The 1,010,782-nt window shown below is 47.1% G+C and overlaps 36 protein-coding genes, 1 long non-coding RNA gene, 5 other non-coding genes and 3 pseudogenes across 126 annotated transcripts; 20 read left to right on the top strand and 25 right to left on the bottom strand.

Moving 5' to 3' along the window:
* Positions 1-32,547: 32,547 nt before the first annotated feature.
* On the top strand, positions 32,548-40,920 carry TMEM97 (transmembrane protein 97). Its single transcript, XM_067020426.1, has 3 exons — positions 32,548-32,770; positions 38,011-38,155; positions 39,061-40,920. Exons 1-3 carry the CDS (start codon positions 32,642-32,644, stop codon positions 39,318-39,320), a joined length of 534 nt encoding a protein of 177 aa, XP_066876527.1. The 5' UTR covers positions 32,548-32,641; the 3' UTR covers positions 39,321-40,920.
* IFT20 (intraflagellar transport 20) lies at positions 34,373-48,912 on the bottom strand. Of its 7 annotated transcripts, XM_067020429.1 has the most exons (8): positions 48,806-48,912; positions 47,508-47,878; positions 46,613-46,788; positions 43,599-43,818; positions 43,311-43,439; positions 42,083-42,168; positions 41,379-41,482; positions 40,522-40,947 (listed from the first exon to the last, which is right to left on the bottom strand). In XM_067020429.1, the coding sequence occupies exons 5-8, from the start codon at positions 43,435-43,437 to the stop codon at positions 40,866-40,868; spliced, it is 399 nt and encodes a 132-aa protein (XP_066876530.1). In that variant the 5' UTR covers positions 43,438-43,439; positions 43,599-43,818; positions 46,613-46,788; positions 47,508-47,878; positions 48,806-48,912; the 3' UTR covers positions 40,522-40,865. The 7 variants fall into 7 exon arrangements, with proteins under 7 accessions (XP_066876533.1, XP_066876530.1, XP_066876528.1 ...); XM_067020427.1 differs by lacking the exon at positions 48,806-48,912 and having other exon boundaries at positions 43,599-43,839; XM_067020432.1 differs by lacking the exons at positions 40,522-40,947; positions 47,508-47,878; positions 48,806-48,912 and adding an exon at positions 34,373-34,490 and having other exon boundaries at positions 43,599-43,839; positions 46,613-46,741.
* TNFAIP1 (TNF alpha induced protein 1) lies at positions 46,959-56,904 on the top strand. Of its 2 annotated transcripts, none has more exons than XM_059047369.2 (7): positions 46,959-47,133; positions 50,170-50,487; positions 51,110-51,279; positions 51,712-51,801; positions 51,884-51,936; positions 52,742-52,937; positions 54,185-56,904. In XM_059047369.2, the coding sequence occupies exons 2-7, from the start codon at positions 50,283-50,285 to the stop codon at positions 54,419-54,421; spliced, it is 951 nt and encodes a 316-aa protein (XP_058903352.1). In that variant the 5' UTR covers positions 46,959-47,133; positions 50,170-50,282; the 3' UTR covers positions 54,422-56,904. The 2 variants fall into 2 exon arrangements, with proteins under 2 accessions (XP_058903352.1, XP_066876526.1); XM_067020425.1 differs by having other exon boundaries at positions 47,013-47,133; positions 47,500-50,487.
* A 176-nt stretch (positions 56,905-57,080) lies between these two features.
* On the bottom strand, positions 57,081-66,095 carry POLDIP2 (DNA polymerase delta interacting protein 2). 4 transcript variants are annotated; one of them, XM_059047366.2, is made up of 11 exons: positions 65,828-66,095; positions 64,417-64,498; positions 63,116-63,213; positions 62,320-62,416; positions 62,080-62,155; positions 61,730-61,837; positions 61,141-61,277; positions 60,298-60,324; positions 59,963-60,088; positions 58,660-58,739; positions 57,081-58,134 (listed from the first exon to the last, which is right to left on the bottom strand). In XM_059047366.2, the coding sequence occupies exons 1-11, from the start codon at positions 65,986-65,988 to the stop codon at positions 58,020-58,022; spliced, it is 1,107 nt and encodes a 368-aa protein (XP_058903349.1). In that variant the 5' UTR covers positions 65,989-66,095; the 3' UTR covers positions 57,081-58,019. The 4 variants fall into 4 exon arrangements, with proteins under 4 accessions (XP_058903349.1, XP_058903348.1, XP_066876524.1 ...); XM_059047365.2 differs by having other exon boundaries at positions 57,081-58,146; positions 65,828-66,061; XM_067020423.1 differs by lacking the exon at positions 59,963-60,088 and having other exon boundaries at positions 57,081-58,146; positions 65,828-66,061.
* Positions 66,096-66,117: 22 nt separating this feature from the next.
* On the top strand, positions 66,118-71,190 carry TMEM199 (transmembrane protein 199). 2 transcript variants are annotated; one of them, XM_059047373.2, is made up of 6 exons: positions 66,118-66,399; positions 68,127-68,200; positions 68,530-68,619; positions 69,132-69,174; positions 69,388-69,500; positions 69,799-71,190. In XM_059047373.2, exons 1-6 carry the CDS (start codon positions 66,189-66,191, stop codon positions 69,892-69,894), a joined length of 627 nt encoding a protein of 208 aa, XP_058903356.1. In that variant the 5' UTR covers positions 66,118-66,188; the 3' UTR covers positions 69,895-71,190. The 2 variants fall into 2 exon arrangements, with proteins under 2 accessions (XP_058903356.1, XP_058903357.1); XM_059047374.2 differs by having other exon boundaries at positions 66,143-66,399; positions 69,802-71,190.
* Positions 71,191-77,070: 5,880 nt separating this feature from the next.
* SEBOX (SEBOX homeobox) lies at positions 77,071-78,161 on the bottom strand. The gene is made up of 3 exons (XM_059047383.2): positions 78,093-78,161; positions 77,769-77,929; positions 77,071-77,602 (listed from the first exon to the last, which is right to left on the bottom strand). The coding sequence occupies exons 1-3, from the start codon at positions 78,121-78,123 to the stop codon at positions 77,222-77,224; spliced, it is 573 nt and encodes a 190-aa protein (XP_058903366.1). The 5' UTR covers positions 78,124-78,161; the 3' UTR covers positions 77,071-77,221.
* Positions 78,162-79,644: 1,483 nt separating this feature from the next.
* VTN (vitronectin) lies at positions 79,645-83,467 on the bottom strand. 2 transcript variants are annotated; one of them, XM_067020422.1, is made up of 10 exons: positions 83,380-83,463; positions 82,726-82,846; positions 82,417-82,540; positions 82,204-82,323; positions 81,780-82,127; positions 81,563-81,702; positions 81,145-81,301; positions 80,826-80,978; positions 80,073-80,417; positions 79,645-79,841 (listed from the first exon to the last, which is right to left on the bottom strand). In XM_067020422.1, the coding sequence occupies exons 2-10, from the start codon at positions 82,738-82,740 to the stop codon at positions 79,729-79,731; spliced, it is 1,515 nt and encodes a 504-aa protein (XP_066876523.1). In that variant the 5' UTR covers positions 82,741-82,846; positions 83,380-83,463; the 3' UTR covers positions 79,645-79,728. The 2 variants fall into 2 exon arrangements, with proteins under 2 accessions (XP_066876523.1, XP_058903341.1); XM_059047358.2 differs by lacking the exon at positions 82,726-82,846 and having other exon boundaries at positions 83,380-83,467.
* Positions 83,468-84,239: 772 nt separating this feature from the next.
* On the top strand, positions 84,240-102,590 carry SARM1 (sterile alpha and TIR motif containing 1). Its single transcript, XM_059047348.2, has 9 exons — positions 84,240-84,709; positions 88,924-89,539; positions 91,984-92,196; positions 92,502-92,593; positions 92,711-92,946; positions 94,879-94,981; positions 95,058-95,247; positions 100,369-100,490; positions 100,582-102,590. Exons 1-9 carry the CDS (start codon positions 84,240-84,242, stop codon positions 100,721-100,723), a joined length of 2,184 nt encoding a protein of 727 aa, XP_058903331.1. The 3' UTR covers positions 100,724-102,590.
* A 520-nt stretch (positions 102,591-103,110) lies between these two features.
* On the bottom strand, positions 103,111-111,415 carry SLC46A1 (solute carrier family 46 member 1). Its single transcript, XM_059047364.2, has 5 exons — positions 111,130-111,415; positions 108,877-109,729; positions 107,686-107,769; positions 105,399-105,555; positions 103,111-104,861 (listed from the first exon to the last, which is right to left on the bottom strand). The coding sequence occupies exons 1-5, from the start codon at positions 111,355-111,357 to the stop codon at positions 104,804-104,806; spliced, it is 1,380 nt and encodes a 459-aa protein (XP_058903347.1). The 5' UTR covers positions 111,358-111,415; the 3' UTR covers positions 103,111-104,803.
* Positions 111,416-143,253: 31,838 nt separating this feature from the next.
* SLC13A2 (solute carrier family 13 member 2) lies at positions 143,254-165,278 on the top strand. Its single transcript, XM_059047357.2, has 12 exons — positions 143,254-143,355; positions 157,210-157,338; positions 158,333-158,469; positions 158,581-158,795; positions 159,357-159,537; positions 159,638-159,760; positions 161,609-161,827; positions 162,038-162,126; positions 162,410-162,531; positions 163,678-163,839; positions 164,476-164,613; positions 165,108-165,278. The coding sequence occupies exons 1-12, from the start codon at positions 143,254-143,256 to the stop codon at positions 165,276-165,278; spliced, it is 1,788 nt and encodes a 595-aa protein (XP_058903340.1).
* A 20,775-nt stretch (positions 165,279-186,053) lies between these two features.
* Positions 186,054-199,047, top strand: FOXN1 (forkhead box N1). Its single transcript, XM_059047350.2, has 8 exons — positions 186,054-186,176; positions 186,567-187,025; positions 189,383-189,493; positions 191,316-191,446; positions 192,788-192,884; positions 196,071-196,278; positions 196,495-196,986; positions 198,731-199,047. Exons 1-8 carry the CDS (start codon positions 186,054-186,056, stop codon positions 199,045-199,047), a joined length of 1,938 nt encoding a protein of 645 aa, XP_058903333.2.
* A 5,727-nt stretch (positions 199,048-204,774) lies between these two features.
* On the bottom strand, positions 204,775-211,581 carry UNC119 (unc-119 lipid binding chaperone). 2 transcript variants are annotated; one of them, XM_059047370.2, is made up of 6 exons: positions 211,525-211,581; positions 210,254-210,530; positions 206,647-206,760; positions 206,032-206,134; positions 205,748-205,920; positions 204,775-205,484 (listed from the first exon to the last, which is right to left on the bottom strand). In XM_059047370.2, the coding sequence occupies exons 2-6, from the start codon at positions 210,477-210,479 to the stop codon at positions 205,372-205,374; spliced, it is 729 nt and encodes a 242-aa protein (XP_058903353.1). In that variant the 5' UTR covers positions 210,480-210,530; positions 211,525-211,581; the 3' UTR covers positions 204,775-205,371. The 2 variants fall into 2 exon arrangements, with proteins under 2 accessions (XP_058903353.1, XP_066877824.1); XM_067021723.1 differs by lacking the exon at positions 211,525-211,581 and having other exon boundaries at positions 210,254-210,574.
* A 129-nt stretch (positions 211,582-211,710) lies between these two features.
* PIGS (phosphatidylinositol glycan anchor biosynthesis class S) lies at positions 211,711-225,067 on the bottom strand. Of its 2 annotated transcripts, XM_059047360.2 has the most exons (12): positions 224,958-225,067; positions 224,532-224,671; positions 224,336-224,447; positions 219,406-219,495; positions 218,889-218,980; positions 217,198-217,405; positions 216,773-216,915; positions 215,720-215,834; positions 214,663-214,808; positions 214,008-214,108; positions 213,010-213,220; positions 211,711-212,651 (listed from the first exon to the last, which is right to left on the bottom strand). In XM_059047360.2, the coding sequence occupies exons 1-12, from the start codon at positions 224,989-224,991 to the stop codon at positions 212,376-212,378; spliced, it is 1,668 nt and encodes a 555-aa protein (XP_058903343.1). In that variant the 5' UTR covers positions 224,992-225,067; the 3' UTR covers positions 211,711-212,375. The 2 variants fall into 2 exon arrangements, with proteins under 2 accessions (XP_058903343.1, XP_066877823.1); XM_067021722.1 differs by lacking the exon at positions 224,958-225,067 and having other exon boundaries at positions 224,532-224,948.
* Positions 225,068-226,975: 1,908 nt separating this feature from the next.
* ALDOC (aldolase, fructose-bisphosphate C) lies at positions 226,976-230,713 on the bottom strand. The gene is made up of 9 exons (XM_059047367.2): positions 230,498-230,713; positions 229,290-229,411; positions 228,992-229,203; positions 228,824-228,878; positions 228,569-228,729; positions 228,364-228,447; positions 227,946-228,120; positions 227,606-227,805; positions 226,976-227,476 (listed from the first exon to the last, which is right to left on the bottom strand). The coding sequence occupies exons 2-9, from the start codon at positions 229,399-229,401 to the stop codon at positions 227,381-227,383; spliced, it is 1,095 nt and encodes a 364-aa protein (XP_058903350.1). The 5' UTR covers positions 229,402-229,411; positions 230,498-230,713; the 3' UTR covers positions 226,976-227,380.
* Positions 230,714-231,223: 510 nt separating this feature from the next.
* On the bottom strand, positions 231,224-248,769 carry SPAG5 (sperm associated antigen 5). The gene is made up of 24 exons (XM_059047344.2): positions 248,647-248,769; positions 248,264-248,389; positions 245,205-246,295; positions 244,926-245,100; positions 239,547-239,621; positions 239,210-239,302; positions 238,980-239,114; positions 238,645-238,764; positions 238,430-238,522; positions 238,214-238,327; positions 237,775-237,868; positions 237,468-237,615; positions 237,286-237,388; positions 236,964-237,097; positions 236,613-236,751; positions 233,665-233,776; positions 233,411-233,497; positions 233,029-233,149; positions 232,801-232,912; positions 232,339-232,419; positions 232,022-232,177; positions 231,869-231,943; positions 231,658-231,738; positions 231,224-231,419 (listed from the first exon to the last, which is right to left on the bottom strand). Exons 1-24 carry the CDS (start codon positions 248,695-248,697, stop codon positions 231,348-231,350), a joined length of 3,588 nt encoding a protein of 1,195 aa, XP_058903327.1. The 5' UTR covers positions 248,698-248,769; the 3' UTR covers positions 231,224-231,347.
* Positions 248,770-254,162: 5,393 nt separating this feature from the next.
* On the bottom strand, positions 254,163-259,319 carry RSKR (ribosomal protein S6 kinase related). Of its 4 annotated transcripts, XM_067020635.1 has the most exons (12): positions 259,202-259,319; positions 258,571-258,717; positions 258,394-258,477; positions 258,193-258,261; positions 257,779-257,848; positions 257,439-257,543; positions 257,219-257,259; positions 256,941-256,968; positions 256,737-256,826; positions 256,561-256,649; positions 256,325-256,435; positions 254,164-255,884 (listed from the first exon to the last, which is right to left on the bottom strand). In XM_067020635.1, the coding sequence occupies exons 1-12, from the start codon at positions 259,256-259,258 to the stop codon at positions 255,660-255,662; spliced, it is 1,116 nt and encodes a 371-aa protein (XP_066876736.1). In that variant the 5' UTR covers positions 259,259-259,319; the 3' UTR covers positions 254,164-255,659. The 4 variants fall into 4 exon arrangements, with proteins under 4 accessions (XP_066876739.1, XP_066876736.1, XP_066876738.1 ...); XM_067020637.1 differs by lacking the exon at positions 256,325-256,435; XM_067020636.1 differs by lacking the exon at positions 257,439-257,543.
* Positions 259,320-259,861: 542 nt separating this feature from the next.
* BLTP2 (bridge-like lipid transfer protein family member 2) lies at positions 259,862-288,791 on the bottom strand. Of its 6 annotated transcripts, none has more exons than XR_010838047.1 (39): positions 288,664-288,791; positions 287,690-287,813; positions 287,117-287,166; positions 286,672-286,819; positions 286,369-286,487; positions 286,077-286,137; positions 285,704-285,893; positions 284,987-285,110; positions 284,702-284,826; positions 284,392-284,459; positions 284,140-284,285; positions 282,844-282,962; positions 282,572-282,735; positions 282,154-282,412; positions 281,445-281,650; positions 277,977-279,069; positions 277,345-277,536; positions 276,772-276,974; positions 276,507-276,625; positions 276,164-276,384; positions 275,656-275,846; positions 275,423-275,522; positions 275,091-275,293; positions 273,677-273,971; positions 270,830-270,987; positions 270,344-270,550; positions 266,732-266,831; positions 266,316-266,498; positions 265,476-265,597; positions 264,846-265,001; positions 264,642-264,754; positions 263,898-264,078; positions 263,010-263,096; positions 262,706-262,816; positions 262,436-262,587; positions 262,201-262,331; positions 261,927-262,028; positions 261,213-261,347; positions 259,862-260,672 (listed from the first exon to the last, which is right to left on the bottom strand). XR_010838047.1 is itself a non-coding variant. In XM_059047341.2 (39 exons), exons 1-39 carry the CDS (start codon positions 288,729-288,731, stop codon positions 260,490-260,492), a joined length of 6,702 nt encoding a protein of 2,233 aa, XP_058903324.1. In that variant the 5' UTR covers positions 288,732-288,791; the 3' UTR covers positions 259,862-260,489. The 6 variants fall into 6 exon arrangements, 5 of the variants coding, with proteins under 5 accessions (XP_058903324.1, XP_066876732.1, XP_066876733.1 ...); XM_059047341.2 differs by having other exon boundaries at positions 262,436-262,571; positions 264,642-264,763; XM_067020631.1 differs by having other exon boundaries at positions 262,436-262,571.
* A 2,335-nt stretch (positions 288,792-291,126) lies between these two features.
* SDF2 (stromal cell derived factor 2) lies at positions 291,127-299,541 on the bottom strand. Its single transcript, XM_059047338.2, has 3 exons — positions 299,032-299,541; positions 294,911-295,107; positions 291,127-291,795 (listed from the first exon to the last, which is right to left on the bottom strand). The coding sequence occupies exons 1-3, from the start codon at positions 299,180-299,182 to the stop codon at positions 291,508-291,510; spliced, it is 636 nt and encodes a 211-aa protein (XP_058903321.1). The 5' UTR covers positions 299,183-299,541; the 3' UTR covers positions 291,127-291,507.
* On the top strand, positions 299,540-330,939 carry SUPT6H (SPT6 homolog, histone chaperone and transcription elongation factor). Of its 5 annotated transcripts, none has more exons than XM_059047304.2 (38): positions 299,550-299,690; positions 306,906-306,996; positions 308,467-308,608; positions 309,388-309,546; positions 309,644-309,720; positions 310,050-310,242; positions 310,482-310,566; positions 311,199-311,472; positions 311,967-312,068; positions 312,316-312,432; positions 312,784-312,873; positions 313,072-313,214; positions 313,886-314,034; positions 314,185-314,283; positions 314,738-314,867; positions 314,954-315,104; positions 315,277-315,431; positions 315,632-315,827; positions 316,236-316,375; positions 316,489-316,606; positions 317,407-317,483; positions 317,743-317,878; positions 318,171-318,308; positions 318,387-318,554; positions 319,531-319,658; positions 320,785-320,992; positions 321,522-321,669; positions 322,104-322,246; positions 323,163-323,303; positions 324,844-325,039; positions 325,440-325,678; positions 326,232-326,345; positions 326,518-326,642; positions 328,368-328,480; positions 328,903-328,980; positions 329,077-329,243; positions 329,710-329,897; positions 330,156-330,939. In XM_059047304.2, exons 3-38 carry the CDS (start codon positions 308,500-308,502, stop codon positions 330,340-330,342), a joined length of 5,181 nt encoding a protein of 1,726 aa, XP_058903287.2. In that variant the 5' UTR covers positions 299,550-299,690; positions 306,906-306,996; positions 308,467-308,499; the 3' UTR covers positions 330,343-330,939. The 5 variants fall into 5 exon arrangements, with proteins under 5 accessions (XP_058903289.1, XP_058903287.2, XP_066877571.1 ...); XM_067021470.1 differs by having other exon boundaries at positions 299,553-299,690; positions 306,938-306,996; XM_059047306.2 differs by lacking the exon at positions 306,906-306,996 and having other exon boundaries at positions 299,540-299,690.
* Positions 330,940-332,278: 1,339 nt separating this feature from the next.
* Positions 332,279-340,457, bottom strand: PROCA1 (protein interacting with cyclin A1). Of its 3 annotated transcripts, none has more exons than XM_067021473.1 (5): positions 339,788-340,457; positions 335,740-335,826; positions 333,505-333,640; positions 333,070-333,354; positions 332,279-332,991 (listed from the first exon to the last, which is right to left on the bottom strand). In XM_067021473.1, the coding sequence occupies exons 1-5, from the start codon at positions 339,873-339,875 to the stop codon at positions 332,328-332,330; spliced, it is 1,260 nt and encodes a 419-aa protein (XP_066877574.1). In that variant the 5' UTR covers positions 339,876-340,457; the 3' UTR covers positions 332,279-332,327. The 3 variants fall into 3 exon arrangements, with proteins under 3 accessions (XP_066877574.1, XP_058903314.1, XP_066877575.1); XM_059047331.2 differs by having other exon boundaries at positions 333,070-333,225; positions 339,788-340,243; XM_067021474.1 differs by lacking the exon at positions 333,070-333,354 and having other exon boundaries at positions 339,788-340,239.
* A 3,012-nt stretch (positions 340,458-343,469) lies between these two features.
* Positions 343,470-347,427, bottom strand: RAB34 (RAB34, member RAS oncogene family). The gene is given in 12 exon segments (XM_067021285.1): positions 343,470-343,885; positions 343,968-344,075; positions 344,191-344,281; positions 344,361-344,442; positions 344,632-344,683; positions 344,811-344,875; positions 344,992-345,093; positions 345,196-345,261; positions 346,097-346,188; positions 346,401-346,479; positions 347,283-347,352; positions 347,355-347,427. Coding segments are annotated over 12 exon segments (948 nt in total). The 3' UTR covers positions 343,470-343,817.
* Positions 347,428-348,561: 1,134 nt separating this feature from the next.
* RPL23A (ribosomal protein L23a) lies at positions 348,562-352,073 on the top strand. The gene is made up of 5 exons (XM_059047340.2): positions 348,562-348,704; positions 349,300-349,483; positions 351,039-351,215; positions 351,714-351,783; positions 352,014-352,073. The coding sequence occupies exons 1-5, from the start codon at positions 348,680-348,682 to the stop codon at positions 352,026-352,028; spliced, it is 471 nt and encodes a 156-aa protein (XP_058903323.1). The 5' UTR covers positions 348,562-348,679; the 3' UTR covers positions 352,029-352,073.
* On the top strand, positions 349,145-349,211 carry LOC131747214 (small nucleolar RNA SNORD42). Its single transcript, XR_009332839.1, has one exon. It is a non-coding gene; the product is annotated as a small nucleolar RNA SNORD42 (small nucleolar RNA).
* On the top strand, positions 350,877-350,948 carry LOC131747222 (small nucleolar RNA Z17). Its single transcript, XR_009332845.1, has one exon. It is a non-coding gene; the product is annotated as a small nucleolar RNA Z17 (small nucleolar RNA).
* LOC131747215 (small nucleolar RNA SNORD42) lies at positions 351,572-351,638 on the top strand. Its single transcript, XR_009332840.1, has one exon. It is a non-coding gene; the product is annotated as a small nucleolar RNA SNORD42 (small nucleolar RNA).
* LOC131747224 (small nucleolar RNA Z17) lies at positions 351,824-351,894 on the top strand. The gene has a single exon (XR_009332847.1). It is a non-coding gene; the product is annotated as a small nucleolar RNA Z17 (small nucleolar RNA).
* Positions 352,074-352,507: 434 nt separating the features above from the next.
* TLCD1 (TLC domain containing 1) lies at positions 352,508-354,413 on the bottom strand. Its single transcript, XM_059047336.2, has 4 exons — positions 354,052-354,413; positions 353,634-353,716; positions 353,458-353,540; positions 352,508-353,050 (listed from the first exon to the last, which is right to left on the bottom strand). Exons 1-4 carry the CDS (start codon positions 354,243-354,245, stop codon positions 352,667-352,669), a joined length of 744 nt encoding a protein of 247 aa, XP_058903319.1. The 5' UTR covers positions 354,246-354,413; the 3' UTR covers positions 352,508-352,666.
* NEK8 (NIMA related kinase 8) lies at positions 353,889-365,620 on the top strand. Of its 6 annotated transcripts, none has more exons than XM_059047311.2 (15): positions 353,889-353,986; positions 359,019-359,224; positions 359,463-359,695; positions 359,934-360,065; positions 360,565-360,773; positions 360,929-361,008; positions 361,291-361,472; positions 361,567-361,717; positions 362,148-362,224; positions 362,553-362,670; positions 363,310-363,460; positions 363,706-363,869; positions 363,973-364,131; positions 364,315-364,473; positions 364,865-365,620. In XM_059047311.2, exons 2-15 carry the CDS (start codon positions 359,089-359,091, stop codon positions 364,891-364,893), a joined length of 1,980 nt encoding a protein of 659 aa, XP_058903294.1. In that variant the 5' UTR covers positions 353,889-353,986; positions 359,019-359,088; the 3' UTR covers positions 364,894-365,620. The 6 variants fall into 6 exon arrangements, 5 of the variants coding, with proteins under 5 accessions (XP_058903294.1, XP_058903293.1, XP_066877380.1 ...); XM_059047310.2 differs by lacking the exon at positions 353,889-353,986 and adding an exon at positions 356,844-356,957; XR_010838196.1 differs by lacking the exon at positions 353,889-353,986 and adding an exon at positions 356,868-356,957 and having other exon boundaries at positions 363,741-363,869; positions 364,865-365,619.
* Positions 365,621-366,180: 560 nt separating this feature from the next.
* TRAF4 (TNF receptor associated factor 4) lies at positions 366,181-372,484 on the top strand. The gene is made up of 7 exons (XM_059047320.2): positions 366,181-366,428; positions 369,629-369,680; positions 370,260-370,364; positions 370,440-370,601; positions 370,691-370,852; positions 370,939-371,094; positions 371,355-372,484. The coding sequence occupies exons 1-7, from the start codon at positions 366,286-366,288 to the stop codon at positions 371,985-371,987; spliced, it is 1,413 nt and encodes a 470-aa protein (XP_058903303.1). The 5' UTR covers positions 366,181-366,285; the 3' UTR covers positions 371,988-372,484.
* A 2,673-nt stretch (positions 372,485-375,157) lies between these two features.
* On the bottom strand, positions 375,158-450,619 carry FAM222B (family with sequence similarity 222 member B). Of its 8 annotated transcripts, none has more exons than XM_067021281.1 (3): positions 450,388-450,619; positions 386,793-386,914; positions 375,158-379,077 (listed from the first exon to the last, which is right to left on the bottom strand). In XM_067021281.1, the coding sequence occupies exons 2-3, from the start codon at positions 386,872-386,874 to the stop codon at positions 377,468-377,470; spliced, it is 1,692 nt and encodes a 563-aa protein (XP_066877382.1). In that variant the 5' UTR covers positions 386,875-386,914; positions 450,388-450,619; the 3' UTR covers positions 375,158-377,467. The 8 variants fall into 8 exon arrangements, with proteins under 8 accessions (XP_066877382.1, XP_066877384.1, XP_058903297.1 ...); XM_067021283.1 differs by having other exon boundaries at positions 375,158-378,965; positions 450,388-450,442; XM_059047314.2 differs by lacking the exon at positions 450,388-450,619 and adding an exon at positions 441,040-441,201.
* A 270-nt stretch (positions 450,620-450,889) lies between these two features.
* On the top strand, positions 450,890-455,255 carry ERAL1 (Era like 12S mitochondrial rRNA chaperone 1). The gene is made up of 10 exons (XM_059046392.2): positions 450,890-451,268; positions 452,419-452,546; positions 452,661-452,738; positions 453,151-453,197; positions 453,359-453,420; positions 453,586-453,698; positions 453,784-454,032; positions 454,174-454,323; positions 454,446-454,526; positions 454,642-455,255. The coding sequence occupies exons 1-10, from the start codon at positions 450,986-450,988 to the stop codon at positions 454,762-454,764; spliced, it is 1,314 nt and encodes a 437-aa protein (XP_058902375.1). The 5' UTR covers positions 450,890-450,985; the 3' UTR covers positions 454,765-455,255.
* A 13,906-nt stretch (positions 455,256-469,161) lies between these two features.
* On the bottom strand, positions 469,162-485,419 carry FLOT2 (flotillin 2). Of its 9 annotated transcripts, XM_067021409.1 has the most exons (12): positions 484,702-484,870; positions 479,439-479,520; positions 476,316-476,406; positions 474,196-474,286; positions 473,134-473,257; positions 472,584-472,702; positions 472,353-472,466; positions 472,132-472,251; positions 471,828-472,042; positions 471,008-471,191; positions 470,551-470,700; positions 469,162-470,444 (listed from the first exon to the last, which is right to left on the bottom strand). In XM_067021409.1, exons 4-12 carry the CDS (start codon positions 474,268-474,270, stop codon positions 470,406-470,408), a joined length of 1,140 nt encoding a protein of 379 aa, XP_066877510.1. In that variant the 5' UTR covers positions 474,271-474,286; positions 476,316-476,406; positions 479,439-479,520; positions 484,702-484,870; the 3' UTR covers positions 469,162-470,405. The 9 variants fall into 9 exon arrangements, with proteins under 9 accessions (XP_066877510.1, XP_058903028.1, XP_066877511.1 ...); XM_059047045.2 differs by lacking the exons at positions 476,316-476,406; positions 484,702-484,870 and adding an exon at positions 485,090-485,419; XM_067021410.1 differs by lacking the exons at positions 474,196-474,286; positions 484,702-484,870 and adding an exon at positions 485,090-485,198.
* Positions 485,420-485,421: 2 nt separating this feature from the next.
* DHRS13 (dehydrogenase/reductase 13) lies at positions 485,422-489,599 on the bottom strand. Its single transcript, XM_059046571.2, has 5 exons — positions 489,316-489,599; positions 489,103-489,221; positions 487,991-488,114; positions 487,499-487,810; positions 485,422-486,055 (listed from the first exon to the last, which is right to left on the bottom strand). Exons 1-5 carry the CDS (start codon positions 489,440-489,442, stop codon positions 485,613-485,615), a joined length of 1,125 nt encoding a protein of 374 aa, XP_058902554.1. The 5' UTR covers positions 489,443-489,599; the 3' UTR covers positions 485,422-485,612.
* A 2,203-nt stretch (positions 489,600-491,802) lies between these two features.
* PHF12 (PHD finger protein 12) lies at positions 491,803-530,842 on the bottom strand. 2 transcript variants are annotated; one of them, XR_010838337.1, is made up of 15 exons: positions 530,222-530,842; positions 529,383-529,564; positions 509,505-509,577; positions 506,480-506,873; positions 505,198-505,318; positions 503,993-504,125; positions 501,777-501,941; positions 499,522-499,680; positions 498,109-498,904; positions 496,795-497,068; positions 495,936-496,079; positions 494,949-495,047; positions 494,144-494,226; positions 493,414-493,552; positions 491,803-493,048 (listed from the first exon to the last, which is right to left on the bottom strand). XR_010838337.1 is itself a non-coding variant. In XM_059046280.2 (15 exons), exons 1-15 carry the CDS (start codon positions 530,285-530,287, stop codon positions 492,714-492,716), a joined length of 3,015 nt encoding a protein of 1,004 aa, XP_058902263.1. In that variant the 5' UTR covers positions 530,288-530,842; the 3' UTR covers positions 491,803-492,713. The 2 variants fall into 2 exon arrangements, 1 of the variants encoding a protein (XP_058902263.1); XM_059046280.2 differs by having other exon boundaries at positions 496,795-496,920.
* Positions 530,843-534,094: 3,252 nt separating this feature from the next.
* Positions 534,095-633,711, bottom strand: SEZ6 (seizure related 6 homolog). Of its 6 annotated transcripts, none has more exons than XM_067022082.1 (18): positions 633,526-633,711; positions 631,034-631,172; positions 558,401-559,069; positions 557,792-557,925; positions 547,033-547,228; positions 542,867-543,052; positions 539,629-539,797; positions 539,330-539,496; positions 538,561-538,755; positions 538,188-538,326; positions 537,880-538,076; positions 537,091-537,285; positions 536,517-536,708; positions 536,233-536,430; positions 535,927-535,965; positions 535,566-535,683; positions 535,379-535,481; positions 534,095-535,202 (listed from the first exon to the last, which is right to left on the bottom strand). In XM_067022082.1, the coding sequence occupies exons 3-18, from the start codon at positions 559,020-559,022 to the stop codon at positions 535,170-535,172; spliced, it is 2,883 nt and encodes a 960-aa protein (XP_066878183.1). In that variant the 5' UTR covers positions 559,023-559,069; positions 631,034-631,172; positions 633,526-633,711; the 3' UTR covers positions 534,095-535,169. The 6 variants fall into 6 exon arrangements, with proteins under 6 accessions (XP_066878183.1, XP_066878180.1, XP_058902313.1 ...); XM_067022079.1 differs by lacking the exons at positions 631,034-631,172; positions 633,526-633,711 and adding exons at positions 579,114-579,245; positions 579,379-579,395; XM_059046330.2 differs by lacking the exons at positions 631,034-631,172; positions 633,526-633,711 and adding an exon at positions 579,114-579,340 and having other exon boundaries at positions 534,095-535,186.
* Positions 612,878-624,194, top strand: PIPOX (pipecolic acid and sarcosine oxidase). The gene is made up of 8 exons (XM_059046331.2): positions 612,878-612,991; positions 614,416-614,564; positions 621,010-621,223; positions 621,507-621,689; positions 622,434-622,580; positions 622,942-623,100; positions 623,690-623,765; positions 624,064-624,194. The coding sequence occupies exons 1-8, from the start codon at positions 612,878-612,880 to the stop codon at positions 624,192-624,194; spliced, it is 1,173 nt and encodes a 390-aa protein (XP_058902314.1).
* A 2,359-nt stretch (positions 633,712-636,070) lies between the features above and the next one.
* Positions 636,071-732,601, bottom strand: MYO18A (myosin XVIIIA). 27 transcript variants are annotated; one of them, XM_067021632.1, is made up of 45 exons: positions 689,232-689,287; positions 686,154-686,810; positions 684,630-684,707; positions 683,392-683,427; positions 681,180-681,267; positions 680,872-680,978; positions 680,581-680,757; positions 680,005-680,218; positions 679,603-679,745; positions 678,901-679,001; positions 677,976-678,039; positions 677,625-677,769; positions 675,995-676,006; positions 675,208-675,384; positions 674,899-674,989; positions 674,447-674,639; positions 673,517-673,603; positions 671,326-671,467; positions 671,005-671,164; positions 670,606-670,792; positions 670,040-670,283; positions 667,612-667,721; positions 664,385-664,450; positions 661,140-661,268; positions 660,249-660,392; positions 659,771-659,860; positions 659,520-659,639; positions 659,206-659,317; positions 658,645-658,772; positions 658,164-658,318; positions 656,268-656,391; positions 655,979-656,179; positions 655,319-655,429; positions 654,741-654,845; positions 654,327-654,473; positions 653,850-653,963; positions 652,398-652,514; positions 652,125-652,208; positions 651,542-651,679; positions 649,264-649,449; positions 648,735-648,874; positions 647,911-647,955; positions 644,614-644,736; positions 642,040-643,313; positions 636,071-637,479 (listed from the first exon to the last, which is right to left on the bottom strand). In XM_067021632.1, exons 2-44 carry the CDS (start codon positions 686,694-686,696, stop codon positions 642,044-642,046), a joined length of 6,948 nt encoding a protein of 2,315 aa, XP_066877733.1. In that variant the 5' UTR covers positions 686,697-686,810; positions 689,232-689,287; the 3' UTR covers positions 636,071-637,479; positions 642,040-642,043. The 27 variants fall into 27 exon arrangements, with proteins under 27 accessions (XP_066877733.1, XP_066877721.1, XP_066877724.1 ...); XM_067021620.1 differs by lacking the exons at positions 684,630-684,707; positions 686,154-686,810; positions 689,232-689,287 and adding exons at positions 720,605-721,682; positions 732,513-732,601; XM_067021623.1 differs by lacking the exons at positions 684,630-684,707; positions 686,154-686,810; positions 689,232-689,287 and adding exons at positions 720,605-721,682; positions 732,513-732,601 and having other exon boundaries at positions 642,040-643,310.
* Positions 689,253-693,553, bottom strand: LOC136793243 (uncharacterized). Its single transcript, XR_010838251.1, has 4 exons — positions 693,481-693,553; positions 692,185-692,368; positions 690,875-691,802; positions 689,253-689,291 (listed from the first exon to the last, which is right to left on the bottom strand). It is a non-coding gene; the product is annotated as an uncharacterized lncRNA (long non-coding RNA).
* Positions 732,602-738,821: 6,220 nt separating the features above from the next.
* TRNAG-CCC (transfer RNA glycine (anticodon CCC)) lies at positions 738,822-738,894 on the bottom strand. Its single transcript has one exon. It is a non-coding gene; the product is annotated as a tRNA-Gly (tRNA).
* Positions 738,895-764,553: 25,659 nt separating this feature from the next.
* CRYBA1 (crystallin beta A1) lies at positions 764,554-770,674 on the top strand. The gene is made up of 6 exons (XM_059046327.2): positions 764,554-764,584; positions 765,980-766,044; positions 766,684-766,802; positions 768,063-768,204; positions 770,114-770,256; positions 770,527-770,674. The coding sequence occupies exons 1-6, from the start codon at positions 764,554-764,556 to the stop codon at positions 770,672-770,674; spliced, it is 648 nt and encodes a 215-aa protein (XP_058902310.1).
* A 2,281-nt stretch (positions 770,675-772,955) lies between these two features.
* Positions 772,956-801,060, bottom strand: NUFIP2 (nuclear FMR1 interacting protein 2). The gene is made up of 4 exons (XM_059046304.2): positions 800,686-801,060; positions 793,802-795,526; positions 781,894-781,926; positions 772,956-779,938 (listed from the first exon to the last, which is right to left on the bottom strand). The coding sequence occupies exons 1-4, from the start codon at positions 800,963-800,965 to the stop codon at positions 779,886-779,888; spliced, it is 2,091 nt and encodes a 696-aa protein (XP_058902287.1). The 5' UTR covers positions 800,966-801,060; the 3' UTR covers positions 772,956-779,885.
* A 5,434-nt stretch (positions 801,061-806,494) lies between these two features.
* Positions 806,495-807,475, top strand: LOC131745763 (small ribosomal subunit protein eS1-like; annotated as a pseudogene).
* A 48,579-nt stretch (positions 807,476-856,054) lies between these two features.
* Positions 856,055-1,008,189, top strand: TAOK1 (TAO kinase 1). 5 transcript variants are annotated; one of them, XR_010838361.1, is made up of 21 exons: positions 856,055-856,708; positions 916,618-916,839; positions 942,243-942,314; positions 944,938-945,039; positions 946,696-946,741; positions 947,288-947,384; positions 949,408-949,521; positions 952,307-952,398; positions 963,577-963,670; positions 965,243-965,324; positions 967,783-967,950; positions 969,977-970,180; positions 978,063-978,197; positions 982,929-983,165; positions 985,233-985,361; positions 989,655-989,858; positions 992,135-992,374; positions 995,267-995,479; positions 996,371-996,553; positions 1,004,090-1,004,668; positions 1,006,073-1,006,185. XR_010838361.1 is itself a non-coding variant. In XM_067022199.1 (21 exons), the coding sequence occupies exons 2-20, from the start codon at positions 916,708-916,710 to the stop codon at positions 1,003,068-1,003,070; spliced, it is 2,589 nt and encodes an 862-aa protein (XP_066878300.1). In that variant the 5' UTR covers positions 856,055-856,708; positions 916,618-916,707; the 3' UTR covers positions 1,004,090-1,007,176. The 5 variants fall into 5 exon arrangements, 4 of the variants coding, with proteins under 4 accessions (XP_066878300.1, XP_058902265.1, XP_066878299.1 ...); XM_067022199.1 differs by adding an exon at positions 1,003,026-1,003,070 and having other exon boundaries at positions 1,004,090-1,007,176; XM_067022198.1 differs by having other exon boundaries at positions 856,061-856,136; positions 856,640-856,708; positions 1,004,090-1,008,189.
* LOC131745761 (lysine-rich coiled-coil protein 1-like) lies at positions 955,362-956,292 on the top strand (annotated as a pseudogene).
* On the bottom strand, positions 1,001,712-1,002,056 carry LOC131745766 (dynein light chain Tctex-type 1 pseudogene; annotated as a pseudogene).
* Positions 1,008,190-1,010,782: the final 2,593 nt, after the last annotated feature.

Here is a 1,010,782-nt window from a genome sequence, read left to right as displayed (position 1 = left end):
TCCATGCTTTTTCATCTATCAAGAAACAGGTTAAGCTGAGTTTTGCAACCAGTTGTGTACGTGTATCTTTTTGAGTACAGCAAAAATATTTGAACTTTTACTTTCAGCAATAAGGATGATTAGATATTCTAAACAACAAACTCTATATGGAAAACAGTATGGAGGTTCCTTAAAAAAACTAAAAATAGTTACCATATGATCCAGCAATCCCACTCCTGGGCATATATCCAGAAAAGACGAAAGATCTAATTCAAAAAAATATGTGCACCCCAATGTTCGTAGCGGCACTATTTACAATAGCCAAGACATGGAAGCCACCTAAGTGTCCATCAACAGATGAATGGATAAAGAAGATATAGTATATGTATACAACAGAATATTACTCAGCCATAAAAAAGAATGAAATTCCATTTGCAGCAACATGGATGGACCTACAGATTATCATACAGTGAAGTAAGTCAGAGAAAGACAAATTCATATCACTTATATGTGGAATCTAAAAAAAGTACAAATGAACTTATTTACAAAACAGACTCACAAACAGAAAACAAACTTACGGTAGGGAAATGGGGGAGGGATAAATTGGGAGTATGGGATTAACAGGTGCACACTACCATATAAAATAAACAAGGGTTTACTGTATAGCACAGGGAACTATATTCAATATCTTCTAATAAACTAATGGAAAGAAAAATTTTAAAAATATATATATATACACACACACACACACACACACACACACACAGAGAGATATGTATGTATGTTTGTTACCGCCTCAGCTGCTGGTGGGAAAAAACGTCCTCCACAAGAATTCTAAAACCACAAGTGTGCCCTAACATGTCATTAGACTTAAGACTTATGCTACCATCAAGGCTTAAGAAACTCAAACCAAGATATTAAAGTGGCCTCCAGTTGTTAGTGCCCTGGGGTGTCTGGCAAAAGCAAACAGATGCTCTTTTGAGGGTAATGCATCCTTAACTGGGGCCCCAGAGGATTCTGGTAGATAAAGCCCACCCAAATATGAACTCACGGTCCAAATTACAAAGCACAGGCAAATAAGCCACTATACCTAAGAGACAATTACAAACCAAGTACTTCAGATATTGGAAGTATTGGATACGGAATACGAAATGATTATGCTTAAGAATATTTAGAAAAATGAAGGTATCCAAAAGCCAAGCAAGGACTAAAAGTCTGAAATATGACCAGGCATATCTGGAAAGTAATCAACTCACACAAAATTTTTAAAAGTCACTGAAAGTAAAAATAAGCAGAACATTGAACACAGCCAAAGAAAAACTAAAAACTTACCCAATATACACTGCCTCATATACAGCAGAAATAACACAAATGCACAGAAAATAATAAAAGATATTGAGACTTGGGGGATAGAGTGAAAAAACATTGAATCTATATAAGATTGGAGTTCCAAAGATAAAAGGATACCAGAGGGGCAATATTAATAGCTGAGATTTTCTTAGATTTGATCATAGTTAGGAATCGTTGAATTTAGGAAGCACAACAAATCATAAGCAGGATAGACAACTTAGTGAAACTGCAGAGTGACAAAAGAGGTCCTAAATGTAACAGAAAAAAATGCCTTAAAAGAACAGTGAAACTTGCCTTCTCAACAGCAAAAACTGAAGCTAGAAGATAACCAAATAATATAGCCAAAGTTCTGATAGAAAATTCACTAGAATTATAAACTAACATTTAGTGTAAAAACATAAAGATCTTTTGAGAAAACCAATTGTTTACTATCAACAGATCCTCACCAAAGGCAATTCTAAAGGCTATACTTCAAGAAGAAAGGATCATTACAAGCAGATTTCCAATACAAGAATGAACAAAGAAATTGGTGAACATGTGGGGGAAACTAAGCAAACAAAGACTGCATAAAGCAAAAATAATGTCTAGTTGGGAGGGCGATAAAATTAATTACACAGCATTCTTTAAACTAGGATACACATACCCCTGGGGATAAATGAAGACTCTCCAGGAGGTGCGTAGGCACATGTGTGTGTTTGGTTTTTTTAACATCTTAATTGGAGTATAATTGCTTTACAGTGTTGTGTTAGTTTCTACTGTATAACAAAGTGAATCAGCTATATGCATACGTATATCCCCATATCCCCTCCCTCTTGCGTCTCCCTCCCACCCTCCTTATCCTACCCCTCTAGGTGGTCCCAAAGCACCCACCTGATCTCCCTGTGCTATGCAGCTGCTTCCCACTATCTGTTTTACATTTGGTAGTGTATATATGTCAGTGTTACTCTCTCACTTCGTCCCAGCTTACCCTTCCCCCTCCCTGTGTCCTCAAGTCCTTTCTCTACATCTGCGTCTTTATTCCTATCCTGCCCCTAGGTTCATCAGAACCTTTTTTTTTTTTTTTGATTCCATATATATGTTAGCATACAGTACTTGTTTTTCTGACTTACTTCACTCTGTATGACAGACTTTAGGTCCATCCACCTCACTACAAATAACTCAATTTCGTTTGTTTTTATGGCTGAGTAATATTCCATTGTATATATGTGCCACATCTTTATCCATTCATCTGTCAATGGACGCTTAAGTGGCTTCCATGTCCTGGCTTGGAAAAGAAGAAAAGGAATCAAAATCGGAAAAGAAGTAAAGCTGTCACTGTTTGCAGATGACATGATACTATACATAGAGAATCCCAAAGATGCTACCAGAAAACTACTGGAACTAATCAATGAATTTGGTAAAGTAGCAGGATGCAAAATTAATGCACAGAAATCTCTTGCATTCCTATACACTAATGATGAAAAATATGAAAGAGAAATTAAGGAAACACTCCCATTTACCACTGAAACAAAAAGAATCAAATACCTACGAATAAACCTACCTAGGGAGACAGACCTGTATGCAGAAAACTATAAGACACTGATGAAAGAAATTAAAGATGATACCAACAGATGGAGAGAGATACCATGTTCTTGGATTGGAAGAATCAATATTGTGAAAATGAGTATATGACCCGAAGCAATCTACAGATTCAATGCAATCCCTATCAAATTACCAATGGCATTTGTTACAGAACTAGAACAAAAAATCTTGAAATTTGTATGGAAACACTAAAGACCCCAAATAGCCAAAGCAGTCTTGAGAGAAAAAAAAAGGAGCTGGAGGATTCAGACTCCCTGACTTCAGACTATACTACAGAGTTACAGTAATCAAGACAATATGGTACTGGCACGAAAACAGAAACATAGATCAATGGAACAGGATAGAAATCCCAGAGATAAACCCACACACCTATGGTCAACTAATCTATGACAAAGGAGACAAGGATATACAATGGAGAAAAGACAGTCTCTTCAATAAGTGGTGCTGGGAAAACTGGACAAGCTACATGTAAGAGAATGAAATTAGAACACTCCCTAACACCATACACAAAAATAAACTCAAAATGGATTAGAGACCTAAATGTAAGACCGTACACTATAAAACTCTTAGAGGAAAACATAGGAAGAACACTCTGACATAAATCACAGCAAGATCTTTTTTGATCCACCACCTAGTAAAAACAAATATAAACAAATGGGACCTAATAAAACTTCAAAGCTTTTGCACAGCAAAGGAAACCATAAACAAAATGAAAAGACAACCCTCAGAATGGGAGAAAATATTTGCAAATGAATTAATGGACAAAGGATTAATCTCCAAAATATATAAACAGCTCATGCAGCTCAATGTTAAAAAAAACAAACAACCCAATCCAAAAATGGGCAGAAGACTTAAACAGACATTTCTCCAAAGAGGACATACAGATGGCAAAGAAGCACATGAAAAGCTGCTCAACATCACTAATTATTAGAGAAATGCAAATCAAAACTACAATGAGGGGGCTTCCCTGGTGGCGCAGTGGTTGAGAATCCGCCTGCCGATGCAGGGGACACGGGTTCGTGCCTTGGTCCGGGAAGATCCCACATGCCGCGAAGCGGCTGGGCCCGTGAGCCATGGCCGCTGAGCCTGCGCATCCGGAGCCTGTGCTCCACAATGGGAGAGGCCACAGCAGTGAGAGGCCCGCGTACCGCAAAAAAAAAAAAAAAAAAAAAAACTACAATGAGGTATCACCTCACACCAGTTAGAATGGGCATCATCAGAAAACCTACAAACAACAAATGCTGGAGAGGGTGTGGAGAAAAGGGAACCCTCTTGCACTGTTGGTGGGAATGTAAATTGATACAGCCACTACGGAGAACAGTACGCAGGTTCCTTAAAAAACTAAAAATAGAATTACCATATGACCCAGCAATCCCACTACTAGGCATATACACAGAGAAAACCATTATTCAAAAAGACACCTGCACCCCAGTGTTCATTGCAGCACTATTTACGATAGCCAGGTCATGGAAGCAACCTAAACGCCCATCGACAGATGAATGGATAAAGATGTAGTACATATATACAATGGAATAGTACTCAGCCAGCCAGAAAAAGGAATGAAATTGGGTCATTTGTTGAGATGTGGATGGATCTGGTTTGCAGGGCAGAAATTGAGACACAGATGTAGAGAACAAACGAATGGACACCAAGGGGGGAAAGCAGGTGGGGTGGGGGTGGAATGGGATAAATTGGGAGATTGGGATTGACATGTAAACACTGATGTGTATAAAATGGATGACTAATAAACTGCTGTATAAAAATAAAATTAAATTTAAAAGAAAAAAAAGCCTTGGCTATGGGGGTGGAGTTTAGGTGGGGGTGGAACTTAGGCAGGGGTGGGGTTTAGGGTGGGGCAGGATCTAGGTGGGTGGGGCGGTGACATTTGAGCATGGGGTGGGGCCTCTGCTTGGGACCTGAACGGAAGGGGAGAGGCAGCACGTGGAAAGGAGGGCCTCTGGAGTGTGGGGTTCTGGAGTTTGGAGGTAGGGCCCTGAGTGAAGGTTTGTGGGTGGGGTTTAGGCCCAGCATGTTGGAGGGGGTCTCCGAGTGTAGAGGTGGGGCCCTGGGTGGGGGTGTAGGGAAGGGGCTTGGGCTCTGCGTGGCAGGAGGGAGGCTCCGAGGGCAGAGGATTAGGCCCGGGAACCCAACAGGCTCCCCGGTGGCTAAGTGGACAGGGAAAGCGTTGGCCATGTTCCCTTCCGTTCCTCTACCCCCTCCCCCACTGTCTCCCCCAGGGTCTCCCCCGTTGCAGCTGGACCCCTAACCATGGGTGGGTCCCCCTGGGTGTAGGAACTCCTCCCCTCCCCCAGCCGCCCCTCAGGGGTGCCGGTCCCGGAGTTCCAGCCTTTACTTTTGCTCCCCCTTCCTCCCTCCCTCTCCCTCAGGACCCGCGTGGCTGGAGGGGGCCTCGGTGGGCAAAGGATCAGGCCCGGGAGCTCAGCAGCTTCCTGGGGGCCCAAGTGGGTGGGGGAAAGCTGGCCACACTCCCTTTTGATCATCTGCCCTCCCAGTGGTTCCCCGATTTCCCCCTTGGGCATGGGCACCAGTCCCATCCTGCCTCCACTTCTCCCCCTTCACTCCCACCATGCCCCACGTCCTACCCAGTCACGGGTACCCCATCAGTGCCTGGTAGGTGCCCTAGTTGTGCAGAGACGTGAATTCCGTGTCCTCCTAGCATTCCATCTTGACTCTGACCCCGGCACATATGTTTTTTAAGAGAGTCAACTTCAACTTGCTTTCCGCCGTCACCATTCTCCTTCAGGGTGTCCTTTTCCACCTACCCCTCATGATCACCATTCTCCCACTTTACAAAAGACAGACATACTTCTCATACATCTTAAATATTACTGCGGCACGACGTCCCTGTGTGTAAAAACTTCCTGAGTTGCCAAGTAAACAGTTTTGTGTGTTTTGTTTTGGTTTTTTTTTAAAATAAGGACCTCACCTCTTTCATCTCATTACTGTCAAATAATACATCAATCTTGAAAGAGAACACCTTGAAAGTAAAGCAAAGAGAGCATTAGGAAGAAATATTGAAACTGGTAGTACTTTATTTCATTCAGGCAACAAATTCATGGCACAGCTCTGTCTTGAAATTCAGAAGTGAGAGGTTTTTTATGGAAACGTATAAAATGAAGCCAGACTTCTTCTAACAGAAGGTAAATCTGTTTTGACCACTTGGTTAGCCAATGAGGACTTTACGATCAGTTTATATGATAGTCATTTTTCCACAATTAGAATTAGCTGGAATCTGTAGCTACGAAGTTCTCATAAAAATATATTTAAAGCAAAAGATATTTTTAAAAAATCATACAAGATATTGTATGATAAAATATCCTGACAAGAATGTGAGAAATTGGAACTCTTGTGCGTTGCTGATAGGAATGCTAAATGGTGCAGCTGCTATGAAAAAGTGTGGCAGTTCCTCAAAAAAAATTAGAATTACCCTTTGATCCAGCAATTCCATTTCTGGATATATACACATATATATACGATATATATATATATATCGTGTATATATATACAAGAACTGTATATACAGTTCTTTGAAAAGAATTCAAAGCAGGGATTCCAACAGATATTTGTGCACCACTGTTCAAAGCAGCATTATTCACAATAGCCAAAAGGTGGAAACAGCCCAAATGTCCATCAATGGATGAATGGATAAACAAAATATGGTATATACATACAATGGAATATTATTCCGGCTCAAAAAAGAAAGAAGTGGGGCTTCCCTGTGGTGGAAGTGGTGGTGCAGTGATTAAGAATCCACCTGCCAATGCAGGGGACACAGGTTCAAGCCCTGGTCCAGGAAGACCCCACATGCTGCAGAGCAACTAAGCCCGTGTGCCACAACTATTGAGCTTGCGCTCTAGAGCCCACAAGTCACAACCACTGAAGCCTGCACACCACAACTACTGAAGCCTGTGCACCTAGAGCCTTTGCTCTGCAACAAGAGAAGCCATCACAATGAGAAGCCCGCAGACTGCAACAAAGAGTAGCCCCCACTCGCCACAACTAGAGAAAGCCTGCGTGCAGCAACAAAGACCCAACGCAGCCCAAAAAAAAGAAATTAAAAAGAAAGAAAGAAGTGAGAGACTTTGGCAAGATGGCAGAATAGAAAGATGTAGAGCACACCTCCCACAAATACATAAAAAATACATCTACGTATGGAACAGTTCTCACAGAATACCTACTGAATGCTGGCAGAAGATCTCATACAACCAAAGCTGCAAGAAAGGTCAGGTAACCAGGAAATGTGAAAGAAAAAAAAGGACTCCGGACAGGACATCTGCCCCTGGGAGGGTGCTGTGAAAGAGGAAATGTTCCCTCAGCCTGGGAACCCCCTTTACCAGCTGGGAGATCAGCTGGGACAGATAGGGAGCTTCAGAGGCTCAGAGGGAAGTACAGCAGCCAGACTGTGGCTCACAGAACAGAGAGAGACCAGCACAGGCAGTCCCGGCCACCTTGCTGCACTCCCCAGACAAGTGGATTACTGGTGCTCCTATGGCTGGGGTGGGACTGGTGTTAGCAGCTGCAGGCCTTTATAGGCACGCAGAGGCAGGGCCGGGGTCAAGACTCATTCTGTAGCTCCACGGCAGGTCCAGGTGGGCAACTGTGGCAGTCCCCGTGCCTGACTTTGACAGATCTCTGATCTGTGCTGGTGGCCTTGTGAGCACAGTGCCTAAGGGACACCCAGTCCAAATGCCAACATTCTCATGGTTGAAGCGGGGCCAACGGCAGTGGCAACGACAGTGTGCTTTGTGAGCGGGCACAGTGGGTGATAGGCGACACCACAGAGTGCACTTCCTGGTGGACAGCTCCTGCAGAGGAATACGCAGTGGCTCCTCTCCCAGCGGAAGTGCTCCAGTCCCACCTACCACACTGCAGCTCAGAAACAGATCTGGGGGCTTCTACTCAAACAACTGGGGAACAGACTCTGCCCTCGACAGGGCTTTACAATCACAGAGCAAAGAGGAGGCCCTGCTCAACATCCAGTGCAGGCTCTGGTCACCACAATACTAATCACACCCCCTATCAAGGGGATATCAGCCAGCACACAATGAGGAAAGATGGGGCTGCGGCAGGCATCCATACTAAAGACAGCCCTTGCACCAAAAATATTAGGCTCATGGAGGCTACACAGTGGTGCTCCCACATGAAAACACCCCTTCATGACAACAGTAGACACTGTTTCTCCCAAATTCATAGAGAAATTATAAGTAAAATGAAGAAGCACAGGAACCACTCCCAATTAAAAAAACAAGAGAATTCCACTGAAAGAACAAACAATGAAACAGACCTCCCCAGTCTGCTAGAGCCCTCAAAAAGGAGATAATAAAAATACTGAAGGAATTAAGAAAAGCCATCAACAGAAATGCTGATCACTGTAAAAAGGACCTAGAAACTATAAAGAGTAGCCAAATTAAATTAGAAAACTCATTTGCCAAGACAAAAGCTGAGCTGAAGGCAATAAATAGCAAAGTAAATAATGCAGAAGGGTGAATAAGTGATCTGGAAGATAGAATCATGGAAATCACCCAATAAGAACAACAGACAGGGGACTTGCCTGGTGGTTCAGTGGATGGGACGCCATTCACCCAATGCGGGGGGCCCAGGTTCAACAGGCAACTGGATCCCACATGCATGCCGCAACTGGGAGTTTGCATGCCACAACTAAGGAGTCCACCTGCCGGAACTAAGGAGCCTGCCTGCTGCAACTAAGACCCAGTACAACCTAAATAAATAAAATATTTTTTTAAAAAACAGCAGACAGAAAGACACATTAAAAAAAATGAAAGCATTATACAAGACCTATTGGATAATATAGTGTGCCAATCTATGCATAATAGGGATCCCAGAAGGAGGAGAAAGAGAAAAGGGGATCAAACATGTATTTAAAGAAACTGTGGGACTTCCCTGGTGGCACAGTGGTGAAGAATCCACCTGCCAATGCAGGGGACACGGGTTTGAGCCCTGGTCCGGGAAGATCCCACATGCTGCAGAGCAACTAAGCCCATGCGCCACAGCTTAGCCTGCACTCCAGAGCCTGTGAGCCACAACTACTGAGCCCGTGAGCCACAGCTACTGAAGCCTGTGCACCTAGAGCCCGTGCTCCGCAACAAGAGAAGCCACCACAATGAGAAGCCTGCACACTGCAACAAATAGTATTTCCTGCTTGCTGCAACTAGAGAAAGCCTATGCACAGCAATAAATTCCCAATAAATAAATAAATTTATTTATTTAAAATAAATAAAATGGCAAAAGTTAAAGAGAGGATTCTAAAGGCAGCAAGAGAAAAACAAAGAGTTAATTACAAGGGTACCCCCCATAAGCCTATCAGCTGATGTCTCTACAGAAACATTGCAGGAGAAAAGGGAGTGGCAAAATATATTCAAAGTAATGAAAGGGGAAAATCTGCAACCTAGGATATTCTACCCAACAAGATTATCATTTAGAATAGAAGGAGAGATAAAGAATTTCTCAGATAAGTAAAAACCAAAAATACAGCAATACTAAACCTATTCTAGAAGAAATATGGAAAGGTCTTCTCTAAACAGAAAAGAAGCAAGAATCTACAAAAAAGAAAAAATCACAACTGGAAAGTAAATCACTTAAGACAGTAAACAGACTTTTTTTTAAATCAAAAAAATTTTGTGAACAGGCTTCCCTGGTGGTGCAGTGGTTAAGAATTTGCCTGCCAATGCAGAGGACATGGGTTTGAGCCCCAGTCTGGGAAGATCCCACATGCCACGGAGCAACTAAGCCTGTGTGCCACAACTACTAAGCCTGTGCTCTAGAGCCCGTGAGCCACAACTATTGAAGCCCCTGTGCCACAACTACTGAAGCCCATGTGCCTAGAGACCATGCTCCACAACAAGAGAAGCCACCGCAGTGAGAAGCCCATGCACTGCAATGAAGAGCAGCCCCTCCTCACTGCAACTAGAGAAGGCCTGTGCACAGTAATGAAGACCCAACACAGCCAAAAATAAATAAACTAAACAAATTAATTAGAAAAAAATTTGTGAAAACAACTACAATGAGCAGCAAAAGGATAAACATGAAGATGTAAAACAGGATAGCAAAATCATAAAATGTGGGGGAGGGGAGGAGGAAAATGTAGTTTGTTATTTTTAGAATGTGTTTGAGCCTATATGACTACCAATCTAAAGCAAATAGATACAGTACTGGCTTAACATACTTGAAAAACAGGGTAACCACAAATCAAAAACATACACTAGATTCACAAAAACCAGAATGAAGAGAACACAAGCATAATACAAAAGAAAACCATTAAACCACAAAAGGAAAAGAAAAAATAAAAGGAGAAATACAAAATCAAGGTTTAAATACAAGAAGGTTTAAAATGGCAATAAACACATATCTATCAATAATTACCTTAAATGTCAATGAACTAAATGCTCCAATCAAAAGACACAGTGGCAGATTGGATAATAAAACAAGAGCCTACAATATGCTGCCTACAAGAGACCCACTTTAGAGCAAAGGACACACATAGATTGAAAGTGAGGAGATGAAAAAAGATATTTCATACAAATGGAATGACGATAAAGTGGGGGTTACAATACTCATATCAGACAAAAGGCCATAAAGAAAGATAAAGAGGACACTACATAATGATAAAAGGATCACTACAAGAAGAGGATATTACACTCATTAACATACATGCACCCAATATAGGAGCATCTAAACACATAAAACAAATACTAGCAGACATAAAGGGAGAAATTGACAGGACTACAATAATAGGAGGAGACTTTAACACCCCATTGACATCAGTGGACAATACTTCCAGAAAGAAAATCAATAAGGCAACAGAGATCGTAAATGACACAATAGAACAGTAAGACTTAATTGATACTTTCGGTACACTACATCCAAAAAAACCAGAATACACATTCTTTTCAGGTGTACATGAACATTCTCCAGGAAAGACCACTTACTAGGGTACAAAACAAGCCTCAACCAATTGAAGAGGAGAGAAATTATTTCAAGCTCTTTTCTAACCACAACAGCATGAAACTAGAAATCAATTACAGAAAGAGAAATGAGAAAAAAATGGAGACTAAACAACATGCTACTAAAAAACCAACTGGTCAACGATGAAATCAAAGTGGAAATTTAAAAATACCTTGAGACAAATGACAATGAAAACAACCATACAGAATCTGTGGGATGCAGCAAAAGCAGTCTTAAGAGGGAAGTTCATAGTGATACAGGCCTTCCTCAAAAAAAAAAAACAAGAAAAATCTCAAATAAACAACCTAACCTACAACTAAAAGAACTAGAAAAAGAACAAACAAAACCTAAAGTCTGCAGAGGAAGGAAATAATAAAGATCAGAGAGGAAACAAATAAAATAGAGATTTTTAAAAATCAATAAAACCAAGAGGTGGTTTTTTGAAAGGGTAAACAAAAATCAACAAACTTCTGGCCAGGCTCACCAAGAAGAAAAGAGAGAGGACCCAAATAAACAAAATAAAAAAACAAAAGAGGAGGAAAAAACAACAGATAAGAAATACAAAAAAACCATAAGAGAATACTATGAACAATTATATGCCAACAAATTGGACAACACAGAAGAAATGGACAAGTTTCTAGAATCATACAGCCCATCAAAACTTAATCAAGAAGAAATAGGGCTTCCCTGGTGGCACGGTGGTTGAGAGTCTGCCTGCCAATGCAGGGGACACGGGTTTGTGCCCTGGTCCAGGAAGATCCCACATGCCGCAGAGTGGCTGGGCCCGTGAGCCATGGCCACTGAGCCTGTGCTCTGCAACAGGAGAAGCCACAACAGTGAGAGGCCCACGTACCGCAAAAAAAAAAAAAAAAAAAAGAAAGGCAATGATATGGGCTTCCCTGGTGGCGCAGTGGTTGAGAATCTGCCTGCCAATGCAGGGGACATGGGTTCAAGCCCTGGTCTGGGAAGATCCCACATGCCACGGAGCAACTAGGCCTGTGCGCCACAACTACTGAGCCAGTGCGTCTGGAGCCTGTGCTCCACAACAAGAGAGGCCGCGACAGTGAGAGGCCTGCGCACCGCGATGAACAGTAGCCCCCACTCACCGCAACTAGAGAAAGCCCTCGCATAGAAACAAAGACCCAACACACCCAAAGATAAATACATAAATAAATTTTTTTAAAAATTAAAATTAAAATTAAAAAGTAAATTTATTTTTTAAAAAAAGAAGAAATAGATAATTTGAACAGACCACTCACTAGAAGTGAAATAGAATTTGTAATTAAAAAAACAAAAACAAAAAAACTCCTGGGCTTCCCTGGTGGCACAGTTGTTAAGAATCCACCTGCCAATGCAGGGGACATGGGTTCAAGCCCTGGTCCAGGAAGATCCCACATGCCACGGAGCAACTAAGCCCATGCACCACAACTACTGAGCCTGTGCTCTAGAGCCCATGAGCCACAACTACTGAGCCCATGTGCCACAACTACTGAAGCTTGTGTGCCTAGAGCCCATACTCCACAACAAGAGAAGCCACTGCAATGAGAAGCCTGAGCACTGCAACAAAGAGTAGCCCCCACTTGCCACAACTAGAGAAAGCCTGTGTGCAGCAACGAAGACCCAATGCAGCCAAAAATAAATAAATGTATTTAAAAAAACCTCCCTGCAAACAAAAGTCCAGGACCAGATGGCTTCACTGGGGAATTCTACCAAACATATGAAGAATAACTTATACCAATCCTTCTCAAACTCTTCCAAAAGATGGAAGAGGAGGGAATACTCTCAAGTCATTCTATGAAGCCACCATCACCCTGATACCAAAGCCAGACAGACACTACCAAAAAAGAAAATTACAGGCTAATATCTTTGATGAATACAGATGCAAAAATTCTTAACAACATATTAGCAAACCAAATCCAACACATAGAAAGGGTCATACACTACGACCAAGATGGATTCATCCCAGGGTCACAAGGATGGCTCAACACACACAAATCAATGTTATAGACCACATCAAAAGAAAAGACAAAAACCACAAGATTGGGAATTCCCTGGCAGGCCAGTGGTTGGGACTTGGCACTTTCACCAGCCAGGGGCCTGGGTTCAATCCCTGGTTTGGGAACTAAGATCCTGCAAACCATGCAGTGCAGCCAAAAGAAAACAAACAAACAAAAAACACATGCACACAAGATCATCTCAACAGATGCAGGGAAAGCATTTGATAAAATTCAACATCCATTCATTTAAAAAACTTTCCCAAAGTCGGTATAGAGGGGACATATCTCAACATAATAAAAGCTATTTATGACAAACCCACAACCAACATAATACTCAACGGTGAAAAGCTGAAAGCCTTCCTGCTAAAATCTGGAACAAGACAAGGATGCCCACTCTAACCACTTCTATTCAACACAGAACTGGAAGTCCTAGCCACAGCAATCAGACAAGAAATAAAAAGTATCCAAATTGGAAGGGAGGAGGTAATTATATGCAGATGACATGATACTATATATAGAAAACCCTAAAGACTCCACACAAAAACAACTAGAACTGATAAACAAATTCCGCAATATAGCAGGATACAAGATTAACATGCAGAAATCGGTTGCATTTCTTTATACTAACAATGAAATATCAGAAAAGGAAAGTAAACAAACAATCCCTTTTAAAACCACATCAGGGGGCTTCCCTGGTGGCACAGTGGTTGAGAGTCCGCCTGCCAATGCAGGGGACACGGGTTCGTGCCCCAGTCCAGGAAGATCCAACATGTCACGGAGCAGCTGGGCCTGTGAGCTGTGGCCGCTGGGGCTGCACGTCCGGAGCCTGTGCTCCGCAATGGGAGAGGCCACAACAGTGAGAGGCCCGAGTACGGCAAAAAAAATAAAAATAAAAATAACTAAAATAAAATCACATCAGGGACTTCCTGGGTGGTCCAGCAGTTAAGACTCCATGCTCTCAATGCAGGGGGCCCAGGTTCACTCCCTGGTCAGGGAACTAGATCCCACATGCTGTAACTAAAGACCTGGCACAGCCAAATAAATAAGTAAATAAATATTTTTTTAATCACATCAAAAAAAATACGTAAGAATGAACCTGAGCAAGGAGGTGAAAAACTTATATACTGAAAACCATAAAACACTGATAAAGGAAATCAAAGATGATTTAAAGAAATGGAAAAATATCCCATACTCTTGGATTGGAAGAAATAATATTGTTAAAACAGTCATACTACCCAAAGCAATCTACAGATTTAAAGCAATCCCTACCAAATTACCCATGAAATTTTTCACAGGACTAGAACAAACAGTCCTAAAATTTATATGGAACCATAAAAGACCCAGAATTGCCAAAGCAATCCTGAGGAAAAAGAACAAAGCAGGAGGCATAACCCTCCCATACTTCAGACAATACTACAAAACCATGTTAATCACAACAGTGTGGTATTGGCACAAAAACAGACATATGGATCAATGGAACAGAATTGAGAGCCCAGAAATAAACCCATACACGTACAGTCAATTAATCTTCGACAAAGGAGGCAAGAATACACAATGAGGAAAAGACAGTCTCTTCAGCAAGTAGTGTTGGGAAAGTTGGACAGCCCCATGTAAATCAATGAAGCTCGAACACACCCTCACACCATACACAAAAATAAACTCAAAATGGCTTAAAGACTTAAATATAAGACACGACACCATAAAACTCCTAGAAGAGAACACAGGCAAAACATTCTCTTACATAAATCATACCAATGTTTTCTTAGGTCAGTCTACCAAGGAAATAGAAATAAAAGCAAAAATAAACAAATGGGACCTAATCAAACTTATAAGTTTTTGCATAGCAAAGGAAATCATAAACAAAATGAAAAGACAACCTACAGACTTGGAGAAAATATTTGCAAATGATGCAACCAATAACGGTTTAATTTCCAAAATATACAAACAGCTCATACAACTCAATACCAAAAATAAGCCCCACCCAATCAAAAAATGGGCAAAAGACCTAAATAGACATTTCTCCAGAAAAGACATACAGATGGCCAATAGGCACATGAAAAGATGCTCAATATTACTAATTTTTAGAGAAATGCAAATCAATACTACAGTGAGGCACCACCTCACACTGGTCAGAATGGTCATCATTAAAAAGTCTACAAATAACAAATGCTAGAGAGGTTGTGGAGAAAAGGGAACCCTCCTATACTGTTGGTGGGAATGTAAGTTGGTGCAGCCACTATGGAAAACAGTATGGAGGTTCCTCAAAAAACTGAAAATAGAGTTGCCATATGATCCAGTAATCCCACTCCTGGACATATATCCCAACAAAACTATAATTCAAAAAGATACATGCACCCTTATGTTCACAGCAGCACTCTTTACAATAGCCAAGACATGGAAACAACTTAAGTGGCCATCCACAGATGAATTGATAAAGATGTGATACAAACATACACATACACACACACACACACACACACAGGAATATTATTTAGCTATTTAAAAAAAGAATGAAATAGGGCTTCCCTGGTGGCGCAGTGGTTGAGAATCTGCCTGCCAATGCAGGGGACATGGGTTCAGGCCCGGGTCTGGGAGGATCCCACATGCCGCAGAGCAACTAGGTCCATGAGCCACAATTACTGCGCCTGCACGTCTGGAGCCTGTGCTCCACAACAGGAGAGGCCACGATAGTGAGAGGCCCGCGCACCACGATGAAGAGTGGCCCCCACTTGCCGCAACTAGAGAAAGCCCTCGCATGGAAACGAAGACCCAACACAGCCATAAATAAATAATTTTAAAAATTTTTAAAAAAGAATGAAATAATGCCATTTGCAGCTACATGGATGGACCTAGAGATTATCATAAGTGAAAGCAGAGAAAGACAAACACCATATCACTTATATGTGGAATCTAAAATATGACACAAATGAACTTATCTACAAAACAGAAACAGACTCACAGATATAGAGAACAGAGGGGGTGCAGGGGAGGGTTGGACTTGGAGTTTGGAACTAGCAGATGCAAACTCATATATATAGAATGGATAAACAACAAGGTCCTATTGTATAGCCCAGGGAACTATATTCAATATTCTGTAATAAGCCATAAAGGAAAAGAATATGAAAAAGAATATATATATAAAACTGCATCACTTTCTTGTACACCAGAAAATAACACAACATTGTAACTCAACTATACTTCAATTTTTAAAAAAGGTGGGGGGACTTCCCTGGTGGTCCCGTGGTAAAGAATCCACCTTCCAATGCAGGGGACGTGGGTTTCATCCCTGGTCAGGGAGCTAAGATCCCACATACCACGGGTCAACTAACCCCATGCTCCACAACTACTGAGCTCGCACGCCTCAACAAGAGAGTCCACGTGCCGCAAACTACAGAGCCCATGCTCTCTGGAGCCTGTGTGCCACAACTAGAGAGAGAAAACCCACACACCACAACTAGAGAGAATCCCACGTGCCACAATGAAGGATCCTGCCTCAATGAAGATCCCACGTGCTGCAACTAAGACCCGACACAGCCAAAAAAAAAAAAAAAAAAGATAAAAAAATAAAAATGTTCGTTTAAAAAAAAAAGAAGTAAAATGAATCCAATGGCAGAGGAAAAAGTTTAAAACTGTCACTGTTTGTAGATGACATGATACTCTAGAGAGAAAATCCTGAAGATGACACCCAAAAACAAATGGAACTCATCAGAAAATTCAGTTAAGTTTCAAGATACAAAATTAATCTAAAGAAATCAGTTGCATTTCTATACACTCACAACTATCAGAATGATAAATTAAGAAAACAACCCCATCAACAGTGACATTAACAAAAATAAAATACCTAGGGATACATCTAACCCAGGAGGTAAAAGACCTGTACTTGGAAAACTGGAACTCTGTTGAAAGAAATTGAAGAGGACACAAACAAATGGAGAGACACGCCGTGCTCATGGATTGGAAGAATTCGTATTGTTAAAATGATTCCACACCCCAAAACAATCTAGAGATTCAATGCCATTCCTATCAAAATGCCAATGGGATTATTTGGAGAACTAGAAAAAAAGAATTCTAAAATGTGTGTGGAAACACAAAGGAACCTGAATAGTCAATACAATCTTAAGAAAGAAGCACAAACGTGGACATATCATGTTCCCTGATTTCGAACTATACTACAAACCTAGAAACATCAAGACAGTATGGTATTGGCACAAAAGAAATACACATAGACCCATGGAACAGAACTGAAAGCCCACAAACAAACCCATTATGTATGGTGAACTCATCTATGAAAAAGGAGGTGAGATATACAATGGGGAAAAGATAACCTCTTCAATAAATCTTGTTGGGAAAACTGGACTGCAACATGCACAGGAATCAGTTTGGAACATTTTCTCATACCATCTACAAAAATAACCTCAAAATGAATCAAATACTTCAACATAAGACCTGAAGCTATAAAACTCCTAGAAGAAAACATAGGCAGTATGCTCTTTGACATCAGTCTGAGCAATATTTTTTGGATCTGTCTCCTCAAGCAAGGGAAACAAAAGCAAAATAAACGAATGGGATTCCATCTAAAAGAAAAGCTTTTCAACAGTAAAGAAATCATTCACAAAATGAAAAGGCAGCCTACTGAACGTGAGAAACTATTTGCAAACAATATATCGGAAAAGGGGTTTATATCCAAAACGGACGAAGAATTCATGCAGCTCAACCTCTAAAAGACTAAAACCCAAGTAAAAAATTGGCAGAAGACGGAACATTTTCCCAAAGAATATATATACATGGCCAACACATACATGACTAGATAGTCAACATCACTTATCATCAGGGAAATGTATACCAAAACAACAATGAAATTATCACCTCACACCTGAAAAAATGGTTATTATCCAAAAGACAACCAATAAGAAGTTGGCGAGGATGTGGAGAAAAGGGAACCCTCATACACTTTTGTTGGGAATGTGCATTAGTACAGCCACTATGGAAAACATTATGGAGGCTCCTCAAGAAATTAAAAATAGAACTATCATATGATGCAGGACTTACACTTGGGGGTATCTTTCTGAAGGAAACAAAAACACAAATTCAAAAAGATATACACACCCCTATGTTCACGGCAGCTCTATTGACAATAGCCAAGATATGGAAGCCACCAAAGTATCCATCAATTGGCAAATGGATAAGGAAGATTTCATGTACATATTTACACACACCCAGTGGAATATGACTCAGCCAATAAAAGAGAATGAAATCTTATGACAACATGAATGGACCTAGAGGGTATTATGCTGAGATATGTCATACAGAGAGAGATAACTTGTGATGTCACTTCTATGTAAAATATGAAACAAAAGAACAAGCACAACAAAACAGAAATGGACTCATAGATCCCAAGAACATGCTGGTGGTTGCCAGAGGGGAGGGGGGTGGGGGCATGAGCGCAGTATGTGAGAAAGATTAAGGGGTACAAACTTCCAGTCATAAAACAAATGTCATGGGGATGTAACATACAGCATAGAGAATAGAGTCCATAATACTGTAACAACATTGTATGGTGACATGTAACTGGACTTATCTTGGTGATCATTTTGTGACATATAAAACTATCAAATCACTATGTGTTATACCAGAAAACTAATATAATATTGCCCCTCAATTATACGTCAATTTAAAAAAAGAAGAAGACATACTATCTTAAAAAAGATTGTAGTGAGATAAAAAGCAGATGTCAGATGAAACTCTGAAATAATGCGAGTTGAAAGGACAATGTCCGCTGAAGTTCCACTCTCAAGTGGCCCAGACAAATTGAGGACTGGAAGAGGAACAGCCATGTGATACCACTCGAATGTTTGTTTCTTTGTTTATTATTTTTTTTAAAGAGGTTTTGAGTTCACGGCAGAATTGGGCAGAGCACAGAGAGGTCCCACATACGCCCTGCTCTGTTGCTCTTCCCCCATCCCCGTCCCCACAGGTGCTCAGAGCCTCCCGCTCCCTAACTATCCTACCAACATTCTGTGTGTCAGTCACTATCAATGAATCTACATGGACACCATCACCGGAGTCCAGAGTTTATATTAGGGTTCACTCCTGTGGTACATTCTATGGGTCTTGACAAATGTATTTCACCATGAATGAATGTATATCGCACTGAATAGCTTCACCGCCTTAAAAAGCCTCTGTGCTCGACCTATTTATCAACCCCTCAACCCTTCCACAAACCCCTGGCGCTGCAATGATCTCACCCTTTCCGTGGTTTGCCTTTTCCCAAATATCATATGTAGTTGGTACCCTAAGGTATGCCAGCTTTCCAGATTGGCTTCTCTCAGTGAGTAATATGCATTTCAGGTGCCCCATCTGTCTCCCCATGGTTCCATCTCTCTCTCTTGTCTTTTCAGTGCTGAAGAACATTCTGTTGCATGGATGTAGCCCAGTCTATGTGTCCATTCACCTCCTAAAGGACATCTTGGTTGCTTCCAAGTTCTGGTAGTTCTGAATAAAGCTGCCCTAAACATCCTGGTGGAGGTTGCTGAGTAGATGTAAGCAATCGACTCATTTGGGTCCACTGATACCAAAAATTTTGAGGGCTGGATCATAGGGTAAGAATGTGTTTCATTCTCACAGAGTTTCTGAAGATGGTAGCTGAGAGCATGTCAGCATACTGAAGAATCAAGCCAAGGAAGGAGGTAGAATTCAAAGATGCTGGCAAGAAAAATGTCACCGAGACAAAACCATACCTCCACCCTCTTAGAGTTGACAGCTGGTCCTGAGAATTCAATGGAGACAGATTCACAGGAGAGAAGCATACACATTTATTTCCCATAAGATTTACAAGACACAGGGTGCCCCCACTACAGAAATGAAGAAAGACCCAGAGAAGTGGCAACACCTAAATACTTTTCTATTGTGTTGAACAAAGAGAGGCGATTGTGGAAAAGGAAGTACACTGTGTGGGGAAGTGAAGGAGTATGAGAATTATGTTTAACCAACTCCGTTTGTACAGAATTCTCTCATTCTTCACTTTCTTCCCTTGACGATAACAATGTCACTCTCCTTCCAGCAGAGGGAGGACGTCTTCCATGGTGGCGGGAGGGGGGGTGGGGAGGAGGATATGTTGTCTCCTGCTTCCGGGAAGAAAGAGCAGAAAGGTCCACGCGCCCTTCTTTGCACCTATTGGGTTGGCCCAAAAGTTCGTTCGGGTTTTTCTGTAACATCAGTATTTTGGGGGATTTGGTCATGTGTTTTTGCTGTTGTTGGTTTTTTTTTTTTTAAGTGTCCATAGCTCAAAACAATATTCTGGTTTCCTTTACATCTGAGCCCTTTATCTGGGATTTGGCTTCTGACAGGAGGAGGGACACATCTTCCTGACATGATGGGGCCAGGCAGGCAGGGAAGGATAAGATGGGTGCAGACCCATGCCTGTTCTTTTCTGCTCTTGCCAGACAGGACCTAATTTCTCCATGAACGATCTGGCAAGATATCAGATGAAAAGAGGAAGAGCAAAGGTCAAGAGATCACGGAGAAGACTGCTGATAGATGGTGGGGTCTTCTGAGCAATGATTTCCTCAAAGGCACATGCACATTCCTGGTCTCTTCTTCTAGGTGGAGTTCTCACCCCTATCAGCAGGCCTCTTGGGGGTTAATGGGATGGGGGTGTCCACAGCAGGAGCGGGAGTCCATGACTGGATGGCGGTGTCCACAGCAGGATTGGAGGGTCCACGGTGGGCTTGAGGCCATGAGGCAGGCATGAGTGCCTGTCCACACATCATAGTCGTAGGCCCACACATAGTGCACCTATTGATGTGGTAGAAAGTGCAGTGGTCCAGGGGCCAGTCCAGCCTATTGAGGGTGCCCAGCCCCAAGCAGGTATCTGACCACTGAGCAGTCACCGTAGAGCATATACAGGGTGCCCTGGCCGTGCTCCCACACTCCCAGGGAGGACACTTTGGCATGGTCCCTGGAAAGACTGGGAGGTCGGCCAGCAGCACTTCCCCCCATCAAGTGCATGAAACAAAAGATGCCTCGGTGCAGAAAGACGGAACATCGCTAACCTGACTGCTGTCCTGAGGAAAGTCAGTAGGCATGGATCGCCCTTGGTCAGCGTCTGGGAATTGGGCTGCGGTATGGGTTGAATGGTCCCCCTCCAAAAGTTATGTCCACGTCCTGGCCCCCTAGAACCTGGGAATGGGACCTTGTTTGGAAATAGGGTCTAAAGACCCGATGTACAGATCTGGAGATGAGGTCTTTCCGGATGAGAGTGGCCCTGAATCCAGTGATGGGTGTCCTTAGAAAAGACAGAAGAGGACAGACACAGGACAAGCCTCGTGAAGATGGAGACAGAGTCTGGACGGATGTGGCCACAAGCCCAGGGACACCTGGAGCCTCTAAAAGCTGGAAAAGCCAGGAAGGATCCTCCCCTGGAGCTTCTGGAGGGAGCTCAGCCCTGAGCACCTTGATCTCAGACTTTTGTTCTCCAGAATAGAGAGGATAGGTTTTTGTGGTTCTGAGCCTCCATTTGTGGTCATGTGTCATGGCCACCCCAGGAAGCTACTATAGCTGGGGAACGGCTTCCTGCTTTCATCTAAACCTCCCTCCCGTTAGGGGCGGCCCCCGCACCTATGCTGTTTGCACAAACCATGTGTTTCATGCGGAACACTGGCTCCCCTTCTGGGCACTGGCATTTTGGAGGCTGAGGGCAGACGATGCCAGGTGACCAGCCCCAGCTGGGGGCCAAGTCCCTAATGAGCTTGGACAATGTCATGGTTTTACCCTTCCTCACTGGGGGAAGAGACACTCTCAAGACCCTCGAGTGAAGGAGGGGCATAAGGAAGCCAGCACAGGGATCCCCCCATGCACCCCTACTGTGTACTGTGACCCATCTTAGCCTTGAGCATACGAGCCTCCCAGCAAGTCCCCGAATGTGAAGGTGGCCCCGCAGACCTCACTCCTTCCCTCCACGTCTAGTAGGTGGAAGAACCACTTCTTGCCATTCTAGGGCGGTTCTAGGGTTTTGCGGGCTGAGCCCCTGTCTATGCCCCACTCCCCGACAAGAGCCACCAGAACAAGCTGTTTGCCCTGTTGCCAGAATGCCCCTCCACCAATATTCTCAGGAAAGAATTCAGGGGTGTTCATAGCAGTATCTGCAGGCAGCTCTGCACCTGCACCCACGTTCGCATCTTCCCTGTAAACACACTGAGAGCCTTCCCTGACCTCGTGCGTACCCCCTGCTGACCGCCACCGCCTGCCAGCCACAGGCCCCGACCTCAGGCGGCACACCGACTGCCTCCCCATCTGTAAGGGGATAGTAGCCTCTGCCAGTGGGGTGAGCGGAGGGCACACCTACAGCCACAGCACTGGCTCCGTGGATGGCACGGCCCCTCGTGGGCCTGGACCATTTGCTCTCCCCCCTGCCCCCCGCCTGACACACAGTCACGGCATGGTGACACTGGCTGCTGGGCGTCCAGTCAGGAGGGGCTCCAGAGGCAGCACCTGGCACCACATCAGATGTGCCTTTCCATGGGCCATGGACACACAGGGTGTTAGGACTTTGTGTCTAGAAAATAATCCGAGCCCACTAGAAGCTGATCTGTGTGTGGACTTGAAATCCACAGGCAGGGGTTCTCTCTGGACACTGGCTTGGAAGCTTCCGCACAGGTGCTGGCCACACCAGTGCCTCCTGCCGGAGTCCTCCAGGCCTCCCTGGCGGGCACGGCAGAACCCACACCCCACGGGCTCCCTGACAAGAGCCGGAGGCACCAACACTGGTAGGGCCTGGCGGTCACTCCACCAGCACCGCTCAGCTCCTCCTCCCCAGTGACCAGGAGAAGGATGGCGCAGCACGGGTGACGTTTGACCCCCCCCCCCACAGGACCCCCAGCTCTGCTTACTCAGGCGCACCAGCTGCACCTCCTGGTGCCCGAGTCCCCCTGCACTGACCCACATTCCTGGTGTGGACATCCACGTACACAAGCGGCTCCATGTCCTCTTTCCACACGGGATACCCCTCCATCCCTGCTTTTCCCTGAGGACAGCCTGCACCTCACATGTCCTGGGAAGGAAGGAGGCCGAGGAGGAGGCAAGCCTGTCCTACCTGCCTCCAGGGGGCCCAGATGCAGGGCTCGGGGGCTGCTGGGCCTTGGAGTCCAGACACTTCCAGAGGTGGGATGAACCTGCCACTGCCCTCTGAAGCTTCCCCGTCCATGATTCAGGAGACAGGAGGACCCACCAAACCGAGCCCGTCCCCAGGCTCTACTGCAAATCTGCTTAGATCCGCTCTCCTGATCCTGAAGACAGACCTGCAGGAAACGGGACCTGCGATTCCCCTAAAGACGATGTTCTGTGCAATTTCCACAAGATCCCTTTCTATTCTGTTCTGAGCAACTTACTAGTCAATCCATGCTGCCATCACCTCTCAAACAGACTGAGAAGCTGAGGCGCCGAGAAGCCAAGGAGCCGCCCAGAAGCACAGACATGGGGCCACAGAGTGGGGTCTGCACCCGCCGCCTGCCCAGGGAGACTGCCTGTTCCCGGCAGGCTCCACGTCCCCCCCGCCCGAGGGGAAGAGCTCACGGAGCCTCCTCTTAGGGGATTAGCTTTGCAAAACCTCTCCTTCAGCAGGATTCATGTTACAAAACCTTCTTTTAACAGGATTTGTCTTCCAATCCTGTTTTGGGGGTCACCCAGGAGGCTTGTCTCCCTGAAGCCGGGTCAGCCTCATGTCACCAGGGCAGCTTTCTTGGGTCACACTCACCACTGCTCGTCCACTCCCAACTCAGACCCAGAAAGGCCCCTTGGGCCCCGAGCCCCATGGCTCTGCGTGGGCGCCCACTCCCCTCCTGCCTGGTCCCTCCCTCCAGTGTCCCCGACAGGGTCACCAGGAATTCCCACCTGCCTGGGGCAGGCTGTACCCTCTGTCCCAGGCAGGGGGTGCCTCCGTCGTGTCAGGTGGAAGAAACAAGAGGTACCCGTGGGGCCTCCCTCGCGCAGCACAGCAGCCAGCACCCACCTACTGACCTTGTCGCTCTAGACGGGCCCGGGCAGAGGTTCAGACGCCAGCAGCCTCTCCTGGTTCTCGTCTCATCCCAGCAGTGTCCATGGTGTCCACGGGGGAGTCACTAAGCAACTCCGTGCCGGCTGCAAAGAGAGGACGCTAGCTCACACGCGCCTCCCAGGGCGCAAGGGGCTCTCTCCGGCAGGCCCCTCCCAGGAAATGGAGCTCACCTGGGCAGGTACCCAGAAGCCCACGGGGCTCAACGTGGGCGGGCACATTCGAGAGCATGGGACTCACCTGGGCAGCCCCCTCCCAGGGCACAGGGCCCACCTGGGCAGGCACCTCCCAGGATATGGAGCTCACCTGGGCAGGCACCCAGCAGCCCACAGGGCCCACTTGGGCAGGCACCCCCCGCAGGGCTGGGCACACAGGAACTGCGCCCATAGCCCTGGAAGCAAAACACCCCAGCCCCACCTGTCGGTCAGAGCTGACCCTGAGCAGCTCAGAGAAGGACCTGAACTACTAACAAGCAGCAGCTCCTGGACACGTCTGTGACCCTGGGCTTCACTCTGTGCAGCCTCCTTTCACTGGCTCTTCCAGAGGCTTCCACTGCACCCGGGCACCAGGCCTCTGTCTCCGCCCACCACCCCTCTTCTCCCTGACTCCCAGATCCCTCTCGTGAGGAGAGGGTCTTCTTGCAGTTGCCTCCCACTCATGGGTCAGTTAAAATGATTAGAAAACAAGCCAGAGCTGCAGCCCCATGTCCATCCTGATCCTCAGGACCTCACACCTGTTCCTTGGATTTGGCTGGTGCAGCAAGGCCCATTTTCTGCAACTATGAGCCCCTGATGGGCAAGGATTGGCCGATCTGGGCAGCCTGACTCAGCCGGCCAGCCTTTGTGGAAACACCCTCCCAGGCAGCAAGAGTGCTTGCGGTTACTCCTCAGGCCACGCTCCCTGCCCTGTCAGCGGCTGCGGGGCTGGGCTCGTGGTTGGGAGTGAGGGACCGTGCCGTGTGGATGGCCCAGTCTGAGTGGGCCTCTGCTGGACCTTTTGCAGGAGTTGCTGGGCTGCCACCTGTTAAAGAGGATGTGTTACCTGTACCTGCTGTTGTAAGTTCTCCCCAGACAGTGGGGTCCAGGAGCGGAGGGGTAGCTCAGGTAGGTAAATGGAAACTTCCAGAAGAGCACCCAGGCCAGGACCATCCGACCATCCCATGTGGCCTGCAACTCGGCATGTGTGCTGTCACTGGTATGGTTCCAAGCACTTTCCTCCATCCTAATCCAGGATGACTTCATCTCAGATCCTTCACTCATTTTCAGAAAATGTCCTTGTACTTTCTAAGGGACACATCTTTGGGGGCCACCATTCAACCCACTATGCTTGTATAAAATAACCCTCGAATTTTAGGAGGTGGCTGAGGTCCCATATAGTCTGGCACTGGCAGCAGCCTTGTGGGTGGGGGTCTGGGGAGAATGAGGACGCTAGAAATACGATGGGGTGGGTCAAGGCCTCTGTGGGAGGAGCAGCCAGGCTACTTCCCAGCTTGCCTTTTGTATTTTCACTTAGATTGTGGGGCAGTGTCGGCCTTGCCTCTGGGTTTTGCTTTTAAGAAGTCAGATTACCAGTCTTTCTGTGTGGCTTCTCAATTTATGACATATTTGGAAAGGTATTCCCTATCCTGATAATATAAAAATTATTATCCCTCAAGTTCTTCTACAACTGTTTTTTGGTTTCGCATCTTTGGTCCAGCTGGAGTGTGTGTGTGTGTGTGTGTGTGTGTGTGTGTGTGTGTGTGTGTGTGTGTATTAGGTGTGAGATAGGAGGCTTTTTTCCTAGATAACCACCTAATTTTCTCAATACCAATCGATGAAAGATCCTCTTTTCCCAGCTATCTGCAATATTAATCTTCTACTAATCACGTAGGCTTTGGGGTCTATTCTGGCATTTTAAATTTTTTTTTGTTAATCTGTCTGAAAATCCATGCGTCAATGCCATTCACACTTGTGAGATCTTTGAATCAGGAGGCATCTAAGAAGTCATAGGCTAGTTGGCAGTGTTTTTCTTAGCGGCACACGAACCAGTGATGCACCTTATAATACAGTATCCTAGATTCAACAAAATGGTAATAATTGTGGCTTTAAAATATTGTTTACCTCCTGGTAGGCCTTATCACACCTCATTGCTCAGTGGAAACACGGAGTCCTAACCACTGGACCACAGGGAATTCCCTGAATGGGTTTTTAATTAGGATTTCACTAGATGATAGACTAATGAGAAGTGACATTTATATGACATTAAATCTTACCTTTAAGAATATTGTGTCTTCACAATGATCCAAGTACTTGTATGTGTGTATATCGCTCAAGAGAATGTTGAAGTTTCTTTTATGTTCATTCTGTAAATACTGGGTGTCTACATTGGAGGAGATACAGCATAAACACAGCAGACCAAAATCTCCTGCCCTCAGATTTTTGCACACCCTGAGATCATGAAGATATTCTACTATGTCATCTTCCAGTTTATCTTGCCTTTCACATTTAGATCCACAATTCACTTGGAATTGATTTTTGTTTGATTTCATTCCATCTAGATTGTCAGCTGATTAAGCACCATCTACTGAAAATCTACTTCGCTGTTCACCAATAGTAATAATGTAATAAAGCCAGTGCTCATATATGGGTAGGTCTAGATATATTTCAAAGATAGAATCAGCTTTATTTTTCTTCAATTCACATCTGGAGTTTGTGAAAAAGGAAAGAGCCAAGAATGATGCCATTTTTTGGGCCTGAGAAACAAGAGGAGGGGTCAACTATGGGGAAAGGAATCTGGAGGAACAGAGTAGAAGCAGAAAGTCATGGCTTTGGACATAGCTGAGGCAGAGGCATCTCTTAGACATCACAGTGAAAATGTAGGGTAGGCAGGTAGAGATAAAAGTACCAAATTATATCTCTGAGAACCATTACCTTTATTTACAAAGTTAAAATCTTAATTTTTTTTGCTTTCAACTTTTGCTGAAATTAAAAATTGTTTCTTTTTATTTCTTTGATAATTGGTCATTTTAACCATTTTAAGTGTATATTTCAGGGGCATTAATTACATTCACAATGTTCTGCAACCATCACTATTTCCAAAACTTTGTCATCACCCCCAAACAAAACTCTGTACCCATTAAGCAATCACTGCAATTCCCTCCTCCTAATCCCTTGCAACCACTAATCTTTCTGTCCCTAAGAATTCTCCTTTCCTAGATATTTGTCCTTTTGTATCCAACTCCTTTCACTGAGCATGTTTTTAAAGCTTATGCATGTTACAGCATGTATCCTAACTTCATTACTTTTTATGGCTGAATGATATTCTATCGTAAGTACAGTTGACCTGTGAACAATACAGGAGTGAGAGGCACTGACCCTCCACGCCAAAAATCTGTGTAAAGTTTACAGTCAGCCTTCTGCATCCTTGGTTTCACATCCATGAATTCAACAACCACAGACCATGTAGTAGTATGTATTTATTGAAAAAAATCTAAGTATAAGTGGACCCATGCAGTTCAAACCCATGTTGTTCAAGGGTCAACTGTATATAACACATTTCGTTTATCCATTCATCTACTGATAAACACTTGGCTTGTTTCTACCTTTTCACTATTGTGAATAATGCTGCTATGACATTCATGTATCAGTACAAGTTTGAATCCCTGTTTGCCGTTCTTTTAGGTATAGACCTAGGAGTAGAACTGCCAGGTCATATGGTAATTTTAACATTTTGAGGAACCACCGAACTGTTTTCCACAGTGGCTGCATCATGTTACATTCTCACCAGCAAGGTACAGGGTTCCAGTATCTCCACATTCTCCCCAAGATTTGTTAATTCTCTCTAATCTTGTTATTTTCTGTTGTTGCTGCTTTTTAAATTATAGTTATCTTAGATGTGGGGTGGTTTCTCATTGTGGTTTTGATTTGTATTTCTCTAATGACTAATGATGTTAAGTGACTTTTTATTAGCTTAGTATAACATGCAATAAAACTTAATTTAAGGGTATAGTTTTATGACTTCTGAAAAATATATACACCCATGTAACAACCACCACAATCAAGATACAGAATATTTCCATCACCCAGAATATTCCCTTGACCCCTTCCCAACCATTTCCATCAGCACCAGGCAACCAATGATCTGCTTGTCTGCAGAGATTAGATCTACATGCACCCCTATGTTCATAGTAGCACTATTTACAGTAGTCAAGACATGGAAGCAACCTAAATGTCCATCAAAAGATAAACGGATAAAGAAGATGTGTGTGTGTATGTATGTATGTATATATAAAACAATAGAATATATTGTCTATATATATATAGAAGTTTATATATATATAAACAATAGAATACTACTCAGCTATAAAAAAGAACGAAATAATGCCGTTTGCAGCAAAATGGATGGACCTAGAGATTATTATACTAAGTGAAGTAAGCTAGAGAAACACAAATATCATATGATATTGTTTATATGTGGAATCTAAAAAAAAAAAAAAGATACAAATGAACTTATCTACAAAACAGAAACAGACTCACAGACATAGAAAACAAACTTATTATTACCAGAGGGGAAAGGGGGTGGAAGGATAAATTAGGAGTTTGATATTAGCAGATATAAACTAATATACATAAAAATAGACAAACAAGGTCTTACTATATAGCACAGGGAACTATATTCAGTATCTTGTAATAAACCATAGTGAAAAAGAATATGAAAAAAATATATATTATTTAAAAGGATATATAAAAAAGAATTCTAAAAAGAATATAGGGCTTCCCTAGTGGCGCAGTGGTTGAGAGTCCGCCTGCCGATGCAGGGGACGCGGGTTCGTGCCCCGGTCCGGGAAGATCCCACATGCCACGGAGCGGCTGGGCCCGTGAGCTATGCCCGCTGGGCCTGTGCGTCCAGAGCCTGTGCTCCGCGGTGGGAGAGGCTACGGCAGTGAGAGGCCCTTGTACCACGAAAAAAAAAAAGAATATATAAATAACTGAATCGCTTTGATGTACACCAGAAACAAAACATTACTTTAGTTAATCAACTATACTTTAGTTTAAAAAAAATGCTGATACATGATCTATCGATGAACCTTAAAGACCTTATGCTAAGTGAAATACGCCAGACACAAAAGGAAAACTATTGAATGATTCTACTTATATGAGGTACCTAGAAAAGAGACAGAAAATAGTATAGGGGTTACTGGGGAGAGGAGGGAGGGGGAGGGGGAGTTATTGTTGAATGCGTACAGAATTTCAGTTTGAGGTGATGAAAAAGTTCTGGAGGTGGACAGTGGTGATGGTTGCAGAACGACGTGTATGTACTTAATGCCACTGAACTGTACACCTAAAATGGTGTAGACATGTACTCAGATCAGTGCTGCTCAGAGTGAAAAGAATGAACATGTCAGAGGCAATGCCTCGGAGGTTCAGAGACAGCAACGATCCCCCAGACAGAGGCAGTCAGGGCAGCAGGCCTTTGGAACTTAGAACACCTAAGAATGGGGAGGCGGGCAGGGGTGGGGTGAGGGGGATGGGTGCATTTTAAGGAGAGAGAAGAGTGAAACAAAAGCAGAGAGGAGAGGAAAGAGCCTTGCATAGTTGCTGCCCAAGAGGAAGGTGGCAAGTCTAGCGCGGGCCTTCTCCGAGCACTTTTCGGCTGGGGTTACTGGCTAGAATTGTTTCCACCACTGCAGGGTCCATTGTCGGGCTAGTGTTGTTTGTCTCATCACAACACAAATAATTTTCAAGAGGTGCTAAACATCACCTCTTCTCACTCAGAAGGACAGGGAAGCTGCTCAGAACTTTTTTTTTTAAGTCATTCTTTCACTCAACACTTGCTTTTGGTGGGAATCTGCTGATTAACCCTGTCCTCCTCCCCAGGGCCATTTATCATCTACTACTTATCTGACCTTGTCAAGCTTTGGTTCCCCCACTAAAGGAATTTCAAACATAAGACAGCAGCTGGACAGAGATTTTGTTGGATGGAGAGCCTTCCAGAAGTGCCTGGCCTTGAAAATCTTTATCTACAGATAACAAACTTGGCTGAGTGAGACGCTTTTGGAGGAAGTCACTTTAACAGCTATACACTTACCGCATTCCCTGGGCAAATCCCAGCCTAGGGGCCCCACGTTCCCTCCCCGTAGCAAGCAGTTACAGTCAGCATGGACCACAGCTTAAAAGGTGTCTGCCATGTCCTGAAAGCCGTTCTTGGGGGAAGGGGGGTGCGCTCTTGCCAGGCCCCCTCCTGAGTACACCTGTGCAGTAGTGCTCCAGCCTACCCCCTAGAGGCCCTGGGGATGCCAGAACTTTCTGTTCTCACAGTGTTTATCCCTTGTTCACCATCCCAGAAGGACCTCCACTGCCTCTCCTGCTGTGCTCTCCCTCCACCCTGCTCTGATTCTCCTCCCCAGTAAACAACCCCTCCTCTGAGCCCAAACCCCTCTACTATGGGGCTCACAAAGCCCTCCACACCCTCAGCCCTTACCTCCTGCAGTAAATGACACCTAGTTCCCCTGCCCCTAAGGGTTTGGCTTCCCCATGGCCCTCCCCAGCACTGGCTGCTCATTTTCTCACAGTCCACTAGCTCAGCGTCAGGAGGTAGGGTAACCAGCCTCCCTGCTCTCCAAGGCCACATCCATTTCCCCTCCACTTTCCAAGGTTTAAGCCAGACCTCAGCCCATGCCGACCTCTCTCCTGGTCACTCCCCTTACATACCGAAGACTTTGGCAATGAGCTCACAGCCTTCTCTCCACCCGACTGCCACCACCATCCAAGGTGGCCTCTGTGGTCCATCCATCCCACACCCTGGGCTCTCTGTCCCTTGACTTCATCTCCAAATACCTTCCCCTCCACTCCATTTCAGCTACAGCTTCCCACGGGCAGAACCTCTGAGATCCGGAACCCACACACTTGTACCCACATGTCATACTCTCCCAACCTTCTGGCCCGTTCATCCAGTTACTCCCATCACATTAGCGCTTATTCCTCAGCAAGGCCTCAAAATTTCTCCAATTTCTCCCAGTCTACCAGCCCCTTCTGGCCTTATGTCACTCCCTATACTGCTTGAACTGCAGGCTCCGTCTCTTCAATCACTCTCTTGTTCAACTCCTCAACATCACCACTGTCTTTCTAACCCCAACCCTGGATGAGTCAAACAGCCTTTTTCTGTGCAGATCTCATGATGGAGAAAAGCACACAGCCTAGGAGAGTGGGGCCTCCAGATCAATGGCCACACATCTCAGCTGGGTCCTCTACACTGACCACAGTTCTCTGTCCTAGTGCCACGGGGTCCACCGTGGGGAGAACAGCACTCCTCTGACCTAAACCTGATCTTCTCTCCAGCTCCTCGGTGGCCTTGAGCCACATTTCCTGCTCTCATCCTCCTACATGGACAACCTTTCCCCAGACCGAGAAACTTCAAGCAGCATCTAAACAAGTGAAAGTACTCCGGTCTCTCTCATCTGAAAAGTACATAAATAAGCCTCTCTTGAGCACATCCCCCTCCACTCACTGCCCCATCTCTCTTCCCTTTCATAATCATATGTCTAGCTCCCTGCCTTGATTTCCCCATCTCCTTACTCCTTGCCCGGCTGTCATCAGGCTCCTGCCTCCACCAGCCACAGCTGCTCGCACAAGGTCACAGGTGTTGCTCTGACACAGCTGACCCTCCCTCCTTGCCCGTGTCTCTGAGACATCACACTCCTGCTGTCTACCTGTATCTCAGCCCCCTCGTCCCATGACCCCGAAGGTTGCAGGTCGCCTAAGATCTCTCACAGGCCTTCTGCCCTCAAAACTTCAACTCCCATTAAACGCTGATGCCTCACAAATCTACATCTTCAGACACGTTCATCCAACTGCCTGCTAGACTTTTCCACTCAGATGCTGCAGAGGCTACCGCTCGGTGACAACATGGCCAGAACCAAATTACCTTCTCTTCAACTCACTTCTCCTCTACCTCACTCTTCTCAGTGAATGGCAGCCCCACCCATCCTGTCCCAGGGCAGACCCGGACCCAGCATATAATTAAAGATCAATATTTGCTGAATAAAAATGAACCACTGAGCCTCCCTCATTCTCCACAGCCAATCACTAAGAATTATCAATTTTACCTCCTACTATATCCCCGTGCTTCTTTCTTAATTGAGGCTGGCTGCCTCCTACACATCCTTCAGAAGGCTTCAGGGACCCTAACTCCGGAGGAACAGGGTTCTTGCCCGCTGTTCCCACGTCCCGTGACTGCCGCCACGGCCCGGACCACCACGCACTGTCCGGCCGGTCCTGTTGAGTGACACCCCACTGCACTGGGCGCTCCATCTCCATAAGCGCCCACAGCCGGGCACACAGGAGTCTCCCAGCAAGCACTGAACGGAGGGAGCGAAGGAACGGAAGAGTAATGAGCGAAAGGGCCACGGATGGCACGATGGCACGCGATCGCGGGGAGAAGGCCGGCATGCCCCGCGATAAGGAGAACCTCTGCCTGTGCAAGCCCCGCGTCCGGAGCGGCCCCAAGCGGCAGCCAAGCAGCCCCGCCCCCACGTCACGCGGCGCTCCCCGCGGCCAATGGAAACGGTCCGCTGGCCTCCTCGGATGACGCTCCCGGCCCGCGCGCGGCTTCTCAGCCAATAGGAGCGGCCTTCGTCGCCCTCGAGGCGGGGCGCGGGGTCCTGGGATGGCGCGGTTGCGGGCCTGTTCCCAGCGTAGTCTGGGCTCCTGCTCTAACCAACGGACGGATGATGGGGCCTCTGGGCGCCCGGCGCGGCCTGGAGTGTCTGCTGGGCCTCTACTTCCTCTCCCACATCCCCATCACCCTGCTCGTGGACCTGCAGGCGGTGCTGCCGCGCGATCTCTACCCTGTGGAGGTGAGGGCGCCGTCTGTCCTGGCCGCCGGTCGCCGAGGTTGGCGCCCCTCGGCGTAGCGGTTGCCCCGGCGTCCCCGTGATCTCCCCTCCTCCGGCCTGGCGCCCCGCCTCGCCCACTCAGGGTTCCCTCCTGCTTTCCTTGGGTCCCGCCGGCGCTCCGGCCCCTCCTTACCCTTCAATTCGACTTCTTCCTCGGGGTTTTCTTTGTCTCTCCCAGCCGCTTCCCCAAGGCTCCTGGGGCCAAACACCTTGCTCCTTTTAAAGACAGTTCTTCCCTGGGTTTAAGACTCCCACATCCCAGCTCTGGTCAGTTGTCAGTATTTGAGGGAAGTAGCCTGGATGAACCAGTGTCTAAATTATGGACACATGTTGGATTTGTTTTAAAGTTGTGTTTCTTGGGAGAGCTTTAAAAGTACCGACTAATCCCAAAGAAATAACGCAAGTAGTATTAGACCCCTCTAAGGGACATTCACAGAGCGTCCTGATTTCAAGATTAGGATCCAGCAACTTCAAAAGCTCAGAAGTAAACGACACCTTTTCAAATCGGCCTTTTTTATTGGGTTTGAGCAAGAATGATCACCTGAGTAGAAACGGAGGCGAAAGCCTCATTTCCTGGTTGTTGGAGAGCATTCTTTACCCCAAACTTTAACTTTTGCTTTAAATGCTTTTTATTTATTGAGTTTTATTTTCATGTCTGGACCCTATAACCTATCACGGAATTCCAGTCCTCAGTTTACACTTCTCCAATCTGTCTGCAGAACTATAGGCAAGCCTGACGTGTCTACCTAAAGGTTTGATTTTACCTCTGTTTCTCTTTAAATGCTTTTTCTCTGCAGAGCAGGGGTTCTTAACCTGAGGTCCATGAACCCCTAATGGGGTATGCAAAATTGTGTGTGCCTTGTTTTCCATAGCTTCCATCAACTTTTCCAGGGGTCTGAACCTCCCCAAAAGGTTAAGAGCCACTGCTCAACAATAAACCCCCACTCCGTAGTCTGGTTTGTTTCTAGCTCCAAGCATAAATACGAAGACCTCTGACCTACCTTTTCCTGGGAAAAATGTAGGTTGTATGTGGCAAGAGCATTGTCTGGGGACTTGGTTCTTCCAGGAACTTCTTGAGTTCCTTGCGCAAGTCGGGGCTCTGTAGCTTCAACTGTCAAGTAGGAGAGATGAGTTAAATCACAAGCTCAAAATATACAAGATGTATTAGTTTCCTATTGCTTCTGTAACAAATTACAAAAATATAGTGATTTAAAACAACACGAATTTATTATCTTTCAGTTCTGGAGGTCAGAAGTTTGAAATGAGTCTTGTAGGCCTCGTTCCTTCTGAAGGTCCTAGTGGCGGATCTGTTCCTTGCCTCTTCCAGTTTCTGGTGGCTGCGGGTGTTCTTGGCTTGTGGCCACGTCAGATCAATCTCCGCTTTGGTCATCACTTTGCTGACTTTTCTTCTTTAGTCCAATCTCCCTCTGCCCAACTTTTATAAGGACACTTGTAATTACATTTAGGGCCCACTAGATAACCAGGATAGTCTTCCCATCTCCAAATCCTTAACTTAATCACATCTGCAAAGTCACTTTTGCCAAATAAGGTTACATTCATAGGTTCCAGGGATTAAGATGTGGATGTCTTTGGGAGCCATTATTCAGCCTACGACACAGGCCCAGGTGGTACATGATCCTTCTAAACAGGTCGTCACAGCTCCGCATTAGCCATTAGTTGCCTTGAAGAAAGGAGAGCCATGTCTGTGCAAAGTCTGTGTGGCCAACAGAACTCAGGCAGTCTGCCTGTTCACAATCTCTGACGTTATGAGTCCCTTTAATACTAGGCAGTCATGGGACTTCCCTGGTGGTCCAGTGGGTAAGTCTCCGCACTCCCAATTTGGGGGGCCCGGGTTTGATCCCTGGTCGGGGAACTAGATCCCACACGTCTGCCACAACTAAGAAGCCGACATGCCGCAACGAAAAGCCCGAGTGCTGCAACTAAGACCCGGCACAGGCAAAATAAATAAGTACATACATACATAGCAGTTATGTTACTCCAGGTGGCCAACCGTTCCAGACTTAACAGCTGTTGGTTTCCCTATCTTTTGTGAATGTGCCATTGCCACAAGTTCTTGCTCACCACTTGCAAAATACAATTAAAATGTTTCCAAAATCATAAAGACCCCATTTAAACTTATATATTTGATTTGTTAGTTTTCTCAGCTTTATTTTTTTAAGTTGACTTGTTGTAAAAGGTCAAGGGCCAACATAGACAGGATCTGACCAGAAACTCTGTAATTTTGTGTGTGTGTGTGTGGGGGGGGGGTCCTGTGATACTGTTTAAAGACCTTAGTAACACAGGGGCCTCCCAGCTTGGAAGGCCTGTGTCTCTATTCACTCTTGTTGCTTTGGGGTGGGCAATGATGGTTTTGTTGCTTCTGAAATAATAATAATAAAAGCCCCGAGTTATTTTCAGATTCTCTTTGAAAAATGCCAAATTTTAACATCTGTTGTGTTTTTCCTCCCTAAATAGAAGGAATTTCTCCAGAACTAAAAAGCCTGTGGAGATCACATAATGGTTAGGCTAAAATCTGCAAATATCTTTCTTGGTTTGAATCAGATCAACACTTGGAAAAACTCTTACCATGAAACAATAAGAATTTAGTTTGGATTAGAACATGGAGAGGATGGGAAGCATTTTGTAGTATCATCTGCAGCTGGGTAGCATTGCTTCTGTTAAAATAAGGGAAAACAAGTGAGCATCTAGATGCTGAAAGTTTGTGCGCTCATTCTAAGAGGAGTGCAAGACTGTTCAGTAGCAACTTTGGTCTAGAAACCCATGTGCGTAGGCCCGGTGAATATTTTAATGGATAACAATGGTAAGTTGAGTCAAATGGAGTCAGTTATAAATGGAAACAGTTTTATTACCTTTTTTGGGGTCTTACCTAATAATTATTAATGACCAGTTGCATGCTGAGATTTTAATAGGATTAAATTGAACTTCTCCAAATATGTATTACATTCAGTTAAGTAATCTTAACATTTACTCTGTGCTAGCCATTGTTCTAATGACTGTAAGTATTAACTCTTTTTATCTTAACAACAGTGAGGTAGGTACTATAATTGGGAATCAAGTTTAGTGAGATTAAGTGCTTTGCCCAGAGCCAGCACTCAGAGCCAGGCACTCAGCCCCTGGGTACCATGCTCATCACTCTGTTTGGGGGTTAAGGGCGTTGACCCTCCACAGTCGAAAATCCACGTACAGTTTATAGTCAGCCCTCCATACCCACGTTCTTCCCTATCTTCAAATTCAACCAGCCACCGACTGACCATGTAGTACTGTAGTATTTACTGTTGAAAAAAATCCACATATATGCAGACCTGCACAGTTCAAACCCGTGTTGTTCAAGGGTCAACTGTGTTTTAAATTTTGCTGTTATCATCCTGCAGCCCTTAGAAATTACAGTGTTGTACAAATCTGCCTGGATTTATGAAATAGGTGGATCTGAATGTATACAAATTAAATAGAAAGTGAAGTTCAAATGAACCAGAATGCCTTTTTTTAAAAAAATAAATTTGTTTTTGGCTGCATTGGGTCTTTGTTGCTGCGTGTGGGCTTTCTCTAGTTGTGGCGAGCGGGGGCTACTCTTCCTTGCAGTGCGCAGGCTTCTCATTGCAGTGGCTTCTCTTTTTGCGGAGCACAGGCTGTAGGCGTGCGGGCTTCATTTGTGGCACACAGGCTCAGTAGTTGTGGCTCGCGGGCTCTAGAGCGCAGGCTTCGTAGTTGTGGTGCACGGGCTTAGTTGCTCCGTGGCATGTGGGATCTTCCCAGACCAGGGATCAAATGCATGTCCCCTGCATTGGGAGGCAGATTCTTAACAACTGCGCCACCAGGGAAGCCCAAATGAACCAGAATGCCTTTTAAATTCTGCAGTAAATCTTTCAAAATAGATCCAATATATTTTTTTAAAGTAAATCTAGAAAGCAAAAAAGGATCTTAAAAAACATTTAGTCCAAGTTGCTTGTTTTACAAATGAGAAAATAGAGCCCAGGAGAGGTGCAGTGACTTAACCTTTATGAATATTTTCTACATTACCATCCTGAAAAGTGCTTAGAAGGAAGGATATTGCTGTGAATTTAAATTTCAAGTCAAATACAAATTCAAGATCACTTGGTCAATAAACTGATTATCTAGCTAAGGCCTTTTTGTAATTAATATTATGCTAACAGAATGTTTGTTTCTGGATGTTTGCTTAAAGCTCACTTGCAGCACAGAGGCCTCTATTTCACAATAGTGAGCCTTTATCTTTAGATTAAAAATTAACAGGAAAAATATCTTTGGATATTCCATTGTAAGCCAAATGCTTATCTTGGAAGCTGTCTTGATTTATCATAATATCAAGATGCCATCTCCAGGAGGTTAACGTAGTATGGCGAGCCCTAGGCTTTGGGCTCTTAAAAGAGCACAAAATGGGCAGCCTCAAACCCTCCTGCTTCTTTCCCCTGCCTGCAGCCTCGTCTACATGGATCTGCATCTTTTGATTTGACAGTGTCATCACGAAGGTGGGGCCCAAGCTAGAACTGAGGCCACTCACTCTCCAGAGTGAGGCAGTCTGTTCCTCTGCAAATATACTACTGATCTCCTAAAAGAGAAGAAACTTTAGAATTAGGGAGGTAAAGAATGACAAGGAACTTGAGATTTGGGGATAAGTTAAATTGTCTAAAATTGCAGCTTCGCAGAGGTCAGATTTACCTCCCTCACACTTTCCCCCGCACCTTGCCCCCCAAAATAGACAAGGAAACTTATTTCTGTATTTGAGGCAATCTGGCCCTTGGAGCTTGCTGTGCAGTTGCTATTTTGAAAGGACAAACGTCACGATAGTTTTCACATCATTTCTTTATAAAGAAGACTAGACTGTTGTTGGCAGATATTTCACGTTTGTGTGTTCAGCTGAGAGCCTACTACGCGCCACATACTGTTGCTCCTTACAGTATCCACACCTGGATATGTTATCACAGACATGCTGGGTAGCAGACCGGCTGGGAGAGCTGAGGAAAGCTGCTGGGAGAAGGTAACATTTGAGTTAGAGCTAGTGAGTTTTTATTAAATGACCATCTAGGCTGCACCACAAAAGCCAGCTGGGTATGCCGTCTGCTGCCAAGGGAGCTGGGTAGTGAGAGGCTCTGCCAGCGGGTTGGAGCTGCTGAAGCCTGTCCTGCCAGGTAGCTGTATTCATTGTGATCCTCATCTTTTCCCAGCTGAGAAACCTGCGGCAGTGGTATACTGAGGAGTTCAAAGACACCCTGCTACAGAACCCCCCGCTGTGGTTTAAGTCCTTCCTGTTTTGCGAGCTTGTGTTTCAGCTGCCTTTCTTTCCCGTCGCAACATATGCCTTCTTCAAAGGTTAGTAAATGGGGAAATCCCATTTTTGCTCTGAAACCAGGTCCCAGAAATCTTTTGGGAAAGTTTTACCAAGGGAGAGGGGAGTGGTCCCTGGAGGCTATATGAGGGTGATATAGGGTTGGTGGGAACAGGGACATTAACGAGGCTCAGGCTAGTGTCTGTGGTCAGCTGGGCTGCAGGACTGCCTCAGTCAACTGGAAATCTCTCACACACATGAAACCTGAGGCTACTTTCAAGTTTGAACTTGTTCCTTTTTATTGTCCCTCCCCCCCATCCCCCCAACAGAATTTCTTTTTTGTTGTTGCTTTTACTTTTCTGCTTTGGGTAGTATCATACTGGCTTTAAGCAGTAGCATCAAGCTAATCTCTAAATGGCTTAACTTCTCATTTAAAAATTATTCTTACAGTGTCCCCATGACGAATGCTTTAAAAAAGAAGGTGGCCATACCAGTGTTCATGGTAACTAAGCTTGTACAGCTTCTTTCCCACTGGAACCCCCAAGCCATCTCTTAGCAGAATCTCTTGATCCCTCTCACCTATATATAATTACTTAGCAAAGAGATGTTGCTGACGGGGCTGCCCCCCCCCCCGCCTCCTCCCCTCCCCCAATTGCATTTTAGACCAACCCGGTTTAACTAGTAATGGCCATTTAACTGCCTTAAGAGTTTTTCTGAATTAATTCTGACACCACCCAGTGTTCTTTGGCAGTCAGTGGCTAGGGCTCCAGCTGTCACATAAGTTTGCACGTTGGGCATTATTATATCACATCCAGTTTCCCATTTGTTTCCACTTGGAAAAGGAGGTAGAACGATTCAGCAGGCAGAGACAGGGTGGAGGACGTTGTGGACATACCTGGAGCCATGAGCAGATCTAACCCTTATCTCTTTCTCTCCTCGCTGACCTCAGGAGGCTGCAGGTGGATCCGCACCCCTGCAATCATCTACTCGGTTCAAACGATGACAACTCTGATTCCAATCCTCTCCACGCTTCTACTCGAGGATTTCTCCAAAGCCAGTTGTTACGGAGGACAAGGACCTAAGACTTTCCACGAACGACTATTCCTTATATCTGTCTACATGCCCTACTTTCTCATCCCTCTTATACTTCTGCTTTTCATGTTGCAGAACCCCTACTACAAGTCTGAGGAGAAAAGAAAGAAAAAATGAGGAAAAATAACCCTGGGTCCAGGGGAGAGGTGATCATGGGGCAGTTTCCTGTTGGACCCAGTACCAGGAAAATGCTCTGAACCCAGGTTTTCAGTAGTATTTGAAACACACCAGCAGCAACACACATGGCCAAGGCACTGGCAGGAGGCACATCAAACCCTCATCTTCCAAGGGCACTGGCACAGACAGACCAATCACCTGAGGATGAGCAGAGGGGTGTGGGCTAGGTTGTAGGGAGGTGGTGCCAGAGGCCTCACCGTGTGCCCAAGCGCCACTGCAGGATTACTAAAGGCAGGACCAGACCAGAAACCAGATGAACTTCCAAGCAACATGGCCTACTTGGCATGTTCATGAGTCATATGACCCACAGTATACCCGTGACTAACCCTTTGACTCATGACTCTCTACAGTGTGTCACTGGGGTGTCTCAGGCCATTTTTAAGCTTGAAGCTGTGCCTCTGTGATGCTCATTAAAAACTGTTTTATTGTCCCCACGCCTAGGTGGGGGTGAGCTATTCTGTAAGAGGGTTAAACTTAAGTTTTTCTTAACGTTCAACCTTGGCATGACCTTCAGCCAGAAATGGGCCAAATTGGAAGGTGTATTGTTTCTGTCTTAAACAGGTTGTCCCAGGAGAAGAGATTTTTTTAAGTCTCCTTGTTTATCCTCTTTCCAAGCCTCAGTCTTCTATTACTTTTTACAGACCACCTAACATAAGTTCCTTTACTCTGACATCCGGTGTCTCAGACCTGCACTGGAGGTGTCCCTCCTACTGGATAACTTCGTCCTACCAAATAGTTTAACAATTCCTTCCTGTCTCATTCCCAGCCAAAGGCAACAGGTGGTGGGGAGCTGCGCATGACAGGTCCAGTGTGTGCATATAGGGTCTCTTCACGTTAGTACGTGGTATTCTGCTAGCTTTCTCTAAATTCATACTCGAGGCCAACTCAAAAAAAAAAGACTTGTAACACACATGGAAAATGGTAGATGCTGGTCCTGGTTAGTTCCCCCTTTTTGCCTGTTTTGCTTACAAGCCCTAACAGTCTGATTGTTGGGAGTATCATCTGACTTGTGTGTCTGGTCAAAATAAAGGTAGCTGCTGACCACTGCCTGGTTTGTTTTGTGGACCAGGGGCTAGAGAGTCCAGGGTTCTCTTACAAAGGGTTAAATGTACATTTCAAGGGCACCAGGAAAAGAGGTAGATCAAGCCATTTGAAAATAATTTATTGCTTTTCCTTCCAAAGCTTTGTGAATTTACAAAAAAAGTTTATAGGCTGCTCAGTTCAGACTGAGAATGCAAGAGGTGAGAACCTGGACCACAGTGGCCACTGGGTGTTCGCCTGCAGATAGGCACTGACGTCTGAAACAAGTTCCCCCAGATTTGTTTTATTGCCTTCAGAGATGCTGTATTCCTCACACACCATCTCACACAACACACTTGGGTCATTAGTCAAGTCACTGGATTGGTACAGAGGTTTTTTTGGTTTGGGGGTTGTGGGGTTTTTTTTCTTTTTTTTGCCCTCCTGCTAGAAAATGAAATTTTCAGTTCATTTCTGAAAAATAAATTGGTCAATAAATTCATTTTGTTCTGCTTCTACTTTACACAGAGCTTCATATTCAACCCGATACCTGAAAAACAGAATTGTTAGAAGCCCTCAAAATGGATGAAGTAAACCATGGACTTAATTCTAGAGAAGAATATAAGTGATTTAGATGATTCCAAGAGACGGTGTGAGTTTAAAATGAAGTTAGGGCAAGAAAGAGAGCAAAAATAAGAGGCAAAGCCCTACCTAGGGCCACCCATGAGAAGTTTCCTTTCAGAGAGCCAGCCAACTCTGGACACTCACTACCTGAGTGTTCGTGCTCTCAAACTACTAGAGGTTGTCTGATAGTAACAAATTTTTTTCCCATGAAATGTAATTTTATTTTAATCAGGATGACAAGTTAAGACACTATTCCTGGGAGAACGATGGTGAAGAATAAGGACGAGGTGACCATTCAAAAAGGATAAACAGAATTGCAGTTCAGTAAAGAACTTGCTTTATGTCAAAACTTCTTACCTTTCAAGCTGCATTTTCTTTTCAGCTATTAGTGCCTGGAGTTGCTGCTGTTGGGCTTCTCTCTGTTTTGCTATAGATTTGAGCAAGTTCCGAGCACCAATGGCCTAGAAAAACACGATACTGCCAAAGAAGGCCATGGCTTCATTAAAGTTCTCAAGTGGGGAAGGGACGCTGCCTGGAGCCGGTGAAGGGTGGGGTGCAGCGAGGGGAAAGTTGAGCCTCAGAGCTTTAGGAGTCAGTCAGAAAGAGGCTTAATTAACCTCACGATCCCAAAATGCCTGGTGAGAAAAGAACTGCAGCTCTGAGGCAGACCTAGGAGTGTCCCCAGAGCCTGGCACACAGTGGCCCATTTGGTGTGCCATTTGTGTCCTTTTCCAAGTCATCTACACTCTGCACACTTTCATTTTTTCATTTATAAAAGGGTAAACCACCTATCTCAGTGATGACGTGAAGATTAGAGGAAAACATTGACTGAAAGTACACTGGCGTATAAGAGTTCAACAGTAGGTTAACTGGACCAGGAATTATTTCAGTACAACATAATCATTCAATATTTGCATAGGTATTCTTATTAAAATCTTGTTCTAATTAAAGGATCCCCACCCACCTTCCCCTACCCCCGACCCCCAAATAAGTCAAGAGGGCAGAAGGATGAGAGGCTAATGAACCAGGCCAAGATTCAGACATGATCATGCTGATCTTACCTTCATCTTCTCATTTTCTGCTTCTTTTGCAAGTTGGTCAACAAGCTCAATTAAACCACCAACTATTTTCTGAAACTGGCCAATTTCTTTTGGGGAAAGAACAAAACAAAATGTTTTATTTTCTCAGCATCACCACTCTCCCTCAGCATTCCCTTGCAGCAAGACGGCAGGGCTAACTGCCCCTTCTAATTTGTGTCAGAAAACGTTTGCTGTCTGACACCCTTGGTCTGAACATAGAGAAGGGTGGCCAGGTGCCCAGAGCTGGACTGGGGCATATTTGGATCTTGAGGCACAAAGGGCTGTGTTCATGAAAGAACTGCCTCTAGACAAGCCTCAGATAAGACACTAGATTTCAGCTGATGGTGGGGTAGGGGCTTTCCACCTATGACCTGAGCTAATAAAAAGCTCAAAGCATTTAAGGACTTAATCTTGCATTTGCTTTTTTCAATGTCCTTGGGTGTAGTGGAACCCCATGTTACTGAGGAGTAAACTAAGGCCCAGAGGGTAGGACGACATGCACACAGCAGTCAGAAGACTGGTGAGAGAACCCACGCTACCTTTCACCTGTCAGGCTCTCTCCACAGCCTACAGACGTCCAAAAGCTCAGAAATCCCTGCTCTATCTAGACCTGCTCTGTATTCACTGCTACTGGGTTTGCTTGGCTGCTGGGACAGGAGGCATCCTGGGTATCTAGCTTAAAAAAAAATGAGTCTTTTGAACTGCCTCTAGAAATTTTCACTCCACATAATGGCAAGTCAGGGACTTCCCTGGAGGTCCAGTGGTTAGGACTCTGCACTTCCACTGCAGGGGGCACAGGTTTGATCCCTGGTCAGGGAGCTATTTATTTACTTATGGCCATGCCCTGAGGCATGGCAATCAATCAATCAATAAAGGCAAGTCGGGCACTAAGAACACTATTTCTCCCAAGAAATCAAATCATAACTCCACTTCCCACCCCCAAGCCATAGTTCTGAAGTTTAAGGTTCCTGAGATGGCATATCTAAACAAATACCCTCCTCTCTCCATTGCAGTGTTTGTTTTGATTGGTGCTCTGGGATTACACAAGAAGGCAGGCAGACAAGGTGGGTGGCACATGGGAATTCATGAAAGCCAGGCTCAACCTTCTGGGAGCCAGCAGCTCCACTGTGGCAGGGCCAAAAGCTGCAGTCGGGGGGTGGGGGTGGGGCACAAAGCTGAGTGGCACCCTGTCTCCCCAAATGACACTCACTGTCCACAAAGTCCTTGCACTCTTCCTTTAGCTCTATGGTCTGCTGGGTAACCTCTGGGTCCAACACCCGCAGCTTGTTCAGCTCATCAAAGTGCAGCCCTGCTTCACCCAGGATGTCCTTGGCCATGGCTGTAAAGAAACCAGCCCCAATCCCCGATCACTTCCCAGCCACTCAAGGAAATGCCTGCTTCCAGCCCAGCCCCACTCCTGGCCCCGGACACCAATGCCAAAAACCCAGATGTTCCAAAGGCTCCCCCTTCCCTCTGCCTCTGCCTCTCTGAGCCTCACCTGTTTCCTTTCCAGCTTCCCTAGAGAAGAGCAGTCCTGCTCTGAAGGGGTGACAGTGTCAGCCAGGAAGAGGTGTGTCACAGGAGCAAGGGTCAGGAAAGAATAAAGTCCAGTTGCTTGTCACAGGCATCGTTCATTCAACACACATTTCTTGAGGGCCTACTACATGCCAACACTGCTAGATGCTGGGGGTAAAGATGAGTACAGCATGGTGCCCGCCCTGGAGGGGCACAGAGTTTAGCTGGAGGAAGACAGACATGTACACTGAAAAATTATACTGTGTTAAGTGCTTTTACAGAAATATCACTAAAGCGTGGAGGAGAAAAGAACAGTTAACTTGGGGAGAGGAAGTGACATGTGAACTAAGTTGTGAGCCATAAGCATATTTATTTAACCACAGCTATGTACCCAAAAGGACATAAAAGAGCTTTTCAAATATAGTACAGGAACAACATAAAAGACAAGTAAAAGAAAATCTGAGTGAATTAAAAATTAAGGTTAAAAAAATAAGAAGCCAGGTGTAAGAATATTACCCAAAATGTATGCCACAGGCACAGCTGCCTGAACTGGGACCCAAAGGGGTCAGTCTCTTTCTAGCAGAAAACACAAAAAGGAGTGAAATATCATCAAGAACATACCAATAAGGAGGCCAGGGAAAGGCATTCCAAGCAGAGAAAACAGCCTGGACAAGAGCATGAAGCCACTGGAAGGGCCTATCCTGCCTAGAAGATGAAAACACAGAGGATGGAGCTGGAAAGGTCGGATGGAGCCAGATCAGAAACACCCTGTGTGCTAAGCTAAGGAGTGTGGTGGGTTTTTTTCTGTAGACAAGAGAACGAGCAGAGATAACTTCTCCCTTCCCAGGCCACCTTGCATTCCTGGTCCAAAGGATGCCTCAACTCTGGGAAGGAAACATTGAAAACTCACCCTTGTTCTGGCTTAAACACACACACAAAATAAAAATAAGACAGCACATACCCTGGCTAAAAAGGGAGGCAATGCTACTTAGGTCTAGCCATTGGCTGCTATACCAATTCCCACACCCCCGGTGTTCCAAAGGCTACCACAACCTGGCCCTGCGCCAGCCCTTCCCTCCCACCTCCCCCAGCCTCACCTGTTTCCCTTCCAGCTTCCTTAAAGAAGTTCTGTTCTGAATGGGGTGATTCTGCGAGTGACTTCCCAGGGTAGGTGTGCCATAGGAAGAGCAGTGGTTAAAAAGAATTAAGCTCCATTCTTGAAAGAACTGATTTTCAAGAGAACCAGAAATCCAGATTAATATATGAAATCTGATTTTTAAAGGAGAGTATCTAATTCAAAAATTTTAAGCAAGGAAAAAAAAAAAAAACACATCCAACACTGTGTGGGCCAACTAATGTATGTTTGGCTGTGTATGACCGTGGTCCAGAGCCTTTGGCCTCACTGGAGCCCATTCAAGTAAGTTGGCTAGCATCTTCATTTTGAAACATTTTAATCATCCAGAGCTCCCTTATAATTGGGCTTTTAAAAAAGATCTGTCTTCCTATTTGTTCTGTTTACACATATAGTCTAAGCATTTAACACCTACCAGCTGATTAATTAGAACAATTGCTTCAAGTAACCTGAGGGCACAAAGATCCACTTCAACTTCCACTCTCTTCCCTGAGAGCTTGCATTTATTCACAAACACCTACTGAGTCCCTGCTCTGGGGATAGAGAAGTGAAGAAAATGCTTTAATGCTTTAGCTTCTGACCTCTGGACAGACAGTAAACAGATAATCATGAATTGTGATAACAGTATGAAGAAAAGCACATGGTGCAACGTGAAGCCGTAGCAGCAGGACATAATTCATATGTAAACAAAATTACAAAAAAAAATTGTAAACAAAAGTCTTCTGAAAAAGTGACACGCTGCGACCTAAAGGGTGTCCAGAAGTTTTTCAAGTTAAAGGGGGAGGAGGTTTTCCAGGCAGAAGGAAAAGCATGTGTGAAGATACTGAGGCTGTGAGAAATTTGATGTGTTCCAAGAGCCAAAAGGCTAGCGTGGTAGAAACACTGAGCAAGGGGAAGAGAGGAACGGGATGAGGCGAGGTGGGGAGGCTAGGGCTGGATGGTGGAGGGCTCTGAAAGCTGCAGCAATGAGCCTGGATTTTCTCATAAGGGTAATTAATGGGCAGCCAGCAGAGTGGCATAGTCAGATATGCCTTTTAGAGAGATCACTCTAACCCAGGATGGAGAATGGGTTGGAGGGAATAAGAGGATGGAGCTACTGCTACCCGAGAATTTGGCATGGTGCCTGCACAGAACTGGCACTCAGCAAATGTCTGTGGCATGAATGACTGTGACAGCAAACAGAGCAAGCTATTCAGTACCCAAAGCTTGGAGCTGAAGAGAAGTGTTCCGACTTGAGATGTCCTGTAAGTCGAGTTGATAGGCCTTAGTAAAGGATGATTGAATGCAGGGGTTTGGGGAGCGGTGAAGGAGAGTCAGGCAAGATTCCCGTGTATCTGGCCGGAGCCAGCTGCACGGTTGTAAGGCACATTGTTGAATGAGATGGGTCAGACCGAAGAGGAAGTGTAGGCAGAGGGTTCACAGCCGACTACCGCGTTCTCTCCCAACTACCACCACACGCGCACCTGAGGAGCACCGGGCACAAGAGCCGGACTGAGCTCCCTGAAGATCAGGGTGGTGACGCGCTCTCCGCCCCCCGGCCCCCCGGGCTCTTCCGGACCCACGCTGGGCGCTACGAGCAGGCTCCATCCGTGGGGTGTGGGGAAAATTAGGAAACCTGGGTGATGGAGCTGGCTGTTTTCACTACGTAAACTCCTTGAACTTGTTTGAGCCTCAGTTTCCTCCTAAGATGGTTGCATCAACGCGTAAAGCTCCAGGCCCTAGCCGGGGGTAAAACCGCTCCCAGAGCCGGGCGGAATTCCCACGTTTCTTTCACCCTGGGAAGGCTTTTCCTCAGGCCGCGGGCCTGTCAGGCTCATCTCGCCCCGGGCCTGCCCACGTCCCCCGACCCGGAGTTCATGGCTTACCTGTTTACCCCACAGCGGCGGCGGCGTGACCCAGGCTGACGTCTGCAGGCAGATTCTCTCTCCGGTCAGCGGCAGTCGGCGCCCTGGTCGCCAGCCTCAGCAGCGGTCACGGCTACAGGACCTTCTTAACGCCTAACATCACTTCCCGGCATCGTAAGCCCGTACACCCGCAGAGCCTGCTGGGAAACAGAGGCCTGAGAGGCAGGACTTCTTCGGGGAAGCAGAGGCCTGAGAGGAGAGACGGCTGCCTACAAGACCCAGAGGCCTTTGCGCCGGAAAGGCTGCCGGAAGTAGCTGTACGCTCACCGCGGGATTCTCTCAGGAGCTCCTCCCTCCGCCCTGATTGGGTGCAGGGCCTGCCCCGCCTTATAGTCTCAGGCTCCCGCTGGCTTGGGGCGGAGTCCGCGGGTAGAGGATGGGAGTTTAAGGCCCGGGATTGCTGGAGGGCAGGCGGCCACAGTCTAGGGGCGGCACGGTGTCGACTTGCAACCCAGCTGAGCGGAGAGGCGCCACCTGGGAGGGTGAGAGCCGAGCCGGCCCATGCCCTAGGGGAAGGGATGGACGGGTCCTGGGCTGAGCAAAGAGAGTCCCTCCCGGTCGTGGGGAAAAGGCGTGGGACGCCGAAGGGAGGTGGAGAGCTGAAATCCTCCCCTGGGGGTGGGTGTCAGAACCGGTCTCGGTTTCTCGATAGTAGGGAGGGGGACGGGCTGAGGAAGACTCTACAATGGCCACGGAGAGGTTGGGTCTCGATGAATTTCTCCAGACCCTCTGGATAAAGCATAAGATTTACACCTTGGGTTTCTGCTAGATCCGCCCTTTCTAGCCAAGATCGGCTCCTCCCCTCGCCATCCCCAGTATGACGAATTTCTGGGACCTTCTTTCCTTAGGACCCCACCTTGTAACACCGCCGTGGTTATTTGTCCTTTATTCGTCTTGGGTTGCCATTCGCTTCGCCGAGTGTGACACGGATACGCCCCTAGCAGCCCCAAATATCCACACACAAATTCCGGAAGGAAGAGCATTGAGGCTCTCAGTGGAAACTTCATTCTCACCGGAGTTACTTTCTGGGGCGTCACCTGCCACAGGATTCCTGGAACCCATTGGCCTGGGCGGAATCTGAGCGGGTGGAATCTGAGCTGACGTCATCCAGGGGCTCAAAGCAATTGCTTTGTTGGAAAAGAATAGATTAGCTTGGATTTGTCTTCCTCTGTTGGCAGCTGCCTAGACTTTAGTGAGCTCCTTTTCTCTGATCCTGGGGAAATTGGGCTAGACACAAAATACATAGGGAATTTGTTAAAACCTGTTAAGGAGTGGATTTATTCCTTCGGGGTGGGCAGAGGAAGGTAAGGTGACCTCATACTATTCAAGTTTACTTACTGATTGGGCAATCTGCTGGTGGGGGCTCATCTCAACCATACATGACAAGCCACCAAAGATATTCAATATTTCATACAGCACCTGCCCTGGGCCTTCCTCGGACATTCCTCCCAGGGACCTACCTAAATCTTTTCGGGGACAGTTTCAGTCTAACAAACTGACAAATACTTTTAAATGTGCATAGCATTGTGCTAAGCACTGTTTGGAGAGTGGAGCAGTAAACGTGGGAAAACCAGTGCACTTCTGGGTTACACATAAAAGAGATAACAACAACAAAAAAAGAGATAACGAGGTAAACTTCTACAAGTTGTGATGATGAAATGAGGTCATTTCGCTTTTTTTCTGATTTCATTACCAGCACTGCAGTCCAAGCCTTCATCATCTCTTGCCTAGACTACTGCTTCCTCCGGTCTTCCCACTTGGTCTCTTACACCCTTGCAGTCCATTCTCTACACAGTAGCCAGAGTGATCTCAGATCATATCACTCCCCTGCTCTAAACCCTACAATCGATTCCCATTGCAATTAGAATAAAATCCAAACTCTTCAATATGATCCGGACCCTGCCTTCCCTGAGTTTACATCCAGCCAACTTCCCCCTTCTTTCTATGCACCAGCCATCTTGGCCTTATTTCTGTTCCTAAAATTTGTGTCTGACTGAGGAACTTTGCACTTACTCTTCCATCTGTCTGGAATGCTCTTAGAGCTCAGCTGGAAAGTCACCTTCCCAAAGAGGCTTTCCCTGGCTCCCCATCTAAATTGGTACCTCTTCCTAGTCACTCTCTCTGTTTTATTATCTTTATTATTACATTTCTCACCTTCTGGAATTGCCTGCTTATTTATTCATTTTCTTGTTTGTTGTCTTCCCACTAGAATGTAAGCTCCATGAGGCTGACTTGTTTGTTCTCTTCTGTATACCCAGCACCTGGCACAAAGCAGGGGCACGATAAATGCTAACGCTTATTATTTTTTTTCTTGTTAACTGACATTATCATGCTTCTTTGAACTCCTTGAAGTCAAGGACAATATCTTTTCATCTCTTTATCCCTCCTGCTTAACTTGATAGGTACTCAATATTGTTTTATTGCCAAATAAATTAAATGAGCTGATATATATTAAATGCCTAGAATAGTACCTGGAACATAATAAACATGCAAAGAATGTTTGCTTTTTGTTTTTGTTCAGTGAATGAATTTTAGTGATTCTTGAGAAAGCCAAAACATGTATAGAATCTAGATCATAAGGGGTGATCTGGCTTTGCCCTCCTCTGCTTTGCTTGCTTCTCCCTCCTGTGAACTCCCGTCAGTGTTTCAGTTAACAAATCACCTAATTGTTTTTAAATTTATCATCTGGTCTTTTTTGGCCCTTTCTCCCCTTTCTTGTTGGGCAGGAAGAGAGAAGGAGATAAGGCTGGACCTGTTCTCAGGAAAAAGCAAAAATAGCCATCCTGTAGTTGTTCTATCCTGAAAAATGGTGACAATTTCAGGAACTTGGGACAGGGCTGATGCCAAAAAAGGAGAAGGTCAGGAAACCTTGGCTGGAGCTAGGGTAACCTCTGCCAGGAATACTGGCTGGCTTCCTCCAGCCAGGCTCAATCCATGTTCTCCTGAAGCTGCTGTTACTTGCCTTCCTGAAGCCAGACTCTGGGTGGTGCTCAAAGGAAAAACTGGTGCAGGCTGCTCCTGAGCCTGGAATCGTTAGAAAGGAAGTGCATCCTGTCCCTCAGACTCCTGGGAAACTCCTAGGCTGGCTGGATTCCCAATAGGTTTGGCCGGAAATCTTGGATCCTGGGAACACTGAGAAGAAAACAACTGGAATCTGACTGGTGGATCCCCAGGGTGAGGACTTCTGCTCTGCCCAGTCTGTTCCTGGAGCTGTCTTTGATTAGCTCCAAGAGTTTACTTGGCCTCCTTGCTGCCCAGAGCTGGGCCAAGTCTCAGGGAGACTGGTGAGGTGACCAGCATCAGGTTCTGGGAGACTGTGCTCCCAGACCTGGTTCCTGGTACCATGAAGAACAGCAGGAATGTCTTTTTTGCCATTGCCTAGGGCTTTAGCCTCGCCAGGGAGTCTTGGGCTCATAAGGAGAGAATGACTGGATGGTCAGTGTTTCTCTTCCTGTTCCCTCCTGGCTGAGGGCTCTCCTCTGCTGACTCCTGTCTTCTCTCCCATCTCCTGCTCACAGCGCTGAGAGTATGAGGCTCTGGCCTCCACTGGCCACTGGCTCGTGACCCTTCCACCACGGCGGGGCCTTCCAAGCCAACCTCCTGCCGTGTGGTGATCTACCTGCAGCGGGAGATGTCGGGGGATACCTGTCTGTGCCCAGCGTCAGGGGCCAAGCCCAAGCTAAGCGGCTTCAAGGGAGGAGGCTTGGGCAACAAATACGTCCAGCTCAATGTGGGTGGTTCCTTGTACTACACCACCGTGCGGGCGCTAACCCGGCATGACACCATGCTCAAGGCCATGTTCAGTGGGCGCATGGAGGTGCTGACCGACAAAGAAGGTGAGGTGCTGGGGCTTGTTGGGTGGGGTGGGGAAGGAAGGAGAAGTTCCTGAGGAAGTGATTTCAGGGCGTGGCTCAAGCCTAGCAGATCTGGAATCTAGATTCATTTTTCCTGTTCACCTAGTGCAGGACTCCTTCACCTGGAGTTCTTGGTAGAGCTTCAGAATTCTTTGAAATTATACATAGAATGTTGTGTATTTACATATTTTCCAGGGAGAAGATCCATACTTTTAAAATATTCACATAGGACTAGATTCTCAAAAGGGCCATTGTCATAGTGCCTGGGCAGCGGGCCAAAGGCAAGAAGGGCCAGGTGTTTCTGTGTTGCCGGGAGATGGGCCTGAGCACTCCTGAGCTTAGACAAACTCTTTTGGCCTCCGCAGAGCCTGGAGGGCCTGTGTCTCCCACGGTATGTGCCAGTTCTTGGCTTCAGGGAGGAGGGGTGAAAAGCAGCCATGGACTTAACAGCTGGACGTTCTGTTCCCACTCCCGTCACCCGATGCTGTGGGCTCTGTGCTCCTTATCACCTGCCACCAGGCTCGTCAGGTGGCCTTTGCCTGCTACCTGCTCTGAGGTACCTGGAGACAAACAGTAAGCCTCTGGGGCCTGTCTGAATCCCTAGGCTGGATCCTCATAGACCGATGTGGAAAGCACTTTGGCACCATTTTGAATTACCTCCGAGATGACACCATCATCCTCCCTCAAAACCGGCAAGAAATCAAGGAACTGATGGCTGAAGCAAAATATTACCTCATTCAGGGGCTGGTGAACATGTGCCAGACTGCCCTGCAGGTACGGAGGCAGAGTCGGGCAGGTTGATGAGGTCGGGATGGGCCCCCCCCTTCAGGGAGGTAGGGTCCAGTTCCTGGAAGGCTACGTGGCAGGTACGATTGATGAGTCCAAACCTAGTTAGAAACACCAGCTGTTGCCCAGGCCAAGCAAGCTGGCAGCCAGTCGGTTTATAAGGTGACGGACTCAGGTGATGTGAGTAGACCGTACTTCTAGTTTATCTGCCTAGATATCTGGATTTTAGGTTTCTGGGAATGGGGGTCTGCTTGCCAGCTGGCAGTCCTATTGCCAGGGGCCTCCTGTCTCTATCTGATGCCTCCTCAACAAGTAGGGGGTGGCCATGGCAGAGGGGCTCTGATGGCTCCTGGGGAAAGCCTGGCTAAGCCTGGCAAACAGAAGATCTCAAAGAAAGATTCTTGGCTGTGTGTCACCCAGGACAAGAAGGACTCCTACCAGCCTGTGTGCAACGTCCCCGTCATCACATCCCTGAAAGAAGAGGAGAGGCTCATCGAATCCTCCACCAAGGTACTGGAACTTCTGAGGGATCACCGAGGGCCGCGGGCTGGGGGTGTCAGGCCCCTGGCCCTCATGCTGTCTTCCCTCACAGCCCGTGGTGAAGCTGCTATACAACAGAAGCAACAACAAGTATTCCTACACCAGGTAGGGGGACACCTGCAGAGGGGTGGGGTGTGCTGACCAGGGAAGGGCCACAGAAGCAGCGGGGAGGGCTGAGCAGACAGAAATCGGGCAGCAGACCCAAGGGAGGCCACCTGCACACTTGGCACAGTTGGCGTGAGTCTGGGTCTCGGGAAGAGAACAGAGTAGGAGGGAAATCAGAGCCGAGGCATTTGGAACTCAATGCGGGGCCCTGGCTGGGATATAGACAGGACTGAACATGTAACAGCCTCTTAACGTGTGTCATGTCGGGCAGCGGGCCAGGGGTTTTCCCTGCATTCTCTATGGGCTGGAGGAAGGCTGGGAAGCCAAGAGGCTGGGACTCCTCCTCAGGTAGCCCTCGCTCTTCATAGCTGGGCCAGTGTCCCCCTTGTCCCCCAATGGCCTCTCAACAGGCCATAGTTAAGTATATGCAGGAGGCTGCAGGCTTGGAGACCCAAACCCTCTCAGGGACTCCCTGTGGGCAGACATATTGCCAGCGTCACCCCCCACAGCCAGGGAAGGGGTCCTCCTGCTGAGATGGCAGCAAGCCTCCTTCCTTCCAGCCTGGTAAGAGGAGACCTCCCTCCCTCAGTCCTCTGCTTTAACTTAAAACCAACTCACCTCCTTTTCCTCACAGGCCCCCAAACCCGAAGGGGGCCCCATGACCCTTTCTCTCGCTCTCTGGCATCTTGACTCTTCCTTGTTTCATGAGCACACAGCGGAGGGGAGGAGAGATGCCAGCCAGCACCCGCCCCTGTGCTGGGACCTCCCTCACTCCCAGGCCTCCGGGCCCTCACTGGTTTTTCAGCAACTCCGATGACCACCTGCTGAAAAACATTGAGCTGTTCGACAAGCTCTCCCTGCGCTTCAACGGCCGTGTGCTCTTCATCAAGGATGTCATCGGCGACGAGATCTGCTGCTGGTCCTTCTACGGGCAGGGTCGGAAGCTGGCGGAGGTGTGCTGCACCTCCATCGTGTACGCCACCGAGAAGAAGCAGACCAAGGTGCGGGGCTTCTGCCTGCATGAGTGGGGCGGAACCTTTCGCCACTGGGCATACATTTTGCTGTCTTTCCCAAACTTGCCATGATGGTGCTGCTCAAGGACAAAAGCCAATGCGTGGGGTTTAGGGAATGGTATAGAACTCTGCTTTGGTCAGCTGAGAGGCAGGGCTGTTGACCAGCAGGGAACAGCCTGGTGCCATGGGAAGGTCCAGGTCTTTGGAGTTGGCCCAATTCAGGTCTGAACTCAGGTCCCACCATTTATCAGTTTTCTGACTTTGGATAAGCCATGTCAACCATCTGGGCCTCAGTTTCCTCATTTGAAACCTGAGAATGATAGTGTGAATTTAACAGAGCTGTTACGAAAATGAGACAGTTCTTAGGAGAAGCAGTGCAGGGCAGTAGAAATAGCTGTTCATATCTCCTCTGGCCCCCGCTGGTTGGGTGTTTCTGGTCAATCAGCTTAGCCTCTGCAGTGACGACGCAATGCCAGGCACATGTAAGGGATCTGATAGGAGATAGCTAACTCTCTTACCCCCAGCTGCAAGCAGATGGTGCCTCCCTGGAGAATAGCTGTGCACCCACCCCCCGCCGCCAGCGTGTTTTGGAGATGGCAGAGCATTGCTGGGGTGGAAGGGCAGCTCATCTGGGGGAGAGCTGTGTGCACGTGAAGGCCTCAAAGCAGCCAAGCTTTTACTTTTCGTTTACTGGGCGTCAGGCTCTCTGCTAAGCATTTTGTATCTTTCATGTAATGTTCACAACAACTCTGAGGTAGATGTTAACATGTGGAAACTGAGGCAGAGCAAGGTTAAGTCCAAGGGCCCACAGCTAATAAGTGGGGGAGCTGTATTTGTACCTAGGCCTGACCACAGAGCCTAGGCCATAAGCTCTACACACACTAGTCCATTGGTTTGGGATTAGGTGAGGCAGGGGGAGGATGCTAGCATTTCGCGTCTCTGTGTGGCCTGACCACAGAGCCTAGGCCATAAGCTCTACACACACTAGTCCATTGGTTTGGGATTGGGTGAGGCAGGGGGAGGATGCTAGCATTTCGCGTCTCTGTGTCCGTAGAGTCCATCCCCTCACGCCTCCTTCAGAAGAAGACCCCCGCCCTCCCTCTTGAGATAGAAAGTCACGTCTCTTGAGAGAGTTCTGGAGGCCTTATAGAGTCAGCACAGGGCCAAGGGCCCTGACATGCTGCTCCCTCTTTGGGGTAAAACCTCATTCGGTCTTCTCGTCCTCCTTGCCCCAGGTGGAATTCCCAGAGGCCCGAATCTATGAGGAGACACTCAACGTTCTACTCTACGAGACCCCCCGAGTCCCTGACAACTCCCTATTGGAAGCCACCAGCCGGAACCGCAGCCAGGCGTCCCCCAGTGAAGACGAGGAAACCTTTGAACTGAGGGACCGTGTCCGCCGCATCCACGTCAAGCGTTACAGCACTTACGACGACCGGCAGCTGGGCCACCAGTCTGCCCATCGCGACTGACAAGACCCTCCCGGAGTCAGGGCACGAGATTCCCTGTCTCCTCTCTTGTGGAACCTCGCCCCATTGGCCACCCCACGCTGCTGCTGGCTTGGGTCTCTGCTCCAGCACCCAGAGGCATGACACGCCCTGCCTGGAAGCACAGAGGGCCTGAGCTGGGGCGGGACTGTTTCTTTTCCCAGCTCCCTGAGCACTTCAGGATGCCTGAGTCCCAGCCTCTTTGCTCAGCAGCTCCCTTCCTGCCACAGGGAGCCGCTGCTGCCCCTGGGCTGAATGGACTGACCTGCCCACCCCCCTGCCAAGAGCATTCCCCTTGGCCCTTTGCTGAGCACCCCTTTGCTCTGCTGAAGGGCTACTTTAGGCCTCAGGGGAGGCCCATGGGGAATGGGTTCACTCTGGGGAAGGTGGCTTCTGGTGCTGTGGAGGCCCAATTTCTTACAGAAGGTGGGGCTTCTTTTTTCCTAAGGTGTTTAAGCACAGGCTTAATGAGTTTGGTTTTTAAAAAATAATCTAGGAAATGACTAGTTTTAAGTCTAATAATGAGGAGACTGGGTATTTCTGCTCCAGGGTTCCAAAACCCTGGGTAAAACAGAACCCTTGGCCCTTTTGATGCCTTTGGGGTCTGTTTTTGTAAAGCACTTTGTACTTTTATTCAGGAGATTTGTATTCTGCCCTGACTCACGTCATCCTTCTCTGATCCTAAACCCCTTTTCCCTGTAGAATCAATCTGAGGGAGGGGAAAGAAGCAATAAAAAAGAAAACTGACCATCTTTGGCTTTGCCAAACTGGCCAAGCAGCTGGCCCAGAGAGCGCTGAGGGGGGAAGAATGTGTGAGTTAGGACCTATGGTCCTAATAACACCCCTGTAAGAAAGGATACTTTACCCCTACACCTTAGGGTCCTGTACTGACTTCTAGAGTCTTACATGATTGCTGTCTTTGATTCCCTTGCCCTCGGCTCCAAGGCATGCTGTCCTCACTTACTCTAAACCCGAAGAGCCATCACGGGGGCCAGGAGCCGCTTGCAGCCAGGAGCATGAGCTGCAGCAGGAAGGCCATGCGGCCCGTGGGCACCACACCTGCCTGCCCATCAGCTGAGGACAGCAAACGCAGAGCCCCACGTTCCTGGAGGCCCTGTGCAGAGGCAGCTGTGCTTGGCCATACATCTCCCTGCCCTGCATCCATGCTATTGATTTTGTGTCCTAGCTGGGGAATGGTGGTTCTGCCCAGTGGTGAGTCCCTGAACACAGGATAATGTGAGTAGCCTAAGAGCTTTGAAAGGTTTCTTCATTTTTCTTGTTGGGTACTTGGCTGTGGAGATGCAAGCACTGGCTCTTGGGCAAGGGTGCAAGTTCCTCTTCAGGGCTTTGGTATTCATTCCCTTCTGTTTGGCTTGGCCCTTAGGAGGCTGCTTATCCGAATTCTTTTCCAAAAGAATGCCACCAGTGAGGGAGCTGTTCAGCCAGCCTAACAAAGCAGCATAGCACTTAGCAGTACCCACTCAGTCAGGAAGGGACATAGCTTATCAAGTTCACGTCTCTTGACTACTCTTTCTATAGCTAGGTGGCTGCTCACGGCTGACCCCATGAGCCTATGGGCAAATGCCAGGCCAGGGTTAGCAGACACTCACAAGGACCTGAAATGACATGGTGGGGCAGGGGAAAGGTGACTTCAATCAAGCATTTTTCACTTGTCGCAGTCTTGAATGTATAAAGACTTCCAGGTGAGGCACCTTGGTGATCAGCTACAAATGGTTCTTCCAGCCTTCACTGGAGTAACAAGATGAAGACAAATCCATTTCTTTGACTGGATTCTGGCTTTGGCTTTGTGGCTTTCCCACAGCGACTGGAATGCTTCTGCCTGAGGCCCCTGGTCTGTTTCCTCAGCTGCCTTCTTGAAGCCCTTTAATACTCAAAGTTCCAGCTCCCCACTGAGGCATTTTAATGCTTGTCCTTTGACCTCCCCAGCCCCTGTAGCCTCTCTTTACTGCTTTGACATTCAGATCCTCAGCTGTCTCAGTGGTGAGGAGTCTTTCTGGAACTCTGGGTACTTATGTCCTCCAGCTGAAAATATCTCTTTGGTCTTTAAATATTGAATACTAACATTGAACTCACTGAAGTAATCTTAGCTTTTAAAATCAGACTGTGGTGTAAGGGTTTGGGGTATTTTCTGAGTTTCCCAGCCCCACTTAGAAAGCAGCTCTTGGCTGTGTGAATTTTTCAACTCTGAGCAGCCCAGGGGAATGTAAACAAAAAGTGTGGATGGTCAAACCTTCTTGTCAGTTTGTGAGACAAATGGAAGCCTGCTGTTAATTACACGGACCAGGATTAGGTTCTAATCACTCTGTTACCTGATGAAGTTTTGCTTAAAGGATGGCACAGGTCCTGACGAGAGAACTCCTCCTTTATCATGTAACTACAATTCTTTGTTGCTCAGCGTAGGTGATGGAAAAAAACACTAATTTCTAATAAAATTGTGTTACACTGCAGTGGTACAGAGCTGTGCTTACAGTCAGTATAGCTTGGTCAGCTCGCTGCTGTGGACGTCATAATTGTATTTCTGTTCACCACCTGACCTTATGTTCTCACTGGGTCCTATGCCCCACTGCACTCAGTTGCCCTGCAACCCAGGCTCCCCCTGGTGGAGGATTAAGGACAACACTAATAAGGGTTGGAACTGAAATTTAATATTAATTCAGAAAACGACCTCTGTAACAATCACTACAGTAGTGGGGGAGCAGGAATCCTAAGAATCAGGGCAAAAATGCAGCACATTTTATCTCTGGCTCTTGGAGATCTGTGAGAAGCTCAGAAAGTAGATTGGCCTCGTCACTGTCCATACCTAACACTCCTTGGCTGAGTTTCTGCAGTTGTGATCCGGAGGCTTGACAGACCTGTGCTGGCAAGGCCATTGCTCCGGAAAACCTGACAGGCTTGCCTCACTCCTTCCCCAGGCCCATGGAGGCCAGAAATGCCAATAGTTGGCCAGCACGAAGAGCCAAGCCACTTCTTTGACCCTGACGCTGGCCTTCCGCTCTGCACTTGGCAGAGGGTAAAGAGAACAAGAGTCCAGTCCAGCCCCCATCTCACTGGCTGAGTGACCTGGGAGACATCGGCCAAGCCCCAGCCTCAGGAAGGAGACAGATACTCTAGTTGAAGGGGCAGCTTCCTGGAAGGGCAGTAAGGACAGCAACCAAGGGCCCCTGCCGGGTCAAAAAGGGAGCCTGAGACCCTGGGGGCGGAAATGGCAAGGGGGGGCCAAACGTGTACTGGTTTACTGACCAAACCTCACATTCTAAACAACTTGTGTGACAGGCTAGGAAACTCCTCCAGACCTATGGCAGCTGAACACAGAGAGTTCCTGATGGAAAGGTTTACTGGAACACAGCGTAGGCAGGGCTTACGGGGAAGGCCACCCTTGGAGGAGTCCTACGTGGGTCTTCTGGAGAAAAGTTATACTCCACCCGCCAAAATAAGAACCCCACAATCAAAAGGTGCAAACAATTAAGAGACCCACTGTGGCCCATGACAGAGTTCTGCAGCAATTGTGGGAGGTGAGCTGTTCTTTGGGGTCCAAGCCTGGGTGCTTAGGGCCTCAGCTGGCCTACCAGTGAAGGCCTGAAGGTGGTGTCTTCTCATCTTTATTGCTTTCAAGGGAGAAGGGAGGGATCCGGACATCAAAGTGGGAACCATCAGGCCTCTCGAAGCGGAATGTGCCCCTGTGAGAGAAACTGGTTTAAAGGGAGTGAGGGTTGAAGCCTGGAGAGCCCTATGTCCTCAGCACCAGAACTGAGGCAGGATAAGACAGGCCTGGGCTCTCTTCTGCCTAGCTCATGCCAGGACAACACTGATCAGAGACCCAAGAGCCTATCCTGGCCCTACGTGAGAAGAAGAAACGAAGCTCTCCTGAATCTGGCCCTTAGATGCACCCTGCATAAGCTACCCAACTGTATGTTCAGGTTAAGGAGTGAAACACCAGGGAAAAAACCCAACTACGTGGGCAACTCAGTGCAGCGTCAAAGTCACCAGACCTCTCTGACCTAAGTCCTCATTCTACAAAATCACAGGGAACTGGAAAACAGTCATAAATCAGACAAGACCCACACAGCAATGAACAGCAGATAAGGCTCCACCTCAGGACTTCACTTGGTCCAGAGTTAACTGCAAGCTATAAGCTCTCACTTTTTCTGACCCGCAGTGTCCGTGGACTTGAGCTGCCCCTGCCCCAGCATGTGCTTACTCACCACATGTGCCCACTGGAAGCTTGCAGGGAGACGTGGCTGCTGTACTGGAATGCAGGCTGCTCCTTGGATAACACTGGTTCCTGTGAGGGTTCAGGCAAAAAAGGTCAGGCCACACAAGCTCCCTGTACCCCGGGGCCACATGCTGACTGCCAGTCTGGGCTGGATGCCCCCTCATGCCTCCCACCGTAACTGCCGACCAGCACCTTCCACAGCACAGCCAGTGACCTGGGCCTTTTATTCTGACCCTGGGAAAGATAATCTCAGACTGAATAGCTGAGGTTACAGGCAAAGGTGCTAAGCCCAGGATCTACTCTGTAAATACCCTGTCCAGCATCCATTCACTAAGTACCTAAGTGCCAGAAGCCACACTGTGCTCAGCAAACTTCTGCTAACTTAAGTCTGCTGGTAATCATAAGGTAATAGGTGTGATCCTAAGAAACGGAGATTTTGGTTAACTTGCCCAAAGTTATGCAGTAAATAAGCAACACAGTGGGCATCTGAAAACAGACTAACTCCAAAGCCCTGTTCTTTCTATCCCACGCTGCTTCCCCAACTCCCTGCTAACATGGATAAATGCCTGTTGAATGTGGTCCTCTCTCATGACTTTCTCAGGAGACGGGGTAGGGTAACGCAGGAATTGCAAAATCAGATCTCTTCAAGGACCAGCAAAGGATGTACACATGTAAAGAGGCAGAGGAAGGACGACCAGGAATGGTGGCGGGTCCATGCCTCACCCAAAGGCATCCCAATAGATTTTTTTTTTTTTTTTTTTTTTTTTTTTTTTTTTTTTTTGTGGTATGCGGGCCTCTCACTGCTGTGGCCTCTCCCGCTGCGGAGCACAGGCTCCGGACGCGCAGGCCCAGCGGCCATGGCTCACGGGCCCAGTCGCTCCGCGGCATGTGGGATCCTCCCGGACCAGGGCACGAACCCGTGACCCCTGCATCGGCAGGCGGACTCCCAACCACTGCGCCACCAGGGAAGCCCCCCAATAGATTTTTTTAAAAGGCTGGCAACCACAAGCTTTGATGGCAGACTCACTTGGATTCAAACCCAGGCCCTGCCTCTACTAGCTACAGGACCTTGGGCTAGTTAAACAACAGTCTCAATCTCAAGTCTCTTCATCTGTGAAATGCATTATAAGAAAACCGATCTCACAGGTGAGGTTTCTCACCCCAAACAGCCCTAAGCTTTCACACACTAAGCCTCTGTCCCTAACCACAGAGGAGGAGGAAACCATGCACTAAGCTCCTAGACCTGCTGGGCAGGACTAGAAACTGAGCATTATTGGCCCAAAGATGCTCACCCTGCCCACCACCCCTCGGCCCCGCACTGTCTCCAAGGTGCCGGATAGACTGAATATCCTCCAGTGTCGCTCCCGGAGCTGTACTACGTCACTGTCGAGGTTCTCCAAGCGGATGCAGTAACGCCACTGCAGGGGTAGGGGAGAGAGTTCACATCTGAGAAGGAACAGACCCTGGGCCAGCCCCCTTGGAATTCTAGGAGAGCAAAGGGCAACAAAGACTGACACCGGCACTGCACCGTCTCACCTCCCGCCCCCAGAGGTAAACCTGTCCACCTCCCAACCTGCACCCACAGGTACAACTCCTGAGCTCCCCTCCTCCCGAGGGAGACACTCACCCAGTAGACGTGGGAATTCTGGGCTTCCTGGGGGAAAAAAACACAAAGAATGTCAGGCCCAGAGGGCAGGAACAAGTCTATTCCAATCAACATATCTCCAAGGGAGTGGATGTATTCCAAGTACGTTGCAAAGACAGAACAAAGCCACAGGTATCTGTGGGTTGATGATGTCTCAACTATGGCCTACAAGCCCAGAGGGAGGCAGCCTCCCTTGGGTCCATCCCTGGCACCCTTCCTCTTCATCCTATCAAGATCACGAACAGAGCTGGATGCCAACAAAAACCAGCCCTGGGGCTCTTCCCTTTCTCACCACCCTCCCTGTCTTCCCCCACATTACTGCTGGTCCAGGTTGCTGTCCTCCTCTCGGCCTTCCCATATCCCAACCTTATTTCAACACTTGGAATGCTGTATGTTGGCCTCCCGCCACTACCATGAGCTCCTGAAAGGCAGGGGACAGGGTTTCATTTATATTTGTATCCCCAGGACCTAGCTTATGGCCAAGCGAGAAATAGCTCAATAAATGCATCAAAAGTGGAAAGATGAGCCTACACTGATTTAAACTAGTATGTGTATATTCTTCATAGACATGGCTCCCTTTGAGCCGGAAGAGAAGGAAGTGTCAGCCAGGAGGCCTCCTTCCTGGGATCTGAGAGTTTCCTTGCTCTAGGTCTTGGTGTCAGCTGTTGCAAAGAGGCTGCTCAACCCCAATCAATACATGCAGCACTTGAAAGCAGAACCACAGGCACATGGTTTAAATTTGGAACCCACACCAGCAGTCACTGGGGACACCACACAGAACCTGAGGGCCTAGCCCTGAGGGGAGGTCCCAGACTGGGCACATACCCTCATGCCCATGTAGAAGGGGATGACGGTGACACGGATGTTCTCAGTTGTTTCCCGGTGGACATCGGAGAGCTCCAGCCAGGGGTGATTCTTCTCTTGCCAGGCCCGTAGCGTCTCCCGAGCCGCAAAAGGGGGTGCTGGGGCAAGAGCTCGACTGGTTAGTCCAGGCCAGTGTACAGGGCGTTACACCCTGCCCAACTGCTCCTCCTGGAAAACCCTTTCCAGTGGTGGTCCAGGTAAACAAGACACCCAAACATGAGCAAAAGCACAGGCTGGAAGAACGCAGAGAACTGCCTACCAAGGATAAGCCCTGAGGAGGTATGTGACCTCAGAGGAAGAGAAATGGACTGGGAGTTAGGAGCCCTGGTTTTCAGACCTCACTCTGCCACTACCTAGCAACCTGGAGTCCCTTCTCATCATCCCTGAGTGTGTTTCCATATCTGTGAGGAGGAGATAATAGCCATCTACCTGACAGGTCTAATGGGAGATTAAATAAGATTGTAGAAATAGAGCTTTGAAATTGCTTCTTGGATATTCTCTTTGAAGAAAGGGCCCTCCCACTCCATCTTCCCTCTATGATAGAAGTTACCTTTTGTCTGGTCATATAGAAGAAATCTTTCAAAGAGCTCGTGTTGGATGGGAACCTGATCAGTGGAGGTATAGGGGAGGATGTCTTCATGGCTGACATAATCCAGGCCTGGCAGAGAGACAGAGACAAAGAGACAGTGAAACTCACATAGGAGGGGGTGAGGAATGGGGCCGAAAAGAAACACAATTCCTGGCCTTACGGCAGGGTGGGACAACCCTGGCACCACTGCTCTCAGCATCTATACTCCCTCCCAGCAGATTAAAGGGCAGCAGAAAGGCGTCAGAATCCTCTCCCTGAGACACACCAGACCCCACTCATCGACAGGCACCACTCAGATGCTTCTTACTCACCTGGGATGGCATAGAGGGCCCGGCTGTCATCATGGTTAGCCAAGAAAGTCACAGCTTCTGTCTGAGATCTCTGAGACTAAGGCAAGAAGCGAGTCAGAGATTTTCTCGGTCACTATCCAGTCCTGAGGACTTAGGGCCCAGTGCTGATCTGGGCCTGTCGGACCCCCTCCTTAGTCCCCATCACGGTTCAGGGCTTTCCCACGGAAAGGAACCCCAGGCGCAACCATCTTGCTTACTTACTATATGTGGACAGTCTCGGGCATCAATCAGCACCTGATAGTAGGTGTGAGTTTTGCCTTTCACCTCCTTCGAGCCGTGGCCGGCAGGGTTCTCTGCTCTATGGCGCAGGAGAAGCAGCCCAAAATCAACCCCAGAGAAACAGAAGTAGTGCCTGCCCCAGCTCCCTACCACCCCCTCACCTAAACGGACTGGTGCCCAAGCTGAAGGAGCTTAGCACCAGCTGGGTAGCTGTTCAGCACACCCTGGCCCAGCATTCCTCAGTCAGGGACAAGCAACAGAGTGTGGTATAGAGTCATTATTTGTCTTACTCTCTGGATGCCTCTTAGAAAAAAAGGGCCAAGCTGAGAAAATCAAACTGCTGCCTTAATCTCTGGAGCCCAGAGCACCCCACTCTTCTCACATCCCAGGGGCTGTCTGTGATCATTTAATGGAGCTGGGCCTTTTCTTTTTTAATGTACTCTAGTGATGATAAGAGATTAAGGGAAAGATTCTAACTGAACATCAAGAAATCAAGAAGCCTAGTCCCCCAGATGCCCTCTGGGGTACTTATAATGCAAACTGAGAATGCCTTGGGAGAGCATCCTGGGGAGACCTAAAGGGACCCCCTAGCTTAAGAGTGTCCCTGGCACTCAGCACTTTTGTCTCCATGGGTATTAGTGCCAAGGGGGTGTTCTGGGACCGCTCCTAAGGCCCAGAAGGATGCTGTCTTCAGTGCTGGGACCCCAATTATGTATGTCTGCCATGATTCAGGCCTCCTGCTGAGGATACTGTGAGGCACAATGATAGGGAAACTTACTTTTCTGGAGCTACAGAAGCCACATCCCGGTCATACAGTCTGGCCTGCCAGGGAAACAGGACAACACCTCGGTAGCCAAAAACACTGTGAAGGAAAAGCTGGGAGAAAAGAGAGGCCTCAGTCAGTCTGCAGTCCAGCAGGTCCATCCAGGTGTGGCCCCGACCACTAAGCGGCACAGGTGGTGGCAACTCCAGCACAAGGTCTTGCTACTCTTTCCCTTGAACTCTGTGATCCACCCAGACCAACTCTGGAACATGCTTACTGCCTCTTTACCTGGCTGACTTCTACTCATCCTTTTTTTAAAAAAATTTATTTATTTTTGGCTGCATTGGGTCTTTGTTACTGTGCACGGGCTTTGGGGGCTACTCTTCGTTGCGGTGCGTGGGCTTCTCATTGTGGTGCCTTCTCTTGTTGCGGAGCACGGGCTCTACAGTGCAGGCTCAGTAGTTGTGGCACACAGGCTCAGTAGTTGTGGCTCACGGGCTCTAGAGCACAGGATCAGTAGTTGTGGTGCATGGGCTTAGTTGCTCTGCGGAATGTGGGATCTTCCCAGACGAGGGCTCAAACCCGTGTCCCCTTCAATGATAGGCAGATTCTTACCCACTGCGCCACCGGGGAAGCCCCTACTCATCCTTTAGGCCATAGCTGAGGCCTCTAGGAAGCCTTCCCTCACCTCCCCTCCAGTTAGCATACTGTACAGCCGTTGACCATTTGCATATTGTAATTCCCTTCTAGACTGTCTACTCCATGAAGGCATTGCTTTCTGATTTAACACCAATGCATAAAGCTTAGTCCATTTTAGGCATACGGGAAAAAAAAAAAAGTTGAATAACCAAAAACTCCTCCTTACCTACAAGGGGCCTAAATCTATCTCAGTGGATCTGGCACAAAGCTGACACAGAAAAAGAGCCTCACACCCACAGCTTACTTCACTGCAATCAGTTCAACTATGACAAAGCATCAGAAAGCAGGTTTGCTTTTCTGAAAGCTCCCTCCACTGGCTTCCCACCAGCCACTATGTTAGATGACTCTTCAGCAACAGGACTCTCTCCTCAATACAGTCCAAACCATCTCTGTCCACACTAACTTGGAAACAGAACCCAATGACACATGAAATGTATTCAAATCCAGGAAAACAGAAAACCCGTCTTAAAAAAAAAAAGAAAAAAAAAAAACTTGATTCTGGTCTGGCACCAAACATCAAGGCAGAAAACCATAACTTTCAGGCCTGTGACCAAATCTGACCCTTTCAGGAGCAGAGCACACAGTGAAAATGAAAGATGACGCAGCCCAGCACTCACCTGCCCAGTCTCATATTTTCCGTTCTGTTTTGGCACCTCAAACACACCAACTGTCTCCAAAACTTTGCCCTCTGGTCGGTTTCTGATTAGGAAGGAAAAGAACAAGCAACTGAACAGCTAAGAAGTGAAGGGTACTAATCCATCAGTAAAAGCTACTAGGATACTGAGGGGCCAGGGCAATGACAGCAGAGAAGGGTCGCAGCAGTGGGGCCAGCTGAAGCAGGTAAGGGTCCTGCCAAGCCACCACTCCACAGAGATTCTGCCTTTCCTCCTTTGAGGTCCAGCCACAGATGCCTCCATAAGATCTGACTGCCCCCAGATCACTTTCTTCTCTCCTGACTCTCAGCATTCCTCATATCATGCCCTCAGACCCTGCTTAATTGTACCCCTTGCCTCCATTCCTTCCCTGACCCACTCTCCTGAACTCCCACAGCATTTTAACTGCCCTTTCCACCTTGCACTTCAGTTATGTGTGTCTCTGTCTTATCTCCATTAGAGACTGCAAGTTCTCTGGGAGCAATGCCTGTGTCTGATTAGCCTGTGCTCCCTCTCAAAGCCTAGTGTATAAACGGTGCTCAAAAAATACTTATTTTGTGTTATAATTCCATGTCCATCTCCCCCTCTAAACTGCATCCTCACTCCTGCACTACACCTAGTATTATTCTCTCAATCTAGTTTTTGTTCAGATTTAATCAGTTTTCACAGGAGCCTTAAATTGGAAATAGCTATCATCTCTCCTCAGTGTCCGTGTCTAATCTCACCCACTAAAAGGTCAGCTCTTACAGTGGTCTCTCCGGACAGGGCTGCTCTTTCTCGAGGTCCTTCAAAGCACTGTTTTCTTACTATTTTGGAGATGCGAACTTTATGCTTCCTGCCACTTGATTCACCGGCCCCAATTTGATCTGCCTGGCCCATTCCTAGAGACACTGCTCACACCATCCCCACTGCTCACACCCCCTTCCCCAAGTCACATGAAGAGAAAGTGTGTCTCCAAGGTCACATTGAAACCTGGGACCCACGCAGGGCGCAGATTCGGGTCCTGTTTCCCACTTCTAGCATCTTTCTGCGGGAGGCCTTGGCCCAGTCACGGGCTGGGGGAAAGCCCTAGGGCTTCATTAAAGGGCTGCCCACTAACAGCGGCGCTCGGATTCCCGCATTCGGGGAAGTAAGATTCGCTCTGGGAGGGTTACTAGTTCCTCCTCAGAGCCAGCCCTGCACAACCCAGGGCTCTGGGCCGCGCTCCCTCGTCCGCTCCTGGCACGCGTCGCGGGCAGCGCAGTCGGCTCCCGGCCGGAACCCTCTCCCGGGTCGAACTCCAATCACCCCCAGCCGGCCGGGTTCCCTGGCCTCCCCTCTGGCCCGGGACACGCTCCCTGGGCTCCGGGCTCGGCACCCGTGCTTCGTCCCTCACCGGGACGAGAGGTGCCTCCGCGTCGTCGTGGTCGCCACTGGTGGGAAGGTCCCAGCTCCACCCGCCGCACAGAGCGGCCTTGGCCCTCGGGCCCCGGTCAGCGACCGGGACCACCAGCGACTGCCCACGGTCAGGGCCCGCCGGGCCACACAGCCCGCCATGTCCCGCCCGAATACCCGCTGGGCTGCTGACACAGGGCCCGACCCGCCGCCGGGCGGCGATCCGCCCCCGCCCCACACTGCCCCGCGCCGCTTCCCCGCCCCCTTAGCCCTCTGCCCCGCCCCGCGAGTTTCGCGCTCCTTCCGGCAGAGGCGGACGGAAGTCCCGGCCCGGGGTCACCTGACCTTAAAGTCGGCTAATCATGGCGTCTTGCTTGTTAGCTGGCGAGCGACTTGTACGCGCCTTGGGCCCCGGCGGGGAGCTGGAGCCAGAGCAGCTGCCCGGGAAGCTGCGGGCAGAGCTTGAGGCCGTGCTAGGGAAGAAGCACAAGGGCGGCGATCGCCCGGCTGGCCCCGCTCGCCTGGTTTCTTTCCGCCTGATCCGGGAACTGCATCAGTACCTGAGAGAAAGGGGTGAGCCCCAGTCTCCAGTCCAGAGTCGCCTCCTTTTTTGCCAGAGTTTAGTCTCTCCTGAGGTCTTTCTTCCTACCTCTAGCATTCTTATGAGGGATGTATCTGTTGCGGAACCAAACTCGCGGCTTGCATTACTCTCAGCAAAGACAATCTACTGAGGCAGGGTTGTGGTGAAGGAAAGTACAGTGTTCAATGCAGGGTGCCAAGCAAGGGAGTGGGAGACAAGCCTCAGATCCATTTCAGCTTGGTCTCTGAGTTACGGGGTTTTCGTTTAAGGGAGAAGAACAAAGAGGCTGGGAATAATCACTGTCATGTGACATTTCCTAATTGTTGTTTTGCGAGTCAGGATGTCTCTGATTTCGGATTCTCAGGCCAGGTGGTCCATGGCTCCGGCGTCTCTTAGCTTACCTTGCCCTGGAGAAACAACCTGAGTTTGCAGGTTAATGATGATATCTATAACAGCACTTTTAGTACATTAAAGGTGTTATCAGCAATAGCGGTTTTAGTCACCTGACTCTGGTTCATTAGTATTGTTAGCAAAGGACTGAGGTTAGAGGGGACAAGAAAGGGAATAAAGTTTTGGATAGAGAGATTAATTATAAACTCAGTAAGGGAACTCAGTTTTAGGGGGACTGGGTTTCAAATCCATCACTCTCCTTCACCCATGGAATGATCATCTGGCCAACCCAAGAGTCACCTCATAAACCCTGGGGAACCCACTCCCTTCATAATTTCCATGGGAATTCTTCGTGGATGACAAAATTTACTTGTGCAGTTTCTGTTCTCTTGAGCCTCCTCTTTACTTCCAGGCCCACTTAGGCCCACCTGACCCTTGAGGAAGTCCAAGTTCTAACCCAATACCACTTCACAGGTTCAGTTTCTTTCTTTTAAGCCACACTAAAAAACAACTTAGCATAGAGAGCTTGCCCTGTTTGGGAAACTGGATTTCTTAGCAAGAGTGCCAAATCTGATGGTTTTTTGTTTGTTTGTTTTGTTTTGTTTTGGCTGCGCCGCTCAGCTTGTGGGATCTTAGCTCCCCAATCAGGGATTGAACCTGGGCCCTCAACAGTGAAAGTGCAGAGTCCTAACCACTGGACCACCAGGGAATTCCCTAATGGGATTTTTTGGTTTGTTTTTGTTTTTAGATAAAGGATGTTGGAAAAGTGTGTTGAAAGATCTGAACTGGTAGTAGCATCTGAGTTCTAGTCCTAACTCTGCTATTAACTCTTCTTGGAGAAGTCATTTCTCTTCATTGGGGCAGTAGGACTAACTGACATGTAAGGTCTTTTGCTGGAATTAACAGCCTACCCAGAAGTGTGAAAGGTAGATTCTTCAATTATTGGAACTAAAAGAGACCTTAGAGATCATCTAGTACAGTGTCCTGTGAGTATTTGCCACCACTACGCCTTAAACCTATTTAGGGCAAGTTCTGCTGTGGCCACAGAAATTACCTAACTTAAAGGCAAATATAAATGGCTTACATGTTATTGGCTGTGACATTGGTTTGGTAATTGAGAGCCAACAATTAAAGTCAGTATGTAGCACTAGGAGATACTTATGTGGGATTGTCCTAGTTTCTTCCCAGTTTAAAGTGATCCTGGAGATGAATTGATATAGGCATGGCCATGCTTTATTTTGGTAGAAAGAACTGAAGAGCTAGACCCTTCTCTGATGTTAATCCTTCAACCTCAGCTCTATGCATCATTATGGAAATCTTTTCTTCCTAGGTTCCACACTATACCTTCATGAGCTCCTAGAAGGCAGTGAAATCTATCTCCCAGAGGTTGTGAAGCCTCCTCGGGTATGTAAGGGATATATTTGTGAGAGTGGGTGTCGGTTGAGTTGGGTTTACTCATGATACATCCAAATTTATGAATCAACATTTGGGCTCAAAAATTTGTCTTTTAAATCCTTGAATGCTGGGGTGGGGGAACCAGGTATTGTCCTCCTAGTCTGATAGCTTGGAAAACTGAAATTTAAAATTAAAAAAAAAAAAGTTTCCAAAGCACTGGAGGCAGAACTGGTGCACGGGTCTTCTTAGCAGTACTTTGTCCCCTGAAACTAGTGATTGTGACATGCTTTCTAACAAGCTGGGAATATCATTCTTCTCATTTGATTTTTCTGCCTCAGAACCCAGAGCTAGTTGCCCGTCTGGAGAAGATTAAGATACAGCTGGCCAATGAGGAATATAAGCGGATCACCCGCAATGTCACCTGTCAGGTAAGGGCCCGCTCTTCAGTACATGGACTGTGTAGCCCCTGAAAGCAGGGCCCTGCTCTGGGAAGAGGTACAGATGAAAGAAGCAACATAGAAACTTGGTTTGTATACAATTAAGGGACTGTAGAAGCTCTGTGCTGCGTACAAGCCAAATACAATTCCCAACTCATTTACTGAGACTCTGGGCTCAGATAGTGACTGATTTTTAAAGGTTGTAGAGGGTGGGGATGAGCCTGGAGCCATTCTTCTGACAGGGCTCCCTCCTATTCTCTGTATGCTCCTGCCCCAGAGCAGGAGAGGGGTACAGGGGTACTGGGAACCTATGTCTCTCCTCTGAAATGCTTGACCTGTGGTGCAGAGAAGAATCCAACTGGTCCTAGACAAAATCCATGGAGAAGGCAGAACTAATGTGTTGGGTAATAAAGAGGGCTGAGCCCAGACTGACAAATGAATACTTGCTGGGCTGCCTCTGAGCTGCTTCCATTCTGAAATCCTTTGCTTTTTCTTTTTCCCAGGATTCAAGGCATGGTGGAACCCTCAGTGACCTGGGAAAGCAAGGTGAGGTACTAGGAAATCAGGCTGCTAAAGCCTCTCCCTGGGACTGGTCAGTCATGGCCCTCCTTCCCACTCCAGTGCTCTGGGTTTAAGCCTGAGCTATTCAGGCTTGCTGATGGAGGGAAACCCAGCTGAGGGGGGAGGCAGCCATGAGATAAAAGGGCCTCTTGGAGGATGCTGACCTAACGGTTTCTTCCCTGGGCTCCTCCCCCAAAGTGAGGTCAGTGAAGGCTCTGGTCATCACCATCTTTAACTTCATTGTCACGGTGGCAGCTGCCTTCGTCTGCACTTACCTTGGAAGCCAGTATATCTTCACAGAAATGACCTCGGTGAGTAGGTACTGGTCAGGGCAGGGTGCCCCAGGTGGGAATGTTAGTGGGAAAGGGAGGATGTATGTGAAAATGCCTTGAACAGGTTAGGTATTTATGTGATAAACAAGGGGGACATTAGATCTATCCAGCAGTCATAGGGGTAGGTAATAACCTCAAGAGAATCCAGATCCTCTTTCCTTCCCTTCCCCACAACTTATGGGCTGGGTTGAGGTCCTCTCCATCCTTATTAGGTGCTAGAGGCTGCAGAGCTGGAAGCTGGCCTGCATCCCCTAAGCCTGGTTCTCGCACTTCCCAGCAGGTACTGGCAGCATTGATCGTGGCCTCTGTGGTGGGTCTGGCTGAGCTGTACATCATGGTGCGGGTGATGGAAGGTGAGCTGGGAGAGCTGTAACCGTGCTTCCTCATCAAAGTCTGGAGACTCCAGGCTCCCAGCTGCCAATCACTGATTCTCAGTCAACCCATCAGGCTCTTTGTACTCAGCTCCGGTTAGTCAGAGGGCCGAGCCAAGACCACGTGCTGTTCCTGCAGGGAGCCTCATCCTCTGTCAATTTACAGAGTGGGCGGTAGAGGAGACTCAGACAACGACTGGAAAGAACTGGTCTTTCTGTACATTCTCCTGAACCCGGTGCCCATCTGCCTTCTACAGTCCATTCTGGGCATTGCTGCAGCTGGGTTGTTTTTTTTTTTTCCTTTGGAAGTAAAGAGAATCCAGGCCTTTCCAGAAGTAGACCATACTGCCTTGAACTTGCCCAGGTGCAGAAATCAGTGGTCATCCTTACTCCACACATCTTGATGCAGACCTGTAATTTAGATCAGAAGACTCCAAGAAAGCAGAAGGGATTCCCTTTCTTCGGTTTGTGCTGGAAGAGGAACCAATTAGAGGACATCAAATAAGAGAAAGCCGGGTGGTATAGGATGGTGGAATCAGAAGCAAGGCAGCTACATTTTTGGAATCTTAGTTTCTGTCTTCATCTTCTTCCTTCTGCTTGCCTTGCTCAGATTTTCTATATGCTTCTGCCCGTCTCCACCACTCACCAGCCCTCCTTAAACCTCCCACCTTCCTATCACCCTTTGCTCTGCTTCCCAAAATGAAAACAGTTCAGATAGCAAAACAGTATGTTTGCTTTTAATTGCAAAACCCCTTGTGCTTGTTTGTATTTGTGGGGAGAGTGTGCCTACTGTGAATTGTCTCACCTAATAAAGGGAAACATTCTTGGTAGACAGGGGACTATTTTCAGATTTAACTATCTGTGTAATTATATAAATATGAGTATACACTTTATAATATATATGATATGTGTACATATTGTTGTACATAAGCCTAATGTAGGTTATTTTATGTGGATTCTTAAATATGTTTGGGTAAGTGCAAAACAATATGTAAAAGTTCACAGTTGACTAATTGTTTTACATGATTGCTTTTTGTCTTCACAACAATCCTGGAGGTTGGAAAAGGAAGTGGTTTTAGGCCCCTTTTCCAGAAGGCAAAATTGAGGCTGAGAGAGGTCAAATGATCAACTTCGGTCTTTCCTTTGTTAAATGGAGCCAAGGACTCCTAGGTTGTTCTGAAGTCTCTATGTAATGTTAAACTTCTGAGAACTTAGGTTAGTGGTGTATTGATAGAATCTGTATAAGACATTTAGAAATTATAGCAGCATTATTATTTATCCAATAAATATTTATTGTATCCAGTGTATTCTTGTTTCAAATCTCACGACAACACAAAAGCCCAGAGATTTCCATAGTTGTGAGAATTGGTCAGGGTCTGCCTCTAATGGTGGATTCTGTCTTTCCGTTTGTTCAGTATATGAGCTCCCATGGTCTTTTTTTTTCCCCAGGACACTATTCTGTTCTTAGAAATTATACACTCATTGGCTCAGTAGATGTTTCCTCTACAATATTGCCAATTTCTTGAATTATAGCAAGTCAGCCTCTCAGGGCAATATTCTGCATGAGAGAGAGGGAGGGCTTAGGCCCTTCTGTTACACCTCAGATAACTTTGTTGAGAAATCTTAGGATTTCTATTGTTGATTGGAAGAAATGTGAACTGTGAGAAAAAACACAGGTGGCATTTTACAGTGTTTCTAGCAACCCAGACTGTTTAAAATTGAGTTAAAAAACTACACCGAGGGCTTCCCTGGTGGCGCACTGGTTGAGAGTCTGCCTGCCGATGCAGGGGACATGGGTTCGTGCCCTGGTCCGGGAAGATCCCACATGACGCGGAGCGGCTGGGCCCGTGAGCCATGGCCGCTGAGCCTGCGCGTCCGGAGCCTGTGCTCCGCAACGGGAGAGGCCACAACAGTGAGAGGCCCGCATAACGCAAAAAAAAAAAAAAAAAAAGCTACACCGAGTCACTCATTGCTCCTGATAAGCAAAGCCAAGCCAGATTTTTAGAATTCTTGTAGACATCGTCCCTTCTCAAGTGACTGGGTCTTGCAAATGGAAAGAGCTTTAACCTTCAGACCAATATCTATGCTATGTGCTTAAAAAATCTATTTGAATTATTTGCTTTGGTCTGTATTCCATTCTCCACCTTTGACAATGAATATCTCTGGGGTATATGGGCCGAGAACAGTAAGAAAAATGAGGGAAAAAATACACAGATTTTTTTCCTGAAACATTAAATCAGAACAGAGAACCAGGGACTTCCCTGATGGCACAGTGCCCTGGTCTGGGAAGATCCCGCATGCCACAGAGCAACTAAGCCTGTGCACCACAACTATTGAGCCCACGTACTGCAACTACTGAAGCCCACGTGCTTAGAGCCTGTGCTTCGCAACAAGAGAAGCCACCGCAATGAGAAGCCTGCGCACCACAACGAAGAGTAGCCCCTGCTTGCCGCAACTAGAGAAAGCCAGCACGTAGCAACAAACACCCGACACAGCCAAAAATAAATAAATAAACAACAGAACCACAGAATTTTTAAATGCCACAAAAACTTAGATTAATTTTCCCAACCAAGCAATTCACAAAGACACTAATATTCAGGAGGATCACCCGGCCTGTCCAAGGCCACAGAGCTTATTAGAGCCAAAACTAGAACCCCTGGTCCTTGGCTGTCATGTCACCATTCTCCACACTTAACACTATTCAGTCTCTTCCTAAAGTTAGAAAATTGGTCAAATGAAAGTACATATGAAGTACTAACATGGAGTGGGAACTCATTCTCACCATGTGCTTAATAATTGTTAGCTCTTTTTTTCTCTTCCTGACCTTCAGGAGTCTGAGGTTGAAGTATGCATTGTGTCTGATGCAGTTCCTAGTTTTCTATATTCTCTCTCCTTTCTTTTACTTCATGCTTAGGGTGCTCGAGGGAAGAGTGGAGAATACTGCCTATACTTTTGTGGGGTCACTATTAAGCTTTGGTGTTAGGGAGCCTGACAACTCATGTGCCATAAGACAGACTTGGGGATTAAACTGATCATGACTTTGCTCTTTGGCTTTAGTCAGTAATATAGAACCATCCTCCATTTCAACTCTTCTTAGAGGAAAACATTTCACACACTGACCTAAAGATATCTGGACAGTTCTGATCTACATCAGGGATCAGCAAAAAGAGGTGTTTAAAAAATATGTAGGGGGCTTCCCTGGTGGCGCAGTGGTTGGGAGTCCGCCTGCCGATGCAGGGGACACGGGTTCGTACCCCGGTCCGGGAAGATCCCACATGCCGAGGAACGGCTGGGCCAGTGAGCCGTGGCCACTGAGCCTGCGTGTCCGGAGCCTGTGCTCCGCAACGGGAGAGGCCACAGCGGTGAGAGGCCCGCGTACCACACACACACACACAAAAAAGTAGGGACTTCCCTGTTGGCACAGTGGTTGGGAGTCTGCCTGCCAGTGCGGGGGACACGGGTTCAGGGCCTGGTCCCGGGGGATCCCACATGCAGCAGAGCGGCTACGCCCATGCGCCACAACTACTGAGCCCGCATGCCTGGAGCCCGTGATCCGCAACAGGACACCACAGTGAGAGGCCTGCGCACCGCGGTGAGTAGTGGCCCCCGCTCGCCGCAGCTAGAGAGGTCCCACGCGTAGCAACAAAGACCCAAGGCAGCCAAAAATAAATAAATAAATAAATAATCAGTTTATAAAAAATAAAAAGTATCTAAAAAAAGCAAACAAGCAAACCAACAACCCTTTTTTTTTTTTTTTTTTTGCAGTATGCGGGCCTCTCACTGCTGTGGCTTCTCCCATTGCGGAGCACAGGCTCCGGACGCGCAGGCTCAGCGGCCATGGCTCACGGGCCCAGCCGCTCCGCGGCACGTGGGATCTTCCCGGACCGGGGCATGAACCCGTGTTTCCTGCATCGGCAGGCGGATTCTCAACCACTGCGCCACCAGGGAAGCCCAACCGACAACCCTTTTAGAAAGCAATTTATCTCAGCCATAAAAAAGAATGAAATAATGCTATTTGCAGCAACAGGGATGGACCTAGAGATTATCATACTAAGTGAGGTAAGTTAGAGAAAGATATCATATAATATCACTTATATGTGGAATCTAAAAAAATGATACAAATGAATTTATTTACAAAACAGAAACAGATTCCCAGACTTAGAAAACAAACTTACGGTTACCAAAGGGGAAAGAGTTAGGGGAGGGATAAATTAGGAGGTTGGGATTAACATATACACACTTCTATATATAAAGTAGATAAATCAACAGGGACTTACTGTGTACCACGGGGAACTATACTCAATATCTTGTAATAACCTATAATGGAAAATAATCTGAAAAAGAATAGATATATCTATATGTATAACTGAATCACTTTGCTGTACACCTGAAACTAACACAACATCGTAAATCAACTATATTCCAGTATAAAATTTTTTAAAAAATGTTAAAGCACCAAAACCAAATAAAGTTCAATAGGATCCCCCTAAAAATAAATAAAAATAAAAGCTACCCACACAAAAAAGTGATTTATCAATATCTGTAAGTGATGTTTGTAATACATGCCAGTGTTTACCTCAGAGTTACATCTAATAATAAAATTCTATATCGGAGGGAATTCCCTGGCAGTCCAGTGGTTAGGACTCTGCATTTCCATTGCAGGGAGCATGGGTTTGATCCCTGGTTGGGGAACTAAGATCTTGCAAGCCGCGTGGTGCAGCCCAAAAAAAATTTTTAAAAAGGGAAAGATGAAAGTTGATAATTTATCAACTCCAGGGTGAGAAGGGTGAGAAGCATTGAACTGGGCAGACATGAGCCTTCACTTCACAGGCAACATGGAGACATCATGGTTAGGACTTGGTGCTCCATGGGACTGGGTTCAATCCCTGGTTGGGGAACTAATATCTTGCAAGCTGAGCGGTGCGGCCAAAAAAAAAAAAAAATTCTATATTGGATTCAACTTAAAAATCAGCAGTAAGATGATTAAGTAGATTACAGTAATAAATACATTTTAAAATAAAAATTATTATACAAAGATATTATTGTGCAAAATAAGGTGTTATACAACCCTGAAACATGAGGAAAAAAAAAAAAAAGCTGGGCTTCCCTGGTGGCGCAGTGGTTGAGAGTCCGCTTGCCGATGCAGGGGACGCAGGTTCGTGCCCCGGTCTGGGAAGATCCCACTATGCCGTGGAACGGCTGGGCCCGTGAGCCATGGCCGCTGAGCCTGCGCGTCCGGAGCCTGTGCTCCGTAACGGGAGAGGCCACAGCAGTGAGAGGCCCGCGTACCGAAAAAAAAAAAAAAAAAAAGCTTACACTGAAGCTTTGTGGAGAGTCATGGCTGTACTTACCTGTGCTAAACTCCGTGGGCCGGGGTGCCCACACAGCCTCAAGTTTTCACGGCCTCCATATACCTGGATTCAGGTTGGAAGACTCCCAAATTTTAGATAAAGAGCAGGCCTTCTTTTTTTTTTTTTGCCAAGCAGTTTGTGGGACCTTAGTTCCCCAACCAGTGATCGAACCTGGGCCCACAGCAGTGAAAGGACCAAGTCCTAACCACTGGACAGCCAGGGAATTCCCGTGGAGCAGGGCTTCTTAAATAGCTTCTGACCCAGGGCATCTTCTCAGTCATTCCCCACACACCCCTCTTTCTTGGGATGGCATCCTTACCTGATCCCAGCCCCCTACTCACAAGCCAATAGGTTCCTGTGGCACTGAGTAATTTAGAACTCCTTTACGGGCTGGCTTCCGGGACTAAAGCAGTCCAAGCCTTAGTGCCTGCTGAGGAAATGGCCACGGTGCAGGTGGCCTCCATTTGCAAGGTCAGAATGAGAAATAGGAATCAGGTGACCTGTCCTCTAGTTCTCATCCCAGAGAAGGGAACTCTGTCTGCTCTCAGCCCCAGCCACTCCCTCTGTCTCACTATACCATGCTTTCTCCAGTGCAGTCTGGGTCCAGGGCTTCCCAGGGAGAAAGGGGAGTCCTTGGCAGGAGACCAGAGGAGCAAGAAGTTTGGGACCTTCCCAGTTTCTCATGGCCCGCCGTAGGGAGAGGGAACGGGACCTAGCGTGCATTGAGAGCTTTTACAGCGTGTCACGCACCACGTGAAGCCCTTCACCTCCATTATTGCTTCTCGTTCCCAAAACAGAAAGGAGATGAATATTATCATCCCCATTTTTCGGGCTCATAGACTTTTGCAGAGTTCCAAGATTACATAGCATCCAGGATTTGAATCCAGCACAGACCAACTGCAGATCCCAAGATTTTCTTTCTGAGGCAGAGCAGCTCCAGAAGTGGAGGCAGCTGGAGTGTCCTGGAACAAGTGGGACCAGGAGCAGGGGATGCAGCTGAGGCTCCCATCTCTCCAGGGTCTGTCAGCCAGAGCCCTAAGCCCTTCGATTAACTCTCCCTCTAACCAATCCCAGCAGAAGCCTGGGTAATACCTCCCACCCAGAATCTGCAGGGAACCTGGCCCTATTTAGGGATTAGGTGATGGAGATAAATTTCAAAAGCAAACGCCCCCGTCCCAATTCATTTGCAGCACACAACAATCCAGATTAAGGTACAGAGTTTGGGTTTTATTTGGAGATTAGTCGGTATTACAGATGACAGTGATACCAAAACCCAACGCTGCCGCAGGCACCACACCCACCCCAATCCTGCATCTGTCAGGTTGTCTCTGCAGCCCCAGGTCAGAGGGCAGCCAATATGATATTTGTGAAAATTAAATCAACATAAGCCCTGCGTTCCTATTTCTACTTTAATATCACTCCTTCTTCAGATCCATGGTTCTGATTAATTCAGCCAGGTGGCAGGAGGACAGGAGAGGGGGCCCTGAACTGTAAAAGGAGTGATCCCTGCAGTCTAAAATTAGGGTCAGCAGTCTCCTAGCTCACTTAACAGTCAGTTAGGTAATGGCCTGAAGGGCCCCTGGGTGAGGGGCAGCTGCCCATTCCCCTTTAGAGGGAGGACGTGTTGTCAGCTGGGATGAGAAGAATTGGGGACCAGGCCTGGCAGGAGAAGTGGGAGACATGGGCTCCTACTTCATCCCTCTGTAGGTACCTCCTGCCGAGATGATGAGCAGGTGTCCCTGGAGGGACGGGGTGCTGGGTGGCAGAAGCCAGGCCCTTGTCACTCCATAGCACCCGCATCTAGGCTGGCCTGGAGGACAGTGGAAGAGAGGGATCCCCGAGCTAAACTTCCTTCCCATAAGAGAACTCCCTTGTGTAAAAGGAGAGGGCAGGGGATACACTTCTGGTGTGTTCAGTCCGAAGGGGCAGGATGGGCTACAGGAGCCAGAGGAAGGGACTTGCAAGTTCTAGACCTAGATTAGGAGTGGTCCAGGTTGGTGACAATGGCCGAGGCATAGATGAGGTCAGACAGGCTGCCCAGTGAGGTCTGGGGAGTAGCTCGCTCTGAAGAGATGTGGACCCCTGAAGCCCCAGCTGGTCCCCATGGGGCCGTACCTTTAGCCCCTGCCCAGCCCTGCCCTGGACCCAAGCCAGGAGCTGGACAGGAGGCATGTCGACACACAGAGGCACACTGAGCTGTGCTGTTGGAGGGTGGAGGCTGGCCAAGGGTGCGGGGCTCCCAGGACTGCTGGATGGTGTCCGGAAGAGAAAGGGATCTCTGGGGAGGCTCGGGCCTGGGACTTAGGCCTCCTGGTTTCCTATTCTTGATTCTCTTGGCTCTGCGGTTCTGGAACCACACCTGGTAAGGAAAGAAGGAGTCTCTTCTGGTGCCAGCATCCCCTCCCCCCAGGTACAGGGAAAGCACAACCTGGAGGCAGGCTATCCAGAGAGAAGAGACTGTGAGTCAAGCTTAGCAAGCTGCTGTGTGAGATCACCCCGACCCTGGGGGCGGGGGCCCAGCTCACCTGTATCTTGGCCTCAGGAAGGCAGGTGACCCGGGCCAGGTGCTCACGGGTGCCGATGTCGGGGTAAGGCCGTGCTGCAAACACCCGCTCCAACTCCAGCAGCTGCCCTCTGCTGAAGGTAGTCCTCTTTCTCCGGTGGGGACCCAACCCACTGGCATGGCCTGCAGGCCAGGATGGGGGTCAAGTCAGGACTCCTTGCAAGAGCCTCCACTGCAGCATCAAAGCCAACAGACCCTGGAGCCCCTACTCCCCACCCCTCTTCAACCTTCCCCATCGTACCTTCCCCACACCCTCTCCCTGCCCACCCTTTCCCCACCAGATCACCTGCAGGGGACGCGTCCACTGGGCTGGCCATGGGGCCGGCACAGTTAGGAGCCAGATGGCCATGCCAAGGCTGTGCCCACACCGCTCCCCTCCGCGTGGAGTTTTATCCTGCTCAGAAGGCTGGCCCCGCCTCCAGGAGGCGGGAGGTTTAGCGTCCAGCTCGAGGAGGGCTGAGAAGCCCCGGAGGAAAAGGGGGCTTGCAGAGGTATGGGTGGAGCAATCCTTTTCCTCTGGGGCTTCACAAAAGAAGCTGGCCCCAGCCCGCCCTCCTCAAAGCTCAAACTCTGGCAGTCTGTGTCTGAAATCCTGTACTTTGTGAAAATCCTCCCAAGGGCTCCGTCTAGGAAGCCAACGAGATCCCTCTCTAGATTGCTCCTCCTGGGGCTCTGGTGCTGGCTGCCTCGGGGGAGAGCGGGTGGAGTCCTATCCCACAACTGAGGATGGGGCTGGGGAAGCTGGACAGGATGAGAAGCTGGACAGCAGATGAGCGGCAGCCACCCTCCCCTCAGCAGGGCTGGGAGCAGATGTCGCCACCAGATCACCCTCAGTTCTGCTTTGGAGCATTGCCTGCACCTAGCCCTTTGTCCCTGGCCCTTCCAGAGCCCAGATGGACTTCCTACAGTCCGGGAACTTGGAACCAGAGGAGGTTCCACAAGTACATTTGAGGGGTTTTGAGAAAGATGTTTGTTTTTGTGGTTGGTTTGTTTGTTTTGTTTTTTTGCGGTACGCGGGCCTCTCACTGTAGTGGCCTCTCCCGTTGCGGAGCACAGGCTCCGGACGCGCAGGCTCAGCGGCCATGGCTCGCGGGCCCAGCCGCTCCGCGGCACGTGGGATCTTCCTGGACCGGGGCACGAACCCGTGTCCCCTGCATCGGCAGGCGGACTCTCAACCACTGCGCCACCAGGGAAGCCCAAGATGTTTGTTTTTAACAGTGTACTCATCATCTGGAAGTCTTCTGGGCCACTTTTCTAAGAGAAATAGGTGCATTTGAATTTCCTTTCAGTTCCTGCCCTTCCTGTCTCTCCTGCCTCAGTACTCTGCACCCCAGACCCAAGACAGAGACCTCAAAGGTCCATTATCATCGGATAGGTTTGGGGGAGCACAGTGACCGCTTCCCCAGGGACCCAAGGGTCTGAGCTAACAGCATTTCAGGTCCAGGATGGGCAGAAAATCTGAGCTGGAACCCACCACCTCCTGCCCCCCTGCCCCTTCCAAGACCATGGTCAATGACAAGAGGCAAAACAAACCCAGGGCTGGGTAGGGTAGCTGGGTGACTCCTGTCATCCTTCGAGGGGTCCAGGCTCCTGCTTAGCTGCTGGTGGGTTGCTGGGGGCTGCTCCGTGTGCGAGGAAGGATTGTTCTCATGAGGCTCTCCCAACCCACAGCTTTTCTGGCTCATGGAGAGGGCCTGAGCCCAACACAGGGTGGACACAAAGAAGGATCTTCTCTGTCCCCTCCCCCAAGTCACCCTGACTGACCAAGATCCCCTCCTTTACCCAGGCAGATCCCTACCTCCTGCCTGTCCACCCCAGTCAGGACAGTAGTCTTAAACTCAGGGCCAAGGGATCTTTATTGAGCTGGGAGGAGGATGTTGGAGGAGGGGGCAGCAGAGGCCCAGCTGTTTGGACTCGGATTCCTACTCGTGGGCAGGGACTGGGCAGCCTAGCCAGTACTTGGCGATGGAGCGTGGGTAGGGAGGGATCACAGCATCCACTCGCCGCGTGCGAAGGTTTGCTCGGTAGTACTTGTCTGGAAGAGAGGTTGGGAGAGGCTGCATAAGACCCTGCCTGGCCCTGCCCATCCTGCCCTAAGAAGACCTGGGTCTCTCCTGGAAGGGTAAGCGAACATCCGCAATGCACCAGAGGACTCCCGGCCTGGCATTTTGGAGTCACCACTCAAGGGCTGTGTTCAGCCCATGGGGACCAGGGACAGCAGGGATGACCCAGCTAGCCCAGCTACAGGGCTGGCAAGGGCTCCCACCTCCTGAGAAGAAGTAGACGCTCTGGGTGGGCTCACAGTTGGCAGGCACAAGCCAGTCCATCCTGTAGTTATCATAGTCTCCCAGGCCTATCTCCTCACTGGAGAACGAGGACAGCCAGGTGGAATGAGATTGCCGGTAGGGGTTCTGGCTGCGGCTGCGGCCGCGGCCACGGCCACGGCGTGAGCGGTAGCGTTTACGATTGCGACGCACAGACTTGGTCATCTTGGTCCGAGAGGAGCGGGGAGCTAAGCCTGAGATGTAGATGTGGCCAGCCATGGCCGCATCCACTTGTCCAGGCAAACCGAGCCAGTCCTGGCTGATGAACCTGGGCTTTCCAGCACCACCTGTGGCAAGGAAGGGGTTAATGGGGAGCCCTGGAGGTCAAGGATGGGCTATGCCTTGTCCAAGGACACACAGCAAGTTAATGGCGGAGCCCAGCCTTGCGACTGCCTGTTCAGTACGCTTTCCCCTGGCCTCCCTCCACCATATCCCTCCCGAGTTGCCTCAGCTACAGCCCCTCCTTCTCCCCGCTGCTGCGCTCCTGGCTGTGCTAGGCAAAGTCCAAGGTGTGGGGTCCCGGTGGAGGCAAGCCTCCCACACAAAGGTCAACAAAAGCAAAGTCTGGCCTGGGCAAACAGCTTTTGACCCATAGAGGCACAGTCACAGCCCCTCAGGCCAGCTCAGCCCTAAACTCTACCCTGAGGGATCCCAGCCCTCTGGATGGGGAAGCAAGACTTGCCCTCCCTCTGTACCAGAGGGGCTGCCCCAGAAGAGAAGTCTGAAGATGTTCTTCCAGCTGTCCCGCTGCATCAGGGCAAAGTGTTCAAACACGGCCGACTGGGAGCTGCCTTCGCACTCCTCTTGACGGGGCTGCTGCTGGAACTTGTACTCCCAGTACTGTTTGCCTGGGGAAGGGTGGCCATGAGCAAGACTGGAAAACCCAGAGGCTGTGGAAGCTGGGAGCTCCTGGCAAGGGGGGTGGGGATAATCTGAGGCCTGTCGCCAGTGAAGTTTAAAGAAGACCAAGACTGCTGCAGCGCATGCGCACCCTCCCTCCCACCTCCCGAGTACCCTTGAAGAAGTAGACCCGCTCCTGGCCAAAGTAGCTATAGGCGGGGAGGGCCAAGGCTGCGTCCACGTTGTCCGGAATGCCCTTGAAGCCTTCAGAGATGTTGCGGGGGAAATCGGGGTCCAGGACACCATCCTCAAAGCGCCAGTACTGACTACCCTAAGGGGTCGGGAAGGAGAAGAGGGCGAGGAGGCAGTTGGCTGTGCACAGAGGCAGCGTCCCCACCCAAGGCGTCAGCCCGAGTTCCAGGCTTGTCACCCAGGACCCGGAGCCTTGGGCTTTTGTGTCCTCACAGAGTCCCAGCCAGGGACCACAGGCCAGAATCCGGCCTTCTCGCCCACTTTGATCCTGGGCGCAGCAGCGCTCAACTTCTTGCCTAGATACGCTCGGCCCCTGACCCACAGCCCCTGGGCCTGGCACCTTGAAGAGGTAGGTCTTCCCCTGACAGTTGATGCGGGTGAAGGCAGCATCAAGGGGACCCTCGATGCCCCAGACGTCGCGGATGAGCTTGGGGTACCCAGGCCTCACGGCCTTTTCATCCAGCTCATAGCAGTAGAGCCCTAGAGGGAGGGAGGCTGTGTGAGGGAGGATGCTCCTGGGGCAGACCCCTACCCCCATAACCTTCCCCTCGAGTCACCTCGGAAGGCAAAGAGGGAACCATTCTTGAGGTCGGTGAAGGCATCAAAGGGCTTCCCACTGCACTGCTCTTCCTCTGCTGGGGACTCGGAGATCCCTAGATTACCAGTCTCGGGCCTCAGGGGCCCCACCTCAGGCTCTGAGTGCCCCCGCTCAGGTCCTGGGGCTTCTTCCTCAGGGTTCAGAACAGGTGTCCGCTCAGGAGTCACTTCAGGCTGGGCCTGCACAACCGAAGTCGGGGTGGGGCTCTGTGGCTGTGCCTGGACGCTGGTATTGGATCTGGTCTCCTCGTGGTAGTCATGGAAGCTGTACTCGTCTTCTGGCAGAGTGAATACATCCCCACGAGTCACTGCAGGCAGGGAGGGCGGTAGTGAGTCTCCAGCTGCAGAGCGGACCCCAGTCCCACCCAGCCACTCTGAACACACCTTGGGGCTTGCACTCAGCCTCGTAGTCGGAGCAGCAGCTCTGGTAGTAAGAGCAGAGCTCGTCACACTGACACTTCCTGTCGGCGTTGAAGCCCTCAGTGCAGCGGCCCTTGCACGACTCTGTGGGGAGGGGGTATCAGTGGGCACGGACAAGCCCAGACCACCCTTGCCCACCCTACATTGACCCAAACGGCCACCAACACCCTCTGGCACCTTGGTCAGCCAGAACAACCCACGCCAGCAGGGCCAGCTTCAGAAGGGGCCTTGGGGATGCCATGGCAGGGCCTCCAGCCTTGAGCCTGGTGAAGTAGGTTCTCTGTGGTCTCTGCTCTGATGCCTGAGGAAGGGAGGGAGTGGCAAGGCAAGGAGGAGGGGAGCCAGAGAAGAGGAGCTGCCTTTTCTACTGCTCTGTTTGCTCAACTCCCAGCCCAGCCCCCAGTGCCCCGACCCCAGAGGCTGTTGCAGCAGAGGCTCATGTTCCTGGAACTCCGGGCCTGGGAGAGCTGTGAATGGGATCCTTACCAAGCTCAGAGGCATCTCCGAAGAGCACCAGCACAGTGAATCCGGAGGCCAGAAAGAAGTCCCACTCTGCTGCTCATGGGCTGTGGGCCCTTGGGCAAACTGCTTTAGCTGCCCTAGTTCTCTTTTTTGGCAAAACGAGACTAATTAGACTCGCCTCACAGGGTTTGGGGAGCTAAAGCAGACAAAATGCCCAACTCCTGGAGTAGCTCCAACTTCATTCCCCATTAGTGGTTATTGACCTGTGATCTGTTTGATCAGGCACATCCCTGGCTGGGTGGTTCACCCACCCCTTGTGTATTTAGGGCAGTGAAAGAGGGGGTAGGAGCTCGGGAAATTTTTTTTATCATAAAAGAACAAAGTTTCATTTCTGGGTTCATCTCTAGGGTGCACTGATGTCCCCAAGCTGGTCTTCACAGCACGGTAAGTTGGGTGAATATTAACCCTTTGGACTGGATGTGATTCCTGAGTCTTCCACTAATTTACTGCTTCTCAGCAGGCCACCCCCTGTCCCCACCCTCATCCTCCCCCATCGGTAACAAGTGGCCCAGTTCCCCACACTTTTAGGCTCTAGTGAGAAATAGGATCCCTCTACCTAGAAAATGCTCACTGGCACACAACGCCTGATTTTGTGCCCACTTTCAGGGGTTCACTTACCTCTGGAAGTCCTCCCACCACCTGGAGGTGTGTGATCCTCAGAGATTCCGATGCTTTTTTTCTGTTCTATAATCAGAGGGGGAGTGTGGCTTTGGAGAATCTTCTCCATGGACCTCAGTCGGTTGGGCTGTTAAATGGGAGCAGTAATTGCTACCTCGTAGGCATGATGTAAGACTCAATTGAGAAACAGGCATGAAGTGTCTCAAGAATTGCTATTATGATTGCATTAACCACTACTAGGGCAAAGGCACACTCAACCGTGTTGCCCTCACATTCCAGTGTCATCCCAGTGTCTCCAACGTAAAACCCAAGCAGTCCTTCCGCCTCCCACCTCCTTCCCCTGCAACCAGTAGAGGGGGCAGGGGACGTGACTAGGGGGAGAGGCCTGGCCAGCGTGTGGGCGTAGCTGGAGAAGACTTGGGGGTGGGGCTACGCAGGCGGCAGGGGAGGAGCCCCGCGAGACCGAGGGGGGGGCGTCGGCTTCCTGACCACAGCTTCTCAGGGGCGGGGCTGCTGCAGAGCATCTCTGCGAACCTAGACGGAACTGGAACCGTTCTTTGTTCTGGTTGCTGCTTTCTAGACCCTCCGGCCCCTGGGTCCACTCCTCGCCTTCCCGCTCTCTCCTCCCGCCTGTCCCCTGCATCTGGGCCTGCATCCCCTTCCCCAACCTCTTCGTCCAATATCCTGCCCTCACCCCTCCCCCAAACTTCTGGTCGGTGCCCTTGCCTGTTACCCTTCTCTCCACCCTCCCTCTTTCATCTTCTTCCCCCTGGTCCCCTCTCTGTTCCTCCTTTTCCCAAGGTCTGGGTCGCTCCGCCCGGCCCCGCCTTTCCAGGGATGTCCCCTGAAACCCCATGCCTATGGTCCTGACGCTGCTCCTCTCAGCCTACAAGCTGTGCCGCTTCTTCGCCATGTCGGGCCCACGGCCGGGCGCCGAGCGGCTAGCTGTGCCGGGGCCGGACGGGAGCGGCTGCGCTGGGCCGTGGTGGGCGGCGGGCGGCCGCGGGCCCCGCGAGGTGTCGCCAGGGGCGAGCACCGAGGTGCAGGGCGCCCTGGAGCGCGCGCTGCCCGAGCTGCAGCAGGCGCTGTCGGCTCTGAAGCAGGCAGGCGGCGTGCGGGCCGTGGGAGCCAGCCTAGCCGAGGTCTTCCAGCTGGTGGAGGAGGCCTGGCTGCTACCGGCCGTGGGCCGCGAGGTAGCCCAGGGTCTGTGCGACGCCATCCGCCTGGACGGTGGTCTGGACCTGCTGCTGCGCCTGCTCCAGGCGCCGGAGCTGGAGACACGCGTGCAGGCTGCCCGCCTGCTGGAGCAGATCCTGGTGGCAGAGAATCGGTGAGGGGGCCGGGCTGGGGCGGAGAGCGCCGCGTGGTGTAGGGTCGCAAGGGCGGTCGAGTGCCTCGGTCTCCCGTGTGCCTCGCACTGTGCCTTTCCTGTCTCACCTCACAAACCCCTGCATTATATCCCTGTTGGGGACCAGCGTTGTCCATTTTACAGATGAGGAAACTGAGCCCTGGGAAAGTTTAGTGACTTGCCCAGCGTCACACGATGAACTAGTGGTGCAGCCAGGATTCACTCCCAGAGCTGGTGGGGTGAGAAATGAGACCGAGAGGGGAGGAATGGAGCAGCAGGACAGGAATCTGTCCCCGGTTCTGAGGATGGAGCTGGGATCCCATTGCCAAAGCCCTTTAAACCCACAGCCCTCCTTCCGATGGGCCTGGATATCCTTCCATGCTACCTTCGCTCTGCCGTACTAAAAGAGAAAGAGAAGACATTGCTCAGAAAATAGGAGGGGGGACCCCTTTCCTCTTCCCCCAGGCTGAAATGAGTGCTGACCTAAGGTTACTTGCTGCCTTCATGCCACCCCCAGTCCACTTCCGGCTTCCTCCTTTTTCATTTTGCTTCATGTAACAGGACAGACGTGATCTCATGCTGTGCCTGCTCATGGAAAACAGGATGGGTGTTTTCAATTGGGATGGATGGTGGGGGAAGAGGAAACTGAGGTGTGGAGCTAGGCAGGACCCAGAGTATGTGTTCTCTACATCTTCCCCACACGTGCCAAGATACAGTAGGTGGGGTCCAACTGAAGCCTGGTTGCTACGCTTCCCTGCCTCTTGGGATCTCCCCTGGAATATAAGGACCACTGGCCCACTTCCTTGCCCCTCTAATGCCGGAGGAGACCAGGCTGTCACACTCCAGTCTCATGCTGAATTCTCGGGCCCTTCAGGTTTAGAAGGGTTTTGGAAGGGTCACTTTCCATTTATGAAGCTCTCAAAGGTGTGATGGGCATGGATTAGGGGCGTTTTCCTTGCCCTTTTCAAAAAGTAAAGATAACCTTGTGGATGGTGGAAATGATACAACTTTCAAAAGTGCATGAATGGGGCTTCCCTGGTGCCGCAGTGGTTGAGAGCCCACCTGCTGATGCAGGGGACACGGGTTCGTGCCCAGGTCCGGGAGGATCCCACGTGCCGCGGAGCGGCTGGGCTCGTGACCCACGGCCGCTGGGCCTGCGCATCCAGAGCCTGTGGTCCGCGGCGGGAGAGGCCACAACAGTGAGAGGCCCGTGTAATGCAAAAAAAAAAAAAAAAAAAGTGCATGAATGAAGCAATTTAAGTTGGGAGGCCAAGTTAGTATTCTGCTTGGTCAGTAAGTCATTAATCTTCTATCTAACAACAGGTGTCCTGTTGGGGATGGGCTGTGAATGTGGAAAGCTAGCAAATGGGGTGGGTGCTCACTGGATGTGTTGGGCTAGCATTGAATGGCGTGTCCTGTAGGCCTGGTATGTGGGATAGGGCAGCTATAACTAGAACTCCTGGAGAATGGGTGCAGCCAACACCCTAAGAAGAGGAGGGCTGCAAGATGCAAATAGAACTGATATTTTTCAAGGTTGAAAATAACAATCCTCACCTGGTTCAGAGTTACTGAGAAAGGAGGCACACTAGGTGTTGGCATCACTTCAGGACCAAGGACAGAACCCAGCAAGCCAGGTCCCGATCAAAATCCTCCCGGAGAAAGGCATAATCTCCCCACACCTCTGCACTGCTCCGAGAGGAGGCTGGGAGGGCAAGAAGGGAAGAGGGTGGTGACACACTGAGAATTTGTGTCTATGAAATATTTTCCTTCCTCCACCAACCAACTTCCTCATCAAGAAGGTTCTTCCATCAGGGCACCCACCACTCCTTTTGCCATTCCCTTTCCTGCAGCTCTCTTCTTCCCTGGGTGCTGCCACACTCACTGCCCGGGAGCCTAGGTCACAGCTTCACTGACCCTCGAATACCAGGAGAAGCCCAACAGGGTAGGGCCCTCTGAGCCTGGCCCCACCACACTCTCACTGCTAGCCCTCTAAAGTCACAGCCTGCCCCCTTCAGCAGACCATAATGAGGTTAAATGGCTTTCCCAAGAATACACAGTGAATAAGTGGAGGCGACAGGTTTTTAAAAGAAAGAGAGGAAAAGGAAAAAAAAAAAACGATTGCACATAAATTCAAGCGCAAAGTACAGGGCTTCCCTGGTGGCACAGTGGTTGGGGGTCCGCCTGCCGATGCGGGGGACGCAGGTATCGTTCCCCGGTCAGGGGGGATCCCGCATGCCGCGGAGCGGCTGGGCCCGTGAGCCATGGCCGCCGGGCCTGCGCGTCCGGAGCCTGCGCGACGGGAGGGGCCACGGCAGTGAGAGGGGCCCGCGTACCGCAACGGGAGGGGCCACGGCAGTGAGAGGCCCGCGTACCGCAAAAAAAAAAAAAAAAAAAAAAAAGAACAAATGAACAAAGTACAAAAACGATACACACTTACACGTTCTTCTTTCTGTTCTTCACTGGAGGCAAACCGGTGAAACAAGTTTCTTGTACGTCTTTCCAGAGAGAGTCTCTGCATATATAAATACTTGCATATATGTGTATATTATATATACAGGCTTATATATGTGTATATACGGACAATTTACCCCTCTTTCAGAGTTGTGATTTGAACCCAGACCCACAGCCTCTCAGACTGTAGAAGAATTGGGAATTGAGAGTGAATAAATCTCACAACTAGCACAGAGTTCAACTCTATAAAGGTGCCAAGTGTGTAGGGAAAGGTGAGGGCTGGCGTTCAAGAAATGCACAGTTGGGAGTTCCCTGGTGGCCTAGTGGTTAGGATTCCGGGCTTTCAGCGCTTGGCCTCCAAGCTCTCTCCCTTTGACCTGTCCTCCCCACAGCAGCCAGAGCGAGTTTCCTAAAACCCATGTGTTACCAGGTCACTCCCCTTCCTGAAGCCCTTCAGTGACTCCCCATTTGCCATCAAGATGAAGTCCAAATGCTTTGAGATAGCTCAAAAGGCCCCCAGAACTCTTTCCTCACTCTTCCCTTGAAAATTCCACCTCAACCACTTGAAGTAGCTTCTGCTTTTTGCCCATTTAATGGGTGTAAATGATAGCTGGTTTAATTTTTATTTCTCTGATTACTAATGAATTAGAGTATCTCTATTTGCCTGTTAACATTTTGAATCTCCTTTTGTAAATTGCCCATTTGTGTCCTTAGCCCCTTTTCTGTTAGATTTACTGCCTTTTGCTTATTGATTTGAATATGTATTTATATATTCTATATATGAATCCCTCGTTGATTTTATATTTTTCCTTGTTTGTCTTAGACATTGCAAACATCTCTGGCTTTCTTTCTCTTCCTGGAACGTGCCAAGCTCATCAGCCGTCGGGGCTTTTGTCCTTGCTGTTCTCTCTGCCTATTATGTTCTTCTTCCAGATACTTGCAAGCAGAGGTCTCTGGACGTTTAACTCTCGGATGTCACTTCCTCAGATATATCCCTCCCCCCAGGCACTCTCCATTACAGCACCTGGTTTTGCTATCATTTTGGTCAGATAACTATTATCCTGTTCATTCACTGTACTTGCTTACTGTTTGTCTCCATATTAGCTGTTATTAGCTCCAGTCTCTCTTAGTCACTGTTTATAACTTCAGCCCCTATTGCAGTGCCCGGCACACAGTAAGTCCTCAATAAATGGTCTTTTGAATGAATGAATAAATACACCCTAGTCACACAGCATGGAGTGAAGAGAATTTTGATGAAATGAACATTTATTGAGTCTTTCCTATGTGCCAGGAACTGTGACAAGCACTTTACATGCATTTTTACATTAGTTCTCGTAATAACTCTATGGGGTGGGTATTCACTTTATCCTATTTATGGGATGAGGAAACCAATAAAGATAAAGGAAGGTACCCAAGGTCCCACAGCTAGAAAATGGTAGAGAAGAAACCAGGACCCAGGAGATCTGCTCTAGAGCTAGAATTCTTAACCACTACACATGCTGCTTCTCCAGGGAAGGGTGTCTGGGAAGAAATGGGTGTGGCCAGGATGGAGCACCCTTATAATCAGAGAAGTCTGGTTGTCCCAGGGCAGGAGATGAGGGCGGTGGAGGATGCAGAGAGGACCAGACTCATGTCCTATATGATGCTAGCGAGGCCCAGAAAGCACAAGTAACGAGGCCCTGGGTTAAGATAAGCACCCCGGGTCGCGGCAACTCCACTTTCTCCCTCCTGCTTTCCTTCGGCAGGGACCGAGTGGCGCGCATCGGGCTGGGCGTGATCCTGAACCTGGCAAAGGAGCGGGAGCCGGTGGAGCTGGCGCGGAGCGTGGCCGGCATTTTGGAGCACATGTTCAAGCACTCGGAGGAGACGTGCCAGCGGCTGGTGGCGGCCGGCGGCCTGGACGCGGTGCTGTACTGGTGCCGCCGCACGGACCCGCCGCTGCTCCGCCACTGCGCGCTGGCGCTGGCCAACTGCGCGCTGCACGGGGGCCAGGCGGCGCAGCGGCGCATGGTGGAGAAGCGCGCCGCCGAGTGGCTCTTCCCGCTCGCCTTCTCCGAGGACCAGCTGCTCCGACTGCACGCCTGCCTTGCCGTGGCGGTGCTGGCCACCAACAAGGAGGTGGAGCGCGAGGTGGAGCGCTCGGGCACGCTGGCCCTCGTGGAGCCGCTAGTGGCCTCACTGGACCCCGGCCGCTTCGCCCGCTGCCTGGTGGACGCCAGTGACACCAGCCAGGGCCGCGGGCCTGACGACCTGCAGCGCCTCGTGCCGCTGCTTGACTCGTCGCGCTTGGAGGCGCAGTGCATCGGGGCTTTCTATCTCTGTGCCGAGGCTGCCATCAAGAGTCTGCAGGGCAAGACCAAGGTGGGTGCGGGTGTGAGTTTGGGTGGGGAGGGGGTTAGAGAGAAACTGGGAAGGCTCCCCAGAGGAAACGACATTCAGCTGGGACTTGAGGGACTTCCCTGGAGGTCCATTCGTTAAGACTCCACGCTTCCACTGTAGGGGACACGGGTTTGATCTCAGGTCTGGGAACTAAGATCCCGCATGCCGGTGGCACAGCCAAAACCAAAACAAAACAACAAACAAAACAAAAACAAACAAAAAAACCCTAGGACTTGAAATACACATGAGAGGTGAAATAAGGAGAAAGATGATGAGGTACCCATCATTCTGGCCTTGAAGGCAAGCCCAAGGTTTTATGTAGGGCACATACATCTCTGTATGATCTCTGTGTTCTACAAAGATCACCCTGACTGCTGCATGGAGACAGGGTAGGCAAGGGTGAGGCTGCAGGCAGGGGTGTCAAATAGAAGGCCATGGCAGGGGGCAGCTGGGATGGTGGAGGTGAGGACCAGGGCATGACAGCAGAGGCAGAGAGAAGCAGATTCCAGAGGTACTGAAGAGACAGAGTTAGAACTTGGTAGGTGGCTGGGTGAAGGAGAGCAAGGAGCTGAGGATACTCCTGGCTTTGGACATAGGCAACCCAGTGGATGGTGGCACCTGGTACTGAGATAAGGTGAACTGGGTGAGATAGTTTGAGGGTGGAGAGAAAGTGAATTCAATGGGACAGATGGAGTTTGAAGTGCCTGAGAGATGACAACCTGGGGTGCTCCAGTGGGCCATTCTGTCATTTGGGTCTGGAGCCCAGAAAGGAGATGGAGTAAACAGAGGCAGGACGTCCATGTGTCAGCTAGATAACTCCCACCCGAGTCCCAAGGGGCCCCCAATCTCAGGACCTGATCTTCAGCCTTTGCCCTCTGCTTTAACTTGCTGTGTGACTGTGGGTACCTGGCTTCCCCTCTCTGGGCCTTTATGTGCCTCACTTTTTTTTTTTTTTTTAATATGGGATATTTTTGTTTTTTTACTATTTATTTATTTATTTTGTTGCGCTGGGTGTTAGTTGCAGCAGGCAGGCTCCTTAGTTGCGGCTTGTGAGCTCCTTAGTTGTGGCATGCAAACTCTCAGTTGCGGCATGCATGTGGGTTCTAGTTCCCTGACCAGGGATAAAACCCAGGCCCCCTGCATTGGGAACGTGGAGTCTTATCCTCTGTGCCACCAGGGAAGTCCCTATATGCCTCACTTTTGACCTCTGGAAAATTGAAGGAGTGGACCACAGCAGCAGCAGTTCTTACCCTGGATGTGAGACTAGTAATAGTTAAATTAGAAAGTTTCTGGTGTTAGTTTTTTAAATATTACAGAATTAAGATTATCCTATAATGTCACTCTCCCTCCTTTGTATTCCTCTGGAAGTTTGGGGGGTTAGTGACTGCTGGTGCACAGGGAGCGGTGCACGCTGCATGGACCACCCTATCTGTACGACAGTGGTCATCTGGGGCTGGACAGGGGTCATCAGAGGAGTGTGTCTCACAGGTGATTGTCACCCGTCATGTGTGTCCCCATAGATCCAGAAGAGACTGTTGTGTTGGGGGGTCTCTGAGGCCTCCTCCAAGGTCCAATGTTCTAGGAGCTTTTGATTCTCCTCTCTGCACCCCAGAGTTGGGCCATGGGAGGACTGGCTTTACAAAACAGGCCATTCTGTTTGGAGAGGAGGGATTTAAAGGGAAGTAGGGAGTGAGGACCCCAAGGAGTGGGTCTTGGCAGCAGCCATGACCACCAGCTCTGGCACCTCTTTCCCAGCAAGGCCAAGTGAGTGCAGTTCAATATAGACATAGTGAGCCCTCTCCCTGTGCCCTGCAGTGTGCCAGTTATGGGACACCAGGGGTGACTAAGACATGGCCTCAGCTTACAGTCCAGTAGAAATTGCATTATCAATTAACAACAGGAGCATTCAGAGTGTAGCACAAGGCCTAACTGGAGGTATGGGCCAAGCTGTGGGGCAATCAAAGCAGGCTGCATGTTGGAGGTGCCAATCAATTTGGATCCAATGGATGAGTAGGATTCCCACAAGCAGGCTAGAAGAACTAAGCGTCTGGCAACACCACAGGTTGAGGCCTAGAGGTGGTGGGAAAGCCTCCATGGGTGGGTGGCTTGGTGAAGGGGGAGTAGAGCGGGGCTTGGTGGGCAGGGGCTGCACTGTGCCAGGCCTGGCAGCCATAATGAGAACTCGACTTGATTTCAGGGCAGATGGAAGCTGTAGAGGGGAGCCATGAGGGGGACTTACCTGGTCAAGAGTTGAAGGAGCTTCTGGAGGGGGAATCCACAGGACCTGGTGATTTATTGGATGAAGGCAGGGCAAGGGCAGAAGGCGGGGTTTTCGGCGGTGAGAAGAGGCGAGGGGAGGGACCAGGCACGTTTGGGGGCGGCTGGTGAATTGGTGGATCCAGGACATCCTCTCCGCACTCCCCCAGGTATTCAGCGACATAGGTGCCATCCAGAGCCTGAAACGCCTCGTCTCCTACTCCACGAATGGTACCACGTCGGCGCTGGCGAAGCGCGCGCTGCGCCTGCTGGGCGAGGAGGTGCCGCGGCCCATCCTGCCCAGCGTGGCCAGCTGGAAGGAAGCCGAGGTCCAGACATGGCTGCAGCAGATCGGCTTCTCCCAGTACTGCGAGAACTTCCGGGTAGAGCCGCACGGGGTCGCCGGCCTGCAGTCGGAGCAGGCGCATCCCCGAGGGCCGCGTGGCCGCTAGGGGCGCCCTGCACACAGGCGACCGCGCCCCATCCCGGCACAGCATGCCAGCGGCACCAGGGTGGACTTTGGGGGTGGGGAGCCTGTACTCAGTGTTTTTCGGGGTCATTCGGTTCTCATCTGGGTCCCATCCGCCTCCCCCACCGCCATCTCCAGGTCCCTGCTCTTGATCTTGTGCTGGGTGGGGTCCAAATGCTGAGGATGGGAGCCTTTCCTTACATCTGACCCCTCCTCCAGGAGCAGCAGGTGGATGGAGACCTGCTTCTTCGGCTCACGGATGAGGAACTCCAGACCGACCTGGGCATGAAGTCAGGCATCACCCGCAAGAGGTACGGAGCCTCCAGCCCGCATACTCCCTCGCCCCGGGCAGGTCTAACTAAACGCCCCCTCCGCCTCTAGCCAGTGCCCAGTCAAGACCTCAGCATCCTCTCCTCCCTTGGGTGCAGATTCTTTAGGGAGCTCACGGAGCTCAAGACCTTCGCCAGCTACGCTACATGCGACCACAGCAACCTGGCTGACTGGCTGGGCAGCCTGGACCCGCGCTTCCGTCAATACACCTATGGCCTGGTCAGCTGCGGCCTGGACCGCTCCCTGCTGCACCGAGTGTCAGAGCAGCAGCTCCTGGAGGACTGCGGCATCCGCCTGGGCGTGCACCGCGCCCGCATCCTCACGGCCGCCAGAGGTCCGCCTGCCCACCTGGGCCCCTACCCTTGCCCCTGCCCCTGCACGGGAGGAGTGAGGGGAGACACATGGTGAGGGGGGGCTCAGAGCCTCACTGCGGGTTGATTGAGCACGTAGGCTGTGCTGCACTTGGCTCTGAGGATGCAGAGATGAATATGTTGCACTTTGCGCTCAAAAAGTTCCCAGTCTGAGGTGGGTAGAAAGGTGGGAGGAAGGCAGATGTATAAACAGGCATGTGGCTGCAGGAGCTGGCATGCCCAGGACTCCAGTGGGAGCCTAGAGGAAGCACCACCTACCCTGTCCGCCCAGGCCTAGGCTTTGGAGAGGGGAGGAAGGTCTTGAAGGCTGTGTTGGGGGTGGGGAGGAGAGTGGTGGCAGCAGGAAGAGCAGCCCAGGCACAGGGAGTAATACATGCAAGTGTGGAGGTAAAAAGACAGAGCATGGGGGCTGGGTAACGGGGATGCGGGTGGGGAGACACAGGGCTTATCCTGTTAGTCCACAGCTGACTAAGTACGGGTGCTTTAGGGAGGTCATGAGAGCAGAGTGGATCCTAGGGCTCTAGCAGCCCTCTTGATTTATTAATTTAGCTTACGATTTAGCTAATATTTATTATCAATTACTAGAGGCCAGGTCCTGATTAAGTTTTTAACAGATATTATCTCATTAATCTCTACATCCATTCTGTGCAGTGGGTGTTTGTTTTTTTAAAGTCAGCTTTTAAAACTTTTTGAAGAATAAAAGTGGTAGAATTTTAACTTAAAAGTGTCCCATTTGAACAGTTTTGAATGTATACCCCTGTGTAACCATCATCATAATCAAAGATAAAGGACAGTTCCATCATGGGTGTTAATTTCACAGCTGATGAAACTGAGATTTAAATTCATTTTGTAAGGTTATAAGTCATTAAATTGCAGAACTGGGATCTCAACCTCTGCCTTTATACCTCGTAAAGAGACACATGTTGTCTGTGACTGTTGTCTGAATATTATACAATGGATTCTTTTCATGCATGCATGCATTCAGTAAGTATGTACTAAGCTCCCACAGGGAACAAGGGACTGGGCTTTGGCCCCATTCTTTTACTTCAACCAAAGCAGATTAACTTCTATCATTTTTACATTGCAGCTCCCAATAAATCCCCAAGATTTAATTTTTTAAAAACAAGAGGGTGCTACAGCAAAAATAGCTTATAAACACCTCCTGTAGGAAGTAGGGAGCCATGCACAGTCTTGAAGTGGGGGCAATGACACACTCAGATTTGGATTTTAAGCAGAGCTCTCTGGTGCCTGCGGCAAACAGATTAGACTGGGCAGGTGTGGATCTGGAGAGAGACCACTGAGGACGCTGGAGTTGGGGGCCTGGACACAGGGACGGCCCTGAGGCTGGAGTCCAGGATGTTAGTAGGTAGAATCCACAGAGCATGGTGCCCGACCCTGAGCACTGAATGTCAGCTCCATGAGGGCAGGGTTTGTTTTGTTCATTGCTGTATCCCAAGCACGAAGAATAGTGCCTGGCACACAGAAAGCACTTAGTAAATATTTGTTGAATGAATGAATGAGAGGCAGGAGATGAGGCTGATACCCAGGTTTCTGGCTTTAGTGGGAGACTAGGAAGAAGAGGGGTCTGGGGAGGATTTGGGATGGGTTGGGTTTGGAGCACCTGTGGGCAGCTGGCTGTGCAGGTCTGGAGCTCTAGAGAGAGGGCAGTGCTGGAGGTGTCCCCAAAACACAATGCCTGCCTCCTGAGAGGGCCTCACTGATAGTTTGCAGCCTGCCTTGCTATAGGCCCCATCTCTCCACCTTTCTGACCCTTTTTGGAGCAAGCCACGCTGCCTGGGCTGGGCTGAGAGGGCTGGGTGTGCAGGAGATGATGTACCTCGTGGTGAATGATGGGGAAGGCCCACCCTTACCAAGCCGTCTCTTGTCTGCTTCAGAAATGCTACACTCCCCGCTGCCCTGCACCAGCTGCAAACCCAGCGGGGACACTCCAGACGTCTTCATCAGCTACCGCCGGAACTCAGGCTCCCAGCTTGCCAGGTGAGGAGGGGCAGACAGGCAGGCTGCCTGGGGCCTTGTGGGGAGGCCATGGCAGTGACACAGGACCTCTTTGCAGCCTCCTGAAGGTGCACCTGCAGCTGCATGGCTTCAGTGTCTTCATTGATGTGGAGAAGCTGGAAGCGGGCAAGTTCGAGGACAAGCTCATCCAGAGTATCATGGGTGCCCGCAATTTTGTGCTGGTTTTGTCAGCTGGGGCTCTGGACAAGTGCATGCAGGACCACGACTGCAAGGACTGGGTGCACAAGGTAAGTGCTGGCCTCTGTGGTCCCAGCATTGGCCTGTGGCCCAGGGCACAAGGTCCCCGTTTCATTCTTTCTCACCTGCATATACTCCAGCAACCTCCATAGCCCAGCTGGAAGTCAGGAGCCATGGCTCTGACTGTAATAGGACTTTAGCAACTTACTTAGGCTCTCCGAGCCCCAGTTTTCTCGTCTACAAAATGGGGGTAACTTACCTGTCCTATTCACCTCGTAGAATTGTTGTGAGGGTCAGAGAGGGATGAACACGCTTTGAAAAATAACCTCTGTGAGGGAAGGGGGACAGGAGAGCATAGCGACAGGCACAGTGGAATGGTTAAGAGCACAAAGCTGTGAGTTTAAATGCTGGCTCTGGCTTTGGGCAAGTTACTTAACCCTAATGAGCTTCATGTTTATCACTGGAAAGTGGGATAGTTATCGTACCTAACTCCCTAGGATATTGTTAGAAAGATTAAAAGAGGTAAAATTTGTGAAGTGCTTAGCAGACTGCCTGGCACGTCATAACTGCTGTATGATGGCAGCAATTACTATTATTAATATAATTATTGTGAGTTCTACCGCTGTTTAACTCCCCATTGTATCCCGAGTGCCTAACGCATAGTAAAAACTTACTGGGAACTTGTAGAATGGATGGATGGATCTGTATCACATCTGTGGGTTATTAATCATTACTCATTAGTCAGCAGGAATTGGGGCCAGGGCAAAGGGAAGCAGTTGTCATATGGATAGGGCCCTTGTCCTAAAGCAGCTAAGGAGACAAGAATATGCCCCGAATGACTAGATCATACCTAAATTGGTGTCAACGTAAAGCCGGGTAGGCGAACCTCTCACTTGCTATAAGAATATGGAGAAAGGAAAAAAAACATCAAGGGCTGGAATAATCCGGGAAGGCTTCGTGAAGGAAGCAGAACTTGAGAAGAGTTTTAAGCATTTAGGCCAGTGGAAGAGAAGGCATCTCAGGCAAGGGGATGGCAGGAGCAAAGAACAAAAGTAGGCAGGAGAAGGGGGCCAGAAACCTACGTTATCACTGGTATTGCCTTCTCCATTTTACGGATGAAGAAACCAAGGCTCAGAGAAGTAGAATAATTTTTCCCATGGCCACACTGCTTGGGCAGAAATCAGAACTGGGCTTTGAACTCCTGTCTATCTGACTCCAAAGCCCATGCTCTTTCTTAGGATCCAGCTTTGTCCTATGACTCAGATCTGAGGGGTGGGAGGGGAGGTGGTGATAGGATTGGAATCAGCTGACACCAGAGTGACTGCATCTCTTCCCAACTCCGAGTTCAGTGATGTCACTCCAGTAGCTTGAAATCAGCCATGGTGGGAGTAGTTACACTAAAGAAATTGGTAAAAACTATAAATCAGGGGCTTCCTTGGTGGCGCAGTGGTTGAGAGTCCGCCTGCCGATGCAGGGGACACGGGTTCGTGCCCCGGTCCGGGAAGATCCCACATGCCACGGAGCGTCTAGGCCCGTGAGCCAGGAAATTAATTAATTAATTAATTAAATTTTAAAAACAAACAACCTACAAATCAGGGTTTTATTTTGTTTGGTGGTCTTTTCCCCCTCTGGAGAGCTAGTTGTTAAACATGTACCAGCACACCACTGGCTGGATAAGAACTAAGAAACCAGGTTATGGGGTTCCTAAAGGCAGGGAGAAGACCTGTGCTTAAAGCACTGGCAAAAGGGATCCCATGAGGGCAGTGATGCCATACCAATGGGTTTTAGGGAGAAGGCTCCAAACTAGGGTGCAGCCCAGATTGACAGTGGGGAAAAGGGTCAGGCCCCAGCCTTCTGAGAGAAGGAGAGGAGTGTCTGTGAGCTCCGTGAGAGCTCAGACCTTGCCTTGTTCATGCTGCATCCCTGATGCCTAAAACCATGCATGGTACAAAGTAGCCTCTTGAAGCGTTTTTAGAATAATTGAATCAATGATTAAATAGATGAGTGATTCTGATGAAGCTGAGATGACTGGGAGAAACATACGTATCTACTAGGTTTACTAGGTCAGAAGACGCAACTCTAATCAAGTTTTCATATTTAACTGGCTTCATGATCTTGAACGAGACATTACGCCTCTCTTGGCCAGCCTCTGAATCGGTACAGTCAGCAGTGTGCTGTCTTTGCTTCTGTGTAATTCCGGATAAAACAAATGTCTAAAGGTTCCCACATAAATTGCTGCAGGGCCAGAATTTATCCAAGTGCTCAGCAGAGAGGTAGAGGGCTTGGTTGAAATAGCCTTGGACTTGGAATCTGAATGCTTGAGTCAGAGACCTGGCCCCCTCCTGGGCTGGGCATGCATGTGACTTGGGAGCAAGTCCCTCCCCTTCGCTGGGCTTCCTTCTTCTCAGTTGTAAAATGGAGAGGTGCCCCAGAAGCCAAACAGGGTTGAAGTTATGCAGATTCCTTCCCCAGGAAGGCTCTGCTCCATGAGGGAGGGTGCCTGGCATCCATCACCGTCCCAGCCAACCGCAAGGAGGGAGGAGAGGGCAGGTGGTGGGAGCCTTTGCCTTGGACCAGTCCCAAAGGCTCCATCATCCCTCCTTGGTTGTTTTTAGTGCTTAATTGCCTCTGGTTTTAAAACTGCTTTCCTCAAAGCCACATTTAGTGGGTAATCAATATGGAAAACCACAAGTGAACTGCACTCAAAAAGTCCAATCCTTGTGGCTCCCCCTTGAAAGGAAGAAAACATTCAATAAGCACTTACCAGAGCACCCATTAATAGCAATATCCTCAGAACAACCTAGTGAGGTAAGTTTTATTATCCCCACTTTACAGAGGAGGAAGTAATAACACTTTTTTGTTTTGTTTTGTTTTTGCGGTACGCGGGCCTCTCACTGCTGTGGCCTCTCCCGTTGCGGAGCACAGGCTCCGGACGCGCAGGCTCAGCGGCCATGGCTCACGGGCCCAGCCGCTCTGCGGCATGTGGGATCTTCCCGGACGGGGGCACGAACCCGAGTCCCCTGCATCGGCAGGCGGACTCTCAACCACTGCGCCACCAGGGAAGCCCCAACACTTGTTATTTATTAAGCATACACTGCATGCTAGTCGCTAGTCTAACCACTTGCCATGGGATAGCACAGTTACTTCTCCCAGCAATCCTACAAGATAGGGACTATCATTAACTCTATTTTAGAAATTAGAAAACAGAGGCTTTGGGCTTCCCTGGTGGCGCAGTGGTTGAGAGTCCGCCTGCCGATGCAGGGGACACGGGTTCATGCCCCAGTCCGGGAAGATCCCACATGCCGCGGAGCGGCTGGGCCCGTGAGCCATGGCCGCTGAGCCTGCACGTCCGGAGCCTGTGCTCCGCAACAGGAGAGGCCACAGCAGTGAGAGGCCTGCGTACCACCAAAAAATAAAATAAAATAAAATAAGAAAACAGAGGCTTTGAGAGCCTGTTGTTTTTACCTCAAATGACAGAGCCTGTGTCAGAGACTTGATGTGAACCCAGATCTGATGATTCCAGAGTGCAACCCCTAAATGCTATGCTGTCTCATTCATTCATTCATTCAGCCAGTCAGCTGTTAAGTACTTAGCAAAGGCAGACTACGGGCAAGGCTTTGTGAAAGATCCTGATACAAGGTGAGTGAAACCTGGACATGGTTCCCACCTTTATGTCTGGTGGGGAAGACAGATATTAAGTAAATTACTCATTAGTGAATTTAAATTTGTAAGTGTAACACGTGATGTGGAGCCTATGAGAACCTATAACAGGGGATCTGACCTGGCCAGGAAGTGAGGGAAGACTTCCCTAGGAAAGTTGATTGAGCTCAGATCAGAAAAATGAGTTGGTATTAGCTAGGTCAAACAGCAGGGAAGAGTGTTCTAGTCAGAGGAAGCAGCATGTGCAAAGGCCCTGTGGAGGGAGGGAGGTAGCAAATCCAAGGGACTGCAAGGTCTGTGTGGCTGGGAGGACAGCGCAGGGATAGAGTTTGAGAAGTGAGCTGTGGCCAACCGCACAGTGCCTTGAACTTTATTCAAAGAGCCATGTAGAGTCGTGAAGTTTTAAGTAGAGGGGGTGACATGATCAGATTTGCATTTTGCAAAGAGTAGCTAGGTGAAGGGGCAACATGGAGAACGAATTAGAGGAGGCAAGAATGGATGAGAAGAGACCTGGTAGGGCCTAATGGTAATACAGGGTTGGAGCAGGGCACTGGTGGGGGTGGAGGTGGAGAAAAATGAGCAGATTTGAGAAATAAGTAAGGACTACAACTGGCAGGGCTCAGGATGGATCAGTTTGGATGCAGGGGGTGTGACGTACTTCTCGACACCAAATTTGTGTGGGCTTTTTCCCATACCAACAACCAATTCTCCATTTCACCAGCACCAACTGGCTGTCCCACAATTCAATTCAGTTCTGACACTAACTCCCCACTGGGAGCCAGTGTCAGACTCCATGGTTTAAGGGATCAGTCTCACAAGTCTGCCCTCACTTCAGACCCAGTTGCAAGGCCCGGGCCACCTGCACTGCTGTCAGGCTCGGCTACAAATGCGGAAGTTCCTATGACCACCCCCCTTAGGTTCAATAATTTCCTAGAATGACATGCAGAATTCAGGAAAGCACTTTACTTAACTATTACCGGTTCATTTTAAAAGATACAGCTCAGGAACGTCCAAATGGAAGAGATGCACAGGGCAAAGTAAGGGAGGGTGGGGGCGTGGGCAGGGCTTCCATGCCCTCTCTGGGCCACCGTCTCCACACCTAGATGTGTTCACCAACCTACCGGTCCTTAGGGGTTTTATGGAGGTCTCGTTACGTAGGCGTGATTAAGTCATAGGTGAGTGAACTCAGTCTCCAGCCCCTCTCCCCTCCCTGGAGGTGAGGGGGGAGCTGAAAGTTCCAACCCTCTAATCACAGCTTACTCTTCCTGGCCACCAGCCCCCATCCTGAAGCTATTCGGCACAGCCCCACCCCCCAGGTCATGTGAGAGGGCTTTAGGAGCTCTGTACCGAGAACCTGGAACAAAGGGCAAATGTACATTTATCATACCACAGGGGGTGAGGGAGAAGTCAACGTGGACTTCATGGCCAACATCCCCCCTCGGGCTCAGCCTGGCCCCGAGGTCCCTGCATGGGGCCCCGCGTGTCCTCCTCTTCCCCTCTTCTTTCTCTAGGAGATTGTGACTGCTTTGAACTGTGGCAAGAACATCGTGCCCGTCATTGATGGATTCCAGTGGCCAGAGCCCCAGGCCCTGCCTGAGGACATGCGGGCTGTACTCACCTTCAATGGCATCAAGTGAGGAGAGGGGGCGGGGCGGGTTACAGAGGCCCCCAGCCAGCAGCCCCCTCTGCCCAGCCCCCCGACCCACCATCCTCTGCACCCACAGGTGGTCCCACGAGTACCAGGAGGCCACCATTGAGAAGATCATCCGCTTCCTGCAGGGCCGCTCCTCCCGCGACTCATCTGCGGGCTCGGACACCAGTTTGGAGGGTGCTGGAACCCCTGGGCCCCGCTTAACCAGTCCCTAATTCCCAAGCCCTGCCGTGACCCCCCATTTCCATCCCCCCACCCCCAATGGAACAGCTCCTCAAACTGGCTTCCCTGGGCTGAGACAGCCTGGGATCTTCTCAGGAAATGGTTTTCTGCCTCTCCCAACCCTCACCGTCCACCTCAAACCCAGCTTCCTCAGTATTTAGAAAGGGAAGGGAAGCCAGGCATTGGGGATGCTAAGACGTCCCCTAGGCCCTGCCCCCAGGTCCTGTCTCGGGCATGGGTGGGTCACTGCTCAGCTCTGGAGACTCTGGAGAATGAGGAGGGTATGCTGCATGCTAACCCCTCTCCTGCCCTGCCAGCAGCCAGCTTGAGAAGAGTGAAGGCAGGCAGCCTCGGGCAGGGCTCAGTGCAACGGCCAACCCTCCCCACCAAACAAGGGCTTGGGCCCAGGAGCCAGCTAGGGATGAGAGGCTAGCCATGGCTCTCCACCGAGACTGCGCCTGGCCCCTGGGCTCACCACTTCCTGCCATACTGTGGCCTTGCCCTGTAACCATTCAGGGCCCTTAGCTGGCCTGGTCTGCTCCCAGGTCCACACCCAGCCTTCCTGATGTGCAGCCTCCTTTGCCACATCTGGGGTCAGGGCGAGACTGAGCCGGCCCTCACTCTGGCTGGTCTGCGGCCACGGCCTGCACTCACCGGTGCATGGGAGCCCCCTGCTTGAGCCTGAGCAGGGGAGGCTGCTTCTCAAAGAGCAGCTAGCCACCCTACCTAGCCTTGGTGCTGTGCGCCAGGCCTCTGCCCGGCATGGCCCAGCTCCCTTCCTCAGCCCCTCACCCTTCCAAGGCTGCCCCCACCCCCACCCCGCACTGGCTCAGGGCGAGCTGGGGCGAAGCAGCTCCCCTGTGGCAGCAGCACTAGCCCGGGCATGACCTGTAGCTCCCTGGGAAGAGGCAAGATCCTGAAGAAGGGCAAGGGGTGCATTTGAATCACCTGGGAATTTTGTTAAACTCCCATTCAGGACACCTGGGGTGGGGTCCGAGTTCCTGCATTTCTCACAAACTCCCACTTGGGCTGAAGCTGATGATCAAGGAATGATACCCGAGGAAGCAAGGCTGAAACACAAATGCCTCACAAACGTTTGCCATTTCCCTGACACTTCACTCCATGGTCTCTAATCATCAGAGCAGCCTTACCTGGTATCATCTCCATCTTACAGAGAAGGAACTGAATGTCGTGCCCAGTTTCCCAAGTCACCAGTGGCAGCCCCAGGATGCAGACTTGGCCTCCTGGTGCTCAGACCAGTGCCGGGGGGGGACACTCTACTGAGAGTCATCCTGGAGGCTGCACCCTGGGCAGGGCTGTTGTTCCACGGCTGGCTTCCCTCTTGCCCCAGAGAATCTAGCCGTGGGGGGACAGGCTTTCACAACAGAAGGCTGACTCAGGGGCCGTAAAGAAATAACCGAGCAGGAGTGTCCCTTGGCCCCTTCCTCCACCAGGGTAGGAGAGCAAGAAAGCATCCTCCTTCCAATAAATGCAGGCTCCAGCTAATGGGCTCAGCGGGCACCTGCCCTGCCCCTCCCCTCCTGAGGGCAGTGGGTTCACACCTGAAGGCTGGCTCAGCTCCCAGAGCCACCTCCTGCCTGTGCTGGCCAGGGCCCTCGGAGCTCTTGAGCCACATCGTCAGAAGGTCAAAGGTCTCGCTCCAGGCCTGGGACTCCTTCCTTCCACTCGCCTCCCTGCCAAAGATACTGCCTCTAGCCGGTCCCCTGACTGCACCTGACCCTTTTCCTTCTTGCCGCACGAATGCCCACCGGTGCCCTGGATACGACGGTGACTGAGGCAGACTGGATGTTGCCCTCAAGAGCAGAGACAATAACAATACAGTGTGATGAGTCTCCTCCAGGGGAAGCCTTCTGTCTTTTTGTCCCCAATCAGTCCCACTCCCTCCTGAGGTCCCTCATGGGCAGTGCTCAGAGAGGTTGCCCAGCACCGTTTCTCTTTCTGTTTGGCACACTGCTGCTGCCTGCCTCCTGTCTCTCTGGGGAATCACAGCCCAGCCTCCGGGCCCCACCGGAGCAGCTGAAGTGACGACCCTCCCCTGGCCAGGCCAGTGTGTTCAGGGGCCAGCCTCCCCTGCCATAACGAACACTGCCCAGATCGCAGCCAGGGCAGGCACCCTGGCCCGCACCGTCCACCTAGGCCTGGTCTCACAGGGCCGGTCCTGAGACAAAGGACTGAGAAATAGCCTTTCACCACCCGCCCCCCAGCCGGCTCTGACATTGCAGCCTGGTCTGCAGGGTCAGGGTTTTCTGCTTGGCTGGGCTGTAGCTGCTGCTCCCAGGTCGGGGCTGAGTCAGCCTCACCCCACCCCTCTCCAAGACCAAGAATTGCTCATGACCAAGTAACATTCAAAAGTCAAAAGTCCAGCTCCAACTCCTTTATCCTTCCCCTAGGTCCATGAATAGAGGCATTCCATTCTAGAATGTATGAGATAGGAAGTATCTTAAAACAGTATTTAATCTAGTGTTTCCTAACTTGTCCAACCATGATCAGACAATTAAGAGGCATTGCTGATCTAACCCTTCATAGAGGGCCTTGCTCAAGGCCACACATGAACCAGAGGCAATGCCCGGAGCAGAGCCTGGCCCTGAGGCCAGCCCAGAGCCTTTTTCCTACCATCCTCACTGCTGGGACAGTCAGCGGAGGGGGCCTCTCCTTGCTTGATCTCCCAATGACAGGGGACAGTGAGATGGGAATCTGGAAACAGGCCCAGGCTACAGAGGGCCACAGCTGACCCTAGTTTGCCCTGGGCCACCCCCATTTTACCTGCGTGATTTCTAGCCAGAAAACTGGCTAGCAGGGCAGGTGAGAGAGAGTGAGGGTAGAAATAGCAGCAGGGGGCCATGCCCTGTGGCCAATTCTGTTTTGAAGAGTCAGTGTCATCTGATTTGTTTGGGGGCTTATGGCCCTCATCAAAGCCAGTGCCTTAATACCAAATCCCATTCTGCCTTTCAACTTCAGGTCCAGGGTTTCCTAACGCCCTAGAAATGGGCCCCTCATTCTCTGGGGAGTCGGGCCCATCTCCAGGTTCCTGTTGAGCTACACACGCTCGAGGGATGGTGTCGGCACATGGCCCTGCTGAAATGTCCAGCAATAGGAGGTGTCAGAGGGCTGAGTGGTAACAAAAAATGATTCTGCTTGGTTTGGTGTAGCCAGGAAGACCAGGGCAAGGAGTCTTCAGGGAGTAGATCTCTGACCCTGAGGAATGAGTGGCCAGGGCTCTTCCTGGAGCTTCTCTGCTGACCTGATGCAAGTGTGGCAGCCTCCCTTCGCCTCCCAGCAGCTCCGGAGGAGAGAATGGGCAGTCAGATGAGGACTGAGCTGGCCACGCCCAGTACCAATCCCATGGCAACTCAGGGGCCCCTGTCCCTTCCAGCAGCCACAGCTGTCTGACCTACGGTGGGCAAACTAGGAACAGGAAAACAGAAGGCCCCACAGCCCAATGCCTTGGGGGCCAGAAGGTTCATTCCAGGGTAATTATACTGACTTCTTATGATTGGCACTGCTAAGCCCAGGGGATTGATTCCCACGCAGAGATAGCAGCACTCTCCCTCCAGGTGGCACCAAGTCCCTCCCACAACCCTCCCTCCCCCCAGAGCTGGCACTGACCAGTGGTACCGTATTCATCACTGAGGAGTGACTGGTAGCTGCGTGGCCGTGAACTGAGCACTGTGAACTGCACAGTTTGGGTGGGAAGCAGAGGTGCTAGCCCTCATGCTTCAACTGGTCCCTCCATCAGGACCTCTCCTCTCCCCTGGAGGGTTCTATGTAATTGATGGACTAAAGGGTAAACAGATCCCTGTTCCAAATGGCTCCCATACCGCCTGCCCTGAGTGGGACTGTCTGGGTTACAAATCCAGATCCTAGAATCACAGGCAGGCACGGCGTGGATGAGGTGGGGGCCTTGGTCTAGCTTGACCACCTGGTCCAAGGTGAACGCTGCCCTTTGCGGGGAGCTGCCGCTGCCGCTGAGGACTGGGATCCAGAGGCATATACTTCCGGTTGGTTAGCGCTCACGTTGCTCCTCTCACCCCCTGTCCTCTGGTCCAGGCAGATCAGGGGCTCTGGGAAAACTGCTGGAATTCAGGGCAATGATTAGCCCTTTCCAGTATCCTGTGAGAGACCAGAGAGAGGGTTCAGATTTAACACGGGGGGGCCCTCAACTCCTGGAGAAGTGACACAGGCTTTATTGGATGGGCTGGTCCAGGTATCCCCCTCCCCAAGCTGAGAGGTGGAAGATAATGTCCAGAGACAGAGGGCTCTGGGGGAAGAAACAAGTGGGTCAGGTTAGCGTGTGGCCCAGTCACAACTAGCCGAGGAAGCTCTCCAGGCTTCCCTTTAGCACATTTCTGCCACCGTAGTTCCATCTGTAAAATGGGAATGGAGGGGGATGAGGGGAACTGGGTGCGAGTACATAGCCTTGCCAAGAAGCACTGTGAGACTGACCCTTCCCCTACCGGCCTCTGCCTTGCTCCTGGGGAATCGCTCCCAGACGATTAGGCAGCCATCTGCAAGGGGAGAGTCAGGCTGGGACTGAGACACCCACAGGGGAAGAGCTCCAGGACTGAGGAGGTTGGAAGGAGGAGGAGGAAGAGGATACCTTTAGGGTAAAGGGTTCCATTTTGAGCCTGGGTCAGGGCCCTGCATTACCCAATCAGGACGGCCGGGATGAAGAGGAGGCCAGCTCCCAGGAGGAAAGGGAAGCCCTTCATGAAGTTCAGGGTGGCTGGGTAGAGCGAGTTGAAGATGCCGGAGGCTGTCAGCATGGCCAAGCCATTCACACAGGCCACAGCAGAAAAGAGAGCGCCTGTGAAGAAATAAATACCACACTCAGGAATTTGAAAGACCTAAATGCAAATCCTGACACCACTACCTCGCAGCTGTGTGACCTGGAGCAAGTCACTTAACCTCTCTGAGTGTCACCTTCCTCAGCTATAACTCCTACATCATGTGTTGTGATCAGGCTTCGATGAGGTCATGCATGGAAAACACCTGTGCTACAAAACAAATGGCTGTTATTAAATCTATATATTACAAGTACATGTGATGTCTTCTAGCAAAAGTCTGATCAAGTCTGATAAAATGATTTTAGGTTTATCCCCTTTGGAATCATCTCCTGTTTAGGATAAATTTCTGGGCTAATTCTCAGTTTCAACACTTATTAGCTGTGTGATCACCGAATAAGACACTTATCTTTCTGGGTTTCTGTCCCCTTCTGTTAAATAAGGATAATACCTTTCATAGATTGTTGGTAACACTATAATCACATGTAACGCACCCTGTGATAGGTATCACAGGGCCTGGCCCCCGGGAGGCAGCCAGTTAGTAAGAGCTGTTCTTTTCTCCTGTTCCCCTTGGCATCTCTGGGCACAGTGAAGGTGCTAGAAAAATGCTTATTGAGTGAATGAATGAAGGCACACGGGTTCTGAGGATAACAGCACCCATGGTGGGCTGTACATGGCACCAGAGTCTCTGCCATCACCAGATCCTACTTCCAGGGCAGATGGGAAAAAGTGGATGAGCCACATGTTTCCGGATTGGGATCTAAAGACCAAGAGGCCTGAGAAGCTATTCTTTATAGATATGACAGCATGGGACTTCCCTGCTGTCACAGTAGTTAAGAATCCACCTGCCAATGCAGGGGACACGGGTTCGAACACTGGTCCAGAAGATCCCACATGCCACGGAGCAACTAAGCCCACGAGCCACAACTACTGAAGTCCACTCGCCTAGAGCCCGTGCTCCGCAACAAGAGAAGCCACTGCAATGAGAAGCCCACGCATGGCAACGAAGAGTAGACCCCGCTCACCGCAACTAGAGAAAAGCCCGTGCGCAGCAACAAAGACCCAACACAGCCAAAAATTTTAAAATAAATAGAATCGATATGCCAGCAGAACACAAATTTTGCAAAATAAACAACAGCCCAACAGAAGTTGAGATTAAACTATCAGACTGTCAGAGCTCAAAGGGCCTACAGATGTCATCAAGAGCAATTCACGGGACTTCCCTCGTGGTGCAGTGGCTAAGAATCCACCTGCCAATGCAGGGGACACGGGTTCGAGCCCTGGTCCGGGAAGATCACACATGCCGCAGAGCAGCTAAGTCTGCGCACCACAACTACTGAGCCTGCACTCAAGAGCCTCTGAGCCACAACTACTGAGCCCTCGTGCCACAACTACTGAAGGCTGTGCACCTAGAGTCTGCGCTCCGTAACAAGAGAAGCCACCGCAATGAGAAGCCTGAACACCGCAACGAAGAGTAGCCCCCGCTCGCCACAACTAGAGAAAGCCCGCGCGCAGCAACGAAGATCCAATGCAGCCAAAAATAAATAAATTAATTAATTAAATTTTAAGAACTATAAAAGAACCCCTCCCCCCACACACAAAAAAAGAGCAACTCACATGTGTTACAGATGAGGAAACAGGCCCAGATCACACAGCCGGTGTGACAGAGCCAGGACTAAAACCCAGATCCCCAGACCTGCTGCCCTTAGAGATAGACCTGGGAGTGCATCCTAGTTCCACCACTTACTGAGTGACCTCAGGTGAATCAATTTAACCCTCTGGGCCTCTGCTTCATCTGCCATGTGGAGACAGTGAAACCTACATCACAAAGTTTGACACTGACCCCAGGGAAGCAGGGAACTCTGGCATCGTCACATCCATTTTACAGATGGAAAAGCTGAAGTTTGGAAAGAGTAAATCCTCTGCTTGGCTTATCCAAAAGAACATAATCGTATGCTGCTGACTGCAAATTCCAACTCTGTGGTCTGAAAATCCAAATCGCTGTGGCTCTCTGCCAGCCCTGGGCACTGGCTACTTATTTCTCCAGGGTGGGAGGGAGGAAGGTAAGCTGCCTCCTGGCCCGTGGCTGCCCTCTGCGCAGTTCAGGAAACACTGGGCATGGGGAACCAGACACAGGTAACCCTGATACTCACCCTGCTCTGACTCTCTCACCAGCCTGGAGAGCTTGGCCCGGATGACGGGCGTGACGACCAACGACAGGAAGAGGAGCCCGTACCCTGTGAAGACAGAAACAACCATCAAGGAAATGGGGTTGAGGAGAGGGGTGCCCAGATGAGATGTAGCAGAGGTCCTGTACCTACCCCATGAGGGACTCGGATTAGACACAGGAAGAACTTCCCTGATGGGGAAGGAGACAGTGATGGGGCACAGCAAGCACACAGTGAACGCAAGTTCCTTTTCCCTTGACATTTAGTTACTCACAGGCTTACGCTGTTTCCTTCGTAACCATTTCTCTCCCTTGTGCAACTGTTACCTCCTCAACAAAAACTGCAAACTGCTAAAAAAACAGTGGCGCCTCTGAAATGCATTCACGATGAGGCCCCCCAGGGCTCCTTCAGGTGAAAGGCCCCCAAATCCCAGAGCAATGACAGTGTCTTCATCATCTCTGCACCCCCGAAGGCGCTGAGCCCAGCACCGAGTCCATGGAAGATGCTGTGGGCAGGAGAAAAAGGTACCTGGTACCCATCAGCACTGTCCAGGCGAGCAGCCACGTTAGGAAATCTGTGATTGCAGAATGGCTGACTGTACACATTTTAGGGCTCTATTAAAATAAATCTGTCCATTCAGGAAACTTAACTTCCTCATTTGCAGCTGCCCCCTCCCACCAAGAAAAAAAAAGAAAGAAAGAAAAGAAGAAGTGACACAAGGAGGAATTTGATAGCTGCGGTCTGAGAAGACTGGCTTTTTTAAAAAAACCCAAAGAAGCTGACCAAGGATATTTGAGATAGGTCCTGTGATTCTTATCAGAGAAGTGAGTATTCAGGCATTAATGGCTTGGACTTTGCTTAAGAACACCATGAATATAGGCTGTGGGAGGCCAAGGAGTACAGCAATTACTGTAAGGACAATTTTTTTGTCTTTGGCTCTATCTTACTAACAATATTTACGGTTGGTGATGTGAATGAATTACTTTGGCTATTGAAGATCTATGTCTTCTGTATAACAAAGATGGCATTTTTATGAGGTTTCTTAGTTGTCTGTCCTCCAGTGCAGGCTAGGGGCACAGTGTGATGTTTCCAAAGACATGGGCAGCAGGTGGCCAGTCCCCAGTTTTCACCCAGCAATTCTGAGACAAACTGTCCCTGAACCCATACACACTTTACCTGTGAACATGAGGGGTGTAATGGTAGCAAATGCAAAGACCACCATCCCCATGATGTTGAAGGCCAGACCGATCTCAGCCACCCAGGCGTCGGCCAGGCAGTACTGCAGAAGCCTCAGGCCCAGCAGGCTGGTGAGGTATGGGAGTTGCTGAGCCGCAGAACCGTAGCCAATCAGCCTAGAGTCCCAGCAGAGGGGTGTGCTCAGCTCATAGAGGGTCAGGATGTCCTGGGCCCCAAGGTGCACAGTGATCACCACGAAGATGGCCAACGAGTACAGGGCTAAGTGCTTCCTGGACCTCTCCGGGGCCTGGGTCACATAGAGCTGAACGATGGATCGGTGGTGACGGAGTGTGAAGAGCCGGGCAGGTGTCGGCCCTTTCACTGTCTCACCAAAGCAGAATGCTGCATAGAGAGTCATGGCAATCAGCACGGCCAAGGCCAGCCAGAAGGGGTTGGCATAACCCTGCTCCTGGAGCCAGTTGCCACCAATGAGACTCGCCAGCATCCCTGCCACCCCGATGCACGCTTCCAGCAGGGCCATTCGGATGGTACGGGTGCGGCTGCAGCTGACATCTGCCACGGAGGCAAAGCCAGCAGCCAGGAGGCCACTGAAATCGCCGAGGAGGGCACAGAGGATGCGGCCCAGCACGAAGTAGCCAACGTGGAGCTGCAGCTGTACCACAAAGATGGACAGCACGGTCTGGAGCAGCAGGCCGAGCGAGGCCAACACCAGCAGCGGGCGGCGGCCCACACAGTCACTCCAGGCGCCCAGCAGGGTGGACGAGAAGAGTCCCACCAGGAAGCCGCCCATGTTCATGTAGAGGGTCCAGTGGGAGGTAAGCGTCTCCACTTCCTGCGGAGGCAAGAGTCTTATTACCAGGGTGCCGTTCCTCACTCTGGGCTGCCCATCGCCCACACCGTCACCAACCTGGGAGATACAGGGATGAGGACTTTCTTTGGAGCCTAAAACCTCAGAGAATTTTAGTACAACTCTTTAAAACTGACACTGGAGGAGTATGGGAAATGGGCAAGATCCGTTCTCTTACTTTTAGCACTGTGAATGAAACATGTTGCCTGCCACATCAGCAAACAAAGGATGCTGCAGCCATCAAGCCCTCAGCCACTACTGCCGCCCCTGATGCTGAGCCCTGATGTAACTCAGGATGGAGACAAACTGGCTGCCCACCACCAAGCCCTCAGCCACTGTAGCCACCCCCAAATACAGACCCAGAATGGGAAAGAACAGGATACTGGCTCTAGAGAGCTAAGGTGCATATCAGAGGAGTGATTTCAATAAGCCCAGGCTCCTGCATCTTCCCTTACTTAGAAAAGTGCTAAATTCATTGACTTATGGGAATTCCCTGGTGGTCCAATTTTTAGGACCGGGTGCTTTCACTCCTGGGGCTGGGTTCAATCCCTGGTTGGAAAACTAAGAGCCCACAAGCCAGGTGGTGCAGCCAAAAAAAAAAAAAAAATCCAGTAACTTGAGATGTCTGGTTTTCCTCAATTAACAGTAATCTTTTGATGTTCCAACTACCTGGTTTTTATTGCAAAACTCCTATATATCCTGGTGCCTCCCTTACCTCTCGGAAACAGTCCCTCAGAGCTATCTCAGAGACTGCCTTCCGGGCCTGAGTCCTCAGAAAGTCTGCCAAATAAAACATAATTCTCAACTTTCAGTTTGAGCTTTTTAAAAATTTTTTATTTATTTATTTATTTTTGCTTGCGTTGGGTTTTCGTTGCACGGCACGGTTTTCTCATTGTGGTGGCTTCTCTGGTTGCGGGGCACGGGCTCTAGGTGCGCGGGCTTTAGTAGTTGTGGCACGTGGGCTCAGTAGTTGTGGCTCGCGGGCTCTAGAGCACAGGCTCAGTAGTTGTGGCGCACGGGCTTAGTTGCTCCGCGGCATGTGGGATCTTCCCGGGCCAGGGCTCGAACCCCCGTGTTCCCAGCATTGGCAGGCAGATTCCCAGTCACTGCGCCACCAGGCAAGTCCCTCAGTTTGTGCATTTTTTTTCAGTGGACACCCTCTTTTGTTAACCCTCAAACTCGCTTTACCTATATCAACTTTAAGCATCCCCGCAACGCATTTCTCAGTCAAGTCCCAACTTTGCTCCGGCCCCGCCCACCACCCAATATCCTAACCCACTGGGCTGCCCCTAACCTTTACGCAGGCCCCGCCTGCTCCGCTGCCCCCACACTCCAGCCCAGGCCCCGCCCCTGCCACGCTCCTCGCTTCTCCCCGCCGCCCCTACCTGCGCGGTGGGGTCTACGCTGTGGTTGCTGCAGCTACCCCTGTCACGAGTGCCGTTGTAGCCAAGGTCGGCACTGAAGCGGTGCCACAGGTACTGCGTGGTGATCGGGCCCTGCAGGACCAAGGCGAAGTTGGCTAGGAAGATGACTGGCTCCACACAGCCGCGGCACAGCACGGACCCGGCGGGCCAAGCGCGGGGCTCGCCCCGGGAGTTAACGCGCCCCTCCATGCTTGTGTACTTCTGAGCTGGCGCTAGGCTTACGGTTCGGCTTTCTGCGCCTGCGCCAGGCGTCTTTTTTTCTTTCTTTCTTTTTTTTTAAGCCTGGCGGGGCGGGGCCAGGAGTGGTGGGCTCCCTTCCTCTCGGCCCCTCCCTCTCTGGGCTGGGGAGGGGAGGAGAGGGACCCCGTACCCTGGTTTACAGAGTGACCTCAACCGCAGACCTTGGCAGGATACAGCCCTGCACTCCTCCCCAGGCTCAGAACACCCATAACAGTAACAAGAATATCAATAATTAACATTCATTGATCGCTTATTATGTGCTGGGCATATACTAAACTCTAAGTGCATTAATGTCCCAACAACTCTATTGGCTAGCCGTTATCAAAGATCTCAATTGACCCACGAAGAATCAAGGACATCAGACACTCAAGGCTGAGCTGGAAGAACACACGACTTTTTTTTTTAATTAAAAAAAATTTTTTTTTGTTTATTTATTTTTGGCTGTGTTGGGTCTTCGTTGCTGCACGAGGGCTTTCTCTAGTTGCGGCGAGCGGGGGCTTCTCTTGATGTGGAGCACGGGCTCTAAGCACGGGGGCTTCAGTAGTTGTAGCACTTGGGCTCTAAAGCACAGGCTCAGTAGTTGTGGCACATGGGCCTAGCTGCTCCGCAGCCTGTGGGATCTTCCTGGACCAGGGGTTGAACCCGTGTTCCTTTCATTGGCAAGCAGACTCCTATCCACTGCGCCACCAGGGAAGCCCAAGAACACATGACTTCCGTCGTCTATGCTGATGTTCTGTGCCGTGACAGAGGCGACTCAGTGGATAAGAGTGCAGCCTCCAGTTCTACTGCCTCAGTTCCATCACCTAGGCCCTGCTACTATCTCGGACATGCCACTTAGCTCTTTGTGCCTCATTTCTTCACCTTTAAAATGGTGGTGCTAATAGAACCTGCCTCAAAGAGTTGCTGTGGAAGAACAGTGTCTGATCCATTGTAAGTGCTAATATTGTTATAAATAGGCTGTCACTTGCTCCCCTCCTGCCATAGGATCTTTTCCTGGGAAGCTTGTCTTGTTTCAGCCCAGCCAGACTGGGGCCTGGCTCTGCAGTGCCCTTGGAGGAGTAGAGGAGGAGGAGAAGAAGGTGGAGGACCTGGGAGGCCCTCAGGTGCGACCTTGTGCTCCCTGGTCCTCCTACTATAGAAATAGGGGCATAAAGCAGTTGGATCTCCTGTCTGGGCCTGTTTTACTGCCTGTAAAAGGGAATGGTATTACTTGGCTTTCTCCCTTATCAGTGCATTTGTAGAGTGTCCCTCGTATGTCAGGGACAATGCCTAGGGGAGGCTCTGGAAACACAGCAATGTAAAGAAAAGAAATGTTGCCAGCAATTCTAGTTCTACAAGGATCAACCATTAGCTGCTCACCCACAGTGCACCTGAGGGAAATTCTGTGCTTTGGACACCACCCCTAGGTAGTTAAGAGACACATCTAAAGAAAAAATTCAATGACCCCAGATTCCTGTGTCTTCCCAAACATAGAAAAGTACTCAATCATTAACTTAAGATGCCTGTTCTTTGTGGTTAGCAGTAATCTTGTTATGTTCGACTAGGTGTTTTTTTTTCCATTGGGTGGGCAACTGCAGTGGCTAACGGCTTGATCCTTGTAGAACTGGAATGACAGGCAACATTGTTTTTCTTTACACTGTTGTGTTTCCAGAGCTCCTCCCACCCCGCCAGCAGGGTCCCAGACATACAAAAAAAATTTATATATATCCCGGCTCCTCCGTTACCTCTTCGGAACAGTTTCTCAGAGCTCAGTGAGAAACTGAATAAACTCAACTCACAGCTCTTAGGTTGTGCATTTTTTTCAAGTCGACTGCTGTGAGGAAACAAAGCCCTCAGCCAGGCCCTGCAGTTTCTAGAATGGTGAGGGAGAGACACCAAAGAATCCTACTAAGATTTTCACCGAGGAAAGTGCTTTAAAGGAGAAGAGCATGGGACTCCAAGGGTACTAATTCAGGAGCCTGGGCTGGTCTGGAAGGAGCAGAGCCAGGAAAGGCTGCCTTCCCTGACAAGGGGGCAGCTGAGTGGATTTCTGGAGGCAAGCCTTGTGCCATGACCCACAGGCCTGATTCTTAGGGTGGTGAGGGCTCCGTTTCTGGCCATCATGGCTGTGCGTGGGCTTGTTGCTGGCTTATTGACTCTCCCCCCTCCCCTGAGCCAAAAGGAGTCCGAGCCTCAGACTAGGTAGATGCTGGCTAGATACCAGTGGACTGAAGGATGCCCAAGCTACCCACAGCCATCGCCACCCTGTGGTCTTCCTAGAGACAGGAAATTGCACATTAAACACACAAGCCCCTGGGTTGGCTCCCTCCCCTCCCTCCCCCGCCACCTGTACAAAAGCTTGGCCCAGTTAGGTCAGCTACAGTGAGGAAGGGGTGCCCAGCTGAAATCTTGGAATCATTTCCTAGATAAAGAACTAAGACTGAGAGATGGAAGGCCAGGGTCCATCTCTGGGAATGAGACAGGGTGTGGCTCGTCCCAGAGCTGGAGCCTGCGGTGTCCACGTCCACGCGGCGAGAAGCCCCTTCTAGCCAATAAAATAAGAATATTTGCAAGGCAGGACGAGAACGTTTTTAAACATAAAATTCTCTCTCTGCCCGTTTGAGCCACTACCCCCTCCCTAGTGTGCAATGAGCAGCTGTATGATACATTAACTAGATCCCCTGAGAAGACACAGCAATGCCTAGTCAGCCCCCACCCCCTGAAAAAAAAAAAGCAGTTTTCTCCTGGCACAAGCAAGGAACTCCTTAGGAAACATTTTTTTCTCAATCCTGTAAAGAGGTCAAAATAACGCACTACTCGCCTTCTTGGACTAGGGAAACTGTCAATATGTTACTTTGATGTAGAACTTTTTGTCTCAAAAGCTTCTGTAACAGGTAGAACAGTCCTCAGAGCTTTCTGAAAGACTGTCTCCCAGGTTACAATCCTCAGATTGGTTTTCTTTTCTTCTTTCTCTTTTTAAAATATTTTCAACTCTTCTAATATAAACATGCATTTTAGTCATGGAAAATATAACATTAAAAAAAAAATCTGATGTTCTTCTACTTTAAACCTAATCTGGCTCTGTTGTCAGAGATCAACTTCATGTCCCTTGGTATTCTGGTTTATTTTTTTGGCCATGCCAGGAGGTTTGTGGGATCTTAGTTCCCCGACCAGGGATCGAACCTGGGCCCTCAGCAGTGAAAGTGTGGAGTCCTAACCACTGGGGCTGCCAGGGAATTCTGCCCCTTGGTATTCTGGAGACATCAAAAGGAGCTGCCTTTCCTTGAACCAGGCACTGTGTGGGGGCATTACATATTATCTTATTCAACCCTCACCACAACTTTATGAGGTAGGTACTATTATTTTTACAGATGTCATATCTGTGGCTTACACAGATGCAGGGAGAAGTCCTCCCCACCCTGGGTATAGCTTTTCTTCTCCTTATACCCACTCCAGTGTTTTCTGGATCCCAAGCCTTAGTAGTCCTTTTGCCAGGAATACCCTTCCCACCTTGCTTGGCCTAGTCAACTCCTATTCATCCTTCAAGACCCACCTCTGAACCACACTTCAAGGCAGAATTAATCAGTGCTTAGTATGTGCTTCCACAAGACTGTATTCAGACATCTAATCCTGGTTTTAGACTTCACCTGGTTATAAGTACGTGTTCACAGGATTGTCTCTTCCCAACCCCTACCCACATCTTGCCTCCAGACTTGAGGGCAGAGACATTGTTTTATTCATCTCTGCATCTCCTAGCAATGGGCCTGGCCTGCGAGAAAATGAAATGTTAAATAGATTTCATGGCATGCACCAACCTCAGTCAATTGATTGCAGCTGCCTGGATTGCAACATAGAGATTGGCTGCTTCTCTGGCTTGGTGGGAAGGAGTCATGCGATCCATTAGTTCTGTCTGCCATGGCCTCAGGAATGAAGAGTATCCAAAGACAGCGTTGTCTAGCCCTGGGCTATGTGCTCAGTAAGTTTTGTTGAGAAGCATGGGAGGAGCAGCGGAAGCTACACGCTACAATGGTTTCTTCACTCCCAGTTGGTTCATGCCCATAGAGCCCTGTCTTACAAGCAACCACTGCGAAAGAGGTGATTGCGAGACTAGTATCCCTCATCCAAATGGCAGTCTTGTCATGACTTCCACCCAAAACCCCTGCTTCCTTTTCACAAGTGGCCAACCACAGCTTCTGGAGAGCTGTTCTTGGTTTTAGATATTATTACAAGGAAGGGAGACGAGAGGCTGAGGGTAAAGACATTTCCTGTTTCAAGTTGTTGCTTCTCACATGCCGACTCTGAGCTTTGTGTGACTGTGTCCAGGTGCCACGGATGGCGGTTGCTATGGAACCGAGCTTGAAGATGGACAGGGATTTTACCAGAAAGAAGTGAGGCTGTCCCAGATGAGGGGACCAGCTGAGCCTTAGACAGGAATGCTGTCCAGGATCCAGAGAAGTGCAGGGCTGCAGGCACAGCTCCTCAACCACTTAACCGGACAGGGGAGCTTCCCCAGACCACTTCCTGTCTTGGGACTCCTGCTCTTGGTCTCATTTTAGACACTTTGTCCCTGATAGAACCTTCTCATCTTTCCATCCCTCCCTCTGTTCACTTAGCATCAACTGCTTGCCAAGCTCACTGCCAGGTGCTGGGGTTACATACTAGGGTTTACATAATCCCTTCCCTCAGGGAATTCCCAGGCCAGTGGGAGGCAGCACTATCAATTCCATATTACAATAATAAAAGTATGCAGTTGCATAAACCAGTTCAGGGAACGTCCTCACAAGGAAGTCAAAGAAGGATTCACAGCAGAGGAGCTGAATTTTGAAGCATGAGGTGGTGAAATGCAGTCACCAGGCGAACAGAGAGAAGAAATAGAGAAGGGCTTTCTGTGCCCTGGGAAAGGCAGGTCCATGCAATTATCCTGTGAAGAGCACAGTTAAACAGCATTCTGTTGTGTGTCTTAAAATGTGTTAATTTATTCAATGTAAATGTTTGAAATGTACTATAAAAACCTGTCTTGGGAATTCCCTGGCTGTCCAGTGGTTAGGACTCCGTGCTTTCACTGCCGAGGGCCTGGGGAACTAAGATCCCACAAGCCGTGCAGCACGGCCAAAAAAATAAAAATTAAAAAAAAAAAAAATAAAGCTATTTTAAAAAAACCCCAAAAACCTGTCTTGACAAGTGTTCATTTTTATTTTCCCTGGATTCTCAAATAAGGTAACTGAACCCAGGCCTCTTGATTTCTGAGAGGCCCTGAAGGAGTTCCTCATGGCTGACCCAGTTGGGGGGTGACCATGAGGCCAATGTCTAGGGGTTCAGAGGAAGGACAATTTTGGTCAGGCCCTTCCTCAGTTCTAGGCTCAGAACCCCAGCGGTGATGGTCTCAAGCACCTGGTTTTCTGAGTGCACCAGAGAATGAACTCACGTGAGACTGGGGTGCCAACGAGAAGGCTGGTCACGGGCTGTACTGGCCACATGGCTCATCTAGGGCTGCCCATTCCTGGTACAGGAAAACGGGTGATGGAATTACTGATCAGAAAGGTGCTGGGTGAGCAGGAATCAGAGCCAAAGGAAGGAGGATGGTGGAGGTGTTGGGGGCAGGCTATTTTCTCCCTGCACAAGGGAAGCCACCACTGAGAACAGCTGTCCAGGGACTGAAGTGACTGTGGCACCATCGACCAGGCTCGCTCTTGCCTTCCTTGGTGGTGTTCATGTACCCTGTTTTCCTAGGCTGACCATATAAACATGCTCTTTTCATAGATGTATCAGTAGTGCTGATACAGTAATAATTGGCTTCCATTTCGGGAACTGCTCTGTGCTAGCCATTAAACAAATATGATCTCTTGGGAATTTCCTGGTGGTCCACTGGTTAAGAAGACTTGGTGCTTTCACTGCTGTGGGCCCGGGGTTCGGTCTCTGGTCAGGGAACTAAGATCCCGCCAAAAAAAAAAAAAAAAAGAGAGACTGTCCCCTGTTTTGAGGTGGGGCATGTGTTCGCCAGTTCACCACTCCCCCGCCATCACCTTCACTCAGGGAAAGAACACCTGGCCCTGTAGGCCAGCAAGATTGCAGCCCCTTTACCGAGCTCTGCTGTTGTATGGGAACAGGATCCCAAAGTTTCTATGGGGCCTGTATTGACAGTTTCTGAACAGAAGGCAGATGGAATCACTGTGATACTATGTCAAGCTGCTATTCCAAGAATCTGAAAAATATTCTGTTTCCTCCCATACTTTGTTGATTTAATTAGCTGTAAGGTCACCACAATCTGGTATTGCTACACCTTACAACAAAGGGGAGAGAGTGTGAAGCCGGAGAAGTCAGCAGGGGCCAGATGATGCCTTTGCGGAGATCAGTTTGGATCTTACTGAGTTCGAGGTGGCCGTGTGTGACATCCTGGTGGAGGGGGGCTCCCACGGGCAGGTGCACCCAGAGCTCGTGAGGAAGGGCAGGGCTGGAAGTCAGCCGCCTCTGATAGAGCCACGCGGGTGGACAGACCCTCCTGAGAGGACAGGACAAGTGACAAGGAGCCTGGGCGGGAGGCAGTGAGGTGCACAATGAGTTCAGATGGACAGAAGAAGAGGAGTAGGTAGAGAGAGAGGAAGAGGAGAAGCAGAGGAGAACGTTGAGGAAGCCAAGAGGGAAGAATTTGCAGCTGACATTGGTGACATGTGTGATAGTAGAGAGAGGTTGAGGCAATTAGGCGTCAGTGCTGGGCACCCCAGAAGTTTCAGCAGGTGAGACAAGGGAAGGGAAGTGTTGTGGTCTGTGAATGGGTTGGAAGAAGAATTTCCAGACACAAAGTATTTTAGAAGAGAGTTTATTGAGAACAAAGAGCAGTGTTAGTGAGGGGCGCCAACTTCCTGACAGACAAAGGTGAGCTGACCCCCTCTGTGGGCTAGCAGCCAACTTTCAGAACCTCAAGACAAAGAAAATTCCTGCTGGCAGGATGGCATTAGGTGATTGGTCAGGATGCTACGTGGTGAATATTTTACCTAATATGGAGTCGGGGGCTATCCGGTTTAGGTCAGGAGAGCCCATGGCAACAGTTGCTATGGGGCCTCGGTTATTGGAGATTTTTGTCCTGTGCCCTGGATATTGGGCTCCACAGGAAGGGTAGAAGTCAGATCACAATGGGTTAAGGACGGATCAGCCGGGCATTTAATACGAAGGAATGAAGCAAACGTGGCCCTTGATAAGCTCACCCTTAGAGAATGTAACAAGCAAGAAGCAACACATCTGGGGTGAGATTAGCTCCTCTTTCAGAGGTGGGACTGAAGCTTTAGGGACAGGCAGGCCTGATATCAGAGACCGATGTAATTTCAGGGAAGCATATCTGAGGCTGAAACCCAGTCAGTGGGGGAGAGAAAGCAAAAGGTGCAACCCCAGCCAACCCTGGCCGGCTCGCTGATGACAGCAGCAGACGCACTCTCCCATCCCCACAGCGTAACCTGTCAAGGCAGACAGCTGCCCTCCACGGTTCGAGCGCTGACCCTTTCGTACTTACACTCCGACGCTTCTAGGTCGGCTGTCAGAGGCTAATCTGGGACACCTTCGCAGCCCTCCCAAACCAACACTTCAGGCTGTCTCACTAGCCTTCCCCATTCTTAGCTTTTCTATGCAGTTATTTTGACATTTCCTTGACATTAGCCCTTATTTTATAAGACTTAATGGGAAAAGGGAAAACCCTGAGCTGACCCCGTTGCGGAATACTTCAGATAAAAGACAGAACGCCACCAGGCACCTGAAAGCAATGGGTTTGGGCCAAGGTGAGTGCTCATTGCCCTGAGAGTGAGTGACAGGTGTTCAGCAGTGAAAGAAAAGGGCAAATTTAAAAGAAGACTTGTGGGACTTCCCTGGTGGCACAGTGGTTGAGCCTCTACGCTCCCAATGCAGGGGGCCCGGGTTCGATCCCTGGTTAGGGAACTAGATCCCACGTGCATGCCGCAACTAAGTTCACATGCCACAACTGGGGAACCCACCTGCCACAATTAAGGAGCCCGCCTGCCGCAGCTAAGACCTGGTGCAACCAAATAATAAATTAATTAATTAAATATTTTAAAAGAAGACTTGTGACTCGTACAACTCAACATCAAAAAAACAAACAATCCGATTGAAAAATAGGCAGAAGCTCTGAATAGACATGTACCCAAGGGAGACATACAGACAGCCAGCAGGCACATGGAAAGATGCTCAACATCACTAATCACCAGGGAAATGCAATTCAAAAACACAATGAGCTATCACCTCACACCTGTCAGGATGGCGGTCATCAAAAAGACAACAAATAACAAGCGTTGGTGAGGACGTGGAGAAAAGGGAATCCTCGTGCACTGTTGATGGGAATGTAGATTGGTGCAGCCACTATGGAAAACCGTATGGAGGTTCCTCAAAAAATTAAAAATAGAACTACCATACAATCCAGCAATTCCACTCCTGGGTATTTATCCGAAGAACAAAAACACTAATTAGAAAACATATATGCACTAGCCAATATTCGGAAACAACCTAAGTGCTCATCAATAGATGGATGGATAAAGAAGATGTGGTATATATATACAACGGAATATTACTCAGCCATAAAAAGAATGAAATCTTGCCATCTGCAACAACATGGATAGACCTAGAGGGTATTATGCTAAATGAAATGTCAGACAGAGAGAGACAGATGCTGTATAATCTCACTTATATGTGGAATCTAAAAACCAAAACAAACAAACAAACCTAACAAAACAGAAACAGAGTTATAGATACAGAGAACAAACAGTGGTTGCCAGAGAGAAGAGGGGTGTCGAGGGAGGAAGAAATAGGTGAGGCGATTAAGAGGTATAAACTTCCAGTTGCAAAATATCAATAAATGTGTCATGGGTATGGAAGGTACAGTGTAGGGAATATAGTCAATAACTATGTAATATCTTTATATGGTGACATATGGTACCAGATTTGTTGTGATGATCATTTTGAAATGTACAGAAATATCGAACTGCTATGTTGTGTAACAGGAACTAACATAGTGTTATAGGTCAATTCTACTTCAAAAACAAAGGAAAAGAGGTTAGATCTGTGGTTCCCAAAGGTGGGAGGTGGGGGGAGGGGGAATTGGAAGAAGGCAGTCAAAGGGTACAAACTTCCAGTTGTAAGGTAAATAAGTGCTAGGGATGTAATGTACAACATGATCCATATAATTAACATTGCTGTATGTTATATATGAAAGTTAAGAGAGCAAATCCAAAAAGTTCTCATCACAAGAAAAAATTTTTTTTCTTTTTCTTTAATTTTGTAACTATATGAGATGATGGATGTTCACCTAACTTATTGTGATAATCATGGTATGATGTATGTAAGTCAAATCACTATGCTGTACACCTTAAACTTATACAGTGCTGTATGTCAATTATATCTCAATAAAACTGGGAGAAAAAAATAAAGAATGCCTGTGAAATGATGGGACCGTGTATCCAGGGATATATCTAAAACATGAAGAAATGGGATGTCTCTAAAAGGATGGGGGACTTCCCTGGTGGCGCAGTGGTTAAGAATCCACCTGCCAATGCAGGGGACACGGGTTCGACCCCTGGTCCGGGAAGATCCCACATGCCACAGAGCAACTAAGCCGGTGCACCACAGCTACTGAGCCCGCGTGGCACAACTACTGAGCCCACGTGCTGCAACTACTGAAGCCTGTGTGCCTGGAGCCCATGCTCCGCAGCAAAAGAAGCCACAGCAATGAGAAGCCCACGCACCGCAACAAAGAGTAGTCCCCGCTCTCCGCAACTAGAGAAAGCCCGCGCGCAGCAATGAAGAATCAACGCAGCCAAAAAATAAATAAATAAAGGATGGATTAAGATCAAAAACATTTACCTGGAGCACAGGATAAATCACCTTAGGATCACTGGTATGAACTGGAACACAGATGATGAATACAAACATCGGGTTCTTGCAGTAATTCCTAATTCCTCAGAGCAAATACCGTGACCCCCTCTTTTTTTTTTTTTTTGCGGTACGCGGGCCTCTCGCGCTGTTGCGGCCTCTCGCGCTGTTGCGGCCTCTCGCGCTGTTGCGGCCTCTCGCGCTGTTGCGGCCTCTCGCGCTGTTGCGGCCTCTCGCGCTGTTGCGGCCTCTCGCGCTGTTGCGGCCTCTCGCGTTGCGGAGCACAGGCTCCAGACGCGCGGGCTCAGCGGCCATGGCTCACGGGCCTAGCCTCTCCGCGGCATGTAGGATCTTCCCGGACCGGGGCACGAGCCCGTGTCCCCTGCATCTGCAGGCAGACTCTCAACCACTGCGCCACCAGGGAACCCCCCACCCCCACTCCTTTCTTTTCGAATATGTATCTGAATCTCCTTTCAGATAAATTCTTTACCTGTGCACTACAATTCCTCTTGTTTTCAAACTGTACATCTGAATATCTTTTTAAGTCTGTATTTTCTTTTCTTTATTTCTGTTTCCTCTGTTTTCGAAGTGTGGACCTGAATCGCTTTCCATATATACTCTAAGTCTGTTAATTGCGAGTACAAAGATGTCCCTCCACTATGGATCCTAAAACAATTTCTGGAAAGGCAGCAGTGGTGCAGAGAGATCCTAGGTGTTTCCCATGAATAATAGAGAACCTGTAAAAACTGATGTGAACAGTCGTCCAGCTTCCGGAGAGTGGGATCTCCCCTACTCTTTCCTATTTGCAATTTTTTAAGGAAACTGAAAAAGTCATATTACAAAATAAATTAATAACGACAAAGAAATGTCAGTGAACCAAATGCAGCAAGAATAATAATAGTAGTTAATGGTTAATGATTACTCACCATGTGACAAGCACAGAAATATCTCAACTAATCCTAATAAAACCTTACACGGTAGTTATTATTGTTCTCATTTATAGAGGGGAAGATTGAGGCTTTTAAGAATTGAGTAACTTATCAAAAGTCCTGTGTAATTAAGGATCAAAGACGTTACTGGAACCCTACCGGTCTGCTTCCAAAGCTAGACTGCTCACTCCTGCTCTCTGCTGCTTCCTGGGTCTGCAAAACTGTTGGCAGACAACCAGCTCATTAAAGTCCTTTCTCAAGCAAAGAAGTGAGGGTTTAATATTTCCTCTTGAAAATTTTCAAGGAAGGTCACTGAAACACATCCACATCACAACCTTCCATTCAATCTTCTACAAAATCCCTGTTGAAAAATCAGCATCAGCAAGCCCTCATGCCCAACCTTAAAATTAATTTCCTGTGTCTCCTCAGTAAGATGAGAGAATGAAAACAGGGTGATAAGAAATTACCCTAGCAATTTAATTTTTATTGCTGCTACTGTTTAATCCATCTTTAACTTTTTATGATTATGAAAATGTTCAAAGGCACAAAACAGAGGAGCACAACGAAGCCCCCATAGATTCAGCAATTACCAAAATCTTGCCGCAGATTCATTCACTTTTGTCCTTTGCAGAAGTATTTTAAAACAAATTCCAGACATTATGGTGTTCTGTTCTGTCATTTCATCCCATATTTTACATTTCTAAAACATATAGACATTTTCCCACATAAACCCAATGTTATTATCATACCTTAAAATGTAACGACAATTCTTTGCCATGATCTAATACTGGGTATTCAATAACTGTTTCCAAAAAAAGTCTTTTTATAACTGATGTGTTTGAATTAGACTTCAAACAAGCCCACACAATGCATTTTAAGGGCACCTTAAGGCTCTTAAATCTCTTTTGTTCTGGAACAGTCTCTCTGTTCCCTACCATCCCCCACGTCTGCTTTTTTTTTCATGTCATTGACTTGTTGCAAAAGCAATGTTTTAATGTTTCTCCAAAAAAATCATGTATAAATTAAACAATGCTGAGTTGTAAAAAAATACTCATAAACGTTTAAGTAATATGGAATTTTATAGCATTCATGAGCTCTACGAATGGACTCTACCATATGACATGTAAATCTATTTATCAACTTTTGTATCCTTAACTTCCACAGTATGTAAGAAATAAGGCACTTCTTGCAGTGGAAAAATGTGTCATATGAAAAGAGTGGACCAAAATAGGACGAGGAAGACGTCCAGGAAATGGAGATCAAAGGGAAAGATGAAATTTGATAATTTTTTTAAATTAATTTTTATCGGAATATAGTTGATTTACAATGTTATTTTAGTTTCATGTGTACATCAAAGTGAATCGGTTATACCTATACATATATCCACACTTTTTTAGATTCTTTTCCCATAAAGGTCATTACAGAGTACTGAGTAGTTCCCTGTGCTGTACAATAGGTTCCTATTGAAAGTTGGTAATTTATCCACTCCAGGATGAGAGGCATTGAACTGGGCAGACATGAGCCTTCTCTTCACAGGCAACATGGAGATCTCAGTTGACAGTCCTTGCCAACAACTTGCTCAGAGTCTTCATAAATAACCTTACAGTGTCTACACACACAAACACACACATCTTCATTCTCCTTCTCCCTCGGTGACCCCTGATGACCCTTCTAGCTGCCAGGGCTCTTGATGAGTGGGGTAGAAGTGCCTGTTGATGGACACATGTACTCTGGTCCCTCTTCAAAGATCTCTTTAGGGCTTCCCTGATGGCGCAGTGGCTGAGAGTTCGCCTGCCGATGCAGGGGACACGGGTTCGTGCCCCGGTCCGGGAGGATCTCACATGCCGCGGAGCGGCTGGGCCCGTGAGCCGTGGCCGCTGAGCCTGTGTGTCCAGAGCCTGTGCTCCGCAACGGAAGAGGCCATAACAGTGAGAGGCCCGCGTACCAGAAAAAAAAAAAAAAAAAAATCTCTTTAGATTTTCAGAAGTTTGATTCCCTACTAAGGATTAACACATTGCTATTTGGAACTATGAGGCAGTCCCTTATAGACCTGGTTACTGTGTGTCAGCCTCTGAAAACCAGACACAGTCTGGCTGTCCTGACAAAGTGGCATTCGACTGCCCAAGATTCTGTTGCCATGGCCAGGATGGCTCTCAGACCAGCTGCCACCCTCACCACTTAATGTGGTGAGGTGTGAGGCAGACCACGCCTTCCATGACCTGTTCTTTTCCTCTCCTCCCCCTTATTCTACCACCCCAATAAGCTCCTCCATCAATTTCTTCCCTGACCTCACTGCCACTCCACCAGCCCAGGCCCCTTCTCTCCTTGGACTCTTCCAACTAACTCCTAATTTGTCTCATACATTCTAGGCTTCATCTGCTTCCAAATCTTTCTCCACAGCGATATTTAAAAAATGCAAATCTTGGACTTCCCTGGTGGCTCAGTGGTTATGAATCCACATGCCAAAGCAGGGGACATGGGTTCAAGCCCTGGTCTGGGAAGATCCCACATGCCGTGGAGCAACTAAGCCTGTGCACCACAACTACTGAGCCTGAGCTCTAGAGCCTGCAAGCCACAACTACTGAGCCCGTGTGCTGCAACTACTGAAGCCCAAGTGCGTAGAGCCCGTGCTCTGCAACAAGAGAAGTCACCTCAATGAGAAGCCTGCACACTGCAACGAACAGTAGCCCCCGCTTGAGACAACTAGAGAAATCCCGCGCACAGCAACAAAGACCTAACGCAGGCAAAAATAAATAAGTAAATATATATATATATATATATATATATATATAAAGCAAATCTTACTGTGTCACTTCTCTACTTAAAAACCTTCAATAGCTTCAATAGTTCCCTTGGCCTGACCTCTGAGGCTCTTTCTGATCTGGTGCCAGCTCCCTCACACCCAGCACCCACTCTATGCAAGACACTCTGCCCATTTCCCATAGTGCCCGGACCTGATACTGCCCTTGCCTAAAAGTCCCTCTCCCACGCCCACCACTCCCTCCCTGCCTATTTCCTGGAATAACTCCTTCCTACACATCCTTCTAGACTCACCTCAGATACCCCCCTCCTCCAGGGAGCCCACTCCCCATCTGGAGCAGGCACAGCCGCAGAGCTCTGCTCCCCCAAATCAGGGCGCTAAATTGTAAGTTATGTGTCTTTCCTTATCTAGCCGTGTCTGACATGCCAGGAATAATTGTCAGATGATTGAATAAGCAATTGTTTAAGATAGCGTGCTTTCTCTGCTCCAGGCTGAACAACTCTGCTCCTTCAATTATTCCTCCTTTGATGGGATTTCCAGATTCCTCCCCATAGTGACCTGTCTTGCAGGAACAGATCATTCTACAGGACGCTGCGTGAGCGTCAGCTGGCTTGTCCCCATTACCTGGTCTCATTAATTAAACCATAATTGGGGGGGTGGGAAGCGCACTCTCACTGTCTTGCTGGCTCCTACTGTGTTGTTCTGGGAATCCCCAAGCTTTCATCTCACACTCTGCTCCTGTGTCCACCATTTGGCCCACGTGCAGGGGGTTTGGGACCCATTTGCAGGCCCATACAAGTAACCCTTACACTTGATGTCATCTTGTGAAATTCAGCCCATGTGTCACTTAGCATTCTCTAGTTGCAAGGAAAAGAAACATATTCTGGCTGTCTTTTTAAAAAGGATTTGTTTAAAGGCCCTGGAAGGGTAACTCTCAGAATACAAAGAAAGCCGAACAGCCAGGTCACAATTAAGACAAGATGCAGGACAGTTCTGGGAATCCAGGCAGCAGGAACCATCAGACACTTTGTTGGACATTGTTGTCAGGAGAAAGCAGCTGTAACCTTATTCCATTACTCTCAAGAATCCAGGAAATGGAGAGGCTGGCTGGGCTGGCTGGGTCACGTGTGCCCCTTTTGGCATGGGAGAGGCATCCTGATTCTCCCAAGTTTGTACGCAGTGGGGCGTGGGGCGTGGGGTGTGCAGAGCAATACGTTCTTATCAGAAGGTGAGTTGATTGTCAGTCAGGAGAAAACCCTGATCTCTACCCAGCTGCAACTTGGATAGATTCCAGAGATAAAGGAAGCCCGATGGAAAAGATTAAGTGCAGTTTGCAAAGGGTAACCTTGGGTCCAGCTCCAGCAGGGTCTACCCAAGGCTCTCTTCTGAACAGCACAGCACTGGGGCAGATGGTCCTAAAAGCAGCCAGGCAGCCAGTATGGTTCTAGGGCACCAGTATTTTCAGAGCAGACCCCACCAAGGCCCAGGCTAGGACTTAGGGACTGTGCACAGGCTCAGTGACAACCACCCCACAAGGGACCAGCCTTCGGCAGCAAGACTAATTCCAATCTCCGTGGCCTGGGAGGTTCCCTGCTTCCTGGTGACTGGGAACCTTAGTTGCCCTCTTCCTTTTCTCCTTGCATCCTGCTCCTAATGGACTTTCTCTCTAGACCCGACCCAAGCTCTCTTGTTTACTTCCTGGTGGCGGTGCCTGGTATGACAGTGCTCTCCAGGCTCCAAAAACGTCCCCAGCCTGCAGATAGAGACCTCACTCTACATCTTGAAAGTGAACCCAGCAGATTAAGCAAGGTTATTTTCTAAACAAAGAATTGTCAGGAGAGAAGATTCTTTTCAATGGGTTGATTTATGTAATGACAGGTCCTATAAAGGTATGAATATGAACAGTTACATCTAGCAAGCCAGTTCTAAGTCATCTCTATTGAAAAGAGTAGAAGTGCATGACCTCAGGACTCTCTTAGAATCTTGCAAATGTCAGACCATAGCCTCAGCGAACCTCCCAGAGACTAGCCCTCTTGGTTCTGTGGGGCTTTTCACTGGAGAGAAAAGTACACACTATTGAAATGTTAGCCTGTCAACAACGCATCACATGCCCTTCTACCAGGAACTTCCTTCTCAGCACACACACCTCATTTCCCAGGCTTCCTTGATCACAAGACTTCTTATCCTCTCCAGACTTGATTACCAGCATTTCTTCTCCAGATTCCATCAGGCTTCAATTCACCACCTGCTATTTGCAATCGCCATGTAATTGGTGTTCCTATTCTCAAAGAAAAGGAGGAAGAGGAGGTAAGAGAGGAGGCAGAGGAGGAGAAGGATGGGGTTATTGAGAGGACGGGACCACCAGTTGACCTGCAAGCTAGACCAGGACAATCGGAAGCTCCTCATATGCTCCCCTGTGCCTGGAATGTGCCTTCAGCTTGCCTTCCCCTCTAGAAGCTTCCCTCTCCCTGCTCCCACCCCCCAGGAAGCTGCCCCAAGGACACAGCCTTAAAATACTCAAGTGTTTTGAGACCATCTGGTTGGTATATATGACTGAGCCCAGATAAGACCTCTACATAAATTTTAGAGATGCTGGCTGGTGGGTGTGGAGATCTACTCCTCTTGCAGTCACCCAAAACAAGCCTGATATGTAAGTTCCCATGATTTTAAACCTGTCACCTACCTCTCTGGAGGGGCTGTCTCTTTATTTGGTTTCTCCTTGCCCTCTGTGTTCAGGGACCAGTTTGCAAACCAACAGAAGGAGCAGTCACTGTATTAAACACCTAACAATATTATCTCATTGAGACCTGTAGACATTTGCATTTTACAGATGGGGCAGGCCCAGAGGCCCCACAGCTATCAAGAGCCAGGGACATTTACAAGTGGGGGTTAGGGGCTGTGGGAGACTCCTGACAAAATGACCATACCCCCTGAACTGGCCTTGAGCTGGAAATCCTACCCTGGGAGGGTCATTCCTCTGAGAGGTTAAGGCTTTGGGGCTGGGAATTCTCATTGCAAATGGTCATTAATTAAGGATTCATTGACCAGACTTTTATCAACGGAGTTGTGTGTGTGTGTATGTGTGTGTGTTTGTAGAAGAATATTAACAAAGTCTTTTTTTTTTTTCTTTTTTTAAATTTTTGGCCGCGTTGGGTCTGCGGCATGTGAGATCTTCCCAGAGCAGGTCTCGAACCCATGTCCCCTGCATTGGCAGGCGGATTCTTAACCACTGCGCCACCAGGGAAGTCCAACAAAGTCTTTTGTTGTTTTTGTTTTTTGTTTTTTTGGCCACGCCACGTGCCTTGCAGGATCTTAGTTCCCCAACCAGGGATCAAACCGGTTCTACTAGGTATCAAACATGTGCCCCCAGTGGAAGCGGGGAGTCCTAACCACTGGACCACCAGGGAATTCCCAACAGTCTTTAAAAAAAGGATTTTTACTTCCCTCTGTCATGCAAACGCTTGCAATCTGCAGAGAAGGATTTAATATTTTTAATTAAACTTTTTTTTAAGATCACTGTAGATTTATGTGCAGTTGTAAGAAATATTCTATCTGTATATTCTCTTCAATTATATTTCTCTTCATATCTTTTGTCTACTTTCTAATTAGATTTTTTTTTCAATGTAGAGTCTTGAAAGTTCTTTTATATCCTAGATATTAGTCCTCTGTTGGATATGTGGTTTGCAAATGATTTTTTTTCTCAGCCTATCGCTTATCTTTCTTCCTCTTAACAGGGTCTTTCACAGACCAAAATTTTTCATTTTGGTGAAGTCCGACTTAGCAATTTTTGCTTGTATTGATTGTGTTTTTGGTGTCAGATCAAAGAACTCTGCCTAGCCCTAGATCCTGAAGATTTTGTCCCATTTTTTCCCTAAAAGTTGCATAGTTTTCATTTTCATAGTACATGATCCATTTTGAGTTAATTTTTGTATAAGACGTGAGGTTTAGGTTGAGGTTGTTTGTTTGTTTGTTTGTTTGTTTTGCTTATGTATCTCCAACTGCTCCAGGACAATTTGCTGAAAGGCTATTCTTCCTCCACTGAATTACTTTTGCTCCTTTATAAAAAATCAGTTGGGGGAATTCCCTAGCGGTCCAGTGGTCAAGAATCTGAGCTTTCACTGAGGCCCCAGATTTCAATCCCTGGTTGGGGAACTAAGATCCCACAAATGGCACAGAGCAGCAAAAAAAAAAAAAAAAAAAAAAAATCAGTTGAGCATATTTGTGTGTGTCTACTTCTGGGTTCTCTATTCTGTTCCATTGATCTACAGGTTTATTCCTCCACCAATACTGTCTTCTTTTTTTTTTTTTCTCTTGGTCTCGCTGCATGACCTTGTGGGACCTCAATTCCCTGACCAGGGATTGAACCCTGGCTCTCAGCAGTGAAGGTGCAGAGTCCTAACCTCTGGACCACCAGGGAATTCCCCACCAATACCAGTCTTGATTACTCATGGTATATTATAACTCTTGAAGTTGGGTAGACTTGTTCTTGCCACTATATCTCTTTTTTCAAAATTGTTTTTAGCTATTCTAGTTCCTTTGTCTTTCCACATAAATTTTAGAATAACCTTGTGTATATCTGCAAAAACTCCTGCTATAATTTTGATAGGAGCTGTATTAAATCTGTATGTTAATTTGGGGAGAATTGATATCTTTACTATGTTGAGCCTTCCAAAATATAAACACTCTGTGTACTCCATTCATTTAGATCTCCTCTGATTTCTTCCTTCAGCATTTTATAGTTTTCAGCATACAAATGATGTATACGTTTTGTTAGGTTTATACCTAAGTATTTCTTTTTTTTTTTTTCTTTTGAGTGCTTGTAAATGGTATTGTACTAATGTACGAATGAATACATATTCATTAGTTCTAGGAGTTTCTTTTTTCCTTTTTTCTCTTTCTTTCTTTTTCTTTCTTTTTGTGAATCCTTTTGAAATTTCTCTCTACACAGGCAATCATGTTATCTGCAAATAGGGATGGTTTTCTCTTTCTTGCTGATCTGCATGTCTTCCATCTCCTCGTCATGTCTTATTGGACTGGCTAGAACTTCCAGTACTTTGTTGAATAAAAGTGGTGAGAGTAGATAGTCTTTGTCTTGTTCCCAGTCTTAGGAGAAAAACATTCAGTCTTTCACCATTAAGTATGTTCGCTATAGGGTTTTTGTAGATGCTCTTTATCAAGGTGAGGAAGTGCCTTTCTATTCCTATTTTTCTGAGAGGTTTTTTTTGTGTGTGTGTGTGTGTGTGGTATGCGGGCCTCTCACTGTTGTGGCCTTTCCCGTTGCGGAGCACAGGCTCCGGACGCGCAGGCTCAGCGGCCATGGCTCACGGGCCCAGCCGCTCCGTGGCATGTGGGATCTTCCCGGACCGGGGCACGAGCCTATGTCGCCTGCATCGGCAGGTGGATTCTCAACCACTGCGCCACCAGGGAAACCCTTTCTGAGAGTTTTAATCATGAATAAATATCAAATTTTGTCAAATGCTTTTTCCGCAATGTTTGATATGATCGTGTGATTTTTCTTCTTTGGCCTGTTAATATGATGCTTTACATTGTTTAATTTTCAAATACTGAAACAGTCTTACATGCCTAGAATAAACCCTTCTTGGTCACGGTGTGTAATTCTTTTTATATATTGCTGAGTTTTATTTGCTATTTTTTTTTTTGTGGTACGCGGGCCTCTCACTGTTGTGGCCTCTCCCGTTGCGGAGCACAAGCTCTGGACGCACAGGCTCAGCGGCCATGGCTCACGGGCCCAGCCGCTCCGCGGCATGTGGGATCTTCCCGGATCGGGGCACGAACCCATGTCCCCTGCATCGGCAGGCGGACTCTCAACCACTGCTGCCACCTGGGAAGCCCTCTATTTGCTATTTTTTTAAGGATCTTTTCATCTATGTTCATGAGAGCTATTGGTCTGTAGTTTACTTTTTTGGTACTGTCTTTGTCTGGTTTTGGTATCAGCGTAATATCAGCTTCATAAAATGAATTGGGAAGTATTCCCTCCTCTTCTATTTTCTGGAAGAGACTGTAGAATTGGTGTTAATTCTTCTTTATATACAAGTTTCCCCTGCTGTCTGGAAGTAGAGCGTTCCTATGAAACCTTTCCTAAGCTAAAATGGTATAAATCAAAGAAACACACATCTTGCTTCTTCTTTAGGACACATTGTGCTAACAGATGCACAAAATAAGTTGAGATAAAGCACAGATGCTCACAGACACAGTTCAGAGCTATGGCAGCTTGATGCTGAGATGCTGAGTGTAGTTACCAGAAAAGAAGCTTGGCAGTGCTACTCCTGCTGCCCAGGGACGTGTGCTGCTTCTATGACGCTTGCTGCAAAACAAACTCTGGACACTATTCTTGCTTTTAGCATTTTTTTGTAAAAATGAATATCCTCTTCAGACTTCTTTTGCTTATCAAAAACAGGTACTAATGTAGGTCTTTTATAAAAGTAAAGTGGCATAAAGTAAACTTTCAATAATCGGGGTATACCTGTATTTGGCAGAATTCTTCAGTGAAACCATCTGGGTCTGTAGATTCCTCTTGGGGAAATTTTTAAGTTACAAAATCAATTTCCTTAATAGTTATGGGGTTATATAAATTTTACGTTTCATATTGGGTGAGTTATATTAGTTAGTGCTTTTTGAGAAATTGGTCCATTTCGTCTAAGTTGTCAAATTTATGTGTGTAGAGTTGTTCATAGTATTCACTTATCCTTTTGATGTCTGCAGGGCCTGTAGTGATAGTCCGTGCTTTATTCTGGAGAGGCAAAAATGTGATCTCTCTTTTTTCTTTGTCAGTTTTGCTAGAAGTTTCTCAACTTTATTGATCTTTTCAAAGAACCAGCTCTTCTTCCTCCCATTTGACCTTCTCTATTTAAAAATTTTCTGTTTTCCATTTGCAGCAACATGGATGGACCTAGAGATTATCATACTAAGTGAAGTAAGCCAGACAGAGAAAGACAAATAAGATATGATATCGCTTATATGTAGAATTAAAAAAAACAAAACAAATGAACTTATTTACAAAACAGAAATAGACTCAGAGACATAGGAAACAAACTTATGCGATAAATTAGGAGTTTGGGATTAACATATACATACTACTATAACATATAATAGATAACTAATAAGGACCTACTGTATAGCACAGGGAACTATACTCAAAGTTCTGTAATAACCTATAAGGGAAAAGAATCTGAAAAAGAATATATATACAGGGGCTTCCCTGGTGGCGCAGTGGTTGAGAATCCGTCTGCCGATTCAGGGAACACGGGTTCGTGCCCTGGTCCGGGAAGATCCCACATGCCGCGGAGCGGCTGGGCCGTGAGTCATGGCCGCTGAGCTGCGCGTCCAGAGCCTGTGCTCCGCAACAGGAGAGGCCACAACAGTGAGAGACCCGCGTACCGCAAAAAAAAAAAAAAAAAAAAGATATACATATATATATACACACACACACATATATATACACACACATATATCACTGTGCTGCACACCTGAAACTAACACAATGTTGTAAATCAACTATACTTCAATTAAAAATTAAATTAAATTTAAAAATGAACATTAAAGATACTTTGTTAAGTATAAATCAATAAATAAATTTTCTGTTTTCAATTTCATGGATTTCTGCTCTTTATTATCTTTATTATTTATTTATTTCTGCTAGCTTTGTGTTTATTTTGCACTTTTTCTAGGTTCCTTAGGTGGAAGCATAGATTATTCTTTGAGATTTTTCTTCTTTACTAATGTAAGCATTTAGTCCTGTAAATTCCCCTTTCAGCACTGCTTTAGCTGTGTCCCACAAATTTTGATATGTTGTAATATGCCTCATCTTCATTCAGTTCAATGTGTTTTTTAAATTTACTTTGAGACTTTGCTTGGACACACGGATCGTTTAGAAATATGTTGTTTATCTTTCTGAGTGTTTGGAGATTTTCCTGTTATCTTTCTGTTGTTGATTTGTAATTTGATTCCACTGTGGTCAGAGAACACACTGTATGATTTCAACTCTTTTAAACGTGTTACAGTTTGTTTTATGGCCCACAGTATGGTTTATCTTGGTATAAGTTCCACAGGCACCTGAAAAGAATGCGTGTTCTGCTGTTGCTGGGTAGAGTATTCTGTAAATGTCAGTTAGATACTGTTAGTTATGGCATTTTTTAGTTCTTCTATATCCTTGCTGATTTTCTGACTAGTTGTTCTATCAGTTGCTGAGACAGAGATGTAGGAGAGGGGAAAATTATATAATTTTAGGACATCTGCAAGCTTTGTGACTTTGGGCAAGCCAACTAAGCTCTTTGAGTCTATTTCTTCATCTATGAAATGGTGACAAAAATACTAAACTCTCGGGCTTCCCTGGTGGCGCAATGGTTGAGAGTCCGCCTGCCGATGCAGGGGACACGGGTTCGTGCCCCGGTCCGGGAAGATCCCACATGCCGTGGAGCGGCTGGGCCTGTGAGCCATGGCCGCTGAGCCTGCGTGTCCGGAGCCTGTGCTCTGCAACGAGAGAGGCCACAACAGTGAGAGGCCCGCGTACCACAAAAAAAAAAAAAAAAAAAAAAATCAATAAGAAAAATGTAATTTTTTTAATGGGCAAAAGACTTGTACAGACATTTCACAGAAGAGAATATTCAAATGGGCTGATAAACATATGAGAAATTGCACAACTTCATTTGTCACCAGCAATTGCAAAAGGAAGCCACAATACAATGTTACTACATACCTGAATAGCTAAAAGTAAATATCAAGTCTTGACAACATAGCCAAATATCTGGAAACAACTCAAATGTCTATCAGGAGCAAAACAGAGAAATTGTGGGTATTCACACAAGGGAATATTATAAACAGCAAGAATGAATGAACTACAACTATTAGGCATCAATTTGGGTGAATCTCGCCAACATAACACTGAAGAAGAGAAATCAGAGACAAATGAGTACATACTGTGTGAATCCACTTCTGTAATATACAAAGAACTGTCAAAAGAAATCTATTAATTTGACTACAGGCAGTTATTGTTATCAATGGAAATACTCAATAAACAACCTGTAACAGGAACAGAAAAGAGTTTTATTTGAGCCAGACTGAGGACTTTAGCCTGGAAGACGGTCTCTCAGATAACTCTAAGGAAGTGAGCACAGTTTTATATATATCTTGTCAGAACAAAGAACATCAAACGTGACAGGGATATAGTCCTTCAAGGTTAAAAAAAAAAAGATTAGCATGTACACAGTGAGTGAGTATGACCTTGGTGCCTGCGAAGGGAGACATCAGCGAAGGAATACCAGCATTGGTATCCCAGGAAGGAAGGCATTTATCTCTATTTTCAAAATGTACATTCTTTACTTCTGGACCTCTTTCTTTAATGGTTAAAGCAGATGTACAATGTATTTTTTATATTATTATTGAGGTATAGTTGATGTATACTATACGTTTCAGGTGTACAACATAGTGATTCACAATTTTTAAAGGTTATATTCCATTTATAGTTATTATAAAATATTGGCTAAACAATGTATGTGTAATAGGCCACAAAATAGTCCGTCCTAGCTAGCATAAAGTTTAAGTTAAATCATGTGTAAGCCAGAATGACTTCCCCATACCTCAATATGTGAAAATTTTTCCCATCATTGTGTTTTTCACAAATTGAAGATTTGTGGCAATCCTGCATCAAGGAAGTCTATTAGCACCACTTTTCCAACTGTATTTGCTCACTTCATGTCTCTGTGTCACATTTTGGTAATTCTTGCAATATTTCAAACTTTATTGTTATCATTATTATTACTATTATTATTATATTTGTTACGGTGATCTGTGTTCAGTGTCCTTTGCTGTTACCACTATGGCTTGCTGAAGGCTCAGGTGATGGTTAGCATTTTTTAGCAATAAAGATTTTTATTTAATTAAGGTATGTACATTTTTTAAAGATGTAATGCTATTGCACACTTAGTAGACTACAGTATAGTGTAAATATAACTTTTATATGCACTAGGAAACCAAAAAACTTGTGTGCATCGGTTTATTGAGATATTTGCTTTATTGTAGTGGTCTGGAACAGAACCAGCACTACCTCCAACTTCTGCCATTAATAGGCAGTGGTGGGCTTCCCTGGTGGCGCAGTGGTTGAGAATCTGCCTGCGGATGCAGGGGACACGGGTTCGTGCCCCGGTCCGGGAATATCCCACATGCCGCGGAGCGGCTGGGCTGTGAGCCATGGCCGCTGACCCTGCGCGTCCGGAGCCTGTGCTCTGCAAAGGGAGAGGCCACAACAGTGAGAGGCCCGCGTACCACCAAAAAAAAAAAAAAAATGGGCAGGGTGATGGAGGGAGGAGATTTAATGGGACTGTTAATGTTCTTGACCTGAGCGCTGGTTACACGTGTGTTCATTCCATGGAAATTCACTGAGCTGTACATTATGGCTTATGTACTTTTCTGTATGCATATTTTATCCCAAGAAAAAAAGTTTTTAATCCCCTCTGTACCTTGCAGCTGCCCTGATGTCTCTGAATTTTTTCCTTCCAAATCCCTCCCACCCCATTTTCCATGACAACTCAGGGTTTTTTCTCCCTCCGCCTTTTCTACCATCCCAATCTTATTTTCTTTTTCTTTCTTTCTTTTTAATATTTATTTACTTATTTGGTTATGCAGGGTCTTAGTTGCAGCAGGCAACCTCCTTAGTTGCGGCACGTGAACTCTTAGTTGCGGCATGCTTGAGGCGTCTAGTTCCCTGACCAGGGATCGAACCCACGCCCTCTGCATTGGGAGCGTGAGTGTTAAACACTGTGCCACCAGCGAAGTCCCCCAGTCTTATTTTCTTTCTCCCTGTTCAGCCAATCTCACATCGTTTCCACAAAACTCCCCCATCCCATCTCCTTGGTTCTCTTCATTGATTTCTCCAGTTTTCACAATAAGACCAGAGGAGGGAGGTAAGAAAAACATTGATAAAGGAGTCCTTCAGGGACATGGGGAGAAATAGCTTTAACGTTTTGATCACTTGTGTCCCTGTAACGAGTAAGGAGCTATATTCTGATCTTTCACACCCTTATTAAGACCTTGCCACCAGTGCCTTTCATTGTTTTCTTTTAAGCAAAAGGAGTAGTTACTGGCTCACTGCACAGAAAAATTTAAGGGAAGTATGCTTCAGGCATGACTTGATCCAGAGTCTCAACAGACATCTTCAGGACTGAGTATCTGCCACCTTAGCTCTGCTTTTCTCTGTACTGGTTTCCTTCATTCAGGCTTTTCTCCCATGGTAGCAGCAGCCCCCCCGCTTAGATCCTGCCCTCCCAGCCCCATGCCCTGCAGAAATAGAGCTCCACTTTCCAATGGTTCCACAAAAGTACACTCAATTCTCATTATTCATGAGTCATAGACTTGTGAATTCACCTAGTTGCTAAAATTTATTTGTAACCCAAAAGTCAATACTGGGCACTTTCACCATGTTTTCAGGGTCATTTGTGGACAAGTGCAGAGTGGTGAAAAATTTGAGTCGCCCGACTTGTTCCCAGCTGAGGTCAAACAACATGATGTTTTGCTTTCTTGTCTCAGCTCATACTGTGAACAAACATCCCTTTTACAATCTAGTTGGTGCCATGTTTGGGGTATTTTTGTGCTTTTTCTTGCTGACTTCACTATTTTAAGTGGCCCCCAAGTGTAGTACTAGAGTAGAGTAGAGGCTGCCAATGTGCCTTAAGGGGGCAATAAGTATGTTAGATGAGCCTTCTCAGGCATGAGTGATAGTGCTGTTGGCTGTGAGTTCAATGTCCATGAGTCAATAATATATTACATAAGGTGTGTAAACAGAAACACATATAAACAAGGTTAGGTTTTTTTTTTTTTTTTTTTTTTTTTTTTTTGCGGTACACAGGTCCCTCACTGTTGTGGCCTCTCCTGTTGCGGAGCACAGGCTCCGGACACGCCGGCTCAGCGGCCATGGCTCACGGGCCCAGCCGCTCCGCGGCATGTGGGATCTTCCCGGACCGGGGCACGAACCCGTGTCCCCTGCATCGGCAGGCGGACTCTCAACCACTGCACCACCAGGGAAGCCCCCAAGGTTAGGTATTGATTGGTTGATGAAAATGTGAACAGAGGCTTGCAGGAACCTAATCTTTTATTTCCCCTACAATAGTCAGTACTGGCTAATTCAATGTTCCTGGCAACTTTATAGACTATAACAAATGTAAAATAACAAGAATTGATTGTACTAGAATTAAGTCTCTTTAGGGTGGCTTGAGTCCTAGGCTGTGAAGAAATCACCTGTCCAGGAGGAGCGAATGTGGTGATGGCCAGGGCTGTGTCATTGGCTTACCCCATCCCCACTGCATAGACTGAATCAGGGAAGAGGGGTTCCTCAAAAGAAATCAAAAAGAGAGGAGTGGAAGCCAGGCAGACAAAAAGACAAATGCCCACTACACCCAGTTTCTCTTTGAATTCTATCTTACTTTACAGATTATTATATAATAATATTACATTTTATTATTATTATCTTAAATTACAGATTATTACTTTACAGGAATTTGGATTAAATGATTGGGTAGAAAGTAAGATTGAGGGCTTCCCTGGTGGCGCAGTGGTTAAGAATCCGCCTGCCAATGCAGGGGACATGGGTTCGAGACCTGGTCCGCGAAGATCCCACATGCCTCAGAGCAACTAAGCCCGCGAGCCACAACTACTGAAGCCTGTGCACCTAGAGCCCATGCTCTGCAACAGGAGAAGCCACAGCAATGAGAAGCCCACGAACCGCAATGAAGAGTAGCTCCCTCTCGCCACAACTAGAGAAAGACTGCGTGCAGCAACGAAGACCCAACGCAGCCATAAATAAATTAAATTAATATTTTTTTAAAAGAAAAAAAAAGTAAGATTGAGATAAGTGTGAGTCAGGGTTATATTGGCAGCAATAGACACTGATGTTAGCAAACCTAAATAGAAATTCTCTAGGGAATTCCCTGGTGACCCAGAGGTTAAGACTCGGCGCTTTCACTGCCATGGGCTTCAGTTCGATTCCTGGTCGAGGAACTAAGATCCCACAAGCTGTGCAGCGTGGCCAAAAATTTTTTTTAATTAAAATATAGAAATTCCCTAAAAGGTCATCAAGGGATGCACAGAATTGACCGGAAGGCTGGAAAACCAGGCTTGGAAAATAATCAGGAACCACAGCCAAGGCTTGCCCCAAAACTGTCTAGTTGGGATACAGCTCGTCACCCTTGTGACCAGAACACCGTTGGACATGGACCCTGCTGTTGGTACCTCTACTGGACATTGACCCCCTGAATGGAAATACACTCTGCTTCTCTTATCACCAAGACATAAAAGTCCATGTATAGCAGATGCTATAGCCCAGCTCACTCAGCACCGTTCCAAGCCATTTCTAGCTTACCTTCGAGTATTTTAGAGGCCAGAAGAGTCTACATTTTCTAGTCTCTCATGCAGCTGCAATGACCTAGTCCCCCTCAAGCACAGGCACCCACACAAGAGCAATGTGAGCTATAGACCACAGGCTGGAAGTTTGGAAATTCTGTAAAGCACAGTAGCGCAGCTATCCTGTTCCTTTGGGTGTTAGATAGGAATGAAGTTCCAGGGTCTAAACTTTAGTGTTATAGGGATTAGGCAATGAACTGTGGCATTAGTAGTGTTTCTCCTGGAAAATCCTGTGGCATGATTAGGCATTTTTCCTGCTCATGTTATTTCTGGCTGTTTTGGGCTGATAGTTTAACTTCCGTGCTCAGTTCTCTGGTCCTCCCAGAGATTCTTTAGTCACCTTATATCCATTAATAAATGTTTTCACGGTTAAATCAGCTAGAGTGGATTCTGTAGACGGCAATTAAGAACCTTGACTAACAACAGACGCTAATGGGTCGTACTTACTCCACATGGAAGAATGATAAAATGTCTGAGCTCTCTCCCTCCCTCCCTCCTTCCCTCTCTTTCTTTCTTACTTTCTTTCTCCTGGGTCCTTCCTTCCTTTTAGCATGCTAAGTAGATACCATCTTCTAAAAAATTCTTTTAGCCATATATTTTACCCTCTCTACCACCTTTATCCTCTCATCTTAAATAAATATTGCACATACATAAATTTTATTTTGATTTTTTTATAAAAGTAAACTAAATCCAGAGGACTGACTAAACATGTATCTGTGTTGATTAGATTCAAATGAGGAGAGTATTTTTGAAGATAGAACTAAAGAAATACTCAGAACTCAGCCCAGAGGCAAATAAAATGTGAAAAGTAATATTGAGGTTAAGAAACCTAGAAAATAGAATAAAATATGAAATCTAACAGAGGTCTAATTTGGATTCTGGGAGTAGAGTCTAAAGAGAATGGAAAGAGACAATTTTTGAAGAGATATTGGTTGAGGAATATCCAGAATTCAGAAGGACACACAAATAATCAGTTTCATAATAAGTCCAGTTTAGGATAAGTGATCACAAAAAGCAGGTTTGGGATGGAAAAAGGAGGTGTGTACCAATAAATTGGTAGGCAAGTGGGTAAATCAAAGCAAACATTAACTGTACAAACCAGTATTATAATGACAATATTTAACTTGGAAGGGAGGCTGTAAAACATAAACAGAAATAAAATAATGGACCACAATTACATGTAAGATGGGAGGGGTGATTGGTGTTAAGGAGAATGATAGAGATACTGAATAATTTTAAATTTTGTATAAAGCATGCATGTCAAAGGGTTAACATTCAAAAAGAACAGAAATAGGCTTTATAACTTCCAAATTAAAGGGAGGAGGAGGAGTTAAATTTGAAAAGTGAGTTACTTCCAGGTTAGAATGCAGATTCAACACATGCAACTAATCTCACTTCCATCAAAGTCCCATTAAAAAGAACGGTAGGGTGAGATAGGGAGGGTGGGAGGGAGGGAGACACAAGAGGGAGGAGATATGGGGTATATGTATATGTATAGCTGATTCACTTTGTTATACAGCAGAAACTAACACACCATTGTAAAGCAATTATACTCCAATAAAGATGTTAAAAAAAAAAAAAGAACAGTAAACAGATTTTTAAAGACATTTACTTTTTTTTTTTCTGACCATGCCTCGGAGCATGTAGAGACCAACCAGGGATGGAACCTGTGCCCCCTGCATTGTGAGCTCGGAGTCTTAACCACTGGACTGCCAGGGAAGTCCCAAAAGACATTTACTTTTTAAAAGTAAGGGGGGGCTTCCCTGGTGGCGCAGTGGTTGAGAGTCCGCCTGCCGATGCAGGGGACACGGGTTCGTGCCCCGGTCCGGGAAGATCCCACGTGCCGCAGAGCGGCTGGGCCCGTGAGCCATGGCCACTGAGCCTGCGCGTCCGGAGCCTGTGCTCCGCAACCGGAGAGGCCACAACAGTGAGAGGTCCGCGTACCGCAAAAAAAAAAATAAATAAATAAAAGTAAGGAAGGGGAGAAGACTTGGAGATGGGGGGATAACAGCAGCATTTTGGAAAATGTTGAGCATATGGCCCAAGTTATTTAACAGAATAGAGAAGCAGAATTCTGAGATAGCAGTGGGGAACCAACTACATTTCACCATAGAATCCTCAAAATACTCAGTAACTGGAAATTACAAGTATGTATATCTGGAATTGGAGATGGGGTGGAAGTAAAATTTAAAATAAAGAGGATTGAGTGAAAGCTGAGAAGTAGTTAGATGCCAAATCCCCTGTGCTACTCTACACTGTGGGATGACTGCCCCTCATACACCCCAGCAGATGAGTGGGTGTTTATTCTTAAAACAAGGAATAATAGAAGGTCTTCGAAGGGAGGGAGGTCAACTGGCACAGTTGAGGGCTACACTGAAAGGTGAAATTATATATTATATGTACTAATTATTTATACATGCTGAAAGTTCAGACCCCCGCTTTCCTCCTACTGAGATCCCAGAATGCTAGAAGTAAAACCTATATCCTCAGGTTGGAAGACTTGACGAGTCTTTTCCGAGTAATCTGAACAGCTAAAGAGGAAAGATCTAAAGATAGAGACATTTCCAAACAAATGCCCAATCCAGGTCATCATAGTGAAACTCACAGTTGACTCAGAGCATTTAATTTGCTTTTGTTTCCCCATTATTAACCATAACCAAATGCATGGATTACTGGCTTCTGAGAAAAGCCTCTGAAACTGATGATAGAGACTAAAACAAACAAACAGAAAAAAAAAAACTCAGAAGAAATAGAAATTAGGCAAGAAAAAGAAAACTTCAAAAAAATAATCACTATCATCAATATTATCAGAGGATAAGAGAAGATATTGTGTCCATGAAACAAGAACAGGATGCTATCAGAAAAAGAGCATTAAGAGAACAAAAAACATGATAGAAATGGAAAGCTCAAGAGAAAGTTGAGGAAATCTCCAAGATACTAAAGCAAAAAGAAAAAGAAACAGAAAATGTGGAAGAAAAGATAATAAATTTAGAGACTGCCCAGTGACCTGAAAAAAACAAATAACCCAAAAAGAGAAAACAACAACAGAAAAAAGTAGAGAAGAAAACAGCATTGAAATTGTTCAAGAAAATGTCTCATAATTGGAGGATGTGTGCTTATAGGTTGACAGAGCCCACTAAATGTCCAGCAGAATTGTTAAAAATAGACCCACTCCACGGCACATTATTGTCACATTTTAAAGCCTTAGAGACAAAAAGATGACCCACTAGTTTCCAAAGAGAAAAAAAAAAACAGTTTTCATAAGATCAGGAATCAAAAGGACTTTAGATTTCACCTGAAGCAAGAAAACAATGGAGCAGTGACTTCAAAATTCTGAAGCAAAATTGTTTCCAACAATGAATTCTATTACCAGCCAAACTCTCATTCCAGTGTGAAGGCAGAATCAGACATTTTCAGATACACAAGTTCTCAAAAAGTTTACTTCATACATTCTTTCACAAGAAGTTATTATGGAGAGGTGGGAGGGTAGCAAGACGCAGAGGCTCTGGGTAGATAGAGCCACACACTCCATCCCCCAGGTCTTGGCTCACTCTTGCTGCTGCTTGTGATCATACCTCTGTCACCTTGGGGCCAAATTAGACTCAACCTTCAAGTCTTCACTGAGGTGTCACCTTTTCCAAGAGCCTTTGCTCAATACTCCTACTATTTCCTTTCACCTGGAGTTGCCATACTGGTTTAGAGCTCCTCAGGGCACTCCTAAAGCACGTTTGAATTCTGGCTGGCTTGTGTCTTGGGGCCTCGGTTACCCCAACTGTAAAATGGGATAGTAACACCTAACTCCTGGTGTGGTTGTACAGAGTAAATGAAATAGTAAACTAATAAGCTTGTACCGAATGCTGAACAAATGTTAACTATTACCAGCAGCATTTTAGTCTCTCTGCCTCCTTAACACCGAGGCCAGGGCTGATGATATAATCAGTGTCAAATACTTGTTTGGTGGATGGATGGATGGATGGATTAAATGTGTTTCCAAAATATGAAACAATCTTTGCCGGTGTTCCATGGGAGCTTGGGGTTGGGAGTGGGGGGCCAGGAAGAACCCACAAAAGTGAACCTTTACTGTATACCTATCATACATCAACACATCAACAAGGAAGTGGCTGTTCCCAAATTAAGTCAGTGCAGAGGGCTCCCCTGGCGGTCCAGTGGTTAAGACTCTGCACTTCCAGTGCAGGGGGAGCAGGTTCAAGCCCTGGTCGGGGAACTAAGATCCCACATGCTGCGTAATGCAGCCAAAAGAATAATTATCAGTGCATCACACAGCACACAGTGAATACGAATTTGTCAGTTCCAGTGGCTCTGACAGTTTCCTTGATACCTGGAAGGAGAAGGGCTTGCTCCAGCCCTTCCTCAGTCCTAGACTGGAAACCCCCAGAGGGCAGGATGTCTCTGGAGGGTGGGCTGCCCCACCCAAGGCCCTGTATAAACTGCTCAGAGAACTCCTCTTTGGAGGAGTAAGAGGAGAGAGGGGGACTGGGCTGGGGAGGGTGCTCTGGGTCTTGCTCTGTGGATGCCGGCTGTGGGGCTTCCCAGGCACCCTTCCCTCTCCTGCTCCTTCCATATTCAGCCCTTAGTAGCCCACAGACAGAAGGAATTAACTCTGGGCTCAACTTCTTGAAAGAAACTGAAAGCTTTATTCCTTGATTTTGCCCTCCTCCCTTTGTTTGCAAAGTCTTTCTGATCTTTACACTTCCTGCAGATCCCTCTTTCTTACTGCCACCTCACAGACTCCAAAAGCACTCTGATTGCCAGGGTGGGTCAATGGTTAACCCTCCAGCGGCTTTATATAAGCCTGCCTAGCCGCGTACCTGCTACCCTGCCGGTTCTGCAGTTCCCTGAATCTGGAGGGTGACCCGGCAGCCCACGTGGATCCACACCATGGCCACCTGCTGGCAGGGCCTGTGGGCCTATCGCTTCTACCTGATTGTATTCTTCCTACCCATCTGCCTGCTGCCTCTTCCTCTCCTCATCCCGACTAAGGTAAGGACGTGGGGTCCAGGGCACAGAGAAGCTCCAAGGGAGCAGGGGAGGGGCCGTCTGACCCTGGGGTTGGGCAGCCTTAGGACCAGCATCACCCATTCATCCCTCCTAGCCTGAGAGCCTAGGCTGTCACCTCCTGGTCCTCCTGAGGCCTGAGGACTAAGAGGTCAATGGGGGCTTTTGTTCGGCACCCAGTAGTAGGAGCCCAATGTGAATTGCTTAGGTGCACTTGGTATCTACTCCGTTGGGAGGCAGGAAACCAGCTCGGTAAAGGAGGTGAAGGTGGAAGAAGTTGAGGTTGACTGGGAGGGTATGAGCCGGGCTAGCTGCTTGAGAGGGAAGGAAGGGGATTAGCAGGAAGCTGGCCTCAGGCAGTTTGTGCATTTAAGAGGACAAACTGAAAGAGAAGGCGCTCACCTGTGATCCCAAGAGCTAAGTCTCCTGCGGAGGAGGGGTGGGAATTGAAAGAGGAGATCCTGCCAGTGGGCAATACAGATGCACACCTTGAATGGAGGGGCAAATACCACTGCTTCCTGCACACCCCCATGCAAGCAGCAGGAGTCATAACTTCGGCTTTCATTTACTGGAGCCCCCACTGCATACCCTGTACCATGTACCCAGGAACCCTCTCCCCCATCTTATGACGCAGGTCTGACTCCCATTTTACAGATGGAGAAAGTGAAGTTAAGTCACCCAAAATCCCAGGGCAGATCCTGTTTTCTGGAGGTCAGATAGTATACACTTTGGGGCCCCCCTTGTAAGTAAAAGAAGACAAAATTATGAATCTAAAATTAACACGGGACTTTGGGAAGGGTAGGTCCAAGAGGTGGTCTTGAGGTCCAAGCTTCACAGGAAACCTCCCTCTGGCAAGTGGCATAGTTAGACAGTGGCAGAGCTGGAGGTGCGGTCTGGCTACAAAGCCTGTGCTGCCTGCCTCCGGAAGGCTGAGACTGAATCCTGGCCCTGGCCTCAACCCACACCCGCCGCCCCACCCTCACTTGCCCACTGAGCTATTTGCTTCCTTTAGTCACAGACAGGGAAATCGAGGCAAGATTTTTGTTCAAGGTATCCCAGAAGGGTAAGGAACTAGGGAGGTAGTGACACAGCTCCTGGTAGGTGACAGGGCTTGGCTGACCTTTGAGATGACCCTCATCCCAGGCCAAAGCCAGTGGCATCTCTATGCTAGGGACCCATCAGATCAGTTTCCAGACAGGCTGAGCCAACTGTGTTAATCCCGGAAGGAAGGACAGACAGGAACTCGGATTCCCATTTTACTCCCCAAGAAGATACAGCCCAGAAAGATTTAGAAACTTGCCCTCGGTCACTCAGGAAAGCCTGAGTCAGTATGAGAAGCCAGGCCTCCTCGTGGGAGTGCGATGTGTCAGGAGCCCCTGTCTTCCCCGTGTTGTACCCCTCTCCCTGCTACCTGCTTCCTGCCTACAGATGTTGTCTCCCCTGTCCTGACTCAGATGAACTGTCCCAGCTTCCATCTTTGGAGGCCAGCCCCTCCACTGGGGCCCTGGCTACCAGTCCCGCTCAAGGACTTTGCTCCTGTAATTATCCTCTCCTCTCCTGCATCATCAGCTTTTCCCTCTTTGCCTCATCTCTCCCATCAGCATGCAGGCAAGCTCTAATCCCTCTCACATTAAAAGACAAACAAACCCTCCTTCAGTCCCACAGTCCCTCCACAGATACCTCCTTTCTCTGCTCTCTCTCACAAAAGAAGGCCTCAGAGACTGACTACAGTACCCGTCTCTCCTTAGACAGACAGATCCAGTCCCCAAGACTCTACCTACCGAGAGGGCTCTTGTCAAGTTCCCATCAGCGTCCGTGTCACCAAACCCCTGTTCCATGCTCACCTTCCTCAACCACTCAGCAGCGTTTGTCACAGCTGGTCACCTCCTCTTTGCTGTGCTGTCTTCTTTTGGCTTCCCCTGGTTTTCCTTTTCCTTTGACCACTTTTCCTGGCTCCTTCTCCCTATCCTCACTCTCCCCCAGGTGATCTTCTGCTGTCTCCTGCCTTAAAAGGCATCTCTATGCTGATGATCCCCCAATCTGAACCCCCAGCTCTAATTTCTAAACTTGTATTATCCAACTAACACTGGACACCTCCCCCCTGAACATTTCCTTTTATGCAGCATGCATGTTGGCATATCCAGACCACAACCCTGATTACTCATCTCAGCTGACTCTCCCTGCGATCTTACTCGTCAAGATATGGCTCAACCGTCCACCTCAGAGCCATTCCTGATGCCTTTCTTTCCTTCACTTCCACAAGCACCAGCAGGTCCTGTTGACCAGTGTTTCTGCCAAAAATACACTGAATGGAATCACTTTCCACTTCCTCCACTCTGGTCCTGGCCACCACCGTTTCTCTCCAATCCCTACTCCTCCCCAGACCATTCTTTTTTTTTTTAAATTGAAGTATAGTTGATTTACAATGTTGTGTTAATTTCTGCTGTGTAACAAAGTGATTCAGTTGTACATATATGTACATTCTTTTTTATATTCTTTTCCATTATGGTTTATCACAGGATATTGAATATAGTTCCCTGTGGTATACAGTAGGACCTTGTGGTTTTTCCATTCTCTATATAATAGTTTGCATTTGCTAACCCCAAACTCCCAGTCCATCCCTCCCCCACCTCCACCTCTCCCTTGGCAACCACAAGTCTGTTCTTTACGTCCCCAGACCGTTCTTCACCCAAACTCCAGGATGATCTATTCCAAACATAAGGTCACTACCCTGGGCTTCCCTGGTGGCGCAGTGGTTGGGAATCCGCCTGTCGATGCAGGGGACACGGGTTCGTGCCCTGGTCCAGGAAGATCCCACATGCCGCGGAGCGGCTGGGCCCGTGAGCCATGGCCGCTGGGCCTGCGTGTCCGGAGCCTGTGCTCCGCAGGGGGAGAGGCCATAGCAGTGAGAGGCCCACATACTGCAAAAAACAAAACAATAACAACAAAAACAAACAAACAAAAAAAACAACAACCATAAGGTCACTACCCTGCTTAAAACCCGACGTAGGCTTCTCGTCAAACTTAAAATAAAATCCAAACCTCTCAGGGTAGCCACGAGTCGTCGGGGGCTCCTGCCCCGTATCCTACCTCTTATTTGCTCTTCTCCAGCCTCTCTCCTCCTCAAATTGCTCATCTTCCTGCCTGGAATGTTCTTCTCCCAGAGGCCTCCCTCTCACGTCTTACATGTCAGCTGAAATCCACCTCCTCAGAAAAGGCTTCTCTGAGCAGCACCAGTCATTCTTTATTACAAAAACCTGTTATTGAAAGGGCTTTCGCTATCTGAAATGATGTGTTCCTTTATTTTATATTTATTCTCTGACCCCCCTACATTAGAATGTAGGCTCCGTGAAGGCAGGGACTTTGTCTTTCTCCATGCAGAACACCCAGTACCTGGCGCATAGTAGATGTTCAACAAATATTTGTCAAATGAATGAATGTGGGCAAAGGGGGCCCCGTCGTGAATTCCTGCTGAGTCCCTGCTCTCTGCAGTGGATCCAGAGCTTACCTCCATGCCCCTGGGCCCTGAAGTGGGAAAGAGGAGGCCCAGACTAGGCTCAGACCTGCGTCCATATAATACTTGTTGACATTTCTTCAGTATTTTTTTGTGTGTGCTAGTCAGTGTACCAAACACTTCAAAACACTAACCCAGGGGCTTCCCTGGTGGCGCAGTGGTTGAGAATCCGCCTGCCGATGCAGGGGACACAGGTTCGTGCCCCTGTCCGGGAAGATCCCACATGCTGGGGAGCAGCTGAGCCCGTGAGCCGTGGCCGCTGAGCCTGCGCGTCCGGAGCCTGTGCTCCGCAACGGGAGAGGCCACAACAGTGAGAGGCCCACGTACCACAAAAAAAAAAACAAAAAACAAAAAAACCACTAACCCATTTATTTCTCGAAATAACCTCTGAGTTACTGGGAGGTTACTACAGTTGTCTCCATCTTACAGACATGTAAATTGAGGCCCAGAGTGATAAAGGAATTTGCCTCAAGCCCCAGCTAGAAAAAGGCAAAGTCTGGACTGGAATCTGGCCTTGGCTAAGGCTGTCTAAGGATACAGGGTAGCCCCCTGTCGTGAGTCACCACTTGAGCCATCTACCGTCATGTCCATCCAGCCGTCAGCCAATCCTTCCACTGTCGTTCAGTCTGGGATGTCTGTCAAGCTCTTGCTCTGTGCTGGGGGTTACCAAACAGGAATACAGATGTTCTGTCCTCAAGTTGCTTTCAATCTAGAGGACCTTGTGTTCATGCCACATGGAGTATAGCCAGAAGTCTGCAGGAGCTCCGAGGAGGAAGAAAATCCTTCCAACTGAGTTAAGGGAGAATCTGAGTTGGGCCTTGAAGGCTGAGCGAGATTTCAACAGTCAGAGGCATCAGCAGAGGGCAGGCCAGGCGAAGGAAATGGCAGGAAGAAAGGCGTGGGGATTGAAAATAGTCAGGAGTGTTTGAGGAGTTAGCAACAGAATCCTAGCAATGCCCATCGCCCACTGCGGGGTCCCAGTGGTTGGGGGCCAGTGAGGCCTGAGGTCTTCTCAGTGCTTCCCCAACCCTGTAACCAGATACCCAAGAAGCACCATCGATGTGCCAGAAACCTTATATCTATTCATTCACTCATCCGTTCATTAATTTACTAGGGAACAAGTATCGTGTGAATATCGTACTGTTTAGGTGCAGGGGGTGGGAGGCAGGATTCAGGGGAACTGCGATCTTGGGGGGGTGGGGGGTGTGGAGGGACACACACAAAGCATATACTGTCCATGCAGTGAAAACCATACAGCAGGCTGTGACTATGGCTTGGGGAGGGGCTACTCTAGATGCGGTGATCAGAGAAGGCCTCTTGGGGCGCTGATATTTCCCCTAGGACCTGACTGACAAGTAAGAGCCAGCCAAGCACAGCTCTGGGCCAAGAGCCGTCTAGGCAGAACACGTAGTGCAAAACCCAAGGCCAGGGGTGAACTTGGCAAGGTGGAGGGATAAGTGAGGCCGGCACGGCATATGGACCTGAGTGAACAGAAGATGACTGAGGTTAAGTTTAGAGAGGTAGGGAGAGGCCAGCCGATGTCAGCCCTATAAGGACCGGGCAAGGAGGGAGGATTTTATGCTGAGGGTCATGAGGGATAAATACTTACTCAGAGGTCAAAGAGCTAGTAAGTTAGAGTCGAAAACGCAAATACGGGGCTTCCCTGGTGGCGCAGTGGTTGAGAGTCCGCCTGCCGATGCAGGGGACACGGGTTCGTGCCCCGGTCCGGGAAGATCCCACATGCCGCGGAGCGGCTGGGCCTGTGAGCCATGGCCTCTGAGCCTGCGCGTCCGGAGCCTGTGCTTCGCAACGGGAGAGGCCACAACAGTGAGAGGCCCGCATATCACCAAAAAAAAAAAAAAGAAAACGCAAATACGTTCCAGGACCCAACAGAATCATCTGTGAAAACAGAACAGTAGGTGTGTGTATGCACATGCACTTTAAAATCTATGTGACTAAAATACACTTTACTGCAAGTTATTCCTGAACCCCAAAGACAGACCAGGATTGTGGGCATGAAAACTGTGCAAGGAGTTTGGACCTCGCTTCCGGGGCCTGCCTCTGTCTTCCCTGATAAACACTGCTTCCCTGAACCCTCTGCCCCTTGTCTGAATTCCAGGCACCTGGAAAACACAACACAGTGTTTCGGGCATTGTGTAGATGCCTGACTTATTTCCATAACTTCTTCTGTTCATGAGGGCCTTGGTGTTCCCACCAATGAAACAGGGAGGCGGGGTGTGTCTGGTCAGTACCCCCAGGGCAGTGAGGTGTGGTCCCTAAGTGTGGCCACAATCAGCGCTGGACTGCATGAAGTCTGGTCTTCTGGCCTCTGAAGGTCCTGGGAGTAGGGGCCAGCCTCCAAAGCCAAGGAGATCCCTGGAGAAGAGAGAGAAGGTTCCCCAACTCGAACTTTGCCCCCAGATTACCAAATCATGTCCACACTTCCAGCGCCTGCTAGGTGAAGGTCAAGAATGGGAAAGCAAAGGGGACTCTTTAGCAGTACGGTTTCGTGAACGGAATCCAGCAGCAGGGCCCAGGGCAGCTGCAGGGCTCAGATGCACAGAGGAGTGTGGGAACGCTTCTCTCATCTTCAACTCCCGCCTGCTGGTTTGCTCTTTAGGGGACACAGGCAGGCTTGGCCCTGGCCCTGGCCCAAACTGTGATGTCAGGACTCTCCCCACGCACTTTTGTTTTCTCTGACACTCAGACCCATTGCTTTTCCCTTTGGCCTCTTAGAGCAGAAGATGATGCAACAAACGCATTCACGTTAAGGTGTGGAATTAAACAAAGATCACTCAAAAGATATCAGGCGAGGCTGATATCAGGAAGGGAATCAGCCTCCCTCCTTGCTTTTGGCAGAGCCTCAAAGGCAGGGGGTGGGGATGCTTTAGAATGGAAAGAGGGAAGGCTTCAGGTGTGTCCTGACTGGAGATTGTTGGCAGGGGGAAGCTGGAGGGGGGCTAACTAGAAGTGGGGTATCCTCTCTGATTGTTAGGAGAGCACTTTGGCTCTCACTGATTAGTCCTGAGTTGGAAGTGGAGGTAGCGAGTGGAGATCGAAAATTAAGGAGGCTGGCGGTCATTGAGCAAATCCTGCCCATTTGGGGTCAGTTGCTATGGAGGTGGTAGTTTGGCTACAGGGCTGGTTGCCACAGAGATTGTAGGACATATATTTGCATATGGACTGGCCATTGTCGCCTTTTATGTGTAGTCTCTCAAAGGTATTCAGCATTTGGATGGGCCTATTATTCCTGGAATGACTATCACACACACACACACACACACACACACACACACACACACAGAGCCCACTCTGCACCTCCTTCCCCAAGTCCTGTCACATGGCTCCTCTCCTTGGGGTCACTACACACCTAGACTCTCAGGAAAGCACCTGGAGTTTTCCTCCTTCCACCCAACCCAGCAGCTGTCACTCAAACCCTCTGTCTTCCGTCTCCTAACATCTCTGGAGTCCGTCCTCTCTCTCCATCTCTACTGCCATGACTTCTCTGAGCCCCTGTCGTCTCCCCACTGGACATCCCAGCATGGCCACCTGTCATCTCTCAGCTTCTCTGTCTGCCAATCCACCTGCCACACTACCACAGGTGTAAGCCCCCTATTTTCATCTTGAGGTGATTTATTTATTTAATTAGGTGATACATGCACATTGCACAAAGTCCAGCAGCACAAAAGAGTGAAACATTTCCTTCTGTGATGAATGTAGACAACAAACCACGATAGTAAAGAGAGAGATTTTTGACTTTGCCACCAATAGGAATCAGAGATATTTTCAAATCATATGAGAGCTGTTGCCAGTCCTTTGACATATTATGTTAACCATGACTTTGAAATTACAGTAGCCATTAGCCAGTGAAGACCTTAGTGTTTTTTTTGTTTTGTTTTTGTTTTTTGGTGGTGGTATGCGGGCCTCTCACTGTTGCGGAGCACAGGTTCCGGACGCGCAGGCTCAGCGACCATGGCTCACGGGCCCAGCCGCTCCGCGGCATGTGGGATCTTCCCGGACCGAGGCATGAACCCGTGACCCCTGCATCGGCAGGCGGATTCTCAACCACTGTGCCACCAGGGAAACCCAAGACCTTAGTATTTAAGAAAGAGTCACATTATATCACTATCTTACCCATTTTTTCATATTTTAATAACTGTATTTTGATATAATTGGTGTCCTTTGTAATCCTGTGCATTTATTTAATGCATTTTAAAACATTATTCTAAGAAGGAGTTGGAAGGCTTCATCAGGCTGCCAAGGGAATTCTGGTACCAAAAAAGGGTAAGAATCCCGAATCAGAGATTTTCCTATGTGTATACAAACACCTGTGGACACATTTTTTAAAAACACATATGGCAGCATCAGCATAATCTTTTAATAGAAACACCAACCTGACCCTGTCACCCTCTTGGTTAACAATCCTTCAAGGGCCTCCCGTTTTCACCTTTGTCTTCCAGATAAAGTCCTAGATTCCTCTCAGGGCAGGCAGGCAAGGCTCTTTCGGAGCATTACATCCCTTCCCCCACAAGAATGTATCTTGATCTTTTATGCCTCATTCCGTTCCCTCTGTGCTTACTCCCTCAGGCTAACACCTTTTGCCCACCCACAGAACTCCTATTCATCCCTCAGTACCCACTCAGTGTGCCCTCTCTGGAAACCTTCCTCAACCCAGATGGAGGGATGCTCAGAGAAGGGGCCCCTTCTCTGGGACTCCATTCTCTGGTCTCTCCTTTGCAATGGTGCTGGCTGCTACCCAGGGCCTCGCCTCCCTCCCCAGCAGGATCCGGGCTTGCCAGGCACAGCGGGGCAGTGGAAGTAGCCCACCCCAGGGCTCACCTTCAATCACCAGGACAAATAAGATGTGACACCTTTGAGACTGTGGGCATTTTTGCTGCTGCCCAATGACCACAGGCTGCTCTGTGCCTGTAACAGGTAAAGGCTGTGATGCCCACAGGTCCCCACCCTGCCCACACCCAGTGTCCAGAGTCTCCCCTGGATTCCCTGGCACCACCATCTTCATTTGTATGTCATGCATCCACCCTGGTTCCCCAGCAGCCCGGGAGCAGGTTTCTGTGCTAAGGCCAACGCAGCGATCTGCGCGCTGCCATCTACACTCCTTTACAGCTTAGACCTTTGCAGTCACACCCTCCTCCTCATAATAACCCAGCAAGGAGTGTGTTTCTCTTATTCCCATTTGTAGAAAAGGACCCTGCATAAAAGACAGTAATGTGTGTATAGTTGGAAATGCTCAATATTTCTTATCAAAAAAAAAAAGCTGAGAGAGGTTAAACAGCTTGCCCAAGGACATGTGGCAATAAAGCTGGGCCTGGGCACTCAGGTTTTCTGACCTCTGACCCTTGTTTCCTATCACAAATGAAGCAAGTTGCCAGCCTTGGGGTTTGGAAGCCATCTGAGGCTTTATCTCTTCTCCTTACTGTTGGCTTTGCCAGGCAGCCCGCCATGACTACAGACCAGCCCACACAGGGCACTCAGACTCCCCGAAGGCCAGGGCCAGGTCTGATTCACATCTGTACCCCAGTGTCTGACATTCATTCACTCATTTATCCAGTGTCAGCTCTGTAGAGGTGTCAGGCACCCTGCTGGTGTGAGCAGAAACAGACCCAGTCCCTGCCCCCTAGAGAGTATGGTCTGGCGACAAAGGTTGATATTCATCATGAGAAATTTGTGAAAGCAAATGTTTAACTATAGACTGTGATGAGTGCTATGCAGAAGAGGTACAGGGGCATAGGCTGTGAAAAATGGGGAATATACCCCTGAAACCCACGGAGGCTTCCCTGAAAAAGGAATATTTGAGTTAAGATCTCAAGAATGAGTAGACATCTGGTGCGCAAAGTGGGGAGGGAAGAGAAGAGAGGAGATTAGGTACAAATGCCCTGTGGCTACAGGGAAGATGGAGCATTTGAGAAACTGGAAGAGGGCCACTGTGGCTGGACCAGAGAGAGCAAAGAGGAGAGGCACAGACCAGCCCCCATATTTTCCTAAGAGCAGTGGGGAAGCCTGCAGGGATTTGAGCTGCTTTGAGGTGTGTGTGTGTGTGTGTGTGTGTGTGTGTGTGTGTGTGTGTGTGTGTGTGTGTTGGGGGGCAGGGTGTGGATTAAACAGGTTTGTGCCTCAAGATCACTCTGGCTACAGCAAGAAGAAGAGATTTCAGGGGCAAAAGAGGAAGCTAGGAGGTGAATAAGGAAGCTCTTGCAAAAATCTTGGTAACAGACGCAGGGGCTTGGACCAGGCTATTGGCCCAGAGCTGGAGAGAAGTAAAGGGGAGCATTGGAGGTGTTGAACCAGCAGGACTGGAGACCTGGAACAGAGAGATTATTTGTCCAGTGAAAGCCTAATGAGCAGGCAGGAGCCCCAGTGCCTGCCCCTCAACAGCAGGGACAGCCTGGGGGGAGAGAGGAATGGAGATCTGACCACGGTAGTTTCCTGGCACACAAGGGCCAGGGGCCCAAGTGGGAAGGAAGGATTTATAGACCCAGGCCAGCACCAGCAAAAGAGAGAGGGGCTAGAGACAGGGAGGTGAAAGAAAGTTGACCCCTGTCCTCCAGAGCCCAGGCTGAGAACGGAGTACATTCTACAGCCAAGGAACAGCTGGGGAACAACTAGCCTGCCGGCCTGCAGAAGGAGGACGTACTGACAGAGGTAGAGAGAAGAGCATTAGCCGCCAAGAGAAAACTCTTCCCTGCTGGTCTCTGAGCTCCAGGAGGGGCTGCCTCACACAGGGTGCAGGCTGTGCCCTCCGCCAATGGCATATGGAGTCGTGCAATGTAGCATGACTCGGGAGTAAGCCAGTTGGGTCCCATGCCATAGGCCACCAGCTGAGCTTGGCCAGCCCAAGATGCGTTGAGCTGGGCAACAAGGCAGAGAGTATAAGGCGGCCCTGGAGCCCAGGTCTGATTCCCGACTTCCCACTGCTAACACTGGGGGTACAGATCATGGAATCAGACACGTTGCGGGGCCAAGGAGAAAGGATTCCCCAGGTTCTGTTCCCGTTCCTGAACCATGAATGCCACTGGCTGTCTGGTGAAGACTGTGGGCCCTTCTCAGAATATTGCTTTGAAATGCATGAAATAAAATGTATAGGATGACAAAGGAAACCAACCATTCTGAAATACAGTTATAAAAATATGAGGGCTTCCCTGGTGGCACAGTGGTTGAGAGTCCGCCTGCCGATACAGGGGACGCGGGTTCGTGCCCCGGTCCGGGAGGATCCCACGTGCCGCGGAGCGGCTGGGCCCGTGGGCCATGGCCACTGGGCCTGCGCATCCGGAGCCTGTGCTCCGCAATGGGAGAGGCCACACCAGTGAGAGGCCCGCATACCACACACACACACACACACACACACACACACACACACACACACACACACACACACACACACACACACACACACAAAACCAACAAAACACAAAAATATGAAAAAATTAATTGCAATTCAGAAATACAGATGCTTCCTTGTTAAAGCATTAAATAAGATCTAGTGTTGGTATAATAACTACCATAATTTCCAAAGAGTGATGGATGTAAACAATATTTTGAGATATATTTTGAGTCCATCTCAACCACTAATCTGTGCAGGTACCTAACAGCTGACAGCCACAATCAAATATCTGTGACAAAATCGCCCATAGCACCGTTAACAGCTATATGGTTTGGGTAATTCCCTGGTGGTCCAGTGATTAGGACTTGGCGCGCTTTCACTGCTGTGGGCCCGGGGTTCGATTCCTGCTCGGGGAACTAAGATCCCGCAAACTGCACGGCAAGGCATTCCCCCCCCTCCCCCGCCCCCCCAAAAAAAACACAGCTATATGGTTTTGCTGTCTCTGTTCATAACCTTAGTTAGATGTTAGCTAAAAGATGAAATTGTTTTCCCATCCAACTTCACGAATCCTTGGCATTCCACGCCCCATTTAAGAGCCCCATGAACCAGGAAGAGCAGGTCAGCGAGTTATGGACCAACTAACTGTACAGTTGGACCAACTACCCAGGAGGGTGGGATGGGGACACGGGGCCAGAGCCACCAGGGCCAGAGAAAGCTTCTGAATGGAACTTTGAAAGTGGTTTTGGGTTTTGATCCCGAGACAGACGGACAGACACGGAGAGGGACACAAGGAAGCTGTAAAGGAGTAGAGGAGCCATAGATTCAACACATTGGTGCTCCCAGCTCTCTTTGGAGGGTGCAGATGGGGACCCAGAAGTGAAGGAACTTGCCCAGAGCCGGGCAACAGGAAGTGGCAGGCCCCAGCGAAGACACTTCCATTTGGATCCAGAGCCCTAACTCACTCCCATACACCCTGCTGGTCACAGCGCACCTGAGGCTGGGGGACACCCTCCAGTAGCAAGGGAGCAAGCCCAAAGTAGAAGGCAAAAAGTTGGGGCTCAAGAACCAGACGGCCTGGATTCTTCACTGATTTGTGTGACTTTGAGACATTTACTTAATTTATTTGCACCTTTGTTTCTTCATCCATGAAATGGGAACAATAGTCATTACCTCACAGAGCAACTAAATGTGATTAAAAACCACCTGAGGTGCATAGAGCACCGTGCCTGGCATGGAGTAGTCCTTAAGGACACTTCTGCTGTCGTTATTAGCAGAGCTTTCTTCTTGAATCAGCAGAGGAATCCGGCCCAGCCCCCCTCCTTGTCTCTGGCCAGAGAATTCTGGGTGGTGAGGGCATGGGGGGCACACCAGGGTCCAGAGGGCTGGCTTGCCCTTAGCCCCACGGGAAGATGGGTAACAGGCTGTGCACACTGCAGGTGAGAAGATTGTTGAAGAAACAGCAGCTTCAGCAGAATCTACCGCCTGCTGGGGGAGGAGGAGGGGTGGGTCTCTGCTCAAGGATCAAGGTGGCCCCACCCCTTGTGCCAATGAGTTCATGTCCAGGGTGAGAAAGGTGGTGGAAGTTTCATGGAAAGCAAGTGAGCCTGGCATCAGACAGACTTGGCTGGGCAGGCTGGGTGCCACACCACCCCCCAGGATGCCACTGATGTAGACTACTAGGGGAGTGCTCTCAGCATTATGCAATCCTGCATACCTTGCCTGGCTTCCAACCTGGCTCTGCCACACCCTAGTTCTGTGACCCTGAGCCAGCCACATACCTTCTGGAGGTCATCTATAACATAAGACCACCACACCCATCCATGGCTGTAACTACAAACATGAAAACACCCAGCTCCTAAGAGTTACTCCGTAAACAGCAGCCTCCTTTCCCCAAGACCTTCCTTCAAGCTTCAGGGTACTAAAGGCATGAGGTATAAGGGGTGAGCCCAGCCTGTACCAGGTGGAGAAAGCAAGAGGGGCAGGACAGTTGAGACAGGTAAGAGAGGAGGAGCCCCCAGCCCATAGTCTCAGGAGGCAGCCTCTTCCTTTGGCAAACAAAGAGTGGGCAGGTGTCCCGAGGAGGCTTGGATGCCAGGCACCCCCTTCCCTGGAGGCTTCCTTCTGGCTAATGATTCCCCCGTCCTCCCTCCCCAGGCCTGCGGAGAGGCTCTGTCAAGGAGGGTGGGTCCCTGACATCTGGGGTTGTCTGACTTCATTCCTGCTCCAGGTCCCCTCCCAGGCCTGAGGTCAGGCCTTTCTAGCTTTGGGAGCCTCATGAGGGAAAGGGGGGGGGGTCTCTGGTACCCCAAGACTCACAAGACTATGACTCGGGGTTTACTCCACAATTCCCCGTACAACGTGGGGTTACGGGAGTTATGTGAAACAGTGGTCATGCCAGGATTACTAGGAAGGAGACCCCACTCTTCCTAAAACTTGTCAGTGGTTTATTCATTCAGAAAAGATTTGCTCTGAAGCCTCCTGGGTCCTGAGCTCCAAGGATCCAGATCCAAAATTGACTCTGTCTTCATGGAACTCACCTCCTAGCAGAAGGAACAAATACTATTTAAATCGTCATACAAATATATAAACATATTCTTACAGGCTCTTGATAAAGCAGGGAAGGCCAGGGTGCCAGGCAGGGATCCACATTTCCCGGGCCCCAGTTTCATCTAGATGAGCCTCCATCTCATGTAAGGATCCTCACCTGAGCCCCCTGCAGTCCCCAGGGGGACTGGATTATAATTCAGTGGCTGGATTATAATGTCTAGGCTCCCCAAGGTTGAAGACAAGGTGGTGAGTGCTTTGCTTTGTTATTTCTATTTTTAAATGGGACCTTGGGCTCAGGAATCAAGGACTGTGAGTTTCACAGGCTCTCCCCGCACTGTTAAAAATGGCCTGTTTTCTCTGGGGACAGGAGGTGACATGACTCTGGGTCGCAGGCCTGCCCCCTCCCACAGCTTTGCTGTTCCCCTCCCGCCTGCAGGAAGCCTACTGTGCCTACACCATCATCCTCATGGCGCTCCTCTGGTGCACCGAGGCTCTGCCCCTGGCTGTCACCGCCTTCCTCCCCACCGTCCTGTTCCCCATAATGGGCATAATGAGTGCCTCCGTGGTAAGCACAGGACGTGCTCCCCACCCACAGGAGGACGTGCTCCCAGGGATGGAGGGGGGGTCTGCCTCCCCACCCACAGGAGGACATGTTCCCAGGGACGGAGGGGGGTCTGCCTCCCCACCCACAGGAGGACGTGCTCCCAGGGATGGAGGGGGGGTCTGCCTCCCCACCCACAGGAGGACGTGCTCCCAGGGACGGAGGGGGGGTCTGCCTCCCCACCCACAGGAGGACGTGCTTCCAGGGACGGAGGGGGCTCTGCCCTAGGACGCTGACGACGGAGGAAGCCTCATCACAGACAGGGCACATGGAAGAGGGGTCCCTGCTTCTGCTTGGCAGGCTGGGGAGCACTGAGGGAGGAGTCAACTAGAAGACGGGGGGTAGGTGGGTGGGGGAAGGCATTCCAGAGATGCCAGGTGCATGGTTGGTGTCAAGAGTTAATTCAAAGTGGGAGCAGCTAGGCCTAGATGAGGGAAGGAAAAGGGGGCCTTGATAGCCAGCTAAAGAGTTTGTATCCTTCTAGTTCAGTGGCTCTGAAACTTGAGCGTGCATCAGGATCACCTGCAGAACTAGTTACACACATTGCTGGCTCTACTCCAGAGTTTCTGACTCAGTAGATCTGGAGCAGGGTCTAAGCATTTCATTTCTAGCAAGTTCCAGGTTGTTGATGACGCTAGCCCAGGGACCGCACTGAGAACTGCTGCGTTCGTTTCTAGAAAGAGCATTAAATGCTTTATCTCCCAGTCGATGGCTTGCAACAGGAGTGGATTCAGGTTAGATGATCTCTCAGTCATTCCTGAGGGGAGAAAGAATGAGTTTGGCAGGAAGAGAGGAAACTGGTTAATATCAAATGGCAGACGATCCAAAGATCATTTCCATTTGGGTCCAAGAGCCCAGGGGACCAAGCTCCGTTCGCAGGAATATGAGTGTCGACACCCTGTAAGCCCAGAGGCACGGGAGGACCCCTTCCTCCTTCTCAACTGTCCCCACCTGCCAGGTCAGCACTGAGTACCTTAAGGACACCAACATCCTATTCATCGGGGGGATGCTAGTGGCCCTCGCCGTGGAGCACTGGAATCTGCACAAACGCATTGCCCTCCGCGTGCTCCTCATCATTGGGGTGCGGCCCTCCCTGTGAGTTGCCACAAACCAAGGCTGGAGGGCCTGGGGTGGCGGTGTTCTGGGCATCCCGCCCTTGAAGGGATGCTGGAACACCAGTGTGTCTGTCCGTCTGTCCATCGCTAGGCTGATCCTGGGCTTCATGGTGGTTACGGCCTTCTTGTCCATGTGGATCAGCAACACAGCCACCACTGCCATGATGGTACCCATCGCCCATGCCGTTCTGGAGCAGCTGCACAAGATGCCCGTGGGCAAGGATGTTGAGGAGGGCAGGAGCAACCCCGCCTTTGAACTCCAGGAACCACGTCCCCAGAAGGAAGAGAGCAAACTTCATGAGAAAGGTGACGCCAGGCCCTGCCCCAAGCCCTCAGTTCTTGAGGAGGGTCTGAGGCCATGCCCGTGAACGGAGTAGTCATCCTGGCACGTTTAGGGAGAGAAGAGGGAAGCAAGAAGTTCAGCGACCAACGTGTCTCGGTTTGCCTGGGATTTTCCTGGTTTTGAAATGAAAAGTCCCACAGGCTGGGAATTCCCTCCAGTCCTGGGCAAACCAAGATGCTAGGTCACCCTGGCAAGCTGAGAGCGGAAGCCTGGGGTGGGGGGCTGTCAAGGGTCCAGGCTCCACTCCTCTTCCTGTGTGGTTTGGACAGTCTTCTTCCCTTCTCTGTGCCTCAGTTTTCCTCTCTCAAAAGAGGGGTTGAGCCAGGTGGTGTCTGGGGGATCACTCCGGCCTGAGACTCCAGGGGGTGCTGGCCCTTGCAGACCTGGAAGCAGCCTCTGCCCTCCCCCCAGCCTGGGTCTAGGCTGCTCAGTGACAAGGTGCCCCAGAGGCCCTGGAGCCCCCGCCATGCTCCCCGGAACTGGCCCTGTGCCCGTCCCCAGCCTGAGCTCTCCCTTGCTCCCAGACAACAAGCAGGATGGCCCTGCCCCACCCGCGCGTTCGGAGCACCAGGCACAGCAGAACGAGGAGCAGCTCCGCTTCACCCGGGGCATGAGCCTGTGTGTGTGCTACTCGGCCAGCATCGGGGGCATCGCCACCCTGACTGGTACCACAACAAACCTGGTGATGCAAGGCCAGGTCAACTCGTGAGTGACTGAGCGGGAGGGGGTCTGCCTTCTGACTGGGGGGGCAAATGGGGGGCTGGTCACCGGGCAGCGTCACATAGCAGCCTGAATCCCTCTTCAGGATCTTCCCCCAAAATGGCAACGTGGTGAACTTCGCCTCCTGGTTTGGCTTTGCCTTCCCCACCATGGTCATATTGCTGCTGCTTTCCTGGGTGTGGCTGCAGTTCCTCTTCTTAGGCTTCAAGTAAGTGGTGGAGTAGGTAAGAGCTGCCCAGGTGCCTGCCCTTACCCTCTAGGAGCTTCCAGTTGGGTACCCAGGTAGCCCTGCGGAAAAGGGCATAGTCACCATCCCGGTGAGAAGGCCTCTCCCTCCCAAGGCCCTTCTGTGCACTTGACCCCCCCCCCATTTGAGGGAATTACTGTTTGGAGAGTATTAGCCCATCTATCAGATGAGCAAACTGAGGTTCAAGACATGGTACATAACTAGATGTGTCAGTGCTGGGATTGAAAACCAGATCTCCTGATGCCCAGGCCAGGTCCCATTCCATAACAATCCCCAGTCCTTTGGCAGGTGCTTAAGAAGCACACGCTGTGAGCGTGGTCAGTTACAAAAGTCCTTGTTGTGCTCCTACTGTGTGCCTGGCCCTCTGCTAGGCACGGAGAACACTAGAAGCATTAGACAGTCCCTGTCCTTGGAGCTCACCATATAATGGGTGATGATAAGGTAGGAGCAGTGACAGAGGGAAGCCCAGGTGCTGTGGGAGCCCAGCCCAGGACAGTGAAGATTCTAGAAGTCCCCTGGCAGAGATGATGCCTGAACTGAATCTTGTAGAGTTAGAAGTCAGCCAGGTAGAGAACGAGGTAAAGTCATTCCAGAAGCAGGAAGAGCTTGCACAAAGGTACAGAGGCAAGAAAGAGCATGCTGGGTTTGGGGGAACTCTAGTTCTGTGTGGCTGAAACACAAAGAGGAAAAAAGAGTATCAGCATATGAAGCTGGAGAAGTAGGCAGGGGAAGATTATGGAGAATCTCATGTGCCACATAAAAGAGTATGGACCTTGTTCCTGAGGCCAAGAGTAGTAAAGAGGTTCTATTCCTACTTCCAGCCCTTGATTACTAGTAGTCACTAGAGCTCTGAGTTGAAAATCATGTGAGACCCTGCTGGAGCTCAGTTGGAATCAAGTCTGGGATTGATTAGTGATGTCTGCTATAGTACAGGCTAAGAGGGGTGGTATGACTGTTATTGTGGTATAAGTTGTTATTTGTCCATCCTGCCCAGGCAGTGGGGAGCCATTGAGAGTTTTTAAGCATTGTTGCTATAAAATTGCTTGGGCAGGTGCAAGAAGGCTGGATTGAGGTTGGGGATGGTACAAAGCGAAGTGTTAGTCAAAGAGACCAGCACAGTGCTAAGCAACATAAAGGATTCAAAGATGTGTGAAGCACGGTTTTTCCCTTGAGGAACTCACAAGTCCAGCAGGGGAGTTGAGATTTGCCCAAGTGAAAATTTAAAAGTCAAAGTGAGTTAAGCACATGGAAGTGGGCTGTACACTCCTGTGCCTCAGAGGACAGTGTGGGTGGGGCCCAGGCTGGCAGAGGATGCCCAGAAGCAGTAAGAGAGGGAAGGGAGGATTTCCTGAAAGGCTATTGGAGGTGACGAGTGATGAGTCAGGGCCAGAAGGAGGCCTGGGGTCTAGGCCTCTAGGGCCTCCTCACTCTGGGCAAGGGAGGGCTCAGCACAAGAGAATTCTTGGAAGGACAGAGGGGTCAATGGGACACATGGAGCAGGGACAAGCACAGGGTAACCCAATCCCCCATCCTCAGCCTCCCCTCTGCTAAATAAGAGCCATGACACCCCAGAGTCTTCTGCTCTTCTTCCAGAACCTTGGGAACCTTTACAACTCATGGCAGTCCAATGGTTGGGACTGCACACTTTCACTGCTGTGGCCCTTGGTTCACTCCCTGGCCTGGGAACTAAGATCCCACAAGCCGCGTGGCACGGCCAAAACAACAACAACAAAACCACAGGCACTCATGGCCCCTTGCTCCCCTGCCTGGTGTGGTGCCCTCACGAGCTGTCCCCACCCCTACCTGCAGCTTCCGGAAGAACTGTGGCTTGGGGGACCAGATGAGGGAGCAAGAGAAAGCAGCCTTTGAAGTCATCCGGAGAGAGCACAAGCTGCTGGGCCCCATGACCTTCGCAGAAAAGGCTGTCACCATCCTCTTTGTCTTATTGGTGGTGCTCTGGTTCACTCGGGAGCCAGGCTTTTTCACCGGCTGGGGTAACCTGGCTTTTTCCGATGAGAATGGGAAAAGGTGAGCACTGCGCAGGAGAAATACTTCCAGGAGGAAGGAAGGGAGCAGGGTCTCTGACGCAGAACAGGAGGTAACGCTGGGTTGAGGTGCGGGGAACTTGCCAGGAGGGGTTGGCACATCTGTGGGGGGGGCTCCTCTCCAGCCCCCCTCCATCCTGTGACCCTGAGCAGCCCTGAGCCGCTAAGCCTGCTCTGCCTGCCCCGCCCGCAGCATGCCATCCGATGGGACAGTAGCCATCTTAATCGCTGTAATTTTGTTCATCGTGCCCTCCGAGATCCCAGGGCTGACTCAGGAACCAGGTAAGCACCTGGTCTGGGGCAGGGAAGGGCCTCTGGGCAGACCCCGCCTTCTGGCATGCGCCATCCCTTCGACCACACTTGGCAGGAGTAGACCAAGCCCAGAGAAGCTGGGGTGATTTGCCAGGGGCACAGGGACTCAGGGACAAAGTCATGACGTTGCAGGACTGAGGGTCCCTCTCTTACATGCATTAAGCTCTGATAGGGACCCATACAGAGGGGGAAAGGGAAGGGAAGGGAAACCTTTTGGCTCTTGGTGACCCATCCTCTTCTGCTTGGGGAGTAGGAAAACCAGGGAAGCTGAAGGCCCCTCCTGCCCTCCTCAACTGGAAAATAGTTAAAGAGAAGATGCCTTGGAATATCGTGTTCCTTCTGGGCGGTGGCTTTGCCCTGGCCAAGGGCAGTGAGGTGACAGACCCCACCCCCTCCCCAACCCACTTGAGGGAGACCCTGTGACAGGGAAAGAGGGGCCCTGCTTCTCTCCCACACAGGGGAGCCCTGAGCCCCCCACTTAGGAGCCGCCTGGTGGGCAGAGCCTTTGCGGCAGCTGGAGAAACAGATTAGAGCCCTAAGAGAGGGGGAGGAAACACAAGCCATAGGGACCTCTCCCTAGTCGAGTTCTCAAAGCCAAAGAGAAGGCGGGCTTCTCTGGTGAGCAGGGACTGTACTCAGTGATCACCCAGTCCATCCCCTCACCGTGACCTGCCAGACAGAGAATGCCAAAGCTTTAGCACCAGGGAGTAGTTGGCTGGCATTGGGTTGATGCAGTTTGCTGGCTGAGGCCACCAGGGGGCACCATGATCATACCCAGCCAGGCTCTGGGGACGGGGTCATCATTCCCCGTAGCCTCTATCCAAGACAGAAATCCCTGAACCTGCACCCCCAGGCCTCGGTGTTCTGGCTAAGCTCATTCACTGCATGGACAGGAGCTTTCCTGGGTCAGGGATTGATTACTTCATCCATCCAGCGCTCACTGACTGTGCCAAGTGCTGTGCTGGGTGCTAAGTGGGCAACATTGTATATAATAAAGTCCCAGCTCCCTGGGGCTCACAGTCTGGCATTATAGGTGTGGGCAAGGCAAGACCTTGGAGCTCTTCTGACCCTGTGAACTGTCCCCGTCCTCCTGTTGGCCTCTTCCCAGCCTCTACCAGGCCCCTTCCCCTTCTCCCTCCTTGCTGGGAGCAAGGTCCCCTCTGTCCCAACCTGCTAGGCTGAAGGGGGCAGGCAGAGGGCTAAGGTTGGCCAGGAACCTCCTGAAGAGAGGTCAGGAGAGCAGGAGTAAATGGGGTCAAAGGTCTTTACTCTCACCAAGCCCCAGGTTTCCCAAGAAAGTCCCTTCGCTTCCCATCTGACCCTTCTGCCCAACTGTCCTTCAAGAGCCGTAGAGGGGGCCCCTAGGTTTCAGCTGGGTCTCATCTTCCCTCCCAAGCTGCCCTTGTCTCTGAAGATTCTAGAGAGGCGCTGGCAAGAGCAGGACCCTCCCAGAGTCTCATCAGGGCACTCTGGGGCCCCAGGCAGCCCAGCCTCCCACACACCACCCTCCTCTGCCTACAGGAATCAGGCCTGTCAAAGTGGCTGGGGGACAAGCTGACCCCGCTGGAGCATGTGCCGCCTCCCGCCATTGCCTTCATCCTCTGCCTCCTGGTAGCCACCTTCACTGAGTGCGCCAGCAACGTGGCCACCACCACAATCTTCCTGCCCATCTTGGCTTCCATGGTGAGCTGGCCCTGCAGACACACCTCCTCCAGGCAGCCCTTCTGTCCACACTGCCTGCCAGGGCCCTGCCTGAGGGTCAGAATGATCTGTCTGCACCTCCTCTCATTTCTGGGAAAAGACCCCTGAGCTTCCACCCTTCCCCAGGCTCTCCAGTAACTTTGGGGCCCAAGGCCCTCTGCCCCCTGACTCACTCCATCCCTGATGACATCACCCCTGAAGTATCGTGATAGGGCTCACCGGTGGCCTCGCCCACCTCCCTGGGTCAGCTCCTGTTCTTGTCATTCCTGAGGTGACAGCATGAAATTGCTCCCCGGAGCGTCCCCAGCCCCTTCTCCGGGCGCGTTCCCGCAGTCTTTGATGACACCCACAAGCCCCTTTGAGATCCGTTTTATGGGTCCCTCCCCTTCCCACGCCCCACAGGGCAGGCCTTCACACTTATCTCCTCCAGAGAGGTCAAGGGGCCATTTCCAGGTCACCAGGTGCCTTCCGGCAGAAGTGGTGGGTTCATGGCCAGAGCGTATATTGGGGTGGGGACGGGGGTTTTCCCTCAGAGAGGGAAGCAGGAGAATGGGGGCCACGCCTTCCGCTCTGGGACGGGGACTGAGGTCAGCTCTGCCCCACTGTCTCCCCCGCCAGTCTCAGGCCATCTGCATCCACCCTCTCTACGTCATGCTCCCCTGCACGCTTTCCAGCTCCCTGGCCTTCATGCTGCCTGTGGCCACCCCGCCCAACGCCATCGCCTTCTCATTCGGAGGCCTCAAAGTGACAGACATGGTGAGTGGCAGGGGTCTCCAGTGCCTCAGCACTCCCTGCTCTGTCTTTCCATCTTGGTGGACCACAAAGTAGCTTAAAGCCGCTGAGAGTCTCAGAGTTTAGAGTGGACCCTGTTGGGGTGGGTGGCAGCGGGGGAGGCTGGAAAACATGATCCCCAGTTGGAGTATCTTCAGGCCCTGCCAGCCCTAGGCCACCGAGAGGGAGAGGAGGGGGGAGGAATTGAGGGAAGGCACCAAGATGCCAGGCACCCGAACCCAGGGCTATGGGCTCAGAGAGAATGACTCAGGGCCCTGGAAGCTCCCCTTCCCCCTGTTAGCACCGGGATTAAAGCCAGTGGTAAGGGCATCACCTAGTGCTGCAGGTTAGACCCAAGGGAGGACTTCCCAGGGAGAGTTTTGCTAGTGAGAGAGCTCCTGAGCACCTCGGAACACCTAAGGGACGGGTTCTGGCCCAGCTCAGCACCCGCTCCTTCAGACTGGCTCTCCTCACCCCAGGCCCAGGCAGGATTCTTACTCAACGTCATCGGGGTCCTGGTCATCACGCTGGCCATCAACACCTGGAGCATCCCCATGTTCAACCTGCACAGCTTCCCCTCCTGGGCCCAGTCCAACACCACAGGCTTCTGTGGGGCCAGCCAGGCAAACCTCACAACATCTAGCCCCTAGACCGCGGTACCATCTGGCCCAAGCCAGGAAGACCCACCTCGTTCCTATTCCTCTGAGCTGGGAGGGGAAACCCAGGCTCCAAGCCAAACGTTGAGAGAAAGGCACATGCATACCTAACCTCATGTGTGTCTTGGAGGAAGATGTATGTGAGCTCAGTCCTACGTGTCTGAGGAAAGTGTGTGTATGTGTGTGTGTATGTACGTGTGTGTGTGTGTGTGTGTGTAAAGACGGTGTGTCATGTGAGGATGTTCTGCAAGGGGGGTTTGTGTGTGTGATGATCCTAGGTGGTGTATGTTTGACAGTGTGCACTTGTGAGGTCACAGACACGACAGCGTGCTCTGTCTGGCACTCCAGGTCTTTGTCTCCCCAGCTTGGTGGGTGACCAGACCCTTTTGTCCTCTATTTATTGAAACTCAGGGTTGGAGCTGCCTGGGCAGCAAAGCCTACCAGCAGTTGCCATTGCTACAGTCTCTGGGACGGGCCCAACATACCGAGTTCTCCCCAGCCTCTCAGGTCTGGGGGGAGGTTCAAATATCAGCCCCATTAAAGTCTTTCAGTAGAGTCTGTGGTGGTTTTTCATGGCACTTTCCAGGGCTGCTCCCCAACATGGTTCAGGCCCCAGGTTGGGAAATACGCTGGGAGGGGACCTGCCATCTGTCCTGTATGGCGGCCCCCTTGGCACCCCTCTCACCCAAGGGAGAAGGTAATGGCCAGGGAGCTCTGCCAAGGCCCGTCGGAGTGGACGCAGCCACCCAGGAAAGCAGCACTGACACCACCCGGCCGGCTAATTGGGAGCTTCCACTCCCTGCATGTCTTTGAGAAAACCGGCCTCCCCGTTCCCAGATCCCTCCCTGGGCATTTACATAAAACCCTCTGCCCCTGCCAACTCCTCACAGACCCCTCCACCAGCTGGAAAAACCAGTCCCACCAGACCAGGGGAGGCAGGCTGACCCATGCTGGATGCCCAGAAAGAGGGACCCTCACCCAAAATGGCGACCTGCAGCAAGAAGGATACAGGTGAGACTCACAGGAACAGGTTCAAAACTATGGCCTTCAGAGTCCAGGACCAGACTGCACTCTGGATCGTTCTGCCTCCCAGCCTCCCCTCCCCCACTCCTCTGCCTCTCCGCCTTCATGAATTCCAGAGTTTTCATTTATCTGGCAAGGTAGGTTGGGGGTGGGGGAGGCTGTCACCACATCCATCATCCATCCTGGGAGCTCAACATCCCTTCCTGGCTGGAAGTTCATCTGCATGGAAGTTTCCAAGAGTTCCCTTCTGCTGCAGTGGGAGAATAAAGAGAGATCTTTACCATCGCTCTCATGCCCAGTAAAACAGGGAAATGAATTGTGAAGAAAGAAAACCAGAAAGGATTTAATTCTGGATTTCCCCTCTGGGCCGGGCCTGCACTCAGTACTCCCAGAGCTGGGGGTTTGAGGGTTGGGGGGGAGGGGGCTGCTGCATGCGGGAGAACATGGCTGTCCCCAGGGCACAGGAGATCCTGACAGGACATGCCAGACATCCAGCAGAATGAGGAGTGTCAGGAAAGGGGCCCTGCCCCCATCCCAGACCCCCAGGCTGGCATTCTTCACACATGAAGCACAGTCATAAATCACGGCTCCCACCCAGACCCACACTCGGACCCCCCCCCAAGGCCCCAGGAGACAGCCCCCTCCATTGGGAGTGGGCCAGGCCCAGAGTGGTGGGACTCCACCAGTGGCTTACCCACAGTGGGTTCCTAAGGAGTAGCCCCAGCCCCATCTGCAAGGAAGACCCTCTGCTGCTACTTTCTTCGGGACCCAGGTTTGGTACCCACAGTCCAGCCCTGGCTAGGGAAGAGATAGGTGTGCTTCCTAGGGGACACATGGCCCTCCACTGTTCTCAGCTCCCCTTTGGACCTCTCCACGTCCCCTTCAGTCTGGCTCAGAGAGGGCCAGATGTGGACTGAGATCACACAGCAGCCCCAGGGGGTGAGGACTGGGCTGGCCCTGCCTTCCTCCTCAGGCGGGGAGGTGGGTGAAAACCGGCCTAAGGGTGGAGGGGTCAGCTATGGTGGGTGCCCTTGCAGGGCTCGGGGCAGGTTTCCCCCAGGTGCTTAGAATCCATTCTCCTCAGCAGGCGGGAGGGCATACGGGAGGCAGGCGGCACCTGTTGTCCTAATCACTGTCATTAGCTGGGCAATGAAGAAACACGGACTGAGCCTTTGAAGAAAGGGCCATCAACCCAGGTCAGGTGTGTGCAGGCGGCCTAGCAACTCAGCCCCTCCTGGACACACACACTCTGGGCTGCAGGTGGATGGGGCTCTGTGGGGATGGGGGTCTATGCCCTCCCTGCCTGGCCTCTCATACCCCTTCCCCCCATGGCTTCCAGGAAGGTAGCAAGGGGTTTTGAGTGTCTCCTACGAGCTGAACTTGCGCAGTGCTGGGACGCAAAACCTTCTATATGGTAGTGAGCTCCCCGTTGCTAGAGATCAATGAGGCCAGAACAACTTGAGGACAGTCTGCCTGATGCGGCTGTGGCCCTAGTTCCTAGCACAGGGCCTGGTACGGTGACTGTTGTATGAATGAATGAATATATCAGAAGGATAGGGGGCTTCTTGCTACTGGAGGGAAGTCTGCCCTCAAAGCCCTTTTCCAGGCTGCTGTGTGTGAAGTGCTATGTGACCTTGAGCCAATGTCACCTTTTAGGCTCATCAGATAGGCCCAGTTTTCCCCTGCCCCTGTCCCCTAGGGCCCTGGGAATGTCCCTGTTTCCCTCCCGCCTCTTCCTGCTGGCCAGCCCCAGCCCCAGAGAACCGTAGCAGCCAGAAGGCCCAGCAAAGAGCTATCAAGACAAGTTTTTTAAGGAGAAACCTGGCATGTGTGCTTGTTAGGGGGATGCAGAACGTGGGAGTAGGGATACTGATCACCCTCTCTGGGTTCACCTTGACTTGGGCTTTAGGTCAAGGGAAGCTCTGTGGGTTAGGATCCTCCACCCCAGAGTAGGGCCCTTGGGGGCTCAGGCCATGACTGCCCTGTCTCCCCAAAGTCTCAGAGGGGAGGCTGCTTCATGAAATGGGAGGGGTGAGCTGTGCAGGCAGGTGGGCAGTGCAGCCAGGGGTGCAGGGTGAGGGATGGGGTAGGACCGGGATGGGTGAGGTTTTGGTGGGCGCCAGCCCGGAGAGGGTGCCCCCTGCAGCCTCCACCCAGTCTGGGCCCCATTAGTCACGATTAGCAGAGCCAAGAGGTTTTACTAGGGGTCTTAAAAGGGTGAGTCTCAGCCTCAGGGAAAGGAAAGGGGAGAGGAGGGGATGCAATTGGGGACAGATGGAGCAGCCTGATTGGGAAGATTGTGACAGAGATTCAAAAGAGCTGCTCTTAAAGGTGGGGAGACCCACAGACACCTATACACAGAACCAGACTCCTGGGTCACACAGAGGACAACACAGAGACATGCACAGACACCTGCGTACATAGTTACACACTCACAGGTACTCATAGCCCTTCAGACACCCAGTGTCATTCATGGACACACATACACAGTCACAGACATTTGTACAAACACTCACATAAACACGGATGCCCGTGCACACAGTGTCAGACCTGAGTGTTCCCAGAAGTACAGAGAAGCTCACACACACTGAGACACAGATTCTGGCACAGACACGCCCAGCATCACATTATAGCTCCACAGACTTAATGCACACCCATGGAGGCACATGTGAGCATGGTAACAGAAATATAAATACTTGCACAGTCACACACACACACACACACACACACACACACACACACACACACACACACACATTGCTCCTCCCCATCTCCACAGCCATGCCTCCTGCAGCAGGAAGGATTAAGGTGAGACAGGAGAAGCCTGCCCTCCCCACCCAGCAGGACTCTAGCTACAACCCTCACCACTGGTCCCCCCTACCAAGCTCTCAGCTTGGAAACCCCCTGGATTTCCCAGAGGGTCAGCCACCCAGAACCGACCCAGCGCCCTTGTCACACACCTTCCACGGCCCTGGCCAGCGCTCCTCTGATCATCTACAGCCAAGGAGCTGCCTGCTCTCCTCCAGGAAGCCCGTCCTGACTAACTCCAGACCTCTCCAGCCCTTCCTTGACCTGGGGTCCTCGGGCCCCAGGGCCTCCTGACAGCCATGCTTGGGCCCTGTCCCTCTGCAGATGTTCTTAGGGTCTTCCACGCCAATGGAGTAAGACTTGGAAGGCCTGGGAAGTGGCAGGCTCAGTCTTGGGAACTCACTTTTGGAAGACAAGTTCAGCTCACATGAACACAAGTAGACAGGGAATTCCCTGGCTGTCCAGTGGTTAGGACTCTGCGCTTCCACTGCCATGGGCCCGGGTTTGATCTCTGGTCAGGGAACTAAGATCCCACGTGCCGTGCAGTATGGCCAAAAATAAATAAATGAATAAATTTTTTTAATTAAAAAAAAAGCTCACATTCTCTTAAAACGTACACACACACACACACACACACACACACACACACACACACTAGTAGAAGATAGCCAGTCCTGACATGGGGTGCTAGGAGGGAGCCCCCCCTTCCATCATACTGGGACTCCCAAGAGTGGAAACATACTCTTCCTTCTCTCTGGGGACACCAGACTGACTCATGGAGGACAGTGGCCAGAGAGATTTCCCTCCCTAGTCGGGGCTGCTACTGGCTCAGAGCAGCCCAGCCCTAGACAGAGCTCAGCAACAGACAGTGAACCGGTTCTGACCTCCAGTCTCCAGAGAGACAAATCTTCCCCTGGTTCCAGTCTGTTTAAACACCGAGCTACAGCCCGTCCAGGCCAGAGCCCAGCTCAGCTACACTGACAGGTCCTGAAATTAGGGTGCTGGGGTGTGTGGGACCAAACCTCCAGGTGGAAGCAGCTTCCAAGGGGAGCAGAGCCGACCTTGCAATAGCTAGAATTGAGGGTAGACACCAGGACAGACTTTCTGGGTCTGGGAGAGAACTCTGAGGGGCTGGAGAGGATGAGAAAAAGAGAGGATGGTCCTGTCTGGAGGCCGAGAATGAGAAGAATGACCTCACAAATCCTCTTTCAGTCTCGGTTCCCAAGGCTCCTGCTTCCACTCCCAAACAGCATGCAATGAGGAAGTAGTACTTCCCAAAGGAAAGAGGGAGTCAGAGCCCGCACGCATTCCTGGGGCAGAAGTGGGATCCTGTCTCAGGAGGGAAAGACGTTCATCTCAGCCATCAGAGTCTCACTGTAGGAAGGTGAAAACCACAGTCTCTCCTGCCAAACCATCAGAGTCTCCCTGGGACCCTTTGCCCCTAAATTCATTTGCCTTTCCTTGATTTTTAATGAAGTTGAAAACTTTTCCTTTGTTTATTGGCCATTTGTATTTTATCTGTGAATTGCTTATTCATGTACTTTGTCCATTTTTCTGTGAGACTGTCTTTCTTCTTATTTACTTAGAGGAGCTCTTTATATATTATGAATATTAACCCTTTGTCTGTTACATATGTTGCAAAACTTTCAGGCTGTTTTTTGTCTTTCAACTTCGTTTATGGTACATTTTGCCCTAATGAAATATTTAGTTATTTATGTAATCAACAAACATTTCTTTATGTTTTCTGCACTTGATGTCATGCTTTAAAAATGAATTCTCCATTCCATAATCATAAAAATGTTTCCTATATTTTTCTATTTATTTGTATGGTTTTCCTTTTACATTAGATCTTTAATCCCTCTGATTTTTTTTTTAATTTATTTTAACATCTTTATTGGAGTATAATTGCTTTACAATGGTATGTTAGTTTCTGCCTTGGATTTTTTTTTTTTTTTTTTTTTTTTTTTTTGCAGTACGTGGGCCTCTCACTGTTGTGGCCTCTCCCGTTGCGGAGCACAGGCTCCGGACGCACAGGCTCAGCGGCCATGGCTCACGGGCCCAGCCGCTCCGCGGCATGTGGGATCTTCCCGGACCGGGGCACGAACCCATGTGCCCTGCACTGGCAGGCGGACTCTCAACCACTGCGCCACCAGGGAAGCCCCTCTGCCTTGGATTTTTTAATGTATAGCATGAAGTAAGATTTAACTTTCTTTCAGATGGAAAACTCACTATCCCAAGTTCACTTATTGAATTTTTATACTTTACTACTGCTTTAAAATATGTTATTATCATATAACAAATTCTGACAAATACCTAAGCTTATTCTGGACTCTATTATCTTCCATTAATTTATTTGTTAATTTGCACCAAGATCACACTGTTTTAATTGCAGAAGCATTATTGAACATTTTGAAATCTAGCAAGGCAAGTTCCCTCTGTTAGTCTTCTTTTTCAAAAACTTCTAAGCTATTATCATGTATTTACTCTCCCCTAAACTATATATATATATATATATATATATATATATATTTTTTTTTTTTTTTTTTTTTTTTTTTTTTTTAAACTTTTGGCCACATCACATGGCATGTGGGATCTTAGTTCCCCAACCAGGGATCCAACCCACGTCCCCTGCAGTGGAAGCGCAGAGTCTTAACCACTGGACTGCCAGGGAAGTCCCACTCTTCCCTAAACTTTAAAAAGTAATTCCCTGGCAGTCCAGTGGTTAGGACTCAGCACTCTCACTGCCCTGGCCCAGGTTTGATCCCTGATCAGGGAACTAAGATCTCGCAAGCCACACAACATTGCCAAAAAAAAAAAAAAAAAAAAAAAAAATCAACTTGTCATGTTCGGGAAGTGGACAATTAGACTTTTGATTTAAATTACATTTAGTTTAGGGGCTTCCCTGGTGGCACAGTGGTTAAGAATCCACCCTGTCAATGCAGGGGACACGGGTTCGATCCCTGGTCTGGGAAGATCCCACATGCCGCGGAGCACCTAAGCCCGTGCACCACAACTACTGACCCTGAGCTCTAGAGCCCATGTGCCACAGCAACTGGGCCCCGTGTGCCTAGAGCCTGTGCTGTGCAACAAGAGAAGCCACTGCAATGAGAAGCCCACACACCACAACGAGTAGCCTAGCCCCTGCTCGCAGCAACTACAGAAAGCCCGCGCACAGCAACGAAGACACAACACAGCCAAAACTAAATAAATTAATTGAAAAAAAAAAATGACATTTAGTTTATAGATTGTTTAGAGCAGAATGGACATCTTTACAATATTATATTGAGCTTTCTAATTCAGGAACATGATACGCCTTTTTATTTATTCAGAGTTTATTATATGTCTGTCAGTAAAGTTCTATTGTTTTCTTCATGTAGATTTTATGTACTTTTTATGAAGTTTAGTCCTGGGTATTTTGTAATGTTGTTGCTATTGTGAATTGGATCTTTTGTCTCCTTATACTTTTTTAAAAAATTTATTAAAATTAAATAAATTAATTTTATTCAGCACCCTCTTTTTGTTTTTTGTTTTTTTTTTTTGTGGTACGCGGGCCTCTCACTGTTGTGGCCTCTCCCGCCGCGGAGCACAGGCTCCGGACGCGCAGGCTCAGCGGCCGTGGCTCACAGGCCCAGTCACTCCACAGCATGTGGGATCTTCCCGGACCGGGGCACAAACCCGTATCCCCTGCATCGGCAGGCAGACTCTCAACCACTGCGCCACCAGGGAAGCCCAGCACCCTCTTTTTGAAATGGATATTCCCTGCCTAGACTAAGAAGTCTCCAAATGTTTTAGTCTACTCTACACTGGTGCCAGATGACCACCAGGACCCCCTTGCCAAGGTTGACATCACTTCCCTCCTTGGAATGAGACAGAGTAAGTAGAGCGGAGCTGATCTATCCACACTCTCCGGCCAGAAGACAAATCCCAGGCTTTGCTGGGCACTTTACCACTACATACCTGGAGCCTTTAGTTCTAGGAAGAGATATAAATGGGCTTAAAGGCCAGAACAAGCAGGGAGGGAGAGGAGGGAAAGAATGGCCGGGGAGAGGAGACAGGGGTGGGGCAAAGAAGATGAACAGGGAACAGTGAGTAGGAGGTGGGGACAAGGTCTGGGCCAGGAGCCTGAGTCCTGGTGGGAGCAGTGAGGTACCAATTTCCAGGGCTCTCCAGGCACTCACATCCAGTGTGGACTCCTCTGAGAGGGCCAGGACTGGGGCCACAACCACATACATTTCTGTTTCCATCCTCCAGACCATAAAGAGTGGCCGTGGGATCACGACACAGACCAGGGGCCCCCATCTCCACCTGCTCAGACACACAGATACACACACAGGGCAGGATTACTGACCCAGACCAGAGACATGTGTACAGACATAAGGGCGTACATACACAGATGACACACCAGAGGGCACGGACACAGGCCTGGATAAAGGGACACAGATCCACACACAGACATGGGGAGAGACATAGACACAGACGCGCAGCAACCCAGGAGACAAACGTGCGAACGCGTGGAGAAACTCACATACCCACAGACACACAGAGGAAGTCACGGACACATGTACATGTGGGTGCACACACCCACACACCCGGGGAGACACCCTGAAGGTGTCAGAGGGACTGTAGAGAGACAGGCAGATGGCTGGACCTCGTGGACAGACAGTCCCCAGCAAACCTATGCTTGTGCCTGGCCCTCAAGGGGTCACAACTATTGCCTGTCCATGGCAGGCCTGAGAACCCCGGGCTGCCACCCAAACTGCTCCCCAGAACCCCCTCGCCAGCTCCTTGAACACACGAGGTGGCCCAGCTCTCCTGACACACGTGTGCATGTCCCGACAGGCCTGTGCCCCACCCATGGGGGCTGACATCCCTGTTCTGCAGTGCAGGGAGGGGCCACAGGACAGCCCCCCCGCCACAGGCCACAGGCTGTGTGCCCAAGGGGCCCAGCCTGGTCCAGGAGGAGGGAGGCGTTGGGGGGGACCAGGGCGTGGCCAGGGCGGGCACAGGAGCCGGTACCTGTCAAACAAGAGCCAAGGAACAAACTAGGTTCTTAGTCACCTTGCTCTTCTCCCCGTTTTGGCATCAGCCCCTCGGGGCAAGGGGAAGCTGATATCATAATTATTGGCTCGCCCAGCAGCTGCCTGCCCTCACCTGATGTCAGCACAGACCCAGGACGGCCGAGCTGACGGACTGATAGACAGACAGAGCTCCTGGCCCCCCAGACCCCGGCCCCCACGCCGACCTGCTTCACTGAGCGGTAAGAGGAGACCCGGCCCAAGTCAGCCGTGGAGGCCAGCAGGGCTGGGCCAGGGAATGGGGAGGAGGGGTACCTTTTTAACGGGTCCTGGGAGTGACTGGGGGCACCTGGGTGCTCCCTTTCTTCTCGCTGCAGCTCAAGGGAGAATCAGGAAGTGGGGTGAGTTCCTGGAGGGCAAGGAGGACCCCCTCCTCCTTATTCCTCCCTCTTCTTCCTGTTCCAGGTTGTCTAACTTCAATCCTTCTTGCTGTAGTGTGGTTTTTCGTTCTGGTGTTTCGTGGATTTTGTCTGTGTGTCTCTGTGTGTTGGAGAGGGTGTGCTTAGCCACCCTGTGCTGGAAAAAAGTAAGGACACAGAGGGGCTAAAATTGGAAAACTAGAGCTGAAAGACAGGGAGGCAGATTCCCAATTTAGTGGCTTTTCCAAGTGGAGAGGGAGAGCCCAGCTCTGGGGGCTAGTTGGTGCTAAGGGTGTCAGTTAATCAAGGAATCACTCGCTGTCTCTAAGCAGCCTCAGCTGGGGTCTAGATGCCTGGGCCTGCGCAGAGGACTGGGCTGCAGGAAGGAGAGAGTGCAGCTGGTGGAGAAGCAGACAGGTGGCGAACAGGTGCTATGGCCACAACCTGATGCTGCACTCAAGGCAGAATCCCCCAGAGGTCTGGACCCCAGAAACCAAGAGGCCTGGTGAGCAAACCTGGGATATGCAGGCAGCTCTCAGACCCTGGACGCCTGCAACTGGGGGTCTGGGGAGCAAAGGCCCTTAGGGAACTGGCCGGAGCAGCAGGAAGACCCCTCTGGCTCCCATGGCTTTTCCCCACCCCCTATCTGATCAGGTAAGGTTCTGGCATTCCCCGTGGAGTCCCCAGGCCCTCCCCAAATGTCCAAAGAAGCAAGTGAGATTAAGAATAGACTTGAATGAGTGGGCGTGTTTGTCTCTTGTCTCTGCACCTTCAGGTGTGGGGAAGATGTGTCTGCGTGTGCATTGTGGCCCGTCACGGCTGGTCAGCGGGAAAGGACCTGGGTGGAGAGGGCACAACCTCTCGAGAAATCATCTCATCCATTCCATCTGCCTCTAGGCTGGTCGTTTCCCAAGCCAGGCAGATCTGCCCCCTCCTCACTTTCCTAATCCTGAGGGAGGAAACTCGGGCATTCGCCCACAGTCCTGAAGTCAGTCCTTCCTGGAGCCTGAAGTCTCTGCTGCTGCAGGATCCAGCTCTGCCTGGCCCCATAGGGTTCTCTTTTCCCTGCGGATAAAACCCAGTTCCTCTGGGCTGATGGGAGGGTGAGAAGGGGTGGGTGGCATTGCACTCCAGTCCCGTCCCCGTCGGGCCCAGCTCAGGCCCTTTTACCGCCTTGGGCATTCCCTGACCCCCAAGACGCAGGCAGTAGAAGGACATCCCCAACCGATGGGGGCAGCACCTCTGTTCCTGGACCCCACTCTCGTGGTGGGCCGGGTAGGGCCAGAGTGGGGCTGGGTCCTGGGGAGGCTCTGGTCCTCAGGAGCAAAGGTGCTGTGAGGAGAGGCACATGTCCTCTCAGCTCCCTGCCCGGCCCCGCCCATGCCGCCTCTGCGGAGCTCAGCTCCGGCCTCCAGGGCCTGCTGAGGCACGCTGCCCCCCTAGGCCCGGCGCCTCACTCACCTCCCAGGGCCAGGAACCTGTTCTCCCGGGAATGCCAGGGAGTTCTCAAAGGACTTTATTTCTTGATTCTGCTCCTGGGAAGGCAAGAGAAAGATTAGAGGGTTGGGGCACCCTCCCTGCTCCCCATCTTTGTCTCATCCACACACTAACCCCATATGACCCCCAACCAACAGCTGTGCCTTCATTCATTGTGAGACAGGAGAAGGCCTGGGACAGTTGAAGACGCAGAGGGAAGCCCACTAGTGACACTTGCCTTCTGGGAAGATGTCTTATGTCCCCACTTTGGTCTCAGGAAAAACCTTCCTTTAGCCCCCATGGAGAGTTCCATCTGCCCTCTAAGAAAGTACCACTTCCCATGGGCTCTCCATCCTTTTCCGCCAGGAAGTCCTTCCTGCTGTCTAACCTCCCTCCTTCCAGCTTGAGTCTTCATGGACCAGCAGAGTCCCCACTGCCTACACAGGGCTCAAGCACCTAGCTAGAGACTGTCACTAAGTCACACTGAAATTTCTGATGACCTTGTGTACAGGAAGGGACAGAAATAAGGCCCCATGCCCACTGCCCCTCTATCAGTCTCTCTGGCTCCATACTCTGATGAGAAGGGGGCTGTTGGGAGACATTTCTGCCTGCCTCCCGTTATTCCCCTGTAACAGAGGGATGCCAGGAACAGAGGTCCCGCAGATATGGCCTCCCCTCTTTCTTTCCCAGTCACAGCCCACCGTCCCCGCTGAGGCGTACAGGAGGAAGTTTTTTAACAAGCTGAGATTTGCCTTCTGCAGCAGGAGAGATTGACATTAGACTTCCGAGAGATGTTTCAGCATTTTAAATTGAGTTTAGCTGGACTATGTGACCACAGGAGGTGGTTTCCTGAGTGGAGAGGCAACCATTGATCTGTGATGGGTGTGGCTGGGCTGGCAACATGCCCGGGAGCTGGGGAATGACAAGATGACCTCTGGGAGAGTGGGTCTCAGAAGCATCGATCAAAGGTCCCTGAGTGATTTTGGTCTTTCCAATTTATTCCTTCCCATCCTTTGCCCCTTCCTCCATTTCTGTGCCCACCTCCAACCTCCACGCCTCGCCATCCATAACCTCTCTACTCCAGCTCTCTTTCCTTTCACAACCCAACTCTACCCCCATCCTCATCTCGAACCCCAATCCAGCCCTCTTCCTATCCAATCCGCATCCCCAACCCCAATTTCACCTCCACCTCCACCACCTTACTTCTCTCTTTCCTTTCTCCCTCACCTCCTCAGCCCCAACTTCATCCTCAACCCGAAGTCCATCTTCCATCCCACACCATTTCCACCTCCCCAGCATGGATCTCTCCATACACCAGAGATCCCCTTTGGAGGTCAACACCCCTCATCGGTGACCCCCGCCAGGTCCTGGTATGTCCTCCACATTCTCCCAGTGTTCAGGACAAAATGGATTGGGTAGGATCATCCCTGGAGAAGCCCTCAGCTTCCTGATCCTATCTGAACTTTAAAGGCTGGTTGCTGGCCAAATAGTAAAAATGAGTTCAGGGGCAACAAGACAAGTCTGATGTCCAGATGGACCTCTCAACACTGCAGGTGTGTGGCAGGGCAAGTGGGGAGATGAAGAGACGTCCTTAGAGGGCCCCAAAGGGAGGCAGTGGCTATGTTTTTGGCGGGTGCTGGGAGCATAACCGATCCTATTAAGCACGGCCAGGCCCAAGGCAAGGAGATGGACAGAAGCTAAAGCAAGGAAGCCTGCTGGGTTGTTTAGGAATGACTGCAGTCCTGAGCATCCCCAGTCTCTACCCCGCCTGTGGCTCTTGCTTAGTCAGCTCAGATTAATGGGGCCGGGGAGAGAATTAGCTGAATCGTGATCTCTCAGGGAACTTGACTCAAGAGCCAGCTGTGAGTCACAGAGAAAAGGAAACCCATGGTCTCATGGCTACTCTGGAAGGTGCAGAGGGTAGGTACCACTCAAGACCCCTCAGGATGCAACAGAGAGTTTCCCAGAGGTCTGACCCTAACCCTCCACCCCATGCTCATGGGAGGATGCATGATCAGTCTACTTCAAGCCCTGCTCCCCCAGCCTGAAACTACTGCTTCTGATAAACTACAGACAACCTGGGCACCAACAGACACACACACACACACACACGCCCAGAATAGGGCATGTCCCTGGAACCGGATCACCTGGAGACAGTTGGAGATCCCACCTACACTTGGAAATTCCACAGCCATGTCCCAGACTACACCAGCCCATCATTCTTGGAAGGCATAGGATGTGCATGAGGACACACACACACACACACACACACACACACACACACACACACACACACACACACCACTGTGATCAGAAAACCCAATTTTCAGACTGTCCACTTAGCAGAGGCAGGGTGACTGCAGCAGTGTTCACCATCAGAGGTGTCCCCAGCTCCCTCTGGGAGGAGTTCCTGGAGCCCACACTGGGCCCCAAGGAACATGTGGCTTTGGAGAAGAGGCTCCGCCTCTTGCGGCCTTCTCATGATCAATTCCAAACCGCCCAAGGTGGGAAAGGTTTTGGAGAGGAAGTTCTCTGGGATGACAACGCCAAGCCCAGGAGGATCTGTGTGTGTGTACGTGTGCTCTGGATGGCTTTGGAGGAGAGGTGCCACCAGTGTGTATTTGCCTGGTACTAGATCTGTATCATTAGTAGTGGTGGTGGGATTAATATCCCTAATAATAGATTGGTAATAATGAGCAGTCCTTATGAAAATAATATGTACAGAGCATGAGAGGCCCCTGGCTCAAGGGACGGTAGGTCCCTGAGCCATCTCAAGCCCCCAGTAAGGTGAGCAGGCAGAAAGGGGTCTGGACCCCTCCTATGTGGAGCACCCAGCAAGGGGCAAATGGTTGAAGGGGCAAAGATCTCAGCCCACATCCCTCTCCTGAAATCCTACGGGCCTGGGACCCCAGGGGAGGAGGCAGGGGCGCCAGGCAAGATGGTGTCGGTTTAACTTCCTCAGAGCATTTTGACACCCTGCTTCTCACTCAGTCCCCAGGACAGCCAGGTGAGGTATGTAGGGCAAAGAAGAGGATCCCATTTTATAAAGGAGGAAATGAGGTTAATTTCTGTGACTAGCCCACGCTGATGGCAGAGCTGGGAGAGGAGATTCTAGGGTCCTTGGTCAGAAGGACTCCCTGTGCGGGAACAGGCGGGCTTTGTAAGGCAGCTGGGGGTTTCTGAGATAATAAATGCCAGTCTAGGGGATGAGGTGAAACAAGGCCCCAGTCATCCCTGTGGGTCTCAAATCTCACATCCTCAGCCACCAATCACCAGCACAGCCAATTAACTCCACAGCCAGTTATCAGAGCAGCGCACAGGAGGCTGGAGGCGGGACCACCAGGCTCAGCCCTGAGCAACTTTGTTACGGGGGCAGGACTCCTGGGACACTGGATCACAGAAATAATGGGGGCTCAGAGGAGAACAACTTCAGCCCACCCCCCAGCCCGTTCCCTCTTTAGCCAGTGTGGCTGGAAGAAGCGTGTTGTAAGGAAGGAGGAAGGCCATATTTTACCACCTGTGAAAAATCCTCCTGTTCCTTCCGTCACTGCCCACCTCACCGTCCACTCTTTGATCCCTTTCACAGCTAGGCAGACAGGATTAGAAGGAATTTTCTTTGGAAATCAGGCCACTGCTTTCGGAACCCTGCCCCCTGGGAGGACTAAGCAAGCAGGGAATCCCCACCCTTCAGGAGCCCAGCTCTCCAGTCAGGCCCCAGGGGCTCTAGGTCACCTGGCTCACATACGAGTCCCTTGCCAGACCTATTCTCACCATCAGACCCAGTCATGCCTTTAAAAATTCCTGGGGAAGGTGGGGGGGTGGAAGTCACCTTCTCCCTAAATTGCACATGTAAGGGTCTCATGATCTTGGAAGTGAGCATTTTGCCTCCCCCTCCCCCTGCTAAACTTGGAGGACAAGATGACCTTGTTTCTGGGAGCAAGATCTGGAGATGGGCTCACAGCCTCAGGACCTGAACTCCAGAGTAGGCAGGAGGGAGGAAAAGATAGACCATGAATGACACCAAAGACCAAAAGATTCCTGAGGGTTGGCGGTGTTTAGGTGGGAAGTGTCTTGGAAAGAGTCACCTAAGGAGTAGGGAGAACCCAGCAGAGCCAGTCTCTCAGACCAGGTGCCCATAGCAGAGGAGAAAAGGGGGCCTGGTAGGTGTGTCTCAGAAAGAGATGGATGGGAGCTTTGAAGGATAGCATTTCTTATTTCCTTGAAACCAGCACCTCTTTCTTCCCATCTATGAAATGAGCATCCATAGGCAGTTCAAGTACACCCATTAATCTGTCCCACTGTCCATTCATTCATCTGCCTGTCCATCTGTCCAGCTTTCCATCCAGTCATTTGTCCCCCCATCAATCTGTCCATCTCACCCACCCACGTATCCTTCCATTCATTCACCTATTCCTCCATCCATCCATCCATCATCCATCCATCCAAGGAGGTCAGGCCCCACTTGGTCTCCCCAGGGCTGCTGGGAAGGGCCTGTGGTCCAGGGGCATTTATGGGGCATGTGACCAGCCTGCCCGGCCTGGGGAAGCAGCCCTGCCCCGGCCCTCAGGCAGGGGGCTGGTCCAGGCATGTGGGAGTATTTATACCTCAGTGGAAGCTCCTGTGGAGTTCCTGGGCTGAATGACTCCCCGAAGCCGTGATGGTGGCCACGGCCCAGAGTCTACTGTGAGTGCTTGGATTCAGCTCCTTTGTGGCCAAGGCTGGGTGGCAGGGGCTGGGGATGGGCTGGAGAGATGGGAAGCTGCCCACGATGGTCAGGGATGGTAGAAAGGAAGGGGTTCTGGGCAAAGAAGAATGGGGGAACAGGAAGCTGTTGGAGTTAGACATCCACAGCAAGGCTGGGACCCACCCTGCAGGAGGGATCAGTCCAATGCCATTTACTAGCCCTTGGTGAATGGCAGGAAGGATAGGGCAAGAGGACTAAGATTACAAGAGAGATAACGGTTAGACATCTGGAAGAACTTCCAGGTCAGCCCCAGGCATGGAAGGTGGTTCAAGTGCTTTTTCAGGACGGGCATACCGAGCGCTGCTCTAAGACAAGCCTACTTCCAGAGGCAGACGAATGACTGAAGTGGCTTCAGGAGAGCCCTGGTTTGGGGAATGGGAACGACTCCGCTGCAGGTGTCAGTGGCTCAGATTTGAGGAAAGCATCACATGGGGGACATGATCACTCTTCATCCTTTGTTCTTATTCCCCACTCCACCCCCTGCCCTTTTCACCTGTAGTTGCTTCTCAGAGCGCTTTAATCAGATCTCAAGGCAGGGGCAGCTGACCCACTTCCTGATACCGAGCCAGGGTCAAGAGCCAGAGGGGACAGGATTTTGGCCTCAGAACCCCCAACCTTGATGGGAGCAGAGGAGCTAGAAACCCCAGACTCCCAGTATCCTGGGTGTCCAGCCTCAGGAGTGACCCCCAGGCCCTTCCTTGCAACCCCCACTAGGCAACTACCAAACTGCTCCAGGGGACCCCTCCCAGCAGCTGGGAGGGTGGAGCCCTGGGTGGGGCCACAGGCAGCACTGGGCACGGTCGCCACCCCTTGTAAAACATGCTGCCACAGACAGCAACAGAAACCATTAAGGTGGAACTCTACCATCTCCACCTCTCTGTAAAGGGCAGGTAGGAGCAGCCCGCGTGGGAGGGAGTGTGTAGAGCCCAGTGAGGGCCCTTAGTGTCCTCTGTGACTCAGCCGCCCACATGGGGTACAGGGACAGACCCTCCCAAGGAAACCTCCGACCTTGCCCCCCACCTGCCACTCTGGCTTCCAGGTGTGAGCAAGGAAGTTGAGGTGTTCCTGAGGTGGGGCTGTGTAGCATAGTGGTTAAGCACTCTAGCTTTGAAGCCTGTGTCTGAATCCTGGGGAGCATCATTTGCTAGCTGAGTGAACTTGGGCAAGTCAGGTTAACCTCTCTGAGCCTCAGTTTCCTTGTCTATAAAATGGGAGTGATAATACAGCACCTCCTTTCTGGGGTATAATAACTCACCCAGCTGTTCCTGGTCCCCTTGAGGATTTCCTCAGAGAGCTCCCTCCTGAAGAAAAAGCAGAGATGAGGGCCTAGCTGACAGCTCTGTGGACCATATACACATCCACATGACCAGCTTCAGCATCTTTAGATGCAAATGGTCCCAGCACATCATTTTACTTATAACAAAACTGAGTACAGAAAAGGGGAAGTGACTTGTCCAAGGTCACACAACCAGCAAACAGGGTGTCCCCCCACTCCTACCCCACAAATGCCCCCTCTGCCTTCATCCTGGAGTACTGGGAAAAGAGTCTCTGAGGGGTGGGGAGATATGCTGGGTAGAAGGGACAAAAGGCCTGGCTGTTTGTGAGAAGGACACAGAGCAGAGATTTGATCACACTGGTTGTTGATCCTGTGGGCATTCTTTCTGAGGAATTTCTTCCTCGTCATGCTTCCTACTCAGGTTAGAGGACCATTTCTTTCTTCCCTCCGACTCCAGGGAAGATCAAGTCTACTTCTTCTATCCCTACCCCTGCCCTCCCACTCCTCAAGGATCATGGATGGAGGAAAAGTTCTGAGAGTAGGGGGTAGACAGAATACCTGGATACTAAAGTGGTCTTCTGCTAAAGTTTTGCCAGCGTTGCACCCCTGGAGTGGTTTGGGGGCGTAACTGGGGCTCTGAGGCCTGAGACTCAGGAGATGTGGTTTTCAGTTTTAACTATGTGGCCTTGGGCATGTCATTTCTCTCTGGGCCTTATTCTTCTCCCCTGAAAAATGGGATTAATGACATTTCTCCCCTACCAGTGGTGTATGATAAATGCTCACCCACCAGCTCTCCAAAAAAAAGGACTAATTTGTAGCCTTTGCAAATTTCCTTGTGTAAATATTCCCACCAAGGCCAATTTGGGCCAATTTCACCAAAAATGGATTTGGAAACAGATGGGTACAGTTGGCCCTAACAAGTCCATAGCAGCTGGCTCCAGCACACCACTGCCTGCTACTCTCTGGGGCAAAGGGAGGATGAAATGAGATGATAGATACGAAGGTGCTTTGTAAACTGCAGAGTGCTTTATAGATGTGGACTTGTGATTAGGAAAGTCCTTACAGTCCAAGGGACCCCAGGGCACTGTCCACCATTGAGAGCCCTGACCTAGCTCTAGACCAAAAAGAGAGCAGGTTGTGGGTTGTGGAAGTCCACACTGAGTGGCTGGATCATGAGTGCCATCAGGGGTAGCTCCTGGGATCCAAGGAAGGAGGAGAGCTGACTGGACCTCCTGCACTAGTTTGCTGACGATATTTGCAGACACACATCCTATTGTGCCCCCTGAAACTGCAGCAGGTAGCGTAAAGGTTAGTCTTCAATGAAAGATTCCTCCTGAATGCAGATGCCAGAGCCCGGACTCTGCAACCATCAGAGAGTACTCTTGAGGGATCCAAAGCAAGAGTCACCTCCCCTTCCTTCCTACTCTAATCCCTGGGAGTTTCTACAGCCATTCTCCTTCAGGGGAAAGGCTAAAATGATCTCTGAGGCCAGAGGGCCAAGAGGAGGGAAGTTTAGCCTCTGCCAATGGAGGAGGATGATGTCAGGGAGACGGAGGTGGGAGGCAGGAAAGAGGAGTTTCCTCTCCTCTCCTGGTCCTTACCCCCAGAGCTCATCATTTAGAATAACTCTGTCCCACTGCTAATTATTAATAATAGCTATCATTTACTGAGCACATCCTATGCATTAAGCTATTTGCAAGCAATATATCATTTATCCTCCAGAGAGGTACGTACTATTAGCCCTATTTTATAGATGAGGAAACTGAGATCCGAGGAAGGACGCTGAGCGAGTTGCCCAAACAAAGTCCCACTGTTAACTGGGATTCAAACACAATCCTGACTCTAGAGCTTCTGAACTAGATAAAGCGACTTTAAGAGCTCCACCAGCTACTGGAGAAAGGGGTCAGGGGCTAAGGCAGCCTCATCCCTCTCTCCACAAGGGGGGAGCGGGGTCCCTGTTATCAGAGGAGAGAAAGGAGATATAGAGAATTGCACCGTTTATTCAAAGTCACACAGCCAGGAAGTGACACAGCTGGGACTCAAACTTGGGTCAGCCCAAATCCAAAACCTTTGCTCTTAACCATATGTTCTTCTGCCTCTGGAGAGGAGAGTGACCACCGGCCCACGTGTTACAAAGCCCAAGACCTGGGGGAGGAAGGGCCCCAGCCTTGCTTCTGGTAGGCCTGGAGAAGGCCTTGGGAAAGCATCTCTGGACCAGGGCCAGGAGTGGCAGGCGGGCCCGAGCTGTCCAAGGGCTGTCCAGGGAGCAGAGGCCAGGCCAGGCAATCATGCGGAGCCGGAGATGGGCTGCCCTGCACCTCGGGCCCCAGGCCTGCTCCACCGTGGTGTCCAGTTACGGCCAGCTCGGCGCTTCCCTGGTCACGCCACATTTAGCATTGCCGAGTGAGCGGCACCAGGGCGTGGAGAAGGGGCGGTGGAGACTCTTGAGGGGGCGGGAGAGCCTCCACCAGGCCCCCGCCTGGACCCCAGCTCCTAGCTCTCTCTGCCACTGAGCCTCTGAGGGACTTTGGGCAATTGCCCTCCCTTCTTTGTCCCCACCTCCCCCTTGTCAAATGAAGGAGAGAGCTTATTTAGCAAAGATGTACCAACCCCAGTCTGGGCACATGGGGTCACCATGGCCATCCCTCCCTCCCTGGGAGAGCAGGGCTGGGGAAATGCAGTTCTCCTGCTCTGCCGGAGGGGGTCTTGGGTATGTGTAAGCCTCGTGTTTTTCTTGTTGTTTGGTGCCCAGCCCATGTACCCCCCCCACTCTGACCCCCAACAAATGAAGAGACTAAGAGGAGTGTAGCCTTCAGAGTCAGACAGATCTGGGTTCAAAACTTGACTCTATCATGGATTAGCTATGTGACCTGGGCAAGGCACTTAACCCTTCTGAGCCTCAGTTTCTTCACCTGGAAAGTGAGGTTAATAATGTCCCTCACTCACAGGATTATTCTGACAAACCAATGAGAAAATTCTCCTAATCATTTACACAGTGGCCAGCCCAGAGCAGGCTCTCAGCAAAGGGTGGCCTTTCTCAGAAACTACTTGGGCAAAGAGGAATAAATTCAGGAGAAACTGCCCTTTGCAGGTGGTGGAGAAGGAAGGCAGAGAAATGAGAGTAGTAGTAGTAAGAACCATACTAATGTCATAAAGCAGAAACTAACACACCATTGTAAAGCAATTATACTCCAACAAAGATGTTAAAAAAAAAGAACTATACTAATAATGATATTAATAACGAGAGCTGGCATTTATTGAGCACTTACTACATGCTAGGCACTGTGCTAAATTCTTCATGTGCATGATTTCATTGAATCCGGCATCCCCATGAGGGCGGCCCTCTCTCTCTCTCCTTGTTTTTGCAGATGATTGACGCTGAAGCTCAGAGAGCTTCGCTAACACAGCTAGCAAGGAAAGGTGAAGGCTGGCTTTGAGCTGAGTCCTCTTAACCACTCAACTGTGCTGGGTACAGAGTTCTCCTATAATTCTAGAAGGTCTGAACAGAAAGAGCCCTCACATGTCACCTAGTATAGGCCCTGAGCTTTTCGAATGGTGAGTGCAAAGCTCAGAAAGGGAACTGGCCTGCACAAAGTCACAGGTATACCTTGGAGTGTGGAGGACATAGGAGAAAACCAAATATGCCACACCTTCCACAGCGGGCCGGTGGTGGCCTCCCCAGTGCCGTGGGGGAGGCCTGCCAGGCTCACGGGGCCACCAGGCATCCGAGTCCCCTCGAGTCCACCAGCCTCTCTCTCTCTCTGTGTCCTTCATACTCTGTCTCTCACATTGTTTATCTGCTTCCTTCTGTTTCCGATGTTCCTCTCAGTTTGTCTGTTTATCTGTCTCTGTCTGTCTGTTTCCCCCTCTCATCAGACATCTGGCTGGAGTCAAGGTCCCAGCCCTGGGATGGGGTGGGATGGAGGTGGTGGACCTGGGCTTGGTCAGCCCTGGACGGTGGTCCTCACACTCATCACAGCTGGCTTTCTTCGAGGCCAGGACTGGGGGATGGTGTCGCTACTCCTGACGCAGTCTGACGTCACGCTGCCGGGCCCCACCAGACTGGAGGGCGAGCCCCAAGGGGACCACATGCAGGCACCGGGCCTCCCAGGCTCCCCTGCCCCACAGAACGTAAGTACCAGGCACTTAGGCCCAGGCTGAGGCCAAGACCTGAGAGGTGCACAAGCAGGAGGTGGACCATCACCCCCAGCCCCCAGGGACCTGCCTGCATCTGTCTTGTCCCTTCCACCAGCAAATAAGTACCCAGTGACTCCCAGATCCAGAAGTGTCAGACCTGGGCCTCTGCCTGTCCCTTCAGTCTGGGACTTTCCCAGGGCAGAGCTGTGCATCCATCCTGCTGGGGGCGACCCAGGTTTAGAAGCAGTGTGCTCTCGTCAGATCGGGGCTTCCAAGGGCAGGCTATGTCTCGCCAGAGCTCAGCCACAGACCCTTTACCTTAGCACAGAGTAGGGTCCCGGTGCAGCCTCCGCTCACAGGCTCTCTACCCTCTGTCCACCCCAGAAGCATGCCGGCTTCAGCTGCTCATCATTTGTGCCCAATGGCCCTCCAGAGAGGGCACCCTCACTGCCTCCACACAGCCCCTGTGCCGCGTCACCAGGTCCCGAGCAGGTCCACTGCCCAGCTGGCCCTGGCCTGGGCCCCTTCCGGCTCTCACCCTCAGACAAGTACCCTGGCTTCGGCTTTGAGGAGAGCCCGGCAAGCAGCCCCAGGCACTTCCTCAAGGGCAGCCGTGTGCCCTTCCATCCATACAAGCGGCATTTCCATGACGACGTCTTCCCTGAGGCCCAGACCGCCTCGGCCCTCGCTGGACACTCCTTTAAGACCCCAGGGGCGCTGGAGGCCTTCGAGGAGATCCCCACGGATGTGGGGGAGCGTGAGGCCTTCCTGCCCGGCTTCCCAGCAGAGGCCTGGTGCAACGGACTCCCCTACCCCAGCCGGGAGCACAGCCCCCAAGTCCTGGTGAGTACCAGTGGCCGGCGGCTATCCCACCTACCCCCATCCCAATTCCTGGCAGCCCAGAACAAACCCCCGCCATCCCTTTCCAGACCTTTCCACTCAGGGTCAGTGTGCACCAGGAAAGCAGCAAGCTCAGGGAGCTGGGGACTCTAGGCCTCATTCTGGGCCTCCAGGTCAGCTGGGCAAGGGTTGCTGCCCTGGCCTGGAGTGGAGGGGACAAGGTTGGGGAGGCCAGTCAGACCGAGGAAGCTGGAAGCTTCCCAGAGGCTCCTGAGTCAGGATTCCAGTGTGCAGATTCTCTCTGTTTAAGAGTCAAGAATCTCCAGCCAGACCTACATGCCCATATGCAAATGTGAGAAGAAAAACACATTCCAGAGGCCAAGAGAAAGGGTTTAGGGAGGAGCCACAGGGCACAATGTTCTCTCCAGCATCAGCCTACAGAGTTGAGAGACGACTTAATCTTCTCAAAGGACCCTCCGGCCCCATTCTTTACCCAGAGTGAGGCCTGGGTATATTCATAGAAATATCTTGAAAGCACCTTGAAAGCTCATTTCCTTTCATAGCCATACCCACAAGCTGTGTGACCTTGGGCAAGTCACTTAAGCTCTCTGAGCCTCATCAGAAAAGTATTGTTAATAGTACCTCAAGGGCTTGTTGCCTTGGAAAGAGGAAGACTAAAGGGAGCTTTGCTCCCCACTCCCCAGCCTGGGCTGTGCCTACTCCAGATGCCCACCAGCTCTCCTCACCTCTTGCTTTCAAACAGGCTCCCATTCCATCCACAAGCCACCCTCAACAAAAGCCTGTTTCCCAGGCATGGAAGATAGAGAAGGCGCTGGGCACCTACCAGTTGTGGCCAAGACGGAGTCTGCTTCTGGTTCTGGGGCCCTTTGACGGCGTCTTCCTCAGGCCCATTGAACGTGGCAGCAGCCTTCAGTAAAGGGACCCTCATATCAGTTACTGCCCCCTAAATGTCCACTCAGTGCCAGCCCGTGATGCTTTCTTTCAAGTGCCCTGTTTAATCCTCATGACAACCCTCTAAAGAGTTCCCACTAACCCCATTTTGCAGATGAGGAGACTGAGGCTCCATAGAGACCAAGTGACTTGCCCAAGGTGTCTCTCAGCCTATAGGAAGTGAGGCTGAGGTTTGAGCCCACTTTCTTACACACACACACACACACACACACACACACACACACACACACACACACACAACATAGAGAAGAACTTGGGCCCAGAGACCCACAGCAGGCTGGTCGACCCTCTGAGTGACCTTGGACACATCACTTCCCTTCTATGGGCTCAGCCCCATCATCTGCCAAATGATAGGGCTGGACATAGTGTTTGTGGCCCTTCTAGACCTGAGATTCTATGATTAGGTTTATCTCTGCATCAGCAACCCCGGGCACACCCAGAAAGAGCTCACAGCTGATTTGACCCTGTGGGCCCAGATGCTGGTTCCCAAGGCCGCTGGTAACCTGGTAACCCCAGGAAGAATGGTCCACCTGCTCTTGGCCTTGTTTACCTTCCTGTACCTAGCTGTACACTCTGTCTAGCCCTACTCTGGGTAGAACTCTATGCTGGCCCCTGGGGGCTCCATGTGGGGCTCACAACCCATGGGAGGCCAGGATCTGGCCACCACTGCCAGCAGCAGCTGCAGGCTCCCTCTGCTAGAGACAGAAAGGCCACGGGGCTCCCGCAGACCAGCAACTGTGTAGACTCCCCGGAGCAGAGAGCAGAGGCTCTGAGCCGGGGATGGCCAGAGCAGAGGGGACTCGCCAGCCCCCTCCAGAGAGCCTACCAGAGTTCCCCTGGGCTTTGCAGAAGAGCAAGTGGCAGGGCCTTGGCGGGCCCGGCTGGACCAACCTCTCTGCCCACTTCCTGTGCTCCCCTCACCATGGCTCTGCAATGGGAATTCTAGAGCAGTGGTCCTTTGCAGACCTGCTCTGAGGGGCTGGTGGCTCTGAACCAGCAAGCAAGTCCTGAGCCAGGCTTGGTGAGTGGGGTCAGGCAGTGCACCCTTGTGCCATTCCAGGGAGACCGCTGGTCCTACCCCAGCTTCAGTGTGACCAATGACAAGTCTCCCCCATGTCCCCGGACAGCCCAGCCTCAGTCTCTCACCTGCAGGGAGGTGGGGGTGGGGGTGGGAAGCCCTGTCAGTTCCAGCCTCAGCTCCACCATTAACTTGCTGAGTTCCCTCAGGAAAATCCCTGCCCTTCTCTGTTCTCTATTTATTCTCCAGGAATAAGCTCTGGGGGAGGCAAAGTAGGGGTTGCTTTTGTGTAAGGTTCGAGACACAGAAGAGAAAAAGGAAGAAAAATATGGTCCAGCCTGGTCATCTGGTTTTTTTTCCCTTCCAGCAGGGGTCAGAAGTCAAGGTCAAACCCCCACCTCTGGAGAGTGGTCCAGGGATGTACTGTTACCAACCCCCCTTGCAGCATATGTACTGTCCTTCCCAGCCCGCCTTCCACCAGGTGGGTCTGGGGCAGGTGGGTAATTTTCCCCAGGGTCTCAGGATATTACATGTGTGTGTGGTGTGCGGGGGTGTGTGTGAGTGTGTGTGTGCACACCTGGATGGGCAGGTAGGGACAGCAGGGCCCTGAATCTCAGGCTGGGCCACCTGGGGTGGGGAACAGGGGTTCATGGGGAGGGAAGCAACTGCCCTTCTCTTGGGGTGGATGGGGCTTGTCTGAGACCCTGGCAGTGCCTGAAAGGTCTCAGGAAAGAGAGTGGGACTGAGACTGGGGCAGGGCCGGATGTGAACCAAAAAGGGAGAGAAGAGGAGAGCTAGAAAAGGACTGAGCAAAGAGAAAAGGAGTAAATGGGGTGACACACAAGGCTGAGCAGGCCAGGGAACAATGGGCTTTCGTCTGGGTCAGCCACCATCTTATGTGGTCTTGGCCTCAAACTTCCCTTTAGCTTAGACAGGGTGGGACCAGGAGTGAAGTTAGGGGGCCTTCCCAGTTGGAGGTTCCAGGTCCCCAACATCTCTGGCCCTTATCCCCCTTCCCACCTGACTGCCCAGCCTCAGCTCCTCCCAGATGTACAGGAAGCCAAGTAATTGCCCCACACTGGCATGGGATGGAGGTTTTTAAAAAGAGAAAGAAAAGAGCCCCGGAACAGCCAAGCAGCTCCCAGGAGTCGCCGGGCAAGACACAGCAAGTGGCTGCCCAGTACCCAGCTTTATCCACCTGCAGCCTGGCACTGAGACAGGCCCTGCCTGTGGAGCAGGTTCTGCTCCCAGCTCTTTGGCATTGGCCTTGATCTTGGCCAAGCCAGGGAGGCAGGCACGTGGGTGGGGGATGGAGGTGTGTTGGTCAGACTGCCTGCTTAGCGGGGAGAAAGAAGGAGAAGGAGGAAAGCAGAGGGAACACATGAGGGATCCTCCTCACTCCGTGACGAGCCTCGCTGGAATAGCCGAGCCCTCCTGAGGCTCACGGTCTGACCCAGGGTAGGAATGTCCCTGAGGCAGCCTGGCCCAACTGGGACTGAGCCACAGCAGGGCTAAGGGACTACCAGACCCTAGACGGCCTCGTCATGCCCAGCCCTGTCTTGATGCCCTCTATTTTCTGCACCCCCTCCTCGAACAAGATAGCCACACCCAGGGCTTTATGGAACCTGCAGAGAGGTGACTCAGTCACTAAGTGTCTCTCGGGTGACCAGGAAAGATCGCTTCGGCCTGGAGCAGATGGGGGAGTCAGAGTCTCCTACCCACCCTCACCCCCGTAAAACACCATCCCTGGCACCGCAGCCACTCCCTTTGCCATAAAAACCACCTCCTACCCTCACCTGCCCACCATCATGATGAGCCCTTTCAAGGAGCCACCCACTGAAACTCATAAAAGGTGGCAGTGCCCAGCAAATGCCCAGGCTGGACACCCCGCTTCCAGCCCAACCACTCCAGGAGATACCAGAGAGGTCTGGAGCACCCGCCCAGAAGGGTACATGGGCCTGGGATACCCCTCACACTCTCTAGCCCAACTCCTGTCCTATCACCATGGCAACCAGAGTACCTAGAGACCTGAGAGAAAGATGCTGGAGGAAGGGAGCTCTGAGGCCTCTGAGATCCTGAATTCTGAAATGTGGATCTCCTCACAGGCCCCCAGATAGCCACATCCTTGGCCAGCGTCCTCAGATAGCTCTGCCTTTGGGGCCCATGACCATGGTGGTGGAGCCCATGATAGAAGAATCTAGCCTCAGTTCCTTCTCTGGATGTATATGAATGGGGGCAGGGGGCCCCCTTCCTTGGGAAGACTGGTTACCATGGCAACCACTCTGCCCCTTTGACCTCTACAGTACTCACCAGGTGGCAGCAGCTACCCTGTACCCTACCTGGGCTCCTCACACTATCCATACCAGCGGATTGCACCCCAGGCCAGCACCGATGGGCACCAGCCTCTCTTCCCAAAACCCATTTACTCCTACAGGTACGTTTCCCAGCACTCCTGAGGTAGAAGGAAGAGGGCTAAGAGGACCCTGGGGAAACTGAGACATGGAATCCCTTGAGGTATAAGGGTAATGGCAGGGAGTGGAAGTCATAGCTAGTGCACTTCCAAAGGATGCTATAGAGAAGATCCCAGCATGGGGCAGGGGGACTGACTAGCTCACCTCTGACCTCTCATCTCACCCTAGGGAGCCATGTCTGTGGCTCAACTCCGCAGGTGCTGGTGCCCTGGATGAGCCCGCTAAGTTCTAGCTTCCTGGGGCCCAGGGCCTGAAACCAAGAGTTTAGGGGGGGGATGCTTCCCCCCTTCTCCCTCCCTCCCCAGATACCGAGAGAAGCTTCACCCCAAAGCTGTGCTGGAAGTAAGTGAGGGATGAGGTCTGCAGATGCGGCTCAATTATCCAGCATCTGCCAGGTCTGGTGCAACGTCTCTGGCGCTGGGGTTAGAAGTACCAGGCCAACAGCACCCAGCCCATCTGGGAGACCTTCCATCTGAACTTTCATTCATCTAACCAACATCGATACTCGACCTCCTGTGTGCCAGGCCCCTCATAGGGTCAGGTCATCAGCCAGTATGAGCTCAGGAGAAGGAAAAGGAACTTAAACATTATCCAGCAGCACAGAGAAGGGGTTTGTGGAAGGCTGGATGATGAGCAGAAAGGAGCACATGCAGTCTTTGGAGTCCAATAGAACTGGGTTCTACTCCAGGCTCTGAATTTATTAGCTGTGAAACCTCAGGCAAGTTACTTAATCTTTCTGAGCTTCTGTTTATTCATCTGTTAAAAAAAAAAGAACTGCAATATTCAGGCCTTTGGATGGATTAAGTGAGAGAATACGCTTGGCACTTTGTAGAGAATCAAAAAACCTTAATCCCCCCCCCTTGCTAGCCAACATTCACGCAATCGGCTGAAGGCTGAATGGTAATGACAGCTTCCATTTAATGAGTGCCTTCTATGTGCTAGGCAGCGTGCTTAATCCTCAGGACTCTGAGATAGCCATTATTCTCTTCACTTCGAAGCTGAGGAAACTGAGGCTCAGAGAAGTTAAGGCACTCACCCAAGGTCACACAGCTAGTGAGTGGCCAAAGCCAGGATTTTAAGCCAGCTCTCTCAGATGCCACGAGACCCTTGTATATCAGTAATTCCTGACTTCAGTGGACACTTTCTCATTCCTTCTCCTCTGGACCTCATAGGGCCTCTCACGTGTGAATTCTGCAGCAGGCTATTCGTCCTTGACTATTCCAGCCAGGGCGGGGGTGGGGGGGTGGAGAAAGACTCCAGGCCAGGTCAGAGGTTCAAACTCTCAGAGCTTTCTCTGCCTTCAGCATCCTCATCTTCATGGCCCTGAAGAACAGTAAAACTGGGAGCCTTCCTGTCAGCGAGATCTACAATTTTATGACGGAGCACTTTCCTTACTTCAAGGTGAGCCCCCAATCTACCGCACCCTACCAGCCCCAAGTCCTGGGCGAGCCAGGCCTCTCTGGAACCAGAGGATTCCGTTGGGAGGTGGGAGATGAGTTTGAATGAAAGCCAGGAGAGGGTGTGTCCCCCACATGCTTCCCCTTGTCTCCACTTCAGAAGGAGAGTTCTGTGTGAGGAAGAGAGAGCTCAAGCCATTCACCAAAGGTCACACAGCAGGCTGGGGTCAGACCTCATGCTTGTGGAAGGTGGACATGGCAATTCTGATAGGCTTCAAGGAGCGTCCACCTACCCCAAATGGGGAGAGAGAGCTTGGGAAGAAATGCGAGGCTGTTCCCACTGCTGCCCCCAGGATGCTGTAGGACTGGAGGAATTTGGGTAGGAGCTGCCCAGCCAAGGTGACACAGGATGCTGGGACTGCAGAACTCATTACCTTCCCAGGAGAGATTAGGATCTGCCTCTGTGGGCGGCAGGCTCAGCTGCAGTTCTGCCAGAAAGCAGAGTGTGGGCTTCATGGTCTTAGAGTGTCCTAGGGAACTGGCTGGTTCACCTGAACTTCCCATGGACGGGATCTATCAATAATTTCTGTCATCCACAGAAGGGGCTTCTGGGGCTCTAGCAAACTCCCTCCCTAGAGGCAGGACGGATTCCCTTCTCTCCATTTGCTCAAGGCCAAACATCAAGTGGGATCACTTGCCAGCTCAAGCTCTCTGGCTTCCCACACCACCCACATCCCTTGTCTGATGCTCCCTAGGCCCTCCAACAAAAACCCCTTCTTCTGGGGTGGGTGCAGGGGAGGTCAGAGCTTGCGTGTGAGGAGTGCCTTCTCCACGGCCTGCAGCCTAGTGGATACAGTCTCACCTTCTACCCAGGCAGAGGGTGGGAGCTGCAGCCCAGGTCATCCAGAACCCAGCTCCACCTGCCAGTGATTTCTGGCCCCACCACCTTCCCAACTGTGCTGCCTGGGGGTGATTTGAGGCTAATGTTCAAACAAGCTTGTGCTTGCCGAGCTACCATCAGACGAGGAGTAGGCAAGATGACCAGAGTTCTGGCCAAGAATGAAAAAGTATGGTCATCCATCAAAGGTCCTGGAAGGGAGAGGAGGAAGGAGAGTTGTCCTGGGATTCAACAAGCACCAAAGCCAGTATCCAGAGCTGCCCCTCTATCCCAGCAAGTCAGGGGACCAAAGTCTCCCTGGCCTATAAAGCTTTTAGAGGGTCCCCTAGGGCTTCAAGGAGCCAGGCCAGAGAGAAGGAAGTGAGGATCCTGCCCCATTCCTCTCGGCCTGTCCTCCCTGCCAACTCCCAGCCCCTCCCTACGTCTCATCTTCCTGGCTTAATTATTTTTCCTAGGAGCTGTGTAATCCCTGTTTTATAGGGCTGAGTAGTGAAGAGGTCTAACTGCTTTTTTTTTTTTTTTTTGGTTCCAGTTGTTGTTCTTAGCCAGTTGCATCACTCCCTCACTCCCAGGTTTACATTTGACTTCAGAGAGAAAGCATCTGTGAGGATGGGTCAGGCCCCAGATGGTGAAAGCAGTCCTATGGGGTGAGCTGGGCAGGGCCCTTAGTTAGGGAACAGAATTGGAGTCTGGGCTCTGTCATCGCCTCCTTGTGTGATCTAGGACTAGTCCCTTTCTTCTCTGGACCTCAGTTTCCCAGTCTGTAAGATGGTCAGGTTGGACCTGTTGGCGCGTGAGTTCCTTCCAACTCACACAGTTCCCCTCTGACCCACCTAAGAAATTAGTTCAAAGATCCTCTTCCCCCTCTATCACTCACTCCCCAGTTGAAGGTCATTTTTCTGGGCAAGGACAGAGTGGACCCTGGGGTGCAGCACTCATGCCCAAGGCAGCTGAGATGGGCGTCCTGAAGCCCCGTGAGTCAGAGATGTGGGATTGGGGAAGTTCCAGCCACTGGACATAATTGCTAGTACTGACCATCCCTCTTCCAAACAGGAAGTGGCTGGGGTGGGGGCTGCCCTGGCACCCCCAAATCACAGATTTATGGGGCCATAAAAGGGCCCAGTGCCCATTAACTCTGCCCACAGCCTTGACTCCTAGTAGGGACTGTCGTGGGAGTTGAAGCTGAATTCCCCAGCTGGCTGGTGTGGTGGCTCAAGAATTCTCTCTCATGACCTTGGGAGCCTTGGGGGTCACCTCAACCATGCCCCTGACCCAGGCCAGCGGCCCCTGAGAAAGGCTCCAGCAGCTCCTGCGAGCAACTTGCAGTGACGCTGGCATCAGGGCCCAGTTCTGCTGGACATGATTCAGCCTGACTGCTCCCTGGGGCAAGTGAGCTGGGGAGGAGGGAGTGGCTGCCCCTCAGTAAGCAGAAACTGTGAGCTGGAGGGAGAGGGGCCGAGGGGCGAGGATAGAGGGACCTCAGCAGCCAGAGCGGGTGCTCTGCCCACAGTCACCCCTGCTGGGCCCAGGACTGTCACAGAGCCTGGGACAGAGCTGGAGGTGGGGGGACAGGGGGTGCCCCCTGGCCCCCACCCCACTGCCTCTCACCCAACTGAGTCAACCTAATAGTTTTTACAACCCTCCCTGGGTGCAACTACTGCCCTGGTGGCATGACCAGGCCTCCTAATGGGTGTTTATTCTGTTGGCATGAGCACCGCCCACCTGAGGGCTGGCCTCCCCACCAGGCCACGCCCCCCAGGCACACGCATATGAACACTCACAACCACACACGTACAACCATGGATACCCACACACACCCCCAGAGAGACTTTCTCACACACACTCATTTCTCAGGGACACACATGTCCTCACACTCAGAAGACTCCACGGACCTACACCCCAGAGACAAACTCACAGCAGGGAGAGCTCAGTGTAGTGAGTTCCTCTCCACAGACAGTCCGAGCACAGGCCCGAGGACCAGTGGGGAGCTGCCCAACCGCAGGCTGGGGCGGGGCGGGGCCGTCCGTAGGGCCCACCAGCCCTTCCTTTATGAACCACCTACAGCCTTCTCTGAAGGGCACGGGGTAGGACGAAGGCAGATTTTAGGTGTTAATAACTGTGAGCAAGGTTCTTGCCCACCCCCGCCCCACTACTGAAGGCTACCGAGCGTGCGCTGGGTGCTGACGAGGACGGCAAGCCCCAGAGTGGGTGGCAGTTCTGTGCCCAGTTAGCAAAGGAGTTTTCTGGCATCGTGACCCTGGCCTGAATTCTTGTCTTGCTCTGCTCCGGCAGACGGCGCCTGATGGCTGGAAGAATTCTGTCCGCCACAACCTGTCTCTTAACAAGTGCTTCGAGAAGGTAGAGAACAAATCAGGCAGCTCCTCTCGCAAGGGCTGCCTGTGGGCCCTCAATCCAGCCAAGATCGACAAGATGCAGGAGGAGCTGCAGAAGTGGAAGAGGAAAGACCCCATTGCCGTGCGCAAAAGCATGGCCAAGCCAGGTGAGGCTAGCGGCCGTGCAGGGAGGGCCCTGGGTGCCCAAGCCAAAAAAAAATAAGAGTGGAGGAGGCAAGAAAAGCTGAGCAAGGAGAACTGATAAGGGAGGAAAGCGCCTGAGTGCGGTTCTAAGGCTGGGAGCGTTCGTGGGGAAAGGGAGGCCTCATGGTGTCTCTCTCTCTCTCTCTCTCTCTCTCTCTCTCTCTCTCGGGCCTTTTCAGAAGAGCTGGACAGCCTCATTGGAGACAAGAGGGAGAAGCTGGGTTCCCCACTGCTTGGCTGCCCGACCCCTGGGCTGACAGGCTCAGGCCCCATCCGGCCCCTGGCACCTCCAGCCGGGTTCTCCCAGCCGCTGCACTCAATCCACCCAGCTCCGGGCCCCATTCCTGACAAGAATCCCCTGCAGGACCTACTTGGGGGGCACGCACCCTCCTGCTATGTGCAGACATATTCGCACCTCTCACCGGGCCTGGCCCCTCCCAGACCTCTGCAGCCGTTGTTCCCACAGCCAGATGGGCGCCTTGAGCTGCGGGCCCAGCCGGGCACCCCCCAGGACTCGCCTCTGCCTGCCCACACCCCACCCAGCCACAGTGCCAAGCTGCTGGCTGAACCTTCCCCAGCCAGGACCATACATGAAACCCTGCTGCCAGACGGAGACCTTGGCACTGACCTGGATGCCATCAATCCCTCTCTCACTGACTTCGACTTTCAGGGTGAGCTGGGGATGGGAAGGGAGAAGTGGGAGAGTACTGGAGAGGGACATCTGGCAGTGCGCCCTGTCCCATCTAAGTCTCCAGGCTTAGAGTGCGGCCTGCTAACTAACTGCCGGGTTTCAGGTCAACTGGAGCAGAGAAGGCCCAAGCTGGGCAGTGGGTAGTGGTGGTTAAGGGTCAAAGAGGAGTGTCCTTGCCCCCATCTCCCTCCTCCTGGTGCCCTTGAACAGGTTCCAACTGACCTATCATCAAACCACTCTCAGCTCTGGGTGGGCTGGAAAGGGCCCGATGTTCCATTCCATATTTGGTTGTGAGTAACCGATGGTCTGAACATTCCCAGAAGCGATTGCATTTTCTGAGTTCATCTTCTAATGCAGAGGAAGGAGACAGATCTTCCCCCCAGAAGAACGGAAGGCCTCAGAGCTAGGCAGGTCCCGGAGGGAGAGGTTCTATCTCTTCTGTTCCATCTTGCCTGCTCCATCTCTGCATGTGGCCAATCCCACCCATTCCCATCTAATCTCCAGTGCACCCCCAGGTCCTGGCACTGGCCACAGGGGGTTTGAAGGAGGGTGCTGACCCAGGCCTCAGACCTTTCGTGTGCACTGGGGTAGGAGACCCTCAGAGATCTCCCGGTCTGATGGGGAGAGAGCCCAGGTCTTGGGAAGCTATTGTTAGAAACGAGCAGCTAGAGCCTCATCCACCTCCAGAAGTAGGGAACGGGGCTCAACAGCCTCAGAAGAAGCTGTAGACATGTGGGCGACCATAAGCATTTACCTGAGCCCTACTAACTGTCAGGCATCTTGTGAGGCGCTTTACATGTGCTCTCTCATGTGTGCCTATAGCATAGGAGGAATTATTCAACCCATTTCACAGATGTATACCAAGGTTAAGTAACTTATTCAAGATCACTTACCTAGAAAGAAGGAAAGTTAAGGGAATTCTGTGGCGGTCCACTGGTTAGGACTCCGCGGTTTCACTGCTGAGGGCACAGGTTCAATCCCTGATCGGGGAACTAAGACCCTGCAAGCTGCACAGGGGCAGCCAAAACAAAAAGAGAGAGAAAGAAGGAGAGTTAGGATTGGAACCCAGGCAGCCAAGTTCAGTCGAAGGTTTAGTTCAGCTCTCTTCCTCCAGACCCTGGAGCCCTGATACCCAGGGAAGGAGCTCCAGTCCCTGGCCTGCCACGATGCAGGTCACACAACACATAGAAGAGGAGCAGGTGGCAGCACTGTTTGCTCCCAGAGTCAGTGCTTCCTGGCTTTGCTCCCATCCCTTGGGCCCTGCAGTGGAGGACACCCAGGGAGCCGAGCCCAACCAGCTCACTGGATGCAGCAGTGCATTGTTGGAAGATTCTTGGTCTGGGCTGCAGATCCACCTCCTTGGGAGCCTGGGCAAGAGCCAGGGTGAAGAGTTCCTCAGGCTCCCTCCCCAGGGTAACCCCAGAATGTACAGCATCTGCATCAACCCTTCCAATAGGCAGCTCTCAAATCCTTGATCATCCCCCCCACCCACAAGAAAAAGGGCCACACAGATCATCTGAGCTATGGCTTTCAAACTGTCCTACATGGGAGGAGGAATCAGAGACGTTCTGCAACTGTCTGGGGTCACAGAGCTAGTGCCAAGGGTCTGTTCTCCATTCAGTGTTACCCCAATCCTGCTTTCTTTAGCATGTGAGAGCATGGGGTGGGAGGCAGACAGGGCTCCTTAGTGCCCCCCAGTGACACCTGTTCTCTCCCCCAAATAGGAAACCTGTGGGAACAACTGAAGGACGACAGCTTGGCCCTTGACCCCTTGGTACTGGTGACCTCACCCCTGACGTCATCTTCAATGCCGCTGCCCCAACCCCCATCCCCATCCTGCTGCTTCCCCCCTGGGCCCTGTCTGGCCGAGACAGGCAGTGAGGCAGGCAACTTGACACCACCAGGCAATGGGGGCTCCGGGGCAGTGGGGGACCTGCATCTCACCACCCTTTACTCAGCCTTCATGGAGCTGGAACCCACGGCCCCTGCTGGCCCCTCTGTGTACCTCAGCCCCAGCTCCAAGCCCATGGCCCTAGCATGAGCTATGCCCAGCAGCTGCTCCAGCCTTTGCCTGGCCTGGAAGTCCCAGCTGGCCGCCCATGTCGGGCTCACCTTAAAGGTCAAGGAAGGAACACACTCCCTGTCCCCTATGCCACTAAGCCAACTTGTTTGTTAGCTGGCAGCTGGGGGTGTAGAAGTCACCACCCAGGATGCTGCCCCTCACACATTTCTGCCGCCTGGTACACCAACTCCTCGCTCAGGGCCCCTGAAGAGCAAGTGTCCGGGCAAGAAGCAAATGCACTCTCCCTAGCTCACACCCATCCACACTTAAGCCCTCATGCACGTCTGCACAGGCGCACACGCACAGAAACACACGCGTACAGTTATACAGACATACACCCACACACATACCTTATATCCAGAGGAATCAGAACTACATCACAGAGCCTGACTTCATTTTGGGGGCAGCTGAGAGCTGAGGGCTTTGGTTACCAAAAGCTCAGGGCTCCCATGCCAGGTCCAAGACCACTACGGAGTCCTATTCTGATGTCCACGTTCTCTGCAGGCCCGTTCCCCTCCAGGCATGATCTTTCCCAGAGCCCCCTGTATTTATTCTCCCATCTTCATCCCACCAGCCCATCAAGAAGGAGATATGGAGTTTCTCCCCAAGTTGTCTGTGGGCCCACCCCCAGGGGGCTGCTACTCAGCAGTACCCGCCCTGCCAAGCTCTACCTGTCCTCAACTTAAGCTCTCTCTGGCCTTTCCCAGGATGACACACAGGAGGGGCAGTGTCCACCCCAGGACCAAACTGAGCCCAATTCCGACACAAAGTGTTTGGAAAAGCCCTTGCCCTCAGAAACTTGAAAGTGTCCTTTTCTCCCAGCCCTGGGTGCAGGAAGGGCCCCTCCAGGTCACTGCAGTCTCACTCCTGAGAAGTTCACGTAGGTTAGGCCCCAGCTTGTGAATTACTTCCAGCTGTCTCAGGCAGCCTGGGCGTTCAGGGAAGGGAAGTCTGGTAGAGGCTGGTGGGGGGAGCACCCATGCCCCCTTTCTTTGACTGCTTGGCAGGCCCGGGATGCCCCTGGAATGAGGGGGTGTCACCCAGTTGCCCTCCATGCCCTACCTGAGAGCCCAACCGGTACCAAGTGGGAGCCTCAGCCTACCCAGGGTCTGAGGGTGACAAGAACCCCCGGAGGTTGGCCCCAGGTTCAGATGAGACACAAGCAGAACCCTTGAAGACCTGCCACTGTCCCCTGTCCTGGAACAATTGTTTCCCTGGAACAATAAAGCAAGTACCTTGTGGTCTCCGCTACCAAGCTTTCCTTTCCGGACCTCCCTACCCTGGGGCAGAAAGGTTAGGACACTGACTGCAGATTCCCTAGTCCTGTGATTTTACCCCGACCCTCACCTAGGACTGTGACGTTTCAATCCAAAGAGTGAGGTATCTCGGAGTACTTCCTGACCAGCATGGGGAGGATGGGGCTGGCGGGGAGAACTTCCCCCAGGAGAACTTCCAAAAGGATTGGAGGCAGCAGCTGCCCTGCCCAGAGGAAGGGAGAGGGTGCCCTTCCGCCACACCCCTTCATACTGAGATCTACCCTCCCTCCTCTCACCCTCCATCTCCTCACACAAGAAAGGGTCACTTCCCTATCCTGGCTGTGCCTTCCTGCCCCCATCTTTCCCGGGCTTGGCTCTGGGTTCCACAGATGACATGAATGGACCATAGCCTGGTGCTGTGTGCACTGCTGGCCCTGGAGGGTGGTCTCTGGAGGGTCAGGGGCCCACTCAGTCCCACTTAGGGTACACCACCAGGCAGGTTGCTGTCACCAAACAGCAGCCTGAGAGGCAGCCCCACACTCTGCCTGAACAGGGCTGGGGCAGGTGTGGGAGCCAAAAGCACATACATGGACCTCAGACCACGAGTCTCAGAGCAGCCACAGGTGGGGCTTTTGCTTAGAAAGTTCTTCCAGGGGCTAGGCCTAGGGGCAAGCCAACACCACCTGCCATCCCCAGAGGACAGCTCTACAAAGGATCCCATAATAGAACCCCGCCCTACATCAGCACCCTCCCTCACAGAGGCTCTAAGTCTGGGGCTGGGGCTAGACGGAGAGGGCCGGGCAGGGAGTGGGGGAAGGCATGGGCAGCCAGTGCACCCAAGAGGAAGACACCCCCCCACCCCGCGTGCTGCAGCCCAGCCCCGCAGTATAGGAAGTGGTGAAGGCTCTCTGTCAAGGCCCCAGCTGATGTTGCACCCCAGCTCTAAGCAACCCCAGGCCTGTGTCTTGATACCCAAGACCCCAAGGGCTGGGCAAACGTTTCGTGGGAGAACCCACTTCCTTGCGTCAGACCCTCGGACACTGGAGACTCAGACAACCTACTGTACACCTCCAGCCTAGGCAGCAAGCAAGGACATCTCCAGGAGCCCTCAGTCCGACCTCAGTCTTCTGGGCCCATTCGACACACCTACGAGTAAGCTTGCCCCTGTGCAAGTAAGACAGGTGGCAAGCAGACAAGACTTGGGGGTCTCATGTTTGTTGGTTTGTTTGTAACCAGGCTGGCCCTTGGACTTAAAACCCGGGGGCGGGGGGGGGGGGCGGCAGCTTCCCTCTGAATTGAGCCCCACACTTCTGCTCATATGCTGCCCCCTGCTGGCCACCTATCACCACGTATTCAACCACCGTTTAGAGTGAGGAACAGTCTGAATGGATGCAGGGTCTGCATGCTCTAACACTATCCACTAGTCCTCTATTTGTGGGGAATTAACCCTTTTGTTCAGGGGCTCTAAACATGAGGGTTCTAAAACTGGTTAGAATTCATGAGTCCATGAATTTGAATAAAGGAATTACACGTTCATTTTCACTCATCTCTACCTCGAATGTAGCATTTCTCTCAATTAAAGAATGTCGCCAATGGGCTTCCCTGGTGGCGCAGTGGTTGAGAATCCGCCTACAAATGCAGGAGACACAGGTTCGAGCTCTGGTCCGGGAGGATCCCACGTGCCGCGGAGCAACTAAGCCCGTGAGCCACAACTACTGAGCCAATGTGCTGCAACTACTGAAGCCCGTGCGCCTGGAGCCCGTGCTCCGCAACAAGAGAGGCCACTGCAGTAAGTCCATGCACCGCAATGAAGAGTAGCCCCCGCTCGCTGCAACTAGAGAAAGCCCGCACACAGCAACGAAGACCCAACACAGCCAAAAATAAAAACTAATTAATAAACTTTTTAAAAAATAAAAACCTTATTGTCCACAGGCTTCAACAGAGACAACATTGGGTCCATGACACACAAAAAAGTAAAGCACCCTTGCTTTAGTTGCCAGGGTGGTGGGGAAATGGAGGGTGGCTCTCAGGGGAGGGGCCAGCCTAGGGAGCAAGGCACTAGGGGCTTGCGACAGCAGCTCTTCACCGCTGGAAGGGAAGCATCTCAATATTTTACAAAGGGTGTGGCAGTCCCCACGTGCACCCCGGCACCAGTCCAGGTGGGCACGTGTGGTGGGTCTCCCTGTAGAATTTGGGTTTTCCTGCTCAACCCAGTGGTGGGGTCCTCATGACACCCCTAAGGAGTCAAAGCAAAAATATCTGGCTGACTTCAAAGAGACAGAATCTGAGGCCCAGATCAGCCTTCAAGGTCAATAGCTCATCATCACCAGAGCCAGGACTAGCCCCACCCGGCCCTGTCTTCTTCCTCCTTCTACTGCCCAGGGATCCTCTGGGTTCCCGGGAAAAGTGCCAGGAACCAAATGCACCAAGTTGCACCATTAGCAGTAGGACCAGTGCCAGAGGCATGAAGACTTAAAAGGAGGCAGGGTGCCAAGGCTTCTCCCAGCCAGGCCTCCTCCAGGCCCAGGGGACACAGACCTCTTCAGGTGAGGGCCTCTTTGGTACATGCTCCAGGGATGAGGACCTCAGAACAGGGACCTCCCTATCCATCTGAAGGTGGAAGTACAGCAGGCCTGATCCAGGACCCCAACCTGATTCGATTTAGCGGGTGCAGTGAGGACCGTTACCAGAGTGGAAGGGGAGGGTTTTCTTCCTGACACCTGTGTTGGCCTAAAAGTCCCTCTTGCTTGCTATACCTTCTCTGTAGACTTGTAACCCCCAAAACAACACTTCCAACTCCAAACACTTGTATACCTGTACAGCCTCATCTGCAAACCAAAATCCCCTCCCATCCCATACCCCCTCCTCCCCTTTGTGACAGCTGACAGTTGCTGACCACTTACTTCTTGGTGAAATTCTTTCTTCCCTTAGTTTTAATCCTGCCCTCACCTCTCCGGCTTTTCTTCCTGTCGCCATCACTGGTTCCTCTCTCTCTCCCCTGCTCTCAAATGCTCATTGGCCTTCCCTGGGGTTACGCAGCTCATTCGAAAGTGAATATTTACAATGTGAAAGACCTGTGGAGCCTGGTGGTTCAGGTGTTGGGGCTTCTCCTGAGGACAATGGTGGGCCACTGAGGACTAAGCAGGAACGACCCGGCCAGATTATCTCTGGCAGCTGAGTGAAGGGTGGATTGGAAAGAATGAAGCTAATAATAGCCAATATTATTGAGTGCTAGGCCCATGCCTGGGTGCTTTATATGTGTTAACTTAGACTGCTCACAATCAGTTCTGAGGATTATGCCCGTTTTTCAGAAAATGCGGGCCCAGAGAGGTTAACTTGCACTGCCAACATTGCACAGCTATTAAGTGGCAGTGTCAGGACGCAAATCTAGGCAGTCTGGCTCCAGAGTCCACGTGCTACCAAAGTAGTGGCAGAGGGGTGTTGAGGAGTGTAACTGTAGGAATCCGAGTGAGAGGTGAAGGAACTGGAGAGAAGTAGATGAAGTTGAGATTTTTAAGAGGCGAAATCTCCAGGACTGGTGACTGATTGGATGCAGCTGGAAACAGGGAGGAGTTGAGACTGAATCCCTTGTTTGTGGCCTGAATGCTGGGGTGAATAAGATTCTTCCAAGAATCCTCCCTAGGACCCTCCAAGCAGGACGACTCTTGCTCCCCTGTATGCCCAGTTCATCTTGTTCTAGGGACAGGTATTTGTTCCCTGTGTCTCACTCATTTCAGAATCCCAGAGTTCCGCCCACGTCCTGGCCCCCAGCAAATGCTCCACAGAACCCAGTTGAATTCCAGCCCTTCTAGGCCTCTCAGGGTTAGATGAACTCCTCAGCCCAGAGAGGGAGAGGGAGAACTAGCGCCATGTGTATCCAAACTGGCGCTTGGAACAGTAAGCTGTAAACCCTGCAGTAAACTCTCCACCTACCTCAGTTCCTGAATCTCCTCCATTAAGGAAATGAAGACCTCCTCCGGGTTTGGGGTAGGACTGCGGGTGGTGTTACATGCAGGGCAGCCAGGCCAGGGGGCCTCCCCAAGGCAGCTGAGGGCAAGATGGCTCCAGGCCTCAGCCTTCTCTCACCGATGAGGGCTAAAAGGACAACCTAATGGTCCTAGTGGCCTCTGGGGGTCAGGGAAGGTCGGGTAGAGGGCAAAGCCACCTCCCCAACACCTCCCCTCCCACTGTAGAGTTGAGGGCCCTTGTCCCAGCCTCTCTCTGTTCTTCACGGCTGGCTACGACTTTTGGCCAAAGCTTCCCCTCTCAAGGCCTGGGTCCCCTTCCTTATCAAAGGAAAAACCCCTTCCAGCTGCAACACCTACTAAATGCTGACTCTAGATGCTGGGTGTGGGGTCAGGCTGCAGCGGGTTAGGAGACAAGAGCGCCCTGGGACCACATCACGGCCCCCTCAGTCACCACCACACGCACATGCCGGCCCACAACCAGAGAACAGAAAAGGAGAGAGTTTATTTAAAACTTTATACAGTTGGTCCAGCCCCTACCCCAGGCTGCAATCTGGGCAGGTCCCTCCCACACCTCAGGCAGAATCTCAGCCCCTGATGGTAGAGGCTGGGGCTGCGGTCAGGGCCCAGACCCCCTTGGGAAGCTTGACTGCCAGACCCTACAAGGACCTTCCTCTGTGAATTTACAACTCTAAAAGGCCTGTCAGTGGTGGGCAGGGGACAGGGAATGGGTCCCTGCCCCGACCTAGTCAAAACCTGGATAGGGGAACACTATTCTGAAACTTGGGCCCAAGAGGCCCAGCTCGGCTGTCCGGAAGTCCTGGCTACTCCTCCCACGGGAGGTCTTCCTGGCTATGGAGGCAAACAGCCCCCCACCCCGCGTGCCAGGCCCCACGTGCCAGGCCCCATGGGCTGCATAGACTTGGACGGGGGACATCAGGCACCCCCCCTCCCAACACTGACTCAGGGTTCAGGGCTTCTGGAGCACTGCCCAGGCAGAAGACCTGGGGTTGACAGGTGAGTGCTGGGGTGGTCACAGCTGCGGGCCCAGGACCCTCCTGGGGTAGGGGCTGGTTTGGGGGTCAGGGCGTCCCGCTGTAGGAATAGTCTGCTTTGTTGTGCATCACCAGCCGGTCATCCACGAAGTAGAAGCTGTCAGACTGTGTTTCATATGGGTGACGGATCATCTCGTTGACTGCAAGAGAGACCCAGCCAATTGGGTCAAAGGTCAGAAGCCTGAGCCAGGCCACTGCAGGGGCTTCAGGACTAGAGGACGTGGACAAGCTGAACAAAGAGTTCCCCCAGCCTCTTTGAGCCTCAGTTTCCCTACAGGTGACACACGAATGGTGGCCGGACACGAGACCCAGGGAGGGAAGAAAGGGGCTCAGACCCACACTCCCCACAACTTGGTCTCTCTGAGTCCCCCTGCATCCCTCCCACGGGGCCCTGCCCACGCACTCAGCTCCTCAGAGAGAGGGGGGAAATCATAGATGTGCTCGCAGGTGTTCTTGCTGCTGGGGATGCAGAAGCCAAAGTGGAAGTCAAAGCTTTTGAGCAGCTGGTTGCGGAAGTAGTGCCTCTCAATCATGCGGAAGTTGTTGACAGGCTTGTCTCCCACTGTGAACTCCACGCTGAGTGAGAGAAGGGGGCGGGGCTGAGCTGGGACTCAGGAAGGGCTCCCTGCCACCCTCACCCGCACCTCAGCCCCCACCCCTAGCCCTCACCCCCGCCCAGTGACTCACGTGGCTCCCACCTGCCTCAGGCGGAGGAAGGCAGGCGTGAACTGGTAGCGGACAAAGCGCCCAGCATTGGGGTCCAGGTCCCGTGGGTTGATGGGCAACCGCTCTGTAATGCACCCCAGCTGGGGCTCAGTGGGCTTCAGGCTGGGGCCCGTGCCCACCCGGGCTTTCATCCCAGGGCCCTCATCTGCCTGAATTTTTCAAAACTCCTCAGGAGAGCCTGATGTATATTGAGGGTTCAGACCACTGGCTGAATGCTTCCAATTGCTTCTAACTGGTCAGCGGGTCACCAATTTCAACTGGGATTCCCTGAGCCACAAGAGACAAAAAGACCTGGGGCCTCTGGGACTGCAGTTCCCAAGGGGGCCTGCAGGGGGCAGGCTGGCAGGGACTGAAGAGGCAGGATTGTCTTCCCAAGATGTCCCACCCCAGGAGCACATGGGAAGGAAAAGAAGAGGCCCAGCCCCAGGCAGAGGCCCCCCTGCCTGGTGTCTCCTGAGAAGGCCTGGGTGCAAATCCCAGCTCTGCTCTGACTCCTCTGTGGCCTGAGGAGTCCCTGGTAGCCCATTTCACAGCCCTCGCCCATCTCCCTCTGTTGAAGGCCCCCAACCCACTCACCTGAGGCTGGGGGCTTCTTGATTTCAAAGAGAACAGTGCCTGAATCCATGTCCCGAATCTTGAACCTGACGAAGTCAATCTTGTAGATATTCTCCTCAGGGGAGCACAGGTAGTCTAGGGGAGATGGGCGGCTGAGCAAGGAAGGGGCCTGCCCAGAAGCCCCTGCTGCCAACTCAGCTTTAGTGGAACCCTGAATAGCTACCAGCTTGCCTGCTCCCTAAGGTCACTGCCTTGCAGAGAGAACTGAGCCCCCACCCTGGGGGAGCCCCCATAGCGTGCAGGAAACATAGCTCTGCCATTGGGATCTAATGGGAGACAAATGGTTCCATCCTGGTAGCCTCTGGGGTCAGGGAGGGGCAGGGTGGAGGACAAGGTCACCTCCCCAACACTTTGCCGCCCACCCAGGGGTTGAGGGCCCTTATTCCAGCCTCTGCTTTGCCAGGACTGGCTCGGTGACGTTTAACCAAATGAGTCTCTGATCTGATGGGGAGCTCTTCCGCCGCCACCATGAGAGGGAAGATAGAGCCCTGCTTTTAGGAACCTCACTCTAACAGGGGTGACACAGCTCTACCTTGGGAGAGGATGCCCCTGCCCCCACCCCATAGCCACCCCTGGCGCACATCTAGGTGTGTCAAACAAGGACTTTCTGTGACCTGGGTAGTGCTGGGGCAAGCGAACAACCCCTTCCCTATCCCTCCTCACCCCCCACCCCGGTCCCTCCTCTCCCCATAAAAGGCTTACACAAACCCAGCTCCCTTAAGCAGCTTAGGCAAAGCTCTGCTGACTCAAGCCCAGAGCCTGGAATACTGGGGGGAAGGGAGCCACTTTTGCTCCCATCCCTGTTGATCTTCAAGCAGGAGGAGGTCTTAGCAAACAGAGGGAACCCCCTCAAAGGTCATCTATCCAGCCTTGATGCTGAGCCACCCCCAGAGAGAGGAGTATAGGCAAGGCCAGTAAGAGGGTGTGGCAGGTACATCGGGGGTGTGCATGGGTAAGGGGAGTCCTCGAGCCCAGAAGAGGAACCAGGAATAGTGCTGGGCCCTGCTTGAGGAAGCTTAGAAATAGCAGGGCCTGATCCAACCCTCACCGCTCTTGCAGCAGCAACTGCACTCAGGAGGCCCTGGCAGCGAATAGGAAGGAACAGAGAGGTTCAGTGGGGGCTCTGGTGCTGTCAGCCTGCATAGCATCACATCCTCCCCGTAGAGGCCCGGAAATCACCCTCCAGGCCCCTAGACCACCTCTTATTCCTCTGGGGCAGGAAGAGGAAGTGAATGTAGTCATTCTCTCTCTCTCAAGCCTGGGACAGCCCCCTCCAGGAAGCCCTCCTGGTAGCCACTTGGCACCTTGGGGGTTCAGCAGGGACTACATAGGACTTGTGGAGGGGCCTGAGCCCTGGCCTGCCCATCACACCACATGGTGGTGAGAGGAGAGGAGGAGGAATGGAAGTAGACAACTCCTACCTCACCCTGTACACACCTTATTTTCACAGAAAGTAAGCACTAATCCAAAGATGTAGAAGGAGGGTGCGGGGCATAAGGAGAGGATGTGGTAGAACTGGGAACAGCAGCCTAATTGCCCAACTCCCAGCTCCCCATAAAGCCTTCCTTCTTCCCCCATTCTCTAACTTCTGGAGCCTCTCCTCTCATTTGAGAACAACTTGTAGTATGACCTCAGTCTATTCTACCGCAAACTCAACCTATCAACTCCTCTGTCCTTAGAGGAAGTGAGGAACAGGAGAGGCCCATGGCTCAGGACACCACCTCCACTCCCTCCCTCTGCTAGAGAAGGATGAGGCCTGGGACCCAGGGTCAGGCCAGATAAGGGGCAGACTGGCCGAGGGCTCAGAACACAACTGCTCCCTTCCCCTCAGCCACAAATAGCTTCCTAAGCTGGATTCAGGGCTGAGTAATCCAGGAACAAAAAACCTCAGACCTGTGCGATTAAGGTCAGAAGAGACCAGGCAGGGGTGTCAGTGGGGAGAGTCCTGGAGCCCTGTTCTCAACTTCCACAAAAGAAAGGGCTCCTGTGAAGACTCTTCCTCTGCTCATCTACAGCAGATGCCACATCTCTAAGGGCTATAAATTTCCTCCAAATTCAGAGACACACGGTTGTACACGGGTTGGAAGCCCCCATAGTTGCAAAATAACCTCTTAAGTTACCTAGGACCTGGACAAGTTAGACACCCTATAAGGAAGTTCTGCCCCAGAGCTAACCTGAATCCTAAATGCTGCTGTTGTCAATTACAGCCCAATTGGCACCAACGTCAGACTGGCCCAGGTCCCCTCCCTCTACCAGTGCCTGCTTGGGTAAGGCAGCTCAGCGCTCTGGGGGCCTAGCCAAGAATGGTTGCTGCCTGGCTCAGAGAGACGGTAGATGCTGGTCCCCCGGGGACCCAGAAGCACAGGCCTAGACCTGCCATCATAGTCTCCTCCACAGCTCTGTTTGGAAGGCCTGGGCCCTGCGGCTCCTGCAGCTCCAGAGCTCAGGTCCATTCCAGCATCTTCCCCCTACCCCCACAGGGGAGCCCCAAGAGTTGCTCTCTCAGAGGGAGCTGTGGCAGGGTTACTAATCAATGAGGCCAAGGTAGTAGGCCACTCCAAACGCCTTCTGTTCTTTGAGGCTCAGCCTCTGCCTCTGCCATGAGACTTTCCAGCCCTTGTTCCCTGCCTATGGTGACCGCCCCCCCCACCGCCCTCAATGCCCAGTTGTCTGCCTCTAGGCAGCAGCCATGAGCAGTCCTGTGGGGCCCCCAGTACTATTGATAAAAGAGCCCTATTTACAGGGTATGCACAGCATGCCAGGCATGGTGCAAAATCAGAGGATTTATTTTCACAATAGTTCTGCAGGGTAGGTATCATTATCCCCGTTTTACAGATGAATATGCTCAGAGAGGTGAAGTTATTAGCCCAAGGTCACACAGTCAATTACATGGAAAAGTTGGAACTTCAGCTTAGGCAGTCCAGCTCAGAAACTCAACCACAGTGGAGACCTGGCCTCCCAAAACAGAACAGGCCCTAGTCCAGGCTAAGGGTGGGCATTAACCCACTCCCTTGAGAGAGCCCAGAGCCAACCCACTGAAGCTTCCTCCTCAGGTCCTTTTCTGGGGAGGGGGATGGCCCCAGACTTCCTGGGGTGTCCAGGGTGAAGGCATTAATGGTCGGGGAAAATTGAGGGGTTTGCTACCACCCAAGTAACTGAGCCTCCACCTAGCCTCCAGGGTGGAGGAGACTGAGGGTAGACTGCACTCAGCCCCGTTCCTCATTATTGCAGAGAAAATCTTCAAAGGGCTCTGAAGACTGTGGGGAAGGGGTCACAGTTGCAGGTGTTGCTCCACTTCCACCTGGGACAGCATGGACTCCTCAAAAAGGAAGGAGTGGGGTGGAAATAAATCTCTAAAGGGACAAGAGGGGCGCAGAGAGAGATCAAGGGAAGGGGGAACATGAGATCTCAGGCCTGGAGGCAGACGTGGAGAGGGACTCTGGTGGGGGAGGGGAGGCGGGGGGAGGGCGGGAAAGGGGGCGGGGGCCCGGGCTCCGCGCGCCTCGAGGGCCCCCTCTCGTGCTCTCTCGCTCCCGTCCGCGGGTGGCGCTCCCTCGCGGGTGCTCACCGCCCGTGATCCGCTGCAGCCCCAGCACGTCCTCCGGCCCGATCGGCTGCTTCCTCTGCAGCGGCCCCGGCCTGGGCCCCGGACCTGCCTCCGGCTCCGACTCGGACCCGGATTCGGATTCCGCCTGCAGCTCCGGCTTGGTCTCCACGCTCCGGCCGGAGGCCCCTGGAGCGGGCTCCACCCCCGTCCCGGCCCCGCCGCCGCCGCCGCCCTTCTTCACCTTCATGGCCTCGCGGGGCCGCAGCTAGCTCGCTGCCGCGGCGGCTGCCTGCGCCGGCTGGAGCCGAGGGAAGGGGGAGCGTCCGCAGCCCCGCCCCCGGCCGGGCAGGGGCCCCAGGTACCGCCCCGCCCCCAGGGTGGGCCCGGTACTGGCCCCGCCCACTTCCCGCCCACCTGGGCTACTCACCCGGGGCAGGGAGGCGGCCCGCCCTGGGCTTCTTTCATTTTTTCGATAGGGATTTTAGGGGGTCTTAGCTACCTTCTCCTTCTTTCTCGCTGTGCTCTAGCCACTCCGCCCCTCCCTCTGCCCCGCAAGCGAGTTCCCGCCTCAGGGTCTTTGCCTGGGATGCTCTTCCCCCAGATGGCCTCCTCTTGTCCTTCTGGTCTCAGCTCAAATGTCATTTGCTCAGAGACCCTCTCAAACACCCCCAGTCACTATCTGATCAGCCTGTTTTTTCTTTCTAATGCATTATCTGAAATTAGTTTCATTTGTTCACTGACTCCGCCTCCTAAAAGACCAGTTCAGTGAAACTGGACATCCTGTCTTTGTTCTCTATAATACCCAGCACCTAGCACAGTGCCCCGTGCAGCCTGTGCTCAATACAGTTGACCCTTGAACAACAGGGGTTTGAAGTGCGTGGGTCCACCTATTTGTGGATTTTTTTCAGTAGAAAATACTACAGTACTACACGATGGGAGGTTGGCTGAATCTCTGGATATGGAACTGCAGATCAACAGAGCCAAATATAAATTATACTCTGATTTTGAATGCACAGAGGGTGGGCACCCCACCCCCGATGTTGTTCAAGGGTCAACTGTGTTCTGTTTTTGAATTTATGAATCAGTTAGTATCTGAGGGCTTACACTGGTACAAGCTATTCTCTCCCAACCCCCCTGCTAGACAACCCAGGACATACCAAAGGACAACAGCCTACAATGTCCAGCCACCACAGGGCCCTCCAGGACATCGAGGCAAGAAGGGCACATGGCCAGGTGGAAGCAAAATGGACCAGTGAGCCCAGGAGGACAGACACCAGGAAACCATTACTTACACACAAATGAAGAATGAAAGGTATGCTCATACTTCATGTCATTCCAATTCACATTCAACCAATGTTTCTTGAGAGCCTAGAATATTCCATACACTATCACATGCTCATCACATTTAATCCTCACAACCACCGTGTAGGGGAGGTATCATTAGTACTATTTTAACAAATGAAAAACTGAGGCTCAGAGAGGATTAAGTGGCTTGTTCAAAGCTCCCCAGATGATAAGTACAGAAGCAAGGGTTTGAATTCAGGCATGTTTAATCCCAAGTCCAGAACTTTCCCCGCTCACCACACTGTCTCTATGAAAGGGTGAAGGGAACCTCTGCCACACCCAGCATCAGGCTGCACCCAACAGGTGTAGCCAGCCAGGAGGGAGGGGAGTAAAGGAGAAGGTCCCAGAGGTGACAGGCGCTTGGCCCCTTCTATGAGAGCAGTGCTAGGGCTCTCCCTGAGGGGTTAGAGAGAAGCGTGGAGGGAAGGGCCCTAGAATCCAACCCAGGGCTTTCCCCTAATGCTCCCTCTCAGGGCAAGAGGACTGTGAGGAACAGGGCAGAAGCACAAGCTGCCCCTGCTCCAGAGGGAGACAGAAAAGGGCCTTCAAGTTCAGGCCAGGTGAGGAGGCCCAGATGATGTGTCTTTTGAGGATGGGGGGTGGGGGGTGGGGGGATGAAGAGTGGGAGGGACCTGAGTCAGAAGAACGGGAAGGAGTGTTATACTTTGACTGCTGGAGTAGGTGGCAACAGAGCAGGCTGGAGACAAGTCATTTGTGGCAGGCCCCATTATGTGCCTCTCAATCTAACACCTCCCCTCCTGGCTGGAAAGGAAGGCTTCCAAATGTGATGCTGCCCTGCTCAGTCTATCTTCTCAGGCTTTTTCCAGGACTTGCGAGTCTCCAGGAAGATCTTGAACAGGGACAAGAGGATGGGCACAGCCATAGGCAGGAAGAGTGGGATGTAGATGGCAAACTTCTGGTCATCAGGGAAATAGAGGAGGTGGAGGAGTGAGGGATCAAAAAAGGCACACTCTGAGGATGTCACAGCTTCCTGGCTGGCAATGAAGGCAGAGGCCAGGTGCCCAGAGGCTAACTCCTCCGCTGCCTTCTGGACTGCAGCTACAGCCCTGTACACCTAGGAAGGGGGCAGGGCGTTACCAAAAAGTCCTAGGCATCGGTTGGTGGGGAGGGTGGGAGAGGGCCTCACTGTGTCTTCCGTCTACCAGGCAGGTTGCCTGGAGTTCGCCCAGGATATATGGAGGCCAGGATAAAAGGGCTAGGGGGTATCTTCTTAGTGCCTGCTTAACACCTCACACCCGTACTTAGACTCCTTACTGGGGAGCTGGCCCTGACCTCTAGAGGAAGCCTGGGCACTCAAGGATGGCATGCCCACACATCCTCTGGACCTCAAATGGCTCTCTGGTTTCACCACACCCTGGGCCCTGCTGGCCACTCCAGTCCTAGGCCACAGAATCCATCCCCTGCCTGCTTACCTCAGATGCCACATCGTCCTTGATGACAATGTTGCTGATCTTGCCCAGAAGCTGGGCCAGGGAAGTGAGAGTGGTGGTGGCTGTGGCCAGGTTCTCCACTGACCGAGCCCAGAGCAGCCGGTCCAGCTCCCAGCTCATTATCCCTTCACTCTTAGGCCCTGAAAACAGGCATTTTGGAGGCACCTGGGGCTGAGCAATCCCAAAGAGCAGCCTGTAGGAACAGCAAAGAAGGTCAAAGGGGCAGAAGGTGGGAGAAGATGGTTAGGATTCCTAGAATAAGTATTAGGATTTTCGATCTCACCCAGAACCACAGGGGTTGTAGGAAGTGCCTTAGCGTCTTAGGGGGTGAGCAGCAACACTAAATAACACAGAGCCCCAAGCCCCACTTTAACCAGTGGTTCTTCACTTTTACCTGTTTCTATATTGTTTCTATATTCTAAGATCTTGTGTGAAAAAAGGTTCCATGGCTAAAATATTTCTAATTAACACTAACTAGTTTAATCCCCTCACCCTGTCTACCCTCTCTTTGGACAAATGGGAACCCTGAGCCTTAGTTAAGGGATGATCCAGGACCACCTCTGACAAGGCATGCGTGCTGTGCCTCTCTATTCCTGCACCATGGTAGACATTGCTAATCAATCAGAATCCTCTTCCCTGATGAGCCCAAACACAGCCTTAGAATACTCAACACAGGGCATCAGGAGGCCACTATCAATAGATCCGTTCGCACAAGAATTAACAGCTATTTTCTTAAGCATCCCTAATCACAGCCTATGGACCTCACATTCATGAGCCTATTTTTCCTATAACACTTTTTGTCAACAACTAGTCTCTCTTAAGAGAAGGATGAAGTGGTCCTTGGAAACCTTTCTTGGTTTCCTTGGGGCTCCAGGCACAGCCAAGGTATCCCTGCCAAGTGAGGGTTTACTGCAGTCAGCCCAGGAGACTGTGGTCAGTCTCAGTGGCCTCGCCCCCAAGTGGATCCCCCAGGACCTCACCGCAACTGAGCCAGGAACACCTCCATCACCCGCACCATGTCCACCTTGACTCTCACTGGCAGCTCCGAGCCATTGTAGGCTTTGGGGTCCACGTTGTATACCTGCAGGGGGAAATAAGGGTGCCTCAACATCACGCCAGGACCACGCACAGCTCTGTCCTAGACACTCTGGAGGCCATGAGAGGAAAGGAAGACATACTCCGTGCTCTTTAAAAATTACAAACCTAATATTTTTGGAATACCTGCTATTAGGAGCTTTATATAAATTTTCTCCTCTACTCCCTCAAAAATCGTTAAAGAAATATTTTTTATTCCATTTTACAGTTCCTACCCATGAGAAGCTCCAATCTAACAGGGGAGACAACATTCCCAACCTGTTAAGACTCCCACAAACAGGGCCAAGATCTAAGTTATACACAGAATAGTCCTAAGTCAGCGCAAAATGCAAGTGTAAAAGGGTCCTACTATATAAACACTGATGGAAATAAGAAGCAGTGGGGCTGGCGGGGGGTGGGTGGGGCACGAGCTCACAGCACCTCACCGCCACCCCCCAACCCAGGCTGGGCCACAGAGGACACCAGAGGAACAACAGAAGGAACAGTCTCAAGGAACATCCCTGACATTTGGGCTCTGGGGTCTCCGTGGTGTGACCATACCATAATGCCACCCCAGCGGGGACTGTGGAAGGCGTTGGTGGCCACTGGAGCCCCATCCTTGTCCTGAATGTACAGGGGGGAGTGGGCAAGCTCAGGAACATAGAGTAGAAAGTTGAGCACAGGGTAAAGGGAGGCAGCACTGGATCCTGTGGCACAAAGAGAAGGGGAGTCAGTACACCAAACACGTTGGGTCTAGATCTTAGGTCCAGGTCAGCCTCTAACTTGCTGGTCACTCACTCTGTGCCTCATTTTCCCCAACTGATAATCACTAGGATATCCTCCAGGCCTGGGTTTCTGTGGTAAAGAACCTCAGCATTCTCCCGAGATGTGCCACATACATGAAGTGCAGTCCTCAGCCTCAAACTGCCCCCAAATTGCCTCTCCTCCAACAGCCTCCCACCTTTTTTGGCAGTGCCATAAAGCAGTCCCTTGGACCTTGCAGGAAAGAAGGGAGGGAGGGAGGGAGGGAGGGAGGGAGGAAAGAAGGGAGGGAGGAGGAATTCGCCAAGGCCTCATGTGCTGCCCCACCCATACCCCTTGGTCCACACTAGCCTGACCCTGGTGCCTAAAATTCCACAACTAGTGATATACTCCCTTTGGTTTGCCTCTATTACAGTTCTACTGTACTCTACTACCTACTCTTCTGAGGTACCAGTGCCAAAATGAAAAATTGTAACCCCAGCTTCAAGGTTCCTCAGCCTCAATCAGCAGAACTGTCAATTCAAATTCTGCCTTCATGTACTTCTGCTGTTGTCTTTCCTACATGTGTGGCCATATTTTTCCTGGATGGCTTGCACGGAGGGAGACGCAGCCTATTCATTTGTTTATAAAAAGTGCTGAGAATGTTTAATCAATGCTTTTGGATGTGACAGTGTGGAGATGGAAATGTCAACAGACTATCGTGAAAAAGGAGCCTAAATGCCCAGCACCTCCTCAACGCCCCTGGACCAACCCACCCTGGGAGCCATCGCTATATACAACCCGCCTCCCACCCCAGGCTGAGCCTTCAGGGTCCTTCCCTGGCCTGGCAGAAAGACCCTCATCATCAGGAGCTCACCCAGCCGGGACTCCACTGGGTTGATGACGTGGGGGAGGCTGTGTGCGGCCAAATAATAGCTGGAGGAAGCTGGGTCAAAGCGGGGGTTTACCCCCAGCACTGCGTAGTAAAGGATCTGTAGAGCAAAGAGAGAGCATGCTATTTGTCTACGGAGCTATATTCCAATTTGTCCCCCCAAAAGATTTGAGGTGCCTTAAAAAGCTAACCATTAGGCAGGGCAAAATATAAGAGACAAAAATCAAGGCCGGGGCTTCCCTGGTGGCGCAGTGGTTGACAGTCCGCCTGCCGATGCAGGGGACACGGGTTCGTGCCCCGGTCCGGGAGGATCCCACATGCCGCGGAGCGGCTGGGCCTGTGAGCCATGGCCGCTGAGCCTGTGCTCCGCAACCGGAGAGGCCACAACAGTGAGAGGCCCGCGTACCACAAAAAAAAAAAAAAAAAAAAAAAAAAAAAAAAAAAATCAAGGCTGAGAGAAAACAGGAGTAGGGAAAAAAATAACAAAGCTAAGGGTAAAGTTAATACACTAAATCCATGTTTTGAACACCACATTATTTTACCAGGCTTTCTCACAGCCTAAACAAAGAATAGCATAATTCAGTGTCCACAAGATCAAATCAAATAAGTTATTCAGAAGTAATTTCTCCCACTACCAAGAACTGATAAAAATTTCTCCCACCTTTTCCCTAAAAGGACACTGCGCAATTAAAAAGACTACATTCATCACATCTTTATTGTTACTACATTAACATATTTCAGGAAGTGTTTTTGTTTGTTTTTTAATAAATTTTTAGGATGGCACAACTGTTAAATACAATTCCAGAGGGAGCCATAAGGAAGTGACTTTTTTAACAAGGATTGACAAAACTCCCCAAGCTGGACACCAAGGAGGGAAAGTAGACCCAGAACCATATACATACACAGGAATTTCCTGGCAAATCAGCAAGCTCAAAGAGCTGGAAAAACAGACTACACTTGTAAATGTCAAATATGGAGGGACTTGGAAAAGGATGGTGCAGCTGGGAAAAGGCCTCCTCAACTTGTTTCCAGTCTCACCTGAGAGTCCACAGAGAAGTTGCCCACAGCCCTGAGGGCATTCAGGAAGGGCTGCACATAGCGCCGGACAGCCCCCTCGATGTCCCAGTGGACGTCATGGGACTTGGGGTCAGGGTTGAGTAAACTGAAGGTGATTTCATAGCCTATAAAAACAGGAGTCAGGGAAGCCAGAGGCATCTGTGGATCAAAGGCAGCCTGTACCCCTGGCTGGGTTGAACTTGGTTCTCCTCTGAAATGGGGCTGGTTGCCATCATGGACGCAAAGGGAGGATAAAACTGGGATGAGGAACACTGAGTGCTTTAAGAAAAAGATGAAACCACAGAAGAAAGGAGTGAAGCGTTTGCATGCAGATTCCCTTCCTGCCCCACTGTCTCCACATAATTCATTTCCCTCTCCCTTCCCGTGGCACAGCCCAGTCACCCTACCCAAGCTGGACTTGAGAGGCCGCCTCTTATCAGAGCTCCACTTGTCCTCTGGGAGGTGGTCAGCCAAGGCTGCAGCAAGCACATCCTCAGTCAAAGACATGGCCTGGGCTACTTGGATTACACGGCGGCCAATGATGTTAAAGGCCTCCCGGTGCATTATCCCCCGCACAACTGCCATCCTCTTGGGCCCAATGTAGCTCATCATGTCCTATGAGGGGCAAGCAAGGGACAGAATACCCACAGCTCAGGGAAGAAAGCAGAAGAGCACTCTGGCTCCTGTCTTTGAGAATCTGGCCTTTTGCCACCGACCAACAGGACTGCACCTCTCTCTAGATTCATTGCGAACTATTATGTCAACATTTCTGAGCTATGGGTATATATGAGTGTTTTCATTCATTTCAGTTCCCTTCTCCTTCCCAGTTGACATAGGTGCAGGCAACAGTTATATCTTCATGGGCTGGAAACTAAGAGACGGCATGCTGAGCAAGAATAAACAAACAACTGGAAAGTTTGATGTAAGTAAATGGCAAATGGCAAAGAGGCAAGTACAAGAATTTTCACAGCAGCATTATTTGTAATAGGATAAAACTGGAGACAATCCAAATGCCTGTCAGCAACAGAATGGATAAATTGTGATATGTTTATACAATGAAACATTAGACAGAATTTTAAATGAATGCATTAGATTCAACTAGACATATTATCATAGATGATTCAAACATAAAGGTCAAGCAAAATGAAAACTGGAGAAGAACATGTGCTGCATTACGGCATTTATATAAAGTTCAAAAATATATAAAATTAAACATATTGTTTATAGAGATATATGTGATAAAACTTGAAAGAAAAATATGAAAATGATACATATAAACTATGGTCACCTTTGGCTGCAAGGGAATGGGATATAATCATGGAGATGCACAGGGCTGTATTATAGTTTGCAAGCTGGGGGTGGGTACATGGATGTTTATTAAAATTTTCCTTCATCTTTTTGTAATAATTAAATATTTCATTATAAATTTAAAAATAAAATGGTAGCTGGTACAGCTCCCACCAAGCCTTTTGCTCAGAAACTAAAAAGGTCAATATATTGCTCATATTATCATCACAGCCCATTCAAACCAGCTTCTTTAACCCTATTGATTGTTTTTCCACTTTAAATTGGAACTTTAGGACTTCCCTGATAGTGCAGTGGTTAAGAATCCACCTGCCAATGCAGGGGACATGGATTCGAGCCCGGGTCTGGGAAGATCCCACATGCCGCAGAGCAACTAAGCCTGTGTGCCACAACGACTGAGCCTGCGCTCTAGAGTCCGTGCTCCGCAACAAGAGAAGCCACTGCAATGAGAAGCCCGCGCACCTCAACGAAGAGTAGCCCCCGCTCGCCGCAACTAGAGAAAGCCCACATGCAGCAACGAAAACCCAATGCAGCCAAAATAAATAAATAAATAATATATATATATATATATATATATTTTTTTTTAAAGAAACTTTAACCACATACAAGCCTTGGATTTAGAAAGACCCAGAGTCAATGAAAACAATCCCTATTTGTATTCTTTTAAAAAAATACTTGAGGAGAGTTTTCTGTAGCAAATGGAAGGAATGGGCAGCAATACTGCACGGAAGAGACTTAGGAGAGGACAAGCTGAAGGGAGAAGGCATGTCCGCAGCCTCTCTGCTCACCCTACCTGAGGGAGAAGTGAGGAGTGTTCAGAGATCACGTACACTGTCAGGGAGCCCTCTGCTTGCTCCGATGGCTCAGCAAACATGGTTTCTGCCTCTGGGGACAAGAACAGGTGGTGTACCAGGAGCGAAAACACCATTCCCTCTCCCTCTGGCTCCCACACGGTGCCTAACGCATCACTCCACCTCCCGCTCACACCCAGCTGACACTGTGGCCAGGCTTGGCCCTTGGTGGCCCAGGCTGAGACACAAGGTATCTCATTCCCAGCTTTCCCAGAGAGATTTTGGAGTGAAGACAAGTTATAGAGGGAGTTCCCTGGTGGCCTAGTGGTTAGGATTCCAGGCTTTCACTGCCGTGGCCCAGGTTCAATCCCTGGTCAGGGAACTGAGATCCTTGCAGGACACACGGCACAGCTTCCCCCCGCCCCCCGCAAAAAAAAGGGACAAGATATAGAAACTACACACTTAGAGATCAGAAGGAAAAAGAGGGCTTCCTGTTAAAATGATCACCCCTCCTAGTACCTTGTATACTGCCCAATGACAGGGCCTCCTCCTCATGATCCAAAGCCCTCCGATAGGCCTTCTGGAAACGGCATTTGATTTTCAATTTGTCTTAGAGAAAAGAAAGAAGCATGATGAGAAGAGCAAGTGTCAGACTCTGCCCACCCTTCCAGCCCTAATGCTGTCCAGTGTCTGAGGAGAGCAAGATGATAGTTTGCAGACAAATACCAAGCATTGGCAACAGCCAATTCTAATGATTTCTGCATGGATGATATAAATACATGACACTCCACCTCTTCCACCTGCCCAGCTCTTGCCTCTCGCTGTGTACCTTCAACCTGAAGTACCCTCCCCACAGGGAAATCTATTACAATATTCATTACATTAGTAGGTAAAAGGAGGAAAACCATATGATCATTTCAATAGATGTCTCAAAATAAACTCAGTGAACATTCTTGATAAAAATAAGATACACACTTAATGACAAAACACTATAGTTCCATTAAAATTAGCACTAAAACAAGGATGCCTGCTATCTCCTCTATTATTTAGCACTGTTCTTCCTGAAGTTCCTGACCAATGCAGTAAGTGAAAAAAGAGAAACATGAATATTTGAAAGAAACAGACAAAATGGTCACTTTTTGAAGTAGGATAATTATTTTCAAAGGGAATCAAAGAGAACCAACTAAAAAACTATTATAAGAAAATGCAAGAATGGGTAGCTTTCTAATAAATACCAGCAGTATCCAATTAAAAAAGCAAGTATTTTTTAAAATCCCAATTGCAGTAACAATAAAGAATATAAAAATATCCAGGAATACATGTACAAAAATGTAAGAAAAAAAAACAAACAGAAAATAAACAAATGGGACCTAATGAAACTTAAAAGCTTTTGCACAGTAAAGGATACCATAAACAAGACCAAAAGACAACCCTCAGAATGGGAGAAAATAATTGCAAATGAAGCAACTGACAAAGGATTAATCTCCAAAATTTATAAGCAACTCATGTAGCTCAATAACAAAAAAACAAACAACCCAATCCAAAAATGGCAGAAGACCTAAATAGACATTTCTCCAAAGAAGATATACAGATTGCCAACAAACACATGAAAGAATGCTCGACATCATTAATCATTAGAGAAATGCAAATCAAAACTACAATGAGATATCATCTCACACCGGTCAGAATGGCCATCATCAAAAACTCTAGAAACAACAAATGCTGGAGAGGGTGTGGAGAAAAGGGAACACTCTTGCACTGCTGGTGGGAATGTAAACTGATACAGCCACTATGGAAAACAGTATGGAGCTTCCTTAAAAAACTACAAATAGAACTACCATATGACCCAGCAATCCCACTACTGTGCATATACCCTGAGAAAACCATAATTCAAACAGAGTCATGTACCAAAATGTTCATTGCAACTCTATTTACAATAGCCAGGACATGGAAGCAACCTAAGTGTCCATCAACAGATGAATGGATAAAGAAGATGTGGCACATATATACAATGGAATATTACTCAGACATAAAAAGAAATGAAACTGAGTTATTTGTAGTGAGGTGGATGGACATGGAGTCCATCATACAGAGTGAAGTTAAGTCAGAAGGAGATAAACAAACACCGTATGCTAACACATATATATGGAATCTAAGAAAAAAAAATGTCATAAAGAGACTAGGGGTAGGACGGGAATGAAACACAGACCTACTAGAGCATGGACTTGAGGATATGGGGAGGGGGAAGGGTAAGCTGTGACGAAGTGAGAGAGTGGCATGGACATATATACACTACCAAACGTAGGGTGGATAGCTAGTGGGAAGCAGCCGCCATAGCACAGGGAGATCAGCTCTGTGCTTTGTGACCACCTAGAGGGGTGGGATAGGGAGGGTGGGAGGGAGGGAGCCGCAAGAGGGAAGAGATATGGGAACATATGTATATGTATAACTGATTCACTTTGTTGTAAAGCAGAAACTAACACACCATTGTAAAGCAATTATATGCCAATAAAGATGTTAAAAAAAAAAACAGGACTTTACTCAATGACATAAAAGAAGATCTGAATAAAATGGAAACACATACAAGGCTCCTAGATGGAAAAACTAAAATATTCTCAGGATATCAATTCTCTCCAAGTTAATCTAAACATGTAAATCAATCCCAAAGGGATTTATTTCACCACCTGGAACTGACAAGCTGAACCTAAAATTTATTAGGAAAGTTCTTTACAGAATTCCAGAAGAATGCAGAAGAAATGGCAGAATTTTAAAATTGCCATTTTGCAACCTAATGAAATGAATTCCAGTATCAACAGATGCTAAAATCATCAGGTGAAAGGTTGACAGAGAACTAAAATACAGAAATCAAGTTGACAATATCTGAACTAAATAATCATCTTTGTATTACCCAAAATGAAACAACCAGGCCACTACATAATATAACACAATAGGAAGTACAACACACCAACTGTAAAGTATTCTTGCCTAAAAAACTGAACATGGGGCTTCCCTGGTGGCACAGTGGTTGAGAATCCGCCTGCTCATGCAGGGAACACGGGTTCATGCCCCGGTCTGGGAAGATCCTACATGCCGCGGAGTGGCTGGGCCCGTGAGCCATGGCCGCTGAGCCTGCGCGTCTGGAGCCTGTGCTCCGCAACCGGAGAGGCCACAACAGTGAGAGGCCCACATACCGAAAAACAAACAAACAAACAAAAAACCAAAAAAAAAAAAACACTGAACATGGTAGTGTATATATGTCCATGCCACTCTCTCACTTCATCCCAGCTTACCCTTCCCCCTCACCATGTCCTCAAGTCCATTCTCTACGTCTGCGTCTTTATTCCTGTCCTGCCCCTAGGTTCTTCAGAACCATTTTTTTTTTTTTTAGATTCCATATATTTGTGCTGGCATCCAGTATTTGTTTTTCTCTTTCTGACTTATGTCACTCTGTATGACAAACTCTAGGTCCATCCACCTCACTACATATAACTCAATTTCGTTTCTTTTTATAGCTGAGTAATATTCCATTGCATATATGTGCCTATATACAGTACCAAATGTAAAATAGATAGCTAGTGGGAAGCAGCTGCATAGCACAGGGAGATCAGCTCAGTGCTTTGTGACCACCTAGAGGGGTGGGATAGGGAGGGTGGGAGGGAGATGCAAGAGGGAAGGGATATGGGGATATATGTATATATATATAGCTGATTCACTTTGTTATACAGCAGAAACTAACACAACATTGTAAAGCAATTATACTCCAATAAAGATGTTAAAAAAAAACCAAAACTGAACCTGGGGACTTCCCTAGCAGTCCAGTGGTTGGGACTCTGTGCTTCCACTGAAGGGGGCACAGGTTCGATCCCCGGTTGGGGAACTAAGATCCTGCATGCCACGAAGTGAGGCCAAAAAATAAATTTAGGACTTGCCTGGTGGCGCAGTGCTTAAGAATCTGCCTGCCAATGCAGGGGACATGGTTTGAGCCCTGGTCCAGGATGATCCCACATGCTGCAGAGCAACTAAGCCCGTGCACCACAACTACTGAGCCTGCTCTCTAGAGCCCTCAAGCCACAACTACTGAGCCAACGTGCTGCAACTACTGAGCCCGTGTGCTGCAACTACTGAAGCCTGTGTACCTAGAACCCATGCTCTGCAAAAAGAGAAGCCACCTCAATGAGAAGCCCTTGCACCACATCAAAGAGTAGCCCCCGCTCGCTGCAACTAGAGAAAGACTGTGCGCAGCAATGAAGACCCAATGCAGCCAAATTATAAATTAAATTAAAAAATAAATTTTAAAAAATTTTAAAAAAACTGATTTTAAGTAAACCTCTAGATCTAACTACCAGTTCATAAGAAATATGGATACTAGAGAAATAAGTTAAATGAAACCAGGAGGAAGAAATCTGCCAAATCCAGAATGTGAGATGTTCTATCAAACATATGACCTGGTTTCTCCAACAAATCAATGAAAACAAGTATATTGGGATGGGGTAGGGAGAGCTGGTATATAATAAAAGAGACAAGAGACTTAAAATGGGGATCATAATGTTAGGATTAAATGAGGCAACACGTGTAAAGTGTTTCACCAAGTTTCTGACATATAATGAACAACTAATATTAGCTATCATTATTACTAACTAGTGATATCCCTCCCTCTCCTCCTCATTTAACTTGAATTCCTACACATCCTTTAAAAATCTGGCTTAAAAATTACAGCCCTCGGGGCTTCCCTCGTGGCGCACTGGTTGAGAGTCCGCCTGCCGATGCAGGGGACAAGGGTTCGTGCCCTGGTCCCAAGTGCTGCGGAGCGGCTGGGCCCGTGAGCCACGGCCGAGCCTGCGCGTCCGGAGCCTGTGCTCCGCGACGGGAGACGCCACGACGGTGAGAGGCCCGCGTACCGAAAAAAAAAAAAAAAAAAAAATTACAGCCCTCAAAACCTTCTCTACCTTTCTTTCCTCCAGACAGTTATAGTCTCTTTCTTAAGTACAATCTCTGTTTCTTATATACTTCTGTGATTTCTTTGTCTCTCTCCCCTACCTATGAATTTCTTGAAACCAATATCAATTTCTTATTCATCCCCAAATTCCTGATATCTACGTGCTTAACACTCCGTAAAGTATTTAATGTTAAACTGAATAAGGCCTGTATGTAAGTCCAAATTGATTCCAAACCCTGTTGTTCATTCCAGTACATCCCACATCCTCCCCTGTCCCGTAATGAGCATCACCTACTTCTGATCAGGTAGCACAACTGTTTTATGAATAAAACTGCCCCTTTAATGGTGAATACTGCATTTAAATCTACTTTTTTTCTTAGCAAACACACTGTTCATTCAAAGTGGCCTTTTAATAAGTTTGTAATCACCTTTACGGGATACCCGTGCTCCTCCTATACAACCTATCTGCGGACTGAACTCAGACCAGAAAGGCAGCCCTGATCAGGAACTCACACTTCAGAGGGATCTCTCTCTCATGCACAACGGTGAAGGGCAGCTTTTCCTGGTCGTCCAATGGCACTGATTCCTGGGTAAACACGACAGTGACCGGCACCATGAGCCGGAGCTGCGGGAAGAAGTAGCAGGGCCATCAGTGAGTCTCCATCTTGCCGGTGGGCTGTCCCCTGGTCCTCCGCCACCGAGGTCTTACCTGCAGGGAATTCAGCCCACTGATCTGGGAGTAAGGCAATGGGGCCCGGTAGGTCTCCGTGGTCTTCCACCAGAGCGGCAGCCCCAGCACGATGACCACCGCGGCGAAGAAGAGAGCGGCGCGCTTGCCTCGAACCACCTCTGGGGACACGGGGGGATCCACTGAGGCGCCGCCAGGGGTGGGCTTGGGTGCCGGCCCCACCCCCGACGCGGAAGAGCCCCGGCAACCTGTACTCAGAACCTCGCAACCCGCATTCGAAGGGATTCCCCGGCGAGGGGCCCGGACCCTAGTCTGAAGGGATTCTTCCTGAGACGAACCCCGAACCCCCATCCTCTGTGCCAGGGACCTAAGGCACACACAGTCCCCACCGCCGCATTCCTCCCTCGCAATCCGCGAGCCGCAGCCCCCTTCCGAATGCCACCGCACCTAGGTCTGTAGCTGCGGCCCCGGGGGCCGCCATACTCGCTTCCAACCGCTCTTGCCGCCGAGGGGAGGAGCTGCGTAGGCCTCCCCCAATCGGAAACCCGCAAGGAGTAGGAGTGCCCACGGCAGCGATCGTGACCAATCACGAGCGGCAATCTAGACGAAAACCGACGAAGGGTGGGCGGGGTGCGCAGGGAGCTTCTCCCGGAGCTTGAAAGGACGCTGACCCGGCGATTGAGGAGCTGTGCGGGTTTCGGTTTTGCAGAAAGATACCTTCCGCTTCCTTGTGGAACCCACTCCTAGCCCAGGGAATAAGAGCGCAAACTCTGCAGTTGTTAAATACTAGCCGGGAGACCACGGGAAGCTCTTAAGTCTCAGTGTTCACATCTGAAAAATGGAGATACTTGACTAAAATGAGGTCATTCATGGAAAGAGCACACGGAAAGTCGCTCATCAGGATCATTGTTTATCATCCGTATTATAAAGCTCCTCTTCCGGAGAAGCAAGCTAATAGTACCTTTTAAGGATATTTAGCTCATTTAATATTTTTAAAATTCATTTGAATTCATTTACAACTTGTTAAAGTCTGAATACCTCACTTAAAATTCTTGAAAATTCATGAGCACAGAATTCTGGATGATCCTGGTCACTTGGGTTCAAATCCCAGCTTCACCACTTTACCTGAGTGAGCTTGAGAAATTAATTAACCTTTCTGTGCATGTTTCCTCATATTAAAATAGGGATAGCAGGGAAATCCCTGGCGGTCCAATGGTTAGGACTCTGCAGGCGGCGTGGGTTCGATTCGGGGAACTAAGATCCCACATGCCACGTGACGTGGCCAAGAAAAATAAAATTGTTTTAATAAATAAATAAAATAGGAATAGCAATAGTATCTACTTTATGTAGAATTGTTGTAGTAAATGAGTTAACAACTGTAAAATGATTAGAATAGGGCCTGGCAGGAGACTAATATGTAAGATTGAGCTTTTATTTTTTATTTTATTTTTTTTTTTGCGGTACGCGGGCCTCTCACTGTTGTGGCCTCTCCCGTTGCGGAGCACAGTCTCCGGACGCGCAGGCTCAGTGGCCATGGCTCACGGGCCCAGCCGCTCCACGGCATGTGGGATCTTCCCAGACCGGGGCACGAACCTGTGTCCCCTGCATCGGCAGTGGGGCTCTCAACCACTGCACCACCAGGGAAGCCCCTGAGCTATTTTAATTAATAAAAGATCAGGCCACACTGGGCCTACACTCCCATACTGCAATAATTAGCTGGGCGGAGCATTGGTTGTGCACAGAGAATGGCCTCCCCAGTTCACACAGAACACACAGCAGGTTCTCTCATCTTTTCATCTGCTCAGATAGACCCAGGTGCTCCACCTACAGACCCACGTCCAAGCTAAGTGGTCAAAGTTCATTATGAGACTTCACCAGGTCTGCTCTTGCCCAGACCCTTAAATTGGCTCCCTCTGTGCCCCTATCTATCCCAAATGGGAGTAAGCAATAGCTCTCGGCAACCTCCTAGATACCCTAATGTGTCGCATCGCTGAGCCCTGGGGATTTTCCCCGTTGGGCAACCCAGGTGCCCCTTCTGCTGTGGCTCCCCCTGGTGAAATGTATCAAGCCTCAGCAGGGCTCAACACAGCTGAGAGGTGAGAGACTCCTCCCATCGCCTCTTATCCCAGCTTGGGGCCACGTGCAAAAGCTGCGTTCAGAAGTAGGTTGAGTCCTGCCTCACTCCATCCTTCTGCACCTGCTGCCGAGTGCCTCTGAAGTGGCAGTTCCCGAAAGACTCACAGCCCTCCATACTGCCACGCTCCAGCCTCGGACATCAACAGCAAGAACCTGAGCTGAGAATGGTGACTGGGTGTGCCCCTCCCCCCAAAAACTTAAAGCCCAGTAAAACTCAAAACCCACCCTCTCTACCTCCACAGTCAGAGAGGGCTCAGAGACAGTAGTCAGCAGAGATCAGAAACTGGGAGGTGGGAATTGGATGTGTAAAAAAGACAGACAAAGTAGCATGTTTTGCTACCATTTATTTGCTATGTGGTATGTACCCAAAGCATGAGTCAGCTCTGGTGCCCTACCCTCTGATCCCAGGAGAGAGGGTGGGCAAGGAGAGCCCAAGGAGAAGCAACCTCATCATGGGGAAATTGTGGGGGCTGGCAGAGGCAGGGGAGAGACCCAGGCATCCTGCTCTGACTTCTAGCAAGTTCTCCTGCCCTCGGTCATGAGGGGCTCCCTATCCTCCCATCCAATGGTCCCAGGTGCAGCAATTGGAGAGGGGAGGGGAGGAGAAAAAAGGAAGATGACTCAGTGCTGGGTGGAGGCATCTCCACTCTTCATGGCTACTTGGCCCTGGCTGTAACTACAGGCAAAATTGGGTGCAGGTGGCCGGGCCGAGGGCTATGGTATGGAGTGGGTACTCAGTAGGCGTGGTTGGCAACGTAGAGGGATTGTGCTGCCGCTCCACCATCTTCTCCGCTGCCTTCATACTTGCCCTGGGCCGCAAGGCCATTCACCTGCAAAAGGAAGGGGCTAAGGAGGCCGACCCAGTCCACAGGTGCTGAACCCTCCCAGACTACAGCCTCTGGGTGCTGACCCCGCCTAGCTACACATCACCTCCCCACCCACCACCTCTAGCTCCCAACCTCGGCCCGCTTGATGAACTCCTCAGTGGCGGCCCCAGCATTATCCCGTTGCCCTCGCCAGGTGTTGAGTGCAGAGGCCTGCAGGGCACGCCCATAGGAGAAGGTGAGGGCCCAGGGCCGGGGAAGGGGGCATTGGTTGATAGCATTGAGGTTGAGAGATGCCTCCTCTTCACTCTGACCCCCAGACAGAAAGGTCACTCCTAGGGTGGAGAAGAGAAGACAAACTGATTGATCACTCCTTATTTTTCCGGGGTAAGGAACCCCTGGAGGCCACAAGAACGGGGGAAGAACGTGAGAATGGGTCTTAGGGAAAGGAACAGGTTTGGAAGCAGGGTGGTACCTGGGACAGCTGGGGGCACAGTGCGACGAAGGGCAGTGACAGTTGCCATGGCAATCTCCTCTGGGCTATACTTAATGGGACAGGCATGGCCAGGTGTCACCATGTTGGGCTTGAGCAGGGTCCCCTCCAGGTACACGTGATGGTCACTCAGGGCCTTGTACACCGCAGCCAGGACCTGGGGGTCAGAGGAGGTTTACTAAGGTTCTGGGCCCCTGCCACTCACTACATTATGTTCCTTGTCTAGGGTTGGGTGGGCATGACTGTGAGGGTGGGTACAGGTCAGACTCACAGGTACATTCTGGGGTCAAGTAAAAGAGTGCTTGAGGAAGGTGCCTGCATCTGAGCCAGGGACTGTGGGGAACAGGCTCCCTGTCAGGCTTTCTCTGTGGTATATGTCTGTGCCCAGGTGTGGACTCACCTTCTCTGTAACGTACTGGCAACGTTTGAGGTCATGGTCTCCATCAGGCAGGATCTCAGGTTCCACAATAGGCACAATCCCATTCTGCAGGTAAGAGCAGAGTAGCTTGGGATGGGCAGTAGGTAAGATGGAAGAAAGCCATGTAACCCTCTCGCCACCAGGCACAGAGCACCCATCTGACCCCCTCTCACACACATAGGCACACCTGCTGGCAGATGCTGGCATAGCGGGCCAGCACGTTGGCATTCTCCAGAATGGCAAGTGCTGAGGGTGTACGTTCACTGATTTTCAGTACGCAGCGCCACTTGGCGAAGTCGGCGCCATCCTTCTTGTACTGGGCACAGCGTTCCGAGAGCCCATCCAGCCCTGCAGGCATAGTGCCAGCCTCATTACTCTGCTCCTCTTTGCCAGCAGCAACCACCCAACAACCCTGTGGTCCTGAAGCCCACCCTTCCTGTACCTTGAGTGGTGGTTTCTCCATCAGTCCCGGCTAGAGGCACTACACCCTTGTCAACCTGAAGGGGAAACACAGGCACAGAACTGAACCCTGGCAGGATTCCGCTTGCCACCCCTCACACCCACACACCTATTTCCATGCTCAGCCCCCATCCAGGGCCAGTGGCTGCACCTTGATGCCCACGACAATGCCCTTATCCTGGATGGTACGGACGAAGAGGACACCATTATCATCTTTCTGGTAGAGTGTCTCATGGAAGAATATGACACCTCCAATGCACTTCTTCACACGGTCATCAGCACTGAACAGGACCTGACGGTACAACCGGCGATTCTCCTCTGTGTTCTCCACCCCAATTTGGCTCAGCCGCTTGGCCATGCTGCCTGGGGGCAAACAAAGTAGGGTGGTAAGGTCATCCCCAGGGCTCCCTGGACACCTCTTCCCCACCTGACCACAGGCCCCCACCTACCTACAGACTCATCTGCGGCCAGAATGCCTTTGCCTGGAGCCACAATCCGGAGGGCAATGTCGGACAACTCCTTTTTCTGCTCAGCAGAAAGGGCTGGGTACAAGTGAGGCATGGTGACAGTTCTGTGGAATGGAGACAAGGTATAAAAGCTGGACCCCACCCACTACCTCCTCTGCTTCCTCTCCTGCCCATATGGAGAGGAATGGCCTTTTCCTTCCACCCCAGCAAGGAGGGGCTGGGAACAGGGCAGCAGCAGTCCTTGGCGTGGGTCCTGGGCATTAAAATGGCACCAATCCCTCTGACAGCCAGCAGGCTCAGGACCCCAGTTCCCACATCTCCTTTTGTCCCTGTTGGGCACCCTTCCCAGCCCCAGGGTGGGGGTGGGGAGGTGAGCAGCCCCAAAGCTGCAGGTCTTCTTATGAAACTGCTGCCCAAATAAAGATGCCAACCCTGTTTTCACTGAATTTGGCCCCTTCTTCCGGTGGGCGTAAGCCCTGGCCTTTCCAACTTCCCCCTTCTCATCCTCAGCAGGGCCCTGAGGGAAAATGCACTTACTTCAGAGGCTTCAGAATGAGGCAAAATTACCCATCACCCCTCTTCCCTCAGCTTCTGGAGGAAAAGAGTGGGGGTAGGGAGGAGGAGTGGCACAAAAAATGGCCACAGGCTTCCATAACCTCCTCTCCATTCCCTGAACCTAACTGCCGAGGCAGTCAGGAGAATGGGAGCAGAGGATCAGGGTTCAAAGGAATGAGGAGAGAGCCTGAGAGGAGAGAGAGGGAGAGATGCAGGAGCAACAGGGAGGAGACTTGTGGGGAGATGATGGTGAGACAGGCTAACTAGTCAGGTGGAAGGACCTAGACCAGGGGGACCATGAAGAGAGGAGAACTGGAGAGGGAACTCAGCCTAGCAGAGGCAGCAGGCTGAGATTAAAATGGTCTGGGTGAGAGAGGCTAACCCCAAGGAAAAATCCAGTAGGCAGAAGATTTAGGATTGGAAAAGCTGCATAAGAGCTTAAGAGGAAGGAGTGGTGTGGGAGAAGCTGAGCAGTGGTGTGGGGTTTCCAGTGGACAGAAAGGAGAGAGAATGTAAGAAGAGAGCTGAGAAGGCACATCCAGGGGCCCCCAGGAGCAGGGTAAGGAAGGCAGAAAGAAGAGTCAGGGAGAGGAAGCGGAGATGCTGAGCAACTCCCGCTTCACCCCGGGCCTCACCTGTGAGCGGAGAGTTAGCTGCGGCAGCCACAGGAGCAGCTCGGCTTCAGGTCCGCAGCAGCTTCGGCTCCAAGCCCGGCTCCTGTAAATGAGGCTGCGGCTACTGCAGAGCTACGTGACTCCCCCGGAGGGCGGGGCCAGCACCTCCCTGCCCTGGCCACGCCCTCTCCCAGGACTGGACTCCGTGGCGAGGCCTCGCCCACAGAGGCGGGGCGGCGAGGTGGAGTGACTACTCTATCGGGATCTCAGAGGTGGTTGCGCACTGTCCCCCTCCCACCTGGTGGAGGCCCCATGGGCAGGAAATGGCCTCGCCTCATTTCTGCCACAATCGCCTTTACCATGCTCAGCGCACTGTGAGGGCTGTTGGGGACGAAGCCTGGTCTGGTGAAGAAGGGTCACCTAAACAATCACAACAGTTGGGTTAGGTGGGACACAGGCACCAACAGTGTGGGAGTCCAGGGCAGAGAGTAAGGAACTGAGTTTCTCTGTCCTCACGCCCTTATTCACCAGGGCTACAGGCAGTGAGCCAGGGAACAAGCAGTCCAGTGACCAGAGCATCTGGGGAAGAAAAGGCGTCGGGGGTGGGTGGGGAGACTGGCTTTGGCTCTGGATGCAGTGGGAGGGGTGTGTGGAGGATGCCCAGGCAAGAGGGCCAAGTTGCCTCTCCCCTGACCTCATCCACTCACCTCCTACCCAAGAAATAAAATTCAGTGAGCCTGAAGAAATACATTAAATATACTTTATTTAAATAGCATTAAACAGAGCTGGCTCTAAGCCAATTGGTCCTGGTGTTGGGGTAAGGGAGTACTGCAGGTAAAAAGGGGTGAAACAGAGTCCAGCTTTCAGTTTCTTAGTTCAGAAATTCCAGCAATCCCTGTAGCTCCTTGCAACCCCTCACGACCTCTGGGATGGACAGCAGAGTCTGGCAAGAGATACAGAAAAGGCAGCTCAGGGTCACAGGCCAAAGGCCCAAGGCTCCCAGCCCCAAGAAGCACCCACTGAGTTAGAGGGGGGAAAATGGAAGCCACAGAGAAGGCTGCAATAGTGAGTCAGGTCCAGCTCTCAGCAAAGGCTGGGAACCACAGCTATGCTCATCAGTACCCCCTGGGCCAGGCCTTATACCAAGTGCCTTAGTTGCATCAACTCCCTCCCTCCTTTACCTCATAAATATGTTGAACAATGTCATCTAGTTTCTTTAACTCCTTGTCAGAGCGCCGCAGATTCTCTTCCAGGATGTTTCTCTAAAAAGCAAATAGGATGCATAAGCTCTATGCTTAAAAGAACAACATAGCTTGTGGGGAAAGATAAATATGGCAGGGCACTTGCTAGTGGTGACAGGAAATAGCCCTAGAATGACATGGAAATTCTTACGTGGCTCTGGAACTTGACCATGAGTTTTGCCTTCTCATTTTTCATCTCCAGGAACATCACCCTCAGCTTGTCCACCTATAGATATGTTCAGATCAGTAGGGGCACAGCCTAGGGTTCCCACCAGTTGCCCAGCTCTTCTATTAACTGAGTCACCTCCTGGGAGAGCCACACTTTCTCCTGGATCCAGTTAGTGGCCATGGGCTGACTGTCGGGGTTCAGCTGGCCTGCCAGGGTCTCTTGGAGCACCTTAGTCTCTGTCTCCGCACGCCGAAGTGAACGGGTGAGCTGGGTCACCTCCTCTCTAAGCCTCTGGGGATGAGAATGGAGAGGTATCTAGTAGCCCTCGAAGGTTCTCTCTATCCTTATCCCATGTGGTTAGCAAGGGTAGACCAGGGGACCCAATTCCCACATTTGGGACCCTGGCTACCAGTGACATAGAAGGCAGAGGCTGGGCATCATGAGGAACGTACTATGAGCTCACCACTCTTGTCTATCTGCTCTAGGATCTTCTCGTTCTGCTGCTGTATCACTTCCTGGAGTTCCTTTTCATTCTGTGAGGAAATGGGAGGTAAGAAAGCAGTGGGAGAGCTGGTTTCTTTGCAGCCCTTGCCAAGAGATAGGATTTTGTGCCTAACCATGCTTAGCCCAGGTGATACCAATTGATAACACTCCAATTCTTCCTCTAGAGCTATGTGAGGCCAGGCACATTTCCGTGTTGAGAGAGTTCTGCTGGAGTTCTAGGTCAGCCTGGAAGATGGGTCAGTCTATAGCTGGTTCCCAAACATGTGAATTGTCTGACCCCAGGAAGGGCAAAACTAGGGCAATGGTTGGAAAATCTCCACCACCCAGATTCCTGGAGAGACAACAGCTCCCAGTGGGCCCTCACAGTTGCCCCAGTTCTTCATTGCTTCATTTCCAGGCCCCTCCTCCACCTTGTAGCGCAAGCACAAGGCCTGGTTCAGCTTCTCTATGTCCACTTCCTTTGCCTTCTGGGCTTCATGATGCTGTTCTTCCTGGGCCTGCAGCTGAGCCTGCAGATCACATCTAGGGGAGGGAAGAATTCAGCATTATTCCTGTCCCCCCAGGGGCTGCCTGGGCCCTTGACATAAGGGGCTGATCACCTGACCTGTCCCCTCTCACCAAGACTGCACTCCACTCACATCTTTCGCTGCAGAGTCCTGACAGCCTCTTCTTTAGACTCCTGCAGCAGGGAACACAGGCTCTGAAGCTCCAGAGTCATAGTACTCATTTCTGCCAGGCTATTCTCGATGGCTGGGGTTTCTGAAAGAGAAAGTACTAGATAGAGGTAGAGCCCTTTAGCTCTGGAAGGAAGAAGTGTGTAGCTATCACTTCCACAACTCTTATCCATGTTCCCCACCCACAGGATCTGAATGTCTGGAACATTACCGATCCCAAAAGGCAGAAATGAAATGAGCCCAAGTAAAATTGAGGTTTTTAGAGCAAAGCACTTCTCACTGCTTTAGTCTTTATCATCACTACCAGATCTAGAAATGAGGCAGGATCCCTGGAGCCCATCCTAACCTGTAGGCTGATGAGAAACCGTTGATGCTACTCTGGTGAAAGCACTCTTGTCACTTCCAAGCAAGGGCACAGGAGCCGATTCTGGCTCTAAAACAAAATGCAACCATGGTAGAGGGCCCCTCTGGTGACCCAGTCAAGGGTCGGCCATCACGGGAGCCAGGGAGAGACAGGGTCTGTTGGCGGCATCTTCAACAGCTGAAGATATCAAGAGCAGAGTCACAACTTTCCCACCCCTAAATTCCAGGGTCTTTAACCTTCATCTGCCACTGCTGTCAGGGTGCTTCCCAAAAAGGTGCTGTCGCTGGGCAGAGGGTGTTCCTGGGAAGGAGCACAGGCTGTGCTTATCGGGAGGGTCTCTGGTTCAGCCTAAGGGCAAAGAAAAAAAAAAGTCACCTGCTTTTCAGGGATAGTGGGTTCCCTGAACTTCCAGGTATTCACCGGCCATCTCCTCGGGATGCTGTTCTATATGTCACCTCTCTTCTCTATCTTCAACTTCTCCATTAGCTCCTTTCCCTGAACTTAATTCTCTCTCACTAGAACAACAATTTTAAAAAAAACAAAAACCCTTCCTCTTACCTTAAGTATGCTTTTAGCTACTGCCTTTTCTTTTTCCCTTCCATTAAAAAAAAAAAAAAAAAAGGAAAGAAAAGCCTACATTTCTTGCCTAAAATTCTCACCACGTATGGACTCCCTAGCCCACTACACTCAGGCTTCTGCCCCACCATTCCACGAAAATTCTCATTATTTGGTACACCAATGGCATCGGACACCTTTCAGGTCTTATTTTACCTGACCTATGTGATAACCAATGACCATGTTCTTTTAGAAACTTCATTTTCTTCACTTGTGTGACATGACTCTCTCTCCTACACAGGTAGGACTCATACCTTTCTGGCTATTTTCTTCTCTCTATCCACAGGTCTTTCTTTAACTGTGGGCTCCTTCTGGTTCATCCTTGACCCTCTTTACATTCCCCAGGTGGCCTCACATCAGGAGCTCCACAAAAACATCCACTTCTACATGGATGACCCTTCAATCTGTCTCTCTCAACTGGACCTTCTCCCAATCTCCAGGCCCAAAGGCTCAACTACCTGTGAAAAATCTACCAGATTGCTCCACAGTTCATCTGAAATTTAGTATGTATAAAGCTGAGCTAACCATTTTTCCTGTCCCACCCCACCAAAAATCTATTCCTCCACCTATATTTAAGCTCCTAGAGCAGGGGAGCAGCAAATTACAGCCTGTGGTTCAAATCTGGCCTGCCACCTGTTTTTGTAAACAAAGTTTTATTGGAACACTGCCACATCCATTTATTTATATACTCTCTATGCCTGCTTTTGAGCTACAAAGGCAGAGTTGAGTAGCTGAGACAAAGACCATGTGGCTTGCAAAGCCGAAAATATTTATCATATTGCACGTTACAGGAAAAGTCTGCTAATCCCAGTTCTAGAGTGTCGCCATCTTTCCAGCAATCTAGAGATCATCATTCACTCTTGCACTGTACTCCTATATCAAACTGATAACCATGTTCTGTTACTTTTCTTTTTTAGATTTTTTTGATGTGGACCATTTTTTAAAGTCTTTTTTATTGAATTTGTTACAATATTGCTTCTGTTTTATGTTTTGGTTTTTTGGCTGCGAGGCATGTGGGATCTTAGCTCCCCAACCAGGGATCAAACCCGCACCGCCTGCATTAGAAGGCGAAGTCTTAACCACTGGACCGCCAGAGAAGTCCCCATTCTGTTACTTTTACTTCCTAAATATGTACTGAATTCATCCAATTCATCCCCTCCTCCATATCCCTTTAGTTCAAGCCTTCAAAAATCTGGCCTCCTGCCTAGCTCTCCAGCCTTTTCTCCTTATAATCCTTGCCCCACATAGCTCCTATAATCCAATCATAAAGAGCTACCTCCCAGTTCCCAAACTTGCCACATTCCACATGAGCAGGGCCTTGGCCTTGTTCACCTGTAGTCTCAACACCTAACCCAGGTCTTGTCACAAGGTAGACACTACAAAAAGTACCCGTAGTGCCTCTATGACTTTCATACTATTCCCTCTGCCTGGTGGGCCTTCCTATATACCCAACCCTGCCCTACAAACTTCTAACCTCAAGACTGCCCAAGAGTCACCTGCTCTGAGAAGACATCTTAACTCTCAAAGGTAGAACTGATGCTCCTTTCTCTGTGGTCATCCAGGCGACCCTCAGTGGCCATCCAGGAAACCCTCTATCACAATCACAAGCCAAGATGACAAGTTTACATCTGTCTGTCTTCCCTGGAAGACTGGATTCCTGTGCTTAGCACACACTGGGGAATGGGGTCAGATCATAAGCAATTCGATTTCAGGATTCTGGCTGTGCCTTTAACTGTTGAATAAGCTAACTAATGCTGCATTCTGAAAAGTACCCATTTATTGTTCAGTGTGCACTGTGGGGAAGCCAAAGAAGCAAGGCTAAATTTCTGCTTTCTTTAAATACAGTCTCGTTGAAGAGACCAAACATCCAAGGCAAATTAATACAAGTGCAAAAGGAGAGTAAGTTCATGAGGAATATAGCAGGAGATCACTGAGTCCACTGATGTTTGGGAACATTTCAAAGAAGGTGAACCAGAGAGGATTTTAATAGGAAGGAAAAGGTATTTCCAGTTTGAAGATAGCAGAGAACGGATATGGTAACAGCACGCATCTGGGTGCGAATGGGGATGAGACGTGTGTAGTACGTAGGCAGTCTATGGGAGTAAAGGGTTCATAACAGGGAGGTAGGAGACAGAAGAAGAAAAGTTTGAGTGACAGGTTGAAGACATCCTGTAGGCAACTGAAAATCACCGAAGGTCACAGAGATGGAACAAGAATAGAATTTTAGGAAGACCATTCTATACAATAAGGATACAAGTGGAAAAACTTTCAGTAAACTAGGATTAGAGGGGAACTTCCTCAACTGGATAAAGAATATCTACAAAAAGCCTACAGTTAACATCATACTTAAAGGTGAGAAACTCAAAGCTTTCCCTTTAAGATCAGGTACGAGGCAAGGATGTCCCCTCTCACCATTCCTTTTCAACGCTATAGGGGAAGTTCTAGCTAACACAGTAAGACAAGAAAAGGAAATAAAAGGTATACAGTTCAGGAAGGAAGAAATAAAACCGTCTTTATTCGAAGATATCGATACAATTGTAAGGGAAGAGAAGGAAACCCTGGACCCTACCTTCTCCTTTAGTTTTGTCTGTAGGAAGAGGGTCAGGCTACGGAGTTGCTCAGTCAGCACCCTTAGCTCTTGGGAATACTGGCGTGTCTTCTCCAGGTCTTGCTGCTGTTTCTCTGCCATGGTGCTGGCCAGTTTAGCCCTGAAATAAGAAAGGAACAGAGAAGACGGCCAAACACCAGGTGACCTTCTCTGAACACTTCTTCAAATCCCCACACAGAACTGCATTCAACGAGGGGAAACAAGAGGCTCTTGGACCCTGTCACAATTCCTTTCTTGGAGACTTTAGCTTCTAGAAGCGGTCCTGGGAGAGATAAACACTAACAGGGAAGCACAGAAAGGTAGAGGTCTTACTTCAGGTTCTCCATGGTGTCCTTCAGGTCCTCACAGTGCAGGCTACGCTCCCGGAGTACTTCCAGTGTGGTTTTCAACTGACACTCAACCTGGCCCAGCTCCAGGTGAGCAACCTGATTCTCTTGTTCTGCAAACTGGGGAGACAGGAGCAGGAAGGAAGGCAAGGAGCGAGGAAGGGAGGGGGGAATATGCATCTAAGTGGGAAATTTTAGAGTCCTGGGAACAGAGGCTTTTTCCAGTCCAGAATCTCAAACCTCACCTAAATACCATCAGGGAGGAGTCACACTTCTGCAGCTCCCCTGCCCCAAGCCATCTTCCTTACCTCCAGGGTCTCCTTTAGGTCCTGCATCTCCTTGGCCAGGACCGCCTGCTGTTGCTGCAGCTCTGCCTGCATATGTTTTAATGCCATCTCTTCCTTTTGCCATCTGCCAGAGACCTTACGTTAGATCCCATTGGTCCCATATCCTGGATGCCTACTGCCACAATAACCTGAGAGGAACTCACTGAGCAGCCTTCTCCTCACTGCTCTGGGTAAGCTGGCAGAGCAACTGATCCTTCATGGACAGGTCCTGGGTACAATGGGCATGCTGACTCTGTAGCTCTTTTAGCTGACTCTCCATGCTGGCCAGAATCTGCAGCTGAGCCCGGAGATCTAGACCAAAATTATCGTAATGACACCATGTGGTCACCAGGCCCACACGTCCCCACACTTCTGCTCTAAGACAGGTGCCCTAGAGCACTTTCTTGCGCTACTGCCACACCCAAAGCCTCAGCAGGGTACAACTGCTTGCACACATGCACACATGCACACCTGTTGCCAGGCGACTGTTTTCCAACTCCAGTTGTTCTAGTTGGCTTTTGCAGTCCTCTAAATGGGAAGAGACTTGTTCCAGCTCCCTGGAAACCTAGGCGAAAAAGACAGTTTTCCTCCCACAGCTCCTCCTGAATCAAGAGTCCCAAGACTTAGTCCAGTTTCTCTTTCTGGACAGGACAACAAACCACCTTGTTCCTGGGAAAAAACACTGCAGCAAATTAGTCTGATCCTCAGGAAAAAGTAGAAACAGGAGGAAAGTTGCTGAAGAAGGTGCTGAAGGCCATCTTATAGCAAAGGGACTGGCTGGTCTCCAAACCGACAGATGGAAAGAAGACAGGTCCCAGGGAAGAGGCTAATGACACCACTCATCAGAAAGGCCTTCTGTAGAGAAGAAGGAGGAAACCAGGCCTAAGCAGTCCCCACTCCTGGTTTGTACCTGCTGCTTTTCCTCAATTGCAGCGTCACGTTCCTGCAGGGTCTGCCGGCTCTTGGCTGTAAATTTCTCTGTGAGTTGTTGAAACCGGCTCAGCAGAGCTGTCCATGTTACATACTACCAGGGGAAGCAAGCAGGTCAGAAGAGCACCCTTGAGACAAGACTCCTAACAGGGCTGGCTGTGAGCAAAGGAGCAGTATAATGGCCCCAAATACTCACATCCAGTTGCATGGATATCCAGTCCTGCTGCAAGGCTGAAGTAAGACTTGCTGTCTGCTGAGCCAACCCTTCTTGCTCAGTATGAAGCCCTACCTACATGAGAAGGATTGTCAATGGAGGGGGCCCTTTCCCTCTGGATACAGGGAAGTAGGGGTACATGACCGTCCTCCCAGTGTGTCAGTATGGATCCCAGGAAAGAATATGCCTTCAATTACCAGTTGGGTCTGGGTTTCCTTCAAAAGGCCTCTGAATTTCCCCATGGATGCCAGGTCCTGTTCCAGTTGGCTGATGCGCTGGCTGGCGTGTGCACAGAAAACCTCTAGCACTGTCTCTGCCTGTTTAGAGAAGAGGAGGTTGAGAGGACACTGTGGGCAGAGGAAAGATACAGCACAAAAAGCCATAACTATCAGTCACACCAGTAGTCTAGTTCATTATTCCCCAGGGCAAGCAGTTTTCAGGCCACCCATCTGTATCTCAAGTCAATTTACGTTCCTGCAGGAACCTTAGGAAGAGACCTCCTACATCCAGGAACAAAAGCCTGACACCTTACCGCATCTTTGCCTCTGAGGGCCATTTCCTCTCTGTGCTTTGCCTCCTCCCTTTCTGCTTTGAGGCTCTGGAGCCTTGCCCTCAATTTCTTCAACACATCAAAACAGCAGGACACCAAGGTTTCTGTACGCCAAGACTATAAGATAAGAATCATATACTGTGTCTGGTTTCTTTATTTGGCTGAATTTCAGTCCCACCAAAGGCTTCTGCCTCCATCTGCATGCTGCTTACCTCCTGACTCAGAGCAGTTTTATCTTCATCTAAGTGTAGCAGAGATAGGTGAAGCAAGGATATCAGCTCTTTAGAGACCAGCACCCATGACTGCTGTAGAGGGAGAGATGGTTAGGTTAGATCAAATAAAGTCACTAAGCAGGAAGTAAGCAGGGACACTGAGAAGCCACCAACCCCAATTTCACGATCCCAATAAGGAAGAGATGTTCTTAACAAAAGGAAACCTCCCTTCACTACCATGGCTGAGTACCATCCATCATCTGCTAACTGCTCAGGAGTCACCATTCTTGATCTTCACAGGAGACCCAGCAATGGTATAAGGTCAATCAACACTTACCATGACATTCCTGGCCTGCCGCAGAGCCTGTCCAATCTCCTGGCTCTCCTGAAGATGCTGAGGTTTCTTACTCATCTAGTTGGAGAAACAGAGTTGCCCATTTTGCATAGGCAACATGCACCACCAGCAGCTCTTTGCCCCTCCCACCGAGATACAGGAGCCTTTCCCATTAAAATCAGGAGCAAGGCTCAAAGCTTGATGAAGCCAAGTCAGAAAAATTCCAGAGGTAGGTAAAAAAATTACTTTTTAAAATAACTTTTTTTTCTGATTATGTGTTTACTGTAAAATTTTGGAAATAGGAAAGTGAATAAAATGGAAAAAGAATCATTATCAATTTCACCCCTAGAGCAGTGATTCTCAACCAACAGTATAGCACCCACCCCAAGAGATTTCAATATACCTCCACACCAGATTTCCTTGCTATAGGGATTTGCTGTAACTGATGAGTATGTTACCTCCCTCAGGTGTCAGGGGGAGAAAAAAGTTGTAGACTACTGATTTAGAAAGAAATAACTATATTTAGTAAATTCTAAGATGATTGCCTTTTTACAATTTTTTTTTTTTTTTGGCCGCACTGCGTGGCATGTGGGATCTTTGTTCCCCGACCAGATATCAAACCCCCGTGCCCCCTGCATTGGAAGCACAGAGTTTTAACCACTGAACCACCAGGGAAGTCCCTGTCTTTTCACATTTTAACACCACTGACATTGGTATGCATTCAATATTGATTGTATCTTAGATTTGATGAAAGACAGTAATGCTTAAGAAAAACCACAATTGAGATTATAATATATAAATAAATTTGGGGTCCTGCTTTTCTTACTTAATTTTATTATACTAATGTTATTTAGCCCTGAGTTTATATTTAGTCTCCTCATTGAGAGCCTGAGACTAGTATATGTGCTTTAGGGAGAACTATCAAAGTAGAGTATCACTCATTTTTAACTTCTGCTGATATTTTACCTCACCTCAAAGCCTCTTAGAGGTTATATGAACTCTGAACTCCTTTCTTTTTTTTTTTCCTTTTTATTTATTTATTTATTTTTGTTGCTCTCTAGGTATCTTTTTTTTGGCTGGGCCATGAGGCTTGTGGGATCTTATTTATTTATTTATTTTTGGCTGCGTTTGGTCTTCGTTGCTGTGCCTGAGCTTTGTCTAGTTGCAGCAAGTGGGAGCTACTCTTCGTCGTGGTGCGCAGGCTTCTCACTGCAGTGGATTCTCTTGTTGTGGAGCACTTGCTCTAGGTGCGTGGGCTTCAGTAGTTGTGGCTCGCAGACTCTAGAGCACAGGCTCAGTAGTTGTGGTACACAGGCTTGGCTGCTCCACGGCACGTGGGATCTTCCCAGACCAGGGATCGAACCCAAGTTCCCTGCATTGGCAGGAGGATTCTTAACCACTCTGCCACCAGGGAAGTCCCCAAATTCCTTTCTTTAAAAACCATGAACATTAGGGCTTCCCTGGTGGCGCAGTGGTTGAGAGTCCGCCTGCCGATACAGGGGACGCGGGTTCGTGCCCCGGTCCGGGAAGATCCCACGTGCCGTGGAGCGGCTGGGCCCGTGAGCCATGGCCGCTGAGCCTGCGCGCCCGGAGCCTGTGCTCTGCAACGGGAGAGACCACAACAGTGAGAGGCCCGCGTACTGCAAAAAAAAAACACCAAAACAAAACACGAACATTACACTTATTTTTCCATGCTATTAAAAACTCTTGGCAGTCCAGTGGTTAGGACTCTACACTTCCACTGCAGGGGGCATGGGTTTGATCCCTGGTGGGGGAACTAAGATCCTGCATGCCGCACTGCACGGCTGGAAAAAAAAAAAGAACTCTTCATAAATATATTTTAAAATAACTGTAGGATATCCCATCTTATGGATGTACCATTATTTTTCATTCTTTTTCATTTTCTTAAAGTTATCATCTTTATACAGTATTTTTTCCCCCTTAGGATTTATCCCTAGAAGTGGGGTTACTGGGTCAAAAAGTTTGAACTGCTTTGAGCAGTTTAAATTGCTTTCAAAGACGGCTGAACCCGTTTAAAGGCATAATGTTCAAACAAGAGAAAAAAATTTTAAGTGTAATATTAAATATAACTGTTTTAAAGCATAAAAAAGAAAAAAGATTGAACCAATTTATGCCCTACTGACGACAGGACAATGCTTACCACTATTAATCTATTTTATTCTTTGCTATTTTGTCAGAAGAAAGTAGCATCTCATGTTGCAATTTGCATTTCTCTGATTACCAGTAATGGTAACCTTCTCAAATATTTATTTACTACTCATTTTAATTTTCTTAAATCTCTAACGGTCTGTTCATTATTGGGGCAGACGAAAATCTTAGTGTGCTATGTAGAGTAGATAAGTATGATTTCAAAGGCAGCAGAGCCGTAGAGAAACTTTGAAGTTCTGAGAGAAAAGTGGGGAACCTTCATTACTGCTGCAAGGCAGCCATCATCTAGGAAAAAGCCTAGTGCTGGAGCAGCAGTGCTGAGTCATGATGCTGCAGCAGTCTGGATATAAGGAGGCAGATCTCTTGGAGTTCATCACTCCCCTCCCCAGCAAAGCAGACATTGTTCCCGACTGCGTCATGCAGTAAGGCACAGAGTTACCCCTGGAGCCCTGGAACAGGGCACACATACTGCTCAGGGCGGGCCAGTCAGGCAGGTGATGAGATTAGCGTGAATGAGGCAGCCAAGCGGCAAGGACATGGCACTGTGATGGGGAATGGCTGAAGGCACTGTCATTTCCTCTCTTTGGTTCTGCTCCAGTGGTCTCTAAAAGGATTTGGCAAGCTTCAAGGAAAGAGGGTACAAGGCCACCTCAGGGATGGGGAACAAGGTCAAGGACAAGAGGAAAGGATACAAAAATAAGAAAATACAGGAATGATGAACCTATGGCTTCCAGGATTTTGACAAAAAGTAAAGTCATTAATTTGAGGATATTTTCAACCCAAAGGAGGCCTTTGGAGTTTTAGAGACCATCTTTTTTTTTTCTGGCCATGCCGCGCAGCTTGTGGGATCTTAGTTCCCTGACCAGGGATTGAACCCTGGCCCTCGGCAGTGACAGCATGGAGTCCTAACCACTGGACCGTCAGGGAAATCCCGAGACCATCTATTCTTAGCATCAGCCGCCTATATTACCTCAACAGCCACAACAATGAGGACCTCAATTCCTTCCCTGACACATTCCCTTACTTCCTCGGCCTGTCACAGCAAGACTCCTCTAGAACAATGGTCTTTAAACTGTTTTCCTCTCATATCTCCCACAGTAATTTTGAAAGCTGGAGTACGCTTACGTTTAAATTGTTACAAACACTGTAATTTCCACCACCTTAAAAACATTGACAGTTTGAAATAAAACTGTTACATCACTCTTAAATATATCCAATGGTATAAATGTTACATACACCATAATGATTTTTTTTAATGTTTTTATTGGAGTATAATTGCTTTACAATGGTGTGTTTGTTTCTGCTTTATAAACCATAATGATTTAATACCTATTTGATACCTTTAGAAAATACACAAAGGGGACTTCCCTGGTGGTACAGTGGTTAAGAATCCACCTGCCAATGCAGGGAACTTGGGTTCGAGCCCTGGTCCAGGAAGATCCCACATGCCGCAGAGCAACTAAGCCCATGTGCCACAGCTACTGAGCGTGTGCTCTAGAGCCCGCGAGCCACAACTACTGAGCCCACGTGCCACAACTACTGAAGCCCGCACGCCTAGAGCCTGTGCTCCACAACAAGAGAAGCGCACCGCAACAAAGAGTAGCCCCCGCTCACCAGAACTAGAGAAAGCCCGTGCACAGCAATGAAGACCCAACGCAACCAAAAATTAATTAATTAATTTTTAAAAATATACGAAGTTCTTCTTTAACAGAAATTTTATATCATCCCTTTTTCTTCTTGAACCTCTACTTTTACTCCTCTCAGAATTTTATCCTAATAAAACATACTTTTACACTTTAAACTCTGATATTAGTATCTCTGCAACGACATCAAAAGTTCATCTAAATTTAAATAAATTAAAAAACATTTTCAATTCCTCTGACCATAAGATTTTAAATCTATTTATTTATTTATTTTTGGTTGCACTGGGTCTTTGTTGCTGCGAGCGGGCCTTCTCTAGTTGTGGCAAACGGGAGCTACTCTTCGTCGCAGTGCACAGGCTCCTCATTGCGGTGGCTTCTCTTGTTGCGGAGTACGGGCTGTAAGCATGCGGGCTTCAGTAGTTGTGGCACACAGGCTCAGCAGTTGTGGCTCGAGGGCTCTAGAGCACAGACTCAGTAGTTGTGACACACAGGCTTAGTTGCTCCGCGGCATGTGGGATCTTTCCAGACCAGGGATCGAACCCATGTCCCCTGCATTGGCAGGCGGATTCTTAACCACTGTGCCACCAGGGAAGTCCCACATAAGATTTTAAGTGAGAAAACTCTCTTTTGGATGGAGAAATATTTTCATGAGCTGTATACTAATCACTGTAATAATATAATTTTTAATTAAAATCATCAACACATCCAGTAAAATTTTACTGGAGATCCATCTACTAATGAAATAGATGGAGCAACCCCCCCTTATTAGTTCATGTGTCTGTGATTACTATAATTCCTACAATAAGACATAGTTCAGCAAGAATTCTATGCCTATTTTCCATTCTTACAGATACAAGATTTATGTGAGGGAATTCCATGGCGGTCGTGTGGTTAGGACTCCGCACTCTCTCTGCCAAAGGCCTGGGTTCGATCCCTGGTTGGGGAAGTGAAATCCCACAAGCCATGTGGTGCAGCCAAAAAAAAAAGATTTCTGTGAGAAAATTTCTTCACATAAATAATGGGAATAAGTAGGAATGAAAGAAGGGAAGAAGGGCATGTCACCCAATTCTAGGAGCTCCTTTGGAGATACATGCCGAAAATCTCACAGTGAACTTCCATCCACTGACATAACTGAAGTCTTCCTTCAATTTTGTTGAAAACACACAAAAATGACATGTTACATAGTCATTGCAGTCATTTGCCTTCTCAGCACGTACACAAATATTTTCTATTGTCCTTTGAATGCTGCCTCTTGACAATGTAAGATTCAGGACAGGTAGTAAATATGCTCTTCTTTATAGTAAAGTTAGTAAATTGGGCAAGGGTAATTGAGAATGGGGAAGTAGGAAAGAAAACAAATTAGTAAAGAGTGCGTTTGGAAGATGAAGATCTAGAAACCGATTCCTTTAACACTTTCCTTGCTTGCATTCCCTTGGAAGGTCTTGATGTACCCCAGGGGTATAGTGAGTACCAACAGCTCTAAGGGATTTTCCAGATCCTCAGCTTTTATACATATTCTAAGGAAGAGGGCCCACTGGGATCCTCCACACTTTGGGAAGAACCTTCTTACCCCACTGGAAAAGGTGTCAGTCTGTGTGCTGCTGTCCTGAACTTCTGGGTGAGGGCCAGTCAGCTGGCTCTTCCAGTCCTGCAGCTGGCGGGAGAGAACCTCCAGAATGACAAGAGAGTTCAGCAGGTTATCTTCCAGGTCATGTCGAGATAAGGCAGTCAGATCTGGAGGACGGCTGCAGTAGGAAGAGAAGAACATGAGGAGAAGAGAGGGAAAGGGATGGGAGTGGCAGATCCAGGTGAATGAAGTCCAGGAGCACAAAGATACAGGGATACTTACCCCCATAGAAGGTGCTCTGTCTCAGAAGTACTGTCCTTGGTGCCCACCAGGCCTGTTTGGGATGTGTTTGTACTCCTTTCCTGCTGTGCTGGGGGAGTAAACCAAGTCCCCACAGAGCAAGTAGAGAAAGGGGTAGTGCCAATTGCAGCATCCCGAAACACAGAGGGAAGAGATAAGCTCTGGCGGAGATTTTCCAGCATGACGGAGGTATTTACACCTTTTTCCAGCCAGGCCAGGGGAGACATCCAAGGCCCCATATCAGAGACGGGAATGCTACCAGCATCTTCTACCGCTGGCCCTGGAGCTGCCTGGGATTCCATTTCTCCTGGATTTTGGGTCAGGCCTGTGGGTGGCACATCGTCCATATTTGAGACAAGTGCTTGATCTCCCAATTCAGCCTCCTCAGGGAATATGGGAAAGCTCATTTCTCTCTCCTCTGTAGTTCTGTGCTCTAAAATTTCCTCCCCTGGGTCCACAAGACTGACAGGGAAATCTGCTGCTAAGACAGTTAAAGGGGAAAGCCAGAACAGGGAGGAAGGCAACAAGGCATTACTTTCAGAAGGGACTAAGTCCTCAGGCACAGCCTCAGTCCTATTGTCCTTCAGGCTTTCCTTGGAGCAGTATAACTGTTTCTCAGAACAGGGATTTTGTGGGTACTCCAACAGATGGGATGAAGGATCCTGAAATGTAGGTTTCTCAGGCATAGCAGGAACAATTGCTGAAAAGTTGTCTTCCATGCAGGGGGCCACCCCCTTTCTCAGCAGATCTCCTGGCCTCAAAGGCTCATCTAGAGAGAAGCTGTTTGTCTCTGCCATGGTATCTAGATGGGCCTCGAGTGTAATGTTTTGCTGCTGCCCCCCTGGAGAAGGTACAAGGACCATGGTTTTAACCACATTGTCACCCAGTGGGTCTACTGCTTCCTCAGATGTTTTGGGAGTAGAATTGGTTTGGGGAATCAGATTTAGGGGCTGCTCATCTGATTCACGTTGACAAGCTTCTAGACATGTTGAGGGATGGCTGAACTGTTCTGAAGGGGAGTCTGTCTTCTTAGCATTGACAAAATCCAGTGGAGATGAGCTGTTGCTGCCTTCCTGCCAAAGGAAACAGAAGTAGTTGACTAATACAGTCAGTTCTGGTTCTCAATATACAGTTATGGGTGCAGGATACTGTCTGAACTCAAAAAAGGCTACTGAGCCTGCGCTCTAGAGTCCGCGAGCCATAACTACAGAGCCCGCGTGCCACAACTACTGAAGCCCGCATGCCTGGAGCCTGTGCTCTGCAACAAGAGAAGCCACCACAATGAGAAGCCTGTGCACCGCAACGAAGAGTAGCCCTGCTCGCCGCAACTAGAGAAAGCCCACATGAAACAACGAAGACCCAAAGCAGCCAAATTTAATTAATTAATTAATTAATTAAAAACAAACAAACAAACAAACCTCCCAGAAAACAAAAGTCCAGGACCAGATCATTTTACAGGTTGAATTTACCAAAATTCAAAGATTTAATACCCATTTGTCTCAAGCTCTTCCAAAAAATTAAATGAAGAGAAGGAAACACTTCCTAACTCATTTTACAAGGCCAAAATTATGTTGATACCAAAATCATACAAGGACAACACAGAACTCAACAGATCTGGCAGACTAAAAAAAGTGCAAGGACAGAGTAATTAACTATCTGCTGATGGATATAATAGAATGTGACATCCTTTGAATAGTAAATATGCTTTTTTTCATATGTTCATGGAACACTCAGAAAAATTCATCCTATACTTGGCTACAAAGACAACAGATTACAGTCTGATCATAATGCAAGAAAATAAATTTAAAAGGTGACACAAAATGGTTTTTAAGCACTTGGAAATTAAGAAACCCTCCTAGGTAACCCCTGGATTAAAGGTAAAAATCAAAAGAAAATTACAAACTAGCTAAAAATCATGACAAAGTACGAGTATTTATAATATACACTTAGAAAATGATGAAAAAGAGTTAACAACCCAATAGAAAAATGAGCAAATAATATAAATAAGCATTTCATAAAAGAGCAAACCCAAATAACCAACTCACATGTAAGAGATACACTCACTAGTAGTCAGGAAAATGAAAATTAAAGTAACAATAAGATATCACATCAGACTGGCTAAAATTTTAAAGATCTCTAACAACTACTACAAGAGGTGATGTGGGGAAACGGATATTGCCATACAATGCTGGAGATAATATGAATTGTAATAGCTATTTTAGATAGCCATCTGACAAAATTTAAAATTAAAAATATCTTTCCTTCAAACCAATAATCCTACTCCTGAAAATGTATCTCATTGAAATAAAGGTATCAGTACAAAGATATTTACATTAGCATTGTTTGCAGAAGCAAAAAAAGTGGAAAGATAAATGACCATTTATGACTAAATTAAGATTCATGCATACCACAGTATCTTATGAATTAGCTCTACACTAGTTGACATGCAGGGATTTAAACCACATTGTTAAATGAGAAAAGCAACAGGCAGAGAAATGTATACAGTCAATCCTCATTTTTTGAACTGAAAAGCATTTTCTACATAGCTATGTCTCTCAAGACCTTTCACAAAAGTACAACTCAGTGAGGGCAGTTCTACAAGGAGCTAGTTTCAACTCCCGTGGTCCAGGAACCCTGTCTGGAAGTGGTGTAACTTGATCCCAGGGGAGTTTTGACTACCTCTGGGAATGGATGGACATTGCCTCATTCTTGCAGCTGACTGACTTCTCTGTAAGTGAGTCCCTATTAAGAGGGAGACCACTAACCAAAGTGATAGTATTTCTGAGACGTCTGGTAAAGCCTGAACGGGGGAGGAGGTGATAAAAAAAACTAACAGCTAAATAGAGGTGCGGGTTCTCAGTGGACTTCTTTTAACGACCCTAGGGTACCTCTCTGTTGGCCTGAATAGCTGTAAATGGATGTCACCGAAGAAGGAAACTTCATTATCGTTATTAATTACGTTCCAGCCCTGGCCCTCTGTTCCTCTGAGCTCTCGGCCTCGGCAAAGAGCCCAGTCGAGAGGCTGGCCAGGCGAATCTCACCTGCAGCCCTAGCTTGCACAGTGATGGGGTGGACGAGTAGGCTATCGGGGGCCCTGTTTCCGAGTTGGTGAGGGCACCAGGCTGCAGGATAAGTTCTCGGAGAGGCGTTCTCATAGCTGCTTTTCCCTAAAACAGAAGAGAATGTGAGAAAGCCTGGGCTCTGCCAGCCTGCCCTAAGACGCTCCCCTCCCTCCCTAAGAAGCTCACGAGCAATAACAAGAGTAGGCTCCAACCCCAGTCCTCTGAACATCAGGACCAGCATTAGACTCCACATCCACCCGTCCCCAGGCTCGACCCAGCTTTCCACGACGCCCGGCGCTGCCAGCTACCCCGACCCGAAACCCCGGCCCAGCTCTCTCTCTCCATGAGGCCCTCCCGCTCACCGATTGGGGCGAAGGCGACACGCTAAGGTTCAGTTTTTTCACCCGCCACATCTTCAAAACAACACAGGGTGATCACCTCCTAGACGCGAGAGGCGACGCCATGCTCACCCGCCGTCTTTATTTGAACCTGCTCCGCGCTTCCCGATTGGCTGCGAAGTCTCAGTGCGTCAGGTGGGCGCGTCCGCTCCGGGCTCGAGGCAGGCGGGCGGGGGCGGGGCCTGTATTGGACCCGCCCCTCTCGGCCCCCTGTGAGCGCGCGCTCTGCGAGCCGACCCGCAACCCCCGACGCCGGCGGTATCCGGGACGCGCTCCGGGCCGAAGGCCAGCCTTTCGGCCTCACCTCCGAGAGGGTGACCGGAAAGTTGGACAGTCGAGGAGTCCATCCCTCCTGCTTCGAGTAGGCCAGTCTCACACCCTGTCGGAAAAGCTGTCCCCGTGGCCTGGCCTTAGGAAGTTTCTCCTCAGGTTTCCCTCAGGTACCTCAGCCTTGACCGGCAGGAGCCGGTCGGGGGTCTAGAAGGGAAGGTGAGTGGAGCGTTTTTTACGTAGGCTGCTCGGTCCGCACATAGGTCCTGCGTCCGTGATGACCTGAGACGTGGTTCTCAGCCTGCGCTGTCGTTTAGCCTCTTCAGAATTTCTGGTGTTTTCTTGGGACTTAACTCAGGGTCCGCAACAAGTTTACTGGAACAATAATAGCTCACAAGTATTGAACATTTATTAGGCACCTGGCACTCTTCCAAATGCCTTTTATATCTTAACTCCTTTAATCCCCAAAAGGGCATATGAAGTAGGCACCGTAAATATCCCCGTTTTACAGACGTAGGAACCGAGTCACAGATAATGTCTTTTGCCTAATGCGCCACAGGTAGTAAATGGCAGAGTCAAGATTGCCACCCACACTACCGACTACTGCATTCTCCTGTCGCTTGAAACCCCTCTGTGTGGGAAATTAGCTACTGGAGGTGGAATTGATTTTTGGAAACAGCCTAAAGTTAAGTATTCAGAGTTACAGTTTATGATGAAGTATGTTCCTTTGAACGCTCACGGCACCTTATTTACACTCTTAAGTCATAATGAATTTGGAAAAGACAATAACCCAGAGAGGAAAAACTATAATGTTACGAACTTCGGGGCTCTCAGAGGATGGGCTCTTCTAGAACTGTGTTGTCCAGTACCGTAGCCACTAGCCACATGTGGCTATTGAGTACTCAAATGTGGCTAGTCCAAATTGAGATGTATTATAGGTGTAAAATACAAACTAGATTTCGAAGACTTCGTATGAAAAAAGAAAAGAATAAAATATCTTATGTTAAAATATTGATTGCATGTTGAAATTATATTTTAGATACATTGGGTTAAATAAAATACATTAAATTAATTTCATCTGTTTCTTTTTTTTTTTTTTTTTTTGGTACGCGGGCCCCTCACTGCTGTGGGCTCTACCGTTGCGGAGCACAGGCTCCGGACGCGCAGGCTCAGCGGCCATGGCTCACGGGAGCTCCGCAGCATGTGGGATCTTCCCGGACCGGGGCACGAACCCGTGTCCCCTGCATTGGCAGGTGGACTCTCAACCACTGCGCCACCAGAGAAGCCCTTTAACTAATTTTTAATGGGGCTACTAGCAAATTTTAAATTACTTATGAGGCTTACATTATTTCTGTTGGACAACACCGCTTTAGAAACATAATGGTGCAACCTAAAGACGCTAGAGATAACAGTTGCTTGACTGGAAAACTGGGAGAAAGACAACAGAAGAACACGGACTTGAGCCTGGGATTCCCCCAGACTTAGCAGAGGGAATCCCAAGGTATATGTACTTCTGGTCAATCAAAAAGGTCCAACAAATAAAACAAGGGTGAAAGGGGCAGAAAAACCAAGACAGAAAACTCTTAAGTGCCAGTAGTAAAAGCTTGTATTATATAAAGTGTGACTTGGAATGCTTAGTCCTTGCTGCAGTTGGTATGCCAGATGCCAGGTGAGTAACCAAAGAGATATAGTGCTTCCAGCAGCAAATTAGGAGGGATATGGAGGGTAGACGAGAGGGACAATACTATTGTAAATAGGCAACATAAGCAGAATTAATTTGTGTTGTTTTGCATGAATTTTTTTTGTGGGGGAGCCCGTGCTCCTTGACTTGCGGGCTCTCAGTTCCCCAACCAGGGATTGCACTCCGGCCACGGCGATGAAAGTGCCAAATCCTAACTAACCACTCGATCACCAGGGAACTCCCTGCATGATATTTTTAATTTGGCGTTTTTCAAATTATAAAAAATAAGAGATGCTCGTTGTAGCAAGTGAAACAATACAATGAAAAGACATATTATATGATTTTTTTTTTTTTTTTTTGCAGTACGCGGGCCTCTCGCTGCTGTGGCCTCTCCCGTTGCGGAGCACAGGCTCCGGACGCGAAGGCTCAGCGGCCATGGCTCACGGCCCAGCCGCTCCACGGCATGTGGGATCCTCCCAGACCGGGGCATGAACCAGCGTCCCCTGCATTGGCAGGCGGACTCCCAACCACTGCGCCACCAGGGAAGCCCCAAAGACATATTAAAGGCACAGCCTCCCCCATCCATTCTACCTGCCTGAGGTAATGAATAGTGTATATGCCTTTATAAAAACATATGCAGAGAATTTCCTGGTGGTCCAGTGGTTAGGACTCAGCGCTATCACTGCCATGGGCCCGGGGTTCGATCCCTGGTCAGGGAACTAAGATCCCACAAGCCATGCAGCAAAACAACAACGACAACAACATATGTATACACACACACACAAGGATTTTGTTTGTTTTTATTTACACACGCTTTTTTTTACCCAAATTAATTGACGACTGGGGTCTCTGGGATTGAGAGCTAGTGCTTTTTTCCTCTTCTCTTTACATTTGCATTACTCCCCTCTCCCTCCCAGGTTCTCTTTTTCATCCTTTCTCTTTCTCTCTCTCTCTCTCCCTCGCTCTCCCGCGCTCTCTCGCTCTCTCTCTCTCTCTCTCTCTCTCACACACACACGGAGGGGAAGTAAGCATTAAGAGTCGTCTACATGGCATCATATCTTACACTTCTGCATTTTTTTCCCACTCAATGTCTTGTATTGAGCCTTCTAAGTCAACTGATACAGATCTAATTAACTTATTCATCACTTCATATTCCATGTCCTTTTTTAAAAAATAGGTTATTTCTCTTTTCTAATTTGTAAGAGTTCTGTATTATAGACATTAACTGCCGTCACATTGCAAATATTTTTCTTTAGATCTATTTTTTGTCCATTGACTTTATTAATGGTATCTTTGGCTATACAAAGATAAAACTTTTATGAGGTTAAAATGTTATCTTTCCTTTCAAAGCATCTGGATTTCTTATCTTGATTGATTCATTCATCTTTTATGTAAATGTATTCTTTTTCTTTTTTAAAATTTTTAAAATTTTTATTTTTGGCTGTGTCGGGTCTTCGTTGCTACACACAGGATTTCTCTGGTTGTGGGTGAGCAGGGGCTACTCTTCATTGCCCTGCGCAGGCTTCTCATTGCAGAAGCTTCTCTTGTTGCAGAGCACAGACTCTAGGCGCACGGGCTTCAGTAGTTGTGTCACACAGGCTCAATAGTTGTGGCACACGAGCTCTAGAGCGCAGGCTCAGTAGTTGTGGCACATGGGCTGAGTTGCTCCGCGGCATGTGGGATCTTCTCAGGCCAGGGCTTGAACCCATGTCCCCTGAATTGGCAGGCGGACTCCCAACCACTGCGCCACCAGGGAGGCCCTTCTTTTTCTTTTATAGTGCTTTCATTTTCTGTCTTGGTTTAGGTATCTCCTCCATCTCATGTTTGTATGTCTTAGTCTCCCAAATGTTGTAAGATTTTTATTTATTTATTTATTTTTGGCCGCATTGGGTCTTCATTGCTGCACGCAGGCTTTCTCCAGTTGCAGTGAGCGGGGGCTACTCTTCGTTGCGGTGTGCAAGCTTCTCATTGTAGTGGCTTCTCTTGTTGCGAAGCACGGGCTCTAGGTTTGTGGGCTTCAGTAGTTGTGGCACGCAGGCTGAGTAGTTGTGGTTCACAGGCTCTAGAGCACAGGCTCAGTAGTTGTGGTGCACAGGCTTAGCTGCTTTGCGGCACATGGGATCTTCTCGGGCCAGGGCTTGAACCCATGTCCCCTGCATTGGCAGGCAGACTCCCAACCACCAGGGAAGTCCTAAAATTTTTAATGTTTTGATGATTGTATTTAAATCCTAAATGTACCTGAAATTGTTTGTATATGGGGCTTCCCTGATGGCACAGTGGTTGAGAGTCCGCCTGTCGATACAGGGGACACAGGCTCGTGCCCTGGTCCGGGAGGATCCCACATGGGCCCGTGGGCCATGGCTGCTGAGCCTGCGCGTTGGAGCCTGTGCTCCGCAACGGGAGAGGCCACAACAGTGAGAGGCCTGCATACCACAAAAAAAAAAAAAAAAAAAATTGTTTTGTATATAATACGAAGTAGGGGTCCAACTATTTAAAAACAATTGTAGTTTTTAAATTTTAGGATTAGAGATTATCTAATTTGTAAAAGTCCAATTATATAGCCCAAATCAGCACCTTTGAGAAGTATCCACCAGGAAGTTCTGACTGAACTACAGGATAAAACTGGACTTATTAGCTCTGCTACTGTGTATGATGAAGTACTGAACGAAGGAGGCAGTGTGACAGCTGCTAATCAGTGGGGTTCCATAAACCAGCAAAAGTCATGGAGAGGCCAATGAAATCTGAAAAAATGATGTGGTTTCAGAATATAAGCAAAATCAACCTATAGGGAAGAAGGTGGCACGCTTTTTTGTAAATAAAATAATCATTCTTGATTAATCTATTGGACCTCTTTGTAGAGGCTGTATGAGTTTGCTAGGGCTGCCATAACAAAGTGCCACAGACTGGGTGGCTTAAACAACAGAAATTTATATTCTCACAATTCTGGAGGCTAGAAGTTTGAGATCAAGGTGTCAGCAGGGTTGGTTTCTTCTGAGTTCTCTTATACTGGCTTTTAGATGGCTGTCTTCTCCCTGTACATTCACATGGTCTTCCCTCTGTGTGTCGTTTCCTCATTTCCTTTTTTTTGTTAAGATAAATTTATTTTATTTTATTTATTTTTGGCTGTGTTGGGTCTTCACTTCTGTGTGCGGGCTTTCTGTAGTTGTGGCGAGCAGGAGCCACTCTTTGTTGTGGAGTGCAGTCTTCTCATTGCAGTGGCTTCTCTTGTTGCGGAGCACGGGCTCTAGGCGCATGGGTTCAGTGGTTGTGGCTCGCGGGCTCTAGAGAGCAGGCTCAGTAGTTGTTGCGCATGGGCTTAGTTGCTCCGTGGCATGTGGGATCTTCCCGGGCCAGGGCTCGAACCTGTGTTCCTCGCATTGGCAGGCAGATTCTTAACCACTGTGCCACCAGGGAAGCCCCCAGTATTGGTTTTTATCCAATGTGGCAGTTCTGGTCATTACAACTTTAAAAATATGTAATAAAGCCTAAAAAGTCTCTAAAGAGAAACAAATGAGATAATCAAAAGGATCAAGGATACATTCACTTATTTATTTATATCTCAATTTCATTCTAAAAGGCTTACAAAGATGGAGATAATCTAGTAATATTTTAAAAGAAGGACTAAAACAGAAAAATGAGAAGAGAATAAGGAAAGTAAAGAAAGGTCAAACAGGAAGATGATGGAACCAAGAACATGGCTAGCATACAAAACATAACATGAGGTCCTAAACACTTGCTGGAAGTACGCCACAAACTGGGCTCTAAGTGTTCTAGCATCAATATGAGAAGAAAAATAGAGTCAGTTGAATATTTACTGTCTTTAAGGTAAAAACCAGCAATTCAGGAAAAGAATAACTGGGTTCAGAGAAAATTTCTTCCAGGCATCCTTATATAGAACATTATAAATTATAATGATAAACACCCTTTGCAGTATCCACAGCAATTAAATTTCATAGGGATTTTCATATGGACTGCCAAAGTACAACTCAGAAAAAGCAGTTCTGCAGAGGCCAATAAAATGCCAGCTATGTACAGGGCAAATCTAGCTTAATCCAGGGACAAAATTAATAAATAGTACTCAGAATACTTTCCAGACTCTCTTTGGTTTGGAAAGAGAGATCAGGTATAACTGAAGAATAACGAAAATGAAACTTTTAAGAAGTTGGTTTAAGAAAAATGAAAAGAAGTCACAAAGGCCAGAAATGTATACAAATTTAAGGCCCAGATGATTTTCCTAAAGGAAAAGGTTTGTGAGTTACATCTCTGATCTTAAATCTCAAGGTTGATGTCACGCCTCTTAATCCCTTGGTTTGCCCATCACCAACTGAAACCTGGGCCATCTAGGGAAGTGATCAGTTTAAGAATCCTTGTGTCTTTCAAAGAGGTTTTGTTTTGGAAAAAATGTGTATAGCTATTCCAGTTACCCCCTAGAGAAGACATTTAACCCACCCATGTTTCATTTCTTATTCTCTTCCTCACAGTAGGCTATTAGATTCACTTTTTAAATTTTAAAAGTTAGACTGACTTTGAGCCCCCAGATCATATGTTTTACCTGCATATTTAGGGGTTGAAACAAATACCAGCTTTTGAGACCTCTGAAAAACATTCATACTGCTTCTGACAAGCCTATTAAACACATAAATAGCAGCACCTTGGGAACCCATGAAGTGCTATTATTGCTCACAAAAGGAAACATGGCACAGAAACAAGGAGAAAGAAAAGTGGCATAAACTTCTGGCTAAAAACTGCAGGGTATAAACACTGGAGAAATGAAACAAAGGAAAAGGTCCACACTCTGATCTGAGATGTTGAACTGAGAGATGGGTTGTATGATGGGGTAAGGACTAGGGCATTGTGACTACCAACCGCAGAATGCCCAGTGTGAACTCTGGTCCAACACCTAGAGGAACAGAATGATAAGAGGCTACAAAGTAAAAACAAACTGAATCATCAAGGTGGTCACACTGAATTGGCAGCAGAGGAGGTCCTCAGGTTCCCAGATGAGCCCCAACTACAGTAGAGGAGCTCACGCCAGGCTGGGGTGCACCAGGAAGGACTCCAGATTACAGTCAAAGTCCTTGAAGAACATGGACTCCGATGATGGACTGGGCTGGGTAGCTTGTGTCTCCATGACAAAGTTCACTGGATGCTTCTGTAGGAGCTCTGTGTCAAAGGCCACACCCCGAAAGAAAGGGTGGACCTGGAAGTGATGCAAATAACGTAGACGGTGGAGGGGATTCTGGCATAATAGCTGAAGAGAAATAGAGCATGAAGGATGAGAGACTGGGATAGGAAAGGGACTGAACAGAGAAGCTGGAAAAGGAGAAAGAAGTTCATGGATCTGTGGAGGGCAGGGAGAAGAACCCAAAAGAGTAGAGGATATGTAAAAGTGGGAGAAACAGGCTAATCTGGGGGCAAAGGTAGGAATAAAGGAGTAGTAGTGGTAAGAGAGCAGCACTAGCCCACTCTCTCAGAGGTGACCTGCTATGGATGGGGACGAGCTTTGGAGGACCAGGAACTCAGGAATAAAATTTGAAGTGCTGGTTAGAAGGCAAGTAGTGAGGTAGTACTTGATCAAGTTGGAATCCCCCCTTAATAATTAATCAGAGGAATGGGGAGATATCACTTCAGTGATAGGGAAAGAAGTGAATGGTTTTTGTAGTCAAGAAGGAAAGTCATGCCCACCCTTACCTCATGGAGCAGGAGTGAGAGCCCCTGATTAAGAGAAGCTGGGATTGCAGAGTCATAGTGGGTCACACTTGCCAACATGGCCACATGATCTCTCTCTGCGGGCACTGGGAACTGAGTTAGGGGTGGGAAGGTGTCATTGCTTAGTAAGAATAAGGCAAGACTTCCTAAGGTCGTCTTTCTTCCCACCTCAGGGCAACTCCTCTCTTCTCTGCCCAACATCACTACCATTCTCTCACCTTTCCAGTTGACAGAGAAAAAAGCAAGACACCCAGGGACCACCAATCAGCAGCATGGTTGTAAGGCCCTCCACTCAGGACTTCTGGGGCTACGGATATGAAAGATACTTGTCACTGATACCTGTTGGCTATCCTCCTGCCCAATGCTTACCCACCAGCTTTAGCTTCTCTCTCACCCATGTACTGAAGAGTGCCACAGATAGTATAGGCTCGGGTTCCTTGGGGCAGGTGGCGGGACAGGCCAAAGTCTGTCAGTTTCAGATGGCCTGTGAAAAACAAGCCATCAGCACCACTCTGTTCCAACCCTCATCAGCCATGACTTACTTCCAAACTGAGGTACCTCTCATTCTGAGACTAGGAAAAGAAAAGGACTTACTTACCTCGTTCATCCAGAAGGATATTCTCCATCTGAAAAATCACAGGTGAGAAGTTATTCATTCTCTTCCTTTCAGTCCTCTTTCATCATGTATACTATACCCCCCAGCTGAAGAAGATGCCCTAGCTCAGCATCCAAGTCTATACTTGGAGGGCCCTTGCCCAAATCCTTAACACCCATGAGGGCCCCAAGGTCAACTGTTCTCAGCAGCTCCTCCCGCCTTCTTGGACCTGTTGGAACGTCTTACTGAAGTCCCTCCTTAAACAAAAAGCATTTAACTACCTTCACGTCTCGATGGATGATGCCAAAGTCATGGAGATAGCCTGTGGATGACAGCAAGCATGGGGTATGCTGAAGCTCTCCTGTCCTTCCGATTTCCCTGATAGCTCCCACCCCATTCCTATCCCTGTTCTTTGACCTCCAAAGTTAATATCCATTCTCTTCTGCCTCCCTCCCCGCTTAATTCTTCCCTCATTTCTATTACCACTCCTGTTTCACTTACACAGCACCAGGATCAGCTCAGCAGCAAAGAGGCGGATGGAAGCCTCACTAAAGCAGCCAACAGCGGACCACAGGGAGTACAGATCTGTGCTGCAGTAGCTACACACTGCGAAGTACCAGAAGTCTAGGCAATATTTGGGGGCTACTATGCCTGGGCTCAAGGCATCGTATGCCTCCTGCCCAAACCGATGCCACCTGCTGTTCCCTCTCCCTCTGGGAGAGAGAAGTACTATGCAAAGGGGAAAAGAGCAAAGGCAGAACAAGCCAAAGGGATGGGTAATCGCAGGTGGGGAGTATGGTAGAAGGACCCTTGGGAATGAGGAGAGAATCCAGTCACTCACTCATGAAGAGGTGCCGTTTTCCCTGCCAGGTGTCCCCCAAACTGTGTACAAAAGGATGGCTGATCTGTCGCTATGGACAAGAAAACAGGAAGTTAGGATCAGGGTCATTGAGGATCAAGGCAGTCAAGAAGTCAGGATTTACCGAGATGTGCAGAAAGGAAGCTGTTGCCGCACCTCTCAGTACAGGTTGCCTGCCTGGTAATCCCAGTACTAAGGAACACACTGGACATGCTGGAGAGATTTCCCTGGCAGGACCTAGAATTACTCTACTGATAGCTACTTTTCCTGGGATCTCTTGGTTGAGGCAGAGGGAGGGGTCAGAGTCAGGAAAAGCAGGACAGTTGGACAAGAAAGGTGCTTTCTCTGCCTGTGGTTTGGTTCTTCCTAGGATCCTTTCCAGGGCTCTGTGCATACCTGGATGCTGACCTCCTCTTTGCACTGCCTCAGGTTGTCCCTCTGTAGGACCTTTACCTTGGGCACCACCTATAAAAGGAGAGGAGTGATGACTCCTAGTGGGGAATAGTGTATTAAATTGTTTATTCCTCCCAACCTTTCTGGAATAAAGATTGGAGGCAGGGACTAGAGAATAATGTGGAAGAGTATCTAGGTCCCTACCTTCACCACAAATACTGCTTTCTGGCCACAATCTAGCACCTTGAGGACAGTTCCAAAGGAGCCTTTAGCCACAAGGCCTAAAATCTGTAGAGAAGTAGAGAGCAGGGCAGTTGAGACTGATTGTTTCTAGATTCCTCCCCAAGACTGAGACCCCTCCCAGGGATTCCACTGACCTACCTTCAGCTGCTGATGCCCCCTAAGGGGCCTAATAGGAAACTCCGGCAGAAAGAGGTTGATGAACTGAGGCACTGGCCACTCAGGCAGAGGCTTCTCTATTAGCAGTGGGGCTGGCTCCAGGGGCTCCTGGTGCAGGAACTGATGCCCCTGTAGTCCCCACAGCAACTCTTTCAGACCTGACCTGGTGGTCCCCACACCTGGCCAGAGGCTCTTCTAGCCTCAGACCCAGGGGGACCCAGGGGTCCTGGATGTTGCCACCCTGCTGAGAACCAAGGGAGCCACTAAACCTGCTGCCCCTGGGGCATTACAGGTTCTGCCCATTTAGCAGGCACTCCCTCAAATCTCAACCCTAGAGATGTAAATCTGAACCCCAGGCAAAATTGCTACTACCCTTGCTTCAGGCCAAGGTCTGGATTTCCTGCACACAATTAAAATCCTCTAGGAAAGTAATATTTGGATATTTTCCCCATAAGGCATCAGAGATTCAGTACTGCACCTACCATAAATACTTTGATGGTAACACCCCCCTGCCCCACCCCCACAGCGGACAACAATGTTATTACCAGTTCCCAGGCCTCAAGCTCATGCCTTCCACCTCCCCTAAACGAGCTGCCAGAGCCCCACACCCTACCTTATGAGGAGCAGCCATCTGGGCATGTTGCCCCTTCCGACAACTCACTGCTCCCATCCCCAAGCCTCTGCGCCTCCTCTCTCCTGCTAAATCTGCTGTCCCAGTTACATAAGCAGTTCCTCCCCTGATGCTGCATTACACGAGCCCCGCCTCTTTCCCTTGTTCATGACTAGAGATGCAAGTGATGCAGCCAAACCTCACTCTTATCCCCAAATGCTATCGCCCCTGCTTAAGAATGGCTTATAGGGCTTCCCTTGTGGCACAGTGGTTGAGAGTCCACCTGCCAATGCAGGGGACACGGGTTCGTGCCCCTGTCCGGGAAGATCCCACATGCTGCGGAGCGGCTGGGCCCGTGAGCCATGGCCGCTGAGCTTGTGCATCCGGGGACTGTGCTCCGCAACGGGAGAGGCCACAACAGTGAGAGGCCCGCGTACCGCAATCAATCAATCAATCAATAGAATGGCTTACAGCCAGGACTAAAATGTGCAGAGATCTATCAGCATGGGACCAATGTCACATCAGAGCTGGGAAGTATCTGTGACACAGCTTCAGGCAGGAGGGAAGCAGCCACCCTCATTAGGGTGGCAGCTAGGTGTCTTGGACTGATGGAAAAGGATACAGGCTGAAACCATGCACTCAATTAAAAAAAAAAAAACAGCATCAAATTTAAAATATATTTTTTTCTCTTTAAATGATCTTTTTTAAAACCATTCTTCAGGGGATACCCCAGGGAGAGGGACCCATAGCCAGCTGTGTCTCCTACTGCCATTTTCCCAAGTGAGCTTGGCACAGATTGGGGAGAGGCTGATTCCCCCCACAACACTAATACCTCTTTCATACAAGGCAGTGGAATGAGGGACAGAAGATCAGCCCCTCCCCTCCACTTTCTGGTACAGAGGGAGAGCAGTTACACTTAGAAATATATATATATTTTTATATATGTCTATAAAAATTTATCACACTTGATCAGAACTGTCCCCCCACCCTTTCATTGACCCCAGGGGAACCAGATACTAGCCCTGGGGCCATTCCCTGGGCCTTGCTCTCTTGATGCCTCCCTGGCCCTGGGCCTGCTGATCAGTGTGAGGTAGAACTCAGAATTATTATCCACCATGTTCTGCAAGGAACAGGCCAGCTGCTAAAGAGCAGTGCCTCTATCCACAGTACCCTGTGGGCTCCTGACCCTCACAAATCCTAATGGATGAAGGGAAGCACCTCCCACCCCACAAGTCCCTGTGGCCTGAGCCAGAGTCAGATCCTGTACTGCAGCCTCTCTTGAATTGCTGTATCACTTGCGCCTGCCAAAGATGGACTTCTTCCCAGGATTCTTGTTGCCCACACTTAAACCGATGAGCAGCCGGGCTTTCTCCTCCTCTTCCTGCTGTTGCACATTGAGGTCCGATTTAGTTTCTAGCTTTCCCCGGACTTCAGACCCTGCTGCAGGCTTCAGCCTTAGCTTCTCTTTGATTACCTGACAGGATAGAGCAGAGTAAAAGGGAAGGTAAATATTAATGAGACAAGCAGAATAAATCAAGTGGACCAAGTCAGTAAAGATTTACCAAACTTACATGAAAGCACAATGGGGCAATTCAAATTATAAAATGATCTCTGCTTTCAAGAAGCTTAGTCTATTAGAACCCACTCTAAAGATGAAGTTGTGCCAGCCCTCACTTCCCTAAAAATCAACAGTAGTTAACATATATACAACAGTCAGTAAACATTCAGTTTAACCATCTGAGCAAAGTCATGGAGAGAGGGGCTTCCCTGGTGGCGCAGTGGTTAAGAGTCCGCCTGCCAATGCAGGAGACACGGGTTCATGCCCTGGTCTGCATACCGAAAAAAAAAAAAAAAAGTCATGGAGAGGACAGGGATCAAAGTCACTCACTTCATTCACCTGCCCCTTTCCCAAGGCTGCTTGTTAATACATGCATCTTACAATGAAATGCCCTTGAGCAGAAGATCTGCTTGGCAGCCCCTGCTAACCAAACAGCCATGAATTCTGCCGGGATACCTGGGCAACCAGGGCTTTGCGGCTGTCCCTCTTGACAGCCATGGCAAAGTCTAGCCATGTCCATGTGTTGTTGTGGTACTCCAGACAGGGCAGCACCAGGTTAAGGTCGCCCCAGTCCACACTGTTCTTCTCACCCTGCAAGAGGGGGAGGGAAGAGAAGAGAAAAAAATATATCAGCTGCCAGTTTTAGTCCAAGCCAGTACTTCAGTCCAAGTCTAGTACCTTTTTGCAGCAGCAACCTACAGATACCTATTTCCGCTTATCTCAGTCTGGTACTGATTCCTGAGGGCAGCAGAGGGAACAGCAGATGTATCACCCACAGACAAGCTGAACTATCTCTGTTTATAATATCTGATCTTACGTGGTGCCATTTCCACACTTTTCTAAAAAGTGCTGGGGGAGCTTCCCTGGTGGCACAGTGGTTGAGAATCTGCCTGTCAATGCAGGGGACACGGGTTCGAGCCCTGGCCTGGGAAGATCCTACATGCCGCGGAGCAACTAGGCCCGTGAGCCACAACTACTGAGCCTGCGCGTCTGGAGCTTGTGCTCCGCAACAGGAGAGGCCGCAACAGTGAGAGGCCCGCGCACCGTGATGAAGAGTGGCCCCCACTCGCCACAACTAGAGAAAGCCCTCACACAGAAACAAAGACCCAACACAGCCAAAAATAAATAAATAAATAAATAAAATTTTAAAAGTGCCGGGGAAGGGCAGACCTTGTAGCTGACGCACAGTGGAACCTGTGGGATCTTTATGTAGATGAAGGAGTTGTTCATGGCAGCTCGCTCTTTCATCTTGTCAATATCATCTACAGGGTGCTAGGAAAGGAAGGAAAGAAGAGTGTGCCCCTGAAGCCATCACAAGAAACTCTGGACCCCAAACATCTCCATCTCCTTTCACCCCTGAAACAGACTCAAAGGAAACAGAAATCCCCAGCCAGAGTACCCCAAGACTCTCCCATTTTTCTATCATCAGGGGCATGTCTGATACCTCAGGTGCTTTGCGAAATGATCTTCTGACCCCAGAACTCCGATTCAAGCCCTGTGCCACACCCTTCCCAGGGCCCAGTGGTGCTGCATCATCTGTTGCAATCAGTTGCCGAGGCTTCACCACTGGTATTCCTATAAAAAAGCAAGTATACTAGCTGTTGTCCTCTTGCTGAAGCTTCAGCTGTCTCTGGGGCTGCTACCCCAGTCTTCTGGAGCTCCACCATTAAAGTTCTCACCAGTAGTCACCAGTTTGGACTTATCTTCTTCATCACCAACCTCATCATCTTCCACACTTCGTCCAGGAAAGAAAAAGCCCATTATTCTATGGAAGAACTGGTGTGTCAGCTGGATGGTGAGAGGCACCACATTTACCTAAAGAGGAAAAAGGCTGAAGAAGCAATTAAGCTCAGACATCATCCCTCTGTTTACCTACCCCTAACATAACAATGCACAGATAGTTTTTAACTGCCTTTTGTTCCTGGGTCCCCAAAGGACTGTTTACTAACCTCAAAGTGCTCCTTAACAGAAATACCCCCAACGGGGGGCCGGACTTTGCTGAAGAGGCGAAGAGCTAGCTGTCGCCCAGACTGGCAGGAGCTCTGGGGCCGCAGGACTACCTGTAGAATAAAGAGTGATAACCCACAAATCCTCTGCAGAGGAGAGAAGAAGCAATGGTCTTGCTAAGCTGGGCAAGCTTCCACCATCTCAGATCACACTGTTTCCCATAGTAGGTTTATGTGGAAGGGTCATTGCAAATGCCCAGTGTTAGGGAGCATGTGAATGGGCTAGGAATAGGGAAATAAGACTTACCTTATAGACAGCATTGGGGAGGAGGTTGTTCATAGTGAACCAGCCCAACTCCAGAAGATGTTCTGCTGTGTCATCAGATTTATTCACCTATAAAGACAGATCCCCCACCCCCACCCCCAGACCACTATAATAAGCCTTTCTCAGGAGCTTGCTAGAGTACTGCTACATATATCATTTGTTTTCATGGCCAGGGCACTAAGTGCCTGCAGTACTTTCCAGTCCCTGTGACATTCAAAAATGGTCTCGACTTATTTCCAAATGTCCCTGGGGGGTTGGAAGAATAGTGAATAATGTCCTGTCCTCCATGCCATGGGTAACTGCAGGAAAGCTGAATGCCAATATAGAATTAATGATTCTATTCCAAGCTGGACTTGGAAGATTACTTCCCTCTGAGCCACATTTCTAGAGATAACCTTATTCAATGAGGGAAACATTTGATCAAGCTCATCTATATCTGTATTATTTAACATTACAAGCAAATGTGTATGAGTGGCACTCTCTGCTCATGTTTCTATCGTTATTAATAACCATTAATACCATCATTAACAGCCATATAATAATCATTCCTTTTTTTTTTTTTTTTTTTTTTTTTTGCGGTACACGGGCCTCTCACTGTTGTGGCCTCTCCCGTTGTGGAGCACAGGCTCTAGACGCGCAGGCTCAGCGGCCATGGCTCACAGGCCTAGCCACTCTGCGGCATGTGGGATCTTCCCGGACCGGGGCACGAACCCGCATCCCCTGCATCAGCAGGCGGACTCTTAACCACTGCGCCACCAGGGAAGCCCAATCAGTCCCTTTTTGTTTATCTCTTTTTGTGAGTTAAGACTCCTGAGAAAGGTCAATGCCTCTCAATACAGCTGTCTTTGTGTGACTGTATATGCCCAATACCTTGCTGTAGAGGAACCGCTGCAGCTCTAGTTCAGCAATTCCCAGCTGTCCATCTTCCTCTGTCAAGCGCCATCGTGCCTGAGCAAAGTAGAACTCGGTGCGGCGGACCACACTCACATCTTCTTGCTGCTTTCGCAGCTCCATCTTGTTGGCCTGCTGCAACTGGAAATCCTTAAAACACCTATAAATGGATAGGAGGGTCAAAGCCAATAAGGGCAACAGCATTTGGGTTAGGGGTGGGGCGGAATGCTGGAGGTAAACCCAGAGATGGACCTATTCTAGAACAACTCTTCCCTAAATTTTTTCATTGGATTTGTTGCTCCTCAAACCCTGGGCCATGGGAGCACAAATCCCATCTTTAGTTCTACAGCTTCTTGAAAAACTAGTCTGTTCCTACTAATAACCCCTATGATTGTATCTGCAATTGTGTTCCTTACTGATCAACTTCAAGACATTTTATGTTTAGTTTAGTTGCACAGTATCAAGGCAACAAAAATGATCTTTCCAAACTATCTGTTTTTCTCCTTTCCCCGGAGGTACTCTAATAAGGATCCTAAGAAAGGGCTCTCCTGTTCTCAACCTGTTGGCTAAGTCCAACAAGACTCATTCAGGAAAAGGTGCCTGAATCTACTACATCAGCCTTTGATAATACACACTAGATCTAAAGACTTATCAGAACACGGGCAAAAGAAATTGACTCCAGCTGGGGCACTGGAAAAGGGCATGGAAAGAATGCTGTGGCACCTGATGAGGATGTTAAGCTCTTCACTTTCCAGCTGTAGATTGGCCTTCTCCTGGTTTAGCTGCAACTGAAGCTTTTGGTTCAGGTCAAGCAGGTTCTCGTTCTTGCTGTCATCCTGCAAAGACTAGGGAACCAGATAAGGAGAAACTGAGAGATTTCCCTTGTCCTAGGAGACCTCCCTGTCCTCAAATTGCCCGGGAGACTACCTTCATGATAGAATACATCTGCTTTTCCAGCTGCCGTATCTGGGCCACATGCTGCCGCACAGCCTCTTGTAGATGTAATATGCTGCTGCGCTGCTCCTCAGGATTGCTAGAGATCTCAAGCTGGAACCTGACCCGCTGCTTCTTCTCACTATGCTCCTAAAGGAATGGAAAATGAAATGAACAACAGACAAGTCTTGTAGTAAAGTAAAACAGAGAAAGGAACAAGAAATGATGATCTCTTCTGGAAAGCTCAACTTTCTCTCTCACCATTAGTGAGAGTAAGGGGTAAACCAATGCAGAAGATTTGGCAATGTGGATTTCACAATAAGCCAGTCCCACAGGGTAGGGACAGAGGTGGGAAGTGGGAAGTAGTTTGTTTTCAGAGGTATGTAAGTGACTGAGTAAAGAACTCACCAAGAAAAACAAGTAAACAACTCTATAGTTAGGGACACTCAGACCTTTCCTAGATAACTAAAATTTCAACTGCTGCTGCTGACTAAAAGAGGATGTACTAACCACAAAGCCCTTTTTCAGTCTGAAGCATGGCTTTTCTTACTGGACCCCAAATAAAGCACAAGGTCTGGAGATTCCTGTGAGACTAACTGGCATTCTATAAGGCCCCATACTCACCTTCCGCTTGGGTTCTACATGGAGCAGCAGGTTGTTGACAATATCCAGGATCATGGCATACTGAGCCGGGTTTGTGGAGATTTCCAGCTCATGATGGATGAGGGTGAAGGTATCCACAGCCCCTAGGTAAATGTTAGCAGCTAAATAAAAGACTCAGTTTCTCCCTAAATGTCTACCCCATCTCCTAACCCATATCTAGAACCACTTCTGTTACTTAACCTCATAAAAGGTCTTGGTGAGATATGCTCATGGGTAGAAACATGTGCTTACTTCAGTGTCAAACAATATCCATTCATTCCAGTAAGTTTTTTTTTTTTTTTTGGCTGTGCCCCACCCTCGCGGCATGTGGGATCTTAGTTCCCCGGCTAGGGATCCAACCCACACCCCTTGCAGTGCAAGCACGGAGTCATTTTTTTTTTTTTTTTTTGGTGGTATGCGGGCCTCTCACTGTTGTGGCCTCTCCCGCTGCGGAGCACAGGCTCCGGACGCGCAGGCTCAGCGGCCATGGCTCACGGGCCCAGCCGCTGCGCAGCATGTGGGATCCTCCCAGACCGGGGCACGCACCCGTGTCCCCTGCATCCGCAGGCGGACCCTCAACCACTGCGCCACGAGGGAAGCCCAAGTGCGGAGTCTTAACCACTGGATCGCCAGGGAAGTCCCCCATTTATTCCAGTTCTGTTCTCTCCTAACAGAACTTAAAAAATGTATAGCAAAGTGAAATGTTAATGCCCTATGCACACTGGGACTCTTAGTAACACTTCTGCCTCAAAACCACTAAGGAAATAACTACTTTCACAAGTTCCCTAGTCCCCTCCTAAAAGCCTTGCAAACCCTGCATACCTTCCTGCTTCTTTAGGAGATCTTCCTTTTCCTGGTTCTCATGAACCTCAGGTGGCTTAATCTGAGTTGCCAGCTCAGGATCAATGTCATGGCTGTAACTAATATAGTACATTCGGCAGCTGCAACGTGAAATGATCCGCTGGACTTGCTGGGCTTGTTGCGCCTCAGCTGGCTGGTTCCAATCTGCGAAGAGGTAGGAAAGAGATAAGAGAAAGACATTCTCAAAAGAGGTATTGTGAGAGCCTCCCAGCTATGCGTGATGTCTAGGGAACTCCAGACACTTGCTTTCAACATAGCCTAACACAAAGTGGTCCTACTCCACGTATATTTATCTTACAAATAGGTAAGGAAATGAGGCCCCTTAAGGATGCATGTCTGCTCCTAACCACATAATGGGGGAAGAGGTGAGAACTGACCTGTGGTAGTGGTAACCATGCCTCCCACTGCCTGCCCGCTCTCCATCAGCTCCTGCACAGAGTCCAGACTACGCTGCCGGTGCTCCTCAATATTCTTTACCTGAAGACAGAGATACAGGCACCTTTAACTCCTGGGTGACCAGTAGCTTGTCCTGGACAAGCTCCATTATATATCTCCATTATCTCCACTATACAAGTTTAACACTATCTAGATTTTCACTGCCTGGAATAGCTTGAAGAATCTCCCAGGGTAAAGGACATATGTCCCTCTCTCCTGACCCAAATTCTCCAAACCCAACTGAGTTACATGCACCTTTTTGCCACTGTGGAAGTTCCTCAAAAAATTATAAACAGAATTGCTCTATAATCCAGCAAGTCCACTTCTGGTTATATACCCAAAAGAATTGAAAGGAAGGTCTCAAAGAGAAATTTGTACTCCCATATGCATAACAGCGTTATTCACAATAGCTAAAATATGGAAGTATCCCAAGTGTCCATCAGTGGATGAACGGAGAAGCAAAATGTGGTATATACATACAATGGAATTCAGGTTTAAAAAGGAAGGAAATTCTAACACATGCTACAACATGGGTGAACCTTGAAGGCATTATGCTAAGTGAATAAGCCAGTCACAAAAAGACAAATATATATGATTCCACTTATGAGACACCTAAAATAAATAAATAAATATATAAATATATATATAAAAGAGGTATTTAAGAGTAGTCAGAATTACAGAGAGAGAAAATAGAATGGTGATTGCCAGGACCTGGGGGAAAGGGGAAGTGGGGCATTATTGCTTAATGGGTATAGTTTGCTTTTCAAGATAAAAAGAGTTTCAGAGATGAAATGGTGGTGATGGTTGTACATGAATGTACTTATGAATGTACTTAATACCACTAAACTATACCCTTAAAACGGTTAGGATGATAAATTTTATGTTACGTTTCTTTCTTTCTTTTTGGCCGTGCTGCGTGGGATACGGGATCTTTTTTTTTTTTTTTTGCGGTACGCGGGCCTCTCACTGTTGTGGCCTCTCCCGTTGCGGAGCACAAGCTCCGGACGCGCAGGCTCAGCGGCCATGGCTCATGGGCCCAGCCACTCTGCGGCATGTGGGATCCTCCCGGACTGGGGCACGAACCTGTGTCCCCTGCATCGGCAGGCAGACTCTCAACCACTGCACCACCAGGGAAGCCCCAAGGGATACAGGATCTTTGTTCCCCAACCAGGGATGGAACCCTTGCCCCCTGCAGTGGAAGCACAGAGTCTTAACCAGTGGACTGTCAGGAAAGTCCCTTTTTTCTTTTCTTTTTTTTTTTAATGTTTATAAATTTTATACTATGTATATGTTATCACAATTTTTTAAAATGGAAAACAATCAAATCATGTCATGGGCAAAAATAATTCATCAAAACCGATGACTTCCCACCCATTTTGGTATTCGTGTGTTTGTGTTCTTGCTGTTTTCTGTCTTCAGACCATTGTGACACTGTTGCCACAGGGGAAGGGAACTGAATTCTTTTGACACTCTCTGCCAAGCTGAAGTCAAAGTGAATAGAATGAGTGATATGAGAAGAACATAAACAATCTGTCAAGTCACAAAAAAATTCATATAGGAAAGGCAAGATCAAAGTCTTTCCCACCTAAGCCAAGGACATTCCACTCTAATGCTAATATCACAGCCTGAGAAAAAACGAGTTCACCTGCAAAAGAACACATGCCTAAAAGAAGCAGAGGCCCAGAAAATGCCAGATAGGGAGATCGTGCATAGTGCATTTGCCTATCTTTGCATGAGTAGTTACCACCTTCTATGCCTATCTCCTGAGACTACTGGTAAAGGGTACTACTTGCCTGAACTACAACTGTAATATACCAGCAATGACCTTTCACATTACCAACAACCTGACCCTTACTTGGCTTGACATCTGATTAAACGATTATTACCTCATATAACTTATACTTGGGGTTGAGCCTAAGGTCATTGGAGTAAGAAGTACCAGCCAGGGAGGAGGGAAGAGGGATTAGCTTTATCCCCATTGAGAGGAATGAAAAATAAAGTATTCACATTGGTCCTAATCAGATGTAGCTGGATCCAATAACTCATCTGAATGCACCATGCCCAGCACAATGTGGACACTTAACACCTGTTAAATAAGTAACCACAATGCAGAATATTGGCTAGGTACATCTCATAACCATTAGATCTCCCAATAAATCTGATGCAATTATATCGTAGAAATTATAGTACAAATTTAGTTTTAACCAAGACGCTGAGAAGAAAATTTATAGCTTAGTCCCTGCCAACTGCTCACAAGCTCACCTTCTAACAAAAACATTATCTTGACATACACTAAGACTTCCCCAAATATAATGACTTAAAAAAATAAGACGGGGGGCTTCCCTGGTGGCACAGTGGTTGAGAGTCCGCCTGCCAATGCATGTGACATGGGTTTGTGCCCCGGTCCGGGAAGATCCCACATGCCGTGGAGCGGCTGGGCCCGTGAGCCATGACCGCTGAGCCTGCGCGTCCAGAGCCTGTGCTCTGCGACGGGAGAGGCCACAACAGTGAGAGGCCCGCGTACAAAAAAAAAGACTGGGACTTCCCTGGTGGCGCAGAGGTTAAGAATCCGCCTGCCAGGGGCTTCCCTGGTGGCACAGTGGTTGAGAATCTGCCTGCTAATGCAGGGGACACGGGTTCGAGCCCTGGTCTGGGAAGATCCCACATGCCATGGAGCAACTAGGCCCGTGAGCCACAACTACTGAGCCTGTGCTCTAGAGCCTGCAAACCACAACTACTGAGCCTGCACGCCTAGAGCCCGTGCTCCGCAACAAGAGAAGCCACTGCAATGAGAAGCCTGCGCTCACCGCAACTAAAGAAAGCCCGCGCGCAGCAACAAAGACCCGACACAGCCAAAAATAAATAATAAATAAATAAATTTTAAAAAACAAATAAATAAGACTACTTTCCATCTGAATGAAGCTTTGTATTTTTCAAAGTACATTCTCATTTGGTCCTTTCATCAGTTTTCTGAGAGTGAAGTATTAACTCAATTTTACAAATAAAGGTGACTTCCCAAAGGTGACTTCCCAAGGGCTCATGGCTACTAAAATAGCAAAGGTGAAATGAGAACTCACATAATAACCTGCCTTGTAGACAAGCAGTCTTTCTATTCAACCTTACCAATTTGCTGAAACAACCAATCATCTTCATAAGAGAGATCAGAGAAAGGGCAGATAGAGAGCTTATCTAAAATTCTCAGACTTACTGCCTGTTTCTTTGGCTGCCTGCTGATTAGTGTGATCTTATTAATAGGGGTCAGCAATCTCAAAAAAGTTCTAACCCATTTTATTCTCATGTAGGGAAATGAGACTCTCCCATGCAATGAAATAGAATAGTATGAGACTTAAAAAACAGAAAAAGCACTGTGTGTTCACAGATCACAGCCCAGAGACTGCCAACAGTTTCTCCATTCAAGTGTTATCATCAGCCTCATTATTCTGCTAACCTGGTCGCAACAGGTACTGTCAAGGATCTTGCAAGCTATTTTGGCGAAAGGGGCCAACTATGGAAAACTGGAGATACAACAGGCCTTCCCAGCCCTGCTGACTAACCTCTAACCAGAGCTGTCGGCCATCCTGCTCAGTGGGGCTGCTTTCAGTGGTGGCAAAGTACTGCATGCCATCCAGTAGGCAAGTCCAGGATGTCTTTTGCTTCAGTGTGTCACCATACCAGGCTGGATGGTGTTGGCACTGCAGCAGCTGGGCTTTGGCAGCTGACACAATGACACAGCCTTCTGTCTCCGCTCCACGAAGAACCATCTACGCCAGAGACAGAAGCAGAGTCACAGCACCAGGGCCACAAAGAAGATGAAAGGTTAGTGAAAGGGCCTGTACCGATGACTGCAGCTGGATCTAATTCTGGCTTACTGAGTGCACTCTACTGGTTTTTAGTAATGGAAGTGATTATCCATGATGCCTGTTAGAAACAATAGTTTTTTGGAGCTCTACCCACCTATTCTTATTTAGAGGTGGGAGAAGGTAAACACATATGACTATGATCTAGCCCTATCTTTGGGTGCTCTAGTAAAGAGAAGGTACCTGGCAGTTGACCAGTTCAATAAGGCAGTTTCGGTTATATATGTCATCCGTCTGGCACGCAGCAATGCCACACAACTGGTCACTCACACCTGACTCCTCTTCTGTGAACACTACAAACCTATCTGTCTCTTCAATCAGCTTCTGCAACATGTAGGCACCTGGCAGAGAAATATGAAATTGGGGAAAAGCCACAGAGTCAAAGGGATAGAGAACACATCCAGGGCCAAACTGATCTTCCTTTAATTTCTTTAGAAAGTATTCTCCCCAACCTGCAACTCCAGCCCAGCCCACTCCATCCCTTGACCCCTGGGTAAGGGTTGTCATTTCATTTTCCTTCAATTTTAATAAAAGTAACAGATTCCCAAGAGAGACTTAGAAATGCTATGTAAGTGGTAGCATTCCTTTCTCTAAGGCATATCCACCTCTGAATTACTCTAGGATCTTTTTTCCTTCCATTTTGTTCCTTCTCCTTTTCATTTCATATTGTTTTAAATGCTATTTGTTTGTTGACCACTCCTTTCCACATAAACCACTCCCTTGCCATCAGTGTCACTGTTCTCCTAGCTCTACTGCTTTCTCTGATTGTGACTTTAGATCCTCTACCTTCTCCCAGGTTTTAGAGATAAGTATATCCCCTAAGGTCTATCCTTGGCCTGTTCCCTTTTCTTTTTTCTAAAGAGTTTGTCCAACAGTGTTGTGGTTAAGAGCAGTCTCCAGAATTAGACTAGTCTGCCTATGTTCAAGATCCTATCTCTGCCAGTTACTTGATTGTAACCTTGCTTGCTTTAACCTCTCTGTCTCAGTTTCCTTGTGTGTAAAATAACGTAACTATCTAATTTGGTTGTTGAGAGAATTAAATGGAATAATAATACATAAAGTATTTCGCAGGGTACCTGCCACACAGTAAGCAACTATTATCTCCTTCGCATTAACTCTTAGTTCTATGCCGAAACTCCTAAGTCACTACCTCTAGCCCTAAGCTTTTAGATCCTCATTTCCACCTGTTTTTTAGACAGTACCTAGAGGTACTACTTACACCACAAACTTAGCATGTCCAATTATGAACTCAACAACTCAACAACTTTACCTCCCCAAACCTGTTTATTAGCCTTTGGCTCTCCTAGTTACCATCAGGCCAGTCACCAGGCTCAAAGCCTCAATCATTATCACTTTATCCCTATTTTAACTCCCTCTTCCAACCAGCTACTAAATCTCTTACACACATTAATAACATTTCTATTCATCCCCTCATCTCTATTCCCACTGCCTCTACCTAGTTCAGGCTCTCCTTTCCTCTTGCTGAGACACCATAATAGTTTCCTAATTTGTCTCCCCGACCTCCAGTTTCTTTCCAGTCGTCCCCCACACCACTGCCAGATTTATCTTCCTAAAAGTAGGATTCTAATGACACACCTCTATTCAGAAACCTTCAGTAGTTCACCACTGTTTACTGAATAAAGAACAAAAACTCCTTAGCCTTGTATTTTTGATGGTCTACTTGCAGTTTTCCCTTCCATCATCTTCACTTGTAGCTATACTCTACACCAACCCAAACAGACTGTTCACTCTGCTCTGAACATATTGAGCTTGACCAACTCCACTCCTTTTCAGGATGTTCCCTTTGCTTTTAATGCCCTTGCTCCTCATTTCCTCACGTTCAAACCATACTAAGCCTTCAAAGTCCAGCTCAAATGCTACTTCCTCAATAAACCCTTTTCTGATTATAGTCCCTCCTTCACTACAGTCAAGAACAGCTCACATATTCTTTAATTTCTCTCTAGCAGTATTTATCATTTTTCACCTTGTTCTTAAATTCACCATGAACTTGCATTCCTCTGTACTTGTTATTCCCTCTCCCTAAAATGCCCTCTTTTCTTTCTTTGCCTATCAAACTCTTACTCATCTTTTAAGACCCATCTCAATTATATGATCTTCTCTGTGAAGCCTTCCTAGACTTCCCTATTCTGATTTAAATACTTTCTTCTTGAACATTCTTACAAAACATCTTCATGACTCTCCCCGCACCGCCCCCACCACAACTGTGCTGCACAGCATGCAGGATCGTAGTTCCCTGACCAGGGATCGAACCCATGCCTTCTGCAGTGGAAGCACAGAGTCTTAACCACTGGACCACCAGGGAAGTCCCTCATGACTCTCTCTTAGTTTCAGAGCTTCCCCCTCATCTTTACATCCCTAATGTCTACAGTCATGTCTGGTACATTATAAACCCTCAGTAAAGCTAAAAAGTGAATCTATGAATGAATGAGTGATTGATTCAGTGAATGAATGAACTAATCTTAGCTTATCCAGAGATGATAAACTTGTTGAGTCAAGTAAAATATCATATATTCTGTATCTCTCACTAAACCCAGCACAGTGCTCTGTGCCTATTAAGTACTCAATAAACATTTACTGACTGAACAAATTAATTCATCAAAACAAAACAATTCTCTAATCCTTTGTTTCTTTTCCTTAGTCATTCTAAGTCATCACTCCTTCCTGATCCTCTTCTCCTGGCCAAAGGACCAGACAATTTTTTTTTTTTTTTTTTGGCCACACAGCGCAGCATGTGGGATCTTAGTTCCCCGACCAGGGACTGAACCCGTGCCCCCTACAGTGGAAGCGTGGAGTCTTAACCACTGGAGCGCCAGGGAAGTCCCATGGACCAGACCCTTTAATGCCCCCCATCACTGCTATGTAAGACTTAGGTGGCCTAATATGGAAAAACAAGTTTCATCTTTACACACAGATCAAACTAGTCATAATTTAGTCCTTCTCAAACTCCTGTCCAAGCCCACATACATATTCTAAACCTAACCCTATGGAGTCTCGTCTCCCCCAGCTTACCTCCTGAAGATGCCTTATCAGGCTGTCCACTAAAGCTGGGAGTGTTGACAGGAGGTGGGGCTGGGACGCTGGTCGGGACACTCTGCTTTGGCTTTTTGGCTGGCATCTGGGGATCAATCTTTAACCCCTTCAGAGCCTCAGTAGAGAGATTACGTTTGAGTACAGCTGCCTTTTTGTAGCCATCATATAAACCAAAGGCAATGTCCCGATTGGTGGTTGTCCAAGAAGCCCGTAAATCTACCAAGTGCAGCTGATGCGTGTGAAAGGCAGGATCCCCAACTTGAGTAGAGAGCTCCTAAGAAACAGGAAAAGAACCTCAGAGTAGCATGGAAATTCCCAACATTCCTCCTAGACCACAAATGCAGAGATAAAAAACATACTTGTTGAGTAACAGACCTGTTCTAAGGGATACAAGACAACCCTAGAGAAAGAAAACCTAAGTGGTCTTAGTGTGTGCACTAGATTACACTCTGACTATATCCACTGTTATTTTATTTTATTTTATTTTATTTATTTATTTTTTTTTTTTTTGGTGATACGCGGGCCTCTCACTGTTGTGGCCTCTCCCATTGCGGAGCACAGGCTCCGGACGCGCAGGCTCAGCGGCCATGGCTCACGGGCCCAGCCGCTCCGCATGTGGGATCTTCCCAGACCGGGGCACGAACCCGTGTCCCCTGCATCGGCAGGCGGATTCTCAACCACTGCGCCACCAGGGAAGCCCTCCACTGTTATTTTAAATGACTCAGAGAATTTCAACTAAAATCCTTCCTTAATTGTGTGTGGGGGGTGGGGGGACCACCAAATAAGGCACTAGAAACAAAAAGTTTCACTCTGTTTCCTGAAGAGCAAGAGACTATCTTTACAAGGAGAGGGGAAAAAAAGGAATTTTCAAAAAGAGGGATGCTGATACTAGTGAGTGCATCATTAAGTAACAACATATATGATTAGAGTGTAGTTAGGAACATCACCAGGGACTTAGCCTGAAACCTGCTGCTATGGACGGAATTGTGTACCCACACCAAATTCGTATGTTGAGGCCATAATCCCCAATGTGACGGTATTTGGAGATGGGGCCTTTAGGAGTAATTAGATTTAGATGAGGTCATGAGGGTGGGGCCCTCATGACAGGATTCATGTCATCATAAGAGACATCAGAAAGCTTCCTGCTTTTCCTGCCAGGTGAGGTCACAGTGAGAAGGCAGCCATCTGCAAGCCAGAAAGAGAGCCCTCACCAGAACCTGGTCCTCACCAGGACCATGCTGGCACCTGATTTTGGACTGCCCAGCCTCCAGAAGTGTGAGAAATTTCTGTTGTTTAAGCCACTCAGTTTATGGTATTTTGTTATGGAAGCATGAGCCGCCTAAGACACCTACTGATACAGATAAGGCAGTAAAGAGAATGTGTCAGGCGGTACCTCCTCAGCCGTGCGATTGCTGTGCCGTTGGTAGGTAAGGGAGGACAGGCTCAGTAGGTGGGTCTTTGTTACCAAGGGATCAAGGCAGTGGTCAGCATTCTCTTCAGTGGGCGAGGCCATCAGGTAAACAGTCACCTGACTTAAGTCACTAACCATCTGGGTCACACTCCAGTCAGAGATGAGGCGCCGCATCACTGTGCCCGCTGAGAAAAACAGGCATACAGAGCCCATGCAAACCAGTACAGAACAGTGTGGGGCAGAGAGAAAGGAAGGGAACCGAGAAAGAGGACAAGGAATAGGCAAGGACAAGTGGTGGGAGCCTTTAATCTTACCTTGAGGTATAAGCCGCTGAGTTCCCCGGGTGAAGACGTGGCCCTGACTGCACTCAATTTGGATGCCACGTTGCTGGGCGAATGAGGCCCAATAATGCACCTGGCAACAAGAAAGCATAACACTGAATGAAGGATGGCATCAGAGAGACGATTCAGAGACCCAGTAAGAGAAAACAAGAAAACTAGAGAAGGGGAACAGAACTGCAGATGTCAGCAGCACTGTCAAAGCTGACCTGCAGCTGGGGAAAGAGTGCAGTATAGGAAAGCTGCTTGTAGTGCTGGCCGAGTTTCTTCTTGCTGGGTTTCAGGTTATTGAAGAGCTTTCCCCTACAAATAGGCCTTGTGACACTAGTCCAAGTTGCCCAGAAGTTCTGCATCCAGCGCAGGGTGCTACTATACAGCAGAATTCGGGGCTGGGATATTGCTGCAAAGGAAACGATAGACATTTCCTAGCTGTGGTTAAAACACAGAGACGAAGCTAAATCCTTCCCTAGCTTCAGGTTTTAGAGATTTAAAAACCCAAACAGCACTCAAGCCTCACACTCAATATCCCCAACACCCTCTCCTTTCAAAGACCCAAGCTCTCTACTTTCACCAATCCTCTTCCAAAAAAAGATCTTGACCTAAACCCTCCTTTGCTTTTTTCTTATCCCCTCTCCAGAGGGTCAAGCTGAAGTCCTTGCTGTCTTAAGTTCGTCCTCCCAAGCCCTTCCTCCCCGCTGCCCCAGATCCAAGCCTCACTTCCACTGTGCCGAGTCAGATCCATCTTGATGGAGAGATTGAGGTTCTCAGAGCGAAAGGCCCGGTAGGAGTCATGAAGCTGGCCCAAGGGCACCTCAGGCAGGAACTCTGGGGCCCGTAGAGTGACACCATGGTGATCATGGGGGTTCCCATGACATAGCCACTGCAGGTCCAGTGTCATGCAGAGGTCAGGCAGGTGAAGGAAGCAGCAGTCATCATACCTGGCTCACAACAGAGACCTGGGCCCTTAGTGCCCTGGTCACTTGCAGCCCCTCGGCTCTTCCCCTCTCCCCCCACCCTGAGTCCCACACCCTGTTAAGGCCCCATCTATCACTCCACTCACTTAGAGGCTGTTCTCACGTTGACATCCAAGTCACCCTTGAACACAAACTGACCAGGTTTCCAATGAAAAGACAGGTGGTTCCACTCCCAGTGCATATTTTCAGTTGTGTTGTATGGATCCTATAGCCACCCCAAAAACTTGGTGAGATATGAATAAACGTATCACCTTCACCTCCCAAATCAGTACCCTTCTCTCTTCCCCCATGTGCTGTACAAGCCCCAACCATACGATCCTAATAAGAAAACAGTTCCTCTGGACCCCTCACCTCAGTAGCCAGCTGGTGCAGGTTTGCCTGTTCAATGTCCATGTGCCAATCCCCATGCAACAGAAGACGGCTCTTGTCCCACCAGGGCAAGGATGGGCTGGGGTCAGCTGAGGGCTTGGTCAAGAGGTCCACAGATTGGCCAATCAGTGTCCAGGCTGGATCCCAACACGGGCCCCATACCACTGTGTACTGGAAGATTTCCGCTGGGGTAGAGGAGCAAAGGGCACAGCCTGCTATACAACTTCATCCCTCTCTTCTTTTTTTAATTTTTTTTTTTTTTTTGCAGTACGCGGGCCTCTCACTGTTGTGGCCTCTCCCGCTGCGGAGCACAGGCTCCGGACGCGCAGGCGCAGCGGCCATGGCTCACGGGCTCAGCTGCTCCGCGGCATGTGGGATCTTCCCGGACCGGGGCACGAACCCGTGTCCCCTGCATCGGCAGGCGGACTCTCAACCACTGCGCCACCAGGGAAGCCCATCCCTCTCTTCTGCCTTCACTCCAGAAAGGCCTCAGCTCATCTCCCACCCCAGCCATCACCAACATCTCAGTCAAATCATTTGCCCTCCTCTACTCACAGTGAAAGTCGTGATAGAACTTGAGTGGGGGCATGTTCCTCTCCACTGCCACGTTACCCCATGGAAGCCCCAAGTGCAGGATTTGACGCCGACGCGAGCAAGGCTGACCGCTCTGCTCGGTGCCCACAAGTCGACCCATCAGCCGCCAGTCACGGATCTCAAACAAGTACCGGGGATAGTCTCTTATCCGAACTGTTATCATAGGGAGGATACACACCAGCTACTCAGGAAACTGTCTTAGCACTCTTGGGCACTTTTCCCCCCGCTACTATTTTTACCCATCTATTGATATTTTACAAGATCAACTGAGAAAATAAGAGTTGGCAGTCGGCAGCAAGGCTGAAAAAGTGCACGGAGACCCTGAGCAGACAGTGAGGGGAATAACACTGAGATCCAAGAGCCGCACTAACCCTGAAGATGACTGTGTTAGTTGTACCTTTGTATTTAGCCAAGCGGTTTCAGGGTGAAATTCAGGAACAAAGAAAGGGAAGAGGAGTCCACCCATCCCACTCCACCCACCCCAAAACAGCCACATTTCCCAATATAACTGAGCTCCTCTGTAATCACTCAAAGAGCTCCCAGGAGCTCCAAGGGCAAACACTAGGCCCTGCAAATAGGGAAGTACTACTTACCCAGAAATGTCTTGACACTGCACTTGAGCATACGACACCACTGAATGACAAGATCTACTCCCTCAGCAGGAAAAGGGCTGCTTGGATCAAGCTCTCGAACCTGCTCTACCACACGCTCAGGCCCATGGAAGGAGGCATCTGCCAGAGCCACCAGCTCTAGCCCTGCCAGGCTCCAAGTGAGCAGTGCCCGGCGCATGGGTGTGTTGCCATAGAGACGACGGGAGCGCTGGATGTAGATTTCAATGTTTTTATGTTCCAAAGAGGCATAGAGCTCCTCAATTTTGCGGGCAGGCAATAACTCCCCATGCTGCTTCCGAAGAGCAGCCACTTTGGCATCCAGCAACTGCAGCCTTTTGGCACTCTCCTTACTTTCATCCTTCATCAGTTCATAGTTATCACGAAGTTTCACCTCAAAAATGTCATCCAGGAAAACCCATGAGAAGTGCTGAACCTTCAAGAGTAGATCAGGTGGGAGGTGGGCAGAGCTTGGAGAAGCCTGAGAACGAGTTCCTCCATGCAGTCCCTTCAGCCATTTCTGAACTCCCACAGCCTCATCCAGAGTTCGAGAAAAATCATACTGATAAGGAAACTCCACTGAGACTGAACCCAGGGAGAGGAGCCAAACACGGTTCCGGAGGGTCTGCAGCAAAGGGAAGGGGTTCCGGTGGAGGATCATCTCCTCCAGCTCAGGCAGCAGCTGCACCTCCACCTCCTTGAAGTTGAAGATGCTATTGCCATCAAACCCAGCAGCCAGCTCTGGGCAGTAAGCCTGCAGTGAACCCCCGTGCCGGCTCAGAGACACACTCTCTGCAGCCAGGGTAATGAACCTGTCCTCAGCTACAAAAGCTGTCAGCTTAGCTGTGCTCACCTCTAGCGTCAGGTTTAGCAGCCGCCTTGGGGGAGAGGACTCAGGGGGACAGCCTTCTGGCTCACAGGCAGTCTCTGGAGTCTCTAGTGCAACAAGTGGAACAGTCTCAGGAAACAGAGTGGCTCTTAGTAGGTCTTGGCACTGCACGGTGGCCAGGATATGCTGGTACAGGTACATGTGATCTGGAGGGCTCCAGAGTAAGGTCATCCCTGCACCACACTGAACCTTTAGAGAGCAAGAGAAAAGGATCTATCAATTACAATGTCCCAGAACACAAGAGACACAAGAACTATTAAACATGCACACCTGGCTCAAGAACCATCTCTACTCAGAAGTCTTTCCTGAGTAATCACATTAATTACCCCCTTGCTTTGCTCCTCTTTGCACTAATAAGCTGAGCTAACAGTTCTTAACTTACACTTACAAGCACTTATACTTTTTAAGTCCTCCTCAACTGGATTCTAAATTGTCTGAGAGTAGAGGCCATATATTTTATCATTATTTTTTAAGATTTTTTTTTATGTGGACCATTTTTAAAGTTTTTATTGAATTTATTACAATATTGCTTCTGTTTTATGTTTTGGTTTCTTGGCTGCAAGGCATGTGGGATCTTAGCTCCCCAACCAGGGATCAAACCCACACCCCCTGCATTGGAAGGTGAATTCTTAACCACTGGACCGCCAGAGAAGTCCTGAGGCCACGTATTTTAATTCTGGTATCTACCACAGTACATCCAGTATATACACATGTACTCAGCAAGTTATTTGGCTTTATGTTTCTGCTCATGAGTTATCTTTCTATAGCAACCACACTCTGTAAAATAATCATTGCAACAATCAATTGGAAAATGTTTCATGCGTTGATTGCACCTTAATTCTTAAAAAGTATAGGGAGATCCGCCTGCCGATGCAGGGGACACGGGTTCGTGCCCTGGTCTGGGAAGATCCCACATGCCGCGGAGCGGCTGGGACCGTGAGCCATGGCCGCTGAGCCTGTGCATCCGGAGTCTGTGCTCTGCAATGGGAGAGGCCACAACAGTGAGAGGCCCGCATACCGGAAAAAAAAAAGTATAGGGGCTTCCCTGGTGGCGCAGTGGTTGAGAGATCGCCTGCCAATGCAGGGGACATGGGTTCACGCCCTGGTCTGGGAAGATCCCACATGCCGCGGAGCGGCTAGGCCCGTGAGCCATGGCCGCTAAGCCTGTGCGTCCGGAGCCTGTGCTCCACAACAGGAGAGGCCACAACAGTGAGAGGCCCGAGTACCGCCAAAAAAAAAAAAGTATAAAGAGTACTGGTCACACAAGTTAATACAGCAATTGACCTATGGGAAAGTATGCCTCAAAGAAGGGAGTAGAGACCTTGTCAGCTTGAAAAACAAAGTCAATTCTCAATAGTTAAGCAGAGAAAATTTAAATCCCAAGACAAAAAAATTCCTTTGAGTTCCAATCTCTGAAAAGGAAACTCTTCAGTTTCCAAAGGAAGCTGAAGTCTGATGAATAGGAACATATCCCACTCTCCCCTCAAAAGGGCCTTACGTCTGTCTGATACTCTGAGAAGAAAGATATTGGGAAACTTCTCAAAACTTTCCAGTGCCTCCATCTTCAGATCTCTTCCAGTCTTTTTTTTTTTTTTTTTTTTTTTTTTTTGTGGTACACGGGCCTCTCACTGCTGTGGCCTCTCCCGCGGTGGAGCACAGGCTCCAGGTGCACAGGCTCAGCCGCTCTACGGCAAGTGGGATCTTCCTGGACCGGGGCACGAACCCGTGTCTCCTGCATTGGCAGGCGGACTCTCAACCACTGTGCCACCAGGGAAGCCCTCTTCCAGTCTTTTGATGAGCTGAGTGCTTCAGTAAAATGATACCAGATCGTGACCTTTAAAAGCCCTATATTTTTCAGATATATGCACTGAAATCTTTACAGTTGAAATTATATGTCTGGTCCCTGCTTCAAAAAAATCCCAGAGCAGAAGGCAGGGATGACTGCTCAGAGTTTAGCTAAATGAAGTTGGTCATAAGTTGGTAATTATTAAGGCTGGATATGGATGCATGAAAGTTTGTATATTCTCTCTAGTTTTATATATATTTTAAATTCCACATTAAGAGTTAAAAATGTACAGAACAAGGGCTTCCCTGGTGGCAGAGTGGTTGAGAATCCGCCTGCCAGTGCAGGAGGCACGAGTTCGATCCTTGGTCCGGGAAGATACCACATACCATGAAGCAATTAAGCCCATGCACCACAACTACTGAGCCTGCGCTCTAGAGCCCGTGAGCCACAACTACTGATCCCACATGCCGTAACTACTGAAGCCCACGCGCCTAAAGCCCGTGCTCCACAATGAGAGAAGCCACCGCAATAAGAAGCCCATGCACTGAAACGAAGAGCAGCCTCCACTTGCCACACTACAGAAAGCCCGCGTGCAGCTATGAACACCCAACACAGCTAAAAAAAAAAAACAACAAGAAGAAGAAGCCAGGAAGAAAAGAACAACCACAAGATATTATATTTTTCGTAGGTGAGTTTCACAACATGACTCAAGACTGGAAAATGCTCTAAGCCTAGGGAAAAAACCAACCTGACTCCACCTCCCCATAGAAAGCATTACCTCTAGAGAGCGGATGCTGCTGTGATAGGTGATGGAGAGCATGGAGAGGCTGAGCACTGGAGTGGGGATGTCAGGAGCCTTACAACAGGGTTGCATCTTCTCTGTGACCGACTTCACCAGCGCAAGCACAAGTCCTTGAACACCCACCGTGGAGGTTTCAGCACTTCCCAGGATGGTCAGTGTGTCCAGTCGGATCTCTGAAGCACCTAACATCCAGAAACCATGTCAGGCTTGGTTCTCCACTCTCAAGTGGCAACTTTAGTCCTCACTCTCCCTCCTTCCTTATTCCCTTCACTCTAGCTATCTTTACTCCCCACACCTTCCTAACCTCATTTCTCATGTTTTAGGGAAGTTTTTCCTTTCCCATTTTAACCTAGATCTGGCAGGGCCAAAGAAGTTCCCAAACTCCTACCAATTCCCCAGAGGTATATCAGTTACTCTCTAGAACTAAATACACAAAGAAATAAAAAACTAACTGCATCTCATTCTCTTGATCAGATATCAAAGCTGTCTTTTTCTTATACACCTTGCTATTTGTAAACCCTTAAGAAACATCAAGAAGCCCAATAGTTATGCAAGACTTTCCAACATTTCATGACTCTAATTTAGAAAATTTTCAAATAATTGGTTTTATTAAGTGAGAAGGAACAGCATAATCTGCTTAGGTTAAAAACTACCCACTTCAGTATAGATTTCCTGTCCCACTTACCAACCAGGGCAGAAAGGGTGAACAAGTTCATGTCCTCCACCTTCAAGTCCACCTTCCACAGTAACGACACAGATTCCCCAAATGAAGATTCCCTAGAGACAGCTGACTTCCCAGATTGTGGGCCCATCAAGGACAATATCCGAGAAAGACACTGAGCACAGGTATCTGATACTTCTACCTGCAGTCCTCGGATGGCACAATCAAGAAAGAGGGTATCTGACTGAGTGCTGGACAGGCCCAGAGGCTGGTTATAGCTACCCTAGAAAAGAAGCAGAAGGACTCCACCAGAAGCATGCCAACACACAGTTCTGTAACGCACTGACACATCATCTGCTGCCAAAAAAAGATGCTCAGTGCTCTAATGCATGACAGGATGAGGAAACTTCACAGGCTACTATTCACCAAAGTCCCCACCTACCTGTAGTGTGAAGGAGTCCAGGACAAGCGCCTCACCCCAAACATGCATATTGGGTGGGTGGGGTGCCCGCTGAATGTGGGAGTCACTGCCCACCCGCCAGCAGAGGTGGTCCACAGTCAGGACGCCCCGCTGATGGATACTTTGTGGTCTCAGGTGTTGGTAATCTGAAAAAAGGTGGAAGAGAGGAGTTCTTTGGAGCCACAGTGGCCATCAACTGGGCCCAGCTCCACTAATGAACAGATTCTTGTTCCTCTTCCATTGCACAGCCTTACCCAGAGATATGGAATTGAATCCCAAGGCAAAGGGTGGTGTATCTCCAAGCTGAATGGAAACGTTGACATTGGAGATGGAGGTGCTAAAGATGATAGGAGCCAGGATTTGAGGGAAGGTTCTGCATAGAGATAAGACATCACTGTTTGATAAGGAAAGAATTGCAACTTCCTACTATAGAACAGATTCCTGAACCTCTCAAAAGACAGGGTGAGTTTTGTTGTGATTCTTAGGATGGGAGGCACCTAGGAAAAAACCAGACTGAATTCATCAGTTCGCTGCCACTCCCAGTGATAATCCACAGAGACTTATTAGGTTGAACCAGATGAAACTGCCATTTTCGTAGATCGAATGTGATGAAATCAGTATATCTTATGATTTAACTTACTACAATCAAAAGCATCGCTTCTGAACTGACCTTAAGTTCTGACCTTATAAAATAGGTTTGCTACTGAGTCTGGGCTACTGAAACTGAGATTTTTTTGTGTGTGTGGTACGCGGGCCTCTCACTGTTGTGGCCTCTCCCATTGCGGAGCACAGGCTCCGGACGTGCAGGCTCAGCGGCCATGGCTCACGGGCCCAGCCACTCCGTGGCACGTGGGATCTTCCCGGACCGGGGCACGAACCCGTGGTCCTCTGCATCAGCAGTCGGATTCTCAACCACTGCGCCACCAGGGAAGCCCTGAAACTGAGATTTAAAAAGCTCAAACAATCAGGGACTTCCCTGGTGGCGCAGTGGTTAACAATCCGCCTGCCAATGCAGGGGACACGGGTTCGAGCCCTGGTCCATGAAGATCCTACATGCCGCGGAGCAAATAAGCCCACGCACCACAACTACTGAAGCCCGTGCGCCTAGAACCCGTGCTCCGCAACAAGAGAAGCCACCGCCAATGAGAAGCCCACACACCACAACGAAGAGTAGGCCCCGCTCACCGCAACTAGAGAAAGCCCAAGCGCAGCAAAGACCCAACGCAGCCAAAAATAAAAAGATCAGGGCTTCCCCGGTGGCGCAGTGGTTGAGAGTCTGCCTGCCGATGCAGGGGGCATGGGTTCATGCCCCGGTCTGGGAAGATCCCACTGCCACGGAGCAGCTGGGCCCGTGAGCCATGGCTGCTAAGCCTGCGCATCTGGAGCCTGTGCTCCGCAATGGGAGAGGCCACAACAGTGAGAGGCCCACGTACCGCAAAAAAATAAAAAGATCAAACAATCAAATACATATTTAACACAAGATGCCACTTGAGACCAAAAAATCCAAGAATCCACCTGATAAGATGGTGGCTGAAAAAGATTACACTGACCTTTTTTTCGTTTGCTTAAGAACAGATGAACTAGACTCTTGGGTCTCCAGGGCTAGCATGTGCAGCCAATGAGAGAATTCCAGATGCCGGTAATGAATAATACAAGTGTTCAGAACCAGGGAGGCTGCAAGGTCAATGGTGGTCACCTGGAAAGAAGAACACCAGAACTGTGGGCTTAGGTTTAATTTCATTAGCTCATGATGCGACGATGCATGGAGAGAGAAGAAAAGGAATGATTCTTGGTCAACACACCTGCACACTAGCCTTGAGGGAGTTGAGGCAGACAATGCGCTGGCGGCTCTGGGACAGCAACAACCCATCTGTAAGGGCAAAGGGCAGATCAGAAGGAAACAGTGGGAGGGCAAGAGGTAAGACTAGGAGAGAGTAAGAGGCAGGCAAAGAGATGAACAGAAGGTCACCAACACTATTTTCTTTCAGTATGTTCCCACCTCCCCTTCCTCGGTTACACTGATATTAAATTAAGAAGACCAAGTGGGGCACTGGGGAAGAGTGTGTCTGGTCCTCCCATTCTCTCTCAGTACCAGTATCCCCACCCATGGACCTTTCAGAAGGAGTTCAGTGCTCATCTGTGCCATATCAGAGTTTGCTGTGAAGCTTCGAAGGGGCAGCTGATCCTCATCACGGTGGTACAGGAAATGCAGCAGCTTCAGTGTCCAACTGAGGTGCCTGGACCAGAAACAGACTCTGGCTTAGAAATACGTGGGATGCTATTCTTACTCCCTTTATCCCCTCAGACAAGCTCAGTGCAGCTACTAGGCTGGTTATGGAGACCCGAGCACATAGCTCCAACTATCACTCTCCACACTTCTGTCAGAAGAGATCTCACCTCTTTTGACTATTCATGGATAGCACCACACTTGTGATCTCCATCTTCACCTTGATTTGGTCTGGCAGCTGCTGAAGGAGGTATAGGCCAGGCAGAGTTGGCTCAGCCAAGTTCTCTTTCACCTCTGAAAACATGAATGAATAAGACAAGAGCCATCAATCCTTAACACTCTTAAGTCTCCCAACATGCTGTGCCCTCTTTGGCCAAATCCTCCCATATAAAGTAGGCTAAGCAAACACCCAATCTTAGGTCATAAGGCAAAGATCCCAGAGATCCAGGCACTTGCTGTACTTCCTTCCCCAGAGTCTAAAAAACAGTATGGAGAGCAGGTTGTCACAATGAAAAGAATATGGACTTTCGGGCCAAATAATTTAAACCCCATTTTCACTACTGACTAGCTAGGTGATCTGAATCAAGTAACCTATCTAATCTTCCTAGGCTTCAGTTTCCTCATTTGTGAAATGCTAAGTTAGTATGGGAACATACACAAAACACATAGTACAGGTCTAATTCTTAATAATTACCCACTAAATGTTAGTTCTTTCACTCACCACAAGCAAATGCCCTATTTCCTCTAGCTATCCTCAAAGGCCAGGGTCAAAGGCCATGGCAACTAATAAATCACTCCTGAACAAGTGGTGAGACCACTATTTCTTTTATACTTCCAAAATAACCCGAGAACAGGGAAGCAAAGAAGCTCACTGACTGGGGCTTTACCTGAACAGGGAACAGGCTTGGATGCCACGCCTGGGCCCTGGCGCAGCAGCTGACTATGGAAGAGGCCCTCATGCAATTCAGCATGGAGTGTCCACACATCCACAGTGATCGCCTTCAGCTGCCAGCTTCTGATGCCCACCTCTAGACACAGCTTTAGGGCAAGTGAGAGCTCCGCTAGACAGGTGTCCTCCTATAGGGAAGATACTCCTCTAAGGTGTGAACGTGTAGGGAGCTTGGGATCAAAATGCTGTGATATGGAACACATCCTTGAGGGAACCCCATAGCACACAGAATCTAGAACGTAAGCCCTAAGCTCCTTCATACCTCATGCCCAGAAGAAAACAAGGCATCTGAATGACCATGGCATACTCACCAAATGGCCACTCTTTAGAACTTTGCTGTTGATCTGACTTAGGCTCACCTCACATTTCAGCCTGGGAAAGGAAAAAAATTAACAGCACTTGGCCCCTTTCCTCACCATTTAACTTCAATCAAGCTTTGTTGGCTGGAAGGCACAAGGCAAGCATAAGTGCCTAATCTTACTCTCTCCTCAAATTACACAGAATGAGAACATGACACTTTGATAAGAAAGCCCTGACATCCACCCACCCTAAAACAACTATAAGGCAAGAATGGGGCTAGCAACTCTTCTACCCAGTGCTTACCTCTTCCCATCACTATCCAAAAGAAAACTGCTATCTCTGATCTGAATATGCCACAAGGATTCAGAAGTAGCCACCTTGAGAACCATGATGTTTATAGAATCTACATGAATGGAGAATAGCTGAAAAGAAGATGCAAAAATGAACGACAATTAACATCAAGGCAACGCCCTTCCTTTCCAGTGGAAAAAGAATAAGAGGCAGCGTCTAGTATTACGCCTCAAATACAGTAAAAAAAAAATCCACCCATGACTCCACAGCCAGCCATTCCTACTTCAGTCCAGGAAAGTGGGAAAGTAGTCTCACCTGGCAGAAGATCTTCAATAAGGATGGGCTGAAGGACAGCTCTTTTTGGTGCACCCCAGTACTCTGGGAGAACGGAGCAAACAGGCCAGAAACCTTCTGTAGGTCTGTTCTGATACGTACTTCGCCAAAGCACAAGGCCACATAGTGTCTGCCCAAGAGAGAAATCTCACTGCCATCAGGTCCATCCCATCCATAGCAGTCTCTTCTCCTCCCTCACATTCACTTTCCCATCCTCCCTAAAAATGTAGCTCAAATCATGGAAGATAGTCTCATAGTAGTTATCAATATCTGTCCCAGAGAACAATAGCTTCAAGGCTAACCCAGAGACATCAGCAAGAACCCACTTCCCTCCTTGGGCTGTGAGGCCTCTGTAAAAGAATCTCATTCTGCAAACCGCAATCCCAAAATATTCCCCAGGAGGAGAGTGAGGTGATAGGGTACTCACGGCAGATCATGGCTAAGGAGTTTGCTGGAAATCCACACGCTATCAATTTCCTAAAACAGTGTGGGAAGAAGCTTTGTACACTAGCTGCTAGGCAAGCCAAGAGCAGCTTGACAAGACAGGAAGGGGTCTAAGAAGAGGAGGAAGTGCTATAGCCCTTCCACTAAATATTCTCCATCCCATTTCCACCAGCTTCTCTCCTCAGCACTATATCTTGTTCCTCTAATGACATTGACTGAACTTCTTTAGTATTTCTCTTTTATGGATATGTTGCCCTGTTTCCCCTCTTACATTAGAACAGTAAGCTCTTTTACTTTCTGTTATCTTTGTTCTGTGCTTTACTTCTGTATCTTTCTTACATGCCCTGGACACCCTATGCCTTATAAGTATTTATAAAAGAACAACTTGCATCAATTCCGGTGTTCCCAAACTAGCTCTAAAATCATCTTGGCAAAGGAATGGCAAGGCCGGGGTTAACTAGGAAAGCCACCAGAATATTTTTTAAAAGGAAATTAAAAGTTGAAATTCAGTTGGATCAACCCCACATACGTTCCCAGGAAGTTTCCTAGGACTCACCACTGTTTGCTGGTGCTGCTGAAACTTAAGACTGACATTTTGAATCCAAAAAAGGGAGCCAATCTTTAGTTCTGCCTGCAGCTTCCGCTGACACCACTTGGTGGCCAACCGGACCACAAGCCACCTGCAGAAAAATCCTTGTGAGTTCATAGGACCCTCTCCCAATTATTGCCTCCCTCACCCCCTGCGGGTCCTAGAAGGCCTTGCAAAGGGACATGAACTGGAGGTGGATCTTCTTGGCAACCCTCCTGTCTCCTAAAACACCACTCCGTCACATACATTCAGCCACGCTGATCAGGACCCTAGCCCCAGTGTCCCCTCCACCCAGAGGAAATAAGACGAACTAAACTCCACCTTTTAAGTTGGAGACAAAAGAAAGCAACCCCTCAAATCCTCATGAACCCCAGAGATAGCGAGAAAAGGCCCCAACAGGAGTCGAAGTACAGGCATCCGTGCCAGATGTGCCATCACATTACCCGCAAAAGGTCTCCTTCTCCGCCCTCCAGACAGGTGTCTGCGAGAAGGCAGTGCGGGCTCACACCCGGCCGGCTCAAATGCCGCTCTCCCTGGGCAGCCAAAACCTGTTCCGGCTCCCCAGGGCGAGGCTGCAGGCGCCCTTCGCACTCAGGGAAGGGGACGTTCAGGGGCATGTGGATGGGGAAAGAAAAACCAGCCAGCCGGGCCCCCTCCTCATTCACACCCCTATCCGCTCCCCAATCTCAGCATCTTCTCAGGCCTCGCCCGCTTGCTCAGTCTCCCCGAACTCTCGGTTCCTCCGCGCCAGCTCCCGACGTTTGCCCCCGCTCGACCCCTCCCCGCGTTGCGCGCCCCCTCCTCGGCCCCTCCCCCTCCGCTGCCCGCCCACCTCCCCCAAGACCCCTCCCCGTCCCGCGCGCCTCTTTCCAGCGCGCGCCCACTCCTCGGTCTCCCTTCCCGCCACCCCCCCATACACGCCGTAGCCGGGATCCCCTCACCGGCCTAAGAAGAGGGCGCTGAGCGCAACAAACATCAAGGCCAACAGCGCAGAGAAGAACAGGGGCATTCCGGCCCCGGCCCGGCCTGGCTCCGGCCCCCGCCCTGCCGGGGCGCCCCCCCTCCCGCCCCGCCGGCTCCGAGCTGCGCCGCCGCGGGCCGACCGGCAGCACGCGCAGGGATGGCGCTGGGCGAGGAAGCGTTGGCGCGCGTGCGCCCCGCCCCCCCACAGCCAGCCAGCCAGCCAGCTGTCTCCCTGCCGCGCCCCGCCCGGCGCCCGCGATCCAGCGGGGCCGACCGGCTGCGTGCGCGAAGTGAAGGAGTGGCTTCAGAAGGAAAGCGAGGGGGAGCGGCCCTCAAACGGACTGACAAACAGGCCCCGCCCCCGGGCGCACCCTTTGGGACCCGGAAAAGGGGAGCCAGTGGTTTGCCAGTGGCCTGGGTCTGAGCCTGCTCCCTGGCTGGCATTGGACTTGGCCGGGTCGTTTGGGCCACGGAGAGTTCCACTTTCAAAGCAGTTTCCTGGAGTAGTTATAGTCTGCTTGGCCACCTAGGGCTCATGCTGAGGCTACTGCGGAAGTTATACTCGGGTCATACGAAGTAGTTATCCTGTCTTATTCGAGTCTTGTCTGAACATCATTAAGGAGGAAACCAAGCGGTAATTAAAAGGCCTCAAAAAATCCCACCTCATTCCATCCACAGAGGAATGAGTTGCACCATTCTGGACCCTTCATTGCAGTTTTCAGTTTCTACTGTGAATAGCAAACTCCAGGCACTGGGCCAGGGGGTATTACAGAAGTAAAGAATATTGTTCTTGCTCTTTAGCAACAGTTTATCTAGGAAGCAAACATAATTATATGAAATAGAGAATTCAGGGCCAACTTTATTTTGCCTATTTCCTTCTCTGTGAAGTCATTGGACAAAGATTCCTTCCAACTCTAGTATAGTGATGTTAATACAGTACAAACTAAAAAAATTCTTCAGCTTCAGATTCTTTGACATACTTATTTCAAAATAAGTACTTCATATCCCTTTGCTCTGACATCCTAATCTCCATAAACATCCTTCAGGATTTCTCTTGGAGACTTTTTTCACTTCTTCAGATAAAGCACCATTTCAACTTTCACCTAGGTTACCCAAACTTGCTTTTACCCCTCCAACTGGTTTCCTTCCTCATCTAATCCTCTTATTGGTCATTTCACATCTTCCCAAGGGCTCCACCACTGTTTTTTTCAAGTTCGTACTTATCTCTCCGGCGCTATAGTTCCACCATCCACCTTGTAATCTGCAGCCTCAAGGTATGTTCTGTCTGTGTACCTTCAGAGAAGGCCCAACAACTGAGTAAAAACTCTGACCAAGCCACAAAGGGGTACTTACAACACAACTCCCTACTCTCATTCATGTTGTGAAAGCTGATCCCTTTACTCAGCTGTTTCTATCACTTCCTTTCTTTCTCCCCAGACTGTTACAACCCTACTCCCAACTATCTCAATGGCATGAAATGTTGATTTTTATCATTTGTCTACTTCTTTCTGGAGAGCTTTCAAGGGAGCAATGCAACTAAAGTGGAAAAAGAGGGAAGAGGGCAGGGATGGAGATCGACTAGTTCCTGGTCTCAGCTTACTGAGACAAGCCCTTGTAAAAGACATCAAATCTTTTAATGTTGCAGGTCACGTCTGGCACAGAATTCGTACCCCCAAATGTTCAACATTAACTCCCTAAAGCAAGTAAGGAAAAAATCCAGAAGTTTCTAAAAATAAAAAGGCCCGCTCATCATTGAAATTCCAGCAGATGGCAGACACTTCTGTTCACCACTACCATCCTTGAAGGACAGAGAAGCAAACTTCCTGGAACTGCCAAGCAGAGGAAAGGAAGAAGTGAGGTGAGTAGAGGACAAAAGCTTTCTAATCCCCTTTTCAGAGAAAGATACCTACATTTGTCCAAAAAGTATAGTTATCTCCCAAGAACTAAACACAGTTGTACTGCAGTAAAAAGATGGATTCCTGTCTTCAAATTATTTACTAGCTTTAAGAATTCGGGTGGTTACTCAGCTTTTCAGTTCTGTGTTGGTAAAATCGTAGTATATACCCGGTAACATATCTGTGAAGATTAAATGAGGTAAGATCTATAATATGGTGCCTAGTATTTAGCAAGCAGTAAATAAATGTTGGTTCCACTTTCCACCCCTACCATTTTTTCTCAAGTACAGTAACATATCCAAAGTAAAACATTTTATTGGCTATTTATTAACGGTCTATAGCCATAATTAGTCAAAAATCTAATAAAGATGAGGTGCTGAGGGAGAAGTGAAAGTAAAGATAGAAAAAGTGGGATGAAAGTAAGGCTTTCAAAGGGCCCACACCAAAGGTTCCCATCATCTCAAAAGAGTGCTAGCAATGACTCTTAGGACTCAAGGATTAATCAGATTATGAAATAGCATGCCTAATAAATGACAATACAGTGACTAACAGTGAAAATTTTTTTTATCTTTCTGGAGAAAGAAAGTGGGAGAAAAGTCACACACATTAATAATCCATGATGCCAAGATTCTGAGGAATAAAAATTTCCCAGCTAGGAGGGATGCCTCCCTCAGTTTTTGTTTTATTAATATGAATAAAAAGCATCTGCTCCTTCACCAACAAGTCTTGTACTCAGAAATAAATGACCCAAGTCTGGCAGAACAACCAATTCAAGTGTGAAGGGCTGAGGCTTCCAAACACATCCACTGTTTCCTATCATGCATCTTCATCTCAGTGGTGACATGGTCACCTGTGGCAGGGATCCAAAGGGTGAAGGAGCAGCAGATGTCTATGAACACTGGTGACAGTGACTCACAGCCTCCAGACTCATAGCTCTGTGTGGTGGCCTTCTGCCTTCAACAACTCACTGGGCTTCATGAAGATGCCTTCCATGGCTTTCCAGTAATTGTTCTGGCTTGGCTGAGCCATGCCATGCACCTCTTTTTGCCCACTGATAGGTCGACCATATTGTTCTCCTGTGACAGACAGCAGAACCTCAGTGGAAGAATGCTTGAACCGCACCTCACCATCCCTCACCCAGTAGGGCCCATTACAGAGCACTGTCCAGTCATCCAGATAATCGCCTTCACCTTCCTCACCAAAAGCACTCACTTCCTGGAAGACACAGATAGGTAGCGACATTAGTATGGCTGACACATAGGCTTGAAAACGGGAGGGAGGCAATAGAAAGAAAACTAAGACTATCCAAAAGTGATAAATAAGAGGCTTTCCAGTGTTGTTTAAAAATAAATAAAATAAAATAAAACTGGAAAAAAGATAAAGACACCAAGGACATGAAATCACTTGCCATAAGATTATGGTCCAAACGTTTACTTTGCAAATATTCCTCTATTTGCCTTATATTTTCTATTATAGTCTTAAAATACTTTACCTCTTGTTATTTTGCTTTAAATATTCCTGCTTCATCCCCTTAACTAGACATTAAGTGACGTGGTGAGAAACACAAATTGGAAAGGGGATGGGCTCTGGAAACAGGCAAACCTTGAATGTCAGCTTTGTCCCTTCCTGTGTAACTCCTTTGGGTTTTCATTTTCTCCTCTATAAAATGATGACAATAATACCTTACAAAATAATTGTGAGAATTAAATAAAATAATAAATATTAATTAAGCAGAGTATAGCAGACTCTATCTTCCACTCATATTCTAATCCCATTCCCCATAAGGCCAAAAATTCAGTTTCTATCACAATTTTAAAAGTAGCTGATTATTTCAGGCATACATAATTTTTTTTTAATTGAAGTATAATTGACCTACAACACTATGTTAGTTCCAGGTGCACAACACAGTGACTCAATATTTCTATACATTACAAAATGACCACTACCAGACACATATAATTTAAATATACACTAAGAGCTATAAAATTTTAGATGATAAAAATCAGTCATTTGGAAATAAAGTCTGTAAGATTAAAGGTAGAAGAAACTGCACATAATTAACAATTCTACTACTATACTTGTATACTGGAACTGAACAAGTAAATGGATGACACTGTTAGCAGCCCAGTGTCTTACTGTTAGAGTGGGAATTTACAAATAAGCAAAGGGAGGAGGCTAAAATGGTCTATGTGGCAATGGATTAGAATTGGAGGCATCAGTAAGAACTCATGTTTAACTTAATATAGATATAGATGGTTACATATGTGAACACTTACAATAAATATGAGTATATACACGTACATACATATATTTCCTTACTCTGTCAGGTGAGAGGGCCTAAAAGAAACAAAACCCCCTAGCAAAAAGCTCATGAAAGGCCTAGATCTTGGTTTAAGAATACCCTTTTCCAATAAAAGGAAGCAGGACTCCATAGGGAAATAGGTGATTCTAGGATTGGGGCAAGAAATATACAAGATGAGCCTGGAATATCTTTTACTGCCAGAAAGTAAGGAAATGTTAAAACATAGCCACACACATACACAATGATGGGAGCAGGTCAAATGGACACAGAAGACAACTGAAAGGGCTCCCAACAGCCAAAGTTGGAAAAATGTGAGCAACATAATGAAGACTGTGGTATTGGATTATAACTCAAAGTATAAAATAAATATCCAGGAGTCCATACCAATGAAAATAAATGACTTAATAAATAGAGAAAAGACAAATCTTCCATGCAGAAGAATTCCAAATAAATTATTTAACTATTCTACCCTAAAGGAAGAGGAGCATAACTCCCAACTCAAGTATGAGCTGTGCACAGTGACTTCTTCCGAAGAGCACAGTATGTAAAGGGAAAAAAATGAAAAGAATAACTTTACAAGAGAAACCTGAAAAACACTACTTCAGCCAAGTAATCAATATCAACAATCGTAAGATACTATGTACCCTTGATAGATGGGATGAAAATGACACTTTACCTCTGTGGTCTTCTTCCCCAAAACCTTTATAAATCCAGTCTAATCATAAGAAAAAGATCAGACAAATTCCAACAGAGGAGCACCCTATAATATACCTGACTAGCACTCCTCAAATCTATCAAGGTCAGGACTTCCCTGGTGGCATAGTGGTTAGGAATCCGCCTGCCAATGTAGGGGACATGGCTTCAAGCCCTGGTCCAGGAAGATCCAACGTGGGGCAGAGCAACTAAGCTGTGCACCACAACTACTAAGTCTGTGCTCTAGAGCCCGCAAGCCACAACTACTGAGCCTGTGTGCCACAACTACTAAAGCCTATGCACCTACAGCCCGTGCTCCACAACAAGAGAAGCCACTGCAATGAGCAGCCTGCACACCACAACGAAGAATAGCCCCTACTCACAGCAACTAGAGAAAGCATGCATGCAGCAACAAAGACCCAACGCAGCCAAAAATGAATAGATAAATTTATAAAAAATAAACTATCAAGGTCAACAAAAACAAGTAGAATCTGAGAAACTGTCACAGCCAAGGGGAGTCTAAGGAGACAACTAAATGTAATGTGGATGGGATCCTGGAACAGAAAAAAGACAGTAGGTAAAAACTAAGGAAATCAGAATGAACTATAGTCTTTAGTTGATAACAACGTATCAGTATTGCTTTATTAACTGTAGCAAATTTACCATACTAATGTTAAGATGTTAATAGGGAAAAATATGTACAGAGGAGGAGTGGGAGGGAAACAGTCATTAAGGGATCCACATCCTTCAGAAGTTCAAGGCTTAAAAAAAATGGCACAATACCTAATTCATTTTCCTAATGTGGTTAGTTGGCATCATTGAAAAATAATAATTTTTATCGCAAATTTGGAAAATACTGGGTTTCTTTATTGCAAGATTTATCAAGATAACTTATGGTACACTAACATATACCTATTCTCTCTTTCCTCATTTCTTGATTTGATCTAAATGTAGAGTCTCCATTTTTTGGCAGTACGCGGGCCGCTCACTGTTGTGGCCTCTCTCGTTGCGGAGCACAGGCCCTGGACGCGCAGGCTCAGTGGTCATGGCTCACAGGCCCAGCCGCTCCGCGGCATGCGGGATCCTCCTAGACCGGGGCACAAACTCGTGTCCCCTGCATTAGCAGGCGGACTCTCAACCACTGCACCACCAGGGAAGCCCTAGAGTCTCCATTTTGACCAGAAACAACTTCCTTCACACTTATGAGACAGAGGCAATTCTTCAGGTCTGCACAAAAGAGAAGATCTATACCTGGAAGAGAAAGGGATAAGAACCAAGATATCAAACAACTCAACTGAGTAATGAGCAGCAATGACCCACAGGATGCCACCTCACCTGGTTTCCAGAAAGAGGTGAGGTGAAGTGGTGACTATGGAGGTTTCGGCCAGTGTTGACATGTGTCAGCCGGATGGGCTGACCACATCTGATGGGGGTTCCCCTTTCACACACTGTGGCCGTCTTCCCCCGTATCCTCCAGTAACTATTGCTGTCATCCACAGAAGTTACACCTGTCACTGACTGCTGCCCACTACCTGCAGTCAAAAAAAAAAGGAAAAAGAAAAAGAAAAGAGGGTGAGCTCAACCTGACCCCTCTCTTTCCTATGGCTAATAATGTGCCGTGTGTCATAAAATAGGTTTGGCGGGCTGGGAAAGAAACCCCATGCTTCATATTTTTTTTCTTCTATGACATTAAAATATATATGAAAAACACTAAATGTATTTATATAGTATTAGTTATTATATGATAAACTATGTTTAAGAGTGTACCACATCAGGGCTTCCCTGGTAGCACAGTGGTTCAGAATCCAATCCACCTGCCAATGCAGGGGACACGGGTTTGAGCCCTGGTCCGGGAAAGTCCGGGAAGATCCCACATGCTGTGGAGCAACTAAGCCCGTGCACCACAGCTACGGAGCCTGCGCTCTAGAGCCCACGAGCCACAACTACTGAGCCTGCGTGCCACAACTACTGAAGCCCACGCACCTAGAGCCCATGCTCCACAACAAGAGAAGCCACCGCAAGGAGAAACCTGCACACCGCAACTAGAGAAAGCCCACGCACAGCAACGAAGACCCAATGCAGCCAAAACTAATTAATTAATTAAAAATAAAATGAGACCGGTTTTTGCGTCAACTTTAATCCAACAAGCCATTACAGATCTCCAATTCCTGTAAGTGATATATCCAACATATTACAAAAGTTTTCTTCTTTAAATTTACAATTTCAACACTTTTTAAAAATTTTATTTATTTATTTGGCTGCATTGGGTCTTTGTTGCTGTGCAAGGGCTTTCTCTAGTTGTGGCGAGCTGGGGCTACTCTTCGTTGCAGTACGCAGGCTTCTCGCTGCGGTGGCTTCTCTTGTTACGGAGCACAAGCTCTAGGTACACAGGCTTCAGTAGCTGTGGCACATGGGCTTAGTTGCTCCGTGGCATGCAGGATCTTCCCGGACCAGGGCTTGAACCCGTGTCCCCTGCACTGGCAGGCGGATTCTTAACCACTGCACCACCAGGGAAGTCCCACAAAAGTATTCTTAAGTCATCTAAATTTGGTTCATACTCCTTACAAATGGTGCGATTTTGCAGGTTAAAAGCTACTAGGTTAAAAAAAAAAAAGGTACTAGGTTAAACATGTAACTACAGGCTTGAAAAAAAGTGGAAATATACAAATAATAATTGCTAACCAGCTAACATGTACTTGAGCAATTATTGGGTATCAGATACAAACCCAGGCTTTTTACTTGAATATCCTTTTTGTTTGTTTGTTTGTTTTGTGGTTGGTTCGCGGGCCTCTCACTGTTATGGCCTCTCGTCGCGGAGCGCAGGCTCTGGACGCGCAGGCTCAGAGGCCATGGCTCACGGGCCTAGCCACTCTGCGGCATGTGGGATCTTCCCAGACCGGGGCACGAACCCGTGTCCCCTAAATCGGCAGGCGGACTCTCAACCACTGCGCCACCAGGGAAGCCCTTGAATATTCTTAATTGATACATTCATCTACTCTCTGAGGTAGTTATTATTATTACCCCCATTTTACACTGGAGTGTTAAAAAGGCTGAATAATATGCCCAAGATCACATAATCTTAAGAGACAATACAGGGTTTGAACCTAAGTGGGCCAACTCTAGAACTCACACTCTTAACCACTCTACCACCTGGCCTCCCACAAAGCTTTATTTTCTGTTACGTTCCCCCAAACAGGCCACTCATATAAACTCAAGGGATATTCTCTACCCTAGGCTTCATTCACTACTCAATTCTTTGAAGGCACTCCGTATTTCCCAGACACTTTCCTCAGTCACTCTTGCCTATTCCTCCTAGCTTTCCCTTCAGTCCCCTGGCCCTCCCTGACCACAAACTTTTGATGACACTTCCCTTTTACCACTTAACATAACTGCGTTGTACCAGTTATCTGGGTGAATGTCTATGACTAAACTACCAATTTCTCTCTCTTGCTTCTTCTACTCAACTCAATGATTTTGTTATATCTTTTTTTAAAAAAGGCTAACCAACCCTCCCTCCTCACTTCTGGTTACTGCCTTACAGTTCTCTTGGTCCTCACTTCCATGCCTCACTAAATCATGGTCTACACTTTCTGTCTCCTACTTTTCACTTTCTATTCAACTCTTCACTTCCTTTCCCATTCTTAAACTTTAGCATTACCCAGAGTTCCATCCCTGGCCCTTATACATTCTTAAATACTGGTTGGGGATCAAGACAAAAGTATTTACAGGTGCTTCAACAAGTTTTTCAAGTGATTCAAATTGACACCAGATTGCAAACCACAGTTCATCCTGGGCATTGCTCTCCCCACATCTTCAACCACCACCCAGACAATGATGTTGTACTTAACTCCGTAACTCAGGCTCAGCACAGATCTCCCTTCTGAGCTCCAGACTGAACCTGGTTCTCAAATCTGGATGCCCATCAGAAGCACCTGAAGAGCTTTTTAAACCTATAGATTCCTACTGGCAGCCTCTCTCCACCCACATTCTGATTCAGTAGATCCAAAATAGGAAACTAGATCAAATTAAAATACAATACCCTGACACATAGTAGGCATTCACTGAATGGCCACTAGGATTATTTTACTATATTTATTTTTGGATGCATTGGGTCATCGTTGCTGCACGTGGGCTTTCTCTAGTTGCAGCGAGTGGGGACTACTCTTCGTTGCGGTGTGCGGGATTCTCATTGCAGTGGCTTCTCTTGTTGCAGAGCACAGGCTCTAGGCGCGTGGGCTTCAGTAGTTGTGACACGTGGGCTCAGCAGTAGTGGTTCACGGGCTCTAGAGTTCAGGCTCAGGAGTTGTGGTGCACGGGCTTAGTTGCTCCACAGCATGTGGGATCTTCCCGGACCAGGGCTCGAACCCGTGTCCCCTGCATTGGCAGGCGGATTCTTAACCACTGCGCCACCAGGGAAGACCACCACTAGGATTATTAAGATGTCCCAACAATGACAATTCAGTTCCTCTCCTAGTCTACCTGGCCAGACAGGTTTTGGGTATCATAAACCACAGACCAGTCTCCATCTAAGAGAACTCCTTCCTTTCTTAGCTAATAGCATCATCAGTTATCTAAGATAGAAATATAGCAGTCATCTTAGATGTCTCTCACATCTCACTACCTGAACTTTCTTCCTCTCCTTTCTGTCTGTTTTCATTTTCTTGTAACTTGCTCACTGGCTCGCTACTGTATTTCCTGTATCTAGAACAATATTAGACACACAATAAATTTCTTAAATCTATACTGAATGAATGAATCCACAAATAATTGCTGAATTATAAGTGAACCCACAAGCTAAGCATTTTAGTTTCATACGTTAAAAAGCCCTCTAAACAGTTTCCTCTCCAATTCCAGTGAGTGCTTCAGTTCTTCTTTACAAAAAGGATATGGTCTGAGTGAGAAGAGGCCAAAGGAAAAGAGCTGAAGAGCAAGCGTAAGATGGAAAAAAGCTAGAACAGAGAGTCATAATCAAAGAATGAGGTCTTGGTAGACTTAAAAAATAACAGCACTCACTGTAATTTTCTACATGTCTGTCTCTCCTGCACTGAGAGTACCAGCCTGCAGTAACTGAAAGCAGACTTTGACCTTGGACAGATGTGGATCGCACCCCATCACTGTCATTCACTAGCTGCCAAGGCTTTGAGTATGCGATTTATTTGAGTCTGTTTCCCCACCTGTAAAATGAGGATAATAGTCTATACGTCGTAGGAATGTTGTAAGTCTTAAAAAGCAAATACGTAATGTGCCTGGCACGAAGCTCACCACATAGAAACTAAGATTACGATTAAGATGCTTAAGGACCACTCAACTCTCGGACTCTCCGCCTCCAGACCTCAGGAACCTCCCCCGGGCTCCCCTAACCTTCCCAGACCACACCCCTCCTAGCTCTCTCTAGGCCCCGCCCCGTCCGGAGCCTACCAGGCCTTCCCAGCCCACCCGAACCCGGGTGGCCGTACCTGACCCGTAGCGCACGTCGTGTGAGTGCAGTCGTACGTTGTGGCGCGTATTGAGCAGCTTCACCACAGAACCGCATGTAACGACAGCCAGATTGGACGATCCCACAGCACTCCACAAACCCCCGAACAACAGCAGCGACACCACAGCCATCCCGTCTGTAGCTCGGAGCTCCTAATCTTCGAAGAAAACTCGGCCCCTCCCCGGAACCGGAAGCCGCGGGTGGAACCAAAGAGAGGACGAAGAGGAGCTCTGGTCTGGTCTTTATGGTTCCTTTGGCTAGAGCGGCCTGAGGAACAGGCTAGGTCTGGTTGCTTCCGACCTCCTCATTCAGCTTATTCTGTTCCGGGGGCCCTGTGACAGTTGCCTTTCTGAACTGCTTCGGCCAGACCAGCCCAGCTACCCTCATCCCTCCCTCCCCACCCCCGCCCCCGGCGAAGCCCGGAGACCCAGTTGGGAGAAGAGAGCAAGAACTGGTCGGCCCACTCCCAGTGACAGGGGGCCGGAAGTGACGTAGTACGTTGACGCAGCAGCGGCGGCGGTGGTGGCGGCGGAGGGACAGTGCGGTGGGTTCGTACTATCTTTTCCCAGTCTCGGTTCGAGGACTCCATTTTCCTCGGTGGGGGCTTAGCCCACTGGAGAAGCGGCGGGCCTCAGGCAGGTAAAGTTTGGACTGGAAAGCGTGTTCCTCGAATGGGTCAGGTGGGGAGCCAGGCTCCTAGGGCCTGGTCCCGTAAGGGACGAGGCACTGGGGAGCCGTATGCGGGAAGAAGGGGGCCTCCGGCCTGCCCTGCTCTATGAGAGAGAAGGAGGAAGAAAGCGGGGTAGTTGCTCAGAGTCTCAAGGCTTTTCCCAACCGTCTGCCACCCATCACCCATGAATTGGGTGGCCTGTTGTGTCAATAGGCTTCCTGGGATGCCGTCCTTCTCTCGCAGCTTCTGAAAACTGGGCCGCGCGATAGGGTTTGGAATGGAAGGGACCTGGGGCTTCCGAGTCAGGATCAGGTGATCGAATTGTTTGTCCTGGGGATGTGAAACCTACGGAGCTTCCAGCAACTTGGCCATCATGCTAGAGGGCGATGCCAAATTCCATCTTTTTCCATATTGTTGAATAATGTAATTAGAACTTTTTGTAGATGGCTACATTCGTCAAACGCTTACCACACACATCTGAATGGGCTATTAACACAAAAACTCTATTTTCTTCCAGTTTCTGTCTTCCTCTCCAGGGACTCCCTTGAACCAGCTGTAGCGGTTCATTTTCCGTGTTTGTTACAAGTACTGATACTTATTTTTCCGTTAGAGGAGGCCTCAGCTCTCTTAAAATACTTCACTGTAATATCAGAAGTAGCCAGGGAGTATTAAGCTACACTGCTGTTATTAACATGGAGAGTGTAAAGAATTTTGAATTTGATTTCTTGGGACAAAAACAGCTTAGTTCGATCTTTTTTAGTTTAACTGTTTATATGAAAGTTACTGATTTTTAAGTCTTATGTATTGATGACAGAAGTATGATTGCTCCCCCATCAACTGTGAATTTAGAGCCTTTTTGCATGACTTGTGTTCCTCCAGCCAGTACAAGTCTGAAACATCTGAAAGCTTATTTAGTTGGTTTGGGTGGCTACTAGCTCAGATTAGCATGGTATTGCTACTCCCGAAGAGGTTTAAATCTCATCCTGGGATTAATCACACCAGGAAGTGGTGCAGTCACATCTTACAGTTGAATTTCCTTCAGAGTTTAATCCTGGGTTTTTGGCATGCTTCCTTCAGATGACCCAGTCCTGTGGCTTTAATAACCATCTGAAAGTTGGCAACTCCCGAGTTTAAATCTCTAGCCCAGCCTTCTCTCCTCTATGTTTAAGAATCACATAAAATGCCTATTTAACAGCTCCATTTGGATGTCTCTTGGACATCCCAAACCTGACATAAGAAAAAGAAAATTTTAGTTTTTCCCATCATCCCAAACCTGTTCTTCCCTACATTACTAAGTGGTACTCTCATCCACATGCTTACCAAACCCAGACCTCTGAAAATCATCTTGGATTCTTTTTTAATATCCAGCCCCCCCTGCCAGGTCTTTCATTAAGTCCTGTCATTTCTACCTCCAAAATATATTTCAAATCTCTCTTCTATTCTCCATCTCTACTGCTGCTACCCTGTTCGAAACCACCAGCATCTTTTGCCCAAGCTACCACAATAGTATCTTCAGTTTTCTCTGCTTCCACGCAGAACCCCTCCCAGTCCATTTTCCACATTAGCAGGATCAGGTCAGGTCAGATCATGTCATTTCCTTTTCCAGTGGCTTTCCGTGGCCTTCGCAGCCTGACTAGAGCAGGCCCCTTCTCCCTCTCGCATTCTGCTGCCTTCACCATTCTTTGGTCACACTGGCCATAGGAAGTTGCCTACGATATCCCAAGTGCATGCCCACCTTTTCAGCCAAGAACCTCCTCCCCTGGCTCTGCATACCACAGCCTGCCCATTCTTGTTCTCTTGGCCTAAACTAACCCTCTCAAAGGTGAGGGTGTTTACTTCCTTCCTAGCACTTACAGCAAGCTTTATTTTATTTGTTTGTGGTTTATCTCCTGGTAGACTACAGAATACAGGGATCCTAGGGGCAGGGAGTTTGTCTTGTATGTGCCTGGCATGTAGTAGGCACTCATTAAATAAATATTTATTTAATTAACAAGTAAATTACTAAGTCAGTTCTTGGTTGAAAACCCTGTAGGGCTTCCCAGCCCTTGCAGATAGAATCCAAAATCCTTAAGTTGTCCTATCAAGATCCTTGTGGCCTCACCTCCAACTCATCATGAACCCTCTCTCCAGCCAAACTGACCCTCACTGTTCCTGCTACAGCATATTCTGGGCCTTGCGCTGGGAGCACTTTTCTCCAGCAACACCACTTCTTGAACCATCTCCAAAGATACCAGCTCCTCCACTTAGTTAATTCTGCCTCACTATTTAAGGTCTTTCTTTAAAGTCACTTTCTCAAAACCAGGTTGGAATCCTCTATTACAGGCTCCCATGGTACTTTGCCATCATTTTTTTTCTTTTAACATTTATTTAATAATTTTTAAAATTTTTATTTATTTTATTTTTGGCTGCATTGGGACTTTGTTGCTGTGCGCGGGCTTTTCTCTAGTTGCAGCAAGCGCAGGCTTCTCATTGTGGTAGCTTCTCTTGGTGCAGAGCGCGGGCTCTAGGTGTGCACGGGCTCAGTAGCTGTGGCTCGGGGGCTCTAGAGCGCAGGCTCAGTAGTTGTGGCGCACGGGCTTAATTGCTTCATGGTATGTGGTATCTTCCTGGACCAGGGCTTGAACCCGTGTCCACTGCATTGGCAGGCAGATTCTTAACCACTGCACCAGGGAAGCCCATGCCATCAATTCTTTTAAAGACCTTCTGTACTTCTAGATCAGGGGTTACTAAACTGAGAAATTAGGTCACTCCCATTCATTTACATACTGTTTATGTCTGCTTTTGTACTGCAATGGCAGATCAGCCCCTCTGTGCTAGAGCAGGAACTGTCTGCTCCCCCAGTGTGTGTTCCACAAGGCTCAGTAACTGTTGCAGGGATACTGAATCTGGTTACATATTTTAGTTGTTCCTGCTCCTCGTTTGTCCTTTCCTTGTCCCCCAAGGAGACATGGAAAGAAAAGAAAAAACTAATATTTTAAAATTACTTATTATGTTAACCATTATTAACAATAGTGCTTTTTATGCCCAGGCATTGAAAAGATTCTTGAAAAGATTCTAAGACTGTTATTTCTTATAAATACGGTGTGCATGTTTTTTGTTTTGTTTTGTTTTGTTTTGTTTTGTTTTGTTTTTAAAGGTGAGAGCTGGGCCTGGGGACAAGGGCCTTTATTTTTTAATTTTTATTTATTATTATTTTTTTTGTGGTACTCGGGCCTCTCACTGTTGTGGCCTCTCCCGCTGCGGAGCACAGGCTCCGGACGCGCAGGCGCAGCGGCCATGGCTCACGGGCTCAGCTGCTCCGCGGCATGTGGGATCCTCCCGGACCGGGGCACGAACCCGTGTCCCCTGCATTGGCAGGTGGACTCTCAACCACTGCGCCACCAGGGAAGCCCCCCAGACTGTCTTCTTAACTCCTCTCAACTCAGGCATCACCTTTTCTGAGGCATTCTCTGACCTCTATCTTAATATTGCTTTCATACTCCTCGTATATAACTACCATAAAACATTATGCTCTGTCATAACTTTATTTATTTATTTATTTATTTATTTATGGCTGTGTTGGGTCTTCGTTGCTGTGCGCAGGCTTTCTCTAGTTGCAATGAGCTGGGGCTGCTCTTCGTTGTGGTGTGCGGGCTTCTTATTGTGGTGGCTTGTCTTGTTGCAGAGCACCAGCTCTAGGTGTGCGGGCTTCAGTACTTGTGGCACACGGGCTCAGTAGTTGTGGCTTGCAGGCTCTAGAGCACAGGCTCAGTAGTTGTGCACGGGTTTAGTTGCTCCACGGCATGTGGGATCTTCCTGGACCAGGGCTCGAACCTGTGTCCCCTGCATTGGCAGGCGGATTCTTAACCACTGCACCACCAGGGAAGCCCCTGTCATAACTTTATTTACAAGTTTTTTGTGAGATGAATATGAACACTAGGGTCAAAAGCATGTTTTACTAATTTTTTTTTTTTTTTTTGGGGGGGGTAACGCGGACCTCTCACTGCTGTGGCCTCTCCCGTTGCGGAGCACAGGCTCCGCACGCGCAGCCCCAGCGGCCACGGCTCACGCGCCCAGCCGCTCGGCGGCATGCGGGATCCTCCCGGACCCGGGCACGAACCCGCGTCCCCTGCATCGGCAGGCGGACCCCCAACCACTGCGCCACCAGGGAAGCCCTACTAATTTTTATATACCCAAGTCCCAGCAGAGAGCTTTACCCTAAAAAAACAAAACTGTAAATGTTAATTGAAGCTGCCAGTGGAGGGAATTAACAGACATCTCTTTTTGCTCTGGTCTCCTTTTAATTGCCTCCTACATCATCTTTTTCAAAGGGAGGGACTGTGGAGGGCCTCCCCTGTGGCAATCTGATCCCAGCTCCATTCCTTTTCCAGAGAATGTCATGGTAACCGCCAGCCTGTCCCTTTGAGCCACATCTTGTACTGCAGCTGTGCGTCCGCCTGGAGAAACCTTCCCCTTTCACCACCCCACTCCCCTTCTGGATCTATTTCAGTAGCAAATTTAACTTATAATCTTAATATGGGGAAAATTCAAGAGCATAAGTCCTAAATACAAAATCCAAATGACATCAGACTCAGATATCATATATTAATGATAATCACATACTAATAAATAGTGGTTTTGTTCTGGAATAGTTGCTGCTTGCCAACCTCAGCCTGCAGTGCTGCTGCAGCACCCTCTGCACATCTAGCTCGCCCAAGTTGCAGCAAATCAGGATTGCTTCTGGCACAAGCTATTTTAACTAGAAGTCTTGGCAGTGAGTTAGATCGGAGGCATTCCCCAGCTATAGCACAGCATGTACTTCATTGCTAACCTAGGGAATGGGAGGAAAGCTGCATGCAGCACAGAGCACCAGCTGCCCACAGAACAGAATAAAGCTGTGCTTTCATCAGGTAGGCTGTCTGTTTCTCTCTGCTAAGTAGCTGTAGGGCATCTGGTCTGGAGGAGCTGGCATTTAGTGTGAAGATGTTGAGGCCTTACAAGACTGAATTTGTGGGTCTGATAGCCTAATTAAAGCAAGCTATCTGTGGGGGCTGCTGTACCCAAATCTATTTTTAATGACTCAGTTCAGGGCTGAAAGAGCAGTATTAAAATTAGAGCACCACATTTAATCGGCAGAAGTTTTAGATATTCACTTTTGGCTGTACTCAGGCTGAATGACCTTAAGGATACAGATCTTGTGGGGGAAAGGGCATCAGTCTAACCCAAGGCTTCCTGTATCACCACCCTGTGGGACCTATACAGTGGTGTAGTATAGTGGCTCTCAAACTTTTTGATCTCAGGACCCCTTTATACTCTTAAAGATAATTTAAGATTCCAAAGACATTTTGTTAATGTGAGTTATATCTATTGATGTTTGAGATTTATATATATAGATATTAACCAGATTAGAAATTAAGATTAATTTCTAAACTAAATTAATAATGACTAAATAAAGAGATGAATGTTAATTCATTTTAACATAATAATAAGCCTGTTTGCAATATACAAGTATATCAAATCAACACATTATAGACCTTAATGTTACACAATGTTATATGCCAATTACAGTTGACCCTTGGATAACACAGGGTTGATGTGCTGACCCACCTCTCTTCCCTTCACAATCCGCACACGGCTATCTCTGCCTCAAAAACAAAGGAATTGATGAATGACTCACCCAAGGGCAGGAAGCTGAAACAATTTGGATAGAATCAAAACTCAAACCCTGATTCTTTTGATTCCACATGTTATGATCTCTAATCAAACACAAACGGTTTCCCACATTTAGTTTAAAGATCTGTAAAATGAAGATACAGATATACTATATTTACTGGTTAAAAAATCTGCATATAAGTGGACCCACGCAGTTCAAACCCATGTTGTTCAAGGGTCAAATGTACACGAATAAAGCTGAGAAAAAAAATAAGCCCATTACATTTTAGCATAAATAACACGTTTTATGAAAAACAAGTATAATCTTCAAAACAAAAAACGTAGTAAGAAGAGTGACGTTGTTTGGGGGTTTTTTTGGTTTTTTTTTGTTTTTTGGGTTTTTTTGGTTTGTTCTGGGGTTTGGGTTTTTGGAGGGGGGGTTGTTTTGGTTTGGGGTTTTTTTGTTTTGTTTTATTTTTGGCAAATCCTTTTAATGTCTGCCTTAATAGAGGAATGCTTGTTTCTCCTACCTGCTTCTGCATTCAGTCTGTTGTGATACTACATGTCGTATAACCTCTGGAAAACTCCACTGTACACTCATGAGAGAAAGGAGGGGGTGATCCCTGGACCACACTTTGAGAACTACTGATGTGATAGAAACAACTGTTTCTGTGGAGTCAGACAGACCTTAACTCAGATCTCACCTCTTGCAGTTGACAGTTGTGTCGCCTTGAACAAGTGACTTTATCTCTGAGTCTATTTCCTCCTTTGCTGAATGAGAGAGAAGTGTACTGTAACTCCTAGGACACTGTAGGGGTTAATAGGTCATTTATTAAGTATCTGGAACTTGGTAGGTGTGCAAAAAATATTCCTCAGGGCACATTTTGTTTAATTGCTTAAAGTACCCAGGAAAGGCCTATATTAGTTTTGGTTGAGTTTTGTGGGTTTGTTCATTTTCCAATTCTCTTCCTGTGTCTGCTCTACATATATGTCAAAATACATAAAATTATTTTAAGGTCCTTATTTGGCCCTCTACTAGACATCAACTCCTTGAGAACATACAGTCCTGTTTCTCTTCAAATCCCCAGCTCCTAGCAGAATGTTTGTACTTGGTAGGCATTCAGTACAGTTTGAAAAGAATGGCATCTGAAACCTCAGCCTAAAATTGAACATAAGACCATGTCATTGACCCTCCCTTTCCACCAGAACTTAGTACCTTCAGTTTTATTTCCTTGAGCTCAATTAATCTTAATTGGTTATGGTATCAGTTGATATCAGTAAGGGTAATTTTCAGGAGAATTAGAGCCACAGAACTTAGGCCTCCTTCTAGAGCTTAGACCACTTGAGGTAGGCATTAACCACCCTCCTCTCTCTCCAGTTCCACTGCCATCTTTAACTGGGAAGACATGAAACAATAAGTAATCTATTTAACAGATACTTAGCAGTTTCTATTTTGTATAGAGCACCTAGTGGGAAACAGCTTATCTGGTACAGAATAAAGTACCATGTAATGCCTCTTATATTGCCGTTTATGTTTTCATGGTTTTTATTAGCCCTTCAATTGGATATCATCTTTGACTTCCAGAAGCTTATAGTCTAAGTGGAGAAAATGGACATATGCAGTGGACCATAATTCAGGACAGGGTGAGGAGTGGTGCTGAGTTGATCAGCAGCCAGCTTCCAGATTCCAGAATGGAATCTTGATGCTATGATTTGTGTGATCAGTGCTGTGGGTTTTTTTGTTTTGTTTTTTATATTTTTGGCTGCGTGGGGTCTTCATTGCTGCGTGCAGGCTTTCTCTAGTTGCGGTGAGTGGGAGCTACTCTTCGTTGCGGCGCATGGGCTTCTCATTGCAGTGGCTTCTCTTGTTGCAGAGCACAGGCTCTAGGCGTGCGGGCTTCAGTAGTTGTGGCACATGGGCTCAGTAGTTGTAACTGGCGGGCTCTAGAGCGCAGGCTCAGTATTTGTGGCGCATGGGCTTAGTTGCTCCATGGCATGTGGGATCTTCCCAGACCAGGGCTCGAACTGTGTCCCCTGCATTGGCAGGCGGATTCTTAACCACTGTGCCACCAGGGAAGTCTCAGTGCTGTGTTTTAAAGCCCAGGAAACTCCATGTCATGGTTCTGTGGTTCTCCACTGCCATTTCCAGACTTTGGATGCATCTGACAGCGGGAAAGTAGAAGACAAAGCTGGGATTGGTTGGTACAAAATTACAGAATGCTGAGGAAAATTATGCCCAGGATTCAAATTTAAACTCAGTTAGCATTTTTTGAAATAGTAGACTAGGTTCTTTCTCCTATGTCATGTAATATTCTTAACTACCCTGCGAGGTAGGTAGTGCTGTTGCCATTTTCCAGATGAAGAAATTGATGTTCGGGCACGTTCAATAATATGCTTAAGTTTATGTACCTAGTAGATGGTGGGGCCAGGATTTGATCTCTACTCTTAGGCCCAGGAGTTTTTGTATTTAACTATGTTGCATTTAATTTGTAGGCCATGGAAGTCTCTTTCAAAGTGCTTTTTGTATTTTTGGTTTTTTGATTTTTGTTTTGCTGGGGAGGTAAATGGTCGCAATAGAGTTGTGGTTCTAATGTTTCTGAAGAGGCCCCTTCTCTACCCAAATGCTCCCAACCACTACTCACACAAGTGGGCTCAACTTCATGAAACGCTGTTTAATCTGTCGAAAAGGATTTTCCTTTTGATTGTGTATATGAAAGTTCCTGTCATTAAGTTGGCATTTAATTATTGTTTCCCAAACTTATGAGTGAGTCATATAATCTCACTACACCGTATCCCTACCTGTATAATTATTCCTACACTAATTTCTTCGTCTGCCTGTTTCTGTCCCCAAATGGTAAGTGCGATAAAACTCTTTGGACAAGCAAGATGGTATATACAGAGCAGTCCAGTATAATTGCTTTTTTAAAGTTACACATGAGAGGGGCAATTGTGAGAGGAATGGATAATGGAAGAGATGGAGCCATCTGATTCTTACTGTCTCCTCCCAGGTAGAAATGATTGGGCAGATCAGTGGCACCTAGCTGAATGCTTTTTGTGGAAATGTTTAAAGGTCCTCTGTCTCATTTTTTACCCCCAACTCCTTTCCTTCCCTAGTCGCCTTCAGGCAGGCCGTGAGAAGCTGCAGCAATGTCTGATTTTGTGGAAAGCGAGGCCGAGGAGTCAGAGGAAGAGTACAATGATGAAGGCGAGGTGGTGCCCCGGGTCACCAAGAAATTTGTAGAAGAGGAGGATGACGGTGAGGAAGCCCCAGCCTCAAGCTTCTCCCCAGTATTGCTAAGCTTTGGATAGTTGGATTCTTGCTGATGAGAGGCTCAGGCTGAGCACAGAAGTTATCACACATGAGGTACCAGCTTGAGAATTTTCAGTCATTCATAGAAAATATTTACTGAACATCTGTCTGCTGTATGCCAGGCACTGTGCCTAGAACTAGGAATACAACATAAAGTCCCAGCTATCGTAGAGTTTACATTAGTGGGAGGGGACAGACAGTAAACCAATAAATAAGTACATAGGTAATGTTTCGCTCTTTTGGAGACTTAGCAGTGTTGGTATTTATGTACCCAGTTTCCAAGTTCTCTGTCCACATCCAACCATTAGGATCATCAGCAGAGTGGAACCATGAAATGGCTTTAGACACAGAAAGGAAAATGCAAGCTTCTTGAAAAGCATTATGGATGAAAGGAGGAATATAGCTACTGAGTTTATAAACTGAGAGGAAAACAAAGGTTACTGGTGGCTGTAAAGCCTCTAGTAATGATTTTGACGAGCCAAAGTAATTAGGAAGCTCATCTTGCCTAAATACAGATGGTGAATGTGGAAAAGAGATATTCCTTTCCAGAAGCTGCTCTAAGTCAGTGGTCATGTTTTTTGTATCTTTAGATGAGGCAGAAGAGTTAACATGGCATCCAGGTCATTAGGTTCAGAGCAGATGAGAAATAACAGTTAAGCAGGTGGCCCTGCCCCAGCCCCAGCCTATTTCCCAAACCGCATGCCTCAAACATGCATGTTTTCCAGATGAGGAGGAGGAGGAGGAGAACCTAGATGATCAGGATGAACAAGGAAACCTGAAAGGCTTTATCAATGACGATGACGATGAAGATGAAGGGGAGGAGGATGAGGGTAGTGACTCTGGTGATTCAGAAGATGATGTTGGCCACAAGAAGAGAAAACGCAGTGAGTAGCCTCTCCTCAGGTCAGGTGAGGCTGGGGTGGAAGTCATAGTGGAGAAGGGGCCTCCCCATCACCATGGGCAACACTCTGTCTTCTCTAGCATCTTTTGACGACCGCTTGGAGGATGATGATTTTGATCTCATTGAGGAGAATTTGGGTGTCAAAGTCAAAAGAGGAGTAAGTGCCCTTTTTGTCTCTGTCCTTGGGGGTGAAGGAAGAAGCCCTTGAAATTCAGTGACTCTGGGGGGAGGAGGCACATCCAGAAGAGTTCGGGGAATGTCAGTGAGGAGAAAGTGGCTCAGTATCGTTGTGCTGTGGAGCCAGTTCTGGGTGCCTGTTAAAGGCTTGTCAGAGTTTCAAGGGTGGGCCTTGGGGCGTGCTTGATGTGTTCTTTCCCATCTCCCTTGTCAGTATAGCTGGGGTGGGAAAATAGGAGTGAGACTGGAGAGCAGGGCTCCTTATGCCAGTTCCCTCAGACCCTGACGAGGCAGGTGTTCCACCCCTAGCAAAAATACCGACGTGTCAAAAAAATGTCAGATGATGAGGACGATGACGAAGAGGAATATGGCAAGGAGGAACATGAAAAAGAAGCTATTGCAGAAGAGATCTTTCAGGACGGGGAAGGGGAAGAAGGGCAGGAGGCCGTGGAGGCCCCCATGGCTCCTCCAGAGGAGGAGGAGGAAGATGATGAAGAGTCAGGTATGTGGCATTAGTCAGGGAAGCCAGTTTGGGGCGGGGTGTTGGGGTTTCCTACCCCGAAGAATAGAATGGGAGACCATTGTTCAGCTGCTGGCCCCCAGCATTTGACACAAAGAAGTTCCTTTTCAGGAACCTGTCTCCTCTTCTCCTCACCGACCACTCCTACACTAGGAACTAAAGCCATTCAGTCCTGGCTCACCCCCTGCCTCTGGGCACTAACCCTTCCCTTCCCTATCCAGACATTGACGACTTCATTGTGGATGATGATGGACAACCACTGAAAAAACCTAAGTGGCGGAAAAAGCTTCCTGGATACACTGATGCGTGAGTGGGGTCTGGCGCGAGGTGGTGATAAGGGCATCTGAGTGGACCCGGGCAGGAAGGAGGAGGTCAGAGGCCTCTGCTAAAAATGGAACAGTCAGCTCTCAGCCATTTTGCTTCCCTGCCTCTAATATCCTTTACCAGGCAGTGATGTCAGACTGCTTCTAGAAGCTCTGATAGCTCTCTCAGCATTCAAGGGCCATGATGGGATGAGGGTGGAGGCACACACAGGCAAGGATCCAGCCTCTCTCTTCCACCTGCAGCTACATGTTAATTTGTTTATTTATTAGCCTTCTAAATATAATTGTTACTAGAAAGCTTTTGCTCTGAGGGAATACTATAATGTCTTAGCAGAAGATGGATCCACTGAGTGTGATATGAACCCATGTGCCCTGTTGCTATTTGATCCTTGTCACTGGCATGTGCCAAAGATGGGCTTTTTAATCTCAATAAATAATGGTTTCCCCAGAAATATCCCCCAGCTAAGCCTTTCCTCCGCAGTGAATATGCTTTTCTTGTTTACATTTCTCTTAACCTTTTTAGTCCCCTTGGGGTAGGTACAGGATCTCTGCAGGAGCTGCATTTGTCTCCTCTCACCGGAATCTGGGCCAACTGCCTTTTGCTCTCACCCACAGGGCCCTGCAGGAAGCCCAGGAGATTTTTGGTGTCGACTTTGACTATGACGAATTTGAGAAATATAATGAGTATGATGAAGAACTGGAGGAAGAGTATGAGTATGAGGACGATGAGGCTGAGGGTGAGATCCGAGTGCGCCCCAAGAAGACCACCAAGAAACGTGTGAGCCGCAGGAGCATCTTCGAGATGTATGAGCCCAGTGAGCTGGAAAGCAGCCACCTCACAGATCAGGACAATGAAATCCGAGCTACTGACCTGCCTGAGAGGTTCCAGGTAAGGAAGCACTAGTGTCTGTCCTTCTGCTGAACTGTCATCAACTGCCCTGAGCCTCCTTGGTACAAGAGTTATAGCAGAGAAACAATCTAGCAACAATCTAACAACGATGGTATATAGAGGGACTTCCCTGGCGGTCCACTGGTTAAGACTCCATGCTTCCACTGCAGGGGGCGTGGGTTCCGTCCCTCGTTGGGGCAGTGCAGCCAAAAAAAAACAAAACATGTTATACAGGAAGTCGGCTTTGAACCCCATCTGACCAGGCGTACAGGAAATCTAGCTCAACATAGACTCTCGGGTGGCTTATGGTTCCTGAACTGGCACTCTTTCTTGAGCAAATACACGACATGCCTACTTCTTGCTAGACAACACTCTTCCGGGTACTGGAAACATGTGCCTCTGGAGCACACGTTTTTGTCCAGAAGTAGTGCATGTTTTTGCTACATGAGATACAAGATAACGTCAGTCTCATGCTGATGCCTTATCCCCTGCAGCTCCGTTCCATTTCCGTCAAGGGGGCTGAAGATGATGAACTTGAAGAAGAGGCTGACTGGATCTACAGGAATGCCTTTGCCACACCAACCATTTCTCTGCAGGTACCCAGAAAAAGATACTATATTTTGACATGAACCAGAAGGTACTTCATTAGGATGAGGAGCTGCTTCTGCCCTGCCCCAGACATCTGTGGGCCTAGTATAGAATAACATGTGTGTGCGGGTATGTGAGGGAGATTTTTCTAGATTTAATCTGAGAAGATCATCCTATTACAAGAAGCAGTTTTGTGTGTGGTAAGACAGAGCAAGTAGTGGTGTCGTTGCTGTTTCTTTTTTCTTCTGACTGTAGGAAAGCTGTGATTACCTAGACCGAGGGCAGCCAACCAGCAGCTTCAGTCGAAAAGGGCCCAGCACAATTCAGAAGATTAAAGAGGCCCTGGGCTTCATGCGAAATCAGCATTTTGAGGTAGTACCTCAAGCTCTAGTGGCCCACTGGTTAGAACTTCAACTGGGGGTGATGGAAAAGGTGGCTACCTAAGTCAGGTGGGGAGCCCCCTTCTGTCCGCAGCAGTGGTCCCTTGACTCAAGAAGCGTGAGGACCATAGACTCTAGTGATCGAGAGAACAGTGCTACCCCATTTGCAGCATTATCTTCCCCTGTTGTGGGGGGCCTGGGTGGGAGCCTGTGTCCTGGATGGGCCTGTGAGGGAGGCCAAGCTTCCTACTGTTGAATTTCCTGGAGCTGTTTATTCCTTTAACAAAGGGGGTCCTTTCAGATCTTTCCTCTCTGGCTGACTGCCACCTCCTTGCCCCTCTAGGTGCCTTTCATTGCTTTCTACCGGAAGGAGTATGTGGAGCCCGAGTTGCATATCAATGACCTGTGGAGGGTGTGGCAGTGGGATGAAAAGGTAATGTAGGGATCCATGCCTCTCAAGGGGTTGAGGGCTGGACTGGGTACCACCACTACTGGGACCCAAGTTCTGTACATATCAGGTGGCAGCCCAGACCCTGTCAGGCTTCCCCCAGGGTCTCCTGGTAAGGAACAGCATGGTCTTGGGTGTCCAAGGCTGAATACCATCCCTTACTCCTGCTTTGTCTTGTCCTAGTGGACCCAGCTGAGGATCCGTAAGGAGAACCTAACACGGCTGTTTGAGAAGATGCAGGCTTATCAGTACGAGCAAATCTCTGCTGACCCTGACAAGCCCCTTGCTGATGGCATCCGGGCTCTGGACACCACCGACATGGAGAGGTAGCATATGCAGTGTTTATTCCATTACAGGGAGCCCTCACACCGAAGACAGGCCCCCGCCCCTCCACCCCCACTCCAGAGCAGCATAACCTTGCAAAATTCTCAGCACGGGACCCGTTCCTTAGAAAACCAAATTATCGGCACGTCAGAAGTGATCTTTCTGACAGGGAAATTCCTGTTACTTATCCATCTTGGTATAAAAGGTTAAGAGGATCAGATAGTCATGTTTGCTTATTTATGTGTTTCCTCTGTGAAAAGCTACATGGGAAACCAAACTACAACCAGAAAGTAGCTTGGTGAGCCTGGAATCGAGAGGGGTGTGAGAGGGGAGCAGATGATTTTAGTGGCCAGCGGCATGAACGTGGGAAAGAAGGACAAGGACCGTCTCAAGGACTCTGAACTGGAGACATGCTGCCTTGTCTGCCTCTCCCTTTTTGTTGCCATTTCTAACAACCACCAGCCACCACTTGTTTGACATATTCCGCCTTTAATTAAGATACCTTGATTGCAATTAAGTCATGGTCTGGGGCCATTGCATGTCTTTAATAATTGGAGAACATAGGTACTCATCCTAGTTGGGATCTTGCCTCCTGGGAATTGGACCTCTTGTAGCAAAACTGGGGTATACCCTTCCTCTGTGACAATTGAGGTCTTATGTCCCTTCCCTCCAGGCTCAAGGATGTACAATCAATGGATGAACTGAAAGATGTCTACAATCATTTCCTGCTTTATTACGGTCGTGATATCCCCAAGATGCAGAATGCCGCCAAGGCCAGCCGCAAGAAGCTAAAGCGTGTAAGGGAAGAGGGAGATGAGGAAGGTGAGTATTGGAAAAGAAAACCTAGAGGCTTGGTGGCCATGGCCTTTCCAAGGATCCCGTTGGCCGGTTACACTTCGGGGCTTCTCTACATGTGTCAGATCCTCGGGAGTGATTGGAAACCAGAGGACTTAACTCATGTTTTCTTCCCAGGTGATGGTGAGGAGGCAGAAGATGAAGAGCAGAGAGGGCCAGAGCTCAAGCAGGCTTCCCGCCGAGATATGTACACCATCTGCCAGAGCGCTGGGCTAGGTAAAAACGAGCTGTATACGTTCCCCAATAGTCACTGGTAGGTAGGAAGAGGACCTAAAGGGCATCTGAGTGAGTCACCAATCCACTTCTAACACTTGCTCTCATGACCCACACCCATGCCACAAGAATGGTCCAGCCTCTCCCATAATTCCTGAAGGAGTGGGAAACACGATCAGAGAGAGGGAGTTCATCCTATCTTTGGGAAGTTCTTTTACTAAACGGTAACTTCCACCTTAGTTCTGACCCCAGTAGTCACATAGAAAATTTCTATTTTTTCTGCTTTGTGACAGCCTGTTAGGTATTTAAAGTCAGCGTTTTCACTGTTCCCTGTAAGACATCCTGCTCCTGCTCATTCGTGACCCCTTTAAAGTCTAATGCCCAGAATTGCTGCTCTAGACTGAAAGTTACTGGGCCCAGCTGTTGGCTCACCTTTCACCCTCCTGGTTTGCTTTAGATGGCTTGGCCAAAAAGTTTGGGCTTACTCCTGAGCAATTTGGGGAAAACCTCCGGGACAGTTACCAGAGGCATGAGACAGAGCAGTTTCCTGCAGAGCCCTTGGAGCTGGCCAAGGATTATGTCTGCAGGTAGGCATTACAGTAGGTGGCTGGCAGGAGGAGGGACCTGAGGGCAAAGATGTCTTCGTCCTGCAGCTCCTCCATTTTCCCTACAGCCAGTTCCCTACACCAGAAGCTGTGCTGGAAGGTGCCCGCTACATGGTAGCCCTACAGATTGCCCGAGAGCCCCTTGTCCGGCAGGTGCTGAGGCAAACTTTCCAGGAGAGAGCCAAGCTCAATATAACCCCCACCAAGAAAGGTAGAAAGGTAAGCCAGTTGAGGGGCTTTGATCTAGCATGTGGTCCAGCTCTGTTTGATTGAACTAAGTTTCTTGCCTTCACGCTTAGCTGAGCTGTCTGCCTGAGAACAGAGAGTCGGTCTTTTTTCCAAGGGTCAAGCCCAGTCTGTCTGTTGACTGATGATTCCCTCTTGTGTACAGGATGTGGATGAAGCCCACTATGCTTACTCCTTCAAGTACTTAAAGAACAAGCCTGTTAAGGAACTGAGAGATGACCAGTTCCTCAAGATATGCCTGGCTGAAGATGAAGGGCTGCTCGCCATTGACATCAGCATAGACATGAAGGGGGTGGAAGGGTAAGCAAAGCTCTGGGCTGGGGGCTCTTTGGGGAAGGCTTGGTCAGTAGTCTGTTGGAAGGAGGGGTCCCTCAGGAATGTGAACCGCACTTTCGGAACTGAGCAAGCCACCATCCCTGACTTAGTCACTCCCAGTGTTCAAGGGCATTTGGGCGTCACCTTTTCTCTGTCCCTGACACCACAGTGTTGTCTCTCCTCAGCTATGGCAATGACCAGACGTATTTTGAAGAAATCAAACAATTTTACTACCGAGATGAGTTCAGCCACCAGGTGCAGGAGTGGAATCGACAGCGTACCATGGCCATCGAGCGAGCTTTGCAGCAGTTCCTGTACGTGCAGATGGCCAAAGAGCTCAAGAACAAGCTGCTGGCCGAAGCCAAAGAATATGTCATAAAGGTGGATAGGAACTCATGATCTTTAGTCATATGATTTCCCCAAGCTAGAGCTGAGAGTGAAGGCACCCCTTAATAGCTGTCCTGTAGCTAATGGGGAAACACTGGGGGCAGGCGTAGCATAACCTGACAGGGAGTGCAAACGAGGTCACGGGTCACTCCAAGACCTCCCCACGTGAAGAGCCTCTTCCCTCCCTCCCGCACCTCATACACATATTCTTTGTTTATACGACTGGCCTCTGTGTACTCTCCTATTTCTGAAAGCAAAGTACGCCTTCAGGTTGTAAGCATGCCGAGGGCTAGGAATGTGCATGCATATAAATACGACCTTTGCAAATGTGTGCCTGCATCTATTTCCTGAACATACTTGGCGAGCCTGCTGGCCATAGTGACTGGTGTGCCTCCTCCCCAGGCCTGTAGTCGGAAGCTCTACAACTGGTTGAGGGTGGCACCCTACCGGCCAGATCAACAGGTAGAGGAAGATGACGACTTTATGGATGAGAACCAAGGGAAGGGCATCCGAGTCCTAGGCATTGCTTTCTCCTCTGCCAGGTAACTTCCTTGTCTGGCATCACCCCTTATCTGTCTCCCTAGTCTCATTCTTCTCTTACTCATACCCTCATATTGCTGATTATCACACGGTTCTTTTTCTGTTGGGCTGGCAGAGATCACCCCGTGTTCTGTGCCTTGGTCAACGGTGAAGGAGAAGTGACAGACTTCCTCCGGCTGCCTCATTTTACCAAACGGCGAACTGCATGGAGAGAGGAAGAACGGGAGAAGAAGGCAAGTGACTAGGACAGGTTACCAAGTGTACATCTTGAGCCCATCTTATAATTCAGTATGGATAAGAGTTTATGGTCTAAGCAACATCCCATGCAAGACCATGATTATCTCTGACCTGCTCCCTGACCTCTTATGTCCTGGGATATGTCTCACTTCTGTAGACAGTAGATGGCACTCAAGTTTTAGTGCAGAATTTCCTTCTGGCTTGAAGCCAGTTCCTAGGCCTTATGTGCTTCTGGGAGCTGCCATAACTGCCTCTGTTTTTACCAGCATCTGGGTCAGCTTGTTCCAGGAGCTGAAAGCCACTGTGGCATTAAGCCAATCTTCTCCCTGCTTTAGCATTTGTGTTTCTACCAGGGAAAGAGAAATTTGAATTCATCTCGTGTATATGCTTCTGATTTTTTTTAGCATAAAGGTATCTTTCAATTTTATTGACAGAGCTCCATTCTAAAAAATAATTTTCAACAAACAGCTCTTTAAAAATAGAAAGAAAAATCTTAAAGTGGAGATTAGAATAGTCTTGACTGCCAGGCAGTGGTTTATGTTAAAAAAGACCTAAGTATGTTTAGTTAACCACAACTCAAGTAGAAGGCAGAAGTGTAACAATCTTAGGGAATATTAACAGAAGCATAATATTCAAACTAGAGGTCCTAGTCCCCTCGTTTTGTCTTCCAGTTTGACAACGTGTGATGCATCATTGTTCTGTGGTCTTGTAAGGTCTCAAGCTACTTAGGGAGAGAGAAGTGCTTGAAATCTCCCTATCCTCAAAGTCATTCAGCTCCAATTTTCTTTCACTCCAGGCTCAAGACATTGAAACTCTAAAGAAATTCCTCCTGAACAAGAAGCCTCATGTGGTGACAGTTGCAGGAGAGAACAGGTAGGAGTACCAGGGGATTGGGCCAGGCCTGGCTTAAAGTCACTCATCCTTTATTGTTGAATCTGCTCTGTCCCTGTTACAGAGTAGGCATGCACCTGTGTAGAGCCTTGATAACATCCCCATCCCCAGGGGATATCCCTGGGGATATTGTACCTCTTTGTCTTCAAAGTTCTCTCCTCCCCCACTGCCAGCCATGAGGTTGTTCATCCCTGAGAAACTGTCCAGAAATATCCCTGACCAACACCCCTCATTCCTCCAGGGACGCCCAGATGTTGATTGAGGATGTGAAGCGCATTGTGCATGAGCTGGACCAGGGTCAACAGCTGTCCTCTATTGGGGTGGAGCTGATTGACAATGAGTTGGCCATTCTCTATATGAACAGCAAGAAATCAGAGGTAATGCTGGAGCCCCACCCTTAGGCCCTGCACAGGCAAGAGCTGTCAATCCCAGGGAGTTGGGGAAACAAAAATTATGGGGGCACAGGATTGTACCTGTTCACTTACCTATGCAGAGGATCTCCATTGTGCCAGTCATGGTTCAGATTGGGAGCCCCAGAGATTAAATTGGTCCCAGGAAAAATGGTCCCAGGGAAGAGAAGTTGACTTAAAAAGCCAGGCAGTTTGGATTTCCTCTTGCTGTTAGAGCTGAGGAGACTTTATGGCCCTGCTGACCCTCATTTGACTCTAGGCAGAGTTCCGGGATTACCCTCCTGTGCTGAGACAGGCAGTCTCCCTGGCCCGGCGTATCCAGGACCCTCTGATTGAATTTGCCCAGGTTTGCAGCTCTGATGAAGACATCCTGTGCCTCAAGTTTCACCCCTTGCAGGTGAGTAGGATTTGACAGCTCGGCCCAGGTGGACAGAGTGGCACAATAACCTCATGCCTGCCTGCTGTGTGTCGACAGGAGCATGTGGTGAAAGAAGAGCTGCTCAACGCCTTGTACTGTGAATTTATCAACCGAGTCAATGAGGTTGGAGTTGATGTCAACCGTGCCATTGCCCACCCCTACAGCCAGGCCTTAATTCAGTATGTCTGTGGTCTGGGACCTCGAAAAGGGACCCATCTGCTAAAGGTAGGATTGGGTTGAATCAGAAAAAAAGAAAAGTTCTATTTCATTGAAGCTTTACTTTGCCAATATGCTTTGACAGGCAGACCAAGGTCAGAGAGGTAAAGGCACTTTACCTCTTGCCTAGAGTCATCCAGCTAGTGAGAGTCAAGAGTCAGACTTCAGACCAGGTGGCAACAGTCATGGTCTTCACTACTGTACAGTAGTGGCTCATGGAAAAGATAGACTGAGCCATGATTTAAAAGAGATGGAGGAAAGTGAGAGTGTACTAGACACAGACATCAGGATAGTGGGTATTTTTGGTTTTTTTCTATATAAATATTATTTATTTATTTTTGGCTGCATTGGGTCTTCGTTGCTTCACGCAGGCTTTCTTTAGTTGTGGCGAGCAGGGACTACTCTTCGTTGTGGTAGGCGGGCTTCTCATTGTGCTGGCTTCTCTTGTTCCAGAGCTTGGCCTCTAGGCACACGGGCTCAGTAGTTGTGGCAAGCGGGCTCTAGAGCACAGGCTCAATAGTTGTGGCACATGGGCTTTGTTGCTCCGCAGCATGTGGGATCTTCCCGAACCAGGGCTCGAACCCGTGTCCCCTGCATTGGCAGGCAGATTCTTAACCACTGTGCCACCAGGGAAGCCCAGGATAGTGGGGTTTTTCCCCCAGTGGAAAGAAAGTATTTCAGTACAGAGGAGGGTATGTAGTGATCTTCAGGAGTATTTGTAAATTTTTTTTTCCTTAATATGGGGTGGCTACTTGACTGTATCATTAACTTTAAAGCAAAACATTAGGTATGTATTATCTTTGCTTGGCATAGTGTAGTTCTTTAACATAATTTTTTTAGTAGCAGTTAGTATGGTACAGTGCTCAGTTAGATATCGGGGTGTGGCGACAAAATTCCCATCATGGAAGGTTTCCCAGAGACCTGAAAGCAGGCTGGGAGGTGGGGCCTGCCCACTGCTCCAGCTTACTCCAGTCCTCTCTTCTAGATCCTGAAACAGAATAACACCAGGCTCGAGAGCCGGACCCAGCTGGTCACCATGTGCCACATGGGTCCCAAAGTCTTCATGAATTGCGCTGGCTTCCTCAAGATCGACACGGCCTCCCTGGGGGACAGGTGATGCCCTCTGCCTGGGTGGGCCAAGAGGAATTCTCTTGGGCTTTGCTTTGGGGATTCAGGGAATAGGGCTGTCAAAGGGCCACAAGCTGTTTAAATTAGGAAATGTTTTAAAGCAAAGGTGAGGAACCTTTATTTAGTCAAGAGCCTCTGACCTATGGAAAAGATCAGTTCAATTATGTGAAGCTTTTTTGTGAGAGAAACAAAAAGAACCAACTTAGTTTTATAAATTAAGGACAGAAAACATAAGACTTGGTTCAGTAAACACATACTTGTTCTGTTGTTAATGGTTTGTTGTGGCTAGATAAGGGTGGGACTAGAAGGGGCAGTGGAGAAGCAGTGTGGGGGTCTGAGGCATAAGGAAGGGGGAGAGAGATTTGGTATGTTTTGAGATGATGTTATTGAGAGAAAGTTCTATTCACTTGGACTTTGGACTTCACTATTGACCTCTTCCTCTCCAGAAGTTATCAACTCAGTCTTTGGAGGATCTTTTCCACGGGCACATAGCTCCTCATTCAGTAATGGAAATCAGTGGGGAAATAGGCTTCAAGTTCTAAAACTTCATTTTCCACCCAGCTTTGCTGTAACACTCCACGAATAACATAGGTCCATGTGAGTGCACGGGCAAGACCAGCCTGGGAAGGCTTTATGGGGGAAAGTAGCTGTCAGCAAATTCTCAAAGGTCTTCTTCCCCCTTCTTGTTTTATCTTATTGTAAGACTTATATAAGTTCATGATATAAAATTTCAACATATAGAAATATTATGCAGAAAGTGGAAGTCCCCCATAATCCCACCCCCCAGAGATAATTACCATAACAAGTTGATGTATACTACAACTTTTCTAAATTTTATTTTTGCTATGCATTTACTAACTACCCATTTACTACAAAAATGGGATCATACGGTTCATAGTGTTTTGCAGTGCATTTTTCACGTATCAATATATTGTGGCCATCTTTCCATGTCAGCACACATAGATCTACCTCATTCTTTTTAATGGCTGTATAGTATTCCATTGTATGGAGGTACCCTAATTTATTTAACCAGTTCCCCATTGGTGGACATCTGGGTTGTTACTAGAAGCTTCTCGTTATATATCCTGCCCCTTTTCTGCCTTTCCTTCAGCACTGACTCATATATTGAAGTCCTTGATGGTTCCCGAGTTCACCCTGAGACCTATGAGTGGGCCAGGAAGATGGCAGTGGATGCTCTGGAATATGATGAATCAGCCGAGGATGCCAACCCTGCAGGGGCCCTTGAGGAGATCTTGGAAAACCCAGAGCGACTCAAGGACCTGGACCTGGATGCCTTTGCAGAAGAACTAGAGAGGCAGGTGGGTGACAGTGTAGAAGGCCTGGCACAGAAACCATCCCAAGTGGCCTACCTGAGAGGAGACTGAGGCAGCAAGTCCTCAGAGAAGCCCTAATACTGTTAGTGTAGGAGACCTGATCCTTCTCCCTCCCCATGCTATACTGGGTCTCTCAAGGAAGTTTTCAGTCTGCTTATTAAGGAGCCGAGGACGTCTCAGAGACTGCTATAGTCATTGTTGGGGGCACATTGTGAGGGAGCTGGGAGTGTGTGAGTAGCAGGGTTTCCTTCTAGGCCCTCTTTCCTCCTTTCCAATGGTGCGGCTTTGCATTTGTCTGTTTTACACATTGGGGTTCCGTGAGGCATTTTTATCAGAACAGTGTTCCATGGCTAAGAAAAAGTTTGAAAACCTCCTTTAGTCCTTTAGTAAATGTTGGGGGGAAAGAAGAGAAACCCTGACAGGAGCCAACTGGCTTACTTCTTGCATCGAGACCCTTGATGGCTCAGTTGGGGAGCAGCTGCAAGGCTCTTCTTGACGGGGGCTTCTTCCCCAGGGTTACGGTGACAAACACATCACTCTGTATGACATCCGAGCGGAGCTGAGCTGTCGGTATAAGGACCTCCGGACAGCCTATCGCTCTCCCAACACAGAGGAAATCTTCAATATGTTAACCAAAGAAACACCAGAGACCTTCTACATTGGTAAATTCTGTGTCTGTTTTTTAGTTGGAGGAGGATATGTAGGGGTGAGGGGATGCATTTACTGTACACATTCAAACGAAGTAACAGTTCCAGCAGAATGAGGCAGGTTTGTACTGTAGGTGGGAAAGACCAGGGAAACTTGTAAGAAGATTATAGAGCCCTGAGCTGGAAGTCAAAGCTGAGTTCAAGGTCAGATTATACTTTTAACCTGCTGCTGGGGGGTCTTCATGGGGTCAGTCTTGTGGCCTCATTTTCCTGTCATCAAATGAGGGGAATATCTTCCTTTTCGAGGATGTGAAGGAAATCAGTGGAGATGCTCTAGGATAGAAGTTCTGTCACTAAACGGCTGGTGGGAAGGAGTTACCTCTCCAGTTCTCTTAGCCTGCTTCCTGTTCTCTTCTTCCCTTCCCTTTCCTCCTCTCCCCTTCTTCCAGGAAAGCTAATTATCTGCAACGTCACTGGCATCGCCCACAGGCGTCCACAGGGTGAGAGCTATGACCAGGCAATCCGCAACGATGAGACAGGGCTATGGCAGTGCCCCTTCTGTCAGCAGGACAATTTCCCTGAACTAAGCGAGGTACATGCTGCATTGTTACCATGGTAACGCTGAATTTCCTTTATTGAATGGTCTCAGTGCCCTAGAAAGGAACCAAGAATGGGGATAGTTTAGATGACACTTTACCAAGTGAATACAAAAAGAAGGAAGAGAGCTGGAATGCATATAGGCCTAACATGAAGTCCCTCTGTATGCTAGTCAGAAATGATCTATGTGGTTTTTTTCTGTTCTCGCTCAACCCTTAATCCTTGTTTCCCATTCTCTGAGGATGTAGCTCAACCAGAGTAGAGACAAGAGGATATATGCATTTCTCACATACAGTGTAGGCACGGTATCTTTATGCTAGTTAGAAGGTATCTGTAAGGCTCCCTTCAATTTTTTCATTCTCCACACACGTCTTATTTTTTCCCACATTGTTCTAGACATCATCTGCATTTCTTATGGTTAGAACTCATAAAAGCCATCCTGAAAGCTTTTTCTGGATCCTCAAATGTTATTTAGGCAGACTGTAAAATAGACAATTTCTTAACTTTACCCAATAAAAGAAGCTGGTGAGATTTGTCCAGGTTATAAAAGAGCCAAGGTGTGCCTGGTTCACTGAAATGAGTTGTTCTGAGGAGACTGACAAGAGATATTTCTTATGCCCACTAGGTCAGAACAGAATGGGAGGGAGGGGCTTCAGTTGTAACTGGAGGGGGACATATAAATAAGATTAACATAAAAGATTGGTCTGATGGCCAGTGGTGCCAAACATGAGTTATGAGTCAAGGAACTTCGGGAATATTCAAATTCTGTGTTGCTGGGTGGCTAAGTCGTGTTCTCACATCATAATGCCAGTGTCAGTGGTAAAAAGAATTACAGCACTCCTGGCAGCTCTTTTCTGAATGTGTGATCTCCAGAATCTTAATGATCAAGCTCCTCTCCTGATGCCCTTTAGGTCTGGAACCACTTTGACAGTGGTTCATGCCCGGGTCAGGCCATCGGTGTCAAAACAAGACTAGACAATGGTGTCACTGGCTTCATCCCCACCAAATTCCTCAGTGACAAAGTGGTAAAGCGGCCAGAGGAACGAGTGAAGGTAGGTGAATGACTGGGGTAAGGCCCCTGGTGCAGTTTTCAGCTGCCCAAATTAGGCTGGCTTTGGGCTCTCCCCACCAGGAGTTAGGCTCTGTGTCCCAGTGGCTCCTGGTGGGGAGCATTTCAGGAGGGTTTATAACCAGTTGAGTGAAGTCAGGGCGAGAATCCTCTGTCTGAATGAGAGCAGCTTTTGTGCCTTGCCTTTGTGAAATTTCATCAAATTGCCAGCCCTTTGAGAGAGGGCTCTCTCTTCCTGTGTGGGAAGCTGTGGTTTAGTCCGGCGGGCAGGAAGCAGGGCCCAGCATTACATGCTGTGAAGCAGAAAGGCTAAGCTCCCTTTCTGTTCTAGTATTCTCTTATCAGAGCTGCCATTTATTATGCACACACTAGATACCAGCCCTTGACATTTACATATGTTGACTCAAATCTCACAGCCTGATGGGGAAGGAAATACTACCTTCTTTTTTCGGAGAAATTTGAGTGCCTTTTCCAGGATCAGCTGGTTTGTTAGTGATACAGCTGGTACCAGATCTGCCAAATTCTCTGGTTCTAAGTGTTGTGAACCCCTGAGCTATAGAGTTAGGAAGGCTGGGGAAAGACATTCCAAATACAGGCATACCTGATTTTATTGACCTTTGCAGATTGTTTGTTTGTTTTTACAAATTTAAGGTTGGAAGTAACCCTACATCGAGCAAGTCTATCAGTACCATTTTCCCAACAGCATTTGATCACTTCGTGTCTCTGTGTCACATTTATGTGTAGTAATTCTCACAGTATTTCAAACTTTTTCATTATATTTGTTAGGGTGATCTGTGATCAGTAGTCTTTGATGTTAGTCTTGCAAAAAGATTAGGACTCGCTAAAGGTTCAGGTGATGGTTAACATTTTTAAGCAATAGAGTAATTTTTAACAAAGGTATGTACATTTTTTGAAACGTAATAGTGTTACACCCTTAGTAGACTGTAGTGTAAACATAACTTTTTATATGTACCGGGAAACTAAAAAATTCTTGTGACTCACTTTATTGTGATATGTGCTTTATTGCGGTGGTCTGGAACTGAGCCTACAGTATCTCCAAGGTATGCCTGTAAATGAAGCTAGGGAGATTTTCAGAAGGAGAGCCATGCAGATGACTGGGTTTTGTCACTCTTTAGACAGAAGGGCTCAAATCAGGGGTAAAGTACAGAAAATAGCTACTACTTTGCTTTCCCTCCAAAAAGGGCAGCCAGACTTGGATCACATCCTAGCAGCAATAATTAGGCAGCTTTATGAGAAAAGGGAATATTACCAGTGACAGAATATATTCCAGGAGGCTTCAGTTGGTTTTTCTGCTTAGAGTGGGAGGCATCAGTACAGGGCACAGACTGTAATCTGCAGACAAAACTCAACCCTGAACTCTTACTAATCTGCCACTCAGTTGCTGGCTGGCTTTGGGCAGTCACTCCACCTTTCTGCCTGGACTTTGCTTTTCTCACACGTAAAATAGGGCATCGGGCAAGACCATCTTTGTCCCTTCCAGCTCAAATGTTCTGTGGATCTAGGTGGGAATGACTGTTCACTGCCGCATCATGAAGATTGACATCGAGAAGTTTAGTGCAGACCTGACCTGCCGCACCTCAGACCTCATGGACAGGAACAACGAGTGGAAACTGCCCAAGGACACCTACTATGACTTTGACGCTGAAGCAGCAGACCACAAGCAGGAGGAGGACATGAAACGGAAGCAGCAGCGGACCAGTGAGTGTGCCCACGACCATGCCTGTGCACCCCAAGTCCTGGCAGCTGTCCCTCTGCAGGATGCACTGCTGAGTGCTCAGCTTCCCAGTGGGAGTGAGTGCTCAGCTCTGAGGTGCTGAGACCCAGAGGCATCATGAAAGGGAGCCATTGGCAGGGCTGGAAGCTGGGGTCTTCTTGGGTCACATTTTCTTTGCTAATGCACTGTGACTCTTAAAGCTTCATTCTCCCAGCACCCAGGGGCCCAGGTTAACATATCCTTCATATCAGAGAATCCAGGCCCAGAGAGGGTGAAAGAGTCTCAGAATTCAGTAGTGGGTCAGAAATTAAGCCATGGCCTGTCCCATTGCTGTTGGCTCCCAGTCCCATCACCTGATCTATACTTCTTTCCTGCTCTCTTCAGCATATATCAAGCGAGTGATTGCACACCCGTCCTTCCATAATATAAATTTTAAGCAAGCAGAAAAAATGATGGAGACCATGGACCAGGGTGATGTGATCATCCGACCGAGCAGCAAGGGTGAAAATCACCTGACAGTGACCTGGAAGGTCAGTGACGGCATATACCAGCACGTGGATGTGCGGGAAGAGGGCAAGGAAAATGCCTTCAGCCTGGGAGCCACCCTGTGGATCAACAGTGAGGTGAGAGGCAGCCCCTGCCTGCACTAGCATCCCCACTCGTGCTTCCAGAAACAAACCACATTCACCTTCATTACTGGTATGCATTGTATTTTAGCTACACAGAGCAACAAAACAGGAGGTTGGTTATGAAATGAGTAATTTGATATCAGTTTTGTATATTTTGCACTTCTTACCCTGTCCTCCAAATTTTAAAATAGACTAGAGAACTGCTGGAGGAAGAGGAGAAAATACACATGCAAGCACTTCGTGCAAAACACACACACCAAATTTCTTTGTCCTGTTTTCAGTGGAGAGAAATTTTATGAATCCCCCTGTTGTTCCCAAGCACTAAGGGAGAACTAAAGTTATGAATTAAAGGATCTTGTGCCTTGTAAGCTAATAAATCTGGGCATGACTCAAACAGATGGGTAAATTGAGGGGACTTTGCAGCAGAGTGAGGCTGCAGCAGGGCTGGGAAGCTCCTCCCCTCCAGTGGGTTCTCTTCCAAGTGGATTTGATGAAAGGCTGAATCTCAGCTCTGGATATGACAGTCGGGGCCTTTTTCTTCCCACAGGAATTTGAAGACTTGGATGAGATTGTTGCCCGCTATGTTCAGCCTATGGCATCCTTTGCCCGGGACCTTCTGAACCACAAGTATTATCAGGACTGCAGTGGTGGGGACCGTAAGGTGAGCCCAGGGCCCTGCAAGGGATGACACCTCCCAGTCACTTACGGATGTATGGTTTCCCTTCAGTGTAGGGGATGCTCAGCTGGTGAAGGAGGTGTACATCATGTGTGAGCCAGACATTGTGTACCAAGCATGCTGCTATCCCAACCTCTCCCCCTCATTCTACCCCCAGAAATTAGAGGAGCTGCTCATCAAAACTAAGAAGGAGAAGCCCACCTTCATTCCCTATTTCATCTGTGCCTGCAAGGAACTGCCCGGCAAGTTCCTACTGGGATACCAGCCCCGGGGTAAACCCAGGTGAGCACTGGTGCTGAGAAGGTGCTGCCACTGGGGTCCACAGATAGGCTAGCAGGCCCCCAAACAGTACTCTCTCTGGTTCTGCTTGACTGCCTTTCTCCTCTTACCTGTTTAGAGTGGAGGTGGAGGTTGGAGGTGGGGAAAGAGGGTGATGATTTAGAGGCAAAAGGCAGACTGAATAAGAAAGGTGCTTTAATCAACACTGTGAAAAGGAGTTCCCTTCACCTCTTCGCCCTCCCAGAGAGTGATAGAAATCACCAGACACTCTCTCCACCTGACTGGCAACGATGGGGCCAACACACTGGTCACTCCTTCCACTCTCTGCTTCACCCTCACCAGGGCTTTTCAGCACACGGTGGCTCACTGTTGCTGTGGTGAGCCTGCACTGAACAGGGATAGGTCAGGAGAGCATCTCTTCCAGTCACCAACCCGCTCCGCTCCCTTCTGTATGTGACTGAGAGGCCGGCCTTCCTAGGTATTCCTCTATCTGAGTCCCTCCTTTGTTCACCCTGCATCAGACAAAGTCTGATTTCCTTAGGCCTGCTTTCTTTGTGTCTGTTACCCAGACTGATAGCCATACTAGCCTTCTCTACACCCCCATCCTCCTTTGGTCCTTGGCCACGGCCTGTGCCTTTCTGCTCTTCGTCCTGTACTGCTCGCACATGATGCGCAGTGTGGGCTCTATTAGGAGGGGCTCAGAGGCCAGAGGACAAGAAGCTCTGGACTCTGGACGCTGCACCGTTGTGGGCACTTCTGGAATATTGTGCTCGTTTCTGAGAAGCCTTTTCTGACTCACCAGCATGCTTCCAGAAGATGGCAGCCAGGGCCATGTGGCGGTTGGAAACTATCCCATGAGGAACAATTGAACAAACCAGGGGACTTTAACCAGGAGCAGAGGCAACATGATAGCATCCCGTGGAAAGAGGCACAAACTCCTTGTGGTGCAGAATGAACAACAGTTGGGTAGAAGATCTAGGAATCAGGTTTCAGCTTAATATGAGTCAGCACATTGCCATATTTAGTGTTGACTGTTGGCTGTTGACAGCTATCCTTTATTGAGCACAACCTGTTTTAAGTGTTGTGATAAGTGCTTTATGTGTTGTCTCATTTATTCCTTGTACCCACGCTGTAAGTTTAAGTGCTGTTATCCTCATTTTACAAATGAGGCGGAGATTCAGGTTTAGTAACTTCGTACAAAGCCGTATAGGTGATGAGTGGCAGAGACAAAACTGGAAGAAAGACTGGGTCTGAACCCAGAGCCCATCCTCTGATCCACTCTCTGCTCTGGCAAAGTGTTAAATAAGGGCAGACCAGCCATCGTCAAGAAGCACTTCCAGATTCCGGCTCGTGGGGAGCTGTACTTTGCTGCCCTGGGAGGCCCCGCCCAACTCCGACACTCTGTGATCTCAGTAACCCTCACCTGCGGTGTGCTGCCAGCATACTGCAGCGCAGGACGGTGGCCCAGCCCCCAGCAAGGCTTCTTCTGGCAGCCTGAACGTAGCACACCAGGGGCTGCTGACTCCTGGCGTTGCCTGGACTCTGCTGTGCCCTCCTCACCTCACCCAGAGTGCAGCCTCCTTTTACAGGGTCAGGGACTGGTTCTTTTATCTCTCCTTTCCCCCAGCACCCAGTGTGGCTACTTCACATGGTGGAAATCTGCTCTGGCCGCTCTCTTACAGCTGGCCACAAGTGGTATCTGATGCATGTTTCCTCCCAAAATCCCAGGATAGAATATGTAACAGTGACTCCAGAAGGATTCCGGTACCGGGGCCAAATCTTCCCGACTGTGAATGGCCTTTTCAGATGGTTTAAGGATCATTATCAGGATCCTGTACCAGGTGAGTTCTACTCTCTCTGACTTCTGGAGTGTGGTTGAAGGGACACCTAAGTCAAGCTTAGGTCAAGCTGAGTCAAGATAATCACTAGCCTTCTATAGGAGGGGCTGAGGCCTAGGCTGTCATTGTAGTTCTCTTAATTCCTATTCCATCTTCCACTTTTCCTATACAGCTTCCCTTTTTTTTTTTTCTTTTTAATTTTTGTATTTATTTGGCCACACCACATGGCTTGTGGGATATTAGTTCCCCGACCAGGGGTTGAACCCGTGCCCTCAGCAGTGAGAGCGCAGAGTCCTAACCCCTGGACCGCCAGGGAATCCCCCAGCTTCCCTTCTTTCCATCCACCTCAGTACCTCTCTCAGCCCCCCAGTTGTAAAACCAGAAGTAGGTTTCTGGTGAGACATAATTTGGGCCATTTCTTACAGGCATCACCCCCAGTAGCAGCAGCAGGACCCGGACACCTGCCTCTATCAATGCGACCCCAGCCAACATCAACCTTGCAGGTAAGGAGCTCGTGCTGGGGACTGGGGGTAAGAGGGATGGAGCTAGAAGGACTGTCACCTCTAACATGCCCATCTCCCACCTCTGTGTGCTTACAGATCTGACACGGGCTGTGAACGCCCTGCCCCAGAACATGACCTCACAGGTGTTCAGTGCCATTGCTGCCGTGACAGGCCAAGGCCAGAACCCTAATGCCACCCCAGCGCAGTGGGCCTCCAGCCAGTATGGCTATGGCGGCAGTGGAGGGGGCAGCAGCGCTTACCACGTACGTGGCTTGGGGAGGAAGCTCCCTGCAGAGGGTGGGGAAGGGTGAAAGGGAACGGTCATCCTTTACCACCAGCCTGTGTCTGTAGACTGGCCTCTGCAGTACCCACCACGAGGGCCTTCATAAGGAGAGGGGGCTACCACAGCATTAGGAACTGTCTCCAGCAGATGTTCTTTTTTCTCAGGCCCATTTGAGGGGAAAGGGAATGAGAGAAGTTCTGACCTTTCCAGAGTCTTTTGGGATCTTTAGAAGCCTCTAGCAACCTCAAGTGGTCAAGGGTACACCCTGTTGTTGTGCCAGGTCCCATCGTGTTGGCCTGCCTCTGCTGCTCAGAACCACACACTGCTCAGGAGAGGGTCAGCTGGAAGGCTCTGGACGGAGCCCAAATTTTCAGCTTGCCAGAAATTCACAGGAAAACCAAATAAGCACAAAACCCATCCCGATTCAACTCTTCACACTTCTCCAGGTGTTCCCGACGCCAGCCCAGCAGCCAGTGGCCACGCCACTAATGACCCCCAGCTACTCCTACACAACCCCGAGCCAGCCCATCACCACACCACAGTACCACCAGCTACAGGCCAGCACCACCCCTCAGTCTGCCCAGGCCCAGCCCCAGCCCTCCTCCAGCTCCCGGCAACGGCAGCAGCAGCCAAAGTAAGTATACAGATGGTGGCACAGGACAGGTTATTAGTAGAGGGAGGTGCTCTGGATCTTCTGACAGCCATGACCCAGGTGATGTCCCCAGGAGGACTGCTTCCTGGGAGAAGAGGGAAGAACACAGTGTGGCAGCAGGCCATGGCTGCTGTCCATAGAGGCGAGGTCCATTTCTACAAGAATGGATGCTCACCAGTGATTGCTAGGAAGGCTTTCTTCTAGAGTCCCAGTCTCAAAGGCCCTTGTTCTCCCTCCCAGGTCCAACAGCCATGCAGCCATCGACTGGGGGAAGATGGCGGAACAGTGGCTGCAGGAGAAGGAGGCAGAACGGCGGAAACAGAAGCAGCGGCTGACACCTCGGCCCTCCCCCAGCCCTATGATCGAAAGCACCCCCATGTCTATTGCTGGCGATGCCACCCCACTCCTGGACGAGATGGATCGGTAGGGGGCCTGCTCCTAGGACTCTGGTTACCTCTGAGGCTGGGAGAGGCCTGGCTGCCCATTGCCTCACTCCTTGCCCCTCCTTTTCTGTCCATAAAGTGGAGTGAATTGACGTTCTCTTTGGTGGTCAGCCTGGATGGGTGACAGGCTGGATGGCCTTGCGCACTTGAGCTCAGTGTACGCTAGGCAACAATACTCCCACTCCAGGCCCTCACCGACCACCCGTCCTGGGACCAGGCTGGGAAGGGAATGTGGCAGGGAGGAAGAAGAAAACGAGAGTGGAACAGTTTTGTATTCTACTCCCTACAAGCCATTTTGAGCTTCTGCTCTCACCTGACTCTGGGCTGTGATGGAGCATCAGCTCAGCACGTTGAGTCTCCCCCAGCTCCAGTGGGGAGAGGGATGCTATTTATTCAGTTTGGGACAGGAGAGAGGAGGGAAGATATTTCTGACCCTGATACCAACAGCTTGGGTGGCTATCAAAGCAGGATCACAAGGGATGTAGGGGAGCAGTGCTAACCTGCCCAGCCCCACCTGGCTGCCCCTACCCCCTGCTGCCACGCTTCCTGCCCGTCATTTGAATAAACAGTGTTTCTACAGAGCACTTGGCAAAGCCTCTCTCCAACTCTCCAGCTCTTGATAGGGAGCTTTCAAAGCAGTGTTTGGAGCTCTGAGGGCTCCCTTGACTCCCTCCTCCATGCCATCAGAGAGGCAGGGACTTAGAGAGGAGCAGGTGGCTTCTGTACCACGTTGCCCAGGCTCACATCATCCCTGCTCCACTTCCCAGCCCTGTGACCTTGAGCGAGTCCCTGTTGTCTCTAAGTCAGCTTTCTTATCTGTAAAATGGAGATGATGATACCTAGCTCAGAAGGGCAGCTGTGAGGACTAAGAAAGAATGTGTGACGTGCTAAGTCCAGTGCCTGGGACCTCATCAGGCCTCAGGAAATGTTAGCAGCTGCTGTTACACTCACACACAGCCACCCCATCCACTGTGAATTCTAGTCTTCTCTGGCACATGGGAGAAAGGCCACAGGTCAATCTGGGTGTCTCCACTTGAACCCTGCACCTCTCTCTCCCCTTTTTGCCGGCTGGGCCTTGGTCTGGTGGTACCTCCACGTGAGTGAACTGTATCTCCCCCAGGATGGGCCCCCCGCTCACCTGGTCCCACACACACACAGCCCTGGCAAAGAGAGCTGACTAGTCGCTTCCCTCAGCCCCATTGCCTCTTCTGATCTGGACTGATCTCCCTGTTTCTTCACTAGGGCTTCACCTCACAGCTTTGCCTGTCAGCTCTGGGAAAGCAAAGCTTTCCCCCTCCCTTTCCTCTGCTTGGGGCTCAGCAGAGAAGTCAGAAAAGGCCACTGCTGCCCAAACTTGGAGAGCTCCCTGCCTTGCTTTCCTTCATTCAAGATCCCTTTGGCTGTTGGCAAGAGTTGGGAGAAGGGGCTGGCCTTCTGATAGGAATTCAGTTCCTTTCCCTTCAGCACAAAAGGCCTAGAAGGGCCTAGCAGGAGCATGGCCACACCAGCTGGGAAGGTTCATGTTCCTTTTGATGCCACCAGCACCTGCCCCAGGGCCACTTAAGAGTAGGGAAAGGCCAGGCAAGGTGGCTGAGAGTGGGTTAAAAGGATCAATTTATTAGTGGTATCACTGCACACAATGCCTGTCACCAAGTGGATTTTGCACAGACCTGTCCCCCAGTAGACAGGAAGCCTCCTTCCCACCCAGAGGTGCTCTTCTGCCCTGGACCCAGGATGTTACAGAGAAACAGGCTGTGCCCCTTCCTTGCCCTCCCACCTGCCTTCTCTGGGCTTCCTCTTGAAAGATAGATTGCCCTTCAGAAACACCTGCAGCTCCTTAGCCCCTTGGCTCCAGTTATGCCCAGAGGCTGCCCCCTCCCCCCAGAAGTAGCCAGGTTGGAGGGAGAGAGAAGCAGGGGGTCAGCTACAGACTTGATCGCCTTTATTCTTCACCCTTGTTGCCCTGGCCTCAACTGAGATTGGGGTTTGATGCTGGGGGAGATTTCCTCCTGTTGACCTTCTTGACTGGTGAGGCCTTCATCCCGGGCTTCTTGGCCTGGACCCTGTTCTTCTCTCTCTTCCTGGGTGATGAAGACTCCACAATATCCTCACTGGAGGGTTCCTCCCGCCCAGGGTCATTGTAACTGTCCTCACTCTCCAGATCTTGCCAGCTGTCTGGGCTGGACTCTGACATCCTGGCCAACTCTCTCGGGCTTAACAGTCGGCTTAACTCTGGAGGTGATTCTGATTTAACTGGGCTCTTCTTCTTAGTCAACTTGCCCTTCTTGACTTTTTTCCTCACCTTTGCCTTTTCGTCCGTCTCCTCCTCCTTGTCTTTCTCTTTTTCCTTTTTCTGCTTTATCTTCTTAATCACCTTATTGCCCTGGGACTTCCCTGCGGGGCTTTCGGAACGCCAGATGGTGATGGGAGCTGCTAATTCAGGGGTACCTGTGACCACGCCCATACCTGTGTTGGTGGGGAGGGCGGGGGGCCCCACCTGGGTCGGGATGGGAGGCTTGCTTTCTTCCTCCTCCTCCTCCTCTTCCTCTTCTTGGTTTAGGTCATCTGCCCCGCACTCATGGTGGATGGGATGGTGGATCACTGCCACGGAGACAGGCCTGTAGCTTTTGCACCTGGGGGAGAGGAGAACAGGGAAAGACGGTTGACGGAGCGTGGGGGCCAGGGCCCCGCATCAGCCCGCTGGCACTCACCAGCCACACCAGAGCCGCTCCACACACTCCTCCTCTGGGATGAGCTCAAAGCATGGGCACTGGATGATGTTGAAACAGGCTGAGTCCACATCTTGGGAGCAGGTTGGGCCCACATCTCCAGAACTGCTATGTGTCTTCTCTGAGCAGTCCTTCAGCCTGCCACACGGGGGACTCAGGCTGGCTCCCCTGCCTCCGTGACTCCCCAGGGGCCCAGAGCAAGAAGCCGAGGGACAGCAGGCTTCCACTGGGTTCAGCCCAGTCTGCCAAAAGACCTCCCCGTGGCTCCTGGAACACAAGCCAGGTTTACAAAAGCTGGGGCCGGGCTGGCAGCACCAGGTCAAAGCTGAAGCGGGGAACCACAGTGAAAATTTTGGATCTGGCTCTACCCAGGAGTCTTTCCTGGGCTCTGGGTCTTCCAAGGAGGAGGGCCCTTACCTAGAATCACAGTCACAGTGGCTGACAGAGCGCAGGTGCACGTCGTGGTGGCCATAGTCAGAGGTGAAGGGATGGATGATGTGCCCAATGCACTTTCTGTGTTTCCAGCAGCACCTGTCGGTGTCCTTGAATTCACCTGACGGGGTAAGAGTCTGGGTCGTACCGCGCAGCAGCGGCAACATACCTGGATCTCCCTTCCCACAGCTCAATCTAAAGGCTTCACCAAGTTCACCTGCTGCTACCATTGTCCATCCCTCCCCCATAGCTGTTTCTTTCTTTTTTTTTTTTTTTTTTTGGTCACTCCATGCAGCTTGTGGGATCTCAGTTACCCCAACGAGGGATTGAACCCGGGCCCCGACAGTGAAAGCGCCGAGTCCTAACCACTGGACCGCCAGGGAATTCCCCCCACAGCTGCTTCTACTGCTGAGTAGTAGTAACTCAGCCCAGCGCTCTCCTCTCCCCAGTCCGCTACGTGTGACTCTGCCTGCCCCTCGCAGACTCCCAGGACAGTGTCTCACCAAGTCCCCCTTGCTGTCCTGTGACACCTGCCTCTTCCCCTCCCCTGCCTTCTGTGGGAGCCCACCTTCCTTCCCAGGGCCCTCTGCTGACTCCTGCCTGCCCCTCACCCAGTGCTCGGAGTTGTCAGCCACCCCACTGCACAGAGTGCCTGGGTAAGGGAGGGCCCTCTTGCCATGGCAGAGGGGAGCGCCACTTCAGAGTCCCCAGCAGTTAAAGCTGGCGGTGGCAGCATCCTCAGTTCCTACGCCTGCCCCACACAGGCCCAGGAGGCCAGTATGCGACCCCTCACAGCCTCTGAAGCCACTCCAGCCCCAGGGCCTGCTGCAGCATGACAGCTCAAGTCTGGAGGGGAGCTAGGCCTGAGCCTCCAGTGTGTCATGTTCCTTGGCTTCTCCTGCTGACTCTTCCCTCTCCCTCCTCTCTCTTCTCTCTCTGACACCTTTCTTACTCTCACTTCTCTCCCCTTTCCCAGACTCACTCTTCTTTCCCTTCTCTTTACTCATCAAGTTCCCGTTCCCCATCCATTCTCTCTCCCCAGTCCTTAGAGCCACAGACTTGAACAGTCCACCCCTTGTAGGTGACACAGATACCATGTCCCAGGGCACAGGGGAGAAGCTGCTGGGGAGAGGCCTGGGGATTAGGGGAAAGGCCTGAAGAAAGGTTCCTAACTTTTTTGCTCAGCTGAATGCAAGCCCTGTGCACACACTGGTGTCTCCCAGCCTCCACCCTCACTGCCTCACCTCTGACCCTGCCTAATGGCTCTCCCCTTGGGCCACCATCTAAAACAAGCCCATGAGGTGATTCCCTGTGCCGAGAGGACAAGGCACCTTCCTGCAGGTTCCCCCTGAACTCCAGCTCCGCCCCGCTCCCAGAGGAGGAAGGGGGCGGGCACTCGCAAGTTCCAGGGCAGCCCGGCTTGGGGTGCTACGGCTGGCTAACTCCCTCCAAATAGGCCAGGAGGACTGTGCCTTTATCCAGCCCCTACAAGGGGTGGAACTGGGGCAAGACCTCATACTGGCCACCAGCTAGTAGCTAATCAGGCTGGGGGTGTGTTACTCCAAGTGGCCTTAATTAAAGTACTTGAGAGATGAGACAGCAGCTTGTTCTGAGCCTTCCCTACATTCTTCCTCCCCTTCCCTCCCCCCTACCAGGCTCTGGGGGGCCTGGGTCCCCCATACACCCCTGATCCACTCAGTGGCCTCCCTTTCTGCTTCCTTTCCTCCCATGCCCTTTCTCCATCTCAGGGAAATAAGAGGCAGGGAGAGTAAGAGGCCTGCACCACCACCTCGGGCTTTCTCCAGCACAGCTGAACTGGAGCAAAGGGCAGCAGGGTGGCAACTGCTCTGAACTTGTGGTCAGGCTTGAGTCCAAGTCTAGCTGGGTGACCTAGGGCAAGTTACTTTACTTCTCTGGGCCTTCATTTCCTTATTCACAAAATGGGGATGATGGTAATACCTGTTTTGCAGGGTTGCTGGCAGGACTCAGTTCACATGTGTCAAAGATATTGGTGCACCATACATAAAGTGCCGTACAAAAGAAAGGGGTGATTGTGGCTTCCAGGAAGGGGTGGCCCTCTCTGTCTGGCACAAGAAGGGGTCTCAGGGTAGGGCAGCTGGGTGACCCCTTCAGGACCAAACACTTCCCTCCCTCCTGCCTACCACCAGGTGAGGGGTGGTGGGGACCCCTGGGGGCAGAGATTCCCCCAGACAGACCCACCTTCAGAGGAGAAGGTAGATGCGTCAGTGCTGGACGCCACACCAGCCAGCAGATGTCCTCTCTCCCAGCTGGGTAACCTGTTTATATCTGAGAGAGTAGAGAGGTGACAGCAGCCCCCCTCCTCATGCCATTCATTCCAAAAACATTTCCTGAGAAGCTCCAGGTGCAGTCCCCAGAAGACGCAGATTAAAAGAATGACACAACAGTCCCTGCAGTCAAGGGGCTGGGGGAGGGGATGAGGAGGGGAGAGGCAGGAGAGGTCTGTGGAACAGTGCATGACAGTACTGTGAGGCAGACACTGATAGGGAAATGGTGGGGAGGAAGGCCTGTGGGAGGACAGAACAAGGACACCTACCGAGATAGGGATGGGGTGACCTTCTTGGAAGAAGCATAATAGGAGCTGAATCTGGAGTCATGAATAGCAGTGTCAGAGTAGAGCCAGAGTCTAGGCAAGAAGGGACAGTTCCAGGACTTGTCCCAGAGACACTGCAACGGGCAGCAGCTCCATCAGCAACCACAGGGCAGAGTGTGCCACTTCCTTTGTCCTCCTACAATTAGCTTTGTCCTTTGGGGCACTGGGGCTGAATCCTGCTTAAGGAAGGTAGCTGACTGCTTGGGGACTTCAGCTGGGCTTTCAATGGCACTCGGTCTTCCTTCTACTGGTCCCTGGTGAGCTCCTTCTGTTTTCCACAGCACAGAAAGTGCTCAAAATTAATGGAATGAATGAATGAAACTCCAAGCTCTTTCGTGGAAACTCCTACCCTGCTTCTGTTCCTCTCGGCACAAAATTTCACCAGCATTATCTATGGCTGCTCCCACCCTCATCAACTTCCAGCCTGGGGAAGTGGCCCTCCTTCCTCCTGCCCAAGCACCTGAACTCTAGGTCCCAGCCAGAATTCTTGCCTTCTGCCTCTTTAGTGTTTTGGGGTTTTTTTCTCCTTACAGGCTATGAACATCTTCAAACAAAACACTCTATGAACCCTGTTTCTCACTCTGCCACTGCATATCCCACCCCTCTTCCTTTTCAATCCAAGTTTATTCACTCCCTCATTTAACAGATGGATTAGCTTTACTAGGCACCAGTGAAGGAAGCCTAGTCCCTACTTTAGTGAGCTCAGAGTCTCTACCTCTCTCTTCTGCTCCAGCCACCTACAGCATGGCAGCCATCCCCGCCCCTCTAGCAGAATAGCCCAGGCAAAGGCCACCAGTGATCTAATAGCCAAACCCAGTGGCCTTCTTTTAGTCTCATCTCACTTGACCCTGTTGACCAATCAATCTCTTTCTTCTGCAAACTGTTCCTTTGGCTTTCATGACAGACCCCTCTCATCTCTCTTTTCCTTCCCAGCTTTTTAGTTCTTTCCTAACTCCTTTGCTCTCCCCTCTTTCTCTGCTGTACCCCTTAAATTGGTGATTACCAAAGTTCTGTCTTTGGTCTCCTTCTCCGAAGAAGTTACACAGGCTTGTCTTGGATAATGTTATCCACTTCTATGGTTTCAACATCCACTAATAAAATGACGTAAATCTGGGTCTCCAATTCAGACTGCTTTCCTGAGCATGTAGCCAATGTCCTCTTGGACATTCCCAAAACATCAAACCAGCATGTCCTATATGAACCCACCGTCTTCTCCTTACCCTTCATGAACCACCTCCTCTTGTATCTTCCATTTCAGAAAGCAACAGACACTTCACCTAGAAATCTAGGGATCAGGGATCATTCTTTTTTTTTTTTCACTGTACGCGGGCCTCTCACGGTCGTGGCCTCTCCCGTTGCGGAGCACAGGCTCCGGACGCGCAGGCTCAGCAGCCATGGCTCACGGGCCCAGCCGCTCCGCGGCATGTGGGATCTTCCCGGACCGGGGCATGAACCCGTGTCCCCTGCATCGGCAGGCGGACTCGCAACCCCTGCACCACCAGGGAAGCCCTAAGGATCATTCTTTCCCTCACTTCTCACCAACCTGATGACCAAATCTTGCCATGCCTACCTGCCCCCATATCTGCCTCTGTCTTGGTTTAGACCTTCATTATCTCTGACCAAGACAGCTGGAGTAACCTTCTGCCTGTCCTCCCTGACTTCTGTGCCACTACCCACATCCAGTCCTCACAATGCAGCCAAACAGGTTCAGCACATTCCTCCTCTTTAATAGCATTCCACTGCCTTCAGGATGAGGTAAGAACTCCTTATCAGGACAGAACTGGTCCCCAGGACCCAAGCCCTGGTTCTTCAGTTATAAGTTCCTCTTGTCCATCCACCCCTCCCGTTTCCATTCCTTCTCTCCTGCCTCCCACTCCCCAGGAACACCTGCTCATCTTGGAAAGAACAATGCTATCCAAGTAGAATAGGTCACACTTCTCTTTTGCCCCTTTACCCTGTGCCAATGTACTTCATGTGTTTATAGCAACTTGAGAACAAGGCCTATATTTAATCCACCTCTGTTATCTATAGATCCTGGAACATGCAAAGTGCTCAGTAAATGTTGGTTGATTGAATGAACACATGAATAGAAGAGAATAAAGCCCCTATTGGAGCCACAAAGAAGCTATGGCATTGGAGATTCTGCTCAGGGTTCAAACCTGGGGACTTTTCTAGGGAAGGAGAATTGACCTTGGATGAGCATCTTCTAAATGTCAGGCACTGTGCTGGGCTTTTTTTCGGGGCGGAGCAGGGGCTTTTAAAATATGCCTTTGATTCTAAATCCTCACCAAAGCCCATTTTATGGATGGGGACAGAGAGACTTACAATAAGTAACCTGTCCAAAGACGCAAGTTAACAGATGACAGAGGTAGGATTCAAATCCAGTTTTCCTGGCTCCATAATCTATGCTCTTTCAGCCTGTCTACTTATGGTTCCTATCCAAAACCTGTCCTGCCAGCTATCACTTCCCATTACACCGGCTTTTCAACTCTAATATAGCCAATTCCTCACCCTCTGGTTTTACTCAGTCCTGACTCCACAGCCTCCCGTATCCAGCCTGGACCCTAAGGTCAGGCCAGAGGAGCGTGAGCCAGGGTCAGGATACAAACTCTGCTTGCTCTCTCCAGTCACCATGGAAGAGGCTTATATGCAGGGTCCACTGACTAACTCTCACGACACCCCCAAGAAGCCTTGACAATTAGAACTCTGCCAAGGGAAGGGATTTAATAACTCTCCTCAGATCTTCAGTCGGAGTTTCCGACTGAGGCAGCAGTCCAGGGCAGCAGTCCAGAGCTCCTCAGCAGAAGTGACTGAAGTTGGACACAGGGGGGACTTCATAATGAATGATAGTGATAGCTTAAAAGGAAGAGGGAGGCTTGTGGTCTCTTTCTCAGTAGGGCATTATTCTGGGCGCAAGGGCCTAACTCAAAACTCACAGGTGATGCTCATTTGTACAGAATCCTCCCAGTCTGGCGAGCTGAGGAGCTCCCCCCGACCTTGCGGCACAAGGGGTAGAGTTTCAGGTGGGGTAACCGGGCAGCAGAACGGGGGAAGGAGGGAGGGAAGGAAGGAGGAAGGAAGGGAGGGAGTAACCAAGGAAGGGAACGAGGGAAGAGGAGGGGGCAAGGCAAGGCAGCTCCCGTCTCCACGGAAATGCCTTCCTGGCCCCTCCCACATCTGGAGGCGATTGTGATGTCACCTGTGGAACTTCCAGCGTTTTTCCTGCCCCAGAGTCAATGAAACCTCCCGCCCCAGCCCCGGCGACTAGTTGGGCGCTGGACCATGGGCTCCAGCCAAGCCCCGCACTTCTTGGGCAGCGGCTTGGGCCCCCGGTGCGGCACAGCAACGCCTTCCAGCCTTACAACCGGAGGTCTCAGCTCTGGCTTCAACCGGACCACCCCAACTGAACGCGCAGGCGGTTCTCTAGTTCCTCAGGACCCCTGTCCTCAATCATTGGCCCATGTCTCGACGTGAGCCCACCCCCAGATCCTAACTCCGCCCCAGCCAGCCGTTGGCCCCGCCTCCTTCGTCGGGCTCTCTCAGGTTCCACACCCCCCTTGGGTTCTCAAGCCAGCCCCTGAACCACGCCCTCAGCTGGAAGCCCTCCCCTAATCTGCTGCCACGTCCCCTCCTTACCGGTGCTGCTCTCGTCCCACCAGCTGGCGTCGTCCTCAATTTTTTCCTTAGTCCACCTTTCAATCCTCAGTGTCGTCCTAACCCACATATCTCTCAGCCTAGTTCTTCGTCTCCACAAGACTCTTCCTCGAAGAAGTCCAACCCTGAACCTCAGCTTGGCCGAGTCCAACGTAAACCCCAATCTCAGCTTCGCCCCAGTCCAGCCCTTAACTCCGCCTCATGCTTGCCCAGTCTCCCGCCTCCCTCCGCTCTAGGCTGCGTTATCTTAGCCCAAGTCTGAGCTTCCGCTGCGCTCTTCATCCGGGTCCTCCCAGTTCATTCTGGGCCTCTCCATCTTTGTTCCACTTTAACCTTAGCACCTCCCCGTTATCTCAGGTGTAAACTTTAGCTCAGCCGCTGAGGTCCAGCCCTCAGTCCCATCCCTTGTTCCTTTCCAGATCTGCTCCAGGTTTAGTCCTACTCCCAGACCCTAGCCCCGCCCCTAACCCCGTTCTTAGCCCCGCCCCAGCCATTCTCTCAATCTCCGGGCCCCTCCCAATCCTTCGGAACCCAGCCGCTGCCTTTAGCCCCGCCCCCAGTCTACGCTCGGGCCCCTGCCCGCGTACCTAGGGAGCTACTCTCTCTAAACTCCAACCCGCCATCCTGGCTCTTCCAAGGTCCCTCCTTCCCTGGCGGTAGGCCGGTCACTCTCTCTCTCTCCGCCCCCCCCCGCCCCCGTCCGCAGGCCCCTCCACTGGAGCCCAGCTACTGAAGACGTCGGCTCGCAGCACTCCCTGTGGCGCCCACCCACAGCGCCCCCTCTTAGCCCCCATGGGGCACCCTGTATTGAGACAATACTGCCCAATATAGACATCAACATAGAGCCAAAGAATTGTGGTCACTCTTCCCCCAAATATTTATTATAATAGTTAAGGTTTTTGAGCTCTTCCTGTGTGTGTTAGTGCTTTATTTCACTCTTGCAACCTCATATCTCCATAGGCTTGCCCCATGCGGGGAGCAGGGCAAGCTGCACGCATAGTCACCTACTACACACGACCCTCACAGCGCACACCCCTCTCACCCTTAAGTATGGTATACACACTGCACATGCGTGTATCACACTCATAGCGCAGGTAAAAAAATCTACTCACCACACATGGACCAACGCAACACGCACACGCCCCCTCATATACACCACCCAGAACACAGACCCATACTCCTGCTGCCCACGCTCCATGCGGCACAAACACTCCACAGCAGTACTATGGTGCAGGACACACACACACACACACACACACACACACACACACACACACACACTCTGTGTAAGGCAAGAGTTGGGGATCACAGTCCTGTAAGGGAACAGAGATGGAAAAACAATTCCAGGAGAGTGTGAAAAAAGTGTTACAGCCACATCACTAACTTTCCACACATCACACGTCTCAATTTCTCTTGGTACCAGGCTCCAAAGCCAGGATATGCCTCAAAGGATGGAGAGAAGGAAAAAGGATGTTGCTTAAACTTTGTTTTCTCCAGAGCCATCAAGGGCCTCTCCTGCTGCTGCTCTGCATGATCTCAACCGCCACCTTCCTCAAGACCCAGCAGCCACAGTGGCAGGATCACCACCCAGACCCTCTCACCCACTGTAGCTTTAGAGAACTCTAAGAACAGCAGGGAGGACTTCCCTGTTGGCGCAGTGGTTCAGAATCGGCCTGACAATGCAGAGGACACGGGTTCGAGCCCTGGTCTGGGAAGACCCCACATGCCGCGGAGCAACTAAGCCCGTGTGCCACAACTACTAAGCCTGCGCTCTAGAGCCTGTGAGCCATAATTACTGAGCCCACGTGCCACAACTACTGAAGCCCACGTGCCTAGAGTCTGTGCTCCACAAGAGAAGCCCCCGCTCACCGCAACTGGAGAAAGCCCGTGTGCAGCAACAAAGACACACGCAGCCAAAAATAAAAATAAATAAAATAGTTTAAAAAAAAAAAAAGAACAGCAGGAGAGGGGAAGCCAGGAGAAGGGGGAGAGTGCAGAAAAGCCAACTCTTCCAGAATATAGTAGTGGGCAAGAATGGAAGCAAAAGATCAGGATTGACATATATACACTACTATGTACAAAATAGATAACTAATGAGAACCTACTGTATAGCACAGAGAACTCTACTCAAGTGATCTGTGGTGACCTAAATGGGAAGGAAATCCAAAAAAGAGGGCATATATGATTCACTTTGCTGTATAGCAGAAACTGATACAGCAGTGTAAAGCAACTATATTCCAATTTAAATTTTTTAAAAAAAGAATGGAAGCAAAGGAAGAACACTTGCTGACTGGGAACGAGGATCTGTGCTCTAATCTTGACCCTCCATGACCTCCCAGGATGACACCAGGCCACATGTGTCCCTCCATTGTTGGCCCAGATATCTGAGACACTTCCAGCCAATCTCTGACTCCCTGGATGTCAACAGTGAGACTGGTTCTTGGTCACTCTTCACCCAGAGCTCTCCTTGTGTATGTTAGTGATTTATCTTATTTCATCCATGAAACCTCATTTTACAGATGAGGCAACTGGGAGTTCCCTGGAGGCCTGGTGGTTAGGATTCTGGGCTTTCACTGCCATCGCCCAGGTTCAATCCCTGGTCAGGGAACTGAGATCCCATAAGCTGCATGGCATGCCCCCCTCAAAATAATAACAGAGATGAGGAAACTAAGTCACAGAGAATAAGGGATTTGTCTGAGTGTCCCAGGATGAACAGCAAGGATTCAAATGCAGATCCTCCTGACTTGGAGCATGTCTTTTTTTTTTTGAAGAGGGGGAAAATGTATGTTTTTTGGGGTTTTTTTTTTTTTGGCTGCGTTGGGTCTTAGTTGCAGCACGCGGGATCTTCATTGAGGCATGCGGGATCTTTTGTTCTGGCACGCAGGCTTCTCTCTGGTTGTGGTGTGCGGGTTTTTCTCTAGTTGTGGCTCTCAGGCTCCAGGGCATGTGGGCTCAGTAGTTTGTGGCATGCAGGCTCTAGTTGAGTCGCGTGAGCCCAGTAGTTGTGGCGTGTGGGCTTAGTTGCCCCACAGCATGTGGGATCTTAGTTCCCTGACCAGGGATCAAAGCCGCATCCCCTGCATTGTAAGGTGGATTCTTTACCACTGGACCACCAGGGAAGTCCCCGTATGTCTTATTTTTAATCCAATTTAGTTTTTTAATTGTTTTAAAATATAAGAATATGCTACTGATAATTTTGTTAACTAATATAGTTAGATGTTATCAGATAGCACATCTTCTGAGTAAGAGCCCTGCCTCTACCTCCCTGAGCCTTCCGATCAACCCAAAAAGCACCCAAAACTCATTCACTTCTCACTGTGTTCCCCTCAGAGAAGTATTTTTTAAAGGACAGGCAGGAGGAAGGTGAAAAATATATATATATTATCCAGTGGTGGACTTGGGTATAAGCACGAAGTAGCAGGAGACATTTGGGGGGAAGGGACCAAAGGAAAAGGGCTCTCAAAGATCTCAAAAATTATTCAGATGTCATCCAGTGAGGGTTCGGTGCATCCCCCAAACGTGCCCCCTGAGCTCCTAGCCTGCCTGAGGCCTGCCCAGAGGCCAGGAACGGCCAGAATCCCAGAAGGCTCCAGTCCCAAGATCCCCATACAGCCCTGCCCATTCCACATCCCTAATCCCCCACAAAGGACTCCAGCACCTAACCTGCTAGTAACAGATATTTTAATGCATAAGGCATAGTGTGAGGCTGGGACCATTAAGCATCCTCAGACCCAGAGGACGCAGCAGGCTGAGTAAGAGGAGCAGGGCCCACCCACCTCCCTACCACTGGGCAACGTGGAGAGCCCTGGAGGAGAGGGGCATCCAGTTTTTGGCACGGGAGCAGGACGTGACTAGCATGGTCCCAGCTACACCTCTGGGGATACTGCCACCAAGGGGCAGCTCTTTGGTCTGGAAAAACAGTCAGTGCAAATGTCCGGGGGTTGGGCTCTGGGGGAGTAAAGGTGGCACACTGCCCCAGGGCCGGGCAGTCTCCGAACAGTACCCTCACCCGTCATGGGCAACACATGGGCTTCTTCTTGCTGGCAGTTAGGTAGAGGTTGCTGTCATCACTGTTGATGCCTGAAGAAGGGTGAGAAACATGTGAAGCAGGGATTGGAGGGTCCCTGTGCCCTCTGCTACCCTCATCCAGGCGGGCACTCACGGACAACGTCCCCAATATGCCGGGACCCCGACTTCTCCAGCTCAGCCAGCACGTTGGCCTCAAAGGTCAGTGCCGTCACACGGAAGAAGAATTCCCGGACGTTTTCACCTGACACAGGGAGCAGTTTCAGGCCTGGGGTCAATGAGCACAGCTGGATGTGTAGGAGTGAGAGGCAAGGTAGGCAGGAGTGCCACAGCCGAAGGCGGAAACACCTCTGACTCACCAGTGAGAGATGAGACTGCCCAGTATTCGGCCTTCATCTCTTGAGCCACCTTGAGTGCATCTTTCTCCATTAGCATATACTGAGCAGGAGTCTGAGGGAAAGTCAGAGTCAGATGCTGGGGGTGGGGTTTCCCTTGTCAAGGTGGGAATTCCCCCCACTGGCACACTCACACTCAGGTCCTTCTTGGAACCCACGAGGAAGAGAAGCACACTGGAAGGGTCATTCTCCTTGAGTGCATCAGCTAGCCACTGCCTGCCGTAGACAGTGGACAGCAAGGGATGAGGGAGCTAGACAGGCTCCCCCCGCTGACACTGATATGCTCAGGGACCCTCTCTCTGGTCCTGGATGCATTCTTCTCTTTCCCTTCCATGCTCCTGACCCCCCTCTTTTCTGAACCTTCTCTTCCCAGAGCCCCCATTATAGTTCAGCATGCGCACGTACTTGGTATGTTCCAGGGAGGCCACATCATTCAGGTTGAAAACGATGATGATGGCTGGAAGAGTAGAAGAAAACATATGCAGATTGTTGGGGAAGACACTACTGGTTCGTTTCCACAATCCCTCCAGCCCTGGACTAGAGGCTAGGCGCTCCCACCTACCTCACTTAACCGTGGCCCTTACCTTGAGCTCCTCGGTAGTAGGTCGACGCAATGCATTTGAACCTCTCCTGTCCAGCGGTGTCCCAGCTGGGAGGAAGGAGGGGGGAACACAGGTATGTGTGGGGCAGGGTGGTGCTGGTGGCTGCGGTGGGAGATAGGTGCTGGGAGAAGGAACGGCGGGAAGGAGTGGAGGAAGAACTCACAGCTGCAGACTGAAGGGGACGCCCAACACCTCAAATCGTTCCATCTCAAAGTCCACTCCGATGGTGGCCTTGTAGTTCTTATCAAAGGTGTCTTTGCAGAACCTGAGGGGGCACCAGATGCTCTGGTCCTGAGCCTAGCCCACCTGGCTAGACCTGGGCCCACTCTGCCCAGCCCAGACCAGCTCAGCTGCAGCACCCTCTTACCTATTAATGAGACAAGTCTTCCCCACTGACAGGTCCCCCACCACAATGACCTTGGAGATCTTAAATCTGCTGGACACAAGAGTGGGCAGGAAAAGTGAGCGCTAGCTCTTTCACTCAGAGGAGTCCCGATGCTCCCTAGTAGGTCCACAAAGGTAGCTGCACCCAGGCTGAGGTTACCATAGACACCAGGCCTGGACAGATATGCTGGGGAGGCGTGTTTTTGTTTTAGTATCAGAGAGACATGATTTTGAATTCCAGCTCTCACGTACCAGCTGTGTGACTTAGGACAAGTTTCTCAGCTTCTCTGAGCCTCAGTTTCAACCTTTGTTAAGTGAGGATTTAACATACATTTTACTGGGTTGTTGTGAAGGTTAAAATGAGATAAATGTCCTGTATTCTGAGACATACACACACACACATACCTTCTAACATCTCTGAAATCAGGATACATCTTAAAAGTGGTGGTGTTTTCCATTTAATAAAAAACAATAATAGTATACAACACACTGCTTGGGCACACAGTAAATGCTCCATTACTGGTGGCAACTGTTAACAGTGTTACCTTTTTTTACCCACAATAGGACTCATCCCTCTAGGACTGCTCCCTGCCCTGGAGGTCAAATAGATGGTGTGTGGGAAGCTGAGCTGGTGACCACGCCCTCATGTTGGACACCTTCTCTGTGTCAGGAATTAAACTGCCACCTTCCTACCCCACCCCATCTCTTAGGACTCGCCACAACCTAGCTGGAAGAAATGGGAGCACACAGGGGCATGAAAAGGGGGAATAACCATATAGCTGGTAAAAGCTGAAATGGAGCCTCCAGTTGTTGGCTCTGTACCCTTGCTTTGACTACAGGTTTCCTGGGACTTCCTTTCTTCGTTCCGGGTGTCTCTAACTCACCCCACGGTGCCTGTCCGGTGCTCCTGGCAGGCGCAGGTGACGCGGGGGTGGAAGTCTTTGTGCACGTGCAAAGCGGCCTCCTTCCTCAGGCACTGAGAGAGATGGAAGAGAACGGGACTCACCCATTCCTGGCCCTCTTCCCGCAACCAAGCAGCCCGCGGCGGGGGATGGGGAGGGGACCACCCAGAAGCAGCCGGCCTAGCTGGGCAGCAGGGCTGGGCCCAAGCCTGTTACTGCTTTGGTGCCGCCTCCTCCCCGCCCACACCCACCGCAGCCAGAAGCCCGACGTGGCCCTGGCGCCTACCTGGGGCAGCTCCGTCAGGACGCGGTCCCTCCGCACCGGCGCCAGAATGTTCATCTTGCCTGCGGCCTTGCGGGGAGCCCTGAGAAGGCGCGGAGGCCTGATCCGCCCCAGCGACCCGGGCCCGTGGAGACCCGACAATCACCCGCGACCGAGGGGTCCCGACTATAACTCGGGGCCACGGGGAACCTACGGGAGCCCGTGGCCTCGGGGACGCTACAACCACCGCGGGCCACGGGGATGAGACAATCACCCGGGGCCGGGGCGAACCCACAATCACCCGGGCCCGAGGCGTCCCCAGGACGACTCGGGGGCGAGGAGACCCCTCGGCCGCCAAGTTGGGGCGTGGAGTCCCGTCTGGGGGGACCCGAGCCCGTGCAGACCCTACAATAACCCGGGGCCGGATAGTTCCTACAATAACTCGAGGCCGTGAAGACCCGACGACAACTCGGGGTTGAGGCGACCCTACCATAACAGAGAAGCCCGGGGGCGCGGAGCGGCCCCGCCACACGGGGTCAGTGTGGGCAGGGACGGCACAGCACGGCCGGTGGACTGCTGGAGGAGGGGGCGAGGGGCCCAGTGCGCTGCAGGGCCTCGCGTCCCACTCGGCTCTCCCTTCGCAAGCTCTGTAATTTGATCCCCGGAAATTCCTGGAAAAGGGCCGCCCCCCGCCCCTCTCCCAGCAGCTCCAGGCCTCGCAGTCCGCCCCAGCCTCCCCCTCCCCTCCTCCCTCCAGCGCTGCCCCAGGTCAGGCTCCCCCTGCAGACGCCTCACCGGGCTGCGGGCCCGCCCTCACCCTGGTTGGAACCTGCCCAGATCGGGATCCCCCAGGTTTCTCTCTCCTGCACCTCCTGTGCCGGGCGGAGCCTCCATGGGGACCCTTACCCAGTCGAATTGGTGATGGGGAATCGGTGATCGCTGCGCAGCATCTGGCTGCGCCAGGAACCAGCGGGAGGGGAAAGGGGGAGAGAAGGGGCCCTAGGAGAGGCGGCGCTTCCCTCCTCAACTCCAGGCCCAGGACATGACTCATAGGGTCTGCCCCCACTCGCCCTTCTGCCCTGGGAGGTGGTGGTGGGGAGCGTAGAGGGGGTTCCAGGGTCGAAACGAGGTGCCACCAAGGAGAGAGAGGTCAGAAATCCGGTGCGTTTTCCTCTAAGGCTGCCGTGTTAGATTGGGGGCCTGGGGCGCCGAAGACCAAGCTACCTCCCTTGGTGGAGGATAAATGAGGGCTAGGAGACCCAGAATTCCTCCCTTTGGAGAAGTCACCGCTCTGGGACATGGGGACTCTCCTTTGGTATGGGCGTTCTTCGCTCTGACCGCATTGAAATCTACCCCCACTCCCCCAGGACTTCTCTCTTTTGCAGTCTGCAGGCTAGAAGACGGGGTAGCACACAACAAATCTCACCTTCAAAGGTGATTCCAAGAGAGGAGGGGGAGGACAGAAAGGCGATGTGATATGGGGTAAGCACAGTCCTTCAAAGAAGAAAACCCGAGCGTTTACTAAACCTTGCTCTGTGTCAGGAACTGAATTTGGGGACGCAAATATGACTGGAGCAAGAAAGAGAAGACTGCTTAAAGGGAGGGGACTGTGAATGAAATTATTCCCAAGAAGAACGAGCGTATCCTGGAGAAATCTGATCGCTGGGTATTTGGAATAATTGGTAGAGTCTCTTCAAGAGTATTATCGGGAAGACACATGAAATCTGTCATAGGGGCAATGTGGCCACCTCTTACCTCTTCTGACACTTTGCTCTTCCCCTCCGCCTGACTCGACTTTTCCTGCCGCCTAATCAGCGTGTTATAAATAAGCCGTGTCCCCTCTCTCGACCTCAATTTCCACAGATGTCTGAGGGAGTTGGACTGGGCAAATTCTGCTCTAACGTTCTAGAATTTTGCTTCACTCTACCTGGGTCAATCTAACTACAGTATATTAATTCCAGTTTGCAGTGGAACTGCAATCCTTTAATCCTCCTCCCTAAAGTTGCTCAAGATGTGAAGCGCTCAGTCCCGTGCAACCGCACGCTACACCATCCACCCGCCACAGAAAATAAACACGCTTCTCCAAAAAAACTACAACCCCCATGAAGCTTTAGGGTCTAACAAGCGGAGGGGTGGTGCTAGTTTAATCCCTCTCGCGAGGAAATAAAATCTAACTACCATTCCCGGCGGGCGCCGCGCTGCAGAGTATCCAAACAGCTTTAACTAAAAAGTATCGCGAGTCTTCTGTGAGACTTGACTCTATAAGCCCGTGGGAACAAGTCTCGGAAACCCTTTTCACGAAGATGGCGCCGAAGGCGAAGAAGGAAGGTGTGTGCTGGGGCTGGGGATACACAGCTGGCTGGCCTGGGGTCCCCGCAGAGTGAATGGACTGGGAGGATGGTGGCTGGGCCAGGCCTTGCCGTGTCTGCTGTGGGACCGCTCCTCGAGTTTTGGCAACGCTGAGCGCATGGGCCCAGCCGCATAGGTCTGGGCGTCACTGAAGGGTGTTGGGGAGGCAAGCCCGGCCGGTACCACCTGCGGGGGACAGCCAGACAGTCGGCTCTGGGGAGCTCCACATGTCTCTAGACCTGTAAGGAATCGGTACCCTCAACTTCCCTATTATTCCCATGTTAAATGGGGCTATATACTCTCCGCCGATGGCTGGGCGATGGTATACATAAAACTACTAGTTCACATTTTCAGCAAGTGTCAAGCGTTCGGTCATTGCTAATTTCTTTCTCATCGTATCCCAAGTTCCCCCTAGAATCGTGCATATGATGGAAAAATTTTAAACTCCTGAGACTTGTGATGTCTTCAAAGGAACCACTGATGCACGTGTGGCCTGGGGCGCCCACTATGGGTCTTGAGGCCAGAAGTGATTTATTTCTGAATCCCGCACCCTCGTTTCTTTTCCTTCTCTCAGTCCCTGCCCCTCCCAAAGCCGAAGCCAAAGCAAAGGCTTTGAAGGCCAAGAAAGCAGTGTTGAAAGGCGTACACAGCCACAAAAAAAAGAAGATCCGGACGTCACCCACCTTCCGACGGCCCAAAACACTGCGGCTCAGGAGGCAGCCTAAATATCCTCGGAAGAGCGCCCCTAGGAGAAACAAGTCAGTACTGCCCCGTACCCATGAAAAGATGTTTGGGTATCCTCCATTGGTAATTTGGAAATTTACCAAACCTAGAGCATGGCTTCTCAAAACCACGTTGGTACGTAGTGTGCTTTTCTAAAGGAAGTATGAGGAGAATAATGCCATATTTAAGAACGAAAGGAGGCATGTTTAGCACATTAGCAGGAATTGTTTAAAACAACCCAGAGTCACTGTCAAGATTAGCGAATTGTTAAGTTAATCGTCGTTTCATATGTAGTCTACTTTCTTGTGAGTATAAAGTGGGACTTAGATGTTCTTTGTTTGGGGGTTCCAGGTGTAGGTTGCTCCTCGTTGCACTTTTTTAAAATCTTTGCTGTGGGGAATAGTCCTTGGTGGATGTGGGATGATTCTAGATTGATGAGATTCATTTATCTATATTGGACAGTGAAGACCTGCAGCAGTATATGGCAATTTCTTTTCATTCACTTTCCCAAATGTTTACACTCAAGGAATGGTTGGGGGAGTGAGTGGAGAAGGTTAAGGTACTTGAGTGTTTCGGTGTCACTAGTGGTAATGACTGACCTTAAGGAGCACAGTTTAGAGTAGTGCCATGGTAGTGGTTACCACCAATGGGTCCTCGCACTGCTTCCTAAGAAAAAGGCAGGAGAGTGGATTGTGTCCACGGAGAAATGGACTTGGCAGACTTTTTTTTTTTTTTTTTTTTTTTCCTGCGGTACGCGGGCCTCTCACTGTTGAGGCCTCTCCCGTTGCGGAGCGCAGGCTCAGCGGCCATGGCTCACGTGCCCAGCCGCTCCGCGGCATGTGGGATTCTCCCAGACCGGGGCACGAACCCGTGTCCCCTGCATCGGCAGGCAGACTCTCAACCACTGCGCCACCAGGGAAGCCCAGCAGACTTTTTACTGCCATTTGGACCTAGAATTTAGTGTGATGAGAGGTTGAGATCTGATCTCTACCTTCAAAAGAGGATGGTGTACCCAGGCAAATAGAGCCTTGCTTCTCTAAATTTCAGGGGGAAAGCTGTGTTAGATGGCCACTGTAACTTTAACCTGAGCTGTAAATAAAAAGTTGCTTTCAAGAATTGATGGCTTGTAAGCCAGTTTTCAGCAACCAAAGGGGGTAAGACAGTCGATTCAGCCTCATAGAGAAACACCAACATTCTTTGGAACCCTAGCTTGAGTTTCTGGATTCCATAGTCTTAACTTTGTGTTCTTGGGTTAAGTTGTCTAACCTCTTAAGTCTCAAATTTCTTATAGAAATTTGCTGTTCAGAAATGTTGAGGTCAGGTAAAAGAATGAAGAAGGTTGGAACTCAAAAATGATTGTTTAATCACTTAAAGGATGAAAGCCCTTGAGATGTCCCCAAGCTGAGGCTCCAGGTCCCTAAGTTTAAGGGTGCACTTGATGACACTGTTCAGCGACCAAAGTCTGACACAAATGATTGCTGCCTCATTGTCTGATGCACCTGGGCTCTTGGGGACTTGGGCTCCAAAAGAAGGCCCATTCTTTATTTTACTTGGCCCAAGCCAGTTGACCCCATTTTGCCTCTCTCCCAGGCTTGACCACTATGCCATCATCAAGTTCCCCCTCACCACCGAGTCAGCCATGAAGAAAATAGAAGACAACAACACACTGGTGTTCATTGTGGACGTCAAGGCCAACAAGCACCAAATTAAACAGGCTGTGAAGAAGCTCTATGACATTGACGTGGCTAAGGTCAACACCCTGATCAGGTGAGTGGAGTCCTGTGGGTGGGATGGGGAGGAACCCGGGGCCCCTGGGCCTCTTGTCAGAAGCCAGGAAACCTGAATGGCATGAAATTCCTTGATGATGCTTTTGGGATCAGAAGTAGACTTCCCAGTGAGCAGCCCCTGCTGTAATTGCAGTCCCTTGTGTGGAGTATGGACTTCAGAGGAAACATCAGTTCTGCCTCTAGGACTTAAGGGTTTGGTGCTCATTTTCTTGATCCCTACCTCTTGACAGAAGCAGACCCTAGAGTAAGATACAGTTAATGTCAGAATGCCTGTGGTGTTTCCCATGAAATGGAATTGGCTTCATTTGTGGCTTGGTGGCTTCCCTGACCCCCTCTGCGCAAATGATGGAAAAATCACTTTTGCGGGGGGGGAGTGACATGAACAAAGGAACCACTGATATGCCAGAAGACTGGGGAGGAAGGAAGGGCATGGGGGCAGTGAGGGCAGTAGAGACTAAGGCTTCCTGCTCCACCCTAGGCCTGATGGAGAGAAGAAGGCATATGTTCGACTGGCTCCTGACTATGATGCTTTGGATGTTGCCAACAAAGTAAGCTTCCTTTGCTACAAACACCCCCCCCCCCTTCCTGGGTGCAAATGATGTGTCTGTTAGTGACCAAACCCTGACTTCGGTGATTAGTTTCAACTGACTGACTGTGCCCCGTCTTTAATAGGCCGTACCCCTCACCATGTGCCCTCAATTTGCTTTTTAACTTTGACATTTCCCGCTTAATATTCCCATTTCAACTCCCAGTAACAAAGCTCCCTTTTGTTTTTCAGATTGGGATCATCTAAACTGGGTCCAGCTGACTAATTCTAAATATAAAAGTTTTCACTATATGTATGCTTCTTTTCTTTATGTTGATTTCTGGGTCGGAGGTCATACTATGGTATATACACACCTAAGTAACAGGGCTTGGGCAAGACTCTTGGTCTACTTAACCTGTTGGAACACTCAGCCCTATCACCTCACCATACCTGTAACAGATATTTGTGACCCAGACTAGACTTGGTTGTCTTAGGACAACTACAACTTGGCCTCCGTCATGAGGTAAGAGACCAAGCAAGCAGCTTTGCAAGAACCCCTTCCTTTATCTCTGGAAGCGGCTTTATATGAAACTAATATCCAGAGTTTTCATTAGCATCCATTTCAGGGCAGTGTGTGTTGGCTGGCTTTCTGGTAGCACCTTGTCCCAATACCCATCTACCATGTCCAACCGGTCTGTCTGCTTCCCTCACCCCTTGCCCAAGGAAGGACAAGGACTTCAGAAGAGTGCTTTCATTAGTGTTTTCAATAGTGGGTGCAGGCTTGAAAGGTGGAGTGGCTGGCCCCAGAGGACACCTCAGGCAAGGGGCTAAGTCTCTTCTCAGTCCGTGTGAGGGTGTTCTTGGCTGTGTTTGCTGTCCTTGCCACAAGTCCCTAACTGCGCTTTTCACTCAATCAAGAACTTGTCTTTGTGTTGCCGGCTGGGGACACCTTGGGGGCAGAAGTCAGAGCGGAGGAGGCGGGAAAAGTAGATGAGGATCATGACATCCAGCATAAGCAGGATGCCCAGCAGAAAGGTTCCCAGGTTCCTCTGGCCGGCGTAACCCAGGAAGAAATGGGTGAGGTAGGCCTGAGGGGCCAGGCGGAAAAGAAAGTACATAAACAAGTTGATGTATTTGTTGACTCGATAGAGGAGGAGGTCCTGGGCATTATTGATCTTCATCATCATGCGTATTGTGAGAAAGATGTTGCTGACCTCCACCAGCAGTGTTAGGACACCCCCACCAACAAATCTCCTCCAAAAGATGCCTGAAAAGAAGGCACCCATAGCCTACAAGGCAAGGGAGAGAATGGGTTAGGGAACCCAGATGTCAAGCCTTTCCTGGAAGTTGGTGGGAATAACAAGGCTACTAGATTGAGGGGTAGGAAATCTTCCCTTATTTGCTTCTTTCTGAAATATAGTTTACAGTGGATTCAACACGATTAAATTTTGATCCCTGCCCACAGATTCTCTCTGGGTGGAGTTTCCAGTCTAAGAAGGTGAGGCCATGATTGCTGGCCTCAAATATTGAAGCGAGGGCCCAGAGACTGCCAGCCCTCAGCATCCTAGCATGAGAAGATGTGGGACACAGGGTGGGGATGGGCTTAAGAAAAGATGGTCTTTACCTCCCAGGTTCAAAAAGACAGCTGAGACTAGGTTGCTAGCACCAGGCCTATACCACATCCCCTGCTTCTCACCATGACGTGGTGGACGAGGTATTCCCAAGAAGCTCGTGCCTGTTGGCTAACCACGATATCCAGCGTGTCGTGGATGAAGTACCCTAGCGGAGGGTTGGGGGAAGAGGTCATAAATGGTGCTGAACAAGAAGCTTATCCCTGTCGTCCCTTTTTAATGCTTCCTGGGCAAGACCTACCTGCGGAAAAGCAAACAAGCAGATAGCCGGAAAGCGACCATGCGCTCTCAACGTCCACCAGCATCTCAGGGGTCTGCCATATACTGGAAGGGAAGGGAGAAGGCAGGCTCTTATCTCAGTATCCCCAAGGACCCACAACTCCCCCCACCTCCCCAATTACCCTTGCCAGTCCCGGGAGGGTCTGGGCTGGCGCTATTGGCTGACGGGGGAGCCAGGAGGGGCTTGGTTGAAACTCAGGTATCTCCTGTTTCCCAGGTGAGAATCCCCCCCCCACCCCGGCGCTGCTGCCGCTCCTGATTGGACAGCATTTTAAACCGGGAATCGGGTGAGACTGCCTGGGCCTTAGCCCGCCGGTGAGTGATGGAAAGAGTAATGCGGGATCCCCTAGCCACCTTCACTCCCCCAGTCCTTCACTCACCACAGCAGCGCCCAGATCCCTGACACAATGGAATGGGCGAAGGAGACGAGCAGGTTGTGCCAGCGCCAGGTGCGCAGGGGGTCGGCGCGCACGTGCGCAGGCAGGGGCAGGCGACAGAGCGCGAGCCGGAGCGCCCGGAAGGTCAGCGTGGCGCCCAGGAGCAGCGGCAGGGCGGGGAACAGCATTGGGGGCATGCTGGCCCTCCCTGCCTCTGTCTGTCCGCCCTCTAGGTGGCCTCCTCCGGCCGTTCGGGAAAGGGGCTCCCTCTCGGGCCAGTCCACCCCGGACGCCTCTCCTGCCGGCCGCCGGCCTCACACACACGGTTTCGGCGGAGACCTCTAGGCCCCTTCCCTCCTCCAGTTGCCTCCCCGCCTGCCTCTGCTCCCGCCCCCGCCCCGCCCCGCCCCGCCCGCCTGTCCCCGCCCCTCCGGCGCCTCTGCAGCGCGGAGGGCGCGAGCCCCATTTCCCGGGGCCCCCACAGGCGCCTCCAGGCTCCCGCGGACTTCGGGCAAAATAGGCTGTCCTGGGGGCGCCGCCATCGAGCCACCCCTCGCTGGCAGCGCCCGACTGCCGACGGAGTCGCACTTCGCTCGCTTGGTCTCGTTAACCCGCATGCCCTCTTTCCCCAGGGGGCCCGGCTCCCCTGCCTGGGCGGGTACTAAGAGAACTCTCTCTCCCCGCCCTCAACTCCTTTGTGGGCAGAACTAAGCGAGGCCCGTCACAACCCACGTCATTAATCCCTGGTTCTGGGGACCAGCCGGTGCCCCGCTTCGGACTGTGATCTCCGCCCGGACCTTGTTCCACTGGATCACTAGCTTCGAGCCCAAGACGAACACGTTTACCTGCCTCTACCTCGTCCCGCACCGAGTCGGTGCCTAGAAACTGTCGACTAACTCATCACCCATTCTCCTATCCGGCTCTTGGGTTCCTGGGGCCGCGCGGCAGTCACAGTCCTCCCTCAGACAGTCCCAGCTCTCTTCTCCTTGCTCCCTTGGAGGCTGGGGCGGGGAAGACGGCCGATTTGCCCAGGCTGCTGGGGTGACTCAATCTGCAGGCCAGTGGCGTGGAGCAGTTGCAGCTCGTGACCACTAGGTGTCAGCCTGTCCTCACCGTGGCGCGGGATCCCCTCCCGCCCGCGAGGGAATCAGGCAAACCGAAGGGCGGCAGAGAGGCGGGGGCGGGGGTAAAGGAGAAAGGAGTAGTTGGGGCGGGGAGGGGGGTGGTGGTGGAGGTGCTGCCAGAGGGAGGAAAAGCCAGAAACCCGAGGCGCAAAGCGGTTTGGGTGTTTGTTCTGCCTCCCCTGATGGCTCCAAGGTTACACATTAACCCCTCTGGGGCTTCTTGGTCAACCAAGGCCCGATCGGTTTCTAGGTGAGAGCACGGAGTGTCCCGGCTGAGCGGCCTTCCCCTGTGCTCTCCCCTTTGCTCACAGGGCAGCTTTGTCCGACAGCCACAGCGGCCTGAGCCAGACTAAGGGGCCCTCATGAGGGGCCCTTCCAGTGGTCATTCCATGTGGATAGGTTTGGGCACCCTTTCAAGGGGCAGGGTGGGAGCTGAAGATAAACACCCCTTTCCTCACGTTCCTCACCCACTCAGAAATAGGGATGCTATCCCTTAGCTAATCACCATCCTTCCTGCTCCCTAAACTGAGTTTTTTTTTTTTTTTAATTATTTATTTATTTATTTTTGGCTGCACTGGGTCTTCGTTGCTGCGCACAGGCTTTCTCTAGCTGTGGGAATAGGGGGCAACTCTTCACTGCGGTGCGCGGGCTTCTCATCGCGGTAGCTTCTCTTGTTGCGGAGCATGGGCTCTATACGCGCGGGCTTCAGTAGTTGTGGCACTCAGGCTCGGTATTTGTGGCTCACAGGCTCTAGAGAGCAGGCTCAGTAGTTGTGGTGCACGGCCTTAGTTGCTCCGCGGCATGTGGGATCTTCCCGGACTTGAACCCGTTACCCCTGCGTTGGCAGGCGGATTCCCAACTAGTGCGCCACCAGGGAAGCCCTAAACTGAGTTTTTATGGAGCTCGTAAAGAGCAGGAAGCGCCAGGGAGCGACCTGGAATTAAACTCGTTTCTGGTCAAGATCTTAGACAATTGTACTAACCGACCCCCTACCTCTGGGCAGAAGCCTTGAACCCATATCAGCCGAACAAGGGTCTTTCCCCCTCTCCCCGAAGCTTTCAGGTAGTAGTCCACTTCCCTCCCATCTTCCCTCAAGGAGGTTCTCTCTAGTTGAGAACTGAAGGCAGATTACTCTGCGGCAGCGGCAGCGTTGTATGTGTGCGTTGGGGAGTTGAGGGTGTTGACGAGCGCAGTGCTTCCCCGGTCTCTCCCTAGGCAAACACGAAACTAATCCGGCACCCTGCCCCACAGACCGAGAGCGCCGACTCGGTTCAGTTTTGGTAGTGTTGTTTATCGTTTGCATGCCAGTGGGAATCTGCCCTCTCCTTCGGAAACAGCGTCACTAGTGGGCAAAGAGTGGGGCAGAGAGAGATCGGTCCTTTCTTCCCACCCTCACTCGGCCTGCGCAGGGATACCCTACGATCTAAGGAAGCTTTGCGAGGGCCGGATGCGGCCACGTGTGTAGGAAGTAGCTGGTAAGGTGCTGGCTTTTGCGGGGCGTGCCAAGAAATGGCATATCGCCCCATTCCTTGCACCCTGGGAGGGGGCGACTGCGGATCCGGGCTGCAGGGACGGTGCAAATTAGCGGAAACAAATGAGAGGCTGAACCAACACCTAGCTCCACTAGCTCCGCCCCTCGATTATCTTGCAGTGCAGGGGGAGTGGTTCTAGAGAGGGCGGGCCCGCGCACGCGCTGTGTCTGAGTTTGGGGGTTCCGGAAATGTGACTGAGAAATGAGATGGAGAAGTACGAGCGGATCCGAGTGGTGGGCAGAGGTGCCTTCGGGTGAGCCAGGGCTCTGGGGGAGGCAACTGCTCGGGGAGAGGGAAAATAAGCCCCAACTCCGACAGCAAAATCTCTACCCGTTTAGCCCCGCCCCGATGCGTGAGCGCCTAATCCGGGAAGCCCTGCGCAGGCTTCCTGTCGGAGTCCTGGTTGGGAAACTCCGCCTCCAAGGAGGTCACGCCCCCGGCCAGCCGTTGCGGCCCCCCGCAGAGTTTGTTCTTTGATCCTGACTCATTCATTCAACAAATGTTGAGCAGCAACTATACACGTCAGGCTTTCGATACTGGGTATACAGTTAAGACCAAACAGGCGTGCTCCTTTCCCTCTCGGAGCTTACAGACTATCGGAAAATTATACAATAAATAGGACATTGTTAAAGCAGTGATTAACAAACGGCGAGAATAGAGTACAACACCAGGGAGTATTCATTTGGGATGGGCAGGGAAAATTTCTCTGAGGTGAAGTTTCAAACCAAGACTTGAGGAATGTAGTCTGAAAAAGGCAGAGCTTCTCTGGCGGAGGAAACAGTTATGTTAAGGTCTTCATGTGGGAAAGAATTCAGAGTATTCAAAGAACTGAGAAAAAGACTAATGTAGGGCTTCCTTGGTGGAGCAGTGGTTGAGAGTCCTCCTGCCGATGCAGGGGACACGGGTTCGTGCCCCGGTCCGGGAGGATCCCACATGCCGCGGAGCGGCTGAGCCCGTGAGCCATGGCCGCTGAGCCTGCGCGTCCGGAGCCTGTGCTCCGCAACGGGAGAGGCCACAACAGTGAGAGGCCAGCGTACCGCAAAAAAAAAAAAAAAGACGAACGTAGTGGGCAAGGTAAAGAATGGAAAAAATGTGATTGTCACAGAGGGCGGGAACCAAATTACAGCCTTGTAGGCTGAGGTAAAGGAGTTGAATTTATTTGCAGTGTAAAGGAAAAAGGTTTAAGCAAAGGAATGGTCTTGATATGATTTGCTTTTTTAAAATGTCACCCTGGCTGCTGTGTAGAATTTAGATTTGAGGGTGACAAGAGTGAAAGGGACCATCTGAAGTCTAGTGCAGTATTTTAAGCAAGAAATGATAATTTGGCCAAGGGTTATAGCAGAAGACACAGAGAACTGGGTGGGCTCCCAGTATTTTGGAGGTAGTAGAAACAAGATTTACTGATGTTAGTGTGAGATAGAGGAAAGATTCTGGCATGATTTTCAGGTGTCTGACTTTACTAACTGGGGGACTTCAATAACTGGGGGATGGTGGTGTCATTTACTGAGTTGGAAGAAACTGAGGAAGGAAAGGTTTCAAGGGCAGGAATCAAGAGTTTTGTATTTGTTAAAATTCAGGATGCTTGCCAGCCATTCAGGTAGAGATGCAGAGCAGGTAGTTGAGTATGTAAGTCTGAAGCTCAGAGGAGAGGTCTGAGCTGGAGATATAAAGTCGATACTTAGATAGTCCATCATTCAACAGATACTTATTGAGCTCCTACTAAATGCTGGGGTATGCACTAGGCTATGCACTAGGGCTATAGTAGTGAAGGAGAAAGAACAAAACCCTGCTTTTATGAACACTGACTACAGAATTGGCAGAAAATAATAAAATGAATGGCTCCTACTCACTGAGTATTTTTGATGTGCCAGGCACTGTGCTAAGTGCAGTACATGCATTTCCTCATTTGATCCTCTCAACAACCTTGTGAGATCGATCCTATTTTCCAGATCCTGATGTCACATAATTTTAGAGCAGATAACTATTAAGAGGAGGAGCCAGGATTTGAACCAGGCAGTTAACTCCAGAGTCTATGCAGACTTACAGAGACCAAGATTAACTTTATTAGGCACAGTCATTGTGCCTGTGGTGAAACTGAGTTCCAGATAAGTTAAACGACTTGCCCAAGGTCTCAGACAGCTTGTGGTCGGTTCTCCCTATTCCTAAACTCAGTGTTCTGTGCATGAACTTAGATGACTTCTTAGTCTAGGTGCCAATTCCCTTGTCCTAAGGAACACCCAGTCACCAGGTCCGCACTGCCTGATATGTGGCTGGAAGCTCAGCTGGTACCCACTTCTGTACTCCATGTCCTCAGGATTGTTCATCTGTGCCTTCGCAAGGCTGACCAGAAGCTGGTGATCATCAAGCAGATCCCAGTGGAGCAGATGACCAAGGAAGAGAGGCAGGCAGCCCAGAATGAGTGCCAGGTCCTCAAGCTGCTCAACCACCCCAATGTCATTGAGTACTACGAGAACTTCCTGGAGGACAAGGCTCTCATGATCGCCATGGAATATGCACCAGGTGGGCAGCCTCCTTGCACTGGCCTGGCTCCAAGGGCCTCTCACCTCTGGGACAGGCAGGCACAGATCAGCCAGCTTCCCTCCTTGGAATGGGCTTGGCTGAGGGTCAGAGGTATAGGGTTCTGACTCCAGTTGTGTGACACTGGCAGGCCCTTGCCCTGTCTGGGTCTCTAGTTTCATAAAAGGAAAATCTCAAGCATGGAGAAGCCTGGATCTTGACCTGTTCCTTGCGACTGCAGGTGGCACCCTGGCTGAGTTCATCCAGAAGCGCTGTAATTCCCTGCTGGAGGAGGAGACCATCCTGCACTTCTTTGTTCAGATCCTGCTGGCGCTGCATCACGTGCACACCCACCTCATCCTGCACCGGGACCTCAAGACCCAAAACATCCTTCTAGACAAACACCGCATGGTCGTCAAGATTGGTGACTTCGGCATCTCCAAGATCCTTAGCAGCAAGAGCAAGGCCTACACGGTGCCTGGGCATGGAGGGGACCTCAAGGGTGTTGGAGGTTTTGAGGGCCAAGGTCTACTTTGCATCCCTATCCCCAGCCCCACCCCCGCAAGACCTTGGCCCCTTAGTCCCTGGCGGGATGATCCTGCAGGAGGAAGCACTTTTGCCTACTTTGGGGAGAAGCTGTCTCTAAGTGGGCTTTTGGGCAGAGCCTTGGTCCTCCCACCCCGGGGCTGTAATATCAGCTTCCCTCCTGCAGGTGGTGGGTACTCCATGCTACATTTCCCCTGAACTGTGTGAGGGCAAGCCCTACAACCAGAAGAGTGACATCTGGGCCCTGGGCTGTGTCCTGTATGAGCTGGCCAGCCTCAAGAGGGCCTTTGAGGCTGCGGTGAGTAAGTCTCCCCAGGGGGACAACTGGGAAATCTCTACCTCTATCTCCTGAAGTCCTTGGCTCCAACCACTTCTATGTTTCTTCTCTTGTATGTCTCTCTCATCAGACTGGTGGATTACCCCAGGCCAGGGCTGTGGCTTCCCTAAGACTATGGGTTCCTTAGGGTAGGGCTTGGGTCCCCCCATTAAACTGAGGGCTCCGGAGGGTAGGGCTCTCCCATCAGATTAGGGACCCTCCTAAGGGCAAGACGTGGGTTTTCCCAACATGCAGCCAGCTGACATGGCTGCAGCTCCCCTATCAGAGGTTCTTGAAAGTGGGTTTGGCTCCCCTATCATCCTGGGAGTCCCTTCACCAGACTGATGGCTTCTGAGTGCAGGGCTGTGGCCACCCCACCAGGCTAGGGGCTGGGGCTGGGGCTGGAGCTGGAGCTGGGGGTGCTGCAGTTTAAGAGCCTGGCCTGAGGTTCTGGCCAACCCCACACGTGGTGCCTTCACAGAACCTGCCAGCGCTGGTGCTGAAGATCATGAGCGGCACCTTTGCGCCCATCTCTGACCGGTACAGCCCTGAGCTGCGCCAGCTGGTTCTGAGTCTGCTCAGCCTGGAGCCTGCACAGCGGCCCCCGCTCAGCCACATCATGGCGCAGCCCCTCTGCATCCGGGCGCTCCTCAACCTCCACACCGACCTGGGCAGCGTCCGCATGCGGAGGCCGGTGCAGGGAGGGGGCCCTGGGCAGCAGTGGGGCACCCCGTGGGAGCACAGTAGGCCTGGGGCAGAGAGGGGCGTTCTCGGCAAGTCCACCATTTCTGGGTGTGGGGATGCCAGGGAGGGTCCTTGTCTTGAGGCCCCCATCTGTTCTGCAGGGCAGAGAAGCCCCTGGCCACCGGGCCACCCATGGCCCCCGGCAGCACAGGGGGCAGGACCACCAGTGGCCGTTGCAGAGGTAAGTCAGGGCGACCGCAGGGGTTCCGATGGACACCATGGCATTCCCACCAATTTTTTTTTAAATTAATTAATTAAGGCTGTGCGGGGTCTTAGTTGCGGCATGTGGGGATCTTTGTTGCGGCACGTGGGGATTTTTAATTGCGGCAGGCATGCGGGATCTAGTTCCCTGACCGGGGATCGAACCCGGCTCCCCTGCATTGGGAGCGTGGAGTCTTATCCACTGGACCACCAGGGAAGTCCATCCCACCAATTTAATAGGCCTGATGAGTTGTCCCCGCAGGTGTCCCCCGGGGACCTGCCCGGCCGGCCATTCCGCCGCCGCTGTCATCGGTCTACGCGTGGGGTGGCGGGCTCAGTGTGCCGCTGCGGCTGCCAATGCTCAACACAGAGGTGGTCCAGGTGGCAGCGGGGCGCACGCAGAAGGCTGGCGTCACGCGCTCCGGGCGCCTCATACTTTGGGAGGTGAGCAGGCAGGGGGTGGGCCTGAATGGAGGGGGGCGTGGGTCAGGAGCTGAGCACTCAGGAGCCGCCCACGCCCTCCCCTGTCCCCTCGCAGGCCCCGCCCCTAGGCGCTGGAGGGGGCCCCCTCCTCCCTGGGGCGGTGGTGCAGCAGCAGCCCCAGTTCGTCTCCCGTTTCCTGGAGGGCCAGTCGGGTGTGACTATCAAGCATGTGGCCTGTGGAGACCTCTTCACGGCCTGCCTGACTGGTGAGCCGGTCAGGGGACTTCGCTGTGGGGACTCGGCTATAAGAAGACACACCCCCACCCCCACCCCACCCCACCCCCCGAGCAATTTCCTTCCTGGCCTATCGTTTGCTAACTTCTCACTTAATAATGCTTTTATCTTCCAGGGAGTGCTTTACTTACCCGATCTCCTTTACCTTCACAGCAGGCCTGACAAGGCAGTTATATCATCCCCATTTGACAGATCTAGAAACTAAGGCTCAGAGGCTGTCACTTGTCCAAAGTCACACACTTGGGAAGAAAGACCCCAGTCCTTCTCTCCCCCCATCCAATTCTTCCTGCCCTAGCCTCCAACTAGCTTTTCCTTGCTCCTCCAATCCAAGGTTGCACTTGTCTGTCTGGAAGAACAGCCTAACCTCTTTCCTTTCCCTTTCCTCACTGCTCTCCTCCCCAGACCGAGGCATCATCATGACCTTTGGCAGTGGCAGCAATGGGTGCCTAGGCCATGGCAGCCTCAATGACATCAGCCAGGTGGGTTTTGAGTGTACATTGGGGAGGAGGAAGTGGGGAGATGGCAAGCAGCCCACATTTGAGAGCTGACACCCAGGTTGGGGGCAGGGGAATCCCCAGCAGCCACAGGTCCCTGTAGCTGCCAGGCTGCACCTGTTCTGGGCAGCATCTGGGGAAGTACAGAAAGACCAGGCTTCCCCAGTGGTTGCAATATATGTGGGGGGGAGATAAAGAGACAGCCACCTCATGAGAATTTGCAGCCTCCAACTTCATCCCTACAGAGGATGCTGAGGCCAGGTGGCTAGTCCAGGCCCCTTGACCAGTCTGCCCTTGCTTCCCCTCTGTCTAGCCCACCATTGTGGAGGCCCTGCTGGGCTATGAGATGGTGCAGGTGGCCTGTGGTGCGTCTCATGTGCTGGCCTTGTCCACTGAGCGAGAACTATTTGCCTGGGGCCGCGGAGATGGTGGTAAGATTTCACTCTGTTCTAGCCTCTGGAACCCGCAGCCGTGATTTGTTCCTCTTCATAGCCATCTCTGCCCTATGGCCTGTTTTCTCCTTCTCCTTTTCTCTCTGATTCATTTATTCACTCGACAAACCTTTATTGCACACCCAATATGTGCCCACCTTGTGCTCGGTGCTGAGACAAGATGAACATGATGTCGATTCCTTCGGGTGCTTATGATGTAATGAGAGAGATTTCATTCATCCAGAAATATATGTTGTGCCCCTCGCTGGGTCAGGCATCAGGCTGGGCATTGAAACTAGGGATGACTTAGATAGGGGTCCCTGTCCTCCTGGAGGACTCAGTCTAGATGGGGGAAGGATGACACATCTCCAACATGACAGAGGACAGACAGCATCAGGGCTCACCCAAGGTCCAGAGGTGTGAGGACACAAGGAATGGCAAGGGACTCTGCCTGGGGAAGACAGACGTGGCAGCTGGACAGGACCTTAAAGGAGGAGTAGAATTTTGACATGCGGAGGGGCCAAGGATGGGCATTTCAGTCAGGAACGGCCTTCACTAATGCTGCACTGTGGGTCCTCCTTATCCTAGTATCACTAACCCTAAAGGTCAAACTAGCCCAGTCCCGGTTTCTCCTTGTAGGCCGGCTGGGACTAGGCACCAGGGAGTCCCACAGCTGCCCCCAGCAGGTACCCGTGCCCCCAGGACAGGAAGCCCAGCGGGTTGTATGTGGCATTGACTCCTCCATGATCCTCACTGTGCCCGGCCAAGCCCTGGCCTGTGGGAGCAACAGGTACGTGAACGAGGTGCACTACAATGACTAGCCTGCCCTTTCCCCCACCGTCCGTAGCTGCCAGTGCTCCATCTGTCATTGCCTACCTCCCACCGGGGATTAGAACTGAGAGGGGCTTGAGTGCTCTGTGGGTTCAACCCAGTGTAAGATATGTCCCCTGGTATACCAGCTCCTGCCCAGATAGGTTGGGGGAGGACAGTCTATATAAACTGTCGGCTGGACTTGGCTTCTGGCTCTGCCCTCAGGTTCAACAAGCTGGGCCTGGACCATCTCTCCCTAGGGCAGGAGGCTGCCCCACACCAGCAAGTAGAGGAGGCCCTGAGCTTCACACCACTAGGTTCTGCACCCCTGGACCGGGAGCCCCTGCTGAGCATGGACCTGGGCACTGCTCATTCAGCTGCTGTAACTGGTAAGTAGGACCTGGGCACAGGAGGCCAAAGGTGGACTCCCTGGCTTCCTTGGGCCCTCTGTTGAGGCACCCTTTCCTTCCTTTCCTCTCTGCTCCCCTACAGCCTCTGGTGACTGCTATACATTCGGCAGCAATCAGCATGGGCAGTTGGGTACCATTGCTCGCCGGGTCAGCCGGGTACCTTGTCAAGTCCAAGGCCTCCAGGGAATCAAGATAGCAATGGTCGCCTGTGGGGATGCCTTCACTGTGGCCATTGGGGCAGGTGATTAGTGGGCACTGTGGTGGCAGGTAGGGGTGTGGGCAGACCCAGGGGCAATGGGGGGTTATGCTCAGGGCTACTGAACTCAGCAACCGCATGTTGGGGCCAGTATGGCAATCGAGGAAGCTAGCTGCTTGCTAAGGTATGTCTTTCTCCCATTTCTCTCCTTGGGATTCTCTTTGGCAGAAAGTGAAGTGTACTCTTGGGGCAAAGGGGCCCGAGGTCGACTGGGAAGGAGGGATGAGGATGCTGGACTCCCTAGGCCAGTGCAGCTGGATGAGACACACCCCTACACAGTGACTTCTGTGTCCTGTTGCCATGGAAACACTCTCCTGGCTATCCGCCGTGAGTTATAACTTCACCCTCACCCACATAAGGGTTAATCCAGCTGGCCTCTGCCCACATTCCCATCCCCAGTGGTCACAGCCCAAATTATTAAAAGCATTTTCAGCCCCCAGATAAATGAAAGCAGAAGCTGCTGGGCAAAAGTGAGCTCCTGGGGTGGGCAAGGGTAGGTGCTTCTTGTGCCTGAAGGGCTGCCTCCGCGCCTCCCCAGGGCCCAAATGCGTTCTTTCTCCTCCAACCCTCAAGTCCAGTTTATTTTGAACCTCTGTTTCTGGCCTGGCAGGGTCCAGAGTCTAGGGCCCAGTGTGGGAATGAGAGTGGAAGTAGCTGAGGCTTGCTGGAGGCATCGCCCTCTGGGAGGCTGCAGGGATTTCTCTTTTGTGCTCTCCAGCGGTCACAGATGAGCCAGTCCCCCCTTGAAGCACCTGGATACATCTCTGGACCCTGATATTGCTTCTCCTGTAAATATTCTTGAAAAGTGCAGGTGCCTCAGGCATGACCAGCCCCCTGGATTGTATCATCAATGGGGTATAAGAACCAGTAAAGCCCCTGCTCTGCCTTTGGCCCTGGATATGTAAAAACTCAACCCACCCCAACATCCCTCTTTCCCCTCCCCACCACTTCTTATCTTTAGTCAAAGTCCCCAGGGTTCAGCCTGGCTAGAGTTAGAGCCCAAACTTAACTTTTGGAAGCAGGGAGGTCTCCAGCGCCTCTGCAGAAAAAGGCTGGAGGTAGCTGTGGCTCCACCTAGACGATGCCCCTTCCTCCAGCCCAGTTAGAAAATAAGTCGCTGGTGTCTGCTGGGAGCGCAGCTCAGTTCTTTGGACTAAGGCAAGCTGGGGCCTGCCTGTTCTGGCCATTCCAGAGGCCTAGCCCCTGCACTGCCTGGGGCAGGGAGGTCCCGGGAGTGCTACCACCCGCCCCCACTCCTATATCCTGAGGCAGGGGTTTACACAATCTGAGTGCCTCCCTTCCCCTGGGGGAGTGCGTGGGCTGCAGTGTACTGCAGAGGACCTCCCTGCTGAAGGTTGCTCCTCACCCCATGCCATTCCCCCAAAGCACGTTGGGAGAAAGGGTAGCTGGCTGGACCAGACTAGTTTCCCAGATGACTGGGAAGTACCGCCAATAAAAAATCAGCTGCCTGCCTAGAGTGTGGTCTCTTGAGGGCTGGGGGTGGCGGCCACCCCAGGGCTGGGCTGGGCTCCATCTGGGCTGCAGGGCCGCGGTGGAGAGAGGAATGTGGGCGCAGCCTGAGGCCCGGGCCGAGGTTCCTCTGGCCCAGTTCCCAGCCCGGCCTCCCCGCCCAGCTGGGCTACCCGGATCTGGTTGCCAGGCTTCAGCTGCCTAGCACCTGGAAGCTGGAGCCCCGGGCCCCTGGGCGACACGTGGCCCCCGAGGCCGAGCTGTTGACTCCCGAGAAGCGAATCTTTGTGGCGCGGCCCGTCCCCCGAGGCTCTCCGCCCCATCCAGCACCAGAGCTCCACCCCACCCCACCCCCGACCCCGGGGAGTAGCGGGGCCTCGATCTCTGTTCCCGAGCATAAAGAGGAGACCCTGCTTCCTGGAGGGGGAGAGCCTGCCTAAGTGCCGACCCCGAAGCTGCCGGACGACTGGGTGGGTGGGGAGCCCGGCGGGGCGGGCACTAGGACCGCGCGGACACGGCCCCGCCCCCTCTTCCGGCGGGCGGGCTCAAGGGCTGGGCGCAGGCCGCGGCTGCCAGTCGGCGCCGCCCGCAGCCGGGAGCGCGGCCGGAGCGAGGCGCGGGCTGTGGGGCCGCCGCGAACCCGGCCCCGCTTGCCCGTGCCCGCCCGCCATGCCCGGCTTTGACTACAAGTTCTTGGAGAAGCCCAAGCGGCGGCTGCTGTGCCCGCTGTGCGGGAAGCCCATGCGCGAGCCCGTGCAGGTTTCTACCTGCGGCCACCGCTTCTGCGACACCTGCCTACAGGAGTTCCTCAGGTGCGGCCCGGCGGGAGCGGGGGACGGCCGGTGGGGGTGGGAGACGCCGCCGGGGGAGGACCCAGGCCCGAGGCACGCCGGCCCTTTGTCTGCGCCGCGGCGCCGTGACCTCAGGGGCGCCCACCGTGACGTCACAGGGCGGCGGTGACGTTAGGCCCTGAGGGAGGACCCCACGCACTGATCCGTAGGGTCCCGCGTGCCACGCGCCAGGTGGGAAGAATTCCGTGCCTTCCCGCAGGGTGGAGGTGGGAAAGGACGCCCTTCCTGATCCGTGGCCGGCCCTTCCCCCTCACCTGAGAGCCAGAACGGCCTCACCCTTGAACTTTGAATCCTGGGAAGAGGAGGACAAAACCCTCTGCCCGGCGCAGCACCTTAAGCCTCTCCGGAGTTTTCACCCATTTAAGCTCTTCTGATTCTTCGGACGTTCCGAGAACGGCAGCTATTGTTCTCCCATTTCACAGATGAGGAAATGAGATTCAAATTCAGAGAAAGACTGCGACTTGCCCACGGTCGCACAATTACCTAAAGGCTTAGCTGGGGTGTAAGCCCGACCTGCTTGTGGTCGCACGATAGAGGGAGGACTGCGACGCTCCCGGTCTCCCCCGAAACAGGAACCCGTTGGGTTTCCCTCCCTGCCCTTGGGGGTCCTGAGTACCGCGAGTGGTCTAGAAGTCGTGAGGGGGAGGGGGTCGCACCCTGGGTGTGACTGAACGCCCCCTGCCCTCTCCCGACTCAGGTCTTCCGTGGACTCTTGGGCAATCGTTGAGTTCTGGGCGCCCTGCGGTGTCCTGAGTCTCCTGTCCACGCTGGGACCTGCTTAGTCCGGGGTGTGGGGAGGCAAGAAGAGGGAGCCCCGTCTCGTGGGGAGGTCGTGGGCCAAGAGCACCGGGGAAGGCTGGGTCAGCCAGTGCCCTGTGTCAGGAGGCTGTTTGCTGAGGGTTCGTGGGGCGCAGACTGGGAGAGCACCTCTGGGATTCCGTCCCTCCGTCCTCTGTAGCCCCTTGCCCGGCGGAAATCTCAGCAGGCCCTTTGTTTTCGGTTCCCCGCAGCCTCGGCCGGTCCTGCCCTCACATATGCTCCTGCACAAGCTGCTGTGCTGCCCCCTCCTCCTTTTCCCTCACCCGCCTCCCTCCTCCCTGCAGTATACACACACTCCCCTACCTACACACAGCCCCATTGTCTTCTCCCGGGCTCTTCCCCGGCCCTCTGGCTTCCAGATGAGGCCAGCTGAGCCTCCCCCCTCCTCAGCTGACCTACCCTGACTGCCTCGGGGAAGGAACGGGGGAGGGGGCTGTCAGGCTTGTTTCCCTCTTCTGTCCCTCTCTGCTGCTTCTCCCCTCCCCCTCCCGGAAATCCCCTCTTCCTCTCCCACAGCCCCTTCCCCCCATCCTGTCTTCTCCCCTGGGCCTGGGCCTCCACTGCACGGCCTGGAGCAGTCTCTGCCCTTGCCTCCCCACCTCAGCTGGCGCCTGAACCCTGACGCTGAGGCCTGGGAGGGAAGGGATGGTGGGACAGGCGCCTCCCACCCCACCAGCTAGGGTGTCCGTAGCACCGGGGGAACCTTTGTCCTGGCTGGGCCCCAAGCTGCCCAGGCTAATCTTCTGCCTGAAGCCTGGGGACTTGCCTCAGTCCCCTCCCTGACTCCAAAACCACTAAGTCAGCACATTCCTGAAGCAGCCAAGCAGACCCCCTCCCCCACGGCCCACCCCTCTTTCCCTTCTCCTGCCAGCGCTGTTACTCAGGTTGGTCCAGGAAGCCTGGTTACCCTGTGGGCACGGGCATACCTCCTCAGTGCCTGGGCATGTATTATTCTTGGTGTTGGCAGCATGCCCAGTAGTAGTCGTGGGGTCAGGGGGAGGAGGTGGGTGCTAGAAATCCTTTGAGCACCTGAGGCATGGACTGCCCACGTCCTGCAAAGTGCCATCAGGCACAGGGCTGCCATGTGGCCTCTGCTTCCGCCTTCATCCTTGCCTGCCTCCCACCCACCTGACTCAGACTTGCCAGAAATACCATGCCTGAGGGTCTTCAGTCCTGCTGGGTGAGCCCTTGCCCTGCCTAGGCCGCGCCAGGCATGCGTGACTGGCCCTGGCTAGGGTCAGCAAGGCCATGTTGGCAGGAGGAGGCATGCCACAGGTTCCTTGAGTGCTAACAGCCTGGTGTGGGATTGGTGGAGGAGACGGAGGGCAGTGGACAGGGTCAGCAGGCTTCAGATGCCTGCCGTGCAGTGACCAGAGTCTCGACTATGCTTGCCTGGACAGTTTTTCTTGGACTAGCCTCTCTTCTGTGTACAGCGTAGTAGAAACTATCTGAGCTGTGGAATCAGACAGATATATCCAGTTCACCCGTGAGCCTCAGTTATTTCATCTGCAAAATGGAGACACTGGGTTTCTGTGGTGGCGCAGTGGTTGAGAGTCCTCCTGCTGATGCAGGGGACATGGGTTCGTGCCCTGGTCCGGGAAGATCCCACATGCCGAGGAGCGGCTGGGCCCGTGAGCCATGGCCGCTGGGCCTGCGCGTCCGGAGCCTGCGCCCCGCAGCAGGAGAGGCCACAACAGTGAGAGGCCCGCGTACTGCCAAAAAACAAACAAAAAAAAATGGAGACACTGAGCCCCTTCTCAGGCAGGTCGTGAGAACTGGGTGGGAGCGTAAACAGAGTACCTTGGAGCGAGTCTTTCCTCCTCTTTGCTTTAGAAGACACACCCACATAGGAGGAGGGAGAGTTGGGGTAAGGTGGCCCCAAGCTGATCTTTGCCCTGGGTTCTTGGCTGGGCACCCTCACTGGGACTGGGCAGCCCTGGCTCTTAACCTCAGCCCATCCATGTTCACCTTCCCCTAACAGCTTTCAGCCCAGCTAATGAAAAGTAACCTGGGGGACTGGGTGGCTGGGCAGCCTGTTCCTTTCGCAGTCCAGCTGCCATCCTGGGGGAGGGGTGCCAGCTGCCACCTGTTGGCCAAATGCTGTCTGAAGCAGCTGCCTCTGCCTCGACTGGGCCCAAATCCACCCTCTCCGGGACAGGGGCTGGGATCTTTGGGGGTCCTGTAGAAGTGGGTACCCTCAGGCCTCTACTTGCCCTCTCCGGTAGGGCTGCCTGGGAACTGGTTTGGTGAGGGAAGGAGGCTACCCTGGTTGAGGGGATGGGGCCCAGGGATCTCTCTTCCCATAGTATGGTGCCTTGACCCTGTCTCCTCCCCCTTCACAGTGAAGGAGTCTTCAAGTGCCCTGAGGATCAACTTCCTCTGGACTATGCCAAGGTGAGTCCACCGTGCCAGGTACAGGCTCTTGCCCTCGGTGGAGGTTGGAGCTGCTGCAGCCAGTGGGCTCGGGGCCAGTGTCAACCCGGTGCTGCGGAATCATGCACCCCTATGAACGTGGCCTTTTCCCTCCCACCAGGCCAGTTGCAGATGAGGCCCGAGTCTGCCCTGGAGGGCAGGCACAATGCCCAGCCTGTGGGGGGGTACAGAACTGCTCTGTGCCCACCGGAAGTGTCCCCTCCCGTTTGCATGGCTGGCCAGCCCTGTGGCTGAGGGCCAGGACCCCTGTACCAGGAGGAAGGAAGCAAAGGGTGTGGAGGCTGCCTGGGGCTGAGCAGGCCGATTGGCTGCTGCTCCGAAGGGAGCGTCCTGGGCCAGCGTGTTGGGGACCCTGGAATCTAGTGTTAGAGCAGAGACCACCTGCTTCACTCTTTATCCCTGGGCACAGAGGAGAATATACACCAAGGGGCTGTTACTGGCTCTAAGGGAGAGAGCTAAGCTATCTGGGGTGGAGGAAGTGGGAACTGGGGACTGTAGCAGGCTCTGACCCTGGCCAGTTCCCCGCCTCCCTGCCCCCAGATCTACCCAGACCCAGAGCTGGAGGTACAGGTCCTGGGCCTGCCTATCCGCTGCATCCACAGTGAGGAGGGCTGCCGCTGGAGTGGGCCACTTCGCCACCTACAGGTGAGGCTCTGAAGGGGCCGGGGTGGGGGGACTACCCCTCCCTGGGCAGGCACTAACTGTGGCCCCTCCCACCAGGGCCACCTGAATACATGCAGCTTCAATGTCGTCCCCTGCCCCAACCGCTGCCCTGCCAAGCTGAGCCGCCGGGATCTGCCCGCGCATCTGCAGCACGACTGCCCCAAGCGGCGACTCAAGTGCGAGTTCTGTGGCTGTGACTTCAGCGGGGAGGCCTTTGAGGTGGGTGGGGCCTGATTGAGGGTAGAGGGAGAGTGGGGCACCTGGTGGCCCAGGGATCCCTTAACTCAGCCCTTCTGGCGTTTCCACAGAGCCACGAAGGTGTGTGCCCGCAAGAGAGTGTTTACTGTGAGAACAAGTGCGGTGCCCGCATGATGCGGCGGCTCCTGGCCCAGCATGCCACCTCTGAGTGCCCCAAGCGCACCCAGCCTTGCACTTACTGCACCAAGGAGTTTGTCTTTGACACCATCCAGGTGAGGCCCTTCCTGAGCTGTGGGCCGCGGGGCAGGTAGCAGGGAGTCAGGCTACTGACTGCTTCTCTCTGCCTCTGCGGCCCTAGAGCCACCAGTACCAGTGCCCGAGGCTGCCGGTGCCATGCCCCAACCAGTGTGGTGTGGGCACCATGGCTCGGGAGGATCTGCCAGGCCACCTCAAGGACAGCTGTAGCACTGCCCTGGTGCTGTGCCCATTCAAAGACTCCGGCTGCAAGCACAGGGTGAGATGCCTCTCTTCCTTCCTGTCAGCTCACTTCTTGGTCCTTGAAACCTCAGACATAGGCCCTTAGTGGTCCCTGCTGTGCTGCTCTGAAGCCTCAGCCCTTCCCCTGCTGGCCAGCTCCGGCCTCCTCCTAGGGCCCTCTACCTTCCTCATTCAGAGCTGGGTGCCCACTACCCTGTACCTGCTCCTCCCCTCTCCCCTGAACTTGCCCCCACTAACTCTCCTCTCTTCCCCCATGGCCTGGGGCTTTGCCAACAGTGCCCTAAGCTGGCAATGGCACGGCACGTGGAGGAGAGCGTGAAGCCACATCTGGCCATGATGTGTGCCCTGGTGAGCCGGCAACGGCAAGAGCTGCAGGAGCTGCGAAGAGAGCTGGAGGAGCTCTCCGTGGGCAGTGATGGCGTGCTCATCTGGAAGATTGGCAGTTACGGGCGAAGGCTACAGGAGGCCAAAGCCAAGCCCAACCTCGAGTGCTTCAGCCCCGCCTTCTACACGCATAAGTATGGCTACAAGCTGCAGGTGTCTGCATTCCTCAATGGCAATGGCAGTGGTGAGGGCACACATCTCTCGCTCTACATTCGTGTGCTGCCAGGTGCCTTTGACAATCTCCTTGAGTGGCCCTTTGCCCGCCGCGTCACCTTCTCCCTGCTGGATCAGAGCGACCCTGGGCTGGCTAAGCCACAGCATGTCACTGAGACCTTTCACCCTGACCCAAACTGGAAGAATTTCCAAAAACCAGGCACTTGGCGGGGCTCCCTGGATGAGAGTTCTCTGGGCTTTGGTTACCCCAAATTCATCTCCCACCAGGATATCCGCAAGCGAAACTATGTGCGGGATGATGCAGTCTTCATCCGTGCCTCTGTTGAATTGCCCCGAAAGATCCTCAGCTGAGAGCAGACCCAGCTATAGGAAAAAGCGGGGGTGGGAAATGACCTCCATCAGGCAGGCTGAGCCTGGAGAGGGGGCCGGACCCCCTTACAGCTGCTTCTGCTGCCTAGGTTCTGTTACCGTTCCCCCTCCCTCCTTCCCTACCACCCTCAGGTGCCTCCTTTTGGTGCTTCAGCCCTGGCCTCTGGGAAGAGCAGGTCTTAGGGGGTCATCAAGGGCTTGGAAACAAGCGATCCCGGGGCCTGTTGCCTGGGATCAGGGCAGACATGCCTTGGTGCTGGCCACTCTTCCAGGGACTGAGGTGCCTGCTGGTGCTATGTCCCAAGAGCCATAGGGGAGGGGGGGGGGGTTGGGAAACTGAGGGGTAGTTAAAGAATCTGGCTTGAGATCTGATGTCTCCTCTCCCCAGCTGTGTCCCCTCTGGTTATTTATTTACTTAGTGCCAGGAGGGCACAGCAGGGGAGCCCTGATTTTTAATAAATCCTGACTTGTATTTATTACCTTGGTTCCAGCCTGACTCATCTGGGTTGCTTAGGGCCCAATTGTGAAGTGAAGGGACCAGTCAGGGACTGACTGCAACCGCTCTGGCCCCAGGATCCAGGTGCCCTGCTGCATCGCCCTCTGGTGGAAGACAGAGGGACTGCACTAGGCTTTGTGTGGAGGACCGTTGCCTGCTGCTGCCCTCTAGTGGTTAGAGGAAGGAGGTGCAGGCTGTGGACGTTTTATAAGGTTTAGTCTCTGATCGATACCGATACCCCACCAAGGACTAGTGCCTGTGGTGTAGGCAGGTCTTTCTTGGTCTAATGATAATGGCTACCATTTATTGAGTACTTTTGATGTGGCAGACACTGGTAAGCACTCTATATGCATTATTTCATTTAATAACAGTCAAGTGAAATAGCTTTTAATAAAAGGACCTATCTTAGTGGGCTGTGGTGAAGACAATGCATGTTCCCAGTAAAAATAGTCGGTCCTTTGTATCTGTGGGTTCCACATCCTCGAATTCAATCAACAGTGAATTGGAAATATTTGGGAAAAATTCCAGAAAGTTACAAAAAGCAAAAGTTTTTGGCCACTCATGGGCAAATCTACATAGTATTACATTGCATTAGGTATTATAAGTAATCTAGAGATGAAAGTATACCAGAGGATGTGTATAGGTTACATGCAAATCCTATGCTATTTTATATCAGGGACTTAGTGAATTTCTGTATCCGCTGGCGATTCTTAAACCAATTCCCTGTGGATACTGAGGGATGTCTGTGAGTGCTTTATGAATGTTAGTCTAACTCCAAAGCCCAGCCCACACCCAGGGACTCCTAAACTGTACGCAGGAGCCTTCAAATTTTCTCATCCATACTTTTCATACAGGCCTCAAATGGGTACCTGTGATTATCCACATTTGACTGGTGAAATAGGAACAGATGAGTGAATTGACTTCAGTGATCTTTCAGCTAATTTGGGGCAGGGCCTGTATTTTTTTTTTCTCCCCTGTCACTGGATTCTGTTTTAAGCTCCAGCAGTCACTAGAAGATTAGCTTCCTTTAATTTTGGCAGTAGATTTGGTTTTGGATCCTTGCTGTGCTTGTTTTGGCAAGTTACTTAGCTACATGGGGCATCCTTAGTCTCACTGGTAAAATTAAAGTAATCCTGCTAGATTCATAAAGATTAACTCATCAGCATAAAGTGCCTTACTCTTGCCTGGCTCTGAGAAAGAGGCCCAGTGTATGGGAAGTTTTGTTTAGTATGGAGAAGGTTCAAGGGCTGTAGCCTGCCTTTTCTACTTTCCCAGAGACTCAGGTGAGAAGAGCTTATCAGAAGGTGATAGGAAAAGCCTGAGCCTGAGAACAGCTACCCTGGGGAAACTAACCAATTTAGCCTTCAAAAGGTCAAATGCACTGATCTAGGGAGAGATGAAGCCCTGGCTAGCCGCCTTGCTGAGAAAGTAAAGATGGCTCTTTCATCTAAACTGTCTTGGTACTGTGAAGCCTGGAAGCTGGTAGAGAAGACCATGGGCTCTAGCAGGGGAAATGCCTTCATCTAAGCACGAGCTTCACGCGGCAACAGGTAGAACCACTCTTCTGCAGAAGCCTTCCAAGCCAGAACCGCCTGGATCAAGCTTGGGCTCCCTCTGCACCATTCCAGGCGGTAGGTTCACAAAGGCGGCTGGTGCTGCCTTTTGTTTCCTGCAGTGGATATTGCGATTGACCCCATACCCAGGCCTAGTCCTCATTCAGTGCCTTTGCAGGCAGTCATAATTGCTTGTGGAACTCGGGCCAGATTTTGCCTCACAGTGTGAGCTGGGCTCACCTCGAACCATCTGCTCTGTCTAGCCCTGTGACCCTAGGCTGACTTCAGGTCTCATTTGACACAGGTAGAAGAGGGCTTTCTTTCACTGGGATGGGGTGAGGAGTAAAGGAGGCAAAGCACCTTCACAAAAGGGCACCCCACAGAAAGGGGCATGCTCAGGAGGGTGCTTTCAACTCCTAACCATCTGATTCCACCCTCACTGAGTCCCACAACCTGTGGGATCTTTCCTTCCCCCCATCACATCTTAGCCCAGACCCAAACACAGCAGAAAGTGGAGGAGGGGGGGACGTAAATAGCTCTTTTGGATTTTTTTTTTCCCCTGCAGACAGAAGAAAGTTCTCCCACCAGTACTCAACCCTTAAGATTCAAACCACCGAGAGGGCCACTTCTTATGCTACAGATCACACCATCTATTACTTCCACCTGCCAGAGGTCCTCAAATTCCAAAATGTTCGAGGTGAGAGAAGGTTGTGGGGTGGGGGGAAGGGTCGTTTAGTCTTAAGCTGGCTTATTAGCAAACCAGATCCCCGTTTTTCAGTGACCGATAGTCCTTGGAGTGAAAGGGGCATTACATTGAACTGGACCTCCAGTGAAAGGCAGCGAACCATACTTAACCATTAAATCCCACCAAGCCCCCTGTAGCCCTGCCTAAGGAGAGGGCTAGTCAGCCAGGGCCCTCCAGGGGGTAACTGAACACACCTGGCCCGGGATAATGGAGTGGGAGGGCTTCTGACAGGGACAAATACTATAGGCGTCCCCTTAAAAATGAGAAATTACTTTTCTTAATTAAGACATACTAAAAACCGTGAAGAAAGATCATCTCAAACAGTGACAGCATTAAACGAATAGGACAAGATCAAAGGTGAGTTTTTTCTTTTTACTGGTTTATAATAATCTTAAAAACCCCATCACACCCATAAACCACCACAGGTGAGAAGATGAGGGAGATGGAGAATGAATGCTACAGTATGTGGGCGGCGTGGGGATCCAGGTATCTTCTAGGGGCAGTGTGGAATGGAGGCAGGGGGTGCGGATAGGAGGCCCTGGCTTGGACCCTTATTGCTGGTTGGGGGTTGGCTGGCAGAGGGGGAGAGGGGCTCAGGGTGAACTAGGAAACATCTCACACCAAAGGCGAGGGTAGGTAGGGGGCGGGGGGGGTCACAGTACATTTTCCATGCAGACTAGGGGTGGGAGTGAGAGCTTCAGAGGCTTGCACCCCTACACAGGAAGAGGTGGGTTTGAGGTTTGATTTTAAGCCCCCAAGTTGGTGTCTGGTCCAATTTCCTAAAATGGCAGCTCACCTTTTGGGGAGAGGCATTGGAAAAAATTACAGCAAAAATATCTGGTTTGGAGATCAAGCAAGGGATAAGGGGAGACAATGGTGTTCATTCAGAGAATTTAACTCAGAGAAGCGAGAACTGGAAGGGGCCCCTGGGTGAGATGGTGGCCAACACACAGGGAGAAGGCATCGCACCAGAAGCTACAGGTGCTCCTGGGGGCTCAGAACAGGGAGGTGCCAGTGTGCACAGACGGCAGGAAAACCATTGGGAACAATGAGTTAGGACTTTCTGTTGCTATCATTTGGCATAACACAATCAGGCATTTTTTTCCTTTTTTTTCTTTTTAAATATAAGGCAGCTTGCCAAACACATAATTTAAAAACTGGTCTTCAGTCACATTGCTTCAGATCACTAGAGAATTTCTGGCTAAAGAACAGTGGATACTATAGTAAACAAAACCCAAAATCTTAAATTAAGAACATCAGCTCACATTCCCCAGAGACAAGAGGAAAGGGGCGGGCTTATTTGGTTTAAAAAAAAAAAAAGAGCCCAACTATGCATCTTCAACAGAAGGGTGCAAAACATTACAACAAAACATAATCTAAGTTTAAAGTTACAGAAAAGTTTTAAATTTCTAGCCAGCTGATGGGCACCTGGGAATGAGACCTGGAGCCTGGAGCGGGCGAAGAAAGGGCGAGGGGCAGAGGGGCTGTTTCTGAGAGGCCCACCGCCAGGTGTTAGAACCATGCTTGTTTGGTAAAGGAGAACTCAAAGAGCTTAAGGCTTTGTGTTTTCTTCTTCGTTAAACTGAGGGGTTGCGAAAGGTGACTAGTCAGTGAATGCACCTGTGGGGCCGCTCACACACATTGCTACTCAAACCCACACTACATTCATACAGAAACAGGACGTTTAAAATTTACAGCGTAGAGCAATATTCTTAGCCAGTGTAGAGAGAACCAAATGCACTTTTTTTTTTCAGTGTTTTTAATTCCAAACTCCAATGTGATCATCCCATACCTACTACCTAATCCCTCAAGAAAGACTTTTTTGTTTTGTTTTGCTTTTTTTGGAGGGGGGGAGTGGGGGATGAGGGCAGCAGATGACTTAGGAGAGAGACAGCAGGGAGAAAGATCTTGGGTGTGCTGGATGGTCTTGGCATTTCTCTAGGCAGGGAAAGGGAGTCAGGAACCAAGGTACCAATCCAAACACAGGTTTTTTTTCCCCTTGGTCTCAAGGCTATGGTCATGTGCGTGCAGGATGCCCTTGAGGTGTGTGGCAAGGACAGGTGCAGTGGCTCTGGGATCAATGCAGATGAAAACAAAAGCCTTGAGGAAAGGAGAGGGGCTGGGAGGAGATGCAGACTGGGCCAGTTTTGATTTGAGGTCTTTGGGTAAACAAGGAATTGGCTTTCAGAGCACTTGGGAGGTCTGGCTTCTTAGTCCCAGAGAGAGAGAGACAGACAGGGGAGAGACCTAGCTTAGGTGGCTGGGCACCGACAGCTACCTGACCTAGGGGGCCCCTTCCCTTAGCCCACACCTCAGTCCATAGAGAAACAGTGAGAGGTGCAGGAAGAGACAAAAGGGGGCTGGTGGGAAACGGTCGGGGGTGGGGGGGAAGAACTGCACTGATAGGCAGGCATTGGAGAGAAAACCTGAAGTTGGGATGAGGTCCCAACATAAACCCAAAAGTTGCTGGGGCTGGTAGAGGGGAAGATGAGAGCAAGGAGGATACCCCTCTGTCCTCAATTAGATCCCACTAAACTCCCTTTCTTACATATCTAAGAATGATCACGTTGGAGCAGTGAAACTCTGAAACTATCCAATTACTCAAAAGTAAGACTAAACCTAGGAGGGTGACGTATGATGCGTAGCTTGTGGAGGGCACCAGGGCTACCTATCTATACCCAGGGTGCTGAATATGAAGATTTCGACTATCTGTGGGATCAGGGGCTCGGCTGCCAGGGGCTCGGTGGGCCTTGCTCAGCATGGCCAGGCTCTGGTCTCGGAAGCAGGCCTGCGGGAAATCCCCGCTTAGGTAATCCACTGTCTGCACCAGGCTGTTCTGGCTTGCCACCGGACCGCCCCCGGTCCCTGCCCGGTAGTGGGCCCCAGCCGCCGCTGCTGCGCAGTCGAGGGGTGCGCCCGCAGGCTGCCCACTGTGGAATGGCATGGCGAGGTCCTGAGACCCCGAGCTGTCGCTATTGGGAGTGGGCAGAATGTTGTTCCACAGGGGCTGGAAGTAGTGACCATTGGGGTAGGCCAGTGGGGCTGCCAGGCCGTTGACTGGTGGGGACGGGGTTGGCTTCTCCAGGGGTGGCTTCAGATGGAAAGCCTGCGCCAGGCAGAGTTCCTGCGGGTAGGCAGGGGCCTTGCCCACAAAGCCAGGCCCCGCTAACTCGCGTCCTGCCGCATGCTTGCCTGTCAGGCCAGGGGCCGGCGTCCCGCCGGCCTCACTGCACATCTGCTGTAGGTGGGCCAGCTGGTGCTGGTTCCAGGCGACTGGCTTGAGGTCGCTAGGGTAGCCAGTGGGGGCTCGAGAGATGCCCGTGGGCAGGTTGACAGGGCCTGCAGCGGGCAATGCGGCCGTGGCCGCGTGGGTGTGCTCCATGGGATTGACCACACAGGAAGGCATTGGTGTGGGGACGCCGTGGGTCGACACCCGAGTGCTTGCATTGATGAGCAGACTGCGACTAATGGGACTGGGGTTGGCGATCTGGCCCTCACACACTGAGGTAGTGCTGATGCCCGCCCTCGTCTGGCAAAACTGGTTGATCTGGTGCACGATGCTGCTCAGGTCCGGGGGCTGGCTGTGCTGCAGGGTGGCCGCCATGGAAAGGGGGATAGTTGAGGTAGACACGGTCACATTCGGGGGGGCGTCTGAGTCTGGCATCTTCCGGCCTCCGTGCAGCAAGGGGGTGGGGAGGTGCTGGAGACCCTGGTGAGACAGGGCCTGAGAGTGGACCAAGCCCTGGGTTGGGGCCATGGGCTGAGGGTGGCCCAGGCCCTGAGGCTGCTGGAGGCTCTGAGGGTGGGACAGCGCTGGGGGTGGCGGGATACCCTGAGGGTGCTGCAGCGTCTGGGGAGGGGCATGGGCCAGGGTCTGTGCGTGCTGCAGGGCCTGCTGGCGGGCCAGAGCCTGGGCCTGGGGGTGGGCTAAAGTGCTGGGTGCCACAGTAGCATAGGGCGCCACTGGGGGGTTCATGATGGCCTCAGGGAGCAACCGGGCTCGGGTGCCGTCAAAGTCCTTGAGTATGCTTTTGGCTGGCACTTTGACAATGGCAAGCAGGCCTGCCTTGGTGGCAGCCTGAGTCGGGTAGGGGCTGTAGCGCTGGGCTGATGTGTCGAGGCCGTTCACAGTACGACGAACGTGTTTCCGCTGGGGAACCTTCACACTGTTGGGGAAGATTTTTATAGTCAGTGGGTTGTTTGCGACCTTCTTAGCATACGCGTCCAATTCGGCTGGGGTAGGATAGTGAGCAGTTCTCATTTTCTGTGTAGTGTCCCCTAGAGAGAGAAGGGGAAGGAGAGCAAAGAAGGAGACGGAGCTCATCAGTGCCAAGCCAACCAGCCCTTCTAGATTTCCCATTTGAGGGCCTGAGGGGCAGGGCGAACTAAGCTGTCATCTCTAGTCTTCCATTGAGACCCAGCCTCAGTCCCTACAAAAACAAGCACTGCTCACATTTAGTGAGTACTTCTAACGGGCCAGGTCTTGTGCTGAGTGACAGGCTATCTCAACGAATCCTTGCTACTGCTTTAGGAGGCAGGTACTATCATGGTATTCCCACTTTACAAATGAAGTCACTAAAGATCAGAATAGCAGAGCAACTTGCCAAAGTCTCGTATCTTAGAGAGCCAGAACTTGGCCAATTCTCACATGGAATTCTCTCCAAGTTCCTACCAGCCCATCCTGGCCTGGGGGTTGAAGGTTCTAAGCAGGGCTGTTTGTCAGGGCCACTCAGTCCCTGCCCCATGACACCCTGGGGAAGAGGGTACCCAGAACGACTCCTCTACAGTCTGCAGTTGCCAGTGAGGCATCAACTTTCTCTCTGCCTTGGCAGCTGGGGCACCGTGCCAACTGGGTGGGCATCCTGGCGCGGCAGACAGGATGCTTCTTTTTCAGGGGCAGAGGAGTAAGCTGCCAGCATCCCTTCCCCATCCCCAAGTCACAAGTTCACTTTTGTTTACAGCTTACTCTAAGCCTGACTGGGTGAAGATCAAAAGGCTTTATTTCCTTGTGGGGGTGACAATAATGACAGGGCAGCAGGGAGGGAACTGAGGAGAAAGGATTCAGAGAATCTTTAAGTCCTGAGAGCCAAAAATAGTCTGTATTCGGCCCTTGTGAGCTGTCACTTTCCAAAATGAAAGAGGAAAAACCTGCCTTCTTTGGAGACTGCGGAAACACCGCTCAATGGGCCTCATTAATGCTAACAGTCTCTTTGTTCCCATCCCCAGTTGCCTCCCATCAGGGGGCTCCAGCGGATGTCGTGCTTCCATCAAAAAGGAAAAGATTCTGAGAACAAGAGCTCTTTAAGGATGCCAGGCTCCTGGCAAGGGGTCTCTGCTCCCTTCTCCCTCTCTCTGGGGAGGGTCTCCCCTGAGTATACACAGAAGGTGCTTAATAAAGGCTTGCTGAGTAAGTACACAGACTGCCCAGAGCAGAAAAAAAAAAAGGGGACTGGCTGGGAGCCTTGGCTCAGCTAGCTGATTCCCTCCCTACTTCCTCCCCTTCTAGGGGGCAGCCAGGGCAGACCAAGGACTGAGCTGGCCAAATGCCTGGCTTGTGGCCTCAGCTGGCTTGGCCCAGAGGAGACCCCATTCAAAGTCATGTCGCTGAGCATCAACTGGAACAGAAGTAGTCTAGTGAGTGTGCTAGCAGGAAAAGGGCACAGCTGCCTGCGTTAGGTGACATTGCTGGTTGGCTGGCAGCAACTGCTTAGAAACTTGCTGCTCTTGGAAGCAAGAAAAGAAAGCTCAAGTCCAGAAGAGGCAGAGAGATCCGGACCCATGCTCAACGAGGTAGAACTTAGCAAAAAGGGTACAGAAAGGAAAAGGTTTGTGCTTTCAAACACGGGCACAATGCCTTGAACTTAGTAGGCACTCCCACATATTTAAGGCCCTGCTTTATTTACTGAGTACAGAACAGTTGCTCCATCCATAAATGAAATGTTTGTAAGATGACTGATTTGAAGGACTGATTTAGAAGGATGAATGTGACAGTGACAACTGAAGGCAGGAAGCAGAGGCCTGGAAGTCTCCCACCTACTAGGCAGCACTAGCTGGCAAGGAGGTCGAAGCCTGGAGAAAAGAGTTCTGCAGCTTCTTATAAGCCACTGACCCTTAATAGGCTTCAGTCTCGACAAAGTGGGGCTATTTTCTGACCGGTTTTACGTTCTCCTGGACAAGAAGACACCAAAAAATCTGGGATTGCTAAAAGATCTTCCCTAAACTCAAGGCACCAGAATTCCATTAGAAGCTGCCCTAGTCAGCCACTGTACTCTTGTGTGACTGATCAAAAACGTGACGTTCCTAGCTCAGTGTCTTTCTTACCCAGAGCAAACACTTAGTAAATGCTTGGTAAGTGTACTGTCTGACTGAACAACTGGGACTCGGCTGAATAATGGGAGTCTGAAGCTGCTGGGTTTCAGTTCGGACAGGAAAGGAAGGTCCACCCCTCCATGTTGGAAGAGCTTTCCTCCATGTTGATGGGCTTCTCTCTCTGAAGGTCAGGGAAGAGAGACTGGTACAGCGGCTTGCTGAATAATAGAGCTCCTTTGCTCCAAGTCAATATCAACTCTAAGGCTGATTTTTTCTAGCAGAGGTATTGATGGCTTGGCCTCAATCAGAAGTGTGGAGTGGGACACTACACTGATTAGTTCTCTCTGCCCTGCCTCCACTGATGTTGACAGTGGTGATGAGGGGAGGGGAGGGGCAGGACGGGTGGACACAGGCTACAGTACGTTAAGGAAGAATCTCAAGGATGAGATGAGCATATTGGACATGAAGAGGCCACACATTCTGGGAATCCAGCACCACCCACCTCATGTACCAGATTTCAGCCCAACCCTTAAAAAAGAGCCAAGTTTTCCTCAGTACTTTATCTCAGTCCCCACACAGGCACCCTGAAGCCTCTTTCTTCTGCATCATCTTCCTCTAAATGCACACCTAACACAGACACTACAGCTTTGTAAGCAACTTATTTAAATATCTGGCACCAATGGTGTCATTAATCGAGACATAAGGCAGTGTAGAGGAACAGGGACTCTGTGGTTAGAAAAAAAGAGATCCAGATTCGAGCACTGGCTTTATTATCTGACTACTCAGTCTCTCTCTCAGTCACTCCTCATTTATAAAGAGGGATGATACCTGCTGTCCTACCTCACAGAATTACTAAGATCAAGAGATCCAATGAAAGGGAAATACTCTGTGAACAGGAACTATGACTGTCAATAGTTACTATTCAAGGATAGCAGGTTTGGCGAGTCTGCCCACAGATGGCACAAACTAACCTGACCATGGAAGCCCTAACTGCAGTACCTCCTGGACTTGAGTCTGAGCATTACATGTAGTAGAGAAAGCGCTGTAGTCTATTCCAGGAACTGGGGGGATCTCCCTGAATCCAGGCTTCCCTGCAAGGACCTTCCTGTTTATCCTTCTGTTTTGAAGATCAAAAGACATGGGTGGCTTATGCAGCAGGAACCTCTAACCTGTGGAGGGACACAGGCAATGTGTGTCAAAAACAGGCTTTGGAGTCTGACCCAAGTGGTGAGTTCTAGCCCAGTCACTGAAGAGTAACGTGACATTGACAAACACTCTCATCCTGAAAAGAAAGATAAAGAGAGTCTCCCATATGGAATTATTGAGGAATGAATGAGAACATACATACAAATATTCAAGATAGTGCCTGGCATATGGTAAGCACTCAACAAATGTTAGCTAATGTTTCTGGTATTTCTCTGTAGTTTATCCAGTCACTGGGCCAATTCACCATTTCCAGGTCTTTCCACTAGGGGGCAGATAAGCATACAGAAGTAGTAAAAAATAAATTGCGATACTTGCCCTAGGCCCCAAAACTCTACAATGAAAGAGGTCACAGTAACCGTCTAAAAGATGATTTGACGACCAGGGGTCTTTCGTCATTTCAACCACTCTACCCAGAAATATTTACCAGGCCACCCTATCTATATACCTGACTGTGAGCTGGAAAAATAGGAGCAGAGGCTTGGGGTTAATGAAGAAAAAAATGTTCAAAAACACATTTTCTGGGGGAACTGGGAGAAGATGGGTCAGAGGAAAATAGATTTTGCAAGTACAAAGTTCCAAAATGGCTGAGGTCCCTCAAAGCAAGTGACATTATGGAATAACAATCGACAAAAGTTCTAGGAGGGCATCCACCTAACCACAACTGTGGTCTTCTACCAAGTGCAGGACCCACCCAGAGGCAAGATGTCCTTTAATCCAGCCTGAACTATGGCAAATTATACTTCTAGGTTGGAAAATGCATCGTCCTCCTATACATGTAGAAGAGGAAGGGGAGAAGAGAAAATGCTGGCATTTGAAGGGACCAATCCTGTGATTCTGTGCGTAAGGCAGCTCAAGCCTGGGGAAAAGTGATGAGCCAGGTGACTGACAGTGCTGGGCCAAGAAGCTACATATGCCCTCTCCTGACCCCTGACCCATCTCCCCTGCCTTGAGCTGACTCTTACAATATAAAGTATATGAAGCTATACACTCTTGCACTGTTGGTGGGAATGTAAATTGATACAGCCCCTATGGAGAACAGTAAGGAGGTTCCTTAAAAAACTAAGAATAGAATTACCATATGACCCAGCAACACCACTACTGGGCATATACCTGAGAAAACCATAATTCAAAGAGTCATGTACCACAATGTTCATTGCAGCACTATTTACAATAGCCAGGACACAGAAGCAACCTAAATGTCCATCAATAGGTGAATGGATAAAGAAGATGTGGCACCTATATACAATGGAATATTACTCAGCCATAAAAAGAAATGAAACTGAGTTATTTGTAATGAGGTGGATGGACCTAGAGACTGTCATACAGAGTGAAGTAAGTCAGAAAGAAAAACAAGTACTGTATGCTAACACATATATATGGAATCTTAAAAAAAAAAAATGGTTCTCATGAACCTAGGGACAGGAGAGGAATAAAGATGCAGACATAGAGAATGGACTTGAGGATATGGGGAGAGGGAAGTGTAAGCTGAGACAAAGTGAGAGAGTGGCATGGACATATACACACTACCAAATGTAAAATCGATAGCTAGTGGGAAGCAGCTGCATAGCACAGGGAGATCAGCTCCAGTGCTTTGTGACCACCTAGAGGGGTGGGATAGGGAGGGTGGCAGGGAGATGCAAGAGGGAGGGTGTATGGGGATATATGTATACATATAGCTGATTCACCTTGTTATACAGCAGAAACTAACACAACATTGTAAAGCAATTATACCCCAATACAGATGTTAACAACAAAAAGTATATTAAGCTATAAATATCAGTACCCCATCCCCTCACCAGATACGGAGTTCTGTGTTTTGAGCAACTTTTAAGACCCTCCCTAGGATGGGAGCAGGGAAAGGCTGAATAGCAGTTACAAAACTGGTTTTAAGGTCTCTACAGCTGATAGGCCTGGGCTCCGAGCAGCTCCTTGGCTGCTGGTTTCCAAACGAGACAGCTTATTGCTCCGTCTCACCTTAATGGTAAATGCTTAATGCAAAGAGCTGTAAATCACAAGATTTTCTTCTTTTTAAAATTTTTGGCCACACTGTGTGGCCTGCAGGATCTTAGTTTCCCAAACAGGGATGGAACCCACGCCCCCTGCAGTTGGAAGCACGGAAGGCCAGGAAAGTCCCAGGATTTTTTTTTCTTACACATTTTGGGAGAGGAAAGAAGAAAGTAAGTGGGCTTAAAAACACCACTGGGTTTTCTTCTCTGCAAAAGTTTAGGTGTAGTTAAGGAGAGCAACAAGAGAGTCAAAGGGATTCAAATACACTGTCCCCTAAATGGACAGGTAAGCCTGAAACCAGGGAAAAAGGATACCTCAATTCTTGAATAGAGATTTGGGACAGTGGTTGGCAGAGGCTACTTGGAAACTGCTTTGGGGAGAAGGGCGTGAAGGTCCAAAGTCAGCAACTAAGATAAAGCTGCCAATTTGCCTTTCTTCCCAAATGGTTCAGCCCTTGATAGTACATCTCTGGGTGAAGCTGTCAGAATGTGCTAAGGAACCTAGAAGAAGGACACTGAGCTGCTCTTTGTTATCTTACTGCACATGCTTCCGAGCACACTCCCTCCCCAGCTGTGTGCCTGCAAGTCTGGAACCAGTCACAGTGCAGTGAGCATGCAGATCTGGGTGGCCAAGGAGCCCAGACAACTTTCTCACCCAATTATCATTTAGTAAGAGAAAAGCTGGGGAAGAGCTGGGACAGCAGAGCTGGCCTATCGTGTCAAGCAGCTGCAGAAGGAAGACTGTCACCTTCGGCTTTGTCATTATGCAAGTTGGATTCACTGGCCAAATTCTAGAACTAGCCAGGCTCTGAGTCTTACTCTCCCTCAAAGAAAGAAAGTCAAGAGGCCAGACCATTTTTAACTTCTGAAGATAATCTCACAGAGCAGGGGGCGGCAAACTATAGCCTGCAAGCCAAAACCCAGCTGCTGTACTCTTGTACAAAGTTTTACTGGAGCATAGCCACGCTCATTTGTTTACATACTGTCTACAGTTGCCTGTGCCGTACGACAGCAGAGGTGAGTACATGTAACAGAGACCATATGGAATGATCCACAAAGCCTAAAATATTTGCTATTTGACTCTTTACAGAAAAAGTTTGCCAACCTCTGTCATAAAGGATTCAGGTAAGGTGCTGAAGCTCCTTTTCTATTAAAGGGTGAGCCTAGATGCCTCATTGATTTTCCCTTTTTGCTCTGAAAGGAAAGTCTATTCCAAATTTAGGGCCATTTTTACACTTGAGGATGCTGTACATGGTAATAAGCCAGGAATAGACTCTTTTCCTTGCACATGATGTAGTACAGGGATAGAAGGTAGGAATCTGGGAAAATACAAAGTATAAAGCCCCAGTTCCAGCCAGTGTAAGACAGGAATCTAACAGTTCTCAAAAACTCCGTATTATAGCAAGTATATTAACAGGAACACGCCCAGAGAGACTGAGCAAGCTAGCTTCCTATCCGTTCTGGAGGCGAAAGCTTCTTTACTTGCTGTGAACTGAGGGCCACAGCTCAGAAGGCAGACAGCAAAGCCAAAGGGAACTGTCTATTTCCATGGCAGAGAGTGCTCAGAGAGCTCAAAACAACAGAACGGTGGATACAGTTTGTTTCAGAGATACAGTAAGTAATCTGGACTGTGAGTTTTCATTCAATTCCTCATGGGGGTTCAAATTGAAACACTTCTTTGATATATATATCCTGTAAAACTCCTTATAGACTTATTGCTTAACAGATAGCTATCAGCAACAATTAAAATTAAGATGATACACACGGGAATTCTAGCATTTAAGAGGATTTCTCAGGACTTCCCCGGTGGTCCAGTGGTTAAGAATCCGCCTTCCGGGCTTCCCTGGTGGCGCAGTGGTTGAGAGTCCACCTGCCAATGCAGGGGATGCGGGTTCGTGCCCCGGTCCGGGAAGATCCCACATGCCGCAGAGCGGCTGGGCCCGTGAGCCATGGCCGCTGAGCCTGCGCGTCCGGAGCCTGTGCTCCGCAACGGGAGAGGCCACAGCAGTGAGAGGCCCGCGTACCGCAAAAAAAAAGAAAAAAGAATCCGCCTTCCAATGCAGGGGACACAGGTTTGATCCCTGGTCGGGGGAACTAAGATTCCACATGCCATGAGGCAACTAAGCCTGCGTGCTCTGGAGCCCGCACCGCAACTACTGCGCCTGCGTGTCACAACAAAGATCCTGTGTGCTGCAACAAAGATCCTGTGTGCTGCAATGAAGACCCCACACAGCCAAATAAACAGAATAGCTAACAAAATTACTTAATTTTAATAAAAGAGGATCTCTCTGATCAGAGAAGTGCCTCACATTGTTGACAAGTTTTGCAGCTACTTTCTTGCTGTCTACGCTGAAGAATATCTTGGAGGTACCAAAATTCATGGTCAGTGTGCTCCAAAGGTGCCTCTGGTATAGCTCAAATGTAGGGGAAACATAAAGGATCACATCCTTCCCTGGGATCCAGATTACTTACATTTCTGAAGTCCAGTGTTCATCTGCGTGTGAGAAAGAAGCTGAAAGGGCAGGTCGCCTGGCCCTGGTAGACAGGCTAGCATGGCAGACCAGCATCAACACAGCATGAGGCAGTCACTCACACTGTAATGACAAAAAAACAGGGTCATGGAACACAAGGCAACTCACTCAAGGAAGATACCAGGGACATCGGATATGAGCAACAGTGGTCCAGGTTTAGACAGATAAACAAGTTAATTAGTAGCATGTTGGTTGAAAATATATCTATGTCTCTATCTGTAGCACAGTTTGCTCTCAACTATTACTATGGCTCAAATATTTCAGTCAGCACAGATGTTTGGGTGGGGAAAATAAAAACTAGAAAATACCTATCCACACAAACAACTGAAGGTCTTTATGTTCACAAGCTATAGATGCACTCGTTTGGCATTTGCATTTCCTGTAGACTGCCTCTCTGTACTGCTTTTGGATAAGCCCATGTGGCTGCCAGATAAACGGCATGCTGGCTTTCATCTGTGCCCCAGCTGAGACATGAACAGAAAGGCTAGGGCACAGTCTAACTGAGGTAAAGGAAAAGATGATTTCTCCCTGAAAACAGAACAACGTTCCTGAAGAGAGCTCGCCCTCATAGGGCCCAGCTCAGTCTATTCTCAGCCTTGGCTGGCGGCTGAGGCAATCAGACATTTCCAGAGACAGTACAGTATATGAGTTGCAAAGGCACCCAAAGTCCAACTTATGACCCCAATAATCTGAACTTACTTTGGTTTTGGTTTTGTTTTTTTTTTTTTTTTTTGCCACGCCCCATGGCTTGCAGGATCTTAGTTCCCTGACCAGGGATTGAACCTGGGCCCTCAGTAGTGAAAGGGTGGAGTCCTAACTACTGGACCGCCAGGGAATTTCACCTGAACTTACTTTTAAAAAGAGAAAGGAACAAAGCATCCTAAGAGACAAATTAACTATTAAAGCAAACTCTGTTTGTATGTTTCTAGGGATTCACCTTGTTATTGCCTTTCACACAATTAGACCTCCAGAACCCCCAAAAAAGAAAAAAATTGCTTTGCTCCCAGGGTAAATCAAGGAGGTGGTAGGCTGCCAGCAGCCCTTTTTGGGCAGGCAATCCTGACATTGTATCAAGATGGCATGGTTTCATCAGTGAAGTCTTCCAACAAGAGGTATACGGCCAAAGCAAGCAGACACTGATGTAGCCTTCTGTAGGGAAGGAAGCCTTGTCAACAATGCAAGCTCCCTGTGTACCAAGGACCAAGCTTTTCCCCAAACAACTATAATGTACTAAAACACGTTAAATTCCTTTCCCATACTGCAAATCCCAGAAATCAAGGTGGCATATTAAGGCTTTAATCACAACAAAAGAGGAATGGGGGAAAGCTCAAATGTTAAACAAAGACCACAAAACCTCTTTCTTTCCCTTACAGGGCCCTCTCAAGTATGTGAAACTACCTTGTCACGATGAGTATCAGAGAGCTCCAGCTAGAAAGGCCAGGTAGCTGAAAAGATACTTTGTAAAAGAGGCTACTCAAACTGTGTCTAAGATAGCAAGTGCAGAAAGAACTGAAGAGTGAATGCCTCAATGAGAATGGAGCTGCCCCAGAGTTCTGGCACGGATTCAGTCTTTTCAGGTCTCTGGTGGGTGGGATGACAGTATGAACACAGTGTGCCAACTGCAGTGCCTCAAGAAATAAGAAGTCTTCTGTTAGGGTCAAATGACTGAGGTACTGCTCACAACCCTTCCCTTGTGAATGCTGATCTCTATTTAATAACCTCTCCCCTATGGTCCTAACTAATATAGCTGAGGGCAAACTCCAAGGAAAGGAAGAGAATTAACAAATACTGGAGCGCAATATTGTGAAATAGACTGTGTGGGGGGCTTTAGTGATGTTTTCTTATTTATTTATTTAGGTATGTATGTATGTCTGCCTGTCTCTCTGTTCCACCCTTGCCCCATCACCCAATCTATATTCCACATAGCAGCCAAAGTAATTTATTTTTTTTAATTGGAAATCATATCAGCTCAAAAATCTCCAATGACTTGCCATCTCACTTAGAATAAAATACAAAATTCTAACGTGGCCCACAAGGCCTTCCATGATCTGTTACATGATCATTCTCTCTCTGACCTCATCCTCTAACCTCCCCTGCCCCTCTTGCTGACTCTACTTCCAGCCATAGTGGTCTCCCTGGAGCTCTTCCAAGAAGCCAAGCACACCCCCACCTCCAGGCTTTGTAATTCACCTGGAAAGCTGAGATACTCTGACCATGGAGGTACAAAAAACGCATTCATTCAGCTCTCTTGCAGATACACTCTCTCCCTGTACTTTCTGGAAGGAACCAATCTATGAATGATCACTGTAATCTCTGATATACCTAGTAAATCTTGATGCCTTGCAACCAAGAAGAGACGAGTGGAGGTTGTGGATCCTAAGAGTTGACTATAACATACTGCCCTTCAAGCCACAACCCTGGATTTCAAGAGGCAGAACAAGAGAGAATTAAGTCAGCCAAACTGTGGCAAAAGGCATTAATGGATTTACTGACAGCAAACAAAGGAACAAAAATAAGAGGTGAATTCTGTAAAGACTCCAGAAAGTCAGTTTTTAGTTTGGGCAGGAAGAAGCAAATGAATAAGAAAGACACCAGAGCTTGGGACCCTCCATGATTATGTTCCCAACCAGAATCACCCAGCAAGTCTAGACTACTTTTGAGCTCTTACTGGCATTAACTGGGCTGTGCTAAGAGTACAGCCCTTAGTTTGTGAACCTTTCTTTAAGAGTTTTGCCATCCTTGGGCTTCCCTGGTGGCTCAGTGGTTGGGAGTCCGCCTGCCGATGCAGGGGACACGGGTTCGTGCCCCGGTCCAGGAAGATCCCACATGCCGCAGAGCGGCTGTGCCCATGAGCCATGGCTGCTGAGCCTGCGAGTCTGGAGCCTGTGCTCTGCAACGGGAGAGGCCGCAGCAGTGAGAGGCCCGCGTACCGCAAAAAAAAAAAAAAGTTCTGCCATCCTTAATCTTCAAGCCTCTTGAGCAGTTTTACTGAAGTCAAGAATCAGATTCTGCCAGGGAAGGCAGAGAAATGTGGCAAGGTCACGAAGGTTATGATGAAACAGGAAGGAAGCAACTTCCTTCCAGAACCCATTCTAGAAAGCAGGGATGCATAGTATAAAGCACTCCTCTGGAGGCTTAACAGCTGAGCACAAGCCTTTTATTTAAAAACTTCAAACCACCCACACCACACATTTTGATCACCATCTGGCTTTTTCTTAAACGTTAAATTCCAATACAATTTACAGCTGATATTTCCAGAAGCACAATTAGACCCAGAAATCAACATGAGCTCTACCTTCTCTGAAAGGGCCTCAAAATTCAAGTCCAGACTACTGAACAGAATCAAGTAGTAACCTGGTGCTCAGACCAAATGAGCTGCAGATGCCACAGAGAAAGAAAAAAGATCTCCTTGGCAGAGCCTCTCTGGGAGCTCTCAGACAGCTTTCCCACCACCAGCTGGTCTGCTGCCTAAGCAGGGGGACGACAGTATTACCGTGAGCACAGTACTAAGGTGTCCAGACTCTCCTGGGGCATTTGCACAAGTGCTAGCTTCTCCCAGACTACCTCTAATTAAGGAACAAAAAAACCCTGTCCCCACTGAGAAAATTCAAAAGGACTTTCATCCATGCCCCCCACCTCCCCCGCCCCACCAAGACTGACAGAGGTTTTATTAAGAGTTGTGATGTTACACTCTCTGCTTTCCTGGGTGGCATCTGATAAAGGACCATCTCTGCCTTAGGACAGGTTTGTGCCGGTAGGAAAACCTCTGCTGTCTGTACTGTTTGTCCCCATTTATGCTTACAGCCACTGAAGGGTAGAAAAGGAGGAAAAGGAAGACTCCTCTTCATATTTTTTTTTAGTGAGAAAAGGAAAGGAGAGAAAATAAAATGCTAGCAAAGGCATTTTTACTTGGGGGCTGGGGGTGCAGCGATCTAGAGTAATCACTTCCCAGCATAGTCTCCCACTCACACCCTAGTGCCTTCCAGTACCCTTTTCACCAAGTCGCTCTCCTGCTTTCCTTTTCCTTCCCTGCCTTCAACCCCACCTTCAAAAAGAACCCCACCCAGCACCGCAAAAAAAAAAGGTTGACTAGCCCAATTTCTGATTCATGCTGTGGTTCAAAATTTTAAACCTGCCATTTATGGACTTTAATTAAAAAATGAAATTAAGAGCAGTGCCATCTCTGAAATACCAAGTAAAAAAAAGAAAATGTTATGCCCCACGTTATTTGACTCCACTTTATAAAATATACCCAACAGTGAAAATCCTAAGCACATGCATCTTAAGAGAATATGATTAACACTGAGAAACTGCATTAATTAAAAGAGTCATCACTATCTCTGATTAATAAGCCTTCTCATCCATGAGGTAAAAGGCTTATCTAAAAAGACTACTTTTCAATATTGGGGGTAGAAGTTTTATCCGGTTCCCCATTCTTTTACTCCTGGGGTCCAAGAAATTAGGTTAAAACCTAACGGAAATACTGCTCTGGGGAAAATAAACAGGGTCAAGGATGGCAAAAATTACATGTTTATCAAATCAGACTCTGCAGAATCAGTCATCTTATGGTCTGTGTCAATGAAATAATCTATTCAACCGGTAATTTTTGTCAGTCCAGGTAACTGTGAACTTCCAACTACCTTGTACTTTCCACTATTTACCCAAAATCTGAATAACATTCAGTCATTGCTCAGAGGCATCTTTCTTCTCTATCTTTAACTCAATAGGGGACTTAAAGTCACTTGTAATTGTAACTTCACAACTCTGGGCTGGGAGAAAGAGCAGGAGAGAAAGATGTTCGCTCTGGACTAACTTTGTTGAAAGCCCAGAACTACCCCTGCTGCAAACCGTCTCCACATAGCTGAACAGAGAGGCTCAAGGGGTTTGGAAACATTATTTCTTTTTTAAAAAATTTATTTATTATTTTTAAAATTTTATTTATTTATTTATGGCTGCGTTGGGTCTTCATTGCTGTGTGCAGGCTTTTCTCTAGTTGTGGTGCGCGGGCTTCTCATTGTGGTGGCTTCTCTTATTGCGGAGCAATAAGCACATGGGCTTAGTTGCTCCGCGGCATGGGGGATCTTCCCGGACCAGGGCTTGAACCCGTGTCCCCTAGCATTGGCAGGTAGATTCTCAACCACTGCACCACCAGGGAAGCCCTGGAAACGTTATTTCTAACTACCCTTTAGACCCATCACAACAGGTCCTGTTCCTATTCTGTTTCCCACCCCACCCTGGTCTCTAAAAGGTGCGTTCTCTGCCAGTGCTTTCTTTAGCATGAATACTCTTTCCTAGATCCTATTTATTTCATCTATGGGTTTATTTCATCTATGACCCAATGCTTTCTCCTGAATCTGTTATTCAGGTCCTAGGAAAGTATTTGCCCTGTATATTCTAACCTTTCAACTCGAGTGTGAGCTTCCAAAGACTGTCTTTTATTTATCCTTCCAAGTAACAGGGTCAGGAATGAGATTATTCATGTAACAGATGTTTAATAAATATTACTGGCTCACATTCCAGAAGAATAGCAATATACTTTAATCCCAGGCTCTGGAATTTATCTGAATTTAGATCCTTGAAACACATGCATAATACAAGTGCCAAAAAGTGTCCATGCCTGTGTGTGCACAGGTGCCTTTACTCAGAGAGTGAGAGCACAGAGGAGGCAAAAACTGCCTAGGTACTTAAAAAAAAAAAAAAAAAAAGGCCCAGGAACTACTTTTGCATTGTATTGAAAAGTATCCTTTGGGACTTCCCTGGTAGTCCAGCAATTAAGAGTCCATGCTTCCACAGCAGGGGGCCAAGTTCGATCCCTGGTCTGGAAATTAAGATCCCACATGCGGAGCAGCAAGACCAAAAAGTAAAAAAAGAAAGAAAGAAAAAAAAAGTATCCTTTGGCTTCTGTACTTTCATCCCCATTAGGTAGAAATCAGTGTTCCTAAAAATGTGAAATGCAGGCCGTGTTCATTGCAAGCCGCTAAATCAGAATACGATAATGAAAAATTATCTATGTAATAGCCTTCAGTTTCCTATCAGGGCTGTATCACTATAACTTAAGCTGAACAATTTTAGAAAGGTGGACTGACCACATTCATAATCACAAGCAGAGCTCTCAAGCTGGGTAGAATTTTACTCATAAGTACCTGGGACTGTGCCCAGGCAAGACAATGAGAATAACAAGAAACCACAAGAAACCGCTTCCTTGAGATAATACACAAATATTGGATTTTTACCTTTTACAATTTCCTGTAGAAACTTGTATCAAATCAGAGTTTTTCTTTTTCTTTTCTTTCTTTTTTTTTTTTTTTTTTTTTTTTTGCGGTATGCAGGCCTCTCACTGTTGTGGCCTCTCCCATTGCGGAGCACAGGCTCCGGACGCGCAGGCCCAGCGGCCATGGCTCACAGGCCCAGCCGCTCCGCGGCACGTGGGATCTTCCCGGACCGGGGCGCGAACCCGTGTTCCCTGCATCGGCAGGCGGACTCTCAACCACTGCACCACCAGGGAAGCCCCAGAAAGTTTCTGATTATTACTCAGATTAAGTATAATTTAACAAATAACCTATAATTATGTGGTGTTTTTTTTTTTTTTTAAACCCACATTTATTTATTTATTTTTGTCTGTGTTAGGTCTTCGTTTCTGTGCGAGGGCTTTCTCTAGTTGTGGCAAGTGGGGGCCACTCTTCATCGCAGTGCATGGGCCTCTCACTATCGCGGCCTCTCTTATTGCAGAGCACAGGCTCCAGACGCGCAGGCTCAGTAGTTGTGGCACACGGGCCTAGTTGCTCCGCGGCATGTGGGACCTTCCCAGACCAGGGCTCGAACCCGTGTCCCCTGCATTAGCAGGCAGATTCTCAACCACTGCGCCACCAGGGAAGCCCCCATATGTGGCAGTTTTTAATCTTCAAAGCCCACATCGCACATGAGTCCATGAAAAGCTGCCAGAGAAGTACAGATCTCACACCCAGATGGGGAAACTGAGGCATCAGAGCTAAATCATTTTTAAAAAAAAGGAAATCTGTAGGAAAGATATCAAAGTTGGGTGCAATTTTAAGACTCAGGGTGTCTAAAAAGTCCTTTAATAGGCCTTGACTGAGCCCAAAACAAGTCAGATCATAGACAGGTATTCATTCTGGTTAAAATGAAAAAGGCAGTTCCTCAGTATAGCTTCTGTAATTTTATAGATCAAAGACACAACATGGAAAAAGAATTTGAAGAATTTAGCTGGCTGTTAAAAAACTTTGGCAAGCATGTGTTTAAAGAACATCTAAACGAGTTGCTTGCTCATGCCCTTTCTCCTCCCCTCACCTGCACAGAAGCCGCATTCTCTAGTGACTCCCTTGCCTCAGAATCACCTCGCCAGAGTAGGCCACCTAACTCAGTCTAGAGTCTGGCTTTCAAGTTTGAAGGGTGACAGAAATTTAAGAGACTTAAGGTCATTTAGAAAGCCTGCTTCACTTTTTAAAAAATGTGTTTTATTGAAGTTGATTTACAACGTTGTGTTAATTTCTGCTGTACAGCAGTGATTCAGTTATACATATATATACATTCTCTTTCATATTCTTTTCAGTAGGACCTTGTTGTGTATCCAGTCTATATTTAATAATAGTTTGCATCTGCTAATCCCAAACTCCCAGTCCATCCCTCACCCACACCCCCCCTTGGCAACCACAAGTCTGTTCTCTATGTCTGAGTCTGTTTCTTTTTCATAGGTAAGTTCATTTATGTCATATTTTAGATTCCACATATTAGTGATATCGTATGGTATTTGTCTTTCTTTCTTTTCTTTTTTTTGGCCAAGCTGCATGGCTTTCAGGATCTCAGTTCCCCAACTAGGAATCAAACCTGGGCCACGGCAGTGAAAGCCCAGAATCCTAACCACTAGGCCACTAGGGAACTCCCCTTGTCTTTCTCTTTCTGACTTAACTTCACTTAGCATGATAATCTCTAGGTTCATCCATGTTGCTGCATATGGCATTATTTCACTCTTTTTTATAAGCCTGCTCCATTTTAAGTATGTAACTACAAGACATTATTATTATTTTTACTAAATAAATTTATTTATTTTTAAATTTTTGGCTGCATCAGGTCTTCGTTGCTGTGCACAGGCTTTCTCTAGTTGTGGTGAGCAAGGGTTTCTCATTGCAGTGGCTTCCCTTGTTTCAGAGCACGGCTCTAGGCATGCAGGCTTCAGGAGTTGCGGCACATGGGCTCAGTAGTTGTGGCTTGTGGGCTCTAGAGCGCAGGCTCAGTATTTGTGGCGCATGGGCTTAGTTGCTCCGTGGCATGTGGGATCTTCCCAGACCAGGGCTCAAACCCGTGTCCCCTGCACTGGGCAGGCGGATTCTTAACCACTGCGCCACCAGGGAAGTCCCTACAAGGTATTATTCTAAAACAAATCTAGATGAGAGTATTTTGATCTGTGTGTGCTTCTGTTTCCTCACCCCGGTGCCAAGGTGTCTTCCTTTTCTGGATCTAAAGTGCCTCATCCAAAGTTCACTGGGTTCAGAAATTTCAAGAGACATTTATAAACCCATATTTTTGCTATGTAATGAGTAACACTGATTTATACTGCCTAAGAGAGTAGTTTGTCAAAACTGCAGAGAATGGTTTTAATGAAATTTTGAAGAGGTGTTGAAGAGTTATGAATGGAAGCAGTGAAAGGAGACAGGATCCACAGCAACATCTGAATGCATGTGCGTGGACTGAAGACACAACTCCCACCAAAGTCGTTGGAGAAATATAAGCAAGTACTAAACATATAAAGAAATGGTGCAACTGTCTAATATTTAAAGAAATGTAAATTAAATAGAATGACATTTTACTTTTTGATTAAAAATTGACAAACATGTTTGAAAAAAAATCTAGAACACATTGAGTCAAGGATACAGTGAAGAGTCACTAAAGTGAGATGTTAAATTGACACATTCTTTCTAGAAATAAATATAAAGTTTTTAAAATATTCATATTCTTGATATGTTAACTACACTTCTAAAGTCTAACGTAAGGAAATAATCAGAAATGTAAACAAAGATTTCCATACAACTCTCTTCACTGTAGTATGGTTCATAATTGTGCAAAAACTCCAACAATCTAAATGTCCAAAAGTAAGGAAATCATTATATAAATTATGGGCTATTCATCTAATAAAATTAGTATGAGCCTCCCAAATTAAAAAATATATATTGTTAAAAAATATCTAGGGGCTTCCGTGGTGGCGCAGTGGTTGAGAGTCCGCCTGCCGATGCAGGGGACACGGGTTCGTGCCCCAGTCTGGGAGGATCCCGCATGCCATGGAGCGGCTGGGCCCGTGAGCCATGGCCGCTGAGCCTGTGCGTCCGGAGCCTCTGCTCTGCAATGGGAGAGGCCACAACAGTGAGAGGCCCGCGTACCACAAAAATAAATAAATAAATAAATAAAAATTTTTTTAAAATCTAAGGACAGGAATTCCCTGGTGGCGCAGTGGTTGAGAGTCTGCCTGCTAATGCAGGGACACAGGTTCGGGCCCTGGTCTGGGAGGATCCCACATGCCGCAGAGCAACTAGGCCCGTGAGCCACGACTACTGAGCCCGTGCGTTTGGAGCCTGTGCTCCGCCACAAGAGAGGCCGCGATAGTGAGAGGCCCGTGCACCGCGATGAAGAGTGGCCCCCGCTTGCCACAACTAGAGACAGCCCTTGAAATGAAGCCCAGAAACGAAGACCCAACACAGCAAAAATAAATTAATAAATTCCTATCCCCAACATCTTCTTTATAAAATATATATATATATATATCTAAGGACAAAAAAATGCTTATAAGATAAATGCTGGGTTAAAAAAGTATATATATATATATATATATATATATATATATATATATATATGGTATAATAATAATTTTGTAAAATTTATTATATATACATAAAAATTATGAAGTCATTTGTATTTGACCATTAAATGCATTACAGCACTTTGTGGGGATAAGTTCTCATTCCTGAACTATCTAGTTCAAGGTAACATTCTACTTAGCTTTCATTTCTTGAATATAAAACAGAGCCGAGGAAGTAACTTAGGAAAAAACTGATGGCAAGGGCAGTCATTTTCTCATAAGTTTTCAAAAGGGGAAAATTCACATATAGATAAATGTCAAGTGCAGCTTGAATCACCTGAAGAAATCTGGATTAACAAGAGGCACAACATCAAAGTGGTTAAGAGACAAGACTGAGTCTGACTCTCAGCTCTGCTGCTTACCAGCTATGTGACCTTGGGAAAGAAACAACTTCATCTGTAAAATGGACCTAGTTCATGGGATTATTGTAAGAATTAAATGAGTTTAATATACTCAAGTGCTTAGGACACCAGTGCCTGAACATTATTCAAATGTTGGCTCTTATCACTCTCTTAATCTATCAAAATCCAGGTCACTTTTTATTTTGCCAACACAACTAAACCACCACCTTACATTTTATAGTTCTTTATACTCTGAAACACGTTTGCATACACTATTTCACTTGAAATTTAAAACAATCTTTTCATCTATATGGAATAAGTATCATTCCCTTTCCATAGATTAGCAGGTTTAGAAAGATTAGGTAACTTGTCTAGTGATATGTAGCTGGGATAATGGACCTCATATAGCGTCTCTGCCATAACTCCTAGACTTGTGGCTCATTCCATTAGACAAGTATTTTCTAATCTGTAGGCTGTGACCAGCCTTTAAAAAAAAAAAAAAAAATCACAAAGTAACAGTAAGAATGCTTATTGTTTCATGACTCTATTCCAGCTATTTAAATTATGTGTGTATCTGTTGGGATGCAGTCTTTATTGTGGGCACAGATAAAGATGTTGGAAAAACACTGCACTACACCACGGCTGCCTCTCAAGTCAATATTTATTAAGTACCTATCATAGCCCTCCTCCTGCACTATTATATACAACAAAAACATACAATTCTAAGCCATGGTTTTGTTTTTTAAGTGTAATTATCGACTTTCCTATGGATTTGGGGAACTACCTGCCCCACGTCAGCACTTCGCTCTGTAACTCTATTATACTATTATACTCTGTAACTCTTTGGCTAGCCTAACACTTTGGAATCAGCTTTTAGTGAAAATTCCTTTTAAAAAAGGGGGTGGGGCAGCAACTATAACCAAGGTAAGACTGCATTGGGAAAGTGACTACATAAAGGCAAAGAAAGACTTTAGGTTCGAGTGGTCAGACTTTCTTCCCCAGGGGACCGCTCTATCATTCACACTGAGGAAACTGTATCAGAGAATACTACAAGTAATGATCAAACACAGTTATCTCTCATTCTCAATCCTCGTACAGAAAACACTTCCCTTCCTATTCTCATGCTCTTTCCTGAATGTGAGAAGTAAACCAGGACTAACTCTCAATGTACTCTCAACTCATACCTCTTCTAAGTCAGTTTCCATTTTGGACACACACACTATGATGGAGCTGGGCAGCATACAGCCCACCAGCGTCTCTGACGGGAAGCATCCCTCTGCTTTTTAAGATGTTCTAAATTTGGGGGGGGAGAAAAGGAGCTCACATTTTTCCACGGCTATGCATCTACTATATCCACCATATATTCATTTGGTCTGTTACCTTCTTAGAACTAGTTCTCTGTACACAATACCTTGAGCTTATGTGCCTTAGATTTCTAGTGTAGAGTTTCAGTAAGGCTGGTAAATTCAGCACAGGTAGGGAATGAAGTTATGCGTACAGTAAACACATCACCCTTCACTGTATTAGTATTATTAGGGTTAGTGTGGCAATAGGCAGATTTTAAGGTAATAGGGCAAGGCATGATAGATACACTAATACGTTCTGTTCATTTAGGCCCTTCCTTCTGCCCCAGCCTGAGTAGAGGACCATGAGGAATTCTGATGTATAACAACTTTGGGGGAGGGTTTCTATAGCCTTAGTGAAAATCAAAAGATCTTGCCTTGCCATTTCACTAAGACTCACTATCCCTTAAAGCTTTATGGCTCTCACTCCACATATCCAAGGAATTACCAGGCATCTGAAGCTAAAGGTGTTTCTGAAAGCAGGAGAGGCTGCTAAACCTCAAAAGGACCCAGGAACTGAAAGCTTACTGAGGAAGAGGAGCAACACCTCCTCCCATACCCTGCAAACTACCACAACTGGATAATGAAATTCAGAATACTGGCTATATCCACAGGAAGAAGAGAGAACAGAGAGACAGTCCCTGTCCCTGCTGGAAGAATACTTTGATAGCTAGAGTAAACACCCAGAGAAATAAGATTCTGAACTTAGCTTTAGGAGGCTTCCTCATTTCAGGAACTGCCTTAGGAAACAAAACAAAAACTAACAAAGTAGTTTAAATTTTTCAAGGACTCAAAGTACTATAGCTCACTCACAGATCAACCCATCAGCAGACTGGCCCTGAGAAATTCCATAATCATTCATCATTGTTATATGTCAGTGTGTGACCAGTTCTAACTGGTCAAATATGTGTCTTATACGAAATATTAAGTGCCACCCAAACAAAGCAATTTAACTCAAGATTACTTTAGCATTGAGAGAATCAGGAAAAAGCATATAAATACACGTTTTATCTTACAGATGTCTAAATGGTCTGTCTTCCTTTACCTCAAAGATACCTCAAAGAAATGGCTAACACTACACAAATTAACATTTTATAGACAGCGGCAGAAAACCAGTTCACAGCTCTTCTATTCCTGGTACATGCCTCCTTTACTCAGTGTACCTATTCACTGTCGTAATTTCAACTCCGTCAACTTCTTGTTGGTGGGTCTCCCTCACCAACTAAGTGTCCTAACCAACTTTCACCCAATTCCCTCTGTTTCAACTGGATTAGAAAGAGAAGGTACCCAAACAGAGTACAGAGTGAGGAGGGTATCCACAAAGTTGAGGGTGGGGAGCCCTGATGTGGGGAGCCAGAACCCAAGTGGTGTGAGAACATCCCCAGAGGGGATGGACGCAGCGACTACTTCCCATTCAATAACAATGAGCCCCAATAGGGTCTGCTCAGATCTTGCCTTCTAAATACTAAATCCTCCACTAACAGAAACAAAGGCTTCTTGGAGAAATGGCTGAGGCAGAGAAAGTACTAGATGAGGCTGGTACATACTACTGTGCAGGAAAGGAAGTACTCAAAGAATAATGGTGACATGTCAAAGAACACAGAAGCTACAGTATGCTCAGCTGGTGAGGGAAACTCCAGAAAGATAAGTTTACACAGTAGAAATTAGAGGGAACAGGGAATGGATACACCTGAGTGAAGGAAGCATATACTAGGAATAGAATAATTAGAAACTTTTTTTTCTACCACTGTTCAAAAGATTTTAGTTTGGGTTAGTGTCAGCCAAACCTTTGAAATAAAAGGACAGCAAATCACTTGGGCATCTTTAAGGTTAAACATATAGTTATGTATTTTTTTCCCCTGATTTACTGGCAAAATCTGGGATAATTGGAACATCAAAGTAAATAAAGATAACAGACTAAATTTAATAAAATGTAATAAGATGAATAAAATAGGAAATCACGAGTCCATACTAATATAAATAAACTAGTAAACTGAAAGGCTTAAGAGGAGAAGGATATTTGCATAGTTTCAAATTGTCTCCTCCCAAAATACTTAGTAATTACAAAGGGAAAAGAGTAACTTTACACTGGAAATGCCTAGCAGGCACCACCTTAACCAAGTGATCAAACATTCCCAGTAACGGGACAAATAAAAATTCTGCACTTCTTGAAATTATGCAATGAAGAACACAGCATCACTCCTGTGATATTCCTGTTAAAGACATATAACCTAAGTTAAACACGAGGAACCATAAGACAATCCTAAATTGAGGACTTTCTACAAAATAACTGTCAGTAGTGTCAAGGCCGTGAACATCAAAGAAGGCCTAAAAAACTGTTCCAAATTGAAGGAGACCAAGAAGACATAAGAAATAAATGCAAGCTATGATCCTCAACTGGACCCTTTTTGTAATAAAGAACATTGCTGGTACAGCTAGCAACATTTGAAGGGGGTCTGAGAATTATATGATGGCAATGTGTCAGTGTTAACTTCCTGATTTTGATGGCTGAATTGTGATAATGTTGGAGAATGTTCGTTCTTGTTTGTAGAAGATAAACACCAAAGTATTCAGGGATGATGATGCATCAAGTCAGCAACTTATTCTCAAATGATTTAAGGAAGAAAAATATTCTCTGTACTGTACTTGCAACTCTTCTATAAATGTGAGATTGTTTCCAATTTTTTTTTTTTTTTGGCTGCTCTGGGTCTTCATTGCTGCGCGGGCTTTCTCTAGTTGCGGTGAGCGGGGGCTACTCTTCGTTGCGGTGCGCGGGCTTCTCATTGCGGTGGCTTCTCTTGCTGTGGAACACGGGCTCTAGGTGTGTGGACTTCAGTTGTTGTGGCACACGGGCTCAGCGGTTGTGGCTCACGGGCTCCAGAGCACAGGCTCAGTAGTTCCAGCACACGGGATTAGGTGCTTCGCGGCATGTGGGATCTTCCCGGACCAGGGATCAAACCGGTGTCCCCTGCATTGGCAGGTGGATTCAAACCACTGCGCCACCAGGGAAGTCCCTGTTTCCAAATCTTTTACTAAAATTGTTAAAACAAACAAAAAAACCAAGATAGCAGTGTTGAAATCTGAAGGGGGGGTGTGTGGAGGTCATAAAGAAGAGATGAAAAGAGTGGTCTGTTAGAAACCATTCTCATTTTATCTCAACGCAGGTGACATCTCTGAATTGGTGAGTGCCGACACTGCGGTTCTTGTCTTCTGGAATAGGTTTCCTGTATCTTTCTGCCTCATCAACTTCTAATTTCTTTTCAACACTTATCTGAATAACATTTTCTCCTGTGCCTGCACTTCAAATTCTCTCTCAACCTCCACTCTGTTCTGGCAATGCTTCCACTAAGTGGCATTCATACAACTCTCTTATTCTAAAGATGGAAAATTTCACCTTTAGAAAGATTCCAAAAGCAATGTCTTATCCTGAAGGAGGCACTATTAATGACCCTCCTTTCTTTAGGCCTGACATTCACTAACAACTCCATCAAGTTCATGTTTTAGAAAGAGTTTTTCAAGGCCTTTCCTTCTAAACACATATAACCTATGCTCCAAGGGAAAGCCTTGTTATATCTTCTGGACTGTTAACAGGGTTTTGACACTTTCCTCCCACCATACAAAAAGTTTCAAATGACATCATAAGCTTTATCTCCAGACTTCCTGAAATGTAGCAACTATAACTAGCTTCTCTACTTTCACACCGGCAGCAGCTGGCAGGCAGAGTCTTCGTTATTCTACAGCAGAAAGGTTTTCAGTAACAATCAATGAAGAGCTTTGAAGTAGTACAAAGATGTTTATCACTCATCCTTTCCTCTTCTTTCCTATTTAGGGTGATCATGGAAGTTTTGGAAGAGGAACAACTATATTATAGCCTGTCTCAAAGCAGCCATGAACTTTCTCCCCCCACCCCTTTCTTTGGCTGTGCCACGCGGCTTGTAGGATCTTAGGTCCTGAACCAGGGACCAGGGATTGAACCCGGACCCACGGCAATAAAAGCTCCAAGTCCTAACCACTGGACCACCAGGGAATTCCCCTTCCCTTACTTTAAACAAACACTAACAAAAGCAGACTCTTTTTTTTTTTTTAACATCTTTATTGGAGTATAATTGCTTTACAATGGTGTGTTAGTTTCTGCTTTACAACAAAGTGAATCAGTTATACATATATATATGTTCCCATATCTCTTCCCTCTTGCGTCTCCCTCCCTCCCACCCTCCCTAAAAGTAGACTCTTAAAGTGCATGGCCATACTCTTTGGCAACTTATCCTCAACAAAATTTTTATGCAGCCACATCCATGAAAATATCTAAGGAGACTGATAGGCCCTTGGGAAGAGAGCCTAGCAACAAAGGACACTAAGGTGAGCAACAACATCCAGAATGAAAGCAGCAGCAAGTCACCTAGAGATCGAGGAACAGCCCTCTGGAATCAGCTTCACTCTTTTCGTGTTAAAGAGAGAAAACGTTGCTTACAAGCCAATTCAGAGTAACCGTCAAACAACAGAGAAAGGGGAAGTAGCAAAGGAACTTTATCATCTTTAGAGAAAGGCAAACTATTTCCTTTTGTTTCTTCCCTCTTTCTCTACCTAGCAAGGATTGTTTCCAAAGACATTATGCAACTGTCTTTTAAAAATCACAAATTAAAATTCCTATAGAGCTAAAGAAACGTGTCCTTAGTGTCATACTGACTTTATTTTTTTTAATTTTTAATTTATTATTATTATTATTTTGGCTGTGCTGGGTCCTCATTGCTGCGTGCGGGCTTCTCTAGTTGTGGCGAGCGGGGGCTACTCTTCGTTGTGGTTCTCAGGCTTCACACTGCGGTGGATGCTGTTGCGGAGCACGGGCTCTAGGTGCACAGGCTCAGTAGTTCTGGCTCATGGGCTCTAGAGAGCAGGCTCAGTAGTTGTGGCACACAGGCTTGGTTGCTCCGTGGCATGTGGGATCTTCCTGGACCAGGGATCAAACCCGTGTCGCGTGCATTGGCAGGTGGATTCTTAACCACTGCGCCACCGGGGAAGTCCCCATACTGACTTTAGTGCCCCAAAGTTTTCTTTTGCACTTTTAGTGCAAGCAGAGGACTAAACTGCACCTTGCTAATTACTATTATCTTACAATAAGCACATACTCCTGTGAATGACATTTAGTTCCATCTCAGTCTATTCTCCCATGATAAGCAGCAATGAACTCAAGGGTATGATGTCAGAATATAAAAAGCCATTAAGGCTGCTCCTAGTAGATTCTTTTAAAATATGATCCTACACAGCTCTTCAAAAGAAGGACAATATGTTTTAATTCTGAAGTGGATTTTTACAATGCTTTGACCTCCTATCTAAAAGAAGTCTGGAAAATAAAGTAACTACAGTGGAGTAAGGGAGTGAAACATGTCACTCTGGTTATTAAAATCCATCAAGTTCATACTTCAGCCTTAGGATAACTGCAGCCAAAAGACTGACTCGCAAGTAATTATCACCACTGTCTGCCATAAAAGTTAATTGGACACAACTGAACTAACGCACTAGTCATAGGGAAGCTGCAACTGGCGAAGAGCCCACTTCTCATGCTCCTTCAATATGCAAACCAAACTGCTAATGATAATCTGTGGACAAACAAGAAATTGCTCTCATGGCTTCCCCACTACAAATCACTCAGCAATTCCAGCTAATGCCCAGGCATGTTGGGCCAAGAGAAAAATCATTAACCAACACTTCCTTGGATAAAGATGAATTTTAACAATAACCAAGCCCATTAAGGCTGAGAGTTGCTGAGAATTGTTGACTTTCCCCGGACACCCTAAGTAAAGCAATGTGGTCTGATCTCCACACCTTAGTACTATACACGAGATGTTCTCCATGCCACTAGCATGTGGTAGTAAGAAGAGACACTATGCAAGGCTGGGAGCTACTGTTACACAAATAATTTATCTTCTTGTAAGAGAATCCTGGGTAATCTCATTTTTAGACAAGCAAATGGCATTGCAGATCTGCTTCAATGGCAAAGATTAAATCGCTTCTGAACTGACTTCGGAGTTGATAGATTCCTACTGCCTGACTCATCTGCCTTCAATTCTGGACAAGAACTGTGCCCTTTCCCCTGGAATTAGTATCAGACTCTCCGCTTTTCAATTCTGTCTACAGTCCAAGAGACTGAGACTCCTACGGGTATTATAGCATCTTAGGTAGCCACTCTTACAAAAGGGGAAAATTGTGGTCTTTATATCTACAATGACCTGTAAAGTGGGCAGAAGGCAGTAACCTCCTGAGGTGACAGAATGTAAAAGAGAAAAACAAGTACAAAGTGCTACCTCTGCTTATTTTTTCTTAGGTGGTCTGGGCTCTATCCCAGCAAGGAGGTGGCTAGAGAAATTACTAATGCAATCAGAACCATCCCCAAGGAAGCAGGAGGACCAACTGTCCATTTGGTATACTTTTCAATAAAAGTTATTTTGGAAGGTTGCAGTTTACTTCCTCTAGTCATCAAAATACAACATTTTTCTGATATGAAATATGGAAAAGCCTAAGAATATCTCATCCAGTATGTAAAAGAGAGAAGGATCTAGAAACTGTAATATGGATAGTAAAGTGAAACAGGAGTTTAACCTGAAAAAGAGGACACTTAGTAGGAATGTCATTCATTCATTCATTAATTCGCTGGGCACCTATGATACACTAGGCACTATGGTAGTAGTAGTACTATGTATTAGGAATACAGATATGGAAGACAAAATCTTGATGAGGTATGTGATTAATGTGATCATTTCATAATATATACAAATATCAAATCATTATGTTGTACACATAAAACTAATATCATATTGTTTATCAATTAAACCTCAGGAGGGACTTCCCTGGTGGTTCAGTGGCTAAGACTCTACACTCCCAATGCAGGGGGCCCATGTTTGATCCTTGGTCAGAGAACTAGATCCCGCGTGCTGCAACTAAGAGTTCACATGTCGCAACTGAAGATCCTGCATGCCACAACGAAGACCCAGCAGCACAGCCAAATAAATAATAAATATTTTTAAAATAATAAATAAATAATTAAACTTCAGGAAAGGAAGGACGGAAGGAAGGAAGGAAAACAGAGTTGTTTGAAAACCCAAATAATGAAAAAAATACTTCCAGGAAACAATGAGAAAGATGGGAGAAAACAATATGGGTCACTGAAGGCTGAGCAAGAATTTACCAGATTGAGACAGGTAGGCCACTCTACACAGAGAAAGCTAGCATAATGAAAGGCATGCAGTTGTACAACTAACTGGCTTGTTTGGGGAACCACAAGTGGTCTGATATGGAGAGGAGAGTGTCGGGTGTATGGGCTAAACCTGGAGATGAGCCTGATGTGTTAAATTATGAAGAGCCTTATATTTTATACTACAGGGACAGAATAGCAGATTAGGGGCTTCCCTGGTGGCGCAGTGGTTGAGGGTCCACCTGCCGATGCAGGGGACATGGGTTTGTGCCCCAGTCTGGGAAGATCCCACATGCCGCGGAGCGGCTGGGCCTGTGAGCCATGGCCGCTGAGCCTGCATGTCCGGAGCCTGTGCTCTGCAATGGGAGAGGCCACAGCAGTGAGAGGCCTGCGTACAAAAAATTAAAATTAAAAAAAAAAAGAATAGCAGATTAAAAATAAATCAGCAGGGGCTTCCCTAGTGGCACAGTGGTTAAGAATCCGCCTGCCAATGCAGGGGACACAGGTTCAAGCCCTGCTCCGGGAAGATCCCACATGCCATGGAGCAACTAAGCCCATGCATCACAACTACTGAAGCCCACACGCCTAGAGCCTGTGCTCTGCAACAAGAGAAGCCACCATAATGAGAAGCCCACACACAGCAACGAAGATCCAACGCAGCCCCAAAAAATTTAAAAATAAAAATAAATAAATCAGCAGAAAAGTAGCCCTGATATCTTATAGACTAATTGTGATGATTAAATGAGATTATATTTATAAAGTGCTTAGTACAGTGCCTATGCTCAATGATGGTAGTTATAACTATTATTAGCTAATGTCAGACTTTATCCTGAAGCCATGGGGAGATAGGAACAGGTTTTAAGGACAGTAACATGATCAGATGTCTATTTTAAATAAATCTGCTGGAAGTGTGAAAGACAAATGGGAGATGGCAGAAGTCATTTAAGTGGCTATAGTGATTTGGAGGTGAGAGATGATGAAGATCTCAAGTAAAGGTGTCATAAGAGGGCTGTCATACAAAGGAGGGAGCAGCTTTATCTCTGAGCTCCAGAGATCAAAAATAGGTTAATAAAGTCTGAAGAAAGGCAATTTTCAGTGAACATAAACAATAATTTGAGCTTATTCAACAGTGGCACAGCACTAGAAACGCTAAAGCAAAAGCAATGACCCATTCATTAAGAATGACGGAAAGTAGTTTACTTTCAGTAGCTAAGAATTTGGACTAGATGACCACTAAACCCAATTTCCAGAGTCCAAGATTCTAAATCACTTACAGAGGTGGTTTTGTAAAATCATTAACAATTGCTTACATTTGTAGAGAGGTTTATAATTTTCAAAGTGCTTTCACATTGATTCTCTAACTTAATTTTCTCAAATGCCCTGAGATAGTCTGGGCAGGTATCATTAGTGCCATTTTCACAGATAAAGAAATTAGGAAAAGCTAGTAAGTGCCTGGACTACAACCAGATTTTCTGACTCCTGGCTCTGTGCTCTTTCCATTCTCACCATTGCCGCCAACATGGTGCCAGTGTTGAAAATCATTCTGAGAAACCATCCCTCTTTGGTCACCTGTTCCAGTGTTTATTCTCAAAATCAGTAAATTCTTCTGCATGTCTCATTTTCGTTGTTCAGAAGTTTCAGCCTATTCCTTTGCCCTCGTGTAGGTGAATAAGAGCTAGTCATCTATCTTTATACAATGTTCCTTCATATTTACATATTATAAAATGTCTGTCATGGGCTTCCCTGGTGGCGCAGTGGTTAAGAATCTGCCTGCCAATGCAGGGGACATGGGTTCGAGCCTGGTCCAGGAAGATCCCACATGCCACAGAGCAACTAAGCCCGTGTGCCACAACGACTGAGCCTGCACTCTAGAGCCCGCGAGCCACAATTACTGAGCCCAAGTGCCACAACTACTGAAGCCCGTGCGCCTAGAGCCCATGCTCTGCAACAAGAGAAGGCACCCAGGGCTTCCCTGGTGGTGCAGTGGTTGAGAGTCCGCCTGCCGATGCGGGGGACGTGGGTTCGTGCCCCGGTCCGGGAAGAGCCCACATGCCGCGGAGCGGCTGGGCCCGTGAGCCATGGCCACTGAGCCTTCGCGTCCGAAGCCTGTGCTCCGCAACGGGAGAGGCCACAACAGTGAGAGGCCTGCGTACCGCAAAAAACAAAAACAAAAACAAAAAACACAACAAATGAAGCAGTGTAAGGAGATGAGGAAGACTGGATGGGGCAGCAACCTTAAATAGCATAGTCAGAGTGTGGTCCTCACTGAGAAACTGTACTTTCTCCATGCTTTATCTGCTAGTTTCAGTGTAAGGCAGCAGTACAGCTTTTAATTACATAAGAGATCTTTTTTTAGCAATTAAACTATAACTAAAATAGTTTTTTCCCCCCTCTCATTTCAAGTTTAACTCTTAGGTACTTGCACATTTAATAAAAAGCAATTGATCGGGCTTCCCTGGTGGCGCAGTGGTTGAGAATCCGCCTGCCGATGCAAGGGACACGGGTTCGTGCCCTGGTCCGGGAAGATCCCACATGCCGCGGAGCAGCTGGGACCGTGAGCCATGGCTACTGAGCCTGCGCATCCGGAGCCTGTGCTCCGCAACGGGAGAGGCCACAACAGTGAGAAGCCCGTGTACCGGGGGGAGGGGGGAGGCAATTGATCAACTTGTTTTGAACAGGAAAATTTTGTTTCTGTAATGCTGAAATACTCTTCAAGAAATAATGCAAAAATTCAAGCCCACCAGCACACACACAAAGATTGCTGCCGGATGCAACTCTGACTTTAATAAATACTAGCATTTCTCTAGTTGTGGGGAGCTGAAAGATGAGCAGCTGTGGACAGATAGGGGGATGGAGGGAGCTGGTAGAAACAGAATTTTAGAGAGCTACAAAATTGGCATGCAGACTGAAGTGGCATCAGCCTCTCACTTCTAGGTGCACTAAGGAACAATCTCTCCAGAACATCCTATGAATGATAAGAACGACACTTTTCAGTTGGGACATTTGTTCCAACTGAAAAAGAGGCAACTGGAAAAGAGGCAAAAATTAAAATATAGCTTGCTGAAAAAGCAACTTGTTCCAACTTAATTTTGCCACAGGATATGGAAATAGGCAAAGCACTTTTCTTAAGAGGAAAGGTTCCTTTCATCTCTCTGGAGAAATGTTCTAACACAGTATCACACTCCAATCGTACCATACCTCACAGGGACTGAATGAAGCCTAAGTACTAAAATCCTCAGTAAAGCACTTTAGTGAATGTACAACAACACCTGGCACGACAGGTCAGAACCAAGATATGGATTCTTCATTAATCCACTGGTCCCACTTTCTGTTGAATGAAAGAGGTTCTGGGAGAATAAGATAAGCAAAAGCCAAACGAGTACCTTCACAGCTACAAAATTAATGTCTTAATAATAGTAAAACCACTTCCCGCTGAATAGCTGGGTGATACAGAAGGCCCATTCAGGAACCCAGGAAATGTGACTTTTCCATTGATATACTGTGACCTGGGATGAGCTGCCTTTAACTTCTCATAGTCTTGATACCCCTTTCCTTTTAAAATAGATTAAGTGCTATCCTTTACATAGTTAGTGATAAATGAAATGCCAATGGCAGAAGTACTTTAGCTTTTTTGGAAGGAAAGAAAAAAAATTAAGTTGTGAGTAATAATGCTTATGATTCTCCTCTGAAGCAACAGGGATGCTGTGTAAATCACTTCAATTTTGCAAGTGGCATAAAATCTGATTTTCACTCAGATCAGCAACTGATTCTCAAAACCACTTTGCTGAGTTAGAGCCAAGAATTAAAGAGTGGTTATGAAACACTGTCTTTTAAATCTGCTGTAATATTCAGTAGATCTTCCACTAAAGAGAGAGAGAGAACATTTTCCCACCAAACAGCGCTTAAAGAAATACTCAGTTTTGAATCTGTAATTTATAGTACTTCTTTGATCACAATCTAATGTGTAAATGGATTTCATTTCGGCCAACAGCTCCCATCATTAGAGTACACAGAGCCCAGTGTTAGAAAAGGGGTTTACTTTGGTAATAGTTCTTCTTTGGCTTGGCTATCTACAGCTTGCCCACATATGATGAATGATTTGCATATCTGTGGAGCAAGAAGACACCAACAAAGAAAACATGCCAGTATCAAGATTTATGATTTACCTGGAAAATCTCAGTTTTCCACAGAACCTCAGTATAATTATGTCCTATAGCAAAGGTCAAGTCTTAAAATAGTAAATAAAACAAACTGTCTCAAGGATACAAAACTGAGCTGAACTTTTCTAGGTTCTGTTTTAAGCTATACACTACCCTTGACAATTAAGAAACTGAGTGTAGGGCTTCCCTAGTGGCGCAGTGGTTGAGAGTCTGCCTGCTGATGCAAGGGACATGGGTTCGTGACCTGGTCTGGGAAGATCCCACATACTGCAGAGCGGCTGGGCCCGTGAGCCATGGCCGTCCAGAGCCTGGGCTCCGCAACGGGAGAGGCCACAACAGTGAGAGGCCAGCGTACCACAAAAAAAAAAAAAAAAAAAAAAAAAAAAGAAGAAAGAAACTGAGTGTAAACCAAGCTGGTGGCAATCTCACCTACTTGTCTCTTGAATGACCAGACAAAGAAACAAAATTTTAATCAGTTTGTTCAGCTGGAAAATCGCAGTTAAAAAGCAGAGGAAGTTAAAGCTATTGCTTAAAAATGTGGCCTAGGGATATCTTTGGATTTTACTTGTCTATACTTTGCCTGTTTGACCTTCTGCATGAATAATCAAGAACTGACTGTATTCTCTGATCAGGAATGAACCCTTAACTAGAGTTCTGCCTGTATGTTGGTAAAGATGCCTCCTGCCCCTTTCAGCTAGGCTTAAATGCAACAAACTCAGTCTATGACTAAATTTGATCTAATCAGCCACACACCCCCACACCCGCCCTGGATCCATTGGCACCAAATTTAATAAAACTTCAATTTGGCCTTTCCTTTACATCGCTTTTATTCCTCCAACACCTCATCCTGAACCTTTCTCCTCTTGACTGATAATGGCATCTTGGTCTTTGGATTCTCTTCACAACTAGAGAAATAAAAACACCTTCTCAGGGTAGAGATAGGAAAATTTCAATCATTTCAAATAGGGACCCTGAAAGGAGTTCTTGGAGAAAATAATTAAATATATTAGAAATTCAGAGACCTTGGCTCTGGGTCTGGCTTCACTACCAAATAAATCACTTTCTAAGTTATTTAGACATTCTTGAGGCATTAGTTTTCCCTACCTCAGAGAAATGCTGAGACCACTAAGAGAGTGCTTATTTAATTCATTGGATGAAAACTAATCCAAAAGTAAAAATATTTATGTTAATACTGGAAATGATTCTTGGGCTGAAGGAATTCTTGTCTTAACCTTTTGTGAGTTGTTATATATTATACCCTACAACCCGACATTTAATTTCAAGGTACAATATAATATGTACTCAAGGTACCAAATAATTCCTTTGAGCCAGGCTCAGGTCCTCTCTTCTATTACTATATATATTTACAGATGATGAAATCTCTAATTAAGCAAAATTCTAAGATGTGGCCAAACAAAAGGACTGTCCAGTATTCATAAAATGCTAATACAGAAAAAAAGTTGGGGGAGGGAGCAAAGGCCTGGATTCTAAGAAACAGATGAGCTATTTGGTTGTCTGTCTGGCTTAAAAAAAAAAAATGATGGATTAAAAGTTTATATCTAAAAGGCAACTCTATTTTGAATGGCTCTAACAATCCCATAATAAGTGCACTATCAAACAAGTCAGGGTAATTAATTCAGTGGACTCTTCTCCTTTCACTGACAGATTGAACAGCTCTGAGGATAATCTCCTTCATTCTCCCAGGGCTCAGTTGGAAGATTCATTATTTATGCCCTCAATTGTTTACTCTGTCCTATTTTTCCATCCATCCAGGCCCAAGTGCAGTGCTATCACTGGCCTGTTTCCAAAATGAATGTATTAGTTCACTGCCTTACTAGTTACAAACTCAAAGATAATCGAATAGTGGTATCTTAACATTGGAGAGCAACTTCATCCCACCACTTGATCCAGGAGAGAAGTTAATGATAATGCTGACCCAGGTTACCAAAAGCTAAGTTATTTTAGATGGATGAAATGAAACACACAAGTTATTCTAGTTTTTTTTTTTTTCTTTTTGAACCACTGAGCAACATATATGCACATCCAACAGGATTCTTAAAGGGCAGTATCATTAGAAAGACAGCTCTGGCCCCTCACCAAGAGCAGACCTGTAAACTATTGAGGATTAAACTGATTGAGATGCACTCTGCCTAGCAACCATTCATTAGGAAGAGTTCAGTAACTCACCAGAAATCAATTCCATGTCCTTATCTAAGCCATGAACAGATAACAGACTCCACCACGTCCTCTACCCTCCGGATTCAGACAGCAAAAAACTTCCTCAAAAGATTCAGTTTCCAAGAGTCAACCTTTGGGGGAGGGGGTTGTGCTTAAACACACAAAATATTGTCTCAGACACCTGACTGATAGAGCAGAAAAGCTAAAAACTACCACCAGCCGCATCTCCATATGAATGCATTCATTGTCTCCCAGGTCTTTTTGCCTCTAATATTTTCTCACCTTGAGCAAGCTTTTCCCAATTCCAAACCTGACAACACTCAAGCTGATTATCATGAGAATCAAACAACGCCAAGAGTCCAATCTTTTCCTTCACCTTCTCAAGGGGACCATTTTATACTTCTGATGCGAATGGGGGATTGGGCTTGAGTCTCCCTTTAGAGAGCACATAGGGCCCTTTTTCTTAACACATTCTAAGCTGTGACTCACAGAAATAAGCAGGATGGATAAAAACAGATTGCTAAAGAAAAATCAGTGGACTGAACCTCAGCTGCACCATGTACCCTCAACCTAAGAGATTATGGAAAGTCATGCCTTCATATAATTGTTTCTTTGCAGAGGACCAAATCTGAATTTCCATCCCCCTTAAATGATAACTGGAGATCAGTATAGATACACACCTATTATTAGTCCTATACATAGCCTTTTGTCTCCTGGGAAAAATTCTTTGGGGAAATCACTGCACCACACAAAATATAGATTACACAAATCTGTCAAGAAAATAGAAATATAAAAACATTAAGTGAGCAAAGTGTAATGTAACTTTATAAAGCTGTATTAACTGCTCACTCATGAGTAGACAAAGAAAAAAACACCTAGATATCAAATAGGAGGACAACTTGTTTTTTGGTAGAAGCAAGTTGAAGTGGTATATGCTTTAACATGGCCTCCAAGTGGATTTTGTCACTCCCTCAACTTACTATATAGTTCAGACATCAAACTACACTTCGTTTTATACACTAGCTAGCCATCAAAGCTTCAAAGTGATTTTTTAACAGTTCATTCTCAATAACAAGTTGGGTAAGACAACATCTGGGGGATTCTCTTTGCCTTTCAATTTAAATATGATTCATGGAGTCTTAAGGGATAAATGGGTAATAAACTAAAAACCCAAAATCTAACAAAGGTTTACTGTGAATCTACTTTTTTTTTGCACAACTCTATATTAAGGCTACTTGCGATTAAAAAAAAAAGTATTCTAAGTTCCTGATCCCTAGTAAGTTTCCACAACTGAGATGGTTTCCTACCCCATCATCCCTAGTCTTTATAATACTTGCTTTTACCCCAAACTGTTCCTTATTGATTAGAGATAAAATAAATCAATGTAAAGAAAAAATATTAATCTAGCTTAAATGGTGAAACAGCTCCAGCATATCAATTCTATCTTCAAAACTGAATTCCAGTTAGAACAATTTCTGGAAACTGAACCTGGATTACAAGACTGAACTCTCAATCATTTCAATTAATACTTACCAAATGGCTGCCAAAAAACCTGATATTCCTCACTTTTGGCATTCTAGCTCTTTGCTAATCAACATTAAGATAAATCTGGTCCAAACAAGTTTACCATGAACACTGCCACTCAACACACACACACACACACACACACACACACACCTTCCCTTTGTTTCTATCATAAATTTTGGGTTTTCTATCTTCAACTGATAACTTTCCTCTCAATTAAAAACCTATAAAGAGGTTCCTAATTTTGGCTGAAGATGAGCTGTCCTTCAGAAAAAAGGGATGCATACATTGTAGAAGCAAAGGAACTCAAGACATACATATAAATTGTAATGATACAGCCACACGAATTCATGGGGGGGCGCTTTAAAAAATAAATGAATTAAACAAAATTCATCGGGATTTGTTTAAAGTTTGGTTTTTGATGACAGAAACTAATCCCTCTGAGAGTCTGTTTATGAGAAATATACAGATGGAGAAAAAGATAAGACTTTTAAGTTTCAGTAACGGCAAGGTAAGTTTGCTTGCTCTAGCTAGGTTTCTCCAACAGGGCTGAGTGCTACACAAAGCCGGTAACACTGTACTCGGGGAGAGACTTCAGCAGTTAATCGCTAACAACTATCAGGATTTCCTTTAACCACCATCTGACGGGGGCTGATCCCTCTTTCCACTAGCACCTCCTTCCTTTTCAGATTGTTTTTGCTGATTAAGGCAGTCCCAAGTAGGAAAATGGTGAAGACAGCCTTAATGGACACGGATGCAGAACAGTTCCAAAAACCCACTCCTATCCTAACCTGCTTTTTTTTTTTTTTTGGTTTACTGCATCAGATGCCACACAAGAAAGGGCTCCTCTATTTTCTTCTGTTCATTTTACTACGCGACCGACATCGACACATCAGTAAAAAGAGATGAGAGTCCTGAATCTCCTTACCCTGCTGGCACGGGTGAGATGAAGGGAGGGAAAGAAGAATGAAGGGTAGAATTAGAAAATCAAAATAAACTGATTAGATGGGGGCTCTTACTTCCCATTCCATTTCCCCTTTTCTCAAAAGGTTAAGTCGGCTGAAGTCGGGGTTGGTTAGAAAAAGCACACACACCTTGAGCCCTGGAAGGGAGGGAGGTGAGGTTCGCTCCGCAGCGCTGGTGGGGCTCCGGGCTCCGCCCCGCCTGCCTGGGGCAGCTCAGCCCTCCTCGCCCGAGCCCCGGGAGGATGGAAGAGAAGGGGTTTCTAGCTGTCTTGGCAGGGGGAGGGGGAGGCGGCTGCTCCGGGTGCCAGGCTCTCTGAGCGAAGCACTCCGCGGCGCGCCGACACCCCCTCCCCCAGCCGGCTACCGCTCGCTCCCCCTTCGCCGCCGGAAGCCAGCCCCGCCCCCTCAACTCCATCCCGGCCCTTCTCGAGTCCCCTCCAGTCCGCACAGCCAATGGCGAGCCAGGGAGCCAGCGGAGCGACTCACCAAACAGCCAACTGAGGAGGCCCACTGGGAGGTCAGCCGCCCAGGATAGGCCAGCTACCCGCGGCCCCGGCCCTGGCACGGCTCCTCTTTGTTAGAGCTGCCCCCATCTCTCCAGGCCCCCACCCCGAAGCCTGCAGCCCGGCATCCCGGATGGGCCAGGTGATGCGGCGCCCCTTCTCCTGCTCCCCCGCCCACGCCCTGCCTGGGCACTAGGAGTGACCCCCATCCAGGCAGTACCTCCCAGAGTGCATCAGACTTCCACAGCAATAGCCATCCGGAGACACCTGAGAGTAGAAAGATGCTCCCCAGGCCTCTCTGCCTCGCCCTTCTTTTCTCAGACTAATCAACTGCACTCCCTCCTAACAGTGCATAGATTTAGGTTTGCATATTAGATCAGCTGCACACATCAATCCACCCTGTCTGAAACTCCTGCTTCCCGTGACGCAGAAATTAAGGGGGGAGGGGGGCGCATATTGGGAAGGGATTTATCTGGAAGTTGGTGCGCTGGGAGAAGGAATACATCAAATCATCTGCAACAAACAAAACGCCAAACACACACACACACAGTTGGATCCAACCCAGCTCAGATACAAGCTATCTACATTCAATTAAACCCAAGCTAACCACTCCCTTAGCAGGTTTCAGTACAATTAGGAAACAAACATCTAAGTCTTCTTCAAGCCATACACCCAATATTAGAAAAAACTCTCAGGAACTGCCAGACCTCCGCATAACTGGCAGGTTGCATCAACACTTCAATCACTAACGTCAATGTTAAGGGCCTAACACTGGGGGGATGGAATATGCTAAAGACTGTCGAATATTTTCTTAGGTATAGTGGTGAAGCAGTAGTAGGGGTTCATTTAAGAAAAACAAAGTGGGGATGGGGAAGGCAAGTTATTACCTACACGGTCATTTTTGTCCACAAAGTTCTTGCAACTAATGTTAAGTGTCTACCTCACACTACAATCCCACTTAGTTCCCAAGTGCTACTACAATTTTTAAAAAACAACAACAAAACACTTTAAAATTAAGTAGCCTTTTCTTATGTGGAGCCCAAAGCATTTCATATATATATATATATATATATATATATATATATATATATATAAATAACCTCAGTGTTCTGGGAAGATGGAAAAGGAATTGTGTGACACGCCCATTTAAAAGCCAGCTCTTTTTTCTAACCCAAATTAAAAGGCTTGGGCTTAAACAGATTTATGGAGGAACTTCATTGCTGTCTCACAGACTAGGTTCCAGATAAAAAGAACCAAACGTGAAAATTTTATTTTAAATACTGCCCACAAAAGTCTCCCAAATTAGCTAACGAGTCCATTCCCTTCCCAAATACATCTGACCTAAACAGAAATCCTCAAAAGCACAAAAGCAGTTACAACTCTCCATATCATTTAGCAACTCTCTGGCATTTTCCATATTAAAATAACTAAACAACACTTCAAGAAATTACTGTTTTAAATAGCTGACCTAAAAGCTACTCTTGATGACTAAGGTAAACAGCTGTGTCAGTACTTTCCTTCAAATTCTAGCCTTCTTGAAAAAGGCAATTTTTCTCTCTTTAAGGATTAAATAGAAACTAAGATTTAGGGAATTCCCTGGTGGTCCAGTGGTTAGGACTCCATGCTCTCTCAATGCCAAGGGCCTGGGTTCAATCCCTGGTCAGAGAACTAAAATCCCACAAGCCACACTGCGTGGCCAAAAAAAAAGAATCCTTCCAAGATCACTCATAAGCCCATTAATTTGCCAAGACATCAAAAACAAACAAATAAACATGCCAGTCTCACCATTATCACAAATGTTCTTGACAATTAGGTAATTCAGACAAAACTTCTAATATCCTCTTCTAAAATACAAATGAGGAACTCAGGGTATTTTGAATACCTTAACTAAAATTAAAAAATCAAATTTATCTTCATCTACACAGTCCAAGAAAACAGAGAGGAATTACAACTGTTTAACACAAGATCACAGGGGAAGCCCAAAACACTTCCTCCTAAAGAGGAACTCAAGTCCAGTTTCTTTTCATGCCCCTCAAATATACTCTATCTTATTACCACTACCCTAACAGAGACCCTTACTACCTCTGTGGGGGAAACTATAACTTCTTTCTAGCCTCCCTAATTCCACATAGCACTACTTTCACATCCATTTGCTCTTCTCCTTAAGAACTACAGAAACAGTTCAATTTATTGCACATTTACTAGGTGCAAGCCCCTGTGTCAAGGGGGAAAAAAATGTATATATATATATATATACACACACACATAAAATAGATAAATAACAAGGATTTACTGTATATTACAGAGAACTATATTCAATATATTGTAATAAGTTATAATGGAAAAGAATCTGAAAAAAATACATATAAATGAATCACTGCTGTACACCTGAAAAATATTGTAAGTCAACTATACTTCAGTTTAAAAATATATACATAATAAATAATTATGATTTTATCATCATGATAAACCTATGAAATAGATATTTCCCCCATTTTTACAGACAAAGAAACTGAGGTCCAGAGAGGCTGAACAATCTGCTCTAGGTCACAAAGGTGGTAAATGGAAAAGTCAATTTTAGAAGTTGAGTATTCCTGGCTCCAAGTCTAATACTCCTATCCACTAAGCTCTACTACTGTGGCTGTCTGGTGCCTATGCCATCCAACCAAGCTTCCACTCTGGCTATTGTATGTTCCACAATCTGGTACTATCCTATGTTATCAAACTTACTCTCCACCTTTCCTCAGCAGTTTACCCCCATAGCAGACAAACCGATCTGCTTGCTCACTGTCTGTGTATCTTCCATTTCTACTTTCTTGCCATGACTTGTACTGTTATAACCATTCCTTTTAAATCCTACCCATTCTTCAAGGCTCAGCTCAAATTCCACCTCTCTTGTGGAGCCTTCTTTAATGCTGTCAGCAATAATTCCTTTTCTGAATCACTACTACACAATTTAGTACTTAACTGTTCTGTTGTCTAATATGTGCTTTGTCTTCCTAATTTAGACTGTAAGTCAAGGCTTATATTACACTTGTCTTTGTATCTTCTCCTTTCCCAATTTTGCACAGTAAGTCATACATAGTAAAGTTCTCTATAAATATTTAGACCAGTAAACATTACAGCAAAAGAATGGTCCAAATCACTAAATGACCCAAGTTCTCATAACAGCCACCAAAGTTGAAATCATTAACAACTTCATTCATTTTCAAGATAGAACAAATAACCAAATTCTAACTCTGCCAGTACTGACCAAGGACTTATCCACTCTGTGCTTCAATAATATCATGGACAAATTGCTAGGAGGGGATTCAAGAAGGCTGGTAATGTTTCTTGATCTGAGAACTAGTTACATAAGTATGTTCAATTTGTGAAAATTCATTAAGCTGTATACTTAACGTGCACTTTCCTATACATATATTTTATCTCAATAAAAAGTTTTAAAACATCAAGTTTCAGATTGTATTATAAGATAAACATATCTATTTTTAAGCACATATGAATATTATATATATGTCTGTAGGTCCAAGAAAATATCTGGAAGTATATTCACCAATCTGTCAACAATAGTAACCACTGAGAGGAGGAAAAGAGAGGTATGGAGGAATGAAGGAGAAAAAATTTTTATATTTGTTTTACTCAATTTTTTAAAAGATAAAAAACATGCATTAATTTTGTAATTTTAATAGATTAGCTGAGTAGTAGAATTACAAATTATTATTTTTGTAATTTTTAAACTTTCTGTGTTGAACATGCCTTACATTCATAATCAGCAAAAGATATTAAAACACAAAACAAACATACTATCTCTCAGAAACAGAAGGAAAAGATCAATGGGTTGGATTGAAAACTAGTTTAGGTAACATCCATCTAGTCTGATCATTGTTTGCACTTCAATATTTCTTGAGTACTCTATTTTGCAAATTTCCCAAATGACATTTTTAACAAGCAAAAAAACCCCAAAAAGGTGCCTTTGATGCTTAATTTACTCAAATCAAATATACAGTTTTCAGCAGAACCAGATAACAAAAATAAAACAATAACAATGATCTATTCTGAACCTAAGCTAAACACTACTAAAAAGGCATTTTCCAAATCAAAACTACAAGGTACCAACTCACACCAGTCAGAATAGTCATCATTAAAAAGTCTACAAATAACAAATGCTGGAGAGGGTGTGGAGAAAAGGGAACCCTCTTGCAGTGTTGGTGGAAATGTAAATTGATACAGCCACTATGGAGAACAGTATGGGGAGGTTCCTCAAAAAACTAAAAATAGAATTACCATATGATCCAGAAACCCCACTCCTGCACACATATCCAGACAAAACTATAATTTGGAAAGATACCTGCACCCCACCCCCCATGTTCGTAGCAGCACTATTTACAATAGCCAAGACATGGACGCAACCTAAATGTCCATCAAGAGATAAATGGATAAAGAAGATGTGGTATATATAAACAATTGAATGCTACTCAGCCAGAAAAAAATGAAATAATGCCATCTGCAGCAATGAAGATGGACCTAGAGATTATCATACTAAGTGAAATAAATCAGAAGCGGGGGGCGGGGGGGGATGAATTCAGAGACTGGGATTGACATATACTGATACTATGTATAAAATAGATAACTAATGAGAACCTACTTTAGCACAGGGAACTCCACTCAATGCTCTGTGGTGACCTAAACGGGAAGGAAATCCAAAAAAGAGGGGATATATGTATACATATAGCTGATTCACTTTGCTGTACAGTAGAAAGTAACACAACATTGTAAAGCAACTGTACTCCAGTAAAAATTAAAAAAACAAAAGCAACAAATACCACATGATGTGACTTATATGTGGAATCTAAAATATGCACAAATGAACTTATTTACAAAACAGAAACAGACTCACAGACATAGAGAACAGACTTTTGGTTACCAAGGGGGAGGGGGGTGGGGGAGGGAGGGATTGGGAGTTTGGGATTAGCAGATGCAAACTATTATATATAGATTGGATAAACCACAAGGTCCTACTGTATAGCACAGGGAACTATATCCAATATCCTGTAATAAAGCATAATGGCAAAGAAAAAATAAAACTTTAGTGTTAAAAAATAAGTAAATAATAAAATAAAATAAAAAGGCAGTTTCCCCATAAAGACCCACTAGTGACATTTTACAAAATTCAAACACCCAAGAGACAGAACACAGACTTTGATGAGGAAATTTATTATTCACTAGACTTAAAGAGAACAACAGTTCTGAAAGAACAAGTGTGAAAACTTGGGGGGGAAAAAAGAAAAAAGGCAATGCCTTGACTATTATTTCAATGTAGCAAGGTATTCTTTTAACCTTTTTTTTAACTGGCTGCACTTTCTCTTTCAGGCACTAGAGGGAAGTATAAAATCCATTCACTCTATCTTTGGGAATTCAATTCATTCATTCATTCACTCACATCACCACGTATTTACTGCATTACTACATACCAGGAACTTCATTAGACCCCAGAGACAAAAAGATGAATAAGCTACAAATCTGTCTTTAAGGTGTTTGGTCTAGTGAAGGGAGACACCAGTTTGAAAAAACAAGGCAAACTACAACAAAGAATGCACATGAGAACCAAACCCCAACTTTTGCAAGACTGTGGGTTTGGGGCAGGACAGTTTGGCTGAGGGAGAAAAAAACATGTGTCCATATAAAAATTCATCCTAGACAAACCAGCTTATCAAAACTGGCTTATTCTCCTATTTACAATTTTCCCACCTTAATCTAAATGGAAATAGCTTCACTTAGAAGGTATCTTTAAACTATTATCTATAGAAAGTACAGGAGTGAAGCATTAACGTGTGGAAGATTTGCTAAAATATCTAGTTGGCTAGGTTTCAAAATCAATTGTACACAGTTTAAAAAGCATGAAGGTAACAGATACAATTGGAGTTAAGACTGCTTACATGATAATAAAAATTCTCATTTGAGATCAGGATAAATTACACTTCACCCCCCTGAAAAGAGCATGTCAAGGATCAATAAATAAGTATAAGTTTCCTAAATGTGCTCTCTCTTATGCAAATTATGTTTCCCAAGTTAGGAAACAGAGTACTCTGACAATTCACTTCCACCGATGCCTTTGAAAAGCCTCTGTAAAGGGACATCTTGGTTGGCAAATCATTTCCCCACCTAAATAATTCAAGCCTACATAGGAAAGATGAAGACTTTAACTGATAAAGCAGAATTAAAACTCAAAGTCACCAAAAGGGCAATGGAAACATTCGTGTGGTGTATTTTGCCCTAATCCTCAAAATGACTGTTGCATCTTTTGCTATGGTTTGGGATGTTTGGATTGTGTGTGTTGGGGGTGGAGAGCTGGAGAGAAGGAACTAGTTGTTAATTTCTCATACTGATGGAGTAGCACATGGTAGAAAAAGTAAAAGCCAACATCCTGAAAAAGTTTCACACACATACACAAAATGAGACAGCAAACTTGTGAATCAAGCATGATTTGGCATCTTTAAATGAAGAGCCAATTCCCTTCTAGTGCCAAAGCCAATGGCTTCTCCTGTAGATATAATGGCACAGTTCCTGAAAAAGCCCTGGACGCTGTTTCCCCACAATCCTATAATCTGTCAGAAGACAGAAAACAAAAAGAAGGCTCTGCCAGCCAGAAAAAGCAAATTATAACCAACACAGAGCCAACACTTTACTTCAGACAGAAGGAGCTTTTCTATGCATTTTTGGAAGGAAAGAGACAAAAGAAGCTTACCATTGCTCAAATAACCAAGGCAAACATTTTAACCAAATATCATCTTGGATAAGCATTTGATGCAATAGCCTGCTTTCTCATTTATACATAGCCTTAAATAGTATTTGCAACAAACTGGCCCACAAAATATGAAGAATTTTTACAAGTCAATAAGAAAAAGAAACAACCGAAGGGGAAATTTTCAAAGGGCATGAACTAGTTAGTAGTCACAGAAGAAATACATAAGATCAAGTATTACATATATTCCATACTGTTAGGAAGTAGTGGAAAGTGCCTTCTCCATACAGTCCTAAAGGTATTTTGGCTTGATAGTACTGCCAACTGTAAGCCTCCAGAATAAAAAGAACAATAACAAAAGATAAAGGTATCTCAAATCATGTTGTACACTTTAATATCTTACAATTTTATTAATCAATTATACCTTAATAAAGCTGGAAAAAATATACATTCCTAAAAGTATATGATAGAAGCTTTGTGAAATATTTACTCTGGAAAAGAAACAAGAAACAATTAAGTAGAATGGATACAGGTCAACTGCAAATCAAACCCAAAGGAACTAAAATAAGAATTTAAGATGAACCTTTACCTATGAACTTGAAGCCGATCCCTGAGTCTACAACGAGCAAGGCAGATGATGGCAGCAAATAACAGAAAGCCTAAATACAACCACAAATGTAAAGCATCTCCAAGAAAGAAAGCTTACTCCACTGTCTTTGCTGTAGAAGCAGACCATTCAGGGACCCCCTTTCCAGTCACCAAATGCAAAAATAAAGTGAATAATGCCTGGGTGAGGCAAAAACAAGTACAGTCTTCCCATCAAAGAGGAAAAGAAACCTAAACCTTTCACTTGTCCTTGATACAAAGAGGTAATGGATTGTGGAACTGAAATTCCAGAAAAAAGATTCAATTCCAACCTATGTAAAGCTAAGAACTTCATGTCACTCTGTTCTAAAATTAGCAATACACAGGTCTCCACTGAAAAAAATAATACGCAAGATCCCAACTGAGCTGTCAGCAGGGTAAAGTTCTGAGCACGTCAGCAGACTATTGCTTAACCATTTCCCTTATCGGTTTTAAACATCAAAAGAACCACATCCCAGTTTTCCTCTATTGTTAATGCTACTTTAGAGGCTGAGAAAAATTTAGTTCATCAGATTCAAATTTCAGGCATTTTCTAAGTACAATATAGGTAATGATGCCACCAATTCTATATTTAGACTCAGGTGTGGAACAAGGAGTGCTAGTTTTGCCTGAAATGACACTGTCTCTCTCTTTAAAGCCTAACTGCAACCATCACCTAAGCCTGCATTAAAATGTCTATATGGTGTTGCCTAAAATAAATTAAAATGCTTTTTCAATGATTTTTTTTTGAGTGGTTCTATTGACTGGCTGTGACACTTTAAATATAGATAATAAATCACCACCACCAGCCCTTTTTTTTTTTTTTTTTTTTTTTTTTTTTTTTTTTTTTTTTTTTTTTTTAAGAAATAGAGAAGCTTTTTATTTTCTTTGCCAGGCTAAGGGAAGACACAGTAGGCTAAGCCTCAAGAACTGTGCCACTCTCCTTAGAGAATCAGAGAAGATTTTATACGTGGGGCTCACAGTCAGGGTATATGATAAGGATCAAAGTGGTGAAGGTCTTGCATTTCTTTTCTTCTGAAAATTCATGGTCAAAGCTGGCATCAAGCAGCTCAGCAACTGGGTCTGTTGTCCCTGAAGTTATGGCCCGTGACCTTCTTTTGGAAATGAAGAGTGCTACAAGGGATTGTAGGGGGAGAAGAAATGCCAGTGCAAAGGGTAATTTGTATGGAGTCAGAGAGTAATCAGCTTTGGGAAGGACAAGTCTAGTTACAAGTGTTTGTTAGTAGTAACAGCTAAAGAATAACCAAGATTTCTTAAGTCTTTCAGGCCTGTTTATGTTGTTTCCCCAGCCTGTTCATTGTTTCCTTATTTTCCTTGTTTTTCAGAAACGTCTCCTTTCTATTTTTGCTTCAACATCTTTGCCAAAAATCAACTAACTAAATTGTGCAGGCCTATTTCTGAACGCTGGATTTTTGTTCCATTGTTCTATATGTTTAAACTTTTGCCACTCCCAAGTGTTTTGTTTTCTGTTTAAATCTTCAGATTAAGTATATAATTATTCTAACTTTGTTTTCCTTTTTAAGAAAGTGCTTAGCAAGGTAATGCCAGGTCTTTCACATTTTCGTACAAATTTTAGAATCAGCTTGTCATGTTCAACAGAAAAAAAGCCTAAAGGGTTTTGCATTGAAACTGCATTGAAAGTATAGACAATTTTTTGGAGAATTTACATTTTAACAATAACTGAGTCTTTCAATCCATTTACAAAATATATCATTCCACTTATTTGGACCTTCTTTAATTTCTCTCAACAATATTTTATAAGTTTTAGTGTAGAGATCTTTGTTTTCCTTGCTATATTTTTCTATTGTAAATGGAAGTTTTTAAAGTTTTTGCTTTGCATTTACTTGCTGTTAGTATATTCACATGGAAAATAGTTCTTTATCCACCAGCCCTTTAAACAGTCAGAATTTTAACTGCCATAGGGTGGCACTCACACCCTCACTTGAACCAAAAAGCCAAGATGGTAAAACCCTTGTGATAAGAAACCTCTAAAGTGATATAATAATAAACCTTTAGGAAATAGTCTCTTTAATAAAAAGTTGTCTCATTATGGTTCCATAATTGTTACACTCCAGAAATTAGGATAGCAATCTTTTCCCAAATCCTGAGCTATTTTTTTCTGCAAATAGTATTTATAAAAATATATCACCGGGGGCTTCCCTGGTGGCGCAGTGGTTGAGAGTCTGCCTGCCGATGCAGGGGACACGGGTTCAAGCCCTGGTCCGGGAAGATCCCGCATGCCGCAGAGCAACTAAGCCCGTGCGCCACAATTACTGAGCCTGCTCTCTAGAGCCCGCGAGCCACAACTACGGAAGCCCGCGCGCCTAGAGCCGGTGCTCCGCAACAAGAGAAGCCCCCGCAATGAGAAGCCCGTGCACCTCAACGAAGAGTAGTCCCAGCTCGCCGCAACTTGAGAAAGCCCACATGCAGCAATGAAGACCCAACGCAGCCAAAAATAAAATAAATGATTTTTTAAAAATATATATATATCACTTTTCTCAAAAGGAACTTAAGGGCTCTAAGAGACAGCATATTACTAATTTTCACAACATCCCAATAAAAAACTATTATTTAGCATTTATATCACACTTTAACTTGCAAAAGTGTTTTATAATTATTTTCAATAGTAGTCATGCCTCACAACCACCCACTGAGCTAAACTGGTCCTGTTATCCTCATTTGACAGCTGAGAAAACTGATGTATCATAAAGCCAAGGTCAAGCCAGTCTGCTTTTCCAAGACCAGGGACCTGATCCTTAAATACAGTCTCATTCACTCACCAATGTATGTGTATTGTTCATAACCCTAGTTAAACTAGGGGGGGTTTTGGTTTTTTTTTTTTAAATAAATTTATTTTATTTATTTTTGGCTGTGTTGGGTCTTTGTTGCTGCGTGCAGGCCTTCTCTAGCTGTGGCAAGCGGGGGCTACTCTTCATTGCAGTGCACGGGCCTCTCATTGCAGTGGCCTCTCTTGTTGCGGAGCACGGGCTCTAGACATGTGGGCTTCAGTAGTTGTGGCATGCGGGCTCAGCAGTTGTAGCTCGCGGGCTCCAGACAGTAGGCTCAGTAGTTGTGGTGCACGGGCCTAGTTGCTCCGCAGCATGTGGGATCCTCCCGGACCAGGGCTCGAACCTGTGTCCCCTGCATTGGCAGGCGGATTTTTAACCACTGCGCCACCAGGGAAGCCCCTAAGCTAGGTTTTGACAGAACAGTAATCTACCTAAAATGATGGTACAAAAACATTAAGATTATAATGCTTTGAAAAATATATATAACCACATTGGAATACAAATAGGTAAGAATTTAGTAACAATGACACAGGAAGTTTTTAGAAATAGGCTTCCAAAACCTCGCTGTCATCAGACGAAAATGAAATGCTTTTCATCTCATTTGCTCCCTCCAACCACTACAATCAGACATCTACCTCCACCAGTCCAATGAGTAGTTCTACGCAAGATCACCAGTAATCTCTAGGTTGCCAAATCCCACAGGTACTTCTCTGCTCTTATCTGAGACAGCAAAACAATACACTCCCTTCTTTAAATGTTCTTTACTTGCCTTCCATAACATCATTTTTCCTGGTTTTCCTCCTACCTCACTGGCTGCACCTTCTCTGTCAGACCTCTCTTCTCTAGACACAAACCATTCTAGATGACCTCCTGATTGAATTCCATGATTTCAACTTCTATCTACACATTGATGATCTCCAAGTCTACAATTCCAGCCCAAACTTCTCCCTGGAATGCCAGGCTTTTCTACCCAACTATCTTACAGCTCCAGTTGGCTGTCGAACAAGCAGCTCGAACTCGACATGACCAAAACAGAATTCTTGATAAATATGTTCTGCCACAGTCTTACCCATCTCAATAAATATAATCACCATTTATACACAGTAACCAGAGTATCTTTTTAATTACAAATCAACTCACATCATATCCCTGCTTAAAAGCTTCCAAAGGAAGCACACTACCCTAGCTTTCATGTCATATGGCCTCTGTCTTCTTCTTGCATCACTCTCCCTCTCACCAACCATATTCAAGACATTGGTCTTTTTCCTGTTCTTCCAACATACGGAGTTCATTCCTCCTTAGTTTTGCACTGGAATGTTTGATCTGCTAATCCTTGTATCCTCCTGGATCTTAAATGCCATACCCCCAGAGAGATATTCCTTATTCTCCCAATCTAAAGTAGCTATCCATTCATCCTCTAATACATCATTCTATTTTAATGCTCTGCAACTGATTTTTTAAAAGTTGTTTGTTGTCTGTTTACCCTCACTAGAACATAAGCTCCATAGGAACAGAAACTTTGTTTACCAGAGAATTGTTAGCTCCCAACACATACTAGAAACTCAATAGATTTGGCAGGCTTAGTTGTTAGGTGCTGCTGAACTTAAAAGGGTAAAAAAGACATAACTCCTATCCACAAAGAGCTCACAATCCAGTTGAGGAAACAAAACATTAGAATAATAAGTGTAATGCTAACAGGATACTAAAATATCAGAGCAGCCCAGAAGCAAGAGTGATTAATTCTGACTTGGAAACTAGGGAGACTTCACAGAAGAAATGAACTATGAGCTAAATCCTAAAGATCAATCAGGAGATTCACTAGATTATTGGTTATGTCTGTCTGCCTGTTTTGGAAGTGTCCTTGGAGGGAAAGAAAACAGCCTGAGCAAAAACACAATGAGGAAAGGAGGAAGGAAGATGGAATCAAGCACGTGCTATGTATCAGGCACTGTGGGTAATGAAGGGTTTGAAAGGGAAAGCACATAAGTAGGCTCAGAACTTAGGAAGATCACTCTTGTGGCAATGTGGTGGATCAAGTGAAGGATGATAAGACCTGAGGCATACAGACCAGTTACTGCAACGGTCCAAGTGAGAAATGAAAACGGTCTAATCCAAGACTTCAGCAATATGGCTGGAAAGGAAACGGCAGGTTTAGGAGACCTTAAAGGTTAAAATCAGACCTAGGTATCAACCAGATATGAGTGATGAAGAAGGAAGAAACAAGGTCAAGTCCAAAGTTTTTGATTTAGGCAATTGTGCGGCTGTTAATACCATTCAATTAGGCAGGAAATCTAGAATGTTTAGATTTTGTGGGGAAGACAATGAATTCTATGATGCTATGCAATGTCTAGGTGGGTTTTGGAAATATAGGCCTGGATTCTAGGAGGGAAGGAGGGATGGCGCAGGGGAGAGAAAGAGAGAGAGATTTGAGTTAAACCTAGACATCTGGAGAATTTGTCTGTGTGTGCAGTGAATTACATCACCTGTGAAAAGAAAAAATAAAGACAGAAAGACTAAAGATTCGGCTGAAAGAGAAACAGTGACACAAGGTCACAGAGGATTACAGTATAGTGAAGAAAGGAAAGGCCAACATGAATATAGTAAACTCTACAGGTGTGGAAGAAAGAAGTAAAGATAATTTCCACTTGATAGCCTTTGAGAGAAAGGTGGGGGAGAGAGTAACATCAAAGGATTAGAAATTAATGATTTACCAAGAATAGGCAAATATTTAGGTGAGATATGGAAGCCTAATTGGATACCCAACAATCCCCTACTAAGAGGAAAGATCTTATTTTATCTAAATAAAAGTTCTTACTTAGAAATTTGAGCTCTGATGGAAAACCAGAGTATTTGTGGAAAAAAAGGGAAGAGAAGAGACATGATCCAGAAACACTAGCAAATAGTTCAAATTATCTCTCACCAAAAAAGCAGTAGCAAAGGGAAGAGGATGGATGCCCAGCAGAGGGGTGCACCAGGTCTTCATTGTGGCTGTGCCAGGTCTTTGCTGTGGCACGCGGGATCTTCGTTGTGGCATGCGGGATATAGTTCCCTGACCAGCCATCAAACCCAGGCCCCCTGCACTGGGAGCACCGGGTCTTACCCACTGGACCACGAGAGAAGTCCCCTCATTATGTATCTTTTAAAGTATTTAAAATATATTCTAAAAAGAAATTAAGTTTAAAAATTCAAATATTTAAGAAGTTACATTTCTGGAATTCTTTAATGTCTTTAAAGACTTCTTTAGGGGCTTTCCTGGTGGCACAGTGGTTGAGAGTCCACCTGCCGATGCAGAGGACACAGGTTCATGCCCCAGTCCAGGAAGATCCCACATGCCTCAGAGCGGCTGGGCCCGTGAGCCATGGCCGCTGAGCCTGCGCGTCCATAGCCTGTGCTCCACAACAGAAGAGGCCACAACAGTGAGAGGCCTGTGTATGGAAGGGAAAAAAAAGACTTCTTTAAAATCTTCTTTAAAGTCTTCTACCCTTAGACTTTCTTTCTGAAAATTTTTACACAGGGACTTCCCTGGTGGCACAGTGGTTAAGAATCCGCCTGCCAATGCAGGGGACACGGGTTCGAGCCCTGGTCCGGGAAGATCCCACATGCCATGGAGCAACTAAGCCCGTGCACCACAACTACTGAGCCTGTGCTCTAGAGCCCGCAAGCCACAACTACTGAGGCCACATGCCACAACTACTGATGCCCGTGTGCCTAGAGCCCCCGCTGGGCAACAAGAGAAGCCACCGCAATGAGAAGCCCACACACCACAACGAAGAGTAGACCCTGAGAAAGCCCGTGCACAGTAATGAAGACCCAATGCAGCCATAAATAAATAAATAAATAAAAATTTTACAAAGTAGAATTCATTTTATAGTGTTCAGTTCTAAGAGTTCTCATAAATTCATAAAGTCATAAAACTATAACCACAAACACGGTACAGAACAGTTCTATCACCTCCCCAAAATATCCTCATGCTACCCCTTTGTAGTCAAACACTTCAGCTACCCTTAACCCAAGGCAATCATTGATCTGTTCTCCATCATCCCTACAGTTTTGAGTTTTCCAGAATGTCATATAAATTCAATCATGTAGTGAGTAGTTTTTTTAAAATTGAAGTATAGCTGATTTACAAAGTTGTGTTAGTTCCAGGTGTACAACAAAGTGACTCAGTTACATATATATATATATATATATGATATATATATATACATATATACACAAACACACACATATATACAATCTCTTTCAGATTCTTTTCCATTATAGTTTAAGATATTGAATATAGTTCCCTGTACTATACAGGAGGTCCTGGTTGTAGAGAGTAGCCTTCTGAGTATGGCTTCTTTCACTTACCATGATGCATATGAGATTCATTCATGTTATTACATATATGAATAGTTCCTTTTCGTTGCTGAGTAGTATTCCATTGTATGGATATATCACAGTTGGTTTTTCCATTCCAAAGTTGAGGGACATTCAGGTTGTTTCCAGTTTTGGGTGAGTACCAATAAAGCTGCTATAAATATTCACATACAGGTTTTTGTGTCAGAGGTTGTCATTTCATTTGGGTAAACACCTGGGTCATATGGTTAAGTGTATGTTTTACTTTATAAGAAACCACCACAGTGTTTTCCAAAGTTCCAATTGTTCCACATCCTCATCAGTCCATAATCTAGACAGTTTTCTTTTGTTGTTTTTTAGTCATTCTAATGGCATATCTCATTATGATTTTAATTTGCATTTTTCTAATGACTAAGATGTTGAGGACATTTTCATGAGCTTATTTGCCATCCATGTATCTTCTCTGGTGAAGTCATTCAAATCTCTCACCCATATTTTTTTTTTTTTTTTTTTTTTGCGGTACGTGGGCCTCTCACTGTTGTGGCCTCTCCCGTCGCGAAGCACAGGCTCCAGACGCGCAGGCTCAGCAGCCATGGCTCACGGGCCCAGCCGCTCTGCGGCATGTGGTATCTTCCCGGACTAGGGCATGAACCCGTGTCCCCTGCATATCGGCAGTGGGGCTCTCAACCACTGCACCACCAGGGAAGCCCCACCCATTTTTTAAATGGTGTCATTTGCTTTTCTTCTTGATGAGTTTTGAGCTCTTTATACATTCTATATACAGTTCCTATCTTGATATATGACTTGCAAATACTTTCTCCCAGTCTGTGTCTTGGCTTTTGCAGAGTAAAAGTTTTAAATTTTGATGAAGCCCAATTTATTCTTTTATGGATCTTGCCTTTGGTACTGTATCTAAGAACTCTTTGTCTAACTCAAGGTAACAAGGATTTTCTCCTGTTTCATTCTAAATATTTTATAGTTTTCCATTTTACATTTAGGTCTGTGATTGATCTTGAGTTAATTTTTACATAAGGTGTGAAGTGTAGGTTGAGGTTCTTTTTTGCTTTTTTTGTATATAGATATCTAGTTGTTCCAATGACTAGCCGTTGAGAAAACTATCCTTTCTCCGTTGACTTGCCTTTGCACCTCCATCAAAAATCAAACAGCCCTATTTAATAGTGTGGGTCTGGGCTTCCCTGGTGGCGCAGTGGTTGAGAATCCGCCTGCCGATGCAGGAGACACGGGTTCGTGCCCTGGTCCGGGAAGATCCCACATGCCGCGGAGCAACTAAGCCCGTGAGCCATGGCTGCTAGGCCTGCGTGTCCGGAGCCTGTGCTCCGCAACGGGAGAGGCCACAACAGTGAGAGGCCCGCATACCGCAAAAAATAAAAAAAAAAAAAAAAAAAATAATAATAATAGTGTGGGTCTATTTCTCGATTATCTATTCTGTTCATTGATCTATGTAGCTATCCTTTTGCCAATACCACACTGTCTTGGTTACCATAGTTCTCCAGTAAGTCTTGAAATCAGGTAGTATGAGTCTTCCAACTTTGTTAACCTTTTTCAAAATTGTTTTGGCTATTTTGGTCCCATATAAATTTTAGAATTAACTTGTCAAGGATTTTTTAAGCTTGCCCGAAAGTGTCTACTTATAGATGGAAATTGGCTGCCTAAGTGAACCTTAAGAAAGATGATAGGGCCTCCCTGGTGGCGCAGTGGTTGAGAGTCCGCCTGCCGATTCAGGGGACACGGGTTCGTGCCCCGGTCCGGGAAGATCCCACATGTTGTGGAGCAGCTGGGCCCGTGAGCCATGGCCGCTGAGCCTGCGCGTCCGGAGCCTGTGCTCCGCAAAGGGAGAGGCCGCAACAGTGAGAGGCCCGCCTAGCACAAAAAAAAAAAAAAAAAAAAAAAAAAAAAAAAAAAAAAAAGAAAGAAAGAAAGATGATAGGGGTACGGGCTTCGCTGGTGGCCCAGTGGTTGAGAATCCACCTGCCAATGCAGGGTACACGGGTTCGAGCCCTGGTCCAGTAGGATCCCACATGCTGCAGAGCAACTAAGCCCGTGCACCACAACTACTGAGCCTGCAAGCCACAACTACGGAGCCCGCAAGCCACAACTACTGAAGCCCACGCACCTAGAGCCTGTGCTCCGCAACAAGAGAAGCCACCGCAATGAGAAGCCCACGCACCACAATGAAGAGTAGCCCCACTCCCCACAACTAGAGAAAGCCCACGTGCAGCAACAAAGACCCAACGCAGCCAAAAATAAATAAATAATTTTTTTTTTTTTTTAAAAAAAGGAAAGATCTTCAATGAATACATGAAGAAATGGAGGGCAAACCTATAGGGTAAACGATAAATAGTAGACATATGAAATCATTCTGTGTGGACCTATCTGGATACTGTTTGACACAAACAGTTGAAAAATTATTGAGATAATTAGGGAAATGTGAAAACTAACTGGATAACTGATGCTGTTAAGAAATGCCTGTTAATTTTTTGTGGGATTTCTTTTAGTCATTATCTTTTAGAGATATATACTGAAATATTTATTCATGAAATTATGATATCCTGGATTTTTTTTAAATGTACGTTAGTGGGTAGGGGGTACATAGATGAAACAAGACAGGCATGAGTTGACAATTATTGTAACAGAGTGATAAGGGTTCATTATACTGTTCTGTCTACTCTTGCATATATTTGAAACTTTCCATAATAAAGGGGTAAAAAGATAACGTGTCTACAGATTAATTTTCTTTTTAACATTAAATCCCCAAGGAAAGGGAGAAAAAGAAAAGTATGGGAAGCTAAGCCTTGAACCAAGTCAAGACCCTAGGGATGTCTGTGATTCCCAGCATTTGATTCTCCAGTCAAAGCCAGACATCCTGTTCAATGTCAATATTAAAAATGCTTAGATAAAATATACCAACAACTTTAAACACTCTGCAAATACCTTCCTTTCATAAAACATGCCTTTGCCTATATTTCAAAATCATGAACTTAAAAAAAAGCACCTAAATTATACCAAATTGTCCTTCCAAAAGGCAACAACAGCATGTATCTTTCACTTACCACCGGGCATACTTATTTCAGTGTTTTCAGTTATTATATAAATGGTGGAAAGCTGTGTGGTAGGAGAAGACTGCACAGAGTTAGTTGACTTGAGTTCCCAATCCCAACTCTGAACTAACCTGGTATCACTGATTCCAAATTATCCTGTGGTCTTCAAATCAAATCTTCTGAGGTTTTGGTTCATAAAAATCACCTAGCTTGGGACTTCCTTGGTGGCACAGTGGTTAAGAATCCACCTGTCAATGCAGGGGACACGGGTTCGAGCCCTGGTCCGGGAAGATCCCACATGCTTTGGAGAAACTAAGCCCGTGCGCCACAACTACTGAGCCTGCGTTCTAGAGCCTACGAGCCACAACTACTGAAGCCCGCACGCCTAGAGCCTGTGCTCCGCAACAGGAGAAGCCACTGCAGTGAAAAGCCCGTGCACCGCAACAAAGAGTAGCCCCCGCTGGTCACAACTAGAGAAAACCCGCGCACAGCAACGAAAACCCAACGCAGCCAAAAAAAAAATCACCTAGCTTCTAATCTGAAGTACTCAGTAGAACAGATTCCTTCCCCCCTCCCCCATATCTATAATGGAACCGATGTTAGAAAAGGCAGGTTTCAGGGCTTCCCTGGTGGCGCAATGGTTGAGAATCCGCCTGCCGATGCAGGGGACACGGGTTCGTGCCCCGGTCTGGGAAGATCCCATATGCCGCGGAGCGGCTGGGCCCATGAGCCATGGCCACTGAGCCTGCGCTCCGCAATGGGAGAGGCCACAACAGTGAGAGGTCCGCGTACCACAAAAAGAAAAAAAAAAGAAAAGAAAAGGCAGGTTTCAGGATTTCCCTGCTGGTCCAGTGGTTAAGAATCCGCCTTCCAATGCAGGGGACGCGGGTTGGATCCCTGGTCAGGGAACCAAGATCCCACATGCTGCGGGGCAACTGAACCTGCGCAACACAACTAGAGAGCCCGTGTGCCGCAACTACAGAGCCCACGCACCACAACTAGAGAGGAGCCCGTGTGCCACAACAAAGACCCAACACAGCCAAAAATAAAAAAGGAAGGAAGGAAGGAGAGAAAGAAAGAAAAAAGAAAGAAAGAAAAGGCAGTTTTCTAAGTCTGGTAAACCACTGAGAATAGGAAAAGAAAATGTACAGCTGATGTGCACACTAATTTCCTTTCATTGAAAAATTTACAAACTTATATATGCTTTTAAGCAGGAATGGTATCCTTATTTAATTAAGAGTAATACCATTCTTTCCACTAAGATGAGAAGTTTTGTGTTTTATTCTTGCTTGCAACCTAAAAGCTGCTAATTTAAGCCAAGTATGTAACACATTAAAAAATGTAAAAATAAGGATGAACTACTATTGAGAAAGTACTGAGTGCCACATTTCCATTAAGCCAATCCCTCCAGATGATGTGAATGAACAACTTATTAAGCAACTGGAACTTAGACTCACAGGGTCATCATGCTGGCTTTAACTATTACTTACACCCTAATGATTTCTAGATCTGCATCTCCATTCTAAACCTCTCTACCGAACTCTAGACCCAAATATCCAAAAGTCTATTGGACATTTGCTCCTGGATTTCCCAGACACCTCAAATCTAACATACCAAAATCAAACTCATTTTCCCGCAAATGTAACACCCTCTTATTCCTGTATTCCCTATCTTGTTTAATGACATCACCATCCACTTAGTTGCCCAAGCAAGGAATTTCAAATCCATCTTTGACAACTCCTTCTCCCTTACACACCCCCCAACATAAAGTCAATAAGATCCTTCTAGTCACTCTCCTAAAAAGCTCTTTAATCTGTCTACAATTCCATTACTACCACTGTAATTGAGATCTTCAATATCTCTCAAGCAACCATCACACGAGTCTCATAACGAACTGTCTCCCTGCAGCCAATTTCTCCTTTTAAAATCTAACTTCCACACTGTCAACAGTGTTAGATTACTTTTCTTTTTTTAAAATTTATTATATTGAAGGATAGTAGATTTACAATGTTGTGTTAATTTCTGCTATACAGCAAAGTGATTCAGTTGTACATATACATTCCTTTAAATATTCTTTACCATTATGGTTTATCACAGGATACAGGACCTTGCTGTTGATCCATCAGTGTTACTTTTCTTAAATAGTGATGTGAACTCTTCCATAGCATCTACAAAATAAAATTCAGACCCCTCACCAAGGTCATCCACAACTGGGCTCCAACGCATCTTTCACCTCACGTCCTTCTACTTCTTCCTCATACCCCATGATCTACGCACATTAAACCACTAGCCTGAGGGTCCATATTCTTATACCCTTGTGCAAGTTGTTCTTCGCACTTGAAACACTATCTTCTCCAATCCTTTTCTGTGAAGCAGCCAAATTGTATTCATTCCTCAAGACTCAATTGATTCTTCCTCCAGGAAGCATTTTCCAACCTTCCTTTCCCACCACCAGACAGAACCAGTGCTCCCATAGCTCTTAGTGAAGATCTCTATGACAGCACATACTGTATTGGTTCATAATTACATATTTGTCAGCCTTCAATTAAAATGTGAGCACCCTAGGGGACTTCCCTGGTGGCGCAGTGGTTAAGAATCCGCCTGCCAATGCAGGGGATCCAGGTTCGAACCCTGATCTGGGAAGATCCCACATGCTGCAGAGCAACTAGGCCCGTGAGCCACAACTACTGAGCCTGTGCTCTAGAACCCGGAGCCACAACTACTGAAGCCCGCACGCCTGGAGTCTGTGCTCCGCAACAAGAGAAGCCACCACAATGAGAAGCCCGCGCACCGCAATGAAGAGTAGCCCCCACTCGCCGCAACTAGAGAAAGCCCGCATAGCAACGAAGACCCAACGCAGCCAAAAATAAATAAATAAATAAATAAATATTTTTTTTTAAATGTGAGCACCCTAATGGACTTCCCTAGTGGTCCAGTGGTTAGTTAAGACTCCGCGCTTCCAACACGGAAGGGGGCACAGGTTCAATCCCTGGTGGGAGAACCAAGATCCCACATGCTGAGCAGCGTGCCCCAAAAATTAAAAAAAAAAAAAAAAAGTAAGCACCTTAAAAACAAGGATCATGTCATTCACATTTTAATTCTCAGTGCCTAGCACAACACCTAACACACAGTAGGCACTTCAATGTTTGCTGAATTTGACTGCTGAGGATCAACCCAAAAAATTTTCAATGAGACCAGAGTCCAAAAAGCTTAAGAGAGTACAGTTTTGCGGATTTCCCTGGTGGCACAGAGGGTAAGACTCTGTGCTCCCAATGCAGGGGGCCTGGGTTCGATCCCTGGTCAGGGAACTAGATCCCACATGCATGCCACAACTAAGGAGCCCATGTGCCATAACTAAGGAGCTGGTGAACTGCAACTAAGGAGCCTGCCTGCTGCAACTAAGACCCGGCACAACCAAATAAACAAATAAATACTTAAAAGAGAGAGAGAGTCAAGTTTTGGCTTACCAGTGAAAAGAAGACACTACAGAAATTCATGCTTATGCTATTTTTCGTTTTTCATAGTTTTCCCTACTAGCTTCAGGGTTAGTTACCAGAAAATTAGTAACTGAGTCTTTTTTTTTCTTTTCTTCTGAGTCTTTTAAGTCACTCCTTAAATGACCTATATTTTCCCATGAAACTGTACAATCCAGCACTGTACCAAACCACCATTTTATAACTGAGCTATCAAAACTGATAACATTACCCTCCTTGTATTAAATGCGTCTTTAATAAAGAAAATTTAGGGCTTCCCTGGTGGCGCAGTGGTTGAGAGTCCGCCTGCCGATGCAGGAGACACGGGTTCGTGCCCTGGTCCGGGAAGATCCCACATGCCGCGGAGCAACTAAGCCCGTGAGCCATGGCCGCTGGGCCTGTGCGTCCGGAGCCTGTGCTCCGCAGCGGGAGAGGCCACAGCAGTGAGAGGCCCGCATACCGCAAAAAAAAAAAAAAAAAAAAAAAAAACAACAACAAAGAAAATTTAGCATTTTTCCTCTCAAGTTGTATTCCTTTTCACTCTAAGTTACAAAGCTCTAAAAGGGACACAATCAAGACCTTGATAGGCAGTGAAAAGACAGAAATAGATATTAAACACTTCTCTGCTGAGAAAGCATTCACCTCACACCAAGAATACAGGGACTTCACACTTATCCCCTCTCTGGTCAGCTGTAAAGCTTCAGCCCTTCCCTTGGCCACTTCACTTCTCACACATACTCTCACTTCCCAATTTACTGTATTAGAATCATCTTTTTAGAGTTGTGATATTTCAGGAGTTTAAATCCAAGAATTAGGCTCATGTCTCTTCTGAAAATGTTCCAAGCTTCCTGTCCTGCTCTGCTGCATTATACAATGTTACTCTGCCAAAGCCTTAGCTCATTTCCTCCTCCTGCTTGTCCTGATATAGTGGTACACATCAATAATGCCCTCTCCTTTTCCATTTTCAGACTTTACTGTCTGTCTGGAATGCCCTATCTTCCATGTCCATCTGTGAGGGCCAATCATGCAGGTTCAATGCAGCAGAGGCCTTTACTGACGATATCTGAACCCAGCCCTTCCATCAACTCTCATAACAAGCTGTACCTTTCTCTAGTAGAGCACCACTTACTATACTCCATCAATTCTTTTTTTTTTTCCTTTGGCCATGTGGCATGCAGGATCTTAGTTCCCCGACCAGGGATCATACCATCATCCCCTGCAGTGGAAGCATGGAGTCTTCACCACTGTACCCCAGGGAAGTCTCTCCATCAATTCTAAGACACCCTTTTGTCCATCACATTTCTCTGAAAACAGGATACATCTTACAACTGATGGCATGCCAGTCTCATTAGCAGCATTTCTTCTTTCTTAGTGGTATGCAAAATAACTGTGAGCCTTACAATCATTAGCACCACAGATTTGATGAAATAGATATTGCATTCGATATAATTACTACGTATACTTCTGTTTCCTTCACTAGACTGTGAACTCCCAGAGGGCAAGGGCTATGTCATAATCATCTTTGACCAGTGATTTGGGCACAAAGAGATGTGTATCCAACAAACACTAGTAATAATTAGCATTCATTTAGCATTTACTAAGTATCAGGTACCATTCTAAACAGTTTACGTGTATAACCACATTTAACCCTCACAACAACTCTATGAAGTAAGTACAATTATTATCTTTGTTTTTATAGATTAGGAAACAGATAAAGACATAAGGGTAAGCTTATTCAAAGATACACAAAGTTGCAGAAGATTTGAAGCCATGTTTGCTGATTATGATTCATATTGTTATTATTTTTCCCTTCAGCAAATATTTAATCAGCAATTACTCTATGCCAACAACTGTGCTAAATAAACACTGGTAAGCAATCCCTGGTCCTCAGAAGGCTACTCTGAAACACAGATCCATTCTTGAATCCTTTACCCTCCAAACATCAGAACAAACTTACAAATTCACTAAGTTAAATCCACTCTCCTCACAACACTGTAAATCAACTATACTTCAATTTAATAAATAAATAAACAAATCCACTCTACTTTTCAACATTTTCTCATATAGTATTCCTTTAAAGTTGTTAGCACTGTATCAAGAACCAAAACAAATGACAAACAAACCAAAAAAAAAAAAACCACCCCTTTGTGCTCTATTATTAAGTGGCTATAAAAATATCACAAAAGTGACTTCAGCTAAAGAATGGGTGGCAAGATCAGAAAAGGTCTGAAGAAACAAAGATTCTGTTTGCAAGCAAATATTCTCAGTGAAAAAAGAGAGGGAGGTAAAAACACCAAAATTTTGTTTCTATACAGACTGCTTTGTGGCGCAGTGGTTAAGAATCCGCCTGCCAATGCAGGGGACACAGGTTCGAGCCCTGGTCCGGGAAGATCCCACATACCACAGAGCAACTTAAGCCCATGCGCCACAACTACTGAGCTTGCACTCTAGAGCCTGTGAACCACAACTACTGAAGCCCGCGCGCCTAGAGTCCGTGCTCCGCAACAAGAGAAGCCACCGCAATGAGAAGCCCGTGTACCGCAACGAAGAGTAGACCCCACTCACCACAACTAGAGAAAGCCCGCGAGCAACAACGAAGACCCAACGCAGCCAAAATACATTAACTAATTAGTTAATTAATTTTAAAAAAATAAAAAGGTTCCCCCAAGGCATGAGATGCTTTTTGCTTCTTTTTTTAAAGAAAAATGATTCATTTTATTAGAATAAAAATGAACTGGTAAACCTTATTCCTTTTATTTTAGCTCTTGCTATGTCAGGGATTCAGGGGAAGTCCTTACATCCCCACTTTAGACGGACTGCTCACACAACAAGGCAATCAAGGCACTGGCCATCCCCTTTCTTTCCCTCAGGGGAAGACTCCTCATTCTGTAACAGTAATCTACTACATAAAAGGAACCACAAATAGGAAAGAGAACAGAAGGAGAGGACAGGAAATTCTCATCACAGCTGAACAAACCTCTACCATTTTAACGTAATAAGGTAAGGATAGCATTTATGGACTTGTTTGAACTGATGGAAATTTCCAATAGAGGGGAAAATGCATTACCAAAATTTAAAAAAAATGTCCAACTATTAAAAAGATGGTTAGGTTAGTTCTAACATTTTATACCTCTACTTCATCTTCCATGTGGTGGTGAAAGACAGAATAAATTTGTATCCTGTAAATGACCTATGACAACAGTAACAAATGCTTTCTTTTTTAAACTATCCTCTAAATAAGAATAAAAAACTTACCTCTGTGTTATGGACAGAGATTTTATTGAGACAGCCAAAGAACTAAAGCAAAAAGTTAAAAATAATATATCACTGTGTATTTCCAGGAAAGAAGTAAAACACATTTTACCAGATGGAGAAGTTAAAGACAACTAAGGTGCATTTCCCTATTCCTATAAAATAATTCATTCTCCTTATCTGTGAACCTTCAAGGATCTAATACAGCTACTCCCTACCTTTGGTCAGATGAAAGACAAATCACTCACTAATTTCCAAAAGACCTCACCATTTCAAGCTCTGCATCCTCAGAGCCAGCAGAGCTGAAGCATCATCTCTTTCTGTCGTTTTGAAAGGAGAGTTTCATCTCTTTCAAAAGCTGTGACTAGAAAGCCATTTTCTCTCTCTCCAAGTACACAGTTTAACTCTGTCCTCTGCTTTGTCCACCCTAAACAGCAAGAACAACAACAAAGCCTCAGGAGCGCTCCTTCAGCCCCTCAGAAACAAACCAGCCACCTCTTCGGCTCTTGCACAGCTGCTTCTGTCTTTCTTTGAGAGGCACTCTAACCCTGGAGGTTCCACAGGCAGGGTAACAAAAAGTGGAGATGAAAAGTTGCTATATGCTATCTAACCTCCAAAATAGAGACAGGGCCTTGGGGCAACCAGAGATTCTTGCAACGAAAAACTTTTTTACAATTAAAAAATAACAAATTGTATTTGCACAGCCCTCACTGTGCACCCCTCCCAGTTTGTCTCAAACTAGTTTCTTCCACTCATCATAAAGCACGTTAGTACCAACTGTGGTTACAAGGGAACAAACCTAAACGGGCTGTGTTCAGAAAGCATTTAACAGATTGGCCTTCCATTCTCTATTGCCTCCCTCTTGAGTAAGGAGCTACATACCATTTGTAAAAATGCCTGAGAGTATGGTATTTTTCCTACACAAGTCTGATGGTTAATTTGTCACATCACAGAAGAAACTGGTATTTCTGCACATGATCTGCTGTGCTGATGAAGAAAACACGTCTGTGCCTACTGAGGTTTTACAAACAATATGTTTCGCCTTGACAAAGAAATCAGTCGTTCCATTAATACCGGTAAGATCTAAAATCCAGTGAAAAAAATAAAACAATAAAATCCAGTGATACTGTTGGTGACATAGCAACCTCGGCACAGTACTCACAATTTACAATTTTTATAAACGATCTCAATCACATACATGATGCTTGCAATAGTCTGTTGAAACACATTACATCTTCCAGAGGCTCAGAAAGGTTAAGTGGGACCTGCCCAAGGTTACCTTTCAGCTTTAAACGGCGGTGGACGTGGGTTCGAAACTGCCGGACTCTAAGCCCCTAGCTCTTTTCCTTAGACCCCTTCCAGCTTTAAACAACCCCCACCCCCTACCCAGAGCAGCCTATTACTCCGGGCGACCGGCTCTTCCCTGCCTGGACCAGAGCCGTCTTCTTCGGCCCCAGCAGGGCTTTCATCCTCCACGCACCCCCATCCCCCGAGACGATTCTCTGAAAGAAGCAGAAAGGAAGAGGCGACCGAAAGCTCCCGGGGGAAGGGACGATGACAAACGGGGGAGCGCGGGACACTGCCCCTGCGGCGGGTTCCTTCACTCTGCAGCGCGCACCCCGTTCCCTCCCCAAGCTGTCCAGCCCTGACGCCGGGCCGTCTGACCACCCCTGCCCCAAATTCCCGCATCATCGTCTCAAACTGTCCCTCCCCCACGCCCCTTCGCCTCCGACAGGCAGAGCCCCCCCACCAAGTCGGAGTATCCCTCCAGTAGGTTACCCTCTTCCCTCCCGTCACCCACCCCGCTTCCACCACCACTCACTGTCGGTGACTGCGCCCGGCCCTCATGGCTGCTCCGTTGCCGCCCGCCGCCGCCACTGGTGCTCCACGCCCCGGCCCCTCAGTCGCCGTCGCCACCGCTGCCGCCGCCGTCGCCGCCGTGCGGACTCGCCGGCAGCCGCTCCTGCGCATGCGCAGCCTGGAGCGCCGGGGCCCTCTCGGGCCGCCCGCGCCTGCGCAGCCCGCACCGGGGGTGTCTGCCTCAGTGCCTGATGCCTTGGACCCCCGGGTCTCGGGTGGACATGGCCGCTGGCTTCGAGGACTTAAGCTTAGAGGCTTTGGCGGCTGCCCCAGGGTCTGAGGCTTCTGGAAGGTAGCGTAGGTTTCTAAACGCGGTGCCCATAGGGGCCGTGGACTTCATAGCACTTCCAGGATTCTGGATCCCACTTGCACTTAAAGGCCTGAATGCTCTGACGTGACTACTGATAAATTTAGGTTTCTTTCAGGAATACGATCACATCTAGAATGCACTGAGGGGTGATTGTGCAAGAGTCAACTTTGACATCCCTGAATACACTACTGGCCAGTAGGTGCTTAGAAGCCCTGGGGACCTTGTCAAGAAGGTGACTGCACCTAGAATGCACTGTTTAGTCTGTTTATCCAGCACGTGCTGTTTATGGGACGAAAATGCTCTAGGCATCTCATATGTGCCATCGAGGGACTTGCAGGTTAATAGTTCCCTACTTTGCAACTCTCGCTGTGGAGCCTGGCTCTTTTGCAAATTGGTAAACAAAAACCAGGCCTTTAGCCCAAGGAGGCCCAGCTATCACCCCTAGACCCCTACCTAGACTGCTGCCTTAGCATAACCCAACAAGAAACTAGGCTCAATTCAGTCCCAGGAATTCAACAATACAAACATTTTTGTGCCTGGGGGTGGGGGGCAGTGTCTGGTGGCTTGTGGGATCTTAGTTCCACAACCAGGGATGGAACCCCAGCCCTAGGTAGTGAAAGCATGGAGTCCTAACCACCGGACCACCAGGGAATTCACCTCAACAATGCAAACTTGAAAGCTGCGGGCGATGCACTGCAGTCAAAGGGAAAAGGAGGTACAGGAGGGAACTCTCCTTATCACCGTGACTCTTCCATCCTATCTCCAGCCCAAACTCCTGTCTACAATTCAGAGTCTGCAGGGATAGAGACCAAGATATAATGTAAGTCCAGAGAGGGCTTCCCTGGTGGCGCAGTGGTTGAGAATCCGCCTGCCAGTACAGGGGACATGGGTTCGGTCCCTGGACCGGGAAGATCCCACATGCCATGGAGCAACTAAGCCCGTGTGCCACAACTACTGAGCCCACGTGCCACAATTACTGAAGCCCACGTGCCTAGAGCCAGTGCTCCACAACAAGAGAAGCCACCGCAATGAGAAGCCTGCGTACCACAACGAAGAGTAGCCCCGGCTCATCACAACTAGAGAAAGCCCACGCAAAGACCCAACACAGCCAAAAATAAATAAATTTATTTTTTAAAAAAATGTAAGTCCAGAGAGACAGAGAGAGAGACACACAGAGAGAGAGAGAGAGAGAGAGAGAGAGAGAGAAGAAGAAGTTCCATTCTTTTGTGAAGGGTCTTAAGTTCGCTTTACTTCTAGGGAAAGCAAAAGCTATTGTTGGATGTCAGGATCTGGTATGAGTATTTGAACTCCTCATTTAAGATTAATATTTGAGGGCTTCCCTGGTGGCGCAGCGGTTGAGAATCCGCCTGCCGATGCAGGAGACACGGGTTCGTGCCCTGGTCCGGGAAGATCCCACATGCCGCGGAGCAACTAAGCCCGTGAGCCATGGCCGCTGGGCCTGTGCGTCCGGAGCCTGTGCTCCGCAATGGGAGAGGCCACAACAGTGAGAGGCCCGCATACCGCAAAAAAAAAAAAAAAAAGATTAATATTTGAACCCCTCATCTAACATTAAGGGTCTTCCTCATTTTGGAAAAAAGCAAAAATAGGCCCTAGAGTAAAGGTTGAAAATGCTGTAAATGGAGTGTCACAGACATGCTGGAGGTAATAGAGCCTGCTCACATTCTTCTGTAAAAGGAGGCAGGAAGATATATACAAATGCATATAATGGAATTCTCAGGTCCCTAAGAAACTAAGGGTTACTCCCTGCAGCACCTAGGAAACTAAGAATTTTTTTTCCTCCTCAGATGCTTGTGACTTTTACATACATAGGCTTTTACATATATACATATGTTGCTGTAGAGAAACAGTGTATAAATTGGCATAATCCTGTCCCTAGAAAAGCAAATCTACTCAAAGGTTCAGGCTTCATGTATGAATAGCCTCCAAGCTAGGGAGTTCCATCTGGACATACGTAGAATAAACTACAACAGCTGACAGAACAGGGTGGTGGGCAGTAAACAGGACATCCTGTAGGTGGGGCCCTACAGAGGCTAGCTCCAGGCTTAGAAGGGTTGTCATTACTTGCAAAAGTATTATCCTTTGGAATGAGAGCACATTTGGCACCACAGGGGAATTGCAGAACCAGAAAGGAGCAAGAATTAATATCGACACTATGTTCTGAAGAATGGATGACTAAAAAGAAGGCCATAGCTGCCCCTGAAGCTTCTGGGAACTGTGACTTCCTAACCCCACCACCACACACAGCCCCTGGGAAGGCCTGCTGGAATCTATATGATGACAGCATATTTTCTTATATTTGAACCATAAGGGTCTCCTGAGCCATTTCCCTATTTGAATGTCTTACCAAGGGCAAAATTGTGATTTTTTTTCCTGCCAAGCATTCATTCACTATATCCAATGATACTCATTCAGAGAGTCACCCCTACTCCAATTTCAGACCATGTGGATGAGCACATAGCCTAGACCCCAAGTCAATCACACATAACATTCCCTAAGTTACAATGACTGTTTCATGGATGGGCATGTAACCCAGTCAGAGCCAAAAATGCACAAGGAGTTCCTTCTGGGAATACATGTTGCTCTTTCCCACAAAAACTGGAATTAAGAAGATATAATATCTGGAACTGCTTCACCCATGTTGACACCACCAAGGGACCACCAATCCAAAGAAAGATGTAATTTATTCCGTCACTGAACAATATGCCAGACACTATGTGCCCACTATGTGCCCGACACTGCTCTAGATGCAGGAGACACAGTAGTGACATACATATAAAAATATATATATTATTTGTACTCTCACAACTTACAGTCTAGTAGGGGACATATAATAATAATAGCAGGGACTTCCCTGGTGGCGTAGTGGTTAAGAACCCGCCTGCCAATGCAGGGGACACCGGTTTGAGCCCTGGTCCGGGAAGATCCCACATGCCGCGGAGTAACTAAGCCCATGCGCCACAACTACTCAGCCCGCGTGCCACAACTACTGAAGCCCATGCACCTAGAGCCCGTGCTCTGCAACAAGAAGCCTGCAATGAGAAGCCCACGCACTCCAAGGAAGAATAGCCCCTGCTCACCGCAACTAGAGAAAGTCCACGTGCAGCAGCGAAGACCCAACACAGCCAAAAATAAATTAAATAAATAAATAAATAAATAAATAAGAACAGCAGACACATAGCATTTACAATGTACCAAGCACTGTTCTAAGCACTTTACACATATTAAATTCTTTTAATCGTAACAACCCTCTTTTACAACAACAATCATTATTCCTGTTTTATAGATGAGGAAACTGAAGTAGAGAGAAGTTACTTGCCCTGGGTCAAACAGTAAAATAATGAGGTTGAGAACCATAGCCAGGATGTCTGGCTCAATAATCTGTGTGCTCATTCACTATATTATTAACTGCTTTGTCACAGAAGGATAAAGGATCCTAAGAGAAAATTTAACCAGTCATGGAAGGAACAGGTTATGGAAAGACCTAGAAGTAAGAGAGAATACCAGGCAATTGGGGGATTGAAAAAAATTCAGTTGAGCGGAAAAAGAGGCGTAACAAGAAATGAGACTGGCAAAGTAAGCTGGAGCCACGTTACTTAGTTTACACTTTATCCTGAGAGCACTGAAGCAATGGAGTGACTTGGTTAGATTGGGGCCATCAGGAGGTAGGTAAGACCCTGAAGAGCCCTGCGCAGCCTCTTACAGTATTCCAGACACTGCAACAGAATCACTGCAGGTAGTGATAAATGCTGTGAGGAAAAGGCTCTCTGAGGAAGTGACATTTCAGCTGAGACCTGAATGGGGAGCAGAAGCCAAATCTAGAACATAGGAAGCAGGAGCAGCAGGTGTAAAGGTCCTGAGGCAGAAATTAGCTTGATATATTCAAGAGAAAACTAATGTGCCTGACACCTTGGGAGTAGAAGTTAGCAGGGCTCAATGCATGCAAGGACTTTGGACTAATCTAGGTGTAATAGGAGGCCATTGGAGGGTTTTAAGCACCATCTCCTTCAAATTCTATCTCCTTAAATCTCTGGAATCCATCTGTTTCTGTCCACCATCTTCACTGCACTATTTTAGTGAGAAATATAAAGTGACTTCTATTGGAAAAGGACTTGGGGGTCAGGGAAGTTTTTGGTTTTTAGTTTTCAGATAGAAGAGGTGAAGCATTTAAAAAATAAATGCTGATGGGAGGTCACCCTGATACCAAAACCAAACAAAGATGTCACAAAAAAAGAAAACTACAGGCCAATATCTCTGATGAACACAGATGCAAAAATCCTCAACAAAATACTAGCAAACAGAATCCAACAGCACATTAAAAGAATCATACACCATGATCAAGTGGGGTTTATCCCAGGAATGCAAGGATTCTTCAATGTATGCAAACCAATGTGATATACGATATTAACAAATTGAAGGATGAAAACCATATAATCTCAATAGATGCAGAAAAAGCTTTTGACAAAATTCAACACCCATTTATGATAAAAAGCTCTCCAGAAAGCAGGCATAGAGGGAACCTACATCAACATAATAAAGGCCAAATGACAAACCCACAGCCAACATCATTCTCAAAGGTGAAAAGATGAAACCATTTCTTCTAAGATCAGGAACAAGACAAGGCTGCCCACTCTCACCACTATTATTCAACATAGTTTTAGAAGTTTTAGCCATAGCAATCACAGAAGAAAAAGAAGTAAAAGGAATCCAAATCGGAAAAGAAGTAAAACTGTCACTGTTTGCAGATGACACGATACTATACATAGAGAATCCTAAAGATGCTACCAGAAAACTGCTAGAGCTAATCAGTGAACTTGGTAGAGTAGCAGGATACAAAATTAATGCACAGATATCTCTTGCATTCCTATACACTGATGAAAAATATGAAAGAGAAATTAAGGAAACACTCCCATTTACCACTGCAACAAAAAGAATAAATATTTAGGAATAAACCTACCTAAGGAGACAAAAGACCTGTATGCAGAAAACTGTAAGACACAGATGAAAGAAATTAAAGATGATACCAACAGATGGAGAGATATACCATGTTCTTGGATTGGAAGAATCAATATTGTGAAAATACTACCCAAAGCAATCTACAGATTCAATGAATCCCTATCAAACTACCAATGGCAATTTTCACAGAACTAGAACAAACAAATTCACAATTTGTATGGAAACACAAAAGACCCTGAATAGCCAAAACAATCTTGAGAAAGAAAAACAGAGCTGGAGGAGTCAGGCTCCCTGACTTCAGACTATACTACAAAGCTACAGTAATCAAGACAGTATGGTGCTGGCACAAAAATAGAAATATAGATCAAGGAACAGGATAGAAAGCCCAGAGATAAACCCATGCACATACGGTCACCTTATCTTTGATAAAGGAGGCAAGAGTATACAATGGAGAAAAGACAGCTTCTTCAATAAGTGGTGCTGGGAAAACTGGACAGCTACATGTAAAAGAATGAAATTAGAACACTTCCTAACAAACATACACACAAAAAAATAAACTCAAAAATGGATTAAAGACCTAAATGTAAGTCCAGACACGATAAAACTCTTAGAAGAAAACATAAGCAGAACACTCTATGACATATACCACAGCAAGATCCTTTTTGACCCACCTCCTACAGAAATGGAAATAAAAACAAAAATAAACAAATGGGACCTAATGAAACTTTAAAGCTTTCGCTTAGCAAAGGAAACCATAAAAAAGATGAAAAGACAACCCTCAGAATGGAAGAAAATATTTGCAAATGAAGCAACGGACAAAGGATTAATCTCCAAAATATACAAGCAGCTCATGCAGTTCAATACCAAAAAAACAAACAACACAATCCAAAAATGGGCAGAAGACCTAAATAGACATTTCTCCAGAGATATACAGATTGCCAACAAACACATGAAAGGATGCTCAACATCACTAATCATTAGAGAAATGCAAGTCAAAAACTACAATGAGGTATCACCCCACACTGGTCAGAAGGGCCATCATCAAAACAATCTACAAATGATAAATGCTGGACAGGGTGTGGAGAAAAGGGTACCCTCTTGCACTGTTGGTGGGAATGTAAATTGATATAGCCACTATGGAGAACAGTATGGAGGTTCCTTAAAAAACTAAAAGTAGAACTACCATACGACCCAGCAATCCCACCACTGGGCATATACCCTGAGGAAACTATAATTCAAAAAGAATCATGTACCACAATGTTCATTGCAGCTCTATTTACAATAGCCAAGACATGGAAGCAACCTAAGTGTCCATCGACAGATGAATGGATAAAGAAGATGTGGCACATATATACAATGGAATATTACTCAGCCATAAAAAGAAACAAAATTGAGTTATTTGTAGTGAGGTGGATGGACCTAGAGTCTGTCACACAGAGTGAAGTAAGTCAGAAAGAGAAAAACAAATACCGTATGCTAACATATATATATGGAATCTTAAAAAAAAAAAAAAAAAGGTTCTCATGAACCTAGGGGCAGCACAGGAATAAAGACACAGATGTAGAGAATGGACTTGAGGACACAGGGAGGGGGAAGGGTAAGCTGGGATGAAGTGAGAGAGTAGCACTGACATATATACACTACCAAATGTAAAATAGATAGCTAGTGGGAAGCAGCTGCATGGCACAGGGAGATCAGCTCCGTGCTTTGTGACCACCTAGAGGGGTGGGATAAGGAGGGTGGGAGGGAGACTCAAGAGGGAGGGGATATAGTGATACATGTATGCATATAGCTGATTCACTTTGTTATACAGCAGAAACTAACACAACACTGTAAAGCAGTTATACTCCAATAAAGATGTTTTAAAAATATATACTGATGGGAGGAACATAGTACAGAGAGAAATTGTCTATACAGAAAAGAAAGGATAGGGGCTTCCCTGGTGGAGCAGTCGTTAAGAATCTGCCTGCCAATGCAGGGGACATGGGTTTGAGCCCTGGTCCAGGAAGATCCCACATGCCGCGGAGTAACTAAGCCTGTGCGCCACAACTACTGAGCCTATGCTCTATAGTCTGCGAGCCACAACTACTGAGCCCCTGAGCCACAACTACTGAGCCCACGTGCCACAACTACTGAAGCCTGCGCACCTAGAGCCCGTGCTCCGCAACAGGAGAAACCACTGCAATGAGAAGCCCACGCACCGCAACGAAGAGTGGCCCCCATTCACCACAACTAGAGAAAGCCCACGCGCAGCAACAAAGACCCGAGGCAGCCAAAAAATTAATTAATTAAATAAATTTATTTATTTTTTAAAAAAAGAAAAGAAAGGATAATTCATGGAACAAGGTTTCTGAGGGGGTAAAACAGCCTTAAGATAGGAACATTTATTAAGAGCCTACATTGTTCTAAACCCTAGATTCAAATGAACATATATTAGATAAATGTTTATTATCATCTGCATTTTACAGATGAGGAAACTGACACGTGGAGAGTTTAAATAACTTGTCCAAACTCACACAGCTAATAAGTGGCAAGCTGAGATATGAACCCAGGCAGTCTGATTCATTTGATTAGTCTCTCCTAACCTCACAAAATACAAAATTCCCCCCACAATATCCTTTGAGAGAAAATCTCTGGGAAAGAAGAGAATTAACAAGACACTTTGACTCATTTCCCCTAAGTTTTTGTGTCATCCCTGGGATTCTTTCACTGTTATCTGTTACCACCACTGTAGTATTTAATATGTGCTCCTTGGGTGATATTTGCATTTATGCAATTAAGTTCTTCAACTACTGTTTAACCTGAAATTTCCCTTCACCTAAATTGCAGTTGAAATGGTATTTCACCTAACTGTCCATGAAGGAAGATTTGTATTTTTCTGATTGTCGGCTGTCTCATATTTAGTAGCATCTTTTTCTTTGGACACCCATATGCCCAAAGAACATCCAGAATATCATGTTCCAAAAAGGTTGTTTCTTCTACTAACAGAGCAGGCAGCCTGAAAGCTAGAACCTGACACCATTTGCAAACCATCAGTGCATCTGGCTGCCCAAGGCTTTGTCAACCCATGTCACTAAGAGCTTCTCTGGACACTCAGCATCCACTCCGACAACAGCAGCCTGGCCAGTTGGTTCTTACCATCCTCCAACAATTCTCCCCTCTCTGCCTTACATCATCCATTTCTTCCTCTCTACCAGGTCACTACCATGAGCAAACAAAAACCTCCCATCTTAAAAAAAAGAAAAAGGAAATCCTTTCTTAACTCCACCCCTCTCTCCCCCTCTTATGTTACCATTCTGTTTGCTCTGCTCCTCTGGGAAGAGTTGTATATATATTCTGGCCGCCCTCAATTCCTTTCCCCTCATTCTTTTTTTTTTTTTTCCGGTATGCGGGCCTCTCACTGTTGCGGCCTCTCCCGTTGCGGAGCGCAGGCTCCGCACGCGCAGGCTCAGCGGCCATGGCTCACGGGCCCAGCCGCTCCGCGGCACGTGGGATCTTCCGGACCGGGGCACGAACCCGTGTCCCCAGCACCGGCAGGCGGATTCTCAACCACTGCGCCACCAGGGAAGCCCCCCCTCATTCTCTCTTAAACCTATTCCATTTAGGCTTTCAGACCATCCTACTGAAACTATTCCTGTCATGTCACAGGTCACTTAGGTATCTCTCTCTCTCTCTCTCTCTCATATACACACACACACACACACACACACACACACACACACACACACGGCCCCCCAGGATACAAGTCCCGTGCTGGAGATTTCTGTCCGCTTTGTTCATTGTTGTATCCTCAGCACCTCCAAACCCGCGACATTTATCCCTCAATTCCAAAAGTCTGACTGAGGCTTCAAAGGATGAAGAGAGGGCTTAAGGCCACAGATCGGCCAAGGTATATCAGGTTCCTCAGGCCGCTAAGGCAGTCCGGGAGATCCTTGGTGACTAAGCCGTTTCTTCTCCCTTTGCAGACTCTCTGGTTTTTCTCCAGAAAGGAATGGCCTCAGAGAGGAGATAGTAGCCGAGTCTTACAGGAGGGAAATCCGGGTCTGCTGCTCATCGGGAACACCGACCCCTCCTTACAGGAGGCTCCCATAAAGTAAAGGTACAGACTGCCGGAGGCCGCTGCCGACGCTAGGCCAAGCCAGAGGGGCACTGGGAGGGGATCCTGCAAGCCCGAGGCTGGAAAGGACTAAAAAGACCCTCAGGGGGAGCAGTACACGGTCCGACGCCCCGCACCGCCCCTCCTTCGTTGCGCGAGTTTCTCCCGCTTAGTGAGGTCAGGCGCTAAGAGAACGATTTTGCCGCTTTGCCTCGTGGGAGATGTAGTCTTTCACGAGGCAGGGCTAGAAGGACCTTCTACAAAACTTTGGCAGGAGAAGAAGAAAACACGATGCGTATGGGAATCCAAAACGATCTTCAAGCTCACACAAACTCTAAATACACTTTTTCCCCGTTCCTTAGCCTCGGGCAGTCTCCAGAGCGGTTCCAACTCCAGCCCACCCCCAATGTCCCATGTTCCTCCGCTCTGTTCGGGCCGCTCTAGCTCTCTCCCGCTCGCTCGCCTCTCCGCAGCACTGTTCAATCATAGGTGCGTTCCTGGGAGTTCCCGGAGTGCCATGCGGTTGCGATGGCTACCCCCGGCAGGGGAGGGCTTGCGCTCCTTCGAACCGTGTTAGGGGTTTGGCCGCCGGGTCCTGACGCCGCGAGGGAATGGGTGACCCGGCTGCCCTCGCTCTTGGGCAGTCAGCAGAGGTGCGTCTCCTGTGTCTCGGGCCCGGCCTTCTCTGGTCCCCGCCTGGCCTCGGCTTCTCGCCCTAATGGCCAGAACTCAGCCCTGGACTGCTTCCTCGGACTCTCTCAGCCAGACAGCTCGTTGAATTTTCGCGTCCCCGCCGTGTCCGTGCACAGAGGTAAAGGGCCCAGATAGATTTGTCTGGGACTGTCACGGTTTTAGCACTGAAAGTCCCGTGTCGGGGAAACTCCTCAGTCTCTGGAGATATCGTCTTTGGCTCTGTATTACAGAAAACGATCTTGAGGCCCCGAGAGATAGAAGCGAGCAGTGAATGATCTCATAGGAAAGAGATACTAGGTTCTAAGAGTTTTCGAGCCAGAGGGAACCGATCTGGTCACAACCACAGACGTTCACAAAGAACAGGAGATTGAAGGGCCACAGGCATGGAAGAGTTGTGGCTCTCTACCCTCACATGGGGAGCAAACTTGACCCATCTACTTGTCAAGACACTGAGTTACAGTTGGCCCTTGAACAACTCGGGGCAGAGGTGTTAGGGATGCAGAACCCACGCAGTCGAAAATCCTCATATAATTTATTGTGGGCCTTCCGTATATGCAGCTCCTCCGTATCCACGATCCCCATCTGAGGATTCAACCAACTGCACATCGAATAGTACACATATAGTGAAGAATAAAAAAACAAAACCTGCGTATAAGTGAACCAGCACACTTCAAACCCATGTTGCTCAAGGGTCAACTGTACACCTGGAAATAGCACCCTCTATTCTTCAAGTGTCATAGACTAAAGGCTGAACACAAAGACTGGTAATTACGATGCAGATGCAGTGTCATAAGGAGCAAATACAGAAAGACTGAGAAAGCTTGCAGAGCCTTCATTGTACCCTTAGTAGGGTGAGATAGAGCTGGAGGGGTTTCTGGCTTTATCTGGTATAGGGATACTTTCACACATGTGCATACATTTACTGGGCAGAACTACACAATACGATTCCACAAGGTTATTGAGTATTAAGTTCCAGGCATTGTGCTGAGTGGTTTTACACAATTGTCAATTGTCAAAAGAAGGTTATACAGTAAGTAGTTAGCATCAATATCATTTCTGCTTTACATATGAGAAAACTAAGGGGCTTAGAGAGGTTAGAGAACTTGAAAAAGTCATATAAACAAAGTAATGGACAAAGCCAGATCTTGGCCTTCAACCTGATGCACTAATCTTGTATCCGTATTCCCTTTGTGGATGGGTAGGACCAAGTAACTGACAGAGGATCCAAGTTGCACTACCTCTCACTCCCCTCCCATTCCCACACACAGATGAGCAGGATCTCCTCTTGGTCCATCGCCCCGACATGCCTGAGAATCCCCGAGTCCTACGAGTGGTCCTCCTGGGTTCCCCGAATGCAGGAAAGTCAACCCTCTCCAACCAGCTGCTGGGCCGAAAAGTATGTTGCATCCTTGACACCCCCCAGCCTTTCATTTCTCACTTCTTACTGTGCCTTCGTGGATTGTTCTAGAGGGATCTGGGACCTCACTTGGGATTTCTTTGTTCCTGGCAGGTGTTCCCTGTCTCCCAGAAGGTGCACACCACTCGCAGCCAAGCTCTGGGGGTCATCACAGAGAAGGAGACCCAGGTGGTGGGTACTTGCAATGGATGTCCAGCAAACAGGACAGAGGTTGAAACTAAGAGGGTCTCCCTTACTGTTAAACCTGAAGAAAATGACGCTTAGGCTCACTTCTCTGAGCGTAGGGGGCTCCTCTTCCTTTAGGCCTATGCAGTTCCCTCTCTGCCTTCCCCCTTTGGCATCTAGTCAGAAAGGACTCACTGCCTCTTTACTGCTTCCTAATCTTCCAAATATTCACGGCTGTCCTCTTTCTCCTGGATCCTATCTAGAATTAAAGCAAGGCTGGAGAGTAAAAATTTGAAGTCAGCTTGGCCAAGAAGTGGGGGCAGGCTCCTGACATCAAGGGTGGGTGACCTTTCACTACCCAGCCATAATCTTTCCTCCTGGGGTCGGGGGTCTGGGCCTCTCTCTTTCCTGATTTTAGATTCTACTTGACACACCTGGCCTCATCAGCCCTGCTAAACAGAAAAGGTAATAGCTGGGGAAACGGAGTTGTAGTGGGGAAAGGTGTTGGAGAGAGAGTGGGGAGATTCCATCATAGGGGCTGGAAAACCCCCTTATCACACCCCATCCCTCCTCAGGAGGGCATCACTCCCAAGACCCTTCCTGATCTATGTATGTCTGTCCCTTAGGCACCATCTGGAGCTCTCTTTGTTGGAAGATCCGTGGAAGAGCATGGAATCTGCTGATCTGGGTTAGGCTCAGGATGGGAATCTGAAGCCCAATTTACATGTCATGGCCTCTCATTGCTGATAGTTTGGGGGGATGGGGGTTGGCCAGATCCCATACCCTGGAAGTTTGGGGGGTTGGGGGGAAAGAGTGGTCATAACCCTGTCCTCCCTACGCTGCCAACTTCCAGTTGTGGTTCTTGTGGATGTCTCAGACAAGTGGACTCGGAACCAGCTCAGTCCCCAGGTGCTCCAGTGCTTGACCCAGTTCTCCCAAGTCCCCAGCATCCTTGTCATGAACAAGGTGAGTACCACCTACCTGAGGAAGGGGTCTACTTCAGGGGCCCCGTCTCACTGACCACAGTCCTCTGCCCATCCCCCACCCCCAGGTTGATTGCCTGAAGCAGAAGTCAGTTCTCCTGGAGCTTACAGCAGCCCTCACTGAAGGTGTGGTCAATGGCAAGAAGCTCAAAACGAGGCAGGCTGTCCGCTCACAGCCGGGCAACCATTGCTCCAGCCCAGCAGCTAAGGGCCCAAACACAGTGTCTGTGGGAGACCCTCAGCGGATTGGCTGGCCCCACTTCCAGGAGATCTTCATGTTGTCAGCCCTAAGCCAGGAGGATGTGAAAACACTAAAGGTCAGTTAGCCTTGACCGTAGCCTGGCCCTTGGTTTCCACCATGTGAAGACAAGCCTCAGAGTTCCTCCTCCTGGAAGTGAGAGTGAGAGGAAAGTCCTGCTTGGGACTGAGATGCCTACCTACTCCCTCTGTGCCCATAGCAATACCTCCTGGCACAGGCCCGGCCAGGGCCCTGGGAGTTCCACAGTGGAGTCCTCACCAGCCAGACGCCTGAGGAGATCTGCGCCAACATGATCCGAGAGAAGCTCCTGGAGTACCTGCCCCAGGAGGTGCCCTACAACGTGCAGCAGGTACAGGCACAGTTAGGGGTCATGGGGCTCTCCATCAGGCACGCACCCGGAGCAGACAGCTGGGTCCCAAGGAGGGCGTGGGTAGGGGCCTGCCTGACCAGTCATGATGTCTCCCTGTGCAGAAGACGGTAATGTGGGAGGAAGGGCCAGACGGGAAGCTGATGATTGAGCAGAAGCTTCTGGTGCCCAAAGAATCTCACATGGTAAGCAGGGTGAGGCCTGGAGGAGGGGCCAATACTCTGTTAGGCAGGGGTTCTTCCCTGATTGCTTGGAGCTCTGAGAGCAGGCTCCCAGCCCTGTCTTTTACCCCACCCTCAGAGGATCCTGATTGGTCCGAAAGGGCACCTGATTTCCCAGATGGCACAGGAGGTGGGCCGCGACCTCATGAACATCTTCCTCTGTGAAGTTCAGCTCCGCCTGTCTGTGAAACTCCTCAAGTGACCACCCTCTGATATCTTTCCCAAGGCATCCCCACCCAAGCTGCTGGTGGGAGCCACTGACCAGAAGTGCCCCTACCTGAGGCCTGCAGGGCCTGGAGCTGGGCCTGGACAGTGACTGGCTGGCTGACCGCTGGGTGGCTGGCCGAGTCTGCACAGCCCCTGCCCGGCCATGCCTCCTGCTGGAGGAAGGAATCCACCTTAGCCTGGTTCCCACATAGTTCCTCTGCCTGGGCCCATAGCTACTTAGGTCTTAGAAGCTGGCCCTTTGGTGTGAGAGCACTGCTGCCACCTGGCATTGGGCCCAGAGTTTCTTCCTGAGTTGTTAGCAGGGAGATCTTTCCCCTCTCCCCTCGGTTCGTACACCTTGCAGCTGTGTAAGGACCCGTGTGTCCTGAGCGAGATAGTGCCTCCCACCTGCTCCTCAAGTCCTTGATCCCTCTCACCCACCCCTCTCTCCAATCTCGGAATGCTAATAAAGTTAGAAGACAAGTATTCTGGGTCTCATCTTTATTTCTTTAGAACAGGGCAGAGAAAACGTACCCATTCCCTCCACCCCTAACCAGTTGTCTGAGCTGGAGTCTCCCTCCCTTCAGTAGGCTGCTCCACGGTCCCGAGCAATCTTCTTGGCACGTTTTCTGGGTGCAGCAAGAGAACCGTTACCATTACTAAACTCAGTAATGGTAACGGTTTCCTCGCCACCCCCTTAGTGCCCTGGCGGTCGGCAGGCTGTGATAGGCTGAGCAGTGAGCATGGTGGGCTTGCAGCAACCCCTGGCCTCCTCATCAGCCTCCAGAGCTGGGAGTACCCGGACTAGTACATCATCTATACTGTAGTGTCTCATCACAAACTTACAGTATATGATGATATCCCAGCCAGGGCCCTGCAGAAGGCACAGGGAGCGTGGCTTGGAGAGCACTGTGGCAGAGAGAGCCAGGCACTGGGGGCACAGCAGGACAGGTCAGGGATGGATACACAGAGCTCCCCCACTCCCTGGCCGGCATCTCCTTGATTCTGTGGTCAAGGGCAGCCTGAAGGGGGCTGATCCAAAGAACCCTTAAGAGCTAGGGTCTGTTGAGATGTCCTTAGGGACCCAGCGCCGGAGTTTAACAAGCCAGAGATCAAATAATGAAGCAGATTTCCTCTGGTCAGACCAACAAGCAGACAGACCCAGAGGGGGAACACTTACCTGGGGCTGGAACTGCAGACTAAGGCCTTTGGAAGTAGGGAAACCCTGTCCCTCCTGCCTCTCTACTCAAGCTGCTCCCTTTTAATCCACCAGCTGGCCCCTCCCCTTGGGTGGGGCACTTTCCCGGGTTCTGGAAGGCCCTGCCTCTTAACCCTTTCCCTGCTAGACTCCTTGGACTGAGGGTCACTGGCCCTTCTCCATTAGACCCTTTGTCACATACTCTTTTATGGACCTTGCTAAGCCTGCCGGGCCTGGGCCTGGGCCTGGGCCTGGCTGAAGATAAAACAGCCTCACCCCAGCCATCCTGCAGGGCTTAATTGCTGGTCAGAGCCCTGGGGAGGTGGTGCTGGTTGTTTTTGGTGGTGGGAATGTTAGTTTGAATCTCTATAAGGCAGGGAGGGTCCTGACAGCTGGATCTTGGGGCAAGCTCTGACCTAAATTTCAGTCCCCCGGCCCCTATGTTTATGCTGAACCCAAGGAGACCGGACCCTTTGCCCACCTCTGCCAGGGCAAGGTCCTCTAGGGGGAGGGGTCCTCTGCTGGAACATTTGAGGGCGGCTGGCTGAGTCCCAAGCTCACGTGGGAGCCAGCTTAGGAAAGGGTAGGGGCTGTTCGTCAGAGCTCAAGGCCCCCAGAGTGAGAGCCCGGCAGTATTAGGTTCTCTGCCTCTGGGAAAGGTGAGACTTGGAGTAGAGACTCCTCAAAGCAGGGCCTCTGCTCCTTGGACCCCCATTCTGGGGAACACGTCTGCTTCGCTGCTCCCTCCCCTTGCCCTCTCCTAGACCATCTGGTGAGCGTGCTGGGAAGCAGTTACACCCCCCTCTGCAGGGACACATGAGGCCAGGATGGGGAGTGAGGGGAGAGACCCAAACTTCTTTCGGTTCCTTGGAGATGTTTTACCTCCTGCTGTCACAGAGCCTTGGCACGTGCTCTTGCCTCTGTTTGGCATGATCGTCCCTCCTTCCTTGTCTAGTTAACTCTTATTCCCTCTTCAGATCTCTAAGTGTCTCTTCTGCAGGGAAGTTTTTCCTGGCTAGTTAAATCCCCCTGTTATGGGCTCGTTTATTTGTGTGATTATTCACATTAAGCAAGTAATCACAAGGGCCTGGTTTATTCACCAATGTCTCTCTACCACCGAGTAGTGACTAAACAAGCGTTCACGTGGGATGACTGATGTAGTGTGGGGGAGGGGAGAGACTGGCCTGGGGAGGCAGACTGACAAAGCCGTGGCTCTCTCAGGCAAGCCATTTTCTTGGCCCATCCCTGTTCGCCTTTGTAAACAGGAGTAATAACAGTCCCCAGTTCGCAGAGCTGTGAGAGCCAGGTGATGAGCTGCTGGTAAAGCACGCAGCACAGTGCTAGTGCTGGCCCACAGAAGGGGTTAAACAAATTAATGCCTACCTCACCCGCTTCCCGCAGGGACTTGCTGAAGGCCACAGGTGAGGCCTGTTGCTTCTTTTCAATTCATTCATTTATTTATTTATTTATTTTTGGCTGCATTGGGTCTTCGTTGCTGTGCGTGGGCTTTCTCTAGTTGTGGCGAGCGGGGGCTGCTCTTGGTTGCAGTGTGCGGGCTTCTCACTGCAGTGGCTTCTCTTGTTGCGGAGCCCGGGCTCTAGGCACGCGGGTTCTAGAGCGCAGGCTCAGCAGTTGTGGCACACAGGCTTAGTTGCTCTGTGGCACGTGGGATCTCCCCGGACCAGGGTTTGAACCCGTGTCCCCTGCATTGGCAGGTGGATTCTTAACCACTGCGCCACCAGGGTAGTCCCGAGACCTGTTGTTGAACATCTGAAAACTCATGAAATACTCTTGAAAGCAGCTGGGGGCCATAGAGAAAGCCCAGGTTTAGAGGTAACAAGCCTGCAGTGACAGTCCCGACTGCAGTGCATCCAGCTCTGTGCCTCTGGGCCAAGTGCTGTCTGCTTCAGTCTCCTCAAACGTAAAGTGGGCGCTGTCCAACCTACCTCAAGTGGTGGTTACAAGGATTATGTGAGCACTCATGTCAAACACCCAGATCAGAGCCCAGCGTGCATGATCCAATGTCAGTTTCCTTCTCTCCTTTCCTGTTTCACTCTCTTGCTGTGTGACTGGGGGCAAATGCCACTGTTCTGAGCTTTGGTGATAATACGTATCTTACCAAGTTGTAAGAATTAAGTGAGAAATGTGGGTGAGAAGCCTTTATAGACCCAGGCGCTCTAACCCAGTGAGGAATTATCCTTATCTACTCCTGCCTCCATGCGACCCCCTTTCCTGTCCTGTGACCCCACAGATAGTCCAGGCTCCTTTCCCAGAGTAAAGCCTTCATGCACTAGGGCCAAATTCATGCCACTCGCTGGCTAGGTTTCCACTTAGACCCTGGGGGCCAAGTTCAAGGGTGAGCATGGACAGAACTCAGGGGTCCTGGAGGTAAAGGAGAGATATCTCCACCAGCCAGAGATCTTGTTACTGTGGCCCCAAGCTGGGTGGAGGGGCCTGTGATCAGGGTGTGGGCTGAAGGAGAGTCTGAGCCTGGGCGGGGTAGTCTGGGGACCCTGATTAGCAGACTTGGGGCTATCAGGGTAGGGGCCCTTTTGCTTATCAGGAGCTTGCAGGGGCCACAGTAGAACCTGAGGACACTTCGTGCTGAGGGTGGTCTCCTGGATGGCTGCTTTTCCATCCTTCTCCCTCCTTAGAACCCTGAGGGGAGTTAGGCTGGGAGTCCTTCTCCCTTTCTGCAGGTCACATGGAGACTCTGCCCCTTGCCTGGCAGCCAGCCTGGGGTTGGGGGACACAATCCCAGTCCTTGGGAGAAGCGTTATATGCTCACAGCTTTTGCTTCAGACTAGGAGCTTCATGGCTCTCCTGAGACTGGGGTGGGCTTGTCTGGGACCTTATCCTTCCAAAGTCTGATTCCAATCGCTGCCACTGCACCTTTAAACGTTTGACTCTTATTTTGTCCTTCTTTGGATGAAGTCCTTAAACCATATGCTGAATGATGAAATTAAGGACAGTAAGATCTGCAAGATTCCTCCAAAATCATGAAGTTCAAGTCCCTCCTTTATATAAGAGAGGAAACTGAGGCCCAGAGGAGGGGAGGGCATCATCCAAAGCCTCAGGGTTCCCTCCACCTCTCAGAATCAGGGAACCCATGACCCTATGAGGAACAGGAAGGCAGCAGCAGGTACCCACAGGTACACAGACATACACAGTCACACACAGATACACCTACACAGCACACATGTATGATGCCTGCATAGACCTATAACACACGGAGATACACATCAAAATTTGGACTCGGCTAGTAAAATTACTCTTAATTTTCTCTTGGTTGTTTTACTAAGTTTCACAAAGTCGGCAGTTTTGTACAAAGATAAAAGAAGGCCGAAAAATATGGTCTTTCAATGTCTCACTCACAGCACAGTTAGCAGCAAAACTCATCTTGGGACCAAGGACTTTAAGAAGTTCTGGGAAGTTCTTGCTCTCCTGTTTTGCTTTAGATTCAGGGGACTCAAAGCAAGAGCCTGGTGTGGTTCTAGCAGCTTAACAGGTGTGAGAAAGAAAGGCTGGAAAACTGATCTAATCCTTATTCTCCATGTGGTAGATTGGGGCTTGTGACCTGGGGCTTTGTCGGAGATTACTGCTGGCGATCGCCTTTTCTCCCGGCTTGGTTTCGTCATGACTGGCCTGTGAAGCCTCTCCTAACCCTCCCTGACACTTGCCCCTGTGTCTAGGCTTGAACCTGCTCTGTTCTCCTTATCACACTGTGAGAATTCATCTGAGCCCTTATTTGTCCCCAATGGCTCCATGAGCAGGCAACTTGTCTGACTCTTCTCTATGGCCCCAGCACCCTTCATGGGCCTTATCCTGGGAGATGCTCAGAGAAAGCCTTACACTGAACAGATGCCTTGCAGACTGTGACCAGCGTGTACTCACGTTCTCAACACATCCCCTTACACGCTCTATTCCTGTTGGCCCCGTGAGCAAGTGAACGATTTGAGCAATGAACTCAGGTGCTGCGGGTCATAGCAATGGCTTCTCTGGGGGCTTCGCCAACGTTCATCAGTTTCCAAAAGATGACTGCATGCCAATTTTATAACAGAAACTGAAGCTCTGGGAGGAAACTCATGACCCTGGGTCACACAGTAATCAGGAAAAGAGGCAAGACTACAACTCTGCTCTCTAAGCTCCAGATGGCAGGCCCTGTGCACAAAGCTGCTAGGAATGAGGTTGATTTTGTGTGTGTCTCTGTGGGCCCTTATAAAGTTTCAGAGGCAATGGAGCCAGACCTGAGCTTTGCCACCTACCAGTAATGTGATTCTGACCACACTGCTTGCTTCCTCTCTCTGAGCCTTGGTCTCCTCGTCTCTAAAATGGGGCTGACCTTGGGAAGACTCAGTGAAAGAGTATGTGGGAAGCTCCCGAATGGAGCCTGGATTCCCTCCTTGCTTCTGCTTCCTCAGATACTCCCACCCATCTCACCCCTTTTGAAGCCTCTTCCACACCTGCTCTTGGCCAACTCCAACCCAGCAACAATCCTCTTCATTCCCTGAGCTCCTGCGGCTCACGAGCCAGGCCCTCATATGGAGCTCACACACCCTGGAATCACAGGCCAGGCCATCTGAGGCTTGAACCAGAACCACAGCCTGTACAGTTCAGGAGTCATGCCTTAGAGTTCTTGCTTTTGTTCCAGACCACCGGCCCAGGATGGACTCAGAGCCAGAAGGGAAAAGCATGGCTTTGGATCTGTCAGAGCCTGGGTTCTATCACAGCTTGTCGAGTGGGCCTGGGCCCTTACCTGCTCTTGGAGCCTCGGCTTCCTTATCAGTAAAATGGGCTTCAAATGCCATCTTCGGGCTTCCCTGGTGGTGCAGTGGTTGAGAGTCCGCCTGCCGGTGCAGGGGACGCGGGTTCCTGCCCCGGTCTGGGAGGATCCCACGTGCCGCGGAGCGGAGCGGCGCGGCTGGGCCCGTGAGCCATGGCCGCTGCGCCTGCGCGTCCGGAGCCTGTGCTCCGCAACGGGAGAGGCCACAACAGTGAGAGGCCCGCGTACGGCAAAAAAAAAAAAAAAAAAAGCCGTCTTTTTCATGATTTTGGTTCAGATGAAATAAGACAGGAGAGGTGACAGTTTCTAACCAAGGGACTGGCTCATATGTAACAGGAGCTCAGCAAGTGCCAGGCTCCTTCCCTTCTGGCTTTGCCATGGCCTTTTCCCACTCATCTTCCCCGGGGGGGTGGGGCGTGTGCTCACTCAAATACCTGCCAGGTGTGCATGGGAGCGCACACCTGCCCAGGCTCACATTGAGGCAGAAATAGACGCTTTCCAACCCACACCTCCCAGTTCCTGTTCTCTTGGTTAGTGGGAGCCCCCAGGTCCAGACTGAGGCCATGCCTGCTCCCATCTCCTGGCACAGTCCTGAAGATAGCTGTTAGGTGGGATAGGATCTCCAGGTAGGCTGGGTGTCCCTCCCTCCTCAAATCCTTCCCGCCATCAGCCAGGCTTTACCTCCCTCCCTCCCTGCCAGGACAACCTGTCTGCTTCACAGCTGCTGTGAAAGAGATAGGCAGCCTGGGTTATCAGGTCAGAAGAGGCTCCTCCAGGACAGTCCTCTGCCTCCACCCCCACCCCAGGCAAAGGTTCCAGGGTGCTTAACCCCCTCTGTGCTGGGCCCTCAGCCCTTCCCGAGGCTGGCTCCAGGCTCAGGGAACGAGGCCTTGTTCTCCCCACTCTCGGAGTCCATTGGCTTTAACACAGGTGCTGGTGTCTCAGCCTCCCTCCAGATCATTGCCCCTTCCCCGCCTCCAGCATCCTTCAAGCCTCTTTCAGCAAGACCCTTGCCTTTTCCCAGGCCCCTCTGGTGGTCTCCTCTGGCTAGCCACTGTCCCTGACGCTAAGGCTAACCAGGACCATTTCCTACTTAGGTCCTAGTGCAGCCACCCAGGCCTCCATTTCCTGGAAGTCAACAGGAAGTAGTGAAAAGAGCAGGAGCCTCAGAGTCTGGGCATCTGGCTTGCAGTCCTGGTTCTGGCTCAGACCCTGTGTGAACTCGGGCAAGTTTCTCCACTTCCGTGAGCCTCAGTTATTTCATAACATGGAGGGCAGTAGCTCTTTTCACAGGGTTGACTCAGGGATTAAATGAGTACAACATATACATCATTTTAGTAATCAGTTGGAAAATAAAATTAAAATCTGAAAAAAAGAAAAGAAATGCCTATATGTATAGCTGATTCACTTTGTTATAAAGCAGAAACTAATACACCATTGTAAAGCAATTATACTCCAATAAAGATGTTAAAAATTAAAAAAGAAATGCCTGCAAGAGGGCTTTATAAGCCAGCAACCAAGCAAATCATACCAGCTCCTACATGCTAAGTGATCATGAAGTGCCATGTTTGATGCGAACATGAGCTATGTCATTTAGTCCTTATAATAACCCTCACTATAGACGGTCCCAGGCTCAATCCTTGAACCTCTACTCTTTACACCTGCACTCATTCCTTCGTTGATCTCATCTTGTCCCATGGCTTTAAATACTGTCTACCCACCGGTGACTCCCCAATCCGTGTGTCCAGGCCAGACCTCTCCCCAAAACTAACTTGTAAAGTGAACCTCCTAGTTGGCAAATTTCTCTAATAGGCACCTTAGACTTAACATGTCCAAAACCGAGGTCCCTGATCCCACCTCAAATCTGCTCCTTCAACTGTTTTTCCCATTTCAGTAAATAGCAGCTCCATTCTTCCAGATCAGCCAAAAAGCCTTGGAGGCTATTTATTTTTTTTTTTCAACTTTTAAAAATACTTTGAGGTATGACTGACATAAACTGCACGTATTAAAAATGCACAATTTGGGGCTTCCCTGGTGGCGCAGTGGTTGAGAATCCGCCTGCTGATGCAGGGGACACGGGTTCGTGCCCCGGTCCGGGAAGATCCCACATGCCGCGGAGCGGCTGGGCCCGTGAGCCATGGCCGCTGAGCCTGTGCGTCCGGAGCCTGTGCTCCGCAACGGGAGAGGCCACGACAGTGAGAGGCCCGCGTACCACAAAAAAAAAAAAAAAAAAAAAAAAAAAAATAAAATAAAATAAAATAAAATAAAAATGCACAATTTGATAAGTTTGGAATATGTATACACCCACTGAGACAATTTATTCTTTTTTCGCTTTTTAAAATTTATTTGTTTGTTTTTACTTTTGGCCATGTTGGGTCTTCATTGCTGTGCATGGGCTTTCTCTAGTTGCCGCGAGTGGGGTCTATTCTTTGTTGCGGTGCGTGAGCTTCTCATTGTCATGGCTTCTCTTGTTGTGGAGCATGGGCTCTAGGCGTGTGGGCTCAGTAGTTATGGCTCGCGAGCTCTAGAGCACGGGCTCAGTAGTTGTGGCTCACAGGCTCTAGAGCGCAGGCTCAGTAGTTATGGTGCACGGGCTTAGTTGCTCTGTAGCATGTGGGATCTTCCCAGGCCAGGGAACTAAGATCCCTCAAGCTGCGTGGCGCCAAAAAAAAAAGAAAAGAAAGAAAAAAGGAAAAAAACCCCACCAAACTCATAAGTGAATTATCACAAAGTGAACACACCCAAGTAACAACCACCCAGGTCAAGAAACACCACCTTCCCAGGTGCATCCTCTCTCTGTTACCCACCTCTTTCTCTCCAAAGGTGACTTCTATCCTGACTTCTAATGCCATAGATGAGCTTTGCCTGCTTTTTTTTTTTTTTTTTTTGCGGTACGCGGGCCTCTCACTGTTGCGGCCTCTCGCGTTGCGGAGCACAGGTTCCGGACGCGCAGGCGCAGCGGCCATGGCTCACGGGCCCAGCCGCTCCGCGGCATGTGGGATCTTCCCGGACCGGGGCACGAACCCTCGTCCCCTGCATCGGCAGGCGGACTCTCAACCACTACACCACCAGGTAAGCCCACATTAGTAAACATTTGGATTGTTTGAGTTTGGGGGCCGTTATTCATAATGCTTCCATGAATATTCTTTTTTTTACCACGCTGCCATGGGTCATGGCGGTGAAAGCCCGGAATCCCAACCACTAGGCCACCAGGGAACTCCCATTATTCCTGTACATACGTGTGTGTATTTCTGCTGGGCGTGGAATGGTTGGGTCAAAGGGCATGCTTACGTTCAGGTGTAGGTACTATATTCCATCAAACAGGTTTTCAAAGTGGTTGTATTGACATTTCTTCCAGCCGTGTGTGAAATTTCCAGTTGCTCCACATTCTCCCCTACACTTGGTATTGTTACTCTTTTCCATTTTAGTCATTCTGGTGGATGTGCAGTGATATCTGTTCTGGTCAGAATTTGGACTTCCCTGATGACAAATGAAGTTATGCATGCTATTCCCATTATCCGTTGCTCTGTAACAAATCATCCCCAAACTTAGAAGCTTAAACGACAGTCCTTTTCCTACTTTGCACAGTTTTGGAAGTCAGGATTTCGGGAAGTCTGCTGGGCAGAACTGGCTTGGGGTTTCTCATGCAGATGAAGTCAGATGGGGGCTGGGAGAGCTGGGAGCTGGCGGGGCATCCCTCTCTCTTCATGTAGCTCAGGGCCTATCCATGTGGTCTGCCTGCTTGGGCTTCCTCACAGCACAGTCAGACTGCTTACACAGTGGCTGAAGACTTAAAGACAGAATATTCCAGTAAATAAAGTGGAAGATGCATTGTCTTTTATGAGCTAGCCTTGGAAGTCATATAATATCACTTCTACCGTATTCTATTGACCTAAATAGTCACAAAAGTCCACTCAGTTTCAAGGGAAAGGTGGCATAGGCTCCACCTCTAATTGGAAGGACTGTCAAAGTCACACTGTAAGAGGAACATGTAGAATGGAAAATATTGTTGCCACTGTCTTTGCCACTATCTTTGCCATACATGTTTCCATGCATCTATTGGCCATTCTGTGTAGTGCTTGAGCCATCATTTCTCTTTTTCTGTTGGGTTATCTGTCTTTTTCCTTCTTGATTTGCAAAGTATATTCTGAGTGCTACTTTTTCCCCCCAGATATATGTATTATAAATAACTTTTCCCATTATTCTGAGGCTTGCCTTCTCATATTCTCAGTGTGTCCTTGTGTGTGAGTGTGTGTGTGTTTATTAACTGAAATTTTTATTGAGATAATTGTAGATTCACATGCAGTTGTCAGAAATAATATGGAGAGGTCCCTTCCACACTTTGCCCAGTTTCTCCACTGGTGACGTTTTGCAAAACTGCAGAGTAATATCATAACCACAGCCAAATATCACAGGATGTTGACATTGATATAATTTACCAATTTTATTCAGATTTCCTGTTTTGCTTGTGCTCACTTATGTAAGTGTATTCAGTTCTACACAATTTCATCACTTGTGTATGTACATGTATCCACCACGATAAAGTTACCGAACAGTTCTAGTACAAGGATCCCTAATGTTTATAACCACACCCACCCCTGTTCCTACCGCTGGCAGCCACTAATCTGTTCTCCATTTCTAAAATTTTGTCATTTCAAAAATGTTATATATACCTCACACCCATTAGGATGGCTACTACCAAAAAAAAAAAAAGAGAGAAAGAAAGGGAGAAAGAAAGAAAAGAACAAGTGTTGGTGAGAATGTGGAGAAACTGGAACACTTGTACCCTGTTGGTAGGTGGTGGGTATGTAAAATGGTGCAGCTGCTGTGGAAAAAAATATAGTTCCTCAAAAAATTAGAAATAGGGATTCCCTGGAAGTCCAGTGGTTAGGACTTGGAGCTTTCACTGCTGAGGGCCCGTGTTCAATCCCTGGTGGTGGTGGGGAACAAAACAAAAACAATAGCTAAAACATGGAAGCAATCCAAGTGTCCATTAACAGATGAATGGATAAGCAAAATGTGGTGTATATATACCATGGGATGTTATTCAGCGTTGAGGATGTTATACTAAGTGAAAGGAGCCAGTCACAAAAAGGCAAGTATTTTATGATTTCACTTATGTGAGGTATGTATAGTAGTGAAATTCATAGTAACAGAAAGTAGGTCGATGGTTGCCAGGGGCCGGGGACAAGGAGGAATGGGGAGTTATTGTTTAATGGGTATAGAGTTTCAGTTTTACAAAATACAAAGAGTTCTGGGAGATGAATGGTGGTGATGGTTACATAATAATATAAATGTACTTAATACCACTGAAATGTAGGCTTCAAATTGGTTAAGATGGTAAATTTTATGTTATGTGTACTTTACCACAATTAAAAATAAAAGTTAGGGCTTCCCTGGTGGCGCAGCGGTTGAGAGTCCGCCTGCCGATGCAGGGGACAAGGGTTCGTGCCCTGGTCTGGGAGGATCCCGCATGATGCAGAGCCGCTGGGCCCGTGAGCCATGGCCGCTGAGCCTGTGCGTCCGGAGCCTGTGCTCTGCAACGGGAGAGGCCACAACAGTGAGAGGCCCGCGTACCGAAAAAAAAAAAAAAAAAAAAAAGTTATATAATTGGAATCATATATGTAGTATGTAACATTTTGGTACTGATCTTTTTTGCTCAGTATAATTCCCTGGAGATTAGTATGTCTTTTGATAAACAGATATTTTTGATTATTTTTATTATTTTTGGCCACACCTCGAGACTTGTGGGATCTTAGTTCCCTGACCAGGGATTGAACCCAGGCAAATGCAGTGAAAGTGCCAAGTCCTAAACACTGGACAGCCAGGGAATTTCCTCTCTTATAGTTATTGAGTTTTGACTTGTTTAAAAAACTTTTTTGATTATCTTAAGGTCATGAAGATATTCTGTTATTTTCTATATGTTTTACAGTTTTACTTTTCATATTTAGATCTACAACCCATCTAGAACTGATTTCATGTACAGTGTGAGGTTCAAGGTCAAGAACCATTTCCCCGCCCCAGATATCCAGTATCGTTTATTGAAAAGACTGTCTTTTCCCCACAGTTCTGCATTGCCACTTTTGTCATAAAACTAGCGTGGGTCATTTTCTGGACTTTCTGTTCTATTCCATTGGTCTACTAAGTGCCAGTATCACACTGTCTTGATTACTAAAACTTTAAAAGTCTTGACATCTGATAGTTCGAATCTTCTGACTACTCTTTTTCAAGCTTGTCTTGCTTATTCTTGGTCCTCTGGCATTTCCGCATAACTTCAGAATTAGTCTGTCAATTAAAAATCTCTTGGGATTTTGATTGGTATTATACTGAACCTATAGACCAATTTGGGAGAAATTATATCTTTGCAATACTGAATCTGGTTTTTTTTTTTGGCCGCACTGTGCGGCATGCGGGATCTTAGTTCCCCGGACCAGAGATCAAACCCGTGCCCCATGCAGTGGAAGTGCTGGACCACCAGGGAAGTCCCTGTAATACTGTCTTTACATTCATGAACATGGCATACTGAGGGCACTTTTCCCCCCCCTCTTTTTCCCTTACACCCAATGTCAGCGACTCTGGTTAGTTCAAAATAGATCCAGAATCTGAATGCTTCTCACCAGCCCCAATTGGTCCAAGTCACTATCATATTTCACCTGTATTATTGCAAGACAGGTAGGAAGCAACTGTCCCTCTCCATTCTATTTTCAGCAGAGCATTCAGAGTGACGTTCGTAGTGTGTTGTCTTTCTATTATTGATTTGTGGGAGCTCTTTTTATTTGTTTATTTATTTATTTATTGCCACACCAGCAGCTTGTGGCTTAGTTCTGCGTAGTTCCCTGACTAGGGACCGAACCTGGGCCCATGACACTGGAATCGCAGAGTCCTAACCACTGGACTGCCAGGGAAGTCCCTGGGAGCTCTTTTTAAATGAGATGCAAGCCCTTTGTTAGAAACGCGTACTGTAAGTGTTTTTTCTGACTATGCTCGCCTCATTTTAAGTTTCTTTTGATGAACAGAGACTTATTTTGATGGTTTATTAATTTTTTTCTTTATGGTGCTTTTTTTTCGTTTTTGTCCTAAGAAATCTTGCCTGTGTGAAGGTCACAGAAACATTTCCCTCTTGTTTTATAAGCTTTATGGTTTGATTTTTTACGTTAGATCTATGATCCATCTTACACTAGTTTTTGTTTCAATATATGGAATGAGGTAGGGATTGTGACTCAATTTTTTTCTCATTTATTTATTTATGTATTTTTGCTGTGCAGCATGTGGGATCTTAGTTCCCCAACCAGGGATCGAATCCTCGCCCCCTGCATTGGAAGCTCGGAGTCTTAATCACTGGATGACCAGGGAAGTCCCAATTTTTTTCTCATTTAGACTCAGTTCCACCATTTCTGGAAAAGATTTTCCTGTCTCCCTTGGATTGTCTCAGTGCCTAGAATGATCTTTTTACATGTGTCAGATCACATCACTTCTCTTCTGAAGCCCTTAAGTGGTTTCCCACCTCGGAGCAAAGGCAAAAACAGGCCCCATTAAGATTCTATATGAACCAGAAACAGGTTTCCATCCTGACCTCATCTCCTACCACTCTCCCCACTGCTCATTCATTCGCTCACTTCCAAACACACTGACCTCCTTGCTGGTTTTTCAGTCATGCCAGACACACTTCCATGTCACAGGCTCTGGACAGAAAGCTCTTCTCTGCTATCTGCATGACTCACTCCTTTGCTCTCTGCAGTGCTACCTTCTCAATGAGGCCTTCCTAACACTGAAGTTTCAACACCCTCCCGAACTTCCTATTCCTTTCCCTGTTTATTTTCCTCCTTAGCATATACCATTATCTAACATAGTGTATATTTAATTTTTCTTACTTTGTTCCCCCCACCTGAATGTAAGCTCTAAAAGCTAGGGATTGGTTTTATTCACTGCAGTCTCCCCTGCATCTAGGACAATTCCTGGCACATAGGAAGCATTAAATTTGTAAAATGAATACAAATACTGAAGCCCAGAAAGATGAAGCTACCTGCCCAAGATTACACAGGTGATGAACAACAGAACTAAAATTTAAACCCAAGCAGTCTGACTCCAGCATTCATGCTCTTGAGAAACAGTCTCCATTACCGAGTGGGGCTCAGGATGGGCAGAGGTGCAGTGAACCTGGCAGCCCCTTCCGTCTTCTGTCCGCAGTGGAGCCGGGTCTCCCTGGCCTCAGGTCTGGCTTCAGCACCTGGGCGATGGCGGCCCTGCTCCAGGATGCTAAGGGGGCATGGCCAGGGTGCTGATGCCCCCCAGTGGCTAGGGTGGGGAAGAACAGGCAAAGTGCAGCTTTCTGGCTGAAGGTGTGTAGGGGTGGGGGACCTGGTTGGTTCTTGCTTCCCAGTCTCTCCCCTCACAAAAGATAGGATACAGGGTGTGGGCATAACCAGATCTTTATTTTACCAGAAGGGACAGGCAGCGGGGCAGTGCAGCATCCAAGCCCCAGACCACACATGCAGCATCCACATGCAGGAACAGCTACACAGGCTGGGGCAGGGCAAGGGGTGGGGGACTGGGACCACAGGACACCCACAGCACCCCTGCCAGAATGCTTGGGTCCTGGGCTCTTCTGCCTCCACTGGAGAAAGGACACAGAGGACTGGGCTGCTTCCCCATGGCTAGGACCCAATCACTCTGGCCAGAAAGAAAGCTGGCACAAGGGGTGTGGAGTCTGGGCAGTCTACAGCACTGGATTCTGCATAGGGTGGCATACTTTGCCCACTGGAAGGGCCCAGCCCGACACCCAGGACAGTACAGCCCTAGTAGGAAGAGGGTCTCTACACTTTCTAGTCTCCAGAAGGGCTAGATCCTGACCCCAGAAGGGCTTAGCAGAGTTGGGACCAAGCCCCACTCCACCTAGTAGGGACATGTCCATGAAGGGGACTTCCCTGAGCACAAGCAGGGGCCTCCTAAGGCAGTAGTAAACTGAGGGAGCTGCTCTACACAGGAGGCCTTCCCTCCGTGCCCCTGGGCGGGGGAGAAAGAGGTAAGGTATGAGAGCAGGCCTGGGGCTGGGCACGGGGTTAGTGAAGGGCGCTGGCCCTGGGCCTGCAGCCACAGATAACCTGGGCCGAGAAGGGCCAGAGTGGGCGAGGCTGGGGGCTTCCTGGGGCAGGTCAGGCCAGGAGAGGGCAGGGTGGCCGTCCTACCCAGAATCCCTGCACCCATGCTGAAGCTCTGGCTGGGGCCACAGGGGGAATGGACAGATGCACAGAAAACTTCAAGGCACCAGGATTCTGAGGAGCGGCGGGGCCCCCCCCCAACAGACAGACAGTGATTATACTAAACATCTTCAGCTTAAACTACATGATGTGTGTAGAGGATGGGAGGAGAGGGGAGAGAAAAAGACAGACAAAGGAAGAAATGTACAGGGAGATAAGGGTGGAAGAGACAAATCAGACAAATGTGGCAGTGAAAATGAGGGTGTGGGGTAGAGAAGAGGACGGAGACAGACAGAGACAGGGGAGAAGGGAAGACAGCCAGAGGCCTGAACACGCAGCACTCCTGGTCCCTACAAAATAAGGCACCAGAGTCAGTAACATTCCCGTTGTCCCCGTGGTACTAAAACGGGTGCTGAAGAGGGGGCGGTGGCTGCTGAATAGTGTGAGCCTTCGGGACCTCACACCTGTGCACCGGTGGCCTTCTTGATCAGTGGTATCTGCAAGGATGGGAGATGCCATGAGGCCTGGGCTCCGGGGCCCCCAACCAACGGCTCCGCCTGGGCCAGTTGCCCAGCAACCCACCGCAGATGGCTAGACACCCACCTTAGACAGGTCCACGCCCGTGAGGGCATGCACAGAGGCAGGCAGCTCGGCCAGCAGTCGGTTCACCTCTGAGGTCACCTTGCTGTTGTCCCCACTGAGGACTACAATCTCATCAACTTTGGTCAGGGGGGCGGAGATTTTGGCAGCAATCTAGGAGGCGGGGGGGGGGGGAGAGCTGGTTGGTACTCAGACTCCATCCACCTGCCCTGTCCAGCATCTCTCCCTCCCGTCTCTACCTCACCCAATCCCAGTGTAGCCTGGGTGGCCTTCATTTGCAGTTCACGGTCAGATGGCCCAGTGGGTTAGGGATGAGCCTATGCCTGTTGTGGGGTTCTCTCCCCACTGCTGAGTACTCCCCAACTTAACCCTCCCAGCCAGCCTGTCGCTGCGCTACTGACAAGGCCCAGAGAAGTCCAGCACTTGCCCAGCCAGTCCCAGCCTGGGGCGGGAGCCTCACCCGGGGCAGGGCCTCCAGCACCAAGGCCATCTTGGCTGCGTCCCCATACTTCTGGTAGGCCTCAGCCTTGAGTTTCATCCGCTCAGCCTCTGCCTTGCCCATCGCCTCGATGACTGCTGCCTCCGCCTCCCCGATTCTGCGGATCTTCTCAGCCTCTGCCTGTGCCAAGAGGACCTGCTTCACCCTGGGGGAGCCCAGATGGGCAGGATCAGTGGGAAGTGCCAGGGGACCCTCCAGTCTTGCCTGGGGGCCAACAAACCCCAAGCCTCTGCTTTGGCAGGTGTCAGGGGTGGGGGACCCATGAGAGGGGGGTGCCCTGGCCTTCTGGCTCTGGCCAAGGAGAGGGCACTGGCTCCCAGATGCAAATGAGAGAGGGGGCTTGGGCTTCCCTGGTGGCGCAGTGGTTGAGAGTCCGCCTGCCGATGCAGGGGACGCGGGTTCGTGCCCCGGTCCGGGAAGATCCCACATGCCGCAGAGCGGCTAGGCCCGTGAGCCATGGCCGCTGAGCCTGCGCGTCCGGAGACTGTGCTCCGCAACGGGAGAGGCCACAACAGTGAGAGGCCTGCGTACGGCAAAAAAAAAAAAAAAAGAGAGAGAGAGGGGATCAAGCAGAGGTGCCCTCTGTGCCAGGCACCTCACCAGGCCCTTAAACCTCCTACATCTAATTCAGTCTTCCTAACAACAATCCCACGGGGGAGGCGGGTCACCCCTACTTCACAGTGGGTGAGAAGGGGCCCCAAGCTCGGTCAGGAGTGGAGGGAGTGCATGGGTGGCAGGGGAGCTGGACTAATCGCCCAGCTCGGGCACCAGTGGCACCTACTTCTCGCCCTCGGCGATCTGCTGTATGCGGTGGGCCTCGGCCTCGGCGGGGCAGCGCACTGTGGCTACGAGCTCCTTGTCTGTGCGCAGGATCTCCTGCGCCTCCACTGCAATCTGCTTCTTGCGCTGCACAACCTCAATCTCAATCTCTTCCTGCCGGATCTTCTGCTGCTCACGGGCCCCCTGTAGCTCGTAAGCCAGCTGGGCCTCAGCTGTCTGTGGCGGGAGTGTGGTCGGCATGTCAGAGGCTGGCTGCCAAGTCCTGGGCCCTGAGCCCCAACCCGGGATGCCCTATGGCTTCTCACCTTGATGTTGACCTCCTCACTGAAGGCTGACTTTTGCAGCTCGAAGGCTCGCTTGGAGTCGGCGATCTTGGTGTCTGCCATGAACTTCACGTCCAGCATCTCCTTCTTGCACTCAGCTTCCTGGGAAAAGGAGGGGCAGGTGCTTAGGGTCCCCTGAGCAACCGTGGTCCCACCACCCCTGAGCTCCCTGTCCCTGGGGCTGGGAAGGAAAGCCCACACACCCGGATGCCTGCATCCCTCTCAGCCTCGGCCACTCCGATGTCGGCATCTCTCTGTACCGCAGCAGTCTGCGTCTTGCCCAGGGAGCTCAGATAGTCCACTTTGTCATACACGTCCTGGGGAGGGAAGGGGGAGTCATCCCTGGAACAGTCAGAGGCACAAAGGTTCCCCTCTGGCCAAGCTCCCCACTCCCGGATGGACGCAGAGGCCACAGCCTTCCCGTCACACTGCACCTTGATGGTGAAGCTGAGGATCTCGATGCCCATGCGGCCGACGTCTGGGGCTGCCACCTCCCGCACCAGCTTGGCAAACTGGTCCCGGTCCTGGTAAATCTGCTCCACTGTCAGGGTCCCTGAGGGCAGAAGGATCACGGCTGGCTCCCCAGGGGCTCAGCCAGCTGGGGAAGGGCGGAGGCCTGAGCGTAGGCAGGGGTCATGCAGTCAGAGCTGGGTCTTCCTCGGTTTCTTCTTAACAGCGTCTAACACTGAGCCTCCGCCTGCAGGGTCCAGGCAGGATGAGGAAAAGTGTCCCAAGCAGCACCAGGTGCCTGACCAGACGGGCAGCCGCTCACCCCCTACTTCAATGCCCTCCTCTTCACTCAAGTCACCTCATGTTTTGAAAGGAAATACTTGACGGAAAACGTATCGGCTTTTCAGCTAGAAGCCTCTCAGGGGGACTGACAGAACCCCCTGCCCGCCCTGTCCCCTCCCTGGCCATGGCCTGGGGACACTGTGAGGCTCCTCGAAGGCAGCAAAGGGGTCCCTGGCCTGGGCAGGGCCTCACCGAGGATGGAGCGCAGGTGCCCCTCCAGGGTCTGCAGGACGACGTTCTTGATGTCCTGCACACTCTTGCCCAGGAACTGCTCGCAGGCCACGGCCAGGAGCTCCTTCTCGGTCATGATCTTCACCTGCCGGTGGTCACAGAGGCGCCTGAGCGAGGCTGGAGGGTGGCAGACAGAGGCCCCAGACCCAGGAGGATGGTGATGGTAGCCCTCCCCTCCTTTTCAGGACCTGGAGGCCTAGGGGCTGGGAGGGGGTGGAGTCTGTCTGAGGCCTCCAGTGGGGAGAAGACACGAGGAACTCATACTGAGAAACTTCATCTTCACTGGCAGCCCCAGACCCTGCCATGGCCTCTCTCCTGGGCATTTGGGGCTCCCCACTACCCCTCCAGCCCACTCTCTGCCCCTCAGCCTGCAGGTTTCTGCAAAAAGGAGAATAAGCAATAGGGGCACAGACAGACAGACAGACTAGGAAAGAGAGCCGGGACAGGGCAGGAGACAGCTCCAGGGTCCGCCACCGAGGGTGGGCATCCTCCTGCCTTGCTTTCCCAAGGCACTAAGCCGACAACCCCCTCACCAGAGGCCTAGAACATGGTTGAACCTGCCCTGTGTGGACTTCTGGAGAGCAGGAAGCCCCTTGGCCGGGCACTGAGCTGGGAAGATAACGCAGCCTCCGACTCCAGAGCTCCCCTGCCTCACGTGGCCTCGCCCTCTGGTCCCCACCCTGCAGCCCCCTACCCAGGGAACAGGGAAGGCTTGGACTCTGGGGCTTGGCATTTCTGACACCTGCAAAGAACGGGGTGGGGTTAGTGAGACAGGAATTCTCAGCACTGGTTCTGTCCTCCGCGGGCCCGCTGGGGAAAGAAGGGGTGTCTGTTAGTCCTGCTGGGCGGCCAAGAGGCCGAGCGTGTTCCAGTGGCTATGACACTCTCTTGGCAGGGGGGGCGGGGGCAGGGGGCACTGGAGAGAGACTGCCCCTGGCTGCCGTCCTCTCCTCCTCCCCCCAAACCCCAGCATGGGGACGAGGCAGCTCAACGGACATGCGCGGGGCTGCTGAGTTACTATACCTGGGCGACACCCGTCACAGTTAAAGCTACCCCCTCGGCCGTCTCTACGTCCTCGCAGCGGGGCTGCAACGTCATAATCTCTAGGGAAATCCTGCCAAGAAACGCAAAACAGGGCCATGGGTCTGGGGGCCCAGGGCCTGGGGTGCGGGGAAAGAGTGCGACACCTCACTGCTCCGGCTGGGATGGGCCAGGGGTCCTGCTGTGGGGGAGGACTCTCCAAGGGGTCAGAGCTGGGAGCATGTGAGGAGGAGATGGTGGGAAGGCAGGCGGGGGGTGGGGTGCAGATGGCTCACAGGAAGGAGTAGCGTGTGCTACCCATGTGCACACGTGTCCTCTGCTCAGGTCAGCCTGGCTGGAAGAGTGGGAAAGGGAAGCAGAGGAGAATTGGCTGTGGGTGGTCTGGGCTGGGGGAGGGGGTTGGGCAGAGTCTAGATGTAGTTGTGTGTGTGTGTGTGTCCTGGGACAGCACGTAAATGCTGGTCCTCTAGGCCGTGCTGCGCGGGCCGTCCAGGGATGCCATCTGAACATCCCCCAGGGAGGGGCCCTCACCTGTTCCCTGGGTCTGCTCACACCCTGGGATGCCCCAGGAGGCTGCTGAGAAAGCTCTGCCTTGTAGCCTAGCACGTTGGGAGTCTGCCCCCTGCGAGGGAAGCCCTGCCTGGTCCCTCTACCCGGCAACAGGTTAGGACTTGAAGCCCACCCTCTGGGGTTGGGGCCAGGTGGGCCAGTGGGGGAAAGGGCTGGGGTCACACTAGAGCTTCCTGGCCAAGGAGCACTACTCCTACGAAGAGCTGTTCTGCCCAGACAACCTGAGTCCTCAAGGGTCCACAGCAGCCAGCTGACAAGGGATCTAGGCATTTGCAGCTGTTTCAAGTAGAACGTGCGTCTGGAGGGAGAGGAGGCTGCTCGAGAAGCGGGCGAGAGAGGCCTGGACCCTACTCATTCCACACGAGGTGCTCTGAGCTGCTTCTCAGGCCTCTGCCCTGAAGCCTGCCCTCCTGTGGCTACAAGGGGTGGGTGCGATGGGGACAGTCCCCTTCCCCATTAGGGATAACACGATGGGTGAGGAAGGGTGTGGTGGTGCAGGGGTTTTGCCTGAGAAGCTGAAAGGCAATTTCATGAGAGGAAAGGGGATGGGTAAGGTGACATGTAGGGCTCTTCCAGCCTGGGGACCTGCCAGCATGCCGGCTCTGAGAAGCCAGGGGTTTTCTGATGTTCCTCACTGCCCCCTCAGTGCCTGGAGCTGACAAGGTGCTCAACGGGGAGCTGGTGAATGAAGCAATGAAGACGGGAACTTGCACGTCATGAAGAAAGCACTTGGAGTTGCTAAGAAAGGGTTTCATAGCTACGGCTGCGTGGCAGTGAGGAGTGAGACAGCAGGTCACTCGCTTTTCCAAGTGAGATCATGTTCATGATACAGATGGGGTTCCTCTAGCACTACTTTCCTGAAAATCCCAAAGCGCCCTCATATTGTTCTACTCGCCTTCCCAATATTCCTACAAGGCACAGGGAGGGCATAATTCTCCCCATTTCACAGATGGGGAAGCTGAAGTCCGGTGACAAGAGATCTGCTCAAAGGTCTCTCGACACAAATTAGGGGCAGGAAGTTGGAGGGCATCAAGTGGCGGGGTGAACAGAACTCCCCATGCGTCCCATCTTCTGGCCTTGCAGGGAGGAGGACCAGGGCTTGACACTGAGGTGTCAGCCTGGAGAAGGGGCTGGCAAGGGGCTCCGTGGTGCCTGGAGGACTAGGACTTCTGTAGGAGTCGTTAGGACGGAACCCTCCCCGCCCAGACAGCCCAGCTCTGTCACGAAAGGGCCTGTGTCTCCTGCCTCAGCTTACTCCCAATTTAGGCTTGTCATCCAAGGACCCCCACTGGCCGACTTGGGCAGAGCTTCCAGAAGCCCTCGCCCTTTCCCCGCTAGCAGCCCCAGTGAGCGAGGGCAAGGGAGTTGGGGATCTATAGGGATCCACCCTGCCACCCAGAGCAGCAGAGGCGGGAGCAGAGGGGAGAGGCACACTCTCAGGAGTGGAGTCCATCCGGCACCTGCCCGCCAGGCCCCGCAGGGCAGGAAGAGAGAAGGTTAGACACAGAGGAAGGAAGCAGGTGGGTTATTACCTGTGCAACCCCTGTTACGAATAGCGGGACCCCCTCCGACGTCTCAATATTCTCACAGCGACACAGGATGGTCATAACCTCCAGAGACAGTCTGAGGAGCAGCCAGGGGGTGGGGAGAGGTAGGGACAGGAAGGGGTAGGAGGGGACACAGCAAACACACACAGTGGTTACCAGACAAGCACCCAAAGCCTGACGCCTGGGGGGTGGGGCGGGTTGCTCTTAGCACTTCAGCTCCCCCCCACCCCCGCTGCCAGCTCAGCCTAGGGCCGTAGGGGGACAGAGACACGCCCTTGCTGGCCTGAGGCCTCTGGGTCTCTTCTCTAGCCCCCATACCCTTCCAGTGAGGAGCTGCTGGGCTGGAGGAAAAGTCTGCCGATGCCCTGGGCCCGTGACCTGAGGTTGGGAGGCCTGTGCATAGGGCACCTGGGTTACCCACCACCTCACTTTCCCAGGAGATTCCTGGCACAATCTGGGAGACTGCCTCAGCTCCATCCTCTGGACACAGGCTAACCTGTGTTTCCAGAATTGGCGGGGGAGGCCACTCTGGGGATTAATGAGCCACAGAAAATACTGACTCCTGCTCGGGGCACAAACCCTCAAGGCCTGTGCTTCATATCACTAAGAAGGTAATTTAGGGCCAGAAAAGCCCCCCCCACCAGATTTTTGGACTTTCTGATCTGGGGAGAAGGGTGTGTCAAGGAAGGCTGGGGGAGAAAGTGCACCCCCGCCCGGATATTCACAGGGACAACTGGGAGACAACGGAGTCAATCACTTTGGAATTTCCAGAGTTGGGCACAGGCACAGAGTCATGGCAAAGAAAACCAAGTGCTTCAAAGCTACCTGGCCCACCCCAGCTGGGCCTTCCTAGGGCAGCGTGTGTGCACGGTGCTGGTCCAGGCGGAGGCCAGGCTGCGGGCAGCACGGAAGGTTTCCTTAAACCAGAGGGAGGGAGGAGAGAGGCTGAGGTGAAGAGCAGAAGCAGGTAGACGGGGGGATGGGGAGCAGCAGGCAGTGCGGGTCCCCCAACTCCGCTCTCACAGTGCCAGCCCTGGGGGCTCCAGCCATGCAGATGTGCAAAGGGTTCCTTCATTCGAGCCCCTAAAAAGAGCACCCTTGGGTCTGAGAGGACTCCAGACCCAGCTCAGACAGGAACCCACCAAGCTCTCTTTTGGGGAAGGAGGAGAGAGGGAGACAGGAAAGAGGGAGGAGGGAGGGAGGAAGGGAGCGAAGGAGGGAGGCTGCAGCTCAGAGGCCAGAGGTGGAGGAATCACTTGGGCAAGGGAGAGAGAGCTGCCCACTTCAGGGCCTCAGGATAGGATAGGACGTGGCAGTAAAGTGCAGCAGAAGGAACTTCCCTGAGTCTGGAGAAGAATGGCTGACACCAAGAGGGGTGACATGTAGGATGGCTGTGGAAAGTATCTCAAAAGGGAGGCTGGGCTAGAAACCTGTACTCTGACCTGAGGGGCTCCTGCCAGCCTAGGGGAATAAAGGCCCCAGCTTGTGGAGATGTCCCCCAAGCAGGCTAGGGGCTGCCCCAAACAGGGCCCAGGAAGGCGAGGGGCCGCAGGCTCAGACTACCCAGCAAGTGGGACCAGAGGGAGGACATTGAGCCTGGATGTGGGAGATCAGTTTCCTAGGATGAGGACAAGGGCCCCCACCCCTCACTTCCAAGCCTGCTGTCAGAGGAGCTTGGCCCTCCTGTCTTGGGGCTCTGCTCCCTGGAGCAAGAAGAGGGAGGGTGGACCACGGATGTGGAGAAAGGGCTGCTGGGTATTGCCCCAGCAGTGGATGCCCGGGCAGGACAGGTCTCTGGGCAAATGGCAAACTCTCTCGGCATGGCTGTACGTCGAGGTGTCTTGACAAGATACTCTGTCGTCCCAGGACTGCATGGCGGGTGGGGTGGGGTGACAGTGTCTCTGGGGAGGGCACCTGATGGCTTCTGACAGGCCAACTGGCCCCCTCAGGAGTGCTTAGGATCTGCCTGAGAGGAAGCTGTGACCAGTACTGATTACTCTCTGACACTTTTGGCCTTGGGCCACAAGAGTCCCCCAGGATCCCTCAACTCAGGCAGGGCCAAGTGCGGGGAGAGATGGAACAGTGGAGGGGGTTAGTGAGAAATCAGTGAAGTTTAAAAGTGGTGACATGCTTCCCATGCCCCTGACACTAGCCAACACCCTCAGACTCCCTGGAGCCCCAAGCACTAGCAGCTCAGTGTAGCCATGGGACATCTCTCTGCTGACTGGTGGGCCTGGGATCCAGGAAGGGGACTTCACTGGAATCTCCGCTGCTTCCCCTTCAGATGACCCCCACCGCCGCCAACATGCCCTCACTTTCACAGCTCTGCTGCCTGTGTCGCCTGGGTCCTGGCCTGGAAGAATCTGGGCCCCTCCCCTGATCTCCCATAGTCAGGAAGGGGTGCTGGTGGAGAGGTGGCCGGGCCTCATCTCCTCCTGGGTGGGCAGTGAGGGGGCAGGAGAGGCCCAGGCCAAGTCCAGCCCTGCGGCAGGCTCTGGGAAAGCCAGCAGGTAGAGCCTGACGGTGGGCCCTCAGGGGAGCTGAAACCTCCCTTCCCCGAGTAAGTCTCTCCAGACTGATTTAGGAGGTCCAGAGCCGTCTTGCCCGGCCCCAGAGCCAATTCCTTAGATCGCTACCCCTTGTCTTTAACACGCTGCTGTCAGAGCCCCTTCAGACTCTATATCCATTCTCTGCCATTTAGCCCCTGCCTGCATTATGCCAGGGCCTGCACAGGTGAGGGAGGGTATGTGTAAGGTGTCCCTTCAGACTTTCTTCCCTTCTTAGACCCAAACAGGTGTGTAATTAAGGCTTCGTGAATAACTCTGAGCTAGAATCAGGGCATTAGCGTTCTGCTTGAATTCTCTGGGACAGAAGTGATGCCCTCAATGGAAAAAAGCACACCCACCAAGGAGGAGGTGCCCACAGACAGACCTCCTGCATCCCTGTGTAACCCATTTCATCTGCTTCTTAGGAGGTCCCGCCCTCCAGAGTGGAAGGCGGCAAGTGGTAGATGCTCTAGCTGACCTGTGGGGTGAAAGGGGTAAGGATGGAAACCCTTTTCTCCCTTGCCCACCAGGATGCCCGGTTTGCTGGCCCCCAGGCCCTTACCTCTGAGTGTCGGAGATACACCACCAGGCCCAGGCCCAGCCGCCAAACACATACTGTTTATAGTCAGAACCGCAACAGCCCCCTGGAGAGCAAAGCAAACCACTGCTGGTCAGTCAGTTCTTGGGTCTGTCTACCCTCCATGCCGCCAACAGCAGCTCTGGGCCTTCGCCTGCTCTGACACTTGACAACTCCCACTGCTGGGTGCCAGGTGCTGAGGTTACAAATAAATGGAAGGTATGCCCTTAAGGGCCTTGGGATCTAGTTTGGTAGACAGGCAATTTGCATAGAAAGGAGGGTAGCCAATGAGTAGTTCAGACTGTAAGTGCTTTCAGAGAACAGATGAGAGGTCAGTGGGCAGGAGAGAATGGAAAAGCTTCTATCTTTGATTCAACCATCCATTCAGTAAACAAATATTTTTTCATGCTAGGGAAACAGAGATGAAGATAAAATTCCTATCTTAAAAGAGGTGAGACTAGGAGGAGGGACCTTATCCTGAGATGATGGTCGTGCACTATGCGATGGCCTGTTATCAGAGTGAGTGCAGTCACAGAGGGAATGCAGGTGGGAGGCTACTGGAAGAGAGTCTCTGAGCCAAGGTTGGGGCCTCGCTCGTGTCCAACAGTGAGGCTGGTTCTCTACTCCCAGGGGCTCAGAGTGAATTCGTTCTTCTTGTGGGAGTGGATGGGGAAGGCAAGGCCTCGTAACAGAGCCCAACTCATGGTACCAACTGGAAAAGAGAAAGGGAAAAGTCCTAAAAAGGAAGTGATTCCTGGAAAAACTGTGTATCAGCTAAATAGCATGTTGAACCTGGCCACGACCCAGATTCATGCTGTGGACGCGTACGGCATGCTCTCTATACGGAAACGAGAAAAATCAATTCTTGAAATTCTTGTCACGAACCCTCCTGCTGATGCCAAAATTACTCAACAAGTTCAAGAAAACTCAGTAAAAGCAAGAGGGGCTGTTCACTTGCAGTGCGGACATGTTCAGAAACAGACGATTCAAAGGAAACGTGATGGGGAAAAAGCCAGTGGATGTCATCATTTCCTCGTTCACAAACTTGGGTTTTCAGGAAATCCTTAGGGTGTGTGCCTCCTATGGTTAAAGGTCAGGGTGTAGTTTTATATAGCTGGGTTACAGTGTCTCTCAGCCTCCTTGGGAGGGGACAAGGCAGGGTGGAGGGGCAGAGGGCAGCTCATGGAGTGTCTTAGGTATCAGGCCAAGGAGGGAGGAGGTGTGTGTGTGTGTGTGTGTGTGTGTGTGTGTGCGTGTGTGCACACTTCCTTCCACCCTGGGAGGAAGATACCTGGGTCAGGGAGGCTGGGTAGAAGCAGCCTCTTGCAGTTCACGTGGGGGGATAACTTCTAGAGTAGTCTTGTCCAAGAGAACTTCCTTCGAGAGTAGAAATGCTCCCCAGCTGTGCTGTGCAACAAAGCACCTACTAGGCACATTTGTTACTGAGCACTTGAAATGTGGCTGGCATAACCAAAGAACTGAATTTTAATTTAATTAACTTAAATTTAAGTGGCCACCTGTGGCTTGTGCCTACCATATCGGACAGTGCAGGTCTAGAGCCTGGGTTTGGGTGGGTGGTCAGGCCGACAACCGAGCAGAGACAACAGAGAGAACCACGAACTGGAGACAAGTTTTAAACAGGCGGAGGCAAAGGAACAAGGACCCCACAAGAGCGTCGGGCCTGTCAAGTCAGAGAGCCGGTGTCTGGCACTGTCCACTCAGCGGCCAGCCCTGTTTCCTGGTCTGCTCTATGCACTGGGTGCAAGCAGCCGAGCCAGAGGCCCAGGGACCAGGAGCAGCCCCGCAGCGTGCACAGGGGCAGGAAGAGGTCTTAGGTCTCTGGAGATACGTGTTCTCAGGGCTGTTGCTCAAGGTAAGCCGCTGCAGGCTTCTCTGCCCTGGGGATGGGGTAAGGGAAGCCGCTAAGGACAAGCAGTCAATTTGAAACCCAAACCATCTCAGGATCCAGTGAAAGTGGAAGAGGGTCCAAAACCACAGCTTGTTCCACTTCTTCTGGCCTGGTCGGGGCTGGGGCACAGTTTCCTTGCTGTGGTAGCCTCCTGCAGTGACCCAGGCCAGACCTAGGGGTTCATGTGGGGGGATAACTTCTAGAGTAGCCTCACTTCCTTGTTCCTCATCCCCCCAGGACTTCTCAGTGTGCTGTGGGAGGGGTGGTGGTAGTGGTGCGGGGCAGGATGGGGGTGGGGGAGCCCAGGGTGTCTGTCTGCCCTTTACCTTTAACTCATTCTCTGACCTTGGGAGCAGGCTGCCACAGCTCAAGCTGGGCCTCGGCCAAGGGCAACATGGCCAGGTTCCCAGGGGTGGCAACAACAGGAAGCTGGGACTGCCAGGCTGTCCCGCCCCCAGCAGCCTCCTCCCCTGGAAGGCATCTTTCTCCCCCCAGCTTCCTGGTCACATTGAGCACCACTCCCAAAAGAGGACGCTTAGGTGGCCCCTCCTTGACCTCCCCAGTTCTCACCGTCTCCAGACCTGGAAGTTTCTCCTAATGTTAGCTCACTTTTTCTAACTCAATCTGCTTTCCTTTGCTCTGTCTTCAACCAAGCTGAAAAATCACAAAATATCCCATGATGACCTCCGTCCTACTCTTAGCCCTCCCCAAACACAGGCGCCAGTCTGCCCTCTCAGGAACACTCCTTTCCCTTCCTGCCCCTCTTCTACCCTTTTCTTCCTACTAGTCAAGAGGACCATCTACAACTCTACAAGCGGGATTTTTTTTTTTTTTTTTTTTTGGCGGTGCTGCGCGACTTGTGGGGTTTCAGTTCCCTGACCAGGGATTGAACCCGGGCCATAGCAGTGAAAGCGCCGAATCCTAACCAGTACAGCACCAGGGAACTCCCATACAAGGGGGATTTCTTCAGTCGAAACCCCCCTTAGTAGTCTGGTAATGGCCAAATGTTCATAAATGCATAAAATAAGATACAGAAGAAACAAATTAAAGTTATCAAAATGTTAAAACAACCAAATGTGTGCTACAGTAATATGTGCTCTGTGTAATACATTAAATAATAAGATCTCATGGTAGATACTTTAATAACTGGCTTAATTTCAAAGCAGTGATGAGCATCAATGGTTTTTACAGTACCTGCAACAAAGGCAGTACGGTAGGAAAATATCTGCTAATACTATCATGGATTGTTGCTGACATTAATAATCGTAAGAAACGCTAAATATCAGTTTAGGTTAGTGTGAATAAAAATGTACTATTCTCCCCTCACCCAAATGCAAAGACCTCTAAATTCTATCCACAAACTCCAGGTTAAGAACTTCTGACCTACTGTAGAGAAGAGAGAAAGGTGTATGGTATTTGGATTCCCCTTTTAAACTCCCAAAAGCAGAAACAGAGGAAAAAATTTTATATTACAGAATGAAGGAGGGAGGTTACACAAGAAGAAGAACCTCCAGATTTTTCAAGTGGAAAAGATGATCATGAAATATATCAACATCCTCCTTCTGAAAGTAGGCTGTGTGAGATGCCCCTGGACTTAGATGCAGGCCCAAGTAATGGGGCGGGGTGGGGGTGGGGCGCAGGGCTGGGAGTCCACGTGCTAGAGAGAGCCACAGCTCAGCTGGATCATCTCAAATCCCAAGGTAACATTATGCCGGGCATTCTCTCTCTCTCTCTCTCTCTCTCTCTCTCTTCTCTCCCACCCTCCCTTGACTCCAGTTCTCTTAATTCTCAGCGCGGCCTCCTCGCCGCACCCCTAAAACAGCTTCAAAGCTAGCACTGCCTTGGCCTCTGGCCAGAGGACCAGGTTCCTGGCAACTGGAAGGCACAGAGCAGCCCATCTCAGGGGTTCCTCTTGCCCCTCAGTCTCAAGGATCTCCACAAAGACCGGACTGGACCTTTTGTCTCCTCAGCCCAGAGTCTAGGATTCTCGAGAGAAATCCCACAGGAAAAACCAAGTGCAATGCAGATTCGGGTTTCTAAAAACCTTCTTTAGGAGTGGTGGTTGGGAGACTGGCCCAGCTCTTATAGAGGAGCAAGTTTGGCCTCAGTGATCTCTGGGGGTCTCGCTGGCGACCCCAAGGCTATCTTTTCTGGTTTTCAGGGAAGTGAAGGATCTTAGTTCCCCAACCAAGGATCGAACTTGGGCCCCCTGCAGTGGAAGGATGGAGTCCTAACCACTGGACCGCCAGGGAATTCCTAGGGAAGTGAAGGATCTTAATTCCCCCACTGGAGTAAGGTGCTAGTTAGGGAGACTGGGGATTTCCCATCCCAGGGGAGAGATGGATTTTGAAATCCAAACTGAGCCAGAGGCCATGTTCTGGGGTGAAAGTTCCCAGTGGATTCATCACACCTCTCAAAGGTGGGCAGCTACAAGCCCTGGCCCAGCCCACCCTCTCCTGTTCATTCTGCAGCCGGCCCTAACAACTCTGCCCAGGCGGAGAAGGCACACTGACAGTGGGAAGATATGAGGGATTCTTGCAGCTACAGGCCTCCAAGCTGTCAGGAAACACAGCCTCTCCCCAGCACCCGCGCCAGGGGGGGCTGCACGAATTGGTGGCTTGAAAGGCTTCTGCCACTTCCCAAGATACCCAAATATACAATTTAAATAGCAGCCTTAAGGCAAGATATCTCTCCCCTCCCCAATACTGCAGTCCCCCAGCCCCACCTAAGCTCACAGAAATTCTGGAGTCTGCAGCATTTTGCAACCAGAGCAACACAGAGCCAGGTCTCTGTAGAGGCCGCACCCGCGTCCCTGGGGCAGGCGGTGCCAGTTAACCCCAGCAAACCCAGCCTGCTGGGAATTAACGGGTCTGTGCCCAGAGCCCAAGGATTCATGTCCAGGGGCCCTCCCCAGACGTGTACCTGCGACTCAACCCCCGTCCCGGGCGCTGGCATCCGGCCAGACTGTTCCCGGAACCCCAAGGCTTCAGTTCGGGATCCCCAAGGCCACAGGGGAGACCCCGCCAGGGGTCGAAGCAGAGAAAGGACGGAATAAACACGGTTAAACACGCAGGGCGGGGGAGGTCGGGGGAGACCCTGGCCCGTGCCCTAGGCCGCAGAGCACGGCAAATGGGAGTACTGGGGGTCCCTCCTGGAAGGGGGTCTCAGGTGCGGCCCGGAGCGCCGTAGGCTCAGGCCCCACCCCCGAAGCCCTTCCCCGGCCTGGCCCCTCCCCGTTCGCTCCCCAGCCCGGCCCCCGCCCTCTCAGGCACAGCCCCCGCCCCAAACACCCTCCAGGCCCTGGGCGTCCCAGACCCACCTCCCTCGCTGCCCTCTCACCTGAAACCACCAGCGCCTCGTTGGGCCCCACCGTGTGGCAATTGCCCATGGCGCCGGCGGGACGGAGGGCCCTCGGGGGCCGCAGAGACCTGGACAGCAGCAGCCGGCCCGCACCTCGCGCCCGCCCGCCCGCACGCACCGCCGGCCGCGCCCAGCCTATCCGGCCGCCCGCCCGCGCCCCTCCGCGGCCGCGGCCCCGCCGGAAGTGTGGCGGCGGAAGGCGGGGCCGGCGTGTCGAGGGAAGCAGCCAGAGCTCAACCCGCGGCGGCCAACACGCTTTATGGCACGGGGTCGCCATCTCGGGGCCCAGCCCTCAAAGGCATCCCTCCACTCCCGCCGGGCGCCTCGATAACAACCGCCCTGCCCTTTCTCACCTCTCAGCACCCACCTTACAGCGGCCGGCCCTGGAGTCAGCCCGCCGGGGCTCCAGTTTCAGCCCCTCCTCTTACTAGCTGGGAGACCTTTGGCGATTCCCTTACCTGGCTGCCTAATCCCGCCTCTGGAAAAAGGGGATAATGTAACTACTTAGCTACACGGTCGAAAAGGGGCCAGTTGAGTAATTCTCAATGTTGGCAGTGCATCAGTTTACAAATTCCCAGGCCCTCATCCAGGGCTGATCAGCATTCCTGAGGGTAGGGCCTGGAAAATACGAAATTCAAACTCCTGAGAAGCCGCATCTGGCACACTATGCCCCACCTCTCAATATGGGGTTACAGTCACTTTCAGGAAGAAATCATCACCCTTTATTTCCTTCCATCAGGAAACGAGCTGTCCAGGATGTAGCTTGAAGCCCTAGAAAGTAACCATGGAGGTAAAAATTGCAACCCTCTCAATGCCCAGTGCGTGGCCTGGCACACAGCTAAGGTTTTCAAGGCCCACCAAGTGCCCTGGAAAGCTTGCCGGCCTGGGGGTTAGGAGGTTTGGAGCTCAGGTTCAGCTCTAACTAGAATTTGGCGCATGACCTTAGACAAGTCTGGTGAACTCTGAGGGCTGGGGTAGAGTTCAGAAGCCGTGGGCTCCTCAGAGTGGGGGCTGCTCGGGGAAGATGGGTCCTCAGGCTGGGGATCTTCATCAGATTCAGCACCCTCCCCAGGCCCAAGCCCGGCTAGCCTTTTGCTGGCCTCCCATAGCCGGTGAGCTGCCCGGTCGTCTCTTGCAGCTGGGGGCACCTCCTCCACATGGCAGTTGGCAAAGTATCTCCCACTGAGAGGCTCAATGCCCTCCTGCAGAGCGCAGTACAGGGGTGTCTGGGCACCACCTCGTGGTGCCCGCAGCACCAGCCAAGCCACTGGGCGCAAAAGTGGGCGTAGCCATCCAGGAACGTGGCGCAGGAACAGCTCCGAGTTCACTGGCCCTGCGGACAGGAAGAAAGGAAGGAAGGAGCAGGGAGGACAGTGGGTGAGGGCCCAGGGTAAGAACAGCAAGAACAGGGCTGCAAGGGAGTGGGGAACAGAGTCCAGTTCCAGGGAAACCAAGGTAGTATTTACCAGGTGGTATTTAGGGCCCCGACAAGGTGACCTCACTCGTTTCTAACAGCAAGCTCCTCTTCTAGAACCATCCAAACTCCTTATATATCCTCATCTTCCAGATTTTGCTCATGCTGTGTCCCCAGCCTGGAACAATTCTGTCTCTCTCCACCTTTTCTACTAGCTCATCTTTTTTTCCTATACCTTTGTTTAATCAGCAAACATTTATTAACACCTGTAGTAGACCAGACACTGTTTCGGATGTTAGAGACATGGAGTGTAATAATGGTTAGCTATAATTATTATTGTCACTATTATAGTTACTAATGAGCCTTAGGCAATGATTATTTAATATGCAGTATGGTAATATGGGTGGGGCAAATCTTGTTATCCTGGAACCTGTTCCCTAAAGGCAGGGATGGGTCTTAGTCATCAGTAAAATCACTCAGACTGTAAGACAAAATGCTTACAGTGGACCCTCAGACCCTGGATGGCCCAGCCCATCTCTCTTCCTCATCTCTAGCCACTCTCTCCCCTCTCACTCTGTTCCAACCACACCAGGCTCCCTGTTCTTTCTCAAGCACACCAGGTACTTCTGCCTCAGGGCCCTTGCACTTGCTATTTACTCTGTTCTTTAACTCTTCTCCTCAGAAAGCCTCATGGCTCATTCTCTCATCTCCTTCAGGCCTCTACTCAGATGTCACCTTTTCAGATACATCTTCCTTGACTGCCATAGATAAAAATAGCACTCCCTGACATTTTTTTTCTTTTTCTTGTGCCAACCCTGTCATTTCTTAGTCCCCTTACCCTGTTTAATCTTTCCCCATAGCACTTTATCACCACCTGTCACTGTATATATTTATTAACTGTCTCCCCCTTCTCTAAAGTAGAATGTAAACTCTACAAGGATAAGGTCTTTGTTTTGTTCACTGCTACATCCCCTGCGTTGAGATTAATGCCCGGAACGTAGCAGGTACTCGGTAAATGCTCCCTGAATGAATGAGTAATTATTAGCTAACGTCATCATTATCAGCATGTTATAGTCAGTTCAGTCATGTGGATGGCTCCTTGGGGTGAGAACCTAGGCCTTATTCATTGCCATACCCTACCTAGCTAGCAGTCAGCATCCAAGTTTGTGGTGTGAGAGGAAAAACCCAGACAAGGAGAGCCTAGCTTCAAGATCAGCAAGGAACAGTTCTCTCCTTGGACCAGACTTCCTTCCTACCCTGAGATTCTGTGGCTCAGTGAGAGGTTGGGGGAGCATGGGATGGGGTGAGGATGGGAGAGGGGGAATCAATACAAAGCAGAGCAGCCAGAGAGCCAAGTCTCACCTGGGTGGGCTGCATAGCAGGTGATGCCAGTGCCCTCAAGCTGAGTGGCGAGCTCCCTGGCAAACAATACGTTGGCCAGCTTACTGTCGGCATATGCCCGCAGCTCCTGCCGCCAGCCCACCACTGGGCGGTCCAGGCGTGTGAAGTCGAGGCGGCCTCGACGGTGGGCGGCTGAGGATACCACCACCACGCGGCTGGGGGCGCATGTCTTCAGCCGGGGCAGCAGCAGGTGTGTCAGCAGGAAGGGGCCGATGTGGTTCACTCGCAACAGCAGGTTAAAGGGCTCTCGGGTTCGGCCACAGGAACTGATCCCTGGGGCGGGGGCTAGGTGTGAGCAACTGCTCCAGAGGGATTCCTGGAGGCCTCGGTGTCCCCCATGTGAGATGGTGGCAGGGGGCATCCTTCCCACACGTCCCCTGGCAAAGCCTGGCTGGAGGGGTCGGCTGCCCCCTGGCCACCCGCCGCCCCCCTGCAGGGCCTGCTGCCCCTCACCGGCGTTGTGGATGAGGATGTCCAGCCGTGGCTCAGAGCTCAGGAAGGCAGTGGCAAAGGCCCTCACGGAGGCCAGACTGGCCAAGTCCAAGGCCATGAAGATGACCTCATTGTTCCCACTCTCCTGTGGAGTGGCAAGGGCTGGGCTGTCATATGCACCCTTCTCTTCTTCCCTCTCCCCAGACACCAAATTCTGAGAGTTCAACTCCTACTACTACTAAGATCTGCCCCTAGGCGTTAGAATGTCGTGGATAAGTGTGTGAACACTGGATGCAAATCTTGACTTTGCCTATTACTAGAGTGAGACCTTGGGCAAGATGCTTAATCTTTCTGAGCCTTAGTTCTCTGTAGAGAGGGAATAATAATAATAGTACCTGTCTCAGAGTTATTGTGAGGATTAAATGAGTTAATATAGGTAAAATCTTTAAAACAGTGCCTGGCACGCACTCGTGCATAGGCACTTGCTATTATTATTATCATCATACCTCTGCCCCTTATTGTTTACCCTAAAATCTACAAGAGACTTCTCACTGGTGTCCTCCAACCCACTCTTACCCCCTCCAAACCAGATGCCACACGGCCACCAAGGGGTTCATTCCAAAAGGCTATTCTGATAGTCCAGACCCTGTGGAAGACCCTTCACTGGATCTCCACTGCCCATTCTATAAAATCTGATCTCAGTAGGGGCTGTAAGGGCCCTCAGAACCTGGCCCTGGCTCGGAGTGTTCAGCCCCTTCATTTTGCCTCTTTTCCTCATTCATACTCTGTGCTCCAGCCTCATTAAACCTTTTAATCGGTTTCTTACATCAGACCAATTAATTTGCCTCAGGGCCTTTACATATGCTGTTCCCTTTCCGACTCTTTCATTAATGTAACTTCTACCGGTCCTTAAATGTCTTAGAATAGCTATTAATTCCTTCAGGTCTGGTGCCCTTTTGCTGTGTGACCAGAAGACCTGTGCACCCCCTCTTCTGCACTTGGCGAACCGAGCCGCACTCTCCTTTCAGGGGCTGCGTTTCCTCCAAACCCGCCCCGAGCTGCTCTGCTCACTCCTGTGTCCCAGGTGTGAGTGTCCTCTGTTCACAGTCCCGCCTGGCCCCGCCCTCCCTCACCTGGCGGAGGTCGAAGGCGGCCGCCTCACCGCGCTCCCGGCTCCGGCAGGCTAGAACCACGCGCGCTCCTCGGCGCGCCAACTCCAGCGCCGTCATCTTCCCGATGCCGCTGTTGGCGCCTGCGGAGGGCGGGCGGGAGCCGAGCTGAGCCCGCGGGCCACCGCCCCCCGCCGGCCCGGCCTCCCCGCCCCCTGCCCGCCAGCCGGCACTAACCCGTGACCACGGCCGTGCGGCCCCGCAGGCTGGCGATGCCGCGGCACGGCGGCCCCTTCACCAGGTTGTAATAGATTAGCACGTAGGCGCCCAGCAGCAACCCCACGCTCAGCAGCAGCGCCTCCATGCCGGCCGCGCCTCCGGGCTCCCGCTCAGGCCTCGAGCCGCCCTGGATCGCCGCCTGGAGGCTGCCGGATCGCCCCGCACGGGCCTGGAAAGGCGATAGGCGTTCTTCGGCCTCGCGAAGGCGGAGGCGGAGGCTGAGGTGGACGCTGAGGTGGACGCGGGCGGGAGGCAGGGCAGGGGGTGTGTGTGCGTGCGTGTGCGCGTGGGCCCTGGGAGCGCCCCCTAGGCGTGCGTCTGTTCTGGGTGTGCGCTGGTGCGAAAACCTAGGTGCATGTGTGCGCCTGGGCCCTGGGAGCGCCCTCTACGTTTACGTTATGTACATGAATCCCTAGGGAGGGCGTGAATGACTTTTTGGTGTGTAAAGTGCCCATGGATCCTGGGATCGCCCTTTAGGTTGTGTGCGTGCCTCTGGATCCTGTGTGTGTGTGCCCATGTGAGCACCTTGTAGGTGTGTGAATCTGTGGGCCTCGAGACCCTCCAGGTGTGTGCATGCATCTGTAGTCTGTCAGTGGGTGCTTGAGTGACCGTCTTCGTATGTACCTGTACTTCGTGCTGGGCTCTGGAGCAGTAGGGGCTAAGCAGATGTGTGAGCCCTCTGGGTGTCAGTAAATAGCAGCAATCCTTCCCATCTGGAGAGGAGTGGGTACATGAATGCTGCTGCGTCTGAGAGTGAGTCCAGTCCTGGATGCTCTGCTCTCAGTAAACAAGTCCGTCAATTCCTAATCCTCGTATTCGGCCTTCAGCTTCTGGGATTCTTCCCAGAGGCCAGAGAGGTGGCACAGTGTGTTCAGGGTGGCAGCATCAGTTAAGGGCTGTCAGGAGTCACTCATTCATTAACTATCTCCCTGCCTCCGCCACCCCTCCCTTTCTGAAGGGAAGCAGGAAGAGAGTGTAAAATCTGTTGTCTGATCTTCAGGAGGCAATTTGTCTCTGAAATTCTCACAGGTGGTAGAAATAGGTAAAGAAGCTCCATCACTGAATGGAAGTGATTATGATGGCAAAGTGGGTGGGGACAGCTAGGGAGGCATGGGTAAGGGTATTCCTGGCCAGGTGACTTGCCAGGAGAAAGGAGAAAAAAATCTAGTACAATTTAGCACCCATTGTTTGGCACTTATGGCGTGCCCGGCAGTGCAGTTAGCCTTGGAAATAGCGAGCAGAACAAAGTTTTTGTCCTTAAGGAGTTCAAGAGGCCCATTAGGGTAGGGGTAGGAGAGTGGCGGAGACAAAGCTAGACAAGTAGGTGGGAGCCAGGGCCAGACCTCACATTCCAGGGGGAAGTTTCCTATTTAGCTGCACTGTGGATTCAGTGTTCAAGTGTCGATACTGTGGGATGAGGCTAGGGATGGAATATTAATGAAATAATTGGATGCACTCTCTACCCCTGCCAAGGCAAAATCCTGATATTCAAACAGGTACCACCCACTCGAACAGTGCTGGCATACACACAGATGAGTTAAGGAGTAGGAGATGGTCTTCAGGAAAAACTTCTCAGAGAGTTTCTTAGGTAAAGTGTACGAGGAGGAAGAAATAGTTTGGTTTAAAAAGAGGGTGCTTAGGGGCCTTAGAATTAAGGTAATGGGTAGAATCATCTTCTGATGAGGAACTGCAGTTGTAAAGTGATCGCAAGTCACGTTACTTGTGGCACGGCTGAGTCTAGAGATTGGATTTCTCCTTTTTCATGTTCTTCAGACATTTGAATCAACAAACTCCACGCTAGATTCTAAGCTCCAAGAGGCAGGGGCCACGTCTGCCCTGGTGATTGCTCACAGCAAGCGACCTAGACCAAGACCCAAGGCCTGGCAAAGGCCGGAACTGGAGGAACTCGAGTGATACTTGAATATATTATAATGAATTCCTCCATGCCCAGCTAAGGGCTCCAGGCGAAAAAAAACAAAACCAGGTGTTATGACTTCCCCCAGAATAGGTGGATAAAATATGATAGCAAACAACTGGAACCAAAGGCAGCCCCAACTCGTTGGGTTAAAGCTTCTAGACCAGAATGCAGAGGTCTCATGCCATCTTCTATTTTAATGTCTTGATTTTGGAGCCAGGAGGAGCAGGGATCTGCACACTCTTGGATTCTCGTAGAATCTGATCGTGTCAGATGATCAAGCCCTCTGAACTCCCTCAAGTCACCCAAAAAAGCCACAGAACAGCCCCCCTTCACAGCTGCACCCGTCCCGTCCCACTCCTCCCTCCCACCTTAGGTGCACTTTTCTCCGGTGCCTCCCCTCTCCTGACTTCCCTTGGGGACTAAGTATCTGGGAGTGAGCCTTGTTCAATGAGGCTGTGGGACCAGGGCCTCAGGGAGGGTCCCCTCTAAGGGTGATGACAGGTAGGACAGACAGGCAGAAAACATAATTTGAAGTATTTTTGTTTTTTTATATACAGAATACAGGAAAGTTTCTGTAAAGTCTAAAACATTACAATTACTATGTACATTGGTACTAGTTGTCGGGGTGGAAGGAAGAGGAGAGAAGTGGCAGGAGAACAAAAAAAGGAGACAGAACAGGTTTACGACAAAAACGCTTTTGCTACAATAGACAATTTGAAGAAAACGCTCTACCACATGTAGTACTGTACAGTTTTTAAAAACATTGAAAAAATGTCATCACTAAGATGTATTTACACAAAATCCAAATACACTTTTCCTTATTTGAAATAAAATAGATGGACAGCCAGAAAAAGAATTCATTTCTCATTTGTCCATAATACACAGTAGCTACCTGTAGTGCAACCGCTGCAGAAAGGGAAAATAACCTGGAGGGTGGGAACCATGGAAGGAGGGTGGGTAGCGATCTTTATATTAAATAAAACAATGATATTGTATAGATTTTGCTGTATGAAAACTGTATTTTTTTCTTTTAATATAAAACTATTGTCACTGCCACAAAATAGAACAAGTTTCTGATTATTTTACAACGGCGGGCGAGGGGGAGGGAGCAGGAGGAGGGTGGGGAACGGTTTTGTGCCGGAGGAGGTGTCCAGACCACTGGCCTTCCCCTCCCTGCCCACGCTGCTCCTCAGCTCGGTCTGCCGCTTTCCCATGAAATGGTGAGTACAAATATATGTGCAAATGCCCCCTAGAACTTGAGAAAAGAAAAAGGATTTTTAAAAAACAGTCAAAAGGTTTTCTTCATTTCATGCAAAGATTGTAGTTGAAGGGTTTCTGGTGGAGTATAGAAAAAAACCCCGGGCTTGGTTTGTGTACATTTTTGCATTGCAGGAGTCTTGGGTTGGGTGGAAGGGCGGGTGACGGGTGGCCGCCAGTCCTAGGGAACGGAGTTGGAGCGCAGCACAGGGCCCTGGTGGGGCTTGAGAGAGAGCTTCTCGGCCAAGACCCCATCCTGTAGCAGGCCGGCATCGCCTTTGGGCTGTTTGGTCGCAAACTCAGTGATGCTGAAGACAAACTGCAGGCACCCCAGCTTGATGTAGCTGCCGTGGTGCAGTAAGGCCGTGCCCTCCCAGCCGGCCCCACTGCCCCCAATCAAGCTCGAGCTGCTGGCTTTGCAGTTGCAGGGTCTCCGCTGCGGCCCCTGGGCCTGGGAGCTCATCATGGCTGCCTCCTCACTTGGCTCTTCATCCTGTTTCTGGTGCCGGCGGCGCCCTGGGAAAAAGGGGGAAGGTCACAGGAGAGGAAGAGTGAGCAGCCAACCCACCAGGGCTGTGTGCCAGGGTTGGGCCCCTGTGCCTCCCCGCTGTGAATGCTGCATGACTTGGGGTGAGGGGCACTCAGAAAGGACTGGTGGAGTCTGAAGTCCCCAGGTAGGTGTGTACACACGTGGGGCTGCACAGCACATGCTTCTCTGTGGCCTTTCCTGGGCCCACGAGCAAGGAGAACCTGGCCAACGGGGCCAGGAAGGCAAGAGACAGCAGGTCATGGCAGCAAGCCAGAGCCACCCTGACTAAGGCATTAGAGAATGTGTCCAAAAATGGCAGGCTCCGTGGCCACAGGCCTCCGCGCCAACTTACTGATGACACTCTGCACTTTGGCAACAATACTGCTTGGGGGGGTTGGCGGGGTCTTCTCAGAGAAGTCACATGAATACAGCACATTGTCCACCGTTGTCCCGTGCTCACTGTAGTTTAACAGCTCATAATGTTTGGTATTCTGAGGAGGAGGAGGGAAGATAAGATGTGTGGTCTGCTGCGTGGGGCCTGGGGCTAAGGGGAGAGAGGACACATGGAGAAGGCTGTGCTGCTCTACCTGGGGAGCTCCCTCTTTCTTCCCCAATCATGCCCCCCTTCCCTGTCCCTTTCGAATGGGGCACAAGACTCACCTCCTTCAAGGAAGCTTTCCTTCCTAACCCGCCCCCCGCCCCTGCAATAGTCTGCCTCCTTAGCATGGGCTCCCGGTGAAATGATATTCACTGGCATGTGATGGTGATGATGAAACTCACAGGGACACGCCCAGAGGGCTCGGTTCCCTCTGTGATGGCCCCCTCCCCTGCTTTAGGGTGCTCCGCCCTGCGCTGGGCCTGTTGACCAACCTCAGGAGAAATGGAAGCCCTGCTCCTGGGGAGTGGATAGCCATGTAGGATGCCCCTTCACACCAAGACTCTTCTCCAGGAATGACGGGGAGGGAAGAAGAGGAGAGGACCCCCAACACCCTTCCTCTCACCCCAGGGCACTGAACAAACCCCAGTGCCTGGGACAGGGCTCAGGTTGGAAGACCTCTCTCCCACCGCGTCTCCACCCTCACCTCATCGTAGAAGATGCAGGCGTGTTTCCCGGACACGTAGTTACAGTGACCATAGTTTGTAAGGCACACGTCCATGTCAGCTCCTGCGAGGTGGCAGGAGGCGAGGAAAAGGAAGGCAGAGAACAGACTGTCAGGGGTGTGATTCGGGGAGGTGAGGGGGCAGGGAACTTCCGGGCGGGAGCTCAAGGAGTAGGTAGCTCAGGGCCCTCTCCTTGTATTCTTGAACAAAAACTGATGTCTTTTCTAATCCCGTTAAAGAACAGCTGTCCCCACCAGCTCATCTGCTTTAGAACATGTGCTGTTGCCCAGAGGAGAACCGTGAGCTACTGAAGAGGATGGGGTATTTCTAGGAGAGCGCAAGATGGGGTGCAGGGCCCACAAACCGTATCATCTGAAAGAAAGGGAAAGTTCTAGGCTAAGGGCTCATCTGTCCCTCTGCACAAGATGTAGGGCTAACTAAGTAAGTGTTAGATATGTGTGAGCCCCATCACTTTTTCAAAGATCTCCAGGGACAAAACATCTGCCCTCTCCTCAGGTACTTCCTGCAGTGTTTAAAATGCCTCACTGGGTGGCAGTCAGAGCCGACGTTCAGCCCTCCTGATGCCACACTGGGCACAAGGCAAAAGGGCCTGAAGCAGGGAAGACAAGCAGTTGATGGTCTCCTTTCTTAGTCCCTCTTGTCCAGACGTCTGCTGGGTTAAACCCGTCAGCCCTGGAGAGGGCTTCCCTCCCTTTCTAGCCTCTGTGGGTAAGAGTATCAATCTTTAGGGCCGAACAGATTCAGCACCTCTCCCAGCTGGCTCACCTGTCCCGATGTAGAGGGTTCGATAGCACATGTTCACAGCTCCTCCCAACCCTAAGAGAGGGTAGAACACAGCTCGGGCCTGTACTTCCCTTCTCGGCACTACAAGGCAAACACAGGGATGTGACCGTTCAGAAACAGAACCTGGGGCCCAAACATAAATCAATGGAACCTGGACCTTTGGTGATGGCCTGAAGAAAATAATCCCACTGGACTGAGTCATCTTTCCAAACTCACATCTGACACTAGGCTGCTTCAGGGTGAGGCTTTCTCTCCCCACTTACAGCATTTCCCACATGGGTAATAAGAAGGACCATCTTTGAAGATGACCATATAGTTCAAGGATAATAGTACTTGAAGCACCTGGGCTGCTTGTTGGTTTATCAGGGATATACCAACTGATACTATAGGGAGGCTGTGCAAAACAACCCAGAAGGCACAGACCAATGCTTCTCTAATTTTGAATATGAATCACCTAGGGTTCTTGTTAAAATGCAGATTCTGATTCCACAGGTCTGAGGTGGGGCCTGAGTTCTGCATTTCTAACAAGCTCTTAGGTGATGCTGATGCTACTGGTTTGGGGACCCCCTTCTAAGCAGCAAGGCTTTTAATGGCTAATGCTCGAAGGGCTATCCTAAGCAGAGTTAACCTTTTGAGAAACTCTTCTAACTCAAATATTGGAGAGCAGTTGAGCAGAAAGCACACCACAAATACCCAAAGGCACTCATAGCTGCTTTCTATGTCTCAAAGAGGACGCGTATGGAAAGAGTTACAGCAGACTTTCCTGAGTCTGATCTGAAAGCTGTGGTTGCCATCTTGTTTCTGCTTTCTGAGAAAAGAAACCACGGTGTTTCATTAAGCCCAGTAAAGGCATACGTGGAGGACGGAGCTACTGAAAGCTGAGATTCTCCGTGGAGAGGAGATGGCTGTCCGCTCACACAGAGGGTAGATCTAACAGTGTGGTGTGGTGGCAGATACGGGCATGCGCACCTTCTGTGTGGTGCCCTCCAGAAGCCAGCGGATGTGCCCCGACACTGCCCGGTGAAGCTTGGACCCGGGAGGGGAAAAGCTGATGTATTCTCTGCAGGGCCAGAAACTTGACCAGCTTCTCGTCCAGCATATTTATCTCGATTTCTATTAACCAAAGAGAAAGATTAAAAAGCTGCTGAGGAGGAAATGGAATGCGGAAGTAGGTGAGCATCACAGAGCAACTATTTCAGCATTCCTAAAATCCAGCCAAGTGCATTTCTTAAACAACACAGAGTACAAAGTGGTACAAGGATCTGGAGCTGAGCACCTCACTAGCCATTTGCAGTGAGAGACAGACGCCAACGCAGCCTGTGCAGATGCCTCCGGCAGTGGGGTAGCTTAATGTTAGGTACAGCAGTCCTAAAAGTGGAGCAAGACAAACCACTTGCCTGCCTGTGGGGGAGGGCCCAGATGTCTGAAATTGAGGCTTGGATTTTCCACCCACCCTGTTCACAGAGATCAAGACCTGCCCCAGTTCTCCCTGACTCGGGGGGTTTTTCACAGATGAGATCCCTCCTTTGGGAGCAAGGCTCCTCCTGGTTTTATTCTTCAAGTCCAGACGATCTGCCTAAAGTGATTTTCTTCTCTTCTCACTGGTTCAGCTTGGCTTTGCTCTCCCTTCGTCTTTGACTATGTGTATATGCGTGTATATAAGGCAGAACTAGGAGAAGGGGCTTTCTTTCCTACCCCACTCCCCTACCCACCTCCCAGCCCTGAGATCAGGCACCCCTCCTGCCCCCGCTTCAATGAGCTGAACGCTGCACAGGGGCAGCACCTTCACCACAGCCGCTGGCGGCAGGGCAGCGGTTCACTCACTCACCTCCATTGACATCCATAAATGCTCGAAGCGAGTTGGTGAGGTCCACCATGGCAGTAGAGTTGGCTGGGAAAGAGGGTACGGTTAAAGCGCTTCCTATGGATAACGTGCCGGGGCTGACCTTGCCATCTGGGGACGGAGCAGGAAGACTGTTACTTACGTCGCCTGAGGGAAACCCACCGGTCCAATCCCCCACTGCCGAGACAGGTCTGGATTTCGGACCCAAGGTGATGTTCCCTTCTCGATTCTCACCCCATAGGCTCTGGAACTCCTAGAGCTAAAAACGTGTGGTGAGGAAGGGCAGTTGGAACGACAACGCACCCGGGCACGCAGGAGTCTCCAGAGCACCGAGAACAAGTGAAACCTACTGCTCTGGGGAACGTGGTGGGACAGCTTCATTCGCTGGGCCACAACTACCTCCCTGCTGCCTCTGCTCGCTCAGATAAGTGGTGCCTGCCTCCGCAATTCCTGCGCACTCGAGTTGGACTCACAGGGTGCAAAATCTATCCAGGTTGGTATTAAGAGATAAACAGAACAGGAAAAGAGCCTGAGAGTAGGGGCCATCCTGGGACCAGGGGCCCCCATGCAGAGAAGTCACAGTCACCTGGTTACCGAGACTCCCAGCTGACTAGGAGGCCAGCTTCAGTTCAGACGGGAGAGACCACAGGGGGTTCCAGCAGCATCTGAAACCTGGTTCAGATGCTGGGGTCAGCAATCTTGAGGTCCTGAATGCTGACTGGGGACAGCTGAAAGAGCAGGTCTACACCAGGCCAAGTATGGATTAAGGGACTGCCTTTTGGAATGTGGCCCGAGGACAAGCTTTTGGGCCAAACCAACCTCTGCGGGCACCTGCACTCCCTGACGTGGAAATTCCTTCAAATGAGCTCTGAGACCCTGGATCAGGTGTGGATCTAGTTTCTGGTGTGGATCACGAAACACTGAAGCCATCACCCAGAACCTCAGGCTGACCACAGTGGCTCCAGAGAGCATGCTGCTTTCCTTTAAGGTGAAGGAACAAAACAGGCAGAAGACTAAGCCTGGAAGGTGTGGGAAGGTGGAGTAAGAAGACCCAGGCCACAGTTAGAATCCTGCACTGACTCGGTAGGTTACCTTAAGGAAATCACTTTCAGAGCCTAAGCAGTCCCGCCTACAAAATAGGGACAAGTTAACATGTACTTTCTCTTCTATCATAGAAACAGGGGGAGGACAAATAATACGGACATCAAAGTCCTCTGACATATTTACAGGGATACAAGTGTTTTTAAAATCTTAAGTCTTATTTGCCAGGAAGAGCATGAAAGGCTGAGCAGCACTCACCTGACGATGGCGCTGGTGAGCAGAATCGTTGGTTGGCTCCTGTGGCCAAGATACCATCTCCTGCTGCTTGGGGGGGAGTGAGCACCCGGGTGGCATTTGGGGGTGAGCCCAGTGGCCTTGAATCTGTCAACGGAGGTCCTATCTGTGATTGGACAGTCTTTCTTTGCAAAGTGCTGGTGTTCTCGATGCTGGCACAAGAGCTGGGAACGGAAGGGGGTAGGCTTGGGACAGGAACCAAACTCCTCTGGGGGCAAGAGCTGGGGCCAGTGGCATTCTCTGTCTTCACAATGATGCCGACGGTGTGGTTCTGAAGCCCCCCAGCCGCTGGTGGCGTGAGGGGCCGAGGCCAGCCTTGCCGGTGTGAGAGGCCTGGTAGGGGGGTGTTGGCGCCTGGAAGTCGCCGGGGGTCCGTGGAATCAGTGGGGCTGCTGTAGAGGTGTGGGCCATTGGCTTTCACCTCTGTGTTCACTGGCCCGTTGGCAGTCCCACAGGGGGCTTTCTTGGATTTTTCCGCACAAGAACTGCAGCTGATGTCCTCTAGGGTTGGGGGCTGGTGGGGTGGAGAGCAGCTCAGGGAATTCTGGGTGCTAAGCCCTGAGGGGCAGGATAAGGGGTAGTGGGAAGGTGTAGGTGCCTTGTCAGCTGTTTGCAGGGAGTTGGTGATTGAGCTGTCAGTCACAATAACAGGCTTAATATCAGCCTTCTCTGTCTGCTCAGAGTCCCAAAGCGAAGGCATCTGCTTAGCAGATAAATGTTTCAATATGCTGCACTGGAGCGCAACAACACTACAGAGCCACTGCAACGGAAGGAGAGGAGAGGAGAGGAGGGTGAGAGGCCTGGGAGGCGCTGGTCCTTCCTGCCACAGCGGCCAGGGCTACAGCAGAGCTGACAAGCACTGTTTCCGAGGTCCCATCGCGAATGCCCAGAGAGGGTGTGCTTGACTCCTGAGAGGGTTCCATTTCCATTCCCAGGCAAGGCTTGCTGGTATACTCGGCAGGCAACGCCCTGGTCAGCAGAGCTTGGGATTCCCGTTCTGACTCTGCCCCTAAGGCTCACCTTGTCACCAGTATTGAGCAAGCACCCAAGCACCTGCTGTGTGTCCAGCACTGTCACCTAACTTCGCTATAGGTCTACTGATCTGTTTCTACAAGACAGATTTGCCCGTCTCACAGCACACTGGGGGACTGATGGAGAGAAGCAGACCAGGTGACTGTGTAGTTCTCTTACTTGCCTCAGGATCTGAGCCAGAGGTTCTCCCTGGAACATTCAACTCAGGGGGCGGGGTGGTGGTGGGGGGCTCAGGGAGGGGGAGGGGGGGGCTGCAGAAGATGGGGATGAGGATGACTTCCAGTAACAGCTGCGGCGAGGTGGAAGGAAGATTGGACTTGGAATCCCAGCCCTGCCTTCACTCACCTCTTGCTGCTCTGCCTGGGTGGCTAAGTGCTCAGAGTTCAAAAGGTGCGTCTGTGATTCCTCAGGGATCCCATTGCAGATCAGCTCCCCGTCCCGAATGGCCGCGGGTGCAATGAGAGGGGGTGGAAACTGGTACTGAGATTTGATAGCATCAGGAACCTGTTCAGGATAGATAGATAGAAGGAGAAAGGAGAGGGTGACAGTGCCAACAGGCCCAGTGGATTCTGCCCTGGCCATGCTCTTCTGTCTGCGGTGCTGACGCCCAAGGGGAAATCATCCACTAGGGTGTCCACCGAGGACGAGGAGGCCCAGTGGGCTGCTACTGCTCTGTACCTCCATCTCTTTGACACACACACACACACACACACACACACACACACACTAGCCTGAGAAGGCACAGAACTGGAAAAAGCAGCCATGTCTCCCACTTTTCTTCATCAAGGTCCAAGGGCTGCAGAAACTAGGCCTTCTGGCATGCTGCCTTCTGCTTTGGCCTAAAAAGTAAAGGATGGCCACTGGACAGGACTTCAAATTGGTACTCTAGGCTCTTATTGATCAGTATCAAATTTGAGAGATGAGTGAGCAGTATCTGAGAGATAAAAAGTTAAATAAGGTCACAGTCACAGTGGAAATGCTCAGCATGAGGCCTATCTCGTGATAAGCATTCAATCAATGTCAGTTTTCTTCAGCCATTCATTCATGACTCACAAAACAATTGAAGACCTATTTGTTGCAAAAAGACAGAAGACACACTCTGAATCACACCACGTATGAATGAAAGAGCCATACAAGCAGAGTCATTCATACATTCAATCAACATTTATTGAGCGCCTCCTGAGTCTGGGCTCTATGCCAAGTCCTAGAGATCCAGAGATGAACAAAACTTAAGCCTTGCCCCCAAGGAGCTCACAGTCTAGTGGGAAGATAAGCACAGAAACATTACAATACAATGTAAATGGGTCCTAGAAGACAGGCATGTCTAAGGAGCTATAAAAAAACAGAGAGCGCTTATTTCTGTCTGGGGGGGCAGGAGCTTGGGATTAGGGAAGATTTCATAGGAAGGCAGTATTTGAGCTGAGCCTTGGAAGTTGAGGACAAACTTCCGGGCAGACAAAGGGGAACTAAAAGTAGGGGAGGTGGACTTGGAAAACATGTGAAAACCAACAGATTTGGTGACCAAGTCCTTACAGAGGATAAGGAAAGAAGAGCTGAACTTTGGTTTGAGGGACTGTGTAGAGATCACTGTCATTGACTGAAACAGGAGATACAAGAGGAAGAGCAGATTTGGAGGCAGAAGACTTTTGGTCTCGGGCAGGCTGAGGCTGAGGTGTCTATGGGATGGGCAGGCAGGTATGAATCTAGATATGATGAGAAAGGCAAGGAACATGGAATTGAGAGTCATCACCACTAACAGTGGTGGCTGGGGCTATGGGCTTGTCTGAGGTCACCCAGGAGTCGGAAGTGGAGGAATGGGGCAGTAGGCTAGCCTAAGGTTGGCCCTCAGGAAGAGTGAAGGGGTAGGGGGAAGAGGAAACCATAACAAAGATAAGATATGGAGGTCTCAGTTGATCTTGCCTGCACTGCTGTACATCAAGGATGAAGGCCAATGTTCCAGAACAGAGCTGGAGCAATTCTCTGCCACTGTCCTCTGGTACTACAGTCCTCATTTCACTCTCAAACTGTCTAAGAACAAAATGCTTTTCAGGCGACTCATACCCTTGGATTTTCCTCGAGAATAAGGAAACATTTAAAAAGGGAGAGGGGGCATCATAAAACAACAGGATTTTATCAAGGCCTCCTGGCCTGTTCACTTCAGCAGCCAGGCTTTCTTCCGAATCCACATGGTGAATCACACAGCTGAGATTACTCTTAGATGTTTAACTAAGGTATGAGGCACCTCACCTCCAATATACCCTACCCTCAACTGCAAATACCTTAATTTAACTTTGGAAAACTGGTGTTTCTACTGACGCATAAATATTTACACAGTTAAGAGTTTGTTATACAATTTTTAACAGTTAACATCTTGCTAGCGCTGACACCCAACGGAAGTGTGATGAGTGACTTTAAAGTGTGGCTGCCACCAAGTGGCCACATTTGAGAACTGCTGTTTTCCTTTGGTTCATGGGACTGTCTGCAGGATTATTTCAAAAGAGAAAAAGCAAGTCATCTGTAAAACTGGGACCATGGTCCTCTGTCTCCCCCAGGAAGGCAGTCGGAGACCACCATCCTGCCTGCACCAGGTTGCGACTCACCTTCAAGCTGCTTCTTTTGACTGACTGGAGCGCGCGGCGGTTAGGAGGGTGCTTCTTGTGGATTCGGCTCAGGAAGTCCACTTTGACAACGTGCTGCGAAATGGTGTCCTGGAAACGGTCAAACACCTGGCACCGATTGCTCAGCGTCATGTTCTTCTGGTTCAGCTAGGGACAGAGCAGACACACTCCTGCAGCGGAGTTCAGAATGCATCCCCCTCCCAATTAACTCTATTCTCTACTTTTAAAGAAGAGGAAGCCCTGGGCCAAATGGGCTCCTTCTGTCAGGTGCTGGTATGTCAACACTCCCGTCAGAGGGCCAGGGAACATGGATGAGACGTTCTCCCTTAACCCTGCCCAGTCCAGCCTAGTTCCTACTCCCTGGGGAGGCTTGAGGGGTACAAGAACAGGGAATTAGCCAAGAAGTGCCCTTCCAGATTCAGCCTCTGACAGTTGTCTATCCAGCATATAGGGTTCAGAGGAGATGCAGGCTTTGGCCCTAGAGCGCTCCAGACTCCCTTCCTAGCAAGGGATTTTCTCCCACCAGAAGCAAGACTGTTTCCTGTATGGGAGCTTGGCTGACAGGTGAGATCAGCACCAGAATACTGTGTCTCCTGCCCTATTCCTCCTCCACGGCACTAGGGAACATTAGTGAAGCCATCTGGATACCAGAGCCTTGCTCTACAGCAGGCAGAAAACCTTGGACTGCCCTCAGAGGCCATAAGGAGGGAAGAAAAGTTTGTGCAGCTGCATAGACAAGGCATAGAGAAACGATGCCTCTTTTCCTCTTCTACATCTGGTCCCCTACACATTAATTAAAAGAAAAGGGGACTTCCTTGGTGGTCCAGTGGTTAAGAACCCGCCTTCCAATGTAAGGGACACGGGTTCCATCCCTGGTGGGTGAACTAAGATCCCACATGCCGTGGGGCAACTAAGCCTGTGCGCTCTAGAGCCAGCCTGCCACAACTAAGACCCGATGCAGCCAAATAAATAAATGTTAAAAAAAAAAAAAAGAAAAAAAGATCTACGTGGCAGCTTCCTACCTAGTACATTACGAAAAACCCCTAAGTGGCTAATAAAAAGTCACCCAATTAATAATTTCTCACCTACTGGAAAGCTGCTCTTACAGATTCATATTTGGGTTGCCTGTTCATGGTTGGTTTTTGCTGGTTCAACAAGAGGCAAAACAAGACCACTGAGCCTCGCAGAGAGGCTTCCTCTTATGTAAACTTTTCTGAGTGGCATTAGTCAAATGAAGAGGGCCAAACAAACCCTTTCTCCCTATGTGCAAGTCTATAACTGAAGTTCCTCTCAGTGCAAAGTGGACAGCACACTGTCATGCTGAAGGCAAGCAGTCATTCCATGGTTATCATCATCTGATGGACAATGCCTTAAGCAATTACCCTTTTAATTTGGAAAGGCTGCTCTTATAAGGGAGCCGCTCCGCCTGAGGCCCTCTCCCATTCAACCTTCTGAGTGACCGTGCCTATCAGGAAATGTCCTAAATCTCTTTTGGAGATAGCAAATTACAGTTCTATTCTAGCCCAGGGAAGCAGTCTGGAAAATGTAACCAAACCTCCTGGGAGATAAGATAATAGCACCCTCATACCATTCATTCATTCATTCAACAACTTACTTACTGAACACCTATTATGTGCCATGACAAGGTCTTTGTAAAGAAAGAAGAGAAGGGCAAGAGCCTCATTTGGTGCATAGGACACATAAGGTGTTCAATAAGTGGTTGACTGTCTGGAATACCGTTATCTGTGTCAATTCTCCAGTTCTCCAAAGTTACTGAGCAGTTACCTGCCAGTGCTACGAGAATAAATATTTTAGAATTTCCTTAGTTTGTTCCTTCTAAAAACAAGAAGCAAGAAGATATGGAAGAGCATTTATCTGCATAAGGTTGGGTCTAATGCACTCCCCCTTTTAGGGCTGTAAAACCAACTGCTTAATTACAGAGGAAATTATTCAGGAACAACCAAGCGCTAGTGGGTTAAGTCTGTCCAGGCGACTGAAACAAGGCATTGCGGGAAAAGGCTAAGTGCACAGCTGAGGCATGTCAAAGTAATCAGAACTGAGTAGGATGGTTTGCAGAAACCAGCGTCTGAGAGATTAAAGTGAACCCTGGTACAAAGCTGACTATACTATGCTTTCCACTGAATCAGTCCATGCCCCAGCTGTGCCCACAGAGGACTGAAGGACACTGCTGTGCTTACCACCACATGCTCGATGTGATTCGGACACATCCATCTGCCCAGGGGCATGGCAGTGAGCGGTGGCTCGAGGCAGTCCATGTGGAACAGGAGGGGGCAATAGTCACACTGGATAAGAGGGGCCACGCGACAACTCCTGCAAAAGAGAGATATAAGCCATTTCTATGGCAAGGTGGGAGAATTCAAACAAACTCTGCACTGTGGAACAGCTTCCCTTCCTTAATCCTAACATTCTACCACACCCTCCTCCCCAATAATCCCGTTACATTCACCATTAGGAAGATGCATGAAGTTGGGGGCTACCACCAGGCTCCTCATTATTCTCTCTTCTAAGAGGAATGTAGAGAAGTGAATATTTTTGGAGTAGAGCTAAAGTGGTTGTCACAGCAGGAATGATCAATGCTTGGTACCCACTGGGGGAAGACAGCCAACCCTGCTCTGATCTTTCTACTCCTTAAAAGAAAGCAACTACCTCAGTTAAAAAAAAAAAAAAAAAACCCACTAGCAACCTTTCCAGAGTCTTATACTACAAGAGGAAAAGATTTCTCTTCCACATGAAGCACTCAGCAAAACTGACAACCAGAGAGTGGTGCTGGAAAAACGATTTTGTAATGTACTCGTGTAAGCATGGATCAAGGGAGGGCATGTAAGCTAATGCCGATTATGATTTGTAACTACGATACTCAGTGAGTCCTTAACTTCAGTAACTGAAGCAGCTGGCTCCTGTCACTGAGGAGATCCTATTTGAAGGAAACCAGCGTCCCAGGGAAGCTACAACGGGGGCAGCCTAGAGGCTTCTGGAAGTCATCCAGTCTGATGCATACCAGCTAGTATGGATATTTGTACTACTTTAAAATTCATCTTTAGTGCTTTAAAAAGCATTTGCCTTTTCCAGGGATGTGTGTCTCTGCTGGCCACAGTTCTTCCTGCTAGCCAGTCTAAATATCTCATGCTTCATTTTAAGTCCAACTCCTCTTGTTCTAGCCTCTATAAACACAGTTTACAGTACTTCTGCACCGTGATTCTTCAAGAATTTTTTGTTACAACATTCAAGGCTCTGGTCAATTAGTCACTCAGTCTCTTTGTACTCACACCATCAGAATATGGGTTATCTATATTTAACACACATGGTTTGGAAGAGACAATAGAAGAGAGAAAAAACATTTGCTAAATATGAGGAAGAGCCTCTTGCTATGGAAGAGAAATACCTGTTACATGTGAAACAGACTTTGACTGGTAAGGGAACAAGACCATTGTGATCTAACTCATGCTGTGTCTTCTTAACGTTTTTCCCTGTGGTTTCCTCCTTTCTTCTCCTCTTGCTAGAACCTAGAAGAGAAATTGGTGGTGTTGAATTTTCCCTGGATGGAGAGTTCCTAGTTCAGGATATGGAAACAACAGTAAGTCCGAGGAACAGGTCTCAGTAAAAGTATGTGTCATGGCCTGGACATGCATCTCTTTCTGAGGCCCCCGGGGCTGGTTTCAAGTGAGAAAAAGAATGAGAAAGGGGGAAAAGGGAGAGATAAGTCAGAACTAAGATCACAAGTCACTTGCTCTATGGCAGAAACACTTCTAAATGTTTTGCAGACATGAAGTGGTCAGAAACCTAGGTTAAGATACTGGTGACTTAAGAAATAGAAATACCCAGGTCAAATGGTCAAGAAAGACTATTCTGTGAAGGCGGCTGAGGAAAAGAGTATAATTTTACTGCATTTTTATAGAAAGCAGAAAAGCTGTGAGTCTGTATGCATCCTACTGACCAGCAGGTTTCTTAAGCCTGCCAATTTCACTTTCTCTGGGAAGAAAATAAGAGCTAGATGCTTTGTGGTACCAAGTAGAAGCCATGAGTTGATTTAAAAAAAAGGGGAATGGAGGGCAATTTATAATATCCATCAAAACTACAAGTGCATAGTTTAAAAACAATATAAATGCATAGTTTTGACCCAGCAATTCTAGTATTAGTAATTTATCCTACTTATCCTACTGACACACTCACATGTATACAATGATGTATTTACAAAATTATTTGTTGAAACAGTATCTGTGGTAGCACAGATTAAGCACAACCAGAATTTCCATTAATAGGAAATTGGTTAAGTAAATTATGGTACATCGATATAAAGAAATTCTAGGAGATACATAAGAACCAAACACTGGTTATCTGTGAGAGGTAGCAATGTAGAAAGTAGGCAAATGGCAGACAGGGATGGGCGTGAAATTTTTCATTGTAACCCTTTTTATAGTTTTTGATTTTTGAACTATGTCTATGTATTACCTTTTTTTTTTTTTTTTTTTTTAAGTGATACTGGGAAGGGTGGAAAATAGAAAACTGAGTAAGCATTGTAAACCTGCAAAGATCTCCAACCAAGAACAGGAACCTGAGACAGTGGCTACACGGACAGTGACCTCACAGGCTGCACAGCCCTTTGGTTGGACAAGAGTGCTTTGGGGGAGCCGGGGTAGGGGAGAGGATATGACAGTCTGGCTAACCTGGTAGTGCAGTGGTACAAGTCAGTTCATTGGGCAACTGAAATTGGGTGGGGTTCCGCTCCATGGCGGCAGCAATCAGCAGCTCAAAGGGGCGCCTTAGCTGGGGCTGCACGTAGTCCGGCTCTGCCGCCACTGGCTCCTCGTCCACGTCGATGATGTCCTCGTCGACATCATTCTGCTCAGAGGTGGGGGTCTCTGTGCTGGCATTGGATGTGGGCGTGCCAGGCCGGCTGGCTCTCCTTTCCAGGATCCGGGCATGGGCAATGGCCTTGAGTTCAGTTTTGCTAGCTGATCTGTCCAACAAGTCAGTGTCGCTGCTGGGGGATGTAGTCCGTTTGCCAGATTTGTCCACCAGTCCATTGACGTGGCCCAGCTCCTTTTTCTGCTCTCGTTTCTGTGCAAATAAACAGGTGGGCCCATCACACAAAGTGACACAAAATAGAAAGAGATGGATGCTACAAAGTCCTGCTAGACCACTAACCAAAATTATGGAAGTCTCTAATATCAGAGACTCATCCACCTGGGGACTTGGAACATTGGTCTGTTAAAGTTGACCAAACTATAGCTGAACTAAACTAAAGCTGGCAAAACCACTGCAGCAGGGAATCACCAAAAAGTACAAAAGTTAGAAACAATTTTACAAACCACACCTCATATGATACACAGTATCTGTACACCAGGTAGGGGGGGCAGTAAAGGGATAAAACGTTAATTCAGTGAGAACAAACTTAGACTAAGTGAGGACAGTGAGAATAACGTAGAGAATCAAGGAGAGCACTGTTGTTTGCCTCAGAGTGCCCTGAATGGTTTTAAGAACTTTGCTCAAAATACAGAAAAACCTGCAGAAGCAAAGGTAAAAAGTAAAACAGGCAAGCAGAGCTCCCTGTCCAGGGAGGTTGGGTGCTGACTTGCAAGGCAGCCACACCACAAGGTGGAAGGGTGGTGTGTGGAGGGCAGTGATCCAGCAATCATGGCGTCCAAGAATGGCGGCTTTCAATGTCTCAAGTTTAACTAGAACTCTGACAGTGACACTTTTTGAATGGAAAGGTAGGGACATGGAAAAAGATTAAGTGTACAGAGTAGGACTGAATGACTGATAATACATTTTCCTCCAGGGCTCCAAATAGAGTGGTCAAATGAAGGTTTAACACTGGTCTCCAGTCAGGAGACCTGGGATCTTGTCCCAGTTCTGCCACTGATTCCCTATGACCTTAGGTGATTCAGGCCGGAGGGCAGGAATTTCTCTATGTGTAAAGTGAGACTAGGAAGACCTTTCTTCTCCTCCTCTCAGGGATACAGTAGAGATAAAGAGCATCACATATGTGAAAGGGATGGCTCTGAGTTGGGGGAAGATCTAGCCTCCACTAGGAATAAGACCTGAACATCAGAGGTTGACGAGGCCCACAGGATGTACCATTTCAATCCACTTCACTGTAACTGCAGGAGGCCAGAGGGCTGTAGAGGTGCTGGTGCAAAAGGCAGATTTGGCACTGGTAGGCATCTGAGAGCAGGTCAGAGTGGCATTTAAGGAAAAGCACACTCTGTAGAAAAAGGCATACTATAATATAATCCCCAGAAAGTAGCTCTGTTTCCAGAAAATTGATGAAGAAGTAATAGGGCTTTGGAGCGAAACAGAATTTGGTTCAAATCTTGGCTGTGTCCATTCCTTTGAATACTTGGGTAAGTTCTACAATTGTGAACCTCAGTTTCTTCCTTTTAAAAAGGGAGAGAAAAAAAAAAAAAAAAGGAGAATATTCCACCAGTACCCATAGTTGGCTGTATGGGCTAAATGAGATAACACATGTAAAAACCTAGCTATGATGAGCACTCAAACAATATTAGTTCCTCTTCTTCACCCTCTTTTCCTGGCTTCATTTCTTCCGCCACAGCTGTTCCCAACCCTTTCAAGTCCAGCTTCTTTGAGTGGCAAGTTTCTGAAAGGCCTCCTGGCTGGCAGGTGCCTTTAACTGGCCCCACTCGAATCTAGCTGGGGACATACAGGTAGAGATCTTGGGAGGAAGACAGGCTGGAGGACACCCTGGTTTGTGGCCTTCAAGAGATATTAAACTACAGCTGTGGTTAGGTGGTTGACTTGGCCTTGGCTTGCTTTAATAAGAACCCTATGCACACATTGAAGAATAAGGTCTGCCTAATTGTTTACCTTCTTCTTAAAGGCTGAAAACTGTTACACACATAAACCACAATCTCTGAATCATCTCATCCTGCTTCTGCAACCAAGGAAGTAATCATTCATTGTGACATCATGTTGAGGGGCCAGGAAAAGAGGTGACGTCACAACAAAGGCAAGTTGCTTGGTGTATAATTAGTGTGGGGTGGAGGATAGGGAGTGGTTTACAATTCATAGACAAATTCGAATCCACAGACTATAATTTGAGGATTCGGTCTCTCATAATCTGGGTGGAAGCACACCGACTTCCTTTTTTGATAAGGGAGCATTTAGCTTTCATACCCCACAGAAGTTCTCAAAGTAGAAAATTATGTTTTCAAAGCCAGTACTGAATTATCAAAGCTGAGGGAAGGGGAGCTAAAGAAAGGTTAGGCAACCTGGGGTACAAGTGGGTCCAAGTCCTCTCCACCCCACACACCTGGCCAAGCTTCTGGATACCAGCAACTTATTTGCCTTGGGGTGAGGGGAATCCTTTTTCTATCAAGCTGGAGAAGCAGCCTTCCTCTTCAGCCTCTTTCAGCCACTGGATATGGCTGCCACATTCAGGCCACTTATCAGGAGGTCTACAAGGAGATCAGACTACTCCTGTCACTAGTGAATGAACATGGCTCAGTAAATTAACACACCTTTTCTGCCCATTTCAGCAGCCCATGTTTGGATTTTAGGCCCTACTGGATTCTAAACAGTCACCGTGGGGAGTGTGAGGGTGATTCCAGGGCTGGAAGAGACAAGAAGAAGGGACAAAAATGCCTTCAGGGCCAAGCCGTCTTAGCTCTAGAATATCAGTGCTCTAGATCTGGCATCCTGAGCAAAGCCTTCAGAAAGCAGCATTATTACCTTTCGGCGAACAGTGCACCGGTGACACATCCACTCCCCAGGAGGCAACATCTCTTCACTCAGTGGAGGGTTACTGTGGGGAAAAGACAAGGTCAAGACTAAGTAACTAACCCTTTGATGCAGCAGGGAAAAGCCTAACTAGGTCTGACCAAAGCTGCATGTCCCTTAACTCCTATTCTGGCCAGTCCTGCAGCACTGCTTGGGTTCTTTTATCCTTCAAAATGCTTACTTGGCATCATTTACAATAACCTAAGGAGTAAGCATCCCTTCCCATATCTTAGAAAGAGAAGCCAAATCCAAAGCTGTTAACACTGGGCTTACAGGGAAAGATATAATGAACTAGTTTGGAGCCTTGAAGAGTCATTCCCAAACTCTGCACCATGCTAATAAAATCACTGAGAGAGAGGTCCTCCACCATCTTTTCAAAGCCTGCCTGTGTAAGTCCAAGATCTTCCATCTGCTGTTCAAAGCCCTCTGTAAAATGGTCTCCTTCCATCTTCCCAGGCCCCTTTCAGGTTCTTTTTCTCCTAGTTAAACTGAAGACTTGCTATTTCTTCCTCTAGAACTCTTCCCCTTGAAAGCTATGCATACCAAAACCCTATTCATCCTGTAAGTCCTGCTTCAATCAGCCTATGGCAGATTAAAGATGCCTACAAATTTTTTGCTACTCCTTCCACCCAGAAGTACTCCATTTCCTTCCTCTTGAATTGAGCTTGTCTTGTGACTTCTTTTTTTTTTTTTTGGTCACAGCTAGCAGCCAATGGGATCCTAGTTCCCTGACCAGAGATTGAACCTGTGCCCTCAGCAGTGAAACTGTGGAGTCCTAACCACTGGACCACCAGGGAATTCCCTCGAGTTGTTTTGACCAACAGAATGCAGCAGAGGTGACAATGCTGTAACTTCCATGGCTGGGTCTGAAGAGACCTGCAGATTCCATTTTTACATGCTTGCAATGTTCCAGCTCAGAGCCCCGCTCTCATGCCGAGAGGTCACATGGAGGAGACTTAAGGCACTCCAGTTAACTCCAAGCCAACAGCTAGCACAAACTACTGCTATGTGACTGAGTCATCTTGGATCATGCCAGCTTAGTTGAGTCTCCAAATAACTGCAGTCCAGATAACAATGTGTACAGAAGAACCACCCAGCTGAGCCTAGTCAACATGCAGATTTGTGAGAGATAATAACTAGTGTCTATTTTAAGCCACTGAGTTTTGGGGTAGTTTGTTATTCAGCGACAGATAACTGAGCACACAGCTCCTCCATGAGCTCTTCCCAGATTACTCAGACATCCTTCTTCAGCTTTCCCTTGTGTAACAATTCTCTTACTTCTTTTATTAGAGGAACCAAGACAAGGACTGGATCTCTTCCCTCTTTGTATCTTTATAATATAGAGGTTGTACACACAGTAGTCACTCAGTAAGTCAATACTGTATCAAAATTACAGCTGTGTAGGGCTGGCCTTACTGCTCCTCCACATCACTGATTTCCATTAAGGTTACACCAAGAACCATATGAAATGTTATTAAAGTCTTAGGAGGGTCACATTTATAATGTCTATACAGCAGTAGTTCTCAAAGTATGGTCCCCAGACCAGCAGCATCAGCATCATCTGAGAACTTATTAGAAATGCAAATTCTGTTTGAAAAGATACATGCTCCCCAATGTTCACAGCAGCACTATCTACAATAGCCAAGACATGGAAGCAACCTAAATGTCCATCTACAGGTGAATGGATAAAGGAAATGTGATATATATATACAATGGAATATTACTCAGCCATAAAAAAGAATGAAATAATGCCATTTGCAGCTAAGTGAAGTCAGACAGAGAAAGACAAATATCCTATATCACTTACATATGGAATCTAAAAAAAATGATATAAATGAACTCACTTAGAAAATAGAAAAAGACTTACAGACATAGAAAACCAATTTATGGTTACTAAAGGGCATGGCATAGGGGGATGAGGGGTAGGGGGAAGATAAATTAGGAGTCTGGGATTAAAATATACACAGTACTATATATAAAACAGGTAAACAACAAGGACCTACTATATAGCCCAGGGAACTATACTCAACATCTTGTAATAACCTATAACGGAAAAGAATCTGAAAAAGAATATGTGTGTGTGTGTGTGTGTGTGTGTGTGTGTTTGTGTATCCACATGTATAACTGAATCACTTTGCTGTACACCTGAAACTAACACATTGTAAATTAACTATATTTCAATTAAAAAAAAAAAAAAAAAAAAGAAAAAAAAAGAAATGCAAATTCTGAGACCTCACTCCAGGCCTACTGAATTAGAAATTCTGGGAGCAGGCCTCAGCAATTCATGTTTAACAAGTTCTCCTGGTGATTCTGCTCGATACCAAAGTTTGAAAACCACTGCTATACAGCATAAGGCTACATTTATTCTTAAGAAATGCCTACATTTGGTTCCTGGGAGTCACCTACTTGGAATGGTATGGAGGAAATTTTTTTTTTTTTCAAAATACATGAGAAATAAAAAAAAAATATATATATATATATATATATATAAACTATGAATATATAAGAACTCTCCCTTAAGTCCCAGGGCTTAATGCTAGGCTGCTTTACTGTTTCTACCTAAAACAGCATTTGGCTTGACAAATTTTCCTAGCTCCTACTTTGCCAATGCGTCCCTGGAGCCCTGAGCATACATGTCAGGATGTCCACCAAGCCCTCACAGCTCATTGCTTCCTATCCTCCTTGGTGGAATCTCAGGAGGATCCTTACCAGGAAGCATAAAATTGGAGGCACATTGGCCTACTGGGACAGGTCTTCAAGCCCTGGAGAACCACAAGTGAATGTCACCTGTAAAGTGTTCCCTAGTTCTCTCCAATATATTTTTTCTGCATAGGCCATATCCAAACTAATGAAATGCATGCATGTAATTTGCAAAGGCCTACAGACTCTGCTATGCTTCAGCAGCTGTCATATTAAAACTAATCCTGAAAAAGCTGTCATTTCTCATTCTGTCCTTCATCATTTCTTTTCATCTGCCTACTGACTTTGTGTTTTGTACCAAGATACCCTACACCAAACATGTAAAGCACAGAAGGGTGAGGCAAGGTGGCAGCGGCTTAGATCTTTTACCAAGATGTGAATGGCCCCCTGGCCACCCTTCCTGCCTTCCTCAATCTATTTCCAACCCTGCTGGCAGAATAATTCTGCCACAATTCTGATCATATCAGTTTCCTTATTAAAAAGCCCTTCAATATTGCCCTTACCCCATGAGGCTTAAGTTCTACCTCCTCAGCACTGCAGGCCAGAACCCTGTCCCTTCCCCAGCTCCATCAGTCTGGTGGCTCCTTACACAGTCCACACTGTTTCTCAACCCTTTCTCTGCTCATTCTCATTCTCTGCTACCCACAACAACAAAAGCTGAGCCTCCCCTCACTCCTTCACCTGGTGAACGCCTTATCTTTTGGAGCTCAAGTCAGGCACTATCTCCGGGAAGACTCCTCTGACAGCCCCTGATTCCCTATAGCACTTCTGTGCCATACTACAGTGAAATATTATGTACCTGAATCGCCTTCTCTGCCTCATTTACCTTTGTATCTCTACACTCTGCATTATGCCTGGCACATAGCAGGTACTCAATAAAGCTTTAAAGAACTGGGGAACACTAAAAGAATGGGCTTCTAAGAAGTGAATGTAACCCCCTCTGCCCAAGTCATGAGGCAAGGCAATGTGGATGTGCAGACACTTGTTTTGGTGGTTAAATCACACATGAAATTACTTATGTTTTCAATAAGAAGACATCAAAGTCCATACTTGCAAGCTTGAATTTCATACCGTAACCTACTTAAACCCTCTCTCATTTTCTTTCTTTTTTTTTTTTAACATCTTCATTGGAGTATAATTGCTTTACAATGGTGTGTTAGTTTCTGCTTTATAACAAAGTGAATCAGCTATACATATACACATATCCCCATATCTCTTCCCTCTTGCATCTCCCTCCCTCCCACCCTCCCTATCCCACCCCTCTAGGTGGTCACAAAGCACCGAGCTGATCTCCCTGTGCTATGCTGCTGCTTCCCACTAGCCATCTATTTTACATTTGGTAGTGTATATATCTACATGCCACTCTCTCACTTTGTCCCAGCTTACCCTTCCCCATCCCCGTGTCCTCATCATTTCTCTTTCTTAACACAGGGGTAAAATGCTCAAAATCTGTATTAAGAGGCTCTCAAAAGTAGCTCCTGGTTGGTTTCTAAAGGATCACTTTCAGAGATACCATGCTGAAGAACAAACATTTCTCAGAATTGTAGATTATGGCCACAGGCTCCTCTTGTCTGCCCTAAAGTTCAGGCTGTGAGTTTAGGGAGCCGTGCAGGAAAGTCAGAGTGTTGTCTCCAGGATGAACACAGAACATTTAAAAGAGTGAGGCCTTGTTGGGATTTTGCTGCTTTCTTAGAGACAGAACATGCATCTTGAAATAAATATGAAAATATGGTGGGACTTCCCTGGTGGCGCAGTGGCTAAGAATCCACCTGCCAATGCCGGGGACGTGCGTTTGAGCCCTGGTCCGGGAACATCCCACAGGCCGCAGAGCAACTAAGCCCGTGCGCCACAACTACTGAGCCCGCGTACCACAACTACTGAAGCCCGCGCACCTAGAGCCCATGCTCTGCAACAAGAAGCCCACAATGAGAAGCCTGCGCACCGCAAGGAAGAGTAGCCCCCCGCCTGCCACAGCTAGAGAAAACCCGCACAGAAACGAAGACCCAACACAGCCAAAAATTAGAAGGCAGTTTTTCAACTCAAACATCTAGAGGAAAAGGATTCATGAAATGACTCAAGGAAAGACAGGCTGCCATTGGGGTAATAAGCTCAGGAAGAGCTTACTCTGGAAGATGCTGTTCTGCAAACAGACTAATTTTGTTCCATATGAGAAATACTGTCAACAGAGAAAGGATTCCAGGGAGAAAGGAGATTCTGTAGCCCTGGGGTACTCACATACACATCCTGAGGACTTCCCCACCTCACCCACCCACCTTAAAGCTCCTTTCCCACCATGTTCTCATAAGTTAAGTATGAACTTCAAAACAATTATATGCATGCCAGAATCTTTAAATCATGATATGCCTGTCAAGAAAAACATGGCTCTGTTCCAGCTCCCTCTCATCCCCATATATCAATGAAGACAGGGTACTGAGAGCCATCCTCTACAAAAGGAAATCATTAAAAGTTAAAAGTCAGGTAGTGATGAAATTATCAGTTTCTGCTGCTCAGCAGTAAAAACCATGAAAACACTGTAATGAGCCAGTGCTGCTTGTAAAGACATCAGTGTGCTTCCTAATCGCTAAAGCTTAGAAATAGCAGAGTGATAATCTCATTTTACATCGAGTCTATTACATTTCGCAAAGTGTTTTCACAGATGCTCTTACTTGATCTTCACCATCATACTGTGAAAATTAATTCTTACTCCCATCATACAGGTATCTCTAAATGGACTTATCTAAAGCCATGGAGTCAGAAAGCAGAATTAGAACCAAAATCAGCTTCCTGGTTCTTCCAAATCTTGAGCCCAATCTGATTTCTAGGTAGTTCTCTTATTTCTAGGGAACACAGTGGAATATCCGTCACAGTATCTTCCTCAACCACAGGGTTGAGCATTCCCCTCTCCTTTAGTCAATATTTATTGAGTTCTCACTGCTTACTAACCAATGCCACACTGGAGGTACCATGCTAGAGGAAGGACACAAAGCAAACAAGATATGATCTAACCCATCAAGAAACACGGCCTTTAGGGAGAGAGGACCAGAGTCATTCATCCACTCAAGCATTTATTGGACACTATGTTATCCTAGGCAATGTGCTAAGTGGTGAGATTTCAGAAATGGTCCTTGCTCTCAGGGATCATAATGTGAAAAGGACAGTTGGTAATGAGACCACGTATCATCAACTACAAACTGATTCTGATTCTTGCCATACAGACCTATACAAAACTCAACAGCTCATGGATGCCAGACTCAACACAGAGCCTCAGAACTTTGGTCTTTTGGTACCTGAAGGTGACGGTGGCCTTTCCCCTACTCTTTCCACATCTCAACAACTGCTATTCAGCAAATGGTAATTAAGTCAGTGATCCTTTAAAGATGGTGAAGTTAAGAATCTTGAGGTGTTCACGAGGAGACTATAGTTTTAGAAGAAGGTATATTTCTGTATTTTGAAAACCTACCTGATGAAAGGAAGGTTCTGGGAGTGGAGACATTTCCCTGGGAACAGAGATTAAAGTCCACCTAGCACACGATATTATTTGAACCTTTAGATTCCTTCTGAGAACTGTCTACGTTCTGGGAAGGAAGGTGAGCCCTGGAAGAGTCATTTTCTGTATGTGAGCTGGCTTGTCTTGGAAAACTGGTAGCTCTTTAGCCAACAGGCAAAGGGCCTTAATTTTATTTTCTGACTTCAAAAGAATATGGCCTGCGGTGCTGCGAGACAGGCACCCTTCTCCACGGCAGAGAAGAGAGTGCCCTGTGAGCATGGCGCTCTTGCAGAATATCTTCCCATCTTCACGGCTATGGATGTTTCCTTCCAGATCGTTTGTTAAAAAGCCCTGGCCTGCAATTCCTGGCCAGAAAGTGACTGTTCACTGCTCTCCAACTTGTTATTTATTTTAACCACTACGATCTTGAAGACACTGTTAGCTATAAAATAATTCATAACAATAAAGCTCTAAATCTTCAGAGATTGTACAACTGAAGAGTATGCGTCTCAGAGTTTGGTGTGGCTCTCTGTGAGGCCTGAGAGGGCCTATAAACTGTTAACAGTAACACCTGCACACAAACCAATTAAAAAGCTGGACAAAGACATTAATTTTTTCAAACTAAAACTCCTAAAGCCCACCTCTGCAGCAGGACTCTAGCATTTGAACTTCCATAAACAAATCCAAATGATGCATCTCTGTTGCTGAAGAGGGTGTCTAGATTGGTCTATTTCTGGAGTCATCAAAGAGAAAACCACAAACATACACCCCTCAGCTAACTGTAATGCCTGCACTGACAGACCTCTCCGTGTCAAAGAGTCAAAGCCCAGAGCCAGATGATCCCAACTTACAGCCCAAGGACAGAGCCCAGTTTTAATTTAGAATGCCTCTTTCATTCACTAATGAGGCTGCAGCTCAATGCTGCAGGTGGAAGATGTTGGTAGTTGTCATGGTTCTTGGCTCTCTAATTAAGAGGATCTATTTCAAGTCATATACCAGTGTGGTTGATCGGAGTCTAACCTCACTCATCTCCCTCGCCTATTAATACATGTGAACCTGCACGACATTAACATTTACTTCAGGTTTAGTAGCCACCAGTGGGACCTGTTGCTCCATAGCTCTGCGTTAATTATCCACCCAGCACAAGCAGTTTTTCAATATGGAACTGGAAGAGAGCAGGGGGAGGGGAACAAGAGAACAAAGGGAGGAGGGGAGAGGTGAAGGGAGACAGAGAAGCAGAAAACACTGCCTTTTATTTCAGAGACCTATTTTTTACATTACAACATGCAGATAAAAATGGTGTTGGGCTCTGGACTTTTTAAAATATGTTGTTACTGATGTATGGCTTACAACTGTCCATCCAGCCAAGCAACACTGACATTTTAACACTTGAGCCAAAGGCAGCCGGAGAGACATGAAAATATCACTTAACCAAATCATTAGGACAAGAGGAAGCAAGTGGATGAAAAATACTTAAGAAAGAACACACTCCATTTTCTCTTCCTGGACTGACAAAAATATTCTGTTTAACACAAACACTTAACAGGAACACTGTGCAAACAGCATGTCTGCACACAATATACCAACAACAGCCTTCCACTCAGGTTCTCTTCTAAAAGAGGTCAGTCAAATGACCCTGGTTAGGGTCCCTCCTGTCAGAACCCATCATTCTCCAAGAATCAGAAGCTCTCTAGCTACATAAACAGTCATTTCAGTTGAAATAAAATATCAGACTAAGAAAGATTCCACTGCCCGCCGCCCCGCATCATCTGTATGTCCCCCCACCCCGCCTTTGGTGGTTGTGGGGTATTCAGCAAGCAAACAACAGCACTGGGCAGTTTTGACTTTTAATTTCACAGTTCATGGGTCTCATCCATCCATGTGAGGTCCACTACCAGATAAAAATCCTGCATCCATATTTCACGGCATCATGTAAGACCAACTGCAGAAGACAATACATGCTCAGAACAGGCCTCCTCTCTCTCAGACTGGCCCTGATGCTCTCGGCCCACTCAGGAGACGTGCTGGTACCAGTCAAAAGGGGAGTGAGGGTGATCGCTGACAGGACCACGACCATATCCCAGCCTCCTAGCAGCCATCTTGATCTATAAAGGCACCTATCAGCACAGAAAACAAGCCTTTTATAAATTGAAGTCAGCTTCTGTCTTGGAAAAGCTAAGAGATGATGGGTAAAGTTTAATTTAACAATATCTTTTAAAACTTCAATTAAAAGCTATATTAATAATTCCCAAATTTAATGGTCTGTGTTTTGAGGGAACAAAATTTAATGAAATTTAAATGTCAGCAGAAATAGTAAGCTTTCTCTGGACACCTGTGTGGGCATCAGCTTTTCCCTTCATGGATGGTCTACCTTTCAAAGGCAGAGAAGAGGGTCATATTGAAGGATACTAGAGAGATGAAAGCAGAGAGAAACTTCGTGGGGGTCCCTGAACCTTAATTTCTTACTCTCCTTTATCCCAGCTACTGTCTCAAATACAGCTAATGCCACAAAGTACATAAAAAGTACAAGGGCTGCTGGTTTTTTCATGCAGAGCCTTAGTAGCTGTGTTAACAAGGAGGCCAATGAAGTGCCAGGCCATTACAAACGCCCTATTGAGAAACTTAGCTAGTTGCGTCACTTCCACAGGCATATAATCCTTTCAAACTAGCTGACTGTGCCCCCCAATTTTACTGCCTTCTATGTAGAGCTGGCTTGGGGCATCCTCCCAGTGAAGGACACCTGGAGAAGAGGGTTATAAGTAGTGCAGGGAAAGAAGGAGGGAGGGTAGAACACCAACAGTTATAACAGGTGTTTGCCTCTGTTAACTTCTCTACAAGCCAAGCCCAGTGCCACAGGACCTGATCTACCACTGGTTTGCCTATTCTTGCAATCCTGGCTTCTCTACAATGGAAAATGAGCTGGCTGCAAACATTTTAAAAATAGGCTTCATTCATTCACCTTATGATGGATGCTGGAGACCACCTATTTTAGAAAAGAGTCAATATTCTGGCCTCAACAGTCACTTTCTTTTTTTTTTTGGCAACAAAGGATTTTATTTATTTTTAATTTTTTTAAACATCTTTATTGGAGTATAATTGCTCTACAATGTTGTGTTAGTTTCTGCTGTATAACGATGTGAATCAGCTATACGTACACATACATCCCCAACAGTCACTTTCTCATACTTCACTTTCTAATATTCCATTGGAAAGAACCAACAATTTTAATTTGTATTCCATAAGTCTCAAAGGTATGAAAAACTGGGTACTGTTCTGTGGTCAAATTTTAGTGGACTATCAAGAATAAGGAAATAGGCTACACTCTTCTTGTAGACACAGCTCAGGGAATCTGGACCAGTTCACATCTTACAGATATTGGACCTAAAATTCTATAAAGGCTGGGAAAACTAAAAACAATAACATCTTAGGGAGAATATCTATTTGAAATCCAACTAAATGCAGAGAGCGGGTTTCTACCCAAGGCTCAGCTGCTTTTCCCTAAGGAGGATTTCTGCTTCGTTTACTCTCCACTGACAGGGTCTTCTAAAAAAAAATGAAGGAGGAAGAATAATGTTACTGGGGCTTCTCTGGTGGCACAGTGTTAAGAATCCTCCTGCCAATGCAGGGGACAAGGGTTTGAGCCCTGGTCCGGGAGGATCCTACATGCGGCGGAGCAACTAAGCCCGTGTGCCACAGTTACTGAGCCTGCGCTCTGGAGCCAGTGAGCCACAACTACTGAGCCCACATGCCACAACTACTGAAGCCTGCGTGCCTGGAGCCCATGCTCCGCAACAAGAGAAGCTAACGCAATGAGAAGCCCGTGCACTGCAACCAAGAGTAGCCCCCTCGCCACAACTAGAGAAAGTCTGTGCACAGCAACGAAGACCCAACGCAGCCAAAAATAAATAAAGTAAATTTAAAAAAAAAAAGGAATCCACCTGCCAGTGCAGGGGACACGGGTTCAAGCCCTGGCCCAGGAAGATCCCACATGCTGCAGAGCAACTAAGCCCGTGTGCCACAACTACTGAAGTCCGAGTGCCTAGAGCCCATGCTCCACAACAAGAGAAGCCACCACAATGAGAAGCCCGTGCACCGCAAGGAAGAGCAGTCCCCACTTGCGTCAACTAGAGAAAGCCCATGTGCAGCAATGAAGACCCAATGCAACCAAAAATTTTAAAAAATTAAAGAATAATGCTACTATTTGGGCCAAAACAGCACAGGACTTATTCCCCTCTTCTTTTACCCTTACCCCTGCCCTTCCCCCAATTTTACTCAGAAACCTCAAAGCTCCCCACCCTGCATGACTGAAGTAATCTCCTGGGCACGCTGTCAAACTGAGCTGTCGTGGTTTGATGCCACAACTAAGTGAGGACTTGGGCTTCTGAAGCCTTCCAGTTATACCCCTGGTGACCTATTTAGGAGCTGAACATACTTGTCAGAGACAGAGTGCCATGATTTTTCCCTTCGGCCCACTTTTCTCTCAGATGCTCCCTATCCAAAGAACAATCACCCGAAGGGCCTGAATGTGTGCACACAAATGGTAAGATTTGTGGAAAGCTTGTATACAGCAAGCATACAAGCCTTGCACATGAGCTCTTTTCTGTAACTTAAATAACCTGCAGACACTTTTCTTACTATACAGCTTCCTACAACACCACAAACTGCAGCCTGAAGTCAAAGATGTCTGATATCATGGAATCAGGCATTGGAACTGCTTTGAGTTAGAATGGCTAAGTGTCATCTATGCCAGGCAAAACCAAGAAGACTGCCAAGGAGGGATAAAGCAAAACAAAGATAATAAAGCGAAACAATGTTTCTCAATAAAGGTCAAAATTTGTGACATAGTTCTGCCTACATTTAAGATGCTCTTTCAAAAAAATGGCAAGCAAGATCAAGGAAAGTTAAATATAGCCAACCCATGTACAGAACTATGAAAAGTTACAGGTTTAGACACATTTAATGAGATTTATGTAGTATAATTTTCACAATGTATTTTGACCAATAATTGATGATTGTTAATGGAAAAAGTTCACCATAGAGTTTCCCTCTAATGTTTCCAGAGCTTTGTTAAAACCAAGAATCAGTAGAGGGACTTCCCTGGTGGCGCAGTGGTTAAGAATCCGCCTGCCAGTGCAGGGGACACGGGTTCGAGCCCTGGTCCGGGAAGATCCCACATGCCGCAGAGCAGCTAAGCCCATGTGCCCATGAGCCCACATGTTGCAACTATTGAAGCCCGTGCACCTAGACCCTGTGCTCTGCAGCAAGAGAAGCCACCGTGATGAGAAGCCTGCGCACCACAACGAAGAGTAGAGTAGCCCCTGCTTGCCGGAACTAGAGAAAGCCCGTGCACAGCAAGGAAGACCCAACACAGCCAAAAAACAAAAAACAAAAAACAAAAAACAAAAAAAAAAAAGAAAAGAAAAAAGAATCAGTAGAACTCTACCTGAGGGTTCAGTGAACATGGGAATTAAAAAGCTCACAGCTCATCACAGGAACCCATGGCTGGTGGAAAGAAAAGGAGTAGCTCCACACTGCCCAGTTTTGTAATGCAGACACTTTTCTAAACTCACTCGAAGTTCCGTGTACTTCATTAACTTCTCTGCTGTTCTTTGTACAAATGCAGACAGGAGGAAAAAATATCCAACAACCCTCTGAGGATCACAGCTGGATAAAAGACTATAAATGTGCTTGTGCTGCCACAAACAGGTTTCCACCCTAGAATTCAACCTTGCTAGTAATTCTGAGAGGTACCCCCAACTCCTGCCTGGCCTGGAGGTAAAGTGATGTCTTTAGGCTACAGTGAAACTCAAACCCCACAGAGAGTCCTCTCCTGCTCACTTGAGCTTATTTCAAAAAGAGCCTCACGCAGAGCCCAAATCAGTTGGAAAGACTAACGCTAGGTTCAGGCACTGAGTCCCCACCACCTGCCTCCCCCGCCCTGCTGTTACTAAGTCTTTTGTCCTTTCAAGACAGGGAAACATTTCCTGGGAGATACCCTGGTACAATCTGTCAGAAAACAAAGGAAGGGCAAAGATTAAACACCAAAGCTACTAACATACAGAAAAGCAAACGTAATTAGGGAGAAAGGAACAGTCACCATGTGTTTGTGTTAACAAAGGTACCATCCACTTCGAAGAACCCAGACATCATTTCTGTTCCCCAACCAGTGTTTATCTTTGCACATCTCTCATCTGTAATACCACTAAGTATTACACAGCAATGAGCAGAGGAAATGGGTCAGTCTCTGGCTTTCAAGTAGTTTAATGAGCATTTAGTACAGGACTGCAAAAGGGAAAGGAGTAGTTCTTTGAATGAGCGAGTCAAGTTTTTCTTTACTTAGAAAATTTCATCAATCTGCAAGGTGTACTTGGAATTTGCTTATTGTGAATTCAGCAACAGCTGTATGTAACAGTCAAGTTCCTTTTTGCTGATCAATGGTTTCTTCTTTTGTCAGTGCCCATTATACCCCTCAGTGTCTTTTGCGTCCCACACAAAACTTCATCTTTATTCTTATTTGCTGAGACTAGATTTAGAATTAAAGGCTTAAAGGATGAGGATTTTGATATCTGTAAGTGGCAGGCAGAGAAAAGAGTCACCTTCTTATTCTTCTTAACTGTTGTTGAGTCATGGGAAAAACAGTCAGCTAGCGACCTGTGCATGCGTCCTGGGCATGGTGACAAATCTGCAACACCAAAGTGCCTTTCTGAAATTTGGTCTAGGACTTGCACTGAATACAATGTCCTCCTCTTTCAGGAAACTGGCAGGGGGACAGCTGTACTCCTGTCCTGTCTCTTGGGAGGCTAGCATTATGCAGAGGTGCTCTTATAAGTGTCACCCATTGAATGGCAATGCAGCTGGCCATGTTGTACTCCCTGGGGACTTGAAGTCAAAGGAAGAGCACAGTGGGGGTGGGAAAACAAACTTTTTTTTTTCCTGCTCTGGTGACTTAAAACTGTGGCACCTTAAAACAAAAATGCAGGGACTTCCTTGGTGGTCCAGTGGTTAAGAATCCATCTTCCAATGCAGGGGACATGGGTTCAATCCCTGGTCGGGGGAACTGGGATTCCACATGCCATGTGGCAACTAAGCCCTCAGGCTGCAACTACTGAGCCCACAATGAAGAGCCTGCGCATAGCAATGAACACCCAGAGCAGCCAAAGATAAAAAACAAAAACAAACAAACAAACAAACCCCAGAAAACAAGAATGCATTTCCAGGAGCCTGTGCTGCATTATCATAGTAAATGCCATCATAACCTCAACTAGAATTTTCCACCAGATTGGTCTGCTTAACTACACACCCAAGGAACTGTTGTGTATGCGCTGGGGGTGGGACAGGAAAGTTCAGAGATGGATTTCAGTACTCTACTCGTAACTCAAAGCAAACAACATTCAGCTTCATCTATTTTCTATCGCCATGCCACTTGTAGAAGAAAAAATATACCCATTTCTGTTAAGAAGCAGGACACCTGCATTTCTAGGGAGCATCAAAGCAGACGGTTTCTTTTTATAAGCTATATAAAACCTTCAAGCAAATATTCTCTGCATGCCGCCTCCCTATTTACTGCTATCTGGGCTTACATAAAGACACGTATAAATAGGTGAGTTCACTGCACTGTTCGAACAACTTTTTGTTCTTGTTCACGGGGATCAAAAGCTCATTAACTGATCTGTAGTTATTTCCACCCCAAGCAGTTACCAATCCAGCTGAGGTGATTAAAATCTTCCTCCTTAAACCGGGAACCAGGGGCCTCAAGTATGAGAAGTGCCTATACACAGAAATTTTCTATTGTGGCTGGTGGGAGCCGGGTGGGCATCCTGCCTTAGGGCAGGTGGTGGATTTTTTATACTTCCTCTAGGGCAACTTCCAGCCTTAGACTTCTTTGCTAAGAGGGGTCACCCAGAAAAGCTGAAATAGCAACATACCAAATCATCATAAGGTTCCCTCCACTGAGACACATCATCTTGACTGAGTTCACAGAAGAAATCCTTTACTTACTGTCATTACACAGACAATATACGCATAGACATTCAAGTGTGCTTAAATCAACCATCTTTTTCTAGGTAACACTAAAAATTAAAAAATAAAAAGATAGGGGAAGTGAAAAGACAACCCACAGAATGGGAAAAAATACTTGCAAATCATATATCTGACAAGGGACTTGTATCTAGAATATATAAAGAACTTTTACAACTCAATAATAAAAAACCAAATAAGCTGATAAAAATTGGACAAAAGATCTGAACAGACATTTCTCCAAGAAAATGTACAAATGGCCAAGAAGCACATGAAAAGATGTTCAGTATCGTTAGCTACCAGGCAAATGCAAATCAAAACGACAATGAGATAGCACTTCATAGCCATAGGATGGCTTTAATCAAGAAGACAGGTAACAGCAAGTATTGGAAAGGATGTGGAGAAATTGGAATGCTCATACACTGCTGGTGGGAATGTAAAATGATGCAGCCACTTTGGAAAATAGTCTGGCAATTCTTCATAGGTTAAATATAAGAGTTACCATATGACCCAGTGATTTCACTCCTGGGTATATACCTAAGAGAAATGAAAACAGATATCCACACAAAAACTTGCACACAAGTATTCACAGCATGATTATTCACAACAGCAAAAAGAAGAAACAACCCAAATATCCATCAACTGATGAATGGACTACAAAAATATGGTATAGCCATACACAGAATCGTATTCAGCCATAAAAAGGAATGAAGCACCAAAGAATCCTAGAAGGATGAACCTGGAAAACTCACTGAGCCCTTTTGAGTAACACTTGTACTTTCACTCAGAGCTTAATAAAAAACAGTGTTTCATTCAACACACAGTAGTGACAATTAGAATTCCTTTTCAGTTTAAATCAGGTAATTTATTTGTCTTTATGATTTGGCTTTAAAAAAATTCTCCTGGAAACATACTTGATTAAGAATTTTAAAAAGACCAACATGAATCTCATCTCCAGATTAAAATGAAGGCTGTACCTAAATATGGCTTTTGCACATTTAAACATGTATAAAAACACACAACTCATTTACAAAGGCCCCAAACAGCCCTAATGTACTAGTGGAGCCCATCTGTAAAGTACTTTGAGAGCCTTAAGGAACAGCAGGAGATTGATGAGATTATAACTGCATCCTACCTTTCACTGAGTATGGTAATTAATTTTGGGACAAGCCCGAAATGAAAAATTTCCTACAACAGTACCACTAAGTACTTGCCTTAAATTACACAAAAACTGTTACCTCTGAGAAACACTACCTCTCTTTCCGGTTTTAATATTTCTGATGCTTCCTTTCTCAACCAAAGCCATCTGGGTCACAAACATTTTGTGAGTAAACAACTCATACCAAGTATTAGTCTTATATTTTTAAACAGCGATTATCCCTTATCTTTGAACTAAAGCACTCATTTCATAAAAATTGGCCCCGGAGCCCCACATTAATTTGACGAAGCATGCATGTGAAATTGAGTTACAGTTAAATGTTACTAGACCCTTCCTGTTTGAGAGGACCATTTAAAAACAATACTACACACCCAGATTCCAACACAACACAGCAAATGCAAAAATAAATGAAATACACACAAAACCAAATTAGGTTTGTTTATTGTTGAGTTATTTTACTATTGAGGGGGCAGAGTGAAGGGAGGGAGTCCAGATGCTGTCACCTCCAGTTCTTCAGTGCCAGGCTTCCAAGCACTTGGAATGTCAGAAACAAAAGATGTATAAGAGAATGTTAAAACAGATGTATTTTAATTCACCACTTGCCTGATACTATTCTAATGACAAGCTAATAAACACAACAAAACCAGAAAAACCACCTCCTTAAAAGTTCAAACAGTATAGATTTTCTGCAAGGCAGTTTTCTACAGTGTGTGAAACCTTTGTTATGACTCACTGAAAATTAAATATGCAAAACTCCAAGCTGAGCTTAGTTTTGCCTGTGCACAGAGACCTTTTTACTCTCATTCTTCGAAAACCTCATTTTGGATCATGCTGCCAACACCAGAGAGAGGAAAGCCGGCCAACAATTCCAAATATAACATGCGGAGGCAAATGCTACAGAAATCTGTCTGACGGGAAGCGACCATGCTGAGGTCTGCTAAGGTAGATGCACTTCTCAACCAGACCGTTCTGGTCCCTCAGACTGTTTGCAGCAAAATGCAATCAGAGGAAACCATCCAGGTTCCAGTCAGCCTCATTACCGATGTCTATGGTAATCAGTGAGAACAATCCTATCCATCGCAAACAGAAAGATGGGTCGGCGGCAACCAGAGCTCCACCAGTTAGTCTAATTTTTTTTTTTTTTTAAGGCCAATTTTTAGAGACCAGTCCATGGAGATCAGTATTTTCGGAACGCTCAACTTATGGCACGACAATTATGATAAAGGTCAGGTTCCCCAGGGAACACTTAAAAACATCTCTTCCTAATTCTCTAGGAGCAGGTTTAGTAACCCCTAACCCCACTCTGAATAATTGATAAACCAATTAAACTTGGATAAAATGATTATACTATCACTTAAACAAATATGAAGACATCAGCTCAAGTTTAATTCTTCAGTGAGTTCATGGTACTGAGAACAGGACAATTCATTCCCTCACCCAGAAGATCATCAGAGAAAACCCAGAAATAGGGTTCCCAGTCTAACTGGGAAGAAAGGACTGTTCCTCATACACAGCCCTGGCCCCTGAGATAAGACAAGACAATTAATACAGCTTACGTGACCAATCATTTCCTCCAGTAGATTATCTTAGGAAAAATCCCCTGTGGTTATGGCCATGTCACTAAGCCCAGGAGGTAAAGCTTGCCTAGAATCACTTTGGGAGCATTTTACTAGATGCTGTTCACTGGGAGGCACGCTGACAAGGCCACCAGAGACTGAAAGAGGACTTGTCTCACAGAATTTTGAATGGAGACCCACAGCAGCACTGCAATTATGACCTACAGGGTTTGCAAAACGCCATCTTTACTTTTGAACATTCTGTACATAAGGAAAATTATCATTACTATGCTTACCTAAATAATCCAGTCTTAGTTAAAAAGGGAAGCAAGAGAAAATATAGTCACACCTCCTAACCTCACTCCCACATGACACAAATAAACAATAATGGGACAAATTACCATGCGCACACCCAGGAATCAAAATTTTCTGACACCATTAAGTGCTTGATCTAACTACTCGGGTCGAGATGGTTAATGAAATACTTCACTTGGGCTAGAAAGACTGCGGGGTAGGAGGCAGGAAAGTGGGGTAAGCCTCACCTGAAAGAAGGGTTCCTGCCTTTGTACCAATATCTGCAACGTTTTGTGATTTATGTAACTACTCAGATAAGTCAATGGTACATTCAGTACTGGCATCTTCAAAGAGGGAACTGGAGATGTGAAACGAGCTCTGCCTCATTTACTAGGATTCTCAAAGCTCTGATTACCAGTTCCCATTCATGGTCTTAAAAAAATAGTAGTCAATGAAATGCACAGTCTGAATCTCACTAACAGCTAGAAACCCCTCCCTCTCTCCTACCAGCTAAAGTAGAACTGTTAATTGTTACAATTTAACAAGACTTGAACTCTTCAAATTCAAAGATTCAGGGGTTAGGTTTTATAATTTGAAAGCCCAATCTCAGGCAAAACAGCACACTTTTCCTATGCCTGAAGTTTATAATAATCAATTTCAGCTTTATTAAACAAACAATAATAAAGAGCTTACAAAATTCTCAGTATGGGAATCACTATTCTTGGTAAACGGTAACTTCATTCTACAGGTAAAACATTAACCCACATTTTATATCAAGAAGTCTACAATTCAGTCTTAGTATGTATCAAACAAGCACAATAAAAAAACCCATAAGCAACAGGGAATAACTGGTAAGCAACACAACACATCCAGGTACAAATCTCTTCTGTGCTCAAGAACAGCACAAGAAACTTGACGGATTTTTTTTTTCCAGGTGGATTACACCTTATACCAACAGGAAGCAAAGGTTAAAAACCACAGAACCTTACTGCTGGTATTAATCACTTCACAATAAAAATTTTAAAGCCATTGGCAAAGCTTCCTCCAAGATAATGATTTTTGTCCCTGCAACATTACAAGCCAAGATGGGGTGCTCTCCTGGGCAAAGGAATCTTGGGAACGGTAATGGACGCTTCCTACAAAACTTCTGACCACAGACTTAATTTGCCCAGTATCAGTCATCTGTCTAATAAGTGCTCCAAAACCTGCAATTAGTACAAATATACAGTGGGCACTATTCCACCAACCGAGAAACGGAATGTGAATGGAACTGTGTAGAGCTTAAGGAAAACCTCACTTTTTTTTTTTTTAAACAGAGAGCTAAAAAAGGCAACATCAAAAATGGGTGGGAACAAACAGAACAGCCCCTCTCCTTCCCGCTCTCTCCAGCCATCTCCTCTCATAAAGGTCTGCCTCAGTCAACTGTTGCTGAACAGAACAAGACCCATCAGAACAAGATGCAATCGGGGTCCCGGCGCAGATGTGGGATTTTTGTGGAGGGCAGAGGTGATTTCTCCAGGCAGAACCTGGAGTTTAAACTCTTCTTGGCCGGATTGTTCTGGGCTGAGCTGCAGAGGAGGATCAAGCAGCGGGCGACCAACGCTGGTCCCTCCCTCCCTCTTCGGTCTCTCCCCTCCCCTCGCGTTCAGTAAGCGTCGCGGGAGGGGGGGCGGGGAAGCGCACAGCTTTTTTGCTCCGGTCCTTAAAAATGCCCTCGCGGAGCCACCACACACAATCCTAACCCCGGCAGCAAAGAATTCTGCAGCGAAGGGTTCGCCGATCCCGAGCGGAGAAGTGAAATCGGCGCCCAATGGCAATTTTAATTGTCTAACCCGGCCCGATTTCCCAAGAGGCGGCAGCGTGGGGCGGGGAGGGAAGAGGGAGGCAGCTCCGACAGGCAACAGGGGGCAAGCGGCGGCAGAGAAAGGGGACTAAAGCGGCAAGATCCCAGTCCCGGCCCCCGAGGAGCTTCCGCAGAAAGGACCCCGAGGCAACCCCCACCGTTCCCCGGGAGACGTTTGCAAATCATATATGCAGCCAAAATGGCGCTGAGAATAAAAATATAATTTAAAGGCAGGTCGCCATATTGTAAACAGAGAGGCAAAGAGAAGAGGCGGACTCGAGAGACACCCTCCATGATTTCTTCCATAGCCGGGAGCGCCCGGGCGCCGGGTCCCGCGGGTCTGGACCAGGGCAGCTCCGGCCGCCGAGGGCTCCGCACACCCACCGCGAGGACAGCCCAGCCAGGCAGGAGCCCGAGGGCGGCGGGCGCGCGGGGAGGCGAGCGGCTCAGGGCCCGGAGCTCCTCCCCTTCCTCCCCGCCACCGTCGGCCGTGCCCCACGGGCTCCGTCCCGGCTCCTCAGAGACTTCCAATCCCAGATGGGGCTCTCCTCACCCCTCCCAACCCCCACCTCGGGGTCCGGACCCACAGCTGCTCCTCCCCCCCCAAACGGCTGGATCCGGGCAGCACCTGGGGGCGGGGAGGCGCTGGCCCCAGCGGCTGCAGAAAGCTAGCGGCTGCAAGCGCCCGTTATTTCGGCAGCCAGGGGTAGGCCGGGTGAAGGAATGTTCCGAGAAGGGTCCGCCAAGGGGCTCCGGAGGGGTCCCCAGACCTTACCAGCACTGGAGATGGAAGGCGGCCGGACAGTGGTCACAGCACAGGAGATCCCCACCTTCTTTGCAGCTATCGCAGCTGTCGTGGTTGGTGGCCCTACCGCTTCGCCGGGGCTCCTTCTCAGGCTTCCGACTCCGCTTTTCTGCCTCGTCTGTCTTTGGGGGAGCCAGCAGAGCTTGGATTTGCTGCACACACATACAAATGGCGTGTGTGCACACTCGGAGGTCCCGGGCGGTCCGTCGCCCCCCCGGCGCGGCTTCTCCGTCACCCACCCCTCTCCCCCCTTTTGTCCTTCTTCCTCCCATCCAGCCTGCTCCCAGAACCTCTCAGCCCCCGGAACCAGGGGGAGCCCAACCTAACCGCGTTCCTGCAGCACAACAACGAGAACGGCTTCTTCCAAATGGGGAGGATCAGAATAGGGGGATGGGGAGAGGGTGCGCGGTTCCCTTCTCGCCACTTCCTTGTATGGACAGTGGGGGACTCCAAAGCCAGGCTCGGGAGAGGCCTGAAGCCCAGTACCCGGACGTGCTGGGGGAAGCACAAAGGGGCCGACGAGAAGGGGGTGGGGAGGCCCGTCGGTGCAACGAGATGGAGTGGGTTGGCGCCTCGGGAGAGCGAATCGAGGGCGGCGGGTAGGTGAAACTGCTGCAAACGTCCTCGGCGGCTGAGCGTAGCCCCCCGAGTTGCAAAGATGGGAGGGAGAGTCTCGGTGAGGAAGAGCCCCCCCCCCCCCCGCCTCCCCCGGCCCTCTTGCGCTGCGAGCTCAGGGCCGGCTTTGTAGGGAGGAGGGCGGAGGTTCCCTCCCGGCGCTGGGGGAAGGGGATGAGGAGGGCCACTCTTACCTCCATCAGCCCCCCCGACGTGTCCAAGTCGTACACGATCGTCTTGGTCTCCATTTTCTCCCACATTCATCCACCTCCCGGGCTGGGCGCTCTCTGCTCTGGCCCCCCCAACCCCGGGGGGAGGGGGGAAACGGGGGGAGGGGGTGCTCCTGACCCCGGCCCCCCTTCTTTTTTCCAAACACGGGTCCCGACTTCCTCGCCCTGGCACCCCCCCACCCCCCGGCCCCCAGTCCCCGGGACGGCAGCGTCCTCCCCACGGGCCGTGAGGGGGGAGCGGCCCCTCAGCCCCGGCCCGGCGTCTGGCTGCACGGTGGGTCCCGGCTCCGGGGGTCAGGCCTCGGCGGGGCCTAGTCCCACAGGCTAAAGCCAGTGCTGGCGACCGCTGGTCCGGCCGGGAAAGCTGGCGGGCGCTGCCATCCCGGGGTTGGGGGGATCGGAGTGGGGGTGAGAGGTTAGGTGAGGTTGTGGTACGTGAGGTGACTGCGGGGAGGGTGATGGGGGGTGGTCCCCGGGCTCCGCCTCTCGCCGCCGCCGCCGTCTGCGTCCCGGCTGCCGCGCACTTGGCGCAAACTTACCGCGAGCGCCCGCAAAGCCACCCGCGCAGGCGCCCCGGGATCGCCGCTCGCCGCGCGCAACCGCAGTGACAGCCGGCGGCCGGGCTCCCGCGCAGCCGCAGTGAGGGGGTACCCCCCAGCGCGCAGCCGCGCTGGCATTCGTCTGGAGAGCCGAAGCCCCGCCTTTCTGCCCTGCGCCAGCGTACTGAGAGAAAAGGGAGGGACTTGAGGTCTCGCGCAGGCGCCTGGGAGAGCTCCTAAGGGTCATAGCGCAGCCGCAGGAACATGGGGATTCTTCATCCATTGGCGTTTGAGTATAGACCAAGACTACTCTGTTCCCGCGCAGGCGTGTTGAGGATGCTCCCCTCCCGCCCCACAGCAACACAGCCGGCTACGCGCAGGCGTATTGTCACCTGCAGGCCCTAACAAGAATGCTTCTCCTTTCGCCATTTTGGTAGTGGGATATAAACCACCGTGTCCTTGGAGTCCTCAGGCATGAACAGAAAGGAGCAAAGTGTGATGTTGGCTAGAGCTGGTAGCCTGTCGGTGACAGCAAGTACTCCTAGGGATGTTGTACTGGACTCTTTGGTTCCAGCGTCAGGTGTGGCTGGACCAGGCGCCATATTGGTAAAGAGAAAAGAAAAGCCATCGCAACGGAAAACTGCTTTTGGTGTCGGGTTGGATGGCTACTGTTCCCTCTTCCCTCCCGCTCCCAGCAGTACATTTTAGCCTGAGCATTCTTGCCTTTCATGGTGATGAAAGGAGAGGTCAACTGGCCCGTTACTACCCTTTTTTGATCACTGTTCCTGAGAATTGCTTTCCATAGAGGGAGCCAAAAGCGAAGAGTTTAATGCTGACAACGCCCAGCTACCTGCCTACAGTGGACTTCAACTCCCAGTTGGCAATGCGCAAAGGGTCCAAAGGGCGAACGGGAGCGCATTGCATCCTGGGAGCAAGAATCGCGATGGCGCTGGTGGGTTATGGGGGCCGTAGTTCCGTGTGCATGCGATGCAGTGGACGGTAGCATGGACTCGGGGAAGAGTGATTTGCCTGCCGGAAAGAGATACTTTTCAGAGCTGCTGTGCTGCATTCTGGGATTTGTAGTGTGAAAGGCCTCACCTCGAATTCTGGGCGGGGCTTCACGCTCTCCACGGCGCCCGCCCCTGCCCTTGGTACCATCTTCAGAGACTACCAGTTATCTCTGCCTGACTGTAGGTGAAGCGGTGGAGAAGAGAGTGGCATCATTGTGCCTGACACTAGGTGTTTAGTTGGCGTTGTTACCAGGTAGCTCTGTCCTGGCTCACTTTTGATGTTAAGGTGTACTTAGCATTCTCAGAAGCCTAAAACTGGAAAGGGCTTAAAAACCATCTCTGTTAATCTCCTCACTTCCAGATGCACAGAGAAGAGCAGTGATTTGCCTCGTTCACCTAGTGAATTTATGGCAGACCTAGGAATGAAACAGCTTTCTTGATTCCCAGGCTAGGATACTGTCTAACTGCCTGTGAGGAGTTGCTGCTTTTTCGGGGAGAGTAAGGAGGATGATTGGATAGGGTGGGGATGTCGGTTTGTGGTCTTAGGTTTCCGTTTTTCTGACTTTCCTAATGATCCCGTTGTTGCCTGGGAAGAACGATAAAGTCCTGGGCCTTATTGATCAAGCAGGGGAGTATATCATGTAGATCGGCCCTCTCTGCCCTCTACCAGCCTCAGCAAACAAGAAATCTTAGTGGCTGTGGGCCAGAGATGTGGCCCTCAGAGAGAGGAGGGCTGAGCTAGAAGTATGGAAGTGGCCAGACCTCATCTCTTCTTAGGCTGTATTTCATGCCACAGACCCTCAGAAATGGATACATCATGTGCCCTCTCCCACTGGCGTCCTTCCTACTGCTCAGGGCCCAGCTGTGTTGCTGTGTCAGCCTGAAGGTATTATGGGGCAGAAAAGTAAGCCATTGGCACATGTCCAAAGAGCCAGGCTTTGCTTTGATCAACACCATCATTGCTGTTGAGAACAGACATAGGCATTAATGGGCTAAAGAGGGAAATAATACTTGGCTCTGTTGACAAGTGCCAGGGGAACTAATCACTCCACAAACCTTCCTCTCAGACTTGGAGGATGAGGTCAGCCCAGTGGGGCGAGTAGTTGGTGCCACCTTGGAGAGCTCCAGCCCTGGCTGTTCCAGGGGGATTGAGGAGAGAGAGCAGGTGGGTTACAGATGCCTTCAGAAGTGACCTCTTGTGGCTAATTTAGGCACTGCATTCTGCATAGACTGCAGCCTCTCCATCCTTCAAGGTGGCTTGTGGTAGAACCAGGAGGTGGGCAGCCATGAGTGCTCAAGACCTCCCTGCTGGATGACTGTAGAAGTTCTGGTTGCTGCTACTATTTCCGTCAGAGATTTTGTGTTATCTGGCTTCTGAGTGCCCTTAACTCCCTGTTGCCTCCCTCTTGCTCTTACTCTGGAGAGCAGCCATGCAGAGCATTACCTCTAAGCATGGATGTATAATGGGGACCAAGGCTGGCTAAACACATCTCAGGAGGTGCTGGGGGCCATAGGGAAGGGGCATAGAGGCTGGGAGGGACCAAACATGGCAAACTTAAGCACATCCACTTCAGTCACCTCTTTCTGGAATCCATGGATACAGCTTTTGTTAAAATAGGAGCTAGGCCCCTACGCTGCACTGCCTCTGTGCCTGACAGTCTGGATGTTCTCTGACGACAAGAAAGACTAGAGCCTCATGTTAAGGGGTTCAGTCTCTGATTCCTATTCCAATTTCCTAAGCCTTGCTAGCTGGAAGGAAGTGAAAGAAGAGAGGCGTCAGGCTTCCTGGGCTTTTTCAGCAATACCGTGGCTTAGAGGACAGGCTTGGGAATGTGCCAGCCTGCAGTTCTGGACCTAGCAAAGAGGAGGAAATGAAGCATTGGGATTGATGAGCATATGAGTTCCTGGGCTCCCATACCCCTGTGGCACCAGCAATTGGGACCTCTCATTTCACATGCCGTCGGTTGCACTGACCTTGTTGGGACAGTAGTCCCTGAAGCACTGGCACGTGACTGTGTTTTTTCTGTTGTTGTTGTTGTATTTTGTTTGGCTGTGCCATGCAGCTTGCGGAATCTTAGTTCCGTAACCAGGGATTGAACCCAGGCCACCACATTGAAAGTGCTGTGTCCCAACCACTGGACCACCAGGGAATTCCCATGACTGGTTTTTGATAAAATCTGGAGATGATCAGTTGGTAGGTCCAGCATGCCTTCTGGTCCTAAAGTCCACATCCCATTTATCTCCCACCTTCCTTCCCTCCAAGAAAGTACCATCCCCCAGGCCATTGCTTGGTTTTTTTCAAAAACACCATTTTAATAAGGAAACAACAGAAATAGAAGATTGTTCTCTGGCTGGAGCCCAGACGCCGTATAATACATTACATGTACAAAGTGGCCTGCAGCCAGCTCCTGGGCCTCTCCCTGGGGCGCTCCGACCCCCTGTTCCATGCCAAATTCCTGGACCCTTGGACCTCTGCTCCTCTCCAGAATATGCCTGCCCACTCCCCTTATCCCAAAACGCAGTGGCCAGGAGGGAAGCCTGACAGGGGGCTGGGGTTGGAGGAGGGGCTAGTGGGAAAGAGGATGTTTGTAACAGCCAGACTGACATCAGGGGGAAGGTCTCCCTCTCTTCAGGGTGCAGGGCTGCCAGGGGAGCAGTGGGGTGTCCTGCTTTGGTGTGAAGCATGAGTGGTGTGGCCTAGGGAAGCCCAACCTGAGCTTGGGGTAGAGTCCCTAAACCCCTTAGGGTCCCTTAGAATTACTGCCTCCCCCAGGAAGGGTAAGAAGGCAGAACTGACCATTCCCAGGGCCTTAGAGAAAGACTAGAGACCCCCCCCCCTCCCCCGAGGGGGCTGATGTCAGCATGTCAGGACTACCCAGAGGTCACTGTTGAGAGCAGTTTTGGCCACTGGTGATGGCCCTGTGAGGGGCCAGAAACTGGCACAGTTTCCGCCACTGTCAAGTTAACCCTGCTGCAGGGTGCTGCGTGCCAGGGCTGGATGGTGGTCACGTGGAGAGAGGTGCTCCTGCTCTGCCTGTGAATTCCAGGCTGGAGGTCCGGGGCATGACAGAGTCAGGAGAACGCTGGTTCTTGATGCCTGTGCCCCAACTGTGTTCTGCCTAGAGGCAGATGCGCCTGACTTGGACCCAAGGAAGGGCCCTAAGTGGGCAGTGGTACCAAGAAAATAGGCCCTGGCGGGCACTGCAGGCGGGACGAGCACAACTTCTTGAGGGACTGGTGGCATCTCTCCCCAGGTGGTATGTACAGGAGGTGGAGGGACAGCAGGAAGCTGGGAGCTCTGCTGCTGGGCTGCGATGCAGGGCTGAGCCGGCTTCCCCAGGCTGCCCCACCTAGATGGAGACTTCATATTCTCTCGTCTCCTGCAAAGGAAAGAGACTGCTGGGAGTTGGAAACTTGTAAAAGGTTCGCCAGTCCATGATCCACCTTCCCAAGGGAAAGGGAAAGGGAAAGGGAAAGAGAGAGAGGGCTTGGCAGGACCCTCAGGGGTACCTGCCCAAGGGAGCGTAGGATTGGGTCCTGATTAGGGTGTCAAGCCTGGCGTGGGTACTTACTCCAGTCTCGTAAGTCGGATTGTCAAATGCTGACTCCACGGTGATGCGGTCATAAGGGCGGGGTCGTGCTCGGGGCAGCTGCAGTGGGCTTTTCCCCTGGAGCCTGTGCGGCAGAGAAGCCTGTGAGTCAGGAGTGCTGGGCAGGAGTGAGGCAGGGGTGCAGGGCAGGAAGGGAAGCCAGACTCACCTGGAGAAGTAGAGGTACACACCTCCCACCAAGAGCGCCATTGCCACCAGCGGCAAGAAGATGGCAGCTGCAATGTGAGCAGCATCCAGGGTGCTGGAGGCAGCAGGCGCCTTGGCAACTGAAAGCACAGAGGGTGGGATTGGGGCAGAGGCCTGGGCCCCACATCCCCTCACCTCTGCCCAGGGGCATCCAGCCACCAGCTCCCTCTAACTGGCTGGGGGCAGGGAAGGAGCTTTTTGCCCCGCTAGTCCCAGACCTCTCTCTTTCTCTGCCCTCCCTCCTCAGAGAACCCATGGCCTGGGAGCTGTGAGAACTAGGGGCAGGGAGATTATTTCCCTGGCCCTCAAGGTTGGGGGCTCACCATCCAGGCTGCGGCCGCTGTAGAAGCCATCCAGAGAGGCTGGAACAAGAGGGGAGGGCCAAGGGCAGTGGATGAGCCCAAAGAACCAAACCACTAAGGTAGGGAGTGGGAAGGATTTGTCCAAGGAGAGCCCATCCCAGAATTTGTCTTGGTGTCACCAGGTCAGAAGGATCTGGCAGAGACTGGGGAGACCAAGAATAACATGAAGGGGGCATGGGCAGGGGGTTCTGGTTCTCAGCATTTGACATCTTTGCCAGAGCAGCCCTACGGGCCAGGCAGAGGTTCCGGGGGTGGCAGGGCACTCACCAGCCCTACAGACGGGTGGGGGGTCACTCCAATGTGAGGGGTGTCCAGGCACACACTTAATGCTGGCCTGGCCCTTCAGCACGTAGCCAGGGGCACATGAGAAGTGGATAGTAGCCCCTGCTGGGTGCAGCTGCTTCTCAGGACTGCGGGCACCATTCTCGGGGGCGCTGAGGCCACGGCACGGCTTGAGATGTTCCACTGGAAAGCAGGCAGAGCCCAGTGAGGGTGCCAGGCCCCTAGCCTCCAGAGGCAGCATCTTCCCCTCCTCCTCATTTGAGACTTACGGAGACATTTGGGGGCCCGGTCGCTCCACTTGGGGCTGCTGGCTTGGCGGTCATGGCAGGTGAGGATGGCACTACCCGTCAGCACAAAACCCTGGTCACAGATGTACTGCACGGTGGCCCCCACGGGAAACTTGGGGCTAGATATGAGGCGTCGGCTGTGCTCCACATCGCCAGGGTCGTGGCAGGAAGTCACTATGGGTGGGGGGTGATGGGGGGAAGTAGCCCAAGTAGAACTCGGCAAAAGCCAGTCCACGCTGGCTTTGTTCCAAGTCAGCCAGCACCTTCATGGCATATGGCTCCACCCCTATTTATTTGCCCCTACCATTTTGCTGGTGTATCTCCTCATTTGCCCCTTCCCATCCATCAGAGTCAACAAATACTGACTGGCCATATACCAGGAACGAAATACTTGGAGTACTTGACGGATGACCCTATGAGAAAGTATTATCCCATTTCACAGACGAGGAAATTGAGGCTACGAATACCAGCTAGTAATGGCTGGAGTCTGGGTCAGAATCCAGGAGAGAGGCTTGTAGGTTGCGCTGGGGAGAATATGGGGAACAGGCGCACTCACCCCTCTGGCAGGAGGGCAGGTCCTCACTCCAGGTTAGGTCCCACTGGCACATGAGGACACTGGATCCCACCACCTGGTAGCCAGGATAGCACTGGTAAGTGATGACAGTGCCGTGTACCAGCTCAGGCTGCGACGGGCTCTTCCAGCCATTGGGGATCTCAGGCAGCTCCGGACACGTGTCATTACGGGGCACCTCTGGGGGCAGCAAGATGCAGGCCGTCAGCAGCACCAGAGGGACTGTGCTAGCCTCCCTGACCCCGAGGGCACTCCAGCTCCTCCAGTTTGTCCTGGGCCTAGCCTGGCCTAGGCAGGCTCAGCGATTCATGCCTTCCTGCTCAAGGGCCCCTCCTTGCCTGTCCCTGGTATCATTCTGTCTCCTAGATTCCAGGGTTGTCACCTAAGCTTTGGCCTCACTTCCAGAAGCATGTTGACCAATTCCTCAGAGACTGGGTAGGGTGGGGAAAATTGTCATTTCTGTCAAAGATGGTTAGAAAGGTAGCAACGAACACCTTTCCTCAGTTCCCTATTTCTGTTATGAAGCTCTTCCTGCTGCCTACCCAAATCCCTCTTGCTGCAAGGAGGCTTGCTTCCTCTCACTGGGCCCTCAGGGAAGATGGAGCACAAGATTAGCTTCCTGAAGGTGACACCTGGAGTTTCCCAGCTTCCCCTCATCAGATAAGAGCGCTCAGGCTCCTCATTGCCCTGGACTCTGACTTGCCATGGTTCGGGGTCTGCATCCTGGCATCCCTTTTCCCCCAGGCAGCAGGGTGGGGGCAGGGGCAAGCTCACCAAAGAAGTGGATGACAAAGCCCTGCTGGTAGCCCAGCACTGAGGTCCCGGGGTCCGACTGGAACTGTATGGTGACGTCGGCCATGGAGGTAAAGAGCTTGAAGTGGCCATGGGGCCCAGAGTACTGGCCCAGGACCCGGGCTGTCAGGTCATCCCCATCGTAGAAGGTAAGCACGTCACCAGGGCCTATGCGCAGCCTGTGGAGGAGGACTGTCAGGGAGGGTGGGCCCGGGGACCCCAGGACGGGCTGGGTGAGAGATGTCCCCAGAGCTCAGGAGGTAGCTCGGCCGAGCCCGGTGGGCACTCACACTCGGACGTCCAGCATGATGCGCTTGTCCTCCTCCACATGCACGCCCCAGATGCAGTCCTGCCCACGGCCGTAGGGCTCTGGCCAGTTGGGGGAGAGCACCACGCCGGCCGAGTCTGTGATCTCCCCGCTGCACACAGCTGGAAGGCAGAGGAGGCGCATCCCCTCCGCGTTCCCCCCAGTGCCATGTCCTGGAGCTGCCACCGGCCCACAGGACTGCCTACCCACTGCTCGGAGCCCCCCCACCTCCTCCTCAGGGAGAAGCTTGAATCACACATGTCAGAGGGCCCCTGTGGTCTCAGGCCCTCTGGCTGGCTCCCTGGCGCCCACCCTGCTCCCTGCCCTGGCAGGCCCATCTACCAGTGCCTACTGACCTCGGCAGGCGGGCTCTGTCTCATTCCATTGGGGGTCACGAGGGTCAACGCACTCAATGATGATGGAGCCCTGCTCCAGGGTGTAGCCAGGGTCGCAGCTGAACTCCACGGTGGTACCCACAGGGTAGGAGGGTGCGCTGCTGCTGAAGTTGCCGTATTTGACAAAGGGCTCATAGCAATGACCTTGCTGGAAGGCTGCAAACCACAGGGCCCAGCCCAGCTCAGCCTCGACTGGAGCAAACACGGGGGGCAGTTGTCCGCCTACTTCCCCCCGCCAGGCCTTTCTCTTCCTGACTGCCGACGTATGTCTGAGGTTTGGAGCAGAGGGCAGCGACAGCCCAGAGCATCCATCCCGATTGTGCTCAGGAGGCCATCTTGATTACCACTGTATTCCCAGTGCCTAGTTTGTGCTTAGTACACAGAGGGTGCTCAATAAATGTTTTTTGAATAATGAACACATGCATGCATGAGTGGTGCTAGAATGTCTCTTGCAGCAACTCTCCTTCCCTAAGGGTTGGGGCCATTTTCGTTCTTCAAACTCTAGAGAATTCATTCTCTTGGACCAGACGTCCTGGGTCCAGGCAGGGGTCTCCTGAAAAGATGGAGTAGAATCCTGGACTTCAGGAGAGGGGTAGGGAGAGGGGACCTGGGTGGCAGGTGAGCAAGGGCTGAGTTGGAAGGCGTGATGATGGAATGGAGGCAGAGGAGGGTGTGAGAAGAGACCCCAGGCTCAAGACCCCCACCTCCGGTTAGGTCCCAGCAGGCTCACCCTCATAGCGCAGGGCCATGCCTGCAGCCGCACCACTGCTGTCAGTACTGAGCTCCACAAAGAAGTGTCGGCCGGAGCTGAGCAGGCCCTCAATGGGCAGGTACTCCACCTCGTAGGAATCATACACGGGCGGGGCCTCCACATTGTCCCCATTGCGGATGATGAGCCTGGGCCAGGAGAGCGGCAGCTGCGTGGCTGGTCGCTGAGTTGAGTGGGGTGAGGCCCCAGGCTTGGGTACCATCCCTCCAGCAGGGTATTACCAGGCCAGGCTCTGCTATCCCACCATGATACCCCCTCACCTGTCGTCATCCTCTGCCAGGGAAACCTTCTCAAAGTGCAGGTGCAGCCGCTGGCCCTCGGGAGCCTCAAGCAGCCAGTGGCAGGTGAGGTTGATGCTGTAGTTGCCCGGGAAGCCGGGAGAGACGATACGGCCCGTGGTGGCATTGCGGATCACTCCACCGCAGGAAGCTGCGAGACAGGGGTGGGACGGTGGGCTGGGCTGGCCTGTGGGATCCTAGACAGCCTGACAAGCCTCTCTGCCCATCCCGGCTCTGTACCTTCTGCACGGGGCAGCAGGGAACTTGCTTTCATGGCCCTGAAGGTCAGTCCTTTGCCCCTGTGACCCTGCAGCTCCAGGCAGCCGACCTTCTACCCTTTCACACCTCTGGGATTCTTCATGTGCAACTCCCTTGACTAAGGTAGATCTTCCGTTGCCTAGCCATGTGGCCCTGGGTAAGTCACTTACCCTCTCTGCTGACTCCTCTGGGAGGCCGTCCCTGATTTCCCCTGCCCAGGTGAACTTTATTAATACCCCTTACCAGGGTATATCTGCTGCAGGGCATATCCAACCTTCTTGGGTATATCTGCTGTCTCTACCTCATGCCACCTTCCTAAACCAGTTATTGTTGGATATGTCCCTTACCCAGGCCCCCCCTGGGCAGGGGCCAAGTCTTTTCAGGCCAGGCACAGAGTTGGTATTCAATGTTTGTTGAATAAAATGAGTGAATGGATATTTAAGAAGAGAGTAGGACTAGATCAGGGATGACAAACACCTGGTATGCATGCCCTCCACCTCCAAATCTTGTGCCCTTAGCAGGCATTGCTAGCCAGGCGATGGTCTTGAATGCTGTCTGAAACAGCATCACTACCACTGTCATTTCTGGGCTGACCCCTTAGGGCCTTTCCAGCACTGGTCCCTCTGGCTTGGGACCGTCCTCTCTTCCTAATCAGAGGCTTAGCAGCTCTCCCATCCCCATCACTGAGGGCTGCTGAGTTACTTGGCCACAGGCTCCTGGCAGTTAACTGGGGCCAGAGAAGGGGTCTCAGGCCACAGGAGTGTGGCTGGTTTCAGGCAGTGCTTTGCTCTCCTGGACACACAGCTCTGGACCCTGCCAGCTCTCAGAGACCAGGCTGCCGTGGCCAAGACCCAGTGCCTTTGTCTCCAAGTGTTCAAGACTGCAGAATATTTTAACCTAATAAAGCTCCCGGGGAAGGAGTTGTGGTGTTTCTTCTCTGCTTCTTTGCAGAGGGGGCAGACTCACCTTTCTGCTTGGTCTCAGAATGGAACTGCCCTTCAAATCTGATCATGCCCCATCCTTCACTTAAATTCTTCAGTGGCTCCCTATTACCCTCAGGATAAAGTCCAGGCTCAAGAGGGTGTTCAAGCCCTTTATAAACCACTCTCTCTTGACTCAGCTTCAGCCCTTCCCCGTACACCCTCTTCTTCAGGTGCACCTCACCATGTCCTCACTACAGTGTGCTGCTTCATGCCTCCGCATCTTTGCAGGTGCTGTTCCAGGAATCCACTCCACTTCCCTGAGCTCTAACATGCTTGTCATCCTTCCCTGCCTTCTCCTTGGGAAGCTTTCCTTGTCTCCTTCCTCATTTTGGAGAAGCTCTCCCTCCCTTGGATGCCCACTGTGCCCTGAGTTCCCCCCATCACAGCTCCATCTGCATTGAACTTCCTGAGCTGCTTTCCAGTCTTCCCACCAGACAGAGAGCTCCTTGAGGGCAGAGCCCGTGTCTGGCTTATTCACCTCTGCTTATGCCTGGCACCTAGAAAGAGTTCATAGAATGAAATAAGTATCAAGAACCCAAGCTGCCTTTCATGCTGCAAACGAAACATTCCATCTCCCTTCTGTCAACAAGCCCCACTCCACTGGCAGCAATCTCAGACTCCCTGATCACCCAGGGCCAGAACCTGGGAGTCTCCTCCTTCCCCCCATTCCCTCATCAGTGACTCTGGAAACACTTCCCTCCTCTTCATTCCCAAAGTCATTGTCTAAGTTCAAGCCCTGTTGCCTGGCTGGCTGCCTAGCCTCCAGATACCACCCAGCTGTCTCTCCTGAGGAATAGCTCTGAGCCCCTCCCTCCCCATCTCATAAAACTTCAACAGCTCCCCACCCAGTGTCTTGGCCTGACATTCAAGGCCCTCCCACTACCCCTTCCACATGTCTCAGACCTCAGCCGAACCTGGCTGTTTTCTGTGTCCCTAAATGCTCCCTCACCTTCTCACCTCTGTGTCACTGCCCACATTGTTCCCTCCACTGAAATGTCCAGGGACTTCCCTGGTGGCGCAGTGGTTAAGAATCCGCCTGCCAATGCAGGGGTCACGGGTTTGAGACCTGGTCTGGGAAGATCCCACATGCCGCGGAGCAACTAAGCCCGTGTGTCACAACTACTGAGCCCACGTGCCACAACTACTGAAGCCCGCATGCCTAGAGCCCGTGCTCTACAACAAGAAGCCACAGCAATGAGAAGCCCGTGCACCGCAACAAAGAGTAGCCCCCGCTTGCCGCAACTAGAGAAAGCCCACATGTATCAACGAAGACCCAACGCAGCCAAAAATAAAAATAAATTTTAAAAATCAGTTACTATAATTTACATCAACAGATCAAAGGAAAAATCATATGATCATCTAAATAACAGCTGTATGAATAGTTAATACAACTCAACACTCATTAGAAAAAAAAGAAAAGAAAAGAAATGTCAAACCTTCAATGCTTACTTCCCCTGGGAAGCCTCCTAAGTACCCAGCTAAGAATGATTGCTTCCCCCATCCCAGGTCACTCTGTCTCTTCACTGGTACTTTTTTTTTTTTTTTTTTTTTTTTTTTTTTCCTGACTGTGCAGCTTGCTGGATCTTATCTTAGTTCCCTGACCAGGGATCGAATGTGGGCCCACAGCAGTGAAAGCACTGAGTCCTAACCACTGCACCACCAGGGAATTCCCTCTTCGTTGGTACTTTTAACTTCCTGCTCTGGGAGTTGGTGACCCGTGTACTTCCTTCACTCCCATTTCCTGAAACTTTGGGCTCCTTGAAGGCACAGTCCCTGTTTAATTCTGCTCTGTATACCTGTGGTGCCTCCATACAGTAAGTGCTCAATAAGTGCAGGTTGGCTGAATGCTACTGATGTGTGTGGCCGTTTTCTGGCTTCCTTATGGAGAGCAAATGAAGGTGCCAGACAGCAACAGAGAGCAGGAATTAGCCCCCCACCTCACTCCCCTGTTCAGCACTGAGTCCCCTGGGGCTACTCACCAATGCAGACAGGCTCCTGAGAATCCCATAAGGGCTGGGTGGCGTTGAGACAGGTAAGGAGCCTGGCACCCTTCAGCTGGTAGCCAGTGGCACAGTGGAAGCGGGCACTACCTCCTGGGTGGAGGCTGGTGACAGTCACAGCTCCATAAGCTGGACGTCGGGGAAAGTGGCAGCTCAGGAGATAGGCTGCAGAGAGAGAATGGGTGATGTGTGTGTGTGTGTGTGTGTGTGTGTGTGTGTGTGTGTGTGTGTGTGTGTTGAGTGGGCTGAGTCATAGCCAGGGCAAAAGGGGCGTGTCCCAGCCTGCCTTGAGGTGTCAGAGGAAGCATCAGGAATTCCAGAAGAGACTCTGATGCCCTCCCCAGAAGGTGCCAGTGATATTTCCGGCAGCCTGGGCTGGTTACTGGAGCAAACACAGAGGTGGAAGTTGGAGCCTTGGGTTCTGGTCCAAGCTTTCTGACACTTTAGGCAAGTTACTTCGCCTTTCTGTGTACTAGTTTCCTCATTTGTTAAATGAGGTTCAAAATGCCAGCCCACTTACAGGGATATTGTGAGAATAAATGAGATAGCATTTTATTCAGCTTGTTATCCCTGGAACCAAGAAATGTTTATTGAATGACTTGTAGATGTGAAAGAACTTGAAATAGAGAAAAGCCTATACTGATGTAAAGTACTGATGTTATGTTTCCTATAGGGGACAAATATGAATTACAACAGGAAACACTTAAGTCAGAGACAGTAAAAGCTTTCCCAGTATTCACTGAGAAATGCTAAAAAGCTTGATGGCAAGGGCTGTGGACTTTTTAAAAACAGGATGGGTCGAGGGTGGCCAGGCAGGACACGCCTTCAAGGAAGTTGTGGGAGGGACAAGTTGCCCTGGGAAACTTGGTAACTTTTAGAACTGTCATACCAAGTATGACCGAATGGTGGCAGCAAATCCTATTTTAAAAACCCGGCCAATCCCAATCCAGTGCCAAGCTGGGGCCTTAGCTAAAAATAGGGGTCAGGGTTTGGGTCTGAGAGGTGGTCAAGGAGAGGGGCTGAGTGAAGAGTCTGAGCTATAGTCTGCAAACCCTCGGAGGTGGTGGGAGAGATGAGGACGGTCTAGACTGAGGAACCACTCCTGGGTCTTGGGGTGGAGGAGGCCCACCCTCACTGATGGTACTAGGTGGATAGGAAGAAAGGTCCAGGCAGGGACTCTACAAGCCTCTGTGTGCCTTTGTATGACTATAAGAAAGGGCTGCCTCTGGGCAGACGAGGGTCCAGACACAAGTTTTGTGATTTTCACTTGTCCTGGTCTTAGTTACTAGGTCTGTGAAAGGGGGAGATGATTCCTTCTCATCCCTCTCTCACAGAGTTCTTAAAAGAATGGCCAGTGAGTGATTGCTTGTGATTGGTAGCCAGTATGGGGCAGTGCTTAGGAGGTGGGCTCTGAGGTCAGACTGCCTGGGTTTGAATACAGGCTCCCTTACTTGCTGTGCCACTTTGGGCAAGTTACATAACTTCTCTGTGCCTCAGTTTCCTTGTTTACCCACCCATTTGGAGTTTGCATCCAATGTTGTTACACGAGAGGTTAAGTGAGAGGATATATGTGCAGTGTCTGGCACAGAACAAATACTGCACACACCAGCTTGCAGTTATTGTTTGTAATTTTGATTAATAAAAACACCTCACATCTGCATGCACCTTCCAGCTTCTAAAGTGCCTTCACACTCTTCTTACTTGATGTCTACAACATGCTTAAGAGGAAGTTAGGGGTTATCAACTCACCTTCAGGTGAGGAAAACTAAGGTTCGGAGAGACTGAGGGAGTTGCCCTGACCACACAGCCAGTAAGTGGTAGAGTGGGTGCTTGAAACTCCTGGCTCTAGAGCCCACTGCTTTATACCTCCTCTTTCCTACCTGCTTTCCCACATGAAGTAGAAACCTGGGCTCAGGAGTCAGAGAAACCTGAGAGTAATAACAAAGGCTGTCCTGGGTGGTTGTTCAGGGCAGCCACTCACAATGATCTGGGGAGAAACCCCAGGCTGTGATGGGATGGGACACTGTACCCAGAATGGAGCGGCGAGTGACACTGAGGGCAGTCTAGGTCATGAGCCAGATGTCATGCTCAGCACTTGTACTTCCATCTTCCTCATGAGTTCTTATCACAGCTCTGGGAAGGGAGGTCCCCCATTTCACAGATTAGGAAACTGGGCTGCAATGAGGTGACAGCAGGAGGCTGGGGGCGGACAATGAAGCCCCCAGACTCCATGGTAGGTAAAGTGCCACTTCCCAAGATGAGCTTCCTCCTGTTGCCATGACGACTGTTCCCCGGCAGCCTGCATCACTGCAATCTGTTGAGCTATTTTCTCCCTGGCATCTGTTTCTGGGGCCAAGTCCAGTGCCAGGAATATTCAGGAGGGAGGAGGGGGATGCCTGGCAGGGCCTTCTACTTCCTCACCCTGCCTGAGGCTGTGGGAGGGGAGTTGGAACTTGGTTCTGCAGATGAGGGCCCAACCTTATGATCTCCAACATTATCTTGGATAGCTCTGACAGGGGTGTGGGTACAAGGCCCCTCACCCCCTCTTCTGGCACCCTCTTTCTCCAGCCCAGGGAGACGCACGTATGAGCACACGCTCCTGTTCCCATCTCTGGGATCAGGGCTAATTACAGCCTATAATTAGGGGAATTACACTCATTAAGGAAAGAGCTGATCATTGACAAAAACTGGGCGAAGAGGGAGGGCTTCTGGGAACTGAGAAAGAGGCAGGACTAGGCCAGCTTTCCCAGCCCCTCCTTGGGGTCTGCACCCCTCACCAGGCCTCCAACTCGCTGCCTTTCAGCCACCTTTGTCTGGCCCAACAGAGAGAAGGTCCGGGGGTTTGTGCAAAGGAATTTGCAGCAAGAGAGAAGGTTACGGTGATGTGAAATTATGCCCGCTGCTAGGGAGGACTGATGAGCCGTTAGGGAGGCTAGTCGGGCCGCCTAGATGCTCACCCTTGCCTCAGCTGGCCCCTTGCCTCTGACAAGCCCCTGGCCAGCCCCTGATGGCCACCAGGCTCCCTGTTGCCACACCAGATTGCTCCACCAGTTTAGGTGGAGAGGCCAGGAAGGGGTGAGTACTCCTTGGTGGGGGGGGTGTCCAAGCATCCCCATCTCCAAAGGAGTGATTGTGGCTCCCAGCAGGGCCGTCCCTGACAATGCAAGCCAATTGTTCATGTCAATTATTTCCCCATTAGCACTCCCCAGTCTGAACTGGTTACCTTGTCACAGCAGTGCAAGGGATCAAGACTTTGTCTGAGGCAGAAGGGGCCAGGAGAGATACTGATGGGAGAGGAATAGAGTCCCAAACCCCTTTTCCTCCCTTTCCCATCCTACTAGCTCTTTAACATAGTTCCGGTTTCTTCCTGGATGTGTGCTAAGCCCTTGACATGCACCATTTTGTTTCATCCCTACCATGACTTTGTGGAGTAGGTGCTTTGGACTCATTTTACAACAGAGGAAAAGGAGGGTTAGAGAGGTCAAATGACTTGTCCAAGGTCAATAGCCAGTGGGAAGGAGATTCAGACACAGACCTGCCCATATCCTGAGTCTGTGATTTTCCTATTACATCATGCCACTCTCCTATTTCCAGCGGTGTTCTGAGCTGACTGGGACATGGCCAGGTCCAGGGTGGGTGAGGCAGTTCAGGAAGGCCAGGTTGGTAGCTAAGGACCTTTAGACGGTCACTATCAAGCCCCTTTGACCTTGACCCCCTTGCATTTGGGGAGAGGCCTTCTACTGTTACTGCCTGTTAGATGTCTGCCTCCTGAGGAGATTCTGAACTCCTTGAGGGCAAGGACTTGGCTGGATCTTAATACTGCCAGTCTCTAGCACAGGCCTCGCAAGGAGCAGATGCCTAGGAAAAGTTTACTGAATGAATGAATGAATGAGTGGCAATGGACACACCTAGGGCTGCCTGATTCTGTGTCAGTCCCCCTTTGAGACCAGTTCTCTGCAGGTTGGTAGGTAGAGGAGGGAAGGTCCTGGAGGTATCAGATGGGCAATACTCACCTCCAGTTGTACAGAGCTTCCCTGCGCAACTGAGTTGCATGTTACTAGTCTCTCCATGTTTCCCCCAGCACCAGAGATCCCCAGGAGGGCAGCCAGTCCAGGCTGGTCTTTTCCTCAGCTACCCAGGCCTACCTTGGTAGTAGAAATGGAAGGTGCCAGGCCCAGCAGGTGGTGGGAGGCTCTGGAACCTCAGGGCCGCTTGGTGGGTGGGGCTACGGATGATGTGGCCCCTCAGCAGGAAAGACTGGTTAGCCAGGGGCAAGGGGTCAGGCCCCCCGAGGCCCTCCACAGTTACTGTCTCCCCTTCTCGGAGGCTGATGTTCTGGACCTGTCCATAGAATAAACAGAGCAAAGCAGAAGAGTCAGGCTTCTTTTTGCTGATTGAGCCCTGCTGCCCTCAGGCTCCTGCAGGCCAGGGGCATGGCCCATCCTCAGTGCCCCTTGGGCATTGGAGCCACTGGCCCTGAGCTAGGCACTTCAGTGCAGGAAGAGCTCATTTTACCTTCCCAGTAACCCTGTGGAATGGGGCCTGAAGTTCAGAGATATCAAGTAAATTATCCAGGGTCACCTAGAGATTAGCACAAGTGGGATTTGTAAACATGTCTGTTTCCAAAGCATTTCAGCTACACCAAACGCCTCCTGTCCCTTCATAGCTCTAGGCTCAATTTTCTCATCAGTAAGGTGGGGATGCAGTTGGTGTGTTGAACTAGATGGTGTCCCCTGAGGGCCTGGCCAGCAAGGTGGGCTCTTAAACATCAGCTTCCCCTGAACATCCTCTGTTGTCCTCTCACAGCCAGCCTGCCTCAAACTGAGCACCCCCTTCCCCCAGCTGGCAGCTCCTCTGGCTCCCCAGCTCAGGGAATGACCTTACCATCCATCTGCAGGCCCAAGTTAGAAACTGGCATCTCTCCTCCTCCCTTATACCGCACATCAAATCCATCATTCCTTCCTGTCAACTGGCCCCCAACTCTGTTCACTGCTCTTCATCCCCGCTGCTACCTCCCCCGTCCTCCCTGTTACTGCTCACCTAGACCATCGCAGCAGCCTCCGGCCAGCCTCCCTGCCTGCAGGGCTTAACCCACTTCTCCCTCCACCTCAATATTCTCTGAGCTGCAGCCAGTGAATAGCCCTGATATGTTGCTGCTCATGGTGCTTCCTTATTTAAATCATCCGTGGCTCTCCAGTGAGCCCACAAAAACCATAGTATCTAGTCCAGACTCCTTGCTGTGGCCCTCGAGGCCCTGCCCAACTTGGCCTCTGCTGACTGCTCAGCCTAGCCTTATGCCATGCCCCTCCACGTGCCAGCCACCCTTCTGTTCTCTCTTCTCTGGGCCTCTTTTTCCAGTCCTTTCCTCTGGCTGTCACAGGCCCCGCTGCCACCACCCCAACGCCCCTTAGACCTTCAATCCCTGGAGCATCCTCGGGGCTCCATGCCTTCATTCAGTCAAACAAGGATTGGACAGCAAACAGACTCTGCCCAGAGGGGAAGTGTTAGTGTGGCCTGGTAAAGGAGCACTGGATTGGGAGCCCAGAGGTCTGGGACCTAATCCTCACCATGTGATCTTGGACAAGTAAGCCGACTATTTGAGCTTCATTTTCTCCATCATATAAAATGTCTAGTGTGAATCTTTGCTACTCAGAATGTGGTCCCTGGGCCAGCAGCATCTGCACCACCGGGGAGCTTGTTAGAAAAGCAGAAGCTCAGACCCCACCTAAGATCTACTAAATCATTCTTTGCATTTTTTTTTAATATCTCTGATTTTCTTTCTTTCTCTCTTTTTAAAATTAATTAATTAATTTTTGGCCGTGTTGTGTCTTCGGTGCTGCTCGTGGGCTTTCTCTAGTTGCGGCGAGCGGGGGCTTCTCTTGTTGCGGAACATGGGCTCTAGGCACGCGGGCTTCAGTAGTTGTGACACACGGGCTCTAGAGTGCAGGCTCAGTAGCTGTGGCGCACGGGCTTAGTTGCTCCGAGGCAACCCATGTCCCCTGCATTGGCAGGCGGGTTCTAAACCACTGCGCCACCAGGGAAGTCCTCATCCTTTGCATTTTAACAAGGTGATTCCGAAGCACTGATCTACATGGTTTCCAAGGTCCTTACTATGTTGCTCTGAGGCAGACCTTCACAGATTATCCGCCTGAGCTAGTTAAGTGGCATCCGGTGAGTCACCAAATCCTTCCTAATCTTATCTCCCCAATATTTCAGTTGATTCCTCCTCTCTATCCCTTTGCCTCTATCTTGGCTCTGATAACCTACCACCCTCCCCCCCCACCCAATGTTCCTCACCTGGCCTTCACCCCTCCCATCCCCAACTCATCTCCCTGGCCCCGGCTGTCTCAGATTGGACCATGTCTCTCTCCTACCCAAACCCTGTTGGTGACTTCAGATTGTCCACAGGAAGAGGTCCAAACTTCCCAGCTCACAGTTGGCCTCAGCAGCTGTGCCAGCCTCTTATCTTCACTGCAGCCACAGGCCACGCCTCCCTCCCCTACTCTGGGCATTTGCATATGCAGGATCCTGCCCAGGGAATGCCTTCCGTTTCTCCTCTCCTGCTGAAGCTGCTCATTCTTTCAGGTCTCAGGGCCACCATCCTCTGCCTCCCAAGCCAGGCCAGTCAGTTCCTTTACTTCAGGCCCCTCTACCATCTGTCTCTCTTATAAAACCTAAAGGTAGCCTTTTGGGTCACAATGCCCTCTTCATTGGCCAGTTGCAATAAAGATGTGTGGAAAGGGTGAATGTGTGGGTCGCTAGAGGTACATTCCTTGCAGATTTCTGTAAACTGAGAAGCACAGAGGATGCTGAGCCCAGCCAGGTCCAAGGACACGGCTGCGCTAGGCTCTGGGCCCCTCAGACTGTGGGTGCTGAGAGCATATGTGCCCTGCAGACTCCCCTGCCTGTGAGAAGAGGCCTAGGGAATCTTTGGGGCTGAAGAGAAGGCTCAAGGCAGGGGGCTGGGGCAGATGTGCAGCCTCTCCATGAGGAGCTCCCCTCCAGGGCACATTTGGGTGGAGGCTGCCGGACCATCTGCCAGGGACATTCCTCAGGGAATTCCTGCAGCAGGCGGAGGCTGGATGAGGTCCCCTCAAACTTGGAGATTCTGTGATTCTAGAGTTGGGCAAACAAGACTCACACACGTGGAATCTGTAATTATCGAGAGATGCCAGGCAGCATATAATTCTGCCTTAAGTGGGCCTGAATGCATGCAGCAGGAATCCTCTAGGGGGGAGTGGAGGGGTGGCAGGCTCAGGGAGAGCACGTGGAGCAGGTGGGGCTGCGAGCCTGGGAGGAGGAGGAGGAAGGGAGGACATCACTGCAGGGAAATTACTAATGAAGTGAAGGCAGAGAAGTAGACATGAAGTTAGCATGTTTCCTAGTTCCCATAAACACCCTTTTGACCCCTATCTTCCAGCTCCTGACCCTGCTTTTTAGCCAGCAACAGTGGCAACTGCAATAACAACAATTACCATTCACAGAGCACCTACAATGTGTCAAGCCTTGTACTATTTACAGATATTATTTCATCCTCACCAGAATTCTGTAAGGTGGGTGGTAAAATCCCCTTAAGTAAACAGAGGCTGGGAGAGGCTAAGGTCACACAGGTGTTAAGTAGCAGAGCCTGGCCTTGCTGGAGGCAAAGGCAGCTCCTTCCCTCCTAACCTCATGCGGGTGTCGCCTGCAGACAGATTTCTAGACATCTTTATTTCTGGGTCCCAGGTCCGCCAGGTTTAGCAGGGAGGTGGTTTTTGGCCACACCGGGCTTTTTGCAAGATGTTGAGCCATCTCTCCCCCCAGAAGCCCGTAAAGCTGAGAAAACTGGGAGCTGAGACCTCTGTCCCCCTCTGATCTGGGGAAGGCATGGGCCCCTCAAAGCTGGCCTGGTAGCAGGGGTTGCCATGAGAGCATGGAATGGAGTGGGCCTGATTACTTGGGGCTCTTATCCAGAAGGTACTCTATTCTCACAATGGCTGTCTATGCAGCGCTGGTCCCTTGGGTTTCAAGCACCCACTTGCAGGCCTGCCACAGTGGCCAGATGTAATTTGTCACTTGTTCGAGGGCCAGGCCTGACAGGGGCCAGACAGGGCTGGGTGTTAGACAAGGGGGGTGATGAAGTCTTGATGTAATTTGCAGGCATCTGAAGGGCTCAGGAGACAGATTGAAATGTCAGCTCTGCTCACGAGGGCTGTCTACCCACACCCCTAGCCAGTGACAAGAGGGGAGCTGGGGATCAGGCCGGGGAAGACAGAAGCAGAGAGAGCCGAGGACAATTCCCACAGGACTCTGGGCTGTCTAACACCACCCAGATTCCAGCAGACCAGGGGTCAGTTCAAGGAAGGAAATATGGCTGCTTTGAGGGGGCTGACTCCTTCCTGGATGGGAGGTGGGGAGGATTCAGGTTGCCCTCTGCCAACCCCAGACCATCAGCCTTGACTGGCCTGTCTGTCCCCATGGAAGATGCCAGTCGGTCTCTAGGACATGCTCTAATGGTGTGACTCATAGACAGGATGGTGCCACAAGTCCTTGCACACAATCATCTTAGTACAACCCTGCACAGGCCATGAGCTCAGGGATGACTTGTGTGTAAGCCCCTCCCCCAGTGCCTGAGTCCCACTCCCAGAAGCTGACCACAGCCCCTGCTCCACTGCACTCTCCTGATCACCAGCACCTGTGTGTGCACTCTGACATCAACCCACTGCATGCACACAACTCCCTCAAACACATGACCTGGCACACATGCCCACACATACATGTGCTCCCTCCCTCCAACAGTAGCAGAATCACAATTCTTCCCATGAGATCCTTTACAGTTTTCAAAGCTCTTTCACACCCATTATCCTCAAAGATCTCACAAATCCTCAATAAGGGAGGCAGGGCAGGCTGTGTTTACCTCCAGTCATATAGAGAAGGGAACCTCGTAATCAGAGAAGTTGAGAGCTCCTCTTTGGGGCATACTGTAAATCCAAGGCAAAGCCAGGACTCCAGACCAGGACTCCTGATTCCTGGTCCAGTGCTTTGTCTTCATGCAAACATCCCAGGCCTCTCCCCCGAAACTGGGAGAATTCCAGATGGGGTTCCTAGAGGAGCAGGCAGGGCTGGGCTGAGAAAAGGGGTTGGGGATGGAGTTCTCCAACTGTTCCCAACTGAGCTCTCTGGAACAGGCCAATCTTCTGGGCCAGGGGAAGAACAGGGACTCTTGAGTCCTGGGATCAACTCCCAGCTCCATCATCGACTAGTTGATAGGTCCCTGGGCAAGTCACATGACATCTCTGAACCCCAGTTTCATCTGTGAAATGGGATAATCACACCCACCTCGTGGGGTTAGAAGGGTTAAGTTAGATCCCACCTGTACGGGGCTCAGCACAGAGTGGAAGCAGCATGAGCAGCCCTCTTTCCCTTTTTTGGAGAGACCTGGGCCTCACCCAGGCTGTGGACCCACCTCACCTCAGGTCTGCCAGGGCTCTGCCTGGGAGGCACTGTACCTGGGAGCCACCCTCTCCCCAGCCCAGATTCTGAGCTGCTAGGAAGCAGGAAACAGGGTCAAGGGCCTGAGATGCTACTGCCCATTCTGGGCTATGAGGGAGCTTCCCACCCAGAAGAGGAGCCTTTTGCATCATCTGGTTCAACCTCCTTTAACAGAAAGGGAAACAGGCCCAGAGAAGGCCAGGGGCTTAGCCCAGTGACTGAGAGATGGGCTGCAGAACCAGGACTGGAACCCCCCACTTTCAGTTTCTGTGCTCTATGTGACAGCTTCTGTGCTCTTGTCTTAACTGATGCTTGTCTACAAACACTTATGGGGTAGGGTCTGCTTTAGGGAGGGGAAGAGGGGCCTAAATCCATGGCGCTAGACCTGTTTGCTCCCTTGTGACCCCCCCTCAGATAAGCCTTCTAGGAGCCAAGAAAGAGGAGGTTGCTGAGAAACCTCACCCCCCTGACCCACCACCCTACTCCTGCATCCATATCAGGCCTGGCCCTGACCTGGCCTACAAGGGTAGGGTGTTCTGGTTATCAAACTGGCAGCTGGCCTGGCATGGGAGAGCAGTGTTCCAATGGGGCCATCTGGGGCACTAGGGCAGGGACTGTGGGCAGCTGTGTCCAGGCTCCAGATGGTACAGAGAGCAGCCAAGCCAAGATGGGGCTGCCAGGGGGAAGGCTCTTGGAATGCCAAGCACAGTGAGAGCCATGAGTCAGGCCCAGAAAGGCCTGGAGCTCTCAGGGGAGCTGGCTGCCTGGAGAGGAAATGGGACCCGCATGGGCCATGGGGCTCATGCCCACTCATCCTGAAGGGTCTTCTCTGGATCTCTCTAAAAAGAGCCTAGCCCAGTGCCCAATCCCCAGCTGAAATAGGCAAGCCTCTTCCCATCATAGAGGGCTGGCCCTGGCCTTCTTCCTCCAGGCAGCCCAGACCCTCAGCCTCAGAAGGCACAGATAGCTGCAGCATCCTGAAGGGAGGTGGGGGCCAGGGAGGAAGCAGGTTATGAGGGGCTGTGGTCTAAGCCATGGAGAGATGGGCTGTTAGGGATTCTGGAACCCCTGAAGCTGTTCCTCACAGAGAGGGAATTGAGAGGGTGTTGCCCAGGGGCCCAGCCTTTAGCCAGAGCTGTGGTCACATGGCAGGGGTTCAGCACGGTGTCAGGCTGACCTGCACAGGAGTGTGATTTGTGGGTCTTTAAGATGTTCCAGACTTCTCTGGTGGTCCATTGGTTATGACTCCGCACTTCCAATGCAGGGGACTCAGGTTCGATCCCTGGTTGGGGAACTAGGGTCCCACATGCCGCGTGGTATGGCCAAAACAAAAAACAAAAAAAGTTCCTCTCCTCCCATGGTTCTACCAGTCCCCCTTGCCTGGATTCCATCCCTTCCACCTACCCTGAGCACTGTGAATCCATGGAAGGGCAGGCAGGGGCTTACGTAAGATGGGAAGAAGCCACAAACCTTCCCCAAGCCTGAAGGAGCAGTGGGCAGCCTCCTGGGCATTCCAGCTGTCTCATCTGTCTTTGCCCCCAGTGCACAGTGTGGCCTGGCCCAACTGCCAGCCCTGGGCAGGAGGGCACTGCACTCAGACCTAGCCTCTGGCAGGAGTGCAATCCAGAAGCCATTAAGCCCACCTCCTGCTCCTAGGCAATAAAGTCACCCGTTCAAAACTGCCTGGGGGGCTTCCCTGGTAGCGCAGTGGTTGAGAATCTGCCTGCCAACGCAGGGGACACGGGTTTGAGCCCTGGTCTGGGAAGATCCCACATGCCGTGGAGCAACTGGGCCCGTGAGCCACAATTACTGAGCCTGCGTGTCTGGAGCCTGTGCTCCGCGCCTGTTGATCCGCAACAAGAGAGGCCGCGATAGTGAGAGGCCCGCTCACCGCGATGAAGAGTGGCCCCCGCTTGCCACAACTAGAGAAAGCCCTTGCACAGAAACGAAGACCCAACACAGCCATAAATAAATAAAACTGCCTGGGCAGGCTTCAAGGGCCAGTCTGCCTTACCTGCTGCTTTCCAGCCGAGGCTTGGCTGCTGGCCTTTCATCCTTCAGGCTTCAGAGCAGGTATCATCACCTCTGGGGAGCCTTCTCTGACCCTCCCCTGGCCCCTTGATGGTGGAGTGTGCCCTATCTTGGAATTCCTACGGTCCTCTGTGCTTCCCACTCCTATCCCCAACAGCACTGCGCACTCTGTGTTCATCATTTTTTTTTTTTTTTGGTCATCATTTATGATTTCTGTCTCCCTCACTAACTGTGAAGATCCATGTCTCCAGAGCCCAGTACAGAGCCTGGCACATAGTAATTGCTCAATCTGTACTTGTGGAACAAATTCACTCATCAAAAAACATTAGTTAGGGCTTCCTTGGTGGGGCAGTGGTTAAGAATCCGCCTGCCAATGCAGGGGACACAGGTTCGAGCCCTGGTCTGGGAGGATCCCACATGCCACGGAGCAACTAAGCCCGTGTGCCACAGCTACTGAGCCTGTGCTCTGGAGCCCGTGAGCTACAATTACTGAAGCCCGCGCACCTAGAACCTATGCTTCACAATAAGAGAAGCCACCACAATGAGAAGCCCATGCACTGCAACAAAGAGTAGTCCCCGCTCGCCGCAACTAGAGAAAGCCCGTGCGCAGCTATGAAGACCCAATGCAGCCAAACATAAATAAATAAATATTAAAAGCAAAACATTAGTTAATGATTAACGGAGTGACCTTGGGCAATTCCCTTTCCTTCAATGGCCTCAGTGTTTCAACTACCCATTGGGTATTGGTCTGCAGTGTCATTAATTCTTTCGGTCCCCAAGAGGCCTGTGTGGTGTGGCCAGGAGGCTTAGATAGGAGCAGAGGTTGCTGGAACTGGCCATGGAAGAACCTTCAATCCTGCTTCAGCCCTGATGATTCTGTCCCTCCCCACCCAGCCCTCCCTGCCATGGCCTCAGGTGCTCTCAGGCCATCAGGGCCCACAGGGTCCCCAAGGACTCTGCCCAGTGGTGGTACGGTAGAGGGCGGGGCCGGCATCTGCCTGCTACGGTGTCCTGACAGCAATCCAGGGCTGTGGCAGGTCTTCCTCTCAAGGTTGCCTGGTAACGGCTTTTGCGTTTGATGAAAAAAATGTGGCAGAACCAGACAACAGACATGGGGTTTTCCGGGGGCTTACGTGAGGGGGTGGGTATCCAGGGTGGGGCTTGTGCCTGGGCCAGGGCCAGGGCAGGCAGAGGCAGCATCTTGCCTCATTGTGGAGAGAACCAGGACGGGGCCCGGCATGGCCTAGTGGGCGTCAGTGGGGATGGTAGGCTTGGGGTACAGGTAGAACCAGCCCAGGCCTGCAGAGGGGCAACCAGCCTGGCATCTGCCCCCTCCCACCCCCTTCCCCACACCTGCAGCTGGTGCCTTCCACCTGGTGAGCCACAGCCAGTGCCACCACTCATTAGGTGATGATTTTACATTAATTACCTTAATTAAGCGGCACTGAGTGCTAATGGCTTGAAGGGGGGTGGCTGTTCCTAATTACCCTCCCAGTCAGACCAGAGCGAGGGGCACAGGGCTTGACAGAACAGGAGCAAACAGTTACACAAAGAAGGGGAGGGGCCCACCAGTGCTGGGAGAAAGTCCCCCTCTGCAGGGCCTGGCTCAGAGACCCGGACCTGACATCCCCAGAGGGCAGGGCTGAGGGTGCTGCCCCAGGACAGATGAGCTAGCTTTAGGCCCGGATCCAGGCCTGCGTGGGGAGCAGGCCGGGAAGGGGGGATAGGCGGAGCTGTCCTCTTCCCTGGACTCCTCCTCTGCCCCTTCCTGGTGCTCCTCAGTCACCACCCTGATTCCCTCAACTGGGCTGAATGCCTCTCCTCTCCACCTCCATTCAGTCTCCAGAGTCACATTAAATGTCACCTCATTCCTCCCTACCTCCATTCATTTGTCCATTCATTCAGTCAGCCCATGGAGAACCCAGTCTGGGCCGTGTCCACCCAGGCACCCCTCAAGGAGCTTACAGTCTAGCTGGGGAGATGACAGCTATAAACAGACCCATAGGAGACAGCGTGATGAGCGAGAGGATGGGGGATGCCCCAGGCTTTGGGGATCACGAGGGAATTCCCAGAAAAAGTGATGCCAGGGTTGAGTCCTAGGGGAGGGGACTCTTCCATGCAAAGGGACCAGTAGGTGAAACTGGGGCTTGTGGGGAAAGTGCGCTTGACCCATTGCCTTAGCTGCAAGCTGTTGAGTGCAAAGCAGGAGTAGAGAACAAGGGAAGAAGTGGCTAGAGACCGGCCCAGAGGTGCTGGCCTTGATTTAGAGGCCCTTGGGGGAGACGTGGGAGGTAGGATTGATTTCATTTGAGAAAAATGACTGCAGTGTGGGTGGAGGATGGTAATGGGGGCAAGCGAGAGTGGAGTGACCAGTGAGGCATCCACTACAGCATCAGGGGAGGGATGACAGAGGCTGGACCATGTGGGGGTTGGGATAGAGGGGGAACAGCAGGTAGATCTGAGTCTGGGGGAGTGTCATGCTGATAGAACTTGGGCATCAGGGAGCTGGTGGAACAGGGAGAGGGAAGGGCCGAGGTGCCTCTGGTCACACAGCTCCAGGGATGCCATCTACAATGCACCGTGGTGGCCCTGCTCTAGGTTTCTGACTGGTTGGGGTCAATCTCTGAGGACAGAAGTCGGGTGGCAAGCAGGTTTGGGGGTACAAAAAGGAAGAGCTGGGTTTGGGGCCTGTGGAGGTGGTGGAGCCTGTGGAACAGCCATGAAGACCTGCAGGCTCAGGTTTGGGGATTAAGAGGGAGCCTTAATGCCAAGGGAGGGATGAGATGGCCCAGGAGGGTAGGGGGCAGGGGGCTGGGCACTAGGTCTGGCTCTCCCAGCAGCTGGTCACCTTTGATGCTGCGGCCATGTCTGTCTTCCCACCTCTGCATCCCAGGAGCCAGCACAGGGCCTGGCCCAGAGGAGCTACTCAGGGAGTATTTGCTGAAGGGAAAGAGTAAGTGAATACATGAGTGAGTGAATATATGAGTGAGTGAGGCTCCACGGCTCTCACAGGTCCAACACGGCTGCCCTGAGTTCTTTCGACTCAGACGCATGGATTCAGACACTCACCCAATCCCGTGCCCATCCAGGCTAGAGCCCCTCCTCAGGCTCTCCTGAGCTCCTGATTAAACCCTTGGGGGAAGAGGATACACACACGTGCTTCTCCAGCAGCCCCTCTCAGCCTAGGCATTTCTGCGCCGCAGCAGGAGCCTCTTCACTCCCTGAGGCGCAGGGCAGAATCCAACCATGTTTTAGGCCCACTGCCCAGCCCCGGCCTAGGTCCCTGTCCAGCTGATGACCCTGCACATCTCTACCCAGCCCCCCCGCCCCCATGGCCAGCACCTTTCTGGAAAGATAACACACTAGCCCCAGTTCTGCCCCTGCCGAATCCAGGTCACTCACCTTGATTTCCACACCGTAGCCAGGATAGACGGAGATGTAGTAGAAACAGTCCAGGCCGACATCAAGGGGTGAGCTGGGGGCTGTGGGGGAGTCCAGAGAGCCCTCTGGGCCTGAGAAATTCCAGCTACAAGGGCCTGGGGGGCAGGAGGAGACATAAGGCTAAACCCAGCTCTGGCAAAGTGGATCCAATTATGGCTGACCTGTGTGTGTTTGTGTGCGCGCGCCGCGCGCGCGCGCGCGCGTGCGTGCGTGCGTGCGTGCGTGTGTGTGTGTGTGTGTGCGGTGAAGCTCACCCCTTGGGAGGTCTACTACCCTGTTAAAGCAGGGGACCACCTCCTCTTGAGCACCTACTGTGTGCAATCTTATCTCAGTTCTTGTCAGTGGCTCAAAGAGGTAGGTCTTCTTATTGCCATTTTACATATGAGGCTCAGGGAGGTGAGATAAAATTTCTGAAGTCTGCTGTAGTTGCTTCCAATCAGGATTTGAACCTGGGTCTGTCTGGTTCCCAAGGGCAAGGCAGGCCAGCACAGTGACAGAGAGGCAGGAATTCAGGGGCCCCTCAGCTCCCCCATTACCATCTCTAGATCTGCAAGCCATCAAGTAGCTGACCTGGTGGCTGGACTGTGATGATGGTGGTGGTGATGATGGTGCTGGTGGTGGTGGTCTCCTCATCGTCCCCTGAAGCCGTAGAGGTGGTGATGGTCCCCTCAATCCCAAGCCCTGTGGTTGGCGACATGACCTCTGGAGCCCAGGGCCTGCCTATGTCTCCAGGACCTTCTCGGGTCGGAGTCCATGCCCTGCTAGGGGGTGTAGTATTGGGCCTCTCTGCTGGGCCTGGGGTGGGCATTGCCATACTGGGCCCTGGAGGTAGGGGAGCTGTGATATGAAGTGCAGGGGGCTCTGACTCCAGGCTCCAGGGTCCTTCCCTGGACTGGGGTTGAGTAGGTGTTTCCACCATGGCTGGAGTGGGGCTGGTGAAGACGGGGCGGCTGTCCTGCTTGGCCAGACGGGGAAGGGGACTCGGGGTATATGGTGTAGGTGGGTCAGGCCGGAAGGGCTGTGCTGGCCTCAGCTCTGTCACCCCCTCCTCCAACCCCTCTTGTAGGAATTCCTCGAGCAGGGGGTGGTGGTTAAGCAGCTTCAGGGTAGGGGCCGTTGTGACGAAGTGGATGCCTCGTTCTGGCTGCTCAGGTGTGGGGTTCACTGTCAGCTCCCCATCCGTCTCCTCCATGCCTGGGGCCTGCTCTTCCCCCACTGTAGGGGCCTCCGAGGAAAGTCCTGAAATAGTAACAGATGATCAGAGGTTCTCCTCCTGCCCCACAGTGAGCAGCATCACACCTAGTCCAGGCAGTAGGAGATCCAATTCTCTCTTTTTTTTTTTTTTTTTCATGGTACGCGGGCCTCTCACTGTTGTGGCCTCTCCCGTTGCGGAGCACAGGCTCTGGGACGCGCAGGCTCAGCAGCCATGGCTCACCGGCCTAGCCGCTCTGAGGCATGTGGGATCTTCCCGGACCGGAGCATGAACCCGCGTCCCCTGCATCGGCAGGCGGACTCCCAACCACTGCGCCACCAGGGAAGCCTCCACCTTTCTTTTGACATAGAGCCTTGGGGAGTGTCCTCATGATTGAAAATCAAGGAGCCATAGAATTTTAGAGCTGGAAGTGAGATGATATCACATACTTTAAGGATGGCACATGAGATATCCCTTCTCCTCCAACATCAGAAGTGGACATTACTAATCTATCATTGCACTATTTCCTGGCTGTTCTCAGATTCGGCCTCAGAATCCTTCTCAACACAGCACTCTAGGAGCCATGCCTGATACCTCAGACCAACATGACAAACAAATATTTCTCATCCCTAACATAGCTCAAAGGCCTTATCTTACCAATGACGAAACAAGGTCAAAGAAAGGAAATGACGTGCTCAAAGTCAACAACCAGTCAATTGAAGGCCGGCGATGACACCCTTAGCAAGAGTGCCATCCCCCACCAGTGTGACTTTTCTGCCTGAGATTACAGGGCATTGCATTCAAGTTCACTTTCTGTTCTCAATGAACCTGGTCATTAGTCTCAGGAAATGCTTCATATATTTGGGATTTTATTTTAGATTCCCTCATGGACACATGACGACATTTTGGTTGGGGTCCCATTATGCCCTATTTCTCTCACTTTTCAGAAAATCATTTCTTTTGTTTCTCTCTCTCTTTTTTGTCCTTCTACAAAAGCTAAACTCTGGAGTAAGGCAGATGTAAACTCTGGAGTAAGGCAGATGTAGCTTCAAATCCATCACCATGGGACTGTGTGACCTTGGGCAAATAACTTAAACTCTCTGAACCTTATTTTTCTCATCTGTAAAATGGGGTTTCTTTTATAGGATTAACTGAGATAATATTACTTCCCTTTCCCATTTGCTGTGTCTCTCTGAATTCTCTTAATCTTTCTTTTGACACAAGCCAGGGGCGATCTAGGGCAGGATCTATAGTAGGGTCATCGGCATGCTACAAGCTCCTTCCCCCCCAATCCATGGTAGACATTATTAACCAATTTTGGTTATTTCTTGCTGAGGCCACATGGGGCTTCAGAATCCTTCTTAACACAGTTGTCCAGGCAGCCACTACCAATTGATTAGATAGGCTGTGGAAGAAGAAACTTATTTGCTGTTACTGGTCTGAGGTTGCTATGCTATTGATTGTATTGACTTATTTAACCACATAGCTGAAGAGATGATGCATATTCTGCCTGTGGCCCACTAGGCTCCCCAGATCCTTGACTGCCAGAAAAAGGTCAATGGATGCTGGCTCCAGATTCACTTCACATAGAATTTTGCCAGTTTGGTGAAGGCTGGGAAGATATTCTGATTTTAACAGCTCTCAAAATGGCTGCATGAAGATTTGAAGGGAAACACAGCCAGGGTGAGATAACAGAGTTTGCAAGGAGAAGGTTGGTTCCTCTGCACGTCCGATGGTGGGGCTGTCATTCCACAGGCTCACACCCGCCCCATGGATTGGCAGGCGTGAGGAAGCGGCAGATGGCCTACCTTCTGTTCAGGAGACCATGGTAGCTCCGATGTGTCAGACAATTGGGAGGAGGGAGGAAATTGGGGTGAGGGAGGTGGGTGCAGGTCAGAGGGCTCTCCACTGCTCTGGGTCAGAGGGGCCTTGGGGCCCCAAAGCCCTGAGGAACGAGGCCCAACCCCTATCTCCTGAGATGCTCACTAAAGGAGTCCATCTGTGCCTTGGCATTCTGTACCAGACACTGACAACACGGTGTCCAAACTAGATGCCCCGCCAGACCCATACCGCCTGGAGCAGATGGTCTGGCAGTGTCCTGTGTGTTTCATCTGAGTCAGTGGTGGAGGGTCCAGGGAGTGCCTGTGACATGCCAGGACGGGGCTATTCTCTTTGCCCAGCCCCCAGATGTCACACGGTCTTTGCCAGGTTACCTCAGAGTGATCGTAGCATATGACAAGGAAGAAGAGCCTTTCTCATCACATAGACTGGAGCCTTAGGGTTCCAGTGTCCCCTTCCAGGGTTGCCCAAGAAGAGATGTAGCAGAGGCTCCCAGGGTAGGCACCTGCAGAAGTCTTCACTGGGAGAGGGAGTGCCCCTGTCTCAGGAAGGGACCGTAGCGGGCACAGCTCCTCCCGCTGGCTGCCAGGTGGGTGCCAGGCAATGGAGCAGAGCTAATGGGCACCTCCCGTCACTGTCGATTGCACTGATTGTGCTATCTGGGGGGACTGAGCACTTGGTTAAGTGGGATCGAGATAGCGTATCAAACGAGCAAATTGATTCTACAATCAGCTGCCACGTGGTCCCGGAGGGCGCTACCCACTATCAGAGAGGGTAAGATAATCTCTGGGAGACAAGCCATTTCCAGGGAAAGGGCATCTCCAGACACCCTGGATGATTCTGATGGAATCCTGAGGCCCTGTGAGCCCCCTCCCCAGGTTCCTGGGGTTCTCTCTGCCTGGGCTGACTGAGTCCAAAGGTGTAGAGACTGACAAACGGGGAATGTGATGCGGGGGAAGCAGCAGGATGTGTCAGGGACCCAAATGCCCAGTCTCATCCGGCACTTTAATGTGTGCCGGACACTGAGTTGGGCCGTTCACGGATCTTGGATTATTTAATTGACACTACGAGTCTGTGAGGTGGGAATCTTATTTCCACATTACAGAAAAAGAACCTGAAGCCTAGAGAGGTAAGGTGAGGCCTTCTCCAGTCACACAAAGGTGGAGCTGGGATTTGAACCTATGTTGATCTGGTTCACAAAGCCCTGGTCTTTCCAGGACACTAGCTTGCCTCACAGGAGGAGGGGACTGGGGCTACCCAGCAGAGAGTCCTCTAGCCAGTTGAGGAAACCAAGGCCCAGAGAGAGGAATGGACTTGTCCAAGGTCTTATGCAGGTTAGAAGTGGAGCTGAGGCCAGAGTTTCTGGCATCTGGGATCTGAGCTGAGGCTGAGCTGAGCTGGGCCCTCAGGAAGCCTTCTGGTTGGGACCCAGGGAGCCCCCATTCTGTGTCCAAAGCACACCTGAGTCTGGGACTCAAACCAGAAGATGAGGACACTGCTCTGCAGGGCGGGCATGCCAAGTCACACATACACTGGGGTGTAAATGTCAGCTCTGCCACTTAAAAGTCAAGTGAGGCTGGGCAAGTCACCTCTGTGTCTTTTGTGTCCTCAGCTGTAAAACAGGCATTTTGGAGAGGTTCTGTGAGAATCTTTTTGTTCTAAATAGCAGGGTTTTTTGGTTTGTTTGTTCTTTTGGTTTTTTTGGTGGCGGGGACTACAGAGGGAGAGGCCACACTCCGAGGGGGGCAGCCCCCTGCCAGGGCAACACTGAGCAGGCCTTTAGGGTTGGGAGAAGCTGGCCCGGGTGAGGCCTCTCCTTTCTGGGCGACCATGTCCCCTGTTGTGTGGCAGTGTGTGTGACCTCGAGCATGTCAGCGTCCTCAGCTGTACAACGAGGATAGTACTGCATCGCGCCGCGCAAAGGGCAGCCGCCTCCGAGGCTGGCATGTATGTGGGGGACAGTGGCCCACAGCAGAACAGCCCCCCATGATTCCGGCCTGCCCGGTGCTGGAACGCAGGAGTGCACACCCTGGACTGCTGCTCCCCCCTCTCCTCCCGCGGGGCCGGGGGCTGCGTCCTCCAGGTGGGCTGGGACTGGGAAACACCCCTGGGCTCCCACACCACCCTGTCGCCTTCCCGCCGCGGAGCTTTCCGGCAGCCCCCAGCCCTGGTGGGCCCCGCCGCTGCCTCCTGGGCCCTCCCCCCGCATTAGCTCTCAAGCTATGCAAATAGACATCAGAGGGAGCCCTGTTTAAAGTATTTAGACGAAATGAAAAAAGGCTTTCATCGGCACTAATGAGCCATTCAGGATGCCTCCCCGGTGGATTCTCTCCCTCTCCGCCTCCCGGCCCGCGCCGCCCCCCTGTGGCCCCTCTTGGGATTGGAAGCCCCCTCCCCTTAGCCCCCGCCGGGGCCTCCCAGGGAAAGCCACCTGCCCCGCCCGCTCCTCCCCTGCGCCCAGCTGGGTGAGGGTGGAGACAGGGGGCCGCGTGCTCCACCTGCACAGACTGGGATCTAGATGGGGCGCCGTGATAGCTTCTGTTTAGGGAAAGCCATAACGACTGGGGACTCGCCTTCACAGGATCCAGCTGGGTAGGTGTTCTGTCCCTGTCTGATAGATGGGGAAACTGAGGCTCCGGAGGCCCAGGACGTGGCCAAGGGTCACCGCCCCTGTGGGCTGAGGAGTTGGAATTGGTCTGTGTGGAGACAACGGCGGAGGGTGGTGGTCCCTGCCTGGGGCAAATGCTGCACCAGGCAACACACTCCAGATGCGCCTCAGGCCCAGGTGGGCTGCCTGCTTGGTGCTATTGTGTCTGCAGATCTTTCTGCTCCAGACATAAAGAAAAGCCTCAGATTCCAATCCGCAGTCTATGTCTCACTAGCGGTGTGATTGGGCAGGGGGCTGCCCACTCGAGCTTTTGCTTCTCCATCTGTGGAGTGGGGACCTCCTGGGTTTGGTGAGGGCCGTCTAGAGACAGGCTCATGCTCCCAATGGCCAGCCCCACCCCGTCCTCTGCAAGGGCGGGGGGACCCGCTGGCCCTAGAGGCTGGCACAGGAAGGGGACCCCACAGTTCTCAGAAAGGTCAGGCTTGATCCCAACTTGTGGCAGCACCAGCTTTCAGCTGAGGGGAGCATGACTTCAGGTGGGTACAGGGGGAACCTGGGGGATACAGTGGGCAGGGAGCTGCCCCTCAGGGTTCTGGAGGTTAAGCTGGCCCAGCATAGGGAGAATGAGTATTTAATGGGATCCATTTGTTGTCCCATAAAAGCTAATGAGTTTATCCTGGAGGTTCTCTGGCCCCTTTCAAGTTTTAATAGGGAATTAGTGAGGGCCTGGCCCCTGTGGACCCCCTTTATCCCAGAGCCTGAGGGAGGGAAGAGAGGTCCCTGGAGTAAGAGCACCTGGGCTCCTCAGAGCCAGAGCCTGGTCTCCACAGCGACGGTTCCACTGGGCCCAGGCCTACCTCCTGAACTGAGGGTCCCCAGCTGGAGGCTGGCAGGGCCACATAGGGCCCCTGAGGCCTGATTCCATGTTCTACTACTGAAATAATTACCCCACAGTATCCCTGTGTCTGAGGTAGGTTTGCTGCTGTCGACTACTTGTATTAACAGAAAAGGCAATATAAGCCCTATACAACAGATGGGGAAACTGAAGCCTAGAGTGGGGGTGTGGCTTCTTCAAGATCACCCAAAAGGTGTGGCAGAGGCAGAATGGACACGTTCTGCCTCCTGTGGTTTGCAGCCAGGCAGCTACCATTACTCAGTGCTCATGTGCTAAGCATGCACTTGGCAGTTTCACATGTAATCAGTTATCCTCCCAAGAGACAGAGACACTGAGGCTCAGAATGGTTAAGTAAGTTGTGCAAGGTTGCACAGCCAATGCGTGGCAAGCCTGGGACTAGAACCCAGAGCTCAGCAGCTGCAGAGCTCAGCTCAGTCTACTGCTCTCACTGGCCCTCAGCTGTACCTCTTGACTCTCTCCCCACCAGCCTGGCCGTCACTATCCTAGGGCACTCTTGCTGGGAGCCCTGCAGCTTGGGGTGATGGGGAAGGAAGTCCTGGTGGTGTCTTGGAGGGCCAGTTAGGGTGGGCAGTGCTTTGAGTGCGGCAGATACACTCAAAGGGAACTTCTCTGCCAGAACAGGTGCTTTCCCCCTTCTGCCCTATTTCTCACTACTTTGTCTCTTTAAACTTTCCCCATCCTACCAGATCCAGCTCCAGTCCCCACTTGGGATTGAGGGAGCCATCCCTGCCTGGCCCAGTGGGTGACAATAGCTCTGTCCTCTGATCTCCTGGGGGCATTTCTTGGGAGGCCCTCAGCACATGTACAGCTTTGTCCATGGCCAAGGATCTAGCACAAGGCATCTCCCTTCCTGCATCTCTGCCCACAAATGCTGACCCCTGGTGCCAGGTACATTGAAGGTGGGCTCAGGGGACACAGTCTCCAAGCCAGGATTCTGCCTGTCTGCATACTTGGAAGACTCCCTGCTCCCCAAGACTCCCTGCTTGGCCCTTGGCCAGGAGGAGTGGGCAGGGGAGAGCAGGGGCAGGCAGAGGTGTATCCTGCAGGGAGAAGATAGGCAGCCAACCCTTGGCAGTGCCCCAGAACAGCCCCAACTGGCAACTGATGAAGAGTGTCTATTGGCACAAGCTGGTGGGCCCTGCAACCCCAGACTACCCTCTCTTCCCCTGCCACTGACCATCCCCCATCTCACCCTCTTACTACCTTCTCTTGGCCACGCCTGGCAGTTCGGTCAAATCTGGAGTACAAATGTGAATGGGGGCACCTCCTCTTGGCTGGGACCCAGGCAAGGAAACTTGGGGCAGGGCTAGAACTCAAGATTTGGGGGCTCAAAGAGTATCTGGCCCAACTGTTCTGAAGAGTGAACCCTCCAATACTTTTGGGGCTGTCTGCCATCTGTGGGCATGCCTCCAGCGACAGAGAGCATGCTGCTTCCTGAGCTGCCAGGAACAGCTACCTCCCCCATTGTACTAGGTTGGGGGTGGGTGGGTAACCCTGGGCTTTGGCATCTCCAGCGTTGGGGTCTTCTTGCCGATGGAGGGAGTATGGGGGTATAGCAGGCAACACCCAGGAGTCAGCCCACCTGTCCTGGTCCTGCCCCTAACAGGCTAGGTCCCTCTGCACAAATCACTTCCCCATCCCGAAACTTCATTTCCCCATCCCGAACCTTCATTTCCCCATCAGTAAAATGGAAAAAGTCTCACATTCCAGGATCTGGTGAGCCACAAAGGGCTCTGTGAAAAAAATACTGAACGCCACTGTTTACTGAGAATTTACCATACATCTAGCACCATTCTAAGGTGCTTTACTAGAATTAACTCATTTATCCTCCCACAATAACTCTGAGGTATGGACTTTTATAGATGAAGAAACTGGGACCCAGGGAAGGGCAGTTCCCAAGTTACCAGTTTGGATGTGTCAGATTCAAACGCAGAGGCCATGCAGCCCTAGAGCAGTGCTGTCTCATAGAACTTTTCGTGATAATGGAAATGTTTTATGTCTGCATGTCCATCATGGTAGTCCGTAGCCACACGTGGCTAGTAAGCCCTTGAAATGTGGCTGGTGAGACCAAGACACCGAATTTTAAATTTGATTTCATGTTCATGAATTTACATTTAAATCGCCACAAGTAGTTGGTGGCTACCATGATGGAAAGCGCAGCTCCAAAACCTGACCTCTAGACCCAGAAGTATTCACCGCTCAGAAGGGAAGAGCCTAGAGTGGGAGGGGGTCCTGGAGAAGATTTAGATGGGCGGACAAGGTACTTCCCTGGTGGCACAGTGGTTAAGAATCTGCCTGCCAATGCAGGGGACATGGGTTTGAGCCCTGGTCCGGGAAGATCCCACATGCTGCGGAACAACTAAGCCCGTGCGCCACAACTACTGAGCCTGTGCTCTCAAGCCCACGAGCCACAACTACTGAGCCCATGTGCCACAACTAGTGAAGCCTGTGCGCTCTAGGGCCTGTGCTCTGCAACAAAGAGAATCCACTGCAATGAGAAGCCTGCGCTCTGCAACAAAGCATAGCCCCCGCTCGCCACAACTAGAGAAAGCCCGAGTGCAGCAGTGAAGACCCAACACAGCCAAATATAAGTAAATAAATAAATATATATATATATATTTTTTTTTAAATAAAAAGATGGGCTGACAGTGTCTACTCCCTTCCTTTGGGCCTGGGAAAACTGGGGCCTGGGGTTGGGCAGGGAGAGGTGACAAGGAACCCTGGGACTTCTTTAGGTTTTTCATAAAGGCCTCAGGAGAGCTGGGCCTGTCAGCCACTCACTCCTCAGGGAGGATTGGTGTCACCCACCCATGATGTTTTCTTCCCAACCTGGGCCGAGCACTGATGTTTGGAGGGGTGGGATGTTCAATGGGCAATTTGGGGAGCTCAGGCAGAGCCAGTATAGGACTTTATGGATGGAGGGCAGCCAGGAATGCTTGGCCTCGGGTGATTTGGCCCAGGATGGGGCCAGGGTGTGTGAACGCTCCATGACAACGCCTGCTGTGCTCGGCTCACCTGCCCCTACCTCCCTGCCCAGTCAGGCACACAGGGGCAGGGAGCCTGGCCTGGCCACCACCCCAGGACACCTGGGAAGCCCCAGAGTAGCTGCCTGGTCTTGGGACCAGGGGAGGGCCTCACATTTATGGGTCAGGCAGGACTTCCTAGGGAGCTAGCTGTCTTCCACCCAGAGCGGCGCCTTTTATGCCTGGAATCAATATTTTACACTTTGTTTGTGAAGGAACTGAGGCTGACAGGCAAAGTGAATCATCCTAGTTCATACAGGAGGAAAGTGGCAGATAAGCGGTTTGAACTGGGTTTGCTTCCACAGTTTCTACTGCAGAGTTGCTGCTTCATGTGAGCATGTGTGGGCCTGTGAATACATGGGCCCGTGTGCATACATGAGTGTGTGCATGTGCCTACGTGTGTGTGTGTGTGTGTGTGTGTGTGTGTGTGTGTGTGTGTAGATCCAAACACACAAGTGCCAGAAGTCATTACGCTTTGTTCTCGACCATGGATGCCACACCCTGGAACCTGGATTTACAGCCCTCAAGCCTGGAAAGGCCCAACCTCCCAGAAGGAATGCACTTCTCCCCAAGGCAGCTCCTGTGCTGCCTCCTTTTCACCCTGAGCCCTTCTTGGACCCTGACTTGACCCTTCCCAGAGCCATGTGGCCTGGACAGCCCCTCAGGCTCTGGGTGTGTGTGGAGAGAGGGGACAGGGCTCTGGGCCACTGCCCTCTTCTCCCCAGTGCCCCTTCCCTCCTGTGAGGCTGTGGCCAGGGGCCCAGGCTAGAGGGGGTGGCCAGCTAACTGCCACGTTCTCCGCTTTCCAATTTAAAATCTAATATGGTCTCGCCACTGCAGAGCTGGGGGCTGGAGAGGTGATTAATGAGGCCTCTGCTAAAGCGTCGCCTGCTGTGCTCTACACCTTCCCCTGCAGCCCTGAGTTCCCCGCTCCTGCCTGCCTGCTGGCCCTGGGACCCCTAGCCCTGCCTGCCCACAGTTCCTGGTGCTGGACAGGTGGCACAGGAGCTGGGGGCCTGGAGTGGGGCGTTGGGAGAGAGAAAGGGGCTGGCCTTGGACGTGGGGGCAGCAGGACTGACGCCCACCCCTGGGGCAGGCTGGAAGGAGAGGGAGGAACGACCTGGGCCCTCTTTGGCCTTACCTCCCTCACCAGCTGGTAACTGACCATTCTGCTAACTCCTCGTGATAATGCCAGCTGGCAGGAGTGTGGCCAGGGCAGAGGAGGGACGCGGCCCTGAGCTGGGTGCTCGGGTCAGCCCTCCCCCAGTGCCGCCACCTCAGCAGCAGCAGGGATCATATTTCTCTGAATGGAACACCTTGGAAATGTCAGCTGGGCTGAGGAAGGCTGTGAAGGCCTTCTCCCTGGAGCTGGTACCAGGGCCGGCTCAGCCCAGCCCAGTGGTGAAGCTGGGGGACAGGGGTTGGTCTAGGGAGGAATGGCCATCCCCTCCGTCCTCTGCCCCCTGCCCAATTCCAGGTACCTGCCAAGGAGAGTCCCTCCAAGCCACTGAGCCCAGCAAGGTACCAGGGCCCGAGAGCGTGTACCAACCTGGGCCCCAGACCAGCATCTTTGGGCGGTTGCTCCCTCCCAGGCCCCTGCAATCCCCCCTGCAGTTCAAAAGCTGACATTACTGAGGTTACTCCCAGTGCCTATGTTCATCTCTGAGCTGAATGGCCGGCCCGGTAGCCCCAAGATTCTGTGGCCTTTGGTCAGAGGAAGAGGCTCACTCTACGTACCAGGGCCAAAGTGACCTTGTGACCTTTGCCCTGTGGCTACTTTTGTCAGCTACATCTGGGAAGAGACGGATTGAAGGATTTAGCTGCGCCTAGACCCCCAGCTTCCCTGATCCTTAATGTTGAGGTGGGCTCTCTCTCCCCTGGAGGTCACTAGAATGTCTGTCCTGAGCTGTGAAAGCTGAGGAGACTGGTGAGGCCTTGTCAGAGCCCTGTCTCCAGCATGGAGGTAGCTTTGCCATGGACAGGCTGTGTGACCTTGGGCTTCTCTTGCCCTCTCTGGGCCTGTCTGGTTTTTCATATAGTACTTGGTTCCTGGCTTTTTAGGTTCTTTGGGTGGGTGAGGAGGAGAGTCACAGCCCCTCTACTATCAGTGCCCAACTGCAGGGGTTGATGGAGCCTCACAGGGGGCAGTAGTAAAAGTGGAGGGGGCCTGGCAGAGCAGGGAACTGTGCTCTGTTGACTTGCCACTTTCCTTCTGAATGTCACTGGACCCCATATACCTCATCTCCAGTACCTGAAGTCCCTGTATGTGGGGGGGTAGCCTCATCCAGGTATACTCCCTCCCCTGTCTTCCTCACACTTTGAACTCCATTCTGTCTCTCCAGCTTCTATGGGGGAGATGCAGGAGGTCCTACCTTACTTCCAAATGGCCTGCGGAAGAATCACTGGAGGCCTGGGATCTGCCTTTAGAGGTTTGGAAGGGGCAGGGGGAGGGTAGCCTGGAACCTTCTCCTAGCCCCAGGCAGGTGGCATGGGGCCTAAGCTGCCCCAGGGCATGGGCCCTGCACCTGTGGACAATCCCAGACTCCCCTTGTTTCTATGGCCTGTGGGACCGAGGGGAAAGGGGCTTACCAGCCCAGCACCCCAGCCTGTGAGGCTACCGAGGATCAGCTTGTCCTCCCCACTTCCCCAGCAAGCCTGAGTGGGGGAGGGGAGGGGTGCAGAGCAGCTAAAAATAGCAGCAGCAGCTCAAGTCTCCTTGAGGGGTCAGTGGAGCCCAAGATTGGGGAGGAAGAGAGTGGAACAGGCTCTGGGGAGGGGAGAGACCAGACCGAACTGGGACCTGCTGTGCCTACACCCAGGGCCACAGTCCCAGGGTATAGGGACAGAAGGCTACAGATATGCAGGGACGTATGGACAAGCCAGGCAGAGATGTATACAGACATGCATGGCTACCTGCATATCTGGGGCTTCTTCTCCCCCCAGACCCCCTGGGAACACCAGATGGACCCAGCTGTGCAGCCCCCAATCCCTCAGTCTTCTCTCTTGACTCAACCTTGCTCTGACTTCCAAGGACCCTGCCAGACGGGGTGTGTGTACACCTTGAGTAGAGAAGGCTAAGTCCTCCCTCTGTGTCCCTGACAGTCTCCTTTGCTCGAGGCCCAGGGCAGGGGAGGACCAGGGGGCGCCAGAGGTAGCATCAGGGATACAGGTGCAACAGAGACTAGGCTGAGGGCACCCTCCCACATCTGAGCAGCAGGCTTCTTCCAAGCCTGGGCTGCCAGGCAGGGTGGGGCGATGAGAGGGAGATGGCTGGACCCAGAAGAGCAAGGCTAGGGCTCTGTCAGGAGATGGAAAGAATGGAGTGGGCGGTGAAGGAAGGTGGACCAGGGGAGGCTGGATAAGCAAATGCACCAATGACCTCTCTCAGGCATGCCTTGTTTGGTCCCACCTTTACACCTTTGCCCGGAGACGCCTGGGGCTCTTCTGTCCTCAAAAGAAGGTGACTCCCTCTCCCCCATTTCCTCTAACCAGCCAGAAAATAGGACCTCACAACAAGAGGGAGGCTGCCAGCTGCCAGACCAGATGTTTCCAATCACTAGCACATCCCCTTGCTGGATATAAATGATATCTAAGAATGTCCATCAGAGCAGCAAGCCAGGGTGAAAGCCCTTAGAAGCACTCTAATCCCAACCTCATCCCTCTACACTGCTAGTCTCAGCTTCGTAGACAGACCTGGGCCAGCTGGCACTCACTGCCCACCCTTGCCTTGGGAGTTCAGCCCTGGGCTCCTCCGGCTTCTGACCCAGCTCCTCCAGTGACGACCTGAAAACCAGCCCCTCCTGGTGCTGGACAGCTCTGGCTACAAGAGGACCCTCCTCTTAAGCGGGGCTTCCAGTTTCTTCCCTGTCACCACCCCTTCTGATTTTCTTTGATTTGGATGCTGTTTTTTGAAAGAGGTGGGACAGATGCCATGAATTCCCAAGGAAACTGAGGCACAGGAAGGTGACATGGTTTGCCCAAGGTCACCCAGCCAGTAAGAGCCAGTATCAGGTTTAAACTCTGGGAGTCCTGGTGTCCTGACCAGCATTCTTCGAATCATGTTCTTCCTTTGGGGCTGCCCCCTCCTCCCAGAGGCACGACTTGGCTCTCCAGACTGCATGATATCCCCCCCTCACAGGCTTTGGGGCTCCCTAGGCACCTGCTGGCTGGTGGGACCCAGGCCAGACATTCAGCAGGTGGCTGCCTGGGGCACAAAGGAGCTGGTGCTCAGCTGCTGGGCTGGGAGGGAGAGAGGGAGAAGCTATGGGGGTTGGAATGGGGGAGGCATGGGGCTGAGAGTGGGAGGGGCAGGGTCTGCTTCTGTGCCTTTTATAAGGAGTGAGAATGCAAAGGGGGTAAAACAGCATGCAAATGAGCATCTGTTGGGGGTTGCTCTGTGGTTCAGGCACTTTTCACAGGGCCCCTGCAGTTCTGCCCTTGCAGCACATGACCAGCTGGAAGGAGAGTCCTGAGGGTAGAGAGAGGAGCCCATGGGGAGGGGAGGAGTGTGGGACTGAGGGAGATGCTGAGGTTGATGGGTGCAGGATTCCGGCTGGGCCCCTGGGGACTGCACTGGGGGAGGGGAGAGACCCACAGCTTGGATCTTCCAGCACATGTGGTTTGGTGGCAGGAAGGGCCCTGCACCTGCTCTGCCTTCTTCGGGGGTTAGAGAGACACTCAGACCCAGCAAAGATGGAAAGAGTTGTGATGGGGGGCACCAAGCAAGGCCTGGCCTGGGGATCCCAGAGGCTCACTTGCTACAGATGAGAAACTGAGGCTCAGAGCAGTCCCTGGCCAGGAATATCTTGTCCTTTTGAAGGTGAGTGGTTGGATGCTGTTTAGCATCTAATTAAATTTAATTAAAATCAGAGGGTCTGTGGTCTAGCTGGGGAGGCAGTCACAGCTGAGTTTATTAAGAAGGCAGCTCCCCCTCCAAAATGAGTTCCTTAAGGGCAGGGATTATGTTGCATTTCTGCCTATTAAAGCACCTGATAGGAGCTGAATAGAGGGTTGTTGAATGAAAAAGGGATGGGTGGATGAAGGATGGATGGATAGGCTAAGTTCCTGATGGGTGGTAGTGTTGAGAGAAGAGAGAGAGCCCTCTGGGCTGGATGATCAGGAAAAGAGGGGGTAGTCAAACTGAAATAAACAGAAGGACCCAGGGATAGCATTCCAGGTATGGAAAAATGGCTGAGCAAAAAAAATGTAGAGGTTTGACTGAACAAGGCATGTACAGGGTCTAGGGTTCACCCTAGCACCCTCACCCAGTCTCTCTGTTGCCCACCTTCCCACACACTCAGTTCCTTCTCCTCTCCTGGCAGAGCCCCTTGTCCCTGCTGAGACCAGCCAGTACCCCTCAACCCTGCCCCTTTCCACCAGCCTGTCTGCCAGCAAGGCTGCAGACTCTGCAGCCTGAGACCCTGGATTGTTGTTGGAGAAGCAGCAGGTTTGTTTACTCCAGAGCCCACCTGAGAAATCTCAACAATCAATGGCCAACAGCACTGCCGGTGCTGCGGTATCGATCCGCCCCTCCCAGGGTGGGCAGCCGGGTGGCAGGTAGGCAGGTGGAGGGAAGCTGTGGCAGCCTTGGTTCCCAGTCCTGTCCAAGATCTGAGCTTCAGGCAAGTTTGGGCCTTCCCTCCTGGGGGCTGGGCCTCAGCGGGGGTGGGGGTAGGGGTGGGGGTAGGTGGGGCAGCCCAGATGCAGGAGAGGAGTGACTCGTATTCTCATTCACCAAGGCTCCTAAAAGATGGGAGAATAAGAATTACCCAAGGTCACTGGCCTCTGGGCCAAGACTTCAGGGTTCACTTGACTCCCAGTCCCGTGCCCTATACTGGCCTCCAAGTGTCAGAAAAGATGTTTTATTCCTCTGCCCCTAAGGACTGAGCAAGATAAAATGTCCCTAATCTACATCAGTAAGGACTGAGGGTAGACATCAGGAAGATAAACCATTGTCATCATTAGAAACATGCTAGAAGAAAGTTAGGAGCCATTTATGTCTTGGGTCTGTCTGACAACATGGGCTTGAACTTGGCATTCTATAAAATGCAGATAATAGCTTCTATCAAATAGAGATGATATGAGGACTAAATGAGCTACCGTATATAAAGCAGTACAGTGCCCGGCACATAGCTGGTATCTGATAAATGTTTGCTATTATTGTTGCTGCTATTATTATTATTAGGATATTGATACTCTTCTGGGTTCCCATCTGCTTGTACTGAAGCTTTGCCTTAGGGTGGGGGAGTAGACACAGTGCTGGCTGCAGCCAGGTTTTGCAAAATGGGCAGGCACTTTGGAGTAGTCTTATTACTTATTGGCTTTAAGCCCAGGGTAAGTGACTTAATCTCTCTGAAGCTCAGTTTTCCTATCTGTAAAGTGGGGATAACTAGTCTCTTGTATTAAAATAGAAAAGGCTTAAAAATGAAAGACTTGGCCCCTGAGGGTTCTGAGCCAGACCTCATACCTCAATAACATGTTTGTGAAATGATGAATGAATGTACCCCAGGGGATGGATACACCGCAGGGGCCACTTTTTCAGAGCTGTGGAAGGTTCCTGGACATGAACTGTGGTGGTCCTGGATGACTCCTCCACCCCCACCTTTTCATTCAAGAGCATGACAGGCTCAGAGCTGCTCCCAAGGTTTCATATTGGTCCTTCCAAGCTCTGTGTGGGTGTCTGAAGCTGAGACGGATGAGGAGGTGATAAAGACAGAAGACATGGGGCTGCCCCTCCCTTGTCTCAGTCCTTAAGTTCATGCAGAGCACCCCCTCCCAGCCAGCAGAAGTGGTGGGTACATGAGGTGGGAGCGAGTCAAGAAGCCTAGGCTCTGGGCTTAACTCTGCCGCTGCCTACCTGCACAGCTCATGAATTTATTCAATGTGTATTTAATGCATGCCATGTGCTAGGCTCTGTGCCACTGGAGACCCAAGCAGTGGTGGCACTAGGGCAGCAGGAGAGAGGCTTTAGCCCTCTCAGAATGGCCATCAGAACCCCAACCCCAAGCCACCTCAGGCTGATAGCGTGACAGCTTAATTTGTGGAAGGGAAAAACTAAGTAAAGGCTATAATTTACAGTTGGGATAATTGGCCAACCGTTAGGAAAGGGAAAAAATCCTAACATACAATCTATGTAAAAATAGTGTGCTTGCTACGCAAACTCAGCTTCAAGACACAGTCCCAGCTGCCATGCACCCAGCTCTCCTTTCTAAACAGGCAGCTGACCCTAAACTTCTTCCAGAGAGGAATTCTAGAACTGCCCTGAAATGGAGGGGCTGAGCAAAACAGATTTGGTACCCTTGTTTTTGAGTTCTGTCTTGCTCTTGGAAAGGAGCATCAGGCAATCAGGTGCTAGCGACCCAACAAGATGGGTAAGCTGATGGGGGAAAGCCAGGGGGATGGTGGGAGCACGGAAGAATTCCCTGACCCAGGCTGGAGGTCAGGTGAGGCTTCCCCTGAGAAACCATATAGTAGATGCCCTATAAATATGTGCAGAAGAATTGCATGAAGGGCCAACTAAGCTGGGACCTGAAGCATAAGATGGAGTGAGCCAGGTTGGCCCAGGGGGGGAAAAGAATTTCAGGCAGGAGGAACAGCAAGAGACCAGAAGCTGTTGAAAACATGGATAGTTAGAGGAACTGATTGGCCTGGCTGGGTAAATTGGCTTCCCCCCAGAGTTAGTCTGAAAGGGGTCTTGGAGACCTCCTAGTGCCTGCTCCCCACCTCCCAGCTGGTGACTAGGGCTGGTAGCATTGTCTCCTCAACACCAACCCCCTGCCCCCAAGCCTCTAACGTACACAGCCTGGCTCTTCCTCCCTGAGAGGAGGCCAGTAAGCTGGGGACCCAGAAATCTGCATGACTTGACAGCCTTTGGAGGCCCTAATGTGCTTCCAGGCTTGGCAACCACCAGTTTGGTGCACCCTTAAATTGAACGCTCCAGGAGGTGGAGACCCACAGAAGACAGAGACATGCCTGAGGACTGACAGGTAGCCTGAGGCTCTTAACCATCTGAAGTGAGAGGGCGCTTCAATAAAGTAATCCTTACCTATACGCCCTTTTCCACACCCTCTTTCTTATTTGGGGGTTGGGGTACCCAGCTCTGACAGCTCTGCCCAGGTCGGGGCGCAGCATCCCTGAACTGAGCCCAGCCTGGCAAACGGGGCCTGAAAAGGCTTGGGGAGGTGGGGACAAGGAGGGTGGGAGGAGGCTGGCACACTTGGGCGCCTAGAGCTGGGTGGAGGGAGGGGCTAAGGAAGGAGGTTTTTTGACAAGCCCCCCACCATTCAGGCAGCCATGGTGGGAGGGGCACAGAAGCTCTAATTAAGCCCAGTTGCTAATTAAACCCAGCCCCTGTGTCTCCTCAATCCCCATTAGCGCCCCATGGTGTTTCCAAGGCATTTTAAGCTGCCACCCTGCTGAGGAGGCTGGGACCGCTGCCAGGGCCTGCCTAGCCTGATGAGCTTAGGCCCGTGAGGGGCAAAAAGCCAACCCAGACTTCCCCTCCAGTCTCCTCAGAAAGCCAGGGGAGCCTCCTGCCTGCCTTGTCAACCTCTGGGGCTCTGAGTGCAATCGAGACTGTCTCCCACTGAGGCTTGTCCCCAGCACTCCCTTCCTTACCCCAAAGTGCCAGGCTGGGCAACAGGGAGAAGGACTTGGTGCTAGTTTTGGCTGTAGCCCCCAGACTCAGGAATATTCTGTCAGACTCCAGCACCTACCACAGAGTCTGCAGGAAACGGCAATTACCATTTTATGTTAAGGCAGCCCTGGTTTGTTAACTCTTTCAGCACTAGGGCTCCTGGAGGCCAAGCCTTCCTCCTCTTCTTGCCTCCCAGACACCGTCCCCCCAGTTCTTGGCACAGAGAGCAACCCCTGCTTGCTGTCCCCTCCCTCACTCTTCCCACCACATACTCCATCAGAGTTCAGAGAGGGGGAGCATCAGGTCCAAGGTCACACAGCCAGTGGAGGCAGCCTCTACCTCTGGAGACCCAAACCCCACCCCAGTTTCTGCTGCTTCCACCTTCACAATCTCCCCAGGCCACATTCACACATGTGAATGTGTGAATGTTTAATTAACTTTATTGATATTCAGAAATTAGGAGAATGACTAAAGATAATTGCTCATTAAAAATCATTAAACTGACACAGCAGGCTCAAGCACACGTCGCCCCTCCCAAACCGCTTTTCTCTCCCCTTGTGGCAGGATCGCTGGGTACCAACTGTGGGTTGAGAGGACCACCGGTGGCTCATGGCGCCCCTCAAGCCTCAGGCCTATCGTGCCTCCGCAGCTGCAGAGGGAATAGGGGACTGAACCCGTGGGGTTGAGCCTGGCCCAGCACGGTCTCGCCCTGCCCCTGAGGTCTCCACCTATCCCGCCTCCTGCCACTTCTGGGCCGCTTCCAGCTGCATCCAAGCCTGTGTCTCTCTGCCTAAATGTGAGGAAAGCTGAGGCTCCCCTCTCGAGGCCACGAGGCGGAGGGATGCACCACCCAGCCACAAAGGCTCACGGGTCGAGGTCTTTACTGCTCTGGGCCCGCCTTCTTATTGCTGAAGCCCCCAGGAGCCCTGAGATGGCCAAATGCATTGCCTGCCAGTGAGACCACTCAGTACCCAAACGACTGGGACCTTGCAGCCCCGCTGGGAGGAAGGGGTGTGCTAGGGCTGGCCCAGGTCCAGGCCTTCTCTCCTCAGGCCTGGCATTGCCAGGCTCCTTCCTCTTCTCCCTTGGGGAGTGAAAATAAAGATCTTTCCAAGCAGGCAGACCCCTATCCCACATACCCCTTGGGGAAGAGGTCTCGTGGGCATTGGAGAGGTCCGGATGGTCAGGGAGGGACACTGGCTGGAGACACACAGACTCTCTGCCACAGAGTGAACAGATTCTTCTCCGTGCTCACACCCACAAGCCTAGCGAGGTTCCCCGGACCCCCGGCCACACCAGCCATCCTCCTGGAGACCTGCAGTCTCACTCCAGCCCTGCAGGGAGTTTTCTGGAAGAGGCTGCACCACACACTAGCGGCCTTACACACTCCTCACACCACTCTCTTCTGAGCCCTCATGCAACATCCAGACCTTCTGAAGCCCAGACACACTCGGACCCACTACTCCGGACACTCTGGGCCCTGATTACATTCACACACAGACCCACACACCCACACAGGCTGTTTCGGACTACAGGCCAGGAGGCACACACAGGCCCAGCACCCCAAGGGAGCTGTCCAGCACAAGGACATGGCCCAATCACAAGAAATGTCCCGAACTCCCAGGGACATTTTCGGACAGCTGGGCCAGGATGCGAGCTTCTCCTCCCCCCTCTCCCTGCCCTGGCCCTGTAGGGCGTTCAGGACTCTCCCTCTTCCGCAGCGGGAACACATGGCACTGAGTTCCTGGAGCCACAAAAGAACCCGGCATGGGCAGCCAGGGAGCAGAGAGAGCACCCCTGGCTGCATGTGACTGGAGCCAGAGGCTCAGAGAGGGGCTTCCACGCCTCTGGGGACGCAGAGCGAGGAAAACTGTGGCCCAGGGGCCCAATCTGGCCCCGGCCCCAGCGCCCTGAGCTCCAGCGAGGCCTGGAAAGATGGAGCAAAGAGGTTAGAAACTCCCACCTTCTCCTCCCTCCACATCATACTCCTAGGGATGGCGGGTCCCAACACCAAGCAAGGTTTCGGCGATCACACCAGTCACTGGTTGCAGTGGAAGAAAGACGTGGGTGTCCGTAGTTTTGAGAGCGATTGTTTGAGCCAGGGCAGGTCCCGCCGAGAGTCGCAAACCTTCCTTCCCCGAGGCACAGAACCCCCATCCTCTCCCTAACATTCCCTCGCTGCACACTCCATGGCCAAGCTTCTCTCGACCCAGGACCGATGAAGTTGGAGATCTGACTGCAAGCGGGGGACCAAGGACCGCAGGGTGAGGTACCAGTCCTCCTGCGAAGAGTCTGCGGCCATGGGGTGGGGAGGGGCCGAGCAGGACGGCAGGCAGGGAGGTCCGGGCGTGTGCAAGAATGGAGGGTGCAAGGAAAGGACTCCGGGGAGGACAGAGTCTCTATCTCAGGACCTCAGCTGTTGCAGCCCAGGGCAGAATGAGGAGCCTGATAGGGGTCCCCGGACCCCCCGAGTTTCTCCCTGGGATTGTACTCTAAATCCCGACTCCCGCGTGGCAGCGCCAAGGCGGAGAGAGGTGAGCCAAGTCCCAAATCCGGGTCCGGCCGCCATCCGGCCCCGTCGCTCCGCAGTGAGAGGCCCCGGAACGGGCGGCAAAGTCGAACGAAGTTTGGCGGGCGACAAGGGAGGCGGGACCCTGGGCCGCCAACGGGACCGTCCCGACTCACCGCCCTGTGCTCGGCCCCGCGGCACGCGCCCCAGCGCTCCCAGACGCCTGGAGTGTTAGAGAGGTAGCGCGCGGGTGAACGCGTGAGTGTATGCGGGGAGTGGGTGGCGTGATGAATTGCAGCTGAAAAATCCCATTAGATCCGGAGAGATGATTAAAGGCGAGGTCTCGGCCGGGTGCGAATGGCGGGAGCAGCGGCAGCTTCCCGCCCGCGGAGCCCGTGCCCCGCCCGGCTCGGCCGGCGCAGGGGGCAGCGCAGCCGGCGGAGCGCGGTGCCTGGGCTGGGCAGCCACATGCGCGGAGCTTAGCGCGGGGATGGTCCTCTCTTTCCACCCCCGGGACCCTGCCCCTGCCCAGTCCTGCCGCCGGACGCCGGGGTCCCTTACCGTGAGCCAGGAGCGCCAGCAGCGAGGGCAGGAGCAGCAGGGCTGCCGGGCGCATAATGCCGGTAGCGGCCGCGCCCCAGGTCGGGGCCGCGATGGGAGGGCTGGGAGCTCGGCGGGGCTTGAGTGCGGGTCCTGCCGGGGAGAGGGAGCGTGGCTGCAGCCGCCGCCGGCGCCTGACAGAATCAGCACCACGGCCAGCGCCTGGCGTCGGCGCCGGGGATTGCCGCGCGGGGCTGGGGGCGGGGGCGCGGGAGGAGCGGTTTACCGTAAAGTCTCAAGCAAAGGCGCAGAAGACACGGCGGCGGGAGCACAGGCTCCCGCGCCGCCTCCAGCTCAAGGCAAGGACTTCCCTGCTAATGTTGGGCACACGGCCCCCGCCCTTCCGCGCTGCCCACGCCCAGCCAAGCCTGCTGCCCTCTCCCCCATTAGCAGCCTGCTGAGGAGGTGGGGTTCTAACCCGATTCTCCGTGAGAGAGCAACCCTCTAACCATCTCTCCCCACCCCATCCTGGTACCTGAAGGCGCCAAGGGTGACCTGGGAAGACGTCCGCGAGTGAGGCAGCTGGTGAGGCCCGCATGCCCTTGTGGCAGCTCCGTCCTGCGCCTATAATGAAGATGGCTTTTGAGCGTACAAAGGACAATAATTTATTACTTTGTGTTCAATAAATGCCAGGGCTCCAGGCAGCTGCAGCAGCAGCAAACTGTGCTCACAGAAAAGCTTAATTATTCTAATATTATAGTTACAAGCCAGTGGTACTCGTGTCCTGGGAAGACATTCTACACTTGGCAGGAGCCAACCTGGTCAAACTGTGGGAAGCTGAAGGTAATATCCTGGGTCCCCATGCAGCCCTGGATCTCCAGTACCCTGCCTTGGCCCCCCTACAGGACCAGAGAAGCCACAATGCTAGCCAGTGAGAGCAGACCCTTCACACCTATCCCTGCCCAGGTTCCTGGAACTGGTGGAGAAAATGGGACAGGCATGGGGTGTGTGTGAGACGGCATTTCCCTAGGGCTATTTTAGATAGAGACTTGAAGGAGGCCCACGGGAGTAGCCAGGGAGGCTGTACCATTCAAGGGCATAGAAGAACAAGCTTCTAAGACTCTGCTTGGGCTGAGGAGCCCCAGTGAGTCATGGGGCAGCAAAGAGGCAGTCACATCCCTGAGGCAGATGTTTAGATCCAGAGGTTTTTCAGGCTCCAAGGATGAGCTCACTTGAAGAGCCTCAATGGACAAATGGGACATGACCCTGTGACTGATGTTATTACTCCCTGTAGAGGGAGAGGAGGGCTGAACTTCCTGTGGCCCCCAGGGAGAAGGATAGCTTTCTGTTTAGTTCTTCTCACATGAACTTGGCTCCTCTCCAAAGCTTCCAGACCCCAGTCATTGTCCAATGCTCTTCCTGACCTCATTCTAGAAGCAAGTGGCAAGACTTCTGCTCATTCCTCAGAGTCTTTTTATCCTTACTGCCTCCACAATCTTCCAGCTCAGCTTATCAGATTCTCTCTAGATCGTCTTACTGTGGGCTCTGGGGAGCTACCTTGATCGCTGCAAAGAATCCCAGGCAGCAGGCAGGTGGCATGTAGAATTATCTGAGGGAGTCACTGGGAGAGGATTTCTGGACCATTGTTTCAAGAAGCTGAGAAAAAAGAGGGCAGTAGCAGAAGGATGGCAGAAGGGAAGGGACTTGACAAAAGAATCAGAGGTAGGGAGAGGAAGCCAGGAAAGAAGATGCAGAAGGGAGGGAGGGAGAGGGTTGCCAACAGAGGAGGGAGGTAGAAGGTTTTGTGGATGAGGGGAGTTTGAGGAAATACTGGCAAATGGCATGAGATTCTTCCTTTCCTCCTTGAAGGTATTCCTGAACTCCTCTTTGATTCCTGGGCTCCTCTGAACTAAGCAGCTTGGGCAGAGGAGGGTGAATCATGACCCAGGGATGAACCTTGTGTGCCAGGATGAGTCATGGGGATTTGGAGGCTGGTGGCAGCTTGGCTTCTTGATGAGGTGGGCACAAGAAGGAGAAGCTCAGGAACATGTCATATCATGGTTTCTACCACCTGAACTAACCTAGGCATTCAGGAGGGGGTCCAATAAAGACTACAAACCCCAGAATGCATCACTCTGCCCTGAGCTCAGAGGATGGGTTTGTACTGCATCATGGGAAGAATATGTACCTGGGCTATCCCTCCCTCCTGAAGACAGTCAACGGGGCCTCTGTGCTATGGGTTCCCAGTTAGGTTGAGGCAGAGCCTGGACCAAATTGGGAAGTAGTAGTGTTTCTGTCAACACCTTTTCTCATGCCCTTCAAGGGGCCCGTTCTCCCCAGATCTCAGCATCACCCACAAATTAAGGACAATAAGATGCCTTAGGGAACATTCAGCTCTATGCTACAGGTTTATAGTGCACTCAAGTCATATACACATTTGAAAGTGGCAGCCTGGGGAGACTTGCAAGGCTCCCTTTACTGGTCTCATTTTTCCTCTTCATTCTGTGTCCTCCACGTGGCTCTTTACCCCCAGAGGATCTTGGGCTTCCTTGTCTATGTAATTGCTTGCTTCTCTTCTCTACTAGCTGTCAACTCTGTGAAGGTTCAGAACATGTCTGTCTCTTCAAATCTCAACCTAGCCCAGTGTCCCACACATAGTAGATGCTTAATAAATATTTGTGAATAAATAATGGCATGCCCAAGGCAGGTCATTGGTGCCAAATTAGTGCTGTGAGATAATGGAGAGGGGACAATTGCTTTTGAGGGGGAGGGGAGGTCATTGAAAGTTTCACACAGCAGATGGGTTGACTGAAATCAGTCTTTTTTTGTTTGTTTTTGGCCACACCATGCAGCTTGTGGGATCTTAGTTCCCCCGACCAGGGATTGAAACTGTGCCCCCTGCAGTGGAAGCTCTAAGTCCTAACCACTGGACAACCAGGGAATTCCCTGAAATAAGTCTTAATTATGCTTTAGGTTTCAGTCAGGGGAGAGGAAGAGGAGGGCATCCAAAGTGGATAGAGTGACTTGTGCAAATGCAAAGTGGTGGAAATTGCGAGATGGTGTGGGGTCAGGGAGAAGACTGAAGTTCTGGTGGAGCAGGGCGTCTCTGCAGGGATGTAGGAGGAAGGGTTGGAGCAGGCTGGGGCCAGGGTTTGTGTTCGTCTGAGCCATAGGACATCCTTAGTGACTACATGGAAGGGGTTACCGCATCACAAAGATATTTGCACCCAAACAAGGGAGTCCAGAATTATTAAGGTGGGTTTTCAAGTACCATGGCTAGTGATAGGAACTGAGGGGTTCACTGCTGACTCAGAAGGTAGGGGAAGGGATCTGAGTTACAATGGCTGCATTAGGACTGAGAGCCAGAGAGAGGGAGGAAGGGGCTTTCCAACCTCAGGGACCCTCATAGCTTCTGCCCAGAGAGTGCCAGACATCCAGCACACACCCCGGAGAAGCCAGCCTCATGTCCCCACTTCCAAGCAGCCCATCAATTTGCGGGATCACAGGCACATTGGTGACTTATTTTGAGGTCTCTGCCTGGATGACACTTGCTTTCTGAGTGAAAGGAGAAGAAAATTAGTCTCCTCCAAGACAGCTTTCAAACCAGAGCTACATCTTCCATGGAGCCAAGGGATTTCAGGGAAGCAGGAGCAGGGGCTACCACCTCACTCCAGAGACTCCCAGGGGCACACTGCTGCCTGTTCACCTCAAACCACTCCTCAGAGGGGACTCTGAGACCCTGCAGCATCTGGAGCAGTCTGGGATTTGGTGTCAGCTCCAGCCAGGCTTCCTGGAGTACCCAAAGTCAACCTTTTGAATTTAGGGGCAGAAGGAGGGTTCTGCTCTCATAAATGGGAGTCCTAACTCCTGAGTATTTGTTCCCACTCCAGAAGCAGAACCAGATCAGCTTCTGCAAGAGCCCAGGATGGGTAGAGACAGCAACAGAAGGGGGTTTGATGTGAGCTGCTTTCCATCTCCAGACCGAGGCCTCCAGCCAGCCCACCACCCCCAGCCAAAGCCTTTGATCCTACACAGCTCCATAAATGTTTAATGCCACTGGTTGGGCAGAAATGAGGCAGGTGCTGAAACAGAGAGACTGGGGAATGGACTTAAGATCCATGATGTTGGCAACATTATTTTCACATAGGAGCCCTGGGATGGTGGGAGGAGGCCTTCCCCCTCCATATGATTGAAGTCCCAGGATTCATGTTTGTGGCACTAATAAAGGAAACTCTAAAAACCCACCGAGGGGTTGAAAATAAAATGAATAATCAATTGCAGAAGCCCAATCCCCGGTTTGACTGAAGGAGAAAGATGGACAGTTAAATGACAATCAAATGCAAATACAGCTCAACAAACACCACAGCAATTACCAGGCACAGGGACCACATGGTGCTTGCAGGCAGCAGGGCTTGGCAATTTGGAAGCCTGGGCCTGTGCAGAGGTGATGGGTGTGAGGCCGTTTTAATGGACAGTTAAATAGATGCAAACCCTCCCCCTATCTACTTTGCATACACTGCTAATGAGTGGGGAACTGGAATTCTGGCATCCAGAGGGAGGTTATATCACCTTCTGTGGCTGCCTCTGCATCATTTCAGAATGGAAGAGGACCCGAGTGCCTGGGAGGTGAGACCAGAGTGGCCCTTGGATCAGAGGACCTTGACATGGTCACTCTAGTCTCATCGGATTCTTCACACCAGCTGGTGCTGAAGTGTTGAGGGTTGAAAGTGAAGGGAGCCTGTGGGGTCCTCTGGGAAAGGGCTCAAGGTGCTGGTCTTCCAACAGCCGAACGACTCTCGGTGAGAGTGGCCTTCTCTTCTAGATTTGCATAATGCTTTGCATCTCATTTGAATGCTATTAATTTGGTGTCAGGCTACGTTGGCACAGTGTAGAAAACAGAACAGCTGGCTTTCTCCCTCCCCTCTGTACCCTGAGGCTCACCCTGAGCAGAACCCTCCCTAATTTGGGGGATGAGGCCTCCACTTCCACCACCCCTCAATGCTCCCTGGCACTTGGAGAGTCTCTTGGTGAAGCCAACTCCTAAAAGCCAAGGCTGCCTGGGCAGTGCGGCCACCTGCAGAGTTATGCAGAAGGAAGAAGAAAGGGTCCCCCAAGGTTGCCCTCACCAGACCCAGAGAAACCTTGGGAGTATGCTGGCAGCCTTCTTCTCCCCAAGCAATCAAGGCGGCTTGGCTTGGAAAGCGTCCAAAGACAATAACCCAGAAAGGGAGGGAACAAAGACAGGTGATAGATAGAGGGCTCTAGAAATAAAGTGCTCTGAACTCCATATTTCTAGTGCTTGAACTTACATTAAATACATCTGTCCAGAGGCACTGGGTTTACAGTGGTATGGCTCAGGCTGCAGACCTGGTACCAGGGTGATGACCATGTGACGAGGGAGTGGGTCACGGGTGGGGGGGCGGTGAGCTCCTGAGAAAGGGGGAGGAGGCCCCACATGCATTGTGTGGGCTGCTCCTATCAGGTGGGCCTCAGGGGGCTACTGTGAGGTGGGGGTGGGGGAGGAGGGAACAAAGTTTCCAGGCTGCCTGGGATGCCCCTCAAAGGCATCTTAGTTCTTTCCTATGTGGAGCCAGCTAGAGTGCCCCACCTGCTTCTTACCTGGGTTGGCCTGACCTGGAATCTCAGTCAGTGGTAGACAGAGAGTATTTATGCATACGACAAGCAAGGAGGAGGTACCAACTGACCAAAAGCTGGTCTCCTTTTGTCAGGGAGAGCCCTTCTACCCAACAGAATCCCAAGGCCAGCTCCACCTACCTCCGGGGACTAGGACAGGATGGGGGAGGCACGAACCACTTTCTTGACCTCACGCCCTTGCCCCTGACAGTACTTATCCTGGGTCATGCCATGGCTGGGGGTAGAAGAATGCCTCCCACCCTTTTTTTTTTAATGCCTGAGGTAAGATTAGGGGGTTGCTTTGAATAATGTGAGAGGATAATTGAGTTTTCCCCTTTAAGCAAACTCAGGCATGAAGCTTTGGAATTCCATAAAGGACGGGCTCATAGCTGGTTCATATTTTACAGAAGGGCTTTAAGTATTTCCTCTTCAAAAAGATTGCCACATGCATTTAAAGCACATTTATGAAAATTTGGTATATTCCCCATTTTTTTAGAAGTTAGCCCTGAATCCAGTGGGCTGTACTTCATCTCTAAAAATAAGAATAACAGCACCATTTATTATTAACTATTACTGGGCATTGAGCTGGGGAATTTATATCCTCACAGCAACCCTATGAAGTACGTACTGTTATTGTCCCCACTGTACAGATGAGGAAACTGAGGCTCTAGGAGGCTAAGTGATTTGTAGCTAGTTAGTAGGTCCAACCAAGATACACAGAATACCAAGGCAGAGCAGAAAGCTATAGATGCCAGTGGGCCTTTGCAGGAGCAGCTGTGGGAGGGATCTCAGGTTCACTGGACCTCTGACCGCTGCCCTGGTCTCACCTCCAGGAGGTCTATGCCCAGATGTTCTCCTCTGGTGCAGTCCATGGATGGTGGGCCACTTGGAACAGGCAGGGCAGGGCTGGTTACTTATCAACTTATTCTTTAGACAAATATTAAGTATCCACTGTGCTAAGTGATGGGGATAAAAAGGTGAGTGAAAACAGACACTGCCCCAGCCTGCTCAGAGCTCACTGTCTAGAATGGGAGACCTTGTGCAGACCACCTGATTAAATGCAAAGCTACAATGTAGCAGATGCTCAGGAGAGGTTCACAGGGCTGTGGAGGCCCACACTGGGGAGCTGACCTAGTCAGGGAAGGCTTCCTTGAGGAGGTAGTGATTGAATACAAATTCAAAGGACAAGTATGAGTTATTTGATTGAATAGGGATGGGAAGTATGTTCCATGTAGAGGGAACAGCATGTGCAAAGTCCTGTGGTAGGTAGGACTAAGAGATGGTTAGTGTGGCTGGATCATAGAGAAGAAGAAGTGTGGGGTGGGATGCAGCTAGAGAGGCAGGCAGGTGTAGAGCTCCAAAGCTCAGGGGGCTGCACATGACCTCTAGGCTCCCCATCTGCCCATCTGTCCAGGCATTCATCTGTCCATGCATTCATTCTGCCTTCCTCCAACCTCCTACCCAGTTCATTCATCACCCTCTCACTCGTTTGTTTACTGAATGGGGGAACGTTTATTGTGGCAGAACTTTAGTGGCCTGTTGGAAAGGCAGAGCTCCCAGTCCAGGGAGGGGAGATAGAGTCTCAACACACTGAAACAAAGCATGTCCATTTGTACAAGGTGCTTCAACAGGGCAATGAAAGCCCTAGAGGCTAAGTGTCTCCAATGGTTCAAGCTTCCTAAGGCAAAGCAACATCATCCTCTCCAGGGAGATCTTCCAGTCACACGGTTCCTCCTGGCATCTATCTCATTCCTTTGAGAGCCCCAAGGTGGGGAGTGTTTCTGATGTCCCTTTTCATTGGTCCTTCTTTTGGGTTCTTAGGCATCTCAGTCCCAGGAGAACACAGGGAAAATTGATCAGGTCTCCCTCAGATATCAGAATCCAGTTCCAGATACTACCTTTTCTGGGCATGAAAATAGGAAAGAAATCACAAATGTCCCTTAATTCCAGCCATGCACTCCCACCCTTCACTCCTTGAACTACTTGTCCTCTGCTTGTGACATCACAATGGTCTCTATGGCAACCAATTGTGAGGTCACCAATCTTTAAAGCAACAGAATCTGCAGGGCCAGACAAGGGCCTGGAAGAGAGAGGGAGTGGGCAAAATGTGGGCTTGAGAGGGAAACCAGCTCCCACTGGGAAAGCACGAGGCCACCCAAGACCTATGGGAGGGAGAAGGATTCCACTTCTAGCCCATCTGCAGGGGGGTAAAAACAGCTTCTTGACTTTGCCCCTCACTGAAAACTTCTACACTGACAATCAACCCCTCTGAAATTGCCTGTGAAGGGAGAATTTCATCTAATTCCACTCAGATGAGCTGCAGAAATTGATGGGACACGGTGAGCAGCATCCTGGGATCGCTGAGGTGGCCCCATGTACCACTGGGAAGTGGAGGTAGGCGTGATTCTGGTCTCAGCCCCACTGGCCAAGACCTGGCCCCTGTTGGAGCCTTAATTTCCTTATCAGGGAAGGAGTGAGGATGTCAAGGTGCTAAGGAGCTCTGTTTCCTCACTTATAGGATAAGCAACTGATTCGCTTAACGCTGTTGGGCCTGCCCTCCATCTTCTGAGTGAGTGGGGGAAAGGAAGTTTCTGGTACTTCTTGGGTAGGGCTGGGCAGGCCTGCTGGCTGCTCCGAGATCATGTTAGTGGTTTGCAAGAACAAGGCCTTCTGGAAAGGAAGACTGCTCATCAAGAGGCTGGGGGGCATCCTGAACGGTGCCCAGGCTTCAAAGTCAGGTCTGGGTTCAAATCATCCCAGCCTTTAGCTTGCCTTGGGCAAGTCTCTGAGCCTCTCTGGGCTTCTACTTCTTTACATAAGGAAAGTAAGGGACTTCCCTGGTGGTCCAGTGGCTAAGACTCCATGCTCCCAATGCAGGGAGCCCGGGTTTGATCCCTGGTCAGGGAACTAGATCCCACATGCCGCAACTAAGAGTTCACATGCTGCAACTGAAGACCCCGCATGCCGCAACTAAGACCCGGTACAGCCAAATAAATAAATATTTTTTTTAAAAACTGAAGGAAGATGATGCTATTTGCCTTTCAGAGAAATATTCAGTGAGATAACCTGTAGGACTGCTTGGCACATAGTAGGTGCTCAATAAATGCTCATTATATTTTCCTATCCCCTCAGCCCTTAGCCTAGGGTTTTGCATATTATATGTGCTTCATTAATGCTTGTGACTATAAGTGCAGCGTGAGGAATAGAGGGCAGTGTTTAGAGCAAGGGAAGTCAGTGGATCTGGGTTCAAATCCTGGTCCTTACCAGCTGTAAGCTTTCAAGCAAATCACCTTACCTTTTTGTGCCTCAGTTTCCTTAACTGTCAAATGGGAACTAGTGATAGTATTGTCCTCATAGGGGTGCTTAGGACTAAATGAGACAAGGAGAGAGAAAGCCTGGCACTCATTAAGTGCACAGTGCCTGGTGGTGATCGTGCTCAGTCTTTTTTTTTCTTTTCGTGCTCAGTCTTGAGTAGAGCTGTTTCTGAACATGCTGCACAGTTTCTGTTCACTGTCAGCTTGAAGGGAATGCTAGTAAATCTGTGGGATGTCTGGAACTAGAGAGTGAGTGAGCCTCAAGACAGGGACATAGGATGGCAGCCTCCCCAGGAAGGGGTCACCACTTCCTGTTTGGATTCCCTTGGTGTGGACACTCAGGACTGCTGCCCAGTTCATGCCAGTCACAGGGGCTGGGTCCCCAGCTGGACTCCATGAAACGAGGGCTGGGCTGTGTCTCACTCATCTGTGAAGCCCATGCCAAGGCCTGGCGCATGGCAGAGGCTCCGCAGCAGTTCAGGTGAACTGAGTTAGATGATGTCTATCTTGTTCCGGCTAACATACTGTCTGCGCATACCCCTTGCCAGGCTCTGTTCTAAACATCCTCACAGCAACTTTTAAGGTAGATGCTATTATCCATTTGTAAAATGAGGAAACAGAAACGCTAAGTAACCTGTTCAAGGTCACACAGCTAGTAAGCAACGACGGAGCTGGGATTTAAACCCAGGCTACCTGGCTCTAGAACCTGAACTCTTAACTCCCATGTTACCCCCAGCCTCATGGGCCCTGTCCAGCCATTTTGCCACACCTGCCACCATGAATTTCCTCCCCCAGCTCTCCCTCCCATCCCTCTCTTCTTCCGGCTGAGCCTGGGCCCGGTGCAGCCCAAAGAATGCAAATTCTCCCACCACCCGCCTCAGCCATCTCCCTCCCCCTCTGCTGAAATAAAGCTGCGGCTGCCACTGCCACAGCTGAAGCCGTCACCACCAGATCCTTTGCTTATTTCAAGTCCTCCTAAAGCATGTCGAGTTCTTAACTTATTAAAGATAAGCACATGGATATAGGGAGCAAATCTCTTTATTTATGACATAATCTCCAGCCCAAAAAAGCGGCAGGAACAGTGTTGCCTATATTAGGGAACCAATAGGAAAAAAATCAATTAGATCCGCCAGAGCATTTCGCTATTAACTTTCTTCTGATGTTTCTCTTAAGGCTGGCCATGGGGGTCTCCACCAGCTACCGAGCTGGAGGAAAGAGGAGAGCTTTGTAGGAACAGAGGCAGGAAAGTCACAGGGAAGGCAGTAGGCCAGGCTCCCAGACAGACACAGGAGTCTCTCCATCCAGGGTCTCCTTCACCGCTTTCCAAACCTCAGCCAGAAAGGCCTTATGTTGATTTGACCTCCATGTTTCTTGCTGCAGTTTCAGCTGGTGTCTTCAGAGGCGGTGGGAGTCAGCTGGTTATTCTTTGCTTCTTGCAGACCAGAACCACGAAGTCCAATCACATTTCTGCTAGATCCTTTGAGGGCGGGATCCTCCTCTTCCTGGAAGAATGTTATTCTGGAGGGGCTCTTGTGGACTGAGTTTTAGCAGAGATGTCTTCTGCTGGGTAACCCTGCCTGGGACCTGCACCCATTCCATGAGGTCCCTACGTCCATCTGCCTGCCTTCCAAGCTGTCTCCCAGAGAGCAGGCTCTCCCTAACCCCTGAGAGTCTCCAGCAAGTGGGATGTCTTGCTTCCTATAGTAACCCAGGTCTCCTCAAAGCAATCACGGCTTCTTTCCTAGTTCTTCCTCAGGGCCAGGCGTGTAGCAGGTGCTCAGTAAATATCATAGAATTAATAATTATTATAATAATAACTCTACTGACCAAATGCTCACTCTGTCAAGGCTGAGAAGGGCAGGTGCTTTGTTACCCAAAGTAGGACCGTTTGCTTCTCTCTGAACCAGCAGACAGCCCAGAAGAGGCCTTGAGTTTTGTTTTGTCTTATTTTTTTGGCCAAGAATAGCAGTAGCAGCAGCTCTGAGAAGTTAAGTATTATAATCCCCAATTTACAGAGGAGGAAAGAGACTCAGAAATAACTTGTCCAGTCTAATAAGTGAATGAAATGCTCTATCCATCCACTTTTGGTCATTAGTAAGTCCTTCTTGAGGTCTAACCTAAATCTTGCCTGTTTCAGCAGCACCAGTGCCTTCTCTGTCCCATGGAGGCAGAGAACATCATCACCACCCATGCAAACTTCCCTCAGTTTAGGAGTGTCCACCAGCTCTTTGTACAGGTTGACCCACAATGCATATTAAACATCAAACTTCACAGAGGCCAGCCCTGCAGGGCAAGCAACGAACCAACCCTCCTCATGCCTGTTCATTATTATAATTAATATTGAACCAGAGTTGGTGGTGACCTCGCCCTCACCAGGTATTTGGGCTATTTTAGAAGCTTATTCAGATCAATGACAGCTCCAGATAGATAAACTCCTTGCCATCTAGACGAATCAATTGCAACACTGTCGTCACAACAAGCCCAAGAAATCGATCTGATTTCAGGCGACATGGTAACTCAGCGCTGGGCAAGCTGGTTTTAATTTCCCCGTGGCCGAGACCAGCTTCCTCTGATCACTGAAGCACTCCTCTTTCCCAGCTGGTGTTTCATGCACACAGGTGTTCAGGGTCCTTGGAGAGCTCAGGCCAAGTGGGCAGTCGTATGGAGGACAGGGTGACTGGGAGGCTGTGTGACCTTGTGGAAGGCTCTTGAACCCCGAGACCCAGGAGGAGCTGACTCAGACCTGCGGCTGGGAACCTCGTTTTGCTGGCTTCAGCTCCGATTTTCCGCTGGCCCTTGCAAAAAACAAGCCTGGAGGCCTTTCTGGGCTGCCTCCCAAATTGAGAATCACAGAGGTAGTCTGCCTATTTCAGGCACTAGGATAACTGCCCTTCTTGGTCTTGGAGATGGAGTTTGTCTAGCACGGCAGCAAAAAAGCTCACCCGTACAGAAACAGCCATTTATTGGGTGCTTACTTTATGCCCAGCGAGTAAGCTTAGAACTTTACACCCCTCATCTTCTTAACCCGCACAACAGCCCAAAGAGAGGAAACAATTTCCACATTTTGTAGAAGAAAAAAACCAAAACTTAAAGAGGTTAAGTAACTTGTTCTGGGTCAGACAGCTTGTAAGTGATGGAGTCTGGATTTGAACCCAGGTCTATTAGACCCCCTTCCCTAAGCCTTAGCCAGCACTCTGTCCTAAACATACCATCAGAGATCCCCTCATTCTCCCCCTGCCTGAATCCTGTCTGGTTAAATGAAACCATTCCTCTTCCCCCAGCCTGCCAGGGAAGAGAGCCTCCCCAGAAGTCTCACGATCAGCAATTATTCCCTGAACTTTCACCTGATGCTGCAGGTACTCAGCTGACGGTGTTGAGGAGATGAGTCAGGAGGCCAGCTAGCCAGTTTCCTGCACCTCAGCTTTTACTCCCCTCCTCTCCCCAACCGTGTTAGTCTATCTAGGTGGTGAGGCATGGGGCCTGGGACAGGCAGCAGGATGTTGCGAGATGTGACTTTGGAATCAGCTGATCTGGGTTCAAATTCTAGCCCAATCACTATAGTCCAATACCCTGGGCAAGTCTCTTAACCTCTTGGAACTTCTCTTATCTAGTCTCTACAGTGCAGATACTATTACCCAAATCACAGGTTGTGAGGATTAACACGATGCAGCAGGTGCTCAACATGTATTGGGTCCCTTTCCCCTTCTCTTGTGCCTCGTCTTTCTGGAACCCCATGCCTTGGGTGCCCAGTTCTGAATGGCCAAGGTCAGGGCTTTAAAAATATATTTTAGCTAAGAAACTCTTTAAAATCGGGAGACAGGGGCTTCCCTGGTGGCGCAGTGGTTAAGAATCAGCCTGCCAATGCAGGGGACACTGGTTCGAGGCCTGCTCTGGGAAGATCCCACATGCTGCAGAGCAACTGAGCCCGTGTGCCACAACTACTTAGCCTGTGCTCTAGAGCCCGACGACTACTGAAGCCTGAGCGCCTAGAGCCCTTGCTCTGCAACGAGAAGCCACCACAATGAGAAGCCCGCGCACTGCAACGAAGAGTAGCCCCTGCTCTCCGCAACTAGAGAAAATATAACCGTGCACAGCAACAAAGACCCAACGCAGCCAAAGATAAATAAAATAAAAAATAACTAAATTTAAAAATAAAATAAAATAAAATCAGGAGACAGGTAATGAGGAACGTAAGGATACAAAACAGAGAAAAAGGGAGTTGGTCAGATAGCGATGGGGGCTGGGAGCCCTGCTGCTCTGCCCCTTGCCTCACCCCCAGCCTCATAGTAGCCCCCCAGGGGCTGTGACTGAGCCCTGAGCCTGGCTGATTGTCTGCCTCCAACACTATCTCTCAGCCACCAGCTACCTTGAGCCTGTTTGGATTGAGAACAATTTAGGTGCTAAGTGGGCCAAGCTACACCAGCCATAGGGAGGCCATATATCTACCTCCTTTGGGGGTTGGGATTGGGCAGTGCAGCAGGGGAGGCTTGGGTCTGGGGGCCAGACGGCCCTGGATTGTGAAGGGGGTCTTCTGTCTGTCCTGGGGAGCAAAGGGCGTGAGCTGAATCTTGTGGGGGTGGACGCCTGTTCATCAGGCTCAGCCTCTTACGTCTTCCCTGAGGGAGGCCGGGATGTCTGGACTCTGACGCCTAGCAATGGAGAGTGACATACAATACCACACAGCTAGGGAGTGAGAGATGCGGATTCAAACCCAGGCCTATATGCTCCAGAGGGCTGGGATTGCCTGCAGTCCCTCTTCTCTGTACTGTGGCTGCTCCTCACCACCCCCCAACCCCCCGTCCCCATTTTGCATCTATCAACCCTTTCACCCACCAAATACAGCGCATGAAGACAGAAACTCCAAAGAAAGCAGGAGGGAATGGGAATAGATCCTGGAAGCACTTCCGGACTCATGAGCTTGTCTCCAGGAGAGGTTATCAGAGAGGCAGCACTGTCTCTGGAGGGGTTTCAGCTGGGATCTCAATTCAGCTGCCCCCTGTGGCTCCCACCTCCTGAAAGCTACTGAGAGACAAGGTGACCTCTGATGTGTGTGACTCTATATTTTGAACAGGCAATACCTGCACATGATTCAAAAAATAAAGGTACAAAAAATAAGCTGGTTCATTGAAAATCCTCCGTCCTACCCCAATCTCCCTGTTCCCCTTCCCAGGGCAGGTGGTATTGTGCGTTTCCTATCCACACATATACAAGCAAATAGGGACACATATTCTCTCTCTTTAGTCCCATTTTTAATACACAAGATGTAGCATAGCCCCGCACACTGTTCTGTGCCTTGCTTTTGTCACCTGACAATATATCTTGGAGATTACTCTGATTCAGTACATAAAGAGCTGCCTTACTCTTCGGTGTCTTTTTATGGTCACAGGCTTCTGGGGAGCTCAGAAGTAATCACATCTGGTTTGATTAGCTTCACATTTCCATTTATGACTTCCCCGCCCAGAGAGGGCAGGAAAGCTCTCCAAGGTCACGCAGCAAAGACTAAGGATGCGCCCTGATTTCTCTCCCCAGCTCGGTCCTCGGCTCCTGGCCCGGGCCACCTCGAGGCTTAGGCTGCCCAGGCAGGGGAAAGAGAGGGAGGGGGGCGTCTTTAATTGAAATGCTCTCCGCGCTGCTCCTTTGCAGCCGGCACCTGGCAGTGCGCGGTGCGAATGCGGCCGGCCTGGTGCACTGGGTGCGCAAGGGGCGGGGGGGGTGGTGGGGGTGGTGGCGGCGGAGCGCCCACTTGGGAGCAGGCGAGGCCGGCTGACTCCCCGGGAAATCCGCGCTGCCTGCTTCCCGGTAACGAGCTCCCGGGGCCCGAGGTGAGCTTCCCTAGCTGCTCACACGGCAGCCTCGTGGCACCAAAGGAAACGGGGACTTTTTTTCTTCCGTGCGTGACAGCTCATTAGAAGAATTAATTTACTCCAGCATTTGCAGTTTAAAGGACATTATTTACTGGTTAATTGTTGTTATTACAAAATGTTAAATATAATTATTTATTTCCCAGGCCCTGACTGCTTCTCTGACAGGAATTTATTAGGTGAGACGGGATCACCGGTGGACACCCCTGTGCTGAGCAGCGTGAAGGCGGGGGGTTCACCCTTGGGCCTGGGTCTCTGGGCAGGGCGGGCACGTTGAGGGGCAGGACGTGAGGGGCTGTCTAGATCCTCCCTGCCCCCCACCCAGGGGGCTTCCTGGAAGCCGCTTCAGCTTCGGGGACCCTCAGTTCTGACTGGGCAGCGCTCTGCCCTACAGTCTATCAACCATCACCCACATCTCAGCCTGAGGGGCGAGGCTGATTACACTCATATTACAAGTTAGGAACCTGAGGCTCATATACAGGTGACAGGCTGGGTGCTGATGAGTGAGATGATCTGGAAAGGAGAGAGCACTGTTGTCTGAGACCCAACACCCAGTCCTGGGAAATGTGAATCTTTGGGGCAGACTGCAAACAATGGCCCTTTAGACAAGGCCTTCAGCTCCACCCTTTCCTGCCCAGGAACCTGCCAGCAGCAAGTCCCCTCAAGGAAAATTTGGAGAACCAAAAGGAGATGAAAAGTACTTTGAAAAAGTATGAAAACGGGCTCAAGGAAGCCGTTATTGTTGCTGTGCTGTAAATTATTGCAGAGTTATTTCTGGCTGGCAGCCTGGTTTATTTTAGACCCTACCTCATTTCTTAGGTTATAGGCCCTAATTCCTTGCCTGGTGAGACAGAAAGAGTCGAGCACTACTGGGGTGAATCCTGAACAGATTCAGAAACTATTGTATAACTACAGCTTGAGGAATTTTGCAGATTCCCAGAATACCAGGGCTTGCCATCCTTCAGAGGTCTCCTCCACCTGCCCCTCATTTTATTTTATTGCCATATTAAATTTTAAAGAATTTTATTCATTTTTCAAATAGGTAATTCGTGCCCAAGGTGCAAAATTCAAAAGGCATAAAACAGTAATATGGTGAACTGTCTCTCTCATTCCTCAGAGGCAGCCAATGTTATCCATTCCTTGTATTTTACTATATTAAAAAATACCATTGTTTCCCTTTTCTGTTCATGTAGAAAATACAATTACTCCTGCAGAAGGAAAAAAAAATCATATGCAATCCCACTATTCAGAGCTGAATACTGTTAATGTTTTGGTGTATAATCAGTGAGTCTTTTCTCTTTGCACTGACACACATCTCTAGTTACAAAACTGCATAACCTGAGTTTATTACTTGTTTACATTAAATACTGATTCTTCAAAAATAAAGGTCTGGGGCTTCCCTGGTGGCGCAGTGGTTGAGAATCCGCCTGCCGATGCAGGAGACACGGGTTCGTGCCCTGGTCCGGGAAGATCCCACATGCCGCGGAGCAACTAAGCCCGTGAGCCATGGCCGCTGGGCCTGCGCGTCCGGAGCCTGTGCTCCGCAATGGGAGAGGCCACAACAGTGAGAGGCCCGCATACCGCAAAAAAAAAAAAAAAAAAAAAAAAAAAAAAATAAAGGTCTGAGAGGATATGTGCTAAATTGATGACTGGTATCTTGAGGAGAGGAACTGGACTGGGTTAGGGTAAGGGGAACTTTGCTTTGTATTTATTATATGAAATTTAGAATGCAAATATATTTGTACATTACTTCCACACAATATTCCAGAATCTGATTTTAAATGACTGCATCCGAAGGCAACTATTCAACCAATCCTTTCTTTCTTTTTTAAAATTTGTTTATTTATTTATTTTTGGCTGTGTTGGGTCTTCGTTGCTGCACTTGGGCTTTCTCTAGTTGCAGCAAGCGGGGGCTACCCTTTGTTGCAGTGCACGGACTTCTCTTGTTGTGGAGCATGGGCTCTAGGCTTGTGAGCTTCAGTAGTTGTGGCTCGCAGGCTCCAGAGCGCAGGCTCAGTAGCCATGGCACACAGGCCTAGTTGCTCTGTGGCATGTGGGATCCTCCCAGACCAGGGATCAAACCCGTGTCCCCTGCATTGGCAGGCGGATTCCTAACCACTGTGCCACCAGGGAAGTCCCATAACCAATCCTTTCTTATTGTGGTTTGAAGATGTTTGCTGGTTTTGCCATTATCAACAAAGCTGGGGTGGACATTTTGTACATTTTTGCACACTCATCCAATGTTTCCTTGGGGCAGTTTCTTAGAAATGGAATTGCTAAAGGGAATGTACACTTTCAGGGCTTTTTGATCCATCATGTCAAATTTCCTTACAGGCTGTTTCAGTCTCCCAGTGCCTGCTCCCCACCCACACTTCCGATTTGTTCGGCACAGCACAAGTGTAAGGTTTGTGAGATAGTGGGGCAAAGCCAGGGGAGGCAGGCACAGGTTCTTCTCTGGGTGACATTCAAGAAAGGGGCAGTGTGTTGTTTGGGAAGCCTGTGCTGGTGCCTCAGACCCCTGGGATGCTGGCAGGAGCCCCGAGGGGACCTCTGTGGCCAAAGTGAAAAGGGGAAGGAGCAAGGAATGAGCGCCAAACCCTCAGGCCAGGAGGGCAGGGGCCTCAGCTAGTCCTAATCACAAGGCCTAAGGGCTGTGCATCAAGCACCTGAGTTTGGATCCAGTCCTTCCTCCAGGCGTCCAACCATAGGCTGAGGGTAGCCCCACTATCTGGGAGGGTCTCAGAGCTAAAGGCACAGCTGAGATGACGCCTCTTAGAGCTCCTGAGCCCTTGAGAGTTACAACCCTCAAGTTTATGTGGCACGTGGAGGACCTTCCAACTCCTGCCTCCTCTAAATGTCGCAGTCAGTCTTCTCTTTGATTCTAGGTGTCTGTTGCTGCCCAATTCTGTGGGTCTCACCTATAGCCTTTGTTCCCTTAGATTCTCTGGCAAGTTGACCCATCCCATTCGGAAGTCTTTGGGAAGAACAAGAGGGACATGAGATGGACTTGTAGAATTAATATTGAAAAGATGGCATTCTGAAAGTGCCCCTCCTCTCTGGAGCCCAGTATCTCCACGGTAGCTGTGGTTTCCTCTTGATGGGGCAAAAAGAGAAAGCCCAAGATTGCATCTCATTGGTGAGATGAATAATACATTTGAAGCATCTCACAAACTGTGTTTGATCCGCCTAAAGCTTCAACCGTTAACGTATTTCTCTTTATCCCCAGCAAGGGAGGGCTGGGAACTGTCAACATTTTCCTTTCTGCCTAATTTGTGCTTTCTCCATCAAGCGAAAAGCAGGGGCTGGGGGAGGGAAGGAGACAGGGAAAGAGGATGGTGTCGGTGACAGCCACTCCCTGAAACAATTCAATGAGCCACAAGACTGGGGGGTGCTCCCGTGGCCTGGGAACTGCTGGGGTCACTTGGTCAGAGTAGGGGCAGGGGGTGTCTCAGGACAGGGGCTGTGCTCTGGGTGTTGGGCCTGTTTGCAGCACTGTGTGCTCCTATGAAGTTGATCCTTGGAAGGGCCCGTTTTCATTTCTGGGAATGCTTCCCAGAGGTGAGAAGTTGAGGCTTGCCAGCTGCCAAGCACGGAAGATGCTCCCTTCCTCTCATGGGAGGAGCAGAGTAACGATGTTAAAAACTGCCACTGACTGAGCTCCGGGGCCAGGTGCTGTGCCAGTGTTTAAACCTATAAGCCTTCAGGCACTTCTCAGTTCACTCTGAGGGGTGACCTTAAATTCTAAGGATTTTATCCAAAGTCATACTGCTAGTCAGTGTCAGGCTATATGGCCCAGAAGTTCACGTTCATTACCACCGTGCTATTCTCCTTCTCAACTAGTCTCTGATACTTTGCCAAACCTGTCTCCTGTTCTGGAGGAGCAGAGAGAAGTGGTTAAGAGCACAGACTCTGGAGATTGGAATCCTTTTTCCTCCGCTTCACCTCTCACTGTGCCTCAGTTTCTTCATGGAGATGTGTAAAATGGAGATGTTAACAACAGTATCACCCTCATAGGATTGTGGTGAGGATTAAAGAAGTAAATACTCTCAGGTTCTCAGAGCCTGGAGTGTAGGAAGCACTAACTAGGTGTATTGGCCCTTATTCCCAGCTTATTTTACTCCACAGTCAAATTGCAACTCTCCCAGCTGATCTTGAACTTATTCCATCTTCCCTCTTGGGACTGCCTGCCTCTGTCCCAATTTACCTATTTCCCAGCCCCCTTCCTGTGCCCAGCCTGGCTTGGGGCCCCACTGTCACACTCCCCAGGTTCTTGGAGGGCTCCCTGTGATTACCAGAGTTCTGTAGACACGAATTAGATTTCAGCAGGTCTTTTGCCAGATTTCTAACAGGTCCTCTCATACCCATGGACCTTGCTGATGCTCATGTCTCTTTCACCTTCTGCTGTAGCTGGTACGGGAAATGCCCATCCCCTAGGTAACCAGCAGCACACTTTGGCAGGAGGTGGCGCACAGAGAGAGATGGCTTCCCTGGGAGGGAAACAGCAGGTAGTCTCCACCTGAACGAACAAGGGATGGAGGATGGAGAGGGATTTTCCTAATAACTAACAATGTGTATTCCATTCTGAACCATTCATTCCTGTACTGTCACAGGCACCCCCCCCTCCCTGGGGGGAAGCTATTCATTGTGTCCACCCTCAATCCCTCCCACTGTAGAAGTGTGGAACAGGAGGAAGAAGTCCGCCAAAGTACTGAAAATAGATTTCGGAGAGGACATCCTAAAAGCCTTACAGGTGGTGAGAGGGTGATTCTGGTGAAGCGGAACCTCTCCCATCAGGGCCAGGCAGGCCCAGTGGTCCCTAGCAGCCTGGCCTGTGTGCCTGCCCAGTGTCCCAGAACCCTTCTGTTCAGGCCTGGCATCCCACGGAGGTGGCATTCTGCTCAGCAGCTCAGAGCACAGACGGAAGGGCGGGCATTGCTGAGAACTGATTTGCGGGAGCAGCGGGGGGCTTTTTCTTCCTCCCTACTTCCCTGGTCTTTGATCTCCTGTCCTTCCTCACAGTCCCATTTCCTCCCTCCTTCTTCCCTTGATGTCTCTCTCTTTCTTTCCCTTCAGCAGGATCACAGCAGCTCCCTGGAAGGCAGGTGTGTGTGGTGGGGAGAGGGGTTGGGGGGAGTTTTTGTCCTCTTGCTCCTTCTGACTGGGTGGGGCCTCGCTGCCCAAGGTACCATCCTCCAACCCAAGTTCTGAGAGGCAGGGTCTGGCCACAGTGAAAGGATGCACACACATACCCACATACACATACACACACACCTGAACACACACACCCCTGAACGAACACACACACACACACACACACACACACACACACACACCTGAAAAGCAAGAGCTGAAACAGAGGGAGGAAAACCAAGAGAGAAAGGGAGAGGCAAAGAGAGAAGGACAGAGACAAGATTCAGAGCTTAGAAAGAGTGAAAGGCAGAGATGGGGACAGTCAGGGACGACGAAAAAGGAGAATTCAGCAAATTAAAAATTTTACAACCATCTTGCAAGTCTGCAAAAATGATCTTCCCTGCGGTCTTTCATTTATCTCATTATCTGACTCCTAATGTGCTTTTTTCCCCCTCTTCTTGTCTCGCCACACTTGGCGCAGAATCTTACCAGCTTTTTTTTCCCCCTCTGGCAGGGCCTTCCTATAGTCTTTTTCATTACATTTCCTAATAAAAGCAACCATGAGGACGGCACGGCTGGAGGATTAAAAAGCGGCCTCAGCAGCCTCCTGGCCAGCAGAGCCAGGACTTGCTGTAGCCGTGTTCGCACTGCCAGGGGAGTGGACCAACCCCAGCGGGCCAGGCCAGGGAGGCCCAGGCTGTGGAATGTTCCAGGACTGGGAGAGGTGTTACAGCAGCCGTAGCAGGTGGATGATGTTATGGGACATGAGAGAACACCTGGAGGAGGCGGCCTCTTCCCGGAGCAGAAGCCTGAGCCCAGCACTCCAGTTTTGCTCCAGAGCAAAGAATATTTGGGACCTTTCTCTTTGGACCTTGGCTCACCCTGTAGCAAATTCTTTTGAATATCAGTGATGTCAAGTCTTCATCCTTTGAGAGTAGATTTGATTTTGTTATCCACACTTTTTTTTTTTTTTTTTTTTTTTTTTTACGGTACGCGGGCCTCTCACTGTTGTGGCCTCTCCCGTTGCGGAGCACAGGCTCTGGACGCGCAGGCTCAGCGGCCATGGCTCACGGGCCCAGCCGCTCCACGGCATGTGGGATCTTCCTGGACCGGGGCACGAACCCGTGTCCCCTGCATTGACAGGCGGACTCTCAACCACTGCGCCACCGGGGAAGCCCCATCCACGCTTTTTTTGTGTGGTAAAATTCACATAACATAAAATTTACCATTTTATTTATTTTATTTTTTGGCCACATCATGCAGCTTGTGGGATCTTAGTTCCCGGACCAGGGATCAAACCTGGGCCTATGGCAGTGAAAGCGCCAAGTCCTAACCAGTGGACCGCCAGGGAATTCCCTATTTTTATTTTTAAATTTACCATTTTAACCATTTCAAGTATACAGTTCAGTGGCATTAAGTACATTTACATAGTTGTGCAACCATCACCACCGTCCAGAACATTTTCATAATCCCAAGGGGAACTCTGTACACATTAAACAGTAATTCCCATTCCCTCCTCCCTCAACTGCTGGCACCCACCATTCTACTTTCTGTCTCTATGAACTTGACTGCTCTGGGTACCTCATATTAGTGGTATCATACAGTATTTGTCCTTTTGTGACTGGCTTATTTCACTTAGCTTAATGTCTTTAAGGTTCATCCATGTTGCAGCATGTGTTAGAATTTAATTCCTTTTTAAGGCTGAATAATATTCCATTGCATGAATATACCACATTTTGTTTATTCCACGCTAAAAACAAACAAACAAACATTTCTATCCACACGAGGAAAGTGAAAAGAGAAAACCCACCCAGAGTCCCATCGCATTAACATAACAATTCTTCCTTTTGTGTGTTTCTCTCTTTTGCTAATAACTGAACAATCTTGTCCTCCAAGGACCATTCCAGACCACTCTGAGAAAGCAGCTTGGCAGAGGATTTGGTACTTGGAAAGGGGCAAAAGTTACCAGGAAACAGGTCTGATAAATCAAGTTAAGGGAAAAGAAGGAACCCCCTATAAAGTAACATGATATTTTATTGCCCCAGGTTATAAACTGGCCCTGAAAGTATTTCACACATTGCCCTCCAAGATGATTTGGGCTGCACACAGAGTGCCACTGGATTAACAACTGCAAGCTCTCAAGGGGGAGACTTTGAAGAGAACAATGGTCATTTGGAGATATTTGGTTTAGTACTTTAAAAAAATACATGTACAAAAAAATCAAATTAAAAGCAACTTTGAAATGGCTTGTTGATTTGGGAACCACTGGGGCCATCCCTGGTTAACGGCTTCATTTCTCAGGCACTTGGTCAGGGCTGTTGGCGTTGGTCCCAACCAGCATATCACAAAGACCAGAGAGCATCACAGATTTAGGAGACCAGCAAGGGAAGGTATTATTGTATAGTGTCCATGTCAGTTCCAGCAGGGCGTCTCCAATCTCAGCCACTGTTTGTGTTAATAATGTCAATGCCTTGTAACTGTGTGGTCCTTTGGGGATATTTACCTTTCATTTCTTTCCACTTTCCTCCAGGACCCCCTTGCTCTAAGTCTCTGCTAGCCTCTCTGTCCCTTTCCCGACCCCAGAAGATAGCAGATTCTGCTTAGGGAGAGTAGAAGCCCAGAGGTTACAAAGACAGCCTCATGGATATCTTTTCCTTCCCTCATCTTGTGTCAGAGCTGCTGAAATGAACCGCTATTTTCCTTCTCTCTACATAAATAGAACGTATTTGTTTTCCACGTGGCCTTAAAAACTGGATCTTTTCCTTACATACACACACACACACACACACACACACACACACACACACACACACACACACACACACACACACACACCCCCTCTCTGCTCCACCAATATCAGCCTTTTCGAGACCACTCTCTCTTTCTGAGAAGCTGCCTCCTCCCATCAGTGCTCCAGGGGGCTTTTATTTTTCTTTTATTCTCAGCTCTCTATCAATCAAGAGGAGGGGGAAGCACTTCATCTGAGCCCTGGGTGAGCAACAGCAACAACCAGCAGCTCCTGAGGCAGTGGGAACTTCATTTCCAGTGTTGACGTTTATAAATGTGGCACAGAAAACCAGCAGGGACTAGAATAAATCAAACAGCTTCTCCAAAGGTCCCTGGGGGCTGCTTTAGAATTTCTTCCCATTGGGGGTCATGCTCCTTCTCTTTCTTTGCAGAGGATGGGGTGGGGAATGCTATGGTTTGCAACATGGAATGAACCACATTCTTGCCCATTCTCCATATAAGCGCTGAGCCCAGCACCCAGGATGCTCTGGAACAAGACCCTTGGGCCTGTCTCTGGATGTAGAGAAAGGCTTGGGGCTTGAAATCCTGGCTGGGGGTTGGAATGTTGGCCCTGTCACTTACCAGCTATCAGTTTCCTCATCTGCAAAATAGGGGTAAAAATGCCTGCCCTGCCCACCTCCCAGGGCTGTTGTGAAGATTCAGTGAGATGTCTATAAAGTGAGGGCCCTTATGCAATGTAGCGAAGGGTTATTAAGGAGCAATGATAAGAACCAGGCTTGTCCAGACCCCCCCAGGGTGTCCAGAGAGCTTTCTGGATGGTTGCCAGGCAGACCTCTCTCAGCCTATTCCATGAACCTCGGCTTTCTCTTTTCCTTTAAGAATTCTGGGCAAGGAGCACTGATAGTCTGTTCCAAACACAGCTGGACTCTTCCCAATTTATTTTCTAAGCCTTTCCTTCTTCTGCCCCTCCAAATATCAAGAAAATAAAGGTGGACAAATATGATAGGTGGAGGGAGGGAGACAGAGAGAGAGAGAGAGAGAGAGAGAGGGAGAGAGACTGAGAGAACGAGGGTTCCAAGGATGAGGCAGGAAGGCAGGAAGCAGGAGCAGTTGCCTAATACTCCCCATGTCACTGAGAACTCATCATGGATCATTTCAAGGTTCTGTACGAGACCCTGCTCAGTGAGATGAGACCCAGAGTGGGTCATGAAATCCCACTCCCTTTATATTCCCTACATTTCCAGGTGTTGCACACCATCTTTCACCTGCTTTCTGGCCCTTCTGTGGATTTTGATCCTACCAAGGCTAAACCCTGCCTGTGGTTGGGAGCTTAAGTGCAGGCAGGATGCTAACTATGTCCAGAGTCTGTCCCTGAGCCCCCTCAGGACAGCAATTACCTGTACAGTGTTTTCTTCTAAGCCTTTTCCTATATAATAAGATGCCACTCAGCTTCATTCCCCAGAGGCAACTAGTGTTGCAAGTTTCTTGCTATCCTTATAGAGAGAAAACTGATTTTCTTTAAATATTTGTTCAACACTTTATTTAAAGGGATTAGCTGCTGCAAAGAGGAAGGGTGAACAGAGGACCGTGTTTCTTCATTGTTCTGAGCAATGCAGCTCTGCTGGGCAGTTGCATGCCCCATTATTTAAAACAAAGACTGTGAAGTAAGCAGGACCCACTCTCAGGTGAAGGCAGTTAACCTGGGTGACGGGGTGGGGTCTACACTTGCATCTTATCAAAATAGTTTTCCTTTTATACAAATAGAGTGATTCTCTAAAAGGCATCTGGTCAGCAAAATTCCCTTCTTACTCCAGTCATGATGATGCTTTAGTGTGCCATGTATACGGGCCCTTCAGCCAAGGCTGGCTGGTCCACCCCTAAATCTGACTCTCATGGTGGCTATTATGAGATTCCCACTCTTGTTGTCCTCTGAGGAAGGTGGTCATTTTTGTTGACAATTGCCTTTTTTTTTTTCACTCGTTATGTGAGGAGGAAGGGGACAGGGGAGTGTAAATGGAGGACATACTGAAGGGGTGATGTATTTGGGGTACTAGTAACCTGACTGCAGCTGAGGTTGGAAGCCTGGTTATGGCAGGCTGAGTTATTTGGACCAACTATACCAGTAAAAGCAACTAAAAGTGCTAGATAAAATATCAAAAACACCTTAAAAGCCCCAAAGAGTTGATAAAATAGTAAGGAATTAATGGGCCAACATGGAAGAGAAAACCAGAGCATAGAAACCACTTTTCCCTGAAAGAGCCCAGCTGTCCTAGCAAATCTGAACATTCATTTTAATCACCTGGAAGAGGGAGGGGGTTAGAATTCCAAGCTCAGTGCCTTCACATGGTGGAGAGTCTAATAGCAGATCCTTTTTTCAATACACCGAGACCCTAAATGGCTACATTATCAGGGTAAGGGTGGACTGAAGTACTCCAGCCCAGGTTCACATTGCCTGGGTGATCTAGGGAACCTAAGATCCAGAACTTGTTTAGATAGCTCAGGACTGGGGGTGCCCCTGATGCCTGGCAGAAGTAAGCACACTCTTCTCTAGAGAAAGGCTCCTTCATACTCAAATTATTCCTATTTATTTGGAACAATATATAATAAATAATAATTTGTTCAAGTGCAGTCACCAGAACTTAGTTGAAGAGAGCAGAGCCTACAAGAAAATAAGGCTCCATGAGTGAGAATCATAGAAACAGGAGACAAATGAGAAACAGCTGAGGGGGACTTCCCTGGTGGTCCAGTGGCTAAGGCTCTGCACTCCCAATGCAGGAGGCCCGGGTTCCATCCCTGGTCAGGGAACTGGATCCCACATCCTGCAACTAAGAGTTTGCACGCCACAATGAAGATCCCACGTGCCACAACTAAGACCCAGTGGAGTCAAATAAATAAATGTTTAAAAACAACCGAAAAACAGTAGAGACTTCACAATTAGAATGATCAGATGTAGACTATAGCGAATTCCCTGGCAGTCTAGTGGTCAGGAGCCAAGGTTTCACTGCCGGGGGCCTGGGTTCAGTCCCTGGTCAGGGAACTAAGATCCTGCAAGACACGCAGCATGGCCAAACAACAACAACAACAACAACAACAACAACAAAATGTAGACTATAAATAATGCTTCCTGGGGTCAAAGAAATAAAAGACAAGCCTGAAAATATTTACAGGGAATAAGAAATTGTGTACGGTGACAAAACAAATTTTAAAAAAATAGAAATTCTAAAAAAGAAAAAACCCATAGGAACTGCAATTGAAACACAACCCATTAATTTATTTTTTAATTTTTAAAAGAAAATATTTATTTACTTATTTGGCTGTGCTGGGTCTTAGCTGTGGGATGTTTAGTTGCAGCATGCGAACTCTTAGTTGCAGCAAGTGGGATCAAGTTCGCTGGCCAGGGATCGAACCTGGGCCCCCTGCATTGGGAGTATGGAGTCTTAACCACTGGACCACCAGGGAAGTCCCACAACTCATTAATTTAAAAGCATCTTAGATGCAGTGGAACAGAGAATTAGCAAAGTAAAAGGTAATAGTGAGAAATTGCCCAGAATGCAGCACAGAGAGAAAAAAAGGGAGGAGGGAATAGGGAAGATAAGAGACACAGTGGATAGAGGCCTGATACGTGTTTAATTAACATCCCAAAAAGAGAGGAAAGAACAAATAGGGCAGAGGCAAATATTTGAGAAGAGATAATGGCTGAGCAGTTTCCAGAACTGATAAAAGACACTAGTCCACAGATTTAAGAGGCCAGTAAATCCCACGCATGAAAGTCCTGTTTAAATCAGCAGCCAGATGAGAAAGGAGGGAGTGTGGTACAGCTGAGTTTCCTTCCCAGCCCCAGCAGGCTAAACCTCCATAAAGCCTCCCACCAAGAAGCAGAGCCCTGTGGCTTTGGTACCTAAGATTCCCTGGCTCCTTTAGGCCTTTCCCCCCTCTTCCACTGCCTTGAGGCCTCTCCTCCAACCAGGCCCTGGTATCATACCATCCATATACAAAGGCCTTCAAACCTCCTTCAAACCTCTCCTTTCTTGATCCCAAGGGAAGAAAGGGGGCCCAAGGCAGAAACAAAAACGAACAGAAGAATAAGTACCAGTGAGAAAGCAGAGTACGAGATGAATGTTGCAGGCATTAACGCTCAGGAGATGGGCTAGACTGGTTTGGGGGGCAGCCTGGAGGTCACAAGCAGAAAATGGGAATTGAAGATGACTTAGAAGTTGCTGTCTAGAATTCTGCTTCCCTTCCCTCCTTTCCCTCAGCCTTCCCTCTGATTCTCTGCCGCTATGACCCTGCGTCTGGCAGTATACTGTGGGGAGGACCTGAACGCCCATGTCCATCTGCCTTCCCTAACAAACAGCAACATCTGCAGAGGTGGGAGAGGGGAAGACAATATCTCCCTGAAAACTGGAGAATACCAGGGAGCTGAACCCCTGGAGTTAATCTTTCTGCACACTACCAAATTTTAGTTGCTATTTGTCACCTGTCAAGCCAGCCCAATTCATGCAAAAGCTACTTTTCTTTTCCTGCCCCCAATTCTCACTCCTCCCTGCAACTCCCCACCCCTGAGTTTCCTGATATCCAGGCTATGAAGCACAAGAAAGACGTGGAAGAGAGAGGAAGGGGAGATTCCTGACAGAGGATTCATATGCAGTCTTCATTCCAGACACACCCTCACCTCCTAGGAGCAGAACTGGGACACCAATTCTCAACACTCTTTGATTTGCCATTTCCCTCAATGCCTGCTGAGCTTTAGTGGCACCTTCTCCAAAAGCCTAGTGGTGGAGGAGACTTCCCTGGTGGTTCAGTGGCTAAGACTCCATGATCCCAATGCAGGGCGCCCGGGTTCGATCACTGGTCAGGGAACTAGGTCCTGCATGCCACAACAAAGATCCGACGCAGCCAAATAAATAAATATTTTATAAAAAACAAACAAACAAAAGCCTAGTGGTGGAAATATACCCACTCAGATACACATACATGTAAATACAGCTACTTAATGAACTCCTGGGTATATCTTAGAGCACCACAGTCAGATGAGTGCGCAAATATGCACACATATCTGTATAGAGCTGGGGTAGAAAGCCCTCAAGACAAGATTAAGAAGATTCCATTGTTCATCTTCAGGGATGTTTTCCCTTAAGACAATGAAAACCTCTTCTCCCTCATTTTTATTGAATTTCCTCTAATCCCAGGGAGGTCTGAGAGCATCCTTTCATAGGTAGATCCCCAGTGCTCAGGCTAAATGATGATTTAATATTTTCTCAGAGGTTTCAGCTCAATTTCCAGGACTTTCCTTATTTCCTCCCTCCCCTGGAGACCGCTTAGTAGTCGAACTCTTGTATCTTGAGGGAGCAGAGTGGACCCTAATATTTGCCATTTAACAAACACAAAACAAAGGCACGGCAGGAAGCAGAAGTTCGGGTCCCTGGGGATTCCACCCCCTACCTCCTGGCTTGAAGGAGGGTACTGTCCTCAGCAACGCACAGAAGACACTGTCGCCTTTGATAAACTTGCTGGGAGAGTCCAGAACAGACCTCTCAGCTCCCTGAACACCTAATACCAGCAGGCTAGACAGCCACATGTCTAAGGTGTCTGTGACGGCCAGAAAAACCCATTGTCTATTCAGCAAACACGTGTGGGTGATCTTCTGTCCCACACGCCTCCTCCATACCAGGGAATACTATGCAGTCATCAGGAAGAATGTGCCAGCCCCGGATGACTCAGGTGGAAGCCAAGATATAGGAAATGGAAATAGCAAGGTGCTGTATAGTATGTTACTTCTGAGATTTTTTAAAAAAGGAATATACCATATAAGTATGTTTGTATACCCACAGAACATCTCTGGAAGCATACAAAAAAAAAATAGTGACAGTATTGCATGTGGTGAGGAGCAGGAAATGGCTGAGGATAGGGTGGGAAGGAGAATTCCTTTTTGCAATGTTTTATTTTGAACCTTCTCATTGTTGTTCCTTACGTCTGTATTACCTATAAAAATGACAATCAAAAGAAGACCCTTCGGGCATCCCTGGTGGCGCAGTGGTTGAGAGTCCGCCTGCCAATGAAGGGGACACGGGTTCGTGCCCCGGTCCGGGAAGATCCCACATGCTGCGGAGCGGCTGGGCCTGTGAGCCATGGCCATTGAGCCTGCGCGTCCGGAGCCTGTGCTCCGCAACGGGAGAGGCCACAACAGTGAGAGGCCCGCGTACCGCAAAAAAAAAAAAAAAGAAGAAGAAGACCCTTCTCCTCCTTAAGGAGCTTAGGGTGAAGGCAGACATGCAGACACTTATCGATACAGTATTCTCTGCTCGTTGTTCTCATGGAGATGAAGACAGGGTAGGAAGGGACTATAGGAGAGCGGTCATCCAAGTCAGCCTGCGGTGTGTGAGGGATTTGGGATCATCATAGGCAACGCTAGAACCTCTCTCAGCTCAGCCTTGCCAGCGCCTAAAGTGCACAGTGAGAAGGGACCCACGGTAGAACTGCAGGAGCAGACAGAGGCCAGAACGCCTACTGCCTTGTGTGCCAAGCTAAGAAGCTGCGATTTTATCCTAATGGGAAAGAGGCAACTATTAACGAATTTTCAGCAGGGGAGTGACCTGTTCAGATTTGCTGTTTACAGAGAGGATTCTGGCAGGAACACGGAAGGATAGATTAAGAGGGGCAAGGATGGGGTGGAGAGACTGCTTATGAGGTTAATGAAAGAATCTAGGTGAAGGAAGAAAGATGGGCGACCTGGGGCAAAGGGAGTGGGGATGGAGGAGAGGGATGAAAGCTGAGACGTGTAATAGGTCCGAAATGTGTATGGAGACCACGTACAGATCCAGCTTTGCTGCTCTTGGTTTTCTCATGCTGGCATCCTCTGCACATTCTGCCCCAAACACCCTCAGCAGCTGGCAAGATGGGTCTGGAGGGGCCACTTCCTGGTCGGCCTGCCTGTCTCCTTGCCCCAGGCTCCAGCTCCCTGGCAAAGAGGTGCAGAGGAAAGAGAACAGAAGCCTCTCCCTAGTCATTCAACTCCCAGGTCTCTCTTATTTATTCCGTGCTCTCTCTCTCTCTCTCTCTCACGATTCGGGTCCTCTCATTATTTCTGAGCTGTACAGCTTGCTGCTTCCCTGGCTCGGCTCTCCCACCTCTGTCTGCAAAGTGTCAATCAAACCATCAGATGAGCAGTTCAGCCTTACATCCTCCGTGGCTCTGCCCCAGGCCACAGCGGCAATTGCTGACACATGGCAGCGGTGTAGGGCTGCTGGCTGTCCCTTTAATGGTCTTCCGATCCAGAATGGGTGTTAACAGGGAATTTGAGGTGATCGTTTCTCTCTACTTGCCCCTATCAGGATGGCCACAAGGATGGGCAACGCTGAGAGAGGGGCAGCCTTCAGAAGCTGGTTTGCTTTTCATTTGAAGGTTGGACCATGGCCAGTGTCTGCTTTCAGAGGAGCCGTTTGAAATTCTTAACAAGAAGCAGAATGCTTGAGTCCAGGAATCCAGGGCAGGCTTGTGAAGTAGGGATGGGGAAATGGAATTGTTATTTTATTTCTGAAGTTATATTAAACAAAGGAGATGTGGGATACAGAGCTGCTTTGTAGCTTCCCCGGAGGACGAACAATAAGAAATGTCAGGGGGTGGGGTGGGATGGAGGGCAGCTGGGGAAAACAAAAGAAGAACTTCCCCAGGCCCCGGAACCGGTGACCGGGAAGATGTGAAGCATCTGCTTCCTCAGGGGATTTCTCCTTATCCTTTTACAAATTATGAATGGAAGTGCAGTTTTTATAGAATACGGGAATTAATGAGCATTAAGCTCAATCACCTTGCCAAATTCCCTTTAGATCTCTGATACACACACACGTAACTCGTGGTTGTGATCCGTGTGCGTCTATTTGTGTCCTGCTTCTCTTCCTCAGTATGATTTCATATACACAGGTCTGCGGAGCCCTCTGTCCTCACACTTGTCATTTTGAATCCCACCTAGTATTCCACTGTGTCGACGGGCCAGAGTTTGTTCAGCTGTCCCCCGTGGCTGGGTTGTTTCCCATTTTTTTATATTATAAAAGCGCAAGTAGGAATGTCTTCATACAAATGCCTTTTTCTTCCCTTGGATACTTCCTTGGGGTATAGTTCCCCAAGTCGAATTTCTAAGTCAGAAGGTTTGAACCATTTTACCGCCCCAGAGCTCTCCAGAAAGCCCAGACAATCTGAGTTGCCACCCTACTCTCTCTCCGTCCCCACTGTACTGACAGATTTTATCATTTTTATTTATTTTTGCTCATTTCATAGGCACGTAATCGTACCTTGAAGTTATTTAATTCCCATTTCTTTCGTTGCTAGTGAGACTGGGTACATTTCCACGTGAGGATTTATTGTCTGCTTCTCCTTTGTGTAAACTGTTCATCTCCTCTGACATCCTATCAAGAGAAATCCCAAGGCTGACTTTCTATAGTTATATCAAGCCTTCACATACTTAAATAGTCCATTTTTCTCCATTATGTCTGCTACTTTTTACCATAAGGAAGCTGTCCCATCGTGAAGTGGATGCTATCTTGTCCCATGTGGGTCAGGGGTCGGGGAGAGTTGAGGTGACTTCTGGATCCTAGAGAAATTTTTTTCAGAAGAAAAAGAAATGCCAATCGTATTGCACCCCCTCTCTGGGCCCCTACTTTCCTGGGAAAGGAAGCCTTGGCTGAAAGAACAGCTAGTTGCCAAGGCCACTCTGGAGGATTCTTTGCTAGGGCTAAGCATCTTCCTATGGTCACATGGATGTCCTGATCTATTATTTTCTCCCACTCATAGTATGGCCATGAGAGAAACAGCAAAAAAGTCAAATCAGAATCATCATTACAAGTCTAACTACTCCTTGGTATAGCACGGTGGTTAAGGGAACAGGTTTTGGAACAGGCAAACAGAGGTTCACACCTCAGTGCCTGTGTTTACCAGGTACGTGGCTTTGGGCAAGTTATAACCTCTGTAAGCCTTCATGTCTTTGGCTGTAAAGCGGTGTTTCAGTTATGGCTGCATAAAAAAACTACTTCAAATCTTAGCGGCTAAAAACAACAACTGTTTTATTCTATCTCATGATTTTGTAGGTCAGGAGTTCAGATGGGTCTTGGCTGGATGAGTCTTCTGCTCCACGTGGCATTAATTGGGTCACTCAGTGGTATTTAGCTGGTGGCTGGGCTGGGCTGGAGGGTGCAAGATTGCTTCACTCTTATGTCTGGCTCTCCATGTAGTCTCGGGGCCTCTCCACGTGGTCTCTCCAACAGGTGGCTGGACTAACATGGAGGTTCAGGGGTCCAAGAGTGGGTGTTCCAAGACAAGAAGAGGAAGCTACTTTTAAGGCTTGGGCCAGAAAGTGTCCCAGTGTCACTTCCACCATATTCTATAGGTCAAGCAGTCACAGAGCCTGTGATGGGAAGAGTGACCAAGAATTGCGAGCCATCTTAAATGTGCCAAAAGTGGGGATAAAAATACTTACACCTAGGACTGTGAGGATTAAACTAGATAATGCATGCAGAGGTTGATTTATCGGGAAGCTAATGAAACTGCAACCACAGGGCTCCTTAATTGCACAATCTCTTCCAAATCCTAGCACCTAATTTTGTATTCACAATTTTTCTTTTCCTTTTCTTTTTTCTTTCTTTCTTTCTTTTGTTCTACCAGGTCTTAGTTGTGGCCGGAGGCTCCTCACTTGCAGCTCCAGGGCTCTTTAGTTGCAGTTCACCGGCTCCTTAGTTGCGGCACATGGACTCCTTAGTTGCAGCTTGTGGGATCTAGTTCCCTGACCAGGGATCGAACCTGGGCCCCCTGCATTGGGAGCACGAAGTCTTATCCACTGCACTACCAGGGAAGTCCCTCTTTTCCTTTTCTTACAGAGCCCCCCACACACACACCAAATTGTATAGGAATTAGGCCTGGGCTTCCCTGGTGGCACAGAGGTTAAGAATCCGCCTGCCATTGCAGGAGACACGGGTTTGAGCCCTGGTCCGGGAAGGTCCCACATGCCACGGAGCAACTAAGCGCCTGTGCCACTGCTACTGAGCCTGCGCTCTAGAGCCCGCGAGCCACAACTACTGAGCCCGTATACAACTACTGAAGCCTGCGCGCCTAGAGCCCATGCTCTGCAACAAGAGAAACCACGGCAATGAGAAGCCAATGCACTGCAACGAAGAGTAGCCCCTGCTCGCCGCAACTAGAGAAGGCCTGCACGCAGCAACAAAGACCCGACACAGCCAAAAATAAATAAAAATAAGAATAAATAAATTTTTTAAAAAAAGAATTAGGCCTTACAAATCCCAGCTCTGTCCCACATGCATGCAAGAGTACTCATTTAGCACACTGCCCTGCACAGAGGGAGCCCTCACTCCAGGGGCCCTCACACCCTAGGCAGACGCCTGGTCCCTTTCTGTGTCTCAGGAGAAGGCTCCTCCTCTCACTCTGTCCTTTCCATTTGTTCAGGATCATTTCTCCTTCTCCTTTTTAAAAGACAAAGGTAAGACATACTGAGAATAATTTCATAATCACAAACCTGCCCTCCCAATTGGCCTCTGCATCTACCCCCACTCCCACCCTGACCTCACCACCCACCAGGGAGGTGGGCCTCACCCGGGGCATCGTGCCAAGTTTTGAGCTGGACCCTCTAGAATCTCCAAAGGAAATCAGGCTGGAGAGAGGGAGGCCAGCAGAGGGAGGCAGCATTCTGGGTGCCCAGCTTGGTCTAGGAGGCATTGAAATTCCAGGGCCGAAGGCCTGAGACAAAGATCATAATGAGACAGGAAGGTGGCATAGGAAGGAGCCCATTTGCATGACAATAATTGAGCCAAGAATAGAAAGCTAGAGGGATGCAAGGGTGAGGCTGGCAGCTGAGCCGGGCTAAACCTCACAAATCAGACTACCCAGCTCTGCTCTGCAGGGGAGGCGGGGGCTGAGCTCTGTGCCAGGTTTTGGGGGTTGGGAGGAGTGGGGAGAAGGACAGGGCCCAGGGAATTGTGGGAATGCTGGCCAGGTTGGACTTTGCTTTACTCCTCCTCCTTCAGGCTGGAGCATGCCTCCGCTTGCCTTCTCCTTTGTATGTGGTCTCTGAGGCTGTAGGGCTAACTCAGTGGGCAGGATGGCTGCTCAGAAAGATCTCTATGACGCCATTGTGATCGGGGCAGGCATCCAGGGCTGCTTCACTGCGTACCACCTGGCCAAACACAGGAAGAGGGTCCTCCTGCTGGAGCAGGTACTGTGTCCCCTCTGCACTCCTGACCTCAGGGACTGTCCCTTTCTCCTCCCCCAAGAGGGTTTTCTGTGGGGTGAAGGCCAAAGGGCCTGATCTTCACAAATTCTATGCAATTTGTAGCTTAGCTGCCTGGTGTGTTTCATGACAATGCAAAGAAAGTTCCACCCTCCCTAAGACCCACTTTGGGTTTCTAGGCACATTTTCTCCTTTTGCTGCCTCCCAGATCCTGCTCTTCACCAAGAAGCGCCCCAGACCCCATTCTCTTCTTTCTTCCCACCCAGTCTCTTCTGTGCCAAAATGGTTGCTCTGGCCCAGAAAAGTAATCAGTTCTGCTTTGGGTAACCTTAAATAAAGATAATTTGCCTAGAGGCAAAGGCTGATTTGTCAGTCAAGAGGTAGGATTCTTCCCTGCATATTTGTGGCCTCTCACCCTGGAACCCAGCAGAGGCTTCTGTTTTTTCTGCCACCTCTAGATAATAGCAGCCTCCTTGTTTGATACACAGGAAATAAGACGTAGGTATTTTTTTTTCCTTATAGAAAAGTGACCCCATGAAGTGCAGTCTACTGGCCACTGTACATATGGCTGGGCCCTGTATATCCGGAGCCTTCCCAGGGCAGGTGCACCCAGCCCACCTTCCAAAGGTTTCTACTCTCCCATTCTGCCTAAATCTATCCAGGCTGTTTTGGTTTATTCTTCTTGGTAATGAGCTGGATTAGTTAGAAACCTTTTTCATTTCTCTATCAGTTTTCTCAAAGCCTGAGGGATTCCTGGTCCAACTTTTCAGGAAACACTCCATCTTTTGCTAAATCTCAACATGGCTCTCTTGTCCTGAGCAATCTGAAGCTACAGAGAAAGAGTCAGCATCAGTTTTCTTGTGCATAAAAATGAGGAGCCTAGGGCTTCCCTGCTGGCGCTGTGGTTGAGAGTCCGCCTGCCGATGCAGGGGACACGGGTTCGTGCCCCGGTCCAGGAGGATCCCACATGCCGCGGAGCGGCTAGGCCCGTGAGCCATGGCCGCTGAGCCTGCGCGTCCGGAGCCTGTGCTCCACAGCGGGAGAGGCCACGGTGGTGAGAGGCCCGCATACCGCAAAAAAAAAAAAAAAAAAATGAGGACCCTAGACTAGAATGATCTCAAAGGTTCATTCTGCTTCTCCATGAGTCTAAGTAGGGCAAGGTTGCAGCAGGATGACCGAAGACTAACTCACAGAGGGACTTCGGGATGTGAATGATGTTAGCAAAAAGGATGCCTGAGTTAGAGCTACTGAAGAAATTCTATCCTGAAGCCAAGTCAGTAGCTTGGCCACAAAGGGAGTCTGTATGGAAATATTTGAAGAATAAGTGCTCTTTGTTGACAGCACATGATGAGCGGGCTCCGAAAGGGGAGGGGTGACAGCTGCAGTTGTCTCTTGTCTTCCTTCTCCAGTTCTTCCTCCCGCACTCCCGGGGAAGTTCCCATGGGCAGAGCCGGATAATCCGAATGGCGTACCCTGAAGACTTCTACACCCAGATGATGGCTGAGTGCTACCAGATGTGGGCCCAGCTGGAGCATGAGGCGGGAACCCAGTTATACAGGTTGGGTTGGTGGGGGAGAATTCCTTGAATCATGAGACTCAGCACCTGGGAGTGCTTTTTACTATGCAAGAGGGTGATGCCAGGAATACTTGACATGCAACGGAGGGACACGGGGCCTCCAGAAGTACCAGACACGTGGAAGCATTCTGCTTGCTGTCATCATGGTCACCCGACAGGTCCAGCTGGCTCCTGCCAGTCTCTGAGTTCCAGGGCTGGGGTTAGACCAAGTGTCCAAGGCTTGCAGAGGTTGCAGAGGTTGCAGAGGGGAAAACTGCTGGAAAGACACTGGGCAGATGCTCAGAGCTGGAGTTTGTATCTACATCTCCGTGGAACCGTCAGAGACCCTCTCAGGGCAGGGATTGAAATAGAGGAGGAGGCCTCTGCTTGATTCTTTATATTCCTACTAGTATCACAAACTTTCATGCCGGGTCCTCTCCCCCAGAACAACCCTTATAACTCCATTTCATGCTCTGAATACCTCCTCCCATAGGAGCAAATGGGGATGCTCCTCAGGCTGCATTGCTGACCAGGGAGTGAGCCTGCAGCTATTTCTCTGTTGCCTGCATGGCCTTCTCTGACCCTTAAGACCCCCGCTCACTGATCTTTCAAATATTCATGGGGAAGAAGGCAGACAACCCAGGAGGCAAAGAGAACTTTTACCAACCATCCTACCACCCCTCCCGCCTTCTCTGTGGCTCTTAACTGAACTTCCTACAAAACCACTGCTCTACCCTACAGGGTGGCAGTTATTTTAATGGCTAGGAACCAAGAGGTTACTGTTCTGTTGCAAAAACACCATTAACTTAAGAACAAAGTGAAATCCATTATGCAAATACAGCTAGGGCAGCTAATTACAGATTTATTCCAGAGGCAGCTAATACACCCAGCACCCAAATAAAGGAACATGTCTTGCTGAGGCGTGGCCTGGCAAAGGGACCTCTCTCTGTCAGCCATCTGTGAATACTGCTGAGTAACTTGTGTTAAAAGAACTGCTGAGGCCTTAGAGGGCACACTTCATCCCAGCAACTAAAAGATGTTTGGAAAGTGTCTGGAATCTTTGAGAGGGGAGACAATTCTGGAGACAGACAGGCTTGAATTTGACTTTGTGCTCTACCTCTTACCAGCTGTGTGAACTTGGAAAAGTTTCTGTACCTCTCTGAGCCTCATTTTTCTCACAGGACTTTGTGAGGATTAAACGAGACTCTTGCGAAATACTTGGCACTATGCCTAGCACTTTTGAATAAATGGCAGTTCCTTCCACTTATTCTGGGTCAGCTGTATCCTATCTCCATTGAGCCAGGGAGGAAGAAAGATAGAAGGAGACAGATGGGATGCAGCAACCATGGACATCGAGGGGAAGGGCTGCTGGAGAGAGGGAAAGGGACCCTTGGATAGGAGAATCTCATAATCTCACAATCCTTCTCTTTGGCAGGAGGACAGGAATTTGGAAGGGCTTTGGAACCAGGCAGGCCTGGCTCTAGATATCATCTTGCTCTGACATATTTAGCTGTGTGGTTTGGAGCAAGCTGTCTAACCTCTGTGAGACTCAGTTTTCTCATCTGTAAAGTAGGGGTAATATCTATTTCCTGTGTCTGTTGTGAGGATAAAGTTTGTAAAGGGCTTGCAATAGTACCTGACAAACCATCATCATCATTATCATTATCACTGCGTGTTTTAGTGCTTAGAACGAGAAACTAAGGCTGTTCTAAAAGTACCTGATCTTGTTAACTCATTTAATTCTCCCCACAAACTCATGAGAGGGTTGCTACTGAGTAGTCAGGGTCTTAACCTGTAGTGCAAGTCACAGAATTACTCAGCTTGCAGTCTAGAACAGGGTTTGGCAAACTTTTTCTGTGAATGGCCACATAGTTTTACAGGCTTTGCAGGCCATATGGTCTCTATTACAATGATACAACTCAACTGTGCCATTGCAAAAGCAGCCACAGATAATATGTAAACAAATGGGCATGGCTGGGTTCCAATAAAACTTTATTTATGGACACAAATTTCAGATAATTTTCATGTCATGAAATATTCTTCCGGACTTCCCTGGTAGTCCAGTGGTTAAGAATCCGCCTTCCAATGCGGGGGACATGGGTTTGATCCCTGGTCAGGGAACTAAGATCCCACATGCTGCGGGGCAACTACGCCCGCGTGCCACAACTAGAGAGTCTGTTTGATGCAACTACAGAGCCCACGTGCTCTAGAGCCTGCATGCCACAACTAGAGAGAAGCCCGTGTGCCGCAATGAAAGGTCCCACATGCCACAACTAAGACCTGATGCAGCCAAAAATAAACAAACAAACAAATAAATATTAAAAAAAAAGAAATATTCTTCTTTTGCTTTTTATCAACCATTTAAAAGTATAAAAACCATCTTGGCTTTTGGGACAGACAAAAACAGGTGATTTGGCCCCTGGGTCATTTCTTGCTGGCTCCTGATTTAGGAAATACCACAAACTGGTTACCTTGTCCATCCCGTCTCCAAACAAGTTCATGCCTAGATCATCCCAGGTCAGAAGGCTGCTAACATACATTTAAAGACTGGGACATATCATAGCTCCTCTTAAAAGACTATCCCTAGGCTTCACAGCCCCAATTATGGAAAATGAAGAGTAAAGTGAATGTTCTTTGAAAAATCTTTGAAGTTCTATATAGTGCTAGGCATTATTATTATTGTTGTTGTTAGTAGTAGCAAGTCCTTTCTTATGGCCAACCTAATTTACTCAGGCACACTAATTTATTTGGTTCTTTTACTTAGTAGAGACACAGAACAGATACTTCCTATTCCAATCCTTTTAGCTTTTGTTCCTAATTCTGATTTTCTAAATGATTCATCAGCTGTGTGATTCTTATTCTCCTGGGTTCTTCTGGAAGAACCAGCACAATATCATAATTGAACTGATAGATATGAACATATTTACTTAATGATATTTGATGACGATTTAAAAAAAAACCTTCAGGAGTTGATAAGGTGGTTGTCCAATTCTCTTCGTTCTGTTCTGCTGCTTCCTGTGACAGTGGCATACTAAATATGGGTGGCTCAGGATATTTGCATATATTCTGGGAACAGACGATGACACATGTGTCAGATCACAAGGTCTGAATCTTTTGTGAGGTGTACAGCTAGGATGCTGATACCAAGAGCAAATCCCAGCTCTGTGGCCCATCTCTTTCCTGCCCCACCTTCTCCCTTTGAGTCCTACTATCTAGCTCCTGACCCGGGCTGCCCCTGCTTAGCTGACAATATCAGACAAGATCACAGCCGTAGGCAGTACAGCTGCTGCCAGAACCTGGTGGCCCCCTGCGCAGCTGCTGCTTCCTGTGTCTGCAAAGTGTCTGGCTTGTCAGCCACATCCCCTCCCTGGAGCAGTCTTTGTTAACCAATTCCACCTCAGCCCACTGAGCAGAAGATGAAACGCCAAGAGCTTCTCCAAAACCAACAAAGACAGCAGCCATTACCAAGTCGCTGTTGGAGTCCCTTCCCCAAGGTGACTCTGAGAGCTGGCTTTCCTGGCACTTTTAACCCAGAGGGGGGAAAGTTGGAGCTTGGGATGGGAGATGGCAGATGCAGGGAGAGCTGTCTGCCCCTCCCAAATCTTCCCCACTCCGTCCTGCCTCCTGTCCTGCTATAGTAACTGGTAGAAATCCCTTATCACCAACTCCCTACATCATGTCTGAGGCTTTAGTTGGGCCATAGAGAAGTCAACAAGGCCCTTGGGAGGAATCTTCCATTATCTCTTCCTAGGGCTGGATCCAGCTAGGGTTGGGAGGAAGGCACAGTTAGTACCAAATGCTCTGATGGTGTTCTGGGACTTGGGAGCTGCACTCTTTCCAGGGATCCCCAGCACCCCAGCCTCACTACAAGGTGCCGTCTTTCTAGACCAGCCCTGACTGCTCATTTCCTGGTCATTTTTTTTTCCTGCAATGCCCTTGTCCCTTCTCTCCTTCCTCCCCAAACTTTGTAGCCTGGATCTGAGCAGAAAAAGAGGAAAGGGAGGCCCAGAGCGTAGGGGTGAGAAATTGATGCAGAATGAGCAGACTGTTTATTGGGATCTAGGAAAAGCCATTAAGAAAATAAGCACTTAAATGATTTTCAATCTGCGCATGGAAGTCATCTATCTTCATACTGGGGGGAAAAGGCCCGTTCTCTGATCCCAGTTTTGATTGACTGCTTTCCAATTCTCTAAGCATCTCCCACAGGAGCCTCTCACCTATTTCCCATAATGACAGGCCTTTGCATTTCCAGGCAGTGTTTTACATTTATTTCTGATTTGCTCATAATGGTCAAAAATCTCTCTCCAATCCAAGGCCTTTCTCTGGCAGTGCATGGTTTCCCTCAGGCCAAATAGCTCAGCTGTGATCCACGGAAAATGAGAATTTCCCAAACGCATCTCCGGACTAGGGGAGGGTCCAGCATCACAAATTCAGATGGAAAATTTCCCACTGTTAGATCAATATCTGGGCTGAGAAATAAATGCCACAGGGGCAGAGAGCTGGAGCAAAATGATTACAATTGGCACAATTACATTCACCAGCAGAATCAGCTTGCTGATTACTCCTAGGGATGGGGAGCTCCCGCTTCATCCACCGCAGGACGGCTTGGGAATTAGAACATCACTCAGCATTTCATAATTCGACAGATTTGCCCGTTGCTTTGGTGTGAGTTCATTTCCTCCATATAGTACATTCCTGAAAGAGGAGTTCTTATTTCAAGGAAAGAAGGAAGGAAGGAAGGGAAGAAGGGAGAAAGGAAGGGAAGGAAGGGAAAGTAACTAAATCTCAGAGTATGTGAGAAACCAAGGCTAGTATATTGCAGGAAGAGGTTAGAATATGCTGCTCTGGAATTTCCGGGCCAGGGATCTGACATTGTGACTGCTAAGGTGAGGTCTTTCCCAGAATTCTACACAGCCACAACCTCATCAGGTACAAAGGGCTCAAGAACGTACGCTTGGGTGACTTAATTATCCTGTTGACCAAGGAGTTTACTGGTCAAGTTTTCATTAACTGAGAACCAATCTGAAGTTCTTTTGGGGCCACAGGAAAAAGACAGTCTGCTGGCTGGTGGGCATTTCTACAGCATCTTTCCTCTGCTGAGCTTTGAAGAGGCAGAGGCATTCACTGCTTTCTCACCAGTGGTGAATGCTGGGTAGGCGGGGGCCATGGCAAATGGATTGGGCATGCTGCGTGGCTCTGTGTACTGACACTGGCCCCAGGGCCCGCTGCGTCCCTACCCCCTCCCAATCTTCTCTTTAATCCCCCCAACCAGATAATGTGGGATTTGGAAGCATGTAATATCCATGAGACTCCATTATAGGCTATTACGAGCTTTATATACAGTACCTGGGGGATGTGTCAGGCTGATGCTTGTCACTGTGGCTGCTGAGACCGAGAGGGACTACAGGAATGGTCCCAAGGGCCAAAGTGACCCTTGTATTGTTTTGATCAGTTCCCCCCAAAAGGGAGCTCTGATCTGTGACGGAGATATGGAAAGCATTAAAGAGAAACAGCTCTCATTCTCTTATGGAGGAAGAAACACGGAGGGATGTATAGGGAGAAACAAAATCATTGAATCGCTGAATTAATTGCTGGAGTCCTAAGAGGCCATCTCACCTACTGGGGTTTCTGCATGAGGGCACGATTGGCATTTGGGTGGGATCTTCCTGAGCATTGCGGGTTTAGCATCCCTGGCCCCTGCCCACCAAACGTGAGTGGCAACCCCCAGGCATTGTGACAAGCAAAAAAAATGATCCATGCCATTTCCACAACTCCCCTGGTGTGGAACCACCAATAGTCCAACAGTCATGCGTTACAGAGGAGGAATCTGGGGTTGGATCAGCGAGCAATCAGACCAAGGTCACAGAGGGGATGCCGGGACTGGATCCAGGGCCAGAGCTCCCAACTTAGGACCCTTTCCACAAAACAGGCAGCCTCTGAGAAGGAATGGAGAGATGGATGCACAAGAAGAGACAAAACATTATATGACAAGCAAAAGGAACAGGGAAAAGAAACAGCAGGGAGTTGGGGAGGGGAAAGGGGATAAAGAATTGAGATAAAAACAGTGAGTGAGGTCAGGGGACTGGAGGAAAGGGAAGAAATCTTATCAAATTCATTGAACATTTACCACTTTCTAGGTGTGGAGATAAAAGAGGACTTAGGATCTCTGACCTCAAGGGCAGGATGGATCCTGATGAGGGAAGATGGAGGGATAAGCAAACCAATAGTGAGAGCCAAGGGCAGACTTGGGGATGGGCTAGAAACCAGCGCAACAATACGGGACTGTTACAACAGAATGGAGATGTCTTTGCCTGTTTTTCGAATGTGAGGCCAGGACTCCCCTTGATGCCTGGTCTGGGCCCCTTGCTGAAAAATGACAGAGAAGGCCCAGGGCCCGGACGCAGACTCTCACTCAGGTGTCTTTTTTTTTTTTTTTTTTTTTTTATAGGCAGACTGGACTACTGCTGCTGGGAATGAAGGAGAGTGCAGAATTAAAGATAATCCAGGCTACTCTGTCTAGGCAGGGAGTGGAACACCAGTGTCTTCCATCTGAGGAACTGAAGCAACGTTTCCCCAATATTCGGTTGTCCAGGGGAGAAGTGGGGCTCTTGGACAAGTCTGGAGGAGTTCTCTATGCTGACAAGGCGCTCAGAGCCCTTCAGGTGATATCGTGCAGCATTAGGGGCACTGCAGCTCCTGCTCTGGGCATCCTGGATCCCCATCAGCCATCCCCTGACCCCCAGTTGGATGACAGCCTTTGCCCTGCCAGCTTTAGTCTTGACTTTTTGGATTGGGCAGTTTTATAAACCCTGCTAGGCCTCGACAATATGGGAGAGGAGGTCTAGATTCTGCCCTCTCTTTTCTGCACTCGATGAAGCATTCTTTGTCCACCAGGGTGAACCACATACATAACTGATTCGCCCTTCCCTGCTCCTGCCCTTTCAGGATGCAATTCGCCAGCTAGGAGGCATAGTGCATGATGGAGAAAAGGTGATGGAGATAAAACCAGGGCTACTGGTCATGGTGAAAACCACCTCCAGGAGCTACCAAGCCAAGAGCTTGATCATCACAGCAGGTCCTTGGACCAACCGGCTCCTCCGTCCCCTGGGAATTGAGCTGCCTCTCCAGGTAAGGGGAGCTGGAAGCCTGAGAGTTGGTGCTTAAGAAAAGAAGCCTTCGGGCTTCCCTGGTGGCGCAGTGGTTGAGGGTCCGCCTGCTGATGCAGGGGATGCGGGTTCGTGCCCCAGTCCAGGAAGATCCCACATGCCGCGGAGCGGCTGGGCCCGTGAGCCATGGCTGCTGAGCCTGCACGTCCGGAGCCTGTGCCCCACAACAGGAGAGGCCACAACAGTGAGAGGCCCGCGTACCACCAAAAAAAAAAAAAAGAAGCCTTGGACCCAGATGGACTTGAGTCTTCCATCTGCCACTTGCTAGTGGATGACTTTGGGCAAATTCATTGACCTTCACCTCACTTAGCCTCAATTTTATAACCTGTAAAATGGGGACTAGGGCTGTTGGAGAATTAAATTAAATTATATATATATATATATATATATATATATATATATATATATAAAACCTTAGGAGTTGGCCTGGCCTATAGTAAGCAGTCAATAAACATGAGGTATTATTAACTCCTGGAGAGAGAGAGAAGTAGGCTGGATACAGTTTTGGGAGAAGATTAAGAATAGGGGAAGAGACAGATTCAGCAATTTTTATGCATCATAACATAATGTAACATGTAAATGACATGAGAATTGAGTGAAACAAAGATGGGTAAGTTAATCAGGGCATCTGGGCTTATATTAAAGGGCTACGGGACCCCAGAAATGCTCTCCCCCTTCATTTCCCACTTCTTCTTCCTGCTCCAAGACCCTGCGGATCAACGTGTGTTACTGGCGAGAGAAGGTTCTTGGAAGCTATGGTGTGTCCCAGGCCTTTCCATGCTTCCTGGGCTTCAGCCTGGCTCCTTACCACATCTATGGATTGCCCTCTGGAGAGTACCCAGGGCTGATGAAGGTGAGCGGAGAGGCCAAGAGAAGGCTAATAGGGGCCCAGGCAGATTTGGGGCAGCTATTCTAACTTTCCTCTCACCAGACTCCCTCGGATCCCAGTGGGCAGGACCAGGAACGGACTTCACTATTCACTGTGCATAACACAAGACCCCTGGCTGTCCTGGAGCCCTTCCTTTGCAAACACAGGGTTGGCGGGGGAATGGACAGCTAGGCAAACTCACGTGGCAACAAACAGCATCTGTCAGGACTGGGGAAGGCTGGGATGATGGATGGAGTGCATTCTGTGTACAACCTGCCACCTTGGGTTGGGGGTGGTGTGCAGGAGGTCGGCCATCCCAGCTCACACTGCTCTGATTGGGAGCCAGGTCTGCTATCACCACGGCAACAATGCAGATCCTGAGGAGCGGGACTGCCCTGCAGCTTTCTCAGACATCCAAGACGTCCACATCCTGAGCTGCTTTGTCAGAGATCACTTACCTAACTTAGAGCCTGAGCCTGCTGTTATGGAGCACTGCATGTACACGGTAAGGGTGTGGGCAACTGGGCCAGGCTCTCTCGCAGCCCTGGAGAGCAGGGGAATGAGACAGACTGGCCTTGGGCTGCTCAGGCTGGACTCTACCTGACCCCTGACACAGTATGTGACTTGAAACAAATGAGCTCATTTCTGCGGGTCAGTTCACCTCCACCAGAGAGGGCCCACTAGAGGTTATTCATATTCTTTTTCATTAGGAAACTAGGCATACGTCTGGCAGTCCTTCACTATGTTTCCCAGAGGAGCTCTAAAAGAGTTTTTGGCAAGATGTTCTAGTTGAGCAGGCCTTAAGGGACAAAGAGAAGAGACAGATGTCACCAGGGCCTGAGGCATCTTCGCTAAAGTTAGTTTACACGCGTTAACTGAGCATCTACTGGGTTCATAGCTCTACACGAGAAGAGACAGATGGACAAATGAGAAAGACTGGTGTACCCTAGGGCACTGGCAAGCAGAAAGCATTCCTGTGCCCCATTCCTATTCTTTCTGGAAAGAAATCCAGCTGAGTCTCCTCCCCTCTGAGCCTGCAGTTCTTCCTCCTCCCTCTATCCTCAAAGGACACAGGTGTGATTGTTTCTTCCTAGAACACCCCTGATGAGCACTTCATTCTTGATCGACACCCGAAGTACGACAACATTGTCATTGGTGCTGGATTCTCTGGTGAGCCTGAGTGAGGGAAGACGGGGTGCCTTAAAGACAACCTACCTCAGTGCCAGGCAAAATGGTGTTTTTCATGCTTTTAGTTGAACAGAGAGGGGCCAAAGCATAGACCTTGAGTGTATAAGGGGGTTGAGCGGGGCTATCAGAGAAGAAAGGGTTCTCATGCTGGGAGGCAACTTCCAGCTTTGGGATGCGACCAATGGGAAGGTTAGCTCTATCTGGGGACTGTGTAGGGGACGTCCAGGGAGTCCAGTACCTGTCTCTGAGGATGCCTGACCACCTGTTCTCCTTTTCCTAGGGCATGGGTTTAAGCTGTCCCCTGTTGTGGGGAAGATCCTGTATGAATTAAGCATGAAATTAATGCCATCCTATGACTTGACACCTTTTCGAATCAGCCGCTTCCCCTGCCTGGGCAAAGCCCACATTTGACTGGCCACCTGCTTCCCTTCTGTGCACAGGAGCTGGGAATGAAGCCCTCTTCTGGGAAAGACTTCTCAGAGGAAGGAAGTGTCTGTGAGATGTTATCCTTTTTTCTTGCCCCCTTCAGTTCCCCATAAACACCAGCTGATTGAATTTACCTTCTTTCCCTAGCCAGCTCCCCAATCCCACATATTTTTTGCTTCAGAAATTCAATCAGATACTCTATAATCACAGAGTAGCAAGGACCTTGAAGCTGGATGGATGTCTCAATAAGGAGGGGGCATAAGGACTGGCTCAGGAGACCAAAGCAGTTGTTAAAATTCTCTTCACGGGGGCATTTGATGCATTTGGGATAGATTTGACTAAAGCTGCCTGGGGGAGAGTAAATAAGATGATCTGTAGACCACTAAGGCCCTTGGCATTCCTGTTCATAAAACTAGAGCCACCCTCTATCACAAACTCCTGTAAAATTTGGCTCATCTTGGGTGCACAGTAAATGTTTGTTGCGAAAAATGTGTTGAACAAACAGATAAGTAAATGACTGCATTGCATGAGAGCCTGTGGTGGGCTTTATCTTCCATGTGACCTTATTTCTTATAGACTTTAACTGTCTAAATTAGCACCACAGAATCCATTACCCCAGGACTCCTTGGGGTCTTTATCCCCTCAATGCACCGCACCCTCTTTCTCTGGATTCTATGTCTGGTTCTCATCCTCTCTCTGGTTCTATAAAGATGCTCAGCTCCCCAGTCCCTCATTAAGGTGTACTGTCAGGTCTTTATGAAGATGGAGTTGTTCTACCAGAAAGGAAGAGAGAGACACACTTGCTTAGAAACCCTGTTCAATGTTTGAATGTTAAATGTGCCATTTTATTATCATTAGGATTGCTCCCCCTTAATGAAATGGCATTAACACCAAGTCAGCTGGCCTCCTTACACTAATTGCTTTGGAAGGAAACAGGCTCATAACTGCCCCAGGGTGGGTGGAGGGGTGAGAGGTGTAAACAGAGACTCAAGCAAGGCTGAGTGCACTCAGATGAAACCCAAGCAGGAGCATTTCCAGACAGGGCCAGATTGACCCAAAAGAACAGGAGTTAAAGTGCTCTGGGGAGAAAACAAATGGGACTGGGTGGGATGGAAATGTTTGAAGGAATCGCTGAGAGGGGAAGAGTGGGAAATGGAAATAAGAGTAAAAATATTCCCAAAGGAAATAACAACACAGAGGAAATTACTCTTCAATTGCCTTATAGGCCTAGGCACATGGCTTAGTACTGATTTCTCCTGGGAGTTATAAAAGCCAGCCAATCCTGTCAACCCCATGCCAAGTCTGCTTTTTGGGTGCTCTCACTTAGTTCCCCGAACCACAGCCTCTGTAAAGTGGGAATAATCATATCTGTAAAATGGGAATAATACTATTGATACATTCCATGGATCAACCTTGAAGACATAATGCTAAATAAAATAATCCAGACATAAAAGGACAAGTATTGTATGATTCCACTTGTGTGAGCTACCTAGCGTAGTCAAATTCATAGAAACAGAAAGTAGAATGGTGGTTGCCAGGGGCTGGAGGGAGGGGGGAATAAGGAGTTATTGTTTAATGGGCATAGAGCTTCAGTTTGGGAAGATAAGTTCTGGTGATGGATGGTGGTGATGGCTGTACAACACTGTGAATGTACTTAAATGCCACTCAACTGTACACCTAAAACGGTTAAGATGGTACATTGTAAGTTATGTATATTTTACTGCAATAAAGAAAAAGGGAAAAATAATACTGACCAACTCTACAGGAGTGTGTGAGGATCCAATAAGATCATTCATTCATTCATTCAACACACAAATATTTGTTGAGTTCTGCTGTGTGCCAGGCACTGTGCTAGGCACGGTGGATGTATTGAACAACACAGAGATCTCTACTCTTGTGGTGTTTACAGTTCAGTGAGGAGAGGACATGTAGATAATACATATAAATAAATTGTATTGTACATTAGAGGGTGACAAGTGCGTTGGGGAAAAAACAGAGCAGAATGGAGAAGATAGAGGATGCTGGGGGAGGGGCTGCCCTTTTCAATGGTGGTCAGGGTAGGACTCATTGAGGAGGAGGCATCTGAGCAGACTTGGAGGAGAGGGAGTGCACCACGCAGATACCCGGAGGTCTGTAAGAGAACGTGGTAAATTGTAAAGCAAGGTATTGTGTTATTACTGAGAGAGAGAAAAATGCAGTACAGAGAGGGATCAGTGTGAGATCCTGCCAGCTCCCAAGCTGGCAAAGTTGGGGAGGAAGGATGTTGGGGACCTCTCTCTCCCCCCCGTTCCATGGCTGCCTGCAGCTCCCTGTGCTTCTGCTTCTCTCAGTGCCACCCTCCTCCCCCAGCCAGCTGCAGCTCCCCTTCCAAAATATCCAGTCTTATTCAGCTTGCCGGTGACAGCTAAAGGAGGGGACAAGTGTCTAGAGGAGGCTGAGAAAGGACAAGTGGGGGAGGCTGACAAGCCCTGCCTGGGCTGGCAAAGTCTCTTTAGAAATGAGCCAGTGTGTCCTAGAAACAGAGTGCAAGCAGGGGCAGGGGCAGGGGCGTGTGGGGTAGGACGGGTGTGTGTGGGAGGGATGAGGTCAGGGAAGAGTGCAGAGAAACAGGAATTGGAAAAGAAGAGACTGGCAATGTGCAGGCCAAGAAGGCAGGTGAAGACCTGCAGGGGGGCTGCACACAACCCAAGTGGGAGGAACTGAGCTTTTCTTACTGAGGGTAGGATGGGGTCATAGAGGGGAAGAAGGGATGTAGGAAATAGAGTCTGTGGATATGGAGAAGAGGACTAGACATTGTAGATGGGCTCGGAGGACAACTTGAGGGTTTTGGTAACATTGAAGGATTTGCCAAGCAGACCCACCAGCGTTATCTCCCTGACTACCTTCTGCTTGAGCATGGCCAGGCATCCACTTTCAGGCCGACCCTACCTATCTTCAAGATGGAAGAAAATCAAAATAAATCGGGCAGGCAATAAGAGACCTCTGGAAGGGCAACTGGGGTCCTCACAGGCTGCAGGGGAGAGATAAGGGCAGTGAAGAGAAAGAGGCCGGCACGGTTGCCAACCAGACTAAGGAAAACAGAGGCAGGCTCAAAATAGACTGGGGTTGGGGGAGGGAGGAGAGGCAGCCCAGAAAAGAAGGGAAAGCAGAGGCAATCGATGCCATTGCGACTCTGACCCAATTCTTCATTTCTCAGCCTCACCATCTGAAAAATTAGGGGGTGATGGGGAAAAAGGGAAAGACTGAGGAGAGTCAGCGGAAAGTAATTTGAGTCCTAAGGCCTAGGCAATTGTGGGGTACAAATCAGTAATCCCAATGTGAAAAGGAGGAGGTATATGGTGTAGTCAGTACGAGTTAAACACTAACCAGAGTTTGGTATCCCAGGACAGGTTTAAGAGCTTAAGGAGTGTGATTGTAACTTGGAATGAGGTTCACCTGTCTAGCAAGGTAAGTGGCAGCAACAAGGATGAGTTAATCTGGGGGTACTAGGCTGGAGTGACTTGATGCTTGCATTTAACTTCTCAAAAGAGTGATTAAAGAGAATTTGATTATTGGATATTCTATTTCAATGGTGGGCTTCCCATGCAGCAAGAGGGATTTAGGTTAGAACTCAGGAAATCCATCCCACTAAGTAGATTTGTGAGATATTAAAACATGTATATAGCACTGATGAGGGTATTCTTTCCTTGGAAATCTTTAAAAACGAGAAGCCCACCTATTTGGGTCTACATAGTCTTGCCTGAAGGCCAGAACCTCCCAACAAATCTCTGGAAGACTTCTGGCTAGAGAGGAGGTAGGGTCTGAGATGGGATTCTGGGCAGGGTGAATGAATGTAAGCACCTGCGGGGAGAGGTGAGGCATAAGGCAGGCTGGATCTGTCAGGCAGGAAGAAGCAGCAGGGACAAGGGGCAGGATTCTAGCACGCAGGACCCAGTGGCATTTACATAACTTTGAATAATGAATAAGCCCAGCTCTGGGGCTCCTAGTCAGCATGCTTATCTGCATCTTTATTAGGCTTTATAAGTGATTCAGCTCCCTACCCTTTCCCCCCAGCCCCTGCCCAGCCTGCCCCAAGCATCAGGGTAGTTGATTGCTCATTATTTTAGACTAGATTTGTTTCACCAACATTCAGTGAGGCATGGAGTGGGGGACACAGGAGGGAGGAATAAATCCAAAAGGCAGGTAGAGTGGAGGGGTAGGGGAACGAACAGAAGCAGCAGCCATAGGAAGGCAGGCAGATGGCTGCGAGCTAGGGACGTAGGCATAATTCTCTGAAATGCTCCTGGGGCCAGCATCTTCAGGAGAGAACGGTTTCTTAGATTCCCCCAAATGTGCTGGGTTCAAGTCCCACTCAATCCCCTGTTCCCTTACATCTGTTGCCAAGCCCCCAGCAGGCTTCTCTCTCAGCTCCAGTGCAGTGCTGAGCCACTTGAGCAGCCAGATGAAAACTGCCCCCAGGGAAGTTCTCACTTTTTCCTGAGGCAGGAATTTTGCTATTTTCATGAAAAAAAAAAAAAATCTACTATGCTTTGCAAGGCCAGAACAGGCACTAGGCATATATTAGGGGAGAAAGTGATAGGAACAGGGCCTACATGGTATGTGAATTTGTAGAGAAAGGAATGCTTGTGTCCATAGAGAGTTTGAGCCCACCTGGAAAGAGAAGCCTGGAAAAGATGGGCAGCCCTCGACTCCTCCAGGTAGGCATATTAGGGCCAACTGCTCTGGTCTACTGGCAGGGGGCAGGAGAAGTATTTAATAGCCTGGACGAGGAGTTGGCAGGAAACTGGTAGGGGGAAAGGTAGAGCACTTCTCAACCCTGGCTGCACATTGAAACCATCAAGAGAGCTTTAAAAAATATGATGTTTGGGCCCCACCCAAGGTCAATTAAATCAGAATCCCCGAGGGAGAAGGCCTTGGGCACAGTAGTATTTCTTAAAAAGCTCCTCAGTGATAGGACTTCCTTGGTGGTCCAGTCCTTCTACTGCAGGGGACATGGGTTCGATCTCTGGTTGGGGAACTATGGTCCTGCATGCCGCGCTGAGTGGCCAAAAAAAAAAACCTCCTCAATGTTGTTTGGATGCTGATTTGAACAAATTAACTTTAAAAATATATATATATATAATTTATTACATTATTAATATTTAAAATCCGGAAAATTTTAACACTGGATATTTGGTACTAAGGAGTTATTGATAATTTTTTTTAGGTGTGATAAGAGTATTGTGATTACATTTTAAGGAGTCATTTTCTTTTCTTTGAGGGGTAGATACTAAACAAATATCTTCATTGTAACAAAGTGCTATCATATCTGGGGTCTCCTTCAAAATAATACAAGGGAATGTGGAAGTGGGCCAGGTTCAAATGAAGCAAGATTCACTCTGTGTTGAAAATTGTTGAAGCTGTTTGGTGGATAAGGTTCATTGTACTACTTTTTTTACTCTTTGTATATACAACAAAACAAAAACAATTCCTTGAGTGTTTCTAATATACAGCAAGGTGAGAACCCCAGAGCCAGGCACTCAGCAGGAAAGGGGCCACGATGGCACCTCTGTGGGCACAACCGACTTTAAGGAGACCAGGTTTGCAGAACCCTTAACGATAGGTGAGAGCCTTGTCCTCCAACGCCCTAGGCAGAGTCACAGGGACCACTTGTATGGAACCAGAGCTGGCAGTCAGAGATGCACTGGGGGTGTCCAAAGAGCCCTTCAGGCTTCCTCCCCCGACCCCAGAACAGCCTCTGGGGACTCAGGCTCTATGCACCAGGCCAGGAGGCTGGACCAAGGGGAGCCGCCTGCCTGAGGCACCCAGAGCAAGCAATCAGCCTGTCTCTTCTCTCTCAATCCCTGCCCTCTCTCGACTGACTCTACAGGAGCCAGGCCCCCATCTCAGCCGGCAACACCCCCTCCCGCCCCCCTCCAGCCGTCACCACTGCTTCCCAGCGCTGTCACCCTCCCGACGGGCTCATCTGCCTCTGTCAGGGAACATTAGCCCAGCAGACTTCATCAAGGACGTGAGAGGAGGCTGAACACCAGTCCACATAAGTTCGGGCACCCAGGCAGCCACCCTCAGCGGCTGCCGGCAGAGCGGTCTGAGCTGCTGAGAGATTCGCGGGTAGCTTGATCTCATTTGCATATCACTTCTTTAACGAACACATTCACAAGAATCCCAAATTCTCAGTTTTCTACTCTCACCGACAGATTGGATCTCCTCACACTTGTCCCTGACACGGATCAACCATTTCCACGTTCTCCACATGCTCTTGAGAAATAACTTCCCGCCCTGCCGAGGTGCAAGGTATTCCCTCCCCCACCCCGCCCCGCCCCTCCGAACTCAGCCCCGCCCCCCGAACTCAGCCCCGCCCCCACCCCACCTCCACCGGAACAAGCACCAGCTCCACCATCGCGCTCAGCTTTGGGGCTCTCTCTCTTCTCCGCTCCATTACCTTCCCCTGATGGCCTCTAGGGGCTGGGCAGGGGAGAGAGTTGGAGGGGGTCTATTTAAGAGATTTTTGGAATCTGTGTCTGCGCATCACCCGCTGCCATGAGTTATTTCAGCGCCGATGTTTGTCTCGAGCTGATTATTCCAACCCGAGAACAGGTGGAGCAGCCTGCGGTGGCTTATTCGTCAGCCAAGGCCATCTGTTCCCAACAAGCTGAGATTTGTAGCTGATTTCTACTGGGGAGCAAGGAGTCGGGGCGGGGAGGGAGATGAAGATCACCTCCAGGCCCCAGGAGACTTACTCCTCCCAGACCTTATGCGAGGTCTGAAACACTAAGTTCTCCCCTTCTAAAACCAATACCTTCTCATTTTCTCAGAGGACTCACCCGTCACTTGACTCTCGGAAACAGCGAAAATACTTTTTCCTTAAGGCGCTAAACCTTCTTAGATGGAGTCAGGTATGAGAAGCAGGAATCCATTAGCCAGGCACAGTCTGGCCATTGAGTCATGTCCACCCTTACAGATCTTTAAAAAAAGGGGAAAAAAAAAGTATATAACCATAACACAAATATCCTAAATGACCTTCTTGACTCTCGGCTTCTCCTCACCCCACTCCATCACCAGTCCTTTCATCAACACGAGTCTCCTTGCCTAAACCTGTCACCTGCAGGGCTCCAGGCTGCATGGGAGGCCATGTCTGGATGCTCTTATCTCCCCCTCCCCCACTGCTCCTCTGCCCTAAATACCCTGTTCAAGTTCCACCCTCCAATCTGTTCCTCTTCCAGCTTCCATTCTCAGCCATGCCAAGAGACGCCTGCTGCTTTAAGAATGGCTTTCCCTGAGCAAGGGATCTAAGCAGTTTCTAAGCAGCTTTGCCACATGGTTTACCATCCCACCCCCCCTGCCCTGCCCAGGGCTACTACTTCGATATATGCAATGCTGGGAAAGACGCTACTCTTACAGTCACACTAATATGACAATTTTGGGCCTTCTTTGGTGTTTGACACAGATACACATCTGTACTGACTTAAAAGAAAAATTGTATGAAAACTTTATTACAAGCACAGATACTTCATCTATAATCCCACATCCCCAAACAAAGTTATTTCTATTTTTCAGAAGTCTCATCTAACGTTTATCTATTTATCTGTTTTCACATGTACTTTTGTCATGTGTACATGTTCCCTTAAGAACCCATTCAAAGAGCTTAAGACTGCCTCACTTTCGAGTTGCTTCTCTAGGCTTATTTTGCCAGTGCCTGGGAGCGGAAGCTCCTTTTCTACTCTTAAATCCTGTCCAGTGGCTCAGTATGTGGTTCACTGGAAAGGCCAGCCCCCACAGATGAGTTCCCAGACCCTCAAAAGCAGGCCATGGACCTGTGCTTCTAGTGCAGAACCTTCCAGGGCAGTGCCACTCACTAGGCTCAATCTCCCTTGCTCTCCAGAGGACACTATTCCCATGGAGGCCAGAAGCAGCCCTTAAGCAAGGGTGCCAACCTGTAACTGATGCCAGTCCCCAGGATTAAATTTGAGCCATGAGGCCTATTTCATCACGTACTTTTTTTTTTTTTTTTTTTTTTTTTTTTTTGCGGTACGCGGGCCTCTCCCGTTGTGGAGCACAGGCTCCGGACGCGCAGGCGCAGCGGCCATGGCTCACGGGCCCAGCCGCTCCGCAGCATGTGGGATCCTCCCGGACCGGGGCATGAACCCGTGTCCCTGCATCGGCAGGCAGACTCCCAACCACTGCGCCACCAGGGAAGCCCGCGTACAGTTTTATATTTGCCTCGTCATCAGTTGTTGGCCTGTCTTTCAAAGAGGTAAAATTTCTGAAGCTATTGGCTGTATTCCCATACCAGGATTTTATTTTATATATATTTTAAATTCTCCACTTTCAAATTCCCTAGTGTCCTCTCTTCCACAAATCCTTTTGTTTCTTTTTCTAATCTAGTCAGATCGTAGATGTGGCACAAAACATATAAAAATTTATTAAAATGTGGAAACTCTTTGACTCTTAAACCACCTCAAATATAATTTGCCTGGATGGTGTCAAAACTTAATATCCTTTTTGAGGTTGTTTTTTTTTTTTTTTTGCCAAACTGTCACAGCTGACTTTTGATATCTAAAGCAAATTCTATTCACGCATTTAAGTATTCCGCTGGGAGATTTATGTCACTGACTTCAATTGCAAAGCACACATCCTTTTTGGAATCTCCCTCATGTATATGACCCATCACTGGGGCTGACACTACAGAACACTCAAGTTCTCTGTAAAATTCCTTCTAAATAAATCTAGCATCTTTGTTAACTTCAAAATGGCTACTGCTCTGGAAATCACTCCTCCCAGATCAAATCCCAGAGAATGGTCTGGATTGTTCCATTGTACTGTAATGAAATTAGACTGAGGTGAATAGAGCTTAAAATATGCATTCCAGGCCATGTGGAACTGTTATTCATATTGTTGGCACCGTTGTTGAAACACAAATGTGTTGAAACACAAATGTGATCATGTATGGGGGATGCTCTGAGAATTGTTAAGGAGCAACACAAATGTGAGGTTGACATTTCCCCCCCAAACTGTCAAGAAGTGCTTCCTTCCTAAGGGCAGGCCTTGGTGAATACCAGGCACGCAGTGATTTGAGATGAGGATCATGACAGCAATTCTTGGCCTTCTCGCCTCCCCCTTCACCCTCTGACAATGCCAGAGTAGCTCAAAGACGCCTGGCCAGTTACTGGAACCAAGCTGAGGACGCTGCTAGGCCGGATGTCACCTCTCTGAGCCTGTTTCCTCACGGGGACAATGACACTTCACAGAGTTGTGATAAAGGTTAAATGAGATGTAGGCAAAGTGTATAAGCACTGGGGACATAGCAGGTGCTCACCATGGTTATATTGATTTTGTCCTCCTCATCCTCTGAGTCACTACTGACAGGCCGGGCAGGCCCCTCAGCCCCAGTCGCTACACAGCTTCAGCTCTTGCTGAGGACTTCCAGCAGCCCTTAAAAGGGCGGGGAACAGTATCGTTGGGTTGCTGCGCGAGGAGACCTGTCCTTGTGCTTCTGGAATCCTTCAAGGGCAACGCCGACGGGCTCGGTCCAGTCACAGGCTCAAGGACCTTTTAAGGGGCACGGCTTCCGGGAAGCGCGCGGGGGTGGGTGGGGGACGGGGCGGGGAAACTCCAGACGGAGGCGGAGCCAGAGGTTCCGTGCTCCGGAGGCCGAGGTCATGTAAATGAGATATGAATATGCTAATATGCCCGGGTTCCCAGTGAACCGGAGGGCGCTTGCCTGGACAGGCAGAACCAGCCGGGAAAAAGGAAAGGAAATGAAGAGGACGCGGAGGCGCATGGGGCTGCTGGACGGAACCAAGCCCAGACAGCCCTCGCGCTGGGAGAAGATGTCTGTCTTCTCCCACCCCCACTTGCGCCACCCATCGGTCCCTCCGGCTCCTCACCAAGGGTGATAAAAAGGTGGGGGTGAGAGGTTCTGTTGGCAGCATTGAGGGGCTCTGTCCGAACCTAGGATCCAAAAGATTCCTGCCAGCAATTCCACCTTGTTTTACAGATGGGGAAACTGAGGCCCAAGAGGTCAAGGCTCTTCTCCAAGGTCTCAGTGCTAGCGGCAGAAGCGCTCAGTTTAGCAGGTTTTATTCGTCTGGTTTTGTTTTGCTTCCACTAGGATCGGGGGACGCCACTCCGTAGGTGAAAGAAGCAGCAGCCCCAAACGTGACAGAACTTGGTACATTACCAAGCATGTCCTGGACTGCCCACCAGGCTGGAGGATTTAGAAAAGAAGACTTCCTGGGGAAAGATGAAAGGCGTTGGGGGTGGCAGCCAGTAGCTGTAGCAGGCAAGTACAAATGATCACACACTGGTCTGGAATACGTTGCTATGTAAAAAGTGTCGCAGCGTCCCTGAGAACCAGCTCAGAGGAAATGAAAGGGGAACAGAAAGTATTAGGGTTAGATTTAAGGCAGCACTTTCTCCCAGGGGGGATAATGGGGCCCTTTCTTCAATGACCAAGGAAGGCTGTGGACTCACCCTGTCCCTCCCACTTCTGAGGCCTTTCGGAATCCATCTCCCTCCAGTCCCACACGGGCCTGCTTGGAGGACAGGAGTGAATGATTGACTTTGAAAAGTCCCCATCACTCAGGTAGGAGATCCTTCGCCTGGATGGGTCTCCTGGGCTCTTTGCTGAAGGTGAGGACAGCAGATGCGCTGGCTCCAGGGCCCTGGGTGGGGAGAAGCAGCAGTCATGGCATCTCTTGCAACACACTCCCTGCCAAATGGATTCAAATTGGCTTGGATATGAACATATGATTAAAGGAGAGAGGCGATTCATTTATCAGGAGAGATTAAAGAGAGGCATCTGCGCAGCCTAGCTGGGGGACAATTAAGGAGCAAATCGCTAAGTGTCTGTGCCACCAGGCATGGGGGTGGGGCATGGGGGAAGGACAACTGGGATCATCTGCCAAGAGGACACAGGACAAAAGGAGGTGGTTCAGGAGTCACCATGTGCTGCTGTCGTCTCTGGGCACAGACTGGGCACCATGGGGAGCCTCACAGCCCCCCCCCCCCCCCGCCCCGCAATGCCTCTTATCCAGGATTCAGAGCAATCCTGAGGGTCTGAGATTAGAGAGGAAAATCTAGCGAGGCAGCTTTGAGCCTGGCACAGGGACAGATTTGCGGCCTGTTTTGTGGGAATCACTTACATTTTAGGCATCAGAGCGACCAGGAGTGCACAGGCGAGGGCAGAAGCTTACAGAGCTCTGAAGGCATACCCCAAACGAAGATGGGCTCTGATGGCCTTGCAGGTCCCTGGACTTCCCTGAGGAGTTTGTGCAGAGGGAATTGCCTTCCTCCCAGCCTGGAGCTCAGAATGCTGGCTGAAGGCCTTTGCTGAAGCTTGGAGAAGTGTTGGTCATGTGAGGTGATGCCCAGCTTCCCCAGACAGCCTGTGGAGTTCCCTGCCACCACCTCCATTTCCCAGCCTCAGGGCCTTTGCTCAAGTTCTTCTTTCTTCCCAGCACACCTATCCCAGCAATATCTACCTGTGGAAGTGCTATCCTTTCTTCAAGCCCCAGCTCAAAATACCAGCTCCTGTTAGAAGCCTTCCCAGTTCCTCCTCACCCTCTCTCAGTGAGAGTGTCTCCCCTCATAACTTGCCCAAAGCAACTTCTGAATTACAATCCACGGGCTCTTAAAATAAAAGGTGGGGTTTGTGTCTTCCTTAACCCATCCTCTGATCCACTGCCTCCGCCTGCTCCAGATGACCTGCCAAGCTCTCTGAGCAGCACTGGTCTGATGTGGGAGCAGGTCAGGGATGAGGGTCATTCCCCCAGGTCCCCCCAGAGTCCTCACTTTGCTCCCCTGTGACCACCCTGGACTTGACCTGAGCCTGAAGGAACAGGCAGGAAAATTGGCAGAGCCAGGAGAAAAAGGACATTTATTTCCATACATCAGGTAAACAGGGGAAGAGAGCACAGCCCAGTGAGTACAAACCAATTGCAGGAGAGAGGGGGAGACAGCAGATGGGAGCGGCACCAGGCACTGCCCTTGGGCCCCCGTCTGGTGGTGTTGGGGGGATGATCTTTCGGGTGGGAGCCGGGACTGTCAGTCTGCATGTTGGCATGTCTGGGATAAGTGCGTGTGGGCAGCGCGACTGGAAGAAGAAAAATGACTCAGGCTCGGGACACAGGGTGAGGACTCGCATCTAATACACATCAGTGCCGACCAAAGCTTCCATCTTCAGTTTTTCTGATCACAGGCCCTCAACCCAAGGCCTTCCCTCTCAAGCTGTGCTTGTGATCCAGGCAACTTGGACAGAAGGGGAGGGAGGCAGTGCTTGGATAAGCCCTGAATTGGCATTAGGTGGAATGGGTTTACTCTTCAATGGGTCATTGCACTTAACACACTGATGAGACAAAGAAGGGTAGGGGCTGGAAGTTCTGGCTGGTACAGATGCACCCCCATCTGTGTAGGCCTGCTCAGCTCGAATCCAGAAGCACCTGAGAGCCCCTCCCCACACGGACTCTTAAGAACCTGGGCCCAGCTCTGCTCACGGGTCTCTCCAGCTGCACAGAGAAAGGACTGCTCTCTGAAGAGTAAAGATGAAGCTGAGGTTCCCCTAGTCATCCCCGGTGCGGGGAGGCGGGCCGGCTGCCACCACAGCCCCCTCCCCCTCTCAGGGATACAGCTGTGATGGAGAGGTTGGGTATTTAAATTAAAAAGTAATAAGACAGCAGGCACTGAGAAGAGAAAGCCCTCCCCCAAGTCATGGGGAAGGAATTGCTGTTCCCACCCCAAACTCCTCCCCATGGACCCAGCAACCCGAGAATGTCCCAGTAGGCAATCTGTCCACCGTCCCTGAGCGGGGGGAGGGGGGGGGGGCAGGGGGGGTGCTGAGATGGAGGTCAACTTGCTGGCTCTATGCAGTGCCAAGCCACCCGCCATCCACGGTGGCCCAAGGCAGGAGCAGAAAGTTCTCTTTTCAGAACTGCTCTTCCCTCCACCTCTTCCACGTGGAAACGTCAGATACCCACAGCCTGGGAAGCCCCCTGACCGAAGAGGGTCGGGTGTTTCCCATGCAGATCAGCAGTCAGGTGGGGGAGACCCGTGCCCCGCCATTTCCCGGGAGAGGCGCCGTGGCAGCAGTAGGCCGTGGGTGGGAGGGGTGCACACCACTCCCCTGGGCTATGCGTTGGTCTCTGTCTGCTTGGCCTCTGTGTCGCTGTCACTCAGATGGTTGTGGGAGTATCGGGGCCTGGAGGTGCTGTCGACGGGGTCGTGCTCATCATCTGACCGGTCAGGGGCAAGGGACTTCCAGTAGCTGGTGGGGCTGCAGGGAGAGAGGAATGAGGTCACAGAGGAAGGATGCTCTTTACCTTCAGCACCAAAGCCTTTAGTCCTGAGGAGGCCCCCCAAACCCTGTCACAGCATTCCCCCGAAGTCACAAATTGAGAAGTAGAAGACTTCCCCAGCTTCCCCAGAAGATACTCAGGGTAGTAAGAGAAAGGAGCATATCGTTTTGACTCTGAAATCTTTTACAACTCCGAGGAAAGCAATGCTGGAGAGCAGCGGGTCTCGAACTTGAATGTGCGTAAGAATTGGCTGCAAGATCCCCGGGTTCTTCCCCTGAGAAGTTTTGATTTGCTAGCTCTTGGGTGGAACCCAGGAATTCTGCATTTTCAACTCCCTCCCCAGAAGATTCTGATACAGGCAGTCCATGGACTGCATTGACTTGGAGACTGCAGGTCTGGTGATTACACGACTACAACCTGTCTTAGTAAAGTTCCTCCCAAAAAGATTCCTTCCAAGCAAGACGGGCTTTCCCCATCGAATACTCCCAGATCATAACCCTTCTTCCTAATCAGGTTTTCCTAAGGCCGGTGAGAGTTTCTGCCCTTGACCATGATATCATCTACTCACAAGGAATAGAGACTCAGGATGGAGGAGCTGGTAAGACCTCTGTTTCAGGGTGGCATAGTCATCCCTTTCTTGGTACCATAATCCAACCCCAAGGCTTTCATCAGGCCATCGGGAGCCTCGCGCTCTCCCCTGACCAAGACATAAAGAAGCATTACTCCCTGGATGGAGCAGACTCATGGCGCTGGACACGGATGGATGGGATCTCATTTCCACCTCTAGTCACCTTCTCTTTTCTTTCTTTTCCAAAGCCTTCGAGCAGCCTTCCCCTGCCCCTCCCACCTCCACTGCCGCTGCCAGTCCAAGTGCACTGTCATTTCAGCAATGTTGGAGAAAATGCAGCCCAGGGTGGCTCCACCCCTACCAGTGCCCTGCACTCAATGGGCGCCTCCCTGCCCAGTGATCTCAGGGACACAGCCCTGCTTCCAGATCCTAGAAAGCTTCTGCTAGGATAAACAGGAATCCTGTGATCCCACTGTCTACAATTCTGATTTAAGAATCTGAGGAAGGCCCTTGTTTACTAGCGCTTTCAAAGTTCTTCTATCTCTAAACCAAAAGAGGAGGACACAGTGTTATGCAAGAAAGAACCACATGCTCGGCTTTTCCAACTGTGTTGAAGAAAGGATTTCATCACTGAGTATTTCCTGTAATGTGAGACACAGTCTTAGACACTCTGGATGTGCTATCTTATTCTTCACCGCATGCAATGGCATGGGGAAGCTGGTTCAGAGACAAAGCACCTTGCCCAAGGTCACACAGCCAGTATGTAAATCTGAACCTGGGACCTTAGACCTCCAAGCCTTTTGATGACTCGACCTTGCTGCCAGACCGGTGACCTGAGGAGAAAACCAGATGAAACCTGCATTCTCCCCACTGGCCTGGGCGAGAGCCCAGCGGGTGTGTAAAGACAGGTCTCTCTTTCTCTCTCCCTGGGGAGCTGGAAGAGCCTGATAGAAGAGCCTGTTCAATTATGCAAAACGGTTTAGGAATGGGGCAGTCTGGTTAATAGTTATCGTATTTCTCATGAACGAATTACCATTTTTAAAGGAATCAGAATAGCACAAAACACATTTAATACAAACTAGTCTGAACATAAATGAGTTTTACTTTGATGGGCCAAAGGCACTTAAGGACTCTGGGATGTCTCAGGGACGGAATTATAAAGCTCAACGATGACTGTGCAACATAGAAAAAACTGGGGTTATTTTAGCTTTTGGATTGTCTGAATTGTGAATTAGCGGGAGCCTGATTTTATTTTCATTTTTTAGACAGAACTTCTGGGCACCCAATGCTAAGGTCTGCTGTCGGGCAAAGGAAGGAATGGCTTTGTGGAAAGACAGTGGGGTTATTTTGTGGGCAGAGGGGGGTGAGGTAGATGCCAGGGCTGGGACCCAGATGCAAATGGGGTGCTCCCTTCCATCCTCACACCCCTCCTCAGAGTGGAGCTGCACACCCCACTTCCACATTCCTGTGCCTGCCACACAGACACCTGGATAAACGACAGCTGGGTTTCAACACTGTTCCATCCAGATGCTGGGTGCAGAGGCAGAGGCAGCCGGGAGGGCTACATGCCAGGCCTTTCTCCCCTGCTCTGTACAGCCGCAAGACACCCCTGCTCCCACCCTGGGTGCCCTTTAGCCAGTTTCCTTTCCTACAGCCAAAGCTGTCGCAGAGTCAACAGCAGGCAGCTGGCCCCCTTCCCTGGGGCAGGAGTCAGGGCTGCAACTTGAACATTTTAACCACATTGTTTCAAAAGCTTTCCTCCTCACAAGCCAGTGTCTCCTGCTCAACGCTGTCACAAAAGATTTGGTGCATAAGCTAATTTCCACTGGGCGAGCAGCCCCCACCCCTTGCCTTTGCTATGGATGCTTCCGTGTTCTGCATTCTTGCAGGGCCCCATCACCAGGTGGGAAGCTAAACCGCCCCCACTCTTGGCAGTTTATTCACCCCAAGCCAGTTCATGCTGAGTCCAACTAGGTCCTCCCTCCCCTGGACCTTCTCTGCCAGCTCTGTACTGGTTGGCCAGCTTCTGGCTTGGTGCCCACTCTGGCCACGGTGATTCCAATCCTTGTTGGAGGTGGCGGTGTGTAGGGTTTCAGGACTACTCCTGTTTTCCTGGTGGACAAGAACTGTGCTGGGGGCTGAGGGAAGAAACAGGCTTTCTGTGTTTTTGTTCTTGCCGGGTCAAGGGTGATGATGGGCTGAGTCACTGGGGTCTGAAATCCACCAGTTGCTGGTCGGTGTGGGACGGCCTGCCTAGGCCCACGTCTCCCTCTTCAGGTATTGGTACCGTGCTCAGAAGGGCCTGGCCCTCTCTGCTTTCCGAACCTCCTCCCACGGCCCACCAGCTGACTTCCCGTGCTAGGGGAACAGGGCACTCAGCAGGGCTGTGGAAGGAAGGGCTGAGATGGGTCGACACAATACTATGACCCCTGCCTTTTCTCACTGTGGTGCTGACAACAGCGCCCTAGTGCAGCTGAGATGCTTCCTATTCTTCCCAGAGCATCCTGCAACCATCTGCCACATGGGGGGAGTGACAGAGCAGGGGTAAGCCCAAGGGCTTGGTTTCGGAGCAGCTCAGGGCCCACAGAATCTGAGTTGGCCATGAGCCGGGTCTGGGTTCAAGTTCCACCTCCCCCATACCATCCCCCCTATCCCATCCCATCACCATCTCCGAACAGCTGCAGGTAACATTCACTTCCATGGGCTCCATTCCTTAAAACAAAACTGGTCCCTTTCGGTAGAACCCAGCCCAAGTCAGTGTGCTTGGGCAGCTGCTCCACTGCACAAGAGGCCCACTAGCACACGACAGGTGTGTGTTAGTTCATGCATCTAGGAAACGTTGCCCGTGCCCCAGGGGGCTGCGCTCTGGGGCCATACCTCCTGGGAAGCAGCAAGCTAGCCCTGGGAGGGTACCATGCCAAAAACAGCTTCACATAACCAGGGTGATCCAAATGTCACCGCCCACCAGGGAAACTGGCAACAATAGTATTCCAGTGAGTCAGTCTTCGCCTTTCTTCCGAGTGGGGGGTGTGGGCAAAAAGGGCCTAACAGCTAGATCTCCCTCCCACAGGGAGAAGGCTGGGGGAGGCAGGAGAGCCAGGAGGGGGCTGTCACTCAGCAGCTGCTAATTTCTATTCATTAAAACTTTACAAGATGAGCTAAGATGAGGTGACGCTCGTGTGTGGGCTTCGGGTAGGAGGGGTGGGGAGAGAGTCAGGCACCTCCAGGTCTGCTGCAGGGTGCGGTGATGTGGGCGCTGCAGCCCTGTAAGCCTTGCACTCTTAGGCTCGAGATGCATGCCAGAGAGGAGGGTGACGCTGCAGGCGGGGGAGAGCTGAGCGAAAGGCCCCTTAATAGCTGATGGCCAGTGATGTACCAACTCACGTCCGGGGGTCAGCTAGAGCCCTTTCCTGGGCCCAGCGTGTCAGGGTCATGGACAGAAGTTCCGTATGGGTGCTGCCAGACACATGCAGGAAACATTTTGCCCATGTGCTCTGCATTGGGTCGTATGGAGGAGTAGGGCAAGTAAGGGCAAGCTGAATAGACTCCATTCAGATCCTACGTAACCTTGGCAAATAACTTAACCTCCCTGAACCTCAGCTTCTTGTTCTATAAAATGGGGCTAATCAGACATTTGTTATGGGGTTAGTGTGAGGATTAAGTGAATGAAATATGGCAAGTATCTGGCGGGGGGGGCGGGGGGTGGTCCCTGGCCCAGGGTTAGGACTTGATAAGTGGGAGCTGTGACAGACATCACCAGCGAGTTCAGCTGATTGGGCTCAGGGCTCAGAATGACGAATCAGCTCAGCTGGCCCCCCGCTCTCTGAGGTGGCCAGGAGGCTCTCCGAGGCCAGGCCTGCCCGTGAGGAATGCAGGAAGGGCCTGGGTGGTGGCGGGTGGGACGGGAGCACGTTAGTTCACACCAAGCGGCACACACCATGCTCTGCACTCCACGCCAGGTGCCACCTACTGCACTAGTCGCTCTCGGGGCGGTACAGGTACCGCATCATCAGGCTGTCCACCTCTTTCTTGCGCTTCTTCTCCTCCTTCCGAGACTGTGGGCGCGCCTGCCCAGCCTCCTTGTCCTCCGCGGCTGGGCCCTTCTTCACGCTCGAGCGGCTGTGGCCTGAGACAGTGGAGCCACTGGATGTCGACGAGGACGACTCAGACTCTGTCTCTGTTCTCTTCCTCCTCGATCTGGACTTCTTCTTGCTTTTTCGAGAGCTCCCCTTCTTCCTCCGCCTGTGCTCCGAGGAGTCTTCGGAGCTGGAGCTGGAGCTGCTCCTTCTCTTGCTCCGGCTCTTCCGGCTGCTGCGGGACCGGGAGACATCCGCAGCAGAGGCTGAGCGGCGGATACTGGTGGCTCGCTCCGGGGGGTCCAGTTGGGCACTCCGGGTACTTTGGATGCTCTTCCGGTCATCCTTCTCAGAGTCAGGCTCCAGGCTGCTCCGGTGCAACGGGACGGGCTTGTAGCTCAAGACCTCATTGATGGCAGCCTCCAGGTCTGGGTCTAGGTAGGAGTGACGGCTGGTGGGGCGGACGCTGGAGCCGAGAGACTCATCCGCGGCGGAGGTGGAGATGCGGGGCTGGGGTGGCACCGACAGACTGCGGGCCAGAGACGGGTAGCTATACTGTGAGTGGGCCTCACTCAAGGCCACACTGGCTCCATCGTCCCAGTCATCCAGGCAGCTCCGGCCCAGGGACAGGTGGGAATCGGGGCTCTCCCGGCTGAGGGCTGAGGCCCGGCCCAAGGAAGGGCTGAGGGTCCTTGACAGGCTGTCGAGCCTAGAGGTGCTGCGGTGGGAACTGGGGGAGCCCGACAGCGAGAAGCTCAGGGAGGAGCAGACCCCATCCTCGCCGGAGCCACGCTGTGTGGCCGAGGAGGCCCGGCTGACGGCCGCAGAGACGGCCGAGGCCCGGTCAAAGTCTGAGCCCCACGGCTTCTCCAGCCCCCGGCTAGAGCAGCCCCCGACCCCGGAGAAGACGGAGCCACATTCCTCAGGCTCCTCGGACTTCCTGCCCAGGCTCAGCTCCTCCCTGGGGCCCCCGCGGGCCTTCCGGGGGGGCCTCTCAGGGGAGGCTGGCCGCTCGCTCAGGGTGGTGAAGAGCGAATCCTCATCCCCAGTGCCCCCGATGGAGTCCTTCAGGGTGAGCCGCTTCCGATAGCTCAGGGAGCTCAGCACGGAGGCCGGCCTCTCCTCCACCCCCTTGCCCTCCTTCCCCAGGGTGTTGAGGGCCGCTCTGCTGTGCCGGGCGTGAGGCCGGGGAGGAGAGAACCGGGAGCGGATTAGCAGCAGCAGAGAGAGAATGAGAGAGAGAAACAAGCATTAAACGTAGAGAATAAAGACACCGGGGGAGGGAGAAAGGAGGAGAACTTGGCAGCAGCCCTGGCAAAGTGGCCGTGAGGGCGTCGGAGGAAATGAAGCAAAATAATTTGCGTCAGTGAAAATAGCTTCATGGAGAATGTCATGTAAATTAGACGATTGTTCTATTTCATCACTTTTTCCCCTCAAAAACATTTAGTTCAATTTATTTCATTGTCAACTACCTGGAGCCTGGTGCCGTGCCGTGGTGAATTGGCAGTGGGGCGGGGAAGGTGGCATTAGCTGCAATAACAAAATGTTGTTTGGCCGAGTAAATTAAACCAATTAGAGGGGGCCGCCCGGGTGCTTGCGGTGAGGGGCTGGACCTGGGAAGGGGCCTCAGGGGAGCTGGAGAAGGAGAGGGATTACTTTTTCTACCCAGCTCACCCAGCGCTCTCTGGGAGGAGGTGGAACGGTGTGCCCTGGGGCATCAGGATGGCTCTGAAATGGGAGGGGGGAGTCAGCAGGGAAGTGGCCACAGGAGGGGTGGGAGCAGAGGACCCCGGCTGACCCGTAGGCGAGGGATGGGAATTGGAGACCTGGATTTCAGGGGTAGCTGCCTGTGTGATCGTAAGACCGTGACTGGGCTGGAAAATAGGGGAGCAAGTTCCCCCAGTGGATGGGTGTTAGCAGAAAGCATGGTGGAGGGCGAGTGAATAGACTAGAAGAAGAGGAGAATGGGCAGAGAAAGACAGAAATGTGTCTGTAGCTGTGACAGGGCAGTCAGGGGAATTGGGGCCTTTTCCGCTGCTATTCCCACTGAGACCTCAGCGGTCCACAGCCGGCCTGGACTGGCCTTGTCCAGGGTGTGGGATTCAGAGCCCCCCTGTGCCCCATGTCAGTCTTGATTCCAAGGGCCCAAACCATCAGGTCGTTCGTTCAACATCTGTTGAATGAATAAGTGGGGATGAAGTTAAACCTGCACCAAACCAAAGCCCTGAAGCCCGGTAGGAAAACATTACCTCAGAAAATTTAAGGGTGCCGCAGACCCTGACTAAGAAGAAACCAGGCCTCCTGGGCTCAGCCCATGTGCCAGGGGCGGGCCTGGGCCCCTCACGCACATACCAGGCAAGAGAGAGACACGGGTGGCGTGAGGCCCACCTTCTTTGGGATCAAGGCGCTGCTCATCCATCCCCGAGGCACGAGGTGGACTTTCCTCCCACCTAAGGCCACAGGCTCACCTAGAACTCTTCAAGCTGCCATCATCGGAAGCCGCCTTGGAAGGCCCCTTGGTTTTGGACAGCCATGACTTGACCCCGTCAACCCGGTCCTCCAGCTCTGAGTCCACATCCGAGTCCCCCTCGCTGTGGGAGGAGAAGCAGAAAGGTAGGCAAGGCTGGGAAGAGGTGATCACCTGGTGGCCCAGGAGGCAGCACCAAAGTGGCAAAGCAGGTTTGTCTTGGGTGGGGGTGGGATGCAGGGCAGCATGCGCGTCAGTGAGTCAGAGAGAACAAGAGAAGTTAGACGGAGGAGCGCACCACTCACAACGACCCTGCCCCGCTCAGCGGGCCACATTGTGTGACAGCCACCGAGAAGAAGACCCTGAGGAGCACAGAGGCGCCTCCTCCCCGCTTTCTGTGACAGGCTGCCGTTCAGCCAGCCAATCCAGTGAGAACGACAGGGAGACCGTCCATCCATCAATTACAGCTAAATGGCTTTTGGTTAAAAAGAGGAGTCCTGGGCCCTTCAGCTCCTCCCTGAGGCCTATTCTGCTGTTCTTGTCTGCCTGTTCCCAAAAATGTGGCTACAGCTGCTGCCACTTTCCATGCCTTCACTGCAAGAGCTGGGCTGCTGGTGATGGAACAAACAAGAGGAGGGCTTCGTGATGACTTCAAGTGAGCTTGAACCTGGAGTCTCCTGAGCTGATGCAGTGCCAAGTTGGGCACTATAGGCCGTATCGCAGACCCATCCTGTGACTCCCCTTGGCCCTTAAGAAACAGAAGGGACAAAGAGGGGAACCGCAGCATTTCCCAAGGGGTTCGTAACAGCTTCAAGATTCAAGCTGCACCTGGAGATCCAGTGGGGCCCAGAAATCCCAGACAAGGGCTCTGTCTCTCCCAGTCTCCTCTTCCACCCTCAGGAAGCCTCCAGCTCTTGCTCCCCCAGGGCTTTTTTCTGGCCAAGCTGGCCTGAGCCCTCGACTTGCAAGAAAGCCCAAAGGAGTCAAATTCTGATGCTGGAATCACGGTGACCTCCTAACACAGCAGCAGGGGCTTGGGGCTTGGAGATAGCTTCTGAGTGAGACTGCTTCTAGAATTCTGCAAAATGTCTGCTCACCACATTCCCTGCTATGGATATGCTAGGATTTCTCCTTGATATAAATTTTCTTTCATCTGTGTCAACAGGAGCAGCCCCGTTCCTGAATTGTGTTCTGGAATAAATAGCCACACAGGTGTGCACGCACGCGTGCGCGCGCGCGCGCACACACACACACACACACACTCTCACACACACACACACACACACACACACACACAGAGAGAGAGAGAGAGAGAGAGAAGAAGCCACCAGACTCTGTTCTGGGGATGAGACAGCATGACTCGTGGGGAGGGGAATAAAGAAGCATATTTTATGGGCTTCCGTCAAATACAGAATTATAACAAAGACCAGGCTGGCTGATGCCCCGGTTAAACAGGAGTTTAGCAGACAGCCCCGAAACCGCTAATGCAAGCCCTGTGCCCGTTCGAGCCTGGCAGATTTACTACGGTGCACAGGCCCTGTGGAACGCCAATACCACCTGACTTATACGCCCGTGCAAAAAACCTCCTTCTCTAGCTTCAGAGCCTGTAATTTATCACTGCCGTTCATAACCATATTGATTGCCATTAGAAAGGAGGTGCTGTATGCATCGCAAAATCTATGTGTACATGTTAAAAGCATTTCTGTGTAAATCTCCCTTAATACTGTGCTGTTTACTGATTTCATTAGGGTTATGGCAACAACAACTGTATCTCTAAGTAAATCGAAACATTATTTTTCTGGCTGCCTTAGCACACTCGCTCGATAACTTGGAGCAGGGGCCCAGAGCTGCTGAGGAAAAGACCCCCTCTGCCGTCAGCAGGAACCCGGCTAGGACTGCAGGCTGGTGTGTGTGTGAGCGTGTGCAATGGTTTAGGATATGATCTGAAATGAGCATTTCATCAGTCCTCGAGGCTCCTCCAGCCCAAGGATGGCGGGGCTGGGACACACAGGGGACTGACAGTCATGGGCCCAGAATATGAATTTGCCTCCTGACATTCAGAGCAGCGAATGGGTTGAGAAGGTGGCCTGCCCGCCCTTGCCTTCCCTTTAGTTTCAAGCCTATAGAGGATGTTTGGATTCTTTTCCTTAAATAATCAGGCCCGTAAACAAACTCCCGGGGCAGGCAGGCTCGGGGGGCAGTTGAAATTTTAAATGGTCGGAATTAAACCTCGCATCAAATACAATTTATGTCCAGGCTCATGTGCTATTAGTTAACTGGGAGCTGAATCGCGGGGGAACAAACAAACGGAGACAGAACGGCAGGGGATATTAATTGCGTGTGACAACCGGGCTCCAGCGGCCCTCTATCACTGTTACACACTATTACATTTATCATTAGCTCTCACGGAGTCCTTTGCGCTGCCGCCAGCCCATCCTGGCCAGGGGAGGAGGCTTGCCAGGCAAGAGAGAGTGGGGGAGGAAACCCAAAGTGGCGCTAGAACAACAACCTCCAAAGACCAGCCCTGTCGGACCTGAAGGAGGATCACCCCGATCTGCCTGAGGGCCCGCACATCTGCCCCAGCTCCCAGCAGAAAGAAGGAAACGGACAAGGGGTGGATCTACTGGGCTTCCCGCCACCTGACTGACAGCAGCACAAATGCCTGGGGCCTCCTTCTGCCCAAGGTGCCGGCGGCGGGGCTGTGCTCCCTTCCCCTGCCTGGATGCTTTCTTCCAACAAGTAACTGTTAGATGCCCCTCACCTTCTACCCTTGTCTGCCAAAAGAAGGTGGCGGACCTTTCAAAATGAAACATACCCACTTCTTTCAGGCAGCTCAGGCTCCAAAGGAGCCCAAGGATGGGGAGAAATCCAGCCCAAACAGACTTTTCCCCAGAGAAAGAGGCCGGGAAGCGGCTACACTTGGTTTCTGATGGGGCAGAGGCTGAAGCTCAGGAAGGCAGGCTGTGGGTACCACCCGATGAGGCTGAGCTCCCCTTTCTGACGGAGCCCCCATCCTGCTGACCAAGGAATGTGGGGGCCAGTGAGCCTTCCAGGTGGAGCACCCTTGTTGCCTGTGCTCTACAGGGCGCGGCCTGCCCCCTTGCCTGATACAGGGCGCGGCCTGCCCCCTTGCCTCCCCTGGGACAGAGTGAGCCGTGTTAGCATGAGGGACTAGCTCAGAGGAGGAGAGGAGGCTGTGTGTCCACATGCGACATGCAGCAGGGCGGGAGCCCAGGGTTAGGGGGAGGTTAGACACCACGCGAGGAGAGGCAGAGAGCGCATGCGCTCCAGTCCTCACGGTTTATTCTTTCTTTTCTGATACTTTGTCACCATGTCCTGCAAACTGGAAACAGAAAGAAAATGGTGGGCAAGGGGGCCAGAAGAACACAGAAAAGTCAACCAAGGTGGACCCCTCAGCCGAGGACCCCTCCCTTCCTCAGCAAGACAAGGCTCTGGCTGGCTGAGACCAGGAAGTGGGACGGTGCTGTCCTCAGAGGGAGGTCCAGGCCACCTGGGGCATCATTCCCCTGCCCTAGAGGAGCAGGCTCCCTGGGCATCCGAGGAGCAGGATGGGGCCTTGGCCTTCAGGTGGGATGGGGGCAAGTCTGAGGGGGTCTGGTCAGGGCAGCCTTGGGAGCTTCTCCAGGGCCTGACCCCACCCCCACTACCAGTCTGCCTGCCTTGTGACTTCCTCCTCGGCCTAAGACTACAAATCTCTCTGCTAAACCATTCCCTGGGTGGGTCTTATGTGACAACAACTCTGGCACGGTAACAAGGCACCAGGGCCCTTAAATCTCTGCTCTCCCCAGAGTGGGGCAGGCGCCATCAAAAATGCAGCTAAACGGGGGAATAACTCATCTTGAATGGGCAGAGCTGGAGAGCCAGATCCCTGGGAGGCCTGAGGAGAAGGACAGGGAGGAAGTGGGGAGGGTGTCTCACCCGGGCAGCAGCCGTCCAGCCCTCAGCTGCTGCAGGACAGGGTCCATGCTGGGGTCTGGCAATGAGGGGAGGGTGGGCTGGAGGCTCAGTGGTGGGGAGACCCAGACTGCAGCTGTTCTACCTGGTCTGGAGGCAGTCAAGAGGGCCTCCGAGCCGGCCACGGTTGCCATGGAGGCCCCTCACCTGTTGATGAGGTCCTCATTCTCATCACTCTCCATCTCGTCCTCAATGGCGGCCTGCAGATCCCCGATGCGCTTGAACGCCAGTTTCAGATCAGCCTGCAGGCTCTGGTTAGCAGCTTCCAGACTCTCCAGATCCATCTCCTAGGAGGGAGAGGGGGCAGTCCAGTCCTCAGGAGGGCTAGTCTCTCACCCAGCTGCCCCAGAAAAGGCCGGCTTCCAGTCTCTCTGGGCCAGGCAGCAGCTACGTGGGTGCTGCTGAGAACCTGCAGCGCTTTCTCTGCTCTGCTGTTGCTGGGCTGTTGAGGCCTGGCCTTGCCTGATGGAGACTCCGGTACCACCCTTGGCCCCTGGCCTGCCCTTAGGCTTTGTGGACCGTGTTCTTGACATGTTCTCTTCCCTCTCATTTTGGTTTAGAATTAAACCATGGTTTCTTTGCAGCCCACCTCCACAAGCCCACAGGTGTGGAGGTGTGTGCTTAGCAGCTTCTCAGAGGGCTGCCAGCCTCAGGCCTCGTGGGTAGGGGGCATTACCAGTTCATGCTTCTTGCGGCTCGCCTCGGCCTCCTTCCTGGCAAGCTCGCCCATCTCCTCCTTGGTGTCCCGGAGCTGCCGCTGTAGCCGCTTGCTCTGCTCCTTCTCCCGGTTCTCAGCCGCCGTGCGCTGATCCCGTTCCTCAGTCAGCTTCTCCATGTTTTCCTTGAGCCGGCCGGCCAGGCTCTGGACAGGTAGGTGGAAAGAGAGACCCATCAGCCAGGCAGAGAGCGGGGTGCGGCAGAGCTCCAGAGTCAGGAGGCCTGGCTCCAGCTCCGGCTGCCTCGCTCACTGGCTCACTGGCTAGCTGGGCAAGCAACGAAAGCCCTCGGAGGCGGCTTCCTTTGTCCTTCTGTAAAAAAGGGAGAATAACACCTATTCCCCAGGGGTCTTTTAAGGCCCGAATAAAGTAATGTATGTGAAGGGACTCTGGAAGATGAAAGGTGCTGTTATCATCATTATCACCACCTAGGTTGGAGGAGAGCTCTGCCTAGAGTCTGGGCCTGTCCACACTGATGCCATGTGTGGGGCCTCCACGGGCAGCAGGCTTTCCCTCAGAGACCCTAAACCCAGAAGCTCCAAAAGCTAGGGCCTGTGCTCAGAAGTAAATGGCTTTACTGAGAATTCTGGATTAGGAGGAGACTGAACAGTCATCGCGTGCCAAACACAAAGCCATTCCTCTAAGCCTGATGAATCTCTCTTTCCCCCGAAACGGGAACACATGTTTCCCTTCTGCGCCATAGGATGCTGAGCAAAAAAATCCCTGGAGACTGGGGCAGAGTGTGAGGGAAGAACGCTGCTTCTGGTCCTAATCCTGGTTCTACCGCTGACTGGCCGTGGGGTCGCCACTCTCAGCCCCCAGCCTCTATGTCTCTAAAATAAGGCTACGTCTCTAAAGTCTGTGTGTGTCTAACATTCTGTGCATCTAATCCACAGCACTGCCTTTCTGAGCAGAAGGGAAAATGAGAGAGTTGAGGAAAGGGACTGGGGCCCACGAGAAAAGGAGGCAAGTGCAGCAGGTCTGTCCTATTTTACATCCACCAGACCAATGGCCTCCTCTGCGCCTTGATAGCTTTGGGGCCTTAGGCAACCTACTTAACCCTTCCTGTGTGTAAAACGTGGATCAGAATATTACCAGGGCAGAACACGGACTATTACTAAGTCTCCTTCACTCTCTCTAGCTCGCCGGAGGACTGTGACCCTGTCCTGGGAGGTCCAGCCATATTTTCTTCAAAGGTCAAGGGTACTAATGCCCTCCGATGCCCACTGCCAGCTCCATAGTCACCTACTTCCATCCCCACCCTCTTTCCTGCTCCACCGACTCAGGGGTTAATGGAGAGGTGGCAGGGATGTTCCTCAGCACCCACACCATGAACATACTTCTCATGAAGGCCTGTCGGTGCTCAGACAGATGTCTACATGCTTGGGATGGAGGAAGAGAACTTAAAATAGGGTGAGAGGGGTGTAAACCCGGAGAGATCATTCTGCTGGCCTCTTTCTTTCTACCTGCTCTGCTGGAGAGGGAGGGGCTGGAGCACGCTGGCTTCAGGAGAGTGGAACCAAAAGGATTAAATGTGGAGGTTGGAGATTACAGTTGGGAGGAAGGAGGGGTGGAAAGGGAAGATGGAGGTGAACAGAAAAGGGAGAAGGGTCGAAGGGTGAAAAGTAGAGGGAGAGGACAAATGGGATGGGGAGAAAGGAAGAAATAGGTCAGGGTAAGAAAGGGAATGAGATTGGGGAGAAAATAAACAGAGGAAGAAGAAAAAATGGGGCAAAAATGGAGGAAAATGAAGAGGGAAGGGGAAAAAAGCAGAGAATGCAAGCACGGGAAGAACTGAGGAAAAAAGGGAATAAAAAACCGGGAGGGAGAGAAAGAGTGAGCGGTGAGATGAGAGGACAGGCTCCAGCCCTTGCAGAAGTGGTGCCATCCGCTGCATATTTATGACCCTGCCGGAGAGCGAGTGAGGGGACCAGCCGGGGGGGAGTGCACGGTGGAGGAAAATATGAAGACGAAAAGCTAAGCTGCTCTGGTCCCTTGGCAGAAAACAAGCACAGGGTCAGAATGTAAAGCAGGCAGGCTCCGCGGTGCCCAGAGAGCAGGCCTGGCGAGGGGGGGAGAAGGCACCCGCCCCGTCAGCTGGCCTGGCAGCTTGGCAGAGGCCTCCGTGGAGCAGGAGTGGCTGCGGGCCTGCCGGGCCCTGCTGAGCATGCGTGGCTCCAGACGCTGGGGCCGCTCAGCCCTGCCTGCTGAGGACCGGACGGGGAAGTGTGCACCCACCTCCAGCCGCTTCACTTGGGTCCTTTCGAACTCCAGGCGTGTCTCCAGCTCCCGGATCTTAGCTTCCTGCCTGCTCACCAGGGACCTGTCCACCATGGACTGCTCCAGGAACTCCACTTGGCTCTGGAGGGCTTGTAGCTGTGGGTTGGGGTGGGGGTGGGGGGCAGGAAGGGAAGAAAGAACTGAGCCTGGAAAGGGAAGGGGCAGGTTCTCTCTCCCCCCCACCCGCCAGCAATATCACCATGGTGACTGGAAGGCTGAGGGAGGGAGGGATGCACAGGGAGGTGGAAGGATGGGGCCCCGAGCCAGGGGCATTCCCCACCTGGCCCTGTGCGGGCACAGATCTTGCCCTTTGGAGAGAAAAGAGAAAGCTAAGGACCAGAGAGGGCATAGAAATGCGAAACGAGGCAGCTGAAGCTGGAACGTCTGCTGCGGTGACATGGCTCCAAGCCTAGGCCTCTGCACTTGCTGACGCTGACTGATGGCAGGCTGAAGCGCGTGCTCGCCTGTGAGCTCGGGAGCTGGTCCCCACACACAGTGACCCTGGCACCCTCTCTCTACCAAGGGAGACCCTGGTCCCCACCTTCTCCTGTAGCTCTTGCTTCTCTTTGTTGGCTTCTTCTAGCTGAGCTTGGAGATCATTCATCTGAGCCAGATCCCGGGAGGCCTGGGAAAGGAGAGGGTGCTGAAGCAGGATTCCCCCATGAGCACCAAATCCATCCCACCCCACCCCTCACTGAGGCCAGGGCACACAGGCACCATGACCCCCCAAAGAAGCGGCTGTGCCAGGGACCTAGAGGAGGACCAGAGGGCAGCGCTTCCGCAGGCTGTGGCGGGGCACCCCTGGGCAGTGTACCTGAGCCACGGCTGCCTTGTGCTTCTTCATCAGTTCATTCAAGTCCTCCTGATCCTCCTCCAGCCGGCTCTGGATCTCATTCTTCTCACGCTGAAGGCGGCTCAGCTGCTCCTCCAGCTGGACAGAGACAAAGACAGATCAGAGAGCATCAGGCCTGGCCTGCCTGATGGCCCTCGGTGGAAAGACTGAACCTCCCTAGGCCACCTCCAATGGGACGGGGTGATGATAGGGCCAGGCCCACCCGCTGGAGGAGGTTCCAGGACCCGTGATGCTCAGGGAACTGCCTGTCCTGCTGTGGGCCAGGGAGCTGAGGGAAAAGGGCTGTCTTTGCAGCTCAGGCAGACCCTGGGCTAAATGACAGCTGCTTTCTGACCGCTCTTTGGAGGCTAATGAGAAGGCAGAAAAGGTCTGTCCAGAACCAACGACCCATCACCCTACTACTAGCGTTCAGGCCCTAACCTGTGCACACTCTGCCCCCTTCAGGCCCCAAGGAAGGACCCCTCAAATCTGTGAAACTCTCCTGGCACGTTTCTCCTGGGACTGCCTGCTCCCTGGCCATCCAGTGCCCACAGCCAAGTCCACTCCTGGGTGGGGGCGGGGGAGGGGGGAGGAGAAGAGACAGCCAACAGCAGGTTCAGGAAATGAATGAATCTATTAGTCTGTAATTCCAAACCAAAATGACTGCGTTGGCTCCTTCTCTGCCCCATCCATCTTGTTACCGGGACGTGGGGAGCTGCGGAAGACTCCGCCAAGAAATTTATTAACTCGGATTTAAATAAAATGGTAATTTTATAACAGCCCTTTTTAACACAATTAAGGAATTTGAATTACTCACCTGAAAACAGCTGAGGAGCATAAATGTCACGGGGATAAATCAAGCCCAGGAGATTGGCATCTCTCAGCAGTCAGGTGACTGGCTGGGGGGCCAGGGAGCCCAGAGCCAAGCCCAGCCTCCTCCCCTGCCCCATTCCCTGCCTGAGGAGGTACCATGGCCGTATCCCAGTAATGAGTTTTTGGCCGATGGATGGGCCGTGGGAGAGGTGGGGAATTAAAAGGGAGGCATTAAATAAGCACTCTAATTAGCTGCTGCTTGGGCTTGTCAGTGGGCTGGCCAGGGGCAGGGGAGGGAAACCAGCCATCCCATCTTCTTATCGGTGCTTCTGCTAATCTCTAGGTACCTGTTTACATCCCTCAGCCACATTTGCTGCCTTTATTTATGGTGTTGGGGCCTGTGGCCAAGCTCCCACAGCCAGCCCTTGCTGGCTCCCCCCTCCACCTCACTCCCTCCCAGGCCTCTGCTCTGAGTGGGGAGAGGCAGAGGAGGGGAGGCCTGCTCTCGCTCGCAGAAAGCCCTGGCGTGAAGGGACCGGGCCGGGGGTAAAAGCAGCCACCGTCACAGCTCCATTCTCCCTCAGTCCCCCGAGTCTGGCCTGGCACACCCCGCATCCTCACCGCCGTCTTGGCTTTGGCGATGTCGTCAATCTGCAGGTGCAGGTCTTCGATCTCCACCTCCATTGCTTTGCGCGCTTTCACGGCTGCTGCGCAGGTGAACTCTGACTCCTCCAGCTGGACAGAGAGCCACCCCCGCCCCAGGGAGAGGCGTCAGCCATTCCCTGGGGACAGGAGGGCTGTGCAGGAGGCTCGCAGGGGAGAGGGAACCCAGGAGCTCTCCCTCTCCTCTGTTTACTTCAGACCCCAGGGCTGTGATGTGTTGTGCGTGTACCGGCATCTCCTCCCGTGAGAGGGGTGGTGGATGCTGAGCCCGTCCACACCATCCTGGGCTTGACAGTCATGCATAAAGCATGCGCAGACCCTGGGGAGTCTGGCTTCTCCCCACTCCCCTGTCACCTCCCTTCCCGAGGACTCAAGAACCACTGACAGGGGCAGGAGAGAGACAGAGAAAGCTGATGACCTCCTGTCCGCAGGTACCTGGTTCTTCAGCTGGGCGATCTCCCTCTTGCTGGGTGCGTTGTTCTTCAGGTGGTCCAGCATGATCTGAGCGTCTGCCAGCAGGGCCTTGGTGCGCTTCAGGTCTTTCCGGAGCCGCTTCTCTGACTCAAAGTCTCGCAGGTTCACCTGGGTGGACACCAGAAGCTGGGGCTCTGGGCTCTGCCCCGGGGCCTCCTCCCGTCTTCCCCAAGCCCACTCCCCACCCTACCCTCACTCTCAGAGATGCCTAATGAGCAATGACAGAGGAAGTGCCAGGATTATGCCAGCTGGTGAGCAACCCCAGTGTGTAGTGGATGTGATCACCCATCCCACAGGTGATGACAGCGGGCCCTACGGAACCAGCACCCCTCCTGTGCCCAGCTCTCCCCGCGGCAGCCGGCAGTCTCCACTCACCTGGTCACTGAGCGTGGCCACCTTGTTCTCCAGCTCCCGCTTTTCCCGCAGCACCTTCTGCTTGTCCTCATACTCCTCCTCGAGCTGTACTTCCATTTGCTTTAACTGGGAACAGGGGCCCATTCGTCCCTTCAGTGTCTGGTGCCAGCCAGCCCCTTCCCTACTGGATCCTTCCACCCCGGGAAAAGAGTGGGGCAGCGCTGAGCATGGATGACCCCAGAGGGGCAGACCCTGAATTCAAAGTGCCTAGGGTTTCAAAGCAGCCTGAGAGGGAGAGGAGGGACGGCAGGTCATGCACAGGGGCCCAGGCCCGTGTGGGAGCCCTTGCTCCAGAGCCCTTGTGCCTGCTGCTCGGCACAGAAAGCAGGGGGGCATTAACTCCTCAAGGGCCTGAGCTTCTCTACGGACCCTGAGAACACACATCCCAGCCAATGCCAGGATCCCGAGAGGAGATGCCTGGTCCCAAATAGCAATGGAAAATAGTGTGGCTAAGGTAAAGAAACAGAAAAGCCCTTACTTCAAAGCAGTGATGGGGGAACCGGCATTTATATTGGACAGGTAAGTGCCCGTTGCTTTACCTTCTTCTGACATGACTGCCGGGCCTCCTCCACCTCCTCATCCCGACTCTCCATCTCCTTGGAATGGGTCTGCCTCATCCGCTCCATCTCCATCTCGAGCCGCAGCTTGGCCTGGAGGTGGGAGGGAGTAGGGACTGGGTTTCTTTCCCAGCAGCACCCTGACCCCTCCCCACTGCACCCTGATGGGCCACTCTCCCCAGGCTTGGGAGCAGGGAACGTCTCCCTTTGCTCCCACCTTGTTTCTATGGCAAGTGGCTTCTCCAGAGAAGCTGAACTCCTTTACTAGATGTCTGGTACAGGCCCAGAGAAGGCTACCGGGGGTGGGGGCAGTCCTGCAGCTTTTCCACTTGGCCTCCAGGCTCTAGCTCCCTGAACTGACATGGTAGCTCAGTGGCAGGCTGGATGGGCTCATGGCCTTCCTGCTGCCATGCACTCTGAGCCCCTCACCAGTGGAGGTCAATTAAGATCTGTTCTCGTGGAAAAGTGCCATGAAAGCTTAATTATCTTCACACTGCGGTTGGCGCAGATCAGGTGCTCCCTCGATATTTTGTGAATAAGAGAAGGAATGATCGATTGGATTTGGGATCTTGTCCTCCTCTGGCCCACACCCCGGGGTAGCTGTGGGGACGGCAGTGCCTCCCTCAGCCAAGCCCTCAGCACCTGCTCCAGCATCTGGATGGTCCCCGCCTGCTCATCCAGCTCCTCCTCCTGATCCTTGACCTTGGCCTCCAGGTCTCGGAGCTGTTTCTTGACCTTGGCCAAAGAGGCCTCATCCTTGGACTCTTGGGAAGAAATGTCCTGGAGCTCAGCCTCCAACGACACAACCTTCTGGGTGAATCCTGCAATGTCCATGTCTTTTTCCTGGAGCAAAAGAGAACATGAGGCTGGCCCTGGGCCGGCCCGAGCCTGTGATGGGGTTGGGGTATGGATGATGGGAAGCCCCACGCACCTCCATTTGCTGCTTCAGGCTGAAAGCCTCGGCGAGGAGCATGTCCTTCTCCCGCTGCAGCTTCTCCCGCTGCAGCTTCTCCCGCTGGGCCTCCTCATGTGCCTGCGAGAGCTCACTGTCAAACCTGCGAGGGAGTGTGGCCATGGTGGCTCCATCAGATAAGGGAAGAGTCCAGGTCTCCAGCACCCAGAGGCCACCAGCAAGTGGCGCCACAGATATGGACAGGGCCCAAGTCAGGGGGAATCATGCAGCCTGAACTTGGGGCCAGTGGTCAGGTGACATTCAGGGGTTACAGGTCAGGCCACCTAGGCCCTGCTGAGCAACCTGGTCTGGGATGGGGTGGGTAGGGGTTTCATCAAACAGGTCCAAGGAGCCTTTTCACCAGATGGGCCTCAGAGGGAACCACACAGGCTGCTTCCAGGGAAGAGGTGGACAGACTCTCCTCTGGCATTGAGTCTCGACCTTTTCCCTTTCAACAGATCAAAGAATGGAAAGAGGGATCAGGGTGAGGGCAGAGAGGACATCAGAATGGGTAGAAATGGACGTCCTGCCTTGTCTAACTCACTTTCTACAGTTCAGTTTGGCAACTTTAGACCAGGCCCTGGCCAGGCCCACCTGCCCCAGCAGCACCCCTGTCACCCCCAGGACACCCCACACCAGGCTGGAGGCCCCAGTCCCACGGTGCCCGGCTGGCAGCGTGCTTCAACGGGCACACGGCCCGCGGTCGGGGGCCTCTTTCTTCACTTCTCCACTTCCCAGCCTTCCATTTCCTGCCCGGTGACGCTACAGAAGGAGCAAATTGCTGAAATTCCTCTTGCCACCTTCACTGAAGAGCTAATCGGCTTCCTGTCAGAAAACCGAACAGCTCATCTCCATCCCAACACCACATCAAAAAAAAAAGTAAGAAAACTCGGGGCAGCTGAAACCTAATAAGGTGCCCAGCGGGGAGTGCAGCGAGCCGATAACTAGGCCGCGCTGGCACTGTCATGGGGGTGCTCTGAGCGGGGGCGGGGTGTCCCACTAAGGGTGTCTGCCACTAGGTAAAAGGGAAGGTGGGGGTAAAGATGAGAACTAGGGAAGGAGAGAGTCACAGAGCTGGGAGGGAGAAATATAAGGCCTTCCTACCTCCTCTCACTCTCTGCAAGGCAGCAGCCCGGCAGGCCCGAGTGAGCCCGGGAGGCCAAGGGTAACCCTGGGTCACTGAAAGGACTCAGCCCTGCCTTCCTCACCCCCAGGGGCGTGGGTGTGGGGCTGCCCCTTCACAAAGGCAACTGGTGCCTCTGCTGAGAACCCAGACCCCTGCAGCGGGGAACCGGGTGCCGTTCCCACCCCCTGGGGCACCCTGCTGTTCCGAGGGTGTGTGGGTTCCTCCCTGTTACTAATAGAGGCATCCCGTTCCCATCCCCAGCCAGGGAAATTAATTTAGATTGGATTTTCTCCTGTGAGGGCTACACCTCCCCCACTCTGTGTCATTACCATAATGAGATGGAAGTGGCGCAGATAGTTTAACGACATTAGTCAGGAGAGTGTGTTTGTGCAGCTGAGGCGAGGGAGAGGTGGGGAGCTGGGCGAGGGCAAGAGGCAGGGCTGCCATGGAGAGGTTCCTGCACGGGCTCTGGCTGACACCCATCCTTCCTGGCCCCAGGCAGGGTGACAGCAATATACCGAGGGGAGCATGTCCGAGAGCGAAGGCCTGAGCAGGCCGTCGGTGGGGCTGCGGTCTGCGTGCTCCTCAGGAGTGAGACCCCGACTCACATTCCAGGATGAGTGAGCATGCAGGCAAAGCCCCTGGCCAAATTCAGGCCCCCTCTTCTCTCCTCCCCGGAGGGAGGCAGGGAACCCTGTCTCGGGCCGCTCTAGGAAGTCCTCCGCGTCCAGGGCAGGGGACCCACCCACCTCCTCTGTTTCTTCTCCAGCTCGTGGTTGCGGACCTGCTGGCCCTCCAGGTGCAGCTTGGTGTCCTGCAGCTCGGCCGTCAGCCGCTGGCACTTCTTCTTGAGCTGCTGCAGGGCCCGCTGGCTCTCGTCGCTATCTGCCTGCAGGTCTCCAAGCTAGGGGGCAAGGTGGGGTGCAGGGTCAGCAGCCATTGAGAGGCCCAGAAGTACTGGTCGAAGAGGTGAGGAGAAGGAAGTGGGTGAACGAGGGGGAGATGTGGGGATGAGGGATGAAGTCAGGGTCGTCCAGGGAACCTAAGACACTCTTAACAATAGTTTGGCCTTTGGTTGTCCCCGGAACCGAGAGGCGAACGTGGCAACCTTTCCCTATTGCTCCCAGGGCCTGCCTGGCTCCGGCCATTCCCTGGGCCAACATGTGGCACCAAGCCCCTCCCTCCCGGCTCCTCCCGGGCACGGACCTCCGCTTCGTCCACCAGACTCACCCGCCTCTCCAGCTGTCTCTTGTTCTGCTGCTCCACCTCCAGCTTGTCCTCCAACTCCTGCTGGAGCCGCTTCTTGGTGAAGTCCACCTCCCGCACTGCTCGCTCATACTTCAGGCGCCACTCGCCACCTGTGGGGTGGGGGCAGATAAGGGAGGACTGAGCTGCTGAGAGTCCCCGAGAAGGGGGCCAAGGGGACGAAGGATGGGGCAGCAGGCGGAGGCAGCTGGAGGGACTCAGAAAGGTCCCCGGAATGGTGGCTTCCTCCCAAGGCAGAAGGGAGCCACTAGCTGGGAGAAGCCTAGAGAGGGTGATGTGGCCACGTGTGCTGTCTTCTCCCCAGGGACCGCCAGACCGCGGTCCTCAGACGTCATCATTATCCTGCTTGTTACCGCCCTCCACGATAATCGTCTGCACTTAGTGGCACCTCTACTTTCTCATCAATTTATTTCACGTAGCCTTAAAACAGCCCTACAGGCGGGAGACAAGGGGTGTGGTTTCCTAGGGGTGGGCATCGGAGCTTGCCACTCAGGCCACTTCCAAGTCCTCCAGCCTCTGACCCACCTGTGTCATCATCATCCACTTCCCCGTTGATCTCAGCTGCCCGGATGAGGCGGGCCTCCATCACCTCCATTTCCATCACCTCCGTTTTCTTCTTCAGTGCATCATACTGGGTCTGCAGAAGAGGAGGTTACGAGGTATGCCGTTCTACCCCCTCACTCAGTACCACCCACGCCCCTGAACCACCGAGACCACCGTCATAAGCTCACCCGGGGCAGACAGGGGTGCTGGGCTGGTGGCAGAGGTGCCACCTATCATTGGGGGAGCAGTGGGCACTAGAGTGCGGCAGCCGCTAGCACGGTCCTGCCCTCCCTCACCTGCAGCTCCTTCATCTCCTTCTCAGCCCGGAGCCTCTCGGCGGTCTCCGCGTCCAGCAGCTGGGAGGCGGACTCTCCCGTGTTACGTTCATCCGTCAGCTCCGATGTCAGCTCTGAGATCTGGGGTTGGGGGAGGGAGTCACCACCAGTTGAACTGCCTGCCTCACTCAGCTGGAACAGCAGTGGGGGGCCTCCGGGGCTGGGCACCCTGTGGAGGTGGGCCGGTCTGTCTGGTGCTGGGAGGCACTCACCCGGGTCTCCAGCCGGTCACTGCTGAGCCGCAGCTCGTTCCGCTCCTTCTCCACCTTCTCAAGCTTGCTCCTCAGCTGCTGGATCTCTTCCTAGGGTGCAGTAAGGCAGGCAAAGTGAGCCAGAGGCACTGGGAGAGGTTGGGGCCCAGGAGCTGCACCCTTGGGGTGAATGAAGCTGGTGAAGCTTGGGCTGGGACACAAGGGAACTGGAAGCCACTGCCTCCCTGGGGCTCCATCCCTAGACCCTTCCCCATATGCTGAGGATGCTTGAGGTCTTATCCTAAGAGGATACCCAGGGGCTCAGCCAGCACCCCAGAGGGACGCCTCTGTTTGCTGGGCATAGTTCAAGGATACCAGCTCTCTGGACTAAACAAAGGAGCATTTGGGAGCCCAAGACAAGCTGGCAAAACTCTTGCCCACGTGGATGAACTACAGCCCTTCCCTCCCGGCAGCGTGGCCTTCCCAGGCTGTTACGTACGTCTCTGTTCCGGATCTGCTCCTCCGACAGCTGTACCTCAATGAGGGGTCGCACCGTGGTGAAGAGCTTCCACCAGGGCCAGTCCTTCACCCCTTTGTTCTTCTTGATGTTCTTCTGCACACAGCGAATGGCCAGGTCTTGGATCTAAGTTGGGGTGGGGCGTGGCACATAGCAGGCTCTCAGTCCTGAGCCCACCAGGACCCTCCCCACCACCAGCTCAGCTGCTGGGCTGCTCCTCTGGCCACCTGACCCTGAGTCAAACACTCCCAGAGCCACCCCTTGCCCCCAGCCTCCCTCTGTCCCTTAGAGGGTGGGCGGCAGACAGCCCGGCCCTGGGAGCACCGCACGGGGCGCTAACTGCTCTGCCATCATTAGGAATAATTTCGTCTGCTTTATTTGCTGCCTGATTATTTCCAGCACCCTGACCTAGATGTGCTATAAAACCTAATCTTGCTGAAACACAAGAGTCGGTGGTACTGGCTGTTTTATGGACTTGCTAATAAGAAAAGGAGTCGCTGACGCAGCTCCTTAATCTTCATGGAGCAGCCTATGATCCAGAGACCACCTTTGCCCGGGCCCCTGCTCCCCACCACCCTAGCCCTCGGACCAGGCCACACAGCCCCATCGCTGGGTCCACGAGCGCTCTCGCTGGCACCGGGGAGCTGCCCATCCCCTGCCCTGGCCCAGCGCATGCTGCCCCTGGGACGTCCAGCCTCTTCTCCCCCAGATAATGATAACTCATAGCCCCACGACCAGCCTCCTGGCCCGCACGTTCCCTCGAGTGTCCCTCGGCCCCCCCGCCCCGCCCCGCCCCGCCCCGCCCCGCCCCCAGGAGCTCAGCTCTGCCCATCTGGGCTGAGGAGTGGGACGCAGATGTCTCTGGAGCAGCACCTTTTTCTTCTTGAAGTGCTGACGGGCCAGGTAGCCCCTGCAGGCTGCCTGGAACAGGGTCAGGTTCCTGCTGGTTTGTTCATCCCGCTGCTCCTCCAGCCGTGCCAGTGTGCCTGCCCGGAAGAACACCTGTGGAGAAGCGGGCCAGGTGAAGGTGGGAGCCTGGGCCGGGGGCAACCCGGCGGAGGAACAAGCGGCCGGCACAGAAAGCCAGCAGGCCCAGAGCGTGGCCCTTGGCCTGGGAAGAGCCTGGAAACCCCGGGGTCTATGAGGAGGGAGGAAGCAAGAGGCTGAGGGAGGAGGGCCAGGCTGGGGGCTGGGGAGGCTTTGGAAGGGGAGGAGCAAGGTGGGAAAGAGATGAAAGGAGAGGGAGGCTGGAGGGAAGGTATCTGGGACACGAAGGACGTGAAGTGGCGGCCGGTCATATGGGGAGACGCCCCTCAGCAACACCTATGGTGGCTTCTTCCCCCAGGGCTGCCAGCAGCACCGCCCACGCCCCAGTACCCAGTGGCCACTGCAGGCCCAACCACAGGCTCCGGCCGCCTCTGGCCTCCAGCTGCCTGCGATTAGGTGGATGGATGGTGGTGTACGTGTTTAAGAAGGAAAAGGCCCAGGATGCAGGGTGCAGAGAAGGGGAAGGCCGGGGAGGGGGCCCCTCCTCTGCATCCTCCCAGCTCCGTTTCATGTCGGACTGTCTCCTCTTTCATGTGCCAACACCCTGCCCCCACACCCAGGTTTCATCTTGTGAAAGAGCCAGTGGGGTGGGTGAGGGTTGGCCCAGGTGAGGGACCTGTCACACGGGTTTGGGGGCTGGAGGGCAGGCGTGAGAGGAACCAGCTGGATGTCCCCACACCCAGCCTTTCCTCTCACTCTTTGGTGCCCTGAGCTGGGACTGGGTAAAATGTTCTGTGCTAAGAGAGGAAGAGGGGGAATCGCCAGGTGAAAAAAAGACTAGTATCCTTGCAGAGGGCAAAGGCCATCTAGGTATACACCACCTCCACCTTGCCCAGAAGACAGAAAATTCCCTTTTGTGGGGCAAAGAGAAGATGTGAACTCCACGGGAAACATTCAGAACCAATAGGCACAGTGTCCCCAGGCCTCCCTCCAGGGAAGAAGTGGGGAGAGAGCCCGCACTTTCTGCTGAGAAAGCTTTGCCTCTGGCAGGAACCTAGTCCCCCGAGGCTGGCCTGGGAGAAAGCCAGCTCAGTCCTCTGCAACACGCGGGGCTGAGCGCCTGGGATCTCCCGTGGGTCTCGAGCCCTACCTGAGCCTCCGTTTCCCACGATGCGTGAGCCTGAGATTCCACAGGGGGTGCGAGAGACCCAAGTCCCCCGAGAGGTGGGCCAACATGCTAGTGGTCAGTCTGACTAGGCAGAACCGAGGTGTCAGCGAGGGGGATGGAGAAAGGCCCAGAAACACACTGAGAAGTGGAAGGGTGGTCTAGAGTCTAGAGCAGTGAGCCTCAAACCTCTCTTAACCACTGTACGTTTGTGGGGTTGAGTCTTTTTGAGGATTAGGTGACATCTCAGGGCCATCTCTCCCCGTGAAACACACCTATCCATACACGTTTTACAAACGACATCAGGAGGCTCTCAGACACCCAAACTTCCTTGCCTGAACCCTCAGGGTCCTGTGGGCTCAGGCTGAGACCCCCTTTCCTCTGAAGCAATGGGACAAACACACAGGGAATCCTCACTCACCAGCCAGTACTAACCACAGCCCAGAAGCCCTGAAACTTCTCTCCCAAACCAGATGTCAGCAAACATCTGACTTTGCCCCTAATTCTGCTCTGAGCGTGAGCGGGCCCTGGGGTTCTCCTGCTTCAGCCAGGCACCCAGGATGATGCAGAGAGTCAGAGATGGCAGCTGGGGAGAAGACCAGTCTGTACAGGCCTTCTTCTACCCAAGACATACCTTGGAGGAGGTGCCGGCCCCAAGGCCAGCCAACAGCGCGGCTCAGCCTGCCAGAGTTGACAGGAGCCCACCCAGGGAGAGAGCAAGAGGTTGCAGTGAAAAATCTGACTGCAGGCTTCCCAGCGAGGAAGCTCAGCTGGCCGCTCCTGAGCTTAGAGACAGGTGGGGAGGAGGAGAGCGAGACGGTGAGCCAGACAACGGCAGAGACCAAAACCAGAAAGATGACACGGAAAGAGGGTGGGACCGCAGAAGGCACAGAGAACAAGGAAAGAAGCAGAAAATAACAGGATCTGAAACCAAAGAATAGAGACCAGCAGGGACAGCCACGGCCGAAAGGAAAACCGTAAACCAGGGACAGCACAGACAAAGATAGAGGCAGGGGACAGGAAACGGACCCCCAGTGAGGGAGGGGGCAGAGGAACCAAACCATGACTCAGAAGGCAAAGCAGGGAGAACAGCGCTGACAAGTAATATGCAAGGTTTCTTTGCGAGCATCCCCTTCCACCTCATACTCCCACGAGTTCCTTCCCTCTCTGCCGACAGACAGACAGTCCAGAACCCTCCCGGTGGCTCCCACCGCTCTCCGTCCCACCTTTGGCCCTTGAAGCACAAGCGTGGATGCCACCTGTCAAGCCTCCCAGTCTCGGGAGAGAGGGGTGGCCAGGCTCCCTGCCCCGCGGGAGGGACGCTCGGCTGGCGCTTTGGTGTGGAGCCATGCGGCAGGCTGGCACCTGGGGCCGGGTGTGCCTGCCTTCTACGCGCGACATTCCATTCAGGTGAGGAATTCGGCCTGTGGACAGGTGGTGGCGGCACAGCCTCACCGAGCCCTGCTTGCCCTCTGGGACCCCGGCAGCCCCAGATGACTCACCCAAGGAGGCTCGCCCTGCTTGCCCTCTGGGACCCCGGCAGCCCCAGATGACTCACCCAAGGAGGCTCTGCCTTCCTGCCCCTCCCAGCGCTCCCTTCTGTCTTCCCCATTCCCCACACCAGGACTCAGGCCAATTCCGGGCCACCTTCTGACCCCCCTGACATCACAGAGGCGTTCCTCGCACCGAACAAGCCAGGTATTCAGAGGGAGGGAGAGTCAAGTTTGCTGCAGCTGGAGTATTTTACTTCCTGGCCCCCAGCCCTGAAGGGGGCAGCTTGAGAAGAAGGGCAGCCCCAGGGTGGCTGGTGGGGGGGGAAGGGGGCTGGAGGGGGGCAAGACCCAGCAGGGGCCCCAGGAGACTCCTGAAGCTGGACTGAGCAGGGAGAGCAGGAGGGGAGGGGCAGCCATGTGGACAAGTGTGACCAGAGAGTGAGGGCGGCCGCCTTCCTGTAGGGACGACTCACCCGGCTCAGGCCCATGCAGCAGCTGCTCTGCTCCAGGTCCAAGGACTCCAGCAGCTCCTCCACCGCCTACAGAGAGATGCCTGTGTCAGGGAGCCCACCCGGGGACTCCCCACCTCCACGCAGAGCTTCGCCCAGTCGCTCAGCCCTTCCCGTCCTCCGTTCAGTCCGCTATTTACTCAGCGAGCGCTTTCGGTGGCTTCCGCAGCGTCAGGCCCCGTGCTGGATTCCGGGGATATAAAGACGACTGCAAGAGGAACACGCTCTCTTGTTGAGGAACGAGACAAGAAAATTGGTGAAGTACACAGAGGAGGAGGCATCTAAGCCAGACAAGGGAGCTGTGGAAGGCACCCGGAGGAGGTGTTGCTTGTGCCGTCTTTAGATACAAGTAAGAATTAGCCAAAGTAGGGGTGAGGGCATTTCAGGCAGAGGGACTAACATGCGCAAAGGCCTGAAAGCACAGACGGCAGGGAGCGCCGAGGAAACGCCAAGCAGTGCAGTGTAACCGGAGAGTGGGGCGGGCAGCAGTTAAGGGGCAAGTAGATAGGTGGGCAGGGGCCAAAGGACGTGAGCCTGCAGTGCTCCGAGAGCCCCTGGAGGGGTCGCTCGGGGAGGGGCGTGGTCAGATTTGCTCTGGATAGAAATCCCACCGGCACGTGAGCGGAGGATGCGTGGACCCCTTAGGCAGGAATCCATAGGAGAGAAGGCTAGAGCCTGACCCAAAGGCAGGAGAGGAGGGGGAGATGCGGGAGACCTGAAGGAGATGAAGCCTTGCCCGACGTGGGGGAGGGTTAGACGAGAGGGAGGAAGCTAGGGACGCATGGAGGTTTCTGACTTGCGTAGTGATTAGTTACTGGTGCCATTCTCCAAGGTAGGCAGTACAAGAGAAAGAAGAGGTTTGGGAGGAGACATAATCAGTTTGGCGGGAGCGTGCTGAGTTTGAGGTACTATAAAGGCATACAGGTAGAGCAGCCCAGAAAGCAGCTAGATAGAAATGCACGTCTGGAGTGGGAGAGAGGCCTGGGCTAGAGGCATTGATCTGGGAGTCATCAATATATATACGGTCATTGAAGTGATGGGTGTGAATGAGGTTGCCCAGGAAGAGGGTGTAGAATAGAAAACAGATAACGGCCAAGGAGGGAGGCTTAAAGAAGAGAGAGACCTTTACTACAGGGGCATGTGAAAGAAGGGAAGCTTAGAGGGACTGAGAAAGGACAGAGAGACAAGGGGAAAACCAGGAGAGGCATCAAAGAAGCTGAGCAGAGGCTGTTTCAGAAAGAACAGAGCTGTCAACAGTCACGTGTTGGCAAGAAGCACAGCAAAGTGCCCATTAGCTCTGGCAACATGGAGGCCTTGGGAGGACAAGACCAGTCCCAGGTGTCAGGGGTGGCAACCAGGCAGCTACCGGTGGAGGAATGAATATGGCAGCGGAGCAGGGGCAGCAAGAGGAGACTAAGTGTGGATGGTGCAGGGCACGAGGGAGGGTTGATGGAAGGCTCCTTTCTGAACGTAACGTCTGTGGAACGTTCCTCCACTGAGAGAAGAGCCGGCAGAGAAGGAGAGGCCAGAGGAACAGGAGAGAGAGAAGACGTATCGCTGATGGAGCAGGTCTCCAGAGAGACCAAAGGAAATGGGTTCCGAAGCACAGGAAGAAGGGACTGGACGAGGGGAGGGAGGACACCTCTCCCACCCAGACAGGAGGGCTGGGGAAGAAGGAGGCACCTGGAGAGGAGTGTACAAAGGCAGGAGGAAGTCGGAGCCTCGATTTTATTAGCATTTGGAGGCAAGGTCGACTGCTGGGAAGGTGTGCAGTGGGGGAGGATTTGAGGAGAAAGACGGAGAATGGAATAGCAGAGAAGGAGCTCGGAACAGGGGCCAGGTAAGGATGGAGCACGTGGAAAATGGGGCCCAAGGGTCCAGTGAGCCTGGAGACCATGAACCTACAGGAATTCAAGTCCCCACAGTTGTATAAATTTCTCCCACAGCCCTTTGGGAGCCCCAAGCCGAGGAGAGCAGACGCCCAAAGGCGGCCCTTCAGGGCTGGGATTGAGCAGGGAAGGTTGCTATGGGAGGCTCAGGAGAGCCGAGGGTGATGAAGGCCGAGTGACCGGAGGGCTGGACCACGGCGTCAAGACTGAGAGGAAAAGGAAGTGAAGTCAGAAGGGAATGGACAGAGCAGAGAAAATGGAGTGGGGTCCAGAAATGGGCGGTGTTGATGGAGTCATAGAGCGGGTGTCCTGAGAGGCAGGGGTCAGATGCACAGGTAGGAGGCTGTGGTGAGAGATTTCAGGAGTGGAGAATTTCCAGGGATGATGAGGTGCTGGGTATAGCCATGAGGGGGAGGCGGGAATGGAGGTCAAGGGTGAGAGAGAAGGGGGTGTGGGTGGCTCATCTATAGCCACACCAAGGTCACCCTGGACACTGGCAGGTCCCAGATGGAGAGGGTAGGGAGAAGGTCTTTGAGGCCTCCATCAGTGTGGGTCTGTGACTCGGGGGGCAGCAGGAGGCAGGGGGCTTCCTGCCCTGTTCTGCACGGCATTCTGTCTTTGGGGAGAGCCATCCTAAGGCCTGAGATGCCTTCCAAGTCAGGCTGGGTGCCTGAGGCCAGAGCACAGTGCAGGAGGGTTCCTCGGCTCCAGGAGCCCTTTGGCTCTCTGAGGAGTTGCCTCCGGGGGACAAGGTGACAACCAAGAACGGCAGGGAGACATCCCTTCACACAGCCAGGAGTTCACCAACCTGGCTGACAAGGGGCCTGCCCTGGGAGCCTCAGGCTCTCCCTGGCACCAGCAAGGTGTTGCCACATCAATCTTCCTCCAAGGAGGGATGCCTGCCTCTCCCCTGGACAGCTTCCTGCTGAAGGAACTAGGCCCTGGTGTGGAGGTCAAGTCTGAGGGGCCCGGGTGCTACCAGTGGGGCACCCAAAACACTAGTTCTAATCTGCCATCTGGGAGGCTCTTGGGTGATTGTCTGTCTCAACAGAGGACAGACACCCTCAGCTCGGGCCTTTAAAGGGGGTGGCTCTTCTGTGAGTCCTACAGTCCGTCCGTGCCCCGGGCTGCCTCTCCCCCACCGCCATAGCCTGGCTGCCATGTGTCCCTGGCCTGGTTAGCCAAAACCAGGCACCTGAGCCAGGGCCAGCCTGGCTCTCTCTAGGGGAGGAAGGGCAGCTGCCTGGAGGGGTCTGAGCAGAGGCAGGAGGGTCTGGCGGGGCCGTGGGGACCCAGACCTACCCTCTTCTCATCCACCACAATGTAGTTGCGCCCGTGTTTCTTGGTCAGGTGCGGGGCCAGGACGTCGAAGCGGCGGCGGAACTCAGAAAACACCATGTGGTCAGGGTAACCTAGGGAGAGAGCGGCCCAGAGCCAGGCCCGTCAGCCTCGCCTGCTCCCAGAGCCCCCAACAACCACTGGTGCCCAGGCAGAGTCACCTGAAAGGGAAGAGAGACTGTGGGGGGAGGAGAGCCCGCGGTCGAGGTCGCCCCGGGAAAGGAGAGTGGAGAGGAAGGAGGCAGGGGTGACAGACAGGAGGTGGGAGGACATCCAGGCTGCCCCATGCTGGGACTGCAGGGATTAAACAGGGAACAGGTTCTTTTAGAAGGAAGCAACTTCCTTATCAGTGACCACCTGGAAGGAATGCTATGGAGATTAAGAGCCTGGATGACCCAGCCTCCAGGTCTATGACTCCGTGATAACCCAGAGAAGGATGTCTTGAGGACTTAATAAGAAAAAAACAAAAAAAGAATATAGGGCACCGGAGAATAGCAGAAAGGAGAAGTGCAAGGGCTTAGGGTTGGAATCCTGCCCTGGCTCTTGCTATCATGTGACCTTGGACCAGTCGCTCAACCTCTCTGAGTCTCGGTTTCCTCATCTGTAAATGGGGGCCTACCACTTACCCGCAAGGTAGTCATGGTGCTTAAATGAGAAAATGTGTAGAAAGCACAGCTTGGCTCACTTGCTGGGTGTTCAGAAAGGGCTCCCTTCCTGCCCCCTTCCTGACCTTGGGCCCTAGGCCCAAGGTGACCAAAAAGGCTTGTAGATTCCCTTTCCCTAAAGAGTGTTACCTCTAACAGAGATTCCCTACTGTCTGGGCTTGAGGCTGGGGCAAGGTCAGGATTGTGGCCAGCGAGAAGTTACCCTGAGGCACCCCGAGGACACCAGAGCCTATGGCAGTGGACCAAGAGACCCACTCCTATGGAATCACAGAATTTCAAACCAAAAAGAGGTCTTAGACCGGATATAACTCAGCCTCCAGACGTGGAAACTGAGGCCTGAGAGGGGGAGTGACTGGCTTGCTCAGGGTCACAAAGGCTGCGGCTGGAGGCAGAGCTGGACTCCAAACCCAGGCTTCTGACAGCCCGTCGGGGGCTCGCTCCACCTCAGCGGCCTAGCTGGCTCTGGGAAGCCCTCCAACTGCGAGATGGGGCTGATGCATGTGGCTGATGATTGAAACAGGAGGTGGGGCCACTGAGGGGCCAAGACAAAGTGAGCTATTGATTGTATCTGAATTGCAATTAAATTGATGGGCCGGGATAGCAGGTCTGGACGCCTGGCATCTTAATTAATCATCAGCGCCATCGATGGTGGCTGGGGGCTGGGGGAGGAGAGGGGGTCTGCTGCGGCTGCCCTCATCGATCTGCTTGTCTGAGTAAAGCACATTGATTTTGGTTCAGAGCGGTAACAATCTGGTTTTGAAATAATAAACAGCAACTCCTTATCAAGACGTGGGGGACAGATCGATGATTTGTTTCGAGCAGGGCTGGGAGCCCGTTTCCTGGCTTTGGCTGCTAAGGAAAAGTGACAGTGCCCCTGTGGAATGCCTCAAGGGGACCTGGCTGTGGGTCAGTGGGAGCCTGCATGCTCTTCTAGCTGAGGGAGAAAAGGGCAGAAACTTGGCAATTCATAACTTTTCAGGCAAACGAAACCCTACTCAGAAACTGGTCTGTTTAGGTCAAATCCTGCTCTGCCACTCACGTGCTGTGTGACCTTGGGCAAGCTACTTAACCTCTCTGAGCCTCAGTCACCTCAACTGGGGATGATACTAGTACCTACATCTCATGAAGTTGTTGGGAGGATTAAATGAGTTACCGTGTGGGACGGGTTTAGAATAGTGTCTGGTATACCGTAAATGCTCTAAGGATGTTAACTACTACTGTTATCGTCTTGTCTGGCCCCTCGTCCAGGTGGGTCCATAAAAAGGGTCTGTGTGACCTTTCTTGGAAATTTTTAAGTTCTTCAGAAAGATTTAGCACTTCATTTCTCATTGCGGGGCTGGCCCACTCTTAGAGGCAGTTGCTCCACGAGGACACTGAGTCTGCTGTTGTGGGCAGAGCTGACCTGTCCAAACCTGGGAAGGCAGAAGGAGGGAGCTGTGGGAACAGGGCATGTGGGCTGGGGAGGGGAGGGGATGAGGAGGGCTGGAATGTGGAAGGGAGAGGATGGTCAGCAGGCTGGCAAGAAAAAGAGAAAGGAACAGACTGGGCTGGAGAGATGCAAGGAGAGACCCCCAGAGGAGGCAGCAGCAGAGACGAGAGATCTAGGGCCAGTCGGAGATGGCGGGGAGCAGCACCCCTCTAGCCCCACAGGCCCTGTTAGGGAGGTGGGGAGGGGCAGGGGCAGCTCTAGGAGGGTGAGGTAGGAGTTGAGAGGGAAGGGGCCCCACCTTGGCGGTACATGCGCACGGCATCAAGCAGGCGGGAGCCTCGAAGCTGGGCGCGGAGCAGTGGAGCGTCCAGCTGCAGGAGCCCGGCCTCGCAGTGGTCTCCCGGGGGCAGGTCCAGCTCACTGCTGCAGCTGACTCTGCGGGAGTGGGCGGCACGGGGCTCCCCGGCCCAGCCCTCTGCCACAGGCAGGAAGCAATGCACGAAATGCAGCTTTGACTTCTTGATGGTGTCAATGAGGGCGTCCTGCCAAAGGGGAAGGGACAGCCTTCAGTGGGCTCTGACAGCCCGAGCCAAGAGACCAGGGACTGGTGCCACCATCTCCACTCTGTGCAGGATGGCAGGTGTCCCACCCCTGGCTGGGCAGAACGTGCTAAGCCTGGACAACCCTGCCCGTACTAGGCCCGGGGGGCCACGCACAGGGGGTAGCCCCGCAAGAGGACCCCACCAGCAGCAATCAAGGTGAGTGAGATGCCGAGTGAGCACTGGTGACCTGAGTGTGCCCAGAAGGCCCTGGCCACCTGCCAGCGGTCGGGAAGTGCCCCAAGGCCTGCCCTGGCACACTCACCACCTGCAGCTTAATCTGGATGCACAGGGACTTCTTCTTGACAGCCGCCATCCCTGTGGTGAAGGTCTTCCGCATGCTGGTGGCCCGGCGCAGCGCCAACTGCGAGCCGCCCTCCAGGCCCGCAATGGAGCCTGAGAGCACCGCGCCACTGCCCGCCCGGCCCAGAAACAGGTTGCTGATGATTTTTCTGCCAGAGGAGGGGAGGGAAAGGAGGGCAAGAAGTCACATTCAGGCAGCAGTAGAGGCCGTTCCCTTTCCCAGCTCCTAGGTCACCGGGGCCAGGGGCCTGGGTTATCTGGGCTGGGGCTGCGCGTCCCACACCCGACAGAGACACTACAGAGAAACCCTCAAACGGCGAGAAGAGAAAACCGGGGTGGGTGGACTGAGTGGTGTTCTTACTTCTGGGAGTCCTGCAGGAGCCTGGGGGCGTTCTGGGTGGCCGGGTTCTGCTTGGTGTAGCTCAGCCAGCCGGCCGTGTTGTACTCCACCCAGTTGGTGCCATGGCTGTGGCCCAGGAGAAAATGGTGCGGTTTGCTGCTGCGCAGGAGGGGGCTTTGGCCTGAGGGCGGGGCAAGCAAGGTTCAGGTCATCAGGGCACAGGTCCCCCAAAAGCCCATGGACGCAGTGAGCCCCCCAGGCAGTGCCAACTGGACCCATATATACATAAATGGGTTCTCAGGAGAGGAAGCAGAGCAGCTACCCTCCAGGGGTGCCACCTACCTTTTCGGTCCCCTTCCTGGGGCCCATAGTAGGAGAAGAGGCGCTCCAGGAGGGCGTCCTCAGTGGCCCCTGGCACCAGCACCTCCTCTTCCAACAACCACAGGAGGCCCTTCGCCTCATCCGTGCGGGCCAGTGAGCGGACCTATGCAGAAGGAAAGAAATCCCGCAGTGCCACATGGAGCTGTGTGAAGGGGGCTAGGACCTGTGGTCCCAACCGCACACTATAAACATGCTACACAGGTACACACACTACAGCTCCCGCCCCTCACGGCTGACATTCTGTGGAGCACGCGGCCGGCAAGGAGAAAGAGGGGCCAAAAAGAGAGCAGAGAGAGAAGCCCACGGCACAATAATATTCCTAGGACCTGTGTCCTAAGTCCCCAAAGACTGAAGGCTTCTTATTGACGCAAGCTCACATCCAGAGTCTCTCCTCCATCCTCAACCCCTTGGAGATCGGGGGGCTTGGGTGAGCCCCGCGTTGCCCTCACTCTCTGGGCATCACCTCCCACGCAGATTAAAGGAGATAAGGTCTTTAAGGCCCTGAGCACAGGGCCTGGCCCCAAGGAAGCTGTCAATAAGAGACAGCTGTGATTAACCCTGGTTCCCCACCCGCCCCGAGAGGGGAGAACCCAGAGAGGGCTCGGAGCACTGCAGGTGGGGTCACTACAGGGTCATAAACTCAAGTGCCAAAAGCCTAAGGCAGTTGACTTAATGGCTGTGGCAGCCAACATGGGCAGAGCTGGGGTGACTGGAGAGCAGGGTGTCCCCATCTAAAGGGAACAGCCACCACTCCGCAGCAGCCAACTGCTGTCCTGGAAGAACGTTGGCCTAGTGTTGGTAAATCCTCCAGTTTTTCAAGAGAAGGTGGATATACTGAATTCTGATTTCTAATTCCCCATGCAAGCCAAACAACTAGGTGTGACGGTGCCTTTTCTATGGAATTCCCAGGTCTTCCTTGGGCAAGGAGGACTCTGGCCTGGCCTCTAGGGACTGGGGACAAGAGAAGTAAGAGAAGTGCCCTTTTCCCTCTTTGACCCAAGCTGCCCAAGGGAGTCTGTGTGCTGACCAGAAGGACACAGAAGGTGGCCAAGGACCGATGGGCGGCTAAGGCCCCCCAAGCAGCTGTACGGCAGGAATGGCAGGAATGAGCAAGAAGCCACTGGATGGCGAGTGGCAGGCTGGGCACTGAGGGGCCCCCGTGCCCAGAGGCCCATCAGAAAGGGGAGAGCAAAGGAGGGAAGGGATGGCCAAGCCCCATCCAAACACACTGTCTGACCCGCCGCCGCTCCTAAGCCAGCCGGGTCAACTTTCCCACACCTCCTGGGAATGGCAAAGGCTCTCGAGGGAGGCCTTGGCAGGGGCCTAGGTGTCGGGAGGAAAAGCCAGCTTCCCTGGGGAGATGTGGGACTTGGGCACTTTAAGCACTTGTCCCAGGGGGACACTCGCTCTCCTGGGGCCCCACCCGCTGGGCCAGGGCCTTCCCGCAGGGAGGAGGGAGAGAGAGGTGGGACTCAAAGCAGAGGAGGGAGATCAGCAACCTGGCAAAAATGCCTGCCAATTCTCCAATACAGCGCCTTATGCAACTTCCCTAACTGAAGACAATCGCCAAATGCCAAGTGCTTATCAGGCAGCCAGTCCCCCAGGCAGCAAGGTGCCCAAGACGCTTGCCCAAAGGGTGACAAAGCCCATCCCCAGACTGAGGGGCGAGGACTCACACCCACACAGCCCCTCAGTGGGCATTTTATATCTGGGTACTGTTTCTGTGTTTGGGTGAATGCCACCTCCTCGCCCTGCTCTGCTAGGCTGCACCGGTCCTCTACTTGGGGACAATGGGAGGGGGTGACTATGTCCTCTGGGTCCAGCCAGGCCCTCACCACTGAGGAGGTGGTAACAGGGCTCCTGGCAGACACACTCGAGGCACAGCTGGGACAGGGCCTGAGCTCAGACACCCATGGGTGGTGCTCCCCACTGCACCAGGGCGGAAGGAAGTGCCACCTTCCTGGCCAGACTGGCTGACAGCTGAGGGAAAGGGCGCACAGCTCGAAAGCGCTTGGTGTCTGGGCCTGACTGCTGGGCCCCCCAGCCCATAGTGTCCCCACCCAGCAGCAGCTCATATGGGGAGGGCTCTACCAAGGGAGAGGAATGGGAAGGGCAAGAAAAGGCCAGCCCAGGCCCTCCCTGGAATTCCTACCAGGGACTGATGGGAGGCCTGGTCCACGGCGGCCACAGAGTCATCCGTGGCTGGCTCCAAGTCATCAAACGCCAGCTCGATGTTCTCCTAGGAAGGAAGGTGGGGAGAGAGTGAGCACAGGGCCGTGTGTGGGGTGCAGCCCTATGAGCAGGCCAGGTGGGGACGCTGGGGTCAGCGAGTCCAGTGTCCCATCCGAGCAGGAGCTCCCCTCCAACAGCCCGACTGACAGATGCTCACCACCGCTCAAGGCACCGCGTTCTGTCTTTGGACAGCTAACCTTCTCCTAACCTCCTTGTACACCGAGCTGAAGTCACGTACACACTCCGGTTATTCCCACCTGCTGATTAGGCTACGTGGAGTAAGTCCACTCTCGATTTCACACACTCATCCTTGAAATACTTGAAGACAACTGTCATTTTCCTCTTGGATCTTCTCTCACCCAAGATAAAGATTCCCCCCAGCTCGTTCAACTCACCTCCACATGAGGTAGGATTTCCAGATCCATCTGGGGCACCCTTTTATGGGGGCAGGGGGGCTAAATAATCAGTCACCATCCCAAAAGCTCAGGAGACAGGGAAGGCCAGGCCCGATACACGTGGAGGCAGGAACTGCATGCTGGCAGTTCACAGGGCCTAGGCAGGTGCCTTGAAGGTGGGCAAAGAGGGGCTCCCGGGGACCCTGAATGCATCTTCAGCTTCTTGGAGAGCAAACTCTCCATAAAGAAAGAATGTAGCCTGGGCAGGAAAAGTGTCCTGCTCCCGAGACCACAGGGGGACATAAATGTCAGAGGGTAAAGGGCTGGGAAGGGAGCAGCCATCAGGGAAGGGGGTACCTTGCTGCATCCACAGATGCCTCCCCCACCACTGAGGGTGCCAAGGCCAGAAGGTGAGCCTGGGGGTGTTAGGTGGCAGGGGCAAGGTCAAGTGCTACCTCCTTGTATCTTTCCAACTCCTGCACAAAGGTGCGCTCATGGAAGAGCCTCTGCAGCCGGTCCTGGGCGTAGTTGTGGCACAGCTCCTCAAAGGAGGCCCCGCGGGCCGACCCACCCTGCTCAGGGTTCTGGAAGCCGGGAGTGTCCACAATCATCATAGAGCAGAGTGAGTGCTGGCTGGACTTGAGAGCCCTTCACAGGGAGAGCCTGGGTCAGAGCTGCCTAGGGCAGTGCCCCCGGTGCCCAGGTCGCTCACCCCGCCCCCATCCCCATCCCCACCCAGGTGCCCAGGACCTGTGGGGGAGGACTTGCCTCTCCTGCCTGCAGGGACAGTGAGCCCTCTGCTGGTGGAGGATGGCTCTGCCTCAGCAATCACACAAGCACAAAGGCATCAACCCCACCTCTGTCAAGGCAGCAAGATGAGAGCTCCTAGGCCCTGCCTGGCACTCACCTGTTCACCAGGGAGATGAGAAGCGTGAAGAGCTCGCTGTAGAGGCCGGACGCCATGCCCTCCAAGCACTCCAGTGCACTCAGTTTGGGGCCTGTGGGCAGGAGGGTCAGTTCTACCTCCAGGTCCCTGGGACTCCCCACCCGGGTGTGCTCCCTACCCACCCAGGCCAAGGCAGCATGGGACCCTGGGGCTGGGCCTCTCCCCCTAATGGGAGCATCCATTCACCCCAGGAGTTTTCCCACCCCAGAGATGGCAACGAGCCCAGGAAGAAGCCTCCAATCACATCCAGCAGCCAAGGGGCTCGGGTACCTGTGCCGTCCCCCAGGCTGCTCTCCTCGGGGCCCTGGCGGAAGGAGGTGGAGCGCTGCAGGGTGCCGCCCTGGTGCTGGTGCTTGAAGATGGCCGAGGAGAGCTCTTCCAGGCTGCAGCCCAGCAGGTACGCAGCCTTCTGGGCCCACTCGTGGCGGGCAAACTGCCTGCGCCCAGCTATGGGGTAGAAAAAAGGACCTGACATGGTGGGTCTTCCGCCTTAGACTGTTTGCTGACCACTGTGCCCTTCAGCTCCCTTGCTCCCATAGCACTAGGGAGCAGGCATCTTCCAGAGGGAAAAAAAAAGAGCCCTGATGACACCAGCAGGGCTTCAGGCAAAACAGGGAGAGCCAGCAGCTGCCAGCGCTTCCTGTATCCCTTGGGGTCGGAGAGAATGAGCAGGTCCTAAAAGAGGAGGTAACTCCACACTGCGGCCACCAGAGGGCTCCCAATCAGCTGCAAAAACCCCTTTAAAGGGCTTGGCTCCAGGTGCCAACGTGAGGAAGGACAGAGCACGAGCCAGCCCACCTAGGATTAACACAAGAACTGCCTGGGCCTGGGGGGGAGTATCAGGAGAGCACTGGTGTCTCCCCACTTCCTTGGACGCATTAGGACCCTCCCGAATGCGTCCGCCAGGGGAGACCGCAAACATCCACTGTGGCCCAACCGTGGAGAGGCGAGAAAAAACTGCAGGGGAGAGGGAACAGCCCACGCGGGCAGACGCGCCTCAGCCGACACGGGTCTAATCGCGGCAATTAGGGAAAGCTAACAAGAAACAAGGTTTTACCTTCGGCAGCTTCTGTAAGGCAAAGGACCAGCATGCAGCATGCAAAGAAAAACAGCACGTTAGCAAACAGTCATCAGCTGAGCCTGCCAGGCCCAGTGGAAGGGCCCGTGGGGGTGGGGCTTTGGGAAGATGAGCAGGAGAGAAAACACAACCCCATTCAGACTCAGAAACACAAAAACACACACACACAGGCACACTCACAGCCTCAAAGGAGTATGTTTCTGGATGTGAACACACTGACACACAAGGAAAGAGACCTGCAAAGACTTTCTATCACACACACATGTGCACACCCCCTCCCCCCACCCCCGAAAATACTGGAAGCTCTGAGGAGGTAACAGACACTGCTCAACAAGGTCCACGTACTGACGCACCCAGAGCTCTCCACCTGCAGTGAGCGCTGAGTAGGGTTACAGGAAACCTGCACTGTTACCTCCTTGGAGTGAAAGAACTTCCTTAAGACACAGCCACACAGCCACCCACCTGCCCACCTACAAGTGTGGAGACAACTTCTTTAGCTCAGAGCCTGCTTCCTCTTTGGCAGGGATGTAACCTGCTGGGATCATAAGGAACCTAACACCCAGACGCATGCACCCACCCACCCTCCCACCCACCAGCGCTTCCTCACTCCTGCTGACAGCCTGGAGCCCTCACATCTCAGAGGAAGACGAAGCCAATGCCCAAGGTGCTGTTCAGAAGCAGCATCCCTTTCCCTAAACCGGAGGAGAAAGGGGTGAAGAGGAGCTCAGAGCACCTGACCATCAGTGTAATCTCAGAGGAAGGCAAAGGAGCTCTTCCAAGCCAGACCAAGCTCCAGCCCTTCACAAGACCCCAAGCACTGATGCTGAAGCTGCAGCCCATTCAATACCACGGTGCCTGCTGTCCCCTAGTGGCCTCTACCCTGACATGCAAGAGGAAGAGGCACCTACTACCAAACCAGAGGAGAGAAGGGAAGATTGAGGGAAAACTGGCCTTGGGAAGCCCCAGGAAGCAACACACCCTTCCCCACATAAGCCCCACGGAGGGCATCCTGAGAGATTCCAGGATCTGAACGCAAAACAGGTAGAAGCAGCTATTCCTGGGACTCTGAGAAGCCCCACTACCCGTAAGCACCCTCTCCACCCTCAACCCTGGGGCTTCTCCCAGGCTAGTGTCCTCTGCTACGATAGAACAAGCCCAGCCCCCAGAGAGAGCCCAGGGCAAAAAGCACCAAGAGGGGGCAAGGTGGCCCCTACACCCCAGGACGGGGTCAAGGTCAGTTACCCGCTTGCTCCTCAGGGGCCTCTGTCAGAAAGGGAACAAGAAGGAGAGTTATTCCAGGGGGACTGCTCTGAGTGAGTGCCCTGCTCTTTCCCCTCAGCCTCCAAACCCCCAAAGCCCCCTGCTCTTCACAGCGTTCCGGGTCACCGCCACCTCAGTCCAGGCCTCTGGCCACCCTTTGGCAGAGACGCTTCTCCGGGTGTTTGGAGACTTCTGCTCTGATGACGGGGACGGGAAAGAGGCACAAGCCAAAGAGGGGTGTCTGATAACAGGTGAGTCTGTGCTGGGCCAGGACAAACTGGGAGTGGGCTGGGCCCCCACAAGCTCTCCCAGGTGACCAGCTAGGCTGCTGCGATCCACTGCCTGTTACCTTTGGTGGCGCCTGCAGCCCCCAGGTGGTAGATGGCAGCCAGGATGAGCCAGCAGGCTTTCTGTTCGTCGGGGGAGATGCCCAGCACCTTCATGGCCGTCTGGAGCTTGCTGAACTGCTGAGCCGCTTTCTGCTTCTCCTCAGGCTGCAGCGACAGATGGGCACACTGCAGAGGGGCCGTCCCTCTGGGGTCCCCCGTGCTGCCTGCTGGACCATCAGGGCGGCCAAGCTAGAGTAGAGCCGCTCAGCCTGGGCTGGGCTCTTGCTAGTCCCATGAGGCACTCCGGGACATTGCAAGCCTCTCCGACCCCAAGGCCCAGGGCTGCCAACCTGTCCCCACAGGCCCCTCACCTTGGCCAGTGGTACAATCCCAAACACATTGTTCTCTGCCAAGTGGTTCAAGTGGAGCTCTGTCCTAGGGGTACAAACGAGGCATCAGTACAGTGCTTGGTCCCCACGTCAAGTCCATCTCCCTGCCAGGCTGGAGACAGACTCCGCTTCCAGACTCAGTTCTGTCTGCCCATCATGCCCTCCTGTCAGGCCAGCTGCCATGGCCTTTCCTAACTGGCCTGGACACCGAGCCAGAGCACCGGCCTCCCTAGGACGGCTCACAGACAGGCCCTGGTGAGAGCGTCCAGACAGACCCCTGGAAGGGAGCCGGGAACCTGCCTGAAGGGTGCGTCCAGCCGGGACTGAGACGGTGCCCTCCGTGACAAGGAGAGCTCAAGACAATAGTGCCCTGGGCTGCTTGCTCAGCCTCATCATTTATCCTCTTCTCAGCGGACACAGACAGCGAGCCCGAAAGTCTAAAGGGAAGAGCCTGGCGGAGGAGCCAACGTAGATGCGGGGAGGCCAGCATGGAGGGCACTGGAAAAGGCTTGGGCTTTTGGCCCCTGTGTGGACTCAAACACCCGCTCAGCCCCATACTAGCTGTGTTAACTGTGGGCAAGCCTCTGACCACCTGCATCTCGGTGTGTTTCCTCTCCAGATCTGGCTTCCCAGGAGCACAGATCCCAGCTAGGCCCTGGGAACGCTGAAGGGTCAGTGGTGCCCCTCACAAATAGACAGGTCCCCCATGCCCGGGGCCAGGGAGCTCCCGCCGGGCAGGGCCTCTGGCTCAGTCATCTCGCCATCCCCAGGGCCTAGCTCAGAGCCTAACCCATGGAAGGCATGAAATAAAACCACCGGCACGGGATGCAATCAAGTGGCAAAGCCCAGGAGCCGTCAGAGGGCAGGAGCCCAGAGCACCCTCCTTGTGCCCTCTGTCCCATCTCACCTGAGGGTGCCATCCCCACAGGCCAGCAGGTAGTAGAAGATATTGAATGTGGCCTCACCGGCTGGGCGTCGCGCCACACGCAGCTTCTCCAGGAGCATCGTCTGTGGCACAGCATAGAGGGTATGTAGGCAAGGAGGCAGTGCCAGGTCAAGCTTCTCCCACCCACACCAGAGAGAACCAGGCCCATGGGAGCGAGTGGCTGCATCTCATTCTCCAGGTGCTCAAGCAGCGGCCAGATCACCTCATGGTCAAACCTGGGGCAGACACCAGAGCCAGGGGAGAACACAGGCCCTGCCACCCCGCCCAGCCTCCAGGCACAGTCTTCTTGGGGAGCTGGACACACTTGGTGGTGAGAGACTTCATTAGCATGCGAGGGAATCAGCCTCAGCTGGGCCTTACTTTACCGACAGGCCAGCCCTGCCTGGGTGAATCAGCCTGAGAGGAACCCCTGAGCAGGGGCCAGGGCCCCAACTAGGGTGTGGGCAACCCCAGGATGGGCAGGAAGCTGAGCCGTGCCCCGTCCAGGGCAGGAGGCATGGGGGGCAGGATGTGGAGGCTCAGGGCAAAGTAGGCCAGCCCTGCCGGGCCCAGGTCCCATTTCATTAGGGAAGAAGCCCAGGAAAACGAGGTGCAGGAGAGGGTCTGATTTCTAGCGCATGGAATCAGGCAGCCAATCTCTTACTACCCCGAGTGTCCCCTCACCTGAATGGAGGCTGAGGCCACCTGGCCGGCTTGGTCAAAGTCCAGGGAGAGGATCTGGGAGAAGCGGGTGGCGTTGCCGTTCATGATGGTGGGGCTGTTCCCAAAGGCTTCCAGGAGGGTGTACAGAGCCTGCCACTTGTCCACTGCAGAAGACAGGCCCAGGGCCCATCAGGAAAGCCACGGGCAGCTTGCCCCCAGCCACAGGCTCCAGAGGCCCAGGGAGAACGGGAGGCCAGCCCATGATGGCTGCTCCTCCAGCACCCGAAGGCTCAGTTACTTAGACCAGACTGCTGAGGATCGAGGGGTTTTGTGGACAGGGAGAAGAGGAGCTGGCACCTTGGCGGGGCCTCCATCCCCACACCCCTCTCCAGCCCATTGTTTCCCCAGTTGCCCCTGCCTCACCAGAAAACACTTTATTCCCGCTGCTGCCTGCGATGGTGGCCAAATATTGCACCAGATGCTGGCAGCTGGTGGTCTTGCCACCGCCACTACTGCCCAGGAGGATGATGGACTGGTCCTGACGGCTCATCAGCATCGCCCTGTATGCGGTCTGGGCCACGGCATAGATGTGGGGGGCCATGTCCTCCCGCCGACACCCCTTGAACATGTGCATCACCTTGGGCGCAAGAGGGACGGAAGGAAGGGATAGGCGCTCTTAGCTGGCTCCACACGGACAGCCCTCACCCCCAAGGCCCACATCTTTCGGGGCTTTTCACTCCAGGGGAGCCAGAAGGTTCTGAGGCTAAGGTCATGCATGGAAATGCAGATACCAGCCAAGTCCTGGCCTCTGTGAGAGGTCGGGGGAGGGCCTTCTGTCCCCACCCCTTGAAATGACTCCTCTTCCCAAGGCCACTGTGAGAGCGGACAGGAGCCCCGTGGGATGCCAAGGGGACGGGGTAGAGTCGGGGAAGGTGGGCAGGGGGTAGGGGACAGAGGGGGCGGTCTGTGGGGCCACATGGTAGCTGAGGGGGGCTGCACCTTCTCCGAGTACACAGCGGGGGCCCCCCGGGGGCTGAGGACCAGCAGGCTGGGGCCGGCGTACGTGTGCAGCAGGCTGGCGCCATAGCGCTGGCGCAGCGTGTGCAGGACGCTGGACTCATTGAGGTACACCAGCGAGGCCAGATCCTCCAGGCGGTCACAGGAGGGAGCGTTAGCCTGTGTGGCAGGACAGGCGGGCGGGTACTCAGGAACAGATCCAGTCTGCTCTGCCAGCGGACAGCCTGCCCAGCTGGGCCCACCTCCCGTGCCCTCCACCAGCCTCCTGCAAACCTTCTCCACGTCATCCTCGTCCACATCCAGGATGGCTCCATCATGGTCTAGCTTCACGCGTACCTTCCCCTCGGGCAAGCTGAGCTCCTCGGATTTGAGCTGAGTGGCTGCAGAGCAGGGACAGACAGACGGACATGGGCCCGGGAAGCCGTGGCAGCCCTCTTTGGGCGCTTCAGGGTCCTGCCTTCTCCCCACTGTATCACCAGCCTCTCCTTGCTCACCACTCAGGCCTCTCCAGACCCAGAGGCCCACCCACCACCCAGCCCTGAAACCAGACAGGCCCAGGCCCTGGGTCTCCCCAGACTCACCCAGTGAAAAGCCATCCTTATGGACCAGCCACACCTTCTCTGTCTCATACCAGGCCTCCTCAGCTGCGATCTGCTCTTCTGTCTTCACCTATCAGAGGGAGGGGAAGAATAAAGAGTCAGACCCTGTTCTGGAAAGCAGACAAGGACAGCAGGAGAGAGGAGACATGTGAGGGGAAGGGCTTCCGGGTGAGCCACTGGGCGAGGGGGGCAGGTGGGTGACAGACACAGAACGGGAGACATCAGAGGTATCAAAGGAAGAAGGTGGGGAAGCCAGGAGCTGGTGGCGGGAGGTCCTGAGGAGCCCTGAGGACAAGGACACAGAGCTAGGGACCCTGACAGCCCTGAGGGTCTGGAAAGACAGGGACACATGGAGTATGTGCCTAGGAGAGAGCAGATCCCAGGAGAGCAAATCACCAGCCACCCTCTTGCTCCCTCCCTGCAAAGACTGTTAAGATCAGTATCTCGAGCCTCCAGCCCTCACCCTGGGCCACAGCTGCTGTGACCTTACAGGCTTGGCTTCTCCATTCATCCATCTAATAGGCCCCCCTTCACCAAGCTGGGAAAGGGCATTTCCTCAAGGTCTGAGAATGTCTTCCAAGGACTTCAGTGCAAAATGATGGGTGGGTCCTAGCCTTGACCCTGGTCTTCCCTCCAGAGGATGTTCTCCTGGGCAAGGGCAGTGCCCAGATGCATGTGCTAGCCTCCCTGCTCCCGCTCCATGCCTCCTCAGAAGGAGCACAGACCCGTGGGGACGTGCTAAAGCCATACAGGGGCATGAAGCAGCATGCCCTGGGACATGAGGCAGGGGCAGGGGTGGCAGTGCTCTGTCAAATACCGGAAGAGACTTGCACGCCAATGGATGGGCATGGGAATGGGTATAAAGGGGCTCGGAGCCCCCGGAAGCCCAGGTGGTCACCGATCAGGAAGAAGCATTCACAGGCAATGTCGGGGTGTAGGGCTGCCAAACTTGGCACCCCTAAGAGACCTGAGCGGGTCAGCAATGGTGCCTGGGGGAGCTGGGCAAACAGGAGAGGGGCCTGGCCCCCATGGCCCATCAGGCTCCTTTTGCCATGTGGGCAACGGGGCAGCAGGGTCATCCAGTGACCTTTGGTGGGTGGATGGTCACCCCCCCACATGAGCAGCCCCCAAGCTAGCCCTATCCCCCAACTCTCTGGGGATCCCCAGCTGCCAGGTACAGTTAGTCTCCTAGGGTCCCCCACCCTCATGAAACCGACCTGGGGCCAAGGCGCAGACACTGCTCTGTGATACTGACCCCCTGGGTGTGGGATTGGAAAGGACAAGAAACAATAATAACAAACACGTTATTTGTTACATTTCTTGGAGCTGAAAGAAAAAGATCTGGGTTCTACTGCCAGGTTGGATTGTGGCTTCAGATAACTCCCTCTCCCTCGCTGACAGCCCTTCTGGGTTATAGAGTCAGAAGGCTGGTTTACACAGCAGTCTCCAGACTTTGCATATCATGGGCGAGTGAAATTACCCCTCAAATAGGAGGATCACTACGGGGCTGTCAACATTTTAAGTGAAAACATCCAAAAAAGGCTAGTTCTTTATGTTTGAAAAAAAATTAACTTTATAAAACAAAATTACTTTTTTTTTTTTTCCCAAATCATGAGACAGGTGCAACCTTTGTCTTGAATGGGCATGTTGTATGGGTCCAGGGTTTGGAGACTGTTGAGTAAGGTGACATCAAGGGACCATGGCCTCCAGCTAGCTCCTTTAGAGCGAATCTGAAGACAGGTTGCCATATTGGCCAGCAGGGGGAGACAGAGGATGCGCATCTTCAGGCTTCAGGGTGGGGAGGGGGTTAGGGGTGGGGTTGGTAGGGGTTCAGCCTTTCCAGCTTTCTCTACCCAGAGAGAGCAAAATTGAAACACCTAGAAACCAAAACTCCGGCCAGGCCCTTGGGCTTCCGTGGCTAAGAACCATGCGCCACAGAGGCCAAACTGAGTGGCGACCCTCGGTCTAGACACTCCTCCAGGGCCTGACACACAGCTGCCCCATGTCCAGCTCCTGGCACTGCCTCCCCCAGGGGTCCCCCCAGATACCACGTGAGGTGGGAGCCAGAAGGGGAAAGAGGCCTTACACTCCAGCACAAGGCCCGGGCACAGACGCCAGCCCAGGTACAGGCCGGGGGTGGCGGGTGGTCACCAGAGGAAGCGGAGGGCTCCTGAGGGGGGCAGGAGTACCCTACCTGGCTGTGGGCAGGAGAGGCGGCCTCAGGGTCCAGCTACCAGCAGCAAGCAAAGAGGAGAGAGAGAAGAAGAGGGGTGAAGACAAGCAGACCGTTGGCATGTCCCCTTCAGCAAGCACCCCGGGCCAAGTGGAGGGGAGAGGGGCGTAGCACCAGGAGGTGGACGGTAGGAGGGCTGCCCTGGCAGGTACATTGTACCTCGTCAAGGAGAGGCCAGGCCAGGAAGGAGAGGCCCTGCTTGGTGAAGAAACACTTGGTGCCATCAGACTCCTCAGAGGAGACGCTCTGATAAGTCATTCCCCGCGGCAGGAGCGAGCCGCTCTGTCCCAGGCTACAGTCCCCCCTGGGCTGGCCATCCAGTCCATTCTGAATTACCCTCCTCTCCTGTGTTGCCAGGCCAGACCACCTCACCACACCCAGGGCCTGGGACCCCTGGGAGCCTCTGGCCTTACCTCCAGGGCATTTCCCAGCCCAGCTCCCCCGTAGCCACCAGACCCCAGTATAGGCTGCCCCTGGCCTCCAGACACACACCCAAGGGTGCCACTCCCCAGGCCAAGGGCGGCCCTTCAGAGCTGTCACCCCTGCCTCGCTCATCAAACAGGACCACCAGCAGCCCCGAGTCTAGGACCCTTTCCTCAGACTCCCAGTGCACCCCTGCACCACTCCCACCCCATGGCAAGCAGAGGTAGCGCCCATCCAGGTCCACCTGACAACTGCCCAAGAACCAGGGGACTGTGGACAGACCCGGTGGCCAGCCTCGACCTCCCCATCTCTGTCTGGTTACTTAAAGGCCTTTCTGGAGAGGAAGGGGAGTCAGCCAGGCCTTGGAGCTTGCCTGTTAGAAATGGGCAAGGAGGTAACAGGCCCCACCTGGGTCTGGAGAGTCAGGGCATCAAGAAATGGGAGTGTCTTCTCCCTGCCTGGCACCCACCAGGCCCTGGCACCAAGACATGCCCTCCGGGGCAAGAGGCTGGCACCAGAGAAGGGGCTGGATCTGCAGCCAGAGGGCTCCCTCCCACAGGTTCCCTGGAGGAACAGGCCTCACTGTGCTCAGACCCTCCACGGTGCCCTTATCTCATTTCTTCAAATGGGAAGCCCACGTGGGCGCCCCCAGGCCTCCAGAGAGCCACGCTTCCATTGTCAGGTGGGCCTACACACACAGACACGCACAGTCTGGCCAGCAGCCCCAGCAAAGAGGAGACCAGGGACTGGGAACCACACATGAGAGGCAGCATTACAGGAGCTGTGAAGATCCTCTCAAACCGCTGGTGGGCCTCCTCTGCGGGGGTCAGCTGGACCTCGGGGGCAGTTCCTGCCTAAAGGTCAAACCACTATTAGTCCCGGCCTGGGGAACTGGGGGCATAGCACACCAAGCTTCGAGCTCCGGAAGCCACTGGGACCCCCGTGGGTTAGTGTAATAGGGTCAGGGAGGCAAGCCAGGCACCAATTTGACTTTTTAAGCTCTCAGATGAGAATAAAAACAGGTGCCTGGGAGTTCTAGGGTTAATTCTTCCCACCACTTTAACCATTCCAGCACCAGGATGGCCCCGTTCTCACACGCATCCTCTGGCCCCTGCCCCACTTCCGCCTGACTGTCCCCTTTCGGCCAGAAGGGGCACGCAGGAGCACAGAGAAGCAGCAGTGAAACTGGACGCGTCGCCCCACCCATCCAAATGGGAAAGCTTGAAGAGAAATGCCCCCCAACCCAAGGACCAGCCAAGCAGGCATCACCTTCCAAGGGCAAGGGCTGGACAGATCGTCCATGGCCCTCCCCTGTGCCTCTCAGCCTCCTGTCCCACCCAGAGGGCACTTTGTGGACAGCCAGGACCGCAGATACAGAGGGGACCCACTGTGCTCCTTTGCCACCCAGGCCCAGAGTTCCTCAAGAGTCCTGCTGCCAGAGGGACAGCTGGCCGGTCCTGCAGAAGTAGTGATGGCGATGGTGGTTATCAAGAAGCACTGTTACCAGCATCGCTCTGGATGCTACCATTTACGGAGCAGCCACCACACCAGGGATTAGGCTCAGAGCATTCATTCCCTGTATCCTTTCTTATCTTCACAGCAACCCTTCAAAGTAGGTATTATCCCTTATTTGCAATTCTAAAATCAAAAAAACCCTCCAAAACAAAAGATTTTTCGTAACTGTTTTGGTGGCAAAAACTGACTGTTTAATCCCCCCTCCCCCCGCAGCATGAACTTTCATAATTTTCCTGTGGAAATATTACTGTTTGGTCACGAGTTGCTGCTCATTATGTACATTGCATGACAGTCTCAAATACAAAACTCACTAATTTCCAAAATACTTGTGGCCCAGGGGCTTCAGAGGAGGGATGGTAGACCTATGTGATCCCCACTCGACAGATGAAGGCTCAGAGATGCTGAGGTCCCACGGGAGTGAGTGGCTGGGGATGGGATGTGAGCACAGGCCCCCTGACCCCCGAAATTCTGTCTTTCTACCCTCTCCCTGATCTGCTAAGACTCCGGTCCTCGACTTGGGAATCTGGGGCCTCAAGCTGATACCACATAGCCGGGGGCCAGGCCGCAACTCCTCGCAAGCGTGGAAGAGCAGCAGCATGCAGTTAACAGGTCCCCTGGGTTCTGGCATTCGGTGAAGGAAAGCCATGCAGCCCTGCCATCGGCCCGTGGCCCGGGCCCAGCTTCGCAGTCACGTGGGGCCTGTGGAAGCGCCTTGGGAAAGCTGGCTGCCAGTCCTCAGGCGAGGGTGGTAGGGAGGGTAAGAGGTTAGTGACACACTCAGGTACCTCCTGCTGCACGTCAGGGGCTGGGGACTTGTTCTGTCGCAATCCAGTGAGGTTCGACTTGAGGTTCGGGTCAGCGGAGCCTGGGTCCGCCAGCTCTTCCGGCTGGGCTGGGGAGCCTAGCTTCTCTGAGGCGTCCACTGTCTCCGGGGAGACTGGTTTCCCAGAGGAGCCTGGCTCCCGGCTGGAGGGCTTCTCCCCCTTCCCGGGAGACTGCCTGCCACGCGGCCTGTGGTCCTTGCCCCTGCCCCGAGACATCAGGCTCCGCAGGCCCACGGAGAGCTCATCCTTGGCGGCCTCCTTCTCTGCTTCGGACTTAGGCCGGGCAGGGGGAGGGGGAGGGGCTGCCTTTTCTCCCTTCCTGCCTCGAGCTGCGTGCTCAGGAGGTCTGACCCCTCTGCCCGGAGGCTCCTTGGCGCTCCCGGGCTCCTCACCCGGCAGCACCTTGCTCACCACCTTCCTCACTGCATTCGCCACCCTCTTCCGGGACAGGCCCTGGGCCTCCTCGCGGGGGCCTTCCACTGAGGCAGTCCTCGGGCCGTTCATGGCGAGTGTGGGTGCAGGGCTCTTGGCTCTCTGGGGAGCCTCTGAGGGTACAGGGCTGGTGGAAGGCTGAGGACTCTTAGATGGGCCACTGCTGCCCTTTGGGCTGCCCTCTAGCTACAGTCACACAAAAATACAGGGAGACATTAGCATCAGCCCATGTCCCTGCCCACCCCACATACAGGAAGTAAGAGGTGTGCTCTCACATCTAGTCGTGGAACAGACCTTCCATTCATCCAACAAACAACACAAGCTCCAAGAGGCCACCCCAGGAAGCCCTCTTTCCATCTTCCAGATAGAACAACTGCACGGAAGAGTTTGGCTTCTCTCTCCCATAAAGCACAGCAGGTCACCTGCCATCTATCTCTAGGCTTAGCAAGGAGCGGTGAGAGGCCAGCACAGGGTGCCCAGAGGCCCATGAGGTACCCCAGAGTTACTGGCCTATGTCAGGACAGCAACTAAGCCCGGATCCCAGGAAGCCCGCTCCCCCACAGCCCAAACACAGCAGAGACGGAGCATGGTGAGGTCAAACACCAATTTCTACCATCAATCCTGGGCCTAACTCTGGAGCTTCCTGCCTTTGTGGTCCCTGGTCCTGCTATCACCCAACTTCCTCTGTAGTCAGACCCAGAGCCTGCCCATCCCAATGAAAACCGTAGTTAGGAGGTAATTCTTGGCCCGCAGACATGCCAAGCCTCCTCCCTCCCCACTCCTCTGGGTTGAGGCCACTGCCTACCCTTCACGCACACTCTCCAGGGCTGCAGAAACCCAGAGCTGGCCCAGGAAGCTTCCACCCCAGCCTGCTTTCTGCCAGCCTCCCTGCAGTTTTCCTTGTGCAAACCCCTCAAGGGCTGGAGGCCTCCTAGCTCCCAGAGTGTGCACGTGGAATGACGGGAGGAAGAGGTGGCAGCTGCAGCACCCAAAGGGTTAAGCACTCATGCGACCACAGCTCCACTCTGTCTAGGCTCAGCCAGCCTCTGGGCACCCGGGAGTCCACTGTCAATGCTGGCACACTCTGCCTGGTGGGGACTGTCTGCAGTCCCGAGGGGCTGCCACTGGACAGGCCCGGCTGGCTAAGGCAGGGCAGTTTCCTGCAAAGCCAAGCCACATTGCCTGGGAGAGCCAGGTCAACCTAGGGGCTCCTTGCTGGTCAGGCAGTGCCTTGCCACTAATGAGCTGTGCTTGAGTCCTCGTTCCCCAAACAGTGACCTTGGTTCTAGGGTGTACCTGGCTGCCATCTCTGTTGAAATGCGGGAGGGAGCTCACAGAGTGGACAGACCTCCGGCTGCCATGTGGACAGAGACCCACGTCCTGAGCAGAGCTGAGCCAAACGATCTCAGCCCAGGCCTCAGGTACAAGGTGGCCCTGCTGCAGGGTTGGGAAAGGGAGGCCTTGAAGGGGCCTCTTCTTCAACCTCTTGGGACAAGAGCGTTCAGTGGCATGTCAGGGTCCTGCAGAGCTGCCGTGGCCCCAGCTGCTGGGCCTCACTCCCTGCCCCCCACTTCTGGCTTTCCTCCCATGCCTTCTAACTGAAGCTCATGATGACAATGACAAAGATGATGGATAGTAACCACTAACACTTAGACGGAGCTTATTATGTTCCAGGCAGTCTTCTAAGCCCTTTACACACAATTTCCCCCCCAAATCTGGCATTCTCCAAGGCTCCTCCCTCACAAATCTCAAACATATCCCCTTGAAATCACCCTGACCTGCGGCACTGCTTACAGATCAGGTGGGAGCCATAACACCTGGCTAATCAAATCTCCACTCAAGGAAGGGGTGTGGTGGGGGGCGGGGGGCAGGCACCATGTGGGTAATGAAGTACAGATCTGTTTTGTGATCCAGCTCTGTTCCCGAGCCCTGGGCACCCCTGCCCCCTTGATCAAAGCAGCCCTCTCCTAACTACACATCTCTGGACCTGGCTATTCTAGAACTGTGTCCCTTCTCTTGCCTTAAAAGTGTCCAACTTTATTCAGGGTCTCTATCCCAAGGCAGAATGACTTGGTGGGGGGTAGTGGCACTGCACAGCTGAAGCCTGCCTCTAGGTCACCCGCACTGAGCAGCTGACAGGGTCTTGGGAAGAGACAGCAGCAGCTGTAGTGAAATCCCTCCCCGCCCTTGGCTTGTGCCACCCAGAGCAGGACGAAGAGTGCCAACAGCTGAGCTCTCATTTGCCTGCCTAAGCCTCTCCAGCCCCAAAGAGTTCAGAAACCCAGAACTATAGGCGGGAACTAGAGAGGGGGCTTAGGGAGAGGTCCCCAACATGCCTTGGCATTGCCATCTCCTTCACAGACACCAGGTTGGCATCACACATGCTGCACTTTCTGTCACTTTACTGGAATTCCCTCTAGCCACCCCACACAGGAAGGGGCACCCTGCCGTGCCCGCCTGCTCTGTGGAACTGCCTCCCACACTAGGCCTGGGCTTGTGGACACAACCCACCCGGACACACAATTCTCTCTCTCTCTCTCTCTCTCTCTCTCACACACACACACACACACACACACACACACACAGAGGTCTAGGAGAAGCACTTACAGCCCCTTCCTCCTTGGCAGGAGGACCAGGCTTCGGCAGAGTTTTGTCCTCCTCTTTAACCTGAGGGAGCAGACAAAGAAGTCACTTTGCAGGTCAGAGGTCAGGGTGGGGAGACCCAGCACTAAAAGCACAGAAGGAAAACATCCAAGCAGTCGCTCTCTCTGAGATGCAGAGCTCCTGAGTGCTTAGGAGTCCTGAGCCTATGGACTTGGGCAACAGATATCCTATCCTGGGGTCAAAATTGTCCAGTGACAACTTCAAGAATGAAGTCTCTGGGGGTGGTTAAAGCCAAGTACCCTTTGCCCTCAGTGACCAGCCACGTGACCCACCTAGGCTGCCTAAAGAGGTCCACCTGTGAGAGCGACATCATGGCCTTGGTTACAGGGTGGAGAGAAAGATCCAGCTAATGCAACTCAGGCTAAACTACAAGAGCCATTCCCAGCTCAGACGGGAAGTGGTCTGAACAAGAGCCTCCCTGACCTAGGGACTGAGGGGGAGGGAATGGCCCCAGCGTGGGGGGCCGGCTGGACCAGCAGAGCTCAGTGTGGGGTAATAGGTGTCCCCTATCAGGCTGGCTCAGGCTTGATTCTAGGTCCGTATGATTTCCTCCAGCACAGAGCCTGCGTGCCTTCCCAACCAGAGCGCTGAGCTCTGGCTGGAGGCAGGAAGTCGGGCAGAGGCGGGGATTCAGGAGGCCAGATATCTTCCCAACCTCAGACCCACATAACTCTGCCAACCATGCAGCTGAGGGAGGCAACCCCAAGGTTCGGGGTGGGGCGTGGAGGAAGGAAAGATGCCTGGGCTCTGGGGTTCGTGCCCAACCCAGGAGCTGGTTGGCCCAAGTCAGAGGGGCGGAGTAGAGTCCGGGGCAAAGGACAGAGACCATAATATATCCGGAAAAGGGACAGACAATATGGCCACTCTGATGCTTCTTTCAGCTCAGAGCCTGGCTCAGAACAGACCCAGAGGACCAGGCCTCAAGTCTGGGAGAGCCTTCTCCCCTCCCCCTCACCAGCATCTCTTCCTCCAAAAGCTCAGGCAGTCCTCGTGGATTTCATTTCTCTTCTTTCCCCAGTCACTTAGGACTGTAGGAAAAAGACAGGCCTGCCACCAGCCCTACCCCATCCTCAGCATGACTCTTCCCCAGCACAGGGGGCAGAGGCATGGGAAGGTGTCCTTGATTCCTAATGGAAAAGATCCTTAGAAACGCATCCAAAATCATTTTAATCATCCACCTGGGGGGACTCTCCATTTGCAATCAGGGTTCATGGCTAATTTTGAGCTCTAATTAGCAGTGCTTGGGGCACTGACCAGCATGATGGCCACTGCAGTTTTAAAGCTAGTAGCCCAGAGGGTTTTTACAATGGGCTCCAGCTTCAATGTTAGTACACAGTGCCACAGACAGAGGGAAAATGGCTATTACTCATCAGAGTGGACTCCACGACTTTAGAAATTAGGACGGGAGCAGAGAAAAGGAGGGAGGGGCTGATGGAGAGGAAAGGAAGAGGAGGGGGAGAGTCTAGGTCTGCACCTGCTGCCCCTACAAATGCCCATCACTGCCCACCCCCCTGCACCATCACACAGTGCATTGGCTCCCAGGCACACAGGTTAGAGGGAGAGCAAGTGTTCACACCCAGACACACTCATTACTGCACGCAGTGCTGTTAGCTCGGGCTCAGGGATGGCCCAGATTCCAAGTCCACTCTGTGTCCTTCAGCAGCTCCAAATCTGTCCTCCTTCCAGTGGCTCAAGCTTGGGACCTCAAGGGTCTTCCCCCAGTGGCGAGGCATTGAGGGAAACAGCGGCTGCCCCATGAAATGTCTGGGACACTAGACCTAGCTCTGAGCTCAGCTCTGGATTTAGCCCGAGGCTGACTCACTGCCCCTCCCCCACCCGAAGGGTTCTGCCTGTTGTAGGTCACTGCCCAGCTGGGGACCGCGCACAGCACAAAGGCACGCCCAGGTCTGCAGCCTGAATCACCCTCTGGCCCCAGGTGGCCAACTGGCCTGGTTCCCCTCTCTTGGCTCCTCTTCCCCTACCCATCACAGCCCCCAGACTCGGGGAGACCCAGTTCTGAGGCCTCAGGGCCAAAGCCCTTCCCAGCGGCCCCTTCGTAGCAGCTCACATTCCCAGGGGTGGGTCAGAGCCGCAGCAGTGGGAAAGGTGTGAGGGGTTAACTTGGAGGGGCACCAGTGGGACAAAAGGCAGCTCAGCTCAGCGGAGGTGGAGCTCAGGGGAGGAACATGACTCAACGCAGGAGCCCATCCAGACAGAAGAGTGAGTTCATGGACCCCCTGGCCATTCTCCTCGGCCCCCAAATACACACACATGCCCCAACCCGTCTCTAGCTTCCAAAGCTCCCGCTCCCACAAGCCAGTCTCCTGCCTGAACACACCATGCCAAGCACATAAGAAAAGCATAAAGAGTTTTGAAATACAACTTTCCTTTTGCTCCCAGAAGGCAAACCGTGATGAAAAGGCCATGGTGCCGAAAGTAGCCTGCAGTCTGGGCCAGAGAAGAAATGGGGGGCAGAGTCTCTCAGGGACTTGGAGTCTTCCTAAAGACCAGGACCTGCCGGGACAAAGACTGTGGGCAACAGGGGAAAGGAGGGGTGAAGTGGAGGGGGAAGGATTACAAGCTCAAAAGGTCAGAGAAGGAGTAAGGAATAAAATATTAGAGAAAAGAGAAGGCAAGGTAGGGTACAGAACATCGACACAGACCTTGGAAGCTGTGTGCCCTTCAATAAGCCACTTCACCTCTCTGGGCCACTCTGTGGAATTAGGGGATGGACTAGTCCAGGTAATGGTTAAAGTCCTTTCCAGGTGTGGCACCCTAGGAGGCTGGGTGGTGAGAGGCACGCAAGCCCTTAATTCAGTGAACCAAAGCTGCGGGCCTGGGAGCCAGGAGGGGATTAAGGAAGCTGCTCTAGGACGCCTGTGGCTTTGCCTTTTACCTGCAACTCACCAGCACCTGCCAGGGGCAAGAGGCCTGGAGAACTGCACAGCTGCCCCGTCTGGGGGTTAGAAACTAGAGCGGGTCCTCTTGAAATTCAACAGGCAGAACTGGCCTCAGCCCAGGGAGAGGCTTCACCTCAAGAATCCGTTCAAGTCAGTGGAGTTAAAAAACTGGTTCATATCCTGAATTAATAGCGAAAAAACAGAGAATGTTTTGCTTTCAGTGAATTACTTTAAATTTGCTTTGTTGATGTTTCTGTCCTATTATCCAGTTCATATACTAGGCTTTAAGTTTGCTTGTTTGTTTGTTTGATTAACTCATTCGTTCTCTGATGCCCTGTTCCAGTTCTCTGGTGTGTCCAGAGAGGAGCCCATCAGCCTCAGGCTATAAGGACACCAGGTCATTTACACCTGGGCCTGTTCCTCTGCATCAGCTGTTCCTGATGAGCATGACTCCGAACGCAAACGTGGGTTTTTCCCTGGAGGAAATTCTCTCTGTGGCTTCTGTGCAAAATTGCCTGGATCTTTCTCCTCTCTTCCTTATCGCTAGATTTTAACTAAGATTTGCTTAGGATAAGGAATAACCTATCTGGGCTTCCCTGGTGGCGCAGTGGTTGAGAGTCCACAGTCCCAAAGATGGTGGCCATATCTCTGGTACAGTCACCTCCACAGCTGAGAACTTATGGTTCTGTGGAGCAAGGGTGCTTGGGAGCCAAAGCCTCTCTTCCCTGACCTGTTCCATCTCTGGAGAGTTCAGACATTTCCAGCAACATTAATTACTGAGTATGGAACACCTACAATGAGATGGGCCCCGTAAAAATATTTAACGTATATTTTCATATGTAAACCTTATGCCAGCCTCATGGCATGGGAATTATTATTATTCCCACTTTACTGATGAGGAGAAAGACTCAGAAAGAGATTAAGTCACAAAGCTGGTAAGTGATGGAGCTGGGATTTGAACCCAAGTGGCTCTGACTGCAAGCCTGTGCTGCTCCCTTGGAGGCCCACCTTTTCTGCTACGTTAGGCAGGGTCAGGGGGCTGAGTCATCCTCCGCAGCCAACCCTGGTTAAGATCTGCGTCAGCGTTGAGGTTCCGGAGGTCTGGGTCCAACCACAGCATGGATTCATAGTGTGGAGCTTACTAGCATTCAACGTGCCCAAACTGAGTTTCTAGACTTGCAAAGGGACCATGGACCCTGCCATTCTCTGAGGCTCTGACCACCTCCTCCCTCTCTGGCACTTCTGGCCTCTTCTCTTCGGGGAAGAGAAACCAATGCTCACCACATACTCACTGTGGTACCTGGCACAGTGGTGGTAGGCGCTTTACGCTGTCTCCTCCTCCAATCCTCACAAACCCCCACTTTCTAGGTAAGAAAACCGAGAAGGCGAGTACCTTGCTGAAGTCCCCCCAGCTGGTAAGTGGCAGCACTGGGATTCACAGCCAGGATGGATCTTGGGGGGCTGTTTGTGTGTCTATAACACTCCCCGGACTGTGATTTCCTCACAGGCAGGACTCTGTTTTACTCATCATACTGCGGGCACTAAATAAACGTTTGCTGCCTGACAGTCCTGCAATGGGGGTTCTCTGTACAAACCTCTTATTCCCATCTGGTCTCTTCTGTCAGCTGTAAACTGACACCTGACTCCCTGATTCCCAGGGAGGTGGGGAAAACAAGGGAGTAATCTCTAAACTTAGCAACAATAAGTAGATAGTAAACCCAATTGCCATGGGGATGAAGGGAGGGCAGGACACTCTGAAATTGCTTAGTAGCTCTTCCAGGAGCCAACAATAGCCATGAAATGCATCATCTTCTGGCCTGGCTGTCCCATCTTCAGGAATGTATAAGCAACGATCTGACTTAAAGAAAGGAAGAGAAAGAAAACCTCCACAGACCAATACAAAAATGCACTGTCTATAAGGGCCCTAAATTGGAAACAATTAACTCCCTAGAGTTAGGGAGGGGTTAGGTAAACTATGTTACTTCAGTACAATACACTGTAGTGTTGCCATTTAAACTAACAAATATGTGGACAATGTAACCATATGGAAAACTCCTCCTAAAAGAACATGATTCAAAGAAAACTAGCACCTAAATAGAAAGCAAACAGTGATCCCATTTATAAGAAACAATCTTGTAAATTGTGCAAATTAGACACAGTAGAGACATTTGGTATTTATTTTGTTATGTATTTGTTACTTACTATTTATTTCTATTATAAAGATGGCTAAACAGTCAATAAAAAAGAAAAAGCAGAGGAGATAATAGCGAAAAGCATTTGTTCGCAAAGAGGAGAAATCCAAGAAACGTGCTGAGGGACCCATCTACCCTCAGCCCCGAAGGCTTCCAAGGCTCAGGGGGCTGGGTCAGGCTCGGTTTTACCCTCTGCATCATGAGCAAGGACCATCCACCCTTCACTTAGCATCCTCCGTGCCCCTCACAGGAGGGTACAGGCGCACAAATGCCCCCAGGGGGATCGTTCCACCCACCAGGCACCCCTCAGGCATGGAGTGCTCAGCCTGGACAAATGTATCGCGGACGTCCGTGCCAGATGTCCACCCACTGCAAGCCCCCGAGGGCAGTGGACACCCTGAGAAAGACTGCCTAGGGGAAGAGAAGATCCTGCTGCCTGTGGCCAAGGGAACGTGGCAGCTCTTCCCTCTACCAACTCACACACAGGCTCCGGGCTTCTCATGGCATCCTCCTCTCTCTCCTTTCCCATTCGAACAAAGAAGGGAGCTCCCACTTGACCCTATCCCTGCCAGTCCTAGCCTAGCACCGACTAATCTAAGGATGTGGAGGAGGATGAAGGTACAGGGAAGAAATAACAGTAAGAACAGTTAGCCTTTCTTGAGCACGTACTAAGTGCCAGGTACTGTGCTGCACGCTTTACATGCATTATCTCATTTAATCCTCACAACATCCCTCTGAAGTAGACACTAGTATGATTCCTACTTTACAAATGAGCAAAAGGAGGCTCAGAAATGACCTGCCCAAGGTCTCATAGCAGCGAGTGGCTGATTGGGACTTAAGCCCAGGTCTGTCCTCCAGCAAGAACCTCAGAGACTCATGTTAGGGGATGGAAGGAAGCCCTGCCCCCACCTCCCTTGGTTCACCTGTGCCATTTTCCTTCCATGACATCACCTGCCAGAGCAACAGTTTGGGTAGAAAGCTGGGGTTTCCAGAGATGGCCTACCCCTCCACCCACCCATGACTGGAATAAGCTTTATACAGAGCTGCTTGGGAGGAATCGGGGGCTCTGCAGGGAGTGGCCTAAAGGCCATGCTGCCAGAGAAGAAAGGGGAGAGGAGCTTGGCAGGGACACCCTGGCCCCTTCGGTCCAGCCTCCAGCGAGAGCCCTCCCCCCACCCAGGGCAGAACAGAAAGTAGCCAAGCGCGCGGCCACTGTCGGCCAGGCCAGCCTAGAGGAAGCAGGTGCGCTGAGATGGCTTCCTGCTGCCACTGCAGTTGCACGAGGCCCGGGCTTCCTCCTCCAACGGCCAGACCTGCTGGAGGCCCCCCCTTCTCTGGGGATACTCACTGCCCCTCTGCAGGGCACTTTGCCAACTGCCTGGCCATCGGCGTGCATGGCCCCAATTCTGTGACCTGGTGCCGGGACCTGGAGGCCCAAGGTGGGGTGGGTTATAAGCTTTACCAGGAAGCACCCACTCTCAGGGTGAGAAGCCTCTCGGGCCCCACCCCCAGCCCGCCCACACATGTTGGCGCTGGTGCCAGTTTTGTGGCTGGAGCGGGGCAGTCCTTGGGCACAGGGAGATACAAATGCTGCTAGGCACATCTCAGGCTCCTGATATACCTCCGCACCAGGCCAGCCCATACCCTCTGCCAACTGCTGACACAACTGAAAACCTTACCCTTGAGGCCGGGAGGGGCAGCGTGGGGGAACGGAACGGACTGGGAGGCCACCGTGTCTCTCCTCACTTGCTTTTTTAAGGAACTTACTCCCCAAGATGCCATCTGTGGCCCTTCCGAGTATCCGATCCACAGAAATGGAGGAGCCCATGCTGAGTCCACTCTCGGGGACAATGAAAGGGGGATCCCTGACAACTCCAAAAGCCACCCCTCTCAAGCCCCTCTCTCTTGTCCACCAGGGGGAAGAGGGGGTGGAGGGCCACGCTGGCAACACAAAGAAGGGACAAGACCTCCAAAGTCATGAGTCAGGCCCAGGAAGCCCTGCCCCTCGCCTCTGAGAGGTAGAGGCTGCGGGGATGGATAATTCTCTCCCCACCAAGGCAGCCTCACGCCTCCCTCCCCACCTACTTCAGCCACCTCGAGGGAAATAACAAAAAGTCCCCTCCTTTCCTAAATGAGGAAACAGCATGAGGAGCCTGGGATGTTTCCGGGGTGGGGGGTCAGAGGGACACTCACCCGCATAGCCTGGCCTGGAGCAGGCCAGAGCAAGGAGTCTCCTCTCCGATGCTGCTCCGTTAGCAGCTCAAAATAGCACTGGCAGCAGCCCCGCCCCTGTTCCCCTCCCTCTCTCCAGGCCCCTCCCGTCCAGAGCTGCCCAACCCTGGCCAGAGCCAGTGGGAGAGAGTGAGAGAGTGGCCTGGAGGACTGCGGGTACCAGGTATGCTGGGAGGGAGGAGAGGGTGATACGGCACGCGTGGAAGAGGAGTAGGAGGCTCTTGGAGTGAGGCCGTGGGGTGGGGGGCAGGCAGTGTTGGAGGGTTAGGGGCAAGGGACGGGGAGGGTGAGACTTTCCGACTGACACACACCCAGGCTCCCGACAGCTGAGCTGATATGGCCCCTAAAAATAGCAGAGGAATTTGAGACCTGCAGCCCCCAGCCCCACAGGCCAGGGTCAAGACACGCACATGCGCGTTCACGTGTACACACACACACACACACACACCCCAGCACGCATGAACACTCGATCACAGCACAGTGTTCCTGAGAACACACAAATCATAGGCTCACCCCGGCCATCTAATTACTGCGGCAGAGGCCAAGACAACCACTAACATCACATCCAATACAACACACAGGGCCCGCGGCCCACTGTGCGCAAACACAGCCATCCTGTAAAGTCCAGCAGGAGCAGAGACCCGCACGATCAGTCTGAGGCCCACTGTGGCCGCCTCCCTGTAATAAATACACCAGGGACATGCACAGGATCAATTGCACGCTCTGCGTAGACATCCCTCTCCCACGCAGCCAGTGACTGCGCAGGCACAGAGGAGGGTGGGGTAGGTGGGGTAGGTGGGGCGTGGTGGGTGGGCCTTGGCCCTGCAGACAGAGGAAATCTTGGGTGTCTGGCGGATAAGCGAGGGCTGCCAGTGAGAGGCCAGCGTTCCTCACGAAGAGAAACCGGGCCTGGCTCTTCAGTTAGCACCACAGGGTGCCCAGACCAGGGCTGGGGACACACGTGAGGCTGAAATGGGAGATGGGCGCAGGTGGGAAGGAGCCAAAAGACAGGTCTTTTGAAGCTGTCTCAGAAGCTGTCAGCTCTGCAGCAAAAAAGGAAACAGTCGTTCCCTCCCTCTTCCTCTCCAGGAAGAAAAAGCGTGGGGGAGGGGGAGGGGGGAGGGGAAGGGGGAGGGGGAGGGGGGCTGCTGAGAAGCCAGAGCAGAGCTGTCTCCTAACCAATGCCCAACGGGGTGTCTGGAGACCCAGGCCTGTCACCCTGGCCGGTCCTGTGAGCCCAGTGGGTCCTGTAAACTATTACTTTCTCTGTGAAGAGGCTGCTAAGCTCTACCCAAGAGGACCAAAGCCCAGCTCCAGCTCCTACCTGCCACTCGCTGTACAAGCCACTAGGACGCTGGGCTCGTGATTCTGCTTTCTAGGGAGTGGTGTGTCTTCCCGGGGAGATGGTCTGGCCCTTCGGGGGCATGTGCCATGTCACAGGTCTTCGTACCTCCAGTGCTTTCTTGACACAGTGGTGCCACTTGCCTCAGTGGCACACTGAAATCCCCAGTGGGACTTTAAAAATACTGATGCCTGGATCCCACCTCTTCCCCCTAGTTTCTGATTTAATTGGTCTGGGAGGGCGGCCCGGGCACTGGGATTTTTAAAAGCTCCCCCGGTGATTCTTACATACAGCCACAGCTGAGAGCTGCTTGACTGGAAGGTCAACATAAGGCCTAGTGCAGAGGTGCCCATTTTTTATATCAATGAGAGAGTCAGTGAATGAAGGAATGAATGACTTAGCTGTGTGACCATGGGCAGGTGACTTAGATTTCCCTCAACTGCAAAATGAGGATTATGCTGCACTGATTCTCTTAGCATGAAATTGGTGAAGTCTCAGTCAGTGAAAGGGCTTTGGTTTTCAAAATGTGGTCTCCAGACCAGCAGGATCAGCATCACCTAGGAACTTGTTAGCAATATAAATTCTAGGGCTTCCCTGGTGGCGCAGTGGTTGAGAGTCCGCCTGCCGATGCAGGGGACATGGGTTCGTGCCCCGGTCCGGGAAGATCCCACATGCCGCGGAGTGGCTGGGCCGCATTGAACCATGGCCAATGAGCCTGAGCGTCCAGAGCCTGTGCTCCGCAACGGGAGAGGCCACAACAGTGAGAGGCCCGCGTACGGCACAAAAAAAAAAAAAAAAAAAAAAAAAAGGAAATATAAATTCTAGGGCCCCACCTCAGACCTACTGAATCAGAAACTCAGCATGTTTTTATGCTGAGTTTTTACCAGCCTTCTCTAGGTGATTCTGAGAGCCACTGCTTTAAAGGAATTATTCGCACTGTACTGCGGTTAAGTTAGTGAGGCCTCCAGAGCCAGACTGCCCGGTTCAATCTTGGCTCTTCCATGCAGTAAACTACACGACTTCACTCTGTGCTTCCATTTCGTCACCTGTAAAATGGGGGAAATAATAGTGCCTACTACATAGGGTTATTGTCGGGATTAAATGAATTAGTACTTGCAAAGCCCTAAGAACAGGGTCCAGCCCTTATGTTTTCAGTACGTTTTAACAATTATTATCTATCTGTGATCACTGGGGTGGGGGAGAGGCATCACGAGCAAAATTTTCAGGTAACTGAAGCCTACCCCCTTTAAGGGACAAAACACTTTCTATTTTAAGTAGTTTTCTAAATTCTATTACTATTTCCAATCATAAAAATAACAAACATTTTATAGACTCTCTAACTTTCTTTGGTAAGATACTCTGAACTCATCTCTAACATCTTCAACTCTGAGCTCCTGACTTACAGCCTGGCTTCTGCCCCACCAACACCCCAAACCCCTCTCCAAGGGCACCAGCCCCAGCTCGGCACTGCAGTCAACCTGAAGCCTCAGGCCACGCCCGTGTTAGGAAGGCCAGACGCCCTTTGTGTCTGTATCTGCTGTTTAGTTCTTTTGTCCCCTACCCCTGCCAGACCATCGGCTGTCACTCTGCCTGTCAGCATGGCTGTCTTGAGCAGTCTCCCCTCCTTCTAATATGCAGTTTCTGCCAGAGGCTGTAAAGCCAGATAACCAAGCCTGATAGAAGAGTCCAGAGCAGAACGAGTGGGAGGGATGTCAGCGAACACACAGCCTCTCCTGTGAGTGAAAGGGCTGGGTTTTCACACGCAGACTCAGTGTTCTTTACGTTGGCTGCTTGAGCGCCTTCGAGGCTCACCTGCCATTGGGCAGTGCCCTGGAAGATGACTTCTGGGTGACCGAGTGTCACTTCATCTGCACAGTCTTGTCTGACTTACTAGCAGTAACCGTGGGCTCATCCATTCCGAGTTCCCACCCAGATGACTAGATCCTGTCCATTCTGTCTCTGAGATGCTTGGTGTTACTGACAGAGACCATCTCAGGGCAGTTTCACTTCCCTTAGTGAAAAGGGAAGCCTCTTCATTTGGGGGGGAAACGGGCCCTGGCAGCACACTCAGCTTCACGTATAGTCACCATGAGCCCCGCTGCTGCTCAAAGCTCAGTGCTGTCTCAGGACCTGGTCCTTAAGCCTTTGCCCTATGGCTCTGGGGGCCACGCGGTCACTCCCACGGCCAGCCGGACCACCTCCAGGCCCGTCAGCCTCCCCCTATGGACAGCCACAATCTGGGCCCTCCTCGGCGCTTCACCCTCACCTTCCTCTCACCCTCACCCTCTCCCCAGCCCTCCAGGCTCTCACTCTCTCAGGAAGATCTTCCCATGGCTCCCTGCCCTCAACTCCCACAGAGCCTTAACTTATGAAAGCCTCTCCACCGGCCCCTCCACCTTCCCCATTTCTCAAAGCCCATCTTGAGTTCCACCTCCTTCATGAAGCCTTTCCCCAAACCCAAGACCTGCATGGTAACAGAGTGCAAAGTCTGAATCCCAGCTCGGCCTCTTTCTTGCAGTCTGACCTAAGGGAGTTACTCGATTTTTTTAGACTTTCCACTTTTTGCCTTATAATAGTACACTTACCTTATGGGGTTGTCATGAGAATTAAAAAAAAAAAAATAGTGGGACTTCCCTGGTGGCACAGTGGTTAAGAATCCACCTGTCAATGCAGGGGACACGGGTTCAAGCCCTGGTCCGGGAAGATCCCACATGCCGCGGAGCAAATAAGCCCATGCGCCACACGACTGAGCCTGCGCTCTAGAGCCCGTGAGCCACAACTTCTGAGCCCGGGCGCCTAGAGCCTGTGCTTAGCAGCAAGAGAAGACACTGCAATGAGAAGCCCGCGCACCGCAATGAACAGTTGCCCCCACTCACCGCAACTAGAGAAAGCCCAAGTGCAGCAACGAAGACCCAACACAACCAAAAATAAATAAATTTATTTTTTAAAAAAAGAAGTACATGGAAAGCACCTAGCATTAGGCCTGGCAAATGGTCAGCAGTGATTAAATGATTATTAAAAACCACAGTGTAGTGGAAAAATAAAAAAACCCACAGTGTTCATTAAAGGAGGGAAGGATATACAGTGGAAAAAAGACAGCCTCTTCAATAAGTGGTGCTGGGAAAACTGGACAGCTACATGTAAAAGTATGAAATTAGAACACTCCCTAACACCACACACAAAAATAAACTCAAAATGGGTTAAAGACCTAAATGTAAGGCCAGACACTATCAAACTCTTAGAGGAAAACATAGGCAGAACACTCTATGACATCAATCACAGCAAGATCCTTTTTGACCCATCTCCTAGAGAAATGGAAATAAAAACAAAAATAAACAAATGGGACAGAATGAAACTTAAAAGCTTTTGCACAGCAAAGGATACCATAAACAAGACCAAAAGACAACCCTCAGAATGGGAGAAAATATTTGCAAATGAAGCAACTGACAAAGGATTAATCTCCAAAATTTATAAGCAACTCATGCAGCTCAATAACAAAAAAACAACCCAATCCAAAAATGGGCAGAAGAACTAAATAGACATTTCTCCAAAGAAGATATACAGATTGCTAACAAACACATGAAAGAATGCTCAACCTCATTAATCATTAGAGAAATGCAAATCCAAACTACAATGAGATATCATCTCACACCGGTCAGATTGGCCATCATCAAAAACTCTAGAAACAATAAATGCTGGAGAGGGTGTGGAGAAAAGGGAACATCTTGCACTGCTGGTGGGAATGTAAATTGATACAGCCGCTATGGAGAACAGTATGGAGGTTCCTTAAAAAACTACAAATAGAACTACCTTATGACCCAGCAATCCCACTACTGGGCATATACCCTGAGAAAACCATAATTCAAAAAGAGTCATGTACCAAAATGTTCATTGCAGCTCTATTTACAATAGCCAGGACATGGAAGCAACCTAAGTGTCCATCCACAGATGAATGGATAAAGAAGATGTGGCACATATATACAATGGAATATTACTCAGCCATAAAAAGAAATGAAACTGAGTTATTTATAATGAGGTGGATGGACCTGGAGTCTGTCATACAGAGTGAAGTAAGTCAGAAGGAGAAAAACAAATACCGTATGCTAACACATATATATGGACTCTAAGGAAAAAAAAAATGTCATGAAGAGATTAGTGGTAGGACGGGAATAAAACACAGACTTACTAGAGCATGGACTTGAGGATATGGGGAGGGGGAAGGGTAAGCTGTGACGAAGTGAGAGAGTGGCAGGGACATATATACACTATCAAATGTAAATTAGATAGCTAGTGGGAAGCTGCAGCATAGCACAGGGAGATCAGCTCAGGGCTTTGTGACCATCTAGAGGGGTGGGATAGGGAGGGTGGGAGAGAGGGTGATGCAAGAGGGAAGAGATATGGGAACATATGTATATGTATAACTGATTCACTTTGTTGTAAAGGAAAAACTAACACACTATTGTAAAACAGTTATACTCCAATAAAGATGTTTTTTCAATAAAAATAAAAAAAAAATAAAAAATAAAAAAAGAAGTACATGGAAACACCTAGCATTAGGCCTGGCAAATTGTCAGCAGTGATTAAATTATTATTAAAAACCACAGTGTAGTGAAAAAAAAAAAAAACCCACAGTGTTCACTGTCTATACCTAAACATCAGCACATATGCATGGTGGTTCTTGAGTATACTCAACACGGTGCTCTATTACATACAGGGGAGCCATACCATGTGGGATTCGATTCTAAAGTCAGCATGTAAGGCAAAAATAGAATATAGTCAAAATTACTCTTAAAAATCCCTAAACTTGCTCACAAAGTATAGTACACATGGGTTTGTATATACCATTCTATATATCTGAAAGCATAATGTATACAGTCATGTACAGCACTGAATAAAAGTATACAAAATACAAAGGTTACAATTTCAGACTACAGGAATATATAGTTTCCTACACAACCACATACAGGTATCCTCCATTGTTTGAAGGTTTGTTTTATGCCACTTGGCTTTTACAAAAGGCATACATTAGTACCTGTTTCCGATAAGCAAAAGAAATCTGAAGAGGATTTTCACTTTTACAAAAAAATGCTAAGGACAAAAATAGTGTCCAGTGTTTGTTTTGCAGCAAGCGTTATAGAGGCAGGACACACGCAGGGCAGCACTGCCAAGCTCCGTCCCCAGGAACTACACTCAGCACTCAGCACTCAGCATCAAACCGTCATAGCTTTGAAGTGAATCTGTATGTGTGCTTTATCTCGATTTTTAAAAATGCATCCATTAGCAAAATGTGCCTTAAGGTCATTGCTTCTTTACACCATTTCAGCTTCCAAAAGGTTTCATAGGAACGCTGTAGTTTCGGATTGCGGGCGGGGAACTGTAATTGAATTTATTGAAGTTTAATGAGTATATGCCATGACTAAACTGATGTTTTGATGGTAATCTATTTGTGTCATGTGTTTACGCTTATCCCCCTGGAGAACAGGGACGATTTCCTACTTCCTTTAGATACCATCGTACTCCCCAGAACCAGGCGCATAGTAGGTGTTCAACAAATATCCATTGGATTTAACTAACTGATCTGAAAGGTACACATGCAATTCACCTCGCAGAAAAGAATGGGGAACAAAGGAATAACCAGAATGAGTAACAACTTCAACTACTCTGCTCTCCCACATTGGTAGTGTTGGGTGAGTGAAAGGGCCTTGGCTCTGTTTCGGGCACTGGGTCAGGCAAAGTGGTTAAGCAGAGCTGGGAGCAGGCTAGACAGGAGGCTCTGAGGAGTAAGTCGTTCACTCTTGCAACTAATGATGATGTGTAATACCTCACGGTGAACACTGTGGGGAAGCACAATGCCTGTTTTGGAGTTTTTTTGTTTGTTTCATCCCCTTACAACTAGACTGTGAACTTCTTGAGGCTGGTTTAGAGGGAGGTAGTTTGTAAAACATTGAGACTGAGGTTCTAATTAGCATTTTAATGAAAGAATACTCCTCTGACCCCATGTGTCTTTCTAGTTTCCCTTTAAATCAAAACTCTTAAAAGAAAAGGGGGAGGGCTTCCCTGGTGGCGCAGTGGTTGAGAATCCGCCTGCTAATGCAGGGGACACAGGTTCGTGCCCCGGTCCGGGAAGATCCCACATGGCGGCTGGGCCCGTGAGCCATGGCCGCTGAGCCTGCGCCTCCGGAGCCTGTGCTCCGCAACGGGAAAGGCCACAACAGTGAGAGGCCCACATACCACAAAAAAAAAAAAAAAAAAAAGAAAAAGAAAAGGGGGAGGGCTTCGCTGGTGGCGCAGTGGTTGAGAATCCGCCTGCAGATGCAGGGGACACCATGCAGGGGACACAGGTTCGTGCCCAGGTCCGGGAAGATCCCACATGCCGTGGAGCAGCTGGGCCCGTGAGCCATGGCCACTGAGCCTGTGCATCTGGAGCCTGTGCTCCGCAAGGGGAGACGCCACAACAGTGAGAGGCCCGCGTACCACAAAAAAAAAAAAGAAAAGAAAAGGAGGGGGGGCTATAAACACTGTCTCCATAAATGGATACTAATTATGTAGTGCTTGTGTTATGACTAATTTGCAATGTATAAAGTGTCACTAATAGAACTCTTTATTTAAGGAAGTTGGGGGGAGTCTTGTTTCCAGCACTATGCTCTCAGGGCTGGGGAGGGCCTGGAGCATTTATGCTTCCTGGAGACTCCCCACCACCACACAGATGCATTCTTTATTACCTTTTTTTTTGGGGGGGAGGTGTAAGAAATGTCTTCTCTCCTATAAAATAACAGTGTAAGTGTGTCAGTAGACAGTGACTGGGACTCTTTGAGATACCAAGGTTTCTTTCTGAAATTTTACTGGGCATCAATAACCAGTGGATCCCAAAGGAAGGGAACAGACCCTCTGGAAACCTAGTGATGGCCGCAGGGAGCGGGAGGAGATCTGAGAGGAAACTCACCGAGACCAAAGCTGCACGCGCAGGGATGGGCCCACACAACCCCGCCCAGGAGTTGCCTGCTGGGTTGCGGCGGAGTCAACCCCCGGCCCCGCCCCCAACCCTTGAGGCCTACGCTTCCTGGCCCAGACGGCCCCCTGCCGCCAGCGCAGGGGCGGAGTCGGAGGCGGGGCCCGGCCGGCACATGCGCCTGGAGGCCCGGTGTGCACCCGCCCTGTAGTGCCGCTGGAGCCCGGCAGAGGGCGGCCGCCCCCTTCTCAAGGGCCAGCCGGCGCCCAGGCCGCGGGATAGCACCTCCTTGGGGTCGCCCTCCCGGCCCCGCCCCCAAGAGGCGCCCCCTGGGAGCTGGAGGCTGAGGGGGCAGAAGCGGCAAGATGGCCTCTCCCTTTACCCTGGAGGGATACGTCCCGAAGAGGCAAAGATGAGCTCGGCGCAGACTTTGCTTTCATTACTGCTCCTTCCCCACAGCCCAAAACAGTCCCTATGTATAGCAGGCACTCAGTAAATGCTTATTGATGGAATGAAATAGATGAGTGGATGACTTCATGAATAAACAGAAGACTCCAGGGATGCCTTGAGCCCGTGTGGTGGGGAGAGGTCTGCGACAAGCAATCCAGGAGGGTCAGTGGGCTCGGAGTGGCCAGCCCCAGATCACTGCCCCAGAGGTGGTCACTGAGGCTTTGGGCTCCCCCAGCCCCTGCCTTGGCACACCCAAAGGTTTGCTCAGAGCCTGCTGACACCACGCCATCTCGTGGGCACAGAGCCCAAGCAGGGAAGTCTGGGCTTGTCTTCTCTGAGAAGACCAGGAGACCATCCCCTCGAAGTCAGGTCCCGGCTGCCTGCGGGGACAGACCACCTGACTGGTGGCTCCAGTAGGCCTGCTGCTCCCTGAGGACTCTCAGCTGCTGGGGATTTCCTCGTGGCCCCTGGGGACTTCCAAACTGCCTCTGCTTGCCAAGCTCCCACAAGGCCCAAAGCCAAGGGCCAACCTTGAGGATGGTTTTCCAGCATCCTCCACCCTCCTGCCCCAAATCCCACCAAGACTTGGGGCACTTCTGAGTCTACTAAATGCACCACATGTGATAGTCCCATCCCCACCCCCTCTGGCAGACAGGAGAGAATAAGTATAATGGAGAATTGTTCTTCTCTTTTTCCCATAAACGACAACTCTTCTCTATTTCCAGAGGATAAAAAAAAAGGAAACCCAGTTTAAGGGTCAGCCACACCAATTTAAATAAAATATCAGTATGGCCTCCCGGGGTGTGAGTTGGAGGCCTGTGCTATTTATTCTCAAAGTCAGAGACACTCCTTTGGATAAGCCTCAGTGTCCTCCAAACACTGGATATTCAATAAATGTTTGAGGATCTGTGTGTTCACCTCCGGAGGCCCCTGTTGGGCTTGTTTCTAGCACTCTTTGAAGTCAATATAAAGCACAGACCCAATCTCCATAGAAGCAGGAAGGGAGAAGCAAAAGCTCCTACTTTTCCTACTAACCCCTCACCTCTGCATTAACAGACCTGGCCAAATCCACTGGGGCATGTGAGCACCTGTGCATTACCAGGCTGGGCAGAAAACATGCTTGGCGAGCTGGGGAAGCACTGCCCCAGTTGTGGTGGCACACGGCCAGGGACCCGTTGGCCCTGGGGCATCAGGATTCCCGAGTTGGTGAAGTGTAGAAACTGCCCGAGAGAACAAGCCTTCCTTCCTGAGAGGAAGAGAAAACATCACCCTCCCAGCCTCACCAGGGGGGACGGCAAGACGAGACAAGGTTCAAAAGCACCCCACCATTTCTTTCTGAATGATCTGTCTAGAGATGCACTGTTCAGTACAGTAGCCACTAGCTAAGTGTGGCTATTTAAATTGAAACAAGGGAATGCTTCTGATTAAATTAAAAATGAAATAAAATTTAAAATTCAGTTCCTCAGTCACACTGGCCACATTTCAAGTACTTAATAGCCACGTGTGGCTAATGGCTACCAAGTTGGAAAGCAGAGACTATAGAACATTTATCACTTTGCAGAACTTTCTACCGGACAGGTCTGGTCCAGAGGATCCCCCTTCCAGCTTGTCCTTGTCATCCTTGCCAAAGACTCCTTCAGGTGTTGTCCCTGACCACCTGCTGTTCTCTCCCACCCCCGTCCCACAGTCTGCTTAGACTCCTGTCCCCGTGTGCCGTGCCTTGACCCCCAGGCCTCAGAAAGAAGTGGGGGAGGGGACGGTAGCCACAATGTAACCCCCAGCCTGGGAGCAGAAGCCAGATGCAGAAGGGCTGAAAAGGCAAGGCTGAATGGAAGCCAGCCCCCACCCCAAGGCATCCCAGGCCTGGGAGAAAGCCCCTCAGTGCACACAATCATTCCTTGTTTCTGCAGAGTCTCTGGACCACGCATGGGTAAGACATCTGGAATGTAGTGGCCTGAGGGCTTCCCCACATCACCCGCTGCTGGACTCATCTGATGTTACTGCTCCCAGAAAGAGAAGTGCCAGCAGAACCCTGAACTTTGAAGAGCAAATGAGGCAATGAAGCCTTGTACTGAACAGAATGTTAGGAGTTCTGCCATAGGGTAGTGGGGACCATAACCGGACACCTCCCTGTGATGCCAGATGGATAAAGCAAATGAGGAAGAGGGGGAGGAGGACGTGGTGGAGAAAGGACTCCGGGCCATGCTCACCTTGCTACAGAGGCTCAATCAAGCTCCCCTGGGAGGAAGGAGGGACCAGGGCACGGATCCGACTGCTATCACATTCTACCACCGGCACTTAATTTGAAAGGTTTTGATACAGTAGCTAGAAAATCCAAGGTGGGAGCATCTGGGCAAGCTCATATGTGTGAGGGAGGCAGCCGAGAACAGACCCGGGAACTGGCAGGTCAGGGCTGCCTCTCTGTTCTGTGCCTCGATTCCTGCTCAGCCCGAATCCACATGGGCTGTCAGAGGCAACACAGGTGCGAGGAAACACAATAAGTTGTAAAGAGACCACAAGAGAGTAGAGTATTGTTTGTTCAACTGGAAAACAAATAGGAAAGAAGTCTGGTCGTCGAAAGGTATTGGTATCAGCCAAGAATCTGAAGGAAATCACAGGCAAAGTAGCACAGTTTTGAAAACTGGCATCCAACAGGTTCAGCTGGATGTCCAGGGCAAAGCAGTCCCACTCTGAGGCTGCCATGTGGCCCTGAGTAAGCTTGGGGACCAGTCTGGGCCTTATTTCCCTATCTCCACCTGGAAGGCGCTTTGGGCAGAAGCACCATCCTAAGGAGAAGAGTAAAGCCCACCCCACCCTCCATGAGCTGAGCCACAGGCTGTGGCACTCCTGTGGGCAGGTGACCCATCGAGCTCCCAGGCACCAAGTGCTCCTCAGCCATCAGAGACAGATCAGTGATGACGACAATAACACTATCCTAAGTGATTTACGTGTGTTGATTCAATAATCCTCAGAACAGCCTCACAAGGAAAGTACTAGTATTCTTATTTTACAGATGAGGAAAACGAGGCACAGAGAAATCAACTTGCCCACGGTCACCCAGCCAGTCAGCAGCAGAGCCAGGATGCAAACCCAGGCAGTCCGGCTCCAGCGTCCGTGCCATGCCCAGTACATACCAATGGATCAACAACACATACACAATCATACACAACTCCCGATTTGTGGGCCCTTCTGCCTGCGCTGGCTTCCTCTTCCTTCTCCTCCCCCAAATGAGCTGAAAGTCGTTCGTACAGCCAAAACCAGCCTTCCCATCCAACTTCATATTTGCCAAGCATCTGGTTCTACAGCAACAATAAGAGCTGCAGTTTCGGGATTTTGAAGAGAATGGGTGGGGGTGGAAGAGGGGGGGGGCCCTTTATAGCAGGGGCTCCTCTTTCAGAGGCACAGAGAGAGACCTCAGAACCAGTGGTCTGGACTTCCCTGGTGGTCCAGTGGTCAAGACTCCGTGCTTCTAATGCAGGGGGCACGGATTTGATCCCTGGTCGGGGAAGTTCCACATGCTGCATGGCGTGGTCCCAAAAATAACCCACAAAAAAACCAGTGATCTAAGGAAGACACAGGGGCTGGGTGGGGAACCCAGGGCCCTGATAAAACACAGGAAAGCTGTGCCTTCTTCTGCCCCAGAAACCAAGTCCTCTGGTTTGTGGCCAGCCTTCTTCTGCACAGAGAAGGTGAGGGCTGGCTAGAAGGGCTGGAAGCTGATGGCAGAAATGCTTTGGAAGGGTCTGGGTGAAAAGGACAACGCAGGCTAAATTCTGCTCTGTGTGTGTGTGTGTGTGTGTGTGTGTGTGTGTGTGTACGTGTGCCAAGCCATTTCCAAACTGGGTGTCCCGTCACAGAGCCTGGTTCTTGTCCCCAGGTCAGGGCCAAGAAATGATGGGTGGGGGCAGGAAACAATAAAGAAGCCCTGGGAGAGGAATGCAGACAGGCATCCGTGTGACTAGGCAGGGTGGCTCACCTCCCACGACGGAGGGTGAGGGCCTTTTACCAAACAAGTTGTTCAGGCTGGTACCCCTCACCTTCTCCAAGCCTAGGCCTCATTCCCACCTGCCACCCACAACCTCATCGAAACAAAAAACTCCTGTCATTGTCCAGAAATCCTGAAGCCAGAATCAGGATCACTGCAGGCTGCCAGAGAAATGAGGGCTCCTCCAGGCAAAGCCAAGTGCTAAGGGGAATAAGGATTTTGCTGGCCACTTGATTCCAGGAAGACAGCCCACAGCCAGCCGTACCCCCAGGTTTCTCAGGCGGTGCACCCAGTTTCCTTCTCGCCTCTATTGATCTTGATGCGTGGCCAAGCGAGTGGGCCCTCAGCCTTACCCTGTGCCTGTGTCCTTTAGGTAACCTAGGCTGCCTGCAGAGGAGGATGCAAGGCTGTGCCAGGCCCAGCACAGGCTGGGTCTCCCGTGCCTGAAGCGCCAGGCACACAGGCTCTCACAGCCTGGGCCACTCCAGGTGAGACAGAAGATGCCAGCCCACCCAGGGAGGAAACCTTTCACTGCTCTGAAGCCGGTGCTTCTGCAGGCGGCTCCATAACCAAACCAGTCCACGGATGAGGGACCTGGGGGTGGGCAGGGACAGGATGCAGGCCGCCAGCGGGAACAAGGACATTGTATCAGACCCCTCCCCTCCCCTTGTCCCCGGAAGGCTCCACCGGACTCTCCAGACACTTTCCCCCTGATGGGATGGGACTGGGCATGAAACTGGGTGTCACAGAGAGTCATGACCGTCTCGTGCTGCCTGACAGTGCCGTCACTGCTTGGCCTCCAGCCCACGCCACTCCGGGCTGAGATCTATCTTTTCGCAGATGTCTTCTGTTCTAGAGAAAGCACAAGCTCCCAGATCACAGTGATGACATCTTCAGCCTTTTTCCTCCACAGAACCAAGCCCACAGGTGACAGGGAGCAGGTGCTCCTGAAGGTTTCCTGACATCCTGCCTCGAGTGTGCCAAGGCTTGGGGGACACTGGCACCTGGTCCCTGCAGCCCGGAGCCAGGCCCCTCCCCAGCCCACCCCACCTGCAGGCCTCTTCTGCCCAGAGCCGGGGCAGCCTCACAGTCCTGCTGCCAGAGAAGGGAGCCCAGGAAGTGCCCTGTGAGAAACCTCCCTCCCTGTGGGTACCCACTTGCCCTAGGGCCCGGCAGTGAGAGAAGCTGGGCAGCGAGGGAGGAAGTGAGTCAGCTTCTTGCAGAAATGGGGATTGGAGGGAGAAGCCAGCAGAATGGAGCTCAGAGGGCAGAGGGCACAGGGGCTGGAAAGGTCACTAAGAGAGGGAACCAGGCCCTGGAGGTGCTGTGCGGCCCACAGAGTGGAGGACGGATACAGGTGACAAACTCGGCGATGCTACCTCCTGCCAAGGCTGGGTGGCCCCTGCAGGCCCTGAGAACCTGGTCTGGCAGGCACAGTCCCACCTGAGGATGGAATCCGAGGCAGCGCCCCTTCCTGACGCACTTACCCTCTGGAGGAAGTGAGGCCCTGTGGGACACGGCCAGCCACGTTCTTGCCTCACTGAGGTTGAGTCTCTGGTCCCCAAGGCCTCCTGCTGCCTCTCCTGAGCCCCGCAGCTCCGGAAGCCCAGGCTCCCCCTGGCCTGGCCCAATGGGGAGACAGATGTTTGCATTTCCCTGAGAGGAGGGGAACCGAGTCCAGGCCCCCGGAGCAGAGCAGCTGGGGCTGCCACGCATCTGCCCCCCACTCTCCGGCAGCCCCTGCCCCTTCGGGAGCTGTCCCCAGGCTCCAGCTGGAATCTGTCGCTCTGACTGGGAAAAATCCTTGCTGTGAAAATTCCCAGCCTGCCGACATTCCAGCACACAGGCAGCCCAGGGAAAGCAGAAGGAAAGAAGGCGCCCTGAGCCCTGTCAGGCCACATTCCACCCCCTCAGAGACCTGCAGCCAGTAAGACAGGCACATTCCTCCAAGGTCCCCTGGGCCGGACACTGTGTGACCCCACGTGACCCTGAATCTGCTTCTCACCCATGCCTGGTGCCTTCTTCGGCAGGCTGTCCCAGGGACCCTCCTCCCAGAGCCCCCTCCCCAGGCCCCTGCTCCTGGCTGCCTAGAGCCCATCTCCCCTCCACTCGTGTGAGGGATGCCGAGGGCCCAGGCACACAAGAAACGAAGTCCTAACACACTGCAGGCAAGTCACCAAGGACAGTCAGCGGGGAGGGTTCTAGGAACCCAAACTGAGCTCACCAAGGGAACCCAGACAGAGAGAATGGGAAACCAGTTCCTGACTAGAGAACGATCTTCTTTCCTTCAACAAATACCCACTGCTCTCAAGTGCTCCAGCATGGCAGAAATAAGAAGATAACGAATTAATGACAGTCTTGATGAACGCTATAAAGGAGAAGGAGGAGGTGCAGACCTGACATGGTCTGAGAGGACCAGGGAAGGCTTCCCTCAGGAAATGATATTCAAACCGGGGCCCGTATGTATGAGTACACGAGGGTGGGCAGGGAAAAGCATGATAGACACAAGGAACAGCAGAGACTCGATGGTAGAAGCCAGTGAGACCTCTGCGTCGCACATCCACCACCTGCCAGGTACTCTGCCAGGCCGTGTTCCTCACCTTTGTCCCCCAGTGCACACTAGGAGAGAACACATCCACCCCTGTGCAACAGAAGAGGACATGTTCTTGGTCAGAGGTGACATTCCGGGGACCTTGCTACCCCAAATGCTACAGAGGTCAGTACCAGCATGTCAGTAAAGGCCCGAAAGGTGAGGGGGCAACGTGCCCGGCCTCCAGGATCTAGCAGGGGAGATGTCTGAGGGGCAAAAGCGTCACCCTCCCCCACCCCGGGGGACCACACCCGAAGGCTGACAAGACAGATGCCACTTGTCTTCCTGCGGCTTCCCTCGGCCACCTTTCCAGCACCTCTCCCAGCTCCCACAAGATTACAGCCCGCCTGCTGCCACTTGGGCTCACTTCCTCCGGCTAATCCTCTGGAGAGACTGAGAGCGACAGTCACACCCTTCTGCAGCACGCGGTCCGCAGAGCACGGGTGGTCGGTCACTCCTGGCTTCCCCTTTCCTTCTGGAGAAGAGGTTTCCAGTGACAGGGCAGCGGCGACCAGAAGGCCCAGGCCTGGGCTGGGCGGTGGATGCGTAAGGATATCCAGAGACTGCCTTCCCCTGCCCTATATAGCTATCTATATGGATATTTAGATATCTATCTCTCCTATGCATAGTGGAGGGCGGGAAGCTGATACCTTGCGTTCAAATCCTGACCAGTCACTTAATAACCGTGAAACCGTAGGCAACTGAACCTTAACCTCTCTGTAAACCAGTTTCCTCATCTGCAAAACAGGTTATTATAATACCTACTTCAAAGGGTTGCTGGGAAAATTTAATGAGTTAAGATGTGTGAAACATCTAGAACAGTGTCTAATGAAAGCAGAGTGAACGCTAGCCATGATCTTTGTTCTTGCTCCTATTTTTCAGGCCCTTCCCTCAAGGCATTTCTGTTCGGCTGAATCCTTACCAGATCAATTAAATACCACTTAGGGAGCACGTACATGCTATGCACTGTACTGGGTGCCGTACAGAACACTGGGCAAACACCCCCACGTTCTTCCCTGCCCCGGAGTTTGTGCAAAGCGGCCGGGCCGAGCCAGGCCGGGGCAGAACGCCATGCCCTGATTCTGAGGAACATATGGCGGGAGATTAAGGGAGCCAGAGTGGTGACCCAGGCCTAAGGAAATAGTTTCCCAACCAAACTAGAGCCAGCAACTGAAAAAATAAGCTTTGCTGACACTGTCCCCTGTATTTCACAGAACGGAAGCTGCTGCCAAGCACCACGCGGGACTCTGGGGTTGGCTGGGCGCCCCCCAAACTGCACAGCAAGAGGTGGAGGGCCATGAAGACTCCATTCCTTGGCGGTGCCTGTCTGGCACGGTGGGCACCCACAGTGCTGCAGACGCCTGGGGCACATCCATACCCGCTGCCCGGACGGACAAAGGAGGCGCCAGGCAGCCTGCCCAGGCAGCAGGGGAGCCCTCACCCCAACTGGTCACCGGTCCCCACCCCACGATGCTGCTCTCCACCCCAGGCTCCAGTGAGGAGAATCCAGCAGCTTAGTGTAGCGGGGTGGCGGGAGCCCTGCTGGCAGGCAGAACGCGTGCTTGTGGTTTCTGGGAAATGCTGTAGAGATTTGCAGCATTTTTAAAATACTTGTGTTCCCACACACGCCCCCCTTCACCCCACTCCTCACCCACCCCCAGTCTGGGTGTTTGCATATCTGGTATTTTCCAGAACCACTTCAATGTAAATAAGAGAGATTAGAAGGGAGAGGAGGACAAGGTGGCCAGGGGTATCAGGATGGGCCAGAGGAGTTCTGGCCAGGGCTGGAAGGGGCCGGAGCAGGCTACCTCAATCAAGGCTCTGCCCTGCACCAGGAATCCAAGCTGTGCCTGCAAAAACAACCGATGACCATGACATGTACCCACACCCAGTCCAATGTGGCCTGGGCACTGTGCCCACCACCCACGGGCTGGGTGGCCAGGGCACTCTGGGACTGTAGTTCATCTAGCATCTCAGTGGGAAAAAAGCAGAATGGTCCTCTGAAGACAAAAGGGAGACCTAGCAGAATAGAAGTGACCTAGTCTACCACACTATCCTGCTGGTCCCATGTACCCCACTAATCCAGGACAACCCCCCAAAATGCTCCCAAAGACCTTTCACCCACCAGTTCTCACACCCTTGACACCTACCCACCCACCTCTCATTACCAAAAGGACGTAGTTTGTGTTCCACTCTGAGTCCCCAAACCAGGGCTCTCACATGGTGAGACTCTGACGCCAGAGGTGCCAGAAGCTTTGGCGCAAAATGAAGTAAAAAATTCCTGGAGTAACATTAGGAACAGAGCATTTTAGAACCCTGAACTCAGGCAGTACCCAACTTCTCCACCACCAGAAGCCCCTGGGAAGCCCACTGCCCAGAAGCTGGCCTGGCAAAGGCCTGGAAGCAGCACAATTTCAAGTCTCCCCTCGGAATCTTACAGGTCCCACTCCTGACAGCACCCAGGGGCCCTGGGGACAAGGTTGGTGAGGCTCATACCATTTCCGCCCAGGGGACTAGAGCCTTCCGCTACAGCAAGGGGGCCCCTGCCTTCTCCCAGATGCAGGCAACCCTGACCAGCCAGTCCCCTGCAAGGCCACGGATGACCATGCCTGCAGCCCTGAGAAGCCAGGCTCTAAAAAGCTGGAAAAAGAAAGAGAGCTTCCAGCATCCCATCTTCCCCGCCAGCTGGCTGTTTTTGACAGAGCTACAGAGAAAGAGTGTGGACAAAAGCGTTAGGCGTCCCGTTGGAAAGAAAACCTCACCAGGGGCAAGAATTGGAGAGCACTAGGACGGATTAATTAAAGAGGCTGCAAAAATTCTCTCTCCTGGATGGCATTAGAGACTGTGCAGAGGGAAGGGAACTAATCTTCCTAAGCATTTACTACCGGCTAAAGTCTATGTAAATGACATCATCTAATACACAAACTTGTTTATCTTAAATAAAGGCCCATAAAGCATGGTATACAGAATAAAAAACAAGTCTCCCTTTAGCTCCAATCTTATTCTCTTTCTCAGAGAAAACTGTAGTTAGTTGGATGTGCATCCTTCTCTGATTTAGTCCTCTCAAATTCTGGGAGGATAGAATAGAGCCGGTTTATAGAGGTCATGGGTCACTTCGCCTCTCCTAATGGCCACCCCTTTTCTCCCTAGCACAACTGTCCACTTCCTCCTTCTCACCCCACTGCATAGCTGTGCAGACCTCTGTGAGAGCAGTTATGGTGATTGGTTGCATTTCTTCACTTAGGTCTATGCTCCCTCAAGGAAAGATTATATTTTATTTATTTAATCCCCCTATGCCTGGTACAGTGCTGGTTCTTAAGCACACTTCATTCAGTGTTTAAGGGAGTGAGTAAACTGAGGCTCACAAAGTTTGGTAACTTTAGTAAAACTCAAACACAGGTCTTTCTGACTCCAAAGTCTACGCTCTTTACACTATAACATGCTCTCTTCCCGATTCTGGAGTGTGGATGTGGTTTAGATGGACACGACGACTGCTTAAGGAACCTGACAGCCCTATAGCCTTTGTTTGTTTTATCTATTTATTTATTTATGGCTGAGTTGGGTCTTTGTTGCTAGGCTCAGCCTTTCTCTAGTTGTGTCGAGTGGGGGCTTCTCTGGTTGTGGAGCACGGGCTCTAGGTGTGCAGGCTTCAGTAGTTGTGGCTCGTGGGCTCTAGAGCGCAGGCTCAGTAGTTGTGGCGCACGGGCTTAGCTGCTCCGCGACATGTGGGATCTTCCCGGACCAGGGCTCGAAACTATGTCCCATGCATTGGCAGGTGGATTCTTAACCACTGTGCCACCAGGGAAGCCCCCTATAGCCTTTGAGTACAAACCCCAAGGTCCAACAGAAGAAACTGTACCACGGATCTCGGGCAAGTGCCTGACAGCTCAGGAAACTAGCTTTGACTGGGAAGGAGTGGTAGGCCTTCCTTTAAACCCCCATCTCTCCCCTCCCACCACATCCTCAGAAGCTCAGGGGAGCAGTGCTTTCCAGGTATGGCTCCCATGCAGGCCAGCTCCTCTGGCTCTTGGTGGCAGGGGGACAACCACATCGGCCACGGTTTAGCCATCTGGGCTTTTCTGAGCTCAGCAGAAACATCTTACATTCCCAGACAACACATGTGTCCCCCGCGAAGGGCCCACTGGGGATACAAAGAGAAGGGACCACTCTCCCCTCTCCCAGGTCCTAGTCCCGGCCAGGCTTCTACCCCTTCTTAATGGTTCTTGACTTTCCCACTCAGACTCTTGGACCTGGAGGAAGGAATTCTGAACCAACTGGGGTTTTAAGATCCTCACCGTTACCAACACCTCCCTCAATCTCGCCAACTCAAAGAACTCTTTGCCTTTAGAAAACTTAAGGGTAATTGATCCCAAAACAGATGTCCCTAGAACATTTTCCCTGAGGAGCCAAGGAAAGAATGTAGCATCTTCTCCTAAACCTGGCAGTCATGTTTGACCCCTCTTCTCTTCCTTCTCCCACACCAACCAATCAACAAGACTACAGTGCACCCCAGTGTTCCTAGCAGCACTATTTGCAATAGCCAAGACCTGGACAGATGAATGGATAAAGAAGATGTGGTATATATACACAATGGACTACTACTCGGCCATAAAAAAGAATGAAATAGTGCCATTTGCAGCAACATGGATGGACCCAGAGATTATCATACTAAGTGAAGTAAGTCAGAGAAAGACAAATATCCTATGCTATCACTTATATGTAAAATATTAAAAAATGATACAAATGAACTTATTTACAGAACAGAAACTGGGACTTCCCCGGTGGCACGGTGGTTAAGAATCTGACTGCCAATGCAGGGGACATGGGTTCGAGCCCTGGTCTGGGAAGATCCCACATGCCACGGGGCAACTAAGCTGTGCACCACAACTACCGAGCCTGCACTGTAGAGCCCATGAGCCACAACTACTGAAGCCCGCGTGCCTAGAGCCCGTGCTCCGCAACAAGAGAAGCCACTGCAATGAGAAGCCTGCGTACTGCAACGAAAAGTAGCCCCCGCTCGCCACAACTAGAGAAAGCCCGTGTGCAGCAATGAAGACCCGACACAGCCAAAAAATTAATAATATTATTAATTAATTAATTATTTTTTTAAAAAGAACAGAAATAGACTCCCAGGCATAGAACACAAACTTATGGTTACCAAAGGAGAAAGGGAGGGAGAAGGATAAATTAGGAGTTTGGGATTAGCAGATACAAACTGCTATATATAAAACAGATAAACAACAAGGAACTATGTTCAATATCTTGTAATGAACTATAATGGAAAAGAATCTGAAAAAATATATATATATTTTATATACATATATAAAACTGAATCACTTTGCTGTACACCAGAAAGTAACACAACATTGTAAATCAACTACATTTTAATTTAAAAAAAACTGAAATAAAATAAAAAAGACAACAGAGCCTACCTCAGTTGCTCCCATCTGATATATCTCTCCATCTCCACTGCTCCTACCCAAGTTCAGGCCTCCATCCATCCTACTGAGATTACAACAACAGCTCCCTCACTATTCTCCCCACCGCTGTCCTTGCTACACCTGAAAGCATTCTCCGTAAGCAGTCAGAGAGATTTTCAAAAACCTGTTCCCATCGCTCCCTAATTAAATTGCTTCATTGCCCTTGGGTTAAAGTTCACATTCCCTAGTGTGACTCACAAGGGCCTTCGTGACCTGCCCCTGCTTGCTTCTCCTGCTGCTTCTCTCAATAATGTCCCCACACTATCCCCCAGGCTTATTCCCCAGATGTGTCATTCTCTCCAACCTCTAGACCCTGACATGTGTCTTACAGCCTTCCTCTTCCTCCTCTTGCCTCCCTGACACACTCATCTCCCACCCAGATGTCAGTCCTCCCTGACTCATTCCCAAGGCTGTACTAGAAGTCCCTCTTCTGTGCTCCCTAGGGCCGTGTCCTGGCCCCTGTCACTGAGCTTCCCAAATGGCATTGTCCTTGTCTGCCACTTGACCATCCCTCCCACCACACTATGAGTTCCTTGGGGCTGGGGTTATGTGCTGCTCACTGCTGGACCCCAGCACCTAGCACACAGAAAGTGCTCAACAAATGTTTGTTTAATAGACAGGTGAGAGGAAGAAAAGACGCAGAAGAGTTTCTCCTCTCAGGTCAGCTGAGTGGTTTCTATCAGGCCCCAAGTCTATCTTACTACCGTAGCTCACCCCTGCTCCCAGTGGAACCCTGTCTAGCAGCTACAGGGATTCACGAAGAAGGTGCGAGCCATGCATTCTGGACACACACCATGTGAGAAGGAAACCCAAGGGGCTGCCTCTCCCTGGGGCCTTCTGAAGAGGCCACGGAAAAAGCCATGGGGCCTGGCCCCCATCTGTGTGCCGAAAGAGAACAGATGGCTAGCCAGCTCCCTCAGAGCTCCCTGGGGACAGGCAACGTGTGGACACAGTTGATGGATGGCCTGATTGGGCAGGGTGGCGGCCAGGAGCTGTACCCGCCGGGCTGGAGTTGTCAGGGTACCCCACCCAGCAGCCCGCAGGAGGCGGGAAGACTCTTTTCTCGGCATGGAGCTGGGATTAGAACTGCTGCCAAGAAAAGGAGCAGAGGAGGAGTGGGAGGAAGAGGAGGAGATAGAGGATGAGAGGCGCAGAAGAGGCTGCAGCACTCCCACACCAGCTCCGGGGTCTGTCCCAGGAAGCTGGAATGCTGGGCTCATTCCACTCCCCTCTGCTGTGGCCTGAGTCCCCACCACCTACCCAGGTAGGAAAAGATACAGGGCTTCTCTTAACCTGTCGGAGCGCTCTAGGAGACGCATGAGGATGGGGCTTTCTACTCCGTCCCCTGCCCGATCCCTCAGGTGGACGAAGACGTCCTGTGGCCACCAGCTGGGTTTGCCCCACAGGGACGAGAACAAGCCAGCATTTCAGGGATACCTGCTGTAATGTGGAATCCACCAGGGCCTCCAAAGCTAAGCCATCCACTTCCCCAGGGATGAGGGAGCAGCAGCTAGCTGGGAAGGGAGAGTGGCTGGGAAATTTGAGATACCAGGATGATCCCTGTGCTATAAAGACAAAACTCAACAGCATCCAAGATGCCAGGCCCAGGGCCCCACAGAGGCCTGTGCTGTGGTTCAACAGGGAGCTGGCAACAATCCCCCAGGGGAGATTCATTCTTTAAGAAGAAGAGAGTTCCATCTGTTAAAAGCAAGGTTAGCCTGGTAGAAAGCAAGACAGACATGGCAACATGGTAAGATTCTTGGTTCTAAAATAAAGACCACTCCCTCTAAGTTGCAGTTCCCTGAGTTCAGTCTAGCCTGATGGCTAACACATAGTAGGTGCCTGATGTGTGTTTCCGGAATAAGTGAGTCCAGGTCCTCCCCTGGATTCCACAACAGGCTCCCTTCCACTCACTACCCTTTCCTGACTAGCACAGCTGCCTGACCCCACCAGCCCCAGGGTAAAGGAAGGTCGGGAACCCAGCTCCAGTGCTTCCTGCCGGAGCCTAATCCTGCCGCTCCCAGGCCCCCCTGGCCCGAGATGCTGCCAGGCTGAACAGCCATCTGAGCTTCCACTTCCCCTCCCCAGGAGAAAGCTAGGACCAGGACTCTGCTTGCTTCCTTAGCATTTCCTCCCACTTCTGACTTTGACACATCTGGCCGGTCACTTAGTGCTGAAAGGTCCTGGCCAGGCTACGCAGTGGTCAGGCTGCAGGGACCAGATCCGAAGGATCCTAAAACCCACAGCCAGGATAGAGGGATGGATAGAGGCCAACTTGTCCCTCCTGGACTGTCTGTAGGCAGAACATTCCAAACTGATATGTAGCCACCCTATCAAAAGTCCCCTGGGGTTAGAGATCTCCATCCCCTCAGAGACCTGCTCATACATCTAATCTCAATCTCTTCTGCTCCTATGTCACCCCCTTCCACTGCTGTTTTGTGTGGGCAGGATAAGAGTTGGGATCTCAGGGATAGTCAGGTCATACTATCTCTGTAGGCTTGATCCCTTTTGCCTTTCCAGGGCCGTGCTTTTTCTTCTTCCAAGAGATAATAAAGACTCTTGGAGCCCGAGTGATCTTTATAAATCAGATCCAGTCACTCCCCTGCTGAACACCCTACAATGGTCCCGTTTCACTGGGATAAAATCTGAACTCCTACCATTATTTACAAGGTCCTCGATGATCTGGCCACTGATTATCTGTGCAACCTTACCTGTTATTCAGCTCCTCAGTCACTCAGGGGTAAAAGGAGGCCTGAGGTCATCTCCCCAGGAGCTACCAAATGTGAGCCCTGATTTAAAATAATTTATCTTTTTTTCACCTCCAATATCTAAATAATGGAAATCCTGTATTTTAATCCAGATACCAGTCTGGACGAGTAGTAGCCCAGAGTGTGTCTCACATCTGGAAGTGGCACATGTTAGCCCCCATGCCCCAATTTAGGGCTCAGGACATATTATCCCACCAGGGTATCATAAAGCTTGTATCGCTGTGTATCACACCTTCTGAGGTCACTCCATCCCACAGGCCAGGTACGTCGTCCCGGAGCCCAAGGAGTGGCACGGCTTCACCGGTCACACACTCGCTAGGCTCTGACGGTAGCTCCTGGGTACCCCAATCATCCACCCAGGCACAGTCGCAGGAGGTGCCAGTATCCCCAATCCCTGCTTACCCCCGGCTGCCCAGGCCAACACTCACATGGGCTGGCTCCCTGCGGGGTCCCTCGCCGCTCCGCAGCCAGCTCCGACTCAGCTCGCTGAGCTCTGGGATGGGCTGCACCTTGAGCCGCACGCCGTCCCCAGACTGCCGGATCATCTCCACAATCTCGTCCCTGGACTTGCTCTCCACGTTGTGCCCATTAATCTCCACCAGACGATCACCCGGCACCAGCCCCAGGGCCAGGTCCTTGGTGCCCGCGCCGGGCTCAGCAAAGTGAACCACCCTCCGATAGACCTGGCCCTCGGGGCCCCGATCCAGCATGGTTGTGCGTCGCAGGGAGAAGCCGAAGTCCCCCGTGGGCCGTCGCTGCAGTTCCAGTTCCCGGAGGGCAGGGGGTAGCGGGGGCACCACGGGGGGCAAGCGCAGGTCAGCCGGGAACCTTTTGGTCACCAGCTCAGGGGCTCGGGACCGAGGTCCCGGTCGAGGGATGCCTGGGCCGGCATGCTGCATCAGCTGTCCCTCTAGGGTCCTCACCTCCACCTGTGGAGACGGGGCGGCCGAGTGCTCTGAGGGGGTGGAGGTTTCTGAGGCGCTCTCATCCCGGCTGCGCTGGGAGAAGGAGAAGCGCTTGACGATCATCTGTGAGTTCTGCTTGGCCAGGGAGCCGAACTTGGCGGCCCGCTGCAGCACCGAGCCCCGTAAGCTGCCTTCCTCACCCTTGAGGTCATCGCTGGAGCTGGCTGTGCTCAGGTGGCCCGAGTCCAGGATGACGCTGCCCCTGTTGCTGTCGGAGTCGATGTCAGTCAGGTGCAGGTCGGAGCCGCTGGCCACCTTGATGGGGATGGGGTTGGAGATTTCCAAGCGTGTCTTCGAGTCACGCTTGGAGGAGCGGTTCAGGTTGAAGAAGCCACGCCTCAGGCTCATCTCCTCCAGGCTCCGCAGCTCCGCCGCTGACATCCGCTCCTTCTTCTCCTTTTTCTCCTTCTTCTCCTTCCGTGTGCCATCCTTGTCCTTGTCTTTCTTCATTAGGTTAAACATGGTGGGGTGCTATTTTTAGGGGTGGCACCCCAGAGGATTACGGGTGCTCAGCACAGGGCCTTCGTGCCCCACCTTGCTGCTGCAAACAGAAACAGAGAGGAAGGTTATTCAAGCAGAGCCTCTTTCTGTGTCTCCCATCCAGACACGGCCAACTAATGAGCACAGCTTTCCCTCACTGAGTGCCAGCTATGTGCCAGGTGCTCTGTTTTACACAGTACCGTCTCAATTAAGGTAATCTTCACAACACAGCTATGGGTAGGTCTGTCATTACCCCCATTTTACAAATACGGAGACGAGGTTTAGATCAGTTTATAAAAGCCCAGACTCCAAAGCCTGTCATTTCCTGTAATCCCTGAAAGACCCAGGCTTAGGTGTGCATGGTGGTGGCATCTGGGAGATCTAACCTCCTGGTTAGAGGATGCCATCAAGCCAACTTGGGACCTGACTTAAGATTCAAACGCAAGGGACTTCCCTGGTGGTCCAGTGGTTAAGAATCCGCCTTCCGGGGCTTCCCTGGTGGTGCAGTGGTTAAGAATCCACCTTCCAATGCAGGGGACACGGGTTTGAGCCCTGGTCTGGGAAGATCCCACATGCCGCGGAGCAACTAAGCCCGTGCGCCACAACTACTGAGCCTGCGCCCTAGAGCCCACGAGCCACAACTACTGAAGCCCACGCGCCTAGAGCCCGTGCTCCACAACAAGAGAAGCCACCGCGCGAGCCGCAACAAAGGAGCCTGCCTGCCGCAACTAAGACCAGGCGCGACCAAATAAGTAAATAAAAATATTAAAAAAAAAAAAAAAGAAAAGAAAAGCCACCGCAATGAGAAGCCCTCACACCACAACAAAGAGTAGCCCCCGCTCACTGCAACTAGCGAAGAAAAGTCCGTGCACAGCAACAAAGACCCAACACAGCTAAAATTAAAGAAATAAAACAAATAAACAAATATTTTTAATTAAAAAAAAACAATCCACCTTCCAATGCAGGGGACGCGGGTTCGGTCAGTGAACTAAGATCACACGTGCTGCAGGGCAACTAAGCCCGTGCTCCTCAACTACTGAGCCCACACGACACAACTAGAGAGAAGCCCACGTGCCACAACTAAGACCCAACACAGCCAAACATAAAATAAATAGATAAATAAATATATTTTTTTAAAGGATTCAAACACAAAGGAAAAAGGAAATGGACTCTGTGCACCATCACCTCCCATAGCCAATGTCCATTAAGGCAATAGGCATCAAATGCTACTGGGCTCTTTCCTAAACCTGCTATCCCTGGAGCAGCAGCCTTAGCCACTGCCTGACAGAAGATCTCAAAGAACCAACACTTATTTAATGACTGCCACTCACCAGGCATAATGCCAGGCACTTTACACACACTATCTCATTTGAACCTCACAGCATCCCTGCAAGGTAGGTATCATGATCTCTACTTTACAAATGAGAAAACAGGGCTCAGAAAATTAAGTATATGTTAGTTGTCACACAGCTAGTAGGCGGTGACTGCAGGATTCAACGGCAGATGTTGTTTTCTTTCTAGGGCCTGGGCGCCCAAAGTGAAGCAGGGAGGGAGGTAAGGGGAAGTTCCAGACTGAATAGAGGATAGACAGCTGCAAGGTGGGGGTGGGCGTGGGGTCTGCTGGATAAACAGGATCCTGAAAAGTTCACATCCTTTTCCCCAGACCAGCACCTAATTATAGCATCAGGAAGAAAGTCGCGGCAGCCTGAGAGAAAACCCCAGCTCCAGGGTTTATGTGCCTAGGGCGCCAACCTACTCCCACCCCTAGGCATACCAATCTGGGGACAGGATGGAGAAAAACCTGGTGGGGTGGAGTTGAGAGAGCCTTCCTTGTTCTAACCTACAGGGAACAAGAAGGAGGCTGTACCACCTAACTAGAAATTAAATGTACCTTTTTCTTTCTCCATGAAGACCTCCCACTCTGAGTTCTAGACACAAGACCTACAAGCTTACCCCTTGCAGCAGCGAGCTCTTGCCAAGCCCTGGAGAGGCCTTTTCCTCTCTGTGTACCCCACTGCCACAACCAAGCAGGGCCTTCCAGGCCCCCCAATTCTACTGAGAAGGACCCCCAACCCAGGTACAATGACTAGGAAGGCATCAAGGACAGAAGCGCCCAAGGGCCCCGGGGTACTGGCTAACTGCTTTCCCCCTGCCCAGCACCCTGACCCATGTGGCCCCTGAGCGATCAGAGTATCCTTTCTAGAGCAGCGCTGTCCACAAGAAATATAATTCAAGTCATATATGGAATTGTAAATTTTCTAGCATCCATATTAAAAAAGGTAAGAAGAAACGGTTAAAATTAACTTTAACCATATACTTTATTTAATGGAGGTATGCAAAATATTGTCATCTCAACATGTAACCTATGTAAAAAATATTGAGATATTTCACATTCTCTTTTCCATATTAAGTCTTCGAAATCCGGTGCACATTTAACACTTAGAGCACATCTCAATTCAGACAAACCACATTTCAAATATTCAACAGCCCTGTGCTTGCGGCTGTTGGATTGGACAGTGCAGGTCTAGAGAACTCTTGAGTTATAGATCATATCCAAAGAGGTGGGAGATCTGGCCCAGTCACTGGTTCCCTGTGGACCTAGCAGGCACCCCTCTCCCCCTCTGACCTCCGTTCCTACCTGGTAAAACAAAGTTCCCTCTGAACTTTTTAGTTCTTAATGTTCCAAGCACAGTACCTGGGAGCGGGAAGACAGGAAATCTAGGGCCCAAGAAGTGCAAAGCCAGGGACAGCCTCGGCTAGCTGAGCCTGGACTGATTCAGGGTGAAGGAGAGCCCGGCAACAGGCATCCTCTCTTCAGGGCTCTACTTTAACATAGGGGGTCTCTCCCTCTCCTCCTGAACGCTGTTGGGGGTATGGACAGACCTACCATATGCTAGGATGCAGGATCTTTGGTTGGTCACTGCTCACCTTACCTCTCACCCATCACTACTTGCTCTCTCTTAAAAGGCTAGTTTAGAAGATGGCTCCAGAGGGACATGTGGGGGAAATGAAGAAACCCACCTTGGGGACTTGGAGGGAACAAACCAATGTCTCAGCCTCAGCCCAACCACAGAGAACCAAACCGCCTACAATGCTATCCCACCAAGACACCTTTTATGGTCTCCAATTTTCACTCTGCACTACTTACCCAGTGCTGGCTCTTTGCTGGGGACTAGACATCTAAGCAGTATCAACGGAAAACAGCCCCTAGAATTCTAGAAACTTTGGGCTGTCTCGGCAAAACCTTGTCCCTCACTGTCATTGCATCAGGCGGAAACAACAGACAGTCACAGCAGCAGCACAGGGGGATAGTGCTGGCAGGAAATGTTAGAAGATCTGGTATCTAGGCCTGGATCTGCCAACAAATCGCTAGGGGACCTTGAGCCTGTCACTTTGCTCAAGGTTGGACTAGATGATCTAGGTCTCTTCTAGCTAGAAAATTCCAAATATTTAAGTCTCTTGTGGACATAGGTTATGTATTAACTTTCTGCCAAAGTCACCCCTCTCATCCTAACCCTGGGGCCTTTGGAGACTAGGTCCATTTCAGCCCTTCCCTCCTCAGCCCTGTCCTGCCACTGTTATCTACACAGCTCACAAGGTACCTCTTCCCCACTGCTGTCCCTACAATTGCCAGGCCTGGCTGTGGCTTGGGTTCTCTCCTGTGCCACATGTCTAGAGCTACCCGCAACCTCCCCCTCCAGGGTCAGTCCTGCAGTATAGCTGCAGCTGCTCCTATGCATCTCAAAGCCCAATTCGCCAGAGACCTGGGCTCTGTCAACTTCCTGTGGACCTTGGACTTCCCGCATCTCCTGTCCTAAGGTCCAAAGTCTCCAGCAGCAATCACTACCTCCTCACTCCCATTCCAAGCTGCAGTTTCTACCTGCCTCCCCTTCATCTCTTACCCCCCCACCGAAGGTAACCTTACAGTTTTTCTGACCTCCTTCTCTGCCTTTCACCCCTCACTCTACTCCAGGAGGCCTTTCCTAATTTTAAGTGGAGGGAAGGTCTGTGTGTAAATTAGGGTACATACCTAAATCATCTTGACCCTACTATCCCCCAAATCAAAGCAAAGTACCACTGAATCAGTCAACTCAGCTGCTTTATTACTTTAAGACAGAAAGCATTTTGAGGGCAAGGACCTTTCAATTCAAGTATGCAACTGTCAATTCATCAACAGGAGAAACAATTTACATATTCATATCATGGAATACTAGTCAGCAATAAAAAGGAAACTACTACTGATACACACAATTGGGATGAATCTCAAAAACATCTGTTAAGTGACTGTAAAAGAAGACTTCGACATACTGGTACGGTACTTTTTATATGAATTTCTAGTATAGGCAAAAGTAACCCATGGTGAAAAAAAATCAGAACAGTGGTTACCTCTGGGAAGTGGGGATTACCTGAGAAAGGGCATAAGGGAACTTTCCAGGGTAATGTTCATGTTACATATCTTGATAAGGGCTTGAGTTGACAGATGTATACATTTTGTCAATTGTCATCAAATAGTGCACATAAGATTAGTGAATTTCATTGTATGAAATATTCACTCAAAAGAAGAAAAGAACGGTAAACAAATATCGAACTCTAGTTAATGATATGTATGCTAACGTATTGAGGGCAACGTATATTGGTGTCTGCAATTTACTCTGAGATGCATCAAAAATATAAGATGCCTTGAGGGTTGCATCAAGGGTTAAAGATGTGATAAACAAGGATAGTAAAGTGTTCACTGTAGAGTCTAGGAGATGGGGTGTTCACTGTAAAACTCTTTAACTTTTCTAAATGTTTGCAGAGCCTTGTGATAAAATGTTGGGAAAAGTACGTATTTATCAAGCAACTACTAAATGTAGGGGATATAAAGATAAATAAAACCCATGAAAGAGTTTAGGCTTCAGATGTCAGGTAACAAAGCTGAAAACAAATTCGGGTTAACAGTGATGCAATCTTGGGCAAGTCACTTAAGGCCTCCGTGCCTCTATTTTCCCATTTTTTTTTTTTTTTTTTTTTTTTTTTTTTGCGGTATGCGGGCCTCTCACTGTTGTGGCCTCTCCCGTTGCGGAGCACAGGCTCCGGATGCGCAGGCCCAGCGGCCATGGCTCACGGGCTTAGTTGCTCCGCGGCATGTGGGATCTTCCCGGACCAGGGCACGAACCCGTGTCTCCTGCATCGGCAGGCGGATTCTCAACCACTGCGCCACCAGGGAAGCCCTATTTTCCCATTTTTTAAATGGAAATAATAGTACCTACCACATAAGGCATGGGGATTAAATGGAATATGTATATATGCCCTTCATATAATGCCTAGACCAGACTAAGTCCTCAAGAATGCTACCCAGTGGTAGCAAGGCACATTCATGCCATTTAATGGGATGGTAGAGAGGATAATAAAGTACACAAATGACTATCAGCACACATATGACTAAAATAAGTCTAGACATACAATCTTAATGCTGAACAGAACCTTTGTATATGGAAAGTAAAGACCAAAGAGGTGAAGGCAATCCAGTTAGCACACGGCCAAGCTGGATCACACTGGCTCGAGTCCAGAGGCCCCATATAACTACTGCCAAGATAAGGACAGGCAATTCATAGATGCAGAAATACAAATGGCCAACAAACATGAACAGGTATTCAGCCTGAGTAACAGTCACAGCTGTGTGAAATAAAACAGAGTATACTGCGTTCACTTAGCAGTTTAGTAAAAACTACCAAGCTAACATCAATCAATTAGAGGATGAGAAGCAGGGTGTCCCAAATGTGTTGCTGGGAATATAAGCTGATAAAAGGAGGGCAAGTGTGTGGTAGCTATGAAAATATTTAAAGGTACATATTCTCTGACAGGGCCATTCCATTTATAGGACATCTATAGATATATTCACACAATAAACATAGCTCATCTTCGCAGCACAATAAACATGGCCAATCTTTCCTATTTCATAATAGCAAAATTCTGTCTCTATAAATGTCCATCACTAGGGGAGTGGCTAAATTATAGAACTTAGCAGTTATTTAAAAGAATGAGGTAGATTTGTGTATACTGACCTGGAAAGATTCTATACTATATTGTTAAGTGAAAAAAGAAAGTTGCCAGATAGTATACAATTTTTACTAAAATTTTTAAAACTATGTATACATGTACATATATACACATGCACATTATGTATAATATTTGCATATGCATAGAAAAATGCATGCTCTGGGGAAGAGACAAGGATTTTGGAAGGGTCAAAGCAGACTTGTGTTTTGTCTACATTTTAAAATTTATTGACAGTGAGAATATTTAGCTGGTAGGGGTGTGTGTGTGTGTGTGTGTGTGTGTGTGTGTGTGTGTACGTACACTTAAGCCTGGGGGCTTTAGACAGTGGGATTATGTATAATTTTTCTTCTACTTTTCTTCATGCCCTTTATTTCCCACCGAAAGAAAAATTATATAAAATTCTATTTATATAACATAAGTATTAAACTATAAATACATAATATATAAAATATTCATAACAAGCTTTTAAAAAATAGTCTGGAAAGATCCATTACACAAATATATCAGTGATTTTTCTCTGCGGAATAGTGGCAAAGAGGGGTAACACTTCAGCTTTCTACCTCGTAGACTTGTTACAGATAAAACTTTTTTAGCATGTTACTTTTGTGATTTTAAAGATCAAAGAAGAAAAAAGGAAGGTGTGACAAAGTAATAAGCAATCCATTCGGCATTAAGGCTGTAAACGGGTTTGCAACGGCAAGTTCAAAGCTGGCCATCTCATGCTTTGAAAATGTTTCAGTGACTTGGGGGACTTGGTTAAAATAGATCTCACTAGTGTCTTGTGGCTTTAAGTGGGGACAGATTTAAATGGGTCACCCTGCAGCAGGCAAAGTAGAAACCCCAGGAAATGGAAACTATAACATTAGAATCCCAAGACAAGGGCGCCCAGACTTGGCTGCTGTGGGTGTATACTTAAAACGACCAGTCCTCCCACCCTCGACCACACTCATAAATAAATACAAAGGAAATACTTTCCCAAGAGAGCCGGCCTCTCTCCCTTGGCCTCTGACCTCCCTGAGCGGCCGTTTCCTACCGCCCTGAGGCCTTGATGGGGCGCTCGCCCGCCCGGCCGGCCGCCCGCCCACTCGGACCGAGGAATTGCACGAGTGGCCCAGGGGGGCTCGCCCGGCCCGGGCAGCGCAGGGTGACGCCTGTCGCCGCCGCCGTGGAGCTTCTTGCCGGCGGTCCTGCTGAGCCCCGCCGCGGCCCATGACTCACTGCCAGGTCACATGGAGCTTCTCTGGCTCCAGGTGTGCTCACTCACTCCGTCTGCACGCTTCTCACATGACATCAGCCGGCCCGGCCGCCCGGCCGCCGGCTCCCTGCCCTGCCCGCCGCAGCGCCGGGAACCCTCGGCCCTCGGCACCTCCAGGCAGCCGGGCCGGCGCAGACGCAGCCCCGCGGCGCCTCCGCTGCGATACCGTCTCCCTTGGAACGCAACAATCCCGCAGGCCCCGGGAGAAACGAGAGCGGGAGACTTGCCAGCAGGCCGGCCAGGTCCCCGGCGGCTCTTCCAGATGCACCTCCTTGGCCCCCCGCGGGGCCTGCCGCAGCCCGCTGGGCGCTAACCTCAGCTAACACCCCAACACCCCACCTCCTGTGTGACCTTGAGCAAGTCCCGTCCTCTCTCTAGACCTCAGCTTTTTCAACTCTAAAATCTCCATGGGCCTGAGACTTCAGACTTGGCCTTCGCCGAAGAGGTATTCTGCTCCACAAACTTGAGGTTCTAATCCCGCTCTCCCTCTGATATGCTGTGTGACCTACAGCCCATTATCCAACATCTCTGAATACTAGAGAATAACAAAAATAATTCCTTGTAAGTGACTATAAAGTACCTGGCTGCGAGAAAGGGCCCTGGGCCCTGTAAAATCATCAGTCCACGATTTAAACTGCTGCCTGACTGTAAACTATTTGAAATGTCAAGGGAATATGGATAATTTACAAGCCACACAATTCCTACCTCAAGAGAAAGGGCAGGAAAGTGAGGGGCGGAGGGTGCGGGGGTTTCCAAGTCTGCTCCCCACCCTTCCCAATCCAGTTCCCACTACTGCACCACCCTACCCTCTAATTCAGGCTGCCTCAGAAAATGGTGATGGGGGGTGAGGTGCAGTGAGCAGATCTTAAAGAACCCCTGGGCCTGCCCCAAAGCAGAACTTCAAAGCTCCATCAAGCCCCCAACCCAAGTCCTGGGGAAACCTGTTAATCATAGCACAGGGTGGACTGGGCCCTCCCAACCCCTCAAACCTTTAAACTATATCAGGCCAGAGCCCCTCAGCTTTACCCACCACACCCAGGAGAGGCCTAGGACAAGGCCTGGGGCTCAGGGCCACCAACAGGACCCTGCTCACGTGGATGCTCTGACTCCAGTCTGTGGTATCCACTCCAGGTGAGGGAGGTCTGGCTGGGGACAGACCTCTGGGTGAGGAGGAGTAAGAACAGCCCTGCTGCCCTGGAGACCTGTGACACAGCAAGTCTGCATCAAGCCTTCCTGAGTTCCAGCAACTCCCTGCTCCACCTAAGAGGATGGATTCTCCCTTTCACACAAGCCCCATTTCTGCCCCTCCCAGTCCACCTTCAGGTACCTGCCACTGGGGGACCCTGGAGTTTTCAGGCCCAGCTTCTGAAGACACATGCACCCCTCAATGAGCAGCCTCAAGCTAGGCCAGTGAAGCGGGCTCCAGGCAACAGGCTGGCTGCCCAGACTGCCAGGCAGTGAGGCTGAGGGACCCGGCAGGAGTCAGGAAGGGCACAATCCCCATGAAGGTTTCTGAGGAGAGCCTGGATCATGAGAGGAAGCCCTCGGGCACACACCCTGGCACCTGAGCCCGGCCAGAAGACAGGAGTAAACAAACTAGATATTCAGAGCTGCCAGGGGCCAGGTCATCGACTGTTCAAAGCTCAAAGCTCCCACAGGAAGTGACCATCAGCATTCTACCCTTTCCTCACCCACCCTCCACTCCCACCTGTGACGCTTCTCATTCCCCTAAACCCCCCCAACACAATAGCTTCCCCCATCATCTTCCTGGAATTGAGGGCCCAACTCCAATGTTCCCAACCCCAAACGTACAAGCACACCTCCACCCGAAGCTATATATAACCAGTCATGTCCAGCAACCAGGAGGATGTTTCCTGGAAAGTCCTCATCACAAAAGGACAGAGGGGAAGCTGAGGAGGTGGCAGGCCACTGACAAAGAGCCAGTGAGGTCTGTCCGGAAACCAGAGACCTCAAGAGAGCAACTTTCAACATCTCCAACTAGAGAGTAGCCCCTGAGTTAATAGGGTGGGGAACATGAGGCAAGGCCAACTCCATTGCCATGACAACAGGATACCAACCTGCCCAAGAAAAGGGCTCCAGACCTGGTAAGCACATGGCAAGGCAGCTTGAACCTCTAGGTGCAATATCTTGCTAAGGTGTTCTTGCTCTTAATCACCTGGACAACCTTCCGTCCCTTCCGGCGTGGCCGCAGTGCATACACACTCGGCACTGTTCTCTCTTCACAGGGGGATTTACTAGGCCTCCTCGGCCACAGACATGCTAGGCACTCCAAAAGACAAAACGCACCTACGTAAATCATTGGCAAGGTGAAGAGGGGAGGGAATCCAATTCCATAATTTGGGGGGACCATCTGAGGGCAGGAAGGCCCTAGGCAGGAAAGCTCTTCCTAGGAAGCAGCATCCCAGGCCTCCCTACACAAACACAAACCATGAGGACACTGCCAAACGCATGCCCCATTGGCCAAGGGACCGGGCAAAAGGAGTACCGCTTAAAAAACGAGCTGGCAGCCTCCCCCATCCTCACCCTCCCCACCAGCTCATTCTGGCCGGCAGCCTTTCCAACTAATCAGCAGGACACACATGCCTTGCAACAGGGTGACACCCCCATCCCCCACTGCACCCCTACCCCCAAACAAAGCTCCAATGTGCGGTGTGTCCCTGCAGGCCTTATCTCAGCCAGGAACAGGACCCACTCCTCACCAGGCTTGGTACCAGCGGCACCCCCAACAAGGGGGTGGGGGGCAGTGAACCTTACCATCTCCCCTTCCCATTGGCGAAGCAACTGGCATGACAGGTTCGCAGGGCGGGGCATCAGGGCAGTCTCTCCCAGAGGCCTGGGGCAGGCAGTCCAACCTTCCCACACGCACCCCACCCCTTGGCAGGGAGAGGTGAGGTGAGCAGCCATTCGCAGGGGACAGCTGGCACGCCCTAATCCCCAAAGCCTACCGTTCACCCACCCGCCCCCCGTCTTCTGTCCCAAGGGGAGGGGGCCCAGGGAAGCAGGGTCTCCATTGTTTTGCCAGCTGTCTGGCAGCTGCTCCTTTGAGAGGAGTCCGGTGTCGGCCTGGCAATGAAAGGGTGAAGGCCGCTGGGAGGGATAAAGGACTCGGTGGAGGTGCTCGCCTTCCCCGCTGCCTTCCTCAGAGCCTCGGTCCGTCAGTCTGTCTGGGGGGCCTGGGCCTGGCCTCGAGAAGCCCCCTACCCCCCGGGCTGCAGCCTCCACCCCACAGCTCGGGGCCACCTGGGCTCCCCCGAGCCCCGAAACCCCTCACCAAAAAACTGAAGGCCACCCTGTCCGGCCTCCCCGCGCCCCTCGAGATGGCAAAAGGGGCCGGAGCTCGCCCTCCCGCCCCACTCCCGGTCGGCCCCGCGTCCCGCCGCCGAGCTGCGCGTCACGGCCAGGGACCGGAGCCGGGAGTCCGGGCCGCCGCTTCCAGGGGACAGGGGAGGAGGAGGAGCCGGCGGGCCCCGCCGCCCGCCCGCCTTCCCGGCCCAAGCCCGCCCCGCCGCCCCCCTACCCCCACCCCGGGCCCGGCCCGCTACCGACCGGCCACCCCCGCCGCCCCGCACTCACCGGCCGCCGGAGCCCGCCCGGCAGGCAGCAGGAGCGGAGACGCGGCATCCAGCGGCCCCGGCCCGGTCCGGGCAGGAGCGCAGCACGGCGCAGCGCAGCGCCGCCCCCCGCGGCCGCACGAGCCGAGCCGAAAGGGAGCTCCCTGCTGGCGGCTCCGGGGATAAACGGCCGGCCTTCCTGGCAGCGCCTGGGCGCGCCTCCAGAGCGGGCCAGGCGGGCACCGGGAGCTGCCCTGGAGGCCTTGGTCCGGGTCCGAGAGGCCCTGCCTGGAGGTCCTGTCTGCACTGGGCACTGGGGGCTGCTGAGCGTGCCCAGGGCAGGCCCCGGGGTCATGCTGAATGCATAGAACGGGCTCTGTCCTCGGCAGGCCCTGGTGGACTCTGCTGGCTGTGTCCAAGAGGGTATTGCCCAGGACAGTGCTGTCCAGAGAGAACAACTGAGCCTCGCGGGCCACATCTTCCCAGGGTGGCTCTGCAGAGACAGACGTAGGGTGCTGCTGGAGGATGCCAGATGGCCTAGTCCAAAGCAGGCACTGCCAGCCATGCCCAAGGTGGCACTGGAAGCATGTACTCCCTAAGGTGCACACAGCCTCCTGGTGGCTTGGCCTGAGAGAGCCCTGCCTCAGGTGGAGCTGCCTAAGGGATGAGCCAAGGCCCAGGAGTCATGGCCATAAGTGGCACTCACTCCCCAAAGGAGTCCAGCAATGCCAAGATTAACAGCTTTCAGAAGCTTTTTGGAATGAGGCCTGCCCCTGTGTCCTCATGTCCTATCAACATCGGGTGAGCTGCTCTACCCATTGAGAAGGAATTTTAGACTTTCTGGAAGAGGCCAGAGACATTCAGAGACCAGACCTCCAAGATAGGTGCTATGCCTTGAGCTGAGAGAGAGAGGTGGGAATTTCTATGGGCAGTGTCCATACTGGAGGGAGCTTCCCCAGAACGTGGAAGAAACTGAGTGGGGTGGTGCAGGTAAAAGGGTGTAGCAGATAAGGGCAGCTGCCTCCATAAACAGCCCAACCAGGAACTTCTGGCAGGGGTGGCCCAACCTGACAGACCAGGGAAGGTTCAAGCAAAGGGGCTCAGGAGCTAAGAGCTGAGTAAGAACTGAGAGATCCTGAGGAACAGACCAAACCCAGAATGTGCATTTTGGATAAAGTAATAGCATGTAACCCAAACTCAATGCAGCACACTTTTACTGAGATCCTGCTAAGTGCCAATTGCAGCACACTCTGAGGGACATAGAGCTATCAGACCTGGAGCCTCTCTCCAGGGAACTCACATGGTGAGGGCTGGGGGCTGGTAGTGAACTTTGACTGCAGTGGGATTCACCAGGCTGTCATCCCTTGGATGATGAGATGACGCTATAATGGATGGCTTATTTGGCTGGAGGAATGAAAGAAAGCTGCTCTGAGGACATGACATTTGAGCAGAACCTTGGGAGCTAAGTAGGACAATGACTATCAGTATTGCTTTCTGAGCAGCTACTATGTGCTAGACACTGTCTCTATTCCTCACAACAAACGTATGAGGGAGACATTTTTTTAAAGATTTTTTTGATGTGGACCATTTTTAAAGCCTTTATTGAATTTGTTACAATATTGCTTCTGTTTTATATTTTTTGGTTGTTTGGCCACAAGGCATGTGGGATCTTAGCTCCCCGACCATGGATCAAACCCACACCCCTGCATTGGAAGGTGAAGTCTTAACCATTGGACCACCAGTGAAGTCCCTGAGGGAGACATTATTTTTATAGATAGGGATTGACTGCATGGGCTCAGGAGCCAGGTTGCCTGGGTTCAAATTCCAGCTCGGTCAAGTCTAGCTGTGTTACTCTGGGTGACTTACAAAACCTCTCTGTGCCTCAGTTTCTTTATCTGAAAAAATGGGCTAATAAAGCATGCCTCAAAGTTTATTTTGAAAATCAAATGAGTTTAGTGTTTTCAACAAATGTTGCTGGAACAGCTGGACATCCACAGGCAAAAAGAGAGAGTCTAAACACAGACCTTACACCCTTCACAAAAATTGAAATGACTCATAGGGCTTCCCTGGTGGGGCAGTGGTTGAGAGTCCGCCTGCCGATGCAGGGGACGCGGGTTCGTGCCCCGGTCCGGGAAGATCCCACATGCTGCGGAGCGGCTGGGCCCGTGAGCCATGGCCACTGAGCCTGTACGTCCGGAGCCTGTGCGTCCGAGCCTGTGTTCCGCAACGGGAGAGGCCACAACAGGGAGAGGCCTGCATACTGCAAAAAAAAAAAAAAAAAAAAAGACAAATACACAAAACTGCTAGACGATGCCATAGGAGGAAACCTAGTTGACCTTGGCTACTGCAATGATTTTTTGCATACAACACCAAGGACATTTATGAAAGAAAGAACTGGTAAGCTGGACCTCATTAAAATTAAAAACTTCTGCTGCATAAAAGACAATGTCAAGAGAACGAGACGACAGGCCACAGACTGGGAGAAAATATTTGCAAAAGACACATCTAATAAAGAAATGTTATCCAAAATAAACAAAGAACTCTTAAAACGCATCAATAAGAAAACAAACAATCTGATTTAAAAATGGGCCGAAGACCTGAACAGTCACTTCACCAAAGAAGATATACAGATGGCAAATAAGCATTTGAAAAAATACTCTACATCACGTGTCATAGAGAATTGCAAATTAAAACAACGAGGTACTATTACACACCTAATAGAAAGGCCAAACTCCAGAACACTGACAACACCAAATGCTGGTGGGAATGTGGGGCCACAGGAACGCTCATTTGTTGCTGGTGGGAGCGCACAATGGCACAGCCACTGTGGAAGACAGTTTGGCAGTTTGGGGTTTTTCTTTTAATTTAATGAATTTATTTTTTATACAGCAGGTTCTTATTAGTTATCTGTGTTATACATAGTAGTGTGTACATGTCAATCCCAATCTCCCAATTCATCCCACCCCCCCCACCACCCGCCCTTTTTTTTTCCCCCTTGGTGTCCATACGTTTGTCCTCTACATCTGTGTCTCACTTTCTGCCCTGCAAACCGGTTCATCTGTACCATTTTTCTAGGTTCCACATAGATACGTTAATATGCGATACTTGTTTTTCTCTTTCTGACTTACATCACTCTGTATGACAGTCTCTAGGTCCATCCACGTCTCTACAAATGACCCAATTTCGTTTCTTTTTAAGGCTGAGTAGTATTCCATTGTATATATGTACCACAACTTCTTTATCCATTCACCTGTTGATGGGCATTTAGGTTGCTTCCATGTCCTGGCTATTGTAAATAGTGCTGCAATGAACATCAGGGTGCATGTGTCCTTTTGAATTATGGTTTTCTCAGGGTATATGCCCAGTAGTGGGATTGCTGGGTCATATGGTAGTTCTATTTTTAGTTTTTTAAGGAACCTCCATACTGTTCTCCATAGTGGCTGTATCAATTTACACTCCCACCAACAGTGCAAGAAGGGTTCCCTTTTCTCCACACCTTCTCCAGCATTTGTTGTCTGTGGATTTTCTGATAATGCAGTTTGGCAGTTTCTTATACAACTAAACACACTCTTCCCACATGACCCAGCAATTGTCCTCCTTGTTCTTTACCCAATGGAGTTGAAAACTTATATCCACACAAAAACCTGCACACGGATATAACAGCTTTATTTATAATTGCTAAAACTTATAAGCAACCAAGCTGTCCTTCAGTAGCTGAATGGTTAAACTGTGGTACATCCAGACAATGGATTATTATTCAGAAACCAGCTATCAAGCCATGAAAAGACATGGAGGAAACAAATGCTTATTACTAAGTGAAAGAAATCAATCTGACAAGGCTGTATGATTCCAACTCTGTGACATCCTGGAAAAGGTAAAACTATGGAGACAATAAAAAGATCAGCTGTTGTCAGGATTGAGATAAGGGAGGGAGCACAGAGGATTTTTAGGGCAGTGAAACTACTCTATATGATACTACAATGATGGATGCATGTCGTTATACATTTATCCAAACCCACAGAATGTACAACACCAAGAGTGAACCCTAATGTAAACTGCAGACTTTGGGTGATGATGATGTGTCAGTGTAGGTTCATCAGGTGTAACAAATACACCACTGTGGTGTGGGATGTTCATAGTGGGGAGGGTGAAGAGGGTATGTGGAAACTCTGTACTTTTAGCTCAATTTTGCTATGAACCTAATATTGCTTTATAAAATAAAGTTTATTAACTTTTTAAACAATTCAATGAGTTAATATGTAAAAAGAACAGTTCCCAGCATACAGTAAGCGTTCTATAACTGTTAGCTTTGTTTTCATAACTTTCCCAACTCACAGCTATGGAAACACAGCCTGCAAGTGGCAGGGTGAGGATTCAAACTGAGGTCCCCAAGACTCAAAGCCCGTGTTCTTTCCCCCGTACCATGGCAATGAATGAAGAGACATATTAACATCTGTGTTATTTATGTGTGTCCACATCAGGGCCCTCGAGGTAGCACACGGTGTTCCTAAGAGCTCCTCTAGCCTGAACCAGGAACCAATTTCAGAAACCTGGCAAGAATGAAACACCAGCGCGATGCCCACAGTGACTCTGGCTCATGGTCACTTGGTTTAATCTTTTACTTCTCAAAGGTCAGAATAATCCCTGCCCTGGCTCTAAGTAAAAGTAAAAGTAAAGCCCCATCCACCCGTCAAAGAAAAACGTCACAGCAGTGTCCACATAAAATAGCCCAGATGACCACGGAAAGGCCAGTTTTTCCAGAAAATTCGTAAGCTCCTAAAGCAATCTGACTTGAGTCGTGAAGCCCCTAAGGGAGAAGACTGGTAATAATAAATATCCCTTACAGCAACTGAGCCTTCAGTATGGGTGAGCGTCAAGCTAACCCCTTGGCCGGCATTGTCCCATTTATTCCTCATCCTCACCCTATTAGGGAGGTGATGTTCTTATCCCCATTCTGCAGATTAGAAACCAGGCTGAGGAAGATGACATAATTTGCCCAAGGCCACACGGCTCATAAATAGCAGAGCCCGGAATGCTGGCTCTGAGTCACTCTGCTGGGCTGTGTCCTGGGCAGAGTGAAAAGAGCATGGGCTTTGGGGCCACACGGCTTGAGAGGACACGTGGTCTAGCAGATGCTGGGAAGTTCCTTAGCCTCTCTAAGCCTCAATTGCCTCATCTATAAAATGGGGATAATAATAGTGCCTACCTCATAAGAGTGTGAGGATAAAACAAGCAAATTCATTTAAAGCAATTAGCTTAGTACTTGACAGGTAGTAAGTGGTTAATAAATGTTAGCCCTTATTAATCTCTCTGACTCTCCTCATCTGTAAAATGGAAGCTGATAATAATGTGTAAGTCATAGAGTTATTGTGGAGGCTTAGAAGAAATGGCACAGGTAAAGCATGATGATACTGGTTACACAGTAAGCTACCACAATATGGCACTCCAGAAAGGATCGCAAAAAAGCAAGCCAGTTTTTTTTTAAAGCTCACGGAATTGCATATCTGTGTGATAGCAAGTGATGTTCAGGTGACAAGAGTGCATGTTGAATATTGTTCCTTAAAATGCATTAGCCGAAGATCCTTTATTCCTTTGCATAGACACTTGCAGTGTGGGTGCAGAACCCTCTCTAGGAAACTTGAAGCTAAATTCTTAGAAGAGAGTACCTGCCAAATATCAGCCCCAAAAAAGGAGCATGTCTCTGAAATGACATAAAAAAGTTTAACTTGGGAAAGTTCAAACACAGACAAAATAAAAGAAATAATATAACAAACCCCTGAGTACCCATCACGCAGCTTCAATCAACTCCTGGAAATCTTGTTTCAACTATACTCCCCCCTATAACTGTAACTTTAAAACAAATCCCAGACATCATATCACTTCATCTGAAAACATTTTGGTGTGTATGTCTAAAAGATAAGGATTATTTTTTAAACAACACCACATACCATTGTCACAGCGAAAGGTTTTAAATAATAATTCCCAAATATCATCAAATCAATGTTCAAATTTCCAATTATTTTCATAAAGTTTTTTTTTTAATTGCTTGTTTGTTTTTTTGCGGTACGCGGGCCTCTCACTGTTGTGGCCTCTCCCGTTGCTGAGCACAGGCTCTGGACACGCAGGCTCAGCGGCCATGGCTCACGGGCCCAGCCGCTCCGCGGCATGTGGGATCTTCCCGGACTGGGGCACGAACCCGTGTCCCCTGCATCGGCAGGCGGACTCTCAACGACAGCGCCACCAGGGAAGCCCTCATTGTTTTTTTCTTTAAAAAAAAAATATTTATTTATTTAGGCTGAGCCAGGTCTTAGTTGCGGCATGTGGGATCTGGTTCCCCGACCAGGGATCGAACCTGGGCCCTCTGCATTGGGAGTGCAGAGTCTTACCCACTGAACCACCAGGGAAGTCCAGAGCTTGGATTTGAACCCAGGAAGTCCAGAGCTGGGATTTGAAGACTTCTGGTCCCAGAAGCCTTGCTCTTAATCACTTTGCTATCCTACATCTGTTGAGGTAATGCTTTCAAGAGGAAGCAGGATTCCCCAACCTCAAGGATAAAACGGGAGAGTGATGGCGATGGCAGGGTTTTTTGCCGGGTGGCATTGCCCAGTCAGACCTCAGGTCTCTGCTGCTACCTTGAGCCGGTCGCCTCTCACCATCAGGCAGGGAACCTGAGGCGTGCTGTGCTGGGGCCTGCACTGACCCGGCCTACACCTCCAGGCAGAAGCACACCTGGAGCCCAGGGCTGTCTCATCAGAATGGAGCAGGGGAGGATGGGCAGGCCACCCCATAAGTGGCAGCAGCTGGCACAGGCCACAGAGGGGGGCTGGCAGGGGAAGACCCTGCCCCAGTACTACAGCTCCACCAGGTTCAGGAGAAAGAATTCCACTCCCACCCCAAATATGAAATTCAGAAAAATCACCTTCCAACTGCGGCCCTGGACACAAAGGTGTCAGTACTAGGGGAACAGACATAGGAGTGGTAATGAAACAAGCATGGAACATCAAACCCAAACAGGGAGTATTGCCCCAGCAGGAAGGCCGACCCTGTAAAGGCCCGCAGTGGCACGTGGGCAAGGTTGATGGCCAAGACTCCGTGTGACCTCAGGCTGGGGTCCTGGGCTGCAGCCTCAAGGCATTTGAGGAGAATCCTCTCTCCCGCCAGGAGCTGTCCCTCTAGGAAGTGAGAAGATCCCAGGGACCCCAGTCTGGGTATCTGTGGAGACAGAAATCACAAGGTTTAAGGAAGGAATTGAGTGAGGGAAGGAATAGGGAGGGAAGCGGGGGGGGGGGGGATAAATATAAAGCCCCAGCAGCCAGATATTTGCATAACTATTTCTGGCCCACAGCAAGAGCTCCAGTTCCATCTGTGCCTGATACCCAGGCATGCCACTTGCTGCCTGACAAGGACAAGGAGAACAAACTGGCAGAGAAAAGGACATTGAGGAAGAAAGGATGGAAGCAGCAACTCTCCAAGTTTCTCCCCAGCACAACCCCAAATTAACCAAGACAGTCTGAACACTTACACTGCAATTAGGCTTCCGCAGAAATGTCCCTGACTAATGGGCTTTTGAACCTTCCAACTGTCCTGGGCATTTTTTTTTTCAGACTTACATGGCACCAGGCATGTTTTTCTCAACTTGCCACAGCAGACTCTTCGTAACTTAGATTGTTTCTCCTCCAGGTTCCGGGGTCACATATAACTTTTTGTCACCATGCCAGGATTTGGAAGAGACAGGTCTTACAGCCCCCATTCTTGCCAGGTAGATGCTGTTTAAGGCCTCACATTGCAAAAATCTTATCTAACTTTACATGTCTGTAGCGTCTAATCCTAGGAATTACTGAAAACCTTGCCAAGGCATAGTTTAGAGGGGGGTATTGACACCCCTTATCACCATCAGCCCTCTCTTGCAGCCTCCCAAATGTGAGTACGATCTAAATAGAGCAGCAGCAGCATGCTTACTGTGCAAACTCAGGGGCAAGACAGGACCCCAGCCTTCACAGCTGACTTGATTGTCTTCCCTAGTCCCCTCCTAAACAGAATCCTGGAGCTGCCCCTGGAACCTCTCTCTATTCCCCTTAACTTTCAAAAAAACAAGTTGCCGGGGCTTCCCTGGTGGCGCAGTGGTTGAGAGTCCGCCTGCCGATGCAGGGGACGCGGGTTCGAGCCCCGGTCCGGGAAGATCCCACATGCCACGGAGCGGCTGGGCCCGTGAGCCATGGCCGCTGAGCCTGCGCGTCCGGAGCCTGTGCTCCGCAACGGGAGAGGCCACAACGGTGAGAGGCCCGCGTACCGAAAAAACAAAAAAATACAAGTTGTCAACATGAGTGAATGAGGGTTGAAGTTTCTGGTTGCCAGGGCTTTAATACAATGGATGAGAACACAGTCTCTGAGGAGAACTTTGAAAATAAGGCAGAGATCTATCTGCGCAGGCCCAGGTTTCTCAACCTTAGCACACTGACATTTTGGACCTGATAGTTCTCCATTATAGAGGACTGTCGTGTGCATTGAGGGAGGTTTAGCAGCATCTCTGGCCTCTATTCACTAGATGCCCGTAGCAACCCCCCTTCCACCCCACGTCATGACAATCAAAAATGTCTCCATTGCCAATGTCCCATGGGGAACAAAATTGAGAACCACTGGGCTAGGCTAAGCAAAGTGTTTTCCTGCTTGGAGGCAGGGGATGAAAAAGTTGACCTTTAGATTCTAAGATCCAAAAGGAAAAACTCCAAGAGGGGTAAACAAGATGCTGTGACAGGCTAGAAGTCAGGGAGTAGAGCAAAGGCCCCGTATCATAGGAGACTGTGATGCCCCAGTCAGCCAGCCAACGTCACGTAACAAGGACCCTGCAGAGTCAAGAGTAGTGAATCCCCAGGTTTTCAGCAGCTACAGGCCTTACCATGCAAATCAGTTCCACCTCCGGTGTGTCCAGCTCCTCTGAACTCAGATCTTCGGGGGTTGGGGGAGACTGCTGGGTAGACTTCCCTGGGTCTTCCTTGGAACCACACAGATCATAGAGGCCTGCAAGAAGAACCAAGGCCTGGAAGGGTTTCCAGGTCCATATCTTAGAGTATCTCTGCCCGCCCCAAAGCCCTAGAACACAGGACCAGAGAGGGGCACTGCTGGCAGGGTTCTTAAGCTCCTCTAGTTCCAAATCAGTAGTAGATTCTTCCTTTTGCCTCAGGCCTCCATGTGGCCTGGCACAATACCGTTACTGATCTTTACTGTATAGAAAACATTATTTTGTTCAACGTGGATTTTTTTTTCCATCAGTTTAAATTTTTGAAAATATTCCAGAAAAATATTCTTTACCTTGATTAGTGAGGTTTTTTGTTTGTTTGTTTTTGTTTTTTGCAGTACGCGGGCCTCTCACTGTTGTGGTCTCTCCCGTTGCGGAGCACAGGCTCCAGACGCGCGGGCTCAGCGGCCATGGCTCACGGGCCCAGCCGCTCCGCAGCATGTGGGATCCTCCCAGACCGGGGCGCGAACCCGCGTCCCCTGCATCGGCAGATAGACTCTCAAGCACTGCGCCACCAGGGAGGCCCGATGAGTGAGGTTTTCAGCATTCCTTAAATTTTGTGCCTGAGGCTACTGCCTCCCTCACCTCATTCTCACCCCAGCCCTGCTCACTGGGTCCCCAGCAGGACAGCCCATGAGGCACATGTGAAGGCAGAGGTCACAAATGGAAGCCCACAGGCTGAATTCTGCACATAAATGTGTTTTGATTGGCTAGCACTATGTTTTCAAAAATGTCTTGATTTGTAGCCAATTCTTTTCAAGTCAAGAGATTCACACAAAAGTCCACATTTCTGGTTCCTTTTGAAACATTGGGTGATCTAGCAATACTACATACCATGGTCAATAGCTGGTGGGACCTGCTTAGTAGTTTTCTGTTTAGGGCAGGGGGTGCTGTCCAATTTCCCTCAGCCACACTCACCCGCCTTCTCCTACTTACAAGACCCATCTGATCTCCTGTGCAGTGGTATGCCGGAGCTGGCTGGTACCCACTCACAAGAGTTGATTGTCAAATTTCTAGAGTTAGTTGTTGAGCCATTATAAAAAAAATAAATTAAATAAACTTACAATTAAGTACATTAAATTGAAAACAAAACTCAACTTCCTAATGACTATTTTTACTATTATGTTTACTATTTTACTAATACATTTTACTATTTTCTATGCTCTTGAGGTTAGTTACATTTGTTGCGCCTATATGGTGGAAATATTATATATTGGTGTGTTACTGCATCTCTTCCCAACACTGTGTTCAGTTTTGTCACATTGGAAGCATGAAACTGGCCACAATAGGAGTATTTACACCACAGAAATCGGCAAACACCATAAAACAGGGCTTGATTCATTGTGTTGCTGATTGTCTAGACTTAAGTTTTTAGGTTTTTTTTTTTTTTTTGGCCATGCCGCAAGGTATTGTGGGATCTTAGTTCCCTGACCAGGGATTGAACCCAGGTCCCCAGCAGTGAAAGCTCCGAGTCCTAACCACTGGACCACCAGGGAATTCCCTAGACTTAAGATATTGATGGAGAAAATATTAATAACATCAATAAACTTAGTGTGTCGCATCTGTAGCTGTTACATTATGATTAGCATAAAAATTTGAGGAACTAGTCTTTCAGTATTTGAAAACTACCATGCAATTCAGCAAGGAAGTTGCTCAGTCATTGACTAACAAGTGAAGTTCAGACAAGAGAAAAAAATCTTTATTGTTTCTCTTTCATCTTATGCGTTAACTTCAACAAAAATATCAACCAACTTTCACGTCAAAAGTACACCTGTTTATCAGTTGTAACCTCAGGCTGATTACTGATACAGGCGGCCCTCAAAAATCAATGAAAGCATTTTGTGGGAGTGAATTGGCTAAATGGAATTGACCATAAAGAGTATTGTATATTTTGTTATTATTTCTAAATTGTGTGCTACACATTCTTTATACAAATAAAACATTTTAATAACCTTCTGTGTTTGTACACATCTTTCCAGAGAGCCAGTTTTTAAACATTTACCAGCACACCCCTGTTGACATCTGTTTGCCACTCTTACTGTAAAGTTTCTGGGCTAAGAAGGCAGTTACTTTCTCTTTTGTTTCTCCCCAATTCTTTGTGCCACATGGTCCCAGGGTGGGCACCCAGGTGTCCTCCAACAGAAAATCTCTCAGAATCCACCTTCCTTCCAGGAACCACCTGCTTCCTGCCAGGCTTCTCACATGTGCTCGTATCAAAGTCCTCCAACAGCTAATTGAGATGGACTCGATTATCCCCATTTCACAGATGAGAAAACTGAATGGCAGAGCCAGGATTTCAATCTAGGTCTGCTGCCTCCAAAGCCTGTGCTCTTTGTGCCATGCAGCCTCCCAAAGGAGAGAGAAACATGATTTAGAGCAAGTAGGGCACAGGAGAAATACCTATATATCTCTCTGATCCCAGATTTTTTAAAATGCCATTGAACCTGTGCCATAGACAAGGGCTGCCCTGGAGCCTTCTCCTCCTTCTATCAGCAAGATATTCCTTCAGTCAATTCTAAATCCTTATTATGGCTCTGGATTCTGGAGACCCCTAGAGCCAGGCCCACAACTCTCTTACCTGGAAGGGAGTAGTTGTTGCTGAGAGGTGGAGGCCGAAAGAAATCTGCTGCCTGCTCTGGGATGCTGCAGACCAGGAAACACGCAGAAGAACATGAGCTGTTCGTCCCCAAGCTGTGGGGGGCTTGCAGGAGGAAAACTCAGAAAAGGGTGCCACCAAAGCTGAGACCCACAGTGTGTGTTCTTCGTGTTCAGAATCCTACACACTCGGCACAGCTGAAGCCACGAGCATCCCCCTACCCTCCAGCATTCAGGACCAAGCTGTGGCCACGGCCTGCCGGGTTCAGGAAATTCCCTCCACAGGTGTGGACACCCTGACGTAGTCACCCACGCAGAGGTGCAGGTGAGGCCCGGCTTGGAAACCACCTGGCTCCCAGGAGTGCTTGGCTGGCACTGACAAGAATGAATCAGGAGCTAGGGCTGTTCCGTTCCCAAGGCGGAAGTTCCTACCAGTAAAGCTCTCTTCTCCCAGCTTGGTGGAGGGGCCTGGAGAAGCTTGGGGATGATGTTTAGAAGTGCCTCCCCAGGAGAAAGCCCTCTTCCCCAGAAAGACTTCCCAGTTTGTCTGGCCTTCCTCATGTCTCTCAGGCATCTGAGTCTCTATCACTTCCTGTGTGACTTGGGGCAACTCACTCCACCTCTCTGGTCCTCATTTGCATAACAGAACCAACAAATATTGGATGGCCAGGGCCAGACTCAGGAACATCACATTCCTTACCTCAATCATATCTTCTCTCCGACCATGTGAGGTTAAGATTAGGATCCCTACGTTGTAGCAGAGGAAACAGAAGACCAGAGACGTTAGGTAATATAGCTGGGATCACTCAGCTAGAATTCAAACCCAGGTCTAGGTGACTCCAGCTCCACAGGTTCCTGTCATAAACTATAAAGTACTTGACACAGCATAGCAGAAATGACTCTGTTCTCTACTGCAGGGTATAAGAAATAGCTGTGAACTTTATATCTGTATTAAACCATAGAGTTTAGTTTAATCCCAGGCCATTTTAGGTTCCGCTTTCCTCTGCGCCAGGATTTTGTCAAGGTGTCCCAAGGCAAGTGTGCAAGCACTCAGCCCTCTATGTCATCTGCCTCTGTGTTAACTGATTGATAGAACCAGGTCATTGGTTGTCCCACACTGGATTACTGCTGAGATGTCCTTTATATCTTGTCCGCTGTTTTTCTCTGTCATGTCCATGTCAGGCTTGAGGGTCCAGGGTTCTTGGCCGCCAAGTTCCCATCTGCCCCACCTCCCCAGACCACCATTTCCTTTTTGCTGCTCCAGGCTCCAGCCCTAGTACACCACAGGATCCCTCTGGTGAAGACTCATGGCCACCTGCAGGAGTCATCCTTTCCCCTCTGTCTCTTCCCCCGCTTAGCCTGGAGGAAGCTTCTCCAGTTTCTGAAAGGAGCCCCACTCCTCTCAAACACCCCATCCGGCTTTCACGTATGATCTTTTCCTCAAATATTCAGTCTCTGCTCAGAGGTCTCTCTATTCCCCTGAAGACTAATTTCTGGAGAGGGAGGCCAGAAAGCAACTTTATTTCTGAGGCGTCATCTTCTGAGGAAATGAGCACAGGACACCCCAGCTCCTTGAAAAGCAGGAAGTAGTGGGGTTGAGGTGTTAAAAATAAAAACAGGAAGGAGAAAAAATGGGTAAGATCTCAAAAAATTTTACATCAATTATCTTGTACAAACTTACTATTCTTTCTCCCAATTCCCCTTTCCTTGGGGGCAGAGATATAGCCTTTCAGGGCTTAGTACTAGTAGTAGCAGTAATAATAATAATAATAATAATAATAGCTAATATATGTTGAGGCTTTTTTATGGGCCAAGCACTATGATAACTGCTACATCTATATTACTCCATTTAATTCTCCTAAAACTTCTGTGAGGCAGTTCTTGTTATCCCCATTTTACACATAAGGAAACTGACCATCTGAGAGCTCTGCCCCAAGATCTTACAACCTGTACGTGTGGAACCCAGTTCTCACCCAGTTTTCCAACTCCAGAGACTGTGCAGCAACCACTGGGCCACACTGTAGTTGGCTGACCAATATCATTCAGACTGCCCACTTCACCAGCGTCGAGAAATATTGCATACAAGCAAGTCAGGCACCTCCTCAGGTGAGGATGTAATGGAACTTTGGTGTGAACGGGTTTCACCTACAGAAGCAGGAAGTTGGCTGGGAAGGAGGTTACTCCCAAGGACCAAACGACCAGACTGTAAGTCCTTGGCCCACCTGGCAATGGGCTCCCCCAGCCAGACTCAGAATCATTGCCTGGAGTTCCAGGCTGGACCCACCTCCAGCCTGTCTTCCCTCTTGTCTGGAGGATGCTGAGAAATCACTGCCCTAATCCAGGGTGTCCTCATCCACCCAGAATGTGGGTACCAGAAGTGGTGTCAGATGAAGCAGGTGCCAGCAGTCTGGCCCTGGGAGGTGAGGGGTCAGCCTGGGACCAGAGCTGCGTGTTCCAGGTCCAGCTGCTCCCTGGATACACACACACACACACACACACCACACACACACACACACACACACACACACCACACACACACACACACACACACACACACACACAGAGTGACAGACTGTTAATCTTCCCCTAATATGAGATTCCTTTTCTTCTATAGTGATAGAACTTTTTATTAATAGCTAGGCAATATCTACCCAGAATAAAGACCTCATTTCCCAGCCTTCTTTTCAGGAAGGGTGGCCATGTGACTATATTCTGGTCAATGGATGTACATGGAAGTGTAAGTGCAACTTCCAGGCAGGGCTCAGCTGGGTGATTTTCTTGCCCCTTGTGCCACTGACTGAGGTCACCTGGTGGTATTCAGCTGGTGCACGGGTTGGCTTGGAATGTCCAAGTCAGCTTCACTCACATGTCTAGCATCTTGGCAGGGGCAGCTTTTGGTGAAAGGCTCAGCTGGGACAGTCAACTGGAGCACCCACGTGTGGTCTCGCGAGCATGATGGCCTCGCGAGAGTCGGACTTCTTACGTGGCAGCTCAGGGCTCCACGAGAAAGCATTCCAATGATCAAGACAGACACTCCATGGCCTTTCACAACCAAGCCTTGGAAGTCACTTGACACCACCTCTGCCTATGCTATTGGTCAAGGAAGTCACAAGCCCACCCAGAGTTGAGGAGAAGGGTCATAGACCTGCATTTCTCAATGGGAGGAGAGTCAAAGAATTTGCAACTTTGTTTTAAAAACACACCACCAGCCCAGACCACTAGGTCTGGACTTGAAGTCAGAGAAAAAGAAACTTCTATCTCGTTTAAACCACTGTCATTTTGGCTCTCTCTCACGCACAGCTGAATCCAACCCCAAAAGACACACATATGTACACAGACATATTGACAATATACACAAGACACGGAGGGTGGGGGTGTGGGCAGATACTGAAATCTCACAGGATTAGGAGTATTCATTTACTCACATTTAGTCATTCAACAAACCAAGCTCAGCAGCTGTCTTTCCCCAAAGCTCTTATCTCACTCCATACTTCCCCCGTCATAACACTTTCCATAACCGATTGTAATTACCCATTTATTTGTCCATATCCTTGCTCTGCTCATCTCTTGCACCATCTCTGTCTTGTTCATCATCATTCACTTATCACCAAGCACAGAACCTCAGTAAATATTTTCACAGGTTCATAGTTTACAAACAGATAGCAGGTGATGCTTCAGACTGCTGGGGTCTGGAGATCAAGTGGAGAGAAGTGACACTGGTTAGGAGTCTGCATGGTGCCTGGAAATGATGAGTTCCCCAACTGAAGCGTCAGCAGCTTCATGGGAATGAAATAAAGAGAGAGCAGGAGGTGGGACTGCCAGGCCTTGGTGATGATGGGTGAGGGAGAAGCAGGAGTCAAGAGTGGCACCCACAGGAGTTCCCTGGTGGCCTAGTGGTTAGAATTCTAGGCTTTCACTGCTGAGGGCCCGGGGTTCAATCCCTGGTGGGGGAACTGAGATCCTGTAAGCTGTGGGGTGCAGCCAAAAGAAAAAAAGAGTGGCACCCAGGTTTCTAACCTGAGTAATAGAATAATAAACAGTGGCATTGTTTGCTGAAAGAGAAAACCGGAAAGGGAGGTAGAAGACTAGGGGAACATAATGAACTCAGTTTGGGCTGTCTGCATGTCAAATGCCTGGGGGCTATCCAGGCGGAGTCATGCAGGAGGCAGCTGGACACACAGAGTTGGACAAACCCAAAGACCGGTAAAGACATGAGCACACATTCAGAAACATTCCCACTTGTGTGCGTTCATCGTTCATTTAAAAGTGTTGGAGGAAGCAGGGTCCAGAGCAAGGCCCTGGCATGGAAGTTGGTAGACTCACAGGCCCGTCTCCACTACGACCTGATGTGTCGTCTTGAGAAGGGGCTCTGCCTTCCTGGCTCATAGTTTTCTGCTTTGTTGTAAAAATGAGAGGATTGTTTCTGACTTCTCTTTCCTTCTAGCTCTCCTGGGCCTGATTCTTAGTGAAATATTTGAAGGTCTACGACTTGCAGGCTATCACGCTAGACACTGACCCCAGTCCTGCTTCTCACACACACAAAAAACCAAATCGACAGCAACAACGACAAAAAGGTCACCTTCAGGAGGAGGATGCTAGGTGAATTGCATTGTAAGCTCCCCGAGTCCTGCTGTTCTTCCTTTTATCCAATCCCTGCCCCCAGTTCTCTGTCCACTCAGTACTCACACCTGAATCCCACCTTGGCCTCCAGGCTCCTCCAGCCATTCTTGGCCTAATCATACCCCAACAGCTGTTTTTCTTTAGACCAACTAGGATTAAAAATTATCCTAATTCCTCACACTTGTGTCACACTTTATATTTCTACTTTCTCAGTATAAATGATATTTATTGCACAGGAGCTATGTGGTAGGCAATGTGCCAGGCTCTGAGGCTCCAGGATGAAGAAGACATGGGCTCTGTCCTCCTCACAACAGGCAGGCAAGAGAATTAGCAATGTAATCTGATGTGATACAATCACACAGGGGCTGTAGGAACCACACAGGGGCGGTATAGGTGGTGTGTGTGTGTGTGTGTGTGTGTGTGTGTGCGTGCGTGCGCGCACACGCGTGCATTTACAAGGATCCTCAAACCCTGTGAAATTTTCACAAAACATCAGCACTGGAAGGGATCTCACAGACCAGTTAGTCCCACTTTCTCATTTTATTTGTGCAGAAACTGAGGCTCAGGGAAGTTAAGTGACTTGCCCAAGGACACACAGCTGGTGAGAGCAGCAAAGCCTACCCTGAAAGCATATATCCCAGACTTCTTCCAGGTCTCATCCACTGTGCTCTTGCCCCCTCACCGCACTCCCTCCTAAGATCATTCAATAATAATGATATATTTTTAAATTAATTAATTAATTGATTAATTTTTGGCTTCATTGGGTCTTTGTTGCTGTGCGTGGGCTTTCTTTAGCTGCGGCGAGTGCCGGCTACTCTTCGTTGTGGTGCACGGGCTTCTCATTGCAGTGCCTTCTCTTGTTGCGGAGCACGGGCTCTGGCACGTGGGCTTCAGTAGTTGTGGCACGCAGGCTCAGTAGCTGTGGCATTTGGGCTCTAGAGCGCAGGCTCAGTCGTTGTAGCGCACGGGCTTAGCTGCTCCGCGGCATGTGGGATCTTCCCAGACCAGGGCTCGAACCTGTGTCCGCTGCACTGGCAGGCAGATTCTTAACTACTGAGCCACCGGGGAAGCCCCAGTAATGATATTTTTAAGCTTTACAAGTGCTAAGACACTGTCCGGCACCATGCTAAGCTCTCTATATGAATTGTCTCATTTATTACTCACAGTAACTCTAAGAGTTAAGTCTGTTTTTATGATCCCCTTTTATGATAATATTGAGTCTCAGGTTAATTGACTTGCTCAAAGTCACCCAGTTAACACGTGAAAAAGTCAATATTTGAACACAGGTTGTCTGAACACAGAGCTATGTGCATGAAAAAAAAATCACCTGGTGACCTTGCTTAAGGTACAATTCCTAAGCTCTACCCGTGGGAAGTCTAATTCTATGGGTCTAGGGTGAATAAGCTGGAGCCTGCATTTTAGCCATGCACTCTAGGTGATTATGATTTGGTGGTCCTTGGACCACACACCAGAAAAACCCAATTCTCTTGTATCTTTTTTCTAAATTCAGAATTTTCTGACAGATCCCTCTCTTCCCCAGGGAACTGGCTTTGGGAGAATGAGGGTGCTTAAGGGACAGAAGTGTGCCCCCTGGTGGTCAAAGATTAGAAGCCAGGAGCTGCAGCCAAGAGGGCCCCGGGTCAACATCACAAATGTGGATTTTTCTACAGTTCTGTTCAGCCAGTGTTCCTGAGGTGCCACTATGTGCCAGCACTGAGCCAGTGTAACTCATGGTACACTCAACAGAAGCAAGATTTCCGGAAGCAGAATTCTTCGTGGTGACCGCTCACTTGTTTTCACCCACTACAGAGGCATGGATTTCTGGCTGCAGTTGGGCAGATTTCATCTGCTTCAGGTAGTCATATCTGACAGTATATGGCTCTGTATTTTAGGTCTTTAGGGAGGTGCAAAAGAGGTTTTTGAAAAAAGCTGAGCCCTCACTCTGGCAGGAGGATGCAGGAGCGCATTCGCCATTCAGAGTGAAGAGGCCAGGCTTCGGAGTTAGGCTGCTGCAGCTCTGCTGCTTCAGGCTCTGGGGTCCTGGGACAGTCCTTTCATCTTCCTGAGTTGCAGCTGCCTCACCTAAAACATGAAGCAATAATAATGCCTACCTCATAGGGTTGTGACAAGGAGGAAACGGCTTCCTGGAACAGTGTCTGGCACATGGTAGAAGCTTGACAAACTGTAGTGTTTTTGATATACTTTGTAGTTATCCATCATAAAGTATAAAAGAGATAAACCGGGGCTTCTGATATCAATCTTGACTTATTCTCCTTGAAAAGGAGTGGTAGTAATTCTCAACCCCGTGTAATTGAGGGAAAAGATCTACTCTAGTGCCGAATCCTCTAATGTGTGCCCACAGATGTGAAAACTGCTCCACACTCTTGGTGGGAGTGTAAATTAGTACAACAACGTTGGAAATTAGTTTGACGATGTCTGCTAAAACTGAGCGTGTGTATGACCCAGCAATTCCACCCCTAGGTATCTTCCCAAAAGCAATGCTTATAGATCTTAACCAAAAACATATATAAGTATGTTCACAGCAATACAATTTATGCTATAATACTATTTATAATAGTCCCAAAGTGGGAACTACCCAAATCTCTATGCATAGTACAAAGGATTTAAAAACTGGTATTTTCATAGAATAGAATACCATACAGCAATGAGAAGGAACAAACTAGGAATAAACACAATGACATGGGAGAGTCTCACAAACATGGTGTTGAGAGAAAGAAGCCAGACACTGAAGAAGAGGTACCGTACGGTTCCACATATATAAAGTACAAAATGGGGAATTCCCTGGCGGTCCAGCGGTTAGGATTCAGCGCTTCCATAGCAGGGGGCACAGGTTTGATCCCTGGTCGGGGAACTAAGATCCCACAAGCCACATGGAGCAGCAAAAACAAACAAACAAATAAATAACGTACAAAATGGTCAAAATGAATCTAATGCTATTGGGAATTGGAATCGTAGTTACCCTTCAGAGCAGAGTGCTGTTGCGCCTGGATGGGGTGGGAGGAGGCTTCTGCAAGGCTGCCACTAGCTGATCTGTGTGGATGTCACACAAGTGTGTGCACTTTATAAAAACTCATCAGATTGTTCACTCATGATTTGTGCATTTTTCTATAAGTATGTTAGATTTCAATAAAAAGTTTATCTAATAAACTCTTGATAGGTCCCTCATGACTAGCCACAGAATATACTCAGACCTCACTTATCACAAGCTGAAGCCCAGAGTCCTAGAGGGTATCAGAATCAGGAATTTAATGCCCCTCTAAGAATGGGAGTTGAGGCCTCAGGCCCCATGAGCGGGAACCAGGTTTCCTGCTCAGAACCAAGAATAAAAAGGCTTTCTTATAGATAAAAGAGATTTTAGAAGAACTGCACCACTGGGCCACGGAACACAGCAAGAGAGCTTGGTATCTGCCTGGAGTCTGTGAGTGGAAAAATCAGACTCTGACACGGTACCAATCACAAAACTAGCACCTGGGCATATGCTAGATTTGTTGCTTGAGAGCCCCGGTTCCAAGAAATTAGCAAATATTGGTCTGGAAATAGTGAAACTCATAGAGAAAGACAAAATAACTCGTACAGGAATCCTCCAAAACCTAGAGAATGAGCAAAGCGCTGATCCCTGAAGAAACAAATAAATACAGAAGAAAATATCATGTTAGAGAGATGGCAGATGCGATGATTGAGAAAATTTATACCCCTGGATTTACAAGTAAAAGAACAATCTGAAAAATGTTTCCGTTCATGAAACATGAAAGCTAATTTAAAATAAATATCTCTAAAATGTCCAAATACATAAAGGGAGAAGTAAAATCCATATGATAAGTGAGATATTGTGGGGCAAAAGGTGGGTTTGAAAAAGACCAAATAGAAATTCTAGAAATAAGGGCTTCCCTGGTGGTCCAGTGGTTAAGAATCTGCCTGCCAATGTAGGGGACACGGGTTCGAGCCCTGGTCCAGGAAGATCCCACATGCCATGAGCAACTAAGCCCAGGCACCACAACTACTGAGCCTGTGCTCTAGAGCCTGCGAGCCACAATTACTGAGCCTGCGTGCCACAGCTACTGAAGCCCGTGCGCCTAGAGCCCGTGCTCCGCAACATGAGAAGCCACCGCAATGAAAAGCCCAAACACTACAACAAAGAGTATCCCCTGCTCTCCACAACTGGAGAAAGCCTGCGCACAGCAACGAAGACCCAATGCAGCCAAACATAAATAAATAAATACATTTTTAAAAAAACACCAAAAACCCAGGTCATTGAAACATCACTGGATCAACCAAGCCTGAAGCTTACCTTACTGCATTATTATTATTGTTTTTAATTTTATTTATTTATTTATATATTTTTAAATTGTTGGCTGTGTTGGGTCTTCGCTGCTGTGGGCGGGCTTTCTCTAGTTGTGGTGAGCCGGGGCTACTCTTCGTTGCGGTGTGTGGGCTTCTCATTGCGGTGGCTTCTCTTGTTGAGGAGCACAGGCTTCAGTAGTTGTGGCACACAGGCTCAGTAGTTGTGGTGCATGAGCTTAGTTGCTCCGTGGCATGTGGGATCTTCCCAGACCAGGGCTCGAACCCTTGTCCCCTGCACTGGCAGGCGGATTTTAAACCACTGAGCTACCAGGGAAGTCCCCTTCCTGCATTATTGTCTGTTAAATGAACTAAATAATTTTCTTAGTGTCTAAGCCAGTTTGCATTAGGTTTTCTGTTACTTGCAGCCAAACTTATAATAACTGATAAATGGGATTGCAGAACTGGGGACATATAGAACTATTAAGGAGGTAGAATTATCAAGATTCAGCCAAAGGTTGGATACGATGGTGAGAAAGAGAGGAGTCAAGATTGATCCCAGTTTCTGGCTTGAATAACTAGGTGGATGGTGACACCATCTCTGAGACAGCAAAAATCAGAGGAAGATCAGGTTGAGGGGTAGGAGTGACAGCGGAGATCATCTGAACAGCTTGGCTCTGTCGGGTTTGAGGAGTCCTGTTGGAAGCCATCTAACTGCAGATGTCCAGGAGGAAGCTGAATACTCAACACTGGAGTTAAATAGTGAGCAGGGTCTCCCCCAAATTCATGTACACCTAGAACCTCAGAATGTGACCTTATTTGGGAATATAGTCATTGCAGATGACATTAGTTGAACTTAGATGTGGTCATACTGGATTAGAGTGGACCCCAAATCCCATGATTGGTGTCATCAGAAATCCATGTGAAGACAGAGTGACACATGGGGAGGACAGCATGTGAGGATGAAGGCACAGACTGGAGTGATGCATCTACAAGCCAAGGAAGGCTGAGAATTGCTGGCCACTACTGGAAGTTACGAGAGAGGCGTGGGACAGTTTCTGCCGCAGAGCCTCCAGAAGGAACCAACTCTGCTGGCACCATGATTAAAACTTGTGGCCTCTGGAACTGTGAGAGAATAAATTTCTGTCGTTTTAAGCCAAGTTTGTGGTTATTTGTACAGTAGCCCTAGGAAACGAATACACAGAGAGATATCTGAATTTGAAATATAGCTCTGAGGGTTATCAGAAGCAAGTGGTTGTTGAAGTCTTGGGAGTAGATGAGATTATCTAAGGAGAGTCTAGAATGAGAAGAAAAGGAGGCCAAGAACAGACCCAGGAAGACTGACCTAGAAGGAGCAGGAAGAGGAAAAGGAAGAGACTGGTAAGATTGAGAAGCAGCAGAGAGCCATCACTCAGATGGAGGTCAAGGGAGAAGAGCGTTTCTAAAGAAGGACATGTTCAACGAGTCAAATATCATAGAGAGAGAAAAGAAAGGGTCCGTCGGATGTGGCAATATGGAAATCACTGGTCTCCCTTGCCAAAGCAGTTCTGGAAGAAAGGCAAGGACAGAAATAAGATCGCTGTTTTTGAAGACAGAGAGGGAGGTGAGGAAGTTGAAATAGTTACTTTTTTAAGGCCTGTGGTTTTGAAGGCAGAGAGAGAGTAGGTGACGACCAGAAGGGGAAGCAGAGTGTTGGAGGGGGTAGGTTGGGGTTTTGTTTTCAGACGAGGAGGCTTAAGCATGTTTATAGGCTGAGGAAAAAGAGTCAGTAGGAGAGAGGTTAACAATTACAGGAACATGACATGGAGACCAAAAAACAGAAACAAACTCCATCACTGATGAAACCAGAGGACATACGTAACTTCCAATCAGATCTTTAAAACAAAAAGTGAACAGGAGCCTTTAAGGAGGTGGAGTAGAACTCACCAGTCCCTGTGTCTGGGCTGTTCACAATGCCACAAGAGTGCAGTCTGACTTCCAGGAGGGGAAATTGAACCAACCCAAGCAAGACACCTACCGTGACTGATTTTTAATAATTCCCAAGCAAAAAAGCTGTCTGACCACCTTTTGTCATATAATGAAATCTACAGTTGACAGTGTTCACCTAGCCATCCAGACTTTCCAATCAGTTTTTCCCAGGGCACTTTTTCTTCAGTAAGAAAGGACATCCACAGATCATGACACATGTAGGAAAAGTCTCCAACATAAAATAAGAGTAGTAATAAACAAACAGAAGTAAAGGAACCTGAAGAGAATAGAGACAATGTAGGGAGATGAAGAAACTTCAAAGAAGCAAAAATATCCACAGGGAGATAAAAGAAAATACTTACTCTACGAAACAAGAACGGGATGCTTTAAAAATGAAACAATCAGAAAACAAACCTGGACTCTTGGACATTAACAATGTGATAGTTAAAATAACAAATTTGGTTAAAAGTTTGTGGTAGATAGAATAATGGCCCTCCAAAGATACGTCCACATCCTAATCTCCACAGCTTGTGAAAGTGATCTTACATGGCAAAGGGACTTTGCAGATATGATTAAGGAATTTTAGATGGGGGACATTATGCTGGATTATCTGGGTATATAATCACAAGGGTCCTTTTTTTTTTTTTTTTTTTGCGGTATGCGGGCCTCTCACTGCTGTGGCCTCGCTCCGGACGCACAGGCTCAGCGGCCATGGCTCACGGGCTTAGTTGCTCCGCGGCATGTGGGATCTTCCCGGACCAGGGCACGAACCCGTGTCTCCTGCATCGGCAGGCGGATTCTCAACCACTGCGCCACCAGGCAAGCCCAAGGGTCCTTTTGAGGGAGGCAGGCAGGAAGACCAGCGTCACACAGAGAGAGATTCGAAGATGCCATGCTGTTGGCTTGAAGGAAGGGGCCATCAGCCAAGAAATGCAGGCAACCAGCCTCTAGAAGCTGGAAAAGGCAAAGAAAGAGATTCTCCCTGAGAGCCTCCAGAAGGAATGCAGTTCTGCTTCCAGAACTGTAGGATCAGACGTTTGTGTTGTTTAAGTCACTATGTTTGGGCTAGTAATTTGCTATAGCAGCAGTAGGACACTAATATAGGATTAAAAGCTAAGATCAAGGAAATCTCTTAGACATCAGAACAAAAAGACAAAGAGACATAAAAATAGAATAGGAATATAAAAAAAAACTAGAATATCAGTTCAGGAGGTCCAATGTCCAACGAATAATAGCTGCAGAAAAAGAAATACATTAAACAGAGGTGAGAAAATGATCAAAGAAGTAATACAGGAACATTTCAGAGAATTGAAGGACCTGTCTTTTCTGAAAGTTGAACGGGTGTACTAAATGCCCACAGAAGTAAAGGGACAAAAAGATTTTACCAAGGCACAGCCTCAGGAAATTCAGATCACTGGGAATTAAAAAAAAAAAAAAAAAACTTCTAGAAAGAATGAAAAAATGTCTCATACAAAGGATGAGGAATCAAAATGGCATTATACATCTCAATAGCAACATTGCCTGTAGAAGACAAAGGGGAACCGCCTTCCCAATTTGTATGGTACTTGCGCTCTAAACACAGCCAAACCTTCTATCAAATGTGACCATACAAAAATACATTTTTAGATATTTTGACCTTAAAAAATTTATGTTCATGTGCCATTTCTCAGGACACTGTTAGAGAATGTGTTTTACTAACACAAGAGGGTAAACTATGAAAGAGGACATGGATTCAACCCTGGAGCACTGACAAGGGAGTTCCCAGGATGTAAGCCAAGAGAGGTCTCTGGACAATACCCTATGCAGTAGCATAGACAGAAACTTGTTCAGTCAGGAGCGGGAGAACAGAGGCTTCTAGATGGAAGTCTCCTAGGGGAAAAGATGCAGCCAATAGGAGGTTTTGATAGGTTAAACATGTAGGACATTGTATTAAGAGGTATTTCATGAAGATGCAAGAAAACTGAACCTATGACAAAACTAGGGAATGTTTAACTCCAGGGAAAACAAAACACGGTTCAAGAAAGGAAATGTTATCATGCATTATTTGGTCCAGTAGTAAATAATATTTACAAAGTCATAGAAACTAATTCACTGAATATGGATTTAAGCAAAATCTGTAATGGATCGATAGGACGGTGGGGAGGGGAAGAGAGCTAAAATCCTGTCCGTCAAGATAAGAAATCAGTATATAATGTCTAAAAATCAATGAATACCAAAGGAAAAGCTAAAAGAGTTGAAAATGATAACCTTCGAAAAGCAGTGCTCCTGGGTTTGTAAAAAATATTTATTGTACAGTTAATATATGACTTCTTCAGTTACATATACTTTTGTAGTAAAATATGGACATTAGTTTTAAAAATACTAGACAAGAGAGAGCTGATCAATTAAATAAAATTCCTAAGAAGACAGAATGGTATGTTATCCAGGACAGGAAGTGGTGAACATCTGGGACTGGAGGCGAAGAGGTGAGGGTGGGTGTGGAAGTAGATAGTGCTGCAGGTACTGTAGGTTCCAGGGGCAGGAAGTTGGGGAAATCCATGCCTGATGAAACAGGATGTAAGTTCTCCTGCTGGGGGTAAAGGGAGCACAGGTGGCTGAGCAGCATGAAGAGAGCAGCGAAGTAACACACCCATGTTACAGGATGTGAACATGGACGTTTTGGCTGAGACATTAGATGTTAGAAACAAAAGTGAGGGGACTTCCCTGGCAGTCTAGTGGTTAGGACTTCACCTGCCAATGCAGGGGGTGTGGGTTCGATCCCTGGTTGGGGGGAGATAAGATCCCATATGCCCCACAGCCAAAAAACCAAAATATAAAACATAAGCAATATTGTAACAAAATTCAATAAAGACTTTAAAAATGGTCCACGTTAAAAAAAAAAAATCTTAAAAAAAAAAAAAAAAGAAACCAAAGTGAGTTATGTGATAGAACACTATGCAGAACTTTCAAAGGAGGTGTTTGAGAACTGATTTGATGGCTCTTAGCACTTCCTTCTGACACCGAGGTTGTACAGTTGGAGCGATTAGAGACAGACTATGGAGAGAGTTTTTTGAGAAGCTGTGCTGTGAACCCCATCATCCTTCAGGGAAGGAGTGAAAGAGCTTCACCTTAGGTGAAGGCTCCAGGGTCTCCACTTAGAAAGCCTGTTATGTCTCCCTGCAGTTAGAAATCTAAAGGTCAGAAGTTGAGCTGGGCAGTTGCTGAGGGATGAGGCAAAGCAGAGGAGCTAAGCAAGAATCAGCCTACATTCTAGAATTTGCTGTGGTAAAGTACATGTAGTGTTTCCTGAGGCATGGCGTGGGTCATGTCTCAGAAGGAACTGGGATGGGGCTGGAGCAGATTTAGTCCAGCAGAACTCTTGGAGAATTGATGGGTCCTCAGCAGAGTAAAGCTAGACGTAGACCACCAGGGGCCTAGGGGCTGTAGAAAGAACAATAGCCAGAGCGGAGATGCACAGACCTGGGTCAAGGTTACTGCAGGTGGTGTGTGTGGGGGGGCATCTCCCAAGAACCAGTAAGTGCCCACAAGACGGGCAGTTTTGAAGATTTGCTGGGCACAGAATGTGAAGCCATCTTATCACAGGACCATCAAGTAAGGAATGCTCTGCTCTCCTTCTTCTCCCATTCCCTCCAATCCTAGAAGGATCAGAAACCAGTGAGTAAGCAGGGAAAAGAAAAAAGAGTGCCCTTAACCTGGGCGCAGGCTTTCTGCCTGATGCAGGTTCTATCTGGGGTAGCAAGGAGAAGACACCTTTGAATGGAGATTGACGTTTTGGTTACTATAGTGGATTGAACATTCTCACTTTAAATTGAGACTGTCTTTTATGATTTAAAGTACATCCAACTTTTTATTACCTAAAAATGGCCACAAAAAGTCTTGGGACTGCCCAAGTTTACATCCAGGGCAAGGGAAAGAAATTAGCCCCAGTGGAAAAACATAATGAGGCAGAGGAGATGAAAAATAAATGTGCTTTTATGGCTACTCTCTCTGAGTCATGCTGTTCAAACGAATGAAGGGTGAGGGGGCTTCCCTGGTGGCGCAGTGGTTGAGAGTCCGCCTGCCGATGCAGGGGACGCGGGTTCGTGTCCCGGTCCGGGAAGATCCCACGTGCCGCGGAGCGGCTGGGCCCGTGAGCCATGGCCGCTGAGCAAAACGAACGGTGAGGGATCCCTATAAACAACATGGTAAAGAATATAGATTTCGGAACCAAAGAGAATCAAGTTTGAAATCTGATTTCTGCCACTTCCCAGCATTGTGACCTTGGGCAAGTAACATAAGCTCTCTGAGTCTGATTCTTCTACTGTAAAATGGGGTTAACGAAGCATATCTTTCAGGGTTACTTGGGAGGATTAAATAAGATAACATTTGGGAAAAACACTTAAAAACATATAGATTCTCTCCCATTCTCCACTCTATCAAAGGATGTTGTAGGGTGGCTGGTGGGACGGGGTGTGCCAGGGAAGTGATCGTGAGGATGGTGACTTTTTTACACTGGCTTCTCCAAAGGCCAGCAGAGAAGCAGATTGGCAGAGGGGTATCCCCTCTGGATCCAGACAAAGGTGGAAGGAGACCGGTGTCGGCAGATCAAAAGCAGGACATCCCGTTCGATTTGCATTTCAGATAAACAACAAATAATTTTTTAGGAAACAAATGCTTAGGACCTATTTATACTTCAAAATATTAATTGGTTATCTGGAATTCCAATTTACCTGGGTGTCCTATATTTTTATCTGCTAAATCTGGCCACCCTAAATGAGACACAGAGTGGAACTACTTGGCTGTAGTTGAGAGAATGGGCTGAGTGCCACCCAATAGGATAAGTCCCATCTTCGTTCCTATTTTTCTAATAGTTTCTTGGGGTTCCAGTTGAGAGGAAATGACAACCTGCAGTATTGAGAAATTCAGTAAGACTGAATGGAGTTGAGATGCCCTCCAGCTAGTTACACACAGAAGAAGCAGGCTAAGAGGCTGGGCCCTTAGGACAACAGCACTTCCCAGCAGGCAAGCCGGCATCCGTTTACGCCTGGAAGCAAAGGGATAGATGAACACAGGAGGAGCTCAGAAAGAACCAGAGGCTTGAGATGCCTCCCAAGTTCTCTCCTAGTGCTTGCGCCTTCTCAGGCCCAGCCAGGCCCTGGCTCTCCCACTTGGTTAAAGGTGTAGCAAGGACTAGGGCACAAAAGGTCCCCCCGAAGCAGCCCCTCATGGGGGAGGTAGGTGCTGGCTGAACGCTGACTGGGCCCTTTGCTTTGTACTCATCCTGCTTATTCCCAAACAACAGAAGTGCTGCTCAGCCGCCTGGTCAGCCCCATTATGCTCTTGCCAAAAAGTGCTGAGTCCAGGGGCTGCCCTGGCCCCATGACCTCACCCCTTTCACCCTGGGCCTCATCCTGTGAGGCTCCCTGGGCCCAGAGACAAGGCCAGGGTGTCCAAGCCATCCGTCAAATTCTTCTGAGCATCTACCATGATTGCCATGTAGCCTCAGAGCTGGGGAACCCAAGGTTCAAATCGACCACATTACATTTGGGGATTGTCTCGTTCTCCTCAACGTCTGTCATCATCTTCACATCGAAAAGCCCATCCCACTGGGTAGGCAGTTGCCCCACCTGTTCATGTGCTGAGTGTGTGGACTGAGAACAGCCTTCACAATCTCTGTCCCCCATAGATCAATGCCCTGCAGAAGATCAGACTGACAGGATGCGCTGTTGAAATGGAATAGAGAAAACTATTGGGGAGAAAAACCACAACGGAATGAATGTGGTCTTTTTGAAATTCAAAGACAATATTTTTTTATCTGATAAGTGTTTCTAAAACTTTGTGGCTTGTTCCCACTCATCTCTGTGAGAATCTGGCACAAGATAGTATCTGACTTGGAACAAGCTATAATATAGTTACCATTTATTGATGGTACTGGGTCCCAAAGGCTACCCTCAACACCTCCGTTTCCCTTCATCTGACAGCCGTGGGTCAGGTAGGTATTATCATTCGACTTTACGCCAGAGAGGCAGCGTTGCCAGGAGGAAAGACTCCGTGCTTTCGAATCAGAGAGACGTGCATTCAAGTTCCTTTTGGGTTCCCTGGCCCAGAACTTGGCCCCTCAGATCTTCAGTTAAGTCATTGGTAAAATGGGTATCATAATGATCTACTTCATGGGGTTGTTTTGAGAATAAAGAAGATAGTGTCTGGTTCACAGTAAATGCTCTGTACACTGTAGTTATTGTTATTAAGGATGAAGAGGCGAGACCCAAACCCAGCTTGGGAGAAGGGAATACAAGCTGGTCACTCTCTTGGTTCCCACTCCTGGAGTGGCTCTGCCCTGACTTTCCTGGAAAGAGACAACAGAGGGAGTTGGAGCTCTGAGGCCATAACCATCATGGGGCAGGTGAAGCAGTAGTTCCAAACAATGTCGGGGGGGGAATTGTGTAGAACTTGATTAAAAACCATATTGAGGGGACTTCCCTGGTGGTCCAGTGGCTAACACACCACACTCCCAATTCAAGGGGCCTGGGTTCAATCCCTGGTCGGGGAACTAGATCCCACATGCATGCCACAACTATGATCCCAGGGCTTCCCTGGTGGTGCAGTGGTTAAGAATCCGCCTGCCAGTGCAGGGGACGTGGGTTCGAGCCCTGGTCCGGGAAGATCTCACATGCCACAGAGCAACTAAGCCCATGCGCCACAACTACTGAGCCTGCGCTCTAGAGCCCGTGAGCCGCAACTACTGAGCCCACGTGCCACAACGACTGAAATCCAGGCGCCTAGAGCCCCTGCTCCGCAACAAGAGAAGCCACTGCAATGAGAAGCCTGTGCACATCAACAAAGAGTAGCCCTCGCTCGCCACAACTAGAGGAAGCCCGCGTGCAGCAACGCAGACCCAATGCAGCCAAAAATAAATGAATAAAAATAAATAAATTTACTTTAAAAAAAGATCCTGAGTGCTGCAACTAAAGGAGCCCACACGCGGCAATGATCCCATGTGCTGCACCTAAGACCCAGTGCAGCCAAATAAATAAATAAATATTTTTAAAAAAACATATTGAGGTGCTATTTGAAAAGCATGTAGCACTGGAGATTTGGTACTCCTTCTCTGGCTTCCTCGGACTTAAGGTAATTGAGGAAAGAGGACAGAGGACAGACTGGGGATGCTTATGACCCCAGGAAAATTGGATGGATATTTGTAAATTGTTTGCACAGTGACCTTGATCTTTCTCCTTACAGTGGTTTTGTTCATGGGTTTGGACTTTTCAAACGTAAAAGCCCCACTTTTCTGCAAAAATTAAAAATTGGCTCAATCAGCCTGCACGGTTCTAACACTTCAGTAGTGTGTAAACCTCCCAAATTGAGATGCTGAGCAGGTATGAAGCACAAACACAACACAAGCAGGTCTGTTGTGGCTAGGGCGGCGAGGACTACCTCAGTTTCACCTCTGCCCCCAGAGTCACAAAACCCCATCATTGGATGTTGTTCATTCATTCAAAACATATTTACTGAGCTAAGAGTTTTGCCCAGAGCCAAAGATATAACAATGAACAAAACTGAGCCCTGGCCATCATAGAGGGTGGCGTCTAGCAGAAGAAGCAGATAATTAAGCAATCAGTTTCTTTATCTTCAAAAAATAACTTTGTTTTGATCGAAATACGTCCACATTGTTCAAAACTCAAAAAGTACAGAAAAACATACTATGAAAAGTTTTGTCCTATACCCAAACCCCAAGTGCCCAGTTTCCCTCCTTGGAGCCCAATATTTCTAGTTTCTAAAACAATTTCTAAGTGTGATCCATGCAAATCATCGATAAGTACAGGGTGCCATGAGAGCACTTGGTGGCGGTACCTAAGCCAGTCCAGGGGTTAAGGAATGAATGAATGAACAAATGAACAAATAAGTGTTTTCCCAAGACCCCAGTTCTGAGGAGAAAGAAAAGGAAAGTTGAGGAAGAATCACCAGCATGGACAGCTGGTGCCTTAAGCCCTTGCACAGCCACCAGCTGGCCACGATCCCTAAGGCGACTCTGTTCTCACCAGCCATCGATCCAGATGCCATCAGTTAATCAAGCAGCAGAAACGTCCTAGGGTGGCACATCATGCTTATCATCAGACCAGTAGATTTGGAATGTTCTGCCTGACCTGCAAATACTTGTGTGTATACCAGAACTAGCCCCTGGAGTTTCGGTTCTGAGAAAAGGGGGCTCACACAAACCCGAGTCACAGGCCAGAGAGATTGGGAGAACTTCACTAGGAAAAGTTTCTTCCTCTCTCCAAGCTGCTATGAGATTTTCTACAGGATCTGTCACCAGAAGGAGAGTAGGATAATATGTAATAATAAACCTACGATGTGTCAGGCAGATAGTATCTCCTTTTTGGGGGTTGAGAGAAGCTGAATAACTTGCCCAGTCACCCACCCAGGGGGAGTTGGGATCTGAACTCACATCCGCCAGGCTCAGAGCCTCCCCATCCATGGCACCCTCCTCCTTCTCACAGGAGCTATGATGCTTGAACAACACATCCTCCCCTTCAGGGCTCCTGGGGAGGCCCCCAATTACCACACACACTATTCTCACCAAGAGCCCTGAAATTCCAGGGAGAAATCATTGTACCCGTTAGGGTACCTTGGGCCTGTGAGACTGCTAAGGGCCTAAAGCTATATATATATATATATATATATATATATATATATATACACATATATATATATATATATTTTTTTTTTTTGCGGTACGCGGGCCTCTCACTGTTGTGGCCTCTCCCGTTGCGGAGCGCAGGCTCCAGACGCGCAGGCCCAGCGGCCATGGTTCACGGGCCCAGCCGCTCCGCGGCACGTGGGATCTTCCCGGACCGGGGCACGAACCCGTGTCCCCTGCGTCGGCAGGCGGATTCTCAACCCCTGCGCCACCAGGGAAGCCCTAAAGCAATTTATTTTTTAAAAAAAAACCTCAAAAGATTTATTGGCTCCAAATTTGAAAAAGAAAGCTGCGAAATTAAAATGAATATTTAATAACATAGCTACAGAGAGAGTCATGTCTACTTGCTGACCATAACTGAATTCAACTCTAACATAGTTATACATGTAAATATGGTATAATGAAGATTTCCAAGCACACACTGAACCATTTAAAAAAAAATAGAGTTCAGAATTGTAATAATCCTTTGCATTTTTAAACAACAACAACCTAAATGTATATCCTGTATGAGAAGGGAGGTGCGTTTTGACGTGTTTGTTACAACATCGGGTCTTTGAAGGTCCTGGGGTGGTGAGAGGAAAGGAATCTGGAGAAGAGAAGGGGACAAGATGCACGCAGAGACCTGTCCTCACCTCCCAGCTGCTCTGAGAGCAAGTCCACAGCAGCCAAGGCCTGCACAGCCAGCCTTGCCCACAGCAGCAGGGCCTCTCTGGATTTCTGTATCCCAGGTTTAAACAAAGCCCTGAGGGATGCCCACCCAGCAGGCTGAGCTACCAAAGCTCTGGGATCAGGGGGAACAAAAGCAGAGGGAAAGCAGAGTGCTGACAGGGCCGGAGGGCATCAGCCGCAGGGCTATAAAGAGCAGGGCCATAGAGGAAGTGGCACCAGATGGAGACCCAGACTGTGCAGCAGGAGCTGGGTGAGTAAGGCCCTGAGGGGTGCTCTGGTCCTTCCTTTCCTTCCCCTGCAGAGACCTGCCCAGAAAGGGGACCCCGTCTTCCTGCCTTGTGGTCAGAGCCTCTGAAGATGGCTGGAGAAGATTGGGGAACTCTGGGGGAGGTAGTCTTCTCTTGCCACCCCAAGAGGAGCCACTTACATGACAATAAGCACTGCCCTAGCAACCATGGCTGGGAGGGGGCATGGGGCCCCAAGAAATGACAGGCTCCTGGGGCACAGGGTGAAGGTAGGGGGCCAAGAGCTAGGAAGTGCTTGTTCAGAGGTTCAGAACGGAAAGTTACGTCACAGAGTTTATAGGCATCAGTCCCTGGACAAATACGAGCCAGAGGGAAAAGCCATGAATGGCTGTTCTGAGTTAAGAAAACTGATGTACACCTGCCTGCCTTCTTTCTTCCCTCCCTCCTTGCCCTCTCCCCGCTGTCCTTCCCTCCTTAACTCTTCCTATCATCTTTTTCTATCTACCTCACCTCCATGAGACTCCTCATCTGTGAAATGGGGATAATGATAGTGCTGCCCTCATAGGCTCATTGTGAAGATGACATGCATTAGTGCGTGTAAAGCGTATAGGACAGGGCCTGGCATAGGGTGGGCCATTGTTAAGTTTTAGCTATTATTATCATCCTCTTTTCTTCCTCACTTTCCTTCGATAAGTCTTTCAATGCCGCCCGTGCCCCTCCTCAAACGCTCACCACCCCAACATGGGCTCAGCATGGTGCTACATCAGTCACTCTGGAGACCCAGGTCCTGCCATGGAGATGTTCACCCAGGACATATTCAATGGGAACACAGATCAGTACTGTGATGAGTGCTGGAAATGAGGAAAGAAAGCAAGTCACCATAGGCTGGGGAAAGCAGCAAAGTCTCAGGAGGCAAGACCAAGGCTGGGTAGGTCTAGAAGGCAGAGAAGTAGGGAGGGAATGGTGCATGGCTGTGCACAGCTGGTCAGTTTGGGGACTGTTGAGAAGCCAGGAAACAGTGAGACCACACACTGGTAATATGAAGGGTCTGGACTAGATGGCTGCCAAGGGGTTTATATTGGGGTATGTAAGACTGAGGCGATGCTGCCACCAGCAGCGGGTGCCTGGAGGCAGGCAAGAGGACGGGAGCCACGTTTATCAAGCGGTCATGGCATCTGTTCAGTGCTCTACCTGCATTATTGCTTCTAATCATTACAATAACTCCGCGCATAGAAGTTTTACCGATGGAAAACAACTGAGGCTCAGCTAGTGAGAGGCAGAGCCAGCGTCCCAACCAAAGTCTGTTTACTTTACTGGACTTCAGGCCTCTTTTACTTCCGCCTGTGCTCCTCTTCCCTCACCCCAGAGGCCATGTCATTGGTGTATGTTCTGTCTTCCAGAATCCCTTCCAACCACCAAGATGGCTCAAACTAACCCCATGCCGGGGTCTGTGGGGCCATGGAAGGTAAGCCCATCCCCATCACATGGAAAATTGAGGACTTCATCAGGGCAGGGGGTATAATACCACCTCAGAGCAGGCCCCAGAGCTGTGCTTTTCCATGGGACAGTGACTGACCAATAAAACACCAGTTTGTAGGGGAAGGGTTCACCCCAAATCCAGATGCTGTCTCTCTCAGGGTGCCCCATTTGGACAGAAGAAGGATGACCCCGGAAGCCCTTGATGGGTGGGAAATGATGCCTAGTTTTCTAGGTCAATTTTCCTCCACACTGCTAAAATCATCTTAAAATAGAGCAGCCCGAGTGGATTATGACATGGAAAAACTGAGGGCCCAGAAGTGAGGACAGATTTGCCACCAGATCCCAAATAAATGATTGGACTATGGTCTCCTGACTCCCAACGTGAGGTTGGTTGTAACCGCTGCCTGAAGTGGCTGATCCTCAGCCACTGTTTCCAACACCCTTACCTTCCTCGCTGGGTCCACTCTTGAGTCCTGTTCACAGCTTTGGGAGTTGTCCTCTAGCCTGGGCTGCAGCTAGTGATGGAAAACATAGGGTCAGACACAGGTTAAGATGTTGGCCTGGGCCTCTGTTCTTTCTGATGTACCACACTCTAGCTCTGTTTTCCCATTTTAATCCATTTCAGATAACCATCTATGACCAGGAGAACTTCCAGGGCAAGAGGATGGAGTTCACCAGCTCCTGCCCAAATGTCTCCGAGCGCAGTTTTGACAATGTCCGGTCTCTCAAGGTGGAATGTGGCGCGTGAGTATAGACCTCAGCAGAACAGCAGGCCGTTTATTTCTGGTCCCTTCAGACATGTGACCATAAAGGTGGAGATCAGGGAAGAAAGATGTTCCCCCAAACTCTAATCATTTCTGGGAGAGAAGCCTCCATACTTAAGTAATCTCAAAAAGAATAAAAAGTCACTACATGCGTAACTTAGTAACTCAAAGCTGGAAGGAACATGAGGTTCTTAGTGGCTTGGTATTAGATTTGGGGGGGATTAAAGAAATATATACCATGGGCTGGGGCGGTGACGGTAATCAGTTCTGTGCTTCCGGAGTCCATAGGCTTCTGCCTGGGATTCCCTCAGAATAGCCACAAGCCCCTTGAGTTTTTCTTTCCTACAGAAAAGAGAGGAAATATCAAGCTACAGCTTCACAGCTAACTCCCCTCCTTCATGTCCCAGAGCAGACAGTTCACTAATTTCTCTATGTAAAAAGGAACTCAAGTCCAGAGAGTCATATTGGATCCTAGCTAGTCTTTCAGGAGTTTCTTGGTGGTGGTTAATCTCCTTGGCAAGGAAGACCCTCTCTTGTTTTGTCTTCTTACTCCTGGCAAGTTAGTTGAGGCCTTGATCATCAGCCTGAAAACACAAAGGCAAGGACTCTACTTTGGCCTGGGCAGAACTGGCCGTGCATGTAGATAGGTTTCCACAAGTTGCTCACCCCCAAAACTGAGCTCTTCAACCCTTAAAGTAAAATTCTTTAAGGTGTCATCAGTAACTGAGACCTGGTTGTGAAAAATCAATCTAAGGTGTTTTAATAAATAAGGTATAGGTATATGTAGGCATGCAGAAGAACCCACAAAGTGACAAGGAAACAAGAGACTAGTCATTCATCAGCTGCCTGTTCATCCCTTTGCTTCCTTAGAAAGAAGTCAATAGGTTTGGCTGGAGCCAAAGCAATAGTCAGTCACTAGATCCTGAACCTGGAGCTCCAAGTAGAGAATAAGGTAACTTGAAAAGGAAATATAATTTTAGACTGACTTTGCCAGTACTCATTACTCAGGCCAGTGAAGTACACCTTTTCAGTGGATAATCCCCCAAACAAACGTATTTACAGACCCACATAGTGGAGCTGCCAGCTCATTCTCCACCTCTCATGATAAAAGTATTACTTTGTATGGCTTTAATTGGATGTTTTACCCCACTGTTAACGTCTAAAACCAAAGATGCCTTCTCCATGAGGCCATGTAAGCTATGAACACCATGAACAAACACCATTACTTTGTCTTTGGCAGCTGGATTGGTTATGAGCATACCAGCTTCTGCGGGCAACAGTTTGTCCTGGAGAGAGGAGAGTACCCTCGCTGGGACGCCTGGAGCGGGAGTAATGCCTACCACATTGAGCGCCTCATGTCCTTCCGCCCCATCTGTTCAGCTGTGAGTCCCTGAAATGTTCATTTCTGTGTTTGTGGGGCATGGATAAGAGGGTGCATATGCACTGACACTTATGTTATTTCCCATCAGTTATGCTGAAATGTGGCAGGAAGGATAAAAGTATAAAGAGAAAAGAAAACACTGCTCCCTTAGTTTCTAAGTCTACCATTTGATTTTTTTCTCTCCTAGACGGTATTTTTATTAAGCTAAAAGTAAGGGCTTCTTATAGGTGGCAGGAAGCGGATACTCAGGAGCCCAGATCTTCAAAGTGCAATAGGATAATTAGTGAGAGCACTTACCATGTAATAAAAGTAAATCCTGGGCCAGTTAAATTTCAATCTGTGTACCATTTTACCTAGAAACAGGGAAATGCTGAAGTAACATTTTAGTGCAGTGGGATGACTGAAGAAGTAGGCAAGAGCTCCAGCACCTCTTATCTTTGATTCCTAACTTTCTTGTTTCTAACACTAAGCATTATTCAATTATGCATCAGAATGGGATGCTTTTAGTCTTTTGGAGAATTCAAGCAGAAGCAGGATGACCTTGAGGGGTGTGTTGAAAAATGATCCCTACATTGGGAGTAAGGCTAGGCTAAAACCTTTTCAAATGTTCATCTATATCATGTGATTTTCTCATGATTTTAGCTGTTAATGATCTCATCTTAAAGTCCTACCAAAATTCAAGTAGTGGAAATGGTAAACTAAACAGCTCTAGAACTGAAAGGTATTTCCCTATCTGGATGTGTTTTCATCTCACTTTAACTCCGATTTTTTCCCTCTAATGTATTGATATAATTTACACATAGTAAAATGCACAAATCCTAAGTGTATATTCTTATGAATTTTGAAAAACATGTATACCCACATAACCAACACCCTAATCAGATAGAGAACAATTCCATTGCCCCATAAAATTACCTGGTGTCCCTTTCCAATCAATTGCTCCTTTCCACTTGCTATCACTAAGGCTAGCTTTGCCTGCTTTTGAACTTCATAAAGGTTAGTCTCTGCCTTCTTAATGCTTGTGAAGTCTTCATATCCCCTACTGGACATTTACATTGTTTCCAATGCCATGCACACACACCAACACTTAGGCAAACACATGGACTTACTTTTCCTATCAATTGTGGGATCTTTTCCACATTACAAGTAATCCTTTGGTTGGCTATGTGTTTCAAATATTTTTCCTGCTGTCATAATTTTCTCATTGGTCTTTCATTGTTCTGAAGTATATCAGTTATTTGTACATTTTAAATGTTATGGTATTGGGAATTCCTTGGTGGCGCAGTGGTTAAGAATCCGCCTGCCAATGCAAGGGACATGGGTTCGAGCCCTGGTCCAGGAAGATCCCACATGACGTGGAGCAACTAAGCCCGTGCGCAACAACTACTGAGCCTGCGCTCTGGAGCCCGCGTGCCTAGAGCCTGTGCTCCGCAACGAGAAGCCACTGCAATGAGAAGCCCGCGCACCGCAACGAAGGGTAGCCCCCACTCGCCACAACTAAAGAAAGCCTGCGCACAGCAACGAAGACCCAACGCAGCCAAAAACAAAGACCTTAAAAAAATCTTAAATGTTATGGTATTAAATTGGATTAAACAGGATTACCCAATTTTTAAAATCTCTGTATTACCTGAAATACTTTTACAATTAATGATCATGTAGGAGTTTCTTTTTTTTTTTGCGGTACACGGGCGTCTCACTGTTGTGGCCTCTCCCGTTGTGGAGCACAGGCTCCGGAAGCGCAGGCTCCGCGGCACGAACCCGTGACCCCCGCATCGGCAGGCGGACTCTCAACCACTGCGCCACCAGGGAAGCCCACCAGGAGAGTTTTGAGTTTGATAAATGTGGTAAAGAATTACAATGACAGCCTTAACAGTGGTACTAAACTTAAAAAAAAAATTTCTGCATTACAGAATCATAAGGAGTCTAAGATTACCATCTTTGAGAAAGAAAACTTTATTGGACGCCAATGGGAAATCTGTGATGACTACCCCTCCTTGCAAGCCATGGGTTGGTTCAACAAAGAAGTTGGTTCCATGAAGATACAATGTGGAGCGTAAGTGCATCTCAATTTCCTCCCCCAGACATTCCTGAACGGAAGGATTTATGTTGACTACTCTCGTACCTTTTTTCATAATCAAGATTAATTTTCAGCTGGTTGTAGGTATCTGCTCACAAATGGTGCCTGGCTTATTTAGGATGGCTCTTGTTTGCTAAGCCTAAAAAGCCTTCCATATCATTGTGTTGAGGAAAGAGGCTCAGGTTTGGGAGTCTTGACCAGGTTCCTAACTAGTTTTAATAATCCAATCTGCTTTGGCTTTTCTAGCTGGGTTTGCTACCAGTATCCTGGATACCGTGGCTATCAGTACATCTTGGAATGTGACCATCATGGAGGAGACTATAAACACTGGAGAGAGTGGGGTTCTCATGCCCAGACTTCCCAGATTCAGTCAATTCGCCGTATCCAACAGTAGTGGATTAAAAGCTCCAAGTAACAATTCCCCAAGCATGAGACCTTGCTAAGCAATCTAGAATGAATTTTATGTTCTGCTCAGATACTGCTTCCAAATGTTAGCTGCTGAAATCCACAATAAATGTCATTAAAAAAAACCCAACAACTTTGTAGACTGAATTAACTACCATGCTTTATAGAAATCACATTTACATGTCTGAAAATCTTAAAAGACAATCTTCAATAAAACCCCAAGTTCCCTTTTGTGTCCTTGCAAGTCACTTACCTGGCCAAGGACAATGATTCCCTATTTCAAACAACATGAAAGCATATAACCCAAATGTATCAGTCTATATAGTGACAGACACATTTTTGGTAAATGTTTTTTCATCTTTTCTAACCCCCACTCTAATGCTGATGTTAGCACTGCTTTTTTTCACTTGTGACAAATCAATGCTAAACAAACTTAGGAAGTTTCTCAAATATGCATTGCCATATTGCTTAACTGCTTAGCTCAATTTCGGTTTCTTATTTCAACTGGAAGAACATAAGGCTCAATGTCATGACAAAAGGCAGGATAGTTGCTCTCACAACCGATTTTTCCATACACATGCCAATTCTTAAGTACCTTAATAACCTGTATGATTAGAAAAAAACCCATGACCTATGACCAGGCTATATTTAAGACTTAAATTATTTGTACATTTGACACTTTGAAAAAAATATTATCAATGTCACAATCTTAACTTAGTTTTCAGTAGTTTTTTTGAATTAAAGCACACGAAAGATGATAACACAAACACCTCAGAAACTTTAAAATTTTTTATTCAACAATGTACACTTATTGTCTCTTAATTTGATCTACAAATTTCTCAAGTTTTTTTTTCTGATAAAATAAGTAAATCTGGGTATGGATGTAGAGTGTTTGTAATTTGTATTTTTAAAACACTGAACATGAAGTAAGACACCAATAAAGGAAGATCATCACGTAACTGACACTTCCTCAGAATCCATGACATCAGAAACAGCTATGGCAAATACCTAAGCATTTAGCAAAAGGGTAAATTTCTGGCCACTGTTCTTGTATCTAGAAAAGGCCTATCATTCTGACTGGTCAAAACAAACACACTGAAAAAACTTTTAAATTGGAAGATGGAAGGAAAAAAATCCTCTCACATAATTGTAGCCCATTAATTGTCCTTTCCCCCAGATTAAGAGGTAACTTAGCTCCTAAGTGCTGATGCACACGAGACACAGAAATTACTTTGCTCCTCCAATAACGTTCTAAGACCGAACATGTGAACCACTGACAGATGCTGAGGAGTAGCCATAGCCATCAAAGATGATGCTATACTCCTGCATTCATGCCTTTTAAGGCCATGCATTATGGGCCACCTTTCACATCTTGACTAGTAGACTTAAGATTTTAACTGTCACTTTCAGTGAAGGTATAGAAGGGTTTTGCTGTGTTTTCAAAGACAACAACATATATTAAGAGCACACTTGATGATAGAGAAGTAATATTCTTCTATACATAGGAAAAAGCTATAAAACAGAAATATTTCTTTTATATCTAGGAGCAAGGGCAAAATACCATTAGTATTATCTCTACTTAAACATATTAGCCTCTTCTACAAAGGTCTGGAAGAGAATATAAAACAATCTTTTAGAAGATGATTTGACAAAACCTGGCCAGTACATCTACACAACCTTAAGTACACATACATGTGAAGTAAAGCTATTTAGTACATGCAGACTGCGGCAATTAAACCAAATCAGCTCAGTTTCTAGCTTGTTCTAATCAGCTTGGGCAGTTTTAAAAGGATACACATCATCTTTAACCTGTGCTTTGATCTTTAAAGAACTGAATGATTCTTATCTCGTCAGTCATTCACTCAGTAAACCAAATTTATGCTAAAGCAAAGGTAAAAAGGCTATTCTACCTTTAAATCAGGTTTAGAAGTTTAACAGAATTGTCACAGAACTCCATGTGGCAAAGGTCCTTCCTTCACTTCAGTTTCAATTACTTCCCATTTTTATTTGATCAAATAAACGAAAATTTCATTGAAGAGTATCCAACAGTTTGTAATGCTGATAAAACTGCCGTTTCAAAAAAAAGCCCTTTAGTAAACATGAGTCAAGCTCTCATTTTAAACCTATTAAAATAGGTGCCAATTCTCCTCTCTTCTAGTTCCACTGATGAGCTAGTCCAGAACTCTAACTTTGAGCCATGTTTCTAAACATGGTAAAGCTAAGAGCAGCAAAGTAATAAGGATAGGTCACTTTTGGTAATGACACACAAATTAAACTTTCAAAACATGTGCATAGCTTTATTCATCTACTTAGATCTAACCTTTTCATGGAGCTTCGGCAAAATTCGAGTGTGCAAAATGCATTTCTAAAACGTAATGCAAGCAAAGCTTTTCACATTTACACTGGCAGGAAATACAGAGAAACTAACAAGTCACAGTAGGGAGAGTTCAGATTCTTTTTTTTTTTTTTTTTTTAATGACAGAATTGCACAGTTCATTATTTTGAGACAATTGTTGCAGACATAAATATTTAAAATTTTCTAAGCAAGGTGCTTTAACAATAAAAAATTTTAAAGTTGGAAAGAGCCAATAATTTGGATCACAGCTCACATAGAATTCCAAATGAAAGTGGACTCCATTATCTCCCTAGACTTTGCAAACAATGCTTTTTATAACACTAAAGGAAACAGCAAGCTGAAACTTCTTTCAAAGCACACAAGAAATGGTGTCATCACATTACTTGAAGAAGGTGCTGAGCCGGGAGGGAAAGGAAGTGAAGAATCCTTTTACTATTTCCCACTACAGAACAGCCACTAACAGACTAAGAACTAAAAAAATAAAAAATAATAAAAGAAAAAGAAAAAGAAACAACCAAAATAGTAAATCAAATCACTTCCCAGTTTATAAAACAGTTCCAGTTTGTGACGAGATCTGTAACTTTAAACAGAGAGCACCAGTTAGGCGATAGAATGAGCATTTCATACTGCATAAAAATTAGTGAGGTGGTAAGAACCATCAACTATCTCAGGCATTGTAACATGGCCTTTCCAATTTTTTTTTTAATATACATGCAAGGCACATTGATATAAAAATAGATCTCTGGCCAACAAATATATTAAATAAGCAAATTAAAATTTTGGCTTTGCAATATTGGCAACATCAAAATATAATCAGATAGCTTTGGACCGCATCTCTCTCTCATATTCTTCCACCCCATTTGGTGTTTTTCCTCCATCACATTGGGTTCAATCTCCTTCAAGTTTGAGTATGTGCTTGAGAAATGACTTTTCCTCTTGTCAAGTAGCATAAGTTTATCTTTCCTAAGTAAAAATACGCTAGAGAAGCAGAAGAGTTGGTTTTGATTGATTTAACTAAATCGGATTGGCTTGGGGCAACATTATTTCTCCTCTGTATACAAACAAAAATAAGCTCCCAGTATATATAGCAGACAATTGTTTTCTTTCTAAAAGATCAGCAACAAACCAATGATACTACTTCCTTTAAGCCATTCTTCCCAACTCCTCTTTTTGAGGCAGAGGGAATAACAGAAGCAAAATTAAGATTTAAAGGATTTTCAGTAGTAGAAGACATTTTAAGGCCAAAACGTGTAATACTAACAGAATTTGTATTTTCCTAAGTTAATGTCCTTCATAGGCCAATACCATAAATAATTTGTACTGATTCCCTCCCAAAGAGAATTTTTAAATCCATTCACTTTTGTTAGTGGCTGTGCTACAGGAAAGGTATCAAAGCAACCTACAAAGGTATGGTATATAGTAATGTAAAAAGTGCATCACATTCTTGATTTTTCAGTTTCTCATAGCAGCAGCAGGATTAATCCAAGACAGAAAATGGTTGTATTCTTATCCTAAAAATGCAACAATACCTAATGAAATGTATTCGGTATCATGAAAGGATCCTCCTCCACGGAGGATAAAGGAAACAGACAAACAGGGGCAAACTAAAGGCATTCATTCATATTTACATATTAAACCACTTTTGTTAACACCAAATCTTTACACCTAGCAAAAGAAATATTTAAGAATAAAGTAGACATTACTAAAGCAGTATCCATTTTTGGAGCCTTTGTTTAGCACCTGAGGAGAAAAGGATTTATGGAAAGCTCTGCAATTTACCTCAAGTTGGTTTTGTTGGTCTACAGAGTAAAATTTTGATATGCAATCAAAGTGAAACTGAACTGGAAAATAAATGTCTGTAGCTATTTTAATAAGGCTGTAGAAAAGGGATACTGCAGTACTATAAAATGGCTTTAGAACTCTGGACATACACAAAATCTTATGGATAAATAGGTAAGTCTGAATCAGCACAACCACTTGTGAGGATGGCTGCTCCATAGGTTTCTAGCACATAACTGCCATTTGACACTCCCAGTAATGCAAAAGCAATATACCATTCATGCTTCACTGGGTGTTTTTATTGTGTAGACAATTTAAAACTCTTTATTCGTACGACCCTTCTTGAGTAGCAAAATGGTGTGAAATTTAATTTAGAACTCGGTAAGTTTTGAGTGAAGTGAAATTTTGCTTTTGAGTGAAGCCAATGATTCATCATTCTTTAAATCAACCCAGGGTGGTCCTGGTTCTCACACATCTGAACAGATTGATGTATATTTAAAAAGAAACATTTTAAGATACTTAAAGCAGAAGCCCATCTTTCTCACTATAAAAGAATCCTGGTGCTCTGTCAATTACATTAATGAAAATAACATCAATATTAAGAACTAATGATAACCTAATGCATCTCTGCAAACATAAAGCAGATATTATTCTTTTAGTCTTATCCTCTGCCCCTCCCCTTTAAACAAATAACATTTTGGGGGGAAAAAAGCTGAGCAAATTCTACCCTTTCTTTTAAAAATCCAACAGTAAAATTATAGGTAGGACTATTAAAAGACACTGCCTAATCAGAATCTACAACTGGTGCAGCATTAACAGACCTGATCATAATATGTATTTATCCCACTATAGTGTCTGTTTTACACAGTTAGCACAGGTATACAAGAGGGATCATGTATTATTTGAGGATATGGCTCAGTGGCATAACTATTCTCATAATCCTTGGAAAGTGTGGACTTTTAATCTATTTCTAGAACTTGAGGAAGAAAGCCTTGAAAGAATGACTTCCTCCTTATTTAGAAGAATTTAAAATCAAAGTCCTCTTCTAAATTTCCTTGACTGTGGCCATTTGGTACATGACATACAATTTCACTAAAAAAGCTTACAGCAAAAAAAAAACCATTAGATGCCTCCAACTGGGTTAGCAACAAGCCTAACAACCAAGCATGGAACTACCACTGCTATGTAATGTTTTGTGAAAGAAACACATTTTGTACTGTGGACAACACTCATTGAGGTTTGTCATATTTTCCCTAGAAAATGTTATTTGAAAAAAACAATGCAGCACTTTTTTTTCCTTTATAAAGGTTTTGCAGGTTCTGTGATGACTAGGGTAAGCAGATGATTAAGGAAAACAGCAAAATTCTAAACCTCTCCAGCCATTTACTTTAAGAAAAAACAAACTGCCATTAACAAATTCCTAGTTATTGTCCATCCCCTCCTAGAAAGTAGAGGAGGAGGAAGGGCTAACTACAGATGCTGTAAATACACTGTATGTGAAAGCTCATTATTACTGAAGTCAGAGGAAAGGCTATGGAATTAACTTCAGTTCAGCAAAGTGGGGTGAATGAAGAGAAAGATAAATACACCCTGTCTTTTGTGGGGAAGGGGAATTATTCAAGACATCTACGAGAGTGGTATGTGACACAGACACCTACAATCAAGACAGATTTAAAAAGAAATCTTCATCCTTAATTAGTATCTTCATAGCTATTAAAAAAATAGGTCATGATTTCATTCTTAGTGCCATTTTTCAAATACTACCCTTTTAAGGATTAAAACCACCTGACTTTATTCTGTGTAATGAAAACAAATGGCACAAAATAAATACAAGTTCATTCTCTGAATACTAATATAATGTCTTACACACATTCATTTACTAATTTTTAATATCTCCTTCTCTCTCTCACACACAAGCACTCAACAAACACACACACAGACACACACCTTTTCAGTCTTTATAATGGAGGGATGTTAAAAATCCCCTCTAGACTGTATTTGGTTTATGCTACAGTACTAATACTCTGAGTTGAAGAAAAATTCTTTATACCGAACAATAACACATCAATGTTATTTAAATGTGCTAAATTAATCACAGCTGAAGCTTACACAAAATAATCAGAAAACATCAACTCTTAAGATTTTTTTTTTTAATAAGTGCTCTGTAAGGAATTGTGTGAGGACCTAAGAAAGACTGCGACAAGTAGAGTTAAGTGTTACCAAACAGCACAAAGGAGACATGTCTCAAAGTCCTGCTTGTACCTAGGCAAGTAAGTCCATTAACCCAATGCCCCCAAAATACTGACAGTTAATATGACGGGGCACTAGGGTTCCAGAAGGTTAAAGAGACATCCCTAACTCTATACCTCTAACCATATAATCAAGGAAATTTCAGTGGGGAAATCAAAGTGAAATGTTGCATTGTTTCATTTAGAAGTGAGACTCAAAAACCTTTGGACAAACACAGAGATGGGGTACATTCTCTTTTTGGCTTCTCTAAACATGGAGGCCTGAGGGATATGGAAGGGAAGTAGAAAAGCAATGACAACTTTCAAAAGATATTTTCAAGTAAGTGTTGCTTCTAAATTAAAAATTCAGATGCAGGCTGTTTTTTGTTTTTTTTTCCTTTTAAAATATATATTCATTCAACCTCTGTATATCACAAACCCAGAAAGTTTCTTGTGAGTTGTGACACAGAAGAGCTTTCAAATTCCAGGTTAGCAAAATGAATGTTTAAAAAAAGGAGGGTGACAAGGGGAGAGGGAGAGAATCTGGCCCTAAGGCGACAAGTGGTTACACAAGGCAATTGAACACACAGCAGAACTTTAAAACCTGTAAAACAAACTGGAGCCTTTTTTTTTTCCTTTAATCAACCTTGTATCTTTTTTTTTAACCTTTTGAAAATTTTTATTTAAAAAAAAAAAAAAAAACACAAAAACACAGACTTCTTTCACTTCAGTATGTGGTATGATGCATTTTCCAGTTTGTTCAATGCTTTAAAGCTCAAGGATGCCTCTGCTTTCAATTGTACATGGGCCTGAAGCATCCTAGCTTTTGGCAAGCAGGCAGGAGACTCAACAAAAATCAAAATAGAACAAGGCAAACTAAATGCAGGGCACATCTGTAAACATATTATACATTTGAAAATTACAATATCTGTAAAAGTGATACAGTTTACAGGGGAAATGAAACTATCTGGAACTGGCCTACCACAAGTTTCTGAACCTGGACTGATACAATAAGTTATTATATATATATATTATGTATAAAAGTTTTGTTTACATCAAGTGGAATTGGCAATCCATGCTTATACTTTTAAAATCTAAGCAGGGCAGAAATCCAGACTATAAAGATATTTTCTCTACTCTATGCTGAGTCCAACAGCTTCTTTCACAAACTACTTGTTAAAAGCCTCAAATAATCAACAAAATAAGAAAAGTCATCCATACTACGGTCGCTCAAAACTGGACATTTCTTAAGCAAAAGGGTTGAGCAAAAGTAGTTACTTTCTCCCCAAATACCCCTGGGGATCCAGTCTACTTTTATTAGAAGACTACATCTCTCTATATAAATGCCCTGCTATTTTAACCTGTATTTGACATACATGGATATACTAATTTCTGTGTGTGTGTGACGCAATGCTATGTCAGGCCAGAGAACTTGTTTTTATGCCACTAACACCACCCAATCTTAAATTGGACCCTTAAGTTTCTGCACACACAAAAAAATTTATTTTAGCATGCTATATACAAGCTGCAGTGCAACAGGATGGTAATGTGATGATAAGACAGGGCTAATGCTCTTCTCTGCCCGAAAGAAAATTTCCAGAATTTCACATTATTTTCTTTAAAAAACCCATTTGCTCTAGTATTAAAATATATTTATTAAGATATAATTAGAAGCTAATAAGCTCAGAAGTATAGTCTGAATGGAAACACACCTTCTATAGGCAGGGTTTATTACCTCCTCACTGGCTAAAAACATGACGTTTCATAGTTTTCATGGACTTTTTTCTTCCCCCTTTAGATTATTTCTGAGAAATTAAAAGAGAATTTACAGAAAGGTACAGAAGTTTCTCTTCAGATGTTTGATGAAAAACAAGAAAAACAGCACATTTAGTGTTAGTGACAGAGAGCAAGTCCGGAGCACCTACAGTTGAAAAGCAGAATGTATTTTTGCTCCCACTTACACAATTACATTAAAATATGGGCACAGGAGTATTTTTCCATATTAAATATCTAAAGCCAATTGTTTGTTCTGTAACTTTTCTTTAAATGACACTCATGGATTTTTTACTCATTAAAGTCCAATATGTAACCAAAGCCAAGTGAACTATGAACCACCAACTATTCCAGAACTGTAGAACTTCAATGCCCTCCCCTATCCCCACCCCACAAAAAAATAAAAGGAAAGAAAGAAAATATTTCCCCAACACCCCACAGAGGCTGCTTAACTCCTGGCAAGACATGCAAATCATATTCGCTAAAAAAATACACCCCTGCAAACTTCAAGGCATTTTATCCAGCATTCTCGCAGGGCTCATAGTATAACCAAAAGATCAAGGGAGGAGTGGGGGAAAATGTTGAATCATTCTGGGTTCCCCGTGATTAGTGTATCACTTTAGTCACAGAACAAGATACAGAGATCTTTTAAGTGGATTTGCCTTTCCAGTGGGTCATTTGTTGCCCAAGTTGATGACAGCAGGAACTTTAGAACCACGCTTGTTAATAAGTCCATATTCATTAATCACTTGCATTCACACTTAAAAACAAAAACTAACAAAAGAAAAAAGAAAAAAAACTATTCAGTACCAGAGATTAAATAACCATGTGTAGTCTCTTGAAATAAATTTGATTCCTTAAGAAGTCTAATTACTTTCAGGTGCCTTTTTTTAAATAACTATATATATATATGTATATATATATATATATTTGTATATATTATCCTGTGATTCTACTTATGGTTCCTCTGCTGCGTTGAAGATCTAGAAGCATAAAAGCCTTGTGTCCCCCGTGAACGGTGGCTCTAATGCTGCAGAAAGGTTACAAATAGGCAGTCTGGTCCTTCATTGATCTGGACTATCCATGGCTTCATTGTAAGTGATTATCCTTTTGGGATCTGGAGGGAAGTTTAAAAAATAAACACATAAATAAAAACAAGGGCTGAAATCCCAAAATGCCAATGTTCAAAAAACAAATCCCAAATAACCATCATCATGTAAAGTCCTTTTATGAAAACACAATTTAAAGACCATTTCCTCGGGCTTCCCTGGTGGCGCAGTGGTTGAGAGTCCACCTGCCGATGCAGGGGACGCGTGTTCGTGCCCCAGTTCGGGAAGATCCCACATGCCGCAGAGCGGCTGGGCCTGTGGCTGCTGAGCCTGCGCCCTGCAGCGGAGAGTCCACAGCAGCAAGAGCCCGCATAACGTAAAAAAAACAAAAAAACAAACATTTCCTCTGTATCAACACATGTGTGATCCACTTTTTCTCAACCAAATAAATCCACCTCAATGGATTCCCAGCATAAAGGTCCTCGAGCCAGTGAGGGGCCTCAACGCCTACAGGTTAGGAGGGTTGAGTTCAGTTAACCAGGACAATGTGCTTCTCCTGATTATAAAAGTAGCACATTTGAAAAAAGCAGACAAAGATTATTAAATCATCAATAATCCAATACTAAAGTAAACACTTAGATTTATTTTCTTTTGTTCTTCTCAGCAAAATGAAGTCAAAATTTATTTAAGCAACGTGGATTGTCTATTAAGGACTGTTGAAGAAACACCTAGCACCAAAAATTTCAGGTTAAATTAAAGCAAAACTACCAGTTCGGTCCTAATTATGACGTATTTCTTCCCTCTAATTTCCCATAGCGCCACCAGACTTTATTCTCAGCAACAGCAAAAACCTGTGGATATCCTAGGTTGAAGTATGAAACAGTCAGAATGTGTCTGGGCAAAGACTCCAGTGTTATTTTAAATTCCCATTATTTACCTGTATGCCCCCCTCTTCTGGAGAGCAATGTTTTTATTACATACTATGTCTATCTACCCTAAGAACTTTCTGAAGTATACATGCTTTAATAAAAATAAACCTTGTCAACCTAATAGAAAAGTATAAAGGCCTGAAAATAATATCAAAGAATTCAAGCTCACCTGAGGCTAAGAATCAATCTTAGTCCAGAAATAATATCCTTTCTAGAACTCCAATGCTAACATCCATTAGCAGCCTGCCAGGAAGGCAATGCTCAATCCTTAATAGTTAATAACCATTTTAGAGTAAAAAACAGGTAAGTCTACTTCTGCAGGGTATATTTTCTAGTCTATGTTTTAAATGTGTGTTTGAATAAGGAGGTACACAGAAAGCAATTCAAAATAATTTAAGAGCTTGCTAGTTATTTTCAGGTCATGGCTGTGTTAGACAAAAAAGACCTGGCCTAAGAATAAGAGAGAGGATGGAAGAAGAAGCAATGCTGGAAAACCGGGGAATCTTACTTTCTAGTCTGGACACTTTCTAGTTTATATAGTTACCTCTGTCTGTGCCTCGGTTTCCTAGTTTGTAGTAAGAAAACAGAATTTCTAAAATTCTGAAATTCTAGGACTTTCACATTCACCTGAAATTCACTTATTTTAACTAGCAAGGTGGATGGCAAGTGGCATCCAGCCCTGTAAGTGGGCTTACAGGGCTCTGAAAGCCAAAATCTATTATTAGTGACTGACTCTCCAAACCAATATTCACTTTATTTCAGGTATCCCACAACTAACATATTTTATTGTATTCGGAAAGAAAGCACTCAATAATTAAGATAAGCAATTTTCAGTTTTTTGAAAATTCCAAATTATCCGGTCCCTCTGCTCTCCTGCTACTCACATCTTATTTACGGGAGTGAAGGAAGCTAATCTGCTATTCTGTAGATTTCTAACCTTCTTTTCAGAGAATATACAGCCCAAATAAGGTTTTTAAAACAGCTAATATTTTTCTGAACTATGAATTTCAGTTCTTAGGCTACCCTTCATCTATCACACAAATACAGATAATGACTGGCCATAAGGACATTTTAGGTAACCTAACCATTCTTACCTTGCTTCTGCAAATTCCAAACAGATTCCATTTCTGCAAAGAAGAAAAAAAAAGGATTATTTTTATACACCAAGTTTTGTAGAGCAAAGTTTAAAGCTATGCTTTTCACTTTAAACCTAAAAAACCTAGACAGATTATTGCTGGGCTGGAGGTAGGGCTGGGTACTATGAAACCCAGACTATATATTCATATTTTCCTTTAATTCTCGAGTGTCATTGAGATGACCTTAAATGTTCATTACAGAAAATCAATTATTGCCTGAAATCAAATTGCCAAGAGAACAATTCTGTCTGCACAAACAGTAAAGATATGAACATGCATGCTATAGATAAAATGATTTTTTGTAATAGTTCATTGTTATTAAAAAACACCAAGTATTTTTTTGGCAACCCATCATCCTTCAACAAGGTACCGACGTCTTTTGAATGAAGCATTCATCAAATTTAATTAAGCCTGACACTTAAAATACCTTATTAAAATTTTACTTAACTCTGTGTTACAGGTAAGTAGTTCTCTCCTACAAACCCAACCTACTCTTCTTAACCCATAAGGTCAAAATGTCAATCCATACCTATTTATTAATAACACACAACCCTTATCTGTTCCAATTCCATTCAAATGTGATCATTTACAATGTGCCTATTTTAGTATCTTAGAATAAGGGAAGTAGGTACATGACCAAACTGTAGTGACATACAGAGAGAGGGCAAGAAAAACTCTACCTGGAAGCGTAAGAAAAAGCTTCACAGAAGGGATATTTGAAGTCTTGAGGAATAGGACAGTAGACGACTATTACACCACAAGAACCTAAGAATTGTTCCTTGAAAGGAGATTAATGTAAACAAAAATTACTTAGTAATAGGAATGACCTATAACTAACACTGTGAATAAGTGCTCTTCCACAGCCCTATAACTACCATTTTGAAAAGACAAAAAGGTGATTTTTATTCTGTATAACTGGACTGTCTGTAATTATATTCTATAATTTATCAGCAACCAATTATAGTTAAGGAAAAATAAAACTGGAGCTCATTAAGATTAGATATATCTGAACATGGGTTATAGTTAGGGTACAACATAATAGTTCCCCAGGGCTAAAGGGAAGTAAGTGTCTAGATCTAAAATTATTACTTTTTGTTTTATGTGAATGGATGGGGTCAGGGAATGGTAGAATCACATTCTCCCTGCCCCCCACCGCATCAAACTCACTTCTAAAAAACCTGTTAAGATTTTTTGAAAATTTGTCAGAATTGGATGTTTGGAGTAATGGGTTAATTATTCAAAATGATCAAAGAATTATCCAGATAAAATCCCATTCAAGGTATCACAGAAATTCCCTGATTAAACAAAGACTGGGAATAATGTACTGGTTGCCACTTGGTCCAAGAGCTTAGATGGATGCTATGGCCTTTAAATTGCTGAGCAGATGCCCATCTAAAGATTGGCAGGAAAATTCCCATCTCCTAGGAGGTATAAGGAAAGAGAATTGCAACCAGTCTAATCTAGGGAAAAAAAAAGAAGATATATCAGGAAAGGAATTCTAGACATGGCACTCATGTATCTATCACTTCAATATAATTTCTAATCCCATTAGTTTCAGGCAATTAGGAGTAGCTGCAATAGTCATTAGAGCTGTTATCTACAAACTTCTGGATCTCAGAATGGCTTACTTTAATAAGTCCAAAGATAAGCCTTTCCTTGGTTGACCTCACTACAGAAAAAATTAATCTGACCACCTTTCCCCCTTTTAAAGTACAGAAATCTCACATTTTGCAACAGATAAATTCCTGAGTTCTGTATACACAGATTATTTAAAGTTTGCTTAATGCAAAGATAAATCTATATTTAGTTGTATGTTGAGAAAAGAATAGAACTTTTCATTGTTATAGCCCGCCTATGCTGTAACATTTTCCTTTCTCTTCCCACCGAAAACCTCAACCTGCCGTTGCCCCACCCTTTTTCTGGTGGGGGGGTGGCAGGGCACTACATTCAAGAGTCACAGTAGCAGCATACTATTGTACTTTTTTTTTTTTTTTGGTAGTACGCGGGCCTCTCACTGTTGTGGCCTCTCCCATTGCGGAGGCGGAGCACAGGCTCCGGATGCGCAGGCCCAGCGGCCATGGCTCACGGGCCCAGCCGCTCCGCGGCATGTGGGATCTTCCCGGACCGGGGCACGAACTCGTGTCCCCTGCATCGGCAGGCGGATTCTCAACCACTGTGCCACCAGGGAAGCCCTATTGTACTTTTAAAGCAGAGTAAACATACACATTTAGAATAAAGACAAAAATAACTATTTGCAAACATCCCATTTCTTTAGTGGACTGAAGACATTTCCTTAGCTTAAACTAGGACATTCAGTTTTACATTCTACTCTAATGATTTTAAATTATTTCTGGCAAGAAAATTTTATTACCCTCAAATATGGGCTCTGGAGTAGTGAATTTGACTATGACTTCTGAGGAGGGAAAAGGGATGCTGACCTAGCTAAAAAATTAGTCATGGGCCAGCCTAGCTTCCAGCCAGGAAATCAGCATTATCTGCAGTGTTGTACTGAGAAATGAATGCAATTCCCCTTCCTGCTAATTACTTCTATAACTAGTAGCAACTTGACTTCCTTGATTAGAATTTGTTTCCATGAAACTCCAAGTTAAGATGAAAAAGAAGGGGAAATAAATCAAATATTGTTTGCGGGATTATATGCCATGCTTCAACCACTCTAAAAAGACTAACAAGAAGTTAGTGACAGAGAATACATGGGAAAGAAGTGAACGACATTTTGCCCTCTTTTAGGTTACAAAAGTTTGGATTCAGACGTTAAATATGAAATGAGTTTGTTTAACTTTATCACAAGAGAAGCTGAACAAGTATAAAGAAGCCTAAGAAGGCACCTTCAACTATACAGAATCATAACATAGCATAACATTAATCTTTTTACTTTTAACACTGCCCTCTTCTAACACGCATGCACTCACACACACACATACACGTCTAACTTCCCAGTTCTTTTAAAACAGGAATCACATCATCCAATTATGCAAACAGTTATTGAGTAATGGCCACAGGGCCGAACTTCGTAGGCAATTTTGTCACGATTCTATCATTTAGACCACTACCACCCAAATTTGAAATTTTACTGTATCAAAATTTTAAAAATTCAAATATTTAGTAATGCCACTCAAATGAAGAAAATGTAACATTCAATTTTCTAAAGCAGACTACCTTCTATGTAGTTCCATATCTCAAGGCTTCCTGTAGTAAATGTCCAATTACCTACAAGTTCTTAATTCCAAGTGGATTAAAAAGCACTACTTAGGGGATAGGGATATAGATGCAAAAACAGAAAGAAATGCTCTGCCTCTGTGAGCTTAGTAGAGTAGGTAGGTAGCTTTTCTAGGTAGAAGAAGCATCAGCACAAACAAAGCTTGATGGTATTAAACAAGGTGTGCTAATTTAAAGCAGTCAGCCAACTGGGTTCTACATACCACTTCTTTTTGCAAATAAAGTTTTACTGGAACAGAGCCACGCCCACTGCTTTTGTGTACCAGGCCGAACCAAATAACAGAGACTGGCTCACAAAGCCTAAAATATTTACTGAACCAAATAACAGAGACTGGCTCACAAAGCCTAAAATATTTACTATCTGGTCCTTTATAAAACAAGTTTCCTGACCCAGGCTTTAGCAGTCACAGGTAATTTAGTAAGTCACTAAGAGGAAAAGATTTAGACAAAGAACAACACTATTCAGGGAACAAAGCTGAAAGTCACCAAGGAAAGATGTAGACAAAGAAAAATGCCTTTTTGCTATTTTGGGGGAAAAGCACAAAGCATTCATAAAGAAAAGTTTATTATTTAATTACATCAGTGAAGGGAAGCTACTGAAGAAATATGAGGTTATTAACTAAATATTAGGAATGATTCCTCAAGGCAGCTGAAGAGAATGGATGAAATGACAATACAGAAAAAGAGTCCAGTAAATGTTACTGCAGAAGTAAAGAATTTAGGACAGTTGTATTAGAGATAGAAAAGAATGGAGATGTTAGAGAGGATCCATATAAACCTAACGATAAGGGTTGTATTGTATATTGATTCACTGAGAGGGAAGGCAAGAAAGAAAGAGCAGGTTTTGGGGAAAAAATGAATTCAGTTTTAAAAACACAGAATTGGAGTAATGTTGAATTGAATATACGTGGTCTGAACTCAGCATAAAAGCAGTTGAAGAAGTTTTAAGGCTTAATTCACAGCAATAGAATTAGATGAGATTACCCAGGAGTTCAAAAGCATGAAAAGGGGACTGAAGGAGCACCAACATTTGAGAAAAAGAGAGTGATATCAGGAAGGTTATATCAAACATATAGGAAGTAGGAAGAGTGGATAGAGTTAAGGAAATGGAAACTAGAGAATGCAGGGAGGGAGTGTCCAACTACTGCAACTCTCACCCAAAGTTAAGACATTTGTAACTTTCTAGTTACCTATCCCCTTTTCTCTAGCCCAGTGCCACTGCCCTGGTTCAAGCAGTGGTATCCTATGCACATTTCCGAAGTTGTCTTTTAACTGTTCTCTTATGCAGTTAACTGAGCCTCACTTTCTATTTTCTAGACCATGGTTATAATTCTCTTCCTTTAAAAATATAAATCTGAAAGTGACCACACTGCTCAAAACATTTCAATGGATTCCCACTTGCCTACATGGAGATTGGTTCTGTGTATGTCTCATACTAAATTTATTTGTAGGGCTTCCTTGGTGACACAGTGGTTAAGAATCTGCCTGCCAATGCAGGGGACGCAGGTTCAAGCCCTGGTCTGGGAAGATCCCACATGCCACGGAGCAACTAAGCCCATGTGCCACAACTACTGACCCTGTGCTGTAGGGCCCGTGAGCCACAACTACTGAAGCCCGCGCGCCTAGAGCCCGTGCTCCACAACAAGAGAAGCCACCGTGACAAAGAGAAGGCCCTGCTCTCTGCAACTAGAGAAAGCCCGCGCACAGCAACAAAGACCCAACGCAGCCAAAAATAAAAAATAAAATAAATAAATTTATTTCTAGCATTTGACAGTGGCTGATACATTAATAAATAAATTCAATGACTAAGTTAAAGATTTAACTTGTACCATTCACCTTCCCTGAAACAAACTGAATAACTGGCAATCTTCAAACACTGTATCACTTCCACCTAAAATATTCTGACTCTGCTTCTACAATAAATAAGCCAACGTTCACTTCTTTTCTGAATCCTGACTACCCTCACCCCGACCCCACCCACCCACCTTAGCGGTTTCTCTATATTCTAAATGCATTTTTCTATAGAGTAATCACACCAGTAATAAATTTCTTTCCATGTTTCCCCATCCGACTGAGCTCCTTAGTAACATGAACCCTTCTCTTTTCACCTGTTTATCACCACACACAGTGCTTGACATAATAAATAAATAACTATTGATTTGAACAGAATACTACTCACAAATCAGTCAAGGAAGTAATAATATAGAAAAGTAGTTTTTTAGGTAGACCCATTTGAAACTGCTATTATTCACAACCTGTTTTGACCTACAAAAACAGCAATTTCACATGGTTCAACCAAATAGATTAATCTTCTAATTCTAAAATCCTTCAAAGAAAAAGACTGAAGAGAGTTAAAGTTAACCAAAAGCTTAACTGTTTGCCTTTAAAATTGAAAGATACTACTGTCCCAGTTTAATAGAACATTTTAAAAAAGTCATTTAAAAACATTTAAACATTTTAAGAAGCACGTAATGGCTCCCCACAAAAAGAAATCATATATAAGGCAAAACAAGCTGATTCCCACAAATGAGAACCCCCAGATCAATTTATCAGTAATCATGCCTTCCAACCCCTTATTAAGACATTTTAGATCAAATTCTGTAAAATTCTGCAAGGGCGGTGGCATAAATTTAAATTCTGCTTTTTCTCTAATTCAGATTTACCTGTCTTTTGATGATTTCTGGCTATCCCAACACTGTTCTGCTATCCTGACTTCCTTCCTTCTCAACCACTGTACCTACCTGCCTATTCTTTTGCTTGTCAGAAATTTCTCCCCATCCTTTTACTTTTCATTTTGACTATACCCATAAAGAAATACTGTACATTTTCAAGTAAAGTTGATTAAGGTAGTTAAGTCATCACCTTTTCAGTAGATGCTTAATGAACTCTTCAGTGTATCAATCTCAATCCTACATTCCCAATTTGGAGCGACACCAACAGACAGAATTGTCTGGACAACCTCTAAATACATACAATAGAAACTTGGAGCACTTATTCTATTCTGGATTACTTTTAAAGGTAAAATATCAAATTCAAGTTGCTTAGAATGAAACTGCTACTACTATGATAGTAACAGACAATTTCTGCTTTTATAACATGGATGATTACTTCCCTCTCCCTCAGGACTTCAGCTAATGAAATCTAGGGGTTAAATTTTAGCTTCTATTAAATTCCTTACAAGTTACCTTCCAGATTAGTAGCAAAGTAATTACTGTATTCATAAAGCAGAATTAATGAGAAATCAAGTACCCAGTATGGCTGTTAAAATGGAAAGTCACTGGGAAAAAAGGATCTCACACAATTATTAAGAATTACTTGTCACATACATTCCTATATGTCCCATATTACAGAGGGGAAAAAAGGACTCTTCCGAAATATAGGATATTCAGCTAGGACTGAAACCAAACTCAAATCTGCAGGTACCTGTTAATAAGATTATTAGAAAGATAGCTTTGATGGCACAATTATGGAGCAAACGCAATACAGTGGAAAGGCTTATTAAGCATTGTGTTAACTCACAGGAGAAAACTTAATATTCAGATTTTTTTGTGAGCAAATATATAAACTGTATGTATAGTTCCCATCAATTTTATGGATCAATTTAATTAACCGTAACTTGCCTCCTCAATATCCTGTTTCCCTTGGGAGATTGGGATTGACATATATACACTAATATGTATAAAATAATAAGAACCTGCTGTATTAAAAAATACATGAAATTTTAAAAAAATCCTGTTTCCCATTATCCTGCAGATGTAGAAATATTTATCAGTTCCCTCTTGCCCTTACCCAATCTAAAAACTTTTAAAAAATAAATGTTTGTTCATTTTTGGACAAATAATACATTCACATGACTGCAAATACAAAGGGGAAATCTCTGTTATTTCTCTGCCGGGACTATTCCAAGAGTCTGACTGATCTTTTACTTCTAGTCACCAGAAAAATGGCTTCTAATCTACCCTACAAATTGGTGCCACATTAATCTACCTGGACACAGATCTACAAGTCAATTGTTTAATACCAACCCAGTTTTTACAGCAGTTGAGTACAATCTGGTAACACAAAACAAAGGCTGATATACTTATTTTATAAAATTAGAAAACCCAGGCTTAAAAATGATAAATGATTTGCCCAAGTACATAGGAATTAGGAATAGCATTAAAACCCTGTCGTTTGTCAGTTTAAGTTACTTCCATTCTACCAGCCTATCTCTCTGATATTCAGTGGCTCCCCCTGCCTCCAGATGGAAATTAAAAACCTCCATGATCCGGCAGCAATTTACCTTCCTCCTCTTTTATATGCCCTCACCACATCCAAAGTGGATATCTTCCGACTTTACTTGTCTTCCAACTTTTCTGTTCTTTTATCTTTCTGTTCTCTGTATTCCCATTAAGTCAAAAATCTTATCCCCATCCATCAAAATCCAGTTTAAATTCCACTGCCTCCAGGAAAACATAATCCTACATTTACTCTTCCTACCTTTACTCCATTAAGAAACTCTCTCTCCCCCAACTAAGATCTCTTTTTATCCTTCTTATGACATTTAAAATCCTTGCCTTAAAACTTGTGTATTGTTTTCTCCTCTACTGAAGTTCTTTAAAGGAAAAGACTCACCCTGTGAAAGCAAGTCTTCCACAACTAGGCCTATGGTAGGTACAACATTAAGAGGAAAACAAATGAATTACTGCACAACTCCTTAGTAGTACAGAAAACTGTTTCAGAAAAGAAAAAAAAGAATTAAGCTGAGGAAAGTTCTCTATAGACCTAGAGTCCCAATCCTAGTCTGCAATTAGAACCACCCAGTGAGTTAAAAATTTTTTTCAATCCAGGACCCAACTCGAGTGGATCAAACCACTTATGCCAATAACCTGCCACCTGCAGAGGTAATACAGAAACAAGTTTTTAAAATTTCACGCAATAGCCTAGAGCTGCCTCAGGAATATTTTATACTAGACAGCTTTCATTTTGACTCATCCCAACCATCAAAAATTAAATCTTACACTATTTATCTCCCCTGCGTCTCTATGTGTTGGGTAAATTTTATCAAATCAAATTATTTAATGAATACTTCAAAATGTCAGCATTTTGAATGCTTAATATCCTTTAGTGCAGTATTAGCCAGGCAAGATAAATTAACTGGTTTAAATTAACACATTAACCACACAACTCACACCAATCAATGTTACTTCTTGGCTTCAAATGAGTTTAGACCATTTCAAAACTAAAGGTATCACCTCAGAAAGTTAGGATCTAGTATTCTAAGCCTTTGACAACAAATCAAAGAGTTCTACTAGCTAAGCATTCTGAGTAATTACTTTGAAGGTGTCAATGGTTATATGTCTTGGGTGTGTGCATTAAAAGCCATCACTCTAACATACTCAAAGTATCAACGAGTAAAATGCTGATACCTGGAATTTGCTTTTAAAAACTCCTAAGAGTGTTAAGGTGGGTAGATGAAATAAGAATGACAATGTTTTCTAAAGGTTCAAGCTGGATGATGGGCACATTGGGGTTCACTGTATTATTTGGCTCCATTTTAAAATATACATAAATATATTTATATACTTATATATACTTAAATTTTTCATAATCAATTGAAAAATTATCACTTTAAAGTTTTAATTCAAGTGTCAGTTGAGATAAATAGGAAAAGAGGCCCTACCTCTTAACTTAAATACCGGTACTGCTATGTCATGGTACAATATTCCCCTCCAAACCAAAGATTAACAGTCTTATTTCTTAAGAAAAGTTAATAGCATATTTATATCAAAAGCTATAAAAAAAAAAATCACAAGAACAAGAATTCTCATCAATTCCTTTTTTATGCCTCACTGTATCTTCATTTCACATCCCTCAACTAAACATTCAGATTTTTAAAATCTGCAGTAACTAATGTTTAAGACCACAGGTCATTAATATTTAATCTAAAAAATGTGCCACTCCTGTTGAACTGACATAATGCACACTCCTACCTACTATTTCCAAATAAAGTTGCTGAAGGGCTTATTTTTGAAGTTAGGAAGTATGCACAGAACTTCCAATTCTAAGTCTAACTTCATTCAACTTACTCAGTAATAGATTACTTTTGAACATTTAAAGACCATACTAAAGGATCAAGAAAATAATACAAGTGCTCTTTTAAAGGATAGTCCAATAAGCCCCACTGATTACTGCCTCTTTTAGAATTTTAGAAAACTTGAAAAAAGGGCAAGGCTTCGTTTAAGAAAAAGATCTTCATATCGTCAAAAGGTTGTGACCAAAACAAATTCAAATAAAAGAAAAAAAAAAATTAGTGACCTAATGAATTTGGTAGGAATTCAAAGAACCTGCCACTTTGGGACCTAACTGAACTGAATATTACCTGTTTGTTCTAGGGAGGAAAAAAAAAATCAATACCAATTTCATCTCAATAATGTCCACTTACAAAACTCAAACTGATGCACTTTACTAAAGCAAATCTTTCAGTTACATCAGCAAAAGTAAGTACAACTGCATCCACGTAGGAGTATTTAGCTTATCTAAATACCATGGATTTCATATTAGTTAGCCCATCTATAGGACAAGTGCATACACAGAATACCTAAGAATAAACAGGAGTTAATACCCCCATTTAAAAAGGCCTGGGCTTCCCTGGTGGCGCAGTGGTTGAGAGACCGCCTGCCGATGCTGGGGACACGGGTTCGTGCCCCGGTCCGGGAAGATCCCACTCGCCGCGGAGTGTGAGCCATGGCCGCTGAGCCTGCGTGCCTGAAGCCTATGCTCCTCAACAGGAGAGGTCACAACAGTGAGAGGCCCGCATACCGCAAAACAAACAAACAAACAAAAAAACGGCCTGCATTTCTCCATAATAAACATCATACATAATACCAACAACCAAGCTCCCAATGTAACAACTTGTCCCAGAATTCTTCCAGGTTGTGGGAGAACATAACACAACCAGATATCTTCTCAGGCTCACACAACCACCACCAATATAAAATACTTTGGTAAAAATTTCCCAAGTACAGTGGTCTCTGGAAGGCAGATGGCACAGAAAATATCAAAAACACCCAACTCCTCTGGCAGAATTTAACTTATAATTAACCAATGTCTTAAGAAACTATTTTTTTACCCTAACTTTCCTAAAAACATCCAGCTCTTGGTTAACGCGTATTTACTTCCGAAGAGCAGTGCTGGAGAAAAGTGAAAACAGGTAATTTTATCTGCCAGGATTTCTACTCCTAAACTCCCAGAAGGCAATTCTAATATTTACTCCTATTTTTTAAAGGAAGAAAAATTTAAACGGATATCTGATTATTTTACTAAATGTCTTACAATCTGCAGCTAAAGAAAAGTATGGAGACTAGGTAATTTGCTTAGAAGTCACATAAATAACTTTGTTATTCATCTATGAGGCAGTGATTCTTCCAGGGAGAATATGGTAATTACCTTATCCCTATTATCTGATAAGCTATCTCTTCCCTGCAGTTGCAAATCATTGCCTAAAGGAGCTACTGTTAAAAATGGGACTGTGCAGTATATATTAGGTGTGTGTATGCATGCATGGGGTACGGATTTGTTAGGGGAGGTAGAGAAGGAAAACTGAAAACCGCTGTTCTCCAAAGCACAGAGGTATTTGTAACATCATTTGTAAACATCATTCATGAAACAAAAAACACTGTTTTAAGTGGGAGTTTGGGATTAGCAATATGCAAACTGGTATATATAGAATGGATAAACAACAAGGTCCTACTGTACAGCACAGGGAACTATACTCAATATCCTGTGATAAGCCACAATGGAAAAGAATATGAAAAAGAATGTATTTATGTATAACTGAGTCACTTTGCTGTACAGCAGTAATTAACACAACACTGTAATTCAACTATACTTCAATAAAAAATAAATTTAAAAGAACGGCTACAAAAATACTGCAGAAACAAACCAAAAAAACATTATTTTAAGGATTTAAATTAGTTATGCCAAATAGCAAATTTTTCCTTAAGATACAAATAAGCCATATCCTAAGAAAGTTATAACATGGAGCTTGAAAGATATCTGGTTCTTTTTTAACATGAGCTTTGGGGCTGTGACAGGTGCAGACTCCCAAGAGCCTGGTCCCTACAATGATGATTGTACCTGCCATTGTAGTTTGATTATTTTCTAGTTACCTTTTAGCACCCGTTATTCCTTCTTATGAGAGAAAAAATTAGTTGACACTCCACCTTTTTGGACTCCTCCTCCAAAACCAATGCTCCTACTCATTTTAAGCAAATGAGAACAAACAAGTGAGCTCACTAATAAAGAAGCATATGATATAAAAAGCAAAGGAGAGGCAACACCTGTTCAAAGAAAAAATTTAATATTCCTTGAACAAAAGGCAGGAGGTCAATTATCCTTGTCTATATAAAAAGAAATGCTTTTAAGTTGGCAAAGTGAACATTCCTTCTAAACTTTAACCATACTGTTTTCAAAGACCCTGAATTAGAGTCTGATATCAGCTGCTTATCAACATTGTTATTCTCAACTAAGCTCTGGAATTCTTAAAGAATCTCATAGTAGCTTCCAAATTTCACTCTTAATACAACAGCCAATAAATGTATATTAAAATAACCAGTAAGAACCTTCATATAGGAAACAAATAAGTTACCTTTAGTGTGATATACAATAGCAGCCCTCAGGTCAAAAGAACCCCAGCTATCATTCCTTTCTAGGCCTCTCTGGTATCTCTGTTCTTTGGCGGAGCCTAACAAAGTGTTCGTAGGAGACGCCAGAGGATTTTGATTTTCTATCTCATAGTCCTTTGAGAGAAACACTAAAGCACCTTGACTACTGGTGTCTGCTTTTTGCAGGTCACCTATATGACTGGGTTCCAAGGATAAGGCTCCACTCTCACTAGTAGTCCCAGATTTTAGAATGCTACCCAGAACTTGAGGACTAGTCCGTTTTTCCAGCTCATAAGCCTTGGGAAACACAGGATGCTCAGTTCCTGAGGGGATTATTTCAGCACCCTGTGAAACCAAAGTGGCAGGATATTCCCCTTGAAATGTCACCTCCATCACTTTATGATCTGATGATTTCCCAATAACAGTCTCAGGGCCAGCACTGGGCTCATTGATAAATGATAAACCCCACTGATTCTGGAAGATATCCCCCAGGTTTTGCTGATCTGTCTGAGAGGGTAGATCCACTTGTGCTGTGCTCAACAGCACAGTTTGCATATTTGAAGGGTAGATAAAAAGGCTGGACTTAATTTGTTCAACAGCTGCTGAAGTCAGACTCATGTCTTGGAGAACTGAATCAGTCCCAGAAGAGATGGGTGTTAGAGTATTAGCAGCAGTAGTTAGCAGTGGCTGACCCCCAGGAGAATACACACTTGCATCAGTCCCTGCTAAAACTGGCCCATTAGAGAAGCTGGCCGAAGTAACAGATTTCAGCGCTGACATAGGGACCTGGGATGATCGACTTGAAGATTGGGTCTGAGTTTCCCCAGTAGATGACGAAGAGGATGAAGATGAAGATGGTGACACGGAAGAGTTCTGTACAGTTTTGTTGAGGTTTTCCTTAACTTTGCTTGCATAACTTATTTTAGGAACTATTTTAGCACTGCTATTGTCCACTGGAAAAACTGGGGGTGGTTTAAATAGGGTCCACGAGTCCTCTTTGGAGGCAACAGCAGAAGTATGCTTTCCTTTGGGCCGATCATCAAACTTTTTGCTGTTCACACCAGGCTTAATATCAGAGCTTTTCCTCAGCATATCACCCACAGCAGGTTTTCCTCGACTTGTCCCTCCAGGCCCAGTTTCATACTTCCAAATGGGCTTTGAACCGTCTACTCGATTTCCCTTTTGTTCACTGTAGTCAGGCTTGAAAGTTTCAAGTCCCTGTTTTAAGGTTGGGACATTGGTCTCTTGTTGCATTATTTTGTCCTGCACTAAATTAAGGTTTTCACAACCCTTGGCACTATTGCGCCTAGCTTTCCTTTTTTTAGGAGTGGTATATCCGCTCTCAGATCCACTACCATCATTATCTGCTCCTTTGCCCATATAACCATTAGCAATATAGCCAGAATTATTTGTTACAACACCATTTGGAATTGCCACGGTATCAGTCTTGTCTACAGATTGGTTCTCTCCAGATTTATTTTCATAAGACTTCCCATTCTTTTTGTCCATACTGTTTTTCTGAATGAAATTCCTTGTTTTAATTCCTGCTTTCCCAAAGGTGCTGGACTTTACAGTCTGCTTCAGATTAGTGTCTAAAACTTGTTGGTTGCCATTGAGGACCCGGGAAATAGGGTTGGTGGCTTCATCAGAACCCAGGTTCTTTAAAGGTATTTCTCTTTCTCCAGCATTACCATTTAGTTCACCATAGCCTAAGAAAAAAAAAGGTTAAAAAAAATTACAATATGTACATAACACTTTACAACTATTCATTTACAATGTATTAGACACTATACTGTGACTTCAGCTTTATGTTATTATTTCATAACTCTATGAGAAAACACTTGTTAGTCCCCTTTCACAGATTAGGAAATTTACTAAGCAAGAGACAGAAATGACCTGGTATCAAACCAGAGTCCAAGGTCAGAAAGAAGATGACCTCTTAAGCATAATATCTCTCACCTAACAGGATCAATCTTCCCATCATTCTCACAAGGCTGTTATAAAATTTCCTTTATAGGGACTTCCCCGGTGGTACAGGGGTTAAGACTCCATGCTCCCAATGCAAGGGGCACAGGTTCAACCCCGGGTGGGGGAACTAAGATCCCACATACCGTAACTAAACCCTGCGCGCTGCAATGAAGACCCAGCACAGCCTATATAAATAAATAAATAAACAATTTAAATATAAACAAATAAGTAAATAAAATTTTCTTTTACAATTAAGAACAGAGCTACCTTCTGGGCAAAATCAAGTTATACTGACACAGTAAATCTAAGTATTACAACAAAATTAAAGATTCCACTTCTTTGAAACCATAAATGGCTGGTGGTCACCATAAGCAGTTCCTACTGCATTCTGTCAAACAAAAATCTAACACTTGTGAACTTTTTCAAAAGTGATCTTAGGGCTTCCCTGGTGGCGCAGTGGTTGAGAGTCCACCTGCCGATGCAGGGGACATGGGTTCGTGCCCCGGTCCGGGAGGATCCCACATGCCGCGGAGCGGCTGGGCCCGTGAGCCATGGCTGCTGAGTCTGCGCTCCGCAACAGGAGAGGCCACAACAGTGAGAGGCCCGCATATCGCAAAAAAAAAAAAAAAAAAAAAAAAGGTGGTCTTAAATTCATTGACACTTCCCAGACATTAAATAATACTGCCATTGTATGAAACCCAAACACCTATGTACTAACTCTTATAAGATATATTTTCTTCATTTTATATTTGGGTAAACAGACTCTCAGAGAAATTAAGTGACTTGCCCAAGTGACAAAGTGGAAGAACTGGAAAGCTGAACTCCAGTCTGTCTGGAACATGGTTTCCTATCACTATGTCATACTGCCTAACCAAATGATTCATTAAGAAGATATTAACAAAACTACAATGAAAGGTATCTAATTTTTAAAAGTGTTATGGTATTCAAGTTTAAGAACTTCAGTCACCATAATCAGTTTATTACTACAGGTGATTCAGCCGGGTCAACAACTTTTCTCACTTCCTTACTAGTAAAATAGCGTTACTAGTTATCTACCTTACTGTGAAATGTTCCCTAAAGCATCTTGAGGTCAAGTCATTAGAAACAGATACATGATAAAAGAGAAGGATGGATACACACACACACACACACACACACACACACACACACACACACACTCATTTAAGGCAGCTTTTCAGGAGGTGGGGGGAAATCCAATAGTATTTAGTATTCCTAGTATTTAGTATTCCAACAGAAATAAATAATAAATAATTTGTCACTCTCATTCATTCTCTTGGGCCTTTAGCCTGTCAAGGCTAAAAGGCACATGAGCTTGTATATTCTTGTTTTGAATTTTAATTTCCAATATGGTAAATATCAATAGACATAATCCACATCAAAAGCTCTTTGTATACTTTAAGAGTATAAGGGACACTAAGATTTTTTTCTAAGGCCTGAGAACAATTGTTTTAAAAGAACTTGATGTGGAACAGAACACACTGAGAAGATTCATAACACGGTTTACTATAATTTTAAGTCACTTACTCCACATCAGAGAAATGAGCAAATTATATTAACTTTCAGGAAATAAGAAAACATACTTAAGGCATAATAATTCTTGGGATATAGTGGCACAGAACTTGTTCCATGAGAGAATATATTTTGTAAAAGTTCTTAACTTCTGTAGAGGTACATACATTTTATTTTTTGGCTGACTAAAAAAGCTATGATAGCCAATCAAATCAAACTTTTGGTGGAAAAATTCTATGAAACAGCAGAGATCACTGCTTAGGATGGTTTCTAAAAGGTTCTTATTTTTCTCCAGAAAAGCAGAAATTTCGACAGAGACTCTCAACATTTTTAACAGATATAAGTTTACCGGTGCACAACTCTAGACCAATGAGAATTATATATACCATTTAACATACTAACAGGCTAAAACAAAGGCTTGTACCCTTGGGCCAATTAGTCATAACTTTTCAGATCTCAAACATAAGCAGTCTTAAACACAAAAATAAATAAATAATCCAAAGTCCAAACTAAGTTGGACCAAAGCCAAGACTTTAAAATTAACTAGAATTTTTCCTATTTAGTGGCTCTGATATCACCAATTTAAGAACCACCCAGAAGCCACTATACTTCCGCCCCCCAAGTTTTAACGACAAAAAATATTTCTCATTTAACCATACAAAAATTTTCCCATGGCAACTTTGTTGGTTGCAAACAGTCTGCCGGAGAGACATTTTCTTTTAAAAATTTAGGTATTGAAAGAAAATGTAAACACTATAGAATTACTGAGAGAAATCAAAAGTTTCCAAGTGCTTTTATTATTTAGGGTTGCCATGCTAAAGCATCTAACCCTACTTCAAAAGGACTCAGCAGAACTGGAGTCCTGATAAATCTAGCTTTTGGATTAGTATCTGAAATTACCGAATGAATTTGCATTTGTCCCTCTCTTGCTCCCTCTTCTGGATAAAGAAAAATTGTTACTCTTTACAGGTTTATGGGTAATGGGTCATAAAAGCCCACCTCGACACGTTAACAGACACATTTCAAATATCCTCACAAGTTTTCTTAATAAATTAGCACTATGCATGCTGAAGCAACAGTGGTGTGACCAGGCCACACAAGAAAAGCTGCTCACCCCAAACTGTTTACATTCTCTCAGAACTGCTAAACCCAGTTTCCCCTATTTATTCCCTTTCAGGATAAGACAAACTATTGTAATTTGAAGGATGCCACCTTGAATGGTTCAGGGGCTGCCCCCATAAGTAGAAAGGAGTCCTGCAGGAGTATATTAATACCTGACAGACAAAACTGAATTTTCCAATCTGAACTGTAATACTGCCTTATAGTCCAAGTAACCATAGTAAGATATTTTTCACCTTTAGTTGAAAAAAACCTAACGTTAAAAAGATCTAGTGTTATATAGTTTCTAACAGTTTTTAAACTGTTCCAAATCCTTAGGATTAAACACTCAACAAATTTAATGTTCATTTCTACTGCACACCATCAGTCCCTACCACCCCCCAAAATGGAAAACCTGACATTCCAATTTCAGTCTTCAAGTACTATTAAATCTGCAATAGAAAAGCAGTTTTTCTCGAGCTCTCAGTAATTGCTTATATCAAATTTGACACGCAGGATTTAAAATTCATTCTCCTACGGTTTCAATTTATAAAGAACCATTATTTTTTTAATCTGCGTGGTTATAAACTTTTAAGTTCATTTCTTTTCAAATGTTTTCTAAAATGACTTTTGCCCTCAATTTAACATTTGTTAAAAAGAAGAGTTTGGGGATCCAATCGGTTTTAAAATCAGAAAACACCTTTCCTTTTTAACATGGAAAAAAAGTCTCCTCCCAGGCAAGATGGTAGTGCACCAACCTCATGGATGAGCCACCTCGGTTCACCCTTAAGGGCAAGAAAAAGGGGTCAAAAAAACGTCGCCCTCTCCACCATTCAATCAAACATTTTTCTAATCTCTCTCTTCAAAACCACTGCCCAAGCCCAGAAAATAAATGTTGGGGTGGTTGGAGAGAAATAGAACACGCTTTTATTTTGTAAAAATGAGCTGCTAGAAGGAAAGGGCCCAAGTGAAAGCCTGAGAGGCGGAGTCGTGAGCGAACCTGGCAGGAGACGAGGTTCCTGTGGCAGAGAAACTCGTGACCGGGGAGCCTGGTTCCCGCTGGGTACCCCACCCGGTCTTCAGGCACCGCCTCTACCCAAAATGTATCCCTCCCGCCCCCCCCACACCAAGCCCTCCTGCCCCAGGAGCGCCCGCGGCCGCCGCCCGCGGCCTCCTTCTCCCTCGGCCCCGCTTCGAGGCCGGCTCCCCGCCCCGACCGCCCGCGCCTCCCGCCGCACCCGGGAGCGGGAAACGCGGCCGCCAGCACGCGGGGCCCGTCGCAGGCCGCTCCCCTCGTGGCCGCTTCCCTCCCCCACCCCAGGGACCCGCCCGGGGCCGCGCGGCCGCCACCGGGTTACACAACCCGGCCGGCGACGGGGGGAGGGGCGGCCGCGGGCCGGGGGTGGCGGCGCCCCCGCAGTGCGGGAAGCGAGGTGACGCCGGGGGGGATCCCCAACCACCCGGCTCGGCTGCGCCGTGCCCCCCTCGACACTCTTCCCCCTCCGCTCTTCAGTGGGCCGGAGTCGGTGACAGGAATCGGCTTCCAACATGGCGGACAGGAAGCGGCCCCGCGAGGAGGAGAGAACATTCCAGCCGCGCCGGCTCTGGGGGGAGCGGGCCCGGGGCGCCGGCCTCAGGAGGAGCCGCGGGGACAGACTGCGAGGTGCGGTGCCCGAAAGGGGCGTCTAGGGGTGGAAATGACCCGAGAGACGAGGGGTCCCAACCGCCCCCCCCAGACGGGGAACCCCAAGGCCACAGGTGGGGCTAGGGTGGCGGGTGAGGGAGAACACTTCCTCAACTCTGCCCCCCTACCCTCTCATCGACGTATGCAAAAGGGTCTCGCGACGCCACCCGAGTCGGAATTCGCTAGGCCTTCCTCAGTTACACCCGAAGGACTTTCCTAGGGGGGCGAGGTTCACCCCCAACTCAGGGCCCCCAAGTTAGGGTCCCTCCGGGGCCGCAAGCAGGTAATCGAGAAAGGAATATAAGGCTACACTTCCAAGGCCGACCCTCTGGGTCTCCCTCCAGTCCGGGCCGGGAAGGTCACACTGGCCTGGCTGGGCCTCTCCCATGCTGAGAAGAGGGCGCTGCAAACCCCGGAGCCCAGCCCGAGCTTTCGGAGAATGAAAGGGGGCTTCCCCAGACCCACAGGACAGGGACACACACGCACACACACCCTGACCCCGTCCGCGCTTCCCAGATCCAGCCCCACCCCCATCTCCCCTACCCCCCACCTCCATCCCCCTTCCCCCATTCGTCCTCCCTCCCGGACCTGTTTTCTTCTTCGGCGTTTCCTGGTGCTGCTGGAGGGCGTGTTTCTGCTCATGTTTCAGCGGCTTTGGCTGGGCCTTGGGGCTGCCCTCGGCTCCATGCTGCAGGTATTGGTGAGGCTGCTGGTGATGGTGGTGGTGATGGTGGTTGTGGCTGTGGTTGTAGAAATAATAATGGTGGTGGTGGTGCGACTGCTGCTGCTGTTGCTGCTGGGGGTGATGGTGCGGATGGTGGTGGCTATGATGGTGCTGAGACTGTGGCTGGCTGGGCTTCTCCTCCATTGAAAGCGGCTGGGACTCTCTGGCTGAGGCTGCGGGCTGCTGCACCGTCAGGATGTGAGACTGCTTCTCAGGGCTCACTCAGTATATCTGAGCGCGTCTCGCAAGCGCACTGGTTAACCGAGCGATTCTGCGAGATTGGCAGCCGCACCCCAGCAATCAGAAGCCACGCTGAGCCTCTGGCCCCGCCCCTAGCCCAAATCCTCTTTCCTTCCCCTTAGCCACTGCCTGCTGGCCAACGCCACTTACCCTATGCAACCTCACAGGGCCGGGCCTTCAACGTCAGCACTATGGCTCTCTCTTCTGTCGCTTTCTCTTCTTCACCGCGCAGTCTGCGAACAGCACTTTCTACACTTCTCGCCCGCGAGCTAGCTCATGTTGAGGGCAGCAGATTCCACTGGCGATTCCACTGGCTCTGGGAGCCATCTGTTGGTTTTGCATCTCCTAGAATCTATTGGCTTTTTTTTTTTTTTCTAAATCCTTTTCCGGGTAACCAGAGGGGAAGCTCAATTCCCTTAACCCTGAGACCACTAAAGGGACAATACAAAAAGAAGAAATAAATACATTTTTTAAAATACAAGAGCTTCGCAATCCAGTAGATCATTTTGTATTCTGGATTCATTTTGCTTTGTATTCATATGCTAATCTCTTCCTTTCCACGAAGGGATTATAGGATTCCACAATGGGGTATCTGTGTAATTTTCTAAAAGAGCACAAAGGGTTTAAATCATTGTTTCTTTGTAGTTGGAGGCAAGGGAGAGTGGGAGGAATGAAAATCTAAAATCTACACTGAAGTAGGTTTTTTTGTTTTGTTTTGCTTTAACGCTGCAGGTGAGGTCAACTGTGGACCTAAGAAGGGTTTTAGAATGTGAAGAGTTTCAAGAGAGAAGGAGGGTGAAAGAGCACTTTTAAAGTTAAGTTTAAAATTTTTTTTGCATATATGGAAAATATTGGAATTTAAAGAAATACTCTGTTGCATTTTGTAATATTGATTTAACTTATCCTGCATTATCATATCGCAGCCTGATTTTTAAATGTTTAGTCAGGACAGTGGTTACTCAGGAAGGAAGAAAACGGTTGTGATGGGGGCACAGGGGTGCACTCTGATAATATTTTATTTCTTGACCTAGTTGGTGATTACACATATATTTGCTGTATAATTATTTCTTAAACTGAATATGTATGTATGTATAATACATTTTTCTCAATGTATGTTATACACTGGATTTTTAAAAATTTACCATAAAATACATAAGATTTACTATTTTACTCCTTTTAAAGTATGCAGTCCAGTGTCAGTAAGCACACTCACATTGTTACGCAACCATCACCACTGTCCATCTCCAGAACTTTTCATCATCAGAAACTGAAACTCTGTACCCATTAAACAATAACTCCCTGTTCCTTCCTCCCCCCATGACCCGGTAACTGTTATTTTATTTTCTATCTCTATGATACCTCATATAAGTGGAATCATACAATATTTGTCCTTTTGTGTCTGGCTTATTTCACTTAGCGTAATGTCTTCAAGGTTCATCCATGCTGTGGTATGTATCAATATCGGAATTTCCTTCCTTTTTAAGGCTGAATAATATTCCATTGTATGCATATGCCACATTTTGTTTTTCCATTCATTCAGCAATGGACATGTGGATTGCTTCCTCAGTGTATATTTTACAATTTTTAAATGTGGCTTGAATTCCTACAGCAGGACAATGTTAAAGGAACAAGAAGCTTAAAAGAAAAAGTTTGTGCTTTGAAATCAATGAATATCAGCACAAAAGCATAATTAAAAGATAAAAGTCTTTTTCCAAGAGCAAATGTCACTGAATTCAGACAACCATGTCCAGACTTGACTTGTTCTTTATAGTGAGGATTTGCGTTGCCTTGCAGAATTTTAAAGAAAGACCCCTTTGGGTGGTGGGGGAGTAAATTTACCCCATTTTGAGAGCTAAAACCCTAATAATTACATATTGTGACAAATAAGTCCTTGCTGTTGAATAGTATTGCACCACTTTCCCATCTATTAAAGAAATAAAAGTGTTTATGGAATTTAGGATTATGTTGATAGGGCTTTATATTCTTTTGCTGACTTGGGACATTTGGTTGAAAATCAAGAATCCCTGAGTCATAACTTCTCTTTCTACATTTTCCACGTTATAGTTGCAGGCAAACCAAAAGCACTCACTCCGAGTTTCTGACTTTTCAAACCTTGGCCTGCATTAGTTTCTTCACCCACAGTCATATGAAGTTTAGGAAACTAAGCCTTGCTCTCAGATGCTCTAGTTACTATGAAAGTCACTGTAGTAGTATGTAGTAGTATGGAGAAAGACTTGTGATATAATGTAGGAAAAAAAGGCAGACTATCAAATTATATGTACAGTAAGATCATAACCTTATAAAAACATGAATCTTTATTTACTTATTTATTTATTTTGGCTGCACTGTGCGGCTTGTGGGAATAACTATGGAAAGACAACAGTAGAATGTGTACCTTTTCTTCCTCCTGATTTTTCTCAAATAGTTTTATGTAAAACATATTTTGAGATTTGCCATGTATTTGAAAATAATAATGCCATTACCAACCCCCCTTGAAAAAAGAATAATTAGGGGACTTCCCTGGTGGTCCAGTGGCTAAGACTCTGTGCTCTCAATGCAGGGGCCCCGGGGTCGATCCCTGGTCAGGGAACTAGATTCCACATGCCACAACAAAGAGTTTGCATGACACAACTAAAGATACCACATGCCACAACTAAGACCCAGCGCAGCCAAATAAATAATTAAATTTTTAAAAAAGAGAATAATTGGGTCTACTTATTTCAAGCGTTTTTATATTTTAAATGAAGCCTGCATTAAGGAAAAAAACACAACAAGAAAATATAGCATAAGTCTGGAGAAATTATGGGTGCTATTTTTTTTCTTTTCTCTATTTTCCAAATGTTCTGTTATGTAGTTGCTACTTTTCATAATAACATTTTTAAAAATTAAAATAATAAAAAATTGAATCTGGACAATCCTTAAAACTCATTTTACACCATATTTTACCTACAGTCAATGTACAAAATTGTAATGGAGAGACAGGAGGTTCCCATATAAGGTAGGCTAATGTTTTAACTATCACTGTAATCATAATACCTAATCTTTATGGAGCATTTATGATGTGTCAGGAACTGTACCAACTATTTTATCTTTGTTTTCATTTGCAATTCTTTGAGATAGATATTAAGCCCATTCTACAGATGAGGAATTTGAGACCTGAAGAAGTTAAGAGACTTGCTTATAATTTAAAAGCCACCAACTTTATGGTGGGGCCTAAAGTAGATTCCAGGTCAACTGGATAGAAAGAATTTCTAACACTGTCAAAGTGTGATGTACATTTCTAAAATTTTAGTAAACCTCTAAAACACATTCAAGCTGTATCATAACCACCATGAAGGTGGTATCTGGTTACCAACAGAGGCATACGTACTATGAAGCTAATGAAGATTCAGGGCCACTCAATATACAGGCCCCTCCAAGCCCTGGAGGAGCCCTAGAAATGGTCTCTTGAAAGAGATAGATATTTTTTCATTGTTTTGTAAAACTTTTTTTTAAGTAACATATTTTTGTATTTTTTCCTTAATGAGGGCCTCCCTGCAAAACCTGGATTCACCCCTGTTAATAGTCATTTTTAACAGTCATTTGGGAATCTGACTCAGAAGTGTTATAACTTCAATAGGTCCTTTAAAAGGTTCTGGTCATTTTATAACACAGAAAAATGTTGTGCTATAACTCAAGGGCAAAAAGCAAAATAATAAACTATATGTATACAATATGATTGCATATAAAATATGAATTCAAGGATTGTGAGGGAACTTGAAAATGAAAGCAATAAAATCTTTTTATTCATTTGTTCATTCTCAAATATATATTAGGTACTTTTTATGTACCAGGTCTTATGCTTTTTGTTATTTGGGGTTTTTTAAAAATCTGTTTCTCGGGCTTCCCTGGTGGCGCAGTGGTTGGGAATCTGCCTGCTGATGAAGGGGACACGGGTTCGTGCCCAGGTCCGGGAAGATCCCACATGCCGCAGAGCGGCTGGGCCCATGAGCCATGGCCACTGAGCCTGTCTGTCTGGAGCCTATGCTCCGCAATGGGAGAAGCCACAACGGTGAGAGGCCCGCGTACCACAAAAAAAAAAAAAAAAAAAAATCTGTTTCTCTTATTGATAAAGTTTTAGAATACATTTGCAACACTGTCTTAATTATCAGATGAAAGTCACTTTTCACACACAGGTACTCTTACACTTTGTCTACTATGACAGCTTAAGAGATACAGAGATATTTAATTCTCTGGACCTCAGTTTTCTCCTCTCTAAAATATGGAGAATGGGCAAAGTAGCCTCCAAATTTCTTCCTACTCTAACATTCCTTAATCACTATCACTGCTCTCTCTTTCCATATTACTCCTTTATTTCATTATAATAGACTCTACAGCAGCAGAAGTGTAGCTGATAAAAATCTAGCTTTTCAACTGTAACAGTTGACTATAAATTTACAGAAATTATAATCAGAAACAGAATTATGTAGTTTTATATAAATGGAAATTGGCTCTCTGATGATAGTTCCAGTTTCAAACGAGGCAAATCACTGGTAACATCCACTGTTTTATTTTGGCAGGGAAAGAATTTTATTCATGTTTATTTCCTTTGGATCTTAATATTTTTGTCTTGAGACATTATCTTCAAAAAACTTTCAAAGGAATTGAACGGAGGTATGGGTAAATTAGGTTAGTCGTTTAATAACAAATATGACGTCTTTTCTAAATATGAAAGTTTTGTCTTGTTTTTTGCAGTACGCGGGCCTCTCACCGTTGTGGCCTCTCCCATTGCGGAGCGCAGGCTCCGAACGCGCAGGCTCAGCGGCCATGGCTCACGGGCCCAGCCACTCCGCGGCATGTGGGATCCTCCCAGACCGGAGCAAGTGGCACGAACCCGTGTCCCCTGCATCGGCAGGCGGACTCTCAACCACTGCGCCACCAGGGAAGCCCTAAATATGAAAGTTTTTTAAATGACATTTTTCTTTTATGAAAAGTATTATGGGAACAAGTTTGAGGGAGAAACTATAGCAGAGTTGTATGAGTATAAATTTTGTAGTCGGAACTGGAATGGAATCTCTATTCTGAAACTGCTTGCTTAGCTTTGTGACCCTATGTGAGCAAATTATTTAACCTCTCTAAGCCTTAGTTTACTTATCTGAAAAATAGAAGTACTATTAGTGCCTAATTCACAAGGTAGAGTGAAAGTCAAATTAGATAATGTAAATAAAGTTGTTGGGTATAGTGATTATAACATTAGTAAGTGGTACTAGATATTAAATATTAGTTATACTAAATTATTAAATATTAATACATAAAGTTAAAATTTCAGATATGATATTTCATTAAGGAAACTGAGTTTCAGAAAAATCAATTAGCAAGTTAACCAAGAATAGAATATTTTCCCAATTAAAAAAAAAATAAGCAAATAGCCCTTTTGGCCCTCTGAGCAGCACCATGGCAGTGGGCAAGAACAAGTGCTTATGAAAAGTGGCAGAAAGGTTGCCAAGAAGAAAGTGGTTAATCCATTCTCTATGAAAGATTGGTATGATGTGAAAGTACCAGCTATGTTCAGTATGTGAAACATTGGAAAAACACTAGTCAGGAAAACTCAAGGAATCAAAATTGCATCTGATGGCCTCAAGGGTCGTGTTTTTAAAGTGAGCCTTGCTGATCTGCAGAATAATGAAGTTACATTTAGAAAATCCAAGCTAATTACTGAGGATGTTCAGGGCAAAAACTGCCTGACCAACTTCCATGGCATGGATTGTACCTGTGATAAACTGTGCTCCAGAATGGTCAAAAAATGGCAGGTCATGATCGAATCTCATGCTGATGTCAAGACTACCAATGGTTATTTAAAGCTTCATCTAATTCTGTGTTGATTTTACTAAAAAACACAATAGTCAGAAATCCAGAAGAAGATGTTAGGAATCATGACCCGAGAGGTACAGACAAATAACTTGAAAAGGGCTTCCCTGGTGGCACAGTGGTTGGGAGTCCGCCTGTGGATGCAGGGGACACGGGTTCGTGCACTGGTCCAGGAAGATCCCACATGTCGCGGAGCGGCTGGGCCCGTGAGCCATGGCCACTGAGCCTGCGTGTCCAGAGCCTGCGCTCCGCAACGGGAAAGGCCACAGCAGTGAGAAGCCCGCGTACCACACACACACACAAAAAAACAACTTGAAAAAAGTGGGCAATAAATTGATTCCAGACAGCACTGGGAAAGACATAGAAAAGGCTTTGACAGTCTTTTTATCCTCTCTCTGATGTCTTTGTTAGAAAAGTAAAAATCCTAAGAAGCAAAAATTTGACTTGGGTAAACTAATGGAGCTTCATGGTGAAGGTAGTACTTTTGGAAAAGCTGCTGGGGATGAGTTGAATGCTAAAGTTGAATGAGCTTATGGATATAAGCCACCAGTCCAAGAATCTGTTTAAAATTCAGACATTTAATGGTGACAATAAAAAGTCTTATTTGTGATGTTTAAAAAAAATAGAATAGGCAACTGCTGTCAACTAAAATCAATAGTGCATTCAGTAGCAGTCCTCTCTGAGTAGCAGGTTCAAAGTTGACTTTCACTTTCTTCTTTTTTGCTTCTCTATTTTTTCGTTGTTGTACATTTAACATTTATTCCTTTTGTTTAAAAAAAGTATTTTTTAAAAATGAATGAATTCAACATCTAACTCTCCTGTGAACATTAATCCAAAAAAAACCCCAACAGAATCAGTATGCCATTTTGGATTCCTTTCTGAGTCTCCAGTAGACAAAATGAATTTATGTAAGAATGAATCAATAAATATTTAGTTGTCAGTGTGTATAATACTCAGTTTGTTGGAGTCCATAGTTAGATGCATCTAGAAGTTAGGTAAAATATCAATCCCTGGGAATAAAACTAGTAAGACTCAACATAAACTGGATGAAATTAACCATTACTAGGGAATCTAGTCAGTGTGATTAGAATGCCTAAGAAGCTATTAAAATAAATAGTGTAACCATGGAAACTACTGTTGTAGTTTTTGTTCAATTTTATTTCCCTCCTTATTGTCTTTTAGTGTTTTTTGTTTTGTTTTGTTTTGTTTTGTTTTTGTTTTTGTTTTGCGGTACGTGGGCCTCTCACTGTCGTGGCCTCTTCCACTGCGGAGCACAGACTCTGGATGCGCAGGCCCAGTGGCCATGGCTCACGGGCCTAGCCACTCTGCGGCATGTGGGATCTTCCCAGACCGGGGCACAAACCCGCGTCCCCTGCATCGGCAGGCGGACTCTCAACCACTGCGCTACCAGGGAAGCCCCCTTCTAGGAGTTTTATGGTGTCCTGTCTTATATTTAAGTCTTTAAGCCACTTTGAATTTATCTCTGTGTGTGGTATGAGGATGTGTTCTAATTTCATTGTTTTACATGCAGGTGTCCAGTTTTCCCAACACCACTTGCTGAAGGGACTGTCTTTTCTCCATTGTATATTCTTGTCTCCTTTGTCAAAGATTAATTGACTGTAGGTGTGTGGGTTTATTTCTGGGCTCTCTGTTCTGTTCCATTGATCCATATGTCTGTTTTTGTGCCAATACCACACTGTTTTGATTACTGTAGCTTTGTAGTATTGTCTGAAGTCTGGGAGGGTTATGCCTCCAGCTTTATTCTTTTTCCTCAGAATTGCTTTGGCAATTGTGGGCCTTTTATGGTTCCATATAAATTTTAGGATTATTTATTCTAGTTCTGTGAAAAATGTCATGGGTAGTTTGATAGGGATGTATTAAATCTATAGATTGCTTTGGGTAGTATGGCCATTTTAACATATTAATTCTTCCAATCCAAGAGCATAAAATGTCTTTCCATTTCTTTGAATCATCTTCAATCTCCTTTATCAATGTTTTATAATTCTCAGCATATAAGTCTTTTACCTCTTTGGTCAGGTTTATTCCTAAGTATTTTGTGTGTGTTTTTTTTAAAATGCGATTTTAAAAGAGATTTTTTTTCTGATATTTCCTTCTTAGTATAAAGAAATGCAGCCAATTTCTGTATGTTAATCTTGTATCCTCCTACCTTGATGTATTTGTTTACCAGTTCTAGTAGTTTCTGTGTGGCATCTTCAGGGTTTTCTATATATAGTATCATGTCATCTGCATATAATGACTGTTTTACCTCTTCTCTTTCAATTTGGATACCTTTTATTTCTTTTTCTTGTTTGATTGCTGTGACTAGGTCTTCTAATACTATGTTGAATAGAAAAGGTGAGAGTGGGCATCCCTGTTCCAGATGTTAGTGGGAAAGCTTCCACCTTTCCGCTGTTGAGTATTATGTTGGCTGTGGGTTTGTCACAACATAGCTTTTATTATGTTGAGATATGTGCCCTCTATACCCACTTTGGTAAGAGTTTTTATCATGAATGGATGTTGAATTTTATCAAATGCTTTTTCTGCATCTGTTGAGATGATCATGTGGTTTTTGTCTTTTCTTTTGTTGATGTGGTGAATCACATTGATTGATTTGCATATGTTGAACCATGCTTATGATCCTGGGATGAATTCAACTTGATCGTGGTGTATGATCTTTTTTATGTGTTGTTGGATTCGGTTTGCTAATACTTTTTAAACTTATTTATTGAAGTATAGTTGATTTACATTATGTTAATTTCTGCTGTACAGCAAAGTGACTCAGTTATACACATATATACATTCTTTTTTATATTCTTTTCCATTGTGATTTATCCCAGGATATTGAACATAATTCCCTGTGCTATACAGTAGGACCTTGTTTTTCCATTCTATCTGTAATAGTTTGCATCTACTAACTCCTAACTTCCAGTCCATCCCTCTCCAAATTCCCCTGTACCTTGGTGGTTTGCTAATATTTTGTTGAGAATTTTTGCACCTACATTCATCAAAGATATTGGCCTGTAATTTTCTTTTTTGATAATTTCTTTGTCTGATTTTGGTATCAGGGTGATGGTAGCTTCATAGAATGACTTTGGGAGGGTACTTTCCTCTTCAATCTTTTGGAGGAGTTTAATAAGGATTGGTATAAGTTCTTTGTATGTTTGGCAGAATTCCCCAGTGAAGCCATCTGGTCTTGGACTTTTGTTTGCAGGGAGTTTTTAAATTACAGATTCAATTTCACTTCTAGTGACTGGTCTGTTCAAATTATCTATTTCTTCTTGATTCAGAAGAAATCATGGTGGGCTGCAAGTTTCTAGAAACTTGTCCATTTCTTCTAGGTTGTCCGATTTGTTTTCATATAATTGATCATCTCCTCTCCTACTCTTATTTGCATTTATTGTATCCTACACATTTCCTTCATAGCACCTTATCCCAATTAATATATTTGATTAGTCTTCTCCACTAGATTTGAGGCTACATGAGGGCAGGAACTGTGTCTTGTTCATTAATATATATCTAGCTCCTTGTGCAGTGTGTTGCCCATAAACACAGCAGGTGATTAATCAGTTGTTGACTAAATTAAGGTACCCTATTCTGTTTTGGTCTATGTGTTATAAGTATGATGCATTAGCACTACATTGCTCAAAAGGGAAAAATTCTTATTCCTCCATTTCATGTCCATTACTGAAAAAAAAAGTCACTTGTCTGAGACCAGTGATATAGAGAGCTATTTATCTCTACAGTGCTGAAACAGCTGCAGTGTCATGGATCTTAATATAGACAATATTTTTTTCCATGATTAGGGAAATTTAATATTGAATCTTATAGGAATTTCAAAAAGAAATTGAATCATAAAATACAGGAAAGATTAATAGTAGGAAGGGATAGAACCTGGAAAATTTGGCCCTGAGGCAGTAAGATATTTTCTTTAAGCTTCTGAAATAACCATACAGATGTTTCTTTTTTGCACACTTCCAAGTCATCTCACAAAGATAGACAACATCTGCTGCCTATGCTGGCCAGAAGTACAAAAGTTGTTTATTAAGGCGTGATTCACCCACCCAGAGGCCTTCATTTCCATGAAGAGGAGAAGCAAACTAATTTCAGATAAGCCAGGCATAGTAATTTGACCCAACAGGAAAATGGGTCCACAGTTAACACTCTCTTGCATCTTACACCACATGACAGGTCCAAAGCAGCGTTGCTTCTTGGCTACACTTCAGAACTGCTTTGCATACCTGGGCTTCCCAACAACCAGACCTCATTTGTTATGCCTCAAGCAGACACTCTTTAGGCTAGCTTGAAAGTGCTCAAAGCTATTAATAGCATTCAAACAGCAAGAAAATGTCGTCAGATTTCCTTAGTTTCTATCTTTGAACAGTTCAAAGAGCTTCCACATTTATTTTTTTCTGGTTCTTTCCCTGTCATGGTATGACGTAAGAAGATCTGAGATTAGAGAACCTGAAGTACAAATAGTTTGTTCAAAGCCACAGTGAAATTACATATCACAGTCAGACTCCATTCTCCCAACTCTCTCTAGACCATGTAGTTTCCCAAGGGGTTTGAGACCCTTTATGAAAAATTTCAAAACTACATATAATTATGAGTCTTGAGCATTTTTTCTAACCTTCTTAACATAGAGAAAAAAATATTACTTCGCCGTTTTTAAATAAAAATGGCTTTGTGAGGACAGGCTTCTAAATTGCCTCATTCTAAATTCACATAGAAAAGATCAAAGGAATAAAAATAGAGGAAAAACCTTCCATATGCCAGAAACTTGGAGGGATGTCTTCTAGTTAAAATGTAAAAGGGTTCAATTAGGAGGAAGGGTCAGTTCAATATTCCACTTCTGTAAAATATATTATCACCCCAATAGAATTCCATGAGCATCCCCTTACTCAAGGTCGAAGGCTAGATGAAGGCAGACAGGGAGCTAGTCAGGGCACACACTCAGACCCACTTCAATCTCTGACAGAACCCTCTGCCATTCCTACTTAAATATTAACCAAAGCTGGACACATATAGACCTCTCTGTGTTAAGATGAGCAAACGGAAAAACCCCATAGGACTATGAAAATATGCTGCAGCTCAAAGGATGAGGTTTCCTTGAAAAATCAGAGCAAAGGTGGGTGATATAGAGAGCAGAGTCAGAAGATCCAATCAACAAAAATGTAAGCATTTAGGTTCCCTAATGATGTATCCCCAGTACCTAAATTAGTGCCTAGCATAGAATAGTTGTTGAATAAATTAACTGAGTACATTAGGAATCTCAGAAGGCGGAAACAGAATAGGAATAGAAGCAATAATTAAATAATTTTCCTAATACTTGAGCCTGCTGGCAAAATGAATGAAAAGAAATCAACACCTAGACTAGCCAGGTGACATTTTTTAATATTTCTGGGATAAAGCAAAAAGCCTTCGAGAATCTAGGCAGGGGAGTGGGAGGGAACAGATTATCTCCAAAGGAACTAAACGCAAACTGGCCTCAGAATTCAGCACTCTAAGACACAAGTCAATAAAGCATATCCTGCAGAATTCTGAGAGTAAATGTTTATAATTTAAGAATTCTGCACTCAGCAAAGTTGTCATGAAGTTGTGAAGGCCTCATAAATAAGTACTGAGATACAAAGGGCTCAAAATGACACTACCCAGGTTATCTGCCCTGAAAGAAAAAGCTTCTCACACGTGTACTGCTGAGTGAGAAGTCAAGACTAGGGAAGCAGGGGGCTTCCCTGGTGGCGCAGTGGTTGAGAGTCTGCCTGCCGATTCAGGGGACGCGGGTTCGTGCCCCGGTCCGCGAGGATCCCACATGCCGCAGGGCGACTGGGCCCGTGAGCCACGGCTGCTGAGCCTGCGCGTCCTGGGCCTGTGCTCCACAACGGGAGAGGTCGGAGAGGACCTTATATGCCGTGTGGCGCAGCCAAAAAAAAGAGTGAGGAAGAAGAAAGTCAGACCATAAAAAATTTATGCATAAAAGAGCTTTATTTAACTGTCTAAAATAACTCTCATAAGAGAAAATACCTAACGTAGAAAAAGAAATTTATCTTTCCAAGAGGGATAATCAAGGTAGAAAAGGCCAAACTGCACGAACAAAAACCAAGCTGAGAGAATGTGGGGAGTGGGAGGTAAAGAATGAGGAGAAATAGTGTGCTACAGCAAAGGAAACCATAAACAAGATGAAGACCACCCTCAAAATGGGATAAAATATTCGCAAAGAATCAATGGACAAAGGATTAATCTCCAAAATATACAAACAGCTCATGCAGCTCAACATCAAAAAAACAAACAACCCAATTAAAAAATGGGCGGAATACCTAAATAGACATTTCTCCAAAGAAGACATACAGATGGCCAAGAGGCACATGAAAAGATGCTTAACATCACAATTATTAGAGAAATGCAAATCAAAACTACAGTGAGGTATCACCTCACACCAGTTAGAATGGGCATCATCAAAAAATCTACAAACAATAAATGCTGGAGAGGGTGTGGAGAAAAGGGAACCCTCTTGCACTGCTGGTGGGAATGTAAATTGATACAGCCACTATGGAGAACAGTATGGAGGTTCCTTAAGAAAACTAAAAATAGAATTACCATATGACCCAGCAGTCCCATTACTGGGCATTATACCCAGAGAAAACCACAACTGAAAAAGACAATGCATCCCAATGTCCATAGCAGCACTATTTACAATAGCCAGGTCATGGAAGCAACCTAAATGCCCATCGACAGATGAATGGATAAAGAAGATGTGGTATGTATATACAATGGAATATTACTTAGCCATAAAAAGGAACGAAATTGGGTCATTTGCAGAGACGTGGATGGACCTAGAGACTGTCATACAGAATGAAGTAAGCCAGAAAGAGAAAAACAAATATTGTATATTAACACATATATGTGGAATCTAGAAAAATGGTACAGATGAACTGGTTTGCAAGGCAGAAACAGAGACACAGATGTAGAGAACAAACAAATGGATACCAATGGGGGAAGGGGAGGTGGGATAGATTGGGATTGACATAATATGTATAAAGTAGATGACTAATGAGAACCTGCTGTGTAGCACAGGGAACTCCACTTTGCTGTACAGTAGAAACTAACACAACATTGTAAAACAACTATACCTCAATTTTTTAAAAATCAAAAAAAAAGAAATAGTGTGCTAAACACACCATCTTGCACAAGAGAAATGAAGAGATATTATTTCATTGTGATATTGAAAATAAGGTGTTTTTCTTTAATCTAAAGGTGAGCATTTGTAGAATAAAAACAGGATGTATACCTTCCAAAGCATGACACAGAATTTGAAAAGCAAAGAATACATAGTTCATATAGTAAGAGACAAGAAAAAGAGAAAATTCTTTCAGAATATGAAAAGAATTAAGAAAATAAGATGACAGGAAGAGTCTGAAACATCAGAGCATCTAAGCAATCCATTCTTTACCAAAGCAGTGTGTGAGAAACAATATTTCAATCATTCATCGATTATTTCAATAATCTTATGGAATATCATAAAGCCATTAAAATTAGGTTAGTAGAGGATGGTGAAATATTATATAGAAAATATAATAAAAAGTCAAAAAGCAGAATCAAAATTATTTCTATAGCAATTCCAATTTGATTTAAGACATGGAAATGTACCGGCAGTCATAATGGTTGAGATGATAGACTTTAGAATTGGATCTAGATTTGTATCTCAGATCTACCATTTACTAACTAATGACCTCAGGCAAACAAATGAATACTCTGAGCCTCAATTTGCTTATCTGTAAAGTAAGAATGATAGTATCTTCTCATAGAACTATTGAAAGGATTATAAGAGAAAAACTGTATAAAAAGGAAATCAAGATATCTGGCATACCCAGTAAATAACTATTATATATGTGTGTATGTTATTTATACATAATATATATGTGTATATACACATAGACTATATATTATGCATACATATTACATATACATATTATATACACAAATGTACATATGTAACATGTGTATATATGTGTTATGTATAATATATACAATATAGATGTGTGCCTACGCACACATACACATAGAAATAGGGCCAAGAAAAACTATACAGACGTTTTAACAACGGTTGTCTCTAAAATTAACACAACTTTGTAATTCAACTATACTTCAATTAAAAACAACTATGGTGGGACTTCCCCGGTGGCGCAGTGGTTAAGAATCCGCGTGCCAATGCAGGGGACACGGGTTCGAGCTCCGATCCGGGAAGATCCCACATGCCGCGGAGCAACTAAGCTCGTGTGCCATAACTACTGAGCCTGCTCTCTGGAGCACGTGAGCCACAACTACTGAGCCCACGTGCCACAACTACTGAAGTCCGCGCGCCTAGAGCCCGTGCCCTGCAACAAGAGAAGCCACTGCAGTGGGAAGGCCGCGCACCGCAACGAAGAGTAGCCCCCACTCGCCACAACTGGAGAAAGCCTGCGCGCAGCAATGAAGACTCAATGCAGCCAAAAATAAATTAATTAATTAATAAATTAAAAAACAAACCAACTATGGTTATCTCTATGTGGTGGAATTTTGAGTGATTTTTTTTTGTTTCTTTATACTTTTTGTTTCTCCCTCATGCTTTTCTGCATTTTCCAAAATTTCTACAAAGAATATGCTTGCTTTTACAATTATTATAAAGATTAATTAAAATTAAAGTACGTAGTAAAATTTTGTAGGATAGCAATACAGATAGAAATATATAACAGTCCATAAGCAATGTCCATTCTTAGATACCTAAAATGCACAAAGTTATCTATAAATACAGCAGTGTCTTTCATATAGCTTGGGTTCAGTTTTAGCAAAATAAAACAAATGTCTTTTCCTCTGAATGGTGAATGCCTTGGAGTTACTCCAGAATAATATTGAATTATTCACATTGAATGGAGAATGCCTGGAGTTACTCCAAAATAATATGAAATTAAACCTTATTTCAGTAATAACTTTTAAGCCTAAAATCCTACAAATTGAATCAGTCCTAGTACATGTATCTGTTCCAGAAACCAGTCTCCAAATTTAGAGAGTCTAGGTCTGGCACTAGGAGATTGGATGTTTTAGACAAATGCTCCTTGATGCTGAGGGTGGAGGTTGTGGGGAGTACAGGATGATGAAACCAAACACCAATCTTTTAAATACTGTTAGTAACATCCATTTCCACCTTAGCTATCTTTTACCAGAGTAGTATGCGATAAACAATGCTTCATTCATTCATTTATTCTTTCAGTTAATATTTATTTAGGAGCCTATTATGCATACAGCACTGTGCTAGGCACTGGGTTTACAGTGGAGAACAAAACAGGTGAGGTTTCTGCTTGCATAGGGCTGAGAGCCTAGTGGAGAAGGTAGACAAATACATACACTAATAGACATGCAGTTGCAAATTGTGATGAGTGCTATGGAGGAAAGTTCAGAATGTTTTGAAAGAGAATTGGGGGAAGGGATATTTTAGGGTAGGAGAAGGGAGTGGTCAGAGATGACCTGTCTGAGTAAATGACATTTCAGTCAAAAGATGAGTAAGAGTTAGGGGAAGAATGGTGAAGAGTATTCTAGGAAGGAAAAGTGGCATATGCAAATGCCATGAGGCAGAAAAAAGCTTGAAGCCTTAGGAGTAATTCCAAGACCAGTGCAATCTGGTCACCTGTGCAATGCACAGGTGGCAGCAGCACAGGTCTTAATCACATCTGTCATTTAGCTGTTTAAACTGATGTCTGGGCCTTTTTTCAGCATCTTTGAAATGAGAATTATGGAGTTCCTTCTTGAACCTCTTGTGAAATTTCATTATATTTCATTATATTTCATCTGTAAAATACTTGCCCTTTTTATGATGTTACATAATCATATGTATAATGTAATAATTGACAAAATGTGGCACTTTTACTATTAAAATGCACATTCTGAGGAAAAAGAGTAGGAGCTACCCGCCGGTTTAGGAAAGTTAAAAGAGAGAACTATATTCACTCATTTGCAATTGTCATTTAATTCCAGAAGGCTAATTATGATCATGAGCTAGGTCATCTATTTTTGTGAAAGTAAACTGTTATTTGCAAGAAGATGGTCTATTTGAAGCTTTCTCAAGGGGAATCCAGTGACTTAGCCTCAGAGCTTCATTGTGATGTCTCTAAATCTACGTGTGTTTCACTCAAATATACTCCTGCTTTGAACCATGTGGTACTTAGATAAGTGTCAGAGTCAAACTGAATAATATATCCAGAGTCTGACCCCCACCCCAACCCTGCACTGGTCCTAAGTCCCTTGTGCTGGGCACAATGCTGAACACTTGCATGCAGTAGTTTTCAGTTAAGCCCTGCTATAACAGCCCTATGAGACACAGTCAATTTTCATTATTTTTGGTAGTTATATTCTATAAAGTGGCCACAAGCACTGAATTAATGACTATCAAACCATTGCTCCTAAGGGAAACACAGGTTAAGTTCCTACAAACCTCTGGTTATAATATTTTTATCAACCAATCAATACATAAACTTGTTTTATGTGTGTTTCTGTTTAAAGACACCATATTTATTATATATTGTCGATTCCTTAATGTTGAACTCATGACCAACAGCCTTATAACTCATGCCCGAATGAAGCTTATCTAATGTTTATTTTCTCCATCTCTTCTTCATGGCATCCTTCTTGCACCTAGGAACAATAGACAACAATTTAGCAATAAGCTTGGGGGCCATATTAAGTAGTAAAATCACCAACAAGGGCAAAAATGCAAAAAACGTTGCACTAAATAGACCACTTTATATGGTTATGTCTACATGTGGTCCCCTGGAACTGTGGCAGCCATCTTGCAGCCATGAGGAGATAAGCCCGAGGACAAAAACCAACACACTGAAGAGCAGAAAGTTAGGGAAAAAAAACCCAAAACTCTACACCCTTGATAATGTTATTTGCTGCTAAATTAACCATCCTAGTAACTATTCTATCTCTTTCCTATTAGGTGAGATAATACATTTTCCTTATTTAAATAATTTGAGCTGGAGTTTTCTGTTACCTGTAATCAAAAGCAGCCTAATTGAGAAAGTCTGCCAAGAGAAATTTTTAGCTCACTGATTTTCTAAGACAGATTTAGTTCTCCTAAGAGAAATTGCCCTCTGCCTAGACAAACTAACATGTACCCTGTTTCCACAAATTTGGATGGAATTTGAGCTCATGGAAGAAGATAGTGAACTGATCACTTATTTAGCTCACACATGAAGCTTAACATGATGTTTCTAGAAATTTAATGGTTTTTCTTTTTAATAATAAGACACTCACATGAAAAATATTCCTCCAAAGGTCCCCCCTCACCCAGAAGACCTGCTTTCATATATCATTAATTTGAATTACATTACATGCTCATGGCTAAGCCTTGATTGGCTTAGATCAATAAAAATTCACATCCTGGAGACAGGAAGGACCCAGATATCCATATCTTAATAAAACTGGGGTTCTGTTAGAAAGCAAGAATGGGAAAAGGGGACAAGAGTTGGGCAGGCAACGATCAGGGTCTACCACACTGCTAAATAGCTATTATTTGATGTTATCATACCCATTGGCTAATACTAATATCCTATACCCATGATAGATGTCGTTGATAATGGAGCTCTGTAATGAGTCACTTCTTCAACATTATAGGTTTACTTTGGGGGGGGCGGCAAGAATAATACAAATAACTCCTCCCCACCCCCAATCCATTTAGGTAAAAATTGCCAACATGATGACCCATTATCCAGAAATACTTCAGAGTGTAGTTCCTACAAACATGGATATTTTCCTATGTGACCGCAATACGACCATCAAAACTGATATGTGACCGCCACCTAATACTCAGAATCTATTCCATTTTCAGCCATTGTCCCAATAATGTCCTTTGTAGGTACACAATTCAATCCAAGATCTTATGTTGTGTAGTTGTGACCTTCAATCTGGAATAGTAGTTCCTCAATCTTTCCTTGACTTTCAATACCTTACACTTCTGAAGACTACAGACCAATTATTTTGTAGAATATCCCTCAATTTGGGTTACTCTCATGTTTCCTAATGATTAGATTCAGGTAATGCATTTTTGGCAGAATTATCACAAAAATGATACTGTGTTTTTCTCATTGCATCCTATCAGGTGGTACACAATTTCAGTTTGTCCCATTGCTGCTGATGATAACTTTGATCACTTGGTTAATGTGATATTTGCCAGGTTTCTCCATTCCAAAGTTACTCTTTTTCACTGAGTAACTAAGTATTTTGTAAGGAGGTATTTTAAGACTATGTAAATATGCTGTTCCTCATCAAATTTTCAACCGCTAACTTTAGTATCCACGATGTTTCTTGGTTTAATTAACTATTACTACAGGTTGCCAAATGGTGATTTTCTAATTCCAGTATTCTTTCTACATGTATTAGTGTTCGAGTGTAAAGAAAATCTTTCTAGTCTTCCCATTGGTTTTCATTTATTTATTTATATCAATGTAGACTTATGCATTGCTGTTTATATAATCCATTACTATCATCACTTATTTTGATACCCAAATTATCCCAGATTTAGCCCCCTTGAGGTGGCTTCTGTATGCTTTTGATGTACCCTCATCATTCTTTGAATACTACCTTATTTTTTGTGTGCAAAAAGATGTTCCAAGCTTATCTTGTGCTTTCCATATTCCACGTAGCTTGGAATAAGCTATTTCTCCCAGCATCCCTGATATCGTTTAACAGAGAGTACTATTTAGCAACCAAGATATGGGCACTTGTGTACTCATTGCTATTGGATTGTTGCTGCTCTAAGGCCCTCTAAGCTAATGGATATCTATATCTATATGTAAATATAAATTATGTACATATATAAGTTGTATACAATGTATAATATTGTGTACCTATATATGTATTATGTGTATATGCATGTGTACATTTATATCTATATTTGTTTTTATGTCTTTCTCTGTATTTTAAACCATGAATTCACACCCTTAAGTTCAATTCTAATATAATATTAGAGGGCCTTTCTAGTTTTCTTCCCTTCCATATTTGTAATTCCCATAGTAAAATATCCTCAATATTTACTCATTGAGTCAATTCCCTCCATGTTCTCCAAAGTGAGTAATTGCCCAAATCCATGATGCGCCCTCCTCAGGCAAACATTCTCTTCTTCCCACTCATACATCAACAACCTGCACCCAGTTGCCACTGCTCTTCATCCCCCTTCCTTGTGGACACCTATCTTGCTTGCCCTCCCCCCGCCCCCCGCCCCATAATGGCTTTTGGATTGAATATTCAGAAGGAGAGGAAGTCAGAAGGGCAGGAAGGCAGGCAAGAAGGCAGTTGGGAAAGCAGGCAAGCCATATATTTACCTTTTAAGAGACAGTACTCTAACTCAAAGGAGAACTATAAGAGTGAGAAATGTTGGATGTTGGGTCAGGCCAGTGGAGATTATATTTTGGAGGAAGCAGACCTTCACTACGATCTTTAAATAATAGGGCAAATATCAATACTTAGAGTTTAGTGTGAATTAGGATTTTTCCTTCTAAATATTAATGATTTTTTTTTTTTTTTTTTTTTTTTTTTGCGGTACGCGGGCCTCTCACTGTTGTGGCCTCTCCCGTTGCGGAGCACAGGCTCCGGACGCGCAGGCTCAGCGGCCATGGCTCACGGGCCCAGCCGCTGCGCGGCATGTGGGATCCTCCCGGACCGGGGCACGCACCCGTGTCCCCTGCATCGGCAGGCGGACTCTCAACCACTGCGCCACTAGGGAAGCCCCATAATTTTTAAGTTAAAATAAATCACATCTCTTAAGTTAGAGCCTTGATACTCAAAGTATGATCCACAACCAGCTGCATCAGCATCTTCTGGGATCCTCTCAGAAATACAGAATCTTGGCTTCCCTGGTGGCGCAGTGGTTGAGAATCCGCCTGCCGATGCAGGGGACACGGGTTCGTGCCCCGGTCCGGGAAGATCCCACATGCCGCGGAGCTGCTGGGCCCGTGAGCCGTGGCCGTTGAGCCTGGGCGTCCGGAGCCTGTGCTCCGCAACGGGAGAGGCCACAACAGTGAGAGGCCTGCATACCGAAAAAAAAAAAAAAAAAAAGAAATACAGAATCTCAGTCCCCACCCTAGATGTTCTGAATCAGAATCTGCATTTAACAAGATCCCCCAGGTGATTCATCTGTTTGCTAAAGTTTAAAAAGCACCGAGTTTGAACATTCACCATTTGTTGGCAAATCCATCCTGGGCGCACCTACAAAATGTAAGTAGTAAAAATCCTTCTTCACTAACTCCAGAAGTTAAACATAAAAGTAAATACTTCATCTATCTCACCTCAGATGCTATTATTTATTATTTTTATTCCCTCACTTCCTTCTTCCCTTTCTATCTGCCTGTCTGCCTCCCTCCTCTTCTCCCTTTCCTTCTCTTCTTTTTAAATGTCTAGTTCCCTTAAATAGAGTGTAAACACCTTTAGAATAGAAAACATTTGCCCTATAAGTCTACAGTTTAGTAGTCAAATACCAAAAAGTCTGGCTATCGATTTACAAATGAACTTCTAAGGGAAATATATTCAAAGAGTACAATGAAATAAAACCCAGTTAGATTGCTCTGCTTTCAGAATTAGCTTCAAATCAGAGACCTAAATTATTTTTCCATTATTTTTCTTACTGCAAAATGTCAACATTTTAATTCTGGAATCAGGCAAACCTGGATTCAGATATCAGTCTGTGATTTGCTGGCTGTGTAACATTGAGCAAGTCTCTTAAACTCTCTGAACTTTTATTTCTATATTTTTGGAGTGCTCAAACTCATGAGCTTTGGAATAAGAAAACCAAGCTTTGAATCTTGCTTCTTTCTCTTCTTTGATATGTAGACTTAGGCAAGCTATTTAACCTTCTTTATCCTCAGTAAAATAGAGACCCACTTCAGAGGTTTGTCCTGGGAAAATGCATTTCAAGGGCTTAGCACAGTGCCTTGGCACATAGTAAGATGGCCATTGAACAACGTGGGGATTAGGGGGACTGACCCTTCATGTAGTGGAAAATCCATGTATAATCTACAGTGGGTGCTCCCTATCCACAGTTCTGCATCCGGGGATTCAGTCAACTGCAGATCATATCGTGTAGTACGGTATTATATAATTACTATTGAAAAAAATCCATGTATATGTGGACCTACACAGCTCACACATGTGTTGTTCAAGGGTCCACTGTATGTTCAGTAATTGTTAAACCTATGTTCTTTTCTCGATTTTGAAATAAGGATAATTATCTACAACAAAGGTTGTAGTGAGAGCTTAGATGTGAAGAGTCTGTGGTACAAAGTAAGCACTCAGTAAATATTAGCTATGATTGGCTCATAGTGTTGCTGTGAGGATCCAGTGGGATAAGATAGTTTGATACTCATAATCATTATTGTTCCCTCCCAATAGGGAGCAATTCTGACTTTGAGTTTTAGAGAATTTTGACTATGTTGTCTGTACCCTGCAAGCTGTTTTAGGGTTGTTGTTTTTTTTAAGCCATTCTACATTTTACTTAATCCCTATACTTATCACTTATGTATATGCTGAAACGGTACAGAAGGAAACAGCTGGGCATTTCCACTTGGATCTGGCTTGGTTATGCTCCTCTGATCCTAAGATCCTGCTCCTGAAAATGGCCAGCACTATCCTGTTCTTCCCAGATAGGTGGCTGGATTTTGACTGCAAAAAAAAAAAAAAAAAAAAGAAAAAAGAAAAGGAAAAGGAAAAGCAGGTGGAAAGAAATGTTCCAAAATCTTCTTTAAGATAAACTGCAAGGACTACATCTGCCTAGGAAATGACTTCTTTAAAGGCCATGCAAAGGATAAAAGGAGGAACAGAGGAAAGAGCAGCATCCAATTGCTATGGCAACTGGAATTTTGCAAATAAATACTTCAGCATAGCTTCTTTCTCAAACAAACTGACCTATTCTTTCTGTTATTTGGTTCCCCTCCTGTTTCCTTATTCTCCCTTCATTAGCGTACACTCATTCCTATCATACCTTGGAATGAAAAGGATAAGTATTCCTTTTTGAGACTTTTTACTCCCCCCCACCAAATAAAATCTGGTAACACCTTGTTTGTTCATACACTGAGATGGGAAGTGTCCCTATTATAGAGAAACTCTGTCCCTCCATGAGTGTCATCATGGAGGTATGGTAAGCCAGAAACTTCCCCCAAATCCTGACAGTCAAAACAATGAAGGTCTACTAATGACTTGTGAGTCACCAGATTTCTCTAAGCTTCCCTTTCCCAGTGTGCATGGGGGAAATGCTGCCCCAAATTATAGGAAATGTGGGCAAGATTTGGGTCATTTGTATTCATATTCAGCTGACCCAGTTTGGACCCAGTCTCCCTTTCCAGCTTAAGCTGTCACTGATCTCCGGTGCTTTAGCCAAACACGTCTACGTGTTCCTGGCACACACACTTCTGTGCCTTGGCTCTTCCCATCTCTCTGCCTGGAATGCTCTTTCCCCTTCTCTAGATTTCCTCCTTCTATTTTATCAAACTCACGTCTCTCTTCCTATATGTCTCAAATCAAATAACACCTCTTCCACAAAGCCTTCTCTGATTTCCATAGCTAGTACATTTCTTGCTTTTCTTATTTGTGTTCCTTTCTGGTATTTGTAGTTATTTGTGTACATCTTTCATCCACCTTACCCCCAGAAGAGATTAAGCCCCTTGAGAGCAGAGAACATATATTCTCCTTGATTCCCTATAGCATCCCAAACTATAAATGGCCTTTTTACTTATATGTATCCCTCCCCAACAAACCCTTGACTTATAAGCTTTTTAAGACCAAGGGCCATGTCTCGTTCCCTATTACTTACCCAGTACCTAGCTCATTGCTTGGCACATAGCTGGTGCTCAGAAAAATAATGGTTGGGGCTTTGCTGGTGGCGCAGTGGTTGAGAGTCCGCTTGCCGATGCAGGGGACACGGGTTCGTGCCCTGGTCCGAGAAGATCCCACATGCTGCGGAGCGGCTGGGCCGGTGAGCCATGGCCGCTGAGCCTGCGCGTCCGGAGCCTGTGCTCCGCAACGGGAGAGGCCACAACAGTGAGAGGCCAGCGTACCGCAAAAAAAAAGGTTGAAGTAATGAATAAAAGTAGACGCTTTTGGAAATGAATTCGATTAATTTGTAAAATAAAGCTTTAAATAGTGGGGAAAGTATATTGAGTAGTTACATGTGCATGAAATTCATTCATTCATTCAATCAGCAGTGAACAAGGCAAATGAGGATCTTTTTTTTTTTTTTTTTTTTCTGCGGTATGCGGGCCTCTCACTGTTGTGGCCTCTCCCGCTGCGGAGCACAGGCTCCGGACGCGCAGGCCCAGTGGCCACGGCTCACGGGCCCAGCCGCTCCGCGGCATGTGGGATCCTCCCAGACCGGGGCACGAACCCATGTCCCCTGCATCGTCAGGCGGACTCTCAACCACTGCGCCACCAGGGAAGCTCCCGAGGATCTTGACTTAATGAAACTTATGTTTTAATGGGACATTCAGGGAATTAACACACAAGCAAACAAAAAGATAAATTCAGGGACTTCCCTGGCGGTCCAGTGGTTAGACTCCGCACTTCCACTGCAGGGGGCACAGGTTCTATCCCTGGTTGAAGAACTAAAATCCTGCATGCCGCATGGCACAGCCAAAAAAAAAAAAAGGTAAATTCAGATTGTGATAAGTGCTGTGAAGGAAATAAACAGGGCAATGAAATAGTCACTTTAAATAGGGTGTTATTTAAAGTGTTGTTTGTAGGGTTTCTCAACCTCTGCACTATTGTCATTTCGGAATGGATGATTCTTTCTTGTGGGGGGCTGTCCTGTGTATACTAGGTTGTTTAGTAGCATTTCTGGCTTCTATCCACTAGATGCCAGTAACAAACCCCTCCAGCTGTGATAATCAAAATGTCTCTAAACGTTGCCAAATCTCTGGGGGGCAAAATCACCCCCAGTTGACAACTACTGTGTTAAAGTACTACCTCTTTGAACTTGTGACATGAGCTGAAACCTGAAAGACAAGACATAAATAAACCTTCAGAACTAGTCAAGTGTATTCCAGGTAGGAAAGTAGATTACAGAACACACACACACACACACACACACACACACACACAAATAGACTATAGATATGAAGATTATTCATGTGGAGGGGAGTGATACATGATGTGATTGGAGAGGGAGTCAAGGGCCCAATCATATAGTTGCTTGAAGTCATATAAGGAAGCTCAGTTTTCATTTTAAAGCAATAGAGGCCATTAAGGATTTTAAGCTGAGATGTAGCATGATCTAATTTGTTTCTAAAGCTTGGTGTAAGGTGGCAAATGGATTGGGCAAGAGTTGAAGCAAGGAGACTAATGAGCAGACTATTGGAACAATCCAGGTGAAAGATGATGAGACTTTACTCTGGGGTAATAACAACGGTAATGAAGATACTTAGATTAATGATATCAAAGAAGTATAAGACAAGTGCTATCACTTAAAATTAAATACTACCAGCTAGAACAAGACAACCTATGGAGTGGTAATCTGGGCTCCTTGCTCCACCTCTCATAGTAATGGTTGGTCTATTGTCTCCATTTTCTCTGCAGATGAGTTTCTGTGCATCCACCAAACTTTAGCCCTCACATGGTTTTGATCTACTGTGGCCTAGCATCTACAGTACCTTTTCATTCAAAAGCCCACCACCTGCTAATTGCCTTGGTCTCTCAGCTTCTCAATTCCAAATTCCTGAGAGAGGGAATCTGATTGGTCTAGTTTGCTTCAGGTTACCCTCTCTTCTAGGGGACATGGGAAGAACAAGTTCACTAAAGATGCGATTCAAGTGAGAAGACAATGATAGGCACATCTACTGAAGATGGCAGGTTTGTTTTTTTTAACTCTGTGCTAATTAAAAAAATTTTGTGTGTGTGCAGGTAAAATATACACAACAAAATCTGCCATTTTAAACATCTTATGTACAAAATTCGGTGGAATTAAGCACACTCACAATGTTGTAGCACCATCACAAATATCCTTTTCCAGAACTTTTTCATCATCCCAAACTGAAACTCTGTACACCTTATTACTTATTATTACTGTACAGTTATTACTCCTTTCTCTGCTCCCCCTAGCATCTAGGAACCTCTGTTATACTTTCTGTCTCTGTGAATTTGCCTACCTTCGTTACCTCATGTAAGTGGAATCATACAGATTTGTCCTTTTTTTTTTTTTTTTTTTTTTTTTTTCGGTACGTGGGCCTCTCACTGCTGTGGCCTCTCCCGTTGCGGAGCACAGGCTCCAGACGCGCAGGCTCAGCGGCCATGGCTCACGGGCCCAGCCGCTCCGCGGCATGTGGGATCTTCCCGGACCGGGGCACGAACCCGCGTCCCCTGCATCGGCAGGCGGACTCCCAACCACTGCGCCACCAGGGAAGCCCCAGATTTGTCCTTTTGTGACTGACTTATTTCATGTAGCATAAGGTCTTCAAGTTATGTTGCAGCATGTATCAGAATTTCATCCTTTTTAAGGCTGAATAATGTTCCATAGTATGTATATACCACATTTTGTTTATCCATTCATCTGTTAATGGAAATTTGGGTTGTTTCCACTTTTTGGCTATTGTGAATAATGCTGCTATGAACATGGGTGTACAAATTCCTGTTAGAGTCTTTGCTTTCAATACTTTTGGGTATACACCTAAAAGAGGAATTTTTTTCTTTTTGCTGGATCATATGATAATTAAGCTTAACTTTTTGAGGAACTACCAAACTGTTTTCCACAGTGGCTACACCATTTTGTGTGTGTGTGTGTGTGTGTGTGTGTGTGGTACTTGGGCCTCTCACTGTTGTGGCCTCTCCCGTTGCGGAGCACAGGCTCCGGACGCGCAGGCTCAGTGGCCATGGTTCCCAGCCGCTCCGCGGCATGTGGGATCTTCCCGTACCGGGGCACGAACCCGTGTTCCCTGCATCGGCAGGCGGACTCTCAACCACTGCGCCACCAGGGAAGCCCAAAATAAATATTTTTAAAAGTAAATATATAGATAAAATAAAAAGTGAGATACAGATAAGTCTTAAATAAGCAGCGTTCAGCTGGGTAGTACAACATAATGTGTCATTAAAGAGGTATATGCAGGGACTTCCCTGGTGGTTAAGACTTTACCTTCCAATGCAGGGGGTGCAGGTTTGACCCCTGGTCAGGGAGCTAAGATCCCACATGCCTTGTGACCAAAAAACCAAAACATCAAACAGAAACAATATTGTAACAAATTCAATAAAGACTTTAAAAATGGTCCACACCAAAAAAAAAAAAAAAAAATCTTAAAAAAAAGGGTATATGCAAAGTGCTTTTGGAAGCACAGAGGATAGAGTAATGCTGGCAGAGCCAGAGAGGAAGTGACATTTGAGCTGTGTTAAAAGATGAAATGGAATTTTCCCGGCAAAGAAGAAAAAAACCAGTTATACCATGCATAAGTAAAGACATGGCATTTTCAGAATCTGTTATCTAGTTAAACTTTCTCCTGTAGGTCTTAGAAGCAAACAGCAGAAAATTACCTTTTATTATTCGGGTCCATGGTTGATACCTGTGATGGTAACATGGAAGATGGTTTGGAAGAGGGAGATTCTTAAATCCTGGAGATCTGCAATGATATTGTGGTTGCCTAGGCAAGAGGCACAAAGAATCTGTTGAGGTATGGAAGAAGACAAAGAGCTATGGAAGAAGTTGCCTATCGACTGCAGCAGTGAAAGAGGGGGAGTACTTGAAGATAACTTTCAAGTTTCTGGCTTCGGCAACTGGGTGGATGGTACTGCCATTCTCCAAGCTAAAGAACATAAGAGAAGCAAGTCTGTGAGCATGAAGAGAATACACCCATTTCTTTTTTTTAAATACCCATTTCTTTTATTTTTCTGCCTACATCTCTGGAAAAGAGGATTTCCCTGCAAGTATTACAGATAGTTTAAAAAACTGACTTTTATCTGTAACATAAAATTTTAATTTTGCTCCTCTTTTAAAAAATTTTAAACTGTTGCATGATATTCCACTGTATGGATGTAATAATTTCATGACTTATTTCAAAAATTTGTTATTTATGGTTATCATACTATTGTTTGTAGATAATTTTGAATTTTAAAAATTTATTGCTTTCCACATTTTCAGGAATAGGCAGGTACCATTAATACAGTTTTTTAAAAGAGAAAAAGCAATGATATTGGAGTTTTGAGTAAGGGTACTAGAATCATGTTGTCATTGAACAGAAAAAGGGAACTCAGAAGGATGAACTTTTTCTTGGGACAGACTTGGGGGTGCTGAATGAGGAGCCAGTGTTTCTAGTCTGGAACAGGTTAAGACATAAGACTAGAATCCAAGAGAGAAATGAAATACGAAGATTTGGGGTCATTCACAGAGGGAGAGTTGAAATTGCACAAAGAAGAGAAGGTAGAGGGAAAGAAGAGAGGGTGAAGGAAAAGGAACTGAGAACACACACACACACACACACACACACACACACACACACACACACACACACACACACCACACAGAAAATGTGAGGGTTTGTTGCTAGATTGAGTTCATATTCTAGTTCCATAAATTACTATCTGTTCCAAAGAGTCTTCCGGACAAATCACTTAATGTTTTTGAACCTCAATTTTCTCTTTAGTAAAATGGGTGTAAATAATACCATTTACCTAGAGTGCTGTAAAAATAGAGAAAAAATGTAGGAAAAGTATTTTATTAATTATTTTTGTTGTACAACAAATTATCCCAAAATTTAACTGTTGAAAACAACAGTAATTTATTATTTCACAGTTTCTAGGGGTCAGAAATATGGAAGTGAGTTGCTTAGCTGGCTCAGGGTCTCTTATGAAGTTGAGATCATGATGTCAGTGAGGGCTGTGGTCCTCTGAAGGCTGTAGGATCTGCTTCCAAGAGGGCTCATTCGTATGGCTGATAGTAGAGGGCCTCAGTTCCCAGACACGTGATCTTCTCCACGGGGCTGTTGTGAGTGTGTGCCACTTCACAACGTGGCAGCTGCTTCTCCAGAGTGACTGATCAGAGAAAGCTGTGATGCCTTTTATGACCTATCTCCCAAGTCAAACACCATCACTTCTGTTGTAGTGCATTCATTAGAAGTGAGTCACTAAGTCCAGTCCACACTCCAGGAGAATGGGATTAAGCTCAATCTTTTTTTTTTTTTTTGGTTCTAGGCGGGCCTCTCACTGTTGTGGCCTCTCCTGTTGCGGAGCACAGGCTCCGGACACGCAGGCTCAGCGGCCATGGCTCACGGGCCCAGCCGCTCCGTGGCATGTGGGATCCTCCCTGACCGGGGCACAAACCCGTGTCCCCTGCATCGGCAGGCGGACTCGCAACCACTGCGCCACCAGGGAAGCCCAAAAGGTAAAGTCTTAAGGAAAAAAATTATGTCCAGGAGTAAATGCATTTTCCTGGGAAAAAGTTTAGAGCAGTAGTTCTTAAGCTTAACTGCACATTAGAGTCACCTAGGGAGCTTTAAAACTATAATGGTGGGAACTTTGGGTATCCTGATTTGATTGATCTTGAGGAGCCTGCACATGGCTATGTTTTAAAAGCTCACCAGGTGATTCTAATATGCAGGGTTGCTGTGAATACAAAACACCTAACGATTTTGTGAAAATGCAGATACTGATTCAGTATATCTGGGGTTAGGCCTGAAATTCTGCATTTCTTTTCTTTTTTTAACTCATTTTATTGAAGTATAGTTGATTTACAATGATTCTGCATTTCTAAAAAGCTTCTACTGCTGCTGATCTTCAGAACATACTTTGGATAGTAAGGCTCTAGAGCAGTAATATTCAAAGTGTGATCTGGGGATGCTTAAGGTGGAGGGAATGGCTTATTTGCATAACAAAACCAAGATATTATTTGCCTTTCTCACTACGTTGGCATTTGCACTAACGGTGCCAAAACAGTGGTGAGTAAAGCTGCTGGTGCCTTAGCACAAATCGAGGTGGGTAGCACCAACCGTACTAGTACTCATTGTATTCTTTACTGCCATCTGCTTGCAATTTTTTTAAAAAGTGCAGTTCTACTTAAGAATAAATGACGATGCAGTAAAAATTATGAATTTTATTAAATCTTGACCCCTCGGTACATGTGTCTTTATTTTGTATGACAAAATGGGAAGCGTGCGTGAAGCACTTTTGTGCTACATGTGTAAGAAGGATTGATGGCTGTCTTGAGGAAAAACATTTATGTGATTCATTGAGCTGTGATCTGAGCTGGCTGCTTTTCTCATTGACTACCATTTTTACTTGGAAGAATGACTAACAGACAAACTCTGGCTATTCAGACTTGTGAATTTGGCTGAAATTTTCTGGAAAATGAACAAAGTGAGCCTGCGTGTCAAGGAAAATGACGGGGTTCCTTGCCATTGATAAAATTTGAGTTTTCAAACAAAAATTAGGATTTTGGGAAACTTGTTTTTACCACCATGAGCTCAACAGCTTCCCAATACTTTAAAGACTTTTCTGATGGTGATAAATGTGTTTTTAAAAATATTGTACAATAAAATGTGTCAACAGTTGGAAGATCTACATGGCTCAGTGAACCAATATTTTCAAATGACCAGTGCATATTAAATCATGCATGGTTAAAAGATCCATTCAATGAGCAAGAAAGACCAATGGATTTTAATGAAACAGAGAACAAAAAGTTCATTGATATGGTTTCAGATTCTACACTGCATAACCTTTAAGAAATGACTACTTGTTGAATTTCCATACCATATCAAAAAATAAACACAATTATCTGAGAAGGTTATTAAAGTATGTCTCCTTTTTCCAGCTACATAGCTGTGTGAGGTCTAATATTCTTCATATACTTCACCTAAAACAATATATTGTATCAGACAATGTGCATGTATATATGGGAATCTAGCTAGAGAAGACATTAATGAAATTTGTAAAAATGTAAAACATTGACAGTCTTCTTATTACATTTTTTGGAAAATATAGCTACTTGTCAAAAAAATATATTATTTATGTTAACATGTACTAATAAGTTTACATCTATTTTTCAATGCAATCATTATCTCTTTAATTTCTAATACAGTAATTATTGATAGATATAACCAACATAAACAAAAGCTCATTATTTTTTAAGACTTTTTGGTCTGAGAACTGCTGCTCTAGAACTTTCATTAAGGACCTACATTGGACCTACAAAGAGGTCCAAGACCTCGAAATGGTTAAGAACTTCAGACTTTTAGAAAGGAATGGATGAACTGATTGCATATTCTCCACAAAGATTATTTTTCTCAGTTAAGATTTTTTAAAATAAATTTATTTATTATTTTATATTTATTTTTGGTTGCATTGTATCTTCATTGCTGCGCACGGGCTTTCTCTAGTTGCAGTGAGTGGGGGCTACTCTTCGCTGTGGTACAAGGGCTTCTCATTGCGGTGGCTTCTCTTGTTGCGGAGCACGGGCTCTAAGCACGCAGTCTTCAGTAGTTGTGGCACACAGGCTCAGTAGTTGTGGCGTACTGGCTTAGTTGCTCCGTGGCATGTGGGATCCTCCCGGACCAGGGCACGAACCCGTGTCCCCTGCATCGGCAGGTGGACTCTCAACCACTGCGCCACCAGGGAAGCCCACTCCATGCATTTTTTGAAAATAAATACAAATAACTCAGTCTGCATCATCTAGTCCCACCTGACTTAACTGCACCCCAGTGCTCATGCTCCCTATATGGGCCATGTGCTCATCCTATCAGGCAGATCTCCTCACCATCTTCTGATAATAACAAGAATTAACATTCACTGGGTAATTACTATGTGCTATGTGCTTTACTGAATGACCTTACTTAGTCTTCCTTGGGTAGCTACAGTACTATTTTTATCATCCCTATTTTACAGATGAAAAAAATAGAAGTTTGCGGAGCTAAAATAACTTGTCCAAGTCTCATAGCTAGATAGTAATAGAGCCAGGATTCGATTTAAACCTTCCACCCACCCACCCACAGGTCTACTGAGGTATAATTTACATATCATAAAATTAACCTGTTGTAAATATACAATTCTATGATTTTTAGTAAATTTATAGAGTTGTATGGCTATTGCCACAATCTGGTTTTGGAATATCTCCCTAACCCCAAAAAGCTCCCTTGCAGTCATTTGCAGTCAATTCCTGCTCCTACTCCTAGCTCCAGACAACTACTCATCAGCTGTCTCTATAGAGTTGCCCTTTGTGGGACACACGTAAATGGAATCCTACATTGCATTCAAGTGGAACTTTTTGTGTCTGGCTTTTTTCACTTAGCATGATGTTTTTGAAGTTCATCCATGTTGCATAGTGTGTCAGTAGTTCATTCTTTCTTATTGCTGAACAATATCTGTTGGATGGATGGTTTATGATGGTTATCATAAACCATCACCAGCTGATGTACATTTAGGTGATTTCCACCTTGGGGCTATTATGAATAATGCCGTTATGATATTTACATACAAATTTCTGAGTGGACACGTATATGGTCATTTCTTTTGGGTACTTCTTCAGAGTGAAATTTCTGACTCAGAGTAAGTTTATGCTGAACATTTTAAGAAACTTTCAAACTATCTTCCAAAGTGGCTGTGTCATTTTATATTCCCAACAATGATGTATGAAGGTTCCAATTTCTCCATATCCTCATCAACACTTGGCATTGTCAGTCTTTTGGATTATAAGCATCCTAGTGGATGTGAAGTGGCATCTCATTGTGGTTTTAATTGACATTTCCTTAATGACTAATAATGTTGAGTATCTTTTCCTGCACTTGTTAGCCATTCATATATCTTCTTTGGTGAAAACCCATGACTACAAAGTTAATGCCTCCCAAATATGCCATGCTCATTCTTGCCTTTCTGCTTTTGATAGTCTTCCTATAACCTAAAGTGGCCTGTTATTTTATGATCCAAAATTTACAGTTTTTAAAAATCTATTTCTAGATTTGCATCCCCTATAGGACTAATCCTGGCCCAATCTTTTTTTTTTTTTTTTAAATTTAGGCTGTGCTGGGTCTTAGTTGCAGCACTCAGGATCTTCGTTGCAGCATGAGAGATCTTTAGCTGCAACATGCGAACTCTTAGTTGAGGCAGGAGAACTCAGTTGTGGCATGTATGCAGAATCTAGTTCCCTGACCGTGGATCGAACCCAGTCTCCCTGCTTTGGGACCGTGGAGTCTTTACCCACTGGACCACCAGGAAAGTCCCTCCCATAATATTTTGCATACAGCAAAAATCCAAAAAATGTTTATTAAGTTTATGCATGGACTTTGGCCCAGTTAAAACATGTGAATTCTACTCAATTTCTGAGCAGAACAGATCCTCAACATATATTTCTTGAAAACTGATATGGAAGATACCAAGTCGAATAGAGCAAAATAAAGTTCATCATCTAGTTAATCATCTGGTACAAGGCCCAGATACAGGCCCAAATAATGCAAAAGTACATCTTCTGCAGTTGTGTCATCACTTCAGGCTTAAATGACACTCAAAAGCCTACTATCTATTTATGCATTGGTTTGTTTAACTATCATTTATTGACCGCCTCCAATGTATCAGCAACTGTGTAATTGCTATTGTTAGACAGATACTAGAGATAAATAAGATCCTTCTATTGGTTCATAGCAAGATGAAGGGAAGTGATAGGTAATCAAATAATTCTAATACAATGTTAAGTGTGGTAATAAAGATAGTTCCAACGTGGGACCACAGAGGAAAATGTGATCATGCTGTCACAAAAGAGATGACTTTGATTTGGTTCTTTAAGAAAGAATATTAGCCAAGTGAAATGTGGGCCTTCCTGGTAGGACTCTGGCCCATCTCTGGGTTTTTCTCTCATGTCAAGGAAGTCAGACTGTCAAAAAAACATATTCGGGCTTCCCTCGTGGCACAGCGGTTGAGCGTCTGCCTGCTGATGCAGCGGACGCAGGTTTGTGCCCCGGTCCGGGAAGATCCCACATGCTGCGGAGTGGCTGGGCCTGTGAGCCATGGCCGCTGAGCCTGCGCTTCCGGATCCTGTGCTCCTCAACGGAAGAGGCCACGACAGTGAGAGGACTGCGTACAGCAAAAAAAAAAAAAAAGAAAAGAAAAAAACATTTCCAATTTTGGACTCAGTTAAATAATCAGGGCACAAAGTTGTCCTGGATTGACCTGAGTTCCTAGGGATATTGGAATAATGTTAACAGCACTTCTCTTCACCTTTTCCCTCTCTGGACTCATTTCCGGGCATTATCCTCTGAGTTTTTAGGCAATGAACAGTCGTAGAAATTAACAAGGGTACAAGGGCATGAATACTAGATAACAAATGAACCTCTAGAAAAAGGCCATCTTCAGCAATCTGATCTCTTCAGTCCTGGAGGATAGCCTAAGAGCTGGAGGCTCTGAATTGTAAATAAAGTAAATTGTTCCAAAGTGAAACCATTAGGTTTTTAGGTCCAAAAATTCTGCCCACTTGTGTTTGGTTTTAGCCCATACTGACTGCTATTTAAGCCTTTCTTGGAGGACTTAATCTGGAAAACAGAAGTGGATGATGGGACTTCCCTGGTGGCGCAGTGGTTAAGAATCCGCCTGCCAATGCAGGGGACGCGGCTTCTAGCTCTGGTCTGGGAAGATCCCACATGCCGCGGAGCAACTAAGCCCATGTGCCACAACTACTAAGCCTGCACTCTAGAGCCCTCGAGCCACAACTACTGAAGCCCGCATGCCTAGCCTGTGCTCTGCAACAAGAGAAACCAGTGTTATGAGAAGCCCGCGCACCGCAATGAAGAGTAGCCCCTGCTCTCCCCAACTAGAGAAGAACCGCGCGCAACGAAGACCGAACGCAGCCAAAAATAAATAATAAATAAATAAATTTATTTTTTTAAAAGTGGATGATGGCCAAGGAAACAAAGTAAACATAAATATTGAATAGTAATATTCGTCTCGGGAATTGTTATTCTGAGTAACTCTAAACAGGAAGCTGTTTCTCCAGCCATTAACTTGGTGTAAAGATGTAGTTTCAGTCCTGACTCTGAAACCTTGGTTAAACCACTTAAATCTCCAAAATCTTAATCTCTTTATCAGAAAAATAATCTGCCTTTCATTCTTTATTGAAAGTTAAAGGAAGTAAAGTATGTAACAATCCCTGGTTATCTGCTTGATGATAATGATGATGATGCTAATACTAATAGCAAACATTTATTGAGCATTTTCTATGTGCCAGGCAATGTTCCAAAGTGCTTTTTATGATAAAGATTGTGATTATTTTTAAAAAATTGTATTTATTTTTGGCTGTGTTGCGTGTTGGTTGCTGCATGCGGGCTTTCTCTAGTTGCAGCGAGCAGGGGCTATTCTTTGTTGTGGTGCACGGGTTTCTCATTGTGGTGGCTTCTCTTGTTGCGGAGCATGAACTCTCAGTGCCCAGGCTTCAGTAGTTGTGGCACGCGGGCCCTAGAGTGCGCCAGCTTCAGTAGTTGAGACACATGGCCTCAGTAGTTGCTGTGCATAGGCTCAGTAGATGTGGCACAAGGGCTTAGTTGCTCCACGGCATATGGGGTCTTCCCAGACCAGGGATCTAACCCGTGTCCCTTGCATTGGCAGGAGGATTCTTAACCAGTGCGCCACCAGGGAAGTCCTGTGATTATTTGTTGAAACACTGCTCAGCAGTACATCTATATGAAAGACCAGTGGATTATCAATTTTCTTAGCCAGCTTGGATTGTTATAACAAAGTATGTATACTGGGTGGCTTAAACAACAGAAGTTGATTTCTCATAGTTCTGGAGGCTGGGAAGTCCAAGATCAGGCTGTCAGCATGGTCACATTTGCAGTGAGGACCCTCTTCCTGGCTTGCAGATTACCACCTTCTTACTGTATTCTTACATGGAGGTTAAGGGAAAAATTCTGGTCTCTTCTTCTTCTTATAAAGACACTAATCCCACCATGGGGGCCCCACCTTCACAACTTTATCTAAACCTAATTACCTCCTAAAGGTCCCACTTCCAAATACCATCACGTTGGAAGTTAGGGCTTCAACATATGAATTTTGAGGGGGATACAAACATTCATTCCATAACACCATTCTAGGAATTGCTTCTCCATCTTGACTGCACATTAATCATCTTGGGAGCTTTTAAAAAATATCATTGTCTATATGCTAGACCAATTAAGTCAGAATATCTGGAGGTAGGCCCAGTTCTTCATTATAGAATAAAGGAGAGTTAGAAAGAGGTAGCCTTCACATTTTTCCTAAGTAATGAGTACTCAAATTCATAAAGCCCAAGGAGCCCTGATTCACCCAATTTTCACTTCAGTCTTGGATTTCTTTGTTTTTCCATATAGGAAGAAAATCCAAAGAGATACTTCTTTGATTATTTCTGTGGCTTCTGAAGAAAACACGTATCTGTAGCATGGTTAACACAGCACTTACTTTTTCTCAGAGTCCTATCAGGTCTCTTATTACTAGTTTCTGGGGCAAGCTTTGAATTTCTTGTAGAGATGCTCTATTCCAGATTGATTGATTGATTGATTTACCGTGTGGCATGCAGGCTTAGTTCCCTGACCAGAGATCAAACCCACACCCCTTGCAGTGGAAGCACAGAATCTTAACCACTGGACAGCCAGGGAAGTCCCTGGATTTATTAATTTGATTACTATATATTGACTGTATACCCAGAGCTGTGCTGGGTGGTGGGGATTTAAAGAAGAAAACAAATACTTTATTTCTAAAGAATTCACCCTCCAGGGTAAGAGACCCACACAAATAACACAGATAAAAAGTGGAAACTTTTATGTAAAAATATTGTGAAAGGTTTGAGAATGCTCATAAGGGAGCAGTTAATTATAGGCTATTAGGGAAAACTGGAGAGGGAGTATGCCATTAGCACTGGGCTTTAAGGACAAATGACAACAAGGGACAGGAGTGGGTAGAGAGGGTATTTCTGGCAGATAAATAATGTGAACAATGGGCTGAAATGTGATGGAACGTTAAGTGGTCCAGTGTCACTCAAATGTAGGGCATTTAAGGAAATTATAGAAAATGAGAATAGGATGGTAATTTCTGGTTAGATGTTAGAGGAGATAGAGATTAGAAGATATAGTTTAAAGAGAGTAGTAAAGCTTTGAAACAGCCATTTTACAGAATGAGAAAGGGAGTTCACTAGGAATGAAGGTAGCAGTTACCATTTCTGAGCACTTACCATGTGCCAGGCAATCTGCTAAATGCAGGATATGCATTGATGAATTAGGTGGACATGGTCCCTACCCTCATGGAGCCTCCAATCTAGGAGGGGAGGCAGAGAACCAATAGGTGTATTCTAAAAATATATAACATTATTGTTGAGATAAACGTTATGAAGAAACAAATGGTATCATGTAAAGGAATGGTTAGGGATGAAGGCCAGGTTGGAGAAGGGGAATAGCCTCGGACCAAGACTCAAAGGATAAGAAATAGAACATGACAAGAGCAGAGAGAAGAGAGCTTTTGCCAAAGCTGTGTCAAGAGAGAGTTTTGCCTGTTCTAGGAATTGAAAGAAGGCCAGTGTGGCTGGAACACAGCAGGAGAGAGTGGCATGAAGTTAGAACAGATAGCTGGGTAGAGGCCAAATCATTCAGGGTTTCTTCTAGGCCCTGGTAAGGAATTTGAATTATATTCTTAGAGCAATAGGAATTTATAGACTAGTTTTAAGCAGGGGAATAACATGACTGGATTTGTGTTTCAACATTACTTACTAAAATGGGAGTGGATTGTGTCAGAGCAATCAGGAGGACTTGAGAAATTTTTGGAGGACTAATGCTTCTGTCAAATGAAATCCTGAAGGAAATTAAGAGCACAGAGTGGTTTAGTGAAGAAGTTGATGATGTAGGTTTAGGTTTTGTTGACTTTGGGGCGATATATATTAGTTCTTTCTAGCATAGCTCCAAGGGGAACTGAGATAAGGAGATTTGTAGAGTCAGTATAGAGAATTCCACAGACTGTGGACAGCTAATGTAAGGATAAGAAGGGTCAGAGAGGTAATGCCTAGACTGGAGTACAGAGAAGCCAAGGTATTTTTTTGCCCAGAGCTACTTTTACAGGGCTGTCAAATACCTCACATTATTCTGTTGAAGATGTTCCACAAATTGGACTAGACCAGTAAGATCCAGGTTGTAGCACATCATATAACTGGGCAAAACCCTATGGGGCCTTCCCGAGGCAGGCCTCTCCCCCATATCCTCTGTTTTAGCTCCTCTCTGAAGTACCGAGATAATAGTATCTGAGGTATATTTCCTGAGTTGTTTTACAGGTGTGAAAAAACCCCACCAAATGGAAGATGTTAACTATTTGATGACCATGAGCACATAGGCCCAGGCCTCCTGGAGCCTAAGGACTGATAATGTTAACACCTGTGACACTGCCCTATTACCTCACCATCAGCCAATCAGAGAATTGTGCATGAGCTGATCACATACCCTGTGACCTCCCTCCCTCACCTGTTTTTTAAAATTGCTTTGCCGAGGGACTTGCCTGGTGGTCCAGTGGCTGGGACTCCATACTCCCAGTGCAGGGGGCCTGGGTTTGATGCCTGGTCAGGGAACTAGATCCCACATGCTGCAGCTAAAAGCCCCCCATGCTGCAATGAAGACATGGCACAGCTAAATAAATAAATTAATATTTTTTTAAAAAATGCTTTGCTGAAACCCTTTTGGGAGCTCAGGGCTTTTTAGGGCATGAGCCACCCATCTCCTTGCATGGCCCCGCAGTAAACCTCTCTCTGCTTCAAGCTCCGACGTTTCAGTTTGTTTGGCCTCACTGCGTGTCAAGTGCACAAACTTACGCTAACAATAGCAAGCAGTTAATTAATATTTATTGAATGAATAGGATTGATGTGGTAATTCTCTATCTAGCAAGGGTAGTTGAAAGTATAGGAGTGGATGAAACCACTGAGGGAGAAAAGTGAGAGAAGGAAAAGGGAACAGCCAAGAACAACTAAGTTCTGATTGGAATTGATCTGACATAAACTGAATGGTGTGACCACAAGAGAAATTTGAGTTAGACTCTGGAATATCTTAAAGTTGATATTTTTAGTAAGAATGGGAGAATATCTGTTAAAGAAAGATGTTTAATTTTCTATCTCTTATGCCCAAAGAAATTTTTAAGAATAGACAGCCTACTAGATAAGCAGGATCTCAAGCATTTGGGGACATGATTTCGATTAGATTGGTGTTTTTTACATAGGTCTTGCCAGGACCAACTAGGAGTTTTTAAAACAATAGAATATTGAATAAAATGGCATTCAGTCATTGGGAAATTGTCTCTTGTACAAAATGGCTAAGTAGGGTCTCTATAAAGAACTGTAATTAAAGGGGAGTGAAAACAAATTCTTTGCTTACAGTTTCAGTGGGTTTAATTAAAATATATTTATGTGGATGAGCCAGCCCATTCCACATGTAATATGTATCTAAAATATCTGGATTTAGAGTTCTAGGAAACAAACTCAAAGACACTAGAATAGACCAGTTGATTTTCTACTTTTCTATAGGAGAGTTACTATAACCTAATTATAAAGATTGAGGGCATTAACGTTAGACAGACCTGGTTTTGATTCTTACTCGGCCACTTCCTAGCCCTATGACTTTATGCAAATTACTCAACCTCTCTAGGCCTAGTTTTCTCATCAGTGCTATATAGAAAATGAAAGAACCTACTTCAAAGGGTTATTGTGAAAATTAAATGAAAAAATTAAAGCATTTAACCCAGTGCCTTAAAGGCAATCCCTGACACGTTCCATCACAGAAAAACAGAATAGAAACAATATAATATCCAACACTTAATATATGCCAGCTACTGTGCTTAGGTACTTTAAATACCTTATCTCATTTAACCCTTTGAGATAGGTACTATTTCTTATCTGAATTTCACTCATGAAGAAACTGAGGTTTGAGGAATTCCAGGAATCAGAGAGCTATACGAATACCTAGTTAGCGCAGTCGCCCACAGGTGTGCACATGTAATTTAATGCAAACATATGCAAGGATATTTACATGCTCATTGTTTCCAGTCCCACATTTCCTGTCACTTCTATCAGAAACTGGTGGTGCTGGAATAGCACGTGGCATTCGTGGAAATGAGTGGAGGAGCACCTACTCAACCAGCATGAGTGTTTCCAGGAAAAAGGTGATGTAATATTGCAAAGAGCACAACTCTGTTTCTAACTTGCCTTAGGACCCTAAATAAGTCATTGAACTGACTCTATGGGCCTCAATTTCCTCATCTGTAAAATGAGGGAGCTGGCTCAGTTCTAGAATCCTCCAAAGCTAAGCAGCCCTCAAGCCTACCACCTTGTATAGGCAGTTCTATACAAACACTCTCGCCCCCATGGCAACGGCCACTCAGCTCTCAGCAGCACTGGTATGCGGCTCTACTCTAGCCAGCAGTACTATTTCCATCTCAAATTCCTGGGTGAATAGAGGGCCTGAATGGGGGAGGGATCTGTTGGTCAGGAATCTTAAAGCCTCTGGCTTTAAAAGAAATTCTGGAATAAATTGCCTGTGGGTGGTGTGTATGTGCTAAATCAGAAAAACAGCATCAGTGTTTAATTCACAAAATCACCCTTTTAGCAGGTAGAGGAGCTGTCTTAGCTGAGATGAGACTTAAAGGGTCACTTTGCCACTAAGTGCTGAGTCAATGAGTGGAGGAGACTGTGGCCCAAGTTCATTAGCGTTGGTGAGGATGCCAAAGGAACGTTGCCAGAGGGCATTTAAATCAATCCGGATTTTTGAGAAGCGATTCCAGTATTTATTTCCAAGATCCATACACTTGGATGTGACTCTTTCATTATGATGGGCATTATCAGAACTCCATTTTAGAAGCGTGGGGACTCTGGGACAAAAGGACAAGGATTAAGGTTTGAGAGAAAGACAACAACTCTTTTCAAGGAAAGCAGGAGATGTCTTTGACGAGGCTACCCTATAACTGCCCTATTCTCTGTTTTCAAGGCTTTGATAAGCTGTTTTCCAAGTCTGTTACTGGTAATGGTGACAATGACGATGCTGAATTCATGGAAGGGAGGAGCTCCTGTTTTTTCCTCCTCCACATTGCTTCCTTAAGTTTGAGTCCTAGAGTAGAAGGGGGCACTGTCTTTTTATAACTCGGATGCAAATGAAACGTTGGCTCAATAAGATACCAAGTTTAAAGAATTGACTTTCTGAGAGGGAGTGGTTCCAGGAAAAATGCAATGCACACTTCCCTAGGTCTCCACTTGAGGGCAGCAGTGCTAGCTTTTGCAGCCTCTTTAGGGCTGCCCACTGCCAGATCTGCATTTCAAGGGCACTGAAGAGAGGAAGAGTGGAGTGTGGAGGTGGGGATGGGAGGCTGGGAACCAGGCTGGTGAGAGTTCTCAGAAGAGGGCTTTCTAAAATGGGAGACAGAGCTGTGTCCATGGAACTGGGGGAATCCTGGAATAAATGGATGGTCTTTGCTGAAGACGGAGCAACAGAACTTGCTCAGAGATACAGGAGCTGTGACATTCAGGGCAAATCAAAGCTGGCTGCTCCTTATAAACCTGTGGAGCTAGAACTTACTAATTTTCCTCTTGCCACTAGAGCACAGAAAATGAAAAGAAGATTTGAGCTTCATCACCCTTTCAAACTGGCTATACAGCCCTGGAGGAATTCTAAGTTTCAGAAAGGATAAATCTTGGTCTTGCTAACATGTATATCTGGTCAGACCATTTCCCTGATGACACGTTTTCAATGGCTCCCTAAAGTCTCCAGAGTAAAGTCTGAGCTGATGAGAATGGCATACACAACTCTTTCCTAATTATCCTTGGTCTTCCTTCCTAACTTTATTGGTTAACTCCCTGTTCCCCACCTGAACATACACAACCTTAGAGGGAGTGGTGAGGTGGAAAGGGTGAGGGTGCTGTAGCCAGTCACAAGCCAGTATATCATCCCAGACCCTCTCTTTTCCATCACTCTCACATCCAACTCCACTAATTCCTGTCTATTCTATCACAGATAAACTCTGTGAGGAAGGACCCCATCTGCCTTGTTCATCTTTATATCCTTGGTGCCTAGCACTCATTGTAGGAGCTTATTAAATATGTATTGATCAGAGTAATAAATGAATGAATACATCCATGTCACTGTTACCGTCCTGTCCAACTTACTACTATCTCTCACCTGGTCTGCAATAGGAACTCAAAGGGTCTCCCTGTGTCCCCCCTTTATTCCCTGTAACCCGTTTTATACTCTGCAACCAGAGCAATCTTTCTGAAATGCAAATTTGCTTAAAATCCCTCCATGGCTTCCCCACTGCTCTTAAAATAAAGACAATAATCCTTAATATGGCCCATAAAGTAAGTATAATTTAGCAGTTTGGGCACTTGCTAGTTAAGTGATCATAAGAAAATTATTAAATCTCACTGAATCCTGGTTTCTTCATCTAAAAAATGTGAACAATAATTATTCTTACCTCATAGGGTTATTGGGAGGATTAAATAAGCCAATTCATACATATAAAATGCTTACCATAGTGTTCAGTTCTGTGTTCAATAAATTACAATTACAATTATTATTCCCGGGCTTCCCTGGTGGCGCAGTGGTTGGGAGCCCGCCTGCCGGTGCAGGGGACGCAGATTCGTGCTCCGTTCCGGGAGGATGCCACATGCCGCGGAGCGGCTGGGCCCGTGAGCCATGGCCGCTGAGCTTGCGCGTCCGGAGCCTGTGCTCCGCGACGGGAGAGGCCACAGCAGTGAGAGGCCCGCGTACCGCAAAAAAAAAAAACCCCCAAACCCAAAACAATTATTATTCCCCACCAGGGAAGCCCAAGAATGTGGCTATTAATGACAGGAACAAGAGCTAAAATGACATATAAAGAAAGTCATGAGGGCTTCCCTGGTGGCGCAGTGGTTAAGAATCTGCCTGCCAATGCAGGGGATGTGGGTTCGAGCCCTGGTCCGGGAAGATCCCACATGCCGTGGAGCAACTAAGCCCGTGCACCGCAACTACTGAGCCTGGGCTCCAGAGCCCACGAGCCACAACTCCTGAAGCCCGACGCCTAGAGCCCATGGTCTGCAACAAGAGAAGCCACAGCAATGAGAAGCCCGCGTACCACAACGAAGAGTAGCCCCTGCTCACTGCAACTAGAGAAAGCCCGAGCACAGCAACAAATACCCAAAGCAGCCAAAAATAAATAATAAAAAATTTTAAAAATTTATGTAAAAAAAAAAAGAAAAGTCATGAGATAAACTCAGAGTCATGAGGGGTCAAGGCAAGCTAGAGCTGTGAGGATATAGAAACTATAAATTAGAGAACATAAATACAAAGCGAAGAATAAGGAACCAGTTGGAAAAGAGGTCCTGCCTGGAGGATAGCTAAGTCGTGCTAATAGACATTAGCATCCTGAGCATCAGGATGAAAATTCCTAAGATGCTGTCTCTTGCTCTTCTGGGCTGTTAGTTTTCCTGGGTTTCTTGTGACATATATCTTTAAAATAACATTGTTAAGCTAAATGGGGTGAGTTGTCCTTTGCAACCCAGAGTGCCTAACTAATAAGCCATTTCTGTTTTAGGAAAACCCAGCCATCCTTTAAGGCTGAATTTCTGGCCCTCTTGTCTCTTCTGTCTCTCCATTCAGAGAAGTACTTGTCACATTACCTGTAATTATTGGTTTTTCTATCTGTATCATATGGATATCAGCCTTTGAACTCTTTGAGGTCAGGGTAATTTGTGTTTCTCAGCAACATACTCTGTCCAGAGGCATACTTGATATATAAAACCAGGCACTGATCAAAGTACTTTACATATTTTAATTTATTTAATCCTCATGGAAGCCCTCTGAACAGGGTACTATTTTTTCTAAAGATAATCTTGAGGATTTTTTTTTTTTTTTTTTTTTGGCTATGGTGTGTGGCTTGCGGGATCTTAGCTCCTGACCAGGGATCAAACCCGTGCCCCCTGCAGTGGAAGCGTGGAGTCCTAACCACTGGACCACCAAGGAATTCCCAAGGATTTATTTTTTAAAACCACACTCTCAATCCTTTGCTTTAGCAAACTGTAGGCAGAACTTTTAGCATATATTGGTAATTTTAGTTTCTCCTACTTTTTCTGTCATTTGATAGAAGTTCTTTTTAAAAAAAAATTTTATTGGAGTATAGTTGATTTACAAAGTTGTGTTAGTTTCAGCTGTATAGCAAAGTGAATAAGTTATATGTATACATATATCCACTCTCTTTTTAGATTATTTTCCCATATAGGCCATTACAGAGTATTGAGTAGAGTTCCCCGTGCTATACAGTAGGTCCTTATCATTATCTACTTTATATATAGTAGTGTGTATATTGAACAGGGTACTATTATCTTCCCCATTTCACAGATGGGGAAAGTGAAGCACAGAGAAAACCTTGCCAAATGTGCAAAGTAAACGGTAGAGAAGGAATTCATACCAGGAAGTTTGGCACCAGAGTCCTATGCAATATAGCTTTGAACTAAAGGAGAATGTGGGCATGGAAGAGTAGTTAAAAATGCATATTTGAACACTCTTCTACAGGGTACAAAGAACTTCCACATGAATTATATGAGGACATCAGAAGTCCCCTCACCCTTTGTGGGAAACTAGCCAGCATTCTTAGCCCTGAAATACCAAATACCCAGATTCTTCCTACAGGCATAGGAAAAAATGAAGTATAAGTAAAGGGCACATATGGATGTATTTTGTAAACTCCATGGACCTTTAGAGATGTCCATACTTGGTAGGTTGGTCAGATTTCTAGGCTAGTGTCTAAAGAAAGAATTGTATTAGAATATGGAAACCTTTCATTTGGGGCAAAACAGCCATTTTCTCAGCTATTCCAAGAACTGAGTCTGTCTATAAAACCTACAATTGAGAGTGTGTATTTGGTGTTGTGAGGAGGGTGGATAGAGTGGTGATTCCACATTATGCTATTGTTTTTAAAGGAGTCTGAGTTTAGGGACTCTCTTGCAGATGCCTATATTGGCAGCTTCAACCATTTCTTCTGAGTTACCATGACAACAGGAAGCTGAACTTCGGGGGCTCTATATTGATGAGTGGTAAGGAGCCAATTGAAAGGAAAACTCTTTGAGGAGGCCTGGTGTTGTTTGGGGTGGTAATGGAGCAGGGTGTGTATGTATTGGTATAGGGTAAATCCAGATGCCTCCTGGCGAGATACACAAATAACTTCCTCCTAATTGCCTATATCTCAGAGACCTGAGTGAGTTACCAGGGGAGAGGTCTGACAGTAGCAACTGTTCAGCATGAGAATGTTCTTAAATAGTAATGGTGCTGTGTAAGAACAGGAAGAGTCTTTAGGTTCCACAGAAAGTGCGGGAACAGCAGAAGATGCCTATACCTGAGTAAAGTTTCCCCAGGAAGTGAGTGCGATTTGTGTTTGGGCTGAATTCCTGGTGACACAGCCATATGGCTTTTGCTGACTGCCATCCTCCAGACAGTATATTCCTTTTGCACAGCAGCTAAAATGTGTAGAGAACTGTGCTTCCCTCACCATCACCTTTACTCCTTCCCTCATCATCAGCAGGTACTCTTTTTTTAAAAAAAAATTTATTTATTTATTTTTGGCTGTGTTGGGTCTTTGCTGCTGCGTGCAGGCTCTCTCCAGTTGTGGCCAGTGGGGGCTACTCTTTGTTGCGGTGCGCAGGCTTCTCATTGTGGTAGCTTCTCTTGTTGCGGAGCACGGGCTCTAGGGACACGGGCTTCAGTAGTTGTGGCACTCGGGCTCAGCAGTTGTGGTGCACGGGCTTTGTCGCTCCATGGCATGTGGGATCTTCGGAGACCAGGGATCGAACCCGTGTCCCCTGCATTGGCAGGCGGATTCTTAACCACTGTGCCACCAGGGAAGTCCCCAGCAGGTACTCTTAAATAAAGATGCCCCTACCTATCCTTCCAGCCTGAATTCCTACTCAAGATGCAGGACCTGGATCTTTTCCCCAAGCCACTTTCCCACATCTCTGATTTTCTCCCAAGAGTAGGAGGCTCCAGGGGACCACAGCTGACTCTGCCAGGCACAGAGGGTTGAGTCATTCTGCAGGCGTCAGAGCTGTTAGCAACAGCTCTGCTGATCTGTATGCAGCTCCAACTCCCTCTCCAGTTCAGAGTTTTGGAGCTGTCTTGTTCAAAAGTAAAGAACAGAACACAGATGGCTGGTAACAGGATCCCACAGGGGCCTCCTTTCCCACTGAGCCCATCCTGCTAATCCTTTTATAGGAGAAGAGGAAATAAATGGTGAATGAAGCAAAAAAGGAGTATCAGCTTTTGCTTGTTTTTTGGGGTCTTAGGATCTTGGATCTGAGAACAACCTTAACCTCCTGCTGCCCATTACATTTCCCAGGCACTTTCCCTTCCTGGTCCTTCTTTCTTCTCATCCACTTCTTTTCCCTCCCAGTTCTCTATTCTCTGTAGCATCTTTGAATCTGATGGAGTATTTTGTTGAATGTCTTCTATTTAATCAGGCAATTGTAATCCATACATGTATAAGAAAATCAAATGCACTAGAAATGCATTTATCAGTTTTATCTCTTGGGAATCCCTTTAGTTTCTTCTACTGAGGCAGCATAATGCATTACAAAGAGAACAGGCTTTGGAGCCAGAAAGTGGGTTCTAAGCTCTGTCCTAGGAAATAAATAAATACATTAAAAAAATCTGCTCTGTCATTTACTAGCTGCGTCATCTTGGGCAATTTACCTAACCTCTTTGAGCTGCAGATATGGCATCTGAAGATGTGTATAATAGTATCTACTTTGCCAGCTGATTTATAGATTAAATTAGACAGAGGTAAAACATAGTATCTGGGACATAATAGATGTGCCCAGTAAATGTTAACTCCTTCCTCCAGTCTCCTGTTGCAATAAATACGAGGTCCCTGATTTTCAAGAGTCTGCAGAAAATTTTTCCCATTGAGAAAGTTGGCATCCATGCTCAGGTGCTGCAATTGAAGAAAGAAAGGCGAGTGGGAAGTGTGTGTGACTGTTTTTGCACGACTAGAGGACCAAGACTTTGTAAAAACTAGCCTGTGAATACGCTAATGTTGCTTTCCTCCAATTTAAAGATTCTTGGTAAAGATTGCTGGTTTCCTCATGTTGCTGCTGCAGTATGGTTGATATTAATTTATTTTTCTTGGAAGATAAGATGCTGGGTTGCTGATTAGGTAAGTTTTTATCCCTCTCTAAGCTTCACCAGAACAAAGGATCACTGCTCCTCTTCAGTTCAGGAAAGGAGGAGGACTGGTTGAAGTTTGTGTAAATTCCAGGAGAAAAGTTAAGTATGGTTTGGTATTATCCTTGGTACTGAGAATACCAGAAGTGTTTGTACCATCAGGTCAAATGCCACTGTTCAATTTTTGTGATTACCAAAGACTCAGCTGATACGGGGCTGTGGTTTGACATGGCCCTTTGTTCCCTATAATAAACATGTGTAATGTCAATTGTACTAATGTGCTTTGCTATATTTGAAACAAGGAGGCTGATGACGAGGCCAGGACACCGTACCTCATTCTCTCTGACCAGGAGCTCTCTGATAACATGTTTTTCCTGTCTCTCTTTGTAACTGGTAATTAAGTTCTTAGCTGAGCTGTCAGGAACCTTGACAGGTTTCACAGGCAGTCACCATCTGACAGTTTACACCTGTGGGCTTTTCGCAGCTGGCATGTTCCCTCCCTGGAAAGCAAAGTTTCTCAAATCCTAAGCTCCTCCTATCATTCAAAGAGTCTGATGTGAGTGGAAGGCTAGCTCTCTCAGTGCATTATCCAATTCCAAAGCAGACTCTCGGGTCCCGTGGTGGTGATGGGGGAAACCTCTGTATTCATGTATATCCTCGGCAGTAGGGCAATAGAGTGGGAGTGGTCCAAGTCAGAGGCAGCATGGGAGTTTGGGAATTTGACATAGTCTATCAAAGAGATGAAAAAAATTAGTTAATAAAGTTGCTTTTTCTTTTGTTCTTAAAAAGCTCAACCCCTGTACACCCAAACAATTGAAAGCAGGGACTCAGATATTTGTACACCATGTTCATAGCAGCATTATTCCCAATAGCCTAAAGGTGGAAACAACCCAAATGTCCATTGACAGATGAATGCCTAAACAAAATGTGATACATACATACACGGAATATTATTCAGCCTTAAAAAGGAATAAAATTCTGACACATGCTACAACATGAATGAAACTTGAAGACATTATGCTAAGTAAAATAAGACAGTCACAAAAAGACAAACACTATGTGATTCCACTTATATGAGGTACCTGGGGTCATCAGATTCATAGCGATAGAAAGTAGACTAGAGATTATGGGGGGGGGCAGGACGGTGGAGGTTGTTGTTTAATAGGTATAGATTACAGAATTTCAGTTTCTTAAAAAATTTTTTTCACTCTTTATTTTATATTGGAGTATAGCCAATCAGAGTTTCAGTTTTGGAAGACGAAAAAAGTTCTGGAGATGGATAGTGGCGATGGTTGTACAACAACGTGAATGTACTTAGTGCCACTGAACTGTATATTTTCAAATGGTTAAAGTGGTAAATTTTGTTATGTGTGTTTTACCACAGTCCCTGTTGGATTAGGGGACCTAGGTTGTTGATTCAAAGAAATCAGTTCTTCCCAGAAGCTCCTCAGATGGGCTCGCATACTTACCTTGATCACAGCACTGGCCAGACTGTACCATCAAGCCTACTGTGCTGCTCATCTCTTGTTTTTGCTGCCTAGCATCCACCTCAATAGCTGGGAACAAGCCTGTCCTCTATTCATAGTCTATGTGGTTCTTGTGATGTTGCATTCCAGAGATGGAGCACGTTTACCAGGCCTAAGCCCCCAGTGTGTGCAGTGTATGACATTCCACGCTGTCTGGCTCAGGGACGGGCACATGATCCAGATAGAGCCAATGAGAGGCAATAAAACTTTCTCTGGCATTTTGGGGAAAGAAATTCTCTTATTTTTCTCCTGAAATTTGATGACAGTAATGATAACAAAAATAATGAAATAGTTAATATTTATTAAGTGCTTATTCCATGCCAGGGAGAGTTCTGAACACAATTTATTTTCTCTGGCCCTCACAATAACTATACGGGGTAAGTACAGTTATTATTCCACTTTTACAAATGGTGGCACTGAGGCACAGAGTGTTTCGATTAACTTGTTGAAGTTCTCATAGCCGGTACGTGGTGAGGCCAGGTGTCAAACCAGCTCTCAACTCTGAACCACTACAGTCTGTTGCCTTGAAAGGATGTAAGGACTGGAATTGCTGATGCTTCTTGCTGTGAAGCCCCCAGACCAAAGTTAACATGGTGGAAGTCCTAGAGATGAAACCAGCATTTAAGCCCTACCTAAACTAACTCTGCCTGAAGCCAGCCAGTTAGCTTGTGTGAGCCAAAATATTCCCATTTTTTTCTTAAACTACTTTGGGTCTATGTCACTTACAGCCAAAGAGTCCTAAATGACTTAGGACTGTTTATTTGTTGGCCTTTTCCATCAGGCTGTGATCTCAAGAATAGGAATTGTATCTTATTCATCTCTATACCCATAGAGCCTAGCATAATGCACATAACTGACATTCAATAATGCTTGCTATCTTTCAATTCAGTATTCCATAAACACTTATTGTGGGTTGTCTATGTGTCAGAAATTGGGTTAGATGTGGGGGATGGAAGTAAAATGAATGAATGAAGGCTGTTATCCTGGAGTATGTGGAAGAATAGCAACTATAAATGTTAATGTGATAGAGAAATCTAGGAAAAGATGCATATGTGTGCTAGAGTTCTCAGGAAGTTGCAGTCACCTTGGCACTATGTACCTGGATGCTGGGCATTTTCTGGGTTCCTGCACATGCCAGATACTTTCAGAATTGTCTAACGTTCTCAGAAAGTCTGGGAAGGCACCTGCCTCCCAAACTGATGTACGTACCGGATACATACATACCAGATACCTGGCCTTGTCATGTGAACCATGTGTTTTCCACTGTGCTTCTCTGTGTTGCTTGACCCTCAAAAGTGCATTCTGTAAAATAAGTATGCCCTGCTCATTTCTCAGAGTTATGGTGAAGATCAAAAGAGGTCATAGGGCTTCCCTGGTGGTGCAGTGGTTGACAGTCCGCCTGCCGATGCAGGGCACGGGTTCGTGCCCCGGTCTGGGAAGATCCCACATGCCGCGGAGCAGCTGGGCCCGTGAGCCATGGCCGCTGAGCCTGCGCGTCCGGAGCCTGTGCTCCGCAACGGGAGAGGCCACAACAGTGAGAGGCCCGCATACCGCAAAAAAAAAAAAAAAAAAGAGGTCATAGATATGAAAGTTCTATTGTGTCCAGGTGATAGTTGCTTTCTTTTACCTGGCCACAGCAAGAGCCAATATATTGTACGCTAGCTAGCATCCCCACAAAACCATATCATTTGGCCTCGCCAGCAATTCTATTCTTCTTGTAGTGAACATCTGTTGTTTTTGTCTGTCCAGAATTTCTCCCTCATCTTCTGGCAGAAAGTACCCTACATTCCTTTAAGGAATTTCCTCTCCATCACTCTGTGTAGTTTTGTGGAGCTGTTACTCTGAGCCTCTTGCCGAAGAGTGGACACACAATCCTAGCTAGGGCAATCAAAATGTCTCACCCCTTGGTGAAGTGACTAGCCCAGAGGTCATATAACATAGGGTCCAATTTGGGCCACTCAAAGATGTTCCTTTGGATATTATATACAGTTTGGTGAAAGTGAGAAGCTTTCCTTTGCCTTTAGGGTTACTAAACTGGGATGAACTGTAAATCTGGACTTCTGTGGCCATCCCTCCCATTCCACTCTGCCCCCTGCCTCAGTCCAGCATCCATGCCTCTGCTACATGAATAAACTACTAAGATGGAAGTTCATCTAATATGATCTATGTGAAGCCTGTTTGCACCTCTCATGGAAACACTGTCTCTGGTCCATATGCCCCAAATTCTGATCTGCTCATCCTCACAAAGTCCCAAGTGACTTCAATTTCTACATTTACAATATTGTTATATTTTTGTGTTGAGAACATTTGTGAAGAGGGGAAATAAAGATGAGTTTCATGATAACCATTTATATGGTACCATTTGATCACTAGACTAGACCTCTGTCCCCTGCTCGGGGGTTTTGGGCAACAGGTGAGAGAGAGCAGGTTATGCAGGAAAGGCCACATAGCAGGAGAGATTAAGTGGTTGTATAAACCTAAATTTGGGGACCGGGCTCCTGTCACTAGTGATCATAATACAGTGTCATATCAGCAAAGGAAGCATCTGGTTAAAACCAGTATTAGAAATGCCCTTTATTTGTTTCCTGTGTATGGACAGTATTAATGGCAGCATTCATTGTTGGGCTATATTAAACTAGATGACAGCAGTGGGAAGCACCCAGACCCTCAGTTGCATTCCCCCCTCCAATACAAACACAGACAACCTTATAACAAAATCCAATCTATGGAGAAAAATAGCCAAGCAGTTGGGAGCTGGGTATGGTGAGTGGAGAGACTGAAAATGGGAAACAAAAAGAGGCAAACACCTGACAAAATTCTTTTAATTCCTGAAGCACTGGACTTTTCAGTTACAGGGTTTAATAAACTTCCTTTTTTTTTTTTCCCTGTAAGGTGATTTCAATTGTCACTTTCAACCAAAGACTTCTTACCAATATCATATTACTACCTAGCAAAGAGAAGGCTAAAGAGGAGGCCCAAAGACAATCCTAGGCCAATAAAATAACAACTTATTTTAAGTTTTGATTGCCAGCTGTTTGTTTCATATCCTACATATCAGAACTCTGGTAGGAATTCGTGTTTTCAATTGTGGCAGATGTCAGCCAAAGACAAGGGCATGACAAAATCACCAATTGGTCCAGAAGATACATTCCAAAAACCTCTCAGTCCACAGACATGCTGCCCAACCCTTGCCACATTCACAGATGTCCCAGACAGTTGTGATGCACTGATCATGGGTGCCTGCCAGAGGGTAGTGTCAGAGCAGTGTGATGGATATTTACCTCCTGACACATACACAGTAACAGCTAACACTTTAAAACATTTCCCATGGGTTAGGCACTTTACATGGTATCTTATTTAAATCCTCACACAACCCTGTAAGGAAGGTAATGTTAACCCCATTTTACAGATAAGGAAAGCAACACCCAGCCTGGTTATGAAACTGGCACAAAGTAACATACTCACTGACAGGAGTAAGAGATGGAGGTGGGACTCCACAGTCAATGTTTTTAACTACGGCTGTACTACCTTCACATCCACTGCCTGGTATCTTCAAGGTTGGCTTTCTTTTAGACTCTGGAGCAGCTGCTTTAATTTATTCATGGCTTGCTGCAGATGCTTATCTGATAGATACCTGAGACTGAAAGGTTTCTAGGACAGGACTTTCTTGAACTGAATTGTATTCTACCAACCTTAGGGGAACTTGGCCCAACATTTGTCTATTTCTGTGGGTTGAAATAGAATAATCTGCTGCCTCCACATGCGGGGCATTTTAAAATGTGGCATTTGTAAAAGGTTCACAAAATGAACCCGATTAATACGGGGATGCAGAGCTTAAGAACCAACTCTGTATATGATGAGTGTTACTTTGCAGCCTGTGAAACCATGCTTCTATCAGGCAGCCTTTTGTAGACACGTCTGAATGAGGTATGACCACCAGACTTCAAGCTGTCAACAAATTTAACAAGTATTTGTTAAATTGAGTTGAACATGACTTGGTCTTTTAATGAGTGACAATACTGAACAGATAGTTTCATTAGCTAGATATCATATCAGTCAGCGTACCCACCCACAGATTGACAAGCTATCTTTTTGCACACAGATACATGTGCAACAACAAATACACTGACATTACACGGTCAGGCATCTCTTAAACACTTGAAATGTGTACATGGCATCAAGCTGTCCTCGGTTGGTGGTACCAGGAGTATAATATGGTAGAAAGAGAGTATGCTTTGGATTCATTCACAACTGGGTTCAAATTCTAGCTCACCACTTACTTATTAGTTTTTAAATTTGGGGCAATTGACATAAGCTCTCCGAACCCTGGTTTCCTTACCTATAAAATGGAGGTAATACATCACAAGTTTGTTGTGAGGATTAAATGAGACAATGTTTGGAAAGAGCTTATTCTTGGTTTTGTCACTGCTTGGGTAACTTTTCTGTCAAGGTCAAATCATGGTTGGTACCCATTCATCTCCCACAGCTTTCTGACCCCAATTTATAGGCTCAAAAGAACACCTAGTTGAGATATGAGATGGCCTCTCAGGGAGGTGACACTTGAAGCATATTAGCAGTTAGCAGAAGAGTGAATAATATCAGGATGGTAGGAATATCCTAAGGCTAGAGAGGTATGCAGGGGTTTTGTTTGGATTTAATTTGGAAGGCTTTGGGGAGTCATGCAAGAGTTTTAAGCAGAGAAATGAAACATTCAGCTTTTAGAAACTGCATTTTAGGAAGAATAAAACCATTTAGCTCAGGACAGAGAATGGGGCATCCTCAGGGGTGGCAAGGAGAGTAGTTGGAAGGCAATTACAGTACCTCAGGTGAGAAACTGAGGTATGAACCACCACAGCAGAGGCAATGGGGATGAAGAATGAGACCAATCCAAGAAGTGTTAAGGAGTTAAATCCACAGAAAGCGCAATATCTGCAACCCTTCTAAGCATTGACTTATTTTCCTACCATCGATGAGTGTAATTTTCTGTTTTTGATAAATTCTAAAAATTAAATAACTGATATGTTTTGCAGTATCTACTAACAGTACTCTCCTGTTGAACAAATTTGACATTGGGATAAGCCCATATGTAGGTGTGTGTGTGTGAAATTTGAAGAATTTGAGGAGGGAGGCCTATTTGCACCAGACCATAGGCACAGATCTGGAATAATAATAATAATAATGAGACAGCCAGAATCTCTTAAGATGCCTCATGTGCTGAGGAAACCGGGCGGGGGGAACTACAATTTGTGGTAGAGGTGGAGGTAAGTGTGAGAACGAGGTAGTGGCAGGTACAAAATACTATAAAAACACCACACATACAACATCAAATCTTTAGATTTAACTACCAGTTTATAAGAAATATAATCATTGAAGCAAATGTGAAATGACATCATGAGGAGGCAACTGGCCAAGTCCAGAATGTGGAAAATTCTTAGGATATATAATCTGATTTCTTCAACAAATAAACTACATACAAAAAAGAAAGAAAAAAGGAAGGAAGGAAGAAAAAAGGAAGGGGAACACGAAAAGAGACTTAAGAGACATATTTATAAATCAAATGCAAAGTGGAGAATTTGTTCAGACCCTGATTCAGATAAACGTGCTATGAAAAGATATTTTGGAAACTATTGGGAAAAACTGAACATGGATTGGGTATTAAATAATATTAAGGAAGTATTGTAAAGGTGTGATAATGAAATCACGGTTATGTTACAACAAAAGTATTTGTTAGAGATACATATTAAAGTGCATATTTACAGGCAAAATGTTATGATGGTTTATTAGAGATTTACTTAAAAGTACATGGGGTGAGGGGAAAGGTTGTGGGAGAATAGATGAAACAAGATTGATAAAGTGTGATAACAGCTGAAGCTGGATGATAGACACATGGTTTACTATTCTGACTCCTTTTTTTGTATGTGTGAAATTTTCTATAAAAAGATTAAGAACAAATACTATGGGAAAGCATGAATCTCTTTCCATTCCCAAATGTATGAAGTAACTAGAACATTCTTGCTGTAACACTTTCACAAGATGGGATCAGGACTGGAGGGGCATGATTTAAGGAGTGGGTGGAGGACGAGGGGCTTCAGGGACAGAAATGTACAAGAAAAACTGGTTTTGAGTGGTGCTGAAAAGCCAAAGAGGAACACAAGTTTCAGGATGGAAGGAGTATCAACTGTGTCAAGTATTGTAGATGTCAAGAAGGAAGGGATTAAAATGAATACTCCACTAGACATAACTAGGAGGACACTCTTGACCTTGGCGAGATCAAATTCTTAATTTTCTGTGGAGGTGGGATGATAGACAACTTTTCCAAGACTTTGTCTGTGGACAGGAGAGGTGAAGATCATAATCTTTCTTTTCTCCTCAGAGAAGGAGAAACTTGGGCTTGTTTATTTTATTTTATTTTATTTTTTGTTTTTAATGCTGAGGGGAAGTTGTCGTTTGAGAATGGTTGACGATATAGGTGAAAAGAGTAATGACTGACTGACTTGCAAAGCAAGGACCCTTACTAGGAGAGGGAACATTCAGAACAAATTACATGTACATCCAGCTGAAGCAGAGAGCTTGTTTTTTCTGATCACAGCCAATGTACTTTCCTAGTTTATTGTAACTTCCAACAACTGTTCTGGTGTACATTTTCACTCACAAGTCCCACACAACAGATCTATTCATCTCAGTTGTTTTATTGATTGAAGAACCAAGACTTTTTATGACTGCACCTTAGGCATACCTTTGGTTCTTGAATAAAATTTCTCTTTGTGGCCCACTGAAGAGGTTTTCCCCTAAAAAAAAAATGTTTTTCATTAAAAAAAATGAGAAGCACTACCTCTTCCCTTGGAACTCTTTAGTTTGTTTACTGCTCCTGTTACTCAACCTACTCAATCCACAAAAACTTTTCAAGAATTTGTCCCTTTCCTATCATCGCTAACTATAGGATGGTTTAGCTCTTTATTTCCAACTCTTGTTACCGTTCCAAAAATTAGAATCTGAAAAACTCAATTATATACTGATTACGCTGACCAGCTTACCTCTGAATTCCACGGAGGGGTTGAAGTAAGCTGTGTAAGAAGGGGGCTATTCAACATGTCAGGGCAAGCTTCTCATTCGCAGGGTTTTTTTGTGGGGGACGGATATTTTGGGAGTGGGAAAAGCAAAGGAGGAGGAGAGCAGATAAGCTCTTCTTTCTTAGATTTCAGGGTGAAATGAATGCACCTGACGCTCCTTTCTTAGATTTCACGGTGAAATGGATGTACCTGACGCCCACGTGGCAGAAGGGCTCCGCCAGGTGAGCGAGGCCCGACTAAACAGAGGATATAACTCTTGGCCACTCTGGAGACTCCGCCCAGTGTAAGCACTCGCGCGCTCCCGTGAGGGCGTGCACGGGTACGCAGTCTTTTCTCGCGCAGGGTCGAGCCTGTCAGGCGGGAAATCTCGCGAGATTGGAGACTGGGATGACTGTCGGGAGGAGGGGAGTGGTGTCTGGGAAGGGGGGGGAATCTGGGCAGCGGCCGGGTTTGTGGCTTCAGGGCTCGGAGAGAGAGAGGGAAGGTGGCAAAGAGAGTGAGTCGGTGCCGCCGCCTGCCTAAGGAGAGAGGAGGGGTCCTGCTTGCCTGCGCCCTTCGCGGGCCGAGAGCGCGAGGCACCCGCGAACCTCTGAGGCCTCCAGCCCCTGGGGACCCCGCCCCGCCGGCCGGCCGGCCCGGGGCCTCTCTTCCCTTTGTGAGCGCCCCCTTCCCAGGGGTGGTGGTGGCTGAGGGCTGTGCGTGGGCCCGCCCGCCGAGGGGCCGCGGCGGGGGACCGAGAGGGCCTCGGCTGTGTGAGGACAGGAGGCGGCCGAGGCCCGGGCCGGTTCCCCCGAGGCGGCGGCGGCGGCTCCCGGCACTTCCCCGCGCCATCTTAGCTGAGTCCAAGCGCTGAGGGCGCCTCCTCGACCCCGGTCGTCCCTTCGCCCCCCCCCCCCCCCGCCCCTTGTCGCAGAGCTTGGGCTGGGCGGCTGCTGGGGCTCCGGGGGGGGGGCGGCGGTCTGTCGCCTGGCCCCCTCCTCCTCACTCCTCGCCCTCCAGCGTAGCGGCTACCTAAGCGCTGCAGGGGGCTGCGGCTGCCTACTCCGCCCCAGACCTGTCGGCGAAAGGGTAAGGGCACCTCTGCCTTGGGAAAGGGAGACATGGAGGGGGCGGGGAAATTCGGCCCACTTTGGCCGCTGCGCGGAAGAAGGGATGTGGGGGTGGGGTGGGGGAGGGAGACAAGGAGGGTCTGTGATTCTGTGGGTGGGGTGAAGAAGCTGGTGAGCTGGGCGCCCTCCAGTTTTGAGGGGCAAGAGCAATTACATTCCTCTTTCCTGAGGGTTACCGGAAGGGGTGGTAGAAAAGGATGTCTCGAGGAAGGTGTGGCCCTCCTAGGGAGACTGGGTTGATGTGCACCCCGATTTAAAGGCGCGAGGTCCCTTTCCCTTCTGATTCCTCTGCTCCTCCCTCTCCTCCTTTGTAGTGTCTGAATTCTTGGGAAGGGAGACTGCTCTGGGTAGTCTACTGGGTGGATTCCCACCCTCCCTCCTCGCTCGGGAAATCTATACCCCTCTTCTCTAGGGGTGATGGAAGCGTTTCTTTCCCCCTACCCTTCCCCATTCTTTAGTCTACTGCAGTGCTGCAGAAGTCCAAGGCAGTTTCTTCATACATAGGCCCGTGTATACACTGAAGGGAGGGGGAGCAAGAGAGGGAAGTAATGGCGCTTCCCTTAGAAAGGTTACCCCTTTTCTTTTGGTTTTAAATCGATAATGGTACTGGTTTAATACTCTTCCCCTGAGATCTGTCCCTGGGAAGCATGTCTGTTACTGTTGGGGGGTACGGTCTCTCAAGAGAGACCCTGCCATGTTAGAAACAGTTTTGATGTCTCTCTCTTTTCAAAACACTGGGTTGACTTTTTTTGTGTGTGAGCATATTGGGTTTTCGTTAGGATTAAAATAAAATAATTTTGTACTCCCTCATTTCCCTCTTTTTTTTTTCTTCCTATGACTTTCGTAGTTCTTGAAGAATTATTAAAGATTATTGTATACAGACAGGCTGTCTAATGGACATTCCTTCTCCCTGAGCTGTGGATTTTTAGGGTTAATACTATTTTGTATACATTGAAATTTGAATTTTCCGAAAATGATTAGGCTACAAACTTTTCTGTTGAAAACGCCTTGTTTCTTAATGTAATAAAAATTAATAACGATTAATTTGCCTAATGATATTGTGATAGGATCTATATTCTGTAGTCAGTAAGTCGTTATTCCACTTTTGCTTCATGTCATATTTGTTTAAAACAAATCATCTTATCTGGTTTACAGTAGTACTTGTTGGTTTTGTTTAGTAGAGTAGAAATAAATTTTTTAAAAAATTAACATTCGGGAAGTGTGTTGCCAAGTTCTTGTGACCAGAGTAGTCTTGAAATCTACAGTTGATACTTTTTTCTTTAAGTATTTAGAGTTACTGAAGAAGTGATTTCAAAATGTTCCGTACATGAATATTCATATAATTAAATAACTTTTATACAAAGTGATGAAGATGACTAAACTAACTACAGAGATCATGTCTTGACATTTTACTAGCAAGTTGTATTTGGTGTTTAAGCTCTACTTAGTGGGTGACTTGTTTTTAAATACTTCTAAATGCCATCTACGTATTACATTGTCCATCAGAGCTTTTTTGGTGTGTTTGTTGCATTTTGAAACCTGTTTTAAGACGGGTATTTAAAGATGTTAGTAGTAGTAGTGTTAAGCATTAATTTAGTGTCTGTCATCTTATTTCATGATTTTGATATCAGGAGACACGTTAATGGTATGTTAAATCTTTCCTCAGCAAATGGAATTCTCCTTACTTTATTCTCTTTTGATTTTTATCTGAACTCAGTTTAACTTAAATAGCACTTCTCATTTGAATCTATTTCATGGCACAAAGCTGCATGTTGTGGTGTGTAGTTTTCCCCTTTTGGCAAATTGTGAGGTAAAGTCTAATTCCTGTGTTATGGCTTGTTGATAATTAATTCATATACACTAGCATGTATAAACCCAAGCATACTGATCAGTAAAAAGTGACGTTTTTGTCTTCAAAAGGTGAAGGCAGAGGGGATTTATCAATAAGGGCTACAAAACTTAAGGATGTACACTGGATATAGGTAAACTACTTGCTATATATATCAGCATACTAGAACTAAGAGGTACTCTTTAGAACAGTTATGCAGAAACCCTTTTCAGTAGTTGGTAGGAATTATGTTAAAGGTGGTAAAACTATGTTCATGACCAATTAGATAAATTCATTATTAAGGAAGAACTGCCTGCGGGTTATTGCAGGTGAGTTCTGATGCCACTGTCAGAAAGAGAAACTAAGACCTGTTAGTCTGAGTTAATTGATTCCAGATTATATGGTACCTCTTGGGTTTCTAAATAGTTATCTACAAAATGGCAGTGTACGTCACTTCCTGTTCTTTCACAACTGATTCTCTGAATTCCCTCTTAGTGACTTAATTTTTGGCATTCTGATATCTGATTTGTTAATTTGGTTATAATTCTCATGTTTTATAGATGGAAGAATTTCTAAGAATCAATTGGTTTAAAGGCTTTGTATAGTCTAGGATTATCTTGACAGTAACTAAATTTCCTTCCAAATTAAAGGATAGTTTCTCAAACAGATTTAAACTGAGAGGTTTTAAAGAAATACAGCAATAAACAGGACCAAAAGTATGAGTGAACTGAATAGAAAATAATTATTGTATTTTCTGTAGTATATATTTTGGGAGAACTGTAGATGTGGCAGTTAACTGACCATGTTAATATAAAACAAGTTTTCTTTATATCAAGGTATATACATGATATTTGGTCCCATGCTATGATGCCTTCCCACTAGTAAGAAAGAAACTGATTACTTACAGAATACTAGGACTGACTACTGTTAACTAACCATAAAAAGTGTAATTTATTTTAAGAATTTGCTGGTACTTAGTAGATATGAATACTTAGTAAATGCAGAAGTTATCTAGGGGGCCAACTGTTGGCATTGAAATTAGATTTGAGATTAATCTGTTATTCAAATGAAGAAATTGTTTTTCATTTGACTGCTCTGTATATTAAAATCATTTTATTTCTCCTCTGTATATCTTTTTGGTTATCAGTAGTCGGTTGTAATAATTGTACTCATACTGCTTTAACCTTTTAGAAATTAGGAGCTTTTTTTGTATGTGTAAGTTAAGGGCTGCTCTTCAGTTCAGGATCATATATGAATGCATCTCTTCTAAAAAGTGTCAATTCTGTAGTTAAGTCTTGGATAAAATTGAGATTGTTCCATTAAACAGAGTGCCAATGTATGTTCGTCTGTCTTTAGGTTTCTGTACTTGTTCATGGCTGGATTATTTTTTTATATTCTTCAAGATTTCAAATTCTAAAAATGTAAGTGTAAAAGATACAAACCTCTATTCATTCTGTTATATTGGATTAAAATATTTTAATTTTAATGATAAAAATTGATATTTATTATCATTAAAGTGTTTCATACTTTCTTAAAAAATCTACATGAATTTAAATGTTGTGTGGAGGGGCTAGAAACAATTACTTTCAATTGGGATGTTCTTTCAACATTTGGTAACAATTATTTCTATATCAGTCTCTTCTGTTTGTGCTAGAAGCAGACTTTTTGTTCTGAAATACAGTTTAAGGCTGCATTTTCTTACCTAGTGACAAAACTAAGTGGCCCGTAAACGGTGGAAAGGTTTTTCACAATATAAAAAATTTATGTGGCATGTAAATAAAGTTAATAAAAGTACAGGTTACTAGGTACTTTGCATAATTAATAAATAGCCTGTTAAAAATGCCAGTAGCAGTGACATTGTTATATAAGCATAACTACATTTAATTGGCCTCTAACTTACCTTTAAAGCTGAGAAGGGGCTGATTTTTCTTTTTGATAAAATTATTCAATATGATTGTGTTGTGCAGATTCAGAAGTAGATGAATTATTTCATTTAGAAAGACATGCAAAGTTTAGTTTCTGAGAAAAACAACAGATACTGGAATGGAACAAAATATTCGGATCTGCAGCCACCAGTAATACAACTGTCACTTAATATATCTTAATTTTACCATTTATTAGCTGTGTAATTTATTTATGTAACATTTTTAAGCCTCACTTTCCCTGTCTATAAAATGAAAATAATGCCTACTTTATAAGGTTGCTAGGTTTAAATGGGATAACCCTTGTTAAGTACTTAACGTATTGCTTGATACATAGTAAGCATCCAGTATGTTGTTGGCTGTCACATATTAGCCACTTAATAAATGTTTACAAATGAAGGTAGTGAGTCTAATATTTAAGAATGAATTACATTCCATAATTTTGATTTGAAGTTGGATTTATACATTTGGAGCTCAACGTATATTTTTTAAAGAAATGGTTCGAATTTCTAACCAAGGGTAGCTTACAGACTTTTGTACCTGAAACGGACTACTTTGTAGTTCTATAAGAGATTTTCTTTTTCCTTTGCTGGATGTAAAACCTGTCCTAAAGAACAAAATTTCCTTCCCCTTTGGTACTTTATTTATTTAAGTCTTTTGGTATCATACTTCTACTTCCTGGAACTCTTTTCACCATCCCTGGCTTTGAGGGAATCCAAAGTACTCATGTTCTCCTAAGCCTTTTTTTAAGGTATGTTTTGTAGGTATGTCTCATCTTGAAAGTGCTTTATATTCCACAGTATATTAATTCAGCAAACGTTAAGTGATGATTACGTGCCAGTAAGGTTTGGTCCCTGCCCTGGAGGAATTCTGTCTTCTCACTTTTTCCACTTCCTAAATAGTTTTCTCAAACTAGGTATTCAGAGGAAAGCAAGGATCTTCCTGTGGTTGTCAGTTCCTTTAAGTCAGTGCTTTTCAAACTTTAGGCTGTGACCCATTAGTGACTTGTCAATTCAATTTTACAGGGTCACAACACCAATTTTTTTAAATAAAAAATAATGGGAAATAGCAGAGTGTGTTGTGTAAGTAAGGGTGAGCATTGTAATGGGAAACTTTTTTGCCTTTATTTTTATGTGTTCTGGGTACACAGATAAATTTTTTTGAAGTTTCTTTTTGAACTCACGCTTTTTACTTCTAACCGCATATTTCTGAAGTATGAATGTGCTTGGTTTTTCTTTTTCTTTCAGCAATTCTCCTTTCAGTCTCTCCTGATTCTAGTCTCTAGTCTATTTGTTAGTTATGTTGCACATATTTACCTTTCCTGGGTCTCAAAGCTTCTGGGGTACTGATAGGTCCTGGGCAGGATACCAGCAGTTTTGGGTATGATGATAACTTCTGAGGTTTTTATATTGGGGAGCATGTTATCACATGCTAATTAATGTCTAATGTCATGTCTTATGTATGTGAGGGCAATTTCTCATGAATTGCGGGATTTATTTTTAAAAAAGATTGGAGCATAATAAGAAAATATCTTTTATTTTTATTTGAGTCATATGTAGATTTAATTTTGAACTATTGCAATATATATTTTAATAAGGTTTATTATGTGGCTTTTTAAATGTATTAAATAAGTATATTAAGTATTTTAAAAAAATTTCAGTGTGCTTCAGTGCATTACATCTAATGATATCCTTATATTTTGGTTGATGTTTTTAGTTCACTTATGGTGGTAGTTAACGAGTCTCTAGTTTGTATTTTGGATTGATTTTTTCCAGTTTATTTCCACAGAAGCTGAGAAAGGTTTTAGAAAAAGTTGATAAACAGCGTTACTAAACAAGGTCAAGGTTTTTCCTTTTTTACACTCGGGAATTTAGTGTCACTCAGAATTGGAAAAGCTTGTCTCTTTGTCAAAAGCATCCATATCTTTGATTGTAATGAATAAAATTACTTATTAACCTATAATGGTACTTGATAAGGAAACTTTATTCTTCACTGTTGCACTCTGTATAGTATGTGTTACAGTATTTAATATACTGCGTTTAAGTAAGCTCATGCTGTGTAAATGGTAGATTATGATTGTGATGTTTTTTATAGGGAACATCACATTATAGGAGTACAGTATTTCACTTGGTTTGTTTCTTACAATTCAAGGGTTCTGAGTCCTGGGGGTGCAGTATAATGTGCTCACTTTCAGATTCTTTACTTTGACATATGTGCTTGTTAGTGATGATAGTTTTTCCATTACCCAGAGAAGCACAAGTAATTTGAAAATACCGTAATGAAAAGATCCTTTTATCTTTAGTTTAGATACTGAAAAAATGTTTTTGTGTATTATGTGTGAAAGTTCAGTTCTATGAAATAATGCCATAAAACTTAAATCAAGAGTAAAAAGATTTTAAGGAAAAGATGTGAAAATTTTCTATTTAGAAAAGAAATGTTCTGTAGTAGAGAAACTTGAATGCTAGCAATAGAAGGTATAGAATTTGTATATTTCTTTGTTTATGTGACATTTTGAGTGAGCTGATTATGCATATGCATACAAATATATGGTAAACTGGTTGGAGAGGTCCACTACGTTCAAGGATAGCATGGTTTTAGGGGAAAACAAAAATATTGATACACAAATTTTGTTTTTGTAATATGTATTAGATAATTTGATAAATTAGAAGAATAAGTTTGACAAGAGAGTTTATTCCTGTAGTAAATATTATAGCAAAATCCTAAATAATGCATTGTTACCAAATGAATTTTTTTCTTTCTCTGATTGAATACATATGAAATAGGTGTTGTTTATTATTTAATAATCAAATAAATGATAAGGGTGGTGGGCTTTTTAAAATTTGTTTTTTTGTTTTCTTTTTGCATTTAGTAGTTTCAGTATCAGAAGTGAATTAGATTCTGTGTCTTTAAGGAAGACCAAATGTGATTTTTTTGCAATTTCTTTTTCAGTTAACAAGAATGAACCTATGTTGGAAGTTAAATGTTTTGAGAACTTTAAGTAGGAATCAAATAAAGAACTTTCATTTTTATTTATCAGATTTGAAATGTAGATGTATTAATAATATATCATTCTCTCAAAAATTTAAGTTGGAGACTTAGTCTCCTAACACTTTACAGTCTGTTTACTCTAAACAACTAAATTTAACAAGGCATCTGGTTAATTTAAGAGCCTTGTAAATACACATTTTCTTTCAACCTTCCTGGAGATGGCATGGAATATATTAGGGGAGGAATGGTGAAATGGATACAGTAAGCAAACATTGAAAATGTGTTTTATGATTATCTTTGAGGTGGTAAATCCAGTCATTAACAATATAATGGTTCTGCTTTTCACGTACGAAATGTTTATTAAATAATACAAAAACTGTCTAATTGTTTTTGACAATTAATAAAGGTACACCACCATTCTGTTTATTTAACATGAATTATATTGGATTAATATTAGGTGAAATGGTATCCCAAATTTTAGTATCTATTATTCTACTTTATCTCATTCACGTGGCATTGTGATATGAGATTAAAACTTTTTTTTTTTTTTTTAAAGTGTTCTTTGTTAAATCCTTTTGAAGTATAGTCATTAAGCTATTTGGTTTACTCATATTTGGTTTAAGCTTAATACAGAAATCAGTTTCAGTTTAACACTTTCAGATACATAGGTTATAATTTATGATCTGTTGGTATGTACTATGAAAACACCAAATCAAAATAGTGATTGATGGAATTTGAATTTAAAGACTACCAGTTTAACCAGTATGCTACATAGCTTTAATATCAAAATAAGATTCAGTAATAACACATGTACTTATCATGTATCTTTTGAGTGCTGCATTCTAGGCACTGTGCTTATCAAAATAGGTTCAGTAATGACACATCTATTTATTATACTTTTTTTTTTTCCGGTGTGCGGGCCTCTCACTGTTGTGACCTCTTCCGCCGCGGAGCACAGGCTCCGGACGCGCAGGCCCAGCGGCCATGGCTCACGGGCCCAGCCGCTCCGCGGCATGTGGGATCCTCCCGGACCAGGGCACGAACCCACGTCCCCTGCATCGGCAGGCGAACTCTCAACCACTGCGCCACCAGGGAAGCCCTATTATACATTTTTGACTGCTATTTGCTAGATACTGTGCTGGGATACAGAAATGAGTAAGACTTAATCTCTCCTGTTTTTTCAGTTTAGCAGGGATATGGACTTGCAAATAAATACACTATACAATAATGCAATGCAAAGTTTCTCAAACATGGCAGTATTGACATTTTAGGTAGGATAATTCATTGTTGTGTGGATTTGTGCTGTGTATTATAAGATATTTTGAAGCATCCCTGGCCTTTACCCATTAGATGCCAGAAGCACTCCCTCTCCCCAGTTGTGACAATTAAAAATGTCTCCAGACATTGCCAAAAGTCCCCTGGGGAGTAAAATCACCTTTTATTGAGACTCACTGGTGTACTGAATACTAAGGTACAAAGAGCTGTCATCAGACAAGTGAAGTAAAGTCAAGAGATGTTTAGGTGGAATGACCCCTAAGGGAGTGCAATTTTATATAGATCTGGAAGAAAAGTAGGAGTGGAAAGGGAATTATATACCTGAAAGCATGAAAGATCAATGTCTAAGAATGTAATTAGTAACAGTTAGTGGCTATAGGCTATTTATGTGGTTTGGGATGGAAATTCAGTAAAATGAAGCTGAAAAACTACTTTAGGACCATATATATTTTTTAAAATTTAATTTTATTTATTTTTTTATACAGCAGGTCCTTATTATCAGTTTTATACAGATCAGTGTGTACACGTCAATCCCAATCTCCCAATTCATCACCCCCCCCACCACCCCACCTCTTTCCCCCCTGGGTGTCCATACGTTTGTTCTCTACATCTGTGTCTCAATTTCTGCCCTGCAAACCAGTTCATCTGTACCATATTTCTAGGTTCCACATATATGCGTTAATATACGATATTTGTTTTTCTCTTTTTGACTTACTTCTCTCTGTGACGGTCTCTAGATCATTCCACATCTCTACAAATGACCCAATTTCATTCTTCTTTATGGTTGAGTAATATTCCATTGTATGTATGTACCACGTCTTCTTTATCCATTCATCTGTCAGTGGGCGTTTAGGTTGCTTCCATGACCTGGCTATTGTAAATAGTGCTGCAGTTAACGTTGGGGTGCATGTGTCTTTTTCAATTATGGTTTTCTCTGGTTATATGCCCAGGAGTGGGATTGCTGGATCATATGGTAATTCAATTTTCTGTTTTTTTAAGGAACCTCCATACTGTTCTCCATAGTAGCTGTATCAATTTACATTCCCATCAACAGTGCAAGAGGGTTCCCTTTTCTCCACAGCCTCTCCAGCATTTGTTGTTTGTAGATTTTCTGATGATGCCCATTCTAACTGGTATGAGGTAATACCTCATTGTAGTTTTGATTTGCATTTCTCTAATAATTAGTGATGTTGAGCAGCTTTTCATGTGCTTCTTGGCCATCTGTATGTCTTCTTTGGAGAAATGTCTATTTTGGTCTTCTGCCCATTTTTGGATTGGGTTGTTTGTCTCTTTAATATTGAGCTGCATGAGCTGTTTATGTATTTTGGAGATTAATTCTTTGTCCATTGATTCATGTGCAAATATTTTCTCCCATTCTGAGGGTTGTCTTTTCGTCTTGTTTATGGTTTCCTTTGCTGTGCAAAAGCTTTTAAGTTTCATTAGGTCCCATTTGTTTACTTTTGTTTTTATTTCCATTACTGTAGGAGGTGGATCAAAAAAGATCTTGCTGTGATTTATGTCAAAGAGTATTCTTCCTGTGTTTTCCTCTAAGAGTTTTATAGTGTCCAGTCTCATATTTAGGTCTCTAATCCATTTTGAGTTTATTTTTGTGTATGGTGTTAGGGAGTGTTCTAATTTCATTCTTTTACATGTAGCTGTCCAGTTTTCCCAGCACCATTTATTGAAGTGACTGTCTTTTCTCCATTGTATATCCTTGCCTCCTTTGTCATAGATTAGTTGACCATAGGTGTGTGGGTTTCTCTGGGCTTTCTGTCTTGTTCCATTGATCTATGTTTTTGTGCCAGTACCATATTGTCTTGATTACTGTAGCTTTGTAGTATAGTCTGAAGTCAGAGAGTGTGATTCCTCCCATTCCATTTTTTTCCCTCAAGACTGCTTTGGCTGTTCGGGGTCTTTTGTGTCTCCATACAAATTTTAAGATTTTTGGTTCTAGTTCCGTAAAAAATGCCATTGGTAATTTGATAGGGATTGCATTGAATCTGTAGATTGCTTTGGGTAGTATAGTCATGTTCACAATATTGATTCTTCCAATCCAAGAACATGGTATATCTCTCCATCTGTTGGTATCATCTTTAATTTCTTTCATCAGTGTCTTATAGTTTTCTGCATACAGGTCTTTTGTGTCCCTAGTTAGGTTTATTCCGAGGTATTTTTTTCTTTTTGTTGCAGTGGTAAATGGGAGTGTCTCCTTAATTTCTCTTTCAGATTTTTCATTATTAAGTGTATAGGAATGCAAGAGATTTCTGTGCATTAATTTTGTATCCTGCAACTTTACCAAATTCATTGATTATCTCTAGTAGTTTTCTGGTGGCATCTTTAGGATTCTCTATGTATAGTATCATGTCATCTGCAAACAGTGACAGTTTTACTTCTTCTTTTCCAGTTTGTATTCCTTTTATTTCTTTTTCTTTTCTGATTGCCATGGCTAGGACTTCCAGAACTATGTTGAATAATAATGGTGAGAGTGGATATCCTTGTCTTGTTCCTGATCTTAGAGGAAATGCTTTCAGTTTTTCACCATTGAGAATGATGTTTGCTCTGGGTTTGTCATATATGGCCTTTATTATGTTGAGGTAGGTTTCCTCTCTGCCCACTTCCTGGAGAGTTTTTATCATAAATGGGTGTTGAATTTTGTCAGAAGCTTTTTCTGCATCTATTGAGATGATCGTATGGTTTTTCTTCTTCAGTTTGTTAATATGGTGTATCACATTGATTGATTTGCGTATATTGAAGAATCTTTGCATCCCTGGGATAAATCCCACTTGATCATGGTATATGATCCTTTTAATGTGTTGTTGGATTCTGTTTGCTAGTATTTTGCTGAGGATTTTTGCATCTATATTCATCAGTGATATTGGTCTGTAATTTTCTTTTTTTTGTAGTATCTTTGTCTGGTTTTGGTATCAGGGTGATGGTGACCTCATAGAATGAGTTTGGTAGTGTTCCTTCCTCTGCAGTTTTTTTGGAAGAGTTTGAGAAGGATGGGTGTTAGCTCTTCTCTAAATGTTTGATAGAATTCACCTGTGAAGCCATCTGGTCCAGGACTTTTGTTTGTTGGAAAATTTTTAATCACAGTTGCAATTTCGTGACGTGTGATTGGTCTGTTCATAATTTTTATTTCTTCCTGGTTCAGTCTTGGAAGGTTACACCTTTCTAAGAATTTGTCCATTTCTTCCAGGTTGTCCATTTTATTGGCATAGAGTTGCTTGTAGTAGTCTCTTAGGATGCTTTGTATTTCTGCGGTGTCTCTTGTAACTTCTCCTTTTTCATTTCTGATTGTATTGATTTGAGTCCTCTCCCTCTTTCTCTTGATGAGTCTGGCTAATGGTTTGTCAATTTTCTATATCTTCTCAAAGAACCAGCTTTTAGTTTTATTGATCCTTGCTATTGTTTTCTTTGTTTCTATTTTATTTATTTCTGCTCTGATCTTTATGATTTCTTTCCTCTGCTAACTTTGGGTTTTGTTTGTTCTTCTTTGTCTCGTTCCTTTAGGTCTAAGTTTAGATTGTTTATTTGAGATTTTTCTTGTTTCTTGAGGTAGGCTTGTATAGCTATAAACTTCCCTCTTAGAACTGCTTTTGCTGCATCCCATAGGTTTTGGATCATCGTGTTTTCATTGTCATTTGTCTCTAGGTATTTTTTGGTTTCCTCTTTGATTTCTTGGTTATTTAGTAACGTATTGTTTAGCCTCCATGTGTTTGTGAATTTTACGTTATTTTCCCTGTAATTCATTTCTAACCTCATAGCGTTGTGGTCAGAAAAGATGCTTGATACGATTTCAATTTTCTTAAATTTATTGTGGCTTGATTTGTGACCCCAAGATGTGATCCTAGAGAATGTTCTGTGCACACTTGAGAAGAAAGTATAATCTGCTGTTTCTGGATGGAATGTCCTGTAAATATCAATTAAATCTATCTGGTCTGTTGTGTCATTTAAAGCTTCTGTTTCCTTATTTATTTTCATTTTGGATGATCTGTCCATTTGTGTAAATGAGGTGTTAAAGTCCCCCACTATTGTTGTGTTACTGTCGATTTCCTCTGTTTTAGCTGTGCAGTTGCCTTATGTATTGAGGTGCTCCTATGTTGGGTGCATATATATTTATAATTGTTATATCTTCTTCTTGGATCGATCCCTTGATCATTATGTAGTGTCCTTCCTTGTCTCGTTTAACATTCTTTATTTTAAAGTCGATGTTATCTGATATGAGTATTGCTAGTCCAGCTTTCTTTTGATTTCCATTTGTATGGAATATCTTTTTCCATCCCCTCACTTTCAGTCTGTATGTGTCCCTAGGTCTGAAGTGGGTCTCTTATAGACAGCATATATATATGGGTCTTGTTGTTGTATCCATTCAGCGAGCCTGTGTCTTTTGGTTGGAGCATTTAATCCGTTCACATTTAAGGTAATTATCAATATGTATGTTCCTATGACCATTTTCTTAATTGTTTTGGGTTTGTTTTTGTATGTCCTTTTCTTCTCTTGTGTTTCCCACTTAGAGAAGTTCCTTTAGCATTTGTTGTAGAGCTGGTTTGGTGGTGCTGAATTCTCTTAGCTTTTGCTTGTCTGTAAAGCTTTCGATTTCTCCATCGAATCTGAATGAGATCCTTGCCGGTAGAGTAATCTTGGTTGTAGGTTCTTCCCTTTCATCACTTTAAGTATATCATGCCACTCCTTTCTGGCCTGTAGAGTTTCTGCTGAGAAATCAGCTGTTAACCTTATGGGAGTTCCCTTGTATGTTATTTGTCGTTTTTCTTTTGCTGCTTTCAATAATTTTTCTTTGTCTTTAATTTTTGCCAGTTTGATTACTATGTGTCTTGGCGTGTTTCTCCTTGGGTTTATCCTGTATGGGACTCTCTGTGCTTCCTGGACTTGGGTGGCTATTTCGTTTCCCATGTTAGGGAAGTTTTTGACTATAATCTCTTCAAATATTTTCTTAGGTCCTTTCTCTCTCTCTTGTCCTTCTGGGACTCCTATAATGTGAATGTTGTTGTGTTTAATGTTGTCCCAGAGGTCTCTTAGGCTGTCTTCATTTCTTTTCATTCTTTTTTCTGTTCCGCAGCAGTGAATTCCACCATTCTGTCTTCCAGGTCACTTATCAGTTCTTCTGCCTCAGTTATTCTGCTATTGATTCCTTCTAGTATAGATTTCATTTCAGTTATTGTATTGTTCATCTCTGTTTGTTTGTTCTTTAATTCTTCTAGGTCTTTGTTAAACATTTCTTGCATCTTCTCGATCTTTGCCTCCATTCTTTTTCCGAGGTCCTGGATTATCTTCACTATCATTATTCTGAATTTTTTTTCTGGAAGGTTGCCTGTGTCCACTTCATTTCGTTGTTTTTCTGGGGTTTTATCTTGTTCCTTCATCTGGTACATAGCCCCCTGCCTTTTCATCTTGTCTGTCTTTCTGTGAATGTGGTTTTTGTTCCACAGTCTGCAGGTAGTTCTTCTTGCTCCTGCTGTCTGCCCTCTGGGGGCCATATCATTTTAACTGTTTAACTGAGGCATAATTAATGCAGCAAAGTGTATATATATTAAGTGTAAGCTTGTTGAATTTTTGCAGATGTATATACTCATGTAGCCACTGTGCACAGCTGCATATGGAACATTTCTAGCATCTGTTATATTTCTTGAAGGGCCATTTTTGCTGTGCTCCTATTTGATGTGAAAATCATATAAAAGCAGGAGTGTGGTATGATCAGATTTGTGTTTTAAAAAGATTACTCTGGAGTTGTGGAGAATAGGTGGGCAAAAATTACACGTAGGGAGTTTGGTTATAAGGTTATTAGAGAAGTCTAAATAAGGAGTAGAGCTGACATGATGGATTTTAGAGAGACTAAGGTGGAAATATTGATTGAATCAAGGGTTTACTAGAGGTAGGGGACAGGATATGTTGAGAATGACTCTGTTTTTCAAGAGAACAAGGAAAAGAATGATCTTTGGCTTTTGGTCAGGAGAGACCAGGTTATCTAGTGGTAACAAGCAGTTCAAAGATTTCAGTGACTTTTAATAGGACAAACATTTGTTTTTTTTTGTTTTTGTTTTTGTTTTGCAGTACGTGGGCCTCTCACCGCTGTGGCCTCTCCCGTCGCGGAGCACAGGCTCCAGACGTGCAGGCCCAGTGGCCATGGCCCACGGGCCCAGCCTCTCCACGGCATGCAGGATCCTCCCGGACCAGGGCACGAACCTGCGTCCCCTGCATCGGCAGGCGGACTCCCAACCACTGTGCCACCAGGGAATCCCCAGGACAAACATTTTTTTTGCTTGACATGATATATGTATAGTGTGGGTTTGTGGGGGATTCTGTTTGTTCTCACTATGTAGGGTGTCAGACTGATGGAGGCTCCATCACATGGTTCCATGATCTCTGTGGCAATGGGAAGGAGACTGTTGATAATAACTCATTGGTTCTTAAAGTGTCTACCTAGAAGAGGGTCATGTTGTTTTGGCTTATCATTGATTGGCCAGAGCAAGTCATTTGGTCTTAAGAGATTTCACAGAGAGGGTAAGAAAGTGCAGTATGTCTTGAAGGGGAGAACTGAACTATTTCAGCTATGGTAAATATATGTCGTTTTGATTTACAGCTTATTTAGTCATTTAAAAAGTGAATAATGTTGAAATTTTGGTAAGAATTTTAGTAGTAACAAGAGCCACCATTTATTGAGCATTTACTGTGTGCCAGGTACTATTCAAGATATGTATTTTAAGATATATTTTTTATTTCAATTTTTTACAACATCCCTGGAAGGTAGATGGCAGTTGCATTTTATAGACGGGAAACTGATGCTCATGAGGTTAAATAACTTAAGATCACATAGCCAGTAAGTGGTGGAGCCAGGAATGTATGTAAAGCCTGAGCTAGTTGTACTCTATTTGGTTGAGTAGAACCTTCTTGGCAGTAGGGTAGAGGGAGGGAAAAAAAACCAAAACCTCTTTGATTGAATAATAAATCAAATATTGTTAATTCAACTTGTTAATTAGGCTTAAATGAATTAACAGTGGTATTATTTTTGTAAATAACATCTTTTCCTCCAAGATTTTTCTGAAATTTCACAAGTGTAGACTATTTAATTGCATTTTAAAGATTCACAGATTAGAAGCTGCTGTTGGTTATTCATTTATTCTGTTTTTTACCGCCTTCTGTCTGATTTCTGCCTATATTGCTCTACTTAACCTGTTCTCTAATTTTTTAAAAAATTTTATTTATTTATTTATTTTTGGCTGCGTTGGGTCTTCGTTGCTGTGCGCGGACATCCTCTCGTTGCGGCAATCGGGGTCCACTCTTTGTCGCGGTGCACGGGCTTCTCATTGCAGTGGCTTCTCTTATTGCGGTGGCTTCTCTTGTTGCAGAGCATGGGTTTAGGCTTCAGTAGCTGTGGCTCGAAGGCTCTAGACCGCAGGCTCAGTAGTTGTGGTGCACGGGCTTAGTTGCTCCACGGCATGTGGGATCTTCCCAGACCAGGGCTTGAACCCGTGTCTCCTGCATTGGCAGGCAGATTCTTAACCACTGCTCCACCAGGGAAGCCCTCCTCTAATTTTTTGAGTGTGAGAATCTTTCATCAGTTCTTTGTACATGAAATTCTAGTGTATGTGATTTATCTCTCTATTACTACCCTTTCTTAGTGAGAATTTCCTTTCAGGTATGTGAATTGCTAGTCATGGGGATGTTGGTAATTAGAATAAGAGGGAGTCTGGCTGTTGGGAATAGAAAAGTCAATAAGAAGGCTGTGTCAGGAGTAGGGAGTTTTGTAAGAAAACCTTAGGAAAGATTAAAGGAAACAAGTAAATCTGATCTGTAAAACTGTCTTCTTACCTCCATCTGAAGGAAAGGCCTTATATTTGAGAGGCTGACAGTACTTCAACATGAAGTTAATGGGCAGAGCTAAAGCTCTCTGTAGTGGGCAAGGTCTGTGAAAAATAAGTTAGTCAAAGCATTTCCATCATCCAAGCTGTCCTTGCATCCTGGGACCATGGTTGGCCTTTGGAAAATCAACTTTTGCCTTAAAAATCAAAAAGTCCTCAAATAATGGAAAAAAGTTAAATTGTTTACAATAAGTTATAACAATACATGATGTAAAATTCAGAAGGTACAAAAAGATGGGATTTTCCTTGCTGTCCAGTGATTAAGACTCTGAGGTTCCACTGCAGGGGGCGTGGGTTCCATCCCTGCCTGGGGAACTAAGATCCCACGTGCCACAAGGCGCGGCCAAAAAAAAAAAAGAGAAAAAAGAAAAATACATAGTTAGCAAATTAACTGCATGGTGTGCATAGCTAATATAGGATATATAAATGTTATTAGTATTCTCTTAGTCATTTAGTGTGTCCAAAAACATATGAAAAGAAGTTTCTGAGAGCATAAATTTACTTGTGATGTCAGTCCTGACCCTGTTTTCTTTTTTAATCTGAAGTGCCTAAAACATCAATTTGTTTATTAGGTAGATTTTCAGTGAGCAGGACTTTGACTCTCAGAGAGGGAGACTCTCTCTCTGTTTGCAAAACACTATGTTAAGTGTTAGAAAAAAAGTGTTCATAAAAGACAGGTTTAGAATTCACAAGAATAAATTCATGTGTGGTTCTTTATGCCTCTTCTTCTTTGTAATACTTAACACTATTTATTATTTCCTTCCTTCTTAAAAATTTTGTTTTACTGGTTCTTCTTTCTGACTGCCCCTACCTGTAGATGTCTCAGCACTTGATACGTTTTTTTCTCTCTCTGTTCCTCTTTCTCTCTCTCCTATTTCCAGTGCCTGTCCCATCCCCATCCTATATACCCAACTGCCTATCTGAGATGTCTTATACTTCTTGGATATTTATAGGCACATCAGGTTCAACACATCTAAAATGAACTTATTTTTTTCATCCAGTTTCACAAAAGGTTCCTCTTGTTTACACCTGTTTCAATGCTAATAACACTTTTTTTTAAAGTCAGCTTACTTTACCAGGGTATAATTTACTTGCAGTAAAATTCACACATTTTTAGCGTAGAGATCAATGGCTGTAACCATCAACCTAGTGAAGATGAAGAACATTTTTATTTCATCTGAAAATTCCCTAGCAATCAGTCTCACTCCACTCTTATTCTTAGGCAGCCAGTGATGTGATTTCTGTTACTATGACTTAGATTTGTCTTTCCTACAGTTTCGTAGAAATGGAATCACACAATATGTGGTTTTGTGCTTGGCTTCTTTCTCTTGGCATAATGTCTGTGATATTTATCCATTTTGTTGCATGTATCAGCAGTTCATTTCTTCTGTTCCTTAGTAATATTCCTGAGTTTGGATATACCATAATTTATTTATTAATTCACTTGAATGATATTTGAATCTTTTCCAGTTTTTGACTTTTTTTTTTTTTTTTTTTTTTTTTTTTTTTTTTTTTTTGCGGTACGCGGGCCTCTCACCGCTGTGGCCTCTCCCGTTGCGGAGCACAGGCTCCAGACGTGCAGGCTCAGCAGCCACGGCTCACGGGCCCAGGCTCAGCGGCATGTGGGATCTTCCCAGACCGGGGCACGAACCCGCGTGCCCTGCATCAGCAGGCGGACTCTCAACCACTGCGCCACCAGGGAAGCCCCCAGTGTTTGACTTTTATGAGTAAAACTGCTGTGAATATTTGTGTACAAGTCTTTTATGGACATTTATTTTTATTTCTGTTAATAACCTTTCTAAAGTCTTGCAGCTAGAAACTGGGATTGTTTTGATTCTTTTAATTTCTCTCCTCACCTATATTCATCCAACAGATTGTGAAGTCATGGGGTTTCTTCCTTTGAAATATGTTTAACCCTTTGTTCCCTTTTCCAGGGATCTTTAACAGTGTTGTGAGAAGCTTCCTTTTTTTTTTTTTTTTAAGCCTTATTTTAGGAGTAAGGGATAGAAGGTTGATTATGCAAATGGAGTCCTTGCTGAGTGAGGTTTATAGTCAGGTGGAAATGCTGACTGAAATTGGTGAGAGGATGGTACTGACTTTTAAGTTACAGGATGGGGAAAAGACATGTTGCTGCTGAATGCTCTCCATCCCTGGTAAAGCACTGTTTTAGTCCCTGTTTTTGTTGGTAGGTTGAGATTGCCATTTTTTAGTTTGTTTTGATTTTTGTTTTGTTGTATATTCATGGGTATATATGTAGTGTGAGTGGTGAAAAAGAAAGATTTTTTTCACAGATACTCTCATTATGTGACTACTTAACCCGGGCCTTGGCTTCATCATTGGTAAAATGGGGATAATAATAATACCTGTCACATAGCGTTGTTAAGAAGATTAGATGCATTATTATATGTAAAGCTCTTAGAACAGTACCTGGCATGTTGTGTTCTATAAGTGTTAGCTAGTATGATTACCTTAATTCTAAGTTACTTAAAAGGCTGTCTTTTTCTCTCTCATTTTAGTTCCTCTTACATATTACTGTTAAGATTTATCTCCTAACACACCACTTTTTGGCTACCTGTTCAAAGCTATAAAGCTGCTGTATTATTTGGCAACTGTGTGTCCTTTTTTTCAATTGTGGTAAAATATACAAACAGTAAAGTGTACAATTAACTTTTACAAATGTATCTACCGTTCAGACTAAGCTATAAAAGTTTCTAACATTACAGAAGCTTCCCTCTTGTCTCTTTCCCTTCAGTAACCACTCCTCCCACATCTGTTTTGACTTCTTTACCATAGATTATTTTTGCAAATATGTCCTTTTTAATTTTTTTTATTTTTCATTTATTTTAAAAAATATTTATTTATTTATTTGCCTGCGTCGGGTCTTAGTTGTGGCAGGCGGGATCTTTTTTTGTGGCGAGTGGGCTCTCTAGTTGTGGCGTGTGGACTCAGTAGTTGTGGTATGTGGGCTTAGTTGCCCTGTGGCATGTGGGATCTTAGTTCCCTGACCAGGGATCTAACTTGCATCCCCTGCATTGGAAGGCGGATTCTTAACCACTGGACCACCAGGGAAGTCTCTGTCCTTTTTAAAATTGAGGTATAATTGACATACTAGTATCAGGTGTACAACATGATGTGATAGCTGTATGTATTGTGAAATCATCACTGCAGTAATTCTAGTTAACAGTTGTCACCATACATAGTTACAGATGGTTTTTCTTGTAATGAAAACTTTTAACATCTACTCTCTTAGCAACTTTCAAGTATGCAGTACAGTGTTATTAACTACAGTCACCCTGCTGTACATTACATCCCTATGACATTTGTTTTATAACTGAAAGTTTGTACCTTTTGACCCACTTCACCCATTTTATCCACCCACAGCCCCTGCCTCTCACAACTGCCAATCTGTTATCTGTATCTAGAGCTCCCCCCCATACCCCCATTCCACGTATAAGTGAGATCACATGGTATTTGTCTTTCTCTGTCTGATTTATTTCACTTAGGGTCCATCCCTGTTGTTGCAAATGACAGGATTTTCTTCTCTTTTTATGGCTGAATAATACTCCATTTTATATATGTGTGTATGTATGTATCGCACATTTTCTTTATCCATTCATTCGTTGATGGACAGTTAGGTTGTTTCCGTTATCTTGGCTGTTGTAAATGTTGCAGTGAACATGGAGATGCATATATCTTTTAGTATTTCCATTTTCTTCAGATAAATACCCAGAAGTGGAATTGCTGGATCATACGGTAGTTCTGTTTTTAATTTTTTAGAACCTCTGTACTGTTTTCCATAGGCTGCCTCAATTTACATTCCTACTAACAGTGTGCAAGCGTTCCCTTTTCTCCATATCCTTGCCAACATATTTCTTTTCATTTGGGTAATAGCCATTTTAACAGATGTGAGGTGATACTTTATTGTGGTTTTTTTTTTTTTTTTTTTTTTTTTTTTTTTTTTTTGCGGTATGCGGGCCTCTCACTGTTGTGGCCTCTCCCGTTGCAGAGCACAGGCTCCGGGCGCACAGGCTCAGCGGCCATGGCTCACGGGCTTAGTTGCTCCGCGGCATGTGGGATCTTCCCGGACCAGGGCACGAACCCGTGTCCCCTGCATCGGCAGGCGGATTCTCAACCACTGCGCCACCAGGGAAGCCCTTTATTGTGGTTTTGATTTCCATTTCCCTGATGATTAGTGAAGTTGAGCAGCTTTTAACCTGTTGGTTAAAGCAATTAACCAACAGGTTAAAAGCTGCTGTAACAAGTTAATTAAGCAATTAACCTCTTGGCCATCTGTATGTCGTCTTTGGAAAAATGTCTATTCATATCCTCTGCCCATGTTTAAATTGGATTGTATGTTTTCTTGCTCTTGAGTTGTACGAGTTTTTAAAAATATAGTTTGGATATTAACCCCGTATCAGATATATGATTTGCAGATTTTAAAAAAATAAATTTATTTATTTATTTTTGGCTACTTTGGTTCTTTGTTGCTGTACGTGGCTTTCTCTAGTTGCGGTGAGTGGGGGCTACTCTTCGTTGCGGTACGTGGGCTTCTCATTGCGGTGGCTTCTCTTGTCGAGGAGCACGGGCTCTGGAGTACAGGCTCAGTAGTTGTGGCGCACAGGCCCAGTTGCCCTGTGGCATGTGGGATCCTCCCGGACCAGGGCTCAAGCCCGTGTCCCCTGCACTGGCAGGCGGATTCTTAACCACTGCGCCACCAGGGAAGCCCACAAATATTTTTTTCCTGTTCTGTAGGTTTTCTTTATTTTCTTGTTGGTGCAGATAATTATTTAATTTTAAGCTTATCTGTGATTGGCCCCTCCATATCTGTGCAGTCTTATTTCCCATTACTGCTCAGCACACAGATTTTATTACACCTGCTCTGCCTGTGTTCATGATGTCCCTTGAGTGCCCTTCTGATCTCATCTGCCCTTTTCTCCCTGTCCATTCACGTGTTCTTCCATGAAATTGTCCCCAACTGTTCCAGCTTATACTGTCCTTGTTCTTTTTTTTTTTTGTCCCCACCACACAGCATGTGGGATCTTAGTTCCTGGGCCAGGGATCGAACCTATGCCCCCTGCGGTGGAAGCGCAGAGTCCTAACCACTGGACTGCCAGGGAATTTTCCCTGTCCTTGTTCTAATCTAAGTATTTTTTGGCTCATTATCAGTATCCCAGTTTAGTACTTAATGAGATATTCTCCTTTTTTTGTAATTACTTGTCTTAACTTTAGTGGGACAGTGGTTATTTTCTATTTCTCCCTTATGATGCCTAACATAGTATACATAGGACTAAATGTTTATGAGAATCTAATTGAATTTTTAAAGTTTAAGTTCTCCTAAGTGTTGGATAGCAACTAGCAGTCGTAGTAGACAGCTTGACAGTGAACTAGGACAACTATTTATAAAACTACACAAAGTAAAAAGCACATCTTCATGAACCTATGTAGATCTTGAGGCTATTCCAGTGTATTAGACTGCAGTAGAATGTGAAATTTAGAATTGAAAGGATCATAGAGATATCTAATTAGGTTATTCTTAACCCCTCCTTAATGCTGAACCCATGGGAATTGCCTTTGTGAGTTCAGTAGGTCTGTGAACTTCCTGAGATTGTATGTAATTTGCCATGTATATATGTGCACACGTGCATTTTTCTATGGTGATAATCTGTAGCTTAATTGGATTTTCACAGATATCTGTGGCTCTGAAACTGTTCAATATCCTGTGATCTAGCTAAAATATGACATTTCACAGATGAGACAACTGAGGCTCAGAGATAATTAAGACATAAGAGGGGTGATGCTTACTCATATAGTCATAGTTATTCACAGTGATGATCCTGAGTCAACAGGAAAATATTAATTATGTTCAGTATGCTTTTCTTTAAAAAAAGGGAAACGACTATATGGAAGAGTCTAATACAGTTAGAAAATGTTTCTGTCCCAGATGGTTAAAACAAACTTTTAAAAAATTGAGATGGGGCTTCCCTGGTGGCACAGTGTTTGAGAATCTGCCTGCCAATTCAGGGGACACAGGTTCGAGCCCTGGTCGGGGAAGATCCCACATGCCGCGGAGCAGCTGGGCCCGTGAGCCACAGCTACTAAGCCTGTGCGTCTGGAGCCTGTGCTCTGCAACAAGAGAGGCCGCGACAGTGAGAGGCCCGCACACCGCGATGAAGAGTGGCCCCTGCTTGCCACAACTAGAGAAAGCCCTCACACAGAAATGAAGACCCAATACAGCCAAATAAATAAATAAATTTATTTGTTTAAAAGAATTGAGATGAAATTCACATAACATTAAATTAATAATTTAAAGTGAGCAATTAAGTGGCGTTTAGTACACTCACAGTATTGTGCAACTACCACCTCTTTCTAAGTTCCAGAGTATTTTACTTACCCCAGAAGCAAACCATGTACACATTAAGTAGTTGCTCCCTCTTCTCCCCTTTTCCTGCTCCTGAAAACCACCAGTCTGTGTTCTGTCTCTGTAGATTTACCTATTCTCAGTATTTCATATAAATTGAATCATAGAACATATGTATCTGACTTCTTTCACTAACATAATGTTTTGGAGGTTCATCCACATTTAGTACTTCATTCCTTTTTATGGGTGAGTAATATTCTGTTGTATACAGAATTGTATACACAATTTATCTGTTCATCTGTTAATGAACATTTGGGCTGTTTTTACCTTTTGGTTGTTGTGATAATGCTGCTGTGAACCTGTGTATATGTGTACTTCTTTAAGTACCTGTTTTCAGTTCTCATGGGTATATACCTAGAAGTGAAATTGCTGGGTCATACAGTAATTCTCTGTTTAACTTTGAGGAATTGCAAACTGTTTTCCACAGTGGCTGAATGCACAAGGGTTCCACTTTCTCCACATCCATTCCAATAGTTGTTATTTTTCATTAATTTTTTTAATGGTAAGCCATCCTCATGGGTATGAAATGCTTCCTTTTTTGCTTTTGATTTCCATTTCCTTAGTGGCTAATGATGTTGAACATCTTTTCATTTGCTTATTGGCCTTTTGCATATCTTCTTTGGACAAATACAAACTTTTGATTCTCAAAGAGGAATATTTTAGTTACCAAGGAAAATCTTTGAAGATGTAAAATATTTGGTGTTACTGTATAATTAAGTGCCAAACTGGTACAAATACAACATACTATGGGTAATTAAAAGGAGATGTGGTGAGACTAGTTTAAACTTTGAGTTTAAAACCCCTTCTAACATTATGTACAGTTATAAATTTTAACGCAGATAAAGTAATTTGGGGGCTTTTCTCACTTCAAATATTTGAATATTGTCCTCTGACTTGGTATTGAAAGATGTTCGTTTGATTTTGTGCATGAAAAAAAGCACATTTGAAGTTATGCATATCAAATTACTTGATTTCAGGTGACTAACAAAAACATATAATACATTAAATAGACAATAAAAATAAGCAGGTGAAAATAAAGGTAGGATACTAAGATCAGTGTTGTAGTAAAATACACTGAAAGTATCCATGATATTCACTATTATTTTTATTTTTATTTTATTTTATTTTTTTGCGGTATGCGGGCCTCTCACTGTTGTGGCCTCTCCCGTTGTAGAGCACAAGCTCTGGACGCACAGGCTCAGCACCCATGGCTCATGTGCCCAGCCGCTCCGCGGCATGTGGGATCCTCCCGGACTGGGGCACGAACCCGTGTCCCCTGCGTTGGCAGGCAGACTCTCAACCACTGCGCCACCAGGGAAGCCCGATATTCACTATTTTTATTTAGCTTTACTGAGGTGTAATTGATATATAAATAATTTCACATATTTAGTGTATACATTTTGATGAATTTGGACATAAACATACACCTGTGATACCATTACCACAATCAGAGTATCCATCACCTCCAAAAATTTCTTTATGTTCTTTTGTCGTGTTTTTTGTTTGTTTAGTCAACTGAACTTCAGTTTTTAAAAACTGAATAAAAACTGTTGAGTACAATTTTTAAAAAATGATTCGAGATTTTAGTTTCCCTCTTTGGAATTAAATTCAGTACCTTGTTTGGTACTTTAGAGAGGCAGATTTGAACTCATTGAGTTTCTAAAAGGGGTATGCTTCTTCAAAGTAGGGTGATCTTTTACTTATCTTCTACTATTTAATAAATATTTATTAAGTACAATTTCAGTTGTTTGTATATTTGCCTTCCCACTTAATCGTTTCTGAATTCCCACATCTAAGACAGGGCCTGGGACTTGGTAGTGGCCTAGTAAATATTGAATGAATTTGGTTTACTGGTTGGTTTTTGGTTTTTTTTAAAAATTAAGTTATTTATTTATTTATTTTTGACTGTGTTGGCTCTTTGTTGCTGTGTGTGGGCTTTCTCTAGTTGCAGTGAGTGGGGGGCTACTCTTTGTTGGGGTGTGTGGGCTTCTCATTGTGGTGGCTTCTCTTGTTGTGGTGGCACACACGGGCTCTAGGTGTGCGGGCTTCAGTAGTTGTGGCTTGTGGGCTCAGTAGTTGTGGCTCGTGGGCTCTAGAGCTCAGGCTTCAGTAGTTGTGGCACACTGGCTTAGTTGCTCCGCGGCATGTGGTATATTCCCGGACCAGGGCTCGAACCTGTGTCCCCTGCATTGGCAGGAGGATTCTTAAGCACTGCACCACCAGGGAAGCCCTACTGGTTGGTTTTCATATTGTCTAGTTGTGTCAAATGAAAGCAAGTTGGTTCAAGCTTGACAAATAATAATGCTTTATCTACATGAAGTTCCTCTTCCCACATGAGCTATTGTATATATTTGGATATTGGCACTTGGAGCATTATTATACCTTACTGTTAATGATTTGCTAAGGTAATTATATCTTTTAATGTATGGTCAAAACTGACATTTCTCCCCCTAAAGTTTTACATATTTTAAAGGATATTTTGCCCCTCTTTTTTGGTAATTGTCCTTTTACTTAAAGAAGTATTAAAATAATTGCTTAGAATAAAATGCATCTCTCAATTTGCTAATATTCTGGCATACTATAAAAATTCATTAACTGCAAAGGAATAAGTATTGTGAAAATTTAATATTTCTTCCATAGGATTAATTATAAAAATCAAAGTAAATGCTGGAATATCATTCTAATACATAGCTATTGGGTAAGGGCTTATAAGTTTGGCGATTTTACTAAAGAGTCAGGAATTCTTTTTTTTTTTTTTTTTTTGTGGTACGCGGGCGTCTCACTGCTGTGGCCTCTCCCGTTGCGGAGCACAGGCTCCGGACGCGCAGGCCCAGCGGCCATGGCTCACGGGCCCAGCCGCTCCGCGGCATGTGGGATCCTCCCAGACCGGGGCACGAACCCTCGTCCCCTGCATTAGCAGGCAGACTCTCAACCACTGCGCCACCAGGGAAGCCCATTTTTTTTTTTTTTAATTTTTATTGGAGTATACTTGATTTACAGTGTTGTGTTAGTTTCAGGTGTACAGCAGAGTGAATCAGTTATACATATATCCACTCTCTTTTGGATTCTTTTCCTATTTAGGGCATTACAGAGTATTGAATAGAGTTCCCTTTGCTATGCAATAGGTCCTTATTAGTTATCTATTTTGTATGTAGTAGTGTGTATATGTCAATCCCAACCTCCCAATTTATCCCCTCCCCTTCCCCCCTGGTAACTATAAGTTTGTTTTCTACATCTGTGACTCTGTTTCTGTTTTGTAAATAAGTTCATTTGTACCATTTTTAGATTCCACATATAAGCGATACCATATGATATTTGTCTTTCTCGATCTGACTTATACTTCACTCAGTATGACAGTCTCTGGGTCCACCCATGTTGCTACAAATGGCATTATTTTGTTCTTTGTTACAGCTGAGTAATATTCTGTTGTATATATGTACCACATCTTCTTTATCCACTTCTCTGTCGATGGACATTTAGGTTGCTTCCATGTCTTGGCTATTGTAAATAGTGCTGCAGTGAACATTGGAGTGCGTGTATCTTTTCGAATTATGGTTTTCTCTGGATATATGTCCAGGAGTGGGATTGCTGGATCATATAGTAGTTTTGTATTTAGTTTTTTAAGGAACCTCCATATCATTCTCCCTAATGGTTGTATCATTTACATTCCCACCAAAGGTGTAGGGAGGGTTCCCTTTTCTCCACACGTTCCCCAGCATTTATTGTTTGTAGATGTTTTGATGATGGCCAGGAATTTTTTGTAATTTTTTCTCAGTTTTATTGAGATATAATTGACATGTAATGTATTTTTAAAATTTTTGTAATAATTTTTGTCTTACAGAAAAATTACAAAGTTAGTAGAGTGTTCAGGTATGCCCTTCATCTAGCTTCCCCTAATCTTTCATAACTATGAAATAATTACCGGGCTTCCCTGGTGGCACAGTGGTTGAGATCCTGCCTGCCGATGCAGGGGGCACGGGTTCGTGCCCCGGTCCGGGAGGATCCCACATGCCACGGAGCGGCTGGGCCCGTGAGCCATGGCTGCTGAGCCTGCGCGTCTGGAGCCTTTGCTCCGCAGCGGGAGAGGCCACAGCAGTGAGAGGCCTGCGTACAGCAAAAATAAAAATAAAAATAAAAAAAATAAATTACCAAGACAAGGAAATCAACATTGTTATAATCTTGTGATCTTAACCTCAGCCCTCCCTTGAATTTTACATTTTTTCACTAATAACCCTTTTCTGTTCCAGGACTTCACTCTGCAGTTTGTTGTAAGTCCTTGTTCTCCTCCAGTCTGTTGGTGGAACCTAAGTCTTTCCTTGTCATTCATGACCTTGACACTTTTTTTTAACCTTGCCATGTATAATGAGTACTGGTCAGTTACTTTAAAAATGACTCTCAATTTGGGCTTCTTTGGGGACTTTTCTGGTGGTCCAGTGGTTACGACTCCGTGCTTCCATTGCAGGGGGCACGGGTTTGATCCCTGGTTGGGGAACTAAGATCCCACGTGCTGCGTGGCACGGCCGAAAAATTAAAAAAAATAAAATACACACATTGAATTAAAATACGTTACAACACTAACAAAAATTTGGGGCTTCTTTGGTGTTTTCTCATGATTAAACTGAGGATATGTTTTTACTAAGAATATTGCAGAGTGTATTGTGGCCTTCTCAGTGCATCATATCAGGGATATGATACATGATGTTGGTATGTTTTACTGTTGATGTTAACATGGTTTTTTTGCTTAAGGTGGTATCCGTTGTATTTCTCTACTGTGATTTTCCCCTTTATAATTAATAAATATCCTGAGACTGTGTGTTTAGTAGTACTTTTGTCAAAACTAAGAAAACTGACGTGAAACAACAGGTCTTACTGTATAGTACAGGGAACTATATTCAATATCCTGTAATAAACCATAATGGGAAAGAATATGTATATATGTATAACTGAATCACTTTGGTATACACCATGAAGTAACACAACATTGTAAATCAACTGTACCTCAATTTTAAAAAAGAAAGAAAGAAACTGACATGAGTGTATTACTTATTAACTCACAGACTTTATTTGGATTTAACCAGTTTTTCCATTAATGTTCTCTTTCTGTCACAGTCTCCTCTGGAATATGATAGTTTCTCAGTCCTTTATGTCCTTCTTGTTTGGAAGAATGTCCGCCAGTTTAGGTTTGTCTGGTGTTTTTCTCATGATTAGCCTGAAATGATGGGTTTGGGGGAAGAATACTGTAGAGGTGTAGCATTTTTTGTTTTCTTTTGTTCCTTGCTGCGTGGCATGTGGGATCTTATCGAACCACACCCCGTGCAGTGGAAGCACGGAGTCTTAACCACTAGACCGCCAGGGAAGTCCCTGTAGTGCCTTTCTTATCACGTCATATCAGGAGGTACAAGATAGCCACATGACAACACTGATGATGTTAGCCTTCCTTGCTTGGTTAATGTAGTGTTTGCCAGGTTTCACCACTGTAAAGTTACTAATTTTCCCTTTCCCTACTTTATTCTTGGGAAGTGAGTCACTGAGTCTAGTCCATCCCTTAAATGGGGAGCAGATTCATGTGATTTTGGTTTGTATTTCCTTGATGTCTCTTCATGTGCTTACTTGCCATCTGTACCTTTCTTCAGCTAAGTGTCTATTCAAATTATTTGCCCATCTCCAATTTTAAAATTGGGCTATTTGTTATTATTTAGTTATGATTGTTTGTTATTATTTAGTTATGAATTATTTATTTGTATATAAGCCTCTTATTAGGTAGATACATGTTTTGACGGTATTATCTCTTAGTCTGTGGCTTGGTTTTTTGTTTTCTTAACAGTATCTTTTAAAGAGCAGAAGTTTTCAATTTTGATGAAGTGTACTTTATCAATTTCTTTTATGGGTTATGCTTTTGGTTTTATATCTAAGAAATTTTTCCATAAACTAAGGTCACAAAATTTTTTTTTAAATGTATTTTATTTATTTATTTTTGACTGAGTTGGGTCTTTGTTGCTGCTCACGAGCTTTCTCCAGTTGCAGAGAGTAGGGGCTACTCTTCATTGCGATGCACAAGCTTCTCATTGCGGTGGCTTCTCTGTTCTCTTCTTGAGCACGGGCTTTAGGTGTGCGGGCTTCAGTAGTTGTGGCGCACGGGCTTAGTTGCTACACGGCGTGTGGGATCTTCCTGGACCAGGGATCGAACCCGTGTCCCCTGCATTGGCAGGGGGATTCTTAACCACTGCACCACCAAGGAAGTCCCACAAAAAATTTTTGTCCTATACTTCCTTTTAGAAGTTTTAAAATTTTAGGTTTTACATTTAGGTCTGTTATTTGTTTTGACTGAGTTTTTGTTAAGGGTGAGGTAAGTGTGTTAAAACATATATATTTCATAACATTTACTGTCCTTTCCTTATTGAATTATCTTTGCACCTTTGTCAAAAAACAGTTGACCATATATGTATGGGTCTACTTCTGGTCTCTATCTGTTTCATTCATTTGTTTCGATTCTTACACCAGTATCACACTGTCTTGATCACACTGTCTTGATTACTGTAGTTTTATAGTACATTTTGAGTACTATAGTATAGTTCATTCGGAGTGAGATTTCCAACTTTATTTTATTCAGAATTGTTTTGTTTATCCTAGGTGCTTTGCTTTTTAATGTAAGTTTTAGAATCAGTTTCTACAAAAAAGACTACTGGTCTTTTGAGATTGTGTTGAATCCTTGGCTCATTTTGGGAGCATTGACATGTTAACAATATTGTGTCTTGCAATCTGTAAATAGGATATATCTCTCCATTTGTTTGGGTCATCTTTGATTTCTGTCAGTTTTGTAGTTACCAGCCTACAATCTTGCTGTTTTGTTAGATTTATCCCTAAGTATTTAATGATTTTTGATGTTATTGTAAATGTTACTTTTTCCCCCCAAATTTTAATTTCATTACTAATATGTAAAAATACAACTGATTTTTGCATGTTGACTTTGTATTCTGCAACTTCGGTAAATTCACTTATTCTAGAAGCTGTTTTGTAGATTATTTGGGATTTTCTATGTAGACAATCATGTTTATGAATAAAGACAATTTTATTTCTTCCTTTCCAGTCTTAATGCCTTTTATTTCTTTTCTTTTTTTTGGTCTTATTGCCCTGGCTAGGTCTTTCAATGCAGTCGAATAGGTCTGGTGAGAGTGGATATCCTTGCCTTGTTCTCCATGTTACGGGGAAAATATTTAGTTTTTCATTACATATGATATTAATTGTAGGGTTCTTACAGGTATTCTTTACCAGGTTAAGGAAGTTGCTTCTGTTTTCAGTTTATTGAAAGTTTTTGTCACGAATGAATTGAACCTTGTCAGTTTTTTATTTGTTTGTTTTTTGCTTCTACTGTGATCATATGGTTATGCTTTTTTAGTCAAACATAGTGAATTACATTGATTTTCACTCCTGGAATGAATTCCACTTGGTCATGATTTATTATTTTCATAAATTGCAGGTGCTAATATTTTTTTCAGAATTTTTGCATTTATGTCCATATAAGATATTGGTCTTTAGTTTTCTTGTTTATATCTGGTATTGGTATCATGGTATTGTTGACTTCATAAGATAAGTTAGAAGTGCTTAAATGCTGGAAGAACTTATGTAGAACTGGTGTTATTTCTTAAGTATTTGGTAGAATTCTCCAGTGAAACCATCTAGGCCTGGTATGTTCTTTGTTGCAGAGCTTTTAACTGTGACGTCAGTTTATTTAATAGAAATGGAGCTATTTAGATTATCTATTTATTCTTTTTTTTTTTTTGCGGTATGCGGGCCTCTCACTGTTGTGGCCTCTCCCATTGCGGAGCACAGGTTCCGGACGCGCAGGCTCAGCAGCCATGGTTCACGGGCCTAGCTGCTCTGCGGCATGTGGGATCTTCCCGGACTGGGGCACGAACCCATGTCCCCTGCATCGGCAGGCGGACTCTCAACCATTGCGCCACCAGGGAAGCCCTAGGTTATCTATTTATTCTTGAGTTAACTTTGATAGTTTGTGCTTTTTAAGGACTTTTAATAGACCCTAAGTCTGTTTCACCTAAGTTATCAAATTAACTGGTAAAAATTATCCATAATATTTCCTTATTCTTTTAACGTCTTTAGGGTCTGTAGTGATATCATCTCTTTAGTTGCTGATACTGGTAATTTATATCATTTCTCTCTTTTTTTCTATATCTGTCAGGCTAGAGAGAGTTCTGTTTTATCTTTTCAAAGAACTAGAAGTTGATTTTTCTCTTTTGGTTTCTTCAGTTTTTAATTTTATTGGTTTTTACTGTTTGTTATTACCTTTTTTTTTTTTTTTTTTTTTGTGGCACGCAGGCCTCTCACTGCTGTGGTCTCTCCCGTTGCAGAGCACAGGCTCTGAATGTGCAGGCTCAGCGGCCATGGCTCACGGTCCTAGCCGCTCCGCTGCATGTGGGACCTTCCCGGACCAGGGCACGAACCTGTGTCCCCTGCATCGGCAGGCAGACTCTCAACCACTGCGCCACCAGGGAAGCCCTGTTATTACCTTTTAAAAATAAATTTATAAAAATATATATTAAAAAAAAATAAATTTATTTATTTATTTTTCACTGCGTTGGGTCTTCGTTGCTGCATGGGCTTTCTGTACTTGCAGCAAGCAGGAGCCACTCTTCATTGTGGTGTGCAGGCTTCTCATTGTGGTGGCTTCTCGTTGCAGAGCACAGGATCTAGGGCTCACGGGCTTCAGTAGTTGTGGCACACGAGCTCAGTAGTTGTGCCGCACGGCCTTAGCTGGTCCACGGCATATGGGATCTTCCCAGACCAGGGCTTGAACCCATATCTCCTGCATTGGCAGGTGGATTCTTTTTTTTTTTTTTTTTGTGGTATGCGGGCCTCTCACTGTTATGGCCTCTCCCGTTGCGGAGCACAGGCTCCAGACGTGCAGCCTCAGCGGCCGTGGCTCACAGGCCCAGACGCTCCGCGGCATGTGGGATATTCCCAAACCAGGGCATGAACCCGTGTCCCCTGTATCGGCAGGCGGACTCTCAACCACTGCGCCACCAGGGAAAACCCTGTTATTACCTTCTTTATGCTTGTGTTTAATTTGCTCTTTTCTTGTTTGTTTCTTAAGTTGGAAGCTTACATTACCGATTTCAAATCTTTCTTTTTTCCTTTTTTTTTTTTGTTTTTTTAAATATTTTGACTGCACTGCACAGCACGTGGGATCTTAATTCCCCGACTAGGGATCGAGCCCATGTCCTCTGCATTGGCAGTAAGGGGTCTTAACCACTGGACTGCCAGGGAAGTCCCTTCTTGTTTTCTAATATAAGGATTGAATGTTATAAAATTTCCCTTTAAATACTTCTTTAGCTGTGAACCACAGAGTTTGATATATCATGTTTTCACTTTTATTCAGTTCAGAATATTTTCTAATTTCCCTTGTGTCCTGCTCTTTGATCAGTCGTGTCATTTAGAAATATGTTGTTTAATATACAAATATGCAGCAATGTTCCTAATTTAATTTTTAATTTAATTCTGTGTGGTCGGAGAACACACTTTGTGAATTTAATTCTTTTATATTTACTGAAACTTGTTTTATGGCCCAGTGTATAGTCTAGGTTGGTTAATGGTCCATAAAGCTTAAGAAGAATATGTATTCTGCATTTATTGATGGTGTGCTTTTTAAATGTGAATTAGGTCAAATTATTTTGAGTGTTAAGTTTCTATACACCTGTTGCTTTTCTGTACTTGTTATAGAGAGGAATGTTAAAATGTCAACTATAATTATTCATTTCTCTATTTTTCTTTTCAGTTTTGCTTCATGTATTTTGAACCTTTGTTATTAGGTGCATACCCATTTAGGATTATTGTATATTCTTGATGAATTGTCCTTTTCTCATTGTGAAATATCCCTTTTTTTCTTTGGTAACTTTCCTTTTCTGGAAGGTCCTTTGGTAATATGGCTACTCCAGCAATCTTGAAACATTTTTTGAAAATTGTGTTAACATGTGCATAATACAAAATGTACAATTTTAACCATTTTTAAGTGTACAATTCAGTAGCATTAAGTACACTCACAATGTTGTGCAACCATAGCCACTATTTGTATCCAGAACTTTATCATCCCCAACAGAAGCTATGTATCCATTAAAAAATAACTCCCATTCCTCCTCCCCCAGCCTCTGGTAATCTCGTTCTACTTTTTGTCTCTATGAATTTGCATATTCTAGGTACCTCATATAAATTGAATCATACAGTATTTGTCCTTTTGTGTTTGGCTTATTTCACTTAGCATAATGTTTTCATGGATGATTCACATTGTTGTATGTTTCAAAATTTCATTCCTTTTTAAAAGCCTGAATTATATTTCATTGTATGTATATATCACATTTTTATCCGTTCATCTGTTGATAGACATTTGGGTTGTTTTCCACCTTTTGGCTCTTGTGAATAATGCTGTTTCGAACATTGGTATGTGTATCTTTGAGCCCCTGCTTTCAATTCTTTTGGGTGTATACCTGAGGCTACCCTGGTACTCTTAACAGTGTTTGCATGGTATGTCTTTTTTAAAAAAAATAAATTTATTTATTTATTTTTGGCTGCATGTGGGCTGTGTTGCTGTGCGCAAGCTTTCTCTAGTTGCAGCGAGCAGGGGCTCCTCTTCGTTGCGGTACTTGGGCTTCTCATTGTTGTGACTTCTCTTGTTGTGGAGCATGGGCTCTAGGTGCACAGGCTCTAGGCACACAGGCTTCAGTAGTTGTGGCACGCGGGCTCTAGAACTCAGGCCCGGTAGTTGTGGTGCATGGGCTTAGTTGCTCTGCGGCATGTGGGATCTTCCCAGACCAGGGCTTGAACCTGTGTCCCCTGCCTTGGCAGGCGGATTCTTAACCACTGCACCACCAGGGAAGCCCTATTAAAGACATTTTTTTAAATTTTATTTTTATTTATTTATTTTTGGGGATAGCGGGCCTCTCACTGTTGTGGCCTCTCGTTGCGGAGCACAGGCTTCAGACGCGCAGGCCCAGTGGCCATGGCTCACAGGCCCAGCCACTCTGCGACATGTGGGATCCTCCTGGACCGGGGCACAAACCCATGTCCCTTGCATTGGCAGGCGGACTCTCAACCACTGCGCCACCAGGGAAGCCCGAGAGACATTTTTAGGTACGTAAGATTCAAAGATAAATAAGGTGGCTTCTTCCTTTAAGGAACTCACCTAGTGGTTAGGTGAGATAGATATGTAAACAAATAATTCAGTACAGTGAGATGATGTAAGTTCTAATTGAGTATAAGCAAATTTAATGGAAGTATCACACACAGAGAAAACCAATTAATTTTGCCTGGAAGAAGTGGGTTGGGAAAAGTTTCCCAGTGGAGATGACAACCAGAAATTGAAATGGAGAAGAGTTTGGCATGAAGTGTACTTAATAATTTTGAGCACTGTGTTTTCTACACATATTTCATTCAACCCTCACAAAATCCCCATGACATAGGTATTATCATTTCCCCTGTTTTAGAGATGGGAAAGCTGAGGTCAGAGAGATTAAGTTACTTGCCCAGCAAGTTAACTGCCGACAGTAAGTATGTTGGCAGATCCAGTTTGGGGACTTAAATAATATGATTTCCGAACCTGTGTTTTTAGTCAATGTGTGTTCAGAACTCTGTAGAAAGAGGAGCATGGTGATAAACTGAGAGGCTCATGTCCTCAGAGCACAGGAAGTTGGAAGGAGATGAGGCTAAAGAGGTAGGTAGTGTCAGACTATTCAGTTTCTTGAATGTCACGGTAAGGAGTTTTGTTTCAACCAGAGTAAAGTGTAAAGGCATCGAGCACTTAAAGAGAGGGAATGGCATAATCATATTTGTGTTTTGAAAGGTCATTCTGGTTGTAGTAGACAAAATGAATTGGAGGGGGGCCGAGAGTGGATGCAGTGGCACTCTTTAGGAGTTTGTTATAATGAGTAGCCCGGGTAAGGTAAAGTAATAGCCTGGATAGAATAAGTAGGTGACTGTGGAGATGGAGGAAGGTGGACTGATTTAAGAAAGATATAAAAGGACAAAACTACGAGACATGGTGATGGACTGGGTTATGAGTGAAGGAAAGGGAAGTATCGAAAAATAACTCTTAGGTTTCTGAATTGCCCAGTTGGATACATTAGATTGGTTCATTTTATTTTATATATGACACACAGAAAGAAGATTGTTTTGAGAGATTAGATTATGTTGAGTTAGAAGTGCCTTGGAGATATTCAAGTGGAGATGTCAAACACATGGTGTTAATAGTACCTTTGAACTTTCTATGTAGTAAATAAATGAGCTTGCTCATTCTTTTGTTCCTAATAACATAACTTTTTCAGGGTGTCATCACAGTGTAATCTCTTGAGTTACTGGTAATAAAAAAGAAAGTAAATAGAGTTTGACTCTTAATCATTAGAGCTAATAAAAGAATGTGGAAAGATTCTGCAGTCTAGAAAGCCACAAGGCAAGTATATTAGATTCTCCTTTGGAGAATGACAGAACCAAGAATAAATCCTGGAGAAAGACTAGTGAAAAGAAGGCACAAAGGGCTAATATAAGTCTAAAATAACAATTTAAAAGTAATCTGTTTTGAATATTGAAATTAAATATTTCCTTCCTTTTGGTAACAAAGGAACTATTCCAGGTTTATCTAAACTACAATTACCCAAATTACTGTAGATCTGCAATGGGAATAGCTATACGGAAGGGAAGTGTTTTTTCTTTATTTCCCCATCACATTTGATGATGAGCTGATAAATCACCACAGTTTTGCTTTATATATTTGGGCATATTGGGTATGTTAATTATTTTAAAATTTTCTTGAAAAACAAAAGAGCTCTGATTAATAGTTCTTAAATAAGTTAAAAACTATTCTCAAGTTGTTAGATTTTTATTGTTGAGCTCAGGTCAGTGGTTCCTCTTTATCAGAAAGTATATTGCCACTCTTGAAAGTATTGTGATACTGAACTAACAAGACTAAGCTTTTGTTGCAGATTTTTAAACTTGTAGGTATTGTAATATTGGCATTTGTGTTACTGATATTTTAAAGTTCTCTGGAAAAAAAGTAGTTTTAAAAGTAATTCATGTATAGGGACTTCCCTGGTGGCACAATGGTTAAGAATCCGCCTGTCAATGCAGGGGACACGGGTTTGAGCCCCGGTCTGGGAAGATCCCACATGCCGTGGAGCAACTGAGCCCGTGTGCCACAGCTACTGAGCCTGCGCTCTAGAGCCTGCGAGCCACAACTACTGAAGCCCATGCGCCTAGAGCCCGTGCTCCTCAACAAGAGAAGCCACTGCAATGAGAAACTGGCACATCGCAATGAAGAGTAGCTCCCGCTCGCCACAAGTAGAGAAAGCCTGTGCACAGTAACAAAGACCCAGCACAGCCAAAAATAAATAAATAAATTTATTTATTTTTCGGTATGCGGGCCTCCCACTGCTTTGGCCTCTCCTGTTGTGGAGCACAGGCTCCAGACGCGCAGGCTCAGCGGCCATGGCTCACGGGCCTAGCCGCTCCGCGGCATGTGGGATCTTCCCGGACCGGGGCATGAACCCGTGTCCCCTGCATTGGCAGACGGACTCTCAACCACTGCGCCACCAGGGAAGCCCAATAAATTTATTTTTTTAAAAAGTAATTCATGTATAGATGTAGACCATTTGGAAGATAAAAACCTGATTTTTTACCACCTAGAAATAGCATTCTTTTTGTATTTTTCCTTTACTATTGCTTCTCTGTATCTTTAATGTGTAGGCAGTATATAGGGTAGTAGTTAAGAATGGAGATTCTAGAATTAAACCTGCTGAGTTCAGATTTCTGTTCTACCACTTATTAGCTGTGTGATTTTAGCAAATCACTTAGTTTCTCTGAATCTTGAGTTTCACATCTTTAATGTGGGGATAGTAGAAGTAAACATTATTGTTTGCTTTGTGCCAGGTACTTTGCTAAGTATATTACATGTAAAATCTTAATTTTCATAACATCTCTACTTAGGAGCTACTTAGTGCCTTTAAGAGGATAAATTAAATAATGGATGTAATATTCTTAGTATAGTGCTTAAGGCACAATAATAGACATTACTTATATTTTTTTCAAAATTGCATTTATACAATATAGTTCACCTGTTATTAAAGCTTTTATTGTGGCAACATCCCCATGCCATTAATATTCTTGGAAAATGAAAATATTTAAATGGCTTTAAAGAAGTTCATCAAATGGATTCATTTAGTCACCTCTCTAGTGATAGACCTTTAGATCATTAAATGGTGTTATGAACATATTTGTTATGATTATTTCTTTAATTCCCAGAGGTAGAATTGAGTCTAAGGGCAGGAATATTTTTAAGGTTCTTTTTTTGTGTTTGTGTGTGCTGTGTTGGGTCTTCATTGCATGTTCTTGATACCTTGTCCTGCATTGCTTTCCAGAAATGTGAATCAGTATACATTCTTATTTCTCATACATTCTTTTTTAAAATATTTATTTATTTATTTGGCTGTGCCGAGTCTTAGTTGCGGCACACAGGATCTTCATTGCAACATGCAGGCTCTTTAATTGTGGCATGCGGGATCTGGTTCCCTGACAAGGGATCAAACCTGGGCCCCCTCCATCGGGAGTGCAGAGTCTTAACCACTGGAGCAACGGGGAAATCCCTATTATTATTGTCTGAGTAATTTTACTTCTTGTCTTTGTTTCTTCAGCTAAAAGTGTATAGGCTTTACTTCCATGGTTTCTTTCAGTTCCAAATTCTATTTCTGTAACCTTGGAGTAGGGTTAAGTTTTAAATTATTGTAGATTGATTTGTGTCTTTGATGATATTTTAGCTGTCTTTTATATCTAATTAATTTCAATAGTTTATCAGATTAATTATATGGAAAAGTAAAGAATGTTTATGTAGTTCATCTTAAAATGAAAAGAGACTGACCAACAAACTCCAAGTGTTGGTGAGGATGTTAACAACATATATTGCTTGTGGGAAAGCAAAATGTTGTGGCCAGTTTGTACTTAGAAAGTTAAATGTATGTTTACCAGCAATCCCTATCCTAGGAATTTACCTAAGGTAAATGCAAACACATGTGCTAACAAAAGGTACATACAAATAATGTTCATAACAGCTTTATTCATATTAGCCAAAAAATGGAAAAACTCAAGTGAACATCAACTGATGAATGGATAAACAAATTGTATTATATCCATACACTTGAATGCTACTCAGCAATAACGTCGATGAATCTGAAAGGCATTATACTAAATGAAAAAAGCCAGCCACCAAAATCATACCAAAGGCTGTATGATTCCATTTATAAGAAGTTCTAGAGGGACTTCCCTGGTGGCGCAGTGGTTAAGAATCCGCCTGCCAATGCAGGGGACACAGGTTCGAGCCCTGGTCCAGCAAGATTCCACATGCCACGGAGCATTTGGGCCCTTGCTCTACAACTACTGAGCCTGTGCGCTAGAGCCCATGCGCCACAACTACTGAGCCTGTGTGCCACAATACTGAGCTCATGTGCCTAGAGCCTGTGCTCCACAACAGAGAAGCCACCGCAATGAGAAGCCCACACACTGCAACAAAGAGTAGCCCCTGCTTGCCACAACTAGAGAAATGCTGTGTGCAGCAACGAAGACCCAACAGCCAAAAATAAATAAATAAATAAAATAAATTTATTTTTTAAAAAAGTCCTAGAAAAGACAAAACTATAGTGACAAAAATTGGATCAAGGGTATTGGGAACGTTTTTGGGGATGATGGAAATGTTCTTGATTGTGGTGGTGATATCAAGACTGTATATACATGTATCAGAACTGTACCTTTAAAATGGGTGGATCTTACTAAATGTAAATTATACCTCAGTGAACCCTATTAGAAGGTATTTAGAACAGTTATTTGGGTTAAGTAGCAAATTAATATTTATTGATATATCCCAGAGAACTATATAATTGGTATCTTATGATTAAGGAATTTGCAGTATTATTAGAAAGAAAATACAGTTTACAGAGTCATTATATCTCTTAGAAAATAATACTGAACCTCAGATGCAAGTATGGTCAGTTCTGCTGTAACACAACATGTGTGTTCCTAAAAAATCACCGTGTTATGCTAAATTATGTAGTGAAAACTACAGGGCTTATGGGAAAAATGGGGTTAGGAGCACAACACTCAAAAACTTTAGTGTCATAAAAAAAGATAGGAACCTAATAAAAACAGCATAGTTTTACACATGTTAAATGATTAATAAATACATAAATATTACAGTAAATACAGAGCTTACTGAAGGAGAGCTTAAGTTTGTTGTGGAAGTTGATTTAGTGGGAGTTATTGTGAAGTGATGAAAGACGGGTTATCTAAAATCAGATAGAAAATTTTAACACCAGATGTGGTTGGGTATGCATAACACATGCAGTGAACTAATGTAGCTAATATATGTTTAAGGTGTGTGTGTGTATTTTCTTATATGGCTTGGTATTTTAAAATGGAGGTTTTACTATTTTTCAGTTATGATGAGACCAACAGTTCAGAAGATGACTGTCATTGAAAAGATAGTTTGTTTCAGTTCCCAAGAGGAGGTGGGACACCAAGTCATCTAGGGCCACACAGGGAAGCACCAGGTTGGTCAGGAGGCAGAGGGAGCAGGAGGAAAATATGGCAAGAGCCTTTATTGTGGTTTCTGTGGGAGGAAATGGGTGAGGCAGGTTAAGCAGTTTTAGAATTGGCTACTTTTAATAATTCAGTGGTCTCTGAGCTATAGGGGCTGTCCTAAGGGTCTGGTACCTGGCCCTGGAGTGATTAGGGCAGGGGAATATTGGCCTGGAGTGTAAGAGCTAGGTAAAGGAGGTAGTTGGAACTATGGATTTTGGATTGATTGGTTTACATATGAAAGATATGATCTCAGGTTAGTTGTTTGCTGTCTCTAAGAATTGACTGGCCCTGAGAGGACCAGAACATTGAAAATACAGAAAATAAGAAAACACAGTTAATAGACTTGGTTCAGCTGGGTGCAGTTTGCTGCACTCATCTAGTGTTTCTCAGGGATGAAGTTGCACATAAGTAAATGCATAATTCACATTGTACTACAGTTGTTTTCAAAATAAATGTTATAGCAGAACTGACTGTACAAAGTAGGATACAGTATTTGAGTCACCATTCCCTCCTTTGCAAAATTAATTATGCAAATTCTGTTATATAGATTTTACATTAGTGTTATTCCTTAGGACATGACTGTATTTGTAAGCAAAACAATTTAATGGTAGATTTGATCTTGGGAAAGTAATCACAGATTTAAATTTTAACTTACAGAAAAATTTTGTCTTAGAGTACATGCTCAGTGTAATTCAAGCAATTAAGCTGGGTGATATGTAGGGGTGAGAGACAAGATGGTGGAGTAGAAGGACCTTGAGCTCGCCTCCTCTCACAAGCACATTAGAATCACAACTAACTGCTGAACAAACCATCAATAAAAAAGACTGGAACCTACCAAAAAGGTATTCTACATCCAAAGACATTAAGAAGAAACCACAGTGAGACAGCTGGTAGGAGGGGTGCACTTGCGATATAATCAAATCCCATACCACCTGATTGGGCAACCCACAAACTGGAGAATAATTATATTGCAGAAGTTCTCCCATAGGAGCGAGAGCTCTAAGCCTCACGTCAGGCTCCCAAGCCCAGGCGTCCGGCATCGGGAGGAGAAGCCCCCAGAGCGTTTGGCTTTGAAGGCCAGCAGCAGGGCTTGATTACAGGAGCTCAATAGGACTGGAGGAAACAGACTCCACTCTTGGAGGGTGCACACAAGGTCTCGTGCATACCAGGACCCAGGGCAAACGTAGTGACTTCCTAGCAGCCAGACCTACCAGCTGGTCTTGGAGGGTCTCCTGGGGAAGTAGGGGATGGCTGTGGCTCACCCTGGGGCATGGACGCTGGTAGCAGAGATATCCGGGTAATGTTCATCTGTGAACTCTTGCTTGAGGCAGACATCTTGCTTGGGTCATTAGCAAGCAAGACCTGGCCCCACCCAGCAGCATGTAGGGTCCAGTGCTGGGATGCCTCAGGCCCAACAACCAACAGGTGGGAACACAAACCCACCCTTCAGCAGACAGGCTGCCTGAAGACTTCCTGAGCCCACAGCCACCTCTAGACTCGGGCCTTGACATGGCCCTGCCCACCAGAGGGCCTAGACCCAGCTCCACCCACCAATAGGCAGACACTGGCCCCTCCCACCAAGAAGTCTGCGCAAGCCTCTAGATCAGCCTCACCCAATAGGGGGCAGACACCAGAAGCCAGATGGGTAATATGTAGGAAGCAGATTTGAAGTTATTTTGAAATCTACATGGAAATAACTGTTATATGCTTAATAAAATTATTTTTATTTGTAAAAAAAAAAATGAACTATCTGCTTTTATAATTGGAATGAGTTAAAAAATATCTACCCTTACCTAAACTTGCATAGAGTCTTAGAAATAAATGAAATGATAGGGTATTTAAATAGTCATTCAACAAACTTCTTTTTTTGATTGGCTGTGTAAAACTGTTAGGCTCTGTGTATGCAGGAGCTCTAGAACCTTATGATACCTCCTGGGAATACAAGGCATGTAAACAACGACATTAAAAATATGTATTAAAATAGAGATACAAAATGAAAATTTATATAGTAAAGAGAAAGGAATTACTAATTTCAAATTGAAGTTCTGAAGCTGTATTGGAAAAAGGATAGGTTGGTTAAGAATGTAGACAGTATTTCAGGTGTCATGGAGGCTTTTGCTGGACATTGCTATGATTAAGGGATAGATACACTAAGAGAAAAGACTGGAAAGGAAGGATTCGGCCAGAGTTCTGGAATGCCTTATATACCGTTTGAACTTTATTCTGTGTTATGGTATTATTTGAATTTAATAAAAAGTGAGCAATAATTTTGTGACTTTTCTTAAGAATTTCCTGGGAATACCCTGGTGGTCCAGTGGTTAGGAATCTGCACTTCCAACTGCAAGGGGGCATGAGTTTGATCCCTGGTCAGGCAGCTAAGATCCCACATGCCGCCCATCATGGCCAAAAAAAAGAATTTCCTGCCTTAGTTTGTGCTTATATATATTAATGAAAAAATTAGAGAAACAATAAGAAAGATGAATTGGAGAGAATGAAACTACAAACAGTCCAGATAGGAGGTATTGCATTAGTCCAGGTGAGATATTATTAAGGCCTGAACTAGGCTACCCATAGTGAATAGAGGAGATTCAAGTCTGTTGGCTTTATCAATTTATTAGCTTGATGTTAGAGGAGAAAAAGAGGAAGGGAAAAAGTCACATCTAATTTCTTGGTTTTCTTTTTTTTTTTTTGGTGGTACGCGGGCCTCTCACTGTTGTGGCCTCTCCCGTTGCGGAGCACAGGCTCCGGACGCGCAGGCTCAGCGGCCATGGCTCACGGGCCCAGCCGCTCCGCGGCACGTGGGATCTTCCCGGACCGGGGCATGAACCCATGTCCCTTGCGTCCGCAGGCGGATTCTCAACCACTGCGCCACCAGGGAAGCCCGTTTTTTTTTTTTTTTTTTTAAACATCTTTATTGGAGTGTATTTGCTTTACAATGGTGCGGCAGTTTCTGCCTTACAACAAAGTGAATCAGCTGTACACATACACACATCCCCATATCTCCTCCTTCCTGCGTTTCCCTCCCGCCCCTCTAGGTGGTCACAAAGCACCAAGCCAATCTCCCTGTGCCATGCGGCTGCCTCCCAGCAGCCATCCATTCTACATCTGGCAGTATATACAAGTCCATGCCACTCCCTCACTTTGTCCCAGCCCACCCCTCCCCCTCCGTGTCCTCAGGTCCACTCTCCACATCTGCATCTCTATTCCTGTCCTGCCCCTAGGTTCTTCATAACTATTTTTTTTTTTGTAGATTTCATATATATGTGTCAGCATACGCTATCTGTCCTTCTCCCTCTGACCCACTTCACTCCGTATGACAGACTCTAGGTCCATCCACCTCACTACAAACAACTCAATTTCGTTTCTTTTAAGGTCACATCTAGTTTTCTGACCTCAGAGGCACAAGGAATAGCCATGTCATTATCCTGGGTGGGAAATGCAGGATGGATTTGCTGAGTGGAATTGTGGGGTCATATGATAACTCTGTTTGGCTTTTTGAACTGCCAAACTTTTCCACAGTGGCTGTACCATTTAGCATTTGTACCAGCAATGTGTGAAGGTTCCAATTTCTTCACGTCCTCCACAACACCTGTTATTTTCTTCCTCTTTTTTTTTTTCTGGTATGCGGGCCTGTCACTGTTGTGGCCTCTCCCGTTGCGGAGCACAGGCTCCGGACACACAGGCTCAGTGGCCATGGATCACTTGCCCAGCCATTCCTAGGCATGTGGGATCTTCCTGGACCAGGGCACGAACCCGTGTCCCCTGCATCGGCAGGCGGATTCTCAACCACTGCGCCACCAGGGAAGCCCTGCTTCTTTGATTATAGCCATTCTAGTGGGTGTGGTATGGTATCTCATTGTAGTTTTGATTTGTAATTAATAATGATGTTGAGAATTTTTTAATGTGCTTATTTGTGTATCTTCTTTGGAGAAATGTCTGTTCAAATCCTTTGCCCGTTTTTAATTGGGTTATTTAATTGGATTAACCCAATTAACAGTTCTTTTAAAAAATATTTATTTATTTGGTTGTGCTGGGTCTTAGTTGTGGCATGTGGGTTCCTTAGTTGAGGCACACAGCCTCCTTAGTTGTGGCATGCAAACTCTTAGTTTCGGCATGTATGTGGGATCTAGTTCTCTGACCAGGGATTGAACCTGGGCCCCCTGCATTGGGAGTGCAGAATCTTAACCACTGCACCACCAGCGAAGTCCCAAGAGTTTTTTATATGTTCTGGATACTAGACCCTTATCAAATATATTGCTTGCAAATACTTTCCCCCATTCTGTGCGTTGTCTTTTTACCTTCTTGATTGGTGTCCTTTTATGCACAAAAGTTTTAAAATTTTGATGGAGTCCATTTTATCTATTTTTTCTTTGCGTGTGCATTTGGAATCATATCTGAAAAACTGTTGCCTAATCCACCGTCTTGGAGGTTGTCACCCATGTTTCCTTCTAACGGTTATATCGTTTTAGCTTTTGACTTTTTGGTCCATTTGGATTTAAATTTTATATATGGTGTGAAGAAGCGGTCCAAATTCATTCTTTTTTGCATGTGGATATCCAGTTAATCTCACCAACTTTTGTTGAAAAGACTTCTTTTCCCAGTGAATGGTCTTGACACCTTTGCTGAAAATCATTTGACCATATATGTATGGGTTTATTGTCCCATACATTTGACTGTAAATATGGACTGTCAGTTCTTTTCTGTTGGTATATATGCCTATCCTTATGCCAGTTCCACACTGTCTTGATTACTGTAGCTTTGTAGTATGCTTTGAAATTAGGCAGGGTGAGTCTTCCAATTTTGTTCTAAATTTTTAAAGATTGTTTTGGTTATTCTGTGTCATTTGTAGTTATACATGAATATTAGAACTTGTTCATTTCTGCAAAATGACAGCTTGGGAACTGTTAGGGATTACTTTGAATCTATATATTATTTTAGGTGGTATTACCATTTTATGTGTTCCAATCCATGAACACATAATGTTGTTCCATTTATTTAGGTCTTTAATTTCTTTCAACAATGTTTTGTCATTTTCTAAATCTTGCACTTGGGTTAAATTTATTCCTAAGTACTTTAAAAATATATTATTATTAATATTTGTTTTATTTTAGTGATATTATAAATGGAATTGTTAATTTCATTTTCAGAATATTCATTGCTAGTGTATAGAAGTACAACTGATATTTGTGTATTGATATATCCTGAAACCTTGCTGAACTCATTTGTTCTAAGAGTTTTTTGTGGATTCTTTAGGATTTTCTACGTATAGGATTATGTCATTTGTGAAAAGAGATAATTTTACTTCTTTTCCAGTCTAGATGACATTTATTTCTTTTTCTTGTCAAGCCCTGACTTGAACTTCCCGTACAATGTTGAATAGAAGTATTGAGAGCCACATCGTTGTCTTGTTCCTGATTTTAGGGGGAAAGTTTTCAGTCTTTCACCATTAACTATCATGATACCTGTGGGTTGAGGAAATTCCATTCTTTTCCTAGTTTGTTGAGTGTTTTTATCGTGAAAGGGTGTTGGATTTTGTCAAATGCTTTTTCCGCTTCTGTTGAGATGATTGTTTTTTCTTTCCTCTTATTAATATGGTATGTTACACTGATTTATTTTCATATGTTATACTACCCTGGCATTCCTAGAATAAATCTTATTTGCTCAAGGTATATCTTGTAGAAAATTTTTGTATTTGTACTTATAAGGGATATTGGTCTGTAATTTTCTTTTATTGTGATGTCTTTTAAAAAAAATATTTATTTATTTATTTGGCTCTGCCAGGTCTTAGTTGCGAGTGGGATCTTTAGTTGCAGCATGTGGAATCTTTAGTTGAGGCATGTGGTATCTACTTCCCTGACCAGGGATCAAACCTGGGTTTGATCCTGCATTGGGAGCACGGAGTCTTAGCTACTGGACCACCAGGGAAGTCCCTCCCTAATCTTAATTATAAAGATTTTAAGTGCTTATTACATGTAAGATGTGAAAGGTGCACAAAAATTTCACATGGTTAGTCAAATTGGAGTATCTAATAAGGTTATGTAAGGACTTTTTTAAAAAATAAATTTTAAAAATTTGTTTATTTATTTTTGGCTGCATCGGGTCTTAGTTGCCGCACGTGGGTTTTTTGGGGTTTTTTTAGGCACTTGGGATATTTCGTTGTGGCGCGCGGGCTCCTCTCTAGTTGTGGCATGTGGATTTTTTCCTCTTCTCTAGTTGTTTTTTCTCTTCTCTTCTCTGTCGCAGGCTCCAGGGTGTGTGGGCTCTGTAGTTGTGGTGTGTGGGCTCCAGAGCACGTGGGCTCTGTAGTTTGTGGCATGTGGGCTCTGGTTGAGGTGCGCAAGCTCAGTAGTTGCGGCACTCAGGCTTAGTTGCCCCGTGGCATGTGGAATCTTAGTTCTCTGACCAGGGATCGAACCTGCATTCCCCTACATTACAAGGCGGATTCTTTACCACTGGACCACCGGGGAAGTCCCCATAAGGCCTTTCTTGAAAAAAATGTTACCTGTATCTCTCTTTAAAATTAAAAGAAAAATAATACATGCATTTGGGGAATAAAAACTTGAAAGGTAGAAAGGATTCATAGGAAAAAAAGGTCTCCTAAACACCCCTATTTCTGATGAATCCCTCCATAGATTACCTGTGTGTATACAGATATATTTCCTTATTTTTATATAAATGGTTACATATTACTTATACACCTATATCTTGTTTAGTAAAAAAAAATTGAATCTTCATATCTTTATCAATGCTCAAAATTAAACACTATTCATAATACTGCCCCATGCATTCGCTCCTACCCAACAACCCAGTGACTTCTTTAACAATATTATTTTTGCTTTTCACCTTTCTCTTCATTTCAGTTTGAAGTAGTAAACAGTGGTTCAGGTAATTGATTCTGTATTTCCCACCACTAATTTGCCCTGTGATTTTGAGAAAAGGCATGTGACCTTTTGAAACCAAGTACTCTCTTAATTTCTTCCAACCCTAAGCTTTTGTAATTATAATGTATAATATTTATAAGTAGGTTGAAGCACCAGGCATCAAATCAGTTCTCTATCAATTAAGGCTGATGTGAGTTCCTGTAATGTCAAATTTATCTTACTGATGACATTTCTCAGTTATTGGTAAAGTGATTTGTATATATGTGTGTTCCTTTTGAGGGAAGACATAGTAGACAGTGTAATCTGTCTCTGCCGACTCTGTGTAAAGAGGCAATTTTTCTTTCTCTAAAGTAATCGAACATTTGACTAAGTTGGCTGGTTTCTAAGCCTGAACCCTCTGAGTAACATGTAGGGAAAAGGGCGTTATGGTATTGAAGCAGTTGCTTAAGACCAACAATGTCTTTTTTGTGAAAATGTGAAGGTTCTTAAAAGATGGACTACTATGACATCATCACCGTTCCTCCAAGGAGCATTCCTCAAGTAATACTGAATATGCTGTGATTATCAGCACCCTTCCCCCATCTTCTTTCTGTGGCTTGACTGATGTTATTGTCAATTATTTGACTGTGGTTTGCAAATGTGGAGCAGTTACTTAATTCTGAAAATCCTATTTGGGTCTGAGATTTTAAAATATATTGGATTTTTATTCTATTTTCATCAGCTTTCTTAGCGATCTATGTTTTAGGATTGAATAAAATGGTATCACCTACAAAAATTATGTATCTTTTACATTCAGCCCTCAGTAGCCTAATAAATGATGTGCTTCTCTGGTCTGTTTTTGTGGAACCAGAAACAAATTAGATCTCATTTGCTGTTTATAGGATTGTTAATGTCTTTTACTGTTCTCTTTTAGTAGGAAGGATATGGTGAGTTACAATAATGATGTTTTCCCCGAAGGACAGATTAGGTATCTTTAAAATGTAACCTAATAGCCTGTTTTGGGGGGTTTTTTTTGTTTTGTTTTTTTGTTTTTAAATGTATTTATTTTTGGCTGTGTTGGGTCTTCGTTTCTGTGCGTGGGCTTTCTCCAGTTCCGGCGAGCGGGGGTCACTCTTCATCGCGGTGCGCGGGCCTCTCACTGTCGCGGCCTCTCCCGTTGCGGAGCACAGGCTCCAGACGCGCAGGCTCAATAGTTGTGGCTCACAGGCCTACCCGCTCCGCGGCATGTGGGATCTTCCTGGACCGGGGCGCGAACCCGTGTCCCCTGCACTGGCAGGCGGATTCTTAACCACTGCACCACCAGGGAAGCCCTGGGGTTTTTTTTTAAGAAGGTTGTATATGCAGTCTCATAGTACCTTTAAGAACTTTTTACAAATATTTATATCTTTTAAGCCTGATCTGTAGTTTATCAAGCTGTATTAGTCCTGTACTTTGGGTATTCATGTACCTAATATTCATTTTCAGCAGAAATTATGGAGTTTATTATTAGGGTTGCTGTGAAAGTTCCTCTGTGCTGTTTTCTTTTCTTATTTTTCATGACAGCTTATAAAAATGGACAAGATTCAAATCAAGTACCTTTGTCAGTTTTACATTGATGACTCTATTGTAGCAATGTTCTGCATGGGTACAGCGCAACCAGGATGGTGCTGATTTTTATAATAAAGTACTTTACTTTTGGAAATTTGAGGATGTATAGAAAAGAAGCAGTTATGCAATGGATACTATTAACTCTAGCTTAACAGTGTAATGATATATTTCAGGGATTTCTAACTTTATTGGCATTCTCACCTTTTATACATTTTATGTTAATCTCTTCTGTGTTCTGACAATCCAAAGAATATGCACAAATGTTGTTGGATTTTTTAATCTTTTTTCCTGGTTGTAGAAATCAAACATGATTATTGTTGAAAATTTGGAACGTAAGAAAGCTATAGACTTGTGAATGTTTTTCAAAATACCAGCCATAATTATCTAAAAATAATCTGTATGATTTTGTTGTATAGCCCTCTTTGCAAAAACTACAAGTTTTTTGAGTTGAGTCACAAACAACATGGACTTTGAACTGCATGGGTCCACTTCTATGCAGATTTTTTTCAGTAAATACATTTAGGTACTGTCAATGTATTTTCTCTTCATCATGATTTTCTTAATATTTCCTTTTCTCTGGCTTACTTCATTGTAAGAATATAGTATATAATATATATAACATACAAAGTATGTGTTAATTGACTTTTTGTTATCATTAAGGCTTCTGTTCAACAGTAGGCTATCAGTAGCTAAGTTTTGGGGGAGTAGAATCAAACACAGATATAGAAAATTCACAAAAAAATGAATTTGTTTAATGAACTATTTTAAATGAAATCCCATATCTAAGGCAAGAAATAGAACTTTGCCAGCCATTCCAGAAGTTCCTCCATGTGTCTCTTCCCTATCACAACTCCCCCTTTCCCCTAAAGTAACCACTATCATGACTTTTATAGTGACAACATCTGGGAGTTTCTTTTTTTTTTTGCAGTACGCGGGCCTCTCACTGTTGTGGCCTCTCCCATTGCGGCTCTGGATGCGCAGGCTCAGTGGCCATGGCTCACGGACCCAGACGCTCCGCGGCATGTGGGATCTTCCCGGACCGGGGCACAAACCCGTATCCCCTGCATCAGCAGGCGGACTCTCAACAACTGCGCCACCAGGGGAAGCCCTGGGAGTTTCTTTATAGTTTTATCATTCAAGTATGCATCTCTGTACTCCATTATTGAGTTTTGAGAGTTCTTTATATATTTTATCTATTTTGAGATATGTGACTTGAAATAATGTTTTCCAGTCTTTGGCTTGACTTCATTCTTTTCTTTTAAAAGTGTACTTTGCAAGAGTAAAAGTTTTTGATTTTGATGAAGTCCAAATGATCAGTTTTGACTTCTATAGATTATATACTTTTGGTGTCAAATCTAAGAACTCTTTAACTAACCTAAGGTTACAAGATTTTCTCCTGTGATTTCTTCTAAACGTTTTGTAGCGTTAACTTTTTAACATTGAGATAAATGAACCATGTTGGGACTTAATTTTTCTGTGAGGTGTGAGGTATGAGTCAGAGTTCATTTTTATACATATGGATGTCCAGTTGCTATGACACCATTTTTCAAAAAAGATTATCTTTTTTCTCTGTTGTACCTTTGTCAAAAATCAGTTGACCAGGAACTTTCCTGGTGGCGCAGTGGTTAAGCATCTGCCTGCCAGTGCAGGGGATGTGGGTTCGATCCCTGGTCTGGGAAGATCCCATGTGCCACCGAGCAACTAAGCCCGTGCGCCACAACTATTGAGCGTGCGCGCTAGAGCCCAAGAGCCATAGCTACTGAGCCCACACGCCACAACTACTGAAGTCCGCACACCTAGAGCACATGCTCTGCAACAAGAGAAGCCCCCAATGAGAAGCCCGTGAACCACAACGAAGAGTAGCCCCCGCTCGCCACAACGAGAGAGAAGCCCACATGCAGCAACGAAGACCCAACCCAGCCAAAAATAAATAAATAAATACATTAAAAAAAATTGTCTTGACTAATTTGGATTCTTTGCCTTTTTATGAACATTTTACAATCAGTTTTTTGATATGTACAAAAAAATTCTGTTGGATTTTGATTGAGATTGTTTTGAATCTATGAATTGTCGAATTTTTAAATCAGTTTGGGGAGGATTGACCTTACAACAATATTGAATCATTCAGTTCATGAACATGGTACATCTGTTTAGTCAACTTTATTTCATCAGGGTTTTATTGTTCTTACTATATAAATTCTACTCAAATATTTTAGACTTATATCTAAATATTCCATTTTCTTCCCTTGCTGTTTTGTATGTTCCTTGGGTTTTGTGTGTGTGTGTGTACACAATAATGTCTGCAACTAGAGATGGTTTTTTTCTTCCTTTCTGTTATGTATTCCTTTTCTTATAAAACTTCTAGTGTGTTGAATAGGAGTGATTATAGTGGAGATTCTTACCTTGCTTTCCCTATATCTTTAGGGGAAAGCTTTCTGTCTTTAATCATTAAGTATGGTGTTAGTTGTAGTTTTTTGTAGATAGTATTAACCAGGTTAATGCCGTTCCCTTCTATTCCTAGTTTTTTGAGAGTATTTGCCATGAATTGATGTTGAATTTGTGAAATCCTTTTTCTGCCTCTGTTGATATGATCCTGTGTTTTTTCTTCTTTAGTCTGTTTAGAATGGGAGAATTATGTTAATTTTTGACTGCTGAATCAGCCTTGCATTTCTGGGATAAATGCTACTTAGTTGTGATGTAGTATCATTTTTATATATTTCTGGATTTGATTTGCTAATTTAAAAACATTTTTTAGGGGCTTCCCTGGTGGTGCAGTGGTTGAGAGTCTGCCTGCTGATGCAGGGAGCACGGGTTCATGCCCCGGTCCAGGAAGATCCCACATGCCGCGGAGCGGCTGGGCCTGTGAGCCATGGCCACTGAGCCTGCGCGTCCAGAGCCTGTGCTCCGCAACAGGAGAGGCCACAACAGTGAGAGGCCCGCGTACCCCCCCCACACACAAAAAAACAAAAAAAACCACAACATTTTTAATTGAAGTATAGTTGAATTACAGTGTTGTGTTAATTACTGCTATACAGCAAAGTGACTCAGCTATACATATATATACATTCTTTTTCATATTCTTTTCCATTATGGTTTATCACAGGATATTGAATATAGTTCCCTGTGCTATACAGTAGGACCTTGTTGTTTATCCTTTCTATAGATATCAGTTTGCATATGCTAATCCCAAACTCCCAATGCAATCCTCTCCCCTCCCCCTCCCCCTTGGCAATCACCAGTCTATTCTCTATGTCCCTGATTCTGTTTCTTTTTCATAGATAGGTTCATTTGTGTCATCTTTTATTTTTTAGGTTTTTTTTTTTTTTTTTGGTACGCGGGCCTCTCACTGTTGTGACATCTCCCATTGTGGAGCACAGGCTCCAGATGCACAGGCTCAGCGGCCATGGCTCACAGGCCTAGCCGCTCCACAGCATGTGGGATCTTCCCGGACCGGGGCACGAACCCATGTCCCCTGCATCGGCAGGTGGACTCTCAACCACTGCGCCACCAGGGAAGCCCTAGTTATTTTTTTAAAAAATATTTATTTATTTGGCTGCACCAGGTCTTAACTGCAGCACGCAGAATCTTTGTTGCTGCATGCAGGATCTAGTTCCCTGACCAGGGATCAAACCCGGACCCCCTGTATTGGGAGGGCAGAGTCTTAACCACTGGACCACCAGGGAAGTCCCTGTGTCATCTTTTAGATTCCACATATAAATGATACCATATGGTATTTGTCTTTCTGACTTACTTCACTTAGTATGATAATCTCGAGTTGCATCCATGTTGCTGTGATTTGCTAATCTTTTGTTGAGGACTTTAGCTATTATCTTCATGAAGGATATTAGTCAGAAATTTTCCCTTTTTTTTTTTCTAATGTTCTTGTCTGGTTTTGATAGGTTAATTGTGGCCTCATAAGATTAATTGGGAATGTTCTCTCTTATAATTTGAAGAGGTTATGTAGAATTGGTATTATTCTTTTAATGTTTGATAGAATTTGACAATGAGACTGTCTAGTTTCAGTGGACTGGAGTTTTCTGTGTGAAAATATTTGAATTTAACTTCTTTATATACATATGTCTATTCTTACCTATTCTTGATTATTTCTTCTTGATTGAGTTTTGGTAGTTTATATCTGTCAAGTACTTTACTTCATCTGTATTATCAAATTTATCAGCTTAGAGCTGTTCATTGTATTTCCTTATCCCTTTTAATGTCATAGGGTCTATGGTAATATTCCCCCCTTTGATTTCTGTTTTTGGTAATTTGATTCTGTTGTTTTCCTTGGTTAGTTGGGCAGAGGTTTCAGTGTTATTGATCCCACTGTCCTGTCCCCCCAACTCACACACCAAAAACCAGCTTTTGGTTTTATTGATTTTTCTCTATTGGCTTTTTGTTTTCTAATTTCATTGATTTCTACTCTCTTCTTTAGTGTTTACTTCCTTACTTTTATTTTTGGTTTTATTTGCTTTTCTCTTTCTAGATCCTTAAGATGGAGGCTTAGATTATTGGTTTGAGATCTGTCTTGTTTTTCCAATACAGAATCAGTGTTTCTATGTAAACACTGCATTAGCTGTATCCTACAAGTTTTATGTTGTATTTTTATTTTCACTCAACTCATTCTTTTCTAATTTTCCTTGAAACTTTTTTATTGACTATGGGTTACTTGGAAAAAAAAAGTCTTTATGTGATAATTCCAACATGAGTCATCTCAAAATAATTTTTTTTAAAGTTACCTTTCTGTTACTGATTTTAAGCTTAATTACACTATGGTCAGATTACTTATTTTATATGAATTGAAAATTTTCACACTTAAGATATGTTTTGTGGCTCAGAATATGATCTCTCTGTGGGACTATCATATATGCACTTGAAAAGAATGTATATTCTGTCAGGTGTAGTATTCTGGAAATGTCATTAGGTCAGGTTGATTGATAGTGGTGTTCTACAGTGTTGTTCTGTGTGTTTTCAGACTACTTTTTCTTTAAATTTCTGAGAGGAGTGTTGGAGTCTCCCAGTATAATTATAGACTTGTCTTATTTCTCTTTTCCGTTGTATCAGTTTTGCTTCATTTTATTTGAAGCTCTTTTGTCAGTCAGGTGAATACAAATTTAGGATTTGATAGTGGAATCCTATCATTATGTAATGTCCCTCCTTATCCCTTGTGATTTTCCTATTTCTGGAGTCTGTTTTGTCTGATATTAATATAGCCACTCTAGATTTCTTTTGTTTAATACTTTGCATTTCTTTTAGAGCAGATCTGCTGGGAACAGATTCTCTTAGTTTTCCCTTAGGTAAGAATCTCAATCTCTATCTCTCTCTTTTTTGGCTTTCATTTGTAAAGAAGATAAAGGATTCTGTTCTGGGTTGACAGTTCTTTCCTTTTATCAACTTTAAAAGCTATTATTCTACTTTCTGTGGACTTCATTGTTTTTTATGAAAATCTGTGGTCATTCAAATTTTTGTTTATTTTTGTTTTTTAGTATTTTTTTTTTTTTTTTTTTTTGTGGTACGCAGGCCTCTCACTGCTGTGGCCTCTCCCGTTGCGGAGCATAGGCTCCGGACGCGCAGGCTCAGCGGCCATGGCTCACGGGCCCAGCCGCTCCGCGGCATGTGAGATCCTCCCAGACCGGGGCACGAACCCGTGTCCCCTGCATCGGCAGGCGGATTCTCAACCACTGCGCCACCAGGGAAGCCCTGTTTTTTAGTATTTTGATTATGATGTGTCTAGGCCTGGTTTTCTTTGAATTTTTCCTGTTTGGGGTTTACTGAGCTTCTTGAATCTCTAAATTTATGTCTTTTGTCAAATCTGGGACGTTTTCTGCCATTACCAAGAAAGTTTTTTTTTCTCTACCAATTTATTTTTCCTCTCCTTATATGAATGCCAGTGATGTGAAACTTAGACAATTTGATATAGTCCTATGAGTCACTAAGGCTCCATTCATTTCATTCAATCATTTTTTCTTTTCCTCAATTTAGATAATTTCATTTGCTTTCTCTCCAAGTTTACTGACTCTTTCCTCTATCATCTATGTTCTGTGGTTGACCCCATGCAATGATTTTTTAAAAAATTTCTGATAACTGTATTTTTCAGTTCTGAATTTCCCGTGAAGTTTTTTTTTTTATAATTTCTCTTTCTCTGCTGAGAATTTGTCTTTTCAGTTGTTTCAAGAGTGTTAACCATCATCTCATTTATTATGATTATAATAGCCGCTTTAACGTCTTTATGTGGGGATTTCCCTGGTGACACAGTGGTTAAGAATCCGCCTGCCAATGCAGGGGATGTGGGTTTGAGCCCATGTCCGGGAAGATCCCACATGCTGCAGAGCAACTAAGCCCGTGCGCCACAACTACTGAGCCCTCACACTACAACTACTGAAGCTTGCGCTCCCTAAAGGCCGCACTACAACTGCTGAGCCCATGTGCTACAACTACTGAAGCCCATGCACCCAGAGCCTGGGCTCCACAACAAGAGAAGCCACCACAACAAGAGAAGCCACCACAACAAGAGAAGCCACCACAACGAGAAGCCCGTGCACCTCAACAAAGAGTAACCCCCACTCGCTGCAACTAGAGAAAGGCCGGCACAGCAACGAAGACCCAACGCAGCCAAAAAAAAGTCTTTATGTGATAATTCCAACATGCGTCATCTCAAAATAAGCATCTGTTGGTCCTCTTTTCCCTTGATAATTTGTCACATTTTCCAGTTGTGTGTGTCTGTTTTGTGTGTTTATTTGTTTTTGTGTGTAGAGTAATTTTGGATTTTATCTTGGACATTTTGAGTATTGTCATTTCTGATCCTGTTACTATCCTCTGGAAAGTGCTGATTTGTTTGTTTTAGCAGACACCTACCAGTTTAGATGGCAAGTTGTCTCACTTTCTGTGGGTGGTGGCTCTAATATCAGTTCTGTTTACAAAGCCTTTATTGTGCTCTTTGGATTTGCCCTGCGTTGTGCCTCTCAGTGATAGTCTGGGACTTGGGCAGTGGTTTATATCATAGATTAGTTCTCTTTAGCGTAGCCTTTGCTGCACCTCTTTGAGTCTATTCTACACAAACGTAAATCATTATTTGTATTGGTTTATACACAGAATTAGGGGATCTCTTTTCCAGCTCTCTCCTCTCCATGATTTCCCCCATACTCTTCAGTTTCCAGTGGATTTTTCCCAGTTCCAGAAAGACAGGTTTCTCTCAGAGCTTTTAGACCTCTGCATTGTACAGTTCCCCATAACTGGGGCTGCCCTTAAGTGAAGTGGGGAAAGAAGAGAGAGGAGGAAAAAAAATAATGGGAATTCCCCTAATACTTTTTGGATGACAGAGAGCCTGTTTTCCCAGTTTTTCTGGCCAGAGAGATTGGTTTTCTCATCGAGTTTTTCTATTGCTGAGGCAGTACAATTTTATGGCTGAGGAGAGAAAAAAAAAAAGACCAAAAGAAGGCATTTCCCCCCACAATCTCCAGATCACAGGGTTCCCTTTTCCTGGTCCTTTGGACAGGGGGAGAATTTCTTTAAGTGTTTTCTTGTCAGCACGCTGAACATAGTTTTGTAACTGAGGCCACACTCTTCTGTCAGAGATGGGAGATAAAGGAGGAAAATGGAATCAGTAAACTCGTGGCCGTACCCATTATTCTTCAAGTTTTGACTTCTCTCCCCAGTCATTTGTATTGCCTGTTTATGGCATGTTGATATATGTCCTTTGGCCATTTATATTTTGGTGGATTAGGTACTTGCTCAGTGATTTGGATGATATCTCTATCTTTAAGGAATAACAATAACGCTTAATTTTGTGTGCTCTGGATGTTTCAGTTTTTGCGTTCAACACAATATTTTGATATACAGATTTTTTTAATGCATTAGTCTTTTGTAAGTTAAAGTACTAATAGCTTTTTGGATGTTCTCTCTAGTTGGAGTATGTATTCTTCTAGTTTAAAAAATATTCTATTTTATTTTTCTCAAATTTAAAATTTTTTTAAATGTTGAAAGTGGTTGCTATAAAAATTCAGGTAATAAAGATGTCTAGGTTAACAAGTAATGTTCTTCACAGCCCTACTTTATCAGAGAAAATAATAACATTTTAATACACATCCTTCCATACCTTATTTATAAATTTGCTATATATGTATATCTTTTATATATATATAAATATGTATATATCCACATATATTTATATATATTTTTATACACATATATATGCATATATGTATATATATATCTTTAAAATTAATTAATTTTTGGCTGTGCTGGGTCTTCATTGTGGCACACAGGCTTCTCTACTTGCGGTATGTGGGATTTTAAGTTCCTGACCAAGGATCGAACCCGGGCCCCCCAGCATTGCGAGCGTGGAGTGTTAACCACTGGACCACCAGGGAAGTCCCTACATATATTTATCTTAGATTTTAAGACATTTATTTAATTTTTTAAAGTTACTACTTTAATTGAAGTATAATATACATAAAGGCATCTATTTTAATATAGTTGGAGTTTTGACAAGAGTAATTCACTGCTGCAGTCAAGGTAATAGAAGATTCTACCCCAGAAAATCCTTGTGAGCCCTTTCGTGGTCAGTTCCCCTTTTCATCCCCCAACTGGCCCCAAACAACCGTGACTCTGTCGCAATACTAGTTTTGCCTATTTGAGAATTTTTCAGGAGAATCATAGTTTTTACTGTTTGGTTTCTGGCTTTTTTTGCTGGAGCATAATGCTTTTGAAATTCATCTGGGTTGCTGCATGGATCAGTAGTTTTATTCCTTTTTATTGCTGTGAAAAGAATTTCATTGTGTGAATATATCACAATTTTATTATACATATATTTGTTGATAGACATTTGTATTATATGCAGTTTGGGGCTATTATGAATAAAGCTGCTGTGTACAAGTCTTTTTGTGTGCCGTTGTTTTCATTACTTTTGAGTAAGTGATAACTAGTTAAGGAACTGTTCCATCACATAATAAATGTTTATTTAACTTGATAAGCATCTGTTAAACAGTTTTCCAGAATGGTTGTATCATTTCAAATTCCTATCAACAATGTAATGAGTTCCAGTCTTCACTTTGGTTTTTTTTGATCTTTTTATTTTTGGGGACATCTGCATGGCTTATGAGATCTTAGTTCCTTGACCAGGGATTAAACCCGGGCCCCCTGCAGTTGGAAGTGAGGAGTCCTAAGCACTGGACCACCAGCGGATTCCCCTAGTTCCTCACTTTGTACATTTATCATTTCTTATATTTTGTATAAGTATTTTTGATATGGATTCTTTAAATGGGATTTTTGTGTGAAATGGTAAGTGCATATTTGATTTTGCTAGATTTTTCTCCACAGGTTTTGTACTGTTTTTGCATTACCACTGCTACTATATGAGAGTGCCTATTTCTTTTCCACCCCACCATCAGTGTGTGGTGAATTTTTGCCATTCTGATAGGTACAAAATGAAATCTTAGGATAGTTTTAATTTGTATTTCTTTCTTTTTTTGTGTGTGGTACTCGGGCCTCTCACTGTTGTGGCCTCTCCCGTTGCGGAGCACAGGCTCCGGACACGCAGGCCCAGCGGCCACGGCTCACGGGCCCAGCCGCTCCGTGGCATGTGGGATCCTCCTGGACCGGGGCACGAACCCATATCCCCTGCATCGGCAGGTAGACTCCCAACCACTGCGCCACCAGGGAAGCCCTAATTTGTATTTCTTATGCTTTGAGTGATGTTGAATGTATTTTCATAGATTTCATGGTAGTTTCTTTTCTTTCTTTCTTTCTTTTTTTTTTTTTTTTCTGTGAACTACCCATATCTCCTCCGGGTTGTTGTTGGTGGTGGTGGTGTTGTTTTCGTGTGTGTGTGTGTGTGTGTGTGTGTGTGTGTGTGCTGTTTTTAGAAACTACATATTAAGAATGTAAGAATGTCAGGTTATTGTCTTTTTTTTGTTTGTTTTTTTTGAAATTCTTTACATATTAGGAATACTAACCCTTTGTAAACTAAGTTTCAAACATTTTTTTCCAAGTTTATCATTTGTCCTTTTTGTCTGGAGTGTCTTTTTCCATGGCCCCTCCTCCCAAGTTGTTTTTTTATCCTGTTATACATATATCAGACTTTTTCCTTATTGTTTTGGATTTGGATCATAGTTAGGAAAGTTTCTTCATTCCCTGATTACAGAGGAACTTACATTTCCTACTAGTACTTTTAGTTTCATTTTTATAATTTTTGCATTTCTGACCCATATGTAATTCTGATATTTAGTTTGAGGAACAGGTGTTATTTTTTTCCAAATAGCTATTGGGGTCTCCCAACAACACTTATTTTATCAAATACTTTTTTTTCCTCATTGATTTGAGAGGTTTGCTTAAGCCATTTAGCAGTAATGATTATGTAAGGTATGTGATAGGGATATCATTATATAATTTTAGTAATTTTTTCCAAATGGGTTCTTAGTTTTCTTAACAAAATTTATTTCTTCTCTTTTAATTGTTTGCTAAATTCCTAGATACACATACATGGGTTTGTTTCTGGACTCTTAGATTAATGGTTTACTTGTCTTACTTTAACGTTCTACTGATAACAGTAGGTTTGTATTATCTTGTGGTATTTGGTACAGCAGATTTTCCAGTTTCTTCATTTCTTTTTTCTCTCATTTTCGGAGGGTGATGTCCTTATGAATTTACTCTGTTTCTCTACTATTAACTTTAATATTTCACATATCATACTCATGTATACTATTTGGTAAATATTTGTGGAAATGAAATCATTTTAAGGGGTGTTAGAGAAGAATTAAGTGTGTTCTTTTAGTTCAACAAATATTTATGTAATATTAACTGTTGGAGGTATGGTGTAGGATGTAGACAGGTAATATAAAGATGAATGAGACACATTGTGCCTACCTGTCTAGTTAAAATTTGAAACATTACATTTAATCTAAATCTTGAAAGATTTCGAGTGGGAATTTGTTAGGCAGATAGGAATATGCAAATCATGGAACTGGTTAGAGAATTTTAATGTAAAATAATTCTTGTAATAATTAAGGTACTGTAACTTGATCATTCAGAGTTCTTAAGTAAGTCTTAAGTAACACTGCAGGTTTTTTAAAAACAGGTGGATTAATTGAATAATACTTTTTATGGAATTTAGTTCAGTCTTCTATGATCACATATTCTTAGAACTGTAATTGAAACACTTTGCAGGGAACTTGCAGAGGAGGAAAATAGGTAAATGTATATGGGGCAGCCTAGAAAGTGTGTTAGACATGAAATACAAATTAATAATTTAAATGTTTTTATTGCAGTGGAATGTTAATTTAACGAGGTACAAAAGACATGTAAACATGTTTTATGTAGTTACAAAGAAGTTTTCTACCAAGAATTAAAATTGGTTCAGTTGACTTCGCTAAAAATTAGACCAGTAGTTACCTGCTTAAAAGTTGTGTGATGTGGGGGAGAATTGACTAGAGTCTAATGAAATCAATTAGGAGGCTAATGAAATACATTTTGGAGGATTTTCTCTTGTTTTTGATTGTTGAATTTATTTAGGTTAAAATAGCTGACATTTAATATAGTGCTTACTATGCCTGAGTACTAATCTATGCTTGTATTTATTAACTCATTTAACCTTCACAACCACTGTATTAGGTAGGATATTATTTTCACTTTACAGATTAGGAAAATAAGGCTACTCAAGTTCGCAGCTTATAAATAGTGTTGCTAGGATTCATATCCAGGTAGTAACATTCCAGAACCTAGGTTCTGAAGTTTCTCAGTAATGACAGCCATTTTTAAAATTGGGTATCTGATATAGAGGAACTGATAGCAGAACCACCAGGGAACTTATTGGTTATCTGTAATGTCTACTTATCTAATGAAGCAGATTTGATAAAGGCCACATTTTAATGTGAGTCAGGTTTACAGGGGAAGCAGTTGTCTGCATTAAATTAATTACTTTCTCCCTCTGCATTTTTCTTTGGAATGTTGTGTTAGAGTTGATTGAACACTGGCATATGGTATCTGAAAGGAAAAGAAAGACAGCTAACTGAGTTAAATCCTTTGTGTATTTTCTTATATTTGAAAATCATGAATAGATGGGAATCTTCCTGTTGTTAGAAACCTATTACGAGTACATCTTAAGTTGTCATGCATGTGTTTTTAATGGTCTGTGTGTTTTATTATCTCTTCTGACAGTGGGCTCACTACCTCAGAATTAGATAAGGATTAGATAAGCCTTCCAAGATATAAAGATTTATTTAATTTTAAAAAAGTATATGTACGGTAATACTTACCCTTTGTATAGTAGGACTCATTTTTTTAAGCACCACAGGTGATTGTGATGATGAGCCAGATTTAGGAACTACTGTACTAGTAGATCACACTTCCTTCTCAGTGAAATTCTAGGCCTGAGATAATGTTATATATGTTATCAGAAAATGATCTTATACTAATTATTTTTAGCAGCTTTTGGTTTTCCTGACTTTTTTCTTTTCTTATTTCTCTACAATAGTTTATGCCAGCGTGGCTTCATTCATACAGATGAACCAAGGATTGGGATAGCAATATAAAATTAGAATCAGACAGCTGATTGCCCAGCAGGATGCCATCAACTAACCGTGCGGGCAGCCTGAAGGACCCTGAAATTGCAGAGCTCTTCTTCAAAGAAGATCCAGAGAAGCTCTTCACAGATCTCAGAGAAATTGGCCATGGAAGCTTTGGAGCAGTGTATTTTGTAAGTGTTAAAGGCTTAATGTCAGTGACCAGGATTTACTTAAACCAGTCCTGGCAAATTGAAAAACAATAATATAAGGAGACAGACAGAGGCCATAGTCCATTTATAGTCACTTGCATAGGTGTGTGTGTGTATAATATGAAAATAGCTTTATTTATTGAGTTTCTTGGATTATTGAAAAAATGGAAACGAATATTATATTGCTTTGACTTAGTGTTTAGAATTTTTAGCACACTGTTTTTAGGAGTCATATGACTTGCATTGCTATAGAATTAAATATTGCCTAACATTGACTTCTGTAAAGTTCCATACAGAGTCAGTTTTAGTTTTGTGGAAATCTAGGATTATTATTTGGCAGAAGGATATGTACCAAAGTTGTTTTTTCTTGTGTGCATATGTGTGTATTTTGTACTTAAAAAACCCAAAAAACACCAGATTTGCCATTTTAACCATTTTTAAGTGTACAATTTGTGGCATTAATTATATTCACAGTGTTTACAACCATTACCACTATCTATTTTCAAAACTTTTTTGGGCTTCCCTGGTGGCGCAGTGGTTGAGAGTCCGCCTGCCGATGCAGGGAACACGGGTTTGTGCCCCGGTCCGGGAAGATCCCACATGCCGCGGAGTGGCTGGGCCCGTGAGCCATGGCCGCTGAACCTGCGCGTCCTGAGCCTGTGCTCCACAGCGGGAGGGGCCACAACAGTGAGAGGCCCACATACCGCAAAAAACAAAAAACTTTTTCATCACCCCAAACAGAAGCTCTGTATCTATTAGCAATAACTCCTCATATCCCCCTCTACCCAGCCGGTGGTAACCTCTAATCTACTTTTTGTCTCCATGAATTTGCCTAGTCTGGATATTTCATATAAGTGGAATCATACAATATTTGTACTTGCATGTATAGCTAATTTCACTTAGAATAATGTGTAGCATAATCACTTGGTGGGTCTTTGATGTTGTAGCATGTATCAGTACTTCATTCCTTTTTATAGCTGAATAATATTCCATTGTTTGTATATACCATGGTTTGTTTATCCATTCATCTGTTGATGGGCACTAGATTGTGTCTACTTTTTGCCTATTGTGAATAAATGCTACAGTGAACATTGGTGTACAAGTATCTGTTTGAGTTCCTGTTTTCAAATTTTGGTATGTACCTAGAAGTGAAAATACTGAATTACATAGTAATTCTATGTTTAACTTTTTGAGGAACTGCCAAACTGCACCAGTGGTTGCTTCATTTCCATTCCCATCAGCAATGTACCAGTGTTCCAATTACTCCATGTCCTTGCAAATATCTATTATTGTCTGTAATTTTGATTTTAGCCATCCTACTAGGTCTGCAATAGTATCTTGTAGTTTTGATTTGCATTTCCCTAATGACATATGTTGAGCATTTTTTCATGTGCTTATTGGCCATTTGTGTATCTTCTTTGGAGAAATGTCCGTTCAAGTCTTTTGTCCGTTTTAAAAGTTGGGTTTTTTGTCTCTTTGTTGTTGAGTTGTAAGGGTTCTTTATGTATTTTGAATATTAAATTATTGGATACATGATTTGAAAATATTTTCTTGCAGTCTGTAGTTCATCTTTTCTCTTTCTTGATAATGTCATTTGATATACAAAAGTTTAAACTTTGAATGAAATCCAGTTTATTTATTTTTTCTTTCATTGCTCATGCTTTTGCTATCATGTCTAAGAATTCATAGCCAAATCCAAGGTCATAAAGATTTACCCCTGTGTTTTCTTCTAAGAGTTTCATGGTCTTAACTCTTCTATTTTGGTAATTGATCAATTTTGAGTTAATTTTTATATATGTTGTGAGGTGGAGGTCCAACTTCATTTTTTGCATATGGAAATCCAGTTGTCCCATACTAGCTGTTGAAGAGACTGTTGTTCCCCACTGAATTGTCTTGACATCCTTGTCAAGTCACTTGGCCATATTGTATACATTTATATCTGAACTCTCTGTTCTATTCCATTTGTCTTTATGCTAGTACCATACTAGCATACTAACATGTTTTGATTACTATAGCTTTGTAGTGAGTTTGAGATCAGGAGTAACTTTATTATTCTCTTTAAGGACAGTTTTGTCTATTTGGGACCCCTCCCAATTCCATATGAATTTAAAGACTAGCTTTTCCATTTCTGTGAAAAAGCCTGTTGGAATTTTGATAGGGATTGTTTAAATCTGTAGATCATGTTTGGTAGTATTGGCATCTTAACAATATTAAGTCTTACAATCCATGAACACAGCATGTCTTTCTAAACATTTATTTAGGTCTTATTTAATTTTGTTTAGCAGTGTTTTGTACTGTTCAATGAACTATGTTCTGATGAACCTACATTGACGTAGCATACTCACCATAGTTTATATCAGGGTTCATTCTTAGTGTTGTACATTCTTTGGGTTTGGACAAATGTATAATGACAAGTATCATTATAGTATCATATAGAGTATTTTCATTGCCCTGAAAAAAGCTCTGTGTGCAGGTTTTTGTGTAGATGTAAGTTTTCAATTCCTTTAAGCAAATACCAAGTGCTGTTGCTGGATAAGTAAGAGTATGTTTAATTTTGTAAGAAACTGCCAAACTATGTTCTGAAGTGGCTGTACCATTTTGCATTCCTACCAGCAGTGAATGAGAGTTCCTGTTGTTCCGCATCCTCACCAACCTTTGGTGCTATCAGTGTTCCAGATTTTGGCCGTTCTAATTAGTATGTAGCATTATCTCATTGTTATTTCCATTTCCCTGATAATATATGATGTGGACCATCTTTACAAATGCGTATTTGCCACCTGTATGTATTCTTTGATATATAAAGATATATACCTGATATACAGACCTCTGTTAAGGTCTTCGGCTTATTTTTTTAATCAGGTTGTTTTCTCATTTGAGAGCCCAGTGGGTCCAGGGCTTTTCTTTTTTGGGGAATTTTTGATGACTTATTCAATCTCTTTACTAGTTATAGTAAGTAATAATAATATGTAATACTATTTAGGTTTTCTATTTTTTCATCCTTTAGTCTTGGTAGGTTTTGTTTTTAGGAATTTGCCCATTTTGTCTAATTTGTTGGCATGTTCCCACTTCCATTTCTAATTTTAGTAATTTGGGTCTTTTTTTCTTAGTGTGTGTAGGTAAAGGTTTATCAATTTTGTTGATCTTTTTGAAGAACCAACTTTTGGTTTCAATGATTTTCTCTATTTTTTTATTCTTTCCCTTATCTCTGCTTTAATCTTTATTATTTCCTTCCTTATGCTAGCTTTGCGTTTAGTTTGTTTTTCTTTTTCTGGCTTTTAAGTTGTAAAGTTAGGTTGTTAATTTGAGATCTTTCTTGTTTTTTAATGTGTTTATAGCTATAAATTTCCTCCTGAGCACTTCTCTCACTTGGTTCCATAAGTTTTGATATGTTGTATTTTTGTATTAATTCAGCTCTCAGTATTTCTAATATGCCTTGTGACTTCTTCTTTGGTACATTGGTTGTTTAAAAGTATGCTGTTTAATTTTTACAATTTTGTGAATTTTCGATTTTTCCATTTTCGTTATTGATTTCTGACTTTATCCCATTGAGGTCAGAGAAGATACTTTGTTATAATATCTATCTTTTAAAATCTACTGAGACTTGATTTTTGGCATAACATATGGTCTGTCCTGAAAAATGTCCCATGTGCACTTGAGAAGAGTGTATATTCTATTGTTGTGTATAGAATGAGTATTCTGTTAGATCTAGTTGGTTTATTGTGTTAAGTCCTCTATTTCCCTGCTTATCTTCTGTCTGGTTGTCTTCTCCTTTATTATGAGGGGGTTATTGAAGTCTCCAACTATTATTGTAGAACTGTATATACTTACTGATATGTCCATAGGTGTGTAAATGTTTATAATTGTTATATCTTCTTGCTGTATTGAACCTTTATTAATAAATAATGTCCTTCTTTGTTTTTTATAACCTTTTTTGATTTAAAGTCTTCATTTACAAGTCTTTTTGTGGACCCAATTTTTCATTTCTTTTAAGTAAATACCTAAGATTTGTTGGGAGTTGTTGGATCATAGGGCAGGTGTATGTTTAGTTCTATGCTAATTGCCAGACTTTTTCACTAAGTAGAAAGTTTACATTCCCATCTACAGTGGATGAGAATTCTTTTTGCTCCATATCCTTGCCAGCATTAGATGTTGACAGTCATTTTAATTTGAGTTATTCCGATGGGTGTGTAATTGTATTTCAGTTAGGTTTTAATGTACATTTCCCTGCTGATTGATGTTGTTGAGCTCTTTTTCATAGACTTAATGATCATTCACATATCTTTGGAAGTATCTGTTCAAATGTTTTACCCATTTTTTGAAAATCGGGCTTTCTTTTTAAATTGAGTTTGTAGAATTTCCAGGATACTTGGTCAATCAATACATGTTTTGTGAATATTTTCTTCTAGTATGTGCACTGGAAAATTATATACTGCAGTTTATTGGGCGTGATTATCTATGTATGTCAAGTAGGTAACATTTGTTGATTATATTCTTCAGATCTTTTGGGTCCTTTCTGATTTTACTAGTTTGTTTTTGGTCTGTGTTCTATCAGTAACTGAAAGGTATTTAAAAATCTCCACTGATAGTGGATTTATCTATTTTGCTTTTTAACTGTATCTTGTTTTACTTTATACATTTCTGATCTATGTTACTGGGAATGTACAAATTTAGGATTATTGTATCTTTTTGAATTGTCCCATTATCATTAAAATTCCACTCTTTACCTTTCTTAGTATTTCTTGCTTTAAAATCTACTTTGTATTAATGATAGCTTTCTTTGGCTAATGCTTATGTAGTGTTTTTCCTTTTCATTTATTATTTCTGGAACTTTATTCTAAAGTATTTCTCATCTTTGTTGTTTTTTTCCCCCATGAATTTTTCTCCACCTTTATTGTGATATAATTGACATAGAACATTGTGTAAGTTTAAGGTGTACAGCGTGTTGATTTGATACATTTATATATTGCAAAATGATTACTACTATATCATTAGCTAACACCTCCATCCTGTCACATAATTTCCATTTCCTTTTTGTAGTGAGAACATTTATGATCTACTCTTTTAGCAGCTTTCATGTATATAATAAAGTATTATTAGTTGTAATCCCCATGTTGTACATTAGATTCCCAGAATTTGTTAATCTTACAACTTGTACCCTTTGACCATTATCTTCCCTACCCCCAACCCCTGGTAACCATCACTCTATTTTCTGTTTCTCTGAGTTCAGCTTTTTTAGATTCCACATACAAGTGATAATAAACAGTATTTGTCTTTCTCCGTCTTACTTATTTCACATAGCGTGATGCCCTCATGTTTCATCCAGGTTGTTGCGAACAGCAGGATTTTCTTTTTCATGGCTGAATAATATTCTGTTGTTTATATAGACACACACTACATCTTCTTAATCCATTCATCCTTTGATGGACACTTCAAGATATGGTTGTTTCCATGTCTTGAATATTTTGAATAATGCTGTAATGAACATTGAGGTGCAGATATCTCTTCAAATTGCAATTCCAATTCATTTGGATATATATGTCCAGAAGTAGGATTGCTGGATCATATGGTAGTTCTATTTTCAATTTTTTGAGGAGCCTCCATACTGTTTTCCATAATGGCCATACCAGTTTATGGCCACTGCACACTCTTGCCAACACTTGTTATCACTTGTCTTTTTCATAATACCCATTCTGACAGGCGTAAGGTGACATATCATTGTGGTTTTGATTTGCATTTCCCTAATGATTAGTGATATTTTCATGTACCTGTTGACATACGTCTTCTTTGAAAAAATGTCTATTCAGGTCCTCTGCCTATATTTTAATTAGGTTTGTTTTTTGTTTTTGTTTGTTTGTTTTTTGCTATTGAGTTTTATGGGTTCTGTATATATTTTGGATATTAACCCCTTATCAGATACATGATTTGCAGATATTTTCTCCCATTCCATAGATTACCTTTCCATTTTGTTGATTGTTTCTTTTGCTGTGCAGAAGCTTTTTAATGCAGCTTTTTGATGCAGTCCCACTTATTTAATTTTCCTTTTGTTGTTTGTGCTTTGGGTGTCATATCCGGAAAATTGCTGCCAAGACCAATGTCAAGGAGCTTTTTCTCTGTCTCATCTTTGTTTTAACTGGAGTGTTTTGCCCATCTATATTTGATGCTGTTACTAACATAGTTGGGCATAAGTCTGTTTTCCTATTTCATTTTTGTTTGTCTTATCTGTTCTTTATTCCTCATTCTTGCCATCTTTTGAATTAATCAAGTGTTTATTGTTTTTTTGTTTTAAAATATACGTTTTAATTCAGGTGTGGAAAGACCAAAGATCAGGTAACAATTGCCATTGAAAAGATAGTTTAGGGATTTCCCTGATGGTCCAGTGGTAAAGAATCCCCCTTTCAATGCAGGGGACACGTGTTTGATCCCTAGTCAGGGAACTAAGATCCCACATGCCGTGGGGCAACTAAGCCTGCGCGCCACAACTAGAGGGAAGCCTGAATGCTGCAAACTAAGACCCAGTGTAGCCAAAAATAAATAAAATAATAAGTCTTTAAAAAAAAGAACAAAAGATAGTTTTTTATACTCATAGATTCCAAGAGAAGAGGGCATGCCATGCCAGAGAGGGCCACTTGGGGAAGCACTGGTATAAGTGAGAAAGCAAGGGAAGAAGCATGGGCAAGAGCCTTTATTGTGGTTTCTGTGGGAATAAACAAGTGAAGCAGGGTAAGCAAGTTTTGGATTAACTACTTTAATTTCAGCAGGCTGTGGGTAGAGGGGCTGTCCCTAGTTGTCTGGCTCTCGGCCCTGTGGTGATTAGAATATGGTGTAGGGGCCCATAGTGTGAAGTCATTGGAGATACAGGCTCTGGATTTGCGGTTTGTATATGAAAGAAGTGCTTGTTTTTTCTCTCTAGGAATTAGCTAGCTCTGGGAGTGTAGTCTCTTCCTGTTAGCAAGGCCCTAGCTGTCAAAGCATCAGATTATAGCAACTTAAGAAGATATAATTAATATATTTTTTCTCACATTAACCTTTTGGTTATAGTCCTTTATTATTATTTTAATTGTTACCCTAGAGATTATACTATATATTCTTGACTTATAGTTAACTTAAATGAGCACATTTACCACTTCTCAAACAATGTAAAAACTGTACAGTATTTCAACTCTTTCTCCTGTTTTTTGTGCAGTTTTTCTCATATATTTTACTTCTAAAATGTCCATTTGATTCCCTTTTAAAAGATATATTTTATTTATTTATTTATTTATTTGGCTGCTCTGGGTCTTAGTTGCAGTGTGTGGGGTCTTCATTGAAGCATGAGGGATCTTTATTTATTTATTTAGTTGGAGCATGCAGGATCTTTTAGTTGTGGCATGCAGAATCTTTAGTTGCGGCATGCAGGATCTTTAGTTGTGGCATGCAAATTCTTAGTTTCAACCTGTGGGATCTAGTTCCCTGACCAGGGATCAAACCTAGCCCCCCTGTATTGGGAGCTTGGAGTCTTAGCCACTGGACCAACAGGGAAGTACCCACCCCCGCACCCCTGCTTTTTTTTTTTTTTAAAGACTGTCAGTAACTCCAGTATTTGAGTCTCCGTTGGGCCTATTTATATTTCCAGTTTTTTCCTTTTCAGTATTTGGTCCACTTTTTAGCATGCCTTACAATTTGTGATTGGTTACTCTTCTTTTCAGAGGAGAATTTGTAGATGTTTTTGGGTGGTTCTATTTTTTTTCAAAGACAGTTGTGGTTTCTTTTGGTAAGCTGATACTGTAGTGTTGAATCACCTTGAGGCTTGGTTTTAGGCTTTATTAGGGCTAGTTGATGGCAGTTTTGCCCTTATTACTAGGCCTTTGCCCTTACTCTTAAACCATGGCTCTTCTAGAATCCCAACTGACTGTCTAGGGTGTTTATCAAAGCTCAAGCAGGGCTTCCCTGGTGGCACAGTGGTTAAGAATCTGCCTGCCAATGCAGAGGACATGGGTTTGAGCCCTGGGCCGGGAAGATCCCACATGCCGCAGAGCAACTAAGCCGGTACACAATAACTACTGGGCCTGTGCTCTAGAGCCCATGAGCCACAATTACTGAAGCCCATGTGCCTGGAGCCCATGCTCCACAAGAGAAGCCACCGCAATGAGAAGCCTGCACACTGCAACAAAGAGTAGCCTCCACTCGCTGCAACTAGAGAAAGCCTGTGCGCAGCAATGAAGACCCAATGCAGCCAAAATAAAATAAATAAATAAATAAATAAATAAATTAAAAAAAAAAAAAAAAAAAGCTCAAGCAGTTTGGTGGGGTTTGAATTCCAGCCTCCTTCTCTCAGCACTTTTTGTCTTCCAAAAGCTCTGCTTATCTCTTTAGTCTTCCAACTGCTGTTTTCTTTTGGGTTTCTGGGAGTCTTAGGCAGTACATACTTAGTAGTTGACTGTTTACTTGAGGAGAATTTGCAGATTTTTGAGCTGCTTCTTTTCAGCTCCCTCTTCTGTGATTATGCCTTTTTTTCCCAGTATATTAACCTTTAAAAAATTGAAATATTGTTGATTTACAATATTATGTTAGTTTCAGGTATATAACAGTGATTCAGTTATATATATTTCAGATTATTTTTCATTACAAGTTTTTGTAAGATACTGAATATTGTTCCCTGTGCTATACAGTAAATCCTTGTTGCTTATCTATTTTAGGTATAGTAGTTTGTATGTATTAATCCCACACTCCTAATTTATCCCTTCCCCCCTCCCTTTCCCTTTTGGTAACCAGAAGTTTGTTTTCTATGTCTGTGAGTCTGTTTCTGTTTTGTATGTAGATTTATTTGTATTGTTTTTTAGATTCCACATATAAGTGATACCATGTAATATCTATCTATCTATTTTTTGGCTGTGTTGGGTGTTTGTTGCTGCGCGCAGGCTTTCTCTGGTTGTGGAGAGCAGGGACTACTCTTCATTGCAGTGCATGGGCTTCTTGTTGCGGTGGCTTCTCTTGCTTCAGAGCACGGGCTCTAGGTGCATGGGCTTCAGTAGTTGCGGCATGTGGGCTCAGTAGTTGTGGCTCGCGGACTCTAGAGCTCAGGCTCAGTAGTTGTGGCGCATGGGCTTAGTTGCTCCGTGGCATGTGGGATCTTCCTGGACCAGAGCTTGAACCCGTGTCCCCTGCATTGGCAGGTGGATTCTTAACCACTGCGCCACCAGGGAAGCCCAATATTTATCTTTTTCTGTCTGATTTCACTTTGTATGGTATTTTCTACATCATACATGTTGCTGCAAATGGCAATATTTCACTCTTTTTTATGGCTGAGTAATATTCCATCATATATATACCACATCTTCTTAAACCATAATTGTGCTTTTTAAGTTCCGGACGCTTTGGAAGCTCCTATCTCTGGCCTCTCTCCTCAGCCTAGTTTCCTCCTTGGACTCTTGTTTTCCTGTTATACCACAAGTTCAGGGATGAAGCTGGAGTAAATTTATTGCTCACATTGGATACTGTTCTTCTCTCAAGGCTTCTAGTCTCTAAAGCTTTGCCTACATTTGTTGCTTTCCAGTAGTTTCATACAATTGTTTTACATACATTGACTGCTTTGATTCTTGTTTGGGCTTTTGGGACCGTCTAACAGAAACTTGGCAAAAATTAGTGGTGAAGTTTCCCTTGATTTATGTTTGATATTATTTGTACTTGCGTAGACTTTTCATACATCCTACTCTAAAGATATGTGGTTTTGTTTATTTATTTTTATTTATTTATTTACTTATTTATTTATTTTTGGCTGCATTGGGTCTTCGTTGCTGTGCATGGGCTTCCTCTAGTTGCGGTGAGTGGGGGCTACTCTTCATTGCGATGCATGGGCTTCTCATTGCAGTGGCTTCTCTTGTTGTGGAGCACAGGCTCTAGGTGTGCGGGCTTCAGTAGTTGTGGCGTGTGGGCTCAGTAGTTGTGGCTTGTGGTCTCTATAGTGCAGGCTCAGTAGTTGTGGTGCATGAGCTTAGTTGCTCCACGGCATGTGGGATCTTCCCAGACCAGGGCTCAAACCCGTGTCCCCTGCATTGGCAGGAGGATTCTTAACCACTGTGCCACCAGGGAAGCCCAAGATATGTGTTTTTGGAGCAATTGGTCTTTCATTGTTGATATTGAAAAGTAGAGAATTTCAGTAGGTTTTCTGTCTTCTTCAGACCTGCCCATATGATCTATCCAGTGAGGAATGTTATTGTCCTTTTCCTTTCGTTAAAGGGACTGAATTAAATCACATATTAGCAAATTATCAATGATTCTTAAGTTTTAAATAATAAAACTATAAAATTGCATTATCCAAAACCAGAACTGAAGTGGGTGTGTTTTGAATTAAGGTTGTAATGAGAACTAAAGATGGGATCAGAGAAAGGTAAAAAGGAAAGACAAGCAAGGGCTCCTGAAGGGAGCCTCCTCCACTAAATACTAAAAAATGTAGGCTTTATTCTGAAGTCTTGAGGGAACACTGAGGTGCAACAGAAATATTATATTTCCATTTGTGACAAAGAAAGTTTATTTTTGTAGCAGTGTAGAAGAGAGATTGGTAAGTGTCAAAGATCAAAGCAGGGAGACTGATTATGAAGATTTTATAATTGGAAAGAAATGCTGAGAGCTCAAACTAGATAGTGGCAGTGAATTTAAAATTTAAATTGATAGAATCAAAAGAACTTGTTTTCTGACAAGATAAGAGGGTGGACACTGTGGTGCCTCACTCACGGAAGAGAATTATTTACTGGGGATGGGGGAGTGGTGGGCAGGGAGAGATTCTCTAGTGCTTGGACCTCCTTGTGCAGTATTTCTGGGTTTGTCCTACTCAGGCTGGGTTATTTCAGAGAGCTGTGGTTGGGAGAGAAAGTCTCATAGTCCCAGAGTTAAGTATAGCAGGGGCAACAAAAGCTAATTGGTCTAAGCTAGATATCAGGAGCTGGCTTAGGAGAGACCTGGTGGTTAAACACAATGGGTGATCCTGGATTGGGAAAAAATTCCTATAAAGGACATTGAGATAGTTGGTGAAATTTGAATATGGACTATATATGCACTGTATAATAGTATTATATCAATGCTAAATTTCCTAAATTTGATCTGTTGTTTTTCAAGAGAATGTTCTTGTTCTCAGGAAATATATGAAGTTCTTTTGAACCAAGGGTAGGAATTTATCTCAAGTCCTATTCAATAATAAAAGAATGATAGTAGTATATATTTTTAGATAAAGAGTTTCAAAGCAAATGTGGCAAAATGTTAACCAAGGATTTATCTATAGTAGGTGCCATGCTATAGCTCATGGTCCAGGCTGTGAACTATTTTCATTTAGCTTTCAAACTAAGAATGATTTTTACATTTGGAAAAACAAAAGGAAGAGTATAAAACAGAAAAAGAAGAAATGTATTTGGCCCACAAGGCCTAAAATGTTTAATATCTTAATCTCCATGCTCCCAACGCCAGGGGCCCGGGTTTGATCCCTGGTCGGGGAACTAGATCCCACATGCGTGCTGCAGCTAAGAAATGTGCATGCCGCAACTAAAAGATCCCACATGCTGCAACTAAGACACAGCGCATCCCCCCCGCAAAATGTATATATATATGTATATAAAGAAAAGAAACCTAGGTTCTGGTTAGGACCACCTGAGGAACCATTGCATGGAAGCTTAGAGGAGTCAGGGGCAACTGCTCAGAGCAGGTATTTTCTGTTAATTGTCTTGATGTCTGGGAAACATTACCATATAGATGAGCAAAGTTTGACTGTAGCTCACAATTGACTACTTTTGCTGTCATTCTATTTCTAGGTCACTAACATTCATATTTTGTAGTATCGGCTAAACCCATGTGGCAGTGTGTGTATGTGTGTGTTGCATATGTGAGTGTGCACGCCTAAAAGTGTGCTTCTGATTTTATGTGCTCTCTCACCCCAGTCTCATAACAGGGCTAAATGTACAGTGTCTTTCTATAGAGTATATACAGGAAGGACCATCTCATCAAATGTGTTTAGGTGATTAAAAATAGTTATTAAAATATAGGTCTGAATTTTCATTAATTGACAGTAGGGGTCACCTTAAGTTTAAAAATACTTCAGTTGAGCCAGGTATTCTGGCTGTCTTCAGACAAGCTAATCAAGGACTGGCATCATAATAAGTGTTTGAAACCAAACCAAAGAGTCAGGTATCCAAAAGGACCACTGTCTCTTGATTGCCAGGGAGATAAACGTTCTCTTTTAGTTTCCAGTACCTTACATAGAACCAACATGATGTCTGTAGATGGGCCCTAGAACACTGGCTTTGGAGCCAAGCTTCCTGACAAATGTGGCAGACCATGTATGATCCCAGTGAAGTCATTTATTTACTTTGTAAAAGTTTTTTTCTTTATTTTAAAAACTGAGATGTAATATTTACCTCTTATTTCCTAGTGTAAGATTTTATTAATCTGTATTCTTTTAGGGGCTTGGCAAGTTTTATATTTTCATTGGTACAGCAAATTGTTTAATGTTTTAAGAAAAAAGATATATAAAAAAGAAGGGCTTCCTTGGTGGTGCAGTGGTTAAGAATCCGCCTGCCAATTCAGGAGACAGGGGTTTGAGACCTGGTCCGGGACGATCCCACATGCCTTGGAGCAACTAAGCCTGTGCACCACAACTACTGAGCCTGTGCTCTAGAACCTGTGAGCCACAACTTCTGAAGCCCGTGCGCCTAGAGCCCGTGCTCCACAACAAGGGAAGCCATGGCAATAAGCCTGTGCACCATGATGAAGAGTAACCCCTGCTTGCCACAACTAGAGAAAAGCCCGTGTGCAGCAACAAAGACCCAATGCAGCCAAAAATAAATAACTTTATATTTTTTTAAAGAATTATAGACAATTTACATATAATTAATTGATATGGTGATTTCAGATCATTCTTATTAATTCATTAAAATAGCTCCCAAATGGATATTCACAGTTTCCTGGTCTGTAACAAAATGACTGGTTGTATATATTGTCTTATTTTTGCTCTTTACAGCGTGAAGTTTGTCCTTAGGCCTGTAGCCAATTTTGCCTTTACTCTTTTACTTTCAGATGGTGAGAAGAGATAACATGTAGTATTGTGCTCTTATTTAATTACTCATAGCTCATTTAATTCTGTTCTAAATAGTATTTTAATTTTTTTATTTTTTGAATTATAATGGACCTACAATACTATGTTAGTTCCAAGTGCACAACATAGTGATTTGATATTTCTATATGTTACAAAATGGTTACCATGATAAATCTAGTTACCGTCTGTCACCATACAAAGTTATTACAGTATCATTGCCTGTATTCCCCATGCTGTACATTTCATCCCTGTGACTCACTTAGTTTCTAACTGGAAGTTTGTACCTCTTAATCTCCCTCACCTGTTTCACTCACCCCCTAACCCCCATCCCCTCTGGCAAACCACCTGTACCTTCCGTGTATCTTTTTTTAAAATTTTTTTGTGGTACGCGGGCCTCTCACTGTTGTGGCCTCTCCCACTGTGGAGCACAGGCTCCGTACGCGCAGGCTCAGCGGCCATGGCTCACCGGCCCAGCTGCTCCGCAGCATTTGGGATCTTCCCAGATTGGGGCACGAACCCGTGTCCCCTGCATCGGCAGGTGGACTCTCAACCACTGCTCCACCAAGGAAGCCCCCCTGTATCTAATCTATGAGTCTGTTTCCATTTTGTTTGTTTGTTTTGTTTTTTAGATTCCACATGTAAGTGAAATCATATATTTGTCTTTCTCTGTCTGACTTATTTTACTTAGCATAATATCCTGTAGGTCCATCCATGGTTTCACAAATGGCAAGATTTCATTCCTTTTTAATGGCTTAGTAATACTCCATTTTATTTATATGCTCATACATACAGACACACCATTATATGTATGTGTGTATGTATATATGCAGCATGTCTTCTTTATCCATTGGACACTTAGGTTGCTTCCATATCTTGGCTATTGTGAATAAAGCTGCAGTGAACATGGGGGTGCGTATAATCTTTTCAAATTAGTGTTTTTGTTTTCTGCAGAAAAATACACAGAAGTGGAATTGCTGTATTGTCTAGCAGTTCTATTTTTAATTTTTGAGGAAGCTCCATACTGTTTTCCATAGTGGCTGCACCAGTGTACATCCCCAGCAATAGTGCATGAGGGTTCCCTTTTCTCTACATCCTCATCAACACTTGTTATTTGTTGTCTGTTTAATAGCCATTCTGACAGGTGTGAGGTGATATCTTACTGTGCTTTTGATTTGCATTTCCCTGATGTATCTGTTGGCCATCGTTATGACTTTGGGAAAATTTCTATTCAGGCCCTCTACCCATTTTTTGATTGGGTTGTTTGTCTTGATGTTGAGCTGTATGATTTCTTTGTATAATTTGAATATTAACCCCTTATCACATATATCATTTGCAAATATCGTCTCGCATTCAGTAAGCTGCCTTTTCATTTTGTTGACAGTTTCCTTCCCTGAGCAAAGCTTTTTAGTTTCATGTAGTCCCATTTGTTTATTTTTTGCTTTGTTTCCCTTGCCTGAGAAGACATATCTGAAAAAATATTCGTAAGACTGATTTCAAACAGTGTACTACCTATGTTTTCTTCTAGGAGTTTTAATCCATTTTGAGTTTATTTTTGTATATGGTATGAGAGAGTAGTCCAATTTGATTCTTCTGCATGTAGCTTTCTAGTTTTCCCAACACCATTTATTGAAGAGGCTGTCTTTTCCCCATTGTATGTTCTTGCTTCCTGTGTCATGGGTTAGCACTGTGGTATAGTTTGAAATCAGGGAGCATGATACCATCAGCTTTATTCTTCTTTCTTAGTATTGTTCTAGTTATTTGGGGTTTTATGTTTCCTTACAAATTTTAGAATAATTTGTTCTAGTTCTGTGAAAAATGCCATTGGTATTTTGATAGGGATTACATTGAATCTGTAGGTTGCCCTGAGTAGTATGGGCATTTTAACAATATGAATTTCTCCAATCTATGAGTAAATACATCCTTCCATTTGTTTGTGTAATCTTCAGTTTCTTTTATCAATGTCTTACAGTTTTCAGAGAACAAGTCTTTTACCTCCTTGGAGGAATTATTCCTAGGTATTTTTTTTTTTATGTAATTGTAAATGGGATTGTTTTCTTAATTTCTTTCTTTTTTTGATAGTTGTTATTTGTATAGAAACTCAAGAGATTCTGTACATTAATTTTGTATCCTGCAACTTTACTGAGTTCACTGTTGAGTTCTAATAGCTTTTAGGTGGCATCCTTAGGATTTTTTTATGTATAGTATCAGGCCATCTGCAAAAAGTGATAATTTTGCTTCCTCCTTTCCAATTTAGATGCCTTTTATTTCCTTTTCCTTCCTGTTTGCTCTAGCTAGGACTTTTAGTACTATGTTGAATAAAAGTTATGAGAGTAGTCATCCTTGTCTTGTCCTTGATCTTAGAAGAAAGGCTTTCAGTTTTTCACCATTGTGTATAATGTTGGCTTCAGGTTTGTCATCTATGCCCTTTAATATGTTAAGGTATGTTCCCTCTATACCCACTTTGTTGAGAGTTTTCATTGTAAATGGATGTTGATTTTTGTCAAATCTTGCTGGCCTTGTAGAATAAGTTCAGAAACATTTCTTCCTCTTTAGCTTTTTGGAATAGTTTGAGAAGGATAGATGCTAACACTTCTTTAAATGTTTGGTTGAATTCACCTGTGAAGCCATCTGGTCCTGGACTTTGTTTCTTGGGAGTTTTTTGATTGCTGATACAATTCATTACTGGTTAATCGGTCTCTTCCTATTTTCTATTTCTTCCTGATTCAGTCTTGGGAGATTGTATGTTTATAGGAATTTATTTATTTTTTTCTAGGTTGTCCATTTTATTGATGTATAATTGTTCCTAGTAATCTCATTTGTAATACATTTGTAGTCTGTGATGTCAGTTGTAACTTCTCTTTCATTTCTGATTTTATTTATTTGGGCCCTCTCTTTTTTTCTTAATGAATCTGGCTAAAAGTTTATCAATTTTGTTTATCTTTTTGAAGAACCACCTCTTATTTTCATTGACCTTTTATGTTGTGTCTTTAGCCTTTATCTCTGCTCTGATCTTTATATATATATGTGTGTGTGTGTGTGTGTGTGTGTATATATGTGTGTGTGTGTGTGTGTATATATATATATATAAAAATTTATTTATTTATTTATTTTTAGCTGCATTGGGTCTTCATTGCTGTGTGCGGGCTTTCTCTAGTTGTGGTGAGCCGGGGCTACTCTTCGTTGCGGTGTGCGGGCTTCTCATGCGGTGGCTTCTCGTTGCGGAGCATGGGCTCTAGACGCGCGGGCTTCAGTAGTTGTGGCACGCAGGCTCAGTAGTTGTGGCTCATGGGCTCTAGAGCGCAGGCTCAGTAGTTGTGGTGCACAGGCTTAGTTGATCCACAGCATGTGGGATCTTCTCGGACCAGGGCTTGAACCCATGTCCCCTGCATTGGAAGGTGGATTCTTAACGATTGTGCCACCAGGGAAGTCCCGAGAGGTCTGTTTCATTGCTTGTTCTTTCAGGATATTTTTCTTGTTCTTTTAATTGGGAGTGGTTCCTTTGCTTCTTTATTTTACTTATATTTCTCTGACTGTGCATTTAGGAGAAACCCTTATCTACTGTGGTCTTGAAGGACTGTTTTTATGTGGGAGCATCCTTGTGTAGCCTGTGTGAGTCTGATATTTTTGGTGCAAGGACTGTTTTTAATATGGATGCCTGCCACGTCTTTCTTCAGTGTTGGTGACTTTTACCCTCTTGATAGGAGGTGTGATTGGTGTTGTGGTGAGCAGATAGCCTGCACTGTATGTTGAGTGGGGCCTCCTATTTGCTCTGTAATTGTCACAGCCCTTTCGGGGATAAAGTCTGTTCCCCAGTTGTAGTAGAAGCCCCCAGATTGGTTTCTGAGCTGTGATGTGAGGTAAGTGGTACTGGAGCACCTCCGCTGGGAGAGGAGCCACTGAGTATTCCTCTACAGGAGCTGTCCACCAGGAAGTGCGCTCTGTGGTGTTGCCTGTCACATTATGTGCACTCACAAAGTACACTGTTGTTGGCACTACCTTCGGCCCTGCCTCAGTCAAGGGAATGCAGGCAGTCAGCCTAGATATCCCTCAGGCTCTGTGTTCACAAAGCCAGTAGGGCAGATCTACTGAAGTCAAGCACCTGGACGTTCCACAGGGGCTACAGAATCAGCTCAGGTCCTGGCCCTGCCTCTGCATGCCTGTGCCCGCAAAGTCTGTTGCTGCTAACGCAGGACCACCCCAGCCTTGGAAGCAACAGTAATCCACTGGGATGTCCCTCAGGCACAGAGCTTACAAAGCTGCCAGTAGCTGTGTAAATCCACCAGTCTCACAGCCCCTGAGGGTAGGCTCAGATTTCAGCCCCACTTCTGCATGTGGACAACCCACCAGCTCAGAGGTGGTAGAGGTGGAGTCACATTGACTGTGAGCTCAGGTGAGCTCATGGAGAATGAGGCTGCTATGATGGGGCCCCGCCCCTCCCTTTACATGTGTGTTTAACTATGTGGCTTCTGTTGTGGCCCCAGGCTCTATCCTGCGCACACCCCTGGTTGCAGCCCAGAGCACCCTCCAGCTCCTTCCGGCTCTCTCCACACAGCCAACCCCAGCCCTTTCCCCAGGTCTGTCCACTGAAGCCCAAGTTGCAGCACTCGGCCCCTGCATGCACCAGCAGATGTGCATCTCGGGCTGTGAAGTGCAGCGAGGTGGCCAGGACCATCTGTACTGGTTTCTCTCTGTTCTACCTCCCACAGTCTGGTTGCTGCACTCTCCTCTGAGTCTGTGAAGCTCCTTATCTGTCCCAGCTGATCTCCCAACCAGTGAAAGGGGTTCCCAGACTGAGGGAACCTTCTTCTTTCATAGCTCACTCCCAGGGGCACAGGTCCCATCCTGATTCCTTTTTTTTTTTTTTCCTTCATTCTACTCTGTTACGTGGTGCACTTTTTTGCAGCTTTAGTTGTATTAGATCTTCTGCCAGCGTTCAGTAGGTATTCTATGAGAATTCTTCCACATGTAGATGTATTTTTGATGTATTTGTAGGAGGAGGTGTGCTCCACATCCTTCTCTTCTGCCATCTTTATCTCGAGAAGCAGTTTTCTTAATGTCCAAGAAAGAAGTTAGGAGTAAGGAAATGAGGAAGGCTAGAAATAACCCTGTTGTATGTTGGATTGGAATTGGAGGTATCAGTAGGAACTCCTCTCTCTCTCTCTCTCTCTCTCATGCACACACACACACAGATATACACATATTTATAAAGAATAAAAATTCCTTTTATTAAATGTAGAAGGACTAAGGGAAATAATTGTTGCAGCCAAGATCCAGTAGTAGATGCTAAAATTAGTAGGTTAGGGCTTCCCTTGTGGCGCAGTGGTTGAGAGTCCGCCTGCCGATGCAGGGGACGCGGGTTCGTGCCCCGGTCCGGGAAGATCCCACATGCCGTGGAGCGGCTGGGCCCGTGAGCCATGGCCGCTGCGCCTGCGCGTCCGGAGCCTGTGCTCCGCAACGGGAGAGGCCACGGCAGTGAGAGGCCCGCGTACCGCAAAAAAAAAAAAAAAAAAAAAATTCTTAAAATTAGTAGGTTAAAGTTTGAGATGAAACAGGATATATGCATAATCTCAGGTATGGCCCCAAAGATACGTATTGATTAAAATGGAAAAATCAAGGCATATACCTGGCAGAGACTACCTTAACCAAGTGATCAAGGTTAGTATCACCAGAAACATTGACATCATTTATTTCCTTTCTGACATGACACTAAGAAGGACACGTCATTCCTGTGGCATTCTTATTTAAAATCCATAAAGAATATAATTATGAGGAAATATCAGGTAAACTCAAATCAGGGAACATACAAAATAACCTGTATGCTTCAAAAGTGTCAGACATGAAATACAAGGAAAGATTTAAGAACTTTTGCAAATTTGGAGGAGAGAAAGGCAACATGGTAACCAAATATTTTTGCAACGTAGTATCCCAGAGTAGAGAAAGGTTATTAGTGGACTTCCCTGGTGATGCAGTGGTTAAGAATCTGCCTGCCAGTGCAGGGGACACGGGTTTGATCCCTGGTCTGGGAAGATTCCACATGCCGTGGAGCAACTAAGCCCATGCACCACAACTACTGAGCCTGCACGCCGTAGAGCCCGTGCGCCACAGCTGCTGAGCCCACGTGCCGCAACTGCTGAAGCGTGTGCCCCTAGACCCCGTGCTCCGCAACAAGAGAAGCCACCGCAGTAAGAAGCCCACACACCGCAATGAAGAGTAGCCCCCACTAGCCGCAACTAGAGAAAGCCCTTGCACAGCAATGAAGATCCAATGCAAAGAAAGAAAAACAAAGGTTATTAGTGAAAAAATTGGTGAAATTCAAATAAAGTCTATAGTTTAGTTAGTAGTTAATAATTTTACCAGTGTTAATTTTAGTTTTGATAATTTTCTTATGCAAGATATTAACATTAGATAAAAGCTGGGTGAAAGGTATATGGTAACTCTCTGTACTATATTTGCAACGTTTCCCTAAGTCTAAAATAATTTCAAAGAAAAAATATTTTTTTAACTCACTAGTAACCAGAAGGGACTTTTCCCCCAAAAGTGGGGAGGATGTAAGTTTCTATTGACTCTTTTTTTTTTTTACTTCAGAAAAATAGTATATACTTTAGAAATTAAAATTTCCAGGAAATAAAATTGGTAGTTAAAGGAATATGTTTTATTATTTTAAAGACTGTAACTTTAAGATTGAGCCAGTGATACAGTATTCTAAAGTCATAAAACATCTCTTAAGTATTCCTTTCTTCATCTATAGGGGAAAACTCCACTCATTTATTTCTTCTTTGTATAAAAATTGTTTTTTCCCCCTCAAACAGCAAGTATTATACAGATGTTTAATATTTTGGCAGTATTATGGGTTTAGTCTTTTTTTATGGGCACCTTAGGAATGAAACTACGATTTATTAATAAATTTAGTAATTTAGTAATAATAAAATATTATTTCCCTTGAGAAAATATGGTTCAAATTCTTAACAATTTGAGCTTTTGGTATATACCCCAATTATAAATTGGAGACAAAATAATAAAAACTCCATCTATAATTTCACTATCCACGGACAGCTGCTGTTAACATTTAGGTATATAACTTGTATAATTTTGTGTACACGTGTATGTCTGTGTTTGATGTTGCTCACATTTGTTTAATTTCTGGATTGGACACAAAATAGAGAAGAGGGACCCAGGGTATAGATATTTTAGAAACAACCCTTTTTCTATATTACAGTTTTGTCTGGGTTTATGCTTATACCTTTCCAAATACACTAATGTAGAGAAATACAGAAAAAAGGAAAAATATACATAGAATCTTAGAAATGGGCCCAATAAAAGAACCCCATTGAGAAAATCCCTGAAAAATAGCCATTCAATATACTGGTAGGAATTTTTAAAATTGATTTAATTTAATTTAATTCATATATAATAAATATACAGATATTAAATATATAGTTTGATGAAATTAGATAAATTATACAACCAACAGTTCAACATATAAAATGGTGATAGTTGTAGGAATGGATATGAAGAGATAGAGGATGGAATGATTCTTGTTTGAATATACCTCTTTGGATAAAAAATACTTTATAGACTTAAAAATTAAAATTAATATGTATGGAGGGAGGGTTGTCACTGATATCAAAGGCAAACAGGAACAATGAACCCAACTGTATTTCAGACATAACCACATTGAGGGGAAAAATAGAACTAATATGAGTAACTTTTGTACATAGTATTTTAACTGTGTACTCTCAGTCTGGTTGGGAGAGGGAAACTGTAGGCAAATCTTGAACCCTTCTTAATAGACTTGTTTCATATTTGTATGGGTGTGACGGATCTGAAACTGTATGTTAAAGGATTGAGCTGGAATTCCGTGGTTGGTGGTCCAGTGGTTAGGACTGGGCGTTTTCACTGCCGTGGCCGGGGCTCAATCCCTGGTCGGGGAACTAAGATCCTGCAAGCCATGTGGTGTGGCCAAAAAAAAAGGAAGAAGGATTGAGTAATGAATAACGGTGATGTTGTTTGGGGTCAGGATCCTAACTGTGAAATTATGGAAGTGGGGAAGGTAAGGAAGAGCCCTGTGAGTTTGAGTGGATAGGAATTAAGTGTTAATATGAAATAATTACATCTCATACATGTGTGTGTGCATCTCCTAGCACTATCTGCTGCAAGATTCTATTTGTAATGATACCCAGTAGTAATGAGCACACTTAGCACTCAGATCTTGAATTTAATTCCTAACTAAAAGGAACAAGAACTTATTGGAGGAATGTCTCATTTTGTTGTGGTGGCAGGGAACATAAATGATAAGTCTTAGAAGACCTTGTGCCAGAAAGTTAAAAAGTGCTTTAAAGAAAGAAAAAAAAAATGGGGCCTGTCAAAACGACATTGGAGCCAGCTTAGAGGGGCTCCCACTGGTCAAATCTGGAAGAATTTGAACATCAGTATAAAGATAGTAATGGATTATAACCCATTTTATAAAATAGGACTTCATAATTTCCATGATAGATGATGGATGGATGGATGAAAAGGGGGGTATTTTCCTTATAATAGAATGCATGACTGATAAATGTGAAGATGGAATGGTAGAGGTGCGGGGAGGAAATGAGCATTTTGCAATCGTCATAGTGAAGATTGTTTTGGGCTATTATCTTCAGTGTTTGCTAAATCTAAGGGAAAATTTTGATGAGCCAGGATGTTTACCTGGTTTTAAAGTATCTCTCCACAGATTGTTTGTTAGATACAAGATAGGAAACAGTAACTTTAACTATACACATTGGAAAAACACAGGCAACACCTTTAGTGGGTGATGAAAATTGGTAACACCAATGAGGAATAGACACATTGTATACCTCCAGATATGATACCCTGGGAAGGACACAATATCACTCTTATAGTATTCTTGCCAGGGGTGTATAATCAGAATCTAATCTTGAAGAAATGTTAGACAAGTACCAATTTAGTTACATTCTCTAAAATACCACTGTGTATTCTTCAAGAATGTCAGTATCATGAAAGACAAAGAGGTGTTATGGAATTGTTCTAGATTAGAGGAGACAAAGTAAGCACAATATGTGATCCTGAAGAGAGGGAAAAACATGTTTGTGAGCATTAAATATTTTTACTTTTTGCTTTTTAAAAACATGAGTAAGCAAAAGTATCTCCTTTTAACTTGGTCATTTAATTTTAATCATCATTACTAGTACATTTGGATTTTAATAGTCATGTTTTAGTTTAATTTAGTATTTTAAAATAATATTAGATTTGCACATTTCACAGTTAGTACAACGTTTTCCCCTATAATCTTCATCTAGTTCCCCTAATGTTAATATGTTATGTAATCATGGTACATTTATCAAAACTAAGAAATCAGCATTGATAGGATACTAGTAACTAAACTATGTACTATATTCTGTGTACTAAATTTTGCCAGTTTTTCCACTGTCTCTTCTCTGTTCTAGAATCTAATCCAGGATACTTCGTTGCATTTAGTGTAACCACTTTTAAATTAAGCTTTGTCTTAGGCCAATTAAAAGTGTAGCTGTTTAATGCAAAACAGTAGAATTAGGTCCTTACCTCATACTATAGAAAAAGTAACTCAAAATGGATCAAAACCTTAATGTCACAGTTAAAACTATAAAACTCTTAGAAGAAAACATAGGGGTAAATCTGCATGTCTTTAGTTTTGGCAGAACATTCTCAGATGTGACACCAAAAGCATGAGCAATAAAAGAAAAAAATAAATTGACCTTAATCAAAAATAAAAATTTCTGTGCTTCAAAGTAGTGAAAGGACGACCTACAGAATAGGAGAAAAAATTCTGTAAATCATATATGTGATAAGGGAATTGTGCCTAGAATATGTAAAAACTCTTATAACTCAATCAAAAGACAACCCAATTTAAAAATGGGCAAAGGATTTGAATTGACATTTCTCAAAAAAAGATGTACAAATGGCTAAGGAGCACATGAAAAGATAATATCATTAGTCATGAATGTTGAAAAAAGCGAGTCACAAAAGACCACATATTACATAGTTCCATTTATATGAAATGTCCAGAATGGTCAAATCTCTAGAGACATGGAGAAGTAGATTAGTTGTTGGCTTATGGCCAAACAGGTTTTTTATTTTAATGAAGAAAAGAATGTTATTGTAAAATTTACCATTTGACCATTTCTAAATGAACAATTTGGAGTTTCTTTTTGAGGTGATGAAAGTTCTAAAATTGACTGTAATGATGGTTGCATATATATCTGTGAATGTTCTAAATGCCACTGAATTGTACACATTAAAATGGGTGAATTGTATGGCATGTAAATTATATCTCAGCTCTTATAAAAGAACGCAATATAGCTGTTTAGACATGATTAAAATAAAGAGGTTCATAGACAGATAAGCAGAGAACATTTTGGAAAAATAAATTTATATTCAAGCAGGACGTCTGTGGATAGATCCGCTTCACCCATTGCAATAAGTGGTGCCAGTTTCCTAACCAGTACACCGGTAATTGAAATTGGAATGTGATTAAGTTTCCCAGGGCCCACTTATGTCTTTTTTTTTTTTCCCCAAGCCACTCTATTGAGATAAAATTTACATATGTGCTGTCTTTTTAAACAAGTTTTAAAGTATAAATTACATACCGTAAGTTCACCAATTTTATGCCTACATTTCAATGATTGTCAGTAAATATGAGTTTTGCAGCCATCACCATAATCTAATTTAGAACATTTTATCTTTGGGAACTCATTAAAAATCTAAATTGAAGATGAGTTCTTCCAACAGATGATTTGAGGTGGTTCTGATACTTTTAGTGAACCCATTTAAAATATTTTGCAGCTAGTCTCATGTGCCTTCTTAATATATAATCATTTTTTTAACACATGGAAGTTTGGCTTTTCTAGTTAACTCTTGTGTTTCTGTTACATTTTTATTACCTTTTTTCAGAATTACCTCAACAATGTTAAGTAATAATTGTGATAGCATTTTAGCATTCTTAAGCCTGATTAGCAGTAGTTTACAATAGAGGTGATTTATCATGTTAAGGAATTACCTTTCTAATTTGTGTTTCCTAAGAGTTTGGCCTTCTTTGCAATTGAATACATTTAGAGTTGGGCACTTCGCATTTTCAGGATTTATTGAGTATTTATAAATATATATGTGTGTGTGTGTGTGTATTTATTTGTTTGTTCCCCCTTTAACTTTTAAAAATTGTGGTAAATTATGAAATTTTTTTCTAGTATTAGCATCTTTTGCATTTCTGTAATTTTATCCAAATGAAAAACTATATATTAGTGTGTTTTATCCAAATGAAAAATTATTTTAATGCTCTATAATATTTTAAAATTTTTATTTAGAGTTTTCTTGTCTATATTTACAAGTGAAATTGATACCTAACTTTCTGTTTTGTGCTGTTTGTGAGGTTTTAGTTATTGGGTTATACTGCCTTCTTAAAATTAATGGGCTAGCTTTCGTTTTTTTCCCCCCTTACATCCTGGAAAGTTCACCTGGTAAAACTATTTTCCACTATTTTCCATATTTGTTTGTTTGTTTGTTTAATATTTGTTTATTGGGCTGCGTTGGGTCTTCGTGTGGCAAGTGAGATCTTTGTGGCTGTATGTGGGATATTCATTGCGGCATGCAAGATCTTTAGTTGCGGCATGCGAACTCTTAGTTGCGGCATGTGGGATCTAGTTCCCTGACCAAGGATTGAACCCAGGCCCCCTGCACTGGGAGCTCGGAGCCACTGGACCACTGGGGAAGTCCCTGTGTTTTGTTTTGTTTTTTTGCTGCTTGTGGGATCTTAGTTCCCTGACCAGGGATCGAACCTGTGCCCTTGGCAGTGAAAGCCGGTGTCCTGACCACTGGACTGCCAGGGAAATCCCCACTCAAGAGTATTTTAAAGACAATTCATTGGTGTTCTTTTCAGTCTGCCACCATTGTTTGTTTTACTTAACATTTTCTTCTTTAAATCAGTTTTAGTGATTTATTCCTTCCAGAAAATTGTCCATTTCATTGAGATTTCAAAATTGATTAACATAGGCTTGTATATACTAGTCTTGTTTTGTCTCTCTGTTATAGTGCTAATCAAATTTCTGTTTTTTCCACTTAACTAGATCTCTCAAAGATAAACCCTGCTTTATATTTCTTTCCAAAGTACCAGTTCCTGGATGATTTGATAAGTTTCACTATATGGTTGTTGGGTTTTTTTGTTTTTAATGTTCTTTAAAGGCAGTTTTGATGTTCCTTTTTACATGGTAGCTCATAAATGCTTTTATTCTCAAAGAAATTATTGCCCAGATTTAATCTGTTAATTTTTACAATAGTTCTTTCTTTGTTTTTTTAGGCACGAGATGTGCGCACCAATGAAGTGGTGGCTATCAAGAAAATGTCTTATAGTGGAAAGCAGTCCACTGAGGTAGGTGAAATATTTATATTCTTCTTGACATGTTAGAAAAAGGCATACTGTTTCTAATTGAGGGTAGCTGGGAATTTTTTCAAAAAAGTGTAGCATACCTAAAAGTATACGAATATTAAGAATATATCTGTATTTTCTTTCACAAACTGAGTGTACCCGTTTAACTTGTACCTAGAGCTATAAACAGCATATTACTGGCATTCCAAAAGCCCACCTGTCCCTGCTTTTAATTTTTTAACTGTGGTATAATATATTACTTTATCTTTATCATAGAAGGCTTATCAGTTCCTAAAAGAGTAAACTAGAATAAGATGCATTTAACAGTAAATTATATTGGATGTAATTTTTTTAATGATTCAGACATTAAGGGCTGATTTAAGCAAACTTTAATCAGCAGACAATATATATCTAGTCTGAAAAATAAAAAAAAATCTACAATTACTGATACTACACTGAGTATACTTTAGTTCACTAATATTGTGAGTAGTGCTTTTTAGTATATTTATTTTGTTTAATTGCATAAATTTATTTTATGAAATATAGTCTACTTTTAAAAACTGGGTCTGTCAGTCTTTAATTTTTCAATGTAATTATTTTTAATTGTGGTAAAATACACATAACAAGTTTACCATCATAACCATTTTCAAGTATGTACTTCAGTGGCTTTAAGGACATTCACATTGTTTTGCATCCATCACCACCATTCATCTCCATAACTCTTTTAATCTTGAAAAACTGCAGTTCTTTACCCATTAAACAATAACTCCCCACTCCCTCCTCCCCTCAGCCCCTGGATATCACTCTTCTATTTTCTGTCTCTATGAATTTTACTACTTTAAGTATCTCATGTAAGTGAAATCGTGCAGTATTTGTCCTTTTGTGACTGGCTTATTTCACTTTACATAATGTCCTCAAAGTTCATCCATGTTGTGGTATGTGTCAAAATTTCCATCCTTTTTAAGGCTTATGTTCCTCTGTGTGTGTGTGTGTGTGTGTGTGTGTGTGTGTGTGTGTGTGTGTGTAAAACACTACATTTTATTTATCCATCCATTCATCTGTCAATGGATGCTTAGGTTCCTACTGCCTCTTGGTTATTGTGAATAATACTGCTGTAAATATGGGTTACACAAATATTTTTTTGAGTCCTTAGTCTCAGTACTTTAGGTATATGCCCAGAGTTGGAATTGCTGGATCAGTCTTTAGTTTTTAAAGATTTTGGTTTTCTACTTTTTTGGAATCTCTTTATTTTATGATAAGTCTTGTTTTTGTAATGATCATACTGTGAATATGATAACAGTATTATGATTGTATCACTGTTCCATCATTTTGATACCTAAATACTCAGTTTCTTACAGGATTACTCTCATTTATATTCTGTTCTGTAGCACAACTTCAGAACTAGCTTTCATAGGCAAACTTGTACTGTGTTGGAGTCTGTTTGATTAGTCACACCTAGAACAAAAAGTTTCATTTAGGGCATCATCTTTTCACATCTAATGTGTCTTTCTTGAAATTTGTTTACATTGAAAAATATAGGGTTTTGTTTTGTTTTGAAAGTTTCAAATGTCATTCAAACTTGAAATTTAAAGGCCATGAAATATTTTCTGAGTTTCGCATCTTATATCTTACACATTTTATATAAAACACTGTGAACATATTTTGCTGTATTTTGTTGAGGGCTTGTGAAATAACATCGGCAATACATGATCTTACATTCTAGTACAAAACGTTTTTTAAAGTTTCCTATTATGCCAGTGTCCCTGCTTTTAGAAATATGGCCCAAGTCAGTGGTAAAGGTTGAAAAAACGAAAACAAGAACAAAAAATAGATTCCTCATTCTCACCCCACAGCTGCTAAGCCTCTAGAGTCTCTGGGTGTAGACCCGGTAAACAGTATTTTTAGAGTTCTCTGGTTGCTTCTTAAGAGTAACTATGTTTAGGACATGGCCTAAGTGTCTAAGGTTGTCATGGAGTAGCTTATGGCTGAAGGTTTATCTGTATTTCCTGGTAGGTGTCACTGAGGAATGCTCTTAGTAAAATATGTAGGGAAATGTTTTCATACTGTTTTTTTTTTTTTTTTTTTTCTGTGAACTTTCCCATATAATAACTAATTGTTCTCTAGCATTTTATTTTAGGAAGTGTGCACTTACGGGTTTAAATCTTCGTTTGAATTTAAAAAGCAAACAAAACCTTAATGTTTGGTAGAACACATAACTCAAAAACACAATAGGTGAACTTTATGGTATGTAAATTATACATCAAAAAGCTGCAAATAAGAAGGGAAGATGAACTTGTGAAGAAAAATCACTAAATATGGGTATATAGTTTTCATTGTCATGTTTGGTGTGTGGTTATAAAATTTTAATAAGACTCATTGATGATAAGTTTTACCAAACTAAAATTTGTCCTACCTTGAATGAAATAATTTTATAAATTATGTAATTGAGTTATAAACTATATGAACATAACTTTTTAATTTATTAGTTTGATATTTACATATTACAAATGAAGTTTAATGTTCTCAATAACCCTTCTTAATCTGATAACTTTTTTCTTATATAACTTTCTCAGGAAAAGCAGCTGTTGATAATTTTTTCCTTTATTCGTTTTTTTTCTCCCCATAGAAATGGCAGGATATTATTAAGGAAGTCAAGTTTCTACAAAGAATAAAACATCCCAACAGTATAGAATACAAAGGCTGCTATTTACGTGAGCACACAGCATGGGTAGGTATATGCTTCCCCCTTGCTGTAATTTTAGTTGGTTTCTGTTTAGAGTTAATTATTTCAAGAATGGCTCAAAATGGTTGTGTAAGGCCATGCAGAAACACCTTGAAATGTTAGTTCATTCTGAGAGGGAGAGCAGCTTTTCCTAGACCTCCTAGGCAGGAGAGGGAATGTATGTTTTGCGAGTTTACTATAGAGATTTTAGCTGACGTTTATGTACATTTCTTGTACTCATTTTTTAAGGTAAATGGTGAGTAGGGTTTGTTTTACTTCAAACACTCTTCTTGATCTCCTTGGTGAATTTATTTTATCTCAAGTAGAATCTTTTTAATAATATATTACATGGTACATGGTAAAATGTTCTCTGACATTTTTTGGTAGTATCATTCTTCAAATGGTTTATCAAACATTGTGAAAGCAATCCTGTTACTTGAGGAAGAAATGTAGCCTGTCTTTTGACATAAACATATTGTAATCTATTTAACCACAAAGATCTTGGTGAAGTCCTTATGAGTCCTGGTGAAATTTGAACTGATTATGATCCCTTGGCTGAATAATACTAATGCTAGAGAATTGAGACACTTTGTTACAAGATGTGGTGATTAATTTTGCCCCATTGTTACTGCTGAGGTGACACGGTAGTAATACCATAGCATTGTGGGCATAACTGTATCTTTTAAGAGAGAGGCTAAATTTTCTTTAAATGGGAATGATCCCTTATTTTGAATAATTAATAAGTCACAGCTAATTATCATTTTAGTACCCTGAACCTAGATTTGTAATGTTTGGTGCATTTTTATCCAGTTTAATTTTGGTGGTGATGGTGGTACTCCTAAATACAAGGCTGCGGTTAAAGAAAAAGCAGTGACATTGGGGAGATTACCTCTCTGTCTCGCATGTTTCTCCATTTGTAAAATAAGGATAGTAATAGGGCCTACCTCATAAGGTGGTTGTGAGGATTAAATTAGTTGGTTTTTTAAAAATATTTATTTATTTATTTGGTTGCACTGGGTCTTAGTTTTGGCAGGTGGGCTCCTTAGTTGTGGGTCATGGGCTCCTCAGTTGTGGGTGGCAGGCTCCTTAGTTGTGGCATGCGAACTCTTAGCTGCTGCATGCATGTGGGATCTAGTTCCCTGACCAGGGATCGAACCTGGGCCCCCTGCATTGGGAGCACGGAGTCCCAACCACTGTGCCACCAGGGAAGTCCCTTAATTAGCTTAATATATATATAAAATATCTGGCACATAGAAGGTGCTCTGTGTTTGCTTTAACTGTAACCAAAGCTTTGTATATATAGTTCCAAAGGACAGTTTTTTGCTTCCTAGCAATTACTAAAGTATTGCTTTAGTACTATAGATTAATAGTAACAGAATATGTATATTCCTTTATAATGTTAGTAGTAATTATATATGAAATACACATTATACAAATGATTATATGTTGGTATTGTAAAAGATTATTATCATTAGCTTAACTTTACATATACACTTAATAAATTACTAGATACATAAATACTCATTTTTTAAGGTAAATGGTGACTAGGGTTTGTTTTACTTCAAACTGTCTTCTTGATCTCCTTGGTGAATTTATTTTATCTCAAGTAGAATCTTTTTAATAATATATTTTAATGCTTATATAATTTTTCTTCCCATGTAGCTTGTAATGGAATATTGTTTAGGATCTGCTTCAGATTTACTAGAAGGTAGGTTTCCTTTAATCATTAAGAAAAAATAGTATTAGCAAAATACAATGAGAATTCAGTAAGAGGTTTCTTAAATAATGTACACATTTTCCAGAAAGAATAAAAATCTGAACCTTTCTATATTCTCTGCATAGTATGCACTATCCTCATTAAATGTAATGTAATAGCATATAAAAAGGGATTTTTCTCTCATTTTGACTTAAGTTTTTTTGGAATCTTCGTCATTCAGCTTAATCTGTTCCTTCTGTTCACAATGAAGATACTAGAATAAAGGGAGAACTTTTATTACTTGTGTTTTTATAATCACCAAATAATTGCTTAATGTTGTTAGCTTAGAGGAAAATTGGCTGTGGACTATATACTTTAACAGCTAGGCACAACTGTATACTAGTTGTAAAGTTCAATAGCATTGTTTTATTATCTTTGGAAGGAAATCCCATCTTGCTAAATGTTAGTTTTTTAAAATTGCCCTATATATTAGGTATGTATTTTTAAACAGAAATTTTCTTTATAATAAATATTTTCAAATAACTTTCTTATTTTAAGTTCACAAAAAGCCATTGCAAGAAGTGGAAATAGCAGCAATTACACATGGTGCTCTCCAGGGATTAGCCTACTTACATTCTCATACCATGATCCATAGGTAAGCATTTTGAAAATTATTATATATTAACAAGCAAATGGCTTGTTACATTATTAACTTATTAACCCTGAAAGTTTTGTTGGTTATAGCCAAATAAAACCATTTCTTATAAACTCAGGTTTTTTTAGATTGTCCATGTTAAAAAGTATATACTAGTACACTTGATCTCTTTGTTTAGGATAATTTTTATCTTTGTCTACACATGTTGCTGGATTTTCCGAAGTTCAGGCATACCTCATTTTGTTATGCTTTGCTTTGTTGCACTTCACAGATATCTCGTTTTTTACAAATTTAAGGTTTGTGGCAACCCTGTGTCAAGCAGGACTCTAGGTGCCATTTTTCCAACAGCATTTGCTCACTTTGTGTTTCTGTCACATTTTGGTAATTCTCACAGTATTTCAAACTTTTTCATCATTTTATTTGTTATGATGATCTGTGATCATTGATCTTTGATGTTACCATTATGATTGTTTTGCCATTTATTAGCAGTAAAATATTTTAAAATTAAGGTATGTACATTGTTTTTTTAGAGATAATGCTACTGTACACTTAGTAGCCTACGGTATAGTGTAAACATAACTTTTATATGCACTGAGAAACCAAAAGATTCATATGACTTGCTCTATTGTGTATTCTGTTTGTTAGGGTAGTCTGGAATCAAACCTGTAGTATCTCTTAGGTATGCCTGTATGTGCACTTTATAGATTTGTGCACATTTAATTGAAATTAATTGTAGAATCATTTAATTTGGGGAATGGAAAAGACATTAGGGATTATATAGTCTTACTTTTTTCATTTTACCAGTGAAGAAACTGATGCCCCAATTTGTGACTAATTTCCCAAAGTTTACAAAGCCAGGTGGATTTAGACTAGAACTAAACCTAGATCTTCTGTCTTCCTGTTAACTGATAATGCCAGATTTATTCCATTGCTTCTATGATATGGATAAATAAAAGATACTTAATACTTTTTATGCTTTGAGTATTGATCCTTGATGATTCTTGATAATGTATAGTAAAATTAAGCCATTAATTTTAATGCATTTTTAGCATTGGTTTTATACTGTTTTAGAAGGAAATTAGCATTTTTTGATTATATATGTGAATCAGGCAATACATGTTAAACTATATAGTAGAGTCAATTGTGAGTTATTGTGATTTTTTTTTTTTTTAAGATGAGGATTGTAAGGTCCAAGAGAAATTTACATACTAGTAAGTAAGTGAATAGATTTAGAATTATAACCTAAGGTCTTCGCACCGCACAGCTTGTGGCGTCTTAGTTCCCTGACCAGGGATTGAACCGAGGCCCAAGGCAGTAAAAGCGCTGCCAGGGAATTCCCTAAAGTAACTCTTCATTTTTAAAAAACAAATGGAAGGAAAATAGATTAATTTAGTATTATGTCCATTACAATAGTAAGAATTGACAAGTGCTTGGGAACTTAGTTTTTCTGTTTTTGAAAGGTTAAGTGTATGTTATGGTGCCCGTTTGACATACAGTCCCATTTTATAAATATCCATAATTTTCTGGGATCATGGATATTACATTTATCCATATGTTTGTTTTCATTTCATATCCTAAGGGTGGAAATGATACGAATAATCCTTTTTTAAAAATTGGGGGCATTAAATTCTTTTCTTTTTTTTTTTTAACATTAAGTAGGTTACTCAGAAATCTTAAAATTATGAAGGAGTGGTCCACTATTTAAATTTAATTTTTAAAACCATTATTTGTACCAATAAACAGGACCTCGAATGTAGACTATACACTTTAATTACCTGATTTTCTGTCTTGTTTTTACTGCTATTTTGCCTTCTCTTTTACAAAATTGTTACTGTATATGAATCCTGTATTTTTTGTATTCTAATTTGGATCTTAATTCTCATCCCAATTGAGAGATTATCCTAGGACTTAATTATTTTGATTGCTCCTTCTCTGTTTTACAAATTTTTATTTGATTTTTATCATTTATTTACACAACCCAGTGAAGAAAAGAGAAATAATTATCTGTGTTCCTTAAACCCAGAGATATCAAAGCAGGAAATATCCTTCTGACAGAGCCAGGCCAGGTGAAACTTGCTGACTTTGGATCCGCTTCCATGGCATCTCCTGCCAATTCTTTTGTGGGAACGCCATATTGGTAAGAATAATCTTATCTGGATTTGATCTTCATAGTTGATATTGTGTGTGGTTGTGCGTTTTTAAGATGTCTTTTTCCTGAAAATATAATGTTATTTTGGACATTTTAACTTTAAGCATTATAGTTAGTTTCGAATATACATTTGGAGTTGCTCCCCTTACATCCCCCATTTTTAAAATTTGTCTCCCCTACATTTTCCTTCCTATGATTATCTGCATCATATATTGGGTATGGGAGTGGAAACATTCAATAAAAATTCAAGTGGGGAAAAGATAGAAATGCTAAGTGGAAATGTGTGTGTTTTCTTTAGATTTATATTTACTATATATCATTGATCTTCAGACTAAGAGTACCCAAAGACTGGTAGTGGACTTGGAGTTCTCTGAGGTTTTTTGTTTTTATTTTTTACTATGGAGAATTTCAAATATAACACTAGACAAAAGTATAATGAACCTTACATATCATTCATTCAGCCCAGCAACTTTATCCCCATGGCTAGTCCTGCCCTATGCACTCACCTCTCACTTTCTTCCTCTCCCCTCAGTTATTTTGAAACATTCTAGACATCATCTAATTTTATCCATAAATAATTCATTATTAATGTCAGCAAGTTTGAAGGGAATAATTTTCCAGATCTTCAACTTTCAAATGTATCCTCTTTCTCTGTGTATGCTGAGAGCTGTGTCTTAGGCTCACTATGTCATCTTTCTCACCTGCCTTTCAAATCTCCCTTTTCCTGCCTCACAAAAGAAAGCCTTCTAACCCACCCTGAATATTACAGTGATGCCTTGCTCTGGGGGTAAAAGCCTCAAAGCAACACCAGAGGAACAATTAGAGAAGATGTAGCATCTGTCAGATATATTGAAGAGTCAGGACAAAACTCTTGGCAAGTCCTTGTACCTTTCCAGTCATCTCCCTTCCGTTCCTTTTACCCTTTGCTTTTCCTTTCTCCCCAATTATCTTCCTTTTCTTCTTTTTTTCTAGTGTAGAATTCATAACTGACATAGTTGTTGTGGGGACACATTAACACGTTATTTGCATTGAATTCAGACTTTTTTCTGGCAGAAGGTGATTCTGATTTGACTGATTGATATGACCATGAAGACTGATTTTGCTAACTAGATTATAGGGCAGTGTTTTTAATAAATTGAATGAACTAATCTACAGCTCCAAGTTTTTAATATCTTTAAAGCACATACACAATATACATACGTACACTATGCATTATATCCTTTGCAACTATTATATTTATAAAATTTACATAGCAACTCAAAAGTGTGCAAGGGATACACAGTTTTTATAACTTCATTGAAAGTAAATAAATGAATAAAAAATTTGAAGACCACTGCTAGATGACCAAAAATTTATATGTAAAACCCTAGTTTAGATAGAGTCCCCCCCATAAAAAAGGATTCTGTGAGTGAATAATATTTCTCAGTGCTTCCCCTCTTTAGATATTAATGATGAATATTAGATATTAAAAAGGCCCTCTAAAGTTCTACAATAAAAAACCAAATTACTTGGGGCTTCCCTGGTGGCGCAGTGGTTGAGAATCCGCCTCCCGATGCAGGGGACACGGGTTCGTGCCCTGGTCCGGGAAGATCCCACATGCCGCGGAGCAACTAAGCCCGTGAGCCATGGCCACTAGGCCTGCGCGTCCGGAGCCTGTGTTCCGCAATGGGAGAGGCCACAACAGTGAGAGGCCCGCATACCGCAAAAAAAAAAAAAAAAAAAAAAAAAAAAAACCAAATTACTTGTTTAACTTTTCTTGATAATTTCTCAGACTTCCTTCAGCATCTTAAAGAACACATTGACAATTGAAATTTTATGCTAAGTAAACATATTGGTTAATTTGTATATAGTGTATTTGGAACACAGGAACTAGGTTCATATTTATATGTCTTTACACAAATGTACGTGTGCACACACACACCAACACACACACAGGGATACCTGGTAATAATCTTATTGAAGCAGTCAGCAGCTGTTCTAAGTACCTATCTGTGCTTAATACCAAATACATATGAAGTATAAGGTAAAAAAGTATCATCAAGAACCACAGACTCTAATTGAAGACACAAATTAGTGTTTCGTTTTTTTGTAGGCTTTTTGGGGGGTTTTTTGTTTTGGTTTTTGTGGGTTTTTTTGGCTGCGCTGAGTGGCATGTGGGATCTCCCCAACCAGGGATCAAACCTGCCACCCCCCCTGCAATGAATGGAAGCGTGGAATCTTAACCACTGGACTGCCAGGGAAGTCCTGTGTTTCATTTTATCACCAAGACACGTGTCGTTGGTTGGTTATAAAGTTGATAATTTTGTGATTGTTTTAGTTGTGAGCTGCCCTAGCCACTTTTATCATGGGACACTATTCTAATTTGAAAGAAAGACTGACAAGCTATGGTTATTCAGCATTGGATATTGTGATAGGTACTTCCTGAAATAAATGGAGTGAGTTTGTCATTTCAAGGGAAAAAACTGATGGTATTCAATGCCAATGGTAAATCCATCTTTCAAGCAAAAATTAGATGGGATCCTGAGACCAAAATGTTTGAGAATCACTGGCCTAAAGGCTATACAGTATTAGAATTTGCAGACTTGAACAGATGCAGAATACAGCCCTGCTCTAGGGCATCCTTCCTTTAGGATGCTGTTATATGATCATGACACATGGTGAGAATGAGTCTCACATTATATATGCAAAGGTAAATATTTACCTCACAACCTGTAATACATTTATTTCATATTCATTTTTTTAACTTTAATTTAAATGACATTTTATTTTTTAGGATGGCCCCAGAAGTAATTTTAGCCATGGATGAAGGACAGTATGATGGAAAAGTAGATGTATGGTCTCTTGGTATAACGTGTATTGAACTAGGTAAGCATGTTCTTTATTACTATGTAGTAAATTTTGATCAAAGTTTTACCTCAATTTCTGTACCAAATTACAGCTTTTTATTTTTTATGTTGGTTGCTAAGGGGAGCAATATGTTTATTACATAGTTTTCATTTTGGTTATCTGGTAATTTTTATATATATTAGCTTAGGTATGTTGTATTTGCTCTGTTAAATTAGGTCTAAAATAATTTCCATTATAGTATTAATTACGTTTGAGATATCTATATCTTATTAATGAGTATTTGTTAAACACTTGGAATATATATGTGATTGCTAGATTTATCATCTGTAGATGGTCTCTAAAGCATTTATGAGTTACTTACCTTTACCTAGGATACTTATTACTTTGAGTTAGATTTGAGAATTAGCCATCAGGCTGCATACATATTGTAGTAATTTGATGTTATGCACACATTTTATTCTGTTGCCCATAAATGGAACTATGCTTAAAGCAGCAGACCACCATAACTTTACTAACATTCCCAATGTGAGCCAGGGGGTAATTGAACTGTCACTGTAACTGAAGATGATGGCCATCTTCTTGCTCTTGATTCCCCAGGCATCCCCCCACAAGCCCAATATCCTTTTCTTTTTTTCAGTCTTATAAGAACATTCCATTAAACTTTATTTAAAATCAAGAATATTCAATTGAACCATTCTAGGAGTGACCAGGGATTGAAAGCAACACATTAAAGTAAAAATCCATGTGTAATTTTGACAAATCATATTTATTTTAAAGTTTGATAACAGCAGTAAACAGAGATTTGGCGATTACCATAATGCCATTCTCCTCTGGTCTCTTCATCTCAGTTTGAGGTTTGCAAAATGTTTCTTCCATTTGAAAGTATCCTTAAGTGTCTTAAATTCTTTTTCTCTTGATTCTTCTTCCTACTGGTAGATCCTAATTACTTTCTTAAGAAACATGGGTATAAATGTAAAAAAGCTGGTTAATATATTCTGCCCATGGGTTATTTTTACACTCTTATGCTGGCTGATGCATATATGTGCCCCTTGGTGATAGTGAAATTGCATTAATCGTCCTGTTAGATATTGATATATATTAATATTTATCTGATTAGAAAGTATTCATTGGCTAATTGTACTGCTCAGAAAGAAATCTCTCTAAACTCTGCAGTTTCTGTGAAATGGTTTCTTTTTTCCAGACTTTTCTAGATTCTTTTCATTATAGTTCATAAGATAGAATTACTTCACAGTGAGAGTTTTTATGCTTATAATAAAGCAACTTCAGAAGATGTGATTGTCTTTGGATAATTTCTAATGAGTGAGATGTCTTAAAGAAATTCTTAGAGTTTTAGGCATACATTTGGCATCTTCAGCTTTTATAAATAGTCTTTCATAATCACTTTTAAAATTTTTACTTACAAATGTTTTGAATTATGAAGTTGTTCTAAGTTCAGGAACTATATATATATATATATATATATTTTTTTTTTTTTTTTTTTTTTTTTTTTTTTTTTTGCGGTATGCGGGCCTCTCCCGTTGTGGAGCACAGGCTCCGGACGCGCAGGCTCAGTGGCCATGGCTCACGGGCCCAGCCGCTCCGCGGCATGTGGGATCCTCCCAGACCAGGGCACGGACCCGCGTCCCCTGCATCGGCAGGCGGACCCTCAACCACTGCGCCACCAGGGAAGCCCTCAGGAACTATATTTTAAACCTGCTTTGGGTTCCAAGGGAAAGGTCTAGAGGAGCACAAGCAAATAAAACTGTCTGCATTGGTAGAAATGTTCTGTGTCTGCATGCCTTTTGAGCACTTGAAATGTGGCTAATGTAACAGAGGAACTGAACTTAAAATTGTATTTTTATTTTTTTAAAAAAATATATTTATTTATTTATTTGGTTGTGCCTGGTCTTAGTTGTGGCATGCAAGATCCTTGTTTCCACGTGCGGGATCTTCGTTGCGGCATGCGGAATCTTTAGTTGTGACATGCGGTATCTTTAGTTGTGGCATGCAGGATCTTTTAGTTCTGGCATGCAGGAACTAGTTCCCTGACCAGGGATCAAACCCGGGCCCCCTGCATTGGGAACGCCGAGTCTTAACCACTGGACCACCAGGGAAGTCCCTTAAAATTGTATTTCATCTAAATAAGTTTACATATAGTCACATGTGGCTAGGGGGTACTCAGATAGTACAGGTCTATAGCATGCAAATTAGATTTGTAGTCTTGGGAACTAAATCTGTTACATGCTTTTACTTTAAAATAGTTAAAGGTAGTGAATTAAAGCAAACTATTTTCTCATAGCTTGGTTATGTCTTATGACCAAGAAATCTTAAAGTGCAGGATTTTTCATAGGTGAGTTTATATGTTTGATTACAGTTAATCTGATGGAAAAGATCCCTAGTTGTTTTCAGAAATGATTGTACAATTGTGTTTATAAAAATAAATTTACCACTTTTTTCTGATTATAAAGGTATATATTGAGGATGTAAAATTTCAGAACTTTAAAAGGAGTAAAAGGAAAATAAATCAAAATAAATATAACTACAGTAATTTGTTAATGGATACACAGGATAGAAAGATGTAAACTGTGTCATCAAAAACATAAATCAGTGGCGCATCTTGCAGCTATGGTGGCCATGCGGTAGTGCTGTCCAGTCAGCCGTTGGTGGTGGTGGCGACTTCCTCTCAGGAAGTCCAGTCTCCGCCTCCTGCTCCCACCACACTTACTTGGTGGCGGCAGAGGCAGCGGTTGTCCCTGCCTCTCTGCCTCCTCCACCTCGGCCTATCCACCGGCTGCTTTGGTGGGGAGGGGGACGGTAGTTATAGATGGCCACCCCTGCCTCAGAGAAGATACCACATTGAATGAGCGAAAACTTTTTACAGATACCTTTTATAAAAGGCTTATAAGGAATAGTGCCATAGTTTGAATCACAGTGGATTTCACTTTATGAGGTGAATGGGAGTGAAGTATTGGACAAAAATAGATTTTTAAATCTCTGCATCATGGTTTTTAGCTCCTCAGTTGTTGCACAGTCTCACTATTTGGGGAAAGTTCATGCTAAAAAACTGAAGCAATTAATGGGTGAATACTATCAAATTTCTCCACCAAGTTCTCAACCTGATAAGCAGAATCCCTTGTCAACCTAATGAAGCATTCAAAGAAGACATCTGACTCTTTTCAAGATGAACTTGAAGATTATATCAAAGTGTAGAAAGCCAGAGGCTTAGAGCCAAAGACTTGTTTCAGAAAGATGAGAGGATTATTTGGAAACCTGTGGATACAAAGAAGAGGTTGATTCTAGACCCAGGTGTAGAATGTTTGATCAAAGACTACCTTATGAACCCGTCCAGACCTATCGAAGACCATGCAATATTTCACAAGCAGTGGAGAAGTGGTTCCTCAGTGACTACCAGCTCATGACAGCAGGCTGAGATTGGACTCCCTGAACTACTGTCAATTCACCAGGGACTGTTTCTTAGGAAAACCAGTGTCCCTGAACTTTAGTCAACAAGAGTAAAACTGTGGCTCATACAGTGTAGAATCTGGAGTTTACAGGCACCTCTCCTCAGAAAACAGTACCAGTGCCCATCAAGCTAGTTATAAACAGATACATCAGAAGAGAAAAAGATACCCAAAGAAAGGCCAGGAAAAACCAGAGGAGGAGTGGCCCAAGCATAAGAGGAAGAAAGCTTATGAGGAAATAGATTTAGACAAACACAAGAGCATCCAAAGAAACAAAACAGAGGTGGAAACAGAGTCAGTACAGAAAAGCTTAAGAACCGAAAGGAGAAAAAAAAGCTGAGGTGTAGCCTCTAAGAAAGAGGAACATAAGCATAGAAAAGAGAAAAAGGAACAAGGGAAAGAAAGGACAGAAGGGGAGATGCTTTGGGACCAGTCTTTCCTTGGATTTTGAAGCTCTTGCATTGGTTCTCCTGAGGTTAAACTGAAAAAATAGTTAAGGAGCTTGGTTTTATGATGTCCATGTTCATATCGCTCTTTTCATGTGAACAGGTACAAAGGCTAAGTGAACAGAAAACATTTAGTGTGCTTGCTCTCCAAAATGGAAATTACTTTTCCTCTCCTAAAATCATTACTACATTTTTCTTATATATAATATAATTTCCCTTAATGAGGGTGGCTCTGCTTTTATTCATCAAATTGCTATGATGGTGGAAGTATTTTTCCCTTGGGAGGTCATTTATTTTAAATTGGAGGATTAATAGGCTTTATAGAATCTATTTCTTGATTGGCTGTTAGTTTGGGGTGGGTGTTTTTATATTCATTAGTTTTCTCTGTGAAGCAGTTTAGATTGAATTTTTTTTTCCTTCATTAGATCTAACTTGCAGTATATTTTCTAGATTGGAAAGTGGAAAATGACATACATTATAATAAGCTTAAGTTATATACAGTTTTAAATGTTTCAAAAAGTCTTGATACAAAATCAGTTTATATTCTGGAAATGTTTATAATATAATAAAGTTCTAATTTCTACAAAAAAAAACACATCAAACCAACAAGCGAAAGATAAAACGTGGTGGGGAGTAAAAATGTAGAGCTTTTTTTAAACTTAAGTTGTTATCAACTTAAAATAGACTATTATAAATATGTTGTTTTATATATTTTGTAAGCTTCATATCAATCACAAAGCAAAACCTATAGTAGATACACAAGAGATATAGAGAAAGGAATCCAAATGTAGCACTAAAGATAGTCATCAGTTCACAAAGGAAGAGAGTGAGAGAAGAAAGGAACAAAGGAATTACGAAACACCCAGACACCAATTAACAAAATGGCAATGAGTACATATATTTATCAATAATTACTTTAATTGTAAGTGAACTAAATTCTCCAGTCAAAAGAAATGGAATGACTAAATGGATAAAAAAACAAAACCCATATGTATGTTGCCTACAGGAGAGTCACTTCAGATATAAGGACACATAGAGACTGAAAGTGAGGAATGGAAAAAGATATTCCATATAAATGGAAACCAAAAGAAAGCTAGGGTAGCTATAGTTTTATCAGACAAAATAGACTTTAAAACAAAGACTGTGATAAAAGACAAAGAAGGGCATTACATAATGATTAAAGAAGTCAGTTCAGCAAGAGGATATACCTTTTGTAAATATTTATGCACCCAACATAAGATCACCTAAATATATAAAACAATATAAACAGATCTAAAGGGAGAAATGGACAGCAATACAATAATAGTAGGGGACTTTAATACCCCGTGTTTATCAGTGACTAGATCACAGAAAAGTCAATATGCAACATTGGACTTAAATGACACATTAGACCAAATGAACTTAACAGACACACACAGAACATTTCATCTCAAAGCAACAGAATACACATATTTCTTAAGTGCACACAGAATGTTCTCCAGGATGGATCTTATGTTAGGCCACAAAACAAGTCTTAATAAATTTAAGATTAAAATCACATCAAACTTCTTTCCCAACAACAGTCATATGAAACTTGAAATCAGTTATAAGAAGAAAACTGAAACATTCACAGATATATGGAGATTAAACAAAACAGTACTGAACACTAAGTGGGTCAAAGAAGAAATCAAAAAATATCTCAAGACAAATGAAAATACCTGGGACTTCCCTGGTGGTCCAGTGGTAAAGAATCCACTTTCCAATGCAGGGGACATGGGTAAGATCCCTGGACAGGAAGATCCCACATGCTGTGGAGCAGCTAAGCCCATGCGCCACAACTACTGAGCCTGTGCTCTAGAGGCCGTGAGCCACAACTAAGCCCGCATGCCACAACTGCTGAAGCCCGCACGCCTAGAGCCTGTGCTCCGCAACAAGAGAAGCCACCGCAGTGAGAAGCCCGCACACCACAATGAAGAGTAGCCCCTGCTCACCGCAACTAGAGAGAAAAGCCCACACGTAGCAATGAAGACCCAACGCAGCAAAAAAAAATTTTTAATTGTTTTTTTAATTATTAAAATCACATCAAACTTCCTTTCCAACCACCACAGTCGTATGAAACTTGAAATCAATTATAAGGAGAAAGCTGTAATATTCGCAGATATATGGAGAGTAAACAAGATGGTACTGAGCACTCAGTGGGTCAAAGAAGAAATCAAAAAATATCTCAAGACAAATGAAAATAGAAATACAACATACTAAAACATATGGGATGAAGCAAGGACTTCCCTGGTGGTCCAGTGGTGAAGAACCCTCCTTCCAGTTGCAGGGGACGCCAGTTTGATCCCTGGTCAGGGAACTAAGATCCCACATGCCTCGGGGCAACTAAGCCTGCACACCACAACTACTGAGCCCACGTGCCTCAACGAAAGAGCCTGTGTGCTGCAAACTACAGAGCCCACACGCTCTGGAGCTCACACACCACAACTAGAGAGAAGCCTGCAAGCCACCGCAACTAGAGAGAAGCCCGTGCGCTGCAATGAAGACACCACGTGCTGCAACTAAGACCCAATGCAGCCCCCCCACCAAAAACCTAAGGGACAATGGAAAATCAAAGTAATAAATGGGATTTCAAAACAAACAAACAAACATGGGATGCAGCAAAAACAGTTCTAGATAACTAATGAGAACCTGCTGTATAGCATAAGGAACTCTACTCAATACTCTGCAGTGGCCTATATGGGAAAAGAATCTTAAAAAAAAAAGAGAGAGAGAGTGGATATATGTATATGTATAACAAATTCACTTTGCTCTATACTTCAGACTAACGCAACATTGTAAATCAACTATACTCCAATAAAAATTTTTTTAAATGATAAAAAAAGTTCTAAGAGGGAAGCTGATAGTGATAAATGCCTACTTTAAGAAACAAGAGGACTTCCTTGGTGGCGCAGTGGTTGAGAATCCACCTGCGGATGCAGGGGACACGGGTTCGTGCACTGGTCTGGGAAGATCCCACATGCCGCGGAGCAGCTGGGCCCGGGAGCCATGGCCACTGAGCCTGTGTGTCTGGAGCCTGTGCTCCGCAACGGGAGAGGCCACAACAGTGAGAGGCCCGTGTACCACAAAAAAAAAAAAAGAAAAGAAAAAAGAAACAAGAATAGGGCTTCCCTGGTGGCGCAGTGGTTGAGAGTCCACCTGCCGATGCAGGGGACACGGGTTCGTGCCCCGGTCCAGGAAGATCCCACATGCTGCAGAGCGGCTGGGCCCGTGAGCCATGGCTGCTGAGCCTGCGCGTCCAGAGCCTGTGCTCCGCCAAGGGAGAGGCCTGTGTACCACAAAAAAAAAAAAAAAAACAAGAACAATCTCAAACAAACAACCTAACTTTACATCTCAAGGAATTAAAGGAGAACAAGCTAAGCCCTAAGTTAGTAGAAGGAAGGAAATAAAGATTAGAGCAGAAATAAGTGAAATAGAGACTAAAAAGACAATAGAAAAGAACAGTGAAACTTAAGAGCTGGGGTTTTTTTTAAAGATAAACAAAATAGACAAATCTTTAGATAAACTTTCCATAAAAGAAAGAGAACTCAAAATAAGAGATGGAGACATTATATCTGATAATACAGAAATACTAAAGAATCACAAGAAACTACTATGAACAGTTATATATCAACAAATTGAGCAACCTAACAGAAACGGACAAATTCCTGCAAGTACTCAGTGTACCAAGACTGAATCATGAAGAAACAGAATAGCTAGACAGACTGATTACTAGTAAAGAGATTGAATCAGTAACCAAAAACCTCCCAACAAACAGAAGTCCAGGACCCAATGGCTTCACTGGTGAATTCTACCAAACATTTAAAGAAGAATTAATACCAGTAATTCTCAGTCTCTTCCAAAAAACAGAAGAGGAGGAAACACTACCAAACTTATTTTACAAGGTCAGCATTACCCTGATACCAAAACCAGACAAGGACACTATAAGAAAAGAAAAATACAGGCCAATATCCCTGATGAACATTGATGCAAAAATCTTCAACAAAGTAGTAGCAAACAGTATTCAACAATACAGTAAAAGGATCATACACCATGATCAAGTAGTATTTATTCCAAGGATGTAGGATGGTTTAAAATGCACAAGTCAATCAGTGTGGTACAGCACATTAACAAAATGAAGGATAAAAATCATATGATCACCTCAGTAGATGCAGAAAAAGCTTTTGACGGGATTCAGCATCGATTAATGATAAAAATTCTCAACAAAGTGCGTATAGAGGGAACATACCTCAACATAATAAAGACCATATGTGACAAGCTCAAAGCTAACATCATACTCAACAGTGAAAAGCTAAGATATTTTCCTCTGAGGTCGGGAACAAGAAAAGGATGCCCACTCTTGCCTCTTTTATTCAACATAGTATTGGAAGTCCAGATAGGCAAGAAGAAGAAATAAAAGACATCCAAATCAGAAAGGAAGAAGTAAAACTGTCACTATTTGAAGATGACATGGTATTATATACAGAAAACCCTAAAGTTTCTACCAGCAAACTGTTAGAACTAATAAACAAGTTCAGTCAAGTTGCAGGGTACAAAATCAGTATACAAAAATCAGTTGTATTTCTGTACACTAATAACAAACTATAAGAAAGAGAAATGAAGAGAACAATCCCATTTGCAATCATATCAAAAAGAATAAAATACCTAGGAATAAATTTAACTGAGAAGGTTAAAGACCCGTAAACTAAAAACTATAAGACTTTGATGAGAGAAATTGAAAAGGACACAAATAAATGGGAAGATATTTCGTGCTCATGGATTGGAAGAATGAAATTGTTAAAATGTCCATATTATCCAAAGCAGTCTACAAATTCAGTGCCATCTCCATCAAAATTCCAATGGCATTTTTCACAGAAATAAAATGAACAATCCTAAACTTTGTATGGAACCACAGAAGACCCTGAAAGCAAAAGCAATCTTGAGAAAGAAGAAAGCTGGAGGCATCATACTTCTGTTTTGAACTATGTTAGAAAACTTTAGTAATCAAAACAATATGATATTGGCATAAGACAAACACATAGATCAGTGGAACAGGATAGAGAGCCCAGAAATAAACCCATGCATATATGGTTAATTAATTTACAGCAACAAGTCAAGTATAGACTATGGGGAAAGGACAGTCTCTTCAGTAAATGGTGTTGGGAAAACTGGAAAACCACATGCAAAGAGTGAAAATGGACCAGTATCAGGAATTCCTTGGTGGTCCAGTGGTTAGGACTCGGCACTTTCACTGCCGTGGAACGGGTTCAGTTTCCTGGTTGGGGAAATAAGATCCTGCAAGCCACATGGCATTGCCAAAAAACGAAAAGAAAAGAAAATGGACCACTATCTTATACACAAAAATCAGCTGGTTACATACAGGGGAAATTTATCAAATAAGAAAATATATTAAAGATACTGAGAGTGAGGTTTTTCATTGTCAGCGAGGGGTATTACAAATCATGGAAAGAGGATAAGCTGGAATAAATACTATGGTATTGGATTGGATTTGTGATATTATGGTGAACTCAGTTGTTTTCAATAAACAGATATAGATGTTTAATATGCATGTATGTGTTCCCTAACTCTATCCACTGAGAGGATCTAAGAACAGTGACACCTCAGTAGCAGTGAGTACATCTGTTGCCATAGTTCCTTGGAGTAGGAGAAGTACAAGATGCTCCTGGAACATCTTAGTGTGCCAGAAAGCAAGGAAGGATCAAGGAGTGATGGGGCCATGTGAAAAAAATAGAAGCCATCATAAAAAGGTTCTTACTGCTCAAATGTGAGGCAGTTTGAACATCAAAATAAATGATAGTAGCAGGTTATAACTTACTAAATAAATAGAAATCTACAAGTCCATATAATAAATTAAAGAATAAAATGAAAGTTTTATGAAAAACAGGATATTTATATAAGTACCTGCTCACAAAATACTTATTAATTACAAAGACAAAAAGAGAAACTACTGTGAAGAAGCCTGGTAGACACCACCGTAAGTGATCAAAGTGAACACCATCAATAATGGAACCATTTGAAATCATACACCATCTCATAGAATAAATTAGAAAAATATAACACTCACTTCTGTGATATTTCTGCCAAAGTTGTATAACCCAAATTCAATTATTAGGACCAACCCAAATTGAGGGATATTCAAGAGTCTTTTTACTTCAAAATTATCAAGGTCGTGACTTCAACTCACCTTAAGAGACTGTAAAAAGAAGAGGAAATTCAACCCAAAATAAGCAGAAGAAAGAGAATAAAATATCAAAGCAGAAATCAGGTAAACAGAAAGCAGAGAAGCAATAGAGAAAATCAGTGAAACCAAAAACTAGTTCTTTGAGAAAATTAATAAAATTGGTAAACCACTAGCCAAATTGATCAGGAAAAGAAGAGAGAAGACACAATATCAGGAATAAGAGGTGATATCACTACAGATTTTACAGGTATTAAAAGAATTAGAGGGACTTCCGTGGTGGTCCAGTGGTAAAGAATCCACCTTCCAGTGCAGGGGGCGCAGGTTCGATGATCCCACCCGTGGGGGCAACTAAAACCCATGCGCAACAACTACTGAGCTCGCACACCTCAACGAGAGAGCCCGCGTGCCACAAACTACAGAACCCCCGCACACCACAACTAGAGAGAGAAAGCCCAAATGCCACGACTAGAGAGAAGCCTGCACACCACAACAAAGAGCCCGTGCCACAATGAAAGATCCCTCACACTTTAATGAAGACCCCCCCAGTGATGCAACTAAGACCCAACGCAGCCAAAAAATAAAGAAAAGAAAAGAGGAAAGGAGGGAGGGAAGAAGGAAGGAAGGAAGGAATTATAAGGAAATAGTATGAACAACTTTGTTAATAAATTTAACAAGTTAGATAAAATAGTTTCCTTGAAGGATGCAAATGACCAAAGGACACTTTTGCTACAGAGGACATTATTGGGATACTTGATTGAAACTTGGATGGGGTTTGAGGATTTAGATGATAGTCAGTGTCAGTATTAATGGTCGGTTTAATGGATGTGTTATGGTTTTTTAGTATTATGAGAATATGTTTCAGGAAATATACACTAAAGTATTTAGGAATGGTGGGGCATCATGCCAGCAATTTACTGTACATTTATTCACTTGAGAAAGTTCTTTGAACTCTACTTGAAATTTTTTTTGCTAAGTTTAAAATTATTTCAAAAACAAAAACACTTTAACAATACTTGTATATGCCTGTATAACAGGCACATATTTTAACAGGAAAGTTTTCTTTCTTTTACAGCGGAAAGGAAGCCTCCTTTATTTAATATGAATGCAATGAGTGCCTTATATCACATAGCCCAAAATGAATCCCCTACACTACAGTCTAATGAATGGTGAGTATTGCTAAGAGTTATATTACTCGACATTGTATAAATTAAATGCTTTTTCTTAATGTTATCAAAGTGATTTCATTTCAGTTAGGTAAAATGTATTACCTGAAAAGATATTAAAATAGGTTCTATCATGTTTATCCTTTATTATGTCTGCTTTCTTAGCATATATATAACTTAGTTCAGAAACAAAGGATAGATGATGCCACATGGAAGCAAAAAGTATTTGCTTTTCATAAAAAAATTATATTTAGTTTTTTGAACTTTAGGGACATACATAACCCTGATTATATAATAAATAGCATGATTTAAACATAATATTTTATAACTAAAATATAGATTGCCACAACCTGTAGTGAAGTTCAGTTGGAGAATGGTTTATAATTTATATAGTATAAGACATAGGTAAAATGGTTTGATTTATCAGAATTACCAGATAATTCATAACTTTGGAATCATTCTGATTGTTATTATGACATTTGTTATTCAGATTGCTTAATGTTTTTTTTCTTCTAGTGCTTCCTTGATGTGATAAAATTACATTCATTCATGTAAAAAAGTTTGTGGAGAACTGATTGACAGTTTTAGAAAACCAGGATTTTTATCAGAGATAGAAAATTTTACTGGGAAATTAATTCCTCAGGTGTATCTAGCATTTGAAAAATTCCAGGGGTATATGTAGCATATTTAATAAATATTTTTTACAAGGTAGATGCATAAGTTAGCAATACTTTATTTTTTAAGGATTAATTAACACACATTCATAGTTCTTAGTACTTTTTTTTTTTCTTAGTACTTTTGTAGATATACATAGAAGGACTATTTTGGCTCAGACTTTAGTATTATGGTACATATAAGTAATAAATATATTGAACACAGACTGTCTTCACACTGTGTTTGATACGTTAGGGATTCAAAAAAGAGCTCCTTTTTTGCTTATAAGGAACTTAAGATCTTATTTGAATATTGAGACAAACATCGATGGAGAAATTATTACTGGCTTACTCATTGAACGCTCATCAGTAACACTATATAATAATAATGTGTTACAGACTTCTGATGTTTTAAAAAAATATCTCAGTTGGTTTTCTGGATTTAATGGAAGTTTTATCCATTTGCTCTAGGACAACAAATACTTAGGTATACAAAATGCTCCCTTCAAAGCAAATGGAGTGATATTCTGAATCACACTATATAGAAGATGATCCAAGGGGCAAAGAAGAAAGAAAGGTGGCTTATAGAAAGGAACAAAAAATAAAGTTATCTTAGATTTGAATGCCTAAAGGAAAATACGGGCTTTTCTAATTTTCCCTCAATATAGAATGAGTTATGATATTTTAAATGTGGGAGCAGGATTTTAAAATAATCTGTGCAAATTTATCTTTGGAAAATGGTGAAGATTCATTGGTTGCTTTAGATAACTTTTCATAGATATATATGAAATGTATATAGTATCTCCTTTTTTTATCATTTCTTTTCTATCCCCCCTCCCACCAATAGGCACATGCCTTGTTTTGTGGATGTGTTTTTAAAGGAAATAGCAATGTGTTCACTTGATACTTTCCTTTACAATAGGTCTGATTATTTTCGCAACTTTGTAGATTCTTGCCTCCAGAAAATCCCTCAAGATCGCCCTACATCAGAGGAACTTTTAAAGGTCAGTTCAATTATACTGTTTTCTACCCCTAAGAAATTACTTAAGAATGCGTTTTATTTTTCTTTGATTCTGCATCAGTATTAAGTATTCTTTACTAGTTTTTAATTAAAATGCTAATTTTGTATACTGTTCTTTCTTGAGACTCTTCTTAGATCCTAAATTGTTTCATATATTTTTGAAAATTGATTAATTGCTTTTACTTTGTCTGGATAGTTATCTTGGATATAGTTAAATATCTAAAATAGCACCAAATGGCTAAATTTTTATATGTGCAATAATATATTCATGAGTTATAATTACAAATTTTAATTCATATGGAACAATATCATTTCAAAGTTGGTAAAGCATAGTTTAACTTTGGATCTAATTTTTATATCTGCCATACTTTATGTATTTCTCTGTCCTGTATTAAAATAATATGAAAGAAAGAAATGACATGTAATATATTTACATAAATGTTGTGGGAGAAAAGAGATTTTAAAAGAAACTGTTAAAATGGATATCATTTATCCTTTTTGGAAATATATTTTTCTAACTTAGCAATGAAAATATTTTTTAAATCATGTAAATTCAGTTTTCACTAACTTTCATTGCCTAATTTAAATAAATGATTGGTATATGCTTCCTGTTCTCAAAAATTTATTTCATTTGGCAGTTGACTGTCTTATTAATAACAGTAATAGTATTGTTGAACTTAATATAGTTCTTAAAACATCTACATAAAGCAGTAGTAAGTAGATTTGATTCTCTTTGTGACCCTAAGAAATCTTGTTGATTTTTCACTCTAAAATTTAAGTAGCCTATTTTTATATGAATGTTTTAGAATTTCAAAGGGATTCAGTTTATTTTCACCAATGCACATCAATTAAAGATACAAAGAAATTGGAAGGATCTTATATATATTCAGTAGTATTATTTGCAACTTCAGCATGTAGAAGAGCCATATAAAGTTTCAGTAATGCTTGGGGAATTTTAGGCGGTAAGCTCACACATACTGTCAGAAATGAAAGCTTGAATAAATTGGTACTCACAATAGCAACAAAAGGTTTAGTAAAGCTAGGAATTATGTTAGTGAAAAATAAGCAAGATCTGTATGTAGCAAACTTAGAAATATTTCTAAGATATATTATTTTGGAGTAAGAAGACTGAATATTGTAAATAGTGGTACATACCAAGCTAAGGCTCAGGAAAAAGGAAGAATGTGATTTGCTTCTTACACTTGTCTAATATAGGTGAAAGAAGCTCTTTGGGTATAACCCAACCCACCAGGCCTAGGTATTTGGTATTTGGTGATTAGGTCCCAAGTCTGTATATAGTATTCATTTACCTGGTCCATAGTGTGTATTGGCACAGCCTTATTGGAAACGATAGGAAATATCTATCAAGTGTTTCTTTCCCTTTGGCCTAATGACATTTCTTTCACAATCCATCATAAAGAAAAAAATTAATAGAAAAAAGGTTTTTTTTAATGTATGAAGCTATTTATCTCAGAATTAAAAGTTCTAAATAACTGTCCAGAATCAGGGTAATGGTTAAAAAAACTTGGCATAAAGATTTGATGAAATATTCTGTAGCCATCATGTTTATGAGTTTGAAATAAAAATACTTAATGATAGTGAAAGTAGAATCAAATATGATATAGTTAGGACTCTGCATAGAGAAGAAATAAATTTGGCTAACAAAGAACGTTAAAGTGTTACAAAAATTCAAGGGTATCTTATGAACTCAAGGACAGAAGGTATCTTTCTGCAATCTGTATACTAACTATCTACAAAACAAAAGTCTATACATAGAAAATTTCTGAAAAGAAAGGTGTCAAAATGTAGCAGTGATATTCTAAAGTTGGAATTGTTCTTTCTACTTTTCTTTATTTGATAACGTTAAGCTTTATTAAATGTTAGTGGTAAAAATCACTAATAATATAATGACTTTTAATCAACTGCTAGTGTTTTATGAAGAGTTATTGTTTATGCAACATATAAAGAAACCCGTAATATCCAGGTTTATATTACATAATTCACCATCAGTAAATGCATTTCTGTTGAAACCTAACAAAACTCAGAACTGACGTGCCTTTTCTGTGAAATCAACAGTTATAAGAATATGTAAACCTTTATTTAGCCTTTGTTTAGGGCTCTAATTGGACTTACTTCTTAGTGTTTAATTAAACCCTTTTATCATTTCAACTCTGCATTTTCAGTTGACCAACAAAAGTATGATGTGCATAGTTTTTATAAAATGTACAGGGGTAGTTATGTAGGCAGAGGGTGAATATATGTAAATGACAATTTTATACATATAAGATGTCAGAAATGTAATAGAATTAAATAGCTATAGATTATATGCATTATCTATCATGATTATTCAGGATAGTATCTCTAGGGTCTAAGAAGGGGTACATTTGTACTAACAGAAAAATATATAGATTTCAACTTGACTTTTACATTCTTATATCCAGCACATGTTTGTTCTTCGGGAGCGCCCTGAAACAGTGTTAATAGATCTTATTCAGAGGACAAAGGATGCAGTAAGGGAGCTGGACAATCTGCAGTATCGAAAGATGAAGAAACTCCTTTTCCAGGAGGCACATAATGGACCAGCAGTAGAAGCACAGGAAGAAGAAGAGGTAATAATTTAGAAATGATGCAAATATTGAGCTCTCTTCATTGGCTTCTTTACTTACGCAACTTGTCTTTTACATCACAAATCTCTTACATCAGTGGTTCTCAGGTTGTGTTTTCTTAACACTGGTCCTGTAAGATCCCAGGTGGGAAAAAAGGGTTTTGTGTTCTTTAAATCCAGTCCCTTCTTAGTACACATTGGCATACATAGTAAAGCTCTGAGAAGTCTTGTATTAAAGAAAACAGTTCAACTTTGTTTAATCTGGTCCCTCTCAAATTTCTTGGCCACTGAACCCTTTTTTTTGCCTGATTGTCCAGTTGTGTGGGACATGCTTTTGAAAGTACTTGAAACTATACACTCTGGAAGTTGACAGTACTCACTCACAAGTCATTAGAAAGTTACCAAGCATTCTTCCAGGGACACTTCTTTTCAGTTCTGCATACTTTGATTCCATCTACGCAGTTCTAAAATACTCATTTTACAAATGAGTAAAAGCAAGGGTCAGTGGTTAACTTACTGTAGGTAGAGCCATATGGGTTCAAATTCAAATAGCTGTCACTCTTAAGGTCAGGTTATTTCCCTGTTGCCTTTTAGGGAGAATGGAAATATAAATTTGTGATGGATATGTTACACAACTTTCTCACATGGAAATATACATATAAAGCTATCTTTTTTACTGTAAATATTTTCAGTTTTCTTCTTTGCTTCTGTCAGAATTCCAGAGCTTTGATTTGTTTTTTCTGTTTTCCGGTGAGAGAGATCACTTTGCATTCTGAAACTAGGAGCAGCAGTTAGTTACTTTTATTTTTAATAGTGCTACATAATTAATGAACTATAAAATGCAAGATTTTCTTACCCTACAGTTTGGGGTATTTTTGTTTTGTTTTTTAGTTCTTTTGATAGTCTTTTGAAAATTGTTTTGGGTTATTTTAGATATATGAAATAAAGTTGTGGTAAAGTAAAGTTGTGAAATTAATAAGATTCTCATGTAGTTTAATCTATAATAGCATCTCTGTTAGGCTAGAGATACAAGAAAAGTTCCTCTATATATACCATGTGTCCATATTTATTAAATTCTGCATATCTTATAGAATTTTGGTATGGTAAGACTATTGTAATGTTGGTAACCCAGATACCATGGCTTGCCTGGTTACTTCACAAAAACACTCGTGATTGTGATTAAATGTATATGTAATACATAATATTTAATTTATAGAAAAATAGGAATTAAATTATTTGGTGGTAGAAGGATAGGCTAGAGACTATTTTTTTTTTTTTTTTTGTGGTACGCGGGCCTCTCACTGTTGTGGCCTCTCCCGTTGCGGAGCACAGGCTCCCGACGCACAGGCTCAGAGGCCATGGCTCACGGGCCCAGCCGCTCCGCGGCATGTGGGATCTTCCCGGACCCGGGCACGAACCCGTGTCTCCTGCATCGGCAGGCGGATTCTCAACCACTGCGCCACCAGGGAAGCCCTAGAGACTATATTTTAAATAAGAAAGAAAAATACACTTCAAAAGGCTTCAACAAAAAAATAACAACTAAAAGGAGTTGTTTCTAGAATTTTTTTTTTTTTAAGTTGGGGCTTGTTTTTTTTTTGGTTTTTTTGGAAGCACAGAGTCCTAACCACTGGACCGACATGGAATTCCCATGGTTAGGGCTTGTTTTAACCATGGGAATCATTGAGAAATGAGCAGAATCTCTCTATATAACCCATGAGATGTGTGGTAAAAATGGATTTCAAAAAGTGTCAAACAATTTAGAGAAAATGCTGTACTTTGGAAATAACCCAAAACTGATAAACTGCCTTTTTCACACAGTTGGTTTGGTTTTTGTTATTTCCCTGTTGGTTATTTTTATTTGTTTATTTTTCTGTTAGTTGGTTAACTTCCTGGTCTCACCAAATAAAGGGAATGTCTCATGATAGACCTCTGACTTTCTAAAGACTGTGTGCCAAGCAGTGTGCTTGGTGCTTATATTCAAAAAATCGGAAGAGATACAGATATTTGAACCTAATGCTCTTTTTCCTTAGGAACAAGATCATGGTGTTGGACGGACAGGAACAGTGAATAGTGTTGGAAGTAATCAGTCTATTCCCAGTATGTCCATCAGTGCCAGTAGCCAAAGCAGTAGTGTTAACAGTCTTCCAGATGCCTCGGATGACAAGAGTGAGCTAGACATGATGGAGGGTGACCACACAGTGATGTCTAATAGTTCTGTCATCCATTTAAAACCTGTGAGTATTTGGATTTCAGTGAAAAAAAATTTCAGCTCTGGTAAATAATTTTCTTCATCTGATTAGTTTAAGAGGAGATTTTTTTTTTTCTTTGGATTTTGAATTTTATTTTTTTATACAGCAGGTTCTTATTAGTCATCAATTTTATACACATCAGTGTATACATGTCAGTTCCAATCACCCAATTCAGCACACCACCATCCCCACCCCCCCGTGGCTTTCCCCCCGTGGTGTCCATACGTTTGTTCTCTCCATCTATGTCTCAACTTCTGCCCTGCAAACTGATTCACCTGTACCATTTTTCTAGGTTCCACATACATGTGTTAATATACGATATTTCTTTTTCTCTTTCTGACTTACTTCACTCTGTATGACAGTCTCTAGATCCATCCTCGTCTCAACAAATGACCCAATATCGTTCCTTTTTATGGCTGAGTAATATTCCATTGTATATATGTACCACATCTTCTTTATCCATTCGTCTTTTGATGTGCAGTTAGGTTGCTTCCATGACCTGGCTATTGTAAATAGTGCTGCAGTGAACATTGGGGTGCATATGTCTTTTTGAATTATGGTTTTCTTTGGGTATATGCCCAGTAGTGTGATTGCTGGATCATATGGTAATTCAATTTTCAGTTTTTTAAGGAACCTGCGTACTGTTCTCCGTAGTGGCTGTATCAATTTACATTCCCACCAGCAGTGCAAGTGGGTTCCCTTTTCTCCACACCCTCTCCAGCATTTGTTGTTTGTAGATTTTCTGATGATGCCCATTCTAACTGGTATGAGGTAATACCTCATTGTAGTTTTGATTTGCATTTCTCTAATAATTAGTGATGTTGAGCAGCTTTTCATGTGCTTCTTGGCCATCTGTATGTCTTCTTTGGAGAAATGTCTATTTCGGTCTTCTGCCCATTTTTGAACTGGGTTGTTTGTCTCTTTAATATTGAGCTGCATAAGCTGTTTATGTATTTTTGAGATTAATTCTTTGTCCGTTGATTCATGTGCAAATATTTTCTCCCATTCTGAGGGTTGTCTTTTCGTCTTTTTTATGGTTTCCTTTGCTGTGCAAAAGCTTTTAAGTTTCATTAGGTCCCATTCGTTTATTTTTGGTTTTATTTCCATTACTCTAGGAGGTGGATCAAAAAAGATCTTGCTGTGATTGATGTCAAAGAGTGTTCTTCCTATATTTTCCTCTAAGAGTTTTATAGTGTCCGGTCTTACATTTAGGTCTCTAATCCATTTTGAGTTTATTTTTGTGTATGGTGTTAGGGAGTGTTCTAATTTCATTCTTTTACATGTAGCTGTCCAGTTTTCCCAGCACCACTTATTGAAGAGACTGTCTTTTCTCCATTGTATATCCTTGCCTCCTTTGTCATAGATTAGTTGACCATAAGTGCATGGGTTTATATCTGGGCTTTCTGTCTTGTTCCATTGATTTATGTTTCTGTTTTTGTGCCAGTACCATATTGTCTTGATTACTGTAGCTTTGTAGTATAGTCTGAAGTCAGGGAGTGTGATTCCTCCCACTCCATTTTTTTTCCTCAAGACTGCTTTGGCTGTTCGGGGTCTTTTGTGTCTCCCTACAAATTTTAAGATTTTTGGTTCTAGTTCCATTAAAAATGGCATTGGTAATTTGATAGAGATTGTATTGAATCTGTAGATTGCTTTGGGTAGTATAGTCATGCTCACAATATTGATTCTTCCAATCCAAGAACATAGTATATCTCTCCATCTGTTGGTATCATCTTTAATTTCTTTCATCAGTGTCTTATAGTTTTCTGCATACAGGTCTTTTGTGTCCCTAGGTAGGTTTATTCCTAGGTATTTTATTCTTTTTGTTGCAGTGGTAAATGGGAGTGTCTCCTTAATTTCTCTTTCAGATTTTTCATCATTAGTGTATAGGAATGCAAGAGATTTCTGTGCATTACTTTTGTATCCTGCAACTTTACCAAATTCATTGATTATCTCTAGTAGTTTTCTGGTGGCATCTTTAGGATTCTCTAGTATAGTATCATGTCATCTGCAAACAGTGACAGTTTTACTTCTTCTTTTCCAGTTTGTATTCCTTTTATTTCTTTTTCTTTTCTGATTGCCATGGCTAGGACTTCCAGAACTATGTTGAATAATAATGGTGAGAGTGGATATCCTTGTCTTGTTCCTGATGAGGAAATGCTTTCAGTTTTTCACCATTGAGAATGATGTTTGCTCTGGGTTTGTCATATATGGCCTTTATTATGTTGAGGTAGGTTTCCTCTCTGCCCACTTCCTGGAGAGTTTTTATCATAAATGGGTGTTGAATTTTGTCAGAAACTTTTTCTGCATCTATTGAGATGATCGTATGGTTTTTCTTCTTCAATTTGTTAATATGGTGTATCACATTGATTGATTTGCATATATTGAAGAATCCTTGCATCCCTGGGATAAATCCCACTTGATCATGGTGTATGATCCTTTTAATGTGCTGCTGGATTCTGTTTGCTAGTATTTTGCTGAGGATTTTTGTATCTATATTCATCAGTGATATTGGTCTGTAATTTTCTTTTTTTTGTAGTATCTTTGTCTGGTTTTGGTATCAGGGTGATGGTGGCCTCATAGAATGAGTTTGGGGGTGTTCCTCCCTCCACAGTTTTTTGGAAGAGTTTGAGAAGGATGGGTGTTAGTGCTTCTCTAAATGTTTGATAGAATTCACCTGTGAAGCCATCTGGTCCTGGACTTTTGTTTGTTGGAAAATTTTTAATCACAGTTTCAATTTCATGACTTGTGATTGGTCTGTTCATATTTTCTATTCCTGGTTCAGTCTTGGAAGGTTATACCTTTCTAAGAATTTGTCCATTTCTTCCAGTTGTCCATTTTATTGGCATAGAGTTATTTGTAGTAGTCTCTTAGTATGCTTTGTATTTCAGCGGTGTCTGTTGTTAACTTCTCCTTTTTCATTTCTGATTGTATTGATTTGAGTCCTCTCCCTCTTTCTCTTGATGAGTCTGGCTAATGGTTTATCAATTTTGTTTATCTTCTCAAAGAACCAGCTTTTAGTTTTATTGATCCTTGCTATTGTTTTCTTTGTTTCTATTTTATTTATTTCTGCTCTGATCTTTATGATTTCTTTCCTCTGCTAACTTTGGGTTTTGTTTGTTCATCTTTGTCTTCTTCCTTTAGGTGTAAGGTTAGATTGTTTATTTGAGATTTTTCTTGTTTCTTGAGGTAGGCTTGTATAGCTATAAACTTCCCTCTTAGAACTGCTTTTGCTGCATCCCATAGGTTTTGGATCATCGTGTTTTCATTGTCATTTGTCTCTAGGTATTTTTTGGTTTCCTCTTTGATTTCTTCAGTGATCTCTTGGTTATTTAGTAACGTATTGTTTAGCCTCCATGTGTTTGTGAATTTTACGTTATTTTCCCTGTAATTCATTTCTAACCTCATAGCGTTGTGGTCGGAAAAGATGCTTGATACGATTTCAATTTTCTTAAATTTATTGTGGCTTGATTTGTGACCCCAAGATGTGATCTATCCTAGAGAATGTTCTGTGCACACTTGAGAAGAAAGTATAATCTGCTGTTTCTGGATGGAATGTCCTGTAAATATCAATTAAATCTATCTGGTCTGTTGTGTCATTTAAAGCTTCTGTTTCCTTATTTATTTTCATTTTGGATGATCTGTCCATTTGTGTAAATGAGGTGTTAAAGTTCCCCGCTATTGTTGTGTTACTGTCGATTTCCTCTTTTTTAGCTGTGCAGTTGCCTTATGTATTGAGGTGCTCCTATGTTGGGTGCATATATATTTATAATTGTTATATCTTCTTCTTGGATCGATCCCTTGATCATTATGTAGTGTCCTTCCTTGTCTCGTTTAACATTCTTTATTTTAAAGTCGATGTTATCTGATATGAGTATTGCTAGTCCAGCTTTCTTTTGATTTCCATTTGTATGGAATATCTTTTTCCATCCCCTCACTTTCAGTCTGTATGTGTCCCTAGGTCTGAAGTGGGTCTCTTATAGACAGCATATATATGGGTCTTGTTTTTGTATCCATTCAGCGAGCCTGTGTCTTTTGGTTGGAGCATTTAATCCATTCACGTTTAAGGTAATTATCGATATGTATGTTCCTATGACCATTTTCTTAATTGTTTTGGGTTTGTTTTTGTATGTCCTTTTCTTCTCTTGTGTTTCCCACTTAGAGAAGTTCCTTTAGCATTTGTTGTAGAGCTGGTTTGGTGGTGCTGAATTCTCTTAGCTTTTGCTTGTCTGTAAAGCTTTCAATTTCTCCATCGAATCTGAATGAGATCCTTGCCGGTAGAGTAATCTTGGTTGTAGGTTCTTCCCTTTCATCACTTTAAGTATATCATGCCACTCCTTTCTGGCCTGTAGAATTTCTGCTGAGAAATCAGCTGTTAACCTTATGGGAGTTCCCTTGTATGTTATTTGTCGTTTTTCTTTTGCTGCTTTCAATAATTTTTCTTTGTCTTTAATTTTTGCCAGTTTGATTACTATGTGTCTTGGCGTGTTTCTCCTTGGGTTGATCCTGTATGGGGCTCTCTGCGCTTCCTGGACCTGGGTGGCTATTTCGTTTCCCATGTTAGGGAAGTTTTCGACTATAATGTCTTCAAATATTTTCTTGGGTCCTTTCTCTCTTGTCCTTCTTGGACCCCTATAATGTGAATGTTGTTGCATTTAATTTTGTCTCAGAGGTCTCTTAGGCTGTCTTCATTTCTTTTCATTCTTTTTTCTGTTCCGCAGCAGTGAATTCCACTGTTCTGTCTTCCAAATCACTTATCAGTTCTTCTGCCTCAGTTATTCTGCTATTGATTCCTTCTAGTGTAGTTTTCATTTCAGTTATTGTATTGTTCATCTCTGTTTGTTTGTTCTTTAATTCTTCTAGGTCTTTGTTAAACATTTCTTGCATCTTCTCGATCTTTGCCTCCATTCTTTTTCCGAGGTCCTGGATCATCTTCACTATCATTATTCTGAATTCTTTTTCTGGAAGGTTGCTTCTCTCCACTTCATTTCGTTGTTTTTCTGGCGTTTTATCTTGTTCCTTTATCTGGTACATAGCCCTCTCCCTTTTCATCTTGTCTGTATTTCTGTGAATGTGGTTTTTGTTCCACAGGCTGCAGTATTGTAGTTTGTCTTGCTTCTGCTGTCTGCCCTCTGGTGGATGAGGCTATCTAAGAGGCTTGTGCAAGTTTCGTGATACGAGGGACTGGTGGTGGGTAGAGCTGACTGTTGCTGTGGTGGGCAGAGCTCAGTAAAACTTTAATCAGCTTGACTGCTCATGGGTGGGGCTGGGTTCCCTCCCTGTTGGTTGCTTGGTCTGAGGCAACCCAACACTGGAGCCTACCTGAGCTCTTTGGTGGGGCTAATGGCAGACTCTGTGAGAGCTCACACCAAGGAGTACTTCCCAGAACTTCTGCCAGTGTCCTTGTCCCCACGGTGAGCCACAGCCACCGCCCACCTCTGCAGGAGACCTTCCAACACTAGCAGGTAGGTCCGGTTCAGTCTCCGCTGGGGTCACTGCTCCTTCCCCTGGGTCCCGATGCGCACACGACTTTGTGTGTGCCCTCCAAGGGTGGAGTCTCTGTTTCTTCCAGTCCTCTCGAAGTCCTGCAGTCAAATCCCACTAGCCTTCAAAGTCTGATTCTCTAGGAATTCCTCCTCCCATTGCCGGACCCCCAGGTTGGGAACCTGACGTGAGGCTCAGAACCTTCACTCAAAAGGGTGGACTTCTGTGGTATAAGTGTTCTCCAGTCTGTGAGTCACCCACCCAGCAGTTATGGGATTTGATTTTACTGTGATTGCGCCCCTCCTACCATCTCATTGTGGCTTCTCCTTTGTCTTTGGATGTGGGCTATCTTTTTTGGTGGGTTCCAGTGTCTTCCTGTCGATGATTGTCCAGCAGCTAGTTGTGATTCTGGTGTTCTCGCAAGAGGGAGTGAGAGCGCATCCTTCTATGTTGCCATCTTGGTTCCTAATCCCCTTAAAGATTTTTTTTTTCTTTGCTGTTTCAGAAGTTTGGAACAATTTTAGGTAACTTATTTTAGAATGGCAATAGGCTTGTTAATTCCCAATGTAATGTCTGCATTTGGGAAACCAATAGTTTGAGAATACAAAAAGAATGTTTTAAAAGATCTTAGATGAAAAAATACAGAAATACTATATATAATGTATTATTTGAAGTTACTTAGATGGAAAATAAAGTATTTTAAAATAGTAGATAAAAAAATAGTAGGTTTACTCATGAAATTCATTATAATATAACGGTTGCCTTTGAAGAGTGGGAGAATGGGTTAGGATGGGTGGTGACCAAAAGTGACTTTTACGTTAACCATAGTGTTCACATCTTTAAGGTAAAACTTAGTGTAATTATGGAAAAATATAAATTCTGGGTTTAGGAAATACCAGTGTTTAGTACATTAGTCTTTATAGTTTGCATGCAACATTTTAAATTTTCTTGAAAATATTTGAAGATCAGATAACTCCTTTTAGCAGTTAATAGGAATGCTTCCTTTTAAACTTCACGGCTTGCCATGTTACCTAGAAAGTTATTAGGAACAAGAGCTAAAAGGTGGAACCAATCCAAGTGTTCCTCAACAGATAAATGGATAAACGAAAACATGGTATATACATGTGATGAATATTTCTCAGCTGTAAAAAGGAATGAAATTCTGATACATGCTACAACATTAGTGAACCTTGAAAACATTATGCTAAGTGATATACGTCAGATGTAAAAGGACAAATAATGTATAATTCCACTTATATGAACTATCTGGAATAGGCAAATTCATAGAGACAGAAAGTGGATTAGAGGTTACAGCCCCTCCAGGGCTGACTGGAGGATGAAATGGAGAATTTTTGCTAATGGATACAGAATTTCCATTTGGGGTGATGAAAACGTTTGGGAAATAGTGGGGATGGTGGCACAGCATTTAAAATATAATTAACACCCCTGAATCGTATACTTAAAATGGTTAAAGTGGAACAATTTATATTACAAATGTTTTAACACACCGTTTTCAAGAATGATTTAGTTAAGTAGTAGTGTTATTTAGGGGAAAAATCATGTTCAATTTTTATATTCTTAGATAAGAGGATTATCTGTAAAAAGATTATTCCCACAATTAGTTGGTTGCTAGTTGACTTCCTCTTCAGTTAATGAACTAAGGTATATGTCAAGAAAGACATAAGTTCTCAAAATTTGTATAACTATTTTTTGTTTACTTGGACAAATGGCGGAAGTGTTATAAAGATCTTTTTAAGCTATATTATTACTTGTAAAACCCAAGAGCCTTAGAGTAATTAATTTTATTACTGCTGTTTAAAATACTGGCTGCATGCTTTATTATCTTTGTTTTGGTTTGGTTTGGTTTGGTTTTTGTTGTTGTTGTTGTTTTTTGTGGTATGCGGGCCTTTCACTGTTGTGGCCTCTCCCGTTGTGGAGCACAGGCTCCGGACGCGCAGGCTCAGTGGCCATGGCCCACGGGCCCAGGCGCTCCATGGCATGTGGGATCCTCCTGGACCAGGGCACAAACCCGCATCCCCTGCATCGGCAGGCGGACTTTCAACCACTGCGCCACCAGGGAAGCCCTATCTTTGTTTTTTAAGTTAATGTTAAAGCTTTTTAATTTTGCATTTAATGAATATTAATAACTCTAGCCATATACATTTCCTTATCCTGAATCTGTGTGCTATTTCATACACTGAGGAAATAATGTCTCCTGATTAAAATTGTGTTGAAAATAAAATGTCAGCATTTCCATTTTTTGTTTTTGCTTTTTAAAATTATGTCTTTGAGATTTATTGATCAAATTGTGTTTAAACTTTAACTTTATTGAAATTTCACATGAACTGTGTTCGCCTCAGATAGTAATGTCTGTTTCTTTGCCTAGGAGGAAGAAAATTACAGAGAAGAGGGAGATCCTAGAACAAGGGCATCAGATCCACAATCTCCACCCCAAGTATCTCGTCATAAATCACACTACCGTAATCGAGAACACTTTGCTACTATACGGACGGCCTCACTGGTATGTACTACAGCAAATTAGAAATATATTTTTCATGTTGGACCTTGGCACCTATACTCAAGTATAATTATCTTTTTTTTTTTAATTTGGGGTTTATTTTGAAAAACATTTATTCAACATTTAACTACCTCTTATGAGAAAGATATTATACAAAGCACTCAGAGATGTGTACACAAATAAGTAATATATTAGAATATATTGAATTAGCTTAAGAGGGCTAAAAGGTACTAAATAGGAATTCAGATTACCTTTGAATCGGGGCATAAAGGGAGTATTTATAAAATAAATCATCTGAGCCTTTAATAATTAGTTGGTTTTAGGCACGGGGGAGAGGAAAAATGTAATTTCCACCTAAGAATTGACCAAAATGAGGGGGGGGGATGTTTGGGAAATAGCAAGTAATCCAATTTGATGTACTCAAAATGTAGTTCTTCTGATTTCCCAAATAATAAAGATAGATTATTTGTTCATTACAAGGATGTTGTTATACTGGGGTACTCATAACCCTAATCAGTCATATGTAGGACCAAAACATGATAAAGGATACTTACTAGGGATAGAAAGAAAATACATTAAGATATCAAAGGGAAAATAGGTTATTAGAAAATATGACAGAAAGAAAAAAATATATGGGAGTTACCTGAATTATCAACTACATAGCATATCTTATAAATCCCATGCTGTGGCCCATGAATCTAAATGATGTCTAAGGTCAAGAACACCATTCCCTACCATAAGTCAAGTCATTCCTACTATTCTACAACATGTAAATAATTCTTTGAACAGAGCAAGTAGCAAACAATGATTGCTTAATTTTTTCATGACTATTTTAATAAATACCTGGACAGGGGCCAGCTTGTGGGAAAACATCTTTGTGACTGGGCACATATTAAGTGTTTCCCAAGGAAGCCTTCTGTCTCAAATTTTGGCTCCCTCAAATTAATTAAGGACACTATTTATTTATTTAGTTAGTTAATTAGTTAGTTGTGCTGCGCTGCATGGCTTGCGGGATGTTAATTCTCCAACCAGGAGTCCTAACCACTGGACCACCAGGGAGTTCCGTAAGGACAGTCTTAAAAAGTTATGGCTTTAGGGCTTTCCTGGTGACGCAGTGGTTGAGAGTCCGCCTGCCGATGCAGGGGACACGGGTTTGTGGCCCAGTCCGGGAAGATCGCACATGCCGCGGAGCGGCTAGGCCCGTGAGCCATGCCTGCTGAGCTTGTGCATCCGGAGCCTGTGCTCCACAGTGGGAGAGGCCACAACAGTGAGAGGCCCGCGTACCGCAAAAAAAAATAAAAAATTTAAAAGTTATGGCTTTAGGGCTTCCCGGTTGGCGCAGTGGTTGAGAATCTGCCTGCCAATGCAGGGGACACGGGTTCGAGCCCTGGTCCGGGAAGATCCCACATGCCGTGGAGCAGCTAAGCCCCTGTGCCACAACTGCTGAGCCTGTGCTCTAGAGCCCGTGAGCCACAACTACTGAGTCTGTGTGCCTAGAGCCCGTGCTCCACAATAAGAGAAGCCACCACAATGAGAAGCCCTTGTACCGCAACAAAGAGTAGCCCTGCTCACCACAACTAGAGAAAGCCTGTGCGCAGCAATGAAGACCCAACACAGCCAAAAATAAATAAATTTAAAAAAAAAAAAGTTTTAGAAAACTTAAGATCCATATCCTTAAACCTAGTAAGTCCATTTATTTCAAGTAAAACATTCAGAGAGTAGGTATATTTGTGTACAAAGATATGAGTAACTATATTATTCAATATGATTACCCCATACCATAACTCAGGCTGACTTATGCCTTGGATTTTTTCCATACAATAAAATGTGTAGATCTTAGGTATTCAATTTGAAGTATTTTTAGTGGTACACATTATGTTAACCATCGACTGAAAAAAAAAAATTAAGATTTATTGTCATCCCAGAAAGTTCCCTCATACCCCTCTTTAGTCAAGTCTCCACTCTCATGACCACCACTTTGTTTCTTCACTATTGTTAGTTCCAACTGTTTTTGGATTTTATGTAGGTGGAATCACACAGAATGTACTCTTTTGTGTCTGGCTTATTTTGCTCAGCTTAATGTTTTTGAGATTCATCTATATTGTGTTCATCAAAGTTCATTTTTTTATTACTGTAAATATATTTCTGTTGTGTGAATATACCACAATTTTTTAATCCATTTTTCTATTAAGGAGCACTTGGTTTGATTCCTGTTTGGGGCTATTACACATAAGATTGTTATAAACATTCTTATACAAGCCTTTATGTGAACATTATGTTTTAATTTCTTTTTGGTAGTTACCTAAGAGTAGAATTGCTGAGTCATGGGGTATATATATGTTTAACTTCCTCTGTCAAACAGTTTTCCAAAATGGTTGTACCATTTCACATGCCTATCAGCAATGTGTAAGAGGTCCAGTTGGTCTATATCCTCTCCAGCATTTGGTGTTGTCACTTTTTTTAGCCATTGTAGTGGGTGTGAAATGGAATCTAATAGTGGATTTTTTGTTTGTTTTTTGCACTTCCCTGTGACTGAAGATGTCACAATAATAAGCACCTTTTCATGTGCTTGTTGTCTGTTCATATATCTTCTTTAGTGAAGTGTCTCTTCAACTCTTTTGCCTGGTTTCTTATTCAGACGGTCACATTATAATATTGATTTGTACGAGTTCTTTATATAGTCTAGATAGAAGTATTATATCTCATTTATATCTTGCATATGTTTTTTCTTCATCTGTGGTTTACCTAGTCTTTTTCTTACTGTTGTCTTGATGAGAGGTTAAAATTTTTTAGTTTTAAATTCCAGTTTAAACAACCAAATTAAAACATAGGTAAAGGACTTGAATAAACATTTCTGCAAAGAATGTATACAAGTGGCTAACAAGCACATGAAAAGTGCTCAACATCATTAGTCATTTGGGAAATGCAAACCAAAACCACAAAGAGGTACCACCTCACACCCACTAGGATGGCTATTTTTTAAAAAAAGAGGGCCTTCTCTATTGGCACAGTGGTTAAGAATCCGCCTGCAAATGCAGGGGACATGGGTTCGAGCCCTGGTCTGGGGAGATCCCACATGCTGCTGAGCAACTAAGCCTGTGTGCCACAACTACTGAGCCTGTGCTCTAGAGCCCGTGAGCCACAACTACTGAGCCTGCATGCTGCAACTACTTAAGCCCACACGCCTAGAGCCCGTGGTCCGCAACAAGAGAAGCCACTGCAGTGAGAAGCCTGTGCACCGCAAGAAAGAGTAGCCCCCTCTTGCCGTAACTAGAGAAAGCCTGTGTGCAGCAACAAAGACCCAATGCAGCCAAAAATAAATAAATAAATAAAATTTTGAGAATAATAATAATAATGCTGCAGTGAACAGGAAGGTACAGATATCTTTTTTAAAAAGGAAAAGAAAAGGGAAAAAAAATAACAAGTGTTGGAGACAGTGCAGAGAAATTGGAACTCCTGTATATTGCTGGTAAGAATGTAAAATGGTTCAGCTGCTGTGGAAAACAGTTGATGATGCCTCAAGAAGTTAAACATAGATTTATCACATGACCCAGCTGTTCTACTACTAGGTATATACCCAAAAGAATTGAAAAGTTACTCAAACAAGTACACTACACACATGTTCACAACAGCACTATTCACAATACCCCAAAAGTGGAAACAACACAGATACTAATATTCACCAGTGGATGAATGGATAAACAAATTATGGTATATGCAAACAATGGAATATTATTTAGCTATAAAAAGGAATGAAGTACTGATACATGCTATACAACATGGATGAACCTTGAAAACATGCTAAATTTAAAGAAGCCAGACACAAAAGGTCACATATTATATGACTCTGTTTATATGAAATATCCAGAGTAGATAAATCCATAGAGACAGAAAACAGATTGGTGGTTACCAAAAGGGGAGAATGGGGAGCAGCTGCATAACAGGTACAGGGTTTTCTTCTGAGGTGGTAAAACTGTCTTTTAAGTAGATAGAGGTGGTGGTTGCCTAACATCATGAATATACTAAATGCTGCTGGGTTGTTCACTTTAAAATGATTAATTTTATATTATGTGAATTTCACCTCAATTTAAAAATTCAGTTTATATATTTTTGTCTTTATAGTCAGTGCTTTTTGTGTCCTGCCCAAGAAATATTTGCCTGTACTATGGTCATGAAGATATTTTGGGTTTTTTTCTACTTTATGATTCTGGATTTTGTGTTTATGTCAAATGATTCTCAAATAATTTTTGTATATAGAGTGATACAGAAGTCAAGATTTTTGTTTTTGCTTTTATATACAGAGAACCAGTTGCGTACGCAGAATTTGATGATAACACATTTTTTCCTCTTTGAATTAACTTGTCTTTTTGGTGGAAAATCAATTGACTAAATATATTTGGGTCTATTTCTAGCTTTTATTCTGTTCCTTTGATCTATTCAGCCTATTCTTCCACCAATTCCACATTGCTTGGATTACTCAAATGTGTGTCTTCCAACTTTTTTCCCCTCAAGATTGTTTTGGCTATTGTAGGTCCTTTACATTCCAATATAAATTTTAGAACCAGCATGTCTATTTCTTTAGGAGACCGCCTGGAAATTTAATTGGAAACTGCTCACTGGAATGTCTTACAGTGATTGTCTACTTGGCTAAATAGTAGAGTGGTCTAAAATGCTTCTGAAATAAAAATGTTTTCCTTAATTTTATTCTTTTCTCTCCATTGTTTATGTGTCTAGGTTACAAGGCAAATGCAAGAACATGAGCAGGACTCTGAGCTTAGAGAACAAATGTCTGGCTATAAGAGAATGAGGCGGCAACATCAGAAGCAGCTGATGACTCTGGAAAATAAGTTAAAGGCTGAGATGGATGAACATCGCCTCAGATTAGACAAAGATCTTGAAACACAACGTAACAATTTTGCTGCAGAAATGGAGAAACTTATCAAGAAACATCAGGCCGCTATGGAAAAAGAGGTGGCTGATTCAGTATTACTAATTATTTACTCTAGATTGTAACCATCTCAGAATTAACCAAGGTGGCATTTTGATGTTAGGATATATCTTCCTCAGAACCAAGCAAATCAGTTGGGGAACGGAAGAAACATTTATGTAACTTGTATAATATCAAGTCCTGAGTCTGGGAAGCAACAGTTGTGGGATTATTTCCTGACACTGATAGTTTTATAGTAACACAGTGGGTAAATCATGCAACCATTCTAGACCCTAGGTACCCTGATTATCTGAGGAGTTTTGTTAATCACCTATCAATAGGTGATTTAGGTCTTATAAAATCATTCATGATTCTCTTCTCTGTGATTTTTGGAGACCTATCTTAAATTTATAGCAGCATTTTAATATCAGAATAATTGAAGATTACAGAGAATGTTAGAGGTAATAAAAGAGGTTCAGATTAAGATTTAGCCCATTTGTGGGTTTGTTTTTTCTTTTTAATATTTATTTATTTTTGGCTGCATTGGGTCTTCATTGCTGTGCGCTGCAGGCTTTCTCTAATTGCAGAGTGGGGGCTGCTCTTTGTTGCAGTTCAGGGCTTCTCTTGTTGCAGAGCATGGGCTCTAGGCATACGGGTTTCAGTAGTTGTGGCACACAGGCTCAGTAGTTGTGGCTCGCAGGCTCTAGAGCTCAGGCTCAGTGGTTGTGGCACACAGGCTTCATTGCTCTGTGGCATGTGGGATCTTAGTTCCCCAACTAGGGATTGAACCCGCGTCCCCTGCATTGGAAGGCCGATTCTTAACCACTGGACAACCAGGGAAGTCCCAGCCCATTTGTTTTTTTACAAATAAGTGTCATTTTACTATATGATTTAAGTATTTTTTTTAGGATTCTTTTATGTGAGACCTTTTCTTCTAATGTTTTTGATGTCCCATCAGTTAAATTTTATTTTGATAGTCACATTTGTCAGGTAAAATGTAAGCTTCTCTGTAAATTCACACAATATCTAGAAATGTGTCTGGCTTGTCCACATTGAGGCATTATTTATTATACTTACCCTGTTCAGCCTTTCCCCCCAAAATAGAAGAACTACTCTCTCATAATAGAGAATTTGGCAAAATAATCTACAGAGTAAATAATTATTTGCTTTTGAAATAATTTGTTGAAAGAATATATAGGTATTTAGAATCCTTTTGGGCATTGGATAGTATTTTTAATAACTCGGGAAGAGGTAGCTACTAACATATTTAGAAAAGCAAATCATGAAACAGGATGTGCATTATGATTACAGATTTATTTAAAATGTGTGTTTGCATAGAAGTAAATAGGAAGGGTGTGCACCAAAATGTTTATATTGGTCATCTCTGGGTGGTAAAATCATACAAGATTTTTTTGTTTTTCTGTATTTCCTAAATGATCTACAATGAATATGCATTGCCTATATAATCAGAAATAAAACAGTATGATATGTATCTAATATTTAACATTTTCATATGACTTAATATATGTTAAAGGTCAGGGTTTAATTTGAAGAGGAGTATATTACATTATTTAATATACAAATCAATCTAGATAAAAGGTCATGACTTGGGCTTCCCTGGTGGCGCAGTGGTTGGGAGTCCACCTGCCGATGCAGGGGACGTGGGTTTGTGCCCCGGTCCAGGAGGATTCCCACATGCCGCAGAACAGCTGGGCCCGTGAGCCATGGCCGCTGAGCCTGCATGTCCAGAGCCTGTGCTCCGCGGCGGGAGGGGCCGTGGCAGTGAGAGGCCCGCGTACCGCAAAAAAAAAAAAAGTCATGACTTAATTATATTTGTGGATATATATATATTTTATTTTCTTGGGGGACGACATATTGTTAAATTTTTAGAAAGATGAAAACATTTTGTTTCTGTAAAAGATCAACATATTAAAGATGAGTTCCATTTTACTGGTTCTCTGAAATTCAAATAAGATGCTGAGTAATTGGTATTGGTAATGCTTATACTGATTTTATGTTCTTAAGGGGGAAAATATCCTTAGGTGGTATATATTAAACTGTTGCTTTGAATCTACTTAACTAATTTGATCCATTTTTTAAATTTCCCATAGGCTAAAGTGATGGCCAATGAAGAGAAAAAATTTCAGCAACATATTCAGGCCCAACAGAAGAAAGAACTAAACAGCTTTTTGGAGTCCCAGAAAAGAGAATATAAACTTCGAAAAGAACAGCTTAAGGAGGTATCTATTTTATAAAAATTTTCACGCCAGTTGTCTGCTTATTGATTTTATCTATTGATGTTGATCAACTCGTAGAACCATTAGGATAAATTCTTTTGTTGTTTGTGGCCACTAAATGTTTACCAGTTTGAATGAAGGCATTGATTTTAATCAGTTACTCTTCAACAGAGATCTTCAATTGAGTAGGATCTAAAAAGAATCATCTCCTAAAAATATAAATTATTTTATTTATAATAGTTTTCGTATGCACTTACTAAATAACTGACTCACTGGAAATAAAATATTTGAGCTGTGATCGTCGTGGAAGCAATTTAAGGGCAGCTGGCCTGGGCTCAGGGCTAGAATCCCTGAGGACCCAGGAAAGGGCAAGGAGGCGGGTGGCAGGCTCCCCAAGGACAGGTCTGAAATCATCAGGATCTAGATGGGTATTTGGCTTCAGGGCATTTATTTCATGTCCCTCCATACAGGCCCTGGGGCCAGGTTTGGGGGCAAGAGACCATGCAGGGGTAGCAATAAATAACATGGACAGACAGAGCTCCCCTCCAGACAGATGAGATTAAAGGAGGTTACAGGGGAGCCACAATGCGGAGGTGGGGCACTGGCAGGGCGGGGGCAGCTGGGAGGGAGGGGGAGGCCAGGCCCTCATTGTCACCTGCCGCATCCCTTTCCTGCCCCAGACTCCGCTACTTTGGGGAGGAAGGGAGCCCCCCCCCCAAAAAAAAAAATACTTGAACTGTGAAAGGAAGCCACACATTTCTTTTTTTAAACGTAGACCAGGGCTTCCCTGGTGGCGCAGTGGTTGAGAGTCGGCCTACCGATGCAGGGGACGTGGGTTTGTGCCCCGGTCAGGGAGGATCCCACATGCTGTGGAGCGGCTGGGCCCATGAGCCATGGCCACTGAGCTTGCGCGTCCGGAGGCTGTGCTCCGCAGTGGGAGAGGCCACAGCAGTGATTAAGAATATGCCTGCCAGTGCAGGGGACACAGGTTCGAGCCTTGCTCCGGGTAGATCCCACATGCCGTGGAGCAGCTAAGCCCACGTGCCACAACTACTGAGCCTGTGCGCCGCAACTACTGAAGCCCACGCATCTAGAGCCTGTGCTCTGCAAGGAGAAGCCACACCAATGGGAAGCCCGTGTACCGCAATGAAGAGTAGCCACTGCTCGACACAACTAGAGAAAGCCTGCACGCGACAACAAAGACCCAATGCAGCCAAATGTAAATAAATTTATTTTTTAAAAAAATTAGACCATACCTTCTTACTTTTGGCTCAGAAGATTACAATAATTTGTTTATAGAGTAAGGATAAGAGGCAGATTTGCTCATCACATTTTCTTTAATAGCAAAACATGCTGATTATTTATTTATGATTCCATGATTTCATATTTATTTGCTCTCCATGTGCTGAATTTTTTTTTTTTTTTTTTGCGGTATGCCTCACTGTTGTGGCCTCTCCCATTGCGGAGCACAGGCTCCGGACGTGCAGGCTCAGTGGCCATGGCTCACAGGCCTAGCTGCTCCGCGGTATGTGGGATCTTCCCGGACCGGGTCACAAACCCATGTCCCCTGCATAGGCAGGCGGACTCTCAACCACTGCACCACCAGCGAAGCCCCATGTGCTGCATTTTTTAACTTCTTTTAAAGTAGATGTAGTCTGACTTTGAAGAACACCTTGATTGTTCCAAGGCAGTTTCTGAAAGGGGGTAACTGTTCGGGATAGTAGTCAGGAGAGAGAAATGATATGTCTCAATTTAGACCCCCTTTTACAGACTGATTGACTGAAATTTTTAGTCCATGTAATTAATTATTAGGGCACTGATAAATTAATTGGTCTTGATAAAATAATAGTAATCTCTTTGCTAGTAATGCTTTTGTTTGTGTAGGAATTTATAGTCACTTATTTAAATGTTATTATGGACATATTGGCCCAAAAGCTTGCTGTATATACCCTGCCAACTGAGCTTCATTGAAAAGATTTTTCTAACTCTACAGGATATAACCTGTAATATATTCCCGTGACTGTATATTGGCACATTGGGTTTGAAAAGACTGTAAATAGGTCCCCAACTGTAAATAAATATCCAACAAAATTCAGTTTTACAGATCCGTTTCCCAGTGAAATGAGGTTTTAGTTTTATGGGTGCATTGCTTTAGATAATCCTTTAGGCATATAACAGGTAGTCCAGCTAATAAATTCATTTTCTTTTAGAAGCCAAGTTAGTGTGTATTTATGTGTGTGAGTTCATTTAAAGCAATGAAAGGATATATTAGAATCTTAGTGGAGAAGTTCCCTGGCAAAAGATTTTGAAAAATATACCCAGGTGATTATTTATGTGCCCTTTCTCTTCCCATAGTGTGTGTACACATATACCCTTAAGTTTAGAACTACTAAAATTTTTTAAATGTGTTTGTATATCTTATGAACTAAAGTTATAAAGAATTGATCTCTTTCTGGAAAACCAGGGGAAGGACCATAAGGTTAGTAGTCTTTGAAAAATTATCTTATACCTAGGAAAGATGGCTTATTTATATACTGTGCAACATTATTGCTTTTCAGTTTGAAGATATACTAGTATTAATTATCCTAGAGTTTGCCTCATTGAGTGCATTGTCAGTGTTCTCATCTGGCCCAATATAAATGCATTTTCATTTAGGTAGTTTGTAAGATAATATATATATATTTTTTGAAGTATTGTGTTAATTTCTTCTGTACAGCAGGGTGAGTCAGTTCTACATATGTATATTCTTTTTCATATTCTTTTCCATTATGGTTTATCCCAGGATATTGAATATGGTTCCCTGTGCTATGCAGTAGGACCTTGTTGTTTGTCCATCCTATATGTAATAGTTTTGCATCTGCTAACCCCAAACTTGCCAGTCCTTCCCTCCCCACTGCCACCAGCAAGTCTGTTCTCTATACCTATGAGTCTGTTTCTGTTTGTAGATATGTTCATTTGTGTCATATTTTAGATTCCATATATGTGATATCATATAGTATTTGTTTTTCTCTTTTTGACTTACTTTGCTTAGTATGATAATCTCTGGGTCCATCCATGTTGCTGCAAAAGGCATTATTTCATTCTTTTTTATGGCTGAGTAGTATTCCATTGTGTGTGTGTGTGTGTGTGTGTGTGTGTGTGTGTGTGTGTGTGTGTGTGTATCACATGTTAGGTAATATTTTATTTTTATTTTTATTATTTTTTTTATCGGAGTATAATTGCTTTACAATGTTGTGTTAGTTTTTGCTGTACAATGAAGTGAATCAGTTATATGTATACCTACATCTCCTCCCTCTTGGACCTCCCTCCCACCACCACCCCCCCATCTCCCCCATCCAGGTTTTCACAGAGCACTGAGCTGAGTTTCCTGTGCTTTATAGGATGTTCCCACTAGCTGTCTGTTTTACGCATGGTGTATATATGTCAATCCTAATCTCCCAATTCTTCCTACTCTCCCCTTCTCCCCACTCCTGTGCCCACAGGACCGTGGAAGGTAATACTTTAAATGCTATAGAAAAGCACTGGTTTTGATTTGTTTAGTTAAATACGATTCATAAAAAGCGTTTCTATTCTCCCATGGTTTTGTTGATTTTCCATTTAATTTCGAATTCTTTTATAACTGAGTCTATCCATAATTTTGCCAAAAACTTAATATTTAGAATGTCAGAAACCAAGAAGTGACACATTAGATGTATTTTTGCCCTAATATTAATTCATATAAATGATTTTTACCTGAAAGCACTGCCTTATGTCTCTTCTTGGGAAGCATTTTTTTTTTTTTTTTTGCTGTATGCGGGCTTCTCACTGCTGTGGCCTCTCCCGTTGCGGAGCACAGGCTCCGGACGCGCAGGCTCAGCGGCCACGGCTCACGGGCTTAGGTGCTCCGCGGCATGTGGGATCTTCCCGGACCAGGGCACGAACCCGTGACCCCTGCATCGGCAGGCGGATTCTCAACCACTGCGCCACCAGGGAAGCCCCTTGGGAAGCATTTAAAGAATGCTTTTACTTCATTTACCAATACTGTGCTTTTAAAGCTAGGAACCATCGTAAATGTAGCTGTGTAAAGCTAAAAGGTATGCATGTTTTCTAGCATATGTTTCTCTTTTCCTGTCCTACTTCACCGGTTAACTCAAGAAAAGAAAAATATTACCTACCTCCTTAAGGTCATTGCCCTGCCTTGAGCATTAGAAAGGACACAGATAAAGTACTTTTATTTAAATGCACCAAATACCAGATGATATATTCATGCAATTAGTTTTTATGTATTTTGAACTGAGTTTTTTTTTATGTTGCCAGGAGCTGAATGAAAATCAGAGCACCCCCAAAAAAGAAAAACAGGAGTGGCTTTCAAAGCAGAAGGAGAATATACAGCATTTCCAAGCAGAAGAGGAGGCTAATCTTCTGCGGCGTCAGAGACAATACCTAGAGTTGGAATGCCGTCGCTTCAAGAGAAGAATGTTACTTGGGCGCCATAACTTAGAACAGGACCTTGTCAGGGAGGTACGTTTGAAACGAGAATATTTCCTGAAAGTATGTTTGTCATTTCCCAGACTCAGGGTCTTTGCACTTGTACCTCCCTCAGCCTGAATTCTTCTTCCCTAGATTATCTGCATGGCTTGCTTCCTCCCTTCATGTCTCTCCTCAGATACCACCTCCTCAGAAGTGCCTTCCCTAATGTCCAAATCCTTCTTCTTCTTTAAGTGCTCTTCTCTGCACTTCTCTCTCTTACACATACACACTTTTTTTTTTTTTTTTTGCGGTACTTGGACCTCTCACTGTTGTGGCCTCTCCCGTTGCGGAGCATAGGCTCCGGACGCGCAGGCCCAGCGGCCATGGCTCACGGGCCCAGCTGCTCCGCGGCACGTGGGATCTTCCCAGACCGGGGCACGAACCTGCGTCCCCTGCATCGGCAGGCGGACTCTCAACCACTGCGCCACCAGGGAAGCCCCACATACACACTTTTTTGGGGGAAGTTTCTCGTCCTGCCTAGAATGGAAATTTTATAAAGTCACTGGTTTTGTTCCAGTCTTTATATCCCCCTAGTATCTGGCCCATAGTAGGTATTCAATAAATATTTATTAAATACATATTAAATCTATGAATGAGAGGGGTGTTCATTTTTAAATACCATAAAATTATTGGATACTTTATACCTTTTGAACTGAAATGGGTGCCATGAAGTATGTGTTATCATTTAACACATTTTTTATAATCATGTAATTATTAATTGGGCAAATGTAGAAACTCTTATGCCAGTCAAAACAAATATTCTAACTATCAGGGATACCTGTGAGCACAGATTAATTTATTTCCAAGAGTGGCTTAAAATAAACTTCAAGTATAGCATAATTGTTCAGATTCACTAATAATTAAAGAAATTCAAATTAAAACAGTTGCATCAATTAAATAAGAACAATTTAAAAGACTAGCAACATTGAATCCTAGTAGTGGCATTGGGAAATGTGCAGTGTTGGTAAGAATATAATTTGATACTGATATATTGATAGATATGCTTTTATCTATCAAATCCACTTCTAGAACTCTATCCTAAAGAAATAATAACATGATTATATGATGCATCATGCATAAACATTTAATGAAAATTTCTTTATCAAGCAAAAAATGGAAAATTATGGTATTGCAAAGCAGAAGCTTACTATGAAACTTTTAAAAAAGATTTGTATATACTGATCTGATCTAGATATATATCCATTATATTGTTAGGTGAAGAAAGCACATTACATGCCTATAATGTATGTTATTCAGTTTTTAAAACTATGTTTTTGTGTAATAGATGTTTCACGATAAGCATGGGGAAGGTTGGGAAGCATTTTCACCAAACTGTTGGCCTCTGGAGAAAGGGTTTGCAGGGGCAAAGGGGGTAGGTTTGACTTCTGTGTGTGTGTGTGTGTGTTTTATGCTTGTTCATTTTAATCTGAAAAAAAAAAAAGAATTAGAACATTTATTGAGCAGCATGTATGAGGTATGGTTCTGAGAACTTTCCATTTATGAACTCACTTCATCCTCACATTAAATCTGTGAAATAGCTATATTATTATCTTCATTTGAAAAGTGATGAAACTGAAGCACAGAGAGTTTAAACAGTTAACCCAAGGACTTAGGGCTCATAGGTAGCAGAGGTAGATCCATGTTCTTATGCACTATACTGTGCTGGGTATACTGCCTGTAATAGAATTGAATAGGATACTCTGAAGAAATTCAAAGAATGGCTTAGGAGTTTCTTCAAATATAAAATTGGGAAACAGGGCTTCCCTGGTGGCGCAGTGGTTGAGAGTCCGCCTACCGATGCAGGAGACATGGGTTCGTGCCCTGGTCCGGGAAGATCCCACATGCCGCGGAGCAACTAAGCCCGTGAGCCATGGCCGCTAGGCCTGCGCGTCCGGAGCCTGTGCTCCGCAACGGGAGAGGCCACAACAGTGAGAGGCCCGCATACCGCAAAAAAAAAAAAAAATTGGGAAACAATAAAGAAAGAAAAGAAAGAAGGAAGGACATTAAGCCTACTGAGATAGATTTGCTATGTCTTAAGCTTATTGCATAAAATAGTATTAATGAATAGTAAATGAATAGAATAAGGGAATTGGTGCTACTAATTGCCCATATACTGCAGTAAAGGTCATAAAATCTAATATTTACTATGCAGTCATTATTGAATCTGAGGATTACATCTACTTCCTGATTAATCTATTTCTTAGGAATTTTTTTCCTAGCATTATACAGCAATAAATTACACCTTTGTCTTTTGTGTTATGGATTAGGAGTTAAATAAAAGACAGACTCAAAAGGACTTAGAGCACGCCATGCTGCTGCGACAGCATGAGTCCATGCAAGAACTGGAGTTCCGCCACCTCAACACAATTCAGAAGATGCGTTGTGAGTTGATCAGATTGCAGCATCAAACTGAGCTCACTAACCAGCTGGAATATAATAAGCGAAGAGAACGAGAACTAAGGCGAAAGCATGTCATGGAGGTTCGACAACAGCCTAAGAGTCTGAAGGTACCTTTAGCCTAAGCTTCTTAACAAAGGGGAATAGGGATAAAAGGCATCTATATAAGCAGTAAAAGTCCAAGACAGAAGTCTGTCGTAAAGAAATTGAATAAACTTTTTTCTTTTCATTTTAAGCATGTTTAATTAGTTTTAACATGGAGTGTCTGTAGCTACAGACTTTTGCTCATGTATTTCTCAGTAGAGTACCGAAAAAATTTTAACTGTGGGAAATGCCATAAATAAGAATCAAAATTCTTATTTTAATGTACCCAAATGTCCAGTGCTGACATTACAGTCTACATGTCAACATGCTAACTAACCTGTTGTCTTCTCTTTATTGTTCCAAGTAATACAGTTTTGGAATCTTATTTGCTCTTAGTGTGATTTGTATCCAAATAAGACAGGAAATTCCTAGTCAGTACAGAAGCCAGTGAATGAAAAAAAATGCCTTTTTACCCCCTCTCCCTTCATTGTGTGTGCTTATCTTAAGAGGAATAGTGGAATCACCACAGTGTTACTCCCATTCTGCTTATTTTCTTTATGTGTTTGGTAGTGTAGGTGAGACCATGGCGTGGTAGTTGGGGTATGTATTTTTTAATTAACATGTCAGAGTGGAGCAAGTTGTTATATGCCCTCCCCCAAACAAATAAGGAAAGACAGGTGTTGGTGATATATATAATACCAAAGAACTTTAAATCTTATGTTTGCTTTGTATAGAGGAATTCATTCACATGGTATGAAATTCAAAAGACACCAAAGTATTATAAAGATAAAGGTTTCCATCTCTCCTTGTCCCTCTGGCCACCTTGTCCAGCCCCTGCCACCAAATTTAACCAGAGTTAACAATTCAAAGAAATTTTTCAATTTTATAACTTGTAATAAATATTTGAAAGAGCGTAGTCATATGAATCTTAATAAAAACAAAAACCACTCACAATATAGGCTCTCATCAATAGTAGTACCTCAATCTGTACATGATTTCACATTTTAAACTTTTATTTACATCCAGTAAGGCCCAGGTCCCACAGTATTTTCTTTTAAAACCCTACCCCCTTATCTGAATAACTGTCCTGGAGTGAAGTGAAATTCGTTCACAGGGGTAATCTGTGTCAAAATCTAGAAGCTACACCACACCCAATGGTTCTCTTGATTCCCATTCAACTCCATTCAAACAAGCTGTCTTGAACAAAAGTATAGAAGCAAAGTTAAGATGTTTTTACCCTTTCCTTGTGAACCTGAGTAAAATTTCACTTTGTTTTCCGAACAGCTAATTAACATCATTTACAGAGTAGCTTATGTTGACTACTCACATAATCTTCATTAGTCATTGCTTAGAAAATTGGAATTCATAATGATTTTTTTCAAATTTATTTTGTCTTTGTAGGGGAGAGGTATATACTCTTTCGGCTATAGAATAGACAGTTTGCCACCAAAAGATTAGTTAAATAACATGTCTGTGAAATTAATGACTGTTTTAAAGTCAACAGCACCCAGAAGTGTAAACCAAACTGAAAACTTTGTTAGTTTTCTATAATCATACCATAAATTTGATATGACTGCATTTCTGTAGGGCTTGGCAAAGAGTTGTTTGAGTTTAACCATTCCTGTTTTTTGTTGTTGCCTTTTCAGTTTGAAAGCTTGTAAATACTAGTGTAGTCTTCACAGATACATACAAAAAGTGAGGCAAAAAATAATGTTTCACAATTATAGTCAGATTTAGAATAGAATGTCTCCTTCTGATGACAGATGAGCTCAAGATTTTCCATTAAGGAGATTGTTCTGTTACTTTACTAGGGAAGAAAACCATCATGTTCCTCTTAGTTATGTATTTCTATCTACTTACTCAGTTTGAACAAAACTGACTTGATTTTAATACCAAGTTATCCCATTTTTATTTACCTAAGTAATGGTTGCTTCTTCCAGCTTTTTCCAGGACTTTAAAGGGAGGTAGGGGGACTTCAGTTTTAGCACTTATGTAATTTGACTAGGATTTGGGGTGGGGGGTTTGGGGTACTGTGTCTGTGAAATGGGTTGGATATACGCCTGCTCTGTTGTTTCTTCGTCTGGCATCCAGATGGTGTTTTGTCAGTGTTAAATGAGTAGAAACAACTGTAACTTACATTCGTCTTGCTTTCACTTGAGTCAAACATTGAGGGATATAGTTTATTCTTGGTACAAGTATTACTCTTCTTATAGAAAAAACATTTTTCAAGGAGCTTTTTTTCCCTCATTAGGCTAGTGATGTGGAATGATTACAGTTTTCTTGGCACAATATTTTAAAAATAAAAACTTTTAAAAGAATAGAAGCTGTTATACAGGGGTAGAAGAGAATGTCTAAATGTCATTGTCCCATTCTTGGCTAACTTGGAAGAATTTTGTTAACCAAGGACAGTATTTAAGAGTGGTGCCACTGGGACTTCCCTGGCGGTCCAGTGATTAAGACTTCGCCTTCCAATGCAGGGGGTGCAGGTTCAGACCCTGGTCGTGGGAGCTAAGATCCCACATGCCTCGCGGCCAAAATACCAAAACATAAAACAGAAGCAATATTGTAACAAATTCAATAAAGACTTTAAAAATGGTCCATATCAAAAAAAATCTATAAAAAAATTTACTTGTAACTAAATGTACTAGTAAAATAATGAAGTATTACCTGAAGTCCTATGAAAAAAGTAAGGTTCTTTATATTCTAATGTTTTAAATTAGAGCTTTTGTTACAAAAATACATAGAATGTAATGGTTTGACCTAATAACCAAGTGGAAAAGTACTATACCTGCAACGTTATGGTCTGACCTTTTTGTTTTTCATCTCCTTGTCTCCTAGTAGCCTTTATTTTCATATAAGCATAAGGTATAATAAATGCCATATGTTAAAAATTATATACATCTTTTTTTCCTTCCCAGTCTAAAGAACTCCAAATAAAAAAGCAGTTTCAGGACACCTGCAAAATCCAAACCAGACAGTACAAAGCATTAAGAAATCACCTACTGGAGACTACACCAAAGAGTGAGCACAAAGCTGTTCTGAAACGGCTCAAAGAGGAGCAGACCCGGAAGTTAGCCATCTTGGCTGAACAGTATGACCACAGCATTAATGAAATGCTGTCTACCCAAGCTGTGAGTTCGTTTTATTTAAGCAAAACAAATTCAGTGCCCCTTTCATCCCACCACCTGAATGAAATCCCAGCACTTAAAATACTAGTTGGAAGTGATAGCTCTCCTACAGCTTGAGAAATAGTGGTGGTTATCTATATTTTTCCTGTTCTCTGCATTGCTTGGAGGTAGGCATGATTTATATAGAATTCTCATTGATACATTTAGTCATGAGGTTCTAAATAGGTGCTCTGCCAGTGCCTCTCAGGTGTTCAGCACATATCCCAATGGTATAGGAGGATTAGAGCAGCAGCTTTGTTAAGCAGTGAGCAAAAAGTAGTACTGTATTGGGGATCCAAATGGTCACATTTTAGTGAAGGCAAATACAAAATATTTTCTATATAAGTTTTGCAAACTTTTTCTTAGAGGGCCAGATAGTAAATATTTTAGGTTTTGTAGTCTGTGATACAAAATTGAGGATAATTATGTGGGTACTTATATAGCCATTTAAAATGTAAAAGCCATTCTTAACTAGTGGACTATCAAATTAATTAATTAAAACAGGCAGCTGTCCACATTTGGTCTGGAGGCTATAGTTTGCTGGTCCCTGTTCTGTAGTTATTTCCATTGCAGAGAAGAGATTGAGAGTCTTACATCACCTAATCAGATTCTAGATTTTTCTTAAGAAAAATATGATTATTCAGGCATCCTAATAGATTATGATAGCTTTTATCTTCATATTACCATCACTGGTTACTGTACCTTCCTTTTTCAGAGATGTTTACTCCAGGATACAAGAGAGAACAATTGTGTATCCTACAGAAGAGTTGTCTGTCTTTTCTCACACCTCCTTTCCATAGGTCATGGATAAATAGCTCACAGTAGGATATATCTGGGTTTTTTCCTGTCTTTCAGCTGCGTTTGGATGAAGCACAGGAAGCAGAGTGCCAGGTTTTAAAGATGCAGCTGCAGCAGGAACTGGAGCTGTTAAATGCATATCAGAGCAAAATCAAGATGCAAGCTGAGGCACAACATGATCGAGAGCTTCGGGAACTTGAACAGAGGGTCTCCCTCCGCAGGGCCCTCTTAGAACAAAAGGTATAGATAATAGAAGGAAGTTAATTGTGCTAGTATTTGCCTTCATCAGAAACATTTTATAAATACATTTTCGTATTAACAGAGGTGGCGTTAGATTGTTTTCACTATACCATATTTCCTTAATTCTAGTTTTTGTAGTGTTTTTCTTTAGAATTATTGTTTCAGTAATGAACCTTATAATTAATGAATTCTAAACATCAGAGGAATATAGTTAAGTAGTAATTGCTAGAGGAAGGATATGGTGTTATGTGAAGACAGTTGAATTGTGAGAGAGTAGCTCTGGCTCCATGTTCCTCACTTTTTTTGTGTACCTAGCTCTACCTAAAGAGATTGGAGAAAAACTTGGATAGTGAAGAAAAAGAACTTTAGTAATTGCCTGAGAGAGGCAGGGGCAAAGGATCTGGAATATATACTTTACTCTTCTATCCTGGGCCTGGAAGTATACAGATTGGTGGAAGAGTACTAGGGGACAGAAGGTAAAGCCAGTTCTACACAAGCTGAAAATGTTACTTCTAGATGTATCTTTTTTTCTTTCTTTCTCTCTTTTTTTTCACTTATTCTTTGTCAGATATATTAGAGAATAGAACTAAAATCCCCAGCTTCATTTCCTTTCCATCCTTTAAGGTATTACAGCTGTGTGTGTATGTGTGCGTGTGTGTGTGTATTTTGGGGAAAGACTGATGGACAGAAGATTTTTAGATTTTGAAAGATAAAGAGGAAAGTTTTGCCGTGAGAAGTAGTAGAATATAATTGTATCTAGGATTCAGAGCTATGTTCCAGAATTCCTGAGCCATAAGTTCCCAACAGGTGATAGTCTTAGCTCCATTGATCCTTTGTATGTTAGTACTTGGCTAATTTAATAAAAGTTGTCATGGTTTCTAGACCATTGCTCCATAGATTTTCCTCTGTTTCCTGCAGTTCTTGTGATAAAAATAGAATGCCTATTAAATTAAAAAATACATTCTTAAAAAACCCACCTAAATAATATGTTACTCTTTTTCTGGCATAGCTCTCATTACTGGCTTCTTCAAGAGGTACTTGCCTCTAAAAGTTATCTCACTTATGTTTCTCATTCAAGATGGGAAAGATATAAACACATATAAATTTTGAGAAAAATATAGTTTGTCCCATGTACAGATTTCATAAATCTGTCTGATTCCAACTTGCTTATTAAAATTCAACCTAAAGTTCTGTCTCTTATGCTTCAAAAAATTATCACTAAAATGAAAACTCCCTATAGTGTTGTGAGAGAAATATTAGTACTATTTACAGTCAGCCCTCTCATACCTGTGGGTTCTGCATCCATGGATTCAACTAACCTCTGACTGAAAGTATTCGGGGGAAAGAAAATTCCAGAAAGTTCCAAAAAGCAAACTGCCATTTGCCACACGCCCCCAGCAACTAGTTACAGAGCATTTACATTGTATAGAGTATTGTAAGTAATCTAGAGGTGATTTAAAGTATGAGGGTATCTGTGTGGCTTATATGCAAACACTACACTATTTTAGATAAGGGACTTGAGCATCCTCAGATTTTGGTATCTGAGGAACGGTCCTGGAACCCTTCCCCCAAGGATACTGGGGTAGGACTGTGTATTTGTATTTTTAGCTCCACCTAGTGGTTCAGAGTTAGTGCTGATTAGTGTCTTAGGTACAGTCTTACTTCACTATATGAACCAAGCCTGTATGTTCTACAGAGCCTAGTAAAATATGGGCATAAAACTGATACACATTGGTGAAGGTGCAGTAGCACTCTCATTATTGTTAATGCATTTTGCAAAGCAATTTGCAATATATATATATTTATCATCTTTATTGGAGTATAATTGCTTTACAGTGGTGTGTTAGTTTCTGCTTTATAACAGAGTGAATCAGTTATACATAGACATATGTCCCCATATCTCTTCCCTCTGGAAGTATATATTGTACTTTGGAAATGTTAAGTGTTTGAGAATTTATTCTAAGGAAATCCAAATATAGGAAAAACAAGATGCTAAATATGGTAATTATAGCATAGTTTATAATGGTTTAAAATACATAACCATCTAAGAGATATAATTAAGTAATTATGGCCAAGCCACTTAATAAAATCTTATTCAACCATTTAAATGATGGCTACAAAGACAGTATTAATATAGAAAAATGCTTATGATGTGTTGAATAAAATTAAAAAGACCAATCACACTTAAAGTGAATTGAAGTAATGCTAGTAGTGGCTATATTAACATGATAGAATGGTTTGTTTTTCTATTTTACTTTTATGGGGGGGACTATACCACACGGTATACAGGATCTTAGTTCCCTGACCAGGGATGAACCCACGCCCCCTGCAGTGGAAGCACAGAGTCCTAACCAGTGGACTGCCAGGGAATTCCCTATATTTTACTTTTTAAATGTGGTTTATACTACTTTGATATGGGAAAGTACATAAGATTATTTAGTATGACAAATAATAAAGGAACAGTAGGGTGATGAATCTATAGTGCTTTGAGTTGCTGCTAGGGCTAATATTTACATTTCAAGTGACGTGCATGTAAAGCAGTTTGGGGTCAGTTGGCAGCTACCAAACCCAGGTATCCTCTCTACAGAAACTGAAAAATCTTAACTGCTGTATTTTCTGCACTTGGCACTTACTGGTTGTACAGATGAGAAACAGTAATCTGAAAATAAATAGAGGTGGAACCAGAGTGAATATTACTTGTTTCATGATGAATAGTTCTCTCTGAAGTTTGCTTTAATCTCGAAATGAATCAAGAGTTGTTCTTGTAGGTTGAGGCACCAACAAAGTAAAAGTAAACCTCACTTGAGTCACATGAGGTCCTTTTATGACTTTTCTCATATTTCCTTTACATTAAAATTTTCAGAAAAATGACAACATAACTATAAATGTTAAATTCCCTATGAATTTTTAAAATTTTTTATTTTTTATTGGTGCCTAGTTGATTCCCTGTGAATTTTATATTTGCATGAAAAGTGGCAGTATTTCCAAAAGTATAAATGTTTTTCATTTTTTAGTTTTATCATTTCAATTAATTTTCTTTCAGTATTTCACTTAGTATCAACAAACATGGTTGGTAGTTTTTAAGTGAGAATTGACGACTGGAACATCTTACAGGATCTTTCTTTGTGGAACTGAAAATATTCACACAAAAATATCACATTTGATTTCAAAGAAGATAGGTCGGGAGAGCCTCTCAGAAGTCTTAAGTATGGTAACTTTTATCTACCCAGTGAAACCACCTTTCTAATTTGCAGTAATAACATGTTTTAAAAGAAATGGGGATTAATGTAACCTATCACAAATCTTAGGTTTCATTTTTGTTTAATTGAAAAATGTTCTGAGTTTCTTGAATGACAAAACTAATCAGCAAACAAAGTTGAAGCAATACTTACTGGATAAAAGGTTCATAAGCATTAATGTGGTGTTGTTTTTTTTTTTTTTGCGGTACGCGGGCCTCTCACTGTTGTGGCCGCTCCCGTTACGGAGCACAGGCTCCGGATGCGCAGGCTCAGCGGCCATGGCTCACGGGCCCAGCCGCTCCGCGGCATGTGGGATCTTCCCGGACTGGGGCACAAACCCGTGCCCCCTGCATTGGCAGGCGGACTCTCAACCACTGCGCCACCAGGGAAGCGCTGTGTTTAATATTTTTATCATGAGTTTCCTTCAGATTATATGCAAGGAATTCAGATCAGTTACATGCTAAGTGCTTTCCCATCATTTATTAGATCCTTCAAATTAAAATAAGTGCTTTTTAGTAAATGGATTTTAAATTTTTTTACTTATAAAATACTGTAAAAATGTGAAGTTCTCTGAATCCTTAGAGATAAATAAGTTTAATTCCAAAGAATTGGGTATTTTATATATAGATATTAAAAGAGTGGGAAAATTATTTTATAAATACACATTTTTTAAAACCTGGCAAATATAGAGAAACAGAAATGTCCTTAATCCTTCCACTCAGAAATCACCACAGTTAACAATTTGATGTCTTTACCTCACAGGAAGCATTCATGTTTAATCTAAGTTCTCCTTCAATCTTCAAATGAATGGCCATGTCTAAATCTTTCTAACAGTAGTATTTAGAACTTTCGATAATTTTCAAACTCTTCTTACTGGAGTCCATCTGGCCGATCTGCAATTCTCCAAACACTTCTTATTTTTACCGTTTGTCCATGTCTTTGCACATGTTCTCTCTGCTGAAAATATTTTCCACTCCGCTTGTCTTCCTGGTAAACTTGTATTCTTCCTTCAGAATCCAGTCTCTACCACCTCCTCTAAGAAGACTTCTTTGCCCTAGTCTCCTTCTCCTGTAAAGTGAATCACTCCATCCCTTAGTATTTCTGCTATACTTTATAAATCTATTATTATATCTTATCATATTCTATTGTAATTTTTATTTGCATGTGTTTCGCATGCTAAACTGTGTTTTTTTTAAGGGCACTTAAAAATGACATCGAAAGTAAACATTTATTGAGCTTAGATTTCTACGGATAGCAATATGACTATTGGCTTAAGTTCTCAAATATCTTGAAACATGATTATTTAATGCTCCTTTACAAATTCTCTTTTTTCTTATCTTTTAAAAACTTTTTTTCATGGAAATTTTCAAACATATACAAAAGTAGGAAGAATTAGTACAATGAAATTCCAAGTACTCATCACCCAGCTTCAACAGTTATCAGTATTTTGCTAATTTTTTCTTATCTATTCCCCCCGCTACATATACACACACACACAGACACTCTTGGGGGAAAGAATGTCTGGGATATATATATTTTTTTTTTTTAATTGGAATAATGTATTATTCTAACGAAAGTACAAAGTATGGAAAATTAGTGTATTTGAATCATTTCAGAGAGTAGAGAAAGTTTCACACTTAGCAGATTTCAGCTTTTAGCACCTTTGAAAAGAAACATTTAAAGTTAAGACAAGTGTCAAGACAGGCTCCTGACTACCTTCAGTGATGATTCCTCTGACTTAGGATGTGCAGGTCACAGAACAGTGTGGTTATTTGGTTTTTTTCTCTACATTTTGAGAGTGCCACAAAAACACACTTAAAGAGAGTGAGACAGGTGATCACTGACTAGATGGCTGGTGGTTAGAAGATGGTAGAGAAACGTTGGGACAAAAGGAGAAAATCACAGGCTGGACGAGGTGGTCAAATGGACAGCCTGAAGGCGCTGGCAATGTTGTAGGACATGGTCTTGTTCTCCCATCGCACAGTGCCGCTCCCATCAGTAGGGCTATCCCAGAAGCAGGAACTTGCCTTGTGTAATCCCGCTCTGTTCTTCTTTATGATTACATGGGTCACAATGTATTTAAATGGTTTCCCCAGCTTGGTGAGTTGGCTTAGGGTTTGCTCCACTACATTTGTGGTCCACTGACTCACTTTGCTGTGCTGATAGGCATTGCCACCGATGGCTCTTTCTATGGCCTCTTTTACAATGTTGCTCACTTCATCAACGACAAAAGCAGTCTCCTTGGTAGCCTGGTAGTCTTCCATCTTTCCTTCGGCACCTTGCCTCTGCCTCCTGTCTGGGATATTTTAAAGCAAATTCTAGCATAGCATCATTTCACTCCTAAATATAGATAAGGACTCTTTTACTTTAATATAATCATAAGTCCATCATAATATTTAATAAAATTGATAATAAAATTTAAATATTACCTCATATTCAGTCCATGCCTAAATTTCTCCTTTTATCTCAGAAATGTCATCTTTAAGTTGGCTTATTTGGATTGGGGCCCAAACAAGGTCCAGACATTGCTTTGCTTAATTGTCTTTTAAGTTAATTAATCTATAATAGGACCTCCCCTACACTCCCCCCCCGCCATTTGGATTGGATCATTTGTTCTGTAGGAATTCTCAAAATCTGGATTTGGCTGATTGCATCCTCATGGTGTCATTTAATGTATTCTCTTTTTTACTTCATATTTCCTATATAAACTGGTAATTAGATCCAGAGGCATGATTATATTTAGATTCAATTTTTAATTTTTGCAAGGAATTTTCATGAGGGTTACTGTGTACTTCCTTTTGCATCACATCAAGAGATACATAATGTCTAGCTGTCCCACTTTTAAGTGACATTAATATTGATCAGTGGGTTTAGGCAATTATCAGTTTGATCAGTCATAAAAAATTCTCCATCAACTTTTTTTTCATTGTCTCTTGACTTTATTATGAATTATTTTACATTTTAAAAAATATATGGGGCTTCCCTGGTGGCGCGGTGGTTGAGAGTCCGCCTGCCAATGCAGGAAACACAGGTTCGTGCCCTGGTCCGGGAAGATCCCACATCCTGCGGAGCGGCTGGGCCCGTGAGCCATGGCCACTGAGCCTGCACGTCTGGAGCCTGTGCTCCGCAATGGGAGAGGCCACAACAGTGAGAGGCCCGCGTACCGCAAAAAACAAACAAACAAAATATATATATATGTATAGTCAACTACATTTATTTGTAATACCTTCCAGTTTTCCAGAACTGATGATGATGGCTACCCAACCACTAATTTCTAGGTATATAGAAACTAACTTTTTAATGAAAATTTTAGTGTTTGTTTGTTTGCTTTTCACTTAAGGCTTTGGTCTATCTGGAATGTGGTATAAGATGGGGTTCCATTTTTATTTCCTTCCAGATGGTTGGCCAGTTGTGCCTGTGTCATTTGTTTAAGACTCCATCTTTTCCCCCCACTGAATTAATTAATTAATTAATGCCTTTGTCCTGCTTTAAAAACCTACAAATTGAGATCTTTATTCTATTTCTATTTCACTAATAGTCTGTCCCTACACCAATACCACATTTATTTTATTTTTTAATCTTATTTATTTAATTATTTATTTAGTTTTGGCTGCGTTGGTTCTTCGTTGCTGTGCACAGGCTTTCTCTAGTTGCGGCGAGTGGGGGCTACTCTTTGTTCTGGTGTGTGGGCTTCTCATTATGGTGGCTTCTCTTGTTTTGGAGGACGGGCTCTAGGCGCGTGGGCTTCAGCGTGGCACATGGGCTCAGTAGTTGTGGCTTTGGGGCTCTAGAGCGCAGGCTCAGCTGTTGTGCTGCACGGGCTTAGTTGCTCAGAGGCATGTGGGATCTTCCCGGACCAAGGATCAAACCCATGTCCCCCGCAATGGCAGGCGGATTCTTAACTACTGCCCCACCAGGGAAGTCCCCCACATTTATTTTATTAGAGTGAGATTTTGGTGTGTCTGATGAAGCTAGTTTCCCTTCACCCACTTTTTTTTTTATTCAGTGTTTTACCTAATGATTTAGTAGCCATTGATGATAATTGCCTTGATTTATTATTTCAGTAGAGGTTATTGCCTTTGCTTTTAAGAACTTGATTTTACACATTTTAGAAATATAAATTATGGATTATTTCTACAGCACATCTCTTTGATTTTTGAATGTACATCCATAAAATAGCCAGAGGGAACTTTTTTATGATTCACTTCAAAGCTGAGTAATTATCACTTCCTTGGTTTGTAGATTTTAAAAAATAAATCAGCTTTCTTTTTGCTTCTCTCCTCCTAACCCCCATCAGATTGAAGAAGAAATGTTGGCTTTGCAGAATGAACGCACAGAACGAATACGAAGCCTGCTGGAACGTCAAGCCAGAGAAATTGAAGCCTTTGACTCTGAAAGCATGAGACTAGGTTTTAGTAACATGGTCCTTTCTAATCTCTCCCCTGAGGCATTCAGCCACAGCTACCCGGGAGCTTCTGGTTGGTCTCACAATCCTACTGGGGGTCCAGGACCTCACTGGGGTCATCCCATGGGTGGCCCACCACAGGCTTGGGGCCATCCAATGCAAGGTGGACCCCAGCCGTGGGGTCACCCCTCAGGGCCAATGCAAGGGGTACCTCGAGGTAGCAGTATGGGAGTCCGCAATAGCCCTCAGGCTCTAAGGCGGACAGCTTCTGGGGGACGGACGGAGCAGGGCATGAGCAGAAGCACGAGTGTCACTTCACAAATATCCAATGGGTCACACATGTCTTATACATAACTTAATAATTGAGAGTGGCAATTCCGCTGGAGCTGTCTGCCAAAAGAAACTGCCTACAGACATCGTCACAGCAGCCTCCTCACTTGGGTACTACAGTGTGGAAGCTGAGTGCATATGGTATATTTTATTCATTTTTGTAAAGCGTTCTGTTTTGTGTTTACTAATTGAGATGTCATAGTATTTGGCTGCCGGGTTTTGTTTTTTTGTTTTTGTCTTTTAACTTTTGGAGAAATTTTGAAAAGGGGAATAGATATGTATGTGTGTATACATATACACACACACACACACACACACACACACACACACATATATCTCAAGCATGTGGTTACAAGAAATTGGCTAGTTAGGGGGTATTTTCTGAACACTGCAAAAATAGAATGCAGCAATGTGTCTTGAGTTATCACTTTGGGGCAATTATATCCTAAGAAGGTCGTGAAAAAATCTAAAGCCTTTCTCCATACCCCAAATTCTTATAAGCCACTCACAGCAGGCAGCATATGCTGAAACAAGTTATTATGGAAACACATCTGTGTCCCCTCACCAATGTATTTTCCTTATTAAATTGGTCTGACTTCTCAGCCTCATTTGGAGTGAAGAAGAACGTGGAAATCCATGAACACTAAAGGGTTCCATTGACTTTTTCAGAGAGTAGAAAGCAGTTCTTTTTCTGAATGCTGCATAGATTTGTCAGTGATTTTTTTTTTTTTTCCATTCAATTGTGCCTTTTTTGTGGCATGGTGAGATGGAGGTGTAAGGAGATCACAAGTTGTGTGGGAATTGCATCGACAAACCTGTGAGCCTTTAAAGGGGAAGACCAGAAGGGTGAGAGAGGCCCCTGAAAGTTCATATGGTGGGTATGTTAAGCAGCATAGTGAGGAGATGAAGCCTCTATATCCTGACATTTTGTTGCTTATACTGTGATATCTTATCCTAGGTAAGCTCTATAACTCCCAAGACCCCAAACAGTACTTTTACTTTGTACAAAAACAAAGAACATATAGCCAATACAAATCAAATGCCAGAGAGTTTTGAATGATGCCATATTTGCAAACTGCCATCTATTGGAATTGTCACCACACTACATAGACATAATTTGATTACCCCTTTTGGCTTATGGGATTTCCTGTTTACAAGTAGAATAGCCAATTATTTAAATGCTTAGTTGCCATAGTGAACCAGGAGTCACTGAGCCAATGACTTTACCAGCTGCTGACTAATCCTCATCACCACTGTAGATTTTGCTGCATGTGCAGGTCCTCTTTTTTTTTTCTTTTTTTAAAATTGCTGTTTTTGTTGCTGCAATACTTTACAAACTTCTAGTTCCTTGAGACTTAGTGACCATTTGGCATCATGTTAACATCACACAACAGGAAACACCACTTCCAGAAGTCTCTAGCCTCAGTGCTAAAGTACTACTGAAAAGGAACTAGCAAGTTTGGCAAATTAAAAAAAAAAAAAGTAAAGTATGTTATAGTGGTCAGGGAATCTCTTGACAAACGCTAACTTTTTTTTTTCCCACAGGGGCGTGTTTTGTTTTGTTTTGTTCTGTTTGGTTTTGCAATGAAGGATCAACCCAATGCTGGAAGTTAGATGTTACTTGGTATTCCACTGTTAGTGTGGAAATTGAGTTGAAGGTGGGTAGGAAGCTGTGAGTATGACTTGAAGGAAAAAAACTTTCTTTTCAGTGATAAATCAGTTTCTTACAAGTTGTCTTGACCCCCTCCCTTGTCTTGAAGAACCCTTGCTGCTGACTCTGGATCCTGCTTTTCGTAATAGAGGACTCCAAGGTAGAATTTTCTGAGTCCCTCTCAATGATACTCTTCACCTAGACCAGGCTAATGACCAAACAGTAATCTATAATTGTTGAAATATTGGCTTTCTCAACAAAATTTAAGTCTTCCCCAGGTATGTCAGTCTAATCTCCATGAATCCTCCCCTTTAGGAGTTTCTGGCATTCATTTAAAGGTAACTAGAAGAAAAACTAATATTTTAATGTAAATCTTTTAAAAACCAAGATCACAGTAGAATTCACACACAGTTTTAGGCAGTGTTTCAGGTAGCACTCCGGTACATTGTCCTCTTGGCCATGCTTGAGGAGGTCACCAGTTTTAGGTGAATGTGACATGTACTTCTTGTCTGTCTAATGAAAGGAGCTTTTAATTTTCTATCATTTTGCATTCACCTATTATACAGTATTTCAAACAAATTGAGATATTTACCTATTTGGAGGAAAATGTCAGGAGAGAGCTTTAGAATTAATGTCCAAAAATATAATGAATTTGATACCTTTAAAAAAATTCTTATTAGATCTGGCCCCTCTGTACTACTGGAGGGGTAGAATAGGAGTGCAGCTCAGTTTTACTTACAAAACTCTTTAAAATAAAAAAATACTACCAATAATACATGTTAAAATCCACTTGTGGACTTCAATTAGTCAGATTGAGTTATTGAGTTCATGCAGATCATATGTACTTGTAAAATTGTGATTGAATACTGACTCCAAATGTCTATCCAGTAGGTCTTTGTATCTGATTTAATTGTGTGGCAACCAGTTTTACATGTAGGTCATGACTATACCTGGATTATTCCATTAAGTTCATTTTAATTAAAATATATATAGTTTGCAAAAATGGTTCAACTTAATTGATTTGTGTGTGTTTGCAAGATCTAACTTCTGAGGAATATCATACATGGTAGGAATTATCAAAGAGTAAAGCTTGTAGCAGGAAAATTTGAAAGGTTTTGAGAGATTCTGAAGAAAGAAGCAGGCACTTTCTGAATCAGTGTACAGACGTCAACATTTGATCAAATTACTACTACCTCTTCCCCATTGTTGGTGTTCACTTGATATATATGTGTTTAAGAAAATTAAAAGTATGGGATATTTGTCCAGCATATCAGAAAGTCGTAAATGCTATGTCTGGTATCCAGAGCTTGGCAGTAAAAGTTTCTTGTGTTCACTGTCTCTCCCTTTTTTAAGTTAGCATTAGAAAAATGCAAAACCTCATACCTTGAAATATAGTGTTCCTAATGGGGTTCCCTTCCTTTTGCACATATTTTTCCCCTTATTAAAGTCAGCTCTAACCCCGAATTAAAGTATCTGAAAGTATTTTCATTATATAGATAAAGTTAGTTGGAAAATATGTTTTTATTAGTTTTATTCAGAGCTGGCATTCTTTTTAGTCATTTCTGTGCCTAGAGATGAATAGTCCTGCATTTGAAGCCACACCCACAGATATGATATGCTTGGTACTCTAGGCCAAGGATTTATTGGTAAGTTGAACTTTTTAGCATAGTCATGATTTTCAGCTGCCTAGACATCAGGTTAACACCATTCAGTACACTAAAGAAACTGTCCTTGACTCTCTCCCACTCCCACCTATTTTTCCTCACCCCCTTTTCAAAAGTTGAAAACGCTATGAGTGTCTTTTTCAGACCATAAGGCAGACTTTAGTAGCTTCCTACTTCTTTAACTAAATGTCTGGCATTTTAAACTTTTATAGAATACATTGTGTTGGACACTGGAATAATACTGTTTATTTTCACCTGTGAAAAATGACTTTATTGTACTTGAAACACCTCCTTTGCATTTCTCCATTTGTGCCATTCACTAGTGGAAATAAATTGTATTAGACCATAATCTACTGGCTTTTAAAAACTGTTTTAAATATGCACATTTTTGGTATAGCTATTATCATTTGTATGTATATATTGTATATACATATGAGTGTCTATATGTGTGTATAGGTTGATGAATATAATTCATACTGTACATTTCCATCAGGGCACTTAAGGTTCTGTTGTTTTGTTTCATTATTTTAGTCCTCAGTTAAGGCAAGAATGCATGTCTTTCTTAACAATGAGTACTCTGGGTTGATATTTATGAGAAGGTGGTCATTAGATGCAATCTTTTCTGTTTTAATCCCCTCTTAGCACTTGAGTGGGTGGAAAGAAAGTTAAGTAAAATGTGGAACCATAAGTTGCAATGCAGTAAAGTAGTGCTGGGGAAGGAGCCAGTTAGTGTTTCTGTGAGTTTGTGTCATGATGCAATGAAAGATAGGTGATGCAGAGAGAAATGAACCATGGAAACTAAAAACACTAGTGGTGATTCCTCTGCAAAGATAAAAAGAACCAATAAGTCACATAATCTTCATGTGCACTCCATACATATTTCTTAGTAGTGGTGCCATTGATCCTCTTACCCTTTTTACTCCATTAATAATAATAGTTATAAATTTTGCTAAGGACCAAAACACCCAAGAAAGGAATTACTGCTAAAGCATCTAAGGTTCTCCTAAACTATAAAATCAACAGGAAATGGCCACTGGGAGAGAAGGATTTGGTATTGGCAAGGGGCTTTCTCCTTTTAGCTGCCTCTTCTTGCTTGCTAATAGTAAGTTCTTCATGCACCTTCCACCCCTTCGGAGGCACTACTTTTCAAGCACAGAATTTGGCCCAACACTGCAACCCTTTCCTAAGAAGTTTATATGGCCCTGCGTTTTGTTCCATGCTCACAATGTGAAGTGTCTAGTGTATATTCCAGTCAGAAAATAATATATTTAAGGTGTATAAGTGTGAATCTCCTATAATGATGGAAGAGGAGGCTCTTATTTCTTAGAAAACTGCTATCTCTAAGGAACAAATCTAAAACTTGGGCTGTCATCTTGGAGCTGCTTACCAAAATACAGATCCTTATTAAAGAGAAACAAATTCCCTGTTTTCCCTCATCTATTGTGATAGTGCCCCCCAACCAGGTTGTAGCATTGCCTATTAAAAGGCACTCACTTACTCTTAGTTGTTAAGAACTGGAAATTTTCCATCCTCAGATTCCTTAAAGGATGAAGAGCGTGCTGTACACTTAGCAGACTTGCCTCTTGTATGCAAGGACTACTGATTGAAGTCTAGTTTGCTGTGTGTCTGGTTATGTTGTCTGCACTTTTATTAAATCACTACAGTAAGTCTACATTGGAAGTGACTTAATTTGTGAAGAAGTTTTATTAAACACTGTCTAGAAAAAGAAAGTGAAGCTGAGAACTCTTCCTTTATTGTGCATTTATATTTTCTACTGAATTCTGATAGCCCCCTTTAAAGTCACATGAACTAATTCTTCCCTTGTTTATATTCAGATTTCCAAAATTTCACTCATGCAAGGGAAGAGAATCTATTTGGCCTAATGGTAGTCTTCAGATCATAAGAAATATGTAAATTAGCATGCACCTTATCTGCCTGTTGTGGGTTTCTTAAACTTGCACTTCCCTCTCACCCACCCCAAAATAGATATCCTTTAAAGAAAATAAAGGCAGAGAATTAAAACTGGGGAGCCATTTATACTGTGTCACCATCACTGTTAACTGTTACCCAGCAATCAGAACTTTCTGAAGTTTCAGAGCTTGTGTGTGTGTGTGTTTGTGTGTGTATCTGTTTGATTGTATTGGTTTGTTTTGTTTTTAAATGTACAAGAGAGTCTTCTTTAAATAGAGAAAAAGGTAAATCCTCTCTGAAACAGGATGCCCATTGGATATACTAATCTGGACATCTGTAGGTAGTTTGCCATGAAAAAGTAGAGAGAAGATGAGACTTGTGAATGAATGAAAAGGGTATCTTGATACCCCAGAATTCCCCCTAAATTACGGGTAATTCAACCTGCACAGTTTCCTTTTCACTCATAGTTTTTAGCAATTGTGAGTGAAGAAATCATGTAATTATCTGTAAATATGTAGCTAACAAATTGACCTAGTTTCTGTATTTTTTTGTTTTTGTACTAAAGTTTATAAGTCTGTGCCAGCTAGAGAGGAGTTGCTGTCATTGCCAGTTGTGGTCCTAGCATCTAACCCTGAAACCATCCTAGGTGACATTTTTATAATTAATGCTTCAGTGTTGTTAAACGGGGAGAAATTAAGCTCAACCATTGGTCAGGTTTAAAATCTTTTGAAGCAGAGTCATTTTATTTAATACAAAGATTACATGTCCTCAATCATGAATCGAGGTAGGGAACCTCCCTCCCCCAGTGGCCATGTTTACAGAAGTGTGTTTTGTCTATAAAGTGCAAGGGTTTTAATGTTTATGTAAATTATGCAGGTGATAACATTATGGCTTGGAATTGTTTATTGGGCTCTTGCTGAATTTTCAAATGAAATGAACTATGCTTATTACTGGCACATTAATCCCATTTCTGGAGCATTTTCCTATTTCCAGAATTACATGTATTCCTTTGTCATTATCCCTTGATAT

This window comes from Kogia breviceps, chromosome 19, assembly GCF_026419965.1.
Source record: "Kogia breviceps isolate mKogBre1 chromosome 19, mKogBre1 haplotype 1, whole genome shotgun sequence".
Classification (NCBI taxonomy): Eukaryota; Metazoa; Chordata; class Mammalia; order Artiodactyla; family Physeteridae; genus Kogia; species Kogia breviceps.
This window is presented reverse-complemented; position numbering and strand designations above follow the sequence as displayed.

Excerpts from the sequence above, each read along its gene's own strand:
- TMEM97 (XM_067020426.1), top strand. The coding sequence starts at position 32,642 with ATGATGGGGCCTCTGGGCGCCCGGCGCGGCCTGGAGTGTCTGCTGGGC. Across the intron at positions 32,771-38,010 it reads GCGATCTCTACCCTGTGGAG|CTGAGAAACCTGCGGCAGTG; the intron begins GTGAGGGCGCCG and ends ATCTTTTCCCAG. Across the intron at positions 38,156-39,060 it reads AACATATGCCTTCTTCAAAG|GAGGCTGCAGGTGGATCCGC; the intron begins GTTAGTAAATGG and ends CGCTGACCTCAG.
- IFT20 (XM_067020429.1), bottom strand. The coding sequence starts at position 43,437 with ATGGCCAAGGACATCCTGGGTGAAGCAGGGCTGCACTTTGATGAGCTG. Across the intron at positions 42,169-43,310 it reads GTGCAAGGACTTTGTGGACA|AAATTGGCCAGTTTCAGAAA; the intron begins GTGAGTGTCATT and ends TTTCCCCAAAAG. Across the intron at positions 40,948-41,378 it reads AAGAAAATGCAGCTTGAAAG|GTATCGGGTTGAATATGAAG; the intron begins GTAAGAAGTTTT and ends TCTGTTTTTCAG.
- TNFAIP1 (XM_059047369.2), top strand. The coding sequence starts at position 50,283 with ATGTCGGGGGATACCTGTCTGTGCCCAGCGTCAGGGGCCAAGCCCAAG. Across the intron at positions 51,937-52,741 it reads AACAAGTATTCCTACACCAG|CAACTCCGATGACCACCTGC; the intron begins GTAGGGGGACAC and ends CTGGTTTTTCAG. Across the intron at positions 52,938-54,184 it reads CCGAGAAGAAGCAGACCAAG|GTGGAATTCCCAGAGGCCCG; the intron begins GTGCGGGGCTTC and ends TCCTTGCCCCAG.
- POLDIP2 (XM_059047365.2), bottom strand. The coding sequence starts at position 65,988 with ATGGCGGGCTGTGTGGCCCGGCGGGCCCTGACCGTGGGCAGTCGCTGG. Across the intron at positions 60,325-61,140 it reads CCTTCTACATGGGCATGAGG|GAAGCCCAGAATTCCCACGT; the intron begins GTATGTGCCCAG and ends TTTTTCCCCCAG. Across the intron at positions 58,740-59,962 it reads GCCGAGGGGTGGTGGGCAGG|GAACCAGTGTTATCCAAGGA; the intron begins GTGAGCATCTTT and ends GAACCCTCACAG.
- TMEM199 (XM_059047373.2), top strand. The coding sequence starts at position 66,189 with ATGGCGTCTTGCTTGTTAGCTGGCGAGCGACTTGTACGCGCCTTGGGC. Across the intron at positions 66,400-68,126 it reads TCAGTACCTGAGAGAAAGGG|GTTCCACACTATACCTTCAT; the intron begins GTGAGCCCCAGT and ends TTTTCTTCCTAG. Across the intron at positions 69,175-69,387 it reads CAGTGACCTGGGAAAGCAAG|TGAGGTCAGTGAAGGCTCTG; the intron begins GTGAGGTACTAG and ends CCTCCCCCAAAG.
- SEBOX (XM_059047383.2), bottom strand. The coding sequence starts at position 78,123 with ATGGCCAGCCCAGTGGACGCGTCCCCTGCAG. Across the intron at positions 77,930-78,092 it reads AGTGGACGCGTCCCCTGCAG|GCCATGCCAGTGGGTTGGGT; the intron begins GTGATCTGGTGG and ends CCTGGCCTGCAG. Across the intron at positions 77,603-77,768 it reads TTCCTGAGGCCAAGATACAG|GTGTGGTTCCAGAACCGCAG; the intron begins GTGAGCTGGGCC and ends TTTCCTTACCAG.
- VTN (XM_067020422.1), bottom strand. Across the intron at positions 82,324-82,416 it reads GGTTGTTCTGGCTGACCAAG|AGTCGTGCAAGGGCCGCTGC; the intron begins GTGCCAGAGGGT and ends CCCTCCCCACAG. Across the intron at positions 81,302-81,562 it reads GGAAGACCTACCTCTTCAAG|GGTAGTCAGTACTGGCGCTT; the intron begins GTGCCAGGCCCA and ends CCGACCCCTTAG.
- SARM1 (XM_059047348.2), top strand. The coding sequence starts at position 84,240 with ATGGTCCTGACGCTGCTCCTCTCAGCCTACAAGCTGTGCCGCTTCTTC. Across the intron at positions 92,947-94,878 it reads CATCCTCACGGCCGCCAGAG|AAATGCTACACTCCCCGCTG; the intron begins GTCCGCCTGCCC and ends TGTCTGCTTCAG. Across the intron at positions 100,491-100,581 it reads CTCACCTTCAATGGCATCAA|GTGGTCCCACGAGTACCAGG; the intron begins GTGAGGAGAGGG and ends CTGCACCCACAG.
- SLC46A1 (XM_059047364.2), bottom strand. The coding sequence starts at position 111,357 with ATGGAGGGGCGCGTTAACTCCCGGGGCGAGCCCCGCGCTTGGCCCGCC. Across the intron at positions 107,770-108,876 it reads TACACCCCTCATGTTCACAG|GGTACGGGCTCCTCTTCCTG; the intron begins GTAAAGTGTGTA and ends CTGTCTTCACAG. Across the intron at positions 104,862-105,398 it reads ATCCCGGCCGTCCTGATTGG|GATACTGGAAAGGGCTAATC; the intron begins GTAATGCAGGGC and ends GGTCTCTCACAG.
- SLC13A2 (XM_059047357.2), top strand. The coding sequence starts at position 143,254 with ATGGCCACCTGCTGGCAGGGCCTGTGGGCCTATCGCTTCTACCTGATT. Across the intron at positions 158,796-159,356 it reads GAGCAAACTTCATGAGAAAG|ACAACAAGCAGGATGGCCCT; the intron begins GTGACGCCAGGC and ends CCTTGCTCCCAG. Across the intron at positions 159,538-159,637 it reads ATGCAAGGCCAGGTCAACTC|GATCTTCCCCCAAAATGGCA; the intron begins GTGAGTGACTGA and ends ATCCCTCTTCAG.
- FOXN1 (XM_059047350.2), top strand. The coding sequence starts at position 186,054 with ATGGTGTCGCTACTCCTGACGCAGTCTGACGTCACGCTGCCGGGCCCC. Across the intron at positions 186,177-186,566 it reads GCTCCCCTGCCCCACAGAAC|AAGCATGCCGGCTTCAGCTG; the intron begins GTAAGTACCAGG and ends TGTCCACCCCAG. Across the intron at positions 191,447-192,787 it reads AAACCCATTTACTCCTACAG|CATCCTCATCTTCATGGCCC; the intron begins GTACGTTTCCCA and ends CTCTGCCTTCAG.
- UNC119 (XM_059047370.2), bottom strand. The coding sequence starts at position 210,479 with ATGAAGGTGAAGAAGGGCGGCGGCGGCGGCGGGGCCGGGACGGGGGTG. Across the intron at positions 206,135-206,646 it reads CAAGAAGCCCCCAGCCTCAG|AGCGGTTGCCCATCAACCCA; the intron begins GTGAGTGGGTTG and ends GGTGCATTACAG. Across the intron at positions 205,485-205,747 it reads CCCTCTCTCTGAGGAGCTGA|TCAACGAGATGATCCGTCAC; the intron begins GTGCGTGGGCAG and ends TCTCTCTTGCAG.
- PIGS (XM_067021722.1), bottom strand. The coding sequence starts at position 224,861 with ATGGGGGTTCGGGGTTCGTCTCAGGAAGAATCCCTTCAGACTAGGGTC. Across the intron at positions 224,448-224,531 it reads GTGGGCTGAATTCCCTGCAG|CTCCGGCTCATGGTGCCGGT; the intron begins GTAAGACCTCGG and ends TTCTTCCCGCAG. Across the intron at positions 217,406-218,888 it reads ACTCCTCACTTCTCCCTCAG|GACATGATGAGCTACATTGG; the intron begins GTAGGGTGAGCA and ends TGCCCCTCATAG.
- ALDOC (XM_059047367.2), bottom strand. The coding sequence starts at position 229,401 with ATGCCTCACTTGTACCCAGCCCTTTCTGCTGAGCAGAAAAAGGAGTTG. Across the intron at positions 228,121-228,363 it reads GCCAGTACGTTACAGAGAAG|GTCCTGGCTGCGGTGTACAA; the intron begins GTGAGTCCACAC and ends TCTGACCCCCAG. Across the intron at positions 227,806-227,945 it reads TGTGCCCCCAGCTGTCCCAG|GAGTGACCTTTCTGTCTGGG; the intron begins GTACCACCCTGC and ends TCTCCACCCTAG.
- SPAG5 (XM_059047344.2), bottom strand. The coding sequence starts at position 248,697 with ATGTGGCGGGTGAAAAAACTGAACCTTAGCGTGTCGCCTTCGCCCCAA. Across the intron at positions 233,498-233,664 it reads GACAGCAGTGGCAGATGAAG|AGCCAGAATCGGCTCCTGTG; the intron begins GTTAAAGACCCT and ends ATTTTGTTTTAG. Across the intron at positions 231,420-231,657 it reads TTGTTCAACATATTTATGAG|ACTCTGCTGTCCATCCCAGA; the intron begins GTAAAGGAGGGA and ends ATCTCTTGCCAG.
- RSKR (XM_067020635.1), bottom strand. The coding sequence starts at position 259,258 with ATGGGAGCAGTGAGTTGTCGGAAGGGGCAACATGCCCAGATGGCTGCT. Across the intron at positions 257,260-257,438 it reads TGAGCTGATCCTGGTGCTGT|GCTATCTCCATGACTTTGGC; the intron begins GTAAGTGAAACA and ends TGTCATCCACAG. Across the intron at positions 256,969-257,218 it reads TCATCCATCGAGACGTGAAG|ATGGAGAATATCCTTCTGGA; the intron begins GTAGTTAAATGC and ends GTGATTTTTCAG.
- BLTP2 (XM_059047341.2), bottom strand. The coding sequence starts at position 288,731 with ATGCCCCTGTTCTTCTCTGCGCTGTTGGCCTTGATGTTTGTTGCGCTC. Across the intron at positions 275,523-275,655 it reads CACTCTTTCCCCAGCTGCAG|GTGCATTATTGGGCCTCATT; the intron begins GTCAGCTTTGAC and ends TCTTGTTGCCAG. Across the intron at positions 261,348-261,926 it reads CACTGTGCGTCAGCTACAAG|GGTGAGAAGAACAGTGTGGA; the intron begins GTCTGCCCTTCC and ends CCCCTCTTGCAG.
- SDF2 (XM_059047338.2), bottom strand. The coding sequence starts at position 299,182 with ATGGCTGTGGTGTCGCTGCTGTTGTTCGGGGGTTTGTGGAGTGCTGTG. Across the intron at positions 295,108-299,031 it reads CGACGTGCGCTACGGGTCAG|GTAGTGGGCAGCAGTCAGTG; the intron begins GTACGGCCACCC and ends TTTTGACTGCAG. Across the intron at positions 291,796-294,910 it reads CACCTCTTTCTGGAAACCAG|GAAGTGAGTGCTTTTGGTGA; the intron begins GTGAGGTGGCAT and ends TGTGTCTTCCAG.
- SUPT6H (XM_059047306.2), top strand. The coding sequence starts at position 308,500 with ATGTCTGATTTTGTGGAAAGCGAGGCCGAGGAGTCAGAGGAAGAGTAC. Across the intron at positions 315,105-315,276 it reads CCACCAAGAAAGGTAGAAAG|GATGTGGATGAAGCCCACTA; the intron begins GTAAGCCAGTTG and ends TCTTGTGTACAG. Across the intron at positions 318,555-319,530 it reads AAGGGACCCATCTGCTAAAG|ATCCTGAAACAGAATAACAC; the intron begins GTAGGATTGGGT and ends CCTCTCTTCTAG.
- PROCA1 (XM_067021473.1), bottom strand. The coding sequence starts at position 339,875 with ATGTGGGTTAGGACGACACTGAGGATTGAAAGGTGGACTAAGGAAAAA. Across the intron at positions 333,355-333,504 it reads CACTGTGACTGTGATTCTAG|GAGCCACGGGGAGGTCTTTT; the intron begins GTAAGGGCCCTC and ends CTTGTGTTCCAG. Across the intron at positions 332,992-333,069 it reads GAGCGGCTCTGGTGTGGCTG|GTGCAAAAGCTACAGGCCTG; the intron begins GTGAGTGCCAGC and ends CCTCTCCCCCAG.
- RPL23A (XM_059047340.2), top strand. The coding sequence starts at position 348,680 with ATGGCGCCGAAGGCGAAGAAGGAAG. Across the intron at positions 348,705-349,299 it reads GCCGAAGGCGAAGAAGGAAG|TCCCTGCCCCTCCCAAAGCC; the intron begins GTGTGTGCTGGG and ends TCCTTCTCTCAG. Across the intron at positions 351,216-351,713 it reads AAGGTCAACACCCTGATCAG|GCCTGATGGAGAGAAGAAGG; the intron begins GTGAGTGGAGTC and ends GCTCCACCCTAG.
- TLCD1 (XM_059047336.2), bottom strand. The coding sequence starts at position 354,245 with ATGCCCCCAATGCTGTTCCCCGCCCTGCCGCTGCTCCTGGGCGCCACG. Across the intron at positions 353,717-354,051 it reads GGGATCTGGGCGCTGCTGTG|TATATGGCAGACCCCTGAGA; the intron begins GTGAGTGAAGGA and ends CTTCCCTTCCAG. Across the intron at positions 353,541-353,633 it reads GCTTGTTTGCTTTTCCGCAG|GGTACTTCATCCACGACACG; the intron begins GTAGGTCTTGCC and ends ACCCTCCGCTAG.
- NEK8 (XM_067021279.1), top strand. The coding sequence starts at position 356,911 with ATGGAGAAGTACGAGCGGATCCGAGTGGTGGGCAGAGGTGCCTTCGG. Across the intron at positions 361,473-361,566 it reads GGCGCCTCATACTTTGGGAG|GCCCCGCCCCTAGGCGCTGG; the intron begins GTGAGCAGGCAG and ends GTCCCCTCGCAG. Across the intron at positions 362,671-363,309 it reads CTGGGGCCGCGGAGATGGTG|GCCGGCTGGGACTAGGCACC; the intron begins GTAAGATTTCAC and ends TTCTCCTTGTAG.
- TRAF4 (XM_059047320.2), top strand. The coding sequence starts at position 366,286 with ATGCCCGGCTTTGACTACAAGTTCTTGGAGAAGCCCAAGCGGCGGCTG. Across the intron at positions 366,429-369,628 it reads TGCCTACAGGAGTTCCTCAG|TGAAGGAGTCTTCAAGTGCC; the intron begins GTGCGGCCCGGC and ends CCCCCTTCACAG. Across the intron at positions 370,365-370,439 it reads GGCCACTTCGCCACCTACAG|GGCCACCTGAATACATGCAG; the intron begins GTGAGGCTCTGA and ends CCCTCCCACCAG.
- FAM222B (XM_067021281.1), bottom strand. The coding sequence starts at position 386,874 with ATGCTAGCCTGTCTACCAGGGCCAGGCGACCTGCCCTTTCAGCTTCTT. Across the intron at positions 379,078-386,792 it reads GAACACTGGACTTCAGAAAT|GGGACACTACACAGAAAATG; the intron begins GTAAGTAATCTG and ends TTCTCTCTCTAG.
- ERAL1 (XM_059046392.2), top strand. The coding sequence starts at position 450,986 with ATGGCTACCCCCGGCAGGGGAGGGCTTGCGCTCCTTCGAACCGTGTTA. Across the intron at positions 451,269-452,418 it reads CGCCGTGTCCGTGCACAGAG|ATGAGCAGGATCTCCTCTTG; the intron begins GTAAAGGGCCCA and ends TCCCACACACAG. Across the intron at positions 452,547-452,660 it reads ACCAGCTGCTGGGCCGAAAA|GTGTTCCCTGTCTCCCAGAA; the intron begins GTATGTTGCATC and ends TGTTCCTGGCAG.
- FLOT2 (XM_059047043.2), bottom strand. The coding sequence starts at position 484,750 with ATGGGCAATTGCCACACGGTGGGGCCCAACGAGGCGCTGGTGGTTTCA. Across the intron at positions 472,703-473,133 it reads GCACCTGCGCTCCATCCTCG|GGACCCTGACAGTGGAGCAG; the intron begins GTGAGGCCCTGC and ends TTCTGCCCTCAG. Across the intron at positions 472,252-472,352 it reads AGAGGGATGCAGGCATCCGG|GAAGCTGAGTGCAAGAAGGA; the intron begins GTGTGTGGGCTT and ends TCCTTTTCCCAG.
- DHRS13 (XM_059046571.2), bottom strand. The coding sequence starts at position 489,442 with ATGGAGGCGCTGCTGCTGAGCGTGGGGTTGCTGCTGGGCGCCTACGTG. Across the intron at positions 489,222-489,315 it reads CCGCACGGCCGTGGTCACGG|GCGCCAACAGCGGCATCGGG; the intron begins GTTAGTGCCGGC and ends CGCCCTCCGCAG. Across the intron at positions 486,056-487,498 it reads CTGCTATGCAGCCCACCCAG|GGCCAGTGAACTCGGAGCTG; the intron begins GTGAGACTTGGC and ends TCCTGTCCGCAG.
- PHF12 (XM_059046280.2), bottom strand. The coding sequence starts at position 530,287 with ATGTGGGAGAAAATGGAGACCAAGACGATCGTGTACGACTTGGACACG. Across the intron at positions 505,319-506,479 it reads TTGTACCACTGCACTACCAG|GTTCTAGCAAGAGGAGAAGA; the intron begins GTTAGCCAGACT and ends TTTCTCTTCTAG. Across the intron at positions 493,553-494,143 it reads CCTGCATCTTCTACGATGAG|AATACCAAACATTATGAGCT; the intron begins GTGAGGGTGGAG and ends CCTCCTCCTCAG.
- SEZ6 (XM_067022079.1), bottom strand. The coding sequence starts at position 579,168 with ATGCGCCCGGCAGCCCTGCTGCTCCTGCCCTCGCTGCTGGCGCTCCTG. Across the intron at positions 557,926-558,400 it reads CATCACAGTCCAGCCACCAG|GCCCTTGTAGCTGGAATTTC; the intron begins GTCAGCTACTTG and ends CCTGCCCCCCAG. Across the intron at positions 539,798-542,866 it reads TCAGGAGCCTGTCTGCATTG|CTTCCTGCGGTGGAGTGATC; the intron begins GTGAGTAGCCCC and ends CCTGTCTCGCAG.
- PIPOX (XM_059046331.2), top strand. The coding sequence starts at position 612,878 with ATGGCTGCTCAGAAAGATCTCTATGACGCCATTGTGATCGGGGCAGGC. Across the intron at positions 612,992-614,415 it reads GGGTCCTCCTGCTGGAGCAG|TTCTTCCTCCCGCACTCCCG; the intron begins GTACTGTGTCCC and ends TTCCTTCTCCAG. Across the intron at positions 622,581-622,941 it reads AGTACCCAGGGCTGATGAAG|GTCTGCTATCACCACGGCAA; the intron begins GTGAGCGGAGAG and ends ATTGGGAGCCAG.
- MYO18A (XM_067021620.1), bottom strand. The coding sequence starts at position 721,603 with ATGTTTAACCTAATGAAGAAAGACAAGGACAAGGATGGCACACGGAAG. Across the intron at positions 680,758-680,871 it reads ACGAGGATGACGTGGAGAAG|GCTAACGCTCCCTCCTGTGA; the intron begins GTTTGCAGGAGG and ends CCTGCCACACAG. Across the intron at positions 644,737-647,910 it reads CAGAAAAGAAAGAATAAACC|CGAGGGGGACTCGGATGTGG; the intron begins GTGAGGACTGGA and ends CTCCTCCCACAG.
- CRYBA1 (XM_059046327.2), top strand. The coding sequence starts at position 764,554 with ATGGAGACCCAGACTGTGCAGCAGGAGCTGG. Across the intron at positions 764,585-765,979 it reads GACTGTGCAGCAGGAGCTGG|AATCCCTTCCAACCACCAAG; the intron begins GTGAGTAAGGCC and ends TCTGTCTTCCAG. Across the intron at positions 770,257-770,526 it reads ATGAAGATACAATGTGGAGC|CTGGGTTTGCTACCAGTATC; the intron begins GTAAGTGCATCT and ends TGGCTTTTCTAG.
- NUFIP2 (XM_059046304.2), bottom strand. The coding sequence starts at position 800,965 with ATGGAGGAGAAGCCCAGCCAGCCACAGTCTCAGCACCATCATAGCCAC. Across the intron at positions 781,927-793,801 it reads TATTGTATATCACACTAAAG|AAATGGAATCTGTTTGGAAT; the intron begins GTAACTTATTTG and ends TCTTCTTTGCAG. Across the intron at positions 779,939-781,893 it reads TTGGAATTTGCAGAAGCAAG|ATCCCAAAAGGATAATCACT; the intron begins GTAAGAATGGTT and ends ACTTCCCTCCAG.
- TAOK1 (XM_059046282.2), top strand. The coding sequence starts at position 916,708 with ATGCCATCAACTAACCGTGCGGGCAGCCTGAAGGACCCTGAAATTGCA. Across the intron at positions 949,522-952,306 it reads TTTGTGGGAACGCCATATTG|GATGGCCCCAGAAGTAATTT; the intron begins GTAAGAATAATC and ends TTTATTTTTTAG. Across the intron at positions 963,671-965,242 it reads ACACTACAGTCTAATGAATG|GTCTGATTATTTTCGCAACT; the intron begins GTGAGTATTGCT and ends CCTTTACAATAG.